General features: G+C 43.0%; 5 protein-coding genes and 1 pseudogene across 8 annotated transcripts; 2 read left to right on the top strand and 4 right to left on the bottom strand.

Moving 5' to 3' along the window:
* Nucleotides 1-24,256: 24,256 nt before the first annotated feature.
* sptlc2a (serine palmitoyltransferase, long chain base subunit 2a) lies at nt 24,257-140,500 on the bottom strand. 2 transcript variants are annotated; one of them, XM_072568158.1, is made up of 12 exons: nt 140,029-140,500; nt 111,911-112,105; nt 99,416-99,570; nt 93,796-93,944; nt 90,462-90,586; nt 87,547-87,640; nt 83,689-83,794; nt 81,007-81,226; nt 79,384-79,510; nt 39,728-39,863; nt 35,352-35,481; nt 24,257-31,187 (listed from the first exon to the last, which is right to left on the bottom strand). In XM_072568158.1, exons 1-12 carry the CDS (start codon nt 140,161-140,163, stop codon nt 31,068-31,070), a joined length of 1,692 nt encoding a protein of 563 aa, XP_072424259.1. In that variant the 5' UTR covers nt 140,164-140,500; the 3' UTR covers nt 24,257-31,067. The 2 variants fall into 2 exon arrangements, with proteins under 2 accessions (XP_072424259.1, XP_072424260.1); XM_072568159.1 differs by lacking the exon at nt 111,911-112,105.
* Nucleotides 140,501-362,498: 221,998 nt separating this feature from the next.
* alkbh1 (alkB homolog 1, histone H2A dioxygenase) lies at nt 362,499-417,669 on the bottom strand. 2 transcript variants are annotated; one of them, XM_072568155.1, is made up of 7 exons: nt 417,484-417,617; nt 394,388-394,497; nt 388,486-388,594; nt 380,014-380,176; nt 371,707-371,797; nt 368,492-368,685; nt 362,499-363,964 (listed from the first exon to the last, which is right to left on the bottom strand). In XM_072568155.1, exons 2-7 carry the CDS (start codon nt 394,427-394,429, stop codon nt 363,457-363,459), a joined length of 1,107 nt encoding a protein of 368 aa, XP_072424256.1. In that variant the 5' UTR covers nt 394,430-394,497; nt 417,484-417,617; the 3' UTR covers nt 362,499-363,456. The 2 variants fall into 2 exon arrangements, with proteins under 2 accessions (XP_072424256.1, XP_072424255.1); XM_072568154.1 differs by lacking the exon at nt 394,388-394,497 and having other exon boundaries at nt 417,484-417,669.
* Nucleotides 417,670-417,732: 63 nt separating this feature from the next.
* slirp (SRA stem-loop interacting RNA binding protein) lies at nt 417,733-429,616 on the top strand. 2 transcript variants are annotated; one of them, XM_072568157.1, is made up of 4 exons: nt 417,733-417,899; nt 418,775-418,834; nt 424,727-424,785; nt 428,755-428,842. In XM_072568157.1, coding segments are annotated over exons 1-4 (288 nt in total). In that variant the 3' UTR covers nt 428,757-428,842. The 2 variants fall into 2 exon arrangements, with proteins under 2 accessions (XP_072424258.1, XP_072424257.1); XM_072568156.1 differs by lacking the exon at nt 418,775-418,834 and adding an exon at nt 429,490-429,616 and having other exon boundaries at nt 417,749-417,899; nt 428,755-428,862.
* Nucleotides 429,209-455,538, bottom strand: snw1 (SNW domain containing 1). The gene is made up of 14 exons (XM_072568153.1): nt 455,445-455,538; nt 448,385-448,538; nt 444,012-444,173; nt 443,614-443,709; nt 442,316-442,422; nt 440,044-440,148; nt 439,658-439,727; nt 437,981-438,046; nt 436,165-436,281; nt 435,898-436,039; nt 435,099-435,195; nt 434,199-434,316; nt 431,431-431,594; nt 429,209-430,051 (listed from the first exon to the last, which is right to left on the bottom strand). The coding sequence occupies exons 1-14, from the start codon at nt 455,456-455,458 to the stop codon at nt 429,847-429,849; spliced, it is 1,617 nt and encodes a 538-aa protein (XP_072424254.1). The 5' UTR covers nt 455,459-455,538; the 3' UTR covers nt 429,209-429,846.
* A 401-nt stretch (nt 455,539-455,939) lies between these two features.
* On the top strand, nt 455,940-1,023,837 carry adck1 (aarF domain containing kinase 1). Its single transcript, XM_072568152.1, has 11 exons — nt 455,940-455,979; nt 502,828-502,973; nt 505,532-505,615; nt 643,842-644,045; nt 748,990-749,148; nt 786,298-786,456; nt 790,500-790,616; nt 844,862-845,011; nt 878,700-878,897; nt 1,005,910-1,006,103; nt 1,015,882-1,023,837. Exons 1-11 carry the CDS (start codon nt 455,967-455,969, stop codon nt 1,016,051-1,016,053), a joined length of 1,596 nt encoding a protein of 531 aa, XP_072424253.1. The 5' UTR covers nt 455,940-455,966; the 3' UTR covers nt 1,016,054-1,023,837.
* Nucleotides 720,842-720,955, bottom strand: LOC140476652 (5S ribosomal RNA; annotated as a pseudogene).
* Nucleotides 1,023,838-1,125,839: the final 102,002 nt, after the last annotated feature.

The raw sequence follows: 1,125,839 nt of genomic DNA, 5'->3' as shown, positions 1-1,125,839 counted from the left end.
GGCGGGGGAAGGGAGAGCGAGCAAAAATAAGATGAGCCATGTTGGGAGAGTAAAGGACAAGGTCCAAGACATGTGAATAATTAGCACTAGAGCTAAAGTACAGTGCACTCACCGACAGAATAGGTGCAACAACAAAGGGGACTGTAGCCAGGGAGGGGATGAAAGAGAAACTAGACTGGGTTGCAGAGCATGGACGCATCAAAATTTTGGCAATGGATTGAGGTTGCGAGTGGTGAAGAAAATCAACCAGGAGATCGGAGGTAGATTCTAATGAGCATGGTCGATTGTGCCTCACAAATCTTATTGAGTTCTTTGAGAAGGTGACCAAACAGGTGGCTGAGGGGAAAAGCAGTTGATGTGGTGTATACAGATTTCAGTTAGGCATTCGATAAGATTCCCCACAGTAGGCTACTGCACAAAATACAGAGGCATGGGATTGAGAGTGATTTAGTGGTTTGGATCAGACATTGGCCAGGTGAAAGACGACAGAGGGTGGTACTTGATAGAAAACATTCATCCTGGAGTTCAATTACTAGTGGGGTACTGCAAGGATCTGTTTTGGATCCACTGTCATTTGTCATTTATATAAATGACCTGGATCAGGGCATTGAAGGATGTGTTAGTAAATTCGCAGTTGACAATAAAGTCAGTAGAGTTGTGGATAGTGATGAAGGATCTTATAGGTTACAGAGACATAGATAAACTACAGAGATGGGCTGAGAGGTGACAAATGAAGTTTAATGCAGAAAAGTGTGAAGTGATTCCCTTTGGAAGGAGTAACAGAAATGCAGAGTACTGGGCTAATGGTAAGATTCTTGGCAGTGTAGATCAGCAAAGAGATCTCAGTACATAGAGATCCTTGAAAGCTGCCACCCATACCACCCTTGATAGGTTTGTTGAGGTGGCATATGGTGTGTTAGCTTTTATTGGTAGTGGGATTGTGTTTTGGAACTGTGAGATCACGCTGCAGCTGTACAAAACTCTGGTGTGGTCACATTTGGAGTATTGCGTAAAGTTCTGGTCACTGCATTATAGGAAGGATGTAGAAGCTCTGAAAAGGGTTCAGAGGAGATTTACCAGAGGAGATTTAAAAGCTAACACACCATATGCCACCTCAACAAACCTATCAAGGGTGGTATGGGTGGCAGCTTTCAAGGATCTCTATGTACTGAGATCTCTTTGCTGATCTACACTGCCAAGAATCTTACCATTAGCCCAGTACTCTGCATTTCTGTTACTCCTTCCAAAGGGAATCACTTCACACTTTTCTGCATTAAACTTCATTTGTCACCTCTCAGCCCATCTCTGTAGTTTATCTATGTCTCTGTAACCTATAAGATCCTTCATCACTGGTATGGAAGGAAGGCTTATGAGGAAAAGTTGAGGGACTTGAGACTGTTTTCATTAAAGAGAAAGCAATTGAGAGACATAAGATAATCAGAGGGTTAGATAGGTTGGACAGTGAAAACCTTTTTCCTCGGATGGCGAGCACGAGGGGACATAATTGAGGAGTAATAGATATAGGACAGATGTCAGAGGTAATTTCTTTATTCAGTAGTAGGGGCATGGGACACTCTGCCTGCAACAGCTGTAGACTCACCAACTTTATGGACATTTAAATGGTCATTGGATAGGCATATGGACGAGAATGGAATAGTGTAGGTTAGATGGGTTTCAGATTGGTTCCACAGGTTGGCTGAAGGGGCCTGTACTATGCTGTAATGTTCTATAGCTTTTACCTGTGGAAGGATATATTTGCCACAGGGGAGCTCACCCAGCTGATTGCTGGGACAGCATCTTTGTCTTGTATGAAGAAATTGGTTTGACTGAGTTTATATCCACTGGAGTTCAGAAGAATGGGAAGGGATCTCATTGAAACATAGTAAATTGTAAGTGGGCTGGACAGATTGTATGCAGGAATTATGTTCCCTTTGGCCCAGGGTCCTCAAGAAAGGCCAACAGTTTCAGGAAATGGGAGAGGTCATTTTGGACTAGGATGAGAAATTACCTCACTCAGAGGGTGGTGAACCTGTGGAATTCTCTACCACAGAATGTCTGTGGATATCAAGTTACTAAATGTATTTAAGAAAGAAGCCATTTTCTAGACCCTATTTAATTAACTCAGTTAATGGTAGGGCCTAGGGAGTGTTCTCTCGTGCTCCAGTGAGAAGGTGGAACAGTTCATCAACTTCACGAACACCTTCCACCCAGACCTCAAGTTCATCTGGACCATCTCGGACACCTCCATCTCCAGACTCAACATGGACATCTATTTCAAACCATAAGACCATAAGACATAGGAGTGGAAGTAAGGCCATTCGGCCCATTGAGTCCACTCCGCCATTCAATTATGGCTGATGGGCATTTCAACTCCACTTTCCCGCATTCTCCCCGTAGCCCTTAATTCCTTGTGCCATCAAGAATTTATCAATTTCTGCCTTGAAGACATTTAGCGTCCCGGCCTCCACTGCACTCTGCAGCAATGAATTCCACAGGCCCACCACTCTCTGGCTGAAGAAATGTCTCCACATTTCTGTTCTGAATTTACCCCCTTTAATTCTAAGGCTGTGTCCACGGGTCCTAGTATCTTCGCCTAACGGAAACAATTTCCTAGCGTCCACCCTCTCCAAGCCATGTATTATCTTGGAAGTTTCTATTCGATCTCCCCTTAATCTTCTAAACTCCAATGAATACAATCCCAGGATCCTCAGCCGTTCCTCATATGTTAGACCTACCATTCCAGGGATCATCCATTGACTCCCACAGCTACCTGGGCTACACCTCCTTCCATTCCCTTCCTGTAAAAGGGTCATCCCGTCCTCGTCAATTTCTCCACCTCTGCCATATCTGCTGCACCCAGGAGGAGCAATTCCACTCCAGGACATGCCAGATGGCCTCCCATTTCCAGGACCCGCAATTTCCCCCACCCCCCCCACATGATCCAGCACATCTCCTCCACTTCCAGCACCTGCGCCTTGAACCCACCCCTCCAAATGCAATAAGGATAGCACCCCCCTGGTCCTCACCATCCACCCAACTATCTGGATACAGCACATTATTCTCCGCCATTTCCATCACCTACAATCAGACCCCACTACTACTGGAGATATATTTCCCTCCCTACTCCTATCAGCATTCTGCAGAAACCATTCCCTCTGTGACTCTTTCATTAGGTTCTCTCCTCTACTCTCCACCACCCCCCCCTCCCCCCCCCCCCCAATCAACCCACTCTCTACTCCTGGCACATTCCCTTGCCGCCACAAGAGGTGTAAAATCTGGACTCATACTTCCCCACTTACTTCCATCCAAGGTCCTAAAGGATCTTCTCACAACCAGCTGAGATTTCCCTGCACATGAAAACATCTCATCTCCTGTGTCCGTTACTCTCTATGTGGTATCGTGTACTTCCTGGATACAGAGTGTCAACTTGTGGAACATTTCAGGAAACATCTATGGGACATTTGCATCAAATAACCCCACTGCCCTGTGGCTGACCACTTCAACTCCCCCTCCCACTCCACCCAAGGATATGCAAGTCCTAGGCGTCCTCCACTGCCAAATCCAAGCCACCCCGACTACTGGAGGAACAATGTCTAATCTTCCACCTTGGGATCCTTCAACCAATCGGCATCAACATCAACTTTACCTAGTTTCCAAATCCCCCCTCCCCCCACCCTATCCCAGATTGAAATCTGCAACTCGGCACCACCCTCTTAACCTGTCCCACCTGTCCATCTTCCTTCCCAAACCCCCCCATCCACTCCCCACTGACCTATCCCAATCACCCCCATCTAGATCCAATTACCACCTTCCCAGCTACTTCCCTACACCCCACCCATATTTTTCTCTTAGCCTCCTTTCTACTCCACTCCCCATCACATTCCTGACGAAGGGTTTATGTCTGAAACGTCCATCCTCCTGCTCCTTGGATGCTGCCTGACCTGCTGTTTTTTTTCCTGCACCACACTTATTGACTCTGATGCTCCAGCACCTGCAATCCTCACGTTCTCCCTGGGGAGTGCTGTCAAACAACTAGACTTTGTACATAGTTTCTTGAAAGTGGCATCACAGGTAGCTAGGGTGGTGAAGGCTGCATTTGGCATATTTCTCTTCATTTGTCAGAGCATTTAGTACAGGAGTTGGAACATCATGTTGCAGCTGTGCAAGACATTGGTGAAGCCACTTTTAGAATATAGTGGACAATTCAGATTGCCCTGCTGTAGGAAAGGGTGCAGAAAAAAAATTACAAAGGTCTTGCCAGGACTGCAGGGCTTGAGTTCTAAAGTGAGGCTGGATTTTTCTCTCTGGAGGATTGGAGCCCGAAGGGTGATCTCAGAGGTTCATAAAATCACGAGATGAGGGTTATAAAGAAGGTAAATAACAAAAGAATTTTTCCAAGGGTAGGGGAGTCCAAAACAAGAAGGCACAGGTTTAAGGTGAGAGAAGAAAGATTTAAAAGGAACCTGCAGGGGCAGCTTTTTCACACAGAGGATGGTGTGTCTATGGAATGAGCTGCTATACAAAGTGGTATAGGCTGGTACAGTTACAATATTTAAAGAACATTTGGACACATACATGAATAAGAAAGGTTGAGAAGGGCATAGGACAAACACAGGCAAATGGCATTAGTTCAGTTGGGATACCTGGTTAGCATGGATGAATTGGACCGAAGGGTCTGTTTCTGTGCTGTATGACTATGATTCAGAGTCATAGAATCAATTGACACAGAAACAGACCCTTCAGTCCAACTAGTCTATGCTGATCATAATCTCAAACTAAACTATTCTTACCTGCCTGCTCCTGGCCCATATCCAAACCTTTCCTATTCATGTACTTATCCAAATGTCTTTTAAACATTGTCATTGTACCCATTTCAGTACTGAGGGAGTGTTGCACTGTCGGAGGGTCAGCACTGAGGGAACGCTGGATTGTTGGACGGTTGGTGCTGAGGGAGTGCCGGACTGTTGGAGGACGAGTACTGAAGGAGTGCCACACTGTCAGAGGGTCAGCACTGAGGGAGTACTGGACTGTTAGAGAGTGATAGTGAGGGAGTATTGGACTATCGGAGGGCCAGTACTGAGGGAATGCTGCACTATAGGAGGGTCAGTGCTGAGGGAGTGCTGTACTGTTGGAGGATTACCACTTCTCAGGAAGTTCATTCCTTACATGAACCACCCTCTGTGTACAAAAAAATCCCCCATTTTAAATCTCTCTCCTCTCTTCTTAAAAATATGCCCCCTAGTTTTGAAATCCCACATCCTTGGGAAAAGGCAACTACCATTACATCTATCCTCATTATTTTATAACCTTCTATTAGGGAGAAACAAAGTCCAATGTCTATCTTAACTAGGGAGCAATGTTACTAAATGATGCAGAAGAGGGAAACAATCAAATAGAAGAGAATGGGTTTCTCCTGGGATAGAACGAGGAACAGAGGACAGAATGTGAGGGACGAAGAGTGGGGCCAGAGAGAGTGATTAACAGAGAATCAAAATGGCAGAGAGAGTAAGAAGCAGAGTGTGCAGGGCAGAGAGTGAGAAGCAGATAAAATGGAGAGAATGGTGGAGAGAGAATAATACAGGTCAGAGAGAGTGCCAAGCAGATGTGAATACTGGAACCAGATCCCAAGAGAATGGAGGGAAAATTAGAGAAATGCAAATATTCAGGAAGAGGGAGAATAGTCTAGGAAAGTCTTTTTCATTTATCTGCAGGAGACATAAAAAAGGCGGGGGGGGGGGGGGGGAAGAGAAGAGAAAAACAGGACTCGTAGAAGCTTGTACAGAGCATGCTTGTATCCATTTGTAAATAAATGAATCTTTAAGCATGTTCACATGTATGTTTACATATTGGCATATATGCATATGTATTTACATGTGGGTGCACATATATATGTAGCTGTATACACATGGGTATGGATTGTGAGTGAGTGTGTGTGTGGTACATATCATCCGCAATGCCTTCAGATGATCCTCCAAATCTAATGGAAGAAACAAACATACAAATTGGAGGTGGCTTAACAGCAACCAAGACAACTTGCTCAGCGTCAAGGTACCAATCACTCAAAACCAATTCTTCTTGGCTGCTTGAGTATAGATTCCTTAAGGCAAGAGACTCCCTCGTGAACAGATTTCACGATCAAATGTGGTGAAATCAAACATACTCACTGACTCACAATTGGGAGGTTTCATTCAGGAGGCACTGAACACATGGAGGGGTCTTCATCAGGAGCTTGCAGAGATTACATCAGGAAATGGACAAAGTACATGAACCTACAGATATCTTGGCCATCAGCTCATGATTCAGGCACATGCTTTTTTTTTATTCACTGTGGGATATGGGTGTCACAGGCTGGCCAGCATTTATTTTCTGCCCCCAGTTGCTCTCTAGAAGGTAGTGTTGAGCTGCATTCCATGTGGTGTGGGTTGACCCACAATGCCATTAGGGAAGGAATTCCAGGATTTTGATCCAGCATCAGTGAAAGAACAGTGAAATATGTCCAAGTCAGGGTGGGGAGTGGCTTGGAGTGGAATTGCAGGTGGAGGTGGTCCCATGTTTCTGCTGACCTTGACCTTCTGGATGGAAGGGGCCGTGGGTTTGGACAGGGCTAAGGAGAATTTCTGCAGTGCACCTTGTAGATAGTGTACGCTGCTGCTCCTGAGTATTGGTGGTGGAGGGAATTGGTGCTTGTGGCTGTGGTACCAATCAAGCAAGCTGCTTTATACTGCATAGTGTCAAGCTTGTTGGAGCTGCACTCATCCAGCCAAGTGAGTAGTATTCCATCAGAGGTGAGTGACTCGCTGCAATACTCCCAACCTCTGGCCAGCTGTTATAGCCATTTCTTTTACATGACAAAGCCAGACGAGTTTCCGGTCAGTGGTAAACACAAGGATTTTGATAGTAGGTGATTCAACAAATGTTACCATTTGTAAATGTCATGGGGTCATGGCCATATTGTCTCTTATTGAGGATGGTCATTGTCTGGTATATATGTGGAATTAATGTTACTTGCCACTTGTCAGCACAAGTCCAGATCTTGTTGCATTTGAACATAGCTTGCTTCAATATGAGTCATGAATGTAGCTGAACATTACGCAAGCGGTAGCGAACATCCCCACTTCTATAGAACAGTACAGTGCAGAACAGGCCCTTTGGCCCTCGATAGTACACTGACCTGTTAAGCCAATCTGAAGCCCATCTAACCTACACTATTCTATTCTCACCCATATGCCTATCCAATGACCATGTAAATGCCTGTAAAGCTGGCAAGTCTACAACTGTTGCAGGCTGTGTTCCAAGCCCCTACTACCACGTAAAGAAACTACCTCGGACATCTGTCCTCTATCTATCACCCCTAAATTTGAAGCTATGTCCCCTCGTGCTAGCCATCACCATCTGAGGAAAAAGGCTCTGTTGATTACGTCTCAATTAAGTCACCTCTCAATCTTCTCTCTGTCGCAAACAGCCTCAAGTGCCTCAACCTTTTCTCGTAAGACCTTCCCTCCATACCAGGCAACATCCTAGTAAATCTCCTCTGAACCCTTTCAAAAGCTTCCATATCCTTCCTTTAATGCGGTGACCAGAACTGCACACAATACTCCAAGTGTGGCCACAACAGAGTTTTGTACAGGTGCAGCATGACCTCATGGCTCCAAAGCTCAATCACTCTACCAATAAAAGATAACACACTGTATGCCTTCTTAAAAAACTTATCAACCTGGGTGGCAACTTTCAAGGATCTACGTACATGGACACAGAAGTCTCTGCTCATCCACACTACCAAGAATCTTACCATTCACTCAATACTTTGCATCTCGTTACTCCTTCCAAAGTGAATCACCTCACACTTCTGCATTAAACTCCATTTGCCACCTCTCAGCCCAGCTCTGCAGCTTATCTATGTCCCTCTGTAACCTACAACATCCTTCGGCATTAGCCGCAACTGTACCGACCATAGTGTCATCCACAAATTTACTAACCCATCCTTCTTTGCCCTCATCCAGGTTGTTTATAAAAATGACAAACAGCAGTGGACCCAAAACAGATCCTTGTGGTACACTAGTAACTGAACTCCAGGATGAACATTTCCCATCAATCACCACCCTCTGTCTTCTTTCAGCCAATTCCTGATCCAAACCACTAAATCACCCTCAATCCCATGCCTCCTTATTTTGTGCAGTAGCCTACCATGTGGAACCTTATCAAAAGCCTTACTGAAATCCATATACACCATATCAACGGCTTTACCCTCATCCACCTGTTTGGTCACCTTCTCAAAGAACTCAATAAAAGGTTTGTGAGGCAAGACTTACCTTTCACAAAACTGTGTTGACTATCCCTCATCAACTTACTGCCCTCAAAGATTATTATAAATCCTATCTCCTATAACTTTTTCCAACACTTTACTCACAAATGATGTAAGACTCACTAGTCTATAATTACCAGGGTTGTCACTACTCCCCTTTCTTGAACAAGGGAACACAGTTTGCTATCCTTCAGTCTCTTGACCTTATGATGGAAGGAAGGTCATTGATGAAGCAGCTGAAGATGATTGTGCCTAGAACATGCCACTGAGGAACTCCTGCAGAGATGTCCCAGAGCTAAGTATTATGAAGATGTGAATGTACCTTAGAGTTAAAAGCTAGTAGAACTGCCTGACAGTACCAAAATGTTCTGAATAAGATATAATGTAACATTTGGTCGAACAACTTGATTAGCTGGTTTCCTGGAGATGACAAAACATATTCGAATTAGGCCAATCAGTTTAAATTATACCCCGAAAAATACCAAACTCCAATCAAGTTTGAATTTAGTACATTGACAGTTCCTCGGGCTGGAGAGGACAGGAACAGGGAGATAATGGACTTGAATGTGTGGCTGGGGAACTGGTGCAGGAAGCAAGGATTTAAATTCTTGGATCACTGGGGTATGTTTAGCAGTAAGGATAAATTATACAAGAGAGACGGTTTACACCTTAATAGGTTGGAGACCAGCATTCTGGCAGGTAGGTTTGCCACTGCAACAAAGCTGTGTTTAAACTAAATAGCTGGGGGGGCGGGGGTGGGAAGGGGGCAAACTGGAAGTTTAAGAAGGAAGTTAAAGGGAAAGTTAGAACAAGAGAAGTCAAGAAAGGCAACGGAATCAATGGAGCAGAAAACTCAAAAAAGGATCATGCCGTAAGGTCAAGTGAAATAGGGATTGATCGGAAGAGTGAGGGGAATAACAAATTAAAAATTATATATGAATGCACGAAACATTAGAAATAAGGGGGATGAGCTTGAGGCTCATTTGGAAATTGGCAGTTACGATGTTGTGGGGATAACTGAGGCGTGGCTTCAAGTGGACAGGGCCTGGGAAATGAATATTCAAGGCTATATGTGCTATCGTAAGGACAGACTGACGGGCAGAGGGGGTGGGGTGGCCCTGTTGGTAAGGAATGATATTCAGTCCCTTGCGCGGGGGGACCTAGAATCAGGGGATATAGAGTCAGTATGGATAGAGCTGAGAAATTCCAAGGGTAGGAAGACCCTAATGGGAGTTATCTACAGGCCCCCAAACAGTAGCCTGGATGTAGTGTGTAAGTTGAATAAGGAACTGAAATTGGCCTATCGCAAAGATATTACTACAGTTGTTATGGGGGATTTCAACATGCAGGTAGACTGGGAGAATCAAGATGGTACTGGACCCCAAGAAAGGGAGTTTGTGGAGTTCTCAGAGATGGATTCTTAGAACAGCTTGTGCTGGAGCCTACCAGGGAGAAGGCAATTCTGGATCTGGTGTTGTGCAACGAACCGGATTTGATCAGGGACCTCGAAGTAAAGGAGCCATTATGATTTGGAGATGCCGGTGTTGGACTGGGGTGTACAAAGTTAAAAATCACACAACACCAGGTTTAATTGGAAGCACACTAGCTTTTGGAGCGACGCTCCTTCATCAGGTGATAGTGGAGGGCTCGATCGTAACAGAATTTATAGCAAAAACTTAGTGTGATGTAACTGAAATTATACATTGAAACATTGATTGTCTGTTAAGCCTTTCAGCTGTTAGGATACAGTGATAGCTTCACCTTTCATGTGTAAATCACAAAACCCTTTTTTAAAGTTGCATTCTCGGGTTAGCTGTTAACAATGGTGATAGCTAGACAATATGTTGAAGGTGTTAGCCCCCTGTGTTCTCTGTCTATGACCTGATGTTTAGATTGATTCTAATCAAAAAAGTGAGATAACAGAGTTTTACATAAATTCATGCAGTTTTTGAGCTCAGAGTTCTACATGAATGTATGTAGTTTTTGAGCAAAGTGCAATGTAACTCTGCAAGTACAAATTCACCCCACAAAATGTGCGCGCGTGTGGGTCTTTGTGTGTGTGTGTGTGTGTGTGTGTGTGTGTGTGTGTGTGTGTGTGTGTCTCTCTCTCTCTCTCTCTCTCTTGGTCTGTCGTGGGGAGCCATTAGGAGGTAGTGCCCCCAATACAATAAGCTTTAATTTGCAGTTTGAAAGGGAGAGTGTAGAATCGGAAGTGACAATATTTCAGTTGAATAAGGGAAACTATGGAGCTATGAAGGAGGAGCTGGCCAAAGTTCAACAGTGCAATACCCCAGCAGGGATGGCAGTGGAACAAGAATGGCAGGTATTTCTGAGTATAATGCAAAAGATGCAGGATCAGTTCATTCCAAAAAGGAAGAAAGATCCTAAGGGGAGGCAGGGGTGGCCGTGGCTGACGAGGGAAGTTAAGGACCATATAAAGACAAAGTGGTGTGCCGCAGGGATCAGTGCTGGGGCTGCAGCTTTTTACAATGTACACTAATAATATAGATGAAGGTACTAAAAGTAATATTAGCAAATTCGCTGATGACACAAAGCTGGGTGGCAGGGTGAAATGTGAGGAGGATGTTAGGAGAATACATGGTGACCTGGACAGGCTAGGTGAGTGGACGGATGCATGGCAGATGCAGTTTAATGTGGATAAATGTGTGGTTATCCACTTTAGTGGCGAGAACAGGAAGGCAGATTACTACCTAAAATGGAGTCAAGTTAGGTAGAGGGGCAGTACAACGAGATCTAGGTGTTCTTGTACATCAGTCAATGAAAACAAGCATGCAGGTACAGCAGGCAGTGAAGAAAGCTAATAGCATGCTGGCCTTCATAACAAGAGGAATTGAGTATAGAAGCAAAGAGGTCCTTCTGCAGCTGTACAGGGCCCTAGTGAGACCGCACCTGGAATATTGTGTGCAGTTTTGGTATCCAAGTTTGAGGAAAGACATTCTGGCTATTGAGGGAGTGCAACGTAGGTTCACAAGGTCAATTCCCAGAATGGCAGGACTATCTTACGCTGAAAGATTGGAGCGACTGGGCTTGTATACCCTTGAGTTTAGAAGGCTGAGAGGGGATCTGATTGAGACATATAAGATTATTAAAGGATTGGACACTCTGGAGGCAGGAAGCATGATTCCACTGATGGGTGAGTCCCGAACCAGAGGGCATAGTTTAAAAATAATGGGTAGGCCATTTAGAACAGAGTTGAGGAGAAACTTCTTCACCCAGAGAGTGGTGGGTGTATGGAATGCTCTGCCCCAGAAGGCTGGAGGCCAAGTCTCTGGATACTTTCAAGAAAGAGTTGGATAGAGCTCAAGGATAGTGGAATCAAGGGTTATGCGGATAAGGCAGGAACAGGATACTGATTGAGGATGATCAGCCATGATCATAATGAATGGTGGTGCTGGCTCGAAGGGCTGAATGACCTACTCCTGCACCTATTGTCTATTGACAACTTTAAAAGCCAATGACACAATCCGATGCTTTGGGAATAGAAGACTGGGAAAATTAAACAGTTGGGAGGAGAACTGCCAAACCACCAGCATCTGCAGACTGCCCAGAAAATAGCTCTTTAATCGATCAGTAACCCGTGAAACAGAAATCTCTAAAGGAGGCGGCTGAGGGAGATGTAAGAGAAGATTCAACATCTGGTTGGTTTTGAAAATTTCAATTTTTGGTAAACCTTAATCAGGGGTTTTATCAGACTAGTATTATAAAAGGGAAAGTCAAAGATAGGTTATAGGAAATTGCATATAGTTTCTTGTTTATTAAAGTAAAACAGAGAATAATTAACTAAGTTGTTAATTTTTACTTTTAGTTCTTGGCCTCTTGAGTTTTCACAAATTACCACATGGGATATTTTCTGTGTTGCTGGTTTAAATTAAGCAGGTGGTTCACCCAGTGTCGTAACACTAAGGAAACTGACCTCTTTCAACCACAACCACCTGATGTGCCAGGTATGACTCCAGGCAGTGGAGAGTTTGCCCCAATATGCACCGATTCCAGTTTTGCTCTGGCTTCTGGGGGACAGGAGCTGAGTTGCCCTGGTGGAATCCAAATTCAGCATCACTGAGTAGGTGCTGCTTGATAACATCATTGATGACACCTTCCATCACTTTAATGGCCAAGAGTAGACCGATAGGCCAGTAAATGGTTGAATTTGTCCTGCTTTTTGAGTACAGGACAAACCTGACAATTTTCAACATTGTTGTGCAGATGCCAATGCTGTAACTGCAATGGAACAGCTTAGCTAGGGTAGCGGCAAGTTCTGGAGCACAAGTCTACAGCACAATTGTCAGAACGTGAATAGGATTCATAGCCTTTGCACTATCCCAGGACTTCAACTGTTTCTTGATATCACATGGAGTGAATTGAATGGGCTGAAGACTAATGTCGGTGATGCTGGGGACCACTAGATCATCCACACTGTACTTCTGGCTGAAGAGTACTGCGATTGCTTCAGCCTCATCTTTTACACTGATGTGCTGGACAAAGGGGTTATCTATGGAAACTCTGCCTCAAGTGAGTTGTTTAATTGTTCACCATTCACAACTATAGGGAGCAAGACTGCAGTATCAGGATCTGATCTGTTGGTTGTGGGATTGCTTATCTATCACTTGCTGCTTATTCTGTTTGGTAGCTTTACCAGATTGACATCTCGTTTTTAGGTAAGCCCTTCTGCAATGTTCACTGAATCAGGGTTGGTTCCATGGCTCGATAGTAATGGTTGAGTGGGGGATATGCAAGACCATAGGGTTGCAGCTGGAATTGGAATGCAAGTCTGCAGCTGTTGATGGCCCACAGTACTTCTGATTCTCAAATCTTGAGTTGCAAGATCAGTTTGAAATCTGTGCCATTTAAGACAGTGGTAGTGCTACACAATACAATGGAGGGCATTCTCCATAAAAACCTTGCAATGGTGGTGTTCCCATGGATTAGCTTGCCATCCTGAAAATTCCCTATCTATCCCAACTCTGTGTTCAGTGAACCAACCTTTCTCTATCCAAATTCCAACATGATGGACTTTTATCTGATCAAGGAGGCTTATAGAACATAGAACAGTGCAGCACAGAACAGGCCCTTCAGCCCACGATGTTGTGCTGACCACTGATCCTCATGTATGCACCCTCAAATTTCTGTGACCATATGCATGTCCAGTAGTCTCTTAAATGTCCCCAATGACCTTGCTTCCACAACTGCTGCTGGCAACGCATTCCAAGCTCTCACAACTCTGTGTAAAGAACCCGCCTCTGACATCCCCTCTATACCTTCCTCCAACCAGCTTAAAACTATGACCGCTCGTGTTAGCCATTTCTGCCCTGGGAAATAGTCTCTGGCTATCGACTCTATCTATGCCTCTCATTACCTTGTATACCTCAATTAGGTCCCCTCCCCTCCTCCTTTTCTCCAATGAAAAAAGTCCGAGCTCAGTCAACCTCTCTTCATAACATAAGCCCTTCAGTCCAGGCAGTATCCTGGTAAACCTCCTCTGAACCCTCTCCAAAGCATCCACATCTTTCCTATAATAGGGCGACCAGAACTGGATGCAGTATTCCAAGTGCGGTCTAACCAAAGTTTTATAGAGCTGCAATAAGATCTTGCGACTCAAACTCAATCCCCCTGTTAATGAAAGTCAAAACACCCTATGCTTTCTTAACAACCCTGTCCACTTAGGTGGCCATTTTGAGGGATCTATGTACCTGCACCCCAAGATCCCTCTGTTCCTCCACACTGCCAACAATCCTATCCTTAATCCTGTCCTCAGTTTTCAAATTCGATCTTCCAAAATGCATCACCTCGCATTTATCCAGGTTGAACTCCATCTGCCACCTCTCAGCCCATCTCTGCAACCTGTCAATTTCCCGCTGCAGCCTACAACCTTTGTCAACGACACCTCCAACCTTTGTGTAGTCTGCAAACTTGCTGACCCATCCTTCAATCCCCTCAAAGTCATTAATAAAAATTACAAACAGTAGAGGCCCAAGGACAGAGCCCTGTGGAACACTACTCACCACAGACTTCCAGGCAGAATATTTTCCTTCTACTACCACTCGCTGTCTTCTGTTGGCCAGCCAATTCTGTATCCAGACAGCTACGTTCCCCTGTATCCCATTCCTCCTGATCTTCTGAATGAGCCTACTGTGGGGAACCTATCAAATGCCTTGCTGAAGTATGTGCAGTATCTTATTGGACACCTTTTGGAAATGCTAATATATTCCATGAATTATTACTCCTTTGTTTCATGCTTGTTAATTGCTTCAAGAACTGCAATAAATGTTCAGCTAAGACTTACCCTTCATGAAGTCCAGTTGACTCTGCTTGATGCGAGTCAGTATTTCTAAATGCTCTGTTATTTCATCCTTTATAAGTAAACTCTAACATTGTCCTTATGACAGATATTATGCTAACTGGCCTTTAGTTACCCATTTAGCGTCCCCCTCAGCATTTGGATTAAAAAAGTGGTATATTGACAGTTTTATCAAATCCTCTGGCACTTTTCCAGAATCTAAGATTCTTAGTGGATACATGGGTACTAATTTACTATCACTGTAGCTACATCCTTTGAATTCCAAAGATGCAATCAATCAGATCCAGGGGATTTTTCTCCACAGAGCTCAGTCTAAAACCTAAATCTTCTTTTAATACAAGACCAGGGGGCTAGAGAATGGGAAGGAGGGGTGGGATAAAAAGAAAGATCAAGGAGGAGGAGACAAACATTGTAAAGGAGGAGAGGATTGGAATACAGCAATAATAAATTGCCAAAGAAATATAACTGGAGTAGGGCTTAGGAGGTACTTTGAGCAAGCAAAAGCAGTTAATTGGCAAAATCCTCCTGTTAATGTTGTAAAACTGAAAACAAATAAAATCACCATGTCTACTGGATCATAGGGCTTCTCCCTTAGCAAGAGTATTTCTGAGAGCTTAACCAGAGGGTTACCATTACTCAGATGAGGGGAACGGTTGAGATGAATCCTTCTTGGTAACTGGAGCTTGGGTGGGAATCGAACTCTCTCTGATGGGGTCAGTTGACATCGCAAATCAACTGTTCATGTCCTCTAACAATGCTAATAAAGTATATCACAATTATACTGCATATCAGCCAATGTGAAGTCAGACACTATATGAGGTCTCCAGAATTTACTGGCTGATTGATATAGCTCTGTTTCTCTCTCAAATGACCAGACACACCCTTAACCTTCCCATTAATTTTGGAAAACTAAAACTGGTACATTAATGACCTATTAAGACTGATAATGAACTCCTTTAAGCAATAATCTGTTGAGTCTTGAGGATTTAAAATATTTCAAATTGTAATTTCTTCGCATTTTCTCCCTCTTCCCAATCTGCCTGTCTGCTCTCAAGTTCTGTGTGAAAGAGCTGCAAACTTTACCACATACAGGCCAAGGACAGAGGTCCCAAAAATCCAACCCACCACCACACAGCAGCAGTAAGCCCTTTGGCCCATCGAGTCTGCTTCACCATTGGCTCATGGCAAATACACTCATTAATCAGCTCCAGTTTTCTGCCTTTTCTCCATAACTCTCTAATCTCTTACTGATCAAAACAAAAAATATCTGTCTCAGCCTCAACAGCCCTCATGGTAAAGAATTCCACAACACTGATGAGAAAATCATTTCTGTCCTATATGTTGTGATCCTTTATTATGCTTGCTGGTCCTAGCCTCTGCACAAGGGGGAAAAGCAACCTTTCCACATCAATCCTTCCAAGTCCTCTAAGAATCTTGTATGCTTCAATCAGATTGTCTCCCATTCCCCCATATTTCAATGAGTACAGGCCCAATCTACTCAACCTCTCCTCATAAGGCAGTTCCTCCATAGATGGCATCAGCCAAATGAATAATTAGGGGCCCAAAATTGTTCACAGTATTCCAACTGTGGTCTGATTAGTGCCTTGTACAGTTTTAGCAAACCTCCTGACTTTTATATTCCATTTGCTTTGGAATAAAGGCCAACATTGTCTGCTTTACCTTTTACCCACCGAATTTAGATGCCAGCATTTTGTGACTCATGTATGAAGACTCCCAGATCCCGCTGTTCTCTGGCTTGTAGTCTTTCGGGCCACCTAAATAATGTTCAGCTCCTCTATCCTTCCTACCAAAGTAGGTAACCCCACATCATATTCCATCAGCCAAGATTTTGCCTCCTTATTTGCTCACTTGGCAATCTCCCTCTGCAGACTCTCATTCTCACCACTTGCCTTCCAGTATTTGTGGCCCCAGCACTGATGCTGATGGTTAAAGCTGCCAACCTGAAAATGCCCACTTTATTCCAATCCTCTGTCTACACAAATATACCACATCCAACACTATCGGTTCATCTTATTAAGTAGCCTAATGTGCAATCTTGTCAAATATATTTGGATTTTCAGAACATATTACATCCACTGCTTCCTCTATCTATCCTATTTGTTAACTGCCTCTCATAATTCTAGTAAATTTGTCAGGCATGGTTGCCCCTTCATGAAGCCATGCTGAAATGTTTGATCATATTATGCATTCTTAAAACGCTGCTTTTACATCCATTATAATAGACTCAACATTTTCCCAGGGCTTTAAGCTAACTGGCTTAGTTTGTTTGCTGTCTCCTTTCCTTTTTAAATAAAAGTGTTGCATTGGCAATTTTAATATCTCTGTATCTGTTATCTCTTCTTGCATAACATTTATATTTAGGGTTCACCTGCTGAGTTCATCACTCAGCCATGCAGCTTACTCTCACTTACTGTTTAGTATTATGTATAGAAACATACCAGAAATCCTAGCTGCTCTCCTCTACAAAGACATCTTGGAAATGACTGCCAGACTACTCCAACCTCTTGGTATCATGGTAGCCCACAAACTCTCTCACACACTAAAAACAGCAGCTAATGAACTTGAAAGACCCTAAAAAGACAACAAACAAAACTAACGTCACTTACAAAATACCTTGCAAGAACTATAACAAACACTACATTGAATAAGCAGGCAGAAAGCTAGCCACCAGGATACATGAACATCAACTAGCCACAAAAAGACATGACCCACTCTCACTAGTATCCTTACATACAGATAAGGAAGGACACCACTTCGACTGGGACAACACATCCATCCTAGGACAAGCCAAACAGAGACACGGACGAGAATTCCTACAAGCATGGCATCCCAACCGGAACGCTATCAACAAACACTGACTTGGATCCCATTTACCACCCACTGAGAAAAAAAAGGAAATGACATCACCAACCCAAGGTAATCTAAATGCAAATAAAAAGCAGCCACAACACCAGTGCTTCACCGGAGGCTCACTCATGTTGTTATCTAATATGGTGACAAAATGTCTGAAAACAAACCATCCAGAACCTCAACCGGAGCTACAAATCTTCTCAAAGCACACTAGAACCATGCAATGCAGGAGGCCATTTAACCCAGTCAGCTTGTGCCACCTCTTTGAAAAGAGTAATTGAATTAACCTGACATCTCTGTTCTAGACCCAGCACTCCACTTTCTTTTATTTTTGATTAATTAGCTTCACTTTTGCAAGTTTCTATATAATCTGCTGCCACCACCCTATCAGGCAGCACTTTTCTTGATGAAGGGCTTTTGCCCGAAATATCGATTTTCCTGCTCCTTGGATGCTGCCTGACCTGCTGGGCTTTTCCAGGACCACTGATCTAAACTGGTATTCTAGATCACAACTGACTGCTTTGTAAAAAAATTTTTCCACATTCCTGATTCTAATGATTTACTTTAAAACCATGATGACTGACCATTTTACATTATTGCAAAGTTTCATATCAAATACCTTCCCACAAGTACCTGGAGGAAACAGACATGGGGAGAAAATGCAAACACTAAACAGTCACCCAAGGCTGGAATTGAACCTGGGTCCCTGATACTGTGGGAGCAGTGTTAACCACTGAGCAGAACTGTGCCACCCAATATGCCCTATGGGTAGAATTTGTCCAAATGGGTTTTAGTTATCTTTGTCATAATCATGTTTTCCTCTCCCCTGCCCAGCTTTTACTTTCAGTAATGACAGTTTGAATCTCTTGTTTTGGAACTGGTATTGGGACCTACGATTAAAGTATTAATTGGGGCATTAACTGGTTTTCTTTTCATTTAAAATATTCAAAAGCATCTACCATTTGTTCCATATATATACACACATTGAGTTTGTTCATACATGTGTTTTCAATTCCTGAGTTAAAGTAACCAAAGTCTGGCATTTATCTAGTCTTAAATGAAGTCTGACATGAAGAATTCATCTATTTCCTGATTGCTCATAATATCTCAGCCTAACTCAGACCTTAGAGGATTCGAACAGCTCTTTCGTCTTCATCTTTTAATGGTTTTGATTCAAAAATGACTTGACCTCACAACTCTTGGTCTCTTAGAATATATCTGCTCGAGGGCAGTGGGTTAGTACACTGCCCTTTAACCTCTGACAACAAGGTGCAACCCCAGGGAGCTTGGGTTGGGCCATCTCTCTCTTTCTCTCTCTAACTGTTGATGGACACTGGCTCACAGCATAAAAACAAGCTATACTTCAGCATTAGGCTGTGCACTCTGTCAGGTTAAGGATGGGGAAGAGAGGAACAATATCATTTCGTTAGGATAAACAGAACTTTTGAGACTAGGGGTTAAAACAGCTTTTGATCAGGCAGTACCTTAATATCAGCAACTGGTACTCAAAGTGAGGATAACTATCCAACTGTACAAGGTGAGTCATCTTTACTTGCATCAGCAAAAAACTACAAATTGTTACATAGGATATCTTGCAAAATTCCACACCGCAGTCATTTAAGTGGTCTGCTGATCATTTTCAGACTCAACTAGTCACTATTAATGAAAGGCTGTGGCGCAGTGGCAATGTCATTGGACTAGTAATCTAAAGACTAATGCTCTGGGGACAACAGTCAAATCCCATGAAATATCTATCAGATTGATAAAATCTGTAAGACAAAGCAAGTAGGTGACCATGAAAATTATTAAAATCACAATTGGCTCACTAATGTTTAGGAAATCTGCTTTATCTGGTCTCTTCACTGCCCTCTGAAATAGACTCAGTTCAAGGGTAAATAGTATGTAGATGTCAGTCTAATATGGATATCTTATCCACTTTGGTAGTAAAAACAGGAAGGCAGATCACCAAAATGGCTACAAATTGTGAATGGGGGATATGGAGAGGGGGGTTTAAGCAAGATCAGATTACAACAGGATCTGGACCAGATGGGCCAATGGGCTAAGTAGCAGATGGAGTTTAATTCAGATAAATGCGAGGTGCTGCATTTTGGGAAAGCAAACCTTAGCAGGACTTATACACTTAATGGTAAGGTCGTAGGGAGTGTTGATGAACAAAGAGACCTTGGAGTGGAAGTTCATAGCTCCTTAAAAGTGGAGTCACAGGTAGGTAGAATAGTGAAGGCAGCGTTTGGTATGCTTTCCTTTATTGGACAGAGTATTGAGTACAGGAGTTGGGAGGTCATGTTGCGGCTGTACAGGTCATTGGTTAGGCCACTGCTGGAATATTACATGTAATTCTGGTCTCCTTCCTATCGGAAAGATGTTGCGAAACTTGAAAGGGTTCAAAAAAAATTTACAAGGATGTTGCCAGGGTTGGAGGATTTGAGCTACAGGGATAAGCTGAACAGGCTGGGGCTGTTTTCCCTGGACCGGAGGCTGAGGGGTGACCTCAGGGGTTTACAAAATTATGAGGGGCATGGATAGGATAAACAGACAAAGTCTTTTCCCTGGGGTCGGGGAGTCCAGAACTAGAGGGCATAGGTTTAGGGTGAGGGGGGAAAGATAGAAAAGAGACCTAAGGGGAAACTTTTTCACGCAGAGGGTGGTACGTGTATGGAATGAGCTGCCAGAAGAAGTGGTGGAGGCTGGTACAATTGCAACATTAAAGAGGCATTTGAATGGGTATATGAATAGGAAGGGTTTGGAGGGATATGGGCCAGCTGCTGGCGGTGGGACTAGATTGGGTTGGGATATCTGGTCGGCATGGACGGGTTGGACCGAAGGGTCTGTTTCCATGCTGTACATCTCTATGTGCAGGAAAAGTTTTTCACACAAAGGGTAGTGAGTGCCTGGAACGTGTTGCCAGAGGTGATGGTGGAAGCAGACATAATAGCAGCATTCAAGAAGCGCCTGGATGAATATATGAATAGAAAAGGAATACAGATCTTGTAAGTGAAGACAGTTTTAGTATGGAAGGGCAAAATGTGTCAGCAGAGGTTTGGAGGGCCAAATGATCTGTTCCTGAACTGTATTGTTCTTTGTACAGGAGCAGGGATGTCTTGTTGCAATTGTACTGTGCCTTGGTGAGACTGCACCTGGCAATGTTATTGCAGTTTTGATCTCATCTGACGAAGGATATTCTTAGTATAGAGTGCAGTGAAGAATCTTGTTGAAATGGCAGGACTGACATAAGAGGAGAGTGAATGTTAGGGGCTAGTGGCAAAATTGGGGCAGCGGTCTCAGAGACTAGTCAAGCAACAACCTGGCACTGTCTTTTAAGGTATGATTCTATGCGTACATCATATCCCAGACACCATCACAATCCCTGGATAGGTCCTTTCCACCAGCAGGATAGATCCAGTAAAGGTGGCAGCACAGTGTATGCAGTTTAGAGGGGGTTGGCATGGGAGCTCAACATTGATTAAGGACCTCATGAAATCTCACGGCTTCAGGATAAACATGAGCAAGGAAACCTGATTACTATGAACTGTCCTCCCTCAACTGATGAATTGATATTCCATGTTGAACAATGCTTAGAGTAAGCGCGGAGGATGGTAAGGGCACAAAATGTACTCTGGGTGGAGAATTTTAATGTCATCACCAAGAGTTGCTCAGCAGCAGGTGGCAAGGGAACCAAAAGGGAAAAACCTACTTGACCTCATCCTTACCAATCTGCTGACTAAAGATGCATCTGACCAAGGCAGTATTGATAAGAATGACCATTGCACAGTCCTTGTGGACACAAAGTCCCACCTTCAAATTATGAATAACCACCACATTGCATGGCACTATCACCATGCTAAATGTGCCAGACCTCAGATCTACCAACTCAAGATCGGGCATCTGAGGTGCTGTGGGCCATAAACAGCAGCAGAATTGTACTCCAGCACAATCTGTAACCTCCTGGCCCAGCATATCCCCCTTCAACAATTATCAGCAAGCCAGGGGATCAATCCTGGTTCAATGGGGAGTGCAGAAGGGCATGCTACGGGCACTGCCAGGCATATCTGAAAATGAGGCGTTAACTTGGTGAAGCTAACAAACAGGACTTACTTGCATGCCAAACAGCATTAGCAGCAAGTGATAGACATAGCTAATCCACAATCCCAAAGCGATCCCATGAGATCTAAGCACTGCAGTCGTGTCACATCCAGTTGAGAATAGTAGTGGACAATTAAACAACTAACTGGAGGCAGTAGCCCCACAAAATACCCCAATCCTCAATGAAGTAAGAGCTCGGCACCTCAGCACAAAAGACAAAGCTGAAGCTTTTGCAGCAATCTTCAGTGGCGACCTTCACAGCTGATCCTCTATCTCAATGCTATATTCTTGCTTTCTCTCCATACATCTTGATGCTTTTGAAATTAAAAAAAAGTATTTATTTAGGATTGGATAGTGGAGTCGACTGGTTGAGCTGTTCAGAGTTGCCATGGACACAATAGCCCAAAGGGCCTCTTCCTGTGCTGTAACCAGATTATAACGCTATGCTAAACATTTAGATATGCAGTAAAGCTTTCTCTGTCCTGTACCGCTATAGCAGTATGCGCTTGTGGAATTCATAAACATATCTTTAATAAACCTCTTCATTGTGCCAAAGACAACATACTCAAACAGAAATTAGACCTACTTTAAGCCACAGTTGTTTAATATTTGACATATCAGGCACCTTTATGAAAGCTGAAAGTTTACAGGGATGCAGTAACAGTTATATTACTGGACTAAGTTTGGATTAGGAGTTCAAATCTCACCAAGGCAGCTGGGGCATTTAAATTGAGTCACATGAAATAAATCTGGAATTAAAGAATGCTAGCGTCGGTAATAATAAATCATGAAACTACTGAATTGTTATTAAAAACCTTTGGTTTACTCACATGCATCAGGGAAGGAAATTTGCTGATCTTACTCAATGTCATGCGATTAAAAACAACTGCAAATGGTGGGTCTGTAAAGATTAGATCCTCTCCAGTGTAGAAACAGGCCCTTCGGCCCAACAAGTCCACATCGACCCTCCGAAGACTAACCCACCCAGACCCATTTCCCTCTGACTAATGCACCCAACACTATGGGCAATTTAGAATGGCCAATTAACCTGACCTGCACATCTTTGAACTGTGGGAGGAAACCGGAGCACCTGGAGGAAACCCACGCAGACACGGGGAGAATGTGCAAACTCCACACAGAGAGTCGCCAGAGACTGGAATCAAACCTGGGACCCTGGTGCTGTGAGACAGCAGTGCTAACCACTGAGCCACCGTGCCTCCCACAACTCAACCTCTGGGCAACACAGCCTAATCAAGACACTGAGGTGTATTCAAGGCAGCTCACCATGAGTTTGTATAGAACAGTAGGCTATTCAGCCCTTTGAGCCAGTGCTGCCTTTCAAACGATCTGTAGTCTAACTCCATTTCCTTTGATACTTTTACTGAACAAAAACTTCTCAGATTTAAAAATGACAACTGGTCTAACGTCAAATGCCATTTGTTGTGGAGTGTCCAAAACAGTTAACACCCATTGTGTGTAGAAATACTTTTAACGTCTGTCCTGAATAGTCCAGCCTTAGTTTTTAGACCATGCCCCCTAGATCTGCAATCTCCAACCAATGGAAATACTTTACATTTTTCTACCATCTTTTCCTGTTAATATCTTGAAGACTTCAATCAGATTATCGCTTAACCCTCTAAATTCTACAAACAATTATGTAGTATCTTCTCATAAACACTGAAGTCCACATCAATCTTGGAAACCTATGTTGTACTTCTTCCAAGGCCAATATGTCCTTCCTAAGGTAATCAACTGGCAATAAGTGTTGGCCTTGTCAGTGATGACCACATCCTGCATTAGGAATGAATACATGGGGCCAGCACATAGAAAGACTTCATTTTCAGATGGTGCTTCTTCCCCACTTAATTGAAAACAGCAAGCCCTTTGGGAGATTAAAGTGAAACAATGCTGAAAACCCTCAGCAAATCTGACAGCTTTTGTGTAGAAATAAACAGGTCATATTTCAAGAATGATGCTCCTTCATCAGAATTGGAAGTAGTTTGAGATAAATATAAAGCCTTAAAAAGAACTTTTTGGGGGGTGTGGGGGCAGAGGATGGATGGGAGAATCAAGTGTTGAGAATAGGAGCAGCTGATATATGGAGATATGCTGCTAGTCTAGCCACATTTCAAGACACCTTTCTGCTCATATCAGACAAGGAGATGGAGGTGCTAGTGTTGAACTGGGGTGGACAAGATCAGAAATCACACAATACTAGGTTACAATCCCACAGGTTTATTTAAAATCACAAGCTTTACCTGATGAAGGAGCAGTACTCAAAGTTTGTGGATTCAAATAAATTTGTTGAACCACAATCTGGTGTCATGTGACTTCTGACCTATAAAATTAGGTTACTATATTGTGACAAAAAAATGCACATCTAGTGAAATTGGCAGAATGTAAACCAGAACTACCTCTAGACTACTGAATGTAAAAACCACACTGAAAGCAGTAAACCTGTTATACCTATTAGAAGTAGAAACTTGCTGGATGGCTTTTTTTTTCTCCAAATAAACTTTTACAACATGCAAAAAATGTGTGGTCCTTGACATGAGGGAAGTGACATTGTAAGCCAACAATATTAACAGAACTTTCTGGATTGGAAAGTTAGCAGCAAAAGCATCAATAGTTCAAATCCATCCTGTATAATGCCATGCAACCCAAAACATATTGAAAGTTTTTATTTAGAACATTATACATTTCAGTTGACATTTTTCAAGCAGTTATCGATTCTCCAGTGTTTTCAACATGCACCATATTTCCAAAATAATGCATGAATAAATTACACTTTCATAAACCAATGATATATGTAAAATCACATTCAAGGTAAAAGGCAAGGAAGGTTCCAATATAAAACATTACTGCATTGAGTCCCATCAAAAAAGTACATTTATAACATCTCATGTACAAAAGAACAGGATATGTACAGAAACAGTAAGGGATATTAATCACATTTATAATACACTGCAACTGGTATTCCACAAATGGGACCGAGATCATTCAAATGTGAAAAGCAAACCAATATTTGTTTGCTGAAATGTGCAGAGGCAGACAGAATTTAAGGGTAAAAGCAAACTTCATTTCTTCCTACTGTTCCTCCTTCTCCTGCAACAAATAAAGTGTTGTGAGTCAAGTCACTAATTAGGATTTCCAAATTCTCAATATTGGATTTTCTTGTATGCTAGACATAACTTAGAGACTTTCGTCTCTAAACATCAATGCAACAGTCATTCCAGTTTAAAATTCATACACAAAGCCATTAAGTCATCGTTAAACAAATCACTGAGAAAAACAGAAAAAGCAAGAGGACCTACAATCTCATTTTACACATTTTTCAAAACAGGAAGTAACAGACACCATTTTATCCTTAAATCAATTGTCACGAACATAGTTGTATTTGGCTGGCTGCACATTGGTTCAGAGATTTGTGCCTTATTTTCAGAACACACCAAGAACTCTTTCCTTAGCCTTGATTTAATCGACAAACAAAATCATTCCTAATCTGAAGCCAAAGTTATTATGATGCTTAATACAAAGTGTGCAGCAAAAATGTATTTGAAAAAAATGGTTCTGCCTTTGATTTTAATGTTCACAGAATATAAAGCTGCTTTATCAAATGGGGGTTTTGATTTCTTGCAATATGTTCAAACATTTCTTAAAATGTGATACTGCATCTATAGCTCAACAATATCTACCACAGCACAAAATGACAAATCAAGATGAGATTAGAATCCAGGGAAAATCGTTGGCATCAACATTGGCAAAAATTAGAATTCCAAGGCTGTACAGCTTTAGGTTTTAAATTACATTTTGGAAATGTCCATCCTGTTTTTCAACAGGAAAGCAAACGGAACAAAAGTTACAACAATCCTTCCTACCTCTGCAAATGGGTAAAATACTGCTCTGCCAGCAGCAAAGTCAACATTGGTATTTACCTGGTCCTATCAGGAATACTTTACATGCCTTACTTTAGCAACACCAGAACACGGGAAGAGGTTACCAGACATTCCTGTGACACATAACTGGTTTGCATAACTACAGTCAACACTGTCCAAACATCAACGTGTAATGCCACAAGTGAGCATCAACCTTTTAAATCCAACGCTAAATTAAATCATGGAGTAGATATGTCTATCAGAGTATGTTCGGTATCTAACATGGTACAGTTCAACAAAAGAAAACTTGCATTCAATTTTTTCTCTTCCTCTTCTAATGTCCCAGTTCACAATCTAAGTAAAATTCAACAATATGCTACTTAACAAGGCACCACTGCAGTTCACACTTGATACTTCCACTATGTATCCAGCGTTTATTTACCACCTCTAATCACACACCATTTCGGTGCCCTTCTTGATCTTCCCTTCAACACACACTTGAAGTTTGAGAAGTCTTTTCATGAAGTGTGCAAACCTGTACAATCCTTATCTATTGGCATTAAGATGTTATTCAAAAGTCATTATTTTCCTTGAAACAGTTTAAGAGAAGACAATACATAAACAGCCAATGGGAAACATTGTTTAATTCTTAAAATTGAACAGTCATTGCTTTTTAGTGCAAGTGAGCAAAAACACCTGTGAAAAAAAATGATTGACTGAGATTTCCTCGCAGTAGGTGGTACAGCAGGCCTCTGCTGCCAGAGCCTGAGTAAACAGTTTACAGCTGTTGTTTCAAAAGGTGGCAGCTTGAAACTAGATTGAATACATTAACAAGATGCTCTAGCTGCACTGATAAACCAGACTGAAATTTTCAAAACAATTTCCTGATAATTGCCATCCCATCATCCCAAAACCATTGCCATTCGTTGGCAGAGAAATTAGACATGAGGTGGCCAACACAAAGTAGGCACAAAATGCTTCTTCTCTTCCCTTTCATGACGGCATGGTTGAGACTGGAGTGCGTGCTATGGCCCTAAAAGGTGCATCTTCAGGAGATAAATAAAAGGTGCACTTTTGGAGCCTGTGCGCACACAGAAGGTGCTGTACACATACCCATCATATGTTAATCAGCTTCCACCAAATTATCCAATTTAAAAAAAAGTTTCCCCACCAAGGAAAGTAACTTTTCTTTTACAACAAAACAAACATTAAGAAAAGTTTATTGTGTAATTAAAAAAAGTCTGCATAGCTTCAACATGCCATAGGCCTATGTAAGGTTCTCTTGTATGGTCTTTCATAACTGCCTTGACCATCAGTTGGATAAATATAACCACTGACTTGTCTACAATTGGCAGCATCCTGATCACACAGCTAAAAATAACTGCACTTGTGAGCTTAAAATTCACAGAACAAGAAAAAAAAAGTAATCTTAAAGTTAAAGCTAGATTGATGACCACTGATAGATGCATGAATGTACAAATATAAAACATCATAGTGAAAAGATTGTTTTCAACACATTGAATTTTCAAAATGTATTGTGAGGTTTGCAAATTATACTTCATAATATGTCAATATATCATAAGGATTAAAGGTTATGGTAAAATGAAAGCTTGTTTTTATACAGATGTGCAACATGGAAGAATGCTGCAGTACCCCTCCCAAATCTCCAACAGACTACCCCCCCACTGTCGTTTTCCATGAAATTATTGAGATTGAGTTAGCCAGGATTATCTGCATGCACTGTCAAAACGTACAGCAAAAAAAAACTGGTTTAAAGACAGAAACAAGTTACAGCAGGAGGATTTTTCTTCCTGCAGCTTGCATTTGTTCAGAGTGTTTTTGGAACTACCTGGAAATTATACTCTTCGAATGCTCAGTCAGGAACCATTTCCTTAAACTGGCTGCTCTGATTGACTACTTAGGAAATGTTCTTTCTCCTAGCATACCCTCTGACAGCATTTTCCATGTGTTAGCATAGCAAATTTGATGCCGAAGTGGAGATGACAGAATGACCATAGTCTGTAGAAAACTAAATCTATTCCTACAGCCAGAAATATGGAATTTTTTTTAAAAACTACAAAACATGCTATCAGTGAAGTTGAAGGTGGCTAATAAATGTTCTTCCAGCATTTTGTTGTTTCCTGAACCATTGCCATTTTCTTGTGAAAGAATATTTTGCATAGGGAACCTACTCTACACCATAGTGACAAGCTGACTTTCATAGGAGTGCTCAATTGATGTGTTTAATGTGTTTAAACAGAAAAGACATATCTGTGGCTTAATCTTAAAAAAGCCAATTAATAAGCAATCACATCTTATGATGCAGACAGCTTATAAACAGTCAAGATCAAGTGGAAAGCTTCAGTGCAGATGAGCAATTGTGAACAGATTTCTCCTTCATGCACGTCAACTGGACATTACATTTCAAATCAACTCCTCGACAATGGCAGGTTTATGCTTAACAGCAAACTTCACTGAAAGCAGCGATATTTCTGCATTTCCAAATGCAAGAGGAGAAAGAAACCTGCTCCATTGTGCAAAAGCTAATCAAATGACAGCAGACAAAATAAAGTGAAGGTATTGTTGAAAAATAAAAGTGCATCATAAGCTCGTATTGTGTTGGGAGAGGATAGAAAACTCATAGGACTTAACTTGCAGAGAATGCAGCTGGAAAACAAAATAATTGACTCTATAATAATACTTTGCTTAGGGCAAAACTAATGGAGAAAAAAGCACAAGCAGAATTTTAAAAGTGTCAATCATAACTGCATGCCCTCCAAAAGGAAGAGAGACAATATTAATCTGGAATGGCGAAACTATGAAGACACGCTTGTGTAATTAATTTAACTAATTGAATATATCACATAAGCTGCCTTAGTGACAGCCCATGAATGCAGCTTGAAACATAGATAACACAAGCTACATTTTAAACAGTACAATGATATTAAATCTTTTCTCCTTTTAAAAAAAGTGAATACTTCTCCAGAGAAACTAAAGCTGCATTTGCTTACAATGATCCGCTGCTTAAAACAATTTAAGCGGAAAAAGAACCCAACTCAAAACAAATCAATTCTTGATTGCACATTTTAGTATAAAAAGTTAGTGATTCATATGGTTTCTCATCCCTTAAACGTAAGTGAGATTTATAAATATGCTCAAACTGGAGTTAGAAAAATAACAGAATGTCAACGGAGTGATTTCAAATTGGTGATCTGAAATAAAAAAGAACACAATGGTATTGGATCTGGTGCTGTGAGGATTCACAAGCCTTTTTCTCATGAAGGCAAGTGAAATACTGTTCATTCAATTCAAATTTGAGGTGGGAGGTTAAAGGGTTGCAAAATTATTTTTGCTCCCCACTCTGGCCCAGCCAACCATGTGACAAATCTTTCGACTCAATTTCCCCCTCTAGTTCTTTTCTATTCTAAAGCACAGACAAACTATAATGGGGTTTAATTTCACAGGCAACAGGTGCCCTCTGGTACCTCACCCAAATCACCAACCCTCAACACACAAGTGAATTTTGAGGTGAGTGGGTTGCATGATCCTGTCCTCACCCAAAAGCCATGCGTTTCAGGAGGGGTTCACCGGACACAATACAGTATTAGCATCACACTGACCACACAGTATATTTAACTAACAACTTACTGGGAATCCACCTATTATAAATAGAAAAATAAGGACCATGACTCAGAGGTCTGGCAACTAAATACAATACACAAACAAGAGATTTTCTCTCAGTGCATTCAACATTGGAGGGCACTTCTGAAGCCCTGCACTCCAGCACTTCTCCTATCCTCTCTTCTTCCACAATCTCTCTCAGGTTAAACCAGTGGCTAGCACTTAAACATGCAACAGTGTATTCCCTTCAGCAAATACATTGAGGAATTCTGCAGGTATAACAATTGTCTACCTGTCAGGCATTTATGGCAATATCTACATTTGTTAAGAAATCATACCACTGTAGCCAATTACTTCAAATCTGAAAGAATTTAAGATAGTCATAGAGCTCTGTGCAAAAACTCCTTCCAACATTGCAATGCCATTTGTAAACACATGACCTCAATTTTCAGTGCTAGCCCTCAGCAATGATCAAACTAACAATAGACAAGATCTGAAGCATGGAGCACTGTCAATTTTTAAAAAAAAACTTCATCTTCACTCAGCAATATCTTGTATAGGAAAAAATGTTGAAATTGTAACAATCCTCCTTCCCCACAGTAAAATCAGATGCAAAAACACAAATATTCAAACTACTAACTGACAGTGAAGTAAATGTATCAATTCCCTATAAGTCAGGCTATGCAACAATGAATGAAGGTCAAGTGCATCATTTTTCATAATGGATACAGATTGAAGGGAATGCTTGTAAAATACTTATTTTACACATGCAGCAGAAATCCTTTTCTGTTCCAGGTAAAGGTATTCTCACTTATCAGTGGTTACTAGTGAAATAAATCTTCTCAGGAGTGGTGAGGAGGAAGATGAGGAAATTGTTTTGCTGCATTATTTGGGGTCTCAGATTATACAGTTCAGGAGAAGAGTGGTGACCTGATGTTTCAATTTTGGGTGAAATTTGAGATTTTTAAAAAAAAATGTACAGTCAAATTAAGTTACCACCATCTCTAAATAAAATTTCCAAAACAGATTATAAACTAAACCCTAATTTCCTAAAGATTTCATTGCTTGAAATACAAAGGTCCGGCTTTCAATACATATACATTTCCTTGCAACATTTCATTTCAGATTAAAACTTATCCAGCATGACCTTCTATTTGACAGTTTTACCCAACTGTACTGCTTTGAATGCTATATTGCATGTAAAGTGGATCTAATTTTATAAATTAAAGCTTTTATGATGTTGAGGGGAGGGAGCACCATCACCGAAAGGAGGTAAAAGTAACATAAACAAAATTTCACACACATAATCAGTACTATTTTCAGCAATTAGTTAATTGGCAATTCTGGGCTCGCCAACATCAGCTTTCGCCTCAGGAACTCTTAATTGGTCTGATTGCATGTGAACAAAAAAAAATGAATTGGATCATTGCAAGTTATTTCAAACTGCTTATTAAAACCACAGTCCCACCTTACCTTTCTGAAGATTCTTATTGTGGCACTTATAAGAATGAACAAGACCAGCATAGTTAGGAAGTACGTTAAGAAGAAACAAAGTTGTGTGTGGAGGGAGGATAGAGGAATGTGGTACATATGTAAAGTGAGAAGTTACTTAAACCATTCAAAAAAGATTCAGAGGTTTCATGCTTGTGAGCAGTGGCTCCACCTTGCCAATAAACTGATTATATTTGTATAGTAGCTTATTGTGGACAGGGTTTCAGGGGAGAAACTCTTTCAGGAGATGCAAACGCATTTTTTTGATTTCTCAGTAAATTATGGAAATGCCGAAAAACTGTGTATAGCTCCAGGTAATGAAACACAAAATGGCTTTAGTGAATGAGCACTCATTTAACACCTTCAAGTTCAACTTGGGTTTTAAAAAAATATAAATAGGTCTGAAGATTTGAAGCATGAAGAAGCAGAGTGGTATCTAACTGAAAGGAGAGATTTGGACTTGCAAACATTTGCCCAACGGGGGCAGAGGTCAGTCTTTGTTTTCTTCATTCAGGGTTTCATCAAATGGACAGTCAAGTAAAGGGTCCAATTTGTGCCGTGAGTATTTCAACTGCAGGAGATCACCAACTTCTCCTATTACTTTTAAAGCCTAAAAAAAATGCAAAGGTAAAACATTAGAATAAAGAATAGAATGTTCAATGAACTATTTTCCTGATCAAATGTCAGTTCTTCAAAAATAAATATACAACGGTAGTGATAACCAAAGATGTAACTGGCTAGATTATTCCAATTAGGCTGTTCTCCTAACTCCCAAAATCATTCTCAGCATGTCTCAAATAGGCACCCCACTTACCTTGATTGTGACAGCCAAATGACTAAGAAAAGCTTGCAGAATCTACTGACAGTGTCTAAAGTATGCCAATGTGGTAAACACAATGTTGTAAACATGGCAGCCAATTTTGCACACATCGCCAAAAAACAGTCATGATGATGTTAAACAGAATGTTATTCATTTAAAATGAAATTAGTTGAGGGATAGGACAAAGGAAAACTCTCGTGTGTTGGATATTTTATCATATTTAAATTATCATTTGAGCTTTAATTAAAAAGTAAAACTCTTACAGGTGGGAAGGCAAACAAAATTTTAAGGTGTCAAATTTTAAGCAGCAGGGTAATGTGAGCATCTGAAAATATAATACATCAGCATAGATAGGTTTCGGCAGGAGCTTGCAAAACATGAAGTTAGCAGTACAGTGGAGGGGTCAGGGAAAATATTGACTGATAATTTAGAGGCGCATCAAAGCCCAGTGTCCAAACAATGCAGTGTGCTTCCAAGGGAAGAAAACAAATCAAAAATTCAAAACATTGATGAAATATTAGAGAAATTATTTAAGAACTGCTGCAGAGTTTGAACTGGCTCATGCTAAACTTTATTGCTGAAAGTTTAGTTTACATTACAGTTCCAAGCTGGTAGGTACCCAACATTTCATATCCTGAAGAGACAATTAAGTATTACTCAAACAGTACTAAATTTTAAACTTTCAGTGCTTGGGTGCACAGCTAAATAGAATTGAAGGTAACATTCATGATGGAATGTACTATTTAATAAAATGATGAAATGTGCCAACAAATATTTAACCCAAGAGACCTTTTGTGCACGTAAATGACAAATTTGAAAAGACCATCTTAGGACCTTGACAACTACCAGGGCAAAGACTCATTATAGAAGCCTCTCAAGCAATTTGATAATTGAACATTAGTTTCAAATTTTACATCACTGGGATAGCAGGTCAAACTAAATCAACTTCATTACACTGGATTCATAATATGGTAAAATTAAAATAAACTCTCAAAATCGCTCAACTGTTCCTAACCAAACTTGACAAACAACAGATTTGGATCACCAAGTTCATAACTTAAATATTAGCAATTTATTATTAAGAATTTAACTTCAGCAGAACACCGATAAACCACAAGGTAATCCAATTAACATATACAATCTTCCTCTCACACCAGTGAGACACAAACTTGGAATTAAAGTAGTGTACACGGTCAATTGTCGTAAAACTCCATCTGAGTCACACAGCCATGACCATAATGGAGAAGGCTCAAAGGGTTGAATGGCCTACACCAGCTCCTATTTTGGATTTCTATCACAAAAACAGATTTGTGGGACCAAGCAACGGTAACTTTCTTCCACCTCAAGTCTAATTCATGGCACAAAGGCAATCCTGAACTTGACATGGAATCACTAACACTTATGTCCTTAGAATCCCTACAGTGTGGAAACAGGCCCTTCGGCCCAACTAGTCCACAATGACCCTCCAAAAAGCAACCCACCCAGACCCATTCCCCTATATTATCCTTTATCTACTCCTATCTAATGCACCTAACCTACACATCCCTGAACACTTTGGGAAATTTAGTTTGGCCAATTCAACTAACCTGAACATCTTTGGAGTGAGGGGGGAAACCGGAGCACCCGGAGGAAACCCATGCAGCCACAGAATGTGCAAACTCCACACAGACAGTTTGCCCGAGGTTGGAATTGAACCCGGTTCCCACTTCAAATTATTTTTATTTTTCTGCTAACACATGGTTTACCAAATTCACTTTTTTACAGACACCTTGCTGGAATTTCAAAGTATATTAATTACTCCAGAATACATGATTTTGACATACATTATTTCAAAATAGATTACTTCAAAACATGCGAAACAATGAAACAGAATAGTTTCCTCCTCACCATCAGATGATGCAAAAATCTCATTTTCTTTTAAGTACACCAGAGAGAAGTCCCTTCATAATCACAAATGGATACTGACCTTAGTGGGAAATGACGGGGCATAACCAAGAGGAAAGTGAAGCAAAATACCCAGACTCTGCACTTTATTGATTGAAACAGTACAAAAATGATGGAGTGAATGGTTCCTCTAGGTGCATGCCAATTGAGCATAACATTACATCTTTTGACAATTATATGGGGCTCATTAGATGAATCTTGAAACTTTAGCATTTCTGCTTAAAGCCCTAAATTCAAACAGTGTAACAGGAGACCTTTTTCAGATAAAATTACCATTGCCATGTGGGAGCAATTTTATTATTTTGTTTAAATAAAATGTGAAGTTTTTTTGTTTAAAATGAACTTCAGGATAAAAGACTTCCCAATTTAAAATAAAGCACCGTACGATTGCAGAAACAACAAAGAAAATACAATTTAGGAGTGCAGAGTTGTAGGAATACTAGTAATATATTTTAAATGTTAAGGTACTTGGCCCTTAGGGAGTTAGATGGTTTGATAATTAACTTTCATCTTTGGCCAAAACTCGCAATTAGAATGCTGATAAATGTCATTACACACGCGTTTTGTTAGTTAAGTATTTCAAAGTAATTGCTTAAAAACAAGCCCAGTTTCTACACTTTCAGCAGCATTTCTAAAAACGCAGTTCATGTAGCTCAGCGTTTTAGCTCTATAAATGTCATTCAACAGTAAAGCGGTTGAATGAAGTGCCCAAAAAGAAAATGCCATTAAACAGCATCTTGTTCAAGTTACTATGATTGATAAAAAGGGACAAGGACATCAAAAGTTTCAGACATGAAAAGTTACTAAGGGCATTCATACAATACCAGGGAATAAGTCCTAGCTCATTAATCACCCACTGCTTACTGACCTATAAAAGGCTTCTGTTCCTCAACATCTCAAATTTAAAATTCTCACTTTCAAACTGTTTCACAGACTCACTTCTCTTCCTCTATTATCCTTAGAAATTTAATCTCTCTCCACCTTGGGCATTTCACTCAAATTACCTGACTGACTTTCAGCTCCCAGCCCATTTGAGTAGTGTAACCATTGATCAGTTCTTCAAAGTTCAGTCTTGTATCTTGTCTGTTTGCTCCCTCCTAATTAGGCTCAGTTGCTTCGGTTCTTTAATCTGTCCCTTAAAATCCACACTGATGCTTCAGGACACAGTTCAGGCAATATTTCACTATAAGGATGTAATTTTTCTGATAAAACATCCAACAAAGCCTAATATCTTAGGTGAATGCAAAGGATGCTCTCCCTGGTATTCTGGCCAATACCTATCCCTCAACTATTAAGTTTTTAAAGAGAAAACAGATTATCTGGTTATTACCACAGTCGTTTGTGGAAGTTTGCTGTGTTCAAATTGGCTGCTCTGTTTTCTACATTACAACAGCAACCACACAATTATTTCAGCTGTAAAATGCATTTGGGTGTCCTGAGATTACAAAAAGTCAATTTTTCAAAGTGTAAAATTCACATGGAACGCAACATCAATTATTTCAGGATCTGAATAGGAGTGCTTGGAGCCATCTCAACTCATGCCTCTAAATTCAAGAATTAATTTTGCCTATTTAGCTAATGACATAAAACTTGAGACATTGTCCTTGTATAGCAATTATAGTATCAAATTAAACCTTTTATTAGCTAATTAACTTGAAGAACAATGTTAATTTCCAATTACAAGCTTTGATGACATTAAACAAAAATGATTGTCACTGCTTTTTGTACCTAATATACAAGGTTTAGAAAATCAGATATTTTAATGCTAATTGGTAAAAATCAGTAAGCTTAACATATTGAAAGGATGCACCTTCTATTACAACTCCTTTTAAAAGGGCTGACTGTTCCAAAAAGACTCTTGAGCATTGCTTTATTGTGAACTGAATGACATTAAGATTACTTGGAATGGGAGGTCAGTGACAAAACACTCCTAGAACTGAAAATAGTATAGACAAAATTTATTCAGTCTGCAAGGAAATAGATTAGTTTTAAAAATAAAAAAAAACTTACTGTATCCAGCATTTCTCTGGTGTGAGCAGCAGATACACAAAACCTGGCTCGGGATTCAATGATTGGAGTAGCGGGAAAACCAACCACCACAACGCCAACATTTCTCTTCAGCATTTCTCGCCCAAAAGCACTGCAGAAATAATATGTACACTTCAGGCTTCAAGTTTTTAAAAAACATTGAAAAAAGCTTTTTTTCTGAAACTATGGCATAAAAATAATTGGCCTGACATCTTGCAAGCTTCATTGTTGAGAGAGCAGTTCTAGAATGTTAGCAAAGAACCCTATGGCATCTCTGCAATACTCATGTCCCAAGTAATGGGTGACTGTTTTCAAAGGACACTTGCAATAGGATAGTCCAATCCTGATTATCAAGGCTATTTAGTTTGTGTTGACAACCCAACATTAATGCAATTCACCAAATATAGCTTTCACACATATACAGGTCAATCCTTCAAATCTATCCTATATTTGCTTAAAAATCAGGTTTTAGAACAGAATTAACTCAACATAAATAAGTTTAAGGTTTAAGCAAAAGCCTGCGTGTGTTATTAACTCAACTTTAATAGGCAATGCATTCCGCATTGAAGCAATAATGTGTAAAATCATTTGTTCCAACTACTCACTTTGCGCCTTTGATACTAATCCTAAAGTCAGGTTTATTACCAATTTGTCCATTAGTGGAATCAACCTTGCATTGTTTAACTTCCCCATGATATTCAAACTTTGAATAATTACATCTCATTCTCCCAACACACATCTCATCTACCCAATTAAGTTTGAGTTTCCTCAAGTGTTTGATATTTGTATCACCTGCCTGCTGTCATCACAGCAAATATTCCATTTATGGTGACTAGTAATCCAGAGGCCCAAGAAGATGTAGGAAGGTTGAGCAAACTAACCATAGCACAATTTAACAGGGAGCCATTCGATTGGGGGAAAAGAGAAGTGTAGTTATACTTGGGGATAGTATAGTCAGGGGAATAGGCACTATTTTGTGGCCGTGAGTTCTGAAGGCTGTGTTGCCCGATGCCCGGGTTCAGGATCTCTCATCTGGACTGCACAGGAACTTGGAATGTGAGGAGAAAGGTCGTTATTGTGGTCCACATCGGTTCTAATTGTATCAGTAGCAAGTGGAAAGAGGTCCTGCTGAGGGAATCTGAGCAGCTAAATTACAACGCAGAACCAAAAAGGAAACCACCTCTGGATAACTACCCGAGCCATGAGCAAATTGGTATAGAGTCAACATGATTGTGGCTCAAAAGATTGGAGAGAGAGAGAGAAACGGTTTCAAAATCATGGGATATTGGCACCAGTACTGCAGAAGGAGTGAGCTATTCTGAAGGGACAAGCTCCATCTGGCTGGGACCAGAGTTGCAGCAAGATGCATAACTAGGGCTGTAGATAGGGCTTTAAACTAAATAGTGAGGTGGTGGTGATTTCCAGCAGAGGTTAAAGTCTCCAGAACATTTAATAGGACAGAGTATGGAAAGGACGAGGAATCTAACTTTAGGCACAGAAAATAAGGGGCAATAATGAGAAGGAGGGCAGTTAACACAGGACTGAGGATGTTGTACTTAAATGCACATAGTATAATCAACAAGGTAATTGAGCTTATGGTGCAGATTAAAATTGGCAGGTATGATGCTGTGGGTATCATTCTGCAAGGGGATCAAGGCTAGGAACCGAATATACAGGGATATAGGTGCTATCAAAAGAACAGGTAGAGGGGGCAGGGATTCTTTGTTAGTAAGAAATGAAATTGTCAATTGCGTGAAGCGATATAGAGTTGGAAGACGTAGAATCTGTGTGCCTAGATCTGAGGGTCCACGAAAGAAAAAAGGCCCTGGTGGAAAATCAGGAGATAGAAAAGGCAGAAAACAATGGCACTTTATATAACTTACGGGGGACTTTAATTCGCAGGTGGACTAGGAATATCAGGTTGGTAGCAGATCAAGGAGTTCATGGTATGTCTACAAAATGGAGCAGCTTGGGACAGGCCAACTAAGAGTCGAGCAATTCTGAATTTAAGGAAGTGTAATGAGGTAGAATTGATTAAGGAGCTAAACCCCTAGGGTCCAGAGACCAAAGTATGATAGAATTCACACTGCAGTTTGATAGAGGGAAGATTGAATAAAATCTAACACTGTTACAATCAAGTAAAGGTAACTACAAAGTCATATGGGAGGAACTGGCCAGATTTGATTGGAAGGGGAATCTAGCAGGGAAAATGGTGGAGCAGGAATAGTAGGAATTTCTGGGGTACTTTGGGAAGCATGACAGAAATTTGACCTAAGGAAGAAGAAACATGCTAAGGGAAAAAGGCGGCAACCATGGCTGACAAGGAAAGTCAGGGACAGCATAAAAGCAAAAGCATGTGGTGAAGATCAGTGGGAAGCCAGAGGATTGGAAAACCTTTAAAAAACAGAGGATAACTGAAAAAAAGCAATGAGTTGGGTTGAGAGGTGGAGAAGATGAGATCCAAGAGTGAGCTAGCAAGTAATATAAACGATGATGCAGGAGATATTTTTAAAGAAAAAATCAGAAAAGGTGCAAGAGACAGAAGAGAGGACATTAAGTCACTGGAAAATTGAGGCTGCAGTAGTAGTAATACAAACACAAATGGTGAAGAAACTGAACAGCTACTTTGCATCAGTTTTCACAGTGGAAGAGTTGAGCATAGTGGCCATTGAAGTGATGGTGGGGAAGCTGAAAGGTTTGAAGGCAAATAAATCACCCAGACTAATGGAATATACCCAGGGCTCTGAAGATGATAGAGGCATTGGTGGTGATCTTTCAGGAATCATTGGAGTCAGGGAAAGTCCCAGCGGCTTAGAAAATGAAAACTGTAACACCTCTGTTTAAGGAGGAAGGGAGGCAGAAGATAGGAAACTAGAGGTCAGTTAGCCTGACCGTAATTGTTGCTCAGATTTTACAGTTCATTACCAAGGATGAGATTGTTCATTTCTTCTAAGTCAGCATGGTTTCATCAAGGGAGGTCATGCCTAACAAATCTGTGAGGTAAGAACAAATTAGACAAAGGAGAGTCAGCGGATGTGATCTATTTGGATTTCCAGGTCTTTGACAAGCTGACTGGCAGAAGGCAGAGTGGGACATAAAAGGGTTTTTTTTCCAGGATGGCAGCCAGTGACTAGTGGAGTTCTGCAGGGGCCTGTATTGGGACCACAAATATTCACGTTGTACATTAACAATTTGGACATCTGCTGTTGCTAAGTTTGCTTATGATAAAGACAAGAGGGGGGTGGACAGAGTCAATGGGCCATATGGACTAATCCTGCTCCGATGGTTCTCTCCTCTCACCCATCTCAAAGATATATTAACATGAAAAATAGAAGCCAGAGACCATATTACCTCTAAAACCTGTCCTGCGATTCAATACGATTCTAGCTCAACTCCACGGTTCCCCTCTTATCACAGCCCCAAACCCCCGTTCTAGATTCAGTGTGAAGCATATCAAGTCTCTTTACCATAGAGGCACTATGCCCAATTTAGTTAACATCTTATCCCTTACATCCCTAGAGTCAAACTAATGAGCCTTGGCCTCTAAACCAAGGACAAGCTTCATCTGCATGCTAGACACAAATGGTTTACTCTGAGCTTCACTTTGCTACATGGAAGGCAGAGGACATACTTCAAGGAAAAAATGCAACAGCCTCTCTAAGTCGTAAGAATTCCGGCCCAAATTCAGGAAAAAAAACACCCATCAAGGTCTCACTTGTTTCAAATGACAGGCCCAGCTGAAGATCAAGTACAAATGGCAGAGAGAAAATCTGAGCATCTCATCTATCTGCTTCAGTAAATACCACCTAGTCCACTTGTGGCAGGAACATGGGCTAATATTGGATTAGTTAGTCACCTCACTCATAACAATGAAGTGTAAGAAAACAATCCTTGATCCCAATGGTCAAAGGTGAGAAAATACAATTCCCATGGTCAGAAACATTGCAACAAAGGGATGTGGCCAATTTTGCTTGACCGCCCCCCCCCCCCCCAATTCAAACAAAGACTAACTCCCTACTAGGGAGCAAGCTAGAGTTTAAAAGGAGACTTCTGTCTCCTAAGTGACAGTGCAAGCTTTGTAAGACAGTCTAAATCCATGGAATTTTATAGTTGTTAACTTTTCAACAAGAGCCATGATGATTACACAGTCCAGAAGGTACAAGGTGGTTTGTCAGATTTCAAAAATGGAAAAAACACTGCTCATTTTTGATTTCTTCTGTTTGTTTATTTAAAGCTACACTCTAGTGGAGATTTTTGCAAAACTGCTAGTAAAGGTAATAATTTTGTTACTACAGACAGCTGAAAGAAACTTAAAATCTGAGCCTACACTACAAAGCCAGAGTATGTTTCTAATTTACCCAATTTTGGCTGGCATGTACAGCATCAAAGGCACAACTGGTGAATCATCATTTCCATAGATAATGAATCCCATTTCCTTCAGTCTTCTTCTGAAGTACCGAGTGTTCGCCGCCAGCTGTTGAACCCGGGTTTGACCTAAAGACGAAACGAAGAAGAAAACATACAAATTAGTAATTTAAAGCTACAGGTGCAACTAAAAAAATGCATTGCATGAGCTAGGAAACAAACATACAAAGGAGAGAAGCTCATTAAGTCCACATTTTGGTTAAATGTCTATTGAGAATATGAAACATTAAATAATGGTGCCTGTGTGTTGGTTTAAAATACATCCCATTCAAGGTCTAATGACTTTGTGTCTCCCCTCCCATCAAGGGGCAAAAATCTGTTCACATGCGGAATCTGTCCCACAGAACTAATGCTGCTATGTTGATTGATGCCATGGTTTCATAAACACTTGCACACACCAAACCTTGAAATCAATGGCAAATCAAGTAAATGCACAAATTGTGTATTTCCAACTGACGAAAGCCTTGAGCTGCAAGCACATTTAAACAAAAAGATGAAACAAACAGCTGGGAGCTGCTGGAACACTGCATCATAACATTAGAGGTTTTTTCAAGCATGTAACTGCAATAAATTAGACTTAAAACAATTAATGTAAACTAACACACATTGGCTAAAACATGCAAGTGTAAATACAGAAGCAAATTAAAGCATCAACATATAAAGATAGCCGGATTCATTTACTCAAAACCAGCAACAATTGGAATAACCGCATGAAAGTTAGCAGGGGCAAAAGTACAGGTTATTCAAGCTTCAGGAGATGTCATGCATTAGTAAAGTATACTGCAGTTAAGGGATGACCTTCAATGGACTTTGTCATTGAAGCTTGACTTTATAGAATCAATCTGCAGTTTACAACAAACAGATGGACTTGAGCTTTATTACAGCACATCAATTCACAACCCGATTTTGCAATTTTGTGAATTTTGTCCCTTCACAAATCAGTTACATAAAAATGCTGTATTATGCTGATTAAACTGAAATTACTAATAAACTGCGATGTAATTCAAACCCCCACAATTAATAGTTTTCTCTCCTTGAGTTACCATTCAGCCCATTAGCCTCAGTATCTCTTACATTGTTATTATTTGGATTTTAGAACAGCATCTATAGAACAAGGTCACCCAATTAGAAATGTAGTTATATAGAGATAGAGTGCTTAGTGGCACGGGGTAAAAACAACAATCCTCCCCCTCAATGTCAGCAAAACGAAGGAGCTGGTCATTGACTTCACGAGGCAGAAAACAGGCCATGCCCTGTCTGTATCAATGATGCTGAGGTGGAGATAGCCAATAGCTTTAAGTTCCAAGCAGTAAATATCACAAATCTGTCCTGGTCCATCCACATCAACACTACAGTCAAGAATGCATAATGCCTCTTACCAATTCCTATAGATGCACCATAGAAAGGATACTATTGGGATGCATCACAGCTAGGTAAGGCAACTACTGTTCAAGACAGCAAGAAATTAGTTATAAACGTAGCCCAGTCCACCATGCAAGCTTGCCTGTCCTCCATCCATCGAATCAGCTCAAGAAAACGACCAAAGATCCCACCCACCACCTTCAATCGGGCAGGTGAGCAGAGCTCAAGTTAAAGTTGATCATTCTCTGTGCCTTCTTTATAGTGTTAACACTATATTCTGCATTCTGTTCTATTATTCTGATGTACTTATGTAAGGTAGGCTTTGTCTGGGTAGCATGCAAAACAATACTTTTCACTGTACTGTGGTATGTGTGATAACAAATCAAATAAGACATTATAGATTAATTACTGCAATAATATTGACATTACTAATCACATTTCCTGTAAATGTTGTTTGAATTTCAGAGCCACATCTAAAGAACAAGGTCACCTAGTTATAAATTTAGTCAAAAAAAAACCAACCAGGAAAGCAGTGTTAAAGCTCCCCCACCTCATCCCACCCCTCAACTCTACTGAATTAGCTCACTTCAGCTACAGTAGGTTCCTGTATAGTTGTTCTTTGTATGTTTGTGAGGGAGACATGAAAAGTTTGTAATCGTCAACTAGATCTCTAACCAATAACACACTTGAAACGTTATATAGCAAAGCCATGAGAGAACAGGATCAAATGCTGTTGTGGTACCCTTTATGATAACAGGGTCTGCCAAGACTCATTGGTTTAATTGAAAATATTGGGAGCTACTTGTGGAGGACCACATACTTCCTCCAAAGATAATCCAATCACTTTTTTTTGTGGAAAACACTGATCAAATTATCCCTTAAAAGATGAAAATGTGAAGTGCTAAATTATTATTTGGCCCTCATTTAAGTGAATTGGAGTGCTGGCAACTGCAATGTTTGACCAATTAACCTTGTTAATTTTTAACCATGCAAGAATTTTTAGAAACAGCAGGATGATGGGAGACAGATCGAGTTATGCATTTGAAAATTTTAACAGGATACAGCAGATAGTATTAGATTGTTCTTTTATTCACCTTCTTGGCAAGTACCAAATACATTCAAATGACTTCATCTGTTCAAAACAAACACTATATACCAAAATCTCCCACTGAAGTTCTTATAGATCCTTCACAACTTGCAATCTTGAGTTTGTAAACCAAGCAGTTCTTAGACAGGTTACCAGAATTTTTTATTCCTATTATATGGACAGCATCATAACATTAGTTTGTCAACATATCAGAATCAAATACAGGAGTGATTAAAAAAAGGTATCTTCTGCGCTGGTTTTGGGGACGGGAGGTGTTTGTGCAAATGCACTTTCTACAGGAATTACACTTACAGACTCCCGCAAGTCTTTAGTTGTAAAGAGAACTTCAGGTATCAACTTCAAATTCCTTCACATATGTTAACAACAAGCAAAGTACAAGGATTATATTCACTATAGAAGAGTTACCAACATGGATATATTTCAGTAAATAAATGATAGCAGCATCATTTAATACATTATGTTATTACAATCAAAAAGCAGCTTGTTCCAAGTTGTGGAATCTGTGTCAATTAGACACATTCTGATTGACTGTGAATCTATCCCCTAAATTTAATTAGCTAGTCATTCTGATATTTGATTCTGCATAAATTACCACTTTTGATATGTAAATAATGGATTTACTTCAAGCTCATTCACATCTGACTTTTTTTCTACTACGTCCCATTCTGAGATATTGTATACACAATCTCTCCATGTTCAGCAAAAAATCTAGTACTTTGTTAAATTCTGAAAAAAGCTACCACAACAACAGATGGGGGGGGGGGGGGGGGGGGGGGCGGCGGGGGGGGGGGGGGGGGGGTGAAGAGAAATCTGAAGATCATTGAACAGAGGAGTAGATAACATTGTAACTGGAATTTGGCTGATAATGGCATTTGTTGGATTCACTGATGTAAATATTGGCAGAAAAGCTAGTTGTGTTGAGAACATGGTCTGAAAAGGGATATGGATACATTAAGCAAATGGGTTAAAAATAGGCAGAAAAAGAGGAGATAGCCTATTCTTATTCCAAAATCACTTGTTTGTAAGTCTTTTCCATTATTCTTTCATTGGATATGGGTGTCACTGGCAAGGGCACGATTTATTGCTCATTCCAAATTGCCTTCGAATTGAGTGGCTTGCTGGGCCATTTCAAAGATCAGGTTAGAGTCGACCAGAATATGGTGGGCTGAGTTACATGTAGGCCAGATGGGAGTGAATTCTATTTTTGAATAATTATGCAATTTAATAGCTTCAAATGAACACGGCTACAAGAAAGTTAGCAAATTTTCTTACTTTGTGGAAGAAATATCGATGATTATTTACTAGAATTTAAGGGCACTTATCAAACTACACCAATGAAGCAATTCTATCGTACAAACTGCAGCACAATAGTTTAAGTTAGGTTGGCTAAGCCAACAACAAAACCAACATTATGCAAAATCTTAGTATTCTTCAGGAAAGGTTAGCCTTGGTCTCATCTTTCCTAAATCACCTGTCAGGTCAGCGGAGAGCAAACTGAAGGCATTTAATTCACCAATTAACAGCTTTTCTTTACCAAAGTTAACTTAAAGACCATTATTTCAGAGGTTCCAGCCATGTACATATTAAAAAGGCAGTCTGGAAAAAGTCCATCCAGCCTGAGTCATGCAAGTACATTATATACATTTGCCGCCTCACCAGAGAAACACCTTATCTTGAATGCAGATAATTTGATTTAAAACCAGAGGCTATTAAAGAAAAGTCTGAGAAATTCCTCCCCAATTCTTAGAAATAATCCACAAGGAGGCCACTCTGGATTGATTATTATCCTGTGGCCCTAACCTTTAGGCAAGGTGATCTCTGTCCCAGACAGACACTAGGATCAGCTTTGATTGTGACTTTTGGTCCTCCCAAACTTATCAAGTTGAAAAACAGAGCACACAAGCAATCTATTCCCTTCATAATCTTGTAAAACTCAAATCAAATCACCCCTAAATCTACGCCTCTCTAAACTGTAGAGTCCCAGCCTTTTGAGCTTATCTCACCAAGATGCTTTAAACTGGGTATTAATCATATGACCCTTCACCACATGTTTTCCAAAGCCTCAATTTCACCCACCATGTAATAATGATTTCCCCATTGCAATTCTAATACCATAAATTTATCTGGTTTTACCAGATTAAGGACAAACTTAGAATTCGAATTCTATCAGGTGAGCTTTTATTCACAACCATCCCAATCATACAGTAATCTATTTGTTTCACCACATAAACAATAAAATTTAAACTCAGACCTACAGCTTAAGATTCAAATTAAAACCATACCATGAACATTATGTTTAGCAGCTTTTGAATCTATCAGAGGATTGCAGCAATGATGGTCTAGAGTGACAACATTTATAATTTTGCATCTTAAATTAACACTTGGAATGAAGCTCCAGTTTTAAAGGAGAATTAGCTATAGTCTTGAAGTCACCCATTTCAGCACATCATCCATGCTTTTCTGTTTGGTTGCTGCAATTTATCAGCTTTTCTTTATTATTCTGCTGAGACCTGATGCTGAATTATGCATCATGTCGCCAAAACTGCTTCTCACACTTCAAAATAGAGGATTCTATGAAAAGCTAATTGCTTAAATGAATATTTGGAGCTTACAATAATCAGAAAGATTTATGAGCTTTTCGAAGGCCTTCAGTGAATGGCTGAGGTTTTCTTTATTCTAAATTTAGAAGCTAAAAAACTAAGCATTTTAAAGAATTCTTTTCATATGGCAAATTTTTTTTTTGAAAAACAGAAGAAGCTGTGTTTTTGTTTCAGTAAGTCCTACACGTGGTCATCTGTGGAGAATTCTTTTGCTTTGAGGAATTTCTTTTTGAAGAGGAGTCATTTTAATTCAGTTAATCAGCTAAATGGTTGATTTTAAGATGTTTGATATATAATTTTAATTTTTTCCATCTTAACATTCTTTTCTGTAGGTAATGAAAGGCAGCTTATTTTAAACATACGTTATTGAAAGTTCCTTTATTTAGGTTTAATGTTATTATGGGCATATGAAGTAGAGTGGGATGGCTAGTAGATTTAGAGTTATTACACAGCAGTAGTCAGATAGATGAGTGACTGTCAGGAAAGGTAACAAGATAGTTCAAAAGTCACGGGTGGCTACTCGTCTATAAAATAGACTTTCAGTCTTTGATACTGTGAAAGTGGGATGGTTTCTCGGAGGTAAACAGAAGGGGCAGTCAGTTATTGGACACTGGGAATGATTAAGTTAGGTAGCATTTGACAAAATATAATAGTTGCTATAGGGGACACACCTGTCGGGGGATAGTTTGGACATTCTGTGGTAGTGAGCATAAATTTAGAATGGTTTGTTTTCCTGGTGCGATTAAGGATGTCTCCAAATGTTTCAAGTATATGGTTAAAGGTGAGATTGAGAAATTGGAAATTATTGTATACATTGACAGGAATGACATTTTTAGGGAAAATATTAAAGCAATACAGAGTGAATTTAAGTTAGGCAGAAGATTAAAAAATAGAGTTGAGAAGTATGGCACTGGAAAAGCACAGCAGGTCAGGCAGCAACCAAGGAACAGGAGAGTCAATGTTTCGGGCATAAGCCCTTCACCAGGAATGCGGGGGTGAAAGGGAGCGGAGGGATAAATAGGAGGGTGGGGGTGGGTCACTGGGGATAGGTGTCTGCAGGTCGGGCGGGGGGGGGGGGGGGTTGATTGCAATAGTTCAGTGAGGAGGGTGGAACAGATAGGTGGGAAGGAAGATGGACAGGTAGGACAGTTCAAGAAAGCTATGCCAAGTTGGAGGATTGGATCTGTGACGAGGTGGGAAGAGGGAAGATTTAGAAATTAGTGAAGTTGATATTGATGCCATGTGGTTGAAATGTTCCAAGGTGAAGATGAGGCATTCTTCTGAGTTGTCAGGTGGCTTGGATTTGGCAGTGGAAGCTGCCCAGGACTTGCATATCCTTGGGCAGAGTGGGAGGGGGAGTTGAAGTGGTCGGCCACAGGGCAGCAGGGTTGTTTGGTGCTTGGGTCCCAGAGATGTTCCCCGAAACGTTCCGTGAGTTGGCGTCTTGTCTCTCTGATGTAGAGGAGACCACATTGAGAACAACGGACACAGTACATGAGATGGTGCAGAAAAATCTCTGCCAGATGTGAAAAGACCCTTTGGGCTTTGGATGCAGATAAGGGGGCAGATGTGGTCGCAGGTTCTACATCTCTTGCAGCAGCAAGGAAAGGTGCTGCATGTAGAGCGTGGACCTGACAAGGGAGTCACGGAGGGAATAGTCTCTGCATAACATCAGACTCCACCACCAGAGATTAAATAAAAGCTTTCTCCTAGTTGATTAAAAAATAGAACCCTAAAAGTAGTAATCTCTGGATTACTCCTAATGCCAAAGTCAAACGAGGGAAGGAACAAAACGATAAAGGAGATAAATCAATGGTTGATGAGGTGGTGTATTCAAGGATTCAGTTTTCTGGACACTTAGAATGTCTTTTGGGATAGATAAGGATGGGTTTAACCTGAACTAGAAAAGGGATCCATATCGAGTTAGAGAGAAGTACAGCATGGATACAGACCCTTCGGTCCAACCCATCCATGCCGATCAGATATTCCAACCCAATTTGTGTCCCACCTTCCAGCACCCAGCCCATATCCCTCCAAACCCTTCCTATTCATATATCCATCTAAATGCTTCTTAAAATGTTGCAATTGTACCAGCCTCCACCACTTCCTCTGGCAGCTCATTCCATACACGTACCACCCTCTGCTTGAAAAAGGTGCCCCTTAGGTCTCTTTTATATCTTTCCCCTCTCACCCTAAATCTATGCCCTCTAGTTTTGGACTCTCTGACCCCAGGGAAAACACTTTGCCTATTTGCTCATTCCATTAAGGAAGACTTTATACTGACAGAGGAGTGGAGGAATTCTAAATAGCAGTGTATGGTCACTTCTACAAGAACACAGTAGTTCCATTCTTGTGCAATCAAGTGTTAAACGAAAGTCATGTAATAGCAGTACCATTTGAACTAAAAGGGCTGCAATTGCATTATAACCAATACACGCTTTAAAACTTGGCACTTTAGAAACAGTGTCCCCAAATGGTCAACCATGTTAATGTCAACCATCTTATAGCAGAACGACATATAAATAGAAAGGTTGATGGGAAAAGCTCTAAATGTGAAGACAGTACGTCAATTAGCAAAGAAAGATGAGAGAGAGTCAGAGTACATAATAAATCCGAAGAACTAAATTGCTTTTATTTAAATGCATGTAAGGATGATGAACTCAGGGCATGTTTAAGAACATGGGAATGGGCCGTCAAAGGTATTACAGAAACTTCAGAGATGGACAAGACTGGCAGCTCAATGCTCTGGGTTTTAGATGATATGGGAAGGGATAGGGAAAGAGGCAAGAAAGGACAGTTGTGGTGTTTTTGATTAAATAATACATTACTGATATAACAAGATATTTCTGAAAAATCATCCAGCAAAAATACATTTTTGTATTTGGTAGAAATTAAAGGAAAGAAAAGATCACCCTGATGGTATGAACTGTAGGCCTCCCCAACACAGGGGAAAGTTGGATAAACAAATATGTAGGGAGATCTCAGATATATGTAAGGAAAGTAAGATTGTAATAATGGGGGGGGGGGGGGGGGTTTAATTTTCCAAACATTGACTGGGGTTACCATAGGGTTAAAGGTTTAGATGGTGAAGAATTTGTTCAATGTTGTCAAGGACATTTTATCAATATGTGGATACTCCGACTAGAGTAGAAAAACTAGACTTCCTTTTGGGCAATATGACAGGGCAGGTGACTGAAGTAAAAGTGGGGGAAGACTTTGGGTCTAGTGACCATAATCCATAATAGTTTCAAAATGGTTATGGAAAAGAATACGCCTTCCATAAAAGTTAAAGTTCTTAATTAGAGTAAGGCAAATTTTAAAGGGTTGAGACAAGAACTGGTGAATTTGTTTTCAGATGTTTCATCACGATGCTAGGTAACATCAGTGTGCAGTGAAATGCTGGTGTTCTGCCCCACTTGCTATCTACGTGTCTTGGTTTGTTGTGCTGAGAGATCATTTCTGGTTAGGTTTCTGAAGGGTTTTTAAATGGGGTCCAAACCTACGTTTGTTAATGGAGCTCCAGTTTGAATGCCTGGCCCTAGAAGTTCACGTGTATCTTTGGCCTGTCCCAGGATGGATGCATTGTCCTAGCCAAACTGGTGTCCCTCTTCATGTGCATGGATACCAGTCACAGTTGGTCACATCTTTTGGTAGCTAGTTGGTGCTCATGTATCCTGGTGATTAGTTTCCTGCCAGTTTGTCCAATGTAATGTTGGTTGCAGTCCTTGCAGGGAATTTTGTATATTATGTTCGCTCTGCTGGCTGTGGGTACAAGACCCTTTAAATTCATCAATGGTTGCTTTAGTGTGGTAATAGGTTTGTGGGCTACCATGATGCCGAGGGGCTGGAGTAGGCTGGTGGTCTCAAATATCTTTGATGTATGGTAGGGTGACTAGAGTCTCTGATGTGGTGATTTCCTGTTAAGGGACCTCAGGGTTCAGGTGCATAACTCTTTGAAATTTATATCGATTCGATTCGATTCGATTACTTACAGTGTGGAAACAGGCCCTTCGGCCCAACAAGTCCACACCGACCCGCCGAAGCACAACCCACCCATACCCCTGCATCTACCCCTTACCTAACACTACGGGCAATTTAGCATGGCCAATTCACCTGACCTGCACATCTTTGGACTGTGGGAGGAAACCGGAGCACCCGGAGGAAACCCACGCAGACACGGGGAGAATGTGCAAACTCCACACAGTCAGTCGCCTGAGGCGGGAATTGAACCCGGGTCTCTGGCGCTGTGAGGCAGCAGTGCTAACCACTGTGCCACCGTGCCGCCCACAAATATCACATATAGACAGGATGGTTAAAAAGGCATTTGGCACGCTTGCCTCCATTGCTCAGACCTTTGAGTGTAGGAGTTGGGAAGTCATGTCGGGGTTGTACAAAACATCGCTGAGGCCTCTTCTGGAATACTGTGCCCAATTCTGGTCAGTTATAGGAAGGATATTAAGCTGGACGGGGTTTAGAAGAGATTTACCAGGCTGTTGCCAGGTACAGAAGGTTTGACTTATAATGAAGGACTGGATAGGCTGGGACTTCTTTCCACTAGAGCATAGTAGGTTGAAAGGTGACCTCACAGACGTTTGTAAAATAATGAGAGAAATAGATGAGGTCTTTTCCCTAGAATGGGGGATTTCATGACTAAGGGGCACATTTTTAAGGTGAGGGGGAAGAAATTAAAAAAAAGACATTGGGGCAATTTTTAAAAAAATTACACAGAGGGCAGCTTTCTGTCTGGAATGAACTTCCTGAGAAAGTGGAGGACATGGTCCCAATTACAAAAGTTAAAAGACACTTGGATAAGTACACAAATAGGTGTGTTTTGGAGGGATATAGGCCAAGAGCAGTCAAGTGGGACTAATTGAATTAGTTTGGGATTATGTGCAGCTTCCATGATACCTAAGAGCCGGATTAGATGGACTGAAGGATCTGTTTCGGTGTTGTATGATTATTTATCTTTTATTTGAAGGCTGCCGACAGCACTTGTACTAAATGCAAAATGGAGCAGTACAAGCAGGGAAAACCACTAGCTATGATAACAGGACAAGTATGTATGCAGTCAAAACTATTGGTAAAGTCATTCAAACGCATTGCTAAAGGGTTTCACTGAAATTTCTATCAAATAAAACTTGCATGCATCATACATAAAACTACTGGGGAAAGGGGAGGGTAAATAATACAGATTAAAGATAGTTCAGTGAAAATGATATAAGAGGAAGAATTTTAGCAGCTTGGGTAGTTTACACATGACAGTAATTAAAGCTAAATTTTAATTAGAGGCCAATAGTATCAAAGCAGACTTTTCTGCCAACCTATATTAGTAGCTTTTGCCAAAGATGAAAAGTTCCAGCCACATGAAAGTTGTGGTATGAGAATGAAACTGGCCCCTCTGATCAGCTGCACCTGAAAAGCATAACAGAAGTAGCCCACTTCCTAGAGTTCTCCACAATTCAATTCTGACATGGATAAAAGCAGGAAATTCAAAATTGTCAGCAAAGGTTGCAGGACAACACTTTCTATGTTTAAGAAATATTTGTCATGCTCAAGCAAACTCAACACCATGGGACCAAAGAATCCATCTGTAACCCTCACATGGTCGTCATCTCAATCCTATTAACATTTTTAACCCTTGCTGGCTGTTTTGTTGAAACGATTGAAGTTGTAAAAGGCTATTTTTCAGTGCTCAATGGCGGGTAAATTTTAAAATCAGATAGCCAAGATGGGCTAGTATCAGCAGCTTCAAATATTTTCAAATAGTATATATTTGCTCAAACATTTGCATATTTGCAATTTGCAACAGGTCCAGTAACCAACAGCTCTAGCAATATAAGAATATACCAGGACTGTCCAATTGTACATATTTTAATTGTATATTATCACAAATGAGAACAGGCCTGACCGTCTGATAACAATAAACCAAATACCAAGTGTCTATGTTAGCAGTGTGAATGTGTGAAATTTCAGCAAAAGGTGATCCCTCAGCATTTAGCCCAACACTAATACAACTGCTCATCAAATCCGGAGAAAAGGGTTCCATGGTATCGATGTCATTGGCATTGTTTACTAAACAAGAGTCTCATACTGACAATACACGTTGGTGATATCTAAGCTAGGTTCATGGAGACAGCACCTGCTCCAAAATGAATTTCCTTGACTCCAATGCTTGTGGAAATTGGATAAAGAATTATGATGCATTTCTAGTTTTAGAATGCTCAATGTGACAGCATTTAAGTACATTGAGCTTGCAAAGTCTTTCTGAAATTTTCGCTTTCAGGTTTAATAAATACAACTAATAATTACGTGTGACATCCCAATAACTAACCTTGCAGTTTTGAAATTTGAGCTAAAGTTCAGTTTTGGACAGTAAAACAGCAAACATTTTTAAACACAAAGCGGGGACAAGAACTACTGATTACAGATAAAGAAGGCTGACTTTAGGAATGAGTTGAGAAAATAAGGGAATTTAAAATAAACTTATTTGTTAAGCAAGCTAGTTTATTTCCTGATTATATCTGCAGGTTTTATTGTTTGTAGTATAGAGTTAAAAATCGTACAACACCAGGTTATAGTCCAACACGTTTATGTGGAAGTACAAGCTTTTGGAGCACTGCTTCTTCGTCATGCAGCTCACTGCATTCTACCACATGTATCAGACTCATCCATGTCAGAGTGGGACTGCTGAGCCAAACCAGGCAACGCTCAACATGCATTCAAACACCATGGTGCAAGTCATCTCATGAAACAGAAGGACACTATCCAGTTGAAGAACATCAGCAACGATAGACATACTTCAATGACTTTACATGGAAGCAGTCTGATGAACACGTGCAAGGTTGACTGATGTAATAATCTTTACAAAAATAATAATCACAAACATGACCAGGAGCAAAAAAGAAATCAAATAAGTCAGCTTAGGGCGAGAGGGGAAAGTAATAAAAAAAGACCGTAGGGGTAGCTTTTTCACGCAGAGGGTGGTACGTGTAAGGAATGAGCTGCCAGAGAAATGGTGGAGGCTCGTACAATTGCAATATTTAAAAGGCATCAGAATGGGTATATGAATAGGAAGGGTTTGGAGGGATATGGGCAGAGTGCTGGCAGGTGGGACTAGATTGGGTTGGGATATTTGGTTGGCACAGACGAGTTGGACTGAAGAGTCTGTTTCCCTGCTGTACATCTCTATGACTCTAAGTGTTTGAGATTAAAACATACACGAAGATGCAGAAAAAGTATCTGCAGTACCAGTGTGACAGCATATTCTGTAGATGTGAGCCAAAAATCCTGTTGTTAGCTAGCTTAATCATACTTGGAACAAAATCCTCTGGTGAAAGCAACCCAAAATCTCAGCAACTAACACATTAAAGCCACGATATCAGATTGCAGCCAGCTTGTCACAAAGTGTTTAGAGTAGCAGTTTTTTTCTTAATGCAAGATATTTTTTAAACTAAGATAGACTTTAATGAATGCTTGCAGATGCATATATTTTAAGAGAGTGGGAAAAGGAGATCGGAGGGGAAAATGTATTCTGAAACAGGCTAGTGGTAACGTTACAGTTAGATTTTATGGGAAATAACGGAGAGCTGAAGTTAGTGGAGCTAATTTTGCAAGTTTATATGTAGATAAGGGGGAAGGGAGAGAAAGCCTTCATAGGATCCAATGGGGAAAATTCTTTTAGCTGGAATCAAGAATTAGAAAATTAGAGAGATTTTGGTTCATTTGATAGAGATTGTGTATTTCCTGTGCTGTTATTGTGGATGGGGAGAAAGAAAGAACAAAATTATTCTTCTGCCAAAAAAATGAGTCTTTATAAAATCAGGGAGGGAACATGAATGCATATACAGTAAAGAGGTCTTTGTTAAACAACAGGGCATACAAGTTGAAGCAATTTGAAGCTTAGGACCTTTAATCATGATTGTACTTCAGAGTTTCAGCCAAGTGATTTGATATCTTTATGTTACTATGCAATTGTATTGCCCAAGATCTTACACCTTCATGGTTCTGGCGCCAGAACTTGTATTAGGCTAGTATCATTTTCAACTTCCCACGCATTGTTTGCAGGTAAAGTTACAGCCCTCGAGCGCAGTAAACAGGCCGAGGGAGGTCAGTTCTTGTTGACTTCTCATCAGACATGGACACATGCACACTGACGATAAAATCATTTGCTACCTACCATCTAGACACCAAGTAAGACAGACAGTATTTAAAAACTAACACATACTAGATTGGATTACATGCAAAGTGCCCACTTGCAACAACAAAAAAAAGAGAGATCAATGCACATGAAGCTCAAAGTGGACTGCATTTTGCAATCATGATTTCACAACCTTTGGAAATGGTGTGAATATTTTGTTGCTGCCATTAGCACGGTGAAAGTCAAGTATTTGGAAATTTAACCTTAAACTTTGATGTCTAAAATCTTAACAGGTATGTGCAGAATTTGTAGCTATTATTTACATTTTTGGGAAGCAACGAAGAAAACAAGCACTACAATTTTCCAATAAAAGAGTTTAAAAAAAAAGAGAATAAAATTAAATTCAGGCCTTTAAATGTGGGTTATCGAAATATCGGCAGTACTTATGCCACTTTGGCTCTATTGCGAACACTGTCGTCCAAGTCAGGTGGTCACAAATTCAAGCCTCACCATGAACTTGGCAGCGTATGACCAAATCTCAATACACTATTGAAGGAATGCCACATTGTTAGAGGATCTGTCAACTGGACAAAACATTAGACAGGGCTGATTATCTACTTAGGTGACGGTGGAGTAGTGGACATTGTGGAAGAATGTTGCAGGTTGCAGAGGGACTGGAATAAACTGCAGAATTGGGCTGAGAGGTGGCAAATGGAGTTCAATGCAGATAAATGTGAGGTGATTCACTTTGGCAAGAATAACAACAAGGCAGAGTACTGGGTCAATGGAAAGATTCTTGGTAATGTGGATGTGCAGAGGGATCTTGGAGTCCATGTACACAGATCCCTGAAAGTTGCCACCCAGGTTGATAGTGCTGTTAAGGCAGCATACGGTGTGTTATGTTTCACTAGTAGAGGGATTGAGTTCCGGAGCTGCAATGTCATGCTGCAACTATACAAAATGCTAGTGCGGCCGCAATTAGAATGTTGTGTACAGTTCTGGTCGCCCCATTACAGGAAGGACATGGAAGCGTTGGAAAAGGTGCAGAGGAGATTTACCAGGATGTTGCCTGGTCTGGAGGGAAGGTCTTGAGGAAAGGCTGAGACACTTGGGTCTGTTCTCATTGGAAAGGAGGTGGCTAAGAGGCGATTTGATACAGGTAAAAACAATGACTGCAGATGCTGGAATCCAGATTCTGGATTAGTGATGCTGGAAGAGCACAGCAGTTCAGGCAGCATCCAAAGAGCAGCGAAATCGACGTTTCGGGCAAAATCAGGAATAAAGGGGATTTGATAGAGACATAGAAAATGATCAGAGGATTAGACAGGGTAGACAGTGAAAGCCCTCTGCCTTGGATGATGACGTCAGCTTGTATGAGGGGGGTATAACTACAAATTGAGGGGTGATAAATTTAAGACAGATGTCAGAGGCAGGTTCTTTGCATAGAATGCCCTACCTGCCAATGTAGTTAACTCAGCCACATTAGGGAGATTTAAACAATCCTTGGATAAGCACATGGATGATGATGGGATAGTGTACGGGATGAGCTTAGAATAGTTTACAGGTCGGCGCAATATTGAGGGCTGAAGGGCCTGCTCTGCGCTGTATTGTTCTATGTTCTAACATATCCTTTTGCAATATTCAAATGTTTTCCTATCCCTTCCGCAACCAACATCACCACAAAAAAATTACCTGGTAGTTTAATTTGCCAATTACAAAACCTTGCTGTGTACCCAATGACTGCACCATTAGTCTACATGAAACTATTTCTGCAGTTTCAAATTAATCAATTGGCTTGGAAATACGTTGGCACATCAGAGGTGACGGCAGGGCATTAAGTGAATGTCTCTACTCAATTTGCTATCTAGGGTTAACAGCACCAGATTTTCAAAAAAAAGTTAACATATTGCTTGCAAGACAGATTCAAATTGATCCTCGTGAGGAGGTAGTGATAGGTGAAACGATCTATTACTCTGTGGTAACAATCGACAGTGGAAATTGCTGTAGCTTGTGCTATAGAAACCCAAATAAGAGAGGCACAAGTAGACCACTCAGCCCCTCAAACCTACTCAACTAAGTAGGCCAGCTGTACACCTGAGCAGTCTTTGTTCCATATATCTCAATGCCCTGCACCCACGTCATGATACTTTTCATGGAACAGCAGGGAATTCTAGATTGCTATTCAAGAAAGCAGATTTTAAAAAAAATTTTGCTAGCAAAATTCCCTGGAATACTCTCTTTCCTGTGAAAATGTTGAATGACCTGCACTTTATTTTTGTATACATTGGTTGAAAACCTGCAGTATAAACAGGATTAAGGAAGGTTCATGTTTCAATTCTGTGCTGGTCACTGGAATAAAAAAAGTCTAGACAGAGTAAAATGTAAATAGCAATTCATTAATCAAAAGTCACACTGTACCAATAAAACAAAGTAATGCAACTTTCAAGTTTTAAATGTGTGTATTTGCATAGCGTTATGATTATGTTCTTGCATTGGAACATATAAGTTCTATTGTCAGTGAGTCACACCATGGAAAAAGTAATTCTAATAATAAAGTTCAAAAGTATAGAAACATTGACTTATTGGAATTACATGGTAAATCTGAACACAGGGTAGGCCATTTCAGAAAATGGGAGATCAGCCATCTGCATATGCCTTTGCGTGTGTATGTTGGTGGGAAGAGCACCAAAATGTGCAAGCAATTACTGAAAGATCCCAAAATTTTATTTAATGCTTTCTGACAGTTTTCAGTGATCAAGCATCAGTTGTGTTCACTTTAGCTGCCAAAGCTCATGCCTGGTTACTAAAGTTCAAGCTTCACATGTATTTATAGGCACAAACCTCAATGCAATAGTCTGCAATAAAGATGGTTGCTGAATTGTCAGAAGTGCTGCCATATCAATGTTAAAAGATAGCCAAAGGAAAGTATAGAACTGAGAATCAGCATACAGTTGGCTCTGAAAAATTATTCACTGCCTTGTTTGAACAGTAAGGCCAGAGTTGTTCTTTATACATCAACAGATCCACAATTTAGTTTGAGATTGCAAAAAATTCAAAAAAGGCTCGAAACTAACACAAGCCTATTTTAATAATTAAATCAAGGCACTGGTAGAAACATGGTAAAAACAATGACTGCAGATGCTGAAAATCAAATACTGGATTAGTGGTGCTGGAAGAGCACAGCAGTTCAGGCAGCATCCAACGAGCAGCGAAATCATACTGACTAACAGTGTATTATATATTTTTCTAAGATCCGAGATTTTGATAAAGACCGTATCTTTGCATGGAGAATGTCAACCATTTCAACTTTGCTTCTCATTCCGCACCAGGTTACAACAGCGTAGTTCAGGATTAAATTAGCACCTGTACTATGTTAAAGGTAGCAACTAAATCCAAGTAGTTGGCATAACTTAAGAATTCTAATTCTAGATCTCACGTTGACATTGACTCATGCTTAGAACCCATTCCCCATTGATCTGAAGCCAACTTGCCTCACCCCAAGGTTGTTATCCATTTCATCTTTGACATTGACTTTTTGGAGGCTATTTCACCGTGAAACAGTTGACTGTTCAGCTTAAATCCCCTGCTCACTTGATCCTCAAGTATGTTTTGCAGTAGTTGTCACAGGATATCCAATACAGAGATGCTGCCTCATTTTTCAGATCGAATTTCAGACACTGGATAAAATCTAGCTGGGAAGCTAGTGGGTTTAAATGTTGGGTCTACCTGACTGGCAGAAAACAAAGTATGCATAAATGGGTCATTTTATGACTGACAAGATGCGACAAGTGGAATCTTGTGCTAGGGCCTCCATATTTGCATTTTTTTTTACAACTTATATCACTAAACTTAGATGAGGGGAGCAAGGGTTTTGGTGGATCAGTAGGAGAGTCCTTACCTGCACAGGAGACCCAGGTTCAAGTCCCACCTGTGCCAGAGGTGTGTAATAACATTTCTGAACAGGTTAATTCTAAAATATTAAGATGAGAGGAATGAAGGTATGATAGCTAAATTTACAGAAGACAAGTCTTCTAGTGCGTAGGAAACTATGTTGTGAATAGGACACAAGATGCAACATAAACAGGTTGAGTGAGTGCGCAAAAATGTGCAGATGGAGCATAATGTGGAAAAATGTATTGCTATTCATTTGATAAGAACAAAAGAGCAAACCTAAACAAGAACAATTGCAGAATTCAGAAGTGCGCAGGGATTTAGATGCTCAAGCACAAAAATATGCGGGCACTGAAATTAAAGCTAATGGAATACTATCCATTATTACAAGAGAAATTGAACATAAAATTAAGCATGCTTCAGTTATACAGGGCATTAGGTGACAGTGCATCATATGCCATATGCAGCTTGATCTCTTTATTAACAGATGAAATACACTGGAGACAGTTCAACGAAGGTTCATTAGATTGATATCTGGAATGAGTGGGCTGTTTTACAAGAAACCGCTCCACAGACCACGACTGCTTCCAATGGAGGTATGAAAAGCAAGGGATGCTTTAAGGTATAAATGTTCTTGACAAGATGGACATGGAAAGCGTATCTTCTCATGGGTGAGTCCAGAACTAGGAACTCAGTTTTCAAATTAAGACAGGCAAGTATAATTTTTTTTCCTGGAGGGTTGAGCAGGATTATAACTGTACCTCAGATGGAGTGGAGGTAGGCCATTCATTTTTTTTAAATGCCAAACTAAAAATATCTACTTGCCGAATGAGGATCTAAAACTTATGGAGTGGGAACATGGTTCACAACAAACCAAACAGCCATGATCTTACTGAATGGCAGGAAATGCTTCAAGGGCCAAATGGCTACTTTGCATATTTGTTCTCCTCAGACAACTGTAAATTGGCAAATACACTCATCCACGTCATTCAGAACAGCAAGTGTAGAACAAACCATAGAGGTGCAAGTTTTGAAAAGATTTTTTGCAAGCTATTCAATAAGTTACAACTGCAATGGTAAATGACAAACTTTGATTAGATTGCCAGCATCTAAGGCAATATTTTCTTCACAACATATACGGGAGGCATTTAAATATTAATTTACAATACTGCAGTTTTATTTTACTGTTTAGATAATGTTGCTACTTGGAGCTCATATCTACTAGTCTAGATATTACAATCCTCAGACTTTTGAGCTGAAATTTTAAATAACTGGGAGTTATTATAGAACAGAAATAAAAAACACATTAGAGGGCCTCATTCATCAGAATGTTACCTAATATTGCCACCAATATTTCATAATATGGCACAAACATTCTGAAAATTGATTGAAGTCTATGAAGCTGTTTAACAGTCAAATACACGAAACATATGAGGCATGATCGAAAAATTAACCAGAAGAGGACACTTGGGACCTTTGGACCAAGTCCCAACGAAAATAAATTGTAAAACAGTTATCCCCATGTTGGCCACATATCAACTTTTGCACCCCCCCCCTTATGTAGGTGCTGTCATAAAAACACCAAACAAATTTGCAACACCAAAGGTCTTGGAACCTTCTGGATTCAAGCACCCCAATTAAAACAGCTGATGTGGAAAGTCATAATCATTCATGTCTGCAATGATCCTATTTATTTTGCCTCACAAGCATATCACTTTTGAATTTGCAAACAAATACAATGCCAAATTTCTCAGACATCTCAAATGACAACAGATTTTAGCACTCAAGTTATTTGGATAGTATACACCGCAATGTTAACATTAGGTGCATTAAAATTTTCTAGCGCCAATGTGGAAAAATAAAAAAATTGAATTGTTTCTTAAATAGTGCCATCAAGTCCTAATCCAACTCAAATGCAAGTGAGATCTGAACTAATACTTTACCCCATTATTAAGATCAAATTTTAAAGAACAATCTGAATATCTATCTCAGATGCTCCAGATCAAGTGGATAGACAATGGAAGTGCCACTTGCTCACTTCACACAATCTCCAATGGTAACACAGGTTGTGGGTCAGCTTAAAAATCTAATTCAGCAGCTAACTATCCAAATGAAATTATAGGTGAAGAGAAATGTTTTGTACTGTGACAATTTTCGCTCACAAAGGCTTAACTTTAACGGACACCAATAAATACTTACGAAATTGCCTACTTGACAAGTTCAACATGGTTACACTTGAACCATTGAATCCTTTTACTTGTGCACATTAACAGTTTTCAAAACTTACTGACCCTCGAATCTCACCCAAAAGACAAAATGAAGTTTCAGTCCACCGCATCATTTAGATTTTGCCGAAGCAAATCATTAAGTGAAACAACCTCAATCAGGAAAATGAACAAATTTATCTTTATGCCACATGCACGCCAGACCAAAACAACCTTTTAGCTCTAATGATTAGAATCCCTCATGGTAGCAGTTCGGGAATGGAAAGTATAATTAACAATTCTCAATGCTATTTACGAAGCAAACAGAGTAAAAGGAAAGATTTGAAATGTCGGAAAGATCAGTGACAGATCCAATTTTCCCATGAAAAACTTCATTTCTCAAACCTTGCAAAAACACATCCAAGTATTTTAAATACTCCATTCCCAATGCACAAGAAAACTGCAGATAAGAGATGGGGGAGCACAGAGTGACTAGAAAGCAGCTTCCCCATACAAGGGTCAATAACAAAGGGGGCACAACTTTAAGATGCAAGGCAGGGAGAGGTTGAGTGGATTTGAACAAACACTTCCGTCCAGAGGATGCTGGGAATTTGGAATGCACTGCCTAGGAAGATAGTGGAGGCCCAAACCTCAACATTTACGAAGAACTTGAAATGCCATAACATTCAGGACTTTGGGCCAAGTGCAAAAAAATGGCTCATGGAGACTTAGAATCTTTCAGTAAGGACAAAAACTATTCTAAGAAAATGGTCATTTTCTGACATTCGTCTATTCCGATGGGGTCAAAAGTCAATTTTTAAAACTGACTGCTTCTGCCATTTCATTTCACAGCCATCCATTATACCATGTAGAGAGGGAAACTCATGCTTGCTAGGCCATTAAAGAATTTCTTTTGCAATACATCTGCAAGTTTTAATAAAATATAATAAACTATTACTGAATACATTTGAGAATGTACGCTATTATATGCATGATGTAAACCAGAGTTAAGAAGTTTCTCTTTTCATGGAAACAGCATTTCAAACCTCTGCAAAGAATCTAACCCAAATGCTCCCTCTCACCCACAACTATCCATTAACAAAGGTTCCTGTGACATCAGTGTTTTGACACCAAACAGCAGGCCTTTATCAACACTTGTCACTCCAATTTTCATTGACTTAACATAATTCAGGCAATGAAGACACACACTAATGGGCAGGTCAGTTACACGAGGCTTCTGAGCAGATCCATGTCACTGTCACGTCATGAACCTCCACAGCTTCAGAAATGCCAGTAACAAGAGAAATCTGAACAGGACAGTTTGACAACAGGAAGGTTATGAAAGTTTTATATAGAAAGCAAATAATAAGTGGGATTGTGTCCAATGACTAACAGGTTGAAAACTAGCAGATATTTGGAACTGAAAAGCTCTCGAGGGGACATGCAGAAAACTTTGTTTAAAAAAAGGCAAGTGATTGGAGTTTGGAATGTACAGGCTTGATGGGTGACAGGTACAGATGTCTTCACAAGGGAGTAAGCTAAATAGTCAAAAAATAAAACGTTTCTAAGACAGTGAGGAAAGAACAGGGTATTGGGGTGGGAAAGAGTGAGAAATGGTGACATGGAGGGAGAGAGAAAAAGACAGAATCGGTACATGGAATTGTTCTCTGAAAGTGCCTATTATCCTATTACAACACGGGTGACCAATCAATACACACTATACTCAAGTGTTTCATATCTAACAGTACTGTGACCCACATTCAAATTTAAATTTATGGGGACCATATATATTGTTAGGAATTTCAGAGATCAGAAGAGAAGGAATGAAATTGCCATTCACCCATATCACGTACATTTTGGTGGCACCACCACTGTACTGCATGATGATACTATTTGAAAATTGTTAACTATCGGACCAATGTCTTCCAGAGATTCCCACAATAGTGGCCAAAGTTTGACTGGTTAAACTTAGTGTTTAACGGAATTCAAAGTGATTAGCAGGCTATGAATGATTTTCTTCTTTTGGGAAAAAAAACTGTTGGACAAAACCTAAGAACAGCTTCTTAATTTCCTGGGAATTTATTTTAAAACTGCAAATACCCATTTGAAAAAAGCGACCCTAAAATCTGGGCCAAATAACCCGCAGTAATTTTCATCAACCAGTTAAGAACGGTTACCCTATTAATCTCTGTGGTTTGAGTGCCGCTCTATTTCCTGTCAAGACTATAAGACCCTTTACAGATTGACTGATACACTGTGTAGGCGTCCCTGTCCCTTAGAAGCTCGAAAATGGAAGTCGACCACTGTAATTATCTGTCGGCAGATGAAAAGGAAACCAAGAGAACTGTGTTTCAAAAGGATTCGGCTTCTACATCTGGAAGCTTTTTCTTCAAAAACACTCTCCCTTAAAATTTCTTGCAATGTATCTTGAGTTACTTAAGACGAACATGCAAGTGTTCTGGATACAAGAATGTACATTGTAAGATGAGTAGTAAAATTAAATGTCAGGATGATTTACTTCAAGTTGTAACCCCACTGCTTAGAAGTCACAGAACTGTGTAATGAGTGTGCCTTTGAAAGTTTGTCAAGTTTTGAAAAAAAGTGATGATGATGAGCTCCAGGTCAAATTTGTTCTTCCTCCAACTGCAAAAATAAAATTGGGCTGGTTAGGTACCAGAATCACAAAGTGTGACAAATGTGGAGATTACTTTATGGGCATGTGCCTGTTCTTTATAAATATTCATTCAGAGATGGCTTATTCAAATTGATCACAACTTCGAAATCTCATGTTGCAAATTGTAAACAGCAGCTATCTAATAGAAAATAACCCAGTGTTCCATTATATAAATGTTTCCTGTTGTTACACATCAAGAAGTTGAAACAGGTACCTAAAGATACGTAACCACACAAGCACCAGTAAACTACAAATACGGGACCTGCATTACAAACATACCTCTGCACAACCAAAGTGTAATGACTGCCAGTTGAGTGGAAAAACACATCTGGTACAAGTTAAACATGAAGTTCACCTTCAACACAAACAAGATGATCCGATATATACTTCCTTCAATCTGTGCTCATTGAATCTTGAAATACACTCTGTGGAATGTTAGTGATTACAAAATTTTGTTCAGCTTTAAATATTAAATATATTAAAAATCTATTGCTTAACACAATGGCTGCTAGTTGCTTGCAATATGCAGTTCAACCTTGACATTTTAAAGCTCTTTGCATTTTTTTAAACAATGATTTCACTTGCTACCTGTCTGCCCAGTTTCCAAGTATATTTAAATTTTCTTGTAACAGTCCAGCTTGTGTTTCCTATTCTCATTAGCCTGTCCTGTGCAGCTCAGTGTTGGGGTTTCCCAATCTCCAGGTCAGTTAGGAGACTATTAAACAAAAAGTCCTCAAAAACGGATCCCTGTGGGACTCCACTGACTACATTCTTTCAGACTAATGACAAATCCCCTTCCACATTATTTGCGTTCTACTGGTCAACTTATTTGATGTAAAATATTTCCATTGATTCCCACTATCTTAAACAGAAATGGCTTTTCCAGAAAAAACTAAAGTTCTTATTGAAATTCTAGCACATGATATCAACCACCTAACTCAAAGCTCCTCTATCAAAACCTTTAAAAGAAAACTAGTACATTTGACTGGCAGGGACTTTCTTTTTAAACCAAACTGGTTTTTGTGGTATTACTTTATTTTTATGTTTTCAAACATTATGCCAGGGTTCCATAAAATTCCTCAAATGCAGTTCATCTGGCTCCTGATATTTATTCAAAGAGCAAAGCTAATTAGAAACCATGCTCAGTGATGTGAACAGGGTCACAACTCACCTCTACAGATTCTCCATTTTTGTGTTTAACAAAAATGTTGTCTTGCTTATCCTTGGTACAAATGGAAGCAAAAGTGTTATTTTGCAATTCTGTTGCATAGATATCACAAATTGTCATGACTCCAGTTTATGGCCTAATGCCATCCTTCAATTTTTTCTACAAATATGTTTTACTTCTCCTCCAACAGATTTTTAAGAAAATATACCTTGTGTCACCAAATCAGCTTTAATTCACAAACTGCTTCTTTTTGTCCTTAAAGCTTTTTCAAAAATGTAAGTTGCTTGGCACTCACACGAGTGCCTTGCAGCTTGGTAGCTTTGCTTTTCACAAATACACAATGTGCATATCACTTTGTGTAACATCTTAAAAGGAATCCCATAGTTCCTTCCCTCCCTCAGCCATATTTAAACCCATCAGGCTCACCTTGAAGTCAACTGAAGTGCAGAAGACAGCCTTTAAAGTATAATTAACCTTATAAAAGGCCCAAGTTAGGATTAAAAAGGAAGTAGTTACGTTAATTGGTACTTCAAACCTCATTCAACGGTGTTGAAGGTCTGTGCTCTCCAATCAGTCTATGAAACCCAAGAAGGTTCCTCATTTTGAGATTCTTTTCAATATTCTCTAAATCAACCTGTTCAGAGATGTGATTCACACCTCTGGAGCAGGTGGGACCTGAACCCAGGGCTCCTGACTTCGAGGCAGGAACGTTAGCACTGCACTACAAGATCCGATTGAGGTCACGAGCACTACACTGATACATCTTGTACTCTTTTGAAACAGACCAACTAATCTTGTGTCACTACTGGTCTGCATGTATGCGCATGGAAACATTTGCAATCAGCACATCAAATGGTTAACTCAGTACATCGGAGCAAAGACTGTGAAGCCAATGGATCTCATTCATTTCCTGCCTTGTTGTCATTAGTGAGGCAACAACATGCAGGTAGTTAAGGAAAACATCTACAGGGTTCAACAAGGAAGCATTTGTATTCTCTCAGCCAATAAATACTAGGTGATCTAGATTAGGGACAATGAGCCAATATCAGCAATGGATTAGCATCTGACAGCGCTGTGCCCTTTCTAAAAAAAAGATGACAGATCAGGAGGAGGAAATAAAACAAGTCTACAGACAGTAGAATAAATGAATCCACCTACTCACCTGAAATCAAGATGATATCATCTAATCTGCAACCAGCTGTCCCTCAGATCACAAACAGGGTTTAAAACATCTAAACAGCATAGCAGTAGTGCACAATTTTGAAGCTAATATTTTCTGTCCACGTGTCAAATCGGGCTGAAATTCAACATATTTTCAGTACTAAAAATTGTGGGAAGGATGTACTTTCCCCCAAACAAGTTTTCAAAACCAAAGGCTGTGCTATTTTATTTACTGAGACAAAGAACAAATGAATATTAAAGCCCAATGGAGCCTAACAATGGGTAGAGTGAGTCCAACTCAGCAGAGATTTAGGTCCCACAGTAACTACAGGAGTGAGAGCAGGCAGCTCCCTGCATCCAACGCGACAGCAGGGAGATCGAGCCCAATGCAGAGGAGATCGATCTGTAATGAGGAGTGAGTGCCCAGCACAGCTAAGCACTTCCAGAAGACTGCAAATGTTGAATTCTTGAACTTTTTGTTTATTTTTCTACATTGTATACTTTTCTCTGTACTCCTGTATGTCTGTACTTAAGCACACATGACAACAAAATCTTATTCTAAATTTCAATACAAACTTCATTGATTGTTTTCAATTCAAGTGGATGCGATCAAGAATATGGGTATGGGTAGTTTTCCAAAAACTTAGATAAAAGTAAAATCAAAGTGTACAGTCTGCTTCTCAGCATCTGAGGCAGAAACAGCAGTCAATAGTTCAGGTGAGATCTTTCAAATGATTGACCAATTATCTAGGTTTTCTTGTCCAAAGCTGCTTCTGAACCCCCATATTGTCTTTATGAAATTTCCTATTACTTGTACAAAAGGTTATCATCTGAAATATTAATAAACTAAATGGAGTTTTTTGAACTGAAATTTACTCACTTGGTATAAACAGTGACAATTGACAGAATATTTGATGCTCTAGCTTTAACAGACTACAGTAAGATATTCCATGTCCAGACAGATGGATCATTGTCAGTGCACTGTATAATTCTGATCAGCGTGCATAGGAGTTTACGGACTTCCAAAAGCTACAAAAAAATTGAAACTCAAGTTTGATCCTTGTTCCAAAATACAGAACTCTCGTGCTTGTTCCAAATTTTAAGTTTGCCAATCTACTCCATTACACAGCAGGAGGAAGACGACCCACTCCCAGCCTTCTACTAAATGTTGACCTCAACTAAAATGTATTAGTCTTAGTTATGGCCAATCTACTCTATGCATGTCACTTCCGAGGTAATCTTTGACTTCATTTTGATATTTCTCGTTTTGCAACAGCATAATATCTTGGAATAGTCTGTTAAAGGCTACAGGGCAAAACTGAGGGCAGATGCTGGAAACCAGAGTCTAGATTAGCACAGGAGGTCATGCAGCATCTAAGGAGTAGGAAGCTACATATAATTGTAAGTTGCTGTTATTGGAGATAACCTATCATTCTTCGACTTAGATTTATTTAATAGAACCCAAAGTTATGGAGCATGCAATTTGAAGAAATGATTGCGACTGGATTCTAAAATAGTTGGAACCATTTATCTAGGTTTCATGTTTAGTTCGATATTGTGTTAAGGTGGAAGAAAACTGATTTAGCGTCATTTTGGATTACAGTTCTACATGGTGAAAACTATTTGGCAAGTTGAATATGAGCATTTAAGTGACTTCTTTAAAAGGTGAATAATTCAATGCTTTAGAAACCAGGGTAACAGAAATAAAACAGGCTGCTGAGCAAAGTACCTTATCGCAGACAAACAAACAGGGAAAACAGTTTCCTTTCAGAAGGAAATGCAGAACCATACAGGTAATCAGTGAGTGGGCAGGTTTCTTTGAGAAAAGCAGATCACTCAGTTAATAAAAAAGTGTCTAACATCACTGATACATTTTAACACGCCCAGTGAGGAGTCCTCAGTCATTTAAATTCAGAGCCATACAGCATAGAAACAGACCCTTCAGTCCAACACGGACTCTGTTCCCAAACTAAACCGGTCCTGCTTGCCTACACATGGCCCATTTCCCACCAAATCATTCCTATTCATGTACATATCCAAATGTCTTTTTAATGTTGTAAACTGTATCTGCATCCACCACCTCTGGCAGTTCATTGCACACTAACCACTTAAAAAATTTGCCCCTCATGTCCTTTTTAAAACTTTCTCCTCTCACCTTAAAAATACATCCCCTTATTCTGAATCCCTAGAATAGGCAAAAGACCATTGCTGTTTACTGTATCCATGCCCCACTCACGATTTTAGACCTCTATAATTTCACACCTCAACCTCCTACACGCCAGTGAAAGTAATCCCAACTTATCTTTATAATTCAAACCCTCCATATCTAGCAACATCTTAGTATATATTTTCTGAACCCTCATTAATTCAATAACATGTTTCCTATAGCAGGGCAACCAGAACTGCACACTACTCTAGAAGAGGCCTCACCAATGTCCTATAAAACCTCAACATGATAACCCAATTCCTTTACTCAACAGTTTCAGAAATCAAGGCAAGCGTATTAAACACCTTCTTAACCATCCTGTCTACCTGTGGTGCAAATTTCAAAGAATTATGAACCCCTAGGCCTCTGTTTTACAACACTATCCAGGACCCTACCATATTTTTATAAATGCTGCCCTTGTTTGTTTTACCAAAATGCAATGACTCATTTATCCAAATTAACCTCTATTTGCCCCTTTGTCCATTGATCCAACTGATCAAGATCTCGAAGCTCCAAAAAACAGAAGATCGAAGACGTCAGACAAACCACCCAAGCTGTTCAATGCACGAGTTCAAGAACACAAAGACAAAGTTTTAAGCCTGATGTGCTTAAGGACCAGAACCATTAGTAGTCCAAATAAGAGCACCCATAACGGATTTCCTCCCTTCCAGTTATTGCTATTTAACAAGCAAGTCAGAAATCAACTTGGAGCAATGCCCATCCTTAACTGCGCTTGGAGAGAGAGTGGTGGTGAACTGTAAACAGCAGTAATCTCAGCAGCAGGTTTGGATGATGCACAATGACGACAGCAAAGCTGAATGCAACCACCTGAACCCCAAGATTAAAGCTTTGAAATTAGCATGCACTCACCACAACATGCAAAAATTATTTAACTGTTATAAAGCTAGGCACACACTTCATGTGCCACAATGACGTCAACATAAAACGGCTAAACACAGTAACAAGACTTCAAGGAACGGGAGCAGGCCACCCAAGCATATCCTTTCTTGAATTTTATCTCAGAGGATCTGTATACTACTTTATTTACTGCTTTATTCTGTAAAATTCTTGATCACAAACAAAAGAAAGTTTCAATTGATTTAGTCTCATGGGAGAGGTCCAGATTTCCATTATCTTTTATATTAAGAAATTCCAAAGATTCCCTTCATAAATTAGAATCTTCAGTTAATTTCCAGCAAATAAGACAAATCAGAATGAATAGATGGATTCTGTGATACTACAGTGCATTTGGAAATTCTATTTCCATCGTCAAGTACAGCAACTCTGGTATATTGCCAGAATCAATTTTACATTACTCAGTTAAAATGGGTGGTTTCAAGAAGTGATTTATTTCCAGAATGGATTATCAATTATCTGTATGTTTTTCTTTCCCAAATTGGGTTGTGAACAGATTTTGGCAAATAACAGACTTGTATAATCCAGATTATACAAATCATATGATTAATCAAACCACATTGGGCATGGAAATTGGAAGCTTCTGTTGGACTAGGTTGTGCTTCTGAAACATGCATTCAATATTCAATTAAGACACTGCAGCATTAGCCACTTAGAAACGGCTTTCAGCACCTAAAACATTATTTTAATCATTCATGAGACATTGGCATCGTTATCTGGCCAACAATTTTATTGTCCATCTATAGTTGCCCTTGAGGTGGTGGTGGGAGCTGCCTCTAACAGCCTGCAGTCCATGTTGGTCAACCCACAGCATAACATGGTTATGGAGGAAACTCCAAGATTTTGACTCCACGACAGTGAAGGAATGCCAATATAGTTCCAAGTCAGAATGGAGAATGGCTGGGAGAAACTTACAGGTGGTAGTGTTACCATGTATTTGCTACTCATGCCCTTCGAGATGATGATAGTGGTGGGTTTGAAATATGCTGTCTAGGGATCTTTGGCGAATTTCTGCAGCACAGCATGGAAATAGAACAGTGCTGCTGAGCAGTGAAGGGGGTGACTGTTTATGGCTGTGTAGCCAATCAGGCAACCTGCTTTGTCCCAGATGGTGTCAAGTTTCTTGACTGTTGTTGAAACTCCAGGCAAGTGGAGTATCCCAAACTATTGACTTGTACCTTGTTGATGGAGGACAGGTTTTGGGGAGTCAGGTGGTGAGTTACTTGCCATCGTATTCTTAGTCTCTGGCTTGCTTGTGGCCACTTGTGTGTTGAGTCCAGTTGAGTTTTCTTGGTAACCCAAGGATGTTGATAGTGGGGGATTCAGTGATGGTAACACTACTGAATGTCCAGAGCCTGTGAATTAGAGTGCCTTATTGGAGATGGTCATTTGCGTGGTGCAAGCGTTACCTGCCAATTATCAACCCAAGCTTGGATATTGCTCAGATTGTATGGCATTTGAACATGGACTGCTCCAATATCTACGGAATCGTGAATGGTGCTGGACATGTATGCACACATTGGCAAACATCCCCACTTCTGACCTTATGATGGAGGGTCATTAATGATGATGATGGTTGGGCCTAGGACACTACCTTGAGGAACTCTTGCAGAGATGTACTGGAGCTGAGATGACTGACCTACATCTTCCTATGTGCCATGTACAAACCCAACCAAGTTTGCTCTGCTACCTATTAATTCCAGTTTTGCTAAGATTCTTTGATGCAACACTCATTTTGATGTGGCCTTGATATCAAGGGCTGGCACACTCCCCTCTGCAATTCTGCTCTTTTGACCATCTTTGAACCAAGGCTGTAAAGAAGTCAGGTGGCGAGTGGCCCTGGCAGAACAAACTGGGCATCAGTGACCAGGTGCTGCTTGATTGCACTGTTGATGGCACCTTCCATCACTTACTGATGATCAAGAGTAGACTGATGGGATGGTCATTGAGTGGATTTGTCCTACTTGAATAGATATAAAAACTGCTGCCTGCATTCCAATTGGCTTCAATCTGGTTTATCAATCATTCTGACCAATGAACTTACTGCACATTCAAGTATTGCCCAGATTTCAAAATTTTTCTTGTCGTCAAACATCAGTACTGCCTTGCCCATCTGAAAATTTGTAATCTTCTCAGTTCTTTAACTGCGTGAGATATCAGCATTCTTTCAATTCTGGTCTCCTACACATCCTCAATTTTCACAACTTCATAGTCTTGTGGAATGCCTTGAAATGGTTTATGATATTAAAGGCACTACATAAATGTAATTAAATGTGATCAAATGCGATTTTATGGGCAAAACCCATTGAAAACTTCCATCTTCACTAAGTCACTGCGTTAATAAATGAAGAATATTTGCCAGACTTTTTTATGGAATAGGTCATGTTAGCATACATTTGAATTAATTGGGGTAATAAAAAGTAGTGAAAGGAGACAGGAACATAGCAACAGTACACTACTCAGCTCATTTGGCTAGCCATAACCATGGCCGACCATAATGCCACTTTCTTCAACTTCCACATATCCTTTACTATCATTAATCTCCACAAACCTGTCAATTCTGACTTAACATGCTCAATGATCAAGCTTCCACAGTTCTCCGGGGTAAAGAATTCCAATGATTCACCGGAGTGAAGGAAATTTTCCTCACCTCCATTTCAAATGGCCTACCTAAGATTAAGTCCCTGGTTTGAGAATCACCAGCCAAAGTCTACATTCACCTGATCATGATGTGGAGGAGCCAGTGTTGGACTGGGGTGGACAAAGTTAAAAATCAAACACCAGGCTATAGTCCAACAGGTTTATTTGGAAGCATTGTATAATGAAAAGGACTAATTCCTTTATTCATTCAAGTCTTTCCTGGCTGGGACAGCATTTATTGACTGTTCCTAGTTGCCCTTAAAGATGGTGAATTGCTGTCTTGCACCATGAGTCAATTTAGTTTAGATATGCCTCGAAAGTTAGTGCTTTCGAATAAACCTGTTGGACTATAACCTGATGTGATTTTATTTTGTCCACCCTATCAAGTCTTGTAATAGGTCCATAATTGTTCATTTTTTCTCCATCATACTTTTTACTAGATGCATTTGCGTTATTACACTAAGTTGAATCAATGTCTCTTTTCCCATTAATGATTAGTTTCTTAGTTCTCAATTGTGGTGTCCTAAATTGCTCCCAATTCTCAGGCTTCCCACTTGTTCTGTCATTATTCTAAACAGCTTTCATTGATCTAATGTAATCTTTAACTTATTTCATTTGCGACAGCTGATTCAGATTCCTTTTGGGTGCTTGTGCTTTACAGAACTAAAAATCTGCTATTGACTTAAAAATTATCTGCCTGTCAAAAACATGCACTTCAGCAACTTACCAAGGCTTCTTAACAGCACCTGCCAAACCCGCTGTATGACCACTGTTCTATAAGCTCAGTCCTTGTTTGTTTTACAAAATACAATACCTTACATCTATCCACATTAAATTCTGTTTGCCACTCTCCTCCAACTTCAGCACGACCTGTATTGCTGTCACATGGGTGGGCAAGAAAAACTGAGCAAGGATAGAGATTAGACCAGATTAGAATGACAACAGAGTTGGGATAAAAGGTTCTTTTTCGGAATGGCAGCCGGTGACAAGCGGTGTCCCGCAGGGTTCAGTGTTGGGGCCGCAGCTGTTCGCATTATATATTAATGATCTGGATGAAGGGACTGGGGGCATTCTAGCGAAGTTTGCCGATGATACAAAGTTAGGTGGACAGGCAGGTAGTACTGAGGAAGTGGGGAGGCTGCAGAAGGATCTAGACAGTTTGGGAGAGTGGTCCAGGAAATGGCTGATGGAATTCAATGTGAGCAAATGCGAGGTCTTGCACTTTGGAAAAAAAAGAATACAAGCAAGGACTACTTTCTAAACGGTGAGAAAATTCGTAAAGCCAAAGTACAGAGGGATCTGGGAGTGCTAGTCGAGGATTCTCTAAAAGGTAAACATGCAGGTTGAGTCCGTGATTAAGAAAGCCAATGCAATGTTGTCACTTATCTCAAGAGGGTTGGAATATAAAAGCACCGTTGTGCTACTGAGACTTTATAAAGCTCTGGTTAGGCCCCATTTGGAGTACTGTGTCCAGTTTTGGTCCCCACACCTCAGGAAGGACATACTGGCACTGGAGCGTGTCCAGCGGAGATTCACACGGATGATCCCTGGAATGGTAGGTCTAACATATGAGGAACGGCTGAGGATCCTGGGATTGTATTCATTGGAGTTTAGAAGATTAAGGGGAGATCTAATGAAACTTCCAAGATAATACATGGCTTGGAGAGGGTGGACGCTAGGAAATTGTTTCCGTTAGGCGAGGAGAGTAGGACCTGTGGACACAGTCTTAGAATTAGAGGGGGTAAATTCAGAACAGAAATGCGGAGACATTTCTTCAGCCAGAGAGTGGTGGGCCTTTGGAATTCATTGCCGCAGAGTGCAGTGGAGGCTGGGAAGCTAAATGTCTTCAAGGCAGAAATTGATAAATTCGTGATGTCACAAGGAATTAAGGGCTATGGGGAGAATGCGGGTAAGTGGAGTTGAAATGCCCATCAGCCATGATTGAATGGCGGAGTGGACTCGATAGGCCAAATGGCCTTACTTCCGCTCCTATGTCTTATGGTTTGGTGACCAATTGGTGTTATCCTGTCCACTAATTCTGAGAATGGTGTGAAATTTCTTGAAGCTCTCCAAGAACAAAGGGTGCTGTTCTTAGCTCAAGTTTAGGTAAAGTCGTTACACCAAATTGTTTAGGAGGATGCAATCAGGACTTTCATTGGCCTTAGTTTATAAGCAACAGGTCGATCAAAAGCCTCATCTTTGAAAGAGATTACGGAGTTACAAATTTAAAATAAACATGATTGAAGCTCTACATTATGCTTGGCTCATCTCAGCTTATATTTGTGCAAGAAACCCAGATGCAATTTTTTTTTGTTCGCACCTACGTGCGCCAGTGCAAGATGTTTTGGGGGAGAAAACAAAGACTCAACGTTAGTTCTGCACAACTCAAACTGCAGTCAAGACATACCCAAACAAAATATTTTCTTTAAAAATTCTTCAGTTATAAAAAATGCTCCAACCACCCATCTCTGGCTCAATATGTAACAACAGAAATCAAATCATCTACATGTAAAAACTGATGAGGGGGCAGTGACAGTTGTTTTGTTTTATAAAGAGCTCAATTTATTAAGTGGAACTCAGATTCTGGAATTCAGAAAATCCTTGCAGGGACACAACTCAAAAACTATTTACTTTCCACCGAGGTCTCCAGGCCATTTAAGAGTTTAAGTTTTCACTTTTGTAGGAATCAACTCAATGTTTTGACAATCTAATGATCTCATTGGTAATAAAGTTGGCACAAAGTTCCCAATATTGGAAATGAACATAGCTTCATAGAATCCTACGGCAGAGGTAACAGCAGCTATTTTACGGCTTTTAATTCACATTCTAGCTTGTCCAGTCCAATTTAGCCTTACACTTAAATTCTCCCCAAAATTTATCTTTGCCAGGGAAGTCAAAATGTCTTTGGCATTTTCCATGGAATCTATTTCCTACACCCATCCAGTAAAGCAGAATTCAGATCTCAACCCTCAAATCTTAATTCCCCTCTAGTCTTTGCTCCATTTTAAACTTACTGTTAGTTTAGCCACCTGGTTTCTCAAATGTGATCAGTGCTTCAGGACCATACAGCTTTAGATTGTGGTTCTACATGTTATGCAAAAATTATAACTAGCCACAAGCTCTTCACTAGGATGCATCCTATGATTTGAGGTTTTAAGCTGTACACTCCCCGCCACGCTGCAACGTCCTCAGGAAACCAAAACATAGATGCAGATATAAAAAGATCCATGAATAGTTTGATTAATATTTATTCAGACTCCAAGCTGTTTCTCAGGCCTCAAACAAGAATTTACGGAAAACATAAGAGCAACAGGAATTTGCACAGGGAATAAACAGTGACATTCCCTCGAGAGCATTTGGAGACTGCACTCCAGTAGATTCTCTTTTTGCAGTTTTCCATTTATGGTTCAGCTGACTGTGACCAAAATCGCAGTGGAGTACCTCTCCCTGCCTGCACCCCAAAAGCATCCAATAGACCATAGTATTCGACTGGAATAACTCTACATTCAAAGCTGAAATGGAATAAAATGACAAAAAGGCTTTTTAAAATTCACTCGTGGGATGAGTTTCATTGGCTGAGCCAGCATTTATTTCCCATCCTTCGTTGCTGTTGAGAAGGTGCCCATTCCTCTTGTACTTCAATACCAGGGATGTCATAGTGAACACTGATTGCCGAAGAGGTGGTAATTTGACCCTTTGCACTTGCTCTACCATTTGAGAAGATCACAGTTAATCAGATTGCAGCCTTAGCTTTCCGATCTACTCATTGTACCATCTGAAACCTTTTGCCTGTCAAGAATCTGAAGCAGCCTCCAAAATATTTGATGACTCAACCTTCAATGCTCTTTGAGGAAATAGCAATATAGACCAAGGTTTCCTTCATTAAGTGAGAAACACATCTTTAAACTGCATTCCCTAATTCTGCTCCCTTGCATAGAAATTCCTTTCAGCATCTGCCCTGACAAGTTCACCAAGAATTTTAAATCTTGGATTTAATCTTCTTCTAAACTCCAATCGATACAAAATACAACCTGTCCTACCTTTCCCAAAACAAATCCCCACTCCATCATCCCATCAATGCAGTAAATTTGCATTCCATCCATAGCAAGATCACCCTCCACTCTATTGTATTTCTCAAACACAAATTAAATGGCTTTCTTTCTGAAAATACCGCTCTGGGATAGAGGCATGATGTATGGTTGGGTAAATTTGGATTCTTGGCTTCCCAAAGCTTCCCATGACTGGGAATTTCCTCACCATTATCTAGGTCTCTAGTTAACGCACTAAGAGCGCATCGGAGGCTGAGGGGTGACCTTATAGACCTTTATAAAATCATGAGGGGCATAGGTAGGATAAATGTCTTTTCACTGGGTTGGGGGGAGCCCAGAACTAGAGGGCATAGGCTTAGGGTGAGACAGGCAACTTTTTCACAGAGGGTGGTATGTGTATGGAATGAGCTGGCCGAGGAACCGGTGGAGGCTAGTACAATTGCTACATTTAAAAGGCATCTGGATGGATAGATGAATAGGAAGGGTTTGGAGGGATATGGACCAGGTGCTGGCAGGTGGGACTAGATTGGGTTGGGATATCTGGTCGGCATGGATGAGTTGGACCGAAAGGTCTGTTTCCATGCTATGCATCTCTATGACTATGACTCTTGGATCATTTATGCATCAATTCTTGCCCATTTTAAAAACCAGACCACATTTCCATACGTTCAATCTGCATCAGTTGTTGGGTCATGGAAATTGAACCGGACTACAAAGTGTTGCAGTGTATTACTTGGAACACCACAGATTCTTCTTTTTGGGAATGTCTTAAAACACAAGCTGAATTACCAATAAAGGACAATGCTGTTCAGAAAAGCATTATTGCAGTTTGTCAGCAATAGTTTACTGCCAATGAGCACCCATGCAGACAGTTATGACATGATATTGGAGAGCATCTGTGTGCACCTGATCAAAGTCAACTACAAGCCTTCACACAGTGATGATAGAGGTCCAGATGGAAGACACTTGACCATCTCCACCATTGGGATTTGAATTTCTCTCTTGATTCAGACAGCAGCACTACTGCAGATCTGATGCACAGGAATAGTGGCAAACTGGTTACGTTTTAATTCTTAAAATTGCTAGTCATCAGCCTTTAGCAGAAACCGCTGCATTTCAGGTTGCATTACCCAAGACAAAATGTCGCATCTCCAAGAGCTGGGTTGGAAACAATATTAAAACGAAGTGAATCGCTCTCAAAAGGGCACTGTGTGAAGTAATCCAGGCAGTCTCAACTGAGTTCTCAACATACATGGACCTGGAATGAATTCAGCACCAACCAGCATTAAGCCAATTGAAATCAGAATTATGAAGGATGGTTGCAGGAAATGCAATCTCACATACATACATATTCCTATGTTGGGACTTAGCAGGGAAATGTCTCAATGTGCTATTCTGCATCTCACTAAAATCTCCAATATAGTCACTAAATACAAAGCAACATTGGACAGGGGACAAAGCCTAAACCCTGCCACTTCGATTTTAAAAAAACCTGCAAAAATCTTGTTAACATTGTTCAGTGCCAACAACCAACATGTTCAGGGAAATAAAAATGAAGAGTCAAGCTTGAAATCCTCAGTAGTTTCTCCTTCCATAACCAGAGATATTTCAGATATATTACACAAACTAAGCTATTGTATTGAATATTTCAAGCCCAAAAACTATTTCCGGGGGAGTTTGAATGTAGGAAATAGACAATAAGACTCAAAAGTAATGCTGGAAAATTTATTCCAAGCTGCCAATACTTAAATCATTTGGAGAAGCTGATGTTGGACTGGGGTGGACAAAATTATAAATCTCACAAAACCAGGTTATACTCAAACAGCTTTATTTGGAAGCACTAGCTTTTAAAGCACTGCTTCTTCATCAGGTAAATCTGTTGGACTAAAACCTGTTGTATGATTTTTAACTAAAAGATCATTCACATACTAGAGTTCAAAAATGCATGCAGCACCACCCAGTGGTACCATGATGCTGCTGCTGCTCCTTTATCAAAATTTTATTCTACACTGCAAATAACCTCAAAAAACACCAACAGAAAGTTGCAATGACTTGAGTGTGTGAATAATCAAAGAACCTACCAAGGTCACTTACCCACTTCCCACAATGCAGTAAATAGCTTACCTTTAACACAATTGCTCTCATTTTACTTCAATTAATTTATCAGGTTAAACCATTTTTAAAGAGCAGAAAAACTCTATCATAATCTTAGGACAAGATTATAACAAAGGATTCCAAGCTTAAATCATCTTAAATACCAAATAGTTTCAGACTTGCATGGTGCACAATTCAATTAAGGAGAAAATGTATTTCCAATATTTAAACATTTCTACAGGACCTTTTAACTATAAGGTTGTCCCAGTTCTTTACAAAGTATTGGGTAGCAAATGAAGTTGCTGAGAGAGCAAGAATCAAAATGTCATTTAAAGACTGATCTTTTAGTAATTCTGAATGAGTTTTTTTTTGTCAGATTGTTCGAAATGGGCTACGAGCCACCTCCTGGCATTGATGAGACTGCATCCTGCTCCAGTCACTGGAACAGAATTCATAGATCCAACATCTCCATTCTCCCTCCAGAATCAGAAAATTGGATCCAAGATATATAAATGAGCTGATTCCTGACATCTGACTGAAAAGAGTCAGTAAGAGAACAGCCACAGTGAAACAGCATTGAAAAAGTGACAATGAGGTTGGCTAAAATCAGAAAGCATCCACCTGACAAATGACACGCTTCTACTTTTGAAAAATACACAGCCTGAGGAGGAAAAGACAAGACAGAACTTTAGGAGATCCACAAAATTTTTAGAAAACAAAACACTTACAAATTGTGGGATCTTGACTTTTAATATACAACAGAACACAAGACAGTGAAGCCATTGAAACGTAGAGCAGTGTCTCAGTAATTGATATACTTTTACTGCGTTATATTTTAGTAAGCATCTTCTGTGGAGCTCTGAGAGCACTGTCTACACATGGGATTCGGGGGTTGCAAATATAAACTACAGTCGAGAGACTTCTGAAGTAAGGAACACGTGACAAGGCAACTTAAAGTATCCAGATTCAACTCAAGCGGCAAAGAAAGCTACGCATGCACAGCAACACTTCAATGTGGTGGCTCATCATCTTTAAGGACAATAACTTATGGTTCTCATCTCATGAACAACCAAGTTACAGCGACATCACATTCATTATTCACTTTCATTTTTAGCCAGACAATAGGAGGAATTCTTGAAAAAAGTCAGCTAAATAATATCACAGTACAAGAGGAATAAAAACATGAATGAATAAAAGGTATTTGAAAAGAATGGTGAGCATACATAACATTGAGCTTGTTTCAAATGTTAATTGGTCGAATCCATAATACTTTATGACTCTACTTCAGACTTTGAAGTTTCTCTTCCTTTAATGTGCAAAGGAAAAAGGAACTTTTAGATTAAAATGATTGCATTTGACAAATCAGATTTTCTTGAATCAAAGCAATAAATATTTGAATATATTTGAACGATGTAAGACTGTTAGGATGCAAGTAAAATAAGTCTGCAATACTGGCATTAATCACTTCCTGCACCTGAACTAGACTGCAGTTAATCTTTTCCGAAACATTTAAAAAAAGCAGCTCGATCAGTAAACAGGAGCTATACCCTGCATGACTGGGAAACACATTGCATTTCAGTTAATTAACAATCTGCAGTATTTTTGTGAACAAGGACCAAGTACAATGCTAACTGGTGAGTTTTCATTTCAAAAGGGACTGGTTGCATTCAGTTAATTGAGAATGGGGTAAATTTTTGGACTGTGTTGGACATTAAAGATAGAGCGGGAAAAAAATTGATAAGACAAGAAAGCATAAAGCACATGGGCAGCATGGTGGCACAGTGGTTAGCACTGCTGCCTCAGCGCCAGAGACCCGGGTTCAATTCCCGCCTCAGGCGACTGACTGCGTGGAGTTTGCACATTTTCCCTGTGTCTGCGTGGGTTTTCTCCAGGTGCTCCGGTTTCCTCCCACAGTCCAAAAATGTGCAGGTTAGGTGAATTGGCCATGCTAAATTGCCCATTAGGTGAAGGGGTAAATGTAGGGGAATGGGTCTGGGTGGGCTGCTCTTCGGAGGGTTGGTGTGGACTTGTTGGGCCGAAGGGCCTGTTTCCACACTAAGTAATCTAAAAAAAAGTAAATGGCAAAGAGACCATAAGGTCTTTTCCTGCCTTTTCTATGCTGTCTTGAGTTTGCCAGTAAATCAGCATCAAAACCACCAGATCCAACTCAAACTTATTTTGCTGAAATATCTGAATTGCGTACAAACCTTTGAATGATAAACATGATTAAATGCAATCCAACATGTAAATGCACTAGAAGACAACCAAGTTACTACCATGACTTGGAGGTGCCAGTGTTGGACTGGGGTGGACAAGGTTAAAAATCACAACACCAGGTTATAGTCCAACAGGTTTATTTGGAAGCACTAGCTTTCGGACCGCTGCTCTTTCATCAGCACAACCATGTGATGAAGTGGCACTCCGAAAGCTAGTGCTTCTAAATAAACCTGTTGGATTATAACCTGGTGTAGTGTGATTTTTAAAGTTATTACCATAAAGTCATCCCCCAATTCTCTCTCTCTGGTGATCTCAAAGCCATGTTTTTACAGAAATAACCGATGCAGCAGATTCTATTATACCTTAAGGGTTTGACTTCATGCAAAACACTTAATTAGCAGAACAATGGCAGCGACTGAAAAACAAAATGCTGTAAATACTCAGATTGGGCAGCATCTGTAGAACATAAAGTAAATATCTATTTATATTTAAAAAGATAAATAAGTCTGCAAACTTAAGAGCTCTGAGCAAAACTCAGATCTCAAATGGCAATGCTTCCTTTCAACTGATACTTTCTGGGTTGCCTTGTATTTACAGCATTTTTTACTTTTTTCAGATTTCCATTATCTGCTTTTGTTATGGTGGCAATGTACTGCAGACAATGACAGCACGAGGGTCTGCTTGGGAATCACAATCTGATGGAAAAGGGGAGATATTATAACAGAATATAAACAGAAGTCTGACCAATGACCCTTTTCAATTTGAAGACAAAAATCAGTACGACTTTGTCACAACGCACCACATAAGCAACCTGAACATCCTCTTCAAATATGAAATATTAACTCTGGATGTTAATGCATCACATATAAATTACATTGAAATGCCTTCCTTGAAATATTGTGAAACTTCAATCAATCACTGTGCCTACCACCTGGCCTGAATAACTGGAGGTAAATCAGATTGTGATTCCCAGGCAAACCCTTGTGCTGCTACTGTCAACCTTTTACCCAACAAGCACTCTATTTCATTGCAATCTCAAGACAGGGCAAAATTCATGATGGCCATACCATTTCAAATTTCACCATACCAAAGATATGGAAATTGACTCTACACATCTTCCCAAGCTGAAGTTATACTCTCTACTGTTGGGCAACAGAACTTACCAAGTGTTGTGCCGTCTTCGCCCATGATGCATTTCATGGATGCAATGATTTGCTCTGCAATAGGTGCAGACATTGAGGTAGCATACACTGTACTGTGAGAATGTGAGCGAAGGTAGTCTACGAGTTCCTACAAGGAAAATACCGTGTGGATTTATTTTGCACTATGATAAAAGATGAAAATCAATAACACTAAACTTTAAACTAGCTATAGATTTGTCCAAAGATCTGTTATTAAAGAGACACTCGAGATGTAATATTTCGTGGAGAATAAACGTGTTCAAGAATAGTGGAAAATAGATTTCAGTTTTGTGGAAATACCTGGAATGTTAACTTTAAAACAGGTCACTTGAAAAGTTCGTCGATATTGGATTTTTTTAATAAAACTGACTAAGTTATATGATTGGTGACAATGATGTCTGAACAGGTGAAAGAGTCCAGAAGAGAAAAGTGAAAACTAATGTTCATGTTCAACTACAGATTTACAATAAGACTCCAAATCTCAATTGTTTGTAGTCTAATATGGCTATCGGTTTGGTAAACAGCCAGAACTTCAAGCTTGACAAGCTTCAAGCTTAATTATCAACATAGGCAGGAGTTCAAACTGAACAGATATATTTAAGCAGTTTTCCCAATACAAACTGTTTAATTCGAACTTCATTTGAAACTTTGAACCTAAAAGCAGACCAGTATTCCATACTGTAGTTTTAGCTTTTTTGACAGATTACCAAGTACAGGATTATTTTGATCAAGGGAAGAGACAGCAATATTAGGAAATTAACCAAGTTCTCTCAGGTTAGGCACATTCAAAGCAATATTACATCTATGGCAATTTAATCTAATTTTGAATTACAGGTTCTGTATCAACAGATACTACAGTTCTACTCCAATTATCTTTTAAGATAAATTAGATAAAGGCATGGTGAACAAACTTAGGCAACATTCAAAATCAAACTTTTCTTCGGTTATGAGCTGGATTGCATTTTCCCAGTATCTCAACCTTTCATTAACAGTTACACGACATGCATCACGTTGAAACAGTTCAAGTGCATCATATATTACTGTTAAAATGGCAGTGATTTCAAAAGATAACCTATTTAAGTCATCTCACTAATCTTTAAACTGAAAGTAGGACACTAAAACTTATTCACATCATTCTGCAAGCAACATACAAATCAAAATTTTGCTGTCAGGTTATAATTAGAATAGTTTAGCGGAATGGCATTACTGGCATTTTCCAGGAGATGGGGATGATGAGTACCAATAGCACTGCATCCGAAAACACCATCTGCTGGTAGCTACAGTTCGATTAAAAAGGAGGGTTTGTTCTTACTTTTTTTTTAAAAACACTATGCAGTTTGAAATATTGGGGCATCTTAGTTACCCTCATTTGCTAGTTTTGCCACACTAGATGATCAAAAGCAGCCGGATGCCTCACTGGTCAAATAATTAAACTTCCCAAGGGATACACAGAAAGCAAGCAAAGCAGTTTAAGCAAACCTAACCAGCTAGCCAAAACCTTTAAATACAAGATTGGTAATCTAATGGTACACCAATGGCACTCTGTTTACCAAAGTGCCTCCCATAAAAAAGGTTAAAATGCAAGTCCTAGACCAAATGCCATACCTTTTTGCCACCTATGTATCCGCCAGCTGCACCAAAACTCTTAGTGAAGGTTCCCATCATGACATCCACATCCTCGGGACTGAGGTCAAAATATTCCACCACACCTCGACCGGAGGGTCCTAGAGCCCCGATGCTGTGAGCCTCATCCAGGTAGAGATAAGCCTTGTATTTTTTCTTTAATGCCACTATCTCAGGTAAACGGACAATGGAACCCTCCATACTGTGAAACAAATACAGCTCTTAAATTCAACACAAGCTCAGTTTAAACTTAGCCTGCTTCAAACCTGAAAAAAGGCCTCTGAATTGTACTGCAGCAGAAAGTAAACATTTCAGCAATATGTAGACATGGAATATATTTTATAACATTAACGGTTTAAAATCCAGTTATCAGAAGAATTTCCAATATTAAGACATCAAGTGTCTCTTCTCATAGTATGCTGGCCTTGGAGGATTGTGGGCAAGAGTGGACATTGCAGATGGGTGGAGAAAATCTGCAATCTGTAACCCATCTTATTCGTTAAGCCATGCTCAAAACAAGAGTAAGGCAGCATCACACATCCAGCAATACAGAAATACCACAGATAAGTCAAAACTTTCATGTAAATACACGACTGTACTTGCTCTCCTATTATTGTGGAGTAACTGAGTGTGCAAAAGCATAAGCACCAAAGGATAAAGGTCCTGAGAGCAGATCACCTAATCCAATTGTAAAGCATTGTATCTGCATCATGAACCAATTTCCCTTCCACAAAAGTACTAGACCATAGGCTCAAGGTTGGGGGCCTCTTGTGTCTATTTTCCCCCACAGTTAACTTTCAGTCGATATTAATATACAGAAAATCAAATTCAGTTCCGTTGATTTTTAATGTAATGTACTTTAAAGCAAACCAATCAGTATAACACTCTACTTAAGATTTTTAGCATGTTTACAAATCTCAGCTCCTACAGACTAAGTCTTATATTAAAGATGGGTTCTGTTACCATACATTTATAAGTTAAAACGTATGAAAGGGAGGCCCTAAGCACAAATGAGCTATCCAAATAAAACGTAAATGGCAACTCAGGGCAATTCAGAAGTATTTATAGAAAATGTTTCAAATAGAAAACATCAAAAAGGCTCTTAAATGGCATGAAAATGTCAGACCAATACTTCAATAAAATCTTGTATTCGAATGAACATGGTCCGTTTATCCGAAAACTGAGGACACGTTATGATAAACTGATGATATACACATTTTTTTTGTTCTAACTCGAGATGTTGCAAACTCTTATACTACTTTGAATTCAAACAAAGTTATTCGTTACTATTAGCAGCATATTGTTTTATTATATTTGAAATGCTGTAATGTTTGCGGTGTGATAAGCAGTCAGCTACTTATTCTTAGCAACTGAGTTTTATTCAGATTTTTTAAATTGACAACATGCTGGTGGACAACAATCTTTATTCAGGCAAATTTACAATTATGTCAAAATCTACTTTAACTGTACATCACTTAAATATCAGCACCACAAATTTACCACCCAACTGCCATACATACTAAGTGCAAATTGCAAACATCTATACACTCAAAATTAATAGGTCCGAGATAAATTTTGTTGGGCAGCTCCTTTTTAAATTACAACTTACTGTTAGACTTTAATTTAAAAAGGGAGGGCAAAATAGAACACAGCTTAAACTAAAATAATTGCAGTTGTTAATTTTAGCTTTAAAAAAATGCTTTTGTACATTGACACAAAAAGAAACTCATTGGATCTAAAATCTTAGATTGTCTTTTTGAGCAATGCCAACAGTGTGTTCAATTCTGAGCTTCTCCATTTACTTGAGACATTTTACTGGCTAATATTAAAGTTAGTGAATGGGAAGCCACAAAGAATGGAACAAGCAATCTTTAGATGTGAAGATAGCTGTTATTCCAGAGTTCAGAGTAGTATGCTTTTGTTTTAAAAAAGCAGAACAAAATTGGAATGGCTGCAGATAAATTTGAATTCTATTTAAAATACCATCTAATTTTAACTTGATTAGTTCAGCACAAATTAGAGGGAAAAATTACTTGTCAGGGAGGAGGGGCTGATGAGTGCAGCTTGGGTAAAACTAATTTTGCATTCAAATTACAGTCACTTGATATATAAAAGCTGAAAAGCACCCATCTCACAAAGAACATCCCAAGGTCGCTCACAGAGGCATGAAGAGATGGAAGCTGAGATCGAGTCACCAATATTCATTGTGCATTCAGCTACCTATAAGTCTGGAATTTCACCCCATAACCCCTCCATCGCAGTAGCTCTTTCATTCATTAAGATGACCCTGAAGAGCAGCCTCTTGCTGAACTTTCCCAATATCTCCTTATGTGGCTCAGTGCCAAATTCAGTTCAATTACACACTGGTGAATCTTGTGGTATGTTTGGTAATGTATTAAAACACCCTTCCAGGTGCTCTGCTTTCTTAAAATATCACCTGGAATACAGAACTTTGCAAATCGTGAAGATGCTGGCATTTTCAAAACTTACAACTCTGCAATTACAAGATTTGATGGCATGTGCAGTGGAACATAAAACATGCAAGGCAATGAATGCAAGGCATATTACCAGCATTTCAAACAGACATGGCTAATATACTGCAGAGTGCAGAAAATCTCATTCAGATTGAATTCTGTAATTGAACAGAACTACTTATGTTTGTACCTGTAAATTCCCTCTACCACAATGAGAATCTTTTTCCATGGTCTGCGAGTCCGTGGCTGCCCATGCACAATAGCGTCTTTCAACAATTTATCCAAGCTCTGCATATCTGAAAAGAAAACAAGCATTGTAATGACTATGGAGCTGATTTTACACAAACATCCATTGATAAACAACCTCGCATTTTCATCCACAATCAGCAGTCAGTGCCCACAGAAAAGCTGGTCATTGTTATCTTAAAATGTTGAGGAAAATACCAAAAATAAAAATGAGAATTGAGGTAAACTGCAGTTTAACACTAGTCAGTCATGCAAATCAGCCCACATTAGCTTTTCCACCAAGAAAAAAATATACATATTGCCACATTTGCAGATAGAAAGAGGCATGCTGTAGAAATTTTTCATCTTGTCTCATCAGGACACAGGCAAGAATAATAAATTTCAAAGGGAGCATCAAGATAAGTAAACCAGTGTGCTAACTGGTTGGGAAATTTGTTCCACTTGGTAAAGATGTTTCCATGGAGAATTTGAGGTCGGCCAGGCACTTTTCACACCTGAAATGGAAGCCTTAAGCCCAGTAATGTAGGATTCTTCGCTTTTGTCTACACAAGTCTACCTCCACTGGTGAATATTCATGTCGGGACTCCAACAGCTCCACATGCTACAATGTTGGCTTTATCAGAAAGCTCAAATAAATCTGAACTATTTGTATACTATGTAGACTTGATGCCAAAATAAGCTACAAAGCCATCTTCTGTGATAATGGACACCCTGATCAAATCATTACTCGCTGTGTATTGTACTTAATCTTGAATGGACCTAACATTGGACACTCTTCAGGTCAGAAACTGGCAAGCCACCTCAAAATTACCCTGGAAGGGCAAGATATCTGAAAACATCTGAAAATTTAAGAAATAGGAAAAGCTAACTGTTTTGAGCAGCTATTATGCAGTAGCAGTACAAGTGGCATCTTTTCACAGAACGCTGCCTAAAATGGTGTCTGCCTACCTGTGATAAAGGTTTACAATATATTACAATTCTTTGGGAACTTTGATTCTCAAATTGTGATCCACTTAGCAAAGTGTGCTCATTCTTGAGCCCCATTATATAGAGGATTGCTATAAAACTTAATCAAAATCCATAAAATCCCCAACTCACCTGTCTGATTGAATCATGCTAACAGAAAACACTGACTAGGTTGCTACAGGTTCAGCCACGGGTTTAAAAAAAAAGAACTAGCAACACAACTCAATTAGTTGAAACAACCCCACTTTTAAATACATGCACACACACAAAAAAATTGGTGCTACGTAGAGAGAAAGAACGAGGGAAACAGTTCAACAGCACCAGTCCAAATGGTTAAATGAAATATTTCTTAGCCTCTCCATTCACCATGTTCTTTCATAAGTCCCACAGGATAATTCAAACATCGATTACAAAGGCCCTTAGCTACTGGTTAAAGGCAAAGCTTACAGCCACTGGTTGAATAAATAGCTGTTTTAATTCAGGTACTTTTACTGCAGGGAGATAGGAGCACAACCTGCTTTTCCATCAGTTGCTTAGAGAACCACTGCCACTCTCATCACACCTACAAACTGCTTAGCTGCCCAAAAGCCAGATGTCATAGGCTGGTGACCTTTAGCATCAAAACTGCACAAACCAGCTATCTGTTGCCAGCCAAAATTGTATTCAGTACACAAATCCTGACGCTATGCCATTTTATCTCTTCCCCCACTGAATACATAAAGTTGAGTAACACCAAAGTAACTTTCTTTTAATTCCTTCATTGCTTTTTTTAAGTATATAAAGTCCTTTTCCTATTTAAGACTATATTAAAAATGATGAAAAATAAAATACTGCTGTCTGAACAGAGCTGAAGTGGATAAAAGATAGTAGTGGTTTCTCAAACTGCTTGAGAGAAAACACAGTTAAGGTCAGTGAGTCACATTGGACTTGAAATGTTTCTCTTCAGAGATGGCCAGATCTGCTGAGTTTCTTGAAAGCTACTGGGAAATAAATGCTAAAGAGTTCACAAAGTTGAATGCCGACAATCTAACAGATGGCCAGAGCAACAATATCAGGTTGAATTCAGTAGAAAAGATAAACTCCAGCAGATGAACATTTGAGAGTGTGGAAGCTTTCAGGCTATCATGCTTGAAAGACGTTTGAGTTATCCTTAACGGTCAGTGAGAAAAGCAATCAGTTAGCCTGTACCTTGGGGGAAGAGATGGAGACAATCACATCTGGTGAGCATGCAGAAAACCAATGAAAGGAAATGCTTGCTAGAATTTCTTATTGAATTTACAGGTTAAATTGAGGATAGGGAATGATACTTCATTGGGTTGAGTGCATATGCCTTATGGTCTCATGATACTGCTCAGAAAAAAAAAGGGCTGAAAGTTTTGCTGTTTATAATAATGCCTTTCAAAGTTGCCAAAACTTGCCCCTTGGGTAATGTTGTTAAAGCACATGACAGCTTTGCATGCACAAGTTTAATGACTGACCAACTGACTATGATAAACAAACTGTAAAAATAAAACTTTTGCTATTAAGTCAGGTTTCACTCTGGAGTCGGACTTGTTCAGCATTATGATCAGCTAGACTCTCATCACTACCACAGTGAAAGTTTCAGTAGCGTGACACTAGGTACGTAGGCTGTATATCCCAAAGCCTGGCAGATTGCACCAGATAAAAGTATCCCTTTTGTTGTCTGCAAAAGGCAGAGTACTAAACCAGCTCTTACTCTCAAAACACAAACCATAATGTCCAGTGTTATGATTCTGTGGTCTCCATGTCAGCATCTTGACCTGAGTGACTTGCCAACCAATCAGCAGCTTTTTTGCACACTGTATGAGGATTGCTCCCTTTGAAAGGCGCTATGCTTTGATCTGTCCTAATGAGGGCAAGATGAAAAGCTTTGACAGCATTTTTTTCGAGCAATACATAACTTCAGTACTAAAATGATTTAACTGAACAGTTGAACAGGCTTGAGCAGCTGAATGGACTATTCATTTTTGAAAGCCACTGCTTATTCTTATGTAACTAGATTGTTAGCATTTGTAGGAAGCACAAGATTTACACAATCTGCCACTAACTTACAAATTCATTGATATATACATTTCCTTGTTTGATTTTGCTAATACATTAGCCAGATGGCAGGGATTAGTGGAACTAAGTGGCAGGAACAGAAAGCAACCAAATACTGCAGTATTCTAACCTGTTAATTGAACTTGCCCCAGAGAGCGAGAGATCGTTCTCAAACCACCTCATGAAGGGGGAGACAATGAAGTGGAAATGCCACTGGACTAGTAACCCATGCCAATAGTCTGGGGATATGGAAAATTGTTTTATTTGAATTCAATAAAAATCTAGAATAAAATGGCAAACATGTAACTACAGTCATAAAAACTCATCTGTTTTCCCCTTTAGCAAAGGAAATCTGCTGTCCTTATCTGGTTTGGCCTACATGTGACTCCAGATTCTCAGCAATGTAGTTAACCCAGCTGCCCTTTGGTCATTTAGGGATGAGCAATAAATGCTGGGTTAGCCAGCAATGTCCATGTTTCATTACTAAACGAGTCCATTCCGCAGTACAAGACTTGAGGAAAATCCAGGTTTGGGCTAACAAGGGCCGGGCAATGATCATCTTTAAGAATGACTCTAAGCACTGCCTCTTGACATTCAATGGCATTACCAATTGCCTGCGCAGGCACAGGTCTAAAAACTCAAGTTTGACACTATCCAGTACGAAGCAGCCTGCCTGATTGGCACCACAGTCACAAACATTTACTCCCCATGTCACCGGCACTCTGTAGCAGCAATGTGCACCACCCACAAGATGCATTGCAGAAATTCCACTTACTGTTGTGCTTGAAAACTCTGATGGTTGCACCTGAAAGTCTGGCTCCAAGCACCAAAGAGGCATGGTTTAGCTCATCACTCAAAATTAGACAACCCTGAAGAGATTAAGGAAAATGTTAGAATTTCATCTTTTAAAATAACTTCTCAACTTCTTTTGCCCATAAGTTGTTTTCCTTTTCACTATGATTCATTCTCCAAAATGAGTGAAGTTGGAATATAATCACATGGAGAATTGAGGGTATGAACACCCACAACTCTTGACATATTACCAATACTTATTATCCCAGGATACTTTCCAAATGGTCTTCAATAAGCTGCCATACCACTGGTAGAGCTGTACAAGACCCACAACAAAGATTGTTATGCCTCTAAACCACTGTTGAGGGATTGTGATGTAGGAGCGAGACAAAACTAAAGTATATTCAAATATACACAAGTTTGGAGTTTGGAATTAGGAATTAGTGTCACATGGTTTTCTCTGTGCATCTGATGGGTTTAATGATCAACTTCAAGAGTGTGGTGCTGGAAAAGCACAGCAGGTCAGGCAGCATCCAAGGAGCAGGAGAATAGACGTTTCGGGCATAAGCCTTTCACCCCGATGAAAGGCTTATGCCCGAAATGTCGATTCTCCTGCTCCTTGGATGCTGCCTGACCTGCTGTGCTTTTCCAGCACCACACTCTTGACTGATCTCCAGCATCTTGCAGTCCTCACTTTCTCCTCAATGATTAACTTGCAAATATTCCTTTAGCTATGGTGATTTCTTTTAAACTTGGAGAAGCAGCCTCCAGGATGAATGGGTTTTTGTTTACATTAGGAGAGGGTATGAGTAGACAAGGTAAACAATCTTGTATTGAGGTTTCTATTAGAAACACCTCACTGGGTGTTTTTATTTAAAGCTTGGGGAAATACCATGGCTTGAAATCAGATTTAAAAAATTTAAACACAAAATATTGGAGATGTTGGAACTCTGACAGAAACAAAATATTGGAGAATCTCAGCAGGTCTGGCAGTAACAATGGAGAGAGGAAAAACAGTTAAATAATTCTTTAAACAGTTCAGTTCTAAAAGTAGAGTCATAACAGACTTGAAATATCAATTCTGTTTCTCTCTTCACAGCTGCTTCCAGAGCTGCTGAGCTCCTTACGCATTTTCTACTTATTTTAAAAATTTCAGTTGGGGACAGTTCTGCCAAAGAGATGGATGACTGAACTGGTGTTGCCAGTCGGCCATCAGATTTTCCAGACTGAAAGGTGAATAGTTAAATCTATTAAAATGCTAGAAAGTAGTTTTTCCTGATGTAACTGAGTACTGTAAATGAGATTTTGGATGAATGGGATTGTGCTCCTACCTCTTTCAAAATCTTTACATTTAATGTAATTGCATTAGTTGCAATGTTAATTGCTCAACCCAAATGCCACTGTGACATATTAACATGATGCGATGTATTAACAAAACAGGTTAGCAAGGATATCTATTGGCATAAATACACTTAATATCAATAGGTTAAAATCTTCTAGGATGTACCTTACCCTGGAACGTATACCATGGGCATGTTTTGCCATTTCATCCAGCATGCATAAATGTTTTTATGCAAGTGTAAATGGGCAAAAAGAATTGGCACCACAATCAGTTGTAAATATGAACCCCAACTTGCTAAGCAAACAAAATTTGTTTTCAAATGGATTCATTTCATGACTGTAAGAAGGTTTACATCTCAACACAATTCCTCCTACAGTCCAAAGATGTGCAGGTTAGGTGAACTGGCTATGCTAAACGGCCATAGTGTTAGGTAGATTGGTCAGGGGTAAATGTAGGGGAATGGGTCTGGGTGGATTGCTCTTCGGCGGGTCGGTGTGGACTTGTTGGGCCGAAGGGCCTGTTTCCATACTATAGGGAATCTAATCTAAACAGTAGAAACTCATGTGACACTAGTGTGGAAGAATTCAGCAATGACCAATGGAACTTAATGTTTTCTTGCTCTTCAAGTTCAACACTTAACAGCTGCACTTTAAAAATTCACAAAGTGTATATACAAATAGTTCCAATTTCAGTACTAAAAAGACATGGCATTATATTTAATTACGTAGTTAGCGGTGCAGAGGGGTGATGGAGGGCCACGTTTGACAGTTCTGACAACTGAATGGGGTTGCAGGCTCCTTCAAAAATGTATTAAATCATGTGTCGGCTAAACGAGTGGAACATTCCCTTCCTCAAGGGAACTACTTAGATTTTAATGATTGTGGTGGCATGGCCAAAACACAGACTAATCCAAGAATGAAAATATTGCCCATGTTCATTTTCACAATTTTCTACAATGAGATTAGTGGCTAAATCAGCACTATAGCCATTAAGACTACAGGACTTTGCCAGTCTTATAATCTGGAATCGTTACCATTTGTGGGAGTGTAATAATGCAGTCAGTGGCATTTCCTTCCTTTCTCACTTGAATAACGATTCAGTTACAGTTACAATCAGGGAAAAAAAAAGCCACTAATAAACACAAGTGCCTGAAATCACATGCTAACTGCTCCCCTATTAGCAAAGTTAAAAAACATCCTGCAACACAAGATTTGATTCTATCCAATCCCTGTAGCTGGAGTCTCTGCATTCAATTTCCTATAATTAATATGAATGCAGCAATCCTTTTTTCTACTTCAGAGTGCTCAGGGTAGGGGAAGAAAATAGAGAAAGAACGAGTCAGACTTGATCTCCAACCCTGCAGAACAGTGTGCGCATATTTCAGGTGAGGATTGATTTTAGCTGCAGATAAAGCACTTCATGGTATACTGTAGTCATTCAATTGAGAAAACAAGGAAATGCTACTGACTGAATTATTACACTCCAATACAGTTGTAATGATTTCTGGAGAGAGGTTATGGTGTAGAAATAAGGAAAGGTAAGAAAAGTGAACAAACCTTGCCAACAAGAGCAGGGATATTCATAGAGTTTGTTGCAAAGCCCATTCCAAAAGCCATCGCTGCTTCAACTCCCAAGAACCGAGCCACTAACTTTTCTAGCTCTTCATGTTTGTCTAAGTTACCTGTGAATGGAATTAACAATCTTAAATTTGAAGTGGAAATAAATTTTAATCTTTTCAAACGTTCCAATTTGCATGTCAGCACACTTAGAATAGCTGTTTATTTCATTTAAACATCAATGATAAGAGGCTCAGCTGACGGTTAACATAGAAAAGCCATGGCACGGAAAAGAGGTCATGTAACTCATTGGCCCTGCACCGGCTGAACGAAGTCAACTACTTCAATTCGACTCTCCAGTACTAGGTTGACAGCCTTCAGGTACAGATCCAAGTTGAGTGTGAGATGCTGGAAAAGCGCAGGTCAGGCAGCACTTGAGGAGCAGGAGAATCGATGTTTCGGGCAAAAGTCCTTCATCATGAATGAGGCTTGTGGGTCGGGGCTGAGAAATAAATGTGGTTGGGGTGAGGTAGTTGGGAAAGGGATAGGTGGATGAAGGGGAGGGAGAAGGTGACAGATCAAAGGGGGCAGTGGTGGATGGGTCTGGAGGGCGGTGCAGAGTTGGAGGCTCAGGACTGAGACACCGATCCAAGCTCACTTTGAATGAATTCAGACTTGCTGCCTCAACCACACCAGGATTAACCAGAAAGTGATGTGCTGTTTAAAAATGTAACATCCAGAGGAAAAAAAATACAAAAAAGTAAACATCGGCTCTGGATTAGAAAATATATCAGAGACAGATTTGCACACTAGCTTGCTGCTCTGTACAACAAGCAACTAATACTGAGCACAGTAAAGAAATTTTTACTCTCTACAAAACAATGTATGTTCCCTTTTAGTAGCTCAAGAATATCATAAATCAACCAACATTAACAAAAACCAGCCAGATACTCAATTACCCCAAAATGCTCTCCCCTACAAAAGATGCTTTTGGCTAATTTAAACAACTTAAAATTAATGGGATTATATTTCTACCATGTTTCAAAATCTTTAGATATCTGAAATACTTTGGTCTATTTTATTTTGCTTAATAAACTCCTGCTTTATTGTTAAAACCAAGTCTGCAACATTGCACACTTTTTCAAACAGACCATCTGGTTAAATCCAAACATTTATCAAGTCAGATTTCAGTCCTAGATCTGACTTGTACAGTAACTAGCACATCAGCTGGGATCATATCTCTTTACCCTCTAACCTTCAATCCCCTGCATAATCAATCCTCAAATGTTAAGATGATCTGATTTAATCAACTTTACTAAAGCATTCCACAGCGTCATAAGTCAGAGGAAAAGCAGTTTCAGCTGCTGTCCTAAATTTCTTACATTTAATCTAACCTTCTTGTTATATACATTCACTTGAAACAACTACATCTATTAGAAGATGCTTAAATCACTTGCAGCAAATGCTAATGATTGCCTACACGACAACTGTCAGTGTACATCTAAAGTAATTCATCGGTCAAACATTTTTATGTTTGAAAACAGAAAAGACAAAAATGCCATGACTGCACATTATTTAATAGCGAAAAAACTATGTCCCATTCCATACTAGACTATTTTTAAAGCAGATACTGATTTAATTTACATTTCTTAATCCAGACCAATAAGGACTGCTGCAAGTTTTGGCTGAAATACTGAAATTAGCTGCTCAGTTAATGGTTTTCCCCATTATTCCTTTCTTTCCCATTCTTCTTTTAGACTCCCCTGATCAAACGTTCCATTCTTAAACAGCTGTTCCTGAAATTGTTATTGTTGACTTGAGGAGAAAGTGAGGACTGCAAAGTGCTGGAGATCAGAATCAAAAAGTATGGCGCTGGAAAAGCACAGCCAGTCAGGTAGTATCTAAGGAGCAGGACAGTAGATGGTTTGAGCATAAGCTCTTAAACAGGAATGTGTGCTTGTGCCTGTGTGCACGGTGGGGGGTGGGGCCAAGGAGGCTGAGAGATAAATGGGGGGTGGGGTGGGGGGGGGGGGGGGGGGGGGGGAGAGAAAGAGAGAAAGAAGAAAGCTGGGAAGGTGAAACATAGAACAATACAGTGCACAGTGCAGAACAGGCCCTTCGGCCCTTGGTGTTGCACCGACCTGTGAAATATTCTCAGCTCGTCTCCCCATACTATCCCATCATCATCCATGTACTTACCCAAAGATGGTTTAAATCTCCCTAGGTAGCTAGAAATGCAATAAGTAGATGGGGATGGGGGGGTAGGTGCGCAGAGTGGAGGGTGGAGTGGATAGGTGGAAAGGAAGATGGACAGGTAGGATAGTTCAAGAGGGCAGTGCCAAGTTGGAGGATTGGATCTGGGATAAGGTGAGGGAGGGGAAATGAGGAAACTGGTGAAAATCGACATTAATTCCATATTGTTGGAGGGTCCCAAGATGGAAAATTAGGTGTTCTTCCTCCAGTCATTCGGTGGCTAGGACTTGGCAGCAGAGACAGTCCAGAACTTGTATGTCTGTTGGAGTTGGTGCGGGGGGCGGTTGACATGATCAGCCATAGGCCAGTATGGTTGTTTAGCACGTGCATTCCAGAGATGTTCTGAAATGTTCCGCAAGTTGGCACCCTGTCTCCCCTCTATACAGAAGACCACATTGAGAGCAACGGACACAGTAGATGAAGTGTTTGTATGTGCAGGAAAATCTCTGTTGGATGTGGAAGGATCCTTTGGGACCTTGGGTAGAGGAAACAGGAGGCGTGCATGCAGATTTTACACCTCTCGCGGCAGCAAGGGAAGGTTGGTGAGGGGCTTGGACCTAATGAGGGAGTCGCAGAGGGAATGGTCTCTGCAGAATGTTGAAAGGGGTGAGGAGGGAAATGTATCTCTGGTGGTGGGGTCTGACTGTTGGCAACGGAAATGGCAGAGGATGATTTATTGTACACTCCGTTCAGGGGGAATGCATCTCCTAAATTTATCTCCCTTTCATCATATTCACAATCAGCAAGCGCCAATAGAGGAACAACCACCATTACAGCAACATGCTTGATGTGTCAAGAATCCACATACATTTGCTCCAATGCTGCAAAACACTTGCAGTAAGCTTGCAAGTCACTGGCTGTATAATATCTCCTGCCTCTCGCACATTTCTTGAAAAGGGTAGTGTTTCCTCAAATACCTTAAAACATTTTATTGTCTTGAAGATGCATGCACCTAGGAGACAAATGGAAGGTAGTGGTGGTGGGTGGGGGGTTTGAGAGTCAGTACCAGGTTCATGAAACTGTGATATTATTCCCTCCAGACTCAGTGACAAATTAAAACCTTTTATAGATTGTAACTTACCAATTTCTTGCCGTGTGCTACAAACCCCAACTCCATACTGGATAGTTGCTTTAGTTGCTGCATTTGCACAGAAACCCTGGCTTTCTGCAAAGCCCAGGTAGTTGTAAGAACCCATATTGAGGACATCTTTGATGACGGTGCCAGTAAACCTAAATCAAAATAAGTCCATTTATCACATTTAGCAACCAATGCGCTAGTGAAACAAAACTAATTACAATAAAGAGTTAAACAATCATATTCAACATGGTTTGCATCAGGGTTTCTGCATCTCTTAAAATATTCTAAAATCTCAGTTTTAATGTTCAATGTAAAATGCAGTGTGCTTGATGACCTTTCATCACTGGGTCTAAAATTAAAATCCAGCTTAAACTGAGCACTTTCTGCTGATTGCAATAATGATTGAGAAAGGAGTTTGAACAGTCACCATCCAGTTCCAAGTAAAGAGTCTCAACACCAGGTTATAGCCCAACAGGTTTATTTGGATGCACTAGCTTTCGGAGTGCTGCTCTGTGCTACCACCATTCCCCTCAGAGTGTTACACTTGACTGCAAGACCAGCTCCTGACTAATCATTTCTCCTTGCACAATCTTGTTGAATTCTTCTCCTACCTCAGCTCATCTGCTACTGAAACTCACTTATGTCTGATATCTCAAAACTTTAATATTCCAAAGCATCTCTGGCTCACCCTCTGAGCTTCAGATTTGCACACATTTCAACTTTTGCAAAATTCCTTTCACCTGTGGTCACTGAAACACTTTGGTTCCTGGTAAAGGAAAGGTCAATCTTTAAATTCTCATCCTCGTTTTGAAATTCCTCCCAAGTTGCCCTCTAACCATCTCCATAAACCTGCTCCAGCCCCATTACCCCACTCCCTCCTCCATATCTGCACTTGTCCAATGCTGGTATCTCCAGCACCAATTTTAAAGAAAAATCAATTAGAAATAACATGTAAACAGGAGCTTAACTTTTCTTTAAATTATTAAATTTTGCCAGAAATACAAAATACACAATTTTGCTTCTGCATGCACAGAAAAAACAAAGATTGACAGCCAACTCATTGCTGTTCTTAGGGTAAATGTAAGGCAAAGGTCCAAAATCCTACAGGTTACAGAATTTCAGGATTATGTGCTAATAAAGATCATTGCAGCTGGGAAATATTTTTGCAGAATTGACAAGCTGAAAAGCTATTCCTCGCAATTTTAGCTCACTTCCCCCACCTTTTAGTTGCTAGATTTCATAGTTCTAGCCCATGTGACTATTTCCTTTTTAAAAAAGCCTGTATTATTGCAGTGCAAAACAAACTACAAGGGACTGAAATCCAAGTTTTCAAACCAAAATAAAACCCAAGAATTAACAATCCAAACTGAAATTAACATATACAGGTACACGATCAATAAATATAAAAATATTATATAAATAATATATAAATAATAAACACCAAAATGCTGGGGAAACTAAAGTCTGGTAACAGAGGTAGAGAGAAAAACAGTTCAGGTTTCAATCTGATGTGACACCTACAGAACATTACAATAACTCCTGCCCTGCAAAGCATCTTGATCGACTATTTTTATTGGAAATAATCTTTGCTCCCTACGGGCAGTTGTTAAGCAAGCAAAAGGTTGGCATTTCAAGGAACTGCTCCTAGAGGTAATAGTATTGACCAACAGTGGTACCATATAGTTCACTAATCACAGTTACTTTGCAGTAAGACCAAATCAAGAGGTGGCTTGAAAACTATTGCATTAATTTTGACGGTATTAGGCAAGAACTTTCGAAAGCTGATTAGGGGCAAATGTTCGCAGGTAAAGGGGCGGCTGGAAAATGGGAACCCTTCAGAAATGAGATAACGAGAATCCAGAGAAAGTATATTCCTGTTAGGGTGAAAGGAAAGGCTGGTAGGTGTAGGGAATGCTGGATGACTAAAGAAATTGAGGGTTGGGTTAAGGAAAAGAAGGAAACATGTCAGGTATAGACAAGATAGATCGAGTGAATCCTTAGAGTATAAAGGAAGTAGGAGTATACTTAAGAGTGAAATCAGGAGGGCAAAAAGGGGACATGAAATAGCTTTGGCAAATAGAATTAAGGAGAATCGAAAGGTTTTTTACAAATACATTAAGGACAAAAGGGTAACGAGGGAGAGAATAGGGCCCCTCAAAAGACCAACAAAGCGCTCTTTGGGGAGCCGCAGAAAATGGGGGAAGGCACTAAATGAATATTTTGTATCAGTATTTACAATGGAAAAGGATATGGAAGATATAGAATGTGGGGAAATAGATGGTGAAAATTGTCCATTTACAGAGGAGGAAGTGCTGGGTGTCTTGAAAAGCATAAAGGAGGATAAATGCCCAGGACCTGATCAGATGTAGCCTAGAACTCTGTGGGAAGCGAGGGAAGTGATTGCTGGGCCACTTGCGGAGATATTTGTATCATCAATAGTCACAGGTGAGGTGCCGGAGGAGTGGAGGTTGGGTAACGTGGTGCCACCATTTAAGAAAAATGGTGGTAAGGACAAGCCAGGGAACTATAGACCAGTGAGCCTGACGGTGGTGGGCAAGTTGTTGGAGGGAATCCTGACGGACAGGGTGTACACATATTTGGAAAGGCAAGGACTGATTAGGGAAAGTCAACATGGCTTTGTACGTGGGAAATCATGTCTCTCAATCTTGATTGAGTTTTTTGACGTAGTAACAAAGAGGATTGATGAGGGCAAAGCAGAAGGCGTGACCTATACGGACTTCAGTAAGGCATTCGACAAGGTTCCCCCCCATGGGAGACTGGTTAGCAAGGTTAGATCTCATGGAATGCAAGGAGAACTAGCCATTTGGATACAGAACTGGCTCAAAGGTAGAAGACAGAGGGTGGTGGTGGAGGGTTGTTTTTCACATTAGAGGCCTGTCACCAGTGGAATACCACAAGGATCGGTGCTGGGTCCTCTACTTTGCATCATTTACATAAATGATTTGGATGCGAGTATAAGAGGTACAGTTAGTAAGTTCACAGATGACACCAAAATTGGAGTTGTAGTGGACAGCAAAGGTTACCACAGAGTACAACAGGATCTTGACCAGATGGACCAACGGGCTGAGAAGTGGCAGATGGAGTTTAATTCAGATAAATGCGAGGTGCTGCATTTTGGGAAAGCATATCTTAGCAGGACTTATACACTGAACGATAAGGTCCTGGGGAATGTTGCTGAACAGAGACACCTTGGAGTGCAGGTTCATAGCTCCCTTGATAGTGGAGTCGCAGGTAGATAGGATAGTGAAGGCAGCATTTGGTATGCTTTTTTTTAAAATTGGTCAGAGTATTGAGTACAGGGGTTGGGAGGTCATGTTGCAGCTGTACTGGACATTGGTTAGGCCACTTTTCGAATATTGCATGCAATTCTGGTGTCCTTCCTATCGGAAAGATGTTGTGAAACTTGAAAGGGTCGAGAAAAGATTTAAAAAGGACGTTGCCAGAGTTGAAGGATTTGAGCTATAGGGAGGGGGTGAACGGACTGGGACTGTTTTCCCTGGAGCGTCGGAGGCTGAAGGGTGACCATATAGAGGTTTACGAAACTATGAGGGGCATGAATAGGATAAATCGACAAAGTATTTTCCCTGGGGTGGGAGAGTCCAGAACTAGAGGGCATAGTTTTAGGGGGAGAGGGGAAAGATATAAGAGACACTTAATGGGCAACCTTTAGGTGAACTGCCAGAGGAAGTGGTGGAGGCTGGTACAAATGCAACATTTAAGAGGCATTTGGATGGTTATATGAATAGGAAGAGTTTGGAGGGATATGGGCCAGGTGCTGGCAGGTGGGACTAGATTGGGTTGGGATATCTGGTCGGCATGGACGGGTTGGACCGAAGTGTCTGTTTCCATGCGGCACATCACTATGTCTTTGATTCTAATTCCAATCACTTATAGACAACTCCCATTCATGATTGCCTGATAGCTTGAGCCATACAAGTATAAGCAAAAAACCTTCATGTCTAAACATCAGCCTCTAATTTGCAAAATTAGAATCTCAGTCACATTGTTCAAGGGAAGGTCTGGGAACTGCGCAGTTTTCTAACTACTCTAACCAAGTTATTGAGCATGTTAGACAGCTCTTCGTCCATCTGAATGAAAACTTAAGTTACAAGAAAAGAGTGAATTCACTAATGCAAAGCTTAGACATTATTGCAATACCAGTGTACTTAATCAATTGTGATATAATTAAGGTATAAATAACTTGCTCTTTCATTCACTTCCTTTCCCAGTGTCTAATAATGTCTCCCATAATCCACGCTCAGCTTTTACTGCCCTATCCTATTCAGACGTTCAGCCTACTTCCACCTTCATAGCGAGTACCCAGCTCCATCTCAACACAATGCGCCTGAAATCCACGTTCACGTTAATTATCTCCAAATCCTTTTATAATAAAAAAAATCATTCACAAGATGAGGGTATCATTGGCTAGGCCAGCATTTAATACCCATCCCTAAATGCCCATAGGGCAATTAAGAGTCAACCACATTGCTGGGATTGGCATCACATGTAGGCCAGACCAGGTAAGGATGGCAGTTTCCTTCCCTCAAGGACATTAGTGAACCAGATGGATTTTTCCAACAATTGTCAATGGATCCATGGTCATAGTCAGACTCTTAATTCACTGAAAAAGAAATCTGGAATTCAAGTTCAACCATCTGCCATGGCAGGATTTGAACTCAGATCCCCAGAACAATATCTGTGTCTCTTGATTAACAGTACCATGAGGCCACTGCATCCCCCAAAATCTTGACTACGAATATCAGTTTGAAACAATTCGATGTTTCTTTACTGGTCAGAGTGAGTAAATACAGGAGTTGGGAGGTCATGTTGCGGCTATACAAGGACATTGGTTAGGCCACTTTTGGAATATTGCATGCAATTTTGGTCTCCTTCCTAGTAGAAGGATGTCGTGAAACTTGAAAGGATTCAGAAATGATTTCTATGACTATGTTTGCAGATTCAGGCCAGTGTACACAATCCAAGATGACACCTCAAAATAGTACTAAGTACTGTATTTTTGGTGGTAATTTTTCTTACTGCTATGCTCCCCGCCCCGCAGTAGTCTCTTTTGCCCTGAAGCAGCCCCCAGTACTACAGCCAACCCATCACATTTCCAACTACCTTGTCTCCCAGCACATCACCCCCTCCCCCCCCACCTCACCATTTACTTCTCAGGCCCCTTGGGCCACCCCCTCATTCCTGAAGAGCTTATGCTCGAAATGCTGACTCCTGCTCCTCAGATGCTGCCTGACCAGCTGTGCTTTTCCAGCACCAGATTCTGATCTCCAGCATCTACAGTCTTCACTTTCTCCTAAGGTACCAATGCTCGGTTCCTGAACAAGAGGTTAAACGTCACTGATTTTCATAGATAACTGCACAGCCAAGGTAAGCAAAGCATCCGAAAAGTCCTTCTGCCAACTCACGAGCTGACTGTTGTTAGTTGTTCAAATCTCATTGTGTTTAAGTGCCTCAGTTCAAGCACAATTTTTGTGGTGATAAGGGTATATGAATCTATCACAAATATCAACTAGCAAACAGCAAGTTGGGTCATTAACCCGGAACAGGAGTATTTGGTACATTAGTTTTAGATGGAGTGACTTACTTGAATGTCCAGTTGTAGTCATGAGAAACCCTCTCCATTACATCGAACTTTGCCCCAGGGACACTGCAGATGGGCCGGTTCCAGCTATCTCGAATCCTCATGTACAGGTTTCTGGTGTAGAAATTTTCAAAGTCTTGGTACAATGGTACAAAATCCTACAAAAGGATAATTTAGAATTATTCCAAGTTGACATGTTTTATTTTATTGTATATCTGAAAGTCTAGAAATGAAAATTCTAATCATGCCAGAATTCAGTGCTTCCAATTTAGAATACAGAAAAAAGGTAATTAACAACATGCATCTACATAATGAACAAAACAAATGGTGCCTCCAGTTTGGTTAGGACCAATTTTGGAGCTTAAGCATCTGCTGGAAAAGGACATCGAAATGCTTAGGCAACATATATAAGTTTGAGACTCAGCAACAAATGACCTGGATACTGAAGTCACCAACTTTCATTGCAAACTTAAGTGTTCTTTGAATGCAATGCTATTCTGTTGCAGATAATGAGCAACAATATTGTCTATGCCCCTGAGCAATGATACTGCAGCATTTTCTTCCAAGACATAAATCACTTTGAAATGCAATTATGTAGACAATGCTATCCTTAATTACAAAAAAATTTTAAAAAGGTAGAATTCAGCAAAAAAGTTATGTAATCACAACTATTCCAACAATTTATATCTCCATAAAATCCTTAATGCAACGAAAAATTCCAAAATAGGAGGGGAACAGTATAAACAAAGTGGGCCACACAAGTAATGCCAAGGAATGTCTTAAAGAAGAAAAGCAATACCTTAAAGGAGGAAAGCAAAGTAGAAGCAGTACTCCAGGCCAGAGGGGCAAGGCATCAGAAGCCACAGGCAGCAACGACGAGACTAAAATCAGGGATGGTCAAGAAACCAAATTAGATCAGCATGAGAATCTTGGAGGGATGTGCGGCCAGAGATTAGACATAGGGAGGAGCAAGACCACTGAAGGATGAGGCTTTTAAAATTGAAACATTGCTTGACCAAGAATGGACAGGAATGAAAACTTTGTGTGCCTTAAACATTTTGGATGACTTCAAATTTACAGAAAATAGAACGTGGGACACCAGTCAGGAATGCATTGGAATAGTCCAAAACTAGAGCCAACAAATGAGAATATTAAAAATAGAGCTGAGAAAGGGGTCAAATCAGGCAGTCTTTATGATGGCATAAATCAGATCACAAATGTGTGAATGGACTAGTTAAGCTGATTATCTCCAAACAGGGAGAGGGAGTCAGTATTTAGTGAATAAAATTTGCAGCAGGGACCAAAATTGATGATTTAAATCTTTATCGGACAAAAGTTCTGCCTAACAGGATATCTAACAAGTAATTTGACAGTTTAACCAAAAGGTGGTGAAGTAGATATGAAAATTAATACTCTGCTTTTGGATTATATCAGAGATAAGACCCAAAGTTGGATCTACAGAGGTCACTAGGGATAATGATGCAGAAACAGAAGAGATGCCATTGCAAGTGATTCCAGGATAACAGTGGCTCAGTGGTTAGCACTGCTGCCTCACCATGCCAGGGGGCTAGGTTCGATTCCAGGCTTGGGCACCTGTCTGTGTGGAGTTTGCACATTCCCCCCGTCTGCCTGGGTTTCCTTTAGGTACTCCATTTTCCTCCCACATTCCAAAGATGTGCAGGTCAGGTAAATTGGCTATGCTAAATTTTCCATAGGTGCATTAGTCAGAGGGAGGGTGGGTTACTCTTCGGAGGGTCGGTGTGGACTTGTTGGGCCAAAGGGCCTGTTTCAACACTGTAGGGAATCTAATCTAATCTGAAACAAGATAGCTAAGAGCGGAACTAAACAAGAGCAGTTTTGTCCATGAAACAACAGAGGAGGCGCATTGGAGGGGGTGGCATGGTCAATTGTAACAGGACTAGATAATTTGAGGCGGCGGCATTTTTTTTGTTAAGGATTGTTCTAGAGACTTTCCACAACAGATCAGTTTTTTTTGCCTCCAATTCAAATAAATGCAAATAGTTCATTAACCTGCAACATTCCAAAAATGAAGGATGAATAGATTTGCTGCAACTGTTAAAATGTCAACGTGTGTATTCTTCCCTAATGAAGTTATCAATGCCATTTAGTTCAGTGACCATTTCTGAGAACTCATTTAATTGAAATGGTTTGAACATTTTAGACAGAACTAACTTCTGGCTGAATGCTAAGGAATGTTTGCACTGCAGGTGGTCTCTCTGCACCAGTTACTCATAACACGTTTCTGGAGTTTGAAAGTGCAGCTCAGAGAGATGGAATTTGTAATGTGTGTCAGTGCCTGACACCCATCCGATCATTTTCATCTGAAATCTCCAGCTAAATGTAAATAAGTTTCAACAATGGCTATACACTCATTACAGACAACTTTTATTTTATGTCTGTGTGGCTAACTTTTAAACTGGCAACTATAAATTATTCTGCAAGATCATTCCTACCTTGGAGTAAGATTAGCATAATCTGATGCCATCAAGTATAACATAAGAATACAAAATAGAAGTAGACCATATGCCCAGATTCTGATGCGCCATTCAACAAGAGCTGGCTGAACTGTTTGTTTTCCCATCTGTTCCCACTAACCCAACAAGATTTTTCTAACCAACAAAAACATCTTCAAAATAAAATTCCACAACCCTGTCTGCACCACAAAGTCAGGGAGTTCCAAAGTGTGTCAACAAAAACAATCTTACCAAAAAGATCAAATTATGGAACAGTGCTCCCTAGTTCTAGACTGATCCACAGAGGAAACATCCAGATTACATCACAGTGAAGGCAATTCAGCATCTTACACATTTCAAGTCATCTTTTACTCTTTTACACTCTGATGGAAACAAGTCCAAACTATCCTCATGAGACAACCTATTCAACCCAGGTATCAACCTAGCCAATCTTCTCACTACTGCCTTTAATGCATTTACTTCCTTCCTTAAAAACAGGAAACCAAACAGCACACAGCATTTAAACTGTGGGCTCACTAACGTCCCATATAACTGAAACATAACATCCCTACTTCCCTCGCAAAGGATTGCATCCATTAACCTTCTGGATTACATGTGAATATTAGGCTTTCTGACTCATACGCCAGAACATCAGGCGTTCTGCAGTCTGAATTCTACAGGATTTTTTGTTTGATACTTTATTCTTCCTGCTAAAGTCAATGACTTCACATCTTCCCACATTATATTGTCAGATTTCTGCTACTCAACCTATATCTGTTTGCATCCTCATTTTCTTCTCACCTTACTCAAGAACGTATTGATGCAAATGATACACAGAAGATTCTGACTGCAGTCTCGGATATGAAGATAGAGCAGGCATGAAAAGAATAGTAAGCACAATAGAAAGGAATTAGTCTAAACAAAAATCTATACAGTGAAATTACAACTTATATTGCAGGGGGCCTGCCCATAAAAGTTCATTAAGTGGGGCTTAAGGTGGTTGAGGAAATTTGATTTGTTTACAAATATGCTCAATACAAACAAAATGAAAATAGTGAAAACAGTAAACCAAGCAGTGCCTTTAAATTTTCAACTTTTTTCACACCTTACAATGACCTAACATTGTATAGCAGAAGGTTACAAGTTAATTCCTGAAATTCCAGTAACCTTTTTCTGCTTAAGTGCCATCTTTGGATGAGTGCACTATCTGGACAAATCACTCAACAAGTTTCTCACACTGTGCTGCACTGCAAAACCCTGAGCAGGGGTAGAGATATTCATTCAACTCCATAGGGAGAACCTCCTTTCCTTTTCTTGTTACATTTTGCTCATTTCTTTGTTCTCCTTCAAAAGAAAAAAATGCGAGTTGGCTTTCTGGCAGTTTGTCAGCCTCATTCTGTGTCTTGACATTCACAATGCAATATGGCTTCTTGCACTAAGAGACAGCTTTCAGTGCCATTGACAGACCATAGTGACACATCCCTTGCTATAATGGTTAAATCCTAGGGAGTGTTGCTGACAGACGCACCTTGGAATGCAGGTTTATACCTCCTTGCAAGTAGAGTCACAGGTTGATAGGATAGTGAAGACAGCATTTGGTATGCTTTCCTTTATTGGTCAGAGCATTGAGTACAGGAGTTGGGAAGTCATTTGCCGCTGTACAGGACATGGGTTAGGCCACTGATGGAATACTGCATGCAATTCTGGTCTCCTTCCTATTGGAAGGATGTTGTGTAACTTGAAAGGGTTCAGAAAAGATTCAAGGATGTTGCCAGGGTCAGAAGTTTGAGCTACAGGCAGAGACTGAATAGGCTAGGGCTGTTTTCCCTGGAGCGTCAGAGACTGAGGGGTGACCTACTAGACGTTTATAAAATCATGAAGGGCATGGATAGGGTAAATAGACAAAGTACTGGATTAGTGGTGCTGGAAGAGCACAGCAGTTCAGGCAGCATCCAACGAGCAGCGAAATCGACGTTTTGGGCAAAAGCCCTTTATCAGGAAGCCCAACGGGATTTCGCTGCTCGTTGGATGCTGCCTGAACTGCTGTGCTCTTCCAGCACCACTAATCCAGTATTTGGTTTTCAGCATCTGCAGTCATTGTCTATTTAGGTAAAAACAAAGTCCTTGCCCTGGGGTGGGGTAATCCAGAATTAGAGGGTGAGAGGGGAAAGATATAAAAGACAACTATAAAAGGGGCAATGTTTTCACGCTGAGGGTGGTGCATGTGGGGAATGGGCTGCCAGAGGAAGTGGTGGAGGCTGGTACAATTGCAACATTTAAAACAGCATCTGGATTGGTATATGAATAGGAAGGATTTAGAGGGATATGGGCTTGTGCTGGGAGGTGGGACTACATTGGATTAGGATATCTGGTTGGCTTGGACAAGTTGGACTGAAGTTTCTGTTTCCGTGCTGTACATCTCTATAACAACATAGTCATAACAAAGAACAATACAGCACAGGAACAGGCCCTTCGGCCCTCCAAGCATGTGCCTAAAGTTTGACCTTCCATACTAAACCAGTTTTCACTTTCAAGATCCATATCCCTCCATTCCTTTCCTATTCATGTTTTCATCCAGGTGCTTGCTTCCACTACTTCCTCTGGCAACTCATTCCAGGTAGACTTCATCTTGCTAATCAGTCTCCCATGGGGAACCTTGTCAAACGCCTGACTGAAGTCCATATAGACCACGTCTACTGCTCTGCCCTCAATCTTCTTTGCTCCTTCTCCAAAAAACTCAATCAAGTTTGTGAGACATGATTCCCCACGCACAAAGCCATGTTGACTATCCCTCATCAGTCCTTGCCTTTCCAAATACATGTACATCCTGTCCCTCAGGATTCCCTCCAACAACTTGCCCACCACCGAGGTCAGGCTCACCGGTCTATAGTTCCCTGGCTTGTCTTTACTGCCCTCTTTAAACAGTGTACCACGTTTGCCGCCCACCAGTCTTCCAGCACCTCACCTGTGACTATCGATAATACAAATATCTCAGCAAGAGGCCAGCAATCACTCCCCTCGCTTCCCACAGAGTTCTAGGCTACATCTGATCAGGTCCTGGGGATTTATCCACCTTTAACCGTTTCAAGACATCCAGCACTTCCTCCTCTGTAATCTGGACATTTTGCAAGATGTCACCATCTATTTCCCTACAGTCTATATCTTCCATATCCTTTTCCACAGTAAATACTGATGCAAAATATTCATTTAGTATCTCCCCCATTTTCTGTGGCTCCACACAAAGGCCGCCTTGCTGATCTTTGAGGGGCCCTATTCTCTCTAGAGTTTCCCTGTTGCCCTTAACATCTTTGTAAAAACACTTTGGATTCTCCTTAATTCTATTTGCCAAAGCTATCTCATGTCCCCGTTTTGCCCTCCTGATTTCCCTCTTAAGTATACTCCTACTTTCTTTGTACTCTAAGGATTCACTCGATCTACCCTGTCTATACCTGACATATGCTTCCTTCTTTTTCTTAACCAAACCCTCAATTTCTTTAGTCATCCAGCATTCCCTATACCTACCAGCCTTCCCTTTCACCCTGACAGGAATATACTTTCTCTGGATTTGTGTTCTCATTTCTGAAGGCTTCCCATTTTCCAGCCGTCCCTTTACCTGTGAACATCTGCCTCCAATCAGCTTTCGAAAGTTCTTGCCTAATACTGTCAAAATTGGCCTTTAGCCAATTTAGTGCTCCAACTTTTAGATCAGGTCTCTCCTTTTCCATCACGATTTCAAAATGAATAGAATTATGGTCGCTGGCCCCAAAGTGCTCCCCCACTGACACCTCAGTCACCTGCCCTGCCTTATTTCCCAAGAGTAGGTCAAGTTTTGCACCTTCTCTAGTAGGTACATCCACATACTGAATCAGAACATGGTCTTGTACACACTTAAGAAATTCCTCTCCATCTAAACCTTTAACACTATGGCAATCCCAATCGATGTTTGGAAAGTTAAAATCCCCTACCACAACCACCCTATTATTCTTACAGATAGCTGAGATCTCCTTACAAGTTTGTTTCTCAATTTCCCACTGACTGTTAGGGGTTCTATAATACAATCCCAATAAGGTGATCATCCCTTTCCAATTTCTCAGTTCCACCCAAATAACTTTCCTGGATGTATTTCCAGGAATATCCTCCCTCAGCACAGCTGTGATGCTATCCCTTATCAAAAATACCACTCCTCCTCCTCCTCTCTTGCCTCCCTTTCTATCCTTCCTGTAGCATTTGTATCCTGGAACATTAAGCTGCCAGTCCTGCCCATCCCTGAGCCATGTTTCCATAATTGCTATAATATCCCAGTCCCATGTTCCTAACCATACCCTGAGTTCATCTGCCTTCCCTGTTGGGCCCCTTGCATTGAAATAAATGCAGTTTAATTTATTAGTCCTACCTTGTCCCTGCCTGCCCTAACTGTTTTGACTCACTTCTGTTCTCAGCTGTGCCCGTCTCAGATCGATCTCTTTCCTCACTATCTCTCTGGGTCCCACCCACCCACCTTACTAGCTTAAATCCTCCCAAACAGTTCTAGCAAATTTCCCTGCCAGTATATTAGTCCCCTTCCAATTTCAGTGCAATCCATCCTTCTTGTACAGATCACTTCTACCCCAAAAGAGATTCTAATGGTCTAAAATTGTGAATCCTTCTCCCATACACCAGCTCCTCAGCCATGCATTCATCTGCTCTATCCTTCTATTCCTGCCCTCACTAGCTCGTAGTACTGGGAGTAATCCAGATATTACTTCCCTTGAGGACCTCCTTTTTAAATTTCTGCCTAACTCTGTAATCTCCCTTTAGAGTCTCAAACTTTTCCTTTCCAATGTCATTGGTTCCAATGTGGACAATGACCTCCTGCTGGCCCCTCTCCCCCGTGAGAGCATTCTGCACCCTCTCGGAGACATCCTTGATCCTGGCACCAGGAAACAACACACCATTCTGCTTTTTTTCTGCTGGCCACAGAAACATCTGTCTGTACCTCTGACTACAGAATCCCCTAACACAACTGATCTCTTGGAAGCTGGCATATCTTTCGTTGCATTAGAGCAAGTCTCAATACCAGAAACTTGGCTTTTTGTGCTATGTTCCCCTGAGAATCCATCACCCCCTACATTTTCCAAAACAGCATACCTGTTTGAAATGGGTATAGCCACAAAAGACTCCTGCACTAGCTGCCTACCTCTCTTACCCTTCCTGGAGTTAACCCATCTATGTGACTGTATCGGAGACTATCCCCCCCTTCCTATAACTGCCATCCATCACATACTGTTGCTGTTGCAAATTCCTCATCGCTTCTATCTGTCTCTCCAACCGATCCACTCGATCTGATAAGATTTGCATCCAACAGCATTTATGGCAGTGTTAATCCGCAGTAACCCTTAAACTCTCTTTAAACTCCCACATCTGACAAGAAGTACATATCACTGCAAAGGCCATTTTTGCTTCTTCTTAATCTACAGACCCAGAAAATAACACCGTCTTATTCCTCTACAAACACTGCCCCAGGTTAAATTAACAGTTATGGTTTATATTTTAAATTTAATCAAGAGAATGATCTCCAAAAACACAATCAATAAAGAATCCACTATACTCACTACTGCAGCCTCTCTCTTGGACGGACTTAAAACAACAATTAACTTATCTGATTCTGTGCTGTAAACTTCACCCAACAGTTCCTCCAAGATTAGTTGTGAATTTCACTTTGTTAATTTTCCCAGATGCACTCTGATGTCCAGTGATACACGAAATCAAACAGCAAAGGCAGAAACTGCGCAGGTTTTCCCTCTCTCCTGCACAGTCCTCACCATGTGCTTCCTTTGTCTGCTCTTCTCCCTTTTAAAACTGCTGTCGTCTTGACTTTTTTTTAAAACCAAAGTTCCGAAACAATGCAACAGCATATAAAACAGTAATTGCTGCTCCTGGAATTCGAGGAAATCACCTCCAACACTTAAAATACCTCAAAAAAAAAAGAGCAGCTCTTACAGCCAAATATTTTTCCCGTCCTCCATCTTGGATTACCCAGAATCTCTTCTGTATCATCTCCAAACCAACCACATCATACTGGTAGTGTGGTGACCAGAACTATACAGAATATCCCATGTCTGTTTCCATGCTGTATCGGTATGATGCCACTGAAGGTGGCAGCACAGGTAGTTAAGGTAGTAAAAAGAAAAAGGACCCATCGCATGTTTACCTTCATTGGAAGGGGCCTTGATAACTTACCTACCTCCTTACACTCAAGGCTTTTTTTAAAAAACTATCTTAACTATCTGTACTGCCACCTTCAGTGGTATCAGAGATACAGCATGGAAACACACCTTTCAGTCCAACTGATCCATGACAACCAGATGATATTCTCAACTAATCCAGCCCCATTTACCAGCATTTAGTCCATATCACTCAAATCCTTCCTATTCATGCACCCATCCAGATTCCTTTTAAATACTGTAATTGTATCAGCCTCCACCAGCTCCTCTGGCAGCTCATTCCACACATGCTCCACCCATTGTTTGAAAAAGTTGCCGTTTCAATCACTTAAATCTTTCCTCTCTCTCAAACTCACGGCCTCTAGTTTTGGACTCCCGTACTCTGGGGGTGTCATCTTTAAATATTAAGAGTGATCTAGGGAAACATTTGGGTTTCAGTAGTAAAACAGTGTCTCTTGGCACATACATGCTCATCATGCAGGGGAAGAACATACTGCAGCCACTGCTACAGATCTGTCTGCGATTTTGCATTTAGCATAGCTTACCTTTAGTCCAATTAGTTGATGTGCAGCGCATACTTCTACTCCTACCCCGGCCCAACAGAACCCAACTCGTTTTAATATTGATTCTAATGGGAGATAATGTTTTCTAAAGTTGCAGTTTTCAAAACATAACTCCAATTTTGATACCAGGAAAATAAACTTGCTTTCACCTTAAAAAGAAAAAAAACTTATGACTGTTTGGTCATTGCAGGTTAGTCATTTCAACTCTAGAAATATATTACCCAAGAGAAGGAAACTCCAGGCTTTGGTTTAACCGAACTAAATTCAACTGAAGCAATTCAAAGTAAAAATCAGAATGCCAGATTTGGGAAATTTATACACAAACATTTCAAAGTAGTTGTTTGGAAGGTCATATCCTGTAATTAGTATTTATTACAATTTAGGAGGAAATCCCAAATCTGAGCATTTGCAAACATCTTTCTTTAAAAGATAGCAGTAAATCTTGTACAAATGAATTTAAAATCAATCCAACATTTTTAGTTTTTAATTCACGCATAGGACGTGTACATTGCTGACAAGACTATATTTATTGTTCATTAAAGCCAAACTGTCTTTATTTGTCTGCAATAGTCTTGAGAGGATCTGCAAACATGTCAATGATTGTTGACCCTTAAACAATTCTTCCAAGGACATAGCAGTATATCACACTCATTCAAGTACAAAAAGATTAAGTCACATATTTATAGAATCAGTCATACAGCACACAAACAGACCGTTCAGTCCAACCCTTCCATGCCAACCAAGTTTCCCAAAGCAAACTAGTCGCACTTGCCTGTGTTGGGCCCATATCCCTCTAAACCTTTCATGTACCTGTTCAAGTGACTTTTAAATGTCGTAACTGTACCTACATCTACCACTTCCTCAGGCAGTTCAGTCCACAGTCAGATGCACAGCATGGTCCGACCCATCCATGCTAACCAGATATCCCAACCCAATCTAGTCCCACCTGCCAGCACCCAGCCCATATCCCTCCAAACCACATGCATGAAATTTGCCCCTGTCTTTTTAAAATCTTTCTCCTCACACCTTAAAAAGATATGCCAACTCTCCCCTACCCTAGGGAAAAAGCTTTGCTATCCACTTTATCTATGCCCCAAGAATTTATAAACCTCTACGGTCACCTTTCAACCTCCTATGCTCCAGTGAAAAAAGTCCCAACTTATCTAGTCTTTCCTTGTAAGCCAAACCCTCAAATCCCAGCAACATCCTGGAACTGTGGCTAGTTTCTTGTCATCATATTGCTGACCAAGAATCCTGGTCATTCCTGACGAAGGACTTTTACCCGAAAGACCGATTTACCTGCTCCTCTGATGCTGCCAGACCTGCTGTGCTTTGCCAACACCACTCTAAACTTGATCAAAAATCTTGCCGGTTCTTACCATTTGTCATTAGTGCATTAGAAAGATTTACAAGAGGATAGTCCACATGTTTGGCCTTATTATGAACCATCTTTTTTGACTATCAAGTCCTAAAGTGGAATTAAATCTAGAATTTGTTTCAGAGGCAGGGAGACAATTCAGTGCATTACATCGTGGGTGGCACGGTGGCACAGTGGTTAGCACTGCTGCCTCACAGCGCCTGAGACCCGGGTTCAATTCCCGCCTCAGGCGACTGACTGTGTGGAGTTTGCACGTTCTCCCCGTGTCTGCGTGGGTTTCCTCCGGGTGCTCCGGTTTCCTCCCACAGTCCAAAGATGTGCAGGCCAGGTGAATTGGCCACGCTAAATTGCCCATAGTGTTAGGTAAGGGGTAAATGTAGATGTAGGGGTATGGGTGGGTTACGCTTCGGCGGGGCGGTGTGGACTTGTTGGGCCGAAGGGCCTGTTTCCACACTGTAAGTAATCTAATCTAATCTAATCTAATCTTTTGAAGGATTGGCGAAATGGACAACGTACAGAGTAGAAATTAACAGTACATTTTTCCAAGTAAGGTGGACCAGTGCAAGGATCACTGTCGTGGCCTCAGCTACTTTCAATCTAGATCAGGACCTGTCCAAAGAGACAGAGTATTTTATCAAGTGATACATTACAAGTCTAGGTAGGAATGCAACACACAATTAGAAAGGCAAATGGCATATTGGTCTTTAATGTGAATGTTTGGAGTACAACAGTAACCAATTTTGTACAACTGCATGAAATCACACCTGGAGCTCTGAGCCATGATGTTTGCCATATCGAAGAAGGAAGTACTTGCCTTGAAGATGGTACGGAGATTGTTCATTCAAGTGGTTTTCAGGATGAAAGGTTGATTAAATTGGATCTATCCTCTCTGGGATTTAGAAGAATGACAGCGGTGATCTCAATGAAACATTTGAAATTCTACGGGTAGCTTTGTAGAGAAAATACTAGGTTGTTATTTTCTAGAGACTTCAGAACATGGAGACAATGTCTTAGGATAAGGGGCTCACCATTTAGGCGAGTGATAAGGAAAACCTCCTTCGTGCAGCTGTTTGTTAATCTTGGAAAGTGCTTATCCAGAATGTTATAGCTGAGTGTAATTTAGGATGGGAGTTGATTATAAGCTGGTTTGTAATGCTTGGAGGAGCATGCTTGAGATACCAAAAACTTGCAAACGTTGAATAGTCTCCTCTTAAGGCAGCAGTGCCATCAACATTGCTTCCCATGCCATTGAGGACACTGGAGCAATAAAACAATGCAACAAACCCTAGTCAGGACCACAGTCAAGATTAGAGTGGCGCTGCAAAAAGCACAGATCAGGCAGCATCAGAGGAGCAGGAAAATCGATGTTTTGGGCAGGAGCCCTTCATCCTCATTCCTGATGGAGTCCTGCCCAAAATGTTGGTTTTCCTGCTCCTTGGATGCTGCCTAACCTGTTGTGCTTTTCCAACACCACTTGTAATCTTGACTCTAATCTCCAGCATCTGGAGTCCTCACTTTTGCCTAGGCCAGGACCATACATAGATCAGCTTGTGAAATAAGAGATTCCATCACCCAAGCATCTATGTTGGTACAGTAACACCACTATGTAAAAGGTATGGCACATAAAAACGCGTTGTATGACAAAGTATTTCCTTGTTTATTTTAATTTTTCATCTAAATACTGTTATACTTTAAGTATAAGAGGAACCATCGTAACATTAAAAAGTTGTTAAATTCATCCAATTAGTCTGACTTACTCACTGAAGGTAGTGGCCTAGTCTGGAGTATGTAACTCAGCAACACAAGAGATATTTTTTAACTCATCTACTACCATTATTTTAACACAAAGGAAGAGAAACATTTGCAAATACTGCCCTCACCTTTTGCTCTTCACGTTCAGTAGCATGATGACATTTTTCAATCTTCCACTCCCGAAGAAAATCCCTGAGATATCCAAAAAGTGTAAGGATTCCATAACCCATATACGTCAACACAGCAACAAGCATAGGTGTTTCCTCAAAAGATTGATTAAATGGCTTCTTGTACAGTCCGCCATTTTGTGCAACATGAAGAATCTGGGACAAAAAGAAAAGTCAGCATAAATATGCTACAATTTGGTGACATGGAACTTAATGTCAAAGGTTGACAGAATACTAAGACTTCCACTCAATATGAAGTCAGGTGTTGGGGGTTGTGCCTGATCACACAAGTTATTCCAACTGCACTGGACTTCTTGCAATTTTGTTAAGATTAGCAAGTAATCTAGAAAGTGAGTAGAATTCAACCATAAGATTCAAATGCAAATTTGCTAATGCATCATTGAAGTTCAATAAAAATTGAATTGACTTGTTTTGGCAAACTGTACAGTTTTGTACACATTACCAAATGCCAATATATGTTGACGTTGAGTGGTTTGTGGGGTTGAAGGGGGTTTGGTGGTACGAATATGACAGGTATTAACTGACATGACTCACTGGGGAGCACACAAGATCAAACCCATTTTTACCAGAGACTACAAGTTAAAGATTTTTCTTAAATTATACAAAAGTCCACAATGTGATCTTTCATATCCAGCTTGGCAAAAAGCACAGACCAAGTTTCTGTATTTAAGAATTTCTGTTTATTACAGGCAACCAGTTATAAACCATGGGCATAACATGAACTAAAACTCTCATCAACCCTTTATAACTGCATCTTACACACGAGGTACAGACAGCGAGGTTACTTGAATGGGAGAAAATCTGGAAAGAGTTCAGTAATCTTTATTCTAGAGTTCTGATGAGTTGGATCTTGCTGATCTTAAAGTTTCTTTTTGATTTCCCTTTTCCAAATGCTTCCACTGATTTGTAAAAGAAATCAGGTGACTGGGTCACTTGTAAAATGCTTGTGATTTATCAATTAAAAAGTCAACAACTATTGAAGGAAAGATTACCTGATTATTCTGGTTTGAGATAAATTTTGACTGCAGAGAACAGAGCAACTTCTCTGTACCCCGATCCCAGGCATGACTGTACAGTTACCTGACAGGCAAAAGGTTTTTATCATCAAGAAATGGTGATCCACAGACCAATCAATTATTGCTACTCAGCTGCATCTCTGTACAGAACAACTTGGCTCCAATTCATCTTCAACCACTTCAATTACTGATTGTTGAGACAGCTGTACAAATATTTTCAGGTTATTAGCTGTTCAAAACACATCCTTTGAAATACTGGTTTTTAAATTTAGGATTTTAAAAAGTGTGGACTAAAAATTAAATATAAAAGAGCCATAGGTTTTACATAATACAAGAGTGACTCTTCAGCATCCAACACTTTCAGTAAGCCTTGAAGTCAGGCCATCAAACCACAGTGAGCAAAGGCCAACTTCAACCAAATTTAGAATGATGTAAGTTTATAAGTATCAGTAGTCTTCACTGAATTCAAATACTCATGATTACCAGCAATCAAAATTAAGTTCACAGTAACCGAAAAATGTATCCATTGCATCTGCAATTATCTTAATGAATACCATAGGGAAGGGATTTACAATTTTTAAAATTATACTGCTGGATGTAAGTTCACGCAGATGAAATATTGTCAACTAGCCATTTTCTGACAGGGACTCAATTACAGGATAATAAATGAGTTATTTATTGCAAATGACAATTAAACCGTGTGGAGGTGGGGGGAGCAGGCTCAGAGGGAGGGAGGGGGAGAAAGAAGGAAAAATATGAATCAGTCATTCAAATTGGCAACTTTGTAGAATTTGACTAAATCTTTTTACATGACGTCTCTGGTGACAGGTTTATTATCACATAACAGTTCTAGGGCTTTTCTACACACGAATTATGACTATTAAATTTCAACAACACTGCTTTGTTGTTTACTGCTTTGGAATAAGGCTTTATCTTTCTTTGATAACCTCTGAACTACATGTACACAGGAAGAGAAAAAAAAACTGAACAAGCTGGATGACAAGGAAGAAGTTTCATAAAAAGTTCACTGATACTTGAAACGGTTAGGTAGTTTGGGTACATAAAGTGTACTGTGAATGGAAAATCATATTCTGGATTACAAAGACAAGTTTATGCAATAATATGAGCTAGATGCCACACCCTGCTTCATTACTTGCGAAAAAATTCTTCATCTTATTGCCTGGCATTTAACCCTTTGTCTGCAATGCATTAAACATAGGTATTAGCTGCAATTTTATCATAGAATAGAACCCCTACAGTATGGAAACAGACCCTTCGGCCCAACAAGTCCACACCAACCCTCCAAAGAGTATCCCACCTAGACCCGTTCCCCGAGCCTATTATTCTACATTTACCCCTGACTCACGCACCTAGCCTACTCATCGCTAAACACTGTGGGCAATTTAGCATGGTCAAGTCACCTAACCCTTACATCCTTGGATTGTGGGAGGAAACCAGAGCACCCAGAGGAATCCCATGCAGACACAAACTTCACACAGACAGTTGCCGGAGGTGGGAATTGAACCCAGGTCACTGGCGCTAAGGCAGCAGTGCTAACCAATGAGCACCGCGCTGCCCCAATTTTGTGGAGGACATGAAGTGAAGCAATATATTGGCACGCAGTGTCACCACAGATGTGCAGTTTCTTGTTAATCATTCTTGTGTACACAATGTTACATCATTGTTATGGAAAATGCGCACGAACATGAAATACAATACTAACATGACACCTGTAAGTCTTACAACTATGCCAATGTGAAAAATTGAATCAGCTCAAAACTTAGTCAAATATCAAATTGGAGAAAAAAAAATCAGTGGTGGTGTAAAACTTGCAACCATCAATAAAATTTCAGTCCAATGACAGGTCACTGGATTAACATGTTGAAAACTAAATTAAAGTATAGGAAATTGTATGTATGTCCATTACTATGATTGTTCATTTTGCCCATCACAACTTCAGAGTTTAATGTAATAATCCATACTAGCATTAACAGCAAACTCAACTGCAATTCTAGCTGATAATGTGATGGTCTGTTAGTGGGGTGTTACTTTGCCAAGCATCTAGCAGGGGAAAAGAATCCCAAAGCAAATCTGACAGTAATTGGACAGCAACATTCTTTAAAACCGTATGCTTCCAAGTTAAAAACTGAAAGCCCACAAACTTAGCGCTGACCCCTATCAAGCATTTTACCTCTCTAACAAACATTTCTATTAACTACATACAATGTACAAAAATCTGGTTGCATTACAGTCTATGGTACCAAGTACCATTTTGTAAAGATTACAGTTCATGAGATGTCAGCATAATAATGGAGGATAATTGACATCAGATCAGTCGACTTCGACTTTCATGGAGATGCATCCTGTTCCAACTCATGAGATGGGTACCTGCCCCTGTGCGCAAAGTGGCTAGGTAGCAGCAGCACAACAAAAGATGTTGATGAAAAGTTGTATTGACCAAAGCTTTAAGACCACCAATATTTATGAAACAAATGGTGAATGCATGCACAAATGTTTAACACAAATTTGGCTAAGTACATGGATAGGAAAAGCTTGGAGGGATATGGGCCAAATGTAGAGAAGTAGGACTAGCTTAGTTTGGGAACATGGACTAGTTGGACCAAAGGTCTGTTTCCATGCTGTACCACTATGACCAACTACATTCGCAGAATAAGCTGATTTTGTTGCACATTTTCAAATTACTTAAAGTATGCTATTGAACTAAAATGCTTGGAAGGCATCTTATCTAAGATCGATCTAGGGGCATGGATAGAGGACTGGCTGACTGGCAGAAGGCAGAGTTTGGGGATAAAAAGGGATCTTTTGCCACTCTGGCAGCCAGTGACTAGTGGAGTGCAACAGGGGTTACTGTCAGGACAACTATTTACTTAATATGTTAACAGTCTGGATGAAGGAATTAAGAGCAATGTTGCTACGTCTGCAGATGACAATGATAAGTGGACAGTGTTATGGACCAACCCAGATGCCCCCCAGAACATTTCAAGAAAGTAGTCCAGACTTTAACTTTTCTAATTGTTTTAAGCAGGTGTATTGTGGGTATTCTAGGAGTGATGCAGTTGGCCCAACCCCATAGTTCTAAACACCATAATTTATTTACAGACTACTGAATGAAACACGATCAAAAGGAGAACCAAATTTAGAACAACAACCTACTGATAACCCAATTGACATTATTGCAATTTAATGCTGCTGCTCCAAATTCTTGCAACATCCCCACAAACACCCCTTGGCTAACAAGGTAAATCAAACACAGATTCTTACAGGAGAGAGATGTCAGACAGAGGGGACTAGCATGGCGCTGATTCTTTATGATCCCTCTCGAACAAAACCAAGGACCAAAAGAACCTTGTTAAAGGGGCAGTATCATTACAACAGACAGGCAGCGCTGGGAAAGTGACGAGGCTGCAGAAGGACTTGGAAAGGCTGGTGACTGAGTAAAAAAGTGGCAGATGTGGGAAATGTGAAACTATACTTACATGGAGTTCAGTGTGGGTAAGTGTGAGGTGATTCACTTTGGTAAGAGTAACAAAAAGATGGGGTACTGGGCTAATGGTCAGATTCTTGGTCATGTGGATGAGCAGAGGGATCTTGGTGTCCATGTACACAGATCTCTGAAAGTTGCCACCCAGGTAAATAGTGCAGTGAAGAAGGCATATGGCGTACTGGCTTTTATTGGTAGAGGAAGAGAGTTCCAGAGTCCTGAGGTCATGTTGCAGTTATATAAGACTCTGGTGCGGCTGCATCTGGAGTATTCTGTGCAGTTTTGGTCGCCATACTATAGGAAAGATGTGGAGGCACTGGAACGGGTGCAGAGGAGGTTTACCAGGATGTTGCCTGGTATGGTAGGAAGATCGTATGAGGAAAGGCTGAGGCACTTGGGGCTGTTTTCATTGGAGAAAAGAAGGTTTAGGGGTGACTTGATAGAGGTGTACAAGATGATTAATGATTTAGATAGGGTTGACCATGAAAACCTTTTTCCACGTATGGAGTCAGCTAAATTAAAGGGGTGGTAGGTATAGGACAGATGTTAGGGGTAGATTCTTTACTCAGCGAGCCATGAGTTCATGGAATGCCCTGCCAGTAGCAGTGGTGGACTCTCCCTCTTTATGGGCATTTAAACGGGCGTTGGATAGGCATATGGAGGATAGTGGGCTAGTGTAGGTTAGGTGGCACAACATCGAGGGCCAAAGGGCCTGTACTGCGCTGTATTTTTCTATTTCTATTTTCTATATACTCTTTGATAGGAAGAATAGAGAGACAGACTATTCTATAAAATGGAAAAACTTCAGAAATCTGAAGCACAAAGGCAGTCCTAGTTCAGGATTCTCGAGGATAACTTGTAGGTTCATTTGGCATTTGGGAAGGCAAATGCAATGTTGCATACGTTTCAAGAGGGCTGCAATACAAGAGCAGAGATGGACTGGTGAGGCTGTGTATGCTCTGGTCAGACCAAATTTAGAATATGGAGCAGTTTTGGACTCCATATCTAAAGAAAGGATGCGCTGTAGTTGGAGGGGGTCCAAAGGACATTTGCAAACATGACCACTGGACGAAGAGCTTGGCATATGTGGAGCGGCTGAGGACTTGGACCTGTAACTGATGGGCATTTAGAAGGATGTGATGCTTGGGGGAGGCGGGTGTATCGGATTGAAACTTACAGAATACTGACAGGCCTGGATACTGTGGCTATGGAGATGCTTCTACTAGGAGAGATTAGAACCAGAGTGCACAGCCTCAGAATGAAGGGACAACTCTTCAGAACTGAGATGAGGAGGAATGTCTTCAACCAGAGGGTAGGTAACGTGTGGAACGCATTGCCACAGAAGGCTGTGGAAGTCAAGTCATTGAGTCTTTAAGAAAGAGATAGATTGCTTTACAAATCAAGCAGCTATCAAGGGTTATGGGGAGAAGGTAGGAGAATGGAGTTGACAAACATATCAGCCACTATCAAGAGTGGAACAGTCTCAATGGGCCGAATTGCCTTATTCTACTCCTTTATCTCAGTCTAAGGGATCTGTTAGCTACCGAAAGCAAACTCACTTTGCATGTTTGCTAAGTGGACTTCATATTTATAATACTTGCTAACTAAACATCTTGCACCTCAATCTGCATTTGGCACAATAATATTACTGCAAACTTCAGGGCCTGTAAAGTGATTATCACTGTGACCACATCACAAGATAGGGAACAGAGTCAAATTTAATTCGATCCTTAACATAATTAGGTTAGTTTAATTGTCAAAGCCTGGCAAACTGAATACAGTTCATAAACTTCAAGATTTTAATCCCACCCGCTGTCAAATCAGAAGGACTCGAGCTTTTGCTTTAATTAAAAAGTCAGCATTTGTAATTATTCATTTCCCTTCCATTCCAGCTAGTTGCAGTATTTACTAGTTCTCTGCTTCAGCCAAAAGAATGTACAGCACTGGGTGGGTCCAGAATGCTAGCAATTCTGAGGATGTTCCTGCAACAAAGTAAACACTTTGCAAGACAAGTAGTACAGATTGGTATCGAATCAAGCTTTATAAAGCACCATCAAACCTACTCGAGCAGTGGCTTTTGAATTCCTGCTATATACAGCCGGAAACAGGTTCGCTCTAGTTTACTTCTTTCCCCACTTCTGTTCTCTGCCATTACTAGTCCATGGCTCTTCCACCCAATTCTGGAGGTTAATAGGATCTGATCAAAAATACAGAATTGAATAGATGTAGAATGCAAAAAGGAAGATTACCGTTATGGAAATGGAATAAATCAATGGTCTCATGTGTTCCAGATTATTGAAAGCAAAGAACACTGCTATACAGATAACATATAGGAATTACTTCCATGCATTCGAACATACAACTTTACAGGAATAGCAACAGCTAGTTCAAAGAATGCCAGAAAAGGGCAAATATTTGATTTAATATTACCACATGTACTGAGATACAGTGAAGAACATTGTTCTATGCGTTATCCAGACAAATCATACTTTTACAAAAAAACACAGTAATAGAACAGAATGCAGAGCGTAGTGTTACAGTGACAGAGGGTGCAGAGAAAGAAATCTAATAGGAGAGATCTGTTCATAAGTCAAATAACTAGGGGGAAAGAATCTCATGAGGAGATTCCAACTAATAGTTTATATTTCAACACATTATGAGCACCTGTGCTCCAAATCTAAATATTGTACAAAAACACCGAAGATACAGAGTACAATGGGATCTTGATCAGATGGGCTAATGGGCTGAGGAGTGGCAGATAAAGTTTAATTTAGATAAATGTGAAGTGCAGCATTCTGGAAAGGCAAAGCAGGGCAGGATTTATACAGTTAATGGTAAGGTCCTGGGGAGTCTGGCTGAACAGAGACCTTGGAGTGCGGGTTCATAGTTCCTTGAATTCTCTGGTAAATAGGATAGTGAAGAAGGCGTTTAGTATGCTTTCCTTTATTGGTCAGAGCACTAAGTATTTCAGTTCAGGTCATGTTGCTGCTGTACAGGACATTGGTTAAGCCACTTTTGGAATATTGTCTGCAATTCTGGTTTCCTTGCTATAGGAAGGATGTTGTGATACTTGAGAGGGTTCAGAAAATATTTACAAAAAATGTTGCCAGGGTTGGAAGATTCAGCTAGAGAGACGAGGGCTATTTCCCCGGAGCATCAGAGGCTAAGGGGTGAGCTTATAGAGGTTTATAAAATCACAAGGGGCATGGATAAGGTAAATAGACCAGGTCATTTCCCTGGGGTAGGGAAGTCCAGAACTAGAAGGTATAGATTTAAGGTGAGAGGGAAATGATTTTGAAAAGGGCAATTGTTTCTTCAGAGATGCGTGTATTGAATGAGCTGTAAGAGGAAGTGATGGAGGCTGGTACAATTACAACATTTAAAAGGCATCTGGATGGGTATATGATGAATAGGAAGGGTTTAACGGGATGCGGGCCAAGTGCTGGCAAATGGGACTAACTTAAGATACCTGGTCAGCATGGATGAATTGGACTGAAGGGTTTGCTTCCGTGCCGTACATCTCTATGACTCTATAGGTGAGCAATAGTTCCAAATACTTCATGTGCTCTACAAGCAGTTGTAATGATTGAATTTCATACTTGCATCCCACAGCTTGGAAAATTTGCATTTCCACCACAAACTGCGATGCCACTCTCACAGAAAAGGTTCTTTATTTCTCTAGTCTTAGCACCACCTTAGCTTCCAATCGAAGCAGGTCTTTATTTAATTTCCAGTTCTTAAAACAAATTCATGGGATATGGCTGCTGCTGATGCTGCAGTAAAAATGCCCAGCCCTCTCAAGGCAGTGAATCACTGGAGACTTCGTGGTGTAGGAGGGAGTTATAGAATTTTGATCCAACAATAGTGAAGGAACAATGTAAGTTTAAGTCAAGGTGAAGTGCAGCTTTGAGGGGAACTTGCAAGTGGTTATGTTCCCTGTACCAGTTACCTTTATTGTTCGGGATAGCATATTTGTGGGTTTTTGAGGGTGCTGTCAAAGGTGCCTGGATGAGTTGCTGCAATGCATTTCATCAATCACACTGTTGTACTGTTTCAAAGCAGGAAAGGAAATGACTGTTGTGAATGGGGTGCCAAGGAGGCTGCTTCATCCAGGATGGTGTCAAGCTGGAGTGCTGTTGCAGCTGCACTAATCCAGCCAGTCCTCACATTTGTTTGCAGCCGATATGTAGGCAGTCAGGAAATGAACTACTTGGTGCAGAACTTTAGGTTCCCACATGCTCTTGCAGCCACCATATTTATATAGCCAGTCCAGTTCAGTTTCTGATCAATGACAACTCTCAGGATGATGGAGATAAGGCTTCAGCAATGGTAATGCCATTGCATGCCAAAAGTGATGGTTAGATTGCCTCTACTTGGAGATGGTCATTATCTGGCACTTGAGTTTCACAGACATTACTCATCACACCAAACCTGAATGTTGCTCACGCCTTGTTGAATGTGGTCAGCATTTTGAGTTACGAATGATACTGAACTTTGTGCAAGCAGAGAACTTCCATACTTAAACTTATCAAGCAATCATTGATGAAACAGCTGAACATTTTTGGGTCTAGAACAGCTCCAAGTAACTCCCTCAGTGATGTCCTATAGTTGAAATAATTGAAACTAGCATAACCACCTTTCTTTGTACTATATTAAGTATGACCAGAGCCTTATAGAGCCTCTGAAGTACATCCCTTCTTTCTATCCCTCAAAAAATAAATGCCAACATTGCAGTTGCCTTCCTAACTACTGAATTAACCTGTAGGTTTACTTTGTCCAGGATTCTGGACTAGAACTCCCAAGTCTCTTTACACTTCAGACTTCTGAATGTTCTCCCTATTTAGACAATAGTCTATGCCTCTATTCTTCTTACCAAAGTGCATGACCTCACACTTTCTCATTGTACTCCATCTGTCACTTCTTTGCCCACTCTCCTAACCTGTCCAAATCCTCTGCAGCCTCCCTAACTCCTCAATGCTACATGTCCCTCTACGTATCTTTGCGTTATCTGCAAACTTAACCAGAATGCCCTTGGTTCCTTCATCTAGATCAATAATGTATAAAGTGAAAAGCTGTAGTCCCAACACTGAGCATTGTGGAACACCACTTGTCACCGGGTGCCATCTTGAGAAAGACCCTTTTATCCCCACTCTCTGCTTTCTGCCAGACAGTCAAGCTTCAATCCACGCTAGCACCTTGCCTCTGACACCATGGGCCCTTATCTTACTCAGTAACCTCCTGTGCGGCACTTTGTCAAAGGCTTCTTGGAGTTCAGGTAGAGAACATCCATTGGCTCGCCTTGGTCCAACCGACTCGTTACTTCCTCAAAAGAATTCCAACTAATTTGTCAAGCATGACCACCCCTCAATGAAACCATGCTGACTTTGCCCTATTTTACCACACATTTCAGTGTTCAGAAATCGTATCCTTCACAATGGATTCCAGGATCTTATCCACAATCAAGGTTAGGCTAATCAGTCTTTTGCCTTACTCCCTTTTTAAACAGGGGTGTCATGTAAGTGATTTTTCAGTCCTCTGGGACCATCCCTGATTCTAGCAATTCCTGAAAGATCACCACTTATGCCTCCATGATCTTTTTAGCTATCTCCCTTCGAACTCTGGGGTGTAGTCCATCTGCTCCAGGTGACTTACAGACCATCAGACCATTCAGTGTTTCTAGCACCTTCTCCTTGGGTGATGGCCAAACTCCGTTCTGCCCCCCCTCGAATTTGCGTGATATTACTAGTGTCTTGTCCCATGAAAACTGACAAAGTAATTCAGTTCCTCAGCCATTTCCTTGTTCCCCACTACTATCTCTAGCATCATTTTTCAGCAGCCCCAATGTCTACTTTTGCTTCTTTTGCCCTTTATACATCTAAAGAAACTTTCTTTTCCCTTTATATTACTGGCCAGTTCATATTTAATCTTCCATCTTTTGTTTTGTTGCCCTCTCTTTGTAAGCTTCCCAATCCTCTGGTTTCCCACGTTCCTCCACCACATTATAATGCTTTCTTCTGCTTTTATACAATCTCTGATTTCCCTAGTCATCCACGGTTGCCTCATCATCCCTTCTTTTTCCCCCTTGGGATGAATCTCCGCTGTCTCCTGAATCACTCCCAGAAACTCCTGCCACTGCTGTTCCACTTTTTCCAGCTAGGCTCCTCTCCCTGTCGAAAAGTATGGCACTGGAAAAGCAAAGCAGATCAGGCAGCATCCAAGGTGGTGAGTTGACGTTTCAGACACAAGCCCTTCCCTCGCCTGTTCAATTCTACCGAGCTCCTCCCTCATCTCTCCTAGTGGAAGGATGTTGTGAAACCTGAAAGGATCCAGACAAAATTTACAAGGATATTGCCAGGGTTGGAGAGTTTGAGTTAAAGGCAGAGGCTGTATAGGCTGGGGCTGTTTTCCCTGGAACACTGGAGGCAGACAGGACACCGAACAGATTTATAAAATCATGAGGGGTGTGGATTGTGTAAATAGACAAGGTTTTTTTTCCCTGGGGTGGAGGAGTCCAGAATGAGAGGGCACAGGTTTAAGGGAAGAAGGGAGAAGTTTAAAAGGGGCATAAGAGGCAATTTTTTCATGCAAAGTGTGGTGTCTGTACAGAATGAGCTGCCAGAGGAAGTGACGAAGGCTGGTACAACTACAACATTAAAAAGGCATCTGGGATGAATATATGAATAGGAAGGGTTTAGAGGGATATGGGCCAAGTGCTGGCAAATGGGACTATATTAAGTTAGGGTAGCTGGTTAACACGGACACGTTGGGCTGAAGTGTGTTTCTGTGCTGTACATCTCTATGACTCTAAGTTGTTAAAAATACTGCAGTACCATATTGAGTTTTACTCATTTTAAAAATTAAACACAGTTACATAGGACAAACAGGTCATTCAGCCCATCAGATCTGTAAGTGTATTTTTGCTCAAGACAGCTCTGATCCACCATCACAACATTTGCTTCTATTCTCTCATGTACCCATGTGGCCTCTGCTTAAATGCATCTGCACTACTTGCCACTTACTGCAAGCAGGAATTTTACATTCTTGCCAGGTTTATAGAGGTTGCCAATGATGGAAGAAAGTAAATCCAAATGTAGAGTTTAAATGGACTTCCCAAACCACCCCCACCACACCAAATTCCAGGTAATACAAGTTTTGACAACTGTTTGCATTTTACCTATCATTCTGTCTCAAGGTGGCATAACATAATGATTAACAAGTACCTTTGTGGGTCTGCAGTTCACAGATAATATTGTTACACAGATAAGGTGCTAATGAGAGCAAATTAAGTAATCAGAAGTCACAAAAAAGGTGACAGCAAGCATGAGACACTCAATCAAATTGTGCACAAAGAAATAGTTCATTTTAAAACACAAAATGAAAGCAGTCAAAGAAAAGTAGTTCAGAAGAGTCTTCAGAAACAATACCACAGGGATATCTGAACAAAGACATGGAGACATAATCACATGCCGGGTATAAAGTCACATAAGCTGTCCTGTCCTTGTTTTTGCACATTAAAAATTTCCATCAACATTGCTAGTAATTGCTAGTGTAACATTTTAATTACATTCTCCTGAGAGAGTTGGTACGGAGCATCTGAAAGGGTCTGTTTACAACATATCAGGTCTATGCAATTCCCTTAAAGGTATGCACATTCAAGTTAATGGAAAAAGTGACTGCAGATACAGATTATCTTCAATTTTCATATAGTTTGCATTTACAAAAAGTCATTGGACATCCAAACAATCTTAGTCATAGAGTTACATCCAAAATATCCACTATTGCATTGCAAAAGAAATGACAGATAAACACAAAAAACTTCATTACTGAAAGACAACGTGCAGGTGAGGTCTTGGTCTAATGCCTCATACAAACAAGAGTACATCTAATAATGGAGCCATGTCTCTGGATAGGGCTGAAACTTACAGCCTTTGATTAGAGGCAAGAGTGCTGCTAATGACCCACCGCTAATAAAGTGGGGTCAGAAATTAATCTGATCATACCTTAATATATTTCAACATTTTCGCTGAACGTAAATTTAACACTCCAAATACTACCTGAGCTCTTTGCAAACTAAGCCATAACAGCATAAGATATCGGAGCAAAATTAGGCCATTCATCCCATCAACTTCGCTGTTATTCGATCACCTGTTTCTCAACCCCATTCCCCTGCCTTTTCCCTGTAACTCTTGATTCCCATACAAACCACCCTTTGCTTTAAATACACAATGATTTGGCCTCCAGTCTTAGAAACATAGAAAAAAATACAGCGCAGTACAGGCCCTTTGGCCCTCGATGTTGCGCCGATCCAAGCCCTAACCTACACTAGCCCACTATCTACCCCTAACATCTGTCCAAACCTACCACCCCTTAATTTAAAGCTATGCCCCCTCGTAATAGCTGACTCCATACGTGGAAAAAGGTTCTCATGGTCAACCCTATCTAAACCCCTAATCATCTTGTACACCTCTATCAAATCTCCCCAAAACCTTCTTTTCTCCAATGAAAACAGCCCCAAGTGCCTCAGCCTTTCCTCATACGATCTTTCTACCATACCAGGCAACATCCTGGTAAACCTCCTCTGCACCCGTCCCAGTGCCTCCACATCCTTCCTATAGTATGGCGACCAAAACTGCACACAATACTCCAGATGCGGCCACACCAGAGTCTTATACAACTGCAACATGACCTCAGGACTCTGGAACTCTCTTCCTCTACCAATAAAAGCCAGTACGCCATATGCCTTCTTCACCGCACTATTTACCTGGGTGGCAACTTTTAGAGATCTGTGTACATGGACACCAAGACCCCTCTGCTCATCCACATGACCAAGTATCCGACCATTAGCCAAGTACCCCATCTTTTTGTTACTCTTACCAAAGTGAATCACCTCACACTTACCCACACTGAACTCCATTTGCCAACTTTCTGCCAGTTCTGCAGCTTATCTATATCCCGCTGTAACCTGACACATCCTTCCTCACTGTCAACAACTCCACCGACTTTCGTATCATCCGCAAACTTGCTCACCCAACCTTCTAGCCCCTCTTCCAGGTCATTTATAAAAATGACAAACAGCAATGGTCCCAAAACAGATCCTTGCGGAAGACCGCTCGTAACTGCAGCAATGAATTCCACAGATTAACAAACCCTTGGCTGAAGAACTTCCTCATCTCAATTCTAAAGAGACGGCCCTTCGCTCTGAGGATGCATCCTTGGGTCCTAGTCTCTCCCACTAGCGGGGTCATCTTCTCAATATCCACACTATTCATTGTGGACATTAAGACGACATTCTTTCTTGGATATGGGGCACAAACTGCTCATAATATTCAAAACGTGGTCTGACCAGAGCTTTATACACCCTCAGCAGTATATATCTGCTCTTAGCAAAAAGATGTTTTCTCACATCTGACAGGCTAGTTCCTTGGCTTTCTTTGTCATCAAGGAAGGTGCCCCAGAGGCAGAAGACTTTGGCTTTTAATACATTTATCACCAGACAATCCGACAAAAGAAAACATACATGCCAAGTGTCCATGGAGAAAAGGCCTGCCTTTAAAAATAAAAGTCATGGGAAGATTTTTATGGGCAAGACATTTGTCTATCAACAAAATATATATTTTCCTCATTTAAATATATGGTCAACTCCCTCAAAAATTATACAGAACTGAAAAGAAGCCTCAGATTAGTGAATACAGGTATACTTAATATTTTTGGGATGGCAGCCTGTTTAAATCAGTGAATTTCCAAGTATTTATCACCAACATACAGAAAGTGAAAGGGCTAATGCAAAAGATGTTTTATAGAACAGAAGTGAATTCAACCACAATGTCAGTAAATAAGTAGACTTTTAAAGCTTCCAAAATCTCTCTAAACTGGGAGGCGTGTTGAGCATATAGAAAAACAATTCTGGAGACCAAAAAGGGTCAGCCAGTTGGGCTTTAATAGTCTGTGGTGATATTGTGTCTGAGATAATAACATTTGCTTCAACATCGCAACGTTATGTTCAAGACCCACACCAAAGATGTGAGTACATATTTGATGACACTCAGTGCAGTGCTGACAGATCTTTTAACTCAAGGCTCCATTTGCCCACTTAGGTTGACAGAATACTCCATAACACCACTTAGAGAGGAGTGAGCTAGCTGTTTGCTAATCAACATTTATCTCTGAACCATGGTTGGTTACTTCACTTTTTTTGGAAACCTGGCTGTATCTAAGTTGGGAGCTACTTCTGCTTATATTTCAAACCTGTAATGTGTGTTGGGACAACCTGAGAACAAAAAAAGACTATGCAAATTCAGGATTTCCTACTTCTACAAGCAAGTCAGATCATTTTTTGAACATGAGTACTGCTTTGAAAGTAAGAGCCACAAAATGTTCAATGGTATTGAGCATTTTGTGGTGTACCAAGAGACAGTGAGGAAATGTCCAAGGAGTTCCAAAGGACGATTAGGATGCAATGTCACCAAAATAATGTTAGTACTGTAGAGATATAGGGGAAGGTTGCCCGAATAGAAGTGTTGGATGTAGATTTGCTCGCTGAGCTGAAACGTTCATTTCCAGGCATTGCGTTACCCTACTAGATAACATCTTCAGTGGGCCTCATGCAAACCAATACTAAAATTCCTGTTTTTTATTTATGTGTTTGGGTTTCTTTGGGTTGGTGATGTCATTTCCTGTGGCGAAGTCACTTCCTGTTCCTTTTCTCAGGGGGTGGTAGATGGGGTCTAACTCAATGGGTTTGTTCCAGTTGGAGTGCCATGCTTCTAGGAATTCTCACGCATGTCTTTGTTTGGCTTGTCCTAGGATGGATGTGTTGTCCCAGTTGAAGAGGTGTCCTTCCTCATCCATATGTGAGGATACTAGTGAGAGAGGACCATGTCTTTTTGTGGCTAGTTGGTGTTCATGTATTCTGGTGGCTAGTTTTCTACCTATTTGTCCAATGTAGTGTTTGTTGCAGTCCTTGCACAGTATTTCGTAAATGACATTAGTTTTGCTCATTGTGCAAGACCCTATACAGACATTCATTAGCCACTGTTTTAGTGTGCTGGTGGGTTTGTGGCCTACCATGATGCCAAGGGATCTGAGTAATCTGGCAGTCATTCCCGAGATGTCAAAACTCACTAAGTGTGTTCACAGGAAAGGCGCTCATTAAGGACACCAAGATTTAGAATTTCTTTCTACTGGGAGAAACAACATGCATCAAGTGCCTGGAATGACAGGGACAACATTCACTGTGGTCTATAAAGTGCAGATGCAGGTTAGAAACAGTACTATACAATAGCAAATACATATGGAACAATTTTCATTTCTAACCCATTACCATATACACAGGCCCAAGTACTGACTGAAATTGAATAAAGCCAGTTCAATTTATATAACTTGGCCACTGTTCAATAAACTGGATCTTTGCATGTGAAAAAGTAGATGAATGCAAAATATTGCAAACAATAAAAAATTGATTTCAGCACAATTTCTTTACTATGACAGAAAAAGTTACTTGATTCAGATGGCAGCTAACGCTGTAGTTTCACAAGCAACAGCATTTAAGCACAATCCATCACACAGCAGTGCTGCATGAACTGCTGCACAGTTAGTCTTTGACATATTGAACCAATTTCTGTCAACAAACCAAAATTTTAATTATTTTCGTAGATGGCTACAAAATTCACAAGATCCTTGCATGCTCAAAACGAGAATTTGCTGTATCTGGGATGTGAACATTAATTAACTTCTCTATTTGGTTACATATTTGGCTATTTCAAAAGTAATTTGGTGCAAGCAAAATGCTTTGGAATAGCTTGAAGCTGTGACAAATTCAAATTCTCTCAAGGGTTTAACAATCATACTAAAGTGAGGCTTGAAATAGCACAGTTCCAATTTGCAGATAAGGTTTAATGACATTATCCAAGAACACTCCCTTATACAGGTGCAAACCAACTCTGCACACACCGTACAAGTTCTCTTGTTGCAAAAGCAGCATCAGCCTAAAAATGACCAGGCAGAACTCTTGCACTTAGGAAAGGACATACATTTGTACAATGCTTTCACACTACTGGAAGAGTGCAAAACTCATCACCACAATGACTTGCTCTTTGTCCTGACCAGGTTTTTTTTTGTAATGCTGTAAAATGAAAACTAATAGCTGCCAGCACTTCAGGACAACTCAGTACACATTCCTTTGCTCCTCCAACAATGTCACTGCATCTTTTAATCCTCCCACTTTCTTCAAGTCAAAGATATTGCTATGGGGCTTGGAGCCAGTCTCAGAGGTATACAGAAGATTCCATATTCCAGTACTACAAAGGTACCTCCCTCAACACTTTGTGGTACATCAATTACATAACTGGTGTTGCTTCACACTAGTCGAGAATTAGAAAATCAATTTGCATCAAATTTCCATATTCCCCTCAGCTTCACTTGGCCCATCTGACTCTTCCCTTCCTTGGAGTTTTGTTTCCATTTCTGAGAGTAGAGTGGCTACTGATATTCATTACAAGCCCACTGATTCCTACAGTTACTTTGACCATGCATCCTCACACTCTGCCTCCTGTAGGGACTCCACTGCATCTTTCCCAGGTTCTCATTCCTGTCACCACCCTCCATGAGGGTCTTAGACATCCACCTTTTTCCTCAACCTAATGTTCCCTGTTACGTGGTTAACAGGATCCTCAGCCACGTCTAGCCCATTTCCTGCACCTTACCTGTTTGCTTTCACATCAAGGATAGGGACCTCTTGTTTTCACTTTCCACCCAGTCTCCAGAGTTGAAACATCACAAGCTGTCAATTCCACCACCTTTTGTGGGATAGCACTAGACATTGCCTCACTTGCCAACATTCCCCAGGGACAGTTTCCTCAGGGACACGCTGGTCCATTGCTCCTCCATTCTCAATAGCTCCTCATACCCTCGTGGCACTTTCCCATGCGCCTGCAGGAGATGCAACACTTGACTGCTTACCTCCTCCTTCCTCACTATCAAAGGCTCCAGGCACACCTTTCAGATGAAGCAGAGATTCAATCTACTTGTTTTCACTACGCACATGGTCTCTACACTGGGGAGACAAAACAGAGACTGGGCGATCACTATGCCAAACATATGCTCTGTTAAAAATGACCAAGTTTCCAGCTACATTCCACACCATGTGTGTCAGTGCTCTAAAGCTCAATGCAAGCTGGAGAACAACAGATCTTCAGCTTAATAACTTACAGTCCTCAAGAGTTTACCAATTTCAGTGTGAACATCTCCCTTCATGCTCATCCCTGTATGGAGTATTCTGTATGGATTGCTCCCAGGACAAGCAGCCCACTTTCAATCATTTGAAATTCCTGCCTTCACCTATTCGGCATCCACTTATTCACCAGCTTGCTATCAGCAATCTCTAAGTTTGCTTCCCTTCCATCTCTCCCTGATTCGTCTCCATCTATTTACTTTTCTCCTTTTCTACTCCATCTTCATCATAATTGCAGTTTTTCAGCTGCTTTCAGTTCTGACGAAGTGTGACTGAACTCAAAAGATTAACTTTTTCACTTTACATAGATGCTGCCAGACCTGCTGCGTATTTCAAGCACTTGTTTTGGTCACTGGATCTTTTATTGCAGAACAATGACGAGATCTTTGCTCATTTCAACTGAATGCTGCATTCCCTCAGCACTGGACTGAGTCAACCTACACTAAAGCCCAAATCTTTGGAGTGGGACTTCAACTCATCACCTTTAAACTCAGAAGTAGATGTATTACCACTGAAACATGGTTGACAACACAGCATTTCACCCTGCCATCCCTCCCCAAGAATAATGAACAATACTCTATCCATATTTTCAGGCTAATATGAGTTTAGAAAATATAAGTGACACTAATCTTTTGAGATCCCACAGTCTGACTCGTGGTAATTGACACACCAAGTTCCCTGCTACATGATCTGCATCAGTGTTTAATTTAGCAGATCTGCCTCAGTTTGCTTTGAACCTGCAATGGAGCTCACAAACATAAGCAAATGTTATGTTAATATTAACCACCACTAACAATAAATAAAAAGTTGGTAAAGTGGATGCTAAAATAAAACAAAGTGCGGTAAAACTTAGCAGGTCCCACAATATCTGTGGGGAGAGAAACAGATTGGACAGAGTCCAATCTAAATCCTCTTTGGAACAATGAAGACACCCAAACAAGCGTGAAGAAAAATCATTTCGGATTCAAAACATTTATCTCCAACAAACAGTGCCAGACCTGCTACATTTCTCCAGCATTTGGTTTTTATCACTGCTATCAATGTTTGTGCTTGTCTGTGGGGACATGGGTAAAGAGAATTAAGAGATTAGAGTCAGAAGATCAAGACTTTGAACAAGGTTTCAGAATCAGAAAGGAGAGTGGAAGTGAGCAATATGTCTATGAACCCAGCTTCTTTACTTACAATAGATATGGGATTCAGGGGATCTGCCTAGTTCTTCAGCAGAAAGACAAGTTAATAGGGGTGCGTTGAAAAGGACATAGGTACAGAAGAAAGATCAGCAAGGAAACCAATCATGTAGACATTGACATGTACATGAACGTTGCAACAAAGAACAAAAAGTTAAGGGAGAAGCATACAGTAATAAATGCAGAAGCTGGCAATTCTTGGCAAAGAAAATACTGAGAGTGAAACTAAGCTAAGGCTAAACAAAGTTGAAAAGTTCTCACTGATCATGAAGGACTGTTCCAGAAGTCTCAGGAATCTGTGGCACATAAGCCAAGGCTGTTGTATACAGCTCAAGTCTTCACCACACTGAACAGCTGTTAAAGGGACAGAAAGACTAAGTCAATGGAGTTCAATATAGAGATGTGTAAGGCATTTTGATTTTAGAAAAAGGATAAATTAGATTTCAATTTAATACGAGAGACTAGGAAGGGTAGAGGTAGAAGGGATACCCACATGAAGCACAAGGGTAAAATTGCCATTGCCAACCAGTACCACAGAGCTGCTTTCCCAGAAAAATGACTAGTGGTGGTTTAATCAGAGGGTCACCATGTCTCATGTGCAGGTCAAGACTGAGGAACCAGGGTCTTAATGATAACCTCAAACAAATCAATTGCACAGGTACAAAATTAATATTAAACATGAATGTTGGTCAATATCTCAAGGGATTTGGAATTCAAAAGAAGGTGTCAGTGATGCAGTATGCTGCTCAGACATCATTTAGGGTATTGTGTTGGCTGCTGGATGTTGATCTTTTGAAAAGAAACTGCTTGGAGGGAAAAGAATGCACAGAGTCACTAGATTGCTATCTAGATTTATTGGGTGAAATTGGGAGTGCATATTACTTAAATTTAGTTATATTCTACTGAGTTTAAGATAGACTTCAAATAGAAAATTTGATAAAGTGGATTCAGAGAAACTACTACTACTTACAGGATATCTAGGACAAGGAAACAATTAAAAATACATTTAATTGTTGAGTGAAGTCAGAAGTACATTTTTCATGCCAAAGGTAGTGAAAATCTGGAATGCTCTCCAAAAAGCTAAGGGCATTTAACTGAAACTTCCAAGATAGTGATCAAGTGTTGTTATGGGAAAGAACCTATGAGTTATGGAATAAAGATAGAGGTAAATTGATGGGAGACAAATGCTAATGATCCAATAGAGTGCTCATTCCTATAAACAGAAAGAATCTAGGATTTATCAAAGACCTGATGTTAGACAAAGAATCTGATTGATTCACAACAGGAACAGGTGGCACTTTAAAAGTGTTAGGAGTCTCAACAGTTTTGCTTCCAAGATAAGATTATTTGATCCACTATAAAAGTACTCAATACTGTTCCAGCAGAGAAAAAAAAATCGAAAAGTTGATCCATAGGTACAGGTTCCTAGATAGCCAGAATGTGAAACAATGTTAGCAATTTAGCACATTGCAGCAGGGATACAAAACAAGAGTCCACAAGTTCAAACAAAAACAGATGTTACTGGAGAAATGCAACTGGCTTAGCAGCACCTGTGGAGTTGAAACAGCCCATCTAAACAGTTCTGGAGGAGGGAGGCTGGACTTGAAACATTAACTTCTTTCCAAAGATGCTGCCAGACCAACTGAGGTTCGCCAGCACCTTCACTGACATTGCCAATGGTTATTCTAAAATTACTAATTAAGAAGTTGAATCCAGAAGACTATAAGATCCCAAACCAAAAGATGTACTGTTCTTCAGGCTTGCGTCAAACCTTGTTGGGGCACTGCAGCAGGCCTGAAATAGAAATGTTGGCATGGGGACATGGTAGCAGGCAATTGGAAGCTCAAGGTAATGTTTACAGACATAATGTAGGATTTCCACAAAGCAGTCAGTCTGTAGTTTTGTCTCCTCAACATAGTGAGGCAACATTGTGAGCGACAACAAACTAAATGAAATGAACTGCAGGTAAATCTTTGCACCTGGAAAGTGTGTCTGGAGACTTGGATAGTCAGGATGGAAGAGGGAAACAAACAGGTGTTGCACCTTCTGCAATTGCATGGGAAGTTGTGGGGTTCTGGAGATGTTGGGAGTAGAGGAGCGGACCAAGGTATGCCAGAGGGAATGGTCCCTGTGGAATGTTGACAAGGGAGGGGAGGGGAATATGTCTGGCAGGTTGGAAAACGAATGCTATTAACCGTAATAGCATTATTTCACCTTGATAATAAACGTTCTTTCATTTCAGCAATCTAGACCTTAAGGTTTCCAGGTATTGCTTAGGGAAAAAGTCATGATTTCAGCTCCTTTATAATTTACAGTACTAGCTTCAACTGTTTGCTTCTTCACAGATTTCATTTATTCAGCTTCCCCTAGCTCTGTGGGGTCATTATAACCACTGCTTACTTACAGATATGATCATCTCTAAGAGGTTTGGTAGAAACATGGATACAATAGTGGATTAGTGATCTAGAGGCCTGGTCTCATGTTCTGAAAGCAAATTGAAATCTCATCGTGGAAGCTGCAGATTTTGCATTCAGTTAATGAAATCTATCTGGAACAAAAAAACAGTCTCGATAATAGCGTTCGTGAATAATTGTCATAAAACACCCTCAGGGAGACTAATATTAGGCCAGGAATTTTGCCATCCTTATCCAGATAGATCTCCACACAATTTCAGTCCCACAGTCATTAATTGCTCTCTGATATGTCCAAGAAAGCCACTCAGTTATTTCAAGGTTCAACATCACATTCTCAAGGGCAATATATACTGGCCTTGACACCTGAATGAATTAGCAATTTAGAAAAAGCAATATAATCAAATAGTCTAATTATAACTATGATGTCAAAACACATCTAATGATAGTTGCACAATTATATCAACCACACAACTCCAAATTGATCTATTTTAATAACTTGGAAATGACAGAGCTAGTTTTACATATGAAGTATATAGAACCCATATTAATACAGCACACCTTTAGAAACAAAGCAAAATCCTTCACACATCACTTTTCAACAATATAGTATCAAATATCACTTTTCAATAATCCTGTATATTGATCACTGACTTGATCAATCCCGTGATCCATAATGCATGTGAACTACTGAATAGTATTTATCAGCACTTTGTGCCACGTGTCACCAACAAGTTGCTCAGGCTGAGTAGTGGTTTTCTTTTTTGCTCCTCCCCCACCCCCAATTATGAAATGGCCAGTACTGTTATGACACAGCTCTGGAGCAGTTGAGGTGTAAACCCAAGACTCTGAACTGGTCACTAAAGGTTACTGCTATAACAATACAATTAGATGGGTGCGAGTTAGTACTATGGAAATCTGCTTGCCTGAGTCACTGCGAATAATAATCCATTTAAAAAGCTTTCCTTTTACTGGTCAGACTTCCCTGAATTGAATGCAAATTATTTCAACATTAAATAATACAAGGTAGAATGGCAAACATAGCACTGAGGTGACTTTGCCAGCACAAGACCATGATAAAGATGGTCACATGTTCAATGTTTCTCTAAATGACAGAGAGCTGGGATGACAAACCTCGACTTCAAACATGAAATGAAGGTTCTACACATTGATTCCTGGACCTGGGAGATGGTGGAAGACAGGGTAGAACGGTGGCATTACATGTATGCTAACAACTTGGCAAAAGGTGTCAAAAACCCACAAACAATTCAAATGCAGCACTTCTGGAAAATCCTGCATCTCATGGATAGGTCCCTGCAGTCACCAGCAAAAGTGCACCAGCATATGAAGCATTTCCAATGGATTTGATTTGGCAGTCCATCATCTTACATAGAAAATAACAACCATCTTTGGCAGCATTTGCAGTAAGACAAACAGTTTAAATTAATAGCATCAACATTTGTCTTCACTGAAACATTTGCCCCTGAGCAGAACAGTCTAAGGAAATTACTATTAAGATCCAAAGTAGTACTACAAAAATTTAAGAACAGTTAAGAATTCTGAAATGAAAAAATCTTGGCAAAATGTCTTATTTATTAGTTAAGTTCAGCAAGTCGGAGGCAGAATGCATTTAGTGGTAGGTGGTGTGCAATAAAAATTATTCTCTGAAACAATTGCTCCCTTTTTTACATGGAGATCTAAAGACAAATTTATGTAAATCATTGGTGACTGGAGATGAGCTGGGTATTAATGGACTTTGCAATGTATCAGTTATATTTTGGCAAATGACATACTTGTCCCTTGAGAGTTGTCACTGATCTGCAAGTACTGTGCCATGTGCCTGAGTATTTACAGATTAATTTTTGAATATGCAGACCCAGCACCAAGTCCAACAATATTAAACTATGGTTACGTGCAGAATTCTTCAGTGAACGTGTCAAAAAAAGCTTTGTTATTTGACACTTTAGAACAGTTAGCCAAGTTGTTCCCATTTAGCTTACTTTTAAGGTAAATAAATATGACACAGACCACTGGCTCATAATGCTACAGTTTTACTGTAATGTCTTCACAAATTTACCAATGAGCTCTTTTGCGTCAGAAAAACCATACTGAATTAATGCAAATGAAAACCAAAACCGATACTGCCTTGCTCATCACCAAGCATAAACCATGTTGATCAATTGAAAGCTGTTCAATCTCTAATCCAGACAGATAGTACAGCACCTAATAACTCTAGCAGAAGGCAAAACAAACTTTTGGTTTACAAAGAAAACACTCTCTCAGGAAACTAATTATTTTGAGTAAGGAATTTTTATATATTATCTTTAAGGTAAGACTTGAATGACATGCCATAATTAGCCTGACCATTCTGGATCTGTTTCTGGGTGTGGTATTCTAATCATACTCAATACAATCACAGAACAAGTTCAGTAGCCTAATATATAGGTTAGATGCCAAGTGAAGCATGTTAACTAAACAAAACTGTGGCAAAAAGCCATCAACATCAAAACAATAAGCAACCCACCATTATCCAAAAATGCAATTACCTAAGAAAGAAACTGCTTACAAAAAACTTCTCAACTGGCTTATAACCTTGCAATTGTTTTGAACAGGTCAAAAAAGGATTTGCAGCAAGCAAATGAAGCTTTTTCGCCCCTTAATTCAACAGTTCCATTGCAATTTAAAGTTTTCGCAAAGCCTTTGATTATGTAGTGCAACTACTGTAACCAATCCCTTCCCAAATTCTAGTCTGGATTGCATCCAACTCCATTTAACAAAAGCTCAGTGCAAGAAGAATTTAAGAATTCCATTTACAGTCTTACACGAAACAATTACTCAGATTCTGACAAATAAAAATTCTCAAAAGGAATCTTGAGCAAACATAAAAGAAACTTTGCAGCCAAGTTGTAAAGTGTGGCTTCCTGGTTCATTATATCAACATTTCATAATTTATCTAAACAGAAAACACAAACAGGTATCTTGGATGATTAATGAATTTATCCAGCAAGAGAATAGAGTATTTTATTTTGGAACTGAATTAGCTGAAGTTAACACTAAAGGAACTACCAGCTGTCTGGAAATACTACTGAGCTCCATAGTACCACATGCTAACAGAGGGGATAGGTAAAAATTGTCAACACTCTAGATACAAGACAAATACAATCTTTATGGAAAGTAGTTATTTTTTACGTTATCCCATCAAGAGTTGAGCCTGACCTTGTTTCAGGCTCACTTTCTACCTAGTTAAATCACAGCAATTATTTAAATTAGAATATTAAAAGTGGGACCGAGAATTTACAGATCAAATGTGAATATTAAGTTAGAATTATAAATAACATGTAATAATAAACTATAGAAACCCATTCATATGGTTGAGTAAAATGTGTTATCGACTTTGCTGGAAGTGGATCAAATAGAGACCCAAAGGGTCTTAATGTTAGCTCTGAAAGACGTGTGTGTGCGTGTGTGTGTGTGTGTGTGTGTGTGTGTGTGTGTGTGTGTGTGTGTGTGTGTGTGTGTGTGTGTGTGTGTGTGTGTGTGAAAATGAGGCAAGATTAGGTAATAAAGTAAGCAAACACATGCACATCAATGCAAATAGTTCTCCTGTCACTCCAGTAAGATAAGAGAAAGTGAGGCCTGCAGATACTGGGGATCAGAGTCAAAGAGTGTGACGCTGGAAAAGCACACCAAGTCAGATAAAATCAGAGGAGCAGGAATGATGAGGGGCTTATGCCTGAAACGTCAACTCTCCTACTCCTCGGATGCTGCCTGACCAACTGTACTTTGCCAACACCACACTGACTCCAGTGAGATACTCACCTCACCATTCAAAACTTGGCCTCAACCGGGACCTTCAGGTGACCCCATTGCACCACACACACTCCTACAGTCCCTTACACTCTCACATGAGCTCGCTCTCATACACACATACCCGCATGCAACCTCTCCCAGACTTCTACCCCTGTACACTCGCAGACACTCATACCTCCCTCCTCTCCCCCCCACCTCCTAAAAACACACAAAACGTTTGTGGGGTGATTTTGTACTTACAGAATTACATTTTATTTACTCAAATGGCATAAGTCCACGTAAGATTCGGTAAATCCCTTTTTTAAGAAATAGAATCAGTCTAAACATTGGGACACAGACAGCCTCACACAGGAGATCTCACACTGTCAATGCATTATCTGAGACGACATGGCACCTATTGTTAAAGTTCGCTCGAGAATGTCATTTTAAAAAAGGTTCTGGGATTCAACACAGCCATGCTAAAAGATGAGAGACTTAAACAATCCAGGTATTTTTCAATATATAATTTCAGTTTTTTCACATTTAATGTTCATTACAAATTCTGTGTCTTACGATCTTAAACTCGACAATCACCTGATAAAGGAGCAGCGCTCCGGAAGCTAGTGCTTCCAAATAAACCTGTTTGACTATGACCTGGTGTTGTGAGATTTTTAAACTTTGTACACTTAGTCCAACACTGGCACCTCCAAAACATTTCTTTGGGAAGGAGGGGCTCGAGGTAAGACCTCTGAGTGGTACAAGATCACAACGGGCCAAGAAAACTTGAATAGGAAGTATCAACTTCTGCTAGCAGAGACTAAAAATAAGGGTACAAAAACTTAAAGTAATTGGTGGAAGGATGGATGATTTGAGGAATCATTTTTCGCTCAGCGTGGAGGGATCAGGAACTCATTGTCTGAAAAGGATGGTAGAGGCAGAAACCTCACTGACTTTAAAAGAATAGCTGGACAAACATCAAGATGCCTTCAAGGGCTACAGACTGAACTGGAAACAGAATTCAAACTGGATAACACTTTCGTCTGATATAAACAAAATGACTTGAGTGACCTCAAACTTGTTTATGTTTCCACATGGTCCTTACATATTTAAGTTATTTGAAAAGGTACCATCTAGTGCAATGGAATTTTGTTTGGTAGCTCCCAGATAAACTAAATATCATATGAAATTTGCAGTGACAGCTCTGACATCAACTGAAAACCAATGACAAATACCTGATAATGGGCATCCCAATCGTGTAATTTTCTCTCGCATGGCACACCTTTGTTTTCTTATAGTTAAGATTTTTATTGCGCAAAAATACCTCAAAACTTACAAAGTGGTTTCAAAGATAACCAGTCTTTAGTTAGGTTGGCAGCGCCAGACTAGTGAAGTTCCACAGGAGTCAGTGTTGGGACCAAAACTGCTATGTCATATTAACAGTCTGGATGAAGGAACTAGGGGCATTTGCACAGGATGCAAAGAAAGGTGGAAGGACAGGTAGCGTTGAGGAAGCAGGGAAGCTGCAGAAGGACTTGGACAGGCTAAGAATTGGCAGAGAAGTGGCAGAAGTAACATTATGTGCTTTGGTAGGAAGAATAAAGGTGAAGATTATTTTTTTATTATTAGATTAGATTACTTACAGTGTGGAAACAGGCCCTTCGGCCCAATAAGTCCACACCGCCCCGCCGAAGCGCAACCCACCCATACCCCTACATCTACCCCTTACCTAACACTACGGGCAATTATTTTGTAAATGGGGAAAGCTTTGTACATCTAAAGATCAAAAGGGACTTCAGAATCTTGGTTTAGGATTCTCAAGGTTAGTATGCAAGTGCAATTGGCAAGTTAGGAAGGCAAGTGCAACATTAGAACTTATTTTGAGAAGGCTAGAATACAAGAGCAGGATGCACTGCTGAGGTTATACAAGGCTTCAGTCAGGTTGCATTTGGAATATTAAGAGCAGTTTTGGGTCCCATATCTAAAGAGTGATGTGTTAACCTCAGAGGGGTTCAGTAGAGGTTTAAAAGAATGATTGCAGGAATGAAAAGCTTGTCATATCAGGAGTGCTCAAAGTTTGGGAGATTTGTAGCTCGGGTGCTCGTTGTTGTGGTTGTGGACTCTGGGTCTGTACTCAATGGAATTTAGAAGGATGAGGGGCATCTCATTGAAACTTACAGAATACTAGAGGCCTGGATAGCGTGGACACGGAGAATATGTTTCCACTAGCAGGAGACACTAAGACCTGACGGCACAGCTTCAGAGTAAAGGGACAATGCTCTAGAAAAAAAACCAAAAGCACTGCACATACTAAAACAAAAACAGAAGCTGCTGGAAAAGCATAGCAAATCTGGCAGCATTTGAGGGAAGATGGAGTTAATGTTTCAGGTCCTGTTCTGAGGAAGAGTCACCAGGCTCAAAACATTAACTCCGATTTCTCTTGACAGATGCTGCCAAACAATGCTTTACAACTGATAAGGAAGAATTTCTTCAGCAAGAGGGTGACTAATCCATGAAAATCATTGCCACAGAGGGCTGCGGGGGCCAAGTCACTGAATGTATTTAAGACAGAGGTTCTTGATAAGTAAAGGGATCAAAGGTTAGAGTTAGAAGGCAGAAGAGGGGTGAAACACATCAGCAATGATCAAATGATGAAGCCACCAATCTGCTCCATCTTATGGGGGTCCTATATAACACAAACTTAATAGGTCAACATTAGCCATGTCCTGCTAAACTTTTTTCTGACATTTCCATACAGGCCAAGGCTGTATCAAGTTTGTACCAAATCTGAACCCTAAGCCCCATGATATCCTTTCCACAATATGCCCAACTTTGAGCATCTCCCTGCTACCTTCAATTACACCTGCTCACGTTAAACCCCGGTTATTGGGGCAGACCCCCGCCCCCTCCGCCAGGGCTCTGCCTTACCTTCCCGTTCTGGGCGAAAGCGGGTTTCACGAAGCCGTTCTTCCTCGCCGCCACCTTGCCCTCAGAGTGGGCCTTCTCCATGAAGCCGTTGACGGTGCTGTAGATGTCCCCATTGGGCGCCAGCTTGCTCTCCATCGCCGCCAACACCTCCCCCCTCCTCCTCCTCCTCCTCCCGGTTGTCTCCGGCGGTCGCGAGCTCCGACCCTTCACCCTACACGGTCCGCTTACAATAACTGCCCCTACTCGGTCCGCTTTCTTCCTGCTCCCTCGCCCGTTGCCCCTCTGAGGTGCGTTTCCCTTCGACCGTTGTTTTAATCTGTTTCTCTCCCCTCGGGGGGGGGGGCACTTCCCCTTAAGATGATATTTTTTTTTCCCCACCCCTGGCCTTTCACGGTAGAAACGTACACAACCCCCCTCCCAACAGCTGTAAAGCTCGCAAACGAACGAAGGACTGACTGACCGACAAACACCGGAAACACGTCACGTTCCGGGCTTCCGCCAATTGCCGGCCGCCTTTCCGTCACGTGCGCGCACCATCGTGACGTTTAGTGGGCGGGGCTACCAGTTCCAATGCCCCGCCCCTCCCCTCCCCTGCCCGTGAACTCGAGTAACCCCTGTGTGCCTCAGGTTTAGCAGTCACTGAGTTTCAGCCAAATAGACAACGCTGGGGCAAGTGTTTTAAATGGCCGGGCATTAGTCTTTTGTTCTGAAGGAGGGTCACCGGAGTCGAACAGTTAACTCTGCTCTCTCTGCATAGATGCTGTCCAACCTGCTGGGTTTCTACAGCAATTTATCTCAGATCTTTAGCATCCGCGGTTCTTTGTTTTATATCATTTTCTTTTCTCCATGTGTCATTTCAGATCCCCCAGCTTCTACCGTTTATTATGGTAAGATTTATCCCGTTCAAATAGTTGATCCAAGCCATGCCGGAGGCGAATGTCAAACTCAAACAGAAATTGTCAGAGACACTCACCAGATCTGGCAGCATTCTGTGGAGAGAGAAACGGAGTTAACCTTTCTGGACCAGTGACCCTCCTTCAATACTCAAAGGTTCCTGGGCATTATTTTTCCTTCCATTGTTTACAGATCTCCAAGCTTTTGTCGTATATTATGGTAAGGTAACAGAAAATGTCTCGTTTAGGGGAATATGAAACAAAAACAAAAGTTGCTGGAGCAACTCAGCTGGTCAGGCGGCATCTGTTAAAATCGTTGCTCTTGTTTTCTCTGCACAGATACTCACACACCTGCTAAAGTTTTCCCAGCAATTTTTGTTTTGTTTGTTTCAGATGTCCAGCACTGAAAAGTCGATTTTACTGCCCTTCGGATGCTGCCTGAACTGCTGTGCTCTTCCAGCACCACTAATCCAAAATCTGGTTTCCAGCATCTGCAGTCATTGTTTTTACCTCGCATTTCCTTGTTTGATTTAAGAGGGGGGATATCCTCCGTTTTGCCACGTTCTTGCACATAGGAAACATTTTGTTCCGGATATTGAAGCAGTCATTCTTCTCAGTCTTTGTCGTTTCCTGTTGGTTTCTGAGCGCCTTGCATTCTCATTTTCTCTTTGTCCGAATTGCGATAACAGTCCTGATTTTATCCACAGAAAATCAAGTTGATGTGTAGCCCCCAATTGGAGTAAGATTAACAGGTTAAATGTCTCCAATCAACTATAAATTCAAAAATTGCATTATCAGTAAAATACTTAATTGTCTCTTCCTCCTTTGCTACAGTGTGCTTTGAAATAGCATAAAATCTCTTTTTCAATTTTTTTTCTTGAGACTGTTCGCTCACTGAACAATGTAATAATGTCGTGACAGATCAATTCATAAACTACAATCTCCTGGATTTCGAATATTTGCAAGTCTACAAGATTGTCTCCAGTAATTTTTTCAAATACTTTTAAGGATTTCCTTTTAGAAGTTTGGAATCCATTAGCAGAGTTCAGAGGTAACTGGAATTCTTTGTTATCTCTGAGCATAACAGAATTCTTGCAAAATATTTTGTATCCGGCAAAATATTGCACATACACCCTGATAAGTGCATGACGAATGGTGAAAATTGGGTGGTACACATTCTTCCTTCACGGTGTAATCCGTGATTAGCTGTTGACTACTTAATCTTGCTTTTGATTTAATACTCACTCCAGAGTTAATCAAGCAAGATTTAATCTAGGCTGTCCACTGCACAACTTTTCGTTATCAGGAAATTCATTCTTGGTGTATGGGTGTTACTGACTGGACTGAAATTTATGGCTTACTCTTAATTTGCATTCGTGAAAGTGTTGTGAACCAGACAATGACTATCTCCAACAAGAAGAATTAAACCACGTCCCCCCTTGACATTCATTGGCATCATTAATTCTTAAAATATTAATTCATGGGATGTGGACAATGCTGGCTAACCCAACAGTTACTGCACATCACTAATTGCCTCAGTGGTGAGCACCGCTGCCTCACAGTACAAGGGACCTGGGTTCAATTGCATCATTAAGAGTCATAGAAATGTACAGCACAGAAACAAACCCTTCGGTCCAACTCGTCCATGCCGACCAGATATCCCAACCCAATCTAGTTCCACCTGCCAGCACCTGGCCCATATCCCTTCAAACCCTTCCTATTCATATACCCATCCAAATGCCTCTTAAATGTTGCAATTGTAACAGCCGCCATCACTTCCTCTGGCAGGTCATTCCATACCTGTATCCACACTCTGCGTGAAAAGGTTGCCCCTTAAGTCTCTTTTATATCTTTCCCCTCTCACCCTAAACCTGTTCAGCCTCTCCCTATAGGGAAGGCGGCATTTGGTATGCTTTCCTTTATTGGTCAGAGTATTGAGTACAGGGGTTGGGAGGTCATGTTGCGGCTGTACCGGACATTGGTTAGGCCACTGAAGGAATATTGCATGCAATTCTGATCTCCTTTCTATCGGAAAGATGTTGTGAAACTTGAAAGGGTTCAGAAAAAATTTGCAAGGATGTTGCCAGGGTTGGAGGATTTGAGCTACAGGGAGAGGTTGAACAGACTGGGGCAGTTTTCCCTGGAGTGTCAGAGGCTGAGGGGTGACCTTATAGAGGTTTACACAATTATGAGGGTCATGGATAGGATAAATAGACAAAGTCTTTTCCCTGGGGTCGGGGAGTCCAGAACTAGAGGGCATAGGTTTAGGGTGAGAGGGGAAAGATAGAAAAGAGACCTAAGGGGCAACTTTTTCACACAGAGGGTGGTACGTGCATGGAATGAACTGCCAGAGGATGTGGTAGAGGCTGTTACAATTGCAACATTTAAGAGGCATTTGGATGGGTATATGAATAGGAAGGGTTTGAAGGGATATGGGCCAGGTGCTGGCAGGTGGGACTAGATTGGGTTGGGATATCTGGTCGGCATGGACAGGTTGGACCAAAGGGTCTGTTTCCATGCTGTACATCTCTATGACTCCCTGACATGATCAGGTCCTGGGGATTTATCCAATTTTATGGTTTCAAGACATCCAGAACTTCCTTCTCTGTAATATGGACATTTTTCAAGATGTCACCATCTACGTTCTGCATTTTATGTCTTCCATGTCCTTTTCACGGTAAATACTGATACAAAATACTCGGTTAGTATCTCACCCATCTCCTGCAGCTCCACACAAAGGCTGCCTTGCTGACCTTTTAAGCGCTCTATCCTCTCCCTAGTTAGCTTTTTGTCCTTAATGTATTTGTAAAAACCCTTTGGATTCTCCTTAACTCTATTTGCCAAAGCTATCTCATGTCCCCTTTTTGCCCTCCTGGTTTCGCTTTTAAGTATACTCCTACTGCCTTTATACTCTTCTAAGGATTCACTCGATCTATCCTGCCTATACCTTACATATGCTTCCTTCTTTTACTTAACCAAAATCTCATTTTTTTTAGTCATCCAGCATTCCCCATACCTACCAGCCTTTCCTTTCAACCTTAGAGGGATATACTTTGGAATCTCGTTATCTCATTTCTGAAGGCTTCCCATTTTCCATCCGTCCCTTTACCTGCGAACATCTGAGCCCAATCAGCTTTTGAAAGTTCTTGCCTAATACCGTCAAAATTGGTCTTACTCCAATTTAGAACTTCAACTTTTAGATCTGGTCTGTCCTTTTCCATCACTATTTTAAAACTAATAGAATTATGGTCGCTGGCCCCAAAATGCTCCCCCATTGACACCTCAGTCACCTGCCCTGCCTTATTTCCCAAGAGTAGGTCAAGTTTTGCACCTTCTTTAGTAGGTACATCCATATATTGAATCAATACATTTTCTTGTACACACTTAACAAATTCCTCTCCATGGTCAGCACAGTGGCACTGCTGCCTCACAGCGCCAGAGACCTGGGTTCAATTCCTGCCTCAGGCAACTGTCTGTGTGGAGTTTGCACATTCTCCCCGTGTCTGTATGGGTTTCCTCCGGGTGCTCTGGTTTCCTCCCACAGTCCAAAAATGTGCAGGTTAGGTGAATTGGCCATGCTAAATTGCCCGTAGTGTTAGGTGAAGGTGTAAATGTAGGGGAATGGGGCTGGGTGGGTTGCTCTTCGGAGGGTCGGTGTGGACTTGTAGGGCCAAAAGGCCTGTTTCCACATTGTAAGTAACCTAATCTAAATCCTTAATACTATGGCAGTCCCAGTCTATGGAAAGTTAAAATCCCCTACCATAACCACCCTATTATTCTTACAGATAGCTGAGATCTCCTTACAAATTTGTTTCTTAATTTCCCTCTGACTATTAGGACATCTATTATACAATCCCAATAAGGTGATCATCCTTTTCTTACTTCTCAGTTCCACCCAAATAACTTCCCTGGATGTATTTCCAGAAATATCCTTCCTCAGCACAGCTGTAATGCTATCCTTTATCAAAAACGCCACTCTCTTGCCTCCCTTTCTATCCTTCCTGTAGCATTTGTATCCTGGAACATTAAGCTGCCAGTCCTGTCCATCCCTGAGCCATGTTTCTGTAATTGCTATTAAGTAACCATATGGAGTTTGCACATTCTCCCTGCGCCTGTGTGGATTTCCTCTGGGTACTCTGGTTTCCTCTGGAAAAGATGTGCAGGATAGGTGGATTAGCCATGCTAAATTGCCCACAGATTAGATTAGATTCCCTACCATGTGGAAACAGGCCCTTTGGCCCAATCAGTCCACATTGACCCTCCAAAGAGTAACCCACCCAGACTGATTTCCCTCTGACTAATGCACTTAACACTATGGGCAATTTAGCATAGCCAATTCACCTGACCCACACATCTTTGGACTGTGGGAGGAAACAGGAGCACCCGGAGGAAACTCACGCAGACATGGGGAGAACATGCAAACTCCACACAGTCATAGAACATAGAACATAGAACAATACAGCACAGAACAGGCCCTTCGGCCCATGATGTTGTGCCGAACATTTGTCCTAACTTAAGCACCTATCCATGTACCTATCCAATTGCCGCTTAAAGGTCACCAATGATTCTGACTATGCCACTCCCACAGGCAGCGCATTCCATGCCCCCACCACTCTCTGGGTAAAGAACCTACACCTGACATCCCCCCTATACCTTCCACCCTTCACCTTAAATTTATGTCCCCTTGTAACACTCTGTTGTACCCAGGGAAAAAGTCTCTGACTATCTACTCTATCTATTCCCCTGATCATCTTATAAACCTCTATCAAGTCACCCCTCATCCTTCTCCATTCCAATGAGAAAAGGCCTAGCACTCTCAACCTATCCTCGTACGACCTATTCTCCATTCCAGGCAACATCCTGGTAAATCTCCTCTGCACCCTCTCCAAAGCTTCCACATCTTTCCTAAAGTGAGGCGACCAGAACTGCACACAGTACTCCAAATGTGGCCTTACCAAGGTCCTGTACAGCTGCAACATCACCTCACGACTCTTGAATTCAATCCCTCTGCTAATGAACGCTAATACACCATAGGCCTTCTTACAAGCTCTATCCACCTGAGTGGCAACTTTCAAAGATCTATGAACATAGACCCCAAGATCCCTCTGCTCCTCCACCTTACTAAGAACCCTACCGTTAACCCTGTATTCCGCATTCTTATTTGTCCTTCCAAAATGGACAACCTCACACTTGACAGGGTTGAACTCCATCTGCCACTCCTCAGCCCAGCTCTGCATCATATCTAAGTCCCTTTGCAGCCGACAACAGCCCTCCTCACTATCCACAACTCCACCAATCTTCGTATCGTCTGAAAATTTACTGACCCACCCTTCGACTCCCTCTTCCAAGTCATTAATAAAAATTACAAACAGTAGAGGACCCAGAACTGATCCCTGTGGAACTCCACTTGTAACTGGGCTCCAGGCTGAATATTTACCATCTACCACCACTCTCTGACTTCGACCGGTTAGCCAGTTCTCTATCCAACTGGCCAAATTTTCCACTATCCCATGCCTCCTGAATTTCCTCATAAGCCTACCATGGGGAACCTTATCAAATGCCTTACTAAAATCCATGTACACTATATCCATTGCTCTATCCTCATCCACATGCTTGGTCACCTCCTCAAAGAATTCAATAAGACTTGTAAGGCAAGACCTACCCCTCACAAATCGGTGCTGGCTGTCCCTAATCAAGCAGTGTCTTTCCAGATACTCATAAATACTATCCCTCAGTACCCTTTCCATTACTTTGCCTACCACCAAAGTAATACTAACTGGCCTGTAGTTCCCGGGGTTATCCCTATTCCCTTTTTTGAACAGGGACACAACATTCGCCACTCTCCAGTCCCCTGGTACCATCCCCGCTGACAGTGAAGACGAAAAGATCATTGCCAACGGCTCTGCAATTTCCTCTCTTGCTTCCCACATAATCCTAGGATACATCCCGTCAGGCCCGGGGAACTTGTCTATCCTCAAATTTTTCAAAATGCCCAACACATCTTTCTTCCTAACAAGTATCTCCTCCAGCTTACCAGTCCGTTTCATACTCTCCTCTTTAACAATACGGTCCCTCTCATTTGTAAATACTGAAGAAAAGTACTCATTTAAGACCTCTCCTATCTCTTCCAACTCAATACACAGTCTCCCATTATTGTCCTTGATCGGACCTACCCTCATTCTCGTCATTCTCACGTTTCTCACATACGCATAAAATGCCTTGGGGTTATCCTTGATCCTACCCGCCAAAGATTTTTCATTCCCTCTCTTAGCTCTCCTAATCCCTTTCTTCAGCTTCCTCCTGGCTCTCCTGTATCCCTCCAATGCTCTGTCTGAACCTTGTTTCCTCAACCTTATGTAAGCCTCCTTCTTCCTTTTTACTAGACATTCAACCTCCCTCGTCAACCAAGGTTCCCTCACACGACCATCTCTTTCCTGCCTGACAGGTACATACATATCAAGGACACGTCGTTTCTGTTCCTTGAAAAAGTTCCACATTTCAATGACATCCTTCCCTGACAGCCTATGCTCCCAATTTATGCTCCTCAGATCTTGTCTTGCAGCATCGTATTTACCCTTCCCCCAATTGTAAAACCTACCCTGTTGCATGCACCTATCTCTCTCCATAACCAAGGTGAAAGTTACAAAATTGTGATCACCATCACCGAAATGCTCACCCACTAACAAGCCCATCACTTGTCCCGGTTCGTTACCGAGTACCAAATCCAATATGGTCTCCCCTCCGATCAGACAATCTACATACTGAGTTAGAAAAGCTTCCTGGACACACTGCACAAACACTGCCCCATCCAATCTACTTGATCTAAAGAGCTTCCAATCAATATTTGGGAAGTTGAACTCGCCCACGACTACTACCCTGTGGCTTCTGCACCTTTCCAAAATCTGTTTCCCAATCTGTTTCTCCACATCTCTGCTGCTATTGGGGGGCCTATAGTAAACACTCAACAAGGTGACTGCTCCTTTCCTATTTCTGACTTCAGCCCATACTACTCGAGGTTGGAATCAAACCTGTAACCCTGGTGTGGTGAGTCAGCAGTGCTAACCACTGAGCCACCATGCTGCCCACCTGAGCCACCGTGCTGCCCATAGTGTCCAGGGATATGTAGGCTAGGTGGATTAGCCATGGTTGATGCACGGTGATGTAGACGGGGTGCTGGGTAGGTTGTTCCTTGGAGGGTCAGTTCGGGCCCGAGCCATGGGAAATGCAGGGTTACAGGGATAGGGTGGGGCTGGAGGGATGGGATGAATATGAGTTGGATGTTCTTTGGAGAGTAGGTATGGACCTGTTGGGCTGAATAGCCTGTTTCCACACTATAAGGATTCTTTGGATAAAAAACTCTAAGTCGAAGGTGGTGGTGAAATATTTTTGCAAATCATTGCAGTCCATGGGATGTAAGAACACCCACAATGAAGTCTGGAATGGAGTTCCAGGATGTTAAACCAGCAACACAGGAGGAATGGCAGTATGTTCCCAAGACAAGATGATGTTGTTCTTGGAGTGTAACTCACAGTTGGAGATCTGCTTTCCTTGTCCTTCTTTATAGTAGAGGTCATGGTATTAAAACGGGCTGTCCAAAGAGCCTTGGGGGTGCGTTACTGCAGTGCATTCAGTAGATGCTATACAATGTTCAAAGTTGAAGGTGGTGAATGAGGTGCCAAGTAAGCTGACTGCATTTTTCTGAAATTTCTTTTTAAAGTCATGCGACCTGGGTGTTTTGTGAGAAGATGAACTGCCTTCTTGAACCACTGCAGTCGATGTGGTATATGTATACCTACAATGCCCTTAGGGAGGGAATTCCAGGATTTTGACCCAGCAACAGTGAAGGAACAGTGATATATTTCCAAGTCAGGATGATTAGTGCCTTGGAGGGGAACTTGCCGATGATGTTTTCCCATATATCTTTTTCTGTTGTCCTTCTAGATGGAAGTGGTCATGGAGTTGGAAGGGTCAGTCCAAGGAGTTTTGGTGAATTTCTAAAATACATTGGTTAGGTAGTACATGCTATTGCTATTGAGCGTCATGGTGGAGTGCTTGTGGATGTGGTGCATATTCCATCATACTCCTGTCTTGTGCCTTGTAGATGATGGAAAGACTTTTGCTGCAGTGTTCCTTGCCTTTGACCTGCTTTTGGAGCCACTGTATTTAGTGGTGGTCCTGTCGAGTCAATGTAACCCGCAGGATGTTGATGGAGGGGATTCAGTAATGCTAACACCATTGAACGTCAAGAGGCAGTGGTTAGATTGTTTCTTATAGAAGATGGTCATTACCTGGCATTTGTGTGGAGTAAATTGTTATTTGTCAGCCCAAACCTTGATATTGCCCAGATCTTTTTGCATTTGAACATGGACTGCTTCAGTATCTGAGGAGTTGCGAATGGTGCTGAACATCGCACAATCGTCGGCAAACATCCCAATTTCTGACCTTATGACAGAGACAAGGTAATTGATGAAGCAGCTAAAGATGGTTGGACCTAGGACATTACTGTGAGGAACTCCGGCAGAGATGATCTGGAGCTGAGATGACTGACCTCCAACAAACACAACCATCTTCCTATGCGCCAGGAATACCTCCAACCAGTGGAGATGAGCTTCTTGAGTGTCATTGGAGCTGCACCCATCCAGGCAAGTGGAGTGTGTTTGATCACATTCCCAACTTGTGCCTTGTAGATGATTCACAGACTTTGGATGTCAGGAGATGAGTTACATGTTGCAGGATTCTTTGCTCCTGATCTCAAACCCTTGTAGCCACCGAATCGATATGGCTAGTCAAGTTCAATTGCTGGTCAATAATTACCCCAGGATGTTAATTTTGGGAGATGTTGAATTATTATCCAGAGACTGAATTGAACCAGCCATATACTGTAAATGCTATGGTTACAAGAGCAAGCATACACAGGACAGTGATGGGACACTCTCCATTTGCCTGGATGAGTATAGTTCCAACAGTACTCAAGAAGCTTGACATGATTCAGGACAAAGCATTTTGCTTGATTGGCATGCATGACCCATTCACCACCTTAAACTTCCAGTCTCTTCACCACTTGAAAGCACAAGGGCAGCAGATGGCAACATCACCTTCTCTTCCAACTCATATATCATCCTGGCTTAAAAGTGTATTGCCTTTCTTTCAATGTCAATGGTCAATGTCCTAACTCTTTTCCTAACAGCACTCCAGGTGACCAAATACCCTATGAACTGCAATAGATCAAGAAGGCAGTTCACAACCAGTTTCTCCAGAACAATTAGGGATGTGCAATAATTTCTGTCCCAGGCAGCGACATCTACACCCCAAGAATGAATAAGAAAAAGGGGGATCAGTTTTTCAAACGAAGGGATGCAGTGCTAATAATAATTACTTGCTTTGTCCTGAATTTTATTGAATATTTTGAGTGTTGTTAAATGCACCCATCCAGAAAATGAATATTCCATCACTCTCCTGGAGGTTTTTGGTGAGTCATACAGTTTGGTGGATGGTGACAAAGGAGTGTGTGCTAACATATCGTTTAGCAAGACTCCCAATCAGGCTGAGACTATTGTGAAGTGTCATCAATTGCGATCTACAATTTACAGCTAGTTCAAAGCCCTAGAGGAGAGTTTTGAATCAAAGCCTGCATTCAGGAATCTTTTGGAAGAGCAGTTCAAAGTATATTATCCTTGTCCTCCCATTCACAGCCTAACACAACCTCTAATTGGCCAGCAGCCTTCGTTAAGGAAGGGTGTCTGCCCCTTCAGGTCTTGATTCCAGGGGATGGTTCATTGATGGCCTTGACACTACCTTTTTCTTAAAGGTAGATGAACCTTCCTATACACAGGTAATGCAAGACTCTCACTGGCTGATAGATGAGACTACCAATGTCTCAATAAAATTCTACCCAACATTTCAGGCTGCTGAGACTTAATTACAGCTAAAGGAAGGAAACAGATGGATTAACTCTGGAAAGGAAACAGGACGAGCAGAGTATATTTTCAAGGGAAATCATTGATTACTGCAGTGGCCCTAACATTATCAGTTTAGAATTATAGTGGAAAAGGTCAAGGAAATATTAAATATAGCAGTACTGAATTGGAAGATTTTAATCAAAAGTTGTAATATGTCAGATTTTCAAAGTGACAATGATTTAGGTATAGGATAGATACAATCCAGAAGCAGGAAAGGAAGAATATCCAGTTCTGAAACTCTCTGAGTGACAAAAGATATAAACAATGAGATGCGACAAAATAACTAGAAATATAAGGCTCTTAGTAGAGACCCAATCTAAAATGTAATGAGGAAATCTCGAAAAGGGAAAAGTAATAGGTGAGTGGGAGGCAATGGCCTAGCAGTATTAACACTGGGTTATTGATCAAGAGACGCAGGTAATGTTATGGGGACCTGGGTTCAAATCCTGCTAGAATTTGAATTCAACAAACACCTGGAGTTAAGAGTTTAATGACCATGAAACCATAGTTGATTGCTGGGGAAGAAGCCATCTGGTTTACCAATGTCCTTTAGGGAGTGAAACTGCCATCCTAACTAGGTCTGGCCTACATGTGACTCTAGACCTACAGCAATGTAGTTGACTCTTAACTGCCCTTTGGGCAATTATGGTTAGCCTATGAATGCTGGCCTAGCCAGTGATGCCCTCATCCCAAGAATGAATTGGAAAAAAATCACAACTATAAAAGTAGATAAGCCAAGAGTAAAAGGATGTTAAAAAAAAAGTATTTGAGAATTTTGGTTTCATACAGCTATGCAGCACAGAAACAAGGAAGTGTTGCTAAATACTTATAAAACATTATAGGCTTCACCAGGAGTTTTATGCTTCTAGCCACCATGTTAGGAAGGATGTCATGGTTCTGAAGAGGATGCAGAAGACTTTGTTGCAATGGTGATGGAGCTGAGTTATTTCAAATGTTATATTGCTAGACTAAAGAAGCTGTAGTTCTTTTCATTAGAGCAGGACTGGTTAAGAAGAGACTTGAGAGATGAATTCCAGAAAAATAAATCTGGACTCCTGTGTTTTGTTTCAGGCACCAAAGCTCAGGAAAAGTATCTTGGTCTTGGAAGGAGAACGATTTATAAGTGACACTGGGATATGAAGGGTTTCATTATGAGGATAAACCTGCCTTATTTTGCCTCGGATGTGAAGGTTTTGGGGAAAACCTGATCAAGATGTTCAAGTTATTAAGAATTCAAAAAGATAATTGCACAGGAACTATTATCTCTAATAGAGATATCCAAAACAAGGGGGCAGAATCATAAACTTAGAGTTTGGCCATTTAGGATTGAAATATAGAATTACTTCTCCCTAAGAAGAATCTTGACTCACTCTTCAAAAGGACTGGGGAGGCTACAACAGTTGGAGACTTTTAAGTCTCAGATTGATATGTGGTAGGAGCGACATGTGGGTCAGTGGTTAGTATTGCTGCCTCACAGTGCCAGGGACTGATTCCAGCCTTGGGTGACTGTCTCTATGGAGTTTGCACAATCTCCCTCATGGGAAATGGGGGTGTGGGGATAGGGTGGGGTGGATCTGGATGGGATGCTCTTTGGAGGATGATTGTGGACTCGATGGGCTGAATGGCCTGCTTCCACACTGTAGGGAGGCTATGATTATAGGTGTATCAGCAATTATCGAACAGTGGATTTGAGATATAGATCAATCATGATCTGATTGAATGGCAGATTGGGTCTGAGGGGCTGAGACAGATAGCAAATGTTTCTATAAATATATAAAAAGGGGCTAAGGTAAAAGATTGGTCCTTTACAGGATAAGAAGGGAAATTTAGTAATAGGATATGAGGAAATGGCCAAAGCATTGAGCAGGTATTTTGTGCCAGACTTCACAGTGGAGGACTCAAATAATGTGCCAGTAATTGACAAAGAGATGAATGTAGGTGAGGACCTGAAACAATCACTAACGGTAAGCTAATGGAGCTAAAGGTAGGCAAGTCTCCTGGCCCTGATAGAATGCATCCCAGAGTACTAAAAGAGATGGTGGGAGAATCACTCTAAATGCACTCGTGGGAATTTTCCAATATTCGCTGGACTCTGGGGCAGTTCCAGCAGATTGGAAAATAGCAAATGTGACTCCATTGTTTAAAAAAGGAGTAAGATAAAAGATGGGGATTTGTAGACCAGTTAGCTTAACTGGGGAAGATGCTTAAATGTGTTATCAAGGAAGAAACAGCCAGACATCTAGAAATTGTCCTGTTGGGCAGACGCAACATGTGTTCATGAAAGGCAGGTCATGCTTAACTAATCTACTGGAATTTTATGAAGGCATTATGAACACAGTGGACAATAGGAACACAGTAGATATAGTGTATGTCGATTTCCAAAAGGCATTCGACAAGGTGCTGCACAAAAGGCTGCTGCATAAGATAAAGGTGCATACACTACTGGTAACGTATTAGCATGGATTGGTTAACTAATTGGAAGCAAAAAGTGGGGATAAATAAGTACTTTTCTCATTGGCAATCAGTGACTAGTGGTGTGCCTCAGGGACCAGTGTTGGGACTACAATTTTTCATAACTTACATAAAAGATTTGGAGTTGAGGACCATGTGTAGGATGACACTAAGATGAGCGGTAGAGGAAAGTGGGCAGAGGACTGTGAAACTTTGTAGAGGGACATAGATAGGTTAAGTGAGTGGGCAAAGGTCTGCAGATGGAGTACAATGTTAATAAGTGTGAAGTCATCCATAACAGTAAAATAACAGTAAAAAGGTCAATTATTTGAATGGTAAAATATGCAGCATGTTGCTGTGCAGAGGGATGTGAATCACAGAAGATTGGTCTGCAGATGCAAAAGGAAATTAAGAAGGCAAATGGAATTTTGTCGTTCATTGCTAAAGGGATTGAGTTTAAAAGCAGGGAGGTTATGTTCCAGCTGCACAAGGTGCTGGTGAGGCCATAATTGGAGTACTGCTTGCAGTTTGCTCTTCTTACCTGAGAAAGGATATATTGGCAGTAGAGGGGGTGCAGAGGAGGTTCGCTTGGTTGGCTTATGAGGAGGAAGTGAGTAGACTGGGATTATAATCATTGGAATTTAGAAGGATGAAGGGGGATCTTATAGAAACATATAAAATTATGAAGGGGATGGTTCTTATGTTCCTATGTTCTCCTGTTTCAATGTCTACTATACTTAAATAGCTGGTATACAGTCCCCATCCAGGCAAAAGTGAGGACTGCAGATGCTGGAAACCAGCATTTAGATCAGAGTGGTGCTGGAAAAGCACAGCAGGTCAGGCAGTGTCCAAGGAGCAGGAAAATTGACGTTTCGTGCAAAAGCCCTTCATCAAGCATAGAGGCAGGAAGCCTCCGGGGGGGGGGGGGGGGGGGGGGGGGGGGTGGAGAGGGGGAGGTGAGGCAGGGCAGGGCTGGGGAGATGGTAGCAAAGAGTATAATAGGTGAACGGGGGTGGTTGGAGGTGATAGGTCAGAGAGGATGGTGGGGGAAGGTAGCAAAGAATAGGTGAACAGAGGTATTCCCTGAAGCGCTCTGCAGCACCTTTGCAAACCTACCGACTCCCACAACTACCTGGATTACACCTCTTCCCACCCTATCTCCTGCAAAAATGCCATCCCGTATTCCCAATTCCTCTGCCTCCGCCTTATCTGCTCCCAGGAGGACCAGTTCCACCACAGAACACACCAGATGGCCTCCTTCTTTAGAGATCGCAATTTCCCTTCTCAAGTGGTTAAAGATGCCCTCCAACTCATCTCATCCACATCCCGCACCTCCACCCTCAAACCCCACCCCTCCAACCGTAACAAGGACACAACCCTCCCGGTCCTCACTTTCTACCCTACCAACCTTCACATAAACCACATCATCCAATGACATTTCCGCCACTTCCAAACCACTGGGGATATATTTCCCTCCCCACCCCTTTCCGCCTTCCGCAAAGACCGTTCCCTCTGTGACTATCTGGTCAGGTCCACGCCCCACCCAACAACCTACCCTCCCATCCTGGCACCCTCCCATGCCACCGCAGGAATTGCAAAACCTGTGCCCACACCTCCTCCCTCACCTCCATCCAAGGCCCTAAAGGAGCCTTCCACATCCATCAAAGTTTCACCTGCACATCCACTAATATCATTTATTGTATCTGTTGCTCCCGATGTGGTCTCCTCTACATTGGGGAGACTGGACGCCTCCTCGCAGAGCGCTTTAGGGTACATCTCTGGGACACCCGCACCAATCAACCCCACCGCCCCATGGCCCAACATTTCAACTCCCCCTCCCACTCTGCTGAGGACATGGAGGTCCTGGGCCTCCTCCACCGCTGCTCCCTCACCACCCAATGCCTGGAGGAAGAACACCTCATCTTCCACCTTGGAACACTTCAATCCCAGGGTATCAATATGGACTTCACCAGTTTCCTCATTTCCCCTTCCCCCACCTCACCCCAGTTCCAACCTTCCAGCTCTCATGACCTGTCTTACCTGTCAATCCTCATTCCCACCTATCCACTCCACCCTCCCCTCTGACCTATCACCTCCATCCCCACCCCCCATTCACCTATTGTACTCTTTGCTACCTTCTCCCCAGCACCCCCACGCCCCCCATTTATCTTTCCACCCTGGAGGCTTCCTGCCTCTATTCCTGATGAAGGGCTTTTGCCTGAAACATCAATTTTCCTGCTCCTTGGATGCTGCCTGACCTGCTGTGCTTTTCTAGCAACACCCAGTCACTATTCAGGACCAATAATGAAGAATGGTCACTAAGATAAGATGACAGAAGGCTGCCAGCCAGTCAAATAGGTGCATCTTCAGGACAAAAGCGACAGACTTTAAGTAAAGAAGGAATAGAGGGTCATAAGACAGCTTGCAATTGTAATAATTATAATAATAATAATAATCCAGGCATCTCTTTGTAAGGAGTGACCTGCAAGGAGGAGCTGAAGTTAAGAATGGCCATCATGGGCTGGACTTATAATTTATTGGCCAAATTTTGCACACCCTCCAATTAGTTTGCACTTGCCCAGAGATTTTCTATGTATTTTGCACATTTTCTGTCTATCAAGTATCCAATTGGTGTTGAACCCTTTAATAATATCTGAGACTTTTGTCAACAGAGCAAGCAACAGCATACGCTCTCATCCCTTTAAAGGAAAGCATCATCCACAAAAAGTGCAGAATCTGGCTTGAGAAGAATGGACTGATTTCCATTTGGCTTAAGAGGTCGGACAACTAATACCTTAATTTCACATCCCCTAAATCTCAGCTTTCTGATCCTTGTCCCACTTTCCAATGAGTTTGGAAAAGGTGATAGGTCAACATTGGGCACACACCTGAATGTAGCAAGTAACCACTTTGAAAGCGTTTTAAGAGTATTCTCCTGGCCCTGACCAGATTTTCTATCTGGCACAAAGGGTATCTTTCCTGATGAAGGGCTTATGCCTGAAAAGTCAATTTTCCTGCTCCTTGGATGATACCTGACCTGCTGTTCTTTTCCAGCGCCACATTTTTCAACTCATAAAGGGTATCTGTCACAGTATGAGGGCAGCAAGGTGGCTCAGTGGTTAGCACTGCTGCCTCACAGCACCAGGGATCTGGGTTCGATTCCAGCCTCAGGCAACTATCTATATGAAGTTTGTACATTCTCCCTGTGTCTGCGTGGGTTTCTTCAAGGTTCTCCAATTTCCTCCCACAGTCCAAGAATGTGCAGCATAGTTGGATTGGCCATGCTAACTTGTCCAGCAAGGTGAAGGCTGAGTGGATTAGCCATGGCAAATGTAGGGTTACAGAGATGGAATGGATCTAGATGGGATGCTGTTTGGAGGGTCTGTGTGAATTCAATGGGCTGCATGGCCTGCTTCCATACTGTAGGAATTCTATGCTTATGAAGCTTGAGACTCTGAAAGTCACCCCTTTTCTCCTTGATATGCAGAGGCCTGAACAATCCGGGCACAATACAGATTGTGAATTGAGGTGTCCAGGGCTGCTTTAACATTTCCCTGTCTCGGATCATTCAAGATGATTGTTAGTGACTCAGACTTCATATATGAATAGATAATAATACACTACACAATCCAACTTACATAACATATTGGCTGAAGCAAAATCTACCGTTAAATTAGTGAGAAAGGAGAGCTATAATTCCTATGCATCACATCTGTAAACACCACAGTGAAATAAATTAAATAGATTTCCACAACTCAGAATCTCTGTGGACCCAATTATGTTCATTCAATTGATTTAAATCAGCAAGAAATAGTTTCTCAGTGGGAGCTGAATATCCTTCTTGATAATTAAATGTCAAAATATAGTTCCAAAAACCAGTATACGTTTTTTAACAGTTTTTTAAATTGGAAATAATTAAGGACATTTCAACGTCAGGATTAATAATTATAAACACTAATTGTCAAATATTGCCATATCTTGGAGCAACTTCATTAGACTAATTTCTTCTTACTTCAAAAGAAGATTCCTTCTGGGACTCACTTCCCACCAAGTATTTTGTCCATTCTCTCTTTTGCTTTTTATGCTGTGATCTATCTGTCTATCTCCAACATCTATCTTCTCTTTCTCTTTGCATCTGTCTTATCTCTATTACTTCCTCTCTGCCTCTCTCTCCCTAATCAGGCGACACAGTAGCTCAGTGGTTAGCACCACTGCCTCATAGTGCCAGGGATCCAGGTTCAATTTCAGCCTCAGGCGACTGTCTATCTGGACGTTCTCCTCGTGTCTGTATGGGCTTCCTCCGGGTGCTCCGGTTTCCTCCTACGGTCCAAAGATGTGCAGATCAAGTGAATTGGCCATGTTAAATTGCCCATAGTGTAAGGTCCATTAGCCAGGGGTAAATGTAAGAGAGTGGGTCTGGATGGGGTACTTTTTGGAGGGTTGGTGTGGACTGGTTGGGCCAATTTCCCACACTGCAGGGAATCTAATCTCACACCATTTTTCACGCCCACCCTTCTCACATTTGATCATCTAGCTTAGTCTGCCTGTCTCATTCTGATTGTTCTTTTCCCTGTCTCAGTCTTTCTCCTTTCAACTGTACTCTATCTCACACTGAAGAGTTCTGATGTCAGAACTATATGCAACTTCTGAGCACATGCAGTGGCTAGTGGGACCATGACATGGCTCCTCCCAGTGATTGGAGGTGGCAACAGCAGCAAGGATACGGCTCTTCTCAGCAACTGCGGCCGGCGGTGACAAAGCTCCTCCAGCGATTGGAGGTGCATGGCAGCAGCGTCAGCAGCATTAAGAACATGATTCCTCCTGCTGATCGACACAAAACTCATAGGCTAACTGAGACTCCAGGCCTGGGCCTAACTCCAGGCCATGGCCAGACCTGGATGTCCACATCGGTGGTTCCAAACTCCTTTATGGGGATAAGACTTAGACTTTAAGATCTGGACATTTTTCTTACCTTTAGGCTTTCTTTTATTTCTGCTGTTGTTTATTTTAAAATTCTGATTTTGTAACCAAGATGGTACTAGAGAATGCCCACTTTGTACATTTTTGATTATAGTCACGTATTCCTCTACTCAAGTGCACATGACAATAAAATCCAATATCAATTCTAATTCTAATTCTGGCAGTGACTGACTAACAGGCTTTCTGCTGGCCATTCATCCACTTAAAGCTGTCCACACTGCTGGCCCAATCAGAGGGCCACAAGCTCTCCTCACTGAGGGTAACTGCCACTGCTAAACATGCAAAGAGACACCTCCTTTTTGTGGCACTTAGCAGTGGATGTCTGGAATGCATCAGGATACCTTCCTAAAACAGTTGCCCAGGAGTTTACTGGCCCCCGCCTACTCGCCCACCACCAGGGCCAGTACAATATCACACTTCTTTACCTTTGTTTTTCTGTCTTTCTTTCTCTTTCTCTCACTGACATCACTGTCTTTCTCTTTGTCTCTGTCTTTCTTTGTCCTCCTTCCACCTCTGTCAACCTATCTGTGTCACTGCCTTCCCTTTTGCAAACAACCTGGGATGCAACTAGTGTCCTATAGACGTGTGACCTCTGCTGTAATAAAACAATGTGCCGCAGATGCTGGAAATCTGAAACAAAACCAGAGAATGCTGGAGAAACTCAGCAGGTCAGCCAGCAACTGTAGCAAAGGGAAACAGTTAACATTTTGAGCCCAATGACCCTTCATCAGAACTGAAAGCAGCTGGGAAATGGGAATATTTATGGTGATGATGTGATGGGTTAGGGTGGGGACGAAGGAGTGAGACCTGTTGATGGAGAGAGAGCCCAGGGACAGAGAGAGAGAGAGAGAGAGTGAGAGGAGAAAGCAGACAAAACATTCACTGGTGAACAAGTAAATGTTGAATAGTTGATAGTGGGAACTATGAATAGTTGAAAATGGGTTAAGTGTGCTGGGAGAAATCCATACAGACCAGAACCTGGGATGGGTATTGAACATAGAGGTTTGCGCTCTGAAATTGTAAAACTCAGTGTTGAATCCTGAGAGCTGTAAGGTACCTAGATGGAAGATGAGGTGTTGTTCTTCCAGCTTGGAACTGGGCTTTGCTGGAGCAGAAAGGGTTGGCCACGAATAGTTTTGGGTGATCTGTCCACTAAAAGTCAAAGGCGGGGGGTGGGGGTGGGTGGGGTGGTGGGGGGGGGGTTAATCAAGAAACTGGTGTGTGGGAAGGAGGCTGGGGAACTTAATTGTGAGGATTGGAGGCAGAATGATATGAGGTAGAGATGATGACAATGCTGAAGAGGGGCAACCCAATATCAATGAGGAGAAATGATAGAACGTGGGAGGGAAAGGGACCATGAGGAAGTGGAGGGTTTGTTGATGGTAAACAGCACCTTAGCCTTCATGAGGGGACAGTGCAATGGACCTGCATTTTCAGACTCAGATAGATGAGTTGGATGGGAACTCGAGGAAGTACAAAACATATGAGTTAGGGAAAGATGACCAGGAAGGGGACACTTACGTTAAGGAGTTTATTGAGACGAGATCTAGAACTCACTGTCCAAGGAACATCTGCTGTTGTCTTCCATTGTCCTGGATGTAAGAAGTGTGTAATGGAGGTGACAATGGCTGTAACCACACGCAGAGTGGGAGGGGTAAGTCCTTCATTGTGTAAGGGAGGGGGCTTCAAGTTCAAGTGATGCAAGGCCCTTCAAAGGACACCACCATTCCACAGACCCTCATACAGAGAAGCTGAGACACAATTCTGAGCAATACACTCCTTGTCAGCCTTCCACATTAGCCTCCTATGTGTGGTCCAATGCCTTGTTGCAAACACTCCTGACCATATCATAAAAGATAATGAATGAACGCACTAATGACAGTTTTTCAAATAACAATGTCTGCTTGGAAAGATAGAGCTCTGCTGCCAAAGTAGCAATCACTTGTAATTTATCCATTGCCTGCACAAGATGCAGGAACTGCTCACTTCACACCTTGGACTATGGAACATTGTATGGCACTATTGGTGAGTGGGCTCTGTACCTTCAATGTTGTAATTTCCGCCACACTTCCGTACATAGCCGGTGGTCTACATAAGACCATAAGACATAAAAGCGGTTCAGCTCATCAAATCCCCTCTGCCATTCAAGGAGATCATCCTGATAATCCTGAACTTCACCTTCCTGCCTTTTCCTCATAACCCTCAATTTCTCTTACTGATTAAAAATCTGTCTATCATAGGCCTTGAATTTACTTAAGGACCCTAACTCAATAGCCCTCTCTGGTAAAGAGTTCCCCAGATTCACAACTGCCCAAGTGAAGAAATTCATCCTCATCTCTGTATTAAATAAGCTACCCCTTGTTCTGAGATTATGCCCTCTGCTCCTAGACTCTCCCACAAGGGGAAACAGCCTTTCTGCAATTACCCTGTCAAGTCCCCCAAAATCGTATATGTTTCAATAAAGTCATCCCTCTTTCTTTTAAGTTCTAATGAATACAGGCCCAACCTACTCAACCTCTCCTCATAAGACAGTTCCTTCACATGGGATCAACCTAGTGAAACTTCTCTGGACTGCTTCACATACTGGTATTTCTTTCCAAAGATATATTTACAAATGTGGAAACGTGTTTACACTATGCCACCTATGTGCCCTGAGAAGGACTCCTTCCTTCTCTCTCTCCCACACCACCTCAGTGCAGTGCCACAGTGTGAAGCTGTGGTGAAGGGAGCCTGTAGCTCATTGGCTTTGGAGTTTTAGTCAGATAACCCTTTCTGTCTAGACAGCCCAGACAAGCCTGCTCTGAGGCAAGTCATCACCATTATCATCATTGGCAGTCCCTTGCAGATGAGGATGACTCTGTCCCACTCTCAGGGTGAGTCTGTAGGTGGCTGTACAGACTGATGCAGCTACTACAGGCTCTGTTACACTTGGGGCTGATGGTGGTCATGGGAAGGGGCATTCTTTTCGCTGTTTTCGCTTGGCTTCTAATCCTAATTCTAATGCAATGGCTGGCCTTGGGGTGCTCGAAGCCTTCCCAGATGCTCCTCCTCCACTTTGAACAGTCTTGGGCCAGTGATATTCCCAGGTGTGAGTGGGAATGCCGCACTTCCCCAGTGAGGCCTTGAGGGTATTCCTGAGGCGATTCCTCTGTCTACCCGGAGCTTGCCTGCCATTTCAAAGCTGGGAGTAGAGCACTGGCTTGGGAAGTCTCATGTCAGTCATGCAGACTACGTGTCCAACCCATCCCAGATGTTCAAGGGCAGTCAGTGCCTTAATGCTGGGGATGTTGGCATGGTCAAGAACACTTCTGTATTCCCAGTGGATTTGCAGGATCTTGAGCAGGCAGCATTGGTGGGACTGCTCCAGCGCCTTGAGGTGTCTGCTGTAGAAAGTCCATGTTTCAGAGCCATTTGAAGGATGAGAACCATGACGGCTTTGTTTTCCATGATCTTGATGTCGGATCTGATGTTGTCGTTCTTGAACACCCTTTTCCTCAGGTGGCCGACAGGTCACTGCTGAAGTATTGAAGATGGTCAACAGTCTCTAAGACCTCCCTGAGGATCTTGGTGATTGGGGCTTTGCTTCTCAATGCCAGGCCAGGTTGATGAAGGTCCTTCATCCTGCGGATGTTCAGGGTGAGACCCACACCCTTATATCCCTCTAATGGCACTGACAATGGTCCGGACTACATCCTCGGAGATTGTGCATACACAAGCATTATCTGCATATTGCAGCTCGATGACACTAGTTGGGGAGACTTCAGTTTCGGCTTGAAGGCAGCGCTGGTTGAATAATTTCCTGGTGGTTCTGTAGGTTAGCTCCACTCCATCAAGGAGCTTGTCAGTGGTGAGGTGATGTTTTGCAGCAAAGTAGATGGAAAACCACGTTGGGGTGATGACACAGCCCTGCTTGACACCAGTCCGAACAGGGAATACATCGGTGGTGGAGCCATCTGTCATTACCACAATTTCCAGGTTGTTGTTGAGCCAGCGAAGGATGGTGACAAACTTCATGGTTCAGCCCAAGCGGAGAAGGATGTTCTGTAATGCTTCCCAATTAACGGTGTCAAAGGCCTTTGTAAGATCAAAGAAGGCCATGGTTAACGAACTGCATTTCTCCTGCAGCTGTTGTGTGGTAAAAGTCATGTCTATTGTGCCCCTTCCAAAACCATACTGAAATTCTGGGAGGTGTTCCTCAGCCACAGGGAGGAGATGGTTGACGAGGACCTTGGAAATGACTTTTCCAACAGAAGGGACATTCCCTTGTAGTTACCACAGTCGGATGTGTTTCCTTTTTTGAAAATACTTCCAACAGTGACATCTCAGAGCTCTCACGGGATACTCTCCTCCTTCCAGATAAGGGAGACAACGGCATGTAGCTGCAGCAGGAGCTCTTTGCCTCCGCACCTTAGTGTCTCAGCGGGAATACCATCTGCTCCAGCAGCCTTGTTGTTCTTAAGCTGGCAGACAGCCTTCTCTACTTTATATACAAGACTGGGTGCAGAGTTTGTAGTGTGTAGTGTCCTATGGGATGCGTTCCAGAACCCTTGGATCAACAACAGACCCCTGGTTGTGGAGGTCTCTGAAATGCCCCCCCCAAGCATTTTTTGATGGCTTCTTTATCTTTGGTAAGAGTTATTCCATCTTTGGCCAACAGTGGTGTGGGGCGTTGGGTGTTTGATCCATATGTGGCCTTTATAGCACAGAAGAAATCATGCATGTGAAGTACACAAATGTACCCTCGTCAGCTCACCAAGTTGAGGGTGACAGGCAGGTTGGAGACTTAAGGCCTGGCCATCTCTAGAGTGTCCTGAGAGGAAACCTCTGGGAGGCTTACGCAGTGTTCTCCCTCTATCTGGATGCTTAGTGGCACTATCCTGACTTTTAAAATTCACTGGTTGATCCAGCATTTATTGCTCGTCCATAGTTGCCCTTGAGAATGTGGTGGTGAGTTAATCCTTGAACCACTGCAATCAGGGTTAGAGGGTTTGAGCTATAAGGAGAGGCTGAACAGGCTGGGGCTGTTTTCCATGGAGCATCGGAGGCTGAGGGGTGACTTAATAGAGGTTTATAAAATCATGAGGGGCATGGATAGGGTAAATAGACGAGGTCTTTTCCCTGGGATGGGGGAGTTCAGAATGAGAGGACATAGGTTTACAGTGAGAAGGGAAGGATTTAAAAGGGAGTTAAGGGGCAAGTTTTTCATATAAAAGGTGGTGCGTGTATGGAATAAGCTGCCAGAGGATGTGGTGGAGCCTGGTACAATTACAACATTTAAAAGGCATCTGGATCAATACACGAGTGGGAATGGTTTAGAGGGATATGGGCCAAATGCTGCCAAATGGGACTAGATTAATTTAGGATATGTGGTCAGCATGGACGAGTTGACTGAAGTGTCTGTTTCCATGCTGTACATTTCTATACTCTATGGCTGTAATCTATGTTGTGTAAGTAGACCCACAATGCTGTTGGAGAAGGAATTGCCAGAATTTGACACAGTGACAACAAAGGAATGGCAATATATTTCCAGTCAGTGTGGTGAGTGGCTTGAAGGGGAACTGGCATATAGTTGTGTACATGTATCTGCTGCTCTTGTCCTTCTAGATGGAAATGGTCGTGGGCTTGGAAGGTTCGGCCTCAGGATCTTTGGTGAATTTCTGCAGTACATCTTGTAGGTTGCAGACACTGCATCAGTGGTGGAGGGAGTGGATGTTTGTGGATGTGGATGTCCGTTTGTGAGGAAAGGGCAGTTGGAGTGAGGTCAAGGTCCCTTGGGCTCCCTGAACACTAATGACTAGAGCGTCAGAATGCAGGTTAGTATGCATATCCAGGAGAAGTTGAGACTGCTGCTGGACCTGGCTTTGGTGGCAGCCACCAAACTGTCCGTGGACATATGTCTGAGGTAACATGTGCCGGCAGTGTTGGTGCAATCGCACAACCTTTGTGTGAGAAGGTGATACTCACCAACACCATGGAGTCCTGGGGCTGATTGGGTGCTTGGTCTCCGGCAGTCTGCCAAGTGCTGGTGGACTGGGACATTTCTCCCTTGGCCAGCTGAGGAGATGTGGCAGGGTTGTGCTCAGGTTCTTCCAACTCTGATCTGGAGAAAATACCCAGCGAGGTGTTAGTGCCCAAGCTGGTGGGAGGTGCAGAATGCATTCTTACTGATGCTGCTTCACTCTCAAATGTGGTAGAGGAGATGCCTTGTAGACAGGCTCTCTTGGCTGCTGTCAAGGTGAACATGCCTCTGTTGCCTGTAGGAGACAAGTTTCTGAATGTCACAACCAAGGGGCACAAGTTATCAATGGGAGAAGTAATTCACCATGATGTTGCTTGGATTGGAGCAGATTAGCTGTGAAGAGGGGCTGGATAAGCTTAAGTTGTTTCCTTTTGTGCAGAGAAGGCTGAAAGGAGACCTGATTGAGGTGTACGACATTATGAGGGGTGTGGACAGGGTGGATAGAAAGTAACCATTCCCCGTAGTTGAAGGGTCAATCACAAGGGGGCGTAATTTTCAGGTGAAAGGCAAGAGGTTTAGAGGGGATTTGAGGAAGACATTTTTCATCCCGAGGGTGCTGGGTGTCTGAATGCATTTGAGGCATGAAATCTCATAAACTTTGAAAAGTACTTCGATGGGCACTTGAAATCCCATAGCATTCATGGCTATTAGGCCTGGAAAGTGGATCTAGTGTAGATTTAGAGCAGATTTTGTCAGTGCAGACTTAATAGGCTGAAGGGCCTCTTCTGTACTGTACGATTCTATGAGAGTAGCACAATATCAAACAATGTGTGTTACACAGTTGCCGGGACATGGTGGTTTCCACATCACCACTGGAGCGCATCGGAACCTTCACTGCCAATTACCAAGATCCTCCTCTCGTAGGGAGGTTAGGGGCAAGGAGTCAAATTCTGTACATCACAGCATGTATCCTGACCCTTTCAGTGCTTTTCTAGGCGGTTTTCTCCTGAAATGAGAGAAAGGAAGAGATTGATTAATTTGAAAGTGGGTCTTACAGTTCTCAGACAAGGTGGCAGCGCTGGCAAGGTAGGCACCATTCAGGCTGTTGGGCCTGTCTGCCCCAGGCAGCTGCTTCCTCCCTCCTTTCCTTACCCATTTCATCTTCTTTCTTCCTCTTTTGCTTGGTATTTGGTATTCTTCCTGTCGGTGGTGACGGAGGGGGTGACATCGTGGAGGGGAGTGGCTGGAGCAGAACTCTGAGCAAGCCCAGAGGGCAAGCAGGATTAGTAATCTGGACAGATTGAATGGGTGAGAACAATTGGTACATGTTGCATGCAACAGTGAGAATGATAGAGCATGAGCCTTGGTGGGTGGTAGAGATAGAGTGAGTGTGAGGTGGCAGAGAGAAAATGTTCGCACTTACCCTGGCAGAGCAATGAAGATTATTGATCTTTTTCTGCACTGCAGTGCATTTCTCTATGCAGTGGGGACTGCTCTGACCAAGGGGCCAAACTGAGACCAGGCTGGCAGACTCTGATGGCAAGGTCTCGTCTGGTGGTCCTGTGTCGTCCTCTTCATGACCACATTGATCAGGACCTTGGCGTCCCTGTCGACAAAAGTAGGGTGCAATTTGCCCTTTTCTACCATGCCTGGGAAGAATGTGTGAAACCATATAGGAACAAATGCCAATGTTTAACCAGTTGCGCAATATATTTTAACCAAGACACTGGTGCCAGGGATGTTGGTACATGTGGGACATCTGAGCGCACTTTTGATTATGGTAAGTGTGAGAATTGGGCTAGCATCAGATGAGAGGGGCACCATTGGAACGTAGTGCTGAGTTAATGAGGCAAGCTTGGGACAATTGCATGAAATTATACAATTGCTCATTGTATCTTGCAGAGAGAAACCCTCAGGAAATTCAATGAAATGACACTTTGCTCAAAATATTGCAAGGTTTATCCATGGTGATGAAAGTGTGCAGCTGAAATCGTGTATATTTTTAGAGGTTTAAGGTAGTCAGCTGAAGGACGGTCAATGGACTCAAAACAGTTAACTCCGTTTTTCCTTCACAGATGCTGCCAGACCAGCTGAATTTCTCTAGCAATTTCAGTTCTTGTCTGAGTGAAGTTGAGTTCAGCTGACGCAAGTCTAAAACAGTAACCTGTGCCAGAGAGATCTGTAGTGTTTTGCAGTCATGAAGCTGCTGCCAGTGGTGCAACAATTTGTCAAAGCTGTGAACTACTTAGTGCAATTCTTGCCCAATTTGTCATCAGAGTGTAAATCTCTCTGCAGGCTCCCTGCTGATGATGGGCACAGAACACAAAACAGCTTTCATTAGAATTAAACAATAGTTACAAGGCAACAGCACTCACCACAGGAACAACAAGGAAAGTCAGTCCAAGAATGAGCAGATACCAAACAGTGCACACGTGCCATGAACACTTGAGAGATTGTGGAAGAGCGCACAGTGACAGACAAAAGGTAGGACTGACTAAAATGACAACACGGTTTTCTTTATAGAACAGGAAATGTTTTATTGCAAATTATTGTGTGTGAATTTTTTTATGAGAAGGGTTTGATCTTCCAAAAGTCACTGGAGTCAGGGAAAGTCCTGGATGATTGGAAGATTGCTGTTGTAACCCCCTTGTTCAAGAAAGGATCAAGAATATTTGAAGAGATACATTTGTAAAGACAATGTACACTGGTGACTTGCCCTAATGATGTGACCTCTACTATAAGTTGTTTTCACTTTAGCTGTTAGACACATAAGCACCTTCCCTCTTTCTTTCTCTCTCTGACCTCCTTCATTGTGATCTCTTCCCCAGCCTCTCTCACTCTATCTTTCAAAGCAACTCCAGAAACATTTTGATCCACATACAAAGATCTGGAATAGTTTATATCAACTAACCTGTAATTATAAACCAAGGATGTTTCGAGGAATAACAACTGCGTACACACAGGAAAATCTATACCAAGTTGTAGTGACAGGTTGCAAGCTATTGTTAAAGCCATACAACATTAGCTTCTCCTTTTTGATTCCTAAACATTGAATGGTAGTTTAGTCATTTTAAGTTTATAATTTTTAGCGATATGTGATACCAGTCCCTCACCTTCTGTAACAAAAAGGTGTGGCTGCCGAGTTTGCTGTATGATTGTGAAGAGACTGACACACCTTAAATTCTGGCCTAATCTGCCCAAACGTCTCAGAATGGTTTGTCTTTGTTTTCACAAGGAGATAATACAGCCTTGATTTTCTGATGTAATGTTGTCCAGGTTACAGCATATTAGATGGCCTTTTATATGGCTGACTATATCTATCGAATGAGGTATTGTGGGAAAAATATCTGCCAACCTGTTCGCCCACAGCATGGCCACATAAAAAACACAGAAGCTGGCCTGCAAAACACAGAAATCAAGCCTGACAACACATACAGAAACTACCCAGAGTGCCCCAGTCTTGGCCAAACAGACAAACATAAAAACCAGACCTGGCCAAGCTACTCCCAGACCAGAGAAGACACTTCCTAAAACAGCTTTCACAATCAGCTCCCAGCCCTGAGTGGCACTGCAGTCCCAACACCCTAGGAGCAGGTTCCTTTCCCATTGAAACCGATACAGCATAAACAAAGAGGCAGATTGAGAGACCCCGGAAGACTTTGCTCACAAGAGGAACACAATGGACACACCTGAACGCCAGGAGAAGGGACATTTACACATATTCAGGCAGATGGGAAATGCAATGAAGAATCCTCGAGAAGACCACTCACGGAGATGGCTGGAATCTCCTGTGTCATTTACAAATGAATTGCTACTGCCGGATGCTTGAATAACTTCCGTTCAGTTTCTTCTTGTTTTAATCGCTTTACAGTTTTCACCATTGTACTGTAACTGCTTTACAATTATCACCTTTGTGTTGTACCCCTATAAAACATGCCTGCACTTTCCGTTCTGGGAAGAGCATCTGGCCATCTGTGCAGAGAATCAGTTTTGTGTCAGCCAGGTTAATTTCTCTTCCGCGATATCACTTTCTTTAATAAACCTCTTGTCAATTTCACTACAATCCTTGTTTGTGGTCTCTGATCCATTGGGCTTAATTCTCCAACAAATACTAATTCAATGCACACCCTGATAAAAACAGAGAGTCTCTCTAGCTCTCCCACGACGCAAGGTTGAGATATTCAGCTCGTGTGTGGAGTTTTTTAACGTGCGGAGACTGTTGCATTGCAGCCACCACCTGGTCAGGAAACTGTCTCGCGCTTACAAACATATCAGAAGGACTTACAGGTAGAAACCCAACCTGTTTGAAAATATTACAATGCAACTTCTTTGGTTATCTATTCTGGGTATAGAACTTAAACCCAGAGCCTCTAACTCATAGATAGGGTTGCCATCCACTGCACCACAGGAGTTCCACTATGATTTCTTTACTGAATTGAATTGAACGGAATTAGCTTTATTGTCACATGTACTCAAGTGAGTACACTGAGCTGGTCACTGGCAACCACTGATCCCGCTTCAGAGGCCGGGGCCCGGTGTCCGAGGCCGAGAGAAGGGAGAAGAGAGGGAGAAAAGAAAGAAAAGGAAGAAGAATGGGCAGAACAGAGCAACTCCAGCTGGAGCATCCTACTCTACTGCCATCTTACCAGAAATATTCATAATTCCTCTTTACTTCTCTTACATGCTTTTTCTCCTCCCCTGTGAATCTTCAGTATTCCTCTTGGTTCTTAATTTTATTTTATACCTGACTGTCATGGCTGATCTCCTATTGCAACTCCAGTTTCCAACCAAACATCACATCCCATGACTCCTGTGGTGTCTAAAGACTATTGACTTCAATCTTGAAACACTCATCGAATGAGTATTTACAACACACTGGTGTAGAGAATTCCAATGATTCACAATATTCCGATGGAAGACCTTCTCCTCATCTCACAGTCCTAAATAATCAACCAAGCTTTGTGAAGCTGTGATTCCAACCAGGGAAATCAGCTTCTGAGCATCTACCCTGCCAAGCCTGTTATGGTAGAATGTGATGGCTGGGTATCACTGATAGCTTGGGTTGGAGTAGAATGTAGTTGCCAATGATCCTTCATATACTAGGTTAGGGGCTTTTTAATTAGTCTCTGGCGGAAAACAAACCATGAATAAATCTCAGAGTAGAGGTTCTTGTCTTCATACTTTATGACATTTTACTAACTTAATACAAATGGTATTAATGCAAAGACACTCAAGCTAGAAGTAGTTAAGATCTCCATCAGGAGACAATACCTACTTATTGTCTAATACTTCACTCAGTGACTGTGTTATATTTCAGAACAGTCAGTTTCATTTTAGCTCATGGATTAATCCTTTCAGAGCCATAATCTTATCAAACGCATCCTTATGCACTTAAACATTTCAATGTGATCACTTCATAATCTTCTAAAGCCCATTCTACTCAATAGGAAGATTTAATAGGTATCTTAGTTTGATTTGTTATAACTGCAACTGCTCCTGGCATTTATTGTATCTACATCATTTTTCATATTCTGCCTTTTGTTCTTATCTCTTTCTCCCCTGACTCTGGTTTGGAGGCTAGCTTTTAATTCCAGACTTCCATTGAATTCAAATTTCATTTTCTGCAGTACATTCCCCAGAATGTTACCCTAAGGTTCTGGATTGCTTGTCATACAATCCCTACAATGTGGAAGCAGATCATTCAACCCATCGAGTCCACACCATCCCTCAGAAAAGTATCCCACCCTGACACCAGCAGGCACCCACACCACACCGACCCCCCCCCCCCCCCCCCACTTCCGCTATTACCTTGCATTTCCCATGGCTAATCCACCTAACCTGCACATCTTTGGATTGTGGGAGGAAACTGGAGCATACGAGGAAACCCACGCAGAGAATGTGCAAATTCGACATAAGAAGGATGAGGGGAAGTCTTATAGAAACACATTAAATTGTGAAGGGAATAGATAAGATAAGCATAGAGAAGATGTTTCCACTGGCAGGTGACACTAAGACAAAGGGCATAGCCTCAAAATTAGGGGAAGCAGATTTAGGATTGAATTGAGAAGGAACATCTTCATCCAGAGGTTTGCAAATCTATGGAATTCCCCACCCAGTAAAGTAGTTGACACTGCTTCAGTAAATGTTTCTTAAGCTAAGATAGTGTTTTTTGAACAATGAAGGAATTAAGGAGTACGGTGAGAAGGTGGGTAAGTGGAGCTGAGGCCACAAAAAGATGAGCCATGATCTTATTAAATAGCAGAGCAGGCTTGAATGGCCAGCTGACCCACTCCTGCTCATTGTTCTTATACAGTCACCCATGGCTGGGAATGAACCATAGGTCCCCAGCACTGGGAGGCAGGAGTGCTAACCACTGAACCACCTCATGGCCCTGTATAATGCCATGTCCACCACACTACTGCCTCTCCTGTGCTTGCAACCACCTGAGATACTCCTGACAACCTAGCCACAATGCACTCTGGGAGTGCTGGCTGCTTCCTGTTCACTTAGTGTTGCAATTAGGATTCTTGTGACTGGAGTGTATTGTCATTAATTGCATTTCTGGGACAATCCCTGGCTGTACAAATTCAGGATTTTGACCGAGTAACTTAAATGAAGTATGTACAGTTTAGCACCTCAAAAGCAAAGGCACAACCATCAATACAATTGTAACAACGCGATTAATTTTACTTGTAAATGAAAACAATTGCCAAATACACTTTTGAAAAAAATCCATCTGATTCACTGATGCGCTTCAGAAAAGTAAATCTGCTTTCCATACTCGTTTGGCCTGCCTGTGACTCCAGACCCAAAGCTGAATGTGGTTGACTTTTAACTGCCCTGTGAAAGAGCCGAACAAACCACTCAGTTCAAGGGCAGTTAGGAACAGGCAACAACCGTTGGCCTTGCTAGAGATACCCATATCCCGTGAATGAATAAAGAAACTTGACTGAGACTTAAGCGCAGTGCTGACAGAGAGCTGCACTGTTGGAGGAGCAATCTTTGAGATGAAATGTGAAACCGTCTCTGACTTGTCAACTGGATGGGAAAAATCCCATCATGCTACATGAAAGAGGCATGAGAGGGTTCCCTCTGATATCCTGGCCACAAATTACCCCTGACCAACATCATGGAACCTGATCATCTGGTCATTATCCCTGTTAACTTGTGTGGAATCTTGCTGCGCATAACTGGCACTACATTTACAACAGTAACTGAACTTCAAAAGCATTTCATTGACTGTAAAGCACTTTGGAACATTCTGATGTCACACAAGATGCTATGTAAGTGCAAGTATTACTTTCATCTTCCTTATAATTACCGAATGAATTGCTTCACTCAGCAGTAGCTGGAAGTTGTCATGTTATCATCTTTTAATGGCAATCCATAATTGATGACTGAAATAAAATCCTGGAGAAGCTTCACAGGTCTCACAGCATTTTTGGAGAGGTGAACAAAGTTAATACTTCGAGGCCAATATCACTCTTTTTGTTTCCACTTTAAATTAAGGGGGGGTAGATATAGGACTGATGTTAGGGGTAGGTTCTTCACTCAGCGAGTCGTAAGTTCATGGAATGCCCTGCCAGTAGCAGTAGTGGACTCTCCCTCTTTAGGGGTATTTAAGCGGGCATTGGATAGGTATATGGAGGATAGTGGGTTAGTGTAGGTTAGGTGGGCTTTGATCGGCGCAACATCGAGGGCTGAAGGGCCTGTACTGCACTGTATTCTTCTATGTTCTATGTTCTATGTTCTAATATCGACACAGATGCTGGCAGATCTGCTGAGTTTCACCAGCACTTTCTGTTTTTATTTCAGACCTCCAGTGTTCGCAGTACTTTGGTTTTACCTGACTGGTACTGACAAAGTAAAGCAAACATTGAAATCAGAGCTTGTTCCACTGAGACACCCACAGAGAAGGTCGGAAAAATGATATAATGCAACGTGTGTGGGCGTGTTTACAGCTGTGCTGACAAAGCAACAATGCAGTGCACCAATATTATCCCAACCACATGAAATATATAAGGTTCTGTGGAGGATTTGGCTGGGTACATGCTGACAGGAAATTTGCTCTTGCGGTGGAAACCAGAACTAGGGAACACAGTTTAAAAATTAGGGATCTCCCATTTGAGACTGAAATGAGGAAAGTTCATTTTTCTCAGAGGATCACTCATCCATGGAATTGTCCTCCCTAAAGAACATGGAGCTGGGTCACTGAATATATTTAGAGTTAAGTTAGATAGATTCTTCATTGGCAAGTGGTTTAAGGGTCTTGGAGGGAAGGAAGTAAAGTGGCGTTTCATCGACAATCAGCTCAACCATGACCTTATTGAAAGCTGGAACAAGCTGGGGGGGGGGGGGAGGGGAGATGGGAGGATGTTGAATGACTTAGAGACATAGAGTCATGGAGTTATATAGCACAGAAACAGACCGTTCAGTCGAACTCATCCATACTGACCTGATATCCTCAATTAAACTAGTCCCATTTGCCAGTATTTGACCCATATCCCTCTAAACCCATCCCATTCATGTACTTATCCGAATGCCTTTTAAATGTTGTAATTGTGCCAGCCTCCAACACTTCTTCTGCCAGCTCATTCCATACACACAACCACCCTCTGCATGAAAAAGTTGTCCCTTAGGTACCTTTTAAATCTTTCCTCGCTCACCTTAAACCTATGCCCCAAGTTTTGGATTCCCCTACCCTGTGGAAAAGACCTTGGCTATTCATCCTATTTGTGCCCCTCATGATTTTGTAAACCTCTATCAGGTCACCCCTCACATCCGACGTTCCAGGGAAAACCCAGAGTATTCAGCCTCTCTCTATAGCGCAAACCCTCCAACCCTGGCAACTTCTGTGTAAAGCTTTTCTGAATACTTCAAAGTTTCACAACATCCTTCCTATATCAGGGAGGCCAGAACTGAATGCAGTGTGTTCCACAAGTGGCCGAAACAATGTCCTGTACAGCCACTCTGTGGGTTCTTGTGAAAAATGTGGAGTAAATTCTCAAACAGATTTCTGCCCCTTGTGGATTCAAAACAAATTTTGCCGCAAGTTTGAGGGCCAGGAGGGAGCAGCTCCGTTTGGGTAAGAGTGTGGCTGAGTGGAGTGGCGGGTCCCGGATCAACATTGAGTGGGAGAACCAGCTTCTCAGCTGTGTGTTATCCACCTTGATTGGACACTGAGGGGAGAGAAGTTAGACAAAGAAAGACAAAATTCTGTTTACCAGCAACACTGAGCAATGGGAACTGGTCACTTTGTGGGAGTTGCTTAGTTTGTCTGTTTTAAGGCAGTGGCGATTTGGACAGATCCTTGCACAACTGGAGGGAGGAATAAAACACAAAAGAAACGCTGCTTAAAATCTGAAACCAGAAAAGAACTTTGGGACTTATTTTCCTTTTTAGGATTTGGACCCTGCTGATATTTACTGCCCATTTGACCAATGCCAATGGTGACTTTAAAGGACAGCTTCTAAAATATTTCCATGATTGGATCAACTTTAGCAAATCCTGAGGCTGTAAAAAACACTGTAAAAGATATGCAGGTTAGGTGAATTGGTCATGCTAAATTGCCCATAGTTAGTGTTTAGGGATGTGTTGGTCAGGTGAAATGTAGACTGGTAAGGTAGAGGAATGGGTCTGGGTATGATACTCTTCAGAGGGTCGGTATGGACTTGCTGGGCCAAATGGCCTGTTTCCACACCCCTGTAGGGATTCTATGATTTAAATGCATATTCCTTCTGAGATCCAGCACTGCAAGCCAGAGCAGGGAAGAATGGTCGGCTTTCTTTCTCCAAGGAACATTAATGCAGCTGTTGTGTTTTAGTTCTATCAATCTCTGACAGCTTCAAGAACAATTTATTGACACATTCTTCCACTTTTTAAAAAAGAACTGAATTCCAATTCTTACTTAATCAGACTTAGTCTCCTATGATATTTGTTAGGGTTTCAGGAACGTGACCACATGACCAAAGGGTTATTGTGAAGTATTGATATTTTTGTCTGAGCTCCTTGTTGACTTTCAATCGAAGCGACTGGGTAGGGGAGAAATGGTCATCCGTTGCCACCTGCTGGTGTATACCCCTGTGCAAGGAGATAACATTAAACATTTCTGAAGGCTGTGTTGTAATAATTTGCAGTAATAACATGTCTTCTTTGTTCATGCATCTTCCCATATTTCCTACATAGCTTCAATCTTCTCTTATTACAGTGTACATCTTAAAGCCAAATTTGAATTCCATCTTAATCACGATTTCAAGACCTAATTGTAACCTTTGAACTGTTGGCGGTGCCACAACTAGATAGTGTTATGATTTTTTGTTATTAATTTTGTTTGTGGATTTGAATTTGAAAGATTATGAAGATACCTAGATTTTTTTCAAAAGTTCAGTGAAAAGAATTCTTATTTTTAACAATAGAAACCAAATAGTCGGAGACACTTGCTGGTTGCTTGGACTCACTTCATGGAAAATACCTGACTGTTTTAATGACTGGGATTTATGACTGTTTTGTTTGATCAATGTTTTTCAAACTTTGTTTTTCCATTTTCACTTGGGTGTAGTCTGTAAAGCACAGGCAATTTTGTGGTTGTCCTTTTGATTGCCCCCTGGAAGCGCATCTGGTAGTGTTCTCAGTACTGTGTTTCCTGAGCTAGCTACATCTAGCAAGATCCCAGAGTCAGAAACAGACCCTTCAATCCAACTAGTCTATGCTGACCAAGTTTCCCACCTGCTCGTGTTTGGCCCATTTCCATCTAAATGTACCTATCCTACTGTCTTTTAATTGTAACTGTACCTGCACCTACTGCTTCCTCTGGCAGTTCATTCCACATACCAGCCACTGTCTGTGCAAAAAAGTTGTCCCTCAGGTCCCTTTTAAATTCTTCTCTGCTTATCTTAAATAAATATGCCCTGTAGTTTTGAACTGCCCCACCCTAGAACATAGAATATAGAACAATACAGCACAGGAACAGGCCCTTCGACCCATGATGTTGTGCTGAACATGATGCTAAATTAAATGAATCCCTTCTGCCTGCCCTTGGTCCATATCCCTCCATTCCTTGCATATTCATGTGCTGATCTAAAAGTCCCTTCAATGCCTCTATTGTATCTGTCTCCACCACCACCCCAGCAATGCGTTCCAGACTGCTACCACTCTATGTAAAAAAACTTGCTCCTCACATCTTTTTTGAATTTTCTCCGAGGGAAAAGACCTTTGTTATTATCTCTGCTGATTTATAAATCTATCCTGATTTTATAAACCTCTCTGTGTTTGAAACTAAGTCCTATTCCTCAAAAGGCAGGGGAGAGACTCTGAATATTTTTGAAGCAGACAGATAGATTTTCGATAAACAAGAGGGTGAAAAACCACTGGGGGTATGCGGAAATGTGGAATCATCATATCAACTGTAACGATATTGAAAAACAGAACAGGCTTGAGGGGGAAAGTAGCTGCTCCTGCTACAAATTTGCATGTTTGAATTACCATTTGCTTCCTGCTTCTGAGGCAATTTTAAATCCAACTTAACACTTACCCTTGGATGCTACGATATTTTAATTTACTGATTAGACTGCCATATGGAACCTTGTCAAAAACCTCACTAAAATCTATACAGGCAACATCAATAAACCCACCTGCATCAAGTCCTTTAAATCTCTTCAAAAATTAGTTCCATTTATTCAGATATTACTTTCCTTATCAAATCCATGCTGACTTTTCCCCATTAGTTTAAGTCACTCAAATTGAGGATTTATACTGCCTTTCAGAATCTTTTATAGTAATAGATGGTTCAGTGGTTAGCACTGTTGCCTCACAGGGCCAGGAACCTGGGCACAATTTCACCCTCAGTCTATGTGGAGTTCTCGTGTCTGTGTGGGTTTCCTCTGAGTGCTCCGGTTTCCTCCCACAGTCCAAAGATGTGCAGGTTAGGTGAATTGGCTATGCTGAATTGGTGATAGTGTCCAGACTGTGTCAGCTAGGTGGATTAGCTATGGGTAATACATGGTGATGGAGGTGAGGTCCTGGGTAGGATGCACTTTGGAGGGTCAATGTGGGATAGATGGGCTAAATGGCCAACTTTCACTGTAGACATTCTATATTCCCAGCACCAAGTTTAGAATGGATGACCTTTAATAGCTACTTCCACCCACTGAAAGCAACAGTATAAAATTAGCAATGCTCCAGTTCTTCAGCATCACGTCTGAAGCCAATAAGGGTGGGAATGTGATGCTTGCTGTAAAACAAAGCTAAGAAAAGACACAGCTCTTTTCATTTAAAACATATTGATATGGACAGTTTGACAGCAAATCCGTTCTGACATATCCAATGTCACACACATTTGTCTTCCTTAGCTGGAATGCCTATTGTCTCTTGTGTAATTACATTGGGCTTGTTGTATTGTGTTGTCCTTTGCAGATTGCATTTGATATACACCAATGATTTAAACTGAAATATTGGAGGCTTTATTAAGACATTTTCAGATTATTTGAAAATTGGCTACATGGTTGATACTGAGGATAGAAGCTGTAGACTGCAGGAAAATATCAATGAGGTGGTGAGATTGGAAGGAGAGTGTCAAATGGAGTTTGATTCTGAAAAGTGTGGGGTTACACATAAGAAATCAAACATAACAAGGAACTACACAATAAATAGAAGGATAGTGAAAAGTGTCAGCATATCATGGATCATATGCCTGCTGAAACCTGAATGTAGCAGTGGATATGCAGTTAAGAAGACATTTGGCATGCTTTCCTTAAATGGTCAAGGCCTGGAGAACAGGGAAGGTATGCTGGAATTAAACCACAACTTGGAGCACAGCTAGAATACTATCTTGTATTAAGATCATTGCATTACAGAAAGGAGATAAAGGACACAGTGGTTAGCACTGCTGCCTCACAGCACCAGAGACCCGGGTTCAATTCCCGCCTCGGGCGACTGTCTGTGTGGAGTTTGCATGTTCTCCCCGTGTCTGCGTGGGTTTCCTCCGAGTGCTCCAGTTTCCTCCCACAGTCCAAAGATGTGCAGGTCAGGTGAATTGGCCATGCTAAATTGCCCGTAGTGTTAGGTAAGGGGTAAAATATAGGGGTATGGGTGGGTTGCGCTTCGGCGGGGCGGTGTGGACTTGTTGGGCCGAAGGGCCTGTTTCCACACTGTAAGTAATCTAATCTAATGACATTTATGAGGATGTTTCCAGAAATTGAGAATTTTGGCTCTGAAAAATGATTGGATAGTCGGGACTTTAAAGTAAAATTTAAAGTGTTAATTCACAAAGAATCCCTTTCCTGTGGATGTCTTTCTCCCAGACCTCATGAATTTATATTTTAAAAAGAACTAAAATAATCATGATTCCTTGAATTAATGAAGGAGTAAGTTTATCAGTTACTAACCACAAGAAAAAAACAACAATGCAGCACACATTTACAAGGATTAGGAATAAGAAGTGAATCCAAAACAAAAGATGAAGATAAGCAAAAATGGATCTGTCTCTGAGTCATTTCTGAAGAGTAGATAGTAGAAAATTGCAATTGTTAAAGTGGATAATACTGCTAGCATTGACATGGGCAGTTTAAAGTCAACTTTGAGATTCTTGGCTTTGCAGATTGTTTGAAATTCTTTTGCCTAGTTTGACATTGGCTGATTGACAACACTCAGATGATTTTAACTTCCTTTACCAGCAGCACAAGTGTGTTGAATGGTTATTCTTAAAGCTGTGACCTTCACAGCTAGGACATCAGGCCACTAACACGCACACAGACTAGACACTAGGACTGAAGCTCACTTTTAAAGCCTGTTTTTTTGAATATCCGAAGAAGGGTAAAACAAAAATGTGTCTGCAGGATATATCATAGTCACACAGCACGGAAACAGACCTGTTGGTCCAACTCATCCATGCCAACCAAGTTTCCCAAACCAAACTAGTCCCACTTGCTTGTGTTTGGCTATATTCCGCTAAACCTTTCCTATTCATATATCAGTCTAAATCTCTTTTAAATGTTGTAACTGTACCTGTATCTACCATTTCCTCAGACAGTTCATTCCACACATGAATCACCCTCTGTGTGAAAATGTTGTCCCTCTGGTCCCTTTTAAATCTTTCTCATCTTACCTTAAAAACATATCCCCAAGTTTTGAACTCCTCCCCTCTAGGAAAAAAGATGTTTGCTCTTCAGCTTATGTATGTCCCTCATGATTTTATAAACCTCTATAAGGTCAGCCCTCAGCCTTCTATGTTCCAGTGAGAAAAGTCTCAGCCAATCCATACTCTCCAATCCTGGTGACATGCTTGTAAATCTTTTCTGAACCCTTTCCAATTTCATTAAACCCTTCCTATTGCAGAGCAACCAGAACTGTACACACTTCTCCAATAATGGCCTCACCAACATCCTTTACAACTTCAACATGACATCCCAACTTCAATACTCAATGGTCTGAGCAATGAAGGCAAGCATGCTAAATGCCTTCTTAACCACCCTGTCTACATGTGACACAACTTCCAAAGAACTATGTAAAGTCTTTCTGCTGAGGGGGGTCGTTGGCGAGTCAACCTCATTATTGTTTATTGTTTAGTAGGCACTGTTTGTTAGCTATATTGGCTGGATGGCTGGTTTGCAATGCAGAATGATACCAACAGTGTGGGTTCAATTCTCACACAACTAAGGTTACCATGAAGGACTCTCTTTTACAACCTCTCCACTTGCCTGTGATGTGGTGACCCTCAGGTAAACTATTACTAGTTATCTTGCTCTGAAGATCCAGTCGAGCTAGGGTAACTTTATCCTTTATTGTTTAGTCTTTTTGTTTGAATGCTCCCTGACTCCATATAGGTGAGATATTTCAGAGTTTCTCTCCAAACACTGACTGAATTTACATTTGCAGTCATCTTTTGGCTGTAACTTTTATGAAAGAAAAAAAACACGTTGTAATTAAAAGTTCAGTATACCTGAGGTGATCTGGGGTTTGATATATCGCCATGATGCTACCGGGCATAGATTGAAAGTACTTGTAAAAAGATGAAATGTCAGTTTTGGTGTAACTTTTTCACCTCTCTGACATTGAGGGGTCAGGACATTGCAATTGAGTTGACTGCCAGGAGGCAGCCAGGCAAATTGATGCCAGCAGCTCAGTGCATCAGACTGGCCTGATGGGGGAGCACAGATTCCACACACATTATCCTGAGTGATTGGTAAGGTACTTCCAATCTCTACATCTTGAAGACCTGAAGATGACAAATCTACAGTTGTTCATAAGAAAGTAATTGCCCAGATATGGAAAGAAGGAATTGAAAGTAGCATATGAAAATCCAACGGCAAGACATGGTAGGAATAGGTCAACTTAAGCAGTATGACATGTGTACTTTAGCTGGCCAAGGCATAAAAGTTACTTCCCTAACCCTTATTTTTGTAAATATATTTATTAGCAAATTTTTTTAAACTTTACAAACATATAAACTTATTGAAAAATACAATCAATAACAAATATCAGTATAATAAAAAGAAAACAAACACAAAAACAATACAACTACTGTCTAACTATTAACCTACCTTCTAATACAAAACAAACCTTGTGCAAAGCAATGCCAAAGAAAAAGCAAAAAAAAACACAGAATATAGAACAGCTATGCTCAGCACAAAGCTCCCAAACAGAGGAACAGGAGCATTGCATATATACCCATACTAACTCAGGAGACCCCCTCCAGGGCCCAGGGCTTGACAAATCTAACCATCCTGGTTAAACAAACACCCTAGTTAAGATAACTGACAAATCTGTTTCCAAATAACTCAAGTATGGCTGCCATGTCTTATAAAAATGGTCGGTTGTGTGGTGCACCATATTTGTAAAAAGATCCAAGGGAATGTGCTCCATAATTAATTTCTGCCATCCCAGCAAGCCCGGCGGATTCTCAGACACCCAATTCATCAGAATATTCTTCCGTGCACAGTATGCAAGAATATTAAGTAGTTTCTTCCCATGCCCGTCTAAAAATGGTAAATTTGGTAGACCTAAGAGGAGAGATATCGGGTCTACTTTGACTTCAGTCCTCAATCCCCTCCCTATTTCTCCCGCCACAGCGCTCCAATAAACACGGAGCCTGTGGCATGTCCAGAAGCAATGGGTAAGAGTATCTACACTTATTTTACATTTGGGGCACACTGAAGATGCCCTTTTTTTAAACTTCGCCAGACGGTCTGGTGCCAGAGGAGTCCTGTGCAGAACTTTTAACTGCGTAGCGCATGTCCTATTACAGATTGAGATCTTTCGAGTATTCTCCCATATGTTCTCCCATGTTTCAGAAGAGATCTCCACTCTTAGCTCTTGCTCCCAGACCTCACATAACCGGTTAATATCCTGCCAGGCCCTGCCACCCAGCAGGCGATAGAGGGCACTAACCGAAAGGGTGCTTGTGGAACGTAGCAAAAGCCTCTCTGTAACGGGCTTATAGGGCTTAGTGAGAAGCGTAGTCTTCTTCTGGATGAGATCCCTAACCTGAAAAAAATGGAAAAGGTCTCTGCTGGGCAACCCATATTTGCAGCTCAGTTGCTCAAAAGACATCATAACCTCCCCCTCAAACAAGTCTCCCAAACTAGAAACTCCTCTCGCTGCCCATAGTTTGAACCCTGAGTCCATCATCCCTGATCGGAACCCTGTCATGCCAAATATAGGTGTAAGTGGCGAAGTCTTGGATAAACAACCCTCACTCTGATGCATCGCCCTCCATGCCTTGACTGTACTAATGACAATGGGGTTCCGGCAGTGGGCCATAACTGTCCTCATCTTATCCATGAACAATAGGTTAATAAGAGGGCACTTTGCTTGGGAGGCCTCAATATCCAGCCTTATTGTGTTTGGATCGTTACCAACCCAATCACAGACAAAGGATAGCAGGGAACTCAATTGATACCTTCTGATGTCTGGGAAATCAACTCCTCCCCCTCCTTGAGGCAACTGCAATTTAGTAAGTTTGATGAGGGGCCGCTCATGATGCCAGACAAAGGAACCAAACACCCCATAAGCTTCTGCAGCGTTGACCTGGGAAACATTATAGGGAGCATACACATGGGATAAAGCAAACGAGAAAGAACATTCATCTGAATGAGAGATATTCGGCCCAGCCATGAAATTGGAAGAGCCTCCCATCTCTGGAGATCTCACCTAATATTGTCGAGCAAGTGATCAAAGTTAGTCAGAAATAACAGATTAAACTTGGGGGTAATAAAAATGCCTAGCTATCGGAACCCTGCCCGTGATGGCTTAGAATGGAACTTAGAGCCACCTTCAACTTCTGGCACATCCTTAAAGTTGCCCAAAGGCATAGCTTCCAATTTTGCAAAGTTAATCTTATATCCTGAAATAGCCCCAAATGAATTGATACATTGTATCAAATGGGGTACGGAGGTCATTGGGTTCTATAAAAACAGAAGGACATCATCTTGTGTGCCCTCGATCTCACTTCTGGAGCGGTTATGTGGATGTTCTGATGAATGGCATCTGCCAGCGGCTCTATCACCAACGTAAACAATAACGGTGAGAGGGGGCAGCCTTGCCGGCTACCCCTACCAATCGTAAACTTCCCAGACTTCACCCCGTTGGTGATGACCGCGGCCAGAGGGTGGTGATATAAAACCTCCACCCACCTCACAAAGACTCCACCCAACCCAAACTGCTCTAAGACATAAAAAAGATACAGCCATTCCACCCGGTCAAATGCTGTCTCTGCATCTAAGGAAATCACCAACCCCTGAATCGATCGTTGCTGACAAACTTGGACCACATTCAGCAACCTTCTAATATTATTAGAGGACCTATGGCCCCTTATAAAGCCTGGCTTGTCCTCTTTAATAATATGGGGCAACACTCTTTCCAATCTCAGCGCCAGGATCTTGGATAGAATCTTGAAATCTGGATTTAATAGAGAGATGGGCCTGTATGAGGCACAATCCTCAGGAACCTTCCCCTTCTTAAGAATTAGGGAAATATTGGCTTCTCTCAAAGCTGGTGGTAGGCATTCATGCATATAGGAGTGATTATAGATCTCCAACATTGGCCCTGACAGAATCTCTATAAACGCCTTATTAAACTCACCCGGAAGACCATCAGGGCCAGGAGCTTTCCCACTCTGAAGTTGCCTAGCTGCCTCCTGCATTTCCTGAACTGTCAAGGGGGCATTAAGGAGAGAGGCCTGTTCCAAGGTTACCCCTGAGAGGTCCAGGTTCTTAAAATAGGTCTCCATTTTAGCCGTCCTGGCCTCGCAACCTTTAGACCAATACAATTCAGAGTAAAAGCTCCGAAAAGCCTCATTAATCTTTTTAGCATTGTATGTAAGGACCCCAGCGCTGTCTCTGATTGCAGTAATAGATTGGGGAGCACGCTTTTTCCTAGTCAGGTACGCTAAATACTTCCCTAGCCTATCCCCATATTTGAACAGCCTCTGTCTAGCAAAAGCAAATTCTTTCTTTGCGTATTGTGTCAGTATTGAATTCAAGGCAGCCTGAAGGGCTGTGATCCGCTGTAGCTTAATCACCGAAGGCCGCGCAAAATGTGCCGTCTCCGCAGCTTTCAACCATGTCTCAAGTAGATGCTGCTGTTCCTCCTTCTATCGTTTCCGGCTAGTCGAATAGGAAATAGCTAATCTCCCAGCAAAGGCCTTAGCAGTCTCCCATAACATGGACGGACTACTAGCCGTGCCTGAGTTGATAGGTAAAAACAAGGACTGCAGATGCTGGAAACCAGAGTCTAGTGGTGCTGGTCAGGCAGCATCCGAGGAGCAGGGAAATCAAAGTTCCGGGCAAAAGCTCTTCATCAGGAATCGAGGCAGGGTGCCTGCAGAGTGGAAAGATAAATGGGGGTGGGGGGTGGGGGGGGGGGGTGTGTGGGGGTGGGGAGAAAGTAGAATAGAGTACAATAGGTGAATGGGGGTGGGGATGGAGGTGATAGGTCAGAGAGGAGGGTGGGGGAAGGTAGCAAAGAGTTGGAAGGCTGGAGCTGGGGTGAGGTGGGGAAAGGGGAAATGAGGAAACTGGTGAAGTCCACATTGATGCCCTGGGGTTGAAGTGTTCCAAGGCGGAAGATGAGGCGTTCTTCCTCCAGGTGTCAGGTAGTGAGGGAATGGCAGTGGAGGAGGCCTATGACCTGCATGTCCTCGGCAGAGTGGGAGGGGGAGTTGAAATGTTGGGCCATGGGGTGGTGGGGTTGATTGGTGCGGGTGTCCCGGAGATGTTCCCTAAAGCGCTCTGCTCGGAGGCGTCCAGTCTCCCCAATGTAGAGGAGACTGCATCAGGATCAACGGATACAATAAATGACATTGGTGGATGTGCAGGTGAAACTTTGATGGATGTGGAAGGCTCCTTTCGGGCCTTGGATGGAGGTGAGGGAGGAGGAGTGGGCGCAGGTTTTGCAATTTCTGCGATGGCAGGGGGACGGTGCCAGGAAGGGAGGGTGGGTTGTTGGGGGACATGGACCTGACCAGGTAGTCACGGAGGGAATGGTCTTTGTGGAAAGCAGAAAGGGGTGGGGAGCAAAATATATCCCTGGTGGTGGGGTCCATTTGGAGGTGGCAGAAATATCGTTGAATGATGTGGTTTATGCGAAGGTTGGTAGGGTGGAGGTGAGCACTGGGGGTGGGGGGGGGTTCTGTCCTTGTTATGGTTGGAGGGGTGGAGTTTGAGGATGGTGGGGTGGGATGTGGATGGGATGTGTTGGAGGGAAGGGAAATTGCAGTCTCTAAAGGAGGAGGCATTCTGGTATGTTCTGTGGTGGAACTGGTGCTCCTGGGAGCAGATATGGCGGAGGCGGAGGAATTGGGAATATGGGATGGCATTTTTGCAGGAGGTAGGGTGGGAAGAGTTATAGTCCAGGTAGCTGTGGGAGTCGGTGGGTTTGTAAAAAATGTCAATATCAAGTCGGTCATCATTAATGGAGATGGAGAGGTCCAGGAAGGGGATGGAGGAGTCAGAGATGGTCCAGGTGAATTTAAGCTCGGGGTGGAATGTGTTGGTGCAGTTAATGAATTGCTCAACCTCTTCGTGGGAGCACGAGGTGGTGCCAATGCAGTCATCAATTAGCGGAGGAAGAGGTGGGGAGTGGTGCTGGTGTAACTACAGAAGATCGACTGTTCTACATAGCCAACAAAGAGACAGGCATAGCAGGGCCTCATACGGGTGCCCATGGCTACCCCTTTGGTCTGGAGGAAGTGGGAGGATTCGAAGGAAAAATTGTTAAGGGTGAGGACAAGTTAGTCAAGAATTCCTGAAACTCCTTCAAAAAATATTCCACAAATTTGGAATCCTGAAGGAGAAAAGGGTCCAAACACCAGAGCCACAAACCTAGCCCTTCACTCTTGGCCTTAACCCCCAAATATACTGCCGCGTGATCAGAGATAGCTATATTCCCAATTTTACAACTCACAATCGAATCCAGAAGGACTGAAGGAGCCAGAAAGAGGTCAATCCTCATGTGACATTTGTGTGGGTTTGAAAAAAAGGTCAAGTCCCTGCCGGTCGGGTGAAGACATCTCCAAATATCCACCAGCCCCAACTCCTCACATAAGTCAACCACCTGCTTGGCCTGCAAAGAAATAGTTGGGGGCCCACAAGGCATTCTGTCCACTGTCAGATCCAAAAGACAATTAAAATCCCCCCCTATAAGAATGTGTCGTGTTCCAAAAGCACTCAACTTAGAGAAAGCACTAATCAAAAATTTGAGGGGATGCGCCGGAGGACAGTAGACATTTAAAATGCCATATTCCTCCCCATGTATCAGGGCTTTAAGTATCACAAACTGTCCCTGCTCTAATAATGTGAACGGAATATTTTCTAGATAAGTACCGCCACTCCCCTACTTTTAGTAGTAAAGGATAAAAAGATTACCCGGTTATAACCCCCCTGTTGTAATTTCAGGTGTTCCCCATCATCAAGATGGGTTTCCTGCAACAAAGTGATATCAACCCTTTCCCTCTTAAGGCTAGAAAGCACTTTTTTCTTTTTAACAGGTGAATGACTTCCCTTAATGTTCCAGGTGCACCATTTAATAAGCCATATCCCCTTTCAGACACCCTTGAACCCCTTGAGGGAGAACCCTGCTTACAAAACACTGAGCATAAGTAAATAAAGACTCATAGAATCGAAAAACTATATGTACAAAAACTACACTATCATAACTATAAACAACTATTACTATCAAAAAACTACAAATTAAACCAACTATAGAACCTTGAATAGAAGACTGCTCCCCCTGCCCATAGGGGGCACTCATCCCACCCATCCCCTCCTTCACAGCTCCTTCAAACCCGGACTGTGCCCCAGCCTTAGGCCAGAAAAAAAAAGCAAGGAGATGATCCTTAAATCAACAGAAAAAAAGACAAAGTCCGGATGAGCACTCCACCCATCCCTGGCTTCATGTCACCCCTACTTGTGACTAAAAGAGAAACAGAACAAACAAAAAAAAAGGAGTGACAACAAAGAACATTCACAAAATTTCCCATCAGAAAATCCAGTTATTAAAACAATAGAAATAACTTATTCCAAAGTCTTTTCCCCATTTCCAAAAAAGAAATTATTAGGGAGAAAAAAAGGAATTTAAAAAAAGAAAGGGAAAACATGGGGAAAGATAGAAAAGAGAACAAACATTAACCATATTCTTCAGGCCAATCTGTCTATTTTAAAGTGTCCGCAAAGTTTTTAGCTTTAACGTACTGCGGGGTTTCTCATGGAGTACTGGATGCCCAAGTTCCTCAACCTCTTTTTAACTTAATCGAAGGACTTCCTCTTTTGAATTACAGCTGCTGAAAAATCCTGGAAAAACTTGATTTTTGACCCCTTGTACAGCAGTGCCTGTGGATCTTTTCCCAGGGATCTGGAAGCTTCTATGACTTTTTGCTTGTCCTTATATGAATGGACGTGTACTAGGACCGAGCTGGGGTGCTGCACCGGCCCTGACCTGCACACTGTAACCCGACAAGCCCTGCAGCCTGCTGGACTCCACGTGAAGGCCCAAAAGCTTTGGCAGCCAGCTTTCAAAGAAGCTCACTGGCTGCTCACCTTCCTCACCTTCAGGGAGCCCGACAATTCGGAGATTTATCCTCCGACCTCGATTTTTGAAGTCGTCGATATTGTCTCGCAAGGCCCGCATCTCTCACTCCAGAACCTGCATCTGACTGGATGAGGACTCCATTGCAGCTTCCGAAGCCTTAGTTCGACCCTCCACCTCCTCCAGCCTCTCCCCGAGGCCCTGGATCTCCTGCTCATGCTTCTGCAGCATGGATACGATAGGTTGGACCTGGGCCCGAATCTCCCCACGGATCTCCTCAATCGCAGTCGCAACTTTCAAGGTTAGTCCATCGCCGCAGCCAATTCCTGTGAGTCTGTCAGGTCCCTGGGGGGTTCAGGAGAGGCTGCTGCTGCTGCAGTCTCTGGTGTGGTAGGTGCTACAGGGGAGTGTCCTCCCTGCTGCTGTTTGCTGGCTCCTTTTCCCTTTGGCATCCTTCCCACTCCTAAATATTAACAAATATGTGTTCTTTAAGATTTTAAACTAATAATTCCACCACGTAGGTTGGCCAGGGATGGCAAAAAACACCGGTATGCCTTGGCTGTTAGGCAGAGCAGTCCACAGCAGTTCTACAGAATTGCTGAATCTCACTAACCCTCTTAATTATGTTGTAAGGACCATTGAACTTGGTTTTAAGAGGTTCCCCTTATAAAGGTAATTACACAAGTGCATTGCCTACTGATTGAAACATTCTCATTGTTTGTCAGCTTGTGTGTCCTGTTTCTGAAGTTTTGTAGCATGTTTATCTGTCTGTTATTTTAGCTTTATCTGTGAAGTTTTCAAACGCTCCTGCATCTTTTTGTCTGAAAAACATTTCCTTGATCAATTTTGGTTTTAATTTTCACGTTATCTCATGACCAAAGATCAATTCATTTGGGGAATCTCTGATAACAAATAACAAACAAGAACAATTCTTTTTCCTAACCCTATGGACAGTTGTGACAATTGTTTATATCACATAAATATGTAAAAGCAATAACATCTGAGAGAGGAAGATAAGAAAGAGCAAATATGTCAGGTAGTAAGAGCAGTGGAGGTTGACAGATAGTAACAGTGAGATAGAAGGAGAAATGTACAAAGTGAACAAATATCCTGCAATCTGATTAGCTCAGGGCGAAATGTTGGAACAATTGGACACTGCATTCTCATACTTAGAGGTAGGACAATAGGGAGAAATTCAAAACAATCTATAGTTGTTTTGTGTATTAATGAAACTTGGTATGCATTTCTTATATATTAGATACTGATTACAGTCAGACATTTATTATCCCACAGATTAAATTGGTCATTTACCACTTTTCTGCTGACTTGTGGAATGGTGGGATCTCGATTTCCAGTGTATCTTCCCATCAGGATCACGACTGGGGACAGGTGTTGAAAGCTTGGTCAAAAAGGCAGGTCTAAGGAACAACTTAAAGGAGGTGAGAAAAGTAAAGTGTTTTGGAAGGCATTTCCAGAACTTAGGGCCCAGACAGCTGGAAGTCTGGCCATCAGCTGTGGTGCAAACAATCTCAAGGAAATGTAAGGGACTGGAAGTTAAAGTGTGCTGAAACCTCAGAGGGTTGATGAGTTGAAGGAGGTTACAGAGATTGACAGGGCAGGGAGCGAACTTCATAAGAAAACCATTCCAGATGTCAGCACAAATCTTCAAACAGGAAACCTAAGTCCTCCAGCACACGGGTGAAACACCAACACATTGCTCCACAATGCAAGTTACATGTTAAATATGACAGAAGCAGACACTGTTCCAAAGTTAATCGTTTCTTTCCAGAGGAATGGCTAAGCTGGTTTAAACCTCAAGGATTGGATCAGGGTAAGCTAGCAGAATTGAAAGTAGATACGTAAATACTTGATTTACTACACAGATGTCAAAGCAGAAGATATTCTGGCAAAATTTGACCCGGTGGAAAGTAAAAACTGTTGACACTGTAATGATAAAGTTTGATCTTACCATCATGAATGATGTGATTTATGAGGGGTCTGAATTTCACAAAGCAAAAAAAAAACACTGAGATCCTCCCAAAGCATTTATTACTGAATTCTAGAGACAAGTGCAGTGAGTCAAGATACATTTGTCAAAATGGTCGGGGTATGGGAATGCCATCACCTCCAAGTTCCCTTCCAAGTGTCACAACATTGCAGCATGGAAATATATCACCATCGCTTGCTCAAAATCCTGGAGCTACCTTCACTGTCAGTTGGAGTCCCAACGTCACATGGACTGCAACCATTCAAAAATCATTCAATTATCATCTTCTCAAGGGCTGCTTGGGATAGCTAACACCTTGCTGGTGCTGTCCAGATCCCAAGAATAAAAAATACTAACAGTGGCAATGCTCGATAAATTCTTAAGAGAGCACGAGCTGCTAAACATGTGTGACGTCCGAGAAAATCCCAGTGAGAGCTGTCAAGCCACAGCACCACAGTGTGATAATGAACCTTCAACAATGCGTTCTTTCCAATTAATGATCTATCTAAGTACAATGTTCAGAAACAAATAATCATGGGCATTATGATAAAACTAAATGCATAAACAAATACATGGGATTTTTTAACTTAATTATGAGCAAAACAGTAAATAGCTATTTGCACAATTTGGATGTGATAACCTGTTTGCATCATTACACTCAGAACAGGTATGTTTTGACTCACTCAGAGACTGTTAAGCCTATGGAATACACTGCCACTGAAATTGGTTGAGGCCACTGATTGTTTTCAGCAAGGTGTTAGATATAGTTCTTAGGGTGAAAGGGATTGAACGTTATGGGGAGAAATTGGGAACAGGTTACTGAGTCGGTTGATCAGCTGTGATCATATTTAATAGTACAGCAGGCTTGAAGGGCCGAAGGGCCTATTCCCATCCCTATTTTCTATGTTTTATATTGTATCATAGTTATTTCCAGTTAAATAGAATAATACAAAAGGAATGATGAATCAAAGTATTCAAGAGACAAACTACACAGCATGAATAATTATAACAGTGGATAATTATACATCATTGTGCAGAGATTATCTTTGAAGAGGGGAGAAGGAGGATGCTGATTTGAGTTGCTCCAGAAGTGAGGATTTGAGGTGCCTCGATATTTGGTGATAAATCATGAGGGGAACAGACAGAGTTAATGTTTGTTGTCTTTTCCCTGAGATGGGGGATTTCAAGACGAGGGGCACATTTTTAAGGTGAGAGGAGAGAGATTTGAAAAACACATGGGGACAAATTTTTTACACAGACGGTGATTCGGGTGTGGAATGAACTTTTAGAGGATGTGGTGGATGCAGACACACTTAATGTTATGACATGGCAGTGAACACCTCTGCTAATCAAACCAAACATGCAGAAAATCTCACCTTACCTTGTAATCTGTTAATGCATGAGTGACAGAGAACTCCCAAATTCGACTATTTAAAGAAAAAAAATCAATTTATTCTTTAACTCTAAAAGTGAACATTAAACCACAACTATTTACAAACTAAGCCACCCTTCTCTTAAAGTTTTGCTATCCACCTCCAATTCTGTAACAGTACACTGTTCCCATAAACGCCGCTATTAAAATTACATCATCTTAATTTTCAAAACCAGACAGCAACTGTCGTTATCGGTGTTGGTCTTCTTTCAACTGCAGGTCTATTTGGGTCATCTTCTATCTTTTGCTTCATATGTTTCATATGTAAAAGGTACCTTTGATAGAGAGTGTTTTGAAGAACAGTCTCTCTCTCTCTAGCTGGCAGTTTGTCCCTCTCTCTGGCTAACTTTCCAAAATGTCAGCTTCTTTTATACCTCAAACGTCAGATCGTCTCATTGTTTTGACATTGACAAAACATTAAATTCAGGTTTGATTGGGTTTTAAGTATCTTGAGCATAATTTAAGTGCACCTGAATCGGAAGGGGACTAATATACTGGCAGAGTGATTTGCTCGAGCTGCTCAGGAGGATTTAAACTAGGAAGATGGGGGGGGGTGGGACCCAGGGAGATAGTGAGGAAAGAGATCAATCTGAAACTGGTACAGTTGAGAAAAGAAGCGGGTCAAACAGTCAGGGCAGGCAGGGAGAAAGCAGAGAACAAAGTAGGACTGATAAATTAAACTGCATTTCTTTTAATGCAAGAGGCCTAACAGGGAAGGCTGATGAAACCAGGGCATGGATACGAACATGGGACTGGGATATCATCGTAATTACAGAAACAATTGGCTCAGGAACTGGCAGCTTAATGTTCCAGGATACACATGCTACAGGAAGGACAGAAAGGGAGGCAAGTAAGGAAGAGGAGTGGCATTTTTGATAAGGGATAGCATCACAGCTGTGCTGAGGGAGGATATTCCTGGAAATACATCCAGGGAAGTAATTTGGGTGGAACTGAGAAATAAGAAAAGGATGATCACCTTATTGGGATTGTATTGTAGACTCCCTAATGGTCAGAGGGAAATTGAGAAACAAATTTGTAAGGAAATCTCAGTTATCTGTAAGAATAATAGGGTGGTTATGGTCGGGGATTTTAACTTTCCAAACATAGACTTGGACTGCCATAGTGTTAAGGATATAGATGGAGAGGAATTTGTTAACTGTGTACAAGAAAATTTTCTGATTCAGTATGTGGATGTACCAACTAGAGAAGGTGCAAAACTTGATATACTCTTAGGAAATAAGGCAGGGCAGGTGACAGAGGTGTCAGTGGAGGAGCATCTTGGGGCCAGTGACCATAATTCTATTAGTTTTAAAATAGTGATGGAAAAGGATAGACCAGATCTAAAAGTTGAAGTTCTAAATTGGAAGCAGGATAATTTTAACAGTATTAAGTAAGAACTTTCAAATGCTGATTGGGGGCAGATGCTCGCAGGTAAAGGGGCGGCTGGAAAATGGGAATCCTTCAGAAATGAGGTAATGGGAGTCCAGAGACAGTATATTCCTGTCAGGGTGAAAGGGAAGGCTGGTAGGTGTAGAGAATGCTGAATGACTAAAGAAATTGAGAGTTTGGTTCAGAAAAAGAAGGAAGCATATGTCAGGTATAGACAAGATAGATCAAGTGAATCCTTAGAAGAGTATAAAGGCGGTAGGAGTCTACCTAAGTGGGAAATCAGGAGGGCAAAAAGGGGACATGAGATAGCTTTAGCAAATAGAGTTAAGGAGAATCCAAAGGGTTTTTACAAATACATTAAGGTAACTCGGGAGAGAATAGGGCCCTTCAAAGATCAGCAAGGCGGCCTTTGTGTGGAGCCGAATGGATGGGGGAGATACTAAACAAGCATTTTGCGTCAGTTTCTACTGTGGAAAAGAAGATACAGAATGTAGGGAAATAAATTGTGGCATCTTGAAAATGTTCATACTACAGAGGAGGAAATGCTGGATGTCTTGTAACGCATAAAAGTGGATAAGTCCCCAGGACCTGTTCAGGTGTACCCTAGAACTCTGTGGGAAGCTAGAGAAGTGATTGCTGGACCCCTTACTGAGATATTTGTATCATCGATAGTCACAGGTGAGGTGCCGGAAGACTGGAGGATGGTTAACATGGTGCCATTATTTAAGAAAAGTGGTAAGGACAAGCCAGGGAACTATAGACCAGTGAGCCTGACGTCGGTGGTGGGAAAGTTGTTGTAGGGAATGCTGAGGGACAGGATGTACATGTATTTGGAAAGGCAAGGACTGATTAGGGATAATCAACATGGCTTTGTGCATGGGAAATCATGTCTCACAAACTTGATTGTGTTTTTTAGAACAAGCAATAATTGATGAAGGCAGAGCAGTGGACGTGATCTATATGGACTTCAGTAAGATGTTCAACAAGGTTCCTAATGGGAGATAGGTTAGCAAGGTTAGACCTCATAGAATACAGGGAGATCTTGCCATTTGGATACAGAACTGGCTCAATGGTAGAAGACAGAGGGTGGTGGTGGAGGCTTGTTTTTCAGACTGGAGGCCTGTGACCAGTGGAGTGCAACAAGTATTGGTGCTGGGTCCACTACTTTTTGTCATTTAAATAAATGATTTGGATGCGAGCATAAGATGTATAGTTAGTAAGTTTGCAGGTGACACCAAAATTGGAGGTATAGTGGACAGCGAAGAGGGTCACCTTAGATTACAACAGGATCTTGATCAGATGGGCCAATGGGCGAGGAGTAGCAGATGGGGTTTAATTCAGATAAATGCGAGGTGCTGCATTTTGGGAAAGCAAATCTTAGCAGGACTTATACACTTAATGGTAAGGTCCTAGAGAGTGTTGCTGAACAAAGAGACTTTGGAGTGCAGGTTCATAGCTCCTTGAAAGTTGAGTCGTAGATAGATAGGATAGTGAAGAAGGCGTTTGGTATGCTTTCCTTTATGAGTCAGAGTATTGAGTACAGGAGTTGGGAGGTCATGTAGTGGCTGTACAGAACATTGGTTAGGCCAACTTTGGAATATTGCGTGCAATTCTGGTTTCCTTCCTAACGGAAAGAGGTTCCGAAACTTGAAAGGGTTCAGAAAAGATTTACAAGGATGTTGCCAGGGTTGGAGGATTTGAGCTACAGGGAGAGGCTGAACAGGCTGGGGCTGTTTTCCCTGGAGCGTCGGAGACTGAGGGGTGACCTTATAGAGGTTTATAAAATCATGAGGGGCATGGATAAGATAAATAGACAAAGTCTTTTTTCTGGGTTGGGGGAGCCCAGAACTAGAGGGCATAGGTTTAGGAGGAGAGGGGCAAGATATAAAAGAAACCTAAGGGGCAACTTTTTCACGCAGAAGGTGGAACGTGTATGGAATGAGCTGCCAGAGGAAGTGGTGGAGGCTAGTACAATTGCAACATTTAAAAGGCATCTGGATGGGTATATGAATAGGAAGGGTTTGGAAGGATGTGGGCCAGGTGCTGGCAGGTGGGACTAGATTGGGTTGGGACATCTGGTCGGCATGGACAAGTTGGACCAAAGGGTCTGTTTCTGTGCCATACATCTCTGTGACTCTATGATTGGTTAAATTATAACTGTTGTGAAAACATAGTAACCAAATTCAGGTATTTGTTTCACAACCAAATGTTACATATTTTCAATTTTCCAGCACACTCTGAGACTGCTCTTCAGTCACATGACAGGTGGCTGCATTCACTCTCTCTTAAAGGTACAGTACACGTCTTTAACTTCATAAGACTTCAGATGTTGAAAAGACATTTGGATAAGTACATGGATAGGAACAGTTTGCAGGGATATAGGCCAGGAACAGGCAGGTGGGATTAGTTTAGTTCGGGATTATGGTTAGCATGGACTGGTTGGACCGAAGGGTCTATTTCCGTGCTGTATGACCCTTTCACTCTATCTGACAATAGCGCCTTGCTCAGTCTCCAAGATTGCACCTCAGAATGTCCATAAGACCATAAGACATCGGAGCAGAAATTAGGCCATTTCGCCCATGAAGGCTGCTCTACCATTCAATCATGGCTGATAGGTTTTTCAACTCTATTTTCCTGCTTTCTCCCTGTAACCTTTTATCCCCTTGGCAATCAAGGGGATTGCCTGTCTCTGTTTTAAATATACTCAATGACCTGGCCACCACAGCCTTTTGTAGCAATGAATACCACAGATTCACCACTCTCCAGCTAAAGAAGTTCCTTCTTATCTCAGTTTGAAAGGGTCTTCCCTTTACTCTACTGCAAAGTCTCCAAGCCCTCGTCTCTCTGCCAATGGAAACATCTTCCCAATATCCACTCTGTCCATGCTATATTGGACCAAAGATTTTTCATCAGAACCATGACATTAAGTGGAATAACTACAACAGATCATATCAGTCAAGTAACAGACAGGGAGGAAATAGTCTACTCCAGTAAGATAACACCAAGGGATTTGTAAAATGGAAAGGACAATGGGGCAGTCCAAGTTATCTCAAACATTATGATTTCAAACAAGGGGTGCCCCTTCACTTGAAAATACAAATGAGCACTTTAGATATCCTGGCATCAAAAAGCAGGGGACAGTTCTGAATGGGTCAGAGTCAGACTGACGGGTGTACAATTAATTGCCCACTGAGTGACTACATAGTGGGTCTGGACAGAAGGGCAAGGCAACAATCACAGTTTGTTGCACTCTCACTTCTGAGGCATATACGCTGAGGGTTGAAGACCTGACTGCACAATCTCGGTTGCTAATCCCAGTCCAGTACCGAGTTTCAGGGTAAGAAGCCAAAACAGGGAATGCTGGTGAAACTCTGTAGGTCTGGTAGCATCTGTGTGGAGAAAGCAGAGTTAATATTTCGAGTCCATTGACCCTTCACCAGCAATTTCTTGTTTTAGTTTTGGATCTCTAATTTTTCTCTAATCCTGCTTTTGGATAGCTCCTGGAGGCTGGCTAGTCCTTTAGATTCCTGGTGGCAGGACCACATTCTATGGAGCATTTAGTTTGAAACCGATTGGTGGCTGTAGCGTTGGCCAACCCTGACTTATCCCCTATCAACCCGCTGGCCATATGTAAAGTTAAGAGCTGAGGGAACAAGGGTTCTCATGCTGGTATAACATTGAAGTCAGATGGGCAAACACACTGCTGTTGGAGTGGAATGAGTTGAAATCACTCCCAACCAAATTTTGGGAAGACCAAAGCCGTTTGTCTTCAATCCCCGCCACACCCTCTGTTTCCTTTTCCAGGTAACAGCATCCGTATTTCTTTGTTTCATTTTTCTGCATGGAAGGGAAACAAGAAATTGTCTTTCAGATGAAGTGCTAAACTGATGCTCTTCCCAGGTGGACATAAAATATTTATTTTGAACAAGTGGATTGTCCTGGTGCTCTGCTCAATATCCATTCAACATCACTAAAACCAATGATTGGGTTGATATAACACTTCTTTTAATGGGATCTTTCTGTGCACAAATAGGCTGTCATGTTTCCTACTCTGAAACTACAATTCAGAAACCTTTCGTTAACTGTGAACTGCTCTGGGGCATCCTGAATGGTACAAGTCTTTCAAATTTGGGAAAGTATACCATAGTCTGATGAATTATCATGTAATTTCAACCTCCTGGAATTATGTACGTTGACACTGTAATTAGATTTGTGAGTTTTATACAAGCCATATTATTGTACACCTGATCTTCCTTTGTTCACTGGATGCAGAGACACTGGGCATTGAATGAAATTCAATTTTACTGCCTAGCATTGATTTAATCAGAGTGTTATATGTTGAGGTTATTATGGTGTTGTCACATTCAGTTAGTGTCCTGCTCTCAGTAACTGCACTGAAGCTCGCATTTTACCCTCACTAATGGGGATGAGACTGTTGCATGGATCTCAAATTGAGTTACAAAGGTGATGGAAGAGACAAGATACAGAATGTAAAGCAACAAATGCATTCACTGTGGAGGTATAGGTTAGACAGGGAGGAAGAGGGAAAAAGAAAACAAATGGAAACCGCGGGACGATATACAACCAATTATCTGCAAGAGATGTTTGCTACTTATAGATTTACTGTCTTAGAACCTAAAACTAAAGAATTTGGGCAGAGGGTGCGACAAGGGCTGAAGTTGTGAACAGAGGAATGACCTATTTCTGTGGTGTCCAAACTTTTCATGTGAGGGGCCATATTTTAATTCTTTCCCCACTCATAGAGCCAGACTGACCAATGGGTTATATATTAATCAAACTTGCATCAATTCTGCTCCAAAACAAAGTCAATGCTGTCCCAATCAGTGGGTGGCACGGTGGCACAGTGGTTAGCACTGCTGCCTCACAGCGCCAGAGACCCGGGTTCAATTCCTGCCTCAGGCGACTGACTGTGTGGAGTTTGCACGTTCTCCACGTGTCTGCGTGGGTTTCCTCCGGGTGCTCCGGTTTCCTCCCACAATCCAAAAGATGTGCAGGTCAGGTGAATTGGCCATGCTAAATTATCCCGTAGTGTTAGGTAAGGGGTAGATGTAGATGTAGGGGTATGGGTGGGTTACGCTTCGGCGGGGCGGTGTGGACTTGTTGGGCCGAAGGGCCTGTTTCCACACTGTAAGTAATCTAATCTAATCAATCCTGCCTTCATCCAGCTTCAATTTAGCATTGACCCTATCCAATCCTGTGTTAACCCTACTCCAATTCTGCTTCAATCCTAGTTCAAAATGGCTTTAATCCTGTTTCAATCTTGCGTCAATCCAGCTTCAATTTTTCTCTAATCCTGCTTTCGGATAGCTCCTGGAGGCTGGCTAGTCCTTTAGATTCCTGGTGGCAGGACCACATTCTATGGAGCATTTAGTTTGAAACCGATTGGTGGCTGTAGCGTTGGCCAACCCTGACTTATCCCCTATCAACCCGCTGGCCATATGTAAAGTTAAGAGCTGAGGGAACAAGGGTTCTCATGCTGGTATAACATTGAAGTCAGATGGGCAAACACACTGCTGTTGGAGTGGAATGAGTTGAAATCACTCCCAACCAAATTTTGGGAATCCCTGCCACACCCTCTGTCTCCTTTTCCTGGTAACAGTCTGAGGCTGAACCAACTCTTGCCATCTCATTTGATCCTGAATTAAGTTTCTGACCACAAATCCACCCTATTCCTCAAACCATCTGCCTCTGCCGCAGCTCAACTGCTGGTGAAACCCTTATCCATGCCTTTGGTACCACGTGACTGAAATATTCACAGGCGTCCAACCTCCCACATTGATTTGAATTCATTCCAGTACACTCCTGACTAGCCTCCCATATTTTACCCTCAGAAACATGAGACTGTCCAAGATATTGCTCTCAGTTTCCCAAGGGATTCCAGCAAGTTCACTTGACCTACTTTGGCTTAAGCAATGCCTCCCATTATAAAATTATCATTCATTCAAATCCCTCCCCTTCTCCTTATTTCTGTAATTTCCTCCTCCAGGCCATCCAATGCTGACATTTGTGCATCTCCATGGTGGTCACTCCACCAGTGGCCTCTGTGCTTTAGCTGACAAGACCCAAAGCTCTGGAACCACCTCCCTAAACCTCTATAGCTTACTTTTCTCTCCTTTACAACACTCCTCAACACTTATCTCTTTCACAAGGTTATTTATTATCCCCCCCTTCATATCGCCTAATTTGACCCTGTTAAGCCCTGCCACTAGGAATCTAAAGCCTCTGGGAGCAATCCGAAAGTAGTTGTGAATGCATGGAATGCGTTGCCAGCGGTGCTGTTGGAAGCAGAGTCATTGGGGACATTTAAGTGACTGCTAGACATGCACATGAATAGCAGTGAGTTGAGGGGTGCGTAGGTTAAGTTACTTTATTTTACATTAGGATTAAACCTTAGCACAACATCGTGGGCCAAAGAGCCTGTTCTATGCTGTACTTTTCTAAGTTCTAAAGAAGAATTGAAGATGGATGATGCAACCTTGAAACAGGATTAATGCCATTTTGAACCAGGATCGAAGCAGAATTGGAGTAGGGTTGATCACACCTCTGTAAAGTGTTTGACTAGGCATGATGCAAATCCAACATGTTGTTATTGGAACACAGTTACATCACTAACACTGAAGTTAGGACAGAAATAGAGATATAATTGAACATAGCAAGGTACAGCACAGGAACAGGTCCTTCAGCCCATTGTGTCTGCATGGACTGTGATCCCACTCTAAATAAATCCCATTTGCCTGCACATGGTCCATATCCCTCTATTTCCTGTCTGTTCATATGTCTGTCCAAATGTCTTTCAAACTTTGCTATCGTAAAGCTTCTTTCTTTGAGGTTGCTGATTTCTCTTTTAATGACTCTGTTTGGGTAGCGAGTGGAATCTCCATACTTGGATGTTCTTTCAGCCCTTCATCAAACTCACTTCCCTGCCCAACGCCCGTTCCATAACAATGTGTTTGACTGTTAATTGTTCCCCTGAAATAGCCAGCCACTCAGTTCAAAGGTAATTAGGGTTGGACAATAACTGGTGGCTCAGCCAGTGATGCCCACATCCAATGAATGAATAAATCAGAAATCCCAATTTCTCTCTAGATGTTCCCTTGATGGTTAAATGAACACTTGCAGGATTTCTCCCTTTGAGTCTTTGAGGGAAGAACATCCTGCTGATGGTCCTACATTTACCTGTTATTATTTGGAATCCACATCTTTGTGGTTACAGTTTAATATAAAGTTATAAATTCCTCACTCTGTGAGTTTCCATCTTCAGGGCTTCTTTCAAAACTAAAATGTTTATCAGTAGGTCCTCCTTTCCTAATCTGTATTGACAAATTGAATTTTATTCTTGAGGCTGAGCTGTTGATGCATGACCATTATTTCCATAGAAATGTGTCAGGGTATTAGAATATTCGATCCAAATGGTCTGTATTGCTGTTGAAAGTCCACACAAATCTCCTTCCAATTTTGTCTACTACATCTTCGTCTTTCAGCTTATTTTCCTATTCTCCCTTTCTTTAACGCTGTGTAAAAAAATTATTTTTAAAAGCATTTTTGCTATTTGCTTTAAGCACCTCCTGTTGTAGTGAATTGCACAGTCTAAACACTCTGGATTAAGACATTACTTCCTATTATTAATTTAGATTCTTTTATCAGCTATCTTGTGTTTATAACTGTCACTTGGGTGGTATGGTGGCATGGTGGCTCAGCGGTTAGTTCTACTGCCTCACAGCACCAGAGTCCCAGGTTCGATTCCAGCCTCAGGTGATTCTGTGTGGATTTTACATGTTGTCCCCATGTGGGTTTGCTCTGGTTTCCTCCTGCATTCCAAAGATCTGCAGGTCAGATGGATTGGCCATACTAAATTACCCATGGTATTAGGTGCATTTGTCAGAGGAATATGGGACTGGGTGGTTACTCTTTGGAGGGTTGGGCTGGTTGGGCTGAAGGGCCTGTTTCCACACTGTAGGAAATCTAATCTAAACTTCCCTCAAAGTGAGAATATTCTCTCAGCATTTAATCATAAAAAAAAGTCAAGTCCCAATGTGTTCAATCTTTAGCCATCAACTACTTTCTCTCAGTTCTGGTACTGTATCCTTGTAAACTATTTTTGCACTTTCTTCCTTCAACTTGTATTCTCAGACATATGAACAGACAGGTAAGAAGCAGCTTCCATCTCTTCAGCGTTCTTGGTTGGTTGCAGCAAGATTTAAGCTCCTTTTAGCAAAAGGCTGTACTTTGCCCCAGTTAAAGTGTAGGTTTTTTTCACTCTATGCGGTAAGGAGCAGCTTAGAAACATTTATTGAGTTAAAAAAGAACCTACTTATTTCCTGCTAAGTCAAGCAAAATAATAAAGGCACAATGTCCAACTTACATCAATTGTGGATTCATTTGGATCCACACACAAGGAGAAAGTTAGAAATAGGTGAAAGTGAGTATTGCAGGGGCTGGAGATTAGAGTCAAGAGTGTGGTGCTGGGAAAGCACAGCAGGTCATGCAGCATCTGAGGAGCAGGAAAATCAACATTTCAAACAAAAGCCCTTCATCAGGAATGGGCCTTTGCCCAAAACACTAATTTTCTTGCTCCTCAGATGCTGCCTGACCTGCTGTGCTTTTCCAGCACCATACTCTTGACGACAAAGTTAAAAATGTCTCGTGCAAAGCAAGTTTAGAGTGCTTTGTGTGTTGCTGAGATATAAGTTTTTAACCTGAGACTATGATAGTCAGTTAGTTGGTTTCTTGGGCTGATGGCTGTAGTGAATGCTGTACTTATCTTTTCCATTTTCTGTTCTATGTCCTCTGAAATCAAATATTTCACTTCCTGTAAGAAAGCCTTCATTCAGTTCTGCATCCATAATCCCGTTTCCTCTGGTCTGCCAAAAAATACTGCCTGCTGAGGTTATACTTTCAGGTTTGATAATAGCAAATGATGTTTCTTCTCCAACACATGAGATTCTTATAATGGTGTAAATCAAATAGGAGATGAGGGCCTTTTTATGCTTCCCATGGGATGGCTGACTGTTTTCACTGCCCTCAGGGAAAGTGTTTATTTCAGATCTCATTACATTTGATTGGACCCATAACAGTTTCCTGAAATGTTGCTTGTATAGCTCAGGTGATCAGTGTTACCATATTAAGACAACGTTCTTGGCCCCTTTTAAGACTGTATGGCCCCATGGAAATCCAGATATTAAATTGGCAAATGGGATTCAAATATGATGGGTTTATACTTTATATCAGGTTTTATAATTCATATTCACAAGTCACACAAAGAAAATTAGAAGTAGCAAAGGAATTGAAAAGAAGTTTTCCCTCCATGATATTTTAAGGCATTGATATTACACTTACTGCATGTGAACATTATAATATGGGAGACGGTAATAATCAATCATTTTTGACAGATGACAAACTGTGACAGAAATCAACATCTTGTTTTCTCAATAACTATTTAAAACCCTTTTAAAAATAAGTTAGTGTCTATTTATTCACAGCTAAATTTCAAAACTTGCATTTCCTCTCTTTACAAATTCTCCATGTTATAGTTATTTATATTTCACATGTTTTTCAGATCCCCACAACACTCAAAGAAAAGCCAGGCATAGTTTTTTTTTCTTTATTTTGTTTTACTCATTCAGAGAATGTGAGCATTGCTGGCTGGGCCTGCATTTATTGACCATCACTAATTGTTCTTGTGAAAGCACTAATGAGCTACCTTCTTGCACTGTTTGATTGGCAACACATCCACAAGCATCCACTCCCTCCACCACTGACACTCAATAGCAGCAGTGTGTACTAACCCCAAGATGCACTGCCGAAATTCACCAAATATCCTTAGATAGCACCTTCCAAACCCATGAGCAGTCCCATCTAGAAGGACAGGGAAGCAGATACACAAGAACACCACCACTTTCAAATTCCCCTCCACCCTAATTTGTAAAACTACTTTGCCGTTTCTTCATGGCCACTCAGTCAAAATCCTGGAACTCCCTCCCTAAGGACAGTGTGGATCTACCTATAGCATCGGATTGCAGTGATTCAAGAAGGTAGCTCACCGCCACTTTCTCAAGAGCAATTAGGGAAGGACAATAAATGCTAGGCCAGCCAGTGATGGCCACGTCTCATAAGAGAATAAAGGAGCCCTTGCCAGATCTACCCATGCAGCTTCGTCATAGAGTCCTTACAGTGCAGGGAGAGACCATTGGGCTCATTGAGTCTGCATTGACCCTTCAAAGAGCTTCCCATCCTATCTCTGTAACCTCGCATCTACCATGGCTAATCCACCTGGCATGCACATCCCTAGACACTATGGGTAATTCAGCGTGGACAATCTACCTGCACATCTTTGGACTGTGGGAGGAAACGCACACAGACACAGGGAGAGAATGTACAAACTCCACACAGGCAATTGTCCAAGGCTGGAATCAAACCCAGGTCCCTGACATTGTGAGACAGTAGTGCTAACCACTGAGCCACTCACTGACACCCAGCAGTCTCTGGACAATGCACTGGAAGGCTGCGAGAATTCGAGAACGGTGTGAGCCATAGAGGAACAAAGAGCTTTAGGGAAAACTTCATGACTGACAATGCTTTAGTCATTCAGAATCAATGGCTGAGAATTGCCTGTTGGGGTCCTTCTAACACCTTGCAGTGCTAGGACTGACACACAGCTTCTCCTATGGCTTCTGGTCCTTCCTGTGATTTCAGTTAAACCAAGAGAATGAAATGTACAAAAAGTTGGAGGCAACTGCCCCCACCCTAAAACATATACACTCAGGAATACACAGAGAAACACAAACAAACACACACAAGAACACAGACATGCACATAAACAGATAGACAAATACACACACAGAGACACACAAGAACACAGACGTGTACATAAACAGATAGGTGCTGGAAAAGCACAACAGGTCATGCAGCATCCGAGAAGCAGGAGGATCGATGTTTCGGCATAAGCCCTTCATCAGGAATGTGGGGGAAGGTGGGAATGGAGCTGGGAGATAATTAGGAGGGTGGGTGTGGGGCTGGGGAGAAGGTAGCTGGATAGGTGGATGCAGGTGGGGCCAGTGCTGGTGATAGGTCAGAGGGGAAGATGGAGTGGATATGCGGGAAGGAAGATGGGCAGGTAGGACAGTTGAAGAGGACTGTGCTGAGTTGAGGGGTTGGATCTGGGATAAAGTGGGAGTGAGGATCTAAAATCTGGATTTAGGCTGTTGTCAGGAGCAACCATTTAATGCATGCTTTTACGAGCTATAAAATGGCTTCTTAATACAAGTAACACAAAATAACAATAACAAGATGGCTTCTAGGCTGCCTATTTAAAATGGCAAGGTAAAAACAATGACTGCAGATGCTGAAAACCAAATACTGGATTAGTGGTGCTGGAAGAGCACAGCAGTTCAGGCAGCATCCAACGAGCAGCGAAATCGACGTTTTGGGCAAAAGCCCTTCATCAGGAATAAAGGCAGTGAGCCTAAAGCGTGGAGAGATAAGCTAGAGGAAGATGGGGGTGGGGAGAGAGTAGCATCGAGTACAATGGGTGAGTGGGGGAGGAGATGAAGGTGATAGGTCAAGGAGGAGAGGATGGAGTGGATAGGTGGAAAAGAAGATAGGCAGGTCGGACAAGTCCGGACAAGTCAAGGAGACAGTTACTGAGCTGGAAGTTTGAAACTAGGACGAGGTGGGGGAAGGGGAAATGAGGACGCTGTTGAAGTCCACATTGATGTCCTGGGGTTGAAGTGTTCTGAGGCGGAAGATGAGGCGTTCTTCCTCCAGGCGTCTGGTGGTGAGGGAGCGGCGGTGAAGGAGGCCCAGGACCTCCATGTCCTCGGCAGAGTGGGATGGGGAGTTGAAATGTTGGGCCATGGGGCGGTTTGGTTGATTGGTGCGGGTGTCTCGGAGATGTTCCCTAAAGCGCTCTGCTAGGAGGCGCCCAGTCTCCCCAATGTAGAGAAGACCACATCGGGAGCAACGGATACAAAAATGATATTGGTGGATGTGCAGGTGAAACTTTGATGGATGTGGAAGGCTCCTTTAGGGCCTTGGATAGAGGTGAGGGAGGAGGTGTGGGCACAGGTTTTACAGTTCCTGCGGTGGCAGGGGAAAGTGCTAGAATGGGAGGGTGGGTCGTAGGGGGGTGTGGACCTGACCAGGTAGTCGCGGAGGGAACGGTCTTTGCGGAAGGCGGAAAGGGGTGGGGAGGGAAATATATCCCTGGTGGTGGGGTCTTTTTGGAGGTGGCGGAAATGTCAGTGGATGATTTGGTTGATGCGAAGGTTTGTAGGGTGGAAGGTGAGCACCAGGGGCGTTCTGTCCTTGTTACGGTTGGAGGGGTGGGGTCTGAGGGCGGAGGTGCGGGATGTAGATGAGATGCGTTGGAGGGCATCTTTAACCACGTGGGAAGGGAAATTGCGGTCTCTAAAGAAGGAGGCCATCTGGTGTGTCCTATGGTGGAACTGGTCCTCCTGGGAGCAGATACGGCGGAGGCGGAGAAATTGGGAATACGGGATGGCAGTTTTGCAAGAGATAGGGTGGGAAGAGGTGTAATCCAGGTAGCTATGGGAGTCGGTGGGTTTGTAAAAAATGTCCGTGTCAAGTCGGTTGTCACTAATGGAGATGGAGAGGTCCAGGAAGGGGAGCGAGGTGTCAGAGATAGTCCAGGTAAATTTAAGGTCAGGGTGGAATGTGTTGGTGAAGTTGATGAATTGCTCAACCTCCTCGCAGGAGCACGAGGTGGCGCCAATGCAGTCATCAATGTAGCGGAGGAAGAGGTGGGGAGTGGTGCCGGTGTAATGGCATCTAACTCTGCTGAAAGCTGCATTCCTGAACTAATTGAAAGATTAGAAAACAATGTCTTCTTCATAGTGTGAATTAACTAAGCAAGATATGACATTATTAAAGTATTCTAACTGGCCTTGGGATTCAGGCCGCAAGAGATAAAAACATGCAAAACAAGTCAGTTCCCAGGAAATATCATTGGCTTAATTTTATGTCTATTTGTCATTTTATTACATTTTATTGGACTAATTTTGCAATTAAGGTTGTACTGTTTGTTAAGAGTGGTACTGGAAAAGCACAGCAGGCCAGGCAGCATCTGGGGAGCAGGAAAATCAACGTTCCTGAAAATCAAATCCTGATGAAGGGCTTTTGCCCGAAATGTCGATTTTCCTGCTCCTCAGATGCTGCCTGACCTGCTGTGCTTTTCCAGCACCACTCTGATCTAAACTCTGGTTTCCAGCATCTGCAGTCCTCACTTTTACCTGTTTGTTAAGAGACCGATAAAGGTTGTCTGTGTTAAACTGAAGTGCGCGGCTTTTCCAGAGTACACAGAAATGTTTAACCCCTGACTTGCTGGATAACCTATGCCCGGTGTCGTAATAAATTGTTAAATCTTGCTGAACCAGACCGAGCTGCTCGTGTTTATTTGACTGATCGCAGAACCGAGAGGCCCCTCATGGGGGTCTAGTGGGTGGCATGGTGGCTCAATGGTTAGGACTGCTGCCTCACAGCACCCGGGACCCGGGTTCAATTCCAGTTCAGGCGACTGTCTGCATGGGTTTCATCTGGGTGTTCCAATTTCCTCCCACAGTGCAATGGTGTGCATGTTAGGTGAATTGGCCATGCTAAAATAGCCCAAAGTGTTCAGGGATGTGTCGGTTAGGTGCATTAGTCAGGGGTAAATTTCGAGGAATAGTGTAGGGGAATGGGTCTGGGTGGGTTATTGTTTGAAGGGTCAGTGTGGACTTAGAACATAGAACATAGAAAAATACAGCGCAGTACAGGCCCTTTGGCCCTCGATGTTGCACCGATCCAAGCCCACCTCACCTACACTAGCCCACTATCCTCCATATGCCTAGCCAATGGGCGGCACGGTGGCACAGTGGTTAGCACTGCTGCCTCACAGCACCAGAGACCTGGGTTCAATTCCCGCCTCAGGCGACTGACTGTGTGGAGTTTGCACATTCTCCCTGTGTCTGCGTGGGTTTCCTCCGGGTGCTCCGGTTTCCTCCCACAGTCCAAAGATGTGCAGGTCAGGTGAATTGGCCATGCTAAATTGTCCGTAGTGTTAGGTAAGGGGTAAATGTAGGGGTATGGGTGGGTTGCGCTTCGGCGGGGCGGTGTGGACTTGTTGGGCCGAAGGGCCTGTTTCCACACTGTAAGTATTCTAGATCTTCAGGAGGAGGGGAAATGAGGAAACTGGTGAAATCAACATTGATGCCGTGTGGGTGGAGGGTCCCAAGGCAGAAAATGAGGCATTCTTTTCACACACATCGGGGTGGCTTGGATTTGACATTGGAGGAGACCCAGCACTTTTATGTCCTCAGCAGTGTGGGAGGGGGATTGAAGTGTTTGACCACAGGGTGGTGGGGCTGTTTGGTCATTGTGTCCCAGTGACGTTCCCTGAAATGTTCCGTAAGTTGGGGTGCTATCTCCCCAATTTGGAGGAGAGAGACCACATTGAGAGCAACTGACACAGTGTTTGGATGTGCAGGAAAATCTCTACTGGAAGTGGAAAGATCCTTTGAGGCCTTGGACGGAGGTGAGGGGGTAAGTGTGAGTGCAGGTTTTACACCTCTTGCAACAGCAAGGGAAGGTCCTGGGAGTGGAGGGTAGTTTGGTGGGCCAGATCCTGGGAAAGAAACCTGTAAAGTGTATATATACTTATAAAATCCACAAGCAAACAGATACATAGTGTCATGTGTAAATCTTTACTGAGGAGGTGAGTCATGTAACATTCTAAGGATGTTTTCTGGTCAACAGCAAAGGCATGATTGATTTATTGATAGATTAGATTCTCTGTTGTGTGGAACCAGGCCCTTCGGCCCACCAAGTCCACACTGACCCTCCGAAGAGTAACCCACTTCCCTCTGACTAATGCACCGAACACTATGGGCAACTTTTAACAAGGCCAATTCACCCAACCTGCGCATCTTTGAACTGTGGGAGGAAACCCACACAGACACATGGAGAATATGCAAACTCCACACAGACAGTGGCCCGAGGTTAGAATCGAACCTGGGTCCCTGGCAGTGTTAGGCAACAATGCTAACCACTGAGCCACCGTACCCTTAGATATATGGGTAAGTCCATCAATGAGTATGGTAGGTCAGTCGGCAAAAAGTGCCTCACAGGAAGAAAGAAGCAGAAAGGGGAAACAACATAACTAGTTCAGACAGAATGACCGAGAATTTCAAGGGGAACCTGGTTTTGAAAGACTGACTGACTGGATTTTGGAGTTTTTTCAATTTTTTTGCTCTTTTAGCCTTTTGTACGTCATTTATTTTCACTGACTCCACTCCTAGCCCTTATAGATCACAGGTGGTTTTGGTACAGAATGAGGTCATTCAGCCAATTGTATCTGTACCGGCTTGAGCCTCATATGACTCTTCTTCAGAATCCAGTTCTGAAGAGTCGTTATACTGGGTTCAAAATACCAGCTCTATTTTTCTCTCTCTGCCAGACCTGCTGAGTTTCACCAGTATTCCCTGTATTTGGTGAGGAAATGAAAATACTTGCAGGACTTCCTGCCACCTTACCTGCATTTCACTCCAAAAAGTGTAAGTTGAGATTTGATCACATTGAGATGTAAAACGTGACGTATTTCACACCAGAAGCAATGCAGGAATCAATATAATAAGGACTTTTACTGGAATCTTTTATTTCAGCTGTATGTTGAAAGCTGTTCCTTTGTTGCAAACGTTGAGCAAGGCAGCCAGCTTACTCATCTACTATCTCTAATCACAACATTTTGTTTCATGTTACAATCTCCGGGTGGGATCAGCACAACCTTGATGCCCTGAGACACATAAAGTGAAATCTAAGTCTTTGAGTCATTCTATGCATTGTTTTTTTTCAAAGGAATTACTGTGTTTACCTTCAACATATTGTCTAGCTATCACCATTGTTAACAGCTAACCCGAGAATGCAACTTTTAAAAAAAAGGGTTTTGTGATTTACACATGAAAGACGTGAAACTATCACTGTATTCTAACAGATGAAAGGCTTAACAGACAATCAATGTTTCAATGTATAATTTCAGTTACATCATTTTTGCTATAAATTCTGTGTGTTAGGATCGAGCCCTCCACTATCACCTGATGAAGGAGCGTCGCTCCGAAAGCTAGTGTGCTTCCAATTAAACCTGTTGGACTATAACCTGGTGTTGTGTGATTTTTAATTTTGTACACCCCAGTCCAACACCAAATCATACCTTTGAGAGACAGACAATATAATTAGAGGACGATAAGTGAGAAGTGATCACGGGGGGTGGTTGTTCACAAATGATGGAGGCTGCAGAGCTCATGAGCAGCGAGATCACCCCCAAGGTGATACAACTTCCTTCATTTGACACCTACACCATACTCCATTAGTGTCAGCTCATTTTCAAACTGCTGCGAGAATGTTTTGCGGAAATCTTGACCTGGAGTTTCCTCATGCAAACTCTTTGTTTCCCTGGCTCCACATAAATACTGAAAGCCTCATCAGGGCCCCCAGTGAATATAGCACATTCCCAGTGACCTCATGTGAATACAGCACATTCCCAATGAGCCCCTGTGAATACCACACATCCTCAGCGACACCCCTGGGAATACATCAGATTCCCAATGACCCCCCCCCCCCCCCCTGTGAATACAGCACATCTCCAGTGACACCACCCATGAATATAGCACATTCCCAATACCTCCTGTGAATACGGCACATTCTCAATGATCCCCTGTGAATACAGCTCATTCCAAATAATCCCCAGTGAATACAACACATTCCCAACGATCTCCTGTAAATACAGCACATTCCAAGTGACCTGCCCTGTGAATACAGCACATTCCCAATGATCCCCTATGAATGTAGCACATTCCCAGTGACCTCCTGTGAATACAACATATTCCCAATGACCTCCTGTGAATGCAGCACGTTCCCAATGACCTCCAGTGAATATAACACATTCCCAATGACATTCTGTGAATACAGCACATTCCCAATAATCCCCCGTGAACACAGTGCATCCCCAATGACCTCCTGTGAATACAACACATTCCCAATAATCCCCCTGTGAATACAGCACAATCCCAACGATCTCCTGTAAATTCAGCACGTTCCCAATGACCCCCTGTAAATTCAGCACATTCCCAATGATCCCCTGTGAATACAACACATTCCCAATGACCTCCTGTGAATACAGCACAATCCCAATGACCCCCTGTGAAAACAGCACATTCCCAATGACATTCTGTGAATACAGCACAATCCCAATGAACTCCTGTGAATGCAACACATTCCCAGTGACCTCCTGTAAATACAGCACATTCCCAGTGACCCCCTGTGAATACAGCACATTCCCAATGACATTCTGTGAATACAGCACATTCCCAATGACCCCCTGTGAACGCAGCGCATTCCCAGTGACCCCCTGTGAATACAGCACATTCCCAATGACCCCCTGTGAATAGAGCACATTCGCAATGACGCCCCCATGATTACATCACATATCCAATAACGACCCCCCCCCGAATATAGCACTGAATGCGCTGTATTCACAGGGGGTTACTGGGAAAGCACTTTATTCACAGGGGGATTATTGGGAATGTGATGTATTCACGGGGAGTTATTGGGAATGTGATGTAATCAGGGGGGCATTATTGGGAATGCGCTGTATTCAATAGGGGGTCATTGGGATTGTGCCATGTTCACAGGTGATCATTGGGAATCTGCTGTATTCACAGCATGTAATTCAGAATGTGCTGTATTCACAGGGAGTTATTGGGAATGTGCTGTATTCACAGGGAGTTATTGGGAATGTGCTGTTTTCAATTGGGGGTCATGGGAATGTGCTGTATTGACAGGAGGTCATTGGGAATGACCTGTATTCCCAGGAGGTCATTGGGAATGTGGGGTATTCAATAGGGGGTCATTGGGAATGTGCTGTATTCACAGGCAGTCACTGGGAATGTGCGGTATTCACAGGAGGTCATTGGGAATGTACGGTATTCACAGGGGGTCATTGGGAATGTGCTGTATTCACAGGGGGTCACTGGGAATGTACGGTATTCACAGGGGGTCATTGGGAATGTGCTGTATTCACAGGGGGTCACTGGGAATGTGCTGTATTCACAGGGGGTCACTGGGAATGTGCGGTATTCACAGGGGGTCATTGGGAAGGCACTGTATTCATGTGAGGGTGTTATTGGGAATGTGCTATATTCCTGGGGGGGGGGTCACTGGAGATGTGCTGTATTCACAGGAGGTCATTAGGAAGGCACTGTATTTACAGCACATCCCTAGGGACCCCCCTGTGAATACAACACATTCCCAATGACCTCCTGCGATTACGGCACATTCCCATGAACTCCTTGTGAATACAGCACATTCACAGTGACTCCCTGTAAATACTGACACACTTCCTGGGATCCCATGTAAATTCTGAAATATTCCCTGGAACCTGACAAATTTTGACACATTCCCCGAGAATCCTTGTAGGTACTGACACACTCCCTGGGACCACCCTGTAAATACTGACACAGACGCCAGGACCCCCCTGTAAATACTAACATACTCCCTGGGCTTCACTGTAAATACTGACACACTGCCCCGGGCCTCCCTGTAAATACTGACACACACCCCTGATCCCCCTGTAAATACTGACACACTCCCCGGACCCCACTGTAAATACTGACACACTCCCCGGGCTTCCCTGTAAAGACTGACGCAATTTGCGGATTCCCCTGGAAATACTGATGCACTCACTGGGCACTCTGTAAATACTGACACACTCCCCAGGATCACCCTGTAAATACTGACACAATCCCCAGGACCCCCTATAAATACTGACACGCTCCCTGGGCCCCCTGTAAATACTGACATGCTCCCTGGGCCGCCTGTAAATACTGACACACTCCCCAGGACCACCCTATAAACACTGACACACTCCCTGGGATCCCCTGTAAGTACTGACACACTCCCTGGGCCACATGTAAATACTGACACACTTCCCAGGACCCCCCCTGTAAATACTGACACACTCCACGCGAGCCCCTGTAAAGACTGAAACACTCCACACGACCGCCTTGTTCATACTGACACAGGCCCCAGTATGCCCATGTAAATACTGACACACTCCCCGGGACTCCGTTTAAACGCTGCCACATTCCCCAGGATGGCCCTGTAAATACTGACAGACTCCCCAGGACACCTGTAAATACTGACACACTCCCTTGACCCATGTAAATATTGACACACTCCCCAGGACCCTTCAGTAAATACTGACACAATCCCTGGGCCCCTTGTAAATACAGACACACTTCCTGGGATCCCCTGTAAATACTGACACACTCCCCGGGATCCCCTGTAAATACTGACACACACCCCAGGACCCCCCGGTAAATATTAACACACTCCCTGGGCCCCCTGTAAATACTGAAACACTCCCCAGGACGCTCCTATAAATACTGACACATTCCCGAGGACCCCTGTAAATAGTGACACACTCCCTTGACCCCAGTAAATACTGACACACTCCCTGGGCTTAAAAATGTGTTACTGGAAAAGCGCAGCAGGTCAGGGAGCATCAAAGGAACAGGAGAATCGACGTTTTGGGCATAAGCCTTCGCTAAATTAAACAACACATTTTTAAGCTCTGATCTCCAGCATCTGCAGTCCTCACACACACCCTGGAACCCCTGTAAATACTGACACACTCCCCGGGATCCCCTGTAAATACTAAGAGACTCCCCAGGACCCCTGTAAATACTGACACAATCCCTGGGCCCCCTGTAAATACTGACACACTCCCTAGTCCCCCTGTAAATTCGGACACACTGCCCAGGACCCCCCTGAAAATATTGACACACTCCTCGGGATCCTGCGTAAATACTGACACACTCCCCAGAACCCCCCTGTACATAGTGACACACTCCCCACGATGCCCTTGTAAATACTGACACACACCTCGTGACCCCCTGTAAATACTGACACACACCCCGTGATCCCCTGTAAATACTGACACACTCCCTGGGCTTAAAAATGTGTTACTGGAAAAGCGCAGCAGGTCAGGCAGCATCAAACGAACAGGAGAATCGACGTTTTGGGCATAAGCCTTCGCTAAATTAAACAACACATTTTTAAGCTCTGATCTCCAGCATCTGCAGTCCTCACACACACCCTGGAACCCCTGTAAATACTGACACACTCCCCAGGACCCCCCTGTAAATACTTACAGACTCCCCAGGACCCCTGTAAATACTGACACACTCCCCGAACCCCCATTAAATACTGACACAATGCCTGGGGCCCCTGTAAATACTGACACACTCCTCGGGCGCCCTCCGTAAATAGTGACACACTCCCCGGGATCTACCTGTAATTACTGACACACTCCCAGGGACCCCACTGTAAATACTGACACTATCCCTGGGCCTCCTGTAAATACTGACACACTCCCTGGGCCCCCTGTAAATGCTGACACACCTCCGGGTTCCTCTGTAAATACCGACACACCACCCAGGGCCCATGAAAATACTGAAACACTCCCTGGGCCCCGTGTAAATACTGACACACTTCCTGGATCCCCTGTATATACTGACACAGTCCCCAGGAATCCCCAGAAAATACTGACACACTCCCCGGGATCCTCTGTAAATACTGACACACTCCCCGGGATCCCCTGTAAATACTGACACACTCCCCAGGAATCCCCTGAAAATACTGACACAATCCCCGGGATCCTCTGTAAATACTGACACACACCTGGGATCCCCTGCAAATACTGACGCATTCCCTGGGCTCCATGTAAATATTGACACACACCCTGGGAGGCCCTGTAAATAATGACACACTCCCTCGGAGCCCTGCAAATACTGACACACTCCCCAGAACCCCTGTAAATACTGACACACTCCTCGGAGCCCCCTGTAAATACTGACACACTCCCTGGGCCTCCTGTAAATACTGACACACTCCCTGGATCCCCTGTAAATACTGACACACTCCCCGTGATCCCCTGTAAGTACTGACATGCCCTCAGCCCCCTGTAAATACGGACACACTCCCCAGGACCCAACTGTGAATACTGACACAATACCCTGGGCCCCCTGTAAATACTGACACACTCTCCGGGTTCCCCGTTAATACTGTAACACTCCCTGGGATCCCCTGTAAATTCTGACAAACTCCCTGGGCCCCCTGTAAATCGTGACAAACTCCCCAGGACCCTCCTGTAAACACTGACACATTTCCTAGGCCTCCAGTAAATACTGACACACTCCCCGGATCCCTCTGTAAATACTGACACACTCCCCAGGACGCCCCTGTAAATAGTGACACGTTCCCCAGAATCCCCTGTTAATACTGACACACTCCCTGGAGCCCCCTGTAAATACTTACACACTCTCCAGGACCTCTGTAAATAGAGCCATTCTCCCTGGGCCTCCTGTAAATACTGACATGCTCCCTGGGCCCCCTGTAAATACTGACACACTCCCCGGGCCTCCTGAAAATAGTGACACGCTCCCCGGGATCCCCTGTAAATACTGACAATCTCCCTGGGATACCCTGTAAATATTGACCCACTCTCCGGGATCCCATATAAATACTGACACAATCCCTGAGCCCCCTATAAATACTGACACATTCCCCACGAGCCCCCTGGAAATACTGAGACACTCCCCACGATGCCCCTGTAAATACTGACACACTCCCTAGTCCCCCTATAAATATGGACACACTGCCCAGGACCCCCCTGAAAATATTGACACACTCCTCGGGAACCCCTGTAAATACTGACACACTCTCCAGAACCCCCCTGTAAATACTGACACACTCCCCACGATGCCCTTGTAAATACTGACACACACCCCGTGACCCCCCTGTAAATACAGACACACTCCCCAGGACGCCCCTGTAAATACTGACAGACTCCCCAGGACACCTGTAAATACTGACACACTCTCTTGACCCATGTAAATACTGACACACTCCCCAGGACCCTTCAGTAAATACTGACACAATCCCTGGGACCCGTGTAAATACAGACACACTTCCTGGGATCCCCGCAAATACTGACACACTCCCTGGGCACTTTGCAAATGCTGACACACTCCCGAGGAATCCCCTGTAAATACTGACACACTCCCTGGGATCCCCTGTAAATACTGACACATTCCCCAGGAAACCCTGTAAATACTGACACACTCCCTGGGCCCCCTGTAAATACTGACACGCTCCCCAGGACCCCACTGTAAATACTGACACACTCCCTGTGATCCCTTGTAAAAACTGACACACTCCCAGGGATTCCCTGTCAATAATAACGCACTCCCCAGGATGCCCCTGTAAATACTGACACACTCCCCGGGATCCCCTGTAAATACAGACACACTCCCCGGGATCCCCTGTAAATACTGACGCATTCCCTGGGCCCCATGTAAATATTGACACACACCCTGGGAGCCCCTGTAAATAATGACAGACTCCCTAGGCGCCCTGCAAATACTGACACACTCCCCAGAACCCCTGTAAATACTGACACACTCCTCGGAGCCCCCTGTAAATACTGACACGCTCCCTGGGCCTCCTGTAAATACTGAAACACTCCCTGGATCCCCTGTAAATACTGACACACTCCCTGGCACCCCTATAAATACTGACACGCTCCCCAGGACACCTGTAAATACTGACACACTCCCTGGAGCCCCCTGTAAATACTGACACACTGCCTGGATCCCCTGTAAATACTGACACACTCCCTGGGCCCCCTGTAAATACTGACACACTCCCTGGATCCCCTGTAAATACTGTCACACTCGCTGGGACCCCTGTAAATAGTGAAACACTCCCCAGGACTCCCCTGTAAATACTGATACACTCCCCGTGATCCCCTGTAAATACTGACCCGCTCCCGGGACACTCTTGTGAATACTGACACACTCCCCAGGACCCCCTTGTAAATACTGACACACTCCACAGGGCCCCCTGTAAATACTGACACACTCCCTAGGACCCCGCTGTAAATACTAACACACTCCCTGGGCCTCCTGTAAATACTGAAACACTCCCTGGATCCCCTGTAAATACTGACACACTCCCTGGCACCCCTATAAATACTGACACGCTCCCCAGGACACCTGTAAATACTGACACACTCCCTGGGCCTCCTGTAAATACTGACACACTCCCTGGATCCCCTGTAAATACTGACACACTCCCTGGGCCCCCTGTAAATACTGACACACTCCCTGGACCCCCTGTAAAAACGGACACACTCCCCGGATCCCTCTGTAAATGCTGACACACTCCCCAGGACGCCTCTGTAAATACTGACCAATTCCCCGGCATCCCTTGTAAATACTGACACACTCCCCGTGATCCCCTGTAAATACTGACATGCCCTCAGCCCCCTGTAAATACGGACACACTCCCCAGGACCCAACTGTGAATACTGACACAATACCCTGGGCCCCCTGTAAATACTGACACACTCTCCGGGTTCCCCGTTAATACTGTAACACTCCCTGGGATCCCCTGTAAATTCTGACAAACTCCGTGGGCCCCCTGTAAATCGTGACAAACTCCCCAGGACCCTCCTGTAAACACTGACACATTTCCTGGGCCTCCTGTAAATACTGACACACTCCCCAGATCCCTCTGTAAATACTGACACACTCCCCAGGACGCCCCTGTAAATAGTGACACATTCCCCAGGATCACCTGTAAATACTGACACACTCCCCGGAGGCCCCTGTAAATACTTACACACTCTCCAGGACGCCCCTGTAAATACTGCCATTCTCCCTGGGCTCCCCTGTAAATACTGACACACTCCCCAGATCCCTCTGTAAATACTGACACACTCCCCAGGACGCCCCTGTAAATAGTGACACATTCCCCGGGATCCCTTGTAAATACTGACACACTCCCTGGAGGCCCCTGTAAATACTTACACACTCTCCAGGACCCCTGTAAATATTGCCATTCTCCCTGTGCTCACCTGTAAATACTGACCCACTCCCCGGATCCCTCTGTAAATACTGACACACTCCCCAGGATGCCCCTGTAAATACTGACACATTCCCCGGGATCCCCTGTAAATCCTGACACACTCCCCAGGACCCCCCTGTAAATACTGACACACTCCCTGGGCCCCCTGTAAATACTGACACACTCCCCGAACCCACAGTAAATAATGACACAATCCCTGGGCCCCCTGTAAATACTGACACACTCCCCACAAGCCCCCTGTAAATACTGAGACACTCCCCACGATGCCCCTGTAAATACTGAGACACTCCCTGGGCCCCCTGTAAATACTGACACACTCCCCGAACCCACAGTAAATAATGACACAATCCCTGGGCCCCCTGTAAATACTGACACACTCCCCACGATGCCCCTGTAAATACTGAGACACTCTCTGGGACCCCTGTAAATACGGACACACTTCCTGGGTTCCTCTGTAAATACTGACACACTGCCCAGGGCCCTCTGTAAATACCGACACACTCCCCAGGGCCCATTTAAAACTGACACATTCCCTGGGCCCCCTTGTGAATACTGACACACTCCCCAGAACCCCCTTGTAAATACTGACACACTCCCTGGGCCTCCTGTAAATACTGACACACTCCCTGGATCCCCTGTAAATACTGACACACTCCCCGTGATCCCCTGTAAATACTGACATGCCCTCAGCCCCCTGTAAATACGGACACACTCCCCAGGACCCAACTGTGAATACTGACACAATACCCTGGGCCCCCTGTAAATACTGACACACTCTCCGGGTTCCCCGTTAATACTGTAACACTCCCTGGGATCCCCTGTAAATTCTGACAAACTCCCTGAGCCCCCTGTAAATCGTGACAAACTCCCCAGGACCCTCCTGTAAACACTGACACATTTCCTAGGCCTCCAGTAAATACTGACACACTCCCCGGATCCCTCTGTAAATACTGACACACTCCCCAGGACGCCCCTGTAAATAGTGACACGTTCCCCAGAATCCCCTGTAAATACTGACACACTCCCTGGAGCCCCCTGCAAATACTTACACACTCTCCAGGACCTCTGTAAATAGAGCCATTCTCCCTGGGCCTCCTGTAAATACTGACACGCTCCCTGGGCCCCCTGTAAATACTGACACACTCCCCGGGCCTCCTGAAAATAGTGACACGCTCCCCAGGACCCCCCTGTAAACACTGACACATTTCCTGGGCCCCCTGTAAATACTGACACAATCCCCGGGATGCCCTGTAAATACTGACACACTCCCCGGGATCCCCTGTAATCACTGACACACTTCCCGGGCACCCCTGTAAATACTGACACACTCCCCGGGATCCCCTGTAAATACTGACACATTCCCCGTGATCCCCTGTAAATACTGACATGCCCTCAGCCCCCTGTAAATACGGACACACTCCCCAGGACCCAACTGTGAATACTGACACAATACCCTGGGCCCCCTGTAAATACTGACACACTCTCCGGGTTCCCCGTTAATACTGAAACACTCCCTGGGATCCCCTGTAAATTCTGACAAACTCCCTGGGCCCCCTGTAAATCGTGACAAACTCCCCAGGACCCTCCTGTAAACACTGACACATTTCCTGGGCCTCCTGTAAATACTGACACACTCCCCAGATCCCTCTGTAAATACTGACACACTCCCCAGGACGCCCCTGTAAATAGTGACACATTCCCCAGGATCACCTGTAAATACTGACACACTCCCCGGAGGCCCCTGTAAATACTTACACACTCTCCAGGACGCCCCTGTAAATACTGCCATTCTCCCTGGGCTCCCCTGTAAATACTGACACACTCCCAGATCCCTCTGTAAATACTGACACACTCCCCAGGACGCCCCTGTAAATAGTGACACATTCCCCGGGATCCCTTGTAAATACTGACACACTCCCTGGAGGCCCCTGTAAATACTTACACACTCTCCAGGACCCCTGTAAATATTGCCATTCTCCCTGTGCTCACCTGTAAATACTGACCCACTCCCCGGATCCCTCTGTAAATACTGACACACTCCCCAGGATGCCCCTGTAAATCCTGACACATTCCCCGGGATCCCCTGTAAATCCTGACACACTCCCCAGGACCCCCCTGTAAATACTGACACACTCCCTGGGCCCCCTGTAAATACTGACACACTCCCCGAACCCACAGTAAATAATGACACAATCCCTGGGCCCCCTGTAAATACTGACACACTCCCCACAAGCCCCCTGTAAATACTGAGACACTCCCCACGATGCCCCTGTAAATACTGAGACACTCCCTGGGCCCCCTGTAAATACTGACACACTCCCCGAACCCACAGTAAATAATGACACAATCCCTGGGCCCCCTGTAAATACTGACACACTCCCCACGATGCCCCTGTAAATACTGAGACACTCCCTGGGCCCCCTGTAAATACCGACACACTCCCCAGGGCCCATTTAAAACTGACACATTCCCTGGGCCCCCTTGTGAATACTGACACACTCCCCAGAACCCCCTTGTAAATACAGACACACTCCCTGGGCCTCCTGTAAATACTGACACACTCCCTGGATCCCCTGTAAATACTGACACACTCCCCGTGATCCCCTGTAAATACTGACATGCCCTCAGCCCCCTGTAAATACGGACACACTCCCCAGGACCCAACTGTGAATACTGACACAATACCCTGGGCCCCCTGTAAATACTGACACACTCTCCGGGTTCCCCGTTAATACTGTAACACTCCCTGGGATCCCCTGTAAATTCTGACAAACTCCCTGGGCCCCCTGTAAATCGTGACAAACTCCCCAGGACCCTCCTGTAAACACTGACACATTTCCTAGGCCTCCAGTAAATACTGACACACTCCCCGGATCCCTCTGTAAATACTGACACACTCCCCAGGACGCCCCTGTAAATAGTGACACGTTCCCCAGAATCCCCTGTAAATACTGACACACTCCCTGGAGCCCCCTGCAAATACTTACACACTCTCCAGGACCTCTGTAAATAGAGCCATTCTCCCTGGGCCTCCTGTAAATACTGACACGCTCCCTGGGCCCCCTGTAAATACTGACACACTCCCCGGGCCTCCTGAAAATAGTGACACGCTCCCCAGGACCCCCCTGTAAACACTGACACATTTCCTGGGCCCCCTGTAAATACTGACACAATCCCCGGGATGCCCTGTAAATACTGACACACTCCCCGGGATCCCCTGTAATCAATGACACACTTCCCGGGCACCCCTGTAAATACTGACACACTCCCCGGGATCCCCTGTAAATACTGACACACTCCCTGGGCACCCTGTAAATACTGACACACTCCCCGGGATCCCCTGTAAATACTGACAATCTCCCTGGGATACCCTGTAAATATTGACCCACTCTCCGGGATCCCATATAAACACTGACACAATCCCTGAGCCCCCTATAAATACTGACACACTCCCCACGAGCCCCCTGTAAATACTGAGACACTCCCCACGATGCCCCTGTAAATACTGACACACTCCCTAGTCCCCCTGTAAATACGGACACACTCCCCAGGACCCAACTGTGAATACTGACACAATACCCTGGGCCCCCTGTAAATACTGACACACTCTCCGGATTCCCCGTTAATACTGTAACACTCCCTGGGATCCCCTGTAAATTCTGACAAACTCCCTGGGCCCCCTGTAAATCGTGACAAACTCCCCAGGACCCTCCTGTAAACACTGACACATTTCCTAGGCCTCCAGTAAATACTGACACACTCCCCGGATCCCTCTGTAAATACTGACACGCTCCCCAGGACCCCCCTGTAAACACTGACACATTTCCTGGGCCCCCTGTAAATACTGACACAATCCCCGGGATGCCCTATAAATACTGACACGCTCCCCAGGACACCTGTAAATACTGACACACTCCCTGGGCCTCCTGTAAATACTGACACGCTCCCTGGGCCCCCTGTAAATACTGACACACTCCCCGGGCCTCCTGAAAATAGTGACACGCTCCCCAGGACCCCCCTGTAAACACTGACACATTTCCTGGGCCCCCTGTAAATACTGACACAATCCCCGGGATGCCCTGTAAATACTGACACACTCCCCGGGATCCCCTGTAATCAATGACACACTTCCCGGGCACCCCTGTAAATACTGACACACTCCCCGGGATCCCCTGTAAATACTGACACACTCCCTGGGCACCCTGTAAATACTGACACACTCCCCGGGATCCCCTGTAAATACTGACAATCTCCCTGGGATACCCTGTAAATATTGACCCACTCTCCGGGATCCCATATAAACACTGACACAATCCCTGAGCCCCCTATAAATACTGACACACTCCCCACGAGCCCCCTGTAAATACTGAGACACTCCCCACGATGCCCCTGTAAATACTGACACACTCCCTAGTCCCCCTGTAAATATGGACACACTGCCCAGGACCCCCCTGAAAATATTGACACACTCCTCGGGAACCCCTGTAAATACTGACACACTCTCCAGAACGCCCCTGTAAATACTGACATACTCCCCACGATGCCCTTGTAAATACTGACACACACCCCGTGACCCCCTGTAAATACTGACACACACCCCGTGACCTCCCTGTAAATACTGACACACTCCCCAGGACGCCCCTGTAAATACTGACAGACTCCCCAGGACACCTGTAAATACTGACACACTCTCTTGACCCATGTAAATACTGACACACTCCCCAGGACCCTTCAGTAAATACTGACACACACCCCGGGAAACCCTGTAAATACTGACACACTCCCTGGGCCCCCTGTAAATACTGACACGCTCCCCAGGACCCCACTGTAAATACTGACACACTCCCTGTGATCCCTTGTAAAAACTGACACACTCCCAGGGATTCCCTGTCAATAATAACGCACTCCCCAGGATGCCCCTGTAAATACTGACACACTCCCCGGGATCCCCTGTAAATACTGACAGAATCCCCGGGATCCCCTGTAAATACTGACGCATTCCCTGGGCCCCATGTAAATATTGACACACACCCTGGGAGCCCCTGTAAATAATGACAGACTCCCTAGGCGCCCTGCAAATACTGACACACTCCCCAGAACCCCTGTAAATACTGACACACTCCTCGGAGCCCCCTGTAAATACTGACACGCTCCCTGGGCCTCCTGTAAATACTGACACACTCCCTGGATCCCCTGTAAATACTGACACACTCCCTGGCACCCCTATAAATACTGACACGCTCCCCAGGACACCTGTAAATACTGACACACTCCCTGGGCCTCCTGTAAATACTGAAACACTCCCTGGATCCCCTGTAAATACTGACACACTCCCTGGCACCCCTATAAATACTGACAGGCTCCCTGGATCCCCTGTAAATACTGTCACACTCCCTGGGACCCCTGTAAATAGTGAAACACTCCCCAGGACTCCCCTGTAAATACTGATACACTCCCCGTGATTCCCTGTAAATACTGACCCGCTCCCGGGACACTCTTGTGAATACTGACACACTCCCCAGGACCCCCTTGTAAATACTGACACACTCCACAGGGCCCCCTGTAAATACTGACACACTCCCTAGGACCCCGCTGTAAATACTAACACACTCCCTGGGCCTCCTGTAAATACTGAAACACTCCCTGGATCCCCTGTAAATACTGACACACTCGCTGGCACCCCTATAAATACTGACACACTCCCTGGGCCTCCTGTAAATACTGACACACTCCCTGAATCCCCTGTAAATACTGACACACTTCCTGGGCCCCCTGTAAATACTGACACACTCCCTGGACCCCCTGTAAAAACAGACACACTCCCCGGATCCCTCTGTAAATGCTGACACACTCCCCAGGACGCCCCTGTAAATACTGACCAATTCCCCGGCATCCCTTGTAAATACTGACACACTCCCCGTGATCCCCTGTAAATACTGACATGCCCTCAGCCCCCTGTAAATACGGACACACTCCCCAGGACCCAACTGTGAATACTGACACAATACCCTGGGCCCCCTGTAAATACTGACACACTCTCCGGGTTCCCCGTTAATACTGTAACACTCCCTGGGATCCCCTGTAAATTCTGACAAACTCCGTGGGCCCCCTGTAAATCGTGACAAACTCCCCAGGACCCTCCTGTAAACACTGACACATTTCCTGGGCCTCCTGTAAATACTGACACACTCCCCAGATCCCTCTGTAAATACTGACACACTCCCCAGGACGCCCCTGTAAATAGTGACACATTCCCCAGGATCACCTGTAAATACTGACACACTCCCCGGAGGCCCCTGTAAATACTTACACACTCTCCAGGACGCCCCTGTAAATACTGCCATTCTCCCTGGATCCCCTGTAAATACTGACACACTCCCCGTGATCCCCTGTAAATACTGACATGCCCTCAGCCCCCTGTAAATACGGACACACTCCCCAGGACCCAACTGTGAATACTGACACAATACCCTGGGCCCCCTGTAAATACTGACACACTCTCCGGGTTCCCCGTTAATACTGTAACACTCCCTGGGATCCCCTGTAAATTCTGACAAACTCCCTGGGCCCCCTGTAAATCGTGACAAACTCCCCAGGACCCTCCTGTAAACACTGACACATTTCCTAGGCCTCCAGTAAATACTGACACACTCCCCGGATCCCTCTGTAAATACTGACACACTCCCCAGGACGCCCCTGTAAATAGTGACACGTTCCCCAGAATCCCCTGTAAATACTGACACACTCCCTGGAGCCCCCTGCAAATACTTACACACTCTCCAGGACCTCTGTAAATAGAGCCATTCTCCCTGGGCCTCCTGTAAATACTGACACGCTCCCTGGGCCCCCTGTAAATACTGACACACTCCCCGGGCCTCCTGAAAATAGTGACACGCTCCCCAGGACCCCCCTGTAAACACTGACACATTTCCTGGGCCCCCTGTAAATACTGACACAATCCCCGGGATGCCCTGTAAATACTGACACACTCCCCGGGATCCCCTGTAATCAATGACACACTTCCCGGGCACCCCTGTAAATACTGACACACTCCCCGGGATCCCCTGTAAATACTGACACACTCCCTGGGCACCCTGTAAATACTGACACACTCCCCGGGATCCCCTGTAAATACTGACAATCTCCCTGGGATACCCTGTAAATATTGACCCACTCTCCGGGATCCCATATAAACACTGACACAATCCCTGAGCCCCCTATAAATACTGACACACTCCCCACGAGCCCCCTGTAAATACTGAGACACTCCCCACGATGCCCCTGTAAATACTGACACACTCCCTAGTCCCCCTGTAAATATGGACACACTGCCCAGGACCCCCCTGAAAATATTGACACACTCCTCGGGAACCCCTGTAAATACTGACACACTCTCCAGAACGCCCCTGTAAATACTGACATACTCCCCACGATGCCCTTGTAAATACTGACACACACCCCGTGACCCCCTGTAAATACTGACACACACCCCGTGACCTCCCTGTAAATACTGACACACTCCCCAGGACGCCCCTGTAAATACTGACAGACTCCCCAGGACACCTGTAAATACTGACACACTCTCTTGACCCATGTAAATACTGACACACTCCCCAGGACCCTTCAGTAAATACTGACACACACCCCGGGAAACCCTGTAAATACTGACACACTCCCTGGGCCCCCTGTAAATACTGACACGCTCCCCAGGACCCCACTGTAAATACTGACACACTCCCTGGCACCCCTATAAATACTGACACGCTCCCCAGGACACCTGTAAATACTGACACACTCCCTGGGCCTCCTGTAAATACTGACACGCTCCCTGGGCCCCCTGTAAATACTGACACACTCCCCGGGCCTCCTGAAAATAGTGACACGCTCCCCAGGACCCCCCTGTAAACACTGACACATTTCCTGGGCCCCCTGTAAATACTGACACAATCCCCGGGATGCCCTGTAAATACTGACACACTCCCCGGGATCCCCTGTAATCAATGACACACTTCCCGGGCACCCCTGTAAATACTGACACACTCCCCGGGATCCCCTGTAAATACTGACACACTCCCTGGGCACCCTGTAAATACTGACACACTCCCCGGGATCCCCTGTAAATACTGACAATCTCCCTGGGATACCCTGTAAATATTGACCCACTCTCCGGGATCCCATATAAACACTGACACAATCCCTGAGCCCCCTATAAATACTGACACACTCCCCACGAGCCCCCTGTAAATACTGAGACACTCCCCACGATGCCCCTGTAAATACTGACACACTCCCTAGTCCCCCTGTAAATATGAACACACTGCCCAGGACCCCCCTGAAAATATTTACACACTCCTCGGGAACCCCTGTAAATACTGACACACTCTCCAGAACGCCCCTGTAAATACTGACATACTCCCCACGATGCCCTTGTAAATACTGACACACACCCCGTGACCCCCTGTAAATACTGACACACACCCCGTGACCTCCCTGTAAATACTGACACACTCCCCAGGACGCCCCTGTAAATACTGACAGACTCCCCAGGACACCTGTAAATACTGACACACTCTCTTGACCCATGTAAATACTGACACACTCCCCAGGACCCTTCAGTAAATACTGACACACACCCCGGGAAACCCTGTAAATACTGACACACTCCCTGGGCCCCCTGTAAATACTGACACGCTCCCCAGGACCCCACTGTAAATACTGACACACTCCCTGTGATCCCTTGTAAAAACTGACACACTCCCAGGGATTCCCTGTCAATAATAACGCACTCCCCAGGATGCCCCTGTAAATACTGACACACTCCCCGGGATCCCCTGTAAATACTGACAGAATCCCCGGGATCCCCTGTAAATACTGACGCATTCCCTGGGCCCCATGTAAATATTGACACACACCCTGGGAGCCCCTGTAAATAATGACAGACTCCCTAGGCGCCCTGCAAATACTGACACACTCCCCAGAACCCCTGTAAATACTGACACACTCCTCGGAGCCCCCTGTAAATACTGACACGCTCCCTGGGCCTCCTGTAAATACTGACACACTCCCTGGATCCCCTGTAAATACTGACACACTCCCTGGCACCCCTATAAATACTGACACGCTCCCCAGGACACCTGTAAATACTGACACACTCCCTGGGCCTCCTGTAAATACTGAAACACTCCCTGGATCCCCTGTAAATACTGACACACTCCCTGGCACCCCTATAAATACTGACAGGCTCCCTGGATCCCCTGTAAATACTGTCACACTCCCTGGGACCCCTGTAAATAGTGAAACACTCCCCAGGACTCCCCTGTAAATACTGATACACTCCCCGTGATTCCCTGTAAATACTGACCCGCTCCCGGGACACTCTTGTGAATACTGACACACTCCCCAGGACCCCCTTGTAAATACTGACACACTCCACAGGGCCCCCTGTAAATACTGACACACTCCCTAGGACCCCGCTGTAAATACTAACACACTCCCTGGGCCCCCTGTAAATACTGACACACTCGCTGGCACCCCTATAAATACTGACACACTCCCTGGGCCTCCTGTAAATACTGACACACTCCCTGGATCCCCTGTAAATACTGACACACTTCCTGGGCCCCCTGTAAATACTGACACACTCCCTGGACCCCCTGTAAAAACGGACACACTCCCCGGATCCCTCTGTAAATGCTGACACACTCCCCAGGACGCCCCTGTAAATACTGACCAATTCCCCGGCATCCCTTGTAAATACTGACACACTCCCCGTGATCCCCTGTAAATACTGACATGCCCTCAGCCCCCTGTAAATACGGACACACTCCCCAGGACCCAACTGTGAATACTGACACAATACCCTGGGCCCCCTGTAAATACTGACACACTCTCCGGGTTCCCCGTTAATACTGTAACACTCCCTGGGATCCCCTGTAAATTCTGACAAACTCCGTGGGCCCCCTGTAAATCGTGACAAACTCCCCAGGACCCTCCTGTAAACACTGACACATTTCCTGGGCCTCCTGTAAATACTGACACACTCCCCAGATCCCTCTGTAAATACTGACACACTCCCCAGGACGCCCCTGTAAATAGTGACACATTCCCCAGGATCACCTGTAAATACTGACACACTCCCCGGAGGCCCCTGTAAATACTTACACACTCTCCAGGACGCCTCTGTAAATACTGCCATTCTCCCTGGGCTCCCCTGTAAATACTGACACACTCCCCAGATCCCTCTATAAATACTGACACACTCCCCAGGACGCCCCTGTAAATAGTGACACATTCCCCACGATGCCCCTGTAAATACTGAGACACTCCCTGGGCCCCCTGTAAATACTGACACACTCCCCACGAGCCCCCTGTAAATACTGAGACACTCCCCACGATGCCCCTGTAAATACTGACACACTCCCTAGTCCCCCTGTAAATATGGACACACTGCCCTGGACCCCCCTGAAAATATTGACACACTCCTCGGGAACCCCTGTAAATACTGACACACTCTCCAGAACGCCCCTGTAAATACTGACATACTCCCCACGATGCCCTTGTAAATACTGACACACACCCCGTGACCCCCTGTAAATACTGACACACACCCCGTGACCTCCCTGTAAATACTGACACACTCCCCAGGACGCCCCTGTAAATACTGACAGACTCCCCAGGACACCTGTAAATACTGACACACTCTCTTGACCCATGTAAATACTGACACACTCCCCAGGACCCTTCAGTAAATACTGACACACACCCCGGGAAACCCTGTAAATACTGACACACTCCCTGGGCCCCCTGTAAATACTGACACGCTCCCCAGGACCCCACTGTAAATACTGACACACTCCCTGGCACCCCTATAAATACTGACACGCTCCCCAGGACACCTGTAAATACTGACACACTCCCTGGGCCTCCTGTAAATACTGACACGCTCCCTGGGCCCCCTGTAAATACTGACACACTCCCCGGGCCTCCTGAAAATAGTGACACGCTCCCCAGGACCCCCCTGTAAACACTGACACATTTCCTGGGCCCCCTGTAAATACTGACACAATCCCCGGGATGCCCTGTAAATACTGACACACTCCCCGGGATCCCCTGTAATCAATGACACACTTCCCGGGCACCCCTGTAAATACTGACACACTCCCCGGGATCCCCTGTAAATACTGACACACTCCCTGGGCACCCTGTAAATACTGACACACTCCCCGGGATCCCCTGTAAATACTGACAATCTCCCTGGGATACCCTGTAAATATTGACCCACTCTCCGGGATCCCATATAAACACTGACACAATCCCTGAGCCCCCTATAAATACTGACACACTCCCCACGAGCCCCCTGTAAATACTGAGACACTCCCCACGATGCCCCTGTAAATACTGACACACTCCCTAGTCCCCCTGTAAATATGGACACACTGCCCAGGACCCCCCTGAAAATATTGACACACTCCTCGGGAACCCCTGTAAATACTGACATACTCTCCAGAACGCCCCTGTAAATACTGACATACTCCCCACGATGCCCTTGTAAATACTGACACACACCCCGTGACCCCCTGTAAATACTGACACACACCCCGTGACCTCCCTGTAAATACTGACACACTCCCCAGGACGCCCCTGTAAATACTGACAGACTCCCCAGGACACCTGTAAATACTGACACACTCTCTTCACCCATGTAAATACTGACACACTCCCCAGGACCCTTCAGTAAATACTGACACACACCCCGGGAAACCCTGTAAATACTGACACACTCCCTGGGCCCCCTGTAAATACTGACACGCTCCCCAGGACCCCACTGTAAATACTGACACACTCCCTGTGATCCCTTGTAAAAACTGACACACTCCCAGGGATTCCCTGTCAATAATAACGCACTCCCCAGGATGCCCCTGTAAATACTGACACACTCCCCGGGATCCCCTGTAAATACTGACAGAATCCCCGGGATCCCCTGTAAATACTGACGCATTCCCTGGGCCCCATGTAAATATTGACACACACCCTGGGAGCCCCTGTAAATAATGACAGACTCCCTAGGCGCCCTGCAAATACTGACACACTCCCCAGAACCCCTGTAAATACTGACACACTCCTCGGAGCCCCCTGTAAATACTGACACGCTCCCTGGGCCTCCTGTAAATACTGACACACTCCCTGGATCCCCTGTAAATACTGACACACTCCCTGGCACCCCTATAAATACTGACACGCTCCCCAGGACACCTGTAAATACTGACACACTCCCTGGGCCTCCTGTAAATACTGAAACACTCCCTGGATCCCCTGTAAATACTGACACACTCCCTGGCACCCCTATAAATACTGACAGGCTCCCTGGATCCCCTGTAAATACTGTCACACTCCCTGGGACCCCTGTAAATAGTGAAACACTCCCCAGGACTCCCCTGTAAATACTGATACACTCCCCGTGATTCCCTGTAAATACTGACCCGCTCCCGGGACACTCTTGTGAATACTGACACACTCCCCAGGACCGCCTTGTAAATACTGACACACTCCACAGGGCCCCCTGTAAATACTGACACACTCCCTAGGACCCCGCTGTAAATACTAACACACTCCCTGGGCCTCCTGTAAATACTGAAACACTCCCTGGATCCCCTGTAAATACTGACACACTCGCTGGCACCCCTATAAATACTGACACACTCCCTGGGCCTCCTGTAAATACTGACACACTCCCTGGATCCCCTGTAAATACTGACACACTTCCTGGGCCCCCTGTAAATACTGACACACTCCCTGGACCCCCTGTAAAAACGGACACACTCCCCGGATCCCTCTGTAAATGCTGACACACTCCCCAGGACGCCCCTGTAAATACTGACCAATTCCCCGGCATCCCTTGTAAATACTGACACACTCCCCGTGATCCCCTGTAAATACTGACATGCCCTCAGCCCCCTGTAAATACGGACACACTCCCCAGGACCCAACTGTGAATACTGACACAATACCCTGGGCCCCCTGTAAATACTGACACACTCTCCGGGTTCCCCGTTAATACTGTAACACTCCCTGGGATCCCCTGTAAATTCTGACAAACTCCGTGGGCCCCCTGTAAATCGTGACAAACTCCCCAGGACCCTCCTGTAAACACTGACACATTTCCTGGGCCTCCTGTAAATACTGACACACTCCCCAGATCCCTCTGTAAATACTGACACACTCCCCAGGACGCCCCTGTAAATAGTGACACATTCCCCAGGATCACCTGTAAATACTGACACACTCCCCGGAGGCCCCTGTAAATACTTACACACTCTCCAGGACGCCTCTGTAAATACTACCATTCTCCCTGGGCTCCCCTGTAAATACTGACACACTCCCCAGATCCCTCTATAAATACTGACACACTCCCCAGGACGCCCCTGTAAATAGTGACACATTCCCCACGATGCCCCTGTAAATACTGAGACACTCCCTGGGCCCCCTGTAAATACTGACACACTCCCCGAACCCACAGTAAATAATGACACAATCCCTGGGCCCCCTGTAAATACTGACACACTCCCCACGATGCCCCTGTAAATACTGAGACACTCCCTGGGCCCCCTGTAAATATGGACACACTTCCTGGGTTCCCCTGTAAATACTGACACACTGCCCAGGGCCCTCTGTAAATACCGACACACTCTCCAGGGCCCATTTAAAACTGACACATTCCCTGGGCCCCCTTGTGAATACTGACACACTCCCCAGAACCCCCTTGTAAATACTGACACACTCCCTGGGCCCCCTGTAAATACTGACACATTCCCTGGGCCCCCGGTAAATACTGACACACTCCCTGGGCCCCCTGTAAATACTGAAACACTCCCCGCGATCCCCTGTAAATACTGACAAACTCCCTGGGCCCCCTGCAAATAGTGACATACTCCCCAGGACCCCCCTGTAAAGACTGACTCATTTCCTGGGCCCCCTATAAATACTGACACACTCCCCGGATCCCTCTGTAAATACTGACACACTCCCCAGGATGCCCCTGTAAATAGTGACACATTCCCCGGGATCCCTTGTAAATACTGCCACACTCGCCAGGACCCCCCTGTAAATACTGACACACTCCCTGAGCCCGCTGTAAATACTGACCGATTCCCCAGGACCCCCCCTGAAAATACTCACAAACTCCCCGGGATCCCTGTAAATACTGACACACTCCTCAGGACCCACCTGTAAATACTGACACACTTCGCGGAATCCCCTTGTAAATACTGACATGCTCCCCAGGACTGCCCTGTAACTCCTAACACACTCCCCATGGCACCCTGTAAATACTGACACACTCCCTGGGTCCCTTGTAAATACTGACACACTCACTAGGACTCCCCTCCAAATATTGACACACTCCCCAGGGCCCCATGGAAATATTGACACACTACCCAGGACTCCCCTGTAAATACTGACACACTCCCCGCGTTCCCCTGTAAATATTGACACACTCCCCAGGTCCCACCTGTAAACACTGACACACTCCCCGGTTTCCCCTGTAAATACTGACACACTCCCCAGGTCCCACCTGTAAATATTGACACACTTCGCGGAATCCCCTAGTAAATACTGACACACTCCCTGGATCCCCTGTAAATATTGACACGCTCCCCAGGACGGCCCTGTAACTCCTAACACACTCCCCATGGCACCCTATAAATACTGACACAATCCCCGGGATGCCCTGTAAATACTGACACACTCCCCGGGATCCCCTGTAATCACTGACACACTCCCTGGACCCCCTGTAAAAACGGACACACTCCCCGGATCCCTCTGTAAATGCTGACACACTCCCCAGGACGCCCCTGTAAATACTGACCAATTCCCCGGCATCCCCTGTAAATACTGACACACTCCTCAGGATCCCCCTGTAAATACTGACACACTCCCTGAGCCCGCTGTAAACACTGACCGATTCTCCAGGACCTCCCTGTAAATACTGACACACTCCCCGGGATCCCCTGTAAATACTGACACACTCCCCGGACCGCCCTGTAAATACTAACACACTCTATGGGCCCCAAGTAAATAAAGACACACTCCCAGAGCCCCCTGTAAATACTGACACACTCCCCTCGATCCCCTGTAAATATTGATACACTCCCTGGGTCCCTGTAAATACTGACACACTCCACAGGGCTCCATGTAAATACTGACACACTCCCCAGGACACCCCTGTAAATACTAACACACTCCCTGGGCCCCCTGTAAATACTGGATTAGTGGTGCTGGAAGAGCACAGCAGTTCAGGTAGCATCCAATGAGCAACGAAATCGATGTTTCGGGCAAAAGCCCTTCATCAGGAATGTTGATTTCGCTGCTCGTTGGATGCTGCCTGAACTGCTGTGCTCTTCCAGCACCACTAATCCAGTATTTGGTTTTCAGCATCTGCAGTCATTGTTTTTACCCCTGTAAATACTGACACACTCCCCAGGATGCCCCTGTAAATACTGACACACTCCCCAGGACCCTGTAAATAGTGAACCACTCCCTTGACCCCAGTAAATACTGACACACTCCCTGGACTTAAAAATGTGTTACTGGAAAAGCGCAGCATGTCAGGCAGCATCAAAGGAACAGGAGAATCGACGTTTCGGGCATAAGCCTTCGCTAAATTAAACAACACATTTTTAAGCTCTAATCTCCAGCATCTGCAGTCCTCACACACACCCTGGGCCCCCTGTAAATACTGACACACTCCCCAGGACCCCCTGTAAATACTGACAGACTCCCCAGGACCCTTGTAAATACTGACACATTCCCCGGAGCCCCCTGTAAATACTGACACACTCCCCAGAGCCCCCTGTAAATACTGACACACTCTCCAGGACCCCTGCAAATACTGACACAATCCCTGGGCTTCCTGTAAATACTGACACGCTCCCTGGGCCTCCTGTAAATACTGACACACTCCCCAGGATCCCCTGTAAATACTGACACACTCCCTGGGCCCCCTGTAAATACTGACACACTCCCCGGGTTCCCCTGTAAATACTGACACATTCCCTGAAACCCCAGTAAATACTGACACACTCCCCGAACCACCAGTAAATACTGACACAATGCCTGAGGCCCCTGTAAATACTGACACACTCCCCGGACATCCTCCGTAAATAGTGACACACTCCCCGGGATCTACCTGTAATTACTGACACACTCCCCGGGACCCCCCTGTAAATACTGACACACTCCCTGGGCCCGCTGTAAATACTGACAGATTCCCCAGGACCCCCCTGTAAATACTCACACACTCCCCGGGATCCCTGTAAATACTGACACACTCCCCAGGACCCACCTGTAAATACTGACACACACCCCGGGATCCTCGGTAAATACTGACACACTCCCTGGGCCCCCTGTAAATACTGACACACTCCCCAGGACCCCCCTGTAAATACTGACACAGTCCCTGGGCCCCCTGTAAATACTGACACACTCCCCGGAACCCATGTAAATACTGACACACTCCCCAGGACGCCCCTGTAAATTCTGACACACTCCCTGGGCCCCCTGTAATAGTGACACAGTCCCCAGGTTCCCCTGTAAATACTGACACATTCCCTGGAACCCCTGTAAATACTGACACACTCCCCAGGTTCCCCTGTAAATACTGACACATTTCCCGAACCCCGAGTAAATACTCACATACTCCACGAACCCCCAGTGAATACTGACACAATGCCTGGGGCCCCTGTAAATACTGACACACTCCCCGGGCGCCCCTGTATATAGTGACACACGCCCTGGGATCTACCTGTAATTACTGACACACTCCCCGGGACCCCCATGTAAATACTGACACACTCCCCAGGACCCCCTCTGTAAATACTGACACACTCACCGTGATCCGCTGTAAATACTGACACACTCCCTGGGTGCCCTTAAATACTGACACACTCTCTGGGTTCCCCTGTAAAAACTGACACACTGCCCAGGGCCCACTGTAAATACTAACACACTCCCCAGGACCCTCTGTAAATACTGACACACTCCCCAGGACTCCCCTGTAAATATTGACACACTCCCCAGGGCCCCATGGAAATACTGACACGCTCCCCAGGACTCCCCTGCAAATAATGACATACTCTCTGGGCCCCCTGTAATACTGACGCACTCCCCAGGGCCCCCTGTAAATACTGACGCACTCCCCAGGGCCCCCTGTAAATACTGACACAGTCCCCGGGTTCCTCTGTAAATACTGACTCACTCCCCAGGACCCACGTATAAATACTGACACACTCCCAGGGCCCCCTGTAAATACTGACACACTCCCCAGGGCCCCCTGTAAATACTGACACACTCCCCAGGACCCCCCTGTAAATACTGAAACACTCCCCAGGTCCCCTTGTAAATACTGACACACTCCCCAGGGCCCCCTGTAAATACTGACACACTCCCCAGGACGCCCCTGAAAATACTGAAACACTCCCCAGGTCCCCTTGTAAATACTGACACACTCCCCAGGACCACCCTGTAAATACTGACACAGTCCCCAGGACGTCCCTGTAAATACTGACACACTCCCCAGGACTACCATCTAAATATTGACACACTCCCCAGTGCCCCATGGAAATACTGACACCCCTCCCAGGACTCCCCTGTAAATACTAACACACTCCCCAGGGCCCCATGGAAATACTGACACACTCCCTGGGCCCCCTGTAAATACTGACACACTCCCTGGGACCCCCCTGTAAATACTGACGCACTCCCCGGTTTCCCCTGTAAATACTGACACACTCCCCAGGACGCCCCTGTAAATACTGACACACTCCCCAGGACCCCTGCAAATAGTGACACACTCCCTTGACACCTGTAAATACTGACACACTCCCTGGCCTTAAAAATGTGTTACTGGAAAAGCGCAGCAGGTCAGGCAGCATCAAAGGAACAGGAGAATCGACGTTTCGGGTATAAGCCTTCGCTAAATTAAACAACACATTTTTAAGCTCTAATCTCCAGTATCTGCAGTCCTCACACACTCCCTGGGCCTCCTGTAAATACTGACACACTCCCTGGGATCCCCTGTAAATACTGACACACTCCCCGGATCCCTCTGTAAATACTGACACACTCCCCAGGACGTCCCTGTAAATACTGACACATTCCCCGGGGTTCCTTGTAAATACTGACACACTCCCGAGGACCTCCCTGTAAATGCTGACACACTCCGTGGGCCCCCTGTAAATACTGACACACTCCCCGGATCCCTCTGTAAATACTGACACACTCCCCAGGACCCCCCTGTAAATACTGACACACTCCCTGAGCCCGCTGTAAATACTGACCGATTCCCCAGGACCCCCCCTGAAAATACTCACAAACTCCCCGGGATCCCTGTAAATACTGACACACTCCTCAGGACCCACCTGTAAATACTGACACACTTCGCGGAATCCCCTTGTAAATACTGACACACTCCGCAGGACCCCCTTATAAATACTGACACACTCCCTGTGATCCCTTGTAAAAACTGACACACTCCCAGGGATTCCCTGTCAATAATAACGCACTCCCCAGGATGCCCGTGTAAATACTGACACACTCCCCGGGATCCCCTGTAAATACTGACAGAATCCCCGGGATCCCCTGTAAATACTGACGCATTCCCTGGGCCCCATGTAAATATTGACACACACCCTGGGAGCCCCTGTAAATAATGACAGACTCCCTAGGCGCCCTGCAAATACTGACACACTCCCCAGAACCCCTGTAAATACTGACACACTCCTCGGAGCCCCCTGTAAATACTGACACGCTCCCTGGGCCTCCTGTAAATACTGACACACTCCCTGGATCCCCTGTAAATACTGACACACTCCCTGGCACCCCTATAAATACTGACACGCTCCCCAGGACACCTGTAAATACTGACACACTCCCTGGGCCTCCTGTAAATACTGAAACACTCCCTGGATCCCCTGTAAATACTGACACACTCCCTGGCACCCCTATAAATACTGACAGGCTCCCTGGATCCCCTGTAAATACTGTCACACTCCCTGGGACCCCTGTAAATAGTGAAACACTCCCCAGGACTCCCCTGTAAATACTGATACACTCCCCGTGATTCCCTGTAAATACTGACCCGCTCCCGGGACACTCTTGTGAATACTGACACACTCCCCAGGACCCCCTTGTAAATACTGACACACTCCACAGGGCCCCCTGTAAATACTGACACACTCCCTAGGACCCCGCTGTAAATACTAACACACTCCCTGGGCCTCCTGTAAATACTGAAACACTCCCTGGATCCCCTGTAAATACTGACACACTCGCTGGCACCCCTATAAATACTGACACACTCCCTGGGCCTCCTGTAAATACTGACACACTCCCTGGATCCCCTGTAAATACTGACACACTCCCTGGGCCCCCTGTAAATACTGACACACTCCCTGGACCCCCTGTAAAAACGGACACACTCCCTGGATCCCTCTGTAAATGCTGACACACTCCCCAGGACGCCCCTGTAAATACTGACCAATTCCCCGGCATCCCTTGTAAATACTGACACACTCCCCGTGATCCCCTGTAAATACTGACATGCCCTCAGCCCCCTGTAAATACGGACACACTCCCCAGGACCCAACTGTGAATACTGACACAATACCCTGGGCCCCCTGTAAATACTGACACACTCTCCGGGTTCCCCGTTAATACTGTAACACTCCCTGGGATCCCCTGTAAATTCTGACAAACTCCCTGGGCCCCCTGTAAATCGTGACAAACTCCCCAGGACCCTCCTGTAAACACTGACACATTTCCTGGGCCTCCTGTAAATACTGACACACTCCCCAGATCCCTCTGTAAATACTGACACACTCCCCAGGACGCCCCTGTAAATAGTGACACATTGCCCAGGATCACCTGTAAATACTGACACACTCCCCGGAGGCCCCTGTAAATACTTACACACTCTCCAGGACGCCTCTGTAAATACTGCCATTCTCCCTGGGCTCCCCTGTAAATACTGACACACTCCCCAGATCCCTCTGTAAATACTGACACACTCCCCAGGACGCCCCTGTAAATAGTGACACATTCCCTGGGATCCCTTGTAAATACTGACACACTCCCTGGAGGCCCCTGTAAATACTTACACACTCTCCAGGACCCCTGTAAATATTGCCATTCTCCCTGGGCTCACCTGTAAATACTGACCCACTCCCCGGATCCCTCTGTAAATACTGACACACTCCCCAGGATGCCCCTGTAAATACTGACACATTCCCCGGGATCCCCTGTAAATCCTGACACACTCCCCAGGACCCCCCTGTAAATACTGACACACTCCCTGGGCCCCCTGTAAATACTGACACACTCCCCGAACCCACAGTAAATAATGACACAATCCCTGGGCCCCCTGTAAATACTGACACACTCCCCACAAGCCCCCTGTAAATACTGAGACACTCCCCACGATGCCCCTGTAAATACTGAGACACTCCCTGGGCCCCCTGTAAATACTGACACACTCCCCGAACCCACAGTAAATAATGACACAATCCCTGGGCCCCCTGTAAATACTGACACACTCCCCACGATGCCCCTGTAAATACTGAGACACTCCCTGGGCCCCCTGTAAATACCGACACACTCCCCAGGGCCCATTTAAAACTGACACATTCCCTGGGCCCCCTTGTGAATACTGACACACTCCCCAGAACCCCCTTGTAAATACAGACACACTCCCTGGGCCTCCTGTAAATACTGACACACTCCCTGGATCCCCTGTAAATACTGACACACTCCCCGTGATCCCCTGTAAATACTGACATGCCCTCAGCCCCCTGTAAATACGGACACACTCCCCAGGACCCAACTGTGAATACTGACACAATACCCTGGGCCCCCTGTAAATACTGACACACTCTCCGGGTTCCCCGTTAATACTGTAACACTCCCTGGGATCCCCTGTAAATTCTGACAAACTCCCTGGGCCCCCTGTAAATCGTGACAAACTCCCCAGGACCCTCCTGTAAACACTGACACATTTCCTAGGCCTCCAGTAAATACTGACACACTCCCCGGATCCCTCTGTAAATACTGACACACTCCCCAGGACGCCCCTGTAAATAGTGACACGTTCCCCAGAATCCCCTGTAAATACTGACACACTCCCTGGAGCCCCCTGTAAATACTTACACACTCTCCAGTACCTCTGTAAATAGAGCCATTCTCCCTGGGCCTCCTGTAAATACTGACACGCTCCCTGGGCCCCCTGTAAATACTGACACACTCCCCGGGCCTCCTGAAAATAGTGACACGCTCCCCAGGACCCCCCTGTAAACACTGACACATTTCCTGGGCCCCCTGTAAATACTGACACAATCCCCGGGATGCCCTGTAAATACTGACACACTCCCCGGGATCCCCTGTAATCAATGACACACTTCCCGGGCACCCCTGTCAATACTGACACACTCCCCGGGATCCCCTGTAAATACTGACACACTCCCTGGGCACCCTGTAAATACTGACACACTCCCCGGGATCCCCTGTAAATACTGACAATCTCCCTGGGATACCCTGTAAATATTGACCCACTCTCCGGGATCCCATATAAACACTGACACAATCCCTGAGCCCCCTATAAATACTGACACACTCCCCACGAGCCCCCTGTAAATACTGAGACACTCCCCACGATGCCCCTGTAAATACTGACACACTCCCTAGTCCCCCTGTAAATATGGACACACTGCCCAGGACCCCCCTGAAAATATTGACACACTCCTCGGGAACCCCTGTAAATACTGACACACTCTCCAGAACGCCCCTGTAAATACTGACATACTCCCCACGATGCCCTTGTAAATACTGACACACACCCCGTGACCCCCTGTAAATACTGACACACACCCCGTGACCTCCCTGTAAATACTGACACACTCCCCAGGACGCCCCTGTAAATACTGACAGACTCCCCAGGACACCTGTAAATACTGACACACTCTCTTCACCCATGTAAATACTGACACACTCCCCAGGACCCTTCAGTAAATACTGACACACACCCCGGGAAACCCTGTAAATACTGACACACTCCCTGGGCCCCCTGTAAATACTGACACGCTCCCCAGGACCCCACTGTAAATACTGACACACTCCCTGTGATCCCTTGTAAAAACTGACACACTCCCAGGGATTCCCTGTCAATAATAACGCACTCCCCAGGATGCCCCTGTAAATACTGACACACTCCCCGGGATCCCCTGTAAATACTGACAGAATCCCCGGGATCCCCTGTAAATACTGACGCATTCCCTGGGCCCCATGTAAATATTGACATACACCCTGGGAGCCCCTGTAAATAATGACAGACTCCCTAGGCGCCCTGCAAATACTGACACACTCCCCAGAACCCCTGTAAATACTGACACACTCCTCGGAGCCCCCTGTAAATACTGACACGCTCCCTGGGCCTCCTGTAAATACTGACACACTCCCTGGATCCCCTGTAAATACTGACACACTCCCTGGCACCCCTATAAATACTGACACGCTCCCCAGGACACCTGTAAATACTGACACACTCCCTGGGCCTCCTGTAAATACTGAAACACTCCCTGGATCCCCTGTAAATACTGACACACTCCCTGGCACCCCTATAAATACTGACACGCTCCCTGGATCCCCTGTAAATACTGTCACACTCCCTGGGACCCCCGTAAATAGTGAAACACTCCCCAGGACTCCCCTGTAAATACTGATACACTCCCCGTGATTCCCTGTAAATACTGACCCGCTCCCGGGACACTCTTGTGAATACTGACACACTCCCCAGGACCCCCTTGTAAATACTGACACACTCCACAGGGCCCCCTGTAAATACTGACACACTCCCTAGGACCCCGCTGTAAATACTAACACACTCCCTGGGCCTCCTGTAAATACTGAAACACTCCCTGGATCCCCTGTAAATACTGACACACTCGCTGGCACCCCTATAAATACTGACACACTCCCTGGGCCTCCTGTAAATACTGACACACTCCCTGGATCCCCTGTAAATACTGACACACTTCCTGGGCCCCCTGTAAATACTGACACACTCCCTGGACCCCCTGTAAAAACGGACACACTCCCCGGATCCCTCTGTAAATGCTGACACACTCCCCAGGACGCCCCTGTAAATACTGACCAATTCCCCGGCATCCCTTGTAAATACTGACACACTCCCCGTGATCCCCTGTAAATACTGACATGCCCTCAGCCCCCTGTAAATACGGACACACTCCCCAGGACCCAACTGTGAATACTGACACAATACCCTGGGCCCCCTGTAAATACTGACACACTCTCCGGGTTCCCCGTTAATACTGTAACACTCCCTGGGATCCCCTGTAAATTCTGACAAACTCCGTGGGCCCCCTGTAAATCGTGACAAACTCCCCAGGACCCTCCTGTAAACACTGACACATTTCCTGGGCCTCCTGTAAATACTGACACACTCCCCAGATCCCTCTGTAAATACTGACACACTCCCCAGGACGCCCCTGTAAATAGTGACACATTCCCCAGGATCACCTGTAAATACTGACACACTCCCCGGAGGCCCCTGTAAATACTTACACACTCTCCAGGACGCCTCTGTAAATACTGCCATTCTCCCTGGGCTCCCCTGTAAATACTGACACACTCCCCAGATCCCTCTATAAATACTGACACACTCCCCAGGACGCCCCTGTAAATAGTGACACATTCCCCACGATGCCCCTGTAAATACTGAGACACTCCCTGGGCCCCCTGTAAATACTGACACACTCCCCGAACCCACAGTAAATAATGACACAATCCCTGGGCCCCCTGTAAATACTGACACACTCCCCACGATGCCCCTGTAAATACTGAGACACTCCCTGGGCCCCCTGTAAATATGGACACACTTCCTGGGTTCCCCTGTAAATACTGACACACTGCCCAGGGCCCTCTGTAAATACCGACACACTCTCCAGGGCCCATTTAAAACTGACACATTCCCTGGGCCCCCTTGTGAATACTGACACACTCCCCAGAACCCCCTTGTAAATACTGACACACTCCCTGGGCCCCCTGTAAATACTGACACATTCCCTGGGCCCCCGGTAAATACTGACACACTCCCTGGGCCCCCTGTAAATACTGAAACACTCCCCGCGATCCCCTGTAAATACTGACAAACTCCCTGGGCCCCCTGCAAATAGTGACATACTCCCCAGGACCCCCCTGTAAAGACTGACTCATTTCCTGGGCCCCCTATAAATACTGACACACTCCCCGGATCCCTCTGTAAATACTGACACACTCCCCAGGATGCCCCTGTAAATAGTGACACATTCCCCGGGATCCCTTGTAAATACTGCCACACTCGCCAGGACCCCCCTGTAAATACTGACACACTCCCTGAGCCCGCTGTAAATACTGACCGATTCCCCAGGACCCCCCCTGAAAATACTCACAAACTCCCCGGGATCCCTGTAAATACTGACACACTCCTCAGGACCCACCTGTAAATACTGACACACTTCGCGGAATCCCCTTGTAAATACTGACATGCTCCCCAGGACTGCCCTGTAACTCCTAACACACTCCCCATGGCACCCTGTAAATACTGACACACTCCCTGGGTCCCTTGTAAATACTGACACACTCACTAGGACTCCCCTCCAAATATTGACACACTCCCCAGGGCCCCATGGAAATATTGACACACTACCCAGGACTCCCCTGTAAATACTGACACACTCCCCGCGTTCCCCTGTAAATATTGACACACTCCCCAGGTCCCACCTGTAAACACTGACACACTCCCCGGTTTCCCCTGTAAATACTGACACACTCCCCAGGTCCCACCTGTAAATATTGACACACTTCGCGGAATCCCCTAGTAAATACTGACACACTCCCTGGATCCCCTGTAAATATTGACACGCTCCCCAGGACGGCCCTGTAACTCCTAACACACTCCCCATGGCACCCTATAAATACTGACACAATCCCCGGGATGCCCTGTAAATACTGACACACTCCCCGGGATCCCCTGTAATCACTGACACACTCCCTGGACCCCCTGTAAAAACGGACACACTCCCCGGATCCCTCTGTAAATGCTGACACACTCCCCAGGACGCCCCTGTAAATACTGACCAATTCCCCGGCATCCCCTGTAAATACTGACACACTCCTCAGGATCCCCCTGTAAATACTGACACACTCCCTGAGCCCGCTGTAAACACTGACCGATTCTCCAGGACCTCCCTGTAAATACTGACACACTCCCCGGGATCCCCTGTAAATACTGACACACTCCCCGGACCGCCCTGTAAATACTAACACACTCTATGGGCCCCAAGTAAATAAAGACACACTCCCAGAGCCCCCTGTAAATACTGACACACTCCCCTCGATCCCCTGTAAATATTGATACACTCCCTGGGTCCCTGTAAATACTGACACACTCCACAGGGCTCCATGTAAATACTGACACACTCCCCAGGACACCCCTGTAAATACTAACACACTCCCTGGGCCCCCTGTAAATACTGGATTAGTGGTGCTGGAAGAGCACAGCAGTTCAGGTAGCATCCAATGAGCAACGAAATCGATGTTTCGGGCAAAAGCCCTTCATCAGGAATGTTGATTTCGCTGCTCGTTGGATGCTGCCTGAACTGCTGTGCTCTTCCAGCACCACTAATCCAGTATTTGGTTTTCAGCATCTGCAGTCATTGTTTTTACCCCTGTAAATACTGACACACTCCCCAGGATGCCCCTGTAAATACTGACACACTCCCCAGGACCCTGTAAATAGTGAACCACTCCCTTGACCCCAGTAAATACTGACACACTCCCTGGACTTAAAAATGTGTTACTGGAAAAGCGCAGCATGTCAGGCAGCATCAAAGGAACAGGAGAATCGACGTTTCGGGCATAAGCCTTCGCTAAATTAAACAACACATTTTTAAGCTCTAATCTCCAGCATCTGCAGTCCTCACACACACCCTGGGCCCCCTGTAAATACTGACACACTCCCCAGGACCCCCTGTAAATACTGACAGACTCCCCAGGACCCTTGTAAATACTGACACATTCCCCGGAGCCCCCTGTAAATACTGACACACTCCCCAGAGCCCCCTGTAAATACTGACACACTCTCCAGGACCCCTGCAAATACTGACACAATCCCTGGGCTTCCTGTAAATACTGACACGCTCCCTGGGCCTCCTGTAAATACTGACACACTCCCCAGGATCCCCTGTAAATACTGACACACTCCCTGGGCCCCCTGTAAATACTGACACACTCCCCGGGTTCCCCTGTAAATACTGACACATTCCCTGAAACCCCAGTAAATACTGACACACTCCCCGAACCACCAGTAAATACTGACACAATGCCTGAGGCCCCTGTAAATACTGACACACTCCCCGGACATCCTCCGTAAATAGTGACACACTCCCCGGGATCTACCTGTAATTACTGACACACTCCCCGGGACCCCCCTGTAAATACTGACACACTCCCTGGGCCCGCTGTAAATACTGACAGATTCCCCAGGACCCCCCTGTAAATACTCACACACTCCCCGGGATCCCTGTAAATACTGACACACTCCCCAGGACCCACCTGTAAATACTGACACACACCCCGGGATCCTCGGTAAATACTGACACACTCCCTGGGCCCCCTGTAAATACTGACACACTCCCCAGGACCCCCCTGTAAATACTGACACAGTCCCTGGGCCCCCTGTAAATACTGACACACTCCCCGGAACCCATGTAAATACTGACACACTCCCCAGGACGCCCCTGTAAATTCTGACACACTCCCTGGGCCCCCTGTAATAGTGACACAGTCCCCAGGTTCCCCTGTAAATACTGACACATTCCCTGGAACCCCTGTAAATACTGACACACTCCCCAGGTTCCCCTGTAAATACTGACACATTTCCCGAACCCCGAGTAAATACTCACATACTCCACGAACCCCCAGTGAATACTGACACAATGCCTGGGGCCCCTGTAAATACTGACACACTCCCCGGGCGCCCCTGTATATAGTGACACACGCCCTGGGATCTACCTGTAATTACTGACACACTCCCCGGGACCCCCATGTAAATACTGACACACTCCCCAGGACCCCCTCTGTAAATACTGACACACTCACCGTGATCCGCTGTAAATACTGACACACTCCCTGGGTGCCCTTAAATACTGACACACTCTCTGGGTTCCCCTGTAAAAACTGACACACTGCCCAGGGCCCACTGTAAATACTAACACACTCCCCAGGACCCTCTGTAAATACTGACACACTCCCCAGGACTCCCCTGTAAATATTGACACACTCCCCAGGGCCCCATGGAAATACTGACACGCTCCCCAGGACTCCCCTGCAAATAATGACATACTCTCTGGGCCCCCTGTAATACTGACGCACTCCCCAGGGCCCCCTGTAAATACTGACGCACTCCCCAGGGCCCCCTGTAAATACTGACACAGTCCCCGGGTTCCTCTGTAAATACTGACTCACTCCCCAGGACCCACGTATAAATACTGACACACTCCCAGGGCCCCCTGTAAATACTGACACACTCCCCAGGGCCCCCTGTAAATACTGACACACTCCCCAGGACCCCCCTGTAAATACTGAAACACTCCCCAGGTCCCCTTGTAAATACTGACACACTCCCCAGGGCCCCCTGTAAATACTGACACACTCCCCAGGACGCCCCTGAAAATACTGAAACACTCCCCAGGTCCCCTTGTAAATACTGACACACTCCCCAGGACCACCCTGTAAATACTGACACAGTCCCCAGGACGTCCCTGTAAATACTGACACACTCCCCAGGACTACCATCTAAATATTGACACACTCCCCAGTGCCCCATGGAAATACTGACACCCCTCCCAGGACTCCCCTGTAAATACTAACACACTCCCCAGGGCCCCATGGAAATACTGACACACTCCCTGGGCCCCCTGTAAATACTGACACACTCCCTGGGACCCCCCTGTAAATACTGACGCACTCCCCGGTTTCCCCTGTAAATACTGACACACTCCCCAGGACGCCCCTGTAAATACTGACACACTCCCCAGGACCCCTGCAAATAGTGACACACTCCCTTGACACCTGTAAATACTGACACACTCCCTGGCCTTAAAAATGTGTTACTGGAAAAGCGCAGCAGGTCAGGCAGCATCAAAGGAACAGGAGAATCGACGTTTCGGGTATAAGCCTTCGCTAAATTAAACAACACATTTTTAAGCTCTAATCTCCAGTATCTGCAGTCCTCACACACTCCCTGGGCCTCCTGTAAATACTGACACACTCCCTGGGATCCCCTGTAAATACTGACACACTCCCCGGATCCCTCTGTAAATACTGACACACTCCCCAGGACGTCCCTGTAAATACTGACACATTCCCCGGGGTTCCTTGTAAATACTGACACACTCCCGAGGACCTCCCTGTAAATGCTGACACACTCCGTGGGCCCCCTGTAAATACTGACACACTCCCCGGATCCCTCTGTAAATACTGACACACTCCCCAGGACCCCCCTGTAAATACTGACACACTCCCTGAGCCCGCTGTAAATACTGACCGATTCCCCAGGACCCCCCCTGAAAATACTCACAAACTCCCCGGGATCCCTGTAAATACTGACACACTCCTCAGGACCCACCTGTAAATACTGACACACTTCGCGGAATCCCCTTGTAAATACTGACACACTCCGCAGGACCCCCTTATAAATACTGACACACTCCCTGTGATCCCTTGTAAAAACTGACACACTCCCAGGGATTCCCTGTCAATAATAACGCACTCCCCAGGATGCCCGTGTAAATACTGACACACTCCCCGGGATCCCCTGTAAATACTGACAGAATCCCCGGGATCCCCTGTAAATACTGACGCATTCCCTGGGCCCCATGTAAATATTGACACACACCCTGGGAGCCCCTGTAAATAATGACAGACTCCCTAGGCGCCCTGCAAATACTGACACACTCCCCAGAACCCCTGTAAATACTGACACACTCCTCGGAGCCCCCTGTAAATACTGACACGCTCCCTGGGCCTCCTGTAAATACTGACACACTCCCTGGATCCCCTGTAAATACTGACACACTCCCTGGCATCCCTATAAATACTGACACGCTCCCCAGGACACCTGTAAATACTGACACACTCCCTGGGCCTCCTGTAAATACTGAAACACTCCCTGGATCCCCTGTAAATACTGACACACTCCCTGGCACCCCTATAAATACTGACAGGCTCCCTGGATCCCCTGTAAATACTGTCACACTCCCTGGGACCCCTGTAAATAGTGAAACACTCCCCAGGACTCCCCTGTAAATACTGATACACTCCCCGTGATTCCCTGTAAATACTGACCCGCTCCCGGGACACTCTTGTGAATACTGACACACTCCCCAGGACCCCCTTGTAAATACTGACACACTCCACAGGGCCCCCTGTAAATACTGACACACTCCCTAGGACCCCGCTGTAAATACTAACACACTCCCTGGGCCTCCTGTAAATACTGAAACACTCCCTGGATCCCCTGTAAATACTGACACACTCGCTGGCACCCCTATAAATACTGACACACTCCCTGGGCCTCCTGTAAATACTGACACACTCCCTGGATCCCCTGTAAATACTGACACACTCCCTGGGCCCCCTGTAAATACTGACACACTCCCTGGACCCCCTGTAAAAACGGACACACTCCCTGGATCCCTCTGTAAATGCTGACACACTCCCCAGGACGCCCCTGTAAATACTGACCAATTCCCCGGCATCCCTTGTAAATACTGACACACTCCCCGTGATCCCCTGTAAATACTGACATGCCCTCAGCCCCCTGTAAATACGGACACACTCCCCAGGACCCAACTGTGAATACTGACACAATACCCTGGGCCCCCTGTAAATACTGACACACTCTCCGGGTTCCCCGTTAATACTGTAACACTCCCTGGGATCCCCTGTAAATTCTGACAAACTCCCTGGGCCCCCTGTAAATCGTGACAAACTCCCCAGGACCCTCCTGTAAACACTGACACATTTCCTGGGCCTCCTGTAAATACTGACACACTCCCCAGATCCCTCTGTAAATACTGACACACTCCCCAGGACGCCCCTGTAAATAGTGACACATTGCCCAGGATCACCTGTAAATACTGACACACTCCCCGGAGGCCCCTGTAAATACTTACACACTCTCCAGGACGCCTCTGTAAATACTGCCATTCTCCCTGGGCTCCCCTGTAAATACTGACACACTCCCCAGATCCCTCTGTAAATACTGACACACTCCCCAGGACGCCCCTGTAAATAGTGACACATTCCCTGGGATCCCTTGTAAATACTGACACACTCCCTGGAGGCCCCTGTAAATACTTACACACTCTCCAGGACCCCTGTAAATATTGCCATTCTCCCTGGGCTCACCTGTAAATACTGACCCACTCCCCGGATCCCTCTGTAAATACTGACACACTCCCCAGGATGCCCCTGTAAATACTGACACATTCCCCGGGATCCCCTGTAAATCCTGACACACTCCCCAGGACCCCCCTGTAAATACTGACACACTCCCTGGGCCCCCTGTAAATACTGACACACTCCCCGAACCCACAGTAAATAATGACACAATCCCTGGGCCCCCTGTAAATACTGACACACTCCCCACAAGCCCCCTGTAAATACTGAGACACTCCCCACGATGCCCCTGTAAATACTGAGACACTCCCTGGGCCCCCTATAAATACTGACACACTCCCCGAACCCACAGTAAATAATGACACAATCCCTGGGCCCCCTGTAAATACTGACACACTCCCCACAAGCCCCCTGTAAATACTGAGACACTCCCCACGATGCCCCTGTAAATACTGAGACACTCCCTGGGCCCCCTGTAAATACGGACACACTTCCTGGGTTCCCCTGTAAATACTGACACACTCCCCACAAGCCCCCTGTAAATACTGAGACACTCCCCACGATGCCCCTGTAAATACTGAGACACTCCCTGGGCCCCCTGTAAATACTGACACACTGCCCAGGGACCTCTGTAAATTTCGACACACTCCCCAGGGCCCATTTAAAACTGACACATTCCCTGGGCCCCCTTGTGAATACTGACACACTCCCCAGAACCCCCTTGTAAATACTGACACACTCCCTGGGCCCCCTGTAAATACTGACACATTCCCTGGGCCCCCGGTAAATACTGACACACTCCCTGGGCCCCCTGTAAATACTGAAACACTCCCCGCGATCCCCTGTAAATACTGACAAACTCCCTGGGCCCCCTGCAAATAGTGACATACTCCCCAGGACCCCCCTGTAAACACTGACACATTTCCTGGGCCCCCTATAAATACTGACACACTCCCCGGATCCCTCTGTAAATACTGACACACTCCCCAGGACGCCCCTGTAAATAGTGACACATTCCCCGGGATCCCTTGTAAATACTGACACACTCCCCAGGACCCCCCTGTAAATACTGACACACTCCCTGAGCCCGCTGTAAATACTGACCGATTCCCCAGGACCCCCCCTGAAAATACTCACAAACTCCCCGGGATCCCTGTAAATACTGACACACTCCCCAGGACCCACCTGTAAATACTGACACACTTCGCGGAATCCCCTTGTAAATACTGACACACTCCCTGGATCCCCTGTAAATACTGACATGCTCCCCAGGACTGCCCTGTAACTCCTAACACACTCCCCATGGCACCCTGTAAATACTGACACACTCCCTGGGTCCCTTGTAAATACTGACACACTACCAAGGACTCCCCTGTAAATACTGACACACTCCCCGCGTTCCCCTGTAAATATTGACACACTCCCCAGGTCCCACCTGTAAACACTGACACACTCCCCGGTTTCCCCTGTAAATACTGACACACTCCCCAGGTCCCACCTGTAAATACTGACAAACTCCCCAGGACCCACCTGTAAATATTGACACACTTCGCGGAATCCCCTAGTAAATACTGACACACTCCGCAGGACCCCCTTGTAAATACTGACACACTCCCTGGATCCCCTGTAAATATTGACACGCTCCCCAGGACGGCCCTGTAACTCCTAACACACTCCCCATGGCACCCTATAAATACTGACACAATCCCCGGGATGCCCTGTAAATACTGACACACTCCCCGGGATCCCCTGTAATCACTGACACACTCCCTGGACCCCCTGTAAAAACGGACACACTCCCCGGATCCCTCTGTAAATGCTGACACACTCCCCAGGACGCCCCTGTAAATACTGACCAATTCCCCGGCATCCCCTGTAAATACTGACACACTCCCCAGGATTCCCCTGTAAATACTGACACACTCCCTGAGCCCGCTGTAAACACTGACCGATTCTCCAGGACCTCCCTGTAAATACTGACACACTCCCCGGGATCCCCTGTAAATACTGACACACTCCCCGGACCGCCCTGTAAATACTAACACACTCTATGGGCCCCAAGTAAATAATGACACACTCCCAGAGCCCCCTGTAAATACTGACACACTCCCCTCGATCCCCTGTAAATATTGACACACTCCCTGGGTCCCTGTAAATACTGACACACTCCACAGGGCTCCATGTAAATACTGACACACTCCCCAGGACACCCCTGTAAATACTAACACACTCCCTGGGCCCCCTGTAAATACTGGATTAGTGGTGCTGGAAGAGCACAGCAGTTCAGGCAGCATCCAATGAGCAACGAAATTGATGTTTCGGGCAAAAGCCCTTCATCAGGAATGTTGATTTCGCTGCTCGTTGGATGCTGCCTGAACTGCTGTGCTCTTCCAGCACCACTAATCCAGTATTTGGTTTTCAGCATCTGCAGTCATTGTTTTTACCCCTGTAAATACTGACACACTCCCCAGGATGCCCCTGTAAATACTGACACACTCCCCAGGACCCCTGTAAATAGTGAACCACTCCCTTGACCCCAGTAAATACTGACACACTCCCTGGACTTAAAAATGTGTTACTGGAAAAGCGGAGCATGTCAGGCAGCATCAAAGGAACAGGAGAATCGACGTTTCGGGCATAAGCCTTCGCTAAATTAAACAACACATTTTTAAGCTCTAATCTCCAGCATCTGCAGTCCTCACACACTCCCTGGGCCACCTGTAAATACTGACACACTCCCCAGGACCCCCTGTAAATACTGACAGACGCCCCAGGACCCTTGTAAATACTGACACATTCCCCGGAGCCCCCTGTAAATACTGACACACTCCCCAGAGCCCCCTGTAAATACTGACACACTCTCCAGGACCCCTGCAAATACTGACACACTCCCTGGGCTTCCTGTAATACTGACACAGTCCCCAGGTTCCCCTGTAAATACTGACACACTCCCCAGGTTCCCCTGTAAATACTGACACATTTCCCGAACCCCGAGTAAATACTCACACACTCCACGAACCCCCAGTGAATACTGACACAATGCCTGGGGCCCCTGTAAATACTGACACACTCCCCGGGCGCCCTTGTATATAGTGACACACTCCCCGGGATCTACCTGTAATTACAGACACACTCCCCGGGACCCCCCTGTAAATACTGACACACTCCCCAGGACCCCCCTGTAAATACTGACACACTCCCCAGGGCCCCATGTAAATACTGACACACTCCCCAGGACCCCCCCTGTAAATACTGACACACTCACCGTGATCCGCTGTAAATACTGACACACTCCCTGGGTGCCCTTAAATACTGACACACTCTCTGGGTTCCCCTGTAAATACTGACACAATGCCCAGGGCCCCCTGCAAATACTGACACAGTCCCCAGGACGCCCCTGTAAATACTGACACACTCCCTGGGCCCCCTGTAAATACTGACACACTCCCCAGAACTCCCATCTAAATATTGACACACTCCCCAGTGCGCCATGGAAATACTGACACCCCTCCCAGGACTCCCCTGTAAATACTAACACACCCCAGGGCCCCATGGAAATACTGACACACTCCCTGGGCCCCCTGTAAATACTGACACACTCCCTGGGACCCCCCTGTAAATACTGACGCACTCCCCGGTTTCCTCTGTAAATACTGACACAGTCCCCAGGATCCCCCTGTAAGTACTGACACACTCCCCGGTTTCCCCTGTAAATACTGACACAGTCCCCAGGATCCCCCTGTAAATACTGACACACTCCCCGGGATCCCCTGTAAATACTGACACACTCGACCTGGCCCCCTGTAAATACTGACACACTCCCCAGGACCCCCCTGTAAATATCGAGACACTCCCTGGGCTCCCTGTAAATACTGACACACTCGCCAGGGCCCCCCGCAAATATTGACACACACCCCGCGACCCACCTGTAATTACTGACACACTCCCTAGGACCCCCCTGTAAATAGTAACACACTCCCTGGGCCCCCTGTAAATACTGACACGCTCCCCAGGACGCCCCTGTAAATACTGACACACTCCCCGGTTCCCTCCGTAAATACTGACACGCTCCCCAGGACGCCCCTGTAAATAGTGACACATTCTCCAGGATCCCCTGTCAATACTGACACACTCCCCGGAGCCCCCTGTAAATACTTACACACTCTCCAGGACCCCTGTAAATAGTGCCATTTTCCCAGGGCCTTCTGTAAATACTGACACATTCCCTGGGCCCCCCTGTAAACACTTACACATTTCATGGGCCCCCTGTAAATACTGACACACTCCCTGGGCCCCCTGTAAATACTGACACACTCCCTGGGCCCCCTGTAAATACTGACACACTCCCCAGGAATCGCCTGAATATACAGACACACTCCCCGGGATCCCTGTAAATACTGACATACCCCCAGGTCCCACCTGTAAATACTGACACAATCCCTGGGTTCCCCTGTAAATACTGACACACTCCCCGGGATCCCCTATAATTACTGACACACACTCCCTGGGCCCCCCTGTAAATACTGACACACTCCCCGGATCCCTCTGTAAATACTGACACACTCCCCAAGACATCCCTGTAAATACTGACACATTCCCCGGGGTTCCTTGTAAATACCGACACACTCCCGAGATACTCCCTGTAAATGCTGACACACTCCGTGGCCCCCTGTAAATACTGACACACTCACCGGGATCCCCTATAATTACTGACACACACTCCCTGGGCCCCCCTGTAAATACTGACACACTCCCCAGGACGCCCCTGTAAATACTGACACATTCCCCGGGATGCCCTGTCAATACTGACACACTCCCGAGGACCACCCTGTAAATGCTGACACACTCCCTGGGCCCCCTGTAAATACTGACACACTCCCCTGGGCCCCCTGTAAATACTGACACACTCCCCAGGAATCCCCTGAATATACAGACACACTCCCCGGGATCCCTGGAAATACTGACATACTCCCAGGTCCCACCTGTAAATACTGACACACTCCCCGGGTTCCCCTGTAAATATTGACACACTCCCCAGGTCCCACCTGTAAATACTGACACACTCCCCAGGACCCACCTGTAAATATTGACACACTTCGCGGAATCCCCTGTAAATACTGACACACTCCCTGGGCCCCCTGTATATACTGACATACTCCCCAGGACCCCCCTGTAAATACTGACACACTCCCCGCGATCCGCTGTAAATACTGACACACTCCCTGGGTCCCCTGTAAACACTGACCCACTCCCAGGACCCCCTTGTAAATACTGACACACTCCCCAGGACCCCCCTATAAATACTGAAACACTCCCCAGCTCCCCCTGTAAATACTGATACACTCCCCAGGACCCCCCTGTAAATACTGACACAGTCCCCAAGACCCCCCTGTAAATACTGACACACTCCCTGGGTCCCTTGTAAATACTGACACACTCCCCAGGACTCCCCTCCAAATATTGACACACTCTCCAGGGTCCCATGGAAATATTGACACACTACCAAGGACTCCCCTGTAAATACTGACACACTCCCCGCGTTCCCCTGTAAATATTGACACACTCCCCAGGTCCCACCTGTAAACACTGACACACTCCCCGGTTTCCCCTGTAAATACTGACACACTCCCCAGGTCCCACCTGTAAACACTGACACACTCCCCGGTTTCCCCTGTAAATACTGACACACTCCCCAGGTCCCACCTGTAAATACTGACAAACTCCCTAGGACCCACCTGTAAATATTGACACACTTCGCGGAATCCCCTAGTAAATACTGACACACTCCGCAGGACCCCCTTGTAAATACTGACACACTCCCTGGATCCCCTGTAAATACTGACACACTCCCCGGATCCCTCTGTAAATAATGACACACTCCCCATGGCACCCTGTAAATACTGACACATTCCCCGGCATCCCCTGTAAATACTGACACACTCCCCGGATCCCTCTGTAAATACTGACTCAGTCCCCAGGACCCACCTGTAACTACTGACACACTCCCAGGGCCCCCTGTAAATACTGACACACTCCCCAGGGCCCCCTATAAATACTGACACAGTCCCTGGGTTCCCCTGTAAATGCTGACACACTCCCCAGGACCCCCCTGTAAATACTGAAACACTCCCCAGGTCCCCCTGTAAATACTGACGCACACCCCAGGACCAACCTGTAAATACTGACACACTCCCCAGGACCCCTCTGTAAATACTGACACATTCCCCAGGACCACCCTGTAAATACTGACACAGTCCCCAGGACCCCCCTGTAAATACTGACACACTCCCTGGGCCCCCTGTAAATTCTGACACACTCCCCAGGACTCCCATCTAAATATTGACACACTCCCCAGTGCCCCATGGAAATACTGACACACCCCCCTGTAAAAACTGACACACTCCCCGGATCCCTCTGTAAAAACTGACACACTCCCCAGGACGCCCCTGTAAATACTGACACATTCCCCGGCATCCCCTGTAAATACTGACACACTCCCCGGATCCCTCTGTAAATACTGACACACTCCCCAGGACGCCCCTGTAAATACTGACACATTCCCCGGCATCCCCTGTAAATACTGACACACTCCCCGGATCCCTGTAAATAATGACACACTCCCCAGGGCCCCCTGTAAATACTGACACAGTCCCCGGGTTCCCCTGTAAATGCTGACACACTCCCCAGGACCCCCATGGAAATACTGACACAATCCCTGGGACCCCCCTGTAAATACTGACGCACTCCCCGGTTTCCCCTGTAAATACTGACACAGTCCCCAGGATCCCCCTGTAAATACTGACACACTACCCGGTTCCCCTGTAAATGCTGACACACTCCCCAGGGCTCCCTGTAAATACTGACATACTCCCCAGGCGCCCCTGTCAATATCGACACACTCCCCGGGTTCCCCTGTAAATACTGACACACTCCCTGGGCCCCCTGTAAATACTGACACACTCCACAGGGCCCTCTGTAAATACTGACACACTCCCTAGGACTCCCTGTAAACAGTAACACACTCCCTGGGGCCCCTGTAAATACTGACACACTCCCCAGGACCCCTGTAAATAGTGACACACTCCCTTGACCCCTGTAAATACTGACACACTCCCTGGCCTTAAAGGTGTGTTACTGGAAAAGCGCAGCATGTCAGGCAGCATCAAAGGAACAGGAGAATCAACGTTTTGGGCATAAGCCTTCGCTAAATTAAACAACACATTTTTAAGCTCTAATCTCCAGCATCTGCAGTCCTCACACACTCCCTGGGCCACCTGTAAATACTGACACAATGCCCAGTTCTCCCCTGTAAATACTGACAGACTCCCTGGGACCTCTGTAAATACTGACGCACTCCCCAGGACCCACCTGTAAATACTGGCACACTCCCCATGGCCCCCTGTAAATACTGGCACACTCCCCATGGCCCCCTGTAAATACTGACACACGCCCTGAGCCCCCTGTAAATACTGACACACTCCCCGGGTTCCCCTGTAAATGCTGACACACTCCCCAGGATCCCCCTGTAAATAGTGACACACTCCCCAGGACCCCTGTAAATAGTGACACACTCCCAGGGCGCCCCTGTAAATACTGACACACTCCCCAGGACCCCTGCAAATAGTGACACACTCCCTTGACCCCTGTAAATATTGACACACTCCCTGGGTCCCTGTAAATACTGACACACTCCACAGGGCTCCATGTAAATACTAACACACTCCCTGGGCCCCCTGTAAATACTGGATTAGTGGTGCTGGAGGAGCACAGCAGTTCAGGCAGCATCCAATGAGCAACGAAATCGATGTTTCGGGCAAAAGCCCTTCATCAGGAATGTTGATTTTGCTGCTCGTTGGATGCTGCCTGAACTGCTGTGCTCTTCCAGCACCACTAATCCAGTATTTGGTTTTCAGCATCTGCAGTCATTGTTTTTACCCCTGTAAATACTGACACACTCCCCAGGATGCCCCTGTAAATACTGCCACACTCCCCAGGACCCCTGTAAATAGTGAACCACTCCCTTGACCCCAGTAAATACTGACACACTCCCTGGACTTAAAAATGTGTTACTGGAAAAGCGCAGCAGGTCAGGCAGCATCAAAGGAACAGGAGAATCGACGTTTCGGGCATAAGCCTTCGCTAAATTAAACAACACATTTTTAAGCTCTAATCTCCAGCATCTGCAGTCCTCACACACTCCCTGGGCCACCTGTAAATACTGACACACTCCCCAGGAGCCCCTGTAAATACTGACACACTCCCAGGGCCCCCTGTAAATACTGGCACACTCCCCATGGCCCCCTGTAAATACTGACACACTCCCCGGGTTCCCCTGTAAATGCTGACACACTCCCCAGGATCCCCCTGTAAATACTGACACACTCCCCAGGACGCCTGTAAATAGTGACACATTCCCCAGGACGCCCCTGTAAATACTGACACACTCCCCAGGACCCCTGCAAATAGTGACACACTCCCTTGACCCCTGTAAATACTGACACACTCCCTGGCCTTAAAAATGTGTTACTGGAAAAGCGCTGCAGGTCAGGCAGCATCAAAGGAACAGGAGAATCGACGTTTCGGGTATAAGCCTTCGCTAAATTAAATAACACATTTTTAAGCTCTAATCTCCAGTATCTGCAGTCCTCACACACTCCCTGGGCCTCCTGTAAATACTGACACACTCCCCGGGATCCCCTGTAAATACTGACACACTCCCTGGGCCCCCTGTAAATACTGACACACTCCCCGGATCCCTCTGTAAATACTGACACACTCCCCGGGATCCCCTGTAAATACTGACACACTCCCTGGGCCCCCTGTAAATACTGACACACTCCCCGGATCCCTCTGTAAATACTGACACACTCCCCGGGATCCCCTGTAAATACTGACACACTCCCTGGGCCCCCTGTAAATACTGACACACTCCCCGGATCCCTCTGTAAATACTGACACACTCCCCGGATCCCTCTGTAAATACTGACACACTCCCCAGGACCTCCCCTGTAAATACTGACACATTCCCCAGGACCACCCTGTAAATACTGACACAGTCCCCAGGACCCCCCTGTAAATACTGATACATTCCCTGGGCCCCCTGTAAATTCTGACACACTCCCCAGGACTCCCATCTAAATATTGACACACTCCCCAGTGCCCCATGGAAATACTGACACACCTCCCAGGACTCCCCTGTAAATACTAACACACTCCCCAGGGCCCCATGGAAATACTGACACACTCCCTGGGATCCCCCTGTAAATACTGACACACTCCCTAGGGCCCCCTGTAAATACTGACATAGTCCCCAGGATCCCCCTGTAAATACTGACACACTCCCTAGGGCCCTCTGTAAATACTGACACACTCCCCGTGATCCCTTGTAAATACTGACACACGCCCTGAGCCCCCTGTAAACACGGACACACTCCCCAGGTCCCCTGTAAATACTGACACACCTCCCAGGACTCCCCTGTAAATACTAACACACTCCCCAGGGCTCCCTGTCAATATCGACACACTCCCCGGGTTCCCCTGTAAATACTGACACACTCCCTGGGCCCCCTGTAAATACTGACACACTCCACAGGGCCCTCTGTAAATACTGACACACTCCCTAGGACTCCCTGTAAACAGTAACACACTCCCTGGGCCCCCTGTAAATACTGACATAGTCCCCGGGATCCCCTGTAAATACTGACACACTCCCCGTGATCCCTTGTAAATACTGACACATGCCCTGGGACCCCTGTAAACATGGACACACTCCCCGGGTTCCCCTGAAAATACTGACATACTCCCCAGGGCCCCTGAAAATACTGACACACCTCCCAGGTCTCCCCTGTAAATACTAACACACTCCCCAGGGCCCCATGAAAATACTGACACAATCCCTGGGACCCCCCTGTAAATACTGACGCACTCCCCGGTTTCCCCTGTAAATACTGACACAGTCCCCAGGATCCCCCTGTAAATACTGACACACTACCCGGTTCCCCTGTAAATGCTGACACACTCCCCAGGGCTCCCTGTAAATACTGACACACTCCCCAGGCGCCCCTGTCAATATCGACACACTCCCCGGGTTCCCCTGTAAATACTGACACACTCCCTGGGCCCCCTGTAAATACTGACACACTCCACAGGGCCCTCTGTAAATACTGACACACTCCCTAGGACTCCCTGTAAACAGTAACACACTCCCCATGTCCCCCTGTAAATACTGGCACACTCCCCATGGCCCCCTGTAAATACTGACACACTCCCCGGGTTCCCCTGTAAATGCTGACACACTCCCCAAGATCCCCCTGTAAATACTGACACACTCCCCAGGACCCCTGTAAATAGTGACACACTCCCCAGGACGCCCCTGTAAATACTGACACACTCCCCAGGACCCCTGCAAATAGTGACACACTCCCTTGACCCCTGTAAATACTGACACACTCCCTGGACTTAAAAATGTGTTACTGGAAAAGTGCAACAGGTCAGGCAGCATCAAAGGAACAGGAGAATCAAGGTTTCGGGCATAAGCCTTCGCTAAATTAAACAACACATTTTTAAGCTCTAATCTCCAGTATCTGCAGTCCTCACACACTCCCTGGGCCTCCTGTAAATACTGACACACTCCACGGGATCCCCTGTAAATACTGACACACACCCTGGGCCCCCTGTAAATACTGACACACTCCCCGGGTTCCCCTGTAAATACTGACACATTCCCTGAAACCCCAGTAAATACTGACACACTCCCCGAACCACCAGTAAATACTGACACAATGCCTGAGGCCCCTGTAAATACTGACACACTCCCCGGGCGCCCCCCGTAAATAGAGACACATTCCCTGGGATCTACCTGTAATTACTGACACACTCCCCGGGACCCCCCTGTAATCACTGACACACTTCCTGGGCCCGCTGTAAATACTGACACACTCCCCGGGTTCCCCTGTAAATACTGACACACTACCTGGGCCCCCTGTAAATGCTGACACAGCCCCGGGTTCCTCTGTAAATACTAAGACACTCCCCTGGGTCCCCTGTAAATACTGACACACTCCCTGGGTTCCTCTGTAAATACTGACACACTCCCCGGGATCCTCTGTAAATACTGACACACTCCCCGGGATCCCCTGTAAATACTGACACACTCCCTGGGCCTCCTGTAAATACTAACACCCTCCCTGGGCCCCCTGTAATACTGACACAGTCCCTCGGTTCCCCTATAAATTCTGACACATTCCCCGAACCCCCAGTAAATACTGACACACTCACCGAACCCCCAGTAAATACTGACACAATGCCTGGGTCCCCTGTAAATACTGACACACTCCCCGGCCCCCCGCCTCCATAAATAGTGACACATTCCCCGGGATCCACCTGTAATTACTGTCACACTACCCAAGACCCCCCTGTAAATACTGACACACTCCCTGGGCCCCCTGTAAATGCCGACACACTCCCCGGGATCCCCCTGTAAATACTGACACACTCCCTGGGCCCTCTGTAAATACTGACGCATTCCCCTGGATCCTGCTAAAATACTAATTTGCTCACTGGGACTTCTGAGTGTCGTTTGTTCATCCTGAGATGAACACATGCAAGTTCAGAGATTGCTGATGGATACACAGTATGGCCAACCACGGAGAGACCTCAGTCCGATCATGGGTCTACAAGTCCTCTTTCTTCCGGTGTTTCTCAGCCTGTTTTAAAGCCTAGGGTCGTGCAGTCAGTGGATGGAGTGTTAAAACTTCAAATGGAACTCAGACTGATTGAATCAAAACCAAGTGAGAGAATGCTGGAAGCACTCAGCAATCCTGCAGCATCTGTGTTCACACAAGGGTACAAACCAGGACCGAAGTAGGCCATTCAGCCCATCGAACCTGCTTCACCAGTCAATGAGATCATGACTGATCTGATTGTAACTTCAGATCCAATTCCTGCCTGCCTCTAATAACATTTCGCCCCCTAGCTTAACAAGAATCTAACCACTTCTATCTTGGATGATCTCTGAATTTTAATCAGAGAGCCCTAATTCTAGGTTCTTTCATCAAGGAAACATCCTTTCAACATCCACTTTTGTTAAGATATGCCAGGATTTGGCATGTTTCAATCAAGTCATTGCTGCTGGACTAAACTCCAGCAGATACAATCCTCATCACACAACACTCCCATTCCAGGCGTTAGGCTAGTAAATCTTCTCTGAACTGCCTCCAAAGTTTTTACATCTTTCCCTAGATAAGGTGACCAATACTGTGCAGAATACTCTTGATATGGTCTCTCCAGTGACCTGAATAATGAAGCCTAACATCCATACATTTGTGTTCAATTCTCATTTGTGATCAATGATAACACTCTATTAGCTTTTCTAATTACTTGCTGTACCTGCATACTAACCTTTTCTGATTCATGCATGAGGATACCTGACTCCTTATTATCTCAGAGCTCTGTAATCGCTCACCATTTAGGAAACACGGTTCTTTATTAATCTTTCTACCAAATTCACAATTACACATGTTCCCACATTATACATAGGTTACCACATATTGCCGCACTAATTTAACAGATTCAATGTTTTGTAACCTCCTTTGTCCTGCCTTGAGTCATCAACAAATTTGGTGACCATACCTTCTGTCCATTCACCTAAGTCATTTATCAAGTATAACACTGAGGTCCCAGTATCACTCACTGTGGCACACCACTTGTTACAATGCAACCTGTACAAGAGTCATTTACTTCCTGTTAACCAGCCAAATCTTCTATTCATGTGCCTGTGTGGGTTTCCTTTGGGTGCTCTGTTTTTTTCCCCACAGTCCAAAGATGTGCAGTTTATGTGGATTGGCCATGTTAAATTGCCCATAGTGTTCAGTGATGTGCAGGTTAGGGTGAATTGGCCATGCTAAATTGCCCATAGTGTTCAGGGATGTGCAGGTATGGTGGATTGGCCATGGAAAATGCAGGGTTACAGGGATGCGGTGGGATACTCTTCAGAGGGGTGGGGTGGACTTGATAGGCTGAATGGCCTGTTTCTACAACAAATGGATTCTTATTTACACCTCAAGGGAGCGATTGTCTGTGTTAGGGTCTCAATAGAGTTTATGTTTACCTCAAATGGCAATGTGATCCCACAGGTGTAAATTACTTCACATGAGTGTCCTTGGTTTAACAAAATTGTCTGTTTCTAAAGGGGCTTAATGTGTTCTGCATATAGGTTTGCTCACTGAGCTGAAAGGTTCATTTTCATGGAAACAAATTTTCCAGCTCAGTGAGCAAACCTAAATCCAGAACCTCAGCCTGAACTACAAATCTTCTCAAAACTTGGGCTTAATATGTATATATAGGATCGTCAATGAATGAAATAACAAATTACCAATCTGTATAGCACATCCCTATAATACTTAGAAGATAGAGATGAGGAAAGCTGACCAAGTTTGGAGAATTTTGTGAAGAGATGGAAGTGGAGAGAGAAGTGGAGTGAGCAAAAAGTTCAGGAAGGCAGAGAGAGTCGAACTTGGAGACTGATGACTCTGCCCCAACCCATCCCCCTGTTCTCAATCCATAGTGTGGGACAAGGGGAGAGAGTAATACCGAGAGCAGAAGAACGTGAGGATATAAGGCTGGAGGACAGGTAAGATAAATGCCCAAAGCACATCCAGTCTCTGCAGATTCAGAAGGATTGTTATTTATCACTGGTCCCCAAAACAAATGTATAAATGATAGTGACAGAAAATAATGCACCAACATTAGCAATCATATCTCCTCCCTACCAGAATTTACATTGAAAGCAAAGTGACACAGTGAAGTTTAAAAGCGCAGATATTTTAAAAGACCTTTAATAACTATAATCTGTTATATTCATAGCAAGAAATTAAATCTAGATGTACTTACCAATTCAGCCAGCCGATGACATTGTTCTCCTCCTCTCTTGTTCTATGCTGTTATTTGTAATGTCAGCTCCACATGATCCTCTATTTAACTTCTGCACTTGGCCACTTCATTATTTAGATTCAGAATATTTTAACCATTTGTGGTAGATGCTAACTTGGGAAGTGAGAGGAGTGTCTGGAGTGTAACAGACGGCCCTTTCAGTTAACAGAATTTTTATTAATAAATGACCTTCTGCAAAGTTTCTCGCAGAGTATTTTAGCAAGTTATATTTTCCATGTAATAGTTATTTTTCTTTATGTTGTGTTTCAGGCCCCAGTTCAGACTGGCAGTTCATAAAAATATCAGAACGAATAAGGCTCAGGCCTGATCCATTACTCATTTGGGACATAGAGTCATAGAATCATACAATATGGAAGCAGACCCTTTGGTTCAACTCATCCATGCCAACCAGACATCCCATTCTGACCTACTCCCATTTGCCAACATTTGGACCACATCCCTCTAAACCCTTCCTAGTCATATACCCATCTTGATACCTTTTGAATGTTGTTATTGTACCAACCTCCATCACCTCCTCTGGCAGCTCATTGTGTACATGCACCACCATCTGTGTAAAAAAGTTACCCCTCAGGTCATTTTAAAATCTTTTCTCTCTCACCTTAAACCTATGCCTTCTAGTTTTGGACTTCCCCATCCGAGAACAAATGCTTTGGCTATTCACCTTATCCATACCTCTCATGAGGTCATTTATTTGTCCTGATTCTGTAACCATTAACAGAAATCTATCAATCTTAGTTCTGAAATTTGCAATTGACCTCTAGCTTCAACAGCCATTTGGGAAAGAGAAATAAAAACTGAAAGAATTATGGATGCTGTAAATCAGAAGCAAAAATAGAAATTGTTGGAAAAACTCTGAGGAAGGGTCTCTCAACCCAAAATGTTAATTCTGATTTCTACCTGTAACGTGTCCTATTTTTCAGGCTTAGAAAAAAACATGTTCTCTCACTGTACTTTATCAACTCCTTTAATTATCTAAATGCTTCAACAAGATCATTCTTGAATCTTTTTACACTTAAGGGACCACAAACCCACTTTGGATAACCTACTTTTGCAGCTTAATCCTTTTAGTTCTGATAGTGCAGTACAGTGGGCTGCTACATTGCTCCAGGTGCTTGGTATAAGGCTTAGGCTTGATGCCTATTTGTCAGTTCAGGTGCATGGTACAGACTCTATTGTATTATGTCTTGTAGTGAGAATGTTAGAATGATTTTAAGAGACTTGCTCATTTCAACATCGCTGTATTACATGAGGATATAAAGTTTCCAACTTCATTTGATCTTGGATCTTTTGAAGCATTACACTCTAGTGCATGATTGCTCCTGTTTATTCTAACAGATTAACATTAGCCCAGACACTTTTATGCCAGAAGAATGTATTGCTTGTACGTAATGGTTGATTCCAATAAATACCTGTTGGATTCTTCAATACACAATATAAACCACACTCCCCTGGTTTCATGTGTTGTAGGGAGTAACATAACCAATGTTGCACCCTGTTGGGGGTGAACTCACAGCATGTTTGTTTGGTGGTTGTCTATAAAAGACTCCGATACCTTTGAGGAAAACTAACCTAAGACAATAGCTTTGAATCATAGAATCTCTACAGTGTGGAAGCAGGCCATTCAGCCCATCAAGTCCACACCAACCCTCTGAAGAGCATCCCACCCTATCCCTATAACCCTGAATTTCCCATGGTTAACCTACATAGCCTGCATTCTGTTGGCAATTTAGCATGGCTAATACACCTAACTTGCGCCTCTTTAACTGTGCAAGGAAACCCACACAGACACAGGGAAAAACATGCAAGCTCCACACAGACAGCCACTGAAGGGTAGAATCGAACTTGTGTCCCAACACTATGAAGCAGCAGTGCCAACTGCTGAGCCACTATGCCACCCTTGGAAAGCTTTGAATCTAAAGAAAGGGAAGTTTCTCACCTTTAAGCAGCATCATTTTCTGTAAGTACAGATAGCTGTAGAGGTCATAGATAGGGCATTAACCAGCAAGAAACAAAGATAATTTCTTTTTGGCTTGAATATAAGTTCATTCAAATAAAATAATTTTTAAAAGATTATTTTAGATTTTAAAAAACCTGGAGTGTATTGATATGCTTGAACAGCTTTCAGAACGCTGCAACCAACTAATGAAGGAGCAGCGCTCTGAAAGCTAGTGCTTCCAGATAAACCTGTTGGACTATAACCTGGTGTTGTGTGATTATCAAAGTAACATAGGCAACAAGGAAAGTATTGAGAGGTATAGAAAGCTAGAAGTCTCTGTTTCTGGCAGTTGGTGATCCATAAGTAACAATTTCTCATAACAATAACTGCAAAGATTTCATTATTAAGACATGGCCAATTTAAATTTACACTGACACAAAATCAGGGATTCATGGCTTAAGGTGACACGATGCAACATTTTTCAGGTGGAATCATGGATAGCAGAAACCTCAACATGGATCTGGCATGGAGTGACACCTTTACTGTATTGCAACTGCTCAAAGAAAATGTCTGCAGTACTATTTTACAGACTAAGCAATAGGTAATTCTATGAAAAAAACTCAAACTATCTTGCTTCCCACTGGAAAGGAGGATCTTCGCAGACTTAACTCATTCTGTCTTTACAATGATGATCAGAAAGATCCAGAATATATCAGGAAAGTAATTGAAGACCAACTCAAAGGTCAGAATTAATTTTAAGGTTAAAAGGTTCCAACTCGATTTACACAGAGAACAAACCCAGCATCAATTGATCAGACTTCAGAAGATTCTTAGCAAAGGGCATGAGTGTGACTTTTCTGAAGAGGAACTGTTCAGAGAGGCTCAGTCATTATTCATTGTCTCCACACCAGTTAAAGCCTTTAGGAAGAATCAGTTGGACAATGATAAAGTGCAGTAACATTGACCCATAACTTGAGGATGGAGGCAAGTATGAAGTCCTTGTGGCACACCAACCACATTGACTACTTTAGGTGCAGCTATTTCTATTGCTATGGACAGCAGAGAAAGTGAACCAATAAAATTTGTAACATGGTTTGTTACATCTATTCAAAAGCTGGCAAGCTTCTCTTGATATCTACAACATGAGGCACCAAAGGACATTGGGCATACGTGTACAGGAAATTTAGTTCCACAGGCCACACCAGATCCCAGAGCAAAGGTGAGGTGACCAACAAGATGGGACAACATAACATTATGATTTGGAGATGCTAGTGTTGGACTGGTGTGTACAAAGTTGAAAGATCACACAACACCAGGTTCTAGTCCAACAGGTTTATTTGGAAGCACTAGCTTTCAGAGCGCTGCAACCACCTGATGAAGGAACAGCGCTCCAAAAGCTAGTGCTTCCAAATAAACCTGTTGGACTTTAACCTGGTGTTGTGTGATTATCAACATAACATTGGCAGCAAAAAAAGTATTGAGAGATACAGAAATGCAAGAACATTAATGAGGATCTGAATTAAACAAGTGAATAACAAATTTCAAAAGCTGATCAAGCTCTCCACATTGTTAACTTGACATACAATGTCAAATTAACAAGATGGTATAAGACAATCAGCAGTTTAAGCAATCATTAATATCACATGTCCTAAAAAAGGCAGGACAATACACACTAAAAACTAAAATCAATGCCATTGCTGGTGCCAATACATTATTCAAAAGCATTCTGAAGGACTTGTACCTCAGCAAATGGTGGTCCGTGTAATATGTTATGAGGGACGACCACACAGTATATAATTGATCATGAATTCCATGCATTGACAAAATGATCATGCTATGCTAATACACCAGCTCATCCTGGCTTCCCAAAATCTTCCACCTGGTAGATACCAATGGTTCAGCAGTGGAAAGATTATGTTTGTACAAGTCTTGGTATAGTTACAAAGCAGAGAACTAAACCACACCCACATGATGGAATTGAATCAGTCAATGGTTTTCAAGGATGTAATATTGATGTGAGGTGTAAGACCAGTCCGTGGGTGTTTATGTCTGACACGCTGAAAAAATTACTTAACCCACAAAAAGACCAAGATATTCCCCTTAGTCTACACCTTGGTGCTCTAGGCTGAGGTAGAACAACATTTTCGTGGGTGCACTGTTACACTTTGGCCAGAGCCTTTGTGAACAATTGCAATCAGCAACTGCTGAAGATGAGCAACAACAAGTTACAAAAGACCCTTGTCCAGGAATTTCCTGACAGTACTAAAGAAGTTCCTGAGAAGATACATTCACTTTTGTTATAGACAAACGAGCTTGGATATATCACAACAATTCATTTTCAATGACCAACAAATCCTAATAAGAAAAATGTAATGCCAAGGTAGCATGTCCTTGTAACACCACGGACACATGGCTAGCTAAGGCACCAGATAACTAGACCATGAGTCTGTGTGTGGTCAGAGATGAATCGGGCTCATCAATGGCAAGTGAATACCTGCGAGACATGACAAATACATTAACCTGGGCTGCAGCCTTTACATCCATGTGATGTTCCATCCAGTGTTTGGAGAAAAATAGTAGCAGGTTGAATTCACAGTGCATGGGGGAGATTAAATTGACGTTGCTCCTCCACATTTCCCTTTGTTCGACAAGCTAGCAACACACGCGAGACCGTTGCTGTCAGAATGTGCTCTATTCTCATTTTATCTGGTATACCAGATCAGATACTGTCTGACAACAGACTGCAGTTCACCGACATTTCAAGACAGGCGTACTAAATGGGGTGACCCAGATTACAGCGTCACCCATTATCTATACTCAAATAGTCAAGCAGCATGAATATTAATGTACAATTACACCAATGACTGCCATGTGTCAAGCATTTTGTGCAACACCACTGGAGAAGGGATTACTATTTTCAGCACAACCTATACTCAGAAGGCAAGTGTGAACAACCTTGCTGGACAACCAACAATTCTGACACATGATATTCTTCTTTTTCAAAGTAAGAGGAGAATGAAAGAGACACACAAACAGCGAGCAGGTAGCGAACTCCAAAAGTGTACACTAAGATTAGAGATTAGAACATAGAACATAGAACATAGAAGAATACAGCGCAGTACAGGCCCTTCAGCCCTCGATGTTGCGCCGATCAAAGCCCACCTAACCTACACTAACCCACTATCCTCCATATACCTATCCAATGCCCGCTTAAATACCCATAAAGAGGGAGAGTCCACTACTGCTACTGGCAGGGCATTCCATGAACTTACGACTCGCTGAGTGAAGAACCTACCCCTAACATCAGTCCTATATCTACCCCCCCTTAATTTAAAGCTATGCCCCCTTGTAATAGCTGACTCCATACGTGGAAAAAGGTTCTCACTGTCAACCCTATCTAACCCCCTAATCATCTTGTACACCTCTATCAAATCACCCCTAAACCTTCTTTTCTCCAATGAAAACAACCCCAAGTGCCTCCACCTTTCCTCATAGGATTTTCCTACCATACCAGGCAACATCCTGGTAAACCTCCTCTGCACCCGTTCCAGTGCCTCCACATCCTTCCTATAGTATGGCGACCAAAACTGCACACAATATTCCAGATGCGGCCGCACCAGAGTCTTATACAACTGCAGCATGACCTCAGGACTCCGGAACTCAATTCCTCTACCAATAAAAGCTAGTACGCCATATGCCTTCTTCACTGCACTATTTACCTGGGTGGCAACTTTCAGAGATCTGTGTACATGGACACCAAGATCCCTCTGCTCTTCCACACTACCAAGTAGTCTACCATTAGCCCAGTAATCCATCTTTTTATTACTCTTACCAAAGTGAATCACTTCACACTTAGCTACATTGAACTCCATTTGCCACCTTTCTGCCCAGCTCTGCAGTTTCTCTATATCCCGCTGTAACCTGCCATATCCTTCCTCACTGTCTACAACTCCTCCGACTTTCGTATCATCCGCAAACTTGCTCACCCAACCTTCTAACCCTTCCTCCAGGTCATTTATAAAAATGACAAACAGCAATGGTCCCAAAACAGATCCTTGCGGAACACCGCTAGTGACGGCACTCCAAGATGAACCTTTGCCATCAACTACTACCCTCTGTCTTCTTCCAGAGAGCCAATTCCTAATCCAAACCTCCAACTCACCCTCAATGCCATATCTCTGTATTTTCTGCAGTAGCCTACCATGGGGGACCTTATCAAACGCCTTACTAAAATCCATATATACCACATCTACCGCTTTCCCCTCATCTACCTCCTTAGTCACCTTCTCAAAGAATTCAATAAGGTTTGTGAGGCACGACCTGCCCTTCACAAAACCATGCTGACTATCCTTGATCACATCATTCTTATCCAGATGTGCATAAATCCTATCCCTTACAATTCTCTCTAAGACTTTGCCCACAACAGAAGTGAGACTCACTGGCCTATAGTTACTAGGATTATCCCTACTCCCCTTCTTGAACAAGGGAACCACGTTTGCTAGCCTCCAGTCCTCTGGCACTACTCCTGTCGACAAAGAGGACACAAAAATCAAGGCCAAAGGCTCTGCAATCTCCTCCATTGCTTCCCAGAGAATCCTAGGATAAATGCCATCAGGCCCAGGGGACTTATCTATTTTCACCCTTGCCAGAATTTCCAACACCTCTTCTCTACATGTCTCAAAGCCATCCATTCTACTTATTCGTGCCTCAGTATTCATATCGACAACAATGTCCTGTTCCTGAGTGAATACTGACGAAAAGTATTCATTCAGCGCCTCCCCAATCTCTTCAGCCTCCACACGCAACTTCCCATTACTACCCTTGATTGGACCTATTCCTTCCCTAGTCATTCTTTTATTGCTAACATACCTATAGAAAGCCTTAGGGTTTTCCCTAATCCTACCAACTAAGGACCTTTCATGTCCCCTCCTTGCTGCTCTTAGCTCTCTCTTCAGGTCCTTCCGGGCTACCTTATAACTCTCAATTGCCCCTATTGAACCTTCACTCCTCATCTTTACAAAGGCCGCCCTCTTCCATTTAACAAGGGATTCCAACTCCTTATTAAACCACGGCTCCCTCACACGACCCTTTCCTCCCTGCCTGATAGGTACGTACTTATCAAGGACACTCAATAGTTGTTCCTTGAACAAGTTCCACATATCAATTACGCTCTTGCCTTGGAATCTACTTTTCCAATCCACACATCCTAAGTCATGCCTCAACGCATCATAATTTCCCTGCCCCCAGCTATAACTCTTGCCCTGTAGTACACACTTATCCCTCTCCATCACTAGAGTAAAAATCACCGAATTGTGGTCACTGTCCCCAAAGTGCTCACCTACCTCTAGTTCTAATACCTGGCCTGGTTCGTTACCCAGAACCAAATCCAGTATGGCCTCACCTCTTGTTGGCTTATCTACATATTGTGTCAGGAAACTCTCCTGCACACATTGCACAAACACTGACCCATCTAACGAACTTGAGCTATAGCTTTCCCAATCAATATCAGGAAAGTTAAAGTCTCCCATAACAATCACCCTATTACTGTCACTCTTCTCCTGAATCATCTTCGCAATCCTTTCTTCAACGATTCTAGGACAATTAGGAGGCCTGTAAAAGACTCCTAACAGGGTGACCTCACCTCTCCTATTCCTAACCTCAACCCAAACTACCTCAGATGGCAAATCTTCGTCCATCTTCCTTTCCACCGCTGTAATACTATCTTTGACAAGCAAAGCCACACCCCCCCCTCTTTTACCCCCACCTCTGACCCTACTAAAACATTTAAACCCTGGAACCTGCAACAGCCAATCCTGTCCCTGATTAGTTTAAGTTAGATTAGATTCCCTACAGTGTGGAAACAGGCTCTTTGGCCCAGCAAGTCCACACCGACCCTCCGAAGAGTAACACGCCCATGACCCATTCCCCTACTAATGGAATTAGGTTCCCTACAGATTAGATTCCCTACAGTGGCAGAGACTTTTGGATAGAAATACAAATACAAATGTTTAGGGACCAGCAAAGTTTTTAAAAAATGTAACCACCTCACATCAGAAAGGTACAACAAGGAACAAAGAACAATATGGCACAGGAACATGCCTTTTGACCCACTAAGCCTGCGCCAGTTCTTCATCTTTATTTAGACCCACTACTTATTGCCTATATGCAGTTTCTACCCCTCTGTTTGCCTCTATCAAGATACGCCTTAAACGTTGCTAATGTACCTGCTTCCACCACCTTCAATGGCAGTGCATTCCAGGCACCCACCACCCTCTGCATGATAAAAACCTTTTCTTTCTTTCTCCCCTAAACTTTCCCCCTCTCACTTGGAACCTGTGCCTTCTTGTAGTTGACTTTTCTGCCCTGGGAGAAAGCCTCTGACAATCCATCCTACATATGCCTCTTATAATTTTGTAGACCTCTATCGGTTCGCCTATCAGACTTTGTCTTCCAATGAAAACAATCCAGGTTTATTCAACCTCTCCTCATAAATAAAACTTTCCAGACCGGACACCATCCTGGTAATCTTCTCTGAAACCTATTCAAAGCATCCATGTCCTTCTGATGGTGTGGTACCCAGAACTGTACACAATATTCCAAATGTGACCTAACTAAAGTTTTATACAGCTGTAACATAACTTGCTAACTTTTATACTCAATGTCCTGGTCGATGAAGATAGGTGTGCTGTATCCCTTCTTGACCATCTTATCCACCTGTGTTGCTGCTTTCAGGGATCTGAAAACATATGTCAATGCTCTGTATGTCAATGCTCCTAAGGACTCTGCCATCTAAGGGATGGCATGGTGGCTCAGTGATTACCAGTGCTGCCTCACAGTTCCTGGTACCTGGTTTCAATTCCACACCCGGGACACTGTCTGTGTGGGATTTACACATTCCGACCATGTCGGTGTGGGTTTCTTCCAGTTGTTATGGTTTCCTCCCATATTCCAAAGATGTGCAGGTTAGGTGGAATGGTCATGTTAAATAATCCATGGTGTGCAGACTAGGTGGATTAGCCTTGGAAAATATAGAGATCTAGGTGGAATGCTTTTCAAAGCGTTGATGTGGGCTTGATGAGCTGAATAGCCTGCTTCCATGCTGTAGGGATTCCATGATTCATTGTATAATTTGCACCTGAATTTGATCTTTTAAAATGCATTAACTCACATTTGTCTGGATTAAATTCTATCTGCTATTTCTCTGCCCAAATCTGCAATCTATATATATCCCTCTATATCCTTTGACAATCCTCCTCACTATCTGCAACTCTGTCAATTTTGATGTCATCCACAAATTTACTAATCAGACCACCTACATTTTTCTCTCGATCGTTTTATACAAACAACAAACCTCCAAAGTCTTACATTGAAATGTGGTAAGTTTGTCTTGTAAACACTGTTTAACCTGCTTGTATAACTGCTGAAATGATAACGTGCTAATGTAAAACCATGTACATGTGTTTGGGAGAAGTTTTTAATTCTGTTAAAAGACAGGTATCGTGTTACTGTGTCACAATCAGTATGAGAGGAACACTGTTAAACAACATGCTCATAATATCACCATTGTATTATAATGTGTGATCTGAGGGTTTAATAGTCTCGGACTCCCTCTTTGCCTGGATCATTTGAAGCATGACACTCCATTGGAAGCACTCTTTTCTATTATAACCTAATAGTTTAATACTAGCCCAGACACATGTTTGATGTTTTGTGAATTATGAAGTTGTTAATTTCTATACAAAGTAACCTTTATAGTATCAGGTGTTTCTGAAAAAAACACATATTTTCAGAAGGTTTGACAGTTGCTGCCTCAGGCCAGCGTTTATTGGCTATACCTAGTTGTCATAGAGTCATAGAGATGTCAAGCACGAAAACAGACCCTTCGGTCTAACTCATCAATGCCGACCAGATATCTGAACCTAATCTAGTCCCACTTGCCAGCACTTGGCCCATATCCCTCCAAACCCTTCCTATTCATATACCCATCCAGATGCCTTTTAAATGTAATTGTACTAGCCTCCACCACTTCCTATGGCAACTCATTCCATACACGCACCACCCTCTGCATGAAAAGGTTGCCCCTTAGGTCTCTTTTATATCTTTCCCCTCTCACCCTAAACTATGTCCTCTACTTCTGGACTCCCCGACCCCAGGGAAAATACCTTGTTTCTTTACCCTATCCATGCCCTTCATGATTTTCGAAAGCTCTATAAGGTCACCCCTCAGCCTCTGACACTCCAGGGAAAACAGCCCAAGTCTATTCAGCCTTTCCCTACAGCTTAAACTCTCCAAATCTGGCAACATCCTTTTAAATCTTTTCTGAACCCTTTTAAGTTTCACAACATCCTTCTGATAATTCTCGAACTGTCGAGTAAAAGCAATAACATTTTTGAATTAGAGAAGGCTTGGAGTTCCTTAACTAAATCTGAAAGGTTTGTCCTTGAGAAGCTGGTGAGGTCAGCACTCCCCTCATGAATCATTGCACCACTGTGTGTGGGAAATGTATGACTTGATGGGTTGAATGGCCACCCCTACACTTTAGGGATTCTATGATTCTAACACCCTAAATGTTTTTTGACCCAGCAACAATGGTAATATATTTCCAAATATTCCCTTTAATGTGAATATTGTAAATCTGCATAGGTTTGCCAACCAAGCCACACCTCTTTCTCCTAGAATCCCCACAGCGTGGAAGCAGGCCATTCAGTCCACAGCAACTTACCAAAGAGCATCCCACCCCCTTACCCTAATCCTGTAACCCAGCATTTCCCATGGCCACCCACCTAACCTTCACATCCCTGGAAACTATGGGCATTTTAGCATGGACAATCCACCTAATGTGCATATCTTTGGACAGTGGGAAGAAATTGGAGCACCTGGAGGAAACCCATGCAGACACAGACAGATGCCCAAGTGTGGAATCAAACCTGGGACCCTGACGCTGTGAGGCAGCAGTGCTAACCACTGAGCCACTGCGCCATCCTGTTGTATAAGTTGTGATTGTTTGAAATTTGGCATTCCTGCATATGTCCTTTAGAATTCAAGGTAAAAAGCTTCAGGCAAAATGGCTGCCTTTTCGGTAACATAGCTCCAAATCAGGATGGTTTGTGACTAGAGGGTGCATGTATTCTTGGGGATTTGGAACCCTTGTCTTTTCAGATGTTAGAGAAGACAGGCCTGGGAAATATTGTCAAAGAAGGCTTGATGAATGCATCTTGTTGATGGTTCACATTGCTGCCACTGTGCACGAGGAGTGGACGGAAGGGAATGACAAAGTTAAGTTGAATGATAGTAAAAATTATTGAAGGTATTTACTGTACTTTAATTGTTCCAGACAGACTTTCTTCTTGCTTTCTGTTTGTTAATTGCCACACCATTTGATTGGTAACTTTTTTTCCTGAACTTTGTGATTGGCTGCCTTCATTCCCCCTTATACATTGGTTAATGCAAATTTTCCTCAATTTCAGTTTGACAAATATGAAATTTATGCGAATCGTGTATGTATGACACAGGTCAAAGGTGATGTCTGAGGGGTGAATTAGCTGAGCTGCAATAGAGACAGTCATGTATGTATAGAATCGTAGATTTATTGGTTAAAGCCATATTGTATTTATCTTAAATAAGAGGATAAATGTTCTGACACATGCAAGCGTATGATTGAGAACTCTGCAGGGTTCTGATTAAATGCTATAGAATGAAAATGGTTGTTATTATTTTTTTTATCAAACTTGGGTATGCAGTACTGATTTGTAGCTGTTGCGGTCTGCCTTAAAAAAATTCTGTTATTCAAAACAATGATGTTGCCCAGCAGAATCTGAGCGGCTGCTTCTTGTTTGTGTTGACTTTCAACTGCTTTTTGTAATTACACAGGCAGAATGTCACTCAAGGAGATTGGTGTCAGCCCCCTGATAACGCACAAAAGTGATGGTCTGCGAGATCACAAACGCCTCATTAGTGCCAGCCTCCCAAGGCCGACATGTGGCAGCTCCTGATAAGACTATACGCTTGATCAGAATGCGCCTGTTTGAAGGAATAATAGCTCAAACAGAAGCTCTTTGCTCTTCTTCACTGCTTCAGAGTCAATGTCTCCCGTTGCTGGGGAAATGTCAGGAGCCGCAGATTGCTACAGCTGCAAAGGATGTGGTCCTGATCCATAGAATTGCAAGCAAGTTAATCACAAGCTTACCGCTCTATTTACAAAAAAGGAGATAAGTGTCTGCTCAGGCTTTACAGATGTGAATCTCCCCAACAAGATAACTACACAAAACTTATCAACTTCAAAGCCAGATGGATATAACCACCTTCCTTCCCCACCCCACCTCAACACTCATGAATGTGAGGAGATGAGGACCTTTTTTATTTGCGATGTAAGTTTTATGATCTGGAATACACTGCCTGAAAGGCAGATTCAGTATTAATTAGCTGAAGGAACTTAGACATTTGAAAAGGAATGAGATTGCAGGGCTGTGGGAAAGGAGGAAACGGGAAAGGTTATAGTGCAACGGGTTCATGGTTACAGGCATGAGATGGTGATCAGTTGTGTAGAATCTCTGCAGTGTGGAAAGAGGTCATTTGGCCCATCAAGTCTGCACTGATCCTCCAAACAGCATCCCATCCAGACCCTATCACCATAACCTCCCATTTCCAATTGCTAACCCATCTAGTCTGCAAATTCCTGGACACTATAAGCAATTTAGAATGGTCAGTCCATTTCACGTGCACATCTTTGGACTGTGGGATGAAACCAGAGCACCTGGAGGAAACCCACGCAGACATAGGGAGAATGTGCAGACTTCACGTAGATAGTATGTCTGTCAATTGAAGACAGGCCCCTGGCGCTGTGAGCAGCAGTGCTAACCACCGAGCCACAGAGCTTGAGTCTGACAAGGGAGATGGAACAGTCTGTACAATATGGATCGAGCTGTTGTTTGTAGGACTGTCACAGACCTCATCTCCTCTGGTGATGTCTCCTCCGTTGTACCCAATCCCACACTGCCTCCTTCCCAAAATCCAGAAACAACACTCTCCCAGTAGATCTTTCATGATCCTCTACTGAACCTATTTTGTCTTATCTTGACTTTATTCACACCCCCACTCCCTTGTTCAGTCTCTTCTCACTTACATTTGTGATTCTTCTGATGCTTTTTGTCTATTCCATAATTTCTAGTTTTCAAGTCCTAGTCACCTCTCCTTCACTAGGGATGTGCGATCCTTCTTCACATGCACCTCCCATTGAGATAATCCAAAGGCTCTTTGCCTCTCCCTTGAAAAGAAGCCCGTACAGTCTCCGTGGACCATTACCCTCCCTGGCCTGGCCAAGCTTGTTCTCGCTTTGAACAACTTCTCTTGTAACTCATCTCATTTCCAAACAAGAAGTTCTTAAGAAAGGTCACACCAGACTTGAAACGTTAATGCTGTTTCTCTCTCCACAGATGCAACCAGACCTCCCATTTTCCCAGGATTTTCTGTGATTGTTTCTGAACAAGAAAGAGAGACATCCTCACCTGGAAGTGTAGATTGTCCCATAGTATAAGACCCCACAAGATGTAGTGGTAGAAGTAGACCGTTTGGTGTCCATTATGCCATTTGATGAATACATGACCAATCTGATAATCCTCAAGTCCATTTTCCTGCCTTGTTCCCGTTGATTCCCTTATTGATTAGAAAATACATAAAGATATTATGAAGAAACTCAACGCTATTTGAAATAAGTCACTCATAGGTTGAAAGAAACTTTCCAGACCCAGAACAGGCCACAAATTAGACCATAAGACATAAGAGCAGAAATTAGGCCATTCAGCCCATTCTCTCGCTTTCTCCCTGTAACCCTTGATCCCCCGGGTACTCAAGGACCTATCTATCTCAGTCTTAAATACACTCTATGTCTGGCCTCCACAGCCTTCTGTGGCAATGAATTCCATAGAGTCACCACGCTCTGACTGAAGAGGTTTCTCCTTATCTCCATTTTAATCTCCTTTGCTCTAAGGCTATGCCCTTGGGTCCATCAAGTATAAACCCAGAGTCCTGAAACAACCCTCATATTGAGGAATTCCTCATTCCAGGGAACATTCTCGTGAACCTCCTCTGAACACACTCCAATCTAAAGGCCATCTAACCTACACTATTCCATTATTGTCCATATGTTTATCCAATGACCATTTAAATGCCCTTAATGTTGGTGAGTCCACTACTGTTGCAGGCAGGACATTTCATGCCCTTACTACCCTCTGAATAAAGAACTATCTCTGACATCTATCCTGTATCTATTGCCCCTCAAATTAAAACTATGTCCCTTTGTGCTAGCCATCACCATCCAAGGGAAAAGGTTCTCACTGTATACCTCTGATCTACTTGTTTGCCTCTATTAAGTCACCCCTTAACCTTCTTCTCTCTAAAGAAAACACCCTCAAGTTCCTCAGTCTTTCCTCATAAGACTTTCCCTCCATACCAGGCAACATCCTGGTAAGTCTCCTCTGAACCCTTTCTAGTGCTTCCACATCCTTCCTATAATGCGGTGACTAGAACTGTACATAATACTCCAAGTGCAGCCGCACCAGAGTTTTGTGAAGTTGCAACATGACCTCATGGCTCCAAAACTCAATCTCTCTACCAATACCAAGCTAACACACCATATACCTTCTTAACAAGCCTATCAACCTGGGTGGCAACTTTTTGGGATCTATGCACATGGGCACTGAGATCTCTCTGCTCATCCACACAACCAAGAATCTTACCATGAGCCCAGTACTCTGTATTCCTATTACTACTTCCAAAGTGAATCACCTTACACTTTTTCACATTAAACTCCATTTGTCACCTTTTCAACCCAGCTCTGCAGCTTATCTATGTCCCTTTGTAACCTGCAACATCCTTCCGCCCTGTCCACAACTCCACCGACTTTAGTGTCATCCACAAATTTACTAATTCATCCTTCTACGCCCTCATCTAGGTCATTTGTAAAAATGACAAACAGCAGTGGCCCCAAAACAGATCCTTGCAGTACACCACTAATAACTGAATTCCAGGATGAACATTTCCCATCAACCACCACCCTCTATATTCTTTCAGCTAGCCAATTTCTAATCCAAACTGCTAAACTGCCCTTAATCCCATTCCTCCATATTTTCTGCAATAGCCTACCGTGGGGAACCTTATTGAATGCTTTACTGAAATCCATACACACCACATCAACTGCTTTACCCCCACCCACTTATCTGGTCACCTTCTCAAAGAAGTCAATAAGATTTGTGAGGCACGACCTACCCTTCACAAAACCGCGTAGACTATCTCTAATCAAATTATTTCTTTCTAGATGATTACAAATCCTATCTCTTCCGATCCTTTCCAAAACTTTGCCCACAAAAGAAGTAAGGATCATTGGTCTATAATTACCAGGGTTGTCTCTACTCCCCTTCTTGAACAGGGGAACCACATTTGCTATCCTCCAGTCTTCTGGCACTATTCCTGTAGACAATGACGACATAAGGATCAAAGTTAAAGGGTCTGCAATCTCCTCCCTATCTTCCCATAGAATCCTAGGATAAATCCCATCTGGCCCAGGGGACTTAACTATTTTCACACTTTTGGGAATTGCTAACATCTCCTCCTTATGAATCTCAACCCCATCTAGTTTAATAGCCTCTATCTCAGTATTCTCCTTGACAACATTGCATTTTTCTGGTGTGAATACTGAGGAAAAATATTCATATAGCACCTAGCCCATCTCTTTGGACTCCAAGCACGACTTCTCACAACTTTCCTTGACTGGCCCTAATCTTACTGTAGTCATTCTTTCCTTTCTGACATACCTATACAAAGCTTTAGGGTTTTCCTTGATCTTACCTGCGAAAGACTTCTCATGTCTCCTCCTGGCTCTCCTTAGCTTTTTCTTTAGGTCCTTCCTGGCTAACTTGTAACTCTCAAGTACCCTGACTGAGCCTTCAAGTCTCGTCTTTTCATAAGCCTCCTTCTTCCTCTTGACAAGAGATTTAACTTCTTTAGTAAACATGGTTCCCTTGCTCGACCATTTGCTCCCTGCCTGACAGGTACATACAGTAACTGTTATTAAGGACATGCAGTAACTGTTCCTTGAATAGGCTCCACATTTCAATTGTGTCCATCCCCTGCAGTTTCCTTCCCCGTCTTATGCATTATAAATCTTACCTAATCGTATCAAAATTGCCTTTCCCCAGCTATAATTCTTGCCCTGCAGCATATACCTATCCCTTTCCATCACTGAAGTAAATGTAACTGAATTGTGCTCACCTACATCCAAATCTAACAACTGGCCTGGTCCATTACCAAGTACCAAATCCAATGTGGCCTCACCTCTTGTTCGCCTATGTACATACTGTGTCAGGAAACCCTCCTGCACACATTGCACAAAAACAGACCCATCTAAGGTACTCAAAGTATAGTGTGTCCAGTCAATCTTTGGAAAGTTAAAGTCCCCATAACAACTACCCTGTTACTTTCACACCTATCCAGAATCATCTTTACAATCTTTTCCTCTATATCTCTGGAACTTTTTGGAGGGCTTTAGAAAACTCCCAACAGGTTGACCTCTCCTTTCCTGTTTCTATCCTTAGCCCATACTACCTCAGTAGACGAGTCCTCATCAAATGTCCTTTCTGCCACTGTAATACTGTCCTTGACTAACAATGCCACACCTCCCACACTTTCATGTTCTGACTGAAACATCTGAATTCCAGAACCTGCAACAACCATTCCTGTCCCTGCCCTATCAATGTCTCCAAGATGGCCACAACAATGAAGTCCCAGGTACCGACCCATGCTGCACGTTTACCCACCTTATTCCAGATGTTCCTGGTATTGAAGTAGACACACTTCAAACCACCTTCCTGCTTGCCGGTATACTCCTGCGACCTTGAAAGCTTAGTCATGACCTCACTACTCTCAACCTCTTGTACACTGGAGCTACAATTCGGCTTCCATTCCTCGGGTTGAATTAGTTTAAACATTTCCGAACAGCATGAGCAAATTTCCCATCCCCCAGGACATAGGTATGCCTCTGGTTAGGTGTAGACCACCCCGTTTGTAGAAGTTCCATCTACCCCAGAATGAGCTCCAATTATCCAGGGATCCAAAACCCTCCTTCCTGCACCTGTAGTCATGGGATCCACTGCTCTCTCTCCCCATTCCTCGCCTCACCAGCACGTGGCACGGGTAACAAACCAGAGATCACAACTCTGTTCTAGCTGTAAGTTTTCACCCTAGCTCCCAGAATTTCTGCCGTACATCTCCACCCCTTTTCCCTACCTATGTCGTCGGTGCCTATATGGACCATGACTAGGGGCTGCTCCCCCGCCCCCTTAAGGATCCTGAAAATACGATCCAAAACATTAGAAACCCTGGCACCTGGGAGGCAACACATCAACCGCAAGTCTCTCTCATTCCCGCAGAATCTCCTTTCTGTTCCTCTAACTATGGAGTCCCCAATGACTAATGCTGTACTCCTCACCCCCTTCCCTTCTGAGAAACAGGGACAGATTCTGTGCCACAAACCTGTGCCCCATGGCTTACCCCTGGTAACTTGCTCCCCCCAAACCGTATCCAAAATGGCATACTTGCTATACAGGGGAAAGGCCACAGGGGATCCCTGCACTGATTGATTCTTATCCCTTCTATCCCAAATATCTGCATTTCTAGGAGTAACTACCTACCTGTAGCTTTTATCTGTAACTGTCTCTGCCTCCTGAATGATCCTGTGTTCATCCAGTTCCAGGTCCAATTCTCTAACATGATCTTCAAGGAGCAGGAGTTGTGTGCACTTCCTACAGGTGTACTCAGCTGGGACACTACCCTCACCTCAAACGTCCCATAGGAGGAACATTGCACTGCCTGCATTGCCATCCCTGTTAACCTCCCTTACGAAGAAACGAAAGAGAAAAAAAAGCTTACCTGATTTCTCTCTAGTAGTGTAAGGTTAGAGGAGGTGGGTGGCTGGGAGGCCCTACAGGTTGTTATGAAGGTGTAGACGTGTACTGTACCTTTAAGAGAGTTAAAAGCTAGCAGAACTACCTGTCAGCACCAAGTGTTCTGAACAGGATTTAATGTAACCTTTTGGTCCAGCAGTTAGAGTAGCTGGTTGCCTGGAGACAAAAATAAATTTGAATTAGGTCAATCAGTTTAAACTATACTCCAAAAGATACCAAAAAATATTGAGAATATTAAAAACCAATGTGCTTTGGGGGTATAAGACTGGGAAAAATTGAACAGTTGGGAGAGAACTGCCAAGCCAACAACATGTACAGAGTGCCTGAAAAATAGCTCTCTTAAAGGTACCTTTATTGATCAGTGACAAAGAAGAAGACAGAGGAAGATATAAAGAGAAGATTTGACAGTTGGTTGGTTTTGAAATTTGATGTTTTGGTAAATCTTAATTGGGGGCATTTAAATGGACTAGTGTTGTAGAAGGGGAAGGTAAAGAATAGGTTAAGGAAAGGAGTTGTAAATAGTTGTTAGTTAATTATTCACTGTTATACTTTAAGAAATAAAGTTGTTAGTTTTTACTTTAAATAGTGACCTTTGGGATAGTTCTTGGCCTCTCAAATTTTCACAGATTACCGCATGAAATAAATCATTTCTGTGTTTGCTGGTTTGCTGGTTTAAAATAGCAAGGGGAGAGGGGGTTTACCCCAGATCGTAACAGCTTTGGGGAATCATTGTTGGGATTTGAATGGTTTAGCAGACTTTTGTCTGCAATTTGAACAGTTTGGGTCTTGGATTTGGGATTTGAACTGATTTAGACAGACTTGAATAGATTTGGAGTATGAAAAATCCCAGCAGAATAAAACACTTGCAGGTTAGTGTCCTAGATCTTTAAATAAAACGTAGGTGAGACAATTTGTTTAATTTTGGGGACTTGTGGTTGATTAAATTAAAAGTGAGAGAAATGGCTCTTAAAATTGCTAAAGGGGTTCTGGGATTTGAAGATGTTTCTCAAATTTGCCAAAAAAAGTTTAGAAGGAATGAGAAAGACCATACTTTTAGAATTAGCAAATAAGTTAGATTTGGGTTTAACCAAGGACAAAAGTAAAGCTGAAATTGTAATGGAGTTACTCAAACACTTAGGTGTGTCAGAGAAACAGACAAGTGCAGTAGAGGTAGAAAAACTTAAATTACAATTGAGGAAAATTGAGTTAGAAGATAAACAGAGAGAGAGAGGCTCTTAGCTGAGCAAAGAGAGAGAAGAAAGGGAGAGAGAAAGGGAGAGAGAAAGGGAGAGAGAAAGAGAGAGAGAAGAGAGAGAAAGAGAGTGGGGAAAAAAGAGAGAGAAGATTCTTAGCTGAGCAAAAAGAGAGAGAATTTGAACTTGAGAAGTTGCATTTAGTCAGCAAAGTCAAGTTAACAGGATGGAGATTAAAAGAGAAGGTAGTCATATATACAAATATGTCAAAATTCTGCCACATTTTGATGAGAAAGATGTTGAAGCCTTCTTTATTTCATTTGAAAAATTGGCTAGACAGATGGAGTGGTCTGAGAATTTATGGGTAATGCTAGTTCAGACTAAACTGGTAGGCAGAGCTAGTGAGGTATTTGCTGTGCTGACAAGCTATTTGAAGTGCTTATGAATTGGCACCAGAAGCATACAGACAGTAGTTCAGAAAAACAAAGAAGGAACCAAGTCAGATTTATGTTGAGTTTAAAAGAATTAAACCGAGTCATTTTGACAGATGGGTGCGTGCTTTGAAAATAGATAGGACATTTGAGGCTCTAATAGAGATTATTCTGCTGGAGAAGTTTAAAATTTAAAATTTTTAAATGAAAAACATTTAAAATTTCTAGAGATGGTAAGAATTAGCATGGAGGAACAAAAAGTTCAGGAATTGAGAAGGGCTGCAGGATTAGCAGATGAGTACATGTTGGTGCATAAGACAAGCTTTCGGCCAGAATTTCATCCTGTGAGGGATAGAGGTGGGTAGAAGGGGAGATCCTACACTACGAAACCAAGAATACAGAGCACTGGTAAGATTTTACCACAGGATAAAAAAGAAGCTCAAGAGGGTGGAAAGGGGGTGAAAGGACTCGGGTGTTTCCACTGTGGTAAAGTGGGACACGTAAATTCACAGTGCTGGTCATTAAAAAAAGGTGCTCTGGGAAAAGGTGTGGTAAAGAAGCTAAGCCAGTGGCATTCGTGAAGGTAGTAAAAGAGAGCCCAAGAAGAGCTGCAGGAGAGTGCACAGCCTAGGCAAGGGCTGGGTATAGAGTTAGTACCTGATCTCTACAAAGAAGTCACCTCTGTGGGTAAAGTTTACTCAGAAAGAACTGGGAGAGAAGGACAAAAAGTCATAATTTTGAGAGATACAGGATCTAACCAGTCGCTGATAGTAAGGGCTGAGAGAATATGCAACCTTTCTGATCTGTTACCCGAGATTGTGGTATTTTGTGGGTTAGAGGGACAGAAATTTAGCGTTCCCCTATACAAGATCAGGTTGGAGAAGTTACAGTGGGAGTGATCGACAGAGTATCAGTTCCAGGAATTCAGTTTGTTCTTGGGAATGATTTGGCAGGGTCCAAGGTGGGAGCGACACCCCTTGTTGTGGACAAGCCCAAGGAACACCAAGCAACTGAGGAGTTAAAACAGAAAAATCTTGGTATTTTCCCAGACTGTGTGCTAACCAGATCCCACTGATCCCATACATTACAGGACAAAGTGAAAAGTAAAGAGAAAGAAGACAGAGTTGAGGTTCAGTTAGCGGATACCCTGTTTGACGTACTGGTGCAGGAAAACCCTGAACAGGCAGAGGGTCAGACAGAGATGTTTCAACCTGGAAGGCTAAGAGACTTGCAACAGCAAGACAAGACAATAAAAGATACATATGTGGATGTGTCCTCTGAAAAGGAGGCAGAGTATATTCCGGAGGGTTATTATCTGAAAGATAGAATCTTAAGATGGAAATGGAGACCACGGCAGGTTAGTGCAGAGGAGAAATGGGCCAAAATGCACCAGATTGTGTTGCCGGTAGCATACAGACAGGAAGTGTTCGGGATAGCACATGAACGACCTGTAGGAGGTCACTGAGGGGAACAAAAGACTCCGGCTAAGGTATCAAAACATTTCTTATTGGCCTGGGACGCACAAGGATGTGGTTAACTTTTGCTGTACGTGTCATACATGCCAAACAGTTGGTAAGCCACAGGCTGTAATAAAACCAGCCCCTTTGTTGCTAATTCCCGCATTTGAAGAACCGTTAGCACGTTCCCTCCCGAGAACTAAAAGTGGGAACCAGTACTTGTTAACCACAATGGATGCATCTACCAGATTTCCGGAGGCAATTCCATTACAGGGTATCAAGGCAAAAAGGGTATTAGAGAGGTTAGTAGCTTTCTTCACAGAGTATGGACTGCCCAAAGAGATTCAGTTGGTCCAAGAGTCAAATTTTATTGCTAAGCTATTTAAGGAGGTTATGGAGAGCTTAGGTATACAGCATTTTAAATCCAGTGCGTATCATCCTGAATCCCAGGGAGCTTTAGAAAGGTGGCATCAGACCTTGAAGACCATGTTGAGAGCATACTGTCAGGATTACCCGAATGATTGGGATAAAGGTATCCCATTCATATCGTTTATCATTAGAGATGCACCAAACCAATGTATTAATATTTGGGCATGAAGTGAGAGGCCTTTTGAAATTAATTAAAGAAAAATTGACAGGACCAAAGTCAGAGATCGCACAGTTAGATTATGTATCTGAGTTGAGGGAGAGATTAAGTTGAGTAAGTGAGTTAGCTAAACAGCACCTAATGAGGGCACAATGTAGAATGAAGCAGGTAGCAGATAAAAGCTCTGAGACTCAGATGTTATCGTGAAGGGGATGATGTGTTAGCACTGTTATCAATGATAGGAGATCCCTTCAAAGCTAGGTTTAGTAGTCCCTATCAAATTGAGAAAAGGTTGAGTCAAGTGAACTATCTAGTAAAGATGCCAGTTAGGGAAAGAAAAGGTATGGGGTATGTCATGTGAACATGTTGAAACCGTATTACACCAGAGAGAAAGAACTGGAGAAACAGGTGTTAGTTACTGCCCCACAGAGTGAGGAATCAAGTCTAGATGATATGGATTTTGATGTGCCTCAAAATAGATTTAAAAATGGAGAAGTCCTTGAGGAGTGGGATAGATTAGTAAGCTATCGGTCTCAGGGGCAAAGAACGCAGTTGAAAGATTTGTTACTGCAGTATAAGGATATATATAAGAATGAGATGGGGAGGACTAATGCAATTGTACATGAAGTTGACGGAGGGAATGCTGGTCCGGTAAAACAACACCGCATCGGCTTAATCCTTTCAACGCCAGACAGGTCCAGATGGAGGTGGAGGCCATGCTCGATGAGGATACCATCGAACCCAGCCAGAGCAAGTGGAGTTCACTGATTGCCTTAGTTCGCATGGATTATCGGAAGGTCAACACTGCTACAAAATCGGGCTCATATCTAATTCCTAGATTGGAGGACTGCATCGAGAATGTCAGACAAGCCAGTCATATTCCTGAAGAAGGGCTCATGCCCGAAACGTCGATTCTGCTGCTCCTTGGATGCTGCCTGACCTGCTGCGCTTTTCCAGCAACACAATTTCAAGCCAGTCATATCGCCAAGTTGGACTTAATGCGTGGTTACTAGCAGGTACCTTTATCAGACACAGTGAAAACAATTTCTGCGTTTGTAACCCCAAAAGGGCTATATCAGTTTAAAGTGATGCCCTTTGGAATGAAGAATGCACCCGCCACATTCCAAAGACTTATGAATAGAGTTGTGGCTGGTATAACAAACATGCAGTTTATTTGGACAATGTAGTGATCTTTAGTAAGTCTTGGGACGATAACATGGTGCAGGTGGCAGAGCTCGTCGAACGACTACGACAAGCAAATCTGGTGATAAACTTAAAACTAAATGGAATTCGCGAAAGCAGAGGTGACGGTCTTGGGACATAATATCGGTCATGGTAGGTTGACCCCACAGAATGCAAAGACGAAGGCCATCGAGGAATTTCCACGATCAACCTTGAAGAAAGAGGTTGATATTAATATTAACAACCAAACCAGTTTTAGCGACACCAAACTTTTCAAAAACCTTTTAAAGTCGCCATCAATGCTAGTGACATAGGAATTGGAGCTGTACTCCTACAGGAGGATGAGAATGGGATTGAACTGCCAATTAGCTACTTTTCAAAGAAGATCAACACCCACCACAGGAAATACTCCACGATCGAAAAAGAACTATTGAGTTTGGTACTGGCCTTACAACATTTTAATGTGTATGTCATTTATTTCAAGAGGGCTTGAAATGTAAAAGCACTGATGTACTACTGAGACTTTATAAAGCTCTGGCTAGGCCCATTTAGAATACTGTGTCCAGTTTTGAGCCCCACACCTCAGGGAGGACATACTGGCACTGGAGCATGTCCAGCGGAGATTCACATGGATGATCCCTGGAATGGTAGGCCTAACATACGATGAACGGCTGAGGATCCTGGGATTGTATTCATTAGAGTTTAGAAGGTTGAGGGGAGATCTAATAGAAACTTACAAGATAATGCGTGGCTTAGAAAGGGCAGACGCTGGGAAATTGTTTCCATAAGGCGGGGAGACTAGGACTCGTGGACACAGCCTTAAAATTAGACGGAGTCAATTTAGAATGGAAATGAGGAGACATTTCTTCATTGCCATGGAGTGCAGTGGAGGCCAGGATGTTAAATGTCTTCAAGGCAGAGATTGATAAATTCTTAATCTCGCAAGGAATTGAGAGATACGGGGAGAGTGCAGGTAAGTGGCGTTGAAGTGCCCATCAAACATGATTGAATGGTGGAGTGGGGCCAAATGGCCTTACTTCCACTCCTATTTCTTATGGTCTTATGTCATGAATAGTGTGTTGGAGACGGTTGTGTACATGGATTACAATCTGCTTACATTCTTTAAATGCTTTAAAGACAAGAATATGAGACTATTTCATTGGAGTCTTATGTTATAGACTTTTAATTTAAAAATTGTACATTTGTGGGTTGTAAGAACATAATTGCAGATGCGTCATCACAGATTTAACTAATAAAGTTTAGATCAGATTTGTATTTATTTAATGTTATGCATATAGGAATATAGGATGAAGTTAAAGTGAACTTAGATTAAAGTTATCAGTACATTAGGGTAACGTGTTTAAAGAATAGAGAAAAAGAGCTATCTTTTCATTAACATGGTTCATTTTTTCTTAATGGGGGAGGTGTTATGAAGGTGTAGAAGTGTTCTGTCCTCTTAAGAAAGTTAAAGACTAGCAGAACTACCTGACAGCACCAAGTGATCTGAACAAGATATAACGTAACCTTTTGGTCAGCTAGTTTAGCTGGTTGCCTGGAGATGAAAGCAAGTTTGAATTAGGCCAATCAGTTTAAATTATATCTCAAAAAAAACCAAACTCCAATAAAGTTTGAGTTTAGTATATTGACAATATTAAAAGGCAATGACACAATCCGTTGCTTTGGGGGTATAAGACTGGGAAAATTGAACAGTTGGGAGAGAACTGGCAAGACACCAGCATGTACAGAGTGCCCAGAAAACAGCTCTCTTAAAGGTAACTTTATTGATCAGTGACCTGTGAAACAGAAACCCCTAAGAAGAAGACTGAGGAAGATATGAAGAGAAGATTTGGCAGCTGGCTGGTTTTGAAATTTGAATTTTTGGTAAATCTTAATCGGGGGGTTTTATTGGATAAGTATTGTAGAAGGGGAAGGTTAAAGATAGGTTAGAGAAAGAAGTTGTAAATAGCTGTTAGTTAATTATTCTCTGTTACACTTCAAGAAATAAAATTGTTAATTTTTATTTTAATTAGTGACCTTTGGGAATAGCTCTTGGCCTCACAAATTTTCACAGACTACCGCACGGGGTAAATCTTTTCTGTGTTGCTGGTTTAAAATACTGAGGGGAGAGGGGGTTTACTTTGGGTCGTAACAAGGCGTAGGCTCTTGGGTTTAGGAAGTACCCAAATTATATACCTGTAGGGGAAAAAAATGTCCCAGAAGCCTCTGCGTTTTGGTAAGTTTTAAATGAAGAATTTACCTTCCCAACAGCACCCTGGTTTCCTCTCTTGCTGCTCCCACTGCAGAAATGAAGGCTACTGCGAGGTAAGTTTTTAAATGAAGAACTTACCTTTCTGGGGCCCAAAATTGTGCACAGTACTCCAAATGTGGTCTGACCAGAGCCTTATAGAGCCTCAGAAGCACATCCCTGCTTTTACATTAAAGTCCTTTCAAAATAAATGCTATCATTACATTTGCCTTCCTAACTACTGACTCAACCTGCAAGTTTACCTCGAGAGAATCCTGGACTAGAACTCCCAAATCTCTTTGCACTTCAGATTTCTGAATTTTCTGCCTATTTAGAAAATAGTCCATGCCTCTATTCCTTCTATCAAAGTGCATAACCTCACACTTACCCACGTTGTACTCTATCTGCTACTTCTTTACCCACTCTCCTAACCTGTCCAAATCCTTCTGCAGCCTCCCTACCCCCTCAATGCTACCTGTCCCTCTACCTATCTTTGTATTGTCTGAAAGCTTAGCCAGAATGCCCTCAGTTCCTTCATTGAGATCGTTAATATATAAAGTGAAAAGTTGTGGTCCCAACACTGAGCATTGTGGAACACCACTTGTCACTGTGTGCCATCTTGAGAAAGGCCCTTTTATCCCCACTCTCTGCTTTCTGCCAGACAGTCAAGCTTCAATCCATGCTAGCACCTTGCCTCTGACACCATGGGCCCTTATCTTAACTCAGTGGCCTCCTGTGGCACCTTGTCAAAAGCCTTCTTGAATTCCAAGTAGATAACATTCATTGGCTCTCCTTGGTGTAACCTGATCATTGCCTCCTCAAATAATTCTAGCAGATTTGTCAGGCTTGACCTCCCCTTGATGAAACCATGTTGACTTTGCCCTGCTTAACATGCTCCAAGTATCCAGAAATCTCATCCTTTCCAATGTGCTCCAATATCGTACCAGTGACTGAGGTCAGGCTGATTTGGCTTGGGGGTGTGGGGGGAAGGGGTTGCTTTACAGATTTTCCAGTCCTCTGGATTCCTTCCTGACTCCAGTGATTCTTGAAAGATCACCACTAACGCCTCCACTATCTCTGGGGAGCAGGAGAATCGACGTTTCAGGCATAAGCCCTTCTTACCGTAGGCAGGCACTGAGGAAGGAGATATGGCTGTGGTAGTGAGTTTGCTTGAGAACGTGGCTGCAAAACTTCAGGGCAGAGGAGAGGACTTGGTGGGTACAGTGAGAGAAGGACTCACTGAGATCTTTGTAGAGAGAGGAGGAGAACTTCTTCAAGGTGGGCATCCTTGGAAGAGGCTTCGCAGTAAGGTTAAAATCAACTGAGAGAAAGTGAGGACTGCAGATACTGGAGATCAGAATCGGGAGTGTAGTGCTGGAAAAGCACAGGAGGGCTTACGCCCGACACGTTGATTCTCCTGCTCCTTGGATGCTGCCTGACCTGCTGTGCTTTTCTCGCAACACACTCTCGATGTCCAGCATCTGCACTCCTCACTTTCTCCCTGTTCTATAAAAATGGAAGACAGAGGTTTTGCTTTGAAATTATGGAGTGTGATTTTGAGTGCTACAGCCTGTAAAGGGCCTGCGCAGGAAGTGAAGCCTTCCCCCAGCTTGCACTGAGCTTTGTTGGACACTTTAGCAGCATCTGTAGAATTTTGCTTTGACTTGTCTGTCATTCACAGCCAGTCTAGGGCAACTGGGGTTGGGCAATAAATACTAGCACAGCCAGTGATGCCCATGACCCATGGGTGAATTAATAAAAAGTTGTCTTCTTCACCCTTGTAAAGTAAAGCAGATAACGTTGATGCAAAAACTCAATCAATGTTTTAGTATTTCAATATATGACCTAACTAGATCACTCAGAAAAGAAAATTAAAGTAATAAAATATTGGAGTAAATCATTTCCAATCAAGTTCAGCATATATTCCCCTTCTCAAAAAGATAGTTTTAATTAATCTGAAGTCAATTCAAGGGCAGACTAGTGAAAGTCTAGCAAATTACCTATCACACAGACAGCATATGCTTCAGTGATCTTAATGGTAACTGTGACCCATATTCACTTAGAATGTAACACGCAGTATCTTTGGTGGATTATTAGATGAAATGAAGCAAGATGAATAGTTGCAGACATAAAGCCACTTTAAAGATGTCACTGTTTTAGTGAAGAAGTGTTTGGCAATTTTTTTTAGTTTATAGGGAAAGAGTATTTTTCCCAGCATCAGTGATGGCCCAGATAAGTACCCCTATTAAGATGTTAAAGAGGATGCAATTGATGGACAGAAGAAATTGCCAGCAACATATTTGCATGGACAATGCAATTTCTGGTGAAAGGCTTTAAAGATGTTTTCTGATTCCTTAGTGTGGGGTGGGGGGAGTCCAGAACGAGAGGGCATAGGTTTAAGGTGAGAAGATAAAAGTTTAAAAGAGTCCTAAGGGGCAAACTTTTCATGCAGCGGATCGTCTAAGTATGGAATGAACTGCTAAAGGGACTGGTACAACATATAAAAGACATCTGGATGGGTATATGAATAGGAGAAAGTGAGGGCTGCAGATGCTGGAGATCAGAGCTGAAAATGTGTTGCTGGAAAAGCGCAGCAGGTCAGGCAGCATCCAAGGAACAGGAGAATCGATGTTTCGGGCATAAGCCCTTCTTCTCATGCCTGAAACGTCGATTCTCCTGTTCCTTGGATGCTGCCTGACCTGCTGCGCTTTTCCAGCAACACATTTTCAGCTGGGTATATGAATAGAAAGGGTTTGGAGGGATATGGGCCAAATGCTGGCATATGGCACTAGATAAATTCTGGGTATCTGGTTGGCATGGATGAGTTGGACTGAAGGGTCTGTTTCCGTGTTGTAGCACTTTATGACTTCTATGTTTGAATTCCGCTCAGGAGATTGGAGATCATCATTGAAGCTGGGGGCTCAGTGAAATACTAGAAGGGATTCTGCTTTTGTTTTTGGATGAGTTGCTTCACCAAAGACACCTCTGTCTCCTTGGGTGGACTTAAAAGATTTCAGTCTTTCAAAGCAGAGCACAGGAATTGACTGTTCTGAGAACACTTCTCACTGCTATCCACTGGGTGGCACAGGACTGTCTGCCCTATGGCTCACCATGGGGCTAGGTCTGCTATCACCATCCTCCTTTACAGGAGGGATCGGCAGGACCTGCTTAGTCTGGTGCGGCAGAGGAACCCACTTGCTCGTGCCTTAAAGTTCTTGCCTTAAACAAGATGTAGTTTATTACATGATAGAAATGATGTACAAGTTACACTGATTAATTGAGATGCACAGGAATCTAGTACCTGAGTCACAAAAGTTTAGTATTCAGGGTACAGCCAATAATTAAGAAGGCTAATGGGATGCTGTTCTTTATTATGAAAGGAATTGAACGTAAAAGAATGCAATACTTCACTTATACAAGGCATTGTTGACAGCAAATTGCAAATATTTTGTTCAGTTGTTTGAGGATGTAAATATGTTGGATACAGCTCAAAGGAGTTTTACTAGATTGATATCCAGAATAAGTACATTGTGTTATGAGGAAAGATTGGACATTTTGGGCTTACATCCACTGAATTTTAGAAGAGTACACATTGATTGAAGAGTAAAAGATTCTGCATGATTTTGACAAGGCGGATGAGAAAAGGATTGCTGCTTAAAATTAGGGGTCGCCCTTGAGGAGTGAGACAAGTGGAAATATTTTCTGTCAGAGGGTCATGGGACTTTGGTGCTCTCTGCCTCAGGTTGGTAGTGGAGGTGGAGTCATTGATTATTTTTAAGGTGGCAATGGATAGATTCTCATTGGATAAGAGAACCATGGGCTATCAAGTTAGATGGGAATGTGGAATACAGAATATCAACAGATTAGCCACAATTTTATTGAATAGCAGAGAAGCCTTAAAGAACCGAAAGGTCTAGTGTCGCAACTATTTTATATATTTGTGATTGATATATGATGGATAGTGTTTCAGAGATTCCCAGTGTCTGGCCCAACATCACTTTAAAGAAAGGTGTCACAATCATAATGTAATCTAAAGGATCAGGCTAATACCAAGGAGTTACGTGTACAAATCCCACCTTGGCATGAATTTAAGTTCAATTGACAAGTCTGGAATTTGAAGTGAGTTAATAATGATTGTGACTATGAAATCATTATTGATTGTGATTAAAAGCCTATCTGGTTCCCTAAAGCCCAAGAGGAAAGGAAATCTTCCATCCTTACCTGGTCTGGCTTACATGTGACAGACAGTGATTTGGTTGACTCTGTGGCTTAGATCAAGGGTAATTAGGTATGAACAACTAATGCTGTCAGCAACTCCCACATTCCATGAAAAATTCCAAAATAGATTCTGAGGAGAAACTTGGACATCCTTGAATGTCCTAAGCTGTCCTTCCCTTTAAACCAGTCTGAATGACATTGTTATAGTGGGTGGTGTTGAAGCTATTCTTTGGTAATAACCTTTCAGATCCTTGCAACACTGACATCAGTGCCTTGTCTAACATCACTTTACAAAAGATGCATATCTGGTCATTTTTATGAGATTGGCTGCAGTGTTTTCTACTTCTAAAGTACTTCATTGGACTGGAAAGTGCGCTAGGAACATCCTGAGGTTGTGAAAGGCACTGTATAAATGCAATTCTTTCTTTCATGCCACAGGATGGGGCAGTAGGGTGGATAGTAAAGATTGCTATCCAGCTCCCCTTGTAGAAAGTGCCAGCATCGGCCAAGGATGGAACTTGCCTCTCCTCTGTTATTGATCCAGTTAGCGTGTTGGAGCCCCTCTGTCATAAATCATAACCCCAGCAGACAGCCAACCACTTTGAGATAGGAAGGAAGGAAATAGTGAGGTTTCTTAATTGTTGGGCCTGTTCAAGGGAGGCATGTTGGCAAAGATATCAGGAGAGTTGGCATGATAGTCTGGGTGGGAGCCTTCTCTGTCATATCATTTGATAAGCTTTGAGTTTTTATTAATGTGGGGCCAAAGGGACCTTCAACAGTCACTCAGCCCTGGATGTAGGATTGCTCACTGAGCTGTAGGTTTGATATCCAGACGTTTCATTACCTGGCTAGGTAACATCATCAGTGGTAACCTCCAAGTGAAGCAAAGCTGTTGTCTCCTGCTTTCTATTTATATCTTTCTCCTGGATGGGGTTCCTGGGATTTGTGGTGATGTCATTTCCTGTTTGTTTTCTGAGAGGTTAATAGAGGGTATCTAGATCTATGTGTTTGTTTATGGCATTGTGGTTGGAGTGCCAGGCCTCTAGGAATTCTCTGGCATGTCTTTGCTTAGCCTGTCCCAGGATAGATGTGTTGTCCCAGTCGAAATGGTGGTTTTTTTCATCCGTGTGTAGGGCTACGAGGGAGAGAGGGTCGTGTCTTTTTGTGGCTAGCTGGTGTTCGTGTATCCCGGTGGCTAACTTTCTTCCTGTTTGTCCTACGTAGTGTTTGTGGCAGTCCTTGCATGGAATTTTGTAGACGACGTTGGTTATGTCCATGGGTTGTACTGGGTCTTTTAAGTTTGTTAGTTTTTGTTTGAGAGTGTTGGTGGGTTTGTGTGCTACTAGGATTCTGAGAGGTCTTAGTAGTCTGGCTATCATTTCTGAACCTTCTTTGATGTATGGTAAGGTGGATAGGGTTTCTGGCTGTGTTTGGTCTGCTTGTCGTGGTTTGTTCTTGAGGAATCTGTGCGCTGTATTTTTTGAGTATCTGTTCTTCTTGAATACGTTGTTTAGGTGGTTCTCCTCTGTTTTCCGAACTTCATCAGTGCTGCAGTGTGTGGTGGCTCGTTGGAATAGTGTTCTGATACAGCTTTGTTTGTGTGTGTTGGGATGGTTGCTGGTGCAGTTGAGAATTTGGTCAGTGTTTGTCAGTTTTCTGTATACGCAGGTTTGTAGTTCTCCATTGTCCTTTCTTTCGACTGTGATGAACAGGAAATGACATCACCACAAACCCCAGGAACCCCATCCAGGAGAAAGATATAAATAGAAAGCAGGAGACAATAGCTTCGCTTCACTTGGAGGTCGCCACTGATGATGTTACCTAGCCAGGTAATGAAACGTCTGAATATCAAACCTACACCCTAAACCTCAACCTGAGCTACAAACCTTCACAGACCTTGCAAAAAAGTCACTCAGCCCATTAGAAGAGGCTACACATCCTGGGATCAAGGCCTTACCCAAAAGAGTGTGGAAGTCTAACAGTGGCAACACTTGGTGGGGCTTGAACCCATGAATCTTCAGTTGGAGATGAGCATCTAACCAAACTGAGTCAAACTAATACCTCGAGCTAGAGCAGCATACTTCGCAATTCCCATGAATGCCACTGGTTAGACAGCGTTAATTATTGGGGGCTGTGATGCAGTTTTACAGCTGAGTTACTTCCTCTGATTGGGAGATAGAAATATGATTCTTTGATGTAGTTGCAACCTTCTTCCAATTGCAAACTTAATGCTCACTGACCAAAACAAACCTCGCATTTATCTAACATCTCTCACAAAGTCCAGCTGTCTCTTTACCGACATTGAAGTAGTTATTTTTATTTTATAGGATGTGGGTATCACTGGGCCTATTGCCAGTCTTTACATGCCCTTGAGAAGGTGGTGGTGAGCTGCCTCTTAAACCGCTGCAGCCCATTTGATGCAGGCAGACCCCGAAGCCCTTAGGGAGGGAATTCCAGGACGTTGATCCAAGTTTTTGAAAGGTAATCACTATGGGGAATGGGTGAACACATCAGCCAATTTGGGTACACCAAGATCCCACAAGCAACAACGTGATAGCGACTGGATAATTTCATAACATTGATGAGGTGTGTTAGCTGTTTTTTGAGAATGGATGGGAGCTCAGTTTATCATCTCCTCTCACTTCCAACTAGAGGCCAGAAATTGAACTCCGGGATACTGCTCCTCACCCAGACCTTGACACTATGACCCTGCCCCTGTCCCAAGCACGGCTACTGGCCCAGCTAACGCCAAATTTCCTCGGTGTTGGCAATTGAGTGACAGGCTGTGCTCAGGTCTCTAGAGTGGGGCTACATCTCACACTCCTCAAAATGATGAACTGTACGAATGATGAGCAGGACGAGGCCACCCAGCCCCTCATGCCTGATCTGCTATTCCATAAACATCATGGCTGGTCTGATTACTCTGTTGTCAGAGGCAAGAAACATAGAGAATAGGGACAGGAGTAAGTCCTGTGGCCCTTCGAGCCTGTTCCACCATTCAATATGATCATTAAACCTGTTCCTGCTTTCTCCCCATACCCTTTGATCCCTTTAGCCCAAAGAACTATATCTAAGTGTGCTGCTCTCTGAGTCACCTGACTACAAAGCCAAGCCTGACATTTGTGTCTTCTCTGAGAATAAAAATAGTTATTGCTGGAAATTGAACACATTAGATTTATGAATCTAGTGTAATTTATAACATTATTTTTTCATTATAAATGGCTAACTAATGGCTCGGTTTATACTGCTGAGTGTAAAGATTTCAGAACATAAATCTTGTTGGCGTAATTACTAGAGATGACCATGTATGAAATATGTTCTGGTGAAATATATGGTTTAGCAAATAACTTATACCCGTGATAGGCTGCAATTTAATCCTCCTGCTACATATTAACTATGAGGCTGTCACGCTGGCACAAAGGCACTTTGGGCCATTTGAGCAAAATACCAGTCAAGTCAGCAACTAAACTTCTGACTGTACTAAACAAGGAACGTGGAGTCCTGGCTACAGAAAATTCTGGAAGTACTTCGAACTGCTCTACCAGTGTAGGCTAAAATGTAAGTCCATCTGTAAAGCAAGAAATTAGAAGTTTACATAGGACTGAGTAAAATAAAACTAAGGGAGTTGGTATGGGGCAAGAAGAGAACATGGGAGGGTTGAGTCAGAGATGGATAGCCATTGAATATGGCATTATCCAAAGCTAGACAATCAGAAGCAGTAGAACCAGAGAGAATCAAAAAGAGGAAATGGTGCTGTGAGCTGGTGAGAGGAGGGGAGGGAGTTCTACACAAGAAGATTTCAAAATCGAAGATAGTGAAGGGGAAGGCAGGTGAGTAAGGGTAGGTGGAGGGTGGGTGAGGGTAAAGGAGGGGATGTGGAGGAGACAAGCAAGTGAATGGAGGATGAGTGAGATTGTGTGGAGGAGAGGGGAAGGTGGGTGAAGGGTCAGTGAGGGGTGCTTAGGGTATGGGGATATTGGGAGGATGGACTGAGGAGAGGGTAGGTAGGCAAGGGAGATAGAGACTCTGGAAAGTGGGTGAGTGGTAGAGAGAAGGTGGATATCTGAATGGCAGGTGAGTGAGGGGTGGATGCAGGGACAGAGAAGTGAGTGAAATGGAGAGGAGAATACAGGGAGGATGGTGAAAATGAGGCCCAAAGATTAAACCCATGAAGGTCTCAAGGTTTGGGAAGTTGCTTGGGGTCAGATTGTCACCTCCTTTCGCCTGAGCCCCTGATGTAAAATTGGAACTCTGGCTTCAAATCAGGACAGTTGGTGGATTTCACTGTTATTTCTGAAGAACCCTGGATAAAAATATCTTCATCCCTCTTTCTTCCCACATTGGAATTCCATTTTGCACCACCTCATTTAATTCTATTCACTGAGGTGCTTAGATTTTGAGAACCCTCTTTGCCAAATTGGAGAGAAAGATTCGAGATAGGGGAAATTATTCAATTTCACTGACGAGGGGCTAGTGACGCTGTCACCTGTGATCTTCTCTGCACCGATAGACTCTTCTTACTGCGAGTTCTGAGGAGAGACAATCTGCTAGTTTCAGAGAAATATTGCCTGTGCTGTTGCTTTGACCAAACAAGGATCTTTCTTTTTGGTTCTTGGAAATGAATTTTTAAAAAATCTTCATACAGCTCAGAGAGAATTATGATTAAGGGGCATAAATGACCCTGACACAATCCCTTATTAAGCAAAATGTAGACTGCTAAAATGTAATGATCGTTCTTCATAAATAGGTTCTGACAGCACCTGTTGTATGTGGGGAAGTGCAATCACAAACCACTGCAATTGCAAGCTCTAAGTTTATAGTTAGCTCTTGTTACATGTTGCTTTGAGCAATTGCCCTGAGCTTTTATTCAGGAGACTCCCTCTTCAGCACCATGGATAGGATCAGTGGAGAGAGGTTTTTCAGTGTGGGAAGGGTTAGATTAGACTGGATTCCCTACAGTATGGAAACAGGCCCTATGGCTGAACAAGTCCACACCAACCCTCTGAAGAGTAACCCATCCAGACCCATTCCCCTACCCTATATTTACCCCTGACTAATGCACCTAACATTATAGGCAATTTATCATGGTTAATTCACTTGACCTGCACATCTTTGGATTGTGGGAGAAACCGGAACACCTGGATGAAACCCACGCAGACACGGGGAGAATGTGCAAACTCCACACGGACTGTTACCCAAGGCAAGAATTGAACCCAGGTCCCTGGCTCTGTGAGGCAGCAGTGCTAACCACTGAGCCACTGTGCCACCCATAAGATTAGTTGAGAGCTGTAAAATTATGAGGACCATAGACAGGGTAGGCAGCAAGTAACTTTTCCCCATGATGGATTGATCAATGACGACGGGTCACAGATTACGATAAGGTGCAGGAGATTTAGAGGAGATGTGAGGAAACAAAATTGACCCAGAGTGTCATGAGAAACTGAAACTCACTGCCTATAAGATGGTAGAGGCAGAAAACATCATAACATTTAAGAAATATTTAGATGTGCACTTGCAATGCCAAGGCTATGGGCTAGGTGCCGGGAAATGGCATTAGAACAGTTCGATGCTTGTTTTTGACTGGTGCAGACTCAATGGGTGGAATGGCTTTTCTTTGTAGATCTCTATGAGCAGAGGGTTCAGAGATGTAGCACATGAGTGAACAGGTTGGCAGTAGTTTAAATATGGACATAATATGCATATATTTACATGATGGAAAGATACATATATATTGCTAAACAGAAACATACAGTAAATTATTTTTTGACTTGCACTCATCAGGACTGAAACACAACAAAACCAACTTAGAAAGGGCACAAGTATTTATACAGCATGAAGGGAAAGTGCTGACTGCTTGGACAATGCAGGGACAGTAGGAACTGTTAACTATCTTTGTTGACTGATTAAAGTAAAACCAGGTAAGTTGATTTTGATTTGTCAGGGTGTTGCCAGAGAGATGACTGGCTGTCTCTAAAGCCATTTCTACAGGTGAAAAAAAAATGCACTGTGCAACCCACTTTGAATGGTCAAGAGAATGTGTTTAAATCATATGTCACATTAATCACTTGTGTGGTAGGTAAAAATTTTTTTGGCTTGATCGCAACACCCTATTAGTGCAGAATGGCACATGTGTGTGGTATATGAGTTTCAGTGCCAGTGCAATGCCAGGAATATAGATCATACACACCAATGACTGTTAAGCAACACATTCCTTTGACTGCTGTGAGCAATGTACTGACTGTGTTCCACCCATTCACAAAATGCAATTGTCCTGCTATTGGACAACATTTACAAAATAATCCTGACTGAAATACACCAAGTATCAAGTTAAGTTTATCAGTCAGGCTTGCAATGTGATTCATCTGTGCCTTCTGATGATACATTTATTCTCACTTAAGGCCCTGTACTTTGTTGGCAGAATGTGTAAATATTCGAACAATGCATCTTTTTCGCTGAAGAAACGGCTATGGAGACAGCCAATCCTTGCTGCACAGCCAAGACAACATCAATTTAATCAGGTAACAATGACAGTTGACAGCTCCTGCTACAGCTGCATCTCCATGTCAACCATAGTCAACCCAGACTGTGTAACCTATTGCTTCCTTTCTAAGTTGTAATGAGATGAAATGTTTCAATGTCATGTCTCTTTTTAACAATGCCTCAGTTCTGCATTACTGAGCAATCAATGAATTTAGCTTACCTCACTGTCGTTGCTGTGACCCCTTGATTTATCACATCTTCTCTCCCATTCTGAGACAGAATCTGGTTTGCTTTGTCTCATCTTTTTTAACTATGGACTTGTGTTTTATGCTCTGACCTACCATCAGAAAGAATGGTGGCTGTCTGACTCACAGGTCCAATAGTTCCTTTGTGTGTGGGGCATGGAGCGTGCGGTTGGGGGTGGGGAGGTGGGGATGGGGTGGGATTCATTCACCTTCACTGGTAACTGAGCAGCGTGAATCATAGATTGGCATTATGGATTGAGAGAAAGTCACACATTCTTCCAATAAAGTCCTATTCCTACTAAAAGCCAATATTCTGCAAGAACTCAAACATTCTGCTCATGAAACCCTTGGTCGTGGTTGTTAATGGAGTTGATAAGAGTGGGAACTATGGCATACAGGCTGACTTAATTAAGTGAGATGACAATAAGACCATTAGACACAAGAGTAAAATTAGGCCTTTTGGCTCATTGGGACTGTTCCACCATTTGGTCATAGCTGATATGTTTCTCAACTGCATTCTCCTGCCTTCTCCCTGTAATCCTTAATCCCTTTAATCATCAATAATTTATGTAAAACATACTCAATGATGTGGCCTCCACACCTCTCTGCAGCAATAAGTTCCACAAATTCACCACCCACTTGTTAAAAGAATCCCTTCTCATCTCAGTTCTAAAAGATCGTCCTTTCACTCTGAGCCTGTGCCCACAAATATCACGTTAAGTTCCTGCACACTTTCCCTCCGAACACCCTGAAATACAAAAGTAGAATTAATTTGGTGAGTCTTTTACAGAAATTTACTGGCAGCTTTTCTGTTCAATTTTGATCTTCAGGTAATCACAGAAATAACCAAATTCGCATACTCAATTCCATAACTCACTACAGTGGGATTTGAACTTAACACTTCTAGGTTACTCATCCACTACTGCAACAATAACAACTAGCATTCATATAACACCCGATATTCTGGTAAAACATCCCATGCTGCTATACTGAACTGATACACTGAACCTCAAAGGGGAATATTAGGACAGGTGTCCAAACTCCTGTAGGTTCAATCATAAGAGATATAGTTAGTAAGTTTGCAGATGACACCAAAATTGGAGGTGTAGTGGACAGCGAAGAAGGTTACCTCAGATTACAACAGGGTCTGGACCAGATGGGCCAATGGGCTGAGAAGTGGCAGACGAAGTTTAATTCAGATAAATGCGAGGTGCTGCATTTTTGGGAAAGCAAATCAGAGCAGGACTTATACACTTAATGGTAAGATTCTAGGGAGTGTTGCTGAACAAAGACAGCTTGGAGGACAGGTTCATAGCTCCTTGAAAGTGGAGTCGCAGGTAGATAGGATAGTGAAGAAGGCGTTTGGTATGCTTTCCATTATTGGTCAGAGTATTGAGTACAGGAGTTGGGAGGTCATGTTGCAGCTGTACAGGACATTGGTTGGCCACTGTTGGAATATTGCATGCAATTCTGATCTCCTTCCTATTGGAAGGATGTTGTGAAACTTGAAAAGTTTCAGAAAAGATTTATAAGGATGTTGCCAGGATTGGAGGATTTGAGCTATAGGTAGAGGTTGAATAGGCTATGGCTGTTTTCCCTGGAGCGTTGGAGGCTGAGAGGTGACTTTATGGAGCTTTATAAAATCATGAGGGGGATGGATAGGATAAATAGACAAAGAGGGCATAGGTTTAGGGTGAGAGGGGAAATATATTAAAGAAACCTAAGGGGCAAATCTTTCACGCAGAGGGTGGTACGGGTATGGAATGAGCTGGCAGAGGAAGTGGTGGAGGCTAGTATGACTGCAACATGTAAAAGGCATCTGGATGGGTATATGAATAGGAAGGGTTTGGAGGGATATGGGCCAGGTGTTGGCAGGTGGGACTAGATTAGGTCAGGATATCTTGTCGGCATGGACGAGTTGGACCGAAGGGTCTGTTTGCATGCTGTGCATCTTTATGACTCTATGACTCTATAACTTAAAGGAGGGGAAAGGGGGACAATCATCAAAAGAGAGAGAGAAAAAGAGAGAGAGTATGATAAGAAAGGAAACTGCAGAAAGTAACCCTTCTGGTCCTCAGTGGGCTTGTTACCCAAAGTTTTTATTACAGCCCTTTTTGTGTCTGGTGGGGATGGCACTGTAGGAAATAGACGCAGTGAAAGCACTCAATGGGTTAAAGTCTGTGCGAGAAATGCAAAAACCATTATTCACTGCAGTAACAGTTGCTCAGGCAATGCAATTAATAGGCCATCATGCAGGCCCCACTCGTCAAGAATATAAATCAGGTTTGTGGGAATGTTTTGACTGAGCGCACACAGAATGATGTGTCTCTCCACACACACACGGTGTCTTCTCCATGCTGGAGTCTCTGGTGAATGACTCAGAAAATAACAGCATTGCTGGCCTTTGACATCAATTCCCACATTTCCACTGGCAGTAAATAGCAAACTTCATTTGTGCAGTCCCCACACTGACATACACTCCATCTTGACTCCTCTGCTGGTGCCTGGGTACCGTGCAAAGTAGCTCACAGGACACCTGTCTCAAAACTGTTCTCAATGTCTTGCGAACTGTGCAGAAGATTTTGGCTTTGGACAAACATAGTTACATCCGACACAAAGTTGTGGAATATACAAAATTCAACACCTTTCCAGTTCTCACATCTGATTTTAACCCATCAAGTTTTGCTTTTCGTGCCAATTCCTGCTGTCCTAATTCAGGAATCTCTGTCACAAAAATTCTCTTCCCATTTCCTATTAACCTCATGGCAATGGCCATGAAATTGGTTTCGGGTGGCGACAGAGGATTTACAATGGAGGGTCTGCTTCTCGTTTCCTATGTTCCCAAATTTTTTTCAATGATGCATCAGCAAATATAAACTCCTCACTGTGGAAAAATCATAAGGTGTTGGTTGGAAGGCAAGTTGATACAAACCAGTAAACTTTCCCATTACCCACTGTATTGAACAGAAATTGTATTTAATAGCACTGAAGTAGGCCATTTGCCCCTTCACTTGAATGCTGGCATTTATTTCTCTTTCTGCCCCTCTTCATCTGATTCCATTTGATAGCCTTTTACTCCTTCCTCTCTCAAACTTATCACTATCCCTTGTTTATGTCATTCGTCTGAATCACTCTCTGCAATAGTGAGTATCACTTACTCACCAGTCTCTGGGTAAAGATGCTTCTCCTGCATATCTTACTGGATTTATCTCTTAGTTATTATCCTAATTCAGGTCTTGCCAGTTAAGTGAAAATAATCTTCTTTATATCTATACTATCAAGCCCTTTTCTAATTAAAAAAAAATCTTCATCCCTCTGACTTCTCTTTTCTGGTGTAAGCCGAGTACATCGTTAGTTGCACCTTCCTTGATGTTTCTCTCTCCTTTTTTTATATGATGGAGAACAGATCCATTTGTAGAAGCTTAGTTCTCAGATGTCCTGTGCCAGTCTATCTACAAGATTTACAAGAATGGTTTCGGGAATAAGCAACTTTAGTTGTGGGGATAGATTGAAGAGGTTGGGACTGTTCTCCCTGCAGAGAGGAAGGCTGAGAGGAGATTTGGTCGTGGTTTTCATCATCACGAGTGGGCTGGACAGATTAGATTGGGAGAAACTTCTCCCACTTGTAAAGGAAGAAAAGAATGAGAGGGCACAGATTTAAAGTGCTTTACAAATAAAATAAGGATGATGTGAGACAATAAAAAATCTTTGTCACACAGCAAGTAGTTAGGGTAGGGAATGCACTATCCTGAAATGTGGGGGAGGCAAGTTCAATTGAGGTATTCAAGAGGGCATTGCATGATTATTTGGATAGAAAAGGTGTCTAGAGGTACAGGAAAAGTTCAGGAGATTGGCATTAGGTAGTAGAACAGATACATACACGATGCACTGAATGGCCTTCCTTCTGCGCTCTCACAATTGCATAATCTCTACAATCAGCCAGGTCCATGACCTTTGACCCTCCAACTCTTGCTTCTTGTGCACCACTCCCTCTGCTCCAATGTTGGCAAAGTCCTTGCCCATCTTCAGCTCTACGGTCTAGAACCCCATTCCTAACACCCACCCGAAACATTCCTTTTGGTTTGAAACGTTCTCTCAAACTTGGCATCGATGTTCTCTTTGTGGAGAGCAGAATGAACTGGCCATTGGCAGTCACCCCTGAGGCACAAAGGATTAACAGCAGCCAGGTTTCTGAGATGCTGAGTTGGAAGCTGGTCACTGTTAAAAAGCCACTGGGAGCACATACATTTTGAGAAAAAAATAAAGAAATTCTTAGGCTACCTGTTTTTCTGTCTCAGGCAAAAAGGCAAAGGTTTCTCTTCTGCTTTACTCACTTCCCTGGGATACTGCATCACAACAGCTGAGAACAGTAGAACCATTTACACACAATGTTGCTGACATTCAGATCTTTCAGGCTAACACTTTCCCAATCCAATGCTCCTCCTAATAAGAATCCTGTCTAGATGTGGAAAAAAATACCAAGTTATAAAGGTTCCCTTCCTTTTTAAATTCAGTGTTGGAATACTGAAAATCCCTACAGAGTGGAAACGGGCCATTTGGTGCAACCAGTCCACACTGATCCTCTGAAGAGTTACCACCCAGACCCATTCTCCTACTACTCTAACGAATGCACATCCCTGGACATTATGGGTCCCTATTAGTATAGGGTTCATTTTGGAACACAAGTCCCTAGCACAGTGAAGCAGCAGTGCTAAACACTGAGCCACTGTGCTGCCCTGTGGCTGCTGATTACATTTTTTCTAAGATGTGGGCCTCACTGGCAAGGCTGGTATTTGCTGCCCACGTCTAATTATTCCTGAACTGAGTGGCTTGCACAAACATTTCAGAGGTCTGAGTGAAGTTACGGACACATAGGTCAGACCATGGTCATGATAGATTTTCTCACCAACTGGAAGTTAGTCAATCCAACTGGTCATGGTTACTGGCTTTTAATTCCAGATTTTTATTAATTGAACTTAAATGGCACCAGTTGCCATGCATTTATCTGAACCCATGTCCCCAAGTGGTTTCCAGCACCACTCTAATCTAGACTCTGATCTCCAGTAACTGCAGTCCTCACTTTTGCCCAAGAGTATTAGCCTGAGTCCTTGGATTGTTAGTGACACTTCCACAATAACATCATTTCCCTCCATGTTAGCCATAGTTCAGTGGTCAATATCGTTACCTCTAAGTTGGAAGGTTGTTGTTTGGGTGTCATTCTAGGACTTGAGAATGACAAACTGGAGTGCCAACATTTACCATACTGAGGGGGGCACTGCCGTTTGAATGAGATGTTAAACTGAGGCTTCATCTACCCTCTCAGTTGGACATAAGACAGCACTCCTTCAGGAAGTGCAAGGGTGACCTGGTCAATGGATATCTCTCAATCAAATACCCCATTGCTGAACAATTTGAACAGGTTGAACCAGTGGGAAAATGCATGGTAGATGATGTATAATGTGGATAAATGCGAGGTTATCAACTGCGATTGCAGAAACAGGAATGCAGACCACTGTCTGAATGGAAACAACAAATGTTGGAGATCACAGTGGGTCAGACAGCAGCCATGGAGAGAGAGCAAGCTCATGTTTCAAGTCTGGATGACTCTTCATAAGAGTTTTGATGAAGAGTCATCGAGACTCGAAATGTTAGCGTTCTCTTTCTCCACGATGCTGTCTGACCCGCTGTGATCTCCAGCATTTGTTGTTTTCAGTCCAGATTCCAGCAGCTGTAGTATTTTGCTCCTGTTATCTGAATGGAGATAGATTAGCAAAGGAGGAGGAGCATAGAGATCTTGATATCCTCCACACCAGTCACTGAAAGTAAGGATAAAGGTGCAGCAGGTAGTGAAGAAGGCAAATAGGATGTTGGCCTTCAGAGTGAGGGGATTCGAGTACGGAGCAGGGTTGACTTGCTGCAATTATGTAAGGCCTTAAGGAAACTATACCTGGAGTACTGTGTAGAATTTTGGTTTCCTTATCTGAGGAATGTTGTTTTGACTATGGAGGGCACGATGTGATGGTGCCGGTGTTAGACTGGGATGGACAAAGTCAGATGACACACGACACCAGGTTATAGTCCAATGGATTTATTTGAAATCACAGGGTTTTGGAGCACTGCCCCTTCATCAGGTGAAGTGTGACGTCTGACTCTGACTATGGAGGGGGTAAACGAAAGTTTACCAGACTGATCCCTGGGATCATAGGACTGATGCACAAAGAGAGACTGGATTGGTTAAGACTATATTCACTGGGGTTTAGAAGAATGAGGGGGATCTCATAGAAACCTATGAAATTTTAATGGGACAAGACATGGTGTATGAGGACAGTTGTTCCCAATGACCAGGGAGTCCAGAACCAGGGGTCACTGTCCAAGGATACAGAATAAGCCATTTAGGACTGAGATGAGGAGAAATTTCTTCCTGTAGAATTCCCTGCCACAGAAAGTGGTCGAGGCCAAGCATTAAATGTTTTCAGGAAGGACTTAGATGTAGTTCTTAAGGATAAAGGGATCAGAGAGTTTGGGGATAAAGTGGAAACCGGGTTCTGAGTTGGATGATCCGTTGTGATCATATTAAATGGTGGAACAGGCTCGAAGGGCTGCTTCTATTTTCTATGCTTCTAAAGTATTGTGTACAAATTTGGTCTCCTTATCTGAGGTAAAGTGTGGAGGGGATGATGTGGAGGTGCCGGTGTTGGACTCGGGCGGACAAAGTCAGGAGTCACATGACACCAGGTTATAGCCCAACAGGTTTATTTGAAATCACAAGCTTTGGAGCACTGCTCCTTTGTCAGGAGAAAATAGGAACTGGGTACTGAGTTGGACGATCAGCTGTGATCATATTAAATGGTGGAGCGGGCTAAAAGGCCCACTCCTGCTTCTATTTTCTATGCTTCTAAAAGCAATTTGGGATATTTTGAAATCATAAAAGGGGATATATAAATGTAGGTCCTCCATCATTCAAAGATAAAACGTAAGGAACCCTATCTGTTCAGTGCAAGTATCTCTGGCCCTTCTGTTACAAGATGGATATCACATGAATCATTTGAGAAATGTCATCTGGATACTGTCTGGACATCTGTTTGCCTTTGCTTGTATTCTGTATTCATTTTAACAGAGCCTTTTAGTCTAATTGGCCTGTCTGACTATGTGTCCTGCATGCATTATCCTCTGTCTCATCGAACATCTTTTTATTTCTAGAACCCACAATCAATCTCTGGTATTGATTTAAAAATGAGCAGGTTTGTTCAAATGTCACGTGGACACAGCCCTTAATGTGACTTCTTTCTCTCCATGAAGGAGGAATTGAAATCAGTGGTCACAATTCGTTGCTCCATGCTACAACATTAGAGAATGTCATTTTGAGCAAATTGAACTTTATGTTTCGAGCTCATTCCTCATGATCCATGCAGAAAATTTGAACTTTCCACAGGGACTGAGGCTGACTAGCTCTGCCGTGTAAGATGAACGCAGCTCTTTCAAGCTTCAGCAGCAAAGAGACTTTATTAGTTTATTACCAAATATGGTTAATCTCTGGGTTCAAACCAGCTCAGCCAGAGTTGACCGGGGAAGAAGGAGGAAATAAAATTTTCTTTCCTTTATGAATAAGGATTGAATGGAAATAAATTAGGTAGCATGGTGGCTTAGTGGTTAGCACTGCTGCCTTACAGCACCAGGTTCATTTCCAGCCTTGGGTGACCGTGTGGAGTTTGCATCTTCTCCCTGTGTATGTGTGGGTTTCCTTTGGGTGCTCCAGTTTCCTCCCACAGTCCGAAGCTGTGCAGGTTAGGTGGATTGGTCATGCTAAAGTATCCTGTACTGCCAAGAGATTAGGTGTGTTAGCCATGGTTAAAAACCCCACACAGGACTATGGGTAGGATATTCTTTGGAGGGTCGTAGATGAGCCAAATGGCCTCTTTCTGCACTGTAGGGATTGTATAATAGGCATTAGACTTCTTAACTTTCTCCTTCTGCACTGATCCCTCACTGATGTTGTTCTTCTCAGCTAAGTGGCAATCCATTGAGAACCATAGAATCCATACAGTGTGAAAGCAGGCCATTTGGCCCATCAAGTCCATACTGACCCCCTGAAGAGTACCCCAGCCACCTCTACTCTTTGTATTTCTGAAATGCAAGAAAAATATTGCAAAGGTGATGGAGATCTGAAATAAAGTTCCAAAGAAAGGTGACACTAAACTCGAAATCTTAACTCTGTTTCTGTCTCCACAGATGCTGTCAGACCTGCTGAGTTTCTCCAGTGTCTTCTGCAAGAGTCTATTGCCACCACATCCCACCTACTCCTAGCCCTACCTTAGCCCCATCCAAATGGACAGGAAGACACAAGTAGAAGTTTCCCAGATAGGGTAGATATTAATCTAAAATTTGCTGGATTATCTGAAATGAAGAAAAATGAAGTTAAATTAGAATGAAATGGAAAGGAGATAAGATATGAAATGTGATGATGGCTGAGTGATTGGGAAGCAATCGGTGGTTTTTAAAGTGTGTGTGTTGGACCAAAGGAATGTGTGTACTTATTTGTGACAAGTAGTAATGAGCTAAACTGTCACAGTACGTCTGGACAAACTGAAGTTTTATTTAAACTAAAACATAATGAATCAGATGTCATTACATGGACCATTTATTAGCTGAATTTCTGATTGTCATGAAATTGTACTGTGTAAATATCATATAGTTGATTGGATAACCTACAAGTAACAAACAGTGACAACAAGCTAAAGTTTTAGAGAGTCCCTACAGGCCACTTGGCCCATCAAGTCTGCACTGACTTCTCAAAAGAGCATCCCACCCATCTCAGCTCCTGACCCTATCCCCATAACCCTCCATTTCACCCTGGCCAATCCACCTAACTTGCACGTCTTTGGACTCTAGGAGGAAACTGGAGCACCTGGCAGAAACCCACATGGGGAGGGTGTGAACTCAACCCAGACAGTCCCCTGAAGCTGAAATCACTCCTGGGTCCCTGGCACTGTGAGGCAGCAGTGCTAAACATTGAGCCACTGTGCCACCCTGTTGAAGTTCATTAACGGCAAGAGATAAGTGCCTTTCCAAGAAACACAAACAAAGGTTCATAAGTTAATTGATCAAAATGGTGTGGAAAACATGACACATATCTGATGTTTGTTAGTTGACAAACTGATCATTTTCTGGAGACTGGATAATATAAAATGCATTGCTACTGAGTGTGCAAAGAGAATAGTCATAGAGCTGTACAGTACAGAAACAGACCTTTCGGTCCAACTCATCCATGCCAGCCAGATATCCAAAATAAATCTAGTCTCATTTGCCAACATTTAGCCCATATCCCTCCAAACCCTTCCTACTCATATACCCATTCAGATGCCTTTTAAATATTGTAACTGTACCTGCCTCCACCACTTCCTCTGGCAGCTCATTTGGTACACACACCACCCTCTGTGTGAAAATGCTGTCCCTTAGGTCCCTTTTATATCTTTCCCCTCTCTCCTTAAACCTACATCCTGTAGTTTTGGATTCCCTCACCCTACGGAAATGACTGTTTATTTACCCTATCCACGTCCCTCATGATTTTATAAACCTCTATAAGATCACCCCTCAGCCTCTGATGATCCAGGGAAAACAGCCCCAGCCTATTCAGCCTCTCCTTATAGCTCAAATCCTCCAACCTTGGCAATATCCTTGTAAAGCTTTTCTGAACCCTTTCAAATATCACATCTTTCTGATAGGAAGGAAACCAGAATTTCCCGCAATATTCCAAAAGTGACCTAACCAATGTCCTTTACAGCCTTAGCATGACCACCCAACACCTATACTCAATGCTCTGACCAATAAAGGAAAGCTTACCGAACGCCTTTTTCACTATCCTACCTACCTACAACTTCACTTTCAAGGAACTATGGACCTGTCCTCCAAGGTCTCTTTGTTCAACTACATTCTCCAAGACCTTACCATGAAGTGTATAAGTCCTGTCCTGATTTGCCTTTCCAAAATGCAGCACTTCACAGTTATCCGAATTAAACTCCATCTGCCACTCCTCAGCCCATTGGCCCATCTGATCAAGATCTCATTGTACTCTGAGGTAACCTTCTTCGCTGTCTACTAAACTTCCAGTTTTGGTGCCATCTGCAAACCTACTAACCATACCTCCTATGTTCACATCCAAATCATTTATATAAATGACAAAAAGCAGTGAACCCAACACCAATCCTTGTGACACACCACTGGTCACAGGCCTCCAATCTGAAAAGCAACTTTCCAACACCACCCTCTGTCTTCGACATTACCAATAGCAACAGTGGAAGTACAGCTTATTTCCAGTGGAAATTTAGCAAGCTGGGGGAAGACGTTGGTTAATCAATGAGCGGGCTGTTCTGGCCTCTGGACAAGTCCACATCAAGGCATTCATACCCATGCAATATTCGATTATAAACATTGCATGGGTAAGATTCTTTTGCTTTTTTTTTGGTAGTGTACTTTCCTTTAATGAAGAATATTGGATACATTCCATTGGTAAGACTGCTTAAGTCATGTTGAAATTGTGCAGAGCTTTGGTGAGAATAGAGCTAGAGTACTGTAAGCAATTCTGGTCGACACATTACAGGAAGGGTGTGATCACACTTGGAGGGTTTGCAGAGTAAATTCACCAGGATGCTGCCTGGGATGGAATATTTAAGTGATGAGGAAAAGTGGCATGAGCCTAGGTGGTTATCATTGGAGCACAGAAAACTGAGGGGGTGATCTGATTGAGGTGTACAAAGTTGTGAGGGGCATGGACAGAGTGGACAAGGAGCCACTGTTCTTCTTAGTTGAAGGGTCGATTACGACGAGGCGCAGATTCAAAGTGAGGTGCAGGGAGTTCGGTGGGTGGGGTGGGGGGGGGCGTTGTGTGTGAGGAAAACCTTTTTCACCCAGAAAGTTGTGACAGTTTGGAATGTGCTGCCTGAGAGGGTGGTAGAGACAAGTTGCCTCACATCCTTGAACAAGTACCTGGATGAGCACCTGGCAAGTTGTAACATTCAGGTTATAGGTTAAGGGCTGGTAAATAGGATCAGGTTGAAGATCAGGTGTTTCTCACATGTGGGTGCAGACCTGATGGGCTGAAGGGCCACTTTGGCAATATGTGATTCTATAACTCCTCTTGGATCTTTATAACTGGAATATCTATCATTTTCTTTAACACTTCTTTTAACTTCAAATGCTAGCAGCACGCTTAATGGAGCAGCGAATTTTGATCATAGTCAGAAATCACATAACATCAGGTTATAGACCAACAGGTTTATTTAAATACACATGCTTTTAGAATGTTGCTCCTTTTTCAGGTGAAGTGGAGGTGCATAGGCACAGAATAAATAGGTGGAGAGATAATGGCAATCCCAGGTATTTAAGAGTGTCAACAGTTAAGTACAAATAGTGTGAGTAGATCTGTTGGCACTCTTAATTACTTAGAATTATCTTGCCATTATCTCTCCACCTCTGTATTCTGTGCCTGTGCATCTCCCTCTACTTCACTTGATGAAAGAGCAGCGCTCCAAAGGCTTGTGATTTTAAATAAACCTGTTGGATTCTAACCTAGTGATGTGGACTTTGTCCAACCCAGTCCAATCCCCGCATCTCCACATCACGGCAACTTTGATTATGAGCAAGCAGAAAGTTTGGTGTCTGTGCTAATTCAGTGTAGTGGTGAATGACACTCAATTCAGTTTTCAAAAACATCATATAGAAATACAGTGCTGAAGAATGTGGTGTTGGAAAAGCACAGCCGGTCAGGCAGCATCTGAGGAGCAGAGGAATTGACATTTCGGGCTTAAACCCTTCATCAGCCCTCCCATATAGAAATACACTGTCGAATTTTATATACTTACAATGGTAGTTGATGCACTAGTATTCACGCCAATAATCACAGTTCACTGAGCACCAAAGATCAGACACAACTGTTAATTCGCACTCACGTGGAAGACTCTAGTTGATTTTAAGGGTTTACTTTAACAATGTTTGACCAATTGCAATCCAGTTCCCAGGGAGCATGGACCCATAGCACAGACCGAACCTTAGTCTGGCTCTTAACTGTTGGTCCAGCCCATGGAAGCCAGGCAATACCTAATGGTAAAATAACATACAAATATTGTTGGGGCATTTTTCTGAGGATACAATCACAGAAATCTTAACATAGAAAGAGACTTTGACAACTTTGCCTGCATTGTGAGATGATTCTTCCACCATAATCCCAGCTCTCTGTGTTTTCCAAAGTCCTGTTTGAATAATGTTATAGTTTCTGCCTCAAAAGCATGTAGTCAAAACACTCCATGTATCGTAGAAAAAGGTTATTTGAACTGAACTCCTCCTCGGACAATCAATCCATGACTTATTGTTACTGATTTTTCAACCCCAAGGAAATGATCCCCATTTTACTTCTTCTGTGGTCCTGGTAAAAGGAGCTATAATCCAATGAGATGGGTCTGGCTTGGCCTGGGAAAGACATTGACCATCTGGCCTGCACACACTTCCCAGGATGAGCACTCCTTCCTGCTGAATGCCCTGTTGTAAAAAGGGTGACGACCCAGCAGGGGACCCATGAACACCTTCTTCCAAAATTACATAGCACTGCACAAAATCAATGGTTTCCTTAATGGGATGTCTCACATAAAATGATCAAAACAGTTCGCTAATGGATACCATGGCTGTGGCCTCATTGGAATATCATTTATGAGACAATTCCCTCACAATTAGCCATTGGAAGCAAACTTGTCTTTGATCAAAATATTCTTCGCACCGCTCAGATCACTGGCTGAAGATAAAAATACCACTTGCAATTATACAGTGCTTGAATGCATCAAAACATCCCTAAGTGCTTCCCATTTTAAATTCGATTTAGTGCAGTAACTGTTAAGGAGGTTGAGTTGATGTGGTTCAAATGTCCTTAGACTAATGAGCCCCAATTTCCGAACAATGGTTTGAGTTGACCCAGGGCAGACTGTTCATCAGGGCAATAGGTGCAACACTAATCAGATCATTGGCTGGAATTGGCAACACTTACTCTTCTGCACTGACATTTTGTGACAAGGGTAAAGTGACACTCAGTGGACAGCACATTTGCCTGTGAATCAGGGGGTTCTGTTTCCACACTGAAGTCTTGAGTACAAATTCTAGACTGACATTCCAATGGAGCACTGAATGGAGTGCCACCCGGTTGGAGGTGATGTCTTCTGAATGAGGTTTTAAACTAAACCTCTCTGTTTTCTTAGACGGATGTGAAACAAACCATGGCCCAATTTCAAAGGTGAGCAGAGGAATTCTCCTTGATATGCTGCCTAACATCTATCATTATTAAAAACAGATAACAGGATCATTTAATTCATTGCTACCCTGAATGCTGTTGGACCAACACTCATTCAGGTAAGTGAAGAATATTGCATGTTTTACTTGAGCCTTGTAGGTGGAGGACATATTAGGAAGTCAGGAGGTAAATTATTTCCTGCAGAGTTCCCAGGCTCTGACCTGATCTCGTAGCCACATTATTTATTTAGCTGGTCCAGTTCAGTTTCTGGTGAATGATAACTCTCAGGATTTTGATGGTGGGATTTTCAGTGATAGTGACACAATTGATTATTGTTGTGGTTCTGTTCGCCGAGCTGGGAATTTGTGTTGCAGACATTTCGTCCCCTGTCTAGGTGACATCCTCAGTACTTGGGAGCCTCCTGTGAAGCGCTTCTGTGATTTTTCCTCCGGCATTTATAGTGGTTTGAATCTGCTGCTTCTGGTTGTCAGTTCCAGCTGTCTGCTGCAGTGGTTGGTATAGTGGGTCCAGGTCGATGTGCTTGTTGATAGAATCTGTGGATGAGTGCCATGCCTCTAGGAATTCCCTGGCTGTTCTCTGTTTGACTTGTCCTATAATAGTAGTGTTGTCCCAGTCGAACTCATGTTGCTTGTCATCTGCGTGTGTGGCTACTAAGGATAGCTGGTCATGTCATTTCGTGGCTAGTTGGTGAACATCCCTAATTCTGACCTTATGATAGAGGGAAGGTCATTGATGAAGCAGCTGAAGATGGCTGGACCTACGACTACCCCTGAGGAACTCCTGCAGACATTTTGTGGAACTGAGTAGATTGACCTCCAACATCCACAACCATCTTCCTATGCGTCGGGTATGACTCCAACCAGTGGAGAATTCTCCCCCTGATACCCACTGATTCCAGTTTTAGTTGGGTTCCTGAGTTCCACACTTGGTCAAATGTTGCCTTATTGTCAAGGTCAGTAACTCTCACCTCACCTCTGGAGATCTTGTTTGGACCAAGATTGTAATGAGGTTAGACGCTGAGTATCCCTAGTGCAGCCCAAACTGAGCATTAGTGAGCAGGTTATTGCTGAACAAGTGAAAGAAGGTGATGCACTCTGTTTGCGATCTGCATTCAATCAGAGCAGTCCTTCAGTATAGGCATTGTGGGTTGCAAGGGCTTACTCTTAGCAAACATTGAGATCAATCCCTTACCAATATGGATAGGAAAGGTTTAGAAGGATATGGGCCAAGTGCAAGGAAATGGGATTAGCTTCGATGGACATTTTGGTTGGCATGGACCAGTTTGGGCTAAAGGGCCTGTCTCCATGCTGGAGGACTCTATGATTCAATACTCGATGGTGCCCAAGTACAAATGGACAATCAAAGAATTTTCATTGCCTTTGTTCCTCTCCAGCATTGACAAAGATGAAGCCTACTGAGGATTGGAATTAGCTATTCCCATTCAATTCCTCCAATAGAAACTAGCTCATTTGAATTGATAGCCTTCGATTCTTGTGTATTCTCAGACTGTTAGAGTGCAGATGACAGATATTCTGAAGATTTTTTGCAAATATTTGTGAACAGACCTTATCCCTCACGTTATCACCAATCCCAACTCTATCCCTTGTGTTTAAGCAGACTGATATCTCAGCAGCTCACAGGCAGTCACTGGTCCATACATGCCTGTTCTAAGCTAGTCAAAGATATGCTCATAAGGATGCACTATAGTTCACTGCCATTAATTAACCTTATCAAACTAATGATCCATTTATTCAGACACACTTGTGCATCCATTAAAAATCTCGTAAATCAATGATAAGAAAGTGTCAATTTTCCCTTGTCTGGTATAATTTATAATGTATTAAATCTTCTGGTCTGCAGATCTATTTTCTCTAAATAATGTTTTGTTATACTTTGTAGATCAGCTTTATTCCATGGTAAGTATAAATGATTTGGATATGAACATAGGAGGTATAGTTAGTAAATTTGCAGATGACACCAAAATTGGAAGAAGGTTACCTCAGATTACAATGGGATCTTGATCAGATGGGCCAATGGGCTGAGGAGTGGCAGATGGAATTTAATTTAGATTAATGCGAGGTGCTGCATTTTGGGAAAGCAAATCAGGACTTATACACTTAATGGTAAGGTCCTGGGAGAGTTGCTGAACAAAGAGACCTTGGAGTGCAGGTCCATAGCTCCTTGAAAGTGGAGTCGCAGGTAGATAGGATAGTGAAGAAGGCATTTGGTATGCTTTCCTTTATGGGTCAGAGTACTGAGTACAGGAGTTGGGAGGTCATGTTGCGGCTGTACATGACGTTGGTTAGGCCACTTTTGGAATATTGTGCACAATTCTGGTCTCCTTCCTATTGGAAGGATGTTGTGAAACTTGAAAGGGTTCAGAAAAGATTTACAAGGATGTTGCCAGGGTGGGTTGGAGGATTTGAGCTATAGGGAGAGGTTTAATAGGCTGGAGCTGTTTTCCTTGGAGCGTCGGAGGCTGAGGAGTAACCTCATAGAGGTTTATAAAATCATGAGGGGTATGGATAGGGTAAATAGATAAAGTGTTTTCCCTGGGGTGGGGGAGTCCAGAACCAGAGGGCATAGGTTTAGGGTGAGAGGTGAAGGATATAAAAGAAACCTATGGGGCAACTTTTTCACACAGAGGGTAGTACGTGTATGGAATGAGCTACCAGAGGAAGTGGTGGACGCTGGCACAATTGCAACATTTAAGAGGCATTTGGATGGGTATATGAATAGGAAGGGTTTGGAAGAATATGGGTCGGGTGATGGCAGGTGGGACTAGATTGGGTTGGGATATCTGGTCGGCATGGATGGGTTGGACTGTAGGGTCTGCTTCCATGCTGTACATCTCTATGACTCTATGACTCGGCTCCCTGCTCTGTAACTCGATCCTTGACTTTCTGACCCACAGACTGCAATCATTAAGAATAGGCGACAACATTGCCTCCACAAAATTCCTCAACACCAGTGCCCAACCAGGCTGTGTACTCAGCCCCCTGCCACATGTTCATAACTGCGTGGCCCAATTCAGCTCTAACTCCATTTGCTGATGACACTGCTGTAGTGGGTCAATCACAAACAACAACGAGACAGAGTACAGGAAGGAGATAGACAACTTAGTAGCACAGTGTAAAGGCATAAATCTCCCTCTCAATGTCAGTAAAATGAATGAGCTGGGCATCGACTTCAGGAAGCAGAGTAGAGAATATGCCCCTGTCTTTATCAATGGTGCTGAGGTGGAAGTGGGTGAGGGCTTCAACTTCCTAAAAATAAGTATCACCAACAAACTATCCTGGTCCATCTACGTCGATGCTACAGTCAAGAAAGCACACCAACCCCTCTGCTTCCTCAGAAGGTGAAGGAAATTCAGCAGGTCCACAATGACTCTAACCAATTTTTATAGATGCATCGTAGAAAGCATCCTATCCAGATGTATCACAGCTTGGTTTGGTAATTGCTCTGTTCAAGATTGCAAGAAATGACAATGAGTTGTGAACACAGCTCAGTCCATCACACAAACCAGTCTTTCTTCCATTGGGTAACTTGTTCACGCAGAGAGTGATGTAAGTATGGAATGAACTGCCAGAGGAAGTGGTGGAGACTGGTACAATTACAACATATAAAAGGCATCTAGGTGGGTATATTAATAGAAAAGGTTCAGAAGGGTATGGACCAAGTGCTAGCAAATGGGACTGGGTCAGGTTGGGATGTCTGGTCGTAGCAGACGCGTTGGACTGAAGGGTCTGTTTATGTGCTGTATAACTCAGTGACTCCAATTGTACTTCCTGCTGCCTCAGAACAACAGCCAACATCATCAAAGATCCCTCCCACCCTGATTATACTCTCTTCTGATGAAAACGTTTGAAAACATGAAACAACAGATTAAAGAACAGCTTCTTCCCTGCTGTTATTAGACTAATGTACAGACCTCTCATGTATTATGGTTGATCTTCTATTACCCTGATGTACTTATGTAAAATATGTATTGTCTGGATAGAAGGCAAAACAATAATTTTCACTGCATCTTGATACAGAGGAACCTCGATTATCCGAATACCAATTATCCGAAAATCGGGATTACTCAAAGGAGATCTCAAGGTCCCAATAGAAACATTACATCAAAGGCGTATTTCCAACAGTGATCGCGTCTTTTGTTTACAGTGATTAAATGGGCACCATCTCCAAATGATTGACTGCCCGCTCTCTCTCCCCCCCCACACTTTCCATGGAGTTCTACACAAGGATGTACCTTAAACCCCGCCCTTTCCCACATCATCTCTCTAACATTGTCCTGTACAGGGCAAAGGTGGAACTTGTCAAAACGTTGCAGTAAAAAGTGTGTGTGGCTGTGGCTGCGTGTGTGTATGTGTGTGTGTTATTCAGAGACTTACTTCACAAAGGCAACTGCAGCAGTCTTATTGTTGGTGTTCAATCCAGCTGCCCAGGAGAGGGGCCGGTTGTGTACGGGGTTTGGGGCAGGCAGGGGGACGGTGTTGGATGGGGTTGGGGGTGGGGAAGTATTGGGGGTGGGTGCGGTGTTAGACGGGGTTGGGGCAGTGGGTGCTGCATGGAGGCGGGGGGGGCGGTATTGGACGGGGTTGAGGGTGGTAGGGTGTTGGGGGCCGTGTTGGCGGCGGGGAGGTGGTGTTGGATGGTGTTGGGGGCGGGTGCAGTGTCGGATGAGGTCGGGGGTGGGGGGCAGTGTTGGGGTGTGGCCTAATGCGCTGTGCGCTGCTGCAGTCTCCTGAATGAGGAGCAGACTTTAAAAACTCCGAGCCCCAGAGGAAAGGCAATTAATCAATTAACCGAATTATCGATTATCCGAACGAAATAGTGCCCGCCCATCACGTTTGGATACTCGAGGTTCCCCTGTATATGTGACTGTAATAAATCAGGTTAAATACCTGGAAATCTATTGATCTCTGTCATGAGCAAACCTCAATGACTGAGCCTGATGGGATAGACAATTACTTAAGATTTACCATCCTCTGAGTGAAGAAATTCCTCCTCATTTCTGTCCTAAATCCAAAGTCTGTCTTCCATGGTTCTAGAAACCACCACCTCACAACCTCCCTATAGCCAGGGAAAATATCCTTTCTGCAACTACTCTGTTGCAATCTATATGAATTTTCCGAGTTTCAATGAGATCACTTCTCATTCAGTGCTGCAATATCAGAGATCCCACTTTTGGAAGCAAATTGTGAACAGGGGATGGCTGAGGGCTAAATCTCTGGTCACTGGCATCTTGTCAGGGAACGGGGTTGTTGTGGAATTTTGCAGCAGCACCTTATGAGTTCCATAGGACATTATATGAGCAGCACCCACTTCACATAATCACAGAACTATTACAGTACAGGAAGCCGTTCAGTCTATCGTGCCTATATCGGTTCTGTTACCTAGTGTCAATCTTCTTCCTTTTTCCTGCATCTCTGGACACCATTTTTATCCAAATAGTCATCTAATTCACCTCTTGAATGCCTCAAATGAATCTGCCTATGCTATGTAAGTTTTTTTCCTATAAAGGCGCGCAGCTTCAAGGCCTAGGCCTCACTCTCTCAGCGGAGCAGGTAAGGGCTGTTTGGCAGTGGCTGATCGGTGACGTTTGTTTAACGGTTTAAATTTGAAAGTTTTTTTTAAAAAAAAGCGTGGAGCGGCCCCGGAAGCTGGTGTAGCACAAGCTTACCTGGGTAAGTTTTTTCCTATAATGGCGCGCAGGAGAGGAACCCGAGGCACTACAGGGGTAGTGCCTCCCACCCGCCCTCCTCCTCTAACCTAATAATAAGACCCGTTGTGGTAAGCAGGTAAGTGCTGCATTTTGCTATTGTTCTATTGTTTAGACCTAGTTTTTTTTTAAAAGGTTACTTTTAGAGGGATGGCAGTGAAGGCAGTGCAATGTTCCTCTTGCAACATGTTTGAGGTGAGGGATGCCATGGTCGTCCCTGCTGATTACACTTGCAGGAAGTGCACCCATCTCCAGCTCCACCAAGACCATGTTAGGGAACTGGAGCTAGAGTTGGATGAACTTAGTATCAATGAGGTAAAAACAATGACTGCAGATGCTGGAAACCAGATTCTGGATTAGTGGTGCTGGAAGAGCACAGCAGTTCAGGCAGCATCCAAGTAGCTTCGAAATGTACTTGGATGCTGCCAGAACTGCTGTGCTCTTCCAGCACCACTAATCCTGAACTTAGTATCATTCGGGAGGCAGAGGGGGTCATAGATTGGAGCTTTAGGGAAGTAGTAACTCCAAAGATTGCAGACAGATGGGTGACAGTGAGGGGGACTGGGAGGAAGCAGCCAGTGCGGGGACCCCCTGCGGCCGTCCCCCTCGAGAACAAGTATACCGTTTTGGATACTTGTGGGGGGGACGACTTACCAGGGGTAAGCAATGGGGTTCAGGCCTCTGGCACGGAGCCTGTCCCCGTGGCTCAGAAGGGAAGGGTGGAGAAAGGTAGAGCGATAGTTACTGGGGACTTGATAGTTCGGGGCACAGATAGGCGGTTTTGTGGGGGCGAGAGAGACTCACAGTTGGTATGTTGCCTCCCAGGTGCAAGGGTACGTGATGTCTCTGATCGTGTTTTCTGGGTCCTTAAGGGGGAGGGGGAGCTGCCCGAAGTCGTGGTCCACATTGGCACCAATGACATAGGTAGGAAGAGGGATGAGGATGTTAGGCAGGCTTTCAGGGAGCTAGGTTGGAAGCTCAGAGTTAAAACAAACAGAGTTGTTGTCTCTGGTTTGTTACCTGTGCCACATGATAGAGAGTTGAGGAATAGGGAGGGAGAGCAGTTAAATGTGTGGCGACAGGGATGGTGCAGGAGGGAGGGATTCCGGTTTCTGGATAACTGGGGTTCTTTCTGGGGAAGGTGGGACCTCTATAAACAGGATGGTCTACACCTGAACCTGAGGGGCACCAGTATCCTTGGGGGGAGGTTTGCTAGTGCTCTTTGGGGGGGTTTAAACTAACTCTGCAGGGGCATGGGAACCTAGACTGTAACTTTAGGGTGCAGGACCTGGAGTGTAGGGAGGTTAGGAACATGGCATCGATCTCAAAGGAGGGTGCCTGTAAACAGGAAGGTGGTTTGAAGTGTGTATACTTCAATGTGAGAAGTATACGAAATAAGGTAGGTGAACTTGCAGCATGGGTTGGTACCTGGGATTTCGATGTTGTGGCTATTATGGAGACATGGGTAGAGCAGGGACAGGATTGGCTGTTGCAGGTTCCAGGGTTTAAATGTTTTAGTAGGGTCAGAGGTGGAGGTAAAAGAGGGGGAGGTGTGGCATTGTTTGTCAAAGATAGTATTACAGCGGTGGAAAGGACGATGGATGAAGACTCGCCATCTGAGGTAGTTTGGGCTGAGGTTAGGAATAGGAAAGGTGAGGTCACCCTGTTAGGAGTTTTCTACAGGCCTCCTAATAGTCCTAGAGACGTAGAAGAAAGGATTGCGAGGATGATTCAGGAGAAGAGTGAAAGTAATAGGGTGGTTGTTATGGGGGACTTTAAACTTTCCTGATATTGACTGGGAAAGCTATAGCTCGAGTACATTAGATGGGTCGATGTTTGTCCAATGTGTGCAGGAGGGTTTCCTGACACAATATGTAGACAGGCCAACAAGAGGTGAGGCCATACTGCATTTGGTTCTGGGTAACGAACCAGGCCAGGTGTTACAATTGGAGGAAGGTGACTTTTGGGACAGTGACCACAATTCGGTGACTTTTACTCTAGTGATGGAGAGGGATAAGTGTCCACTGCAGGGCAAGAGGTATAGCTGGGGACAGGGAAATTATGATATGTTGAGGCACAACTTAGGATGCGTGCCTTGGAAACGTAGGCTAGGCAAGGGCGCAATTGATATGTGGAGATTGTTCAAGGAGCAACTATTGAGTGTCCTTGATAAGTATGTACCTGTCAGGCAGGGAGGAAAGGGTCGTGTGAGGGAGCCGTGGTTTAATAAGGAATTGGAATCCCTTGTTAAATGGAAGAGGGCGGCCTTTGTAAAGATGAGGTGTGAAGGTTCAATTGGGGCGATTGAGAGTTATAAAGTAGCCAGGACGGATCGAAAGAGAAAGCTAAGAGCAGCAAGGATGGGACATGAAAAGTCCTTAGTTGGTAGGATTAGGGAAAACCCAAAGGCTTTCTATAGGTATGTCAGGAATAAAAGAATGACTAGGGTAGGAATAGGTCCAGTCAAGGATAGTAGTGGGAAGTTGCGTGTGGAGGCTGAAGAGATTGGGGAGACACTGAATGAATACTTTTCGTCAGGACATTGTTGCCAATGTGAATACTGAGTCACAATTAATTAGAATGGATGGCTTTGAGGTATGAAGGGAAGAGGTGTTAGAAATTCTGGAAAGGGTGAAAATAGATAAGTCCCCTGGGCCTGATGGCATTTATCCTATGATTCTCTGGGAAGCAAGGGAGGAGATTGCAGAGCCATTGGCCTTGATTTTTATGTCCTCGTTGTCTACAGGAATAGTGCCAGAAGACTGGAGGATAGCAAATGTGGTTCCCTCGTTCAAGAAGGGGAGTAGGGATAACCCTAGTAACTATAGGCCGGTGAGTCTCACTTCTGTTGTGGGCAAAGTCTTGGAGAGAATTGTAAGGGATAGGATTTATGAACATCTGGATAGGAATAATGTGATCAAGGATAGTCAGCATGGTTTTGTGAAGGGCAGGTCGTGCCTAACAAATCTTATTGAATTCTTTGAGAAGGTGACTAAGGAGGTGGACGAGGGTAAAACGGTAGATGTCGTGTATATGGATTTTAGTAAGACGTTTGATAAGGTTCCCCATGGTAGGCACTGCAAAAAATACGGAGGTATGGCATTGAGGGTGCGTTGGAGGTTTGGATTAGGAATTGGCTGGCTGGAAGAAGACAGAGGGTAGTAGTTGATGGTAAAGGTTCATCTTGGAGTGCAGTTACTCACGGTGTTCCGCAAGGATCTGTTTTGGGACCATTGCTGTTTGTCAGTTTTATAAATGACCAGGAGGAGGGGCTAGAAGGTTGGGTGAGCAAGTTTGCAGATGATACGAAAGTCAGTGGAGTTGTTGACAGTGAGGAAGGATGTGTCAGGTTACAGTGGGATATAGATACGCTGCAGAGCTGGGCAGAAAGGTGGCAAATGGAGTTCAATGTAGGTAAGTGTGAAGTGATTCACTTTGGTATGAGTAACAAGAAGATAGGGTACTGGGCTAATGGTCGGATACTTGGTAGTGTGGATGAGCAGAGGGATCTTGGTATCCATGTACACAGATCTCTGAAAGTTGCCACCCACGTAAATAGTGCTGTGAAGAAGGCATATGGCGTACTGGCTTTTATTGGTAGAGGAATTTAGTTCTTGAGTCCTGAGGTCATGTTGCAGTTGTGTAAGACTCTGGTGCGGCCACATCTGGAGTATTGTGTGCAGTTTTGGTTGCCATACTATAGGAAGGATGTGAAGGCACTGGAATGGGTGCAGAAGAAGTTTACCAGGATGTTGCCTAGTATGGTAGAAAGATTGTATGAGGAAAGGCTGAGGCACTTGGGGCTGTTTTCATTGGAGAAAAGAAGGTTTAGGGGTTTAGATAGGGTTGACCATGAGAACCTTTTTCCACGTATGGAGTCAGCTATTACAAGGGGGCATAGCTTTAAATTAAGGGGTGGTAGGTATAGGACAGATGTTAGGGGTAGATTCTTTACTCAGCGAGTTGTGAGTTCATGGAATGCCCTGCCAGTAGCAGTGGTGGACTCTCCCTCTTTATGGGCATTTAAACGGGCATTAGATAGGCATATGGAGGATAGTGGGCTAGTGTAGGTTAGATGGGCTTGGATCGGCGCAACATCGAGGGCCAAAGGGCCTGTAGTGAGCTGTATTTTTCTATTCTGGATTAGTGGTGCTGGAAGAGCACAACAGTTCAGGCAGCATCCAAGGAGCTTTACCTCTGTATTTTTCTATGTTCTATGTTCTATGTTTCCAGGCAGTGCATTCCAGACCCTAACTACTCGCTGTGTGAAAAGGAATTTTCTCCCATCACCCTTGCTTCATTTGCGCATCACTTTAAATCTACAATCTCTTGCTCTTTTTCGCTTTTACAGTTTCTTTCTATCTACTCTGTCTAGCTAGCTCATGGTGTTGGTGAAAACTGCTATCAGATCTGATCTCCCAGGAGAACAGTCCCAACTTCTTCAATCTGTCCTCATTATTGAAGTTTCTGGTTCCTGGAACCCCTTTATAAATCACAATCTTGCCACGTGGCCCCAAGGGGTAGCTTCTGCAGGAAGGGGAGATGTGGGAAATTGTTTATTCTTTAACACCATACCTAATTTACACATATGAACCAACAGGGCCATAGAAGGTGATCTCGCCTGGGTGGCTCTACCCTGTTATAAAACACAAAGAGCTGAGCTTGGGGCAGCTAGGCACAGTTGCTTGTGCATTCATGTGCTACTGCAGGAGATCAATAACTGCCTGACAGCATCCTTCTCGCTGCCTGTATAATTATTGTGTGCTTACATTTTATATTCACTCCCTGTTCCCTTCACAAAGAGGTCTATAGACTTTGAGAAAGCTTCCATATTGACCTGGCAGTGGCTGACTGCTTACATTGAGTGCTAACAAATCCATCACTAAGTCTCTGGTGCCAGTTTCAGTTGCTGTCATTTCTCTTAAAAGGGCACTGCCTCCTCATTTAAAGGTGTGGTACCACCCGAGTCACACCACCCTCCTCCTAACATACAGTTCCTCCAATAATGAAATGCCCCCTTTAAACAGCCTCCAGTGAAAAGCTTTTACGAACAGAAGATTCATCTGGGCTGACAAGATGTTGGTTTTACTCCCCACCCCTACTACCCCAAGGTTAAACTGTTGTCCTCCATGGAGATACTGTTCCTTATTTGTGGAAGTTAAGCACCCCTTAAATTCATGATGACAAGTTAGAATCATAGAATCCTTACATTTGTAAACAGGACATTCGGCCCAACAAGTCCACACCGAATCTCTGAAGAGTATTCAACCCAGACCCATTCCCCTCCCCGATTACTCTACATTTCCCCTGACTAATGCACCTAAACTATACACCCTTGAATACTATGGGTAATTTAGGATGACTAATTCCCCTAACCTGCACATCTTTGATCTGTGGGAGGTAACTGGAGCACCCAGTTATAGGGGAGATGATGATAGTATCGCTAGTCCATCAAACTAGAATCCACGTGTTATTCTGATGACCGTGAAACCATTGTCAGGAAGAATAAATGTGGTTCAGTCATCTCCTTTAGGGAAGGAAATCGGCCATCATTTCTTGGTCTGGCCCAAATGTGACTCCAGACCCACAGCCTTTAATGGAGGTTAATAAGTGCTGGCTTAGCCTGTGATGCCCACATCCTGTAAATGAATAAAAGGAAAACGTGCAAGCAGCCAATTTTCCTGAAGCATATTGTTTCATGGGTTTACCACTTATCTGTCATCTCTCACTGAATGTATATAATTTGCTCAACACACTTTTCTTTGTCCCAAAGTATCTTTTGACAGTATATCTGCTATGTTAAGTGCAGACCTGTTTTCTGTGAGCTACTCAGATATTTGCTAGTCGTCTTCTGCTCCAAGACAAAATCATTTTCACCTTAACCCTTCATCTTCATGTGGTTCCTTACATTTGGACTGTCCATCCCTGTCGCAAGCAAGTGGAACCCTGAACTCTATCAAGTCCATGGCATGGGGAGGCATCAGCCTAGTGGTACTATAGTTGGACTGTTACTCCAGACACCCAAGTAATGTTGTGAGAACCTGGGTTCAAATCTTGCTATGGCAGATGGTGGAATTTGAAATCAATAAAAATCTGGAATTAAGACTTGAATGAAGACTATCAATCCATTATTGACTGTTGGGAAAATCGCATCTGATTCACTAATGTGCTTTAGGAAAAGAAACTGCTGTCTTTACTTGGTCTGGCCTACATGTGACTCCAGATCCACAGCTTAACTGTCTCTTAAACTGCCCTCTGGGATGGCAATAAATGCTGATCAGAGGTGCTCTCATCCCATGAGTGAATAACGAAAGGAGTCAATAGACAATGGCTCAGTGGTTAGCACTGCTGCCTCACAGTGTCAGGGATCCGGGTTCGATTCCAGTCACGGGTGACTGTGTGGAGTTTGCACATTCTCCCCGTATCTGCGTGGGTTTCCTCTGGGTGCTCCAGTTTCCTCCCAAAGATGTGTGGATCAGATGAATTGGCCGTGCTAAATTGCCCATAGTGTTCAGTGGTGTATAGGCTAGGTACATTAGTCAGGGGAAATGTAGAGTTATAGCGGAGGGGAATGGGTCTAGACGGGATATTGTTCAGAGGTTCGGTGTGGACTTGTTGGGTCAAATGGCCTGTTTCCACACTGAAGGGATTCTATGATTTCTGCATCATCCACTTTGGTGCATATGCTATGTCTCTGCAGACCTGACACAGCAGTTTCTATGTGTGGAGGAACTTTATTCCTAATGCTTTAAAACATTTACTCCATGCTTTTAGCTTGGGCTCCCAGCCCTTTCACAGCTTTGTTTACTTTACTGACTCCATACTTAGGCTTAACTAATAAAGCACAGTCCACATCAATTGTAAAGTGGATTGGCCATCATAAGTCATCCATAGTGTCTAGGATGTGCAGGCTAGGTGGATTAGACATGAGGAATGCAGGTTTAGAGGAACAGGGTGGGTCTGGGTGGACTCGATGGGCTGAATAGCCTGCTTCCATATTGTAGGAACTCTATGATTCTATGGATCATGTAATTGTACACAGAATAATTGAACTCCACAAATTGCAATCCAGTGTGTAACATCAATGTAGTAGCCTGAATATAGCAATTCTCCAGTAAAGAGTGAACACACTGCAATCTCTTTCTTTTTGGCTGACTCAAGTACACAGAGGAATAATAGAATGGTTACATATCAAAAGGAATATTATTCAGCTCCTCACATCCATGCCAAATATGTTGGCTGTCTTGGCATTCACTTGGCCTTGGTATTCTTTTCTTTTTGATCCCAATTCCAATAGGAAAGAACAGTTTCTTTCTAACTTCTCTGTCCAGACCCCTCACAACTTCTACCACTTTAATCAAATCTCCTTTCAATCTTCTCTTGACAGAAAAAAACTCCCAGCTCCCAATCTGTCACCATAATTGAAGTTCCCCATTCCTGGAACTACTTTGCCAAATTGTGCCTTCTCTAAAAACCTTCATGTCCCCAGCTGCAGTTGAGGTTCATCATTACTTGATTGTGAAAGAAAGGTAAGCAGTTCACCTCCAAGGGTAGCTGAGAGTTCCCAGGCCTTCTAATGACCATCTCCAGCTGATTTAGGGTGGCACGGTGGCTTGGTGGTTAGCACTGCTGCCTCACAGCGCCAGGGACCTGGATACAATTCCAGCCTTTGGTGACTGTCTGTGTGGAGTTTGCACATTATCCTTGTGTCTGCATGGTGCTCCAGTTTCCACTCCCAAAGACGCGCAGGATTGGCTGTGGGGCAAAGCCCCATGTGGGGATTGGGTGGGATGCTGTTCAGAGGGACAGTGCAGATTTGATTGCCTAAGTGCCTATCTGCACTAAACAGATTCTATGATCTAGTTGTTGTGTATCTGTGGTCTCTTGTATTTTATTTGTACAACTCATCTTTGACAGAAAAGATTAATTGCTTTGAATTCTGTGTCTAAAATTTGAGATTCACCGTGTTTTGTGAATCCACCTTGCCTTTAGTCTGGGTGTTGATGAGATAGCTCAGGTGAGACATGTCTGGGTATGAGTAAGAGAATTCACAATGACTCAAAGTCAGCCCCAGTCCAGTTGAAATCCTTTCCTCTTTATATTTTCAACGGATGTAAACCTCACTGCACGTATTGTCCATTCCCAAATGTAGTTAGTAGCTGGCTGGCCATCTTAGAGGACATATAAGAGTCAACCACACATATTGCTGTGAATCTCCAGTCACATCTAGGTCAGACCAGATAAAGATGGTTGAAGTCTTTCTCCAAAAGACATTAGTGAACAAGATGGGATTTTACAGTAATTGATGATAATTCTCATGGTCACTGCTGTCAAGACCATGTTGTTTTATTCTTTGTCCTTTTGAAAACTGTGGACTGAAATGAGAAAGAATTGGGATTTACATGTGTGGCTGCATTTTCCAAAAGTAAGGAATTTGGTACCTATCATGAATCCTGTTTGCGTAGCTGTGGGTTCCAGCAGCGTGCAGACGGACCGGAGCCGGAGAGTTGTTTATAAGTGATGCTGATTGGTTTATGGATTAGGGACCAGTTATTAATGACAAGGTCCTCTGCCTGTCCATTGGTTGTCAGAGAGCTGCACAGCTTTAAAGAGAGAAGCTTTGTCAGACCAGAAGAGAAATCAGTAGGTCTGTAATAGCTGGAAATTCATTCTCTCAGTTTCTGCAGTAAGCCTCTTTAAACAGAGGGAACCTAACTTTTGTTTCTCTCAGTAGATGTTGCAAGTTGTGACTTGGAATTGGATTAATTGGAGACCTTTCATAACTGAACCAGCCACCCTGTGCCTCTCACAAACCAGTGGAAGCATTTGGACAAGTTGAAGAGAAGCCTTTGGATCAGCAAGCACCAACCCTACAGACTGTGTGTTAAAGACAGAAACCTGGTCTGTACTTTCTCGTATCCTGGCTCTGAAAATTAGGTACTTTGGCGACTTTGCATCTTTCTTTTAAAACTAACATTTGTGACAACTTCAGGAATGTTAGGGCTTGACTTCCCAGTGTGCTACTACAGTGAGTTGAGACAGTCATCATTACTGAGACTAACTTAACATCCTAAATGTGCTAATTGCATTTAAATTCCACCTGAGTTGAACCCATGCCCCACAACATTAAGCCTGGGCTAATAGTCCAGTGATATTACCACTACAGCACCATCTCTCCAGTGCCAACATTTTAAAAATTAATAAATAAAAGTGTTCAAAGGAAATTAAGGCAGCACAATTTTTATTTCATACACATTTTGACTTTTCTCCTGGGATTGCCCAAGTATTATTGAAGAGTTGGAAGCCGTCATCAGGCAGAAGGGGCTAAATGTCTTACTTCCCCTCCCTATGTCTACACAAAATCCCTGAGCAGGTAAAGGGGCAGGCACTGACAGCTAATTGCTTACAAAGGAGATTGAACCCTTGGCAAGGAGTTCAGGATCCTGGACTCTATCACCTTCCAGAACACAGTCTATTGACAGTGGGAGCTCTACTGTTGACAGACAGGGGGAACTGTCCATTTGCAATCTTCATCTGCTTCCTTCTCAAAAGGACTGAAATTTTGAAATTAGATCAAAGCTGAATTCCTTGAATCCCTAAGTGTGGGTTCCACTTATTTAGAATTTCACTTCCAGTTGCAGAGCAGTGGTAAACTTCACCTGGGTTATTTATAGGGTGCTACACACAGTATCCAGGGGAGTTCTTCCCCCACTGTAGTACTTCCTACAATAATTAGGCTACAAAACTCAAATTTAGTTCAACCCTCTATATGATTTTATTGGCATTAAGACATCTTTCCCCTCTCACCCTAAACCTATGACCTCGGGGAGTCCAGAACTAGAAGTCATAGGTTTAGGGTGAGAGAGGAAAGATATAAAAGAGACCTACGGGGTAACTTTTTCACACAGAGGGTGGTACGTGTATGGAATGAGCTGCCAGAGGAAGTGATGGAGGCTGGTACAACTGCAACATTTAGGAGGCATTTGGATGGGTATATGAATAGGAAAGGTTTGGAAGGATATGGACTAGCTGGGACTAGATTGGGTCAGGATATCTGGTCGGCATGGACGGGTTAGACTGAAGGGTCTGTTTCCATGCTGTACATCTCTATGACTCTATGACATGCCACTTTCTCAGATGAACATGCTGGAAGTACAGCCTTATTCCAGGGACTGCAATTCAAAACTGAGTATAACCAATTTTGCTGTTGCAGGAGATGGAGGGTTTAGTTCTGCATCAAGTCTCTTTGAAACAAAACCTGCAGGAGTACTTCCACTGCACAGACTGTAGCAGCTAACCACTACCTTCTCAAGGGCAATTAGGGATTAGCAATAAATGCACATCTTGCCAATGACAACCATGAATTAATACATATATTTCTCTTTAAAAGGAGACTTTAAAATATCTGTTCCACCCTATTTTTTTGTTATTACAGAGCAGGCTGCCAGTCCTCTCCCTTGCTACCTTTTCTCATGGTGTGAGAAGACAGCTGCCTTTGTCATGCTCTGTTTGTCATGTTGATATTAACTAATGAGCTCTGAAAGTCAGCAAAGCTTTCTCAGAATCACTGGATGCGACAAGAGTAACCACAATAGCTTTTAAACTTGACTGAGTTTCCCAACATGCCTTCTGATTTTGGCCAACTTCCCATAGCCCTTTGCTCCAGTGATGTTTTGATATTAATGGCCTGTGTTCTCAGTAAATAATCGATCACAAAGCGGCCTGCCTATAATTTGGTTTCGATTGTAATTGAGTGAACATGAGTTATCCTCTATGTGCTGTTCGGACTATAATCCATCAATTTACACAGGCAGACCAAACCCCATAAGAACCAAAACCCTTGTCATTATTCTCTAGGTTAATGGAGCTCCAGTTTCACAGTTGTCCCTGAACCACAGCAGATTGCTTAGTGGAAAGATGTCATCCAAGTTCTTCCACTATTCTGAGAGGCAAAGAATAAAATAAAAACTGATGATGATGTGCAGGCTAAACTATCTTGTCAGATTTATTTACAGGTGAAGGAATATATAAAATTGTAAAAAACACAGCAAGACATTCAAAAACACAGAATCTAAATGATAAGGTAACAATCAGCTTCTGAAGGGCCATTAACAAGCATCTTAGACATTTATTACAAAGAAGGATACCATTTAGGTCATCACATCTGCCCTTAAAATAACAAGTCTCCAGACTAATCCAATTTATCAACTCTTGGTCCATGGCTTTGGAGGTTGTGATATCTCATGCACATATGCAAATAATTTTAAATGCAGTTAGCATTTCAGTCTCTGCTATGCTTTCAGGCAATGAGTTCTAAACACTGGATATCACTGACTGGATGAAAACAAAAGCCTCAACTTGTTTCTAATCTTTTCATCAATTATTTTATCCTGGGTAATTGACCCAGTCTACTCTGGAAAGCTCTATCTGGGTCCATGAGAATTTTACACACCTCAAATAAATCTAATGTCAGTCTTCACTGTTTCAAAGAATATCTCAATATCACTCTATCCAATCTTCCCTCATAACGGTAACATTCTCATAAATCTCCTCCAATGTGATCCTTCCCAAAATGTAGTAAACAAAATTATACACAGCACTGGTTGGAGTCATAGCGAGCAAAAAGGAAGATAGTTAAGAGCATTGGAAGTCACTCATCTCAGTCCAAGGACATCTCTGTAGGGGTTCCTTGGTCTTCCAGAACAAGGAGTTGACTCCGACTGAGTATTTCATACTGGCACAAAGTCCATGACTACATGCTGAGAGAGGTACAGAAGCCTGGAGCAGCTGTTGCCAAGGCACACTGGGGAATGACCACCGTCTGAGGTCTTCCTGCTGAAGTTAAGTGGAAGTCTGTTCAGACCTTCCTGGTGCCTCAACTGGTTGTAAGTATTGCCTGGTTTGTGTAAGAGATGGCACAAGTTTGCTTGAACATTTTCCATGTTTGTTTGCTTTTACAGTATGCTACTGTACAGAACCAAAACGTGTTTGTGACAGAGTATATAGAAAAAGATATTTTTATTAATAAAGAATATTTTTGCATTAAAAAATCAATGCAGGAGTTCCTCAGGGTGGTCTCCTGGGTTCCATGATCTTCAGCTGCTTCACGAATAACCATTCTTCCCTCATGAAGTGAAATCAGGATGTTTGCTGAAGATTCGATAATGTTCAGCCTCATTTGCGACTTCTCAAATACCAATGAGGTCCATGTCCGCATACAGTAGGACCTGGACAATGTTCGGACTTGGGCTGATAATGACAAATGGCCAGACATATTGCAGGCAATGACAATTTCACCAACAGAGAGAAAAACTAACCATCGTCAATGGCATTATCATTGCTGCATCACACATTATCAACATCTTTGTGGTTACCGTTAACCAGAAATGGAACTGGACTAATCATCAACATATTGACTGCAAGAGCAGGTCAGAGAATAGGAATCCTGCATCGAGTAATTCGCTTCTTGATTCCCGACAGCTTGTCTACCACGTACAAGGCACAGACTAGGAGTGTGAAGGAATACTCTACTTGCCTGGGCGAGTGAAGCTCAGTGGTTTGATATTGCGAACTTGGTTCATACATTACAGAATCTGACCACCAAGGGGCACCCTGTGTTCAATAGATTGCTGGAGATTCATGAATTCTGGGTTTGGCGGACAGCCGTTCAGTGAACTCGCAGCTTTCTGCTTACATGCAATTAACCCAGCAAGTCCTATCTTTTTACAAAGAAAGCAGTTCCATCCTTAATGTTATAAATCAAAACAATGTGGGCTGCATTCCCTGTGGAAAAAATGAATTCAGATGAAATGAACTGAAACAACTGAACAAGGCATACTGATACAAGCTAGCTGTGGAGAGAAATACTCTAACTATAGTCAGGGAAGACAAAGAGTAAGGTAGACAAAGGGAGTGATGCTGAAAGACTGAATGGGAAAAGTGGGCTGCGAAACACATTTGCCCTGATTTTTGAGGAGGGGGCGGTATGGGGTGTGACTCAAGACACAATTTGGTTTCAGGGTGGGGATACTCCGAATTTGTCTGTACATCTGATTTTAGTAACTTGCAGCATTGTCAAGACTGGTTTGTCTCACAAAGAAATGCTAACACAGTACTGAGGACTCTCTTCAAGTATTGACTTTGTTGATGAATATGGACATATTAACATGAAGCAGCTCAGAGAAGGCCCATTCCATTGATTCATGGGACGGGGAGGTTATATTGTGAGGAGAGGTTGGACAATTCGGTTTTATCCCCACTGGAGTTTAGGAGAATGAGAGGCGATCTTACTGAGACATATAACATCCTGAGGGGACTTGACAGAGTGCTGCTGGAAGACATGTTTCCTCTTGTGGTAGAGTTGAGGACTAAACAACACCAAACTTAGTGGTCATCCAATTAAAACAGAGATGATGAGAAATTATTGCTCTTAGAGGGTCATGAGTCTGTGGAGCCAAATATCCCAGAGAGGAGTATCAGCAGGATCACTGAATACTTTTAAGGTAGAGGTTTGTAGATTCTCAACTGTTAGGAAAACAGAGGCTATAGGAGAGAGGGAGGAAAGTGGAGTCAAGGCCACAATCAGATAAGCCATCATCTTATTGAATGGGAGAGCAGGCTTGAAGGGATAAATGGCCTCCTCTTGCACCTGATTGGTGAGCATGTATGCCTGTTACTGGTGCACTGTCTTGTGATTTAACCTATCTAGACAGAACCTGTACTAACAAATAGACAAATAAATACAGCCCCTGAGAAACCTGTAGGTAGAAATACTTTATGGTTGCGGGTACAACCTTAGGTATATATCCCTACACTTCTATCCAGTTGGTATGGCTGGCTGGTACAGCAAAAAACTCCAAGTCAATCTGTGTCTTTTCATCATTCTATGGGAGTAGCTATGACAAAGTGTTTGAATGAAGGGTGTGGATATATTAATGGTTTGTCTTGTTTTAAGTGTTTTATGGTTTGCTAGATTTGCTGATTGAGGGTATTTCTTTTGTTGAATGTATTAAAACGTTACATAATGAGCTTTGTGGGGGGTGGGGTCAGTTAGCTTGGTTGGCTGATTGCCAATGCAGAGTAACATTAACAGGATCAATTCTTGCACTGACTGAGGTTACCGAGAAAGACTCTCCCTCTCAACCTCACCCCTTGCCTGGTGCCAGGCAACTGCTCTGACTTGCATTAATTTGTTTGGTGTGTTCGGTAAGATAGAAAGCTGAACACTAATGAGGTGAGTTGTGACATTAATGAGGTGTGAACAAGCTGTAATCACCCTTAACTGGCAACTCAATATTTCCTAATGAGAAAGTCACCACATTCCAGAGGCATTGGGACCCTCAGGTTAAACTACAACCAGTTCTCCCTCTCTCTAATAATAGAGCAGTCCTACAGTCCAGTCCACTAGGACTATGGCAACTTTACATTTTGTTACTTCTTTTACTCAGTTGTGGGTATTGCTGGCTGGGCCAGCATTTATTACCCATCCCTCGTTGCCCTTGAGAAGGTGGTGGTGAGCTGCCTTCTTGACCAATGCAGTCCATTTGCTGCAGGTTGACCCATAATGCTCTTTGGGAGGGAATTCCAGGATTTCATCCCAGTGAAGGAACAGTGATATATTTTCAAATCAAGATGGTGAGTGATGAGGCAGGGAACTTGAAGGTGGTGGTGTTCCCATATACCTGCTGCTCTTGTCCTTCCAAATGGAAATGTTTGTGGGTTTGGAAGGTGCTGTCTAAGAATCTTTGGTGAATTTCTGCAGTGCACCTTGTAGACGGTATATACTGTTGCTACTGAGCATTGGTGTAGAGGGAGTGGATGTTTATGGATAAAGTACCAATCAAACAGGCTGCTTTGTCCTTGAGGATTGGAGCTACACCCATTCAGGTGGGTGGGTGTATTCCATCACAATCCTGACTTATGCTGTGAAGATGGCTTGTGAATCAGGAGCTGAGCCAGTCACCACAGTATTCCGAGCCTCTGACCTGCTCTTGTTGCTGCTGTGTTTATGTGATGATTCCAATTGAGTTTCTGGTCAATGGCAATCCCAAGGATGTTGATAGTATGGGATATTATTGCATTTGATCATGGGTTGCTTCACTAACTAAAGAGTCATGAATGTTGCTGAACTTGTGCAACCATAGGTGAACATATCCACTTTTGACCTTATGATGGAGAGAAGGTCATTGATGAAGCAGCTGAAGATGGTTGAGCTTAGAACACAATCCTGATGAATTCCTTGTAACCGAGATGACTGACCTCCGACAACCATGTGCCAGGATTCCAACCAGCATAAAGCATACCCTCTCCCCCCAACCCCACCCCCGATACTCATTGATTCCAGGTTTGCTAGGGCTCCTTAATGCCAAACTCAGTCAAATGTGACCTTGACGTGAAGGGCTGTTACTCTCACATCATGTCTGGAATTTAGTTCTTATGTCAATGTTTGAACCACGACTGTAAGGAGGTCAGGAGCTGAGTGGCCCTGGTGGAACCCAAACTGGGCGTCACTGAGCAGGTTGTTGCTGAGCAGGTGCTGCTGGATAGCACTGTTGATGACCCCTTCCATCACTTTCCTGATGATTGACAGTAGACTGATGGGGCAGTAACTGGCTAGGTTGGATTTGTCGTGCTTTTTATGTACAGGACATATCTGGGCAATTTTACACATTGTTGGGTAAATATACTAGAACAGCTGCGTTAGGATGTGGCAAGTTCTGGAGCACAGGTCTTCAGTCCTATTGCCAGAATGTTGTCAGGATCCATAGTCTTTGCAGTATCCAGTGTCTCCAACTGTTTCTTGATATCATGTGGATTGAATTGAATTGGCTGGAGACTGGTATCTGTAATGCTGGGGACCACTGGAGGAGGTTGAGGTGGATCATCCATTTGGCATTTCTGGCTGAGATGGTTGCAAATGCCTCATCTTTTGCAGTAATGTACTGGGCTCTTCCATCATTGAGGATGGGCATATTTGTGGAGCCTCCTCCTCCAGTGAGTTATTTAATTGTCCACCACCATTTATGACTGGATGTGGCAGGAGTGTAGAGCTTAGATCTGATCTGTTGGTTGTGGATCATTTAGCTGTGTCTATCACTTGCTGTTTATGCTGTTTGGGATTCAAATAGTCAAGTTTGGTCGCTTCATTAGGTTAACACCTCATTGTTAGGTATGCCTGGTTCTGCTCCTGACGTGCTCTCTGCATTGTCCATTGAACCAAGGTTGATCTCCTGGCTTGATGGTAATGGTTGAGTGGGGGATATGCTGGGCCATAAGGTTGCAGATTGTGCTAGAGTATGGTTCTGCTGCTACTGTTGGCCCACAGCACCTCATAGATGCCCAGTCTTGAGCTGCTGGATCTGTTTGAAGTCCCCCCCCCATTTAGCATGGTGATAGTGCCACACAACACAATCAAAATTATTCTCAATGTGAAGGTGGGACTTCATCTCCACAAAAACTGTATGGTAGTCACTCTTACTGTCATGGACAGATGCCTCTGCAGCCGTCAGATCTGTAAGGATGAGGTCAAATATGTTTTTTCTTCTCGTTGGTTCCCTCACCGTCTGCCACACACTCAGTCTAGCAGCTATGTCCTTTAGAACCCAACCAGCTTGATCTGTAGTAATGCTGCCGAGCCACTCTTGGTGGTGGACATTGAAATCATTCACCCAGAGTACATTCTGTGCCCTTGTCACCATCAGTGCTTTCTCCAGGTGTTGTTCAACATGAAGGAGTATTGATTCATCAGTGAAGGGAGGGTAGCATGTCGTAATCAGAAGATTTCCTAAGCAAAGGTTTAATCTGAGGTTTTTGGAAAAAGTAACAAAGAGGGTTGATGAGGGCAGAGTGGTGGACATGATCTATATGGACTTCAATAGGCATTTGACAAGGTTCCCATGGGACACTGGTTTGCAAGGTTAGATCTCATGGAATATAGGGAGAACTAGCCATTTGGAAATAGAACTGGCTTGAAGGTAGAAGACAGAGGGTGGTGATGGAGGGTTGTTTTTCAGACTGGAGGCCTGTGACGAGTGGAGTGTCCACTATTTTTCATGATTTATATAGATGATTTGGATGTCAGCATAAGAGGTATAGTTAGTAAGTTTGCAGATGTCACCAAAATTGGAAGTGTATTGGGCAGCAAAGAAGGTTATCTCAGATTACAACAGGATCTAGATCAGATGGGCCAATGGACTGAGTGACAGATGAGTTTAATTTAGATAAATGTGAGGTGCTGCATTTTAGGAAAGCAAGTCAGAGAAGGACTTATACTCTTAGTGGTAAGGTCCTGGGGAGTGTTGCTGAACAAAAAGACCTTGGAGTGCAGGTTCATAGCTCCTTGAAAGTGGAATCGCACGTAGATAGGATAGTGAAGAAGGCATTTGGTATGCTTTCCTTTATTGGTCAGAGCATTGAGAATAGGAGATGGGAGGTCATTTGCGGCTGTACAGGACGTTGGTTAGGGCAATTTTGGAATATTGTGTGCAATTCTGGTTCAGAAAAGATTTACAAGGATTGGAGGTTTGGAGGATGGCCAGGGTTGGAGGATTTGAGCTATAGGGAGAGGTTGAATAGGCTGGAGCGTCGAAGGTTGAGGGGCGACCTTATAGATGTTTATAAAATCATGAAGGGCATGAGTAGGGCAAATAGACAAGGTCTTTTCCCTGGGGTGGGGAGTCCAGAACTAAAGGGCATAGATTTAGGGTGAGAGGGGCAAGATATAAAAGAGACCTAAGGGGCAGCTTTTTTATGCAGAGGGTGGTGTGTGGATGGAATGAGCAGCCAGATGAAGTGATGGAGGCTGGTACAATTGCAACATTTAAAGGGGATCTGGATGGGTATATGATTGGGGGGGGGGGGGGGGAGGTTTGGAGGGATATGGGCCAAGTGCTGGCAAATGGGACTAGATTAGGTTGGGACATCTGGTCGGCATGGATTAGGTGGACCGAAGAGTCTGTTTCCACGCTGTACATCTCTATGATTCTATGAGGTAATGAGACTTCATAGGCCCAGAGATAATTTGAGGACTCTCAGGGCAACTCCTTCCCGAATGTATACCACCGTGCTGCCACCTCTGCTGGATCTGTCCTGCCAATGGGACTGGACATATCCAGAATGGTGATGATGGTGTCTGGGACATTGTCTGTAAGGTGTGATTCCACTGTGTCGAGCTGTTGCCTGACTGGTCTGTGTGATAGATCTCCCAATTTTGGCACTGGATGTTAGTTAGGAGGACTTTGAAGGGCTGTTGTCTTTTCTGGTGCTGAGATCAATGCCAGGTAGTCTATCCGGGTTTCATTTCTTTATAGCGAGAGTTGAGACTTTGTTGAGGTTTTGTAGTGATTGACATAACTGAGTGGCTTGCTAGGACAATTCAGAGGACAGTTGAGAGTCAACCACATTGCTGTGGGCCTGGAGTTACATATAGGCCAGACCGAGTGAGCATGGCAGCTTTTCTTCCTTCAAGACATTTGTGAGTCAGATAGGCTTCTCCAACAATTGACAATGGTTTCATGGTCATCAGTAGATTCTTAGTATTTTTAATTATAGATTAGATTCCCCTTTGACTGAAGGAGACCAGGCAGTGCATGTCTTCACTCAAAAGAAACGTGGATGATCAATAGCTGCAATAAAATCCTGGCCAATGATTCTATTATAGAATGCATTGTGCCAGTCATCCTTACTGTGACCACATCTGGAAGAACATCATAGCTGAGTGATAAAAGAGAAGGTGGCCATTTGTCAGTGGATGTGGTGAATAATGTGAGACCAACAAACTGTTCTCAAAATGGGGTTTGCACTGAACATTTCCCCAGTCATCGATTTAACTGGAACAAGTGGGTAGTTGGGAAATAAGCAGCGCATCCAGTCCCCGGGCTGAGGTGTGATTCATGGACTGGAGGATTCAAAACTTGTAGTTCTTTCATTGTCTCTCTATTTATAAAAGAGTTTGTGCTGCCACTGGCAGTTGTTGCAACGCTTCAGCACAATATTTACCTCATTGTATTATAAGACGATTAAGTCATTTTTCGGGGAGGCTAACTGGTGGTTATGGTGGGTGTGAACAGTATTGCATTGGGGACACTGTTTTAATTCTCACAACAAATAATACTTGAATCTCACTTTTGTGATTCCTGGCATGTAGTAAAAGGTTTTGGGGATCATTGAATCTTCACCTGGAAGTACAGCCAGCCAAGTTTGAATATTGAAAATATATCATTATAACACAGCTAAAGGTAGAGGCCATTCAGCCTGATGGGTAATCCAATTAGATCCTAGTTGATCTGTTTGTAACTCCATCAATTTGATTTGATACTGTAGCTCTTAATATGCTGAAAAAAGACATAACTCATTGAAGCCGTTCATCTTGCATTCATCAGGACGATTTGCAAGATTATCAGTGTTATACAAGGTATTACCATGAAGAATGCACCAGTGATGACAGACTGCATCAGTTAATGACGATTGACAGTTAACTGCCAAGCTTTGTTTACATTTTAAACTAGACAGTTCCAGTCTGAATGGGCAAGGCATTATTGTGAAAAATGAATGATTATCACCAGCCAATGCAATGACAAGAATCAAATGACCTTGTTCAAAATTTAAACAAAGCTTGGCAGTTAACTGTCAATCGTCATTAACTGATGCAGTCATCAGTCCAACACCTCTATCACTCAGAGTCTACTTGTCAATCAATAGGCACTTTCCTCTTATGCAGGATAGATATTGTTCCCCCTTTACAATGGTATTTATCATTTTGTAAAATCAGCAATACTCAAATTCTGTACTGCTAGATAACTGTTGTTGTCCTGCCATTACAATATTTGACCTTCCTCAGTTTTACAATGTACAATTGAGCTCTCAGCCCTAGTAGCCCTTTGGGAGAGCAAGTTTCACAACTTGCACCATATCTTCAGGTAGAAGGTCTGTTTCCTGAGAACACCCCGAATGGGTTATTTCTAATTTTAAGATGTTATCTTTGTTCTTGATTCGAGAAGTCTGGAAGGATAATTTCAGTGGCAGGAGAGAAATTATGAGGAACTGTTTTCTTGAAGTATTACTTGTATTTAAATCGCATACCAGGGCGCAGAAGGTTTTGGTAAATTAGAGGGGTATTGTAATGGAAACTTTGGAGTAGAACTGGGAAGGCAGTTTTAACCATAAAATCCCTCTAGTGTGGAAGCAGGCCATTTGGCCCATCAAGTCCACACTGACTTTCTGAAAAACATCCCACCCAGACCAACCCCCCATATCCTATCCCTGTAACCCTGCATTTTTCTAGGGCTAACCCACCCAGCCTGCCCATCCCTGGAAACTATGGGCTATTTAGCACGGCCAATGCACATACCCTGCTCATCTTTGGACTATGGGAGGTAACCGGAGAACCCGGAGGAAACCCACACAGACACAGGGAGAATGTACAAATTCCACACAACCAGTCACCCGAGGATAGAATCGAACCTAAGTTCCTGGCGCTGTGAAGCAGCAGTGCTTCAGCCACTGTGCCTCCCAACTAGCCAGATGAAAATTATACTTTATTTTTCCACATGACTTCTCACTTTCTTTTTTTGGGTTTTCAACTTCATGGAAGAATGAGCATTAACTGAGATTGACCCACTGATCCACACCCACCATCTCCAAAGACCCAAATCTTCTCAGTTGCTTGCAGGATTTTTAAAAAGTTTGCTGCACAAATGGTGGAAAATGGAGGAAAAGTGGTGGAAAAAAGAAGGATGGGTTGTGGGGAGGAAAACAGAGAGGATAGTTGTGGGGAAAAGAAAGGGAGACAGATAGGTGGAGACGTTGAGAGGAATACAAGGGAGCTCAGAGGAGGGGGGCAATAAAGAGAGGAGAGGGTGAGAGGTAAGTAGGGGTGAGCAGAGGTGATAGTTGGAGAGGAGAGGGAGGGGGAGATAGAGAGATAAAGATGAATGTGTGTTTATTTCATTGTGCCTTACTGCATCTTTCTTGGGAGGATTCCAAAGTCCTTCACCTGGAATGGATGGTATTCTGCAGCCCCTGTTGTGATATGGGCAATATGGTTACAAAGCCACATTCCTTATTTCTGGGCTTTGTCGATCTGATACAGCAATTAAAAAGAAAAATGAAGAAAAAAAGGTGTAAATCATTGAAAGTTGAAACTAAAACAGAAAATCCTGGTAGGCAGATAGTCTTGTGTGAAACCTTGTCTTTCCATTGACATTTCCGAGGTGATTCACAAACAAGGAACAAAAGACTTGCACTTCAAACATGCTTTAATAATTTGAAACTTTTACAAGTCGATGAAGTGCTTTTTAATTGTACCTACTGTCAAAATGTAGAAAATGAGGCTGTTATATTGTGCACAGCAAACTCCCACACACTGCAATGAGGAAAATTACTAAACCATGATAGTGTTGGTTGATGGACAAATGGTGGTGAGTACACTGGGGAGAACCCCTACTTTGGTTTACTTCAAAATAGTGCCATAGGATCTTATACATCCACCTAGAAGGGTAACAGGGCCTTCGTTTAATGTCTCAGGTCAGAAACCTGACCTGTCTCACAGCACAGCACTACCCCAGCACTGTATTTGGAGCATAATATATATTTTGTGCTCAAGACCCACTGTGTGGGGGCTTAGATTCATGACCCCCGACCTCTCAGCAAATGCTCGCTATGCTCTAAACAACTGACTTAATAACAGTTGGGCACTGCCAACAGTATAGTTACTGCTGCTCCCCCGAAAGAAATCCCAGTTGGGCTTCATAAAAATGAATATGTCAATGAATCCTTACAGTATCAAGCCAAGGATAAGACAATGTGTTAGCTCATTCATGCTGCATGGAGTTTTCTCAACAAGGATGAAGAAACATGGCTTTTTTAGCATCTATAAATGACGACCAAATTGCAAGATGTCACATTTTTGATAATCATGTGAGGAAAACCTGTTTCCTGAGCAGTTGCCCCTACTATTATTGACTTGTCAACTTGAGAGGTAGATTAGAGTGGTGCTGGAAAAGCACAGCAGTTCAGGCAGCATCCGAGGAGCAGGAAAATCGACGTTTCGGGCAAAAGCCCTGTCGATTTTCCTGCTTCTCGGATGCTGCCTGAACTGCTGTGCTTTTCCAGCACCACTCTAATCTAGAATCTGGTTTCCAGCATCTGCAGTCCTTGTTTTGACCTTGTCGACTTGAGAGTACAACAGGAAAATCTCTGATAAGAGCCAAGAATTGCCATGCATTATTTCTTTAAGATTTCTTTCTTGAGATGTCAACAGCTCAGTAATACCTGGCTAAGAGGTTAATTGTCACATGTGAGCCCAGAGCTCAGGCAATGAATGCCAGGAAGACCTTACACTATCGAAGGTATTTATAACCATTGAACCCCTACAGTGTGGAAGCAGGCCATTCAGCCCATCAATTCCACACTGACCCTTCGAAGAGCATCCAATCCAAATGCACACTTCTACCCTATCCATGTAACCCTACATTTCCCATGACTAACCCACATAGCCTACACATCGCAGGACACTTTGCGTGATTTAGCATGGCCTTTCCACCTAGGCTGCACATCTCTGGACTGTGGGAGGGAACCAGAGCACATGAACGAAACCCACAAAGACACGGGGAGAATGTGCTTTTCCACACAGTCACCCGAGGGTGGAATCAAATCCGGGTCCCTGGTGCTGACCACCAAGCGACTGCGCCAATCTGGAGACACATCTTCACACAATGCCTACAGACCAGGAGGTATTGAATTCCATACCTCATTATAGATTCTAATCAACAATGCTTGCTGGTGAAGGGAATTACAAACTGGTCTTTATTTTCTCCTAACCCAAGTTCAAATTTTCATTGTATGATTCCTGACTGCTATCCAGTGAAGTCTGCTCGTGACTCCTCTGTGTGCAATCTGAGTAACATCCTGCCGAAACTCAATAATGTGTTCCTTTGTTTTGCCGGCATTGAGAGCTAGGTTGTTCTCAGTGTACGATTTTTCCAGGTCTGTAGTCTGTTTTGTCACCACCTGAGATTCGACCGACTATGGTGGTATCATCAGGAACTTGTAAATGGCATTAGTCTGGTATTTGGCGATGCAGTCATGGGTATACAGTGAGTACAGTAGGGGGCTGAGTACACACCCTTGGGGGGGGGGGTTCTGGTGTTAGTGAGGATGAAATATTGTCCCCGAACTTCACTGATTGTGGCCTGTGGGTCTGGAAACTGAGGATCCAGTTGCAGAGAGTGGGGCTTAGTCTGAGATCACTAAGTTTAGTAATCAGTCTCGAGGGGATAATAGTGTTGCTGTCAATGAGTAGGATTCTTACATAGCTGTTCTTAGTGTCAAGATGTTCGTGGGAGAAGTGCATAGCAAGTGATATGGCATCTGATTATGGATTATAATTTCACTTGCCTCTGCCTTTAATGGGCCCACATTTACTTTCACCAACCTTTTGTTGTTTACAAATATAAATATTTACAGTCTGTTTTACTGTCTCTTGCTAGTCTACATTCGTTTTCTCTTTTTTTCCCAGGAACAAATGAACAGGAACAGACCATTCAGTCTGGTGAACCTGCCCCTCCATTCAATATTATTATGGCTGATCAAATGTTTCAAAGCCTTTTACCCACCCGATCCCGATAACCAAAGGAGAGATGATGAGCAGTATTATCACTCGTCAATTAATCTAGAAACCCAAGTAATAGAATATTGAACAGTACAACACAGTACAGGCCATTCAGCTCACGACGTTGTACCAAGCATTTATTTTAATCTAAGATCAGCCAAACCTACACACTCCTCAATTTACTGCCATCCATGTGCTTGTCCACCAGCCTGTCTCTGACTTTACTACCACTGCTGGCAGTGCATTCCATGCACTCACCACTCTCTGCGTCAAGAACCTATCTCTGAGATCTCCCCTATACATTCCTCCAAGCACCTTAAAATTATGACCCCTCGTGACAGCTCTGGGGTAAAGTCTCTGATATCTACTTTCTCCATGCCTCTCATTATCTGGTACACCTCTATCAAGTCACCTCTCTTCCTTCTCTCCAGTGTGAAAAGCCCTGGCTCACTCAACCTCCTCCCACCCTGCCTCCTGCAAAAATGCTATCCCTTATTCCCAATTCCTTCACCTCCGCATCCCAGGACCAGTTCCACCACAGAACACACCAGATGGCCTCCTTCTTTAAAGATCACAAGTTCCCCTCCCATGCGCATCTCATCCACATCCAGCACCTCTGCCCTCGAACCCTACCCCTCCAAGAGTAACAAGGACAGAACACCCCTGGTCCTGACCTTTGACCCCACCAACGTCCATATACATTGCATCACCCTCCGCCATTTCCACCACCTACAAATGGACCCCACAACCAGAGATGTATTTCCCTCCCCACCCCTATCCACTTTCCGTGAAGACCGTTCCCTCTGCGACTACCTGGTCAGGTCCATGCCCCCTAACAACCCACCCTCCCCTCCTGGCACCTTGTTCTGCCACCGCTGGTATTGCAAAACCTGCGCACACGCCTTCCCCCTTACCTTTGTCCAAGACCCCAAAGGAGCCTTCCACATTCATCAAAGTTTCACTCGCACTTCCACACGTCATTTACTGTATCCGTTTTTCCTGATGCGGTCTCCTCTACATTGGGGAGACTGGATGCCTACTTGCAGAGCACTTCAGAGAACATCTCTGGGATACTCACATCAATCAACTCTACTGCCCCATGGCTGAACATTTCAACTCCCCCTCCCACTATGCCGAGGACATGCAGGTCCTGGGCCTCCTCCGTCGCCACTCCCTCACCACCCGATGCCTGGAGGAAGAACTCCTCATCTTCTGCCTCGGGACTGTTCAACCCCAGGGCATCAATGTGGACTTCACCAGTTTCCTCATTTCCCCTCCTCCCACCTTATCCTAGTTCCAATCTTCCAGCTCAGTATCATCCTCATGACCTGTCCCATCTGTCCATCTTCCTTCCCACCTATCCGCTCCACCGTCCTCTCCAACCTATCACATTCACCCCCACCTTCATCCACCTATTGCACTGTCAGGTACCTTCCCCCCAGTACCAGCTGTCTCCCATTTATCTCTCCACTCCCGAGGCTCCCAGTCTCATTCCGGATGAAGTGCTTTTGCCCTGAAAGGTCGATTTTCCTGCTCCTCGGATGCTGCCTGACCTGCCGTGCTTTTCCAGCACCACTCTAATCATGACTCTCTTCGTAAGACAAGCCTTCCGATCCAGGCAGCATCATGGTAAATGTCCTCTGCACCCTCTCTAAAACATTTACATCTTCCCTATAATGAGGTGACCAGAATTGGACACAATATTCCAAGTATGGTCTAACCAGGGTTTTCCAGAGCTATAGCAAAACCTTGCAGCTCTTAAACTCAATCCCCCTGTTAATGAAAGACAAAACAACCTTAATAACCTTCTTAACAACCCTATCAATTTGGTTGGCAGCTTTGAGGGATCTATGTACATGGACCCCAAGATCCCACTGTGTCTCCACACTGCCAAAAATCCTATCTTTAACCCTATATTCAGCATTCAAATTCAATCTTCCAAAATGAATCACTTCACATTTATCCAGGTTGAACTCCATCTGCCATTTCTCAGCCCAACTCTGCATCCTGTCAATGACTTGTTGTAGTCTGCAACAGCCCTTGACACTATCTACAACACCACTGACCTTTGCGTCATCGGCAAACTTATGAACCCCCCCTTCCACTTCTTCATCCAAATCATTAATAAAAAATACAAAGAGCAGAGGCCCAAGAACACATCCCTGCGGGACACCACTGGTCACTGACCTCCAGGCTGAATACTTTCCACCCACTACCACTCACTGTCTTTTTTCGGTCAGTCAATTCTGTGTCCAGACAGCCATATTTTCCTTTTTCCCATACCTCCTAACGTTCTGAATGAGCCTACAGTGGGGAAACTTATCAAATGCCTTATTGAAATCCATGTACATCACATCCACTGCTTGACCTTTATCAACTTGTCACATCCTTAAATAACTCAATAAGACTTGTGAGACATGACCTGCCGCTCATAAAGCCATGCTAACTATCTTTAATCAAACTATGTTTTTCCAAATAATCATAAATCCTTTCTCTCAGAATTTTTTCCAAAACCACATAAGTAAGACTGACTAGTCTGTAATTCCCAGGGATTTCCCTATTCCCTTTCTTGAACAGATGAACGACATTCGCATCCCTCCAATCAGCCAGTACTACTCACATGGAAATCGAGGATACAAAGATCATCGTCAGAGGTGTAGCAGTCTCATTTTTCACTTCCTGTAGTAACCCTGGATAAATATGGTCTGGCCCTGGGGACTTATCTATCTTGATGTTTCCCAGAATTTCCAGCAAACCCTCTTTCTTAATATCAATCTGTTCAAGTCTATTTACCTGGTCCACGGTGTTCTCACTATCAACAAGTCTTCAGTGAATACTGAAGCAAAAAACTCATTTAGGGCCTCCCCTACCGCTGATCAGCCCTACCCACTCTCTGATCATTCTCTTATTCCTCATGTAAGTGTAGAACACCTTTGGGTTTTCCCTAATCCTTTCCATCAAGGCTTTTTTTAGTGCCCCCTCCTAGCTCTCCTCAGTCCATTTTGAGTTCTTTCCTAGCTACGCTGTAATCCTTTAAAGCTGTGCCAGATCCTTGCTTCCTTAACCTTAAGTAAATTCCTTCTTCCTCTTGACAAGAAACTCCTCCCTCTTGTCATCCAAGGCTCCTTCACATTACCATTCCTTGCCTGTCTCAGAGGGACAAAGTTATCTAACACTCGCAACAAGTGCACCTTAAACAGCCTCCACATTTCTGTTGTGCATTTCTTGTAGAACAACTGTTCCCAATGTTCTGGGGTTTGAATCCCGCCATGACAAATGGTGGATAATTCAATAGCCAAAAGCAAAAAAAAACACCTGCAATTAAAAGTCTAATGAGGACCGTGACATTATTGGGGAGAAAACCCATCTGGTCCACTAATGACCTTTAGGGAAGGAAACTGCTATCCTTATCTGGTCTGGCCTACAAATTGGTCCAGACCCACAGCAATGTAATTGTTTCTTAACTGCCCTCTGGACAATCAGGGATAGGCAATAACTGTTGCCCTTGCCGATGATGACCACATTCTGTGAATGAATAAAAATTGCTCCTGGCTCTGTCTAACTAAGTTCTAACCAAACCACATTCTGAAATCTTCTCAATCCTCAGGCTTACAAATTCTTTGGCAACAATATAAAGATCTTCCTTTAATGAAATATGATTTTTAACTCTACTTGCTCAATTGCAGTTTGATCTCTTTCCTTTCTGTCTGAAAGGAATATGTGAATTAATTTCAAATGTATTTATTCCCTAAATGCTTGGCATTCAGCATTAGCTCCTGGTTAAGTGAATCTCCATTTTAAAATTCTCATCCTTGATTTAAAATCCATCTATAGTTTCACCCTCCCCATCTCTGTACTGTCTTCCAACCTCACTATCTTCTCAGATAGCTGAACTCTCTAATTCTTCCCTCTCCAAGTCTTCCCGATTCTAAAATGGTGGTGGGATATGACTCCTGAGCCGGAGCTCATCAATTCCGTCTGTTTCTTTCCTTTATCTCTCTCACTTTTCACTACTTACCCTTTCTTTTCACCTCTGGTCTTTAGGCGGCATCAGTGATGTCCGAGATGAAAGCCAGCACAGACTCCCGGCCTCAGCATAGACTTAGAATCCTGGCCTCAGAGTGGGCTCAGACTCCCGGCTTCAGTGTGAACTCAGTCTCCTAGCCTTGAGGTGAAGACCAGTGTGGTCTGGGTTGGAAGGACTATTATTCTCATTTCTCTAATTTTCTAATTTATTGCTGGACTTTTTATTTCTTTATTTTTCTAGTTTTCTTCCCTCAGAATTTGTACTTAAGTATTTTGGTATCTAAGATGGTGCTGTAAGTGGTGACTTGTAAACATTTCACTGCAGACATTTGAGTACATGTGACAATAAAGCTAATTCTTGATTCTTCTTTTTCTTCTCTTCTGTACTTCTGACTTTAGTCACTCCATCATTAGAAGTCTTAACTTCAGGCACTTGGGCTCTAAATTCTGAAATTACTTCCCACTACCTGTCTATCTTGCTTTCCTCCTTCAAGATACTCCTTAAAACTTATATCTTTGACTCATCTATTGGCTGTTTTTAATTTTAATTCATTTTCAAATGTCCCCCCATGTGGTTGTGTGACATATTTTTGCTTGATGACACTCTTGTGAAGTGACCTGGGGCTATGTATTATGTCAAAAGTGCTATATAAATGGAACTTTTTTTGTACCTTTCAAAATAGAATGGTTGAGACTTAGAGGAGAGACACTCACAGGCTGCTCAGAGCTTAGTCATACGTCACATCACTTGTATTATTTGTTAAGATAATATATCCATGAATTCTGATTGTCAACAAAATGGGCATAATGCGTAATTAAACACGAATGGGCCGGTTTGCTCACAACAAATATTATAGGATCATAGAGGGGAATTCAATGCCTTCCTCTGAGGCATGAGTGTGGGTATTAAATTAGGTTAGATGGTGTGAGACTGAGCACAACATCGCCCTCTGACCTCCGTTAAATCCAAGGTGGAAGGGCAAATGGATGGTCTAAATGCCAACTGAGCCTCTTTTGCCAATTTCACTAAAGACCCTCACGCAGAGTTTCTTTAACAACAGAACAAATACTTATTACACATAACAAAGCAAAAGTTTACATTGTTACCCAGCACTGTCCTTTACAGAGATTAAAACACAGAGGAATTCTCCATATTAAATCTTCCGTTCGACTGAGCTGATATTTTCCAGGTCTGTCTTGTGAACGATTAAGTCTTCTTACATGACTATTCACAGAACTGAAAGTTTAGACTTTCCCAACATCAAACACCTGTGTATTTCTAACTAAACACTCCCGGCTTAATGGTTGTACAAACTAATCTTTTCCACTGAGATAATTATGTCTTCTCTCAACTGTCCTACGCTCATTTCTAGGAGACAATGTATATTTGCTCTGACACCAGACAGCTATCATCCAACCTGCCTAAAATGTTCACTCTCTGGGTTCTGCAAACTAAAACCAATCCTTCATTTTCCTGAACCAACTACAAACTAATATTTTTTTTTTGTTTCCTCCCCTTGTCATAAACCACCAGATATTAAAAAAGTCCCTCAATGTTCTAGGGGCTTCCTGGTCTCTGAAACTTACTGGATAACATTACTACTCTGGAAGAACTGTCTGACTTAGCCAAATTTTAAAACCCTTCACAATAAGACCAGAATATAGAGGAGCAGATTTAGGCCAACATCATGGTGACCATAATGACGATTATTATCAATATCAAAAAACATATCATGGCTGATATGTTTCTCAACCCCATTTTCCTGCTTTCTTCCCGTAATCTTGATCCCCTCATTAATCAAGATCCTACCTATCTCTGTCTTAAAGACACCTCAATGACTTGGCCTCAATAGCCCACTGTGGCAATAAGTTCCATAGGCTCATCACCCCCAACTGAAGAAATTCTTCCCTTATCTCAGTTCTAAAGGGTTGACGCTTCATTCTGAGGCTGTTGCCTCAGGCCCTCATCCCTCCTATGAGTGGAAAAATCTTGTCCATGCTTAGTCTATCCAGGCCTCTCAGTAATCTGTAAATTTCAACAAGATTCCACTCATCCTTCTAAACACCATCGGGTACAGACCCTGACTCCTAAAACTCTCCTCATTTGAGAGGCCATTCATTGCTGGGATCATTCTTGCAAATCTACTCTAGACCCCCTCCAAGGCCACTACATCTTTCCTTAGATATGGGCTCAAACTGCTCGCAATTTTCTAAATGTGATCCAATGAGACCCTTACACAGCCTCAGCAGCACATCCCTATTTTTGTATTCTAGCCCTCTCAAAAAGAATGATAACATTGCATTTGCCCTGCCATTTGCCAATTGAACATGGATGGTAACCTTAAGAGGTTCCTTGAAAGAGGAGGAAGAGATAAGGAGAGAAGTTTAAGGAATTCTGAAGTTTTGTAGCTGAAGGCATGGGCACTAACAGCAGGGGTGAAATAAATCGGGATTGTGCAAAATGCCAGAGATGGAGAACAGAAATCCTGTAGGGTTGTGGAAGTGGAAGAGCTGACAGAGATAGCAAAGGGGGAGACATGGAGGGATATGAAAACAATGATGAGGGTTTTAAAATTGAAGTGTGGTCAGATCAGGGTGTAGGTACGAAGTGATTTCCAATACTGTCCATCAGCTAAGTCAGTGAGCACAGAGATGATGGGTTAATTGGGACTTAATGTGTCATAGGATATGGGTAGCAGAGTTTGAATAGACTTAAGCTTTTAAAAATTAATTCATGGAATATGAGCATTATTGGCTGGGTCAGTATTTATTGTTCATCCCTAGTTGCCCTTGGGAAGGTGCTGGTGACCTGCTCACCGAGTTTAGGGAGGACTCAATATGGGAGACTGGCTGGAAAACCTATGAAGCCACACCTTGGTGAATAGCAACAGAGAACAGTAACTGGTATCATTACATTCATACATATATTCAAAGAAGCAGGAGTAGGTCATGTGGCTTCATGAACCAATAAGATCTTGACTGATATGATTTTGGTCTCAACTCCACGTTTTTCTGTCTACCCTCTATAACTTTTAACTCCCCTGTAAATCAGGAATCTATCTACCATGTGCAAGATACCAGAGAACATCCAGCATCCATAGGACTGACAAGCAGGAACAGCACGGGTTAAATAGTGAGAGCACTGGGAGGAAAGAAAAACCAAAAGGGTGCAAATTTTGAAAGTATATAAACTCCATTCAATTCTCAAAGAGTTGGAATCAATTGTATAAATGTGTGGCTTTGCTGTGCTGTTATGGCTGAGATCCAACACAACCTGAAGAGTATATTGCTATTGATCTGTATTCCAGGTTGTCAGCACATCAATGCATTTCAGGCTAAAGATATTTCTTTGCCTCGTCAGGCCCTATAAGAGCATTGGCACAGTAAAAACGAACTCCAGCTCCCTCAGGAACAGAAGGATATCTGTCCAGTTATCAGTTAGAGTCTAGTTTTTTTTTCCCTCAAAATAAAAAAAACATCATGCTGTCTGGCTCGGCTGCTGAATTTCTCCACTCTCCATTGCACTACAATTAGATTCCTGTATGTGTGTTATTATGTGGTTTCAGCCAAAGCAACGTTTGAGGTACTGCATGTGGCTTCTGTGTGGGAGAGGGATAGATGGCTGCAAAAACAATTGGCCAGGAAGCAAGTTTCTCCTTGCTCTCTAATCATCTCTGGATCGAGGTCACCTGCAATACACTCTGCATTCAAACAGCCTAGGGGAGGGGAGGAGTAGCCTGGAGCCATAGTATGTACTTAATACCACCAGTAGACAAAGGGTAGAGGAAATTGGAGTGAATGATTAAAAGCTCATTGCTAATGGAAAAAAAATCCACTGAGAACCACTCTGAAAATATTTTTTAATCAAAACATAGCCTCACAGGAGATAGTCAACCTTTAACTTAAATGTCCCAAAATTACCCAAAATCATTAACTCAGGTATTGCTAAGTATTTAAACAAATCAGTGAAGCAGTTTTTGCTGTAGGTTGGAAATGTTGCAGCTAATCTTTGTACAGTAAGGGGGTAGATGATAGCGAATGTGTTTCTGATGTTGATTATGGGGCAATTTTGATTAGGACATGGGGATAATTGCTCTGCCTCTTAATTATTGATGAAAAAAAAATGTGTTGTCAAAGCCTGTTGCCTTGCACTCATCAGGACAAGACTCAAGAATAACAAATTTCAAAAGGAGCAACAATGTAGGACAAAAAGCTTTGATAACATTGCTTCTTTTAGCAATGCTCAAGTCCATTGAATTTCTTTGAAATATTGTAGTGAGGTCTTTTAATCAACCTATGGTGGCACATGTGTCTCAATTTAACATGTAAATGATTACAAACGTATGTGATGGTTTAAAATGCTCTCTAGCCTGGCCTTCAATTTAATATCTGTCTTTGTAAATCCTGTCTGTGTGCCACATGATAAAATTATCCTGATACGAATGTCTGCTGACACCCCAAAATGCTCCTAGTACACAAGTACAATTGCGCATGCATAGTATTTCTGCCAGTACTGCCAGTGACATCTGTCTGTCCCATTTGTTTATATTTATTGTGCTTATTGGGACACCACCATGATTTTTACTGGCAGGACATTTCACAAAGCGTGCACATGCAGAGATTGGCAGGTGTGTAGTGCGAAGCTTTCAGGATGTCAGGATACAAGCCTATTTGTATTTTCATTGACATCACTGGTAGACTCAACATTGCCTGTTTTCAGGACCATACTAAGTCAAAAGAATACCCCAATCCTTCTCTGCAGGGGGCTGCAAAACTAAATTACAGGGAGCATCTAAGACAGGATCCGGTTTCCCTTCTACATTTTTTTATTGGTTAATGGGATGTGGTCATTGCTAGCCGATCTACTACTTATTGCCCACGCTTAATTTATTTTTATTTCAAAAATATACTTTAATCATAAAACTATTTTGATATCTATACAATTGGTGATGCCATTCACATGTATACGTTCCATTTCTTTACATACAGAGATGGGAATTAATCATTCGTATATACAAGGCTGTATGGTGACCATCCAGGTATTTAGCTGAGGCGTCAGTGCAGCCCAATTAACTGGGTGGGCCCCCTGCTCTTCTTTGATGGGCAGACCTTACACTGTGGTCTGTCACCACCCCGCCTTGGCGGCAGCTGTCCCAAGCTTCAGCGCGTCCCTCAACACGTAGCCCTGGACCTTGGAATGTGCCAGTCCGCAACACTCAGTCGGGGTCAACTCCTTCAGCTGGAAGATCAACAGGTCTCGGGCAGACCAAAAAGCGTCTTTCACTGAGTTGATGATCCTCCAGGCACAGTTGATGTTCGTCTCGGTGTGCGTCCTGGGGAACAGACCATAGAGCACGGAGTCCCGCGTCACGGCGCTGCTCGGGACGAACCTCGACAAGCACCACTGCATTCCTCTCCAGACTTCCTTTGCATAGGCACATTCCAGAAGGAGGTGTGTGACAGTCTCGTCCCCACCGCAGCCGTTTCGAGGGCAGCGTGCGGTGCGGCAGAGAGTCCGGGCGTGCATAAAGGATCTCACAGGCAGAGCTCTTCTCACCACCAGCCAAGCCATGTCGTGGTTATTGTTGGAAAGTTCTGGTGATGAGGCATTCTGCCAAATGACTTTGACAGTCTGCCCAGGGAACCGCTCAACAGGATCTGCCTTCTCCTTTTCCCGAAGGGTCTCAAGGACACTACATGCTGACCACTTCCTGATGGACTTGTGGTCAAAGGTGTTTTTCTTTATAAATTTCTCCACGAAGGACAGGTGATACGGAACGGTCCAATTGCTTGGAGCATTCAGCGGCAGCGAGGCCAGGCCCATCCTTCGCAACACCGGGGACAGGTAGAACCTCAGTACGTAGTGACACTTGGTGTTTGCGTACCGGGGATCCACGCCCAGCTTGATGCAGCCACACACAAAGGTGGCCATCAGGGTGAGGGTGGCATTGGGTGTGTTTTCTCCCCCCGTTGCCCAGATCTTTATACATTGTCTCCCTTCTGACCCGGTCCATGTTTGATCTCCACATGAAGTGGAAGGTGGCCCAGGTGACTGTGGCAGCACAGGTTCTGGGAATAGGCCAGACCTGTGCCTCATATAACAACACTAACAATACCTCACACCTTATTGCCCATCCTTAATTACTCTTGAACTAAATGGCTTGCTTCATCTTTTCTGAGGGTATTTAAGAATCAACCATATTGCTGTGGGTCTGGAGTCACATCTAGATCAGATTGGGTAAGGATGGCAGATTTCCTTCCTTAAAATAACTAGTTGGGTAATTACAATAATTGACTTAATGGAAAGGTCCTGGGCAGCGTTCCTGAACAAGGAGTTATTGGGGTGCAGGTTTATAATTCCTTGAAAATGGAGTACCAGGTAGACAGGATAGTGAAAAGGGCGTTTGGTATGCATACCTTTATTGGTCAGTGCATTGAGTATAGGAGTTGGGAGGTCATGTTGCAACCATACAGGACATTGATTAGGCTGCTTTTGGAATTCTGCCGGGAATTCTGGTCTCCCTGCTGAGGGAAGGATGTTGTGAAACTTGAAAGGGTTCAGAAAGGATATACAAGGATGTCGCAAAGGTTGGAGGATTTGAGCGATAGAGAGAAGTTGAATAGGCCTGGGCTATTTTCCCTGGAGCATCAGAGGCTGAGGGGTGACCTTATAGATGTTTATGAAATCATGAGGGGCATAGATAGGGTGAATAGACTCTTGCCGGGTGGGGGGAGGGCAGGGGGGGGGGGGGGGAGTGCAGAACTAGAGGACAAAGGTTCATAGGTTTAGGAAAGAGGGGAAAGATTTAATATTATAACTTTATTTCATAGAATAGAATCCCAACATTGTGGAAACAGGTCCTTCAGCCCAACAAGTCCACACCAACCCTCTGAAGAGTAACCCACCCAGACCCATTCCTCTACCCTATTACCCACCCCTGACTATTGCACCTATCCTACACATCCCTGAACACGATGGGCAATTTAGCCAATTCATCTAACTTGCACACCTTTGGATTGTGGGAGGAAACCGGAGCACCTGGAGGAAACCCATATAGACACAGGGAGAATGTGCAAACTCCACACAGACAGTTGCTTGAGGCTGGTGTCAAACCCAGGTCCCTGGTGCTGTGAGGCAGCAGTGCTAACCACTGAGAAGGTGATCCATGTATGGAATGAGCTGCCAGAGGAAGTGGTGGAGATTGGTACAATTATGACAATTAAAAGGCATCTGAATGTGTATATGAATAGGAAGGGTTTAGAGGGATATGGGCCAAATGCTGGCAAATTGGACTAGGTTAATTTAGAATATCTGGTTGGCATGGATGAATTGGACGAAGGTTCTGCTTCCATGCTGAACAGGTCAATGACTCGATGACCATGGTTTCATGGATTAACGTTTTAATTCCAGACTCTCCCACCCCGCCCCCCCCGCCCCCCCCCTCCCCCACCCCCACCCCCGCCCTACATTTGAATTCAAATTTCACCACTTTCCATAGTAGAATTTGAACATATGCCCCTAGAACATTCGTCTGAGACCATTGGGTTAACAGCAACTTTACCATTTAGTCACTGCTCCCTCCTACCCAAACCATTCCTTAAACGCAATATAATTTATGAAGGACATTAGGTGGAACTTTCACAGCCATTCGGAGTCAGAATACGAGGAATATTGCTGAGAAAAATAACTTTCTGGTGTGATCTCCCCTCTGCACTTTTATTGGCGGTGAAATTGCATGTTGACAGCAACCTTCCTGGCAGGGATAGGAGAACAATCAACACAGGGTATTAAGCTGGATTTTTCTGGTGAAATTGTCCAAGAACTCCTACAACGCATAACTTGCCAGCTCAAACAAAGTGAGCACACAATCGGAAAACTAAAAGACTTTGAGGTGAGATGGTGGTAGAGCAGAAATGACATGGAGTAGGAATCAGTTGACTAGGTCTTTGGGACATGGGTTCAAAAATCACCTCAGCAGCTGGTGGAATTTGTACTGAAACAAAATAAAACACATCTGGAATTGAAAGCTCTTCTGTAATGGAACAGCGGAACTATCAATTATCATTAAAACCATGCTGGATCATTGATATCCTTACCAGATCTGGCCTATATGTGATACTAGATCCACAGCAAAGTGGTTGACTCTTAACAGCCCCTAAAATAGCTTAAGGGCAATAAGGCATGGGCAGCAAACACCAGTGATGCACACATCCTACGAAAAGAATTAGAATTTCTACAGAGTGGAAAAGGTTTAGCCTTAACATGAGAGGAGATTGCAAATCAAGTCAGGAAACCGTGAGCATGTATTTAAGAGTAAGCAACAAACTGGCGGTTGAGATTGCCTGAAGAGAGCTATCTCATTTATCTCATGTCCCTCTGGTTGAAGTGTGTCTACCATTCTGGACATTCCCACTGTTAGCTAGCCTCATATTCCATTTCCTGATTACCCCCTTGCCATTCAGTAAATGTCTTTCACAAATGTTTGGACAATGAAAGCTGAAGGAAGGTCACTGACCTGGCTCTTTAATTCTCTCTTCGTTTGCAGGTTGACTTACTAAGGATTTCCAGCCTTTTTTTTGTTCTTCTTTCAGATTTCCAATGTATTGATTTTGTCTTGTTGTAATGTGCCTTGATGACTAGCCATCCCATGTGAGATTGCACTGGAGGACGTACTGCTGTCACGATTGGGGTCAGGGCTTGATGTCTGATATCTTTATAAGTCTGGAGAATTCTGTACATTGTCTTTGGACAGAATCAAAGCAGGAGTGACAATTCCATATTCTTCAACTTATTTCATCATTTTTCTATAGGACAGCTTTCTAGCCACTGAAAATATGCAGGTTCAATCAATAGAGTCTAAGATAGTTCACATATTAAGGATTGCATTAGTTTAGGATTGAGCTTACCATTTTCATGACTGAAACCTAAAGCTGTTGAAAATGTTTTCCAAGTGACATTCCACATCTTCTTACACAAAGAAACTGTAACTTAATCATACTACAATATAAAAATACTTTAAAAAATCGATTTGGTGATAGACAAAGTGTATGAAATATATAATCACAATCCTAATATTCAACTAATAATGGATTGTCAATTGAGGTTCATCGTAACAGTCTTCTCTTCTGTGTAAGGCAAATTATGGATTCAACACCCATTCCAATGGCTTTACAATGTTAAATCCAGGCTGACATTCACAATACTGAGGGAGTGTTGTACTATTTGAAGGTGCTGTCTCTCGTATGAGATTTTAAACTGAGGCCTGATCTATTCTCTCAGGTGGAAGCAAAAGGTTCCAGGCCATTGAATCTTTACTCCAAGATGAAATAATTCCATGGAGGCCAGTATCCCATCACCAAGTCAACCTTTATTCACACATGGAGGGTCCTTGACACTGATCCAGTTCCCCCAGAGCCAACTCTCAGAGTGAGCAGGATGTCTGACATTCCTGTTCTTATCTCTCAGCTAGGGCTCCCTGATTAGGGACGTTAATCTTGTCCAATCAGAGAACTCATATTGTGTGAGACCCACCTGGCTGATGTGTTACAGTCACTACCTCCCTCCCTCTCTGAGTCCAAGGACATAGCTCATAGCTCCTCCTGAGGTGATTTAGCACCGGGTCAGGTTCTTCCAACTCTGCTTTTGATATGGGTGGTGAGTGATGCACAATAACTCGCCTCATGTAGTCGGAGAATCTTGGATGAAATTCACTCTTCTTCAGATGGCAAAGCTGTCAAGGTGGCAACATCTGCTGTGTCCATTTCAGTATCTCCAACACTTGGAGGGGGAGAACCCCTGGGTTCCAGAACAGTCAGAAAGGATGCTGGGGAGCCAGGGACATTTTTCTCTCCCACTGTTTGCAAGTTTGGAGTTTTGATGTGGTCCATGTGCTTTATCAGGACTGTTGCACCTACCTGAAATTTATACATCACTGGACTTGACCTTGCATCGACCCTGTCTCTTACCCACGCAGGGCCATTCCTGTGGTTCCTCGACTAAACGTCATCCCCTGAAGTAAATCGCTTCTCTTGCTTATCGGAGTCTTGTGTCTGGCATTGGTATTCCTTTTGCCATTTCATGTCCCCGCTCCCCCAGATCTGGGAAGATCCTGGTGTGGAGTCTTCTCTCCATTAGCAACTTTGTTGGAGTTATCCCTGTAGCTGAATGAAGAGTGGCCCTATAATCAAATAGGAACGGAGACATTTTGGTATCTAGTGAAGTTGTAGTTCAAAGTTTGGACTGCTCTTCCCACCAGACCATTAGATGATGGATTGGATGGAGCTATCCTTAATGTCAAATGTCATTCGACCTTAGGAAATACTCAAATTCCCTTTTGGTAAATGATGGCTCGTTATCTGTGACCAACACTCCCAAGAGTCTGTATTACAAAAGATGCACATTGATAGAAAAACTATGTCCCCATGTTTGACAAATTAATTCTATGTACATCCAGCCACTTTAAATAGGCATCTACAATGACTAAGAACATTGAGTCTATGAAAGGACATGCACAGTCAACGTGTAACTGAGTCCAAAGTTTACTCTGCCATTCCCACAAATGTGGGGGAGCTGCTGGTGGTAATTTTTGTCCTTATTGGCACTGCCCCACCAAAACACCTACGTCTGCATCCAATTCTGGCCACCACTCCTAACTTCTCGTCAACATCTTTGTTTTGGAAACCCTCAGATAACTCTGGTGGACCTGTATTCGGGACAATCACTCTAGTTTCCCAGAATAATATGCTGCCCTCTTCTGTGATATGGTCTCTCCAGGTTCAAAAAAGTTTCAATTTTGGTTGTGACAGCCCTTTGGTTTCCCCATCACTACCAGCTGCTTAAGTTTTGCTAGGATTGGATCTTTCTGCATCCAAAGTCTGATATTGTCAGCCATGAGTGGAAGACGCTGGTCATCCCACAAACCTGACTGATTTGATGATTCCTTTGCTTTCCAGCCTTCAGATTTCTGCCTCCACTTGGCAAATGGGACTGGGCGGACCTTGCAGAATTGTGGAATTGCTTCCTTGTCAATATGCAAGGTGACATTGGTTCCTTTGATATTCCCTCAACCTTCCAGAAAAACTTCTGGATACTTCATTAGGATTTCACTCACGCATCCATTTTCTAATTGAAAAATGTTGATCCAATCTAGGTAAATCTTTCTCAACCAATTTCACCCCATTAAGCCTGGGCCCAAGCTTTTTACTACAATCAGTAGTAACTGAACTAAATGCTTCTCATATAGTTGTACCCTCCATCTGCATAGGTTCCCCAGTATAGGTTCTCAGTCTAGCCGAGGTCTTGCACAAACTTAAGGATTGGAGTTCAGACCAAATTTTATATAAGACTGGTCCTGCGATAACTGAAATGGCCTCCATTAGAACTGGTTGAACATTTAACCAGATATTTATTTTGATTGGTTCTGATTTGCATGTTGCTAAGCCATTTAACTGTTCAAAAACAGATGTGGGTGGACTTTCCAGGGTGACACTCTCCTGAATGCCAGCTTAAGAGTTCTCTTCCTCAATTTAGGTCTGGTGGGACTCTTTTCTATCTTGAGTCCGCATACCGGCAGCAACTACAATGGCTTGTTGGCCTGGATCTTGAAGAAACTTTTAACAGTTTGGCGGAGGCTTGGCTTTGTTTTGGGGTTTGCAGTAGGCTGACCTAGAGTCCCTCTGTTCAGGATATGTCCTGACTGAGGCTATGCAATTGGTGTTCACTCAAGTGGTGTTCCCCAAGCTCAGTCAGGCTGAAGAGGTGTCCACTTCCATCAGAATATCCTACAACTCATAAGCTCCACTTGTTGCATTTCCATTGATAAAGTTAGTTGTAGTGCCTGTTTGAAGTGCAATTTGGCTTCAGCTAGTCAGCATGGTTACATCGTTAATCCAAATGGTCCTTCAGCATCTCATTAACCTTATAGCTCCTAATAGCAGAAGAAGCTGTGGTCAGAAGAATTACTTACTGAGTATCATCTTGTTACCTCAATTTCATTTGCCTAGAAAAAATAACATTCTTTTCCCACACTGGACCCAGTCTATCTTTGATGGAAGGATCTATTGGTCAACTTTCTGAAATAACAGCATGACGCCAGCAATGCTTACCCCAACTCAAAGATCATAGTTGCGAGCGAATTTCTTCAGGAGCATACTGTTCTCTTGTCGCCACTGAAATAGCTCCACAGAGGCCAGAGCGACCATCATCTAGTTGCCTTTTATTTACAGGTGGACAGTCCTTAACATTGATCCAGCTCCTTCAGAGGAAGCACTCAGAGTGAACAAGATGTCTAATATTCCTGTTTTTTATCTGTCAGCTAGGTTTCCCTCGGTAGCACGGTGGTTCAGTGGTTAGCACTGCTGCCTCACAGCACTAGGGACCCAGGTTCAATTCTAGCCTCAGGCTATTGTCTGTATGGAGTTTGCACGTTGTCCCTGTGTCTGCATGGGTTTCCTCTGGGTACCCTGGTATCCTCCCACAGTCCAAAGATGTGCAGGTTAGGTGAATTGGCTGTACTAAATTGCCCATGGTATTCAGGGATGTGTAGGTTAGGTGCATTAGTCAAGAGTAAATGCCAAATAATAGGGAATGGGTCTGGCTGAGATACTCTTCGGAGGGTTGGTGTAGACTTGTTGGGCCAAAGGGCATGTTTCCACACTGTAAGGATTCTATTTTTTTTCTATCTTGATTGGACCAGATTAACAGTCAATTCATATTCTTTGAGGGCCACCTTATTACAATCACAACCCCTTTCTCCCACTTTCTCGCCATAACCTTTGATCCAGTTGACAATCAAGTACCTATCTCTGTCTTAAATATGCTCAATGGCCTTGCCTCCACAGACTTCTGTGACAATGCATTCCATAGATTCACCACTCTCTGGCTAAAAAGGTTTCTCCTCTTCTCCATTCTAAAGGGTCTTCCCTTTACTCTAAGGCTGTGCCCTTGGGTCCTAGTCAATCCCAACATCTATTCTGTCCAGGTTGTTCACTTTCAATTAGACCCCCCTCATCCTTTGAGTATAGATCCAAAGTCCTCAAACATTTCTCATATGTTAAGCTTTCATTCCTGGGATCATCCTTGTGAACTTCCTCTGATCCCTGAGTCAGAATACCGTCAGTTCCTTCATCTAGATCATTAATGTATAAAGTGAAAAGTTGTGGTCCCAACTTTGATTAGTCACTCGCTTCCATCCTGAGAAGGACCCTTTTAACCCCCTCCTCTGCTTTCTGCCAGACAGCAAATCTTCTATCCATGCTTCTGAAACTATGGGTCCTTATCTTACACAGCAGCTTCCTGTGTGGCACCTTGTCAAATGCTTTCTGGAAGTCCAAGTAGATACCATCTATTGGCTCTGCTTGGTCCAACCTGCTCATTACCTCTAACAGATTTGTCAGGCATGACCACCCACGTGTTGAAACTGTGCTGACTTTGCCCTATTTTACCATGCACTTCCAAATGATCAGAAATCACATCCTTCAAAATATTACCAATGATTGAGGTCAGACTAATCCCATGTTTTGCCTTCCTCCCTTCTTAAACAACGGGGGTTACATTACCAATTTTTCAGTCCTCCAGCATCCTCCCTGACTCCAGTGATTCCTGAAAGATCATCACTAACATTTCCACCACCTCTTCAACTATCCCCTTCAGAACTTTGGGGTGTAGCCTATCTGGTCCAGGTTATTTATCCACCTTCAGACCTTTCAGTTTTTCGAGCACCTTCTTGATGGCCATCATATTCACCTCTGCGCCCTGACTGTGCTGCATTTTTGGAGTGTTACTTGTATCTTCCACTGTGAAGACTGCCATTTCTTTGCTCTCCATTACTACTTCTCCGTCATTTTCCAGCAGCCCAGTGTCCACTTTGCCTCTCTTTTGCCCTTATCTCTAAAGAAACTCTTGCAATCTTCTTTTATATTACTAGCTAGCTTACCCTCATATTTAATCATCTCCTTCCCTGTTTTGTTTTTCGTTGTCCTCTGTTGGTCTTTGTAGGCTTCCCACTATTCTTCACCACATTATATGCTTTCTCTTTTCTTTTATGCTGTCCCTGACTTCGTTGGTCAGCCATGGTTGCCTCATCCTCCTTTTAGTATGTTTCTTTTTCATCGGGATGAATTTTTGCTGTGTCTCCCAAATTGCTCCCAGAAAGTCCTACTATTGCTATTTCACAGTCATTCCTGCTAGGCTCATCTCCTAGTCAACTGCAGTTAGCTCTTCCCTCATGCCTTTTTGGTTGCCTTTATTCAACTGTAATACTATTACATCTGATTCCAGCTTCTGACTCTCAAATTGCAGAGTAAATTCCATCATATTATGGTCACTGCCTCCTAAGGGTTCCTTCTCATTAAGCTCCCTTATCAAGTTGACCTCACTGCCTATCACTAGATCTAGAATTGCCTGTTCCTGGTGGGCTACACCACAAGCTGCTCCAAAAAGCCATCTTGTAGACGTTCCCCAAATTCCTTTTCTTGCGATCCGCTACCAACCTGATATTCCCATTCCACCTGCACACTGAAATCCCCCATGATCACTGCAACCTTGCCTTTCTTACACACCTTTTCTATCTTCTGGTGCATCCTGTGCCCCATCTCCTGACTACTGTTTGGAGGCCTGTACAGAACTCCCATTATGATTTTTTTCTCCTTTGCAGTTCCTCAACTCTATTCACACAGATTCTACATAATCTGACCCTACATCATTTCTAGCTATTGATTTAAGTTCATTTCTTACTTTTAAGGCAATCCCACCCCCATCTGCCCACCTGCCTGTCTTGCTTGGATATTTAGCTGTGCAATCTGGCTTGATGCATTTCCTACAACAGTGACTTCCCTTCATTTGTTGTGAACTGAATGATAGAATCCTTGCAGTGCAGATAGAAGCCATTTAGCCCACCAAATGTGCACTGACCCCTCCAAAGAGCACCCCACGCAGATCTACCCTATTCCCATAATCCCACATTTACCATGACTAACCCACTTAGCCTGCACATCCCTAGATACCCCAGGGCATTGCCAATCTGCCTAACCTACACATCCTTGGATTGTGGGAGGAAACTGAAGCACCCGAAGGAAACCCATGCAGAGGAAGAATGTGCAAACTCCACACTGTCACCCAAGGGCTGGAATTGAACTGGCACTGTGAAGCAGCAATGCTTACGACTGAGCAACTGTGTTGTCATAAGACATTAAATTAGTGAAATGTGCAATATAAATGTAATTCTTTCATTAGACAGACATAGATATGCCGTACCTTGTTTTTACTAATAAAGTATTCTTTAGACACAGAATTGCATTCTACATTATTTTCCAGTAACCTCTTTGATTAACGTTATACAGCTAGTGTTTTGCTTACACTTCTATAAAACTGAAGTAAATGTCAAATAACTCATAGCTGAACAGAATTTAAAGAATTTGGGAGCTTTCTTTGGCATCCTGACCAATATTTATACCTCATTCAACATTAGAAAGATATGGTCATTATAACACTGCTCATGACAGTTTGCTGTTCATAAATTAGCTACCATATTTCCTATGTTACATAAATGACTACACTTCAAAAGCTTTATGGACTGTAAATTACAGTGAAACAGCTGGTGGTCACGAAAAGTGCTAGATAATGCAAATCTTCCTCTTCATTTTTGTTTGTAATAGACTTGTGGGAACACTGCAGATCACTGCCTCCATTTTCAAAATTCTGAAATCATGAATTAAAAGACTATTATCTCTGAGCATTAGATAGAACGTACAGCACAGAAAAGCCACCAACTCAACTAGTTCAGGGTGTCAATCCTCAAACTGAGCAACATGATGCTCCTTCAGAGCAAATGTGTTCTCTCTTCAATTGGCGTGCATTGAAGCCCAAACTGTAAAGAATATGTATAGGTTCCCAATTCCACATCATTCCTGACTCTGGTATTGTTTACTAGCAATGTCTTATACAATGCAAGGTTTTATGTTACAGCTGATAAAACAAGTTGTATTTATACAGCATTTTAAATGCATGTAAAATTGCAGAAGTGATCTCAGATTGTTGATATTTTTGGGCTATTAATCCAGTGGCCTGGACTAATGTTATGGAGGTGTGGGGTCAAACCTCTCCATGGCAATTAGCAGAATTTTAATTTCAGCAATAAATCTAGAATAAATAGATCATTAAAAAAAAACATTGTTCAGTAATGTCATTTAGGGATGGAAATCTACTGTCCTCACCACATTGGCCATACATGCCTTTTGACCCACAGCAATATATTCACTCTTAACTATCCTCTGAAAATGACGGAGTAGGATCCTGAGTCTGGGGCTCATTCACTCAGTCTGCTTCCCTTTTTGTTTCTTTTCTTTTTTTAAAAAAATCTCCTATCCTGTTTTTTTTTCTTTTACTTACCTTTTGTTGAAGAGTTTCGTTGTGGTGACGGCATCAACAGGGAGTGGGTCCAGCATGGACTCGAAGTGAGCCCAGCACTTCTGCATGGACAAAGAGATCCTAGCGCCAACTCTTGCTTGCTGCAACGAAGAGGAGTCTGGGTTCCCAGCGACGTCTCTGTTGCGTTATGGAGATGGTGGGCTGGTTATATTGGCAGGATTTGTGAGCTGTGCCTGAAGCGGACTCATGGGGTGGAGTAGAGTTTGGGCTAGTGTGATACTTGGTGGCATCGGTGGTGGCTTCACTGGTGAGATCAAGCAAGGACTCATAGTAGCAGTGTGTTGGTGGAGGTGAGATGGCACCAAAGAGTAGCAACTGTTGTTCCAGTGATGGTGGCAAAGCGAAGGTGACTCGTGGCTGACCACTGGGCCTATGGTGGAGCACTAAACAAGAAGGACTGTAAAGTTGAACACTATTTCTTTATTTGTCTGCCTTTGTGTTCTTTCCTTTTGTTTATGGTGGTGGTTTTCTGTTTTTAAGATGGTGCCGTAGAGTGGCGACACTGTACAACACAACTGCATATTTTGTAGCAAAATATATGTGGCAGCAAATAAATACATAAAGTAACAGAATCTCACGAGTGTTACAGCACATAGGGTGGCCAGCAGACTGTACTTGCGCCAACTCTCTAGATGAGCATCATGGCTTGAGTTTTACTTTTCTGCCTTCTCCCCATGCTCTTGCACATTTATTTATTAAACAGAAACATTCATTGCCTTCTTGGATGCCTCAACTGAACCAGTCTCTACCATTCCTGTTCCTTTTATGAGATGGCAGCGTTTCTCCCTATTTACTCTATCCAGCTCCTCATAAATTTTAAATTAGTATTAGATCTCCTCTAACAACTCCAGCCTCTCCACCTATACTCATAACTGAGGTTTCTCATCCCTGGAACTATCCTTGGAAATGTCTTCTGCACCGTCTGCAATGCATTTGCATCCCACCTATAGTGTGACAGCCAGAACTGTATACAATACTCAAGCTGAGGTCAATAAAGTGTTCAGCATCACCTCTTTGCTCTTAACTTTTATGCCTTTTAGGTTAAACAAAGGCCAGGAAACTGCATGCTTTAACTACCGTACACCTGTCCTACCACGTTCAATCCCCTTTAAAATTGTACTTGTTATTATTCTGCCCACGATCCTTCTCTCAAAATGGATCACCTCATACTTCATTATATTGAACCACATCTGATCTGCCCTCTCCACCAACTTGTCTATGCCATTTTACAGTCCCACATTGTCATTGTCACAGTTTAGTGATCAAACAAGACACTCAGTTATATCAAACATTACAGAAAAGTTGGATTCCTAAGGAATACGGCAGGCCAAGAGGTGGCTCATCACCAACTTTTCATGGGCAGTTAGGGGTCGACAATGAATGCAGGCCTTGTCAATGACACTCCTATTCCATAAACAATCACAAAAACCCATGGTAGTTCACCGCAGCATTATCAAACAAAATGTATTATGAGCTACATACAGGTGACTTTAAAGTTAGTCTAAGCAATGGGTTTTAAGAATCTCAAACACAAACTTTGGGAGAGAATTCCAGAACTGCGGTCTTCCTATGTCAGCTGAAAAGGGTTAAAACTGTAGCAGGTAAAGTCCTGTTTTTGCAGTTATTTTAGAACTTAAGATTAAAGTGCAATTTAAAGAAATACCTTGAAAGGAAATTAACAGAAAGAGTTACACACAAACCAATGTGTGACAGCAAGACAGTGAAAATGTGAAAGAGGATGCAAAGGAGGGAGCCAGAGGGCTTGAGAGAGTGTGCAAGAAAGCAAAAGAGGAAGGGAGTGTGAAAGAGCTAGAGAGAAGACTGAAAAAGAGCAAGAGAGTCGGAGGAAAAAAAACAGAATTGGCAGATTACATCATATCTATAGTTCTCAAGGTGCAGCAATGAAAATATGTCGAGCTCGACTGCAAACCGAATAAACTACCGATGGTAGAAGCACAGCCCCTGAACTACAAATTGTAAAGAGCAGTAAAACTTGAATTATGCCACTCTCTGCGCTCTACACTTAAAAATCCAACACTATACCAAAACTATATTTCACTCTCTTCCATAACCAAGAATGAATTAGAGTCATAAAGCTGTACAGCATGGAAACAGACCCTTGGACCAACATGCCCACACCGGCCAGATATTCCAAATTAGTTAGTCCCATTTGGCAGCATTTGGCCCATTGTACCAGCCTCACCACTTCCTCTGGCAGCTCTGTGAAAAAGTTGCCTTTAGGTACTTCTTAAATCTTTTCCCCTTTCACCTTAAACCTATGTTCTCTAGGATTACCCTGCCCTGGGGAAAAGATCCTGGCTATTCACCCTATCTATATCCCTCATGATTTTATAAACTTCTAAAAGGCCATCACTCAGCCTCGGATACTCCACGGAAAACAGCCCCAGTCTATTCAGCCTTTCCCTATAGCTCAAACACTCCAACCCTGGCAACATCCTTGTGAATCTTTTCTGAACCCTTTCAAGCTTCACAATACCCTTCCTAGAGCAGGGAGACCAGAATTTAATGCAGTACTCTAAAAGTGGCCTAATCATTATCTTGTACAGCCACAACACGAATTCCCAACTCTTATACTCAATGCACTGACCAATAAAGGCTAGCCATACCAAACAGCTCCTTCACCATTGTCTACCTGCGACTCCACTTTCAAGGAACTTCGGACCTGCACTCCAAGGTCTCTTTGCTCAGAAACACTCCCCTGAAACTTACTATTAAGAGTACGAGTCTTGCCCTGATTTGCCTTTCCAAAGTGCAGCACCTCACATTTATCTAAATTAAGCTTGATGGTGTACAGCATAACACATGATGAGAACAATAAAATTCACCCATGTTGGTCAGCTTAAATGAATACCAACTGTTTAAACACATTCAGGTCTATGTTTTTTTATTAGAAAAACATTGTAATGGAACTTCGTTCCGGTTACATTGCTTGATGTTGCTGGAAGAGCAGGAATTGAAAATGGAACTTCAATCCAGGATTGCAATCCTGTATAAAAACCAACTTTTTCCTAGCTACCATTAGTTTTGAAGGGTCACCAGACCCGAAACATTAGCTTTGAATTCTCTCTACAGATGCTTCCAGTTCTGTCGAGTTTTTCCAGTAATTTCCGATTTTGTTTCTGATTTCCAGCATTCACAGTTCTTTTGATTTTTTTTCTCCACCCAATAGATTTTTGTTAGTCAAAGGTTTTAATAAGGGAGGAAAGCTAATTCTGTTGCCTTTTTATATGCACAGACTTGGCACTCATTTGCCATGGAACAAACAACACTACTCCTATTGATGAGTAGAAGATTTTTTGGAAGAGCATTCCTGAAAAGGACACATAAACGATTCAGATCACCATTATCATTACCCCTGGGTTATGCAATTTTTATCAGTTGATGAAGGACAGTGTATGTAAACTCTATTGGCAGCAAGGTGGACAGACTGCTTAAGATATCATTCGTCAGAACACAAGGAGGAATCTGCCACAGATCCACAGCAGTAGCATTTACCTCTAAGACTGGTCTTATGTTCCTGAAAGCTAAACTCTGCCAGTATGTATGCCTTAGAATCTGTGTTAGAAAATAGTTATCTGTTACACAAGATTAGTCCCTATACATCAGTACTTTGGAGACAAAACTTGAAATGAGCTAATTTAAGCAGATTGAAACAAAAACCAAACTAAAGTTTAACAATTAATGAAGTTCTTTTCACCTATGGTAACGTTATTATCGTTTAGGTTTAAGAACAGAAAGAGGACAAGCTAATCGTCATTTTGGTTTCCTCTGTGCCTTTGGTTTCCTCTTTAATTCTATTTTCCATATATTTTCTATATTTATAAGAAACTCTCTGACCAATGCTGGGAATTTAGATACATGATCAGTGATCAATTCTGTCATGACACTTAGCATTTAAAATATTTCAGACAACACAGAAACCAACATTAATATATAAATACTTTTTATTATTGATGATATGTAAAACTGGAACCCCTACCAGGTCCAATTATCTTGTAGCAGATGCTCATTATTTATCAAAGTTACCACCTGTTACAGAAGCGTTTCCCTTTGAAAGTAGGCAACAATTATTACAGCCTTTTTCTATGCTACATCCCAGCATCACAGAACAAGACTGCTATAAGTGAGGGTTACATAGATGTATTCATATATTTTACCAACTTAACATCGTTACAATTTTTTTGTGTTGATTTAGCTTTGTTTCAATAATTGGCCCAAAGCCAACTTTTGAAGGCACAACTAATTAAACATGAGCATTAAATGAGGTAAGGGGTCAACATAGAATGCCTTTTCCTTTTTGATCTTTTTAAATACAGTGCACATGACAGAAGAATTTGTGAACTTTCGACTCAATCTTAAGAGGGCAGCAAACATCTGCTATAAGTCCGGGACCAAATGGCCACAAAGGTTGCTGAAGTAAAAAGTAGAAATATCAAGATGACAGTTAAAACACATTACTTGAAGGCTAAGGAAACATGTATAATGGCTTATATTGTGCTGAATCTATGCTATGTTTGTCAATTGACAAGACACTGCATTCAACATAGCACTTGCATTCCATTCTCCTGCATCTCATCGCAATTTGCAAACATAAGCTTTGATGCAAGAGCCAAGAAAACTGGCGTTGACAGGATGATTGCTTAAAGTGGGCAAGGTTGAGGAGAATACTGGCATTGACAGGGAGAACTGGCGCTGATTGACAGACCTGCAAATACTGAATCGATGGGGAGACCCTTATTACTTCCGCAAGAATTTTCTGAAGCGGCTAAAGAATGAGCAGAAATTTTACAATACGTACATAGCAAACTGATGCAACTCTGCCTCCATGGATCCTCCAGCGTACAAAACTAGCACTTTACCATCCCTCCAGAAGGATTAGAAAAATTACAGAGACTTTGCCACGACTTCATTGATCAGTTTCTGTCGTTTATGTTGGTTCTCTTTGGAATCTTGATGATAAGAATACAACTTGGAATCTGCTTTCTTTTCAGTGTCTGATTCCTCTTTGGAATCTTGATGATAAAAATACAACTTGGAATCTGCTTTCTTTTCAGTGTCTGACTCAACTGGAAAGCTCTGTCCAACTCCCAGGACCTGCCGCACAGTCACGTTCACCCTAGAGTCCTGTAGGTATTTCATGCAGATTTCCCAGTCACCTTCGCCACTTTGTCGATAGTTTGTGTCATCTGAACAGCTGTTTCTAGTCGTTGTCTGCTCTAAACAACTGGGGATTGCTTTTCCTTCCAGATTGGGAACAACTCGGGGAACTGCATGATACAACAGGCGACTCCTGCCTGACATGATCACGATGTCACCACTGTGAATAAACATGGGAAGGGGTGGGTCCTGCCTCTTCAGACCCCCAAGTAAAAACACAGCTGACTGGCCAAAACTAGAAGAATGGGAGAGAAAAGGAACATTACAGATTAGACACTTCAACTATTTTCACCTTATTTTCTCCCCTTTTTTTTTAAGAAATAACCATTTGATAATGCTGTGATTTCACAGGCACTGATTATACTTTGTACATCATCCACAAAACCATTCTTCAAACCTGACTGCCTATGCATTATTCCATTGTCCTCACCAGGTAAGTAGTGCCATCTGACACAGGCACTAACCAGTTCAGCACTGACCAAGGACTGGAGTTGGAAACTAAATAAATAACATAGTTTTGCATGAGAAGTTTATGGAGGGTGGGTGCTGGTAACAATTGACTCCGGAGGCCACAGAGATGGATGAGAGCATCAGCAGTAGGTGGGATAAGACAGTGTCGAAGTGGGCTATGTTGCAGAGATGGAAATAAATGATTTTTGTGATAGAAGACAGTACAAGATCTGAAACTCTTTGGCCCTCAGTCAGCTTGTGATCAATTTGGTCTAGTTCAACACAATGGCTGGGAGAGTGGGGAATTGAGCATTAGGTGGTTATGGAGTAACATTAAACACAAATCAATTTACCCAAATAGTTTAACTTATTGATTTCCATTCACCACTCAGAAACATGATTGTGATTTTGAAATTAAAAACACATTTATATACCATAGCATTTCCACATTAAGTACATTTAGATTTTAGTCACTTGTGATGTATTCAGGACAACAATACGTTTTTGACTGCATTATTCAATCTGGCTTCTTACTTTAATGAACTGCAATGTCTGTGCTATTCTTTGGTCATACCTATTCCATTAAATGTTGCTCTATATGAGAATCCCAGAGGGTGATAATGCAAATCTTAGAGAGCAGCAACACTGTAGTGGAATTCATGGTCTTGCCCAAAATATCTCTGAGAGTCTAGATTAGAGTGGTGCTGGAAAAGCACAGCAGTTCAGGCAGCATCTGAGGAGCAGTAAATTCGACATTTCGGGCAAAAACCCTTCATCAGGAATTCCTCGGATGCTACCTGAACTGCTGTGCATTTCCAGCACCACTCTAAACTAGACTCTAGTTTCCAGCATCTGCAGTCATTGTTTTACCAAAATATCTCTCAGAAAACATCCACAGAAAGAGCATCTCACCAAAAACATATGAAACGTATGCACTAGATTCACTGGAAAGTAATTTTGGACTGGCTTTTGCCTCTCTGTTAAGAACTGTGCAATAGTCAGAGAGCTGCAAGTTATGAAGTTTACAAATAAAAGATTAATGTGTTGCAAATTGCTACAATTTATTACTTTTATTGATTTTCTTGGTGTCTACTCGCTCCACCACTTCCCTTCAGCCTATCAAGGCCAAATACTTTCAAGCATCACAGATATTACTGAGAAAAAGATCAAACTGTCAGTACAGCTACAGTTAATGACTTTTCGGTGACTTTTACTCTAGTGATGGAGAGGGATAAGTGTGCACTGCAGGGCAAGAGTTATAGCTGGGAGCAGGGAAATTATGATGCAGTGAGGCATGACTTAGGTTGCGTGGCTTGGAAAAGTAGGCTTCAAGGGAAGGGCGCAATCGATATGTGGAGCTTGTTCAAGGAGCAACTATTGAGTGTCCTTGATAAGTATGTACCTGTCAGGCAGGGAGGAAAGGGTTGTGTGAGGGAGCCGTGGTTTAATAAGGAATTGGAACCCCTTGTTAAAGGGAAGAGGGCGGCCTATGTAAAGATGAGGCGTGAAGGTTCAATTGGGGCGATTGAGAGTAGCCAGGAAGGATCTGAAGAGAAAGCTAAGAGCAGCAAGGATGGGACATGAAAAGTCCTTAGTTGGTAGGATTAGGGAAAACCCAAAGGCTTTCTATAGGTATGTCAGGAATAAAAGAATGACTAGGGTAGGAATAGGTCCAGTCAAGGATAGTAGTGGGAAGTTGCGTGTGGAGGCTGGAGAGATTGGGGAGACACTGAATGAATACTTTTCGTCAGTATTCACTCAGGAACAGGACATTGTTGCCGATGTGAATATTGAGTCACAATTAATTAGAATGGATGGCTTTGAGGTATGTAGGGAAGAGGTGTTGGAAATTCTGGAAAGGGTAATAATAGATAAGTCCCCTGGGCCTGATGGCATTTATCCTAGGATTCTCTGGGAAGCAAGGGAGGAGATTGCAGAGCCATTGGCCTTGAATTTTACGTCCTCGTTGTCTACAGGAATAGTGCCAGAAGACTGGAGGATAGCAAATGTGGTTCCCTTGTTCAAGAAGGGGAGTAGGGATAACCCTAGTAACTACAGGCCGGTGAGTCTCACTTCTGTTGTGGGCAAAGTCTTGGAGAGAATTGTAAGGGATAGGATTTATGAACATCTGGATAGGAATAATGTGATCAAGGATAGTCAGCATGGTTTTGTGAAGGGCAGGTCGTGCCTCACAAACCTTACAGAATTCTTTGAGAAGGTGACTAAGGAGGTGGACGAGGGTAAAGCAGTAGATATGGTGTATATGGATTTTAGTAAGGCGTTTGATAAGGTTCCCCATGGTAGGCACTGCAGAAAATACAGAGGTATGGCATTGACGGCGCGTTGGAGGTTTGGATTAGGAATTGGCTGGCTGGAAGAAGACAGAGGGTAGTAGTTGATGGTAAAAGTTCATCTTGGAGTGCAGTTACTAGCGGTGTTCCACAAGGATCTGTTTTGGGACCATTGCTGTTTGTCATTTTTATAAATGACCTGGAGGAGGGGCTAGAAGGTTGGGTGAGCAAGTTTGCGGATGATACGAAAGTCAGTGGAGTTGTTGACAGTGAGGAAGGATGTGGCAGGTTACAGCGGGATATAGATACGCTGCAGAGCTGGGCAGAAAGGTGGCAAATGGAGTTCAATATAGGTAAGTGTGAAGTGATTCACTTTGGTAAGTATAACAAGAAGATGGGGTACTGGGCTAATGGTCGGATACTTGGTAGTGTGGATGAGTAGCGGGATCTTGGTGTCCATGTACACAGATCTCTGAAAGTTGCCACCGAGGTAAATAGTACGGTGAAGAAGGCATATGGCGTACTGGCTTTTATTGGTAGAGGAATTGAGTTCCGGAGTCCTGAGGTCATGCTGCAGTTGTATAAGACTCTGGTGCGGCCGCATCTGGAATATTGTGTGCAGTTTTGGTCGCCATACGACAGGAAAGATGTGGAGGCACTGGAACGGGTACAGAGGAGGTTTACCAGGATGTTGCCTGGTATGGTTGGAAGATTGTATGAGGAAAGGCTGAGGCATTTGGGGCTGTTTTCATTGGAGAAAAGAAGGTTTAGGGGTGACTTGATAGAGGTGTACAAGATGATTAGGGGTTTAGATAGGGTTGACCACGAGAACCTTTTTTCCACGTATGGAGTCAGCTATTACAAGGGGGCATAGCTTTAAATTAAGGGGTGGTAGGTATAGGACAGATGTTAGGGGTAGATTCTTTACTCAGCGAGTCGTGAGTTCATGGAATGCCCTGCCAGTAGCAGTGGTGGACTCTCCCTCTTTATGGGAATTTAAACGGGCACTGGATAGGCATATGGAGGAAAGTTGGCTAGTGTAGGTTAGGTGGGCTTGGATCGGCGCAACATCGAGGGCCAAAGGGCCTGTACTGCGCTGTATTTTTCTATGTTCTATGTTATAGTTTGTACAAAATAATTCTCACTCTAGATGCCAAGTATGTCTTAGCTGAGATGAAGTGTACAGGCACTTGAGCTTTAACGAAGCTTCTTCTTCCCAGCCCAAGTCCTAATCCACTTCATAGTGTTATAGTGTAATGTCATTGGACTGGTAATCCAAAGGGCCAGACTGCAGTGAAATTTTAATTCAATAAAATCTGGAATTAAAAGCTAGTACAACAGCAACCATGTAACCATTCTAGTGCGTCATAAAAACTATATGTTCATTAATGTCAATTAGCAATGGAAATTTGCTGAATGTATCTAGTGTGCCTACACTACCTTAATGTGGTTAACTCTTAGATGCCCTCTGAAATGGTCCCAACAGTTCAAAGTTCAAAGATGGACCATAAATGCCCATGTGCCATGCAAAATTAAAAAAAAAACTGGCAGCCACATTTCACAGATTATAACAGAAACTTGATATCAAAAGAACACATATTTTCTGTCAAGTGCTTTGGGTCATCTCGAGATTGTGAAGGACAATAGATGAATCAAATTTGATCTTTGAAAGACTTAACCCATTAGTTCTAATTCTCTGACTTTTCATCACAGCCCTGTAATTTTTTTCTCCTTCAGTATTATATCCAAATCCCGTCTGAAAATCATTATTAAACCTGCTTCCACCACCCTTTCAGTCACTGTATTCTGAATTACAACTCACTATGTAAACAAATATTCTTCTAGTTCCATTATCAATTACTTTAAATCTGAGACATCACATTACTGACCCGTTCTGCCAATGGAAACACTAGCAAACAGTAATTCTTTCCACTGACTGCAATCATCTGTACGTATATTATTTAAAAGGAACTATCCACCTCCACATTCCAAAATGTGTCGTGTTGTTAAATTTTCTTTACCTGAATGATAATAGGGGTTTGGAGTAATCCAATTCGGATTCATCCACATGAATACCCAGTGAGGAGTCAAAATGGTAATAATTCAGTATTCCAGCTTCTGCCTTAAATTGTTGGAAGCCACATGCTGCTGCCACTTGCTCAGACAGGTAAGCAAGATCTGTGGGAAATGCTGTATAGTGATCGGGTGAATATTTCTGCAAACAAAAAGTATGCAAAGATACATTATACAGATAGCAAAAACCAGCTTAAAGGTAAGAGCACGAACACCAACTGGTCAAATAAATAGAATCATTAAATATTTTAGATTTAAAAAGAAATAAACTATCATACATTCATTACAAGTTTTGTATTTTCTCACCTTTGGCTTGTGTTTGAAAAGTATTTTAATGACTAAGAAGGGTCATGGGTCATCTCCATAAACAAGTTGATGGAAACAATGAATACTTTATTTTGGGATGCAATTCGGCCCATTTTGCTTTTACCAGCTACATGGAAGTATATCCAACGGAATCATATTTCCTCACTCACTCTGTGCAAATTTTTATTTTTCTATTATATTTTCAATTCCCTTTTGAAAATACTATTGAATCATTCTGTCATATTTGCATGTGGCACAAAATTAGGAATTCTGAAATATTAGTTCAGTAAGAAATAGTGATAGACTTGAAGCCACCTTGGTGTGTGATTTAGAGACTTTGGCATTCCCACAATATTACTGACCTGGTCTTTCTTCTTGTGAGAGACTGAGAGGAGTAGATGTTGTTGAAATAAACTTAATGAGTTGCTGCAATGCATCTTGTAGATCATACACGCAGCAGCCATTCTGGAAGCTAATGGCAAAAAGCATTCAGTTCTGCTTAATGCTGACCTCTGTGGTGGTATGGCTAAATGTACCCAGGCAAGTGGTTAGTGTTAAATCATACTCATGATCCAAGCTTCATAGGCCATGTACTTAAAGCCTTTCCACCAATTATCTCCTACAGTAATAATCACAGCATTAGCATGATTGATCCACTTTTGTTGCTGGCCAATGGTTACCACCAACTTATTAATGGTGAGAATACTACATTCCATTTGTCAGCCCAATCCAGTCCAGATTTCATTTAGATCAGTTTTGGCAGTTTCAGTATTGGCAGGATTTTATAAGAGTTGAACACTTTGGAATAGTCAGCAAATCCTCCTGATCGTACGGTCTGGGGAAAGGGAGGTCATTAAACACTTTTATGATGAGTTGGACCAAAGGGTCTGTTTCTGTGTTGTACATTTCTATGACTCTATGATCCCAGCTGGTGTTACTACTGGGCAAATCAGCTCTTGGAATGAAATCCGTCCTAGCAGATCATATTTTGTTTTATTCATTGTGGTGGTCTTTTACTGAAACATTAGCACACAAGTCTCCAGTTTAGTTCTTAAAACAATAAAACATACATTAATTACACAAAAGAAATAAAACTAAAACAACCAAGCTATTTATATATAATAGTTTGAAATATTTCAAACACCTGGCAAAAATCACTCCATAATATCAACAGCGTCACTTTACAGGTAATCAGTATTCAGAGAAATTTTCACTTACTATTCAAACTTCTTCTTAGTTTCTGTCCTGGGAACTGTGAACTCTTTTCCTTGAATGCTTATGCAACCGAGGTCTTGGCTTTCTCAGCTTTGAATAACCATTGCAAGTTTCGTACCAAACACTCTGTATTGGAATTCCAATACCCGTTTTCACAGAGGTAGCCTACTTCCTTAACAGCTCCAAGCTATCTCCTTTCCTAGGAGAATCTATACTTGCAACTGAATCCCAGTCAGGTCACCTTTAAACCAAACTCAAAAGCTTCTGGAGCAAATTGTTAAAACTTCCTTGTCTTAGAATCTGGTAATGACTTAATGTTTTCTTTGTCCTGTTGTAAATCCCCATAGTAACAATTAACTTCCATTAACACTCCAAGAGGCTTAAGGATAATTTGCAAGAACACCAATGAAGGGGAAACTAACATTTATACTGTTAGAGAGGAGGGTGTGGATTGATGATCAAATGGACTCTGTTAGAGATGTTGCCGTGGAGAATGCACCAGTTAATGACGACAGACAGTTAATTGCCAAGTTTTATTTAAATTCGAAACCAATCAAATACAATCTGCCTGGTTAAGACATGGTCCTGAGAAATTAACCACAGAAATATCTATTTCATGGAGATGGAACAAGCTCATGTTGTACAAATGTCCTTCCCATTTGCAAAGAATAGGGCCCTGTGTATTAATATACTGTATATGTTCCAATATATAATACATTACCCTTGAAAGATCAAGCTTGAGCTATTTCTGCCATATTTAATTGTAACTAGTGGTTAAGTGATACAATGTAGCGCTTTTCTGATGCTTTAATGCAGAATATTTCTATGAACTACCAGGCTATTGAAGCTGACATTCTCAGAATCATCATTGCCACAGTTTGGGCAATGATCTTCCATCTGGCCTTTCTTGTTGACTCATGATTAAGGCACTGAACAGTGGAGTTACACGGATCATGGTTGATCCCAAGACTGAATGGCATGTCAGGTGTTTGACATCCTCAGCTGAGGTAGGTAAGTGCTTAAAGCAGTAGCTTTGTTACGTGGCTTTAAAAGCCTTGGGTTTAAGGAGGTAAAAAAATGAGGAGGAAAGAAAAATTACCAATGTTTCCTTTTGTTTCATTATCTCGCTGACTTCTACTGAGTGCGGGCTGGGCTTGGGCTGAGCTCTAACTTCTCTGTAAGGGATACTCAATCTCGGTTTTGTCATATCCGAGTTACTGGAGAATGCCAAGCATCAGTGATTATTGTAATGGGGTGTAAACAACAGGAAAGAAAGAATGTGAGAAACAAACAAAAATGAGAATCGTTCAAGAAAACACTAATCACCTTTTGTTTCTGTATGTCTCTTGTACATCTCTTCCAATCTACAGTATTTGGAATATAGGCTTAGATTTTCAGCTTCGTTGCAATAATTCGGCATCATGTTGGTGCTTATGGCTGCGTAGATTAGACATGTTTCTGAACTTTTGAGGCAAGTTAGTCCAAAGTTGGCAGGAAGTTGGACACTTGCCCAACCTCCCAACAGTTTGAGGTGCAAAGGCACAGGTTGCATTCACAAAATGGAACCTAAATAAAAAAGGAGTAGTGGGGAGGAATCCTTTCTTTTCCTTAAAATGCTTTTGTAGTCATAAAAAAAAGTTACCTTAGTCTCCCAGTTGTAATGATATCCTAGGGTAACCCACCGTAGCTTCTCCAGCAAGCTTTTAACCTCTCTTTTACCAGGGGATTTCAGTCTGGAAAACATTGTAAATTTGATCATAATATGGACTTCATTTTTCACCCCATGGCAACTACATTCTCAGCTTTATCTAGGAGGGTCACTGGTTCAATTATACAGTATTAGGATCCTGTGGTTTGGACAAGGATGGAGTAGAAACTCACTAAAACTTTCCAGGACGATGTAACTTGCTCGATTAGCACTCAACCAACACCTTAATCATTCACTCCCTTGGCTAGCAGTGAATTATGGCAGCAATGTATGCCCCCTACAAGTCATAATGCAGAAACTCACCACGGCTTCTTCAAAGGAAGGTCCCAAACCCTCCTGACCTCGACAACTATAAAGAGATACGTAGCAGGAGAGTGCAAACACCACCACCTCCAAGTTGCACACTATCCTGACTTAAAAGAAAATTGCCGTTCCTTCATCCTCACTAGGTAAAATTCCTGGAACTTCCCATCTAACAGCACTGTTGGAATACCTTCACGGCACAGAATGCAAAATTCAAGGTGTCCCACTACCATCTTTTCAATGGCAAATAGGGATTGATAATAAAGGCTAGTCTTGCCAATGACACCCATAATCTGTGAATTAATACAGTAAATACAATTTTGGTTGAAATGCTAAAATACACATCCACAACTGTGTCCAGTACAAATGTAGTATTCTAATGTTGACGTTCATTGTCATTGTCAGCAATCACTCAATAATGAGCATGAATATCCACACAGGAAATTCTGCGTCACTGGCCATGGGCTCTGTGGGTTCATATGTGGCTGATCAGCCCAATCCTAGAACTGCATGTCTGACTGGATATTTGGCAGCTGTTTTCAGGTGGTGGCCTCAAGATCCTTTATTTGGTTTGTTTTCCATATTTCCTGTTGCCAATAGGCGTTAAAGAATTGTGCCCCTTCATAAAGAAAGTTACTCCAAGTCAATTTCTTTTGAACAAGGCAACCGTTGCATTGACATCGACATCAGCCAATTATTAGATTAGATTACTTACAGTGTGGAAACGGGCCCTTCGGCCCAACAAGTCCACCCGACCCGCCAAAGCGCAACCCACCCAGAGCCATTCCCCTACATTTACCCCTGCCACTAACACTATAGGCAATTTAGCATGGCCAATTCACCTAACCTGCACATTTTTGCATGTGGGAGGAAACCGGAGCACCCAGAGGAAACCCACGCAGACATGGGGAGAATGTGCAAACTCCACACAGTCAGTCGCCTGAGGCTGGAATTGAACCTGGGTCTCTGGCGCTGTGAGGCAGCAGTGCTAACTGCTATGTTGCATCTTTTGAGGGAAGCCTTCACGGAGCCTTTTAAATACTACTTTTGTCCTCCTAACTTGTATATATTATTTAAGGATTCGTCTTGATTGCTGCCTGCCTTTCACAGCAGAGTGATTGTAACAAGGTCAGCAAGGTGGACCTCATAGAATGTGAGTTTCCTGATTAGGGCTGTTAATCTTGTCCAAACAGGGAGCCCTGGCTGACAGATAAACAACAGAAGTTCAGATACCCTGGTCACTCTGTGAGCTGGCTCTGATGGAGTCAAATCAATATCAAGGATTCTCCACATGCAAATAATGGGTGACAGGTTACCAGCCTCTGTGGACTTATTTAACACACTTTAAAAAACACAAAATAGTTTTATTCTACCTGAAAAGCTCAATTTCAATTACAGTGGAATCCTGAATACTATTAAGGAGGATTATAGAAGCATGTTTATAGCCAAATAAAACCAGTTTATTCACCAAATAGAGTCGTAGAGATGTACAGCATGGAAACAGACCCTTCGGTCCAACCTGTCCATGCCGACCAGTTATCTCAAATCAATCTAGTCCCACTCTCAGCACCCGGCCCATATCCCTCCAAACCCTTCCTATCATATACCCATCCAAATGCCTCTTAAATGTTGCAATTGTACCAGCCTCCACCACATCCTCTGGCAGTTCAATCCATACATGTACAACCCTCTGTGTGAAAAGGGTGCCCCTAAGGTCTCTTTTATATCTTTCCCCTCTCACCCTAATCCTATGCCCTCTAGTTCTGGACTCCTCGACCCCGGGGAAAAGACTTTGTCTATTTATCCTATCCATGTCCCTCATAATTTTGTAAACCTCTATAAGGTCACCCCTCAGCCTCCGAAGCTCCAGGGAAAACAGCCCCAGCATGTTCAGCCTCTCCCTGTAGCTCAGATTCTCCAACCCTGGCAACATCCTTGTAAGTCTTTTTTGAACCCTTTCAAGTTTCACAACATCTTTCCGATAGGAAGGAGACCAGAATTGCACGCAATATTCCAACAGTGGCCTAACCAATATCCTGTACAGCCGCAACATGACCTCCCAACTCCTGTACTCAATACTCCGACCAATAAAGAAAAGCATACCTTCTTCACTATCCTATCTACCTGCGACTCCACTTTCAAGGAGCTATGAACCTGCACTCCAAGGTCTCTTTGTTCAACAACATTCCCTAGGACCTTACCATTAAGTGTATAAGTCCTGCTAAGATTTGCTTTCCGAAAATACAGCACCTCGCATTTACCTGAATTAAACTCCATCTGCCACTTGTCAGCCCATTGGCCCATCTGGTCCAGATCCTGTTGTAATCTGAGGTAACCCTCTTTGCTGTCCACTACACCTCCAATTTTGGGGTCATCTGCAAATTTACTAACTGTTCCTCTTATGTAAATGACAAAAAGTAGAGAGCCCAGCACCGATCCTTGTGGCACTCCACTGCTGACAGGCCTCCAATCTGAAAAACAACCCTCCACCACCACCCTCTGTCTTCTACATTTGAGCTAGTTCTGTATCCAAATGGCTAGTTCTCCCTGTATTCCATGAGATCTAAGCTTGCTGATCAGTCTCCCATGGGGAACCTTGTCGAACGCCTTACTGAAGTCCATATAGATCACATCTACTGCTCTGCCCTCATCAATCTTCTTTGTTACTTCTTCAAAAAACTCAATCAAGTTTGTGAGACATGATTTTCCTATGCACAAAGCCATGTTGACGATCCCGAATCAGTCCTTGCCTTTCCAAATACATGCACATCCTATCCCTCAGAATTCTCTCCAACAACTTGCCCACCACTGAGGTCAGGCTCACCAGTCTATAGTTCTCTGGCTTGTCTTTTCTGCCCTTCTTAAACAGTGGCACCACGTTTGCCAACCTCCAGTCTTCCAGCACCTCACCTGTGACTATCGATGATACAAATATCTCAACAAGAGGCCCAGCAATCACTTCTCTAGCTTCCCACAGAGTTCTCGGGTACACCTGATCAGGTCCTGGGGATTTATCCACCTTTAACCATTTTAAGACATCCAGCACTTCCTCCTCTGTAATCTGGACATTTCGCAAGATGTCAAAATCTATTTCCCTCCAGTCCAAATCTTCTATATCCTTTTCCACAGTAAATACTGATGCAGAATATTCATTTAGTATCTCCCCCATTTTCTGTGGCTCCACATTAAGGCCGCCTTGCTGATCTTTGAGGGGCCCTATTCTCTCTCCAGCTACCCTTTTGTCCTTAATATATTTGTAAAAACCCTTTGGATTCTCCTTAATTCTATTTGCTAAAGCTATCTCATGTCCCCGTTTTGCCCTCCTGATTTCCCTCTTAAGTATACTCCTACTTTCTTTATATTCTTCCGGGGATTCACTCGATTTATCCTGTCTATACCTGACATATGTTTCCTTCTTTTTCTTAACCAAACCCTCAATTTATTTGGTCATCCAGCATTCCCTATATCTACCAGCCTTCCCTTTCACCCTGTCAGGAATATGCTTTCTCTGGATTCTTGTTATCTCATTTCTGAAGGCTTCCCATTTTCCAGCCGTCCCTTTACCTGCGAACATCTGCCTCCAAACAGCTTTCGAAAGTTCTTGCCTAATACCGTCAAAATTGGCCTTTCGCCAATTTAGAACTTCAACTTTTAGATCTGGTCTATCCTTTTCCATCACTATTTCAAAATGAATAGAACTATGGTCGCTGGCCCCAAAGTGCTCCCCCACTGACACCTCAGTCACCTGCCCTGCCTTATTTCCCAAGAGTAGAGTACGTTTTGCACCTTCTCTAATAGGTACATCCACATACTGAATCAGAAAGTTGTCTTGTACACACTTAAGAAATTCCTCTTCATCTAAACCTTTAACAGTATGGCAGTCCCAGTCGATGTTTGGAAAGTTAAAATCCCCTACCATAACTACCCTATTATTCTTACAGATAGCGGAGATCTCCTTACAAGTTTGTTTCTCAATTTCCCTCTGACTATTGGGGGGTCTATAATACAATCCCAATAAGGTGATCATTCCTTTTTTATTTCTCAGTTCCACCCAAATAACTTCCCTGGATGTATTTCCGGGAATATCCTCCCTCAGCACAGCTGTAATGCTATCCCTTATCAGAAGTGCCACTCCCCCTCCTCTCTTGCCTCCCTTTCTGCAGCATTTGTATCCTGGAAAATTAAGCTGCCAGTCCAGACCATCCCTGAGCCATGTTTCTGTAATTGCTATGATATCCCAGTCCCATGTTCCTAACCATGCCCTGAGATCATCTGCCCTCCCTGTTAGGCCCCTTGCATTGAAATAAATGCAGTTTAATTTATTCGTCCTACCTTGTCCCTGCCTGCCCTGACTGTTTGACTCACTTCTGTTCTCAGTTGTACCAGTCTCAGATTGATCTCTTTCCTCACTATCTCCCTGAGTTCCACCCCCCCCCCACCCACCTTACGAGTTGAAATCCTCCCAAGCAGTTCTAGCAAATTTCCCTGCCAGTATATTAGTCCCCTTCCAATTTAGGTGCAATCTGTCCTTCTTGTACAGGTCACTTCTACCCTAAAAGAGATTCCAATGATCCAAAAAATGTGAATCCTTCTCCCATACACCAGCTCCTCAGCCATGCATTCATCTGTTCTATCCTTCTAATTCTGCCCTCACTAGCTTGTAGCACTGGGAGTAATCCAGATATTACTACCTTTGAGGACCTCCTTTTTAAATTTCTGCTTAACTCTGTAATCTCCCTTCAGAGTCTCAACATTTTCCTTTCCAAGGTCGTTGGTTCCAATGTGGACAATGACCTCCTGCTGGCCCCTCTCCCCCATGAGAACATTCTGCACCCTCTCTGAGACATCCTTGATCCTGGCACCAGGGAAACAACACACCATTCTGTTTTTCTCTGCTGGCCACAGAAACGTCTGTCTGTACCTCTGACTACAGAATCTCCTAACACAATTGATCTCTTGGAAGCCGACGTACCCCTCGTTGCATTAGAGCCAGTCTCAACACCAGACACTTGGCTGTTCGTGCTACGTTCCCCTGAAAATCCATCACCCCTACAATTTCTAAAACAGCATACCTGTTTGAAATGGGTATATCCACAAAAGACTCCTGCCCTAGGTGCCTACCTCTCTCACCCTTCCTGGAGTTAACCCATCTATGTGACTGTATCTGTAACTTTCCCCCCTTCCTATAACTGCCATCCATCACATACTGTTGCTGTTGCAAATTCCTCATCTGTCTCTTCAACCGATCCACTCGATCTGATAAGATTCGCATCCAACAGCATTTATGGCAGATATAATCCGCAGATATAAACTCTCTTTAAACTCCCACATCTGACAAGAAGTACATATCACTGCAAAGGCCATTTTTGCTCCTTCACAATCTACAGACCCAGAAAATAACACCGTCTTATTCCTCTACAAAAACTGCCCCAGGTTAAATTAATAGTTATGGCTTATATTTTAAGTTTAATCAAGAGACTGATCTCCAAAAACATATAATCAAGAAAGAATCCACTATACTCACTACTGCAGCCTCTCTCTTGGACGGACTTAAAACAACAATTAACGTATCTTATTCTGTGCTGTGAACTTCACCCAACAGTTCCTCCAAGATTAGTTGTGAATTTCACTGTTTATTCATTTTCCCAGATGCACTCCGATGTCCAGAGATACATGAATTCAAACAGCAAAGGTTGTTGTGCAAGTTCTCTCTCTTTCTCTCTCTTGCACTGTCCTCACCATGTGCTTCCTTTGTCTGCTCTTCTCCCTTTTAAAACTGCTCTTGTTTTGACTATTTTTTTCCAAAGTTTCAAAACAATGCAACAGCATATAAAACAGTAATTGCTGCTCTTGGAATTCGAGGAAATCACCTCCAACACCTAAAATGCCTAAAAAAAAAGGAGCAGCTCTTACAGCCAGAAATTTTTCCCGTCCTCCATGTTGGATTACCCAGAATCCTTCAAATACTTTTGGCCTGCTTAAATTTTTGTATTAAATATGTCCCAGACATTGATCCAGTTAAAAGAGTCAGACTGCATGGAGTAGCAATAAAAATATCTGTAATTGCTATGAACAAATTTGTCAGTTCACTACTCAGATGTTAGTGGATCAGAGTAACATTTTGAACATTATCTTTACTTCACAGTAGGATTGGGTGCCACCCAATAATTGAGCCTGTGATGAACTTTGCTAACTTTTGATGTACTGTAAGATGGAATCAGCAAGTGATGGCTACAAAGGCGGACACTTCTGTGGAGATGAAGAATCAGAATGGACCATTTATCAAGACATTAAAGTGGGCAGAGTTGAATGTCTACATCTGTAGAAGAGGTTCCATTAAATGATGCATGTAGTTTTACGTTTTTTTGGGAGGAAAGATTGAAATCAGAAGGAGATCAGGCTGGGCAAAATTTGGAAAAGCACAACACTGCAAACAGAGGGAAAGGAAAGGAGGGTTAAAAATAGAATGGTTGGTGTATATAGTTTACTGACATCCACATAGAAGATGGAAGGTCTAGAAGCAGAGAGATTAGCACTTTCTGAAGCTGACTGAGAAAAAGGAGGAATAGATGAACACACTACTTAAGAATGTAGCACATTGATTAAAGTACACCTAGAATACAGACTGTGCCTCTATTCCCTGAAATTTAGTAGAATGAGAGGGGAACTCCTTCAGACTTAATTAACTCTTATAGGGATCGACAGGGTACACGCAGAAAGGATATTCTCCTGGCCAGAGGTGGTCTACAACCAGGGGATAGAGACTCAGATGAAAGCATAGGCCATTCAAGATTGAGATGAAGAGGATTTTTTTCACGCGGGGGGTGGTAAGTCTTTGGAATTTAGCGGCCAGGAGGGCTGTGAAACCCAGTCTTCAAGAATCTTCAAGACCGAGATCGATTGATGTTGAGATATAAAAGACATGAATAATTAGGGAAATAGTGTGGGAAAAGGAGAAGATCGACCATGATCTCACTGAATAACAGAGCAGGCTTACGGTTTATTTGAAGCTTACAAACTCAGGCTGACTTTAGGGAGAATACTGACCACATCATTCTGTACAGCATGTCCTCTCCAAGCTACTCACCATTCTGACTTGGAAATATATCGTCATTCCTTCACTGTCTAAAATAGTCCATAAGACATAGGAGCAGAATTAGGCTGTTTGGCACATCTTGTGAATATCCTTCTAAAGCCACCCCATCTTTCCTTAATATGGGGCCCAAAACTGCTCACAATATTGCAAATGTGGTCTGACTAGAACCTTATACAGCCTCTGCAGTACATTTCAGTTCTTGTATCCTAGCCCTCTTGAAATGAATGCTAACATTGTATATGCCTTCCTAATGCCAACTGAACCTGCACATTGACCTTAAGAGAATCCTGAACTCAGACTCCCAAGTTCCTTTGTATTTCAGATTTCTGAAGCCTTTTTTCTGTTTAGATAACAGCCTATGCCTATGTTCTTCCTACCAAAGTGCATAACCTCACACTTTCCCACATTGTATACCATCTGCCATTTCTCTGCCCACTCTCCTAGCCTGCCCAAGTCCTTCTGCAGCTTCCCCGCTTCGTCAACACTATTCTTTCACATATCCTTTTATCATCTACAAACTTCTTAACATTGCCCTTAGTTCCTTCATCCTTGTACTCCTTCCCTGACAGCATTGTGGGTCTACCTACAGCACAATCAGCTCACCACCACGTTTTCAAGGTCAACTAGGGATCGATAATTAATGTCGCCCTATCCAGTGACACCCGTGTCCCTCAAGAGAATAGGAAATAGTCAATGAATTGGGCAGGTCTCTACAAGATTCATCTTTGGTTGCACACAGGTCTCGTTGTTCTTAATTTGCAGTGGGCCAGAAATAAAGGCTATAAATGAGGCGAAACAGAGACTTGCCACTGCCAGTAAACCTCCCATTTTGGAGCAGTTACCTCAGCTGTTCTCTACTCTGCTCCCACAGGTCTTTGGTTTCCTCTGGTGACATGTGAAGGTCCAGGTTGCAGATATTTGGTTTCCGAGGATAGATTTTCAAACATTGCTTTGCCCAGTATCGCTGCCATCCAGGAAGAAAAGGATCCGAAATGAACATGAAGCCTAACAGAAAGATGGAATTCAATGACCAGTTGAATTACATATAATAAAACATTTTCAAATGATATACAGCCAAGACTATTTGTCCCTGTTGGTTATTTTAAGCCCACTCCACTTAGCCCAGGCAGCTGGCATGTAGGCAGACTGGGAGACAGCATGAAGTCAGATGGAATAGTTAGGGGTTTCTTGTAGAACACAGAACATTACAGTAGTGCAGGCCCTTCGGCCCTCAATATTGTGCCGCCCTGTGAAACCAATCTGAAGTCCACCTAACCTACACTATTCCATTCTCATCCATATGCCTATCCAATGACAATTTAAATGCCCATAAGGTTGGCGAGTCTACAACTGTTGCAGGCAGTATGTTTCACGCTCCTACTACTCTCTGAGTAAGGAAACTACCTCTGATATCTGTCCTATATCTATCACACCTCAATTTGAAGCTATGTCCCCCCCCTCGTACTAGCCACCACCATCTAATGAAAAAAGCTCATATTGTCCACCCGATCTAGCCCTCTGATTACCTTGTATGTCTTAATTAAGTCACCTCTCAATATTCTTCTCTCGAACGAAAACAGAATCAAGTCCCTCAACATTTCTTGTAAGTCCTTCCCTCCATACCAGGCAACATCCTGGTAAATCTCCTCTGAACCCTTTCCAAAGCTTCCATATCCTTCCTTTAATGTGGTGACCAGAACTACATGCAATACTTCAAGTGTGGCCGCACCAGAGTTTTGTACAGCTGCAGTATGACCTCATGGTTCTGAAACTCAATCCCTCCACTAATAAAAGCTAATACGTCGTATCCCTTCTTAACAACCCTATCAACCTGATGGCAACTTTGAGGGATCTATGTACATGGACACAGAGATCTCTCTGCTCATCTACACTACCAAGAATCTTACCATTTGCCCAGTACACTGCATTCCTGTTACTCCTTCCAAAGTGAATCACTTTATACTTCTCTGAATTAAACTCCATTTGCCACCTCTCAGTCCAGCTCTGCAGCTTATTTATCTCCCTCTGAAACCTACAACATCCTTTGGCACTACCTACAACTGTACTGACCTTAGTATCGCCCACAAATTTACTAACCCATCCTTCTACGCCCTCTTGGAAGGTCATCTTGCCTAATGCCTATCCAATTCCTTTAGTATTTCACCAGCAGTGTGGTTGTGTGTTGGGCAACTTTCCTGCCTTTGGCAAATTGAAACCTCTTCCTGCTGCTTAAACCCCAGTAGCCTGTTAGTGTTTATAGGAGTAATATGGAGGAGGTTGCGGGGAGGAAGAGGAAGAGATAATAGGATTCTTAGAAGCCCTTTTGTTTCTCCAGTGTCCTCTTTGATGGTTTCAGATATCCGGCATCTACAGTACTTTGCTTACAATCTGCAACTTTATGGCCCGGTAAAACCCCACATTACCATTACTGATGAGCCAGGGAATCAAAGCCAGTTCACTGAAGAGTGCAGGAAGACATGCCAGGAGCAGCACCATATATACCTAAAAATATACTATCAGTCAGGTGAAACTACTACACTGGACTACTTACATGCTAACCAGCCAAAGCAGCAAGCAACAGATAGGGTTAGACAATCCCACAAACAATGGATCAGATCTAAGTGCCACAGTCCTGCCACAGCCACTTTTGAATAGTGGTGCCAAATTAAGCAACTACCAGGAGCTGGCTCCACAAATGTCCCCATTCTTGACGATAGGAGAGTCCAACACATCATTGCAAAAGACCAAAACTGAAGCATTTGCAGCCACAAAAGTGTCACTCAGATGATCCATTTCGACTTGCTCCTAAGGTCTGCAGTATCACAGATGACAGTCTTCAGCTATTTTGATTCACCTCAAACTGAGCAATGGGCCCTAAAAACATGGGCAAAGCAGTTAGCACTGCTGCCTCACAGTGCCAGAGACCCGGGTTCAATTCCCGCCTCAGGCAACTGTCTGTGTGGAGTTTGCACATTCTCCCCGTATCTGCGTGGGTTTCCTTCGGGTGCTCCGGTTTCCTCCCACAGTCCAAAAATGTACAGGTTAGATGAATTGGCCGTGCTAAATTGCCCGTAGTAAATGAAGGGGTAAATGTAGGGGAATGGGTCTGGGTGGGTCGGAGGGTCGGTGTGGACTTGTTGGGCCGAAGGACCTGTTTCCACACTGTAAGTAATCTAATCCAAACATGCTGGTAACAGTACTGAAGATGTGCTCAAAATCTAGCTGCACCTTAGTCAAACTGGTCTAGTATTACACTGGCATCAACACAATAATGTAGAAAACTGCCTAAGTCTGTCCTATTCACAAGAAGTCAGACAATCCGAGCTGGTCAATTACTGCCTTGTTATTCTACTCTCAATCATCAAAGTAATGGAAAAGGTCATCAATACTGCTATGAAGTGCATTTGATCAGCAGTACCCTGCTCACCAATGCTCAGTTTGGATTTCATCAGGCTCAGTCAGCTTCTGACCTCACGAACAAATTAACTGAATTGTGAAGGTAGAGTCACTGATATCAAATCAGCATTTAACCAAGTACCAACAAACACACAAAACAGGGTCATATGTAGACAATTCGGTCCTTTAGCCTTGCTCCCCAATTCAGTAAGGTCATGATACATCTGTTTGTGTTGAATTCAACATTCCCATTTAATGCCAAAATCCTTGATTCCCCTGCCTAAAAAATAATCTATCTATCTTTGGATATTTTCAAGACAATGGCTTCATCTCTACCACTTTCTGAAGAACAGAGTGTCACAACTTTAGAAAAGGAAAAATAATTTTCCTAATCTTTCTCCTAATAGGGCAGTATCGAATTTTAAAACAATGCTGCCAAGTTCTGGACTGACCAGCATGAAAAACGTCATTACTCTGTTCACTTTGTCAAGGGGCTTATTCAATTCAATTAAGTCATTGCTAATTCTAACTCCAATGGAAACAAGACCAGCACGTCTAACCTGTTCTCATAAGACAACATATGAATTACAGGTACCAATTTAGGAAGCCTCCTGAGTTGCCTCCAATATATTTAAATCCTTCCCTAAATATGGAGCCAAAAGCTGCACTGTATTTGTGGGATACAGACCGTGTGCAGGCAGTTAGGATTAGTTTAGAATGGCATTGTGGTTGGCACAGATATGGTGGGCCAAAAGGTCTGTTTCTGTGCTGTACTGCTTTGTGTTCTACATGGTCTTGCCAACGCACTGAATGACTGGAACACAAAAGCATATTATGCTTAATTCCATCCCATTAACCTTCAGGGTTTTGCAATGTATCATTTTTTAATTTCATACACGGGCTGAGGACGTTTCTGGCTAGGTCAGCATTTATTGCCCACCCCTAATTTCTCACAGGGCAGTCAAGACTTCAACTATATTGCTGTGGGTCTGGAGTCATACATGGACCTCACAGGTAAGGACTGTGGATTCCTTCCCTAAAGGACATTAGCAAATCAGGTGTTTTTTTCTGACGATTTACAACATTTTAATGGTCATCATTAGACCTTTGAAATTTTTACTGAATTCAAATTCCACCATCCGACATGGCAGGATTCATGCCCGGGTCCCCAGAACATTTTTTTTTAAATTTAATTCATTCATTCCCATATCTAATTGCTCAGAGGACAGTTAAGAGTTAACCACATTACTGTGGGTCTGGAGTCACATACAGATCAGAACAGGTAAAGACTGCAGTTTCTTTCTCTCAAGGACATTAGTGAACCAGCTGTGCTTTTCCCCAACAATTGACAACAGTTTCATGGTCATCATTAGACTTTAAGTTTCAGACTTTTATTGAATGCAATATCCCCTATGGCTATGGCAAGATTCAAACCCGGGTCCCCAGAACATTACGGGTCTTTTGACGAATATTTCAGCAGTAATAATACGAGGCCATTACCTCCCGACCTGCAGCTAGTTCCTTTTTTGTTGCTGTGTCAAAACTTTGGCACTCCCTTCTGAACAGCCTGTAGATATACTTTTTTTAATTAATTCATGGGACATGGCTTTTGCGGGCTAGGACAATTCTGGTTGCTTACGCCAGCTCTGCCGATAGTAACTCATTTCCATGGATCGCAGCAGTTCAAGAAGGCAGCTCACCACCCTCTGCTCATGGTCACCAGGGAAGAGTAATAACTACTGGCCTTGCCAGGGTCACCTACATCCTCTGAATGTGTGGAGTGGAGGAGGTGTCATTTAATTACCCGATGAATGTTAACTGTGATTGTGGGTATCTGGCCTGTTGGAGGTGGCTTTTGCCCAACTTTTCAGTGGGCAGGGCTGCTGTCCAATGTTAAATTCAGCACTCCGATTCTCCTCCATAGAAATAATGCTTTTACTTGACTGTGATAATACAAGAGAAGTACATATGGGATGAAGGGAACGTTGTTCTGACAGCTCTAATTGGCACCAATATGAATTCTTAGCTCATTTTGTCAGGCCACGTAAAAATATGTTAATGTACAATGCATACTCAGAAGCCCTTCTGCCTATATTTCAGATGGATATCGTACAACATGATTATAAGACACACAAAACTACATTTGCTGGGCTGTCCTTACATGATATCAAAGTTCAGTTAAGTACACATGGTCTTCATGTAACACCACCTTCTGAAAAACACCTTTTGCGGTAAAGAAGACCCTTTTAAAGCTCCCCAGTTTACAACATAATTTGAGACGGCGAAACACAAACATAGGCAGTGGTGAATGTTATTGGGGAAATGCTCTGGAGAAGATCTGGTACTGAGCTCCCTTTGCCTGACTAAAACTAGAATTCTTCCTACTGCACGAGTCGCAGTCTCGGAGAGAGGTGCATTTTATTTCCGTTATTATTATGTAGTTCAACTACCATGCCTTTTCAGCTACTATTGTGCTTTGTGCCCTTATTTCAAACATCCAAAAAACAATTTACTCTTTTTATTGACTTTATTTATCCATGCCTTATTTGAAGATTGACGCTCACATTCCTCTCAGCATTCTGAATTAGGATTCTTACCATTTTGCACTCTTACAATAGATGAAATGACAGGTTTCACCACAGCCATTCAAGGCTCTTAAGGATAAGAAACTAATTATTGTGTCTAGGAAGCTGGTGCACTCTTAGTCCCTACTAGAAATAAGATACCTTAAGTGTATTTTTACAAACATGAAATTAAAGAACAAACAGTGATAAAGCCAAAACTCAACTACCAAAACTTCATAAGTAACTGAAAGATTAATTCTTCAGCATTTTCTTTTGGTCAGCTGGGAGTGTTTCACTATTAGTACTTTAAATGCTAAATTTATATTTTGAATGAGGTCCAGTTGCTAAAAGGAGCTAACAGTAAGATTACATAGAACATAGAACAATACAGCACAGAACAGGCCCTTCGGCCCATGATGTTGTGCCGAACATTTGTCCTAGCTTAAGCACCTATCCATGTACCTATCCAATTGCCGCTTAAAAGGTCACCAATGATTCTGACTCTGCCACTCCCACAAGCAGCGCATTCCATGCCCCCACCACTCTCTGGGTAAAGAACCTACCCCTGACATCCCCCCTATACCTTCCACCCTTCACCTTAAATTTATGTCCCCTTGTAACACTCTGTTGTACCCGGGGAAAAAGTCTCTGACTGTCTACTCTATCTAATCCCCTGATCATCTTATAAACCTCTATCGAGTCACCCCTCATCCTTCGCCGTTCCAATGAGAAAAGGCCTAGCATTCTCAACCTATCCTCGTACGACCTATTCTCCATTCCAGGCAACATCCTGGTAAATCTCCTCTGCACCCTCTCCAAAGTTTCCACATCTTTCCTAAAGTGAGGCGACCAGAACTGCACACACTACTCCAAATGTGGCCTTACCAAGGTCCTATACAGCTGCAACATCACCTCACGACTCTTGAATTCAATCCCTCTGCTAATGAACGCTAATACACCATAGGCCTTCTTACAAGCTCTATCCACCTGAGTGGCAACTTTCAAAGATCTATGAAGATAGACCCCAAGATCCCTCTGCTCCTCCACCTTACTAAGAACCCTACCGTAAACTCTGTATTCCGCATTCTTATTTGTCCTTCCAAAATGGACAACCTCACACTTGACAGGGTTGAACTCCATCTGCCACTCCTCAGCCCAGCTCTGCATCATATCTAAGTCCCTTTGCAGCCGACAACAGCCCTCCTCACTATCCACAACTCCACCAATCTTCGTATCGTCTGCAAATTTACTGACCCACCCTTCGACTCCCTCTTCCAAGTCATTAATAAACATTACAAACAGCAGAGGACCCAGAACTGATCCCTGCGGAACTCCACTTGTAACTGGACTCCATGCTGAATATTTACCATCTACCACCGCTCTGACTTCGACCGGTTAGCCAGTTCTCTATCCAACTGGCCAAATTTCCCACTATCCCATGTCTCCTGACTTTCCGCATAAGCCTACCATGGGGAATCTTATCAAATGCCTTAGTAAAATCCATGGACACTACATCCACTGCTCTACCCTCATCCACATGCTTGGTCACCTCCTCAAAGAATTCAATAAGACTTGTAAGGCAAGACCTATCCCCCTCACAAATCCGTGCTGGCTGTCCCTAATCAAGCAGTGTCTTTCCAGCTACTCATAAATCCTATCCCTCAGTACCCTTTCCATTACTTTGCCTACCACCGAAGTAAAACTAACTGGCCTGTAATTCCCGGGGTTATCCCTATTCCCTTTTTTGAACAGGGGCACAACATTCGCCACTCTCCAGTCCCCTGGCACCACCCTCATTGACAGTGAAGATGAAAAGATCATTGCCAACGGTTCTGCAATTTTCTCTCTTGCCTCCCACATAATTCTAGGATATGTCCCGTCAGGCCTGGGGGAATTGTCTATCCTCAAATTTTTCAAAATGCCCAACACATCTTCCTTCCTAACAAGTATCTCCTCTAGCTTACCAGTCCGTTTCATACTCTCCTCTTCAACAATACGGTCCCTCTCATTTGTAAATACTGAAGAAAAGTACTCATTCAAGACCTCTCCTATCTCTTCCGACTCAATACACAGTCTCCCATTATTGTCCTTGATCGGACCTACCCTCGTTCTCGTCATTCTCATGTTTCTCACATATGCGTTATTTAATGTGAAACTGAGAAAGCAAGAAATAGAGAGAGAAGGAAAACAAAGAGGGGGAAAATGGTAAGCAAGAGAGGAAAAAAAGGAAAACAGATAGATAGAAATCAGCGAAACAGAGGGAGAAACCAGAACAAAAGTGAGAGCCATAGAGAATGTGGAGAAAGAGATGTGATTGGCGGGTGAGGAGAAATAGACAAAAAGAGGGAAAACAGACTGAGTATGTGAGTGAGTGAGGGGAGAGAGAGAGAGAGAGAGAGAGAGAGAGAGAGAGAGAGAGAGAGAGAGAGAGAGAGAGAGAGAGAGAGAGAGAGAGACAGCAAGAAAACACAGAGCTAGCCAGAGAGAGAAAACAAACAAAGCAAGACTGAGAAAGAAGGAAACAAAGCAACAGGGAGAGAAAACAGAGAAAGCGGGGAAAGACAAAGAGGGGGAAACAGACAGAGGGGAAAATAAGAGTGAGAGAGAGAGAGAGAGAGGGAAAACAAGACCACAAGGAAAGAAAACAGAGAGGAAAGACAGAGAAAAGACAGAAAGAGAAGATGAGAGAGAGATAAAAGAGGAAGTGAGAAGACAAAACTGAGAGAGAGAGAGAAAAAAATGTGAATAAAAAAAGACAGACCACAAAAAGAGAATGAGAAAGGAGAGAAAGCAATTATGATTGCCCAGATCTTGCAGTGCATCTCTTGATGGGATGAAGTTCAGCCATCTGGAAAAGTACAAAGTAAAAGGACTGATAGAGCATTATTCTGAGATAAACTACTAGCTTGAGAAAGGATTGACCAGAAACAGAACACCATTCCCTATAACTGATACAGAAAAGAGTAACTGTACTTTACTGCCTAACCACTTACAATTGTTCTTATTTGTACGCAACCTAGACAGCTGGCTAGTTAGTGCCTGCTGTTCGACAGCAATGTTGTGTGGCTTTACGTTTATCTAGAAATCTAAGCCAGCTTTGTATGATGCATTTCCCAGCTTTCAAAGAGAATGCACATGCATGCTGGACTGAATGATCACCTCCTGTGCTTTATGGTTCTATTCATATTTGTTTTAAACTGTAAAGGTAGGGTTCTTCACAGCAAGACTTAGTTGCGGTGGGAAGTACGCTTGGTCAGGTCGACCATTTAAGCCCATGTAGACAGCAATTCCATTCATATTTCATTGGCAATGATAGGGTGCTGTGACCTGTTTGGGTTGCGAAATGTACAGTACCTGGATAGTCTTCTAAACTATAAGCTTTCCATTTGCAAACTGGCTTCAATCCAGCTTTAGAGGCATCCTTATCACTGATGGAAGTCACATTAAGTGGTGTGATCAATACCTGCAAGAGAAAGAAAAAGGTTACACAATCATTTGGAAGATCTCTGGAATTATTAAAATGATAATGAATATTGTAGAGGACATAGCAAAGGGGTGGGGAGTTGGGATAGAACGATCAAATTGAAGTGTTTAAGTTCATAAAGAACTTACTTTGGGTTAAGAGAATCAGTCATAATCATGAATGGCAGAGCTGAAATCCGCTCAATGGCCATCTCCTATCTTCTATGTTTATAGGGAAGATAGGAATAGGTTACTTCCAAAGTGAAAATCCAAAACGTGATAGCATTGTCTTAAAATTAGGATGTTCAGACATGAAATCTGGAGAACATCTTTACATAAATGATACTGGAAATCCAAAACCCTGTTGAAGGCAAGTCAAGGAGGGAAAACGGAGTTAAAATGAGGATCAACCATGATTTAACTGACTGTTGGAGCAGGTTTGAGGGGCTGAATATCCAACTTGCATTCCTATCTTCTTAACTTATAAGGCTTTTTTGTTATGCTCACCTCTGTTCACCATATATATTTGGACTGTCAAAATATTAATATGGGTTCTTTATTTGAAGATTATTTTACACATATAGACTATATACAAATAAAACTGGGAGACTATTGTGTATAGATCTTACTCCCAGTCCTGCTGTTATTAATTATTTTTAATCAACCTGTTCAGATAATGTTATGACACACTCTGGAACATGTGATTTGGACCTAGATCGTCTGGTAGGGATATGACCACCATGTCACAAGACCCTTTCCTGCTGCTTACAGATTGAATATAAGCTATGAGGTTATTCATTCTGTGAAGAAAGTATGGAGTAACATCTTTTTTTTATATAAACTACTGGACAAGTCAGATCTCAGAATGAAACCTGGTCTGACAGACAATGGGCTGCAGATGTTCTTTAATTACAGAAGTTTATTACAAAAGGGTAAATGAAAATAAATAAGTACAGAATGCATCTCGAAAAATCTTCAAACTCCAAGCGAAATAAAGTTTTTATAACTTATTTGTTAACACCATTAACTTACAGAAGGTCATATATCAAGAAAGTACACCCAACTCTCAGCTCCTTATTTTGTGAGTCCTAGTAGATTGTTTGCTGTGGAAGTAGAGACAATGTGAAGTGTTTTCCAATCTGTCAACATGAACTCTTCCCCAGCTTTGAGAGCCTAAGCCTGCTCAGTTTGAATAACTTGCAGATTTCTAATAAGACTCTCTTGGTTTGGAAGTTGCCAAAACTAAACTCTTCTATGGAGGTGACCATACATCCCTGAAATTTCCTATACCACTGTAAGGAGATAAAACTAAAACTTGCTTCTGACCCTAGTCAGGGGCAGCACGGTGGCTCAGAAGAGAATCACAATCAGACACAGATTATCCTATCTCTGTAACCCAGCATGGTTAACCCACCTAGCCCGCACATCTTTGGACACTATGTGCAATATTTTTAGCATGGCTAATCCACCTAATCTGCACACCTTGGACTGTGGGAGGTTACCGGAACACCCAGAGGAAACTCACACAGACACGGGGAGGACATGCAAACTCCACACAGGCAATTGTCCAAGGATGGAAGTGAATCTGGGTCCCTGGCACTATGAGACAGCAGTGCTACCCACTGAGCCACAGTGCCAGCCATGCTAAATTGCCCAATAGTGTCCAGAAATATGCATGTTAAGTGGTTTAGCCATGATAAATACAGGGTTATAGGGATAGGGTCAGGTGATGGGCCTTGGTGGGATGATGTTTGGAGGGTCGATGCAGGCTCAATGGGCTGAATGGTCTCTTTCTTCACTGTAGGAATTCAACATCTTCATCTCCTCCAAATTTCCTTAAGAAAATTCTGGGTTTTCTTGAGCTAAAATCAACCCTGCTATGGAAGGAATCTTTGACTTTTTCGAAAAAAAAAGAAATGGCTTCACAGAAGTAACCAACACCCATGACTACTTTTTGAAATCCAAACTCTAAAAGTTTAAATCTATCTCATGTTTTCATCACAGAATAGGGTAAGATATACTGACAAAACGATATATGGGTATCTTATTACAACATTCCATAGAATGTGCCACAGAGAAATCACTTGCACCAACATTTATGCTCCTCTTGAGTTTCCTCTTAATTTCCATATGAAACCATCAAAATAATCTACTATTCCCTTCTCTCTCATGTTTATTCTGTCCTGATGGGTATATCCAACCACTTGTGGAATCGTTCTTTTAAATCTTTGTGCACTTTATCCAATAACTCTGTAAATTTTCTTTTAATTTAGTGGCTGGAATTATCCTCAATACTCTAGGTATGGTCTAACCAGGGTTTGATACAAATTTGGCACGACTTACTTTTCTATTCTATTTCTCTAGAAATTAAAGCCAAGTGCTTAATTTACTTTTTTTGAAGGCCTTCTTAATCTATGCTACAACTTTTAGTACTCCTAAATATCTTCACTCATTTACTCCATTTAGATTCTTATTGTATAAGAAAGACGCAAATTATTTTTATTTCCAAATAAAACACCTCACATTTATCTTTATTGAAATTCATGTAACACCTCACATTTATCTTTATTGAAATTCATTTGCAAATTGTATGTAATTGCTTTTCAAAAGTATTCAAAATACATTTTGTGTTACTGTAAAACAGCTGGCCAGTCAACTGCAAGTCTTTCTTTTGTTGATCAGATTCAGAATGAAAGGTCCTCAGTTATTGAAGTGCTCATTTATATTTTTTGTGGATGTTTGTGTATGGATTATATAGCTGAAATAGCCAGCTACAAACATTCAGCTGGATAATTTTAACACTGAATTTCACACAGGAGCATGATTGGGACTTCTAACAGTGAGCTCTTGCCATGAATCAAAATTTAAAGAACACATTAAACACTACAGCCAGCTGGAAGTAACGAAGCAGAAAAGAGAGGTCTAATGCTGACTGGAGGATAGCAGCTTTGAATTTCGTGAATTAGTGTATTTTTTGAATTAGGCATTAGGGAAAGAAAAAGCGAAAAACTCTCCCATAGCTTCTTTGTCATTTATCATCTTATACAGAAATAAAGGTCAAATATATTTCCTGCTCATATTGATTCTTTTCTCATGCTATTTTCAGAAATTCTACATGTTGGCAGCAAGAGAACAGAATCTAACTCATGGTGTAAAAATTTAAGTGTTGATAAATGGTGGAAGGTTTCACTTCGCACCCTGAGGTGATGTCACAATCAATAAGTACAGGCTACCTGAGCCATCATATAGTGCAATGTTGAAGGAGATCAGTAACAGATCTTATACTGTGGCCTTTCTGCTGTCAGATCCAATTTGGCAGTTTCAAGAAGAGCATGGCATCACAAAACAAGAGCCAGTATTTAGTAACATCCAACACTGTTGCAGCAGGAACTGGGGATCACCTTTCTCCCTTATTCCCAAATACAATAAAAGTTGAAATAATTGCCTCCAATGCCCCTGGATTAAAAAAAACTCTACATTGCTGTAGAGTCTGGTTGATGGAAGAGTACTGATGTTACATTCACACTATCACTTACCTGCTACTTTTAAAGTTTTTAATCAAGAGATGAATGATCATTTGAGGCTTTGCAAATCAAGGGCGTAATACACAATTCCTCTGTTTTTACGAACTCAATTTTCTTGCAAATATTGGTCAAACTCTCTGCAGTAGGCAATTCAATCTCAAAAGCCAAACTAGTGGTAAAAGAATGAGTATGTGGGCATAAAGTTAAATACAGGAAATGTCAAATTCTACATCAGTATCGATCTATTCACTTATTTGGCAAATAACGGAGACTGAACACCAGTGAGATTTAATGGACCGCAAGAGTAAAGTTTAAATAGAAATGCTAAACTATTAAAAATTAATAAGCTTTGGTGAAATAGAAAAGGATTTTCATATACTATCCTGATTTGATATAACAGAATTAAGCAATGAAATGACTGAGGAACAGAAATAGTCCATCTGAGACCAACTGAGTCCATTTGAGACACCTCGATCTGAACAAGAACGATGGAACTCTGATTATATTTCACACCAGTGGTAGAGTTAAACTCACCCAAATCAAGAGTTCAGGGTGCACATGACTTTTGTGAATGTTTCATTCTTTGCTTTCATCCTATATCAATATATAGTACTTCTATATAGTAATTGTGTACACAAACAGGAAGAAACCTAGCCATCCGACTTCAATGGAATAGTTTAAGCATTATTCTTGTGATATTTAAAACAGTGTCAGATCATGAACAGATTCATGAGTAGAATCATGGGCAACATGGTGGCACAGTGGTTAGCATTACTGCCTCACAGCAGTAGAGACCCAGGTTCAATTCTCACCTCAGGCAACTGTCTGTGTACAGTTTGTACATTCTCCCCATGTCTGCGTGGGTTTCCTCCAGGTGCTCCGGTTTCCTCCCACAGTCCAAAAATGTGCAAGTTAGGTGAATTGGCCATGCTAAATTGCCCCTAGTGTTAGGTATAGGGGAATGGGTCTGGGTGGGTCTCTTCGGAGGGTCGGTGTGGACTTGTTGGGCTGAAGGACCTGTTTCCACACTGTAAGTAATCTAATCTAAAATGTAGGGTGGTTGCTATTGTAGTTGAGGATCTGGTCAGTGTGGTGGGTATCCTGTACACTTTGGTTGTAAATCCCCTGTTGGTTATATTGTTGTCCTGTTTCCCTGTCCCGTATCAGTCGAAGCAAAATGCTGAGACACAGTATGGCTTTACCTCCTTCATCTTTACTCTGGGCTCTGGAGGGAGAGAGAACGATCGTCCATGTGCACAGAGACACGAGTTCTCTGTCTTGAACAGCAGATTCTTCAGTAATTATGTAGTCACTTACAGGGAGCAGCATCCAAATAAGGCAACATCTATATCGATTGGGTGACCATTACAAACAGCGAGCATCAACAATACAGATTAAGCCATCTGGCATTATACAATGAACGTTCTTAACCTTGTTAACTGGTTTCACATAATAAATGCTTTTCACCTTGTTAACTGGCTTTACATAATGAATGTTTTTTCATCTCATTAACCTACTACCCTTGTCTCCAGCACGTCATTGTTTACTGTAAGTTCTTATCTGGTCCAAGTCAAGCTAGCTGAGCTTTTGTTACACAACCCAAAACTTAACTCTTTCCCTACCTGCTCATACCTTATACACTTTCTCATTCCCTCCTTCTTTCATTTCATGATAACCACCTAGATGGCACTACCATCTTTCATAAGACTCTCTCAGCCATTATTTAAGCAAGTTATTGACACATAGCATACAATGATTATAACAACAAAAATTATTAGTCTGTTACAGTAAATAGAATTTGAACAATCCTCTCATGTGGAAAAAAAAAACACCAGTAAAGTTCTTAAATCCACAGTCCTTAGTGACCACTCCATCCCCTCCAAGTTGACTGGAAGTGAGCCAGTTATCCAAAATCTCCTTCAATAAAGTCAAACCTGAACACAAAATTCAGTCTGTCCTTGCACACCACACCATGGGGAAATCTGAATACTTGGGTAAGGTCAGTTAAATACTTAAAGCTGTCGAGACTTCCATCCTTCCGGAGATGCTTCAGATGGAGGATACCAACTCATCTGAGTGAGCAGTGCAGCAGCTGGCTCAGTGAATGCAGCATTCTTTGCTGCTTCTGCTCCCGCTCTGCTGTTAAATGTAACAAAGACAACTGGCTGCTGTGATGTTAGCTTGATCAGTGAACCATCATATCCCTTAAATGATCGAAAGACAAGGTAAAGCTCATGTGGTTTAATGTCACTGACAAAAAGTGTACCGACCTCCTCTTCACTGTTGGTAGTTTCTTCACTTTTTGTGCTCATGATTGGATCAGGTTGTGGAAGGGTGGACAGTGGTCCGAAGGTGTGCTTTACCTGTGAATGGAGAAACTCTAGAGAAGATGTTAGCTGCTAAAAGTATATTTGCATTTCCTCTCTCACTCTTTCCTTGCCAAGATGATTATCAGTATGAAGACAGTCACACATTCAACGACACTAAATTGTGTCGGCCTATTTCAACATGTTTTGAATTCTTGAAGTCTATTACTCTGCTCTCTATTTATGACATTATCAAGTTTCATAAAATCCATAAACTTTTAAATTGTACTGCCTAGACAATTCAGTCAGTTATAAACAACAACAGTGGTCCTAAAATCAAACCCTCGGGGGACCCCATTCAGGTCATTCAAAAATTATTTTCCTTTAACAAATTAATACTTGGCTAGTGTGAAAGCTGTCAGGCAAACTATTTCAAAAGTCTCGAATAGCAAGAAAACAACAAAATGTTTTCTGTGCTTTTGTAATTAAAGAGGCAGTTTCAGTTTAGATTTAAATCTCAAAATATTTGTGGGAAACAAATGCTGGGTATTTTAAAATATGTTCTCCAAATGAAACTTCCTAAATGAAATAGTCAGAATTACAGTGCCAACTTTTGGTACAGATCAATATTCTTTGAATTTGCAATATGAAGGGGGCCAATGAAGTCTTAATAATAATTAACAGAACTGAAACAGCTCAGCCTCAACTTCTAATATTCTCTAAAATCTTAACAAAACATCAAACTCAAACTGCACTCTTCTTTTTGTGAACACTCTGCATTAAAAACACAGCAAAGATATTTTAATATAATACTCTCAGCTGGCTAAAGCATGACCACTGACCCAACTGTTTTTTTAAATAGGCGTTATAGAATTTCAAATGAATCAGGGGCTCAAGGCACTCAATCAATTTGTTTTAAGGTTACCAGTTTGAGAATTTTAAAAAGGACATAAATATTGGACAATTTTAATGTAAAAACAAAATCTGCCCCATTACACAGCCCTCAAAATACAGGGAATTGAGGTCTGGATTCAAATAAGGCAAAATTGTTACTTAAAAGGATTTTCTGAACCAGTATTTTAATAAACCAACACTTTAAAACATCAAAATTCGCAGAGCCTCAACTGTTGCCACTAGGAGACTTTAACCCCTTTCTCACTTTACTCCTCATGGAGGCTCAAACCCCAATTAAACACAGAGGACTCGAATCCCACTAAAACACAGAGAACTCGAACCCCGAAACAGTACGGAGGACTCAAACCTCAATACAACCCAGTGGACTCTAATCTCAATTAATCCCTCTGAAAACAGCGCAGAGGACATGAACCTCTTTGTCCACGCTCTTGTGAAACTGCTTCTCTCTACTGAACTAAGTACCATTCGAGGAGTCCGAAGAATAGAAAGCAATTGAACGAGGGGACCGTTTCCAACACACGGGAATATCAAGAGGGACCAAGGGTTAAAATCTTACCTTGTGGGCCTGTCCATCTCGAGATACCAATGTTCCGGGAGATTGCTGATACCGTCCAATCGTAACTATTCATTTGGATCCTGCCGACTATGCCAATACTGTTGACCCATTCCCACTTCAGTCAAAGCAAAATGCTCAGCGAGACAGTATAGTTTTACCTCCTTCATCTTTATTCCGGGCCTCCTTCATCTTTATTCCGGGAGGGAGAGAGAATGATTGCCCATGTGCATAGAGACATGAGCTCTCTGTCTTCTTTCGAACACCAGTTTCTTAATGAATTATATAGTCATTTACAGGGAGGAGCATCCAGATAAGGCAACATACATATTGATCGAGTGACCATTAAAATCAGCGAGTGTCAATGATAAAGATAAGCCATCTGCTGTTACACAATAAAAGTTCTAAACCTTGTTAGCTGGCTTCACATAATGAATACTTTTCACCTTGTTAACTAACTTTACATACTAAATGCTTCTTCATCTTGTTAAATGGCTTTACATAATGAATGCTTCTTCATCTTGTTAAATGGCTTCTCATAATAAATGCTTCTTCACTTTGTTAAACGACTATCCTTGCCTCCAAGTCATGCTAGCTGAATCTTTTGTTTCACAAAACTTGAAACTTAACTCTTTCCCTACCTGCTCATACCTTACACACGTTCTCAATCTGTTCTACCATGTCATCCAGGAATCCGACTTGGTTGTTCTTCACTTCCTCCTGGTAAACTTGATGCCGGTGAGTATACTGTTCATGAGATGGTGTGTTTCCTCTAGTCTTGTATGTTTGATGTTAACAAATGTGTTGTCCACGGATTGTGCAGCTCAGTTGGATTAGGGGAAGGGCTGTGTTTTCAAGTCTCTGCATGACTGCTTCTGCTATTAGTCCTGACATGAATTAGTCCGGTCGGCATGGTGGCTCAGTGGTTAGCACTGCTGCCTCACAGCACTAGGGTCCCAGGTTCGATCCCAGTCTCCGGTCTGTGTGGAGTTTGCACATTCTCCCCATGTCTGCGTGGGTTTCCTCCGGGTGCTCCGGTTTCCTCCCACAGCACACAAAGTTGTGCAAGTCAGGTGAATTGGCTATGCTAAATTGCCCATAGTATTAGGTTCATTAGTCAGAGGGAGATGGGTCTGGGTGGGTTACTCTTCGGTGGGTTGGTGTGAACTTGTTGGGCTTCCACCAATGTACAGGAAAAAATATTCCGAAAGAAATAATCTTCTAAAGTTTTTTTTTGTTTTTTTTAAAGCTTAGATCATCTAGACAGTAGACTGATAAAGAAGCCAATTATACTGAATGTCTCTCCAGGGATTTTAACATTGCACCAATTGCAGGAGGCACTGAAGGAATATTACAGTCTCAGTAAAATGCAAGTGTGCATTATGCAAAGCAATCATAGCCTTACAGAAGCACAGTTTAAAATTAGATCAAGCTGCAACAATGCTCAACATCAGGCTGGGTATAATTATGAGAGAGTATGTAAAAATGATAATTTACAGATTGAAAGAGAATAGTCACAATGGAAACTACACTTAAAAATTAACACAATTACAAACAATGATTAACTTTAAAGACTTTTGGTTTATGAATTCTTTTGGGATTCAATCTAGAAAATTGGTAGAGTGAAGATGCTAAGTCAATACAGAAGGAGTTAATAGTAATCGATGTTTCCTCTAAATCAGCATTCATGCAGATTTCTAAAAGTTCTTATACAGGCTGTACTCAAGGCTAACCCTTTAAGCTACAGTGCAAGTGGAGCTTCATAAAAGAGAAAAGTTCAAGGGGTTGTGTACACTTAAACAAATTTCCCCCTTTCTCCAAACAAAATCACTATTAGAGGATATGTTAACACTTATAAAGATATACCCCTTAATCCATGATATGGCAGGTTTTGTTGATACTGCATGTTTAGCTTAAGCTGCCACTTGTCTTTTGCTGAACCTCCAATTCAGATTAGAGATCACTATTCCAACGAAGCAAATCAACAAAGAATTAAATCTTTATACAATAATTTTATATAAATGAGAAAAGATATCATTTTTCCTAGGATGATGATGTCAGTTTGTATGAGGGGGCATAACTACAAATTGAGGGGTGATAGATTTAAGACAGATGTCAGAGGCAGGTTCTTTACACAGAGAATGGTAAGGGTGTGGAATGCCCTACCTGCTAATGTAGTCAACCCAGCCACATTAGGGAGATTTATACAATCCTTAGATAACCACATGGATGATGATGGGATAGTGTAGGAGGACGAGCTGAAAATAGTTCACAGGTCGGCGCAACATTGAAGGCCGAAGGGCCTGTTCTGCACTGTATTGTGGACCATATTCTGAACAGTATCTTGCATTTATATAGTGCCAGTGACATAGTAACGTGACAAAACATCGGAGAAGAAATCTACCAGCTCAGCAACCAAATTTCCAACCGGATCCACAAATTGAGCTACAAATCTTCTCCAAAATCTCAAACATAGTATAACCTTCCATGGAGCCTAAATCAGGCAGAAAAATCAACACCATGCTGAAGGAGGAGACATTATTTGAGGTAAAGTATAAAATAAGGACTTGCATTTGTATAGAGTTATACAGACATCTGAAGTGTAATTGCAGTAACTGCAAGAAATTCAGCTAGATGGACTTCATGGAATATGAGTTCCCTAACTGGGGCCATTAATCTGGTCCAATCAGGGAGCCCTGACTGACAAATAAGAACAGAAGTGTCTTAATTTTACATTGAATGTCATGATATAGTTGTGTTGGCAGTCTTGATATGCAAGTTTGAGCTGTCATCCATTTGTCCAATTTTGGTTTTCAACTTATGGAGCTATATTTAAATATGATCATTTTAATCAGTGATATTTGGTAATAAGAGTAAATGATAAATGGTATGAAGCGAGTTCTAAGCTGTATATTGAGGGATAGTGGAAGATGACCCAAAAGACAAGATTTCAGTTTAAGGTGCAGAGTTTTATCCAGAGTCTTCCCGGTTTTGTCCAAGGAAAGACCAAAGTGTCCCAAGTGACTTTGCAGATTGGTGTAGATATGTTTTGCCAAATTTTTGATCATACTTCACACCCTGTTCAGATTTCAGTGTCCTTTGTTATCAAAATCGACTTAAATAAAAGTTCTAAATTTGAAAAAAAAAGAAAAAAAAGAACAGAAGTGTCTCACGCAGCATTGCCCTTTGGTGTGAAGGGCACTGCTTGTCACTGGCCACTCCGGTGTTTCCTTTCTTCCTGGTGGTGGAAATTTGAATAAAGATTTATGCACCTTGTGTCTTTCACTGGGTGCTGGGGAAAAATAAGCACTACTGCAGTTAGGCGGTAGTGTGAAAAAAAAATAAACAGGAGTCTCAGACATATTGCTCACTCTGAGAGCTGGCTCTTAAAAAGACTGGCAGAGGTTCTGTTCATTCTGAGAGCTGGCTCTTGAGGGAGCTGGACCAGAGAAAAAAAACAGAAGTGTCTCACGCAGCATTGCCCTTTGATGTGAAGGGCACTGCTTGTCACTGGCCACTCGGGTGTTTCCCTTCTTCCTGGTGGTGGAAATTTGAATAAAGATTCGTGCACCTTGTATCTTTCACTGTGTCTCACACCTGCACACAAACAACATGGGTGTTGGGGAAAAAATAAACACTACCGCAGTTAGGCGGTAGTGTGAGGGTAAAAACAAAAAAAAGGTGCCAGACAAAATAAAAAGAACAGGAGTGTCAGGCATCTTGTCACTCATCTTCTGCAGCTACACTGGCACCACCCCCCACCTTTACCTCCGCTATATCGATGACTGTATCAGTGCTACCTCGTGCTCCCACGAGGAGGTTGAACAGTTCATCACTTTACTAACACCTTCCACCCTGACCTCAAATGTACCTGGACCGTCTCAGACTCCTCCCTCCCCTTCCTAGACCTCTCCATTTCTATCTCGGGCGACCGACTCAACACGGACATTTACTATAAACTGACCGACTCCCCCAGCTACCTAGATTACACCTCCTCCCACCCTGCCCCCTGTAAAAACGGCATTCCATATTCCCAATTCCTTTGCCTCCGCCGCATCTGCTCCCAGGAGGACCAATTCCAATACTGAACAACCCACATGGCCTCCTGCTTCAAAGACCACAATTTCCCCCTCAGACGTGGTTGACGATGCTCTCCACCGCATCTCCTCCATTTCCCAGTCCTCCGCCCTTGAACCCCGCCCCTCCAATCGCCACCAGGATAGAACCCCACTGGTCCTCACCTACCACCCCACCAACCTGCATATACATTGTATCATACTTCGTCATTTCCGCCACCTCCAAACAGACCCCACCACCAAGGATATATTTCCCTCCCCTCCCTTATCAGTGTTCCGGAAAGACCATTTCCTCTGCGACTCCCTAGTCAGGTCCACACCCCCCCCACCAACCCAACCTCCACTCCCGGCACCTTCCCCTGCATCGCAAGAAATGCAAAACTTGCGCCCACACCTCCCCCCTCATTTCCCTCCAAGGCCCCAAGGATCCTTCCATATCCATCACAAATTCACCTGCACCTCCACACACATCATTTACTGCATCCGCTGCACCCGATGTGGCCTCCTCTACATTGGGGAGACAGGCCGCCTACTTGCGCAATGTTTCAGAAAACACCTCTGGGACTCCCGCACCAACCAACCCAACCGCCCTGTGGCTGAACACTAACTCCCCCGCCCACTCCTCCAAGGACATGCAGGTCCTTGGCCTCCTCCATCGCCAGACCATGGCAATATAACACCTGGAGGAAGAGCGCCTCAACCTCCGCCTAGGAACCCTCCAACCACAAGGGATGAATGCAGATTTCTCCAGCTTCCTCATTTTCCCTCCCCCCACCTTATCTCAGTCCAAACCCTCGGACTCAGCACCACCTTCTCGACCTGCAATCTTCTTCCTGACCTCTCCGCCCCCACCCCCTCTCCGGCCTATCACCCTCAACTTAACCTCCTTCCACCTATCGCATTCCCCTCCCCCAAGTCCCTCCTCCCTACCTTTTATCGTAGCCCGCTTGGCACACCTTCTTCATTCCTGAAGAAGGGCTTATGCCTGAAATGTCAATTCTCCTGCTCCTTGGATGCTGCCTGACTTGCTGTGCTTTTCCAGCAACACATTTTTCAGCTCTGAGGAAGCTGGACCAGTGGGTGTGTGCAAGGACTCTCCTTCTTGATTGTATCAGAGGGGAAGGGGACTGACTCTGGACCAGCTGCCCACATCCAGTGAGCTTAAAAAAAATAAAGATTCGTGCACCTTGTATCTTTCACTGTCTCACACCTGCACACACACAACATGGATACTGGGGGAAAAAATAAGCACTACCGCAATTAGGCAGTAGTGTGGGGGTTCTAAAATAAAACAGCAGTTAAAAAAAAAGAACAGAAGTGTCTCACACGGCACTGCTCTTTGATGTGAAGGGCACTGCTTGTCACTGGCCACTTGGGTGTTTCCTTTCTTCCCGGTGCTGGAAATTTGAATAAAAATTTGTGCACTTTGTGTCTTTCACTGTGTCTCACACCTGCACACACAAAAAAAAAGTGTCAGAGATCCAGTTCGTTCTGTTGGTGCTGGGTCAGTGTCAAGGACTCTCCACTTGTAAATAATGGGTGATTTGGTGATGCGATCTGCTTCTGTGGAGTTATTTCAGTAACCATTGTTGTGATGTAGAAAATATGGGGGGGAAGGTTGTGTATAGCAAAGTTTCACAGACAGCATTGTGATAATCAACAGATAATCTGTTTTTGCGATTTTGATTTCGGGGTAAATATTGACCAAGACACTGGGGAAAACTCTGTTCATCTTTCAAATGGTGCTTTGGGATCTTTTACATCCACTTCACATCTGAATGCTTGAAAGTAATCGCCTCGCAATGTACAGCTCTCATCAGTGCTGGAATTCAACCTTGACTTTTGTGCTCAAGCGGAGGAGTGATACTGAACCTAGATCCCTATGATTCACAGTTGACAGCGCTTTTCAGCCATGGTTCAATTACTTTGTTTGAAGGAAGTAAAAAAAGTAGAGATACAAATGGAAAGCAATTCCAGAGTTTTAAGGCCAGAAGAATATTAGCTAAACTGCAGTGGAATGGGAAGGAGAAAATGCAAATTACAGCTTGGTCTTGTTGACACATTTTCAAACTAACGTTTGATTGCTTCAAGTAACTTGCTTTACTGATTTATTTCTTCTAATTAAAATCTTTGGTACAAAGTTGAAGGGAAAAACAACAGGACATTAAACAGTGAATGTAGTAGAGAATATAGAAAATGAAAAATTGAGATTGGAAGGATAATCATGAATTGCAAACTGTTCAGTTCCTTTCGCCTCTGCAAGTTCTGTTCAGTAAAGTGGAAGAATACTTTTTTGTGGAGAAAAGATTCTGACTTTATTAACAGTAGATTATTACAGTATTCTGATTATTGTTTTGATGAAAAAAAGAGAACAAAACCTTCGAGATATACATAAAAAGAAAGCTACAACTGAAGACCACTTTGAAAGGTAAAAGTGGAATTTTTTTGATTTGGAAGTATATATAGCAGTAATTATAGCAGCTGTTCCATGGAAACCAGCCTGGAGAATTAACATTGCTTTAAATCACTAGAAAAAAGCAGTGACAAATAAACCAAACAGGAGATACAAACTATGTTCTTAATCACCACCTTGATCACATCTCCACTACAGATCAATATGGAAAATGATAAAGGTGTATTAGGTTGCTTTGGAAGATTTCTTAGAATACAGATTCGATGAAGTGGCAAACTAAGAGAGGTTACTGCACTGATCCCAGCAAAACTAATTCACCTTGAGACTCTATGGAAGATATTGATGAGGTCAATATATAGTCATATATAGTCAGGATAATCAGGACTCCTAATTCTCGAAAGCTTCTTCATGAACACGCAGCACAGTAGCTCAACAGTTAGCAGTGGTTTCATTGCATCCTTGGGCAACTATCTGTGTGGAGTTTGCACATTCTCCACATGCCTGTGTGGGGTTCCACTGGCTGCTCTGGTCTCCTCCTATAGTCGAAAGATGTACAGGTTAGATGGAGTGCCCATTGCGAATTGCCCCATAGTTTCCAGGGACATGCAGGCCAGGTGGATTAGCCAAGGTAAATGCGAGATTACAGGGTTAGAGTTGGATGCTCTTCAGAGGTCATTGCAGACTTGATGAGCCGAATGATCTCTTTCAGCACTAAGTATTCTATGATTTTTCTGGAATTCTTCCTGCAAACTTAGGTCAGAATCATGACATATTTACCCAACAACAGCCTGGCAAGTTTTTTTTATATATATTATGAATTCATGGGCTGTCAGTGCTGCTTGTAATTTTCTAATTGCCACAGAGAAGGTGGTAATAAAAAAAATTAGTTCACCAAGGCCTTTATTCACACTGCAGTTTACCATCAAAAATATTTAATCTCCATCTATTAGTCATCTGAACCATTGATATCACACTGGCATCTTTAGCCTAAATCATCACTGATGACTTGTTTTGAATTGTGCTTTTTCTGGTTTCTCCCCTCCAATCTTACGGTCATGTGTGATCCTGCCAGGAATTGAGAACTCATGACGGCATCAATCTCGGGATTAATGGAGCACTCAAGTCTTTCTACCATAGCAAGGTGACAATATATGGTTGAAGACGACTCCAGCAGAAGGGGACAACGGCTGTTGAGTTTTGCCTGCCACTGAAACCGAATCCACCTTCTGTCAACGACCGTGTGTTTACTAATGTGCAACAGCATTCTTCCATTAAAAGGTGTCCCGCCCAAGGAATCGACCTAGAGAAATTCAAAACTCCCTCACCACCATACATATATGACACAAGTCCGATGGTAATCGGCAAGAGGTGATGAGAACAGAATTGAGAGATTTGGAAGTCCCTAGTTTTGGACCAGCATGTCGGTGGTAGAGCTTGTCTCAGTCATAATGCTCTTGGAATAGGAACAGGCAAGTGTTTTGGCACCTTTCTTTGCAACAAACGGGACGACACTGAGGGACAGGATGTACATGCATTCGGAAATACAAGGACTGATTAAGGATAGTCAATATGACTTTGTGCATAGGGAATGGTGTCTTACTGAGAATAAGCAGGTAGGAAAAGAGTTAAGTTCGGAGTTTTATGAAACAAGAGGTTCAGCTGAGCATGACTCAAATCATATAAGAACTTGCAGTTAACAATGGGGTGCTGGAGGGAAGAGAAATGGGCTGACAAGGTGAAAAGCATTCATTATGGTGAAGCCAGTTAAGGTTAAGAACATTCACTGTGTAACAGCAGATGGCTCAATCTTTACTGTTGATGCCTGTTGATTGTAACGGTCACCCAATCAATATGCATGTTGCCTTGTCTGAATGCTCCTCCCTGTAAAATGACTATATAATTCACTAAGAAACTGCTATTTCAGAGAAGACTGTGAACACATGTCTCTGTGCACATGGGTAATCGCTCTCTTTCACTCGAGGGCCCAGAATAAAGATGAAGGAGCTAAAACTATACTGTGTCTCTCAGCATTTTGCTTCGACAGAGAGGTATGACAATACTGGTGTAGTCGGCAGGATCCAAACCACCCGAAACATCGGTGTCTTGAGACAGACGGGCTCACAAGGTAAGATTTTAAACCTTGGTCCCTCTCGATATTCCTGTGTGCCAAAGTTGGTCCCCTTGCTCAATCGCACTCTATTACACGGATTCCTCGAATGGCAATTAGTTCATTCGAGAGATACAGCTTTTCAAGCGTACTGACAAACAGAGGTTCAAGTCGTCTGCACTGCATTGGGGGGAGGGGAGTGTAATTGAGGTTAGAGTCCTCCGTGCTGTGCTGGGGTTCGAGCTCTGTGTTTAATTAAGATTCGAGTTGTGTGTGTTTAATTGAGGCTTGGGTTCTGTGTTTAATTGGTGCTCTAATTCTGTGTTTAAGTGGGGTTTGAGTTCTGTATTTAATTGGGCTTAAGCCTCTGTGAGGATTAAAGTGAGAAAGGAGTTAAAGTCCACTAGTGGCGAAATTTGAGGCTCTGTGAGTCTTTGTTCTGGGTGAAGAGAGTGGCTTGGATTGCGGCACCTTGTGGTTCGCTGTGAGGGCTTTCTCTTTTTAGAAGTGTAATTTCAGTGAAAGGATAGAAAAAAAATGCAATGCTGAAATTAAGGTTGTACTAATACTTGTGGTGAAAAAGGAAAGTTTCAATGTAAATTGTGCCATGCTGAGAGTGTCTGATGTTTAAAAATGTTGGCTTGTTAAAATACTGGTTCAGAAAATCCTTTTTAGGTAACTGCTTTGTGTTGTTTGAATCAGGATCTCAACTGAATGCGTTTTGTGGGCTATGTAATGGGGCAGATTTTGTTTTTACATTGAAATTATACAACATCATATCCTTTTTAAAATGATCATACTTATAACTTAAAACAAATTGATTGAGTGCCTTGAGCCCCTAATTTGTTTGAAATTCTACAATGTCGATTTAAAAAAAAAATTGGGTCAGTGGTCATGCTTGAGACAGGAAATGCAAAGATACTTTCAGCAGCTAACATCGTCCCTAGAGTTTCTCCATTCACAGGTAATGCATGCCTTCTGACCACCACGCACCCCTCCACAGCCTGATCCAATCACCAGTCATGAGCACAAAAAGTGAAGAAGGTAACAACAGTGAAGAGGAGGTCAGTACACATTTTGTCAGTGCCCTATGGACATTAAACCACATGAGCTTTACCTTGTCTTTCGATCATTTAAGGGATATGAAGGTTTACTGATCAAATTAACATCAAAACAGCCAGTTTGCTTTGTTACATTTAACAGCAGAGTGGGAGCAAAAGCAGCAAAGAATGCTGCATTCACCTAGCCTTCAGTTGGAGCTGCTGCACTACACACTCAGATGCGCTGGTATCCTCCATATGAAGCATCTCTGCAAAGATGGAAGTCTCGCCAGTTTTGTGAAGCATTTACCTGTCCTTTTCCAAGAATTCAGATATACGTGTGGAGTGATGTAGAAGAAAAGACTGAATTTTGTTTTCAGTTTGGACTTTGCTAAAGGAGATTTTGGAGAAATGGCTTCTTTCCACTCCAGTTTGAGAGAATGGAGTGGTCACTAAGGACTGTTGATTTAAGAACTTTACAGGTGAATTTTCTTTTCACATGGAAGGATTCTTCAAACTCTATTTACTGTAACGGATTAGTAATTTTTATTGTTATAATAATTGTATGCTCTGTGGCAATAACTTGCTTAAATACTGGCTGTCAGAGTCTTATGAAAGCTGGTAATGCCATCTTGGTGGTTATCATGAAATGATAAAAGGAGGGAATGAGAAAGTGTATAAGGTATGAGTAGGTAGGGAAAGAGTTAAGTTCTGAGTTTTGTGAAACAAGAGGTTCAACTGAGCATGACTCAGATCAGGTAAGAAAGTGCAGTTAACAATGGGGTGCTGGAGACAAGGTAAATGGATTAACAAGGTGAAAAGCATTCATTATGTGAAGCCAGTTAAGTTTTAGAACATTCACTGTGTAACAGCAGATGGCTTAATCTTTACTGTTGAAGCTCGCTGATTGTAACAGTTACCTAATCAATATGTATGTTGTCCTATCTGGATGCTCGTCCCTGTAAAATGGACTATATAATTCATTAAAAATTCTGTTATTCCAGAGAAGACAGTGAACTCATGTCTCTGTGCACATGAGTAATCGTTCTCTCTCCCTCCAGTGCCCGGAATAAAGATGAAGGAGGTAAAACTATATAGTGTCTCTAAGTGTTTTGCTTCGACTGAGGAGGGAGCAGGACGACATCACAAACTTAATTGAGTTTTTTGAAGAAGTAATGAACGGGACTGATGAAGGCAGAGTAGTGGACATGATCTATATGGACTTCAGTGAGTCATTCAACAAGGTTCCTCATGGTAGACTAGTGAACAAGATTAGATCACATGGAATACAGGTAGAACTAGCCATTTCGATACAGAACTGTGTTGAAGGTAGAAGAGGATGGCGGTGGAGGGTTGCTTTTCAGACTGGAGGCCTATGACTAGTAGTGTGCCACAAGGATCGGTGCTAGGTTCACTGCTTTTTGTCATTTATTTAAATGATTTGAAAGTGAATATAGGAGGGATGGTTAGTAAGTTTGCAGATGACACCAAAATTGGTGGTGTAGTAAACAGCAAAGAAGAATACCCTTACCTCAAAGTACACTGGGACCTTGACCAAATTGGCCAATGAAAAACTGATGGAGTTTAATTTAGATAAATGTGAGGTGTTAAATTTTGGAAAGGCAAATCAGGGCAGGACACATACATTTAATGGTAAGGTCCTTTGTTTGCTGAACAAGTAGACCTTGGGGTGCAGGTTCATAGTTCTTTTAAAGTAGAGTCGCAGATAAATAGAATACGGAGGAAGGTGTTTGGTATGCTTGCCTTTATTGATCAATGCACTGAGTATAGGAGTTCAGATGTCCATTGCGGCTGCACACAACATTGGTTAAGCCACTTTTAGAATAGTGCACGCAATTCTGGTCTCCCTGCTATCGGAAGGATGTTGTGAAACTGGAGAGGATTCAACAAAGATTCACAAGGAGGTTGCCAGGGTTGGAGGGTTTGAGCTATAAGAAAAGGCTGAATAGGCTGGGGGTATTTTCTCTGGAGTGTTGGAGTAGAAGTTCATAAAATGTTGAGGGCCATAGATAGGATGAATAGCCAAGGTCTTTTCCCCAGGGTAGGGAAGTCTAAAAATAAGGGGGCACAGGTTTAATGTGAGAGGGGAAAGATTTAAAAGAGACCTAAGGGCAATTTATTCGTGTAGAGGGATGTGTGTGTGTGTATATGGAATGACCTGCCAGAGCAAGTGGTGGAGGCAGGTACAATTATAACACTTTAAAAAGGCAGCTGGATGGGTATATGTATAGGAAGGGTTTAGAAGGATATGGGTCAAATGCTGGCAAATGGGACTAGATTAATTTAGGATCTGATTGGCAAGGGCAAGTTGGAGCAAAGGATCTGTTTCCATCATGTACAGCGCTATGATTCTATGACTCCAGAAGTGCTTCCTAACATCTCTCCTGAATGGTATGGCCCAAGTTCTTTGTATTAGAACTGCAGCCAGCAGAAGAAGTAGTTTATTTTTATTAACCCTACCTTTTCAGGTTAGTCTTGAAGACTTCGACCAGGTCACTCTTTATCCTTCTAAATTCTAGAAAACAGACCTAATTTGTGTAATTTGTCCTCATAAGTTGGACCCTGAAGTCCAGGTAGCATTCTTATAAACCTTCAAACTTGGTCCCTCCAAGACCAATATATCCTTCCTAAGGTTTGGTTCCCAAATTTGTTTTCGTACTTGAAGTGGGGTCTAACCAGGGTTTTGTACAACTGCAACATAACTCCTACATCCTTGTACTGCAGTCCTCTAGATATCAAGGCCAGCATTCCATTAGCTTTCTTGTTAGTTTTTGCACCTTTTGTGACATTTTAAAGATCTATGCATCTGAACCCCCAAATCTCTCTGGGCATGGTATGCATACCATCTAGAAAGTATTCTGATCTATCTTTTTTCAGTCCAAAATGGATAACCTGAAACGTGCTTACAGTGACCTCCATCTGCCACAGTTTTACCCATTCACTTAGTCCGTCCTTTTGTAATTTAATTCTATCATCTGCACTGTGTATAATCAACAAATTTGAATATATGACTTTCTATGCAATATCTATGCTATTCATAAATAATATGAATAATTGAGGCCCTAACACAGATCCCTGTGGGACTGGTCACATACTGCCAATTTGGGCACCTAGCCATTATCCTTGCTTTCTGTTACCTGCCATTCAACCAATTTCCCAGCTTTATCAGGAATTTGTCCTCAATTCTGTGGGCTTGTACATAAGTTAACAGTCTCTTTTGTGGGATTTTATCAAATGACTTCTGGAAGTCCATATAAACATCAGCCACCATAAGGATGGTGGCTGATAGTAAACAGAATTCAATGAGGTTTGTCAGGCATGACTTGTCATGAATAGGTGCTGGTTCTCCCTGATGATTAAAAAATTGCAAGGGCGTTTAGTTACCCGATTTTGAATTATAAATGACAATTTTCAACAATTGCCTCATGACTCTTTACTTACAACTTGCCACAAACCAACAGGCTGCGAGTGCCTGTGTGGTCCAACTCTTGATGTTGCAGAGGACACCACACTTACCAACATCCTTAAGAAAGATAAAATTATCCTCCTCTGAAACTTCAACACCAGGTTTGGAAACAATGCCAAACTCTGAAATGGAACCATTAAAAAAGAAGTCAGAAATTGAAACACCACTGGGATTCACCTGTTCACCAAATATGCAGCACACTAGCTGGCCATCATTAACACACTGTTCTGCCAAAATATCATGTCCAAGACTTCTTAGAGGCCTCCATGATCAAAGCACAGGTACATGATTGATGATGTCATTGTTCAATCCTGAGACCCAAATGATGTCCTCATTACCAAAGCAATGACCAGTGCAAATGACTACTGGTCAGACCACTGGCTTACCTACTCCTCAATGTCCATCAAATACCACCAGATGCAACCGAAGAAACAGTTCAGAAAACAAACTCTATATTGAACAGCTTCAACAACCAAACAGACGAATGAACTTCCAACATGTTCTCACCAAATCTCCAAAGAGTTTATGTTAATGGAGTAGAGAAAATTTGAAAAGAGCTGAAGACTGCCATTTCATTCTGTGAAGAAAATGTTGGCTACGAGACCAGGAAACACCAGAACTGGTCTGATAAGAATGAATACTTAATCCAAGGCCTCATCAACACGAAGAAGAAAGCTCTTCGGCCAAAATAACATCACCAACAGCGCAAAGAGGACAAGTCACTAAACAGTAAAGTCAGAGTTACAAAGAAGAACTAGGGAAAATCAAGAACCAACAGTGGAATGAGAAAGCTAAGGAATTGCAACTCCTTGCTGACAAGCACAAAACCTGGGGTTTCTTCAGTGCCACCAATGTACAGAAATATAAGGACTCAACACCCTTGCTATGCAGTAAATATGGTATCCTTTTGCGAGCCAGAGAAAACATCAGGCTCCAATGGAGACAACATTTCAAAGAACTGTAATAAATCATTGATGAGGATGTTTTAAGAGTTATACAAATGTACAACATGGAAACAGACCCTTTGGTACAACTCATCCATGCTGACCAGGTATCCTAAATTAAGCTAGCCCCATTTGCCAACACTTGGCCCACATCCCTCTAAGGTAAAAACAATGACTGCAGATGCTGGAAACCAGATTCTGGATTAGTGGTGCTGAAAGAGCACAGCAGTTCAGGCAGCATCCAAGGAGCTTCGAAATCGACGTTTCGGGCAAAAGCCCTTCATCAGGGCTTTTGCCCGATACGTCGATTTTGAAGCTCCTTGGATGCTGCCTGAACTGCTGTGCTCTTTCAGCACCACTAATCCACATCCCTCTAAACCTTTCCTATTCATATACCCGTCTAGATGCCTTTTAAACATTGTAATTGCACGTCTTTAAGCAAATTCCCCAACTCCCAGCAAAGGTTATCTTGGACTCCCACCTAGTGGTGTCAGAATTAAAAGCCTCCATTAGACACATGAACAATGGAAAAGCTGCAGTAGATGAGATTCCACTGGAAATTTTCAAACTTGAAGGAGCAGAGTTTACCTGTTATTTCCATTAACTGTTCCTGTAAATCTGGGAAAGAAGAAACCGCTTACAATCTCAGGAATGTTGCAATCAACACCATCTTCAAGAAAAGAGAGTAAGTGGATAGTGGCGTCTGCTGAGGAATCCCCCTACTCTCCATCACAGGGAAGATCATTGCCTAAATCCTCGCTAGGTGCTTTCTCCCAGTCTTGGAGGAAATCCTTCCTGAAAGCCAGGGTAGCTTCTGGAACCATGGAACTATGGACATGATTTTCCCTGCTGGGCAAATCCAAAAGAAATGCCAGGAAGAACACCAACCATTCTACATAGCCTTAAATCAACTAAGGTTTTTTGACACAGTCAATTGGGAAGTTCTATGGAATACCATGTCAAAGGCTGGCTGTCCAGTGAAATTCATCAACATGCTCTTTCTCCAGCAATGGCAAGACATTGGCAACCATCCTCACTGATGCTAATATAGAATCCTTTGATGTCAAGGCAGGGGTCAAGCAGGGAGATGTTATCACCTTCCTTTTCTCCGTCTTCATTGCCACCATTCTTCATTTTGTCAAGAATGAACTTCCGAATGGTGTGGATACTGTTTTGATGGACAACTTATCAACGCCAACAGTTAAAATTCAACAAGGAAATGACTCCTACCTCACTTGTGTAATTTCTACAGGACACATCTCTGCTCTCTCAGAAGAGAATCTTCAAGTCTCGTGTTATGCTTCCACAAAAGCATTTCGAAGAATTGGTTTCCACTATAAAACTTTAAGACGACTCAAATCCTCGAGCCAAACTGTCCCAGGTCAAGTTCCAGTCTGTCCCTCCATTAAAATCAGTGGAGAAATCCTCCTAAATGCGGAATGTTTCCTGTTCCTGGATTCTCCTGCTCCTCGGATCTGCCTGACTTGCTGTGCTTTTCTAGCATCCCACTCTCGACTCTGATCTCCAGCATCTGCAGTCCTCAACTCCTGCTGAGAAGCTACCTCATCTGAAGTTGAAATTGATGTGTAGATTCAACTTTGCAACCAATGTGTGAGCACTGCCTTCAGATACTGAAGGATGAGAGTCTTTGTTGACTGACATCCATGCCAACAGAAAGATCCTGGTATGTAAGGCAGTCATCCTTCTGACGCTTCAGTGTGACTCCATTAAGCCAATTTTGATTGCATTATCTATCTTTCTTTTTGAAAATTCTTTCATAAATCTGGGCATCAATGACTAGGCCAGCATTTATTGCCCACCTCTAATTGCTTGAGATGGCATAGTGCTATTACAAACAGAGTTTCAGGATTTTGATTCAGCGGCAGTGACTATCTCATATGCCAAGTTTCAGTAATATTGCCCAGTTTGTGCAAGTTGTTCTGGGCTCAGTGGATACAAAAAAATCAGGGTTGACACTTAAGTACGAGACACTGCATTGCTGGAAATGAATGATGCCTTTCTGATGAGATGTTAGAATCAGAGTGTTGACAACATGGAAAGGGCTCTAGAATACAGGAGCTGAATTAGGCAATGTGACTCACTGAATCTGCTCCACCATTTGATCGTGATTGACAGTGATACTTATAAATGCAAATACAATGTTAGTATTCATTTCAAGAGGGCTAGAATACAAGAGCAGAAATATACTCCTGATGCTGCGTAAGGCTGTGGTCAGACGGCATTTGGAATACTGTGAGCAGTTTGGGCTCCGTATCTAAGTTCAGATGGAGAGGGTCTGGAGGATGTTTACGAGAATGATGCCAGGATGAAGGGCTGAAGAGTCATAGAGATGTACAGCATGAAAACAGACCCCTCAGTCAAACTTGTCCATGCTGACCAGATATCCCAACCAAATCTAGTCCCATTTGCCAGCACTTGGCCCATATCTCTCTAAATCCTTCCTATTAGTTTACCCATCCAAATGCCTTTTAAATATTGCAATTGTACTAATCTCCACCACTTCCTCTGGCAGCTCATTCCATATGCGCACCACCCTGCGTGTGAAAACGTTGCCCCTTAAGTCCCTTTTATAAATTTCCCCTCTCACGTTAAATCTATACCCTTGAATTCTCGACTCCTCCACCCCAGGGAAAAGATTTTGTCTATTTATCCTATTCAAGCCCCTTGTGATTTTATAAACCTCTATAAAGTCACCCCTTTGTCTCCCATGCTCCAGGGAAAACAGCCCCAGCCTATGCAACCTCTCTCTATAGCTCAAATCCTTCAACCCTGGCAAAATCTAAGGGTGGCACGGTGGTTCAGTGGTTAGCACTGCTGCCTCACAGCATCAGGGATCTGGTTTGATTCCAGCCTCAGGTGACTGTCTGTGTGGAGTTTGCACATTTGCCCTGTGTCTGCAAGGGTTTCCTCTGGGTGCTCCAGTTTCCTCGTTCAATCCAAAGATGTGCAATCCAAAGGTCAGGTGAACTGGCTATGCTAAATTGGCCCTAGTGTTATGTATATTAGTCAGGGGTAAACGTAGGAGAACGGATCTGGGTGGGTTGCTCTTTGGAAGGTCATAGTGGACTTGTTGGACTGAATGGCCTGTTTCCATATTATAGGGAATCTAATCTAATCTAATCCTTGTCAACCTTTTCTGAACCCTTTCAAGTTTCACAACATCCTTCCGACAGGAAGGAGACCAGAACTGCATGCAATATTCCAAAAGTGGCCTAACCAATGTTCTTACAGCCACAACATGACATCCCAACTCCTTATAGGTAAAAACAAGGACTGCAGATGCTGAAAACCAGAGTCTAGATTACAGTGGTGCTGCAAAAGCACAGCAGGTCAGGCAGCATCCAAGGAGCAGGAAAATCCTGATGAAGGGCTTTTGCCCGAAACGTCGATTTTCCTGCTCCTCAGACAATGCCTGACCTGCTGTGCTTTTCCAGCACCACTCCCAACTCCTATACTCAATGCTTTGACCAATAAAGGAAAGCTTACCAAATGCCTTCTTCACGATCCGATCCACCTGCGACTCTACTTTCAAGGAACTATGAACTTGCATTTGAAGGTCAGCAACACTCCCCAGGACCTTACCAGTAAGTGTCTACATCCTGCTCTGATTTGTCTTTCCAAAATGCAGCACCTTGCATTTATCTAAATTAAACTCCACCTGTCACTCCTCAGCCCACGGACCCATCTGACAAGATCCTGTTGTACCTTCTTTGCTGTCCACTATACCTCCAATTTTGATGTTGTCTGCAAACTTACTAACTTATACCTCGTAATGCTTGTTATACGAGGAGTGGTTAAAAACTCTGGTATGTACTCGATGAAATTTAGAAGAACAAGTCAAAGATGTACAGCAAGGAAACATACCCTTCAGTCCAAGTTGTCCTTTCCAAACAGATATCCTAAATTAATCTAATCCCATTTGCCAGCATATAGCCGATATCCCTCTCAACCTTTCCTATTTACGTACTCTTTCAGGTGCATTTTAAACGTTGTAATTGTACTGCCACCGTCACTTCATCTGACAGCTCATTCCATACATGCACCACCCTCTGCATGAAAAAAAAGGTTACCCATTACGTCCCTTTTAAATCTTTCCTCTCTCATCTTAAACCTATGCCCTCTGGTTTTAGACTCCTCTAAACTGTGGAATAAGTTTGAAAGGAGTGAATATGACCAGACAGTACGTAATGCAATGAAAAGACCATCAGCAAAATGATGAGACCGAAAGTGGTGAAGTTAGTCTAAAATTCTTCCTCTTGCACTGACTAAGGGTTTTGGGGAAAATGGGGAATTGATGTTCCAGAGCTTTATTCTGAAGAAATTTAGAGCTTATTAAAACTGGTAAAATATCCAGAACTGATTCTTTATGTGGGTCAGAAACTTTAATCCCAAATGTCACTCTCCTCCTCTGACCTAGCCAATCCTTACATCAGTGGAGTATCATACAGAGATAGGGAGAGATGCAGGGATTGGAGGACATTACAGAGACAGGGAAGTGTGTAGGGGCTAGAGGAAGTCCCAGATATTTGGGGAGGCGGAGAAGTGGGAAGAATTCATAGGGCTTGATGACAGTTAGGGAGATGTATAGTGGCTGGATGATGTTACGGAGGCAGGGAGTGACGTAGATGGTGGAGGTGGTTCCATATGTAGGGAGGAATGCAGCTGTTGACAGAGGTTACAGAGATAGGGTGGTGAGTTGGGACTGGATGAAGTTACAGACAGGAGGTGTGCAGATTTTACAGAGATAGGGAGGTCTGTTGTGTGGAGAGGTTTGCCTAATGTAAAGCATTTAGTGTCACCTCCATAACGAGACACAGTGGTAACTGTGTGTGCCACTGACAAGATGTATTGCAGCTACTTTTTAGAATTAGAATCCATGCAAAGTCCAAAAAGTCCACACCGACCCTCCAAAGAGTAATCCACCCAGACCCATTCCTCTACCCTATAATTTACCCCTGACTAACGCATCTAGCCTACATGGGCAGCACAGTGGCACAGTAGTTAGCGCTGTTGCCTCACAGCGCTTAGCACTGTTGTCTCGACAGAGACCCGGGTTCAATTCCCGCCTCAGACGACTGACTGTGTGGAGTTTGCACATTCTCCCCGTGTCTGCGTGGGTTTCCTCTGGGTGCTCCGGTTTCCTCCCACAATCCAAAAAAAATGTGCAGGTTAGGCAAATTGGCCATGCTAAATTGTGGTAGTGTTAGGTGAAGGGGTAAATGTAGGGGAATGGGTCTGGGTGGGTTACGCTTCGGAGGGTCGGTGTGGACTTGTTGGGCCGAAGGGCCTGTTTCCACACTGTAAGTAATCTAATCTAATCTAAAACCCTGAACACTATGGACAATTTAGCATTGCCAATTCACCTAATCTGTACATCTTTGGAGTGTGGGAGGAAATCGGAGCATCCAGAGGAAACCAACGCAGACACGGGGAGAATGTGCAGACTCTACACAGACAGTTGTCAGAGTCTGGAATCAAATCTGGGTCCCTGGCGCTGTCAGACAGATTTAGCACCTTCTAAATCTGCACCTGCTATCGACTAGGATCACAGCAGATACACAGGAAACAGACCCTTCTGTCCTCTCTAACTCAGCATTGGTTTGGTCAAGTCTGCAGGTGGATAGGATCGTGAAGAAGGTATTTGGTATGCTTTCCTTTATTGGTCAGAATATTGAGTACGAGTTGGGAGCTCATGCTGTTGCTGTACAGGACATTGGTTAGGCCGTTTTTGGAGTATTGCGTGCAATTCTGGTCTCCTTCCTATTGGAAGGATGTTGTGGAACTTGAAAGGGTTCAGAAAAGATTCACAAGGATGTTACCAGAGTTGGAAGATTTGAGCTTTGGGAGAGTTTGAACAGGCTGGGGCAGTTTTCCCTGGAGCATCAGAGGCTGAGGGGTGACCTTATGGAGGTTTATAAAATCATGAGGGGCATAGATAGGGCAAGTAGACAAGGTGTTTTCCCTGGGGTGGGGGAGTCCAGGACTAGAGCCCATACATTTTAGGGTTAGAGGGGAAAGATATAAAAGAGACCTAAAGGGCAACGTTTTCACATAGAGGATGGCACGCATATGGAATGAGCTGCCAGAGGAAGCAGTGGAGGCTGGTACGATTGCAAAATTTAAAAGGCATCTGGATGAGTATATGAATAGGGAGGATTTGGACGGACATGAGCTGGGTGCTGGCAGGTGGGACTAGATTGAGTTGGGATATCTAGTCGGCATGGACGAGTTGGACAGAAGGGTCTGTTTCCATGCTGGTAAAAACAATGACTGCAGATGCTGGAAACCAGATTCTGGATTAGTGGTGCTGGAAGAGCACAGCAGTTCAGGCAGCATCCAGGTAACTTCGAAATCGACGTTTCGGGCAAAAGCCCTTCATCAGGAATAAAGGCAGTGAGTCTGAAGCGTGGAGAGATAAGCTAGAGGAGGGTGGGGGTGGGGGTGGGGGTGGGGGTGGGGGGAAAGTAGCATACAGTACAATGGGTGAGTGGGGGAGGGGATGAAGGTGACAGGTCAGGGAGGAGAGGGTGGAATGGACAGTGCTAAGCTGGAAGTTTAGAACTAGGGTGAGGTGGGGGAAGGGGAAATGAGGAAACTGTTGAAGTCCACATTGATGCCCTGGGGTTGAAGTGTTCCGAGGCGGAAGATGAGGCGTTCTTCCTCCAGGCGTCTGGTGGTGAGGGAGCGGCGGTGAAGGAGGCCCAGGACCTCCATGTCCTCGGCAGAGTGAGAGGGGGAGTTGAAATGTTGGGCCACGGGGCGGTGTGGTTGATTGGTGCGGGTGTCCCAGACATGTTCCCTAAAGCGCTCTGCTAGGAGGTGTCCAGTCTCGCCAATGTAGAGGAGACCACATCGGGAGCAACGGATACAATAAATAATATTAGTGGATGTGCAGGTAAAACTTTGATGGATGTGGAAGGCTCCTTTAGGGCCTTGGATAGGGGGGAGGGAGGAGGTGTGGGTGCAGGCACTATCCCCATGACTTGTCCGGATTTGTCCTACCTGCCTATCTCCTTTTCCACCTATCCACTCCACCCTCTCCTCCCTGACCTTCATCTCCTCCCCCACTCACCCATTGTACTCTATGCTACTTTCCCCCCACCCCCACCCTCCTATAACTTATCTCTCCACGCTTCAGGCTCACTGCCTTTATTCCTGATGAAGGGCTTTTGCCCGAAACGTCGATTTCCAAGCTACCTGGATGCTGCCTGACCTGCTGTGCTCCTCCAGCACCACTAATCCAGAATCTGTTTCCATGCTGTACATCTCTGTGACTCTAAGCCCCTTAAGAGTGTTCTATGCTTCAACAAGATCACCTCAAAAAAGAAATCACACAAATGCGTTCAGTATTTACCCATGAAGAGTCTAAGACAACCTTTTCCACGACTACCTGGATTTTATATTTACAAGCCAACAAAATACTTCGCGTGCATTCTTTTCGGGGTAGGGTGAAAAGAGAGTGGACCGTCCACACTAAAGGTTTTTCTCGAGTTCCAGCACTTACTTTACAGCTCTGCTGCACTCTGGAGAAGTCAACGATCCCCGAGAAATCGGGCGGGGGTTGGCGTCTCTTGTAATATTTGAAGAGCCTCCTGAAGGCATCCTCACCCTGCTCCAAGAGAGCGGCCGCCATCTGCGGTAGCCCGGCGACGACAACAACAACAACAACAACTGAACCCGCCACTTCCATTCACCGCTTCGATTTTATAAACTCACGGCCCCCGCCCCATCTTGAAATTGAGTTATATTCAACATGCAGCTGACTTCAGAAACTTTAATCATTCAGCTTATTTTTTTAACACCGACGAGGGGAGGTCGAAGGTCAGCGCGCGGGCCCGGGCGGCCGTTACAAGATGGCGGCTCCTTTGCGAAAGAGTTTGGAGATTTTCGTGTCGCGGATTCCCTGGTCTCTGTCAAGCAGTGAGTGATAAATACTGCTTTCACCCTCCCCGCGTTGGTCGCGACTGTGGGCGGAAGCTCTTTAATGGGGGGTAGATTTGAAGCAGCTGTTTTGGTGGTTTCCAACAACCAGTTCTGAGGAAGGGTCACTGGAATCGACAGGTTGACGCTCTCTCTGTGCAGGTGTTACCAAATCCTTCTCCAGCAATTTCACGTCTTTGTTTCAGATATCTACCATCCGCCGTTTTACTGTGGTGGTTCCCAGTCTGGGTTGGTTCAAAGAATCATTAGAATTAGGGGCAGGAGGGTTTGGGCCTCCGTACCATGCGATAAGATCGTGTTTGATCTGATTGTGGCCTGAATTCCATTTATTTGCCCGCCTCTGTTTCCACCCAAAAATAAACCTTTAACTCTCTTGTTGATTGAAAATTTGTCTGGCTCAGCTTTGGATATTTTCAGTGACCCAATTTTATCGTTCTCTATGGAAGAGTTCCAAACGCCAGTGACCTTCTGAAACATGAAATTCCTCTTTATTTCCGTCTTAAATGGGAGAACCCATAATTTGAAACTGTCCATTAAATTCTCGATTTCCCCATGATGGGGGACATCCTCTCAGTGCCAACTGTTTAAAGGCTTGTCTGATCTTTGTAAGTTCTAATAAGAAACATTGATTAGTTATGTATTTCTCATTTACATATTAGTATTCTATCCTCGAGCTGAATGGTTCTGGTGTCTGAGTTCATTTTAACACTGATTATTCTGTTGCAATATTTCTGTTAGGTTATTTTCCTGAGGTTTCACACACAAGGTGCAATTTGTGCTCACCAACTTCTGCACACAGTTACAGTTTATTAAAGCTTGTACAAGCTAAGTGATATCTTTAACACTCTTTGCAGGTGTGCAAAGTTCAGTCAAGAGGTCCTGAACAAAGGAAACAACATGTCCCCTTTAGACAGGTCAGTTGGTAATTCTCACAGGTACTCTGGCCACCCTGGCATAATGACATGTTGCCCCACTTACAATGATAGGATTAATGACCATAGAGTTGGTCATAGAGCATGGAAACAGACCCTTTGGTCAGATAATGTAAATGCCCTAATCCTGGGGAATCTTCTGTAATTGATTTCCTGACTCAGTGATTCCCCAAGACAATGTAGATGTGATACGTCCTAGCTTCTGGGGACGATCACACAAATGAATTTGATTGGCTGGTGAATGGCAATGAAAGCATTTCAGAATGGAAGGGATTGAATGAGTTTAATTTGATATTAGCAGTAAAATAGTAGTGAATGGCTGCCTAAATGAAGTGTGAGTTACAATGGATAGTCATCCACATTCCTGCATGCTGTCTGTCTGTGAGACAGAATGTTGCTTCCCCCCCCGAATGTTCAGCTTCTTGGAGCAAGTCAGTGCAGTTTAACCCTTTAACATTACATTAATGTCCAGAGAGATAGAACAATGTAATCTTTTAACATTACCTTACTAGAATAGAAGCTTGCTGTAGACACATTTGGTTTCAGGTTTCCTACATTGTGAATGAATTTACTTTTCGAAAGCAATTTTGGCTGTAAATACTTTGGGATTTGGATGATAAGTTAGAAAGTCTGCAGATGACACCAAAATTGATGCTATAGTGGACAGTGAACAAGGTCAGCAAAGATTACAAAGGGATCTTGATCGATTGGGCCAACAGGCTGAGAAGTGCCGATGGATTTTAATTTGGAAAAATTAGGTACTGTATTTTGGTAAGACTTGTACAGTAAATGGTAGGATCCTAGGTAGTGTTGTCGAATGGAGTCCCGGGGTAGTTCTTTGAAAGCTGTGCCACAGGTAAATAGGGCACATTAAGAAGATATTTAGCCTGCTTGACTTATTTCTCAGAGCATTGAATACAGCATTTGGGATGTCATGTTGAGGTTGTACAGGATGTAGGTGAGGCCACAGTTTGCAGTACTGTGTACAGTTCTGGTTGCCGTGCTATAAGAAGGATATTACTAAATTGCAGAGGGTTCAGAAGAGGATGTTTCTGGGACTGGAGGATTTATCTTAAGGATAGGCTGGGACTTTTTTCACTGGAGCGTAGGAGGTTGGGGTGACCTTCTTGGCGTTTATAAAATCATGAAGGGGAGAGATGAGGTGAATAGAAAAGGTGTTTCCTTAGGGTGGGGAAGTTCAAACCTAGGGACATAGTTTTAAAGTGAGACAAGAAATATTTAAGAGACCTGAGGGGTAAACTTTTCACACAGGGTGGTTTGTATGTGGAATGAATTGCCAAAAGTGGTGGCAGATACAGGTATACATTTTTAATAATATTCAAATGACATTTGGACAGGTACATGTGTTATGAAGATGTGGGTGTACTGTACCTTTTGAGAGTTAAAAGCTGGTAGAGCTACCTGATAGCACCAAGTATTCTTAATAAGGTAACAATGTAACACTTGGTCAGAAGCTAAATTAGCTGGTTGCCTGGAAATGAGACACAATGTTCAAATTTGGCCAATCAGTTTAAATTATACTCCGAAAAATATCACACTCCAATCCAGTTTGAATTTAGTATATTGTCAATCTTAAAAGCCAATGACACAATCCGATGCTTTGGGGGGTGGGTATAAGACTGGGGGAAAATTGAACAGTTGAGAGGAGAACTGCCCAGCTACAAGCATGTAAAAAAACTGCCTGAAACATAGCTCTCAAAAGTATCTTAATCGATCAGTAACCTGTGAAGCAGGATCCCTAAAAAGAAGACTCTGGGAGATCCAAATAGAACTGAAAGCTGCCTAGTTTTGCGATAAGTTTTGTTTTGTAAATCTTAATTGGGAGTTTTATTGGACTAGGGGGAAGGTAAACATTAGGTTAGAGGATGGAGTTGTAAATAGTTGTTAGTTAACTATTCTGTGCTCGTCCTCTCAAATTTTTACAGATTACCACATGAAATAAATCTCTTCTGTGTTTCTGGTTTAAAGCAGGAGAGTAACACATGATTAGGAAAGGTTTTGAGGGTTATGGGCTAGATGCAGGCAAGTGGGACTACCGATAGTTTAGGAAACTTGGTTAGCATGGACGAGTTGGACTGAAGGGTTTATTTCAATGCTGAATGAATGCTGACTTTATAACTAGTTATCATCAGGCTTGAGATGCTTTTTATTGCAGAGTAAGAAGGTTGAAAATGTTAAACAAAAACAAATTGCAGCAGGTGACTGAAGTGTCAGTGGGGGGGCATTTTGTGGCCAGCAGCCATAATTCTATTAGTTTTAAAAGTGATGGAAAAGGATAGACCAGATCTAAAAGTTGAAATTCTAAATTGAAGGGAAGCTAATTTTGACGGTATTAGACTTTTAAAAGCTGATTGCGGGCAGATGTTCGCAGTAAAGGGATGGCTGGAAAATGGGAAGCCTTCAGAATTGAGATAACGAGAGTCCAGTATATTCCTGTTAGGATGAAAAGAGAGGCTGGGATGTGTAGGGAATGCTGGATGACTAGAGAAATTGAGGGTTTGGTTAAGAAAAAGAAGGAAGCATATGTCAGGTATAGACAGGATAGATAGAGAGAATCCTTAGAGTATAAAGGCAGTAGGAGTATACTTAAGAGGGAAATCAGGAGGGCAAAAAGGGGACACAAGATAGCTTTGGCAAATAAGGTTAAGGATAATCAAAAGGGATTTTATAAATCTATTAAGGACAAAAGGGTAACTCGGGAGAGAAGATCAGCAAGGTCGCCTTTGTGTGGAGCCACAGGAGATAGGTGAGATACTAAACGAGTATTTTGCATCAGTGTTTACTGTGGAGGAGGACATGGAAGAATATAGAATGTAGGGAGATAGATGGTGACATCTTGAAAAATGTCCATATTACAGAGGAGGAAGTTGTTGTGGTTCTGTTCGCTGAGCTGGGAATTTGTCTTGCAAACATTTCGTCCCCTGTCTAGGTGACATCCTCAGTGCTTGGGAGCTTCCTGTGAAGCGCTTCTGTGCTGTTTCCTCCGGCATTTATAGGGCCTGTCTCTGCCGCTTCCGGTTGTCAGTTCGAGCTGTCCACTGTAGTGGCCGGTATATTGGGTCCAGGTCGATGTGTTTGTTGATGTGTCAACAAACACATCGACCTGGACCCAATATACCGGCCACTACAGTGGACAGCTCGAACTGACAACCGGAAGTGGCAGAGACAGGCCACTATAAATGCCGGAGGAAACAGCACAGAAGCGCTTCACAGGAGGCTCCCAAGCACTGAGGATGTCACCTAGACAGGGGACGAAACGTTTGCAAGACAAATTCCCAGCTCGGCGAACAGAACCACAACAACGAGCACCCGAGCTACAAATCTTCTACCAAACTTTGAAGAGGAGGAATTGCTTGATGTCTTGAAACGCGTAAAAGTGGATAAATCCCCAGGACCTGATCAGGTGTGTCCTAGAACTCTGTGGGAAGATAGGGAAGTGACTGCTGGGTTCCTTGCTGAGATACTTGCATCATCGATAGTCACAGGTGAGATGCTGGAAGACTGGAGGTTGGCAAACATGGTGTCAATATTTAAGAAAGGTGGTAATGACGAGTCTGGGAACTATCAACCGATGAACCTTACAACGGTGGTGGGCAAGTTGTTGTAGGGAATCCTGAGGGGCAGGATGTACATGTATTTCGAAAGGCAAGGATTGATTAGGGATAGTCAACAAGGCTTTGTGCATGGGAAATCATGTCTCACAAACTTGATTGAGATCTTTGAAGAAGTAACAAAGAGGATTGATAAGGGCAAAGCGATAGATGTGATCTGTATGGACTTCATCAAGGCGTTTGACAAGGTTCCCAATGGGAAACTGGTTGGCAAGGTTAGAGCTCATGGAATACAGGAAGAACTAGACACATGGATACAGAACTGGCTCAAAGGTAGAAGACAGAGGGTGGTGGTGGAGGGTTGGTTTTCAGACTGGAAGCCTGTGACCAGTGGAGTGCCACAAGGATCAGTGACGCGTCCACTACTTCTCATCATTTTATATTATTGATTTGGATGTGAGCATAAGAGGCATAGTTAGTAAGTTTGCAGATGACACCAAAATTGGAGGTGTAGTGGACAGCGAAGAAGGTTACCTTAGATTACAGTGGGATCTTGATCAGATAGGCCAGTGGGCTGAGGAGTGGCAGATGGAGTTTAATTCAGATAAATACGAGGTGCTGCATTTTGGGAAAGCAAATCTTAGCGGGACTTATACACTTAGGGTCCTAGGGAGTATGGCTGAACAAAGAGACCTTGGACTGCAGGTTTTAGCTCCTTAAAAGTGGAGTCGCAGGGAGAAAGGATAGTGAAGAGGCGTTTAGTATGCTTTCCTTTATTGGTCAGAGTATTGAGTATAGGAGTTGAGAAGTCATGTTGTGGCTGTACAGGATATTGGTTAGGCCATGTTTGGAATATTGAGTGCACTTGTCTCCTTCCTATCGGAAGGATGTTGTGAAACTTGAAAGGGTTTAGAAAAGACTTAGAAGGATGTAGGCAGGGTTGGAGGATTTGACCCATAGGGAGAGGGGTAGGGGAGTCGAGATTTAGAGGGTGAGAGGGGATGGATATGAGAAAGATCGGAGGGGCAACTTTTTCATGCAGAGGTTGGTATGTGTATGGAATGAGCTGCCAGAGGAAGTGGTGGAGGCTAGTACAATTGCGCCATTTAAAAGGCATCTGGAGGGATATGGGCTGGTTGCTGGCAAGTGGGACTGGATTAGGTTGGTATGCATGAGTTGGACCGAAGGGTCTGTTTCTGTGTTGTTCGTCTCTCTGACTCTTAAAAAGCTCAGCAGATCTGACAGCTTGCAATGCAGAGGAATTGGTGTTAACATTTTGGATTGAGTGACTCTTCCTCAGAACTCAGCACTTGAAAATGTTGATGTTCACAGGGATCTGACTAAACTCAAGAACATAATATTGCATATAGCTACAGTGAGCATTTGCCAAGTCAAATATTGGTGTCCACTACAAGGGGATTGGAATACAAGACAAAGAAGTCTTGCTATATTTTTACAAAGCTTTGGTAAAGCCATACCTGGTACTGTGTGAAACTGTGGTCTGCAGTTTTAAAGGATGGACTGATACATGGCTTTGAGGCAGCGAAATCGACGTTTCTGGCAAAAGCCCTTCATCAGGAATAAAGCTTTATTCCTGATGAAGGGCTTTTGCCAGAAACGTCGATTTCGCTGCTCGTTGGATGCTGCCTGAACTGCTGTGCTCTTCCCGCACCATTAATCCAGTATTTGCTTTCCAGCATCTGCAGTCATTGTTTTTACCTCGATGGCTTTGAGGCAGTCTAGCAAAAGTTCACTAGGTTCAACAACCTCTGAGAGGCTGAGTAAATTGTGTACGTGCTGTCTGGACTTTAGAAGATAGGGTACAGCATTGAAACATCCGAGTATTTTGAAGGAACATGATAGAAACTGGCTAAGGAATCGAGAAAATAGGGATTTAACCTTAGTCTTAAGTGATTCATCTCTTATGCTAAGGTAAAGGGAAAAAAATCTATCTGACGGTTTTGAATGCCCTAAAGTTGAATACCCTCAAAGATCGAATACTTTGATTTTTAATCTTTGAGTATTAGTTGATATAAAATGCACTAGCAAAATGGCATTAAAGCAGAAGATCAGCCATGATCATACTGAATGACAGTCCTTAGGATCATGCTGTCCACTCCTTCCACTTACTGTTCTGAAGAAGGGTCATTGGGACTGAAACGTTAACTCTGATTTCTCTCCACAGATGCTGCCAGACCTGCTGAACTTTTCCGACAATTTCTGTTTTTGTTGCTTTTTATTTACCATATTCTTCTTGAAATATGATTTATACAATATTAAGTGATTCTCTTTATTTTTGCAGAAGAAATCAAAGAATATTTTGGGCAGTTTGGACAAGTCAAGAAATGTCTTCTTCCATTTGTGAGTATTTGCTTGGCTGGATTAGAATTTTTGGTCTGCTCAAATGAATACAAGTTGAAGTTTGCTTTGCATTCCTAGACTAGATTTTTCAGTTTCTGTAATCAGTACTGTAGAGTCCTCAAATTCTTGATGCACTATTGAGGCATTTCATATTTGACAGGGTCCTGGACGAGAAGCTGGTCAGGCATGTTCCATAGAGCACTGCTTTTTATTTTCAGTATCTTACTTGCGAAAATGATCTTTTAATTTACATTAAAGGATATTTAATGGCTAACATGGATAAATGAGCAGGTGTAGTTTAATGTTGAAAATATGATTGTTTTTTGAAGATTATAGAAGGTAACACATCTTAAGTTGGAAAATTTCAGATATTAGTTTTTTTGGGATGGAGCTACAAGAGTCATTAACAGTGACATTAATGATCTTGACTTAGGTATGCAAGGTGCAGTTTCAAAATTTGCGATGACTAAGTACCATCCTGTGAACTGTGTGGAAGGTAGTCCTAAACTTCACTGGCATTGTCAGGGTGGTTGAAGGATCTGTCATGTTGCAAATTAAACTTAATGCAGAAAAATGTGAAGTGATAGGTTCATTCTCCTCATTTCTCCTTACTCCAAAAGGTTTGATTTTAAAGGGGAGGTACAAGAACAGAGAAACCTGCAGATATGTATGCACAGCAGTTGAAGTTGACGGGGCAGGTAGAGAAAGTGGTTTAAGAAGGCTTACAAATTCCTGGTTTTTATAAATAGAGGTATTGAGTATGAAAGCAATCAAGGTATGATTAACGTTTCATAAAACATTAATTTGGCCTCAAATGGAGTTTTGTGACCAATTTGGGGCATCCACTTTAGGAAGTTTCCAAAAAGATTTAGTAGCATGGTTCTGAGGATGAGAAATTTCTGTTATATGGATAGACTGGAGAATCTGGGGACTGTTTTCAATGAGTAGGTTGACAGGAAATTTATTAGAGACAGTCAAAATCATGAGGTTTGTACAGAGATGGGGAGAGAATATCAAGAACTGGGGGATTTCCATCTTAAGGTACTTTGCAAAAGAACCAGTGGTGACATGAATTTCCAAAAATGGAGCAAATGGTTCAGACCCAGAAGTTTCAAAATCGATTCATTGGTGATTTTCATGAGACTTTGCACCTGAAGAGAGAATTAGTAGGGCTGGAGAATTTAAACTGGCTGATTTCCTCCTTTTTTAGAAAGGCTGGTATGTACAGGAAAGATCAGTAGCCTTTTTCTACATGACATTCTGATGCTAAAACTTTGAATGATTCTGGAGAAGAAAGGGAATTATGGATCAAGCAATTGGAAGATTACTGGAGGGTGAGAACTTATTGTGAAGACAATTAAGAAATTGGGCTTTTTTATTCATTAAAGGTGAGAAAGTTGGACAATGATTTTGGCTGAGGTGTTCTAAGCTACGCAGGGTTACATTGACATTGTTTCATAAGAGCATTAGGCACAGGAATAGACTTTTCAACCTGCTCAATCATTCAGTACAATCTTGTCTATTCTTCAACCCTATGTTTTCCAAAATGGCCACAGGTCAAGGACAAATTTAAGATTATGAATTAGAAAACAAATCTGCACTATATTATATAAGTGAACACTACTTCATGATAGAGAATGTTACATAAAGCGAAGTATATTATTTGAGGAAAATGAGAAATGAATGTATGATTGTCATCCTCTCATGTACAATAATATCATTTGGAGAAAAACACTGGAGCAATTTTGATATGCATGCTTTTGTGATCCTGTGCTCTCGCATTCAATGATTCTAGACATGGACGAGAGCTGGTGGTTATGTTCTGGTAATCTAGAGATCTGGACACCCCATTCAATGACACACATTTGGAACCCTTTATCATATTTTACATGCTATTAATTAAATCTGAAATTTAAAAGATGACCATGGAACTATTGTATTGTCATAACTCATCTTGGTAACAAATGTCTTTTAGAGAAGGAAATCTACCATCTTTTACAAGGTCTGACCAATAGGTTTCTTCTCATTTTGCGAACCCATGGCAATATGGTTGATTCTTAACTAACCCTTGAAATAGCCATCCTATATTGTGAATAAACTTAAAGGAATCCAGCTACCATGAGGAGGCTTCTTAATGATTACATACCATGTATGTGGGAAGTGATTATACTAAAAGTAGGGGCAAGGTCTGAAGAAGGAGTTAGTTGTAGGCTAAAAATTGTGAATGAGAAATTGGAATGGAAGTCTCAATGAAAAGTGAATGATAAGATGCCAGTTACTCATCCTCTAGCTTGTTTGTGTAATTAAGCTTGACAGAGGCATAAAGGATTTAGCAGATGAACTGAGATGAAAACAAGGGATTAAGACTGCTGAAACTGAATTTATGGGGTGAATGGCACATCATGGTTGCGAAAGTGTTTTTTATCCTGAATTAGGAGGTAGCAAAATCAATGGTGAGAGTTATGGATTGTGTGGAGGAAGTTGAAGGTGATGGGTTGGTTATTTAAGCTGCATGTCACGTAAGTAGTCTGGTGCACATCAAGAGGAGCTGGTGAAGTATCACTAAGTGTAACAAATGCACATTAGACTGGCTACATGTGAATATAGGAAAACTTCAGATTGAATGGTTAGACCATAAGACATAGGAGTGGAAGTAAGGTCATTCGGCCCATCGAGTCCACGCCGCCATTCAATCATGGCTGATGGGCATTTCAACTCCACTTACCCGCATTCTCCCCGTAGCCCTTAATTCCTCGAGACAACAAGAATCTATCAATCTCTGCCTTGAAGACATTTAGCGTCCTGGCCTCCACTGCACTCTGCGGCAATGAATTCCACAGGCCCACCACTCTCTGGCTGAAGAAATGTCTCCGCATTTCTGTTTTGAATTGACCCCCTCTAATTTTAAGGCTGTGTCCACGGGTCTTAGTCTCCTCACCTAACGGAAACCATTTCCTAGCATCCACCCTTTCCAAGCCATGCATTATCTTGTATGTCTCTGTTAAGTCTCCCCTTAATCTTCTAAACTCCAATGAATACAATCCCAAGATCCTCAGCAGTTCCTCATATGTTAGACCAACCATTCCAGGGATCATCCGTGTGAATCTCCGCTGGACATGTTCCAGTATGTCCTTCCTGAGGTGTGGGGACCAAAACTGGACACAGTACTCCAAATGGGGCCTAACCAGAGCTTTATAAAGTCTCAGTAGCACAACGGTGCTTTTATATTCCAACCCTCTTGAGATAATTGACAACGTTGCATTCGCTTTCTTAATCACAGACTCAACCTGCATGTTGACCTTTTGAGAATCCTCGACTAGCACTCCCAGATCCCTTTGTACTTTGGTTTTATGAATTTTCTCACCATTTAGAAAGTAGTCTATGCTTTTATTCTTTTTTCCAAAGTGTAAGACCTCGCATTTGTTCACGTTGAATTCCATCCGCCATTTCCTGGACCACTCTCCCAAACTATCTAGATCCTTCTGTAGCCTCCCCACTTCCTCAGTACTACCTGCCTGTCCACCTAACTTCGTATCATCTGCAAACTTTGCTAGAATGCCCCCAGTCCCTTCATCCAGATCATTAATATATAATGCGAACAGCTGTGGACCCAACACTGAACCCTATGGGACACCGCTTGTCACCGGCTGCCATTCCGAAAAAGATCCTTTTATCCCAACTCTCTGCCTTCTGTCAGACAGCCAATCCTCAATCCATCCCAGTGGCTCACCTCGAACACCATGGGCCCTCACCTTGCTCAGCAACCTCCTGTGTGGCACCTTATCAAAGGCCTTTTGGAAGTCTAGATAGACCACATCCACTGGGTTTCCCTGGTCTAACCTACTTGTCACCTCTTCAAAGAATTTAGGGAAGGGTTATTGTTATTACCAAAAGTGAATTTCACTGTACATGTATGTGAAATGTTCTTGAAATTTGTAAAGTTCAGCACTATGGAACTTGATATTGCAGGACAAAGAAACTGGATTTCACAAAGGATTCTGCTGGGTTGGCTTCAATACAGAAGAAGGATTTCAGAATGCACTGCAGAAAGAACCACATGTCATAGAAGGGGCAAAGGTAGTTTCAGAACACTGATTTATTTGTACTCCAATTAATGGATTTACAAAAATTTTTCTATTTATACAGATTCTTTAAAAAAAGTTACTTTTAAACCTGGTGCCATTTTCAGGTTCTGGCAAGTTTCAGGGTGTAATTTTTTTTGTTGGTTTGAAGTATCTGGAACCACAATATTTAGTGTGAAAATTAACAAGATTTAAAAAGGAATGCAGTATTAATCATCCGAGGTTGGGCAGAAGTAGAGAATGCTTTACTGGATTAACTGCTGTACAAGTTGTGTATGTGCTCAGTGTTAATTAAGTCAAATGAAAACATCATCGTCCCTGATAGCAAAAAAAATCAAATGCACAAGAAAGATTTGCTTTATTTTAAAAGTAAACAGAAGTGCTACCAAACAGTGGCACTAGCCAGTAACGTATGATACAAAGGCCAATTTTATCCAACAGCTTGAGTGCTAACTGCTTCCTAATCACCTGGTTAGTATTGTGGACTGTGCAGATAAGGTAACTTAAACTTGAGTTCTAAAGCGACAATTTACAGCAATACATTCCATGGGGATAATGTTGGTATTGCATTAAAGCAGGAATTGAAATTGGATAACTCATTAAAAATTTATTCTCTTCACAGCTTCAAGTTCAGAGAAACAGAAAATTGCCTCAAGGACGCAGACAAAATAACAAACTCACTGAATCAGCAAGTTGACAAGTTCAAGGTGTTTGTCCAAATTTAAATTAAAGATGGTGACTTAAAAGACTTCTGCGACTTATGTTGTTTATTTATAAATCTTGCTTTGTAGACGTAGGATGTTTATTCTAGCTTTTCAATTAGAAAAAGTGTGGCCAAACAGAATTTTACTTTACAGACATGTCAATAAAACGCCCAGCAGAGAACTCTATCATCATATTCCATTGTTGTTGGTTGAGAAACAACTATCAAGGATATTGGTTTGAATTAGGCTGCAACAGGCTGTACTTCAGAGTCCAGCTATTCCTTTCTTCGCTTCTTTCCCTCATGTTCATATTCTTTTGAGCGACCACTTTCAGGCCTCTTTGAACCACCACCATGTTGCTTGGCTTCCTCCAAGAACTTATCCAGACCAAAGGGATCTTCTTCATCTTTCTCAAACTGAACAGGGCCTTCACGACGCTGCCTGCGGTCTGTGCCAGAGAATTCTCTGTCTGGAACAAACCTAAGGAAGAACAACAGTTGAACTGGATAAAACAACAAATACTGCCATGCTAAATTACCATAGTGTTCAGGAATGCATGGTGGGTTAGCTACAGGAAATGCAGGGTTTGGGGGCGGGGGGGGAGCGGTCATAGAATTAGAGGTATACAGCACAGAAACAGACCCTTCGGTCCAACCGGCCATGCCGACCAGGTTTTATCCAATCCCACTTGCCAGCACTTTCCCTCCAAACCTTTCGTGTTCGTACACCCATCCAGATGCCTTTTAAATGTTGCAATTATACTTGCCTCCACCACTTTCTCTGACAGCTCATTCCATACACTTACCACCCTCTGCCTGAAAAAGTTGCCTCTTGGGTCTCATATCTTTCCCCTCTCACCCTAAACATATGCCCTCCAGTTCTGGAGTCCCTGACCCCAGGGAAAAGACTGTCTTATTTATCCTATCCGTGCCCCTCACGATTTTGCAAACAGAGTGTCATTGCTCAGCTTCCGACACTCCAGGGAAAACAGCCCCAGTCTATTCAAACTCTCCCTATGGGTCAAATCCTCCAACCCTGGCAACATCAAGTTTCACAACATCCTTCCGATAGGCAGGAGACCAGGTTTGCATGCAATATCCCAAAAGTTGCCTATGCAGTGTCCTGTGCAGCTGCAACACAATCTCCCAACTCTAATACTCTGACCAATAAACGAAAGCATACCAAACGCCTTCTTCACTATCCCATCTTCCTGCAACTCTACTTTCAAGGAGCTATGAACCTGCACTCCAATGTCTCTTTGTTTAGCAACACTCCCTGGGACCTTATACACTTAGCACTAAGTCCTGCTGAGATTTGCTTTCCCAACATGCACTCTCTCAGTGTGGACTTGTTGGGCTGAATGGCCTGTTTCCACAGTAAGGATTCTGTAAGAAAAACATTCAACAGACAGACTTACCATTCAGTCATGACCCTTTCGTACACATTAATGCAACTAAAGAATCCTCAATGACCATCATTTGAGTTCACCTATATCCCAGAAATATTAGTATATCTTATTGCAGAAAATATTCAGCTAAAACCCTTATTGTCTCTTTCCTTGATGTCTTATTTGAAAGCTCCAACTCGAGGGGTGAAGGTTAACCAACTCAAGAAAACAATCATTCCTAAAAACAGATCGGTTTACAAAATTTCTACTACAAGTTATGAACCAGTAGCCAAAGGCTGGAGACAGACATTGACTTCTACAAGTATTGTGTTGAAGTATTTAGCCTGTTGCTTAATATTGTTCTGGAACCAGACAGTGGCAGGTGAGATTAAAAGAATCACACTGATCTTAAATGGAACTAAAATAGATACAAACACATTCTTGTACTAAATCATTAAGAAAACAAACTCACCGACTATTTTTCATAAGTGTGTCCAAATCATCACCGTAAGTGTCTTTATCAGCATTCTTGTTTGGTCTGTACACATTTTGGGCCATTTCCTTGCCAGTTCTCCAGGGCTGATCATAAACATTGTAAAGCTCATCCTCTCCTCCAGCAAAGCCACTGTCCATCCCCTGGCAACATAAAACAAAACTTGATCCAAAAGAAATTTCTCAGTGGTACTAACCAAACATTAGAAATGAAGACGTTGCTGGTTTGCTTGAATCATGTTAACTTAAGAATGCAGTTTTGGGTTTACATGATTTCAGTAATTTCTATTAGATACAATTTGAACCTGAAAACCAAATGGATTTTTAATAAGGCCATTCTTAGTCTTACGAGATTTAACTAACATGTACAGTAGATAAGTACTTGACCTCAGCACTAGAAAATCAAATGGTCTTAAGACCAGTCATTCCATTCTTAGAGTACATGCATATGGACTCTATGAATCTTCTATAGTCATGTTCTATAAAGCTTTTTACTACCTTCAAATCTTTAATTGTATTTTTACTTATGGGATATAGGCATTGCTTGCTGGGCCAGCATTTAATACATATTCCAAGCTGTCCTTGAAGGTTGTGATGAGCTGTCTTTTTGAACTGTTATATCAATTTGATGTAGGTACACCCACCATGCTGTTAGGGCAGCAGTGCAGGATTTTGACCGAGCAACAGTGAAGCAGTGGCAACAGAATTCCAAGACATGAGAGTAAGTGGCAGAGAGCGGAATATGCAGTTGGTGGTGTTCCATGCATCCAATGTCCTTGTCCTTCTAGATCGCAGGGCTGTGGGTTTTGCAAGGTGCTGTTGTAGAAACTTTGGTAAAATTCTACTGTGCATTTGTAGATGGTGCACAATGCTGCTTCTATGCACCAATGGAATGAGTATCTGTGCTATTCTGAACAGGCTGCTTTGCCCTGGATGGTGTTAAACTTTGCGTATTATTGAAATTGTACTCCTTCAAAAGTCAGGAGTATTCCATTACATTTCTGATTTGTGCCTTGTAGGTGGTGAACAGGATCTGGGAAGCAGAAGGTGAGTTACCTTTGCAATGCCTAGCAACTGGCTTGCTTTTGTAGCCACTATGGCTAATGGCTAATTCAGTTGAGTTTCTGGTCAAAGGTAACCCCCCACCAGAATGTTGACAATGAGGGATTCAGCAATGATAATGGGTGATTCTCTCAATAGAAATGGTAATTACCTGGCACTTGTGTAGCACAAATATTAGTTGTTAGTCATTAGTCCAATCCTGGGTATGGTTCAGGTCTTGCTGCCATTGGACATGGACTGCTTCAGTATCAGAGTGTTGAATGGTACTACACATGCCCACTACTGTTCTAGTGATAGAGGGAAAGCCACTAATAAGGCAGCTGAAGATTACTGGGCCTCATTTACTCCTGCAGTAATAATCTAGAGCTAAGGTGGCTGACCAACAACTGCAACCATCTTCCTATGGACTAGGTATGACACCAATCACAGAAATTCCACCTGCCCCCAACCCCACTCCATTTCCCACTCCAGTGTTGTCGGAGTTCCTTGATGCCACATTCTAAAATACAGCCTTAAATGTTGAGGGCAAGTATACTCACTTCACCTCTAGATTTCAGCTCTTTTGTCCATATTTGAACCAAGACTGTATGACATCAGGAGCTAGGAGAAAGTGAGGACTGCAGATGCTGCAGACCAGAGTTGGGAGTGTGGTGCTGAAAAAGCACAGCAGCAGGAGTATCGGTGTTTCGGGCACAAGCCCTTCCTGATGAGGGCTCTCGACAGTGACATCAGGAGCTGAGTGGGGTAGCCTGGTGAAACCCAAACAGGGTGCCAGTAAGCAAATTATAGCTAAGCGAGGGCTGCTTTATAGCATTGTTGATGATGTTTTCCATCACTTGTAATAATTGACAGTAGGCTGGCAGGATGGTATTTAGTAAGATTGATGCAAATTTTTAACCACTGGACCAGCTTGGCTAGGGACATAAGACTTGTGCTCCAGAATCAGTTCAGAACTATTATTAGAATGTTGTCAGGGACCCATAGCCTTTGCAGTATCCAGTACCTTCAGCAGTTTCTTGATTACATGGATGAATATCTGTGATGCTGGAGACCCCCAGAGGAGACCAGACAGACACTTTGGCTGAGATCTTGTTGAAAATGCTTCAGCCTCATTTTTTTGCATTGATGTGCTAGGTTCCCCCATTATCAAGGATGGAATTGTTTGTACAGCCTTCTCCACCAGTGAAATGTTTAATTGTCCACCACCAATCATGACATGTTGTGAAAGGACTGCGAAACTTAAGATTGTATATGACGACTGTAGAACTGCTTAGCTCTATCATTGCTACTTTTGCTTTTTGGTATACAAGTAGTTCCATGTTGTAGCTTCACCAGTTTGACACTTCAATCTTAGGTATGTGCAGTAATGCTCCTCTTGCACTCTTCACAAAAATTTCAAGGAGAAAAAAAGTAAATTTTTAGAGAATTACAAATTTTGGCCTTTGCTGGGGCGATTACTGTGTACGACTCACAGGGGGAGAGGAGGTGGTGACCAGCTGGTGAGTGTTGGAGTAAGACTAAAGGTAACGAGTGCATGTCATATGATGTTAAACTGGAGCGAAACCTAGCCAACTGGGAAAACCTATTAAAGCACCAGCAAATTTTCCAGACAATCCCATGAAGAGGAATAAGACAGATATCTGCATAAACCACCGATATTCTTTTGTAACAACCACTTTAGTTTACCTTGTTCTGATTGAAGAGTCTTTGGTCATACTGTATTTCAGTTGATGCACGTGGATTTGGTACACCCAAGGCAATTAGTTCACTGATGTCTCGGTCCTGATCCCTTTGCAGTTTGGACCTGATATTTAAATAAGTAGAATGACTTATACAGCAGATTTAGTACACAAAATGGTGTTGCAGGTTAGAGGATTTTAGAAAGCTTCATTCTCCACAATTACAAAATTTCAGAAATATGCTAAACCTCACTTAACTAAAACATTATATCAGGCATATCTGAAATGATACCAGTTGGCTCAAAAGATGAACTTACATTGCTTCCAAAAGCCTTTACTTATGTCAGCCTGTGCTCAGTGGTAACACTGTCTACTCAAAGCCAGGGTGTTGTGGGTTCAAGGACCATTCTAGAGACTTAAGCACAAAAGCCATGCTGATATTTCAATGGAGCATTACCAGCATAGAGGTTTTTGTAAAAGAAGAATGTCTTTCACAAGTAGTACTGGGCTTATATGCTTAACAGGCTAAGATTCCACGTCAATATTTGAAAGAGAAAGGATTTTCTGATGCATAGTCAAATAATCATTTGTCAAAGATGAGCACCAAAACATTAACTTGTTACTTTTGTCAGTGCTGCATGTGGGGCCTTGCTGTGTTCAAGATGAATACTATATTTCACTACAAGCCTAGAAAATAGCAGTGAGTGCACTCCCTGCGTATAAACCCGCAGGATGTGAAAGGTACTATATAATTGTAAGTTTCTTTCTAGAAAAAAAAAGTGATAACCTCTAAGGTTTTGAGGTGAGAAACTCATGTTATTTTCTATAACATGCACTGATCCAATGCTCAAATAAGCAACATTTCTCAAAAATTCATCATAATTGTTATCTATTAGTTCTTAGGTACCTCTTATCTGGGGCAGCTCGAGCAAGATTGCGATCGTGCTGTCGTTCTTTTCGTCTTTCATGTCGAATTTCATCTCGCTCTCTTGTCTCATTTTCCTCTTTAGAAAACAAAACCAATACTTTTATGAATAAAATATAAAAAATGATTTTTGCTTAAACAAAAGGCGGCTATCCTTTGTCTTAGGCTACTGAAGGTCAGACTTTTGAAATAAATAGAAATGAAAACGTTTTGGATGTATTCTCCTTCAACGGGATGCAAATTAATGGTTTAAGGAAGTTTACAAATTAGAAATAAAACAAACCCCTTAAATGGCTCAGATTTGTTGCATCATGCAGTTATTTTCTGTTTGTGATGTCCTTAAGAACATAAATAAGAAGTCACATGGTCAACACCAAACCGAGATTATAACCTTATGGAGGCCAGAGCTTGAAAAGGTGGTAATAAACTGATTACATTGTCTGCACATACTGGTTTGAGTAACATTAGCTCGGGACAACAGATTGCCCAAGAGTGGCACTGGGAAACATGAAACTGAGCTGATTTTATTTTGGAAGTTGCATTTACATTTTCTTACAAAAACATATGCTCATTTAAGGATTTGAACTATAAAGGAAACATAGCTCATCAATACTGAATATGCAGTTGCCAACAATTTTGCAGAAAGCAGATTTAATAATCTACAACATCAGGGTGCTTTCTGCCCTCAAAAAAGTTTACTTGACAGTCTTTGAACTTAAAAGAATTAAAAGTTTGTGAAATGGAAGCACAATAAGATGGATGCAATACAAATGTCTCATACCTTTTTCTATATGAGTCTTGATACCAGCTCTCCTCTCCCTGGCAATCTGAGCCAATTCTCGGAGCTTCTCTTCCTTCTTCTCTTTCTCCTTTTGAGCCATTTTCCTTTCAACTTGTGCTCGCATCTCTACAGCTTCACGAGCCTGTGTACAGAACATAAGTCAGCTAGGAAATAGAATTGCTTCTAATGACCTCAATAGGTTAAGTATGGAGATCACACAAACTAGCTTATATCTCACAACATTTCAGAAGTTCAAAAAAAATTTACCTTTCTGTCTGCAATGTAAAGAGCCTCTGCAAGCTTAGCAAAGTTCTCGTTAATGTGAACCGTTTGAAGTCCTCGGCCATCAGCAGCCAGACGTTTGTCCAAAGGAATTGTATAGCCCTGGAACACACAAAGTGCACAATGCAGAGTTGTAAAAAAAAATGGTGCGTCCAGTACCTCAATCAGATAATTAAGGCAACACAAACCCTTTTTAATTAAAAAAAAAGGGAATGCAGATCCTAAAGGTCTGGCCAGCTAACTCAGTTCAGGAGTCTCAATTTTCAACTTTCACCTGTTATTTTAATGAGGCTTTCGATAAGGAGTTGTACAGTCTCATTTGGAAGTCTCCTTGCCTTTTGATCAGCAACGTAAACTTCACGAGTTAAGTCTTCTGGACTAGAGGGAGAAAAATCCTACCAATTCAAGAACTGACTGCTGTCCTCAGTCCAAATATACTACAAAGTTTTACACAGAAATTCAATGCTAAGAAATCAACAAAATACTGAATACAAGTATTAAGAGTTTATTGGAGTAGCTCTTCACTGAACGATAAAGCTTGTCAATATATTAGTCTAGGTGAATGAATTATTTTTGTTTAATTACGGATCAACCACTGAAGCCTTGGTTCAACATTTCAATTAAGTGCAATTTTCAACTTCCTTGATATGAGCTTGGAGTCACATTTCAGCAGATTCAGGAACATTTGTACAATCCTAACTGAACATAATGACAAGAACATTTACCCTAAGGGGATATTCTGTTGAGGATCTACCAGGTTGACAAATTTCCTGTAAGCAGAGATGCTGAGGACATCTAGCTCATTGAGAGAGGCCTTCCATGTGTGTACTTCAAGCACTGTATTTTGCTGAGATCAACTTAAATCAAAATCAATGATTGGTATAGTAAGAGGCAAATGTGGGATTAGGGTTAGTTCAGTGCAAGGCAGACTGAGAGGAGACTGATCTTTACTAAGTCCCACACTCCTGTTTCCTTCCTATAGGTGGTTAGCACTTCTTGATCCACATAACCAATCCTCATCTTTCAAACTGCATTACTATCTTTTGTGCTAAAAGTTTTTTTTTCCCTAGGGTACTCAAAGCTAAATATATATCACCAGTTCGGTTTTTAGAATGTCAATGGATTAAATTTTATCCAAATTAGCTAGTGATATTAAGGTCTCTGCAAATGCAAGTTCAACTTTCTTATGGCAGAACACACTCTTTAAGACATATCTTTTAATTGAGTCTCAATTAAATATATTTATTACTAACAGCATTTTTTTGCACTGAACTGAACAAGGTGAATTTTATTTTAGGGAAAGATGATGGTTTAGGGGTAATATGATTAGGTTAATAATCCAAAGACAAAGACTTTGGAAATATAGATTCAAATACCACCACAGCTGTTATAATTAAAAATTCAATTAATAGATATGGAATAGAAAGCAGATTTCAGTACCAGTATCATGAAACAATCATATAAACCATCGAGTTGACCAAAGCCCTTTAGGGAAGGAAATCTGCTGTCCTTGCCTGGTCTGGTCAAAATGGAATTCCAGACCTAGAGGAAGCTTGTTATCTCTTACATGTTCTCTGAAATGGTTCAGCAAGCCACTCAGTTCAAAGGCAATTAGAGATGAATAACAAACACTGACCTTTCCACCGATGCTGACATTTCATGAAACAAAGAACAAAATTACCAACCCATTTTTCATTGGGTTTATTGGCATATTTGAAGTGAAAATTGAATTATAATTAAGTTTACACCAGATACAAATACTTATAAGTAAATACAAAAAGGTGAGATTTTTTTTGTTTACCTTTGCGTTCTTCCAGTTTGATATGCATGGAGGAATCTTCCACTCTTGCTGTTCTTTCACAGTCATCTAAAACAGAGATCAAAATGCAGTATTAAAGGAAACAACAAGTTCAAACAAGGAATTTCACAGCAGAACTGACTTGATGAAATAAATATATTATTATGGCAGCTTAAGGGTTTTATCATTTAGAAAAGAAAAAAACAACGTTCTCAAATGCACATCACAAAGCATTTGTTCTGAATTATTTTTAATTTGCAACTACTTGAAAACTGTTGTTACGCAGGTAAATGTGTAACCAGCAAGATCTCAGAAACAGTTAACTAAATGACTCAGTTAAATGGTCAAGGTGAGAGAATTTAGAACACTCAGAGAAGTGCCACCTGTTTAAGCAGTAACATGTGATCCTTTGTTCTATGTAGCGAGGAGATGCCACTTTGGCTTCATTCAAGAAACCAGTGTATAGTAATGTCAGCCTGACACACCCTTAAGAGGCTCAGTATTTTGGTGTTAGGGTGACAAGCAGCCAGAGGTTACAGCACTGCAAATTGTTATTTGATCCACTTAATTTCCTTTGCCCACATCTTTTAGGTATTTTATTTTCATCCACTTGCCTGTTAAGAGCTAATATTGACTGTCTGTTCTAATGACAGCTGTGTTTTAAAATAATAAACTCCAGCCCATGTCTTTGATCTTTTGATCATCTTATGATGATCCAATTTAGTTGCTGGCCCATCAATTGTTATCTAGCATGTCTTACAACCATGCCTGTGAATGAGAGCCAGCTGCAATGATCAAAATAGGTTGCTGTTACACCTTAGAAAACAAGTGGACACATGTAATTCACTTGGATCACTCTTTTCATGATTTGGAAGGAGACAGATTGACAGAACAATAAGTTGAAAAATGGATTATGCAAATGTCTGGTGGTTCCAAGTCATTTTTAATGTAGTGAGTGATTGGCATCTGCAATGTACTGCCTGTGTGTGTGGATGAAGGTTGGTTCAATCATGTTATGCTAATGGGAATTAGACTTTTCTTAAAAGGTATAATGTGCAGCATTACAGGGAGCAGGCAGATGAGTGACACTGTGCATTTGAAGGGCCAATGCAAATACGATGGCTGTCCTGTGGTATGACTATGCTGTGACTATGAATATTTGACCCTCAATACCCCTCAGAGTGCACAGCAACATTCATATCTTTTAGATATTTGATTGTCTCAATAATTAGTATCTTTAATCCAGCCCCAGATTGCCCAAGAAAATCAAACATATTTTAAAAGTAAGGTTGTGAGTTGCTTTGCTGCACAGTATTTTGTTTCACCATTGAAGGTTTCAAGGCATTTTGGGCTGTTAGCAGTAATTGCTGATCTGATCTATCACTCCACATGTATTAGATTTGGCAAGTTTTACCTTTCTGGCAAAAGATAACACAGCAACTTTTAATTCATCTGCAGTAATCAAGTTTGAATGGCATCAATGTCATTAGTCTGATGCAAGGTTTAATTAATTACTCCCAGAGCTGTGGAGCCATCCAAATTTACTTTTCAATCAGGTTTCAATAAAGATATGACACAACAGCTGGATTGACTATTTTTGCTGTTGTGTTAAACTGCTGTAAAGTCCCAATGAAATCCTGGCAAGCACTATTATTTTGCATTAGTTGATTGTTGTCTTACCTTTCTGCTCGGAGAGTGCATGACAGGTGCAGGTGGTGATGGGGGACCTCGAGGAATCTTCTTGTTAATCCTAAACACAAATATGACAGAACAGCACTGGTCAGCAGTAACATGCCAAGCAGTAACAGAGGAATCAGAAACACAATACAGTTGCCAGTCGCAGCACTGGAAGGCAGTGCATAATAATTAGTGGATGTAAAACTGCCAAAGAAGCACACTGCCCAATGTCATGTCTGATCACATAGAAATGTCATGCTGGGACCCTTGAAAGTCAGCATACAGAGTTCATAGAATTCTGAGTTTTACATTTGCGGTTAAGAGACAGCAAAACCATTGTGAATCATCAAAAAAACTGCACCAATGAAAAGTCTCCTCTATTTACTTACTTGAATCGAGGTGGTTCCATTGGGTCCTTTTGCATTTCCACCATCCTGATAACTCTCTGTTTAGCCCCCGAGTTGAAAGCAACACCTTGTTGGGAAGGAGTATATCTGAGCACAACAAAGAAAGAAAAATGAAAAGGCTGTACAGATAACTCCTTCCTGCTCCTGTTCCATTAATCTTGATGTCGCCAATGATCATCTTGCTGTTCTCATACTTCTTACTTGCATGCTGCTCTCCGGTGAGCACAACGTAAGTGTAAAACCAGCTCTACTTTACTACTACCCCTCTCTCAAGCCCTCATTGTCACTGGTCTGTCACATTGCTTGTCTGACTCCAGTAATGGGCGAGTAGAGATCCTTTAGTCAAGTGTTACAAAAACTGAAGTAATTGCATTTGGCTTCTTGTCACACATCCCAATCTCTAGGTAACAATACGCTGATAACTCTGAGGCTGAAAAACATCTCTCTCAATTTGGGTGTCATTTTTAACCTTAAGATGAACTTAGACAATAAGTCTGTCCCAATTACCAAGTTCACTCATTTACAACTTTGTAACCTCAACCAGAACCCATCATCTCATCCTCTGCCAAAACCCTCATCCATGTCAGTTATCTTTGGATTTGACTATTTTAATGATTTCCTAGCCAGTATCTCCCAGCCTACATCAACTCAAGCTTACTGAAAATTCTGCTGCCTGAATCTTAACTCTGACTAACACCCCCTTCAGTCATCATACTTATGCTTGCTGACCTGGTAAGGTCCCAACTTCAAAATTCTCATTCTTTTCACTTGCCTCTCCCAATATTTATAACTTCACAAACTCTCTGTACTCTTCCAATCTTGACCAAAGAACATAAGAGACAAGAGGTTGAGTAGACCATGTGGTTCCCCAATGTTGTACCCCTACACAATACAATCACGGCAGATCTATTTGTCTCAACTCCACTTTTACACCTGTGGCCCTTGACTCTCTGAGAAACCACCAATCTGTCTATATCAGCCTTAAATATATTCAATGATGGCATATCCACAACGTTATAGGGTAAAAAAATTCCAAGTATTCACAATGTTTTGCATTAAAAACTTTTAATTACTTCACATTCCTCACTCTAATTAGCCCCTTTTGGTCACCCTGTTTCTGGTATGTAATTTATCTTCTATTCTAAAGACGAACACAAAATATTTGTTCAACGTCTCAGTCATTTCTTCAATCGTGATGATAATTTCTTCTGTCTCTGCCTCTAAGGGCCCACCAGTTATTTTAGCTTTGCTTCTTTTCTCCCCTTGCACAATCTCTTGCAACCCGTTTTCTATATATGTTATCAACTTTTTGGTTGCCCTTTGTTGGTTTCCAAAACATTATAAGCCTCATCTTTTATTTCAAAACTTTGTAAGCTAAGAATAGATCTATCTTGTTAAGAATTAAAAAAAAATGGAATGAATTCTTTTGAACATTTAACTAAATATTTTCCATTATTTATATTGCCATAATTTTGGTCTATTTAATCATTCAGTTTTAGCCACACCTCCTAATGCCTACATAACTGACTTTAGCAAAGATTATTGTTTGTGACTGGAGTATATAAATTCCAATGTTAATACAGTATTCAGTTATATTGTGATCCATTTTCTCACCCCCCCCAATCCCCAAACTCTCACATACCACCACCTCTTAGAACAAAGGAACATAATCTGTAAATTAGGGCTGGGTAATTTAGAATTGAAACTAGGACATGGATATGAAAATCTGCCATCCGTTTCCCCCCCAAAAAATGCAGGATACCAGGTCACTTACAATTTTCAAGATTCCAACTGTTAAATTTTTTATAGGTATCAAGTATTCAGACGGAGGGAACAAATTGAGGCAAGAGTCAGCCAGGATTAGCCAATGACACCAGAATTGAGAAAGGTGCTTCTTTTCTCATCATTATCCATTTGTTGCCTTAGAAGAACATGGACAGCTGATTGGCTATGTTGATGTTTTGGAGCCAACGTGAATATAGTGCACTAGAACATTTGAGCATTTGAAGTGTCAGTGGTCACAGTTACCAAGCTGACACTGCAGGAAGAATCTGCTGTGAGATGTATCCCTTCCTCCATTAGAGGGGAATACACTTAAGCTTCCACTCTATCACTTTCCAACTAATCTGAGGTCATTACAGCTATGCAATCAGATATCGCACCCAAGCACTGCAGAAGACAGATGCACAAACTACTTGGTCAGTGAGCTCACTCTTACAGCCAAAACAGATACCAGCTGAGTAATTTTTCTAACCTGATGTACTGCGCAGGAGCGAGTTTCTCAGCTGCCCGAACAGGCATAGCTGCTGCAACTTTCTGTGAAACCTGTTTTTCAAGAGCTGAACGTGTTTTTTCAGTCAACTGCAATGAAAATAAAGACAATTTAGAAGATTAATATGCACTTCTGATCCTCCAGCTTTCATTTATTCAACAATCCAAACAATGTAACAATTCTGCCTCCAAACTTCATTATTATTAATTAATTGGTTGTTTGACATAAAGCAGATTCAGCTGCCAAATCATTTTCATCTTAAAACCAAGGTGCTAGAAAGAACATGTGACAACATGCCACCCATTTTCAATGGTTACGTGCATAATCCTATTCAAGTCTTTTTTTCTAACAATACAGATTTGGCAGTTTTGTTTCAGACAGACAGCACAGGCACTATCTACTCTAGGACACAATTATCAGTGGTGCTGAAAAGTATTCATTCTGACATTAAAAGTCTCCCTAGATTCCAATTCCACCACCGTAATTATTGGGAGGCCTCACTCCAGCGGTCATTCATGTGAAGATCTTAACTATTAATATCAGAAGGCTACAATCAGGAATGGCAAAACAGTGATGCTTCTTCTCTATATATTAGCAATATAGCCAATTGCAACAGCCATACCATATTTATCTGCCAACTGAGCAATCAGACTGCTCCGAAATGAAAACAAAAAGAGAGCGTTAACTGTAAACTTTAACTCCTACATATTATTTCTTTGTGTCTCACTGGGTCAATTGGCTCAGACTCAATCTCGGTAATATGTGTAGAATATGTATTTAATGGTAATATGAAAAATTAGATCTATAAGCATTGAAATATCTCAAAGTGTTCATGACATTTTTCAATCCAGTGAGTTAATGCAGATAAACAGAATATTGCAGCTTAATAGAAGACCTTTCATAAAGAGATTGGGGGGGGGGGGTGTTTGTGTGTGTGGGAGCAAAGTTCACCTCGCAAACTGCAATATATGGAACAAGGGCAGGATCAGTCTTTGTATTGTACCTATTCTATACTAGATCATTCCAATGTACTCAATGGGCGATAAGTCACTTTATGAAACCTAATCCCTTGTTTCATTCTTACATATTGGTAGACATTTCACTCAGATTCCATTTCCTTACTCCATGCTTACAGAATTCTTTAAAATCTCCTCCAACCCCATCTTTGTGACAACGCTTCCAACATGTTTCTATCAAGTTCCTCATCATTTCATATTTATTCCTGATAGCAATACATCTCATGCCAATACAAATACCAGCACAGCAATAAATACACATACCTCCTTTATACTATCTTCGTCAGGTCTCTGCAATTCAGGATCATCTTCGTTGATAATTTCTTTTGGAATCAGATCTGTAAATTTGCTGTAGATCACCTGGACAGGGAAGAAATAAACCGTTTTTCAAATATCACTAAAAACTATTTCAGTTTGTCTCAGAACTGTATAACAAATATTCTAATGAAAGATGGAACCCATTACCCATCACTTCACAGATGTTGTGTAATTTAAAGAAACATTGGTTGGGACAGTGCAAAAAACTGAATGTTGGAGCATTAATTCACATTAATACGAACTGCCCAGATGGTACTTCAATTCTGCTGCTGGAAATGGAAGACGGTAATTTAACAGGTCAGTGGATAGGAATTGGACTGACAGCATGATACATCTTGTGGTACCTTGTCTTTTGACTGCCCTTGTCTAGCAATGGCATCAAATTTGATTTTTCCTTCTGCATCCACTTGAATAGCCAATGCATTGGATGCCTTTTTCTTGCGACCCATTTCCAATGGAAATTGTGCCATGTGGACTTCTGGGAATGCACCTCCATCGCCAAAATCCTGGAAGAAGGAAACAAACACCAAATCTTAATCATTAAACACCGGGAAACACAAGTCACATGCAAGATGGTGCAGGGCAAATTAATTACGGCCATTTACATTATATGAAGCATACTTAACATTATCATATTTATTTTGGAAATGAAAACTTTTACTTTTATAAAAGTAACCACAGGAACAGCAACAGAGATTTTGTCTCATAGTGTAACTAGTGCTAACTCCCAAGTATTACCTACTGATTCTCACAATTATACATTTGGCCAAAGTTATCACATTCTTCAAGGTAACAAACACAGTGACATCCAGGTAGTTTTCTTTCTTACAGTGACCCCAATGCAGTTTTCAAACAATGCATTCTCCAAACAATGTACCCCTATCTAATCATAGCGACTGTTGCCATAACTCCTCCATTAGCTTTCTTGGGAGGCTATTTGGAAAATTGAAACATATTTCTTTGCATAAGATGTTGAAAGGCCCTTATATGTATTGGTATGCTTCCTTTGCACATGAAGTCAATTGTTTAGATGTTTGCCCCAATATAAAAAGTTAACCTGATTGAGTACAGGAACAGCTGACCCACCTTCTGATAAAGCTTTGGATATTTACCAATTGGGGAGAAAGCGAGGACTGCAGATGCTGGAGATCAGAGCTGAAAATGTGTTGCTGGAAAAGCGCAGCAGGTCAGGCAGCATCCAAACGAGCAGGAGAATCGACGTTTCGGGCATGAGCCCTTCTTCAGGAATGAGGAAAGTGTGTCCAGCAGGCTAAGATAAAAGGTAGGGAGGAGAGACTTGGGGGAGAGGTGTTGGGAATGCGATGGATGTAGGGAGGTCAAGGTGAGGGTGATAGGCTGGAGTGGGGCAGAGAGGTCAGGAAGAAGATTGCAGGTTAGGAAGGCGGTGCTGAGTTCGAGGGATTTGACTGAGACAAGGTAGGGGGAGGGGAAATGAGGAAACTGGAGAAATCTGAGTTCATCCCTTGTGGTTGGAGGGTTCCAAGGCAGAAGGTGAGGCGTTTTTTTTTAGATTAGATTAGATTAGATTAGATTACTTACAGTGTGGAAACGTTCTTCCTCCAACTGTCGTGTTGCTATGGTCTGCCGATGGAGGAGTCCAAGGACCTGCATGTCCTTGGTGGAGTGGGAGGGGGAGTTGAAGTGTTGAGCCACGGGGTGGTTGGGTTGGTTGGTCTGGGTGTCCCAGAGGTGTTCTCTGAAACGTTCCGCAAGTAGGCGGCCTGTCTCCCCAATATAGAGGAGGCCACATCGGGTGCAGCGGATGCAGTAAATGATGTGTGTGGAGGTGCAGGTGAATTTGTGGCGGATATGGAAGGATCCCTTGAGGCCTTGGAGGGAACTAAGGGGGGGGGAGGTGTGGGCGCAAGTTTTGCATTTCTTGCGGTTGCAGGGGAAGGTGCCGGGAGTGGAGGTTGGGTTGGTGGGGGGCTGTGGACCTGACAAGGGAGTCACGGAGGGAGTGGTCTTTTCGGAATGCTGATAGGGGAGGGGAGGGAAATATATCCCTGGTGGTGGGGTCCGTTTGGAGGTGGCGAAAATGACGGCGGATGATACGCTGTATATGGAGTTTGATGGGGTGGTAGGTGAGGACCAGTGGGGTTCTGTCCTGGTGGCGATTGGAGGGGCGGGGCTCAAGGGCAGAGGAGCGGGAAGTGGAAGAGATGCGGTGGAGGGCATCGTCGATCACGTCTGGGGGGAAATTGCGGTCTTTAAAGAAGGAGGCCATCCGGGTTGTACGGTATTGGAACTGGTCCTCCTGGGAGCAGATGCGGCGGAGACGACGGAATTGGGAATATGGGATGTCGTTTTTACAGGGGGCAGGGTGGGAGGAGGTGTAGTCTAGGTAGCTGTGGGAGTCGGTCGGTTTATAGTAAGTGTCTGTGTTGATTCAGTCGCCCGAGATAGAAGTGGAAAGGTCTAGGAAGGGGAGGGAGGAGTCTGAGACGGTCCAGTGAATTTGAGGTCGGGGTGGAAGGTGTTGGTAAAGTGGATGAATTGTTCAACCTCCTCATGGGAGCACGAGGCAGCGCCGATACAGTCATCCATGTAGCAGAGGAAAAGGTGGGGGGTGGTGCCAGTGTAGCTGCAGAAGATGGACTGTTCCACATATCCTACGAAGAGGCAGGCATAGCTGGGGCCCATGCGGGTGCCCATGGCTACTTCTTTGGTTTGGAGGAAGTGGGAAGATTGGAAAAAGAAGTTGTTCAGGGTGAGGACCAGTTCAGTCAGTTGAAGGAGGGTGTCAGTGGAAGCGTACTGGTTGGTACAGCGGGAAAGGAAGAAGCGGAGGGCTTTGAGTCCTTCGTGATGGGGGATGGAGGTGTACAGGGACTGGATGTCCATGGTGAGGATAAGGCGTTGGGGACCGGGGAAGCGAAATTCATGGAGGAGGTGGAGGGCGTGGGTGGTGTCCCGAACATAGGTGGGGAGTTCTTGGACTAAGGGGGACAGGACCGTGTCGAGGTATGCAGAGATGAGTTCGGTGGGGCAGGAGCAGGCTGAGACAATGGGTCGGCCGGGGCAGCCAGGTTTGTGGATTTTGGTCAGGAGGTAGAAACGGGCGGTGCGGGGTTGTGGGATTATGAGGTTGGAGGCGGTGGATGGGAGATCCCCTGAGGTGATGAGGTTATGGATGGTCTGGGAGATGATGGTTTGGTAGTGGGAGGTGGGGTCATGGTCAAGGGGGCAGTAGGAGGAGGTGTCCGCGAGCTGGTGTTTAGCCTCAGCGGTGTAAAGGTCGATTGACCTACACATCTCTGGAGTAGGGAGGGACTTGAACCCAGGCCTCTTTGCTCAGAGGTAAGGACATTACCACTGCATTACAAGAACCCTTTGATGGGGCACTGCGATAAACATAAAAATGTGCTCAATCTGATTAATGCGTTTTAGAAAAACAGGGAGTAATGAGTGATGGAAATCAGGAGTTTCAAGGACCTGCATTTGTATCAATGTAAAGCGGGAGGTTATCAGGCTATATTGCCAAATGTACAGGGACTGTAATTGGGAGCATTGTTGTTTTATTAGTCACATACCATGTAGTGATTTTCTCAGGACTGCATCCACTAAGCTCCATCGCTGTTTGAGATAGTATTATGTTCCCCAGCATTGAACACACACTCTGACCTGAAGAGCTTCAAGTTTAGTCTCTCAAAGTCAAGGAGCAGCTGTGCAGCTGAAAATGATGAGGTGACAGTACATTGCATGGAACCCTTCAATCATAATATGCACTGATATAAGCCAAGCAATTTGAATGATAGTCAAATAAAAACAAAGTACTTTAGATGCTGGAAATCGAAACAAAAATACGAAGTCCTAGAAAAACTCAACAGATCTGGTCGTATCTGTGGAGAAAGACTTTTTGCATCCAGAGACTCAAAGCTTCTGAAGAAGTCACATTAGACTCAAAATGTTAACTCTTGTTTCTCTCTTACCTTATGCTATTACACCTGAGTTTCTCCAGTAATTGAGATTTTAATTTCAGAAGAGTCAAAATTTATGTTTTTAAGGCTCAGATTTTAGCCAATAGAAGTGTAGTGAATGAACAGTATTTCACCAAAGTCTACAACAGCAACGATATGAAGGAGGAAGATTCAGGGACATAAAATTGATTCTACACAAAGAATTGCCATGTTAAATTTATAAATTCTTGTTTTGTACTTTAATATGATCTAATTATAAATAAGACATGTTGGGGTAAGGGTAATAAAAGAACCTCAAATACTGGCAGTTTCTTAAAAAAACACTGGAAACCTAAAATCTGTTCTGATATATTTGACATCAGACATACCTTGGCTATTCGAACATTGAAAAACTTACAATGCACTTCTAGTATTTTGTCTTAATTTGTGCTGTCACATGATTGCCTACTGTGCATTATCTGCTCACCTCAATATATGAATGGCCAATGTGTTCAAAAAAGCAATTAAACATTGCATAGAAATAAAAACGTGCTAAAATGTAGTCCCCTGCCTGTGATAATCTGCAGCATTTGTGAATAAAACTGAACACCTGCAGTTCATTAAAAGATATTCTACCTCTGCCACAGTAGTTGGCAGTGCTAAAGATACAAATAAGCATCAAGATTTACTTCGTTGCAATTAATTAGTGTTGCGACTAAATATTTAGTTTAAGTAAGAGTCTTGTGATACTGAATAAACTGCAAGAATTGCTCAAGCCAAGACATTGCAGATGTTACCTCCAAAGTGCGAGGAACCCATCCCTTTCTGTGCCCATACGGGGGAGGTTCTCTCCTCGATGCCACTAAAGCGGTCTGTCTAACTCTTTGGGTGCGAGCTTTTTCCTCAGCTTCCAGCTGATCCTGGGACAGCTGGGTTGGTGCAGGTAAAAAACTTGAAAGTAAAGAAAAGAACCATTATTTTCACTGTTCCAATCAACATTCACAAAAATGCCAGCACTACTGCTGCAAAAGGATTAATTAGCTATGAAAGGAAAGTCATCAGTGGTAACATTTCCGGGCTCGCAATTTGGAGGCCTGGACAAATGATATGTAAGTGTGATTTGTCTGCTGTCCTTACATTGTCTGGCCTACATGCAATTCCAGATCCACAAACAACATGCTCATCTCTGAAATGCCCTCTGAAATGGTCAAACAATCTGTTCAGCTACTTTAATCATTACAGAAAATTAAACCAGATGAACCACTTGGCAGCCCATAGGCACTAGATCCAATCATGGCAAGCCCAGTCAACCTTCCAAAATACTCCTTCCAAAAACTCCATTGGGAGTTTTGTGTCAATTTTGGGAGAATTGCCCATAGACCAATCAAGTGTCATTCTTGAATCATCCTCACCAAGTCATACCTGACAGCCAATATTACAGGTTCTGTCACCATCCACATTCGATCTGTCCTGCTGATGACACAGAGTTGAAACGCTCAGTGATGTACAGTGACAGGGAGTAGACTAGGTGTCCTAATGCTCACTCCAGTTCTTAGGTGGTTACATGGGCAAGGAAACTTTCAGCTGGTTCTGGTACTACTTCAGCTGATAAATCAGTGCTGCTCTACGTCACAACAACTTGGAAGCAACATGACGGTAGTAAGGACACAATGTTCTATGATGTGGAGCTTCTATGCTCATCATTAAAAGTGGTTTGGCAAGTAGTACCACTGAGCAAGCTTAGAGCCCTAAAGGACATAGGTGCCAGACAAGGCTTGTGGCAGGTGGTGAGAGAACAAAAAAAGAGGGAAGACCCACTCGACATCATCTACAATTTCTCTTTCAAAGACGAATCCAAGAACAAAAGCATTGGTAGGAATGATTAATACATAGTATTCGTGTATCATGGTAAACATTCAATATATTATATGGCACTACCATACTAAATGAAGTAGATTCAGAAGAGATCCAGCAGTTGAAAATTGGGCATCCGTGAAGCTCCGTGGGCTATCAGTAGCAAAATTATTGTAAATAACTGATGCTCAAATTCACTTGGCTTCAGATCTTATCACCACCTTGGTCCAAACACAAATAAAATAGCTAACTCCAAGATGAGAGCAACTGTCCTCTGGCTTAAGACAAGTATGACATCAAGTGGTCCAAGCAAAAGTGAAATTGGGGTAAATTCTTCATTAGTTGGAGTTAAAACCAGTACATAGGAAAATGCTTGCCGTTGTGAGGCAATCATCTCAGTTGGAGGACATTGTTGCTGCAGTTCATTAGGGTGGTATCCCAAGTCCAATCATCCTCAGCTGCATCTTCCCTTCAAAACATTACAAGTGCGAATGTTCATTGATGATTATAGAGTATTACTTTGATAACTCAGATAGAAAGGTAGTCTGTAACTGCATGCAGCACGACCTGGTCACATTTTTTTTTGTTAGATTACATTTGTGCCACACAAGTTACCAATAAGAGTGGATCTTCCCTACGCATTCTGTGGCAATACTGTACCACAATGCTCCACTATTAACAGGATCTGAATTCTTGGCAGCGTGGAGGAACAGAGGGATTTTGAGGTCCATGTCCATAGATCCCTCAAAGTTGCCACTCAGGCTCCTTGGATGCTGTCTGACCTGCTGTGCTTTTCCAGCAAAACACTCTTGAGGTTGATAGGGTTGTTAAAAAAAAAGCATATGGAGTGCTGGCTTTCATTAGCAGAGGATTGCATTTAAGATCCGCGAGGTCATGCTGCAGCTCTATAAAGTCCTGATTAGACCACACTTGGAATATTGTGTTCAGTTCTGGACGCCTCATTATAGGAAAGATGCGGCTGCTTTAGAGGGGATGCAGAGGAGATTTCTCAGGATGCTGCCTGGACTGGAGGACAAGTCTTATGAAGAAAGATTAAGGGAGCTATGGCTTTTCTCATTGGAGCAAAGAAGGATGAGAGATGACTTGATAGAGGTCTACAAGATGTTGAGAGGCATAAAAAAAAGTGGGTAGCCAGAGACTTTTTTCCCATGACAAAAATGTCTATCACGAGGGGGCATAATTTTAAGGTAAACGGAGGAATATTTAGGGGAGATGTCAGAGGTAGGTTCTTTCACAGAGCGTGGTTGGTGAATGGAATGCACTGCCAGCAGTTGTAGTAGAGTCAGATACATTAGGGACATTTAAGAGACTCTTGGAGATGCACACAGAAGTTAGTGCAATGAAGGGTATGTAGGTTAGTCTGATCTTATAGTAGGATAGAAGGCTGGCAAAACATCGAGGGTCGAAGGGCTTGTACTGTCCAATGTTCTAAGAATTGGACTAGCAATATAAATACTGCGGTTAGATGGCACCCCATCTAACACTTTAAACATTCACAATCTCACTGATGCACAGTAGCAGCTGAATACACCATCTACAAGATACACTGTAGCCTCTATCATCCAGAAGGACAAAGACAGCAGCTGAATGGGACATGACCAGCCAAATTTCCTCTGATTTTTCTTCTTGCCTCATGGACCTCTGAGGTCCCTGTGCAACAACAGATTTAGAAGTAGAAGTCATGCATTCAACATGTGTGGAGCTTCACATTGACTGCATAGCCACAGAGGAAATGTTGCCATTGCTCACAGATTGTATTCCAAGCCACACACTGTGCTGACTTGGCACTATAATCACTACTGCTTCATAGTCGCTGGGTCAAAACCCTGGGACTACTATCCTATAGGAGTGTCGATGTACCCATGCCACATGGATTGCTATCAGTCAAGAAGGTGACTCACCATCATCATCTCAATATGAAATGATAGTCTTGCCAGTAGCACTCATATCCCCTGAACAAATTTAAGAGGAGAAAAACAAAAGAGATGCAGTTATGCAAAATCCTTTTTCCTAAAGGAGATGCAATGCATAATCTATGACAAGCAGGTCTGGGCACAAGGTAAAATACTGGATTAGTGGTGCTGGAAGAGCACAGCAGTTCAGGCAGCATCCAACGAGCAGCGAAATCGACGTTTCGGACAAAAGCCCTTCATCAGGAATAAGTCAGCCTGGCATAAAACATTGTAAATGTTGGTAAAATAGTAAACTTTGTTTGGTAAACTGATAGGTCAGTTGAAAGATTTTAGAACATCACTCCTGAAACAAATTCCACCCTTTCAATCCCTGTATCAAAGATAATCTGGTACAAACTATGCAAAACTGTAATTTATCAAATATTCAATAAAAACGATTTTACAATCGGGAATTCCATGATGAATCCACGAAGAATATCTTTCACCATAAGAAAATAATTGAGTTTTCAGATGAATAATCCCTTAAGAAACATTCTCTTGGCTTTGTGAACCAAACATACTTTCCCACACAAACTGTCATAAGGGAAATAAGCAAACTGAAGGTTTAGTCATAACCTGATTGATACTGTCAACAATTTTTCTTTGGTAATCTTGTTTTGTTCAAATGCATTCACTCTCTGCAAGCTCACATTACCAATACAAATAATAGATGTTTGTAGGAATATAACATAATAAGGTTAATTGTGCTTTAAACATAGATGCAGTTGATTCTGCAATGGGCATTTACTTCCACTCCCAGTTGAGACAGCAGACAAAATAACATTACAAAAAAGGAAACTAAACATAAATTAAAAAGTTAGGAGTTGGAAATTCAGTTCCTTGCTGTTGTCTGCTCTGCTTTTTATTACTGTCATGATGATCTCACCTTGGCCTCAACTGCACTACCCTGTACTCTCCCAATAAACTTTTAACCCATTATTAATTAAAAGTCTGTCTATCTTCTTGAATTTATTCAGTGCCCCAGCACGCACGACAGATTTCAAGGAGTAAAGATCACCAACAATCTGGCCGCTCCACCCATGTTAACACTACAGTGAAGAAAGCCCACCAACACCTCTATTTACCCAGAAGGCTAAGGAAATTTAACATTTCACAATGACTCTTATCAATTTCTGCAGACATACCATAGAAAGCATCCTATCCAGATGCATCACAGCTTGGTATAGCAACTGCTCTGCCCATGACTGCAAAAAATTACAAAGGGTTCTGAATGCAACCCAGACCATCTCACAAACCAGCCTTCCATCCAATGTCTCCATCCATATTTACCCCTGCCTCGGGAAAGCAGCCAACACAATCAAAAATCCCTCCACCCCAGTTACATCCTGTTCCACTGTCTTTTATCCAGCAGAAGGTACAAAAGTTTGAAAACATGCACCAACAGATTCAAGAACAGCTTCTGCCCTGCTGTTATTAAGTTTTTGAAGGGAATTCTCATATACTAAAATTGATCTTTCTCTGCATCTTCTTTGTAGCTGTAACACTATCTTTTGCATTCTGTTCTATTCCCCTGAAGTACTTATGTATGGTATGATTTGCCTGGATAGTACACAAAACAATACTTTTCTCTGTACCTTAGTTCGTGATAACATTAAAATTAAATCAAAGATTCCACAGATTCCTGATGCTTTTTGAAAGAAATAACTGCACCTCACCTGTTTTAAATCTGCCACCTCTTAGCTTAAAACTATGATCTATGGTTCTAAATTTGCCCATGAGAGGAAACATCTTCTATACATCTACTTTGTTGAACCCCATTAGCATCCTAAATACCTCAAGTAGATGCCTGAAACCTAGCGAGTATGGGACTGATCTGCCCAATCTCTCATCACACACAAGGACTTTCATCTCTGGAATTAATCTAGTGAACCTTCTTTAAACTGCTTCCATTCAAATACATTCTTTATCAAGAAAGAGGAACAAAACTGCACAGAGTACTTTGGATACGGTCTCATCAATGCCTTGTACAGTTGCAATCACACATCATTATTTTAACACTTTATTCCTTTAGCAACATATGCTAAAGTTCCATTTATCTTCCTTATTACCTGCTGAACCTGCATACTAGTTTTCTGTGATTCACATCTTTGAAGAACTCTAGCAAATCAGTTAAATATGATTTACCCTTCATAAAACCATTCTGACTCTGGATTCTGTTTTGACTTTCCAAATGTCCTGTTACTAATTCATTAATTATGAATTTCAATAATTTTGTGACAGACGTTAAACTAACATCTGTAATTCCCCACTTTCTGCCGTCCTCCATTTTTTAATAAAGGGTGTTACCTGAGCAGTTTTCTAATCTAGTGGAACCTTCCTGAAACCAGGGAATTTTGGAATATTATAATGAATGCATCCACTATCTCTGCTACCACTTTCTTTAAGATCCTATAATGTAGGCCATCAGGCCCTGGGGCTTGTTTGACTTTAATGCCAATAGTTTGCTCGGTAACCTTTCCCTAGTAATTAGGAATGAATTAAATTTCTCTTTTTCATTTTTTACTATTGGGATGGTTTCAGTAATCTCCACTATGAAACTGAGACAAAATATTGATTTAATGTCCCTGTTATTTTTGAGTTCTCCATTATAATCTTCCCAATCTTGTCCTCTAAGTAATGAGGATTGACTTTAGCTACTCACTTTGTTTTTATGTATGTTTAGAAGGCTTTGCTAGCGATTTTTATATTTTCTGCTAGTCTTCATTCATACTTTAATTTTGTTCGCTTTATACCTCTTTAGTAACCCTTTGATGCTCTTTAAAAGTTTTCCAGTACTCTAATCAGTCACTGACCTTTACCATATGGCATGCCTTAGCTTTTGCTTTTATTGTAGCTTTATGTCCTTGCTTATGCATAGATGCTTCCCAGCCTCCCCCGACATTATTTCTTCCTCACTGGAATATACTTTGGAAAAACCGAACATCTCCTTCAATATCTACCGCTATTCATCAACTGTCCTACCTTTCTGGCTTATCCATTCAAACTGTCCTCATACCTATGCAATTATTTTTGCTTAACACCAGAACACTAAGGTGGGACTCAAATTTCTCATCCTCAAACTGAAGTTGAAATTCTCCCCAGCCCCACCCCTCTCCCATTTATCTCTCCACCTCAGAGACTCCCAGCCTCATTCCTGATAAAGAGCTCCTGCTCGAACTGTCGATTTTCCTGCTCCTCGATGCTGCCTGACCTGCTGTGCTTTTCCAGCAACACTCTAATCTTGACACTATAGTCACTGTTGGATATGGATTTGAACCATGCTTACTCAAGCAATATGAGAGTCCATCAGGCATCTGCGAGCTCTGTGAAAGCTACTGAATTCATCTCATTCCCCTATATCACTTTATAACCTTTTTTGGCATTGCATTTTTGATGACTGCCAATATTGCACTCTTTGGTTTGGGTGACGGTTACCATGGCAGCAACTATGTGGTAACACTATAGATATTACACATATCATAATTGGTTCGTCTAAGAACAAAACCTTAAAGTTAAATCAGTAAACCATTTGAATGAAGGCAAACAGCACCTAAGTACAGAATTATTAAATACTAAAGCGACTGAATTTCAACATTAAATTTCGAGTAGAAATATAACATTTAAAACGCTAAAAAGACATCCATATCAAGGCTAAGTTCCACCATTCATCAATCCAGTTACTCGTTAACAAACTAATAGTCCCTTTAAATCTGGAGGTTCTCCTGTCACAACACAAGAAACAAAAGTAACTTCAAGTATGATAGTTTCAACTACTCTCCTCCCAATGCTTCTTACTTCTTCAAACTAGGAATAGGCAATAGGTAAAGGCGAGGCTTTGTTGGGCCTAGTCGGAGAAGACGAAAAGGGCTTCATTGAAAGCCAGAGAGATTCCGGAGACACAGATCCGTCTGCAGTCACGCCTTATAACAAGACGAGGAGGGGAGAGGAAAAGAAACGTTTGATGGGATTTGGGGTCGAATCAACACGGGAATTAAAACAATCAAAACACATACAACAGAGAAACAACAACCTCGTCAGCGCCATTTTCCTCCGGAAAGTTGCAGCCACCGTACGTCTGACGTCACGCCGCACACCTTTCAGACTTTTGCGTATGATGTCATCACGTATCCACCTCCCCCCCTTGCTTCTGACGTCATCAGCGTCCCTTGACGCCTTTACGTCTGCCCGCCCGAGGCTCCACCATTCCTGTTACAGTCGCCGACATCCCTGCCGTTGGCGGGTTCTCGTCGGTCTCATGACCTTTTTTTTGATTGATGTTAGTTTTCTGATAAATGTCAATGTTTATATTTCCTCGTTACGAGCGATGCTCACCCGGTCTAGTGAACTAAAATGTAAAAAGCCGGGCTGGGTTTCCACCGTTTTGACCGTAGGTTAGACATGTTGTAGTTTATCTCCACTGGGAAGTCTGTTAGACACAAAGGACAGGCAAGACTAAAGATGACTACAAGTCCCGGCGCACCTCGCGCGGGTGGACTGTTCCCTCATCTGTATGGGATAGGGCTATTCAAGTGTCAGAGGGCGAAGGTGGGTGATGACAGTAGTCGGTAAGTGCACTGCAGGCGAGCGGCGTTTAACCTGATCGCCAGCAACTGTAGCGCTAGGCCCTGACTGCAAAGGAAGCATAGTTATAGCTTTTGAACAGGTCTGAATCTAAGAGAAACTATTTGGACAAACTCAGCAGGTCTGAAGTTCTGAAGAAAGGTCATTGGACTCGAAACGTTGACTCTGCTTTTTTTTCCCCCTATTCCACGGTTATTGTCTGACCTGCTGAGTTTCTCCAGTAATTTCTGTTCTTTTTTGGTTTGTGACTGACTTTTGGACTTGTTGGTTAAAAACAATGACTGCAGATGCTGGAAACCAGATTCTGGATTAGTGGTGCTGGAAGAGCACAGCAGTTCAGGCAGCATCCAAGGAGCAGTAAAAATCGACGTTTCGGGCAAAAGCCCTTCATCAGGAATAAAGCTATTCTATGATATTCTATCATATTCTATGATATATATGTTTGATTAACTAGCACTGCGTGCAGGGTATGTGGAAACAGAATGATTACTTTCAGTTGCATGAGGGAGTGAAAGGTCAGTTCTGCAATGTGAAATTTTTACATAAAACCATTCAGGTAATGAAATGAAGTTTGATAATGGGATGTGTCCAAATATGCATGCAAAATTACATAACTGTAGTACCAGCATTGGTTGTATTGATAATGTCTAACTAGCATCTGCAAAAGTTGTAAGTGTACTTACTACTTAATTCCACGGTCTGTACTGAACTCTTTCCATGATTCCTTGCCCATGATGCTGGCCTTATTACTACCCTGAACACCTGCTAGGAATATGTAAGGACATAAGAAATAGGAGCAGGAGTAGGCCTTCTGGCTCTTTGAGCCTACTCTGCCATTCAGTAAGATCATGGCTGACCTTTTTTTGGCCTCAACTCCACTTACCCGCCCTCTTACCATAACCCTTAATTCCTTTACTGTTCAAAAAATGATCTATCTTAGCTTTAAAAACGCTCAGTGAGGAAGCCACAACTCCTTCACTGGGTGTGGAATTCCATAGAATCACAACCCTCTTGGTGAAGAAGTTCCTTTTCGATACAGTCCTAAATCTGCTTCCCATAATTTTGAGACACTGCCCCCTTGTTCTAGTTTCACCTGCCAGTAGAAACATCCTCTCCACTTCTATCTTTTGTACTCCCTTTAAAGTTTTATGTTTCTGTAAGATTTCCCCCCTCATTCTTCTAAATTCCAATGAATATAATCCCAGTCTACTCCATTTCCCCTCACAAGCCAACCCCCTCAACTCAAGAATCAACCGAGTGAACCTCCTCGTGCCAGTATATCCTTTCTCAAGGAAGGAAACCAAAATTGCACACTACTCTAGGTTTGGCCACACCAACACCCTACAGCTGCAACATAACCTCCCTACTTTTAAACTCAATCCCCTTAGTAATGAAGGACAAAATTCCATTTGCTGCCTTAATTACCTGTTGCACCTGTAGACCAACCTTCTGTGTTTCATGAACAAGGACACCTAGGTCCCTCTCTGCAGCAGAGTGTTGCATTTTTTTACCACTCAAATAATAGTCCAATTTCCTGTTGCTCCTACCAAAATGGATGACTTTACATTTATTAACATTGTTCTCCATCTGTCAGACCTTTGCCCACTCACTTATACTATCTATGTCCCTTTGCAAAGTTTTATAGTCCTCTGCACCCTTTGCCTTATCATTCTTCTTAATGTCATCCACAAACTTTGACTCACTACATGTCGTCCCCAACTCCAAATCATCTGTGTAAGCTGTGAATAATTGCAGTCAATACGGATTCCCGAGGCACACCACTAGTCACTGATCACCAACCAGAAAAACACTCATTTATCCCCACTTCTTGCTTAGTGTTAGTTAAGCTGTCATTTATCCATGCTAATACATTACCTGTAATGCCATGCATCTTTATGTTATGCAGCAGCCTATTGTGCAATACCTTGGCGAATGCCTTTTGGAAATCGAGATACACCACATCTACTGGGTCCCCGTTGTACACTGTGCTCATAATGTCTTCATAGAATTCTAGTAAATTAGTTAAGCATGATCTATCTATCATGAACTCATGCTGCATCTGCCCAATGGAATAATTCTTATCTAGATGGCTTGCTATTTCTTCCTTAATAATAGATTTGAGCATTTTCCCCACTACAAAAGTTAAGCTGACTGGTCTATAATCCCCATCTTTTGACCACCTTTTTCAAATAGTGGTATCACATTTGTTGTTCTCCAATCTGCTGGAACTGCCCCAGAGTCTAGCGAATTTTGAAAATTACCACAAGTGCATTTGCACTGAAATGGACATTCTGTTTCTATACGGTGGCAAGTAACTCCCCTCCTTACTCCCCAAAGCACATCTGCCATGTACAAGGCCCATGTTAGGACGGTGTTGGAATACTCCCTAATTGCTGGGGTGTGTACAGCACCAAGAAGCTTGACACCAGCCAGCACAAAGCTGCCTGCTTGATTGGCACTACATCCACAAGCATCCACTTGTTCCACCACTTATGCTCACTTGAAGCAGCAGTGTATACTACCTGCAACATTCACTGCAGAAACTCCACAAAAATCTTTAGACAGTACCTTCTAAGACCACAATCATTTCCATCTAGAAGGATAAGGACAGTAGATGCATGGAAACACCACTAACTGTAAATTCCCCTCCAAGCCACTCACCATCCTGACTTGAAAATAAAAAACAAGATGTCTTATTGTTATACTATTAAGCCAGAGAACCAGGTAATGAACTGGAGATGCTGTTTCTGCCAAGGCAGATGATATAATTCCAGATTTTTTATATTGACTTAAAATTCTGAGTCTAATGATGACCATGTAACCATTGTGGATTGTCAGAAAAACACCAGTGGTTCACAAATGTTCATGAAATAACTATACAGAGGTCAGTATCCCGTCACCAATTCGCCATTTATTTACATGATGCACAGTAAATTAACTCTGACCAGCTAGCCCAGAGCCAGGCCCTAGAGTGAGGAGACTCTCAGAATCTCCTATTTATTTTCATTTTTCTATTTTTCTTTTTTCTCTTTTTTTTTAAAGAAAACTTTTTCTCCTATTTATATCTGTCAGCCAGTGCTCCCTGATTGACCAAGGTTAACAGCCCTAATCAGGGATCTCATAGTCAATGAAATCCATCTGGTCCCATTCCAATCACTACAATCCTTTAGGAGAAGAAACTGCTATTTTCCTGGTCTAGCCTAATTGTGTCTTCAGAACCACAACAATGTGGTTGACTCTTGACTACCTTCTGAGTAATTAGACGTAGACAACAAAGGCTAACCTCACCAGTAACATCTTCATCATAAATGAATTTTAAAAAGTGAAAGTTTCTTCTTCTGAAATGCTTTATTGTCAATTTTTCAAAGTTTCCATATTATAATATAGGAAATGAAGCAGGTAATTCTATACAGGAAGCTTCTTCATTGATGTAATAACTGCAGATTTATTCATGTAAATACTGGACTGGGCAAAATTTGACCTCCTCCTGGCGTCTCAGGTACATTACTTGAAACTTTGCTGCAACAGAGCAATATTTGGTTAACCTAACCTATTGTTCCATTGCTTTATCTATTTTCTTTTAGAACCATGCTCCTGAACCTTACTAACAAGCTTTATATGAGACATCTTATCAAACATCTTCTGAAATTCCATTAAGATAGCTCAGAGAAAATAAATAGTCCATTGGTCAATTGCTAATAGAGCATAGCTGCCAAACATGACTTGCCTTTCCTAAATCAATATTAGCAGTGCCCGATTAATCCTTGTACTCCTATTTGCTAATGATCTTTTTGTTTCCCCTTATGGGAGAGTCTGGGACCAAAGGGCATAACCTCAGAGCAAAGAGTCACCCATTTAAGACAAGACAAGATAAGAAGGGATTTCTTTTCTCACCGGCAGTGAATCTATGAAATTCTTTACCGCAGAGGGCTGTTATAGAGTCAAAGAGTGAAGTCCAAAACTAGCAGGCTATTGAGGCTGGCTATTAAATATATTCAAGGCTGGGACAGACAGATTTTTAATTCACTTGGGGAATTAAAGGTTTTGGGAAAAGGCAGAAAAAGTGGAATTGATGACTGTCAGGTTATTCATGATCTCATTGAATGGTGGAGCCAACTTGATGAGCTCATAAGAATCTGTCACCAAATAATGTTCAACTGTTTTTATCGTGGAGTCCTGTGTGTGAGTATTTGTTGCTTCTGATGCACCAAATAAAATTCTCTATGATTAAATGACAATCTTAAATTGGTTTCTGGTGTAGTTATCAGCACAGTTTGGATTAGTGAGTAACTGTTGTCAAATCCAGTCCTTGACACTGTATTCTGAGATTTGTAAGTACTGGCTGGTTGAGCATGGTTGGCCCACTGTCCAAAAAGTCTGTATATGCTCTTGCCCTTCACTGTCAAGGGAGCTGGCCACCACCGTTCCCATTTTCCACTGAGGTCATCTTCCTGATTATCTGGTGGGTACCGGGTAGGAGCAGGATTGAACCAGGAAGCTGTGATGTCCTCCACTAGACATGAATTTGACTGCACGTTCTCCTGTAAAGTTTACAATCAGAGCACGGGATTGGCGTTGGGAGGGTGTTGCTGGCCCCTTCTAAATTTCAGGACTGGTACCTTCATTTGCAAAACAATACTTAGAGTGTGAAGTGTCTGCAAAGCACTTCTGAAGAACACACTAGGATCCATGTTAACATTTTCCCTCCTTAGAGTTAAGAGAGGGAATGGGTGAAAATTGGCAAGAAACTAACCTTGATTTACTACTTCAGCAGGTGGCTTTTACAGATATTTATAAATTCCTAAAGCTGTCTTTTATCTACCAAGGCAAACCAGATTTCAAAGGGAAAGACTCTTGTGCCAGTTTGGCTCAGTAATACGTATTCCTCTGGCTATTGCTTCTATTCAAATGTCAACCTCCTCTCATGCTTTGTGTGTGATAATACTCCACTGCAGTATTGTATTGCTGGATATGACAGCCCTGGGATGAAGTCTTTAACCTGAGCCAAGAACAAATTGCTAGAGAAACTCAGCACTTCTGGCAGCGCCTGTGGGAAGAAAGCAGAGCTAACATTTCGAGTCTAGGGACTCTTCATCAGAGAAGATGGAGAGGCAATGGCCTAGTGATATTATCACTAGACCATAAATCCAGCGATGTAGGTAATGTTCTGGGGGCCGTGGTTGAAATTCTGCAGGTGGTGGAATTTGAATTCAATAAAAAATATCTGGGATGACCATGAAACCATTGTCAGTTGTCAGAAATAACTGGTACACTAGTGTCCTTTTAGGGAAGGAAATCTGCCATCCTTTCCTGGTTTGACCAACATGAGACAGACCCACGGCAGTGTGGTTGACTCTTTGGGACTCTTAGGGATGAGAAATAAATACTGGCTGGCTTGTGATTTCCATGTCCCTTGAATGAATTTAAAAAAAAAGTGGTTCTGTTACCCAGTGCCGTTCTCTTACCCAGTGCCAATCTCTTGCCATTTCCCTGAACATTATTTCTATCCAAATACTCATCCAGTGCCCTTTTAAAAACCTTAGTTGAACCTGCCTCCATTCTGTCCAGACAGTACATTCCATACCCTAACAACTTGGTGTGAAAAAAGTATTTTTCACTTTGTTGTTACTTTGTTTGCAGATCATTTTAGATCTTTGCCATATCATGCTTTTTCTTCTTTTAAGAGTGGGGACAGCCTCTCTCTATCAACTCTATCCAGCCTGGTCATGATTTTGAAAGCCTCTATCAGATCTTCTCTCAGTCTTCAATACTGAGGCAGCCCATTATCTGAAAGCAGCAAGACACTGGCAATGTCCAGGTTTGAACTCAGAATTGGCAAGTAATGTTCACGCTACAGAAATACCAGACAATGCTCACTTCCAACAAGAGACGTTCTTACGATCATTCCTTGAATGTCAAAGGTGTTGCCATCACTGAATTGCTCATTATCAACATACTGAGCTTATCATTGACCAGAAACAATTTAATCAACTGTATAAATGCTATGGCTTCAGGAGCAAGTCAGACGGTAGGAATTATGTGGTGAAAAACTCAATTCCTGACTCCTGAAAGCTTGTCCACCATTTGCTTACTTGATTGACACCTCACCCGCTGCTGCTGATGCTTTGTGGCAGCAAAGTGTAAAATCATCTGCAACATGCATTGCAAGAACTCCTCAAGGGTCCTTAGAATGCACCTTCCAATCTTGTGACCCCTACTACCGAGAAGGACCAGGGCAGCATGTACCTTTCAAGGTGCACACCACTTAGAGAAGCAAATTGCTGTTTCTTGTACCTGCAGCTGGATCAAAGTCCACCCCCCATGGCTGCAAAAGTATTTCCAAGTTGTGAGATTGCAGGAGAATTGTGAGAGAACGTGGAGAGGTACCACTTGTGTGGTAGCCCATGGTTGTGGATGATTTTACCAAGAGGGCACCTGAAGATGATGATGGGAATGAGGTTGCAAGGATGGATGTGTGGGAACTCCAGAGGTAATAGCAAAGGGGTAGGAAGATCAACCATTGCTAGACTTCTTTTGGATACTATTGTATAGGTAAAGGATGGAAACACCTGAATTGGAAAACAGATGAGGTGGTGTTAGGGATGACTTATTGTGAAAGGCTTCAGTTATGAGGGGTTGAGGAGGATAAAATAAATAACATCACATTTGTTGAGAACACTATTGAGAGTTTGGTTTCCACTGTTTTTAAAACCTGATTGATTCAAGAGAATCGAAGAAAATGTTAAAACATGGGCATAGATTTGTGAAATTTTGCAGGACTGTCCTGGATCCTCAGGGAAATGCAGTCTGACAAGAGAGAACCACCAGAGTGTTACTCCCCTCCTTATTCCAAGAGTATGTTTCATGTTTTCCAGTCAAATGGTGATGAGGGTATATTGAACTTTATGCACTCTCCCTCTTTTAGCTTTTGTCATTCTTTTTAAGAGCCTTTTCCCACAGAATTTGGAAAAATAACATAGACATAGAATAGAACAATACAGCACAGAACAGGCCCTTCGGCCCACGATGTTGTGCCGAACTTCTATCCTAGATTAAGCACCCATCCATGTACCTATCCAAATGCCACTTAAAGGTCGCCAATGAATCTGACTCTACCACTCCCTCGGGCAGCGCATTCCATGCCCCCACCACTCTCTGGGTAAAGAACCCACCCCTGACATCTCCCCTATACCTTCCACCCTTCACCTTAAATTTATGTCCCCTTGTAACACTCTGTTGTACCCGGGGAAAAAGTTTCTGACTGTCTACTCTATCTATTCCTCTGATCATCTTATAAACCTCTATCAAGTCACCCCTCATCCTTCGCCGTTCCAACGAGAAAAGGCCGAGAACTCTCAACTTATCCTCGTACGACCTACTCTCCATTCCAGGCAACATCCTGGTAAATCTTCTCTGCACCCTCTCCAAAGCTTCCACATCTTTCCTAAAGTGAGGCGACCAGAACTGCACACAGTAGTCCAAATGTGGCCTAACCAAAGTCCTGTACAGCTGCAACATCACTTCACGACTCTTGAATTCAATCCCTCTGCTAATGAACGATAATACTCCATAGGCCTTCTTACAAACTCTATCCACCTGAGTGGCAACCTTCAAAGATCTATGTACATAGACCCCAAGATCCCTCTGTTCCTCCACCTGACCAAGAACCCTACCATTAACCCTGTATTCCGCATTCTTATTTGTTCTTCCAAAATGGACAACCTCACACTTGGCAGGGTTGAACTCCATCTGCCACTCCTCAGCCCAGCTCTGCATCATATCTAAGTCCCTCTGCAGCTGACAACAGCCGTCCTCACTGTCCACAACTCCACCGATCTTTGTATCATCTGCAAATTTACTGACCCACCCTTCGACTCCCTCCTCTAAGTCATTAATAAAAATTACAAACAGCAGAGGACCCAGAACTGATCCCTGCGGAACTCCACTTGTAACTGGACTCCATGCTGAATATTTACCATCTACCACCACTCTCTGACTTCGACCGGTTAGCCAGTTTTCTATCCAATTGGCCAAATTTCCCTCTATCCCATGCCTCCTGACTTTCCGCATAAGCCTACCATGGGGAACCTTATCAAATGCCTTACTAAAATCCATGTACACTACATCCACTGCTCTACCCTCATCCACATGCTTGGTCACCTCCTCGAAGAATTCAATAAGACTTGTAAGGCAAGACCTACCCTTCACAAATCCGTGCTGGCTGTCCCTAATCAAGCAGTGTCTTTCCAGATACTCGTAAATCCTATCCCTCAGTACCCTTTCCATTACTTTGCCTACCACAGAAGTAAGACTAACTGGCCTGTAATTCCCGGGGTTATCCCTATTCCCTTTTTTGAACAGGGGCACAACATTCGCTACTCTCCAGTCCCCTGGTACCACCCCAGTTGCCAGTGAAGACGAGAAGATCATTGCCAACGGTACTGCAATTTCCTCTCTTGCTTCCCACATAATCCTAGGATATATCCCGTCAGGCCCGGGGGACTTGTTTATCCTCAAGTTGTTCAAAATGTCCAACACATCTTCCTTCCTAACAGGTATCTCTTCTAGCTTATCAGTCCGTTTCACACTCTCCTCTTCAACAATACGGTCCCTCTCGTTCGTAAATACTGAAGAGAAGTACTTGTTCAAGACCTCTCCTATCTCTTCCGACTCAATACACAGTCTCCCACCACTGTCCTTGATCGGACCTACCCTCGTTCTCGTCATTCTCAGGTTTCTCACATACGCATAGAATGCCTTGGGGTTATCCTTGATCCTATCCGCCAGGGATTTTTCATGCCCTCTCTTAGCTCTCCTAATCCCTTTCTTCAGGTCCCTTCTGGCTATCCTGTATCCCTCCACTGCTCTGTCTGAACCTTGTTTCCTCAACCTTATGTAAGCCTCCTTCTTCCTCTTTACTAGACATTCAACCTCCCTCGTCAACCAAGGCTCCCTCACACGACCATTTCTTTCCTGCCTGATCGGTACATACATATAAAGGACACGTCGTATCTGCTCCTTGAAAAAGTCCCACATTTCCACCACATCCTTCCCTGACAGCCTATGCTCCCAACGTATACTCCTCAAATCCTGTCTTACAGCATCGTAATTTCCCTTCCCCCAATTGTAAAAACTTCCTTGTTGTGCGCACCTATCTCTCTCCATAACCAAGGTGAAAGTCACAGAATTGTGGTCGCCATCACCAAAATGTTAATACTGGGCATTTAAAACAAAGCATCTCACACCAGTACTGAGCTTGTTTTCTGGAAAGTCTGCAGACAAGTAATCCATTAGCTTGTCTTGCTAATCGATAAAGACCAAGCCCATTATGTTTGTAAGTCTCTGGTCCTGAATGTTCTGTTGGGCATTCTTGGCAGACTTGTCTTTGTGGATAGGGCAAGATGAGACAGAGAGGCAGTGAGACAAACAAAGGGTCTGAGAAGCCAGGCTTAAATTGAGTTAGGAATTAAAATACGGAATGTCAGTTTTCTCAATTAGAAGTTGTCCTTCATCTGTATGTGTATGTTTTTTATTATTGGGTTTGTGTGGTTGCAGGAGAAACTGAAGAGCCTGAAATTATTGCTTATGTTCAGTCATGCACTTTTCCCAAACAAAATGACTTCATGATATTTCTTGTCAGATCGTTTATCTGTTACATAGTGTACGAGATTACAGAAATGGAACTGAGGGTATGCTTTATGTCATTGTTGGAGCCATGGAAGGTAACTATGCCACAAATATGGATTGTTGACAGTGTGAGCCAACTTTGCCATGCAAAAGGTGTGAAATTCATTTCAAGAGATAGCTGTCAGTATGGAATTTGAAAGTATTTCACGCGGACTGAAACCAGTAATGCTTACCAGTTGTATGTCTTTGATGGAATCTCAAGCGCCTTCTGCAAAATCTGTGTATGCCACATCCACTGATTTCCCCCATATTTTTTTTCTCTCTCTCTCTCCATTGTGATGATCAATGATGACATATTAATACTCAGCCCCCAAAGTGTTAGCTGTCCTTTCTGACTATGGTACTTTATCCTCTCAATGGAGTTTAGTGTAGTTGATTGTGATATCCTTCTTCAACATCCTGTCTTGTCCAGCTGTGAGGGGGTGACACTGAAATGCTCCACAATTACCTACTATAACATAATTCCAGTAAATCGTTGCTCCTCCATTCTCTTCCTCCTTTCAGAATCGCCACAATCTATTTAGGAACAGGAGGAGGTCTTCAAACCTAACCTTACATTTAACTAGGGTTGTGACCAAACTGTTTTGTTTACAATTTATTCATTTGTGGACATCACTGGCAGGCCACCATTTATTGCCTGTACCTAGTTGTCCTTGAGAAGGGGGAGTGAGCTGCCTTCTTGAACTGCTGTAGTCCACCTGCTGTGGGTTGGCCCATAAGGGAGGGAGTTCCAGGATGTTGACCCAGCGACAATGAAGGAATGGTGATAATTTCCAAGTCAGGATAGTGTGTGGCTTGGAGGGGAACTTGAAGGTTGTGGTGACTCCATGTCCATGTCCTCGATGGACATAGTCATTGGTTTGGAAGGTGTTGTTTCTTTTGCCTAAAATCTTTAGATCCCAGTTTTTTAAAAGTTTTCAGTTGATCCCCCTGATGAGAACAATGGTTTGAAGGTGAAAGTTCCAGCTTTCCATTACCCTTCCCGTGAAGCCGTACTAATTGATACCACCCCTTAGATGCTAAACTCTCATTTTAAGAATACACGATCTTCGCATGACAGGATTTATTTATTTCACTGAAAAGTCAGCTGCTGACTGTCTCTGCTGCAGATGTTTTGACTGAATCTGTACTGGTGACTCCTTTCATTGGTGCCCAGACTTGGGCAGATCCTGAAGTTTATTTAATTCAACTTTGGGGAAACCAAAGACATTACTTGAAACCATGTGTCAAAAGTTCTGCTCCCTTCTAGCCAATTCCTTCCCCCCCCCCCGCCTTGGTTACTCACTTGAGTTGAACCAAGAGGGAAAAACATACTTGACCCCATCCTTATCAATCTGCCAACTCCAGATTCATCTGTCCATGACAGTATTGGTAAGAGTGATCACTGCACAGTCTTTATGGAGACAAAGTCCCGCCTTCACATTGAGAATAATATCCATTGTGTTGTGTGGCACTATCACCGTGCTGAATAGGAAAGACTTTGAACAGATCTAGCCACTCGACTGGGCATCCATGAGGTGCTGTGGGCCATCAGCAGCAGCAGAATTGTACTTCAGCACAATCTGGGCATTCTTGGCAGACTCCTTGTTTTTGGTGGACTGGCAAGGTGAGACAGAGAGGCAAACGCCATGGCCTGGCATATTCCTCACGCGACCATTACCATCAAGCCAGGGGACCAATGGAAGATATGCCGGGAACAGTACCAGGCATACCGGAAGATGAAGCCACCAAACCTGGTGAAGCCACCTGGTGAAACCTGGTGATACCTGGTGAAGCCACCACACAGGGCTACTTGCATGACCAACAGCACAAGCAGCAAGTGGTAGACAGAGCTAAGCGATCCCACAACCAATGGATCAGATCTAAGCCACATCTAGTCATGAATGGCAGTGGAGAACTCAACAACTCACTCAAGGAGGATGCTCCGTAAATATTCCTATCCTCAATGATGGAAAAGCCCAGCATATCAGTGCAAAAGGTAAGGCTGAAGCTTGTGTCAAATGGATGATCCATCTTGGCCTCCTCCGGTGGTCCCCAGAATTACAGATACCAAAGAAACGGTTGGAGGCACTGGATACTGAAAAGGCTACAGGCTCTGACAACATTCCGGCAGTAACACTGAAGGCTTGCTGCTCCCCAGCCAAGTTATTTCAGTACAGTTACAACACTAGTGTCTACCTGACAATGTGGAACTTTGCCCAAGTATGTCCTGTACATAAAAAGCAAGACAAATCCAAACCAGCCAATCATTGCCACATCAGTCTGCTCTCAATCATCAGTAAAGTGGTGATAGGTGTCATTAACAGTGCTATCATCTGCGCCTGCACAACAGTAACCTGCTCAGTGATGCCCGGTTTGAGTTCTGCCAGGGCCACTCAGCTCCTGACCTCCTTTCAGACTTGGTCCAAAGATGGGCAAAAGAGCTGATTTTGAGAGGTGAGGTGAGATGAGAATGACATCAAGGCTGCATTTGATAGAGTGTGGCATCAAGGAGCCCTACCCGAACTGGAATCGATGAGTATAAGGGGGCAAACTCTCTGAGGATTGGAGTCATACCTGACACATAGGAAGATGGTCATGGATGTTGGACACCAGTTATCTCGGCTCCAGGTTATCTCTGCAGGAATTCTTCAGGGTTGTGTTTTAGACCCAACAATCTTAAGCTGCTTCATCAAAGACCTTCCCTCCATCATAAGGCCAGAAGTGGGGATGTTTGCTGATGATTGCACAATGTTAAGCACCATTCATGACTCTTCAGACACTGCAGCACTCTATGTTCAAATGCAACAAGATCTGGAAAATATCTAGGCCTGGACTGACAAGTGCCAAGCAACATTTGCACCATATAAATGCTAAGCTATGACCAAAGCGAATCAGAGACGGGCTAACCACTGCTCCTTGGCATCCAATGGTGTTGCCATCACTGAATCCCCCACGATCAACATCCTGGAAGTTATTGACCAGAAATTCAACTGGACTCACCATATAAATACAGTGGCTACAAGAGCAGGTCAGAGGCTCGGAATACTATGGCAAGTAACTCACCTTCTGATTCCTCAAAGCCTGGCCACCATCTACAAGGCACAAGTCAGGAGTGTGATGGAATACTCTGCACTTGCCTAGATGAGTGTAGCCCCAAAAACACCTACGAAGCTGAACACCATCCAGGAAAAAGCAACCCACTTGATTGGCACTACATCTACAAGCATCCACTCCCTCCACCAATGCTCAGTCGCAGCAGTGTGTCATATCTATAAGATGCACTGCAGAAATTTGCCAAAGATCCTTAGAGAGCACCTTCCAAACTCACGACCACTTCCATGTAGCAGAACAAGGGCAACAGATACAAGAGAACACCACCACCTTCAGGTTCCCTTCCAAACCACTCGCCATCCTAACTTGGAAATATATTGCTGTTCCTTCACTATTGCTGGGTCAAAATCCTAAAATTCCCTCCCTAATGGCAATGTGAGTCAACCCACAGCAGATGGACTGCAGCAGTTCAAGAAGGCAGCTCACCACCATCTTTTTAAGGGTAAACAGGGACAGGCTGTCAATGCTGACCCAGCCAGTGATGCCCACATCCTACCATTGAATAAAAGAAAACCCAGATGGCTCACAGGCCTGGTTGGGAGGTCTTTGTGCACATTCTGAAGGGGATGGGGGTGCCTCTCTCATAGTCAGAGGTATGGGAGCAGTGTACCTGAACTGGAGGGCAAACAATATGGTACCAGAACGATTTGCTTGTGCTACTCTGGAGGCTTTAAGCTAGGTTTGGGGTGGTGGTGGGGGCGGTGGGGATATGTGGTAGGAAGGAATCTAAAGCATTAGTGAATAAACAGAATTTGAATATGGTACAGTAGTTAAGGCGAGCAAGTTAAATAGCAAGACAAGGGAGGCAGAGAGAAAACAGGGAATTATAGTAAGCCTAACATCGGTAGTGGGGAAAATCTCAAATCCATTATCAAGGACTTTGTAGTGGAGCATTTAGAAAGCAGTAGTAGGACCAGACAGAGTCAGCATGGATTTATGAAGGGGAAATCATACTTGACAAATCTGTTGGAATTCTATGAAGAGTTGACAAGGGGGTGCCAGTTGATGTGGTATATTTGGACTTCCAGAAAGCGTTTGATAAAATCTCATGTAAGAGATTATTGTGCGGGATTATAGATTCAAGCACATAGGATTGAGGGAATTGTATTGAGGTTGATAGAAAACTGGTTGGCAGAGATGAAACAGAGTAGGAATTAATGGGCCCTTTTCAACTATGTAATATGGACATTTTTCAAGATGTCACCATTTATTTCCCCACATTCTTTATCTTCCATGTCCTTTTCCACAATAAACACTGATGCAAATAACTCATTTAGTATCTTCTCCATCTCCTGCAGCTCTATACAAAGGCCACCTTGCTGATCTTTGAGGGGTTCTATTCCTCTCTAGTTACCCTTTTGTCCTTAATGTATTTGTAAAAGCCCTTTGGATTCTCCTTAACCCTATTTGCCAAAGCTACCTGATGTCCCCTTTTTGCCCTCCTGATTTCCCTCTTAAGTTAACTCCGACTGCCTTTATACTCTTCTAAGGATTCCCTTGATCTCTCCTGTCTATACCCAACATATGCTTAACACTAACCCTCAATCTCTAGAGTCATCAGCATTCCCTACACCTACCAGCCTTTCAACCTAACAGGAACATACTTTCTCTGGACTCTTATCTCATTTCTGAAGGCTTTCCATTTTCCAGCCATCCCTTTATCTGCGAACGTCTGCCTCCAATCAGTTTTGAAAATTCTTGCCTAATACGGTCAAAATTGGCCTTCCTCCAGTTTAGAACTTCAACTGTTAGATCTGCTCTATCCTTTTCCATCACTATTTTAAATCAAATAGAATTATGGTTGCTGGCCCCAAAGTGCTCCCCCACTGACACCTCAGTGACTTCCCCTGACTTATTTCCCAAGAGTACGTCACGTTTTGCACCTTCTCTAGATACATCCACATACTGAATCAGAATTTCCTTGTACGCACTTAACAAATTCCTCTCCATCGAAACCCTTAACACAATGCAATCCCAGTCTATATTTAGAAAGATAAAATCCCCTACCATAACCACCCTATTATTTTTACAGATAGCTGAGATCTCCTTACAAATTTGTTTCTCAATTTCCCGCTGGCTATTAGGGGGTCTATAATACAATCCCAATAAGGTGACCATCCCTTTCTTATTTCTCAGTTCCACCCAAATAACTTCCCTGGATGTATTTCCAGGAATATCCTCCCTAAGTACAGCTGTAATGCTATCCCTTTCCAAAAACACCACTCCCCCCCTCCTTGTTATCCTTCCAATAGCATTTGTATCCTGGAACATTAAGCTGCCAGTCCTGCCCATTCCTGAGCCACGTTTCTGTAATTGCTATGATATCCCAGTCCTATGTTCATAACCATGCCTTGCGTTCATCTGCCTTCCCTGTTAGGCCTCTTGCATTGAAATAAATGCAGTTTAATTTATCAGTCCTACCTTGTTCTCTGCTTTGTCCCTGCCTGCCCTGACTCTGTGATTCGCTTCTTTTCTCAATTGTACCAGTCTCAGGTTGATCCTCTTTCCTCAGTATTTCCCTGGATCCCACCCCCTGTCCTTACTAATTTAAATCCTCTTGAGCAGCTCTAGCAAATTGTCCTGCCAATGTATTCATCCTTTTCCAATTCAGGTGCAATCAGTCCTTCTTGTACAGGTCACTTCTACCCCAGAAGAGATTCAAATGATCCAAAACTGTGAACGCTTCTCCCATGCGCCAACTCCTCAGGCAAACAATTCAGCATCTGCTTTATCCTCCAATTCCTACCCTCTCTAGCTTGTAGCACTGAGAGTAATCCAGATATGACTACCCTCAAGGACATCCTTGTTAAATTCCTGTCCAACTTTCGATCTTCTCCCTTCAGAGTCTCGTCCTTTTCCCTTCCTATGTCATTGGTACCAATGTGTACAATGACATCCTGCCGGTCACTCTCTCCTTTGAGAAGATTCTGCACCTTTCTGAGACAACCTTGATCCTGGCACCAGGGAGGCAACACACCATTCTTATTTTTCACTGTGGGATTGACATGTGAAGATAGATTGACGAGGTTAGGATAGTTTTCTCTGTGGTTCAGACGACCGAGAGGGGATCTTAGAGTGACTATAAAATTCTAACATGACTAGACAGGGTAGACGGAGGAAGGATGTTCCCGATAATGGATGTGTCTAAAACCAGGGGTCACCGTCTGTAGATTTGGGATAGATCATTTAGGACAGAGATGAGGAGACATTTGGTTATAGAGTCAAGAGATGTACAGCATAGAAGCTGACCCTTTGGTCCAACCCGTCCATGCCGACCAGATATCCCAACCCAATCTAGTCCCACCTGCCAGCACTTGGCCCATATATCTCCAAACCCTTTCTATTCATATACCCATCCAAATGCCTTTTAAATGTTGTAATTGTACCAGCCTCCACACTTCCTCTGGCAGCTCAGCCCATACAAGTACTACCCTCTGTGTGAAAAAGTTGCCCCATAGGTCTCTTTTATATCTTTCCCCTCTCACCCGAAACCTATGCCCTCTAGCTGTGGACTCCCCAATCCTAGGGAAAAGACTTTGCCTATTTACCCTATCCATGCCCCTCATAATTTTGTAAGCCTCTATAAGGTCATCCCTCAGCCTCCAACGCTCCAGGGAAAATAGCCCCAACCTGTTCAGCTTCTCCCTATAGCTCAAATCCTCCAACCCTGGCAACATCCTTGTAAGTTTGGTAGAAGATTTGTAGCTCGGGTGCTCGTTGTTGTGGTTCTGTTCGCCGAGCTGGGAATTTGTCTTGCAAATGTTTCGTCCCCTGTCTAGGTGACATCCTAAGTGCTTGGGAGCCTCCTGTGAAGCGCTTCTGTGTTGTTTTCTCCGGTATTTATAGTGGCCTGTCTCTGCCGCTTCCGGTTGTCAGTTCGAGCTGTCCACTTTTTGGTGTCTCTGTTCAGCAACACTCCCTAGGACCTTACCATTATGTGTATAAGTCCTGCTAAGATTTGCTTTTCCAAAATGCAACACCTCACATTTATCTGAATTAAACTCCATCTGCCACTTCTCAGCCCATTGGCCCATCTAGTCAAGATCCTGTTGTAATCTGAGGTAACCTCCTTCGCTCTCTACTACACCTCCAATTTTGGTGTCATCTGCAAATTTACTAACTCTTATGCTTGCATCCAAATCATTTATGTAAATGACAAAAAGTAGAAGACCCAGCACCGGTCCTTGTAGCACTCCACTGGTCACAGGCCTCCAGTCTGAAAAACAACCCTCCATCACCACCCTCTGTCTTCTTCCTTTAAGCCAGTCCTGTATCCAAACGGCTAGTTCTCTCTGTATTCCGTGAGATCTAACCTTGCTAACCAGTCTCTCATGGGGAACCTTGTTGAATGCCTTACTGAAGTCCATATAGATCACATCTACCACTCTGCCATCATCAATCCTCTTTGTTATTTCTTCAAAAATCAATCAAGTTTGTGAGACATGATTTCCCACACACAAGGCATGTTGACTATCCCTAATCAGTCCTTGCCTTTCCAAATACATGTACATCCTGTCCCTCAGGATTCCCTCCAACAACTTGCCCACCACCGACGTCAGACTCACTGGTCTATAGTTCCCTGGCTTGTCCTTACTATCTTTCTTAAACAGTGGCACCGCGTTAGCCAACCTCCAGTCTTTCCGCACCTCACCTGTGACTATCAATGATGTAAATATCTCAGCAAGAGGTCCAGCAATCACTTCACTCGCTTCCCACAGAGCTCTAGGATACACCTGATCAGATCCTGGGGATTTATTTACCTTTATGCGTTTCAAGACATCCAGCACTTCCTCCACTGTAATATGGACATTTTTCAAGGTGTCACCATTTATTTCCCTACATTCTATATCTTCCATATCCTTTCCCACAGTAAATACTGATGCAAAATACTCATTTAGTATTTCCCCCATTTTCTGCGGCTCCACACATAAGCTGCCTTGCTGATCTTTTAGGGGCCCTATTCTCTCCCCAGTTACCCTTTTGTCCTTAATGTATTTGTAAAAACCCTTTGGATTCTCCTTTACCCTATTTATCAAAGCTATCTCATGGGCCCTTTTTGCCCTCCTGATTTCCCTCTTAAGTATACTCTACTGCCTTTATACTCTTCGAAGGATTCACTCGATCTATCCTGTCTGTCTATACCTGACATATGCTTCCTTCTTTTTCTCAACCAAACCCTCAATTTCTTTAGTCATCCAGCATTCCCTCTACCTACCAGCCTTTCCTTTCACCCTAACAGGAATACACTTTCTCTGGATTCTCATTATCTCATTCCTGAAGGCTTCCCATTTTCCAGCCGTCCCTTTACCTGCGAACATTTGCATCCAATCAGCTTTTGAAAGTTCTTGCCTAATACAATCAAAATTGGCCTTTCTCCAATTTAGAACTTCAACTTTTAAATCAGATCTATCCTTTTCCATCACTATTTTAAATCTAAGAATTATGGTCACTGGCCCCAAAGTGCTCCCCCACTGACACCTCAGTCACCTGCCCTGCCTATTTGCTCAGAGTAGGTCAAGTTTTGCACCTTCTGTAGGTACATTCACATATTGAATCAGAAAATTTTCTTGTACACACTTAACAAATTCCTCTCCATCTAAACCTTTAACACTGTGACAGTCCCAGTTTATGTTTAGAAAGTTAAAATCCCCTACCATAACCACCCTATTATTCTTACAGATAGCTGAAATCTCCTTACATGTTTGTTTCTCAATTTCCCTCTGACTATTAGGGGGTCTATAATATCCCAATAAAGTAATCATCTCAGTTCTACCCAAATAACTTCCCTGGATGTATTTCCAGGAATGTCCTCCCTCAGTACAGCTATAATGCTACCCCTTATCAAAAATGCCACTCCTCCTCCTCTCTTGCCTCCCTTTCTATCCTTCCTGGAACATTAATCTGCCAGTCCTGCCCATTCCTGAGCCATGTTTCTGTAATTGCTATGATAAACCAATCCCATGTTCCTAACCATGCCCTGAGTTCATCTGCTTTCCCTGTTAGGCCCCTTGCATTGAAATAAATGCAGTTTAATTTATTTGGCCTACCTTGTCCCTGCCTGCCCTGACTGTTTGACTCGCTTCTGTTCTCAACTGTACCACACTCAGATTGATCTCTTTCCTCACTATCTCGCTGGGTTCCCCCCCCACCCAACCTTACTAGCTTATATCCTCCCAAGCAGCTCTCGCAAATTTCCCTGCCAGTATATTAGTTCCCTTCCAATTTAGGTGCAATCTGTCCTTCTTGTACAGATCACTTCTACCCCAAAAGAGATTCCAATGATCCAAAAATGTGAATCCTTCTCCCATACACCAGCTCCTCAGCCATGCATTCATCTGCTCTATCTTCCTATTCCTGCCCTCACTAGCTCGTAACACTGGGAGTATTCTAGATATGACTACTCTTGAGGACCTCCTTTTTTAAATTCCTGCCTAACTCTCTGTCATCTCCCTTCAGAATCTCAACCTTCTCCCTCCCTATGTTGTTGATTCCAATGTGTACAATGACCTCCTGCTGGCCCCTCTCCCCCTTGAGAACATTCTGCACCCTCTCTGAGACATCCTTGATCCTAGCACCAGGGAAGCAACACACCATTTTAATTTTTCACTGCTGGCCACAAACATCTGTCTGTACCCCAGACTAGAGAGTCCCCTAACACAATTGATCTATTGGAACCCAATGTACCCCTCATCGCATTAGAGCCAGTCGCAATACCAGAAACTTGGCTGTTCTTGCTATGTTCCCCTGTGAATCGATTACCCCCTACATTTTCCAAAACAGCATACTTGTTTGACATGGGGATAGCCACAGAAGACTCCTTCAGTAGCTGCCTACCTCTCTTACCTTTCCCGGAGTTAACCCATCTACATGACTGTAACTGAGACTTCACCGCCCCCCCCCCCCCCCCCACTCTTCCTATAACTGCCATCCAAGACATGCTGTTGCTGTGCAAATTCGTCATTGCCTCGAACTGTCTGTCCAACCGATCCATTCGATCTGATAGGATTCGCAACCAACAGCATTTATTGCAGATATAACTCGCAGTAACCCTTAAACACTGTTTAAACTCCCACATCTAACAAGAACCGCATATCACTCTACTAAAGGCCGTTTTTGCTCTCCCAAAGAGCCTGTAGAATTCATTACCGCAGAAAGCAGTTGATGTCAAAACATTGAATGTCTTCAAGAGGTGGCTAGATATAGCACTTGGGGGCGAATGGGATCAAAGGATCAAATGGGAGAAAGCAGGATTAGGCTATTGAGTTGGAGGTCAGTCATGATCATGATGAATAGCTGAGCAGGAAGGGCTGAATGGCCTCCTCCTGCTCCTATCTTCTATGTTTTTGTGTAAGATGGGCAACAATATGATAGAAAACAAAGTAAGACTGATGAATTAAATTGCATTTGTTTAATTGCAAGAGGACTGACAGGTTGGCAAATGAACTCGGCATGGATGGCAACATGGGATTGGGATATCATAGCTATTACAGAAAAAATGGTTGCGGGGAGGACAACAGAACTGACAGATTAATGTTTTGGGGTATGGATGTTATGGGAAGAATGGAAAGGGAGGAAAGAGAGGAAGGGGAATGGTGGTTTTGATTATGAACAACATTTCGGGCTGTTGTTGCAGAGGATTTTCCTCACCCACTTCACCCTACCACTGTCCCCTCCATCAGCCACCTCGGGACCCCCCACCCCAAAACCCCAACCCTGAGCCTTGCCATGTATTTACTATCCTACATAATCTCGAACTCTCTGAAGCCGAACGGCCTGTCCTCAGGAAAGGGCTCATGTTCGTACCACTCCGCCCCCACCTCAATGAATTCTGTCCCCGTCATGACATGGAGCTCTTCTTCCGCCGCTTCTGCTTCCGTGCCTCCTCCTTTGACAAAAACTCTCAACCTCCCTCTGAGGGCCCCTCCTCCCGGCTCCAACCTTGCTTCTCCACTTGGTCATCCCCCACTGATATTGTACCCACCCAGACCTCTTCATTGCAGATTTCTGACGTGACATTAGTGCCTCAATTTCTTCACCCCTCTCACCCACTTCAACCTCACCCCTTCCAAATGTGCAATACTCCACTCTCTCTGCACCAACCCTCGGTTCACCATCAAACCTGCTGACAAAGGCGGGCGGTGATAGTCTGGAGAACGGGCCTCTATGTCACGGAGACCAAACACTAACCCTCCGACACCACATCCAGCCTCCCCCTTGCCCATGACCCATTATGCCAAAATCACTTGCATTGTCCGTGCCCTCATTGCCTCTGGTGATCTCCCCTCCACTGCCACCAAACTGATAGTCCCCCACTCCTGCATTGCCCAGTTCTACCTGCTCCCCAAGATCCACAAGTCCAACTACCCTGACCAACCCAACGTTTCAGCATGCTCCTGCCCCACCGAACCCATCTCCTACCTCGACTCTATCCTCTTCCCCCTTGGTTCAACTACTTCCCACCTACATCCACAACACCAACCATGCCCTCCATCTCTTCAGCAACTTCCAGTTCCCTGGCCCCCAGCGCTTTATCTTCACTATGGACATGCAGTCCTTATACACATCCGTACCCCACAAGGATGGCCTCCAGGCCCTCAGCTTCTTCGTCTCCAACAGACCCATCCAGACCCCTCCTCCGCCTCACCGAACTGGTCCTTACCCTCACAACATTTCCTTCAACTCCTCCCGTTTCCTTCAAATGCAGGGGGTGACCATGGGCACCGGATGGGCCCCAGCTACACCTGCCTCTTTGTCGGCTATGTTGAATAGTCCCTCTTCAGTACTTACACAGGCGCTGTGCTCCAACTCTTCAGCTGTTACATTGATGACTGCATCGATGCAGTGTCCTGCATTCAGGCTGTACTGGAGCAATTCATCGACTTTGCCCATAACTTCCACTGCGCCCTCAAATTCACTTGGTCCATCTCGTTCCCCTTTCTTGACCTCTCCGTTTCCATCCCCGATGACAGTCTTTAGACAGACATTTATTATAAACCCCAGACTCCCATAACTACCTGGACTACACCTCCTCCCACTCAGTATCCTGGAAGAACGGCATCCCATTCTCACAATTCCTCTGCCTCTGCCGCATTTGCTCGGTTAAGGAGACTTTCCACTCGCAAGCATCCCAGATTTTCCTCCCTCTGTCATCCAGACAGCCCTCTGCCGCATCACTTCCATTTCCTGCTCCACTGCTCTAAACCACTCCCCCCTCACAACTGCAATAAAGACAGAGTACCCTTGTCCTCACTTACCATCCCACCAGTCTCTGCATCCAATGCATCATCCTTAAACACTTTTGTCAACTCCAACTAGACCCCCATGCCAATATTTTCCCCTCCATACCCCTCTCTACCTTCTGCAAGAACTGTTCCCTTCAACAGTCCTTGGTTTGCACCACTCTTCCTACCAATCCCCCCAAACCCCCAAATACCTTCCCCTGCAATCGGAAAAGATGTAAAACCTGTCATCGCATCACCCCCCTCACCTCCATCCAGGACCCCAAGCAGTCCTCCTAGGTGAGACAGAGGTTCACCTGCCTCTCATCCAACCTAGTTTAATGTGTCCTTTGTGGTCTTCTCTACATCGGGGAGACCAAACATAAACTCAGGGAATGGTTTGCCGATCATTTCAGCCAGGCCCCTCCATTGCAGCAAAGAACCAAAACACTCATTAGAGGAGCAACAATTCATCTTCTGCCTGGGCAGCTTATAGCATGGTAACTCCATGTTCAAATAACCTCCCTTCCAGCCCCTCCCCCTCCTTTCCATTTCCCCCCTGCCACCCACCAGATTCATTCCTCCCTTTGACCAACCAGGTCGTACCCTCTACCTGTCTTCACTTATTGGATTAGTGGTGCTGGAAGAGCACAGCAGTTCAGGCAGCATCCAACGAGCAGCGAAATCGACGTTTTGGGCAAAAGCCCTTCATCAGGAATAAAGGCAGTGAGCCTGAAGCATGGAGAGATAAGCTAGAGGAGGGTGGGGGTGGGGAGAAAGTAGCATAGAGTACAATGGGTGAGTGGGGGAGGAGATGAAGTTGATAGGTCAAGGAGGAGAGGGTGGAGTGGATAGGTGGAAAAGAAGATAGGCAGGTCAGACAAGTCAAGGAGACAGTAACTGAGCTGGAAGTTTGAAACTAGGATGAGGTGGGGGAAGGGGAAATGAGGAAGCTGTTGAAGTCCACATTGATGCCCTGGGGTTGAAGTGTTCCGAGGCGGAAGATGAGGCGTTCTTCCTCCAGGCGCCTGGTGGTGAGGGAGCGGCGGTGAAGGAGGCCCAGGACCTCCATGTCCTCGGCAGAGTGGGAGGGGGAGTTGAAATGTTGGGCCACGGGGCGGTTTGGTTGATTGGTGCGGGTGTCTCGGAGATGTTCCCTAAAGCGCTCTGCTAGGAGGCGTCCAGTCTCCCCAATGTAGAGGAGACCACATCGGGAGCAACGGATACAATAAATGATATTGGTGGATGTGCAAGTGAAACTTTGATGGATGTGGAAGGCTCCTTTAGGGCCTTGGATAGAGGTGAGGGAGGAGGTGTGGGCACAGGTTTTACAGTTCCTGCGGTGGCAGGGGAAAGTGCCAGGATGGGAGGGTGGATCTTAGGGGGGTGTGAACCTGACCAGGTAGTCACGGAGGGAACGGTCTTTGCGGAAGGCAGAAAGGGGTGGGGAGGGAAATATATCCCTGGTGGTGGGGTCTATTTGGAGGTGGCAGAAATGCCGGTGGATGATTTGGTTGATGCGAAGGTTTGTAGGGTGGAAGGTGAGCACCAGGGGCGTTCTGTCCTTGTTACGGTTGGAGGGGTGGGGTCTGAGGGCGGAGGTGCGGGATGTGGACGAGATGCGTTGGAGGGCATCTTTAACCACGTGGGAAGGGAAATTGCAGTCTCTAAAGAAGGAGGCCATCTGTGCCCACACCTCCTCCCTCACCTCTATCCAAGGCCCTAAAGGAGCCTTCCACATCCATCAAAGTTTCACCTGCACATCCACCAATATCATTTATTGTATCCGTTGCTCCCGATGTGGTCTCCTCTACATTGGGGAGACTGGACGCCTCCTAGCAGAGCGCTTTAGGGAACATCTCCGAGACACCCGCACCAATCAACCAAACCGCCCCGTGGCCCAACATTTCAACTCCCCCTCCCACTCTGCCGAGGACATGGAGGTCCTGGGCCTCCTTCACCGCCGCTCCCTCACCACCAGACGCCTGGAGGAAGAACGCCTCATCTTCCGCCTCGGAACACTTCAACCCCAGGGCATCAATGTGGACTTCAACAGCTTCCTCATTTCCCCTTCCCCCACCTCATCCTAGTTTCAAACTTCCAGCTCAGTTACTGTCTCCTTGACTTGTCTGACCTGCCTATCTTCTTTTCCACCTATCCACTCCACCCTCTCCTCCTTGACCTATCAACTTCATCTCCTCCCCCACTCACCCATTGTACTCTATGCTACTTTCTCCCCACCCCCACCCTCCTCTAGCTTATCTCTCCATGCTTCAGGCTCACTGCCTTTATTCCTGATGAAGGGCTTTTGCCCGAAACGTCGATATCGCTGCTCATTGGATGCTGCCTGAACTGCTGTGCTCTTCCAGCACCACTAATCCAGTATTTGGTTTTCAGCATCCGCAGTCATTGTTTTTACCCTGTCTTCACTTATCCCCCACTTCACCACCCTGCCCCCACCACCCCCTTTATCTGCAGCTCCCGCTACACCCACCCCCAGTGCTGAAGAAGGGTTACGCTCGGAATGTTGACTTCTCTACCTCCTGATGCTGCCTGGCTTGCTGTGTTCTTCCAGCCTCCTGCCTGTCCACTTTGGATTCCAGCATCTGTAGTTTCTTTTGTCTGAACTGTTTCATTGGGCAGGGAATTCCACAGATTCACAACCTTTTGAATGAAGATGTTCCTCCTCACCTCAGTCCAAAATCTGCTCTTTATTTAGAGGCTATGTTCCCTCGTTCTAGATTCACCCACCAGTGCAAACAACCTCCCTGCTTCTACCTTATCTATTCCCTTCATAATTGTATATGTTTCTTTAAGATGGCCCCTTGTTCCTCTAAACTCCAATGAGTATAATCTCAGTCTACTCAATCTCTCCTAATAAGCCAACCGCCTCATGTCTGGAATCAACCCAGTGAACCTCCTCTGCGCCTCCTCCAGTCCAGTACATCCTTTCTCAAGTAAGGACACTAAAACCGTACACAGCTGGGCATCTCACTTGGGTACAGTGGAAGATTCCTTGCTTTGGCAGATGGGAAAAGTAACCTCCTTCCAGCATAAATGTAAAAACAAAGTAGCCGACGCATGAGGAGATGAATAATAAAGAGACATGGGGTTGAACTTTTCCATCACTCTGCAGATGTGCCTTTATGGTGTGTTGTCTGTATGGCTCAGAAAGATTAGTATTAAAAATATCAGCAAATACATAAGATAATATCTTTAACTAGTACAATAGGATGAAGGGAACACTTGCTCAGTTATAATGTAATTCAGACAATTTCAGAAACAGCAAGATTTAGATTCTAGTCTTGGAATGGTCGACTCCCTTGTGTCGAATCAGATATAACTAATGGCTACGTGGCCATTTCACAACACTATCCTATCAGTAGCCAGCAACAGTTCTTTGTAAGGAAAGAAATGTAAACCTGAGATGCAATGTGATACTGCAGACCTGGCAGCAATGTAATTTTTAAACTTCTCATTGCAGTTCTCAAATCCATCCATGGCCATATGTCTCCGCATCACTGTCTCCTCTATAGTCTATATAACTACTCCTATTGTCCTCTAGGATCTTTGCACTCTTCCAAATCTAGTTTCTTTTATTTTCCCAGTTTTCACTGCTTTGCCATTGGTGCTATGCCTGCAGCTATCTAGGGCCCAATTTTAAGGAATCCTTCCCTAAACCTTGCCACCTCTATCACTCCTTTTTCTTCCTTTATTGTCACTCTCAAAACCCACTTTTTTTTCTTGCCTAAGCTCTAGATCTCCTGCCTCGGTGGTTACTATGGCTCGGCTCAAAATATTTCAAATATGAGTTTGATAATTCTTGCACGAAGCATAGATTGGATTAGATTACTTACAGTGTGGAAACAGGCCCTTCAGCCCAGCAAGTCCACACCGACCCTCCGAAGAGCAATCCAGCCAGACCCTTCCCTCTACATTTACCGCTTCACCTAACACTATAGGCAATTCAGCATGGCCAATTCATCGAACGTGCACATTTTTGGACTGTGGGAGGAAACTGGAGCACCCAGAGGAAACCTGCGCAGACACGGGGAGAATGTGCAAACTCCACACAGACGGTTGCCTGAGGTGGGAATTGAACCCAGGTCTCTGGCGCTGTGAGGCAGCAGTGCTAACCGCCCATAAGCATTTTGGGACATCCGTATTATCTTTAACAGCACAATATAAATGCAAGTTGTTGCTGTGACCATTGTCTATTAACTAATAGTTCTTGTTTGACTGGGTTTGACTTATGCAAAAACTCAAAATTTGACATTAGTATCTCTAAACCACGCTACTGTAATCTTCATTCCCTGCCACATCAAATTCAGAGGAGTTTGTGGTCGTGTGAAAATGAAGCCTTTGTAGATATCTTCTGCTAGCCTCGGTATAGATTCCAGTTAAACAGAGCCAAGCTTTATAATTCTCTATGTATGAGCAGAGAGGCTCTGTTATATCTGGAATAATTGTCCCTGAATCACAAGGTTCCTGTTCCAGAGTTTAAACACGAGAATTGATGCTGACACTCCACTGTAGTATGGGGAGGGGGAGAGAGAGAGAGAGACTCTCTACATTTTGAGGTGTAAGATTGCAAATTAAACTGAAGCCCATCTCTTCTCCCTCCAGACACAGAAGAAAAGCATAAAGTTTTCACCAGTACAAAAGCAGCATGCTGTGAATGCTGGAAATGTGAATGTTGCTGTCTGGACATCATTAGACTTGAATAGTAATATTAGATTTAAGTGGAAAACTATCTAAAGGTGAAGAATCTGTAGGCCTACGTAGAAAAAGCAGGGGTCCGAGATGAATTGGAACGTTTTGCCTAAAGAGACAGCACAAGCCCAATGGGGCTGAATGGCCACCACCTGTGCTGCAAGATTCTGTGACACAATAATTGCCAGACTTGCTGCAAAATCAATGCACTCCATCCAAGGACTCATAGGCGGCTTGGCGATATATTTATCCTGCCTTCCAGTCAAGTCAGCTGCTGTATTCTCAGCTGCAGAGGGCACTGAGAAAATCAGGATGGTGTGACCTGTATTTGGTTCTGGATGCTGACTCAGATCCCCTGACAAGCAATGCTAGGACATAATGATTGAGAGGGGTGGAATGTGAGCAGCGCTCTGATAACTAATGGCTTTATGTATTCCAGTAGGAAACCTTGCCATTTTAACACCACAGATAAAAAAGATGTGCTTTGTCTCAAAGTGGAAAGCTATTTTCACCAATGGAAAGCATGACTTAGCAATTGTCTTTTGATGGGATTGCCTGCATATCGCTATCCATGAGAAGTAAACATTCAGAGATACAGTCAGGACAGGGGAGGGCTGGAAGTGATTGACACTCAGCTTCTGATATATATGCAATGATGGTGTCAGCTTGGGTTTAATAAATAGACAGATTTAAGTGTGAAATCCTGAGGTTGAGCTGAGCTGGGACAATATCGAGGAGTTTTAACTTGGTACAGGCAGCACAGATATGGGACATTAAAAGCAACTAAGGTTTCGAGTGATCAATATGTAAATCCCAGAACTTCTTTAAAGTCACAGTCCTGAGATAACTTAGGTTTTATTTTTTAAAAAAGTGACATCTCAGTTCAGATAATGTACTGAAGGCACAAAGTTACAGTTTGTTTGTATTCCATGCTTGAGTCAGACTCTATTCTCACAATAGAGAAGGGCAGTATAGGTCTAAAAATCAGGGAGGGGTACTGAGATACACTTGAACAAATTGGCATTGAGAGGGAAGTATTAGTGGTTTCGTTAAAAAAAAACTCAAATGAGATCTATCTAAGGTTGTTCGAGGCAAGAGAGGAGATTGCCGAGACGCTGCCATTAATTTTCCAATCCTCTCTGGCCACAGGAGGGGTGGCAGAGGATTAGCTAAAGTGGGACAATTATTCAAAAAGGATGTTTGGGATAAACTGGGAAGCTATAGGCCAATAAATCTAACATTTATGGTAAGTAATAAAAATCATTCTGAGGGACAGAATTAATCTCCACTTAGAGAGGCAAGGATTAATCGAGGATAGTCAGAATGGGTTTGTAAGGGGGGGGATGACATCCAACAAATTCAACTGAATTGGATCTAAAAGTGGCTTAGTGGCAGTTGGAAGGGTGTTTTCGCGACTGGAAGCATGGTTCAGGGAGAAGTATTTTAGTATATTGTATGTAATAAGTATTGTATTGTGGCATACTGCAGGGTTGGGTGTTGGGGCCATTTCTGTTTGCTGTGTACATTAATGATCTAGACATGAATGTAGGAGTATGAGCAGTAATTTTGCAGATGACATGAAAATTGGCGGTGGGGTGTATAGACTTAGACGACAGGACAATATGAATGGACTGAACAGTGGCAAATGGAATTTAATCCTGAAAAATGAAATGATGCATTTTGGAAGGACTAAAAAGCAAAGGAGTACACATTGAATGGTAGGATGCTAGGAAGTAGAAAGGATCAGAGGGACCTTTGTGTGCATGTCTGTAAATCCTAGAAGGCTGCAGGATAGGTAGATAAGGTGGTGAAGAAGGTACAAGGGAGACTTTGCTTTTATTACTCAAGGCATTTAGTACAAGAGCAAGGAAGTTATGATGCAAGTGTGTCTAATATTACTTAGGTAATGCTGAGTACTGTGTGCAGTTCTGGTTGCCACGTCATAGGGATGATATTGATTGCACTAGAGAGGGTGCAAAGGAGATTCACCAGGATGTTCCCTGGGCTGGAGCAGTTATGCTATGAAGAGGAATGCGATAGACTGGGATTGGTCATCTTAGAGCAGGGAAGCTGGGGGCGGAAGTGTAGTAGATCTGATCGAGATGTATAAACGTCTGAGGGGCACACTCAGAATAGACAGAGATGCCTTGCCCCATATTATAGCTCCCCTTCCCCCCCGGCTCCCAGCCTCATTCCTGATGAAGGGCTTTTGCCCAAAATGTCGATTTTCCCGCTCCTCAGATGCTGCCTGACCTGCTGTGTTTTTCCAGCACCACACTCTTGACTCTAATCTCCAGCATCTGCAGTACTCACTTTCGCCATATTATAGGGGCCAATAAGTAGAGGACACAGTTTTCTGAGGTAAGATGTAGGGCATTTAGAAGGGTTTTAAGGAAATTTTTAAACCCAGAGGGTTGTGAGTATATGGCGATCACTGGCTGAAAAGGTGGTAGAGGTAGGAACCCTGAAGAGATTTGAGAACTCTTTAGATGGACAGTTAAATTGCTACAGCATACAAAGCTCCAGGTTAAGTGCTGGAAAATAGGGTGAGAATAAATGGGTGTTTGATGACTGGCACAGGCACAATGGGTCAAAGGACCCCTTTCTGTGCTATAAAAACTCTCACTGTAATCCTGCGATTCTGGGATATTATGCTCCTCCAGTTCCAATCTCGCTGTGTACTAGCCTTCAGTTACCTGGGTGGTAAGCTCTCTCTCCAAACCTCTACCCCACTCCTTCTCTGTCCTGATACGTTACTTGTTAAAACTTACATCTTGGACTAAGGACTTTGGAATATTTATCTACATGGTTTTGATGTTATAGTTTGTTTGTGAAATAACTCGATTGAGGCCAGTATCCTGTCACTACATCACCGTTTATTTACATGCATACAGCACTTGGCACGGGTCCAGCTTTCTCACAGCTCAGTCTGAATGGACAGAGTCTCAAAACACCTGTTTATCCCTGTCAGCTGGGGCTTCCTGATTGGACCAGAATAACAGCCCTAATCAGGGAAGTCATATTCTATGACATCCACCTGCCTGACCCTGATACAATCAGTACGGTTTGCATTGAAGTAAAAGATTCCATGTCATTAATTCAAAGAAGAGGAGACTGGAGAACTCTGGTTTCCTGGGCAAGATGTATCTCAGAAACAAAATCAAACAGACAGATGACATGGGTAACTATCTTTGTCTGCAAGATGAATGCCACATTCCTTATGTTGCTAAAGTGATTAACTGGCTGTAAGGTTGCTTTTTGATGTGCTGGGTGTCATTAAGAAGTCCAAATCTTTCTCTCATTCTTCTAAAACTCTCTTATTTCCAATGGCAAACTCTGATCAGTAACTTTCCACCCATGGTCACTGCTCCTTATTTTACAGAATTTTACAAATTAAACTTTACTTAGAATGTCTCTGCTTCTAGCCCCTTGTACGCTACCTACTTTCACCGGTGGATATCAGAATCTTTCAACTTCTGACAATGTGTTGGCGAGCTGTTGTCTTGAACAGCAGACTGTGTGGTGAAGTTATGTTTGGGATGGTGTTTCAGGACTTTGGTTCAGTGACAGCGAAGGTCACTGGCAACTTTTCAAGTTAAAACGGTGCATGATTTGATGAGAAATTTGGAGAATGTTTGAAGCAGCATTCACATTACCCTCATATGCAGTGTCCTGGTTTATTTTTGGAACTACCGCACAATGAATTAAAACTGCATTCTGCTGAGTGTGGGATAAACTGTGTAAATGACAAAGATATGTACTCAAGCTCAGGAGAATGAATGTGTGGAACTAATTCAGCCATGTCCCTGGCCTTCAATGGATATTTTTAAATGAATCTGTTCAAGGATGTTGTTACTTACCACTGGAGTAGGTAGGACCTGAACCCACTACAACTCTACCACTGCCACTACAAGATACTTTGTTGGCCTGGAGCAGGTTGCATAAAATATCTTGGTTCACTTATGCTAAAAGTCAGAAGTCACATGACATTCACCTGATGAAGGGGCAGTGCTTGTAATTTCAAATAAACCTGTTGGACTATAACCTGGTGTCCTGTGACTTCTGACTTTGTCCACCCCAATCCAACACAACATCTACATCATCCTTTGTGCTAAATTAAGGCAGTTAATAGATTCCACTGCTTCCCACACCAACCATAGTCTAACAAAACATGGTGTATAAATTGTCGTTTCCTTTCGAAGATTTTCTTGCATACCAGTCCTAATGAGCACTAGATGAAAAGCTTTGATTTATTACCTATTTTTAGCAATGCCTGAGTTCTGTGCTACCAAACAATTTTTAACATATTGACCAGGAAGATTCCACCCTGACCTGTGCCAAGAGGCCCAGGGAACCGTTGGCACTAGCACTCTCATTGAGCTTCACATCTCTGAACAACAGAAATGCAAATCATTTATTTCAGTTTGGTTCACGACTCCTGGTTGTTACTCAGTAGACCCTTTTCCCCCCAAGCGTACTGTACTGCACATTTATGGATGCCAGATGAAGGTTGGATTTGTTGTTGGCTGTGATGTCCACTGTTACAAAAAGTCTCCTGATTGTCCAGGCTCAAGCACAGGGACCAGATGTTTGAATGAGGGAGTGGAAAGTGTTCGGACTGTGTTGAACCAGACGTCAGTATTGTATATTCTGACCTCCTTCAGTGCGGGAAGGTATTGTCAGAATATTTTTTAATCTCACTTTACAGTTGACAACACCTCACTCTGCACCCCATTGCACTGCTGGCTAAAGTAGAGGAAGAGGAGCAGACAAATTGGCACAATTTCCAAGTCAGTCTCTTGAGCTTGGATCTGCTGGTAGAACTGTAACTTAGAGACTGGGGTGTTAATCAGACTGAGAAAAAAGAATTTGCATTTATACAGTGCAGCGTAAGTGCCAGGACCTCACAACCTTCCTCCAGTTAGTACAGTGCTGTTGAACAACTGTCTTAATGTAGGAAATGTGACAATCAATTCAGACATACCAATCTTGCAATGGAATAAATCACCAGATAATCCATTCTTGCATTTATCTAACTTCCCGTTTTAATACATTAATCGGTGCAAGTTCAATACTTCAAGTGGTAACCCATTTCACAGTCTTATCACACCCTTTCTCCTGAAACGTCTCCTGAATTCACTATTGGAATTTAGGCACTTAATGTTCTCTTATTTCTCTTAAGTTAAAAATCACACAGCACCATCTTATAGTCCAACAAGACTGTTTGGAAGGATTAGCTTTTTGGAGAGTTGCTCCTTCATTATGTGCATGTAGAGCACAATACATAAGACAGAATTTATAGTAAAAGTTTACAGTGTCATGTAACTCATAGAGTCGTAGAGTCATAGAGATGTACAGCACGGAAACAGACCGTTCAGTCCAACTTGTCCATGCCAACCAAATATCCCAACCCAATCTAGTCCCACCTGCCAGCACCCAGCCCATATCCCTCCAAACCCCTCCTATTCATATACCCATCCAGATGCTTTTTAAATGTTGCAATTGTACTAACCTCCACCCCTTCCTCTGGCAGCTCATTCCATACATGTACCACCATCTGAGTGAAAACGTTGCCCCTTACATCTCTTTTATATCTTTCCCCTCTCACCCTAAACCTATGCCCTCTAGTTCTGGACTCCCCCAGCCCAGGGAAAAGACTTTGTCTACTTATCCTATCCATGCCCCTCATGATTTTATGAATCTCTATAAGGTCACCCATCAGTCTCCGACGTTCCAGGGAAAACAGCCCTAGCCTATCAAAACTCTCCCTATAGCTCAAATCCTCCAACCCTGGCAACATCCTTGTAAATCTTTTCTGAACCCTTTCAAGTTTCACAACATCTTTCCGATAGGAAGGAAACCAGAATTGCACACAATATTCCAACAGTGGCCTAAGCAATGTCCTGTACAGCCGCGACATGACTTCCCAATTCCTGTACTTAATATTCTGGCCATAAAGGAAAGCATACCAAATGCCTTCTTCACTATCCTATCTACCTACGACTGTACTTTCAAGGAGCTATCAACCTGCACTTCAAGGTGTCTCTGTTCAGCAACACTCCCTAGGACCTTACCATTAAGTGTATAAGGTAAAAACAATGACTGCAGATGCTGGAAAGCAAATACTGGATTAGTGGTGCTGGAAGAGCACAGCAGTTCAGGCAGCATCCAACGAGCAGCGAAATCGACGATTCCTGATGAATGTTTATAAGTCTGCTAAGATTTGCTTTCCCAAAATGCAGCACCTCGCATTTATCTAGATTAAACTCCATCTGCCACTTATCACCCCATTGGCCCATCTGATCAAGATCCCGTTGTAATCTAAGGTGACCTCCTTCGCTATCCACTACACCTTAAATTTTGGTGTCATCAGAAAACTTACTAACTATACCTTTGAAAACTTAAAAATCACACAACACCAGGTTATAGTCCAACAGGTTTAATTGGAAGCACTAGCTTTCAGAGCACCGCTCCTTCATCAGGTGGTTGTGGAGGAGACAATTGTAAGACATAGAATTTATAGCAAACGTTTACAATGTGATGTAACTGAAATTATACATTGAAAAATACCTTGATTATTTGTTGAGTCTTTCAAACAATCAAGGTATTTTTCAATGTATGATTTCAGTTACATCACACTGTAAACTTTTGCTATAAATATTATGTCTTACAATTGTCTCCTCCACAACTACCTGAAGAAGGAGCGGTGTTCCGAAAGCTAGTGTGCTTCCAATTAAACCTGTTGGACTATAACCTGGTGTTGTGTGATTTTTAACTTTGTACACCCCAGTCCAACACCGGCATCTCCGAATCATTATACCTGTTATGCTCACATCCAAATCATATATATAAATGATGAAACGTAGTGGACCCAGCACTGATCCTTGTGGCACTCCGCTGGTCACAGGCCTCCAGTCTGAAAAACAATCTTCCACCTCCATCCTGAAATGATATATCGAACAATTGGATTGTTGTTAAGTCTTTCATCTTTTAGAAAATGTAGCCGGTTTTAGTTCATGAATATATAAATCCTAGAACTACTTTTAAGTCACCTTCTCGAGATAACTTAAGATTTTATAACAAAAAATGACATCTCGGCTCAAGCAATGCATTAAAGGTGTGAGGTTAGAGTCTGTCTAAGCTTTCACACACAAAAACTCACACACTCTCATGCTCTCTCTCTCACACACACACACACATACAAGTCTATGGGTGAATTTGTATTTGCAGATACATTCTATTTTGCTCAAAAAATGCACAATCTATAGGCAGGGTAATATTTTGTAAATTCCACTTTGGAAATAGAACCAGTCTGACTCAAGATTGGGATACAGACAGACTCCAACCTCACACCTTTAATGCATTGTCTGAGCTGAGATGTCATCTTTTGTTATAAACCCTTAAGTTATCTCGAGAAAGTGACTTAAAAGAAGTTCTGAGATTTACATATCAAGGAACCAAAACCAGATTTGTTCAATTCAAGTTTGTTGAATAAATCATTTCAGTTGCATGACATTTTAATCTTTTGCTATAAATTGTGTCTTATGGTCTTATGCTCCACATTCACCTTAGGAAGGAGCAGCGCTCTGAAAGCTAGTGCTTCCAGATAAACCTGTTGGACTGTAATCTGGTGTTGTGTGATTTTTAACTTTGTAAACCGCAGACCAACACCAGCACCTCCATATCATTGTTTCTGTTAGTAGCAGAGCACATAATTCCGCCCTTGGCTCATTGGTCTATGCTAATAAGAACTAGGAGCAGGAGAAGGCCATTTGGACCTTTGAGCCCACTCTGCCATTCAATAAGGTCGTGGCTGATCTTTTGGTGGACTCAGCTCTACATATCTGCCGGAGGTCCCCAACTTTTTCAGGATCACGCACATTTAAAAGTGGTGAACAATTCCATGCCACACCCACTTTTTTCAGCAGTATTGATTGCTCTAAGCATTACATTTACTGTGCTAAAGTAAGTAAGTACACTTACTAAAGTAAGTGATTCTTGAGCACCATGCCCACACCCCGCATATCCTCCTCCTTCCCTCCCTGTGCACCATCCATGCGGAAAACACCCAGCTGCCTCTCTCAAAATGTGCCCTTCTTGCAGTAGTCATTGTGTGGAGTGGTCATGGAGAGCTGCCATCCACCGTTAGGTCTCAGGTGAAGCGGTGAGCAGATCTTTGATGAGCTCCCCATTCCAATGCAACTCCCAGACTCAACCTGTTCTTGGCTCTGCTGTAGCATTTATAATCCGCAGTTGCTGTGGTGCACGATCTGACTGGCTCAAGCCAAAGGTGACAGACTCAGACACACGCACACACATACACACACACACCCTGCATGCATTGAGTGATAGCACCATTCACCAATCAAATGCTGGGAATTAGCCCCCACCTCTGCCTCTGTGCACTGAGTAACTGTGCTATTCACCAATTAAATGCCAGGTGCTGTTCAAAAAGTTAAAAGCAAATTACTGCGGATGCTGGAATCTGAAACCAAAAGAGAAAATGCTGGAAAATCTCAGTAGGTCTGGCAGCATCTGTAAGGAGTGAAAAGAGCTGACGTTTCAAGTCTAACTGACCCTTTGTCAAAGCTTTGACAAAGAGTCAGTTAGACTCGAAACGTCAGCTCTTTTCTCTCCTTACAGATGCTGCCAGACCTGCTGAGATTTTCCAGCATTTTCTCTTTTGGTGCCAGGTGCTGTTCTCCTGTCCCTATGATAAGGCACCTGGTCACGGATAAAACAACTGCTGCTTCCTGATAATTTTGTGGCTCACTGCTCAGCTTGTTGTGGCACTTCAAATATCTGCCACAGAAATGGTTTGGGCCCAGCACATTGAATGTTTTCAAGGAGTTAGGTATGGTCCTTGAGGCTAAAGGGATCAAAGGATATGGGGAGAAAGCAGGAATAGTGTACTGAGTTGGATGGTCGAAGGTAAAAGTCACACAACACCAGGTTATAGTCCAACAGGTTTATTTGGTGGCACTAGCTTTCGAAGTGCTGCTTCTTATCATATGGAATAGTGGAACAGGTTTGAAGGGCTGAATGGCTGACACTTGATTCTATGTTCCTATGAGATGCCTGAATATCATCATCTTCATGTCTCAACATCTTTAAAAATACTTGTGTGCTTCCTTGACCCCTCTTTTAGTCAGAGTCATAGAGATGCACAGAAACAGACCCTTCCGGCCAACTCATCCATGCCGACCAGATATTCCAACCTAATCTAGTCCTGTTTTCCAGGACTTGGCCCATATCCCTCTAAACCTTTCCTATTCATATACCCATCCAGATGCTTTTTAAATATTGTAATTGTACCAGCCTCCACCACTCCTTCTGGTAGCTCATTCCATACACGTACCACCCTCTGCATGAAAAAGTTGCCCCTTAGGTCCCTTTCAAATTTTTCCCCTCTCACCCTAAACCTATGTCCTCTAGTTCTGGACTCCCCCACCCCAGGGAAAAGACCTTGTCTATTTACCCTATCCATGCCCCTCTATAAACCTCTATAAGGTCACTCCTCAGCCACTGACGCTTCAGGTAAAACAGCCCGAGTGTATTCAGCCTCTCACGCTAGTTCAAATCCTCCAACGTTGGCAGCATCCTTGTAAATCTTTTCTGAACCATTTCAAGTTTCACAACATCCTGCTGATAGAAGGGAGACCAAATTGCACACAATATTCCAAAAGTGGCCTCACCAATGTCCTGTACAGCCGCAACATGACCTTCCAACCCCTATACCCCAATGCTCCGACCAATAAAGGAAAGCATAGGAAACAACCTCTTTACTATTCTATCTCACTGTGACTCCACTTTTAGGGAACGATGGACCTGACTCCAAGGTCTCTTTGTTCAGCAATGCTCCCCACTTACCATTAAGTGTATGAGTCCTGCTCTGATTTGCCTTTCCAAAGTGCAGCCCCCACATTTACCTACATTAAACATCATCTGCTACACCTTAGCCCATTAGCCCGTCTGATCAAGATCCCATTGTACTTTGAGGTAACTTTCTTTGCTTTCCACTACACCTTCAATTTTGGTCTCATCTGCAAACTTACTGACTATACCTCCTATGTTCATATCAGTCCGACACTCTTTTCAGCTAGATGTAATTTCTCCGTTCTGTCCCACCCTTATCCTTACTGCCTTTCTATTGTTGCCCTTACGAAGGAGTGTGGAACCATTTGCTGCAGAACAGGACTGCTCTTTTCGGGAGGTATGCGTAAGGGGAATTAATACATCTGTCCATGTCATGGCAACTCCCTCTCCCTCAGCCCTTTGTCATGAGGTCTCTGCACAAAACTCATGTAACCGAAAAATTTCAACTGAGCATTGGCTCAAAACTACTCCAGCTCTTATAAATAGTGTCAAAAGGGGGCGATGCAGAGTCAGTTGCAGTGTGGTTACAGTATTAAGACTTGCTCTGTTAGTTCACAAACAGAGGGCATAGATTTTCATAATGTCTGTGTTTCTATCTATTTATCTTTAGCTGCATGCTTGGTATTATTGCAAACACAATTTCTATCAGACAAATTTACTCCTGGCCTATCAGTTTAGTGCAATGTGTTATGAACCATTCTCCTTGAAGCAAACAGTTATTTTATATCTTTGTGCATGTGGCTATTGCATTCAAACGTAGTGCATGGTGATATGATTTGCTTTATTATTGATGCAAGGTGTAAATATTCTGCTACTTTTACCCCAATCACAACAGCTGTCCTGCAATATTAGACCATAGGAGCAGAATTAGACCATTCAACCCATTTAATTTGTTTCACCATATGATCATGGCTGATGTGTTTCTCATCTCTACTCTCCTGCCTTCTCCTCATAACCCTTGATTCCCTTTCCAATCAAGAACTTATCTGTCTCGGCCTTAAATGCACTCGGTGACTTGGCCTCTGCAGCAATGCGTTCCACATAGTCGCCACCTTCTGGCTGAAGAAATTCCTTCTCATTTCAGTTCTAATGGGTTGGTCCTTCACTCTGAGGCTGTGTCCTTGGGTCCTAGTCTCTCCTACTATTGGAAACATCTTCTCTATGACCCCTCTATTCGGGCATCTCTGTATTCTGTATGTTTCTCCTAGCCTGTCTGCTTCTTCAACACTACCTGTCATCTGCAAACATAGTAATAATGCCTTTAATTTTTTTGTTCAGATTGTTAATGTATAATGTGAATAGTTGTGGTCCCACATGGAACTCCACTGAGTTGCCATCCTGAAAAGACCCCTTTGTCCCTACTCTCTGTTTTTTGTCAGTCTGCCCCTCTATCCATGCCCTTGCCTGTAAACTGTTCGCTCTTGTCTTATTTAGCAGACTCCTGTGCAGCACCTTGTCAAATACCTTCTGAAAATTCAGATAAATCACGCCCCCTGGTTCTCCTTTGTCCAACTTGCTCATTAGATTCTCAAAGGATTCTAACAGATTTTTCAGGCATAACTGGGATAATATTTTTAAGCAGAGGGTGGTTCGTATGTGGAATGAACTCCGAGAGGAAGTGGTAGATGCAGGTTCATATACAATATTTAAAAGCCATTTGGACAGGTATGTGAATAGGAAAGGTTTAAAAGGATATGTACCAAAAGCTGGCAACTGAGACCAGTTTAGTTTGGGACTCTTGGTCAGCATGGATTAGTTGGACTGAAGGGTCTGTTTCCATGTCGTATGATGCTATGACTCTGACGAAGCCATGTTGACTCAGTCCTATTTTACAATGTACTTTCCATTGTCGTTTACATTTTTAATAATGCACTCTAAAATCTTATCAACGACTGAAGTCAGACTAAATTTCTATAATTTCCTATCTTCTGCCTCTGCCCCTTCTTAAACAGGGCTGTTACATTAGCCATTTTCCAGTCCTCTGGTACCTCCCTGACTCCAGTGATTCCTGAAAGATCACAACCAATGTCTCTACAATATCCTTAGCTGTCTCTTTCAGAACACCAGGGAGTAGATCATCTGGTTTGGGTGATTAATCTACCTTCAGGCCTTTCAGCTTCCTCAGCTCTTCCTCCTTGGTGATGGCACTCACCTCTGCCCCCGCTCTCTTGAAGTCCTGGTTTTTTTAAAAAAAATTAATTCGTGGGATGAGGGCATCACTGGCTAGACCAGCATTTATTGCTAGTCCCTAAATACCTAAAGAACAGTTAAGAGTCAAGGTAGTTGATGTCACGTCGGCAATTTTAATCATGGCAGTGTACTTCCTTGAAGGGCATTAGTGAACCAGACAGGTTTTTTCTGACAATCATCAATGGATTTAGGGTCATCATTGGACTATTCATTTCAGATTTATTTTGGATTTAATTTCTAACATCTGCTAAGGCAAGATTTGAACCTTTTGCCTCAGAACATTATGTGTGTCTTTGGATTAGTAGTCTGGTAATAATACCACTAGGCTGTTGCTTCCCAGTAATGCAGCACTTTTAAAACAAAAAAATCACTGTATTGGTTTTGAAGTGCTTGAACATTCCAAGCATAAATTTTCTCTTCCTTCTTATATACCTGGGCTGAGAACTCAGAGCTGCCATTCGAGCTCTCTCCACCTGACACCAACAAATTTTCTTTAGATTAGATTCCCTACCGTGTGGAAACAGGCCCTTCGGCCCAAGAAGTCCACACCGACCCTCTGAAGGGTAACCCACCCAGATCCATTTCCCTCTGACTAAAGCACCTAACACTATGGGCAATTTAGCATGGCCAATTCACCTGACCTGCACATCTTTGGACTGTGGGAGGAAACCGGAGCACCTGAAGGAAACCCACACAGGCACGGGGAGAATATGCAAACTCCACCCAGGGCTGGAATCGAACCTGGGTCCCTGGCGCTGAGAGGCAGCAGTGCTAACCACTGTGCCGCCCCTAGCAGCTTCTTGGCCCATTGGTTTTACGTTGATCATTGTAACTCCAGCAGCCACTTTAATGTCAGTGCGGGGCTTTTGAGGCACATCAAACAACAGTTTACACAAAGTTGACCCCGTTATGTGCAAACCATTGTATCATGTATTACAAAGCTTAGCTGTTTGTATGCTGAACCCTGCATACAAGCTGCACTTGCTGTGTTAATGCTGCTGCACTCACCCTTTGGTGCAGTGGCAACGGTCCTGAATATTGAACCTGGTAGGGTACAGATCTGGTGGGAATGGTGCAGTGTTGCCACTGTGCACATTAAAGCAGAAAACACGACTGGACCCTGCCAAGAGCTGGAACACGGTTACTAAGAATATTCCACCATATGATGTGGGTTGGGTCAGAACTGTTAGTTTCAACACCAATTGCTGCCCAAATTGACTTTTATTCCCTGTGCATGTGAACCATTGTGTCATTATATTGGGCTGAATTAATCTTACTTAATTCAGTACAATGTTGGTATTGGAATATAATTAGTTGGCAAGTTATTTTGACTTATCTGTTGTGAGGTTCTTTGTCACACATTCCATCCCAATGCTACTTATAGGTTCCTCTGGTGTTGATTATTCATCAGTGAGCCTGTTTCTGTATTATAAGATCCTGTGCATGAAAGAGTTGGAAGGGTTTGGGTGTGGCACTAATCCAAGATGATAAGCAATAAAAATTAAGAGGTTTATTTTATGTGTCATTACCAGTTCTATAAATTTTCTTATCCCTTCCAAGCTTCCACTTTTCCTACTATTCTGAAAAGATGAGAGAATCTAGATGAAATGGCTAGGAGGGCTGAATTCTCCCTGGTTGAAGAATAATTAACGTTGATTTTGGGTAAGATGTAGGAGGTTCAGAGGGCATTTATTTTCTCCCCCTCACATGTGGAATCTGGAACTCATTAACTTTAAAAAAGAGGTCATGCCAGAAATCCCCATAGCATTTAAAAAGTACCAGTGGTCTGTGATACTTCAAGTTCATATCCAGGACTGTGGATCAAGAGAATTTGGTTTGATTAAGCTATTAGTCGACTGGTATGAACATGATGGGCTAAATGGCATGCTTACATTTCTCTGATGCTATGAGGCAGAGGCAACATAGCACCTGGAGCTTGTTCCGCCAGTCAACAAAATATGTTTCCACTGTTTTGAAATTTTCAATTGATCCCCACCCTTGGTACCTTCCTTCTGAGAAAAGATTTTCACATTTCCATTCCTTTTCATGTGAAGAACTGCTTCCCGACAGAACCGCTGGTTGTGCCAGCTCTAATTTTAAGCTTTTGTTCCCCCTTGTTCTGGGCTCCACTGCACCAGGGGAAGAGCTTCAATCAGCCTTATCAAATTAGCTTCATCGCTTGCAGCAACTATGAGCAATCCACTCGGGATTTGTTTTCATGTGTGTGCACGTGGAAACTGAGATTACCCGCCAATAGCATTCACGACTGAATTCAACATAGAACATTACAGCGCAGTACAGGCCCTTTGGCCCTCGATGTTGCGCCGCCCTGTCATACTAATCTGAAGCCAATCTCACCTACACTATTCCATATACGTCCATATGCCTGTCCAATGACGACTTAAATGCACTTAAACTTGGCAAATCTACTACTGTTGCAGGCAAAGCATTCCATACCCTTACTACTCTCTGAGTAAAGAAACTACCTCTGACATCTGTCTTATACCTATCTCCCCTCACTTTAAAATTGTGTCCCCTAGTGTTTGCCATCCCCATACTTGGAAAAAGGCTCTCCCTGTCAACCCTATCTAACCCTCTGATTATCTTGTATGTCTCTTAAGTCACCTCTCAACCTTCTTATCTCTAATGAGTACAGCCTCAAGGCCCTCAGCCTTTCCTCATAAGACATTCCTTCCATACCAGGCAACATCCTAGTAAATCTCCTCTGCACCCTTTCCAAGGCTTCCACATCCTTCTTATAATGCGGTGACCAGAACTGTACACAATACTCCAAGTGCGGCCATACCAGAGCTTTGTACAGCTGCAGCATAACCTTCTGGTTCCGGAACTCAATCCCTCTATTAATAAAGGCTAAAACACTGTATGCCTTCTTAACAACCCTGTCAATCTGGGTGGCAACTTTCAGGGACCTATGTACATGAACACCGAGATCTCTCTGCTCATCTGCACTCCCAAGAATTGTACCATTAGCCCAGTACTTTGCATTCTGATTCCTCCGTCCAAAGTGTATCACCTCACACTTGTCCACATTAAACTCCATTTGCCACCTCTAGTCCAGCTCTGCATCCTATCTATGTCTCTCTGCAACCTACTACATCATTACGATCCACAATTCCACCGACCTTCATATCGTCTGCAAATTTACTAACCCACCCTTCTAAGCCCTCGTCATTTATAAAAATGATGAACAGCAGTGGACCCAACACCGACCCTTGCGGTACACCGCTAATAACTGGACACCAAGATAAACATTTCCTATCAACTACAACCCTCTGTTTTCTTTCAGCAAGCCAATTACTGATCCAAACTGCTATGTCTCCCACAATCCCATTCCTCCGCATTTTGTATAATAGCCTACTGTGGGGAACCTTATCGAACGCCTTGCTGAAATCCATATACACCACATCAACCAGTTTACTCTCATCTACCTCTTTGGTCACTTTGTCAAAAAAGTCAATAAGATTTGTTAGGCATGATCTACTCTTCACAAAACCGTGCTGACTGTCCCTGATCAGATTATTCTTTTCTAGATGGTTATAAATCCTATCTCTTATAACCTTTTCCAACATTTTACCAACAACTAATGTGGTCTGTAATTACCAGGGTTGCCTCTACTACCCTTTTTGAACAAGGAAACCACATTTGCTATCCTCCAGTCCTCAGGCACTATTCCTGTAGACAATGATGATTTGAAGATCAATGCCAAAGGCTCGGCAATCTCTTCCCTTGCTTCCCAGAGAATCCTAGGATAGATCCCATCCGGCCCAGGGGACTTGTCTATTTTCACACTCGGCAGTATTTCTAATACCTCTTCCTTGTGAACCTCAATCTCTTCTAGTCTAGATGCAAGTATCTCTGTATCTTCCTTGCCAACATTTTCATTTTCTATAGTGAACATTGTCGAAAAATATTTATTTAGTACTTTCCCTATCTCCTCTGACTCCACACACAACTTCCCACTATTATCCTTGATTGCCCCTAATTTAACTCTCGTCATTCTTTTATTCCTGACATACCTATGGACAGTCTTAGGGTTAACCCTGATCCTTCAACTTCTCATGTCTCCTCCTGGCTCTTCTGAGCTCGCTTTTTAGGTCTTTCCTCACTTCCTTGTAACCCTCAAGCGTCCTAACTGAGTTTTCACATTTTGTCCTAACATAAGCCGCCTTCTTCTTCTTGACCAGGGATTCCACTTTCTTATTAAACCACGGCTCACACATTCTATATCTTCCTCCCTGCCTGACGGGTACATATTTATCTAGGACACACAGGAGCTTTTCCTTAAATAAGCTCCACATTTTTAATGTGCTCATCCCCTGCAGTTTCCTTCCTCATTCTACGCTTCCTAAATCTTTCCTAATTGCATCGTAATTTCCCTTCCCCCAGCTGTAACTCTTGCTCGGTGGAGTACACCTATCCCTTTCCATCACTAAAGTAAACCTGACAGGACTGTGGTTGCTGTCTCCAAAGTGCTCACCTACTTCCAAATCCAACACCTGGCCAGGCTCCTTACCCAGTACTAAATCTAAAGTGGCTTCGCCCCTTGTAGGCCTGTGTCAGGAAGCCCTCCTGCACACACTGGACAAAAACTGACCCATCTATAGTACTCGTACTGTATTGATCCCAGTCAATATTTGGATAGTTGAAGTCCCCCATGACAACTACCCTGCCTCTCACTCCTATTGAGAATCATCTTTGCTATCCTTTCCTTTACATCTCTGGGACTATTCGGAGGCCTATAGAACACTCCCAGCATGGTGACTTCTCCTTTCCTGTTTCTAACCTCAGCCCATACTACCTCAGTTAACGAGTCCCCAAACATCCTTTCTACAACTGTAATATTGTCCCTGATCAACAATGCCACATCTCACCCTCTTTTACCGTCTTCTCTGTTCTTACTGTAACATCTGAATCCCGGAACCTGCAACAGCCATTCCTGTCCCTGCTCTATCCATGTCTCTGTAATGGCCACAACATCGAAGTCCCAGGTACCAACCCAAGCTGCCAATCACCCACTTTATTTCGGATGCTCCTTGCATTGAAGTACACACACTTCAATCCAAGTTCTCGCAGGCTAGTGTCAGATACTTGATTTTGGAACTCTCTACTCTCATCCTCTTCTGAAGCTGTCCTACAATTTTGGTTCCCATCCCCCTGCTGTATTAGTTTAAATCCACCTTAATAGCTTTAGCGAATTTCCCATACAGGATATTGGTACCCCTCTGGTTTAGATGAAGACCATCCTGCTTGTAGGGGTCCCATCTACCCCAGAAAGAGCTCCAATTATCCAAAAACCCAAAACCCACCCTCCTGCACCATCCCTGTAGCCACGTGTTCAACTTCTTTCTCTCCCTCTTCCTCACCTCACTAGCACGTGGCACGGGCAGCAAACCAGAGAAAACAACGCTATTTGTCCTAGCTCTAAGCTTCCATTCTAGCTCCCTGAATTTCTGCCTCAAGTCCCCATCTCTCTTCCGACCTGTGTCGTTGGTGCTAATGTGGACCACGACTTGGGGCTACTCTCCCTCCCCACGAAGGATCCCAAAAACACGATCAGAGACATCACGGACCCTGGCACCCGGGAGGCAACACACCAACCGTGAGTCTCTCTCGTCCCCACAGAACCTCCTATCTGTCCCCCTAACTATCGAGTCCCCAATGACAACTGCTCTGCTCCTCTTCCCCCTTCCCTTCTGAGCAGCAGGTGCCCCACTGCTTTCCCCTGGTAAGTCATCCCCCCTCAACAGTATCCAAAACGGTATACTTATTGTTGAGGGGAATGGCCACAGAAGATCCCTGCACTGCCTGCCGGTTCCCTTTCTGTCCCCTAACTGTCACCCATCTGTCTTTTTCTTTTATCTGGGGAGTGACTACCTCTGCCTCCGAATGATCCGAAGTTCATCCAACTCCAGCTCCAGTTCCCTAACGTGGTTTTCGAGGAGCTGGTGTTGGGTGCACTTCCCACAGACGTAGTCAGCAGGGACACTAGTGGTGACCCTTACTTCCCACATTCTGCAGGAGGAACATTCCACTGCCCTAAACTCCATTCCCACTATTCTAACTCCCGAAGTGACTACTTAAAAAAGGATTAGGAAATAAACTAGTTACCTTACCTTGTCAATCTGGCTCCCACAACTTTTTTTAGGTTACAGGAGGAGAATTGACCTATCCTGCTCAGGATTTTGAACACTTTAGATTCGAAAATAAGAACTTGCATTGCCAGAGCGCTTTTTATACCCTCAAGTCATCCCAAAGCGTTTCATAGCCAATAAAGTGCTTTTTGAAGTACATTCCGATAGAACGTAGAACGTAGAACAGTACAGCACAGGAACAGACCCTTCGGCCCACGATGTTGTGCCGAACATGACGCCAAATGTAACTAATATCTTCTGCCTGCCCTGGGTCCATATCCCTCCATTTGTTGCATATTCATGAGCTTATCTAAAAACCCTTTAAATGCCTTTGTCGTATCTGCCTCCAACACCATCCCAGGCAGTACATTCCAGACTCGTGCCACTCTCTGTGTAAAAAATAAATGCCCCTCACATCTTCTTTGAACTTCCCACCCTCACCTTAAATGCAAGCCCCCTAGTGTTAGACATCATTATCCTTGATGCTGAATCTACCCATTTCTGACAACAGCTCATTACTTTCCAGTGCCTCAGAAATGAGCTCGCTACCCATCTCCCCATTCCTGTTTGCTCGAACTTTACAACTTTTTACAATTCAAGTTTGCTCATTACCAAATTGTGCATCCGAAAGCATCTGTTTTTGTACCTGTATTAGTTCCTGCCAGTTCTCTTCGTCTGGCCTTCTAAGTTTACAAAGATCCGGTGTTCTTCTGCCTCTGGGACACAGCTTCTGCCATTTTCTTCTCGAGCTTTCTCACATTTTTGTTTTAAGAACCAGTCAAGATGATGTTTCTATAGCGATGGACAGAAATAGTACCAGCACTGTAATTGCAGGTTTTATCAATTTTCTTCACTTCAGACATCACCATGAAACATGTTCTGCATACGGGGGCGTTGGTGCTGCTCCAGTTGGCACAGCAAGTACACTGCCTCGTGCTCTGCATATTCGATTTGTCGGAGGGGATGTCTTTCAAATGAGATATGAATCTCATACCCTCTCTCAGATGGATAGTTTTGACCTCTTCACACAAAAAAGGAGCAGGGGAAATCTCCCTCTGTCTGGCCCTGGCTGTTTGTGGTACTTTGGCCATAAAGCAACAGTGACTGAACTTCAAAAAGCACCTCGTTGGCTGTAAAGTGCTTTGGGATGACTTGAGGGTGTAAAGGGCATCCTATTCATGCAAGTTCTTCTTTTCGAATTTGAAGTGTTTAAAACCTTGAGCAGGAGAGGCCAATTCAGTAGTGAATGTGAGGAAGGCAGGCTTAATAGTAGTTTTTCTGTCCTCAACTGACCATAAAGCCCTGAATAATGTGTTGATACTTAATGTTGCCAAATGCTTGGGCATAGGGTCATGTGGTACAGTGATGGTTTTCCTACCTCTGGGCCAGAAGATCTGGGTCCAAGTCTCACTTCGGAATATGACGGCCACTGAGGTGTGTCATAATAAATACAAACAGGTTGATTTTACAAGAAAAAACAACTAGTTGGACGTCTTGCTGACGCTTTTGATTAGTCTAACACTGTCCAAGTCAAATAGTGTTTTCCGGCCTTTCCCCACTCCACTCTACCTTTGGTTTCCAAATAAACAAAAGATGCTTAATGATAATGGAAAATCGTACACTGTCTGGGAGACTAATATTTGTCCTTAAGATGACAGAAACTAATTGTAGAAGGTTGGCGACACTCGCTATTTGACCACATGGTGGCTGTGGGGTGCAGAAGCATCCAGGTCATTTCTTGTTTCATCTTCTATTGTACGCATTGTTACATGAAGTGGTCTGGAGGTTTGGGGCAGAGGGATGCTGGGAGATGACATACTGAGATGATGAAGTGAAATTTTATATTAATTCGATTGCTGGAGATTCTTTGAAAACCTTTCTTGTGATGGTGTTGTTGTTGCAGAGGTCTTGAATCCTGGAATGGCAAAGTGGTTCCTGAGGGTCGGAGCAGTAATTACTGGAGCGCTAGCGCTGTCCGATTTATATGTTGCGACCCATGTGGATCCTAACGACATTGGATTTGTTCGAATTGTACGAGCTATGACCACTGTAAGTTTTATTAAGATATGTGAAAATTTTACTTGTACCAAGCTTTCATCTCAAAATTTATCCCACTTCCCCTCACTTTATTAACATATCATTCTATTTCTTGTACTTGTCTGGCTATCAACTTTAACGTGTCTAACATTATTTGTCTCAACTGTCAGAGGGTTTCACAACCCCTGCCCTGAATCTGGGATAAAGAAATTTATTTTGGAATTCCCTCTTGGGAATTATGAGTTATTATCTTGTATAATCCGTCCACAAGATGCATTTCTGCAACTCCTCAAGAGTACTACAGCAGCATCTTCTAAACCTACAATCTCTACCATCTAGCAGGACAAAGGCAGATGGTGCACATGAACATGACCATCAGCAAATCCCTTTCAAGCCACTCGCCATCCTGACCTGAAAATATATCGCTATTCCTACAGTGTCACTGCATTAAAATCCTGGAGCTCCCTGCTCAACAGCATTGTGGAAATTCCTATATCACATGGACTGCAGTGGTTCAAGATGGCAGCTGATCACCTCAAGAGCAAATGAAAATGGGCAACAAATGCTGGCCTCGCCAGCGATGTCCATATCCCATGAAAGAATTATTTTTAAAAAAGCCTAATCTCCCTTTGAATCTAACCTTTGGTAACGTTATAGTGAATCTGCACTGTATACCTCCCATGACTAATATCTCCTTCCTAAGGTGTGGCAAAGTGTAAAATCCCTCTGTAAAATCCTGTAAATCTGTAGGAGGATATCCGTGTCCTCTCTCAGGCCAATGTCTCCAGTACTGAGGCACTGGTTACGGTCAATCAGCTATGGGCCATGTCGTCTGTATGCCAGACACAGACTTGCAAAACATGTCTGCCTACTCTGAGCTTCATCATGGCAAATGGTCAATCATCAGGAGGGCAGAGGCTGTGCTCCAAGGATGTCATGTCGTCAAAGCCTCCGTGAAAAACATGTGACACCCCCATCAGCTCCTCAGAATCTCTTCTCCCAATTTGGAGAAGACGTGCCTGCAACAGTGTTAACTGTTTTGGCATATCAGTCAAAGTCAGACGGAGGCCAAACACAAAGAGCTGAAGGAGAGTGAGATACTCAGAATTTCACACCCACTTGCCTCTAATACCACCTGTTCCACTTGTGGCAGGGTTTGTGTATCCAATATTGGACTCTAATTCACCTCTGGATTGACAACGTCAGAGAAAATAAAGTCACCCTGATCCTGACGGACTGCAGAGGAGCAGAGACACAGTACTCCAAATGTGGGCTAGCCAGGGCTTTACATACCTGTTGCAAAATGTTCCCTCATTTGTATTCTGTTCTGTCCCCTTGTGTTATAAAGTCTCTCATTTCATTCCAGGAGCCTTTTTGATAATTTAGTCATTTGTGGACATGGACACATGGATGTCTTTGGATTTTTACTGTTCCTGACTTTTACTCCGTTTAAGTTATAGAGTCATAGAGTCATACAGCAAGGAAACAGACTCCTCGGTTCAACTTGTATGTGCTGACTAGATATCCGAAACTGAACTAGTTCCATTTTCCAGCACTTGATCCAATTTGATCCTCTAAATGTTTCCCATTCAGTTCCCTGCCCAAATGCCTTCTAAATGTTGTAATTGTATTTGCCTCCACCACCTCCACTGGCAGCTCGTTCCATCCACGTACCACCCTCTGTGTGAAAAAGCTGCCCCTTAGGTCCCTTTTAAATATTTCACTCTCGCCTTAAACATATGCTCTCTAGTTTTGGACTCCCACGCCCTTGGGAAAAGACTTTGGCGATTCACTGAGATCTTGCTTCTCCCTCTGTTCAAAATGGCCTTATGTTAGCTGCATCAGCCTCCGTTTCACCTTATTGTTTAATTTACCAGGGTGTCTTTGTAAAATTACACAGGGATAAAATTACACAAATGACTATACCATCAATCTTTGTGCCATAGGAAGACTCAGATAAACTGCTGTCCATCATGCTTTCTAAGTTATTAATAAAAATAGTGAGTTGTTGAGGTGGCAGCACAGAAACTATGGGATACCATGAGTTACTTACTTCCACTGTGGGTTTATCCCTGTTTATTATCTTATTTTGTCTTCTAAATTTGAACCAGTGCCCTAAACAGGGCAATAAGCAGTTATTAGCCTTGAAAAAAACCTCCTTCCATTGTCCTTGAGGTATTTCTTTGAAGATAACTTAATGGACAGGCTTAGTGCCCGGTTTTGTTGTAGAAACTACACACTCTGCTGCAGAGCTGGGTTGCCTATGAGCAATGAGAGTATAAAACAGCAGGATATGATATTGAAGTGTCATGCCTGTAAGTTTGAAGAAATCTTCCTCACATAGGTGGAGGAAGGATCCGGTTACCCTCCAGCAGCAGCTGGAAGACAGTCGGTGGCATTATGCTGGACTAGAGATCTTGGTGCACCATTCTAATCTTGACTCCAATCTCCCAGCATCTGCAGTACCCACTTCTGCCATCCTGGTGACCCTGCCTGCCAGGAGTGAAGTGGAGTATTGAAGAAGGCAAAAAGTCATTTGACCAACTTTGTTTTTGTGATGTTAATTTCAGACTGCAGTCATCAGTTATGACTACATGACCGCACTCAAAAAAGTGGAGTATGGGACAGATGAATACGAGACTGTCAAGTCACAGGTAGGCCCACATCCTCATTGCTGGCTGTGTCAGTTGCATCTCTTGTTGACCTGTGACTCCCTGTAAAGGGTTTGATTCAAACATGTTGAGGCAATGTGATGTCAGGCTGTGCGGCAGGATGTATGAGGGCCTGTGGGCTGCTCCGAAAAGAAGGCCAGGAACTATTGGTTATGGGGTGGGGGTTGGGAGGAAGCAGAGGAACTCAGAGAATGTTGACACCAGACTGCTCTATTGCTCCTCTTGATTGTTTTGACAGCCATGTCGGGGAGAAAGTGATGTGTGCAGAGAGTAGTGGTGACCATTGGGATCCTGTTGGTTATAACATTCCTCTGACAAATACCTCCACTAAATACTGAGAGTAAGATTCGAAAGAGTTCAATATTGCTCACAATAGAACGAGATAAATATGGAAACAAATTGTATGTATAGAGAGGGAAAAACAGAGGAATAAGGTATTGAGGTTTATTTTTCAATGAGGTGTCACGGTGGTTAGCACTGCTACCTCACAGAACCAGGATCCCTGGTTCGATTCCAGCCTCGGGCGACTGTCTGTGTGGAGTTTGCACCTTCTCCCATGTCTGCGTGGGTTTCTTCAGAGTGCTCCGGTTTCCTCCCACAGTCCAAAGATGTGCAGGTCAGGTGAATTGGCCATGCCAAGTTGCCCATTGTGTTAAGGTGCATTAGTCAGAGGGAAATGAGTCTGGGTGAGTTGCTCTTCAGAGGGTCAGTGTGGACTTGTTGGGCTGAAGGGCATGTTTCCACATTGTAGGGAATCTAATCTAATCTAAGTGCAATGGGCCAAATGACCTTTTTCTATGCTACATAGCAGGGAAATTCAGGGAGTTAGCATAGTTACGAAGGGCCAAATAATTTAGTGTACTGCACTGATTTTATCCTATAAGTCACATTCCATGATTTTTACAATGGGATAAAGTGTGCTCTTGTTAAGGAGACTTATCGTAATGCACTGTGCCTTATGATGAGATCTATCCTCATCATGGCCCTTGGTAAAGCATTCCAGATGCCTGCTTTTTTTCTTTTCGCACTTAGATTGACTGAGTTCTGAAGTGATGGACTCCTGCTTGAATTTTGTTAAGTTCTGTAAATAATGAGCCCCTTCTGTTCCATCCATTCCAAACTCTGCCCTATCCTCTCTGCCCCACTCTGGTTCTTTTTTTTTGAGGCATTTTCAGCGTTGGAGCTGATTTCTTTGAATTCTTGGAGCATTAATTAATGTTTTACAAGCTGTTGAATTGTTTTGGAACATTGGGAAGAGAAAAAAGATCAAAACAATAGCACTTTAAAAAAGGAGGAAGTCAGATGAAGGCAGTGGCAGTAACAGCATAGGAAGTGATAAAAACAGAGAAAGAAACCTACACTGCTGTCTGATTCTGCAGAGAATCTGCACAGCTACCACCTCTGCTGTTTGATTTCAAGTATTTCTGGACTAGTTATTGATGACACAGTCTTCTGCCTGCCAACAACTATGTGGTTGGCTCCCAGGTAGCTCAACAACTTAAGGGTGTGTATGTTTGGGTCAGAAGCCATCAGACCTCTGGAAGGGAAGGGACTGTTTCTGGTCCAAAGTAAAAAGCATCACGAGCCTGAAGCTGACCACTTAATTTCTTCTCATCAGTTGCCATAGGCTGTGACAAGTAAATCAGAGACCTTTGTAAATGTGAACCAATCCAAGTGAAAGTGTGTGTGTGCTGTATGTGTATGAGAGAGAGAGGTTTTGACCAGTAGAGTTAAATATCAATGGTTCACTGTTCACCTGATGCTAGAAGCTATTTACAGTAATAAATAATAATTCTTAAGGACAGAATGCTTTCTGTCAACTTATGTCTAGAAGACAGGCCAATTCAGAAATTTGGCATTTTCTGAAAACATTTATTGCTACCTATGTTAGTAAGAGCATGTATTAAATGGTTGTTCCTGACTACAACTAGTTACTACAGCCTGTATTCAGATTTCAGATCCTCACTGTTAAAGGAACAAAAGTAAGTCACGGCAGTACCTCCTGTGAATGGTATACTTGGCTGTCATTGTACAGTGTTGGAATGAATGTTTATTTCCAAGCTCTGACATTGCACATCAATGGTCTAATCAAGCAAGGTGGCTGTCATAGTGAAGCTCAGTCATGCATCCTAAGCAAGAGTTTCTGGATACTGATCTGGATCAGCAATAGCACTCACTTGACTGACTATCCAGTAGCATACTTCCCTGCCCAAAATGAGAGTGGCTAACTCTGCAGAAACAGATCTAAACACGGTTTCCATCTCTCTGGAACTGCCCTGGGGTCTCTGGGTTGTGAGCAAAATGAAAATCTGCTAGAAACATTGTCAACTTTAAGCACCCAGTCTGTTGTTTCTTCATTTTCTTTGAATGGTTTCCTTTCTCTGTCACAAAAATATTGAAGATTCAAGGAAAAAAAGGAGGCAAAAAAAAAGTGACAAGATTTCCAGGAATGTGTTCAGAGTTGGCAGCCTCAGATTCATCATGGCATCTTGCTGGCTGGCATGGTAGTGGAGTAAGCAGGTCCTATTTTACATGTCGTTAAATAGTTAAATTATGATGCAGGCAAAAGAACAATCTCATTTTCTAAATTGTGGTCTTCCTTATTTTAGTCCACTTCGAGTCTGAGGTTAAAGCTATGCAAAGTGTTAGGTCACCTATTCAGAGGTCACCCGTTCTTCTTTCACTTCTTTATCCGCTTTATTTTTTGTCTTCTTTTCTCTTGCTCACCAATGACTCCCAGCCTCTGCGTAAACATGAGGAGGAGTCTTCTCGGCTTGGCGCAGTGGCCCTTCCATGTCAGCCTTCCAGCCTGGCATAGCAGCTTCCCGGCATGCCATCCTCTCAGACCTGCGTTGTGGTCTTCTAGCGGTCTTTTGGTTTGGCAGGGCCTCTGTGTGGTCTCCCAGTCTTGAGGCAATTCCAGAGCAATCCCGCAACCTCATGAACCTCAAGCTGAAGCCCAGATCGGTCTGGAGCCAAGGCCAACTGGAGGCTAGATGCCAGTGTGGTCTGTGTTGGAAGACTGTTGTTCTGGACTTTTAGTATTGCAATGCTGGACCTTTTATTTCTCAATTTCTAAGATCTTGTAACTGAAGAAGTTGTACCGAGGTATTTTTGTACCTAAGATGATGGAGTACGTGGTGATGTGTAAACTTTTCCTTGTACTCATTTGTGTACGTGTGACAATAAAGTTAATTTAATTCAATTCACTCAGACAACAAGAACACAAGTCTCTGCACCACAGCTCTGGAAACATGGGTAAAATGGAATAACTCACAGACCAACTGAAATTTCCTGTGAACGAAAGTCAATTGCTGACGGCTACAGATTGATGATAAATGTCCTGTTTTGATTCTCTTCAACTTGAATTTGAGCTGCTGAGAATTGGTCAAAGTGTACTGTGTCAGATTTTGCCAGGTGGGGGCAAGTAATACTCAGAGGATTTCAGAAGAGAGACTACAATTTCTAAGAGTCTTCTTTCCTGTTTATCTTCTGTGCTGACAAATCTGGATTCTCAGAACAGCGAGTTTCTAAGGCACCCAATAGCATAGGCTGATAGTCCTCTCAAAGCCAGTTCTTTTTTTCTTCAGTAATTGCAGCGATAAATGCCATTTCTTATCTCCCTGAAAGTTATGCTTGTTTCCTCCTCCAATGTCATTTAATTTCCAGAAATGCATTGATCATATTTTATGGCCACCGTTACTGAGGTATTTTAATTCCAGATTTGATTAATTGAATTTAAATTCCACTAGCTGTTGTAAGGGGATTTGAACCTGTGCTTTCATTACATTGTACTGGATTACCAGTCCAGTGATATTACCACTATAGCACCATCCCTTCAAAACATTTGATTTATTTATTGTTGTCATGTGGATTTTGTTACAAATACAGTGAAAAGTGTTGTATAGTGTCACCATTGTCCATCTTAAAACATAGGAAAAAAAACCAAAGCATAGAATGTAAAGGCAGAACATTAAGTAGCATTCCACTTTACAGTCTTTCTTGTTAAGTACTCTGCCATGGATCTGGTGCATAAGCACGAGTCTCTGGATGTAGATTTGCTCGCTGAGCTGGAAGATTCATTTCCAGATGTTTCGTCACCATACTAGGTAACATCTTCAGTGGGCCTCTGGGCGAAGCTTTCTATTTATATGTTTGAGTTTCTTTGGGTTGGTGATATCATTTCCTGTGGTGATGTCATTATCTGTTCTTTTTCTCAGGAGGTGGTAGATGGCGTCTAATTTGATGTGTTTGTTGATAGAATGACATGCTTCTATGGGAATTCTCGTGCATGTGTCTGTTTGGCTTGTCCTAGGATGGATGCATTGTCCAAGTTGAAGTAGTGTCCTTCCTCATCTGTGTGTAAGGATACTAGTGAGAGAGGATCATCTGATTTTGTGGCTAGTTCATGTATCCTGGTGGCTAGTTTTCTATTTGTTTATCCAATGTAGTGTTTGTTACAGTTCTTGCAAGTTATTTTGTAAATGACATTTTTTGCTTGATGTCTGTATAGGGTCTTTCAAGGTCATTAGCTGCTGTTGTAGTGTGTTGGTGGGTTTGTAGGCTGCCATGATGCAAAGGGGTCTGAGTGGTTTCTTTTGCCACACTGCCGCTGGAATGAAATTCGCCAATCTTTGACTCTGTCTTGCCTCCACCGATGCCCTTGTCACAGAGTCCTTGCTGAACCTCACCAACGCACAGGCCGTAAATGCTGCCGGGTACTGCACCAGCCCAAACTCCACTCCACCGCTTTCATGATTCTGTGTCAGGCCCCCGCTCACCGATGCAGCCACAGACAATACTGCCAGGTCTCATACTGGGCCCAGACTGCCTCCATGAATCTGCGCAGGACGCAGACACTGCCGGAACACTCGCTGCTGTTCCTGAGACCAAACTCTTCAACAAGAGGTAAGTATAATAAAAAAGGAAAGAGAAACCAGAAAAGAGAGAAAGAAAGTAAAAGAAAGCAGATGGAGCGGATGAGTCCTGGGCTTGATTCTGAATTCTTTGTATTTGTCTTTAAACACTTTGTAATATTAAAGAAGATCCTGGGCATTGAGGAAGGTGAGAAATGGCATTTGACTGAGCCATCAAAATGGATAATGAATGATCTATTTGTGTTTCAGATGTCATAGGAACATGGAAATGGCAATGCTTGGGAAGTTCAAAGAGACCTTGGGGTACACGTTCATAGTTTCTTGAAAGTGGAGTCGCAGGCAGACGAGATAGTGAAGAAGGTGTTTAATACACTTGTGTTTACTGGTCAGTGCATTGAGTACAGGAGTTGGGAGAGCATGTTACGGCTGTACAGGGCATTGGTTAGGCCAATTTTAGAATACTAGTCTCCCTGATATAGGAAAGATGTTGTGAAACTTGAAAGGATGCAGCAAAGATTTATACAGATGTTACCAGGGTTGGAGGATTTGAGTTACAGGGAGAGACTGAATATTTTCCCTGGAGTGTTGGAAGTTGAGGGGTGACCTTATAGAGATCCATAAAATCATGAGGGCCATGGATAGCCTAAATATCCAAGGTCTTTTTCCCAGGTTAGGGGAGCCCAAAACTAGAGGGCGTACATTTAAGGTGAGAGGGGAAAGATTAAAAAGGGATCTAACGGGCAACTTTTTCATGCAGAGGGTGGTGCGTGTATGGAATGAGCTGCCAGAGGAAGTTGTGGAAGCTTGTACAATGACAACATTTAAAAGGCATCTGGATGGGTATATGAATAGGAAGGGTTTAGATAGAAATGGGCCAAATGCTAGAAAATGGGACTAGATTAATTTAGAATTTCTGGTTGGCATGGACGAATTGGACCGAAGGGTCTGTTTCTGTGCTGTGCAATTCTATAACTCTGTGACTCACTGACTAATGAAGTGGCTGGAGCATTTGGCAGCAATGCATTATGTGATGACACCATCAAGAATATGTCATAATCAAGACTGGCAACCTTAGTGATGCGACATAAGTTGCTTTGGCAGATGTTTTCCCAACCACTGTACCAAGTTACGTTATTTAAAAGATAAACATCGGTCCTGTAAATGATAAATTTCACATTATTACAGCTAATGAAGATTTTCTTCCTCATGGGATATCATTTCAATTAGCCCACCCTTGGTGGAAGAAGGCCTTATGAATTGAAGTGTTAGTGCAATGAATTATGCTACCTCACATTCACCTTTTGGGAGTTGAAGAGGCGAGCGTTTGGCATATGCATAAATTGAGTACCTTTGCATGCTAGGGGTAAATAGAAATAGGTTATTACAATTATTTTGGTAGAATAAGAACCAGTGGCCCATCCCTTTTCATCGCAAAGTTGTGACCTAAATGTTTATTATAATGCTAATTAAGATGATTCATTATTTAGATGTTGAATTGCTTTCTTAAGTAACAAATAACTACGAATATTGGAGAGAATAGACAATTAAAACACAACTATCCCACTATGTTCCCTTATTAATTTCTGAGAACAGCTAAACTACAAGAAACGTTTGTTTCTATCTCTGTAGTCTCAAGCTGCTTATTCCCAGCACAATCAGTCCTCATCAGCAGTCATTGCCTGTGTTAAACCACCATGTATTACACAGTATGCAAATCCCTTCATCATATTTCAACTTACTTGTCAGTACAGTAGGAGCTTTGAAAATCTAGCCCCAGGCTTCAGGCCCGCATTTCATGCTAATGTGTAAAGCATTCACACTCCATAGGTCTATAACCACAAAGGAATTAAGACTTTGGAAGTTGACCAGAGGGTGAAAAGAAGATACAAAATCTGAATAATGGCCTTTGTTTTTAAAGCTTTATTTGGCTCTTGTAGTTGCTTTGCATTACTGATGCAGTCTCATTTCTTGAGAGTACTTTGTATTCTTTGGACAGGGATTTGTGCCAACCGAATGGCAAAATGGGGTTATATTACTAGCTGTGCGTCCCCCAGGTTGTGCAGGATCAACCCAACTGCTTGATTGTATACTCAGAACATCTTTTCATTAGAACCTTGTGTTCTAAACCAGATTCTGTATGAAACTTTAAAATATACCCTTGGTATTTTTAAAACCTGACTTTGCACAATGTTGAGATGCACTCTGTTTTCAAGACAGTCCCCTTGTGGGACTGTCAAACAACGTGGCTTTAGTGTACTGTGGATCATTGGGTCTAATATTGAGCGTTGGTGCCATTTTTTGGACTGCACACTTTGTACTAGTGCACATTAGCAGTATAACTCACATAATGAATAAATAATCCTAAAGGCTGAACATTAGAGAGAAGACTGGGAAAGACAAATAACACCATAGCATTGGAGAATTTTGCAGGAACTGGAGGGGTTGGGGTATATATACATAAATGCATGTAGCAAGGTAAATGTGTTGGTGTGCTGCATTAGTTGCCACTTGGGACTATGACATAGTAGCAATAAGAGATTTGACTCAAAGAAGAGGCAAATTTGGAACTCGCTGTTCTTGAATACAAAGTACTCTCAAGAAATGAGAGTGCAGTAGATGGCACTAATGATCAAATTAATATTATAACCCAAAGAGAATAAATGTCCTTTGGAGAAAAAGGAGTGCATTCTCCAGCATATTTCAGAAAGTTGCAAGAAATGAAATGCAATAATTTTAAGTGAAGAAAAAATATCCACTTAATCAAAGCCATGTCTCAATGCAGTTTATAGCCATTGCAAAACCTTTGAAGTATATCCACTTTATTAATGTAGAAAATGCATCAGCCAATTTCAACACATCATATTCCCACAAAGAACAATGTGCTAATGAGCAGATAATCTGTTTTATGATGCTGAGTGAGGGATGAATGTTGACCATAACACCACAAACAACTCCTCTGTCCTTCAAAATGATGCCATAGGATCTTTTTGATTCTAACCAATTAGACATATGTGGTCTCCATTTAATGTCTTACCCAAAAGACAGTAATTCCTCAGTATTGCACTGGATCGTTAATCTTGATTTCTATGCTAAGCCTGAGCGGGGACTTGAATCTGATGGTGGTGCAAGGATGTGACCAACTGAGTCACAGCTGTTATGCAAAATTTATTTTAATATAGACTGGAATAGTAAATGGCAATGCAGAGAACAAATTCCTGAAAGATGTACAAGAGAAATGTCTTGTTTAGTATATTGTAATAGTACTTTGCCGTTAAGAGAGATTTTGTTCTGTGCTGTTAAGCGGCATTTGGATAGGCACATGGATGGGTGCTTAATCTAGGATAGAAGTTCGGCACAACATCGTGGGCCGAAGGGCCTGTTCTGTGCTGTATTGTTCTATGTTCTATGTTCTATGTTCTATGTTTATCTTGCCACAGTTGTGGTGGAATGTCAACTTCAGAAGCAGTGGGTAAACAGCTTTGAGCTCCCTAGGTGTTTTTTTTAAATGGGTGGAGACAGGTTCACACGGTTCCAGAGTTTTGGTTTTGCTTTCAGTTGGTATTTGGAGTTGACTATTGAAGCTGCTAGATGCAGCTGTCTCTCTGCTGCAGCAAAAAGCTTGAGTTTTCTCTCTCTGTGTGTGACTCGATGGTTTGTTTCGGTGTTCCTTTCTCCTTGACTGGAAAGAAAACAGCACATGAACATAATCATGAGCTGAATTTGCCAAGGTGTGTTTATGGGATGCTCCTATATTAAAGCAGTTGGTGATTAGTACTTAAGTAATATCTAATAAGTATTTCAACTGAGTTAAAGTTATGCTAATTCTTCTATTTTGTTTGTGCTTTAACTGTGTTGTAAGAATAAAGTTTTGTTTTGTTTAAAGCCCAGCAGTGGACCAATTGGAACTCAGGTCTTTATACTCGTCTTTAAATAAAATAGTTAGGATCTGGGCTATCTCCTTGAAATATTTTGAGGGGATTTGGTCTAGTCCATAGCAATAATATTTCAAGAAAGCAGTGCTAAATCTAGTTTTTCAAAATGAAATAGGCCAAACGGTACAGGTTTGTGGAATAATTTGGGAAATAGTGATCATAACTTTGTTCGATTTAGAGAAAGTACTGAAAAGGGCAAGGAGCAATCCAATTTAAAAATGCTTCCCTAGAGGAGGGCTAACTTCAGTGATTATCGAAAGGATTTGACTCAGCTGGATTGGAATCTAAAATTAGTGGGCAAAACAGCAACTGAACAAAGGGTGGGTGGGCTTCAAAGAGAAGATGCTTCAGATACAGAGTTGACACCTTTCCATGAAGTAGAAGGAATACAAACGTATGAGTTGGGAGCAGGAGAGGATTAGATTAGATTAGATTACTTACAGTGTGGAAACAGGCCCTTCGGCCCAACAAGTCCACACATGCCCCGCCGAAGCGCAACGCACCCATACCCCTACATCTACCCCTTACCTATACTACGGGCAATTTAGGATGGCCAATTCACCTGACCTGCACATCTTTGGACTGTGGGAGGAAACCGGAGCACCCGGAGGACTTCTACATCCACTATAAATTATCTGATTGTAACCTCAGATCTGCATTCCTGCTAACACCGATGATCTCTTATCTCTTGCTTCGCAAGTATCTATCGACCTCAACCTTAAAATATTCAAGAGTACTGCTTCTACCACCTTTTCAGAGACCCCCAAAGATTCATGACCCTCTGTGGGATTAAAAAAAATCAGCTGATTTATGTTTGAAGTGGATGACTCCTAATTTTTAAATAGTGGACCCTACTTTTTGGTTCTTCATGAGGAAGCATTTGCTGCATATCTATCCTGTCAAGATCTTATATATTTTCATCAATTCACTCTTACTTCTCTAAACTCCAGAGGATGCAAGTCAAGTCTGTCAACCTTTTTTCATAAGACAAGCCCCCCCACTATTTCAGGTCGGGTAAGCCTTCTCTGAATTTTCCCAATACTGTGCACAGTTAGATGCAGTCTTTGTATAACTGAAACGTAACCTCCCCACTTTTGCTTTCAATTCTCCTTGTGATGAATGATCACATTCTATTAGCTTTCCGAATTATTTGCTCCACCTGTATACTACCCCTTGTAATTCCTGCACGAGGACTCCCATAACTCTGCATATCAGACTGATAAATTTCTCACCATCTGGATAACATGCTTTTCTATTCTTCCCACCAAAATGAACAACTTCACATTTTCTCAAATTATACTCAGTTTGCTGCATTTTTTTTAGATTACTTACTTACAGTGTGGAAACTTCAGCCCAACAAGTCTTCACCGACCGCCGAAGCGCAACCCACCCAGACCCATTCCCCTATGTTTACCCCTGCACCTAACACTATGGGTAAATTAGCATGGTCAATTCACCTAACCTGCACGTTTTTGGACTGTGGGAGGAAACCCACGCAGACACAGGGAGAATGTGCAAACTCAACACAGACAGTCACCTGAGGCGGGAATTGAACCCGCGTCTCTGGCGTTGTGAGGCAGCCGTGCTAACCACTGTGCCACCATGCCACCCATTCATTTAACCTGTCTATACATCATTTGTGATTTTCCCTCATGTCCTTCTTAAACCTTTCCTCTGTTGCCTTAAAAATATGCCCCCTAGTTTTGAACTCTCCCACCCTAGTGTTTTGATAGTTGCAACAAATTTCATCACAGCAACTGTGACAATTCACAACACTCCATCGTAACCCACAGCACTCAAGAAATCTCCATTCAGACTATTTCCCAATATTAAAAGATTCCAGCACCCTGATCCAAATCTTTGCGAAAAAGCAAACAATTCTTCTTTGTATCATAGCCTACTGATCAAGTTTTATTGAAATCTGTCCAATACTTTTGAGGTGCATTCTTTCCAGACTAATTTCTGCTCATAAGAAAAGAACACTGAGAGGAAGGATGGACAGAGCTGATTAGGGCACAAAATGGAGATCATCTTGTGGAAACAGAGGGCATAGTGCTGCTAAATGTGTACTTTGCATCTGTCTTTGCTAGAAAAGAAAATGGTGCATGCAAAGTTGGACAGAATAAAATTAAGAGGTAGTCCTAAAAAGTTGGCATTCCTCAAAGTAGAAAAGGCACCTGGTCCAGTTTAGATGCATGCCACGTTAGCAAGGAAGTTAAGGATGGAAATTGAGGAGGCTCATGTCACGATCTCCCAATTGTCTTTTCATGTAGGCTGGATCCAGAGTGCTGGAGAATTGCAAATCTTTAAAAAGAAAGAATCAAATAAATCCAGCAACATCAGCCGTCCTCAAGTTGTGTAGTGGAGAATTTCTTAAGAGATAATTACCTGGGCAAAAGACATAATCCAGCCTCAGCAGAAAGATTCTGTTCAGATCTGGGCACTGCACTTTAGGAAAGAGGTCAAGGTCTTAAAGGGGGTGCTGAAGACATTTACCAAAAAAACTTACACAAGAACAGAAATTGCTGGCAAAATTCAGCAAACTCATCGTGACCTGATGAAAAGTCACTGGACTCGAGATGTTAACTCTGCTTTCTTTCCACAGATGCTGACAGACCTGTGGAGGTTCTCCACCAATCTGTTTTTGTTTTGGATCTCCTGCATTCACAATGCTTTGTTTAATTTAACCAGGAATCTTTTCCTGGGATAAAACACCTCAGTTTTGTGGAGAGACTGATGAAGCTCAGGTTGTTTGTCTCTAAACTGAGAAGATAAAGAGGTGCTCATTTTAATGCTTTAACAAAGCACTGAATTATGGTCTGGAATATGCACCTGAAAGGATGGCAAAACCAGATCCAGCAGTCACTTTCAAACAAATATTTGGATAAAATTTGAAGGCACAATTATTACAATATGGTAAGGAAAGAGAAGTAGACTGTACTTAATTGGATAGCTCCAATAGCCCAGTCATTATGGCCCAGTCAAATAGTCGGAATGAACGGATTATTGGATAGATATTTTCCCAGAGAGTAATGAGCCTTGGAATGAGTTACTAGCTCATGTTGTTGATGCTCATTCTCTGCTTTAACACAGAGCTATATAGATTCATGATCATATCATGGAGAAGGTAAGAAGATGAATAGCATAATCTCTTGTAATGATTTCTAATGTTTGATTGGGTTGTGTTTTTATTAATTCATGCAACGTGAGCATTGCCAGCATTTATTGCCATTGAGAAGGTGGTGGTGAGCTGTCTTCTTGAACAGCTGCAGTCCTATGTGTTATAGGTTGAGCCACAGTGCCCTTTGGGAGGGAATTTCAGGATTTTGACCCAATGACGGTGACATAATGGTAATATATTTTCATTTAAGAAAGAATTGGATAGAGCTCTTAAAGATAGTGGAGTCAAGGGTTATGGAGATAAGGCTGGAACAGGATACTGATTGGGAATGATCAGCCATGATCATATTGAATGGCGGTGCAGGCTCGAAGGGCTGAATGGCCTACTCCTGCGTCTATTGTCTATTGTCTATTGTCTATTGTCTATAACTCAGGATGGCGAGAAACTTGGAAGAGAGCTTGCAGGTAGTGGTGTTCCCATTTATCTGTTTTTCTTGTCATAGAGTCCTACAGTACAGAGACAGGCCCTTTGGCCCTAACTGGTCCATGCCAACCAAAATGTCCATCCATGCGAACCCCATTTCCCTTAACTTGGCCCATATCTTTCTAATCCTTTCCTATCCATGTATTTGTCCAAGTTCCTTTTAAATATTGTTAATATACCCATCTCAACCACTTCCGCTGACAGCTCATTCCATATGCATACCACCCTCTGTGTTTTAAAAAAAAGTTGCCCCTCAGGTTCAGTTTTAATCTTTCCCCTCTAACCTTCAACTGATGCCCTCTAGTCCTCAATTCCTCAACACTGGGAAAAAGACTGAGTGCATTCAACCTATCCATGACTATCATGATCTTATACGCCTCTCAGTCTCCTTTGTTCTAAAAAAAAAGTCCTGGTTGTCTAACCTCTCCCTATAACTCAGACCATTGAGTCCTGACAACATCATTGTAAATTTCTTCTGCACTCTGCAGTTTAATAACATCCTTCCAATAGCAAGGTGACCAAAACTGAATACAATACTCCAAGTGTGGCCTTGCCAATGTCCTGTATAACTGCAACATAACTTCCCAACTTTTATACTCAATGCTCTGACTCATGAAGGCCAGTATGCCAAAAGCCGCCTTCATTGCCCTGTCTACCTGTGTCTCCACTTTCAGAGAACCATGCACCTGAACTCCAAGATCCCTCTGTTCCTTAAGGCCCTACCATTCACCATAAAACTCCTACCTGATTTGACTTTCCAAAATGCAAGACCTCACACTTATCTACATTAAACTCCATTTACCATTTCTAGGTCCACTTCCCCAGCTGCTCAAGATCTTGCTGCAATTTCTGATAACCTTCCTCACCGTCCAGGATATCGCCTATTTTCGTGTCATCAGCAAACTTGCTAATCATGCCTTGTACGTTCTCATCCAAATCAATGATTTAGATAGCCATCAGTAATGGGCCTAGCACCAATCCCCGAGGCAGTCCGCTAGTCACAGGCTTCCAATCTGACAAGCATCCTTCCACTATTACTCTCTGCCTCCTCCCAACAAGCCAACTTTGTACCCAATTATCCAATCGCCTTGGATTCCATGCCATCTAATCTTCCAGAGCAGCTTACCATGTCGAACCTTATGAAAGGCTTTACTGAAATCTACATAAACTATGTCTACAGCCCTGCCCTCGTCAACCTTCCTCGTCACTTCATGAAAGAACTCTAACAAATTTGTGAGGCATGATCTCCCACTCACAAAGCCATGCTGACCACTCCTAATCAAACCCTGTCTTTTCCAATTGCGTGTATATCTTATCCCTCAGAATATTCTCAAGTAACTTACCCACCACAGATGTTAAGCTTACTGGTCGCCTGTGGTGGAGGGAGTGGAATATTTGTGGATGAGGTGCTAATCAATCTGAAACTTCAAGTAGATTTTAGCCTGTAACTCATTCCTAGTAGTCTAGAGCTCTCTATTGCTCATGTCATTTTGTCTGCTTTATTAATTTCTTTCAGGAAATTAAGTATAGTTTCCATTCCTGAGATTCCCAATAATGCTTTACTTCAGGTTGTGGAACAATCAGTAGTGGCACTGCAGACGTGCTGAGAAACAGTTTGTATTTGATTGCCAGTAAATTAGACATCTTGTACATACTGGGGACTTTTAAGTTGACTAATAGATTGTACTGTTACGATGAACCCAAATAGAGCACTAGAAAATCAAAGTTAATGTGAACTTGATACAGTTGGTCAGCAGGAGCTGCACTTTCTGCAGCAACCTGGTGATGGCACTACTAACAATGCAGAAAGTTGAGCAGCACCTTTCCTTCAAGTTAAGGTGATTTGTCTGGTAGATGTCATCTTTGAGGGATAAAAGTCTTCTTATTTAATTTTCCTCCCTCTTTGACGTCACTTTCTTTTCTCCATCCTTTTCCTTCCATCGGAAATACACAAATCGCAGCTTTTAATTTAGCACCAACGCCTCTGTATTATATAAATGGAAGCTACATAAAAAAAATAGGAAGCCTACACTGCAAAGTACTTCACGCCCATGATTATCTCTTTAAATATTGTCACAATATGTAAGTGGCTAATTTGCTCACATTAACATCCCACAGAGAACACCAGTGTAAATGTGATCGCTTCTTAGGCAGTCCCATCGGATTGAGGCTGACTTGCTTCCACCCCAGTACAGTGGGTTCTGAGATGGCCAATAAGTCAAATGTACAATCTGCAGGCTTGGTGGGGCAAGTGAAGCCTTGGGTACATGAACTGTTTGTAGGCTTGTACATTTCCTTCTTCATCTCTGCAGGTTCCAGACATCATCTCTCAATGAATCCTGTAACTTCATTTTGGAGTCATACAGCATGGAAACAGACCCTTCGGTCCAACTGGTAAATGCCAAACATAATCCCAAACTAAACTAGTCCTGCCTGTCGGCTCCTGGTCCATATGCGTCCAAATGTTTTCCAGGATGATTGACCTCCTCAGGAATTCTTCCTCATGGCTATCTTTGCCAATTCGATTTTCACAATTTTATTTTCATTCATGAGATGAGGGCGTCACTGGCTAGGCCAGCATTAATTACCCATCCCTAATTGTCCAGAGGGCAGTTAAGAGTCACCATGTGGGTGTGGAGTCAGTGTAGGCCAGACCAGGTAAAGACAACCGTTTCTCCTTCCCTAAAGGACATCAGTGAATCAGACAAGTTTTTCCGACAATCAACGATGGATTCATGATCATTGTTAGATTCTTAATTCCAAATGTTTATTGAATTCAAATTCCACCATCTGTTGTGGCATGGTTCTAACCCAGGTTCCCTGGAATTAACTGGGTCTCTGGATGAATAGTCCATCGATAATGTCACGAAGCCGTCACCTTCCCAAGGAGGCTTAAGTCACGCTAATACTGCATTTTTACATGCCCTTATTATATCTTGATTTATTCTCTGTCCTACCGAATAGCTACTATTTGGCTGTCTGTCAAGCAGTCCCACTGGTGTCTCGTCTTCTTTTTGTTTCTTATCTCCAACAATAAGGATTCCATATCATCTGGTCCAAGATAGTTTCTTGCTATCTTACTAAATCCATCCTGTGCTTACAAAGCCATTCTGCTACCCTTTCCTCCCTGCCTGTGCTTTCAAATAGTCACATACCCCTAAATGTTCAGTTCCCAATTTTGATCTCCTTGTAACCACATTTTTGTAATGGCTATAAGATCATACCCTGTAACCTCTGTTTGTGCTATTAATTGCATTTGTTTGCAAATCAGTGCTGTCTTTTTTTTGTCTATTTGTAAGTTTTAACAGATGCATGAGCTTTTGGCTACCTTCAAAAATTCCAGTTATTTTTGTAAATTTTGTTTATTCAGCTCTCATAAAGGATGTGAATTTGATTGTTTTGACAGATTTATTCGCTTCTGATATTGGTCCTTCTGGTGTTTGTTTGTTTGTTTATGTATGAGCCTTTCACTAACTTTCAAACGACAGATAAAGTCTTTTCCCTGGGGTCGGGGAGTCCAAAACTAGAGGGCATTGGTTTAGGGTGAGAGGGGAAAGATATAAAGGGGACCTAAGGGACAGCTTTTTCATGCAGAAGGTGATACGTGTATGGAGTGAGCTGCCAGAGGAAGTGGTGGAGGCTGGTACAATTGCAACATTTAAGAGGCATTTGGATGGGTATATGAATAGGAAGGGTTTGGAGGGATATGGGCCGGGTGCTGGCAGGTGGGAATAGATTGGGTTGGGATATCTGGTCGGCATGGATGGGTTGGACCGAAGGGTCTGTTTCCATGCTGTACATCTATATGACTTTATGACTATGACAGTGTAGGGTTTATGAGTTCTGTTTCTAAGCGGGTACTGGGTGAGTGGGCTGGGATGGAGGTGGGGTTAGGTTGGTATACTGCAACAGTTCAAGAAGGCAGTTCACCACCACTTTCTCAAAGCCAACAATGGATGGGCAATAAATGCCAGCCCAGCCAGTGATGCCCATGTCCCGCAAGTGAATAAAAAAAGAATTTGGGGTCAATGCTTTTGGAAAGGAAGTGGATCTTTTAACTTGGCTATTTCAGTATTGGCTAACCTCTGTCTCTGCCTTGAACTTGTGCCTACCTTTTCTGTTTCCATTTGAAATTTCTAGCATCATTATTCTGCTTTCCGCTCACCCAGTTGATTGATTTATTGTTTTATGTACCTAAGTACTGTGAAAAGTTTTGTTTACAAACAATACAAACAGATCATAGTAATCAAACTCCTATATAGATCATAGGATGAATGAAAAACTTGGATAGAGGCATACAGATTACATTGCACAGGGCATGCGCAAGGCAAGATCAACATTAGCAAAGTAATAGGGTGTAGGTTTGCTCACTGAGCTGTAGGTTTGATATCCAGATGTTTCATTACCTGGCTAGGTAACATCATCAGTGGTGACCTCCAAGTGAAGCGAAGCTGTTGTCTCCTGCTTTCTATTTATATCTATATAAGATATTTATAAGATATAAATAGAAAGCAGGAGACAACAGCTTCGCTTCACTTGGAGGTCGCCACTGATGATGTTACCTAGCCAGGTAATGAAACGTCTGGATATCAAACCTACAGCTCAGTGAGCAAACCCCTACACCCTAAACCTCAACCTGAGCTACAAACCTTCACAAAGTAAGCATTATTTAAAGTTAGAGAGTCCATTCATCAGTCTAATAATGGCCAGAGAGAAGCTGTTCTTGAACCTGCTGGTGCAAGTGGTCAAGCTTCTGTATCTTCTGCCTGATGAAAGAGGTTATAGGAGTGCATTGCCAAGGTGCGATGGCTCTTTAGTGATGTTGGCAGCCTTTCCACAGGAACAGGGTGTGTAAATGGAGTCCATGGATGGAAGGTTGGCTTCCATCATGGTGAGGACTGTGCACACAACCCTCTGTAGTTTCTTATGGTCCTGGGCAGAGCAGTTGCTGTACCCAGGCTGTACACACCTTGTTGAAAAGTGTGGTGCTAGAAAAGCACAGCTGGTCAGGCAACATCCATAGAGCAGGAGAGTGGACGTTTTGAGCACTTTCGAGGCTTCGAATGTACTTTTAATGAAGAGACCAAAGTTAATTGAACAAAAGAAGAATGCAATTAGGTCCTGGACCTTCCTGTGGCTTGCCACTTCAACACACAATCCTGCTCCCATACCCACATGTCTGTCCTTGGCCTCCTGCAATATTCCAGTGAAGCTCAACGCAAACTGGAGGAACAGGATCTCATCTTTCGACTAGGCACATTACAGCCTGCCGGTCTCAACATTGAATTCAACGACTTCAGATGATTATCCCATCTCGACCCCTCTGTTTACATTCTGCTCCGTAATTTTATTTCACTTTTTAAAATATTTTTTTCACTGTTCTGTACCTCTTATTTCTTGATTGTCTCTCTTTCTCTCACTCCCCACTCTCTCATCACCTTTTTCCTTTCCTCTTCCTCTTTTGCTACTCTTCTCCCCTGTTTTTCATTTTGCCTCTGCTTCACCCATCCCCCACATATTTTTGCCCCATAGCACTGGCTTCAGTCTTGGTCATTCACAGCTCCTAATTTCCCTATAATCTCTCTATGCACTGTCATTATCACCTCTTTATTGCTACCTTTGCTTCTGGAGCCATGACTCCCCTTGTCTCAGCCTAGTATAAATACGTCCCTCTTTCTCCCTTTTTTTTAGCTTTGACAAAGGGTCAGTTAGACATGAAACATCAGCTCTTTTCTCTCCTTACAGATGCTGCCAGACCTGCTGAGATTTTCCAGCATTTTCTCTTTTGATTTCAGATTCCAGCCTCCGCAGTAATTTGCTTTTATTTAAAAGAAGAATGTAATAAAGCTCTATAAAAGGACAACATCCTGTCATTGCAGAGAAATCACAAAGAATTAGAAGATAGCTTACTATATTTGCTCACCATGTGCTTATAAATTGCTGATTCTAACTCAGGCAGTGAATAATTGGTGTGACAATTGCCATGCGTCTTCAATAAAGAACCGAGTGGACTTGGAATGAAAGTTAGAGGTCACAAAGATTCAGAAAAAAACAAAAGAACACCTCTTTGAATCATATACAATGGTGCTATTGAGCTATGTTGCCCTAGTACTCTTTTCTCCAGCCAGAACATCTTTTTCTTTGTCTGTCTGTGTCTGTCTGCGTAGGAGCGTGTAGGGCTTTAAGATGAGGTTGAGTTTCATTTAGAGAATTATCAATTAATAATTCATGTTTGTTTATCTGTGATTAGGATTGATTTATTTCTAATAAACCAGTAGTTTCTTGATAAATGCAGAAGCTGCATTAATGTCTGAAACGAAAAGAGAAAATGCTGGAAAATCTCAGCAGGTCTGGCAGCATCTGTAAGGAAAGAAAAGAGCTGACGTTTCGAGTCTAACTGACCCTTTGTCAATTTGCTTTTATCCTGCATTAATGTCTAGTGTTTTCAATTAATCCAAATTCACCAGATTGGAAGATTGTGGACTTTGAGTAATTTGATTAAATATGTTTACTTCTGTGACAAACTTGACACTCAAGAATCAGCGCACCTTTCCAAGTGAGTCATGATAGTTTTATTTAGGGAGTGCCCACAGTTACTGTGCACTCAACAAATCCCCATGAACAACAAGATGTTTATTTCTGGTTGAGATACAGACATGACCAGGAGGCAACTCAACTTCCCCGCTCTTGTTTGAAGTAGTGTCTGTTTTCTTTTATACCCCACCGAGCAAGCAGATGGGGGTTGGTTTAATTCGTCATGAGAAAAACTGCAGTTCGGCGTTAGCGTGAAGTACTGAAACGAGACTTGAACCCAGAACTTTGTGGTTCCTAGCCAAGTGTGGTATTAGTTGAACTAAAGCTGGACACATGATAAAAATACATGAAAACTGACATGGTAATACGTCCAAGGAATTTCACAAACTCATTATCATACTAAATTTGGCATCCAGCTACGTAAAAGATGCTAGACAGATGTCAATACCTTGTTCAAAGAGATGGGATTATGGAGTGCCTTAATAGAAGAAGTGGAGGTTGAGAAAATTAAGGAGGGAGTTTAACAGATCATTATTGGTGGAGCACTTAAAATCAAGACCTCTAATGAATATAAATTAAATTTTTAATTTCATGCTAGGGAAGGCAGTTGTGGTGAGAAAGCTAGTGAGAGTCCTGTATTCGCATGGCCAGCATGATGGCTCAGTGGTTAGCACTGCTGCCTCACAGTGCCAGGGACCCGGTTTAATTCCCGCCTCGGGGGACTGTTTGTGTGGAGTTTGCACATTCTCCTTGTGTCAGTGTGGGTTTCCTCCAGGTGCTCTGGTTTCCTCGCACGGTCCGAAGATGTGCGGGTTAGGTGAATAAGTGCAGGAGTAGGCCATTCAGCCCTTCGAGCCTGCACCGCCATTCAATATGATCATGGCTGATCATTCCTAATCAGTATCCTCTTCCTGCCTTAACTCCATACCCCTTGATTCCACTATCTTTGAGAGCTCTATCCAATTCTTTCTTAAATGAATCCAGAGACTTAGCCTCCACTGCCCTCTGGGGCAGAGCATTCCACACAGCCACCACTCTCTGGGTGAAGAAGTTTCTCCTCATCTCTGTCCTAAATGGTCTACCCCGTATTTTTAAGCTGTGTCCTCTGGTTTGGCACTCACCCATCAGCGGAAACATGTTTCCTGCTGCCAGAGTGTCTAATCCATTCATAATCCTATATGTCTCAATCAGATCCCCTCTCAGTCTTCTAAACTCAAGGGTATACAAGCCCAGTCGCTTCAGTCTTTCAGTGTAAGGTAATCCCGCCATTCCAGGAATTAACCTCGTGAACCTATGCTGCACTCCCTCAACAGCCAGAATGTCTTTCCTCAAATTTGGAGACCAGAACTGCACACAGTACTCCAGGTGTGGTCTCACCAGGGCCCTGTACAGCTGCAGAAGCACCTCTTTGCTTCTATACTCAATCCCTCTTGTTATGAAGGCCAGCATGCTATTAGCCTTCTTCACTACCTGCTGTACCTGCATGCTTGCCTTCATTGACTGGTGTACAAGAACACCCAGATCTCTCTGTACTGGCCCTTTACCTAAATTGATTCCATTGAGGTAGTAATCTGCCTTCCTGTTCTTGCCACCAAAGTGGATAACCAGACATTTATCCACATTAAACTGCATCTGCCCACTCACCTAACTTGTCCAGGTCAACCTGTAATCTCCTAACATCCTCATCACATTTCACCCTGCCACCCAGCTTTGTATCATCAACAAATTTGCTAATGTTATTGCTGATACCATCTTCTATATCATTAACGTATATCGTAAAAAGCTGCGGTCCCAGCACTGATCCCTGCGGTACCCCACTGGTCACTGCATGCCATTCCGAAATGGAGCCGTTTATCACTACCCTTTGATTCCTGTCAGCCAACCAATTTTCAATCCAATCTAATAGTTTGCCCCCAATACCATGCGCCCTAATTTTACTCACTAACCTCCTGTGTGGGACTTTATCAAAAGTTTTCTGAAAGTCCAGGTATACTACATTTACTGGATCTCCCTCGTCCATCTTCAGAGTTGCATCCTCAAAAAATTCCAGAAGATTAGTCCAGCATGATTTCCCCTTCATAAATCCATGCTGACTCTGTCCTATCCTGTTCCTACTATCCAGATGTGCCATAATTTCATCCTTTATAATAGACTCCAGCATCTTTCCCACCACTGAGGTCAGACTAACTGGTCTATAATTTCCTGCTTTCTCTCTCCCACCTTTCTTAAAAAGTGGTATAACATTAGCCATCCTCCAATCCTCAGGAACCCGACCCCGAATCTATCGAACTCTGGAAAATAGTCACCAACGCATCCATGATTTCCCGAGCCACCTCCTTCAGTACTCTGGGATGTAGACCATCAGGCCCCGGAGACTTATCAACCTTAAGACCTAACAGTCTCTTCAACACCAAATCCTGGCAAATATAAATTCCCTTCAGTTCAGGTCCTTCAGCCACTGTTACCTCAGGGAGATTGCTTGTGTCTTCCCCAGTGAACACAGATCTGAAGTACCCATTTAATTCTTCTGCCATTTCTTTGTTCACCGTAATATATTCCCCTGTTTCTGTCTTCAAGGGCCCAATTTTAGTCCGAACCATTTTTTTGCCTTGCACATACCTAAAAAAGCTTTTACTATCCTCCTTTATATTATTGGCCAGTTTACCTTCGTACCTCATTTTCCCTCTGCGTATTTCCTTCTTAGTAATCCTCTGTTGCTCTTTAAAATCTTCCCAGTCCTCAGTTTTCCCACTTATCTTTGCTATGTTATACTTTTTCTCTTTTAACTTTATATGTTTCTTAACTTCCCTCGTCAGCCACAGCCACCCATGCCTCCTCCTGGGATCTTTCTTCCTTTTTGGAATGAACTGATCCTGTAACTTCTGCATTATACACAGAAATATCCACCATTGTGCCTCCACAGTCAGCCCTGCTAAGGTATTGCACCATTGAACTTTGGCCAGCTCCTCCCTCATAGCTCCATAGTTCCCTTTATTCAACAGAAGTACTGTCACTTCCGACTGTACCCTCTCCCTCTCAAATTGCAGATTGAAACTTAATGTATTATGGTCACTACTTCCCAATGGCTCCTTTACTTCGAGGTCTCTGACCAATTCTGGTTTGTTACACAATACCAGATCGAGAATTGCCTTCTCCCTGGTCGGCTCCAGCACTAGCTGCTCTAAGAATCCATCTCTGAGGCACTCCACAAAGTCTCTTTCTTGAGGTCCAATACCATCCTGATTCTCCCAGTCTACCTGCATGTTAAAACCCCCCATAACAACTGTAGTAACATCTTTGCGACAGGCCAATTTCAGCTCCTGATTCAACTTACATCCGACATCCAGACTACTGTTTGGGGGCCTGTAGATGACTCCCAAGACGGTCTTTTTACTCTTAGTATTTCGCAGCTCTATCCACACTGACTCTACATCCCCTGACTCTAGGTCCCCCCGTGCAAGGGACTGAATATCCTCCCTTACCAACAAGGCCACCCCACCCCCTCTGCCCATCAGTCTGTCCTTAGATGTGTAGCCTTGAATATTCATTTCCCAGGCCCTGTCCACTTGAAGCCACGTCTCAGTTATCCCCACAATATCGTATCTGCCAATTTCCAAAAGAGCCTCAAGCTCATCCATCTTTTGTTTAATGCTTCGTGCATTCATGTATAGTATTTTTAATTTGTTACTGCTCTCACCCTTCCCATCAACCCCTATTTCACTCAACCTTACAGCATGATCCCTTTCTGAGTTTTCTGCCTCATTGATACAGTTGTCTTTCTTGACTTCTTTTGTTCTAACTTTCCCTTCAATTTTCTTTTTAAACATCCAGTATGTCCCCTCCCCCCGCTACTTAGTTTAAATGTAGCGGTGTTGCAGTAGAAAACCTGCCTGCCAGAATGCTGGTCTCTAACCTATTAATGTGCAAACCGTCTCTCTTGTATAATTTATGCTGACCACAAAATATACCTCAGTGATCCAAGAACTTAAATCCTTGCTTCCTGCACCAGTTCCCCAACCACACGTTCAAGTCCATTATCTCCCTGTTTCTGGCCACACTAGCCTGAGGAACTGGAAGCAAACCGGAGATAACCACCCTGGACGTCCTGCTTTTCAGCATTCTTCCTAGTTCTCCGAAGTCCCGCTGTAGTATGTTCTTCCTCTTCTTCCCGACATCATTTGTGCCGACATGTACCACCACCTCTGGCTCTTCACCCTTGTCCTTGAGGATTTCCTGCACTCTGTCTGCGATGTCTTTCACCCTGGCACCAGGAAGGCAACACACCATCCTTAAATCCTGTCTGCTGCCACAAAAACCCCAGTCAGTTCCTCTCACGATGGAGTCCCCTATTACCACGGCTCTGTGCGATGTCCGACTCTTCCGCTCTGCCTCTGCGCCAACTTTTGATTGACAGACCTGGCCGCCTTGCGAACTGGCAGTGTCATCAGTCTCTACTGTTTCCAAAAGCTTCAACTTGTTCCTGACAGGTACTTCTCCCGGGGTCTCTTGCACCTGTCTCCTCTCTGCCTTCCTCATCGTCTGCTCTCTTCTGGCATGATTGGTGTAATAACCTCGCTGAAGGTCTTGTCCAGAAAGATCTCGTTCTGTCGGATGAGCCTAAGGTCCTCGAGTTCTTTCATCAGTGCTGCAAGATGCTCGGTCAATAGCTGAATGTGCTCACACTTATACGAGCCAGACACACCAGAGTCGTTGACCTCCCACATCAAGCACGTGCTTGAATTGGCCATGCTAAATTGCCCACAGTGTTAGGTGCATTAGTAAGGGGTAAATATAAGGTGGGGGAATGGGTCTGGGTGGGTTACTCTTTGGAGGGTCGGTGTGGACTTGTTGGACCAAATGGCCTGTTTCCATACTATAGGGGGTCTAATCTAATCCACTGTAATCTTAGTTTTGGGAAGGCCTACAACATTAAGAGGCAATTAGGCACTTAACAGGGTCTTTCCTTTGGATGAAAGACTCTTGGGGTGGAAAACTGAAATCTACTGGCCAATTAGGGGCCTGGTTATATGCCTAACAGCCACCAAACCTGTCATGGGCGAGGGCATTACATTCTGTCTATGGTATGGTATCTGTTTAACAATGCACAAGAAATCCTTCAGCGTTTGCTGGAGATAATACCATGCACCACATTCCTTGAGGGGATGCTGCTTTTAGTTGTGTTTTACCAATAAAATATTGCCAATTTTTTTGTTTATGTGAACATGCAACCCCTTTTTAAAGCTTCTGCATCTTCCAAAGAAGCAAAATGTTTCCAACACAATTAACAACAGGGCTTTGAGCACAGGTAGGGTGTGTGAAATGTGGGTCTCGGAGCATCCATTCTTACACCATGGTTATCAGAAACCTGACTGTCTGCTTGCTGTCGCTGTGCATCACCTCCGTGGCTTCAGCCCCCTTCTGTTTGATGGTTGCTGATGATATATTGATTCTCCACAACAATAGCACAGTGTGTGCTGCTCACTCTAGCACTGCTGTGCCTTCGCTGCAAAAACACAACATTCAGCACTTTGCTACGCGACCAGTGAACACAATTCTTCGTCAGTGGCCCGCAGGGAACTCATGTTTTCCTTGCTGAGTGAATAGGTACACTGTGGCACTGATTTGTACTGCAAATTGTCATGTAGAGGTTGTTAATCGTCCACTGAAATAAAAAAAATCTTATTTATTTATGTAGAACAGCAATCCCATGTTTAGAATGCTTGGAGATTCTCAAGATTGGAAAGAATGTCAGAAAAAGGGATAGACTTGGATGCAAGTGGTTACATTGCAACAAGGTTGAGTTACAAAGCTGTAGAGTGGAGTGATGTTGGAGGCAGAGACTCTACAGTCAGGGGAAAGTATTGTAAATGATTCCTGCAGTTGGCACTTGGTTCTGCTTAAGACTTTGTTTGAGTAGCTTAGTTGCTACCAATCCTTCTGGGAAAACTAGTCTGTGAAGTTTGCTAGCATGAAGTGGTGAAAGATAAGCAGAGATGGCACATTCTTGAGTAACAAGAAATTATTACATAATTGCAAGACAGAAAGACACATTAACTTAAGTCCAGTTAACTACACAAACACTGAATAAGAGATATTGTTGTCTCAAGAGATTGTAACCCATGCTATAGGTTGTTGAACTGACTAACAACAAATTGGTTAGCTTCGCCCAGAGACACCCATTTATATCTCAGTGGATGGAGCAATTTCAAAGGTTCCAGGTTAACCCTTTCAGCTGAATTATCTTATACAATGGGAAGGAGTTTGTGTGATTTGTCTTGATTTCAAGACAATGTGGATGTGAGTCAAAGAAAGATAGATGGTGCTTTGCATAAACTCAGGATGGATCAAAGTGTTTTACAGGCAATAATCAGGTACTTTTGAACTGTGGTTCATGCCATATTCTAGGAAGCCTGACACACGTAGCACCTTTTAATCCTAGGTGCAGGTGTCTTGGACTAACATCACATCTGAAATGTGGTACTTGACATTTCAGAGCTTCCCAATTTATTCTGCCAAATAATCATGTGTCATACACCTTGAGGTAATGCTGCTTGTTGATTCTGTCAATAAAAGATCTGTCCAGTTTCTTTACACAAGCATCCAGCCTCTCTCAAAATTGACCAATTTTAATTAAAATTGCTCAAGTTATTTGGTGTCTGATTACTTTGTAAGGTAGAAAAATATATAATCCATTCTTCACACACTTCCTCCTCCCAGTGGTGAAATCCAGCCACGTTATTTGGTCTCCTGCTCTAATTCTTCTTCACCAGGAACTGTAAACTCCAGTTCTTTATCCTTTAGATTAGATTAGATTACTTAGATTAGATTACTTACAGTGTGGAAACAGGCCCTTCGGCCCAACAAGTCCACACCGCCCCGCCGAAGCGTAACCCAACCATACCCCTACATCTACATTTACCCCTTACCTAACACTATGGGCAATTTGGCATGGCCAATTCACCTGGCCTGCACATCTTTGTGACTGTGGGAGGAAACCGGAGCACCCGGAGGAAACCCACGCAGACACGGGGAGAACGTGCGAACTCCACACAGTCAGTCGCCTGAGGTGGGAATTGAACCCAGGTCTCAGGCGCTGTGAGGCAGCAGTGCTAACCACTGTGCCACCGTGCCGCCCAAATCCCCTTGCGAGTCCCAGCTTCCAAATCTTATGCTCAAATTTCTGGAGTGGGATTTGAACCAGTGACTGGCTGCTTCCAACTACCCGTTGAGCACAGTTGACCCTGGGATTGAGATAGGGTAGTGGAAATAGGAGGAAGTGTGTGTGTGAAATGGGAACTCAGGCAAAGAACAAGAGGCGCAAGTTAGAGAGCTGACATGTTTAAGAGGAAGAAGAGCTATAAGTGAAGCTGTGGTTCAGGTAAAGGCGAGAGGTTGATGGGCTACAGTCAGAGAAGGAGGGAGATTGACAGATTAACATTTCCTAATGCTGTGGCTGTAAAGCTTAAAACTAAGTAAACATCTGTAGAAGAAAATGGAGATCTTTCAAATGCAGATGCTAAGACGCTTGATAAAAATGTACAAGACAAATGGAGATGTTCTTGAAAATACAAGAGCAAAAATAAGTCTTAAACACTTCGACCAGTGCAGACTGGGTGGGCTGAAGGATCTTTTTTCCGTGCTGTGAACCTCAATAATTCTAAGAGAAATTTAAAAATAAAATGTCAGTATTTTGGCCTTTTGGTCAGAACTGAAAAACTACAGAAGCTTCCTCTAGTGTGAAAAACAGCTGAAAGAGGGGTTGACCTAGGTGTAGTTGGATGACAGATGTCACGGAGCTGCTGAACTGCATTGCATGTCTGAGGGTGGCGCAAAACTGATGAGTGTGACGCAGCCTGGCAGCAGATGACCTAACATCAGCTCCAAGCAGCAGCAGTGGTAATGATTTGGCATTCAACCTCACACAAAAACTATGTGAGGAGAGATTATGAAAATGACACAATGCATTGCGAGAAGGGATGAATTTTTGAATAGGTGGTTGGGTTGATTAGAGTCACATACAGAGAGATTTTTATGGATCAAAGACATTTTACAAATGCAGACTTGTATGTCAAAAGTAATGGCAATTTCACTTGGTGAGTACATAAAATGAGAACAGTCTATTTGAGCTCCCTGGTTTGTTTTCTCAATGCACTTGTGCTGCTTGAAAGCAGCATTAAATTGCACAACATTTTGGGCACCAAATAAAGCTGTAAATCTCATGTTAACACATGTAAAGATAATAGCTGAGGTTTGTGATAGGGTACTAGAATTCAGGAAATGTTGATCCACAGTAGAAATAGAGGCTGGAGGTTTATGAAGTTAGATTTGTAGTAGTTTACTGCTTGCAGTAGCAGGTTTCTTTTTGACTCCACTCCAGTGAAGGTATAGTCAAAACCCTGTCGTGAAAATTTGAATTGTTTTTCTCAGGTAGATGAAAGGCCAACTGAATTCTCTGCTTTTTTGATTAACCTTGGGCCAAGGTCCTGTTCCTCTGCTGTTCTAGATCTGTTTCTCTCCCAGCTTCGTCTAGTTAAATTTTCCTGAAAGAAAACCTGATTTCTGTCAAATTAAAATAGTGTTTGTTTTTCATTGTTCTCACAGTGGTTCCTGTTGATGCATAATAGTTCTTGAGTTCCACCCGTTTCTATGTTTTGTCATGGGATGGGTGTGAAAAGATGTGTTCTTTGGAATTATATTTCAGAGCCAAGAGGTCTGCAGGTCAATTGTGAATTAGTTTATGCAATTATTTGAAAAAGGGCAGCCATTATCTAACAGGAATGATCTGTTGCATTTTAATGGCTTCTCAATGAAGGTTGTTTTTATTTTAATGTCTTGTCCAGCCAAGCCAGGCTCATTTCTAGGCCTTGCCTATTTCAGTGTAATTCACAAAAGGAGAAGAGGTCACCTGTCCTCTCAATTCAAATTTGTTTCAAGGCAGAGCACCTTATTCTCTGCTTTAAGGTAAAATGTACATTCCAAATAAATCCACAAGCCCAAATGGACTGAACAACGATGTTTTGGATCTTTCTATAGTCCTATTAAATCTATTTTCAACCATTGAGCTGAAGCATAATTGCTTAAGACTTATCATTATTGTATGGGGTTTGAAAGGGGCCTGCAGTTAGTTGGACAAACTCCACCATTCAAAACATGACAATGTTTCAATATTACTGTAATCTGTTTGGAATGGGAGTAATAGAATGTAGGGTCAGCAGGCTGAAGATGGTAGTAAGAGAAAATGAGAGTAAATTGTAAATTAGGGGTTTGGTGAAGACCTGTTTGGGTATTAAAGTCCTTTAGACTGTGGGAGGATGGAATGAACCTGGAAAGTGGGAGTGGGAAGAGGGCAAGAGGTGAACAATGTAAGCTCGCACACAAACAGAAATTGCTGGAGAAACTCAGCAGGCCTGGTAGCATCTGTGGAAAGAAAAAAAGAAGACTTAACATTTTGAAACATTGTCTCTGTTTCTCTATTTCCCAGATGCTGTCAGACCTGCGGTTCTCCAACAATTTCTGTTTTTGTGTTTCAGCTCTCCAGCATCCACAATACCTTGTTTAATGTTGAGAATGTAATGTAGTTGTGGTTACCACTAAGGACCCCCATTATTTCTGCATGTTGGGTGCCTGTTCAGCAGATACTAATAGCTGAGAAATGTCATATCTTTAATTTAAACTACCTGAATTCATTTATCTGCATGCCTCACAGACCTGTCCGTACATCCCTCTGCAGTTATCACCCTTTACAGTTTTTCTGTTGGGACTCAGTGGGAAATCACTGTTGAATTGTTAGGGCTGGTTAGTGTTGAATGTGAACGCATACTGGGTAATGGAAGCTGATTCACGTCAGCCCACTATAGGGTTTATTTGGATCTTTAACGTGTCTCTGGGCTCTGTAAATCAATGCCATTCCCTTGGTTTTCTGGCTTTACCAGTCACGAGTGATTTGTAAGCTTGACATCAGGAAAAATTAACCACAAAAGCTTGTAGATTATCGTCTTCAAAAAAACCTGACACTCCATAACATTCAGATGAGGGACAAATTACCTCTTTAGTTATTAGAATTGTTATGGTCTGGAAAGCAGTCCAGTGGCATTTAAATACAAAAAAACCCCCAAAATCTGAGGGATGTGATTTCATTTTAATATTATGAACTCAGATGTGCCACTCAAGTCACTCATCGAACCACTAAACCCACTGCTGTTAAACCAGAAGTAGGCATTCTTGCATTGGGTCAGGGATTATGTCACATTTTAATTGATTTAACTATTTCTCCACCCCCCCCAACCCCTAACCTCAGTCATGGGAGAGAATGAACTGTGGTGTGCTGTGACAATTCTATGGTTTTAAGAGATGTATCTTGTCCTTTTTTTCATAAAGAACAGTTGAGACAGAGGTGATAATCAGTCTGCTTCAAAGCCAATAAAGTAAACAGTTTTTGAGGCCTTGTTTTTTTTTAAAGCTCGAACAATAGAAGCAGCCTGAGTGGGTGGGGTGTCAAGCTCCCAGAGGACCAGAATTTTTAGTTTTAGCTTTCTGCAACTTCTGGGAACTTGAAACTTGATGTGGAAGCTCTTATTCCCCTTTCAGTTACTGGTGTTCTCTTCCTGCTGCTCGAATTGCATGTGAGGCAATCTATTTGACCGAATTTGCCTTTGCCAAGTGTGTGATTATAGGATGTTACTATATTGGAACAGGGAGAGGGTGAATAGGCTGGGGGTGTTTTCCCTGGAGTGCCGGAGGCTGAGGGGTGACCTTATAGAGGTTTATAAAATCATGAGTGGCATGGATAGGGTAAATAGGCAAGGTCTTTTCCCTGATGTCCAGAACTAGAGGGCATAGGTTTAGGGTGAGAGGAGAAAGATATAAAAGGGACCTAAGGGCAATTGTTTAACACAGAAGGTGGTGCGTGTATGGAATGAGCTGCCAGAGGATGTGGTGGAGGCTGGTACAATTGCAACATTTAAAAGGCATCTGGATGGATATATGATTAGGAAGGGTTTAGTGGGATATGGGCCAAGTGCTGGCAAATGGGACTAGATTAGGTTAGGATATCTGCTCAACGTGGACGAGTTGGACCGAAGGGTCAGTTTCTGTGCTGTACATCTCTATGACTCTGTGAATTAAATAGTAGTAGTTAATATATATTATTTTGGTAAGCATTTCGATAGAGTTACAGTTAATCCAATTCTTTTCTTTTTTATTTTGTCTGTATTTTAATTCTAGTGTATGAACAGAGTGTTTTGTTTCAAGCAGTAGTTTGACTAATCGAATTGCATCTGGAACATAACACCTTACACTTACCTTTAAAATAAGAAAAAGTTAGGGTCTAGACTATATTGTTAATATATTTTGAGGGGGTTTGATCTGTTCCATGACAGTGTAGAAGATCCTCCAGTGACTCTGTACTTTTGGGAACTGGGTGATGATGTCTTGTGAGAAATAGTGTTTATATGAAATGTGTGAATCATCGTTGAGTTTTACTTAACCTTGTGACTCTGTGGACCAAATGGCCTGATTCCACACTGTAAGGATTATGTGACTCTCCTATGCAGTCCTGGTTTTCCAGAGTGCAGGGAATCCAGTAGCTGAAGGAGCCACAGCCAGCAGGCAAGAGTCCTTCTAACACAGCTTGGGGGCCGCAGAGGTGTTTTGCTTGATTATTTTTGGAGATCAGAGACAGTACAGGACCTCATCTCAGGAAAGTAAGTCAATTGCTCAGAATGCTTAATTATAGACTGTGGGTACTGCTCCTCAGATGCTGCCTGAACTGCTGTGCTCTTCCAGCACCACTAATCCAGAATCTGGTTTCCAGCATCTGCAGTCATTGTTTTTACCTTGTGGATAAAATGAGTTGGAATAACTTGTTCCATGCTATCTAGTGTTCTGTGAAAATACCTATGAAAATATTGCTTCACAACTATTGAAACAAATTTGGGTTTGTTGCACTTACTTCAGTTCAACTAGTCTTTTCCACCCCCTTCCCCCAACCCACTCCCAACGATGAAATCTTTCTTCAGCTTTATTCCTAATAGTGAGTGCTTCAATGTACATGTCAGTTAGTAAGTTTGCCGATGACTCAAAGGTTGATGGAGTGGTGGATAGTGTGAAGGGCTGTTGTAGGGTGCAATGGGACATTGACAGGATGCAGAACTGGGCTGATAAGTGGCAAATGGAGTTCAACCTGGAAAAGTGTGAAATGATTCATTTTGCAAGGTCGAATTTGAATGCAGAATTAAGGGTTAAAGCCAGGATTCTTGGCAGTGAAGAGGAACAGAGGAATCTTGGGGTCCATGTCCATGGATCCCTCAAAGTTGCCACCCAAGTTGATAGAGTTGTTAAGAAGGTGTATGGTATTATGGAGTCATAGAGATGTACAGCACGGAAACAGACCCTTCGGTCCAACTCGTCCATGCCGACCAGGTATCCTAACCTAATCTAGTTCCATTTGCCAGCACTTGGCCCATATCCATCCAAGTCCTTCCCCTTCCCCCACCTCACCCTAGTTGTAAACTTCCAGCTCAGTAACTGTCCCCATACTTGTCCGGACTTGTCCTACCTGCCTATCTTCTTTTCCACCTATCCACTCCACCCTCTCCTCCTTGACCTATCACCTTCATCCCCTCCCCCACTCACCCATTGTACTCTATACTACTTTCTCCCCACCCCCACCCTCCTCTAGCTTATCTCTCCACGCTTCAGGCTCACTGCCTTTATTCCTGATGAAGGGCTTTTGCCCGAAACGTCGATTTCGAAGCTACTTGGATGCTGCCTGAACTGCTGTGCTCTTCCAGCACCACTAATCCAGAATCTGGTTTCCAGCATCTGCAGTCATTGTTTTTACCTCCATCCAAATCCTTCCTATTCATATACCTATCCAGATGCCTTTTCAATGTTGTAGTTGTACTAGCCTACAACACTTCCTCTGGCAGCTCATTCCATATACGAACCACCCTCTGCGTGAAAAAGTTGCCCCTTCGGTCCTTTTTAAATTTTTCGACTCTTACCCTAGACCTATGCCCTCTAGTTCTGGACTCACCCACATCAGGGAAAAGACCTTGTCTATTTACCCTATCCATGCCCCTCATCATTTTATAAACCTTTATAAGGTCTCCCCTCAGCCTCTGATGCTCCAGGGAAAACAGCCCCAGCCAATTTAGCTTTTTCCTGTAGCTCAAATCCTCCAACCCTGGCAACATTGTTGTAAATCTTTTCGGAACCCTTTCAAGTTTCACAACATCCCTCCGATAGCTGGGAGACCAGAATTGCACACAATATTCCAGAAGTGGATGATCCAATGTCCTGTACCGCCGTAACATGACCTTCCAACTCCTATAAACTCAGTGCATTTAGCAATAAAGGAAAGCTTATTAAACACTTTCTTCACTATCCTATCTACCTGCGACTCCACTTCCAGGTCTCTTTGTTCAACACACCCAGAACCTTACTGTGTGTTGGCTTTCATTAGCAGTGGGATTGAGTTTGAGAGCCGTGAGGTTATGCTGCAGCTCTGTGGAGCCCTGGTAAAACCACACTTGGAATATTGTGTTCAGTTCTGGTTGCCTTATTATGGAAGGAGATGGAACTTTAGAGAGGGTGCAGAGGAGATTTACCAGGGTGCTGCCTGGGCTGGAGGAAATGTCTTATGAAGAAAGGTTGAGGGAGCTAGGACTTTTGTAATTGGAGCAAAGAAGGATGAGAGATGACTTGGTAGAGGTCAACAAGATGAGGAGAGGCATAGATAGAGTGGATAGCCAGAGACATTTTCCCAGGGCGGAAATGGCTAACACATGGGGACATAATTATAAGGTGATTGGAGGAAAGTTTAGGGGAGATGTCAGAGGTAAGTTCTTTACACAAAGAGTGGTGGGTATATGGAATGCACTGCTAGCTGTGGTAATGGAGTCAGATATATTAGGGAAATTTAAGTGGCTATTGGGTAGACATATGGAAGATAGCACAATGAAGGGTATTTAGGTTAGTTTTATCTCGGAGGAAGATACCAAAGTTGGCACAACATCGAGGGCCTGTCCTGTGCTGTACTGTTCTATGTTCTATGTCATCTAGTGTCATCAAAGCGGAGGTCATTTACGGTAATGGCATTAATTACTTTGATGCCCAATTCACATTTGGTTGGGTTTCATTGGATGAATGATGCATTCCTTTGATCATCAGGGATGAATGGAAAGCTCAATGGTAAAAAGTTCAGGTTGGGCAGTAGTTTGTTTCCTCTCCTCATCCCTTCCCTCCATCCCTCCCTAGTTAATCAGAAATTCAGTATTTTTTGTAACAAGGTACTCCCTGTGTGAGTTCAGGGTCACGGCTGATGTTCCTGACTCTTACACTTAGAGTCATAGAGCCATCGAGATGTACAGCATGGAAACAGACCCCCCAGTCCAAAGCTAAATTGGCTGGGGCTGTTTTCATCGGAGGCTGAGTCCATGCCGACCAGATATCCCAACCCTTGCAAGAAGTGTGTCCAGCTGCAGCTCTTGTTTGACCACATGTCAGCTCTGGAGCTGCAGATGGACTCACCGTGGAGCATCTGTGATGAGGAGGTCATGAACTGGTCACACTGCAGGTTAGAGATGCTAAGAAAGATGGTGAATGGCTGACCAAAAGGCAGAAAAAGAGTAGGAAGGCAGTGCATGTGTCCCCAGGTCATCTCCCTCTAAAACCGGTATACCATATTGGATAGTGTTGCAGGATATGGCTCACCAGGGGAGGACAGCAGTTGCCAAGATCATGGCAACGTGGCGGGTACTGCTGTTCAGAAGGGCAGTAAATAGACTCGTAAGGCCATAGTCACAGGGGATTCCATTGTAAAGGGAGTAGATAGGTGGTTCTGTGGCCGAAAACGAGACTCCTGGATGGTATGTTGCCTCCCAGATGCTTGGGTCAGGGATGTCACCAATCAACTGCAGAGCATTCTAAAAGGGGAAGGTGAACAGCCAGTTGTCATGGTGCATATAGGCACAACGATACAAGTAAAATATGAGATGAGGGCCTGAAAGCAGAACTCAGGGAGCTAGGAGAGAAGTTAAAAAGGAGGACCTCAAAGGTAGTGATCTCGGGATTACTACCAGTGCCACGTGCTAGCCAGCGTAGAAATGAAGGAATAGGCAGGATGAACATGTGACTTGAGAGGATGATGTAGGAGGGAGGGTTTCATTGGGACTGGTTCTGGGGAAGGTGGGACTATTACAAATTGGACGGTCAACACCTGAACCAGACTGGAACTAATGTCCTTCGGCTAGTTTTTGCTACTGCTGTTGGGGAGATTTTAAACTAATGTGGCAGGGGCCTGGGAACCAGAAGAGAAGACAAGTAGACAGCGAGGTGGAAATTGGAGACTGTAAGAATCATGAAGTTAGCATTAATAAAGGGAAGAGTAGGCACAGAGCAGATGGACGCAAAAGAACTGGTGACCTGAAGTGTATATACTTTACTGCAAGGAGTGTAGTATGTAAGGCCAATGAACCTAGGGCTTGGATTGGTGCCTGGGAGTATGACGTTATTCTAATCTCAGAGACTTGGTTGAAGGAAGGGCATGATTGGCAACTAAATGTCCTAGGATATAGATGCTTCAGGCAGGACAGGGAGGAAAGTAAAAGTGGGGAGGAGTTGCATTACTGGTCAGGGGTGATATCACAGCTGTGTTATAGGAGGACACTATGGAGGGTTTGAGTAGTGAGGCATTATGGGTGGAGCTGAGAAGAAAGAAGGGTGCAGTTACATTGTTGGGGCTGTATTACAGACCTCCCAACAGTGAGCGTGAGGTAGAAGAACAAATAGGTAAACAGATTATGGAAAGATGTAGAGGTAACAGGGTGGTGGTGATGGAAGATTTTAATTTTCCCAACATTGACTGGGATACAGTTAGTGTCAGAGGTCTGGACGGGGCAGAATTTATAAGGATCCTCCAGAAAAACTTTTTAGGGCAGTATGTCAATAGTCTGACAAGAAAAGGGGCCATATTGGACCTGGTATTGGGTCAGGTGGTAGAAGTTACGTGGGGGATTTCTTTGGAACAGTGACCACAATTCTGTAAGTTTTAGAATACTCATAGACAAAGCTGAGAGTGGTCCTAAGGGAAGAGTATTAAACTGGGCCAAGGCCAATTATATCAAAATTAGGCAGGAGCTGGGAAGTATAGATTTGACACAGCTATTTGGAGGGAAGTCCACATTTGATATGTGGGAGGCTTTCAAAGATAGGTTAAAGATAGTGCAGGATAGGCATGACCTGTTGAAAACAAAGGATAGGAAGGCAAGATTTGTGAGCCTTGGATGACAGGAGAAATCGTACGACTAGCCAAAAGAAAAAGTGAAGCGTACATAAGGTCCAAGCAGCTAAGAACAGAATGGGCCTTAGAGGAATATCGGAAGAGTAGGACCAATCTTAAACAAGGAATCAAGCGGGCAAAAAGGGGTCATGAAATAGCTTTAGTGAGCAGAATTAAGGAGAATCTCAAAGCCTTTTATTCTTATATAAGAAGCAACTCGGTAACTAGAGAAAGGATTGGTCCACTACAGGATAAGGAAGGAAGGCTGTGTGTTGAACCTGAGAGAATGGTTGAGATTCTGAATGATTACTTTGCATCAGTGTGCACTGAGGAGAGGGACATGATGAATATTGAGGTTAGAAATACAAGTTTGATTACTCTGGATCATGTTGACATAAGGAGGTGAGATATGTTGGGTAGGCTGGAGGTTATTAAGGTGGACAAATCCCCAGGACCGGATGGGATCTATCCCAGGTTGCTGAGGGAGGCGAGAGAGGAAATAGCTGGGGCCCTGACAGATATCTTTGTAGCATCCTTAAACATATGTGAGGTGCTGGAGGACTGGAGGGTTGCTCATATTATCCCCCTGTACAAGAAGGGTAGTAGGGATATTCCAGGTCACTACAGACCAGTGAGCCTGATGTCAGTGGCGGGAAAGTTGCTGGAGAAGGTACTGAGGGATAAAATCTATTTATATTTGGAAATGGGTGGGCTTATCAGTGATAGGCAACATGGTTTTGTGCGGGGGAGATTGTGCCTTACCAACTTAACAAAATTCTTTGAGGAAGTGACCACGTTGATAGATGAAGGAAGGTCTATAGATGTCACATTCATGGACTTTAGCAAGGCGTTTGATAAGGTTTTTAGATTAGATTAGATTAGATTACTTACAGTGTGGAAACAGGCCCTTCGGCCCAACAAGTCCACACCGCCCCACCAAAGCGCAACCCACCCATACCCCTACATTTACCCCTTACCTAACACTACGGGCAATTAAGCATGGCCAATTCACCTGACCTGCACATCTTTGGACTGTGGGAGGAAACCGGAGCACCCGGAGGAAACCCACGCAGACACGGGGAGAACGTGCAAACCCCACACAGTTAGTCGCCTGAGGCGGGAATTGAACCCGGATCTCTGGCGCTGTGAGGCAGCAGTGCTAACCACTGTGCCACCGTGCCGCCCACTGGTAAACTAATGGAGGAAGTGAAGTCACATAGTGTGCAGGTTGTTCTAGCTAGGTGGATAAAGAACTGGTTGAGTAACAGGAGACAGAGAGTAGTAGTTGAAGGGAGTGTCTTGAAATGGAGAAAGGTGACCAGTGGTGTTCCACAGGGATCAGTGCTGGGGCCACTTTTGTTTGTGATATACATAAATGATCTGGAAGAGGACATTGTTGGTATGATCAGCAAGTTTGCAGGTGACACGAAGATTAGTGGAGTAGCAGAAAGCAAAGAATACAGGAGAATATAGATAGACTAGAGAGTTGGGCGGAGAAGTGGCAGATGGAGTTCAATCCAGGCAAATGTGAGGTGATGCATTTTGGGAAGACTAATTCTAGAGCAAATTATACAGTAAGTGGAAGAGCCTTGGAAAAAGTTGATGGGCAGAGAGATCTGGGAGTTCAGGTCCATTGTACCCCGAAGGTTGCTGCACAGATGGATAGAGTGATCAAGAAGGCGTATGGTATGCTTGCCTTCATTGGACGGGATATTGAGTATAAGAGCTGGCAGGTCATGTAAAATTGTATAAGACATTGGTTCAGCTGCATTTAGAATGCTGTGTACAGTTCTGCTTGCCACATTACCGAAAGGATGTGGACGCTTTGGAGAGTGTGCAGAGAAGGATTTTGCCTAGTATGGGAGATGCTAGCTATGAAGAGAGGTTGAGTAGGTTAGGATTGTTTTCATTAGAAAAAAGGAGATTGAGGGGGGACCTGATTGAGGTCTACAAAATCATTAAGGGTATAGACAAGGTAGATAGAGATAAGCTTTTTCCCAGGGTGAAGGATCCAATAATGAGGGGTCACGCTTTCAAGGTGAGAGGTGAAAAGCTTAAGGGGGATACACACGGCAAGTACTTTACACAGAGGATGGTAGGTGGCTGGAACGCATTGCCAGCGGAGGTGGTAGAGGCAGGCACGGTAGATTCATTCAAGATGTGTCTGGACAGATGCATGAGGAGGTGGGGAGCAGAGGGATACAGATGCTTAGGAATTGGGCGGTAGGTTTAGACAGTAGATTTGGATCAGCTCAGGCTTGTAAATTTTCTTTAATCTTTGTTCTAATAGACCAAAAAGATAGACTTGTATTAAATAGCTCAGCTCACAATCTTAGGACCATTGTAAAGCACTGTGCAGGCAATCCAGAACTTTTAAAATGTAGCAACTGCTATCATACATCGAAGAAGGCAGACCGTTTGTGCACAGCAAGCTCCCACAAGCATGGATTTGATAATAACAAGATAGTTTGCTCTTGTGATGTTGGTTGAACGCTAAAATATGATCGAAGTAACTCCCCTGCTGTTCTTTCATATAGTATCATGGGATCTAAGAGAGTAGATGAGGCCTTGGTTTAGCATTTCATCAGAAATACAATAACCCCAGCAGTGCAACACATCCCCAGTACAGCAGTCCTAGAATTTTGCCATCAAGACTCTGAGTTGAGTGAGAGTGCTACCAACTGACATGATTGTAATCAAATTAATCAGAAACATTGAGTGACTTGAGGTCACAAGGTTGGAAAAGGGTCCTGGTGGATCAGGCCGACTCAGTGATCTCTTGGTGTACAGATAATTGCTATAGGGTCAGTACACAGAGGCTCTTACTGCAATGGATGGGGAGAATTTATGTTCGGCTTTAGCTTACTGGTCTGTTCGTCTGTGTCTGAATCTCATTGTCCCATTCATTACCAAAGGACCATCTCCAACAGCACAGAAGCGCTTCACAGGAGGCTCCCAAACACTGAGGATGTCACCTAGACAGGGGACGAAACGTTTGCAAGACAAATTCCCAGCTCGGCGAACAGAACCACAACATCCTTTACTATCCTTTGGGATGTGACAATGCAATATTCAGAGATGCCTAGCTGGGAGTGACTGACTGTAGATTTGAAAGAAGGCAGGAAATGTATATGATGTTCCATGTGATTTTAAAGCCTTGGTACAGTGTGGGGCATACAAACACAGGAATGGCTTGCATTACTACAGGGTCTTTCATGACCTCAGAATGTGCTAGAGTGCTTTACAATCAATGAAGCTTCTTTTAAGCATAGCCATTCTTGTAAATTATGAAGTGTGACATGCTATTTAGGTACAACAAACTCCCACAAAGAGCGATATGATAATGACAAGGTAATTTGCTCTTGCTGTTGTTAATTAAGGATTTACTGTGATCAGGCAACTTGATTCTCTTTTGAAGTCATGACATTTGATCATTTATGCCCTTGAGAAGGCAGAGATGCCTCAGTCTAAGGTTTCCAGCAAATGTTGGCACCTTTGGCAATGCAGCGGTCCCTCATATCTGCGCTGGAGTGCCAGATTAGATTGTGTGCGGAAGTCTCCGGAACAGAACTTCAAGAACCAACCTCCTAAATTCAGAGTTAAAAGTGTGACCCACTGAGCCACGGCTAACACAGGACAGTGGAGCATATCTCCAGGAGAATTTTCTTAAATCCTGGTGAAAGCACGATAACATCATACTGCCTTTTAACCTGACAGAAAATCGAACAGCAACTTTCAAAACAATGTAATAAATATTGCCTCAATTACTGATGATTTATTGAAATATATGCAAATTTCTATAAATAAGACAGAACAAGTCTGCCAGGGAGTTAATTTTATTCTTATTATGTAGTTCATTACTTGAATGAATCATCGTGTCGTGCTAATGTGCTGACTTGCATATTTTTGCACGAAGCAATGAATTGGAATCAGAACAATCTGAAGGAGGAACATATGTAGCTGGCCGCATTAAGCCTGCTGGTTGGCATAGGTTTGAAATGCATTGGCCCCAGCCTCCATCATATTAATTGGATTTGTTTTATGATAATTTAATAAGTGTGTCAGCAGAATAATCGACATGTACTTTTGGAGCAGACGGGACGAGACTTGCCATCACTCGTAGCCTGTGACAGTTGGGAGACAGTGCAGGCTGTCTCAGGGGGAGACACGTGGGCTTGTCCTGGCAGTGCTGCCAGGCTGTGTGATGTGACAGCGCTGCAGCTGTGCACACTGTCAGGAGATGCAGAGTCTCACTGGCAACGACTTGTTACAATAAAGCACCCACAACTCACTTCTGACTCTGTGGACTTGTTACATCTCTCCAAGGATTTGCAGCTGACACCAATGTTTCAATTCTCTGACAGTTTAATGTTTTTCATGTGTTTATCATTCAGTTTGCCCATTTTTCCCCTTTTATGGTGCTGTGGCATATTGCGACATATTGCTGAGATCTCTGGGACATTTTTACCAAATAAATTCTTTACTTTAAGGCAGTTCCAAGGCTGAGTGGTGAATGCTGTAAACTTTAGCTCATCCAAACCTCTGTTTTCTATGCCCTTTCATGTTCACCTTAACCCTGAATTTGCTGACCTCCTTTAGCTTCCCATCTGCACTGCTTCAAATGTCCAAATTTTGTCCTTGTGTTTGCATCCCCTCATCTTTTATCTCCATCTCCACCCTTTCCCACTTCACACCCCCAATCTCTATAATCCCTTGGAGTGAATTCTCCCTGCCTAACTCTGTTTGTAACCTTTGGTGAAAGCTGACGGATCTGAAACATTTCCATCTCCACAGTGACTGCCAGAGCTGCTGAGTATTTCCAGCATGTTCACACTCAATTTCAGACCCCAGCCATTTATTACTGGCCTGCTCAGATGTATCTTCCAGGATAGGTCACTGGGATATCCTCAGGGCTGATTTTAGTTCACCCATCAGACATCTGGGATTAGCTTCATCCTTGTAATTCATAGCATGTTTGGAGGCTTACTTGGAGTTCTGTAGACCTGACAAATCAGAACATGTATTATTTGTCATCAGTTATGCAAAATTGAGACTTGGTCTAATGTCACAAATGAGACGACTGTCAACCTAGATTGTAAACTGGTTTACTTTTTCTTTACTCTAATAATCTAATAATGCTGCTAGCAATACAGAAACAGGCATTTTAATTTAAGTGGTTAATGCAGATGTTTATGCTTCACATACCAGTGTAAAGACTATGTCTTTTTATTTCTGTGTTTTTTAAAGCTGGGGACTGACATGAGAAAGAATTGTTTTAAAACAAGATACTTACAAGAATACTGCATGTTTTGAAAGTATGGAATGTGATACCTGTTCTGACCTCTGTTTGTTGTGGGTTTCAGCAATGTGTAGCTGAACTGGAGCTGAAGGGTTGTTTACAAGTGAAGGGGAGGCGATGGCCTAGTGGTATTATTGCTCGACTATTAATCGAGAGACCTAAGTAATGTTCTGAGGAAGTGAGGACTGCAGATGCTGGAGAGTCAGGTGTGGCGCTGGAAAAGCACAGTAGGTCAGGCAGCATCCGAGGAGCAGAAAAATTGACTTTTCAGGCATAAGCCCTTCATCAGGATGAAGGGCTTACACCTGAAATGTTGACTTTCCTGCTCCTCAGATGCTGCCTGACCTGCTGTGCTTTTCCAGCCCCACATTTTTTGACTAATGTTCTGATGACCACATCCCATTGTGGCAGATGGTGGAATTTGCATTCAATAAACATTCTTACAGACTTTTGGTAATGACTGTGAAAATAGTAGGGCTTGAATTCTACGGTGCTATGCAGTGAGTTGTGGTAACATTCACACTCCTTGGATTAGTTGCATTAATTTGGCCCATGGTCGGGGACAGGAGAGTATATCTGTCAGTGAGGCAGGCATTGGGATCAGAGGAACCTTAGCCAATGCCCTTATCCATTGCTCTGAGAATGGACTACAGCACAGAGTGCAGGGAAGATGAATGGACTGATCGCAACAACATTAGATTAGATTAGATTACTTACAGTGTGGAAACAGGCCCTTCAGCCCAACAAGTCCACACCAACCCGCCGAAGCGCAACCCACACATACCCCTACATTTACCCCTTACCTAACACTACGGGCAATTTAGCATGGCCAATTCACCTGACCTGCACATCTTTGGACTGAGAGGAAACCGGAGCACCCGGAGGAAACCCACGCAGACACGGGGAGAATGTGCAAACTCCGCACAGTCAGTCGCCTGAGGCGGGAATTGAACCCGGGTCTCTGGCGCTGTGAGGCAGCAGTGCTAACCACTGTGCCGCCATGCCGCCCACCATGATACAGATTGGCAGGCAAATGGGGGAAGAAAAGAGAAATTTAGTAGTAATGTGTGATAGCATTGTTAAGGGAATAAATACAGTTCTCTACAACAACAACGGTCTCAAAGGCACTTAAAGAGACGATTAATGGAGTTTTGAAATTCTAGAGGTTCTGAGGCGCTGGAATAAAAGTGGAGCTGAGTCCGGGAGCAGATTATCCATGATCGTGTTGAATGGTGGAGAGTTTTGAGTTGCCAAATGGCTTTCTCCTGTTCGTATTTCATATAGGAACGGGGAGGGGGGGAGCATTCAGCTCCCTGGAGCCTGTGCCACTATTGAATACGATTGTGGCTGATCTGTGACCTAACTCCATATATCTGCCTTTGGCCTATATCCCTTAGATAAATATTTGTTCAGCAAATGTATTATCTCAGATTTAAAATTAACAACTGAACGTCAACTGCTGTTAATGGAAGAGATTGCCAAGGGAGCTACTTACTCCTCCCTTCTTCACAGGAAGCTAAAATTAACAGACCTTTTCCTCGCCTAGTAATGGGCCTGATAGAGAACTCCTTTATCGCTTGCTAGTGTGGTTACTCAGAGGTGATTTATTATTGGAACTGATATAGTCTGAGCCACAGGAGTTCTTGACCCTGTGGTTACATTGCTGAAAAGTGGTTCCAATATCCTGACAGTAAATGGTGCACAGGTTGCCCACTCTACAGGTACCTCGCTTGTATTCATGCATTCCTCTCTTGCTTGTATTGTATTACTCTATCTTAAACTCCTTGTTTAGAAGGGACTCCAGGAACACAAAAGGATTTCTGAAAATTGATAGAAGCTATTATCTGGAATCAATATGCGTTTTGTCTTGGAACATTTCCCCACAGTGCACCAATGCAAGAATTTCAAATGAGAAATTATTTCTCTTCAAAGAGGCTAAAATGATCGAGTCTTTGTCTTTGGCGTAGGAAAAATGATCAAACAGCTTGAGAGATTTCATGCACAATTTAACTGTCCATCATCTATTACCAGCGCTTATCTCTCTTTGATGAGACAGTCGATACGTACATTGTTTCTTTCTGTCCTTTGAGGAAAGAACAAGAGGAAGAAGCTCTGGGAGTTTCCAATTCGAATTGACATCCACATAAATGGGGCCAAAAATAGTTTATTTTTGTTAATGTGTTCCAAAAATCCTCAATTTGAATCCAATCCATCAATAGCTCTTCAACAGACCAGATTATGGAGGAGGATGGCTTGTTTCCACGGCAACCACTGGGAACTAAGGGAGGTAGGCGAGGCTTTGTATCTCATTGAAAAGCTGGCAAAGTGCCACCAACTTCATCAGAATCTACAATTCCCTACCCACCTTTTGTTAAAGAATGTGTCAGAAATTTCAACAACTAGGAAAACACTAGTGCTAATGAATCCAGAAGATCGTTAGTTCAAACCATGAGCTCATAATCCCATTAATGCAATACTGAAGAAGTGCCGCAGTGGAGGAGGTGTCCTCTTTCTGATGAGATGTTAAGCCATGACACAGGCTGCACTCCCATGTTACTATTTGTAGAAGGCAGTCAAGCAGGAGGCTGGACGAATACAGCAAGCCAACAGCATCAGGAGGTGGAGAAGTCAACATTTCGGTGTAACCCTTCTTCAGGAATGTCTCTAACTATTTGTAAAAGAACTGGGGAGTTTGCAGTTAGACTTTGAGTTCTGGTGAAAAGCGATCAGCATGAAACATTACCTGTTTCTTTCCCCATAGGTGCTATCAGATCTGTCAAATGTTTCCAGATTTTGTTTTTATTCCATGCTTTACTTTCCTGGCTTTGTCAATTTTTAGTCCAACTCAGAAGTTTTCCTCCTCTCCTTGTGAGCTAATCATTTAACCTTGCTTAAATCTAAATAAATTGCGTCCACTGAATCTTCATTATCAAAGTAGATTGCCATTTTCTCTTTTGGTAAAAGGAAGAAAGGTATTCATTTATATAGTCCTTTTATTTTCAACTGGCTACAGTTGAAGTGTTTTCCTTGACAACTGTGACAGTTAATTTCATGCAATAGGTCCCAGAAACAGCAATTGATCATTTTATTTTTGTCGTTTGGTGATGTTGGTTGACACATATGATGTGGAGGTGCTGGTGTTGGTCTAGGGTGGACAAAGTCAGAAGTCACATGACAGCAGTTTACAGTCCCATCTGTTTATTTGAAATCACAAGCTTTCAGAGCGTTTCTCTTTCATCAGGTGAAGTCAAGATGAAGTCACTTTACCTGACAAAGGAGCAGTACTCTGGGAGCTTGTGATTTCAAATAAATCTGTTTGACTATAACCTCGTGTTGCATGACTTTTGACTTGGTTGACAGGCACAGAGGGAATTCTCAAAGTATTTTACAGTCATTATACTTTTCAAATGCAGTCATTGCTGTTACAGGAAATGTGGGACTCAATTTATGATCAGCAGGCTCCCATTAAAACAATATGCTAATGAGCAGGTAATCTATTTTAGTGATGTTGAGGGTTAATTACTAATCGGGACTCGAGGGTTAAATTCCCTGCAAAATTGTGCAGAAGTGTTCTCCATCATTTGAGGCATCAGACAAAAACTCAGTTTAATGTTCTATTCCTGTAAATTTTTTTCTAATTTTGGTTGTGACAAGGCTGTGGCAGCATTTGGATCTTCTGTGACAAATTCTCTTGATGCAGACCATATTACTCCAGTATAAGAGCCTTAAACGGGAAAGATAAGCCAAGATAAAAAGATTCCTTTTCCACTGATTTAATATCACTGTGACCATTATTTCAAAATACAGTTGCAAAAGATTTTCTTAGGCAACAAGAAATATAAAGATGCACATAGAGATTGACTTTATTTGGTTGAGAATTCACACCAACTGTTACAGATCAATGTCTGGACGAGCAATGTGCTACAATAAATGTCTTCACTCATGAAATGACAATAAACCACTCGCAACATTCATCACTGATGGAGCCATCTGGTCAGCTCTATGTCTGTTGATATTCGTTGCTCATGGTACCTGACCATGATCTGTCTTCTGTCGATTTCTTTCTGTCTGCAGCAGGCATAGACAAAACTTGGATTCACTTTGTATTCAGTGGCTAGATCTGGAATGTGACCAAAATATTTATTTTTAAATTGCTGTTCACTTTAATTTATGAAAATATTCTGCAAGAGGGTTAATGTTTCTGCCCATCTTATCTCTTTAATGATCGGCCTAGAGTTGAACATACTGTCTACAGTTTACATAGCTTTAACAGTAATTGGACTCTTCTACAAATTGCATCCTATTATTCATTCTTCTGCTGGAGTTCTAACTTTGAGTCCTTACTATTCTTTTCTGTTTTGATCATCTTAAGTGCTCATGTTTTCTGTACTGACAGCTTACCTCTTGCACTTCTGTTTATTTTACATTTTCAATCACTTTAGCTTGTACAAGGTCACAAGGATATGGAAAGATTCTTTGCTGATGAGTGTACAGGATTTGGCTGTATGCAGTTGTCAGTATTTGGTTAAGTACAGTTTAGGATCGAGATGCCTCTAATAGTGCTTGCTAAGCTTGGCTAAATACTGCTATGTACTCTTGGGGTACAAAATCAACTCTGTGAAGTTGAAAATTCTGCTTTTGTTCAAATTCTATAACCTTAAATGGTGAAGAGGTTGTGTCAAGAAATGAAAGAAGACGTTCAAAATTAAGTTTGAACTTGACACTGATGCAATTATCAAAAACATGGAACCTTCCTTTTCCTTAGATTTTGACTAATACTGCCTGTATTTTAGTGTGTGCAAGTGATTTAAAATGGGACAAGTGGCGACAGTAATGTAGTGGTCATTTTACTGAATTTGTAACAGAGGTGTGGACTAAACATCGAAAGGAATGATTTTAAATACCACCATGGCAGCTTATGAATTTGAATTCTGTTAACAAAATAAATCTTGAATGAAAAAAATTATTAATTATGGCTATGAATTAATTAGATTATTATGTTTTCAGAATGTGTAAACATTGTAAACATTTCGTAAACACTGTTAGCATCTTGATGAGCACTTAAAATGGCAGGACCTAGTATAAATGCACCCAATGCAGGTAAATAAGATAAGTGTAGTTTGTTGGTCAGCATAGATGTGGTGGGCCAAAGGTCCTGTTTCTATACTGTATGACTCCATGGCTAATCCCATTTCGGGAAGAAATCCACTATCCTTACCCAGTCTTTCCAGAACAAAGAAATGTGCTTGCCTTTAATACCTGTGGAAAAGCTGCTTCAGAAGCCTTAGCAAAAGTAAAACTAAACAGAATCGATACAAAGGCACATCCAGCATGGTTGAGCATCCAATATCTTCCTCCCTCACGTCTCAGAAATTGTGACAAAATTGAGAGAATTTTGCCACAGACCAGCAAAGCCACAACCTAACATAATTATACTGTCTGATCATAGCTAATAACAATGACTCAGACTCTTGATCACCATACTAGAATATGTTCTGTCAGTCTGGCTGGACAAAGCCCCCAGAGGTGGCAGAGCAGTGCAATTCAATTATATATATAGAATTATATAGAATTCCTACAGTGTGGAAACAGGCTATTTGGCCCAACAAGTCCACACCAACCCTCCGAAGAGTAACCCACCCAGACCCATTCCCCTACATTTACCCCTGACTAATACACCTAACCTACACAGCCCTGAACACTATGGGCAATTTAGAATTTAACCAGTGCATCTTTGGATTGTGGGAGGAAACTGGAACACCCAGAGGAAACCCACACAGGGGGAATGTGCAAACTCCACACAGACAGTCGCCCGAGGCAGGAATTGTACCCGGGTCCCTGGCACAATGAGGCAACAGTGCTAACCACTGAGCCACCATGCCGCCTCGGAATTAGAAGCGAGAAGCCCTCATAGTTCTCAAATTGACTCTGGAACCTCAGGATTTAGGAAAAAAATTGCTTATGGAATGAAGACATTGCTAGCTAAGCCAACATTTTTTGCCAATCTTGAATTACTCACAGGGCAGTTAAGAGTCAACCACATTCCTGTGGGATTGCAGTTGCATGTAGACCAGATCAGGTATAAATGGTAGATTTCCTTCCCTAAAGATCATCAGTTAACCAGGTGGGTTTTCTTTTTATCACAATTGCTGACGGTTACGTGTCATGATCTACCAAACCTAAGTAATATAGCCTAGAACATAGAACAGCACAGTGCAGGACAGGCCCTTCAGCCCTCAATATTGCACTGACCTGTGAACCAATCTAGGCCCATCACCCTACACTATCCCATCATCATCCATATGCTTATTCAAGGACTGTTTAAATGCCCCTAAGTTAACTACATTGGCAGGCTGGGCATTCCATGCCCTTGCCACTCTCTGAGTAAAGAAACTGCTTCTGACATCTGTCTTAAATCTATCACCCCTCAATGTACAGCTGTGCCCTCTTGTTAAAGCAGATGTCATCATCCTAGGAAAAAGGGTCTCACTGTCCACCCTATCTAATCCTCTGATCATTTTGTATGTCTCTATTAAATCCCCTCTTAGCGTCCTTCTCTTCAATGGGAACAGACCCAAGCCCCTCAGCCTTTCCTCACAAGACCTTCCCTCCAGACCAGGCAACATCTTGGTCAAGGTGAAAGTGAGGGCTGCAGATGTTGGAGATTAGAGTGCAGTTGGAAAAGCACAGCAGGTCAGGCAGCATCCGAGGAGCAAGAAAGCTGATGTTTCGGGCAGGCGCCCTTCAATAGGAACTTAATATTTTGTGCAGCTCCATGAGGTTGCTGTAGTGATCCCAGCTGACGCTACTTACTGGTCAAGCCAACCTGCAGAATGGAAGATGACTTGGTACTTTTATTTAGTGATTGGAACCCAGTGGTTCTTATTGACTATGAACGCCCGCATTGGGGTTGTTTACCTGGGACAATCAGGAAGCCCTGGCTGACGGATATAAACAGGAGATCTCCCCTTTACTCTTTAATCACACAGCATTGCCCTTTGATGTAAAGGGCACTGCTTGTCACTGGCCACTCGGGTGTTTCTTTTCTTCCTGGTGGTGGAAATTTGAATAAAGATTCGTGCACCTTGTGTCTTTCACTGTGTCTCACACCCACATACACAGCATGGATGCTGGGGAAAAAATAAACACTACCCCAGTTAGTGTGGTGGGGGAGGGGGGGGTGGTAATTAAAAAAAAGAAAAAAATAAACAGGGGATTCGGAGTCTCCTGAGTTCGGGGACTGACTCTGAGCTGGCTGGTCATAGCCAGTGTATTGTGCACATGTAAATAAAGGGTGACTTGGTGACGGGATACCGGCCTCTGTGCAGTTATTTCAGTGTCCAAATTTCAAACATCATCTGAAAGATGGTAAAACACACAGCATAACAATCTATTCCTTAACACCATCAATTTACAGTGATTTAAATCCAGAGAAAGTACCTTTCCTATTAAATGTTTTTAGGTCTAATGGAACTGCTTCTCCCTAGATCTGTCTTGTGAACTGTGAAGTCTTCTTACAGAAATAGTCACACAACTGATAGCTTAGATTTTTTTTCAGTCTTTTAACAATCTGCAAATTTCTAATGAAATATTCCTGGTCTGGAAGTTTCACCAACTAAACCTTTACCCCAAGAAGGCTGTATTTTTCCTGAACTGTCCTACGCTCCCTTCTCAAAGAGAAAACTATGTTTGCTTTGACTCCGGGAGAAAGAGAGGACTGCAGATGCTGGAGATCAGCGGCGAAAGGTGCAGTGCTGGAAAAGCACAGCTGGTCAGGCAGCATCTGAGGAATAGGACAGTTGACGTTTTGAGCCTGAGCTCTCCATCAGGAAGAGCTCTTGCTCAAAATGTCGACTTTCCTGCTCCTCGGATGCTGCCTGACCAGCTGTGCTTTGCCAGCACCACACTTTTCGGCTCTTGCTTTGACTCCAGTTAGGTCTGCTCCAGACTCCCATAAAAGCTTTCAGTTTGTGGGTTTTTCTGAGCTAAAACCTCTCCCTGATTATTCTAAACCAAAAATAAGCTAACATTTTCATTTTTTTAACTCCCATTAAGTGTCAAATCTTCCATTTAATATTCCTGATGGTTTGCAGTCAATTACTTTCTAACATATACTGATCAGGTCATGATTTCAGAGTGTGGTTTGGTTACTATTGTAAAGCGTTGAAGAATGCAAACACCAATATGCCACTATTTTGAAATTTAAACTTTAAAGTTATATGTATTTGTGACGTAATCCCTGAATGTTTCCTTTTGAGTTTATTCAGAATATGATTCTTCAATGATTTCTTGTGGCTTGCTGTCTTTCCTCTGGCTACGGTGCTGCTTCTCCATGTAGTGTGATATATGGAGACCCTTTTTTTGAAAAAATGTCACCCTTTCTTTAGCGAGTTTGGCTCTTCTCCTGGTTTGCAATTGACAAGTTCAATCAGAGATGTGTTAAGGCTGATTATTTTTCTCCCCAGGTATGTTCTCAGTTGTCTTAGAAGTTATTTTTCAGGACTAAGATCACCTTGCAAAGTAAAATGCTTTAGCACTGATCGATAGGAACTGAATTTTGGGAGACCCAGTGATGCTGGCAGCATTTCTTTGTATCATCACAGCAACTCTAAGCTATTAAGAAGAAAGGAGCTTTCAAAGTGGTGTACCTGTCACAGACTGACTGCAGGCAATAAAACTAGTCCAACTCCATATGCTCCAAATGTTATTGTTCTCAGACAGAAATGAAAAGCTCAAAAATCAGACTTGCAATGACTAGTTCCATGATTGTTCTCTGAAACTCGACAACGTTGGCAATCTTGCCAGAGGTGGATATTGTTCTCAAACAGCACAGCAAGTGAATTGTCTCTGTTAATGTCGCGACTAATGTCAGCACTCGGCCTCTTGGACAATGCAGATTGTTCAGGAGCATCATGTCACAGACCAACAAAGCAAATTGAATGCTGCAGTTTACCTTCAGAGATAGAAACAACAAATGCTGGAGATCACGGCGGGTCAGATAACATCCACAGAGAGAGAGCAAGCTAATATTTCTAGTCAGAGACAAACCTCCACCACTTCCTCTGGCTGCTCATTCCATACATGCACCACTCTCGTTGCCCCTTTCCCCTCCCCCCCTCACCCTAAATTGATGTTCTCTAGTTTTGGACTCCCCCACCCACCTTGTCTATTTACCCTATCCATGCCCCTCATGATTTTATCAACCTCCATAATGTCACGCCTCAGCCTCCGATGCTTCAGGGAAAATAGCCTCAACCTATTCAGCCTCTCCCTACAGCTCAAATCCTCCAACCTGGCATCGTCCTTGTAAATCTTTTTCTAAACGTTTTCAAGTTTCACAACATCCTTCTTATAGCAAAGAGACCAGAATTGCATGCAGCATTCCAAAAGTGGCCTAACCAACGTTCTGTATAGCCACAAAATGACCTCCCAACTCCTGTACTCAATACTCCGACCAATAAAAACAAGCATACCAAACACCTTCTTCACTATCCAATCTACCTGCAACTTTACTTTCAAGGAGCTATGAACCTGCGCCCCAAGGTTTCTTTGTTCAGCAACACTCCCCAGGCCCTTACCATTAACTGTATAATTCCTGCCCTGATTTGCCTTTCCAAAATGCATCATCTTACGTTTGTCTAAATTAAAAGTTACCTGCCACTCCTGAGCCCATTGGCCCATCTGATCAAGATCCTGCTGTACTCTCAGGTAACCTTCTTTGCTGACCACCACACTTCCAAATTTGGTGTCATCTGTAAACTTACTAACCATACCTCTTATGTTCATATCCAAATCATTTATATAAATGATGAAAAACAGTGGACCCAGCACCGACCTTTGTGGCACTCCACTGGTCACACACCTCCAGTCTGAAAAGCAACCCTCCACCACCACCCTCTGAATTTGGAAAAATTTACAGGCCGCTTCGGGCTACTGTCTGGAATATGTTATATACAGAATACATTTTACAAAAGCAATTGAATATGGGGGACTTTTGGGGAAAGAGCAGCAAAGTAACAATAATTATGCAGCTCTTTCAAAGGGAATGGATTGGCCAAATTGCCACCTTTCATGATATGATTAGTGAGATTTTTCTATTAAGAGAGCTCTCTCTGCATGTCCTCCAATGGGAGGCAGTGCATAGGGATAGTGTCATGGAGCAGTAATTCAAACACCATGTAAATCTTCTGGCAACATCGGTTCAAAAACCACTATGATGGATGGTGAAATTTACATACAATAAAATTCAGAATTGGAAATAAATGCTTGCCTAATATTGACCATATAACCATTGTTGATATTATTAAAATCTCATCTGGTTCACTGATCCCCTTTCATCAAGGAAATCTGTCATGTTTACTTGTTCTAACCTGTATCTGACTTCAGACCAACTGGAATTTATTGATTCATTATTCATCCCTAATTGCCCTTGAGAAGGTGATGGTGAGCTGTCTTCTTGAATCGCTGCAGTCCATGTGGAGTAATTACACCCTTAGTCGTGTTATTGAGGGAATTCCATGACTTTGAGCTAGCATCACTGAAGGAAGGGCATTGTATTTCCAAATTGGGACTGTGTATGGCCTAGTGTAGAATTTACAAGTGGTGGTGATCCATTGGTTAGATGGTGCAGGCTTTGATGCTGCTACCAAACAGACTTTGGTGAGTTTAGATTACTTACAGTGTGGAAACAGGCCCTTCGGCCCAACAAGTCCACACCGCCCCGCCGAAGCGCAACCCACCCATACCCCTACATCTACCCCTTACCTAACACTACGGGCAATTTTAGAATGGCCAGTTCACCTGACCTGCACATCTTTGGACTGTGGGAGGAAACCGGAGCACCCGGAGGAAACCCACGCAGACACTGGGAGAACGTGCAAACTCCACACAGTTAGTCGCCTGAGGCGGGAATTGAACCCGGATCTCTGGTGCTGTGAGGCAGCAGTGCTAACCACTGTGCCACTGTGCTGCGCACAATTGCTGTTGCTGTGGTGCGTCTTGCTGCTGTTACTGCATGCTGATGAAGAAGGGAGTGGAGCTTCTAGGTGGTTGAAGGCGTGCTGATCAAAAGAATTGCTTTGCCCTATACATTACCTGGATGAGGATAGACTTAGCTAAAGTGGATTGTGCGGATAGATTAGCAGGTAAGACAGCACGCAAAGAGTGGCAGGCATATGAGGAGGTAATCCATAATTCTCAGCAAAAATCTATCCCAGTAAGGTAGAAAGGTGATAAGAGACAGATAAACCAATCATGGCGAACCAAGGAAGTTAAAGATAATATTAAAGAAAGAGCTATGAGGAGACAAATGTCAGCGACATTGTTCACTTGTGGATATGGGTGTGACTGGCTGGCCAGCATTTATTGCCTGTCTCTACCTGACCTTGTGAAGGAGGTGGTGAGCTGCCTTCTCGAACTGCTGCAGTCCACCTGCTGTGAGTTTACCCACAATGCTGTTACGGATGGAATTCCAGGATTCTCACCCAGCAATACTGAAGGAATGGTTTCCACATTAGGTTGAGGAGTAGCTTGGCGGGGAACGTACAGGTGTATCTGCTGCCCTTGTCCTTATAGATGGAAGTGCTCAGGGGTTTGGAAGGTTCTGTCTAAAGATATTTGGGGAATGATAGCCCTGAAGACTGGGATAAATACAGAATCTGGCAAAGGAACACTAAACAGAGCAGAGATTGAGAGGGTTGAGAGCGTCAAGTTCCTAGGAGTGACGATAACTGACAACCTGTCCTGAAATTCCCGCGTAAATGTGACGATCAAGAAGGCACAACAGTGCCTCTTCTTCCTCAGGTAGCTTAGGACCCTCACCATAGGGAGCATTCTGTCTGAGTGCATAATGACCTGGCATGGCAACTGCTCTGCCCAGGACCATAAGAAGCTACAGAACTATAGAAGATTATGTGCACAGCTCAGACTATGACGGAAGCCAACTTTCCATCCATAGACGTCATTTACACTTCCTGTTGCCATGGAAAGGCTGCCAACATCATCAAAGACCCATTCTACCCTGCTAATGCTCCCCTACAACCTCTTGCATCAGGCAGAAGATACAGAAGCTTGAATACACGCACCAACAGGTTCAAGAATAGCCTCTTCCCTGCTGTTATTAGACTGATGAATGGACTCTTTAGCTTTAAATAATTTAGATCTTGTTATTGTTGATCTTACTTTGCACTCTTGTACAGTGTAATCTATATGCCTCACTCTGTATACGCACCTTTGATCTGAATGTTCTTGCTTACTATGATCTGCCTGTATTGCTTGCAATCAAAGTTTTTCACTGTACCTAGGTACATGTGACTACAATAAATCAAACCAAATTAAATCCAAAATGATAATAAGGACAGGAAGTAAAAACTACAAGGGCAAACTAGAGAGGAATATTAAAATGACAAAAAGAGCTTCTTTAAGTACATAAAAAGGGAGAGAGAAACCAAAGTGAAAATAGACCCCTTAGAAAGTGAATCAGGAGAGGTAATTATGGGAAACAAGGAAATAGTAGATGAGTTAACCAGCTATTTTACATAAGCCTTTACAGTGTACATGCTTCAAACATCCCATTAATACTAAAGAAAATGGAGGAGGAAATAAGTATCTTCACCATCACTAGAGAAGTAGTATTAGACAAACTAATGGCAGGTAAGTCCCCTGACAATGATGACTTATACCCTACGATTCTAAAAAAGTATTTGCAGAGATGGTGGATGTATTGGTTATAATTTTCCAAAGTCCTTGGATTTTGGAGAGATACCAGAGGATTGAAAAGCTGCCCATGTACCATCTTTATTGAAAATAAGGAGTCAAAAAACGTGTATCTATGAGGCAATTAGCCCAATATGTATTGTTGGAAAAATGTTAGAATCAATTATTAAGTAAGTAATAGCAACACATTTGGAAGATCATAATCAAGCAGAACCAGCACGGCTTCTTGAAAGGGAAATTGTGTCATGAGATAGAGGAGCAGAGTTAAGCCATTCAGTCCATCGCCATTTGATCATGGTTGGCACGTTTCTCAAACCCATTTTCCCACCTTCTCCTGGTAACCTTTGCTCTCATTACTAATAAAAGCCTATCAATCTCCTATCTGAGTCTTAAGTGCACTCAATGACTTGGCCTCCAATGAATTCCACAGATTCATTCCCCTCTGGCTGAAGAAATTCCTCCTCTTCTCCACTCTAAAGGGTCATCCCTTCACTCCGAGACTGTGCTGTCAGGTCCTAGTCTCTCCCACTAGTGGAAACATTTTCTCCATGTCTATCCTATCCAGGTCTCTCAGTATTCTGTAGGTTCCAATGATATCCCCCTTCATCATTCTAAACTTCATCCTGCTCTTGTGCCTGCCTAGCTTAATAGAGTTTTACAAGAAAGTCTCCTCTTGTTCCTTTTTCTTATGGTCTTACACATCCATTCAGACATATATGCAAATATGTTGGGGCAACTTGTAACATAAGGAACCATTTCACAATAATTGTTGTCGAGAGGACTTTCAGCATATCTGTTCCTTGTATCCTGTTGCAGTGCTACAGGCAAATGGCCACCATGAACTCAAGTTAATTTTGTCTTTGTTATTTGCTGATCATATTTGATAAATACATAGTGGTTGCAAAGACAATACGTTATTCCAGTTCGATGTGAAAACTCTCTTCAGAATCTCTGACTCATGATTCTGCCAATTATTTATTCGGAAATGAAGACAGGGACAGCCATGATTCTCAGGGCTCTCAAAGCTCTGTGGAATTCAGCTATTTTTTTTTCAGAGTCTAAGATGGTTAATTGGCTATCATGCCCCCTCTTAAATCATTTCAGGAATGTTTCCTTTGCCTGCTGGATGTTGTGCAATGGCATATGAGTGTCACAGTGTGCAGAAGAAGACCTTTCAGCCCACTGCATTCACCACATGAAGATAATGCCTGTAAGAGCAGGTCAGAGGCTAGGAATGCTACAGCGAGTACCTCATCTCTGGACTCCCTAAAACCTGTCCACCATCTACAATGCACAAGTCAGTAGTGTGATGGAATACTCTTCATTTGCCTGGATGAGTGTAGCCCCAACAGCACACAAGAAACTTGACACCAATCAGGACAAAGCAGCCCAGTTGATTGGCACTGCATCCACTCCCTCTACCACTGATGCTCCATAGCAGTAGTGTGTACTATCTACACAATGCACTGCAGAAATTCACCAAAGATCTTCAGACAGGACCTTCCAAACCACTTCCATCTAGAAGGACAAGGGCAGCAGATATATGGGAATGCCACCACCTTCAAGTTCCCCTCCAACCCACTCACCATCCTGACTTGGAAATATATCGCTGTTGCTTGGTCAAAGTCCTAGAATTCCCTTCCTAATGGTATTGTGGGTCAACCCACAGCAGGTGGACTGTGGTGGTTCAAGAAGGCAGCTCACCACCACCTTCTCAAGGGCAAATAGGGATGTCAATAAATGTCAAATCCCAGGTTAGAATGAGTTTGAACAATTCATACTTGTGTGATGTATCTTCAGGGTTCAAAACAGAACAGTGTGCAAGGAGATGATTTCCTCCTTCCTATCCTTGCTGCACACAATTCCCTGATTGGGAAGACAGCTGGAGAGCAAGTTTCATTGGTCCGCTGACAAATCTTGCAGCCCAGTTGAAGGTGTATGAAGATGATATAAGCCAGATTTGTTCTCCTATTTTAAAATATCCAGCAGCTCAACTTCCTTCAGTAGTTGTTAATTGTAGCTCTGATTTCTGGTGTACCTTGTGATTACTGAAGTGACAGGTAGTGGAACATTCCCTTGGAGAAACTGAGGACAACAGATGATGGAGATCAGAGGTGAAAAGTGTGGCACTGGAAAAGCACAGCAGATCAGGCAGCATTTCCGAGGAGCTGGAGTGTCGGCATTTCGAGCATAAGCTATTCATTAGGAATGTATGGGGTGTAGCTGAGAGGAAGTTGGCTTGGAAGGCGATAGGTAGATGCAGGTGGGGAGGTTGATGGTGATAGGTTGGAGTGGAAGGTAGAGCGGATAGATGGGAAGGAAGATGGACAGGTAGCGCAGTTCAAGAGGGCAGTGCTGAATTGGAGGGTTTTATCTAGGATGAGGTGGGTGGAGGGGACATGAGGAAACTGGTGAAATTGACGTTGATGCTGTGTGGTTGGAGGGTCCCAAGGTGGAAGCTGAGGTGTCCTTCCTCCAGGCATCGAGTGGCTAGGACTTGGCAGTGGAGGAGGCCCAGGACTTACATGTCCTTGGCGAAGTGGGAGTTGAAGTGGTCGACCACTGGGCGGTAGGTGCTTGTTTCCCAGAGATGTTCTCTGAAATATTCCACAAGCTGGGACACATAGAGTCATAGAGATGTACAGCATGGAAACAGAACCTTCGGTCCAACCCGTCCATGCCGACCAGATATCCCAACCCAATCTAGTCCCACCTGCCAGCACCTGGCCCATATCCCTCCAAACCCTTCCTATTCATATACCCATCCAAATGCCTCTTTAATGTTGCAACTGTACCAGCCTCCACCACATCCTCTTGCAGCTCATTCCATACACATACCACCCTTTGCGTGAAAAAGTTGCCCCTCAGGTCTCTTTTATATCTTTCCCCTCTCACCCTAAACCTATGCCCTCTAGTTCTGGACTCCCCGACCCCAGTGAAAAGACTTTGCCTATTTATCCTATCCATGCCCCTCATAATTTTGTAAACCTCTATAAGGTCACCCCTCAGCCTCCGACGCTCCAGGGAAAACAGCCCCAGCCTGTTCAGTCTCTCCTTGTAACTCAGATCCTCCAACCCTGGCAACGTCCTTGTAAATCTTTTCTGAACCTTATCAAGTTTCACAACATCTTTCCGATAGGAAGGAGACCAGAATTGCAAGCAATATTCCAACAGTGGCCTAACCAATGTCCTGTACAGCCGCAACATAACCTCCCAACTCCTGTACTCAATACTCTCACCAATAAAGGAAAGCATACCAAACGCCTTCTTCAGTATCCTATCTACCTGTGACTCCACTTTCAAGGAGCTATGAACCTGCACTCCAAAGTCTCTTTGTTCAGCAACACTCCCTAAGACCTTACCATTAAGTATATAAGTCCTGCTAAGATTTGCTTTCCCAAAATGCAGCACCTCGCATTTATCTGAATTAAACTCCATCTGCCACTTCTCAGCCCATTGTCTCATCTGGTCCAGATCCTGTTGTAATCTGAGGTAACCCTCTTCGCTGTCCACTGCACCTCCGATTTTGGTGTCATCTGCAAACTTACTAACTGTACCTCTTATGCTCGCATCCAACATGCACGAAACAACCTTACTGCCCTGTGGCCGACCACTTCAACTCCCCCTCCCAGTGCCAAGGATGTGCAACCCCATCTGCATCTGTCTATTGCCTTCCAAGCTACCTTCCTTCCAGCCCCACCCTGCTCCTATTTACCACCCCCCCCCCCCCCCCCCCCCCCCACCACATTTCTGATGAAGTGCTTATGCTGGTAACGTCGACTCTCCTGTTCCTCGGATGCTGCCTGATCTGCTGTGCTTTTCCAGCATAACATTCCCTCAGAGTAGTGTGTAGAAGTAATTATTTTTTAATGTGCTTGGCGGTCCCGTGACTATTTGTTAAGTAATGCAGCACTATGCTACAGTTAGTTGCCCCTGTAGGCAGGTCAGAGCCGTAACCGGAGGTGCATTCTGAGCTTAGAACTCGCAAACATAGCCGTTTCTTTTTGCAAATTCAACTTGTGACATTGCAGAACCATTAAGGAGGAAGCCTGGATGACAAATTGCATTTTTCTAAATATGTTGTTGCTCTCCAATCCCAAAGCAATGTTAATTTTAGTCTGTAATAAAAGCAAAATTCTGCGGATTCTGGAAATCTGAAACAAACACTGAGAACAGTGGAGAAACACAGCAGGTCTGGGAGCATCTGTGCCGAGAGAAAGCGTTAGCATTTTGAGTCCGGTATTACTCTTCCGCACAATGGTTTTTACTTTAATCTGTGATTATGCAACAGTTACAACATGCAATCAAGACAGCTGATGGGATACTATCTTTTATCATGACAGGAACTGAACTTTTAAAAAATTAATACATGGGATGTGGGTGGTACTGGCTGGGCCAGGACGCAGTGAAGAGTCAACCATATAGCTGTGTCTGGATTCAGTTGCAGGCCAGAACAGGCAACAAAGGCACATTTCCTTCCCTGAAAAACATTACTGAACCAGATATTTCATTTTTAATGACAATTGATAATGGTTACCTGGTTGCCATGAAGCCTTTTATAGGGTGGAAATTTCACTTCTGCCATGGTGGGATTATGAACTGATATCTCCAGGTCATCAGCCTGGCGTTCAGGATTGTATTCCAGTGACATTGTCACAATGCCACCATCTCAACATCCTTGGCGTCAGGGTTTTTATCACTATGCCACTGCCTAGACATCCTTGGCATCAGGGTTTTAAAATTGTTGTAAATTTGACTCAATCTCTGAGATTCAGGAATGTTGCTAATCTCTGGAAATGGGCCAACTATGATCTCATGGAAGGGCAGGACCTAGGAACCACTGAGTAGCTCAAGCTTTAGTCTGAAAAGCCCTTCATGAGCTGGACTAGCTGTCACATTGCATCGCTTAAAATAGACAGTATAATGAGGTCAGGTACGACATTGTTAAGTAGAAAAATAAATTGCTGGCAATTTCCAACAGGTCAGGCAGCAGAGGATCAGTGTTAATGTTTCTGGTCGATGACCTTTCATTAGACCTGTCATGGTGAAGCTGCTTCATTTTTCAGATCGCAACTGAAGATACAAAATGACAGTTCGATTAAAACTTGTTTTCTTTGAACTTCACAAAGAACAATTTGGAAGCAATACATCACATGATTCCATTTTAGCAATCTCACAGCTTTTCCCTGCCAGCTGCCTCAGTCTCTAACAGGTTTATGATGAGTGACCTTTTTCATATGAGACCTGCCTCTCTCTCTGAAGTGAAGCAATTCCAACTTAAGACATAACTCTGTTTTGTGGGAACGTGATCAGGAAATCCTAAAATGTAACATGAACTGAGCTAGAATTGTGTTCAGCAAACTGATGGGAGCTTTTCGAGAGTAGATTACATTGACCTTCTGCCAAACCTCTATAGTGCTTAATGTTTGTTTAGCTGTGCATTTTATACAACTGCATTACACCAAAGGAACTCCTCTGGATATTCATTTTCAATCCTGGGGTAGATATAAAGACCTGAATTTGTACAGCATCTTTCATGACCATAAAAGTCCGGAGGCATTTTGCGATGTGTAAAGTACATGAAGTACATAATAATGTTCTCACAGTTGTATCATAGCCCACCTAGAACCCAGCCTGTCCATAGCATAATTCTACAAACAGTAATGCATAGCAGAATCCAACCAGCAGCAAATGATCAGATAATTGCTTTTTGTGCTGTGAAATGAGGGTTAAAATATTGGCCAGGACTCAGAGAGAACTCTCCCATGCTCTTCCAAGTAGTGTCATCTGATTTTTTTTTTTGTGTTCATCTGCAAGATAAGACAAGAAGTCAGGTTAATGTTTCATCTGAAAGGTAACATCTCTGACAGTGCAGTGCTCTCTCAGTATTGCACTAGATTGTTAGCTTTGATTTTGTGCTTAAGTGTCTAGAGTAGCAGTTGAAAGCATAACTTTCAGCCTGAGATGAATATGCTAACCATTGAGTGACTGCTGTAATCCTGATGGGCTACTGCTCAAGACATGTGGAACATTACTGCTCGATACTGACTGTACTAGTGCCAGTGAACCAACTGCTATGCCAAATGATATCTGTGCACAAGGACACCAGCACTCCCTTTGCAATGACATTGTGCACACTGACCAGAAAACTCCATGGATAGTGTATGGATTGTGGAGAAGTGTTGGGGGTGGGGGAATGGGGGGATGGTCTATTAACGATATCACCTGGCCCCAAGATGACATAGCAACAGAAATTGCTGGAAATACCCAGGAGGTTCGGCAGCACACCTAGAGAGAAATAAATCAACTTTCATCAGGAGGGCCATTGACCTGAAACATTAATTCTCTCTCTCAGTCTGTTGATTCGTTTTTACATTTCCAGCATAGATATTGATTCATACAGCACAGAAACAGACCCTTTGGCCTAACAGCATTTAGCTTTTGACCTGGAGAACGCTGATTAGAATGGCAAAGAAGGGTGAGCGGCAACTTTAACCTGGTCCACATTGAGTCTACAAAACAGAATTAGTCCAACCGATCCATGCCAGTGTTATTTCCACAAGAACATTCTCTCATTCCTCTTAATCACTCTGTCCTCGAATCCTTCTGTTCATTTCTCTATCATGCTTTTCTAATTTCCTCTTAAACATTGATGCTCATTATCTCACCTATTCTTTGTGATAGTTTCAAATTCTGGACGAAGAAGTTACTATTGAATTCCTTTATTAGATTTATTATATTTCAGACTTGTAATTTCGGTCTCCCTCATAGATGAAATGATTTTCTCCATGCCTACTCTGTCAAACCCTTTGATGATAAAGTTGGTTCATTCTCCTGAGACCTGTTCTGTACTATGTGTTAAAAGCAGTTGTTAAAGGTTTGTCATTGTGTATTAATGATTAATACAAACTACCTCATGCATTTTCTTTTCAGCAGTGTTATTATATGCTGGCCATTAAATTCCTAACAATCAGTGTCAAATTATCTCTTTTCATAATTTCTTTTCCTGATCAATAATGCCAGTGTGAACATCATTGTACTGGGGTAATACAAGACAGTAGGTCTGCTACTAACATTGAACTGCAAGCCAAAATGCTGGAAAAAAATCCTTATTATCAATTACATATGTCATACAAAAGAATGCTTACAAAACAAGAGTTATTGCAGTAATCTGATCCAGAAAGTTCAACTCCACAGTCATTTCTTATGCCAGCTGAGCTCCTCGATTATATTTGAGCATGTATCTCACTCCTGAGTATCCACTTTCCATGTCTGAATTCCTTAATTAGGTTCCAGCCTATTAGGCCCTGTTACATACCCACAATTTTGCATATTGCTGACAAGAGAGGCATGTAGCCAAATTCTAATCTCTTGTACTCATGTGGACAAATGGCATATCAAACGATGAGAAGATTTTTTATTACAGCAGAAATGGGTATTGGTCAGTTAGAAACCCAATTTTCAGATTTGATTCTATGATTGGACAACACTCACTGAACAATCCAGAGTGTGCTAATGGCTGTATTAACAGCCAATTTAAGATAATCAGTTGAGCTTGCAACATGCCTTATTCATGCTTGCTAGAAACATTATATGTTTAGGTTTAAGAAATACGTTCAAACTTTGTGCCATGTTTTAATTTACCCAGGATTGAGAAACATTTAAAAACTGAAAGAATTGTGGATGCTGGAAAAGTTCAGCAGGTCTGACAGCATCTATGAAGAGAAATCAAAGTTTATGTTTCGGGTCCGGTGACCCTTACTCAGAACTCAGAGAACTTGTTTCTCAAACAAAAACAGAAGTTGCTGGAAAAGTCTAGATTAGATTAGAGTAGATTACTTACAGTGTGGAAACAGGCACTTCGGCCCAACAAGTCCACACCGCCCTGCCGAAGCGCAACCCACCCATACCCCTACATTTACCCCTTACCTAACACTATGGGCAATTTTAGCATGGCCAATTCATCTGACCTGCACATCTTTGGACTGTGGGAGGAAACCGGAGCACCTGAAGGAAACCCATGCAGACACGGGGAGGATGTGCAAACTCCACACAGTTAGTCGCCTGAGGCGGGAATTGAACCCGGGTCTCTGGCGCTGTGAGGCAGCAGTGCTAACCACTGTGCCACCGTGCCGCCCATCAGTTCTCATTAAGGATCACTGGACCTGAAACATTAACTTTGATTTCTCTTCGTAGATGCTACCAGATCTGCTAGACTTTTCCAGCAACCTCTGTTTTTGTTTGAGAAACATTTACCCCTGTAGTTCTCTGTCGCTTTCTCCATCCAATGCCAGAGCCAATCAGAATAGACTTGCTACTCCTTTTATCTTACAGTGTAAATTGCTGTAATCATTCAAAATTTGGCATTATTCCATTTGTCCTGATGAGTTTAAGAGAAGCACTTTGGTCAGCATTATTTAACGTCTATACAACCAGTGACTGTGTATATACATCATATGAACTTCTTGACTATCTGTTTACAATTATGTACCTGGCAAAATCCTTTCACAACAAAGTCCAGGATATTTCCTTAATCCTCTTCTAATTTCTAACGCATGTAGCTTCTTAAAAGATGTTCTGAACACCACACAATTGAATAGCTGTGATTTCCTCAAATGACTGGTGTGTCACGTCTTTGGCCTATTCTCCGGTGTCACAGTCCTTATCGCAGTACTGCCTTCTGTCAGAGAAACTAAATAAAAATAGAAACCCTTGCAGTAATGCTCCATCGGGGTGGAGCGGAAGATGCTCGCAGGAATTAGATTCAAAATGACACATCTGTCATTTTAGTTGCAGTGTTGATCGTGTGAAATCTCTTCACCAGTGTTGGCAATTGCAACATCAAGTCTCTCAGCATCACACTGGTCAATGCCACTTTATTGTTTTGTTATTTAAGAAAATTTTTGTTTATGAAAAGAAGTCCTCTTTTTCCCGACTCTCTAAGAGACACTGGCAGCTATGGTCAATAGTTATCCTGCTGTCTCGCACCTATATAGGTATTGACCAATAGCAGAAGCAACTTGTTTTAATGTAGATAAAAGGTCCCAAGTATGTCTCAGAGGATTAATCAGGACAAACTGGACAAAATTATGCAAAACTTGGTTGGGGGTGAGAAGGATAAGCTAGGGTCTAATGTATGTCAACAAAGCTAGGGGTTGATGGGTGAGTGAGCGATTCTTGGTCCACGTTAGGGCATGGCTAGCGGAATTTGGATAAGCTGACATTTACAGAGTGGAAGTTTGAAGAGCACAGGAATAGTCGAGTATAGATGCTTTACTTGTGGCTGAAATAATAGATATCATTAATGCTGAGAAGGCTACAGAGACATGTCAATTCCTAGTCTTGATCAAAATAACCTCACTGGCAGCAGGATTAATTGGATAGGGGAAAGTCCTCTGCTGGTAGCCCAATAGTTCTTAGGCGGTCTGGAGGTTAGCTGTGCTGACATGACAGCATTTATTGGCCATCACCAGTTTCCATGAGAAGGTTTCATTGGGCTGTTGTGTACCACACTAAGACTGACACATGTTCACTTGAGGTCAGCCATTATTCTGCACCTTCATTTATACCTCCTCAACGGAGAGGGCAGTGTAACGAAATACTCCGCTATTACAGGACATCAAATGGTCTGTCTTTTTGACCCAATTAAGTCCATGTGGTCGAGGTTCTCCAAAAGTAGGGAATGCTGAGCTTCAGTGGTATATGTCAAAGTCAAGGTGGTGTGTGACGTTGAGGCGACGTTCTTATAATCCTTGATTTCCTTGACAGCAGGAATCAGAGAGGCTGCAGTAGTAACCTTGGTAGGTTCTTACAGTATGCTCTGCAGATTACAGTCAATGGGCCTTTGAAGGGGATGAATGTTGATTCCTTTGCTAGTAGCGTTGACTCTGTAGCTGAGATCAGCTAAATGAGCAAGGCCACAATGATCTGTATGGCTGGTGTGACAGAAGGTTGCCAACCTTCAGAGATTGTCCAGGAGTTGATACTGATGTGGAGATGGATCTTTGTGCGAAATTCCAGGAGAAAAATCATAAAGGTATTTCAACAAAAATAGTCTTTTTTCCATGTTTTATGAACACATCTGGGCGGCACGGTGGCACAGTGGTTAGCACTGCTGCCTCACAGCGCCAGAGACCCGGGTTCAATTCCCGCCTCAGGTGACTGACTGTGTGGAGTTTGCACTTTCTCCCCGTGTCTGCGTGGGTTTCCTCCGGGTGCTCCGGTTTCCTCCCACAGTCCAAAGATGTGCAGGTCAGGTGAATTGACCATCCTAAATTTCCCGTAGTGTAGGTAAGGGGTAGATGTAAAGGTATGGGTGGGTTGCGCTTCGGCGGGGCGGTGTGGACTTGTTGGGCCGAAGGGCCTGTTTCCACACTGTAAGTAATCTAATCTAATCTAATCTAATCTATTCATGAAAATATTGGAAATTGAAAATATGCTAATGGTTAAGAGTCATCAATTCGGATAATGAGCATCTATTGGTGTTTTAAATGACTCAGACAGTGTTAAGTATGCAGATGGTCAGATCAGGTCAGGCCTTTGTATGGCAGGCTGTCAGCAACACCCAACTAAAATTCTACCATTGCACCCAACTGGATTTGAGTGCTCCAGCTAAGGAGTATGATGGAATGCCTTGTTGAGTGCAGCTCCAATAACGTTCGGGAAGCTCAACACCATCCAGGGCAGTGACACATTTAAATACAACACCTTAAACCTTCATTACCTCCACCACTCAATACACACCTACAAAATGTGCTGCAGTAACACACCAAGCCTTCTTTAACTGCACCCTGCAACCCTGTGATCTGTACCACCTGGAAGGGCAAGAAGAGATGCACAGGAACACCACCTCCTGCATGTTCCCCTCAGAGCCACCTAACATCCTGACATGGGATTATATTACACAAAGGTGGGTACTGCAGATGCTGGAGATTAGAGTCATGATTAGAGTAGTGCTGGAAAAGCACAGCAGGTCAGGCAGCATCAAGGAGCAGGGAAATCGATGTTTCGGGCAAAACCCTTCATCCAGAATGAGGGGTTATATCAGCCAGTTCCTCATTGTCCCCAGGTCAAAATCCTGGAACTCCCTTTCTAAAGCACTGGGAGGTGCCCTTACACCCCATGGACTGTAGAGGTTCAAGAAGGAAGGTCACCACCATCTTCTCTGGGGAAATTAGGGATGGACAATAAATGTTGCCGGTAAAGCACATGCCCAGTAAAAAAATAATGAAAGGAAAAATCAGAGTGGAAGTAAAACCTGTCGATGGATGTGCAGGGGGCTGAAATGGCTGGTTTGTAGTTTTAATGTGGCAATATCCAACTGGTATTTGATTGGCACTGTATACTATATTTAACAGATTAAATTTGACACCGTGAGTGATTCACCACCTGAGGCCCAGCAACTCTCTAAATGGCAATTTTTTTGGAGATTGGTGTTGCTGCAAGTGACATCTTTGTCAATCTTAACATTGCATCGTTTAAACAAAAACTCAGTGGACAAGAAAATTAAGTTGGGAAAAGTTTACTTCATAGCCAAGGCCTATTGAAAGGATTTAAACTGTTTAAATGTACTTTCTCTGTGTATTTTTGCCTAGGCCTGGTGTTTCTGCATTTCTGACATCAGGACCTGGAGCTTGGAGTTGAGGCTTAGAAATGAGAAGGTGAAGTTTAGAGATGAGAACTTTTTGTTGTGTGTGAGCATGCTAAGGAGCCGAAGAAGGTGATGGTTGAATGCAGTACTGCATTGTTAGAGGTGCTGTCTTATGGATAAACTTTTCAGTTGAGGGTCTGTTTGCGAGTTTAACTTGTGTCAATGTCACCTTACAAACAAGAGCAGAGACGTTGTCCCCAGCAAAATAAAAGAACTGCACATTACAGAAATCTGAAACAGAAACAGAATTACTGGAGAAACTCAGTGGGTCTGGCAGCATCTGTGGAGAGAAAGCAAAGTTAACATTTCGGGACCAGTGTTCTGAAGGGGAGTCACTATACCTGAAACGTTACCCCTGCTTTCTCTCTCCACAGATGCGGCCGGACCTGCTGAGTTTCTCCAGCAATTCTTGCTTTTGTTTCATTTTCTCCCTAGTCTTCTGGCCAAAATTTGCCTCTCAACCATCACCAAGTGAACGGTGCCATGCAAATGTAAGATTTTCTTTATCAAATAGTTACTTCGCTGTAGGGAACTTGACTATTGCTGAGAAAGGAGACACAATGTCTAAACCTTTTGTCTTGGACTCATCAGGAAAGATCCAAGAATGTCATTTTCAAAGGGACTAATAATGTATACTGCATGAGAAAAACGTGCTGATTGATTAACAAGTAATATGATTAATTAAACTATCACGATCTTGCTTGTTGACTGTGAGACTCACATACTCATGAATGGGATTAAAGTGTCTACTTTGGTGAACTCAGAAAGTTAGGTGTGATTCTGTGACTGGATAGCAATGTCTGAACAGTCCCTTGTGAGCTATGAATGACCAGTCAGACTTGTAAAGTAACTTACTAATGCTTCTAGAAGCTGCACAAATCTCTGCAGGAGTTTGTGTTTAAAAAGTAAATTACCCATTCAAGATAGGGATGAGGAGAATTTATTTTTCTTGCAATGTAGTGAGTCTTTGGATCTCTCTTTCTCAAAAGATGGTGGAAACAGAATGCAAGAATATTTTCATGGCAGAGCTAGGCCGATCTGTGATAGGTGATAGAAATGAAAGGCTATCAGGGTTGGGGGGATGGTGAAGTAATCAGTTGAGTCATGATCTTATAGAATTGTAAAGCATTCTCAAGAGGCTTATTGGTGTATTTCTGTGCACAGAAACATAGAGGGTAGACCATTAGATAGAGAAGCAGAATCAGGCCATTCAGCCCATCATGTCTGCTCTGCCATTTAATCCGGCTGACATATTTTGCAATTCCATTCTCTTGCCTTCTCCCCATAACCCTTAACTTCTTACCAATCAAGAACCTATCTATCTTTGTCTTAAACACTCTCAATGACTTGGTCTTCACCGCCGTCTGTGGCAAAGAGTCTCACAGATTCACCACCCTCTGACTGAAGGATTCCTCCTTGCCTTAATTCTAAAGAGTCATCCCTTCACTCTGAGCTGTGCTCTCAGGTCCGAGTCTTTCCTGTTAGTGGAAACATCTTCATTTCCATTCTATCCAAGGTCTCTCAGTATTCTGCAAATTTCAATGAGGTCTCCCCCTCATCCTTCTAAACTCCATTGAGTACAGATGCAGAGTCCTCAACTGCTGTTCATACGACAAGCCATTCATCCATGGGATCATTCTTGTAAACTTGCTCTGGACGTGCCCCCCCCCCCAAACACCATAAGAGGAGGAGGAGGAGGAGGCCATTTGACCCTTTGAGCCTGCTCTGCCATTCAATATGACCACAGCTGATCTTTGAGCTCAATACCATAAACCTGCCCTCCCCCATATCCCTTGATCCCTGTGGCCACGACACCTATATTTATCTTCTTTTTGAAAATGTTTTGGCCTCGCCCACATTCTGTGGTAACAGACAAGAAATTTCTCCTCGTTTACCACTTATGACCCCTGGCTTTGGGCTGCTCAGCCATCAGGTCTAGTCCTGTTAGAGATTTATAGGTTTCCAAGAGATACTCCTCATTCTTCTAAACTCTGGTGAATATAATCCTAATTGACTCCATTTCTCCTCAGGCATCAGTGCTGACACCCCAAGAATGAGTTTCATAAATATTCGCTGCTGTCCCTCTAGAGCAAAAACACCCTTGCTCAGATAAGAAGACTAAAACTGCACATAGTATTCTAGGCCCTCACCAATGCAATGGATATTTGCTGTAGGACATCCTTGTTCCTGTACTTGAATCCTCTTGCTATGAAGGCCAACTTACAGCGTTCTGTCTTAACTTGCTGCTGCACTCGCATGCTAACTTTCAGTGACTTGTGTACAAGGGCATCCAGGTCTTGTTGAAAATTCACCCTCTCTCAATTTAAATTTAAATAATTTATCTAAATTATACTACATCTGCCATCTGGTTAGCAAAGTTAGGTCACATGGAATACAGGGAGAACTAGCCACTCGAATACAGAACTGGCTCGAAGGACAAAGACAGAGGGTGGTGGTGGAGGGTTGCTTTTCAGACTGGGCACCTGTGACCAGTGGAGTGCGACAAGGATCGGTGCTGGGTCCACTCCTTTTCGTCATTTATATAAATGATTTGGATGTGAACATCGGAGGTATAGTTAGTAAGTTTGCAGATGATACCAAAATTGGAGGTGTAGCGGACAGCGAAAAAGATTACCTCAGGTAGGTAGAATAGTGAAGAAGGCATTTAGTATACTTGCCTTTATTGGTCAGTATATTGAGTATATGGGAGTTCATGTTGCAGCTGTATAGGACATTGGTTAGGCCACTTCTAGAATACTGCATGCAAGTCTGGTCTTTCTGCTACAAGAAGAATGTTGTGAAACATTGAAAGGGTTCAGAAATGATTTACAAGGATGTTGCCAGGATTGAAGGATTTGAGCTTTAGGGAGAGGCTGAATAGGCTGGGGCTATTTTCCCTAGAGCATAGGAGGTTGAGGGGTGACCTTATAGAGGTTTATAAAATCCTGAGGGGCATGGATAAAGTAAATAGACAAGGACCTTTCCCTGGGGTGGGGGTGTCCAAAACTAGAGGACATAAGTTTAAGGTGAGAAGGGGAAGATTTAAAAGGGACCTAAGTGACAACTTAGAGTGTGGTGCTTGTATGGAATGAGGAGCCAGAGGAAGTGGTGGCGGCTGGTACAATATGTAAAAGAAACCTGGATGGGTATATGAAAAGGAAGGATTTAGGGGGTATGGGCCAAATGCTGGCAAATTGGACTAGATTTATATAGTATACCTGGTTGGCATAAACGAATTGGACAGAAGGATCTGTTTCTGTGGGTAAAAGTGAGGACTGCAGATGCTGGAAATCAGAATCTAGATTAGAGTGGTGCTGGAAAAGCATAGCAGGTCAGGCCTGCTCCTCAGATGCTGCCTGACCTGCTGTGTTTTTCCAGCACCATTCGAATCTAGACCCAGGGTCTGTTTCTGTGCTGTACAGCTCTATGACTCTATAACTCTATCTGTCCACTCACTCAATTTGTCTAAACTACACTGAAACATTTCTGCATCTGCCTTACAGTGAACCCTTTTGTGTTATCTGCAAGCTTTTAGATATTACATCTAAATCATTAACATATACTGTGAATAGCTGGGATCCTAGCATTGATCCCTGTGGTATTCCATTAGTCACTGCCTGCCAGTCAGAAAAAGGCACATTTATTGCTACTCTTGATTTCCTGTCTACCAACCAATTTTCTATCAATCTCAATTTACTAATCCCAATCCCATGCATTTTAATTTTGCACATTAATCCCTTATTTGGGACCTTGTTAAAAGCCTTCTCAAAGTCGAAATAAACCACATCCCCATATCAACTCTATTCTGCATCCTTGATGAAGAATTCCAGAAGATTTGTTAAGCCTGATTTCCCTTTTGTAAACCCATGCTGACAGTAGCTGATCCTACCGCTGTCATTCTTGAGTTCTTTGATTCCCCATTCTGTTGGTTATGGCACATTCCAGTCACTTTTCCAGAAAACTTTGGAGAAAGTTAGCAAATCACTGGATTTGACAGATGAGGATGGATCTATGAGCGGGAAACTGTGTTTGATAAAACTGTTAGAAATATTAAAAGATTAACTAGAATAGTACGTGCCCGCCTCTAAAATCTTTGATAATAGACTCTCACATCTTCCCCACTACTGATGTCAGAGTTGTGGTGTGATGACAAATTACACTTTTCACTAGATTTGTTTGTTGAATACAAGTGACAATAAAGCATTCAATTCAACTCATATCAAGACTCACTGGTCTACAATTCCCTACATTCCTTCTACCTCATTTTTAAATAGTGGGGTTACATTAGATATCCTCTAGTCTGTAGAACAGTTCCAGAGGTGAAAGAACCTTGGAAGGTGACCACCAATGTATCTACTATTTCTCGGGCCACTTCCTTAAGGGAACTGGGGTGTTCTGCAGGCAAAAGTAACCCTCACTGACTCGGGCTTTTCACCTTTTTTGAACTAAATTAAAGCGTAAGGAGCAATAATTCTCAAGCTCGTTCCCCATGGTAAAGCCATGACCAATTGCAAGAAACTTGCCAACCAATCAACACCATTTTCTCATGAACCTGTAAGTTAAGCATTACTTTCATAGAATAAGTAGAAAAATAAAGAAAACATTAAATTCCTTCTTGGTCTAAACTAGAGGAATAAAAGAATAAAGTTAAATGTTTAACAGTCTTTGATGAGTTCCCCACTTAGCTCGATCTCCGGGAGACCATAGCTGCCTGTTTTTGCTGCCCCTGCTGCAGCAGAAAAAAAGGACCTCCCTCACCACTCGCTCTTCCTGTATTGGACAGCGATGCTACCTGCTCTTGAAGTTGCCGCCTTCCTGATCACTTCCTGCTGCCTCTGGCACATGCCCAGGCAGGATCCACTTGCACGCTGAGATGCTGCCATGCCAGGCGGAGAGATTGGGCTGAGACGCGGCCATGCCGGGTAGAGAGACTGGTCTGAGGTATCGCCACGCCAGGCAGAGAGACTGCACCGAGATCCTGCTGTACTGGACAGAGAGACTGGGCTGCTACAGCGCCATGCCAAGTGGAGAGACTGGGCTGGGATACCGTCATGCTGGGTGGAGAGACCATCACGGGCCGGTGAGAGACCAGGCCGAGGCATCACCACACCGGGCAGAGAGACTGGGCTGGGATACCGCCACGCTGGGTGGAGAGATCACCACGGACCGCTGAGAGACCAGACCAAGACATCACCATACCGGGCAGAGAGACTGGGCTGGGATACCGCCACGCTGGGTGGAGAGACCACCACAGGCTGCTGAGAGACCAGGCCAAGACATCACCACACCGGGCAGAGAGACTGAGACAAGGTAATGACACGCCGGGAGAGAGACTGGGCCAAGACATCACCACACCAGGAAGAGAGACTGTGCCGAAATACCGACATGTTGGACTGAGAGACTGGGCCGAGAGACTGCCATGCCGGGCAGGGAGACTGGGCCAAGACACTGCCACACCAGGCAGGGAGACTGGGCCAAGACACCACCACGCCTTGCTGAGAGACTGGGCCAAGATACTGCCATGCTGGGCAAAGAGACCGGGCCAAGACACAGCCACGCTGAACGAAGAGACCAGGCTGATACATCGTCATGCCGAACAAAGAGACCGGACTGAGACACTGCCACGCCAACCGGAGACACTGCCATGGGCTGCTGAGAGACTGGGCTGAGACACCGCCACACCGGGCGGAGAGTGATGATGTAGGGTGGTTCCTCAGACTTGGAGGCCTGTGACCAGTATGTTCCACAGCAATCGGTGCTGGGCCCACTTTTGTTTCTGATTTATCTAAATGGTTTAGATGAGAATATAGCAGGCATGGTTAGCAAGTTTGTGGATGACACCAAAATTGGTGGTTTGGAGAAAGTGAAGAAGGTAATCTAAGATTACAAAGAGATCTTGATCAATTGGATAAATGGGCTGAAGAGTGGCAGATGGAATTTAATTTGGATAGAGGTAAGGTGTTGCATTTTGGGCCTTGGGTAGTATTGTAGAATAGTGATACCTATGTGTTCAGGTCCAGATTCTTTGAAGTTTGCATCACATATAGATAAGGTGGTTAAGAAGGCATTTAGCATGTTTGCCTTTATTGCTCAGAACCTTGAGTATAGGAGTTGGACTGTTATGTTGGGGTAATACAGGACGTTGGTGATGTGTCTTCTGGAATACTGTGTGCAGTTCTGGTTGCCCTGTCATAGGAAGCATATCATTAAACTGGAGAGGGTTTAGTGACGTTTCCCAGAATGTTGCTGGGAATGGGGGGTTTCAATTATGGGCAAAGGCTGATAGGCTGGGACTTCTTTTCATTGGAACATAGGGGATTGAAGGGTGAGGTCTATAAAATCATGGTTATAGATAAAGTGAATGGCAGGTGTCTTTTCTCTAGGGTGGGGGATTTCAACTCTAGGGGCATATTTCTAAGGTGAGAGGAGAAAGATTTAAAAAGGACATGAGAGACGTCTTTTACACCGAGACTGGTTTGTGTGTGGAATGAACTTTCAGAGGCAGTGGTGGATGCAGATACAATTACAACATTTAGATATGTACATGAATAAGAAATGTTTGGGGCTTATGGGCTGAGCAGGTGAGATTGGTTTAGTTTTGGATTATTGTTGGCGTGGACCGGTTGGACTGAAGGGTCTGTTTCTGTGCTGTATGACTATGATTCTAGGTTGTTGCTCCCTTTGAAATTTGACAGTCTTGTTACCATCTTGATGAGTGCAAGGTGAAAAGTGTCCACAGCATGCCATTTCTTTTTTCAGCAATATACTGAAATCTTTCCTTGATCATTGCTGCCCCCGACCAAAACTACCCAATATAGAAATAGAATGTGTTGGCGACACTGAGCATCTCTGGAGAGAGAAGCAGAGTTAACATTTGCAGTCAAAATAGGAACTCAAAATAGAGGATGGCTGCCCATCCTGTTGAATTCAAGTTGCTGACTAATTTTCTTGGTGAAGATGAGGAACTAACTCGCTTTCAGCAGTTTCTGCTAGTTCTACATGTGAATTATTCTCTCCACCCTGTGTGAATAATGCTTTTGTTCTGAGGAATTTTTCAAACAACGATTTCAAAAGGCAAACATCCTCACTTTCTCCTCAAACATCAAGTTCAGTCATGAAATGTCTGAGCAGCAATGAAGAAAAGAAAAATCTTGCCAAAGGGTAATAAGAAGGGAGAAGACGATAAATGACTGCCATTTAGTTGATGGGTACAGATTACTCATATCTTTCCTGAAGTTAAAAGAGCACAAATCTGTTCATGTGATCACAGTGCCATTTGTCACATGATACTCAGAGGGATACCAGCCATGCACTTTGATGATTGTTGCTTTGGAAGTAGTGATTGATATAGTGTGGCAGTGCTCTCTGTGACACAAGCAAACATGTTTTAAGTGTAGCCATACATCTCCCTTTCTGATTGGGTCTCACATGCATATTTTAGGGGCTAGAGATCTGAGGACAAATTCAAGCAGAATATCTGGATTTGTGAGCGCACTGTTGGAGTTCTTCTTTGATTATGTTGGCTACTTTCTCGAGACAGCGGGAAGTGTAGAGGGAGTTGATTGAAGGGAGACTGGTTTTCATGATGGACAGGGCTGTGTTCACAACTCTCTGCAATTTCTTTGTATTTGTTCATAGAACAGCACATATTTCCAATCCTTAATTGTCTAAAGAACAGTTTAATGTCACAGCGATGTACAGCATGGAAACAGACCCTTCAGTCCAACTCATCCATGGCAACCAGATATCCTAAATTAATCTAGTCCCATTTGCCAGCATTTGGCATATATCCCTCTAAACCCTTCCTATTCACATACCCATTCAGATACCTTTTAACTGTTGTAATTGTACTTCCTCTGGTAGCTCATTCCATATACACACCACCGTTTGCATGAAAAAGTTGCCTGTGAGATCCCTTTTATATCTTTCACCTCTCACTTTAAGCCTATGTGGTCTAGCCTTGGACTCCCCTACCCTGGGGAAAAAGACCTTGGCTATTTACCCTATCCATGTCCCTCAAGATTTTATAAACCTAAGTAAGATCAATCACATCGTTTTTGCGCTGGGGTCGTGTAATGCAAGACCAGGTAAAGACAACAGATTTCTTTCCCTAAAAGACATTAGAGAATTTGATGGACTTTTATGACAATCAGTGAAGATCTGGACTCCATGGTGGCGGTGTGGGGTAGGGGGGGGGGAGGTGGGGGAGAAGAGGGTTGGGGGAGGGGGAGGGGTAGAAGGGTGGTGGTGCGGTGTGGTGTCTCTCTGTTCCGTGACCGCTCAATAAACGCTAGCAATTCAGTCTGGTTCTGTAAGATTTCACATTTCATCTTATGTCCAAGCACAGGTTGTCCAGCAACACAGAGGTTAAACACTTCTATGTCCCTAGGAGGAGCTGCACATATGGCTTAAGACAAAGACATTTTTATGTATTTTTTTAAAAGAAGTACAGCCATAGTTACAGAGTAGATTCAAACAATTACCAATCAAATTTAATAAAATAACATTATTGACAGCAACTTAGCCTAATGATATTTCCTGGGAACCAACCTTGCTTTACACATCCAAGCACCTTTATCTCCCGAAACTATTTTCTCCACTTTGGCATTTGCAAAGTCAGTTAGGATGGCTAGTAATGTCTTATCTAGTCTAGTTATTTCTATGCTGTAACAGAAGCATTGTCTGCTAATCTTTATTAAAGCACACTATGGTTAATTCAGGAATGCAGCTTTTAGCAGGGTTAAAAGCCATTTTATGCGGCTTTTAAGCAGAATTGTCAATTTGTAGCCTAGAAGCCATTTTGTCATGTTACTTGCATTAAGAAGCCATTTTGTTGCTGCCTATGTTACTAAGAGAATGTATTAAATTGTTGTTCCTGACAACAGCCTATATTCAGATTTCAGATCCTCATCAGCAGTAGTTATGTGGTTGCTATTTTTATTGCATTTTTTTTATTGTAAATGTCAAAGTGGGATTCAGCTAACATGTTCCCCAGAACATTAGCCTGATGCTCTGGATTGCTATTCTAGTGACACTACTACTGCACTAGCCCTGCCCTACCCCAATAATATCCCCAGTCCTTTAGATAGGTATCAATCATGAGAGTATAATCCAGAAAATCTACCATGGTAGGTATGGAGAGAAAATTTCAGAATCTGTGATCACAATCAGACAGTAAAAGCCTTCAGGACATTTTTAATAAATAGCCTGGTCTAGCTTAATCCATTGTGGGCAAAGCAATTATGTGTTTATCAGGATTCAAAGTATACTTATAGATTAACCAGCCAAACATTGCTGAGCTCACGTACAAGTTGTTGCCATGCTTATGAAGCTTTAATCATGACCTTGTGAACAACATCATAAACATGCAAACCAAAGCTGCTGAAGTGAGCATTAATGTCTTTTTCTTAAATTCTAAATACAAAGTGGGGCCTATTTTTCAATACAGGATAAACTAATTGTCCGTGTGAATTGCCGGTTTCCTTCAGGCAGCTGAAGTCTTCACTCTTGGTTCTCAATGCCAATGTTTTATGATCATCTTGTTAGTTCTTTGCTAAAGATTTTGCTGAATGTTAGATGAGAGTCAAGCTTTTCTGCAAAGTGTGTGGCAATATGGAGCTGCGTTTTGTGCATTCTCTCTTAAATTGGTTTGTATTTTGGATTCTCTTGTGCTGTGCACTCTTGTATCCTGATTCTCTGTGAGGTCCAAATTGTCAACCATGAATGCTGACCAACTTGGGAATTAATTTGTAAACGTCATGACAAGGTTGAACCCGTGAAGGGATTTTATCTCATGGAGTAGTACCATTGGACACTCACGGAGTGCATTGTGACAATATTGAAGTTTAGTCTTATCCTCGGCAGCAACCTGTCTTGGGCGCTGTATAGAAGGAGTTGAGAGTGTGTTACTGGAAAAGCACAGCAGGTCAGGCAGCATCCAAAGAGCAGGAAAATCGACATTTTGGGCCGGAGCCCTTCATCAGGAATAATGTTTAGAAAGAAACCATTCAACCTGTCACTCCCATGTTGTCTCTCTTTGTGAGCAATTTTCCTCATCTCAGTCCTTTGGCGTTTCTCTATGGTTTTTTTTTGTCTTTTGATAATTATTCAATTCCCTTTAGAAAGTCCATATTGAATTTGCTTCTACCACACTCCTGTGCAGCACATTCCAGATCATAACCACTTTTTTTTAATGCCACCTTCAGTTCTTTTGCCGTTAAATTCTTGAAGTTAAATTGTCCATTGGTTCACAAATAATAAGAATGGGGTAGGGTTGCCATCCTTCGAGAGTACCCTGGACTGTCCAGAAATTGAAGATTATAAATATTGTTATGGACCAGATCAGACCAATATTTTAAGAAGGTAGCCTAGACCCTAACTTTTCTTATTTTAAAGGCAAATGTAAAGTGTCTGTTCCAGATGCAATACAACTGGTCAAACTACTCGATGTCAAGCAAAACACTGTAGTTAAAATACAATCAAAGAAAGAGTAATTAGAATAGTTTAACTCTATTGGAAAATAGATACAGAATAACAAATGCAGTTAACTTTTACTAATTAACTTCCAATATAGTAATATTCCATTAACACATCGCTTGGTGATAAAGGAAAATGCAGACACAGAAGGAAAAAAAATTAAGAGAAAATTCAGAGAGAGTAGTCATCAGGAGATATTCACGAAAGATTCCAACTCTGTTGAGACCCCAATAGCTTCTGATGCTACTGAAAAGTCCAATCCCAGAAATCTGGATCTGTGAGAGTGGTCACAACCATTTAGGCTGTTTAAAAAAGAAACCCAAAGCCTCTCGAATAGTTTACTCGAGATCTTCGGTAGTCAGCTCAGTACATCTACCTTATAACCTCTGTTTAAAAAAAAAGGACAAAATAATGTCTTAAATTCACCACGTTATAAGTGAGGCTTAGAGGCTGTTTGACTACCTGACAATATTAAGGGCTTTTATGAAATGAAATCTCCAGAAATATGTCTAAATGGAGTTGGTAACCCATTTGGTGGATGCCATGGATTAAAAGAGGATGAACATGTGCTGTGGTAATGATTTCGGGTATAATTCTTGTGTTTGGTATTTTAAAGATTTTTTAAAAAAAGTTCATTTTAAACAACCTGAAATGGTGAACAAAATTACTTAATTTTGCATGTTATCCAATATGTTACAAATAATATATATAATACAAGTAGGTTTTAACAAAGGTTTACTGTCCTTGTGGTGAAGATAGGAGGGGCCTTGTTACAACCCACTTGGGAAAGGGCACTGATTTTTAAGTCCCACAACTCCTGGGGTTGTCAGAAACACAAATGATTAAATCAAAGCAGTCAAAGTCTCAGTTAATATCTCTGTTGGAGTCAGGTTGACAGAAAACACTGACTATTTCCAAATTTTAAGATTCACTATTTATTACAAATAAGTAAATTTAAATCACAAGTAAGCAACTATGAATAATCAACATATGGCTGTACTAGTTAAAACTGTTAACTCTGTTTTGAAATCTCTACACACACATACAGATAGACACAAACAGAAAAGTATTGGTTTTGTGGGTGGAAGGATAGAACAGAAACTGGGAAGCACAGCACTAGGCCATAGGGCTCGTTAAAATGTTCCTTTTGGTTTGCCAAGATTTCTGTTCTTCAGCCTCCTTCTCTGGGTTCTTTCATTTGTTTGGAGGAGTTACGGGGTGATTAGTACACGAGCTCCAAAATCTTAAATACTGGGTTGAGGCAACAATTTACAGAAACTGGTAGAAGAAAATAACTGGTTTTCTTTGGGCCACAGGTATTTTTACCACATAGCGAGAGCAACACATCATTTGCACTTCCAACAGTCTGCAGGCTTTTTTTTTCCTGTATCATTCACCGCCACAAAATCTTCAGCTGCCCAGGAACGAATCAATGATTTGTCATCAAGCTGATGATCTTTGACATCCATGACTGGCCTCAATTGCACAAGTCAATCAGCTACTTGTTGCTGGCCAAATCTCACCCTGCACACACACCCTGGAGTAGTACCATTGGTTGTTGTCCCTTGCTGCTTCCTGAGCAGAGCAGCAGTATAAACATCACACACTGGGTTTCAGTAACTGGTTTTTAAAAGTACAGCAATTCCTTCCACAGTCCTTTTGTTTAAAACAGTTCTTTTCTCCATTTCATTCCACATTGAAAAGTGCAGAAAATAAAATGGTACGGTCTTTACAATATGTCATTGTTTAATGCCATTTGTGTTAGCAGTTAATTCCTGTAAATATTAGGCAGAGAAAATTCAATACCAGACACTGATTTGTAGACTGGAGATTCAATGAGGGTGTTTCTGATGACTGCTCCCTCTGTTTGAAGTCATCATGTAACTGTCTAACATTCACCCTCATGAATCTTTGCAAACTTGCCCTACATGAAACATGAGGTGAGCCTTAAGTCAGTGATGGATAAGTTGCTGAAGGAGATTCTGAGGGCCAGGATTTACATGCATTTAGAAAGGCAAGGACTGTTTGGGAATAGTAAACATATTTTAACAGATTAGGAGGCGAGGTGAGCATTTCTGGGTGTTTGGTTTGATTAACAGAAGGGTTCACCACTGTGTCATAACAAAGTATTTTTTTTTGTGTTATATCTCATGGTCGATAAGTCAGCATACCTTTAAGATTCATTTTCATGTTATCATAACATGTTTGATACTGATATAATGATTTTCATAGAACCCTTACTGTGTGAAAACAGGCCATTCGGCCCAACAAGTATACATCGACCCTTGGAAGACCATCCCATCCAGACCCATCCCCCTACCCCATCTCTGTAACCCTGCATTTCAGATGGCTAACGTACCTAACCTATACATCCCTTGACGCTATGGGAAATTTCCTAATTCACCTAACATGCACGTCTTTGGACTGTGGGATGAAACTGGAGCAGCCAGCGGAAACCCACACAGGCACAGGAGAACGTGCAACTCCATACAGTCGCCCAAGGCTGGAATTGTACCTGGGTCCCTGGCACTGTGAGGCAGCGGTACTAACTAATGAGCCACCATGCCGCCCATCATCATAGAATCCCTGCAGTACAGAAAGACGCTATTTGGCTCATTGGATATGCACTACCATCCAAAGAGCATCCCACCCTATGTCTGTAACCTTGCATCTGTCATGGCTAATCCACCTGGAATGTACATCCCTGGACACTAGGGGTAATTTAGCATGGCCAATCCATTTGCACATCTTTGGACTGTGGAAGGAAACCCACACAGACACAGGGAGAATGTACAAACTCCACACCGACAGTTGCCTGAGGCTAGAATCGAACCACTGTGCCAGAAGTTGGTGTTAAGCTAATGAGTAGTCACCAACTTTGTTAGTGATCCCATCCTGGAGTCTGAGGAGCCCCTCATCATGTTGCCCTTCTGGGTTTTGTTGAATGCCAACACTGAGGCAACCTTCGAGATGCATAGTCTCTGTATATTCTGCCAGCACAGTAGATGGCTGCAAGACTCTCTCTGTTCCAGCGAGTATCGATATATACAGCCAGACACTGATTCCCCAAGGAGCTGCAGATAAACTGGTCCACGACTTTGAACCTTGTCAAAAGCTTATGTTAACAAACAAAAACAAACAACAGTAGTAGCTTAGTAATTGGGAACGAAGAAGCCTTTGGGCAATTTGCAAATCACGTCGAACTGTACATTGGGTTTGATCAGAGTTTATTGACTTTTTGACTAGTGTGGTGAAATTAAAGTATTCAGAAGGGCATTGCAGTGGAGTGAGCTTCTGAATGATTTTGTCTGCTGCCCAAGTTTTTGAGTTCATCAAAGTGAGTCATGTTACTGCTTAAGCAATTTAACATTTACATTTTTGTGTACTTGCTGTCCAGGTCAGCTAGAGTTAGAAGCAAATACAAATCTCTGCTCCCTCTCAATACTGATTTTTTTTCCCAACCACATTTAAGTGCCTGGTATAATGTGTTCCATTTCCCATCCAACTGATTAGAAGAGACAAATTACCTTCTGTGAGTTTTAGTACAGCCAAAATAACAACATAATTGCAGCACCTTTGATTTTAAAAGATCAATTTTGCTGGCAAGGCTGGTATTTATTGTCACAATGTATAATTGCATGGCCAGCATTTGTTAGCCATTGCAATTGCCCTGGAGTAGGTGCTGTTGAACCATTGTTGTCCAACTACTGTATGTGCATCCTCAGTGCTACTAGGGAGGGGGTTCCAACATTTTTACCCTGCAACACTGAAGGAACAGTGATACATTTCCAAGTCTAGATGCTGAGTGGCTTGAAGAGGAACTTGCAAGTAGTAGTGTTTCTACGTGTCTGCTGCCCTTGTCCTTCTCTAGATAGAGGTTGTGACTTTGGAAAGTGCTGTCCAAGAAACCTTGATAAGGGCGACATGGTGGCTCAGTGATTAGCACTGCTGCCTCGTAAAACCCAGAGACCTGGGCTCGTTTCCACCTTTGGTCGGCTGTCTGTGTGGAGTTTGCACATTCTCCCCGTGTCTGTGTGGGTTACCTCTGTGTGCTCCAGTTTCCTCCCACAGTCCAAAGATGTGCAGGTTGTGTGAATTAGCCATGCTAAACTGCCTGTAATGTTCAGGAATGTGTCGGCCAGGTGGGTTAGCCATTGGAAAATGTGGGGTTACAAGGATAGGTTTGGGAGGTGGGTCTGGGTGGGATGCGCTTTGCAGGGTTAGTGTGCACCGACTGGCCTGTTTCCACACTCTAAGGATTCCATGAAAAAAAGGGTTGTTGCAGATTTTCTTGTACATGGTACACTTTGCTGCCCCTGTGCATTGATAATGGTGGGAGTGAATGCTGAAGATGGTGGATGGGTGCAAATCAAATGGATTGCTTTGTCCTCGATGGTGACGAGTTTTCTTGAATGTTGTTGGAGCTGCAGTCACCCAGGCAAGTGGGGAGTATTCCATTACACTGGGAGAAAGTGAGGACTGCAGATGCTGGAGATCAGAGCCTAAAGGTGTGGCGCTAGAAAAGCACAGCAGGTCAGATAGTATCCAAGGGGCAGGAGAACCAATGTTTTGGGCATAAGTCCTTGATCAGGAATATGTGATGAAGGGCTTATGCCTGAAACATCAGTTCTCCTGCTCTTTGGGTGCTGCCTGACCTGTATATTCCATTGCACTCCTGATTTATTCCTTGTAAATGGTGGGCAGGTTTTAAGGATATGAGTTACTCAGTGCAGAATTCCTAGCCTTTGACCCTCCTGTTATAGCCACAGTTTTTATATGGCGAGTCAGTTCAGTTTCTGGTCAATAGTAACACTCTGGGTATTGATTGTGTGGGATTCAGTGGTGCTAATACCATTGAAGTCAAAGGAAAGTCTCTCATTGGAGATTATCATGCCTGGAGCTGAATCTTTGTAAATCAAGCTGTTTGGGCATATTATGATACACGTCTAGGCAGATGGGAGTTGAACTCGAACCTTCTGGCCTAGAGGTAGGAACACTACCACTGTGCTACCTAGCCCAAAATGGAGAGAAGGAAAAGGAAGGTAGACACTTCTGACCATTCCTCAGTTTTGATGTCTTTTGATGCATCTATCCAGATATGTTATGACACAGCTCTGAAACAGGTTGGATTTGAACATTCCTGATGAAGGGCCCAAAACTTTGACTCTCCTGCTCCTCGGATGCTGTCTGACCTGCTGTATTTTCCAGTGGCACATCTTTTGACCTCTGGATCTGAACCTAGGCCTTCTGACCCAGAGATAGGAATACTACTACTGTGCCACAGTGCCCTGCTCTTTAATTGTTAGAGGTTGATACAACTAACCAGTGATTTGCTTGGCCACTTCAATAGAAAGTTGAATCAATCATATTTGCATGGGATTAGAGTCAAATATAGGCCAGACTGGGTGGGGATGATATTTTTCATTCGCTAAAGGATATTCGTGAATTAATTGTGTTTTTAAAGCAATCTGGAGTCCTTACTGACTTTACGTTTTCAGAATTGTAAAACAGATTCAATTTCCCAAAGTTAAATGATGGGATATGAATCCAAGCACTCTGAAATATTACCCAATATTTCAATTAAGGCAGGACTATCCCAAGGGAAGAGAATGGATGAGATTAGATTCCCTACAGTGTGGGAACAGGCCCAACAAGCCACACCGACCCTCCGAAGAGTAACCCACCCAGACCCATTTCCCTCTGATTAATGCACCTAACACAATGGGCAATATAGCATGGCCAATCCACCTGACCTGCACATCTTTGGACTGTGGGAGGAAACCGGAGCACCCGGAGGAAACCCACACAGACACGGGGAGAATGTGCAAACTCCACACAGTCAGTCGTCCAAGGCTGAATGTTCAGTCAAACTGAAAGGTTGTGAAGTATGGAGTACGGGGAGGAATTTCTTTTCTTGGAGAGCAGTGAATCTGTGGAATTCTTTGCCAGAAAGGGCTGTGAAAGTTGGATCATGAAGTATTCATCGATATGTTAGTCCAAGTGTATGATTCTTGCCTTGGGACATGTAGAGTACTGGTTTATGAGAAATCCTGGGTTTAAACTCCAGACGAGCCCTGGTTGTTTGCCACTTGTTCTATGACTGAAACTATCCTCAATGGACCCTATATACACTCTTTCTTATGGCTAACTCTGCCAATGTATGCCAAGGCACACAAGGCTGTGGGCCAAATCCTGGAAAGTGAGATGAGAATAGTTAGCTGATGTTTTTGACTGGTATGGACTCAATGGACTAAAAGGCCTTTTTCTCTGCTGTTGACCTCTATGACTCTGAATATATTGAAGGCTGAGTTAAAGAGATTTTTAATCAGCAAGGGAATGCAGAGAATACAGGGAAATGACAGGAAAGTGGAGTTGAAGATTATTAGGTCAGCAATGAGCTATGGAGCCGACTCATTGAGCAGAATGCTGTTCAGAGTTGATTGTTCATAAATTGTGTTGTTCAATACGAAGTATAACAGGCAATCTTGGCTTTGATTTGAATTTGTGTTCCTTATGGGACACAGTATATATAACGAGCTTGATTATTAAAATCTGAAGTGTGAAAAGTACCATGAAAGGATAAGTCAGTAGCTCGCTGCGTGCTTTGATGCTGCCGGAAGAGAAAACACTGATCTTAAAATCGGTGGCACTAACATTGCTGCATAACCCAGGCTTTGTGCAAAGGGTCCTGTAATTTTAAATGTGCAACAAAAGCTGATGGTCTCACCTTTTTTTTTACTATAAGCACTGATACGAACTAGAAATATATTTGTTAAACATTGCTTCCTGTGATGTGAAATGCATAAGCTGTGTGGAGGCTTAACTTGATAACTTGAAAAAGGTAAAGTCGCGATTAAGTTGGCGTCACTAGTGTGAAATTACTGATATCCTGTTGGTATTATTAGTAATAACTCCTGTTTATACAAAGCATGAATGATTTTTATCTGGTGAAAAATAAGTAGAATTAATTAAGACGTTGACTGAAAATAATTGATTTTAATGCAGTCTGAAGTCTCATTACGTTTTTATTGCAGGCTAGTTCAAAGAAGAGCGAATGCTCACTAGTGAGTTCTCCTGTGGATTTAGAATCCTTATAATTTAATCAAAGACAGAAATTGCTGGAGAAACTCAGCAGGTTTGGCAGCATCTGTGGGGAGAAAACAGAGTTAATATTTTAGATCTGGTGAATCTTCATCAGAATTTCATATTCTTGTCTCATGTTGATATATGCCATCAGTTTAAAATGTTTACACTCCAAAGATTTTCTTGTCCCGTCGATGGCACAAGTTTAAGGTGTTTTCCCTGTAAACATATTCTTGCTCGACAAATGTAATATAAGAGTTTAGATTCTTACGTGAACGTTCTTTAGTGATACTGACATGACACATGTTGAGAATGTGTTGATATCATTCTCAGCAGGTCTGGTAGCAACTGTGGAGAGAGAAAAACGGTGTTAACATTTCAAATTTTGACTTCATTCTTCTTCAGAACTGAAAGAAGGTTGAAATGTGGTGGGTTATATCCGATTGAAAATGAAGAATGGGATAAGTAACAAAATCAAGAGCCTGGAATAGGACTGAGGTCAAAAGAGAGTAAATAGCAAAGTCCATATTGATTTGCTTTTTATTTTTGGATTTGGGTCTAGTTAAATATCTCTACTACTGAGCTTACACAGGCATGATGGGCCAAATGATCATCTTCTGTGCTGTAACATTCCATTATTTTTGATCGTTGTAATTCTGCCTGTGCCCAGTGGTTAATCTGTTGGGCCATTGGGCCCAGGAGTGGCAGATGGAATTTACTTTGGGTAAGTGCGAGGTATTGCATTTTGGTAAAATGAACAAGGGCAGGAGTTATACAGTTAATGGTAGGGCCCTGGATAGTGTTGCAGAACAGAGAGGCTTAGGAGTTCAGATACATTGTTCTTTCAAAGTTGCTTCGTTGGTAGACAGGGTGGTTAGGAAGGTGGTTAGCATGTTCACTTCATTGCTTGGATCAGGGACGTCATGTTGTGTTTGTACAGGAAGTTGGTGAGGCCACATTTGGAGTGCTGTGTAGAATTCTGGTCACCCTTCTAGTTGAAGGCTATTACTAAATTGGAGAATTAAAAATCACAACACCAGGTTATAGTCTGAGTTTATTTGGAAGCACTAGCTTTCAGAACGCTGCTCCTTCTTTGTGGTATCCACAACCACCTGATGAAGGAGCAGCGCTCCAAAAGCTAGTGCTTCCAAATAAACCTGTGGGACTATAATCTGGTGTTGTGTGATTTTTAACTGTGTTTGCCCCAGTCCAACACCGGCTCTTCCAAATCGTAAATTGGAGAGGGTTCGGTACAAGGGGGTTGCCGGGACTAGAGGGTTTGAGTTTATAAAGAGAGGCTGGATAAGCTGGGACTGGAATGTAAGAGGTTGAGGGGTGACCTTGTAGAGGTTTATAAAATCATGAGGGATGTGGACAAGGTGAATAGCAGAGGTATTTCCCTTAGGGTAGGGGAGTTCTAAACTATGGAGCATATTTTTAAGGTGAGTGGAGAAGGCTTAAAAGAGATCAAGATAGTAGACCTATAGCAATGTGGCTGACTCTTAACTGCCCTTTGGGCAATTAGGGATGGGCAATAAATGCTGCCTAGCCAGCGATGCCCTCATCCCATGAATGAATAAATATAAAAAAAACTTGATCAACATTGTGGAACTGTCTTGCATTGCCTACTCTGGAACAAAACTCTGACTGTATCCCTAGTGCCAGCTAGTTCTGTGGTGACTTGCTCGATGCTTGTCTCGATGGGTCATAAGCTAATGGGTTGATGTCCCACAACAGGACATTGAGCACATCATCTAGTCTGAATGTTTGGTGCTGAGCTGTACTGTGATGACTCCAGCTTTCATCTGAAGCATTGGATAATGTCTCCACTTGCCTGAACAGGCATAAAAGCATTCCAGAGCTGTGTTACAAGAATAAGAAGTGCATTAACAAGATGCCTTGTTCTACCAACACAACAGAAAAAGACTATCTGACCAGCTACCTTGCAGTTCTTTTATTAAAATGATCAAATTGGATACTGCCTAACTGCAGTGACCATGTTTGACAAATATTTCATTTGCTGTGAAAAGCTGTGGGACTTCTTGTGAAGAGTGCAGTATTAATGTGAATTTGTTCCCTGTTTATTTTACCTTAAAGTACTTCTAATGAATCCCTGTAGATGCTGTTTGACAATGTGAATCATCATATAGTTATAGCAAAATAAACTATTAAATAATTCATTGGGAAATAAATTGTGAATATTTCAATGATATACATCGTGTCTCATTTGCTTAAGTCAACAGAATGGAGTGTTCATTTCCTCTCAGCTGCTCTACTCAATACAGGCTTAATTCAGGTTCCAAAACTAGCACACCTTAATAACTCACTTTCACTGGGTCTTGCTTTCACTGAAAGTATGATGCTAAGTGGACAACATTGAAGGATAAGCTGGAATTAACAATGCGCTAAAGTAATGGAACTTTTAACCTCTGAATTCTTTAGTGAATAATGCTTGTGTTTGGACATTGAGTGAGGTTTGGACCACTGTGCATAAAAGCCATCTGAGTTCAGGCCAAGAGGTGATAGTTCAGTGAAATAATTGGGGAGAGAACAACATTTGCTGCTTTATTAATGTAATAAGTAAATATAAATGCAAAGATGATATTTTAGTTTCTTTCAGTATTGTGTAATAATTTTATTGGTATACATCATATGATAGTTTCTGTAAAGTTGACCTTGTGTTCATTCTGTACTAGGACTGGAGTAACAATTAGAATCATACTCTGGCCCCCAAAACAACTGTGAGCAGCACCTTGAGAATTGTGCTGGTGGCTGTTCAAAATTAGTGAATTTATTTGAAGGAAACGGAAAATAGTGGATCTATACTTCGCGAGGAAGTAAGATATGCAGGGCCATTGGGAAAAATCAGGGTATATGATTCTAATTAAATAGACGTTTCAATCGACAGGAGTGATAGGTTAAAGGGCCCCCTTTTGTGCTGTAAGATTCTATTGTTCTATGAGTGAAAATCCAACCATGCAAGCTATTTATTTTCCTCTGGTCTGAGGGAATGGCAGTTCTTGTAAGTCATCGTTTTCTGGTTATAGTTAATCATGAGAAACAGTAATTAATTACTACTTCGGTGCTCAAATTAAATCAATTCAGGTGCTTTGGTTGTCATTTGCTCTACAGATTAAAAACTTGCAACATTTGTGTTTTTGTTTGTTTATTTCTGCTTCATTACTGTAATATTATTGCACTTTTAAGCAGTACTATTCCTTTCGTGTGATTTTTAACAATCTCAATCTTGGTGCTTAAATTCCTCCTTGGCTTTGCCCCCTCCCTGTTTCTATAGCCTCCACCAGGCCAACAATCCTCCAGGAACTCTGCCTCAAATTCATCCATGCTTAGATTCTTCGATGTTTATAGTATAGACAGATGCCATTCAGCCCATCATATTTTTGGTGGTCAACAAAGATCTGTCTACCTTGATCTCATTTTCCGGCTCTTGGCCCATAACCCTGGAAGTTATGGCAATGCAAGCAAACACTTAAATGTAATGAGGGTTTATGACCACTCTTTCAGGCAGTGAGTTACAGACTCTCACCACCCTTTGAATGGGAGAAATTTCTCCTTTGTTCTCCTATAGTCTTCTATCTCATAGTCTTAAATCTATGTCAACTCATAATTAATATCTTAACTTAATGAAAAAAGTATCTTCCTCTCCATTCTATCCATGCCCCCCCCCCCCCCCCCCCCATTATCTTATGCATCTTTATCAGGTCCTCCCTTCACCTTTAATGCTCCAAGAAAAACAAGCTCAGTCTATCCAATCTTTCCTCTTATCTCAGACTCTGCATGCCAGACAATATCTCCATAACATGATGACCAGACTACATGCAGTAACCAGTTGTGGCTTTGCCAACTTTTGTACGGTTTCAATATAACCTCCTCGCTCTCCCATACCTAAGCTAATAAAGGCAAATGTCCCATAAACCTTCTTAACCTCCATATATCTAACTGTCCTACTACCTTAAGGTATCTGTGAATAAGCTTTACGAAAGGCCCCTCTGATTTTCTGTTCCTTCCAGGACACTATTCTTCATAGTGGAATTGCATGTCTTTCCAAGTGCATTATCTCACGTTTTTCTTGGTTGCATTACATTTGCTACTCTGTGCCCACCTGATCAATCCATTGATATCCTCCTACAACATGCGGAATCTTCATCATTATTTACCACCCTTCCAATTTTTGTGTCATCTATTATTTATAACCTGCTACACCTAAGGCCAAGTAACTAGTCTACACCGCAAACAGCAAGGATTCTCGTAGAAAGCCCTACAGAATCATACTGTAAATAGATTTCCAGTCACAGAAACATTCCTTCACCATTTGCCTTTGCTTCCTGCCTGAAGATTGCAAGTGTTTTTTTTACATGTATAAAAAGTAAGGCAGAGGCAAGAGTCGACATTGGTCCACTGAAAAATAAGGCCAGAGAAGTAATAATGGGAACAAAGAAATGGCGGGAAAACTGAATCAGTTTTCACAGTGGAAGACTACACCAACATTCCAGAAATTCAAGAGAGTCAGGGGGCAAAGGTGAATATAGACGCCATCACTTGGGAAGCTGAAAGGTCTCTCTCACTCTCTCTCTCACTCACTCACTCACACACTCTCTTGAGACTGAAGCAAAGTATTAGCTGAGGACCATCCCCATGTCTTCTGGGTCAGCAGAAGTCAGTAAGGAAAAAGAGATGGTGTGGCTTTGTTAGAGTGAAGACGGAGATCAGTGCTGTAGTACACAATGATATCACCAGTGCCTTTCAAGACACAGAGTCAATCTGTGCAAAATTAAGAAGTAGCAAGGGAAAGACGTCCCTTGTAGGAGTAATCTATGGTCCTTAAACAGCAGTTCTGCAGTAAGGCACAGTATGAACCAAGAAATACTGAGGGTTTATACGAAACATATCTTGGTTCATTTTAATAAAAAATACATATCATTTGGATTAATCAAAACTGTTGAGGGTACCCTTGAGGGAGAATTATTGAATTTGTTAAGCAACATATTATAAAACCAACCAGAGAGCAGGCAATTCTGGATTTGATATTATGCTACGAGATAGAATTAACTAATAATCCCATAGTCAGAGATCCTCTAGGGAAAAGTGATCATTGCATGCTAGACTTTCAATTCAGTTTGAGGGTGACAAACTGGAGTCACACATTTAAACAAATGCAATTACATTGGCATAAGTATGGATTTGGCCCTCGTGGACTGGGTTGGAAGACAAAAGGTAGGACAGTTGATTAACAGTAGTAGATGTTTAAAGAGATATTCAATCCCTCCTGACTAAAACATATTCTAAAGAAGAAGAAAGGTTGTAAGAGGGAGGAAAAGCATTCATGGCTAAGTAAGGAAGTGAAGGGTAACATAAACGCATAAAATCAAGGCATATCATATTGCAAAACTCAGTGGCAGGCTGGAACTTTTAAAGATCAGCAAAAGGCTACAAAGAAAAATTAACAAAAAGAGCAAAGGTAAATTGTGAAAGCAAGCTAACAAAAAAAATGAAAAAAAGATAGTAAGAGCTTGTATTAGTCTATAAAAAGAAAGAGACTAGCTAAATTGAATGTTGGTACCTTGGAGGATGAGATAGGAGAGTTAATATTAAGAAACAGAGAAATAGCAAAGATGCTAAATCTGTATTTTGCCTCAGTTTTCAAAGTGGAAGAGACGAGTTACTATTGGGATGATATGGGTTATGTAGATGTTATAGAAAAGGAGGAGCTTAAAACAATAGCAATCATTAGGGAAAAAGTACTAAGCAAACTATTGGAATTAAAGAAAGTCCCTGGGGTTTGATTGTCTATATCCTACGGTTTTAAAGGATAAGGCAGCAGAGATAGCGCATGTATTGGTTATAATAGTCTTGTTATGAAGGTGTAGAGGTAATGTACCTTCAAGAAAGTTGAAAAGCTAGCAAGGACTTAGAGAAGCACAGAGAGTCCAGAACGAGGTAACAATGTAACATTTGGTCAAAACAGCCAGAGCAGCTGTTAATATTCTGTGTTGGACTTTAAAAAAGTTGTCAATTTTTACTTTAAAATAGTGACTTTTGGGATAGTTCTTTGCCTCTAGAATTTTAACTGTTACGACACAGGGTAAACATCTCTGCTAATTTAAACCAGCAGCGTAGTTAAGATTCACCCCGGGCTGTAATCTGTTAAAGTTTGAAAGGCAAAGAACTATTCCAAAAACTATTCTAAAAATTGATTACTTTTAAGTCTAACACAGAATATTAACTAATAACCATTTGCAACTCCTTTCTCTTAACATTTAATATAACTTTTAAATGTTTTATAATTTACATATGAAAGAACTGAAACCAACATGTTCATTCTAAAAGATGAGCAGCTGTACAGGACTTTGGTTAGGCCACAGTTGGAGTACTGTGTGCAGTTCTGGTCGCCTCACTTTAGGAAAGATGTGGAAGCTTTGGAGAGGGTGCAGAGAAGATTTACCAGGATGTTGCCTGGAATGGAGAGTAGGTCGTACGAGGATAGGTTGAGAGTTCTCGGCCTTTTCTCGTTGGAACGGCGAAGGATGAGGGGTGACTTGATAGAGGTTTATAAGATGATCAGAGGAATAGATAGAGTAGACAGTCAGAAACTTTTTCCCTGGGTACAACAGAGTGTTACAAGGGGACATAAATTTAAGGTGAAGGGTGGAAGGTATAGGGGAGATGTCAGGGATCGGTTCTTTACCCAGAGAGTGGAATGGAATGGAATGCGCTGCCCGTGGGAGTGGTAGAGTCAGAATCATTGGCGACCTTTAAGCGGCATTTGGATAGGTACATGGATGGGTGCGTAATCTAGGTTAGAAGTTCGGCACAACATCGTGGGCCGAAGGGCCTGTTCTGTGCTGTATTGTTCTACGTTTAACAAACAATCCAGGTCTTTTTCAATGTATCATTTCAGTTACATCACACTGTAAACTTTTGATGTAAATTCTGTGTCTTACAATGTTAAACACCACAACCACCTGATGGAGGAGCAGCACTCTGAAAGCTAGTGGTTCCAAATAAATCTGTTGGACTATAACCTGATGTTGTGTGATTTTTACCTTTGTACACCCCAGTCCAACACCGGTATCTCTAAATCTGTTTCATAGGATCCCTGCAGTGTGGAAACAGGCCCTTCAGCCCAATAAGTCCAAACTGTCCTTCTGAAGAGTAACCCATCCAGGCCCATTTCCCACTCTATATTTACCCCTGACTAATGCACCTAACCTACACATCCCTGAACACTATGGGAAATTTAGCATGGCCAATTCACCTGACCTGCACATCTTTGGACTGTGGGAGGAAACCAGAGGAAACCCACACAGACACTGGGAGAATGTGCAAACTCCACAAAGGCAGTGGCCTGAGGCTGGAATCAAACCTGGGTCTCTGGCGTAGTCAGGCAGCAGTGCTAACCACTGAGCCACTTGCCACCCTACTCTGGGCATGCTTTCTTGCATTGGGCTCAGGCTAACCTGGGTTCATTGGTCCCTTTGCCACCCACCGACGCTGCCCACCTCCATTGGGCATGCCCAGCCACGCCGCAACCACCCCATTGTTGCCGGCGGCCACTACCACCATCCATGCTGGGTCCTAGCCACTGCCATGCTCCATTGCCACGTCAGCCACCTTGCTGCAGAGTGCCATTCCTGCACCGCTGTGGATAGCGATGAAGGTGCGATGCCACTGACCATGACCAGCTGCCTCGTGGCCAACAGTCAAAGCCTCCCAGCGGGTGCCCATGACTGAACTCCAAAGACCACAGAACCAAAAGAAAGGATGAGAAAAGTGAGAAAAGATGAAATAATAAGATAGAAAAGTGTTTGGAACATACAGGCTCTGGTGAGGAGACCTATTGTCTAGATTAGAGTGGTGCTGGAAAAGCTCAGCAGGTCAGGCAGCATCCGAGGAGCAGGAAAATCGACGTTTCAGGCAAAAGCCCTTCAGCATTCCTGAAGGGAATGCCCGATAAATCAATTTTCCTGCTCCTCGGCTGCTGCCTGACCTGCTGTACTTTTCCAGTGCCATTCTAATCTAGACTCTGGTTTCCTCTGCAGTCCTCACGTTTGCCTGAGGAGACCGATTCCCTAGGAACCTCAGCTGCCCCAGGCAGGCGCCTCTCCTGCACACATGCCTGCAGTGTCGAGGATTCCTATATAGAGCAGGATGTGCAAATCATGGGCCTGAGCTCCACAGAAATACTTTAACTATACCTTTACCTATTATTTACTATCTATGCTACTTAACTATGTGATCTGCCTGTATCGCTCGCATGACAAAGCTTTTCACTGTGCCTCGGTACATGGGACAATAAATTCAATTCAACTGAATAGAATATGGACCTTTGCCTATATTTTACCTTTACTCCTACTTAAGTGCAGACTGGAAAAGCCTTCTTGTTGTTTCTGTCATATAACAAACTAGAACCCCTTGTATCATGCAAAGAAATTTAGTTTTGCAATTCTGAAATATTATGTAGCTGTGAAAAGTTTTGAAACTGTACATATGATCTCAAATTAATATCCAGTTATGAGGCAATTACCTCCCACTCCCCTGTCACATTTCACTTTGATTTTGTTGAAGTCGATCTGTCCCAGTCTGTCCGATTCTGGAACCTCTGCACTTTCACTGCTTTGTTTAACCTCACTGTCTTCACTCCTGGGTCACACATAGGCCTGCCTCAGCCCTCTCTCTTTAACCTTCACTTTTGAATCGTTCCTTAAAACCTACTTCTTTGACCAAAGGATCATAGAGTCATACAGCATGGAAGCAGACCCTTCAGTTCAACTAGTCCACATTGACCATGTTCCCAAATTAAACTAGTGCCGCCTGCCTGCATTTGGCTCATTTCCCTCCAAACTTTTCATATTCATGTACTTATCCAAATGTCTTTTGAATGTTGAAACAGTACCCACATCCACCACTTCCTCGTGCAGTTCATTCCACACAGGAGCCACTCTCTGTGTAAAGAAGGTTGTCCCTCATGTCCTTTTTAAATCTTTCTCCTTTCACCTTAAAAATATGCCCCCTACTTTTGAACTCCCACACCTTATGGAAAAAAAAACTTTTCCTATTAACCTTATCTATGCCCCTTAAGATTTTATAAACGTTTATAGGGTTACCTCTCAACCTCCTACGCTCAGTGAAAGAAGTCCCAGCCTCTCCTAACTCAAACCTTCCATTCCTGCAACACCCTTGTAAATCTTCTCTGAACCCCGCCCCCCCAGTTTAATAATACCTTTCCTACGACAGGGCGACCAGAACTTTACAAAGTACTCCAGAAGAGGCCTCATCAATGTCCTACACAACCTCAACATGATGTCAGAACTCCTCTCCTCAGTGGTCTGAGCAATGTAAACAAACATGTTAAACATCTTATTAACCACTCTGTCTACCTGTGATGCAAGTTTCAAAGAATTATGTACCTGAACCACTAGATTTCTCTGTTCTACAACATGATGTGGGGTGGCAAAGCGGCTCCATGGTTATCTCTGTAGTCTTTCAGCACTAAAGGACCTGAGTTCAATTCCACCTTTGGCTGACTGTCTGTGTGGAGTTTGCACATTTTTCTCTTGTCTGCATGTGTTTCCTCTGGGTGCTCCAGTTTCCTTCTACAGTCCAAAAATGTGCAGGTTAAGAAGATTGGTCATGCTAAATTGCCCCATAGTGTACAGGGATGTGTGGGCTAGGTGGATTAGCCGTGAGAAATGCAGGGTTATAGGGATGGGTTGAGTGTGGGTGGGATGCTCTTTGCAAAGTTGATGTGGATTCGATGGCCCAAAAGGCCTGTTTCAACCGTGTAGGGATTCACTGTTTCTGTCACTACCCAGGTCAATCACCCATATATTTTCTGTTTTGACTCAGTGTCAAATTTAGTTTGATCACATTTCTGTGAAGGGCCCTTCAAAATGTTAAAGGCCTGAATACAAGTTGTTGTTATAGATGAAGGAATGTGAGGGCTCTTCATAGAGCTGTTAACTCATCACTACCTCTCTGGGGCCACACATCTGAATAATATTTCTTTTTCACAAGTTGCTTGAATTTTGCCTTTGTGTGGATGTCTGAATGAAAGACGCTCTAATCATCAACTTTATTCACCTGGGATAACGGTATTTGAAGACACAGCCTGTCTTCAGCTTGAAATAGAAGTACTGTCCCAACCGTAAAGCACAGAACTCTGCATTCCTTATTACAGACTTTTTCCAATTTATCTACAGTTAAACACTAACATAATGTATTCTGTTTTCTCTAAGTACCTGCTGCTGTGTCCCATCCTATTAATTCTGAAGGCTGCATTATACTTTCAGTGTATTTCATGCATTTATATGTCTGACATTTAAGACACTAAGCTCAGGCCATGTCTGTTCTTTGAAGTAAAAGCTCCATGGCCTGTTTTTGTAGCAGAGTAGTAGTGTTGCCCCTGAGGTCCTGATCAATATATGTCTGTTCATCAACTCTCAAAATAAATAAGATGGTCATTTAATTCATTGCTGTTTGTAGCAGGTTGCTGAGTGTGAAATTGTCCACACTGGAGTAATTGCATTATGGATAGTGACTACTCTTCAAAAATACCTTTTTAGCTGTAAAGCGGTCATCTTGCGTTGATGAAGATTCTTCCTTTATATCATGTGGCACTGATAAACAGCAAAGCAATTAAAATCTAAAGCTTCCAGTTTGTGATGAATATTTCTTTGTATATTAATGCATCCATAATCGATGGAGATACTTATCTGAAAATTTAGGCAGAAGCTTACAAATTAATTTTGTGTTCCTGTTTTGTTAGACTCTTTGAATTAACCAACATTTTTCCATGTCTAACCTCAAACACCTTCTGTGGAAAGGTATTATTGATAGAAAGGAAGAAGCAGCTTGTGATGTCTTCTCAAAAGCATTGAAGGATTTGATTTGGTAGATATGGAGAAAATAGTTCCAATTACTTAAGGATAGCAAAGAATATAACACAATTCCAATTGAGAAAATTCTTTGCCTCGAAAATTATTAGGAATGTAGAATTTGCTACCACAGTGAAGTGCATCTGAGTGGAAATTAGAAAAACACTTACAGGAGAAAATTGGAGGTTTGTTTGATTTGTTCTTTAACGTATGTAGGCAACACTGGAAACACCAGCACTTGTTACCCATCCCAAACTGCCTTTAAACTGAGTGACTTGCTGAGCCATTTCAGACAACAGTTAAGAGTCAACTACATTGTTGTAGGTATGGAGTCACATGCAGCAAAGATATCAGACTTCCTTCCATTTGCTCTCAGTGAAACATAATGGGTTTTTACAAAAAAATGTGATGGTAGCTATCATAGTTAAAAATCACACAACACCAGGTTATAGTCCAATAGGTTTATTTGGAAGCACGAGCTTTCGGAGGGCTGCTCCTTCATTAGGTGGTTGTGGATTATAAGATCGTAAGACACAGAATTCACAATGCTCCGAAAGCTCGTGCTACCAAATAAACGTATTGGACTATAACCTGGTGTTGTGTGATTTTTAACTTTGTACACCCCAGTCCAACACTAGCACCTCCAGATTGTAGCCTTCATAGTCACTCCTACTAACGTGAACTTTCAAATCCAGATTCATTAATTGAATTTAAATTCCTCAAGCTGCTGTGGTGGGATTGAACTCATGGCCCTAGAGCTTTAGCTTGGACCTTTGGATTACTAGTAAGTTTTCGCGATTTACAGTGAGAAGTTATTGAATCAGCGTAGACAGTCTCCCACAGGATCACCTTGGGGCCATCTAGTTTGCATGTTGAACAAATAGTTTGGCCTCTATTTACAAGGTTTCTAATTAGACCAATCCTCCAGAATATGGAACTGCAGGAACTCCAGTGTGTATTACTGCCAGTGAAGATGGTTTTACTGTAGACAATGGTAGAGAAACACTTCGCTAATTTTTCAACTCGGACATTGAGGAAATGGAGCTTTTTCAACTGTTTCACTTCTAATATGGCTTTAGCTGCAGGACATAGTAAGACATAAGGAACTTCTTAAATGCAGTTGTAGCTTCAAATATTGCAAACATACCATCTCCATACTGGAACTGTGCAAGAGGTGTTCATTGCAAGTGCATTTCACATAGAACCCAGCAAAGGTATTTGTGAGAAAGAGGCCTAGTGGGAATCCTTTGACAACACCATTTATTTGAGCATGCATGGCGCTGTTGAAACTGACTTCATCTGTATGGGTTGTTGAGTTCATAAGTTCAATGCCACAATTATGTGGATCAGTATTCACTGTTCCCTCTACTGTGCAGTCACTCAGAGGGTCTGCGCACACTGATCAGGGTCCAGACATGTTGACTACCAGTTCCAGACCTGTTGCCGTATGTGGACCTCAGAGGTCTGTGGCAGGACCATAACAAATAGGAACAGGAGTAGGCCATTCAGCTCTGACCGTACTCCACCATTCAATAGAATCACGGTTGATCTGACAGTCCTCACGCCCACTTTCCTGCCCTTTCCCCGTAACCTTTGATTCCTCAACTGATCAAGAATCTGTTTATCTCGACCTTGTATATACACAAGGTCTCTGCCCCACATCTCTCTTTGCAAGGAGTTCCAAAGATTCTCAACCTTTTGAAAGAAGAACTTCCTCCTCATCTCAGTCTTAAATTGGTACCTCTTTCTTTTGAGAGTAGACACCCCCATGAGGGGAAACATCCTCACAGTATTTACCCTATCATGCCCATTAAGAATCCTTTATGTTTCAGTGAGATCACCTCCCATTCTTATAAATTCCAATGAATAGAGTCCAAGCTATTTAGCTTTTGGTCACCAGAAAGTTCCTCTTACTGGGGATAATCCTAGTGAACCTTCTCGGAACTGCCTCCGATTAAATTATATGTTTTCTTAAATAAGGGGACCAAAACTACACTCGGTACTCCAGATATGGTCTCAGTAGCATGTAGCGGAGTTGCAGTAATACTTCCCTACTCTTATACATTCTCCACCTTGAAATAACAGCCAATATTCCATTAGCCTTCCCTGATTACCTGCTGTATCTGTGTGCCAGCTTTCTGTGTTACATGACAAGTAGCCACAAATTCCTTTATGTTGCAGCTTTCTGCAGTTTTCTCCATTTAAATTGTACTCTGTTCATTTTCTCCCTTCCAAAATGAGCAACTTCACGTTTTCCCATGTTATATTCGATTTGCCAGCTTTTTTCCCACTTGTGTTAGAGGGAATGTAGAATGGGTCTAAATCATCATGATATAATTCTGCATTGCAGAGGTCTGTGACTGGTGGATTGATGAATAAGCCAGCAGTATCAAATGAGCACATGAATACTGCATTTCCATTGATATGCAAGTCATGTATGACAGTATAAGGCCATAAGATGTTGGAAGTAGGATTAGACCATTTGGCCCATTGAGTCTTCTCTACCATTGCTTCATGGTTAATATGTTTCTCAACCCCATTGACCATCTTCTCCCTGTAACTCTTGATCCCCTCACTATCAAGAATCTGTCTATTTCTGCCTTAAATGCACTCAGTGAGTTGACTTCCACAGTCTTCTGAAGCAATGAGTTCTACCAGCCTTTGGCTGAAGAAACTTTTCCTCTTCTCCTTTCTAAAGGGCTGTCCCTTCACTCTAAGACTGTGCCTTCGGGTGTTAGTCTCACCTACTAATGGAAACATCTTTTCCAAGTCCACTCTATCCAGGCCTCTCAGTAACAAGGTAAGTTTCAATGAGATCCCCCCTCATCCTTCTGAACCCAAGGTCCTCAACCACTCCTTATATGACAGCACTAGGATCAGTCTTGTTCACCTCCTCTAAACAGCCTCCAATGCCACCTCATTTTCCTGAGATTCTGGTCCAAACTACACTCCATATTCCAATTGCAGTGTGACCAGATCCTTAGATTACCTCAGCAATACATCCTGTTTTCTAGCCCCCCCACTCTTGTATTCTAGCACTCATGAAATTGCATTTGCCTTTCTAACTTCCTATTAGATGGGAGGCAATGTCCGAGTGGTATTATCGCTGGACTGTTAATCCAGAAATCCAGGCAATGTTCTGGAGACCTGGGTTTGAAACTGCCATTGCAGTTGGTGGAATGTGAATTCAATAAATATCTGAAATTAAGAGTCTGATGATGACCATGGATCCATTGTCGATTGGCTGAAAAACCCACCTGGTTTACTGATATCCTTCAGGAAAGGAAACTACCTGACCTGGTCTGACCTACATGCGACTCTAGATCCACAGCAATGTGGTTGCCTCTTACATTCCTCTGGGAAATTAGTGATGGGCAATAAATGCTGGCCTAGCCAGCTTCGCCTGTATCCCATGAGTGAATAAAAAACTGTGAACTGAACCTGTATGTTAACCTTAATCCTGATGTGGAGGTGCTGGTGTTGGACTGGGGTGGACAAAGTCAGAAGTCACACGACACCAGGTTAAAGCCCAACAGGTTTATTTGAAATTACAAGCTTTGAAAGCACTGCCCCTTCTCTATAGAAAATAGTCCATGCCTCTACTCTTCCTATTAAAGTGCATACTTCTTCAAGGTGAAGGAATCCTTCACTCTGTAAGTGGACATCTTGCTCAAAACTGGTTGGAGCAAATCACCCAAACATTTAGCTAGTTCATTATGTGCAGAATGGGTCATAGATAAGGTAAGGATTAAAGGGACATCACTTTTGTGTACCTTGGGCAGCCTATATAGATGCGGAAGCAGTGAGCCGTGAGGATGAACCCCATCATAAATATATTATCTTGCAACTAATTTCTCTTACGAAGTCCAGCAAATTTTTTTTAGTTTTTATTTAAGTAATGCTGTCTGGTCATACTGAGCAGCAGATTCAATGGATACAAATTTGGGTGTGTCATTAAGAATGTCATGCATTTTGTTCATATCATCATGCTTGCTGAGATTGACTCTTCCAGTCCCTTTCTCAGATTTATTGTTATGTATGTCTCAGTCAGCCTTGAGACCTTGTGATACTTCAGACAATCATGCTGCATGTAAAAATCAAAGTAAAAATCAGTGTAAAGTTATTTGGAATCATTCAATATGCATTTAATAGTTCAGCTTAGCACACCCTCAAGGCTTTACAGTCTTTAGTGGACACTAGTTTGTAAAGGGATAGCTGTGAGTGGAGGAGTTTGACCTCAGCAAATAGCTCTTCCCATTTTCTTATGGGATGGAGACACACCGACTTTGAAACCACTTGCAAGGCCAAACCTCTTGCTTTCAATAGAACACAATCAGAGAGATTTACCACACGTTTCGTAACATCAACAAGTATGTTGCCAAACCACTTTTGCTTCAGTTAGTTTATGGCTTCTGCAGATTTTAAACAGGTAATATTTATAATCTGGACATCTATTGAAGCAATTAGCAGATCAAATTGCGAATTGAAAGAAATTTGTGCACATCAGACAAAGCCTAGCGTTGGGCACAGAATAAATTATTGACCCTATTACCAATCTGTTCAATCTCATCTCTCAAAAAATGTCCATTTAATCTTGTAACTGTATCTCACTTGAACGTTATGAATATGTTTGGGGAAATGAAAACTGGCATGACCTTGGATTTAATACATTCTTGAAGATACTACCTGTTCTTAATTTGTCCGTAAGTTGAACTATGTTGTTAATTTTCTGAATTTGGTCTCTGTTGTTCCTCTGTCTCAGGTAATTGTTTTAGTGAACCTATTCAGACATGCTATGACACATATGGGTCAAATGGGAATTGAATCTAGACATTCTGGTCCAATGGTAGGGGCACCACCACTGTCCCACAAGGCCTTCCCTCTTGGGTGAACAAATGGTTGTTTGGTAGTACAGACCATAGAACGTAAAACAGTACAGCATAGGAACAGGCTGTTCGGCCCACCATGTCTGTGCCAACCGTGATGCCATTATAAACTAGTCCCATCTGTCTGTACATGGTCAGCATCCCTCTATTTCCTGCCTGTTTATGTGTCTGTCTAAATGCATCTTAAGTTTTGCTAATGTACCTGTGTATATCATGTTCCCTGGCAGTGCGGTTCCACATTTTCTTGCACATTTCCTTTAAACTTTTTCTTTCTCTCACCTTAGACCTATGTTCCCCTAGTATTTGACATTTCCACCTTGGGAGAAAGACTCTGACTATCCATCCTACCACGCCTCTCATTATTTTATATAGTTCTATTAGGTTGCCCCTCAGCTTCTGACGCTCTAGCAAAAACAACCCAGGTTTGTCCAGTCTATCCTTATAGCTAATACACTCCAAACCAGGCAACATCCTGAGAAAGCTCTTTAGCACCCTCTCAAAAGCCTCTGCATATGCATACTTCCTGACCAGAACAGCACACAATACTCCAAATGTTGCCCATCTAAGTCTTATGCAGCTACAATGTGACTTGCCAACTTTCGCACTCAATGCCCTGAGGGTTGTTTTTCAGACTGGAGGGTTGTCACCAGTGGAGTGCCACAAGGATCGGTGCTGGGCCCTCTACTTTTTTTCATTTACATAATGGATGCGAGCATAAGAGGTACAGTTAGTAAGTTTGCAGATGACACCATAATTGGAGGTATAGTGGACAGCGAAGAAGGTTACCTCAGATTACAACAGGATCTGGACCAGATGGGCCAATGGGCTGACAAGTGGCAGATGGAGTTTAATTCAGATAAATGTGAGGTGCTACATTTTGGGAAAGCAAATCTTAGCAGGACTTATACACTTAATGGTAAGGTCCTCGGGAGTGTTGCTGAACAAAGAGACCTTGGAGTGCAGGTTCATAGCTCCTTGAAAGTGGAGTCACAGGTAGATAGGATAGTGAAGAAGGCGTTTGGTATGCTTTCCTTTACTGGTCAGAGTATTGAGTACAGGAGTTGGGAGGTTGTGTTGCGGCTGTACAGGACATTGGTTAGGCCACTGTTGGAATATTGCGTGCAATTCTGGTCTCCTTCCTATCGGAAAGATGTTGTGAAATTTGAAAGGGTTAGGAAAGATTTACAAGGATGTTGCCAGGGTTGGAGGATCTGAGCTACAGGGAGAGGCTGAACAGGCTGGGGCTGTTTTCCCTGAAGCGTCGGAGGCTGAGGGGTGACCTTATAGAGGTTTACAAAATTATGAGGGGCATGGATAGGGTAAACAGGCAAAGTCTTTTCCCTGGTGTCGGGGAGTCCAGAACTAGAGGGCATAGGTTTAGGGTGAGAGGGGAAAGATATAAAAGAGACCTAAGGGGCAAATTTTTCACACAGAGGATGGTACGTGTATGGAATGAGCTGCCAGAGGATGTGGTGGAGGCTGGTACAATTGCAACATTAAAGAGGCATTTGGATTGGTATAAGAATAGGAAGGGTTTGGAGGGATATGGGCCAGGTGCTGGCAGGTGGGACTAGATTGGGTTGGGATATCTGGTTGGCATGGACGGGTTGGACCGAAGGGCCTGTTTCCATGCTGTACATCTCTATGACTCTATGACTCTGAGTATGCTGTATGCTTTCTTTGCCATTTTATGCACTTGTGTTGCCACTTTTAGGGAGCTGTGGGCCCCAAGATCCCTCTGCACATCATTGCTCCTAAGGGTTTGGCTGTTTCCTGCATTTAACTCCTGGAAATGCATCAAACTTGTCTGGATTAAAATCCATCTGCTATTTCTCTGTCCAAATTTCCAGTTGATCTATATCCCACTGTATCCTTCAATAACCTTCCTCAATATCCGCAACTCCTCCAGTATTTGTGTTGTCTGTAAATTTACCAATCAGACTGCCTAGATTTTCATCCACATCATTCATATATATTACAGACAATAGAGGCCCCAGGACTGATCCTTGTGAACGCCACTGGTCACAAACCTCCAGTTGGAAAAAAAAACCCTCAACAATGACCCTTCCTTTTCTATAACCAAGCCAATTTTATATCCAATCTACAAACTCGCGTGCGACTTAATCTTCTGGATCAACCTATCAAGAGGGACCTCGTCAAATACTTTTGTAAAATCCATGTGGACAACAGTTCACTGCCCTACTCTGATCAATCATCTAAGCTCGACAGAACGTGTCCTTTTCTCAGCTGTACTCAAGTTCAGTTCTACCAAAAGACTATATCTACATTTCTTCAATTCTGAACTCTTGAGCATTCTTGACTCCCCATGTTCCACCGTTGATCTCTGTTCGCTCACCTGTCTTGGCTGTAAACTCTGTAGTTTTTTTTCTTAAACCTCTCCACCTCTGTACTTCTCTCATTTGTTAAGACACTCCTTAAAACCTTCCTCCTTGAACGGGTCATTGCATGGCTCATGGTGCAGGGTTGTCAGTCTGTTCATCTGTGGAATTCTCTTCCCTCGAAAGTAGTTGAGGCAAGGTCATTGAATTTATTCAAGACCGCGTTGGATAGATTTTTGATATACAAAGGAGTCGAAATGTTGGGGATGGGACTGAACCCTAACAAATGGGGTTGAAACCACAACCACATCAACGTTATTGGTTTTATTGAATGGTGGGGCAAGCTCAAAGGGCCTAAACCTGCTCCGAGGTCCTGTGTTCCTCTGTTAAACTTCAGTTTGATAACATTCCTGTGAGCCACCTTAGCATTTTCTATCTGTATTAAAGACTTTGATTTACTAAGCTGAATCAGGTATAATAATCCTTCGCCTTGCGTATAACCAATTTGTTCTGTTGCATTACACAATTCAACCCAATTCTAATAAAGAAACTGAATAACCCAGAGAAATCCAACCTGGCTGTAAGATGGAGTTTGTAAGTGAAGGTGACATGCTGTTTTGAAGTAACCATGTTTAAAGCAGTAATCAATCTAGTTGTTTTTTTATTGATCATTCAATGCTAAGTTATTAAGGCTCCAAATAGCGTTGGAATAATAGAATGCACAGTTGAAGTGGCAACAGTAATTGATGTATATTGGGTAATGAGCAAAGTGCTAATTTGCACCTACATTCAGTCAAAGTAACTGCTTAAAGATGGGGTCCCTCAACACCACATTTTAAATGCAAATATATTCAACTTGAACTTTTTTATTTAAAGCTAATACATGTTTTTTTTCTGTTTAGTGTGATTGAAGAGCTTTTAGACAGTTTTTTTTGTTCTTTGACACAATTGATGCCATTAGTTCATGAGTAAATCCCTTTCATGCAAATGGAGTCTCCTATTTTTAAAAAAAAATTCAACAAAAATTGAATAACAGAAATGCACATTAAATATAATGATTTAATCTGAGAAATGGTCTGGAGGTGGAATTCCCTTATTAACAGGATTCTCAGTGGTATATCTGTTCTTTAAAATATGCCCTAATGATAAAACATTGTCTTTAAATGGGTTTTGAACCCATTGATAATTCCATCTTTAAAATGGACTTTGATGGCAAAAGTTCTCTTTAATGCAGCTAGGTTCAGTACAAATATAGCATATCTCACTCATTGCTTTATGTAGGAAAACAGAATTACTGCTGTAATGATCCAGGGTTGCTGGCATCTCTGACTTCATTTTGAATTATATCCTGACTTTCTCACAGCAAAATGATAGTCTCCATTAGCATATCCTGGTCTCCTATTTGAAAATACTTGAAACCTTCCGCACAATGTGAATGGTATTGAATATCACAATTACTTGTATGAAAATGCTAGAAATATTCCATTGCCAGTCATTGACATTCAGGCTAAAACTAACATTCAAATTTAGCTCCAAATTAAAATTACACATAGAATATTATGTAAAAATGCAGTATTGACTTGTATGAAAGAGTTTTAAAGCAACAAGAAAGTCTCGGATCATCAGAGTTCCTTTCAGTAACTTTTGAACTAAACCCTTGCTGAATAGTTTTGTGATAAATGCCCCAGTGGAAGTCACTTAGTTAACTCACTGGGATTAGTGAGTACAAAGTGTAAAAATGCCTAAAATGTGATGGCGTTCAGTTATATTACGACTGTCCTTTGAAGTCCAGGCAGATAAGTTTGAAGAAGAAAGGAATCAGTCCTATTGTGTTGACAATCAGGACATCAATTATTTCTACTTCTCAAATGGATGTGTTAATAGCACTACATTGAGTGTCAAATTGATACTAAAATGATGTGACTGATGACAAAGGCCGAGAAATAGGTCAGTTCTCTGTGGAGTACTTGATGATCCAATTCCTGGGCAAGGCAGATGTGGAATAATCCAATTACTAACCCCTATATGCCAGTGAATGGGATCTGAATAACAAACATGTCATACAATCATGGCAACTTCATGACGTTGAAGGAAGCTATTCTGCCTATCATGTCCATGCTGGTTGACAAAGAGCTACAAAAACTCAGAAGTCTTATGGTGCAGAGGCACCGGCACATCAAATGGATATAATTATCTGCGGCCAATCTTCTACATTTGCCACTTACCCTTGCACAGTATTTTTGTTCAAATAACCACTCAGTGCCCTCCTGCATACTTCAATTGAACCCGTATCCACCACACTTCCAGGCCATATGCTAAATACTCACTCAATAAGAAAATTATCTTGCACCAACTTTCCTTGTTCTGCATATTACTTTAAATCTATGCCCTCTTATTCTTTTTTCCTTTATGAGGGGAAACAGCTTCTGCCCATCTACTCTGTTCAGCCTGCTCCTGATGTGGCAGGGTTTGATAGCCCAAGGAACATCCTTGCTGCTTTGGTAAATCACCTTCAATCTATGAGTCATAGAGTCATAGAGATGTACAGCATGGAACAAACCCTTCGGTCCAACCCGTCCATGCCGACCAGGTATCCCAACCCAATCTAGTCCCACCTGCCAGCACCTGGCCCATATGCCTCCAAACCCTTCCTATTCATATACCCATCCAAATGCCTCTTAAATGTTGCAATTGTACCAGCCTCCACCACATCCTCTGGCAGCTCATTCCATACACGTACCACCCTCTGCGTGAAAAAGTTGCCCCTTAGGTCTCTTTTATATCTTTCCCCTCTCACCCTCTAGTTCTGGACTCCCCGACACCAGGGAAAAGACTTTGTCTAGTTATCCTATCCATGTCCCTCATAATTTTGTAAACCTCTATAAGGTCACCCCGCAGCCTCCGACGCTCCAGGGAAAACAGCCCCAGCCTGTTCAGCCTCTCCCTGTAGCTCAGATCCTCCAGCCCTGGCAACATCCTTGTAAATCTTTTCTGAACCCTTTCAAGTTTCACAACATCTTTCCGATAGGAAGGAGACCAGAATTGCAAGCAATATTCCAACAGTGGCCTAACCAATGTCCTGTACAGCTGCAACATGACCTCTCAACTCCTGTACTCAATACTCTGACCAATAAAGGAAAGCATGCCAAATGCCTTTTTCACTATCCTATCTACCTGCGACTCCACTTTCAAGGAGCTATGAACCTGCACTCCAAGGTCTCTCCAAGGATCTTACCATTAAGTGTATAAGTCCAGCTAAGATTTGCTTTCCCAAAATGCAGCACCTCACATTTATCTGAATTAAACTCCATCTGCCACTTCTCAGCCCATTGTCTCATCTGGTCCAGATCCTGTTGTAATTTGAGGTAACCTTCTTCGCTGTCCACTAAACCTGCAGTTTTGGTGTCATCTGCAAACTTACTAACTGTACCTCTTATGGTCGCATCCAAATCATTTATGTAAATGACAAAAAGTAGAGGATCCAGCACTGACCTTTGTGGCACTCCACTGGTCACAGGCCTCCAGTCTGAAAGGCAACCCTCCATCTTTTACCTTTGAGCCAGTTCTGTATCCAAATGGCTGTTCTCCCTGTATTCCATGAGATCTAACCTTGCTAATCAATCTCCCATGGGTAACCTTGTCGAACGCCTTACTGAAGTCCATATAGATCACATCTACTGCCCTGCCTTCATCCATCTTCTTTGTTACTTCTTCAAAAAACTCACCTTTGTGTTCCTTTTAAGAGTAGGAACAATTTCACCCAATCCACTCTCTCCAGTCTGCTCATGATTTTTAAAACCTATGTGAGATCTCCTCATAGCCCACTTCTCTACAAAGAGAACAATCCCAACCCCTCGGATCTGTCCTCATAAATGTATTTTCTCATCTCTGGATTCATTCTTGTAATTTGTTTCTGTGCTGTCTCCAAGGCATTCACGTACTTCTGGAAATACGGCAGCCAGAGGTGTACACAGTGCTCCAGCTGAGGTCTAACAGGTGTCTTTTACAAATTCAGCATTACCCCCCTACTGTCTGAGGGGCCTGAGCAGAGCAGATCAGATAGGGAAATACCTGTTCTCATTGGTGGAAGGATTGAGAATCAAAGGGTACAGTTTTAAGAGGATTGCAAGTGAGCCAATGGAGAGAAACTTTTTCTCCCTGTCTGGAATGCACTGCCTGAGAGAAGCAGTGGCAGAGGCAGAGTCAATCAGGCTCTGAAGAGGGAATTGGATTACTATCTGAAAGGAAAGAATGTGCAATGATGCTAAGTACAAGAACTATATGCAATTAGAGGCGTTCATCACAGTCTAACATGTTGGGGGAGGGTTCTAACAACCATCCTGGCAGAGAATCCTCGGTTGAGGAAAGAGGAAGAATTTTCAGAAGCACTGGTATAGAAGGTCGCATCATCAGAAGCTTTGTTAAATTCTAGGCAGACCATCCAGTGCATTACCCTCCTATTGAATGTTTTCAATTCAGCAAAGGTCAAAAGTAGAAAAAGCCAAATAACCAAAGTTGCTGATCCTACTGTTGCTTTGGCAACATTGAGCACTTGCCCATTGTACCCTGCAACAGAATACATCTATTGGGAATCGGTGGTCACATGCACATCATGTTGGCACTCAGTAACTCCGGCACGAGAATAAAAGCTTTGTCAATAAAAAGTCCTTTGTCAGTGGGTCAGTGATTTCCCTGGCAAGAGTATGTGACAAACCGACAAAACAATGCTCAACTGATTAGTTAGGAAATTGAAAAACTGTTCCTTTTTAAGTCATGACTAGGGGAGGCTGGAGTCTTATAAAAGTGTTAAGCTTTGCTTTATAATTTATCGGAAGAGACAAGAATGAAATAATTGATGAAGGCCACCTTCTTTATCAAGAATAAACATGAGTCATCTGTTTAGTTCATTGCATGCTTGTTGTTCAGATTCTCTTGTGCATGCGTGTGTGAGTGCGAAGAGAGGGTGAGAAAACTCCACCAATCTCAAGAAAAGGTATTTGCCACAGAGTTAACATCAAGTCTGAGAACCTTACACCACCAATGCCATCAAAACCTTCATCCACAAATCTTATCAGGACACAGCTTTTCCAGTGCCCTCTGTCTGAGGTCGTCTCCACTCCATATGATGTTAAACTATCTAAACATTCACTGCTTCCATCCTTCAGACCACAAGAAATAGGAACAGGTGTAGGCCATTCAGCCCCTTGTGCCTGCTCAGCCTTCAATAGAATCATGGCTGATCCAACACTCCTCACAACCACTTTCCTGCCCTTCCCCGTAACCATTTCCCATACTGATTAAGAGTCTATCTATTTCAGCCTTAAGTATGCACAATCTACCCACATAGTCCTCGGTAGTAAGGAATTTCAAAGGCTTATAATCGTCTGAGAGAAGAAATTCCTTCTTATCTCAGTTTTAAATTTATTGCAGTTCTTTCTGAGACTTCATTGAGTTCAACTCGCCAATCTCCATGCTCCCTGTTCTTTAACTTACCGGTCCTTATCCTTCTGGAGGGGGTTGATTGGATAGCTGGTTTATGATGCAGTGTGACACCAACAGCTTGAGTTCAATTCCCACCCCAACCAAGATCATCATGAAGGATTCTCCTCAATCTCTCCCCTTCACTAGAGGCATGATGGCCCTCAGGTTAAATCACCACCAATTGTCTCTCCTTAATGAAAGAGTATCCCTAATGTCTGATAAGGGGATGATGATGTTACCTTACCTTTACCTTCTGGTTCTGTTCAAATTCCTAAACCCTAATTCCTACCCTTTTCAAAACTGCATTTAATGGTCTTCCAACTGAGTATTTTTATGAAATCCTTCTACTCCATCTATACCCATACCCACAGCCACAGTTTGTATTCTCTGAAACATGCTTGAAAGAAATTGGGAGAAGCTAAATAGAAAGATAGGTAATACATGTCGCCATCTTGTCATGTCATAACTCCTTCCCTTTCCCTTTCCCTTCCCATGTAAGCTCTGGTAAGAGAGTTGAAGACATTCAGATCTTCAGGGCTGCATGGCTCTGGTTGTAGAAGATATTCTAGGAGATATTTCATTGTTTGTGATGCCTTTCCACAGTCACAGTCAACAGAATATGTTTGACAGTGTCCCCACTTCTTTATCACGGTCTTGGAGTAGCCAACACCAGTTCTGAATGACTGAAGCCCAGTTGGATGGGCAATATTTTGTCTTTTATTGGTACCAGGGATTTCTCTGGATCTTTAGGGAACTTTTGTGCCTTTGTCTAGAGATGCCTTGATGGTTAATTGGCAAGGCAGTAGCTGTAGGATTTGAGTATAGGGACTGGATAGTATGTAAAACGTTGCCCCTTGACTTGGAACTTTTAGTTTCTGGCTCTCTAGTGGAGGAGTAAATGAAAAGAGTTAATGATCTGCTTTGTCTGTTCTGGTTGTAGAGCCTCTGGTTCAGCTAGTGTATGTCTGTTAGAGTTGTGGACAAATAGCTGTCTTCAGAATGATGTGCTGAGCAACTATACTGACACAACAAAGAGAACCAGACAACTTAACCACACGTCATCACTGACTTGAAAGGTTCAGGATAATTTGTTCTTTGTACTCATTGCCTTGTTTCTGTAGCAAGTTGTATTTGCTGTTTTAATCTAGCTGATTCACACTGTATTAAATTTAGGTTAGATTTCCTACAGTGTGGAAACAGGCCCTTTGGCCCAACAAGCCCACACCAACCCTCCGAAGAGTAACCCACCCAGACCTATTTCCCTCTGATTAAAACACCTTACACTATGGGCAATTTAGCATGGCCAATTTACCTGATCTGCACATCTTTCGACTGTGGGAGGAAACCGGAGTACCCAGAGGAAACCCATGCAGACACAGGGACGATGTGCAAACTCCACACAGACAATTGCCCAAGGCTAGAATCGAACGTGGGACCCTGGTTCTGTGAGGCAGCAGTGCTAACCACTGAGCCACCATGCCGCCCCCAAATTAGTTTCCTTGTTCAATCAACTGACATTGGCTTAAACCCCTTCGGTAAAAACAAGGACTTTCCTGATGAAGGGCTTTTGCCCTGCTCTTTGGATGCTCCCTGACCTGCTGTGCTTTTCCAGCACCACTCTAATCTAGACATTGGCTTAAACCCTTTGACTTGTGGATAGTTTAATTAACTGATTCAGACGTATTATGACATGTTCTGTAGCAGGTAGGACTTGAACCTAGATCTTCTGGGCCAGAGATAGGACCATTGCCCTTGTGTCATAAAACTGTCACCTCTTGCCTTGTTGATTTTGTTTGAGACAAAAAAAACTGCAGATGCTGGAATCCAAAATAGGCAAGCAGGAGGCTGGAAGAGCACAGCAAGCCAGGCAGCATTCACCTTCAAATATATCTTCCAATTGGGCCAAGGGAGAGATGCTTTGGATAATTTTATTATTTTAAAGCTACTATTCAAAAAACAAGTGAGAGTTTCCAGAGTTCTGTTTTAAACAGTGGGACTGACAATGGTTACCCTGTCCATTCTTTCTTTTCAGCCTGCCAGCCATGACGTTAGAGTTGTTACTCCCTCCCATGAGTATCTTGCATGATCATTGAGCAGCAGTCTGACATTCAGGGTGATAGCCACACAAATGGGCCTGAACCTGAATCATGTACATGCCCAGTGGCCGAACTACATGATGGATGTGCTGCCTTATTAATTTGGAAAAGTGTCAAAGCTGAGACTTGATCTTGAGATTCAGGTACTTCATGCATAACTTGCGCTTCACTTTTGTGTTAGATTCAAATCCCAAGCCCATTAATTAGATGCAAGATTTCTTCCTCGCTTCATTCATGATTGAAGCTACCATACCCATTTCATTTCTGAGTTCAGGCATAGACATCGAATGGTTCAACAGACTGGAAGGCCGGTTGTGTCAATGCCAGCTTTCCATAAGAGTGAATCAATCAGTCTGTCTCCCTTATTTTGTTCTCTGTAGAACTGACAATGTCAGTAGACTATGTGACTGTGGGCATGAGGTAGCCGGCTCCCATTCTACCTCTTTGGTCTTTATCACTTGCACAGTGAGTAACCTCACTGGAGTAGCCAGGTTCTGATGGATGGAAAATTATCTGCTCATCCATCAGGTCTGCCTCACATCATGGTGATTAGAGCAGCCTAACTAAGCATGTCTTACCTTCTATTCATCTCCCATTCACAGCATGTAATTTAATGCTGAAATCTTTTTGGAAAATTCCTCGCCCATGCCCTCAGGTAACCAATGCTAATTCACATGATTATAGGGACCAACTGTTAAATGTAATATCTTCCATTTTCTGTCATTGGCCGTTTCTCATTGAAGATATGTGGGCAGTCAGCAACTATCACAGAGAACTGGAGAACTATCCAATCTCCAGTATATCCCTACACTCACAATGTTTAAATACATATGCGAGGGAGAAAAATGCCAGGAATTGATCAATAATTAGTATTGGAGTTCTGAAGTTAAAGCGAAAAGTACATAGTGTGTAGAAATAGGAAGATGAAAGATAAGCTTGAGATTTGGCTGGAGCTTCATGAGAACAAACCTCACTTGACCTGATCCTTTACTCTCCAGCAGATTTCTACTGACCCGTTGCGTCTATCCGGCATTTTCTGTGTTAATGCATTTTAATATTTTTATGTGCTGTGGAGCATACCCAGGCTTTCAAATGGAACTGCCAAACTTTCCTGTTCTAGGTGAAAGTGAGGACTGCAGATGCTGGAGATCAGAGTCTAGATTAGAGTGGTGCTGGAAAAGCACAGCAGGTCAGGCAGCATCCAAGGAGCAGGAGAATCGATGTTTCAGGCAGAAGCCCTTCATCAGGAATGAGGCCTCAGCAAGCAGGGCTTAAATCTTGAGGAATTAAGCTTTTAGCAGTTAGTAGAAAGTAGCTGACTGGTCTGTTGCTTTTTCTGTTGGTGTGGAACATTTTCTGTATTTTCCTATGAACTGAAATGCTGCCTGACCTGCTGTGCTTTTCCAGCACCACTCCAACCTTTCCTGTTCTGTCATGTCCATGGGGTCTCCTCTGGTATTTTCACTGCACACTGTGACATTTGGTGAAAATTGCATTGGGTTTGAGTAACTGTTGCTTGTACTTATCTACCAAGTCATTTTGCTCTGAGTTTCCTGTTCGAACAACAGTAATCAACAAAAAGGCCCGTCATGCATTTGTAGTATAATTTGTAAAAGCTCTCGGTGTTTTCCAAAGAGTTGGGCAGAAAGGTCAGAAACTTAGACACCATTCTTTTCTCCCTCTCACCACTGTGATGTTTTCTGACTTGCTCAGAATCTCCTTTGCAAATGCTTAAGGATGTCCTTTTTGCATGTGAGGTGTGATATGGAGATAGTATAAAGTACTTTATAAAGTAAAGAATATTGTGGGTGGAATCCGACAAGCTGACTCAGTTGAAGCCCCTGACTTGTAGTTGGTGAACTTTGACACTGTGTCCCAAATAAAGAAGGTACAACAGGCTGTTCATACTCGTCAATGTTCATCCAGAGAATGAGCAAATGAGGAAAAGCAGTGCTGAATGAGTTTTCCATCCATCCTGACCCTGCATATTAGTGATTTGTGATGAACGTGCTTTAGAAACCCAAGAGGGACACAGAGTTCAAACATTGTCTTAATATTTAATGGCTGCCTCCCTAGTGGTGGGTGGAATTATAATTTCTAAAATTTGTGCCTGAAATTAACAGTCATTTTGAATTAAGTCATTACATCATTTTACTAGATGTCACGGGGAGGTGGGGGGGGGACGGCAGTGAATTCTCAACACTTTCCAAGCTCCATCTATTCAACAACCGGGGGTTTGCTGTGTCGTGTCACATTGTTCGGTGCTTCATTATGTTTGTCTTTTGAGACTTAAGCTACATGAGAGAGTGAGTATGTTAAACCATTAAAAAAAAGCTCCTGATTAGGCATACTAACTGCTGTGTCATCTTTGCGTATGTCCAAAGGAATAAATCCAGCAAGCAGGCCTTAAATCTTGAGGAATTAAGCTTTTAGCAGTTAGTAGAAAGTAGCTGACTGGTCTGTTGCTTTTTCTGTTGGTGTGGAGCATTTTCTGTACTTTCCTATGAACTGAAATTCTCTTTCTAATTCATTATTTGTACCATTGTCATGTCCAGTGTTTATTGCATGTTACCTTTTTTTGGTTTTTAGCTACTAACCACCACCACCAGTAAAATCACCCGTGTGGGCGATTGAATATGTACATGAAAAGCCCATCACAGGCAATGTAGACAATCAAATGGTGAGGGGGAGGTGGGGAGAACAGGAAGGGGCTAAATCCATATGGAGTTGGAGAGGGAAATGAAGCACTCTGCCTCCTGTAGCATCCATCTCTCTCGAAAGGCATTGCTGTTCTTAATCGCCCTTGAGGGAGTGGCCATATTCTGGAACCACTGCGGCGAAGAGGTCAGTTAAGAGTCAACCACTGTGTTGACTGGAGTCATATGTAGGCCGGGCCTAGTAAGGATATCAGATTTCCTGTCTTGAACCAGATGGGTTTTTCAGGCAATTCATTAGTCTTAATTATGAAACTAAGGAGACTAGGTTTTATCCCAGATTTATTCACTGAATTTAAATTCCCACAGGTGCCGTGGTGAGATATGAACTGTTGGCTTTGGAGCGTTGCCACAATATTACAATGCTACTGTCCTTGAATATATCCTGTGCCTTCAACTGTGGAATCGTGCATAGCATTTGAGTAAAGCCAATAATCTGCAGTAAGGAAGGAGAAAAATAAATACAATTCTCAGCCCTGGAAATATTTATTTTGTGGAATTTAATTTCCAATTAAACATTTTTCTTATTAAAGAACACTTGCCCTCTACTATCCTCACTTCTCGAAAGGGTGAGTTACTTTGAACTGACAAGATGCATTCTCATGATGCACTTCATCAGAGATGATTAAAGCTTTCTTTTTTAGTCAACCCCTCTTTTTCGAAATCCAAGTCAAATCTTTCTACCCACATCCCCATTGCCTGAAGAAAAGACTTGGAATGGCCATTAAATGGGCATCTGTTGATTATGTGCGCAGTACACACCCTGACAACTGCTTGCCCTTTGAGTCAACTTTGATGGAAAGGAAAGATCATTCAGAGTGTATAATGGGTTGTGGTGGGTAATGACTGTGTGAACTTGCCAAGATTGGTGTTCTCCCATAGAATATTCTTTTATAATGAGACTATCACAGACACAATGGGCTGAACAGCCTCCTGTACAGTCATGGCTCTGAGCTAGAAGGAAATAGAATGCTTTCTTTTTTTGCAGAAGCTTTAGTAGAAAACATTACCAGAGGCAATGGCCAAGTGATGTTATCACTTGACTTCACCCAGAGACTCAAGTAATGCTCTGGGATCCAAGTTTGAATTCCACCATGGCAGATGGTATAATTTGAATTCAATGACAATTCTGGAATTAACAGTCCAGTAATGACCATGAAACCGTAGTCTATTATTGGAAAAAATGTCATCTGGTTCAACTAATGTCCTTTAGGAAAGGAATCTGCCATTCTAACCTGGTCTGGCTGACATGTGACTCCAGACCCACAGAAATATGGTTGACTCTTAACTGCCTTCTGGACAATTAGGCCCTAGACAGTGATGCCTACATCCCATGAATGAATTAAAATAAAAAGCAGTCAACTCAAGCAGACAGTAAGAGTGAATGCAGATGGCAATAGCAAATTTCTGCAGTTAGAGGGAGTTGATAGATATGTTGAAACATATGGCACCAGCTGTGTCTTGTTTGGCAACACATTTGCCTCTGAGGGTTATTATCTCCAGTTCTCCCTGGAACACAATTGAACACAAAAGTCAAGGCAGACAGTTTTGTTCTGTGCTGTGGGAAATCTGCACAGTTGGTGGAGTCAATTTTGAATGAGATGTCAAAACTTGAGGTCCCTTCTGCTCTGTTAGTGGACATAAACAACCCCACAGCACCATCTTGAAGAAAAACAGTGAGGTTCTCTCTAGGTGGTCAGACCACATTTGGAGTAAAATTCTGGCATAAAATTCTGGTCGTCCTGTTATAAGAAGAATGTTATTAAACTGAAAAGGGTGCAAAAGATAATTGCAAGTATATTAGAGAGACTGGAAGATTTGAGTTATCAGGAGAGGCTGGATAGGCTGGGGATTTTTCCCCTGGAGTTTAAGAGGCTGAGGGGTGACCTTATAGAGGTTTATAAATCATGAGGAGCACAGATAGGGTGAATAGCCTAAATCTTATCCCTGGGGGAGGGGAGTCCAAAACTAGAGGGCATGGAGGGGAAAGATTTAAAAGGGACCTGAGGGACAAATCTTTCACAAAAAAGGGTGGTGCGTGTATGGAACGAACTGTCAGAGGAAGTGGTACTATCACTACATTTAAAAGACATTTGGATAGGTACATAGATAAGAAAAGTTTAGATTTTTTAGAAACAGGCCCTTCGGTCCAGCAAGTCCACACCGACCCTCTGAAGAGCAACCCACCTGACCCATTCCCCTTCACCTAACACTACGGGCAATTTAGAATGGCCAATTCACCTAACCTGCACGTTTTTGGACTGTGGGAGGAAACCCGAGCACCCAGAGGAAACCAATGCAGACATGGGGAGAATGTGCAAACTCCACACAGACAGTTGCCTGAGGCGGGAATTGAACCCAGGTCTCTGCCATTGTGAGGCAGCAGTGCTAACCACTGTGCCACATGCCGCCTCTACGTCCATTGGATCTTAAATCCAACACCTTAAACACTCGCCCATCCTGGTCGGAGATGAAGTATTGTGGACCAAATACAGGCAAATTAGACTAGTTAAATTTAGGAAACCAGGTCAGCACGGACAGGGTTGGGCCGAAGGGCCTGTTTCCGTGCTGTGTGACTCTTCTGACACTTATTTGACCTCAGCTGGAGTATTGTGGGCATCATATTATAGAAAAGATGTGATTGCATTGGAGCATGTGCAGAATTGTTTCCAAGAATGGTTCCAGGAATGAGAAGATTCAGCAATGAGGATTGATTGAAGAAGTTTGGATTTTCTCCTTGAAGAGAAGATGTCTGAGAGGAGATTTGACAGAGGTTTTCAAAATCATGAGCGGGCTGGTTGGAGCGGATAGCAAATGCTGTTCCTGCTCATAAAAGAATAAAAAAGGAGAGGGATAGATATAGAGTGATGTGCAATCAAAGTAAGGGTGACCTGAAAAAGAATCATTTTTACACAGCGAGTAGTTAAGCTATGGAATGCTGGCAGGGAAATGTGGAGGTTCAACTGAGTAATCAAGAGGGGCGTTGGATGATTAATCGGACAGAAATGGTGTACAGTGATATTGGAAAACAGGAAGGGATTCAGCACTAGGTAATAGAACCAGTTCAGGCACAATGGGCTGAATGGCCTCTTTCTGAGCCATAACGGTTCTGTCATTACATTGCTATTAGTAGGAGCTTCCTGCTTGTTCATCAAACATGACAATACCTGCGTTACATTTTTTAAAAGTACTTCATTGGCTGCGAAGCACTTTGAGACTTCCTCAGGTGATGAGCTGTCATGTGTGTGTCTCTCTCTCTGAAGTGTTCTCTTTTGATCTACACCACAGGAAGAAACTTGGAATTTCAAGAGATTGTTTCCTGTTCTAAAGATAGAATCCTCTTTGTTTTACTGCTGCATTTCCTGCTGAAATCCACTTCAGGTTCACATTGATGTATCAAATCAGAGGAGTCTGATTCTGACAGATGTTCTTGAGACACACAAAGTGCTGGTCACACCATATGGGGAGCTAATTGGCTGAAGGGCAGGGATGAATGCACAGCTGAGGAGGTGTGGTTAGGCCTGGTGTGAAGTGAGCTCGCCCACTCCATCAAAGTCAATGTCAAAAGTGGGTCTTTGAACTCCGCCTTTCCCGCTGCGGTGACCCTCACTAACCTACAACGTTGGGAATCTTAAATAACAATGCATCTCTGCTCTCAGGTGTGACCCTTCATCACATCCTGGAGCTATTTCATGCTATGATGTGAAAAGACCAGTAGGATCCAATTTAATAATAACTTTCAGAAGGAAATGATTCTGTACTTGAAAAAGAAAACTGTTTGCTGTGCTACAGTGAAAGAGCAGTGGGGAGGGGAACTAATTGAACGAGCTCTTCCACAATAATCTGGCAATGGTACACTCTTTGCAGAAGTGAATTCTCGAGCTGATATTGATTCCTGAAACATAGTGAAGTCACCCACAGAAGTGTAGGTGGGAGAAGCAGGAATGCCAGGCAGGAGCTACAAGTATTACAGGATTGATTTTCTTAGATGTTTGTTCCTGAGAAGTGGGTTACACGGACAAAGAGTTGCTAATCCCTATTTACTCAGTGGAGGAGCTTATGGTTTGAGGCTACTTGAGTCACTGCTGGTTTCATGATGGCAGTACTCCCATGGTACTGTCGGACACAGAACTGTTTCAGGAGTGAATCTCGTACTCAATGGAATTGAGAAGAATTTAAGGGGAAATCACGTAGAAACATGAAATCCTGAATGGACTGGATTGGCTAGATGTGGAAAGAATATTCCCGATATTGAGGAAGTCAAGAATAAGGTGTCACAGTCGAAGAATGAGGGGTAAACCATTCAGGACTGAGATGAGGAAGAATTTCTTCACTTGGAGAGTTGTGAACTGGTGGAATTCTCTCCCACAGAAAGCTGTTGGGATCAGTTTGTTAGATATATTCAAGAGGGAGATGGATGTGGCCCTTGCAGCTAAAGGGATCAAGGGGTTTTGAGAGAAAGAGGGAGTGGGATACTGAGGTTGCATGATCAGCCATGACCATATTGAATAGTAGTGTAGGCTTAAAAGGCTGAATGGCCTACTCCTGCACCTATTTTCTATGTGTCTATGTTTCAGTGCAGCTGCTCCTTTTCTTGCATGTGGCATTGTTCCTTTAGTTGGACACGAATAGGATTTGTGTGCAATACAGGAATATGCTGCAGTGCAGGACAGTTTGATGACAAGTTATATTTACCTAACACCCTTCAACATATAATGTCACAATGGGCTTCACAGACCCAATTATCCAACAGCCATTTAACATTGAGGCAAACAGCGAGATTCGGAAAGGCCAACAAAAGCCTGGTCAAAAAGGCAGGTTTTAAATGAGCGTCTGAAAGGAGAAGAGAGAAGGATGTCGAGGTTTTGGAGATTGACGCCGAAACAGGTAGTCATTGGTGGAATGATCGACTTCAGAGAATTGCAGGAGGCCAAAGTTAAAGGAGAGCAGAGGTCTCAACTGGCTGTTGCACTGGTGGAGATTACAGAGATAGGAAAGTGAAAATGAAAGGTGTGGTGATGTAGTATTAATGTTACTAGATTGGTAAATCAGAGGCCAAGAATGCTCTGGTAAAAGAGGTTTAAATCCCATCGCATGGATTGCAGCGATTATTTATACCATTTGGTTAAGTCATGTCTTTTCTCAAGATCTGTCTTTACCCAGTCTGACCTCGATGTGACTCCAGACTACAGCAATGTGGTGGACTCTTAACTGCCCTGAACAATAGCCCAGCAAGCCATTCAATTCAAGAGGACTTAAAGTTGGTGTTGCCAATGATGTCTGTGTTCGAAAGAATGATAAAGGAGTTTGCTGGATTGGGAGTCAATACAGAGTAGCGAACAGAGAGCATTAAAACATTTGAGTCTAGAAGGACTTCACTGCTGCCTGCAGTGCCAATGTTGGTCTGTAGTTGATACAACACAGATATAGGTTCTCTCCTGCTCTGCCCCATGAAATACTCCTTTAATTCAAATGTTGGGTTTGCTTAAGGGCATTTCCATTATTCAGTTTACACTATCTTCACTGTGTGTGTGTTTCTCTGTCTCCCGATCCCTTGCAAACTAAGCTAAGTTCAAGGTTAGTAGAGTTTGATCCAGTTTAATGTCCTGGGCTCATATTCCCCTCAACACCCCAAAGAGAGAGAGAGAGCGCACCTTTTCTTCAACTGCCTGTGATTGATTCAAGCTGTGTACCCTTTATGACCATGTCATAGAGTCATAGAAATGTACAGCACGGAAACAGACCCTTCGGTCCAACCCGTCCATGCCGGCTAGATATCCCAACCCAATCTAGTCTCAACTGCCAGCACCCGGCCCATATCCCTCTAAACCCTTCCTATTCATATACCCATCCATATGCCTCTTAAATATTGCAATTGTACCAGCCTTCACCACTTCCTCTGACAGCTCATTCCATACACGTACCACCCTCTGTGTGAAAAAGTTGCCCCGTAGGTCTCTTTTATATCTTTCCCCCCTCACCCTAAACCTATGACCTCTAGTTATGTACTCCCCAACCCCAGAGAAAAGACTTTGCCTATTTACCCTATCCATGCCCCTCATAATTTTGTAAACCTCTATAAGGTCACACCTCAGCCTCCGACGCTTCAGGGAAAACAGCCCTAGACTGTTCAGCCTCTCCCTATACTTCAAATCTTCCAACCCTGGTAACATCCTTGTAAATCTTTTCTGAACCCTTTCAAGTTTCACAACATCTTTCCGATAGGAAGGAGACCGGAATTGCACGCAATTCCAACAGTGGCCTAACCAATGTCCTGTACAGCCGCAACATGACCTCCCAACTCCTGTGCTTAATATTCTGACCAATAAGGGAAAGCATACCAAACGCCTTCTTCACTATCCAATCTACCTGTGACTCCACTTTCAAGGAGCTATGAACCTGCACTCCAAGGTCTCTTTGTTCAGCAACACTCCCTAGGACCTTACCATTAAGTGTGGAAACAGGCCCTTTGGCCCAACAAGTTCACACCGACCCTCCAAAGAGCAACCCACCCAGACCCATTCCCGTACATTTACCCCTGTATGGGCAATTTAGTTTGACCAATTCACCTGTCCTGCCCATCTTTGCACTTTGGGAGGAAACCCACGCAGACATGGGGAGAATGTGCAAACTCCACACAGACAGTTGCCCGAGGCAGGAATCGAACCTGGGTCCTTGGCACTGTGAGGCAGCAATGTGAACCACTGAGCCACCGTGCTTCCCTCAGAAACTGAAGATCCAGTTGTAGAGAGTGGGGCTTAGTCTGAGATCACTAAGTTTAGTAACCAGTCTCGAGGGGATAGTAGTGTTGAAAGCTGAACTGTAGTCAATGAGTAGGATTCTTAAGTAGCTGTTCTTGGTGTCAAGATGTTCTAGGGAGGAGTGAAGGGCAAGTGATATGGCATCTGATGTGGATCTGTTGGCCCGATAGGCAAATTGGAGTAGGTCAAGAGTAGTGGGGAGGCTGGAGTTGATTAATGCCATGACCAGCCTTTCAAAGCACTTCATGACCACCGAGGTTAGGTCCACTGGGCTGTAGTCATTGCGATACGCTGCATGAGCCTTCTTAGGCACAGGGATGATGTTGGCCCTCTTGAAACAGGCAGAGAAGACCTCTGCCAGTTGATCTGCGCATGCCCAGAATGCACATTCTGGTACTCCATCTAGTCCCATCGCTTTCCTTGGATTCTCACGAAGGAAAATTGATCTGACCTCTGATGCAGTGACTGTTGGGATAGGTTCATCAGGATCTGTTGGATTAGGTGTTACCTCTCTGCCGAAATTCTGCTCAAAGTGAGCATAGAAGGAGGGATGTGTCATTGTCTGCTATCTTACACTGTCTCTTTATAAAACCTGTGATGTCATTCAGTCCTTGCCATAGTCGCCGGGTGTCTGTCTGGGTCTCTAGTTTGGATCGGTATTGGTCCTTGGCTGTCTTAATGGCTCTGTGAAGGTCATACTTGGGTTCCTTATATTTGAGTGTGTCTCCTGATCTGAAGGCCTCACACCTGGTTTTTAGCAGGTTCTGTGGGTCCTGGTTCATCCATGGTTTCCTGTTGGGGAACCCATCCAGATTGACTTCCTTGGTATGCAGTCCTAGCTGATAAAGTCTGTGACGGTGGTGGCGTATTCATCCAAGTTACCTGCGGCCTGTTTGAACATGGCCCAATCAGCCGATTCCAGACAGCACCAGAGTTGATCCTCTGCCCCCTCCGACCAGCACGGAGCCTGTATCTGTGAGGGGGTCTCCTACTTGAGCGTTTCCCTGTAAGCCAGGAGAGGAAACACAGCATTGTGGTCGGAGTTCCCGAAATGAGGGTGGGGGATGGAGTGGTAGGCATCTTCCACAGTGGTGTACCAGTGTTCTAAAATGTTTGAGCCTCTGGTAGGGCAGGTAATGTTCTGGTGGTCCTTGGGCAACACCTTCCTTAGATTGGCTTGATTGAAGTCACCAGTCACAATAAGCAGGGCCTCAGGGTGTTCCGTCTCCAGGGTGTTAGTGGTGGAGTACAGAACATCCAGAGCTTCGTCAACCTTTTCTTGTGGCGATATGTACACAGCAGTTAGTATAGCAGTTGTAAATTCCCGTGGTAGATAGAAGGGGCAGCATTTGATAGTGAGGAATTCAAGGTTTGGGGAGCCATGGCTGCCCAGGGTTGCAATGTTCATGCACCACAAGTTGTTGATTAAAAAGCAAATCCTTCCACCCTTTGTCTTACCCGAGGATGCTGTACGGTCCATACGATGGATAGAAAATGGTCATATTCTCTTCCACAATTTAGTGCCTAAGGCACAGTGTACTGAGAGGACATATTGGGGCTGTTAGGTTTAATATCTTATTCAAAAGATGGCACCTGACAGCACTCCCTCAGTACGGTCCTGGGTATTGTGCTGAGGTCTGAGTGGGACTTAAATTCAGAACCTTCTGACATAGAGAGGAGTGTGCCAACAGTTAAGCTACAGTCATTTTCGCTGGACGTTAGAGGAAAAGTGCTGTAGGAAATGGAAAGACCTTTTCACTCTGGTACAGATTTTTCTGAGGTAATGTTGCTAAGGGCAGCATTTAAAAAACAAAGTTATTATTCCACTTGTAGCGACAGAGGGAGAATACAGCTGCACCCAACACTGAAACTGCAAAATGTTTTGAAAGTGACAAATCTCTCCCTCCCTCTTATTCTCTCCATTTGCAATGCTGAGGCTAATTTTAACACTTGATTTGCTCCTCCTCCTGAACATGAAGTTTGAAGTTTGTGCGTGTGTATCTGCACATTTATTGTCTGTATGTTTGTGCATTGCCTAGTTATTGGGGGTGGGTTTGAAGATCACACTGTACCATTACCTTGTCATGTCAGTTCAATAGTAAAATTGCCATGCATTCCCAACAAGTAGCAGGAGGCTATTGACAGGTATCCAAGCCGAAATATTGAACTGGGGTTGACCTTTTCTCATAAGTAAGCTTATGGCATACTATTCCTTTCTCTCTCTCTCCAATCTTACAATACGGGATGAACAGAAATTTATTGTATTGAGTATCGGGAAGATTAAAGACTTTACTTTTGGTCCCCCAGTTTCTTTCCTTTGCCAATCTGTGTGCAGTGTTGGTATCACATTCTGCCCATCTATCTGTGCTATTTCTAAGATTGTCTATTGTTCTCCTCCATAGCCAACTTCACCCTGGTTCAGCTCATCTGCTGATATCCTTGACTGTGACTTTGTTATTCAGGCATGTGTTCCAGTGTACTTCTGGCCCACCTCCTACATCTGTCCTGCCTCCTACATCTGTCCTGCCTCCTACATCTGTCCTGCCTCCTACATCTGTCCTGCCTCCTACATCTGGCCCACCTCCTACATCTGTCCTCTGTAAACCTGATGTCATCCAAAGTCTTTTTACCCCTCTCTTAATTTATACTGATCTCTCTTGCCCCTGTGCTTACTGATCTGGCTCCAGTCAATCCATTTTAAAATTCTCATCCTTGTTTTCAAGTCCCATCATGTCCCTACCCTTCACCCATGTCACAGAGGGTCGTGGGTCGTGGGTCGTGGAGGAGTTAGGGTGTTGGGTGCAGCTGTATTCTTCCTCTGTGGCTACAAGTGGAATAATAATTTTGTTTTTTAAATGCTGCCCTTATTGATATTACCTCAGAAAAATCTGTACCAGAGTTAAAAGGTCTTATCATTTCCTACAGCGCCTTTCCTCTAACGTCCAGTGAAAATGACTGTAGCTTAACTGTTGGCACACCCCCTCTATGCCCTTTTCTAATTCTGATTGCATGAGCATCCACAACTTTAATTGATCCACCATTGGTGGCTGGGTCTAAATTCTGGAATTTTCTTCTAAACCCTTCCCACCTCTGCCTCCTCCTACAAGTCATTCTGCCTAACTTTTCGGCTCAGCGTTTGAATTGCCTGCCTAAATCACTCGTTATCTGGCTTTGAGTTAAATTATGTGCCTGATGTCAAGTTAAGCAAAAACAGAAATTGCTGGAAAAGCTCAGCAGGTCTGGCAGCTTCTGTGCGGAGAAATCAGCATTAACGTTTCAGGTTGAGTGACCTTTCCTCAAAACTCATAGCTCAAATTAAGCAATGTGCCTCACAAATGCAAATGCAGTTTGCTGTGTTTAGATTGTGAGGATTGCTAGCTTACAGCAGTTAGACTGTGGTGATGATCCTAGTCTTGTTTAGACTATAAAGTGAATTTGAGACACTGGGCCCTGTGCACTCTGGTAGATTTGTACAGATTTGATAGGTGATAGTGAGGACTGCTGATGTTGGTGAGTCAGAGTGGAGCTGGAAAAAGCACAGCAGGTCAGGCAGCATCCAAGGAGAAAGGGAGTCAACGTTTCAGGTTGGAACCTGTCGTCAGGACTGGGGGAGGAGAAGGGGGCTGTGACATATTCAAAATCATAAAGACTGTGGATAAAGTAGATAGGGAAAGAATGTTCCCACTTGTAGAAGGATTGAGACTGAGAAAGCAGAGATTCAAAGGTACAGTAATCGCTTAAAGAAGCCATATGGGGCCCCAAGGAAATAGGTTTTTATGCAGGATCTTGCATTCATTATCCGAGAGTGGCAGGTTTGATTGAGACATTCAAACAGAAACTGAAAAGGAAGAACGTGCTGCATTATGGGGACAAGATAGTGGTATGGCCGAAGTGAATTGGTCTTTGGAGAGCTGACACAGACAGGACCAGCTGAATGGTCTCTTTCTGTGCTGTTGTCATTCTGTGTTTGCTCAAGTAATATGCGCAAAAGACCGTCAGTTTCTGATGCCATTCCAGCAGAGGGAGGGAGAGCCAGGGGAAGGTTAAAACTGTCCTGGCCAGATTTTTAAACCTTTCTTCTGAGGAGCCACTGTAAATACTGACACTCTCCCAGGGATCCCCTGTAAACATTAACACACTGAATCTGGGAAATATTCAAACACACTAAGAGGCACTCCTGGCTTCCCAGTGGATTCTAAGTGCCTGAACATCTCCCCCCGCAACCCCCAAATCAACATCACTGACAGAGTTGAGAATAGAATGGAACCGCAGGCGTGTGAGGAGATTACTGGAGTGTGATGTCCCTGTGGAGTTGTTATCCAATTAAGAAATCGCCCTGTGTGACTTGAGAAAAGAGAATGAGACATTTCTGGATGTGAAAAAAGAGCTGTGTACAAATTCACTTTAACCATTTGCTTAGTGACTGTGCGCGAATGCCACAGCCAATTAATACCAGCTCTGCAGCAGCAAAGAGTCCCAAATGATCAACTGATATTTCAGGACAATTTAGTGTATGCCTGAGATAAACTAAGCAGCCTGTTAGAGTCATCAGGTCAGGACTCTGACCACTGCACTGGAATAATCACATGATATCAGTAGAATGGAGCAGCAGATTCCTAATGGGACAACCTGAGAGTCAAGCTGCATGATGCTTTTATCTAGTGTGTTCTGATAAGACACATACTGTACAGCGCATAAGAAATCAATATTTGCTCCAGTCGGGGTTAAATAGCTCATGAAGGAAAAGGCTCCGGAGTGCATGTGTAAATGTTCTTCTCTTCCCCTTAAATGATTAGATTAAACATAATCACTAAATTATTGTGTCATATGGCCCCAAGACTCAGTCAGTACAAGTGTGTAGGCATTTGTGCTGCTCTTTGCAGACCCTAGGTCAGTGTTATCTGGTCAATAATAATAGACAGGGATGGGGATGTGGGGAAGCTCCAAGGGGTACTGGAGTGGGGGTGCAATGTAATCAGGCCAGGTCTCCCCTGCAGGGAGTTGGCATTACCCTGATTGTGATGAGAGAAGCAGCCAGCTTGCTAAATGCAAAAGCCAATGATACCAGTTTGGGAAAGGTGTCATGTTACATTGCTTTGGAGATGCCGGTGTTGGACTATAACCTGGTGTTGTATGATTTTTAACATGTTGCATTGCAGCATGATGGCCCAATCTGAACATTTGGGCTGTGTTGTTTGTTATTATTTGGAGATGCCGGTGTTGGACTGGGGTGTACAAAGTTAAAAATCACACAACACCAGGTTATAGTCCAACAGGTTTAATTGGAAGCACAATAGCTTTCGGAGCGACGCTCCTTCATCAGGTGATTGTGGAGGGCTTGATCGTAACACAGAATTTATAGCAAAAATTTGCAGTGTGATGTAACTGAAATTATACACTGAAACATTGATTGTCTGTTAAGCCTTTCATCTGTTAGAATACAGTGATGGTTTCATTTCTTTCATGTGTAAATCACAAAACCCTTTTTTTTAAAAGTTGCATTCTTGGGTTAGCTGTTAACAATGGTGATAGCTAGACAATATGTTGAAGGTGTTAGCCCCCGTGTTCTCTGTCTATGACCTGATGTTTAGATTGATTCTAATCTAAAAAGTGAGATAACAGAGTTTTACATAAATTCATGCAGTTTTTGAGCTCAGAGTTAATCTCCAGCTTCTGTCGCGACACTACGGATTTCTTACAGAAACTCAGCACCCATGGACCAGTCGAACCGGGAGCATTCCTCGTCACAATGGACGTTTCCACACTTTACACCAGCATCCCCCACAAGGATGGCATTGCGGCAACAGCCTCAGTACTCAACACCAACAACTGCCAGTCTCCAAACACCATCCTACAACTCATCCGCTTTATCCTCGATCATAACGTCTTCACCTTTGACAACCAATTCTTCATCCAGACACACGGAGTATCCATGGGGACCAAATTTGCACCCCAATATGCCAACATTTTTATCCACAGGTTCGAACAAGATTTCTTCTCTATGCAGGATCTCCAACCAACATTGTACACCAGGTACACTGACGACATTTTCTTCCTTTGGACCCATGGCGAGGAGTCACTGATAAAACTACACAATGACATCAACAAGTTTCATCCCACCATCAAACTCACCATGGACTACTCTCGACTGTCTGTCTCATTCTTGGACACATGCGTCTCCATCAAGGATGGACACCTCTACCGCAAACCCATAGACAACCTCACAATGCTACACTTCTCCAGCTTCCACCCAAAACATATTAAAACAGCCATTCCCTATGGACAAGCCCTACGGATACACCGGATCTGCTCAGATGAGGAGGAATGTGACGGACACCTGGAAGTACTCAAGGATGCCCTCACAAGAACGGGGTACAATGCTCAACTCATCGACCGCCAGTTCCGACGTGCCACAGCAAGGAACCGTAATGACCTCCTCAGGAGATAGACACGTGCTGCAACTGACAGGGTACCCTTCGTTGTTCAGTACTTCCCAGGGGCTGAAAAGTTACGCCATGTTCTTCGTGACCTGCAACACATTATCAATGAGGATGAGCACCTCAACAAGACTTTCCCCACATCTCCACTACTTGCTTTTAAATAACCGCCAAACCTCAAACAGATCATTGTTCGTAGCAAACTGCCCGGCTCTCAGGACAACTCCATACAACCCTGTCACGGTGAACGCTGCAAGACGTGTCAGATTGTGGACATAGATACCACTGTTATGCGTGGGAACACCTCCCACCTTGTGCATGGCAGGTACTCATGTGACTCAGCCAACGTTGTCTATCTTATACGTTGCAGGCAAGGATGCCCGGAGGCATGGTACATTGGGGAAACTGAGCAAAGGCAACGACAACGGATGAATGGGCACCGCACAACAATCAACAGACAGGAGGGTTCCCTCCCAGTTGGGGAACACTTCAGTGGTCCAGGACATTCAGCCTTGGACCTTCGGGTGACCATCCTCCGAGGTGGACTTTGGGACAGGCAACAGAGGAAAGTGGCAGAGCAGAGGCTGATATCTAAGTTCGGTACCCATAGGGAGGGCCTCAACCGGGACCTTGGGTTCATGTCACATTACAGGTGATCACCATTGCACTACACACACACACAGATATTCCTACACACACACACTCTCTCACATACACACGGACACAGGTACACACAAACGCGCACACAGACACCCACACACACCCTTATAGACACACACACTCCCACACATGCACCCCCTGACAGACTTAAGACACTCTGTACTCACTACACACACACACACACACACACACACTTTGTCACACTCACAACCCCCACCCCAGACAGACACACAGTCAAAGACCCACATACACACGTATATGTTGTGGGGTGAATTTGTACTTGCAGAGTTACATTGCACTTTGCTCAAAAACTGCATACATTCATGGAGAACTCTGAGCTCAAAAACTGCATGAATTTATGTAAAACTCTGTTATCTCACTTTTTAGATTAGAATCAATCTAAACATCAGGTCATAGACAGAGAACACAGGGGGCTAACACCTTCAACATATTGTCTAGCTATCACCATTGTTAACAGCTAACCTGAGAATGCAACTTTTAAAAAAAAGGGTTTTGTGATTTACACATGAAAGAAGTGAAACTATCACTGTATCCTAACAGATGAAAGGCTTAACAGACAATCAATGTTTCAGTGTATAATTTCAGTTACATCACACTGCAAATTTTTGCTATAAATTCTGTGTTATGATCGAGCCCTCCACAATCACCTGATGAAGGAGCGTTGCTCCGAAAGCTTGTGAACTTCCAATTAAACCTGTTGGACTATAACCTGGTGTTGTCTGTTTATTATTGACATGGCAGCTAGATTTGAATCTGGGCACTTGTTATAAAATGGGGCTGACTCATGTTTATTACACTTGTGTCCAGACACTTTCTTCCTGACTTGCCCTGTCTCCTCCTCTCTCCTGCTGTTTCTCTCTGTGCTCTCATTTCTGTTCTGTCAGTTTTTCCTCTCTCTTTCTCTACTTTGTCTCACTCTCAGTTTCCTCTGTCTTAATTTTTCAGTCTCTTTCTGTTTCATTCTCCCTACCTCTATCTGATTTGCTGTCTCTATCTAACTCATTGCATTTATCAGACTTTCTGTCTCTGCCATTTGTTTTCCATCACTGCTTGTGTCTCTACCTTTGTATCTGTCTCTTTATCTCTCTTGGCCTCTCTCTGTCCTAAATCTCTCCATTCCCTTCTTCTGTTTCACTCACTCTTCGACTCTGTCTCCATCCCCCCCCCCCCTCCCCCCCACACCTTTTCTGACCTTTCTCTCTCTCTGTCTCTTCTTCACACTCATTTTCTCTCCCCCTCTCACTACCTCTCTCCCTTTCCCCTTCACAGACACACAGCAGTCCTGATAATATTTAGGATTTTTTTTCAGGCTGTCACTTGTATATTTTTGGAGAAACACTTCACACCAGCACGAAACTCCTGCAATGAATGAGATCATCATTTCTCCAAATCTTCAAGAGAACATTAGTGACGAGGTAGAAAGAGAGATGGTTCCTCTTGTATATAAAACTCACCAGATAATGACTGCCATCTGCCCTTATTGTGTCGCCCGGGGCACAGTTACTGTCTGACTTTGAGGTGCCTCCAAACCACGATTAGATTAGATTAGATTAGATTCCCCACAGTGTTGAAACAGGCCTTTTGGCCCAACAAGTCCACACCAACCCTCCGAAGAGAAACCCACCCCCCTATATTTACCCCTGACTAATACACCTGACACTACTGGCAATTTAGCGTGGCCAATTGACCTAACCTGCACATCTTTGGACTGTGAGAGGAAACTGGAGCAGCTAGAGTAAACCCACGCAGACACAGGGAGAATGTTGCCTGAGGTGGGAATTGAACCAAGGTCCCTGGCACTGTGAGGCAGCAATGCTAACCACTGAGCCACCTTGCCACCCATATGAGCCTCCCTGTTTGTCTATTCTCCTTTTCAGCCCCTCCTTAAAATCTTCATCTCCTTGATGTAGCTTTATGCCATCCATTGGAATATTTCCTCCTTTGACATGGTGTAATTAATATCTGACTGTACCTTGAGATGTTTGACCACATTAAAAGCACTGTGTGTATAAATACAAGTATCATTGCTGCGTTCTGCCTTTTAATGATGTATCCCTTTTACAATCATCCTCTCACACTCCCATTTATTCATATCCTCCATCTCTGTTCTTTTGGTTGACAGCAGTCTGTCATAATGTGGTCACTGTTTCACATTTGGACATTGTACTATAAGTTCTGCTTAGATTCACAGTCACCTTCAATCCCAAGCATTACCTTTACTTGGTCAATGGTAGTGATAGGAGTTATAGGGAGGCGGTCACACCTACGTTACAGGATAAAGGTAGCTGGGTGACCGTCAGGAGAGTGAAAGGGAACAGGCAGATAGTGCACGGAGTCCCTGTGGCCATTGCCCTCAATAATAAGTATACCATTTTGGATACTGTTGGGGGGGGGGGGGGGGGGGGAAGCGACCTACTGGGGCAAGCCTCAGCGGCCAGGTGTCTGGCACTAAGCCTAGCTCTGTGGCTCAGAAGGGAAGGGGGGAGAATAGGAGAATGATAGTGACAGGTGATTCAATCGTGAGAGGAACAGACAGGAGATTCTGTGGGTGCGAATGAGACTCCCGGATGGTATTTTGTTGCCCAGGTGTCAGGATCAAGGATGTCTCGGATCTCGTCTACCCCAGGATTCTTAGGGGGGAGGGAGAGCAGCCAGAAGTCGTGGTACATATTGGTACCAATGACATAAGTAAGGAAAGGGATCAGGACCTGAAACGAGAATATAGACAGTTAGGTTGGAAGCTACAAGGCAGGACGAGCAGAGTAGTAAACTCAAGATTGCTACCAGTGCCATTTGCTAGTGAGGCCAGGGACAGAGAGTGAGTGCAGATGAAGACGCAGGGCTGGTGTAGGAGGGAGGGTTTCAGATATGTGGATCATTGGGACATCGTCTGGGGAAGTTGGGATCTGTAAAAGGAGGAGGGGTTGTACCTGAACTGGAGGGGCACCACCAACCTGTGCGGGAGGTTTGCTAGAGCTCTTCGGGGTGGGGGGGGGGGTGGTTAAACTAGATTGGCAGGAGAGGGTGGGAACCTGAGCTACAGATCAGATGATGGAGTAGGTCGTGAACAGCCAGATACAGCGTGCAGAGAGTCCGTGAAGAGGGATAGGCACTTGATAGGGCAAAGTTGCAGTCAGTCTGATAGGTTGAAATGCGTCTATTTTAATGCAAAATTTTTCTGGAATAAGGGTGATGAATTCAGAGCATGGATCAGTACTTGGAACTACGATGTTGTGGCCATTACTAAGACTTGGATATCACAGAAGTGGGAATGTTTGTTGGATATTCTAAGGTTTAGGTGTTTCAAAAGGAATAGGGGAGCAGGTAAAATAGGTGGAGGAGTGGCATTGCTAATTAGGGATAGTATCAAAGCTGCAGAAAGAGATCTTCAAAAAGGGTTTGTCCACAGTCAGTATAGATGGAAGTCAGAAGCAGGAAAGGAGCAGTCACTTTATTGGGAGCTTTCTACAGAATCTTCCCCACCCATAGCAACACGGAGGAGCAGATTGGGAGGCAGAGTTTTGAAAGGTGCAGAAGTAACAGGGTTGTTGTTGTGGGTGACTTTAGCTTCTCTAACATTGATTGGAACCTCCTTAGTTCAAATAGTTTGGATGGAGCAGTTTTTGTCAGGTGTGTCCAGGAACGGGTTTTGACTCAAGATGTAGATAGGCCGACTAAAGGGGAGGCCATATTAGATTTGGTGCTTGGCAACGAACCAAGCCAGGTGTCAGATCTCTCAGTGCATTTCAGTGATAGTGATCACAACTCCCTGCCCTTTACTATACTCATGGAGAGGGATAGGAGCAGATCGTATGGGAAAGTATTTAATTGGGGGAGGGGTAATTACAATGTTATTAGGCAGGAACTGGGGCACCTAAATTGGGAACAGATGTTCTCAAGGAAATGCATGACAGAAATGTGGAAGTTGTTTAGGAGGCAATTGCTGAATAGTGCTTGACAGGTTTGTCCCACTGGGTCAAGCAAGGGATGGTAAGTTGAAAGAACTTTGGGTGACAAGGGATGTCATACATCTAGCCAAGAGGAAGAAGGACACTTACTTAAGAGTGATGAAGCAAGGATCAGACAGGGCTTTAGAGGGTTACAAGGTAGCCAGGAAGTAACTGAGGAATGGATTGAGGAGAGCTAGAGGGGTTATGAAAAAGCTTTAGCAGGTAGGATTAAGGAAAACTCTAAGGCATTCTACACTTATGTGAGGAACAAGAGGATGGCCAGAGTGAGGGTAGGTCCGATCAGGGATAGTGGAGGGAACTTGATTCTGGAGTCAGAGGAAGTAGTGGAGGTCCTTAATAAATAGCTGAAAATGTGTTGCTGGAAAAGCGCAGCAGGTCAGGCAGTATCCAAGGAGCAGGAGAATCGACGTTTCGGGCATGACCCCTTCTTCAGGAATCCTAAAGAAGGGCTCATGCCCGAAACGTCGATTCTCCTGCTCCTTGAATGCTACCTGACCTGCTGCGCTTTTCCAGCAACACATTTTCAGCTCTGATCTCCAGCATCTGCAGTCCTCACTTTGTCCTTAATAAATACTTTGCTTCAGTATTCACTACTGAGAGCGGCCTCGATGTTTCTGAGGACAGTGTGGGACAAAATGATATGCTCAAAAAGGTTGACGTTAAGAAGGAGGATATGCTGAAAATTTTCATGTTCATGAGATAGATAAACCCACAGGGCCAGACAGGATATTACCTAGGCAAAAGAGACGACTGTGGATGCTGGAGATTAGAGTCAAGAGTGTGAAGCTGGAAAAGCACAGCAGGTTAGGCAGCATTTGAGCAGGAGAATCCATATTTCGGGCAAAAGCCCTTCATCAGGAATGAGGCTGGGAGCCTAGGGTTGCAGAGATAAATGGGAGGGGGGGTGGGGCTGAGGGAGAAAGTAGCTGAGAGTGTGATAGGTGAATGGAAGTGGGGGTAATGGTGATAGGTCAGAGGGGAGGCTGGAGTGGATAGGTGGGAAGGAAGATGGACAAGTAGGACAGGTCATGAGGGCAATGCCACGTTGGAAGGTTGGATGTGGGATATGGTGGGGGGGGGGGGGGAATGAAGAAACTGGTGAGTCGGGCACTGAGGAAGGAGATGTGGCAGTGCTGCGACCTTAGCCATGATCTTTGCGTCTTCACTGTACAGTGGGTGGCAAATGTTCAAGAAAGGGAATAGAGACAATTCTGGGAATTATAGGCCAGCCAGTCTCATGTCTGTGATGGGTAAAGTATTGGAGAGGATTCTGAGACAGGATTTGTGATTACTTGGAAAAACCATAGTTTGATTAGAAATAGTCAGCATGGCTTTGTGAAGGGCAGGCCATGCCTCATAAACTTTATTGAATTCTTTGAGGCTGCGACAAAATACATTGTTAGGTAGAGCAGTGGATGTGGTGTACATGGATTTTAACAAGGCATTTGATAAGGGTCCTCATTGTCAGCTCATTCAAAAAGTAAGGAGGCATGGGATACAGGAAAGCTGGCTGTCTGGATACAGAATTGGCTGGGCCATAGAAACAGAGGATGGTGATAGATGGAATGCATTCAGCTGGGAGCTTGGTGACCAGTGGCGTTCAGCAGGGATCGTTTTTTTTAGATTACTTACAGTGTTGAAACAGGCCCTTCGGCCCAACAAGTCCACACCGACCCGCCGAAACGTAACCCACCCATTCCCGTACATTTACCCCTTTGCCTAACACTACGGGCAATTTAGCATGGCCAATTCACCTGACGTGCACATCTTTGGACTGTGGGAGGAAACCGGAACACCCGGAGGAAACCCACGCAGGCACGGGGAGAATGTGCAAACTCCACACAGGCAGTCCCCTGAGTCGGGAATTGAACCCGGGTCTCTGGCGCTGTGAGGCAGCAGTGCTAACCACTGTGCCACCGTGCCACCGGTTCTGGGACCTCCGCTGTTTGTGATTTTTATAAATAACTTGGATGAGGAAGTGGAAGGGTAGATTAGTAAGTTTGCAGATGGCACTAAGATTGGTGGTATGATAGATAGTGTGGAGGGCTGTTATAATTGCAATGGGACCTTGACAGGATGCAGAGCTGGGCTGATAAGTGGCAGATGGAATTCAACCGGAAAGGTTTGAAGTGATTCACCTTGGAAGGTTGAATTTGAATACAGAATGCAGGGTTAGAGGCAGGATTCTTGGCAGCATGGAGGAACAGAGGTATCTTGGGGCCCATGTCCATTGATCCCTCAAAGTTGCCACCCAGGTTGATAGGGTTGTCAAGAAGGTGTATGGTGTGTTGGCTTTCAATACTGGGGGATTGAGTTTAAGAGCTGCGAGGTTATGCTGCTGCTCTGTATAGCCCTGGTTAGACTATACTTGAAATATTGTGTTCAGTTCTTGTTGTCTCATTATAGGAAGGATGTGGAAGCTTTAGAGAGGGTGCAGAGGAGATTTACCAGGATGCTTCCTGGACTGGAGGGCATGTCTTATGAAGAAAAGTTGAGGGAGCTAAGGCTTTTCTCTTTGGAGCAGAGAAGGATTAAAGGTGACTTGATAGAAGTGTACAAGATGATGAGAGGCATAGATAGAGTGGATAGCCAGAGACATTTTCCCAGGGCAGAAATAGCTATCACAAGGGGGCATAATTTTAAGGTAATTGGAGGAAGGTGTAGGGGAGATATTAGAGATAGGTTCTTTACGCAGAGTGTGGTGGGTGCGTGGAATGCACTGCCGGCAGTGGTAGTGAAGTCAGAGACATTCGGGACATTTAAGTGACTCTTGGATAGGCACATGGATGATAGTAAAATGTAGGGTAAATAGGTTACTCTGATCTCAAAGTAGGTTAAAAGGTCGGAACAACATCGAGGGCCGAAGGACTAGTACTGTACTGTGCTCTTTTATGTTCTATGTAGGTATGACCAAGATGTTGGGGTTCCATTACTTATGTTATCAACCCCATGGAGCACTTTTGGTTTGGTCTTGGTTATAATAACTAATAACTGATTGTGCTAACTAATAACCACACTTTTATGTGGTCGAATAAAAGAGGAAGATTGACATTCACAGAGCACGTGTTAGACCACTAGACATCTCCTAAGTGCTCTACAGTCAATGAATTACTTTTGTAGTACAAGCACTGTTTTCATGCAGGAAATGCAGCAGCACAGCAATATCTCACAAACTGCAACATGATAGTGACTTACTTACCTGCTCATGCAAAGTCGGCTAGGGATACATACTGGCTTGGATGCCAGGACAACATCCACTGTAGAGTCATAGAGATGTACAGCATGGAAACAGACCCTTCAGTCCAATTCGTCCTGCGACCAGATACCCCAACCCAATCTAGGCCCACCTGCCAGCACCCGGCCTATATCCCTCCAAACCCTTCCTATTCATCTCCCCATCCAGATGCCTTTTAAATGTTGCAATTGTACCAGCCTCCACCACTTTCTCTGGCAGCTCATTCCATACACACACCACCCTCTGTGTGAAAACGTTGCTCGTTAGGGTCTCTTTTATATCTTTCCCCTCTCACCCAAAACCTATGCCCTCTAGCTCTGGATTTCCCCCACCCCAGGGAAAAGACCTTGTCTATTTATCCTATCCATGTCCCTCATGATTTTATAAACCCCTATAAGGTCATCCCACAGCCTCCGATGCTCCAGGGAAAAACAACCCCAGTGTATTCAGCCCCTCCCTTTAGCTTAAATCCTCCAAGACTGGCAACATCTTTGTAAATCTTTTCTGAACCCTTTCAAGTTTCACAACATTTTTCTGATAGGAAGGAGACAAGAATTACACGCAATATTCCAAAAGTGGCCTAACTAATGTCCTGTATAGCCGCAACGTGACCTCCCAACTCCTGTACTCAATGCTCTCACCAATAAAGGAAAGCATACCAAATGCCTTCTTCACTATCCTATCTACCTGCGACTCCACTTTCAAGGAGCTGCACTCCAAGGTCTCTTTGTCCAGCAACACTCCCTAGGACTTTACCATTAAGTGTATAAGTCTTAATATTTATTCTTTTAATACTTATTCTTTCCTGGGGTGTTGGTACAAACAGCATTTGCTGCCAATCTTCAAATGTCCTCACGCCTAGTGGGTTGCTGGGCCATTTCAGAGGGCACTTTAGAGTTGGCTATGTCGCTGTGGGTCTGGAGTCTCAGACTGGGTGAGGATGGCAGATTTCCTTCCCTAAAGGACATTAGTGAGCCAGATGGGCTTTTAATTACAGATACTAACATGCAACAACGGGATGCTATTCATTGAATTCAAATTCCACAAGCTTCTGTTGACCTCTGGATTGCCAGTTCAGTGACATTACCACAATGTACCTTCTTCTAAATGGCGCCCTGGGAACAACCATGAGCAAGTCTACAGGTTTTTGGTTCATACAAAGGACGGCACCTCCCACAATACAGCACTCTTTCAGTACATCACTTGTCAGCTTAGTACTTGAAGTGATACTTGAAGTCAGTAACAAGTGGTGAATGTACCATCAGCTGAGTCACAGCTGACAGATAACAGAGTGACTTCCTTCATTTGAACCATAACCATTGATGCACAGGAATAGAGCCTCAGGCCTGTCCCCAGCAATTGTCATACTTTGTGGAACAGTAACTCGACAGTCTGTACCTCACCTGAGATTGGACCTCCTGAGAGAAGCAAGAAAACAGATCAAAACCTAGGCCCTCTTTGGATTTCAAAATGGAATGTTAATTGTGCCAGATATTACTACTTTGAAATGCAAATGTGGTTAGAATGTTCAGAATCATCTCAAGTAATTATAACGACTTATGCTATGGTGCAATGTTAAGTGCAAATGAGTCAGTGGGCAGCCAGGAGACTGTCATTCACGCTTTATGTACTTAAGTGCTAGAAATTATTAATATCTTGGTTGCTTGACATTGAGAAAAAATATCCATTTGTTCTTAAAATGAGCTTGCCTTCAATTGGAAGAAAATTAAAAATCATATCAAGGCAACTATCTTACTTTTGGTTTTAGTTCTTGGCTTTGTTCTTCCAAATCAAATGTGGTTTGACAAACAAATCTGATTGGAGTTCAGATGGGTCCTTACCTGGGCGGCGTGGTGGCTCAGTGGTTAGCACTGCTGCCTCACCTTGCAAGGGACCTGGGCTCAATTCCACCCTTTGGGCAACTGTCTGTGTGGAGTTTGCACATTCTCCCCGTGTCTGCCTGTGTTTTCTCCAGGTGCTCCGGTTCCCCTTCACAATCCACATATGTGCAGGTTATGTGGTTTGGCTGTGTTAAATTGTCCAGGGATGTGCAGGCTAGGTGGATTAGTCATGGGAAATGTGGGGTTACAGGGGGAATGAGTTTGGGTGTGGGTGTGGGTGGGATGCTTTTTGGACGTTTGGTTTGGACCTGATGGGCTGAATGGCCTGCTTCAACACTGTAGGAATTCTATGAATTTATCAGAAGCACAGACCAAGAGTTCTAGAAATGAACTGCTGAAGCTACAGGGCTCTCTATTGTTATAAACCAATTTATGTATTTAATTTGAATATCTCTGATGTTGTGCTTCTACTTAATTAGTTTATTCATAAATAAACCTGATGATTAATTTAACCTGAAGATTATGATCCTACTATCTTCTGTTTCTCGTCTGTCAGAGTTAATAGGAGAAGGTGGTGGCCCTTGATATATAATGCCCATGAACTTTGTGGTAATTGAGACAATTGCTATCCCTTCACACACAAGTGATTGAAGTTTTACTTTGCAGCATCTGCTGACAGGGTTTACATTGGTTCCAGAAGCACACGTAAGGTTTTGTGTGATTTGTAACATTGAAGCCCCATTTGATTTAGATTAGATTACTTACAGTGTGGAAACAGGCCCTTCGGCCCAACAAGTCCACACCGACCCGCCAAAGCGCAACCCACCCAGACCCCATTCTCCTACATTTATCCCTTCACTTAACACTATGGGCAATGTAGCTCGGCCAATTCACCTAACCTGCACATTTTTGGACTATGGGAGGAAACCCATGCAGACACTGGGAGAATGTACAAACTTCACACAGTTAGTTGCCTGAGGCAGGAATTGAACCTGGGTCTCTGGCGCTGTGAGGCAGCAGTGTTAACCATTGTGCCACCGTGCTGCCCATTTCTTCAGTGGTTTGTGAAGATCCCAAGCTATGATTTGTAGAGCCTGAAATAATTACAGATAATCAGTATTCCTATTTTTTTCAGAAGCGGGAACTTATGTTGCTATCGTTATCTGCCTTGCAACACACCTTTTGTTTAATACCTCTTCCATTACTACCACTTCTATCTTTCGCTGTCATCCCTTTTATTGTTTAATCTCTATTGCCCTTCTATCCTATCAAATATAATTTTATTTTCTTTACCCCCCTCTTTCCGTATCTGTATGCGTCATTTAAAAGAAAACCTGTCAAATCTCTTGACTTTTTCCATTTCTATTGAAAACCATCTACTTGAAAGGTTATCTCTTCATTATGATCCCACCTAATGGTGATTCTGGACAAGTCATATCCCAGGGTGAAACCTGAATAGACAATGAATTTTATTTTTCTGTTATTTTATCATAGAGAGCAGTTACTGAACATATTCCCAAGGGCTGCTAATGTAGTTTAACAAAATAACATAATGGTTTATTGCACAAAAGAAAAACTGGATTACACACATTGAAGACTATTGGAACAATCTCTTTGAAAATAGCAGAAAGAAAGATTCATCCATTTTACCCCAAGCCATAACCTTAAAGACCTCAAGCCACAATGACAAGGCACCCCAACTCCATGTTAAAGTTTCCTGCTCAGCTGGAATGGTTATTAACAGTTTCTTCTTGGTAGATTTCTGCTGTCGATTCACTTGATTTTTTTTCTTTAATCAAACTGCTAACTGAGCTCACCCATTCCTTAATTTGGGCTCCTAAGCTAATTTCTTCAACATTGCTACAGGATGTCTTCTTCTCTGACAGCTCCAGCTTCTGCTTCTATAATTGTCTTCCCACTGATTTCTGACTGCTCCCCAGCGCTGTCTGCTTGGGAACTACTAATAACAGCACCTCAACTATTGTGCATCTCTTCTCTTGGAATGATCCTTTTTCTGGAAACCTCCCTATCTTTCTTTCTCTCTCTCTCTCTCTCTCTCTCTTTACCTTTAATTAGTAAAGCTCCTGATGAAGGGCTTTTGCTCGAAATGTTGATTTTCCTGCTCATCAGATGCTGTCTGACCTCCTGTGCTTTTCCAGCACCACTCTAATCAAGACTCTGGTTTCCAGCATCTGCAGTCTTCACTTTTGCCTAGTAAAGCTCAAGTCAACAAACAACTTAATGATGGTCTCACTGGGTAACTTGCCAATCATTTAGTGAAAATCACATGAGTTCTTGGAGCTGCTATTTTGAATTCATTGTTCAAAAATGGCTTTCTGATCTTTTATATATGAAAAAAGCAGAGCTTTCAAATTGAAAACAAAAATCCATTTTTTCTCCAACCAAAGTCCTAAGTAAAAATAGCATATTAGGAATCTTAATTGACTCAGACTTGGGTTGTTTTCTGTTTTCAGTTCAGATTTTGACTACTGTAATGTTCCATTTTTTTTTTAGATGGTCCAGACGAATATACCTCCTTTACCTAATGGCCAACTGAAATGAAATGAGATGCCTCTCATTTGAACCTGCTGTATACCAGCTTGTCTCTGATAGAACATGGCTGTTGCATTTGCCACGCTAAAAGTCGCTGCATTCCCAAAAAGTAGGCTAAGTTGCATGGAGACCAGTAACATGATAAGGGGCTGCACAATTTTATTTTTAAATTCCTTGGCAAGCCTGATGTTTACTGCTGACCTTTCCTAATTCCTTCAAGAGGCTGGATAATCCACTGTCTTCATCAGAGAGTCATAGAGATGTACAGCACAGAAACAGACCCATCGGTCCAGCTCGTCCATGCTGACTAGATATCCTAGACTAATCTAGTCCCATTTGCCAGCATTTGGCCCAAATCCCTCTAAGCCCGTCCTATTCATGTGCCCATCCCGATACCTTTTAAATGTTTTATTAGTACCAGCCTCTTCTGCTTCCTCTGGCAGTTCATTCATTCACGCACCACCCCCTGCGTGAAAACGCTGCCCCTTGGGTCCCTTTTATAACTTTCCCTCCTCACCCTAAACCTATGCCTTCTAGTTCTGGACTCCCCACCCCAGACTTTGTCTGTTTATCCTATCCATACCCCTCATGATTTTATAAACCTCTATGAGGTCACCCCTCAGCCTCTGTCACTCCAAGGAAAATAGCCCCAGCCTATTCAACCTCTCCCTATTGCTCAAATCCTCCAAACCTGGCAACATCCTTGTAAATCCTTTCTGAACCCTTTCAAGTTTCATAACATGTTTCTGATAAACACCAGGTAACTTCATCAGGTAACTCATTTCTTCAGGAAGGAACAGTGCTCCGAAAGCTGTACTTCCAAATAAAACTGTTGGACTATCACCTGATGTTGTGTGAGTTTTAACTTTGTCTACCCCAGTCCGACACCGGTACCTCCATTTCATTCTATTGGATAAGTAAGAAGTGAGGCAAATGGCTTTCTTGATCTGTACCGGTCCTAAGGGACCCTGAGGTATAGGTATAGAATTTGGCAGAGCAGGTTGAGAAACTGGTTAAAAAAGTACATGGGATTGTGGGCTTTAGAAATCAGGGCATAGACAACAAAAGCAAGGACTATTAGTTCATAAGACCAAAAGAAACAGGAACAGGAATAGGCCATTTGGTTCCTCAAGCCTGCTCAGCTATTCATTAGGCTCATAGCTTATCAGGCCTTCCTCACATCCACTTTCCTGCCTTTTCCCTTCCCTTCTGATTCCCTAACGATCAAGAATCTGGAAATCTATGAAGAGCCTTCGTTAATTCTGTGTTTTGAACTCATCTGGAATGTTCTGTCCATTTCTTTGCACTTTTACAGTGATTGTGAAAACATTAGGGAGGATGCAAGAAAGACTTAAATTCCAGGGATGATGGACTTGAGCTACAAGAGCATGTTGGAGAAACTGCAGTTGCTGTCTTTGTAGAAGAAAAGATTGAGGAATGATCTGAGTGATGGGGTGGGCAGAGTATATATGGAGAAGCTGTTGGCTGCGGGTTGAGAACCAGAGGAGACTTATTTAAGGTGATTGGTGAAGGAAGACCATCTTTACACAGGGAGTGGTTGTGATCTGCAATGCATTACCCCTGAGGCCAGTAGAAGGTAATCCAATCATGGATTAAAAGGGGATTTGAATCGGCACTTGAGTGAAGATTTGTTGGCCTGTGGGACATGGATAGCGTGTGGGACTCACTGAGTGGCAGTGGGCCAGTATACACCTGCAGAATGGCTTCTTTTTGTCCTCTAAATGTTATGCATTGGATTACTTTGGTCACTGACATTTGATGTTTCCCATGACAACATCAAATTTTCGATGAGAGAACCTTGCCTTTCAGATTTAAGACTGTTTCTTTGTGTTTCTCCCCCTCCAAGGTCCATCGTCGCTCTGCTCAACATTTGCTGGATCTCTGCTGTGCTAACAGGGGCACGTTCATCAAAGTGGGCCAACATCTGGGCGGTTTGGACTATCTGCTCCCTGAGGAGTACACCAGCACATTGAAGATCCTGCATAGTAAAGCCCCACAGAGCAGTCTGCAGGAAATTCACCAGGTCATTGAGGAAGATCTTGGCAGAGAGGTAAAGTGGATCTTCTTCATTCTTAGAGTCATTGAGTCATAGAGATGTACAGCACGAAAACTGATCCTTCGGTCCAACTCGTCCATGCCGACTAATTATCTCAACCCAATCTAGTCCCACCTGCCAGCACTGGCCCATATCCCTCCAAACCCTTCCTATTCATATACCCATCCAGATGCCTTTTAAATGTTGTAATTGTACTAGCCTCCATCACTTCCTTTGGCAGCCCATTCCACAGACGTACCACCTTCTGTGTGAAAAAGTTGCCTGTTAGGGTCTCTTTTATATGTATCCCCTCTCACCCTAAACCTATGCTCTCTAAGTTCTGGACTCCCCCACCCCAGGGAAAAGACCTTGTCTATTTATCCTATCCATGCTCCTCACGATTTTATAAACCTCTACAAGGTCACTCCTCAGCCTCCAATGCTCCAGGAAAAACAGCCCCAGTGTATTCAGCCCCTCCCTATAGCTCAACCTTCTCCACTGCCTCCAACACACTCTCATGCACATTATCAGAGCCACATATTACACGTGAAGTATCACACACAATTCACACACTACATGCACATCACACACACACATTTACACAAAATACATGTATTCTCTTGTTGTTAATCTTCATGTATTTAATTATACACTTCAGAGCATTTATCTTAATTATGTTTTAAGATCTTGAGTGATATTTTTAATTTTGATATTTTTAATTAAAACAGTCCAGAGTATTTATCATATGCTTATTTTTAATACCATGAGTGGGTCAAATGATGTGTTGGTGTCACAGAAATGACCGTGAAGATGTCTCTTTAACACGATGAATGCTGATAATTAGCCACTGAAGCGTTAAGAGTAAGCAGCAATGAATAAGGCTCATATTTATAGAGACAGCAAGAAAGGAAGAGAGAGAGACAAATATAAAATGGGCAGTGGGACAGATAAATGGAAAAAGAGTGAAGCAGAGAAAAGAACTGAAAGAAAGCAAACCAGAGAATACAGAAACATTAATAAATGGGATTCAAATGAAATGGACACAAAAGCATGTGGGACGGAGTCTTACAGGTGTCTGAGTGACGTGAGCTATGGCAAGCTTAGCAAATCAGGCAGTGACGCCCACCTAAAGTCTCGCTGGATTGACATGATATTGGGATCATCTCAATCCAGCTTTAAGCTTTTCACAAACAGTGCGTTGAGATTTTCACTCAGCAGCTGCGAGATGCAATTGGTGCTCGTTATTGATTCTTGGGTTAACTTGTCGCTATATCGTTAGTATTCTGAGCCCCATCTTCCCAAACTCACCAATCCTGGTGGTTTGAGCCTCGCTGCTTCATCTGTACAACCTTCATGGTGGACACCGGATGACAAGATCTCACGGTGTGATCTGTGGGCGTTTGTATCTGCCATCTGCCAGCTTATCTTGATAATACTGTCGCCTCCACTGTGCACTGGCAGTGCAGTGGAAGCATAGATTGCAAAGCAGGGCACATCGGCCTTTGGTCCTGAGGACCAGTGGCTGGCCGCTGGGATGCAAGGGCTGTACACCTTTCCAGAAGACCCTGAGAGTACTGGACCTGACTCTACATGGCAGCCACTAACCTGTCCATGAAGGCAGCCAGACCGTAGCTTCTGGACAATGAGTGCCATTGTGTCCTTTCTGCTCCCTTTTGCTTCTTGCTGTGAATTTGGATAAAGTCCCTGACTGCTGACACCACAGAACCCTCTCTTGCCTGGGGCTCAGCAGACGGCTACACTCTGGCAGTGCTCTGAGTGGCAGGTGCCTGGGCCCTTTCTTCCTCGGCCAGCTCATCAGATTGTGGAGCCACACCCTCTGTCTCTGTCTATGGCTTGCACCCAAGTGTCTGTATTTGGGACAGCAGGAGGCAGTCTACTTGATGCTTCCGCAGAGGCCTTGGTATTCTCATCTTCAGGAGCACGGTTGTTGTTCGGTTTGTAGAACCTGCAAGAACAAAGAGAAGGAAGGTTGGGAGTGGTGTTCAATGATAGCAAATGGGTGCGTGGCAGTGACATGGAGAGTGCTGCTTAATCACAGCAGGACATGTACGTTACAGTGTTACCACAGCAGTAGTCTTGGTCTTCTCCTGTAAGAGCCAGGACTCTCTGGGGGTGAGGACACCGATCTCGGGCACATCTCTCCACCTTTTTTTAATATGATGAGGCTGATACAATTACAATAACAGTCAACTGGATGGGTATATGAATAGGAAGGATTTAGAGGTTAGGATATCTGGTTGGCATGGACGTGTTGGACCAAAGGGTCTGATTCCATGCTGTACATCTCTATGACATGCACAAAGGTACACACACACACATACACACACACACACTAATGTTACATAAATATGTATATAAATAAAATGTGATTACTATGCATGCTAGACTGGTACGCACATGCCCACGTATATATATATCGATAGAGTGGGCTTTACCCACCGAGAGACTTAGTTACAAGAATCGTTTGCAAATGCTGCACTCTGTACATTAAAAAAAATGGCATTGAGAGCGAACTGTCTGTTCCGCTCTGCCTGTAGGGAAGTCAATTGTGCCTGGCATGTGGGTGTAAGGAGGGAATCAGCAATCAGCCCCAGTTAGCAGGGTCAGAGAGAGACCCACAGGCCAGCCAGCATGACTATCTGAGAAATATTCAAGCGCTTTTTGTTTGTGTTTGGTTTCTTTCTGTGTGCAAGCAGAGGGCAGGGACGCTGAGGTTCTGAAGGGCAAGGGCAGAACCTGAAAATTACGCTGTTTCGCATCATTACCTTCTGACAGATTTTTTTTTCTCCCAAATCTCGGAGTTAGGGGAGGGCAAGGTGCTTCATTCACTCGCTGCATCCTCTGTTTTATGGCTGCTATGGGAAGGATGTTTTCAGGGAGAAAGAGAAAGAAATTCACCTTTAGATGGTCTTTAGTCATTGATCCGCCTTAATTTATTTGATGTACTGGAGCTGCAGTTACACTTCACTGAATTCAGCAAGGCAGCTGGGCAGGCTCACCAACATTTCACAGTAAGAGCACCCCCTTCGATTCACTGCTTCGTTATATGGGCTGCATTTAACCCATTCACTTAACTCGCTCACCGTCTCTTATGATCGAGTGGGGAGAATGAACACAGAAATGGGATTTCGAGCCCGAGGCTGGTGAAAAGTACATGTTTTTTGTTTGTTTGAAATGTCCTCTGGTTTCCAGCTGTTGGGCAGCCTTATTTCTTTGGGGTCAGGTGGGGCATTGGGTGGAATGGATCGAAGCGTGTGGCGCTGGAAAAGCAGCATCCAAGGAGCAGGAGAGTCGACGTTATGGGCCTTCATCAGGAATGAGGCTTGTGGGCCAAAGGACTTGAGAGATAAATGGGAGGGGAATGGAGGAATGGAATGGGGCTGGGGTGAAGGTAGTTAAGAAAGTGATAGGTAGATGAAGGTGGGGCTGAAAGTGATAGGTCAGAGTGGAGGGTGGAGGATGGAGGATATGGGTGGGAAGGAAGATGGACAGGTAGGACCCTTCAAGAGGGTGGTGCTGAGTTGGAAGGTTGGGACTAGGATAAGGTGGTGGGGGGGGAAATGGGGAATCTGGTGAAATCCCCATTGATCCCATGTGGTTGGAGGGTCCTAAAGCGGAAGATGAGCCATCCTTCCTCCAGGCGTGGTTAGGGTTTGGCGATGGAGGAGGCCCAGGACCTGCATTATCTTTAGCGGAGTGGGAGGGGGAGTTAAAGTGTTCAGCCACAGGGCGGTGGGGTTGGTTAGTTTGGGTGTCCCAGAGAAGTTCTCTGAAATGATCCACAAGCTGGTGGCCTGTCTCCCCAGTCTGGAGGAGACCACATCAGGTGCAATGGATGCCATAGTTGACGTGTGTGGAAGTACAGGTAAATTTCTGACGGACATGGAAGGATCCTTTGGGGCCTAGGTCGAAGGTGAGATGGGATTTATGGGTGCAGGTTTGCACTTCCTACAGTGGCAAGGGAAGGTGCCGGGAAGAAGGTGGGTTGGTGGGAGGCGTGGACCTGACAAGGGAGTAGTGGAGGGAATGGTCTCTCCGAAATGCAGGTGGACAGGGGGAAGGGAAATTTATCCCTAGGGGTGGGGTCTGTTTGTAGATGTCAGAAATGGCGGAGGATGATGTGATGTATCTGGAGGTTGGTGGAGTGGAAGGTGAGGACCAGGGGTGTTCTGTTCTAGTTGCGATTGGAGGGGTGGAGTTCAAGGGTGGAGGTTCAGGGAGTGGAGGAGATGCACTGCAGGACATCGTTGACCATGAGGAAGCAAATAGCGGTCTTTGAAGAAGGAGGCCATTTGGATGTTCTACGGTGGAATTGGTCCTCCTGGGAGCAGATGCAATGGAGCTGGAGGAATTTGGAGTAAGGGATAGTGTTTTTACAGGAGGCAGGCTGGGACGGGGTGTAGTCCAGGTAGCTGTGGGAGTTGGTGGGTATGTAGGGTTGAGTTGGTTGCCAGAAATGGAAATGGAGAGATCCAAGAAGGGGAGGGAGGTGTCCGAGATGGTCCAGGTGAACTTGAGGTCAGGGTGGATAGTGTTTGTGAAGTTGGTGAACTGTTCAACCTCTTCGTGGGAGCATTAGGTAGCATGGATACAGTCATCGATGTAGCAGAGGAACTGGTGCCAGTGTAGCTGCAGAAGATGGACTTGGGGAACCCAAATGACAGATGTCAAATACTTCGCTGAGGGCAGTCTGTGTGTTACCAGACAAAATCTTTGTTCCCTGGTCCTGAGGGGTAAATATGCTTAAATAAATAATTGTGCATAAAAATATGAAAGAGGTTCTAAGGTACCTGAGGGTTGATTTGAAAGTGGGCTTCACTACAAGCAACTTAGGCTGTCTCTCCTTCAGGCCCCACACTGCTCTCCCAGCTCCTTGCCACCAATTTCTCCCCTCCATCCCTGAAGATGCTGGCACTTAACAGGTGTAATGCCACAGTTCGTGGTCTCTATGTAGTGCATTGTTCAAGCACACTGTCGGACCCATCTTCATTACTGAGTCCGAAGGTTGTAGATTCAATCCCACCATGGAGACTCGAGCAAAACTCTTGGCTAGCGCTCCCTAGTGCATTACTAAAGGACTGCAGCACTGTCAGATGTGCCGTTTCTCAGATAAGATGATCATCTGAGGTACTGTCTGCCCTATGAGGTGAATGTAGTTAATTTAATGGTAGTCTTTCAAAAAAGAACAAGGCTCATAAGCCCACTCCTCAACAATCCTATACCAAAATAGCAAACATATTTCAAAAGTATTTCAGTTGCTTAAAGGCACAGTTGAACTTTCTGATTTTGAGAAAGGTAACATATAAATGCAAGTCTTTCCTACTTCCCTTTGTTGTTAATGAATGAACATCAGCAATCTGTTTAAGAATGGAAGATTCTGTGTTCTGCATGAATATATTTACCGGCACAAGTCAATAGATGGCAGTCAAGAGCAGGAGCAGGAACAGCCAAACCTGGGGCATGGGGAGCAGTTGGTGAACTTGTCTCAGCTCCCTCTCCTGAAACAGGGAAAAGACCCTGCACCATCCAAAACTGTAGAGTTGAGCTCAACACCAGTTAGAGACTGCCCGACTAACTTTCAAACACTGCAAATTGATGAACGGCATTGATAGTGAAAATGAGAAGTGACTGTTTCCATGTGGGGCTTGGGGTTGGTGGTTGTTGAGATGTGGTCAATAATTAGAAGATCTCAATTTTAACTGATTACCTGAAGAACCAGAGGGAAAGTAAGGATTATTTTCCTGCCTAATGGATTATTATGATCTGGAATGCATTGTCTGAATGAGAGATGAGAGCAGATTCAAGTGTGAATTTCAAAAGAGGTCGATAATTACTTCAAAAGGAAATATATTGGAAAGTTATGAGGAAAGAGTGAGGAGCAGAATTACTTGGATGGTTCTTTCAAATAGTTAGCAGAGGCAAGATGGGCTGAATGTCTTCATTCTGTGTTGTACAATCAGGATCATAAAAATTCTGGACAGGCCTAAGCAGTGCAGCCTATTGACCCTGCTCTGTCATTTCAATATGATCATGTCTGAATCTCAGGCTTTCCCTCATGCTCCCCATATCCCTGATGGCCTTAGAGACCAAAAGTCTGCCTCTCTAGGTCTTAAATGTATTTATTGATGGATCATTCACAATCCTTTGGAACAGAGAATTCCAAAGATTACTAACACTTTGATGGACATAATTAGTGTGCAGCACGGTGGCATCGTTAGCACTGCTGCCTCACAGCGCCAGAGACCAGGGTTCAATTCCTGCCTCAGGTGACTCTCTAAGTGGAGTTTGCACATTCTCCCCGTGTCTGCGTGGGTTTCCTCCGGGTGCTCCGGTTTCCTCCCACAGTCCAAAGATGTGCAGGTTTGGTGAATTGGCCATGTTAAATTGCCCGTAGTGTTAGGTGAAGGAGTAAATGTAGGGGAATGGGTCTGGGTGGGTTACACTTCGGAGGGTCGGTGTGGACTTGTTGGGCCGAAGGGCCTGTTTCCATATTTCTCCTTATCTCAGACCTAAATGAATGGATGACTGTGCTTCTAGATTTCATGACTGGTGAAAAATTTATGTTTATCCTGTGGATGTTTCACTGAGAACACATCTTACTCTTCTAAACGAGAGAGATTATGGGTCCAATTTACCAGGACGTAGGACAAGTAGGGATGGGCAAATGCCAGCCTATCCAACTATGCTCACATTCCTTGAAAGTATCATTTTGCTTGCTGTCTGAAAAACCAGTTCATACCTCCAAAATCATCACCACTATCTTGTTTAATAAATTCACTTCAGAAAAGATTTACAAGGATGTTGCCAGGGTTGGAGGACTTGAGCTATAGGGAGAGGTTGAATAGGCTGGGGCTGTTTTCCCTGGAGTGTCGGAGACTGAGGGGTGACCTCATAGAGGTTTACAAAATCATGAGGAGCATGGATAGGATAAATAGAAAAGGTCTTTTCCCTGGCATGGGGGAGTCTAGAACTAGAGGGCATAAGTTTACGTGTATGGAATGATCTGCCAGAGGAAGTGGTGGAGTCAGGTACAATTGCAACATTTAAAAGGCATCTGGATGGGTATATGAATAGGTAGGGTTTGGAGGGATATGGGCTGGGTGCTGGCAGTTGCGACTAGATTGGGTTGGGATATCTGGTTGGCATGGACGGGTTAGACTGAAGGGTCTGTTTCCATGCTGTACATCTCTATGACTCTAAGTCAGAGCGTATGACTATTGAACATAGAACACTACAGCGCAGTACAGGCCCCTCGGCCCTTGATACCAATCTGAAGCCCATCTAAAGTACCATGGTATAGTTTTATACATGCATTGTTAAGATTTAGGCCATTAGGAAATGGTAATTTGTTGGATTTTAGTCTCTCGAGTTTCCCCAATACTTTTCTCTGCTGATATTAATTACTTTACATTTTCACTCTTATTTGCTCCGGGGTTTCTCTATTTGATGTGTAAGTTGTGTCATCCAACCTGAGAACAGGCGCAGGATATTTGTTCGATGTTTGTGCCATATCATAAATTACCAAAGATAATTTCTGCTGTTACTGCCTCGAAGCAACTAACTTTAGCTGATCTCCTTGTGGTAGATTCATGAAAGTTCGTACCATCTGTTCATTGCATCAGTGGCCAATTTTTCTCATTCTATTTTCCATTTTTCATTAAATGTTTGGTGGGCCTTTCCTACATTTCCCCTCTTGGGAAATCTCACCCATTCTTCCCTCTGGTGAAACTCACTGAATCTCAGTCTAGTCCAACAGAGGTCCTAAATGCTTGATATAACTTATTGGTTAGAGCCGCACATGCATTAAGATTTCCAGAACCCATTGAGTTTGGTGATGGGGGAAATGGTACTTTTTTCATCACCGACGGTAACAAGATTTCTTAACCCATTTACTTTTCACTTACTTCACCCAATAAGCTTATTATTTTGATGTGCAGTAACAAACTGTTTTATATTTATGGTAAATGTATAACCATACATTGTTAGTTTTCAAAAAGATTCAAGATCTTGGGGGAAAGAAAATGAGAAAAATTTGATGACATTATCATCAGTCAGGGTAACCATGAGTCTATCCTTAATTTTCATTAGTGAAACTGATTTTTAATAATGTTATTAGGGAAGGAAATCTGCTGTCCATGCCTGGCCCAGCCTACATGTGACTCCAGACTCTCAATAAAGTGGTTGACTCTAAACTGCCCTCTGAAGTTCCTTTTTATTTATTCATGGAATATGGGAGTTGCTGGCCATCCCCAGTTGCCCAGCATGCAGTTTTAAGTCAACCACATTGCTGTGGGTATGGAGTCATTTGTAGGACAGGCCAGGTCAAAACAGCTTCTGCCATAGTGGGATTGGAATCCATGTGCCTAGAACTTTCACCTGAGCCTCTGCATTATTAGTCTAGCAACATTACCATTACACCATCATCTCCCCCAAAGGAATGAGTTTGAAATGGCCTATAGCAAGACACCCTATTAAAGGGAGATGGGCAATTAATGGTGCCCCTTGTGAATGACACCCATATCCCATAAAATAATTTTTAAAAATTGCAAAGGACAATCGATCTGAGACAGAATGTAATAGATTTCTATAATTTCACATCAACAGCTCAGTAAGTGTTTTACAAACTAAAACCAAGGCTCAAATGGAATTTTTCACTCTTTGATCGAACAAACATGGAGACGTGAAAGGGAGAAGATCTTTGTTACTGCTAATACTAACACTGAGGGCTCATGTTCCACTAGCTGTAACCAATATTTCAAGCTCTCGTAATACTTCTTGTCTTATCTAAACAACAGTTTGAAATCTTATTCATTTCCACCCTTTTCCATCCGCTTGAATTAAGATCATCAATAAACTGGAGAGTCTTTACTAGGAAAAAAACCCAGAAAAAACACAACCTTTGACTTCCTAAAGACGAGGCAGTTTAATGTATCTTTTGGAACCTTCATCATGTCTAGAGTTGCGAACCATCCAAATCTACAGGAGTCTCCAGGAATTTTAGATTAATCTCCAGGATTCTGTTGTGAAGAAACCTTCTACAGGGGCAATAGACATATTGCGTATATAGATATATATATATAGATATATACGCAATATATTGCGTTATAGATACCACATGAGACTGAAAATATTTGAATTCCTACATAGCCAAAGGATAGAAAGTGAAGGGACAAGATCTCACTTTTATTGGAAACTGAAATCCTTTAATGGATAAGGCACATTTCACTTTAAACAGTCGATGCATAAAGAAATGTCCCAACAAAGATTTCTGTGGTTACAAGCACTCACATTGCTTCCCCCCTCTCTCCCTTCCCTTCCTCTCATGCTGGTTGTCATTCCTGTAACTTTATGGAACTGTTGATATTTCTAATCAACCTGTTCAGACATGTTATGATATATGTCTAGGACAGGTGAGACTTGAAGACAGACCTTCTGGCCCAAAGGTCAGAACAGTACCATGGGTCATATGTGCCCTGCAATCTGGAACTGTATGTTGAGAATGAAGAAGTTGAGAGTGTGGTGCTGGAAAAGCACAGCAGGTCAGGCAGCATCCGAGGGGCAGGAGTGTCAACGTTTCAGGCATGCCTAAAAAGCTGGGTCTCCTGCTCCTCGGATGCTGCCTGACCTGCTGTGCTTTTCCAGCACCATACTCTCGATGCTGATCTCTAGCATCTGCAGTCTTCACTTTCTCCTAGTTGATTTTAACCTTACTACGAAGCCTCTTCCAAGGATGCCTACCTTGAAGAAGTTCTCCTCCTCCCCTCTGTCCTCTACAAGTATCTCAGTGAGTCTCTCTCTCTCTCTATCTCTCTCTGCACACTCCAGGTCACCACCTCTGCCCTGAAGCTCTTCAGCCAATTACTGATGAAGGGCTTATGCCCAAAATGTCGATTCTGCTGATCCTTGGATACTACCTGACCTGTGGTTTTCGAGCACCACACTCTCAACTCTAATCTCCAGCATCTGCAGCCCATACTTTCTCCTAGTTGAGAATAAAGAACTCTATTACAATGAAAAACAACAAGACACTGTACAATCCGTTACCTAGAAGTTGCAAGTCAGGAGTGTGATGGAATGTGTTCCACATGCATGGAGGTATGCAGCTCCAGCAATATTTGTGAAGCTCAGCAGCATCTTGGACAAAGGCAGCCTGCTTGACTCACACTTCATCCACATCCTTAAACATTCGCTGTCCCTACCAGCAGCACACACTGGGTATGCCAGCAAAAAGCTGCGCTGTGGCAAATTGCCAAGCCTCTTTTGATACCACTTCCAAACATAGAGTCATAGAGATGTGCAGCATGGAAACAGACCCTTTGGTCCAACCCGTTCATGTCGACCAGATATCACAACCTAATCTAGTCCCACCTGCCAGCACCCAGCCCATATCCCTCCAAATCCTTCCTATTCATATACCTCTCCAAATGCCTCTTAAATGTTGACTGTCGACCTTTTCCTTTCCTGTGTCTTTGGTTCCAATGTGGACAATGACCTCTTGCTGGCCCCTCTCCCCTGTGAGAATATTCTGCAATCTCTACCATTAGAAAGACAATGGAAGCAGATTCTTGGGAGCTACTCACCATCCTGACTGAGAAATATATCACTGACGCTGAGTCAAAATCCTGGAACTTCTTCCCTCACCGTGCTGGGTGAGGGTACCTCCATCACATGGACTGCAGTGGTTTAACAAGGTGCTTCTCAGCTACAGGGGAATTAAGGATGAGCAGTAAGTACTGTTCTTGTCAGCATGTTCACATCCCATGAATAGGTGGAAAAAACAGGCGTACTTCTGGGTGAACAAGAAAAACGGATGTGAAGAAAATTGAACAAAAGAAACCTAGAATAAACCAAAACAGATATGGATGAAGAACACAATGTTTCCCCTTCCAAATGCAGCATTGGTTCAGTGTACAAATCATGTTATGTTGTTAATGCAGTCTCGTAGATTTACTGCATTGCCTCCAGCTTCACTGAATGTGCAAAATGTACCAAAGGATAGCTACAACAGGCTTTGTCTATTCAAACATGTTACTGCCATTCTAAATGTTACTGCAGTACCCCAGAGCACTGCTGGTTTAAGGCCTGAATACACTTTATTAGGGTACTTGCTGGGGATTTTCAAAGTGACAAGATGCTTTCAGAAGGTAAATAAATAATCTAATACTGTTCTTCAGTGTTGACAAGAGGCACTTACTGAAGGTTATCACAGAATGAAAGGGAAAGTTAGCTGAAATATTTTTCACAAAGGGTTACTAAAATACGGAATGCTTTATCACAAGTGACTATTAAGGTACAGGCTGCAAGTTTCTTTTTCATGAAGTTGGAAATATGTTTGAACAGGAACACAACGACAAGTCAGAATACAGAAATGAGATAGAGGGCTTGGTGACAGGGTGCACTGAGAACAACCTCTCTCTCAATGTTGGAAAAGCTAAAGAACTGATCATTGACTTCAGAAAGAAGGGAGAAGAACTTGCCTCCATCTACATCGATGGAGCTGAGGTCGAAAGGGTAGAGAGCACCAAGTTCCTGGAAGTGACGATAACCAACAACCTTTCCTAGACTTCCTACATAGTGGGCGGCACAGTGGTTAGCACTGCTGCCTCACAGTACCAGAGACCTGGGTTCAATTCCCACCTCAGGTGACTCGCTGTGTGGAGTTTGCACATTCTCCCCGTGTCTGCGTGGTTTTCCTCCGGGTGCTCCGATTTCCTCCCACAGTCCAAAAATGTGCACGTTAGGTGAATTGGCCATGCTAAATTGCCTGTAGTGTTAGTTGAAGCGGTAAATGTAGAGCGGTAAATGGGTCTGGCTGGGTTGCTGTTCGGAGGGTCGGTGTGGACTTGCTGGGCTGAAGGGCCTGTTTCCACACTGTAAGTAATCTAATCTAATAGATGCAGTGGTCAAGAAGCCACACCACATCTCTTCTTCCTCAGGCAGCTCAGGAAATTCGGCATGTCCACAATGTCCCTCACCAACTTTTACAGATGCACCATTGAATGCATACTATCTGGGTGCCTGAAACGTCGATTCTCCTGCTCCTTGGATGCTGCCTGACCTGCTGCACTTTTCCAGCAACACATTTTTCAGCTGGGTGCATAACGGCCTGGTACAGCAACTCTTCTGCCCAGGACTATAAGAAACTACAGAAGGTGATGTGCACAGCCCAGACCATCATGGAAGCCAACCTTCCATCCATGGATTCCATTTATATGGCTCATTGCTGCAGAAATACTGCCAACATCATCAAAGACCAATCACACCCTGGCAATGCACTCCTACAACCTCTTCTGCCAGGCAGAAGATATAGAAGCCTGAACACATGTACCAACAGATTCAGGAACAGCTTCTTCTTGGCTATTATTAGACTGATGAATAGCCTTCTCTAAGTTCAAATAACACTGATTTTGCTAATGTTGACCTTGCCTAACGCACGCCCTGTGCAATATAACCTGTATGCCTCTGCCCAAGTATTGTTTCACCCTATGATCTGTATGTCCTTGCTGACTATGATCTGCCTGTACTGCTCATAAGCAAAGCCTTACTTCGGTACTCGTGACAAGAAGTCAATCATATCAAATACTTATGAAGTAGCTTCTTAGCCTCTCAGCTGCCCCAGAATAAACTGGTTACTTTTGAAGAGCAGCCACTGTTGTTAGGCCATTCAGCTCATCGAATCTGCTCTGCCATTCAATGGCTGATCTGATGGTGGCTGAGACACCATCTTTCTGCCTGTCCCCTTAATCCCTGAGTGCTTGTCCAACTGCTTGAGCTGAAAGTTTCTCCAAATAAATATTGGGAGGTCAGAGCCTTTGTCTTTGGTTCCAGGCACAAAGTCTCTCTGGCTTTCCTCTGTCTGCAATAGCTGCCTGCTCATTTGAATTTTTCATTTCCTCTCCCACATCCCATACTTCCTCCAGACATGACTCTTTCAGTGTTCTCCTGGTTGAGCTCTAATCTTTTACTCTCCTTAAACTTCACCTCATCCAAACTGTGCTTGCCATACCTCTCATAATTTTATATACTTCTGTCAGGTCACCCCTTAGCCTCCCTTGCTCTAGCGAAAGCAATCCAACTTTGTCCAACCTTTCCTTATAGCTACACACGCTAATCCACGGATTATCCTGGTCAACCTCTTTTGCACTTTCTGCAAAGTCTTTACATTCTTTCTATAGTGTGGCGATCAAAACTGCCTACAGTCCGCCAAATGTGACCTAATTAAAGTCTTATACAGCTGCAACACGACTTGCCAACCTTTGATATTCAGTGCTCCAATTGATGAAAGTAAGTGTGCCTTCTTCACAATCTTATCCACTTCAGGGAGGAGAAAGAGCTTTACCAAGAAAGTGGTAGGAATTTGAAGTTCCTACCAAATTGTTGAGGCCACTGGCATTAATTCATTCATGGTGAAGCTAGTTTAACACGAGGGGGAGTTGATGAGGTTAGATGAAGTCAGGTCAGGTGGGAGGAGACTTGTCCGGAGCATTAACCATTGATCTAGGGCACAGTTTTAAAGCGCATTGCTAAAGAACCCAGGTATGGTGAGAAAAATAAGTTCCTTTCGCAGTGACTGGTTCAGGTTTGGAAAACAGTGCCTGGACTTGAGGTGGAGGCACGTTTGATTGGGGCATTGAAGAAACCATTGCATAATTGTTTATATTTAAATAGTGTGCAGGGTTGTGGAGAGAAGGTAGGAGTTTGGAACTAAATCAAGATGGTGAGTGAGCCACTACAGACATCATGGCTAAATGGTCAGCTTCTGCTCCATTATAATTTTGTGATTCTGGTACATCTTCACATCTCTTTTCCTTTTAAAATCTCTGATCAAGGTTAGTTTAGCCCCTATCATATATTAGTGTTAGAAATTTGTCTGATAACTCTCTACTGAAGCACCTTGGGTTGTTTTTCTCATGTCTGGCACTGGAGTGGGCTATAATTGGAAGGTGTTGAAATTTCATGCTGCCAAATTACACACTTTTTTTTTAATGCACCATCTGAGCACCGAAATGTGGGAATACTTCTCTTCATTCACTAATGTCACTGAATCAGTCATGCCTGTTGTCTCCTTTTGAAGTTAATGGTGTTCAATGCCAGCTTGTCAGCATTTCACAAGAGCAATCAACCTTTTCCCTTCTCCCAAAGAGTCTGGAAGATGTCACTGACAGCCAATCAAGAAGTCAGGATTGGTAGTTGTCCCAACCTATCGTATGATGTGGAGGACAGGATTGGTAATTATTCCAACCAATCAGATCATGTGGAGGACAGGATTGGTAGTTATTCCAACCAATCAGATCATGTGGAGGACAGGATTGGTAGTTATTCCAACCAATCAGATCATGTGGAGGACAGGATTGGTAGTTATCCCAACCAATCAGATCATGTGGAGGACAGGATTGGTAGTTATTCCAACCAATCAGATCATGTGGAGGACAGGATTGGTAGTTATCCCAACCTGTCCTATCAGTTGGAGAGCTGCCTTTAATTGTGTCTATCACAATCAATCTGAACTCTACTTATTTTAAATTAAAGTCGGCTTTAAAACAAGGGACAACAGTGTGTGATTTTTAGCCAATGTTTAGTATTGAAACCAAAACAACAAAATGAGATGTTGGAAAGGTTGAAAGGACCAATAGAATGATAACAATGTAGAGCTCAGATGGAGCCTTTTACCAGATCAGTGCAACACTGATCACTGTCCTTGTCGTGACCAGATGAGGAGGGGGAACTAGCTCCTCTCTTTTTAACCCCTTCTTGGTCAGCTGCAATAACAGAATAGAATAGAGTAGAATATTATTGTCATGTGTACTTTTACATAAAAATACAGTGAAAAGTTTGATAAGTCACCCCACCCTGCTGACATTAATGACTAAACTCATTAAATAAAACTCATAATATAAAAAAAGTAAAATTAGACAGAGTACATCACAGTTCAGTTAATGGTTCCTGGGCTTGGGGAAAGCCGTTTAAGGAATGATGGAATAACCTGAAGATGCAGTGGGGCTGAGACAACTGGTGGTGGTTTAACCTGAGGGTCACCATGCCTCAGGCGAGGGGAGAGGTTGAGAAGGTGGGCCCTTCATGGTGACCTCAGCCAGTATGGGGATTGAACCTGTGCTGTTGGTGTCCCTCTGTATCGCAAACAGCTGTCTGGCTAAGTGACCCCTTCGTTATAGAACATAGAACATAGAACATAGAACATAGAAGAATACAGCGCAGTACAGGCCCTTCGGCCCTCGATGTTGCGCTGATCAAAGCCCACCTAACCTACACTAACCCACTATCCTCCATATACCTATCCAATGCCCGCTTAAATACCCATAAAGAGGGAGAGTCCACTACTGCTACTGGCAGGGCATTCCATGAACTTACGACTCGCTGAGTGAAGAACCTACCCCTAACATCAGTCCTATATCTACCCCCCCTTAATTTAAAGCTATGCCCCCTTGTAATAGCTGACTCCATACGTGGAAAAAGGTTCTCACTGTCAACCCTATCTAACCCCCTAATCATCTTGTACACCTCTATCAAATCACCCCTAAACCTTCTTTTCTCCAATGAAAACAACCCCAAGTGCCTCAGCCTTTCCTCATAGGATCTTCCTACCATACCAGGCAACATCCTGGTAAACTTCCTCTGCACCCGTTCCAGTGCCTCCACATCCTTCCTATAGTATGGCGACCAAAACTGCACACAATATTCCAGATGCGGCCGCACCAGAGTCTTATACAACTGCAGCATGACCTCAGTACTCTGGAACTCAATTCCTCTACCAATAAAAGCCAGTACGCCATATGCCTTCTTCACTGCACTATTTACCTGGGTGGCAACTTTCAGAGATCTGTGTACATGGACACCAAGATCCCTCTGCTCTTCCACACTACCAAGTAGTCTACCATTAGCCCAGTAATCCATCAACCTTCTAACCCTTCCTCCAGGTCATTTATAAAAATGTAATGTAAGGAACGTGGCAGTCATTTTCGTACAACAAGCTCCTGCAAATAGCAATGTGATAATGACCAAGCAACCTTTTCTATTTGTTGGTTGAGGGATCACCATTGGCTGGGACAAAATGTTGCATGTTTGAAAACTTTCTCTGCTGGAGCCATCCTAGTGCACAAGGAGTTTGTCTTCTTCCAACTTCTTACATCAATCTCCTGGTGACCATTTTAAATTGATGACTTGTTGTCATCAGTGACTACCCAAACAGAGCAACCAGATGTCCTCCCTTTCCATCAAAGCTCTCCATAATTGTAAGAAGCACCTCAGCTGAATCCCATAATAGCAGTCGCAAGTCTGTGTTCATAAGCAGTTTCCAAGCTATGGTGAGATGTGATGCTTTCTGTAACATGTTGAGGAAGGCTGTTAATACTCACTGGTGGAGGACGAATTAGCAAAGGTCCACCAAGTGGCTGTGGAAATGGACCCCACAAGTTGTTGGTTTTTGCAGAAAAAGAAGAAACAGGTCAAGCCTCCTCTTGTATTTTCCACCCCTTTTCCAACGGATCTGCATTGCTCTCTGAGTCTGCCATTACCCTGATTTTCACATTCTTATTCTGGTTTGTATATGTTTTTATGACCTTGCCTTTCCTTGTTCTAGCCAATATTTATCCCTCAAACACTAAAATAACATGCAAAGAATGTTACATGGTCATTATTGCAATTTTATTTTTAATGGGAACTTGCCCCTCCATCTGTGTAACGTCCTCCAACTGTTACAACCATTTGTAAATTTTTATTCTATTCTATTCTGCACTCCAGCCTCCTGTACATGTTGGACTTGAAGTGATTTGAAACTGAAGCATATCGAGTGTGAATCTAAACCATCAGTGCTGGTGTTAGCTATAACCACATGGTCCTTATGTTTTGCAATTCTCTCCCTACATCTCTGCACATCTTTGTCGCTCTTTCCTCCTGTAAGGTGCAACTTAAAACCTATCCCTTTGTCCAGACTTTTGTGTACTTTCCCTTATTTCTGTACACGTGGCTTGCTGTTAAATTTTGATTGAGAACTTCTTTGATCGATAGCTTTGGTAAAGCATGCTGTGACATTGGGGGCCGCCTGGTGGCTCAGTTGTTAGCACTGCTGCTTCACAGCTCGAAGACCCAGGTTCAATTCCATCCTCAGGCAAATATCTGTGTGGAGTTTGCACCTTCTCCCCGTGTCTGCCTGTGTTTCCTCTGGGTGCTCCTGCTTCCTTCCATGATCCAAAGATGTGCAAGTTAGGTGAGTTGGCCCTGCTAAATTGCCCATAGTGTCTAGAGATGTGCAGGTTAGGTGCAATAGCCAGGGGAATGCAAGGTTACAGGGATAGGGTTGGGAGCGTTGTTGGATATGGGTGGAATGCTGTTCAGGACAGTCGGTATGAACTCGATGGACTGAATGGCCTGCTTCAACACTGTAGGGATTCTATGATTTGATCGTATTGAAGGTCCTGCTAAAATGTCAGTTATGGTTTATGTCCGCTAACAGAACCACTGATGTGCCTTTCATACAACACATTGTGAAGCATTATGTCCCATTCAGGTCACTGTTTTATGTTCCAGTCTCTTCATTGTACCAAACTGCATATGATGAAATAAAGTGCTGGGAAGTACAAAATGATGCATTTTAGTAGGAGAAGTAACTTAATATAAAGTATACAATTCTAAAGCGAGTGTAGGAGCAGAGAGACTGTGGAATGTATGTGCACAGATCATTGAAGATGACAGGGCAGATTGAGAAAGTGGTGAGTAAGCCAAACCAGATTCTGGGCTTCGTAAGTAGAATAGTGTGCAAAACCTTATGGTGAATCCATACAAATGCACTGATTCAGCCTCAACCAACATTCCCAGTTCTGGGCATCACACCTCAGGAAGGATGTAAAGACCTTTGAGAGGGTGCAGAGAGGATTTGCAAGAATAATTCCAGTGATGAAAGATGAGTTGTGTGGACAAGTTGTAGAAGATGGAGTGTTCTCTTGAGAAAAAAAGAAACTGACGAGAGATTTGACAAAAATGTTCAAATGGGTTCTGTACTGAGTAACTAATTTATAAAAAATCACTCACAGGATGTGGGCATCACTGGTTAGGCCAGCACTTATGTCCCATCCATAATTGCTCAGAGAGCAGTTAAGAGTCAACCCCAGACTAGGTAAGGATAACGATTTCCTTCCCTGAAGGACATCAGTGAACTAGATGGGCTTTTCCAACAATCCAAACAATAGCTTCATGATCAGCATTGGAGTCATAACTCTAGATTTAAAAACAAAATTCAAATTCCACCATCTGCCATGGCAGGATTTGAACCCAGGTCCCCAGAACATTACCTGGATCTCTGGGTTAATAGCTTAATGGTAATGCCACTCAGTCCATTGTCTCCCCACTAAAAATTGGCATAATGTGTTCCCATTGATGAAATGCGACATTGATTTTAAGATACTTGTCTGAAAAAAATAAATAGCAACTTGATGCGAAACCTTCTTGTACAGTGAATGGTTAGGATATACAAGGTAATGCCAGAGTATGTGGTAAAGGTTTTCAAATGAGAGCTCAATAATTTATCTGTCCAGTAAAACAGTTTCAGGGCAAGGGAGTGTCATGGACAGGAGGGTGTGACCACAAGCGAGGCAGGTAGAGGAATCCATGAGGTAGTGCCGTAGGATCCTCAACCATGTGCTTGTCTAACAGATTTGAGATTCTTGCTCCTTGTGTGGATGAGAGTCAGGGCTGCAGGGAGGATGAGCTAACTGACCATACAATCATGATAACATGGAGCCATTCAAGAGAGAGGAGAAAAGAGAAATGTATTTGTATTTGGGGACAGTATAGTCAGAGCAATAGAGCTTGTTCTCTGTGGCCAAGATCGAGAGTCCCTAAGGCTGTGTTGCCTCCCTGATGCTTGGGTTCAGGATAGCTGATCAGGGTTGTAGCGGAACTTGGAGTGGGAGGGGAATGATCCAGTTGTCATTTGTCCATGTAGGTACAACTGGAAACGTTCTGGAAAAAAGCGTAGGACTTATAGTGGTAGACTTATAGCGTAGGACTTATAATGCTAGGGCCTTTCGAAGAAAGTGAGTACTGCAGATGCTGGAGAGTTGGAGTCGGAAAATGTGGTGCTAAACATTGATTCTCTTGCTCCTCGAATGCTGCCTGACCTGCTGTGCTTTTCCAGTGCTACTCGTTTTGACCCTGGGTAGTGTTGGAGAACAGAGGGACCTAAGGGTTTTACGTACATAATTCTTTGAAGTTTGCATCACAAATAGGGTGATCAAAAGATTTTTAGCATGCTTGCCTGCATTGCTCATTCTTTTGAGTATAGGAGTTGGGAAGTCATGTTGAGGTTGTACAAGATATTGATGAGGCCTCTTCTGGAGTAGTGGCCATTTCTGATCGCCCTTCTATAGGAAGAATATTATTAATCTGGAGAGAGGTTTAGAAGAAATTTACCAGGATGTTGCTGGGTATGGAAGGGTTGAGTTATAAAGAAAAGCTGGATAGACTGGGACTTTTTTTCATTGGCGCGTAGGAGATTGAGAGGTGACCTTATGGAAGTTTATAAAATAATGAGGGATATAGAAAGGATTAATGGTAGTTGTCTTTTCCCTCGCATGGAGGATTTCAAGATGAGAGGGAGCATTTTTAAGATGAGATGAGAGAGATTTTAAAAAGACATGAAGATAGAAGGTAGTTTGTGTGTGAGGAATGAACTTGCTGAGGAAGTGATGGATATGGGTACAATTACAACATTAATAGGTATTTGGATAACTACATGGATAGGAAAGGTTTGGAGGGATATGGGCCAGGAGCAGGCAGGTGGGACTAATTTAGTTTAGGATTATGTTCAGCATGGACTGGTTGAGTTGAAGAGAATGTTTCCATGCTGTATGATTCAATGACTCTGTGACTCTAAGAGCCATATCAAATTTGAAACGTTCACTCTAATACGTGCAGTAGTTAATTTCATGTCTTCAGCATGTCCCAAAAAGCCAATGAAGCACTTCTGATGTGTTATCCCTATTGTAATTGTACACAGCTAAGTCTTAAAAACAACAACAGGATGTCTGCGCTGCAATGTTCGTTAGCAACATCAAATGAGAAAAGTCTGGAAATACTCATTGGGTCAGGCACATTTGTAATGAGAAATAGAATTCATGTTCTTTGTGAACTGCTGTCAGTGGATGTTGATTCAGAGGTAAATATTGACCGAACCTGGCACAGTGGGAGCGACACTGTTCTTGTTCAGAATGGTGCCTTGAAGATCTTTCAGAGGTGACCTTGATTTAGCATCTCATCCAAAAGTTGACAGCTACAACAATGCAGTCCTCCCTCAAGTCTTGCATTGAAACGTTAATCTGAGTTTTGTGTGGAATGGGACCTCAAAAGTTCTTGAGAAGAGGCAGAATGTATAGTGGTTTGCAGGCTGTTCCTTGAAAAGATAGAAGAACAGGGAGGATGTAGCCAACAGGAAAGGTTCTGCAGGCTGCTTCTTTCTCCAGAAAAAAAAATAAAATGCAGAAATGATCTGATCTACTAAACATAAATTTGCAAATTTTTTTTAAGGACTTGAAGATATTCCTTTATTGTCATTGGATCAAAATCCCTCCCTGGCAGCACCACACTGATGGTGGCAGATCAAGGGAATGACTCAATTTTCCCAACTCAAGAAGTATTAGAGATAGTTGATAAATGCTGGGCTAGTCAGCGAGTCCAGGATTAATTCTGTGTTTTTTGAAAGGACAACCGTGATTGAAAAGCCTTGTAGAAGACAGAGGAATTCTAGAATGGTACTAGAGTTGAGGAATTTCAGTTCCACAGAGAAACTAAAGAAGCTGTGATTGATCTTCTCAAGGGAAAGGAGCTGTTATTACTGAGAGGTTTTTGAGGTTAAGAGCGATTTTAAATAAGGAGAAGCTCTTTGGAAGCTTGGTAACCCAAGGTGACAGATTCAGAATAATGGTCAAAAATGTCAAGAGGCTAGTAGACAGTTTGGGGCTTGGAGGGTGGTTGGGAAGTGCAAAGATTAAAAAAAAACTGTGAGTTGTTATGATTTGGAATGAATTTACCTGAAAAGGATGCAGATTCAGTGGCAACTCTCAAGGGGGAATGAGATAAAAGTGGGAGAATTTGCACGGCTTTGCATCAAAGGTTGGGGTATGGGACCTGTTGGATAACTGCTTCAAAGGGATAGCATAGGCACAGTGGGGCCTCCTGTTCTGTTTAATTCTCTGATGCATATCAGCTTTGACTTAATTCTGTTGTACAAGGCAATGCTAGAAAACGGGACGGTACCTATTGTAACGTTTGAGATTGCTTGTACTTATTTGATACACTTGAGTGGGCGGCGAGCTGTGTTTGGGGATTCATGTCTGCTGGAATCTTCTTCTACAGGCTTGTTCAGCCACTCAGCCAGGTGGTGTCAGCAGTTCTTATCTTCAAAAGTGATCGGAATGCCTGGTGGGGCTGTGTGAATGTTGGGAATGTCTCTTTCACTCAGGATAGGACAGTGAGAAATGAGAAGCATACACAATTGAGAGAAACCTTTCTGCAGGGGAGAGCGGAGACGTGGTGGTTGCTGGTGATGCGTTATGGGAGCTGCTTGCTTTCCTATGCGCTGTAAAGCCAATGTTCGACTTAAGCAGCATGCGTTATACTAATTTAGACAAATAGCCACTTAATATAAAGTACAGTTAGTGAGTATACCAGTAATTCTTGAGTTTCTGTGACTTTGAGGGAAAGTTAGTGGCTATGTAGCAGTGGAGAGGGAATATTAACCCTTGATTTGAATATGTTGTGTGGAGGGCAAGTAGTTATAATAATTGATTTTGACTGGCTACAAGCTGGCTTCACTTCTGGAGCATTTGGGCTGCCAACAAGTAACTTCATTGAAACTGAGCCTTTAATTAATACAAGCGGGCAGGGACTTATTGCTGCAATTAACAATCTTGGAAGATGTTCGGGAAGGTTAGAATTTTACTTGGTTTGAAATTCAGTGCCCCATCACAGGTTTCCCAGAGCTTGAGGAGCCAGGGAACTACGCATGTATTTAAACTGCCGATTGGCCAAGCTGTAGAAAAGAACTTCACTTATGACAGCTGGTGTCTCAGTTCTCTCTGGCCTGTTTTTTGACAGGAAGTCCATGCACGGATGCAGCCTTTTTGAAACATAGGATGCTCTCGCACTGACAAGATCAGACTGGGTGGACTGGATGGTCACGAGCAGATCAAGACCACCGACGTCCACAGTGGAAGTGCAGGGGAGGGATGTGGATGGGGCCCAAGGTTGCAGAGGGCAGTACTCATGCCATTTGATAGAGTGCTCAGTTTCCCTGACCTCTCAGGAGAGCAGACACCAACTGGCTCTGAGAAGGTGAGCTCCATGGCTGACACACGTGGCTGCAATATCAATACTGCCCTCAATCCATCCACCTCTGGTCCTTGCCAGAGTATGGTCAGGGGCATTTTGAAAGGCTCAGAGTGTTCCCTGCATAATTGCATGAGGCAGTTTTCAAATGTTTGTGAGGGTTGGCAAACCAGTTAGTGCCAAATTACCTTGTGATGATGCAGGGACTTGGCTGTACCACTTATGCCTCATTCACACAGGTCCAGGGTGCCATTGGCACAAATATGGCAATTTGGGCCCAAGGGCACCCATCAGCCAGCAAGGGTTTATCAATGGGGAGAAAGCAAGCTAACATTTCGGGTTGAGACATTAGCTTGCTTTCTCTCCATGGTTGCTGCCTGACTCACTGTGATCTCCAGCATGTTTTGTTTTCAGTAGATTCCAGCATCTGCAGTAAATTGCTCCATGGAGTGTGCTGATGCCCCATCTATGTGCAAACACTTAGTGCACTGTGGAATACCCAGTTGCACCTTTTTTTTCAAGGGTCTTTACAGCAAAGTGAATGGCATTAAAGTGAAACTTAGTATTCATTGAAATGCTTTCCAAATTCAGCAGTACATTGTGTGGAGGGAGAGTGAATAACTGACAGCGAATTCTGAATTTTCCATGTTTATCTGCACATCTAAGCATGCCATAAATTGCTGTTAATTTCACAGTTATAATGATGACTTTGCCCATAGTTCTGCTGTTATTGCAACTGAAAACTCTGGGCCAATATAAGGGCTGCTGCTAAGAAATAGCAGTTATTTAGAGTCACTTGGCTGTCCCGAGACCGATAGATGTTTGCCAGCTCCTTGCTTCCATCCTCTGGTAGTTCAGCTGCCAAACTGGAGATCTCTTATTTTCTGTGTTGATCCAGTACAAGGAGCAACCCTTCTAATTATCAGCGAATTCCTCGTCTCCTGTTGCAAATTACTGTTCACCTAAGTTATGAGAAAACGATTTGTACTTGGAGAATGTCAATCATATCCTCAGAATATCCCAAAGCACTTACAGCCATTGAAGCACTTTTCAAATGTTGTCACGTAGGGAAATAGCTGGGATAAGTGGAATGCTACGCAGATTAGCACAAATCCATGTGATGACTACGAAGTGCAATTCCAAGGAGAAAACCTGAATGATGCCTTCTGTTCTGATGGAGTGGGTGTTAATTTACTACTCTGAATGAAAGTCAGAAAACCCGGTGACAGGAGCTGATAATACACTTGAGCTATATGTTTCAAACCATTGAGAACCAATAGGACAGAGAGAATACTCTGCACTGTGATGGGTGTCATGCAGTTGCAGATTATATGCATGAAGACAACATATCAAGTGTCAACAACAGTGAGTGCAGAAAAATGTTGCTCAATAGAAAGGGAAAAAAAATTGGCGATTGACTAGTGCCATTAGGAACGATGCTTTTATTGATTTCTCGATGGCGGAATTAACTGGTTCCCTTTGGGAATGCCAGCATTTATCAATGAATTTGATGACTTGGCCTTGTCATTCTTTGCTACTGCTCTCTGGCAAATGATAGAGAGTACCTCAAATCTTTATGACAGGGATAATGCTTGAGAATTTAAATGAAAACAGAGGTATCATGATTGGGAATACTGTTCCCTAAGTATTTTGTCTGATATACGGTGTCCTCCTTGCATGTGAAAGTTGAACGAATTGTATTTATTTCACACCTTTCACAACCTCAGGATGTCCTAAGTTGAGTTTCAGCTTTACCTTTAGAAGTTTAGTCACTATAGGAAACATGACGACCAATTAATGTTTGGGGCTGGTGACAGGGGCAGCAACGCTTCTCTAGTGCTTGGAGGCGATAATGGACTTTTAAAAATCATGGCACTGGCAAGGAACATGATTCTTAGTGAGTTGTGACAGTGGCTTGCCAGGCAGTGGATGTAGGTACTCCTGGTTGCAATAGGCCGAGAGCGGGGAACACCTGGTTATTGGCTAGATGGCTGTGTCAGCTCCTGATTGTGGTAGGCCCGGAGCCAGGGACCCCTGGTTATTGGTGAGACGGCGGTGTCGACTCTTGGTTGTGGTAGGCCCGGAGCCAGGGACCCCTGGTTATCGGCGTGACGGAGGTGGCAGCCAAGCTGTGGTGTCCTGGTTGTGGGGATGAATGTTGGTTCAGCATGGGACCTGGCATCATTGGTGAGGTGAGGGCAGTAGCAGAGAGATGGTGCTGAAAGAGTGGTGACCTCTACACTGGTGGGTCTGACATAGCCATTGGCGAGGTGGTGAAGGAGAGTTAGCAGCTCAGGTGTCGTTGGTGAGCAGGCTCAGGGAGGTGGTGGAACGAAGATAGACTGTCTTTCAGTTATAGCTTCTTATTCTTTTTAATTCTTAAACTATTCAAAAAGGTGCCAGATTGTGGGCTATAGTTGAAGCATTTTACTATGTTATTCACTCTAAAATGCAAGTGCCAATAAATCATTCAATTCAAAACAAAGAGCAATGTGCTGATAACCAGATAATCTGTTTTTGTCATGTTGATGGAGGGTTAATTATTGGACAATACACCCTCGAGAATTGTCGTGCTCCTTTTTCAAAATCGTGCCATGGGACCTGTTGGAAAGATATGCGAGACCAGATGGGGCTTTGATTTAATGTCTCATTCAAAAGATGGCATGTCTAACAGTGCAACATGCCCTCTGCAGTGATTCCATCAAACTGTTCTCAGATCAAAGCCTGTGATCCTGATATCATGCAGATAATTCAGAGGTGGAAGATTTGCAATCTCTCCCTCTATTGGACTGCACATGGACTGATTATTGAAGGCTATTAGAGTTCTGCAACACAGTAAGCCCAACTGAACATGGAACAACTAGAAAGCAAAGAGTGCAGCTTTTCTCAAAAAAACAGTTTTTGTAAAGAGCTATCATTGAAGTTCTTTCAAATGGAAGACCTTGTGCGGATGCATTTCCAACTTGGAGCTGTGATTTCATTATCACGCAGGATATCTTTAATAACAATCACAGCATCAATCTTAAAAGGTCAATAGTTGGCTAAGGCATTATTCAATGAGGCTGTGTGTGGAACTGTAAAAATCCCAAAACCTATATTGTCCAGAGATTGTAAGCTTTCAGGAGATAGCAGTTGGGCCCTCGTTGGCAGATTTCTCAGTTAACACATTGAGATAATGGAGCTCATTTGATTGCTCCCTTTCAATGATAACTTGGAATGTAGATTGGCGTTCAGTAATACAATATAAAGGATGGCAGATGCTGGAAAACAGCCAAAAATGCTGGAGGAACTCAGTAGGGTCTAGCAGCATCTGTAGCGAGAAACAGAGTGAATGCTTTGAGTATCAATGACCCTTTGCCAAATCTGACAAAAGCTGATAAAGAATTGATATGGTACCCAGAGAGATAAGAAAGAAAGGGATTGACAGATAAATGAAAAACCTCGTGTTTTTAATGTTTCGTTCTGCAATGCAGCATTTGTCATCAGCACTGCCTGTTTATCTATCTATTTTTGGTCTCATTCTCTTTAAGGTCCGTTTCCTTGTACTCTATATACACACAGACACACAGCTTTTTTTGGAGTTCATTAAGTTGTTTAAAGAAATTCTTGAATTCCTCAAATAATTGGGTTCACATTTTGCAAATATGTCAGCTGTGTATCAGAAGTTTGATTACTTTGTTGAAGATGGTAACCAACAAACATATTAATGAGAACTGGGCCCAGGGGGAATCCTGTGGCAATACCATCAATTTAGGCAAATAAGGTGTTGTTGAAACATGCAAGTTGCTAATCACATGAGTTCAATGAAAACAAACATCAGTGGTAAATCGATATTGTTATGATCAACTATGAATATGCTTACAAATTAGGAGCAGGAATAGTCCATTCTGTCCCTCAAACCTGATCTGCCATTAACTAAATCATGGCTGATCTGATTTACAGATCTACATTCCGGTCTGCTCCTGAAAGCCTTCCACTGCCTTGCTTTACAAGAATTTATCTATCACTCTGTCTTAAAAATATTCGAGGACTCTGCTTCCACCACTTGTTTAGGAAGAAATTCCAGAGACTGGAAGCTGTCTGAGAGAAACAAAATCTCTTCATTTCTGTTTTAAATAGTTGACTCCTGCTTTTTAAACAGTGAACCCTTGTTCTACATTCTCATACAGGTGGAAACATCTTCTCCATAATCTTTCCTGTCAACACCACTCTGGATTGCGTATGGATCAATCAAGTCACCTCTTACTTTTCTAGTGTAGTCTGTCCAACCTTTCTTCACAAAACGGCCCTCTCACTCCAGGTATTAGACTGGCACATCTTCTTTGAACTGTGTTCAAAGCATTTGCAACTTTCCTTAGATATGGTGACCTACATTGTACACAGTGTTCCTTTATTTCATACATGCATATGATGTGGAAAAATGCCTGTTCCCAAAAATCATATCTTGTGTGTTTGAGGACAAGATACTGCCCTTGAAAAAGCAGCAGTGAATATCTAAAGTCTCCTCTAGCTTTATCAGCATGCTGATGTATGGTGAATTGGTTCCATACAGTCTATACTGCGTGTCTAGAAGCTACAATCCAAGATATCAATTTTTTTGAGTGCCGGCAAATTTCCATATTAATAAATTGAACAGATGAAATTGGCCAGTCTGTTAGTAATCTTGAAAGACTTACTTGTGAGTTAGTTCACATTTCCTATTGCTCTCTCTGGGGCAATTCCTTGCTCAAACAGCCTGCCAATCAATCAGTACCCTTCTCTCCTTCAGTACAAACTGCTATGGTTTTATTTTGAAATCTGGCATTTTTGCTTTTGTCCTAATGAGTGTAAGATACAGAGGTTTGGCAACATGCTTTGCTTCAGCTTTAGCAAGCCTGGGTTTACTGTGGATATTATTGATCCCTTTCCTGGATGGGGCTAAATTTGTTTTGTTTCTCTGATGAGCTGCTTTTATATTGATCCATTTCTGAAAAAATATGACTCCCAAGCTCTGAAGTTTGGTCCCTGCATTATAGTTAAAGTTGATTTTATGATTTGACATGTGAGATTATCACTGTATATGAAGTTACCCTTCATATCTCAGAAGTGGCAAGAGATATCACATGGAAATATGTCACTGTTCTTTTCTTATTGTTGGGTCTAAATTCTGGAATTTCTTACCTAACAATGCTGTAAGAATACCTTTACCACATGGACTGCAAAAAGGTGACTTCTCAACTGGGGAAATACACTAAATGCTGATGGTGTTGTTGGCAATGCTTGCATCTCAAGGGAAAGAAGGTCGCTGGAACCTGAATCTTTGCAGCAGTGCGTTATAGTACGAGTTGTGATTTTACTTTTCCATTCTGTCCCCTGTATAGAATCCGCTTCCTTTTACACGCTGGCTCCTTGCACATTGTCAAACATCCGGAAGTGCCCTTTAATGTAACTGCATTTACAGGCCGACTTGTGGTGCTGTATTAAGTGCTTGGGTTCTTGCTGAAGAGTGAAAGCTCTGTATAAATGGGTTCAGAAGCCCTGTAAATCACACAGCAATGAACTGTTTGCAGAACCTGATTCAACAGCTGCACAAAATATTTAATAACAGAAGCACTGTGGTGCGAATGACAATTTCTGTTGTGTGTCTCATTGCTCTTACGCCCATGATAAAAGACATCGGGTTGAAATGCTGTTAACTACTCTGGTTTGCCTGGGATTTGTCTGACACAGTTCAGCCTGTTGTGCTCCTTCGTGCCCAACATTGCTTCTAAGCAAATGGCCATTCAACAAGGATGGAATCCATTTGGTCACTTCTCCATATGGTTCACCAGTGGTAAAACTGGGAGCAGATCTGCCAGCCTCAATGGGGCTGGCACCAGGGAATACCATTGTCTATTGTCCTTGACTTCTTTCCAATGACTGACTGAGACCCATGGGCTGCAGGCTGCAATCCAATTGATGTGAATAGGTCAAGGAACTTTGAGAAGAAGTGACTTGAAAGAAGGTGGTTTATCAAGGGATGGCAAGATGAGTTACTGGCAAATTGCTCATTATGGTGAAGAAGGCAACATTAGAAGGTGAAAACATTCAAAGAATCCAACGTTAGGGACCATAAATATCAGGCAGTCTTTAACAACCCTAATCAATATTTCTGCAGAAACGTCTTTGCACTGTTACCACCTGATGGGTAGAACAAGTTTATGCACGGAGTAGTTGAGGTGACTAACAGACAAATTTAAAGGGAATAACAGTGATAGACTTAAGAGGAAGCTAGTGAAACACATCAGGCAGAAAGGATTTGAAGGATATGTGAATTGGGTGTGGTATACTTGGCTGCCTTTAATGCAGGAACTATTTCTTACCAGCATTCGGAACAACAGAAATAATCACAAAGGCATTAATAAATACAAAACAGCACAAGACATGCACTTCATGTTATATATAAACTAATGTTATGATATGGTATTGTTTGGAAATCTAAAGTAGAGAGCATCATACCTTAAGTTTAGTTTGTATTTCTACATTGTGTGTGTTAAGGAGGGGGAAGACATGGGACAGAATGTGTCCAGATCCAGAATGATGTGGTCTGTGGCGAGAAATCTGGGAGAATCATGTGGAAAGTCCAGTGAGATCTTTGGTGTCAAGAGCAGCTCCCTGCATTTTCTAACCGAGTTCTGGGTGCAGAGATGAGACTTTCTCTAGGCAGCGGTGAAATGTCTTTGAACATTGATTCTTGCTTGTTGTTAATTTTATCAACTGCACATTTCCCCTCAATAATGTGCATCTTCTGATCCAACTTACCACAGTGAGGAAACGGGAAAATTCTCAACGTGGCCAACGGCCAGTCACTGTTTATCAGTGAGGAATAGAAAAGGCTTAATGGTTCAGTCTCTGTCAGTGATAGAGTGGCAAGTGCTGGATATGCACTTTATGTTGAGGAATCACTGGGGGTCTGTGTCTATGAGATAGATATTGACCCACAGATATTTCTCATTACGTACATAGAATCTACAGCACAGATATTGGTCTTTCAGCCCAAGTGAGCCGTGCTATTGCTTTTGCTCCATGTACATCTCCTCCCAATTCTTTTTGACTAATTTCTTATAGAATCAGTACAGTGCGGAAACAGGTCATTTGGCCCATCATGTCCTCACTGACCCTCTGAAGAACATCCCACCATCCTACCCAAGCCTGTAACCCCACATTTCCCATGGCCTGCACATCTCTGAACATGATGGGCACTTTAGCATGGCCAATCCACCTAACCTGCACATCTTTGAACTGTGGGAGGGAATTGGAGCGCCCGGTGAAAACACACAAAGGCATGGGAGAACGTGCAAACTCTGTACAGATGGTCGCCTGAGGGTGAAATCGAACCCGGGTCCCGTGAGGCAGGGGTGCTAACCACTGAGCCATCTTTTCTACATATCCTTCTGTTTGTTTGTCCCTCATGTTTATTTCCCTTAAATGCACATTTGCTGTTTGCCTCAATATTCTGATGGTAGCAAGCTCCACTTCCAAATGCACCCCCCTCCCAACCCCCCCCACCCCCAAACACACACACACAATTCGCACTGGGAGAAATATCAGGACAGTGTGGACTGCTGGAACTCTGCCCCTACATTATTTCATAGAATGATGCAAGACACAATTTGTCATTAAATATCAGGAAGGCTGAAACCACTGTATTTGGTCACCACCCCCAACTCCATTATCTGATTACCAATTTTTCCCCCTGCCCCAACAACTGTGTGAGATTGAACCAGATTGTTTACAGTTTGGCATAATATTTGACCCTGGGATAAACGTACATGTGTGCTATTAACAAGGCTACTATTTTTGTTTTATGCAAGATTGTCTATCTCTATCTTTGTCTCAGTGCTTTGACAGCTGAAACCATCATGCATGCTTTTGTTATCCTTAGAAGACTATCCCAACGCAGTCCTATTGATTCGCCTCACATAATCTACATAAAGTTGAGGACATCTAAAACTCAGTTACCCATGACACGTCCCGCTTCATATTCTAGAGTCATAGAGTCATCGAGATGTACAGCATGGAAACAGACCCTTCGGTCCATGCTGGCCAGATATCCCAACCCAATCTAGTCCCACCTGCCTGCACCTGGCCCATATCCCTCCAAACCCTTCCTAGTCATATACCCATCCAAATGCCTCTTAAATGTTGCAATTGTACCAGCCTCCACCACATCCTCTGGCAGCTCATTCCATACACGTACCACCCTCTGCATGAAAAAGTTGCCCCTTAAGTCTCTTTTATATCTTTCCCCTCTCACCCTAAACCTATGCCCTCTAGATCTGAACTCCCCGACCCCAGGGAAAACACTTTGCCTATTTATCCTATCCATGCCCCTCATAATTTTGTAAACCTCTATAAGGTCACCCCTCAGCCTCCGACGCTCCAGGGAAAACAGCCCCAGCCTGTTCAGCCTCTCCCTGTAGCTCAGATCCTCCAACCCTGGCAACATCCTTGTAAATCTTTTCTGAACCCTTTCAAGTTTCACAACATCTTTCCGATAGGAACGAGACCAGAAATGCACGCAATATTCCAACAGTGGCCTAACCAATGTCCTGTACAGCTGCAACATGACCTCCCAACTCCTGTACTCAATACTCTGATCAATAAAGGAAAGCATACCAAACGTCTTCTTCACTATCCTATCTACTTGCGACTCCACTTTCAAGGAGCTATGAACCTGCTCTCCAAGGTCTCTTTGTTCAGCAACACACCCTAGGACTTTACCATTAAGTGTATAAGTCCTGCTAAGATTTGCTTTCCCAAAATGCAGCGCCTCGCATTTATCTGAATTAAACTCCATCTGCCACTTGTCCGCCCATTGGCCCATCTGGTCCAGATCCTGTTGTAATCTGAGGTAACTCTCTTTGCTGTCCACTACACCTCCAATTTTGGTGTCATCTGCAAACTTACTAACTGTACCTCTTATGCTCGCATCCAAATCATTTATGTAAATGACAAAAAGTAGAGGACCCAGCACCGATCCTTGTGGCACTCCACTGGTCACAGGCCTCCAGTCTGAAAAACAACCCTCCACCACCACAATCTGTCTTTTCCCCGGGTACAACAGAGTGTTACAAGGGGACATAAATTTAAGGTGAAGGGTGGAAGGTATAGGGGAGATGTCAGGGGTGGGTTCTTTACCCAGAGAGTGGTGGGGGCATGGAATGCGCTGCCCGAGGGAGTGGTAGAGTCAGATTCATTGGCGACCTTTAAGCGGCATTTGGATAGGTACATGGATGGGTGCTTAATCTAGGATAGAAGTTCGGCACAACATCGTGGGCCGAAGGGCCTGTTCTGTGCTGTATTGTTCTATGTTCTATCTATGTTCTATGTCTTCTACCTTTGAGCCAGTTCTGTATCCAAATGGCTAGTTCTCCCTGTAGCTTCCTAAGCTTACTGACCTTAATTTACTCTTGGTTAAGTGACATCTTAATTATAAAGCTCTCAGCTTGTTTTCAAATTCTCCCAGAGTCTCACCCCTTCCTATTTCTGTAATTTCTTACAGCCCCATAGCTCTTAGGTATATATATAGGAGGATCTGACACAAAATTATGAGAGGCATGGACAGGGTAGATCATGCGAATCTTTTCCCCATGGCAGGTATGTCTGAGAGGAGAGGGCATAAGTTTGATGTGAGGAGTAAGTGGTTTAGAGAGGAGCTGAGGAACATGTTTTCACCCAGACAAGTATGGAATGTGCTGCATGAGAGGATCGTAGAGGCACATACTCTCTCTGCATTTAAGAATCATTTAGGTGAGCACTTAAAATGCCAGGGCATAGTAGGCTATGGAACAAATGCAGGTAAATAGGAGTAATATAGTTTGCTATTTGTTAGTCAGCCTATATGTCTATGGTGGGCTGAAGTGTCTTTTTTATGAAGTTTAACTCTATCTCAGTGCTCCTTTAGTTTTTGCTTCCTTACCATATCCGATTTGAATTTCTCCAACATCGATGGTCCTGCTTTAGCTATGTAGGCCCTAGATTCTGGATTTCTCTCCTTGAACCTATCTGCCTTTGTACCTCTCTATTGTCCTTTAAGACAATTCTTTAACCTCACCACTTTGACCAAGCTCTAGGCCATTTCGGTGTGCGTCACGGTACCGATTTTGCTTTATTGCACTGCTGTTAAGCACCTTAGGCCTTTTTGAAATGTCAAAGGTGCTAGTTGAATCCAAATTGTTGTTAATGGTGACGACAGAAAGCCCCACCGTGAAGGGTGGTGCCGTGTGGGGAAAGCAGTGGTTCTGCATCTGCAGGTAAGGAGAGTGACTGATGGCGGAGGCAAGGAAACATGAGCTGCAACCTGAAATATAGGTTAATGCTGTCCTTGAGGCATTTTGTTCAAACTCATTCTCAGATTGATCCAGCGCAGGGGATTAAAGGGATGTGGTTGATAGTTGTCGAAAGCACAGGCTCTGCCTCCGTTAAAATGAGCACTTTGCTGCATAAAGCTCTGGAATCAGACGATGATAATGGGTGGAGGTATGGGGGAGGAGGGGGGGGGATGGGAAGGATCTCTCGGAGCTAAGAGCCATCACAAGGGGGCACTCCACCTTTTGTGAATTTGACTAGAACAAAAGAAGCATTATCCCTCCTCGTTGACCCATGTTAAGCTCCGAAATTAATTGAAAATGAAATCCTGCCCAAAAATAAAATTCAAACCGCAGCCTGCAGCCTTAACCTTGACAAGTGGCACCTGTTTTGTTGCAGAAAATCTTGCAGGAGGTAAATTGGTAATGAATGCTACTGTTTTGGTGCAGTGTGTCCTATAGATAGACTCCGCTTGCTTTTGTAAACAGGCACCTTCCAATTGCCCCAGCCAATGGAGAGGTATTAGCGCAGAATTGTTAGTGAGGAGGAGATAATGTTCAAATGTTTGCTTTTATGGGGGATTAGAGGCTTTCATTATTGGGTAGAGTCCCTAGTTGGCATTCCTGCCTGATGGGTTAACTGTGTTGCTCCTGACAGTGTGTTGGTAGTAGAAAAACTGCTTCAGTTGTCTCATTTGTTCTTCAGTGAACAAAGTGGTGACAAAGAAAGCAAAGCTGAAAGTTAAAAGGAAATCTTTCTATCAAAGAGGGAAAAATGTGCACTTCAGTGCAATTCTGTTGTTTTAGGTTTATTGTATTGGATCATAGAGGTCTGCAGAACCGAAAAAGGCCCTATGGCCCATCAAATCTGCTTTGGTTAAAAACCAATGAGCTAACTTTTCTAATCCCATTTTCCAGCACTGAGCCCATAGCCTTCTTTCATTGACATCTCAAGTGCACATCTAAATACTTTTTAAAACAGTATGGAGGTTTCTGCCTCTCTCACACTTACAGGCAGTGAGTTCCAGATTCCCACCACCCTCTGAGTGAAAAGGTTTTTCCTCACATGCCCTCAAGACCTCCTGCCTCTTCTCTTAAACCTGTGTTCCCTTGTCATTGATGCTGAAGGATCTCGATTCTGAAGGACAAAGCTGAGGAGATTGTAGAGGCATTGGTATGATCTTTCAGGAATCATTGGAATCAGGGACTGGAAAATGGCTATTGTAACACCCCTGTTTCAGAAGGGAGGGAGGCAAAAGACAGGATACTATAGGCTGGTTAATTTGATTTTGGTTTTGGTAAGATTTAAGAGTCCATTATGAGGGATACAATTGTGAATAGTTGGAAGAAGTAAAATAGGGCTGAGTCAGCATGATTTTGTCAAGGGGAGGTCATGCCTATCAAATCTGTTTGAATACTTTGAGGAGATAGTGAACAAGTCAGAGATGGAAGAGCCAGTGGATGAAATCTACTTGGTTTTACAGAAGGCATTTGACAAGGTGCTGTACAGGAGGCTGCTAAATAAGATAGGAGCCCATGGTGTTAGGAGCAAGGTACTGGCATTGATAGAGGATTGGCTGACTGGTGGAAGACAGTGAGTCGAGATAAAGAAATCTTTTTCAGGATGGCAGCTGGTGACTAGTGGAGTTCTGCAGCGTTCAGTGTTGGGACCACAACAATTCATGTTAGACATTAGCAACATGGATGACGGAACTGAGGGCATTGTCCCTGGCTTTTCAGAGGAGTCAAAGATAAGTGGATGGACAAGTAGTGTTGAGGAAGAGAGGAGGCCGCCAAAGGACTTGGACATGCTAGGAAAGGAGGCAAAGTAGTGGCAATGTGAGAAATCGTGGAGGTTAGGAAGAAAAGAGGTGTAGACTATTTTCTAAATTGCGAAGGGCTATAGAAATCTGAAGCACAGAGTAACTTGGGAGTCCTAGTTCAGGATTCTCTTAAAATTAACATGCAGGTTCAGTTGGCAGTTCGGAATGCAAATGCAATTCATTTCAAGAGGGCTAGAATACAAGTACTGCTGAGGCTATATGAAGGTGTAGTCAGACTGCATTTCGAATATTGTGAGCAGTTTGGGGACCTGTATCGAAGGAAGGATGTGCTGGCGTTGGAGGGGGTCCAGAGAAAGTTTACAAGAATGATCTTGGAGGAGAAGGGCTTGTCGCGTGAGGAACGATTGAGGACTCTGGGTCTGTACTTGATGGAGTTTAGAAAGCCAGAAGTTGGTTTATCTGTGAAGAAATAAAGTATTTTTAGTTATATAGTGGCTTACACAGCCTCACGAACTCCCACAGTGTTTTGTGGTTAATGAAATACTGTTGAAGTATAGTCACTGTTGTACTGAAAGGACGATAGACAGCAGCAAACAGCAGTGTAATCAGGAGCAGATCATAATTTTTTTGTGATGTTGCTTGTGAAATGTATATTGGCCCTTCTCCAAAGCGATTTCCCAAGGATCTTTTTACATTCCCTTCTGGGGACACGTAGACACCTTGATGTAACATCTATTTCAAGAGGCAATGGATTGGACAATTGAGTATACACCCCTTGAGTGTGGACCTGGAGTGTCAATCTTTATTTTTGAATTGGAACATCTGAATTGGAGGACTTGAATGGATAATGTTCAGACTTAGAGGTTAAATTAATAACAATGAAGCTAAGACTGTCTCTGCAGTCATTTTATATTTTTTGTTCAGGTATGTGCCTCTCTGCACCTACTGCAGGACCTGCAGCTTTCTTTCACTGAGTCATGAACCATGTTTGTCCTAGTTACTGCGACATTGTCCTCGCCTTACAAATGGAGCAGTGTTAAGAGGCTCTGCAGATTAGAAGCAAAGCATTGAGTCTATGTTCAATTCTGTTTGCTGTGTGTGTACTGGGCTGTCTGGCCTCTGTCTATTCAGGTGCTGTCTACTTTCAAGCTTCTTCTTTCACCCTGATCATTGCCCGTTCTGATGGATCAGGTAACCACAGATTTCTCCTTCTCCGTAAACTGGTACAGCCCAGGAACCAACCTAAGTACAGTGACTGAGTCTGATGTGTCTTAATTAATTTGCCATGGTATGTTTATCTACCTACTACTGAAACAGCGTACAGATGGCCCAAATCTCCCTGTGGATATTGAGGATGTGCTGCACAGTGGAAAGAGCCATTTATTGGATGAAACGGTAAATGGAGACTCCCTTCTGCAAGATTGGGGTTCTGTTGATCATAAGAGTCGGAGGCAGGAGTGTTTTTAAAGCAACCACAACTTAGAACCTATCTTCTAGAGTCACAACATTGCAGTGCGCATGCTCACTGTGAGAAAAAAAATGAAAGTTCATTCTTCTTCAGGCTGACCTGAGAAATTTGGCCATGCACACATACACATACACATATACACACATACACACGCACATACACACATACACACGCACATACACACATACACACGCACATACACACACACACACACACACACAGACAGGGACAGACACACAACATTGCAGAACAATTTTGTATGGAAAACTAGGAAAATTCTGTTGATCAAGGAGCTAAAAATGGTAGAATGAGATGACTTTTTCACAGTTGGCGAGGTGCTGCATTTTGGGAAAGCAAATCTTAGCAGAACTTATATACTTAACGGTAAGGTCCGAGGGTGTGTTGCTGAACAAAGAGACCTTGGAGTGTAGGTTCATAGCTCCTTGAAAGTGGAGTCGCAGGTGGATAGGATAGTGAAGAAGGCGTTTGGTATGCTTTCCTTTATTGGTCAGAGTATTGAGTACAGGAGTTGGGACGTCATGTTGCGGCTGTGCAGGACAGTGGTTAGGCCACTGTTGGAATATTGTGTGCAATTCTGGTCTCCTTCCTATCGGAAAGATGTTGTGAAACTTGAAAGAGTTCAGAAAAGATTTACAAGGATGTTGCCAGGGTTGGAGGATTTGAGTTATAGGGAGAGGCTGAACAGGCTGGGGCTGTTTTCCCTGGAGTGTCGGAGACTGAGGGATGACCTTATAGAGGTTTATAAAATCAAGAGGGGTATGGATAGGATAAATAGACAAAGTATTTTCCCTGGTGTCGGGGAGTCCAGAACTAGAGGGCATAGGTTTAAGGTGAGAGGGGAAAGATATAAAAGAGACCTAAGGGGCAACTTTTTCACGCAGAGGGTGGTACACGTATGGAATGAGCTGCCAGAGGAAGTGGTGGAGGTTAGTACAATTGCAAATTTAAAAGGCATCTGCATGGGTATATGAATAGGAAGGGTTTAGAGGGATATGGGCCAGGTGCAGGCAGGTGGGACGAGATTGGTTTGGGATATCTGGTCGGCATGGATGAGTTGAACCTAAGGGTCTGTTTCTGTGCTGTACACCTCTATGACTATGACTCTTTAGTTTCTTGTCAGCGAGATCATGTTGCTGTTAGCTGCTGTCCAGTGCAAGATCAGAAGTTTGGTGGCAAGTCACTTTGGCATAGGCCTTATTAATGAATTAACAGGCCGGCTCTCAGAGTTTATGAGGCAATCAGATGTATTGATTTTGAGAACGTTCTCTGATTCTCAGGATATGACTCCCTGCAATATTTATTCAAATGGTTTTCTTTTAAGACAGAGAGGGAGAGAGAGAGAGAGAGAGAGAAAATAGCATTGCTTCCCAGGAAACCCCTCAACAACTGAACAACTCTCAAGTCTATTGCAAAACAGAAACAAATTGTTCAGAGGCTGCTGTTTGGCAATCTTCAGTACGAGACTGCTTCCAAAGCTCAGTCTTTTTGCCCGGCAATTAAGGTCTTAGAAATAATCTTTTCTCTCTCTCTTGTGAAAGCTTTACTCCCAAAGTGTCTTGTTTTTTCATCCAAGTTCTTTTGACCTGTGGATGTCATCATTGCAAAAACAATTACATGTTAGAGCCTTTGTTGCCAAGAAATGACATCAATCATCAGTTCTTTTCCAATTCTCAGAATCAGAAAATGAACGTGTACCCAACATTTGAACCATGTTAAAAACAGAATTGTTGCCTCAGCCCTTGTCTTATTGGTGTGTGTAAATTGGCCATTGTGTTTCTTCCATTGCATCAGGGAGGAGACTTCAAAATTAGCCAAGTGGCCGTAAAGTATGTTGCGATGTCCTAAGGCTATTAAAGGTGCAATTGAAATACAAATCTTGATTTTGATTCAATGATTGAAGTGAAAGGCTGAGAAATATAACCTCCTGTATGCATAGTTTGCATCAGTTTGCAATCCAAATATGGTACCTCATAGAAAGAGGCTATTTAGCCCAATACGCCTGTGCTGGCCCTTTGAAAGGGGTGACCAATTAAATTCATAGAGTCATAGAGATGTACATCATGGGAACAGACCCTTTAGTCCAACTCGTCCATGCTGAACAAATATCCTAAACTAATCTAGTCCTGTTTGCCAGCACTTGGCCCATATACCTCTAAACCCTTTCAATTCATCTACCCATCCAGATGCCTTTTAAATGTTGCAGTTAGGGTCACTCCCTTCCCTTTTCCTTATTCACATTTCCTTATCCAACATTCATTTCATTCCCCTTTGAAGGTTACAGCATGGTGGTGTGATACAGATAGATGTGTTTGCAATCTGAAAGAAATTAAATGAATTAAAGGGTTCTAATCTTGTTTGAAATTCAGAAGGAATTGGAGTTAATTTTGAATCGTGATGGATTGAGCAAGGAGTTTCCGTGGTGAGACAGATTTGAATCTGTGAGTAATAATTGGGATCTAGCAATGAAGTTGCCTCACCTCTGGCTACATTCCCATTCCAGCTTCAGTGGAAAAACCAAGTATCTGTGGTTTTTCCAGCATCCACAGTTCTTTCAGTTTTCCATCTTGATTGGACTTGCCAAATCCTAAGGCCAACCAGGATTTTGGGCTGAAACAGAAGAGAGAGTAGATTTGATTTTCTTTCTGATCTTCGCTTCTGATGAACATTATTCAAGGACTAATTCAGTAACTAATGAGTTAACAACGCATCAAGGTGAATGCAGGTTTGAAAGACCAGACTCTTTTTTGAAAACCAGACGTTGGATGACCAGCTCCCTTTGCAGAAATTCTCAGATGACATTGATTGCCATCTGTGTAGTCCTTGGAATGAAGGATGATGTTTTTCAGTGTAGGTTCAATATGTTCTGAGATAGCTAAAAAGTCCAATGTGCCACCTGCAGACAATCTTGAAGGGGTAGCGCAGAGGAGGTATTTGATGGTTTGTGTGCACTTTCTGATACCTGGACCTCACCAGCGCTGATTCTGACTGTCTGTATTCAGTGTCATCCCAATAGACATTCTCTATTTTGTTTGGTCATGGAATAGGGACCCCCAGAGTTGTGGGGATGTTTGATCTCTATGAGGATGTTTTGATTACATCTGTGGGAATGTCCTTATGCTGTGAATTCTCATAGAATAATTGAGTCTGGAGTTAGGCGTATGATTGATGAGACCCATCTAGTAGAACTTATTTTGTGTGATAAGCATCTTGATGGTGGTCAAATTGGCTCAGGAGGGGACACTACTGTTCGACTACTTTTTTTTGTCATGGGATTTTGAAAAGCTTGCAAAGATACCATTTATAGTTCTTCACCAGCGCTGTGAAGTACTTGATGTAGGTTGTAGAAGCTTCCAAAGCATTTTGGACCACTGATGCCCTGTAAACCATGATTTTAGTCTCAGCTTTGAGACCCTCATCCTCAGTTATGCTTTCTTAGCTGGCTGAAGGTGGAGTTGGTTCATTGGAAGTGACGATGTATTTTTGTCTTGTCTGTGTGCCTTCCTTGAGAGGAGGCATCCCAGAAAATGAAAATGGTTCACATTTTGAAGGTTGGTATTCAGCATAATCACCAGAGAAGGGTTGCCCTGTGGGATCTGGTTGGAAAACGACTTGAGTTCATTGGAATATAGTGGACGGCTCATTTTCTTATCTGCTTCAGAGAAAGGGCTGACAATGACCTCAGTTCAGTTTCTGAGTGAACACATATGAAGTGCTCACCACATGTCGAAGATCAATGGTTGAGCTGGAAGTAATTTTGGCTTCAGATTGATGGATATGTCGTTTGAACTATTTCCTGTCTGCTCTGTAGTTTGTCTCCAAGCTTGTGAGTAAGTTGCTGCGGATGAGATGCAGGATTTGCGCAAACAAAATGGAGAAGGGGTTTGAGCGCTATGACAAATTTGTCTCGGATAGAGTTTGTGCTGGTTGTATCTGTGAGCAATTGGCATGCATATCAATGTGGAGATAGTAGAGTACTATCAGTATTAGTACAGAAGGAAGGGTATGGATCAGTATCTGTCAGTAACAATAGAGAGGGAGTAGTATGCTTCAGTACCTGTCAGTAACGATATAGAGGGAGCAGTATGGGTCAGTATCTATTAGTAACAGTACAGAAAGAGCAATATGGGTCAGTATCTGTTAGTCACAGTACAGAGAGAGCAGTGTGGGTCAGTATCTGTCAGTAACTGACAGGGGGAGCAGTATAGGTCAGTGTCTGTCAGTAATAGCACAGAAGGAGCAGTATGGGTCAGTGTCTGTCAGTAACAGTACAGAGGGAGCAGGATGGTTCAGTGTCTATCAGTAATATTACAGAGGGAGCAGTATGGGTTAGTATCAGTCAGTAACAGATAGGGGGAGAAGTGTGGGTCAGTATCTATCAGTAACAGTACAAAGGGAGCAGGATGGGTCAGTATCTATCAGTAACAGTACAGAGGGAGCAGGATGGGTCAGTATCTATCAGTAACAGTACAGAGGGAGCAGTATGGGTCAGTGTCTGTCAGTAATAGACCTGGGGAGCAGTGTGGGTCAGTGTCTGTCAGTAAAAGCACAGAAGGAGCAGTATGGGTCAGTATCTGTCAGTAACAGACATGGGGAGCAGTGTGGGCAAGCATCTGTCAGTAACAGACATGGGGAGCAGTATAGGTCAGTATCTGTCAGTAACAGCACAGACAGAGCAGTAGGGGTCAGTATCTATTAGTAACAGTACAGAGGGAGCAGTATGGCTCAGTGTCTGTCAGTAACAGACATGGGGAGCAGTGTGGGTCAGCATCTGTCAGTAACAGCACAAGAAGCAGTATGGGCCAGTATCTATCAGTAACAGTACAGAGGGAGCAGTATGGGTCAGTATCTGTCAGTAACAGACATGGGGAGCAGTATGGGTCAGTATCTGTCAGTAACAGTACAGAGGGAGCAATGTGGGTCAGCATCTGTCAGTAACACCACAAGAAGCAGTATGGGTCAGTATCTATCAGTAACAGTACAGAGGGAGCAGTATGGGTCAGTGTCTGTGAGTAACAGACAGAGGGAGCAGTGTGGGTCACTATCTGTCAGTAGCAGTACAGAGGGAGCAGGATGGGTCAGTAACTGTCAGTAACATTATAGAGGGAGCAGGATGGGTCAGTGTCTGTCAATAACAGTACAGACTTGGAGCAGTGTGGGTCAGTATCTGTCAATAACAGCACCAAAGGAGCAGTATGGGTCAGTATCTGTCAGTAACAGTACAGACTTGGAGCAGTGTGGGTCAGTATCTATCAGTAAAGCATAGAAGGAGCAGTATAAGACCATAAGACATAGGAGTGGAAGTAAGGCTATTCGGCCCCGCCGAAGCGTAACCCACCAATACCCCTACATCTACATCTACATCTACCCCTTACCTAACACTATGGCAATTTAGCATGGCCAATTCACCTGACCTGCACATTTTTTTGGACTGTGGGAGGAAACCGGAGCACCCAGAGGAAACCCACGCAGACACGGGGAGAACGTGCAAACTCCACACAGTCAGTCGCCTGAGGCGGGAATTGAACCCAGGTCTCCGGCGCTGTGAGGCAGCAGTGCTAACCACTGTGCCACCGTGCCGCCCATAAGTGACAACATTGCATTCGCTTTCTTAATCACGGACTCAACCTGCATGTTGACCTTTAGAGAATCCTCGACTAGCACTCCCAGATCCCTTTGTACTTTGGCTTTACGAATTTTCTCACCGTTTAGAAAGTAGTCTGTGCTTTTATTCTTTTTTCCAAAGTGCAAGACCTCGCATTTGTTCACGTTGAATTCCATCAGCCATTTCCTGGACCGCTCTCCCAAAATGTCTAGATCCTTCTGTAGCCTCCCCACTACCTGCCTGTCCACCTAACTTCATATCATCTGCAAATTTGCGAGTATGCCCCCAGTCCCTTCATCCAGATCATTAATATATAATGCGAACAGCTGTGGCCCCAACACTGAACCCTGTGGGACACTGCTCGTCACCAGCTGCCATTCCGAAAAAGAACCTTTTATCCCAACTCTCTGCCTTCTGTCAGACAGCCAATCCTCAATCCATACCAGTAGCTCACCTCGAATACCATGGGCCCTCACCTTGCTCAGCCGCCTCCTGTGTGGCACCTTATCAAAGGCCTTTTGGAAGTCTAGATAGACCACATCCACTGGGTTTCCCTGGTCTAACCTACTTGTCACCTCTTCAAAGAATTCCAACAGGTATGTCAGGCACGACCTCCCCTTACTAAATCCATGTTGACTTGTTCTAATCTGACCCTGCTCTTCTAAGAACTTAGAAACCTCATCCTTAATGATGGATTCTAGAATTTTACCAACAACTGAGGTTAGGCTAATTGGCCTATAATTTTCCATCTTTTGTCTTGATCCTTTCTTGAACAAGGGGGTTACAACAGAGATCTTCCAATCATGCAGGACTTTCCCTGACTCCAGTGACTCTTGAAAGATCTCAACCAATTCCGCTGCTATTTCCTCAGCCACCTCTCTCAGAACTCTAGGATGTATCCCGTCGGGGCCAGGAGATTTATCAATTTTAAGACTTTTTAGCTTTTCTAGCACTATCTCTTTTGTAATGGCAACCATACTCAACTCAGCCCCCTGACTCCCTTTAATTGTTGGGATATTACTCATGTCTTCCACTGTGAAGACTGACACAAAGTACTTGTTAAGTTCTCCTGCTATTTCCTTATCTCCCATCACTTGGCTTCCAGCATCAGTTTGAAGTGGCCCAATGTCTACTTTTGCCTGTCGTTTGTTTCTTATGTATTGAAAGAAACTTTTACTATCATTTCTAATATTACTGGCTAGCATACCTTCATATTTGATCATCTCCTTTCTTATTACTCTCTTTGTTATCCTCTGTTTGTTTTTGTAGCCTTCCCAATCTTCTGATTTCCCACTGCTCTTGGCCACTTTATGGGATCTCTCATTTTCTTTCATACATCTCCTGACTTCCTTTGTCAGCCATGGCTGTCTAATCCCTCCCTGGATAATCTTTCTTTTCTTGGGGATGAACCTCTGTACAGTGTCCTCAATATGGGTCAGTGTCTGTCAGTAACAGTACAGAGGGAGCATTGTGAGTCAGTATATGACAGTAACAGACGTGGGGAGCAGTGTGGATCAGTATCTGTCAGTAACAGTACAGAGGAAGCAGTATGGGTCAGTGTCTGTCAGTAATAGACGTGGCGAGCAGTGTGGGTCAGTATCTGTCAGTAATGGTACAGAGGGAGCAGGATGGGTCAGTATCTGTCAGTAACAGCACAAAAGGAGCAGTGTGGGTCAGTATCTATCAGTAACAGTACAGAGGGAGCAGTATGGGTCAGGGTCTGTGAGTAACAGTACAGAGGGAGCAGTATGGGTCAGTGTCTGTGAGTAACAGACATGGGGAGCAGTGTGGATCAGTATCTGTCAGTAACAGACATGGGGAGCAGTGTGGATCAGTATCTGTCAGTAACAGACATGGGGAGCAGTGTGGATCAGTATCTGTCAGTAACAGACATGGGGAGCAGTGTGGATCAGTATCTATCAGTAACAGTACAGAGGGAGCAGTATGGGTCAGTGTCTGTGAGTAACAGACATGGGGAGCAGTGTGGATCAGTATCTGTCAGTAACAGACATGGGGAGCAGTGTGGGTCAGTATCTGTCAGTAACAGTACAAAGGGAGCAGGATGGATCAGATCTATCAGTAACAGTACAGATGGAGCATTATGGGTCAGTGTCTGTCAGTAATAGACATGGGGAGCAGTGTGGGTCAGTATCTGTCAGTAACAGACATGGGGAGCAGTGTGGGTCAGTATCTGTCAGTAACAGTACAGAGATGGAGCAGTATGGGTCAGTGTCTGTCAGTAACAGACATGGGGAGCAGTATGGGTCAGTATCTGTCAGTAACAGTACAGAGATGGAGCAGTGTGTGTCAGTATCTATCAGTAACAGTACCGAGGGAGCAGTGTGAGTCAGTATCTGTCAGTAACAGACAGAGGGAGAAGTATGGGTTAGTATCTGTCAATAACAGCACAGAAGGAGCAGTATGGGTCAGTATCTATCAGTAACAGCACAGAAGGAGCATTATGGGTCAGTATCTGTCAGTAACAGACAGAGGGAGCAGTGTGGGTCAGTATCTGTCAGTAACAGCACAGAAGGAGCAGTATGTGTCAGTAACTATCAGTAACAATAGAGAGGGAGCATATACATCAGTGTCTGTCACTAATAGAACAGAGGGAACTGTATGGGTCAGTATCTGTCAGTAACAGTACAGAGAGAGCAGTATGGTTCAGTGTCTGTCAGTAATATTACAGAGGGAGCAGTATAGCACAGTACCTCTATGTAATTGTACAGAGGGAGCAGTATGGGTCATTATCTGTCAGTAACAGTACAGAGAGAGCAGTATGGTTCAGTGTCTGTCAGTAATATCACAGAGGGAGCAGTATAGCACAGTACCTCTATGTAATTGTACAGAGGGAGCAGTATGGGTCATTATCTGTCAGTAACAGACAGGGGGAGCAATATGCGTCAGTAACAGACGGGGAGCAGTATGAGCCAGTATCTGTCAGTAACAGAACAGAGGGAACAGTAAGGTTCAGTATCTATCAGTAACAATATAGAGACAGCAGTATGGGTCAGTATCTATCAATAACAATAGAGAGGGAGCATATGGGTCAGTATCTGTCAGTTATAGTACAGAGGGAACAGCATGTGTCAGTATCTATCAATAACAATATAGAGAGAGCAGTATGGGCCAGTATCTGTCAGTAACAGCACAGAGGGAACTGTATGGGTCAGTGTCTATCAATAATAGTACAGCGGGAGCAGTTTGGGTCAGTATCTGTCAGTAACAATATAGAGAGAGCAGTATGGGTCACTATCTATCAGTAACAGTACAGAGGTAGCAGTGTGGGTCAGTGTCTATTAATAACAGGACAGAGGGAGCAGTATGGCACAGTACCTCTCTGTAATTGTACAGAAGGAGCAGTGTGGGTCAGTATCTGTCAGTAACAGTACGGAGGGAACAGTATGGGTCAGTATCTGTCAGTAACATTGCAGGGGGAGCAGTATGGATCAGTATCTATCAGTAATTGTACAGAGAGAGCCGTGTGGGCCTGTATCAGTGCGAAACAGTACAAAGGGAACAGTATAGGTCAGTATCTGTCAGTAACAATGCAGAGGGGGCAGTATGGGTCAGTATCGGTCGGTAAGATTACAGAGGGTGCAGTATGGGTCAGTATCTGTCAGTAACAGTGCAGGGGGAGCAGTATGGATAAGTATCTATCAGTAATTGCACAGAGGGAGCAGTGTGGCCCAGAATCTGTTCGAAACAGTACAAAGGAACAGTATGGGTCAGTATCTGTCAGTAACAGTACAGAGGGAGCAATTTGGGTCAGTATCTGTCAGTAACAGTACAGAGGGAGCAATTTGGGTCAGTATCTGTCAGTACCATGGTCTGGATTAGTGGTGCTGGAAGAGCACAGTAGTTCAGGCAGCATCCAAGGAGCATTATCTGTCAGTACCAGTTCAGAGGGAGCAGTATGGGTCAGTATCAGTCAGTAACAGTACTGAGGGAACAGTACGGGTCAGTATCTGTCAGGAACAGTACTGAGGGAGCAGTATGGATCAGTACCTGTCAGTAACAGTACAAAGGGAGCAGTATTAATCAGTATCTATCAGTAACAGCACAGAGGGAGCAGTGTGGGTCAGTCTCTGTCAGTAACTGTGCAGGGTGTGCAGTGTGGGTGAATATCTGTCTTAAACTGTGCAGGAGAGCTGCATGGGTCAGTATCTATCAGTAATAGTACAGACGGATCAGTATGGGTCAGTATCTATCAGTAACAGGACAGAGGGTGCAGTGTGTGTCAGTATTTGTCAGTAACATTGCAGTGTGGGAGTAGTATGGATCAGTATCTATCAGGAATAGTACAGAGGGAGCAGTGTGGGGCAGTATCTGTTCAAAACAGTACAAAGGGAACAGTATGGGTCAGTAACAGTACAGAGGAAACAGTATAGGTCAGTATCTGTCAGTAACAGTACAGAGGGAGCAGTATGGGTCAGTACCTGTTAGGAACCGTACAGAGGGAGCTGTATGGTTAGTATCTGTCAGTAACAATACAGAGGGAGCAGTATGGGTCAGTGTCTGTCAGTAACAAAATGGAGCAGTATGGCTCAGTATCTATCAGTAACATTGATAAGTAACAGCACAGAAGGTGCAGTATGGGTCAGTATCTGTCAGTAACAGTACAACGGGCCAGTATGAGCAAGTATCTGTCAGTAACTGTGCGGCGGTAGCAGTGTGGGTGAATATCTGTCAGTAACTGTGTAGGGGGAGCAGCGTGGGTCAGTATCTATCAGTAACAGTACAGAGGGTGCAGTATGGGTCAGTGTCTGTCAGTAACAGTGCAGGTCGAGCAGTACGGACCAGTATCTATCAGTAATTATACAGAGGGAGCAGTGTGGGCCAGTATCTGTTTGAAACAGTACAGAGGGAGCAGTATGTGTCAGTGTCTGTCAATAACAAAATGGGGGAGCAATATGGGTCAGTATCTATCGGTAATAATACAGAGGGTGCAGTATGGGTCAGTAACTGTCAGTAACAGTACAGAGAGAGCAGTATGGTTCAGTGTCTGTCAGTAATATTACAGAGGGAGCAGTATGGTGCAGTACCTCTATGTAATTGTACAGAGGGAGCAGTATGGGTCATTATCTGTCATTAATAGACAGGGGGAGCAGTATGGGTCAGTATCTATCAGTAATAGTACAGAGGGAGCAGTATTAGATTAGATTAGATTCCGTACAGTGTGGAAACATGCCATTTGGCCCAACAAGTCCACACCGACCCTCGAAGAGTAACCCATCCAGACCCATATGGGTCAGTATCTGTCAGTAACAATATAGAGTGGGCAGTATGGACCAGTATCTGTCAGTAACATGACAGAGGGAGCAGTATGGTCAGTATATATCAGAAAAAGTACAGAGAGAGCAGTATGGGCCAGTATCTGTCAGTAACAGACGGGGAGCAGTTTGGGCCAGTATCTGTCAGTAACAGACGGGGAGCAGTTTGGGCCAGTATCTGTCAGTAACAGCACAGAAGGAGCAGTATGTGTCAGTAACTATCAGTAACAATAGAGAGGGAGCATATGCATCAGTGTCTGTCACTAATAGAACAGAGGGAACTGTATGGGTCAGTATATGTCAGTAACAGTACAGAGAGAGCAGTATGGTTCAGTGTCTATCAGTAATATTACAGAGGGAGCAGTATGGGTCAGTACCTGTCAGTAACAATATATGGGTCTGTATCTGTCAGGAACAGTTCAAAGGGAGCAGTATGGGTCAGTATCAGTACTGAGGGAGCAGAATGGGTCAGTATTTGTCAGTAACAGTACAAAGGGAGCAGTATAAATCAGTATCTGTCAGAAACAATGTAGAGAGTTCAGTGTGGGTCAGTCTCTATCTGCAATAGCACAGAGGGAGCAGTGTGGGTCAGTATCTGTCATTAACAGTACAGAGGGAGCAGTATGGGTCAGTATCTATCAGTTAAAATACAGAGGGTGCAGTATGGGTCAGTATCTGTCAGGAACAGTACAGAGGGAGCTGTATGGTTAGTATCTATCAGTAACAATACAGAGGGTGCAGTATGGGTCAGTAACAGTATAGAGGGAGCAGTATGTGCCACTATCTGTCAGTAACTGTGCAGGGTGTGCAGTGTGGGTGAATATCTGTCTTTAGCTGTGCAGGAGAGCTGCATGGGTCAGTATCTATCAGTAATAATACAGACGGAGCATTATGGGTCAGTATCTGTCAGTAACAGTACAGAGGGTGCAGTGTGTGTCAGTAATAGGGCAGTGTGGGAGCAGTATGGATCAGTATCTATCAGTAATAGTACAGAAGGAGCAGTATATGTCAGTATCTGTCAGTAAAAAAACAGGGGGAGCAGTATGGATCAGTACTTGTCAGTAACAGTACAGAGGTAGCAGTATGGGTCAGTGTCTGTCAGTAACAAAATGGGGGAGCAGTGTTGGTCAGTCTCTATCTATCAATAACAGAGGTCAGTAACAGCACAGAAGGTGCAGTATGGGTTAGTATCTATTAGTAATAGTATAGCGGGCCAGAATGAGCCAGTATTTGTCAGTAACTGTGCGGCAGGAGCAGTGTGGGTGAATATCTGTCAGTAACTGTGGAGGAGGAGCAGTGTGGGTCAGTATCTATCAGTAACACTACAGAGGGTGCAGCATCGGTCAGTATCTGTCAGTAACAGTGCAGGTGGAGCAGTACAGACCAGTATCTATCAGTAATTGTACAGAGGGAGCAGTGTGGGCCGGTATCTGTTCGAAACAGTACAGAGGGAGCAGTATGGCTCAGTATCTGTCAGTAACAAAACGGGGGTGCAGTATGGGTCAGTATCTATCAGTAACGGTGGTCAGTAACAGCACAAAAGGAGCAGTATGGGTCAGTATCTGTCACTAACAGTACACAGCGTGCACTATGGATCAGTATCTGTCAATAACAGTCCAGCGGGAGCAGTATGAATCAGTGTCTATCAGAAACAGTACAGAGGGAGCAGTATGGGTCAGTATCTATCAGAAAGCCCTGATGAAGGGCTTTTGCCCGAAACGTTGATTTCGCTGCTCTTTGGATGCTGCCAGAACTGCTGTGCCCTTCCAGCACCACTAATCCAGAATCCTTTATCAGAAACGGTACAGAGGGTGCAGTATGAGTCAGTTACTGATAGATACTGACCCATACTGCTCCCCCATTTTGGTACTGACAGATACCGACCCAAATTGCTCCCTCTGTACTGTTACTGACAGATACTGACCCATACTGTTCCTTTGTACTGTTTCAAACAGATGTTTTGTTACTGACAAATACTGACCCATACTGCTCCTTCTGTGCTGTTACTGACCACTGTTACTGATAGATACTGAACCATACTGCTCCCCCATTTTGTTACTGACAGATACCGACCCATACTGCTTCCCCGTTTAATCGAGGTGTATATAATCATTAGAGCTGATAGGTAGGGCCTATTCCTTTCACCTATAGTGTGGAGGGGATATGGAGCCTGTGCTTGAAATGGTTTTAGAGACAGAACCCCTCATCACATTGAGGGAAAAGACGTGCTGTAAACTGCAGGGTATTGGACTTTTCATTTTGTACGGGCTTGATGGGCTGAACATCATCTCTAGTGTACTGTCAATTTCTATCATTCTGTGATGCCGATTGGATCAGGAGTAGAACATTTTGGCAGTCTGCCATGGAGCACTGGTCTTCATGGAGAAGTATACAGTTCCAGTCATACCTTCTTGCAGTAACTTCTTTTTTATACCTATCTCCTCTGAAGAGTTTTACAACAGGCCGAAGGCATTTCAAGTAATGGCCCATCTTGTACAGTACTATTGATTCAGTGCTGTCTTTCAGCCAATCTCTCACTCTCTGTACTCTTCATTGTCCTTGGTTAGACAGCTCAGGCTCCAGATAGAGCATCATAGCTTTGCATGCTACCCCTGAACATAAACATGCACACCCATATATACGTGCACAGAAACAACACACAAAGTCACATGTGCACAGATACATACATACATATCCGTGTTCTGTGTTATTTCTTGGCTTGAGATGCCCCAATAATTTTTAAAGTCTACATTGAAGAGAAAAAGAATGTTGTCCCTGGGAAATTAAATGAAGTGGTGCAGAAATACCACAGCACATCCTCAGGGTTAATCATGCATGGGGAACACTTTCTTCATCGATATAAACTGTCTTGTTTTTCTTCTTTCTCCTGACGCTGTTACTGCCCAGTCATTGCAAATGAAATTTCCAGAATGCTGCCATTTTTAGCTGCGCCTCACTGCCTACAAACAAAATATGAAAAGAGTGTTTATACATTTGAAGAAAAACTCCCAAGGATGATTGGCCAGAATATGAGACCATGTGACTGGAGCTGATTGGCTGACTGTGCTTCAGTGATTGAGCATTCAAGCCCAGTGGTCCTCCTTGCAGATGAATGTGTGACCAGTCGAAACAAACAAAAAGCTTTTACGCTTCTACAAGCAGAGAAGGCAAGGCAAGGTAGTGTTTATAATGTGTTTAAATGAGGTTCCTTTATCAAGGTGGCTGAATGGCCTCCCTCTGTACCATAACACTTTTATGATTCTGTGAAAACTTGACTTTATGCTCAAGATCTTGACCGCCTTTAAAGCGTTTTAGCACCCCTTGACACTAATCCTTTTACTTTGGCCAAACTTGCCCAATTCCTTCACCCAACTCTTTTTCCAGCTTTGAAACTTTGTCAAAGCGTCTCTTTTTGACCAACGCTTTAGCTAACTCCCCTCAACCACCCCTGACTACTCCTCTCCAGTTGGCCCTTTGTGAGCTGCCTTGAGCTAATTAATACAAGCGAGTTGTTGTTGTAACATTTCTGTGACACCCCAAGACTTCCTTTTTTCACTGTTGATAATATCAAGTGAAAAATGTATCCTTGGTTTGTTGGCTGACTGGTTTACTCCAATACCACATACTATTAAATGGTCTAAGATGGGGCAAACACTAGTCTTTTTCCAAAGGTTTGAAATAGATTCTAGGGCCAAATTGAATACCCTCCCTCCTCTAGGAGGTGAGTTCCATATCAGGAGAGGAGGATATAACCCGTGTGATTGGATGAGGGGGTCTGGTGTGACCTTCCTGTCCAGATGCTAATAGATGCTCTTCTCTGGGCAGTTAATGACCAATTTGGGCTTCACACCTGTGGCAGGCAGGGGACTTGTCATAAAATAAAACTATTTTTCTTTAACCTGTTTATCTACTCAGTCTGTTCAGGAATGGCAGCAGGACCTATTGGCAATTTGGGGTTTAATTCTGGAGCGCAGGTGGGTCTCCCTATCCAGGGTAGGGACGTTACTGCTGCTCCACAAATAAAGTCGAGGCACTGTGGGGCTTAGTCGGGGCTTCATGCAAAGGCACTGAGGAAGGAGGATGCATAGTAAGAACAAACCCCACAGTTAATCTATCCCATTTACTCAGGGGTCCCCCATGAAGGCCCAAGTGTATTACCAGCAGTGGCCACTGCACTCTGAGGCGTTGTTGCACAGTTGAGTGCTAGATGTCAGAGGCAGGATTTCTACCAATCTGGGCAGTAACTAAATTGCTCCCCTCCAACCTCCACTTCCCCCACTTCCCCTACATTGCCAACCCTTGCATTCGATAGCCCTGGAATCAGGACCTGTTGGCAATTTGGGACTTAATTGCTCAGGACTCTTGGGATGGAGATCATCAAGTATGCTGCCAGTTTTGGTGGCAGTCATTGAGAATCCTGACTCCATCATTACATTTGTCCCCTATATCTGACCCTCACATGATAGCTGGTGTATTTACACAGTAGAATGTGGTTAGTGAATTCCCAGCAGTTAGAGTCCCTCCCTCATGCTTTCATGCTCTTGTCACATCTAATTAACCACATTTTCATGAATATGCAATCTCTATGTAACACAATTCTTTCATATTTTCACCCTCATTTTACTCTCTGAACTTATAAAAATAAAATCTGCTGACTTTGAATTGTTTAATTGGCTCAATTTCCCTAAGAAAATTGTCTGATTTCCATAATTTACATATTTTAGTATCCTTAATAGTGTAATAATTCCACTCTGATTCAACAAAGGTGTCGTTTGTTTTTACTTGAGTTCTAGGGGAGGCGGGTGCATCGAAATAGAACTCGTTTGCTAGAAGTGAATTTAACTGATGGTCATCTATAGCAAGAAAATGCTGATGGCATAGCAATTGGAGATTTGAAGTGGTTTCACAGAAAGTTAAAGTCTACCTCCTTTCATTAAAAACATCACAGGGTCGAATCGGATGAGAAAAGCCATTCAACACAGTCTTGCTAATCTCAATTCACTTGACCAAGTGTGCTCATTCAAACTCATTCACCCAATTTACCAACCCCCAGCCCACCCCCATCATGGCATCCATCTGTTATTCAAATAATTTCAGGTTTTCACCTCCACAACCTGACTCTGAAGCTTATTGGATACATTGCTCACTCTGTGTGTGAAGCACAGACTCCTGATATCAATCCTCAAACATTCCCTTGGCATTTGTGGCTTTCCGTCTGTCACAGTTTGCTGTGTATCAATGTTTGACATTTACTGGTCTGCTTTAGCCATCTGCCTTCTATATCGCACACAAAGTCCCTTGTTTGTGTAGAAGATGAAAACTCCTGGAGAGCTGCTGTGCTCTTACCATGTTTTTGATGAGGTTGCACTTGGGTTCATGAAGCTTATGCAGTTGATGTGACGGTACATGGACTTCAAAAAGCTGAGTGTTAAAATGTCATATAACAGGCTTACCACAAAGTGGAATGAAAGGGTAAGTCACAGTATTGGATACCAAGTTGAGTGGAAGGAATCAGAACACAGTGTTGAATGGGTATTTTTCGGACTGGAAGAAAGTATATCGTGGGGTTGCCCAGGAGATGATACTAGGGCCACTGTTTCTCTTGATTTTTCTTCATGAGCCAGAGCTGATTCCTGGGGGTGGGCAGGGAAATAGATTGGCCACTCTCTCCGTAGCTGCCAATAGTTAGCATTGTTGAGACTCCAGTTAGAGGTGATTTGGTGGCCTCTCTGTCATTTTGCAGCAGTGACCAACCTGGTCACATACTGGCACTGTCAACTCAATGGAAGTGTCCTCCCCACCGCAGACTGAGTGTCATGGGAGCTGCAGACCCTGTTTCCCTCAAAGAGGAAGCTGCATTAACGACAGCAGAGGCCTGTCCCGCTAAAGGGATTCCAGTCTACCTTGATTCAACCTATTTGACAATTGATGTGCAAGTCAGTGAGTTCACCTTTAAACATCTTGATCCCAGCTGCCAAGGATCAGGACAGAGGGCTGACAACTTTGAGTGTCTGCCTACTGCCCTTATATTACCACATAAAATGTTAATACATAAGGTAAGAGTCTATGTGGTTGGGAGCAATGGATGGAGAATAGGTTAATGACTAGGGAGCAGAGCGTAGGGTTGAACTGAGCATTTTTGAGTTGGCAGCTGTGGAGTAGCACAAGGATCAGTGTCTGAGCCCCTGCTGTTTACCATCCTGATGAATGGTTTTTGCCCGAAACATTGATTTTCCTGCTCCTCGGATGCTGCCTGACCTGCTGTGCTTTTCCAGCACCACTCTAATCTTGGCTGTAATCTCCAGCATCTGCAGTACTTACCTTTCACCTGTTTACCATCTATGTAAAGGACTTAGTCAAAGAGACTGCAAGTAATATTTCCAAGTTTGTTGAAAGCTAAGTGGAAATGTAATATTGTGAGGAAGATACAAGGGGGTTGCAAAGAGATATAGACAGGTTAAGCAACTGGGCATCAAAGTGGTGGAAAACTTATACTATGGGAATGTAGGGAGAATAGAAAAGCAGATTAGTTTTTACAACTGTGAAATTTTTGATGTTCCAAAGTTCCAAAACAATGCAGCAGCTTATAAAGCAGTAATTACTGCTCCTAGAATGTGAGGAAATCAGCTCCACCACTGAAAAAACCTCAAAAAAGTGAACAGCTCTTACAGCCACAATTTTTTCCATCTTCCATCTTGGATTACCCAGGATCCTTTTTGGTACAACAAAGTTGATTAAATGAGTTTCTGGGAGACAGGGTTGTCTTAGCATGAGAGACTGAGTAAGTTAGACTGACACTGTCTGGAGTTTAGGAGAATGAGGGGTGATTTTATTGAAACCTAGATTTGAGAAGATCTTGATAAGGTGGTCAATGAGAGGTTCTTTGCCCTGGAAAGGACATCCAGAACTTAGGAGTGTAATAACAAGAAGCAAGATAAATCATCTTGGATTTCTTCCTTTAGCCAGTTGGAAATTTTGACCCAGAGGATTGTGAATTCTCCATTTTTGAGATAATTATCACTGAAATCAAGAGTTGTTTGATCTGGAATCAAATGAACTGGGCAGGAAAGTGGATTTGAAGCTGAAGATCAGCCATGATCATACTGAATGGCAGAGCAGACGTGAGGGGCCGAATGGTCTGCTATTAAATGAGAAGTTTACAGTTAGCCAATTAGGAGACTGCCTTGGGAATGTTTCCACACTAGCCCTATTGCCATCGCATGAGGGCTTGGAATCCCTATTTGATCCCAACATTGAGCTCTCAAAACCTGGGGAAGGCAGTTCATCCAGAGGGTGCACTAATGGCAGAGGGCAGGGGTGAAGGTGGGAGGTCACATGACAAAATCTCTACTGGCACACCTAATCCGAATTGGCAATCCATCTCCAGAAAATCCAGCCCTGCTGAAGGAGATCAATTTGAATCCTTTTGCCAATTTGATTGGGCACCCTGACACAGCATTTAAGAAACGTCAGGGGTTTCCTGGAGTAGCGAGAGGGCCAAGAGCTCAGGGAGAACATGCATTCCTTTGTCTTGTGTTGAACTGTGAATGATGAAGTATCCCATGTGTTGTATGCAGGTCTGAAAGGGTTAATGATTGATTGCGTTCAATAAATACCACCCACTGTGAAGATATCATGAGAATTTCATCAGAAAGTAAACTGGGACCTCATGTGGGATAGACCCAAGACTGGGTCCTGTCCCAAAAGTCTCTGTAGTCATAGGCAACCCATTCTTATAACATGTCAATAACTGCAGGATGCAATAAACTAAATCCTGTTTATTCTATAAGGCTCTCCTCATGGTAATGTAAACTCACATGGACTTGACCACATAAGCCCCTAAAGAATTTGCACAGTTAGAAAAGGATGGTAGCATGCACATGTTGAAGCATCCAAAATCAGCCCAGTCCTGGTTGTTACCTTTTTGCAGTAGAATTTATAAAAGACATATTATTGCATAGTTATCACACTGTAATTATATATACTCACTTAATCTTCTTCAAAATTAAATGTCACTGATACTCAATTTTGTTTTATTTACTTTACAAATGAGTACAACCACTGTATTTGTTATAAATGTTATGGAGAGAGGATATATAATGTCATAGAACACACATATGTATATACAACCTTTGTACATGCATATATAGGTGGAGAGTGTGTTGCTGGAAAAGCACAGCAGGTCAGGCAGCATCCAAGGAGCAGGAAAATCAACGTTTTGGGCCGGAGCTCTTCTCGAATGCTGCCTGATCTGCTGTGCTTTTCCAGCAATACACTCTCAACTCTGATCTCCAGCATCTGCAGACCTCACTGACTCATATATAGGTATCCATGCACACCTACAAGCATAGAAACACATCGGCACACATTCCTATATGGATGTGTATATGCACAGGGACACACATTGTTTATACATAGACTCATGGGCACATTCCACACATGCAGGCATGCATTAATGTGTGTTCATGCCTGTTTGAAACTTCTGCCACTTTCATGTGACGTTGAATATCTACCCATCATAATTACGTGTTGCTATCAACATTCTTTCAAACCATTTGCTTACAGGCACCATGTCCCTTATTAGATTATGACAATAAGTGTTGACAAATAATCTTTAACAAGAGAGACTATTTGGTTTGAGGAAAACAAATGGTGGCTTTTATTTTGCAAAGATCGGACTGCATGAAAACCGAGCAGGCAAACTTGGGTGAGGAGATTGTATCAGTGACGGTGAGGTGTCCTGCTAGTTCTTGGTGTAACAATCAAGACTTGGCCATCCCCATGGACCAGAGACAGATGTAACTTGCCAATGCAGTGACACAATGTTGGCGGAAGATTAGCAGATCAGTACTTAATGAGGCTGTCTCATTCATCAGCTTGAACGTGTTTAGTTGCTCAAATGCTGCCTGGGAATTCAGTCCAGAGCCACAAGCAATATCTGAACAGGAGGGTAGATCAGATTCACATCATTTACTGGGGCTTTCCGGACCTATGTGAGAGTGAATGAGGCAGGCTGGCTTCTTAAATTGGATTGCCTGCTAATCCAATGGATACTCAAATTGTACTAGGGAGGCAGGATATCATAATCAGATCAGCCACGACCTTAACGAATGCTGGGACAGACACGAGGGGTCAAATGGTCTACTCTGCCCCTAATTCATGTGTTTGCATATCCGTGTCTTTATGTACAGTACTTGTACTGATTTATTGATCACAAAAAGCCTTGCACCACTTTATAAACCTGAAGTCTTATGTATGGCCTCTAGTTGGATGAATTATTACTCTAATTCTTGTCCGATGTTTTCAGTATTGCTGGCTGATCTTCTAACCACATTTGCAAGTTTCTTGCAATCCTAATGTTTATAGTGATGAGTGCTTTCACTTTATTATGACAAGTTTGACACATTTCAATTGTCCTAGTTCACCAATGCAGGGTCTTATGCTACTACTGTTGGGTAAATTCCAAAGCCTACCTCAGCCAATAAGACAGGCGAGCGCAATGGTTATCTTCTGAGGCCCTAATTTGGCGACTGGAATAATCCCCCCACCAAGTGCTCCAACCTTTCAAAATCTCTGCACTCTTCCAATTCTGGCCCCGTGTACATTCCTGGATTTCATTACTCCACCCATGGTGGCTGTCAAAGCCCTGAGCTCTGAAATTCCAACAAAAACGCCCTCCACCTCACCCTTGATTAAAACCTATAAAAACCTGCATCTCTGAAGCCTAATATCTCTTAGGATGCTTGGTGTGCACTTTTCATAGAATCCTATGATGCAGACCATTTGGCCCATCGAGTCCACACTAACCCTCTGAGACAACCACCCCAACCCCCTACCCTGCATTTTCCCATGACTAATCCACCTGGACACGATGGGCAATTTACCCTGGCCAATCTACCTAATGTGCACATCTTTGGACTATGGGTGGAAACTGGAGCGCCCAGAGGCAAGCCACGCAAACATGGGTAAATGTGCAAACTCCACCCACACACAGTTGCCTCAGGGTGGAATTGAACCAGAACCCTGGCGATGTGAGGCAGTAGTGCTAACCACTGTGCCACCTCATTTTGAATCTTCCTGCAAAATGCCTTGGGCTGCTTTACTCCATTGTCTTAATGTGGGATAAACTTCTTGATTCATCACAGTGGATTGGTGGTATATGCGTGAGTTCTTATTAATCCAGTTGTAGTTTGTTTCACAGGGAGCAGGGACTTGGTGGTATTGTGATACAGTGAGTGGTATGACTAGAAAGATCGACTTTATTATGAGGAGTAAATTGGCTGTGTTCAGGCTGAAAGGGAGCGGGTCAAAAGGTGACACAATTGCGATTTTTTCCAAACATTTTAAAGGAACTAAAATGTGGACTGTGACCTTTCACCTTGACCAGAGCTACATAACCAGAGGGATGCAGACTGTGTTTGAAGTGGGATAGATTCAAAACTAATCTGTGAAAATATTATTTCAGTCAGTGAGTAAATCTATGGCACAGGCTCCCTAGGGAGTCTGTGGAAGCAGAAAGTGTTGATTAATTAAAATGCAAATTAGATAGGTTTTTTTTGAGAATAACATTTTGGGATTCAGTATCTGAGTAATTTGAGATGTGATATGTAGTGAGCGTGGTGTCCTTAGGAGAAGCCGATAGTTTGGATTTAATGATCCCCATGTTGTCCACCACTGGGAATTTCTTTCTCTCCCTTCATGCCAGGATGTGTCAGAGACTCTTTGAAAGAGGTTGATGGGTAGAATTATTGTTTTAATTGGCCTTTCATTTGTTCAGTCATTCTTCTATATTATTAAAGTGTTTCCCTCATGACACAGCAGAAGGCCATTGAGCCTATCAAATCCATGCCGTTTCGCTTGTGGAACCAACCAGCGAGTCACTTTCCGCCATTTTATTCCTGTAGCCCTTGCACGTTTATTTCCCTTGAGTATCCTCTAATTTCCTTTTGAAATGGTTCAGTGTCTTGCTACCACCTCATAATCCATGGGGTTCCAAGTCACATTGGCTCAATCCCTGATTTTCACATGGCTGGACTGTTAGTTATGTTTTGTGCTCACAAGATGGTTTAGGTTTACAACTGATCGTATCTTTCTGAGACCATCAACTGTACCAACTTCCCATTGGAGCAGCCAGTTGTTTCTTCATATAATCAGTATCTTTATCTCGGCCAGCGATGTGGAAGCTGTCCCAGCTGGTGAGCACTTTCTATACATTCTCTTTCTATATCTCTATTGCAGGAAGAAAGCATACAGACAGTGAACAAGAGAAATGGTATTCTGGTCTTCATAGCAAGAGACTTTAGGTACAGGAGCAAGGATATCTTGCTGCAATTGTACAGGGCCTTGGTGAGAACATATCTGGATTGCCTGCACTTAACTCAATCTAGTCTACTGTATTCATTGCTCACAATGTGGTCTCTTCTACACTGGGGGGGAAGGAATGCAGACTGGGCGATCACTTTGAAGGACAACTATGTTCTTCTGCAAAAATGACCATGAGCTTCCCACTGCCTGCCACTTGAACATACCACCTTGTACTCTGGCCAACATCTCTGTCTCGGGCTTGCTGCAGTGCTCCAGTGCAGCTCAGCATAAACTGGAAGAACAACACCTCGTTTTCAGCCGTGGGGACTCTACAGCCTTCAGGACTCGACATTTAGTTCAATACTTTTAGAGTCGAGCACCTTCACACTCCAAGGAGAAGGGTAGGTGTGCAATGAGGAGAAATTTTGTCACCCCGGGAGTGGTTAGTCTGTGGAACTTTCTGCCACAGAAATGCTCGAGACCAGAACATTGAATGTTTTCATGCAGGAGTTAGATGTACTTGTTAGGACTACAGGAATCTCTTGACTTCTGGCAATTAGAAGTCAACTAACCAGACATTTTATGCAAAAATGCTGGGTTTACCAAGCATTTGGTTTATATTTCAGGTTTCTAACAGTTGCAGCACCTTGTTTTTTATTTGTTTATAGTATGTCAGGAGTGTCTCTGGCTGGGTCAGCCCATCTCTAATTTCCCTGTCAAAGAGGGTAGTGATTGCCTTCTTGACTCACTGCTGTCCTTGTCTGGAGAAGTACTTCCGCGGTGCTGTTAGGAAGTTCCATAATTTTGACACAACAATAGTTAAAAAAACAGCACAGTGGTTTGGAATTGTATGTGGCTTGTCGGGAGATTTGAAAGTGATGATGTTCCCATGTATATGTCGTTTTTGTTCTCCTGGGTGGTAGATTAGATTAGATTAGATTCCCTACAGCGTGGAAACAGGCCCTTCGGCCCAAACAGTCCACACCGACCCTCCGAAGAGTAACCCACCCAGACCCATTTCCCTCTGACTAATGCAGCTAACACTATGGGCAATTTAGCATGGCCAATTCACCTGACCTGCACATCTTTGGACGGTGGGAGGAAACTGGAGCACCCGGAGAAAACCCACGCAGACACAGGGAGAATGTGCAAACTCCACACAGACAGTCACCCAAGGCTGAATCGAACCCAGGTCCCTGGTGCTGTGAGGTAGCAGTGCTAACCACTGAACCACCGTGCCGCCCCACAGTTGAGTGTTTAGAAAGTGCTGTCGAAAGAGACTTGATGAATTACTGCAGTGCATCTTGAAGACGGTATGCATTTCTGCCACTCTGTGTCATTGGTGGAGGAAGTGAATGTTGAAGATTGTGGATGGGGTATGTAATGATTAGAACCAGGGCTGGGTGCATCTCATGTAATATGACATCCTTGATTGGGGGTTGTTAACCTGGATCAATCAGGGAGTCCTGGATGACCGAAATAAACAAAATCAAGGTACTGGCTCTGAGCTGGCTGGTCAGACCCCATGTACTTTGCACATTTAATTAAAGGGTGACTTCATGATAGGATACCAGCCTATGTGCAATTATTTCAGAGTGATAATCAAGCTGCTTTATCCTGTATGTTATCAAGTTCCTTGAATGTTGTTAGAGCTGTACTTATTTAGGCAAGAAGAGAGTATACTTCATCACACTCCTGTTTAATTTCTTGTAGTCAGTGCAGAGGCATTGGGCAGACAGGTGAGTTACTTGCCACAGGATTCTTAGATCTGACCTGTTTTTGTAACCACAATGTTTACTTGACTGGTCCAGTTCTGTGTCCGACCAATAGAAACCTCCAGAGTGTTGATAGTGGGAGAATTCAGTGACGATTATTCTTTTAAATACCTCTTGATATTATATGGAGTGAATCAATTTTGTGTTACATCAATTTGTTTATTGGGTGTGACATGCTATGTGGACATGGCAAGCAATAGAGTCATAGAGTTATACAGCACGGAAAGAGCCCCATCGGTCCAGCCAATCCATGCCAAACATAATCCCAAATTAAACGTGCCCCAGCTGTCTGCTCCTGGCCCATATCCCACCAAACCTTTCCAATTCGTGTACTTATCCAAATGCCTTTTAAATGTTGTAATTGTACCCACATCCACCACTTCCACAGCAAATTCATTTCACACTCAACCTACCCTCTGTGTAAAATATTTGCGCTTCATGTCTTTTTAAATCTGTCTCCTCTCACCTTTAAAATGTGCCCCCTGGTTTTGAAATCCCCCATTCTAAGAAGATATCTTCCATGAACCTTATCTACACCCCATGAATCTTATCTATACCCCTCCTGATTTTTATAAACTTTGATAAAGTCACATCTCAATCTCCTAATTTAACTGTCACCCTTACATTGCTTTCAATTCTTCGCCCAACTGTCAACCTCCAGTCAAAAGTTACAGAATTTGAGGCAGCCATCTTGTTTGTGACTATCTTTTCAATATTGACTGAAGTTTCATCATATGACATGGCTGCACTGGGCATGACAATTCCCAGAGTGAGATATCTATGAATTTACAAGAATTTCTATTTCTACAACGTTAGACTTCTCGTAAAAACCCTTGAAATTATTATATCTTGTTGATAACTGGATTTCTAATGGCAGGTTAACTAAAATAGGAAAATAGACACTGTTTTAAAAATAAAAAAAAGCCTGGGAGAAAAAAAACACAAGAAGCTAAGTAATACATGTCAGGCAATATTTCTTCTCTGAAACCAAAAGAGAAAATGCTGGAAAATCTCAGCAGGTCTGGCAGCATCTGGAAGGAGAGAAAAGAGCTGACGTTTCGAGTCTAACTGACCCTTTGTCAAAGCTTTCAGTTTCCAGCATCCGCAGTAATTTGCTTTTATCCAATATTTCTTTTCTGCGCAGTAAGTCCAGGTAACTTGGTACCATTAGTTGTGGGTTCAGGGCAGATCAGCATTGTTATGGCTGCAGCTTAACATAGATCCTGAGGGTGAAATCACAACAGAAACCTCCGGGAACCAACCGTGATGACATCTCTGTGTACCTTTTCTCTGGAGTGCTCTTCACACTCTGTTGAAAGAACAGGAAAAACTACATTCAGAGACAGAGTAAGAAAAAAAAACAAAAATGTAAACAAAAAGGAAAGACCTTCGGTCCAACCAACCAAACAGCAAAGTAAAGACTGTATATTGCTTGACAGACAACATTGTGTCAACATTGATAAAAATCAAAAGGGTTCTACGCTTGTGGCGGGCCCTATGATACAGAACTGTGTTTTATCTGACTGTATTTTTTATCCTACACACACAGTATTTGTATTAATCCATTTCTCTGTTGTGTTATTTGTGAATGAGTGTGTATTTGGGGTTAAAAAAGAGATAACTTAAGTCTAACAGCAGTAATTTAGTCATTAATAATTTACCTTTTGGCAGTTTGTTGAAATGTTAATATCTCCAGTAAGTAGTTCTTCAGTTTGTGGGGAAACCTGCTGTATGATAGGAGCAGAGTTCCAAACTGTGTCAGTCAGATACATTGATTTGTGCGCTTTAATTAGGTTCATACACATTTGGTCTGCCTTATAGATGGGTAGCACTTGATTTCCAGTGAGCAAAGCTCATTTTAATTCTGGAATGGTCTCCAGTACAATTTTTAAAAAAAATCCACCTTTTAAAATAACATCTTTGAAGTTTATTCTGCCTTAATCTAATTTGCAGCATTTATTTCACTATCCACAGTATTTAAATTGAAATCAAAGCAATACAGTGCTTTTAACGTTCTGGTTTGCACGCTGTGAGAATGCTTCAGTGTGATTGGTTCCATACTTCCAATTAGCATTTATCAGTGTGCCGATAGCTGGAAATTCTCTTGTCTTGGCACCAGATTCAAACTGTTGTTAGAAGAGAGAAAAGCTGCAATGTTAATATTAAGCTTTGGGGCAGCTTTCTTTGAGTTTAGTAGTGACCTCTGTGCCCTCAATACTAACTCACCTCTTTCAAAGGATGCTGTCTGATCTGCTGAGCATTTCTAGGATGTATGTTGTCTTGTGTGCAATATCTTATGTTTAATATGATTAAGCTATGGCCAAGGACAAAATTACTGTAAATACTTGAGTAATAGCCCATCTCATGTAAAAGTCAACCCCCTATTTTTGGTAAAAAAATCTGGAATTTTCCATATATCTTGTGTAAAAGTTGACCTTAGTTCTTCACAGATAATGGATCAACATTTATGAGTCAGCGTATCAGCCGTCGCGCTCTGCTCTGGGTCGTCTAGTCAACCAGCCGCCACCCTCCGTTCAGGGTTTTCAGAATTACCATAATTTGTTTTTGTTTCTCTATTCATTTAGAGATCAATTGGGCTTCTGCTAATGATACAATATGAATTTTGACAGACATGAATTTCATGCACTCAAATGTAGTATCTATGTAATAGTTGACCCCTAAATTTAACCTTAAAAAGTAGTCCAAAAAATTTGATTATTTACTTGAGTACGTACAATATAGTACGCTAAGGTAGCATGAAAGTCCCACTGTAGAGGCATGAACACAAAAATCAAATGACTCACCATCCAGTGCAGTACTGAGGAAGTGCTGCACAGTTAACCTCTGAGGAGGTCTTAAATGGTCTTATGGCAACACTTTGAAGAACGGCAGTCCCCAGTGATATTTGTTCATCAATCTGTCTCACTATAATCTGGTGATTATTACATTGTTCTTGTGGAGTTGGCTGTGTGCAAACTAACTGCCATCTTTCCGAAATAGCAATAATGATATCTTTGGAATGGCTTGAGATCATGAAAGATGGTTGCATCAATGCAAGTTTATTTTTTATAGTTCAGTAGTTGCTGCAAATGTTGAATTCTTGGCTATTCTAGAGTGTTAAATTACAGATCCCAATGACATGGAGCCATATTGTTTGTGGGTAACACACATGGCCTTGGCTTTGACCCTGTGTTGGGAAGCCTGGCAACCCACTGATGATGTAAACTTACTGAGCAACCCCAGCTTATAACATTTCAAATATCAAACCTGAATTATTCAACATGCTAAATGCCCTGAATGTTAGTCTGAGGTATTGTGAATATGTCCAATTGACGATTGGCAGTAACATCAAGTGCTTAAAGCAATGACAGAACAAGAAGGCATTCTGAAATTTAAAACCACTACTGTGGCATCTGATGTAATGTAACAGAGTGGAGCTGTTCTTCTCTGTTATCAGTAACATTCACAGTCATACAGCCAGGTGACTTTCCCAGAGCACTTGTGGCTGTTGTATAAATTGAAGCAGGGAAAACAATTTGGTTTTATTGCTGAGAACTCAGAGCGACAAGTGACGGGACAAAAGAAAACATGAGTGCCTTTTCACAGTCTTCCCTCTGCTTTCAGTGCACGTATTTCACTCATCCAAACATTGTCACTGGGCTTGTAGTCAAGACTGACTTTGATTCTTCTCTATTTCATGGACCTCTTATCTCCCGTGGTCCTTTATGCTGTATTTCAGGGATGTTTTAAAAAATCGGTTTTGCCTCAGTTTTGCTTTCTTGTTTGACCATTCTCCTGTGTGAGCCCGTTTTCTTTGTGACCGAGGGAAGAGTGCTTTCTTCCATGTTCCCATATTTCACAGTCTTGCCCCTCATTGAGTCAGGGTGAGCACCTGGCTTGATATTAACAGTGGGATGAGGTGTATTCACGGCTGTGAGGGTGAAAGTTGTGATTGAAAGCAATTCTACGTTTCTATTAGCCCACACAATGTCTCATAAACTGCTCAGCTTTGAGACAATCACTGATGTTTTTGTGACACGTAGGGCTTAAGTCTTGACATTGATTGCAATGGCTAACTGATTCCACTGTCTTTGTCGGCAAGGATTTCTAGCCTCCCGTTTGGCTAATCACCTCTCTTCTGCTTTACATTACCAACAAAGCACCAGTATAGCATCATAGAAGCTTAGGGTACACACTGTCCTTTCCTGCATCATAATTCACTAATTTCATACTCCCTCACAAACAGTTTCAGTACTTGTTTCAACCTAGAATCACCTCCCCTTTTACAGGTGCAGGCTGTGCTTAAATAATGCGAGCTAGTATTAGGTGCTGCTAGCCTTACATGACCTTGCATGTCTTGCTGAGGCATGTACAGTTTTATCTCATTAGATAACTGGAAATCTGAAAACCCAATGCTTAGTAAAAGAATGAAGGCACATTGTTCATGGATTTAAGCAAAATAATTTTAGCACACAAAAGTTAGAGAACTCGATTTACATTAATTATTCTCTATCTTACAATGTGAAGTTATATTAAAGAGATGGGGCGGCACGGTGGCTCAGCAGTTAGCACTGCTGCCTCACAGCACCAGGGTCCCAGGTTCAATTCCAGCCTTGGGCGACTGTCTGTGTGGAGTTTGTACATTCTTCTTGTGTCTGCATGGGTTTCCCCCCCGGTGCTCTGGTTTCCTCCCACAGTCACAAAGATGTGCAGGTCAGGTGAATTGGCCACGTTAAATTGCCCATAGTGTTAGGTGCCTCATTCAGAGGGAAATGGGTCTGGATGGGTTTCTCTTCGGAGGGTCGATGTGGACTGGTTGGGCTGGAGGGCCTGTTTCCACACTGTAGGGAATCTAATCCAAATATATAAATTGTACAATGAACTCCGTTACTGAACTTCTTAAGCCATACTTTCTTCTACACCCATTTGTCACTCACTCAAAATTCAAGTAAGGTACTTGGACGGCACGGTGGCTTGGTGGTTAGCGCTGCTGCCTCACACAACCAGGGACCCAGGTTCGATTCCAGTCTTGGGCGACTGTCTGTGTACAGTTTGCACATTCTCCCCATGTCTGCATGAGTTTTCTCTGGGTACTCCAGTTTCCTCTCACAGTCCAAAGATGTGCAGGTCAGGTGAACGGGCCACTAAATTGCCCATAGTGTTAGATACATTACTTAGAGGGAAATGGGTCTGTGTGGGTTACTCTTCGGAGGGTCGGTATGGACTGGTTGGGCCGAAGGGCCTGTTTCCACACTGTAGGGAGTCTAATCAGTCTAATCTAATCATTTATCAAGAATTGGAAGATTAGCCACTTGGTCTAAGTACTATTTCAAAGAGTTGTATTTAACTTGAGATTTCTTGGACTTGCTGCTTACTTCTGGTAGGGTTTTCCTTTCTTATTTTCTCTAAGCATCCCATGGCATGGACTCCTAGTCCCTCCACCATCATAATTGTAGCCAACTTGGGTCAGAAGTTTCCAGGTTCCAATGTTCTTTAACTTTGACATCTTGCACCGAGGAAAACATCTCTCATCCTCTCTTTTAGCTTGGCTGTCCCAAAGAAAAACTCATTGGACACTTGAGTTACCATGTGTTTTAAACCCTTTTAGCTAGTGCACAGAGTTTGAGCTGAATTCTGTTGGAAAGGAATGTTTCCTGCATTCAACTTGATCTAAACTAAACTGCATGAAAATAGATCCAGACCCAGGAATTAACTCCTTCCGGTATTTCGTTCACCCCCGTAATTAACTTCTTGTTGACCTTTCGCGTTATTACTTTTTATTTTCCAAGTGGCTCGATCACATGACCTTTTACTGGAAGCAATTTGCCTTTTCCAAGAAATCATCTTCCAGTCAAAACCTAATTCTTAAAGGAACCATCATCCCAACACAATAGATACTGTTTTCCCCCAAAGCACAGTGGCATCGTAATAGTCACTCAGTGGCTATGGTGACTTTGGCTGTACATAGCAATCTGCGATGAAGGTGTATTATTTATATATAATTTTATGAAATTTGGATTTGAAAGTAGAGGCAGAAGGATGCCAGTTTCTTTTGTGAAGAGAATCCTTTTAAAAAGAAAGGTCAGAGAGTCCTTCTAGACCAGTGATCTGATCTAACCATTGTTAGATAGCAGGTGCCTACAGAATTCTTTGTGTTAATCAAAAGATGTGCACTCTCAAAAGCAAACTGTTGTGGATGCTGGAGACCTGAAATAGAAACAGAAAGTGCTGGAGAAACTTTGCAGTTCTGATTGCACTTTTGGAGAGAGAAACATTGTTAATGTTTTCAGTTCAATTATACTCACCTTTGCTATGGACCAGACCAAACCTCCTCAAAATATACTAAGAAGATAGCCTACAGCCTAACGTTTGCTTATTTTAAACTTAAGTAACAGGCATTGCATTTCAGATACATTTCAATTGGTCAAACTCCCAATCTTGAAGCAAAACATACTTTATTCAGACAATATGGTTAAAATATAACAAAAGAAAGAAATTGGAATAGCTTAACTCTATTGGAAAACTTCACAGAATAATAGATTATTAGATAGTAACTGTTCCAATATAGTCACATCCCATAAACTCTCCCTTGGCTAAGGTAAATTAATTAAAATAGATTGTCTCAAATGGAATTCTCCTGTGCAGGAGGAAAAACATCAAGGGAAAGCTCTGAGTGAGAGAGTAGCAGGGAGAGATTTACAGCAGCTTCCAAACCCAGCTTCAAGACCCCAGCGACTATCACTGAAAAACCAAAACTAAAAATCCAGGCTCTGGGTAGATCAATCGGCACTTCGGTCTCAATCTTTCCTCATAAAGAGAAAACCAGGACAAACCTTTTAAAGCCATAGTTTCATCACATTTAGAACTGAAGAAATGGGAAATGATGTTTTTTATTCTGTTGAGAAAGTGGAGGGAACATGGGCAAGTCGAACAGGTGGTGAGGTGCGTAGAACAAAAGGTGAAAGGTGTGCTGATGGTGGCAGAGGAGAGGTTTAGATGAAGAATGGGTGTTAATGGCAGAACGGCTTCTGCAGTGAACTCCTACCACTGACCTTACCGTCTATTGCATGAGCTCCTGCTCCCCCTTTGAGAATAGCATAAAAATCATCATTTCCCAGTCTCCTTCAGTTCTGGAGAAGAATCATATCAGACTCAAAATGTTAACTCTGTTTCTCTCTCCACCAATGCTGCCAGACCAGCAGAGCTTTTTAAGCACTTGCTGTTTTTATTTAAAATGTTTATACAGTTGTGTTTATGATGGAAAGCATGTAAGGTGATTGGCTATTGTTTTCAGTTCAGAAGAATCTAGGATCGAACAAAATATCTAATTGAGTTCAGAAAACACCAGGGTTGTGCTCAAGGTAAGTTTATCTTCTTTTCTGGAAAAGTAGTTCAGGGAACAAGTCGCCTCAGAAAAGGGTTAATGAATCTTCCAAACCAGGAGAGCTTGGTTAGAAATTTGCAGGTTACTGGAACTGAGCATGTTCCAAATGTTTACATCAGATTGGGAAGGACTCATTGAATTGTCACCACAGTCCACAGTAAATAAACTGTCAGGACCCATGTAATTAGAACATGAGGAAGTTGAAATTGTGATTGACTTCACTGGACCTGAGTCTCTGTAATGGATAGTGTCAGGAAACTGATTTTTTGCTGGTGTATTAGATTTTGCCAACTGTCTTCTATATTTAGGTAGTTTGGTTGTTTCTTTTTCTACCTTTATGTAATAAACATCTGTTATGTTGTTAAGATCTGCAATGTCATGTGAATATGACTCAGTTAGTAACTGTCACATTGACTAACTCAGCCAAAAAAAGTATCAAGCCACATTTCATTCTGGATCTGACTTGTCCAGTTGTAAAAGCTTAAGTTACTATTATCCCTGTGGTCTGCTCTCTCAGAGGGAGATGACTAGTGGTGGTTTAACCTGAGGATCACCACACCTCAGGCAAGGGGAAGAGGTTGAGAAGAAGGATCCTTCATGGTAACCTCAGCCACTGCAGGAATTGAATCCATGCTGTTGGCATCACGAATCAGACATCCAGCTAACTGACACCCAGTATCCAGTAGCAACATCAGATCATAATAAATCAGAGAAGTTAGTAAGTACATAGTTTGTGAGCTTCCTTTGTTAGGAGCTACTGGAATGAATTAATCACACTTCATGACTCCTGTGGTTGTTTTCCTGTGCTGTCCAACATGGCTGTCATTACCATCTCAAGTTAGCAGAAAATAACAAATAATCATAGGAAATTGCACAATCTTTTGTGACAAATTGGTGACTTTTGGTGGAAACTGTTTGGTAAATGTATTTCACTCTGTTTCGGAAAATGTTTGAGTAATTGGATCTAATGAAGCCGAGGAACATCCCACAAAATGAATGCAAGCAGCTGCATTGGAAGTACTCCCAAATTTCTGCAAGAGCTGACAAAAAATACACATATAGAATAATTTCTGCAAAATGTTTGTTCTTGAATTGAATAGCTTTCTCCTTCCCACCCTCAGAATTTAAAGTCTCCCCAAGACAACAAGATAATGTTTGCACAAACTAAACTGTGGATTTTATTCTGTGAGTGAAACTATTTTTAACCACTGTATTTTTCACCTATAGAATTAACAAGCAATCATATAAGCAACTTGAGGTGAATGTGTTTCATCTTCTCCTATTTAATATAATGGGGAATACAGAAAGATCTTCCTTCTGCTGAGAGTGGTTGGATTGTCGAACTTAGTCATAGAGTCATTGAGATGTACAGCATGGAAACAGACCCTTTGGTCCAACCCGTCCATGACGATCAGATATCCCAAGCCAATCTAGTCCCACCTGCCAGCACCCGGCCCATATCCCTCCAAACCCTTCCTATTCATATACCAATCCAAATGCCTCTTAAATGTTACAATTGTACCAGCCTCCACCACATCCTCTGGCAGCTCATTCCATACACGTACCACCCTCTGCGTGAAAAAGCTGCCCCTTAGTTCTCTTTTATATCTTTCCCCTCTCACCCTAATCCTATGCCCTCTAGTTCTGGACTCCCAGACCCCAGGGAAAAGACTTTGTCTATTTACCCTATCCATGCCCCTCATAATTTTGTAAACCTCTATGAGGTCACCCCTCAGCCTCTGACGCTCCAGGGAAAACAGCCCCAGCCTGTTCAGCCTCTCCCTATAGCTCAACTTGTTACCTTCATGAAAATAAAGAAGTGGAAGACTATTCATAGAGTTCAATAAAGATGAGGCTCATTTGGAATTTGGAACATAGAGACTAGCAGTGACTAGTTGAGCTGATGGTCACTTCCTATATGGTGTAAATGTTGTGTAATTCTGCAAGCTAGGTGTTTTCAAACAAGGCATAAGCTAACTGCTTTGACCAAGTTGTGGGGCATCTTTCCTGCTTTCTCCTCATGTGGTTCTATGTCAAGTTTTGTCTGGCAATATTCTTCCAAAAAGCCTTGGGAATGACTTAATAATGCTAACAGTGCGAAATAAATGCATCAGTGTTGTTGTGTCACCTTGACAGGATTTATTGATTTATTTGGCTTCTTGTCCTCCTCTGTTTAATATTTCTGATGTCCACATGCAGACCTTATCTCTCCATGTCTGGTTCTCAACTGTACAGACAAATTCAATCCATTTGGAGATTTATTCAGAACTCGGAAGACAGCCAAATGCCTTTTTAAGCACAGGCTGCCTTGTACCCAAAGCATTATATTGTCCAGTGAAGTAGTAACAGTAATTTTCAGTGCGCTGAACATATTCTCACAGCAGATTTACTGAGGCAGAAACCTTGGATTTAATGAGAAAATGATGGCTTTATAGCTCAACCACGACTGACACTGATTGATGTCTGAATCATGGACTCTGATTGGCTCATTTTAATTGATGTAGCCAAACAAGGTATACTGAGATTTTCAGGAAGTCTACAGAATGTTAGATCTTAGCCTGAGTTATCTTGCAGTCAATCTCACTATTGTATGGTTGCATTAATGCAAAGCAGTGCAGAATGTAACTGCAAGATGTCGTACAAAAAGCAGCTATGCTTCTGCAGTAATGCAACTTATGTGTTGTGATAATAACTTGATTCAATCCCGTAAAAGGGTATGAGATATCCTGTGGAGAGTGACCTCATCCAATTTCAGCCTCTTACACACTGCATTACAAATCTAAGCAAAAGCAGCACAAACCTTGATCAAGAGCTCCTGAATCATTAACATGAACCGAGCTTCATGTTCCCTGTCATGAGACTGGTAGCTGGGTCAGTCGTCTACCTTTGGTCCATTGGCTGTGAGTCATCGCTTCTGTGTAAGTAGCAATGAGGTACACTGACACTCCTTAAATTTGGAATAGTGATGACTTACTAATTACAAAGTACAGTAAAGTCCCTGTTATCCAGTACAGCATCCTGAATTCTCAATCAGAGAGACACCTCCCTACTGCACACAGTGATTCTCCCACAAGACAATAGCTGAGATTCAAAGGGGAAATCAGAATTGTAACATCCTGAAGACCTTATCAAAGCAGAACGATGGACTTATTGGGGTGGGAGTAGATTTCTTCACTTTGGAGATTGTTTGATTGCCTCTTTCTTCTTTGGATCAAAATCTCACTGATGGTATTGATGAGTGGTCCTGGTTACTTATTTGTAAAGTGCATAGCAATCTTGAGGCAGCGATGATAGTCTTCTCCCAGTCACCAATAATAGAGTCATAGAGTCCTCCATCATGAAGACAGCCCCTTTGCCCCAAAATGGTCCATGCCAATCAAAACGTCCATCCATGCTAACCCCATTTCCCTGCACTTGGCCCATATCTGTCTTAACCTTTCCTAGTCCAAATGCCTTTTAAATGTTGTTAATGTACCTGCTTCAACCACTTCTGCTGGTAGCTCATTCCATGTGCATACCACCCTCTGTGTAAAAACATTGCCCCTCAGATTCCCTTTTATTCTTTCCCCTCTAACCTTAGACTGATGCCCTCTAGTCCTCGATTCCCTAACCCTGGGAAAAAGACTGAGTGCATTCAGCCTGTCCATGTGTCTCATGATCTTGTTCACTTCTATAAGTCTCCTGTGCTCGAAATCAAAATGTCTTAGCTTGTCCAACCTCTCCTTATAACTCCGACCATTGAGTCCTGGCAACATCCTTGTAAATTTTTTTCTGCACTCTTTCCAGTTTAATAACACTCTTCCTATAGCAAGGTGACCAAAACTGAACACAATATTCCAAGTACGGTCTCATCAACATCCTGTACAACTGCAACATAATTTCCCAAATTCTACACTCAGTGTCCTAACTGATGAAAGCCAGTATGCCAAAAACTTTCTTCACTGCCCTGTCTTCCTGTGACTCCACTTTCAGAGAATAGTGCACCTGAACTCCAAGGCCCCTCTGTTCCACTACACTCATTAGGGCCCTGCATTTACCATGAAACTACTTGATTTGACTTTCCAAAATGTGTGTATGATATAGTGTATTTCATACAACTGCCAGATTCATGTAGTTGCAACCCCCAGTGCCTATGTATGCCAGATACCAGGAAGGGAGCCATAGAATTAAGGACATGTTTTAAAGTTCCTCCTTTTCCTTTTCAGAAATCAAAAATAGTAACATTATTTTCTCCATGTTGCTATTATCAACTTTCCAATAACACTTAAAATTATTTTTGTTTAATTAATGGAGTGCTGTTGACACTGAGTACTGTCTGAGTGAGGGGATGATTCACTGATCCCTCGTTAGGCGAAAGTGCGGACTGCAAATGCTAGAGCTTAGAGTCAAGAGTGTGGTGCTGGAAAAGCACAGCAGGTCAGGTAGCATCCGAGGAGTAGGAAAATCGACGTTTTGGGCAAAAGCCTTTCATCGATTTTCCTGCTCCTCGGATGCTGCCTGACCTGCTGTGCTTTTCCAGCACCACACTAATCCCCGGTTGTTGACCATCAGAGGATGGTCTGGAGTTTAACATTATTAGCAATTCACCTGCCCAGAACTTCAGCAGTCCATCTGGATCGCCTCCCCTCACTCCTTCTACACAAATATTTAATAACTATTAAATCATGATGACATCCAGTTAAGGCCCTTAAGTCATGAAATGACCACTCAAGAGCCTCAACTGTTGCTGCTGTTCAGAGGCGTGAGAGTGATGTTCACTCTGCAGGGAGCTTGACCAGGCTCATTCCAGGAGGGTCCATCATTCCAAAGTACTCTGTGTGTGAGTGACTGACCCGGTATCGGAAAGTGGGGCTGTTAAGAGCCAGCCCTATACCTTTGTTTTCACTTTTTTACTTTCCCCTCCCATGTTCCTGACCCTGCCGTCACTTGTCTGTACCTGGGTCCAGGGGCAGGTTTGTTGGGTGGACCACTGATAGCAGCCACTATCTCCCTGGTGACCCTGCCAGATTTTTAAGGCTGAGTTCAATAGATTCTTGATTGATAATGGAGTGAGGATAGTGGAATTCAGGATATAATCCAATCGATCATGCCCTTACCAAATACCCTACTACCCTATTGTTAGAATACTGAATGGACTCTTAAACTCTTAACGTTTGCCTGTACCTGTGTTTCTGCTTTTGCCGCTGTTTACCTATTATTTACTTATCTATGCTACCTAACTCTGTGATCTGCCTGTATTGCTCGCAAGACAAAGCTTTTCACTGTGCCTCGGTACACGGGACAATAAATTAAATTCAGTTCAATAGTGGAGCTGGCTTGAGGGGCTATTCCTGTCCTTAATTTGTAAGTACATGTGAAAGTGGGATTTCACTCCATGTATAATTATACAAGGAGGGAATAATAGGCAGGCCTCCATGTTCTAGCAAGTCCAGTATGAGAACTGAACCTTGGCTGTTGGTGTTATTCTGTATGTTATTTTAATCATCTAGATGTGACCGGAATGGTTTAGTTACCAGCAATCTTGTCACTGAGTTTGGCATCTGGATTGGTACATGAATAGGAAGGACTTAGATGGGTTTGTGCCAAATACCAGCAATTGGAACTAGATTAATTTAGATATCTGGTCAACGTGGGTGAGTTTTACCAAAGGGCCTGTTTCTGTGCTGTACATCTCTATAACTATGAGTCAAAAGAACATGGGTTTAATGTCCATGCTGGGACAATAACCAAAATATCCAGGTTGACAGTCCCAGTGTAGCACTGGGAGATATTAACTAACCTGGTTGAATAAACACTGGCTTTAAACACATTCTGTGGAGGCACATGGACTTGCACAGCTTCTGATCTACAATCAATGATTAAGGGTTTACTTCAGATCCTTCCGATGAGAAACTAACCAAATGCTCCAACTATTTTCTGTTCCACTAACTACTGAGTCCAATTGGAAGTTCAATCCTGACTAACATTTCTACTATCAAACTCCCCCACCAAATGGCAGACTCTCTTTGTCATAATTTAGCTGAGCGGCTATCTCATTGCCATTTGTCTGACATCTTGTCATTACAAAATATCTGCCATGTTTCCCTATGTATCTCTGATTGCAGATCAAAGTAAGGCAATGTACACAAACTTCTCTGACACTTCCAGTGATGTGATAAGGTGCTATTTCTCTTCAAGCTGCATCTTTTGTTTTAAATTTTAATCCTTTTTTGCAAGTCCCACTGTTAATAGCTCTACTACCTTTAACTTCCCCATCCTGGCAAGATAAACCTATATAGTGAAACTTACTGTCAGTTTAAAACCTCAGTTAAAGACAATTTCAAATCATTAAAGGAGCTGAGTCAGCCTTGCCAACTTTAGAACATATGAACTAGGAGCAGGAGGAGATAATTCAGCCCCTTGAGCCTGTTCTGCTATTCCATACGATTATGCCTGATCTCTTCTCAGCCTCAACTCCACTTTCCTGCCCGCTCACCATAACCCTTTAACTAGTTGCTGATTAAAAATCCGTCGATCTCCTTAAATTTACTCAGTGTTCCAGCATCCACCACACTCTGGGATAGTGAATTTCCCAGATTCACAGCCCTTTGAGAGACCTTGAGACTGAGTCCTGTCATGAAATGTAATGCCCCAGGAGTTTGCAAGCCACCAAAATGATCTCAGAATAAAATATATCGACAGGTGTATTATAAAAGGAACAACTTTTTTAAAGTTACTAGCACTTAATATCCCAACTTAAGGATTCTAGGTGGTTATTATTTAGATGTAAGCTTGTGAGAAATTAAATATGAGACTACTATTTCTTTTATAATTACTTATAAATATTTATTGTAAAAGTCTAATTTATATCAGAATGATCATTGTAATGTAGATTTTCAAAGCTAGTTGTAATATCACTATTAGAATATAGAACAGTACTGCACAGGAACGGGCCTTCAATGTTATGTCGAACATGATGCCAAACTAAACTAATCCCTTCTGCCTGCCCTTTGCCCATTTCCCTCCATTCCTTGCATCTATGTGTGCTTATCTAAAAGTTCCTTAAATACCTCTGTCGTTTCCACACTGTAATGTAATCTAAAAAAAACTTCCATTCCCACCCCTGACAGTGCATTCCAAACTCCTGCAACTCTCTTGGTGAAAAACTTGCCTCTCACATCTTCTTCGAACTTCTTAGATGCATGCCCTCTCGTCTTAGATATTTTAACTTTGGGAAAAAGGTTCTGACCATCAACCCTCTATGCATCTCATAATTTTATAGACTTCTATCAAGTCTCCCCTCAGCCTCCACCACTCCAAAGAAAACAACCCAAGTTTTTTCTAGCCTCTCCTTACAGTTCACACCCTCAAATCCAAGCAGCATCCTGGTAAACCTCTTCTGCATCCTCTCCAAAGCGTCTACTTCTTTCCTGTAATGTAGTAATGTAGTAACTGCTACGGAGACAGAGTTAAATATAAAAAGTCAACACTCATACGCATAATGACAGGCAGACAGATCAGCCATCTTTGGACATGGATAAAGGTTGAGTTCAAAGAAGAATTCCCCATTTGAAGACTGAGACAAAGGCCCTCCGAAGAAAGCTTAATTAGCACCTTATTTTTTTCAGGCTCTACTCATCCACAGTCTTGTCTCTTTCTCAATATCCTCTAATCCCACAGCCCTCTGAAAAAACATGTGCTTCTCCAATCCTGATCGTTGAGTAGTCCCAGTTATAATTGCTCGAGAGTTGCTTGCTTTGTCTTCAGTCGCCTAGCCTTCAGGTTGTGGCATTCCCTGCCTCTGTTCCTCTTCACCTGTAGGTCTTATTTTCATCCTTTCAGACTCTCCTTAAAACCTGCCTCTTTGATCAAGGTTTTGATCATCTGTCCTAGTATTTCCTCATCTGGAGTTGTACTTCATTTTATAACCTTCCTACGAAGGGCTTTGTGATTAGTTTTATTCTGTTAAAAGTGTGATATGAATATAAGTTGTTGCCTTCCTTTTTTACTGTTTCCTTCCTGTCATCCTTTCATATGCATTTCTTTAATAGACCACTCTCCCAGCCATAAAAAGTCACTGAAACAAAATTGAAAATACTGCAGATGCTGGTAATCTGAATAGAAGAAGTAAAAAGCTGGAAAGTGCTTGACAGATCAGTCGGGTGGAGGGAAGGGCACAAGATAGAGACAGTCAATGGATATGATAATAGTAGCATACACTGCACAACATTTATCTCTGAACCAATTCAGTCATAGAGTCATAGAGATGATCAGCACAGAAACAGACCCATCGGTCCAACTCGTCCATGCCGACCAGATATCCCAACTTAATCTAGTCCCACCTGCCAGCACCTGGCCCATATCCCTCCAAACCCTTCCTATTCATATACCCATCCAAATGTCTTTTAAATGTTGCAATTGTATCAGCTTCCACCACTTCCTCCGGCAGCTCATTCCATACACGTACCACCCTCTGCGTCAGTTAGAGGTCAGATGATGAAAGTGCTAGGAAGCCAGATAACTGAAGTTTTAAGATATTGAGAACAACCTTATTGTGCACTCATGTGTTTTGCCTGATGATCTGAATTTGAGAGAGGGATAAGGTGAGGTTGGCAACTGATTTTCTGTTCAGTGGATCCCTAACACAGGTTTGTCGCTCTTAATCCCTTCAGGAGGCTAGATTCACTGGTAGGTTGCACCCAGAGGCTGTGTAAATGCATTTATGGTCCGATATGTTTGTCAGCTCTGGTCCATGGAGATCTGCCCAACCGAATGAGTGGCTGTCTGTAGGTGGAAAGTGATGCCTCTTTCAGGTGAGGTGGTAACCTGAATTCCATCAATTCCCTCAAGTGGATGTAAAAAGTCAGTATAACAATGGGAATTCTTCCAGTGCTTTGGGTCCAATATTTTTACCCCAACCAGCATCACAGAAATGGATTATCCATTCATTATCACTGGTCTTTGGACCTTGATATGTCCAAATTAGTTGGTGTTGTTTCTACAATGCAACAACATAGATATAAATGAGACCATGCACGTTTACCATCAAGGATGAAGATTATACGCAATGCTTAGGTAATAAGAGTCTGAATAGAGTAGAGGAGCAAAGATATACATTTACAAATCATTGAAAGTAGCTGCGTAGGTTAATGATATCATAAAAAAATAAACCAAGCGCTCCCAAACATTTCTCGAAAGATAAAATTGATAAACTGAGATGAGTATTCAACCTAGATCCAGCTTTGTTTACTTAAGGAGAGATTAGATTAGATTAGATTCCCTACAGTGTGGAAACACCCACCAAATCCATTCCCCCCCACCTAACACTAAGGGCGATTTAGCATGGCCAATTCACCTGACCTGCACATCTGTGGACTGTGGGAGGAAACCAGGACACCCAGAGGAAACTCACATAGGCACAGGGAGAATGTGCAAACTCCACACAGACAGTCACACGAGGCTGGAATCGAACCTGGGACCCTGGTGCTGTGAGGCAGCAGTGCTAACCACTGAGCCACTGCGCTGCCCCTTTTAAGCCTACTGCACCTAGTATTCCCAGGCGATCTCCCATCCAAGTATTAACCAGGCCTGAGTCTGCTTAGCTTCCGAGATCAGACGAGATCGGGCATTTTCAGACAAGTACTTGGAACGCTGTGCACAATTCTGGGCATAATATTCTCATAAATAATATAAAGACACTAGTGAGGGCTAACCAATTTCACAAGGGCTGAACTGAGAAACTGCTCTTAACAGAAAAGACCGAGCATATTGGGATTCTGCCAAAGGCTGAGAGTGGCCCTGGCCAACTAGAAGATGGAATGAAAGGGCTTGAGAAGATACATGTAGAAAAAATGTTTTGTTTTGTACTGGAGTCCAAAACTGAAGATCATAAGTAGAAGATATTCACTGATAACTTGAAAAATAACGTCAGGGGGCAGCATGGTGGCTCAATGGGTTAGCACTGCTGCCTCACAGCACCACGGTCCCAGGTTCGACTCCAGCCTTGGGTGACTGTCTTTGTGGAGTTTGCACATTCTCCCCGTGGGTTCTCTCTGGGTGCTCCGGTTTCCTCCCACAGTACAAAGATGTGCAGGTCAGGTGAATTGGCCATGCTAAATTGCCCATAGTCAGAGGGAAATGGGTCTGGGTGGGTTACTCTTCGGAGGGTCGGTGTGGACTTGTTGGGCCGAAGGGCCTGTTTCCATGCTGTAGGGAATCTAATCTAGTAACCCTTTCCCAGAGCATTTAGAATGCGGAACTTACTGCCAAGTGAGGTATTTGAGGCAAAGAGCATAAGTCCTTTTAAGGGAATCTAGATATGTACCTAAGGATAAAGATATGTTGATAGGTTGAGGTGAAGAGGAATGGTAGGGGATTCAACTGACAGATAAACTGCCAGGACCAAATATAACTCAAAATTACTGAACTTCAAAAGTACATCAAAAATAAAATGTTCTGATACAGTTCGATGTTGTAAAAAGCATGATATAAATGCAACACTTTCTTGCCACTCAATCCTGTTATTTCCACCTGCAGTCAGGTTTAAAAAGAACAGAATCTTTAGGATTCTTGTCTTCAGGTAAGCCCACTTTTGCACAGTAAATATGGGAAAAGAGCATACTAAGCTTTGTGAAACTTGAAAGACTTACAAGCATCTTGCCAGGATTGGAGGATTTGAGCTATAGGGAGAGGTTGAATAGGCTGGGGCTGTTTTCCTGGAGTGTCGGAGGCTGAGGGGTGACCTTATAGAGGTTTATAAAATCATGAGGGGCATGGATAGCATAAATAGACAAATCTTTTCCCTGGAGTGGTGGGGGGGGGGAGGGTTTGGTGGGGGGGAGTCCAGAACTAGAGGGCATAGGTTTAGGGTGTGAGGGGAAAGATATAAAAGAGGCAACGTTTTCACGCAGAGGGTGCAATGTATGGAATGAGCTGCCAGAGGGAGTGGTGGAGGCTAATACAATTGCAACATCTGGATGGGTTTATGAATAGGAAGGGTTTAGAGGGATATGGGCCAGGTGCTGGCAGGTGGGACTAGATTCGGTTAGGATATCTGGTTGGCATGGACAAGTTGAACCGAAGGGTCTGTTTCCATGCTGTATATCTCTATGACTCTGACTCTAAGTAATTGTAAAATAAAGCTAGGTTTGGAATATGAGAAAATATGCCTGAATATCATGCTCCTCATTAATTGCTGTCTGCAGACTCACCTACACATCTGCTGAGAGGCTAGTTCTCAAATGATTGCAACCCACCTTCGGAAAACCAAAACCATTCCCATCTGAAAGGATAAGGTCAACAGATACCTGGGAATGCCATCACCAGTAAACTCCCCTCCAAGCCACTCATCATCCTGACTTGGAAATATATCACTGTTCCTTCAGTGTAGCCAGGTCAAATTTGGTTGAATATGGCCTTGATGCCAAGGGCTGTCTTTCTCACCTCATCTCTGGAATTCAATGCTATAATGAGGTTGACATGGATCATCTTGGCACTTGTGGCTGGAGATTGCTGCAAATGCTTCACCTTATATTTTGCACTGACGTGCTGGCCTCTTCCATCATTAAGGATATTTGTGGAGCCTCCTCTCCAAGTGAATTGTTTAATTGCCCATCGCCATTCATGACTAGACGTGGCAGGACTTCGGAACTTAGAAATGATTTGTTGGTTGTGGGATGGCTTAGCTCTGTCGATCACTTGCTACTTGTGCTGTTTGGCATGTAGGTAGTCCTGTTTGGTAGCTTCACCAGATGGAAATTTCTAAGTTATGCCTGGTCCTGCTGCACTTTCCATTGAACCAGGTTAATCCCCTGGCTTTATGGTAGTGGTGGACTGGAGCATATGCTGGGCCAAGAGGTTGCAGATTGTGCAGGAGTGCAATTTTGCTCCTGTTGATGGCTACAGTGCCTCATGGATGTAGTTGCTAGATCTGTTTTGAAGTCCGTCTCATTTAGCATAGTGATAGTGCCACAGAACATGATGGTGTATATATTTGCTAATTTTCTTTAGCTGTTTGATGTCAATAGTGGCAAAAGCTCGTAACTGTTTGACTTCCTCTGTACAATGTTGTCACATTTATTGTATTATCCACCTCTTCACCCAATGGTTGAAGGTTCTTCCACTCTGAATCTTCACCCTGGTCTGTCTTACTGCGTGTATGGACCTTGAGCTCATGTAGGTTTGGTGTACTCCCTCTTGTTGCTGCACATGAGTTTTGGTTGGTTGTTTCTTAATGTAGTCTCTGTTCACAACTTTGGAAGCAGATTTCTGGCAAAGGTGGGCTTGTCATTTACCACTGGTCGCCCTACTCCAGGAAGGATATTATTAAATTGAAGTGGGTTGAGAAATAACTTAGATGCTGCCAGGACTGGAAGCTTTGGTTTATAAGAATAGGCTGGGACTTTCTTCACTGAAGTACGGGATGTTGAGGTTTATAAAATCATAAGGGGCATAGATAAGGTGAATAGAAAAGGTCAAGAGTGTGGTGCTGGAAAAGCACAGCAAGTCAGGAAGCATCCGAGGAGTAGGAGAATCAATGTTTTGGGCAAAAGCCCTTCATCAGGAACAATGAAGCATTGAGTTTCCTGTTCCTCGGATGCTGCCTGACTGCTGTGCTTTTCCGGCACCACACTTTTGACTTAAATCTACCTACTATTCTTTGTCATGCTTTAGGAATGTAGTGGTTTCAATATCTTTCTCTTTTTCTCCAAGAGGTTTTTTTGAAAAGTCTTTAACATGCACTGATGCTGTAGCCAACACCACTCAGACGGCTCAGTCTCTGAGAAATCTTTGCCTTTATTATGGCATCTACTTCTGAACAGATCCATTGATTCTTGTAGGTGTCACTCGAACTGGTGAATTCTATGTTCACTTTTACATGATGATGCTCCTCCACATTTCCCACAGCTTTGCTGGGCCTCACTGATCCTCTTTAGACAGACCTGAATAGTTGACTACGTGTCCCTACATTTGCAATCACTCCCTTTATTTTCAGCACTATCTTCCCCATAAGTGTTTTCACTATGAGGTATCACCGTACAAGCATTATTGTCCATTTTATCATCATGGTTCATGATGTTTTCCTTCATCCAGAACTGGCTAGAATGACACAGCTCATCTACATGTCCTTTGTGTCAGCAGCCTTGGTTGGAATGTCTATATCATGCAGAGAATTTTCTGGAAATGTGATCATATGATCAACCTTGGCCATTTTGAGCAGAGCAATGTTGTCCATTTTCAATAGAAACAGAATTTTAAACATGAAAATAAAGAAGAAATTAGAGATTTTCTTTCTTTTGTGTTTTTCCTCATGCCCTCTGGCTGTGACATTAATTTAAAAAAAAACGATGGAGATGAAGGCAAAGGCTCATTGACTGATCTAATTATCTAATCAGGCAATGAGAAGGTCTGTTCATTTTTCAATTGGAATGAGAAGGGTCAATCATTAACCAGTGAGATGTAATGGTTAGTCCGAGTTGACAGTCTCTGTGATGTACATTTGCCCTTTCTCAATACCTGTTTGGTACTGGTATCAAGTCAAGGGGATCTCCAGGCACCCAGGAACAGTGGTGCCATCTGGCAAGGATGCTGGACCTTATAAGACAGTTATGTTAGTTGCTTTCTAGATTTTTGGAGGTGAGCCTAGAGAAGATAATGGAGAGAAGTTTGAGAAGATGGTTTGCCCTAGAAAAAAGCAGCTAGGAGTCTTTTTTTGCACTTCAGGGTGACAACTGAGAGCTGATACTGCTATATATGACCCGGCCAGACCTCACAATGAATGGCAATAGCTTTATATGTTTGTGTGTTCTGGACTTAAGTGGAAATGAGGGTTGAGCATATGTTTTATGACATGGGAGATCCATGAAGAGAGGAAGGTAGTGGGGTTTCAAGCAAGGGCAGGAAATAGCTTTTACTAGACCTCCTTTCCCCACCCTATGTCCAGTTTCTTGATCGGACATAGACTGACCCCACCTTACACTTGAGCAGCCCTATTATGCACGCCACATAGTGACAAGTCTGCTTTGCAACTGGGTTAATCCCAGCAATGGTAAGATGAAGCTGTTAAGCGATCCTAAATTGTAATTAAATGTAAATCTTAAGGACTTCAATGGTGGCTCAGTGGGAATGTCAACCAAGGCTTTGCTGTCTGGAATTTAACTCTTCTTCAGATCAACAGCACCTAATTCTAGTCCCTTCTCCCTTCAGAGTTTGTCACCAATTTGAGCAGGAGATTCTGCCTGTAAAGTCCGAAAGCATCAAGGATGGAGGCGAGTGTGTGGCCAAACAACTAATAGCTGCAGAAATGTGATGAATGGAGTGGCAGAGACTAGATACTTAGGATTTTGAAGTTGAAGCTATAAATGAACCGGGCAATAGTTTCTTTTCTTGTGTCAGAAAGAGAATGATGTGGGGTTTGCACAAATATAAAGCACAACCACTACCGCAGGAATTATGACCTGAGGCACCATTTAAACATGTAGTTACAATTTCTTAATAAGGCATAATTTTGTCAGGGTGTTTTCAAGAATGGTGTAAAAGGGGGAGTTCTCATTGGCTGTAAATTCTAACGCTTTGTTCTCTATAGTGAGTTCACCAGTGTGTGGAAAAATGTAAAATCATTGATAACAACTGTGCTGTTGTCTGTGTTTCTATCTTATGGGTTTTCACGTTTAACTGTTCACGCGTGGATTCGAGATGTTGCTGACAATTTCAGACAAGTAATGATGAGTGCTGACACTTTCACCATCATAAAGGTGAGAAAATGTGGCCCAGTAACAAGTGGATGTTGGCTACTGGCCAACAAAGGTGTGCGACTTTGGTAAAATAAAGTTGATAGGGCAGGGAGTTAAGGAAAAAAGAAAATCATAAATTGAGTTGTTGAAAATTTCAGAGTATGCAGAAAAGGTCTTTGTGTCCTTACTTTAGAAGCCGGATGATCTATTGGAGACAGCAAGCCTTTACTGTAATGTTCTTTAATGTACTACATCCTTAGGATTATTGTTTATGGTGCCTTCACTAATAGAGAAACTGTATAAATCACTCTCTCGATATCAGGCCTCTCACTTTGATACTCTGACAAATTCTCCGGTGTCAAGTTGAGCTGTTATGGCACACAGCGTCACTCTATACTGTAATTCTCCAGCATTTATAGTCTGAATAAACATGACCATCATGTTCACGTCATAATGTTGTGAGGTGATAAGATCAGTTGATACTCCAGGTTTAGCTCAGACATTCCGTGGCAGTGGCAACTCTTCTCGACCTTGAGACAAAGCCCTGTGTTATTCCACACGTGGCTGGTGTCAGTGTCATTTTCTGTGCTATATATTGAAGCTCAGTTATTTGTGTGCGTTAACCAATTCAGTGTGTCCTCTGTTCAATTCATGCCTTATTTCTCAGAGCACTTGAAGATGACCAATACTTGTCAGATTGTCACAGACATGGTCTATGAAGAGACCAGTTCAAAATATCTGTTTACTGTATGATTTTGAGATGTGAATGATGCTGCTACGGTCACATTGATAGTCCTCTGCAATTGACCTCACATGGCAATGTTCCTCTTTCCTTCCACCACTGCAGCCCCAGTGCTGATGGTGCCCAGTAAACGATTTCCTGGTGGCAAGTCTCCTAGTGATCCTGGGGAGGATCTTAGTGCCCTGTTCCTCTTTGGCAGAGGTCTCATGGCTTGCTGAATTAGTGCTGTGTGTACTGCACCGTGACAGTGATGGGTGAGTGGTGCCAAGAGTTATGCCATTGACAATTAAGAGGAATGTCTGTGGTTTTATGGTAATTACCTGACAGTTACCACTAACCAAAAATGTAACTGGACCAGCCACAGAAATATTGTGTCTATGACAGCTAGTCAAACAGTGGCAACTCTGTGGTGAACAACCAGCCTCCTGATTTCCCAGAATCTACCATGTCCTAGAAACAAGGCAGTGGTGTAATGGAATGCTATCCACTTGCCTGGATGGGTTCAACTCCAACAACAATAAGGAGCATGACATTAACCAATTCAGAGCAGTTGGCTTGATGGACACTCCTGCCATTACTGATGCACAGCGGCAGCAGTGTGTACATCCAGAAAATGCACAGCAGAAGCTCACCAAGATACCTTTGACAGCACCTGTCAAACCTACAACCGCTACCATCCAGAAGGATTAGGGCAACTGATGCATGGGGGCACCTCCCTACCTGCAAGCTCCACTCCAATCGCAGGCCATCCTGACTTGGAAAGATACCCGTGTTCCTTCACTGCCACTGGGTCAAAATCCTGGCATTCCCTTTCTAACAACAGTGTGGATGTAGTTGCACCACGTGGACTGCCGTGATTAAAGAATTTGGTTCATCGCTTGCGGATGATACACCAGTTGGTGGAATTGTGGGTAGTGAGGAAGATTGTCAGAAGATACAGCAGGATATAGATCACTTGGATGCATGGGCAGAAAAATGGCAGATGGAGTTTAATCCAGACAAATGTGAGGTGGTGCATTTTGGAAGGTCAAGTACTGGTGAAAATTATACAGTGAATAGCAGAACCCTTGGGATTATTGATATGCAGAGAGATATCTGGGTGTGCAGGTCAACAGATCACTGAAGGTGGCAGTGCAGGTAGATAAGGTAGTGACAAAGGCCTATTGGCATGCTTGCGTTCATTGGAATGGGCAATGAGTATGAGAATAGAGAAGTTGTGCTGCAGCTTTATAGAACTTTGGTTCGGCTACATTTGGAATATTGCATACAGTTCTTGTCACCATACTACCAGAAGAATATGGATACTTTGGAGAGGGTACAGAAAATGTTGCCTGGTATGCAGAATTTAGCTATGAAGAAAGGTCAGATAGATTGGGTTTGATTTCACTGAAATGCAGAAGGTTGAGGGGTGACCTGATAGGACTTTATATGATTGTGAATGACATGGATAAGAGTGGAAAGTAGGAGGCTTTTTCCCAGGTTGGAGGGATCAATTACTACAGCTTCAAGATGGGAGGGGCGATGTATAAAAGAGATGTGTGAGGCACATTTTTCACCCAAAGGGTGGTGAGTGCCTGGAACGTGCTGCCAGAGGAGGTGGTGGAAGCAGCCAGAATAGCAGCGTTCAAGAAGCACCTGGACAAATACATGAATAGAAGAGGAATAGAGGGAATGGATCCTGTAGGTTAAGACAGTTTTAATATGGAAGGACAAAATGTGACCGTGCAGGCTCGGAGGGCTGAAGGGCCTGTTCCTGTGCTGCATTGTTCTTCATGTTGTTTTCTTCGCCACACTATAAATTATCATTATGCTGGAGAGGGTGCAGAGGAAATGCACCAAGATGTTGCTTGGGATGAAAAGTCGCAGTAATGAGGAGAGGCTGGGTTTGTGTTCCTTGGAGCAGAAGAGGCTGAGTGGGGATCTGATTGAGGTTTACAAAGTTGAGAGGCATGGACAGAATAGATTGTGAGAATCTCTTTCCCGAGGCAGACATGTCTAAGACCAGAAGGTATGTTTAAGGTGAGAAGCAAGTGGGTTAGAGGAGATCGGAGAGAAGTTTTTATCACCCAGAAGGTGGTAGACCTATGGAATGTGCTGCCTGAGAAGATGGTGAAGGCAGGTATTCTCGCAACATTAAGAAGCATCTGGGTGAGTACTGAAAATGCCAGGACATGGTAGACAATAGACCAAGTGCAGATAAATGAGATTACTGGAATTTAGTGTTTGTTGATCAGCATAGACACGATGGGCCGAAGAGCCTGTTTCTATGCTGTGTGACTCTAGGACTTTAATCTATACACTAAGATGCTCAGCACCATGGTGGGTGTTCATGTAATGTGGACAAGTTTCAGCTATAAAAGAAAGGACGCTCAATAACTTTGTTCTTCACTGCCTGTGACCAACCTGGTCATCTCCTAGAACAAAAATCATGAACGTGTCACTCCTCTCAAAAGCAAATCTCCCAAGTAGATTGACACTCATCGAGCACAGTGACATTTCTGGATCAGACAGATTCACAGGATAAAAGATGGTCTAATGTCCAAGGCATTTCTGCATGGTAGCTGGAACCAATAGGATACCAGGTTCATGGATGTGAAAAGTAGGCCCTAATTATAGATTTTCGCACCAACATTTGAATGAGCAACAAGAATAGGCCCCCTTAGCCCTTTGAGCCATCAAAGGTCATTGTTGATCTGATCTTAACTTTGATGCTACATTCCTGCGTACCCCTGATAATCTTTCATCCCCTTGGTCATCAAGAATCCATTGACCTCTACCTTAAACATATTTAAAACTTCTCCATCCACCAGAAAGGACATTCCAAAGACTCTCAACCCTCCAGTGAAAAAGGATTTCCTCACCTCTGTTTTAACTACATAGAACATAGAACAATACAGCACAGAACAGGCCCTTTGGCCCTTGATGTTGCACCTTCCTGTGAACTAATCTAAGTCCATTCCCCTACACTATCCCATCATCCATATGCACTTCCTGCTGATGTACTTGGAAGAGACACTAATGGCATCCCTTACCTCAAACATCATGCATTCCTCTCCCTGCACTGCCATCCCTGCTAGTCCCTTTATCAGAAAGTAAAGATTGGGTTGGGATATCTGGTTGGGAGGTCGGACCGAAGGGTCTGTTTCCATGCTGTACATCTCTAAGACTCTAAGAAGCTTACCTGATGTGTCCCTGGTGTTTAAGGTTAGAGGAGGTATACAGCTGGGAGGCCATACAAGTGTAGGGCCTCGCATTTAGAAAACACTCACTTATATAGCTGAGGGGAAAAATGCCCCTTCTTCCCCAGAAACCTCTGCTCTCTGATGTCAGATGTAAAGATTTAAATTAGTGACTCACCTTTCCCAGCAGGCCCCTCATCCAAGCTCCTGCTCTTCCTGCTGCTGAAAACAGAAATGGAGAGCTCTGATGCTTGAGGTAAGGTTTTAAAGATTTAAGTTAGTGACTCACCTTTCCTGGTAGGCCCCTGGTCCAAGCAGGAGGGTCATCATGCAGAAGGAACATTCCTCTCCCTGCACTGCCAAATGACCCCTTATTTTTAAAGTGGAACCCTTAGTACTAGATCAAAAGTCATTCTCAGTCAAGATCAAAAAGCACCTCCCACAACAACACCTGATAACTGGATGTAGGTTTGCTCAGTGAGCTAGAAGTTTCATTTCCAGACGTTTCCTTACCCTACTAGGTAACACCTGTAGTCGGCCTCCAGGTGAAGCACTGTTCATCATTCTTGCTTTCTATTTATATGTTTGGGTCTCTTTGGGTTGGTGATGTCATTTCCTGTGGTGATGTAATTTCCTATTTTTTTCTCACGAGGAAACATATAAATAGAAAGCAAGAATGATGAACAGTGCTTTGCCTGGAGGCCCACTGAAGATGTTACCTAGTAGGGCGAGGAAACGTCTGGAAATGAACCTTCCAGCTCAGCGAGCAAACCTACATCCAGAACCTCAACCAGAGCTACAAATCTTTTCAAAACTCACGAAGACCTGATAGCTGTTTCCAGGGTGAAACCTGCCTCTCATGGATTGATCTCTTAAGCCATCATCATCATCATCATGTACCCCAAGGGTTGACCCAATCACCACAGATTGTATTTGGCACACGCCCCTCTCCCCACCCAAAACAATCCCCCACCTTCCCCTTTAGCTGCAGCACCCCTTACACCCACCCCCAGTCCTGAAGAAGGGTTGCACCCTAAAGCATTGACTTCTCCAGCTCCTGATGTTGCCTGTATTGCAGTGTCCTTACAGCCTCCTGCTTGTCTATCTTTGCTACATGTCCGCCATCCTCAGTTGATGAGGGTTTGCTGACAATTACTGATCTACAACGGAACCAAGGGCTTTGAAAATACAGACAGCAAAATGACATTAAGATCAAAATCAGTTCAGGCACTTTCTTATTGAATGACAGAGCTGACTCAGGGGGCTGAATTATTCTTGCTTCTGTTTTTTTTTCTGCTTCCCTAAGTTTAAGAAGTAAATCGACCACGGTCCCTGCCCGTGAGTAACTGAGGATTATGACATTTTATTATTCCTTTGTGCCTAGTATTGCTTCCAATCCAGCTGCATGTTTAACTATTAAACATATTCACCTTTGTCTTCTTCAAACACTCCAGACACCCAACATGATTATATGCCTTCTGACAATCCTGGTAAATTATAACTACTTGACAATGCATGTGTTGCCTGACTGTGAAGGCATGGTCACCTCTATTTGAGAAGGTCTTGCACTCAGCAGCAGTTCACTTCCAGTCTAATTTTAACAAGAGTTTTGAAAAAAATCCTGTCAATGCAGCCCGACTGCTCAAATTCGTTATTACTATCCAAAGCTCTTTGGGCTAATCTCACCCTTCATTTCAAAAATGCTCTGGGCTCGTCCTGAGGAAGGGTTACACCCAAAACATTGACTTCTTCACCTCCTGATGCTGCTTGGCTTGCTCTGTTTTTAGCCTCCTGCCTGTGTATTCTGGGCTATACTTGAGACATCTCCTCACCAAAACAGTTTCCTTTTGAGAGGAAAAAAATGCAAATAATATCCTGAAGACTTCGCTCGCTCTTAACCTTTGAACCATAAAGAATAAAGATTTCCCACATTCGACCAGCTCCGATTGAGCTAAAATGTCGAATTTAGCACCAAGTGTCTTGAGATTCGCAAACTCACTCAATGAATGTGGTGGAAAATGTTCTTTTAAGATGCAGTGAAAGGTATATTAAATGTCATGTTATACTTTTAAGATAGATGTGGGCAGGTGTGGGTCAGTTTTGTGAAAATAATTTTTGTTAAATAGGTAAGAAAATGATTTGAAATAGAGATCTAAAGGGTCCAATTGCGAGAAAGTGAGTGACTGCATCAAGATCCTGTCTTAAACCAGGTAGATTAGATTAGATTAGATTACTTACAGTGTGGAAACAGGCCCTTCGGCCCAACAAGTCCACACCGCCCCGCCGAAGCGTAACCCACCCATACCCCTACATCTACCCCTTACCTAACACTACGGGCAATTTAGCATGGCCAATTCACCTGACCTGCACATCTTTGGAATGTGGGAGGAAACCGGAGCACCCGGAGGAAACCCACGCAGACACGGGGAGAATGTGCAAACTCTACACAGAGAGTCGCCTGAGGCAGGAATTGAACCCAGGTCTCTGGCGCTGTGAGGCAGCAGTGCTAACCACTGTGCCACCGTGCCACCCACTAGTGTTAATGAATTGAATATTTCTAAGACTGAGCTTGCAACATATCAGAAAGTCATTAGTGCTGTTTTGAGTGAAGAACAGGAGGTTCAGAGTCTAATTTGGAAGAATCAGGAGTTTAGTCCAGAAGAAGAAATATCTCTTAGCAGAAGAATCCAACTTTTAGTTCAGCTAGCTTGAATATTTCACCTGAAGTGCTGTAGTTTGTGCAGTTTCAAAACCAGGAGAGTATGGATTGAAAACTTCAAGTTGTTAGAACTGAAAAAAATTAAAATTGTGAAAGTTTAATGCAAGTACACTCAGAAAGGAATCATGAAACTGTCTCTACAATGCAAGGAAAGGAGACTGGCAGGAGTCAGTAAAATAAAAACTTTGCGCTGCAATGGAAGTGAAATTTCTTTGGAATTGAATACAGAGCAACTATGGTTATCTGAACATCAATTATCTGATTTTCGGATTATTCAAACAAGATCTCGAGGTTCTGTAAAAATTTTATTAAATTTAAATAAAAGCACAGTGAGAGCAGGCAGCCTGGGCTGGAGGTGGGAATAGTAACAGGGCCGCCACGGGAACCCTGTTCCTGCTATTGCCGTTGCTATGGGAGCCTGTTCCTGCTATTGTTGCTGCCATGGGAACCCTGATCGGTTATCCGAACAATCAGCTATCCAAACAAAATGCTCACCGCCTGTCTCATTCAGACAAACGAGGTATTTCTGTATCTATAAAACAATGGTGTTGGGAAACGTTTTTTGGATAGATTAAGATCTATCCAACTGTTTTAGATGGAGTGATTTTTCTTTTGTATAATAAAGTTTTGTTCTGTCATAACAGAACATCAACAGACTTGTGTGACTATGTTTCACTGGCTAACCACCATGTTAACCAACTGCAAAAATTAAACTTATAATCTGTTGAAAAAGGCTTCCTTCTGTGATCTAACTTGCCCAGTATTAACATCACCTGAGATCACAATGTCAGCTTGGCTTCTTTTTATCTCCCAGAGACTGTTTAATTAGTTAGCTCAAGTACCAGAAGTGCACGAGAAACATGCAAGTTGAGCAAAACTTCCATGAAATAATAAAAACAAAAGCACTATGGAACCACATTACCTACATCTGCTCCACCAAAATTGGAGGTGTAGTGGATAGCGAGAAAGGTTACCTCAGAGTACAATGGTATGTGATCAGATGGGCCAATGGGCTGAGGAGTGGCAGATGGAGTTTAATTTAGATAAAGGCAAGGTGCTGCATTTTGGAAAGGCGAATCAGATCAGGGCACATACACTTAATGGTAAGGTCCTGGGGAATGTTGCTGAACAAAGAGACCTTGGAGTGCAGATTCATTGTTCCTTGAAAGTCGAGTCACAGGTAGGTAGGATAGTGAAGAAGGCGTTTGGTATGATTTCCTTTATTGGTCAGTGCATTGAGTATAGTAGTTGAGAGGTCATGTTGCAGCTGTACAGGACATTGGTTAGGCCACTTTTGGAATACTGCATGCAATCCTGGTCTCCCAGTTATTGGAAGGATGTTGTGAAACTTGAAAGGTTTCAGAAAAGATTCACAAGAATATTGCCAGAGTTGGAGGGTTTAAGCTATAGGGAGAGGCTGAATAGGCTGGGGTTATTTTCCCTGGAGCATCAGATGCTGAAGGTTAGCATTATAGAGGTTTATAAAATGATGATGGGCATGGATAGGGTAAATAGACAAGATCTTTTCCCTGGGGTGGATGATTCCAAAGCTAGCAAGCATAGGTTGAAGGAGAGAGGGGAAAGATTTAAAAGTGACCCAAGGGGCATCTTTTTCATGCAGAGTGTGGTGCATGTATGGAATGAGCTGCCAGAGTAAGTGGCACTGGAAAAGCACAGCAGGCCAGGCAGCATCTGAGGAGCAGGAGAGTCAACGTTAACGGGCATAAGCCCTTCATCTGCAGTCCTCACTTTCTCCTAGTTACCAGAGGAAGTGGTGGACACTGGTACAATTACAACATTTAAAAGGCAGCTGAATGGGTATATGAACAGGAGGGGTTTGGAAGATTATGGGCCAAATGCTGGCAAATGGGACTAGATTAATTTAGGATATCTGGTCGACGTGGATGAGTTGGAGCGAAGGGTCTGTTTCCATACTATCCAGCTCCATGACTCTATGTTTCTTGTGTGTTTCAATCTTTGAATTTTAAACAGTTTTGTTTAAAGCCAGGCTTGGGCATGGATCTTGAGCAAATGAGAGTGCAGTGCAATCACTCTGATGTGTTTATGCAAGCAGCTGGTTCTGGTTTTCTTGCAGACTGGTTTCGAACCTGACAATGTGAGTCCCTATTTGCTGGCTCTATGCCACTTATTGCACTGAACATATACACACACGCGCAAGATGAACTGGTTGGACCTTGCGTTCCTTGATTTCCTTGTGTCATGACACTTTTGCATCAAAGGGGAAACATGCTGTACATCCAACTGACTCATAAGGCCCCTCGAGGGGAAGAGAGATTGCACAACACCATCAGTCTCCATACCATTGGTTTCTTTTGCAGTGTAGGCAAAAGTGAGTACTGCAGATGCTGGGGATTAGAGTCAAGAGTGTGATGCTGGAAAAGCACAGCAGGTCAGGCAGCATCCAAGGAGCAGGAAAGTCGACATTTTGGGCAAAAGCCCTTCATCAGAACTTTCCAGCTTCTCGGATGCTGCCTGACCTGCTGTGCTTTTCCAGCACCACACTCTTGCTTCTGTTGCAGTGTGTTCAGGGAAGGCTGACTGAGAAAGGAATAAATGCTGTGGAAGTACTATTTCCAGTTCCAGGAATGTCTCAACTTAAAGATTCTTATTCTAGTGTCTGGCCTTACAACCTTCTGAAATCTTTTACATCTTTCCCACTTTGTTTCACATCCTCAATCATCGTGTTACCATCGATGGCCATACCTCCCGTACCTTGGAACTTAATCTCCGGAATTCTCCCTATAGACCTTACTTACTGTCACTCCTCCTTTAAATCACATCCTTCAAACCAACCACTCTGGCCGCGCTTTTGCTTGTTTACCCTAATGTCTCTTTATGTGGTTCTTTGCCAAAATTAGATTTTGTGTGCTCCTGTGAAGGACCTTGGGATATATTTCTACACACTGTATAAATGCATGATTTTTTGTTGGAAAAGCATCCACTGGGTTGCTATTGGAATTGATTTACAGCTCCATGTGAATTAAAATAAATTCAACTAAAGTAATGTGAAACTAGATGAACCAATTGGCACATTGGCTGAGAGGTGTTAGCAGCAAGCAGCTGTCTCTAGTCATACAGCACAGTTAGATTGATAGCACATAGCATTTGGTTGATTAAGTCCACTCTTTCCCCAATTAAATGCTTTCAATGGATAGTAACATTACCGTGTTTGTATGCTTATTGTTGCTGAATAGACTTACGCAGGCAGTAGCTTTACTGAGTGTTTTTGGATGACTTGTCAAACCCTGGTCCCTGTGGATAACCTTCTGGTTCTGAAAGAGATGTCAAGGCTGAGATGTCAAAGTGAACTTGAAGCACTGTATCAGTCTTTGATGAGTGACTCTGTCGGTAAATTTTGCCATTGAGAACTTTTCATGAGGGCTCAAAGCTAAAAATGCAGGTTGAGATAGATTAAGATGGCAGAGACCATTAAAGTGCAGCTATCCTTGTTGGGCTTTGATCCCAAGTTACTTTATTTTGGAAATATTGGATATAAGCAAATGAAGTAATCATTATGGGACAACCACCTGATGAAGGAGCGGCGCTCCGAAAGCTAGTGTGCTTCCACTTAAACCTGCCGGACCATAACCTGGTGTTGTGTGATTTTTACCATCATGGGATAATATCATGAATCCAGATCCTATCAATTATCACTCCCACTATACAAACTGCTCCAGGTTGGTGAGGCCCGCTGGGTTACAATGATAAGTTGATCTTGTTGAAAATACTTTATTCTCTGAAGATGAAATTGTTGCTGCTACCACAGCATTCATTTCATTTCCGAGTCATAACTGAAGTCTACCTCAAACTATTGGATGGAGAGAATTGGGAAACAACTTGAAACTGTATGATTGAGCTTTGAGAAGATTTGTATCTCAGGTTGAGGTTCTGGGTGGAAGTTTGCTCGATGAGCTGGAAGGTTCGCTTTCAGACGTTTCATCACCATACGCGGTAACATCTTCAGTGAGCCTCTGGATGAAGCACTGGGTGGTGTAGCCCGCTTTCTATTTAGATGTTTGGGTTTCCTTGGGCTGGTGATGTAATTTCCTGTGGTGATGTCATTTCCAGTTCTTTTTCTCAGGGGGTGGTAAATGGGATCCAAGTCAATGTGTTTGTGGCTAGTTTTCTGCCTGTTTGTCCAATGTAGTGTTTGTTTCAGTTCTTGCAAGGTATTTTGTAAATGACATTAGTTTTGCTTGTTATCGGTCTAGGGTCTTTCAAGCTGCTGTTTTAGTGTGTTGGTGGGTTGGTGGGCCATCATGATGCCAAGGGGTCTGAATAGTCTGGCAGTCATCTCTGAGATGTCTTTGTAGGGGAGAGTGGCTAGAGTTTCTGGACCTGTTTTGTCTGCTTGTTTGGGTTTGTTGCTGTGAAATCGGCGGACTGTATTCATTGGGTACCTGTTCTTTTTGAATACACTGTATAGGTGATTTTCCTCAGCTCTGCAGAATTCATCTGTGCTGCAGTGTGTGGTGGCTCATTGAAATAATGTTCTAATGCAGCTTTGTTTGTGGATATTGGGATGATTGCTTCTGTAGTTCAGTATTTGGTCTGTTGTTTTCCTGTAGACACTGGTTTGAAGTTCCCCATTGGCTGTTCACTCTACTGCAACATCTCGGACCTTGAACTTGTGGGTATTGGGATGATTGCTTCTGTGTTGTTATCCTGTAGATTTACAAAATACCATGCAAGGACTGTAACAAATACTACATTGGACAAACAGGCAGAAAAAGAACCAGAAACGACATCACCATAGGAAAAAACATCATCACGGGAAATGATATCACCAACCCAAGGAAACCCAAACATATATATATAGAAAGCGAGCTATACCACCAGTGCTTCATTCGGAGGCTCACTGACGATGTTACTGAGTATGGTGATGAAACATCTAAAAATGAACCTTCCACCTCAGCGAGCAAAACCACATCCAGAACCATATGATCATCATTTGGAAGTAAGGAGATGACTAACAATTGGTTTGCCTTTCAAGACTCATTCTCCTAAGCTAACTGCCCTTTGCCAATGTAGTTTTTAATTACTTGTAGGATATGGGTGTTGCTGGTGGAACCAGCATTTATTATCTGTTCCCAGTTGCCATTGAGAAGGTGGTGGTGAGCTGCCTTTTAGGACCGATGCAGTCCATGTGCTGTAGGGATGTTAGGGAGGGAATTACAGGAATTTTACCCAGAGACACTGAAGGAACAAGTCAGAATGGTGAGTGGCTTGGAGGGGACCTTGCAGATGATGGTGCCTTCCATGTTTCTGCTGCCTTTCTCCTTCCAGGTGGAAGTGGTCATGGGTTTGGAAGGTGTTGTCTAAAGATCTTGTGCCTAGTATTTTGGCATGCTTTCGCATAATCAATCTTGGCATAATTTCCAGCTTGTCTTGTGGACAGGTGGACTAAGAGTTTTCTTGGGACTGAGTTCACACTCCCCTCATGATTTTTGTGTCCAGGCAAGGACCTGCATCTCTATTGCCAATGTTTCCTGCCTCTAACTTCAGTCAAGTAGGCTGACAGTGGCATGTGCTGCTACTCTATCAATAATACAATTTCTGGAGACTCCTGCCCTTCTGCAAGTGTATGTTCCAGGATGGGCACTGAGCAAGAGCAGAGTTGACCTCTTCATTCCCACGAGAAAATCTCCAGTGAGGATTTCTTGACATCCAATGCCAAGTGTTAGAAATCCCTGCTCTGTATTGAGTACTGCCAAAGATTTGGGTAATGTGAGAAACATCTTCATTCTCTCACAGAATGTGGATGTCACTCGCTAAGCCAGCATCTGTTACCCTTGTGAAGATGGTAATGAGCTGCGATCTATGTGGTGTCAGTAGACCAAACAAGACTGTTAGGAACAAAGGTCCATGGCTTTTACATGACAAAATATTGGAACCTGGAACCCTTTCCCAACAAAACTGTTGCAACTGCATAAATTGAAAATGTCAAGACTGATCGATAGATTTTTTTTTTACTTAAGTATTTCTAAAAAGAGACAAGAAATTGAAGCTTTTAGTTTTGTACTCCTCAGAACTAGGATGCCAGAAACAAACTTATTCTGAAAAGTGCAAAATGAAAGCTTCAACATTTGGCAGTTTTTAAGTTGTGTACTATGACACGATTAGTGATAGATAAATGATCTCTCCTTGGCCCTGTAGCCTGTGCCTTTGTGGAGGAAGAGCTGACTTGTCTTGGGGTAGTTATGTTTGGGAGTGCTGCAACAGGTTTCTAACTATTGCTACGAATGGGGGTCAGTAGAAAACTGCTGTGGCTTCAGCCATCCACTACATACATATCTTTCCAATGGAGCTCTCTGCCTGTAAACATTAGACTCTCGTCAAGCATGCTTCTTTCCAAAGGAGATGCTCGAGTTTGAGTCATTGGCAGCCAGATTCTCGACTTCTGCTCATTAATAACTTAATCTGCTCTCACTCCCCAAGTGTCTAACATTTGCCCCAGGTCTGTAATGGTGTCTGCGCGAAGTTCTCATCCACTAACTTTGTGCAGCTGGTAAATGTCTTTGAATTCATGTATGTGCAAGATCAAAGTAGGACAGCGTATGGCTGTAAGTATTGTATTTGTAATAGGCTCTTCACATTGAGTATGTCCAAGCTGTCAATGGTTTCATTGTCCATTGTGGTCTTCTCTTGGCTGAACAGTATGATGCAGGAATGGCATTTTCTTAGAATGGGCCTCCTTCTGGGCATATTGGGCTTTGATGAGTTTGCCATAGAAGGTCCTTGAGATATGCTAAATCAAATTTCAGTGCTTGCACTCAGGTGGACTGTTCACCTAAGAGTAACCCTAAGACAGGTGGGTCTGCAAAACAGAAGTTTGTAAGGCTGTATAGCCCTTACCCAGTGACAGTCCCCTAACTGCTTTGTGGAAGACATGGTCTGCCATTCCAATTGAATTTTCTCCAAGGTGGTTCCCATGCTGTTTAGCCCAGCATGGCGGGGGACCTTGTAGTTTGTAATTTTGTCCTGCTGTTGAATTCTCAGTATTTCCCCCACCAGGCTGGCAGCTGAGGGCAGGGGTTGTAAAATTGAATGCCATGGTGGGTTGCCTACCGGGAACCGCAAGAAGCTTGTGGTGGGTGAAGCAGGGATTGTGTACCAATTGAGGCCTCAGTGGTTGTTTAATAACCAGTTAATGGCCTCTCCCTGATGCTCATTGGTATTTTACCAGTATTGAGGTGGGCATACCCATCATATGATGAGGCTATCAGGTTTCACCTGGTAGAATTATTTACAGGCTGTTATGGGATATATTCCTCTTGTTTTGGAACCCTCGACCCATTGGAGTACCCTCTGCCCCACCTTCTTGCCCAATCTCCCTCACACACTCTTTACTGCAGTATTTCCCACACTGCTTTCCTCCTGAAATCCCTCCTCCACTACTGTTTGCTACTTTTCATTATTATGGCCTGCCAAAATATCTTCATGTGGCTCCGACCCTTGGGATGTTCTAGAATGTTAGAAAGGTGCACGGTGGCTCAATGGTTAGCATTGCTGTCTCACTGCGCCAGGTGTCTGTCTGTGTGGCATTTACATGTTGTTCCTGAGTCTATGTGGATTTGCTTCCGAAGGCCAAAGTTATGTAGTTTGGCCATGCTACAATATCCCATAGTGTCCAGGGATATGCTGGCTTGGTGCATTACAGGCATAGAGTGGAACTGGGTGGGATGCTATAGAGGGCCAGTGTAGACTCGATGGACTGAATGGCTTCTTTCTGCACTGTAGGGATTCTATGCTGTATAAATGCAACTTGTTACTCAGTTCGGAAGGCAAAGATAATGCAAGTTGTCTGTTCCTGATGATAAAGCAGTGACCCAGCGCCACTTCTGGAAGTGTTCATGTGTGAAGGTTGGTGTGAACAGAACTGGGCTTGACTGTGAGCCACACTGAATAGCCTGACAACCCTTGCATATGAATAATAGACTTGGCTGAAACCCAGGAAGAAGTGGTAGAATTATCTGTGAGGATTCAGTGCCTTGAGAAGGTGAAGGAAATTAGCAAGAAAAATAAATTGAGATTGTAACAAAAAGAGGATGGTCTGCAAATTAGGACTGTGCTATTTTCGGTTTATAATAACGATATTGTTAACGTGAATCAAAATGTACATAAACAATGACAGCCATCAGAGTATGCATTTGATCGTGGTGGTAATATTTTAAATAAATGATTACTGCTCTGATAATTCCTCATGAAAGTGCTGGATGATGGATATCTGTTTGCCTGCGTACAGTCACTGTACATCACAGTAATTCATTATACATGGAATGCTCTCAGATTCTCTCAGATATATGGGAAGGCACAATATAAATGCAAATCTTCCTCTTCTTTTATCTGCTCCAAAGTAGGAATGAAGGTTAAATGTATATGTGTAGACACAGTTAATTCAAATGTTCCAGAGAATGCAAAGGTTCTAAGATCAGCAAAAAAAAAGGTGCTTGTCCGATGCATCTTTCAGTTGTGGTGATTTGTGGATTTAAGGATATTCTTGAGTTTTTTTGCTTCTTTACTGCCCAGGCCTTTGGAGTACTTACACTGAATTATTAATATTGGATCAGGCATGTCATTTAATATAGTACTTACCAATGTCCTTTCGGAAAGGAATCTGCCATCCTTATCTGGCCTACACATGACTCCAGATACCCAGCAATGTGGTTGACTCTTAATGGCCTTCTGGGCAATTAAGGATGAGCAAGAAATACTGGCCAAGGCAATGATGTCTTCATCCTGTGAATGAATTAAAAAGTACAGAGGAACCTTGTTTATCTGAAGGACACGGGCGGGGAGTATTTTGTTTGGTTAATCGAATTCCGGATAATCGAATGCCAGATAACATAGTTCAGCCAGGCATCGGGACCTTGCAAACTTGCCGGATAATCTGATATTCAGATAATTTAATGTCGGATAATTGGGGTTCCTCTGTATATAATGGGGAAGATTTTACACAGTCTGTGGAAGGACTGATAGATTGAATCCCATCTTCTATACATGGTTTCTTATTAGGGTTGCCAATCTGCCTTTAATGTGTCTCCTGGAATTTTGATCGCTCTCGACATTCCTGGGAGAGCAGTCTAGGAGAAAAACCAGGGAGTCTGCTTCTTCTCTCTTTTAAAGGTCACAGTAACAAGCTTGATCAACCCTGGTGTAGTCACTGCAGTGATAGTAGTGCAGTTTCTGGGGTACATAGAATTATGGGTATTGTCACGGCCATTATTAACTGACTTGAATAAGGTGATCAGAACCTTGAGGGCTGATTGGCTTGAAGTGGGAGGTTAAGAGAAAAAAAGCCTCCTTGAACTTGATCCAGTTAAAGTCCTACCTTATGTTCATAGTGTATGTGCTCATCTGTAGCCACTTGATCTAAATTTGTACAAGGTATTATTTATTATCCTGAATATAGCAATCCCCCTTTAAATCAAGCAGTTTACAAGGGATTTTATTGTTTCAGGTGATTTAAAGGTAATTGTCCTGGTTTGTTTCTAATATGTAACGACTGTTCCCCAGTTATTGCTAGTTGGCTCCCATTTTCCTGAGCTTTTCTTTTGCAAATGCTGAATTTCTGGCAGAAAAGGGTTCTGTATCGCAAGCTGTGCAAATAAATTCAGTGCCCGCAGGGCCAGACATAATGCAATTTCAAATGCTTAATAAAATTCATTTTCCCCTCAAAAATGTTCAGAAAAAAAATACATTGGCAATTGAGAAATGGCCGTCTGTAAAGGATGGCTTTTAAACGTCACTTTCACATTCATTGCCCAGAATTGATAAGATGGTTCATTGACTGAAGCTAAGGAGTACATTTATTTTCTGGCAATGACTTTCAGTTTTCATTTCCTTTTCATATTGCAATACTATGAATAAAAATGGCTTTGTATTCTCAGTATAAGGGCATCTTTCATACATATTTCTCTAGTTTCATAATTCTAATCAATGTCAAACCAATGGACTATGTGCATGCACTGTTTTCTTAGCTTAAACTCAATGCCCCTAAAATTTGACGCATAAAACATTTAAAGTTTATCTGAAATTCGTCTCACTGCTATCTCTTGTTTTCACATAAATTGATCAAAATCTGCATTGGAAGAGCACAGAAATTAAGTTTCAAAAAATGTCTTTGACTTGTATGTTGGTATGATCTCAATATTTATCAATTGCTGCACATATTTAGAAAGTACCAATGCCACAGCCAGTTTAAACAAAATTTAGAGAGTACTTATATTTGAAGAAAGATGATGCATATCTTCAGCTCTTTGCTTCTCAGATGTGGGCAGTGAAGACCAAATTGCATGTTTTGCATATCCCTTGGTGCCCTGACAAGTCTGACGGTTATTTTTCTTAGGAAAGAGAAGGTTGAGTGGATATTTGATGAGTGGTCTTGACAGAGTAGATAGGGAGGAGCTGGTGGAAATGCTGAGAGCTAGAGGGCACTGAATTACAGTGATTGGCAAACACTGTAACGATATGAGGAAAAACATTTTTCTCACAGAAACTGAATAGGATGCAAAATGTACCACTTCAAAGTGTAGGCAAAAGTGAGGACTGCAGGTGCTAGAAATCAAAGTCTAGATTAGAATGGTGCTGGAAAAGCACAGCTGGTCAGGCAGCATCAGAGGAGCAGGAAAATCGATGTTTTGAGCAAAAGCCCTTCATCAGGACTGAAAGCAGGGAGCCTCCAGGGTAGAGAGATAAATGGGAGGGGGGTGGGCTGGGGAGACGGTAGCAAAGAGTACAATAGGTGGATGGGGGTGGGGATGAAGGTAATAGGTTAGAGAGGAGGGTGGAGTGGATAGGTGGGAAGGGAGATTGGCAGATAGGACTGGTCATGAGAATGGTGCTGAGCTAGAAGGTAGGAACTGGGGTAAGGTGGGGTGAGGAGAAATGAGGAAAGTGGTGAAGTCCACATTGATGGCCTGGGGTTGAAGTATTCCAAGGCGGAAGATGAGGCGTTCTTCCTGTGGTGGAGGCAAGTTCAATCATGTTTTTATAAGGGATAAGGACCTGAGGCCGAAAACTATAGGGTTATGGTAAAAGGGAAGCAGAGTAGAACAAGCTGAGATGGGTTCAAAGGTCTCCTACCATCAGTTCCCATGGAGTATTTATAGAAAGTAGGAGCAGAAGTAGGTCATTTGGCCTCTTGAGTTTGCTCTGCCATTCGTTGTGATCATGGGTGATCATTCAACTCAATAGCCTGTTCCCCCATGCCCTTTAGCCCCAAGTACTATATCCAAGTCCTTCCTGAAATCATATTGCGTTCTGTGGCAGAGAATTTCACAGGCTTACCACTGTCTGGATGAAGAAATTTCTCCTCAATCAATCCTAAATTGTTAATCTTCTATCCTTCGATATAAGACTGGGATAGATAGGTTCTCGAATATCAAGGGGATCAAGAGTTACAGGGAGAAAGTGGGAGAATGGGGATGAGAAATTTATCAGCCATGATTGAATAGTGGAACAGACTCAATGGCCTGAATGGCCTAATATCTGCTCCTATGTCTTATGGTCTTATGGACATTGGTTCTGGATCTCCTGCCATCAGGAACATCCTTTCTGCATCTACTCTATCTAGTCCTGTTAGAATTTTATAGGTTTCTATGAGATCTCCCTCATTCTTTTGAACTCCAGTGAATATAATCCTCACAAGTTCAACCTCTCCTCATAATTCAGTCCTACCATCCAGGAATCAGTCCGGTAAAACTTCACTGCACTCCCTTTTTAGTAAGAACACCCTTCTTCAGATACGGAGACCAAAACCGCATGAAGTACTCCAGGTGTGGTCTCACCAGGACCCTGTATAATTGCAGCAAGTCATTCCTGTCCTTGAATCCTTTCAATGTAAATGCCAACACCATTTGCTTTCTTTACCACCTGCTGCACCTGTATGCTTCCTTTTAGCCTCTGGTGTACAAGGATACTCAGGTCTTGTTGCACATTCCTCTCTCTCAATGATAGCCAGTTAGATGATAACCTACCCTCCTGTTTTTGCTCCCAAAGTGGATAACCTCAGATTTATCCACATTATACTGCATCTGCCATGCATTTGCCTACTCACTCAACTTGTTTACATTGCGCTGAAGCATCTCTGCATTTTTATCACAGCTCATCCTTCCACCCAGCTTAGTGTCATCTGCAAACTTGGAAATATTACATTTAGTTCCCTCATCCAAATCATGAACATGTATTATGACTAGCTGGGGGTATGAGGACTGATCCCTGTGGTACCCCACAAGTCACTGCCTGCTGTTTTGAAAAAGACCCATTTATTCTTTGTTTTTTTTTCCTGTCTGCCAACCAGCTTTTTTTATGTATCTTAGTAACTATCCCCAATCCCATGTATTTTAATTTTGCATTCTAATCTCTTATGTGGGATTTTGTTGAAAGCCATCTGAAAGTCCCAAATAAACTACACCTACTGGCACATCCCCATCAACTTTCCAAGTTACATCCTCAAAGACTTTGCAATAGATTTGTCAAATATGATTACCATTTCTAAATCCATGCTGACTCTGTCTAATCCTGCCACTATTTTCCAAATACTCAATTGTTAATTATTTTATGATGAACTCTAGCATAGTCCTTACTACCGTCATCGGGCTGACTGGTCTAAAATTGCTGTTTTTCTCTGCCTCCCTTCTCAAATAGAAGGCTATCTTCCAATCTGTAGGAACCATTCTAGAGTCCATTGAAACTTAAAGATAGCCACCAATATATCCATAATTTCTACGGCCACTACCTAAAGTACTCTGGGGATTATGAGAGCCTCGAGACTTATTGGCCTTCAAAGCCATCAATTTCTCCAGTGCCATTTTCTTACTAATACTGATCTCCTTCAGTTCCTCCCTCTCACTAACACCTGTGTTACCAATGTTTCTGGTAAGGTATTTATACCCTCTTTTGTGAACTCAGGACAGCGTGTCAGTAATAGTCACAATGGATGTTGAGTATTGGGCATCAATCAAGTCAACTTCTCTTTTAGATGGTGTTGAGTTGCTAAAGTGTTTTTTGCAGCTGAACCCATTCCAGTGAACAGTGCATTCCCCATCATACTACTGACCAGTTTTTAAGGGTTCAGGGGTTGAGAATGCCTTGTCTCTGCACTGGTTTTTGTAACTATGGTGTTGGTCCAGTTCAGCTTCACATTAATGTTCACCACAAGATGCTCATAGTGAGGAACTCAAAGTTGAAGATAGAGGAAAGAGGGCTGTGCTTTCTGAATTTTGAAATGATCATAACTGGACAATTATTTCCCAGTTACCTTAGTAGGGAGGCCAACGACCTGGAGACATGGCTTTAAAGTAATTTGCAGGAGGATTAAATGAAAGTCCAAGAGAAAATTTTTAAAGCAGAGGGTGTAGTGGTTCTGGACCTCATTGTTTGTAAAGGTGTTACAGAGGCAGAAACCCTCATTGTATTTAAGAAAACTACAACTTGCATTTGAGGTGCCATAACCTATGAACTGTATCTTGAAGGTAAGGTGAGGCTGGAGAGCATTTATTAGTCTGTGCAGAGATAAAGGACCAAATGGCCTCTCTTTGTGTTATAAGTCCTTCTTTGATTCTGTTATGTAGTATGGATGTCACCTACCAGTTGTCAACTAAAATTCAGATAATGTACAGCCCTAGGCCAAGCTGAGTTGAATAACTTCAGGGTTAGAAGAACTGTCAAACAGTGAAGGCCATTTCTCCTTACTTTATGATACAGGCTAGGGCTTTGATGAATGAGTCAAAAGTGATTTGTCTGAGCACACGTACCTGAGGATCTATTACCGTGATGGCCTGATGGTCTCTTCCTTTGTGTTAGGCAATACTCCAGGCACTGGTTGCTTTTCCTTCTGATCCCATTGTCTTTTTTTCCCACACATCTTTTTGTAGCACACACAATTGAAAGCTGCCTTTTAATGAAATTATTCCTATTTCTCCTCTAGTCTCCTTCCCTATTAGGCTACCCAGGTACCGAAACAAAAACAGCAAATGCTGGAGAAACTCTGTGGGTCTGGCAGAGAGAAAGAAAGCAAACTTAATGTTTTGAGTCGAGCGACCCTTTGTCAAAAATTCAGGGTCATCATCCTTTTTCTATCTTGTTAACTCTAACATCAACAGTTACCTGTTAGCAAGGCTCTGAAAATGGAGGAAATGTACTAGAAAGCTGTAATCAGTGTTCTGCACGTTAGAATTTAAATAAAGAGTATATCAGAACTCCTGAGAGTTCCTTAGGTAAATCAGAGACAGAGATGCTGCAGACTCTGAGCAGAGTGCAGTGGAGCAGCCTCAAGAATACAGGCAGAGCTCAGACTCTCATGGGAGGCAGAGTCCATAAAAACAAAGCAAACGTATTTTGAATCCATGGATACAGCACAATCCATGGAAGCAACTTCTCATGAGGCACTGTCATTGATTACTAATTGTTACATTGTGGCCAACACATTTATTTTCTATCAAAATAACTGACTGCATATTATCCAAGCTTGGCATCGGGAATTGGTGTTAGGCTGTAACAGATCAGGTTCTGCAAAATGCACACAAAGAATGAAGTTGCCTTTCTTCACTCCCTCAGTCAATAAGTTTTAACTTACACCACTGCACCAGTGCGATAGTCCCATTTGTAATATTGGATATTTAGACCAGATGTGCTGTACAAACCAGCTGCCCCATCTGGAGTTGTGCCTGCCCTATGTGCTGTACTTGTGGTTTATGTAGGTCACTCCACCATAAATGTTACAGCAGAAATAAAAGCACAATCAGGAAACCCTGTAGGACGTCACCTGGAAAAGCATTAGCCCATCGCATGTGTGAAAGAAACACAAATACTGCCTCCAATTTCTGTCAAAGTCATTTGCTATTAACACAGTTGGTAGCATTAGGCAGTGCTGGCAAGATTTTGTGCTGGTGGTGTGTGATAAGGATGAAAGCAATTCTCAGCGCTTTTCATTTCTTTGGTGACTTCCTGTAGCTTTTTCTTTAAGCATAATATTATTTGAGGGATTTTTAATTCTGTTGAATGTTGAGATTGTGACGATCATCCTATATTTTTCTGTTCCTTCCTCCCTCACCCTCAAGAACCCCGAGAACCTTTTTTTGGTGATGGTCAGTATATCACAGAATTACAAAATGTACTGGGGCAGAAGGAGGTATTCAACCCATTATGTCTGCATGAGCTCTTCAAATCAGCATTGTGACTATTTGCAAATTTCCTGCTTTTTCTCCACACTCACGTACATCATTTCATTCCCAATAATCAACCAGAAACCTCTTGAATGCCTGAATGAAGTTGCTTCCACCATATTTCCAGACAGTGCATTTCTGACTTCAACTTTTTACTGTGTGATAAAGCTTTTTTTTAAGTCAGATTTGCTCCCTTTTTCAGATCTCTTTAAATCAGTGCCCTCTGGTTTTTGATTATTTTGTGACTGGGAACAGTTTCTCCCTATCTATTCCATCAAGCCTGCTCGGAACCTTTCAAACTTTTCCTTCTGGCCTTCTTTTCTCCAAGGAGAACAGTCCTCACTTCTTCAATCTATCCTCATAACTGAAATTTCTCATCCCTGCAGCCATGCTTGTGAATCATGTCTGTCCTCTGTTCATGCATTCACTATAAAGTGGCATGCGGAATTGTATAGACTGTAGACTAATTTCTCGAAGTGACAGTTCCTTATGAAGTGACTGCTTGCTTAACATGAGTGTGTTTTACACAAAGGCAAATTGACTTTTGGAACAAGCTTCAAGAATGGGTGATACCTTATGAGAGAAGGTTTTAAACAGATAAGACTGGTCTGTCAGGAAGGGGGCAAATTTGAGATTAGTCTATATGATAATTTATGCACCATAGCAATAGCCATGTCATCTCTGTTAGCAGTGGGGCAGAACCCTAAAATTATAAGAGCACTATCACTTCCAGGTTTGCACACAACAACGAGCATTTATGTAGTGCCTTCAGATTTATTCATAGAAGTATTAAAAAATAAAATTTGAGACTAAGGAGGCATTAGGATAGGTGACCAAACATTTGGTCAAAGCTCTGCTTTAAGGCATAACTCAAAGTAGGGAAGAAAGGCCAATAGACCTTTAGAAGTTACAGAAACTTATGGAAGTTGGTGGTATAAATATTTCAGAGACAGAAGGCTAGAGGGGGCTTTCTATGACATGGCATTGGTCTGTCAGAAGAGGGGAATTTTGTTGAGAGTTAAAGAATTTTTCCCATTCTGGAAAAAAAAATTCAAAAAAATTAAGAAGGCCAGAATTTTTTGAAGAATGAGCAACCAACAAAAACTGCTTGTATTTTCACAGATTCCTCAGCTGTTTGCCAGGTTTGAAGAAACCCCATTGGGTGCAGCATCGTGGGCCCAAGTTCACAAGGCAGTATTACACGATGGAAGGACAGTGGCAGTCAAAGTCCAGCACCCGAAGGTGCGCAGTCAATGTGCCAATGATGTCATTTTGATGGAGGTAAATGGAACATTTTTTTAAAACCATTAGCGGCAAATGCAATGACATTTGGAGTGATCCACAGTCTGTAACCTCAAGAATAACACATGCCCAAATATGTCTTGCTTCTCAATTTCTTGAACTGTGATCTTTTGTGCATTACCAACTTTAAATGTTTTATGATTGATTCAAATACCCGCTGAGAAAGGTGAGTCAACTGTTGGCAACAAAAGAAGATGAAGATTACATGAGGTTAAAGGGAATGGCTTATAAGGATGCCAAAAAAATGGAAGACTGAAAATTGGCAGCAATTTAGTACCAGAAAACGATGGGGAAGAAACTGACTCAGAAAGGACAAGGAGAATATAAATACATGCCAATGAGAAATGAAAGCACCAATGAAGATGGTTTTTGTTAGATTACTTACAGTGTTGAAACAGGCCCTTCAGCCCAACAAGTCCACGCCAACCCTCTGAAGAGCAATCCACCCAGACCCATTCCCCTGCATTTACCCCTTCACCTAACACTACGGACAATTTAGAATGGCCCATTCACCTAACCAGCACATCTTTGGACTGTGGGAGGAAACCGGAGCACATGGAGGAAACCCACGCAGACATGGGAAAAATGTGCAAACTCCACACAGGCGGGAATTGAACCTGGGTCTCTGGAGCTGTGAGGCAGCAGTGCTAACTACTGTGCCACCGTTCCACCCACACAGTGTTAGAGGTCTGTCATCTCAGCTCCAAGGCATCTCTGTAGGAGTTCCTCGGGGTGGTGTCCAAGAACCAACCATCTTCTGCTGCTTTATCAATGACCTACCGTCTATCATAAGGTCAGAATTAGCAATGGTTGCTGCTGATTGCACAATGTTCAGCACCATTCGTGACTCAAATACTGAAGTAGTTCATGTTCAAGACCTGGACAATATCAGGCTTGGGCTGACAAGTGGCAAGCAACGTTTGCTGCACACAATTGCCAGGAAATGGCCATCTCCAATAAAGAATCTAACTGTCACCCCTTAATTTTCAAAAATAATGCCATCAATGAATACTCCTCACAATCAACATGCTGGGGTTAACATTGACCAGAAACTGAACTGGATTAGCCTTATAAATACAGTGGCTATAAGAGCAGGTCAGAGGCTAGGAATCCTGCAAAGACTAATTCACCTCGTGACTCCCCAAGGCCCTATTTACAAGGTGCAATTCAGAAGCGTGATGGAATACTTCCCAGTAGCCATGCTAAGTGCCAATAACATTTAAGAAGCTTGACACCATCCAGTACAAACAGGCCACTTGATTGGGATGGTATCCAGAAACATTCATTCTCTCCACCAACAAAATTCAGTAACAGCAGTGTGCATCATCTATAAGATGTACAGCAGAAATTCATGAAGTCTCCCAGCCAACATCTTTCAAACCCACACCCATTCTCATTCAGAAGTGGATGCATGGAAACACCATCACCCTCCAAATTACTCGCCATCCTAACTTGGAAATGTATAAATATTCCAAAATAATGTTTCCATTTTATTGGGAGACCTAAATAATCAATGGCAGTACAAGAACATGGGAACAGATGTCGGCCATTCACCCCCTCAGTCTGTTCTTTCAATTTGACAAGGGTTGAATTATAACTTGACTTTATCTACCTGCTCTGAACTGTAGCCTTTGTCCTCTCAAAAATCCAGCCATGTTAGTTTTGAAAATTTCAATTCACTCCCAGCCTCAACATCTTATTGAAGAGGAAACTTAACATCAATACATTTCTCAAGTTAGATTCAGATGACAAAGGTCATTCCAGAATCCAGTCAGGAATGTAGTAACAGGAGTAGGCCATTCAGTTTCTCAAGCTTGCTTTCCCAGTCAATAAGATCTTGGCTGATTTGTGGCCTAACTCCATATATTTGCCTTGGACCCATATCCCTTGATACCCTTGCTTAATAAAAGTTTGCCTATATCAGACTTAAATATAACATCATTGACCACTGTTTGAGGAAGGAAGTTCCAAACCTTCACTACTCTTTGTGTGTAGACGCACTTTCTAACCTATGTATTGAATGGCATTGGCCTAATTCGTAGGCTATGTCTCCTGGTTCCCTGAAGCTTCAACCAATAGAAATAGTTTGTCTTAGTTGAATGGTAGGTAAATAAAGTTAAAGTCGTTCAATGTTACAGTGGCAAACTGTGAAATTGACCCAACGAATGGACTTCATTCCTGATGAAGGGCTTATGCCCGAAACATCGACTCTCCTGCTCCTCGGATGCTGCCTCACCTGCTGTGCTTTTCCAGCACCACACTCTTGACTGATCTCTAGCATCTGCTGTCCTCACTTTCTCTCAACGGATGAGCTGTCAGTTTGAGATGAGGGAAGAAGATTAGAGGAAAGTTGTAAAGTTTGTCAGTGGAAATTTGGAGAAAGTGAATAGCCTCAAGTACCTGGGATCACTGAAGGTGGAGGATGGAAGCATGAAAATGGAAATGACGTGACAGATTAGCTCTGGTTGAAGTAATTAGAAAATATGTGGTGGAGTATTGTCAAGGGCCACAGGGGTAGGGTCATCCCAAAAATTAAAGATTTTAATAAGTACACAAAATTCCCTAATTCACCTGACTTTCATCCAACCAGACACAATGACCAGTGCATCGGGGTTGATCTTGCAGAGGCGTTACCTTGGTATTTGCAGAGTTGGCTTCAAGAAGTAGGGTAGCGTTTTCTCTGGTCATTCTATTGGTTGGAATCACATTGTGGTGACATTTCTTTTACATCCAAATCTCTGGTGCACAATCCACAGAAGCCTTGTGATGTACTGAGTCAAATACTTTGATCGGGTTGAGGAACATACTGAACAGTTCCCAATCATGTTCTTGACAATTTTCTTGGATTTGCCTGTCAATGAACGCTACTTCAGAGACGCCTCTGGAACGTCTAAAGCTAATCTGAGTGTCTTTCCGAGGAATTCCTCAGCCACAGGAGGTGGATGATCAAGGAAAATGTGCGTGTGTCAGGACTTTCCCTGTTATAGACAATAGGGAAGCTTCCACTGCATGACTTCTCTTTTCATGAAGATACTTACAATGGTCACATTCTTGATGTTAGTTTATTTACCTCCTAAATGTGCATGTGGAATGTAGGTGTGAACAAAAGCCCATTATCCTCGAAGACTTCAGCTGGAATACTATCTGGACTGCAGGTTATGTTATTTTTCATCTATTTGATTATTTGTTGCAGCTGTTTCATTGATGGTGGTTTGTACTTATTGATTCCACCACAGGGTAGTGAGGGAGAGCTTGGAGAGTATTTGCTGCCACTGTTGACTCACAGTTGAGAAAGTTGTTGCAAGTGTTCTTTCCGAGATTGATGGATGTCCTGTGAGTGACCCCCAAGTAGAATGGGAAACGCTGAAAGAAGACGTTGCGGTGTCAACTTATACATATCTATGAGCTCTTTCCTGGCTAGTTTCACAATTTGAATATAGCCGGTGTGAATTTAATGAGTGAGTGGACTTAATGAAGTTCACGCAGAAAAAAACATATTTCTGCATCAGTAATTAAATTGGTTTTATGCTTCACTGTTTCTTTGGGCTGTTGTTATAACTGTCTCTCTTGTGAGTTATATTAAGGATAGAATCATGCTTTCAGTTAAAAATGAATTTTTCAGTTTGGTTTATCCTGCCTAGACAATAGACAATAGACAATAGGTGCAGGAGTAGGCCATTCTGCCCTTCGAGCCTGCACCACCATTCAATATGATCATGGCTGATCATCCTTAATCAGTATCCTGTTCCTGCCTTATCTCCATAACCCTAGAAACAATGTAATTTTAAGATAAGGAACAGGGCATTTAGCAAAAATGCACCTGGAGGCTTTGAAGTGTCTTGAGCTCACTGCCTAAAAGGGTGGTAGAGACAAGGATCCTCAAGACATTTAAAAACCCTTTAAATGAACACTTGGACTGTTATAGTTTACGAGGCTACAGGCTGAGTGCTGGGAAATAGGGTTCAAATAGATTGATGTTTGATGGCCGTTACAAACATGATGGGCCGAAGGGCATTTTCAGTGCGGCAAAAGCCAAATTCTGTGAATCGCTACAGGCCATTTGACCCATCAGGTCCATATTGTCCCTCTGAAGACATCCCACCCAGCCCCTGTAACCATGCATTTCCCACGGCTAATCTGCCTAGCCTGCATCTTATGGCAATTTAGCATGGCCAATCCACTTATGCTGCAGATCTTTGCACTGTGGGAGGAAACCAGAGCACTGGGTGGAAACACAAGCAGACATGGGGAGAATGTGCAAACTCCACACAGACAATCATCTGAGGGTAAAATTGAACCCAGGTCCCTGGCATTGTGAGTCTGCATTCTGGATTAGTGGTGCTAGAGAGCAACATCAGGGCATTTTTGCTTCTAAATCCTCCAAACAGAAGAGTGGAACTAGAGTGGCACAGTGGTGTGCACTGCAGACTCACAATCGGTAAAAACAATGACTGCAGATGCTGGAAACCAGATTCTGGATTAGTGGTGCTGGAAGAGCACAGCAGTTCAGGCAGCATCCAAGTGGCTTCGTAATCGACGTTTCGGGCAAAAGCCCTTCATCAGGAGGGCTTTTGCCCAAAACGTCGATTTTGAAGCTACTTGGATGCTGCCTGAACTGCTGTGCTCTTCCAGCACCACTAATCCAGAATCTGGTTTCCAGCATCTGCAGTCATTGTTTTTACCGATTGTGAGTCTGCAGTGCACACCACTGTGCCACTCTAGTTCCACTCTTCTGTTTGGAGGATTTAGAAGCAAAAATGCCCTGATGTTGCTCTGCAGATAATAGCGGAGGATGGAACTGTGCACTCAACAAAAACTTGTGAGTTTTTGTTTTAAAAACATAAATAAGTCAGAAGAAAGCTGATCTAGAGGTTACAGACATTCAGCCTGGTTAAACAAAGAACTCAGTTCTATACCTTGAGAGAGAGAGAAAAAGTGAGTTGTAGAGAATTGGTTAGGGTTAAGCAGCATTCTGAAGTGAGAAGTCTAACTCTGGAATGGAAGTCAAGGGGGTGTGAACCTGTGTTTGATATCACAGCATTTGACTACTTGGAGCAGGGTGCGTTTTGATGTGGATATACAGAAAACCTGAGCTGTGACCTCTGCAGCCAAGCTCAGAATATTAAGGAACAACTTTCTAGAACTGAGTGAATGCTACCGTAAAAAAAAATAAGCTGGGTTAAGTCTGTTGAATTCAGTTTTAAGATAGGAGCCTATTGTTTTGCATTATTATTTTTCTTGTTTAGTGTGCCTTTCTAGTAATTATTACTTTTCTATGTTTTATTTAAGTTTTGACTAGAAGGATTGTTTTGGTGTTTCAATTTATTTTCTTATCCTTGGTCCCTTCACACATTTTTAATCAAAAAACAATTTCTTCCACACAAACTTCAAAAGATTCTGGTCTATCAAGCCAGATCTGAACAAATATCCAGCTTCACCAGCATTCTCATAACCGAGATCATTACGGGATATGAAAATGTGGAGGAAATGATGAAGAAGAAACTTGACCCATGGGAATTATGAAGTAATTGTGATCTGAGGACAGTGAGGAAGATAAAACCGGTTGTAAAAATCAGATTTACTCAGTAAGAGAACAAAATCCTCTTAGATGCACACTGCTGGTTGAAGTGATGGGTTAGAAGATAGAGCTTTATCATGAGAACATTGAAAAGCATGATGTGAATAAATCCCACTCGGCACATTAAATTCTCCTCATCATAGATCAATTTGCCTTGTATACTTCAGATAACATACTTGTTATCCTAAGAGTGCTCGGATAATGGAGAAGTGAAGGTGAATGCTTCCTGTAGCTTTCTTTCTCTATGCTTTCTATATGTTGAACTTTGGCAATGGCTGAACCACACTGAACAATGCTGGGTAAAAGGGGATTATGGCAGGGGTTTCATTACCAGAAAAAATGCAGCTCTAATGTGGTGCAGAGCAAAATATTCCAGATGCTGGAAATACTCCATAGAGACAGCAGCATCTGTGAAGAGAGGAAGAGAGTTCTGGCTTCAGGTTGGTTACCTTTCCTTTGGTTTTCTGAGGATAGGTCGCAGGCATGAAATGTTAATGCTGTTGCTGGCTCCAGGGTACTGCCAGACCTGATGATGGGTTCCACTGGTTTCTGTCCTTTTTTCCAATGTTTGGGGATTATCAGAAGCAAATAAATTATATTGGGCCTGAATGTGATTCCTGTATGTTGCTAATTTCCGTGGGTTGTCTGTCTTCTCGTGTAGATAATTGCCTGAGAGCATCTAGTATGATTAGATCATAAAAGCCTAACAGCACCAATTGGAAAGCCAAATTGAATTCACAGTTATTGAACTGTGTCCTTGGACAGCAACAGTCAAGATAATTGGGATTTAATACTGGCTACTCTGATTTAATTAATATATTGTTAGAAGCTTAATTACTTACCCTTGATCTCTGTTAAATAAAGAGTTGTATTTTGTTACGGAAGTAGTTTGCTACATCTTATTTATTCAAAATCTTGTACAATATGCTTACTACTATCATCCTTGATTAAATTGACCCTTTGCACCTTACTGCAGGTGATAGAAGTTACTAAGGGAAATCACACAATTTGAATATGTTGGGAATTTGGATAGAATTCCTTTCCTCATTAATTTGGTGTGGTTATGTAATGATTTTGTTACTCAACTAGTTCTCCGGAGTACTTCAGTTCCGAAGTGCCTTCACCCTCGCCGGCTGTGCCTTCAACTCTCCAAGCATTAGGCATCAAATTTTCTTCCCTCGGCCCCTTCAACTCCCTCCACCTTAACACCTACCTCTTTGATCAAGCTTTCAGTAACAGATCTTATTTGATGGCTCTCCTCTGAAGCACTGTGGATATGTAAGCTTGGTAAAGGTGCTTTATTAATGGATAATGTTGTTGGCAACAACAAAACAAATAAACCCAACTGGTCCATTAAAGCCATTGGCCCTGTCATGAAGGAAGCATGCTATCCATAAGCAATCTGCCTCATGCGACTCTTGCCCCACATCAATATGGTTGACTCTTAACTGCCCTTTGAAGTGGCTTGGCAATTACAATTTATTGCAATTTTCTAAATGCACCTAGGGCAGACAATAATTGCCAGATTTACTATAGATTAGATTAGATGAGATTACATACAGTGTGGAAACAGGCCCTTCGGCCCAACAAGCCCACACCGACCTGCCGAAGCACAACCCACCCAGACCCATTCCCCTACATTTATCCTTTCACCTAACACTACGGGCAATTTAGCATGGCCAATTCACCTAACCTGCACATTTTTGGTCTGTGGGAGGAAACCAGAGCACCCGGAGAAAACCCACGCAGACACGGGGAGAACATGCAAACTCCACACAGTCAGTCGCCTGAGGCGGGAATTGAACCCAGGTCTCTGGTGCTGTGAGGCAGCAGTGCTAACCACTGTGCCACCATGCCGCCAAATGTCAAATGTCACACATATCTCAAATTATTTTTTGAAATATGTGAGAGATGTTCACTATGTTGGTATAGCATTGGGGGAAGCCAGTTATTTCGCTCACCTTATTGTTAACCCAAGGTTAAACAAAAGGTTGAACTCTATTCTTTAATGAATAGTTGGTTCCGTTCAAATTGAGTCCTCTGGGTTCTGGAAAGCTATGGGGAAGGAACAGGGGAGTAAGACTTATTGGTGACCACTGCAAAAGGGCCAGCACAAACATGATGGGCTGAATGAGCTCCTTCTGTGCCACATGATTCTACAAAATAAATAGGATCATTAATAAAGAGAATATACAATAGGCTAAAACTAGTCAGTGAGAATTTTCATTCCAGCGATCAGTGCACTGTCTGGAAATGAGAAGCTAAAGGCTGGACTATGACAGGATGATGAATCCAGAGCACTGACTGTCTTGGTTGAATGGAAGACCTTAATTGGATTTTATACCTGTCTTGCAGCTAACAGACTGCCTATGGAGCTCCTGTCCCTTAATGAAAAGGATAGGATCCTCCCCTCTGTATGCATGGTTGGCCAGCCCTCTACTCCAGCAGTGGCAATGGGAGTTGTGGCCGCTGCTGGAACTGTAACCTGCAACCTTTCTGCTCCAAGGTTAGTGGGATCAGCCTCAGGGCTGAGGGGATACACTGGGAAGGCCCTTAGGTGTCACAGTTGCCCTACGTATGGGAGAACAGCCCTGCAAATGGCCCACCATTGGCAGAATGTTCTAGAGGCAGGAAGATGTGGTACACTCCACCCTATGCTCCATCCTAATTTTCAGCAAAAGCCACTAACCCCACCATCACCCACTTCCTGTTCTAGAACCCACAAGGTCCAACACTAATTGTTCAATCTGATAAATAATTATCCATATGAGTTTATCAGTTTGACAGTTAGTTGTATTTTGTTGATTCTAACTTTTCTTTAAAACAATATATACACTTTCAAACCATATGCATCTAGTATTAAAAATCTCCCAATATATTTACCTAATTATCTAACTTGCATCGTTAATATTTGATATTTGATTAGGTGAAGACTGTTAGCTTGGCTCAGTAGTAATACTTGCATTTCTGGTTTGCATCCCGATCAGGACTCCAATACTTAAATTGAGTTGACATTTCCCTGGGCACCAGGGTGATGGGTTCTGTTGTCTTTCAATGAGCCATTAAGCTTCACTTAGATGGACTCAAAAGACATCTCAGCAATTTTCTTTTTGGCAAAACGATGCGCCAACCAATGCCCAAAACATCGAGTGGTCATTAGTTCTATTGCCATCTTTGGGATGTGTATACAAATGGTCTTGACCACTCGCCAAGAAAACAGCAAATGTGATTGATTGGCCATGCACTATGGGTATTGATTATTTAGATACATTTATTTATGTAAATGTAAGTCTCTGAAATGTTCTGTTTAAATAATTTTGCAGATACATTCATGCAACGCAGATCTTATATATCAACAATCTTGAATTTGACAAGAATAATATTCATTTATTATCTGCCTTTCAAGTATCAAACTAATCCCCTATCTGTGTTTCTGGAAAAGCTGCCTCCCATCCCACATAACTAGAAAAAAACTCTTTATAATCTCAGACATAATCCTCTACTGGTTTTGATTTATCTTAGTTTGTCTGCCAATTAACAATGAATATCCTATTTGTCCTCCTCCAGTGTCATAAGCTCATTGACTAATAATAGATCTCTAACAATGGGAGATCAATCAGTAGATAGAACGCTATTTGTTGAACATTGCTGTAAAATGAAATAATGTTGTTATGTGACAATGTAATGTCATTGCCACTTGAGTAGAGTCATCTTCCTTTCTGACCACACTGCTCCACTGCCTGAGATTACCAGTATCATCAAGAGCACTTCTGTAAAGGTTTTAACACGTCTTTAAAAAGCTGCTAAAAGCAGTTCACGAGGTGCCATTTTAATAAAAAAGATGTTGAGCCAAAGATGAATATATTTGGAGGGGCGACTGGAGCCTTGGTTAGAGATTTGGAAGGTCTGAAAGGAGAATGGGGCAACGGAGAGGCAGAGTGGTTCATAATGGAGTTCACTGTCATGACAACTTCATGGCACAGCCACAAGTGGTGATGTTTCAGTGTTGCAACTTTGTGAATTAGGAGCAGAGATAGCCCACAGCCCCTTGAGTCTGTTCCTTACTTCTAGAAGATGATGGCTGCACTGGTTTCTTCACATTCCTGCTTACCCTGATAACCTGGTACATTCAAAGGTTTGAACAGCTGTGTGCTGGCAAAGGTTGCAAAACCCTACACAGCCAGTGAAGTACTGTTGAAATGTACCCGATTCTTTTTTCACAGCAACAAATTTGCACATTGCAAGCTTCCAAAAGCAGCAATGAAATAATTTACTGACAATCTGTTTCAATGACTGCTGTTTGAAGGACACACATTAGATAGGGCAACTTGGTGGTATTTTGTGGGTGATGCTGGCAAGGCTGGCATTTATTACTTATCCTTAATTACCCTTGAGTAGATGATGGTGAGCTGCTGCCTTGAACCACTGCAGTCTATATGGTGTAGTGCAACCACAGTGCTAATGGGAGGGAGTTCCAGTATTGTGAGTCAGTGACAGCGAGGGACTGCAGTATAGTTTCAAGACGTATGTGAGTGGCTTGCAGTGGAACTTGCATGTTCATAGGTATCTGCTGTCCTTGTCCTTCTAGGTAATAGAGGACACTAGTTTCGAAGCTGCTATTGAAGGATCTTTGGTGAATTGTCGTGCATTTTATCAATGAGGCACACTGCTGCTACTGTGTGTTAGTGATGGAGGAAGTGAATGTTGAATGTGCTTGATAGGGTGTCAGTCAGATGGTCTACTTCATTTTAAATGGAGCTTCTTTAAGTGTCACTGGTGTTGTACTCATTCAGGCAACTGTAGTGTATTCTATTACACCTCTGACTTGTGCTGTGTAGATGGTAGACTGACTCTGGAACATCAGGAGGTCATTTACTCACCACAAAATTCCAAGGGTTGGATCTCCAGTTGTAACAATTGTGTATTTATATGGCTGGTCTCATTTCTTCACAATGATACCATGCTGGATGTTGATGGAAGGAGTATTCAATGATGATAATGCCATTGAATGTCAATGGGAGATAGTTAAATTCACTCTTATTGGTGATGGTCATTGCCTGGCACTTTTTTGGGAGAGAATCCCACTCTGACCCTCTTGATTTCATTGTAACTTTGGTGGAAACTTGATGGAAAGAGTAGAATTAAGGAGCATGAATGAACCGCAGCAAAAGCCACAACATTCTCCTTTGTGCCAGGAGTGAATCCAACTAGCAGCTGCTGATCCAATTTGATGTAACTTTTGCTGCGGTTTCTTGATGCTCCTTAATTCTACTCTTTCCATCAAGTTTCCACCAAGGTTACAATGAAATCAAGAGGGTCAGGGTGGGATTCTGTTTGGAGGGTCGGTGTGGACTTGATGGGCTGAATGGCCTGCTTCCACACTGTAGGGATTCTACGATTCTATGAAGAGCACAATGACCATGGCAGAACACAAATTAAGCATTAGTTACCAGATCATTGCTTAATGCTGCTTGTTAACACGATCAACAAAATCTTCCTTTGCTGATGATTGAGAGAAAATTAATTTGGCCACGATTGGCCAGATAAGCTTTATGGCCACGACATACCTGCACATTTTCCACAGCGGCAAGTCAATGCCAGTGTTGAAGCTGTACTGGAACAGCTTGCCTGAGGCATGGCTACGTCTGGAGTACAGAGCTGTTGTCAGGGACCATAGCCTTTGTATTCTCTAGTGCATTCAGCCAATTCCTCATATCAGGCAGAGTAAATTGGATTGTCAGGGAAGTGTTCAATGAACTAGTGCACAATCAAGAAGACAAAGGCTTGTTGCCATCAACTCAGGAATTTCTGTCTGTTTATGTGGATGTAAAATATACCGTATACCTATTTTGTTATCTCCAGTGTTTTTGCCAATACTTATTCCTCACCAACATTGTAAGCAGACAGATTGCTGCAATTATATTGTTACTGTCCGTGGGAGTTAACTTTATGCAAATTGGCCAACCTTCCTATAACAGTGGCTATACTTTAAAAGTAGTTCCTTAACTATAAATTGCTTTGAGCCATCCAGAGGCTATCAATTAAATTAATATTACATATTGTGCTAAGGGACATGAGTGCAGTTTCTGCAGTACTGTTAGTGCACTGTGTGAACAGGACTGGGCAGCAATTAGCACATCTCAAGCTTATCAGCAGAAATTGGCTAATGGGAGGAGTCCTGTCCTTTCATGATGCAGTCAATACAGGAAAATAAAAGACCTTTGAAACTCTCTGCAGCGAATGGGAGGACATGATTAATGGTACCTGGGTGGTTATCTGGGGCACATTTTATTTGTCCACTCTGACAAGTCTGGTAAATGCCGTTCATCATTCATTAACTCACTGTAATTGGGAGCAGGAAGGTGACACATTGCCGGGCCCACTGCCAATACTCTGTTCCTCAGCTACTTGCTAAATGATGGGCATGGGTTACACCTCTGATTTCGAGTGGCCGTGATTCCCAAGCTCTGCTCTGCTGTCTGCAAAATGTGGTATCTAAATGGAGAGCGTAGTGATGCTGAAATTATTCTCCTTGGAGCTGATAATTGTGATGTTCAAAATTCTGAGGCATTTTTTAACAGAGCAAACAAGAAAGAGCTGTTGTAATGGCAGGTGGGTTGTTCCAGAGGATCCAGGATTAAAGTACTGTAATTAGCTAAAAGGTAAGATTCAGAGGTGGAATGAGGGGCCTTTTTTTAATGCAATGAATTGTGGCCTGGATTGTCCGAGAGTGTAGTGGTAGCAAATTCAATTATGAGAGGAATTTAATATGTTTGCAAAGAAAACAAAGCTTGCAGGGTACATCATTGGTTTAGCACAAAGGTCAGTTTCCACCTTTCTTGGCTTGGCACTTCCTGTGTTCTTCCTTCCTCCCCTTCTCCCCCGATCAACCCAGCTCTTCTTTCTTATATTAATCATTAAGGAAAGTGTTATGACATACGTCTGGAGTATGTGGGATTGAACCTGGGCCTCAATCGACTCTGGAACAATGCTGATTTATTCTTTTTTATTCACTGGTGGGCCATGAGCGTTGCTGGCTGGGCTAGCATTCATTTCCCATCCTAGCTGCCCTTAAGAACGTGGCGGTGAAATGCCTTCTTGACCCACAATGCCATTGGAAAGGGAGTTCCAGGAATTTTGCCCAGCAATACTGAAGGAATGGCGATATATTTCCAAGTCAAGATGGTGTCGCTTAGAGGAGAATGTGTATGTGCTGGTGTTTTCATGTATCTGCTGCCCTTGTCCTTCTAGAAAGATTTGGAAGGCGATGTCTTCGGAGCCTCCATGAATTTCTGCAGTATATCTTATAGATACTGCATGCTATTGCTACTGAGCGTAGGTGGTGGTTGTAGTTCCAATCAAATGAGCTACTTTGTTCTGAATGGTGTCAAACTTCTTGTTGGAGCTGCACCCATCTAGGCAAGTGGGGAGAGTTCTGTCACACTCCAGTGACCCCGAGGATGTTGATAGAGGGGGATTCAATGATACAGCTATCAACGAAAATCAAAGGGTGGTGGTTAGTTTCCCTTGAGTTGGAAATGGTGATTGCCTGGCACTTGTGTGACATGAATGTTACTAACAATTTGTCAGCCCATATCTGGATTTTGTCCATGAAATAACTCCATTGAGGCTAGTATCCCGTCACCAAGTTATCCTTTAATTACGCATGGAAAGTCCATAACACTGCTCCAGCTCCATCAGAGCCAGCTGTCAGAGTGAACAGGATGTCTGGCATTCCTGTACTTATCTGTCAGCCAGGGCTCCCTGATTGGGGCTGTTAATCTGGCCCAAGTAGTGAACTCATTCTGTGAAGTCCACGTGGCTGACCTTGTTGCAATCACTACAGATTAGATCTTGTTGCATTTGGGCCCAGTCTTTGACGGCAGCATCAAACAAGTCAAGTTTCCCAAATTATGGAATGATGCCAGGACTGCTTACCCCAACTCAAAGATGACTGTTGCAAGTAAATTTCTTCAGGAGGATGCTTTTCCCTCATCAGCACAGAGGCCAGTATCTGATCACCAAGTCACCTTTTAATTATACATGGAGAGTCCTTGAGTGTACTGATCCAGGATGTGTGTCAATGTTTGCAAATGTTCAGCACCAGGTGTGACTCCATAGGTACTGAAGGGATGTGTATCCAGATGCAGCAAGTCCTGGACAATATCCAGTTTTGGCCAATAAGTAGCAAGTACCATTCATGTATTGTAAGTGCCAGTCAATGATTATCTCCAACACAAGAGAAACTAAACATCGCCCTTGACTTTCAGAAGCATTATCATCACCAAATCTTCCACTATCAAGATCTGGGGGTGACCATTGACTTGAAACTGGACTGGATCAGCCATTTAAATACTGTGGCTGCAAGACCAGGTCAGACGATCAAAATTCTGTAACAATTAGTTCACTTTCTGTCCACCATTTATAAGCACAGGTCAAGATATGATGGAATACCGTCCACTTGGCTGGATGAGTGCAGCTCCAAGAACACCCATGAAGCTTGATACCTTTCAGACCAAACATCCTGCCTGCAACCTTCAACATTTACTCCCTTCAACACTGATGCATAGTGATGGCAATGTGTACGATCGACATGATGCACTGTTCCAACTCGCCAGGACTTTGTTCAATGACACCATCTGACACTGTGACCGTTAAAAGGCCTTTGTCAGATAGCTTTGGCAACATCATAAAATAGCAACACAATAGCTTTCTGATTCAGGAGAGACTTCAATGGATAAAGGAGCAGCGCTCTGAAAGCTTGTGATTTCAAATAAACCTGTTACTATAACCTGGTATTGTGGGACTTTTGAGTTTGTCCACCCCAGTGCAATGCCAGCACCTCCACAGTTTGTCTTTGACGTCATGGCCCTGGCCACCACTCCACCTCTCACTCCACCCTGCGTTACTTTGAAATGAGAGTTGGTGACTTTCAGACACAGCATTTTCACAGAGATTAGCGCCCTTCTGGATGACCTGAATGTATCAGTAATGTATGATTAGAAGCCGCAAGGCATCATATCAGTTCTGCCAAAATGCTATTTCCAGGAGCTGGATGTGTTACCCCAGCAACAATCTACAGATGCATCAGCCGTCCCGAGATGCTGTGCAGCGCTGGACCATTAGGAGATTCTCAGTCAACCTGAAGATACTCTCACTGCTTCACCTTGAGCAGCTGAAGAAAATAATAGCAGGGCCAGCAAAACAAGCAGGTGACATAAGCATGTAAAATTCAGATAGGTCAGTCAGGGGATTAGGCTGTGCATGTGTTGAAAGCATAAAAACAATTCAATGTCACAGACCCAGCCTTTGATGAGCTCCCAGTGCATCCAGAAGTTTTCTTTCGACCACAGCAGTATTTTGCATTAAAATGGCACCTGAAACATATTGCAGTGCCCCAAGTAACAGCGCAGTAATCAGACACCCAGGCAGACTAAGAGAATCAGTATGGATGAAATAGCATTTAAAAGGAGGCAAGAGAGCTATGGAGGCAGAGAGACTTAAGGAAGGAGTTCTACATTCTTAGGATCCAAGCTGCTAAGGCACAGCTGCCAATGGTGAAATAATGATTTTTGGATGCATAAAGAACAGCAATTAATAATTAATTAACAATTGATTAACACTGACTTGAGAAGAGGATGCTGCTTGGTTGGGCTATTAGCCATATGCTGTACAACTTGTTGGTTCCTTCAAGATGTTTGCATTTTAGTCCTGCTGAGTTCAAGGTAGGAAGCTTCAACTTCATTTAGCAACAGTTAGAAGTGTTTTTTTTTAATACATTCACTCGTGGGATGTGGGCATCCCTGGGTAGCCAGCATGTTCTGTCTGCTCTAGTTGCCCTTGAGAAGATGGTGGTGAGCTGCCTTCTTGAACCACTGCAATCCCCGTGGTATTGGTAGCCCCACAATGCCATTAGGGAGGGAATTCCCAAAGCACTTTGACACAATGACAGTGAAAGATAGGCAAAATATTTCCAAGTCAGGATGGTCAGTGGCTTGGAGGGGAACTTGCAAGGGGTGATGGTCACACGTATCTGCTTTTCCTTGTCCTTCTAGACAGACGTGTCATCACAGTTGAATATACGATAAAGGAGGGAAGACTGTTAGACAATGATATCTGTTAGCAATGGCTGAAAATGTTTGTGGGTCATTTGTATTTATTATTACTCTATATAGCTTTAAACATTTAATTTCAAAAGCAAATTTTCAGATTGTTCCTGAAACTGAATTCTGCTTTAAGAATTCATCTATGAACCCTTCCCATGTGAGGATCAATAAATGATCTCAAACAAGCTGTCCGTTATCAACCTTCGTATTTCAAGCCAGCATTGAGTCCAATGATATCGCGAGAGTTGAGCAATGGGTGTTGAAGTCAATTCTGAAACTATAATAGCATCCCTTTTAAACTTGAAACAGAACTAATATCCAGTACGATAAAAACAAAACATGCTAAAATAGTTAGCAGGTAGGGAGGCATCTCTGAAGAGAAACAGTGTTAACATTTCAGATCAATGAACTTTCATCAAAACTGAAGAAACATCGAATGGAGCAGGTTTTAATTGGTAGAAGGTGGGGCAAAGGGATAGGTAGGAAAAAAAGGAATAAAACAAAGCAATGCAGAGATCTGAAACAAGCAAAATCAGAAATTGCTGGAGAAGCTCAGTGAGTCTGTGGAGAGAAAACAGAATCACTGTCTGGAGAACTGAGTCCTGAAGAAGGGTCACAGGACTCAAGTAGGCAAAAGAAGGTCTGTAATGGAGTGGAGGGCAGGAGAGATTAAATAACAAAAGATTTTGTGATGCAACAGCCCAAAGGGGTGTGAACGGATCTGATGTAGAAACAGAACTGTCTGGATGAGGTGGGAAGGGTACATAGCAGCTGTCTGCACGCAACATGAAAGGGAAGAAGAAAGAATGAGACTAATTCAGCAAAGCAAAATAAAAAGGTAAGAGGCAATCTCAAAGCAAGATCAAGGTAGAGGTTGTGATCTGAAGCTGTTTTTCCCAATGTTGAGTCCAGAAGGTTGCGACTATTGAGTGGAAAAATAAGATGGTGTGCATTGGAACGATGTAGCAGGAGGTGCAAATATTAGCTAGGGAGTAAAGTGAATGATTAAAATGACAAACAACTAGAAATTCAGGGCCATGATTGCGGACTGAATGAAAATATTCCACAAAATGGTCATCCAGTCCATGTCGTCTTCCCAACGTGATGGAGATCAGTCTGTCTTTGTCTGCTGAACTTAAGGACATCAAGTCTGCTCTGGCATGCAGTAAGATCACGGATGATCTGTTTATAGCTTTCACCCCACTTTCCTGTCTGCCCCTTAAACCACCCATTCTCAACAGCCCTTGATTCCCTTGGCCTATCAAAACTCAATCTAACTCTGCCTTGAATAAATTCAATGACCCAGTTTCCAAAGCTTTCTGTGAAACAGAATTCCAGAGACCTCAGAGAGTCATAGAGAAACAATTTAGTGAGAAAAAAAATCCTCATCCCCATTTTGAAAGGGATGTCTCTTACTCTTAAACTGTGTTTCCAAGTTCTAGTCTCCCCCACAGGAGGAAACATCCTCCGAATACCCACCCTGTCAAATCACTTCATAATAGAGTCATAGAGATGTAACAGCACGGAAATAGACTCTTTGGTCCAACTCGTCCATGCCGATCAGATATCCCAACCTAATCTAGTCCCACCTGCCAGCACCCAGCCCATATCCCTCCAAACCCTTCCTAATCATATACCCATTCAAATGCCTTTTAAATGTTACAATTGTACCAGCCTTCACCATTTCTCTGGCAGCTCATTCCATACACATACCAGCCTCTGAGTGAAAAGGTTGCCTCTTGGGTCTCTTTATATCTTTCCCCTCTCACCCTCTAGTTCTGGATTCCCCTACCCCAGGGAAAAGACTTTGTCTATTTATCCTATGCATGCCCCTCACGATTTTATAAACCTCCATTAGGTCACCCCTCAGCCTCTGATGCTTCAGGGAAAACAGTGCCATCCTATTCAACCTCTCCCTATAGCTCAAATCCTCCAACCCTGGCAACATCCTTGTAAATCTTTCCTGAACCTAAGGAGAGGTTGAATAGGCTGGCGCTGTTTTCCCTGGAGCATCAGAGGCTAAGGGGTCACCTTATGGAAGTTTATAAAATCATGAGGGGCGTGGATAGGGTAAATAGACAAAGTCTTTTCCCTGGGGTGGGGGAGTCCCGATCTGGAGGGCATAGGTTTAGGTAAGAGGAAAAAGATATAAAAGAACCTGAGGGGCAACTTTTTCATGCAGAGGGTGGTACGTGTATGGAATGAGCTGCCAGAGGATGTGGTGGAGGCTAGTATGATTGCAACATTTAAGAGGCATCTGGATAGGTATATGCATAGGAAGGGTTTGGAGGGATATGGGACTAGATGGATTTCTGGTGGGACTAGATTGGGTTGGGATATCTGGTTGGCATGGACGGGTTGGACTAGATTAGATTACATTACTGTGTGGAAACAGGCCCTTCGGCCCAACAAGTCCACACCGACCCGCAATCCACCCATACCCCTATATTTACCTCTTACCTAACACTACGGGCAATTTAGCATGGCCAGTTCACCTGAACTGCACATCTTTGGACTGTGGGAGGAAACTGGAGCACCTGGAGGAAACCCACGCAGACATGGGGAGAACATGCAAACTCCACACAGTCAGTCGCCTGAGGCGGGAATTGAACCCGGGTCTCTGGCGCTGTGAGGCAACAGTGCTAACCACTGTGCCACTGTGCCACCCGACTGATGGGTCTGTTTCCATGCTGTACATCTCTATGACTCTATCCATATATTTGTCTAAATACCTTTTAAATGTTGTTCATATACCTGCCTCAACCACTTCCGCTGGCAGCTCATTCCATATGCCTTGAGCTAATCTACTGGTTTGGCTGCTTGAACCTTATAAATGCCATCAGCTTATCGGGCTGTTCATAGGATTCCCTCCAGCTTCATGTAACTTCTTCTTTTGTTGCAAGAACCAACTAGACTCTCATGTACTCAATTCAACTCAAGTCCCTGCTGTAGGTAGTACCAAGTCTCTGTTCTTAAACTCTCTCTGCAAATTTACTATCATGGTTGATTTTACTTCAATCTTACTTGATGTCATTTTCTCTTTCTCCCTCTTTCTCATTATTCAAATGGATGGACTTCTGCTTTCTAATACCGCCCCTTATAACTTTGTAGGTAAATGTGTTCTTGCTTTTAACTTGCAACAATCTGAAGATTTGGTAATACGCATCAAACCTGGGCATCTGGTCCATGTTAAAAAATTCTCTTTAAATTATTTCTAAAACTTCAGTTTTGGAATGATGCAAATCCTTGTCTGATGGAGTTGCAGTGTTGACAGACTCAAGTGGGAAACTTTAAAATTGTTCCAGCTGTTGGGAGAGATAAGTGCAATTTCCCCTTTAAGAAGGATCATAATATTGTGATACCATTTTTAACCGCGCTCAGATGCAGAGTACATACAGCCTTGTTCTCAGTTTGCTTCAGTAGATAATTATTTTGCACGACATGTTTTAATATTAATCCAGCTGCCAAACATTGACAAGCTAATTAATTGTGACACTGTATGGCCCTGGTGTGTGTCATTCTGGAGCAGTGAGTGAAGCCCTGGCTTCAGTTCAAGTTTCCCTCTTCTTCATGGTTTATTTTTCATTTTTCTTCCCCTGGTTCCCAAAGCATCCTCAAGTTGGGATAGTGGGGCCTGCTTCAGTTAGGATCTCAGACCTCCAGTAGATTATTTGTTTAGTGAGATAGAATTATGAAGAATGACATTGTATTTCAGCAAGCAGGCCATTCTGACCAACCAGCCCATATTGGTCTCTGTGATCCAGAAATGGAACACATTTTGAGCCTCCTCTAATCCTGGGAGAAAAGAGAGGACTGCAGATGCTGGAGATCAGAGTGAAAAAGGACGGTGCTGGAAAAGCACAGCTGGTCAGGCAGCATCCGAGGAGCAGGAAGTCGATGTTTCGACTCTTCCTGAAGAAGATCTTATGCTCAAAACATTGACTGTCCTCCTCTTCCTCGGATGCTGCCTGACCGGCTGCGCTTTTCCAGCACTACACTTATTCACTCTCCTCTAATCCTTCCTATTGTAACTCTGTTGGCAAAACTCTCCATTCCATTCTTCCTATGAGGAAGACGACCTTGCATCGACATAGTAGATATTGATAAGGTGAGAGTAGTTCACTGAGAGTGTGGAACGAACTGTCAGAGGAAGTGGTGCATGCGGATAATGTTTGAACATTTAAAGACATTTGGATAAGTACATGAATAAGAATTGTTTGGAGGAATATGGTCCAAATACAGGCAGGTGGGACTAGTTTAATTTGGAATCATGGTTGGACCGAAGGGTCTGCTTCAGTGCTGTATGACCCATGTTTCAATTGCTCCCAATGCGATGAAGTTCCACATTCTCTGCAACACCCTGGGTAAAGAAGATTCTTCTAAGCTAGATTTCTTGATGAGGATTTTATTTTGATGGCATTTGTTAAACAGTGCACATAGAGGCCCATTTTAGTCTGCACCAACTCTCTGAAAAGCATCCCACCCAGACGCAGTCCTCCACCCTATCTCATAACCCCACATTCACCATGGCTAATCTTCCTATCCTACACATTCCTGGACAATATGGAACAATTTTTAACATGGTTAATCTACTGCGGGAGGCAATTTCCCAGAGGAAACCCACACAGACACGGGGATAATGTGCAAACTTCACACAGACAGACAGTCACCCAAGGCTGGAGTTTAACTGGGGCCCCTGGCACTGTGAGGCAGCAGTGCTAACCGCTGAGCCAAACTCCCACCCTAGTTCCATTCTTCCCCACACTCTTTGTGTCCACTCTGTCAAAGCCTCTCATGCCTTCCAAGCCTGTATTAAGTTACCCTTCAGACTTCTGTTTTAAGCCCTATTTGTTTTCGAAACCACGTTCCCCAAATTTCAAAAAGATGCCAGTGGACATCCTGCAAGACTGAGGCTTTTGAAATTAGTTCATATGCCTGCTTTAAAATTCAGCTCCCCTATGAGACTTTCCACCTAGTTTTAGGTAGCTAGCTTTAACTTGTGTTGGTGTCTTGCCATTTAGTGCTGCCTGGACATTGCAGCCTTTTCAGTTCACAGATAGTACAATGTTCCTGCTTCAGAAGCAGCAGATGTGATGTCAATCCTGCATCGCGATACTCATATCCAACTGTGCCTGATTTATCTGCTTCTATCCTCATCGAGAAATGCTCAGTTAGTGCACAGCGTAACAGTTTCCAATGCTCATCAAATTGCATTGGTAGCCAACATGTCTGAGTAGGGATATCAATAGCAAGCCATTATTGGAAGTAAATGATGGGTAAAAATATCATCCACATTCTGATCCTCCTCTCTTTGTCATCAATTTAGTCAAATATAGCTAGAACAACTGAATAGTCTCTGCCGGTAAGGTAACCATTTTTTGGTTCCTTGCTGTGGTTCCATTCTATGAACTCTTTCTTAGGGAGTTTCTTACCTTGCTCCACCTTCCTACAAACTGCTCAGGTCCACCCCCTTTAACAGCAAGATCCAGTGATTTACTGCTCTGCAAAAGGTTATTTTGACATGTCTTACATGAACGTTTGTTCTCGCAGGACCCATTTTATATTGTAGCCCATTCATTTGCAGATATTAATTAAATTTCCATTTGTTTATGCAATAATGTAAATTTGCCTGCAGTGAAAGTGTTGTGATTACTGCACCTTTACTGGAGAGATTACTAATCGTATGTGAAACAAATTGTGGTTTGTCTCAACGGGGAATTCACTGAAAGGATTTCTGTAGTGACTCCTACCACTCTCTTTGATGTCTTGTCATTATACCCAGGTTCAAATTGCAAGCTCATGAAAGGTGATTAAATGAAATCATATGTTGGTGGGATGATTTTCAGGACTCAATGTTGCAAAGTAATTTTTTTTTTGCTCCTGGCCAATTGGAGAGCCAGCAGGAATACCACTTCTGAGAGAAAAGACCAAGAGAGTTCAGTGTCTGTAAAGTAATGTTTGTCGAACCTCCCATGTGGTTAAGAATCCTAGAGGGTGAAAATCATGCCCCTGGGAGCTGCCACTTCATCAGAAGCCAGAAGCTCTCCATTGTTGGCAGTGTGCCTAGCAGGGTCATAGAGGCAGGAACCTTCATAATCTTTAAAATGCATGTGGTTGAACACTTGAAATGTCATAGCTTTCAAGGCAATGAGTCAAGTGCTGGGAAGTGGGTTTAGTGTAGGTAGGTCAGTATAGACCAGATGGGCTGAAGGGCCTCTTCAGTACTGTATGAGCCGTGGCTGCTGTTGGTACCACACAGTGGCCCAACCCAAGGATCTAAGCTGGATTTCAGGATGCGGTGTCGATTCCAGTTGGTGCAGACTTGATGGGCCGAAGAGCCTCTTTATAGTATAATTCAATGATGTAGATTAGATTACAGTGTGGAAACAGGCCCTTCGGCCCAACCAGTCCACACCAATCCTCCGAAGAGTAACCCACCCAGACCCATTTCCCTTTGACTAATGCACCTAACACAATGGGCAATTTAGCATGGCCAATTCACCTGGCCTGCACATCTTTGGACTGTCAGAGGAAACCCACACAGACACAGGGAGAATGTGCAAACTTTACACAGTCAGTCGGCCGAGGCTGGAATTGAACCTGGGACCTGGTGTTGTGAGGCTGCAGTGCCAACCACTGAGCCACTGTGTAGATAAGTGAGAATGCAGTTGGCTTTGACAGAAAGTGGTTGCTGGTAATGGAATGTAAGTGGGGGCATAGTGGGTATCTAGTGAGGGATTTGGAGAGAGGAGTTTGGCTTTCCAAATACCCTCTGTTGCCTTTCCAGTGCCGTGTCACTTGTGCGCGCAGAAAGTGGTCACCTGACAGGATTAGCTGGGCAGTCTTTGAGAGGCATGGGAATGCCATGTGGGTTTGTGAGAGTCCCTGACTTGCCATTAAATGGGCACTTGGGTAATTAGCTTTATGCAGCTCATGAGAGGCATTTGGCATGCTTGCCTTTACTAGTCAGTATATTGAGCATAGGAGTTGGGAAATCATATTGCAGCTTTACAGGACATTGATTAGCCCACTTTTGGAATACTGCATTCAGTTCTAGGCTTCCTGCTATTGGAAAGATGTTGTGAAACTTGAAAGGGTTTAGAAAAGATTAACAAGAATGTTTCCAGGGCTGGAGGGTTTGAGCTATAGGGAGAGGCTGAATAGGCTGGGGCTGTCGGAGTGTCGGAGGCTGAGGGGTGACCTTGTCAAGGTTTATAAATCATGAGGGGCATGGATAGGGTGAATAGCAAAGGTCTTTTTCCCGGGGTAGGGGAGTCCAAATCTAGAGGGTACACGTTTAAGGTGAGAGGGGAAAGATTTAAAAGTGAGTTCAAGGACAACTTACTCAGGCAGAGGGTGGTGCATGTATGGAATGAGCTGCTAGAGGAAGTGATGGAGGCTGATACAGTTGCAGCTATTTAAAAGGCATCCGGATGGGTATATGAATAGGAAGGGTTTGGTGGGATATGGGCCAAATGCTGGCCAATGGGACTCTATTAGTTTAGGATATCTGGCTAGCATGGATGAGTTGGACCAAGGGGTTTGTTTCTGTGCTGTACAACCCTATGACTCTATGACCGAGTCTAATTTCACCACCCGTGGACAGGATTCACACACTGGATCTTTCCCACCTCCAATTTAATTGGAGACAGTTTTCTTAATATCAGGAAATTTAATCCCATATGATTTTTTTTCCGGCTCCCACTACTACCATATCCACCAAATCCAAGATCTGGCTGTGGTCTTTCTGATTTTGTCCAGTCGTCCTTTGTTTTCAGATGAAATTATCAGGCAACAACATTCCATTCAACCCCAGTGGTCAGTGCTGCTGTTTAAGCTCCACTCAAGCCACCAGCCTTCCCTAATGTAACCTTCATAGACTGTTTACTTCAGCTGGGACTGGTGCCACTGATGGCCCAGAAATGAGCTGAGGAGCTTAGCATCCGCCCATTCGAAGCAGCCAATTTCTCACAAGTCACAGCTCTATGGTCCCATGCAGTCCACAGACAAGAAGCAGAAGTTTTAGTTATCTTTGCCATTATTGCTAGCTACCCCCTTCCCGCCCTCTTTGACCTGAGCGTTATTGCTGTTTCCTCACGATAGTCACTTCATTTATCACCTCTCAGAATAGCATTCTCATTTTCGTAAGAGCGTGCTGTGTTTTTGTGATAGAAAATAGATTAGTTTCTTTTCTTAAAAGAAGATGCTATCTCAATGTGGTTTTAAAAAAAAATCCAAAAAGAGTTACTGGCAAAATATAAAAAAAAACCTTGGGGTGCCGTGCATTTGAATTTTTATTAAGTCAGACATAACCGCCACTTAAAATGCAAAATTCATAAAATGATACACAGGGGACTGAAGATAAATCAATGTAAGTCTCCACTGAGTTCATAAATACACTGAGTGGATTAAGAGTGAATGCAGTCTTTGTACTCGGATGGTTTACACAAGATTGGAAGATTCAAAGGCGATGTTGTATCTTTTTTCTCCCTGCTTGAAGATTCCACTTTAAACAAAACTCTGCAAATCCCATGTAGTTCAGTGAGGCAAGGAGAAAAGGGATGAAATTTCAATCAGCAAACAAGCTGGCAGCAACTTCTTTGCAAATTAGTTGTTTAGTCAATTTCTTTTGTAGATGCCACATCAATCACTTTTTTTAATTAAAGGAAAAATTAGAGTCTTAAAAAAGTTCCTCACCAACATCACTGCTTCATGTCCAAGTGATCCAACAATCAGGAACAACGCCTCGCTTCTAGGTACCTTAAAACCTTCTGCAATCAGTGTTCAGTTTAACAATTTCAGATGTTATCCATCTCCAAACACCTCGGTCCTTTTTTGTATGGGTTGCTCCCAGCACAGTCAACCCATTCTCAACTATTCACACTTCTTTATTCACTCTGCTCACCAATACTTCTCTTTCAGCTTATCATCAGCAATCTCTTTGTTTGCCTCTTCTTTTTCTCTTTTCTCTCTCTCTCTCTCATCCCCAACTCCGTGTATTCTGTTCCCTCCTTCCTCCTCGCCCTTTGTCTTCAGTATAAATGCCACCCTTTCCCTGCTGCTTTCAGTTCGAACAAAGGGTCACTGCACTTGAAATGTTCATTTTGTTTTTCTCTTTACAGATACTGCTGCCAGACCCTCATGTGTTTCTCCAGCGCTTCCTGCTTTGTTTCAAATTCCCAGCAACTATAGTTCTTTGTTTTACGACACAACAATCAGCACAGATTAAAGAGGCTGAGAAAGGACAGGGGTGTTGTCCACACTGAGGGAATAGGTGTGGGTGATGGTTTTTCGTGACTCTGTGGGGTGTTATGAACCAGACCAGACCCCCTCAAAATATTTTAAGAAGGTAGCCTAGACCCTAACTTTTTCTTGTTGTTAAAACAAATGTGAAGTACCTATTCCAGATGTGATGAGACTTGTTGAACTACTTGAGGTTTAACAAAATACAATTCATTTAACAAGAGGGACGGGTTGCATCTAAACTGGAGGAGAACCAAAATCCTCACAGGGAGTTTTGCAAGTGTTACTCAGGAGGGTTTAAACTAGAATGGCAGAGCAGCAGGTTAGCAAGTGATGGGATTGAGGTGAAGGTGGATGTTAAGACCAGTAAATCGGGAAGAAAGGACAGGCAGAGGCAAGTAAATGAACACGATGGTACTAATGGGTCTGAAGTGTGTTTATTTCAATGCAATGAGTATATTGGAATGTGTATTGAGGCAGATGAGACTAGAGTTTGGATCAGTACTTAGGACAATGATGTTGTGGCTAAAACAGAGACTTGGTTGAGAGAGGGACAGGAGTGGCTGCTCAGCATTCCAGGGTTTCATTATTTTAGACAAGGAAGGTAAAAGGGGTGGAGGAGTTGCATTACTAATCAGGGAGAATGTTACACCTGTGCTCAGAGAGGACCCGCTGGAGGGCTCATCCGCTGAGGGAATATAGGTAGAGCTCAAGATAAGATGTGTGCAATCACTCTGCCACTGCAATATTGAGGAATAAATATATAGACAATAGAAAATAGGTGCAGGAGTAGGCCATTCTGCCCTTCGAGCCTGCGCCACCATTCACTATGATCATGGGTGATCATCCTTAATCAGTATCCTGTTCCTGCCTTATCTCCATAACCCTTGATTCCACTATCCTTGAGAGCTCTATCCAACTCTTTCTTAAATGAATCCAGAGACTGGGCCTCCACTGCCCTCTGGGGCAGAGCATTCCACACAGCCACCACTCTCTGGGTGAAGAAGTTTCTCCTCATCTCTGTCCTAAATGGTCTATCCTGTATTTTTAAGCTGTGTCCTCTGGTTCGGCACTCACCCATCAGCGGAAACATGTATCTTATATGTCTCAAACAGATCCCCTCTCAGTCTTCTAAACTCAAGGGTATACAAGCCCAGTCACCCCAGTCTTTCAGCATAAGATAGTCCCGACATTCCAGGAATTGACCTCGTGAACCTATGCTGCACTCCCTCAATAGCCAGAATGTCTTTCCTCAAATTTGGAGACCAGAACTGCACACAGTACTCCAGGTGTGGTCTCACCAGGGCCTTGTACAGCTGCAGAAGAACCTCTTTGCTTGTATCCTCAATTCCTCTTGTTATGAAGGCCAGCATGCTATTAGCCTTCTTCACTACCTGCTGTACCTGCATGCTTGCCTTCATTGACTGGTGTACAAGAACACCCAGATCTCTTTGTACTGGCCATTTACCTAAATTGATTCCATTGAGGTAGTAATCTGCCTTCCTGTTCTTGCCACTAAAGTGGATAACCATACATTTATCCACATTAAACTGCATCTGCCATGCATCTGACTACTCACCTAACCTGTCAAGGTCACCCTGTAATCTCCTAACATCCTCCTCACATTTCACCCTGCTATCCAGCTTAGTATCATCAGCAAATTTACGAATGTTATTACTAATACCATCTTCTATATCATTAACATATATTGTAAAAAGCTGCGGTTCCAGCACTGATCCCTGCGGTACCCCACTGGTCACTGCCTGCCATTCCAAAATGGAGCCGTTTATCACTACTCTTTGTTTCCTATCAGCCAACCAACTTTCAATCCAATTTAGTACCTTGACCCCAGTATCATGCGCCCTAATTTTGCTCACTAGCCTCCTATGTGGGACTTTATCAAAAGCTTTCTGAAAGTCCAGGTACACTACATCTACTGGATCTCCCTCATCCATCTTCAGAGTTACATCCTCAAAAAATTCCAGAAGATTAGTCAAGCATGATTTCCCCTTCATAAATCCATGCTGACTCTGACCTATCCTGTTTCTACTATCCAGATGTGCCGTAATTTCATCCTTTATAATAGACTCCAGCATCTTTCCCACCACTGAGGTCAGACTAACTGGTCTATAATTTCCTGCTTTGTCTCTCCCACCTTTCTTAAAAAGTGGTACAACATTAGCCACCCTCCAATCCGCAGGAACTGGTCCTGAATCTATCGAACTCTGGAAAATAATCACCAACGCATCCACGATTTCTCGAGCCACCTCGTTCAGTACCCTGGGATATAGACCATCAGGCCCCGGAGACTTATCAACCTTCAGACCTAACAGTCTCTCCAACACCAAATCCTGGCAAATATAAATTCCCTTATGTTCAGGTTCTTCAGCCGCTGTTACCTCCGGGAGATTGCTTGTGTCTTCCCCAGTGAACACAGATCTGAAATACCAATTCAATTCCTCTGCCATTTCTTTGTTCCCAGTAATATATTCCCCTGTTCTGTCTTCAAGGGCCCAATTTTAGTCTTATGGAAAGGTGCAATAAAAAGAGTTGTCATAATGGTTGACTTTAACTTCCCCAGTATTGGACTCCCTTAGACCAAAAAGCTTAGACGGTGCAGAATTTCTTAGGTGCATCTTAGAGGGTTTTTTTAAATAATCTGTAAATAGTCCAACTAGAGGAGTGGCCATACTGGACCTTGTATTGGCTAATGAACCTGACCATGTGACTGACCTTTCAGTGGGAGAGCACTTTGGAAACAGTGATCACAACTCCTTAATTTTTAACATGGCTATGTATAAGGATAAGACAGGACCTTGAGGGAAGATCCTAAATTGGGGGAGGGCAAATTATGTCAGAATTAGGCAGGAACTATGGAGTGTTAAATGGGAGAAGCTGTTATCAGGCAAGTCCACATTTGACATGAGGGAATTGTTTAAAGACCTGCTGGGGAGAATTCAAGACCAGCATGTTCCAGTAACGAGGAAGGACACGAATGGCAAGGGACTCTGAGATAATGAAGGAGTTTGTGAATTTAGTCAAAAGGACAAAAGAACCGTATGTAAGTTTAGGAAGCTAAAATCAGACAGAGCCTGTGAGGAATATTAGGAAAGCAGGAAAGTGCTCCAGCAGAATGTTGGTAGAGCAAGAAGGGGCCATGAAATAACCTTGGCAAGTAGGGTTAAAGAGAATCCCAAGGCATTCTATAGATACAGTAAAAACAAGAGGATAACTAGTGGAGAAGGTAGGACCACTCAAGGATAAAGGAGGGAAATTGTGGTTGGAGACAGAGGCTGTGGATGAGATCCTAAATGAGTACTTTGTATTGGTATTCACCCAGGAGAAGGACATGGAGGACAGTGAGATTTGTGTGGATCATGTTAATATGCTAGGCATTTTGAGATCAAGAAAGAAGTGGTGTTGGATCTCTTGAAGAGCATTAAAATGGAAAATTCCCCAGGGCCCGATTGTATCTACCCCAGGTTACTGAGAGAGGCTAGAGAGGAGATTGCTGGGGCCTTGACCAAGATCTTTGTATCTTCACTAGCCATTGGAGAGGACGTGAGGGCTGGCGAGTAGCTAATGTTGTTCCTCTGGTAAATATGGATAATTCAGGAAACTATAAACCAGTGAATCTCACATTGCTGGTTGGGAAGCTATTGGAGAGAATTCTTAAGGATAGGATTTAAGCACATTTGGAAAAGAATGGCCTAATTAGGGACAGTCAGCATGGCTTTGTGAGGGAAGGTTATGTATTATTAACTTGTTTGAATTTTTTTGAGGAGGTAACAAAGGTGATCGATGAGGGTAGAGCAATGGATGTTGTCTTCATGGATTTTAATAAGGCCTTTGACGGTAGGCTCATGCAGAAGATTAAGATGCATGGGATCCACATGGCTAAGACACTTTGGAATCAATTACGAGAGGCGGGGTGTCACGTTGCAGCTTGATAAGACTTTGGTTATGCCACACTTATAGAGTATTGCATTCAATTCCGGTCATTCAAATCATTACAGGAAGGATGTGCAGGCTTTGGAGTGGGTGCAGAAGAAATTTACCAGGATGCTGCCTGAATTAGAGAGTGTGAGCTATAAGGAGAGGCTAGAAAAACTCTGATTGTTTACTCTTGAGCAGCAGAGGCTGAGGGGAGACGTGATAGAAGTTTATAAAATTATGAGCTGCATAGGTAGGGTTGACAGTCAGAATCTTTTTCTCAGAGTTGAAATGTCTAATATTAGGAGGCATGCATTTGGGGTGAGAGGGGGAAAGTTCAAAGGAGACGTGGGGGTAGATGTTTAACCAAAGAATAGTAAGAGTCTGGAGCATGCTGCCAGAGGTGGTGGTGGAGGCAGATACAATTAGGGAATTTAAGAAACTTTTATAAAAGCACATGAATATGCAAGGAATATGGACCAAAGACAAGCAGAAGGGATTAGTTTCATTTGGTCCTGTTCAGCAGAACATCATGGGCTGAAGGGCCTGTTCCTGTGCTGTACAGTTCTATGTTCTACTGTAGTTAAAATACAGGTAGACGATCCTTTATCCGAAATGCTCGGGACCATCTGTTTTTCTGAATTCAGAATTTTTAGGCTTTTAGAATAAGTGACAGTTTAATAGTGAAATTTTAAACAATCTTACTGGAGGAGCAGACTTCTAAGTAAGGACAGGCTGTCAGTGCTTGGCCATGCTTCTCACCCCCCCACTCCCTGCCTCATCACATCTGAGTGACACGCATCGAGTAGGTGTTGACTTGGGTTAACTGTTTGCATGCCAAACTGCCTTGTTAATGAGAAAAAAACTTTACAAGAAAGCCTTCAGATTTCAGAGCTTTTTGGTTTTTAGATGTTTGGATAAAGGATCTTCTACCTGTATAACCAAAGAAAGAGGGGTTTAGAATGACAACTCTATTGACAACTTAGTAGAATAACAGATACAGTAGCAATGACTCATGAACTGTTCCAATATAGTAACATCTCATGAACACACCCCTTCGCAAAAAAAAGATTCAGACACAAATTCTAACATGCAGTTCTCCCACCCAGGAGGGATAAACATCAAGGGAAAACTTGCTTTTGAACTGATTTTTTTTTGAAAACCAACTTGCTAATTCAAAATTCTTCTGAACTGAAAAGAAAGCCAATGTTACATATTTGGCCAACCTGTCATTGCTATCATAGTATAAACATCTTTTCATTCACACCACAGGGGTTTGCAGTCACTGGCTCTCTGACTCATTCTGGATTCAATCACTATTCCAGAAGAATCTCTTTTTTTGAAAAGGATATTCTTCATATAAGTAACCAATGGCCATATGCCACAATTTTGAATTTCAAATTCCAACAATGATAATAATACTTAAAATTATGTATCTTTCATCATAACATAGGAGGTGAATTGTCCTGTTATACCTGTGCTGCTTTTTAGAAAGATTAGTCCCATACACCTTGCTGTTTCCCAGCAACACGGCACATTTTCCTCTGTTCAAGTCACCCATTTAATTCTCATTCTCATTTTCACTGACCTTCTTGATTCAATGCATTCAAGATCCTAACAGTTTGGGCCATCAAAAGTTATTCCCCTCTATTCTTTCTCTGAGTATCTTAAATCTGTGTCCTCTGGTTACCAGCATTCTTGCCACCAGAATAGTTTCTTCCTGTGTGAGTAAGTGGAATCCCTCATAATTTGAATGTCTGTGTTAAATCCCCCCTCATCACCCTCCGCTGTCAGAAGAAAAATACCAGCTCCTCGCCTTTTATCTCCTCAAAATGGTCTATCAGAAGCTTGACTGCTTAAATGCACAATGCACCCTCTGGTATAGGGGCATTTATTCAGGTTGGTAACTTACTGGCAAAAACTAACATGTAGTCTGTCCATGTAATTGTGAACTGATTGCTGACTGCTTCCAGTCACTTGTGCAACCTGCTCCCAGGAGTGTGAAATATTAGTTCGAGCCAAAGCATCAGTAGACAGCCGTATGCTCGACATGGGAATACTTTTGTTCCGCAATGTGTATAATATTCAACTATTAAGCTGTGCAATAAAATAGATCATGAATGATTGCCCACTTGGAGTTCCTGAATGTTGGGAATGATTGACCTTTAAGTTGAAAAAATATTGTCCCAAATCAATGCCCTGGCACATACTTCCATAACCTTTATGGCAAACATTTATCACTATGACCTAAATAACAACATATATTTGTATAATACAATCCACCATGCAGTTAATGATTGCGAAACCGAATCAAATGGGAACCGAGTTGGGCTTGGTATGGGGGCTATTAATTAAATGAGTATTGCTCCAGGGTCATAAGCTTTCAGAAACATGACTGTCTTAAAGGTTAGTTGTGAAGGTTTCGTGAAAGGAGTTATATGCCATCATTAAAATCAATAAGCCTTGAGCAATTTTATGCTGTGATTGCTAACAGTCATTTTGAAAATATGAGCATTTACAACCCTAAGTAGAGCCACCATTTTGGAATCAAAGCCTTGAACAGAGAAAGAATCTTTGAAAAAGGTGATTTAACAGATGTGTTCAAATTATGGGGAAGTTTGCTGCTGCAAATAGGGAGAATTTGCTTCCAGTGGCAGCAGGGTTGATAACCAGAGAATACAGATTCAACACAATTTTTAGGATAGCAATTGCTATGGAATGAAGATAGCATGTTCTCTCTGTTTTTAGGAGGTGCATCAATATCCAAAGTAGTTTTGCAGACAGATGCAATTAAGTTTGCACAGTGCAGCAACCTGTTAACTCTACTAAAGCTGGTTTAATCTTAGGAGACATGTAATCAGAATGAGGAGCAGACAGAAGACTGAGAAATGTTCAAATGCCCTGTGATGCCATGATATTTAATTGTGCTGCTGGGTTTGGGTTAGAAGCAAGTGTTGAATAGTGAGGATGTAGGAATCAATGCACAGACAGTTTACATTTTCCTTCATTATGCTTTGGAAATCAGGGAATATTTGTGCAGGATATTCCCTCAGGACATTGAGTAAGTCAAATTACATAGACCTGCGAATAAGTGAGCTAGTTGAACTGACTGGCTAAGCCATCCTAAACATTGTGTTTGCTTCCTGTAATATAATAAGATGTTGTATTTGAAGTTGAACAGAACTGTTGCATTCTCCAACAGATATTCTTCTGTATCTTTTCCATCCATCAGCCAGTCCCTCCTATAAAATAACCATGGTTACATACTAGGGGAAAGTGAGGTTTGCACATGCTGGAGATCAGAGTCGAGAGTGTGTTGCTAGAAAAACACAGCAGGTCAGGCAGCATCCGAGGAGGAGGAGAATTGACGTTTTGGGCTAGAGCCCTTCTTCAGGAATGAGAATGGTTACACACTGTCTGTCAGAGCTGGTCAGAGTACAAACCTTCAACGCTCTCACCAAGAGTAGGCCGGAGTGGCAACTTGAGACCTACGTGAAGCAGCTGTCACCTTGATCATGTGTGGTGGAAGTGAATGACCAGATATACTGTCACAACTGCAAGCATGTCTGCCCAACTGGAGAAGTTGTTCCTCAATGGCAGGCAGCTGATCAAGATGTGTGAACTCAGTCTACATCTATGAATCTATAACTATTATCTGCACAGATGGTCAACCATCAGACCCAGACGTCCATCGCAACCCAATAATGGAAATGGAACAATAAGTACCGTGAAAACGACAAATGATACAGTAAGGGCACTCCCTTAGAAGGGGCATCTCCCAGAGGAACCACCAATGACACTGTAATTAAAGATTAACATTACTTGAAGGCAATGTGAGCAATTCATACACAGGAACTGATGAGGATAATGAACTGCTAATACATGAGGACAGTTGTGTGTATCAAGGTTAATGCAGGTAACTCACATCATAAATCTTTTTTGTTTGTTAATTGTTTGGAAAGGGCAGAGTTTGCGATAGAAATGCAATACTGTACTAATGAGCTTCCAGGCTCTGAGCATCTGACCTCACTCAGGAGGCCTTGACTAGGGGCATCCATCTGTTATGCCACACTGGGTTACGTTCTGAAAAATCAAGCAGCTCTATTCTCTGAGTCATCACAGACGTTAAAGATTTTAAAAAGTACAGACAGTTTCCCAATTTCTCTGTATTTTGGATCCAGGTTGATAGAAAGCATGATCTAAGCTTCTGTACATAAGGCAGAATTTATTACAGATAGGTAGATTTGGGCCACATGTAAATAACTATGACCCATCAGCATATAGTTCTACTAATTAACACTCAAACCCCCTTTCAAACTCCTCCTTTCACACACATACAGACACAGACAGGGAGGAAAAATATGGTTATTACAGGAGAGTTAAAGACTGGGAAATCAGTTTAATGACCTCTGTTCACAGGATTTGCTGAGATGATTCTTTTATTGATCAAAATACTGTTTCTCAATCTTCCATCTCTGAATGTTTTCCCATGTTTTCAGGAGGCTCACAGTAACTGCTTCACACTTACCAAAGTTGCTGACTTATTGATTAAAAGTGACAGCTTTACGGCAGTTGTTGAAAGAAAGATAAAGTGGTTTTCATCAGGCTTAAAGAGAACAGAGAACTCCTGAGCTTGTCGAGACCTTATGGTCTCTCCCTGTCTTGTTCACATCGCCAGCTATTCAGCTGCCAGGGAGCCAATCACAAGATTGTTGGCAAGCAAGAGAGCCTTTGTCATCATGAGTCTACAGACCAATCAGCTTGTTGCAGCCGGCTGAATGTCCATTTGTATACTTCCCTTGTCTCCAGCTCATCTGCAAACCATCTACTACTGCTTGAATCAAAAGCTGTCTAAATAGTATTTAATGCAAGAACCATGTTACCTTCTTTTAAAACCATGCAGTATCCTTCAGGGTCCTTGCTTTTTAGAGCGATCTTTTCCCATATCAGACCACAACATAAAAATACAACATAATAACATGACTCAACTGTTACACATCTTACGAGAATGTTTTAATGGGTTAGCAGGGGTGAGGCAGCCATGACAAGGGTACTTAGCCAGACTTTGTCATTTAGCCATGTTGTTTATATGACTAAGCTTAAACTCTGGTCACTGGTGATACTGTAAGTAATGACAATGGTAGAAGTGCTGCCAATGGTGTTACCACTAAAGGCCAGTGGGAAGTGATTGGACTTTTTCTTGTCCAAGGTGGTTATTACCTGTAGTGTGAACGCTATTTGCCAGCCCAAGTCTAGTTGTCCAGGTACTGTAATGGACTGCTTCATGATTGTAGTCATGAATGGAATTGAACACTGGCCATTAGTAACCAACCTGAATTCTGAGCTGGGGGAAAGTAATTGATGAAACAGGTACAAATGGCAGCCATTCCTCAGGAACTCCAGAGCAGTACTTGGATCTGTGGTAATTGCCTCCTGTAATTTCCTTTCCAGTAGTAATGCTTCCATAACTGCTTTTGCTTTGATTTGTCTTACTCCAGTTGACTCTATCTCACTGGTTTCGCTGGCATAACTTGTGTAACTGGGTCACACTTGTTAACTTTTGCCATGAGGCGAAGAGAAGATAATTCTCCCACCCTTCTGGTGTCCATCTCTTAAACTCATCTCTGAACTTGGTCGAGGCATGAAATTCAATAATTCTAGCAGAGCGCTTTATATACTTTGAGTAGCAAGTTGATATTTACCAAGAAAGATAAGTAGCCAGCTCCAGTGATGGCCACCATATTTCTCACATGACTCAGCTTATGTAGCCAAATTGTCGAAGAGGAAAAGTGATTTGGCTGTAGTAAATTCATAGATTTGATTTCTTGCTGACCGCAATTCTCTGCAAAACTCTTAGCACCATCTATTTCATTGTGGTCAAAAACATAGTCGTGATTATGGTATTTACAAGCCAGTTTCCATCATCTTATGCATCCTGTTATAATCACAAATAAAATGCAATCTCTGCTTGGACTGATCTTCCCAGCATGTTTGATAGATACAGAAAATCATTGAAAAAGGCAATATAAACAACTGTAAAGAACTGTCCTACTACACGTTGTCCCTTTCATTTTATTAAGGGATTTCCACAGCATTAACTTCACCTTTGCCACAAATAATCCTCTGAAAGTGTGGTTTCAAGTTTAATATTGTTTGGGTTCTAAACTCAAGCTAAACATGTTTGGTTGTCAGTTCTGTGAATGTAACTTCCATTTCTAAGGTAGGATATTGCTTATTTATAGCAGTCCGTCAAATTAGCATTTTCAAGAATTATTTGTCTTGAGATAAGTGACTAGATAAGCTACTTAAAATGTATAGAAGCAGAGAAAATAGAAGCAGGAGTAGGCGATTTGGTCCTTTTGAGCCTACCCTGTCACTCAATATGATCACAGTACCCTGTACCCTGTTCCTGCTTTTCCTCATGACCTGTGATCCTTTTAGTCCTAAGAACTATACCCAACTCCTCCTTGAAATTTTCAATTACTTTGGCTTCGATTTCTTCCTGCAGCAGAGAGTTCCACAGGTTTTGCAATCTTGGGTGATGCAATTTCTCATCTCAGTCTGAAATGGCTTCCCTCATATTGTTTGATTGTGACCCTTGGTATTGAGTTCCCTGGTCATTGGGAACATTTACCCAGTTCAGTCCTGTTAGAATTTTAAAGATTTCTGTGAGATAACCCTCCATTCTGAAATGAGAATTTCTTTCTTTGAGAGTTGTACGACCATGGAACCATCTGCCTTCGAAGGCAGTGAAGGCAGGTTCATTGAATAATTTTTAAGACAGATATAGTGGATTTTGATAGTTGAAGAAGGGTCATTGGATTTGAAAAGTTAACTCTGCTTTCTCTGTTCACAGATGCTTCCAGACTTGCTGTTTTTTTTTATATTACTTACCTTTGGTAAAACAAGGCCACACCGACCCGTCAAAGCGCAACCTACCCAGACCCATTTCCCTACATTTACCCCTTCATCTAACACCATAGGCAATTTAGCATGGCCAATTCACCTAACCTGCACATTTTTGGATTGCGGGAGGAAACTGGAGCACCCGGAGAAACCCCGGAGAATGTGTAAACTCCACATAGTCAGTCGCCTGAGGCGGGAATTGAACCCGGGTCTCTAGCGCTGTGAGGCAGCAGTGCTAACCACTGTGCCGCCCAGCAATTTCTATTTTTGTTTCAGATCTATTACATAGATTATTGACTGCCAAAAGGATCAAAGATTTTTGGGAACAGATGAGAATGTGCAATTCTGAACACAAACCCATCAACTATGTCCTTACTGAATACTGACAGTAGGCTCAAGAACCTGAATAGAGTTGAGAGTGTGGAGCTGGAAAAGCACAGCAGGTCAGGCAGCATCCGAGGAGCAGGAGAGTCGATGTTTCAAACATAAGCTCTTCATCAGGAATGTGTGGGGATGCCCAAGGGGGCTGAGAGATAAATGGGAGGGGATGGGGCTGGGGGGGAAGGTCGCTAGGAATGCAGTAGGTAGATGAATGTGGGGCGGTGATGGTGATAGGTCAGAGTGGAGGGTGGAGTGGATAGGTGGGAAGGAGGCCCAGAATTGCATGTCCTTGGCGGAGTGGAAGGGGGAGTTGAAGTGGTCAGCCAAAGGGTGGTGGAGTTGTTTAGTGCGTGTCCCAGCGATGTTTTCTGAAACATTCCGCAAGTTGGCGTCCTGTCTCCCCAATGTAGATGAGGTGTTTGGATGTACAGGGAAATCTCTGGGATCCAAAGGATCCTTCCATATCCGGCAGAGATTTTCCTGCACATCCAAACATCTCATTTACTGTGTCAATTGCTCTCGATGTAGTCTCCTGTAAATTGAGGAGACAGGAAAGTGGACCTGTCATTGTCCATCTTCCTTCCGACCTATCCACTCCATCCTCCGCTCCAACCTATCAACATCACCCCCCACCTTCATCTATCTATCACGTTCCTAGCTACCTTCCCCCCAGCCCCACCCCCCTCACATGCTGCGGGACCTGCTATGCTTCTCCAGTGCCACAATAATGTTCAAGCTCTCCCTGTTAAGTCTGTACAATCCTGAAATGTTCTTATATTTGGCCAATGAGGAGAATCATCAATGACCACGGTCATGTGCATTTCAGGCTCAGTTCTGTAAAGAGCTACAAAAGATGAAATGTGTTGGTATTACTAAATTTGTCAACAAGGAGAAAGGGTAAAGGAGGTTTCTTTTAAGGACACGACATATTGTCGAATATGCAACACTGCCATCAGTTGTAATGCAGAGTTTTATTAACAGCTTCTGGTTCGGTTTGTGTCGTGGACGTTTCCTGAATTCAGCTTTGCATGGCTGGTTGATGAAGCAAAGAAAAACATGCCGCTTGAACTGGATTTCTTGAAAGAAGGTCAAAACACGGAGAAGGTGGCCTATATGCTCAAGCAGTTTCCGTTTCTCAAGGTACTCATTTTAAAACCTTATTGACCAACTTAACTGTAGGTGGCATAAGAAATGAGAACATGCGTAGGCTGTTCAGACCCTTGAGCCTGCTGCACTATTCAATAGGATCATGGCTGATCCAACATTCCTCACATCCATGTTCCTGCCCTTTCCCCATAACCCTTGATTACCTTACCAATCAAGAGTCTATCAATCTCAGCCTTAAATACACACAAGGACTCAGCCCTCATCGCTCTCTGTGGCAAGGGGTTCCAAAGAACCACAATGCTTTGAGAGAAGAAAGTCCTCCTCATCTTAAATTGGTGCCCCTTTATTCTGAGATCATGCCCGTCTGGTCTTCTCTCATGAGGAGAAACATTCCCTCAGCATTTACCCTGTCCAACCCCTTAAGAATCCTATAAGTTTCAATGAGATCACCACTCATTCTTCTATACTGCAGAGAATGGAGCCCCAACCTGTTTAACCTTTGTTTATGAGACAATCCCTCCATACCAGGGATCATCCTTGTCACTCTTCTCTGAACTGCCTCCAATGAAATAATAACCTTGCTCAAAACTGCATTCCAAGTATTCCAAGTGTGGTCTCACCAGTGTCTTGTACAGTTGTGGTAAGACTTCACTACTCTTATACTCCAACCCCCTTGAAATAAGGATCAACCTTCCATTAGCCGTCCTGGTTACCTGCTGCACCTGTGTGCTAGCTTTCTGTTTCAGGCACACATTCCCCCCCACCCCAAGTCCCCTTGTGTTGCAGTTTTCTGAATTTCTCCGATTTCCTCCATTTAAATAATACTCTGTTCATGAATTGGGAAATGTTCTGTCATCCACAAACACTTTTTAAAATCTATATAAGATACGACTTAACTGGGTTGCCATGTTGCTGTCCTAACTGTGAAACTGAGCCATTTGTGGTTTGAGCCTCTGAAGTTAAAACAGGAAACAATTAGTGGTGAAATTGTCTATATTTGCTGTGGAAGACAGGCTTTTTGTTTAATGTGCTCATTGGGCATGAACATTGCTGGATATGTCCATTCCAAATTACCCAGAGGGTAGTTAAGAAGCAACCACATTACTGTGTGTCTGGAATCACATGTCGGCCAGACCAAGAAAGAATGGCCAATTTCCTTCCTTGAAGGACATTAGTGAATCAGATAGATTTTATGAAAATTGAAATTGGAGAAATGGTCACCATTAGGCTAGCTTTTATTCCATGTTTTTATTCAGTTTAAATTGCACCATTTGTCATTGTGGGATTCAGACTCCTTGGAACTTTATCATGGGGTTCTGGATTACTTGTATAGATTGTGTTTTGTAATGTGCTCATGTGTACAGACATCAAAGTGGGAGCAAATGAAGCCAGTTGATGGAGAGTGGATGTAACATCATTGGGAGCAGTTCTAATGGAAGTGGGACTGATGCTGGGCCAAATAGATTGCCTCTGAAGTAAGATGGCAGGGGGTGGTTTACTCATGCTGTTGACAAGGGTTTAACAAGAGATGGGAATTGGAATGTAGCATTAGATTACATGAGATTAAACTCCCTACATTGTGGAAACAGGCCCTTCGACCCAACAAGTCCACACCGACCCTCCGAAGAGTAACCCACCCAGAGCCATTTCCCTCTGACTAATGCACCTAACACTATGGGCAATTTAGCATGGCCAATTCACCTAACTTGCACATCTTTGGACTGTGGAAGGAAACCAGAGCACTCAGAGGAAACCTACACAAACACTGGGAGAATGTGCAAACTCCGCACAGACGGCCACTGAGGCTGGAATTGAACCTGGGACCCTCGTGCTGTGAGGCAGCAGTGCTAACCATTGTGCCACCATGCCACCCAGAGAATAAAGCAGTCCACATATAATTAGAAAATACTGATAGCACAAAATTTGGCAATAGTAAAGCCAGAGTAAGAGGGAATGCAGTAAGACCTTAATTTTGCTTATAGTGCATTATGTAAGTGCATCAAGTGTGGGAGATCAGACTGATGACCTGTAAGCACAGATAAACACTTGTAGTCTGATGTCAGGGCCAGAAACCTGGCTACAAAATGGGCTTCACTGTGGGCTATATATTCCTGTTCTAGAAAGATCAGGAGGAAAGGAGTGGGGCTGTGGGATTGGGGAGACTGTTAAAGTGCAGGAGAGAGAGAGAATGAAAAGATAGTGCTGCCCAGAGAGGGGGTAATGGGGGGAAATGGCCTCCTTCTACGCTCTCAGATTCAATGATTCACTGTCATTTAAAGCAGGTGAGTTCATTCTGTTCAGCCTCCAAAGGGCTATTGTATCACCTGGAGACGATTGAATGAACCTGCATTTCACCTTTTTATTCAAAGTGACTCTGTTTAATAATGATCTCACAGAAGGATTGACATCCTAACAGAGCAGTGTGAAGAAGTATTAGAAATGAAATTTAGGAGGGTAGTTTTTAGCAAGATCTCTCTGTTCCCAGCAGTTTCTCCACATCTTTCCCTTAATATCTTTTGATTCTCGTTCCAGAAATTCAGTTGATCTCAAAGCTTCGATCTTTTGTGAAGTTCTGTCGGCCACTCAGTTTGGAGCCATTTTATGAATGTGGATAACTATTTACAATCATTGTTTAGTCCTATTGTCTGTTTCTCAGTATGGAGCTGGGAATGGGTTTTTCTGATTACTTCTTTTTTAAACTTTTCACTTCGTTTTCGTCTTATCTTCCTAGACACACCTACCTCTTGAGGTTTTCAATTTTACTGACTCAGTTTCAGACTCTATATAGTATTTGCTTCCTAGCCACATTGCCCCTGCCATCGAGACATAGACAGGTTACGAAACTGAGAAGAACTCTTCAAGTTCTTGTGTCTGTACCAGCTGTAAAGGCTTCCATCCATTCGAATCCCATGGTCCAGCACTCCCAGCCTTCAGACTGCAGCACCTCAAATGCAGATTCAAAAAACATATGAACGATTTGAGGATTTGTGGGTGAAAAGTATGTTCCTCGTGTCCCCTCTAAAACTCCAACCAATCACCTTAAATCTGTGCCCTCTGGTAATTAACTTCTCCATAAAGGATAGCAGACCTATTCTTTTCCAGCATCTCTTAATTTAAGTCACCCCCAGCCTCATCTGTTCTCAGGAAAACAATGCCAACTTATCCAATCTTTCCTGATAGCTGACATTTTCAAACCCTGGCAACATTCTTGTAAAGTTCTAGAGTCTCTCCTGGACGTTAAGGTCTTTTCTATCAGAACTACATCCACAACTCCAGGTTTGTCTTATCGAGAATTAAATCCCTGCTTTGTATTCTATACCTCATCCAACAAGGGAAAGCGTTCTATTATATACTCCTTGCCACCTCATCCATCCATTCTGCCATCTTCAAGTACCTGTGGACATACACTCCAAGGTTTCTCAAGTCCAATACCCTTCCCAATATCCACTCAATTATTGTGTATTTTCTCGCTTTGTTTGTATTCTCCAGATGTATTCACTTGTATTTCTTCAAATTAAATTCCATTTGGCACTTGGCTGGCTACCCAAACAACCTATTGGTATAATTCTGGAGTCAACAGCCATTTCTTCATTATCAAGTATATGGCCAATTTTTGTAATATGCATATTTCCCAATCATGTCACTCACATTTAATTCCAGATCCATAATAGTCCATGAACAGCAAGGAACACAACACTGAACTCTGTGGGACAACACTAGAAACTGCTTTACATTTACAAAAGCATCCATGGCCCACTGCCTTCTGTTTTCCGTCAATGTGCCAATTTTGGATCCAGTTTCCTGCATTCTCTGGTATCCCAGGGGCATCAGCTTTTCTGACCAGTGCCAGGGGGTACATGCCACCTGCTCTCATTCTGTATGAACAAATCTTGCAAATAACCTCTTTCTGCACATTAACAATAAAGACATTTGATAGCACTGAGTAATGCTGTTTATGTGACAACTTGATAAAATCAAATGCCAGTATTTCAGGAGCTATACCCATCTCTTGTTTGTCATCTGGATTCCAGGAGAGGTGCTTTAATGTCGATTTGTCTTGTGCTTCATTCCCAAAGGTCCCTAAGATTCATTGGGAACTGTCAACCAGTCGTGTTCTGACCATGGAGTTTATGGAAGGTGGTCAGGTAAATGACAGAGAGTACATGAAGAAAAATGGCATTGACGTAAATGAGGTAAGGACTGGTTGGCTCACATAGTTTGAAGGGAGGAGATTTGATCTGGTTGTTTTTGTTTTCTAGAGCTAATAGTGGAGATTACTACCTTATAATTGCTCTACACAGTTCCAGATGATTGGGGTACTTAATGTGCATTTAACGGCAGGCATTCTGCATCTTTCTGATCCATATTGTTGTGGATGAACTGAAATAATCTCCGATTCATCTTTCAAACATTGAATGGAGAGGATCAGAAATGTATTTGTGTTTGTTCTTGTCTTCAAAATCTCTCTCCCTCCCTCTGAACTTGTTTGATGCAAAGAGAAGCATATTTTTACAAGGGGTTCAGAGCCGCAGTCAAGTGTACAGGCAACCATTGAGACCCATGGATGTTTGCATCAGAGTATGCCCACCTCTGCTTGTGGCCTATGTGTTGTTCTGCATCGATTGTTTTTTAATTCGCACTTTTAAACTAAAATCAAAATTCCATGTTCTGGTAAAAGGTGATTAACCTGAAATATTAATTTTGATTCCCTCCGGAGATGCAGCTTGTCTTGCTTAGCATTTCCAACATTTTCTATATTTATTTCAAGGTTTTAATTTGCCTTGGTGGGATTTGAGCCAACATTGCCTGGATTGCTAATCTGGAACTGTGAGTTACTAATCCACCAGCGTAAACACTAAGTAATTGATAAGAACTATCCCAAAGCAAATTTGTGCAAAAGTTGGACTTGCTTTTTTTTTGCATTTATGTAGCACCTTGCATGCAGTAAAATATACTAGTGCGCTTCACCAGAGCATTATTGGGCATAATTCAATACCAAGCTGTAGAAAGGTTAAGTGGCTAAAGGTATGGCCAAAAGGTATGAAGCAGCATTTAAAGGAAGAGAGAGGAGTCAGTCGAGAGGTATTGATGGACAAAAGCCATTTTGTTTCTTTTCGACACTGGCTACATCTGAATGTAGCCTATGCTTCTGTGTAAAATAAAATTATTGTTCAGTCTCATTTGCATCAACACATTGTGTGTGTGGCACAATGAATAAATCTCTTGAAAAACTTGTTCCACCTCCTGCCCTAGACTGGAAATTCTGGCAGGAGTTCCAGAAATGGAGATAAGGTCCCTGCCATCTGAAGGAAAGGTTGACATTCAATAGGCAGGTAAAAAGGTTCGGATCCCTGGTTGAATGAATTACTCAGATTTTTGTCACATGACTTTCTGTCTCCAAGTGCCTTGTGAGTGGCGTGTTAATTACACTGTTCAGATACAGAAGTGATTTTAATTTTAGTTGAAATCACTTTTAATTAATCTCACTTTAATTAAGTATCTAGAGCACTTTAAAGAGAGTCTGCTGGAATATGGATGTAGTACGTAGGAAGCAAATATTTTTAATGCTGCATTTAACAGGAAATGCTTTAGTGCCCAATCTTGTGATTCAGTTGGCTTGGGAATGAATTAACGTGCCTTCCCACAATTGATCACCAAATATGACCATCTTTGCAGCATTCCCTATCTGTTTTGTCTCATTGGAAAGCAGAGTGGATCTTCCAGAGATGAATTTTGACGGACTGTCAAATTGGCTTTTTAACCTTTTGCAATTTTTAAATAAATAATATACAGAATCATTCAAAAATCATTAATGCATGGTTTGCTCGGTGTCCCAGTGAATTTTTCTCATGGAGTATCTTACAACACAGCCCTGAAGATTGATTTTTGGGGACTTCTGGAGATTCCAGTCCAAATATGGAGGGTTGACAACTTTAAGCAGAACTTTGGTTGGTGAGGGAATGACTTCCTTCAGTGTTAGAATTAACTTCACACCCATAAGAATAGGGAAAAAAAAAACAATTATACTGTGAAAATGATTTACAACCTTCTGGGAGGTTAAAAACCTCCCAGATACATATTTAAAATTCATGATTCAAAATTTATTTGGCTGCTTCTGAGGTTTATATGTGAATATTTTTAATGTTCTCCAAAATCCTGAATAAGGTCACAAAATACTGACCAGTGGCTCACATCCAGCATTGAATTTGTAACATCCTACAGGTCTGAATAAGTTAGTGGATTAGTTCTTTGTGCTTGCACTACTGGGTTAGCAATGCGCAGGTCTCGATTAGTAATCCAGGCAATGTTGATTTAAGTCCCACCATGGCAAATTAAAGATTTAAATTTAAATTAAAATTGAAAATGTTGGAAATATTAAACAGGACAGGCTGCATCTCTGGAGAGAATCAGATTTCAGGTTAATCACCTTTTATCCGAACATGAAACTTTGAGTTTAGTTTTAAAAGTGGGAATTAAAAAAGAACTTGGAGTCAGTGAAATTGACCATTTGGCTCCCCTGACTTTGCTTCATACTATATCGCAATATCGACATCCCAGTGGTCATCACTGACCATAATGTTATCCTGACCAGTCACAATGTAATATGTTCCAAGGGCAACCTCACAAACTTGATTGAGTTTTTTGAAGAAATAACTAAGAGGATTGCAGAGGGCAGAGTAGTAGATGTGATCTGTATGGACTTCAGTAAGGTGTTCGACAAGGTTCCCCATGGGAGACTGGTTAGCAAGGTTAGATCTCACGGAACACAGGCAGAGCTAGCCATTTGGATACAGAACTGGCTCAAAGGTAGAAGACAGAGGGTGGTGGTGGAAGGTTGTTTGTTAGACTGGAGGCCTGTGACCAGTGGAGTGCCACAAGGATCGGTGCTGGGCCCTCTACTTTTTGTCATTTATATAAATGATTTGGATGCGAGAATGAGAGGTATAGTTAGTAAGTTTGCAGATGACACCAAAATTGGAGGTGTAGTAGACAGCGAAGAGGGTTACCTCAGATTACAACAGGATCTTGACCAGATGGGCCAATGGGTTGAGAAGTGGCAGATGGAGTTTAATTCAGATAAATGTGAGGTGCTGCATTTTGGGAAAGCAAATCTTAGCAGGACTTATGCACTTAATGGTAAGGTCCTTGGGACTGTTGCTGAACAAAGAGACCTTGGAGTGCAGGTTCATAGCTCCTTGAAAGTGGAGTCACAGGTAGATAGGATAGTGAAGGCGGTGTTTGCTATGCTTTCGTTTATTGGTCAGAGTGTTGAGTACAGGAGTTGGGAAGTCATGTTGCGGCGGTACAGGACATTGGTTAGGCCACTGTTGGAAAATTGCATGCAATTCTGGTCTCCTTCCTATCGGAAAGATGTTGTGAAACTTGAAAGGGTTCAGAAAAGATTTACAAGGATGTTGCCAGGGTTGGAGGATTTGAGCTACAGGGAGGTGCTGAATAGTCTGGGACTGTTTTCCCTGGAATGTTGGAGGCTGAGGGGTCACCTTATATAGGTCTACAAAATCATGAGAGGCTTGGCTAGGGTAAATAGACAAAGTCTTTTCCCTGGGGTGAGGAGTCTAGAACAAGAGGGTGTAGGTTTAGGGTGAGGGGGAAAGATATAAAAGAGACCTAAGGGGTAACTTTTTCTCACAGAGGATGGTACATGTATGGAATGAGCTGCCAGAGGAAGTGGTGGAGGTTGGTACAATTGCAACATTTAAAAGGCATTTGGATGGGTTTGTGAATAGGAAGGGTTTGGGGGATATGGGCCGGGAGCTGGCTGGTGGGACTAGATTGGTTTGGGATATCTGGTTGACATGGACGAGTTGGACCGAAGGGTCTGTTTCCATCTCTGTGACTCTATGACTATGACTATATGACTATGACTCTATGGCAGATCAGAGGTTGGATATACCTGTACTGCAGCATGCTCTAAAGCCATTGCAACATTAATGAGGCACAAGTCAGTATCTCCTTTTGTTTAGATCAGTACAGACCCAACAACATTCAAGACAATCAGTACAAACTAGTAAAAAACAGTTTGCCGATCCATTTACCAGCTCAAACGTACACTCCCTGCACCACAAGCTCAACGTGTCTTCAATGTGTATTATGCACAAGATGGTCTCCAACAACTCTCTTGACAGCTATTCCCATATATGCCATCTCTACCAGCTAGAAAGACAAATGGACCAGGCATTTGGAATTTAGTATTTGCTCCAAGTTCTTTGCCAAATTACACTCATCTCAACTTCGAGCTATTTTGTCCATCCTTTAGTTTTGCTGGGTTAACAACATAGAACTTGAGTATTGCTGAAAAGCTACACATTCTGTGAAAGCTTTCCCTATTGCACCTAACAATACAATTGACCAGAATTATCATTTAGACCATACGAGAGGGGAGTGCTGATGAGTTGCCATTTAATTGGACTTTGCTTGGTAGAGGTTTGCCATTGTGAATGCACCAGTTACTCAGTGACTGACAGTGAACATCCTTGTTATGTTTAAATTTTAAACCAGGCAGATTGACTCTGATTGGTCAAGACATTACCACAAGAAATGACCCAGAGATTGACGATCACTTCTTTGTTGTGTTAAGAGCGGTGTCCTGTATATTAATATGAGTTTTCCAGTGCATGCACGTGTTCCACACTGAGAGCCTGACTGACATTCTGAAATTGGTTGTCTGCCGTGGATGAATGCAGGCTCGCTGACATTGGAGAGGCACAATCTAGAACCAAGCAATCTTGTTGGCCACTCCATTCACCATTTAAACATACATTGTCTGCACCATCGCTCAACATGGCTTCAGCATGCACCATACAAGATGCTCTACAGTAACTGTCTTGACAACACCTTCCAAATCTGCAACCTCTACCACTTAGGAGGACATACTTATCCAACGGTATGGTGGGTACACTTGCAGCAGTTCAGAAGGCAGCTTGCAGCACCCTAAATAAGGGACAGTAATAAGTGTTGGCCTACCTAGTGTTGCCCATATCTTGTGAATGAATGAATTTAAAAGTGAACTGTCAAGTTGTTACAGCTGTAAACATCCAACCCATTGATTAATGCCACTTTAAGGAAGAAGGCCTGTTCTCCTTGCCCAGCCTGGCTTGTATATGACTGATAAAGTATCTCACTTGACTCTTAAGTGCCCTCTGAAATGATTCAGCAAGTCACTCAACAATATCAAATCACTCATGACAAGGGAGACTATTGGAGAAAATACTGAAGGAGAAAGTTAATCTCTATTTAGGGAGGCATGGTTTGATCAGGGCTAGTTAGCATGGCTTTGTCAGAGGGAGGTCATGCTTAATAAGTCTGGTGGAATTTTTGAGGAGGTGACCAAGTGTTTGGATAAGGATAAGTTGATGTAGTTATATCGATCTCAGCAAGGCCTTTGACAGAGTCCTACATGGCAGCTGATAAAGAAGGTAAAAGCTCATAGGATCCAGGGTGACTTGGCAGGCTGGAATTACATTTGGCTTAGTGACAGGAGACAGAGTATGATGGTAGAAGGCTGTTTGTGTAATGGAGCCTGGTGTACAGTGGTATACCCAGGATTCCTGTTTGAGAATCATAAATGACGTAGATGAAAATGGGGTGGTGGAGGAATGATGATAAATAAGTTTGTGGATGACAGTGAGGATAGAGGTGTTAGGTTAAAGGAGAAATAAATGGATTAGTTAGATTACCAGATCAGTGACAGATGGAATTTAACCCTGATAAATGTAAGGTGGTGCACTTTGGAAGAAGGAACAAGACAAAGGAGGACTCAATGAATGGCAGAGCGCAAGGAAGCTCTGAAGAACAGTAGGATCTTGGGCTGCTTGTCCATAGATCCCTGAAGGAGGTAGAACAGGTTTATAAAGTTGTTAAGAAGGAAACAGGACATTGTCATTATCAGCCGTGCCATAGATTATAAGAGCAGGGAGGTCATATTGGAGCTGTATAGAACTTTGGTTAGGCCATAGCTGTGTGCAGTTCTGGTCTCTGCCCTAGGTGAATGATGTGATTGTACTGGCGAGGGTGCGAAGGAGATCCACCAGGCTATTTCCAGGATGGAGCAGTTCAGCAGTGAAGGGAGACTGGATAAGCTCGGGTTATTTACTTTGGAGTCGAGAAGATTGAGGGGGACTTGACTGAGTTGTATATGATTTTAAACGACGTGGACAGGATAGATAGAAATCTGCTGTTCCCTTTAGTCGAGGATCAATAACAAGGGGGCATCATTTTAAAGTGGGAGGTAGGAGGTTTAGTGGGGATTGAAGAGAACCCTTTCCACCCTAAGGGTGGTGGGATGGGGTACTGGAATACACTGCCTGGGAGGGAAGTTGAGGCAGGAAACCTCACAACCTTTAAAAGGTACTTGAATAAGCTCTTGAAATGTCATAACATTCAAAGCTATGGATGTAGAGTTGGAAAGTGGGACTAGTGTTGGTAGTGGTATATTCATGGTGATCCATGGGTCAAAGGGTTTCTTCTGTACTGTATGATTCGGTGATACTACTTGCATTCGAATCTAGGGATGGGCAATAACTATGTACTGACCAGGGATTGAGCTTGCTCTCCCAGTGCCACACTGTGCAGTATAAGAATGAGTAATTGTTTTATTCGATTTCCCATCCGACCCACTGAATAGAAGGAAGAGACTCATGTCGCATGACACAAAAGGATATGCCCAGCAGCCAAAGCAGGACTAAATGTTTTTTTATTATTTAGATGTACTGCACTAGAATAATAAATTCCCTTCAATCCTTTTAGTGAACGAGACACTTCCTTACTCGTAAGTACATCTAACAAGATTCCACATGCAGTTAGTGTGCATCAGTGTGAATTCAACTTGACATCCCCAACTGGTATCTAAGAAAGTAATTTCTTTGGTTAATGCAAAGTGTGTATAATTTAGAAGGCAGATTATAATCTGTTGCTACAGCTTCCCGGTTTTGTTTTGCAAATACAATTTTATTTCGGGAAGAGCAGGTAGGAGCTGGGGTGGATTTAATCCACTCAACTTTTATAGATTTCACCTAAGGTGCCATTCATTTAGCATACAAATTGACCTAAGAGCATTTTGACTGTTTGCAGAATTTACATTGTGCACGGATATGGCTGTCAGTTTTAATTCTGGACAACCGTTTTCTATGGATTTGTCATTAGCTTTACACAAATAAATATTGAGGTTATTATCGACCATATCCATCAATGAGTACTTCAAGAACAGACTTCAGCTTTCTAAAAAATGAATAGGTTTATACTTTTGTTAATTTATTGTTTAGGAACGATCTTATGACAATGTTAAAATTTAAAAAAAAAGAGACATATATTCGAATAGCATATTTTGCAACTTCAAGTCTCCCATAATTCTTGACAGGCAATTATTCTTTTCCTTTAAAATGTAGTCACTGTTGCAATGTAAGAAACATAGCAGCCACTGTGTGGACAAACAGCAACAACAACCAGATAAATTATTTTCTGGTGATCTTGTTGCCCTGTTCTGTTTATATCTTCTGGCCCTTTCTGTCACTCATTGCTTTGTATTCACCTTTTCATAATGTTGCATCTCTAGTCGCTTGTTTCATTTTGATTTTTTAAACTTCTCATTAGTTGAATTCTCCTGTCACAAATTAACTTAAAGGCTCATCTACAACCTTATCTATATGATTTGCAAGAACACTAAAACCAGCATGGTTCAGCTGAAGCCCATTCCAAAGGAACCTACTGGAGTCAGTGCCCTATGAATTGGAACCCATTTCTCCCACACCAATCTTTGAACTACACATCTACCTCTCTAATCTATGTTATTGAGGCATAGGGTCTCAGTGGTTAGCACTGCTGCCTCACAGCACCAGGAATCCGGGTTCAATTTCAGCCTCGGGCGACTGTCTGTGTGGAGTTTGCACATTCTCCCCGTGTCTGCGTGGGTTTCCTATGGGTGCTCCGTTATCCGTCCACAATTGAAAGATGTGCTGGTTAGGTGAATTTGACATGCTAAAATGCCCATAGTGTAGGTTATTAGTCAGGGGTAAATATAGGATAGGGGAATGGGTCTGGATGGGTCACTCTTTGGAGGGTCGGTGTGGACTTGTTGGGCTGAAGGGCCCATTTCCACACTGTAGGAATTCTAATTCTAATTCTATTGTTTGCCAATTTGTACATGGCTCAGGTATGGTTCAGATTGGTGATTCTGCTTTCTACAGAGGATTTCTCTCCATGATCCCAAACTCGCCTCATTGCCCTATGTACCATGCCTCTGATGGCAGACCATTCATTGTCTTCACCTCAGGCAGAAGTACCCACCGCTGCTGGGACCTCCCACGATTCCTGGTGCTGGTGTCATCTTTAACCAGTTAAACCCTGCCAACCCACAGCTACCCTGCATGGTTTGATTTATTTGCCTGGGCATGTTAGACGGCAATTGGCAACCTGCTTTGCCAATGGGAACCTAGGCGTACGTGTGGTCGTTGTCCATGGAGCATGCCTTGACATGACTGATTGAGATTTGGAGAATGAAGCAGAGAACTGAGACCCCATGGTATTGGCTGTGTTTTTCATGTCAGGAATTGTGACAGTCTAGTTTCTGAGTAGCAGATGGGAGATTAGGAACCTTTTATATTCTCTCATGGGATGTGGGTGTTGCTGACTGGGTCAGCATTCATTGCCCTTGAGAAGATGGTGGTGTTGCCACCTTGAACTGCTGCAGTCCTTCTGTGGTAGGTAGACCCACAATGCCTGTGAGGATTAAATTCTAGGAGGTTGACCCAGCAACAGTGAAGGAATGGCTTTCTATTTCCAATTTGGGACGATGTGTGAGTTGGAGGGGAATGTGCTCTTCTCCTTCTAGATGGAAGTGGTCGTGAGTTTGGAAGGTGCTGTCTGAGGACTTTTGGTGAATTTCTGCAGTGTATCTTGTAGTTAGTACATACTACCGCTACTAAGCATCAGTGGTAGATGGAGTGGATGTGGTGCTAATCAAGTGGACTGTTTTGTCCTGGATGGTGTCAAGTTTCTTGAATGTTGTTGCACTCATCCAGGCAAGTGGGGAGTACTCCATCCCACTCCTGACTTATGCCTTGTAGATGGTAGACAAGCTTTGCAGTATTCCCAGTCTCTAACCTGCTCTTGTAACCACTGTGTGTATGTGGTGAATCCAGTTCAGTTTCTGGATGGCATTTCAATGAGGCATGAAAACTTTATATTGAGGATATTAATTCATGGTAGTGCATGTATACAGGCCTCTCAATGCTCACTAGTGAGAATCTTGTCTCACTGCTCAATGCCTGGCTGGAAGCTTCTGCCAGTCCCATGTGATTGTCCCGACTTTCTCACCAGTGGCCATATCATTCAGCATTTGGGAAGATTCTGTCCAACATTTCTGTACAATAGAAGTCTTCATTACTTTTTTCAAGAATTTCTTTTATGCCTGCTAAGTATTCAGTCGCAAAATACTCACAACGCGTGTCTATGCATCTTCGTTTAGTGATGTACCCGTAGAGACTATTGACTTTGTTTAAGACAGATTTTTAAGCAGTATCATTAAACCTTTTATAGACACATATTAATCTGCAGAGATTAGCCTCACTGTTTGACTGTCCTGACATTTAATCATTCCATGGTAGATTTTCAAAGTGCATGCCGCCTCCTGTTTAATGCACGTTTCACTCACTCTTGTGCCCTTCAGTAACTCAAACCCAAACGTTTGACTAATGATTTTTGCTCCTCTAATATTCTCAGCTAGTGAAGTTGAACAAAACTTTATATCTTCCTTCAAAGTTAACAACGTCTATTCATTTTCTCGGGTAAGCCCAGAAACGGTTAACAAAAAGATTGGGAATATAAGAGAGGGTTGACAGCAACCAAGAAATGGAAAGGCAGGTTAAGGTTTCATTTGGGCACCCATCAGTGGAGCTTTGCATGTTTATTTTTCCAAGGCTCCAGCATTTTTATTTTATCTGAGGTAAAGTATTGAATTAACCAAGAAAGACTGGAAATGTTGTAACTGCACGGTACTTTGAGCAAGCCATTTCGGGGAGGAATGGGCAGAGGGTATCTCAAATTGCAGCTGTGTAAATACCTTCTGGAATTAAAGCATTAATTTTAACTTGTGCCTATTTTGCATTCATTCAGCAATGCAACAATGTCATTCTTAAAGATACACCACCAATTAAAGCTCAGAGAACATACCAGTCCTTGGAGTAATGGCTAAATTTTTGTATAAAAATAACATGCATTTATGTTGTGCCTTTCACTGTCTCAGGGTGGTTAATGACTGCTTTTGAAGTGCAATCGCTCTAATAAAGCAGCAGGGAGTGTGGCACCCGACCTGTGTGCAGCAAGCTTCCACAATGAAATGAGTTAACTGATAAGGGAGAGACTGTGGCGCTGGAAAAGCACAGCAGGGCAGGCTTCATCCGAGGAGCAGGAGAATCGACATTTCGGGCAAGAGTCCTGATGAAGAGCTTTTGCCTGAAACGTTGATTCTCCTTCTCCTCCAATGCTGCCTGACCTGCTGTGCTTTTCCAGCACCACACTCTCGACTCTGATCTCCAGCATCTGCAGTCCTCACTTTCTCCTATCTGATAAGATAGTCTGTTTTCAGTGATGGTGGGTAAGCAATAAATATTGGCCAGGTTTGCTTTGCTGCTGAGTGACTTGATGCATCACAGCACACTCTTTTGAGAAAATTCACTCTGTTTTCATCATTTGGTCTATTTATTCCTCTTTGACCGTGGTGAGGTTGTTGGCATCTGTTCAGCATCTGTTCTGGGGCAATGACCTTTCACTTTTGAGACCCAGATTGAGATGCAACAGATGTCGAGGCGTGATCTGTCTCTCTGACACTCACCTTCAGCATCTGACAGTTGTTCAGAGTTTCAATATACTTCCCTGCAGACAGGTCAGCTGCTGAAGAAGCAAACCTCTGAATAGCTGTACTTAATTTCATCAGTTCACTCAGAGGGAGGTTGGAGAAAGAGCAAGTGATGAAAGGTGTCATCATGAACGTTCAAACGCCGTGATGGTGGACTGTAGAGTTAGGGGAAACTGAGAAGTACTTCAGGAGCATTATCCAGGGAGGGATGCTAGTCAGGAGTAAACCTATTCTTTATCTGATTCTGTCACTGATGGCAGTATTATTGCATTTATGTCAGTGACATAACACAAAGAGCTGAAGATCAGAAACAAAAACAGAAATTGCTGGAGATCCTCAGCAGTTCTAGCAAGATCAGTGGAGAGAAAGCAGCATTAACGTTTCAAGTCCAGTGACCCTGCTTCAGAGCTAGTTAATAAAGTAGAAGATCTTTTCCCCCTTTGTGTGAACAAAATACGTACCTGTTTCTTCAATTTCCTGATGCTTCTATACTCTTATCGCACCGCCATAATCTCTCTGCTCCCTGTCCCCAATGATAAACTCTAACCTTTAATCTCTGTAATTCTCAGACCCTCCCTACCATGTCTTTGAGACCAAATGGCCCCTGCCTCAAGTCTTGCTGACTCCAACTTACCCTACAGCTTCTTCCATATACTGCAGACGTTAGATCCTTTCAGTCTACCCATAGGGAACATACAGCAAAAATTTAAATGATATTCTGGCATTAAAATATCATCCCATCCTAGATGCACAACCCGGTAACAATCAGTGCCAATATGTCAGGAAGACACTGGCCTAGTTGGGGGATGTGATAGCCTAGTAGTATTATCACTAAACTATTTAAACCCGCAGACTCAGATAATGTTCTGGGAACCTGGGTTCAAAGTCGAAAAGTGTGGCGCAGCGTCGAGGAGCAGGAGAATCGATGCTTTGGGCATGAGCCCTTTGCCACACTTTTCAACTCTGATCTCCAGCATCTGCAGTCCTCAGTTTCTTTTAACATGAGTTCAAATCCAGGTGGTGGAACTTCAATTCAATCTTAAAAATCTGGAACTGTCTAATGATAACCACAAAGCCATTGTTGTGAAAATCCTTTCTGGTTCACTCATGTACTTTAGAGAAGGATACTGCCATTGTTAGCTTATCTGGTCAACATGTGACTCCAACAATGTTGTTGACTTTTAATGGTCCTCTGGGCAACTGGGCATCAAATACTGGCCAGACAGTGATACTCTGACAGCAAATAATGCTATTTCAGTCCTGAAAATTTGAAAGCTGTGTGATTGCAACAAAAATACAGTCATTCTGAAAGCTTCTTCAATTGCAATTTATTTCCATGTCCTGCCTTACATTATGTTCTGTACAGAAGCACTAGTTTTCAGAGGAATTTTGAAAGCTATGACTTTCTGAAAGTCACGATTGTTTCCTTTTCAGACGCATGATGTTTGTTAATTTTTCAGTGCTGAAGGAGTGCTGCTTTGGCCACTGCCCATTGCAGTGTTTCAGATGAAGAGCACATGACACATAGCATTGGGTTTGCCCAGAGTCCTGACTGAGAGCCCTCCTTCAATCAATATTGCCCAAAATTGATTAATTGACCTCTCACCTCTCCGGTGTTGGCGGGATCTGCTACACTGCGCTTCACAGTAATCCATTCGCTGTCGATCCTCAGCCATTCCAGAGAATATGATAACATCTTCCATTTCTTTGATTGCCTCTTGCAATTAAAGTTTGTGTCCTGAGAACAGCATTTTGTTGCCAGTAACTATAAATTGCAGAGTCAATGAATTATTATACACTGTTACCTGTAACCTATTTGGTATTGGCCATGAGTATTGCATGGTCTTAATGCTAAATCCTTGCTTAAAGTGATTTATGAGTTCCATTTAGTAGGAATCAACATCCCATCTTTCTTACCTGCCCCTTATGAATAAGAAATGGAACATAGACTTCACTTTGCAGATGTACATAGTCCTTTATACTCCTATGGGATAGAATACAGTGTATTAGAAAAGCTGGCCAGCTATTTCCTATACTCCGTGAGGACAAAAAGATTAGGTTAACCTTTGTCTAAAACAAAGAGTGGCTTTGTAATGTGTTCAATACTGAAACCAAAAATGAGTAGGATTCTTTTTATATGGCACGGATAACCCATTCAACAATTATAGTCACGACATAGGATGATATTAAATTGGTAGCTATAGAAGATATCAGCACGACTACCTGAAGGAATAACTTGTAGCTGGTACAAATCACTACTATATCGACATTGCTGTCAGTATGTGCAAAATTTGACAGGTCCATTCTAGACTCTGTTATATCCTTCAATGATATATTGCTTTGGGAATGGTAATTCTGCAGTTTTTGGAGACTGACTGAAGGAGAAGGATCAATTATTCACCAAAGAAATAAAACAAAAACAAGAATTTTTGTCATTAGTTTTATAGCACTTCAAATCCATTGAAGTTGAGTGCAGTGAAGACTTATGTGTCTGTGAAGAAGAGGGGATTTCTTTTCATCAAGAATTATTTAGACTAAGGAGAATTTTGGACGGAGAGACTTCTGATCCTCCATTTACTCCTCCTCACTTAGAGTCTTACAGCATGGAAACAGACCCTTTGGTCCGCTCCAGAGACCTAAGCATGTGTAAATATCAGCGGATGCTGTAATGTAGTAATAGGGATGGACCGTCTTTGCACCAGTCTTTTGAATAAAATGTGCCTGTTCCCTCAAGCAAGTGTTAAAGCTCCCATAGATTGATGCATTTAGGTAGAACCTAGGTCGACTCAGGATAGAGTTAAGAATATAAAGGTGCATTGATGGGGATAGATGAAGAAGTTCATATATATATAAACATCAGCATGGACCGATTGCGCATAAGAGCTCCAATTGAGTAATAAATATTTTGCAATGCCTCACAAGCATTGAGGTTTGCAGGTGGTTGCTGTGTCTGTTTCTCACGTTAAGGACTTCCGTTCCAAATACATAATTGGCTGCAATATGCTTTGGGACATCTCAAGGCCATGAAAGGTGTTGTATAAATACAGTTTCTTTATCTTTGTTTTACTTCCTTCTATAGCTCATATGCTATGGAGTAGTTGCTGCTACCATTACTTGGATGTAGTGAGGTATGGGACAATACCAGAAACTGAATTAGACTAACCAGGCAACTGTTGTGGCTGCAAGAGGACATCTGAAGCTGGGATTTCTACAACATGTGATTCACCTCCTGACCTGCCAAAGCCTGTCCACCATCTACAATGCACAAGTCAAGAGTGTGATAACATGCTCCCTACTTGACTAAATGAGTGCATTCCCATGGGAATCGATTTAGCTCAGTTGGCTGGATTGTTGGTTTACAGAGCAGTGTGATACCAACAGCATGGGTTCAATTCCCATCACTGGTTTGAGGTTACCATGAAGGACTCTATTTCTGAACCTCTTCCATCACCTGGGGTCTGGTGGTCCTCAGGTTAAATCAACACCAGTCGCTTCTCTCTCTAATGGGTGAGCAGCCCCTATGGTCTGGTAAGACTATGGCGACAACAATAATTTCTATAATGCTTTGGAAGCTTAATACAGTTCAAGATGAAACAGCCCACTTGACCAGCACCTTTACATATGCCCTCCCTCCACTGTGTATCATCTACAAAATGCACAGCAGCAATTCACCAAGGCTCCTTTGACAGTACCTTCCAAACTCACATCATTTGCCACCGATAAGAATAAATGCAACAAAAGCATGAGAAGCACTCAGCAATTGCACGTCCCCCTCCACTCACTCTATTTGAGTCATGTCACCATTCCTACCTTGCTTGTATCAGACAGAAGTAAAGGCACTGTATTGTGACACTGCCCTATCTTTTATGTATTTTTTTATTGCACTGTCACGGGAATCAGCAAAGAACTGATTCAGCCATTTGATTGTCGGTAGAATGGAATTAACTGCTAATAAATGCTGGAAGGTTCCGGAAAACACTTATAGACTGACTTGTAGACAAGGCTGGCAAAACCTGTAAGTAATTTTTAAAAATGTATTACTATATGGGGTGTGGCTGTCAGTGGAAAGTTGTTTCTCAAGCCCTGAACTGAGTGGTATACAAGGCCATTTCAGAGGGCACTTAAGAGTCAACCACATTGCTGAGGGTCACGAGAACCACATACAAGCCAGACCAGGTAAGAATGGCAGGTTGCTGAACCAAATGGGTTTTTATGGCAGTGATGGTTTCATGGCCACTATCACTGATCATAACTGGCCATGAAATGCCAGCATTTATATTCCCCAGCTGGCATGGTGGGATTTGAAACTATGTCTGAAGGATGAGCTTCTGGTTTACTAATCCAGTGACATTATCATTAGGTCGCCATCTTCGGCATAATCAAAGACAGACAAAGCAAAAGCAAGCATCAAGTAGGATCAAAAGGAGAATTAAGGCACTCTATCTGAATTTGCAACAGCATTTTCAAAAATGATTGAATGCACAAATTGAGATAAATGGATATGATTTAATTTCCATTATGGAGACGTGGCTGCAGGGTGACCAAGATTAGGAAATGAATATCCAAACATATTCAGCATTTAGGAAGAATAAGAGAAACGGGCAAGCAGGTGGGGCAACACTCTTATTAAGGGATGATATTATAGCATTAGTAATAGAGGATATTCGATTGAAGGATCAAGCTGTTGAATCAGTTTGGATATAGCTAAGAATAAAAACCGGGCAGCTACACTGGTGGGTTGGTTATTAGATATGGTAATGTTGAAATGGTCTAAATCAGGAAATTAGAGATGCATAAAATGTGGGTAGAATAGTAATAATTGGCAATTACATTTTACACTTAGACTGCATTAATTAAACTAACATAACTGACATGGAGGGTGAATTCTGAGTGTGTACGAGATGGATTTCTAAACAGTGCACAGCCTTCCTCTAGGACACAAATACCCAACAAGAAAGACAAGTCAACTGTGGCTAGATCAAAGAACAATGAACAATACAGCACAGGAACAGTCTCTTCAACCTCCCCGCCCTCCAAAAGGCTGCGCTGACACATTTTGCCCTTCCATAGTAAAACTGACTTCACTTACAGGATCTGTGTCGCTCTATTTCCTTCCTGTTCATGTATTCATCCAGATGCTTCTTGAATGCTGCTATTGTGTTTATCTCCCTCAGTATTCTGGGATAGATCCCATCAGAACGGTGAATTAATCCTGGTGAATTAATGGGCGGCACGGTGGCACAGTGGTTAGCATTGCTGCCTCACAGCGCCAGAGACCCGGGTTCAATTCCCACCTCAGGCGACTCTCTGTGTGGAGTTTGCACATTCTCCCCGTGTCTGCGTGGGTTTCCTCCGGGTGCTCCGGTTTCCTCCCACACTCCAAAGATGTGCAGGTCAGGTGAATTGGCCATGCTAAATTGCCCGTAGTGTTAGGTAAGGGATAGATGTAGGGGTATGGGTGGGTTGCGCTTCGGCGGGGCGGTGTGGACTTGTTGGGCCGAAGGGCCTGTTTCCACACTGTAAGTAATCTAATCTAAATCTAAAAACCAGGGACAGACCTTAATACTTTTTAAGATGCACAACACCATTCCTTTTTAATAGCAACTTGACTTAGAAATTTGTAACTCCCTTCCCTGAGATTATCCTGCACTAATTCCTTCTCTGTGGTGAATACCGACACAAAGGATTTGTTGAGGACCCCACCTACCTCTTCTGGCTCCACAATAGATTCCCTCCTTTGTCCTCGAGTGGGCTGACTCTTTCCCTGACTACTTTCTTGCTTTTTATGCATGTATTGCGTTTGATCAAAGAAAGTAGCTAATCAGGATGCTAGAAAAAATAGTCAGCCTGAAGATTGGGAGCAATTTAGAATCTGGTTAAGAAGGACCAAGAACCTGATTGAAACTAAAAAGAAAATCTGAATGAAAACAATTCTGTTTTCTCCCCAGAGATGTTGCCAGACCTGTTGGATTTTACCAACAATTCCTGTTTTGTTTGATCTTCAGCATCCATAGTTGTTTGTTTTATTCAACTGTATGAAAACTCCTGGGAACATAAAGTTGGACAGCAAAGAAAAGCCTCTTTAGGTATGTGAAAGTGAAAAGATGAGCTAGGACAAATGTCAGCCTCTTACAGCTGGAGCCTGGTGAATTTACAGTGGAGAACTGGGGAAATGATGGAGAAGCCGTATTTTGCATGCATCTGCATGGAAGACGATACAGAAGATCTTCCAGAAATACCTGGTGACTGAGGGATTTATGGAGTTGAAAGAAAGTGAAGTGAGAGAAGAGGTAGTGTACTTTCTTCATAAATTATATAAAGATAGCATGCAAGAGCAGCAAACAGTTAGGAAGACAAATGCTCATTTGGCCTTTATTGCAGAGATGTTTGCATGCAGAAGTGAGGATGTCTTCCTGCAGTTTGTATGCAGATCTCACCTGGAGTATTGTGTTCCGTTTTGGTCCCTATATCAAAGGAGGGATATAGTTTCCCTTGAAAGTGCACAACAGAGATTAATTCCTGGAGTGGAGAAAGTGAGGACTGCAGATACTGGAGGCCAGAATCTAGTTTAGAGTGATTTGGAGATGCCGGTGTTGGACTGGGAATGTACAAAGTTAAAAATAATACAACAACAGGATATGGTTCAACAGGTTTAATTGGAAGCACTAGCTTTTGGAGCACCGCTCCTTCATCAGGTGAAGGACTAGCGCTTTGAAAGCTAGTGCTTCCTATTAAACCTGTTGGACTATAACCTGGTATTGTGTGATTTTTAGATTAGAGTGGTGCTGGAAAAGCACAGCAGGTCAGGCAGCATCCGAGGAGCAGGAAAATCGACGTTTTAGGCAAAGGCCGTTCATCAGGAAGGGCTGATGAAGGGCTTTTATCCGAAATGTCGATTTTCCTGCTTCTCAGATGCTGCCTGACCTGCTGTGCTTTTCCAGCACCACTATAATCTAGACTAATTCCTGGTGTAGCAGAATTGTTTTATGAGGAGAGATTGACAAAAAGATTCCTGGGAATCTTGAGAAATAAGCATTGACTCCTTGAAACTTATAAGATTATTACAGGGCTCAGGTGGATATTGCTAAGATGATTCCCCTGGTTGTTGAGTCCAGAACCAGGGACGTAATCTCAGGTTAATGGGGCAAGGTATTTATGACTGAGATGAGGATGAATTTCTTCACTCAAAAGTTGGTGAATTTTCATGAACTCCACTGCAGTGAACCGTAGAAACTCAATCATTAGGCAAGTTCAAGAAAATCAATAGCTTTTTGGAGACTAATGACATCAAGGTACATGGAGATAATGCGGGAAAGTGGCAATGTGACAGATGATCAGCCATGATTTATTTGAATGACAGAGAAGTCTAGACAAGCTGAGTGGCCTTATCCTGTTCCTATTTTCTTTATTGCTATGAAAAGATCGATTGGGACAGAAGAAAACTCTTAATGTCAGTTTGCAGCAGAACATATATAGTACAGAAATTAAGAACATAAGAACTAGGAGGAGTTCAGCCCCTCAAGCCTGCTCCGCCATTTAATATGATCATGGTTGGTCTCATCTTGGCTTCAACTCCAATTTCCTGCCTGCTTTTCCTCACACTTCAACTCATTGGATATTTAACAACTGCCATTAAATTTGATGTCCAAATTGTCCTAACTTTTCCATCAAGTACGTTCCCTTTTTATACTTGATCAGTACAAGCGGCATTATGGGAGACAAAGCAAATATTTGGCTAAAGACATTGATGAGAAGCATGAAAACATTTACTTTTAATTGTCAGCTGATTGAAATTCCAATTAAATACAAAATGTTTTTAATCTCCAGTACACCTCAATTAATTAGCTTGTCGTTTTATGATTTTTTTTATATACAGAAGTAAAAATTACTGTAGCATTTGCCAGCATGTACTAGGGAAGCAGAAGATTGCTTGCTATCAGAACATTGTACAAGATTAATGATGCTTTTGTAGTTAAAGTCTAATTAGATTTTTACAGACTCTAATGCCACGTGCAAATAAAAAATAGAGATCATTTCAAGGTCATGACATCCAATTACAGGAACAGAGTGTTCCATAGGAATGACAAACACCACTAGTCTCCATTTCATTGTTCACAGGCAGATTGTATCTGTGGTCCCTGCTATTCATTGGTGTTTACCACAAGATGCTGAGTTCTGCTGACTCACTGTGGAAGCTTTTTTTTTCCGTCTCAAGTCCTAAACAACTCATCACATACTCTTTCCTACAAAAAAATTCAAGAAAATCTCATTGTCACATACCATCTAAATCCTTTCTTAAATCACTCTCAATCCAATCTACCTTCCTTCTCGCTTTATGCCTTCCCCCTTTTACAGTGCTGAAAAATGTGTAGCTGGAAAAGCACAGCAAGTCAGGCAGCATCCAAGGAGCAGGAGAATTGACATTTCGGGCATAAGGCCTTCTTCAGGCTTATGCCCGAAACGTCGATTCTCCTGCTCCTTGGATGCTGCTTGACCTGCGCTTTTCCAGCAACACATTTTTCAGCTCTGATCTCCAGCATCTGCAGTCCTCACTTTCCCCTTTTACAGTGGTAAGGTAAAGTTGCCACAATCCCATAGGGCCATTGGGCTGCTGTCACATTGGAGAGAGCTGTCTGGTGGTGGTTTAACCTGACGGTCACTACATCTCAGGATAGGGGGCAAGGTTGAGAAGGTGGGAACATTCCTATCAACCTTAGCTAGTACGGGAATTGAACACACTGTGTTGGTATCACTTAGCATCGCAATCCAGCTGGCCAGCCAACTGTGCTAGGATTTTGTTGAACGTATAGCCCAAAACACGGTCCACCTGTCCCAACTAGTCTGTCCTGGTAGTTATATCTCTTCCTATTCAAGCCATCTTGTCTGAGCTTTTCAGATTATTTTTCTATTTATTTTTCTCTCATCTAGTTGTTTCTTAAGCTTATTGTCTCATATCATTAGCCATTGCTGACAGCCTGAGTAGCCCTTGAGAGATCAAATTCTGTCTGATTTTCCATGATACTTCAGATCTAAGGTTTAGCTTGCTGGCGTGACTACATTGGCTTTTGGAGACTTAGCAAGAAGAAAAAGAATTGTATTTTTATAGCACATCTCATGATTGGATATTCCAAAGCACTATGCAGACAATTAAGACATTTTTGATGTGTTATCATTGTTATGATAAGAAGATAAGGAATAGGAACAGGCGTGGTGTCAACCAAATGGGCTTCAAGCCCAGAGCACTATTCAATATCATCATGACTTTCTGCCTGAACTCCATTTCCCTGCCCATTCCCTGAGCTCCCCTACACCCCCATTTCCTAAGAAATCAAAAGTCTGAGCATCTCAGTATTAAATATACTCAATGGTGAATTAACCACAACTTTCTGGGTGGAGAATTCCAAACATTCACAATTTCTCCTTAGCTCAGTCCTAAATAATCACATCTTCTGAGATGTCCCTTATGTTTGAGGTCCCCAAGCCAGCGCAACCATCCTCTCATTGTCTGCTCTGTCAAGCCACTTCAGAAATTTGTTTCAATAAGATCATCTCTCATTCTTCTCAACTTTCGAGAAACAGATTCAATTTAGTCAGATAATTTACTTGGACTGGAGGCCTGTGACTAAGCGGAGTGCCTCAGGGGTTGGTGCTGGGCCCATTACCGCTTGTTATTTATATCAGTGATTCGGATGAGAATGTACAAGGCATGATTCATAAGTTTGCAGATGACACTAAAATAAGCAGTATCATGGACAGTGATAAAGGTCATCAGAAATTGCAGCAGGACCTTGATCACCTGCGGAAGTGGGCCAAGAAATGGCAAATGGAGTTTAATGTATAAGATCATGAGAGGCATGGATAGGGTGAATGCACTCAGTCTTTTCCCCATGGTTGAGAAATCGAGGACTAGAGGGTGTCAGTTTAAGGTTAGAGGGGAAAAAATAAAAGGGAGCCTGAGGGGCAACCTTTTTACGCATAGGGTGGTACACATATGGAATGAGCTGCCAGTGGAAGTGGTTGAGGCAGGTACATTAACAACATTTACAAGGCATTTGGACATATACATGGATAGGAAAGGATAAGAAGGATATGGGTCAACTGCAGGGATGGACATTTTGGTTGGCATGGATCAGTTTGGGCCAAAGGGCCTGTCTCCATGCTGTAGGACTCTATGACTGTATCTGGAGAGGACCTTGTGATGCAGAGCCTCTGAGCCAGAAGGTGCTGCGTTTGCATACCCCAAGAACTTGATGGTAAGGGGAGGAGCGTTCGTAACACAGCCATACATGTTGACAATCAAACTTTAAGTCCATCCAATACATGTCAATGGAAGGCAGTAAAAGTGGGAGACATGCCTGGTCAGTCATATGATGGAAAAATCACTGTCCATACTTTAGAATACAAAATGCATGTAAAAAGTGCATGTCCCTGAGTGAACTGTAATACACAACCCTGTTTCTCAGCATAGGAACACCCTGTCATGCCACAAGTTAGTGTAGTGATTCTGCATTGTACAAATTCAAGTCATGTTTGTCTTCCTTAGATATAGAGTTTGAAAGTCAACTCAGTACTTGAGGTGTGGTTTCACCAAAGCCCCATTGGAGCTCCAAAGCAATCAGAGCAAAATGTCTTTATTCTTATCATACAGTCAGAGCCACAGAGTTGTACAGCATGGAAACAGACCCGTCAGTCTAACTCTTCCATCCGATCAGATATCCTAAATTAATCCAGTCTCTTTTGCCAGCATTTGTCCCATACCCCTCTAAACCCTTCCTATACATATACCCATCCAGACGCCTTTTAAATGTTATAATTGCATCAGCCTCCACCACTTCCTCTGGCAGCTCCTTCCATACACAAGCTGCCCTCAGTATGAAAAAGCTGCCCCTTAGGACCATTTTAAATCTTGGCTGTTCACGTTGTCCATGCCCCTCATGATTTTATAAACTTCTATAAGGTCACCCCTCACCCTCCAATGCTGTGGGCAAAAGAGCTACAGCCGATTTGGATTCTCCCTAAAGCTCAAACCCTCCAACCCTGGCAACATCTTTGCAAATCTTTTCAAAACCCTTTTAAGCTTAACAACTTCTTTCTTATAGCATGTCATCCAATCCCTTTGTAGTAAAAGTCTACCATTTTCCTTCCTAATTACGTACTGTGTTGGCATGCTAACTTTCTGTGCATGAGAACTTCCAAGTATCTCTGAACATCAACATCATCTTTTGAAAAATATTCTGCTTTCCAATTCTTATTATTGAAGTGAATAACCATACACTTCTTGATATTTCGGTTCCAATGCAACTGTGCTGAAAACTCAATTAACCTCTCTACATAATTTTGCAATCTGTGTCCTCCTCACATCTTGCAAATGCACTGAACTATACATTGTCATTGATATATTACTCGTGGATTTCTCATCAAACTTTGAGATAGGTTGTAAATAGCTGAATCCTGGACCTGATCCTTGTTACCCTGCTCTAGTTTTGAATGCAACTTGAAAATGTTCTGACTTTCCTTAACTCCACCCTTCCTTTAATAATCCTTTAGAATTATTCAATTGCATTTGTTACGAGATCCAATTGTTTAATGCTTTGTCCATTGCTGCAAATATTATAAGGGCAGCACAGTGGCACAGTGGTTAGCACTGCTGCCTCACAGCGCCAGAGACCCAGGTTCAATTCCCACCTCAGGCGACTGACTGTGTGGAGTTTGCACATTCTCCCTGTGTCTGCGTGGGTTTCCTCCAGGTGCTCCGGTTTCCTCCCACAGTCCAAAAATGTGCAGGTTAGGTGAATTGGCCATGCTAAATTGCCTGTAGTGTTAGGTGTAGGGGAATGGGTCTGGGTGAGTGCGCTTCGGCGGGTCGGTGTGGACTTGTTGGGCCGAAGGGCCTGTTTCCATACTGTAAGTAATCTAATCCTCGTAATATTAAACAGTTCATCAGCTAGGGGACGAGGAAATTGTTAATGTTAGGGTCAGTAGGTGATAATCAGCAAGTGATTTCCTTCCCAATGTTTGATGCCATAAGTCTTCATGTGGTATGGAATCAATATTGAGTTTTTCAATATTGAGGACTCCCTTGGCAACTCCCTCCCAGCTGTAACACCACTTCTGCTCAACCTGTCCTGCCAGTGGGACAGGACATATTCAGGAATGATGATGGTGGTGTCTGGGACATTGTCTGTGAGATATGATTCCATGAGTATGACTGTGTCAGGCTATTATGTGATTTGTTTATGAGATAGCTTTCTCAATCCTAACACAAGCCATTAAATGATCTTAAGGAGAACTTTCAGAGACATCAGAGCTGAGTTGGCCACTAGTGTTTCTAGTGCCCTCGTCTTGTAACATTTTTTTAAAATCAGACCTATTAATGACATTTCCTACATTAAATCAATATTCTGGTGAATCATATAACCAGGATTGTGTACACCTTTAGACTACAGTGGGTTGGACAGGCATAGATGAAGAGAAATTCACTTGAAACCTAAATAGAAAAGTCAAAACAACAGATTAGGATAAGATACGCAAAGTGAGGGAAGAAGGAACAGTGAGTTTAACGGTAATACTGATTCAGCGTAAAAAGTCCACATATAGAAGAACAATAAACAAAGGTATTCCATCTGAATGCACAAAGCATTCCGAACAAGATAGCGACACAAATAAGAGTGAATGGATTTAGAAGTAATCATCACAACAGACATGGGCACGGTGTTAGAAAAGAAATATTCCAGGATACTCAATGTTTTGAAAAGATAAGCTGGATACATAAGGGGAGAAGTGGCCTTGACAGTAAATCAAGACATAAGGGCAATGGTGAGAAAGGATCTTGGCTCAGAAGATCAGCAAGTTGAATTATTATAGGTGGATTTAAGGAATAACAAGGGTAAAAAAAAACACTGGTGGGAGTACTTTATCGGTTCCTTGTTTTTTTTTTAAGATTAGATTACGTACAGTGTGGAACAGGCCCTTCGGCTCACAAGTCCACACCGACCCGCCGAAGCGCACCCCCACAGACCCATTCCCCTACATTTACCCCTGCACCTAACGCTAAGGGCAATTTAGCATGGCCAATTCACCTAACCTGCACATTTTTGCACTGTGGGAGGAAACTGGAGCACCCGGAGGAAACCCACGCAGACACGGGGAGAATGTGCAAACTCCACACAGTCAGTCGCCTGAGATGGGAATTGAACCCGAGTCTCTGGCGCTGAGAGGCAGCAGTGCTAACCACTGTGCCACCGTGCCGCCTACTGAGGGTGGCAAAGGCACAGAATGTGCTCTGGGCAAGGGACTTCATTGTCCACTACCAAGAAAAGCTCATCATCATGGTCCAGGTAGCTGTCAACAACACAGGCAGGACAAAGAAGGCGGTTCTGTGTCAGCAGCATGTTGAGCGAGGTGTCCAGTTAAGAAGCAGAACTGGCAAATCAGATCTCTGCATTATTACCTGAACCATAGTGCCAATCAAAGTAGAGAGATGTATGCAGGGTTGAAAAACTGGTGTGGGAGATGTGGGTTCCGGTTTGTGAAGAGCTAGCATCAGGACTGGGGAAAGTAGGATTTGCACCTGATGGGACAGTCTTTACCTGACTGGGGCCACATAACTGGCGATGTAGACAGGATTCTCAATGAAATAGTGGGGTCATCTAATTTAATAATGACAATAATGAGGGTATGAGAGTAGAGCTGGCTAAAGTGAATTGGCAAATTGGGTTAAAGGACATGTCAATGGAAAGGTGGTAGCAGACATTTAAGTGGATATTTCAGAAAACAGCAAATAGTTATATTGCCATGTGTACAAAAACTCGCAAAGGGATAGATCCACCAAACTTGATAAACTATCTCAGGTCATCTTAGAGTACAATGGGATTTTGATCAACTTGGCAGGTGGACCCAGAAATGGCAGATGGAATTTAATTCAGATAAATGCGAGGTGTTGCGTTTTGGTAAGATAAACCAAGACAGGACTTACACAGATCATGGTAGGGCCTGGGGAGTGCGGTCAAACAGAGAGACCTAGAGGTGCAGGTCCATAGTTCCTTGAAAGTGGTATCACAGATAGACAGAGTGGTGAAGGAAATATTTGACATGCTTGCCTTCATTGGTTGGAGCATTGAATACAGGAGTTGGGATGTCATGTTACAGCTGTACAAGATATTGGTGAGGCCACATTTGGAGCACTGTGCACAAGTCTAGTTGCCCTGTTATAGAAAGAGTGTTATTAAACTGGAAAAGGTGCAAAAAAGATTTACGGGGATGTTACTAAGACTGGAAGATTCGATTTATGAGGTTGGGACCTCTTTTCCTGGAATGTTTGAGTTTGAGGGGTGATATCATAAAAGTTTATAAAATCATGAGGGGCATAGTTAGGGTGAATAGCCAAGGTCTTTTCCCCAGGGTAGGGGAATCCAAAACTAGAGGACATAGGTTTAAGGTGAGAGGGAAAAGATTTAAAAGGGACTTGAGGGGAACTTTTTCATATAGAGAGTGGTGTATATATGGAACGATCTGCCAGAGGAAGTGGTAGAGGCAGGTATAATTGCAACATTTAAAATGTAGTATTTGGAAAGGCAAGGACTGATGAAGGATAGTCAACATGGCTTTGTGCATGGGAAATTTTGTCTCGCTAACTTGATTGAGTTTTTTGAAGAAGTAACAAAGAGGATTGATGAGGGCAAAACAGTGGACATGATCTGTATGGATTTCAGTAAGGCCTTCATTATGGTTCCTGATGGTAGACTGGTTAGCAAGGTTATTGTGTGTGGAATACAGGAAGAACCAGCCATTCGGATACAGAACTGCCTCAAAAGCGGGTGGTGGTGGAGAGTTGCTTTTTAGATTGGAGGTCTGCGATCGGCAGTGTGCCAAAAGGATTGGTGCTGGGTCCACTGCTTTTTGTCATTTATATGAATGATTTGGATGTGAATATAGGAGGTGTGGTTAGTAAGTTTGCAGATGACACCAAAATCGGAGGTGTAGTGGACAGCAAGAAGGTTACCTCAGAGTACAATGGGATCTTGATCAAATGGGCCAATGAGCTGAGGAGTGGCAGATGAAGTTTAATTTAGATAGACAATAGACAATAGGTGCAGGAGTAGGCCATTCTGCCCTTCGAACCTGCACCACCATTCATTATGATCATGGCTGATCATCCTCAATTAGTATCCTGTTCCTGCCTTATCTCCATAACCCTTGATTCCACTATCCTTGAGAGCTCTATCCAACTCTTTCTTAAACAAATCCAGAGACTGAGCCTCCACTGTCTTCTCGGGCAAAGCATTCCACGCACCCACCACTCTCTGGGTGAAGAATTTTCTCCTTATCTCTGTCCTAAATGGCCTACCCCTTATTTTTAAGCTGTGTCCTCTGGTTCGGGACTCACCCATCAGCGGAAACATGTTTCCTGCCTCCAGAGTGTCCAATCCTTTCATAATCTTATACGTCTCGATCAGATCCCCTCTCAGTCTTCTAAACTCAAGGGTATACAAGCCCAGTAGCTCCAATCTTTCAACATAAGATAGTCCCGCCACTCCAGGAATTGACCTCATGAACCTACGCTGCACTCCCTCAATAGCCAGAATGTCTTTCCTCAAATTTGGAGACCAGAACTGCACACAGTATTCCAGGTGCGGTCTCACGAGGGCCCTGTACAGCTGCAGAAGAACCTCTTTGCTTCTATACTCAATCCCTCTTGTTATGAAGGCCAGCATGCTATTAGCTTTTTTCACTACCAGCTGTACCTGCATGCTTGCCTTCATTGACTGGTGTACAAGAACACCCAGATCTCTTTGTACTGCCCCTTTACCTAATTTGACTCCATTTAGGAAGTAATCTGCCTTCCTGTTCTTGCCACTAAAGTGGATAACCCTACATTTATCCACATTAAACTGCATCTGCCATGCATCTGTCCACTCACCTAACCTGTCCAGGTCACCCTGTAATCTCCTAACATCCTCCTCACATTTCATCCTGCCATCCAGATAAGTGCGAGGTGCTGCATTTTGGAAAGGCAAATCAGGGCAGGACTTATACACCTTAATGATAAGGTCTTGAGGAGTGTTTCTGAACAAAGAGACCTTGGAGTGCATGTTCATAGTTCCTTGAGAGTAGAGTCGTGGGTAGATAGGATAGTGAAGAAGGTGTTTGGAATGCTTTCCTTTATTGGTCAGATCATCGAGTACAGGAGTTGGGAGGTCATGTTCTAGCTGTACAGGACAATGTTTAGGCCACTGTTGGAATACTGCGTGCAGTTCTGTTCTCCGTGCTCCTGGAAGGATGTTGTGAAATTTTAAAGGGTTCAGAAAAGATTTACAAGGATGTTGCCAGGGTTGGAGGATTTGAGCTATAGGGAGAGGCTAAATAGACTGGGGCTATTTTCCCTGGAGCATCGGAGGCTGAGGGGTGATCTTATAGAGGTTTATAAAATCATGAAGGGTGTGGATAGGATAAATAGATCAATTCTTTTCCCAGGATAGGAGAGTCCAAAACTAGAGGGCATAGGTATAAAGTGAGAGGAGAAAGGTTGAAAAAGGGACCTAATGGGTAGCTTTTTGACTCAGAGGGTGGTGGGTGTATGGAATGAGCTGCCAGAGGAAGTGGTGGAGGCTGTTACAATTACAGCATTTAAAAGGCGTCTGGATGGATATATGAATAGGAAGGATTTAGAGGGATATGGACCAGGTGCTGGCAAATGGAACGAGATTAATTTCGGATATCTGGTCGGTATGGATGAGTTGGACCGAAGGGTCTGTTCCTGTGCTGTATATCTCTATGACTCTCTGACTCTTTATTTAGATGGGTACATGGATAGGAAAGGAATATGAGCAAACTGCAGGCAAAAGGGACTGGTTCAGTTTCGAAAACCTGGTTGGCATGGGCGTCTTGGGCTGAAGGGCCTGGTTCATGCTGTAGATCTCTATGACTGTGATTTAATGACTAGAAATTATAAATTTAGCATCAAATTTAAAGAAAGAGCAAAAATTGTGCAAAGACAAGGTATGAGGTCAGAAGATTGCACAGAATATGAAACAAACAAAGAATGACCAAAATAATTATTATGAAAATATGGAGTGTGAGAGAAATGTAAAAAGACAGAGTTTCTGTAAATATTTGGTAAAGAAAAGAGTGAACATAGTGAGCTGTTGGGGGATCTATAGAAACTGAGATTGGGAAATAATAATGGATCATGAGGAAATGGCAGAAGGATTGAGCAGATAATTTGCATCCGTATTTACTGTAGGGGATACAAGTAACATGACAGAAGCAGTGATACATCAGGACATAGAAAGGAGGGAGGAACAAGGGAAAAACGCAATCACCAGAAAGTGGTAATGAGTAAATCATTGAAGCTGTGACTAACAAGTGCCTAGTGAGATAGTTGATGCATTGGTTTTAATGTTTCAAAACTTCCTGGATTTGGAGACAATCCCATTAGATTGGAAGGTAAAGAAGGTAACTTGTTTATTCAAAAAGAGAGGAAGGCAGAATGTGGGCCATTTAGCTCTCTAACTGTCACATGAAAACTGTCAGAAATTTATTGTAGGGCACTTTAATAAGTTCAAGGTATCAGGCAAAGTCAGCATGGTTTTGTGAAAAGGAAATTACGTTTGACAAATCTGTTGGAGTTCTTTGAGGAGATGATATACGTCGTGGATGAAGGGGAACTGGTAGATATACTGTACTTAGACTTCCAGAAGGTGTTTGGTAAAGTGTCACACTGTACATTGTCATGGAAAATAATTGCTAATAGAGTAGGAGGAAGTATCCTGATATGGAGAGAAGATTGATTGGCCCACAGAAAACAGAGCACAGGCATTAGTGGGTTGTTTTACAATTTGGAAAGATGTAACGAATAATATGCCACAGGGACCTGAACTGTTTACAGTTTGTGTAAATGACTTGGAAGAAGGGAATGAACGTGTGGTCGCCAAATTTGCCTAGGTGACAAAGATAGTTCGGAAAATAAACCATGAAGAGAAAGCAAGGATGCAATGCCACGCCACATACGAATGAATTGAATGCATTGGAGACAGTGCAGAAGGGATTTGCAAGAATTGTCCCAGGGATGAGAAATTTTAGTTATGAGGATACATTGAAGAAGTTGGGGTGGCATGGCGCCTCACAGCACCAGGGACCTGGGTTCGATTCCCGCCTCGGGTGACTGTCTTGTGTGGAGTTTGCGCATTCTCCCCGTGTCTGCGTGGGTTTCCTCCGGGAGATCCGGTTTGCTCCCATAATCCAAAGATGTGCAGGCCAGGTGAATTTGCCATGCTAAATTGCCCATAGTGTTAGGTGCCTTAGTCAGGAGTAAATATAGGGTAGGGGAATGGGTTACTCTTTGGAGGGTCAGTGTGGACTTGTTGGGCCGAAGGGCCTGTTTCCACACTGTAGGGAATCTAATCAAAAAAATGTTGGGATAGTTCTTGGAGAGAAGAAAGCTGAAAGGAGATCTGATGGAGGTTTACAAAATCAGGAAGAGATTGGGTTGAGTAGATAGCAAGAAACTGTTCCTACTTGTAGTTTAAGAAGGCAGCTCACCAGCAACTCTCAAGGACCAGGTCTGATGGGAAATGAACTCTGCACTGAATGAATTAAATTGCTAGATAATCCCTTGTTAATGCCTTTTAAATATTGCAATTGTACTAGCCTCCACCACTTCCTCTGGCAGCTCATTCCATACATGTACCACCCTCTGAGTGAAAACGTTGCCCCTTAGGTCTCTTTTATATCTTTCCCCTCTCAACCTAAACCTATGCCCGCTAGTTCTGGACTCTCCAACCCCAGGGAAAAGACTTTGTCTATTTACCCTAGCCATGCCCCTCATGATTTTATAAATCTCTATAAGGTCACTACTCAGCCTCCAAAGCTCTAGGGAATACAGCCCCAGCCTATTCAACCTCTCCCTACAGCTCAAATCCTGCAACCCTGTCAACATCCTTGTAAATCTTTTCTGAACCCTTTCTAGTTTCACAATATCTTTCCGATAGGAAGGAGACCAGAATTGCACGCAATATTCCAACAGTGGCCTAACCAATGTCCTGTACAGCCACAACATGACCCCCCCAACTCCTGTACTAAATACTCTGACCAATAAAGGAAAATATACCAAACGCCTTCTTCACTATCCTATCTACCTACAACTCCACTTTCAAGAAGCTATGAACCTGCACTCTAATATTGAGAGATAAAATATTAGCTAAGATGTAAGTGTTTGGGAATAATGCTCCGTTATTTGTGTCAGAGGGCTCGAAGCTTCTTCCTCCCTCCCTCAGAGGCAGATGAAGCCTTATCTTATCGGCTGGTTTGAAAGATAACACCTGCAAAGCACTCCTACTACCCTTGAAATGTTGGTCTAGATTTGTATGCTCAAAGATTTATTGGTGAGTGTGTTACCCACTGAACCATGGCGTCAATGCACATTGTAGATGTGCTGCTACTGTGTTTCAGTGATAGAACAGGTGAATTGTCGAAGGTATAGGCTTCTAGCATATCGTAAGTCTAAGATACTTAAGGGAGCAAGTGAGCTTAAACCTATGGTTCACAAATGCTTCCACCAGCTTTTGTCATTGTTGGTCCATTGTAGAGTAATTCGTGGAGCTTTGTTGGTACAAATAGTCAACATACTTTAGCCTGTGTTACCCTTTTTAGGGAAGGAGGAGGTTTGGAAAACATACACAGAATGGATAACACTTCAGGGTGACATCTCCTATTTCACAGCCTTAATGATCCCTTCGATTAAATCAACTGTCTGCCAGCAACTGCTAGAAAATGTCACCAGACAGAACACAGGAGTTTGACTTTCAGGTGATTAAAGTGACTTTGTGTCCACTGTCTGATTGATTACAGCACACAACACAATCCCCACCCCAAGAATACAATTGCAGAACATCACTCTGCAACATCACATCAATCAGCTAATGGGCTCGTGTTGCTCTTTTGTACAGCATTCAACATACAGCTCTTTCAAACCACCACTACAATAAATGATGGCACTTGATCAGGTACCACATGACCAGATGTCGGATGGTAAGATGGTTATAATCACAACATTGTTACAGCTTAAAAGGAGGCCATTGGGCCCTTTATGCCTGCACTGGCTCTGTTACCTAACCCCAATCTTCTACCTGTTCCCATATCCCTGCATACCATTTCTATCCAAATAATCATGCAATGCTCCTCTTGAATGCCTTAATTGAACCTGCCACCACCACATTTCCAGGTAGTGCATTCCATGCCCTAACTGTTAGCTGGGGGAAAAGTTTTTTTTTCTCTATGCCTGTTTGTTCTTGTTCTTGTATGAGCAGGGTCTGTTTCTATCTATCTAGAAACACTATTAAGCCCCTTCATGATTTTGAAAACCTCTATCAGATCTCCTCTTAGTCGTCTTCCTTTCAAAGAAAACAGTCGCAACTTCTTAAATCTGTCCTCATAACTGAAGTTCCTCATCCGTGGATCCATTCTCGTAAATTCCTAAATGGGTGACTGGTTTGCAACGCACTGATGCCAACAGCGTGGGTTCATTTGCTGCACCAACTAAGGTTACCATGACAGTTCCACCATCTAAACCTCACTCCTTGCCTGAGGTGTGTTAACCCTCAGGGTTAAGCTACTACCAGTCGTGTTTTTCGCTCTCCAATGAGAGAGTAGGCCTACAGTCCTCGGGACTCTGACAATTTCACATTTTTAACATAATGTGGCATCATCGACTGTACACAATAATTGAGTGAAGGTCTAAAAAATGTTTTGCACAAGTCTCCTTGCTCTTATACTTTATGCCTCTATTAACAAAACTGAGAAAACACTCAGCTTTATTTTCTACTCTCTCCAGCTTCAATGATCTGTGTACACATACACTCAGGTGTATCTGCTCCTGCACCCTTTTATGCTTGTAGTGTTCTTTTGACCAAAGTACATTGCCTCATGGCCACCTGTTTGCCCACTCCACCAGTGATCTTGTCAGTGTTTTTTTGGATTTCCACACTGTCCACCTCATAGTTTACAATCCTTCCAATTTTAATATCATCAGAAAACTTTGAAATTGTCCCCCCATCCTTGTGCACCAAGATCCAGATCATTAACATGCATCAGGAAAAGTAAGGGTCCCAACACTAACCCGTGGAGAACTCTTCAACAAACCTTTCTCCAGTCCTTCCAATCTACCAATCCTCCTTAGATATGGGAATGTTTCCACAGGACTGGAGAATTGTGAATGTTATAAATATTGCATTTCTTGTTCTCAGAGAGAGAAAAAAGGTCTGTTCCACCAGTGTCATTATCTGCCACGCCCATGTAACTATATAACACAGGCTGTTCCTTCACTGTCACTGGATCAAGACCTAAACTCCCCCACTGTGAGTGTACTTATAGCTGTGAATATCAGAAGCTCAAGGATGTAGCTCACCACTACCTTCTCAAGGGCTATTAGAGAGGGGCAACAAATGCTGGCCCAGCCAGTGACACCCATATTCTGTAATAGAATTAAAAAGGAGGCTCTATTCAGACTGATGTTGCTTTTTGGTACCACAAGAAGACGCTTCACCTCCAACTATAGGAGAGAACTCCCTTCACAGTTGAGTATTTCCCCCATGTTGACCCTGAATTTTTCTGGGGGTTTGTGGAACTCCTGAAGACACAACCTTGGCTGTTAACTAGCAGGATCTGTGCAACAAACTGAATAGGATAATCGCCTGTGGACATCAGAATTGTCAGCTGTTAGAGTGAAACTATCATCATGTCAATTAAGGGTAGTGGTGGCATAGTGGTAATGTCATTGGCTTACTACTCAGGACCTCAGACTAGTGTTCTGGGAACATAGGTTCAAATCCCACCATCAAGATCAGAGAAGCAGGAAAAATCGACATTTCGGGCAAAAGTCCTTCATCAGGAAATGAAGGGCTTTTGCCCGAAATGTCGGGTTTCCTGCTCTTCAGATGCTGCCTGACCTGCTTTGCTTTTCCAGCACCACTCTGATCTTGATTCTGGTCTCCAGCATCTACAGTCCTCACTTTTGACAAATCCCACCATCGCGGATGGTGAAAATTTAACTCAATAAAATTTGTAATGACCTAATGAAAACCATGTAACCACTGTCAATTGTCATGAGAAAACCTGTCACTAATGTCCTTTAAATAAGGAAATCTTCTGTCCTTACCTGTTCTGGCTTTCTTGTAACTCCAGTCCCACAACAATGTGGTTGACTCTTGACTGCTCTCTGGGCAATGAGCGATGGTCTAGTCAGCAATGCCCACGTCCTGAATAAAGAAAATTATTTCATGCAGTTACCCTTAAACCAGTAGAGAGTAGCGATTAGCTTGAAGCAGTTTTAAACTCAGATCCCAGAGATGAACGGACAATATGTGCAATAGCCTTCATCCATCAATCATCTGCTAACTCGGAACCATTGGCTGCACTTTTAATCTCTGAATCAACAGGCATAAACTGTTCTATTGTTATACTACATCTTAAACTATAATAAAATTAACACTTCAATAAGGTACTGACAGCAAGGTGGAAACGATCTTACCTATGAAGCTGTATCTGCCTATTTTAATGCTTTTTCATGTATCACCAAAAACATTGTCTAGTCATTATCTCATTGTTATTTGTAGGATAACACTGTATGCAAATTGACTACCCTTATATGTACATTATGCAAATGTGCAAATTAGAAGCTGTGGTAGACCCTTTGGCTTCTTAAACATGTTCCACCGTTCAGTAAGGTCATGGATGATTTGGTTGTGGTCTCAACTCCACACTTCTGTTTAACCCTGATAACCTGCATTTCCCCGATTTAATAAAGAATCCATCCATCTCAAAGTACTCAATGATCCTAATCCCACCACTCTGTAGGAAAGAGAGCTCCATAGACTCACTAGCCTTTGAGAGAGGCCCTTTTTAAAATGTACTTCATTGGACGTCAAACATTTTTGCATGTGTTGGGTGGTGCAGAATGCTATAGAAATGCAGGTTCTCTCTTGTTAGTTCATAAAAGGAGAGGTTGAATAGGCTAGGGCTGTTTTCCCTGGAGTGTCAGAGGCTGAGGAGTGACCTTATAGAAGGTTATACAATCATGAGGGGCATGGATAGTCTTTTCCCTGGGGTGGGGGAGACCAGAACTCGAGGGCATATGTTTAGGGTGAGAGGGGAAAGATATAAAAAAGACCTAAAGGGCATCTTTTTCACATAGAGGGTGGTGAGTGTGTGGAATGGGCTGCCAGAGGAAGTGTTGGAGGCTGGTACAATTACAACATTTAAAAGGCATCTGGATGGGTATATGAATAGGAAAGGTTTGGAGGGATATGGGCTGGGTGCTGGCAGGTGGGACTAGATTGGGTTAGGATATCTGGTCGACGTGGACGAGTTGGACTGAAGGGTCTGTTTCCATGATGTACATCTCTATGACCCTATGACTGTAGAAGAAGGGGCAGAATTCTCCTGCTGCCCAGCCACGTGAGAGCTGCTGTTCTCTTTGGAGCAGCTTTGCTCCTGACTGTGGAACAACTCCATCAATCAGCACATCAAGGCAAACAGTGGCCACTGGCTGTTTTATTTTCCCAGACATTCTAGATACCTATTTGGACAGTGGGAATAATTGTACACTCTGCTCTTTGGTAGTTAGAGATGCCCTGGATCATCTTTTTGTATTCTACAGGCACGAACTTGTCACTGCCAAGGCACTTTATCTTCTTTCATTCTAACCTGCTCCTACATTGAACGACCCATCATACTGGTGAAATGAAAGAGGGAAGACTGTGATTTATTTGCAGGCTACACACCTCCCGCAGTGACCCTTGTCAAGAAGTAAAAGAGAATCAACATTAGGTCACCATAGATGGAGGAGGTGGATATCACAATTCAGAGTGAACAGTGGTCGACAAAAATGCCATTTTATTATTTGTCCTTTCATTCTTCCCCATATGTTTCTCACTGACAAAGCAGGTCTGAGTGAGAACTAACCTTATTGTCTTTTAGTCAAAATTTTTCAGTTTCTATTTCTTGAATTTTACATTTCTCATATTGCGGCCAAACAGTACAGTCAGCTCCACTTGACATGACAATGTGTCCCAGGAATCACTGCAGAAGCTGGAGAGTCAGAGTTGAAAAGTGTGGCACCGGAAAAGCGCAGCACATGCTCCTCAGGCAGCATCCGAGGAGCTGGAGAGTTGATGTTTTGGGCATAAGCCCTTCATCAGGAATGTGGAGGGCAAAGGGGCTGAGAGATCAATAGGACAGTGGGGGCGGGGTAGGTAGTAGGGTGAGGTCGCTGGAAAGGCGATAGGTAGATGCAGGTGGGGGAGGGGGGAATGATGGTGATGGGTCAGAGGGGAGGGTGGGGGGGATAGGTGAGAAGGAAGTTGGACTGTTAGGACAGTTCAAGAGGGCGGTGCCGAGTTGGAGGGCAAGATTAGTGATGAGGTGGGGGCAGGGGAGGTGAGGAAACTGGTGAAATCGATGTTGATGCCATGGGGTTGGAAGGTCCCAAGGCAGAAGATAAGGAAGATGCCTCCTTAGATTTTATTTTAATGTCCATGAACCTGGCATATTGTGAATTGTCAGTACATCACTGTCTTCCCTAAAAATGGTGGCACTAGTGAATGTCTACCCCAATGTCTCTACTGAACCTCCAATTGTTAACAAGCTTCTCTGAAATAAATCCATGTATGTTTTCTGCTTATTCTGAAGGTGACCAAATTTCAAATGATTGGTACAGGGGTTTCCTCAGCATTTTACAACACAAATAAAGATGGGGCAGAGATTCAAATTGTTGTTATTTTCTCTGTATTGAGTTTTTGTTTTCTTATTTTAAGTTTGTCACAATCCCTGACAAGACTGCTAAATTCATGTTTCCCCGCAGGCTAGGGACCAGAAACTGATTGTTTGAAGTCGACAAAGTTTGAGATCCCAGGTGCTTGGTGAGAGAATAAAGATACAAGATCTGTGATTTAGAACAACCAAAATATATGTTACTGTTCCAAACTTCAAACAGTAATAGATGTTACAATATATACAGCTTATATTCCAATATCCAGAATTAAAATGGGGTAAGTATGTGTAACTGACAAGCTATGATCTAGCACCCTACTAGTGTATATCATATAGCAAATGCAGTCTAGACAGGTCCGAATCAGAGGACACAGCTTAAAGATACGGGGTAGACCATTAAGGACAGAGATGAGGAGAAACTTTGTCACCCAGAGAGTGGTGGCTGTGTGGAATGCTCTGCCCCAGAGGGCAGTGGAGGCCCAGTCTCTGGATTCATCTAAGAAAGAGTTGGATAGAGCTCTCAAGGATAGTGGAATCAAGGGTTATGGAGATAAGGCAGGAACAGGATACTGATTAAAGATGATCAGCCATGATCATATTGAATGGTGGTGCAGACTCGAAGGGCTGAATGGCCTACTCCTGCACCTATTGCCGATTGTCTATTGTCTATTGTCACAGATTTCTCAGGACTTCTCCAGACATTAGTGACACTTGCAATCACGAGTCTCATTAAAACTTTTCCGAGGATTCCAATTCTTCGAAGATCTAGCTTTGAAACTTCCTCAAAAGACGCTCTGTCTCAATACTCACAGCTTGGCACTTTATTCTCATGAGATGGTTCTCCCCTGGGCTCTTGAGACTGCATCCTAACATCTCCCCGGGCAATATTTCCAGCTTTTCTTCAGGCATTGAATTGGGGATGACACTGGATGTTTTTCCAAGTGCTAATGTTTCTCAGCTGCAACAAGCTAACACTGCTTGTGGGCTTCCTCAGAGTGGGCTCCCACTCTGAGCTACACTGAACCTCCGACTGTTCCCAGGATTTCTTCTGAACATCAGACAGCCTCTGAGGCTTTTCAGAGCTCCAACTGCTCAGAACCTGCTAGAGTGGCACTGTTCTTGGGGTGAAACCTTTTCTTGTTGACATATTGACTTGCTTTATCTTTAATGGCTCTCCTGTCTTCTGGTTTTCACACCAGGCCTGGTCCCGTGGCTTGTCTTTGTGCAATTCATGTCTCCAGAGGCACAGTTCTGATGGTCCTGATAACCATGCCCTGTAAATATAACAAAACCTGGTACAAGAGAATGCGCAGCCTGCCATCTTCCACGACCCAGTGTGTTGTAACCTGGTGCCTCCCAGGAAGTAGAGTCCTCACTGCAGCCCAAAGTCAGGTAGGTTTGGATTTCATAAAATGTCATGCACTTTGGCACACTATGACCATAAGTCCAGATTTGGGAACTATGTGCATCTTCATTGCGAGCCTGCCTTTAAAAACAGAAAGCATTTCTATGGATAGACTAGATATGGTCATAAAGTGAATTGTGAAAGAGTTCAAGGCACTATTGGAGGGGCATAGAATTCTGCCTTTTTAACATTCATCGCTTCAAAATCTCTACTAAACATTACACAAAAGACTGCTTAGGCATTCAACATTGCTGCTTGTGGGATCTTGCTGTGCAATATGAATTCAGCATAACTCCCATTTATAGAGACGCTCAATGAGAGCCTCCCCATTCCCAGCCTCAAGAATAAAACTTGCTGGTCATCCTTTAACTCTTGCCTCCAGGCTCTCTTGTTCAGAAGCTATTTTGTTTGCCACCATTTTGTTAATGCTGCCTGTGGCCATTATTTCCATTGACCTTTCCTCGCTTACTTTTGCTGAGTTTGAAGCATGTTGTTTTCTCTGTGCTCAATGGACAACTCAGATTGCTTTCTGTAGGAAGGTGAGGAATGATAATTCTGGGAATGGCCTGCAAATAATTGTTTCAAGACTTTTACTATGAAAACCTTTACTTTTCTAATGACTCCTTGACTCTCAATCAGTGTGTCCTGGGTTCAGTTCCCTTTCCAGGACTGACACTGCTTTGCAGGTGATGATATCAAATGAGGCCTGAAACTAAGGCCCCATCTACTCCTCAGGTTGCTGTTAAAAATGGCATGACAATATTCTGAAGAAGAACAAGCAAGTTATTCTGGGGTCCTGTCCAATGTTTATCTCTCAGTCAACATCACAAAAACAGATTCTGTGGTTATTGTCACATTGTTGTTTGTGGGAATTGGTTGAGCACCAATTGGCTGCTGTGTTTCTTGAATGACAGTTTTTACTACACTTCAAACATAATTCTTTGTCTTCCCACTGGATATGAAAGGCACTGTACAAATTCTGGATTAGTGGTGCTGGAAGAGCACAGCAGTTCAGGCAGCATCCAAGTAGCTTTGAAATCGACGTTTCGGGCAAAAGCCCTTCATCAGACAAATTCAGCTTCTTTCAAACTATATCTCATTGCTTTATAATGTGCAGTTATTACTCGATTACTAATTATTACTAATTTTTATTACTTATCAGTTTATTTGCAATAAAATAATAATTGCTAAACAAATCAATAATACTTAAGAATCAAATACAAGTAATTAGCAATAAAATAGTAATAATTGATCATTACTCTGAAGTGATTACTGGTTACTACTTCTTGACGCATCTGCTTTTACTTCCTTCAACTTCCGCTTTGTGCTAGACTGTGACTTTGACCTTTCAACGTTGGGATGAAAAAAGAAGTTGCTGTAGAGACATAATGAACAACACTTGAGAGAGCTTGAAGCATTACTCTTCTTGCTAAATGACATAACTGGTAGGGGAAAAATAAATCCACGTCAGTATAATTATCGCTTTGGTCTGCTTGCTAGCATTCATGTGTTCCACAGGAGTGTGGATCTAAACCTTCTGCAGGAGTGGTGCTTTAATCTAGGCTGACCCCTCAGTGATTTACTGAAGCAGTGCTGCATTGCCAGCGATCCCATTCCTACATTGGTGATAGCTTCCATCACCTTATGACAAAAATACATGGATGTGCCCTTGAAATGTCACTGCATTCAAGGTTATGAGCTTAGTACTGGAAAGTGGGATCAGTGCAGACTTGATGGGCCAAAGGTCCACTTCTGTGCTGTATGACTTGATTATACTGTGACTCTATGGCTATCATCGAGCCAAATGGAATAGACTTAGAACAGTTGTAACAACTGACTGGTCATCCATGAGGTGCTGTCGGCCATCAGCAGCAGCTAAATTGTTCTCAATCACTATCTGCAAACTCATGGCTCCTTAGCACTTTCCACATCCACAACGACTACCATCGAGGGCAGGGTGGACATGGGCACTGCACCACCCGACCTGGGAATATATCACTGTTTCTTCTGTGTCATTAAAATCCTGGAACTCACTGTCTAATGACATTGTTGGTCTACCTACACCAAATAGACTGCAGTAGTTCAAGAAAGCAGCTCACTGCCACCTTCTCAAGGGCATCTAGGAACATGCAATAAATGCTTATCCAGCCAGCAATAGCCACATCTCCTGAATTAATAAAAAAAATCACAGATACTGATTTGATGCCTAGCCTGTTTGCTTAGGTGAGGGAGTCCCATGGCACCATTCAGTGGAGAGCAGGGAAATTTCCACATGTTCTGCTTAGCACTTTTCCTTAAATCAACTTCACCTCAATCTGGTTTGGAGGCTAGTTGTAACTGCTAGATAATTGCTGTATTTGCCTCTACCAAATACAACAAAAGACTTCAAGTAACTCATTTGTTGCGTAGAGATTTGAGATGACCTGAAGGTGTTCAAGTCACAACTTCTTTGGTGTCACAGGCTGAAAAGCAACCCTCTACTAGCACCCTCTGTCCCCTATCTTCAAGCCAATTTTGTATGCAGTTGGCTAGCTCCCCCCCGCATCCCATATGATTGAATCTGAATAACCAGTCTACAGTGCAGAACCGTGGCGAATGCTTTGCTGAAGTATAGAGAGACAAGGTCTACTGGTCTGTCTTCATCAATCTTTGTCACCTCTTCAAAAAACTCAATCGAGTTAGTGAGACAGGATTTCCCGTGTACAAAGCCATGTTGACTATCCCTAATCAGTCCTTTCATTTTCAAATACATGTACATCCTGTCCCTCAGCAGTCCCCCACCCCCCACAACTTATCCACCACTGATGTAAGGCTCACTGGTCTACAGGTCCCTGGCATCTCCTTACAGCCTTTCTTAAATAATGGCACCACATTGGAACATAGAACATTACAATGCAGTACAGGCCCTTCAGCCCTTGATGTTGTGCCGAAGTGTGAAACCAATCTAAAACCCTACACTATTCCATTATCATCCACGTGTTCATCCAATGACCATTTAAATGCCCTTAATGTTGGTGAGTCCACTACTGTTGCAGACAGGGCATTCCATGCCCTTACTAGTCTCTGAATAAAGAACCTACCTCTCACATGTCCTGTATCTATCATGCCTCAATTTAAAGCTATGTCCCCTCGTGCTAGTCATCACCATCTGAGGCAAAAGGCTCACTGTCCATCTTATCTAATCCTCTGATCATCTTGTATGTCTCTATTAAATCACCTCTTAACCTTCTTCTCTCTAACAAAAACAGTCTCAAATCCCTCAGTCTTTCCTCATAAGACCTTCCCTCCATACCAGGCAATATCCTGGTAAAGCTCCTCTGCACCCTTTCCACATCCTCCCTATAATGCAGCGACTAGAACTGTATGCAATACCCCAAGTGCGGTGCACCAGAGTTTTGTACAGCTGCAACATGACCTCATGGCTCCGAAACTCAATCCCTCTACCAATAAAAGCTAACAAACCGTACACCTTCTTAATGAACCTGGGTGGCAACTTTCAGATCGATACACATTAGCCAACTTCTAACTTTTGGCACCTCATCTGTGGCTGTCAGTGATACAAATATATTAGCACGAGGTCCAGCAATGTCTTTTTTATCTTCACACAAAGTTCTAGGACATACCTGATCAGGTCCCAAGGATTTATCTACCTTTACACATTTTAAGACATCCAGCACCTCTGCATCTGTAATATAATCTTTTTTGAAGACATCAATTTATTCCCCAAGTCCCCAACTTCTACGTCCTTCAATACAGTAAATACTGATGTGAAATATTTATTTAGTATCAAAACAAAATGGTGGACAGAAGAGGATCGTGGTTGTGAGAGCTGCTCTTGGTTTTGAGGTTTATTTTTCACTCTGAGTCATGATGGTGAGTGGCTTTGGACAGGAACAAGCAGCCAGTACGATGGTGTTCCCATGAATCTGCTGCCCTTATTATTCTAGACAGTGATGATCCAAAGTTTGGAAGCTAGTCATTCCTGAAGAAGGGCTTATGCCCGAAACGTCGATTCTCCTGCTCCTTGGATGCTGCCTGACCTGCTGCGGTTTTCCAGCAACACATTTTCAGCTCTGATCTCCAGCATCTGCAGTCCTCACTTTCTCCTCCAGCTGGTAACGCAAGTAATGCAAGTATTTACTGACCTGGATTTACTGACCTCCTTGGGCAATAATTGCTGTTTTCATAAGTGTTGCTTTTTTTAAAATTTTAAACATCAGAATCAAAGACACTTTAAAAGGGAGAAAGACGAGAGAGCTTGGGAGAGTGACCACATGGCAATGTCGGAGACTGAAGGGTTGCCCAAGGCTCAGCGATAGGCTTTTTATGAAGCAGCATCAAGTATAGTTTCACAGTTGTCAGACTGAGATATTACATAACGGCTCTGAGGATTGGGTTTCACTGAAATAACAAGCAAGTGGTGCAGTTTCATAGCTGACATGGGAGGTCTAAAATCCAACTTCAATACAGCTTCAGGTATCAGTAATTTAAAAAAAAATCACTGCCAGAAACTATAGGAGAAGAGAACTGTAGTGATTGTAACGAGGTCATCCAGGTGGATCTCATAGAATATGAATTCCCTGATTTGGGCTGTTAATATGGTCCAATCAGGGAGAGTTGGCTGACAGATAAGAACATCAGACATTCTGTTAGCTCTGATGGCTGGCTCTGAAGGAGCTGGATCAGTGACGAGGACATGTAAATAAAGGGTGACTTGCTGATGGGATGCTGGGCTCTGCGGAGTTATTTCAAGAAGAGCTTTTGATTTTGAGTCTGATCAGCTAAGTGTTTGATTTTAAGACTTATAGAACTTCTATATCTTCATCTGTTAATTTTTTTTGGTAAATCTATAATAGCCTAAGTGAGAATTGTGTTTACACTGAGATCTCTCTCTTGATTGACTTTTGATATTAAGGATTCATATTAAGTTATCCCAGAGCAGTATGACAGTGCTAGTGGCATTTTTGAGCAAAGTGTGTTGTGTTTGTTCTTAGCTAATTTCTGTATCTGTAGATTGTTGAAGGGGCAGAACTGGGAACCAAAGCGATAGTGAGAAAAGGCTGAGGCAGGTACAGTAGATAAGGGGAGCATGTCAAGTAGTCAATGCAGACAAGAACTTGGCAGAAAATAAGGTAAGGCTGATAAATTAAACTGTATCTACTTAATATAAGAGGCCTGACAGGTAAGGCAGATGAACTTATGGCACGGTTTGGAAATGGGACTGGGATATCATAGGAATTACAGAAATATGACTCAGCAATTGACAGGGCTGGCAATATTCCTTGATATAGATACTATGGAAAAGATAGAAAGCGAGGCAAGAAAGGAAGAGGGGTGATGTTTTTGGTTAGGCCTAACATTATGGTTGTACGTAGTGTGGATATTTCTGGGGAATTGTCCAGTGAAGTTACATGAGTGGAACTGAGAAATAAGAAAGGGATGATCACCTTGTTAAGATTGTATTATGGACCCCCTAATAATCAGCAGGAAATTGAAAAGCAAATATGTAAGGTGATCTCAGATATCTGTAAGAATAATAGAATTGTAATGGTTTTGTCGGGGATTTTAACTTCCAAACATAGATTATCATTGTATTAAGGGCTTGGATGAGGAGGAATTTGTTAAGTGTGTATGAGAAAGCTTTCTTATTTAATATGTGGATGAACCTGCTAGAGAAGTAGCAATGCTTGGTCTTCTGTTGGGAAATAAGGCAGGGCAAGTGACTGAGGTGTCAGTGAGGGAGCACTTTGGGGCAAGTGATCATAATTCTATTAGCTTTAAAATAGTTGTGGAAAAGGGTAGAACTGACCAAAAAAACTAGAGTTATAAATTGGAATAAGGTTATTTTGATGGCATTAGACATGAACTTTTAAAAGTTGACTGGGGGAGGCTATTCGCAGGTAAAGGAACAGTTGGGAAGTGGAAGGCCTTTAAAATGCGATAAGAGTTCAGAGACAGTCTGTTCCTGTCAGTGTGGAAGGGCAAGCCTGGTAGGTGTACTGGACGCTAGATACTAGAGAAATTGGGGCTCTGGTCAAGAAAAAGGAGGCACATGTCAGATATAGACAGCTGGGATCAAGTCAACCCTTATAGGAGTATACAAGCAGTAATACACTTCGAAGGGTAATCATGTGGGCAAACAGGAGACATGAGATAGCTTTGGCAAATAGAATTAGGGAGAATCCAAAGATATTCTATAAGAACACGAAGGGAAAAAGAGTAACTAGGGAGGGAATATTGCTCCTTAAAGATCATATGTTTAGAACGTTCCATTGGCTCAGCTATAACTGTGCCAGATGCAGTAGTGCCAACTTTTGAGTCAACAATAAAAACATCAACTGGGAAACAAATGGATACTACTTGTCAGTTGAATTCGCCTCTATGTGTAACCCATTCTTTGTGTTGTCTTTTACCAAGAGCAAGTCCTGACTGAACTGGTAATGCAAATGGTTAACTCATGCTAAATGCCATCTGGATGCTCTGATAAGATTCTTAATGGTAGCTCTTCATTGAAGGAACTTAATTAGGCAACATCTCATGAGTGGCTGTAAAAAAAGAAAGCTTGTATTTATAGAGGGCTTTTCACTCCCTCAGGATGTCCCAAAGCACCGTACAGTCAATAAATTATTTTTGAAGTGTCTCTGTTGTTTTGCGGGAAACCAGTTTGCACATTTTAAGACATCACAAACGGCACATAACTGAGTGACTGAATGATTAACTTCTGGCTGATGTTCATCTTATGTCAACCTTGACCATGAGCACCCAGACAGGATCTTTCATTGGATAGATGGTACCCCTTCTAGTGCCTTGCTCCCCTGTTATCCATGTAGGTTGTGTTTGCAAGTCTGTACTGGAGTTTGACTTAGCGTTGTGTCAGCTCACCCACATGAGTCAGGATGATATAAAGGTAAAATGCTGTGGATACTGGAGATCTGAAATAAAAACAGCAAGTGCTGGAGAAGTTCAGCATTTGTGGGGAGAGAAACAGAGTTGATGTTTTGAGTTCAAACAATGTTGTTCGTAACTGAAACTGGCTGGAAAATGATGGTCTTTACATTGTACTGGAGGTGGAATGCCTGGAACAGATGGTGAGAATGCCCAGAACAAAAGGCAATAGGAGTGGCAAAGGCGCAATGTAGATTCAAAATATGTGATAGAACATAGAACATAAACAGTACAGAACAGGGCTCTTCACCCCACGATGTTGTGTCAAGCATGATACCAGATTAAGCTGATCCCTTCTGCCTGCCCTTGGTCCACATCTCCCCATTCCTTGCATATTCATGTGTTTATTGAAAAGTCCCTGAAGTGCCCCTATCTTATCTGCCTCCACCACCACCCCTGGCAGTGTGTTCCAAACCCCTACCACTCTGTGTGTAAAATGCTTCCCCCATCACATCTCCTCCTCTCACCTTAAATGGTGATGCCTAGTATTAGGCATTCCATCTCTGAGAAAAAAATTCTGACCGTCAATGAATGTTAATGAGTACGAATGATAGGTTGTGAATAGAAGAAAATAGGTCAACTCTGCTGAGGGCAAAGCCATGACATCAAGGCAATTTAGAGGGGAGGGGGTGTAATTAAAATGGAGGACCATGTTCATGGTCTGAAGTTGTTGAACTCAGTGTTAAGTCCTGAAGACAGTAAAGTGCTTAAGTCGAAAATTTGATGCTATTTCTCCAGCTTGCAATAGGCTTCACTGGAGCACTGTGGCAGAGCTGGGATGGAAATAATGGCAGAAGAGCAAATAGTGTATTAATATGGCAAGCAACTGGAAGTTGGTGTCGTTCTTACAGCCTAAGCAGAGCTGTTCCATGAAGCAGTCACCCAAATCGCATTTGGTTTGGCCAATGTAGAAGAGATTGCACTGTGACCAACTGATACTTATGTTCACTGGAAGAACTCAATACCTATATTTATGTTGGATGTTAGTAAAACTCACTGTTTTGGTTTTACTGTCTTCTGCTGATGGTTCTGCTGATCATTGCATCATAAACCAATACTGTAGAGCAAGAGATTATTATGTCCAATCAGTCTGTGCTGGCTTTTTTGAAGATCAGTGAGAAGTACACAGTCCATACTCATTGAGTTATCTCGGATATTAAGAGAAAGTAAGGAGTGCAGATGCTGGAGATCAGAGTCGAGAGTTTGGCACTGGAAAAGCACAGCAGGTCAGGCAGCACCTGAGGAACAGGGGAATCGATGAAGGGCCCCTGATCCTCGAATGCTACCTGCTCTGCTGTGCTTTTCCAGTGCCACACTCCTGAATTATATATGATATTGTCATATTATCTTATTGCTGCTATGTAGAGCTTTTATAGGATAATGTTGTATATCCTTTGCCTCTAAGTGCAAGTTTTACAACCATTAATTATTGAAAAGTCAATTAATACATTTTATAATAACAGGTTAATGTGCAAATAAAGCAAATGCACATTTATTTATATGAGATATAGGTGTCAAAGCTCCTTCAAGAGCTCACAAGCGCATCTATTTGTCTTGCTGAATCTGGAATTCTCAATTCTCAAAGAGCTTTGGTTTGCTGTGTTGCTTATTGATTTAATCCTGTAAGAGAAATGTGGGTACTACATATCATGTTCTCGTGTGTGTTGTTGACATGCAAGCTCATTGAGTGGTGAGGTTAGCTGCAAACAATTGTTGCACGTGGCTTTGTTGTCTCAGCTTGTTTATCACACTCTGGACATTCTACACAGGAATACTTACTGTCTTCCTCCCATTAGTAGTGCATGACCTGGTACAGCCATTGTTGTTGCCCTGTGGGCATATATCTTACGTTGACAGAGGCTTACTTTATTATTATTTAATCTGCTATGCCATTACTCTCAAAATCACTTGGCTGTAGCTGTTTAAGCCATTCATGTGGGTGTCACTGACCAGTCAGCATTAACTGCCTGACTCTAACAGTACATACTTGAGAAGGTGATGAGGACGTCTTTGTAATGTACATACACTGACTGTTAGGGAGTGCTGTTGGAGGGAGATCCAGGATTTTCACCAAATGGTGATGAGAAGCCAACAATATGTTTCCAATCAGGATCTTGTGTGACTTGGAGAGGAATTTGCAGGAGCTGGTATGTCCATGTTCCAGCTGCTCTTATCCTTCAAGGCAGTGAGGTAAGGGATGCAAGTGCATTTTAGTGAGACAAGGTGCACCAGCTTCTGATGGCAAAATGTTAGGTTCAATATTGTCCTCACTTACATTAAAAAAGGGGTTGAGATAAATTTTATACATCTGTGTTGGTGCACATGCTTCATTGTTGGACAGTTACCTGTAAAACTATTGCTGGTTCTTGACTTCAGCCACTCATTGACAAGTCATCATTTTCATCTATTAGTGCCATGTTCAAATCTTCTCTTTGTAAGTACAACAATGCTGGGATCGTCTAGAATTGTGGTGGTGTGTTAATTTATATAATAATAAACTACAAATTAGGATGGTGCTTGCTTGGATTCTGGGAACTACAGTCTTGCACCTCTTACAAGTACAATGACAACCTTGCACCAATATCCAACTTGTGCAATTCTCCAAACTCCAGTCCTGCTCAACTGCATTAAGCAATGCCAATTGTCGGTTTTCTTCATTCTTACTTTGAAGTGTTCATAGTCCATGGTTCGTTCTGAGCACCCATAACTCTCAGGACTTTTTCTGATCACTAATCCCAACACTTGGAAGAAGGCAGGCAGGGACAAGGTAGGACTAATAAATTAAACTGCATTTATTTCAATGTGAGGGACCTAACAGGGAAGGCAGATGAACTCAGGGCATTGTTAGGAACATGGGACTGGGATATCATAGCAATTACAGAAACATGGCTCAGGGATGGACAGGGCTGGCAGCTTAATGTTCCAGGATACACCTGCTACAGGAAGGATAGAAAGGAAGGCAAGAGAGGAGGGGGAGTGGTGTTCTTGATAAGAGATAGCATTATAGCTGTGCTGAGGGAGGATATTCCCGAAAATACATCCAGGGAAGTTATTTGGGAGGAACTGAGAAATAAGAAAGGGATGATCACCTTATTGAGATTATATTATAGACCCTCCTAATCGTCAGAGGGAAATTGAGAAACAAATTTGTAAGGAGATCTCCGCTATCTGGAAGAATAATAGGGTGGTTATGGTAAGGGATTTTAACTTACCAAACATAGACTGGGACTGTCATCATGTTAAGGGTTTAGATGGAGAAGAATTTGTTAAGTGTGTACAAGAAAAGTTTCTTATTCAGTATGTGGATGTACCTACTAGAGAAGGTGCAAATCTTGACCTACTCTTGGGAAATAAGGCAGGGCAGGTGACTGAGGTGTCAGTGGGGGAGCACTTTGGGGCCAGCGACCATAATTCTATTAGATTTAAAATAGTGATAGAAAAGGATAGATCAGATCTAAAAGTTGAAGTTATAAATTGGAGAAAGGCCAATTTTGATGGTATTAGGCAAGAACATTCAAAAACTGATTGGGGGCAAATGTTCGCAGGTAAAGGGACGGCTGGAAAATGGGAAGCCTTCAGAAATGAGATAACGAGAATCCAGAAAACGTATATTCCTGTCAGGGTGAAAGGAAAGACTGGTAGGTAAAGGGAATGCTGGATAACTAAAGAAATTGAGGGTTTGGTTAAGAAAAAGAAGGAAGTACATATAAGGTTTAGACAGGATAGATCAAGTAATTCCTTGGAAGAGTATAAAGACAGCAGGAATATACTTAAGAGGGAAATCAGGAGGGCAAAAAGGGGACATGAGATAGCTTTGGCAAATAGCATTAAGGAGAATCCAAAGGATTTTTACAAATACATTTAAGGACAAAAGGGTAACTAGGAAGAAAATAGGGCCCCTCAAAGATTAGCAAGGCAGCCTTTGTGTGGAGCTGCAGGAGATGGGGGAGATACTAAATGAATATTTTGCATCAGTTTTTACTGTGGAAACGGACATGGAAGATATAGACTGTAGGGAAATAGATGGTGACACCTTGCAAAATGTCCATATTACAGAGGAGGAAGTGCTGGATGTCTTGAAACACATAAAGGTGGATAAATCCCCAGGACCTGATCAGGTGTACCCTAGAACTCTGTGGGAAGCTAGAGAAGTGATTGCTTGGCCTCTTGCTGAAATATTTTTATCATCGATAGTCACAGGTGAGGTGCCAGAAGACTGGAGGTTGGTTAACGTTGTGCCACTGTTTAAGAAGGATGGTAAGGATAAGCCAGGGAACTATTGACCAGTGAGCCTGACCTCGGTGGTGGGCAAGTTGTTGGATGGAATCCTGAGGGACAGAATGTACGCGTATTTGGAAAGGCAAGGACTGATTAGTGATAGTCAACGTGGCTTTGTGCGTGGGAAATTATGTCTCACAAACTTGATTGAGTTTTTTGAGGAAATAACAAAGAGGATTGATGAGGACAGAGCAGTAGATGTGACCTATATGCATTTCAGTAAGGCGTTCGACAAGGTCCCCATGGGAGATTGATTAGCAAGGTTAGATCTCATGGAATACAGGGAGAACTCGCCATTTGGATACAGAACTGGCTCAAAGGAGGAAGACAGGGTGGTGGTGGAGGGTTGTTTTTCAGACTGGAGGCCTGTGACCAGTGGAGTGCCACAAGGTTGGTGCAGGGTCCTCTACTTTTTGTCATTTACATAAATGATTTGGATGCGAGCATAAGAGGTACAGTTAGTAAGTTTGCAGATGATACCAAAATTGGAGGTGTAGTGGACAGCGAAGAGGGTTACCTCATTTTACAGCAGGATCTTGACCAGATGGGCCAATGGGCAGAGAAGTGGCAGATGGAGTTTAATTAAATGCGAGGTGCTGCATTTTGGGAAAACAAATCTTAGCAGGACATATACACTTAGTGGTAAGGTCCTAGGGAGTGTTGCTGAACAAAGAGACCTTGGAGTGCAGGTTCATAGCTCCTTGAAAGTGGAGTCGCAGGTAGATAGGAAAGTGAAGAAGGCATTTGGTATGCTTTCCTTTATTGGTCAGAGCATTGAGTATCGGAGTTGGGAGGTCATGTTGCGTCTGTACAGGACATTGGTTAGACCACAGTTGGAATATTGTGTGCATTTCTGGTCTCCTTCCTACCAGAAAGATGTTGTAAAACTTAAAAGGGTTCAGAAAAGATTTACAAGGATGTTGCCAGGGTTGGAGGATTTGAGCTGCAGGGAGAGGCTGAACAGGCTGGGGCTGTTTTCTCTGGAGTGTCGGAGGCTGAGGGGTGACCTTATAGAGGTTTACAAAATTATGAGGGGCATGGATAGGGTAAATTGGCAAAGTCTTTTCCGTGGGTTTGGGGAGTCCAGAACTAGAGGACATAGGTTTAGGGTGAGAGGGGAAAGATATAAAAGAGACCTAAGGGGCAACTTTTTCACACAGAAGGTGGTACGTGTATGGAATGAGCTGCCAGAGGATGTGGTGGAGGCTAGTACAATTGTAGCATTTAAGAGGCATTTGGATGAGTATATGAATAGGAAGGGTTTGGAGGGATATGGGCCGGGTGCTGGGCCGGGACTCGATTGGGTTGGGATATCTGGTCGGCATGGACGGTTTGGGCCGAAGGGTCTGTTTCCATGCTGTACACCTCTATGGCTCCAAGTGTACACAGCCAGGAATTCCTGTTACAGCACCACCTTTTCAAGATGTACCTTAATTTTCCTGCTCCAAAGTACCTGACTGATGAGCACCTTGAAGGTCCTTGAATTAGCACATTGACTCTGTCTGTCTGCTGAAAATTGATCAGTAAACATTGTTCTATTCTGTGTGACCTACTGAAAAGTTCACACCAAGAGATGTCCCAGGTAATACTGAATGCACTGAATAGTTTGAAACCGTCAAATATAGCAACCACTGGTACTCTGCTCTCTGAATGATACCATTTATACAGATTGCTAGTTTGCACAGTATATCAGGGAAATATAAATTATGTTGCTTCATAATATTCAAGACGGAAACTGATAGATTAATGGATATTAATTTCATCAAGTTATAATGTGGGGAAGGGACATTGAGGTAGATGATCAGCCATGAACAAATAACGTGTTGGAGCAGGCTCGATGAGCTGAATGGCCCACGTCTGTTTTTATGTTCCTAACTTTGTTGATCGAGCACTATTAATTATTAACACCTTTCAAGCTTATTCACAGAAGTGTATTCAAACAATTTCGACCCACTGCATATAAGGAGATGTTAGTGCAGGTGATTGAAAACTTAGCCAAAGGGGTAACGTGTAAGGAACGTATTAAAAGATGAAATAGAGGTGGAGAAGTTGTGAGATTTAAGGAGGGAATTCCAGAATCTCAATGCAATCACCAGAGAGATCAAAGAGCCAGAATTGGAGGAGTACAGATATATCTGAGGTTTCCAGGGCTGAATATTGAAGAAACAGAAGCAGCCATTGAATAACATTGATTAGGAACACTCTCAAGTAGTCTTCCAGGTTCAAAACCTTCAACACACTGAATGTTCCAGCAGTCAAATACTGGAAAGTGTGGAGTGTGGCAGAAAATGTGAGGCTTTGTTTTATTTGGTATAAGATGGAATCCTAATTTTCCTGTCTATGTTGGACACATATTTCGGATGTTATGGGCATTCTGTATGTAACATGCATTTTGTATGTAGGAGAGAGGTTTTACTTTAGTGATTTTTGAGAAGATTTGTAGCTCAGGTTGATGATAAAGTCTGTAGGTTAGCTCGCTGAGCTGGAGGGTTCATTTTCAGACATTTCGTCACCATGACTAGGTAACATCATCAGTGAGAGTCTCTGGTGAAGTGCTGGTGCTATGTCCTACCTCTCTATTTATAGGTCTTGGTTTCTTCTGGTGGGTGATGTCATTTCAGGTTCTTTTTTTCAAGAGAAGATAGACAGGGTCTAAATCGATGTGTTTATTGATGGAGTTCTGGTTAGAATGCCACGCCTCTAAGTATTCTCGAACGTGTCACTTTCTTTATATGTCCATACCGATAATCTTCATTTCTCTGATTACACAGCGGGATTTTGTAATATTTTTAAGGTGGAGGTTGACATTTCTTGTTCGTCTCGGGGAATCATGGGTTTTGTGGTAGCTGGAAATGTGGAATATGAAACACAAGCAAATCAGCCACAATGTAATTGAATAATGGAGGGGCAGAATGGTCCACAGTTCCTGATTTGGTTTATTCGTATGATCATTGCTATGGGACCTCTTACGTCCACTTAAACAGCTAAGTCTCATGCAAAGGTATTACTGCCCACCTTGCAGCACTTCTTCAATACAACATTACATTGTTTGCCTGCATTATATGCTCACACTTGGTACTCACACTTAAAGTTTGAGAGTTAAATGAATGTATTTTCTCCAGGTGGATCCCAGTTCCTATTTGGGAACCTGGAAGTGATCATGGGCATCAGATGTAGTCTTCTCAGAGGTAGTCAATTAGAATGCCACCCCAGTTAGGGGTTGGTGACCAGTTTCTGATCAGTGTGGGCATTGTCAAGAAGTCAGCAGCAGGAGCATCAGCAAGACCATGGAGACATCTTTCAGTAGAATAGCAGCAGTCATACTGCCAGGGCAATAGACTTCCAGTTGCATAGGTAGTGGTGTAGTGGTAATGTCACTGGACCACTAATCTGGAACCTCAGGCTAAGGTTCTAGGGGCATGGATTCAAAACCCACCATGGCAGATGGTGGTATTTGAATTCAATAACATTTGAAATAAAAACCTCGCCTCGTGGCAACCATTGTCGTTGCCTTAAAAATCCATCCAATTCACTAATACCCTTTCAGGAAAGAAACATACTGTCTTTATCTGATAAGGCCTCCATGTGACTGCAGATCCACAGCAAAGTGCTGACTCTCAACTGCCCTCTGTGCATTTAGGGAAGAGCAGTAAATGCTGGCTGAACCACATCCCATGAACAAAAAATAAAAAAAATCCGTTTCCAGCAAGTGCTTGCAATTCTCCTTGAGGAGACCTGCACATTTGTAGTTGGACACTGCAACTTCATAAAAGGCTTCATATGGCTCCAAGTGCAAACCTTCAACTCTGAAACCACTTTCCTTCAAAGTCCAGGCTCCTGACACACCAGGAAGCTGGTGTGCCTTTGAATAAATAACTACTTATTTTCACAACAGGGACAAGTTGCTCCATAGAGTGTTCGCTATGTACCACAATCAGGATTCAGCGATCACCGTGGGAATGTGTCATGAAGTTGCCCCGCTGTGAGTCAGTCATAAGATATCAAGGGATGTGGAGCAAAGGTGCATGTTCCTTCATCTAAATTCACCACCAGGCAATGATGGCAGGTTTCCTTCCTTAAAGGGACATTAGTGAACTACTTGGGCTTTTACCACAATTGAGAATGGGGTTATATGGTTGCTATTAGGTGAGCTTTTCACTTAAGATATTTTATTGAAATCAAATTTAACCACCTGCTGTGGTGAGATTTGAACTTGTGACATTTTAATCTTTTTGGTCAGACACATGACTAGCTTTCCCTTAAGTGATGTCTGCTATTTGTTTCAACCAATCCCTATGATAGGAAGTTCAGCATTTTCACCACTCTGTAGGTGAATAGGAATCTTCCAAATCTCAGCTATCTCTTTGAAAATACCTTGTATTTATGAGCTCCAGTTATGCTCAAAACTACAAATGAAACATTTATTCCATGTCCACTCTGTCAAAATCTTTTGTAATTTTAAGAGCTCTGTTAAATTCCTCAGCCTTTAATTTGTGCTTCCTTTCCATACCCATTCATTTCTGGTGTCATACTCTTTAGATCTACTGAATTTTAAAATGATTCTTCATGGTCAGAAACCATCATATAATGCAATGTGTGATAAAACAAAAGGTGCTCAGCAGGCCAGATAGCATCTCTGGAGGAAAACAGAGTTAAACTTTCAGTTTGACCTTCCATCTTCAGACCAAAGGCCCTCAGTCTGAAAGGTTGCTTCGATTTCCCTCCATACGTGCTGCCTGATCTGCTGAGCTTTCCAGCCCTTTCTTTGTTTTTATTTCTGATTTACAGCATCGGCAATACTTTGATTTTGTCTAAAATAAGAAGTAGATTGATACAGCCATACACACAGACTATCCACAAGCTTTGAGAACTGCCATCTGTGTGCAAGTGGTGAAGCCAACTTTTCTGAGTAAAAACACCACTGATAGACAGCTGCCAGAGAAATCATCACTTTGCTGCTCCTCTTCTCCTCCTTTCTTATTTACTGATGCTGAAAGGCCAGTGTTTAATTGCAGACTCAAATCAAGAGTGAAAAGTGCTGGTTCTGAACAGAGACCTGACCATGACATTGCTTAAAGTTAGAAGCCTATGCAATCTGAGTTCCGCTTTATAATTGTGCTTCTGCTGGTATACTGCTTTCTACTGATGGAGTTGATAGACCCAGAAGTGTCAACTGACTCGGGATGGGGTTTGGCTGTCATTTTATGCAGGCTTTATTTTTTGCAGACTTTCTCCGACAGGCAAGACTTGGACTATTCAAAAACCATCCTCCGGGGGAGATGGTGTTGTAGCAGTAATATCCACAGACTGGTAGTCTATAGGCCCAGGCTGATAGGGATGTGGGTTCAAATCCCACCATGCTAATGGACTTTGAATTTAATTAGTAAACCTCACTTCAGCAATGCTACTGTAAATCGTTGACTGACATAAAAACCCCTCTGGTTAATGAAGGAAAGAAAACTGCTGTCCTTATTTGCTCTGGTGTACATGTGACTCCAGACCCATCACAAAGTGCTTGATTGTTAATTGCCTCCCCATACGGCCCTAACGCGCCACTCAGTGCAAGGGTAAGTAAGGATGGGCAACAAACCCTCACCTTGCCTGTGACTCGCACATTCTGTGAAAAATTCAAGAAAAATAATTCATGTTAAAATGGGGACTGTCCTGATTTTCAATTGGGGTTGTCAATGCTGCAGGTATTGGCTTGTAGGCAAAAAATATAGGCCTTTAAGAAGTCTTTTTTTTTGGTCTGGTGTACGTGTGACTCCACACCCATCACAGAGTACTTGATTATTAACTGCCTTAAATTGTTTCTTAAATTTTTTAAAAGACATTTACTTATTGATTTGAAAAGCTTTAAAGACAGACAGAAAGGATGATTGACAAGGAGGGAATGCTCAAAAGTGACAGGTCATGTGATAAAAGCTCAGGAATCTGTTGAACCACAATTCTGCCGCCTTCTGAAGGCATTGAAACCCAACTGGATGACAATTCCTCTCAGATCCTCCAGTTCCTGAGATGCTGTCATTTATGCCACGGCTTCTTCAGAAAAATATTACTGGAATGGCAGTCAAGCAAGAGAAAGAAAGAGTTTGACGCCTGCTCTGAAATAGTTACTGAACACAACAAAATCTCATGTCACATTCCATATTTCGTTCTTTTCTATGTTGCAGATTTCTCAAAGTCTGGGGAAGATGTACAGCGAAATGATCTTTGTAAACGGCTTCGTGCATTGTGACCCACATCCTGGCAATGTGTTGGTCAGAAAGTCCACTCAAACCAATAAAACTGAAATTGTTCTGCTGGATCATGGATTGTATCAGGTAAGCTTCGACTCTGTTGGGTGTTTTTCTGTGTTGCCAGGCGAGATATGGCTGATGTTAGAAGGCTGTGGGCTCAAGTCCTACATGAAAATCTGAATGCATCATTCAGGAGGTTTTCGTTCGACCATCATTGATAACCATGCCTCTGCTTGCTTGGATCCTAACTTCTTGAGTTTGCTCCCTAAAATCTCTGCTCCCCTTTATTTCATTTTACTCTTTTAAGGCACTCCTTAAAAAAAACAGAAATTGCTGGAAAAAGCTTACCAGATCTGGCAGCATCTGTGGAGGGAAAGCAGAGGTGGCATTTCGGGTTCAGTGACCCTGCTTCAGAACTCCAGAATACATCTCTCTTTTATCAAGTTTTTTCTCATTTCTCCTTATGTAGCTCAGTGTGCAGAACAATATAGATATGAGTAACCATCATGCTCCTTGTGAAGACAATGTGTCATCTTCACACTGGACATACCCTATCTGCCTGGAGCAGCACCAGGAGTGCCGATAAACCTACAACAAGGTCTACTTGGGTGCCAAACTATTTAAAACAGCATGCAATAAACGGGGTTAAGCGATCTCATTTGTAGCCATATTTAACTAGAAGTACCAAATGGATGAGGTAAAAACAATGACTGCAGATGCTGAAAACCAAATACTGGATTAGTGGTGCTGGAAGAGCACAGCAGTTCAGGCAGCATCCAACGAGCAGTGAAATCGACATTTCGGGCAAAAGCCTTTCATCAGGAATAAAGGCAGTGAGCCTGAAGCATGGAGAGATAAGCTAGAGGAGGGTGGGGGTGGGGAGAGACCTGGATTACACCTCTTCCCACCCTATCTCTTGCAAAAATGCCATCCCGTATTCCCAATTTCTCCGCCTCCGCCGTATCTGCTCCCAGGAGGACCAGTTCCACCATAGGACACACCAGATGGCCTCCTTCTTTAGAGACCGCAATTTCCCTTCCCACGTGGTTAAAGATGCCCTCCAACGCATCTCGTCCACATCCCGCACCTCCGCCCTCAGACCCCACCCCTCCAACCGTAACAAGGACAGAACGCCCCTGGTGCTCACCTTCCACCCTACAAACCTTCGCATCAACCAAATCATCCACTGACATTTCCGCCACCTCCAAAAAGACCCCACCACCAGGGATATATTTCCCTCCACACCCCTTTCCGCCTTCCGCAAAGACCGTTCCCTCCGTGACTACCTGGTCAGGTCCACACCCCCCTACGACCCACCCTCCCATTCTGGCACTTTCCCCTGCCACCGCAGGAACTGTAAAACCTGTGCCCACACCTCCTCCCTCATCTCTATCCAAGGCCCTAAAGGAGCCTTCCACATCCATCAAAGTTTCACCTGCACATCCACCAATATCATTTATTGTATCCGTTGCTCCCGATGTGGTCTCCTCTACATTGGGGAGACTGGGCGCCTCCTAGCAGAGCGCTTTAGGGAACATCTCCGAGACACCCGCACCAATCAACCAAACCGCCCCGTGGCCCAACATTTCAACTCCCCCTCCCACTCTGCCGAGGACATGGAAGTCCTGGGCCTCCTTCACCGCCGCTCCCTCACCACCAGACGCCTGGAGGAAGAACGCCTCATCTTCCGCCTCGGAACACTTCAACCCCAGGGCATCAATGTGGACTTCAACAGCTTCCTCATTTCCCCTTCCCCCACCTCATCCTAGTTTCAAACTTCCAGCTCAGTTACTGTCTCCTTGACTTGTCCGACCTGCCTATCTTCTTTTCCACCTATCCACTCCACCCTCTCCTCCTTGACCTATCACCTTCATCTCCTCCCCCACTCATCCATTGTACTCTATGCTACTCTCTCCCCACCCCCACCCTCCTCTAGCTTATCTCTCCATGCTTCAGGCTCACTGCCTTTATTCCTGATGAAGGGCTTTTGCCCGAAACGTCGATTTCACTGCTCGTTGGATGCTGCCTGAACTGCTGTGCTCTTCCAGCACCACTAATCCAGTACCAAATGGATGACCTACCTCGGCCTCCTTTTGAGGCTCCCAGCATCACTAATGCCAGACTTTAGCCAGTTTGATTCACTCCATGCAATCTCAAGGGTATCCAGATCCAGCAGTCACAGTCTAAAGGTAAGAGCTAGGCCATTTAGGACTGAGATGAAGAGGAATTTCTTCACCCCAAAACTGTAGAATTCTCTAACACTGAAAGTTGTTGAGGCCAAAGCATTGAATGTTTTCCAGAAAGAATGTGATATACTTATCAGGACTAAAGGGATTGAAAGGTATGAGGAACAGGGGACTGAGCTGGATGCTTAATCATGACCATATTGAATGGCAGAGCAGGTTGTAAGGGCTGAATGGTCTACTCCTGCTGTCTTCTATGTTTCTGAAGGCACTAAACACTAAAAAGGCCACCGAATCTGATAACATTCCAGCAATAGTACTGAAGATCTGTGCTCCAGAACTTACTGCTTCCCGCGCCAAGCTCTTCCAATACAGTTACAACACTCACATCTATCCAACAATGTGGAACATTGCCCAGTATGCCTGGTTGAAAGAAAGCGGGACAAATCCAACCTGGCCAGTTACTGCCGCATTAGTTTCCTCTCAATCATCAGCAAAACGATGGAGAAGTTGACTTACAGTAACCTGCTCACTGATACTCAGTTTGGGTTCCACCATGCCATCATGGCTCCTAATTTCATAACTGCCTTGGTTCAAAAATGGACAAAGGAACTGACCTCCAGAGGTCACGCGAGAGTGCCTGCCCTTAATGTTATGGCAGCATTTGACTGAGTGTGGCGCCGGGGAGCTCAAGCAAAACTGTAATCAATGGGAATTGGTAGGGAGAAGGTCTCTGCTGAAAACCTGGCACAAAGGTAAATGGTTGTAGTTGTGGTAGGCCAATCATCTCACTCCCAGGTCATCACAGTAACAGTTTCTCAGGAGAGTGTCCCTGAGCACCTGCACCAAACAACCCCACCACTTTGTGGTCAATCGCTTCAACTCCCTCTCCCACTCATAGAGTCATAGAGATGTACAGCACGGAAACAGACCCTTCAGTCCAACTTGTCCATGCTGACCAGATATCCCCAAGGGTATGCATGTCCTGGGCCGCCTTCACCACCAGATACAAGCCACCTGCCAAATGGAGGAAGAATGCCTCATCTTCCACCATGGAACCCTTCAACCACATAGCATCAACATTGACTTCATTAGTTTCCAAATCATTCCCCCTCACACCCCCACCCACCTCATCCCAGTTACACCCCCTTTCAGCTTGACACCGCCTTGTTGAACTACCCTACCTGTACATCCTCCTTCCCAGCTATCCGCTCCACCTTCCCCACCGACCTATCACAATCCCACCTATCCACATAGCACCTTCCGGCCTACTCCCGCCCCCTCCCCCCTCCCAATTTATCTCTTATTTCCCCTCCACCTCCACATTCCTGATGAAGTCCTGATGTCCAAAACATTGAATCTCCTGCTCTTTGAATGCTGCCTGACCTGGCATGCTTTTCCAGCACCACCCTTTTCAACTCCAGTGTCCTGAATTCAACCATCTTCATCTCCTTCATCAATGATCTTCTCTCCATCATGAGGTCAGAAGTGATGATGTTTGCTGATGATACCACCCTGGTCAGTTTCATTCACAACTCCTCTAATACTGAAGCAGACCATGTTCAAATCCCAGTAAGACCTGGACAATATCCAGGCCTGGGCTGATAAGTAGTAAGTAACATTTGCACCACACAAGCGCCAGGCAATGACCATCTCCAACAAGCCTGGATATAATCAGTTATCCTTTGATATTCAATGGCAGTTCACTTGATCAGTATGCCAAACACAGACTTAAATATTTGCTGTCTGCACTACCTGTGCACAGTTTGAACAGTGTGTATTATCAAGAGGGGCACTGTTGCACTGGAGCCAAACCCACGAGCTCTACCGCTCAATAGCACAAGGGCAGCAGACATATAGAAATGCCTCAACCTGTAGGCTCCCCTTTAAGACTTGTACCGTCTTTACTAAGAAGTATATTGTTTCTTCAGCATAACACTGCATCAGAATTCTGAAACTTGCTCCCTAACAGCACTGTGTGTGGAGCCTGTACCACCTGAACAGCAGTAAGTAAGAAGGTGGCTCATTACCACCTTGTCAAGCGCAATTAGGAATATTGGCCGAGTAAGTGATGCCCGTATCCCATGAAAGAGTTTTAAAAAAACACACTGATATAAGCATTAAGCGAGAAAGAAAGAAAACTTTGCATTTTGTTATAACCCCAGCTGATGTTGTTACTGGATAATCATAGAATCCCACAGTGCAGAATCAGGCCATTCGGCCAACAATTTTATAAATAAATTAAGGACAAAAGGGTAACTAGGGAGAGAATAGGGCCCTCAAAGATCAGCAAGGTGGCCTTTGTGTGGAGCCGCAGAAAATGGGGGAGATACTAAAAGGGTATTTTACATCAGTGTTTACTGTGGAAAAAGACATGGGAGATATAGACTGTAAGGAAATAGACGGTGACATCTTGCAAAAGGTCCAGATTACAGAGGAGGAAATGCTGGATGTTTTGAAATGCATAAAGGTGGATAAATCACCAGGACCTGATCAGGTGTACCCTAGAACTCTGTGGGAAGCTAAAGAAGTGATTGCTGGGCCTCTTGCTGAGATATTTGTATCATCGATAGTCACAGGTGGGGTGCCGGAAGACTGGAGATTGGCTAACATGGTGCCACTGTTTAAGAAGGGTGGTAAGAATAAGCCAGGGAACTATTGACCAGTGAGCCTGATATCGGTGGTGGCATGTTGTTGGATGGAATCCTGAGGGAAAGGATTTGCATGTATTTGGAAAGGCAAGGACTGATTAGGGATAATCAACATGGCTTTGTGCATGGGAAATCATGTCTCACATACTTGATTGAGTTTTTTGAGGATTGATGAGGGCAGAGCGGTAGACGTGAACTATATGAACTTCAGTAAGGTGTTTGACAAGGTTCCCCATGGGAGATTGATTAGCAAGGTTAGATCTCATGGAATACAGGGAGAACTAGCAATTTGGATACAGAACTGGCTCAAAGGTAGAAGACAGAGGGTGGTAGTGGAGGGTTGCTTTTAGACTGGAGGCCTGTGACCAGTGGAGTGCCACAAGGATCAGTGCTGGGTCCTCTACCTTTTGTCATTTATATAAAAGTTTTGGATAAGAGCATAAGAGGTATAGTTAGTAAATTTGCAGATGACACCAAAATTGGAGGTGTGGTGGACACTGAAGAAGGTTACCTCAGATTACAACAGGATTTTGATCAGATGGGCCAATGGGCTGAGAAGTGGCAGATAGAGTTTAATTCAGATAAATGTGAGGTGCTGCATTTTAGGAAAGCAAATCTTAGCAGGACTTATACACTTAATGGTAAGGTCCTAGGGAGTTGCTGAACAAAGAGACCTTGGAATGCAGGTTCACAATTCCTTGAAAGTAGAGTCATAGATAGATAGGATAGTGAAGAAGGCATTTGGTATGCTTTCCTTTATTGGTCAAAGCATTGAGTATCAGAGTTGGGAGGTCATGTTGCAGCTGTACAGGACATTGGTTAGGCCACTTTTGAAATACTGCATGCAATTCTGGTGTCCTTCCTATCAGAAGGATGTTGTGAAACTTGAAAGGATTCAGAAAAGATTTACAAGGATTTGAGCTATAAGGGGAGGCTGAATAGGTGGGGCTGTTTTCATGGGAGCATTGGTGGCTGAGAGATGACCTTATTAAAGGTTTATAAAATCATGAGGGGCAGGCAAGGTCTTTTCCCTGGGGTGGGGAGGTCTAGAACTGGTGCGTATAGGTTTAGGGTGACAGAGGAAAGACATAAAAGAGACCTAAGGGGCAATTCTTTCATGCAGAGGGTGGTGTATGTATGAAATGAGCTGCCTGAGGAAGTGGTGGAGCCTGGTACAATTGCAACATTTAAAATGGTATATGAATAGGAAGGGTTTTGAGGGATATGGACCACGTGCTGGCAAAAGGTATCTAGATTGGGTTGGGATATCTGGTTGGCATGGACGAGTTGGACCTAAGAGTCCATTTCCGTGCTGTACGTCTCTATGACTCTATATCGACACCAACCCTCCAAAGAACATCCAACCCAGACCCATCCTCCCATCCCTGTAATCCTGCATTTCCCGGAGATAATGCACCCAATCTACACATCCTTGAACACTATGAACAATCCACCTATTTTAGACTGAGAGAGGAAATTGAAGCACCTGGTGGAAACCCACGCTGATACAGGGAGAATGTGTAAGTTTCACATAGAGAATTGCCTGAGATTGGAATTGAACCCAGATCCCTGGCGCTTTAAGGCAGCAGAGCCACTGTGCTGCCAAATTAGATAAGTTAGATCCCAAACTGAAATCTGGCTTGACAGATCATACTCAGTTTTGTTTTGGTTTTAATGAGATAACTTCTGAATGAATCACAAAAATACGCAAAATTTCCATTTTAACAATAAGTCAGAGGTTTATTACAAGAAGAAATAAAGAAAAATGAATAATGTAGACTATTTACACATAACTCAAATTTAAAGATTTAGAAACAGTAAAAATGCAATTTCAATAACCTCAATGGTATTCCTTTATGACATTCAGAGAGGTTTCCCTTCTCTATCACATCTATAGGCATGACCTAACTCTGGCTTTAGTTCCTGGTCTTGAAAGTCTCAAAGCCTTTTGCTCAGAGACTTTATACTTGAGCTTAGACTTTCTCAGCTTCAAATAACTCTTCAGAATATAAACCAAACATTTATTTTGAATGTGTTTTTGGGATGTGGACATCGCTGGGCTGGCCAGCTGCTAGCCCTATTTGCCCCTTGAGAAGGTAGTGCTGAGCTGCCTTCTTGGAGCTGCTGCAGTTCATGTGCTGCAAGTTGACCCACAATGCCTTTAGGAAGGGAATTTTGACCCTGATAACAGTAAAAGAATGGCGATATATTTCCAAATCAGGATGGTGAATGGCTTGGAGGGGAACTTGCAGGAGGTGGTCGTGTTCCCGTGTATCTGCTGCCCTCCTTCTTCGAGATGGAAGTGGTCATGGCTTTGGAAGATACTGTCTAAGGATCTCTGGTGAATTTCTGCAGTGCATCTTTTAGATAGTACACACTGCTGCTACTGAGTATTGGTGATGGAGGGAATGTGGTGTGGTGGTAATCAAGGGGGCTGCTTTATCCTGGATGTTGTCAAGCTTTATGAGTGTTGTTGGAGCTGCACTCATCCAGGCAAATGGGGAGTATTCCATCCTTCTCCTGTCTTGTGCCTAGTAGATGGTGGACAGATTTGGGGAGTCAGGAGGTGAGTCCCTCACTGGAGTATTCCTAGCCTCTGATCTGCTCTTGTACATACTGTGTTTATTTAGCGAGTCCAGTTGGTGGTTAGATTGTCTCTTATTGGCGATGGTTATTGTCTGGCATTTGTGTGGAATGAATATTATTTGCCACTTGTCAATGCAGCTTGGATATTGTTCAGATCTTTTTGCATTTCAACATGGACTGCTTCAGTATCTGAGTGGCGAATGGTTCTGAACATTGTGCATCATCGGTGAACATTCCCATTTTGACTTTATGATGGAGGGAAGGTCATTAATGAAGCAGCTGGCCTTTGGGCACTATCCTAAAGAATTCCTGCAGGGATATTCTGGAGCTGAGATGACTGACCTCCAACAACTAAACCATCTTCCTATGTTCCAGGTGTGACTCCAACCAGTGGAGAGTTTGCCCCAATACCCAATGATTCCAGTCTTGCTAGGGTTCCTTAATGCCACTTGGTCAAATACAGCCTTGATGTCAAGGGCTGTCTCACTTCACCTCTGGAATTCAGCTCTTTTGTCCATGTTTGAACCAAGGCTGTAATGAGGTCAGGAGCTGAGTGGCCCTGGTGGAACCCAAACTGGGCATCACTGAGCAGGATATTGCTGAGCAGGTGCTGCTAGATAGCACTGTTGATGACCCCTTCCATCACTTTACTGATGATCTGGAGTAGACTGATGGGGTGGTAATTGGCTAGGTTGCATTTGTTCTGCTTTTTGTGTGCAGAACATACTTGAGCAATTTTGCACATTGTCAACCAGATGCCAGTGCTGTAACTGTACTGGAAGAGCTTGGCTAGGGGAGCAGTAAGTTCTGGAGCACAGATCTTTAGAACTATTACCGGAATGTTGTGAAAGCCATAACCTTTACAATATCTGGTGTCTCCAAACATTTCTTGATATCACATGGAGTGATTCAAGTTGGCTGAAGGTTGGTATTTGTGATGTTGGGGACCATGGGAGGAGGCTGAAATGAATCATCCACTTGGCACTTCTGGCTGAAGATTGCAGTAAATACTTCAGCCTTATCTTACTGATGTTATGGGCTTTTCCGCTATTGAGGAGGGATATTTTTGGAGCTTTCTTCTCGAGTTAGTTGTTTAATTCATGATGGATGTGGCAGGACTGCAGAGCTTAGCTCTGATTCGTTGGTTGTGCGCTCTCTTAGCTCTGCCTATCACAGGCTGCTTATGCTTCACCAGGTTGACGCCTCACTTGTAGGTATTCCTGGTGCTGCTCCTGGCATGCTCTCTTATACCTTCCATTGAACCAAGATTTGTTTCCTGGTTTTATGGTAGTGGTTGAGTAGGGGATATGTTATGAGTTTGCAGTTTGTGTTGCAGTACAATTCTGTTGTTATTGATAACCCATTGTTCCTTGCGGATGCACGATCTTGATTTGCTAGATCTGTTCAAAGTCTGTCTCATTTAGCACGGCGATAGTGCCATGTAACATGACCAAGGGTATTCTCACTGTGAAGATGAGAATTTGTCTCCACAAGAACTGTGTGGTGGTTCCTCTTACCGATACTATCATGGACAGATGCATGTGCAGCCAGCAAATTGGTAAGGATGAGGTCAAATATGTTTTTCTGTCTTCTGGTCTGGAACATTCATCTGACTCCTTACATTAACATAACATATTCCTCACCAGTTCTAAACCATTTCTGTTCTTGAGGAGAAACCATCTTTTCCAACTTCAGCCAAGACCGCTGCAAACTGAATCCAAAATGGCTGTCTTGAACCTATGGCTTTTTTTCCCTATGCCAAAAAAAATCCTTTCTGGATCCTTCTATTTTAAACTTTATGCTTAATTTTTTAACCCTGCTCAAGAAATTCACCTAATGGGAACTAAAGTTCGGCATGGTGGCTCAGTGGTTAGCACTGCTGCCTCACAGTGCCAGGGACCCAGGTTCGACTCCAGCCTTGGTCGACTTTCTGTGTGGATTTCCTCCGGGTGCTCTGGTTTCTTCTCACAATCCAAAGATGTGCTGGTTAGGTGAATTGGCCATGCTAAATTGCCCATAGTGCTCAGGGGTATGTAGGTTAGGTGCATTAGTCAGCAATAAATGTAGAGGAATGGGTTTGGGTGGGAAGCTCTTCAGAGGGTTGGTGTGGACGTATTTCCACACTGATTCTATGAAGTCCTCCATAAAGTCCATTACTCTCCAGCAAGTTTTTATCCCTGACAGAAGTTCAAAATAAATCATAGTGTCTACAGAAATATTTACAGTTAATCATTAAACCTCTTCACAAACACAGAACGCTTATATGTCACCAGTTGAAATTCCAAAATCTAACATAAAGGATATTTATGTATCCTATATTTATATACACACTGCACTTGCAACACAGTTCATAAAGCACCGTTTCACGAGTACTGGATATCCCAAAGCATTTTATATCCAATGAAATGTTTTTGAATTGTACTGCTGTTGGAAATGTAACATGCAGATTGCGTTTTACAAGTTCTACAAACAGCAATGCTACAATGATCAGATAATTTGTATTTCTTATGTTGATTGAGGGATAAATATTGACTGGGCCACTAGGAATAACTCACTTGCTCTTTTTACAAATATTGCAGTGGGGAATCTTTCACTTGTGCAGGCGAGTAGGTTTTTGTAATGTTGCTTTGCAAAGACATTAAGCGGCATGAACCTAAAATTCTGTAGCTTGTTTAACATTGTTAAATGCTTCACGGGAGTGTTATCAAACACTATTTGACAGCTCACCACATAGAGAGGAATTAGAGAAAGGGACCAACATTTTGACCCCAGAGACACAAGTCAAGTGGAGTGCCACTCCAGGAATATCTGAAAAATGAAGAGGATTATGGAGTGAATTTCAGAATTTAGATTTAGTCAGCTGAAATAAAGGTCTGTAATAGCGCTTGACAAATAAGTAGCCAGCATTGAAGGAGTCTCAGGGGTAAACAGCTGGGAATTGTAAGGTTATGGGTATATCAAGGGATGAGGACGAGGCCATGCAAGGATCTGAAAACAATGACGAAATTACATACACTATAGACTATATGTGCACTGTGCACAAGGTGCAAAAGCAGAGAGAGGAATAGAGTGGGAACATGAAAGGCAACAGCTAGGAATATTGGAATGGAAAAGACAAGCATAAAACTGGAAGATGAGTGCCTCAAGGAGCACTCACTGTTTAGAAAATTGCCAATATCTAGAGTGAGGCGCAAAGTACAGATTGGATTCTGAAGTGAGTTTACAGATACTGCATGGTCCTGTAGCATCCAATGCCTTTTAAAATAGCTTCAACAGCAAAATCAATGTGTTGAGTCTGCCAGACCATTCTGTTGCAATCGTGTCTACTTTTGCCAGTTGACTGGCCAGGACAGATACAGCTTTACCAAGCAGTTATAGTGTCTGCTGTTGTGAATTTAGTTTACATGGGTCTCTCCTTCCGCTGTCATTGGAGAAGCTGCACTGCTGCACTGACTGATTGTCCACAGTTTGGGGCTGTGCTTAGCCTCCAGACAAGTGGGAAAAAAACACTTACAGTAATTCTGAGACAGTTATAGATACCGAAAGTACGCAGTAGATCTGTCAATATATTGGTTGTGGAGGTTTCACCTACCTTTCAGATTCTGACAGACCTGCTGTGACAAGAGCTATTTATGGCAGTACAATAGACACTGAATGCAACAGATTTGATAGATTTCAGTTCTTTGAACTTCCCTTTGAATTCTTTTGTAGTTTTCCCTCCCTCAGTACTATCCAGATCGCACAAGGGCAGTTATCTCCTCGCCAGCTATTGTTGGTAAATGCTTATTAAATGTCTTTGTCGTCTCATCCAGACTCATTCTAATTCAGAACTTTCCCGGTCTCTCTCCCTCCCACCTTTATCTTTAGCTTATACAAAACACTGCTTCTTCTTGTTCTGGATAGGGATCCATGATCCAAAAGAATCAAATTTACCAAACACCCCCAAATGAAGAAATGACCAAACAAGATGGGCGGCACGGTGGCTCCGTGGTTAGCACTGCTACCTCACAGCATCAGGGACCTGGGTTTGATTCCAGCCTTGGGTGACTGTCTGTGTGGAGTTTGCACATTCTCCCCGTGTCTGCGTGGGTTTCCTCCGGGTGCTCCGGTTTCCTCCCACAGTCCAAAGATATGTAAGTCAGGTGGATTTGCCTTGGGAAATGCAGGGTTACAAGGATAGAGTGGTATCCTTTTCGGAGGGTCATTGTGGACTTGTTGGGCTGAATGGCTGGCTTCTACACGATGGGGATTCTTTGGAATTTTGCTTAAGCTAATTTGTACTTTCAGCTTAATCAGAATCAATGTAAATGAAGTATAAGTAAACAGGCAAATTGTAGTTGGCATAACTTCAAATTGCATGGAACAACTAAGGGATCTTGCAGATCTTCTCAGAAGCCCACTCCACGATACAGCATCAATTTCAGTCACACTGTCCTTCCAAGCTTGGATCTCCCACAAACAGAATTCCTGCCTGACTCCTTCAAGGATGTTGCCAATTCTCCGCAGGCTGTAGTGTCTATGGAAAACAGATTATATCTTTGCAGTCTTCCACACTTATTTCTGATCCTTTCAACCCTTAGCTCCCTTTAGTCACAGTGGCCAGTATCTAGCAAAACTACCTTAACCTTAACATGGTATTGCTAATTCTGAAGCTTCAACCACTCAAAAGTAAACCAAACAGTAGCAGCAGTCTGACACAGGCTTTATAACCCTTTAGACTCCAGCTCTCTAACTGGACTTGCTGACCAGCTCCTCCCTTTTTGTCTTTCTGCCACACAACCTCCTTATTTTAACTTCCTGTTGGTACTGCTTCCAGGTTAAGGTTTGCCAGGTCACATGGATTAGTGTTTCTTGTTTCTCAAAAAAAATGGAATTGTTCCCTTTGTGAGTGATACAATATTGGTTTTCTAAACAAACTTTGAAAAAGAAATTAGTTCACCAAAGCTTTTGCACTAATTGAAAATTATTCTTACTGGTATTGCATCTGAGTCAAAGGCCATTACACCACAAGTTAACTTATCCTCCCACTATTCTCACAGACTATATTTGGCCCTGGTATAACAGCACCTCAACTTTTAAAATTCACATCCATGTTCTTAAACCATTCAGTGGCCGAGCCCATGATGATCTCGACACCCGATACTGCCCCACCGCCCTCTAGCATCTCTGCACTCTTCCAGTTTAGCCTGGTGCATCACCAATTTCCATGAGCTGCCCAGTCCCTAAGATTCGTCTTCTTTATATTGCTGATTTAAATCTAAATCTTTGATCACTTATCCCAGCACCCCATTTCATGGCTCAGTGTGTTTAGTAACACACTGGTTTAGTGCGTCTCAAAACATTCCCTGGTGCTGTCTCCATTCTAATGCCTTGGAAACAGGGAGAGCTAAGCTCAGGTGAGGGTGTGGGGAATGGAAGAAGCTCACCATTTTGGGCATTTGAAACAAAATGCATACCTACCTTCTCACTCATAGACTCATAGGTGTTTGCAGCATAGAAGGAGGCCATTTGACCCATCATTTTCACTGTAGTCAACAAAGATCTGACAACACAAATCCCATTGCCCTAGAGACTACAGTGACACAAGTCTATATCTAAATACGGCTTGAATGTTTTGAGAGTGTTGCTTCAAACACACTTTCAAGCAGTGGGTTCTGGACACCCACCACCTTCTGGGTGAAAACATTTCTTCTGACTGTCCTTGTTAGTCATCTACCACTGACCTTAAATCTTTGCCCCAGGTTATTGACCACTCTGCTGGTTGAAAACGTACCTTCCTACCCACCCTGTCCAAGCCCCTCAGAATCTGCTACACCTCTACCAGATCCTTTCTCAACCAACAATACAACCCCTGGCTCTCCAATCTTACTTCAGGGCTCGGACCCTCCAGGCAGTGCCCCTCAGTGCAGGCAGTATCCTGGTGAATCTCCTCTGCACCCGCCCTTGTGTAATCACATCCTTCCTATAACTGACCAAAACTGGAAGCAGTACTCCATCCGTGGCCTAGCCAGCATTTTATACAGTTCCCTGGTTTTGTATTCTGTGTCTCGGATAATGAGGGAAGTTTTTAACCACCTTTCCTACCTGCCTTACTTATTTCGGGGTCTGTGGACACTTTTTGCAACAGTAATCAGGTCGCAAAGCTCTGACCATTATAGAATAAAAGAATCCCTACAGTGTGGAAGTAGGCCATTCAGCCCATCGAGTCCACACTGACCCTCTGAAGCTCATCCCACCCAGAACTATGCCCACACTTAGCCCTGTAACTCCACATTTCCCATGACTAATTCACCTAACCTGCACATCTTTGGACTATGGGAGGAAACTGGAGCAGCCAAAGAAACCCAAGTAGACACAGGGAGAATGTGCAAACTCCACACAGTCACCCAAGGGTGGAATTGAACCCAGGTCTCTGGCGCTGTGAGGCAGCAGTGCTAACCACTGAGCCACCAGGCCACTCCAAGAAAAAACATTTGGATTTAAAGGGACCTTGCAGCTGTTAATGTTCAGTCTGAGGTATCAAGGCAGTCATTGTTAGCTTGGAGCTTGTAACTTCACTGGGGGTCACAGCCCAAAGTTTGGGAATCCCAACTCTTGTTCGGCACCTTGGATTGAGAAGTTATAGAGCAGGAGGTCTGAGGGGGACTGCATGGGGATGATGGTAACAGGTTTTGAAACACTGGGACTGGAACTCTGGTGATGATGGGCTTTTGGTACAGGTGATGACATATTCAGTGCTACAAGAAGCTGGGAAAGTGTACGTGTGTGATGTATTAGAGAAAGCTGAATAGTATAGGAGAGAACTGGAGCCAATGTCTACATATTTTCATGACCATTTATTCACAGAGATGCACATTACAAACATGTACAGCTTCACTCAATCAGAAATAAAATAACAGAAATTGCTGGGGAAACTTAGCAGGTCTGGCAGCATCTGGGGAGATAAACTGAGTTAAAACAGTATCTCTGATATGTTAACTCTGGTTTTCTGTTCACAAATGCTGCTAATCCTGCTAAGTTTCTCCAGCTTTTCCTAGTTTCATTTCAGGTTTCTAGCATCTGTGGTATTTTGCTTTTAATTGACAGTTTCAATCTGTTCCTTTCTATAGAGGCACAAGTGAATGTGCAGTTGATGTGCTTTAGAAGAGACAGCAGTGTAGAGGTAACACCCAGAACCTTAGGCTAATGTTCTAGGAACATGAGTTCAAATTGAGCTGGGGCAGATGGTGAAATTTGAATTCAATAAAATTCTGGAATTTAAAAAAAAAATGAGTCTAATGGCAGTCAATGTCAATTATCAAAAAAACCCATCTGGTTCACTTTATCTTTCAAGGCAGTCAATCTGCAATCTTTAGCTTACCTGTCCTGGCTTACATGTGACTTTAGACTCTAGCAACATGGTTGACTCTTAACCTCCTTCTGGGCAATTAGGGATGGGTAATAAGTACTGATCTGGCTAACAATGCTGATATCCCATGAGTGAATTTACCAAACCTACCTGCAGTTAAATGCATTTATAATTCATATACTCTTAATTGAGTTAGCTATTTGATGAAGACTGTTCTTTTAATTCATTTTGTGTGGGATGTGGGTATTGATGGCTTTTATTGGCCATCCCTCGCGATGGGGGTGAGCTGCCTTCTCGAACCGCTGCAGTCCACCTGCTGTGGATTGACCCACAATGCCCTTAGGGAGGGAATTCCAGGATGTTGACCCAGTGACAATGAAGGAAGAGTGATATATTTCCAAGTCAGGATGGTGAGTGGCTTGAAGGGAACTTGAAGGTGATGATGTTCCCATGTATCTGCTGCCCTTGTCCTTCTAGATGGAAGTGATCGTGGGTTTGGAAGGTGCTGTCTGAGGATCTTTGGGGAAGTTCTGTTGGATCTGAGACCATTGGGAGGAAGATGTGGCTAACGTCCATCCAACAACAGCAACCTACATTTATGTAGCAACGTTAATATAATAAAATATTTCCAAGGATCTTTGCAGAGAGTTTTGAAGAGAAATTAGCATGCAGCATGTAAAGCGATATTAAAGCAAGTGGCTGAAATCTTTGTCAAGTAGGTCATTTTTAAGGAGCTTCTTAAAGGGTAACAAAAATGTCAGACAATGAGTGTTTTAAGAAGCAGATTTCCAAGTTTCAAGCCGAGGAATCTGAAGGCAAGTTCACGCATGGCGAAGCATCGCAAGTTGGAGATGGTGAAGAGGCCAGACTTAGGTGAGCACCAGTATCTTGGAGAGTTGTCGGGCTTGGGGAGAATACACTGGTAGGAAGAGTCAAGGCTATGGAGGGATTTGTAAACAAGTTTGAGAATTTTAAAAATCGTACATTGCTTGACCAGATGGGTTAATGAGGACAGGGAGAACGGCACTTACCATGGCAAAGAGCATGGGCAGTCGGATTATCTCGAGTCTAGGGAGTACAGAATATGGGGGTCTGGCCAAGAATACATTGAAAGAGTCAAATGTTGAATTAACAAAGTTGTGAATGAGGTTTCTGCAGACGAGCTGAGACATCCTGACAATGAAGGAAAAAGAAGGCAGCAACACAATCAAACCACATAAATCCTTTGTCACTGGACAGTTCTTTCAAAGATTCAGCACAGATGTGAATATGTTAGGTAAAGAACACCATTCAGCGTTTTTCTATTGGTAAGGTAGAGAGCTTATCCTTTAACGAACTGGGTATATATAGACAATTGTACAACAATTCTCTGCCTATTACTAGGCATGAAACAAATATGACCGTTTAAGTTGATCAGGCTCTTTTTGCAAGAAGCGTGAGACATGAAATGTATTACTTTCAATATCAAACCTTGAGACCTGCTGCCCTGAAGGAAAACGCATTCCTGGAAAAGCCTATTAACTTGAGACAATTTTCATTTTAGTGGAGAAGGTTGCTGTTACTGTGACAGTTTCTCACAACTCTAGCTATCGTGACAAGCTACACATCTGAGCTGGAATGTGATTCTGAAATGTTTCCCTCAATTGCTTTTCTGCAGTTCAACCCATCTCCTCTGTCCTTTGGGATTGTCTACTGTTCTGCTGTCACTGCACATTGATTCTGAGACTGAGGCACCGTATTACAGTGGGATCGACTGACAGCCAGCACGGTGTTAAATTGACATCCTGTTTTATGATCATAACCTGACCCAAGTTTCTATTTTAGTTACTTTGTGGCTGTTGGACTTTGCTGAAGAAATTCCACAATTCATTTTGAGGCATTTGCTGTCTGTCTGGTGTTTGGGGTCTCATCCGCAATCCACCACTAAGACATCTAATAACCACTCGGCTTTCAGGGATCGTTGGAGATTTTGTGGAAAGTTATTTGCCTTATTCCCAGCTTTAACGATGATCAGAGTCTCATAGTACGTCAGGTGAAGTTTATCCGCCTGCCGTGTGTGGCCAGAGAGCCTCTGGAAGGGAGTCCCTTGTGCATCTGTCAGTATCTGAAAAGTGAAGAAGACAAGTTAACATTTCTGGTGGAGGCAGTGGATTTGACCGAATGATCCTCTTGAAATCGCAGAACTTTAACTTCTTAAAATTATCAAGGAGACCATTCAGCCTATTGTGTCTATCCCAGCTCTTTGAAATATCCATCCAATTAGATTTGCAGCAATGATAGTTTTATTTCAAATTTGCAGTTTCCTTCATTATTCTTTATCATTCATTGGGAGTTGTTAGTCACCTGGCTTGGTTTATTGGGATTGCCCCCAAAGTGTTCAGTTTCTGCCGAGGATTATTGAACAACAGAGAGAATGTAAAAGTTCTCGACCAGTGTTGATTCATAGTTCAGTCTCCATTCCAGGAACAGGGGTAATTTAACATTTCCAGTCTCAAACCTGCACCTGTTTATAGTTCCTGTGCTGACTGACTGACTAGAGCTTGGCTTTCAGCTGCCTGGTTTACGTTTTCTCTAACAATATATAACACTGATGGAACCTTGTCAGGGTCCCCTCAAACCTGATACCCCCATTTCTCTTTGCAGAACCATCTGAAGTGTCTATCCAATGTACCGTGTAAAGTTACAGAGGAGGACGTTTACTTGTGGGTTTTGCCTATTTGTCATCTAGGCTACAATTGTTTCCCCTCTGCCTAGCTTTCATTCAACATCTAAGGGTTGGTATCCTATGAGCCTCTCTCTTCATTTCTATCACAATGATAATTTGAGATACTGTTGTCGACTCAATGTATCTGTTGAGAAATCCAGGACAGAAATCAGAAAGTTGGCACCCACTTCCCCCCTCAAGGACCACTGCCTGTACGGATAAGGAGAATTTGAGCACTCTGTAAGAACCTCTGAATAACATCCAAGCATAAATGAAAGTAATACTCTTTAAAACAGACTAGTTGCCTAAAAAGGCACTACTGGTGAAGGGGAGAGAAACAAAAAGGGTCAAACAGAGGATGGTGAGTGTCTGGAATGGGCTGCCAGAGGTAGTGATGGAGGCGAGTACAGTTTCATCATTTAAGAAACATTTAGACAGGTACATGCATGGGATTAGTATGGAAGGAAATGGAAAAAATGTGGGCAAATGGGACTAGATTAATTGTGAAAATGGAGTAGTATGGACATGTTGGGCTGAAGGGCCTGTTTCTATGCTGTAGAGCTCTATGACTGTATGAGTACAGCCTAAGATTTCCAGAACAGGGATTTGAAGGTATTACTTGCTTTGAAGTCAGGGGCCTACCTACAAGTTCTTGGTTCATGTTTCTCACCATTGTCTTTCGCTGAGGGCCTGTGTAATGTTACCGATGGCTAGGCTAGCATTTATTGCCCATCGCTATTAAGAATCAACCATATTGTTATGGACCTGGAGTCATATGTAAGCCAGAGCAGGTAAGGACGGCAGATTCCTTTCCCTAAAAAGCGTTATTCAACCAGATGAGTGTTTACAATGGTTCCATAGTCGTTATTAGATATTTATTGGATTAAAATTTCACCATCTGCCTTTTTTTATTCATTCATGGGATATGGGCATCACTGACTGACCAGCATATATTGTCCGTCCTGAGTTGCCCTTGAGAAGGTGGTGGTGAGCTGCTTTCTTGAACCACTGCAGTCCACCTGCTGTAAGTAGAACCACAATACCCTTAGGGAGGGAATGCCAGGACCCAGTGACAGTGAAAAAATAATGATATATTTTCAAGTCAGGATGGTGAGTGGATTGGAGGAGAGTTTACAATTGGTGGTGTTCCCACAGTGGGGTTTGGACCCATGTCCCCAAATCATTGGCCTGAGGTTCTGGATTAACGAGTTCAATTATATTACCACAATGTCATTGACTCCCCTAAATGTTGAAACAGTGCCAAATGTTCACATTTCTCTGATTTCAGAGATGCGTTGTTGGGCATGTTTTAGGGAGAAACAGAATTGTTGTCGGCAGAGTTTTCTTTGAACGCTGAGCGTGCTGGGAAACAATGCCTCAAAAACATATTGATACGCTGCTGTGGAAAAGTATTAGCAGCAAACCCTGATGCAAGACAGGGAGGTAGTAACTGGAGGAATATGGAGAAGCAAAGAGAGAGAAGGGAAAAATAGACAGTAAAGAGAGTCATGCATATGACAGACAAGCTCACACATGTAAGGATGGCGACTCATTGACCTCTGACCTGCAATGTAGCCTTCTAAAGATTGAAAACGGCTGAAGAGAAAGGCAGCTCTTTGGATCAATGAAATGTGCGCAGTGGGGATTATCCAAATGTGTTCTCACTTTTAAAAGCTTACCTTCTCCTGCAGGGCCTTGTATCTTCCTGATTTTAACTCTCAGCTAATGGTCAACCAATTACCAGGGTTAGAGGGATTTCCTGCACAGAATCCATGGGGCTGGGGATGGTGTATGGGCTCTGGGGGTGGTGCTTGCACAGAATTTTCCAGATATTTTGTCCCTCTCTAAATGGAGGTAGGATTTTAATCTAGTTTCTCACAGGAGTTCACATTGGTTCAGGGTGGGGTAAAAGTGTAGACATTTTGAATAGATTAGATTCCCTACAGTGTGGAAACAGGCCCTTCGGTTCAACCAGTCCACACCGACTGAGTAACCCACCCAGACCCATTTCCCTCTGACTAATGCAGCTAGCACTATGGGCAATTTAGCATGACCAATTCACCTGACCTGCACATCTTTGGACTGTGGGGGAAAACCATGCAGACACAGACAGAATGTGCAAACTCCTCACAGACAGTCGCTCGAGGCTGGGTTTGAACCTTTGACCCTGATGGTGTGAGGCAGCAGTGCTAACCAGTGAGCCACCATGCCACCCACATACATACAGGTAGTCTCTGGGTTGTGTACAGATTCTGTTCTTGAGTCCGTTTACAAGTTGATTTGTACACAAGGCAAAACACAATGCAGAACAATATACAGGGGCTGTATGGAAGGACAGGGAATGTCCATATTTAAGATCTTTAAAATTACACTATATAGGGTCGCGTTGGTAAGTCAAATGTTTGAAAATCAGGGGTCCCCTGTGTAATAATAAAATCTGAATACTTTTCGTGGAACATATTCTATGCCATGATATGCCTCTTCCATTCAGTATTCTCTTACGAATCAACTAACACCCTCTTCTCGTGGAATACAAGTTCTTATTCCCTTTGAGATTCGGTATTCTTGTGATTCAGTCCAGATGAGCTCACAACAAAAATATTTCAGAAGATACATTCAATTCTGGTCTCTCTGCTATAGGAAAGATGTTGGGGTTGGAGGGACAGGCTGTTGAATTGAATGATCAGCCATGATTATAATTAATGTTGGAGTAGGATGGAGGGGCTGAATGGCCTAATCCTGCTCCTATCTTTCTGTTTCTTTCCATGTAAAAACTGCCAGAAGTAATTTTTGGACTTTAATTATTTTTCCAGAAATTCCCTTGTTCTCCATGTATGTAGAAAAAGTGCCAGCTCTCTTCACTAGGGGATGAATAGTTTTTTTTTTAAATTAGATGAGGATATCAACAGATATGGAGCTAAAGCAACTAAATGCAATTGAGATATGGATCAGCCACAATCTCTGTGAATGGCAGCACACATTAGAGACATTGAAGGGTCAACTCCTCTTCCTCCACTCCTGACCTGACATTTTGCTCAGGATGATACCCAGAACCATTGTTGTTGCTCATGTTGAACACTGTAATGGGCCACAATATTCACTCCTGGTGTTTCTCATGGTGTTATTGAATTGGCCTACTTTGGGTCCTATTTCTTAGGATCTTACCCTTTGAGACTGTTCTAACAGGCTTACACGATAAAGGCTGGTTTTGAGAAGGGAAAGCTAGGCTCAATTTGTGCTACACCTTGCATGCGTTTTAAGCCTCTATATTGCAAGCAGCCAAACAGCAGCATTTCCTTTATCAAAAGGAGGACATTCTTGCACCAAACCCAGCTCTCCCAGACCATCTTTTACATTTTTAACCCCTCTCTATTTCCTGAGTTATGCACCATCTCCCCAGCCCCTTGACATGTGGGCGGCAATGGTTAGGACTGCTGCCTCACAGCACCAGGGACCCGGGTTCAATTCCAGTTCAGGCGACTGTGTGCATGGGTTTCATCTGGGTGTTCCAATTTCCTCCCACAGTGCAAAGGTGTGCATGTTAGGTGAATTGGCCATGCTAAAATAGCCCAAAGTGTTCAGGGATGTGTCGGTTAGGTGCATAAGTCAGGGGTAAATTTCGAGGAATAGTGTAGGGGAATGGGTCTGGGTGGGTTATTGTTTGAAGGGTCAGTGTGGACTTAGAACATAGAAAAATACAGCGCAGTACAGGCCCTTTGGCCCTTGATGTTGCGCCAATCCAAGCCCACCTAACCTATACTAGCCCACTATCCTCCATATGCCTATCCAATGCCTGTTTAAATGCCCATAAAGAGGGAGAGTCCACCACTGCTACTAGCAGGGCATTCCATGAACTCACGACTCGCTGAGTAAAGAATCTACCCCTAACATCTGTCCTATACCTACCACCCCTTAATTTAAAGCTATGCCCCCTCGTAATAGCTGACTCCATACGTGGAAAAAGGTTCTCATGGTCAACCCTATCTAAACCCCTAATCATCTTGTACACCTCTATCAAGTCACCCCTAAACCTTCTTTTCTCCAATGAAAACAGACCCAAGCGCCTCAGCCTTTCCTCATACGATCTTCCTACCATACCAGGCAACATCCTGGTAAACCTCCTCTGCACCCGTTCCAGTGCCTCCACATCCTTCCTATAGGATGTGGAGGCACACAATACTCCAGATGCAGCCACACCAGAGTCTTATACAACTGCAACATGACCTCAGGACTCCGGAACTCAATTCCTCTACCAATAAAAGCCAGTACGCCATATGCCTTCTTCACCGCACTTTTTACCTGGGTGGCAACTTTCAGAGATCTGTGTACATGGACACACCAAGATCCCTCTGCTCATCCACACGACCAAGTATCCGACCATTAGCCCAGTACCCCATCGTTTTGTTACTCATACCAAAGTGAATCACCTCACACTTACCCACATTGAACTCCATTTGCCACCTTTCTGCCCAGCTCTGCAGCTTATCTATATCCCGCTGTAACCTGCCACATCCTTCCTCACTGTCAACAACTCCACCGACTTTCGTATCATCCGCAAACTTGCTCACCCAGCCTTCAAGCCCCTCCTCCAGGTCATTTATAAAAATGACAAACAGCAATGGTCCCAAAACAGATCCTTGCAGAACACCGCTAGTAACTGCACTCCAAGATGAACCTTTACCATCAACTACTACCCTCTGTCTTCTTCCAGCCAGCCAATTCCTAATCCAAACCTCCAACTCACTCTCAATGCCATACCTCCGTATTTTATGCAGTAGCCTACCATGGGGAACCTTATCAAATGCCTTACTAAAATCCATATATACCACATCTACCGCTTTCCCCTCGTCTACCTCCTTAGTCACCTTCTCAAAGAATTCAATAAGGTTTGTGAGACACGATCTGCCCTTCACAAAACCATGCTGACTATCCTTGATCACATTATTCCTATCCAGATGTTCATAAATCCTATCCCTTACAATTCTCTCTAAGACTTTGCCCACAACAGAAGTGAGGCTCACCGGCCTATAGTTACTAGGGTTATCCCTACTCCCCTTCTTGAACAAGGGAACCACATTTGCTATCCTCCAGTCTTCTGGCATTATTCCTGTAGACAACGAGGACATAAAAATCAAGGCCAATGGCTCTGCAATCTCCTCCGTTGCTTCCCAGAGAATTCTAGGATAAATGCCATTAGGCCCAGGGGACTTATCTGTGTTCACCCTTTCCAGAATTTCCAACACATCTTCCCTACGTACCTCAAAGCCGTCCATTCTAATTAATTGTGACTCAGTATTCACATCGGCAACAATGTCCTGTTCCTGAGTGAATACTGATGAAAAGTATTCATTCAGTGTCTCCCCAATCTCTTCAGCCTCCACACGCTACTTCCCACTACTATCCTTGACTGGACCTATTCCTACCCTAGTCATTCTTTTATTCCTGACATACCTATAGAAAGCCTTAGGGTTTTCCCTAATCCTACCAACTAAGGACTTTTCATGTCCCCTCCTTGCTGCTCTAAGATCTCTCTTCAGGTCCTTCCTGGCTACCTTATAACTCTCAATCGCCCCAATTGAACCTTCACGCCTCATCTTTACATAGGCCGCCATCTTCCCATTAACAAGGGATTCTAATTTCATATTAAATCACGGCTCCCTCACACGACCCTTTCCTCCCTGCCTGACAGGTACATACTTATCAAGGACACTCAATAGTTGCTCCTTGAACAAGCTCCACATATCAATTGCGCCCTTGCCTTGAAGCCTACTTTTCCAAGCCACGCATCCTAAGTCGTGCCTCACCGCATCATAATTTCCCTGCCCCCAGCTGTAACTCTTGCCCTGCAGTGCACACTTATCCCTCTCCATCACTAGAATAAAAGTCACCGAATTGTGGTCACTGTCCCCAAAGTGCTCACCTACCTCCAATTCTAACACCTGGCCTGGTTCGTTACCCAGAACCAAATCCAGTATGGCCTCACCTCTTGTTGGCCTGTCTACATATTGTGTCAGGAAACCCTTCTGCACACATTGGGCAAACACCGACCCATCTAACGTACTCGAGCTATAGCTTTCCCAGTCAATATCAGGAAAGTTAAAGTCCCCCATAACAACCACCCTATTACTTTCACTCTTCTCCTGAATCATCCTCGCAATCCTTTCTTCTACGTCTCTAGGACTATTAGGAGGCCTGTAGAAAACTCCTAACAGGGTGACCTCACCTTTCCTATTCCTAACCTCAGCCCAAACTACCTCAGATGGCGAGTCTTCGTCCATCGTCCTTTCCACCGCTGTAATACTATCTTTGACAAGCAATGCCACACCTCCCCCTCTTTTACCCCCACCTCTGACCCTACTAAAACATTTAAATCCTGGAACCTGCAACAGCCAATCCTGTCCCTGTTCTACCCACGTCTCCGTAATAGCCACAACATCGAAATCCCAGGTACCAATCCACACTGCAAGTTCACCTACCTTATTTCGTATACTTCTTGCATTGAAGTATACACACTTCAAGCCACCTTCCTGTTTACAGGCACTCTTCTTTGAGATTCATGCCATATTCCTAACCTCCCTACACTCCACGTCCTGCACCCTAAAGCTACAGTCTAGGTTCCCATGCCCCTGCAGAGTTAGTTTAAACACCCCCCAAGAGCACTAGCAAACCTCTCCCCAAGGATACTGGGCTGAATGGCCTGTTTCCGCACTGTAGGGATTCTATGATCTGTGATTCTATGTCCTTTAAACATTGGGGGAGCCCATTTAACTTGACTGCTTCATTCGATTTCACTAGTAAATAAGACTGTGCTGGCCCAGTCAAACATCTTCGTTGAATTACCAGCTGCACGCTGCTGTGTGTTGAAGCGATGCACAGATGTATTTCTTGCTATTTAAATGCTACTGGGGTGATCATTCAGCCGTTAGCAATGAACAGGGGATTTGTGTGTGTGCGCTGACCTGAAGCTTGTTTTCTGGAAGTGTTTTTTTTCAAGAGGCCCAGTCTCAATGGGGTCTCGGTCTAAAGTGAGTTTTCCTCTGTGTTTGGAATCCAGGTTTACAACCGTTCCTGCATTCACCGCTGCCCCTCACACCTGAGACTGGCCTCTCCAGCTGAGCACAACTACTTTGAACATGTGTGGGCTGAGCTGGTAATTCCCAGCCGTTCTCTTGTGGGAGAGCAGAAGGTGACACGAGAGGCAGGACTGCTCCAGCATTCAGAGCAGTTCTAATAGCAGGCTTCCCTCGTGCTGTAGGTAGCATCTGAATCCAAAGCTGCCCTCTGGAAAAAATGAGCAAAGACATAGCATTTGCAAATCTGGCAGCTTTGAATGCACTGCAAAGTGAAGAAAACATATCGCAGAGAGAGGGTGATGGAGGAAAAAAGAAAGGAGAGAAAACAAGAAAGAAAGAAGAGAAAAATAAATCAGTGTTAACATTTCAGGTCTAGTGACTCTTCTTCTAGTCTGAATAAAAGTCACTGGACCTGAAACCTTAACTTTGCTTTCTGTCCACAGATACTGCCAGACCTGCTGAATTTTTCTAGCAACTTTTAAGAATGATGATTTATTGTCAGTTGTACTGTACAGTGAACAACACGGTAAAATACAATAATAAGCTTCAACTGTCGCCACAATCTGGCGCCATTCTAATACTTAAAGAATAGAAAGAATATAAACAGAAAGATGAGAGAAAGTCCATCTTCTCTCCACCACCTCCACCAAGAGTGTCATGCAGGACCCACACTCTCCCTGTAACCAGGAAGCCCCCCCCGACTCCACTGCTGCATTCTGTTTTTGTTTCTGATTTCCAGAATCCACATTTCTTTTGATTTTTGTTTAAATAAATCAATACTCGAAAGACTTTACCAGCTGTCCATGTGGCAGAAGCAGAGATGTTTGGTTTTGGTGTAAGGTGATGGCTTACGTGTATGGTTTGCAAGTGAAAATCTCCTAACTAAAGATTTAGAGATGTTGACAAGTTGAGTTCATCCTTTCCAGTTTCTGTTCAGTGATTCTCAATTTCAACCTTCTTCACTCCATCGCAGAACTGTACAAGTAATAAGAAAAGCGAAATAAATCAAGATGCAGGAGTTGATCGCGACAGTTCCTTGGAGACAGTGGAGATCTTGGATTGAGGGCTGGCTGTGTTGACTTTTTGGTGCCTTGTGTCATGTGGAAAACTCATTTCTTAAATCCTGTGAATCCTTTTGTTATGCGGCAAAGTTATATACGTAGGTCCTGTGTGTCTTTTAGAGAGATTTCAACTATCAATTCTTGACAATCAAAGGATTCTGTGAGCCCTTGAGTATACATTAGAGAATGGATTTGAAACAGTCACACAGGTATTTGAGGATTTTATAAATTGCTTTTACACAGGCATTTTAGGGACCCTGGACTAAATGGAAGTTGTAGATATTTTATTTTGAATTTCAGCCTTATGGAAAGTTTTTAGCATTTCTGCATTGACTTAGGAATTACCAACTAGAAGCTGAGAATGAGCTGGCTTGACACTCCAACAGCTGACAGAGTGAAAGAAACAATGAACAGCTCAAATAGGCTATGAAATTCAACTAACCAATTTTACATTAAACTCATGTACTTAAACTATTGAACAGACTGATAGCAGCGCAAAGTCATCAGCATATTGCGAAAAAAAGGTTTCACACAGGACCCTTGAGTTCAACAACTGGTGACTTGCTAGCTTGTTTGGAAAATGATGTGTTTTCTTTGGAGACTGGGGGGGCGCAGTTCAGAGAGCAGGATTACGGCTGTTTTGGTTTGGAGGTAAAACAGAAAGTAATTCCATTTATAGGGTTAACCTCGTCAGGAGATCCAGGATCTGACTGTCTGAGACAATAACCTGCTGATATCGGTGTTAAGGCTGTGTGATGTAAGCATACATTTGACATTCAGGAGATGTTAGTGGGAGGTGATTAGCAAGCCCTTCAAGCCTGTCTGTTGTTCATGCCTGGAGTATCATGGATATAAATCTCCTACCACATTGAAAAGCAGCTAACATTCTGCCTCCTCTACCTGGATCCTTCTGTATGTAGTCCTCACGGTTCCAACTACATGGTTATTTTATTGGTTGAGAGATAAATGTTGGCAAGGATAAAAGGAGCTTAGTTGCTCTTCTTCAAATAATGCCACAGGATAATTGTAAATCCATTTCAGAGAGCAGGCCCTTAGTTTTGGATCACATCTACATACTCAAGTGTCAGCAGATTATGTGCTCAATTCTCAGAACCAGAGCTTGAACCTACACATTTCTGACTTGGAGGCATGAACACTACCCAGAAGGCCAAGGGTAACATTGAGTGCCAAGGAGCTGTTCCCTGGCATTATTTCAGGAACAGCTAAGCTAGTCATTCGAAAACTTTCACTTGAAAGAGATTTATCTTTAGGATAAATTAGATTTTTATGAAACTTTCCTGGTTTCCTGCTGTCATAATATGCGTGTTTTAATGAATATCATCAGACTGGTTGGTTTGCAGTGTGAGCTGGTCTGTCTCCATCAGAGGACAGGATTGCTCTAGCATGCTGCTGGAATCCAGTGAATACTTACTTTCAGACAGGCTGCATAGATTATGGCATCCATGCGTATATGTGAGGAGTTTCTTTTGAAATATATAATATTGCAGAACATCTATATAAAAAAATGTATCACATGTCAGGCAGCACATGTTCAAACCAAAGTACATTTAAAAAGTGAGTAAAAGTGGCAGCATTTGTGTCACTTCTGCATTGGAGTTAGGAACTTGAAAATATGTTCCAATCTCAACTTCCTTCACTGCCATCATCTAACCTCAAGAAATCACATTAACGCCCACAAGACCATAAGAAATAGGAGCTGAATTAGGCCATTGGGCCCACTGAATCTATTTCACCACTCAATCATGGCTGATACGTTTCTTAACCCTGTTCTCTTGCCTTCTCCCTGTAACCTTTGATCCCCTTACCAATCAAGAACTTATCTATCTGTGTCTTAAATATGTTCAATGGCTTGGCCTTCACAACCCTGTGGCATTGGGTTCCATAGATCAGCCACTCTCTGGCTGAAGAAATTCCTCCTTATCTCAGTTTGAAAGAGTCATTCCTTCACTCTGAGTTTGTGCCCTCTGGTCCTAGTCTTTCCTCCTAGTTGAAACATCGTCTCCATGTCCACTCTATCCAGGTCTCTTTGTATTCTGTAACTTTCAATCATATCTCCCCTCATTCTTCTCAACTTCATTGAGTACTGACCAAGAGTCCTCAACTGCTCCTCATACGAAAACCCTATATTCCTGGAATCATACTAGTAAACCTCCTCTGGAGCCCCTCCAAAGTCAGCGCATCATTCCTTAGATATGGGGTCCACAACTGCTCTCAATATTCCAAATGTGGTTTGACCAGAGCCATCTACAGCCTCAGCCTTACGCCCCTGCTCATGTATTCTCGCCATTTCAAAATGAATGCGAACATTGTAATTGCCTTCCTGACTGCCAACTGAACCTACATGCTAAGCTAAAGACAATCCTGATATAGGACTCCCAAGTCCACTTTGTGTATCAGATTTCTGAAGCCTTTCGTCATTTAGAAAACAGTCTACACATCTATTCTTCCTACCAAAGTGCATAACCTCATACTTTGTTATGCTATAGTCTATCTGTCACTTCTTGCCAACTCTTCTAGCCTGTCCAAGTCCTTCTGCAGCCTCCCTGCTTCCTCAACATTACCTGCCTCTCGATCCATCTTTGTATTATCCGGAAACTTAGCAACAGTGCCCTCAGATCCTCCGTCCCGATTGTTAACGTATGACATGAATAGTTGTGGTCCCAAAAAGGACTTCTGTGGAACTCCACTGCTCGCCAGTTGCCATCCTGAAAAAGACCTTTTCATCTCTACTTTCTGCCTTCTGTCAATCAGCTAATCTTCTATCATTGCCAGTACCTTGCCCATTATCACCATGGGCTCTTATCTTGTTTAGCAGCCTCCTCTGAGGCAACTTGTCAGACGCTTTCAGGAAATCCAAATAGATCATGTTCACTGACTTACCTTCATGTAACGTGCTCCTTACCTCCTCAAGGAATTCTAATAGACTTGTCTATTTTACCAAGCACTTCTGCAATTTCATCCAAAATGAAAAACTCCAACGTCCTACCAACGACTGAAATCAGGTTAACTGGCCTAAATTTCCTGTCTTCTGCCTCCATTCCTTTTACGAAAGGGGTATTGCTTTAGACAATTTCCAGTCCTCTGGCACTCTCCCTGACACTAGTGATTCCTGAAAGATCACCACCAATGCTATCATAATCTCCTTAGCTATCTCTGTCAGAGTTCTGGGGTGTAGTCCATCTGGTTCATTTTATTTATCCATCTTCAAACCTCTCAGCTTCCCCAGCACCTCCTCCTTCATGTTAAATACTACACTCAGCCCTGCCTTCAACTCAGTTGAAGTTCTGATATGCTAATGGTGTCTTCCAGCCTGGAGCGTGATGCAGAGTAGCTATTGAGTTCCTCTGCCATTTCTTCATTCCCCAAGGGCGGCACGGTGGCAAAGTGGTTAGCACTGTTGCCTCACAGCACCAGGGTCCCAGGTTCGATTCCAGCCTCAGACTGTGTGGAGTTTGCACATTCTCCCCGTGTCTGCATGGGTTTCCTCCGGGTACTCTGGTTTCCTCCCACAGTCCAAAGATGTGCAGGTCAGGTGAATTGGCCATTCTAAATTGCCCATTGTGTTAGTGGATTAGTCAGAGGGAAGTGGGTTACTCCGGAGGGTCGGTGTGAACTGGTTGGGCCGAAGAGCCTGTTTCCACACTGTAGGTAATCTAATCTAATTATTACTGCTCCAGCCTAATTTTCCAACAGCCAATCGGCAACAGTGCATTCTTACCTCGCTCTTACCTTTTATCTATCTAAAATAACTCTTGCAATCGTCTTTTATATTCCTAGTAGTTTACTCTCATATTTTATCTTCTCCCTGTTATTGTGTTTTTGATTGTCCTCTGCTGATTTTTAAAGGTATCTCAATCCTCTGGCTTTCCACTAACCTTCACCACAGTGTAACTTTGTTCTTTAACTTTTGTGCTGCCCTGACTTTCATGTCAGCCATGATTGTCTCATCCTCCCCTTTCTTTCTTCTTCCTTGGAATAAATTTCTGCTGTGCCTCCCAAATTATTTCCAGAAACTCCTGCCATTGCTGCTTCACTGACTTGCCTGCTAGGCTCCCCTTCCCATCAATTCTGCTCAGCTCCTCCTTCACATCATTGTAGTCACCTTTACTCAATTGTTATGCTGTTAAATCTGATTCCAATGTCTCCCTGTCAAGGGTGAATTCTATCATATTATGGTCATTGGTCCGTTGGGGTTCCATCACCTTAAGCTCCCTGATCAAGTCTGCCTCAATCCAGAATTACCTGTCACCATACCCCTACACTCTCAGCTCCCTTCCCCCCCCCCCCCCCCCAGCCCCGCCCCTATCGCATTTATCTCTCTACCCCCTTGGCTCACAAGCCTCATTCCTAATGAAGGGCTTATGCCTGAAATGTCGATTCTCCTCCTCAGATGCTGTCTGACCTGCTGTACTTTTCCAGCATGACACTCTCAACCCAGAATTACCAGTTCCCTAGTGTACTCTACCACAAGCTGCTCCAAAAAAATCATCTCGTAATACTCCACAAATTCCTTTTCTTAAGATCCATAACCAACCTGATTTTGCAGTGCACCTGCATATTGATAGTCCCCTGTGATTATTGTAATAATGCTTTTCTTACATGCCTTTTCTGTCTTCTGATTTATTTTCTCCCCCATATCCTGACTACTCCTAGGGGGCCTCTGCATAGCACTAATCAGGGTTTTTCTGTCAAATGTGATTGCTGAGATAAAATGTGATGTAGAAGCCCTATGATTGCCTGCAGTATGTAACAGAGTAAGTAGTTGAGCAACTACAACCTATTGTCTGTCAAACTAGCAATCTGTATCAATGGTATCATTCAGAGAGCAGAGTACCAGTGGTTGCTATATTTGACAGTTTCAAACTATTAAGTGCATTCAGTTTTACCTGGGATATCTCTTTTCAGAAGGTAACACAGAACAGATCAATGTTTACTGATCAATTTTCGGCAGACCGACAGAGTCAGTGAGAGGAGAATGTTGTTACCTTCAAGGTGCTTGTCAGTCAGGTACTTTGGAGCAGAAAAATGAGAGTATATCCTGAAAAGGTGGTGCTGTAGCAGGAACTCCTGGTGGCGTACATTTGGAGTCATAGAGATGCACAGCATGGAAACAGACCCTTCGGTCCAACCTGTCCATGCCGACCAGATATCCCAACCCAATCTAGTCCCACCTGCTAGCACCTGGCCCATATCCCGCCTTGTGATTCTTATCTTGAAGAGCAAACAGCCAGGATTTTTTATTGTGAGAGTTAATGGGCATTGCTGGATGATAAGGGAACCAAGATTCATATGGCTTGCCTTTTACTGTTCTGCTAGCCTCTTCATAATGAAGATTTTGACTCATCCCAATCCTGAAGTTAGAGGTTTGAAAGCAGGGGTGGGGAATAAAATCAGGGAATCTTACTTTGGCATGTTCCAATAATGTCCACACTTTGGCTGAATTGATGATGCCAACAGGATCTCTGAGATGGTGGATTGACTCCTGATGAGGCCAAACTCCAGCCATTGCCTGGAGGCGAACCCCCAAACACAGTCTAGTGGACCAGAAAGGTGAAACTGTAATTTCACCACTTCCCAAAGCTCATGCAACACACAGACAACTACAAGACAAATACAAGCGTGTGCGCGTACACACACACACACACACATAACATGTACACAACACGCATATGCACAACACACCCCACCCCATCACATGTTTTCAAGCTTCACAATGATGGATTGACATGTGTGGCCATTTTTGTTTTTTTTTAATTCACTTGTGGGACAGGGATGTCCCTGGTAGGCCAGCATTTATTGGAATGAAATAGGGTGTTCCGGAGGGAATGGTCCCTGCATAAGGCTGACAAGGGAGTGGAAGGGAATATGTGTCAGGTGGTGGCATACCACTGAAGGTGGCGGAAATGACAGCTAATGATCCCAAGGCTGTGGATGCTGGTGGGGTGGTAGGTGAAGACAAGGGGGACCCTATCGCTGTTGTGGGAGGGAGGAGAGGGTGTGAGGGCTGAAGGTTGGGACTTGGGTCAGACCCGGCCAAGGACCCTGTCAACAATAGTGCTGGGGAATCCTTAGTTGACAAAGAAGATGCCCTCTTGTCAAGATTGACATCATCAGAACAGATGCGATGGAGACAGAGGAACTGGGAGAATGGAATAGAATCTTTACAAGAAGTGGGGTGTGAGGATGTATAGTCAAGCTAACTGTGGGATTCAGTGGGTTTGTAGTGGATAGTGGTGACCAACCTACCCCCAGAAATGGAAGCAGAGATGTCGAGGAAGGGAAGGGAGTCATCAGCGATGGACCATGTGAGGGTGAGCGCAGGGTAGACATTGAAGCAAAGTAGATAAACTTGCCCAATTCCCAACACTCATCATGTACATTACCTCAGGTTTGTCAGATACTCCACACCAAAATGTTACTTCTGAAAAAAGGCCTTCCTCATTTACATTTAAATGAATCAAAACAAGCAACTTCCTTCATCATTGCAGGGAATCTATTCCATAGATTGACCACTGTCTGATGAGTCGCAGTGTAGTTTTAGATTTACCCATGTTCAAGCTGAAGTTGTGTTTTCCAGTTGATGGTTGCTGAACTCATTCTTGGCCTGTTCCAACACTATTATCAACTGATCCGAACTTTTCACCCTTTGATGTGCGTTAAGATACAAAAATAATAACCAAAGATGTAATCATGTTTGCCTCAAATCTGTTTGCATTGTGTTTGATATTTGCATCTATTGAAAAAAGATGGGATATTCACTGATCTGGAAAAGGGTTCATCCTTGTTCTGCTAATGGTGCTGCAGCAGATTTATCAATCTGTCTTGTATCTAGCAGAAGTTCATACAAGCGTAGGGAAGATGGAATAATTCAAAACTAAATGCCATCAATATAAGGTATTCAGTAATAAATCTGATGAAGAGTTTACCAGACACTGAGAGGATGGTTCAAATGTGGAATCAGCTGCTTACGGAATGGTAGAGGAGAATTGGGGTTGTCTTTAAAGACAGGTACACAAGGCAGAAAGGAGATGGTGAGAGAGTTAATCTGCTAAAATAACTGCATAAGCCAGTTGAGCTGACTAGTTTAATTCTGTGAGTAATTTCTATATAAAGGTTTGAAGACCTATTGCATTTACATTTCCTCACTCTTCCGAATTGACCTGGTGTCAAAGGGCAGTCTCCCAAGGTGCTACAGTGTGCACAGTAGTGGAGATACACCATAGGCACATTGAAGAAAATTACAAAAAAAAGTCATTATTTTTAAACATTTTGCTCTACCAGTTGTAAAAATATTGAGCACAGGAAAACAAATGCTTTTCTTGCTGATGGTCAGGCTTCACCCTATTTGGCAAAGACTCTCTTTGCTTGCCAGTCGATGGTGGAAGACAGTGTGTCACAGTGGATGTGGCTGGCCATGGGCTGACTGACTGGAGTGTAGGCTAGGGGGCCTGATTTAATCTCCAGCAATAGATTTCATTATAGTTGGAAACCCTAAGTGTATGCATAAAGCTATTGGGAGAAAGATACTTGTTAGATCTCAGCTGGAGTATTGTGTACAGTTATGGGCGCCACATCGTAGGAAGGATGTGAAAGTGTGGGGAGAGTGCAGAAATGCCTTTTAGGAATGGTTCCAGGGAGGAGGAACTTAAACAATGAGGATACACTGAGGAAGGTGGGAATGTTCACCTTGGAGAGAAGAAGGCGAATAGGAGATCTGACAAGACAGTTTCAAAATCATGAACGGGGCTTGATAGAATACAAGGGGAGAACTATCTTCACTTGTAAAAGGACCAAGAACCAGAGGGCACAGATTTAAAGTGATTTGAAAATAGGCACAAATATAAACACTTAGCTGATGGAATGCCGTGCCTGGAACTGTGGTGGATGTAGGTTCAATTGAGGCATGAAAGGGGGCACTGAATGATTACTTAGATGCAAGTAATGTGCAAGGCTATGGAAAAGAAAAACAGTAGATAATAAGTAATATTCTTATTTAGAGAACTAGTGCAGGCACAGTGGGTCAAAAGGACTCCTCCTGTGCTAGATCAATTTTGTGATTCTGAACACTTCTGATGCTAAACTGATGCTCAGTTCTAATGATTGTCTCTTTCTCTTGACTGCTGTTTTATTCTTGGCTTTATCCAGAACTTGACCGAAGAGTTCCGCCTCGACTACTGCCGCTTGTGGCATTCTCTGATAAGAACAGACATGAAAGGCATCGAGATGTACAGCCGGAGGCTGGGGGCTGGGGACCTGTACCCACTCTTTGCCTGCATGCTCACTGCCAGATCCTGGGCCTCTATAACCAAAGGAATTGACCAGACGCCGGTGTCTGAGACTGAGGTGAGTAACACTTAGAAATCTAGCAGGCTTATCGTTAGCATTTCACAATGCTTTGAGAAAAAACTCTCAGCAGTCCAGAAGTCCTTGATTGATTTGTGGTGTGTTTGCTGCATTCGGAAGAAGACGATGGGCTGCTGCTACAGTATATGGATCTGATGGGGTTCAGTTTTTAGGACATTTGCCTTTGTACCAGGATTCCAGTGAGGGCAAACAAAATCGAAGCTTCCACTCTGATGCAGTACTAATTGAGTACTGCACGGTCAGAGGGACCAATTTTAAGAAGAGCTGTTACAGTGCATGCCCAATCTGCTTTTTTTTGGGTAGGCATAAAAGATCCATTATTTTGAAGAGTAGAAGAGCTCACCTCATCCTGGCAAACAGTTATCTCTCAATTGACACCAGTTAAGTAGGTTAACTTCTTGTTATTACATTGTAGTTTGTGGGATTTTGCTGTTCAATAAAATGGTTGTCGCATTTCCTGCAGCACCTTCAAAAGTACTTGAGGTATTCTGGGGTTGTGAAAGGCGTTCCACAGACTGATATCCCAATGATAAATTAGGCAGAAAAGGTCTTTCAGAGATTTATAAAGGTGTTATTTGAACTTTGCAGTTTAGCGCAAACACCAGTTTCCCTTTTGGACCCTTTGCCTGTCCAGAAGCTGACGTCCACTGGAGAAGAACTCAGCGTTTTAACAAATAACAAAAACTGCCGACTTTGAGGGGCAATGTGATGATAACCAACATTAGAAGGAACTCAAAGGGAGAAAATATTGTTCAGGGGTGTGTAATAAATCAAAATATCATAGGGGGACGAAATAATGCATCTGAGCTCCTCTGGTGCCCACCTATTCTGAAAACCCTCAAGGATATAAGTGGACTTTGCATCCATTCTCTCCAAAGACACTGAGGCATGGATGTAACAATGAAAGAGAGGCAGACAGTTGAGAATTAAGACTCTCCCCCTAAATGACCCCATTACCTTGATCTGTTGATGGCTAGTCTGGGCAGGTGCAAGAGCAGGTCCACAAGGAACTCATCTGACCTCCCCATCCCATATCTGCACCAAGTGCCTCAAGATTAGGAGCATGGGACTACAGTACGACTAAAAGACTAATGACAGTTATATTTAAAGTGAAGAAAAAGGGGTTGTACCCTTCAGTATCTCAAGTGTAGCTGGCCCATGGATTGCAGAACACCACATAATAGATATTTGTAACTGGGATCCTATGAACCGCAATATTTTACTGTCACGCAGGATTGCTGAAAACTTCACTTTCTTTTTAAAACAAAGAAAGCCACCACCAAATTCCAAATCACCCCAAGCAAAACTGTTTTTATTTTCCCACTGGGGAAGAACCCAGCCCACCAAGGTCAACATAACAATAACAAAAACAATCAAAAAGGGAGAAGGCAAGGGAGTGACTGAAGCAAAATAGTTTTAGTGAGGGAGTTAATGTGCACCAGTCCCAGGGGTAGCCACCTAAGTCTGAAAGCTTCAACGCTACTGGTGAATGCCTTGTGCTGCCATTCCAAAGAGACCAATGGACAGATGTAGCTGTAGAAGAGAGGTAGGCAGTTGCAAATTATGACTGCTACTCTGACTGCTACCTGGACCTGTTGATAGAACATAGAACAGTAAGTACAGCACAGGAATGGGCCCTTCGACCCATGATGTTGTGTCAAACATGACGCCAAATTGAACTAATTCCTTCTGCCTGCCCTTGGTCCATATCACTCCATTCCTTGCATATTCATGTGTTTATCTAAAAGTCCCTTTAAATACCCTATCGTATCTGCCTCCACCACCACTCCCAGCAGCACATTCCAGACTCCTGCCACTCTGTACAAACAACTTGCCCCTCACATCTCCTTTGAACTTTCCCTCCTCACCTTAAATGTGTGCCCCCTGAGTTGATGAAGAGCCCAGCTTTGTTTTTAAAAAGAAACCGCCACTAAATCATCCATTTGACCACTTAAACAATGAACAAATTACAACAGTTCTTCAGTATCACTGAGCATAACCTCTTCACCATCAACTCTAGAGCTGTTCTAGTTGATTTTGGGCCCTCTTCTGGCACAGTGGTTGTGTCTCTCCCTCTGATACAAGAGGCCTGTATTCAAGTCCCACCTGCCCCAGAATTGTATTAACATTTCTGAGCAGTTTGATTGGACAACATCTTCTGGTGAACTCTTAAAGGAACCTGTGCTTCTAATACTGTCAAAAGGTGGTGTAAAAGTGCAAGTCTTCCTTTAATCTGATTGCATTCGCTTTTAGTGGTAATTCAATAGTGAGGCCTAAAATAGTGTGACATGAAAACAACCTGTAATGGTGTTTACCTAGGAAGCATGCAGACACCCACAGAGACACCTACATATGCACTCATACAGAGGTACATACAGTCCTCACCAGCAAATGGAACTCCACTCAGGGACTGCAGTTCCTATGTGGCACTATAGTTCTCTACACTAATGCTTTCGATTGTTGTCACAGAGATATCACGAATGCTGTGAGAACTAATTATCCTCCACTTCTGGCTGCTGGATATCTGCTATTGATTTGAGTGGTGTGGATGTAGACATGTAATTCAATATTAACAACAACCCATTGTACAAACCATGCAATGTTGGTGATTTCTTTCAGTTTTCTTTCACTGGACACTTTATCTAAAGAGGACCTGGATTGCACTGGTCATGTAGGGTTACAGAATTATGCAGATAAAGGTCATTTCACCCATTGTATCTCCATTAACGTTTTGAAAATGGTATTCCGTTAGTCTCACCCTTGTTCACAAACCCCTGTACATTTCCCTCACCATCTGTTTATCCTTTTGGAAGTGATTACTGAACCAGCTTGCTTTGCCTCTTAGACAATGCACAATAATTAATTTTAATCCTTGTGACACGTCTTTATTCTGTAGGGATTAATAGTTACTTGGTTACCTTAACTTCAGCCTAGCCATCAATCAGAAATAATTTCATGTCTGTTTTGCTCTCTCTGCAAATAAAGAGTTACTTCATGAATATTCATTCATTTTTTAGTGATAAATTCTATACAGACAGGACAGTCACCATCGTGCTCTTTGCTGACTTTTCAAAGAGTCCACAATCCAGTGAGCAGGTATAACTCTCGTCCATTGTTGAGTGCTGGTCGACGTGAGGTGACTGTATGAAAATCCTGATTTACTGAAAGTGCTCCTTCTGGCCCCTAAAGGAGATTGTGTTCCCTTGGCTTAGAAACATCATGTTCCTTGGGCAGCACTTAAAATCCACTTATCAATCAGTGAAAAACATCAGGAGAGACAGACTTCCCCATTGTTTAATAACCTCAAATCCATAGCAAATGTAAAAGATTTACTATTAATGATAACAAGATATTTGAGCTGATGATCTCAGGAGATTGATTACAGTGGGAAGAATACAAATTGCCAATATGTAACATTTTGAAAATGGAATTTCAGTTTTATTTCAGGTATCGCTTTCACTTGGAGGCATGTTGAACAATCTTTTTCTGTTTTCCTTCTTCAAAGCCAGTAAACATCATAATTTCCCCATCTGTCATTCTGAGACAAAATAAATGGTGAGCAAAAAGTAGTTAAATCAAAAGGAAGTCAATATTGATACCAACCATTTTATCATTTCTGCTGAGTTAAGACCCATAATGGGAACATGGAAAATTTAATTGTAAAACCTGTTGCAGGCTTATCAGGATTTTGTTCAAGTGTAGGTTTGTAAGAGTAGACCTTTTAGCCTGGAGCTCTTGTGGCACAGTAGTAGCATTCTTATCTTTGGACAAGGAGGGCCGGGTTCCAGTCTCACCTCCTCCAGAGGTGTGCAGTATCTCTGAACAAGTTGGTTAAAAATTATCTATAGCCTTTTAGTCCCTCAAGCCTGTACCTCCATACACTTATAACATGCCTGACCTGTATTTTAATTCCATCCACTCACATCCTTGCCAATTGCTTAATACTCTTATTGATAAACACGTGCCAATTTTCAACCTGGATAAGCAGTTTACATTGATGGTTTGTGATCATGGGTGTTCATAGAATATTAGTAACTGCAATGATGGTAACAGAATTTGTCAGCAAATGGATTAAAAGGCTATGGTCTAGGCAATCCTCATTGCCCTTTATCTGGTTTTTAGTACAATGGGTTACCTGGTGCTTGGTACAATGATCTGTGATGTTTTTTATAACATAATGTGGACATAATGTTGAGAAGAACAATTTCCATCCAAAAGGACAAGTGTTTCATGTCCAAGGTCAGTGTCCAAACATGACAGTAAGTTCTGCTGAATAAATTCACTTGACTTTAACATATTGTATCTTTTGTAGTTCTCCAGCAATGAAAAGAGGAAAGGGGGAAGAGTTTGCATTTATTTTGCACCTTTCACCACCCCAGAGACTTCCCAAAACATGTTATAAACATTAAAGTGTCTTTGAATTACCCTTGTGTGTTGGCATGTAGGACCTGCGACAACTAGTTTGCACACTGTAAAACCACACAGACAGACAATGAAACCAATGACCTAGACTTTCGGGGTATTGCCTGAAGGTTTAATACTGACAAAGGCACTGGGGTTGTTTCCCCGAAGCACCGTCACTGCACATTTTATGTTCTCCCAAGTGGGCATCAGTTTAATGCCTCATCCAAAAGACAGAACCTTGGACAGCTCCAAGACTGGCCTGTGGCACTATCCTGCAGCTCCATCTTTCCATTGGGGATGAGCAGTGCTTGTGATGAAAGGAGAAAGCTCAACAGTTTGAAAGTGCAGCGTAGTCACCACTGTTCCCTCTAGGGTCGAGCGGCAGGTTATTCTGTCGCCCTGGTTTCTCAAGCTTGTGTTTTCAGCTTTTCATTAGAGTTTGTGATTCTCTCTGTTATGTAAACACTCCAGATGAAGCGCAATTTGATTTCTATGAGAATTTTGGATCACGTAGCAACTTGTATTCTTCCCACTGTAATCAATCTCCTGAGATCATCAGCTCAAAGACCTTGTTATCATTAATAGTAAACCTTTTGCATTTGCTATGGATTTGAGGTTATTAAAAAATGGGGAAGCCTGCCTCTCCTGAAGTTTTTCACTGATTGATAAGTGGATTTTAAGTGCTGCCCAAGGAACATTATATTTTCAAGCCAAGGGAACACAGTCTCCTTTAGGGGCCAGAAGGAGCACTTTCAATAAATCAGGATTTTCAAACAGTCACCTCACATCGGCCAGCACTCCACAATGGATGAGAGTTATACCTGCTCACTGGATTGTGGACTCTTTGAAAAGTCAGCAAAGAGCACGATGGTGACTGTCCTGTCTGTACAGAATTTATCACTAAAAAATGAATGAATTTTCATGATGTAACTCTTTATTTGCAGAGAGGGCAAAGCAGACATGAAATTATTACAGAATGATAGCTATGCTGAAGTTAAAGCAACAGAGTAACTATTACTCCCAAAGAACAATAAAGAGGTATCATGATGATTAAAGTTAATTATTATGCATTGTCTAAGAGACAAAGCAAGCTGGTTCAGTAATCACTTCCAAAAGGATAAACAGATGGCGAGGGAAATGTCCAGGGGTTTATGAACAAGGGGTGAGACGCAAGGGATACCATTTTCAAAAAGTTAATGGACATACAGTGGGCTGAATGGCCTTTATCTACATAGTTCTGTAACCCTACATGACCAGTGCAACTCAGGTCCTCTTTAGATAAAGTGTCCAGTGAAAGAAAACTGAAAGAAAGCACCAACATTGCATTGCATGTATGATGAATTGTTGTTAATCTTTACAATGATGGCAAGTTGGAGAAAGTGAGGACTGCAGATGTTAGAGACTAGAGTTGAAAAATGTGATGCTGGAAAAACACACCACCTACATCTTTCACCTTTGTCAAGTTGTCCACTTCAAATAGTGCTCAAGTGTGACAGGTTGTATGGTACAGGCCATAGATCAACCATTTAAAGCTGTAACTTTTCCAATCTGCATGTTGAGGTTATGTAGTCCAGTTGCATGATGTTGTATATCACAGTATGTTCGCTGTTACCAGTTCTGTGTCAGGTGGTAAATATTCACATGAGGCGAAAGTGAGGACTGCAGATGTTGGAGATTAGAGTCAAGATGAGAGTGGTGCTGGAAAAGCACAGCAGGTCAGGCAGCATCCGAGGAGCAGGAAAATCTACGTTTTGGGCAGGAGCCCTTCATCAGGAGCATCGATTTTCCTGCTCCTCGGATGCTGCCTGACCTGCTGTGCCTTTCCAGCACCACTCTCATCTTGACTGAAATATTCACATGATTCCACTTTGCATAGGCAAATTTACAGTCTGGTTTTATTTACGAATAGCACATACCCTGATCTGCATGGTTCAATATTTTTTATATAGAATCCCCACAGACCATTCGACCCAACAAGTCCACACCAACCCACCGAAGAGCATCCCACCCAAACCCATCCCCCTACTCTATCCCTTTAACTCTGCATTCCCCATGTCTAATGCACCTCACCTACACACCTCTGAACACTATGGGTAATTTAACATGGCCAATCCACCTAACTTACACATCTTTAGACTGTGGGAGGAAACCGGAGCACCCGGAGGAAACCCATGCAGACACGGGGAGCACGTGCAAACTCCACACGGGCAGTCACTCGAGGCTGGAATTGAACCCGGGGCCCTGGCACTGTGAGGTAGTAGTGCTAACCACTGAGCCACCGTACCACCCCACATATGACTGTGATGACCATTCACACATTTCCTTCAAGCAAATGTTAGAAAGACACTAGAGCCAACTCCATGGGCAGTGGCCTTTTAAGAAAAGACGTTTTGTTGATTTCTGAGCTAACCAACAGTGTTGATGGTGAGGTGTTTCCTGAAATTAAGATGCCTCCTTCAGTATTTACATAAAGATTAGACACTGATAATTGAAAGAGCAGGAATAGTGGAAGATAGGTGCATACTGGAATGTAAGGCTGGAAGTATCGCAGACAAAGGATTGGATTTAGTTAGAGATAAATTAAGAAAAGAGCAAATAGTCAAATTTGGACTTGTGTCAGCCTTAGCTATTGGGCAGTGCTATTGCTTCTGAGTGAGAAAGGTAAAGTTTCTCAGCTAGTTTTGAGCACAAAATCAAGGCTGACACTCCAATGCTGTACCGAAGGAGTGCTGCACAGTCTGAAGTGCCAAAAGGTTTCAGATGAAACTTGAAATGAGACCCTTTCTGGGTGGATGGAAAGGAATCCTCAGGCACTATTTTGAAGATGAACAGAGTTGCTACACCCATTGTCCTGGCTAACATTTATCCCTCAATCAAACATTAAAGCAGATTATCCGATCAAATCACATTGCTGTGTGAGAAAGCACATGTGTTTCCTAAGTTATTTCTGGGACCACACCTAATTGGCAATAAAGCGGACCTTCAGTAATAAAAGAGTAGTGATTATAATGAGGTCAGCCAGATGGACCTCATAGAATATGAGTTCCTTTATTGGGGCTGTTAATCTGATCCACTCGGGAAGCCCTGGCTGATAGAAAAGGAGTGCCAGACATCCTCTTCACTCTGAGAGCTCGCTCTGAGGGAACTGGATCAGTGTCAAGGCCTCTCCATGTGTAAATAAAGTGTGATTCGGTGATGGGGTATCTGCCTCTGTGGAGTTATTTCAACAATGTGCTGAATAAGAGCAAGATTTTACATTTATGGCAATAGGAAGACTTTGCGAATGATTGAGAATTGACTGATGTGGCAGTAATAGGCTGGTTGGATTTGCCCTGCTTTCCATAGGCAATTCATACTTGGCAATTCACCACATTGGCAAGTAGATACCAGTGTTGGAACTCGACTCAAACAGCTTGGTTAGAGGTCCAACTACGTCTGGCTTAATCTTCAGTATTAGTGCCAGAGTGTTTTGCTGCCAAAGCATAGAAACATAGAAAATAGGAACAAAAGTAGGCCATTTGGCCTTTTGAGCCTGCTTCATCATTCAGTATGATCATGGCTGATCATTCAACTCTGCACCCTGTTCTCACTTCCTCCACATTCTTTTTGGATCCCTTTAGCCCTAAAAACTATATCTCAAAAACATTCTGTACGTTATGCGCTGTCTTCCCAGGTGCTGATGCAGTTTCAGACATTGTAAGGTATGATTTGAGCGTGACTATGTCAGGCTGTTGCTTCACCAGACTGTGGAAAAGCTTGCCCAATTTTAGCCAAAAGTCCCGGATAAAAACAAGGAAGACTTCACAGGGTGGACTGGGCAGGGTATGCTGCCGACATTTCTGGTGCCTGAGCCAATACCAGTGATCTATCTAACTTAATTCTTCCTTGATTCTTTTGGGGCAGTTGATCCAGCTTTGTGACATGCTAGGCCTATCCAGAGGGAAGTTAAGAGTCAACCACATTCCTGATTGTTTCATGGTCACTCTGACTTGAGTTTTTCACTCTAGATTTGTCAGCTGCCATGATGGCGTTTGAACTTGTATTCCCAGAGCAGTAATCATGCCTCTGAATTGCTGAACCATTAATGTTACCACTGTGCTGTTATTTTCCAATGGGGGAAACCAACTGTCATATAACTGGCAATGAAGGGGCAACCATTGTCAAAACTGTTAACCTGAAAAATATTAAGAAACAAGGTAAAAACAATGACTGCAGATGCTGGAAAGCAAATACTGGATTAGTGGTGCTGGAAGAGCACAGCAGTTCAGGCAGCATCCAACGAGCAGCAAAATCGACGTTTCAGGCAAAAGCACTTCATCAGGAATAAAGGTAGTGAGCCTGAAGCGTGGAGAGATAAGCTAGAGGAGGGTGGGGGTGGGGAGAGAGTAGCATAGAGTACAATGGGTGAGTGGGGGAAGAGATGAAGGTGATAGATCAAGGAGGAGAGGGTGGAGTGGATAGATGGAAAAGGAGATAGGCAGGTCGGACAAGTCCGGACAAGTCAAGGAGACAGTGCTGAGCTGGAAGTTTGAAACTAGGATGAGGTGGGGGAAGGGGAAATGAGGAAGCTGTTGAAGTCCACATTGATGCCCTGGGGTTGAAGTGTTCCGAGGCGGAAGATGAGGCATTCTTCCTCCAGGCGTCTGGTGGTGAGGGAGCGGCGGTGAAGGAGGCCCAGGACCTCCATGTCCTCGGCAGAGTGGGAGGGGGAGTTGAAATGTTGGGCCACGGGGCGGTTTGGTTGATTGGTGCGGGTGTCTCTGAGATGTTCCCTAAAGCGCTCTGCTAGGAGGTGCCCAGTCTCCCCAATGTAGAGGAGACCACATCTGGAGCAACGGATACAATAAATGATATTGGTGGATGTGCAGGTAAAACTTTGATGGATGTGGAAGGCTCCTTTAGGGCCTTGGATAGAGGTGAGGGAGGAGGTGTGGGCACAGGTTTTACAGTTCCTGCAGTGGCAGGGGAAAGTGCCAGAATGAGAGGGTGGGTCGTATGGGGGTGTGGACCTGACCAGGTAGTCACGGAGGGAATGGTCTTTGCGGAAGGCGGAAAGGGGTGGGGAGGGAAATATATCCCTGGTTGTGGGGTCTTTTTGGAGGTGGCGGAAACCTACAAACCTTCGCATAAACCAAATTATCCGCCGACATTTCCGCCACTTGGTCAGGTCCACACCCCTCTACGACCCACCCTCCCATTCTGGCACTTTCCCCTGCCACTGCAGGAACTGTAAAACCAGTGCCCACACCTCCTCCCTCACCTCTATCCAAGGCCCTAAAGGAGCCTTCCACATCCATCAAAGTTTTACCTGCACATCCACTAATATCATTTATTGTATCCGTTGCTCCCAATGTGGTCTCCTCTACATTGGGGAGACTGGGCACCTCCTAGCAGAGCGCTTTAGGGAACATCTCAGAGACACCCGCACCAATCAACCACACCGCCCCGTGGCCCAACATTTCAACTCCCCCTCCCACTCTGCCGAGGACATGGAGGTCCTGGGCCTCCTTCACCGCCGCTCCCTCACCACCAGACGCCTGGAGGAAGAATGCCTCATCTTCCGCCTCGGAACACTTCAACCCCAGGGCATCAATGTGGACTTCAACAGCTTCCTCATTTCCCCTTCCCCCACCTCATCCTAGTTTCAAACTTCCAGCTCAGCACTGTCTCCTTGACTTGTCCGGACTTGTCCAACCTGCCTATCTCCTTTTCCACCTATCCACTCCACCCTCTCCTCCTTGACATATCACCTTCATCTCTTCCCCACTCACCCATTGTACTCTATGCTACTCTCTCCCCACCCCCACCCTCCTCTAGCTTATCTCTCCATGCTTCAGGCTCACTGCCTTTATTCCTGATGAAGGGCCTTTGCCCGAAACGTCGATTTTGCTGCTCGTTGGATGCTGCCTGAACTGCTGTGCTCTTCCAGCACCACTAATCCAGTAAATATTAAGAAACAAGCCAATCTAAAGTAAATTGGAGGAAATCACTTTCTACCACTGGGCCCCTTGCACACTTGCAAGGAGAGAATTTGATTTGATTTATTATTGTCACATGTACCTAAGTACAGTGCGAAGTTTTGTTTTGTATGCAGTACAGGCAGATCATATCATACAAAGATCATAGGGTGATTGGACAGAGGGAAGAATGGAAACTTGCAGCTGCAAAGAAGGTGAATATTGTTAGTAATTCTCACAGACTTAGATTGAGATTTAAATGTGCAGAATGATTTTAAGAAATGTGAGAATAAGATCTGCTGTAGAGAGCTCGCATAAAGTTGTCTGCGTCTGTGCCACCTTGAATCCACTTAGTATCAAATCCATGGAATTACACATTAATGGACATTGATGGTCATTTCCACCAGTGGGGTCAGTACAGCTCTGAGGAAAACCACTGCCGTTTGGAAATCTTAGGGACCCAGAAAGGTGTGGCCGTCAGTACACAGACCCCAAACTCACCCAGTTTTTCCCCTTTCTTGATTTTGTCAAAATTCCAAAACCCTTTTGAGCGGATGCATGAACCGCAAAGTTTTTCTAAAACACATTTAATGGAGAGAGATATCCCTGGGGACTTTGCGTAAACATAAAGGAAGATATAAATGTCACACCAAAGGATTGGTCAATGAGTTGGGTTTTAAGGAAGGTCTGAAAGGCCTAGAGTAGAGATGGAGAGGTATTGTGGAGGACCTTCCCAGTCTTGGGACCCAGATGGCAGCAGTTAATGGTGAGGCACTGGAAAGGCAGGGTGTAAAAGAGACTGGCATCAGAAGACCAGAGGATTCGAGTGGAGTTGTAGATCTGTTGGAGATAAAAGATTGAATGAGGAAACGTCATTATGGAATTTAAACACAAGGATGACAATTCTACTTTGGCAGTGGTAGTGCATCAGGAGTAAGTTGATGGTAGCAGGCACCAGAGTTGAAGGGTGTTGGTACCTGAAGCAAAATGAGAAGCACAACTGGTCCTTGAGCATCAGGCTTTTGTCAAAGTGCTGTGCCTATTGCTTCACTAGCAACTTTACCGGCAGTGTCGCACTCCTTCTGTTAAGCACTTCAAGCAGACATTATGTGCTCCTGATGTGGGAGATGACCCACAACCTTCTGACTCAGAGGCAAGAGTGCTACCCACAGAGTACAGAAGATCAGTCATCAGCCATTCTGATAGATTATTATATAAAAGCGAGGGAGAGAAACTCATGAAAGTTAGAATAATCACCATTTCCTATAAGTAATAATACTTAACAAAATTTAATCCCGGTCTACCAAAAAAGAAACCACAAAGAAATCGGGATCTATCCCCTTAAAAGCTGTAAAGTCTGTATCCTGGGGCTTTGGGTTTTTTTTTGTTATTTGAGTCCATGTACTTGACTGACTTTGAAGTCGAAAGGGCAGAATGTTTTTTCTATCACATTAAGCCATCATTAACAAACTGGTGACGCGGGCAGTCTCTTGATACTGCGGCTGACTGATGATCTCAGCTATTTTAGAGCAATTGTTAGAATTGAAAAACAAACTGAAGCAAGGAAAAAAAAACATGCATCGCTATTTCTGCTGTCCCACTATGAAACAAAAGCTGTTGTGAAGTTTTGAAAATGTATTCACAAGTTAATTCAAATCATTGGATTCGGTCAGCTAAGGTCATTAATGGGAGTTGTACTGGCACTAATGATTGATGATCTCTTTAGTTTAACATCCACCCCCAACACCTCACACTGCAATCTGAAACAGTCCCCTGATGTTTAACTTGCTGAGCGTGTAGTTGAAAGGTTTGGTCTATGCCCATCACAGCCTGAGGTGAATGGGACGTGTGCGTGGCCAAAATGGAGGGGGCATTCTTTCCTTTGACCCACACCATTTCTGTAGCAGGTTTTTGGAATCCATAAGAATCCCCAAAATGTTCAAGTTCTGATGATGGCACTTGGATAGCAAGGTGCAGCTAATAGCATGCTGGCCTTCATAACAAGAGGAATTGAGTATAGAAGCAAAGAGGTGCTTCTGCAGCTGTACAGGGCCCTGGTGAGACCACACCTGGAGTACTGTGTACAGTTCTGGTCTCCAAATTTGAGGAAAGACATTCTGGCTATTGAGGGAGTGCAGCGTAGGTTCACGAGGTCAATTCCTGGAATGGCAGGATTGCCTTACACGGAAAGACTGAAGCGACTGGGCTTGTATACCCTTGAGTTTAGAAGACTGAGAGGGGATCTGATTGAAACGTATAGGATTATGAAAGGACTGGACACTCTGGCAGGAGGAAACATATTTCCGCTGATGGGGGAGTGCCGAACCAGAGGACACAACTTAAAAATACGGGGTAGACCATTTAGGACAGAGATGAGGAGAAACTACTTCACCCAGAGAGTGGTGGCTGTGTGGAATGCTCTGCCCCAGAGGGCAGTGGAGGCCCAGTCTCTGGATTCATTTAAGAAAGAATTGGATAGAGCTCTTAAAGATAGTGGAGTCAAGGGTTATGGAGATAAGGCTGGAACAGGATACTGATTGGGAAAGATCAGCCATGATCATATTGAATGGCGGTGCAGGCTCAAAGGGCTGAATGGCCTCCTCCTGCATCTATTGTCTATTGTCTATTGTCTATTTGGTCGTCACCTAATGTGGATTTCTTCAGGGGAACCAACCTGCTCAGGACATGGGATGGCCAATTTCCCACCTTTTCTTTTCCAAAAGGCTTCCTTCATTGGACTGGGAGGAGGAAGTGTGCTCTTGGCCTGACAATGGAGTCAGGACCTACTCTCCCTCCTCACCTCAGCCTGCCCTGACTGCTGCATTACTGTATTATTACAGTATCGAGTCAGATATCTTGAAGTCCTGCTGCTTCCTCACTCCCTGTGAGATTAGGTGGGTGATTCATACAGGAGATGGCAATGACACCCAGATATTAAAGCTGGCTTCACTTCACTGTGGGCTTACCAGCTGATCACTAGTTTCACTCCAACCCTGCCCACCCCAAACGATGGTTAAAGTTAGAAAAGTTCAGCCTAACAGAAGAAAAGAACTTGCCTTTATATAGCACCCTTCACAACATTGGGATGCCCAAACCTTTTTCTAGTCAAATCAATTATGTTCTGATGTAGCCAATGTGTGCACAGTACGCTCCCACAAATGGCAATGGAGATAAACAGCCGTCTACTATAGGTGCTTCCTGAAGGATAATCTTTTTTGCCAGAAAACTGAGAGAAATCTTGCGCTCTTCTCTGAAAAGTGCAGAGGAAAACTGGAAGGGATATCAGACTCCTGTGACATTGGACTCTCATAACACAGAAAGGACTTTTCTGAATACACCGTGTGGCTCCTCTAACTCTCTCACCATGAATATACACTGTGCTTAACATAATTTTATGATATGCAACACATAAAACTCACCCACAAAGTCCAATCAGGGGTGAAGGTTCAGCGCATCTTAGGACAATATTTTTTACTTTTTCTCTGCCCAAAGAAAGGTATGGAAGGTTTAAGTAAGAAAGAAAGGCTGGATAGGCTGGGACTTGATTCACTGGAGATTGAGAGATGACCTTATATAAAATCATGAGGGGTATAGATAGGGTTAATGGGAGATGGTTTTATTTTCCCCCAAGATGGAGGATTTCAAGACTAGGGGTGCATTTTCCAGATGAGAGGAGAGAAATTTAAATAAGACATGAGGGGCAATTTTTTTTACACAGAGGGTAGTTCACATGTGGAATGAACTTCCTGAGGAAGTGGTGGATGCAGGCACAATGACAATGTTTAAAAAAAAATTGGATAAATACATGAATAGGAAAGGTTTAGAGGGATATAAGCCAGGAGCAGGCAGGTAAGACTGGCTTAGTTTGGGATTATGTTCAGAATGGACTGGTTGGACCAAAGGGTCTGTTTCTGTGCTGTATGACTCTTTAACATTAATACATTCCTTATATTCTCTACTTGCTTTTGTTTGCTTTGTTCTCAATGTTCCTTTGAGTTTCCCCCTCTTGAGGAATAGAATTGAAATGTTAAACTTGCATAGAAACTTGGTTAGACCCTTAGGACACCGTGCAGTGCTTCTGCTCCCATATTCCAGAACAGGTGATGCACAAAATCAATGAGGATGAGATGGTATTTTTACAAAAAGCACTGAGGACTCAGACAGTATAATTTGGACCCTTCAGTCTTTTTTTCCCTGTGAATCAAATTCTACAGGAGAGAACTTGAGCTCCTGATCTAGATTATTCCATCAATGCAGCATTGCTGTGCGAGAGGAATACTTTTTGTATGACGCTTTAAACCAAGGGGCCATTTTCTCTCTCAGGTGAATATAAAAGATCTTATGGCTATGTGAAGAAGGGCAGTACTCCTTATTGTAGTAGTCAATATTCATCCCTCAGCTGACATCAAGAAGACAGTTAATCTGGTCCATTATTTCAGTTCTGTTGACAGAGCTTGCTTTGAGCAAATTGATTGTTTGCATGTCGTATATTACAGCATTGATTACAATTTATTTAGTCCATTATTGGCTTTACAGCACTTTGTAAGTGTTTACTGTTATATCAATAATTTTGCGTAACATTGTCATTTTAATTTTGCTGGTAGTGTGATAGTAATGTCACTGGGCAAGTAATTTGGAGATTTGGACATTGGTTCAAATCACGCCAGAGCAGCTGGTGAGATTCAAATTCAACAAAACATCTGGAAGATAAACCTTGCATCAGTGATGGTGCCATGACAGTTATCATCACTAGTTGTAAAAGCAGTTTGGGTCACTGATGTCCTTTAGGGAAGGAAATCTGCTGGTGTGGCCTACAGACTCACAGCAATCTGGTTGACTCTTAACTGCCCTCTGAAGCAGCCCTAGCAAGCTACTCCGATTAATGGACAATTAGCAATAGGCAGTGATACCCACATCCCATGAATAAGGAATGGACTTAATGAGTTTCCCACATTGCAACAATGGGTGAACGTGACATGACATAATAGACTGTAATCTTGGTGGCACATTGGCTCAGTAGTTAGCACCGTGCTAGGGTTGAACTCCAGCCTCGGGCAACTGTCTGTGTGGAGTTTGCACATTGTTCTCGTGTCCACATACGTTTCTGCTTGGTGCTCTGGTTTCCTCCCACAGTCCAAGGATGTACAGGTTAGCTGGATAGGTCATGTTAAATTGCTCAATGTGTCCAGGGATGTATAGTTTAGCCATGGGAAACACAAGGTTCCAGGATAGAGTAAGGGGGTTGGGAGGGGGGAGGGCAGTGAATCTGGGTGTAATGCTCTTCGGAGAGTCAGTGTGGATGTGATGGGCTGAATGGCCTGTTTCCACACTTTAGGGACTATATGAAGCTGCTTTGGGATGTCCTCGGGTTGAGAAAAGCACAATACAGTCTTTGTTTCTTATTACAGGAACATTATTTTCTCTTTATTTGCATAAAACTGCTTGTTCATTAAAACCATGCTCTGAACTCTCTACAATCCTGCGAATTTGTTAGCAATTGCATTACAGCAAAGCAGACATATGTGCTGTATATCATAAAATTATGTTAAGCACAGTGTATTTTCATGGTGAGAGAGTTAGAGGAGCCACATGATGTATTCAGAAATGTTCTTCCTGTGTTATGAGAGTCCAACGTCACAGGAGTCTAATATCCCTTCCTTTTTCCTCTGCACTTTTCAGAGAAGAGCATAAGATTTCTCCCAGTTTTCTGGCAAAAAAGATTATCTTTCAGGAAGCACCTAAAGTAGACGGCTGTTTATCTCCATTGCCATTTGTGGGAGCTTACTGTGCACACATTGGCTTTCTGAATTTCCTATATATCACAACAGTGGCTACATCAGAACAGTGACCATAATTGATTTGACTAGAAAAAGGTTTGGGCATCCCAGTGTTGTGAAGGGTGCTATATAAAGGCAAGTTCTTTTCTTCTGTTAGGCTGAACTTTTCTAACTTTAACCATCGTTTGGTAGCACAGAATTGCTGAAAAAAGGCACATTTTGTGGAAGATTTTTGTCCCGCACTCACCAGGGCGAATGCAAATTAAAGTAGGAAACTATCATTTACACTGGTGTATTATTGCAAAAATGTCCTGATTAGTGCAAGACAAAAAGCCTCCATGAAATGTACCTTTTTTCTAATACTGTTGTATGATTTCTATTGAAACGATAAGTGTAAGGTTGGTGGTTTAGGTTGCTCAGTTCAGATCAGGAGTACTAGAAAAATTAGGTGCTCTGCTGCAGAGCCATCATTCAGATGAGGCCTTGTGCTGTGTCACTCTGCCACGCATTGTGTGCTTTGCTAAGTACTGCTGGTCAGATGTACCTCAGGTTCAAGAAGGCTTTGCTGTATGTGAGACATACAGCAGTCTTTCTGAATCAGAAGCCTTTAATAATTCACAAATATTTCCAAACAAAACAAAGTTTGGTTTTGCTTGTGCTGGAAAAATAGAAAATTATTGTTCACAGAATCTCTACAGTGCGAAAACAGGCCATTCAGCCCAACAAGTCTGCACCGAATCTCCAGAGAGCATCCCACCCAGACTCACCCCATCCCCACCCACCCTATCCCTGTAACCCTGCATTTCTCATGGCCAATCTATCTAACTTGCACATCTTTGGACTATGGGAGGAAACAGGAGCACCTGGAGGAAACCCACACAGATGCAGGGAGAATGTGCAAACTCCACACAGACAGTTCCCCAAGGGGTGACGCAACACTGTGAAACAGCAGTGCAAACCACTGAACCACCATGCTGCCCCAGTAGTAGTTGTTACTACTTATTCAGCCCTCACATCGTAGTCCAATAAGAAATGCAAATGGATTGTGACAGCATTTTTGAAACTTTAAGTTATATGTTTCACCGGGTAGATTATGTTAATGCCGGCTTGTAATTCATTTTGATGTTTACAGAGCTGTGCAAATATTGACACTACTGTCAAGTTCCAATCCAGCTTAAACTGCACACACACAGAGAAACAATAATATGATTGAAGTTGCCTGTATAATTAACCTTTTCCCTAATGAATGAAGAGTAATTGAACACAGTGAACAGTGATTCAGGCTTGTCGCTCATCTTCACTTCTGGACCGGAAACTAACTTACTCTGGGAAGCGTTTTGATTTCCAAGTTAAGACAGGTGGTGTTATGTTGGGCATGGCTGCAGCCAATTTGAGTGCAACAAGTTCCCACAAATAGCAATGCGATAATATCTGGATAATCTCAGGGGCAAATACTGGCCACAACACCAGAGAGAGCTGCCCGACTTTCCCTCAAGCAGGAGTACTATTGAATCTTTAATGGTTGCCTTAGAAGGTACTCAGAGTCTCAGGTTAACATCTCATCTGCCAATAAACACATTCAAATCTGGACTTAACAGCAGATAACCTCCAAACATACAGTAGCCTCTCAAGAATTGTACTGCAGTGTTAGCCTAGATTGTACCAAATGTCTGCAGTGACTCTTAAATCCTCCATTCAGAAATCAGAATACAGGACTAGAGAGAAAAATGCTGAGAATACTCATCAGCTCTACTCATGTGCCACTATCCTGAAAGATTAACTCTTTATCTCTCACCCACCAGACCTACTGAGTATTTCCAGTATTTGGTTTTAATTTCAGAAGTCAGAGCGGTTGTAACAGTTATGGCTGACTTCACTCATGCTCAATATAAGGATTTTTCCTGGAGTTATCTTTCTATCTGTGTAATCCATTGGGCTTCAGAACTTGTCACTCTTGTTCTTGAGCAAGAAGAAACCTATTCACTTCACTCCTCCTTCTCTTTACCAAGTGAACGCTAATTAACCGGCAAAATAATTCTGTCACGACACACACACACACGACACACACACACACACACACACACACATACGCACTCTCTCTCTCTCTCCATTTGGCCCATTTGCAGTATACTGTGAAGGAATTACAGAATCGTGCCTAGTCAGCATCATGTGACTTGGAGGGGAACTTGCAGTTGGTGATATTTCTGTGTACTTGCTGCTTTTGTCCTTCTAAACAGTAGAGATTAGAGATTCCAAAGGTGCTGTGGAAGGGGTCTGGCTGAACTGTAGCAGTGTATCTTGTAGATGGTAAACTTTGTTGCCACTGTGCATCGGTGTTGAAGGAAGTGAATGTTGAATGTCGTGCCAATCAAGTGGGCTGCTTTGCCCTAGATGGCATTGAGTTTCTTCTTGGAGTTGCACCCATCCTGACAAGAGAAAGTATTCCATCTCACCCCCAACGTGGATGGTAAATGGGCTTTGCAGATGCAAGAGGTGAATTACTCGGCACAGAATTTCTGACCTTTGACTTGCTCCGAGATGAGTGAGGAGAGTTACCTATGTTGAAGGGTCAGTGTTTATTTACTGGTGGAGTAAGGGTCTGTAGGCAGCCACATTATTTCCAATAACTGGCACTGCATTTCATCCACTTGCAGTAATTTGAAATTTACAATAAACTTGGGTCTTGCATTCGGTTTTAATCACAGACATTTTTGCTTCCAATTTTGTTAAAACTCGCTCTTTTGCGCCATTTGAGAATTCATTTTTTTCCTTCTGCTTCAAAACATCTCTCTGCCTGATGATCTGTTACTCAAAGAAAAAAAAAATCAGTTCATTTTCATTCGTTTTTCATTTTAAAATTGTCTGGGACTGTATTTGGAATTTGTGCCCACTGTTTGTCAGCCTTGGGTACATCGCAAATCCATCTTTGCTGTTGTGCCTCTTCTGTTTTCGAACCATCTGAAGGCCTAACCACAAGATATCGTTGTTGGGTACTGTTGTTATTAGAGCAGCTGTGAAAAGTGCCACATAACGTTTCCATGTGGCTTCAGGGCTCCCAACAAACCTAAGAGGAAGTTCAAAGGCTGTACTCTTCCTTTGCTTTTCCAAATTGCACTCTGTAAGTTCAGTCTTTGGTTATCTGTAATGGTCAGATTGCTCTTCTGTGTTCCCCAGAGGCCTAAGAGTGGGATGCAAACAATCAAATCCAGTTTGAACCAATGTGAAGAAATTTTTTTTAAAATATATCTTGCGATTATCTATCACACCTTTGACACAGAAAAACATCATGGAGCATTTCACATGAAGGAAAATGATAGCACGTGGAAGAAAAGTTTAGGAGGAATCAAGTACAAAGAATGCTGGAGAAACATTGCATTTGTGAAAATAGAAACAGAGTTAACGAATCGAGTCTGGTATGATTTTTCTGCGGAACTTAGTGTTCTGGTGAAGAGATGTATCAGAAGCGAAATGTTAATTTTGTTTCTTCACCGATGCTGCCAGACCTGCTGAGTTTCTCCAGTATTCTCTGTGTTCGGTTCAGATTTTCAGTATCCATTGTATTTTGCTTTTATTTGAGTGAACCATTTGTAGGGGTGACTGAAATCTTGGTCACAGAAATAGGTTTTAGGCAGTGCTGGAAAGGCGAAGAGGCAGATTCCAGTGCTTAGTACAGAAACATAGGCAGGTGGGGCACAGCTACCAATATTGTAACGATCTGAGTGGAGAGGTAACTATCAGAGTTTGAGGAACTCAGTGATCAGAAGAGCAGTGGGATGGAGCAGATTACAGGGGCACGGACGGATTTCAACTCGATCAGAACTTTAAAATGGAAGCATACAAAGATTGCGAGTTATTGTCAGGCAAGAAAGACAGGGTGGGTGATTGAATAGTTGCTAGTTAATATACGGGCAGAAGAATTCCATGTTTATACCGTTAACAGGATGATTTCACTTGCATGTATGTATGCATTCATGTCACAGAAATTAAAACCAATTTGCTCACAATTTGTTCCCCACTCTAAAACTCCCATTTGTGAGTTCTTCACACATGGCTAAACTTAGGACTTCGCATTTGCATTGATTGCACACAAGTCTTGAACCAGTTCATCACCTTAAATCCTCTCTCAGTCCGCAAACCACTTCAAATCTTCAGTTTCAGTTCCCAATCTCCATGATTGACACTTCCAACTGCTGGCTGTGTAATCCACAGAATAGCCCGTCGCCATCTCTTGTAAGTTTAATTACTATATTGCTCCAGGTGAGACAGCACTCCACTTTCAAAGTGCAAACTGAAACTCCTTGCGAACTATACTAGAGACCTTTCAGAACCACAAGAAAATGCCAGGCAGTCTGTTGTGGATCAGCAACAACGACAAAAAAAAATAATCTGGCCTTTGTTTGGCCTTTCCCACATCTTTATGTGCCAGATGCTGTTGGTGGATCAGTTACCATATCCTTACACTCTGATTGAAAGTGTCAAACTTGACCAGGGAGTAGTGAAAATACAACGCACAGAGATCAACCCCTAAACTGTTCATCCCTGTACTTCCCAGCCCAAATGCACTCTATCAGTTGTTCAGAGCTGCAGATTCATTTAACAGGCTTTGTCTTCATAAGCATAGAGTGTTTCTCTTAACTCTGACTGGAAGCTGGAAGGTTCCCCCCACTCGCTATGTGCATACAGCATGGCCAGTGATACAGAAGTTTTCTTTGACTTTTCCAATGGAAGACATTAATCTTTTCTCCCACCGTGTTTGAAATTTTGATAGGATCCTCTCTGCTATGTTAGTGATGCAGTGAAACCCTGAAGCATCTTAATTACCATCCCCTCTCCCCACTTCCCGCCCCACAGCAACATTCAGCGAGGGTAGTGTGGGGTATCAGATACTCTGAAGTATGAAACAAACGTAGAGAATGCTGGAGAAACCCAGCAGATCTGGCTGTATCTATGAGAGAGAAATCCAGTGTGATATGTCTTCCAAAGGATTTATTTTGGCCCCTCTGCCAATGTTAAGGCAGGAAATGTAGCCCAAAAACAAGAAGTGGAACAATTTATAGAACAAGTGCCCATTTATTTAAAAAAAATGCGTACACATCTTGAATTTTCAACTTGCACTCAGTTCTGAAGAGTGATACTGGACTTGAAATGTTAACATTGTTTCTCTCTGCACTGATGCTTCCAGATCTGTTGAGTTCCTCCAACATTCTATGTTTATTTCAGATTTCCAGCATCCTCAGTATTTTGCCTTTACTTTGAAGCATGACCTTGGCTGCTTGACATCCCACTGAGTAGGACTGATTCAAGATAGTCAACATGGCTTTATCCATGGGAAATCATGTCTCAATAATTTGATTGAATTTTTTGAAGAGGTGACAAAGAGGATTGATGAGGGCAGAGCGGTGGACATGATCTATACTTATATGGACTTTAGTAAGTCGTTCGACAAGTCTCCCCATGGGAGACTGGTTAGCCAGGTTAGGTCTCATGGAATACAGGGAGAACTAGCCATTTGGATACAGAACTGGCTCAAAGATAGAAGACAGAGGGTGTTGGTGGAGAGTTGCTTTTCAGACTGGAGGCCTGTGACCTGTGGAGTGCCACAAGGATTGGTGCTGGATACACTGCTTTTCATCATTTATATAAATGATTTGGATTTGAACATCGGAGATATGGTTAGTAAGTTTGCAGATGACACCAAAATTGGAGGTGTAGTGGACAGCGAAGGAGGTTACCTCAGAGTACAACGGGATCATGATCAGATGGGCCACTGGGCTGAGGAGTGGAAGATGGAGTTTAGTTTAGATAAAAGTGACGTGCTACATTTTGGGAAGGTAAATTAGGACAGGATTTATACAGTTAGTGGTAAGATCCTGGAGAGTGTTGCTGAACAAAAAGACCTTGGAGTGTTGGTTCATAGTTCCTTGAAAGTGGAGTTGCAGGTAGATAGGATAGTGAAGAAGGCGTTTGGTATGCTTGCCTTTATTGGTCAGTACATTGAGTATAGGAGTTGGGAAGTCATGTTACGGCTGTACAAGATCTTAGTTAGGCCATTTTTGGAATACTGTGTCCAATTCTGGTCTCCCTGCTGTCGGAAGGATGTTGCGAAACTTGAAAGGGTTAAAAAAAGATTTACAAGGATGTTGCCAGGGTTGGAGGGTTGGAGCTACAGGGAGAGGCTGAACAGGCTGGAGCTGTTTTCCCTGGATCATCGGAGGCTGCCGGGTGACCTTATAGAGATTTATAAAATCATGAGGGGCATGGATAGGGTGAGTAACAGGGGTGGGGGAGTCCAGAACTAGAGAGAACAGGCTTAAGGTGAGAGGGGGAAGATTTAAAAGGAACATAAGGGACAACATTTTCACGCAGAGGGTGGTGCGTGTATAAAATGAGCTGCCAGAAGAAGTGGTGGAGGCTGGTATAATTATAGAATTTAAAAGGCATATGAATAGGAAGGGGTTTAGAGGGATATGGGCCCGGTGCTGGCAAATGAGACTAAATTAATTTAGGATATCTGGTTGGTATGGCTGAGTTGGACTGAGTGGTCTGTTTCCGTGCTGTACATCTCTATGACTCTATGATTATATAAATAACAAACCTGACACCATGCCCTCCCTGGTCCTTCCTGATGTTGTGCATTTCTTTGCAGACAGAGATTTTGGGGAGGTTGTACTCATTGGTTTAAGGTCTGCTGCCAGTTAGTCAGGCCTATTTGTAATTGGCAGATTTTTCAACAGCGGGTGCAGCTGAAGGTATAGTCACTGCTTAGGGCAATTGAACCTCTCAATCTCTTCCTATTCTCCTTCATGCTAGTTCTTCACTCAGACTCAAAAGTATCTCCATGTGTTACAAGCTATGGCCTTGCTTCCCTATGGTAGTGATCATTGTAATACTCAGAAAGGCAGTCTTCACAGAATCTTTGATCCCTTTAGCAGTGGTCAGCTCTCCAAACAGCACAACGTTGGGCAGGGAATAAAGGCAAATTAGTGCCAATGCTGGAAACTTGAAATAAAAATGAAGAAATGCTGGAGAAACACAGCAGATCTGGCAGCACATATGGAATTCCCTACTCCAGAGTGCAGTAGTTACCAGGATACTGAGTAAATTTACAGATGAGATAGACTGATTGCTAATTAGTTAAAGGTTAAACATAAGAACTAGGAGCAGGAGTGGGCCATCCAGCCCCTCAATCCTGCTCCTCCATTTTATACGATCATGGCTGCTCTCATCTCAACTTCAACACCACTGTCCATAACCCTTCAACCCATTACTCATTAAAAGTCTTAAATTTACTCAATGTCCTAGTGTCTACCACACTATGAATGCGATGGACAATTTAGCATAGCCAATCCACCTAACCTGCACATCTCTAGATCAGATGCAGGGAGAGTATGCAAACTTCACACAGTTAAAAATCACACAGGACAATCACCTGATGAAGGAGTGGTGCTCTGAAAGCTAGTGTGCTTCCAATTAAACCTGTTGGACTATAACCCGGTGTTGTGTGATTTTTAACTTTGTACATCCCAGTCCTACACCAGCATCTCTAAATCAAACTTCACACAGCCAATTGCCTGAGGCTAGACTTGAACCTGGGTACCTTGCACTATGAGGCAGCCGTGCTAACCACTGAGTTACTGTGCTTGATCTCGTAATCAATTCACTTCCTGACCAACAATCCCCCCTTCATGTCGTAGGCCTCAAGAGATTAGCGATGATCATCCAAGTCTACTTGTGACATCTGTTGTCCTTCTTGCTTCACTTTGAACATTGCACCTCTTGTGTTATGGCCTGGGATCAGATCTACTTACAATTTGCTATTCATAAAACTGTCAAGTGTAATGAACTGTGACTGATGCAATCGAGCCTGTGGCCTCAAAGGGACTCACCAGTTATATACTTATGCAGCAAAATAAAGCATGGGGGATATTTTTTAGTGAACCCGCCTGTCAGGAAACTAACAAGGTTGGGAGTAATGCAGAGTAATCCTTCATTTCAACTGTCATTGAAATAAATGGGACTATAATTTTAGGCATAGTGTAACACCAACCTCGATATAATTATCTGGCATTTCCATCCAACACATCAGATTAAAATTACTTCATCATGTCTGACATGGTCTCACAAAACAGCATGTGAACCAACTTAATGTCAACACTGCCACTTCAATACGTCAAAGATTTGGAAGTAAGATGCATCATTGTATATAGCAGTCATGGAACAATACTTTGCTCAGGTGTACCTGACACCATTCAGTAAATTTATCACAGTAACCTAATCATGACCTTAAATAATGTATCTTCAGTACTCAAAACCTTTCTCTTGTGCGTCTGTGACTTATTCTGAGTCCCAGTGTTGAATTACGACTTTAGCTGTAATCCCATATCAGGTTCGAGGTTCTCCCATAAAATACACAGCTGGCACTGCCATTGTGTGTATAGTTTGAAAAGTGCAACAAAGGTGACATAATGTAGATGAAAGATGATGAGTGATGTCTATGTTGGAGCTGCTACCTGGATCGTGCACAGTGTGTATTTTAACTGGGCAATGGAAATGCATATGATATAACACATTCCTTTTTTAACTATTGCTCATTTTTCTCTGTCACTAAGGTCCTTGGAAGGGAACCCTTGCTGTTTTAGGCTCATGTATTGCCAGGCTAGCTATAGCCCAATGGGAGGCTACTCTGTCAAGTTAAAGCTCAGAGGAGACCCATTCCAGAACTAGCCTGTCGCCCCTCGGATGGAGGAGACGACATACTGGTTAATTAAGGGTCAGCTTTGCACTTTAGGCCAGGGACAGAAATGAAAGTGAGCGATCCCCAAACTTATTTCAGGCCAGGTCCTTGCTGCTAATAGATCATCACTTGAACCACTTCATGGGTTGAGATCAAATGCTACCAAATCAGTTTTGAGAATCTGAACTCAGGTTTTCCTAAACATATGGAAATTTAAAAAAAAAATCCGGCGTCAATAAAAATGAACTTCTACAAAGCTTGGAATTCACCAATTTCATTTAGTGGATTTCCTCACTGGCCTACATGTGACTCCAGTCCACAGCAATGTGGTCAACTCCTTACTGCTCACTGAAACCACTCAGTTGTATGAACTCCCAGCAGTTTATCAGGAAATCAGAGTGAAGATAGAGATGCACAACACAGTTGAATTAATTAATTAATTCCCTGAAACAAGGCTCCTTTGCCAGACGCTGCTGTCTACCACTGACCAGCCTCTCATCATCATATGATGGTGGAAACCTTACCTTTAAATCATACCTTGGTCCTTCTCCCTACTATCAGGCAATATGTCTTCTCTGCTGTCTTCTCTCATCTGCTGGACTGAATGACTGATTTCACTGATTTCAATCTCGAACTCAGCTACACTTGCTCACCATTTACTGTCCTCCTCTCTTCACGAAACCTTTTTTATACACAGGAGTCAGTGCTTGGGTCCATTGCTGTTTGTTATCTGTATCAATGATTTGGATGAAAATGTAAAAAGCTGATGACACTAAAATAGGTGGTATCCTGGACAGTGGGAAAGGTTATCAGAAATTGCAGCAGGACCTTGATCAGCTGGGGAAGTGGACCTAGAAATGGCAAATGGAGTTTAATATAGATAAGTGTGCGGTCTTGCATTTTGGAAAGTCAAATCAAGGTAGGAGTTTCATGGTGAACACTAGGGCCTTAAGGAGGGTAGTGGAACAGAACTTGAAGTTCAGGTTCACAGATCTCTGAAAGTGGAGTTACAGATAGACAGGGCAGTGAAGAAGGCTTTTGGCATACTGGCCTTCATTAGTCAGGGCATTGAGTATAGAAGTCGGGAAGTTATGTTGCAGTTATACTGGACATTGGCGAGTATTGTGTTCAGTTTTGGTCAACTTGTTATAAGAAGGATGTTATTAAACTGGTAAGAGTGCAGAAGAAATTTACAAGCACTTTTCCTGTACTCAGTAGTCTGAGTTATAGGGAGAGATTGGACAAGCTAGGACGTTTTTCCTTAGAGCGTAGGAGACTTAGGGAGGTGCTTACAGGAATGTCTAAGATCATGAGAGGCATGGATGGGGTGAATGCACTCAGCTTTTTTCCCGGAGTTGTGGAATCGAGGAGGTGAGGGCATCAATTTAAGGTTAGAGGGGAAAGAATAAATGTGAACCTGAGGGGCAACATCTTTACACAGAGAGTGGTAGGCATATGCAATGAGCTGCCAGTAGAAGTGTTTGAGGGGGGTACACTAACAACATTTACTAGGCATTTGGACAAATACATGGTTAGGAAAGGATGAGAAGGTAATGGGCCAAGTGCAGGGAAATGGGGTTAGCGTGGGCGGTCATTTCGGTCAGGAAGGACCAGTTTGGGCCAAAGGGCCTGTCTCTGTGCTGTAGGACTTCATGACTCTGTATTATCTCTCCCACTCACATAAGAATTATAATTAGAAAGATGTGTTATTGCCATGTGTACTCAAGTACAGGGAGTATGGTGAAAGGTGTACAATGGCCCCATTCATGGCACCATCTTAGGTACAAAATCTGAGATATAAAGTAGAAACTAAACAAATAAAGTTAGAAGTTTAGCATTACAGTCAATCTTAAGTGCTTAGCTGTGGGCCTGGATTCAGGACTTTTCCACGCCGACCAACACGAGTCCCCTTGCAATGCCACCACCACCACAGAATCATGTCGCCACTCTTCAGCGCCATCTTGCCTTTACTGACGGTATTGCTGGCGTGAGACCAGGTTAACCAAACTCGGCAATGCACCCACCTCTGAAGCTGACAGGTATTCTCCACAGAAGGTCAGGAAGGTTAGGGTAAGAAAAAAAGGAAAAGCAGGTGGAGCACACAGGTCCAGGGTGGGGCTTTGATTTGATGTCTGTGCTGAACTTCACATTGAGTCTACACTGGCTCCACTCATCGCCACCAACTCTGACAAGGACGAGAGGTAAATCAAAAGGCAAAAAAAAAAGAGAAGAGAGAGAAAAAAGAAAAGAACTGGATGGAGCAGATGAGCTCCTGTTCAGGGGCCTTACTCTGCTGCCATCTTGTAGAGAAAAAGAAACTGGGTCTTGCCATTTCACTTGGCCTTGCTGCTCCTGTTATTGATCAGGTAATCTGAGATCATTTTCGTGCGTCATGTTCTACTGTATTCCCCGTCTCCCCCACCACTCCCCAACCCCACTTCATTTTTGGACTCGCTCCCCTGAAATTCCCTCCTGCAATTCACCACTGTGCTTTCAAATCCCGACCATCCAGCCAACAAATCATGACATGTTGGCGGCTACTCAGTTACTAAATCACATCCCTGCTACCTTCAAAGCTGGAATCCTCATTCAAATGTTTACTCTCTCTCCTCCTAATAGTTTCCCCTGGTATATCACCAATCACATAGCCCTAGGGGTATGGATTCGAATGACCATGGCAATGATTTCGCCATCTGGTGATCTGGCTATACCACTTAATATATTGTTAGATTATGACTGCAGCCACCCAACTTTTTCACGCAGAGGGTGGTACGTGTATGGAGTGAGCTGCCAGAGGAAGTGGTGAGACTTGGTACAATTGCAACACTTAAAAGGCATTTGGATGGGTATATGAATCGGAAGGGTTTGGAGGGATATGGGCCGGGTCCTGGCAGGTGGGACTAGATTGGGTTGGGATATCTGGTCGGCATGGACGGGTTGGACCGAAGGGTCTGTTTCCATTCTGTACATCTCTATGACTGCATTGGTAAAGCTGCTAAACATTCCAACCTGATTACCTCCAGTTCCTCTTCTCCACCTATCTTCCTAAACCCACTGTCCATCCTCACATCCTTGAGGAGTTGACAAACTGCTCGTCACAAAGTTGGAGATGATCCATTCAGCTGCCTCTGCTGTTTTCTCCCATACCCCTTGTCTCTCATACAGATTTTCCCAGATGTTTCCACTGCCCTTAGCCATAAGCTCCCTATCTCTCTGTTTCTCTTTTATCACACTCCTTAAGACTGACATCTTTGACCAAGCATTACGTCATCTGTCCTAATATCTTTTCCTTTAATTTGTTTCTTTTCCATTGCTATCACTCCTATTGAGAGGTTTTCTTCATTAGGTGAGTTGTACAGACATACATTGTTGTTTTTGAGAGAGTTCTATCCCTCTAGCCTGACTAGAATTAGAATTTTAGACTCAGGGGGGCAACCCACCAGGCTCCTGTTATTCAATCATCACTCGAAGGGTAAATCATTTTGTTTTACCAGCCCCAGCCGCTTCGTTCCAAAGGTGCATTTGAAAGAGTTGGAAAATTAAAAATACATTATCCTTTTGTGTGAATTGGATAATTGCTTTTTCATTTTAATATTAATTCAAATTCAATAATTTATGTGCCAGCGGCTCAGCTAAAATATCCCTTTTCACAAAGATTGATGTTTCAATTTAAAATGTGTTAAACTGCTCGAACATCAACAAGTATGAGGGTTAGAAAAGATTATTTTTTCTCTTGAGCTCTGTGCTCCATCCAGTATTCAGTAAGACACTTTTGTGAGGCACAGCTTATGATATATATTTAAGCAAATAAATGTCTTAGTTTAACAAAAGTACATTGTGCTTAACAAACCTCTTCCTATCTGATATATTTAAGCTTGCCTATCTTTCAAAACAAAACCTTGAACCAGTGGCTCGCATTTTTGCTTCTGAATCTGAAGTTGTTGATTTAAAAATTTACCCCAGAAACATTTTTAAAATTCATTTGTGTAGATGGTAGATGGGGTTTGGAGAGTCAGGAGGTGAGTTACTTGCCTCAGTATTCCTCATCTCTGACCTGCTCTTGTAGCCACTGTGTTGATGTGATCAGTCCAGTTGAGTTTCTGGCCAATTAAAATCCTCCAGGATGTTGACAGTGGACAACTCTATGATGGTAACACCCATTAAATGTCTAGGGGTGGTGGTTAGATTGTCTTGTATTGATGATGGTCCTAGCCTGACATTTGTGTGGCACAAATGTTACTTGTCACTTGCCAGCCCAAGCCTGGATATTGTCCAGGTCTTGTTGTATTTGGACATGGACTGCTTTAGTCCTGAGCACCTAATTTAAGCTGACACTCTCAGTATGGCATTGAGTGAGTGCTGTAGAGCCATGGTACTGTCAGTTGAATGAAACATTAAATCAAACTCATGCCTTTCCTCTTGGATAAATATGTAACTTTTCATGATATATAAACTTAGGAAATAAGAACAGGAGTAGGCCATTCAGCCCGTCAATCCTGATTTGCTATGAGTTAGGTCATGGCTGATGATTTACTTGACTGCTTATTACCTACACTATCTCCAAATCCTTTGATGTTATTACTCTCCAGGAGTCTATTGATTTTGATGGTGAAATCAATGATTGAGCTTCTGCAGCCCTCTTTTAGAGGGAATCTGTCATTCTCTGAATGAAGAAATTCCTCCTAAACTCAGTCCCAAATAGCTTGCTCCTTGTCTGAGGTTCTGTCTCTTGGTTCTAACCTTACCAACCATGGGGAAGCATCCTATCCACATCTACCCTGTCACAACCTGCCAGAATTGTGTTTGTTTCAATGAGATCATGTCTTATTCTTCAAAACTCAAGGGAATGCAGTCCCAGTTTCTTCAATTGCTCCCCATAAGGCAGTGCCAACATCCAAGGAAGAAACCCGGTGAACCTTCTCCTCCACTGAGTTGTTTGCTTCATGACTGGGCATGACAGGACTGCAGAGCTTAGAAATGATTTGTTGGTTGTGGGATCACCTAGCTCTGTTGATTAACTGCTCCTTATGCTGTTTTGGCATGCACATAATTCTATTTGGTAGCTTCACCAGGTTGACACCTCATTTTTAGGTATGCCAGGTACTGTTCCTGGCATGTCCTCTTGCACTCTCCATTAAATCAGGGTTGATCCCTGGCTTGGTGGTAGTGGTTGAATTGGGGATATACCAGGCCATGAGTTTGCAGATTCTGCTACTATTGATGGCCCACAGCACCTCATGGACATCTGGTTTTGAGTTTCTAGATCTGTTTCAAGTCTGTTCCATTTAGAATGGTGATAGTGCCAACATGATGGGGGGTATTCTCAATGTGAAGGCAGGACTTCATCTCCACAAGGACTGTTGGTAGTCATTCTTACTTATAATGTCATAGATGGTCTCTGCATCTGCAGCCAGTAGATTGATAAGGATGAAATCAAGTATGTTTTTCCCTCTTGTTGGTTCCCTCACTACCTGCCCAGTCTAGCAGCTATGTCTTTTAGGTCCCGACCAGCTTGATTAGTAGTCCTACTGCCGAGCTACTCTTGATGGTGGACATTGAGTACATTTTATACCCTTGCCTCCTTCAGCGCTTCTTCCAAGTGTTGTTCAATGTGGCGGAGTATTGTTTCATCAACCGATGGAAGATCCTGCATCGTAACCAGCAGGAAGTTTCCTTGCCCATGTTTAACCTGATGTCTTAAGACTTGATGGGGTCCAGAGTCAATGTTGAGGACTCCCAACGCAACTCCCTCCCGACTATGTCCTACTGCTGGGTCTGTCCTGCCCATGGGATGGAACATATCCAGGGGAAATGATGGTGTTGGCTTGAAGGTATGATTCAACAAGTATGACTATGTCAGGCTGTTCCTTGACCAGTCTGTGAGACAGCTCTTTCAAGTTTGGTAGTAGCCCCCAAGTGTTCGTGAGGAGGTCTTTGCAAAGTGGACAACGCTGTTCCTGCTATTGTCTTTTCTGGTGTTTAGGTTGATGCCAAGTGGTCTATCAGTTTCATTTTTTTAATTGAGATTTTGTAGCAGTTGATACAACTGAGTGGCTGGCTAGGCCATTTCAAAAGGGCATTATTGAGTCAGATGGAGTTTTTTTCAGCAATCAACGAAGGCTTCAATCATCAATAGATTCTTAATTCCAGATAGTTTTGTTGAATTCAGATTTGATCATCTGCTGTGACAGGATTCAAAATGAGGTGCCCAGGTGGGAGACTTTTGGATTAATAATCCAGACCATCTTTTTCTTTCTTTGATAAGAAGACCAAAATCAAACATGGTAGTCCAGATTCAACATTATTCATGAAGAGCAGCAGAGTTCTCCCAATATTTTGACAAAAACTTGCCTGAATGAACTGCCTTAATTTCTTACATTAGTACAGATATTTTAAAAGTATCTCATTGGCAGTGAAGCAGTTTGGGACATCCTGAGTCACAGAAGGCTCTACCAAAATGCAGGTTATTCCTTTAAATTTTTCTATCTTCTTCAACCTGTTCCCTTCCCACAGAGCAAACCAATTACACATTGAAATTGCCTCTGCTGCTGACTTCAGTCAGCATCCTGTTCAGTTATTCTGCTATCTTTTGAATGATGAGTTACACCTAACCTATCATTTTATCTCTTCTCTGCAATGGATGTTAAAGATCTTATGGTTTGAAAAGGAGATGGTGAATTCTCCCTGGGTGCCCTGAATAACAATTTTTTCTTCTCAACCAACTCAATTACTGAAATATATTATCTGATCATTATGGTGTTGTTGTATGTGCGTTCTTACTGTACAGAATTAGCTGCCACACTTGCAAATTTAAAACAATAATTATGCTTCAGAACAAAAATAAAATATTGTGGATGCTGGAAATACTCAGCAGGTCTGACAGCCTCCATGGAGAAAGAGATGCGGAGTTAATGTTCCAAATCGAATATGACTCTTCATATTCAATCTGAAATGTTAACTTTGTTTTTCTCATTCCTCAGATGCTGTCAGACCTTCCAGTATTTCCAGCACTTTCTATTTTTATTAGCTCCCAGTTCTCTTTCTGTTTATAATAACTGGAAAAGGGAAAGAGATACTAGTGCGAATGGAGGCATATCTCAGTTCCAAAAGTGTTGAGAGGAAAGAATCAGTGATCAACCTAGATTCGGATCCCTGAGCGGAAGATTTCCAGTAAATAGAAGTAACAATGCTTTTCCAGTTGATGATCAACATAACCAAAGGTGTTTGTTGTAAAAACCCATCTGGTTCACAAATGGTGAAGGGTCACTGGACCCAAAATCTTGGCTCTGCTTTCTCTCCACAAATGCTGCCAGACCTGCAGAGTTTCTCCAACAATTTCTGTTTTTGCTTCAGATTTTCACACCCGTAGTTTTTCTGTGTTTTGGTATTGATGTTTTCCCATTTTGTTTGGTATCAGTCTCTGTCTGCTTACCTTTGCATGCGGCTTATTTTACAGCATTAAATGGGTTAAATAAATGAAATAAATGTATTTCCTGCCATAGTGTGCTCCAGTGTACACAAAGAATCTGGGTAAGTGGGGAGATGCAGGTGGACTCTAGACTGTCTCTAAATCATTGAAACATCTGGAAAAAAACAAATTATTGGGACAGCTGGTTTTACTAGTAGCATAATGTGATCACTGTGTTGTATTAAAGAAGCCCAAATATATGAGTAGAATTGGATGGGTTAGGTCTTATGAAGTAAGTAGTCTGATGGTTGAGTCAGGACAGGAAACAATAGCAATTTAGTAGGCGGTGGTGTAATCCTATGTTAATATGTTAATATTGTGCTGCATCTCTGTGGCAGTTGGAACTTGAACCTTCTCACCTAGAGGTAGGGACACTACCACTGTACCACAGAACATGATAGCGCAGATTCATTTTCGATCATTCTGTCATTATTATGAGCTGTTTCTATTTATTTAGTGTTTGTTCTGAGTCAGGTGATAGCCCTATCTTCTCTGGAATCAGAAGGTTATAAGCACAAGTCCCACTCCAGAAATGAAACCTCAAAAATCCAGGATGTGGATGTAGATTTGCTCACTGATCTGGAAGGATCATTTCCAGACATTTCGTCACCCTACTAGATAACATCTTCAGTGGGCTTCTGGGTGAAGCATTGTTGGTAATTCTGCTTTTTATTTATATGTTTGGGTTTCTTTGGGTTGGTGATGTCATTTCTGGTGGCAATGTCATTTCCTGTTCTTTTTCTCAGGAGGTGGTAGATTGGGTCCAACTCGATATGTTTTTTGATAGAGTTCTGGTTGGAATGCCATGCTTCTAGGAATTCTCGTGCGTGTCTCTGTTTGGGTTGTACTAGGATGGGTGTGTTGTCCCTGTCAAAGTGGTGTCCTTCCTTATCTGTATGTATGGATACCAGTGAGAGAGGGTCATGTCGTTTTGTGACTAGTTGATATTCATGTATCCTAGTGGCTAGTTTTCTGCCTGTTTGTCCAATGTAGTGTTTGTTACAGTCCTTGCATGGTATTTTGTAAATAACATTAGTTTTGCTTGTTGTCTGTATAGGGTCTTTCAAGTTCATTAGTGCTATTTTAGTGTGTTGGTGGGTTTGTAGGCTACCATGATGCCAAGGCATCTGAGTGATCTTCTCAAACCTCGCTAACAAAAATCGAGGCTGGCACTTTCAGTGCAGTGCCAAGGAGTTTGCCCTAGAATGGATTGATTCTCAATGCCATTGCAGAGGGCCTGGGCCTCATTGGCTAGGCCCTCTCATTGTTCATCCCTAATTGTCCAGCGGGCAGTTAAGAGTCAGCCAAATTGCCATAGGTCTAGAGTCATGCATAGACCAGACCGGGTAAGATTGGGAGATTTCTTTCCCTGAAGGGTAACAGTGAACAAGATGGGTTTTTACAGCAATTAACAATGGTAACATCTGCAGGCCATGCAATGGCAATGTAACACTATTTCTGTTCATTAGACCTCTTTGCCCTTTTGTGCTCATATTCCAACTTGGGTACCCATTCATTCCTTTCAACACTTTCAGAATCCAGATAAACAGTTATTCCCATCCACCCTCACCTTCTGTCCTGGGTGAGAGGTTAAAATAAAGCTCTATCTGCTCTCTCAGCAGAGATATATAAGATCCCATTGAACAATTTTAAAGGAAAGCAGAACTCTTCATAATTCCTTAGCCAACATTTCATCCTCAACCAATTTCAATTAAAGATGCAGATTATGGTCATTATCACACTGCTGTTTGAAGGAGCTTGCCAAATTGGCTCCTGAGGTTCCAATGTTACAACAATTAATAGTTATTGAAAATACATCATTGGTTGTAAAGCATTTTGGGACATCTCAAGGTTCTTCAAGGTGTTATCAAAATGCAAATCTTTCTTATAGTTAGAGTATTCGCCAGGAGGAGCTTTCCAGCAGTAAAGCTTAGACTGGGGCTTTCAATAACAAAATTAACTATTTTCCGCTTTGCCCTGCTCAGATACAGGGAGAGAATAGAGAGGGTGACAAGTCTGCACAATGATGTTGGTAGGAAAACTGTCACACAGTAAACGCAGTCTGTTACTGTGATGGATTAAAAGCTCAGACACTATGAGAACTGGTACTCTTCACATAATGCACTCTGGCTCTCTTTCTCATTGTGATTAAATGAAAGAAAGAGGAAAGGGAAGTGTGACTGGGTAGGACAGATGACCACAGTAACCGGAAGAAGAGGGGCACATGATGTGACAGGGTCTTCATCAAAGCCAGTAATGTTGTGTTGATGGGAATTAAAAAGACTGGAATGGTTAACAGTCGTGTTCATGAATGTCAATAGCTTTCATTCACTATAGCTTCACAGAGGAGCTGGTAAGATACTCAAGCCCTGGCTGCATATGCTGTGACATTTTTGGAGTCATACAATCATACAGCATGGAAACAGACTGTTTGGTCCAACCAGTCCATGCTGAACATAATCCCAAACTAAGCTTGTCCTATTTGCCTGCTCTTAGCCCATATCCCTCCAAACCTTTCCTATTCATGTACTCATGTAAGGGACTTTCAAATATTGTAACTGTGCCCTTGATCTGAGAAAGTTCATTCCATGCGTGAACACCCTTCATATAAAATAATTTGCCCCTCGTGTCTTTTTTAAATCGCTCTCATCTCTCCTTATAAATGTGCTCCCTACTTTTGAAACCGCTCATCTAGGGAAAAGACACCTACCATTAACCCTATCTAGACCCCTCGTGATTTTATAAAACTTTATAAGATCACCTCTCAATCTCCTACGTTCCAGTGAAATAAGTCACAGCCTATTCAGACTTTCTTTACAACTCCATATCCGGCAACATTCTGGTAAATCCCTTCCGTACCCTCTCCTGCTTAATAATCTCCCTTCTATAACTGGGCAATCAGGACTGGGCACAGTACTCCATTAGAGGCCCCATCCAATGTTCTGTCCAACCTCAGCATAATGTCCTAACTCCCTTACTCAAAGGTCTGAGCAGTAAAGGCAAGCATGCTAAATGCCGTCTTAACTGCCCTGTCTGTATCTGCATGAATCCTCCATATCTCACTCATGTTTACTCTTCCCTCAAGCTATTAACCTCACAATCCATTCACAGTTAGTATCCATTTCCTATTCCTTGACCTCAACCCACCCCCACAGTCCCTGTCATCTCTCAATTTCCAACCGTATTCTTGTATCACTTGGAAAGCTTTTAGGATCTTTCAGTAGCAATTCTGGTTTCCCTCCTACCAGAAGGATATTATGAAACTTGAAAGGGTTCAGAAAAGATTTACAAGGATGTTGCCAGGGTTGGAAGATTTGAGTTATAGGGAGAGGTTGAATAGTTTGGGGTTGTTTTCCCTGGAGCGTCGGAAACTGAGGGGTGACCTTCTAGAGGTTCATGAGGGGCATGGATAGGATAAACAGACAAAGTCTTCTCCCTGGGGTGGGGGAGTCCAGAAATAGAGGTCGTAAGGTGAGAGGAGAAAAATTTAAAAGAGACCTAAGGGGTAACGTTTTCATGCAGAGGGTGGTGTGTGTATGGAATGAACTGCCAGAGGATGTGGTGGAGGCTAGTACAGCAACAAGATTTAAAAGGCAACTGGATGGGTATATGAATAGGAAGGGTTTAGAGGGTTATGGTCCAAATGCTGGCAAATGGGACTAGATTGGTTTAGGATATCTGATCGGCATGGACGAATTGGACCAAAGGGTCTATTTCCGTGTTGTACATCTCAAAGACTCTATGAGTAGCTAGTGCAATGGCTGATACATTAGTTTAGATTTTTAAAAGTTCCTTAGATTCACAGATGTTTATATAACTGACAGAAGAAGGGACCAAAGGTATTGTTGCTCAGTTTATTGTTGTCAGAAAGATTGGTCAGCACGCAAGTTGGTGAGATGACATAAGGAGATAATTAAAGTACAAACATCAGTTAAGGGAATGGGTAGAGATCTGGCAAATGGAGTATCATCTGAGAAAGTGTGGAATGTTCCAGTTTGGCAGGAAGAGTAAGGAACTAACAAATTATCTGAATGGTGAGAATTTGCAGAGTTCTGACATGCAGAGGGATCTGGGTGTACTGGTGCTTGAGTTGCAAAAGGCTGGTAGGCATGCATAGCAAGTAATTAGGAAAGCTCATAGAATGTTATCATTTATTGCAAGGGGAACTGAGTACAAAAATGGGGAGGTTATTTTTCAACATACAGGGCACCAATGTCCCAGCGAAGGTTTACTAGACTAATAAAATGGGTGGAATGTTTTAGGAGGAAAGGTTGGACAGGCATGGCTTGTGTCCACTGGAGTCCAGAAGAGTAAGAGGTGATTTGATTGAAATTTATAAAATCCTGTGGGGTCTTGATAGGATGGATCTGGAAAGAATAGGCAAAGGTGAGGACTTCAGATGCTGGAAACCAGAGTTTAGATTAGAGTGGTGCTGGAAAAGCACAGTAGGTCAGGCAGTATCTGAGGAGCAGGAAAATCGACTTTTCGGGCAAAAGCCCTTCATCAGGATCTGGAAAAAATGTTAAAGAAAAAACTGAAAGAACTCCGGATGCTGGAAATCAGAAACAAAAACAGAAATTGCAAGAAAAGCTCCACAGGTCTGGCAGCATCTGTGCAGAGAAATCAGAGTGAACGGCTCGGGTTGAGTGACCCTTCCTCAGAACTAGTGTTAGCTGGGAAGATGTCAGTTTATATGCAGAAGATAGAGTGGGGAATAGGGTAAGGAGTAAATGATAAGTGCGGACAGAACCCAAAGAGAGAGAACAGTTGGACAGACAAAGAAGTGGATAACAATCTGGCTAGGAGAGTGAATAGCTATTAATGAGGACTGTTAGGGGCAAACAGTGGGTTTGTGTAATAGCAGACCAGGTGATAACAAGGCCTGGTGTGTAGAGTTTGGTTTAAGGACATGGGAGAGCTTTAGCCCTAGAAAGAATGTTTCTACTTATGAGAGAATTGAAAACTGTGGGTTATTGTTTGAAAATAAGAGTTAGATCCTCGATCCCTTTAGATAAGAAGTCTGTTTTTCTTGTGCAGTAAAACCTGTTTGAGGAACTGCACTGTTTCTAATAAAGTGAAGTTTTCTGTAGTCTGTAAACCTTCTGACAGAACTTCATCTTGCATTCCCACTATGGTGCACTCCCTGATAATCTCACCTCTTAATTACCTGCAAGATGATTCAAATCATTCTTAAAAGAATTAATAATTTCCCCTGTTATGTTACTGATTTAAGAACTGAAAACGCTAATAAGCCAAGGACCAGAATGACACCACATAACCAGCAGCCATGAGGACTCTGAGCAGGAGGATGCTAGTCTAAGGATGTGTACATAAGTTGCTCTGTAGCTGCCAGTTATCAGCTTGTCGGTTGAGTAAAGCTATTTGAGGTTTTCTGTAAATTGAACCTACATTACTTGCCAGTCTAACATGGGAGTAGTAATTCTATATTAAGTAGCACAACTCAACAATATGACATCTCCTGGCTCCTGGTCACACTGATTAAATTTTATGGAGTCTTTGCCTAAAGTGGTAGTTGAAGGGTTTAATTACATCCTTGTACTGAGCAGTCTCTTCCTTTGTGTCTTGTCTGATGAGAATGGTGGGACACTGTTGCGATCGAATGTAACATTACACTGACATGGTCTGTGGCTGGTTTTTGATCAAGTCCTGAGGCTGTGTAGTGTCTGGTCAAACATTGCTGCCAGTTAATTCAGTACACAGCCTGGTCAGGGCCGTCTACATGATCCAGAGATTCTGGTAAAAGCTAGGCCTTTTCCATCATTGGGGGTTTTAAACAGGTTTTAAACAGATCAAAATGGCTGATGATTTTTAATTTCATGGCATTTTTTTTCAGAATTTCCACTCTGCGACAGTTTTTCCTCTCTATGATCTGGTGGCTTGGTTAGTCTTAAAGATCTTCACCCACTGTTCTCTGGACTTCATTTCTGGTTTCTTCACATCCTCAATGGTCAGATCCATTGGGATGCTCTTGTCCTTCACCCATATGACAGTTCTGCTGCTAGGATTCCCTTGGGCCCTCCCTTACTTTTCTCCCACCCCGGTTCTGTGGTTCATTGTTTCACGCAGAAAGATCACCTCTACATTGTTGAGAGAAGGTAGTCCACATCCACATCACTGAATAACAGCAGCCTTTATTAACTATAATGATACACAAGGAATGGTAAGAGAAGAGACTTGTGAAATCCCTATACTCTTGGGTTCCTTGTTCCATATGATTTGGTGTCATCATGATAGCACTCCTTACACATGTGCTCAATCACTATTATTAGAGTAAAGATAAAATGAACAGCATAATTAGAATGAAGAAGTTTTTTTTCCTTCCTCTGGAGGTCCCGATCCGAAAAGGATCAGTACTGGGTCCACTACTTTTCATCATTTATATAAATGATTTGGATGTGAGCATAAGAGGTATAGTTAGTAAGTTTGCTGATGACACCAAAATTGGAGGTATTGTGGACAGCGAAGAAGGTTACCTCAGATTACAACAGGATCTTGATCAGATGGGTCAGTGGGCTGAGAAGTGGCAGATGGAGTTTAATTTAGATAAATGTGAGGTGCTGCATTTTGGGAAAGCAAATCTTAGCAGGACTTGTACACTTAATGGTAAGGTCCTAGGGAGTGTTGCTGAACAAAGAGACCTTGGAGTGCAGGTTCATAGCTCCTTGAAAGTAGAGTCGCAGGTGGATAGGATAGTGAAGAAGGCATTTGGTATGCTTTCCTTTATTGGTCAGAGTATTGAGTACCAGAGTTGGGAGGACATGCTGTGGCTGTACAGGACATTGGTTAGGCCACTATTGGAATAATTGCGTGCAATTCTGGTGTCCTTCCTATCGGAAAGATGTTGTGAAACTTGAAAGGGTTCAGAGAAGATTTACAAGGATGTTGACAGGGTTGGAGGATTTGAGCTATAGGAAGAGGTTGAACAGGCTGGGGCTGTTTTCCCTGAAGCATCGGAGGCTGAGGGGTGACCTTATAGAGGTTTATAAAATCATGAGGGGCATGGATAGGATAAATAGACAAAGTCTTTTCTCTGGGGTGGGGGAGTCCAGAACTAGAGGACATAGGTTTAGGGCAAGAGGGGAAAGATATAAAAGAGACCTAAGGGGCAACTTTTTCACACAGAGGGTGGTACGTGTATGGATTGAGCTGCCAGAGGAAATGGTGGAGGCTGGTACAATTGCAACATTTAAAAGGCATCTGGATGGGTATATGAATAGGAAGGGTTTGGAAGGATATGGGCCAGGTGCTGGCAGGTAGGACTAGGTTGGGTTGGGACATCTGGTTGGCATGGACGAGTTGGACCGAAGGGTCTGTTTCCGTACTGCACATCTCTATGACTCTCTGACTCTATAAGAATTTTCTATATGGGAATCAATAGCGTAGTTGCGTTTTCGCGAGACTATTAATCCAGAGTTGCAGGTTCGAATCCCTCTATGGCCGATAGTGGAATAAAGAATCTAACGACGACCATTGTCAATTGTCTGAAAAATGCACCCCTGGTTCACGAACCTCCTTCAGGAAGAATGCTGCCATCCTTACCTTATCTGGCTTACACACGACTCCAGAACCACAGCATTGTAGTTGACTCTTAACTGCTCTCTGGGCAATTAGGGATGGGCAATAAATGTTGGCCAGACAGCAATGCTCACATCCTATGACTGAATAAGATAATATGGAGAGACAGGCTGTGGCCATGAGATAAACAGATTGTCACATTTGTGCTGATGGATGGGCAGTTTCCAGGAGCCATACACCCTCTGCTTCTGATGAATACAGATAAGAGAAGCTGACAGCTTTAATTACTGCCTTCCCCTTGTTCCTGATCTCTCTGGTTTGCCTGCTGTGCTGAGCAGCTGGTGGAAGGCTCTTGACACATTCCCACATGAACGCAGCATTTACAATGATCACAAAGCATGCATTTAATTTTTATAATTCTTCTTTTTGTTTATCTTTTTAAAAACTAAAGTGTACAGGAGTTTACATTTCATGCCAACAGGAGCGTGCTGTGCTTGGAATGTCTGCGAGTCTCATTACTCAACCTTTGTCTTTCTTGACTGCATTGTGTGGATGATAGCTGAAACGTGCCCCTGACTTTAAAGCCCTGATTGTAATTCTCATTGAGGATCTGAGTGTCAGGGGAAGAGATAGTCAAAGAAGGATGGGAAATTCTATATTATTTGCCACGGTTTAGTTTTCACTCAGTGACTTGTGATCTGCAAACTGCATTGGCTGAAAGGATTGTGGAAACGGGCTCAGTTAGAGCATTAATGTTCTAAAAGATAATTGTTAACAGAAGGGGAGATTATCTGGGCCACAGGAGATGAAAGAGGTCTTGTAGCATGGTAATGAGTGTCCTTGCCTCTGAACCTGGACCACTGGGTTCAAGTCTTAGTGCAGGACTTGGCGCCCAATTTATCAAACTGCACCATCTTCTAAAACATAGAGAGTGAGCCATGTGCTGAAGAGAAATTTGGACCCTGCTAGAATGTAGAGGTAAAAATCCTACTTATATATATAAAAAAAACCAGAGAAACTCAGCAGGTCTGGCAGCATCAGTGAGAACAGAAACAGATTTCTTCAGAATCGTATTCTCCCAGAAGTAAAAAAGCAACTTGAAACAACAAGCCTTTACTGAGAACAAGTTCTGAAAGAGAGTCGTATGGGATTCAAAACATTAACTCTGTTCTTCTCTCTCTACTTATACCACCGGACCTGCTGAATTTTGCCAGTGCTTTCTGTCTTTATTTTGGATTTCCAACATCGGCAATATTTTGCTTTTAGGTGAAAAGTGTACACTGCCCCAATGATTTACAACAACCATGAGTAAACTGGAACATACTAGTTACAGGATAGGGAAAGAGCAGTGAGTGTGCCTTGTTAGATATCTGTACTAGGGAATTAGCACAAGCACAGCGTACTGAATGGCATTCCTCTTTGCTGCCTCATTCTATGATCTTAATTTCTGCTTGTATATTGTAACTGTTGAATGGAATGGACTCCGCTGACAGTATAAAGGAGCAATCTAGCTTTGTTCGTCCCTGGAGTAATCCCATCCTCTCCTGGAGGATTTCAGGAAAGTGGCTCCCCATCACCTGCCCGGGAGCAATGAGACTTCAGCAATAGAAAAGGTGATGGCCAGATGACAGAATCTAGGAACTTTACAAACAGACAGAGGTCATTTGTCCCATCATTGCTGTCAATGGAAAAAGCTTCCTGCCACCTTCCCACACCAGGTTTGTAGGCCTGCAAATCTGAGCAATCACTTACTTGGTTTCAAAACTTCCTTGGCCGTCCTGCTCTGCAGCATTCAGAGATAATTGTGCACTTCCGAGTCTATTCTCTCATGCATGCCCAGTTTTCATTGCTGGAATGTTGGCATCTTTGCTTTCATTCTTCTTGGCCTTAAACTCTGGAGGTCTCTTTAAACGCCTCTCCCTCCTTTCTCTTTGTCCCATTTTTAAGACGTTCCTTAAAGTCTACTGCTTTCACCAAGTCCTTATCAGGCACAGTGTCCATTTTCCTCTTTGTAACACTCCTGTGGCTCTTTTAGGTTGTGATAGAGAACAGCATGTTATTGTGGTTTTGAACAATTGTATGATAATGTCTTGGGTTTGTTCCTCCAGATGAGGCAGGTTCGTGATTTCTCTCTTTTTATGCCATTTCTCAGTCTGTTGTAACAAATATTTTTATTTCTGTTCAGCACACATTTACATCACACGTCAATTAAAGATTCGAATAATTAGATCCGAATAAATAAGCCAATCAGAAGGTTTTCTTGAGTGAATGAAAGAGGGGTTTTATCACCGATCACCCTGAAAAATATGAAAGTGCAACATCAAACACAGGGCATAAGCTTACAAGAAAAGATGGGGTTTCAGCATCTTTGCAGGAAGGTAAAGGCAATCCCAGTTTAATGTTCTTAGTGTCCTTGAATTTTGAGAGTGAAGCGAGTGTCCTAACTGTTTCGCTGTTGTCTTATTTCCTTAGTAGCAGTGAGACTTACAGATATTTTTTTTCTTGGTAATGAATTCATGCTTCAAGTTGCCATTTTACCATGCACTGATGTTTTAGCTTGATAAGACAGAGGGAGACAGACAGACAGACTGGCAGAGAGAGTGCCTTCCAGTTCTTGCTTGTAAATCTATTCTCGTCATCTCTGAGGAAGGGCCACTCGACCCGAAACTTTAACTCTGATTTTTCCCCACAAAATGCCAGGTCTGCTGAGCTTCTCCAGCAATTTCTGTTTTTATTCCTCATCTTTGAAGCTGCTGTTTATAAAGGTCCACTTGCATATTCCTGTGTCACTTCATTATGTTTCCGCCATGAATATGCCACAGGGCAACCTTTCACCTCAAAGTATCTTGTAGGAAGGTATGAATCAGCCAAGAGATAAGATCAATGTTTCAGTTCCCTTTATAACAATGTTAATTTCAGCTTAGACTGATCCTGATTTACTGACGATTACATGAACATGGCTTTGCCTGGTAAGGTGATTGTAGCAGACACTTCATGTCATTTTTAGAATTTTTTTTAGGTTATGAACATCTCGGGTATTAAAGTCAATTGATGAAAGTAGAACATGGTCTATTTTCACTGTAGTTACAACAACTTTCATCGGTAATATTGCAGGGTCTACTCTGTTACCTCTAAAATACTGAAAATAAAAAAATGCTGGAAATCACAGTAGGTCAGGCAGCATCCATGGAGAGAGAGCAAGCTAACGTTTCAAGTCTAGAAGACTCTTCATCATCTCTCAAAGTAGTTGTATAGTCCCATACCCTAGCCACAGATGTATGGAATCATCAAAAGAGGCTATTCAGCCTATTGAGTCTGTGGGATGATATCCTTAAATGACCATTAATGTTAGGGCCACAACTTGTTTCAGGGTGACAATGCTGACCTCCCCAGTCTGGACTTTATTAGTGGTTGTGGTGGTGGGCTGGAGCATCAGAAAGGTTAAAGGCTGTCCACCTCATTCCTTCCCAAACAATTAAACACACTCATCACCCACTCCCCATGGGAGCAATACGTTTCTCACAATGTGTTACTGGCCGAGAAATCTCATCGGGAATCCAAAGAAATGTCTTTACCCAAAGACTGAGAACGTGAAATGCACTAGCACAGCTAATAGCTGGGCAAATGATAAATATGTTGTTAATGGGAGAGAGGAAATAATGAGTTATGCTGATTGATGAGCAAGGATGGGAGGAGATTTGGGTGGCGGATGAGGGCTGGCATTAAATAGATGGGTCAAATAACCTTCTCGTGTGCTACAAATCCCATAAAACCTCAGCTCAATAGATTGAGGCAATGTGATGACGCACCAGCCAACGTGATGAATCCGGAATGTGTGGAAGCACAGCAATTGCCCCACAGTGTGTTGTGAAATGAAACCTGATTATCACTGCAGCTCAAATTCTTCGAGTGATCATCAGCATTTTCTTTGGCTCCATTTGAAAGGTCCCTTTATTCCAAACCAGCTACTTCTCCAGAATTGTGTTTCATCTCCAATGCCCCGTGAGAGGCAACATTTTATTTAACCTCCAACTTTGCTTTAAATTGCGTTTGAATACTGCGCTTGTGTAGCCCTGTGCTCGTAGTCCAAGTAAAACAGCTTGCATGGTTCACCATTCTGATAGCCTATTATTTATTTTACACTCCAGTTCCTGCTTCCTCTCAGCCTTGCCTTCTGCAGAGAGGGTAATGATGATTGCTATCAGGTGATTTGAACTGCAGTGGTAGTCTGATTCTATTCTCCAGCACTAGGTCAGTGTTGGGGAGCCTCTGTAGCTGATGACTTCTGAATGTCAGCCTTTTTTTTGTAACTGCGTTTCCTTCAGATGTCATACAGCCCAAGAGAAAGGGATTAAATGAGCATGTTTTTTTCCGCATTGTGCCAATGTGACGCTGGGGATGGTGAAGGAATGATTTTTGTCCGCAGCACTGTGCAAATGTTCAGCCCTTGGTCATGCTTGGCAACCTACAGCCAATTCCTCCCCAGGAGATCCCAGAAGAAGGAACAGAGTGGTCACTTTCATTGTAAACTCAGAGAATTTTCCCATGCACTGACAGAAATCCTCCTCAGCATGGCCGCACTCATTTGTTAAATGTTGTGCTGCCATCGTTAAAAATGTTCACATTTTATCAAAGGCATTCAGTGCCAACTGGACCAGAGTCTGTCAGTGCCCACGTCACTCATCTCATTCCACTGGAGGTCAGAAGTTCCCAGCAGAGTGAAAATCACACAGAATTGACATTTAGGCTGTTTATATTTGTTCAGTTTCACCAGTTTTGGTCATTTTGAACTTTTGTCGTTGTTTTATGACATGCACTCCCCCGGTGGCCCCCTATTTGTCAATTCTCTGGAAGTTTATTCATGGGTTGTGGTGGTTGCTGGCTAGGCTGGAACTGATAGCTGATCTTTAATTGCCCTCGAGAAGATGAAGGGGAGCCACCGTTTTGACCCACCGCAGTCTATGTGTTGTAAGGACACCCACAATGCTGTTAGGACAGAGTTCCAGGATTTTAACCAAGCAATAATGAGAGAACAGTGATATAGTTCCAAACCAGGATGATCTGTGACTTGAAGGGGAACTGCCCTTGTCCTTCACGTGGTAGAGATCGCTTGTAATGATTTTGAAGATACATTGAAGGAACTTTGAAGTGCATCCAGTGGACGATACATATTATTTCTCCTGCCCATCAATGATGAAGGGCGTGAATGTTAAAGGTAATAGATGGGGTTCCAATCAAACAACTGTTTTATCCTCTCCTATCGTATGAACCTTCTTGAGTGTTGTTGGAGACACACTCACCCAGACAAGTGCAGAGTATTCCATCACACTCCTGACTTGTGCCTTGTAGATGGTGGACAGACTTTGAGGAGTCAGGAGGTGAGTTACTCATTGCAGAACATGATCTGCTTTTAAAAAAGAAATTCTCTGTTGAGGCATGGATGTCGCTGGCTGGGCCAGCATTTATTGCCCACCTCTGCCCTTGAGCAGGTGGTGGTGAGCTGCTTTCTTGAATTGCTGGAGTCCATGTGATGTAGGTAGACCCAGGATTTTAACCCAGTGATAGTAAAGGAACAGTGGTATATTTCCAAGTCAGGCTGGTGAATGGCTTGAAGGGGAACATAAGGTGGTGGTGTTCCTGTGTATCTGCTGCCCTTGATGGATGGAAGTGGTCGTGGGCTTGGAAGGAGTTATTTAAGGATCTTAGGAGAGTTTCTACAGTCCATTTTGTAGATAGTACACACTGCTGCTACTGAGCATTGGTGGTGGAGGAAAAGGATGCTTGTGAATGTGCCGCCAATAAAATGTGCTGTATGTCCTGGATGGTGTCAAGCTTCATGAGTGTTATTGGAGTGCACGCATCCAGGTAAGTAGGGCCTAATCCATCATAGGCTGAAAATGTGTTGCTGGAAAAGCGCAGCAGGTCAGGCAGCAGCCAAGGAGCAGGAGAACCGACGTTTCGGGCATAAGCCCGAAGAAGGGCTTCCTGTAGAAGGGCTCATGCCCGAAACGTCGATTCTCCTGCTCCTTGGCTGCTGCCTGACCTGCTGCGCTTTTCCAGCAACACATTTTCAGCTCTGATCTCCAGCATCTGCAGTCCTCACTTTCTCCTAATCCATCATACACATAACTTGTACCTTGTAAATAATGAACAGGCTTTGGGGAGTTTGGAGGTGACTACAGAATTTCTAGCCTCTGACCAGTTCTTTAGATTTAGATTTAGATTTAGATTACTTACAGTGTGGAAACAGGCCCTTCGGCCCAACAAGTCCACACCGCCCCGCCGAAGCGTAACCCACTCATACCCCTACATCTATATCTACCCCTTACCTAACACTACAGGCAATTTAGCATGGCCAATTCACCTGACCTGCACATCTTTGGAGTGTGGGAGGAAACCGGAGCACCCAGAGGAAACCCACGCAGACACGAGGAGAACGTGCAAACTCCACACAGTCAGTCGCCTGAGGCGGGAATTGAACCCGGGTCTCTGGCGCTGTGAGGCAGCAGTGCTAACCACTGTGCCACCGTGCCGCCCACAAATATGGTGGGCGGCACCATATAAGTAGCCACCCTACTTATATGGTGAGTCCAGTTGAATTTCTGGTCATTAGTATCATGTAGGATGTTGTTCGTGAATGATTTAGTGATGGCCACATCATTGAATGTCAAAGGAGAGTGCTTAGTTTGTCTCTTATTAGAGATAGTCAGTGCCTGGCATTTGTGTGGTGTGAATATTCCTTGTCACTTGTCAGCCCAAGCTGGGATATTGTCCAGATCTTGTTGCATTTGCAAATAGACTGCTTTAGTATCTGAGGAGTTACGAATGATGCTGAACAATGTTCAATAATCAGCAAACATCCCCACTAGTTACTTTTTGATGGAGAGAAGGCCATTGTTGAAGCAGCTGAAGATGGTTGAAGATGTCATGGGGTGTTGGTTAAATTCTCTCTTCTTGGGGGAGGCGATAGTCTCGTGGGAATATCACTAGGTTGTTAATCCAGAGAGGTAAAAACAATGATTGCAGATGCTGGAAATCAGATTCTGGATTAGTGGTGCTGGAAGAGCACAGCAGTTCAGGCAGCATCCGAAGAGAGACCCAATTAATGACCTGGGGACCTGGATTTGTGTAAGTTGAATGCAGTAAAAGTCTCGAATTATGTGTTAAAAATCACACAACACCAGGTTATAGTCCAACAGGTTTAATTGGAAGCACATTAGCTTTCGGTGCAACGCTCCTTCATCAGGTGATTGTGATGTAGGAGCGTCGCTCCGAAAGCTAGTGTGCTTCCAATTAAACCTATTGGACTATAACCTGGTGTTGTGTGATTTTTAACTTTGTACACCCGAGTCCAACACCGGCATCTCCAAATCGAATTGTGTGGCCACTGATGACCGTGAAGCCATTGCTGATTGTCCGGAAAAATGCATCTGGTTCACTGATGTCCTATAGGGAAGGAAACCTGCCATCCTTTTCTGGTTTGGTGACTCCAGGCCTAAAGCAATTAGATTGACACTTAACTGCCTTCTGGGAAATTAGGGATGGAAAATAAATGCTAGCCTAGCTTGTGATGTCCACATCCTGCAAATGAATTCTCAAAGATGTTTGCGTACCTTGCATGTTATTTGGCACTGATCAGTGCGAAACCTGAATCTTGTCCCGTTCTTGCTGCACATGGACAGGGTGAACACAGTGTTTGCAGGCGGTACTCGTGAGAAGATCTGAGTTCTCCTGTACAGTCAAAGCACTCTGTCAGTATCTAGGTCATTTCCATGTTCATATTTGTGGATTAGAGTGGTGCTGGAAAAGCACAGCAGTTCAGACAGCATCCAAAGAGCAGGAAAATCGACGTTTCGGGCAAAAGCCCTTCATCAGGAATACAGCTGTATTCCTGATGAAGGGCTTTTGCTCGAAATGTCGATTTTCCTGCTCCTTGGATGCCGCCTGAACTGCTGTGCTTTTCCAGCACCACTCTAATCCAGAATCTGGTTTCCAGCATCTGCATTCATTGTTTTTACCATGTCATGACAAGATTGAGGAAGGAGGCAGAAATCCAATAAAGAGATTTATTTTTGTCAATATTTTTTGTTTATCTTCTGAGAAGTGCACAGTTCCACATTCTACTGATGAAGATGCTAAATGGGAGCTTATCACTAACCAATAGAAAATAACATAGATTGTAACTTCTCCACTCTGAAAACTCATTGTTCGAATACACCAGTTGTCTTAAATTGTTTTAAGAAGACTCAGGCATTAATTTAGTCAAATACCCTTGGAGCAGAGTGGCAGATGGATTTTGATTTGGATAAATGTGAGATATTGCATTTTGGTAATACAAACAAGGATAGGACTTATACAATTAATGGTACAGCCCTAGTTATTGTTGTAGATCAGAGAGACCTAGGGTTCAGGTACATAATTGTTTGAAACTTTATGTGACAGGTCGACAGTGTGGGTTAAGAAGGTGTTTAGCATGTTGCCTTCATTGCTCAGACCTTTGTGAATAGGGGTTGGGGCATCATGTTGAGGTTGTAAAGCTAGTTGGTGAGGCCTCTTTGGGAGTACTGCGTGGGTCTCACCCTGTTACAGGAAGATATTATTAAACTGGAGAAGGTTCAGAAAAGATTTATCAGGGTGTTGTTGGGAATGGAAGGTTTGAGATATAAAAATAGGTTGGGAAGTCTGGGGCTTTTTTGGGGCATATGAGGTTGAGGGGTGATCTTATAGAGGGTTATCAAAACATGAGGGGCACGGAAAAGGTAAATGACAGAGGTCTTTTCCCTCAGGTAGAGAAGTTCAAGACTATTTTTAAGGTGAGAGGAGAAAGATTTAAAAAAGCCATGACAGCCAACTTTTTTACACAGAGGGTGGTTTGTGTGTGGAAAGAACTTCCAGAGAAAGTGGTGGGTACAGGTACAGCTATGACATTTAAAAGATTCAGAAAAGTTGATGAATAGGAAAGGTTTGGAGGGATATGTGGCAAATGCAGGCAGATGGGACCAATTTAGTTTGGGAACATGATTGACATGGATTGGTTAGACGGAAGGTTGTGCTTCCATGCTGCATGACTACAACTCTTTGAAAGATATAGTGCAAGCAAAACTATCTTTATTATGTATATTGTTTTGTACGTAATACCCTGTAATAGGTTTTATACCTAATAATACCCTGTTTTAGGGTTCAAACACTTGTTGTTGGGTATTCTGACATGATTGTATAATCCAGAAAATTCCAACATTCAGTAAGTATGCACTCCCACTTATTTCATGTTGGAGAGATTATAATGTATTGGAGATCCGGTGTAAGATGATTTTGAGTCATAGGACAATATTTTACAGCACCCTTCCTGCTGTTCGGTTGGTCAGCAAGTCGGGGGACAGTGGTGAGCTAGGGTAGTGAGGGGATGTGAAATTCCTCAGCTGAATTTTCAGATGACGTTTATTGACAAGCCTTACTTTCCACCAACTTTAATTAACTCTGAGGCAAGGGGAGGAGTTCAGGGCACAGTCAAATGTCTAACTTTCCTTGGGCGTTGGGGAGGAGGGGAATGAGATGGATGTCTATCTTGAGGGCTCCCTTTATACATCAGGGCCCCCCCCCGCCCCCCCCATCACCAGTCTTTCTTCATCAAGATCTCTATCTCTCCTCTCCCCGTCTCCATCCCAACACCCATGACACCACACTCCTCTTTCTCTCCCTACACCCACACACATTTTCCTGTTCCTCAGACAGTAGCATTTAGAATCTGAGGAGTGTTTGTCTTCCCAGCCCTGACCACTGCTGACAATGACTGTGTTCAACAGCTCTTGAAGGGAGGGCCTTCAAGTCTCTGATAACTAACCCTCCTTCGAACATAAAATTGCTGTGGGATTGTTTTAAGCAGTGGGGAGACACATTCATCTGAAAATCCTGTGCATGGTGTTTGGCGTATGCAGCATGCTTTGTGTGGATTTCCAAAACTCTTCATGAACTTTTCTCATCCAATCCTGATTGTAGAGTAAGTGATGAAAATTCCTTGCCATGGTAAGTTAACAACTCCATTATTGTATTGTCCAGTGTCCAGGATGTGAGGTTATGGATGAGATAAGTTTAGGTTTTTCTTTTCTCTAGTAATTCCTCCACAAAGAATAAAACTAGAGGCACAAATTCCTCACACACCACGCGGGTTAGCCTTCGTAGAGTTCCTAAACTGGCTGTTACCAATGCTGTTTCCAGAAAATGACCTGGTTAAACTGAAAGGAGGAGGATACCGAAACATGTTCAAAAAAAGTAAGATGGTTAACAATGCATTTAAAAATTAATCTTGAAGACCAGTTACTGGATTTTACTAAAAGGTTTAACTTTCTCCACACATTGTTTGTTTTAAGCAGATTGGATATGTTCTCCTTCACTTTTTATCTGTGCTCTTTCAACCCATTTACGAATCAGCAGGAATTTTACTTAAACTCTAAACACAGGAAGCTGTATGATCCCTCACAATGAACATGTTGTCTTTTTTTGTGTGTGGATCAGTCCAGAGTTTTGATGTCTTTGATCATGGAGTGAAACAGTGAAATGGATCTGATCTAAGCTCTGCAGTCCTTCCACATCCAGTCATGAATGGTAGTGGACAATTAAGCAACTCAGTGGAAGTGAAGGCTCCACAAATATCCCCATCCTCAACGATGGAGGAGCCCAGCTCATCAGTGCAAAGGGTAAGGATGATGCATTCGCAACAACCTTCAGTCAGAAGTGTTGAGTGGATGATCCATCTCGGGCTCCTTCAGTGGTCCCCAGCATCACAGATACCAGTCTCCAGCCAATTTGATTCACTCCACGTGATATCAAGAAATGGCTGGAGGCACTGGACACTGCAAAGGTAATGGGCCCTGATAACATTCCGGCAGTAGTACTGAAGACATGTGTTCCAGAACTTGCTGCTCCCCTAGCCAAGCTCTTCCAGTACAATTACAACACTGGCATCTACCCGACAATGTGGAAAATTGCCAAGGTATGTCCTGTACACAAAAAGCAGGACGAATGCAACCTGGCCAACTACCGCCCAGTCTACTCTTCATCATCAGTAAAGTGATGGAAGGGGCCATCAACAGTGCTATCCAGCAGCACCTGTTCAGCAACAACCTGCTCAGTGATGCCCAGTTTGGGTTCTGCCAGGGCCACTCAGCTCCTGACCTCATTACAGTTTTGGTTCAAACCTGGACAACAGAGCTGAATTCCAGAGGTGAGGTGAGAGTGACAGCCCTGGACATCAAGGCCTCACTTGACCAAGTATGGCATCAAGGATCCCTGGCAAAACTGGAGTCAATGGGGATCAGGGGGCAAACACTCCACTGGTTAGAGTCACACCTGGCACAAAGGAAGGTGGTTGTGGATGTGGAGGGTCAGTCGTCTCAGATCCTGGACATCCCTGCAGAAATCCCTCAGTGTAGTGTCTTAGGCCCAACAATTTTCAGCTACTTCATCAATGACCTTCCCTCTGTCATAAGGTCAGAAGTGGGGATGTTCGCTGATCATTACACAGTATTCAGCAGATACTGAAGTAGTCCATGCTCAAATGCAACAAGATCTGGACAATATCCAGGCTTCGGCCAACAAGTGACAAGTAACATTTGTACCACACAAATGCCAGACAATGACCATCACCAATAAGTGACACTCTAACCATTGTTCCTTGATATTCAACAGTATTACCATCACTGAATGCCCCACTGTCAACATCCTTGGGGTTGCCAATGACCAGAAACTCAACTCAGTGGCTACAAGAGCAGGTCAGAGACTAGGATACTGTGGCAAGTAACTCACCTCCTGACACCCCAACTTCTTTCCACCATCCCCAAGGCATAAATCAGGAATGTGATGGGATGCTCTCCACTTGTCTGGATGACTGCAGCTCCAACAACTGGGCGGCACGGTGGCACAGTGGTTAGCACTGCTGTCTCACAGCGCCAGAGATCCGGGTTCAATTCCCGCCTCAGGCGACTCTCTGTGTGGAGTTTGCACATTCTCCCCGTGTCTGCGTGGGTTTCCTCCGGGTGCTCCGGTTTCCTCCCACAGTCCAAAGATGTGCAGGTCAGGTGAATTGGCCATGCTAAATTGCCCATTGTGTTAGGTAAGGGGTAGATGTAGGGGTATGGGTGGGTTGCGCTTCGGCGGGGCAGTGTGGACTTGTTGGGCCGAAGGGCCTGTTTCCACACTGTAAGTAATCTAATCTAATCTAACACTCAAGAAGCTTGACACTATCCAGTACAAAGCAACCTGCTTGATTGGCACCACAACTGCAAACATTCAATTTCCCCCACCAACGGCACTCAGTAGCAGCAGTGTGTACTATCTACAAGATGCACTGCCAAAGATCCTTAGACAGCACCTTCCAAACCCATGACCACTTCAGTCTAGGACAAGGGCAGCAAGTACTTGTGAACACCACCACCTGCAAGTTCCCCTCCAAGCCATTCACCACTCTGACTTGGAAATATACCACCATTCCTTCACAGTTGTCATGTCAAAATCCTGGAATTCCCTCCCCAGTGGCATTGTGGGTCAACCCACAGCAAACGGACTGCAGCGATTCACAAAGGCAGCTCACCACCACTTTCTCAAGGGCAAATAGGGATGGGCTATCAATGCTGGCCAGCCAGTGATGCCCAAGTCCCGCAAATGAATAAAACAAAGAGCACAGAAGAAGGTTTGTTTTTAAATTTGTGGGATATGGGCAACACTGGTGAGGCCAGCATTTATTGTTTGTCCCTAGTTGCCCTTGAGAAGGTGGTGGTGAGCTGCCTTCTTCAACCACTGCGGTCCACCTGCATAAGTAGACCCACAATGCGCTTGAAGAGGAAATTCCAGGATGTTGACCCAGCAACAGTGAAGGAACAGTAATATATTTCCAAGTCAGGATGGTGAGTGGCTTGGAGGGGAACTTGAAGGTGGTGGTGTTCCCATGTATCTGCTGCCCTTGTCCTTCTAGATGGAAGTGGTCGTGGGTTTCAGACCATTGTCTATATCCCTTCTTTGGAAAGAGTTCTTTCCACTATTTTTATCCTAGAGTCTCTTTTATCAATGATTGTCATTTACTTGTGAATTAACATAAAACATAGAACAGTACAGCACATTACAGGCCCTTTGGCCCTCGGTATTGTGCCAGTGACATTCCCTACGTTTTAAGATCATGATAGAGATTATGGGAGGCTATCTGTAAATAGAACCTTTCATTTCATGTTGTGTTCTAACTTGTGGATGGCACGGTGGCACGGTGGCACAGTGGTTAGCACTGCTGCGTCACAGCGCTGGAGACCCGGGTTCAATTCCCGCCTCAGGTAACTGACTGTGTGAAGTTTTCACATTCTCCCCGTGTCTGAGTGGGTTTGCTCCGGTTTCCTCCCACAGTCCAAAGATGTGCAGGTTATTGTGAATTGGCCATGCTAAATTGCCCGTAGTGTTAGGTGAAGGGGTAAATGTAAGGGAATGGGTCTGGATGGGTTGTGCTTTGGCGGATCGGTGTGGACTTGTTGTACCAAAGGGCCTGTTTCCACACTGTAAGCTTTTATGCAAAGCCATCTCCCAGCAATTCTGGTCATCAGGGGATTTTCTATCACTGATGATATAAATAATCTTGTTCAGCCTTAACATTAACCCTTTGTTCCACATAGACCTGTAAATTTGTTTTGGTTTTTAAGAGGCATACCGACTCTGTTTGCAAGTATCTTCATCTGTTGCTGCCAATCTTTAAGGTAGAAAATGTCAAGTATGACAATTCACAAAATAAAAGCAATTCCACATGTCTGACCTGATAGGTGAAAATGCTCTCCTCAATCAGTGTTATTACAGGGAAACCTTTGGAGAGATAGTTAAATACAGAGGAGAATGCAATTTTAAAAAAAGCTGGTAAGATTAGATTAGATTCCCAACAGTGTGGATACAGGCCCTTTGACCCAACAAGTCCACACCGACCCTCCGAAGAGTAACCCACCCAGACCCATTTCCCTCTGACTAATGCACCTAACACTATGGGCAATTTAGCATGGCCAATTCACCTGACCTGCACATCTTTGCACTGTGGGAGGACACTGAAGCACCCAGAGGAAACTCATGCAGACACAGGGAGAACGTGCAAACTCCACACAGACAGTTGCCCAAGGCAGGAATCAAACCTGGGAGCCTGGTGCTGTGAGGCAGCAGTGCTAACCACTGAGTCACCGTGCCATGGTAACATGTTGCCACAGTGTCCCCACTTGGCTCTGCCAATATTTTTTTGTTTTCTTTTTAATTTTTCCTCTTTATGTCTTACTTTCCGTAAGGGGCTGTTTTACTGGACCCCAGGGAAGTTTCCAAATGGACCTGCCTTAATGTGAGAGTCCATGCGATTGGAATTGGGCAGGATCTGCTCTTCCAGAGACAGTCTACCGAGTGTTTAACTCGCACGTTCTGCTCAACTGAAGTAGGGCTCATTAAACAACAAGTTATTGGTGTAGGAAATAGCCTCGAGGAATTTTACAGTTGTCATAAAAAATGGATGGCAAGCCAAAGAACCTACTCGGATTGGGTGATCAAAAACACTGTCAAAGCGCCGGGTTTTAAAGAGTGCCTTAAAGGAGGAGAGGAAGGTGACTAAAGCGTGTCAAGGGTCACTTGATAGCAATCTGGATGATGGCTAATTTTATTTTTCTGTCTCTAGTTGTGTCTCACTTCTGTCTTCATTTCAGTCATAACAACAAAAAAGTACTCAATGTTTTTTAAAAAAAGCCTTGAAACCATGTGTACTGCAGTGGGAATCTGTGTGTAGGAGTGTTCTTAAGGGATAGAGGGGGGTAGATGGTGGGTTAGAACAAGCTGTGCTAGCTCAGGAAAATGTCCTCCTGAAGACACGGTTATTTCTGGTAATAACGGGTTTGAGAATGAGTCTATCAAATGCTGGTTCTCTAAGTTTGTTCATCTAGTGTTGCAGTATTGCAGAACAGGAGCCTGAAACTCATAAATGCACTCAGTGGTGTGTGAAAAAGGTCATTGTACATATCCACACCTTTGACTCTGTTTCTGATTTGATTAGAGCCAAAATTAGAGTAGTGCTGGAAAAGCACAACAGGTCAGGCAAAAAAATCAATGTTTCAGGCAGGAGCCCTTCATCAGCTTCCTGATGAAGGGTTCCTGCCCGAAACATCGATTTTCCTGCTCCTCAGATGCTGCCTGACCTGCTGTGCTTTTCCAGCACCACCTTAATCTTGACTCTAATCTCCAGCATCTGCAGTCCTCACTTTTGCCTTCTGATTTGATTGGCCATCCAAAGTGAGATAAGCATTTCATTCCATCAAGAGAGAAGCCACCCCGAAATGCTGATCGTTCATTCATTGAAGGGATGCAATTGGATAAATGTTGGACTTTGATCATTTACAACTTGAGTAAAAGCCAAGAAAACAGTTTTCAAGAGAGACACAGGAATAATGGAAATATCAGGTTAAAAGGACAGCATCATGGCCAACGATAAGCCCAGCAGATTGTACTTATTATGGATGTAAAAATAATGGTTTATCATAAGGAAGCAATGCCAAGAGTTTGAGTTTGCTGTTCTAACAGCTTTAAACGTGTTTATTTTTATATAGGCTATGAGCATCATGGCCAAGTTTTGCATTGGCAATCCCAAATTGCTGATGGGCATTGAGTGTGGTGATAATCTACCTTATTGAACAGCTGCAGTCCATGTGTTGTAGTTTTACTCAAAGTTCTGTTAGGAAGCAAGTTCAGGGATTTAACCCAATAAGAGTCAAGCTAGTCAGGGTCACTTGACATTCAATGCTGTTACCATCACTGCATCCCCGCATCCTTGGTGTTTACCAGAACTTAACTGGACTCACCATTTCAACACAGTGGCTCCAACAGCAGGTCAGAGACTAGGAATATTGCAGCGAGTAACTTACTTCTTCAACTCCTGAAAGCATGTCCTTCATTTACAAAGCACAAGTCAGGAGTGCGATGGAATCGTCCCCACTTGTCTGGATGGGTGCAGCCCCAACAACACTCAGAAGCCTGACAAAGTGGCCTGCTTGATTAGTACCACATGCACAAACATCCACCCACTTTACCATCGACCTCAGTAGCTGCAGTGTGTACTATCTACAAGATACATTGCAAAAATTCACCCAAGATCCTTAGATAGCACTTTTCAAACTCATGACCACTTCCATCCAGAAGGACAAGGGCAGCAAATATATGGGAACACCACCATCTGGAAGTTCCTCTCCAAGTCATTCACTGCACGGACTTGGGAACATATCGCTGATCCTTCACTGTCGCTGGATCAAAATCCTGGAACTCCCTCCCTTAGGGCATTGTGGGTCTACCTCCAACACACAGACTGCAACTGTTCAAGAATGCAACTCACCACCACTTTCTCAAAGGCAACTAGGGGTGGGTAATAAATGCTGGCCCAGCCAGTGATGCCCATGTCCCACAAGAGAAGTTTTAAAAATGGTGGAAGAGTGGCAATGTAATTCGTGTCATGATGGTGTGTGGCTTGGAGTCGAATTTGCAGGTGGCAGCTTTCTTCTGCGCCTGCTGCCCCTGTCTTCCACGTTAGTGAAGGTCAAAGGTTTCAAGTGTGCCATTCAAGAGCCTTATTAAGTGACAACAGTGCATCATGTAGATAGCACAGACTGCTGCCAATGTAATAGTGGAGGGAGTGAATGTTGAAGTTGATGGATGTGAAAAGCAGATTGTACACCTAATACTTAGGAAATTGAATCTTGAATTTCGTTTTCTTCCAAATATTATTGATGGATTGGCCTTATTCAGCAGTGGATATGTTCCTTCAGTTCTCGCTTTCTGCTCATCTTTTCTTGAATACTTTCACGTGAAACCTTTGTTCAGCTTGTATTCAGGTGGCTGGGACCATTTCACTGTGTACATTCATGTTTAACTTAGTGTATGCTTTGTCGAAAGACATGTCTTTATCTCATTATCTGCTGTTGTTTCATCCTGACCCATTTTCTGTTAGTGAGGGTTTCCACTAGTGGGGGCAGGACAAGGAGGCAGGAACATGCATCGAATTTGCGCCATTGGTATTCTTGTGAACCACAAACTGTTCTTCCAGCTAACTGGCACCCTAACTTATTTGGATATAAGGATGTTCAACTTGTTGATATACTTAAGTATGAGTCAAGAGTGTGTTGCTGGAAAAACACCGCAGATCAGGCAGCATCCGAGGAGCAGGAGAGTCGACGTTTTGGGCATAAGCCCTTCATCAGGAATGAGATGTGTGGGTCGGGGGCTGCTGAGAGATAATGGGAGGGGGTGGAGCTATCACCTTTACCCCCACATCCACCGACCTAATACATTCTCAACTACCTTCCCCTTGATCTCCTGCATCTACATCCATACTTTCTCCATATTTAAATATGAGGCACAATGGATAATTTTAAGGTCCAAGCAGATAAGATGGTGAAATGGGGAATAAGTCAGATGGAGTTCTGTGTCAGTGCATCTGAGGTAGCACATATTGGTTAAAATGCTTTGTAATTAGATTTTAAATATATCAGGGGAAGACTGGGATGATGTGAAAGAACAGAGGTACTTGGGGCATTTGGGTTCATAAGAAATGAAATGCAGCATATGAATTCGATCAGATCAAAGCAAATAGAATACCAGATTGAATAAGAGACAAAGAGCATCAAAGTGGAGAAGGGGAATTGTGAATTTATGTAAAATTTTATTAAAAACACACATTGTGTGCAATCTTATGCTCCGCATGATTAGATGTCAAGGCCTTTGAGAGAACATAGCGCAAATACATCAAGGATGTTGCTTGATGCAAAGAAACTCAAATATGAAGATAAAGTTGCAGCTGTTTCATTATAGCAGAGAAGATTATGCTGGGATTTAATGAAGAACTTTAAAGTTATGAAGGATGGGACAGAGTAGATGAAAACAGGGGTTGAGCAAACAAAGGAATACCAAATTGTAAGTTTTGAATAGACATTAGATCTTTTTGTACACCTTGTCAATCCAGAAAATGTGATGCCAGTTTTTGAACCAGACCATGTTCAATGCTGGGCTGTTAGATAGATGAGGGAAGGAAAGAGAGTGGGATTGGTCAGGCCAAACTGCTTTCTCAGTCTTGTCACTCTACTTCTGCATAGCTCCTCAAATTCAGCTGTGTCCTTTTTCTGTTCGGTTTGGCGTTTTACTCCAGCAATGGTTCCATTGTGAGATTTATGTCTTCACTTAGTCTCGATCTCTGGACAAATCTTGTATCACTCCCTCACTCAGCCCCTGTAATCTCTCTGATCAGTGAGGACCTCAAGTAGGCCTTTACAGAAAGTGCCTGCGAGCCCTACCTTATTGCTGGAAGCTTCTGACCATCGTTTTGAGTCATTCTGTTGTTTTATGGAGCTGAATCCTCAACACACCATCATCTACCACTCTGCAAATGTTAGAACTAGTGCCATTCATGACTTCATGAAGAACTTTCATTTGTTTTCTAGGCTTGGGAATTTTCCAGTGTTGTCTCTTTGCCTCTACTATATTTGAAATAATTTTCATATTCATAAAGAAGTGAATAATGAGTTCATCATTATCATTAAATTGGAAGAGGGGTGTTCATTTTTTCTGTCATGAAACCTTATTTCATTTTAAAAATAATTTCATAAAATCCACAAATCATCTATTCATGCCTGACTGTATTCCAATATCTTGTGAGAATATCAGAGAAGAATAAAGCCATTTCTGAGAACAGTAAAGAACTTGAAAAACCTGAAGCTGAGATGTTATCCCCCTCCTCACACAGTATTACACAGCGGAATGAAAGCTAATGGACCGAAACACCAGAGCTCTTCCCTCAGAGATTGAATAGAGTTCTCTCAATTGGGATAGTCAATTAATCCACTTCATGCGGAGAAGTTAATGTCATCACTCAAGCCTGAAAGCTGCTATTTTCACTTCTGTCATTTTTTGACTTTCAATTGTTTTGTAATGATGGAAGAATAATAATGAAGTCACTTTTCAGGCTGCAATCGATTGCTTGTACACTGTTAGTGAACAGTGTACCAGCTCCAGCCAGTGAAAGCTAGCAATGGATATAATCCTTTTTCCCACCATGATCGCAGTTCAGGGGTTATTCCACCATAAACATGTCCCCAGTGTTAAGCTCTTTGTTATGAGTCCACCTTTGACTGGGTAGAGCGTAAGATCAGTCTGACAAAGGTCCATCTCTCTTTGTGGACATAAATCCATAAGAGATTTCATGGTACCATGGTAGGTTTCCCTACAATTGGTGTTAGTCAATTAGTGAATGGCAAGTGCTTTTTCCCTTGGATGGGGGATTTCAAGACTGGAGCCATATTTTTAAGGTGAGAGGAGATAGACTTTAAAAAGGCATGAGGGGCATCTTTTTTTACATAATGTTTTTTTTGTGTGGAATGAATTTCCAGAGGAAGTGGTGGATGTGGCTGCAGTTACAATGTTTAAAAGACATTTCGATAGATACATAAATAGGAAATGTTTGGAGGGATATGGGCCAAGCAGGTGGGACTAGTTTAGTTTGGCATTATACTCAGCACGGACTGGTTGGACCAAAGGTCATATGGCTTTATGACCCTAGTCTCTCCACAGAGAATGAGCCTGTTGGAATGTTCTCTTTCCAGTTGAGTCAAGCCATCAGAGAGCTGAACCTGATTTGATACTCACTCAGCACTTGCATACAGAGAAGGTGGCATTGTGGTAATGTCCTAACCCAGAGGCCCAGGCTAATATGCAGGGGCCAGCAGTTCAGATCCCACCATGGCAGCTTGTGGTGTGTAAACCTATTCAACAAAATCTGGAGTTCAGCGTTAATGCCAGTAACAGTGACAATGAAACTACAGACCGGCTAGTCTTAACTGCCATCTGAAAGAGTCATAAACAGCCCAACTGGCTTTATCAATATCCTTCAGCGAGGACATTGTGTAGCCTATCTCACACTGTTTACACTTGGCTCCAATCCTGCATTTTGTAAATACTGCCTTGTTGATAATACTCATATCCCATGAAATACTTTAAAAAAAGATTTCAAGGTCAGTTCTGAAGCTTTCATAAGAGAAAATTGGAAAATATTGTACATCAGGGTAACATTCTTCAAGTTAGCCAGTGGTTAGATTATATTATTCCTACAGCATTTTAGGCTGAAAACCAATCCTATTGCAGATGCTCAGAGAACTACCTGTAAAGCCACTTCTTTTTTAAAAATATTCTTTCAGGGAACATGGGTGTCATCAGCAATGCATGCATTTTTGCCCATTTCTAATTGCGCTTGCATTACGTGATTTAAGATCTGATGAAGGGCTTATGCCCGAAACGTCGAATCTCCTGCTCCTCGGATGTTGCGTGGCTGGCTGTGCTTTTCCAGCACCACACTCTTCAATGATCATGTCCATGAGGATACCTTTCTCACCACTCTGTCACTGAGTGGGAACAACTTTGGCAGGTTATGTAGGGAGTCTTCAGAGGTGAGTCCGAATACTCAATGCACCATCTACACAATGTTCAGAAGAATAATTGACATAATTTCCCGACTCCAGTCTAGGGACAACTATCTCCATTGCTGTTCCACAGCCCCATCTGAGTTCCCTGGAACATCTAGATTTCCTGACCTTAATGGCTTGGTATAATTCACACACACGGTGCCACATATATACATGGAGACGAGTGAGGGAGGCTGGAGGAGCCCTTTGGTCTTTCAAGATGGGTCCACTGTTTAGCAGTTGGCTGATCTTCTATTTCAGCTCCACCCAACAATCTCCCATAATTCCCTTCATGCCCAAAAATTGATCAGCTTCTCCCTTCAACGCACTCAAGGGCTGACCATCCACAGACCTCTGCGATAGCAAGGTCCAGAGATTGAAAAACAGAAATTTTTCCACACCTCAGCAACCAAACCCTCACCCAACCCCTAAATTAAAACTCCACAGCTAGGAATGAAAATATTTTTTCACAACAGCTTACCTAAGTCCCTGAAGAATTTTCAACTATTAAATGTTTCAATTGGATCACTTATTTTTCTCAGAGTCAGTGAGCACAGACCCAATCAACCCAACCTCTCTATATGACAAACATTTCATCCCAGGAGTCAGACTGGTGAACCACTACGACTACCTCTATGACTTGCTTCTTAGGTGAGAAAATCAAATGTACACACAGTACTCTTGATGTAGTCTTAGCAAGGCCCTATACAGTTGCAGTAAGACTTTCTTGCTCCTATAACTCAAACTGTCTTGCAATGAAGGCTAATATATCTTTGCCTTCCTAGCTGCTTGCTGCACGTACATACTTGCTTTTAGGGGCTAGTGTGTAAGGACACCCTTTGTACATCAATATTTCCCAACCTATCATCATATAATTGTTGCTCTGCCATTCTGTTTATTCTACTGAGCAGACAACTTCACACTTATTTTTCTTATGCTGCATCTGCCACTTTTTGAACTTGTCTAAACACCTCTTGATATCCACTTCACTACTGACAATCCCACCTAGTTTTATGTCATAAGAAAATTTGGAAATATTATGTTTGATTCTGTCATTCAAATTGTTGATATGTATTGTGAATATCAAGGACTGATTCCTGTGGTATCCCACTCACTAACACCTTCCATTTATTCCTATTTTCTGCATCCTGACAACTATCCAAATATGGTTCCATGCCAGTTAATTACTATTAATCCCATTGATTTTGCATACTAATCTCTTAACATGGTGCTTTGTCAAACGTTTTCTGAAAATCCAAATATACGACATCCACTGGTTCTCCCTCATCTATTCTGTGAGAAATGTCCTCAATAAATTCCAGTAGATATGTCAAATTCAGTTTCTGTTTCATAAATCCATGTTGCCTTTGTGTAATCCTTTCTAAGTGTCCTGGTATCATTCTTATGCTTTTCAAAATTATAAGGCAAAATGAGGTAGAATTCATTTAAAATCAATGTTTGAAAGGTTTGCTGTATGGTTCAAAAAAACAAGTCACCTGACACTTGTGGAAAGCATGCTATTTGCGCAGCTGTTTGAACAAGCAGTACATGAAGATTTATTATAGCTGAACTGGAATTGAAGGGTTGCGTACTGATGCTGTTGGGCGGCATCAAGAGGTTGATTGGTTCATAGACTAGCGACCACTTACTGATGACAAAAGCTTTTTGCCTGCTCACAACCATGTGATTGATTCACTGGCAGCTGAACAGCTTGGGGCTGGGAACAAGATTCAAAGACAAGTGATTTTTGATCTCCACCAGATCAGGAGCTGTCTGTCTGTTCTCTGCAGCCAAAACCCACTTTAAGCCTGAGGAAAACCAGTTTATCTACCCTTCAGCATTTGTTGCAAGCTGTGACATTTAACAGATAAGTCAGAAGCACTTTATGTGTCTTTTGCAAACCAGTAAGAACATTGGGAGAAAGATGACCAGAAAGCAATGTGCTGATTAGAATAAGAATCATAAGGATCACTTTGCTAACCTATGAATAGAAGTCACTGATCTGCCTCCCAGATTTTCTCTTCCTGTCACTTAGCTTCCCTGTCTATTTGTCTATCTGTGTGGGTGTGTAAGGGAGAATTTATAAGAAGATTAGAATTTTCATTTGTATTGTTGTATGCTGATGGTTTGTAACTATTTACCTGTAGCTAGAGTCTAATTATTTGGAATAAGTTGTACACAAATCTGGTCCAAGATTTCTTTCTACCTGAGTCTGAAAATCAGATAAATTAGGGAATCTTTATTACTTATTTCAAAATATTTAACTTTTGTGACTTGATTTCTAGTGCTAGCCCAGTCAGTTGTGGCTTATCACCTTTTTTTTAAATAAAAGTCATCAGCAATTTCCCTGCTGCTGATGTTAAACTAATCCAGTCTATAATTTCCAGTTTTCTCTCTCTCTCCTTTTTTTAAATAGAGATGTTTTATTTTCTAACCTCCAATCCGCCAGGATGGTTCCAGAATCTTCAGAATTTTGTAAGGTGCCACCAACGTTTCCACTATTTCCATGGGCACCTGCTTTAGTCCTCCGAGATGTTGGTTATCAGGCCATGGGGATTTATCAGCTTTCATTCCTCATTCTTCTTAGAACCTTGATTCTGCATTATTTTCATAATGTCTTTTGCATCTTCTGCCATGAAGTGTTTGTTTAAAATCTCTCCCATGTCCTACTTTCCCATTAATCCCCATTCACTTGTCCCTGCCTCTGAGGGGCTTGTGATGACTTTCATCTGTCTCTTCCTGTTGCAATACCAATGGAATAGTTTATAATCTGTTCTCATGTCTCTTTGTTCTCTCACTTTACCAATTTCTTATCCTCTGCTGAATTCTAAAATCTACTCAATCCTTCGGGTCTCAGCTCTGTTTGGCCACATTACAATCCTCATGCTTTAATATCTTTAATTCTCCATGTAGTCCATCAGTGGGACACATTATGTGCCTATTTCCTCCCCTCCACCCACACCCTAGCATCAAATGATATTACCTTCATTCACAGTGAGCCTTTCAGAACAGCAGTGCGAATGGAAATATACTTTCAACAACACGGGGGCCTGTTTCTTGGTCAGACCAGTTTTAACCTCCACAGGATGTAAGGAGTTATTGGTTCTATTGCTCTGCTGAATATGGTGCTCTTTAGGTTCCCAGCGCCAGGTTTTGTGATCATACCACACCTGATAGAGACCCCACCCTACATCGTGAGAATATTTTTGGACGGAATGGGGGCTTGCTATGGCGGGAATAAGCTGCCGGGGCAGCAAGAAAGCCGTTTATTCCCCCATTCCTCGCCCCCTTTCTCTCCTGTCAGATTTTTTTTTGCTTAAACTAATTTTATTGGAACGGATTAATTTTTGTTTTGTTGTTGGGCAAATCCTCAGTGCTGCCTGAGGGCCCATTCAACCTGCTGCTATTATCAAGGGCAACTTGTATGCAGGAGCAGCCAGTGTAGCACAGCACTATGAGACACAAAGGAGCACAAGCCTTACTATTAATGGTCTTTCTGTTCATCCATGGTTTTAATTGGAATTTATCTCCCTGTCCAATCTCCCTGTATTTAGGAGCCAATTTTTCAGGAGAAGACATGAAAACAGGAGCTTTGTCACACAGAAGATTGTGAAACTCCTTATAACTGGAAGATTACTGCAGTAGAAAATTACAAATTACTGCTTTAAGCAACTCCCTTGAAGGGCCCACAGCTGAAATCCTAAACTCATCTTTTCTCTCTACTGATGCTGTCAGTTGTGCTATGGATTTTCAGCAGTTTGCATTTTTTTTTTAATCCATCCTTAAAGTCCTTTGGGGGTTTGATAATCTCTAAACCTCCGACTGATAGAAAGAGAGTCTTGTCTCTATCTATGTTTGTCTCTCGTTTGCTGTATCTTCCTCTGTTTCTCTTTCTCTCTCTCTCTCCCTCCCTCTCTCTCATCCTGTTTGGCTTGACTGCAACATAACAATTCCCAAAGAAATGAAATTCTCACTATCACAGGAAGGGAATGATGTTCTGTGGATGGCATTGTTGCAGGTGACCAGAGTATTATCCTTAAAGCTGAGGAGCCTCATGCTAAAAAATTAGAAAATTATTTATTCTCAATTGTTTTCTTTACTTTGATATACAGCAAAAAAAGCACCAAACAGAAATTTTGAACAAAAGTGCCTCAGATATAAACTCATTAAATTTATTGACATTGAACTCAATTTGTAGAGTCCAGTATTACTACTTTTATACAAGTTTAATGTTTATATACTCTGTTCTGCAGTTGATTTCAAGTTCACTGTTTTCTCAATCGTCATCTGTCCTGAATGGGATGTTGTTCATTTTCATCCAGAATCTGTCCTCCTTTTCCCTGGCCTTACTGTTATCCTATTCCTTGGTCATTTCACCAAGTGATAGTAAGAATTCTACTCCGGAAATAATGCTAACTTAACATGTAAAACAAAATGTTAGGTGGTTGTGGTAACACTCCATGACAATAGTTCATTATTGAAAAATATCTATTCCCAGGATGTGAACATTTCAGATGAGGACAGCAATTATTGCCCGTCCCTCAGAACCCTTGAAAAGGATTGAGATAGCCACCTTGTTGAGCAATGCATCATTGTAGTGGGTGGGTGGCCCTACAGCGCTGTTAGAATAGGTTGTCTTATGAGGAAACATTGGACAATCTCCAACTTACAAATACTGGTACAAACGGGCAAGATCTCACAATGCTCTTAATTTTGAGGATGAAACATAGTAACTTATGAATGGACTCATGCGTTCATCACCCAAGGACTGCCTGTATTCGTTTGAGTTTTGAAGAATAAGACATGTTTTGAATGAAACATACAAAATCCTGAGGGGTCTGCGCAGAGTGAAAATGGAAAGGATTGTGGAAGAATCTAGAACTAGAGATCACAGTTTAAAAAAATCAGGTTCAACCCATTTAAGACAGAGATGGCAAGAAATCCTCTCTCTGAGGGTGGTGCTTTGTTGGAGCTCTGTTCCTCAAAACGTGTTGGAAGCAGAGTCCTTGAATATCTTTAAAGTAGAGGTGGATACATTTCTGGTCAACAAGGGAATGAAAATTTTGAGGTACAGGCAGGAATGTGGAGTTGAGGTCGTTGAGTTCAAAGGGCCAAATGATGTACTCTTGCTGTCAATCATATGTACATGAGGAAGGGGTTCCAGGACTTGATTGGAGCGACACTAAAGAAACAGCAATGTAGTTCCAAGTTAGGATAGCAAGTAATTAAACCTTTATAATTGTCACTGACTAGATTTTACATTATGTGTAATCACTCCCACATAGAATCTATCACAACAGTGCAGTTGAAAATTTTATGAAATATTCCTGCTTTCATCTCCTATATTTCTCTTACAGGGTGCTGGTGATGTAGTGGTAATGTCACTGAACTAATAATCCAGCAGCGCAGGCTAATGTTTTGGGGATGTGGGATCAAATCCCACCATGGCTGCTGGTGAAATGTAAATTCAATAAAAATAATTTGGTAAATAATTTTAAAAATAGGTTAATCTAACGGTGGTCTCATAACAAGAACCGTAAAAACTAATCTGATTCACGAAAGTACTTTGGGGAAGGAAATCTGCCATCCTTATCCAGTCTGGCCTACATGTGACTCTAGACCCACAGCAATGTTAACTACCCTCTGGGAAATTAGTAATGGGCGCTAAATGCTGACCTAGCCAATGACGCCCACTTCCCATGAATGAATATGACAGATAAATACCTATGAGGCTTTGAATATGTCATGAGGGATACCTGTTCACACCACGATAGTGATACCCAATATTGACCTGGTATCAGTGCATCTGTTGCTGAATCCTGTAAAGATGTCTTGGTTATTTCTAGGATTGCCTATTTCATGTCTTTCTGGTTTTACTTCCATCTTTAAACATCGTCAGCTTTACTGATATAGATTGGCTACTGGTCAAGCAAAACTGCAATTTTCCATTCTCATCGTGTCATTTTCTCATCTTGTCTTCAAACCCGTCCATTGCCTCACCTCACCCATCTTTTTAACTTTCTCCAGCTCTACAACCCACTGAGATTTCTGTGCTCTTCCAATTTGGGGATCTTGAGCATCTCAGATTTGAAGCATAGACAAAGAAACATAGGTGCAGGGGGAGGCCATTCGGTCTTTTGAGCCCGCACCACCATTCAATACGATCATGGCTGGTCATGCAATCTCAGTATCCCATTCCCATTCTCCCTCCATATCTCCCAAACCCATTATTGCTCTGGTGCCTTTCAGATAATGCCACTCCTTATCTTTCCATTAAAAATAATTGGTGCGACCTCAGCTTCAGTGAAAAAAGACAGAATTTATAGCCCATTTCTGGTTACTTTGGGACAGTGAACATGGACAACCACTTTGAACACATGTTTTCTGAGTAATTGTCATCTCATCCTCCAAAGGAGCTGTTAGTTGGGTGCTTCCAGAATATTGGACCAGTCGCAGTGAAAGATTACCAAAACACATTTAATTTGGGATGTTGGATACATTACAAGGAAATGTCAAAGTGATGTCATGTACTCCTATTCTAATTCCTGTTGCTCAGCTATCCTACTCAGTGTAATCACCATCAGCTATCTGTGAAGGGGTAAATGTAGGGGTATGGGTGGGTTGCGCTACAGCGGGTCGGTGTGGATTTGTTGGGCTGAAGGGCCTATTTCCACACTAACTATCTAATCTAATCTAATCTAATCTAATATCCTGTCCTTGCGTAATCTCTCAGGCAACTCCTGACCCTGTAAAATCTCTTTCAGGTATCTCCTATCACTGTGCAATCTCTCTCAGGTATCTCCTATCACTGTGTATTCTCTCTCAGGTATCTCCTATCACTGTGTAATCTCTCGCAGGTATCTCCTGTCCCTGTATAATATCTCGCAGGTATCTCCTGTCCCTGTGTAATCTCTCTCAGGTATCTCCTATCACTGTGCAATCTCTCTCAGGTATCTCCTGCCCCAGTGTAATCTCTTACAGGTATCCCCTGTCCCTGTGTAATCTCTCTCCGGTATCTCCTGTCCCTTTGTAATCTCTCACAGGTATCTCCTGTCCCTGTGTAATCTCTCGCAGGTACCTCCTGTCCCTGTGTAATCTCTCGCAGGTATCTCCTGCCCTGTGTAATCTCTCACAGGTATCTCCTGTCCCTGTGTAATCTCTCTCAGGTACCTCCTGTCCCTGTGTAATCTCTCTCAGGTATCTCCTGCCCCTGTGTAATCTCTCTCAGGTATCTCCTGCCCTGTGTAATCTCTCACAGGTATCTCCTGTCCCTGTGTAATCTCTCTCAGGTATCCCCTGTCCCTGTGTAGTCTCTCTGAGGTATGTCCTGTTCCTGTGTATTCTCTCAGGTATCTCCTGTCCCTGTATAACCCCTCACAGGTATATCCTGCCCCTGTGTACTCTCTCTCAGGTATCTCCCATCCCTGTGTAATCTCTCTCAGGTATCTCTTGTCCCTGTGTGATCTCTCACAGGTATCCCCTGTCCCTGTGTGATCTCTCTCAGGTATTTCCTGTCCCGTGTATCTCCTGAGTCTGACATGTCTCTTGGGAGACTAATCTGATATGTTTCTCAGGCATTTGCTTTGGACCTTGTGCTGTATTTTCTCTGAATCTCCCCCTAGTAAACACTGTCATCTCTACTGTGGCTGCTTATCCAGCACTTTGTGAGCTCTCTGATACATGTAAAACAAAAAAAAATTAGAGACATTTTACTGTTTGGAGTTTGAAGTGGAAGCTGTATTTGGACAAGTTAAGATAACATATTCTCCTGGAGGAGAAAGGACAGAGTAATATTTGTCTTCTGCTATAATACATCTGTTCACTAAACTCCACTTTAGTTTGCATGTCCTTCCTCATATTGCCTGATACTGTGTTTCTTTGGGTTTTACTTCCGATTTCTCATTTTAAAAAAATCTGCGCAAGTAATTGTCACATTATAGTTTGGAGGCAGTGCATTTTGATTTGTGGTTTTGGTGTGTGGAAACGTGGGTCATCAGTGACTCTGCTCAGGAAGATGTGTCTCAGCTGAAGAAGGCACTGAAGTGAAAACTGGTTTCATTTGACAACAGATGGCACCTATTTTTTTTCGAGTACAGCGCAGGCAGGCTGCCAGGACAAAAGCACCGCTCATGTCCGAGAGGGTGAAGAGAATCAGAAAATCCCGTCTCAAACAAATCTGAATCAGCACTTTTTCTCAGGGGCCGGTAACAGTTGCTGCGACGGTCAAGTCCTATCACAGAGGATTTAGTCTCCACTGAGCCTCCCCCACCTTGTCTTCATTTCATATTGGCAGCATTCTGTTCTACTTCCTTTATCCGCATGTGGTTTGTCTAATTTTCCTTTTAAGTCATCTGTACTATTCACAGAATCACATAGACAATAGGTCCGTTCGGCCCTTCCAGCCTGCACTACCATTCAATATGATCATGGCTGATCATGCATTTTCAGTATCCCACTCCCACGCTCTCTCCATACCCCTTGATTCTTTTGACTGCAAGGGCCATGCCCAGCTCCCTCTTAAGTATATCTAATGACCTGGCTCCAGCAGCTTTCTGTGATAGAGAATGCAACAGGTTCGCAATTCTCTGAGTGAACATAGAACATTACAGCACAGTACAGGCCCTTCGGCCTTGATGTTGTGCCAGCCTTTTATCTTACTCTAAGATCAGACTAATCTACATACCCTTCATTGTACTATTTTCCATGTATCTATCCAAGAGTCGTTTAAACGTCCCTAATATATCTGACTCTACTACCACTTTTGGCAGTGTGTTCAATGCACCAACCTCTCTTTGAGTAAAGATCCTCCCTCTGACATCTCCCCTAAACCTTCCTCCAATCACCTTAAAGCTATGCCCCCTCGTGATAGACATTTCTGCCCTTCGGAAAAGTCACTGACTATCCACTCTATCTATGCCTCTCAACAGCTTGTCCACCTCTATCAAGTCACCTCTCATTCTTCTTCGTTCAAGTGAGAAAAGCCCTAGCTCTCTTCATAAGCATCCTGGTAAATCTCCTCTGCACGCTCTCTAAAGCTTCCATGTCTTTCCTATAAGTTAAGAAATTCTTTCTCATCTCAGTCCTGTATGGCTTACCCCTTATTTTGAGACTGTGATACAGAGGTAAAAACAATGACTGCAGATGCTGAAAACCAAATACTGGATTAGTGGTGCTGGAAGAGCACAGCAGTTCAGGCAGCATCCAAGAGGTGTTACAGCGCAGATGGAGTCATGAGTTCAAACAAGCCTTGTTACCCAGTGCATATCCCCTGTTTTCTCCCCATACCCCTGTATTTGTATCAAACTGTTCACCCCAGTCACTTTTTGTGCTAGAGGGTTCCATGTTCTAACCACTGTCTGGGTAAAGAGCATTCTCCCGAATCCCCTGTTGAGTTTACTTGGCCAGGTTAGGAATTATATATCTTAGTGGCATGCACTAGAGGGAGGATCGAAGTGAGGAGCTGGTTGTAGCACGGTGATTCACACTGATTCACACTTAATGTTTAATGTTTAATTTCTAACCTTTTAAACAAGGGTTAGCTTGGCTGAGGGGGGAAGCAGAAAGTGAAGGAGCATTATTGACAGGCCGTCACACTCGGGTGAAGCTGTAAAAGCAGCAGGAATGCATTGCGTGCAGAATGCATTGTATTTCAACTCTCTAGACTTGGAAATGGAAATGATTCTGAGATATTACACAAAAGAGGATCACTACTTCTCACTAAAAATGTGCATGTTTTAGTTGAGCATTGTGATTTTGATGTTACTTTTTGAATGAACAAATTCTGTGTCAGCTTTGGCCCTTCCTACCGGCTCACATGCAGTGATTTTTAACATGGAGAAATGATCGCAGAGATAGGAGCAAATTACTGCAGATGCTGGAATCCGTCCTGAAAACATCAACTGGTAAAGATTGCAGCAACATCCATCGAGTCGAGATGACTCTTTTTCAGAGCGCGCTTTCATCACAGAGGTGGATTTTTAAAAAGAAGTGAATATTAGTACATGTCAAAAAATGTGACTGAAAACTTGATCAAAAGGTAGTATATTGTAACCCATCCCCTGTATCGCCTGTTCTCTGTGTGGTCCCTCACAAATGGGCTTTCACTCATTCTTCTCTGGTATTACATGTCCTCTGTCCCTTTCTCTAATCAAGACGAGGCAATAGAAAGGAAGGGATGGCAGGGAGGTGGAAGGTTCAGGGCGGGAAATTGCAGACATGGAGCTCAATCGAAGACTCAGTTGAAAGTGGTGGGGGCACGGGGAGGGAGAGGTGTGCAGAAGGTCAAGAGAACAGAGAACTTGTGATGAGAGGGTGGAGGAAGTTGTTCAGTTCAGGGATTAGCAACGAGTGGTATTGGTTGACATTGTGCGGAGTCTTAAGAGCAGGATGAGAATCTTATGTTTGTCCCGCTGCTCTTATGGCTTCTCCCGAGTGTGGCAGTCTGTCAATAATGCTCCTACACTTTCTGCTTTCCCCTCTCAGCCAAGCTAACCCTTGCTTAAAAGGTTAGAAATGAAATATTCATGTGTTCCTACTCAGTGTGAATCACCATGCTAGAACCAGCTCCTCACTTCGATCCTTCCTGAATTGCATGCCACTAAAATATATAATCCCTCCCTACTAACCTGGCCAAGTAAACTCAACAGGGGATGCGGGAGAATGCTCTTTACTCAGACAGTGGTTAAAACATGGAACCCGCTAGCACAAAGAGTGACTGGGGTGACCAGTTTGATGCAAATACAGGGATACGGGGAGAAAACAAGGGATATTCATGGTGGATTCATTTAGGATGCATCTGGACAGATGCATGAGTAGGTGGGGAGCAGAGGGATACAAATGCTTAGCAATTGACCGACAGATTTAGACAGTACATTTGGATCGGCTTAGGTTTGGAGGGCCGAAGGGCCTATTCCTGGGCTGTAAATTTTCTTTGTTCTTATTCTTTGTTCTAGGTAATGATATACACCAGGAAACAACACAGAGCTTTTATTCCCCAGCCAGAGCGCATAATCTCACATTTCCCGACATTATATTCCGTCTTTATCTATTTCAAATTGAAATGGAGTCCTATGTTCTGTGGTAAGGTGAGCAGACCTGGCTTGCTGCTTGTGGTCAGCTGACGGAGATATGATCAAAGATGCAAGCTTTCATATTTCTTTGTGTGATCTTTAAATGTCTAAAATACTCAGAGTCAGTATCTTTTAGATGTTTGGTCACTGTTATAATGTCGGTGTATGTCCCCCTTCTGGATTCTAGATTGAGTGAGATTTACAAGAGGACATTTTCCGTAGTTAGAGAGGGATTTTATTTTCTTCAGCACTGTTTTCTTTGGTGAATGACCACTGAGTGATACCAGTTTATTATTTGATGAACAGATGCACCAAGAGATCATGTAGTGTGTGGAATCAGACGTATATAGGCACCTTCCTATATCCAGGGGGAGCCTATCTGATCAACATCCCTTCTTTTAACCCATTTAATTCTCTTGCCAGAAAAAAACAACCTGCAGCAGTTTATAAATCCGTCACCTCGCCGAGGAGATGAGAACTGTCACATTGAGGGATAGTTTGTTTTCTCTGAATCCTGTGGCTAATGCAACTAAACCTTTTACTCATGTGTCAGGGCTCCCATTTGAGTTGACACATTTTCTGCTTTGCAGTGACATTGTTTTGGCACTTAGCAGATCCCAGTATGAATGTGATAGACCTGGGCACACATTATAGTCTAAGTAAATGTCTGCTTGAAAGCACAATGTTTGGTTTTCCATTCCCCAGTTTAGGAATGACTCATGGCACATGTGCGTGACAAAGACTGGACCAGGGTTTGTGCCTGAACACTTCAGAGTCCCCTAGCGTTAGTCATGTAGATTTCACCACCAATTTAGATTAGATTAGATTCCCTACAGTGTGGAAACAGGCCCTTTGGCCCAACAAGTCCACACATGACCCTCCGAAGAGTAACCCACCCAGACCCATCTCCCCCTGACTAATACACCTAACACTACAGGCAGTTTAGCATAGCCAATTCACCTGACCTGCACATCTTTACACAAATCTTCTAGCAGATATCTATCATCCTATATCTGTTATGTTGTTGCCATGTCAGTGCTGGCTCCATTATGTTAATAGCTGCCAAGTAACACAATGTTCTTTCTCCAAACTGGGTCCTTTTTTTTTGGCTGGGTGAAGAAGAAGGTTTTTAAATTGTGTTGTGTGTTTAGTTCTGTTTAAATGGAGAGGGGAGGGGAGGGAGAAGAGTTGTTCCCCTGGATGATTCGAGCCCTGTATTGTGGTGTCGTGAATGATCTGCCCATTGTCAGTTCTTGAGGGTTTCTTCACGTGTCATTTGGTCACATGATGTCTGATTGTTGCCTGTCTGGTCACATGACATTTACAAATGTTTCTGCCTTTATCTTATGATTGAGGTTACCTCCCTGTTGTCCCTTTCTAAATTGCTGGCATGCTCCACTGAATACTGTAGGGGCAGGTGATACCTGACCGATTCTTCTTTCTTTGATCGCTGATTTGTGACTTGAGGATTCGAGAGGATCGTAGAATCCTTACAGTATGGAAGCAGGCCTTTCAGCCCATCGCATCCACACTGACCTTCCGAAGAGCATCCAACCAGACACAATCCCCACCACACATCCCTGTAACCTTGAATTTCAATTGGCTAACCTATACATGCCCTGATAATGGGCAATTTCCTTTGGCCAGTCCACATAACCTGCACATCTTTGGACTGTGGGAGGAAACCTACACAGACACAAGGGAGAATGTGCAAACTCTACACAGTCACCCAAGGCTGGGATCAAACCCAGGTCCCTAGTGCTGTGAGGCAGCAGTGCTAATCACTGATCCACCGTAGTCACATCAATGGTATTCAGGAGGAAAGGTGGAAGTGTGGAAATTGGGCCTTTTTTTTACACATGTCAATGTATACTTAGATAGTGACACAACACTCCTAGCACAGAAACAGGCCCCTCAGCTCAGAGGATCTATGCCAATATTAATCTCCGCTTCCATTCCCCTGCAGCTAGCCCCATCAATATATCTTTATATCTCTTTCATGCTCATGTATATCTAGCTGCCCACCATTGCATTTATGCTTTTCACTTCGACTGCTTCCGATGGTGACAAGTTTCAAATTGTAACCACTCTCTGTTAAAGAGTGTTTTCTCCCCCGAACATCCTATTGGAATATCCTTAATCAGCCTGATCAGAGATGTTATGATACTGAAAAAGGCTTGAACCCAGCCCTCCTAGCTTAAAGATAGAGACACAACCTCTGTACCACAAGCACCCCTCCCCCCGTTTCTGTTCTATACATTCTATAAAATGTGGATGCCAACAGGCTGCAGGGTCACAAATTTCAAGTAGAATAAACTGAATGTGTGAGAAAGATAGACAAAAAAAAGAACTGGACCATGTTGATCAATGTATGAGGGCGGGAAGGTCCCGAATCTCATACAGGCCCCAGTTTGACAACAGGAGGAGCAAAGGAAGCCTTCTCCCAGTCATGTTAACGTGAGCAAAGTGTCAACAATATTGATTATAAAATGGACCTTTAATTTTTCTGTTGTGCTGTTTCTGGAATAATTTGCATTCATGATAATTTCCAAAGCACATATGGTGCTGAGGATGTGGGTATCACTGGTAAAGCCAGCATTTATTCCCCACCTCTAACTGCCTTCAAAGAGGTGGTGGTGATAGACTGCTATCTTGAACCACTGTAGTTTGTGTATGTGTCATGCTGGTACATCCACAGTGCTGTTGAGATCGAGGTCCAGGGTTTTGACCCAGCGACAATGAAGGAATGACATTCCAAGTGGGGGCAGGGTGAGATCATGATTTGTGTAATCGATTTTTATCTATGACTCTAGAATGTGAGGAGTTCATGGATTTTCTTGCAAGATGGAAGAGAGAATGTACTTTGAAAATAGTGCTATTGACTGCCTTGCCTGTGTGCTAACTTGCAAAGCGGAGGCAGGATATGCTTTTAATCAGTCTGTTCAAGCATGCCATTAGCACTTCTCGCTGTAGTTGAGGCTTGAACCCAGATCTTCTGATTAAGAGATAGGGATTATAGCTATGCCACAAGAGCCCACAGGTAAATGACTGCTGCAGGACCTGAGGCAACAGCATCCTGACAACACCAACGTATCAAGAAGCACATTGAAGCCTGATGCTCTCATTGTTCGGCCTGTGACTGTTCAGCAAATACCGAATAATCTGGTGATCCAACAACCCCTGGGTTATTGACCCAGCACTCTTCCACTTTAGATACTTTCAATCAACCTAACCAGACACATAATGACATGTCCCTGAAGCAAATCCGACTAGAACCCAGATCTCCTGGCCTGGAGTCACCTTTGCATCACAGGACCCTAAACATAAGCCTGTAACTCTGGTTTACCAGTCCAGTCATGTTACTATGACACCAACAGCACCTCCACATTTCCACTACACTTGCCTCCAATCAACTGCCCATACAATCCTTGATGAGCTTTTGAACGCACCCAGGAATGCGAGGAAACTATTTTCAATCCACAAAGCCAAACCTGAAAATTAGTGCGCAGGTATTGGGTTCAGTGCAAGAAATTTCTTTGCTTAAGTGATGAAAATGTTTTGCTACTCTTTGTGGAGTTTGCACGTTCTCCCTGTATCTGCATGTGTTTCCTCCAGGTGCTCCGGTTTCCTCCCACACTCCAAAGATATGAAGGTTAGATGGATTGGCCATGCAAACTTGCCCATAGCGTCCAGGAATCTATAGGTTAGCCATGGGAAATGCAGGGACTAGGTTGGGGGGGTGGATCTGGTTGGGATGCTCTTTCTGATCGGTGTTGACCTGATGGGCCAAATGGCCTGCTTCCCACACTGTAAGGATTCTGTAATTCTATGAGGGCTATCTTGTTCTGGATAAGGTGCAGTAGCTTTTATCTTGAATAAAAGCATATTGATGTGGATGCTGGAAATCTGAAGCAAACATGGAGAAAGCTGGAGAAGCTGAGCAGGTCTGGCAGTGTTTGTGGAGAGAGAGAAAAACGGGTAACGTTTCAAGTCTGGAATGACTCTTCTTTGAAATTAGTCATTAAGTCACTGAGGAAGAGTAATACCATACTCAAATGGCAGCCTTTATCTTGGTTGTTTTTCTGTGCAGTGAAGCTGCTAGCTCCCTTCAGGTTCTGTTTCCTGTCTTCTGCATTACAGTGGTTGTCATTGGGTGTTGTCATGGAGCTAGTGTAGCTTTGGCAGTACAGACTCAATGGGCCGATGAGCCTCTTCTGTACTATATGATCCTATGACCTGCTTTTGATAATGTATTCAGGAGGCAGCTCCAACATCCTGGTATGGGTTGAGGAGCTGCGAGTCTGACATCTAGATTTGCATTGTATGAGCAACTCTAGTGCAACAAGGGTCATGAACTGGAAGTTACCTGGGTATTGGGTTCATGACCCTGGATTGTAGACCAAGGCCCTTAAGTTCAAACTTAAAACTTCCAGCTCAGTTACTTCCTTATGTCCAACCAATTGCCATAAACAAACTTAAATTAAATAAAGGGGATTAAGGTTGCATGAAGCAGCAAGTCTTTGGCATGACATTGACATTTTTTTATTTCATATGATTTTTAAAAAGTAAAATGAAACTAGTTTAGGATGAGGCTACCCTGAAGGCACCCATTCTCATGTCAGAATTTATTGTTTGGCCTGACAATTGGAGAGGTGTCTATTTTGAATTAAAGGCACAAACTAAGGGGAGGAAAAGAAATTTATTTTTCATAAATGCTCTCGCCTCAGGAGGTTTGGCTGGGATTATAATCATTTTCCAATTGTTAGCGTTGCTGTATGTTATCTGAAATTGAGTTTGTTCCAAAATAAGCAAGTTTAAGGTTTGAGCCGCAGAATGCAGCTGGAGATATGAAGATCACCCCCCACTCTGCCTCACACACACATTCCTCCCCAGCTTCACAGTGATGTGAAGGTTTGAATAATTAAACCCCCGCTTCCAACTCCCCAATATAAGGAATATGTGGATTTCCTGAAGTCTGTAACTAAAATATTCTGCTCATCTGCCGCTTCTCATCCAATTGATTCGCCTGTTCAGTCTCACTTTCCAAACCCCCATCACACTCGACAGCACAGTCAGACTGAAGAACCTCCTTTTTCAACCCCACTGAATCAGCTCCCGGTATCCCAACTAGCTTCCCTTGCCAAACTCATCAACTGCTGCCCTTTCTTCCAGTATTGGCCCTGCGCTGTTGAAAATCCATGACAGGCTTCTCCTCTCCACCAGCCTGCTCTCCAATCCATACATTTTCAATACTGGACCCCACCCCCCCACTCCGTCAGCGGTCACCATCTCCCACCCCATTACCAGTCTCCCATTCCACTCCATGACTTTCCATTACATTGTGCTCACTCACAAATCCTTAATCCTAACTCTTTTATTGCTCCATTTGAATTCCTTCAGGACAGTTTCTGATTTAATCTGACTTAAAAATAATTTTGTCAAATATACCAACAATTTTTTTCTTCCCCTTTTTCTTTATTTGCCTTTCTTGTCTTTCCACATTTCCTCCTGGGAGAATATTTTCACAGATACTGAAAGCTCTTGTCACCTTTGATCAATGCCATTCTTTTACTTGACAATGAATGGCAACAGACTGTTGAATCTCAGGGGGAATGATTGACAAGCCTAATTTTGTCTGACTGTATCCAGGAGTTAATGGATAGTCATTCAGCTATAGGAGCCCTGGCTGACTTTTTCCTTCCCTAACCTACAGATATTAAGGATAATACTGTGGCAGCAATGGCTGAGATCAACGACTTCAGAAGATCTAGGTTCATACTGATGACCTTCTGCTCTGCAGGGTTCATTACACCCGAATTGCCAAGCTATTCTCTGAAGGTACATGATCCATCCTGAAAGCACAGTACTACTTGAAACATCTATGTACAGTTGAGGATGTTGATGAAAGGGGTTGCACGGTGGCTTAGTGGCTAGCATTACTGCCTCACAGAGACCTGGGTTCGATTGAAGCCTCAGGTCACTGTCTGTATGGAGTTAGCACATTCTCCCTGTTTATGTGGGTTTCCGCTGGCTACTCCGGTTTCCTCCCACTGTTCAAAGATGTGCAGGTTAGGGTGGGTTGGCTATGCCAAATTGTCCATAGTGTCCAGGGATGTGCAGGCTAGGTAGGTTAGCCAGGGGGACTGTGGGATTACGAGACTGGGGTGGGTGGGTGCGGGGGGGATGGTGTGGGTTTAGGTGGGAGGCTGTTCGGAGGGTCGGTGCAGACTCAATGGGTCGAATGGCCTCTTTCCGCACTGTAGGAATTCTCTGATTCTAAAATTTCATCATAGAGAGTTCATGATTGTCTGTTTAGGCTTCTGAGATTGTACATGAAAGTTTCTTTCTGGGCCTGGAAACCAAGATTGTGGTCTCCATCAGGGCCCAATAACCAGGGCCTGAGCTTTAGGGGACCTGCTGTTCTTAAGACCAGAGAGTGGCTGCTGTATCCAGGCCAGGCAGGAGCAGTACTAAGGCCCAGGATTTCTATCCCAGCTGGGAACCCAATGTTGGGGTACGTCTGGTTCCCTGCCCCACACCAGTCTGAAAGGAGACTCTGAAAAAGGTATTTCAGTATCAGAACAATTGATATCCAGAGGACATGCCAGCCATCCAATTAAAGAGGCAATAGGTGAGCCCTCAAATCTGGAGGGCAGTTAGGAGTTGGTAACTGGCATTATGCATGGGAGAGAGAAAGAGAGTGGGGGTGCCTCAACACAACAGAAAGACGATAGCTACCAATCTGCCCTCCACAAGGTGGTCTTGCTGCTGTATCTGTGATCATTACGGTATGGCCACTGTGGGTGGCACACTGCCTGCTCTCATTGGCCACATCCTGGTCAGCACAGGTGCTTGTCAGTATGGGCCTTTAAAAGACTCCATTACTTTATTGGTTATCCACCATTGGTGGCAGGCTGTGTGGTGATATCTAATTCCAGCTTCAACACAAAGCTTTTTGAGAACAGTATAGAGTGGGAACCAAGCTGGCAAACAGCCTATCTGCCAACCGTGGCCTGACAGAATCCAACCCATCAAGTTTCCAGAATCCAACCTTATGTATTTTGTTTCAAATCTGTGTTGCACAGATGTGAAGGTACTGCTTAATAAGTAATGACAAGTTAGGAAGGACGGGGAAAGTGGCACTTTATATTCTGTCTACTTCAGTCTCTCTTTTGCTTTGCTTCAGCATATGAACTGGGAAGGTAACAACTGTCTACCAAAAGTACATGTAGCTACTAAATGGTTAAACACCAGCCTAGTAAACCGTTACCACTTGGTAGGACAAGGGTGGCTTATGTATTAGAATACCTATCACCTGTACATTCCCCTTTAAGTCATGCAGTATTCTGACTTGGGACTATATCACCACTCCTTCATTGTCACTGGGTCAAAGTTCTGTAACACCTTCGCTAACAGCACTGTGGGTGTACCGTAAGGTAAAGGTGCTGTACACTATAGCAGTTCAAGAATGTAGGCGAAAGTGAGGACTGCAAATGCTGATGATCAGAGTCAAAATTAGAGTGGTGCTGGAAAAGCACAGCAGGTCAGCAGCATCTGAGGAGCAGGAAAATTGACATTTCAGGCAAAACCCTTCGTCAGGAGCCCTGCTTTTGCCCGAAATGTCGATTTTCTTGCTCCTCAGATGCTGCCTGACCTGCTGTGCTTTTCCAGCATCACTCTAATCTCAGATCAAGAACGTCGCCCATCATCACCTTCTGAAGGGCAATTTGGAATGGGCAATGAATTCTGATCCAGCCAGTTACACTCCCGAGGCAGTTTTTACAAAATGAACATTGTTAAGCCAACTTCGTTCTGCCCTTCAACTGTCCAGATCTTCAGTGCTCCTCTCGTTCTGAACTCCTCTGCATCCCTGATTCCCCTACCAATAATGGCCATCTTTCAGCTGCCTTGTCCCTAGGCTTTCTTTGTAAAGGTCTTCAGCTCTGCTTCTTCCTCCTGCTTCAAGGCCACAGTCAACTTCCGTAATGTTGTGTTCCTGTGAAGTGCCCTTGATAGTTGACTATGTTAAGGTGCTATATAAATGTACTGTCTGGTAGTGTAAAGAGGCAGGTTCAAAGGTAAAGTGCAGTGTTGTGAACTAGTATGTTTATGAGTGTCTGAGGTTTTCTTTTTCGATAAACAACAAAGGAAGAGATGTCTAATTTGGAACGGTCTTCATTGGTTGGAAGTGAGCCCATGAATTAGTGATGAGGATAGAAATACCTTATGCTTTTCAGATATTTATAAGCCTGTACAGTTCAGTGTGGACTCATCAATCTTAGTTGCCACTGCCATTTATTCTTTTTAAATTCTTTACTTCAAATGCTCTTGCAATTCAACTCTTAATAATCATAAATTCTCACATTACAATTTAGTCACTTAATTCTAGTTATTAGACAATTCAACTAAAGAAACCATGCATTCGATTTTGCCAGAGTAAGGTATCTAGCATTAATTAGAGTTGCCCTCACAATCTCATCTCAGAGATCTTTGCTGAGTTAAATGCTGAGTGTGAACTGGCATAGTGAGAGAAACAGGGCATCTGTGATCAGAGTAAACAAGGCAACCAATTGGGTATCTTCCTTCCCAATCATGTTGAAGAAGTGGTATATTAACTGCAGTGGGATTTTGAAGGAGACTGACTTAAAGCAAGTGAATTAATTGCCAAATTGCAATTAAGAAAGGGGAAGAAAAGGAGGAAGAAAGATTGGACTCTAAGGAAGAGACAAAAAGAGAGAACAGAAAAACTTACATTCTCAATTCGGCATCTTTGAAATCTCCAATAGCAATTGATACCTAAATGAATGTGTTGTCGCATTTGTAGTATTTTTCAATGCCTGCATGGTGGATTAGCAATACTTGATATTTATCCCCCTCTCCTTAACAGAGCACTCGTGCGGTACATTTGTAGTGTCCCTATCAGTGGACTGGAAGGCCTGGGTTCAAGACCCACCTGCTCCAGATGTCGATTGGATTAGGTTAGATTCCCTTCAGGCCCAACAAGTCCACACCAACCCTCTGAAGAGTAACCCACCCAGATCCATTTCCCTCTGACTAATGCACTTAACACTATAGACAATTTTGCACGGCCAATTCACCTGACCTGCACGTCTTTGGACTGTGGGAGGAAACTGGAGCACCCGGAGGAAACCCATGCAGACACGAGGAGAATGTGCAAACTCCACACAGACAGTCAGCTGAGGCTAGAATCAAACCTGAGTCCCTGGTGCTGTAAGGTAACAGTGCTAACCACTGAGCCACCATGTGTGTGAAAACAGGTTGATCAGAAAAGTAGCTTAAATAAAAAAAAATTAAAGATGACAAGAAATGTAGAAAATTTAACTCAGATCCACATCGTAATTACGACTTTCATTTCTGTGACAGATTTCGAAATACCATTTTCAGGATGCTTAACAGTGGAGCAGCACAACACACGCAGAAATTTTTGAATACTGGCATTTAACTACACAAACCTTCACCTGAAACACCCACACTGTTTTTAAAATGAAATGTTATTGATGGGATAGAACATAGAACAGTACAGCACAGAAACAAGCCCTTCAGCCCATAATGTTGTGCCAAAAACGTGATGCCAAATTAAACTGATCCCTTCTCTTTGCCCTTGGTCCATATCCCTCAATTCCTAATAAAGTCATGTGCTTATTTAAAAGTCCCTTAAATGCCGTTATCATATCTGCCTCCACTATCATCACTTGCAGTGTGTTCCAGACTCCTGCTACTGTGTAAAAGATCTTGCCCCTTACATCTCCTGTGAACTTTTGCCCTCTCACCTTAAATCTCCCCCTCATATTAGACATTTCAACTCTGGGAAAAAGATTCTGACTGTCAACCCCATCTATGTACCTCATAATTTTATATACTTCTATCAAGTCTTCTGTCAGCCTCCACATCTGAATATTTGCTGCCCATTTCTTATCATAGGATCCGTACAGTATGGAAACAGATCCTTCGACCCTACAAGTCCACACCGACCCTCCGAAGAGTAACCCACCCAGAGTCATTCCTCTGTATTTACTCCTGACTAATGCGCCTAACCTGCACATCCCTGAACACTATGGACAATTTAGTATGGCCAATTCACTGAACCTGCACATCTTTGAATTGTGCGAGGAAACCCAGGCAGACACGGGGAGAATGTGCAAACTCCACACAGACAGTCGCTCGAAGAATCGAACCTGGGTCCCTGGCACTGTGAGGCAGCAGTGCTAACCACTGAGCCACCGTTCCGCCATAGTGTTGCTGTTCTTATTGCTGTTGAACTTGGTGGCTCGCTAGGCCGTTTCAGAGGGTGGTTGAGAATAATCCACATTGCATTTGATCTGGAGTCACATGTAGACTAGCGTGGGAAAGTGCAGCAAATTTCCATCCCCGAAGGAAATGAGTGAACCAGAGGTTTTCCAGTCACTGTTACTGAGAGTAGTTTTCAATTCAACATTTATTAATTAAATTTAAATTCTACTGGCTGCTGTGGCAGGATTTGAACCCACTTCCCACAAGCATCAGTATGGGCCTCTAAACACTACTCTCGTAAAGCTACCTCCACATCACCATTTCCTTATTTATGACTCATGGCAAACATCATTATCCTCACTGTTATTTTGACAGCGCAATCTGCTACTTTGTATTTTGAGGGGTAGACTGAGCCATTCACTTTACCTGTTAGACTTGAAGCAAAAATTATGTTCAGTTTTGAGCTCCTCAATGTGAGAGTATTTAGTGCTGAGATTAGAGAATCTGGAGTTGTTTAGTTAAGAGAAAAGACGATCAATAAGAGATTTACTGGAAATGTTCAAAATTAGGAGAGGGTTTGATAGACTGGACAGGGACAAACCATTTCCAATAATCAGAGGACATGGATTTAAGATAATTGATTTTTAAAAAAGAGATAAATCAGGAAAACTCTTCTTATGCAGCATGTTGTCTTGATCTGCAATCCACTGAGGGCTGTGGGAGCAGATTCAGTTGGAACGGTCAGAAGGGAATTGGGTATTAAATGAAAAGGGCAAAAATGAAGTGCTGGGCACTGGTGAAGAAATTAAGAAGGGCTTTCAGAAAGCTAGCACAGGGATGATGGACCAAATGGCCTGATTCTGTACTGTGTGATGACACAATGCAGATTGCTCTCTAGTGATACCAATAAAATTCTGCCATGATTTGAAATACATTAAATTCACAGCACAAAAAGAGACAATTCTGCCCAACTGGTCAGTGTTGGTGTTTACGTTGTACTGAAGCTTTTTCCCTCCTTACTTTTCACCCCTGCTTAGCATAAAGTTCTAATCCTTTTTTTCTCATGTGTCTATTCTCTTGTCTGTCCAGCTCAACCATATGCTTATGACTGTATATAAACTGTGATGTGGAGGTGCCAGCGTTGGACTGGGGTGGACAAAGTTAAAAATCACACAAGACCAAGTTATAATCCAACAGGTCTGTTTGGAAGCACTAGCTTTCAGAGCGCTGCTCCTTTGTCACAGCTACCTGATGAAGGAGCAGCGCTCCGAAAGCTAGCGCTTCCGAATAAACCTGCTGGACTATGACCTGGTGTTGTGTGATTTTCAACAGCATAGTAACTGAGAATGCTGCTTCATTTTTTCTATCTCTGATGTAGCTCTGAATCCTCAATTCATAAGATGCTTGACTCTCAGCTTTAGACTTAACTGCTTTTCACTTCACAGCTTAAATTTTAAACTGACTGCTGGGTGTCTGGAAGAACCTTAATCTGGATGTATGCATGCAAAACGATTTGGAAACAGCGGTCCAGTGGGTTTCCAACTGTCTGGCCTGGGTTAGTAATCCAAAGATTGCAAAATCAAACACTGACCGTTTGAGAATTTGAATTCTGTTTTGGAAAACTTTCATTAATGTTCCTTTATAGGGAAATATGAAGCCATCCTTAATTGGTCTGGCCTAAACTTGACTCCCGTTTCACACCAACATGGTTGACTGTTCACTATTTGAAGTGGTTCAGTAAGGCATTGAGTTGTATCATAATTAGAGTCATGGAGGTCTGCAACACAGAAAAAGAGCCTTCTGCCCACAGAGTCTTTACCAAGCACCTCACTATTCTAATCCCATTTTCCATCACTTGACCCATAGCCTATATACCTTGGCTTCGCAAATGTGGGCAACTGAAAATGAGCCATGAATGCTAGGACATGGTCGAACGAATGCAAAACCAAAGGTAAATCAACAAAACGATGTGATTATACTAGTGATTCTAATGACACCAAAGTTCCCATTCCGTCCACTGCTAGCAAGACACAATGGCTTTGTCACTTCCCTAGGAGTGATTTAGGAGGTAGGGAGTTGGAGAGTTTCAGTTATGGAGAGAGATTGGATGGACTTTGGCTATTTTCATTGGAGCAGAAGAGACTGATTTGGGTGTGATTGAGGTTAAAATTATGAGTGGCAGAGATAGGCTAGACAGGAAGGAACTTTTCCACTTGATGGAGAGATCAATAACCAGGAAACATAGATTTAAGGTAAGGAATGTGGGATTTAGGGGGATGTTCAATCAGAGGGTGGTGGGGAATCTCTAACTCACGACCTGTAAGGGTGGTATGGCAAAGACACTCATAATGTTTAAGAATTAATCAGATGCGCACTTGTGATACCAAGGCATACAAAACTATGGGCCAAATGCTGGAAGCACCTGGCACGTAGGAAGATGGTTGTGATTGTTGGAGGTCAGTCAGCTCAACTCCAGGACATCTCGACAGGAGTTCTTCAGGATAGTGTCCTGGGCCTAACCATTTTCAGCTGCTTCAGCAATGACTTTGCTCCGCCATAAGGTCAGAAGTGTGGTTTGCTGATGATCATACAATGTATAACACCATTTGCGACTCCTCAATTCCTAAAGCAGTCAAATACAACAACAGCTGAATAGCACCCATGTTTGGGTTGACCAATAGCAAGGAACATCCACATGACACAAAGGCAGGTAATGAACATCTCCAATAGCAGACAATCGAATCACTGCTCCTTGACATTCAATAGTGTTACCTTCACTGAATCCTCCACTATCCAAATTCCTTGGAGTTACCATTGATCAGAATTTCAACTGTATTCAACACAAACACAGCGGCCAAGACTAGGAAAACTGCAGAAAATAACGCACCCCTTGATTCCCCAAATCCTGTCCACCATCTACAAGGTACTAGTTCAGAGTGTGGTGGAATACTCCCTACTTGTTTGCCTAGGTGCAGCACTAGCAATCCTCAAGAAGCTTGTCACCATCCCAGGCAAAACAACTGCTTCCCAGCTGCCATCAGATTTGAGGAAGGGTCACTGGACTGAATTGTTAACTCTGATTTCTGTCTACAAATGCTGTCAGACCTGTTGAGGTCTTCCAGCAATTTCTGGTCTGTTTCTGATTTTCGGCATCTGCAGTTCTTTCATTTTTTTCCGAAACAGCCAGCTTGATTGGCACCACATCCAAAGGCAATTACTCCATCTCTCAGCAATATCCAGCAGCAACCATGTGTACTATCTACAAGATGCACTGCAGAAATTTGCCCAGGATCCTTAGATAACACCTTCCAAACCACTTCTATCCAGAAGGACAAGGGCAGTAGATATTTGGGAACACCACAACCTGCAAGTTCCCCTTCAAGTGTCACTGGGTCAAATTCCTGGAATTCCCTTCCTAAGGGCAATGTGGGTCAGCCTATAGCAGATGGACTGCAGAGAGTTTAGAAGGCAGCTGACCACCACCTTCTCAAGGGCAATTAGGAATGGGCAATAAATACTGGTCCAGCCAGGACACCCATGTACTGCAAATGAATAAAAGAAAAGTACTGGAATAGTTAAATGGTTATTTTGACTGGTGCAGATCGATGGACGGAAGGGCCTTTTTCTGTCCTGTAGACATCTATGACTGTAACACTCTTTGGATGACATCTGCAGAATTAAAAAATGGCAATGAAGCCCAACCCAGTGATTGATGCTCTGGGTCATGTTCATTAAATTGAGTTGCAGATAGCAGGTACAAGAGTACGTCTCTGCAGAAAAATGTTTTCCTCGCGCTTAAAATACTGCACACATAGCGCTGCTTGAAAGAACATGCATCTGAATTATCTGTTAGCGTGTCCACTCCATTACGAATGTTAGCTCCATGAGTCTAATTTCATACAGCTGAACTCACAGCAGCGATCACAACTAAATTCACCCATGTAATAGAATGGTTTCATTAAACATTTTCCACTACTTGCCATTTCAAGATTTGGAGCTTTGGGAAAAAAATTGAGACACTTGATTGCTTCGCTTTTTGCTGCTTAGTCATTCCTTATTGGCACCTGTCCAATGAATCGCATTTGCCTTTCGCATTTAGTCGATCAGATAAGTGATTAATAACCTCATTAATTTCTCCATGACAACTGCAAGACACGTTGATGTGTGCGAACCTAGAATGTGATTCTTTTGAGGTGTGATGCCCTCAAGGACAACACTTTCAGGTATTGTGTTTGACAGTCATGATGTGATTGGTGCAAAAATTGCAAAAAAAAGCCTTGCATTACTCTGTTCTCTCCCATGGAGCAGTGGGCTTGCACTCGCCTCTGCTTGGTGAGTAGTTAGGAGTCAGGGTGATGCTGGAGAACCCTGTGTTTTGCTTTTCTGAGTCAGTAATACTCAAGGTGAAGGTGTAGTTGACCCCATCTTGGAGGACATCCACGGCTCAACCGTGGACTGCTGTTCTTGACAAAGTTACATCTCACTGAGAGAATTCTCAATGACAGTCGACTCAGCAATATGGCTCCTCGCACCACGATAATCCCCAGACTTCTAATTTGATTGAAATAGACCTCCATCAGATAATACCCAGCGAATGAGGTTTGTATTAATATCAATCATAAATAATGTACAACTCCCAGTAAATTATTTAACAATTATTAATATAAGCGATTAAGCAAGCTTTAAATTATTGATTTACAGTATGAGCTCATCCTTCTTAAAAATTAAAAAAAATACTTTGCTCATTCAGTTGCATTTTCACATGTGTTTGAAATTAAATGCCTTACAGTAACTAAGTGATTATGAGCTCACACAGGCCATTCTACCTAACAAGGCTTCCTCAGTTGGTCCACAAGCACTGAGAACTTAGACAATGTCTCCGTTGAAATCTAGCTCAGGACTTCCATTTGGTGCTGAGGTAAGGCAACACAGTTGGGGGCTGGAAATATGAAATAAGAGAAAAATTAGCCAGAGAAAACTTGACTGGATAGACACTTGCGGGTGAATTTTCAGGCTCTGACAGCATCAGGATTGGAGACTAGCTGGTGTACCTCATTTCTGACATGTTCGATGTTTTGGTTGCACACAATTTTTAGGAGAAAGTTTAAACCTCCAACTGGATCTGGGATTATTACGGGTTTTTTTAAATATCTGAGAGAGCACCTTCTTGTCACTGTTAGAGTATGGATTACTTATTGTGCATTGTAGCCAATTTGTTAATCTGGAAGATTTCTAATTTGCCCACAAGCTTCAACAGCCTGTCTGCTGGACATTTCATTTGTGATTATTGTCCATCTCTAATTGATGGGGCATCGTTAGTGTCTCCACCTCTGAACTAGGATACCTGGGTTCAAGTCCTACGTATTCCAGAGGGTTTTTCATTATTTCAAAAATATACTTCATTCATAACAAAAATCTGTATATGCATTCATAATTACTAAAGGTTCTCTGCGATAAGCTATGAAGAAACAAACAAACATTGGAGTTTGACCCTATACAACAAACAAATCAAAGATATTTCTCACTCGTACAAGGCTACATGTTCATATGTTTGAGACACCCGGTGGTTCAAGCGTCCAATAACTGAATGGACCCCCACTTAACTTTGGCAGAACGGTCTTTCCCCACTTTGCCTTGACAGCAGCTGCCGCAGGCTTTAGTTCGTCCCTCAGCACGTAGTCCCAGACCTTGTATTGTGCAAGTCTGTAACACTCGGTCAGGGTCAACTCCTTCCTCTGGAAGACCAACAAGATTCGGACACACCAAGAGCGTTTTTCAGTGAGTTGATGGTCCTCCAGGCGCAGCCAGTGCTTGTCTCAGTGTGCATTCCAGAGAAGAGCCTGTACGGCACTGAGTGGTGTAATTGCCCAGAGGGTAGTAAAGAGTCAACCCCATTGTTGTGGAATCACATGGAGAAAGACCAGATAAGAATATCAGATTTTCCTTCTCTAAAGGACCTTAGCGAGCCAAATTCTTTTTGCAACAAGTAACAACGGTTATGTGATTGCCGTTAGTTTAGGTTTAATTCCAGATTTTTATTGAATTCAAATTTTACCATCTGTCATAGTGGGATTTAAGCCCATGTCAATCATTAATCTGTGTGTCTGGATTCCAGTGACATAACCACTAAGACACTGCCTCTCTCTGTTTAACTGTGCAATGGACTAGTTTCCATGTCTATTAATGGCTTGAATTTAATCAGAGGAGGTCCCAACTCTGCACTCTGCTTTCTCTCCACAGATGCTACCAGACCTGCTGGGTTTCTCCAGCAATTTGTTTCTGATTTTCAGCATCCACAGTTCTTTGTTTTTTTTGTTCTAAGACAGATAGATTTGGACTTCAAAGGAATGGAGAGATATGTTGATTGGGTGGGAAAGTGAAGTTAAAGATGATGGTCAGCATCTTTTATTTATTCAGCAAAATAGGCTCAAGAGCCGTGCACCCTCTTCCTACCCCTATCGCATGCGTCTTTTGGACTAATTCTGGGATTTTCTTTGGTCTTTGAGTCTGTATTTTGAATTCTCCTTGACGTCTGAGGACCAGATTCTGTGACTTTCATTGGTCCTTAGATTTCCCATTGTTACTGTGCAATCATCAAGAAATCTTCACCCACTCAACCATCTTGTCCCCCCACCCCACCTTTCCAACACACCCTGACCCTGCTACTCTTGTAAAGCTCATTAGATCAATTCTTCTCTGGGTCCATTGGACTAGGAACAGATTTTATATTTTTGTTTTAGTTGCTTCTTGTCTTCTTGGCCCAGGCAATGCTTGTTGGAGTCATGGCTTGTGGGCGGCACGGTGGCACAGTGGTTAGCACTGCTGCCTCACAGTGCCAGAGACCCAGGTTCAATTCCCGACTGTCTGCGTGGATTTTCTCTGGGTGCTCCAGTTTCCTCCCACAGTCCAAAGATGTGCAGGTTAGGTGAATTGGCCATGCTAAATTGCCCGTAGTGTTAGGTAAAGGGGTAAATGTTGGGGAATGGATGGGTTGTGCTTCGGCAGATCGGTATAGACTTGTTGGGCCGAAAGGCCTGTTTCCACACTGTAAGTAATCTAATCTAATCTAATCATGAGGTGATCAAAGAAGCAGGGCCAAGAATGTAGAGGTAACAGCTTTGAAATGTAGCCATGCAGTGTCCATATTTGGCTTGGTAATGCCTCAATTATTACAAGCAGGAACCACACACAGCTGCAACAGATTATGTGGCAGTTTCGGGTAGAAGTAGACGGCAGGAGGAACCTAAATTGAAGGAACCAGTAGAAGTTGGCACAGGTCAGAATGACAGTAAGAACTCAGCTGTTGTGGGGCTTTCAAAGATTTCTGGTAAAGAATTGAAATTCCTGGTCGCCAATGATAGATTGCATGGCTAGTGTTTTTATGATTTGTAAATAGTTTGTGGTTAAAAGAAATCTTTCTGGCTAAGTCCATATCCCATGAAAGAAAACAACTGAGGCCTGTTTTATTTCTTTTCAGCATAATGTCCTTTTTTTCATACTCTGCTTCTGTTTATAAAGCCCAGGATCCAAGATGCTTTTTTTTAACTGCCTTGAGTACAAGCATTCGTGCACTACTCTCTTTTATTTAAAGTTGCGCTATTCAAAATGCATTGTTTTTCCTTATTCATGGAAACGTCATAAAATGGAGCAGGAGTGGGCCATTCGGCCCTTCAAGCCTGTTCTACTATTGGGTATGATCATGCCTGATCATCCAACTCAATGTCTTGTTACCGCTTTCTCCCTTTATCCTTTTTAACTCTTTAGACCTAAAGTTATCAAGCTCCAACTTGCAAATACTCAACGTTTTGCCTTTAACCACTTTCTGTAGCACTTTACAGGCTCACCACTCTCTGGGAGAAGAAACTTCTCTTCATCTCAGTCCTCCCAATTTTCTGCAATTAATTTCAATTTCCATGTATCCTTCATCAGTGTTCACTAGAATTCACAGTTTGGTGCCATCTGCTGTATTTGTTTATGTAAGTATCTCCCAGCTGGCTTGGTCAAATTGTACCCACTGGTTCAAGAAAGCAACTAACCACCACCTTCTCAAGAGCAATTAGGGATGGGCAATAAATGCTGCCCTACCCAGCAACATCCACATCTTGGGAATAAATTGATCACTGCAGCGAAGGCTTGAAATGTGGGCACACATCAGGTTGTAGTTTATCACAGCAAGATTAGAGTGGTGCTGGAAAAGCACAAGGTCAGGTAGCATCCGAGAAGCAGGAAAATCGACATTTCAGGCAAAAGCCCTTCTTCAGGAATTATCACAGGTTTATCACAGCAATTCATGAGCTCTTGTTACTTGTTAGTCACTTGAGGAAACCAGTATAAAGTTAATGGTAGTTGTCTTTTTCCTAGGATGAGGGATTTCAAGACTAGGGGACACATTTTTATAGTGAGAGGAGAGAAAATGAATACATTTAAAAAAAAATAGTCTGAGAATTGGGGCCAGACTGTTCAGGAGAGATGTCAGTAAACACTTCTACATAGAAAGGCTGGTAGATGTTTGGAATCCTCTTCCATAAATGTTCATGGAAGCTGGATCAATTGTTCATTTGAAATCTGAGATAGATAATTTTTGTTAAAGGAAAGGTATTAAGGGATATGAGCCAAAGGAGGGCATTGGGTGTTAGGCCACAGATCAGCCTTGATCACATTGTACTGGACATTGGTTAGGCCATTGTTGGAATATTGTGTGCAATTCTGGTCTCCTTCCTATCGGAAAGATGTTGTGAAACTTGAAAGGGTTCAGAAAAGATTTCCAAGGATGTTGCCAGGGTTGGAGGATTTGAGCTATAGGGACAGGTTGAACAGGCTGGGGCTGTTTTCCCTGGAGCGTTGGAGGCTGAGGGATAACCTTATAGAGATTTATAAAATCATGAGAGGCATGGATAGGATAAATAGACAAAGCCTTTTCCCTGGGGTCGGGGAGTCCAGAACTAGAGGGAGTAGGTTTAGGATGAGAGGGGAAAGATATAAAAGAGACGACTCATGCAGTGAGTGGTACGTGCGTGGATTGAGCTGCTAGAGGAAGTGGTGGAAGCTGGTACAATTGCAACATTTAAAAGGCATCTGGATGGGTATATGAATAGGAAGGGTTTGGAGGGATATGGGCCAGGTGCTGGCAGGTGGGACTAGATTGAGATATCTGGTTGGCATGGATGGGTTGGACCGAAGGGTCTGTTTCTGTGCTGTACATCTCTATGGCTGCATGACATGGATTGGCAGGACAGGCTTGAGGGGCTGAATGACTGACTCAAGTGTGACTCTGATCTAGTGTGATGTTAGGTTGTTTCATTCCAGCCAATGTAAAGTAAAATGCCATGAAGACATGTGACTAACGCAAAGTGATGCATCATCCTGGTCAATCTCTGGCAGTGATATAAATTTGGTAATGGTACTCCAGCAAATCAAAGCACCTGTAGGGTGAGCAGGTTTGCACACATGATGGCCAATGACCCTGAAGTTGTAAAAACTTCTAAGTTATTGTTTTGATTTTATTCATTCATAGAGCGTTTAAGCACACAACTAGGGCACAGCATTCAGCATGCTCCTGTTTCTCAGGACAGGGGATCAGCATTTAGAACTGAGATGAGGATAAATTGCTTCATTCAGTGGGATACAACTCTTTGGAATTCTTTACACCGGTGGACTGTGGTCAAAAGATTGCTGGGCTCCCAAGAAATTGAGGGATATGGGAACAGTTAGAAAGTGAGGTTGCGATAGAAAATCAGTCATGATCTTCCTGAATAGCAGTGTCCTGTCAGCCAAAGTAGCTATCGATGAAGAGAAATTCACCAAAGGTCCTCCTTAGACAGCACCTTCCAAACCCACAACCACTTCCAACTAGAAGGGTAAGGGCAGTAGGTGTTTAGGAATGCCGCCACCTGCAAGTTCCCCTTGAAGCCACTCACCACCCTGACTTGAAAATATACCACTGTTCCTTCACAGTTGTTGGGTCAAACTCCTGGAATTCCCTCCCTACTGGCATTGTGGGTCAACCCACAGCAAGTGGACTGCAGCGATTCAAGAAGGCAGCTCACCACCACCTTCTCAAGGGCAAATGGAAATGGACTATCAATGCTGGCCAGCCAGCGATGCCCAAGTCCCACAAATGAATTTTTAAAAATGATTTAATAAAAGGTCCAGCACCACCTCCAGTGTGCAGCGCTGCCTTCAACTGCCTGAGGAAAAAGGTGTTTGACAGCAAGCTCATAGTACACAGAGCTGTGGTGGTTCCCACCCTCCTACATGGCTCCAAAACAGCAGGCACCTTAAGGCCTTGGAGCAGTCCCACCAATGCAACCTGCGCAAAATTCTGCGAATCCACTGGGAAGACAGACAGACCAACACCAGCGTTCTCGACCAGGCCAACATCCCCAGCATCGAGGCACTGACTCTTCCTTGATTGGCCGTGATGGGCTGAGCACGTTGTCACCGTGACCGACACGAGACTCCCCAAGCAGGTGCTCTACTCCCAGCTCTGAAACAGCAGGTGAGCCCCAGGTGGACAGAGGAAGTGCCTCAGGAATACCCTCAAGGCCTCACTGGCAAAATGCGACATTCCCACAGACCGTCACTGGCCCAAGACCGTCCAAAGTGGAGGAGGAGCATCTGGGAAAGCGTTGAGCACCTTGGGACTTGCTGTTGGGAAAACGTGGAAGTCAGCAAAAACAGTGAAAGGAACACGCTGCCACACCAAAGCCCCCACCCACCCCTTTCCCATGGCCACCTTCTGCTCCAAGTGTAACAGAACCTGCGGTAGCCCCATCGGTCTGTACAGCCACCTAGAGATTCACCATGGGAGTGGGAGAGAGTCATCATTGTCTGTGAGGGAGCACTCCTCCTTCCAATGCTTATGTCTCTTTCCAATATTCATGTACACGATCTTTGTGTGAGAGCAGGAGTGGGGGAGGATAGGGGACTAGCACGGGGTGGGATGGAGCCAGTGGTGCAGTGTGGAGGGTGAGGGTGGGAGAAGTGCATTTCACCATTTGTTGAACATCCCAGTGATTCTTGCTTTCTGAAATCATTGGGTGTGTGGCCATTCTGCCACTCAGCTTGATAAACACACTTGCACTTTACATCTTTGTGAAATATTTTATTGCACCTCACTACGGAACAGAATATGATCCCTCGACATTGCCTGACTGCTGATTCTGATTCTGTCATTGTCTTTAAGAATGCACTTAGTTGTCAGAGCTGATGTGTGTCCTATAATCCTGCCTCTCAAAACCACTTTCAGTTCCTTACCCTGCGACAGATGAGCCTAAAGCCCCAACATTAATCTTTTAAAAATCGAAGGATTGCACTTTTGATCATCTCACTAGGATTGCCAGCTGCAGAGCAGTATGTTATTAGAGAAGCAGGAAGCCATTACAAAGGGGCCTGTCATGTGTTCAATAGTAGAAACAATAGGGTCAAGTTGAAATAGTTTAGGCCCAAAAGATGCCTTTTGACATCAAGGCAAATTCAAACAATTAGTTCTCGATAATTACAATAATAAAGAATCACAGAAGCTTTCCTTTCTTTCCCTGTTTATTCTGATAAATAGCTGAGAAGCCTATAGTCACTTAGATCCTGCAAAGAAGACAAAGCTGATAATTTTATGCCATTGAGCAGCTTGCCTCATTCCCGATTTCCATCACTCCACCATTTACATTCATATCAGGTGAATTGGCTATGCTAAATTGCCAATAGTGTTAAGTGCATTAGTCAGGTGTAAGTATAGGGTTGGGGAATGGGTCTGGGTGGGTTACTCTTCGGAGGGTCAGTGTGGACTGGTTGGACCGAAGGGCCTGTTTCCATACTGTAGGGACTCTTATCTAATCTCTAGCTGCTGAGGGCCTGATGTCTAGATTTTATCCCTTACCTCCCTCCTTAAAGCCTACAATCACGCATTAGGCCCGAATAGGTCCTAATATCTCCTCCTTTGGTGTCAGATTTTGTCTGTTAGCACACCCTCTTGGGATACTTCTGTAAATTAAAGGCACCATATTAATGTAAGTTGTTATTATTGTTGAATGTCCATGATCTGCATCAAGTAGGACAAATCGGTCCCCTTTAAATGTGCGTTATCAGAGACAAGCACCTTGCAATAGTTAATTAGATGCTCCCATCATGTTTTATTCCCAGAGAAAATATACTTGATAACTGCTATTAAGAATTGTGAATATGTAAATAAAAAGTATGAGGCAAATTTATTTGAGGATTACAGTACAACATTGTTGGAGGAAGGCTAAGTATGTGTGTTCTCACTTGTAATTTACTCTGCTAATCAATTGCAACATTGAATGCCATTTGTCATAGGTTTATTAAATGTAAACTAATTAAATATACTTCTAATAGTAACGTTTCAGACAAAACCTTGCAAGCTTTAGCTGCAGAATTCAGTGTTGTGGAAGTCCTGAACAGATAGATCTTAATCAAGTTCCAAACTACCAATTGCAACATTCATCCTTTATAACATTTTCTTAACTCCATCTGGGACAATTTGCATAATTTGACATTACTGTATTTTATTGATCTCAGCATGATTTGGAACAAAAGAAAATTATGAATGATGTTCACACCGCAGACATTACAACTAAAGGATGTGTTGTAATGAAGATTTTGGAATACTACGTTCAATTCTGGTCTTCCTACTATAGGAAGGATGTTGTGAGACTTGAAAGATTTACAAGGAGGTTGCCAGGGTTGGAGGGTTTGAGCTATAGGGAGAGATTGAATAGGCTGGGGCTGTTTTCCCTGGAGTGTCAGAGGCTTATGGCTGACTTTATAGAGGTTTATAAAATCATGAGGGGCATAGGTAGAGTAAATAGGCAAGGTCTTTTCCCTAGGGTATGGGAATCCAAAACTAGAGAACATAGGTTTAAGGCGAAAATGGAAAAATTTAAAAGGGATATAAGGGGCAACCTTTTCACACAGAGGGTGTGTGTTTGTATGGAATGAGCTGCCAGAGGAAGTGGTGGAGGCTGGTACAATTACAACATTCAAAAGACATTTGGTTGGATAAATGAATAGCAAGGGTTTAGAGGGATATGGGCCAAATGCTGGCAAACGGGACTAAATTACTTTAGGATATCTGGTTGGCATGGATGAGTTGGACCAAAGCGTCTGTTTCCTTGCTGTACATCTCTGTGACTCTGCACAACAGCTCGGAGGCAATCCAGAGAAGGTTCACTTGGCAGATACCAGGTCTGTCTTATGAAAAGAGGTTAAGTAGATTGGACATGTACTTACTGGAATTTAGAAGACTGAGTGATGACCTTATTGAAATGTTCAAGATTCTTAGAGGATTTGACAGGGTAGATGCAGCAAGTGTAAAAACATATGAACGGGCCCTTCAGTCCACCATGTCTGTGCCAACCATGATGCCATTCTAAACCTAACTCTATTTGCCTGCACATAGTCTATATCCCTCTATGCCCTACCTGTTCCTGTGGCTCCCTAACTACCTGCTAAACATTGCTATCTACCATCTACCCTGACAGTGCATTCCAGGCGCCTATCACCATCTGTGTAAGAACTGTTCCTCCTGATTTATTGTGGTCACGTGAATCTAAGTACAGTGAAAAACTTTGTGAGCAGTACAGGCAGATCACAGTAACCAAGAATATACAGAGCATAGGGTGTTTATACAGAGTGAGGCATACAAGATTACAGCTGCACAGCGGGTACGTGAAGCAAGATCAACATCATTTGAAGTTAGGGAGTCCATTCATCAGTCTAATAACAGCAGGGAAGCTGTTTTTGAACCTGCATTTGTGTGTGTTCAGGCTTTGTATCTTCTGCCTGACAGAAGAGGTTATAGGGGAGCATTACCAGAGTGGGAGAGGTCTTTGATGATATTGGCAGCCTTTCCCCGGCAATGAGAAGAGAAAATGGAGTCCATGGATGGGAGGTTGGCTTTCATGATGTGAACACCACCTTCTGTAGTTTCTTACGGTCTTGGGCAGAGCAGTTGCCTTACCAGGCCTTTATGCACCCAGACAGTATGCTTTCTGTGGTGCAACTGTAAAAGTTGGTGAGTGACATTATAGTCATGCCAAATTTCACAAGCTGCCTAAGGAAGAAGAGTCATTGTTGTGCCTTCTTGACCGTCACATCTACAGGGAAGTCCAGGACAGATTATCGGTTATCGTCACTCCCAGGAACTTGACGATCTCACCCTTTAACCTTTCCCACTGTTATGGACTAGGCCAAACCACTCGAAACATTCTTTAGCAGGCAGCCCCAGACCATAAATTTGCAATTTGTTTCACTGTACGCAGAACTCAGCTTATCCAACTAGACTTAATTATGCTGTTCCAAATATACACAACAGTCCCAATTAGCAAACTCCCTTTAAAGACTAGTAAAAATGGAACACATGCTTACAGGTTGAAGTTGAAGGGCAGAAAAGAGAGAGAGAGTTTCCACGTAGCTCCCTGTTGAACTTCCCAGTTCAAGACTGAACTAAAACTGCTCAGCTGACCACTTGCCCCTCATTATACAGGTCACTTCTAAAACATGACCACTTTGGCCTGAAGTCTCATCTGTTTACATATAAACAAAAGGCCTCTCAACATCCTTTTCATCTCTGGACCAAACCAGACTGATTGGAGCCTGGCCCTGTTTATTGTGCCTCTGAAAAAAATCAAGGACAGAGTCTCCTTGAGCCAAGGAACAGCTTTTAGTAAAAAAAGGGATTAACTTTGTGACACTCCACTCATCTTAAATCCATAACCCTAGTATTTGATTTTCCATTGTGGGAAAAAGACTCCAACTATCCACCGTATCCGTAATAATATATTATAATTATGTAGCACAAACAGCCAAGTTTCTGGTACTGAGACCGGTTGTAATGTAGCGAGGGTTCCAAGCGATCGATTGTGATAGGGGACCCTCTAGTCAGAGGCACAGACAGACTTTTCTGTGGCCGGCAGTGAGAAATCAAAATGGTGAGTTACCTTCCTGTGCCAGGATCAGGGATATCTTGGAGACAGTGCAGAGTATTCTCAAAGGAGAGAGAATATTCCTCTCTCTGCATAGGTCATTGTGCACATTAGAAATAACAACAAAGGAAGGGGAAAGGATGAGATTCTGAAGGGACAATATAGAAAGTTAGGCCAGAATTTTAAAAGGACATCTTCGAGGGTAGTAATATCTAGATTACTCCAGGTGCTATAAGCTAGTGAGCGTAGGAATGGAATAGAGTAGATCAATGTGTGGCTGAGGAGCTGGTACAGCAAAGAAGGGTTCACATTTTTGGATTACTGGAATCTCTTCTAGGGTAGAAGTAATAATAATAATAAGGATTGATTGCACCTGAATTAGAGTGGGACTAATATACTGGCAGGGAGATTTGCTAGAGCTGCTCGAGCGGATTTAAAACTAGTAAGGTGGGGGACGGGGTTGGAGTGGGGTGGGACCCAGCAAGGTAGTGAGGAAAGAAATCAAACTGAGACTGGTACAGTTGAGAAAAGAAGTGAGTCAAACAGTCAGGGCAGGCAGGGACAAAGCAGAGAACAAGGAAGGACTGACAAATTAAACTGCATTTATTTCAATGCAAGAGTCCAAACAGGGAAGGCAGATGAACTCAGGGCATGGTTAGGAACATGGGACTGGGATATCATAGCAATTACAGAAACATGGCTCAGGGATGGGCAGGACTGGCAGCTTAAAATTCCAGGAAGGATAGAAAGGGAAGCAAGGAAGCAAGAGAGGAGGAGGAATGGCGTTTTTGATAAGGGATAAAACTATGGCTGTACTTAGGGAGAATATTCCTGGGAATACGTCCAGGGAAGTTATTTGGATGGAACTGAAAAATAAGGAAAGGATAATTACGTTATTGGGATTGTATTATAGATCAGTGGGAAATTGAGAAACGAATTTGGAAGGAGTTCTTAATTATCTGTAAGAATAATAGAGTGGTTCTGGTAGGGGATTTTAACTTTCCAAACATAGATTGGGATTGCTATAGTGTTAAGGGTTTAGATGGAAAGGAATTTGTTAGGTGTATACAAGAACATTTTCTGATTTATGTATGTGGATGTATCTACTAGAGAAGGTGCAAAACTTGACCTACTCTTGGGAAATAAGGCAGGGCAGGTGACTGAGGTGTCAGTGGGGGAGCACTTTGGGGCCAGCGGCCATAGTTCTGTTAGTTTTAAAATATTGAATAAAAAGGATACACCAGATCTAAAATTTAAGTTCTAAATTGGAGAAAGGCCAATTTTGATGGTATTAGGCAAGAACTTTCAAAAGCTGATTGCAGGGGGCGGATGTTCGCAGGTAAAGGGACGGCTGGAAAATGGGAAGCCTTCAGGAATGAGATATCAAGAGTCCAGAGACAGTACATTCGTGTTATGGTGAAAAGAAAGGCAGATAGGTATAGGGAATGCTGGATGACGATTGAAATTCATGTTTTGGTCAAGAAAAAGAAGGAAGCATATGTCAGGTATAGACAGCAGAAATCGAGTGAATCATTATAAGAGTAGAAAGGCAGAAGGAGTACGCTCAAGAGGGAAATCAGAAGGGCAAAAAGGGGACATGAGATAGCTTTAGCAATTAGGGTTAAGGAGAATCCAAAGGGATTTTATAATACATTAAAGACAAAAGGGTAGCTAGGGAGACAATAGGGCCCCTCAAAGATCAGCAAGACAGCCTATGTGTGGAACCACAGGGAATCGGGGAGATACTAAACAAATATTTTGCATCAGCGTTTACTGTGGAGAAGGACACAGAAGATATAGAATGTAGGGAAATAGATGATGCCATCTTGAAAAATGTTGATATTACAGAGGAGGTGGTGCTGGATTTCTTAAAATTGTATAAAGGTGGAAAAGTCCCCAGGGGAAAGATTTAAAAGGGACCTAAGGGGCATCCAAGTGTATCCTAGAACTCTGTGGGAAGCTAGGGAAGTGATTGCTGGGCCCCTTGGTGAGATAGTTGTATCATCAATAGTTACAAGTGAGGTGCAAACTGGAGTTTGGCCAACGTGGTGTCACTGTTTTAGAAAGGTGGTAAGGAAAAGCCAGGAATGATAGACCAGTGAGCCTGACATCGATGGTGGGCAAGTTGTGAAAGGGAATCCTGAGGGACAGGATTTATATGTATCTGGAAAGACAAGGACTGATTAGGGATAGTCAATATTGTTTTGTGTGTGGGAAATCGTGTCTCACTAACATGATTGAGTTTTTTGAAGAAGAAACAAAGACGATTGATAAGAGTAGAGTGGTGGACGTGATCTATACGGACTTCATTAAGGCTTTCAATAAGGTTCCTCATGGTAGACTAGTTAGCAAGATGAGATCACATGGAATACATGGAAAATCGGCCATTTGGATACAGAACTGGCTCGAAGATAGAAGACAGAGGGTGTTGTCGGAGGGTTGTGGAGTGCCACAAGGATCGGTGCTGGGTCCACTACTTTTCATCATTTATATAAGTGATTTCACTGTGAACATAGGAGACATAGTTAGTGAGTTTGCAGATCGCACCAAAATTGGAGGTGTAGTGGACAGCAAAGAAGGTTACCTCAGATTACAACGGGATCTTGATCAGATGGGCCAGTGGGCTGAGGAGTGGCAGATGGAGTTTAATTTAAATAAATATGAGGTGCTGCAAATCAGGGCAGGTCTTATACACTTAATGATAAGGTCCTGAGGAGTGTTACTGAACAAAGAGACCTTGGAGTGCAGGTTCATAGTTCCTTGAAAGTGGAGTCACAGGTAGATAAGATAGTGAAGAAGGCAGTTGGTATGCTTTCCTTTATTGGTCAGAGCACTGAGTAGAAGAGTTTGGAGGTCATGTTGTAGCTGTGCAGGACATTGGTTAGGCCACTTTTGGAATATTGTGTGCAATTCTAGTTTCACTCCTATCGGAAAGATGTTGTGAAACTTGAAAGGGTTCAGGAAAGATTTACAAGAATGTTGCCAGGATTGGAAGGCTTGAGCTATAGGGAGAGGCTGAATAGGCTGAGGCTGTTTTCCCTGGAGCGTCGGAGGCTGAGGGGTAACCTTTTAGAGGTTAATAAAATCATGAGGGACATGGACAGGGTAAATAGACAAGGTCTTTTCCCTGGGATGTGGGAGTCCAGAATGAGAGGGCATAGTCTTAAGATGAGAGGGGAAAGATTTAAAAGGGACCTAAGGGGCAACTTTTCACTCAGAGGGTGGTGCGTGTATGAAAAGAGCTGCCAGAGGAAGTGGTGGAGACTGGTACAATTGCAATATTTAAAAGGAGTCTAGGTGGCTATCTGAATAGGAAGAATTTAGAGGGATATGGGCCAAGTGCTGGCAAATGGGACTAGATTAGTTTAGGATATCTAGGTCGGCATGGATGGGTTAGACCAAAGGGTCGGTTTCCGTGCTGCACATCTCTATGATTCTATGACTCTATCAGGTTGTCCTCTGTCACCAACACTCAGCAAAAACAAATCAAGTTTGTCCAACCTCTCCTCACAGCTAATACACTCCAATCCAGGTAGCACTGATGCTGCGATTACTCGCATCAGACCTGGGTCAGTCTTCGATCCTGGGCCTCCAGTGGTTATCACCCCACCAGCAACCATTGCCTCCCGGGTGGTGCCATTGAGCATTGGTGCTATCAACCTCTGATTAGCTGGTCTCCCACCAGCTTTTAGCCAACAGGCGATAACCCCACCACCTCCAGAGGATTCCTTCGATCCTAATTGGCAAAATCCTCAGGAGAGGCTACAGCATCTGGGATGCCTTTGGGTAAATTTGTGCCACTAATCTTTCTTATTACATTCATCTAAGCTACTGATATCAAGTTTGTGAGGATGTGTCTTGAGCAGAAAATGAACTAATTGTTAATAATTGATAAATATTTATTAGATCGTACTTGTTGTGAATTGCGTTGCTTCAAAGATACATGATATTGCCTTGTGAGATGTCAGGGTCAATGTAAGAGACATTACTGCTCCTGAAACATTCTGAAACACAACCTCGAGACCACTAAACAGCTTAAAGGCTTCTTACTCACTCTAGTTACACCATCCCAGTCCCTGATATGCCAAGTTTATCATGCGATGTCAGTTAATCCCTGCGCTATTTTATCAAACCTACCCTTCTCCCTCCCCCCGTTAAACACTTTCATTTGAAAAGATTTTTCATCAGAATCCCGAAAAACAATGGTTCAAGGAAGGCTTAATTGTGCATTTATTCCTATTCCTATCTTTTCCTAACATTGTAAGCAGTTTTGGCCCTGTATCTAAGGAAGGATATGCTGGCCTTGGTGGAAGGGGATTGAGAGGAGGTTTATGAGAATGAGTTGAGGGATGAAGGGCTTGTCATATGAGGAGCAGTTGAGCAGTCTGGGCCTGTACTTGATGGAATCTCGAAGGATGAGGGGGGATCTAATTGAAACTTCCAGAATACTGAGAGGCCTGGATAGAGTGGATATATTTCCACTAGTGGGAGAGACTGGGACCCAAGGGCACAGCCTCAGAGCAAAGAAACTTTAGCAGGAATTTCTTCAGCCAGAGGATGGTGAATCTGTGGGATGCTTTGCTGCAGAGGCCTGTGGAGGCTGAGTCATTGAGGGTATTTAAGATGAGATAGATAGGTAACTGGCTCAAGGGTTATGGGGAGAAGCAAGGAGGATGGGGTTAAGAGACTCATCAACCTTATTTGAATGGTGGAGCAAACCCTATGGACCAACTGGCCTATTCTGCTCTAATATTCTTATAGAATCACAAAGTCGTGGAGATGTACAGCACGGAAACAGACCCTTTGGTCCAACCTGTCCATGCCGATATCCCAACCCAATATTCCAGTAGCTTATGGAATTTCTAGAAGAAATTTGTCATCTTGGGTGGATCCAGAATATGAAGGATGGAATACATTTGGAATCCATGAGGGCTGAGTTGAAGCTGGAGACAGTGAGAATTCAGCCTTGAGGGAATGTAGGGCAGATTTACCTGACGTTTACCAGGGCTATAAGGGTTAGATCACGAGGGAAGATTACACAAACTAGGCCGTAATTCCTGGAATGTGGAACACAAAGGAGTGATCTGATTTAGGTCTTTAGGATACTGAATAGGAAACACAATTTCATTCAAAAGGGCAGCACAGTGGCTCAGTGGTTAGCACTGTTGCCCCACTGCACCAGTTACGCAGGTACAATTCCAGCCTCATGTGCAGTTTGCACATTCTCCTTCTGTCTGTGTGGGTTTCCTCCGGGTGCTCTAGTTTTCTGCCACAGTCCAAAGATGTGCAGGTTAGGTGGATTGGCCGTGCTAAATTTCCCGTAGTGTCCAGGCTAGGTGGATTAACCAAAATAATTTGAAGAATGGAGTAAGGGGGATGGGATGGATGGTTCAGGATGGGATTCTCTTTGGAGGGTCAGTGTAGACTCAATGGGCTGAATGGCCTGCTTTCACAATGTAGGGATTCTATGATGGATGTGTGGAATATCCTCCCACAAATAGAAATAGATGCTGACTAAATTTTATCTCTGAGATGGATAGATTTTTGCTAGGCGAGGGTATTAAGAGATATAGTGCTAGGGCAGATGGACAGAGATGAGATACAGATCAACCATGAGCTTATTGAATGGCAGAACAGGCCAGGCAATTGAGTGGTGCTGCTGTTCCTATGTTCGGATTGCATTGCTATCCTTCAACATTGATTTAATGATGATCTGTCCCTGCCGTGACACGGGGTGAGTGGAATGGATCAGAACAGCAACTGAAAATACCTGGTTTCAACAGTCATTGCTTGACTACAAATACCACACTCTCTAACCCCACAGGCTGCGCTGCTTATCTTAAATAAGCTATTCCTTCTAATAAATTCAATCATTCTCATTTTCTTTGGTACAGATGGAGTTGTTCCAGCTGCCCTATTCTGCAGGAAGTGACCCTTTCCTCCCCGTTATCGCCTGGTAACATTTCCCAATCTGTAGACTTCTTATTGTTTTTCAGATATTATAACTTTAAGAACCCTACTTAATGAACACTAAAAGCTGTCATCTCTGCAAGATGTAGAGAAACTGTTCGCATCAGCACATTTTAAGTTGGTCAGTTTAATTCTTCCTTTATGGTCGAGCTGCTACAATGCTAGGATTTATTATGCATAAAAACATGGAACAAAAATTGTCATATGTTCCACTGAACAATTGAGATCTATTGCAAATACTCAAGGATCCAAATTGTCCTATACAGAAACAGGACTGTGGCTGCTCGATTCCCCTTTAAGTACAAAGAGAAGCAACATAGAGGCATAGAGTCATACAGCATGAAAGCAGGCCCTTCGGCCCAACATGTGCAAACAGGTTTCTGAAACTGAACTACTCCCATTTTCCTGAGTTTGGCCCATATTCCCGATGAAGGGCTTACACCTGGAATGTCGACCCTCCTGCTCCTTGGATGCTGCCTGGCCTGCTGTGCTTTTCCAACACCTCACTCTCCGACTCTGACCTCCAGCATCTGCAGTCCTCACTTGTTCCAAATTCCTCTCAACCTTTCTTATCCGTGTACCTGTCCAGATGCCTTTTAAATGTTGTCATTGTACCTGCCTCCACCACTTCCTCTAGTAGCTCGTTTTGTACATGCGCCACCTGCAACAAGTTGCCCCCCTCAGGTCCCTTTTAAATCTTTCCCCTCTCACTTTAAACCTATGCCCTCTAGTTTTGGTTCCCTGACCCTGGAGAAAAGACCTTGGCTATTTATCTTATATATGCCCCTCATGATTTTATAAACCTCTACAATGTCAGCTCTCAGCTTTCTACGCACTGGGGGAGGGAACAGTGAGAGAGTAATGATATCACTGGGCTAGTCATCTAAAATGCATGCCAATAGTATTGCATAATAAAAGGTGCATGCGTACCCATGAATCATCAATTGCTGTAAAAACCCATTTTGTTCACTCATGTGCTTTAGCGAGGAAACCTGCTGTCATTATCTGATCTGGCCTATATGCGACTCTAGACCCACAGTAATGTGGTAAACTGTCAACTACCTCTGAAATGACTCAGCCAGCCATCAGTTCAAAGGCAATTAGAGATTGGCAACAAATTGAGAGAGGGAAATGTTCAACGAGACCTGGGTTTCCTTGTGCACCAGTCACTGGAAGTAAAGGTACAGATACAGCAGGCAGTAAAGAAGACAAACTGTATGTTGGCCTTTATAGTGAGAGGATTTGAATAGAGTCATAGAAATGAACAGCACGGAAACAGACCCTTTGGTCCAACCCATCCATGCCGACCAGATATCCCAACCCAATCTAATCCCACCTGCCAGTACCCGGCCCATATCCCTCCAAACCCTTCCTATTCATATACCCATCCAAATGTCTCTTAAATGTTGCAATTGTACCAGCCTCCACCACTTCCTCTGGCAGCTCATTCCATACACATACCACCCTCTGCGTGAAAAGGTTGCCCTCAGGTCTCTTTTATATCTTTCTCTTCTCACCCTGAACCTATGCCCTCTAGTTCTGGACTCCCCCACCCCAAGGAAGAGACTTTGTCTATTTATCCTATCCATGCCCCTCATAATTTTGTAAACCTCTATAAAGTCACCACTCAGCCTCCGACACTCCAGGGAAAACAGCCTCAGCCTATTCAACCTCTCCCAATTGCTCAAATCGTCCAACCCTGGCAACGTCCTTTGTAAATCTTTTCTGAACCCTTTCAAATTTCACAAGAGTTTTCCAGTAGGAAGGAGACCAGATTTGCATGCAATATTCCAAAAGTACCGGAACAGAGATGTCTTACTGCAATAATATAGGACATTGGTGAATCTGGAATGTCGTGTGCTCCCCAAAGATTTTTGCAGCAAAGGTTTACCACATTAATTTCTGGAATGTACGAGGAGCGATTGAGTTGGTTAGGATTGTATTCAATGGAGTTAAGAAAAATGAAGGAGCCTCTCATAGAAACCTATGAAATTCTAACAGGACTAGACAGGTTAGATGCAGGAAGGATCTCCTGAAGGTGGGGGAATCCCAAATCAGGGTCATAGTTTAAGGATATAAGACTGAGATGAGAAATGTTACCACCCAGAGTGAACTTGTGGAAATCACTAGCACAGGAAGCAGTTGAAGCCAAAACATTGTGTTTTCAAAAAGAAGGTATTGGGGAGGGCGGGATTAGAGTATTGAGCTCAATCTTCAGCCGTGAACATTCTGCTGCTATCTTCTATGTTCTATGTAAATGCTGATCCTGCCAGCGGTGCCCATGCCCCAGGAAATATTTTTTTTTAAATCAGTCTGCCTTTTATGCAAATAAATGAAGCGCTTTACAAGAAGATGGACTGAGTCATTTAATAGAGAGAAAGACAATGGACGTTTCGGGCAGGAGCCCTTCATCAGGAATGAGGCTGGGGGCCTCCGGGGTGGAGAGATAAATGGGAGGGGAGGTGGGGCTGGGAGAGAGTCCATCCACCTCTTAGCTACCTTCTCCCCAGCCCCACCTCCCTCCCATTTATCTCTCCAACCCGGAGGCCCCCAGCCTCATTCCTGATGAAGGGCTCCTGTCCGAAACGTCGATTTTCCTGCTCCTCAGATGCTACCTGACCTGCTGTGCTTTTCCAGCCCCACTCTAATCTTGACTCCGACCTCCAGCATCTGCAGTCCTCACTTTCGCCTAAATGGAGAGAAAGATTGAGGCAGTGGCCACGTATATGGCCAAAGAGATTTTGGGTTTTTGGGAAGTTTCTTTCAGAAGATAAAGAGAGGAGGAGGAATTTACAGAGAGAGAGAAAGTTCCAGCGCTTGCAGCCATTTTGATTAAAAGATTGGTCATTATGGCACAAAAGAAGAATACTCAGTCCATGAAATCCAGTACTTCAGAAGTGCAAAACCCTTCAGGATAGAAAATCCTAGCTTCTCCAACCTAACCTTATCACTAAAACAGCTCATCCCCGGAACCCATTCTGGTAAGTCTCCTCTGTGCTGTCTTCCTTCCTGATATGTGTTGAACTGACCCAATGCAATTGATGATGGGATGGGATCTGGGGTGGATGTGTGGTCACCAAAGAAGACTGCTTTGACAGAGAAAAAGCTAATAAAAGCCGCTGATCTAAAGACCCTAAAGACCTTTTCACCTTGCAGAATACAAAACCACCTTTACATCTTGGTCCCATTCCTGATGTTTCCAGTCTGGATCAGAAGACCTGAAATGTCTTCCTTCACCTGTGTAAAATAATCGGTTTCATTTTAATTTATTTTGAAGTGGTTTCTCTACAAGCATATGTCTGAATAGAAATGTAATTAATTGATCGAACAATAACTGAAAATGGTAAACCTGATGGCGCATGTCCAAATTTTACCATTGCAATGCTAATTTGAGATCACTGTCACAAATACTGTGAACTTTGAACAAAAAGAAAATAACCCTAAGAGTATCCAGTTACTTTTGATTAATTTAAAATGTAATTCATCTAAAGCTGCTCTCCATAGTCGCCTTGTTTGGAACTCCATGAATATTAATGAGGGGCAGCCCATTGTACAATTACACACTTGAGATAATGGTCTTTCAGTTCTCTATTATTTTTAACAGAGGCCTGTTACTGGTTCAGCAACAGGAATACAGTTATCAAGATCAAAATAATGCCACATCTGGCAGCCAACTGCTTTGAATTAATAGTTTTGATAGCGTGTTCTTCAAGACAAATAAATTGGGTCGCCACTCGGAGTGAATCTCGTCTTGCAAATAGTGTAGTGCCGGTTTGCTCAGTGTGGAAGGAAGTAAAGGTTCAGTGGAGGCACCTGCTCCCAGTTTTTACTTGGTTCTGACAAGTTCAGCTTGACCTCTGTCAGATATTTTACTGCTTGCTTTGCAAAAAGACAACATTTGCTATACTTGCACCATGAAGGAAGAGCTGTTCCTGCGTATGATGGTAATCATCATTCAGACTTGTCTCCCATCTGTGCTTTCTCCTGCGGATCATTTCACAAGCAGTACTTTGACACTGAAATTGTCTTTTTTTTGTGTTCTCCTCCTATCCTTACCATCCATGTCCCCCTCCTTTTACACCTCGCTCTGCTAGCTATTACTGGGGTAAATTTGTGCAGCCAATGAAAGACCCCTTTCTCCTTCTCCCTATTCCATCCTCTCTCTCTCTTGCTCTCTCGCTGTCTCACATGATGGCTCACTGATGCTTCACAGCTCCAGGGACTCAGGTTCCATTCCATTCCAGCCCAACACAGCTATCTGAGGGGACTTTGCACATTGTCCCCATGTCTGCGTGGGTTCCTTCTGGGTGCTCCAGTTCCCACCCGCAGTTTAAAGCTGTGGAGGTTAGGTGGGTTAGCCATGCTAAATTGCCCATTGTGTCCAGAGATGTGCAAGCTCGGTGGGTTAGTCATGATTGTATCATACCTGACAAACCTGTTAGAATTCTTTGAGGAGGAAACATGTAGGTTAGTCCAACAGAGCCAATCGATGTTATCTATCTGGACTTCCAGAAGGCCTTTGATAAGGTGCTGCATGGGAGGCTGCGGAGTAAGATAAGGGCCCATGGTGTTAGAGACAAGGTGTTAGCATGGGTAGAAAATTGGCTGTCTGGCAGAAAGTAGAGAGTGAGGATGAAAGGGTTTTTTCTCAGGATGGCAGCCGGCGACAAGTGGTATTCCACAAGGGTCAGTGTTGGGTCCATAACTTTTCACTTTATACATTAACAATCGAGTTGAAGGAGCTGAGGGCATTCTGGCTAAATTTGCAAATGATACAAAGATATGCAGAGGGACAGGTAGTATTGAGGAGGTAGGGAGGCTGCAGAAAGATTTAGACATGCAGGAGAGTGGGCAAAGAAGTGGCAAAAGAAATACAATGTGGGAAAGTGTGAGGTCATGCGTTTTGATAGGAAGAATAGAGGCATGGAGTATTTTCTAAATGGGGAAAAAATTCAGAAATCCCATGTTCAAAGGGACTCGTCCAGGTTTCTCTTAGTGTAAACTTGCAGGTTGAGTTGGTAGTTAAGAAGGCAAATACAATGTTGTCATTCATCTTGAGAGGACTGTAATTTAGAAACAGGGATGTACTTCTGAGGCTTTATAGGATGTTTAAGAGTATTGTGAGCAATTTTAGGCCCTGTACCTCAGGAAGAATGTATTAGCCCTTAGTGCGTCCAGAGGAGGTTCACGAGAATGATTCCAGGAACAAAAGGCTTAACATACGAGAAACGTTTGAGGTTTCTGGGTCTGTACTCGATGGAGTTTAGAAGGATGAGGGGGATCTAACTGAAACTTGCAGAATACTGAATAGCCTGGTCAGAATGGATGTTAAGATGTTTCCATTGGTAGGAGAAATGAGAACCTGGGACCACATCCTTCGAGTAAAGTGAAGACCTTTTAGAACGGAGATAAAGAGAAACTTCTTCAGCCAGAGAGTGGGGAATCTGGAATTTGTTGCCACAGAAGGCAGTGGAGGCCAGGTCATTGTGTGTATTTAAAGCAGAGATAGATAAGTTCTTGATTACCACAGGAATCAAAAGTTATGGGGGGAAAAGCAGGAAAATGGGATTGAAAAACCTATCAGCTATGATTGATTGGTAGGGCAGACACAATGGGCCAAATGGCTCCTCTGCCTTATGGTCATATGGGAAATGCAGGGTTATGGGGATAAGGGTGAGTATTCTTTGACAGGTTGGTGCAGACTCAGTGGGTGGAATGGCCTCTATTTGCACTGTAAAGATTCTAGGAAATGCCTGTCAGGACCTCATGTTTTAAAAGGCCGAGTACATCGTGTTGCACTGAGCTCCTGGACAGGCCAGTAATGGATCTGTCCCTGGGACCATGGTCCTGCCCAACATAAGCTGTTGGCCAAGGAGGCCAACAACTCTTCTGTGCTCAACAGTGCCACCAGAGAGGTGGTGGCTGCCACTGGTAAAACACCCACCTGAGGTCTCAGATCGAAATGGAAGTCAGGCCACAGCAATGTCTGGGAGGGGGCCACACAAGACGTGCTGTCAGCAGGGTGCTGGCTCCCAGTGAGCCATGCCTTCTCAATATGGGGGCTCACGTTTGAGCATACTCTTGAGCAAATAACTCCTCGTGGGAACCTGCAAGATATCATGCTAGGGTTAATACCAGCAGCAGCAGAATGTGTACCTTGAGAGGGTGTTAATGAACCCTCCCACCCTTGACCTAATCAGAGTGAAGGAAGTAAGATGATGGGATCCTCACCCACCAATTAAATGCTCCCTCCACTAAACGTGCCCCTCTGGGTGGTTACAAGAGTCCACCTTATGGCATCATTTGAAGAGATTCTGCTATGGTGCAGTATGTTTCTGGGATCTGTCACCAATCTGATGAAATAGTGAGCTCAAGATTAGCTGAGAATACGGACCCTTCAGCTGATTTTCAAGAGCAAACTGTTCTGCAAGTTGGTTCAATCTCTGCAAACAGATGATGGCAATGAGGGAGGGTAAAAGATTATGTTGCCAGGAAAACAACAGCTTGGGAAAAAAAGCACTTTTGGAAAAGAAAATTAGATCATTCAGTAACAACAACAAATATTTAAAATAGAGGAAAGGGCAAGAAAACTTTGAAGTGTTTAGTGTTATTTAAAATTAGTAAATATCATGCATAGTTCAATAATTTTGTTAACTGTGACAGTTATAAAGGTACTGCCAATACTTGATTTAAAATTCTGAGTACAATTTATTCTTTGTTACAATGCCAGTAGATTTTTCGTTCAATTATCAATCTAAACCACCCAGGGAGAAGGAACATTTTTATCAACGTCCAGCAATCCAAGAGTTTTTGCATGCGGTTCAACTTGGATAAGCAATAGTGCTGAACAAACTCAAACTCAAACTCAATTCATTCACTTCATTGAGTGGCGACAATTGAAGGGATCTCTCGCTCCCTTAGGAAGGAGCTCTATGCTGTGGCTCAATGGGTAGCAATGCCATCAGTGAGGATTGTGCGTTGAAGTCCCTCGCCAAAGGTTTGAGTGTTTCACTTGCTTATTTCAACAACTCTTGCAGGACTGAGAAGATGGTTGCAATTTGGGAGATGTCTTTCCAAGTGAGAAATTAACCAGAGGTTCCACCTTCCCTCTGATTTGGACGGAAAAGGTTGCACAACACTATCTGAAGGAGGAGGAGGAAAGTTATTCCTGGCGATTATCTGCTAATAAGCCTCACAAAAAAACAGTTATTGCATTGCTCTTTGGGGGAGCTTTGCTCTCAGAGTTTGCTGTTCAGAAATTGGCTGCTGTGTTTACTAAATTACAATAGTGACCACACTGTGAAAGTGCTCCATTGACTACAGCAGGTGCTTGGGGATATCTTGAGTTCATGAATGACGCTATAACAATGCATGTTCTTTCTTTAAGTGGGAGCACAAGTTGGGGAATAGTGCTGCAGCTTGCAAGGTGACAATGCCAGCTTAAACCAAATATCAAATCTCTTTGCAGGAGAAAATCACTGCAGGTGCTGGAATCTGTACTGAAAACAAAAAATGCTGGAGATCGCAGTGGGTCAGGCAGCATCCATGGAGAGACAGCAAGCAAACATTTCGAGTCTAGATGACTCTTCATTAGAGCTCTTGCTCTCCCTCCATGGATGCCGTCTGACTTGCTGTGATTTCCATATTTTTTGTTTTCAGTCTCAATTCTGTTTGGTTTGCCTTCATTCCAGAGGCAAAAACGAATGATTCCACAGAATCTGCTCCCTTGGTACATGCTTGAGTGAATCTCAGTACAGCATTGCTGATCTGTCTGTTAGTCTGGATCAATATGGGCAGCTGCTGTGCACTTTCACAAGTTGATTGGTTTGTCAACAGTCTCTCGTCCAAACTGGTGAATATCATGGTTCACGAGTTAGATGAAGCTGAGCTAACTGGAGAAACTTCCAGTGTCCCATTAACAACACCCTGCCACCTCAGAAATGATTTCAAAGTATTTCCCACAAATGAAGAACTGAGAAGGCTGGAAATCTTAAAACAAAGACAAAAAGCTGGAAGGAAAATCTCACTCAGCAGGTCGAAAGACCAGGCGGCGTCTGTAGAAATCACATTGGAACTGGAGAATGAAAGACATTTCCCTCCGAAAGAGGCTGCCTGACCTGCCTAGGTTTCCATCTTTCTTCACGTTTTTATTCGTCATTGGGCCAAAATTCTGGAACTCCTTCCCTAACACCATTGTGGGTCCACCTCCAGCAAGTAGACCGCTGCCTTCTGAACCACAAGCAAAAACTGGAAGAGCTCAGCAGGTCTGAGCGACATCTGTGTGGAGAAATCAGAGTTAACCGTTTCTGGTTGAGTGACCCTTCCACATGGCACCACCCTCTCAAGGGCAGCTAGAGATGGACAATAAATGCTGACACAGCCAGCGACACCCACATCCCTTGAATGAGTTAAAAACAAAAATCCCTTCACTATTCTGCCTGAGGTCTGATGATGATTTCCTGATATCAATCCTGTGTTTTTCTCCCTTTCCAGCATAAACCTGTGTTTTTTTTTCCCATCCCTGCTGTCAATGTTGCATTTTATTCCACAGCTCTGTCGACAGTCTAATTTGTTTTGCCGTTCTGCTGAAATAATCCTCATCATTCAGTCCTTTCAGGGTTAGCAAGGCCAATTTCTCCCAACCTTTGTAATAAAAAGACTGTCATTGAGGATCAGTATTGATAAGAAATTACCTTTAGTAGCAGTTGGATCAATTGTAAACATTTAAGGCACAAGCTGTTGCTGTATAAAATCAGTGCTTTCAGTGGGCTGTAGGAGCCTGCTGTATTCTGAATCTCAGTCCCAAGATTTGATATACCAAATACTTCACACTCCACTGTGTGCACAGTGTGAGTAATGGTGGAAGGAGCTCTCTAATATCATGCATTCTGAGGAAGAACCTGAGGCTGTTGCTAAAAAGAGAGATTTGTTGTTGAAGCATTTCTTCTTGTGCACATCAGGCCAAATGCAAGAATGCCAAATTCCTGTGTAAAAATACAAAGACTTGATGTGGATATGCTGGTGTCGGAGTGTTGCCCCTTCGCCCAGTGTGTAATAAAAACTCCGAGCAGATTGATTAAAAAAATAGATGAATAACAAAACGTTCATAAAAATAGGTTGGGGCCTTGTGTGGTGCAGTGGTAGTGTATCTACCCTCGGCCTGGGAGGCCAGGGTTCAGGTTCTACCTTCTCCACATGTGTGTAATAATATTATGATGGCACGGTGGCTCAGTGGTTAGCACTGCTGCCTCACAGCACCAGGGTCGCAGGTTCGATTCCAGCCTCAGGTGACTGTCTGTGTGGAATTTGCACATTCTCCCCATGTCTGTGTGGGTTTCCTGCAGGTGCTCTGGTTTCCTCCCACAGTCCAAAGATGTGCAGGTCAGGTGAATTGGCCATGCTAAATTGCCCGTAGTGTTAGATGCATTAGTCAGAGGGAAAATAATCTGGGTGGGTACTCTTCAGAGGGTCAGTGTGGACTGGTTGGGCTGAAGGGCCTATTTCCGCATTGTAGGGAATCTAATCTAATATCTGAACAAGTTGATTAGAAGAATAGAAAAGTATTTACAGCAGTTCCCCCCCCCCCAACTCCATTTTAATTTAATTCATTCCTACTCTGTCTACCCTCCCCGATATTGTTATTGCTGCTTTGCCCCTGGTGGGTAGTGCTTGTTAATTGGTATTTTAATTAGTTGCACAGGTGATTTGGTCTTGGGTTATACAAAAAAAATGACAGCAGAGATTGGAGACCCAGAGCTGGAAATCAAGCAGCATTTTCCCTGGACTCAGATGTTTCAACCGAGTGCAGGGCACTCTCAATTATCCAAGCGACACAGGCAGGGAGTATTATGTTCAGATAATCGAATGTTTGGATAATTGAATGTACGGATAACTCAGGCTACCCCAGGCATCGCGACCTTGAGATCTTGTTCGGATAATCGGAAATTCGGATAATCGATGTTTGGATAACCGAGGTTGTTCTGTAATGGGGCTCTCGTGCTGTCAGCCAAGTACACATGATGAGATTTGGCTGAGAGAGTCTCCAGCACCACCATATTTTTAATCTTTTGTAATTATCCGTCTCTCTCAATTAATTGGATTATAAGTCACCCCTTCATTTGCTGTTTAGTTGTTGACATTTCACTCACACCATCTGACTGTTTTGATAACCTGTGGAGACTTATTCTTCAGCCTGTCAACACTTCAGTTATACCATTTGTATGATCTTTTGACCTCTCTGTCCATTGATCCCTCTGCCTATAAATTTGGTGCCTGTGTGCTTATCTCTCACTTCACCCGATCAGCAGTGATTTCAAATAAACCTGTTGGACTATAACCTGGTGTCATGTGGCTTCTGACCTTGTCCACCCCAGTCCAACACTAGCACCATAGGTGTCCAAAATCATGATTGGTTTGGTTAAAGTAAGTAAGATGAAACTGGTTCTCGTGGTAGGAGGGTTGATCACCAACAGATGTAGAGTGAAGATAATTGACAAAAGAATCAAGGTGAAATTAAAGGAATTTGTTTTTAATGCAGTGAGTTATTATGACCTTGCATGCACTGTTGAAGCAGATATATTAGTAATTTCCAAAGGGGACTTGGATAAATAGTTGAAAGAGAAAGAATTACAGGAATAGTGTCAGGGATGTGAATAATTGGGGAGCTCTTTTCAAGACAGGCACAGTGAACGAATGCTGCTTCACTGTGTAATAACTAGAGTTTCAATCTCAAAGCTATTTTCTTAGGAATCATTTCCTTTATCAGTACAAAAGTCTAAAAATGTCAATTCCTCATACTTGGGAGATTTCTGCCAGACTCTCTGAGCAATTGTCTTGAAGTTGCTAGAGTTGAGGGCAAGGGCAGTGTGGGAGGAAAGTCCTTGTTCAAAGACAACCTGTGCCTGACCAAAGGGCCCAGTATTGGAAAGGGGGAACTGCTAGCAGATACCATTTGTTGCTCATCCACCAACCCTTCCCAACCTGCTGCTCTGACTTGTGGCCTGGGATCCAGCAACAATGCTAGGCCTCAAGCGGGTATTGGATTGACAGCAGCCACCATCTTTTCTGTAGCACAGCTGTTCAGTAAGGCTGCTGCCCTCTGATCAGCTGACAGGCATGATTTCCATCCCAAGATCCTTTGTCACAGGGAAAAACCCCATTGGTGGCCTGCCAGGTGCCTGAGTTGAACAAAATGGAATAGCTTTTGATAAAAGGTGACATGGAATTCCCGTTGGATGTCCAGTTAGCAGCTGAGGTCCCCATCATCTCCACAAGGTTCTGGTTGTCAAGTCCATTGACTCAGCCATGACTCACTCCCAGGTATCCATTATTCTAAATATAAGCCATCTGAACATCTCAGTCAGCTTCCAGTCTATAATACATTCCCAGGAATCCATTATTCTAAATGTAAATAATTTGATTCTGTCAATTATATTCCAGTCTGTCACTCACTCCAGGGTATCCATTATTCTATACATAAAAACCATCGAAGCTCTCAGTTAGATTCCAGTCTATAACTCATTCCTGGGTATTCATTATTCTATATATAAGCCATCTGTACCCTTTGATTAGCTTTCAGTCTGTAACTCACTCCTAGTTATCTATCATATGTATAAACCATCTGAAACTCTCAATTAGATTTCTGTTTGTAACTCACTGCCAGGTATCCATTCTATATATAAACCATCTGAAGCTCTCAGTTGGGTTTCTGTCTGCTACTCACTCCTGGTTATCCATAATCCTATATATAAACCATCTGGACTTCTCAATTAGATTCCAGTCTGTAACTCACTCCTGAGTTTCCATTATTCTATATATAAACCATCTGAACCCCTTGAGTAGCTTCCTGTCTGTAACTCACTCCTGGTTATCCATTATTCGAAATATAAACCATCTTTTTCTTTCAATTAGATTCTAGTTTGTAACTCATTTCAGGTATCCACTATTCTGTATATGAACTATCTAAGGCCCCTCCATTAGATTCTAGTCTATAACTTGCCCCTGGATATCCGTTATTCTATAAACTATCTGAACCCCTTGATTAGATTCTTGACTTTAATACTTTTCCAAGCATCCATGTTTTGATGTATTAAAAGGTGAAAGTCACTTTAAAACAAATTCCGTCTCAGACAACAATCTTTGCAAATCCCAATAAGATCCTATAATGTGTTTTCTTTGCCAAACCATCGAGGCGATATTGATTAGGCTTTGCAGAATTATCAAAGTTTTTGCAGCTTGTAAGGAACAGCACACTGACAGCAAAAGAGCTCTTGGCTGACCCTGAACCACACTGTGGTAGCAAAGTAATTTTCTTTTTGGGTCAGCAGTCCTACAGTGGGCATTTCTTTCACAGTAAGTAATTATTCAGTTGGTGACAGCTAAGGTGCAGCTGATTTGCGACTGTTGTGTTGCCTTGGTTACCAGCATCTGACAGTTAACTTTTGAGAAGGTGGATGTAGAAATTTGTAGAATTTGCAAGCGCTGGCAAATTTTAGATTTGGATTAATTCGCTGATAGTCAGTATTAATTGATAGGGAATGAAACCAAACCCTGGGCTTGCATGAAAGGCATGAAGTGGAGGGCGTGTCACATTGAAAATATCTGACACTAGATTCAGTCCGCACCTTTAATTCCATGACACTTTCTCTGTCAGAAGGATACATTCTTGTCTCAAAGGCATTTTAGATAAGATTCGCCAGCCTGATTTCGGGAGAATGAGCAGACGGGACTTATCAACAATTGGTAGCATATTATCCCTTAGAGCACAGAATGTTGACAGTAACAACTGCTTATATTTCATTAACACCTTGTTCTTCCTTGATTCTTTCATGGAGTTTGGGCATCACTGGCAAGGCCAGCATTTGTTGTCCATTCCTAATTGCCCATGAACTGAGTGGCTAACTGGGGCCAATTCAGTGTTAACTACTTCACTTTAGATCTAGAGTCACATGTAGGCCAGACCAGGTAAGCATGGCAGATTTCCTTCCCTAGAGGACATTTAGTAAACCAGATGGGTTTTTAGTTTCATGGCCACCAATATTGACACCAGCTTTCAATTCCAGATTTTCTTATGTTAAATTCTGCCAACTGCAATGATGTGATTTGAACCTCTGTCATACATGATTAGTTCCATACGTGTCCCGAGTCCATCAGCTAACTGGATTACTAATCCAGTGACATTACCCACTCCAGCACTGTCTACTTTTTATCAGATAATAAAACATCCCAAGGTGTTTACGATGCCATTATAAAACACAGCAATGTACTGGTCAACATGACAAGACATTAGGCTAGGTGAGCCAAATCTTGGGAAAAGTACAAAATGCCATAAAGGAGAAAAGAAAGGCAGACAGGGAGAGAAGTGGAGAGAGGGAAGGATTTTGTTTAATCTATTCATGGGATGTGGGCTTCCCCGTCTGGCCGAGTATTTATTGCCCATCCTGAACTGGCCTTGAGGATGGAGGTGATCTACCTTTGGAATCTCTGTTGTCCATACCCTCAAGTACAAAGCTTGGAGCTGAGACAAGTGAAAGTGTGTGCAACATTGGTGGGGTGATCAAAATTGGAGATGGTGAAAATGCCAGAACTTGGTACTTTAGGGAGTTATTAATAGGAGATTTAATAGAGATGTTCAATCCTGTGTCGAGGGGTTTTGATTAAGTGAACATGTTTCCAGTGGCAGAAGAGTTGTTAATCATAGGGCATAGATATAAGGTCATTGGCAAAAGAATATGAGAATTCCTTTCAATGCATTGGGTTGTTACACTCAGGAATGTGCTACCTGATGGAGTGGTGCAAGCAGTTTGATAGCAGGTCATAATAGGGAATTCGATAAATACTTGAATGATAAACAACAGCAGGACTAAAAGGAAAGGGCAGTGGACTTTCTGTCCTCTGTCATTGTGCAATTCTATAATGTGTGACTGATTTGTGTGGTAGTAAACAGTGTTGAAAATGTAAAAGTGGAGCACTATTTATTGCTGGTGTCTCCCAAAGAATGATAAACATAAGAAAGGGACCTCTGGGTTGGATGCTAAGGTTACGAACCTTGCTGTCATTTAAGTGACAGTTGGATGCTTTACAATGATGTTGTAGATTTTTCCAGATCAATGAGCTAAAATAGGCTGAATGTCCTTTCTCACCTCTATCTTGTGATCCTGAATTATTGCAGTTCGTTTTCATTATCTGTAATGCAGCTCGTGGCTCAGTTTGCCAGTCGAAATTCACTAACTGTTACAAAGTCAAACTGTTAAAAAGCAATTAACAGGAGTGAAACCATTTCTTCCTGAACTTCTTTCTTTCCCAACTTCCATGAACTTCTACCCACCACGAAAGGACAAGTGAAAGAACTTGCGTTTATATAGCACCTGCCTTGACTGCAGACTGCCCAAATGAGTTTTGAAACATGATAAAAGTGCACTGGAAGTGCAGTCGCTTTTGTGAACTGGGAAATACGGCAGGAAATTTGCACGTTGCAAACTCCCACAAACAGCAATGTGAGACTGTAATGACAAAATTAAAAATCTGGGTTTTTTTTTTGGTCACATTGGTTGAAAGCTAAATATTGGCCAGGACAACATTGTGAACAGTCATCTTTTGTGCCATGGGATCCTCTATGTTAAAATGATTAATGTTATTGCTGAGAAATGAATGCTTTCTGGTTCAAGAATTGGGTGTCTCATTTCTATATTCAAGGTTATAAAAAAATGGCAAGAGGTCATAGAATTATACAGCATGAAAACTCAGTCCAAGTCATCTGCACTGACCAGACATCCCAATCGGATCTCGTTTCATTTGCCAACATTTGGCAGATAGCCACCTAAATCCTTCCTATTCATATACCCATCCCAATGCCTTTTAAATGATTGTACCAGCCGCCACCACTTCCTCTAGCAGTTCATCCCATACGCGCAACATCCTCTGCATGAATTAGTTATCCTTGACATCCTTTTTAAATCTTTCCCCTCTCCCCTTAAACCTATACTCTCTAGTTTTGGACTCCTCTACCCCAGGAAAAAGACCTTGACTATTCACCCTAACCATGTCTCTCATAATTTTATAAAGGTCTACAAGGTTACCCTTCAGCCTCTGATGCTCCAGGGAAAAAAGCCCCAATCTATTCACCCCCTCTGGTTTAACAACGTCCTTCCTATAGAAGGGCAGCCAGAATTGTACACAATATTTTAAAGTGTCCTCACCAATGTCCTTTACGGCCACAACATGATGTCCCAGCTCTTATATTCACTGTTCTGACCAATGAAGGTAAGCGTGCCAAATGCCTTCTTCACCACCCTGTCTATCTGTAACTCCACTTCCAAATCTCTTTATTCTGAAATACTCCCTAGGCCCTACCATTAACCGTATAAGTCCTGCCCTAGTTTGCCTTGGCAAAATGCAGCACCTCATATTTATCTGAATTAAACTCCATCTGCTACTCTTTAGTCCATTGGCCCATCTAATCAAGATCCCATTGTGCTCTGAGATAATCCTATTCACTGTCCACTATACCACCTATTTTGATGTCTTCTACAAGCTGACTAACCACGCCTCCAATGTTTCACATCCAAATGATACTGTCACAGACTCTGCCTTGGAGGGTATGGTGCTGTGATGTAAATCTAATCATGCTTTGGTGTTCCATTCCAGACCAGTTGGTGAAGGTTGGAGCTGGAACCAACCTGTACACAGTTTTATATTTATTTGCACATGAAAGGTATTCACATTCCAAGTTCCAACCCAACATTCAAAACATCTCTCTGTGTAGGGACACAGAAGAATTCCTGATTAATGGCCATCACCTTCATACACAATTAACCTACAATTATCATGTGACACCTTTATAAAACCAAGCCTGGTAATTTCTGCATTGAACCAGATCCTTGAAACAGCTTCTTCCCTGAAAGAGTTGAGCATAAAGTTAAGCAGCAGGAGTAGGCCATTCAACCCCTTGATTCTAGACAGCCGTTCAGTAAGATTGTGGCTGATCTGACTATAATCTCAAATCCACATTCCCACCTACCTCCTATAACCTTTCATCCTCTTGTTCACCCAGAATCTATATACCTCTGCCTTAAAGACTCTGCTACCATGCCTTATCAGGAAAAGTGTACCAAAGACTCAAAAGGATGGCATAGTGGCTCAGTGGGGATGGCACGGCGGCTCAGTGGTTAGCACTGCTGCCTCACAGCACCAGAGACCCCAGTTTGATTCCAGCCTCAGGCTACTGTCTGTATGGAGTTTGCACATTCTCCTTGTGCCTGTGTGGGTTTCCTCTGGGTGCTCTGGTTTCCTCCCACAGTCCAAAGATCTGCAGGTTAGGTGGATTGGCAATACTAAATTTACACCATAATGTTCAGGAATGTATAGGTTAGGTGCAGTAGCCAAAGGAATTGCAGCGTTACAAGGATAGGGTAGGGGGATTGGTCTGAGTGGTGTGCTCTTCGGAGGGTTGGTATGGACTTGTTGGGCTGAATGGCCAGTTTCCACACTGTGTGGATTCTATGATACTATGATCTTTCTAAGAGAAAAAAATGCTCTTCACTTCAATCTAAAACAGCCAGCTCTTACTTTTAAAAAGTGACACTGAGTTCTAGATTCTCCCACAAGAGGAAATCTCTCCCCCAACTATCCTGTCAAAGTCCTTTGAAGTTTCGCTCAATCACCTGTAGATAGAGATCTGGCCTGTTAAACCTTTCCTCATAAGACAACTCATTCCAGGTATTAGTCAAGTAAACTGAACTAAACTGCATCCATTTACATTGTTCCTTAAATCTTCAAACTGATACCATGTTGTATTCCAGTGCCCTGTGTAACTGAAACATAAATTCTCTACTTTTGCATTCAAATCCTCTTGCAATAAAATATAAGATTCGATAAGCTTTTCAAATTACTTGCTGCAGCTGCATCTAAGCCTTTTGCAATTCATGCGTGAGGATCCTTTGCATCTCAGAACTCTGGCATTCCTTTACTGTTTAGATAAAATGTTTCTTTTTCATTCCTCCTACTGAAATGAATGATTTCATGATTTCCTGAATCCATTCTGCTACCCTGCCCCAGTCTGACCCATTGTAGCAGCCTGGCTCCTCCTAACTCGCTAAATCAAGAGATAGACCCACCACTGCCATTGAAATATAACTATGGATGGGAGTGAAAGCTGTTGCCTTAACAGTACTGCTCTCATTCCAAAACAAGAAATGAAATTATCTCCCAATCTCTGAATGCACTGCCTGTAAATGTGGTGGAAGCAGGTACAATTGGGGCATTCAAGATGGGCGGTGTGGTGGCACAGTGGTTAGCACTGCTGCCTCACAGCGCCAGAGACCTGGATTCAATTCCCGCCTCAGGCGACTGACTGTGTGGAGTTTGCACATTCTCCCAGTGTCTGCGTGGGTTTCCTCCGGGTGCTCCGGTTTCCTCCCACAGTCCAAGGATGTGCAGGTCAGGTGAATTGGCCATGCTAAATTGCCCGTAGTTTTAGGTGAAGGGGTAAATATAGGGGTATGGGTGGGTTGCGCTTCGGCGGGGCGGTGTGGACTTGTTGGGCCGAAGGGCCTGTTTCCACACTGTAAGTAATCTAATCTGATCACTTCGATAGAAGTGGTATGCAGGTCCATGGAGAAAAGTCAGAAGACTGGTACTAGGAAATGGACCGGTAGAGGCAAGATGGGTGAATGAGATACAGAATACCCTTGATCTGATTGAATGTTAGTATAGGCATGAGGGGCTGAGTGGTCCCCAGTGTTTTGAGTGGCTTGGTGTGTCAGAGGCCATCTAAACCAGAAAATGGTGAGGAGCAGCAGGAATTGGCACCAGTTTCCTCTCTCTTCCTGACATGACCCTTCCCAAATCATGGCTGGGTGTGGACAACATTTCCCAGGCTGTTATCAGGGGCTGGTGAGAAAAGGTAAATGGGTTTGCCTTAATCTCCATGAATCTTCAGGGAGTTACACACCATTTCTGATGCCGCAGCTCAATTCAGCACAGACAAAAACAAACGATAATGGTAAGTGACTACACAGCTTATCTGCTGGAGCAGAGCTGTCCTTTAAGTGGATTTGACTGCACAAATACGTGCAAGCTATAGTAATCAGGACAGTTCTTTTGAAGGCTGTGGGTTACTAGATTTTTTTTTTACAGGGACACAAAGTAAATTGTTTACAACTAAATTTTAGCTTTGCAGCTTGCGTAAAATGCCTCGCTAGGATTTTTCACCCCTCGTCCTTGTATTTCTGACACAGTTTTTAACATTTTCTGTGAAGCACTGCATTTCAAAGAGAAAGCTTGCAAAAGGCAGATGTGGACGTTTCTGTGTGGTTTTTCTTGCCAGTTGTGGCTGAGTGGGTTGCCTTCTTGCCTTGAATTCTGATAGTCGTGGGCTTTTCCTCCAGGATCTTTAGCACATCATCTAAGTTGATATTTGCAACACAGTTCTCTGTGGTGCTGCCTTCTGGATAAGGTATTAAACTTAGGTTGGGTCTTCCCTTTCGAGTGGGTGTAAAAGACCCCATGGCACTGTTTCAAAGAAGAGAGTGGGATTAATCTACTTAAAATTTAAGTTTCAACCAACAACCCCAGAGTTGCTTGTTGGAGATTGCTTTGTGCTCATTGGCTGCTGCGCTTCTTAGATTTGCGAGATATCCAAGCAGAGGTGTTTTGATGGCCACTTTGTACGTTTGGACACCCAAGTTCATGATAGGGACTATATAAATGCAAGCCTTTTTAGTATCCTTCTTTAAAGGAGAAAAACCAATTAGATGTCTTTCCCGAAGGGTGACTGTGCTCATCATCAGTGCATAAGGGAAACCCAGGCTGTATCTTCCAGCCATGTACAGTTGGTGCATAATTGAGTGGTTCAAAGGATAAAATCCCAAGAACGTCATTCTAAGTCATTGAAGCCCAGTTTTCCCACTGGCTTGTTTGCAGTCTATTCCCAGTGAAAACTCCATCACACACGTTGAAGCTGCTATAATAGCATATGGTAGCTCAGGAATTAACATCCCACCACGAGTCTTTCTGTCATCTCCTAGAATCCAGAGAAGTCGTGCAAAACTCTAACTTTTGCAAGAGTTTGGCCTCAGCTTAAGGAGTCAATTATTCAGGGCTAAGTTAAGGAGTAGTCTCTTCACTCGGGGAGTTGTGAATATTTGGCGTTCAGAGGGTGCAGATGCTCTACCATTGAATACATTGAAGGCTGGAATAGCGAGATCTTTGATCTTTTCTGTCATCAATGAATAAGAGAACATGTGGGAAAATGAATTTCAGACCAAAGTCGTGATCAGATTGAATAATGAACAATTTCAAGGGCTTAATTTTAACTTATTCTTTCACGGGATGAGGGCGTTTCTGACTAGGCAGCATTTATTGCCCATCCCTAACTTCCCAGACTGCAGCTAAGAGTCAACCACACTGCTGGGGGTCTGGAGTCACAGATAGGCCAGAACAGGTAAGGATGGCAGTTTCCTTCCCTAAAGGACCTTAATGAACTAGATGTTTTTTTCCAACAATCAGCCATGGGTCCATGGTCAACATTGTAGTCTTAATCTCAGGCATTGCTTGAATTCAAATTCCACCCTCTGCCATGGTGGGATTCAAACCCAGGTCCCCAGAACATTATCTGGGTGATGAAGGGCTTTTGCCCGAAACGTTGATTTCGCTGCTCGTTGGATGCTGCCTGAACTGCTGTGCTCTTCCAGCACCACTAATCCAGCTCTGGGTTATTAGTCCAGCGATAATACCACTAGGCCACTGCCTCCCCCAATTATTCTCCTGTTTCTTATATTCTTTTGAATTAAGTAAAACTTTAAACATTTTTAGGGAGTCTGCCATTAACTTATAGGCAAAAGTGAGGACTGCAGATGCTGGAGATTAGAGGCAAGATTAGAGTGGGGCTGGAAATGCACAGCAGGTCAGGCAGCATCCGAGGAGCAGGAAAATTGACGTTTCAGGCAAAAGCCCTTTCCTGATAAAGGGCTTTTGCCCGAAACGTCAATTTTCCTGCTCCTCGGATGCTGCCTGACCTGTTATGCATTTCCAGCACCACTCTAATCTTGCCATTAATTTATTCCTATCATCTTCTAACAGCCCTATGGATGGCTAATACATTTCCTAAAGTATTGCACCCAATACTGTAGCTACAAGAGCAGATCCAAGGCTAGGGATTCTGTGATGAATAACTCACCTACTGACTCCCCAGTGCCTGTCCACCATCTCTACATAGCACAAGTCCGGATTGTGATGGGATACTCCACACTTACCCAGATGAGTGCAGCTTTAACAACACTTTATAAAGCTTGACACTATCGAGGACAAAGCAGACCTCTTGACTGGAATCACATCCACTTCTTCCACCAAGTTTAGTAGCAAAATATTACGACCGTAATTAGAGAGGATTTTTCCGAGGGATTGTTCAGTGAAACTGTATGAGTAGAAATCAGTAATAAGAAAGAGATGAGGTTGTATGATAGGATCCCCCAAATAGTTAAAGGGGGAATGAGGAAAAAATACATAGAGAGACCTCAGATATATGTAAGAAGAATAGAATTGTAATAGTAGGGAATCTTAATTTTCCAAATGTTGACTGGGACAGCTATAGTGATAAAAGCTTGGATGGTAAGGAATTTGTTAAATGTGTTCAAGAAAATTTTCTTTATCAGTATGTACATGTACCGACTAGAGAAAGAGCAAAAGTTGACCTTCTCTTGAGAAATAAGGCGGGACAAGTGACTGAAGTGTGAGTAGGGGAACACTTTGGGACTAGGGATCATAATTCTATTCGTTTTAAAATAGTTATGGAAAAGGATAAGCCTTCCATAAAAGTTTAAAAGTTCTTAATTTGAGTAAGGCAAATTTTAATAGCATGAGGCAAGAACTTTCAAAAGTTGATTGGAGTAGACTGTTGGCAGTAAAGGGATGACTAATAAGTGGGAGAACATAAATAAGCACATAGGAACATAAGAACTAGGAGCAGGAGTAGGCCTCATGGCCCTTCAAGACCACTCTGCCATTCAATAAGATCATGGCTGATCTTTCTATGGCCTCAGCTCTACCTACACACCCTCTCACCATAACCCTTAATTCCTTCACTGTTCAAAAAAAATTTATCTCAGCTTTATAAACATTTACTGAAGTAGTGTTAATTATTTCACGGGGCAGGGAATTACTGATTCACAACCCTCTGGGTGCATTCCGTCCTAAATCTGCTCTCCCTACTTTTGAGGCTGTGCCTTTTTGCCCTAGTTTCACTTGCCAGTGGAAATATTCTCTCTATGTCTATCTTATCTAGTCCCTTCATAATTTTATATGTTTCTATAAGATGCCCCCTCCCAGGCTACTCAGTCTCTGCTCATAAGCCAACCCCCTCGACTCTGGCTTTCAAAGGTGTGATAACGAGCGCTCAGAGGCATTATGTTCCTGTTAGAGTGAAGAGTAAGGCTGGAAGAGTTGGGTACAATGGATGGATAAATATGTTGAGGTTCTAGTCAAGAATGAGAAAGAATCATATATTAAATATAGGCAACTGGGATCATATGAATATTTTGAAGAGTATAAAGAATGTAGGGGCATTCTTAGAGGGAAATCAGGAGGACAAAGAGAGGAGATATGAGATAATCTTGACAGTTAAGGTAAAACATAATCCGAAGATATTCTGTAAGTACATTAAGAGCAAAAGAGCAACTAAAGAGAGAATAGGGCCCCTTAAAGATCAATGTGTTGAACCTCAGAGATGCTAAATGAAAATTTCATGTCAGTTTTTGCTACAGAGAAGGAAATGGAGACATGAGAAATTGGGGAAATAAATATTGATGTTTTGAAAATGCTTCCCATTACGAAGAGGAAGTGCTGGAGGCGTTAGGAAACATAAGGGCGGATAAATTGCCACTGTTGGAATATTGCGTGCAATTCTGGTCTCCTTCCTATTGGAAAGATGCTGTGAAACTTGAAAGGGTTCAGAAAAGATTTACAAGCATGTTGCCAGGGTTGGAGGATTTGAGCTATAGGGAGAGGCTGAACAGGCTGGGGATGTTTTCCCTGGAGCGTCGGAGACTGAGGGGTGACCTTATAGAGGTTTATAAAATTATGAGGGGCATGGATAGGGTAAATAGGCAAAGTCGTTTCCCTGGAGTCAGGGAGTCCAGAACTAGAGACCATAGGTTTAGGATGATAGGGGAAAGATATAAAAGAGACTAAGGGGCAACTTTTTCACACAGAGGGTTGTATGGGTATGGAATGAGCTGCCAGAGGAAGGAGTGGAGGCTGGTACAATTGCAACATTTAAGAGGCATTTGGATAGGAATATGAATAGGAAGGGTTTGGAGGGATATGGTCCGGGTGCTGGCAGATGGGACTAGATTGGGTTGGGATATCTGGTCGGCATGGACGGGTTGGACCGGAGGGTCTGTTTCCATGCTGTACATCTCTATGACTCTATGACCTGATCAAGTGTATCCCAAGACATTGTGGGAGATTAGGGTGGAAATTGCAGGCGCCCTAGCAGAAATATTTGTATCATCTGCAGCCACAGGTGAGGTGCCAGAGGGTGACTGATGTTGTGCCTTTATCGCAGAACAGCTGTAAGGAGAAGCCTGGGAACTATAGGCGTGTGAGCCTGACATTGGTGGTCGATAAGTTGTTGGAGATGATTCTGAAGCATAGGCTTTAAGTGCATTTGGAGAGGCAAGTATTGATTAAGGATAGTCAGCATGGTTTTCTGTGAGGGAAATCGTTTCTTACAAACTTGATTCAGCCTTTTGAGGAAGTGACCAAAAAGATTGATGACAACTAAGTGGTAGATGTGGTTTACATGGACTTTAGTAAAGCCTTTGATAAGGTTCTGCATGGTGGACTAATTAGTAAAGTTAGATCACATGGGATTCAGGGGGGAACTTGTCAATTGGACACAAAATTGGCTTGACAGCAGGAGACAGAGGGTGGTTATAGAAGGTTGTTTTCCGAACTGGAAGCCTGTGACCAGCAGGGATTGGTATTGGGTCCATTTATCATTTATGTAAACAATTTGGATGAGAATTTAGGACACATGATTAGTAAGTTTGCGGAAGACATCAAAATTATTGGTACAATGGATAGTGAAGAAAGTTATCCAAGATTGCAAAGAGATCTTGATCAACTGGGTCAATGAGATGAGGAATGGCACATGGAGTTTAATTTGGATAAATGTGAGGTATTGCATTTTGGTAAAACAAACATTGGCAGGACTTATATAATTAATGGTAGGCTTTGGGTAGCCATAGGGTCATACAGCAGGGAAACAGATCCTTCGATCCAACCAGTCCATGCCAAACATAATCCCAAACTAAACTAGTTCCACCTGCCTGCTCCTGGCCCATATCTCCATATCTCTCTCAACCTTTCTTATTCATGTACCTACCCAAATGTCTTTTAAATGTATTGTAGAGCAGAGAGACCTAGGGTTGCAGGTACTTATTTCTTTGAAAGTTGTGTTGCAGGTAGATAGAGTGGTTAAGAAGGCACTTAGCACATTTGCCTTTGTTGCTCATACCTCTGAGTATAGGAGTTGGGACATCATGTTGAGGTTGTACAGGATGTTGGTGAGGCCTTTGCTCGGGTACAGTGTACAGTTCTGATCGCCCTGCTATAGGAAGGATATTATTAAATTGGAGAGACTGGTTTAGTTTGGGAACATGGTCCGCATGGATTAGTTGGGCTGTATGACTCAATCTGCAAGATGCACTACAGGAATTCTCCTAAGACAGTACTTTCCAAACACATGATCAGTGCCATCTAGAAAGACAATTGCAGCAGATGCATTGTAAAACCACCATCTAGAAGCTCTCCTGCAAACCATGCACTACCATTACTTGGAAATACATTGCCGGTCCTTTAATGCCACTGTGTCAGAATCTTGGAAAATGCTTCCCCACAGCACTGTTACTATCTCTGCAGCCACAGAACTGCAGCAGTTCAAGATGGCAGCTCACCACCACATTTTCTAGGGCATTTAGGAGTGGGATATAAATGCTGGCCTAACCAGCAACATTCACATCCCAAAGATAAGTATATACCTTTAAAAATCAGATAGATTATTGTAATTATGGTTTTTAAGATTATTTCTTTAAGCTTAGCATGATCTCTTTGCATTTTGGCATCATACCTATACTTATATAACCTACTGTTATGCGTACCCTTTTTGTACATCCTCTTCAGCCTATCCTCCGACCTTTAAAGATATTTGTCTGTATCACTTGAAATCTGTTCTTTTATATTCCCTTCGAAGTATTGCTGTTCAGTGTGCCTGACCTGTACTTATTCATACTCCCACAATGTATCACCTTATATTTTCTTGCTGCATTCAATCTCATCTACCATTTATCTCCAAATGTGTCATTTGTATCGAGAGTAATCAAGTGTTCCAATTGTCTTACAGGACGTGGAGATTAGAGTAAACGCAGCTAAATATCTGCCGCGCATCAATGAACTGCTGAACAAGGTCCCTCGCCAAATGCTCCTGCTCCTAAAGACTAATGACCTGCTTCGAGGGATTGAAACATCACTCCAGACACGAGCCAATGCTACTTCCTTTATCAACATGTCACGTTGCTGTGTCAGAGCTTTGTCCAGGTAGGTTAAAGTGCCTGGTACCCAGAGAGTATCGCCCTTCAATGCTTTAAGGCCAAAGACAAGGGACAGATTGGACTGTATTTTGATACTATGATTGGAGAAATATCGAGCCTTTTTACAATGCAGGTTCTCCCTGTCTCAGTTTTTCTCTGTAGATTACATTCAGGACATCCAATGTCCCATCCCCCTCCCCTGAATTTTGTTATTCTCCTTCACTACCTTACTTTGTAACCAGTGTGTCCAGTGCAGTACCAAACCTCAAGTTCAGGGTGTGACCCAGAATCATTCTTCTTCTGAAGACGAGTCTTGTCAGACTTGAAAAATGAACTCTGTATCTCTCTCCGCAGATGCTGCCAGACCTGCTGAGTTTCTCCAGTGTTCTCTGTGTTTGTTTCAGATCTCCAGTATCTGCAGTATTTTGCATTTATACCAGATTCATTACCTGCTCCAACTGAAGTACCTCAGAGCTACCACAGAGATAAGAACAGTACCTTTGAGGGTAGCAACCTGCCAATATTCTTACTTTTGGCAGCTATCTAGTGAAACCTACTAAAATATCAGATCAGAACAGGAATAGGCCTTACTATAATTGCAGTTACGATCAAACATTGTGGCGACGTTGATCCATTGCAATAAATGGAGCAAAGCACATCTGAAGCATTTGAATCAAAATCCTGGAACTCCTTTCCTGACTGCGCTGTGAGTCTATTTACTCACCATACACTGCAACAGTTCAAGAAGGTATCTCACCACCACCTTCTCAAGGGCAGTTAGGAATGGTAATAAAGTCAGTGATACCCACATTGCACGAACCAATATTTTCAAAACTTGGTCCACGTTAGCACTTACCTTACATAGAAAAGTACAGCACAGTACAGTACAGGCCCTTCGGCCCTCGATGTTGTGCCAACCTTTTATCCTACTCTAAGATCAGACTAACCGACATGCCCTTCATTGTACTATCATCCATGTGCCTATCCAAGAGTCGCTTAAATATCCCTAATATATCTGACCTTCATGGAAACAAAAAGTTTGAATACTGTTGGCATGCACAGGTCATTCTGCTATAACGCACTTTCCCCAACGCAGATTTGCTGTAACACGATTGACAGACTGGGGATGCTGTGTGTAAAGCGAGAACTTTTAAAACTTCTGTTGGCTGTAATGCGATTACATGCCAATACTTTAAGCTGATCCTAAAGCATGACTTTTCTATAATGCTTGGTTGCACAAGAACACAACCATCACATTGTAGAAGAATGATTGTATGTTTAACTTCTACCTTTATCGATCTTCAATGTTGATATAGTTTTGCTTTAACCACTGGGTTCCACGGTCTGTCTGCCTTCTATTTAAAATCATGTAGAATTAGTCTTTCGTTCCTGCTTACTTCAACCCATCCTTTCACCATTTACAAAATTGCATGATAACCTTCATTGTTCACTGAAAGATATTCCACTTTTTTCCAAATCTTTCTTCATAGCTGAATTTGGTAGTAATTTTGCCACTAAACCTGTAATGTAGACAATTAGGCTATTCCTCTGGAGTTGGGGGTTCAAATCCCAAAATATTAGTTTTTGGAATTTAAGTTCAATTAATAAATCTGAAATATAAAGCTGGTATCAGTGATGGTGACCGTGACAACTATTGTAGAAGCCCACCTGATTCACCAATGTCCAACGAGGAAGGAAATCTGCCATTCTCACCTGGTCTGGGCCTCCATGTGACTCCAACTCCACAGCAATATGGTTAGTTCTGCCACTCAAGTCGATCAATTCAATCACAAGAGGGATTGGTAATACTTGTTCCTAAGGTCCATGTCCCATGAAAGAAGAAGTTAACATCATCTGGTTTTCTTGTCAATCAGTGCACACTGCAATATCTTTCATATCACGTGGAGCACAATACTGCACAGGGAGTTCTAACTGAAGACTTATTGAGGATTTATCCAGATTCATTGTTACATGTTGGTTTTAATATTGAACAGCTTTTGAAATAAAACAAATTCCATTGCTTTTCCTTATAGCCTTATCATCCTGAGATTCTGCCTTCAATATCCTATGCCATTACAATTCCAAAGCTTTTACACAACACCAACCTGCTTTCAATCAGAAAATGATTATTGTAACATTTCTTTCAATCTGAGTGCAACACACTTAGTGGGATTGCATTCCAAAGGACAATTTTGCTTCCAGCTTATCAATATCCATTTGCCATTTCCTCTGAACTTAACTGTATGTGCAATTTTGGTATCCTTTGCATATTTTAACACCAACCCAGCCCGGGGCTGACACTGAAATCATTGATCGAGGCTGTGAACAGAAGTGGTTCCAGAACTGAAGCTTGCACCACACCGTGATTCCAGTGAAAGTTTGAATCAGGCTGGTTGTGCATCAGAGTAGTAACGTCCCATGACCCAGTTATCCAGAATCCCAGGTTAAAGTCCTGGGGATATGGGTTCAAATCAGATGGTGAAATTCAAAGTCAAGACAAAGAAACATCTGGAATTAACAAGCTAGTCTAATGGTGACCACATAACCACTGTCAATTGTTGTAAAAAAACATTAAAGTCCTTCAGCGAGGGAAATCTGTCATCCTTGCCTAGTCTAGCCTTCATGTGATTGGTTGATTGATTTATTGTTGTCACACGCACTGAGGTACAGTGAAAGGTGTTGCTTTGCGTGCTCTACAGACAGATCGTATGAAAACAAAGTGCATCAGGTGGCAGAACAGAGAGCAGTATACAGTGTTACAGCCGCAGAGAAGGTGCAGAGAGAAAGAGAGATCAACATTAACATTTGAGAGGTCCGTTCTAACGTCTGATGACAGTGGGGAAGAAGCTGTTCTTGAATCCATTTGTACATGCATTCAAACTTTTATATCTTCTGCCCCATGGAAGAGGATGAAAGAGACTATAACCGGGGTGTGAGGATCTTTGATGATGTTGGTTTCTTTCCCAAAGCAACAGTAACTGGAGACAGAGTCAATGGATGGAAGGCTGGTTTATGTGGTTAACTGGGCTGTGTTCACGGTCTTGGGCAGAGCAGTGACATACTAAACTATGATGCATCCAGATAGGATGCTTTCTATGGTGTATCCATAAAAATTGGTTAGAGTCATAGAAATGTACAGCACGGAAACAGACCCTTTGGTCCAACTCGTACATGCCGACCAGGTGTCCCAGCCCAATATAGTCCCATTTGCCAGCACTTGGCCCATATCCCTCTAAGTCCTTTCTAATCATGTACCCATCCAGATGCCTTTTAAATGCTGCTATTGTACCAGCCTCCACCACTTCCTCTGGTAGCGCATTCCATACATGTACCACCCTCTGCATGAAAAAGTTGCCCCTTAGGTCTCTTTTATATCTTTCCCCTCTCACCCTAAACCTTTGCCCTCTAGTTCGGGATTCCCCCACCTCAGGGAAAAGACCTCATCTATTTATCCTATCCATGCCCCTCATAATTTTGTAAACCTCTATAAGGTCACCCCTCAGCCTCCGACACTCCAGGGAAAACAGCCCCAGCCTGTTCAGCCTCTCCCTGTAGCTCAGATCTTCCAACCCTGGAAACATCCTTATAAATCCTTTTCTGAACCCTTTCAAGTCTCCCATCATCCTTCCAATAGCAGGGAGACCAGAATTGCACACAATATTCTAAAAGCAGTCTAACCATTGTCCTGTGCAGCTGCAACATGACCTCCCAACTCTTATCCTCAATCCTTTGACCAATGAAGGAAAGCATACCAAACATCTTCTCCACTATCCTATCTACCTGCGACTCTACTTTCAAGGAATTGTGTACCTGCACACCAAGGTCTGTTTGTTCAGCAACACTCTCTAGGACCTTACCATTAAATGTATAAGTCCTGCTAAGATTTGCTTTCCCAAAATGCAGCACCTCATATTTATCTAAATTAAACTCCATCTGCCACTTCTCAGCCTATTGGCCCATCTGATCAAGATCCCGTTGTAATCTGAGATAACTTCCTCCACTGTCGACTACACCTCCAATTTTGGTGTCCTCTGCAAACTTACTAAGTTTACCTCTTATTCTCACATCCAAATCATTTATATACATGACGAAAAGCAGTGGACCCAGCACCGATCCTTGGGGCACTCCACTGGTCACAGGCCTCCATTCTGAAAAGCAACCCTCCACCACCACCCTCTGTCTTCTACCTTTCAGCCAGTTCTGTAACCCAATGGTTAGGTCTCCCTGTATTCCATGAGATCAAACCTTGCTAACCAGTCTCCCGTGGGGAACCTTGTTCAATGCCTTACTGAAGTCCATATAGATCATGTCCGCTGCTCTGTCGTCATCAATCCTCATTGTTACTTCTTCAAAAAACTCAATCAAGTTCGTGAGACATAATTTCCCACGCACAAAGCAATGTTGACTATCCCTAATCAGTCCTTGACTTACAAATTCATGCACGTCCTATCCCTCAGGATTCCCTCCAATAACTTGCCCACCACCGATGTCAGGCTCTCTGGTCTGTAGTTCCCTAGCTTGACTTTACCACCCTTCTTAAACAGTGGCACCACTCTAGCCAACCTCCAGTCTTCCGGCACCTCACCTGTGACTATCGATAATACAAATATCTCAGTAAGAGGCCCAGCAATCACTTTCCTATCTTCCCACAGAGTTCTAGTGTACACCTGATCAGGTCCTGGGGATTTCTCCACTTTTATGCATTTCAAGACATTCAGCACTTCCTCCTCTGTAGTATGGACATTTTTCAACCTATCACCATCTATTTCCCTACATTCTATATCTTCCATGTCCTTTTCCACAGCAACTGATGCAAAATACTCATTTAGTATACCCCCATCTCCTGCGGATCCACACACAGGCTGCCTTGCTGATCTTTGAGGGGAGAAAGTGAGGACCACAGATGCTGGAGATCAGAGCTGAAAATGTGTTGCTGGAAAAGCGCAGCAGGTCAGGCAGCATCCAAGGAATAGGAGAATTGACGTTTCGGGCATAAGCCCTTCCTTGGATGCTGCCTGACCTGCTGCGCTTTTCCAGCAACACATTTTCAGCTCTGATCTTTGAGGGGCCCTATTCTCTCCCTAGTTACCCATTTGTCCTTAATATATTTATAAAATGCCTTTGAATTCTCCTTAATCATATTTGCCAAAGCTATTTCATGTCCCCATTTTGCCCTCCTGATTTCCCTCTTAAGTATGCTCCTACTGCCTTTATACTCTTCTTAGGATTCACTCAGTCTCTCCTGTCCATGCCTGACATATGCTTCCATATTCTTAACCAAAACCTCAATTTCCTTAGTCATCCAGCATTCCCTATACCTACCAGCCTTGCCTTTCACCCTGACAGGAATATACTTTCTCTGCACTCTCGATATCTCATTTTTGAAGGCTTCCCATTTTTTAACCATCCCTTTACCTGCAAACATATGCCCCCAATCAGCTTTTGAAAGTTCTTGCCTAATACTGTCAAAATTAGCCTTCCTCCAATTTAAAACTTCAACTTTTAGATCAGGTCTGTCCTTTTCCAACACTATTTTAAAAGTAATAGAATTATGGTCGCTGGCCCCAAAGTCCTCCCCCACTGACACCTCAGTCACCTGCCCTGCCTTATTTCCCAAGAGTAGGTCAAGTTTTGCACCTTCTCTTGTAGGTACATCCACATACTGAATCAGAAAATTGTCTTGTACGCACTTAACAAATTCCTCTCCATCTAAACCCTTAACACTGTGGCAGTCCCAGTCTATGTTTGGAAAGTTAAAATCCCCTACCATAACCACCCTATTAGTCTTACAGATAACTAAAATCTCCTTACAAGTTTGCTTCTTAATTTCCCACTGACTGTTAGGGGTCTATAATACAATCCCAATAAGGTGATCATCCCTTTCTTATTTCTCAGTTCCACCCAAATAACATTCCTGAATGTATTCCCAGGAATATCCTTCCTAAGTACAGCAGTAATGCTATCCCTTATCAAAAATGCCACTCCCCCTCCTCTCTTGCCTCCCTTTCTATCCTTCCTGTAGCATTTGTATCCTGGGGCATTAAGCTACCTGTCCTGTCCATCCTTGAGCCATGTTTCTGTAACTGCTATGATATTCCAGTCCCATGTTCCTAATCATGCCCTGAGTTCATCTGCCTTCCCTGTTAGGCCTCTTGCATTGATGTAAATGCAATTTATTTTATCAGTTCTACCTTGTTCTCTGCTTTGTCCCTGTATGCCCTGATTGTTTGACTCACTCCTTTTCCCAACTGTACCAGTCTCAGACTGATCTCTTTCCTCACTCTCTCCTTGGGTAAACTCCCCCACCACCCCCACAACCCAAGCAGCTCTCGCAAATCTCCCTGCCAGGAGATTTGTCCTCTTCCAATTCAGGTGCAATCTGTCCTTCTTGTGCAAGTCATTTCTACCCCAGAAGAGATTCCAATAATCCAAAAATGTGAGCCCTTCTCCCATGCACCAGATTCTCCGCTATGCATTCATCTGCTCTATCCTATTCTTACCCTCACTTGTACGTAGCAATAGAAGTAATCCAGATATTACTACCCTCGGGGACCTCCTTTTTTAAATTCCTGCCTAACTTACTATATTCTCCCTTCAGAATCTCATCCTTTTCCCTTCCTATGTCATTAGTTCCAATGTGTACAATGACCTCCTGTTGGTCCCTCTCCCCTTTGAGAACATTCTGCACTGTCTCTGAGACATCCTTGATCCTGGCACCAGGGAGGCAACGCACCATTTTGACTTTTCGCTGCTGACCGCAGAAAGGTCTGTGAGCCATTTGATGAGAGAGTCCCCTAACACAATCGATCACTTGGAACCCGACATACCCCTCATTACGTTAGAGCCTGTCTCAATATTAGAAACCTGCCTGTTTGTGTTAAATTTCCCTGAGAGTCCATCACCTACTACGTTTTCTAAAACAGCATACTTATTTGAAACGGGAATGGCCACAGAGGACTCCTGCACTACCTACCTACCTCTCCTGCCTTTTAGCCTCCTGAAGGAGTAGAGACATTATTGTGTTTTCTTGATGTGAGTGGACCAGGACAGATTGTTCGTGATCATCACTCCCAGGAACTTGACGCTCCTGACCATCTCCACCTCAGCACCATTGCTGCAAACAGGGGCGTGCCCTTCACTCCACTGCCTGGATTCAATGATGTTTTGTTGACATTAATGGAGAGATTGTTGTCTTTACACCACACCACTAAGCACTCAATCTCTTTCCTGAATTCTGTCCCGTTGTGGTTTCAGATCTGACCTATAATGGTCGTGTCATCAGCAAACCTGTAAATGGAGTTGGGGTGGAATTGGCCACACAGTTGTGAGTGTCATGTGCTTGACTCAACTACCCTTTTGGCAACTAGGGATGGGAAATAAATGCTGGCCTAACCAGTGATACCCATCTCCCATGAACCCAACTTGTAAAAAGAATTACCATCACCAAAAAATAATTACCTGGTCATACATCTTACTGCTATTTATTTGGGGTGGGGGGGGGGGGCGGTTTGTACCACACCAATTGGCTATATTACACCACTGACCATGTATTGAAGGTGCTATAGAAATGCACGCTCTTCCTTTCTTTGACACCCTCTAAAGCTTTTGGTCACCCTCTCTGGCTCACACTTAGTACTCGCACCCATCCCTGCCCCTTGTTTCCTCAGACATTATAATGCCCAGTGAAAGATATCCTTTATAACCCACTCTCCCAGATCGCCACCCATCACAGTCATCTGAAAGAATCCTGAACTTCGAACCATGCTCCTGCCACATGGCCAGGTGGATGAGGAGACTCGTCCATCAGATTCATCAGCTGGTGTTGGTGTTGCTGTTAAAATCAGGCTGTCATCAATCCTGACAGGCATTTATTATATTTTTTTTGACATCTCAAATTCTGATTTCCTCCCTGCTGCTGTTCCGTTTCACAGAATCAAAGCCAGCGACACCAGTCTACTAGAGCTGACACCTCCAGGGACATGTTGCCAGTTCAAATGTTTGAAGTAAACACATTTCTGAAAATGCCAAGCAGCAATACTCTCCCTGTTATAGAGATCACAAAACAACTGCAGAGCGTTTCATTTCATCCTTGAACAATTTGCTGTTTATTTTCCTCAATGAGGAGCCACATTGAACTCAAGGCAACGAAAATTAAGTAGGTTTCCTGAAGAGCAGGCCATACTCTCTTCTGCATTACGGCCAGGTCTCCCAGCTCCTATCCCTCGAGCCAACAAAATGATAAATGTGAGTACTGTTGAAATAAGGCACATATTAATGAAAGTTTTCATTTTGCACTCATCAGGACAGAACACAAGAATATTAATTTGAGGGAGAAACCAACACTTTGTACAGTGTAGGAGAAGAGTGCTGATTCATTGGGAATTGAACCCTGATTGATAGTTGTATTGCCATGGAGAATGCACCATTTAGTGATGACTGATCGGCTAAGTTTAAATCTTACACCAGGCTGTATGATTGGTCAAGACATTGCCATGTGGAATGAACCAGCAAATGGCTCTTGCCTCTTATGTTGAGTTGGATCAGGTGCAGTGTCTAACCATGTTCTTTCTGAATGCGAAGAACACGGGTCCTAGGTACTAATATCTGGAACTTCCAGTACACCACACTCTAGGCTCAGGTCTAAAGTGATGATCAACATAATTCTGTACACACTCGGGATTATTGAACAACGACTGTCCAATTTAGAATCACATCTCATGTTGGACACTGTATTGTGGGTTTTGCAAGCATTTCTGTTTGGGTACATTGAATACTTTGTTTCTTGCAGACAGCTGAAAGGATATGCTGCTTGATACCTTATTTAGGACATACGGCCTACATACCTGGCACCATACTGGCATGGAAATTAATCTACAATGTTACTCATTTGTGTGATAGGTGTAGCGTCTTTCTGGCTAGATGGCAAATTTAAATGACAAATATTATCTGATAAATATTAACCATTGGCCAGGATGCTCAATTAAGGTCAGCTGAAAAGAAAGCACCTTTCATTAACAACAAAATGTGCATTCTACGTCATGTTTTGGATTAGAAATTCATATTTATTGTATATATTGACCTCCACATGGGTCACTAAAACCTGAGGTATCCTCAGTTGTGCCTGAGCTCAGAACCTATGGTCAAGCCACAAATCAGCCAGGGTTCATCTTCCCCTAGAATGGTGTAATGACCAAGTGGTGAGCACGCTTATGATCTTTTTGCCACATTGAAGATACTGTATAAATACAAGTTGTTGTTGTTATAAGTTAGCTGCCATCCCATCCCATTCTTGAAGCGTGAATACTGAGCTGTTTCTTAACATGAGTTGCTCTGACCCGCTCTGAATCTAAGGATTCCTGAAGGAGTATTACTTATCTTTGTAACTACTTCTGTCAGGCAGCAGTGAGGGAGAAAATTGATCAGATATTTTTAAAAAGTGTTTACTCTTAAGGATATGGTTTAAAAGCCATGAACAAAATGAACTTCATGGAGGGTATTTAAGACAGAGGTTGATGAGTTCTTGATTGGCAAGGGGATGAGGGGTCACGGGGAGAAGGCAGGAGAATGGGGTTAAGAAACAGCCATTAATCAAATGACAAAGCAGACTCAATGGGCTGAATGGCCTAAAACTCCTTCTACATCTGATGGTCTTATCAAAGAAGGTGCTGTAAAACATGTGTTCAGCGCTAATGGTTTTCTGAAGGACCACATTTGAGGCTTGTGGTGTCTGGATTTTGTGTTCACTCTCAGGAATTTGAACATCGATTTTCTGTTTTATTTGACAGGCACGAGAGGGATAAATGTCAGTCCTGGTACGGGAAGCTGAAAATCTCCCTGTCCGAGACTCTTGATCTTTGGCAGATCAACCTTTATGAGGCATTGCTGTGGATTAAGGCAACGTTGCTGGGGAGCTGGATCGCTGAGATCTTAGGCTATCATCATCCTCACCCGCAATGACGCTGCTCTCTGCCAAAGGAAAGATGATGAATATTTATTCTCCAGTTCTCTGCTCCTCTGCAGCACTTGACACCTACTCTGGAGGTCTCCCAGATTTCCTATGCGCTCTGATGTTATAACAGATCAGGCCTAATGACTAACAAAAACTGAAGTTGCTAGATCTGCTCAGCAGGTCTGGCAGCAACTGTGGAGGAAATCCACAGTTTATGTTTTGGGTCCAGTGACCCTTTTTCAAAAGAAAAGTTAACGTCTGGCTTGGTTAAGAGTTTGTTTCCATCACTGTTAAAAGGTTAAACTGAATATCATACATTCTGCCATTCATTTGTGATATTCATTGGTCCCTTACCCCCGCCTCTCCCTTACCCCCGCCTCTCACTTACCCCTCCACCTCTCCCTTACCCCTCCACCTCTCCCTTACCCCCTGCCTCTCCGTGACGCCTCTGCCTCTCCCTTACCCCCTGCCTCTCCCTTACCCCTCTGCCTCTCCCTTACCCCTCTGCCTCTCCCTTACCCCTGCCTCTCCCTGACCCCTCTGCCCCTCCCTTACCCTCTACCTCTCCCTGACCCCTCTGCCTCTCCCTCACCCCTCTGCCTCTCCCTCACCCTCTGCCTCTCCCTTACCCTCTGCCTCTCCCTTACCCCCTGCCTCTCCCTTACCCCCGCCTCTCCCTTACCCCTCTGCCTCTCCCTTACCCTCTGCCTCTCCCTTACCCCTGCCTATCCCTTACCCCTCTGCCTCTCCCTTACCCTCTGCCTCTCCCTTACCCCTCTGCCTCTCCCTCGCCCTTCTGCCTATCCCTTACTCCCCTGCCTCTCCCTGACCCCTCTGCCCCTCCCTTACCCCCCTGCCTCTCCCTGAGCCCTCTGCCTCTCCCTCACCCCTCTGCCTCTCCCTTACCCTCTGCCTCTCCCTTACCCCCTGCCTCTCCCTTACCCCTCTGCCTCTCCCTTACCCCGCTGCCCCTCCCTTACCCCTGCCCCTCCCTGACCCCTCTGCCTCTCCCTCACCCCTCTGCCTCTCCCTCACCCCTCTGCCTCTCCCTTACCCCTCTGCCTCTCCCTTACCCCTGCCTATCCATTACCCCTGCCTATCCATTACCCCTCTGCCTCTCCCTTGCCCCTCTGCCTATCCCTTACTCCTCTGCCTCTCCGTGACCGCTCTGTCTCTCCCTTATCCCTCAACCTCTCCCTTACCCCCGTCTATCCCTTACCTCCCTGCCTCCCTCTTTTTCCTCCTGCCTCCCCCTTACCGCCTACCTCTCCCTTACCCCCTGCCTCCCTCTTACCCCTCCACCTCCCCCTTACCCCTCCGCCTCCCCCTTACCCCTCCGCCTCCCCCTTACCCTTCCTGCCTCTCCCTTACCCCTCTACCTATCCCTTATCCCCTGCCTCCCCCTTACCCCTCTGCCTATCCCCTACCCCCGCTCTCCTTTAGCCCTCTGCATCTCTGTTACTCCTTTATTTGTCCCTTAGCCCTATGCCCTGTTAGTCTCAGAAATCTGACGTTGGGATCCATCTAAATCCTCTGATAGTGCAGTTATCCCAATTGTGCCTGTACACCAACCATCAAACTCCACTGAGCGGTCAACTCCTTTGAGTTGAGAAGCTGAAGGGATCATAAAATTCAGAAGATTAACAAGCAGTCGCTGCTCTTAATTGAGAAGCTCTTTTCTCTGAAGGTATGGGGAACTTGATGGGATGGAAGGAGTGAAGTGGTGGCAGGAGTTAGAGTCCAGAAGCAGCTTCTCATTGCTCAGTCTTTCCAAGCTGATATCCAGAAATGCTTCTTCACATAAAGAAAGCTGCTGTTCTTTTTCCCAGGATGGGATCCTATTGTAAATGTCAAAACGGAGGCTGCTAGAATTTTGGTTCCCCAAGGTTATGAAAGACTTTCAGAGCAAAGGCGGGTTGGTAGAGTTAAGATGGGTGACCTGTTGGATGTTGAAGGCCAGGGTTCAAGTTCCACTTGCCCCAATGGTATAATAACATTTCTGAACAGATTGATTAGAAAATATCTACCGATCCGCCTAATTGTAAGACAGAGAATACTCAATAGGTTGAAGGGCTTCCTTCTGTTTCTCTGATCCTACTAATACACTGTCTCCGGCAAAACTCAACCACAGTTATGGGCAGCATGGGGGCTCAGTGGTTAGCACTGACAGCGCCAGGGACCTGGGTTCGATTCCACACTTGGGCGACTGTCTGGGTGGAATTTGCACGATCTCCCTGTGTTTGTGTGGGATTCCTCTGGATGCTCCGGTTTCCTCCCACAGTCTAAAGATGTGCAGGTTAGGTGGATTGGCCTTGCTAAATTGCCAATCTTGTTCAGGGATGTGTATGCTCGGTGGCTTAGCCTTGGGAAAATGCAGGGTCACAGGGGATAGGGAGTGGGTCTGGGTGGGATGCTCTTCAGAGGGTCAGTGTGGAGTCCTGGGCCGAATGGCTTGCCTCCATACTATTGGGATTCTACGGTCCTAGCAGCAAGGTTTCAGGTTTGATTCCTGCTTTGTGTTTCAGTTCAGATGACAAGTGCATTGGAGTATCAAGTTTAAGCTAAGCTCCCCCCCCCCCCTCCTCCCCACCTTGGCGTGGAAGAGTAGACAGCTACTGATCACTGTCTCATTGTAACTGTTGGAAAAGCAAAGACAATACTGAGCTCATCAGCAATGCCTTACACAGTCTGATGGCAATTGCTGGTTTGACTCAGACACAAAGTACAGTCAGAAAATGATATCCTACAAAGTATAGTCAGTTGAGTTTGGGTAACAGAAATGAAGATTAAAATTGTACTTTGATACAATTCCAGTGCACGAGCTCTGGAAGTTTTACAATGTTTCTGAAGTACTTGTGAAGTGCAAAACTGTAAGAAATCCAGTCTCTACACAGCAAGCTCCCACAGATAGTGACATGGTAATGACCAATTAATTTCTTTTTAAAAACACAGGGTGATTGAGGGATAAACATGATCCAGGGATAATGCTCTGTTCCTCTTCAAAATCGTGCAGTGGGATTTGTGCATCTCAAGCTGAAAGGACAGCGAGCAGCTCGCTCTAAGGCTTTATGTTAGACATCTGTGACAGTGCAGCACACCTTCAGTGTCAGCCTTGATCTTTCTGCTGAAGGTTCTGGAGTGGGACTTGAACCCATAACGTCCTGCCTTCAAGACGAGAGTGCTGCCAGGCTGATTCACTTCCAGTTTATTGCTGCTTGTACAGAGCAGTTCATCTACTCTTCGTGAAGCTTGACTATGTTGCACAAAGCCACTTCCACCTGAGCCCATGTCTGACTGCTCTTTCTACTTCGGTATTCACAATTTGAGACTGCTTTTGTTTTGGTCTGCCTCATCTATTTCTGAGGAGATTGCTTCTGTCTCGCAATACAAAAGCAGACTTTTCTCAGGAGCTGTCTCATTCCATCCCCACTTTCCTTGCCTTATGATTTTGATTTTTCTTTGATTTGATTGTCACATGTACCTAGGTACAGTGAAATGTTTTGTTTTGCGTGCAGTACAGGCAGATCATACCATATAAAGCACATTAGGGCAATAGAACAGAGTGAGGAACACAATGTTACAGCTGCAGAGAAGGTGCACAGAGAGGGAGATTTTTGGAAATGTGGGCATTTGTTGGCTGTGCCAGTCCCTAATTTCCCATGAGAAGGTGGTGGTGAGCTGCCTTCCCAAACCACTGCTGTCCTTGGGGTATGCAAACACCCACAATACCATTAGGGAGGGAGTTCCAGGATCCTAAACCAGTGACAGTGAAGCAACAGCAATATATTTTGACAAGAATGGAAATGGTCATGATTTTGGAAGGTGCTGTCTCAGGAACTTTGGTGAATTTCTGCTGCTCATGTTGTAGATCGTATACACTGCTGCTACTGAGTGCCAGTGGTTGAGAGAGTGGACGTGATGTCAATTATGTTGGCTGTTTTGTCTTGCATGGTGTCAAGGTTTTTGAATATTGTTGGAGCAGCACTCATCCTGTCAATGGGGAGTATTCCATCACACTCCTGACCTGCGCTTTGTTAATGATGGACAGACTTTGAGGAGTCAGGAGATGTTATTTGCTGCAGTATTCCTAGCCTTTGACTCGTTATTATAGCCACTGTACTTTTATAGCTGGTCCAGTTCAGTTATTGGGCGAAAGTGAGGATTGCAGATGCTGGAGATCAGAGTCGAGAGTGTGGTGCTGGAAAAGCACAGCAGGTCAGGCAGCATCTGAGGAGGTTTTTAAAACTGAACTAGTTCCATTTTCCCATGTTTGGCCCATATCTCTCTCAACGTTTCTATCCATGTACTGTCCAAATGTCTTTTAAATATTGTAATTGTAACCACCTCGCCCACTTCTCCAGGCAGTTTGTGCCATATATCCAAGATGACATGGAGTAAAGGTCCTGTGTCCGCTCTGACTGCTTTTCTTTTTCATTTTTTCCTCTCTTTGTCTTTTTTTAAACTTGCTCACCTTGTCCTGAGTTTGGATAACATCAGCACAACAAGAGCCCATTCTGTGGACCTCAGGTGTGGCAGGCATCTGGAACTCACTGCCTGAGAGGTTAGTAGAGACAGACACTCTCAGTATATTTAAAAATCCCTGGATGTCTACTTACCAAAGGCATGAGCTGTAGGACTACAGAGCTACTGAAGGAAGGTGACAGGATGAAACTGAGTGGCCTTCAGTCAACCACCACAGCCATGATGTGCCAAATGGTCATCATGGCATCGATCTTGGACAATTTCTATAAACTGGTGAATACCTACTTTTTCCCATCCATCGCCACAATCATTTAACATCTGATGACATTAATCAGTTTTGTCTTGGTATTGAATACACTCCAGCCTTTCAATCAGTCAATGTTCAATCACTCAGCTGCCTGTTGACTTGCAGAAAGGTAAACCACCAGAAAGATCACCACCAGTTATCTACTTGAGAATGCACAGAAGTGTCATTCCACAGAATCTGTCCCATCAATCAGCAATTGAATTTCTACGCACAGGCTGTGTTTCCAAATTGGCATTTTAATATTTCAGGTGTTTTATCTCTGTGATGTGACCCTTGTCACAACCAATTCCTGGCCAAAGGAAAAGAGGATTTCAAGAACAAATTATCTGAAATTTTAAACTAAATACCCATTGCAAATAACTCATCTTCTGGGATTGCGTTAGTTTTGTCTGTTCTCTTTTGTCCCAGAGTTGCTGGGGAAAATGTGCTTGCCATCAAGGGAGTGCAACCAAGGTTCACCAGAGGGAATCCCAGAATGCCAGGGTGTCCTGTGAGGAGAGGTTGGGTGGGCTATAGTCACTGGAGGTTAGATGAATGAGAGCGGATCAGATGGAAGTGTATAAAAATCTAACAGGAATGGACAGAACTGAATCCCAGACCATTTTGGACTGAGATGAGCAATTTCCTCAGTCAGAATATGATGAATCTGTGGAATTCTCAATCACAAAACATTGTGGAGGTCAAGTCACTGGATACATTTAAGAAGCTAAATGTAGGGGTATAGAGAGCATCAAGGAGTATGGAGAGAGAGTGGCAGAATGGCATTGAGATAGAGAATCAGCCATGTGATGGTACTCCAGTTCCTTAACAGAGCACCTTTGCTCAGTTTTTCTTACCTGCCAGCCCCTCGTAGAGTCATAGAGATGTACAGCTCAGAAAGAGACCCTTCAGTCCAACTCATCCATGCTGACCAGATATCCCCCTAAATTATTCTAGTCCCATTTGTCAGCATTTGGTTCGTATCTCTATAAACCCTTCCTATTCACATCTATACCATCCACATACCTTTTAAATGCTGTAATCTCTACCAGCCTCCGCCACTTCTTCTGGCAGCTCATTCCATATATGCACCACCCTCTAAGTATAAACGTTTGCCCCTTAGGTCCCTTTTAAAGCTTTCCCCTCTCACCTTATACCTACGCCCTCTAGTTTTTGACTCCCCTCCCCTGGGAAAAGATCTTGACTATGCACCCTATCCATGCCCCTCATGATTTTATAAACTTCTTTAAGGCCACACCTCAATCTGAAATTTCTCTTCGACCAGTTCTGCCAAACCATTATCTCTTTTTTGATGCTCAGTGAGCTTTCCCTGGTAACTTTTCCATGAAAAAAAACCCTTCCATTCAGCTTTTCCTCTCACTCCTAGAGTTTAGTTGATGTTCCCCAATCTTCCACAGTGACAGACAATCTGCCTGGAGGAGCGACCATTTCCATTTGTCATCTTAAAGGCATCCAGTAGGGTCTTCAGTGAAGGGCAGCCTCTACCATTTGAATGGAACCCAGTTGCCCAAGTGCTGCCAGAACACGTTTGCATATGTGGATGGTTGTGCCCATGAGTGAGATTGCGTGGGGATATGACACAGTGCGTAGTTAGGGTGTGGAATGCACTTCTTAGAATTGTGGGGAGGCAGGTTCAATTGAGGCATTATTATGGACTAGGCCGAACCACACAAAACATTCTTGAGCAGGCAACCCAGATCATAACTTTGCAGTTTGTTTGGTAAGTGTACAGTGAGAATGAGCCGGAGTAAGATAGCTAGGTTGACTACTAGGTTTTAAAACAGACAGAAATTTATTTATAAAATTATACAATGAAACACAAAGAGCAGAGTAAAGAACCCCTACACAACTCAGTCTATCCAAACTAGATTTAATTATGCTGTTCCGAATATACGCAACAGTTCAAATAAGTAAACCCCCTTAAAACAGTTAAAAATGGAACAGATGCTTATAGGTTAAAGTTAGAAGGCATAAAGAGAGAGAGTTTTGCAGCCTGTTTCCACACAGCTGAACTCCTAACTAGTTCTGGACTGAACTGCTCAGCTAGAGAGCGAACGACTCTCCTTTCATTATACAGGTCACTTCCAAAGCATGACCACTTTGGCCTGAAGTCTCATCTGTTTACATATAAATAAAAAGGCCTCTCAATACCCTTTAACCTCTGTACCAAATCAGTCTAATTAGAGCCCGGCCTGGGTTATTCTCCCACTGATAAAAACCAAGGACACATAATCCTTGAGAAAAGGAACAGCTTTTAGAACAAAGGGCACCAGCTTTGTGACAGCAATCATGAGGTCATTGATGATTATTTGGATAAAAATGGTGTGTAGGGTTATGGGGGAAAGACAGAAAATTGTCACTAGGTAATAGAACCGGTGAGGGGATAATGGACTAAATGGCCTAACAATTTCACTATCTGCCATGGTGTTACAGCGGAGGCAGGACTGAAGAATCCTCTGACCGATGAAGCACAACAAAAATCAAAACAGAATGCATCCTAATGATTCTGTGATTTCTTCTATGAGACATGAACAACACTGGCTGGACCAGCATTTATTGCCTGTCTTTAATTGCCCTTGAGAAGATGGTAGTGAGATGCCAACTTCAACAGCTGCAGGATTCTGTGGTTCTAAGAGGCAGAAGGAGGAAATTAAAATCTTACAACACAAGAAGAGATCAATTCAGTGAACGTCTGGCTTTGGACCCTGCTGTTAGGGGAAATACTTAAGTGACCCAAAAGTTGCGAGGCCCAACTTCTACAATCAGTTTTTGTTTATTCACTCATGGGATGGGCATTGCCAGCTATTCCAGCTTTTATTGCCCATCTCCAATTACCCAATGTGTCAACGATGTTGTTATGGGTCTGGAGTCACATAAAGGCCAGAGCAGATAAAGTTGGCAGTTTCTTTCCTTCAACAATATCAGTGAACCAGGTGGGCTTTTCCTGACCATTGACAATGGTCATTATTAGACTCAGAATTCCAGATATGTATTGAATTGACATTTCACCATTTGGATGTAAGTTTGCTCATTGAGCTGGAAGATTCATTTTCAGGTGTTTCGTCACCATACTAGGTAACGTCATCAGTGAGTCTCCGGTGAAGCACTGGTGTTAGTGGCCCGCTTTCTATTTATCTCTTTAAGTGATGTCATTTCCAGTGGAATTCCTAGAAGCATGGCATTCCAAGGGGAGCTGTATCAACAAAGATATCAACTTGGACCACATTTACCACCCTCTGAGAAGAAGAACAGGAAATGACACCACCACAAAAACTGGCATTACCACAGGAAATGACATCACCAACTCAAGTAAACCTAAACAGATAAGTAGAAAGCTGGTCACGAACACCAACACTTCACCAGAGGTTCACTGATGATGTGACCTAGTATGGTGACAAAACGTCTGAAAATGAACCTTCCAGCTAGCAAACTTACATCCAGAAACTAAACTTGAGCCACAAATCTTTTCAAACTTTCATCATCTGCCATGGCAGAATTTGAACCTAGCACATTATCTGGGTACTGTTAGGGTATCACCTCCCTTTTGGGAGTAGCAGCATTATAGTGGAGGCAGGATTGAAGAATCTCCAGACCCATGAAGCATGACAAAGTTTGAAACATAATGCTGACTTTGACCTCAAACTCAACCAGGGAATCACTCAAAGACCTCATTAACTTTCAACATACAAACAAACATACACAAACTGAATAGACCTGTCAACACAAATTGTAATTCTCCGAGAGGGGGCCTGGGCTGCCTTTGTCATTGAACTATCTGACTGCAAGATTGCCAGATCCAAGCTCTGCGGTGCTTTCTCTAGCAGTGATTGCACGTTTAATCTGAAGGTGGGATTCCAACAACAGGAAGCAATGCTTAGCATCTGCAGTCATTGTTTTTACCTATCTCTCAATAGCATTGGCTAGAAAATAATCTTATCAATCTCAGATTTAAAAGTATCAATTAATCTGGAATTTGGAGCATCGTGTATCAGAGTGATCCAACTGTAAGATCAATTTCTTCTTTTCTTGCCTAAGGACATGACTCTTAGAAGCTTGCACCTTGGAAGGAGACCATTCGATCCATTGCGTTTTTGTCAGCTCTTTGAAAGAGTTATCAAATTAAATCCTCTACTCTTCTCCCATGGCTGTGCATGTTTTTTTCCCATTTCTGGTGTATTTTCAATTTGCTTTGTGAAAGTTTCTATTGAATCTGCGTGGTCTCAGACAGTGCATTCCAGACTATTAGAGCTCGCTGTCTGTAAGGTAAACATCTCCCCACCTCCCCTCTTCCATCAATTATCACGAGTTCCTGGTGCTCATCATACTGTTGTTACTCAATCGAAACACCTATTGAACATCTCTACCTCCCGAAGCAACATGTTTGTCTCTCACCTCTGAGCCCACAGGTGAAGCTGGATGGCATCTGAAGCCAGAGATTTGAGCACATAACCTGGGTTAACACACAGAATGCCACACCAAGGGGTAATTATTATAGTACCTGATAAATAGCAACAGAAAGAAGATATTAATTCCTCTCAGTCTCTGTTGCAATTCAATGAGATCATTGCTAATGCATATCCTAACCGAATTCATCTGCCTCAGCTTTATATCTCTCAATAGCATTGGCTAGAAAATAATCTTATCAATCTCAGATTTAAAAGTATCAATTAATCTGGAATTTGGAGCATCGTGTATCAGAGTGATCCACTATCTTTTGTGTGAAATAATATTTCCACACCTCTCCGTAACGACCTGTCTCCAGTTTTAAGCTTATGCCCCTAGATGCTCCTACCAGCTAGAAAGTTATATCCACCCTGAGAAGTCCTCTCAACATCCTAAGAAATCCATAAGCCTTTGATACACCATAGAATACAAGCCTACGTGAGTGAAATATCCCTGTAAACTGGCCTGTAGAGCCCTCGTAATATTCTGACTTCCCAATCGACCACCTGGTACTTCCAGCATTGAATTCATAACACATGACTAATCAACATTTGTCAGAGGAATGTCATGATATGCCACCAAGAATACCCCACCCCAAAGCTCCAAACCCTCAAACAACAAAGGTCAGCAACAATGAAACATAAGCACAAGTAGAATTGAGTGTGTTTGAAATCCAAGGGCAGTTTCTTTGCCAGGAAATAGGGACATGTTTGAGTCCCAGGGTCCCATCTTGCTTCATGGGAATCTTAAATATTGAAGAATCAAAAACATGCCTTGACATGACAATATGTAAACTTGAAATTATCCAATGCCTGCTCTGTCTTCAGCATTTCCAAAGTGCCTCACTAACAGTGAATTATTGTCAAAGTGTAGCCTTTGTAATATAGGCCATTGCAGCAGTAATTGGGAATAACAAGGCCCACAAGCAGCAATGCAATGAATAATTGGCTAATTGCTTTAGTGTTGGCTTGGTAGTATATCAGGAGAGTTCACTTACTTCTTTCAGACACCACCTGGGGTCCCATAGACCCACCTGATCGTGGAGTTGGAACCTTAGTTTTGTATTTCATTCAAAAGGCTGGTACCTCTGACAATGTTGCAGTCCCTCAGACTTGTATTGATGTGGATTAGCACCTTAAATGCTAATGGGCGGCACGGTGGCACAGTGGTTAGCACTGCTGCCTCACAGCGCCAGAGACCCGGGTTCAATTCCCGACTAACTGTGGGGAGTTTGCACGTCCTCCCCGTGTCTGCGTGGGTTTCCTCCGGGTGCTCCGGTTTCCTCCCACAGTCCAAAGATGTGCAGGTGAATTGGCCATGCTAAATTGCCCGTAGTTAGGTAAGGGGTAGATGTAGGGGTATGGGTGGGTTGCGCTTTGGTGGGGCGGTGTGGACCTGTTGGGCCGAAGGGCCTGTTTCCACACTGTAAGTAATCTAATCTAAAAGAGTCTTAGAGTGGGACTAATGCCTGATGTTAAAACATAGCTTTAAACCATTAGAAGTTCTCTCATATTGGCAATGTTAAGGAAAACACTCATTTACTGCGTTGATCATTCTGTTGTCAATCGATTCCTGCCTCAAGTTGTCATTGAGCCAGGGTTGTCATCTGAGTTGTTGATGTGGGATTATCAATTTGTTGACAGTACTGGAAATGTTTGAACAAGGAAAACATAAGGGACAGGGCTGAGCCCTTCAGCTTGTCTCCCATTCGACCTCACAACTGATTGTCGACCTTCGCGCTATGTTCCCACACTATCCCCATATCCCTCAATGACATCAGTAAACAGAAATCTGTTGCATTCCATCAAAATCATCTGTACTTAGGAATCTGGAACATTGCAAAGTATATCCAGTTGTGAAACCTGGAGTTATAGTTTCTGAAAGGTTCACATTGTTAGAGAAACCATTTGAACTCCCAAAACTACGATGATGGATTTTTGTAACATAATGGGACTAAGGGAGATTGGAACAAATGGAGTTGGGGTGCAGAACAAACGCAATCTAATGAATGGTGGAGTAGCCTTCAGTATCTAAATGTGTTACTCTTGTTCTGAATGTTGGTTTTGACACAGTGATGATGTTTCTATTTCTGGGGTAGACCAAAGCTATAGGCCAAAACGAGGTAAAAACAATAACTGCAGATGCTGGAAACCAAATACTGGGTTAGTGGTGCTGGAAGAGCACAGCAGTTCAGGCAGCATCCAACGAGCAGCGAAATCGATGTTTCGGGCAAAAGCCCCATGAAGGGCTTTTGCCCGAAACGTCGATTTCGCTGCTCGTTGGATGCTGCCTGAACTGCTGTGCTCTTCCAGCACCACTAATCCAGTACAAAGCTATAGGCCATAGACACGATAGGCACTAACCTATCTAATAGAGAGATGAATGACCTGATTCTGTGCTACATCTTTTCATGTAATAGACATTTTGTCCCCTCTTAAACCCTGAAACCAACAGAGCCAAACACTGAAATGTCTTCCCTGTTTATTCCCAATTACACCTCTCTGCTGCCATTATGGAGCTGATATAATACTAACATAGCACAGAGACTGCGCTTCCAAAGCACTCTATTGGAGTGTACTGAGGTAGTGGAAGGAAGTTTACAAAAGCAAAGTTATTTTTGTGCAATGCTGTTCCTCGAATGATTTGTATTCAAAGCCATGGCCTTTCATCAGAAATTCAAGGTTCTATCGTTGTAGTATGTCAGTTGTCTGGTTTATTATTTCAATAAAATTCACAGATCAAGAACTACAAAGATCCCGTACCCCAACACCCACCTACTTATCAAACTGCCTCAGCAATCCGCTTACATCTAACTAATAGTATGCGACAATTTATACACTTGTTTCCATGTACCTGTGAATTTGGAAAGGCCTATGACCCTACAAGAATGTTGACAACTGAATCTGAAAACTTTACAGCTGATGCATCTCCTCAGAAAAGTGTCTCGGGGAATGTAAGTCTTGCTTACATCTGTCTCACCCGCCCCCTTATTTCCAGCTAATTTGTACAAGCATTTAATTCAGGGAAGCCAGTGAACGGTGAAACCAGGAACGATGAAAGACTCCATTGGGACGGGTGGAGTTGCCCTATAAGTAACAAGAGCTTTAAATGGAAACCATTTGAGGCTGTACCTGAACTTTTGTTCAGAGGATGTGGGTAAGCATAGTGTTTGTTGCCCATCCCTAATTACCCCTGGTATGAGTGGGTTATCCAGCTAATTCACAGTCAGCCACTTCACTGTAGATTTGGAGTCACAGGTGACAGCAGATTTATTTCCCCAGAATCAGGTCTTTACAACAATTGACCATTAATTCTTATGAATTGCATTGAATTGGGATTTCAACTCCTTTGCGAAAGCATTAACCTGGACCTCAGTGACATTACCCACCCAGTCAGCTTCTGCTCCATTAGATTATTATTTAAACAGAAAATAAAAATTAAATGTTATGCGGAAAAGGTAAGAATGTGGCACTGAGTCTGAAATAATGGGCTGAATGACCTTTCTGTGCCTTAACAACTCTTTGGTAATTGTTACTGCTTACTGTATACTCACGTCCTGTTGCTGCATGTATGTTTTTAATTAAACTGATAGGGCATATTGTGATATAATTTGCATTCTGGGTAGTGACATCCACCATTAAAGTTCAGAATTACAGAATAGATCAGGTCAGATAAAATCACAGCTGAAGCATTCGTCCCAATGTAATTTCTCCTGAAGTGCAGCAAATGTAGGGAAATAGTTGGTGACATCTTAAAAAATGTCCATATTGAAGAGCTGGATGTCTTGAAACACATAAAGGTGGATAAATCCCCAGGACCTGATCAGATGTCCCCTAGAACTCTGTGGGAAGCGAGGGGAGTGATTGCTGGGCCCTTTGCTGAGATATTTGTATCATCGATAGTCACAGATGAGATGCCGGCACACTGGAGGTTGGCTAACATGGTGCCAGTGTTTAAGAAGGGCGGTAAAGACAAGCTAAGGGACTATAGACCGCTGAGCTTGATGTAGGTGATGGGCGGGTTGTTGGAGGGAATCCTGAGGGACAGGATGTACATGTATTTGGAAAGGCAAGGACTGATTAGAGATAGTTAACATGGCTTTGTGCAGGGGGAAATCATGTCTCACAAACTTGATTGAGTTTTTTGAAGAAGTAACAAAGAGGATTGATGAGGGCAGAGTGACAGACGTGATCTGTATGGACTTCATCAAGTCGTTCGACAAGGTTCCCAGTGGGAAACTGATTAGCAAGGTTAGATCTCACGGAATACAGGGAGAATTAGCCATTTGGATACAGAACTGGCTCAAAGGTAGAAGACAGAGGGTGGTGGTGGAGGGTTGTTTTTTCAGATTGAGGCCTGTGACCAGTGGAGTGCCACAAGGATCAGTATTGGGTCCACTACTTTTTAATCATTTATGTAAATGATTTGGATGTGAGCATAAGAGATAAAGTTGGTAAGTCTGTAGATGACACTAAAGTTGGAGGTGTAGTGGATAGCAAAGAGGGTTACCTGAGATTGCAACAGGATCTTGATCTGATGGGCCAATGGGCAGAGGAGTGGCAGATGGAGTTTAATTTAGATAAATGCAAGGTGTTGCATTTTGGGAAAGCATATCAGGGCAGGACTTATGCACTTAATGGTAATGTCCTAGGGAATGTTACTGAACAAAGAGACCTTGGATTGCAGGTTCATAGCTCCTTGAAAGTAGAGACACCGCTGGATAAGATAGTGAAGAAGGTGTTTGGTATGCTTTCCTTTATTTGTTAGAGTATTGAGTACAGGAGTTGGGAGGTCATGTTGCAGCTGTAGAGGACATTGGTTCTGCCGCTTTTGGAATATTGCGTGCAATTCTGGTCTCATTCCTCTTGGAAGGATGTTGTAAAACTTGAAAAGGTTCAGGAAAGATTTACAAGGATGTTGTCGGGGTTGGTGGATTTGAGCTATAGGGAGAGGTTGAATAGACCAGGGCTAATATTCCATGGAATGTCGGAGGTTGAGATGTGAGCTTATAGAGGTTTATAAAATCATGAGGGACATGGATAGGGTAAATAGGCAAAGTCTTTTCCCTGGGGTGGGGGAGTCCAGAACTTGAGGGCATAGGTTTAGACTGAGAGGGGAAAGATATAAAAGAGATCCGAGGGGCAACATTTTCATGCAAAGTGTGGTATGTGTATGGAATGAGCTGCCAGTGAAGCGGTGGAGGCTAGTACAATTGCAACATTTAAAAGGCATCTAGGTGGGTTTATGAAAAGGAAGAGTTTGGAGGGATATGGGCTGGGTGCTGGCAGGTAGGACTAGACTGGGTTTGGATACCTGGTCGGCATGGACGGGTTGGACCGGAGGGTCTGTTTCCATGCTGTACATCTCTATGACTCTATGACTCTAAGTCAGTGGGACAAGCATTTGATTGACTGGAAGACTGATAGTTTTGGCTGGGCTTTTCCAAGCTTGACAGCATCTAATTCTGGGGCCATGTTTGGATGCAGATCACAGTGGAAGTTGATTATTTTGCGGAAGTTAGAAGCAACAGGTTCTGTTTAAAGCGGAAGCATCTGGAAAGATCTGTCCTGAGGGAATAGTATGTCAGAGCAGTAACACGGCTTTGTAACATGTCCCAACAACACCAAGGTTCACTGTTGCCTCCCTGCAGGTCAGGAAAGAGATGGTATGAGCAGCAGGAAGTGGCTGCCAGGTATATGTTTTGGTTTAACCTGGAGGGCACCAGGGAGATCAGCCATCCATTGTGTGCTTTGCAGGGGTTGAGATATCAGTCCTCGAATCACTTTTGTATCGTGGGGCAGGGTCAGTATGGAGCAAAGCCAAACCATCAGCTATGAATAGTTTACCTTCAGAGTTCAGTGGTGCAGAGGCATCCAAGTATTCTAATGAATGAATCATAAAAAGTCAGTATGCAGGTGCAGCAAGTAATTAAGAAGGCTATCTGAAATAACAGCACAGAGACTGGTATCCTGTCACCATGTCATTCTTTATTTACATGTATACAGTGTAAGGGCTCTGAACAGCCAGCTCAGAGCCAGTCCCTACAGTGAGGGAACTCTGAATCTCCTGTTTATACCTGTCAGCCAAGGCTCCATGATTGCCCCAATCAAAGTCAATGAGATCTACCTAGCCCTTGTTGCAATCGCTACACCATCCCTTACTACACGAAGAATTGAACATAAGTTTAAGGATGTTTGCTTCAAAGGCATTGGTGAGACCATATCTTGAATTCTATATTTTAGTCCCCTTATTAAACGAAGGATTTAAATAAATTGGAAGCGGTTCAGAGGAGGTATAAATATATAACCTGAAACAAGGGCGGATTTGGGCTAAAGTAGGTCAGTGATGCATGACGTGGGACCTGGTGTGGGCAGCAGAGTTTTCAATGAGCTGGAGTTGATGAAGGGAGGATTGGAGATTGCAGAGGCTACAAAGTCACAGTTTCAGCAGCAGATAATGGAGCAAAGCAACATGTAACAAGATACTTTCGTTCTAAGCATCATTTTGTGTGGGCAAGTCAACGTTCGCTTCTGCCTAGCAATAGAGGAGGAGCTCATTGCAAGGTTTTCAATTGGTCACTCAAAACAATTCAGGGTTCACTGAACAGGAGGTCAAAGGTGAAATTAGATAACAGTTAGGGCTTAAGGCAGCTGATACAGAAATTGGTAGGGTGGTACATAGTGTGCCTTAGGTAGTGGGAGGTTGGGCTGGTCAGATGGGCTGATCAAGCAAATTTTACTCCAGATAAATGTCAGGTAATGCACTGAGGCAGCATAAGTGAGGCAAGGGAATAAATTAAACAAAAAGAAACTTAGAACTGTAAGATGCTGGAAATCTGAAGCAAAAACAGAAATAACTGGAGAAACTCAACAGGTCTGGCTGCATCTGCAGAGAGAAAGAAAAGTCAACGCTTTGGGTCCAATGACTGTTTTTCCGACCACCGTTCAGTTCGAAAGAAGGTAACTGGACCCAAAATGTTGACCTGGAATGTCCCTGACCAGACTGAAACATAAATTAGCTAGTCCGACTGGGACAATAACATAAATTTGGTGACCGGTCTGAGACTGTAAGATAAATTTTGCATCCAATCTGTTATGTAAATTTGGTGTGCGGGCTGAGATTGAAACGTAAATTTGGTGTCCTCTCTGGGACTGTAATGCAAATTTTGTGCCAGTCTGGGACTGTAATTTAAATTTGGTGCTCCAGTCTAGAATCGCAGCAGATGTTGGGAGTCAAGATTAGAGGGGTGCTGGAAAAGCACGGCAGGTCAGGCAGCATTCGAGGAGCAGGAAAATCAATGTTGAGAGTGCAATAGGTGGATGGATGAGGGAGTGAAGGTGATAGGTAAGGGACCTGCATGTCTTCGGCAGAATGGGAGGGGGAGTTGAAGAGTTCAGCCAGAACGCTTCAGAGAACGTCTCCGGGACACCTGCACCAATCAACCCCACCGCACCGTGGATGAGCATTTCAACTCCCCTTTCCCACTCTACCCTGGACATGCAGGTCCTGGGCCGCTTCCATTGCCACTCCCTTACTACCCGACACCTGGAGGAAGTATGCCACATCTTCCACCTCAGGACCCTTTAACCCCAGGGCATCAATGTGGTCTTCACCAGTTTCCTCATTTCCCCCCCACCTTATCCCAGTTCCAACCTTCCAGCTCAGCAACGTCCTCATGACCTGTCCCAACTGGTCAATCTTCTTTCCCACCTATCCGCTCCACCTTCCTCTCCAACCTATCACCTTCACCCCACCTCCTTCCACCTGTTGCACTCTCAACGTTGATTCCCCTGCTCCTTGGATGTTGCCTGACCTGCTGTGCTTTTCCAGCACAGTTGGAAAAGCTACCTCCCTCCCAGCCCCACCCCCCTCCCATTTATATCTCCACCCCCGAGGCTTCCAGCCTCATTCCTGATGAAGGGCTTTTGCCCGAAACGTCGATTTTCCTGCTCCTCAGATGCTGCCTGACCTGCTGTGGTTTTCCAGCACCATCTGCAGTACTCGCTTTCTCCTCGCTACAGGCGTTACTGTGGTAGAAGGAGGCGGTTTCACAATGGAGAAATTTGAGACTTTGAGACTTTGAAAGTTGTATATATGGGATTTAAGATGAGAAGGTGCAGATTGACAGTGGGAGGGGGAGATCTATGACTAAGGTAGATAGAAAATGGTGAAAATGGGTCAATGGCCCTAAACGACACGCTAACGTTCAAACCTTTGTGCTGGAGTTTACAACTTGAAAAAGCTCAGAGAAGGTATGGACTTCCAGGGTTCAGTGGATTGGTGACTGCCTAGGAAAGGACATGGTGGCAAAGGGAATGAATTGTGAATAGCAATCTGGCACTGATAGTGGCAGTCATAAGCACACAGTAACTCATCAGGAGAGTCTGACAGTTGGTTGTATGGGAGGTGTAGGCATCACTTTAAAAAAGGTGTAATTATATCCCTGGTTACTAGGATATTTGTGAAAACCTTAAAAATGGCACAATGGTGGAAAGGTCAAACTAGTTTTCCATTTGTTTCTTAAAAGGGCAACAGCTTCACATAAGCATGTCAATAAATCTTGTTTACTTGCAGATTAAATCATACAATGATGTAAATGGTGGTGAAGCATATGAGTAATTGGTGAAATGATCTGCTTTCCAAGGAGACAAGACATTTAACTGTGAATCACAATGGTCTATTTTTGTTTAAATTCTGTCACATAGCCCATTTCCGCTGCAAGTGGTAATTGTTTTCCCAGCTTTCTCTAATACGTCTGAAGAGAAGTCAACAGTAAGGAAAGGACATCCTTACCCATTCAAATTTAGCTCCGAACTATCCCATCCCAATATCCAGTTCCACCCAGAGCATTCAAGCCCCTAGCCTGTACTTTTATAACCAGCATCGGATTGGGATTTTACCAAACAGTTTTAAAAAATAATGAATTAACATTTTAATAGCATCTTTCCCGTTATGAGATTGCCCCTAAATGCTTCTCAAGGCAATGGAGTATTTCTGGAGCGTACTCACTACTGTATTGTGAGGAAATGCAGCGTTCAGTGTGTGGGCAGCAAGAGACCACAAATGGAATATGATAAAATGAGCAGAAAATCTGTTTTTTACCGGTTAGTGCACTTACTTTATTTTATATAAATGCAAATTGTGTACAGTAGTATACCTCCAGACCTTAGTTCTATCATATTCTACAGCACCTGATATCTGTTATAGAAACCTTGCTGATTCTCAGTTGAATAAATAATGTGCACCATACTTGGAACCAGGCCATTCAGCCCTTTAAACCTGTTCTGCCATTCAATGGCTAAATATCTATCTCATAGAATCCCTGCACTAGAAACAGGTAATTCCACCTATCGAGTCCACATTGACCATCTGAAGAGGCATCCCACCCCCATCCCTCTAATCCACCTCGTCTGCATATCTTTGGTCTCTGGGTGGAAGCCCATGCAGACATAGAGAGAACCTGTAAACTCCTCACAGACAGCTACCTGAGGCTGAAATCGAACTCAGATCCTTGGCACTGTGTGGTAGCAATGCTAACCATTGAGCCACTTGCTGCTTCTTCAAACTTTCCTCACGACTGACCCCTGGAACCATTCTTGGAAGCCTCTTTTGCACCTCTCACAACCCTCCTAAAGTATGGCACTCAGAACTGCACACAACACTCCAGCTGAGGACTAACAAGTGTCTTTACACTCTGGTCATCTGTTGTAATAGTTTATTACAAAAGATTCACAGCACACACAATTTGTGTGCCAGCCTGGTTAATTTAGTGTGTTGTTTATCTTCATTCATTCAGCACACAATAAAATAAAACACTGAATTATTCGAGAGTGTGATGTCTTAGGGAACATATATCACAGAAAAGAGCATTTCTAAATTACATATTCAGAGGTATTTTAATTTACTCCTGGAATAGAGGGGATATAGATTTGCTTCAGCAACGTTGCTTGCTAATTACCTCAATGTGCAAATTCGCAGGCATTTAGGAAAGTCCAGGCAATTGTAAGTAAGTCCAGTTCTGCAGTAGCTGAATTTTAATTTATTTTTGTTTTGTAAATCCTCTTCTAATGTCACAGTAATTGTCTTTGTGAGGTCAGTGTTGGGGAAAGAGAATCAATCCTGAGAGGTACAGGTTGGATTATAGTTGACTGACAACTTCCTGCAATGTCCCTACTTGTGGAAATTGAGTTGGCAATCTGACCACTTCATGGTAACCATTACGAAGACTAACCCTCTCTCCCATTTTGCTGGGTATATTTGGTCAAGTTGGTAGGATTCCTTCCGTCCTACTGATCTAAAGGTGACAAATCAGCACTCATTTGGAATAATATGCATTCTTTAGTTCCTAATGTGTTTATTGAAGGTGACTTGACTCTTAAAGAAACCTGGTCCAAAAAGTTAATCAAATTTCAGAGACCAGAGAATAGTGTAAAGGTAGTATTGAATTTGACCAGGCTGATGAACTAACATGATCAACATTGCCTGATTTTGAAAGGCTGTATTATTAACATTGCCCCAGATACTCCGAAGGCAAAAGAGTTGTCTCTGCAGTGCAGACCGGAGTCGTTATCAAGACCATGTGGAATCCCTGTGGAAATTAAGGTGGGAAGGACAGAAACCCTTATTACATTGAAGAACTATTTAGGTGTTACTTACAATGCCAAGATATAAAGGGTAGGGACCAAGTGATGGAACATGGGAATGGAGTAATTGTTGGTCTTGATCAGCACAGATTCAATGGGCAAGGGGCCTTTTCCACTGTAGATCTCCATGACTCTATCCAATTTGCAATTCATCTTCATCTGGGCTCCTGTGAAGATGACCCTCAAAATCCGCACATTCAGAGGATTCCACGTCTGTTAAGTTTAATAGTTACCTCGAAAAGGTTAGAGCATTGAAAATGTGCTCTAACTCCTGGACAACAAATTAGCTGACTGCTTAACTCACAACTGTTCACCCCATCTGCACCTCCAACCCCTCACCAATGCTTCGAACCTTCCCAAAACCAGATCCCTCACAACAGCGGGTCTCCTCAAGCAGATGCCTTCTGACCTAATTTTGCCCAACCTTGGGCTTCCAAACCCTTGACCAGCACAGCGGCTATGCCTCCAGACCCAACTAGCTCTATTCCCTGTAGGCCTGCACTCTGTCCCCCACCTGGGCTTTGCAAACCCTCCCTGCAGGTGTTAAACCCAATGGCCCTCACTCCTGACAGACCTTGTAACGCTCCACCCCACCACCAGACCCAATGATCCCTAATCCCAATGACACTGCTGTATCTGCCCTGAAGTCCTTCCTCACCCGACAGCCACTCCCTCACCAGCCTGACTCCCCAAGGCTGAACATTTCCGATATGAGGTGGCCCCTTCTCACCTGTTGAACCAAACATACTGCCATTACTTTTCACCCTCCCTCTAAGACCTGACATCCACTTACCAATGTCACAAAGCTAGTCCCTTTTTTTCCTGAAAGCTGTTCCTTGGCTCAAGGAGACTCTGTCCTTGATTTTTTACAGAGGGGCAATAAACCAGATCGGGCTCCAATCAGTCTGGTTTGGTACAGAGATGAAAAGGATTCTGGGAGGCCTTTTGTTGATATGTAAACAGATGAGACTTCAAGCCAAAGTGGTCATGTTTTAGAAGTGACCTGTATAAAGAGAAGGCAATGGTCAGCTCTCTAGCTGAGCTGAGCAGTTTTAATTCGCTCTTGATGTGGTGAGAGGTTCAACAAGGAGCTGTGTAGAAACTCTCTCTCTCTCTCTCCTTCTGCCCTTCAATTTCAATCTGTAAGCATGTGTTCCATTTATACTGGTCTTTAAAGGGAGTTTGCTTATTTAGACTGTTGTGTATATTCGGATCTGCATAATTAAGTCCACTTTGGATAGAAGACTGAGTTCTGTAGGGGCTCTTTCTTCTGTTTTTTGTGTTTCATTGTGTAATTTTATGAATAAATTGTTGTTTGTTTTAAAATCTAGTAGTCAACCTAGCTATCTTACTTTGGGTATTTTTCACTGTACACTTACCGAAGCAAATTGCAAAGTTATGATCTAGGGCTGTCTGCTTAAGAATATTTTGAGTGGTCTGGCCTAGCGCGTAACAGATTGGGGGCTCTTTGGGGGATTTTAAACTGCGAGTGATTTTAAACATTCCTGAAGAAGGGCTCATGCCCGAAACGTCAATTCTCCTGCTCCTTGGATGCTGCCTGACCTGCTGCGCTTTTCCAGCAACACATTTTCAGCTCTGATCTCCAGCATCTGCAGTCCTCACTTTCTCCTGGACAAAGCATAGGATAGGAATGGCTCTTTCAGTCGCCAAAAGTTTTCTGGCTGTGGATGCGGTGACTTTGCCAAAAAAGGGAATAAGACCAGGTTGCAAGAATTAGCAGAGAAGCTGGAATTGGAACTGCCTGCTTTTGTGAGGAAAGAAGAGATAATTACAGCAGTAGCTCAGCATTTAAACTTGCTGGAGAAACCCTCAGAATTTATAAAGATGGCAAGGATTCAATTGCAAATGAAGCAGCTTGAGTTAGAGGCAAGAGAGAAGGAAAGGGCAGCAGAAATGAAACAGTTTGGGTTACGATTAAAAGCAGAAGAGAGGGAAAACAAGCAGGGAAAGAAAAAGAGAGAGCTTTTGAGCTTCAAAAACTGGCATTCAGCTTAAATGGCTGGAGATAAAGGCTGAGGGTAGGCTTAGTAAGGATGAGCAAGTCCCTGGTAGTCAGAAACCTGGTGAAAAACTTTAAGTATGTTCAAGCATTGTCTAAATTTGATGCGAAGGATGTGGAAGCCTTTTTCATCTCATTTGAAAAGGTAGTTAAACAAATGCAGTGGCCAGTGGCAATGTGAGTTTTGTTGATCCAAATGAAACTTGTAGGTCGGGCTAGTGAGGTCTTTGCATCGCTATCAGAGGAGGTATCCGGGGAGTATGAGGAGGTGAAAAAAGCCATTTGAAGTGCTGATGAGCTTGTACCAGAAGCCTATAAACAACATCTCAGGAACCTAAGGAGGGACCCTGGTCAAACCTATATTGAGTTTGAAAGGATCAAACAAAGTAATTTCGATGGATGGATAAGAGCTTTAAAAATTGAGCAAACTTATGATGTCCTTATAGAGATAATTATTTTGGAGGAATTCAACAATTCACTGCCTGACGTAGTGCGAACTCACATAGAAGAGCAGAGAGTTGAAATGGTGAGGTTAGCAGCTGAAGTGGCTGATGATTATGAACTGGTCCATAAAACACAGTTTGGCTTCCAGAATCAATTTCAGTCCATGAGGGATAGAAACTGGGGCATAGAGAAAACCTCACATGGAAAGGGAAAGGTAGATCTCAGTGAAGATCATAAGGAGAACTTATCACAGGGTAAAAAAGAAACCCTTGGAGGGGGACAAAGAAGGTAAAAAGTTCTGGTGTTTTCATTGTGATAAAGTGGGCCACACAAAATCAGAGTGCTGGTGGGCCGGGAGAAAGCCAGATGTCAGAAAACCAGACAAGCCTGGGAGTTTTGTTGGACTGGTTACAAAAAGCACAAGGGAAGTTAGACAACTGCCTCAGAGTGTACAAGATGATCAGAGGTTGATTAAGGAGGAAGTGCCAGACCTGCTTAAAAAATATACATGCAAGGGTAGGGGTGGTAGGTATAGGACAGATGTTAGGGGTAGATTTTTTACTCAGCGGGTTGTGAGTTCATGGAATGCCCTGCCAGTAGCAGTGGTGGACTCTCCCTCTTTATGGTCATTTAAACGGGCATTGGACAAGCATATGGAGATTATTGAGCTAGTGTAGGTTAGGTAGGCTTCGGTCGGCGCAACATCGAGGGCCGAAGGGCCTATACTGCGCTGTATTTTTCTATGTTCTATGTTCTATAAAGTTTATTCACATAGGCCAGGCGCAGTAGGTAAGGAACTTACAATATTAAGGGACACAGGATTGTCTCAGTCTGCAATGCTGAGGGATGAGGAGATATACAATCCTGAGGGACTATTGCCAGAAAAGGTACTGGTAACAGGAAATCATGGTGAGACAAAAAGTGCTCAGTTATGCAGTGAGGCTAGAGAGTCCAGAGGAGAATGGAGAATTGGTGTTAGGAGTACTGGGCAAACTGTCAGCTCCAGGAATACAGTTTGTCCTTGAAAATGATATAGCTGATTCACTGGTAGGTATACTGCCTACTCTAGTTGAAAAGCCAGTGGAGACGCAGGCAACTGAAGACATGAATCACAAGATTGCAGAGGCACAAGTTGAAGCAGGAGAGATCAAAAGGCACAGATAAGGAAGCTAATATAGTGCTATCCATGACCTTCTTTGATCAGACAAGTGGAACAGTGAAAGAGCAAATAGGTAAGCATGCCAGTATCTTTAGTTCTGCTCAGCTGATGAAAACTTAAAACAGTTAAATCAAAAGGCATTTGCAGAGAAAGGAAGTGAATGCATTCCTGTGAATTATTACTTAACAAATGATGTCTTAATGAGGAAATAGAGACCATCACACATTCAAGCAGTTGAGAAATGGGCAGAGATTCATCAAATTGTTTTGCCAATAGGGTAAAGAAAGGAGGTGCTGCAAATGACGCATGAACTACCTCTTGGAGGTCATTTGGGGTGAGGAAAACATAGGCTAAAATACAAAGACATTTTTACTGGCCTGGATTATGCAAAGATGTAGTTGAATTTTGTCAGATGTGTCATACATGTCAGCTAATCAGAAAACTGCAGGCAATAATAAAACCTGCACCTTTAATACCTATTACAGCATTTGAGAAACCTTTCACAAGAGTCTTGATTGATTGCGTAGGTCCCCTACCTCAAACAAAAAGTGGGAATAAGTATTTATTAACAATAATGGATGTGTCAATTAGATTTCTAGAGGCAATCCCATCACTCAACATCACAGCAAAAAAGGTTGTAGAAGAACTAGTTAAATTTTTAACTAGATACAGACTTCCAAGAGAGATTGAGTCAGATCAAGGATCAAACTTCACATCCAAACTATTCAAGGAGGTTACGGATAACTTCGGAACAAAGCAATTTAAATCTACTGCATATCATCCGGAATCACAGGCAGCACTAGAGAGATGGCACCAAACACTAAAGACCATGTTGAGGGCTTATGGTCAGGATTAACCAGATGATTGGGATAAGGAAGTTCCATTTGTACTTTTTGCGATCAGAGATGTACCGAATGAATAGACTAAATCAGTCCATTTGAATTAATTTTTGGGCATGAAGTAAGAGGACCATTAAAATTGATTAAGAGAAATTAATAAGTAAGGATTCAGAGACCACCCATTTGGACTATGTGTCAAATTTTAGACAATGATTAAATAGAGCTGGAGAGTTGGCTAGACAGCGTTTAAAAGTATCACAACATACAATGAAGCAGAAAGCGGATAAGAGATCACAAATTCACAATTTTGCAATTGGGGGTAAGGTTACTTCCAGTGCCAGGTGAGCCATTAAAAGCAAAGTGTAATGGACTGTATCAAATGGAGAAGAAATTGAGTGAGGTAAACTACTTGAAAAGGACGAGGTGAAAGTGACAGTCTATCTTCTGTAGTTACACCAGCACCACTCTCCACCTCTTCCTCCGCTACATTGATGACTGCATCGGCGCCACCTCATGCTTCCGTGAGAAGGTTGAGCAGTTCATCAACCTCACCAACAATTCCACCCTGACCTTAAATTCACCTGGACCATCTCTGACACCTCCGTCCCCTTCCTGGACCCCTCCATCTCCATCAATGACGACCAACTTAACACTGACATGTTTTACAAACCCACCGACTCCCACAGCTACCTGGATTACACCTCTTCCCACCCTACCTCCTGTAAAAATGCCATCCCGTATTCCCAATTCTTCTGCTTCCGCCGTATCTGCTCCCAGGAGGACCAGTTCCACCACAGGTCACACCAGATGGCCTCCTTCTTTAGAGACCACAATTTCCCTTCCCACGTGGTTAAAGATGCCCTCCAATGCATCTCATCCACATCCCATACCTCCGCCCTCAAACCCAACCCCTCCAACCGTAACAAGGACAGAACCCCCCCGGTTCGCACCTTCCACCCTACCAACCTCCACATAAACCGCATCATCCGCCGACATTTCTGCCACCTACAAACAGACCCTACCACCAGGGATATACTCCCCTTCCCACCCCTTTCCGCTTTCCGCAAAGACTGTTCTCTCCGTGACTACTTGGTCAGGTCTGCGCTCCCCAACAACCCACCCTCCCATCCCGGCACTTTCCCCTGCCACCGCAGGAACTGTAAAACCTGTGCCCACACCTCCTCCCTCACCTCCATCCAAGGCCCCAAAGGAGCCTTCTACATCTATCAACGTTTTACCTGCACATCCACCAATGTCATTTATTGTATCCGTTGCTCCCGATGTGGTCACCTCTACATTGGGGAGACTGGGCGCCTCCTAGCAGAGCGCTTTAGGGAACATCTCCGGGACACCTGCACCAATCAACTACACCGCCCCGTGGCCCAACATTTCAACTCCCCTTCCCACTCTGCCGAGGACATGCAAGTCCTGGGCCTCCTCTACCGTTGCTCCCTCACCACCCAATGTCTGGAGGAAGAAAACACCTCATCTTCCACCTCGGAACACTTCAACCCCAGGGCATCAATGTGGACTTCACCAGTTTCCTCATTTCCCCTCCCCCCACCTTACCCCAGTTCCAACCTCCCTGCTCAGCACCATCCTCATGACCTGTCTTACCTGCCAACCTCCCTTCCCACTTATCTGCTCCACCCTCCTCTCCAACCTATCACCTTCATCCCCACCTCCACCACCCCTACCATTTATCTCTCCACCCCGGAGGCTCCCTGCCTCATTCCTGATGAAGAACGTTTGCCCGAAACATCGATTTTCCTGCTCCTCAGATGTTGCCTGACCTGCTGTGTTTTTCCAGCACCACTCTAATCTCTACTTGATAAGGACTCCAGACAGGAAGAAATCTCACAGAGTGTGTCATGTGAATATGTTCAAAAGGTATTTTGATAGGGAAGGAAAGCAAGAACAGAAGGTGTTAATGATTACAGCACAGAAGGAAGAACCAAGTTCAGAGGATTCTGAATTGGACATTCCTCAAATCAAATTGGACAATGAGGAAGTTGTCAAAAATTGGGATAAATTATTGAGTTATCTTCCATAAGAAAATCGTAATGACCTGAAAGAGTTATTACTATCACATGGGGAGATGTGTATGATGTAGATATAGGAGATGCTGTTCCTATTAAGCAACATCCTTATAGGAATAACCCTCTAATGTTGACACAGGTCCAGAAGGAGATAGAGCGCATGCTCCAAAATGGCATACTCGAAGTGAGTTACAGTGATTGGAGCTCACCCATAGTCATGGTGCCAAAGCCAGTTGGTATCCAATGGTTATTTGTAGACTATCGCAAAGTCAATGCCGGTACAAAGACTGATGCATATCCAATTCCACGGTTGGAGGAATGTGTTGAAAAAGTGGGACAAGCATCTTACATTTCTAAGTTGGACTTGTTCAGAGGCTTCTGACATGTACCTCTGTCAGAGAGAGCAAAGGCTATTTCAGCTTTCATAACGCACAATGGACTATATCAGTTCAAAGTCATGCCATTTGGTATGAAAAACGCTCCAGCCACATTTCAGAGACTGACTAATGAGGTCATTGCTGGGTTACCCAACTGTGTGGTGTATATTGATAACCGGGTGATTTTTAGTCACTCGTGGAAGGAACATTTACAGCATCTATCAGTCTTGTTTGATTGACTTCGGAAGGCAGGCTTTGTGGTAAACCTGGCTAAAGGTGAATTTGCCAAAGCCCAAGTCACCTTCCTGGGCCATGTTATTGGACATGGACAAATGGCCTCACGAGATGCAAAAACAAAAGTAATGGGGGAATTTCCCAAATTCAACAAAATAAAAGCAGTACAATGGGTCCTGGGATTGAATGGATTTTACCGAAATGTTGGACCGAAATTTAGCAGTATGGCTGCTCCACTCACCGAATTGTTAAAAAAAGGACAAGAAGTTTCAGTGGACAGCAGACTGTAAAAAGGCATTTGAGAGCCTAAAAATTGTGTTAACCACTGCCCCAGTATTAGCCACACCAGATTACACAAAACCTTTCAAGGTGGCTATCAGTGCCAGTGATGTGGGTGTCGCTGTGGTGTTCCGGCAGGAGGATGACAAAGGGACAGAAAGACCCATCGGGTATTTTTCCAGGAAGTTGAATGTTCATCAACAGAAATATTCAATGGTGGAGAAAGAGACTTCGAGCTTGGTGTTGGCATTACAACATTTTCGTGTTTATATTACCAGCAATGCATCTGAGACAATCGTATACACTGATCACAGCCCATTGACAATTATGGAAAGATTGAAGGGCAAGAATGCCAGGCTGTTTAGATGGAGATTGTTGTTGTAGCCATTCAATTTGACAATTGTGTATGTGGCAGGTCGCTGATGTGTTATTGAGACTCGAATGAGATACAGAGGCCTTCCGTGGTTGGTGTACTGAATTTGCATGTGTTTGTGCATGTTTGCATGTTTATAGTTAGTATAGTGTATATGTCTATTTAGACGACTAACCAGGTTTTTGAAGGGTTAAAAAGGAAGCCATCTTTTGGTATTGATGGTTCATTTTTTGGGGGGGGGGGAAGGTGTCACAAAGCTAGTCCCTTTTTTCTGCTGTTCCTTGGCTCAAGGATATTGTCCTTGACTTTTTTCAGAGGGGTAATACACCAGGCCGAGCTTCAATCAGTCTGGTTTGGTACAGAAGTGAAAAGGACTTTGAGAGGCCTTTTGTTTACATATAAACAGATGAGACCTCAGGCCAAAGTGGTCATGTTTTGGAAGTGACCTGTATAGAGGAAAAGGAGTGGTCAGCTCTCTTGCTGAGCTGAGCAGTTTTAGTTCGTTCTTGATCTGATGAGGTGTTCAACAGGGAGCTGTGTGAAAACTCTCTGTCTCTTTCTGCTTCAACTACAAGCTGTAAGGATGTGTTCCATTTATACCAGTCTTTAAAGGGAGTTTGCTTATTGGGACTGTTGTGTATATTTGGAACAGCATAATTAAGTCTCGTTTGGATAGACTGAGTTCTATAGGGGTTCTTTATTCTGTTCTTTGTGTTTCATTGTGTAGTTTTGTGAATAAACTTTTGTCTGTTTTAAAACATGGATTCAACCTAGCTATCTTATTCCAGGTAACACTAAACAAAACAAATTGCAAAGGTCTGGGGCTGCCTGCTTAAGAATGTTTTGAGTGGTCTGGTCTAGTCCATAACACCTACCACCTTCCACAGGTCTACAATCACTCACCTACCTCCTGCCCACATTACCAGCTCACCCACTAGATTGCCTGACACCTGGTGTAGCACCCAACTAAACCACCTGGCATCCCACCCCTGGCGTGGTATCCACCACAGCCACCTGGCATACGATTCACCTTGCACCTACCCACCTCACCTGCCACACCCCCATCTCAGCCACCTGGCATCCCAGACACCTGGCACATCCCCATCTCAGCCACCTGGTGCCCCAACCACCTGGTATACCCTCATCTCAGCCACCTGGTACACCCTCATCCCAGACACCTGGCACACCTCCCATCTCAGCCACCTGGCATCCCAGACACCTGGCACACCCCCCATCTCAGCCACCTAGCGCCCCAACCACCTGGTACATCCCCATCTCAGTTACCTGGCACCCCAGCCACCTGGTACACCCCCCATCTCAGCCTCCTGGTGCCCCAACCACCTGGTACATCCCCATCTCAGTTACCTGGCACCACAGCCACCTGGTACACCCTCATCTCAGCCAAATGGCACCCCAGCAACGTGGCATACTCTCCATCTCAGCCATCTGGCACCTCAGCCACCTGGTACATCCCCATCTCAGTTACCTGGCACCCCAGCCACCTGGTACACCTCCATCTCAGCTAGCTGGCACCCCAGCCACCTGGTACATCCCCATCTCAGTTACCTGGCACCCCAGCCACCTGGTACATCCCCATCTCAGTTACCTGGCACCCCAGCCACCTGGCACCACAGACACCTGGTACCCCAGACACCTGGCATATTCCCCATCTCAGCCACCTAGCACCCATTCTCATCGCACTTTACCCAATTCAACATCTGGTACCTCACCCACCTGGCACTCTGTAACCATTAAACCAGCTGGCACCCCTGCACCTCTCTTACCCAAATTAACCTTTCACAGGAATTGTCATAGGACTTGGCTCTGCAGCTGGTTGATTAAATCACAGAGCACAGCATCACTGACTGTTGCAAAGTGGAGTGTGGTTTCCGCAAAGATTTCCACTACCTTTGGATTCCTGGACATATTTGTAACAGGATACTCCTGTCCAAGAATCTCCAGCCCGGAAGGTGAGTGAGTAATTTTCAACCTGGTCAGAGTCAGCAATAGGATTTCCAACTTCGATCAGAATCTCGGGCCAATATTACCTCAGGTGCTAATCACTAAGTATGTAGCACTCTCAGTCCGAGCTTTGGAATCAGAAACAACGATTGCATTCACCTCTTTTGGAAGCTGCAAGACCACACCACAAGTGAATTTGCAAAATACTGAACTGCTGTAAAATGGACTTCCAGGATATTTCCTCTGGCAGAGGGGGAAATAATCAGAGGGTATAGATTAAAAGTAATCAACAGGTTAATTTGAGAGTTGATCAAAGATATTTACACTATGAGTAACACCGTTATTTAAGAAAGGGTCAAAGGATAATCCAAGAAACTACCAAAACTGTCAGCCTGGTGAAACTGACTGAGGACATAACATGGGATAAGGTAATCCAGACATAGAGAAAATTAAGATCATACAAGAAAATTAATACAACATGGTCAACATGACTTCGTCAAGGGCAGGTCATGTCTGACAAATTTTATTGAGTTTCCTGATGAGGCAATACAGGCAATGGATAAGGGGTGTGCTGTAGATGTTGTATATTTGGACTTTCAGAAAGTACTTGATATAGTGCCACATGGCAGGTGAGTTAGCAAATTAGGAATGTTTGGGATTGATAGATCCTTAGATTAGGAGTTAGCTAAAGGATAGGAAACAAAGATTTGGTATAAATGGGCGTTTCTCAGTTTGGAGACAAGTTGAAAGTGGTATTCTCCAGGGATCAATATTCGGACCCTTGCTTTTTCTAATTTATATAAACAATTTGGAGATGGGTTTTGAGAGCAATATCTATAAATCTGCAGATGATACTAAGTGAGGGGGAATAGTGAATTGTGAGGATGATACTGAGTGACTTCAGAGGGTCATTGACAAGTTGGCCAAATGGACAGATGATTTTCAATGCAGAGAAATGTGAGGTAGTGCATTTTAGTAGAACAAACATGGAGAGATAATGCAGGCTGAATGGTACAACTTTGAGGGGAGTAACGGTTCACACACACAATTCTCTGAAGGTGGCCAGGCAAGTTGAAACAGTTGTTGAGAAAGCTCATTGAATTTTTGGGTTTATAAATAGAGGCGTAGAATATAAAAGCAAGGGAGTGATGCTACATCTCTACAAATCATTGGTTGGACCACAACTGTGTTTAGTTTTGGGCAAAGGAGAGTGTGCAAAGGAGATGTCCTAGAATGATGCCAGGAACAAAGAGTTTCAGATAGCAGGAAAGATTAGAGAAATTGGGCTTATACTCCTTGGAGCAGAGAGATGACGTTATTGAGATGTTCAAAATTTTCAACCATTTTTACAGGGTAAAGAAGGATATTCTGTTTCACTAGTTGGTATATCAGTAACTAGGGAATCACAGTTTGAAAATTGTCAACAGGAGTTCTAGGAGTGAGATGAAGAGAGTCATTGGGATTTGGAATGTGGGGCCTGAGAGAGTAATGGGTGTGGATTCCATGTGAGAGTTGGATATTGGGTGGCACGGTGGCACAGTGGTTAGCACTGCTGCCTCACAGCGCCAGAGACCTGGGTTCAATTCCCGCCTCAGGCGACTCTGTGTAGAGTTTGCATATTCTCCCCGTGTCTGCGTGGGTTTCCTCCCACAATCCAAAAATGTGCAGGTCAGGTGGATTGGCCATGCTAGATTGCCCGAAGTGTTAGGTGAAGGGGTAAATGTAGAGGAATGGGTCTGGGTGGGTTGTGCTTTGGCGGGTCGGTGTGGACTTGTTGGGCCGAAGGGCCTGTTTCCACACTGTAAATAATCTAATCTAATTAATATATTTGCAAGTGATGAATTCAGAGGGCTATGGAGACTAGGATGAGGTGGGTAGCTTTTTTGGAAATTTGATGATTCTATGATTAGTGTATCTGGAAATCGCTGTCTGAATGAGAGTTGGAAGCAGAAGCATTCATCACATTCAAAGAAAAGCATGAGGGTTCACATTTGAAGTTCTGGACCAGAAACTGAGAGTGGGAGTAGGCTTCAGCATGCTTTTTTTTTGTAACCTGGCACAGACCTTTTACTGTGCCAGATGTATCGACCATTCTGCTGCACATCAGCGTTCGGTGTGCAATAGGGAGTGAGCATTATGGATTTTATAAGTATTTCTGAGGGGGAATTTAAACAATTGAGGAAACACCATGTTTAACGGGATTGAATTATCGCTCTCTAAATTACAGCAAAAAGAATGTAGGCCATCAGCCCAAGGGTCTGGAATATAAAAGAGTAGAATTTAGGCCATTAAAACGTCAGACATAGGAACAGAAGCAGGCCATTCAGCCCTTCGAGTCTGCTCTGCCATTTAATGAGATCACAGCTAATCTGATCAACCTCAACTCCACATTCCTGCCTTTCCCCTACAAGCCTTGACTTCCTAATTGATTAAAGTCTGTCTATTTAAGCCTCAAAATTACAATGACCCATTATCAACAGCCCTCTGCAGCAAATTCCACAGATACACTGCCTTCCAGAGGAAGTGGTGGAGGCTGGTTCAATTGCGACATTTAAGAGGCATTTGGATGGGTATATGAATAGGAAGGGTTTGGAGGGATATGGGCTGGATACTGGCAGGTGGAACTAGATTGGGTTGGGATATCTGGTTGGCATGGACGGGTTGGACCGAAGGGTCTGTTTCCGTGCTGTACATCTCTGTGACTCTATGACTCTAAGAAATTTCTCCTTGTCTCCATTTTATATGTGTGGCCCCTTATTTTGAGATTATACTGCTTTGGTCCCAGACTCTCCCACAAGGAGAAACTACCTTTTCACTTCTACCCCATCAAGTTCTCTAAGAATCTTGCATATTTCACTGCGGTTGCTTTCTATAGCCCAAAGTCAGAAGTCACATGACACCAGGTTATAGTCCAACAAGTTTGTTTGAAATGACAAACTTTTGAAGTGCTGCTCCTTCATCAGGTGAAGTCATCTGATGAAGCAGCAGCGTTCCAAAAGCTTGTGATTTCAAATAAACCTGTTGGATTATAACCTGGTGTCATGTGAATTCTGACCTTGTCCACCCCAGTCCAACACAGGCACCTCCACATCATATTTTCCGATGAGTACAGGCCTAACCTATTCCACCTCTCTTTAGGACCCAGTCCCTCCACATCTGGGATAAGTCCAGTGCACCTTCTCTGGACTGCCTCTCTTGCCAATACCTTTCCTTAGATAAGGGATCCAAACTTGCCACAGTATTCCAGCTGTGGTCTGACTGATAGCTTGTATAGTTTTAGCAAAACCTGACAGCTTATACCAAAAGAAGTTCTGATTAGATCCAGTTCCAAACCTTGCACCTCGGGCAGAATAGACTAAATGTGTTGTGCAGATCCACCAGAAAAAAAGACTGGGTCTCAAAGGGTTAAATTATGGGGACAGTTTTTATAGGTTGGGTTTCTGGTCCCTGGAATTTGAAAGATTAATGGCTGACTCCAATGATGGTATCTGTAATGACTGATTGAGGTGGGAGTGTTCCCTTTGATTCCTGGCCCTTCAAAGGATGATGTCATTTAGACAGCACCACTCCACACAAAGGGGCAGTGAACTCTCTCTCCCTTGTAAAAAGCTGTTGAGACCAGAGGGATTATTTGAATGTTTTGGCAAGCTTAATTGATTGTTATTCAATCAAAATGAGTGAAGGAAGTTGGCATATTGCAGAATGACAGAAATATCATGGTGCATGAAATAACTCCTTGAAGACTTACATCTATCACCAAGTCACCCTTTATTTACGCCTGTATAGTACACGACCCAGCTAGCACAGAGCTGATTCATAGAATGAGCAGAACCTCTCACATTCCTGTTTATTTATTTTTTCTACATTTTATTAGTGTTATTCAATTGTATATGTCATTCCCCCCTGAAATAACTGCATAGAGGTTGGTATCCTGTCACCAAGTCACCCTTTATTTACAAGTGCAGAGTCCTTGACACTGACCCAGCTCACTCAAAGCCAGCTCTCAGAGTGAACAGGATGTCTGTCACTTCTGTTTACTTTCACCCCCACACTACCACCTAATTGCGGTAGTGCTTATTTTTTCCCCAGCACCCATGTTGTGTGTGTTCAGGTGTGAGACACAGTGAGCACACTCCTGTTTATATCTGTCAGCCAGGACTCCTTGATTGGAGCTACTAATCTGGTCCAATCAGGGAACTCATATTCCATGCGGTCCACCTGACTGTCCTTGCTCAAATCACGACAGTTCAGAAGGATGCCCATCAGCCTGTCATATCTGCATTGGCTCTGTTGCCAAGTGCCGATCTTCTTCCTTTTATGGGAGCAAACAATCACTATCCAACAGAAAAATCCAGTGCACTCTTGAATCTGCATCCCCCACATTTCCAGGCAGTGTATTCCATATACTATCTGCTCTCTGAGTGAAAAAAATGTCTTGAATCCTCCTTGCCTCACTTGAACGTTATACACTATACACAGCAGAATTGCCTATTCCTGTTATACATTCCTACAAGGTTTATCTTTCTGATAACATTGATGAAGGACTTTTGCCCGAAACAGTGATTTCCCTGCTCCTCAGATGCTGCCTGACCTGCTGTGCTTTTCCAACACTACTCTAATCTTGTTTCTGATAACATTGACTGTCTTGATTTAATAAAACCACAATTTCTACCTTTGTTAAAAAAAAAACCACCATAATTTGGTTTCGGTTTTCCTTATCTGCTTGGTTGAGTGGTTGCATGTGCATCAATGGGCTCTCTCCCATACACTTAGGCTCCTAAGCTCCATTGTTGTCAAAAAGCTGTTCTGAAGGAGAGAGATTCTTTCGTTGGACTATTTACAAAAGTTCTGGGGAAATAAATATTCAAAGGGATTCTCTCTGCATCACAAATTCCAAAAATGCTAATGCTACAGTTGTCAGTTCCAGGAGAATTTATTTTAGTGAATGTGTTTTTCAATTAACATGACGGTTTAGACATAAGTCTTCAGAGGTTTAATGCTTCATTGGAAATATTAGCATAATTTGCAAGTTCTGGACATGGAGATACAAACTGTCAGGCACTAAAGACATGTTTGCAGCATGTCTAGCCCCGTTTTCTAAGGTAAATATCATGACTTCAGTAAGCTAAACCAGATGGGATACGATTAGATGTTATCTGATCTGACATCCAATAGCCAAACCCACCACGAGACCTGGGTTCAAATCTCACCTGCTTCAGAGGTGTGTAATAACATCTCTGAGCAGCTTGGTGAGAAAATATCTAGCTAGGCTTAGCAAACCTCAAAGGGGAAAGGCTTCAGAAATCTGAAGCACAAAGGCACTTAGGAGTCTTCATGCGGGATTCCCTTAAGATTAACATGCAGATCTATTTGGCAGTGAGGAAGGCTAATGCAGTGTTAGCATTCATTTCTAGAGGACTAGAATACAAGAGCAAGTATGCACTGATGACGCTGTATAAGATTCTGGTCAGATCGCATTTGGAATATGGTAAACAATCTTTGGACCTGGATCTAAAAAAGTCTGACTTCGGAGGGGGTCCACAGGAGATTCACAAGAATGATCCTGGGAATGAAGGGCTTGTTATGTAAGGAGTGGTTGAGGTCTCTGGGTCTGTACTCAATGGAGTTTAGAAGGATGAGTGGGGATTTGATTGAAACTTACAGAATGCTGAGAGACCTCAAGAGAGTGGATGTGAAAAGAGGTTTCCACTAGTAAGAGAGATTAGGATCCAGGGCACAGCTTCAGAGTGAAGGGACAGCCCTTTAGAACTGAGATGAGAAGGAATTTCTTCAACCAGAGGGTGTTTAATCTGTGGAACTCATTGCCACAGAGGACCGTGGAGGCCAAGTCATTGAGTGTCTTTAAAACAGAGATAGATAGGTTTTTGATTAGTACGAGGATCAAAGGTTATGTGAAGAAGGAAGGAGAATAAGGTTGAGAAACATATCAGCCATGACCAAATAGTGGAGCAAACTCAATGGGCCAAATGGCCTAATTCTGTTCCGATGTCTTATAGTCTCTTTTGGTCAATGGGGAGTAGAGCCTGTAATATTTTTAGTTTTATGATATTGTTTAAAACATAGGCAGTGTTTATTGATCCAGAGGGAAATACACTTAGAAGAAGCAGTATGCATTCTGGTCGTACTGGTCCTCCACTCCACTTGGAGCTATATGAGCTGAGAATGACCAGTTTGTGTCATTATGCTTCTGGCAGGTAATGAAGACATTAATTTTACTGAAGAAACATTTTACTATGGGTTCATCTTGCCACAAGGCTGTGAGAGAGGGTAATATCCTGAAACATAGCATCACTTACCGTGATTGATATTGTATCTTATTAGCATATGAAGCAGTCTGATTTACACCTTATACTGCATCTCCTCCTACACCCCAAGCTTTTGTTCTATCAATTATACATCAAAAACATATCACCATCAGGTTTGGTGTTGGTTTTAGACTACAGGAATTGCTAGACATAATCCGAGAGAGCAATAACTCAACATAATCCAGTTAAAGAGTTCCTCAGGGTAGTGCCCTAGCCCCAACCTAGCTGCTTCATCGATGACTTCCCCTCCAACATAAGGTCAGAAGTCGGATGTTCACTGATAATAGCACGATGTTCAGCTCCATTCACAACTCAGATACTGAAGCAGTCCCTGTTCAAATGCAGAATGACTTGGACAATATCCGGGCTTGGGCTGACAAGTGGCAAGCAATATTCACAGCTCACAAATGCAAGACAATGACCACATCCAACAAGAGGTAATCTAACTATCACCACTTGTCTTTCGGTGGTGTTACCATAGCTAGAAACCTCCCACCCCCCCCATCCCAGCAACATCCTGGTGGTTATCATTGACCAGAAACTCAACTGGACTCACCACATAAGCACAATGGTTACAATAGCAGGTCAGAGGCTAGGAATACTGCAGTGACCCATACAAACTCCTGAGTCCGCAAAGCCATCTACAAGGCAAAAGTCAGGAGTGTGATGGAATACTCCCCACTTGCCTGGATGGGTGCAGCCCCAACAGCACTCAGGAAACTTGACACCATCCAAATCAAAGCAGCCCACTTGATTGGCACCACATCCACAAGCACTCCCTCCACCAGTGACGCTCAGTACTATCTACTAGATACACTGTAGGAAGTCATCGAAGATCTTTAGACAGCACCTTCCAAACCCGCAGCCACTTCCATCCAGAAGGACAAGGGCAGCAGATACATGGGAACACCACCACCTGCAAGTTCCCCTCACCACCCTGACTTGGAAATATATCACCATTTCTTCAGTGTTGCTGGGTCAAAATCCTAGAACTCTCTTCCAAAGGGCATTGTGAGGGTACCTACACCAAATGGACTGCAAAGATTCAAGAAGGAGGTTCGTCACCATTTTCTCAAAACCAACTAGGAATGGACAGTATATGTTGACCCAACCAATGATGTCTACATTCTGTGAAAAAATCTATTAAGAGAAAGGGAATCTGGGGGCTTTCTCTTCTGAAAAGCTCAGTGCAACATGAGCCATGTACCACTGAGCCACGAGCCATCCCCCTAATAGCCAGCCTTTAAAAGACGTGGCGTCATGTATAAACCTTGTTGTGTGTGTGTGTAGTTGTGTTTGTATACACATATGCCCCACTGCAATAGAGATGGATAGATTACTGATGCACATCAGTCCAAGACTCATCTTTATTTGCTTCTTGTTTATGCATGATTATTCTTTATTTCATTTATTATCGTCACATGTACTTAGGTACAGTGAAAAGTTTTGATTTGCGTGTAGTACAGGCAGATCATACCATACAAAGTGCATTAGGGTAATGGAGGGTGGTGGTGAAGGGTTGCTTTTCAGACTGGAGGCCTGTGACCAGTGGAGTGCCACAAGGATCGGTGCTGAGTCCAGTACTTTTCATCATTTACATAAATGATTTGGATGCGAGCATAAGAGGTACAGTTAGTAAGTTTGCAAATTACACCAAAATTGGAGGTGTAGTGGACAGCGAAGAGGTTAGCTCAGATTACAACAGGATCTTGATGAGATGGGCCAATGGGCTGAGAAGTGGGAGATGGAGTTTAATTCAGATAAATACGAGGTGCTGCATTTTGGGAAAGCAAATCTACACTTAATGGTAAGGTCCTAGGGAGTGTTGCTGAACAAAGAGACATTGTAGTGCAAGTTTATAGCACCTTGAAAGGGAAATCACAGGTAGATAGGATAGTGAAGAAGGCGTTTGGTATGCTTTCCTTTATTGGTCAGAGTACTGAGTACAGGAGTTGGGAGGTCATGTTGCGGCTGTACAGGACATTGGTTAGGCCACTGTTGGAATATTGTTGTGAAACTTGAAAGGATTCAGAAAAGAATTACAAGGATGTTGCCAGGATTTGAGCTATCGGGAGAGGCTGAATAGGCTGGGGCTGTTTTCCCTGGAGCGTTGGAGGCTGAGGGGTGACCTTATAGAGGTTTACAAAATTATGAGGGGCATGGATGGGATAAGTAGACAAAGTCTTTTCTCTGGGGTGGAGAAGTCCAGAACTAGAGGGTATTAGTTTAGAGTGAGAGGGGAGAGATATAAAAGAGACCTAAGAGGCAACTTTTTCACGCAGAGCGTGGTACGTGTATGGAATGAGCTGCCAGAGGAAGTGGTGGAGGCTAGTACAATTGCAACATTTAAGAGGCATTTGGATGGGTATATGAATAGGAAGGGTTTGGAGGGATATGGGCCGGGTGCTGGCAGGTGGGACTAGATTGGGTTGAAATATTTGGTCGGCATGGATGAGTTGGATCGAAGGGTCTGTTTGCATGCTGTACATCTCTATAACTGTAAGTGATGAAGATGATTGATGAGGATGAGGCAGTGGATGTTGTCTGCATGGACTTTACTAAAGCATTTGACAAGATCCCACATGGTAGAAGATTAAATCACATGTAATCCATGGTTATTTGGCAAAATGAAAACAAAATTGGCACTGTCATAGAAGACAGAGAGCAATTGTGAAGGAGAGTTTATCTGACTGGACGTCTGTGACCAGTGGTGTTCCACAAGGATCAATGTTGGGGCCTTTGTTGAATGTCAATGATTTGGTTGAAAATGTAAGTAGTCTAATTAGTAAGCTTGTGGTTGCATGAAAATTAGTGGAGTAGTAGATAGTGAGGAGGTTTGTCAAAGGAAACAGTAGGATATAGATCAGTTGGTGGAGAAATGGCAGATGGGGTTTAATCCAGACAAGTGTGAGGTGATGCATTTTGGGAGGTCAATTGCAAGAGGAAAGTATGCAGTAAATGGTTGGACCTGTCGAAAAATTGATGTGCAGAGGAATCTTGAGGTGCAAGTCCATAGCTCCCTGAAAGTGGCAACACAAGTGGATAAGGTGGTGAAGAAGGCCTTCGTCAGTTGGGGCACTGAGTATAAAAGTCATGTTGCAGCTGTATAAATCTTTAGTGAGGCCACTTATGGAGGATTTTGTATAGTTTTGGTCACCACACTATTGGAAGGATATGGAGGCCTTTTTTGAAGAGAGTGCAAAAGAGGATTACCAGAATATTGCCTGGTTTGGAGTGTATTACCTAAAAAGAGAGGTTAGATAAACTTGGATTGTCTTCACTAGAGTGTTGGAGGCTGAGGGGCGACCTGATAGAATTTATGAGAGGCATGGATAGAGTGGATAGTCTTTTTCCCAGAGTGGAAATGGATTTAAGGTGAGAGGGGGAAGGTTTAAAGGAGATGTGTGAGGCAAGTCTTTAAACAGAAGGTGGTGGGTGCCTGGAATGCACTGCCAGGGGAGGTGGTATGAACTGATATGACAGCTATATTTAAGAGGCATTTAGGCAGACACATGCACAGATGGGGAATAGAGGGATACGGACCATGTGCAGAAAAACGTTCATAGTGGCACCATGGTCAGCACAGCCATGGTGGGTCGAAGGGCCTGTGTAGGACAGGATGCACCTCTGTTCTCTGATATGAGAAAACATACCCATACGGTTTGGAAAGGGTTGAGGGAGACAATGAGATTCAGACAAAAAGGAATGATTTAAGTAAAGCCAGGACATGGATTAGAGAGTCTGTATAGGGTCTGTCTGGTCAAACAAAAGCAAGGGATTATGGATGCTAGGAATCTGAAATGACAGCAAACTGCTGAGAGACTCAGATTAGGTCTGGCAGCATGTCTGGACAGAAAAACAGAGTGCTCATTTCAGGTCCAGTATGATTCTTTTTCATAGCCCATTCAAAAACATTAATTCTGTTTTTCTGTGGCTGGTTAGGTTAGTTGGTTAGAGCATGGTGCAAATAATGCTAGGTCACGGGTTTGATCACAATATGGGCCAGCGAAACATTTTATAGCTATCTTAATATTATAATACAATTGCAACAGTGTCTTCATTTGAAAAGTGCTTCACAGTTTGAGGCGTCATAGTGGATGACTGAATGCTGCCTCCCAGCGCCATGGACTTCGGGTGACTGTCTATATGCAGTTCTCCCTGTGTCTGCGTGGGTTTCCCCAGGGTGCTCTAGTTTCCTCCCACAGTCCAAAAATGTGCGGATTAGGTGGATTGTCGGTGCTAAATTGCCCCATAGTGTCCAGGGATGTGTAGGCTAAGTGGATTAGTCATAGATTCCCGAGAGTGTGGAAACAGGGCTTCAGCCCAACATGTCCACCCTGACCCTCTGAAGAATAACCCACCCAGGCCCATTCCCCTACTCTATATTTATCCCTGATGAATGCACCAAACGTGTGCATCCCTGAACACTCCTGTTTGTATGTAGCCTAAGCACAGTGTTGCTTCTGCCTTCAGAGTTTCTCCATCACTGTGTGATCGATTATATCATTGCTGATGTAGCTTCCTAGCTAACTGCTCCGGAGTTGGCTTTTTACACTCATTAGAACAAATGCAAGAATACATCTTAAATTTTCATAACAATTTAAACGACAGGAGAAAATGGTACTGATTGGCCAAGGCATTGTTCTGAAAAAAAAAACAGTGGAGAACATTAAGCCCCTGAATCTCCCAGGTAATTCAACAGATGCTCAAGGCTTGGACATACAGGCAGTGCTGGGGTTGCAAACATGTTCCATTCCTGAATCCACTCACAAGTCATTTCATACGCAACAAGAACAGAAATTGCAAGCAAAACACAGCAGGTCTGGCAGCATCTGTGGGGAGAAAGCAGAGGTACCATTTCAAGTCCGATGACTCTCACCAGCTCTGCCTTCTCCCCACAGATGCTGCCAGACCTGCCGAATTTCACCAGCAATATCTGTTTTTGTTTAAGATCTCCATCATCCACAGTTCTTTGTTTTATTTCAATTTATGCATAAGTTGGTACACAATACAGAATAATATAAACTAGCCATTCGTCGGTACAGGAAATGTTGATAGGTCAGATATTTTAAACTTACACCCCAGTATGAGATCACATATGAACATTTGTAAGTCAGAGGTTTATTAATCGAGGATCCCCAATATTCCATTCATTTCCAAAGAATGAGTTCCACCATATCATTGTATCTGGCTGAACAGATTATCTTAAATGGGTGATTAGTACAGTTGTTATAACACTCAATGTTGTTGGGCAAGTGCAACTCAAACAAAAAATTATATCTAACTATGGATTTTCATTTGGGTTTTGGAAAAGCAGGTCAGTTAAGTTCTCTGTCTATTGCTAACATCTGAAGGAACATGATTTGGTCAAACCAATTGTTGAGATGTTTTATCTGTGTACCTCACTTATACTGAATTTCATATATGATGTTGCTTAGTTGTGTTGTAGGTAGAATGCTTTATTAGGATTGACAGCAACATCCTGCATAGTATCAGCATGAAACAGCCTGCTTAACTTGTTATTCATGTTTTGAAATACTTTATCTTCCCTTGGTTAGCTGAGGTAGATCAGACGGTTTTCGATTTCAGAAACAATGGGGTCTATCCTATTTGTAAGTTTCTACAATAATAAAAAGAACAATAACTTGATCAGGATCACTTTGATCTGATCTATTTTTGAGTTTAAAATGATCCATTGCAACTTCGCTGGTATTTCCGTTCCACAGATTTAAAATAAAAAGATTCATTCAAGAGCATTGTTGGCTGGGCTGGCATTTATTACCCATTCCAGACAGTGGTGGTGAGGTGCCTACTTGAACCAATACTGTTAGGGAGGGAATTTCAAGATTTTGACCCAGTGACACTGAAAGAACAGTGATGTTATTCCAAGTTAGGATGGCCAGTGGCTTGGAATTGTTCCAAGGACAGAGATGGTTGTTTCTTGGTTGATTTTCTCAAGATTTCACCTTTTCAGTTCATTCTGAAGAGGTCAGCAATACTTATACCTTAGTTTTTAATCTCCGAACTTCTCACAACTGATAATGAGACGTTAGATAGGCAGCTTTCTAACCTTCATGCTGTAGCATCAGCAACAAAACTCCTTCTCCCAGAAAACACAGTCCAAACCCAATTCAATCTCTGGCCCCTCCCTGTCACACTGACTGCCTTCCCATAAAGTCCTGGCTAGCATTCAACATCGGCCATCCACTGGAGCATATGGTCTCTCCCAGTCTTACTGAAACCAGACCCCAGGTACTGATCTTGCTAACGGCCAAATATCTGCTACCTACTTAGACATACTGCTCTCTACAGGTGCCAAAGATTCTGTCGGAATGTTTCACTGAAGAGTCAACTTGCCATTAACTTCTAGCTTGTTTATTCTGCTTTTTTGTTTAACACAACTGCTGCCTACAGACCAAAGGTAATTTTCAGCTCACAGTTCCAAACTAAATAAAAACAATGAAAGATCAGTGAGGATTCTAACAGCTGTCTAGGGATCCTTATTGAACTTCTGCAGGGCATCTTGTAGATCAAACACACTGCAGTTACTGAGCATCGATGGTGAAGGGAGTGGATGCTTCTGAATTTGGTGCCAAACAGGCAGGCTGCTTTGTCCTGGATGGTGTCAAACCTCTTGAGGTGTTGTTGGAGCTACACTCATTCAGGCAAGTGGGGAGTATTTCATCACACTCCTGACTTGTACCTTGGAGATGGTGGATTGACTTTGGGGAGTCAGGAAGTTAGTTACATGCTGCAGGATTCCTAGCCTCTCACCAACCTTTGCAGCGGCAGTACTTATATGACGAGTCTAGTTCAGTTTCTGATCAATGATAATCCGAGATGTTAAAACTGAGGATTTCGGTGAGGGAGATGCTACTGAATATCAAAGAGTGAAAGTTAAATTCTCCCTTACTCGAGATGGTCATTGCCTTCAATCGGTTTTTCCATGAGCTATTATCCTATTTTAACTAATTCTAACTGCATCACTAAGATCTTTCTCCCGACGGATATTTCTCTAGCTTCACCTTAAAGGTATCTTTCCAATTCATCTCAGTTACTTTTTGTGGCCAGCAAGTTCCACATTCTTAACATTGCCCGGGTGAAGAGGTTTCTCCTTAATACCCTACGGAATTTATTGGTGCCTAACTCACACGTTAGTCCCTAATTTTGATCTTTTCTCCCAGAGGATATTCTGTATGTCTCATAGCAAACCCCTCCAACAGATCACTGCTCAACTTTCTTGTTCTCTGGAGAAAAGAACCTCTTCAAACTTTCAATAGGGACGAAAGGAAGGAAAAGGATATTTAGAGTCATAGAGTCACGGAAACAGACCCTTTAGTCCAACACATCCATGCCGGCTGGATATACTAACTTAATCTAGTCACAGTTGCCAGCACTAGGCCCATATCCCAATAAACCCCTCCTATTCATATAACCATCCAGATGCCTTTTAAATGTTGCAATTGTACCAGCCTCCACCATTTCCTCTGGCAGCTCATTCCATACCATCACCACCCTCTGTGTGAAAAAGGTGCCTCTTAGGTCCCTTTTATATCTTTCCCCTCTCACCCTCAACCTTTGCCCTCCACTTCTGGACTCCCCCACCCCAGGGAAGAGACTTTTTATATTTATTCTGTCCATGCTCCTCATGATTTTATAAACCTCTACAAGGTCACCCCTCAGCCTCCGACGCTCCAGGGAAAACATGCCCAGCCTATTCAGTCTCTGCTTATAGCTCAAATCCTCCGAACCCTGGCAACATCCTTGTAAATAATTTCTGAACCCTTTCAAGTTTCATAGCATCCTTCTGATCGGAAGGAGACCAGAATTGCACGCAATATTCCAAAAGTTATTGGAGCTTATCAGGGAGTGCGAGATATTTTTGAAGCTGACTGATTGTGATAGTGTAAGATTGAAGAGCAAAAGAAAAGTTGCAATGGATGGAAAGATATTTAATCAGGAGCACACCTTTGACTTTGCAGTTGCATTTGGCGCTGAGTCAGAAGTATATGAGCCCAACTTGACATGCGTAAAGCTTCTCAGAATGCTCTAACAGTGACTCGGCTCAGTCCAGCATCATGCGACACAAGTGGAGGGAGACCCCAAAACCCCAGTTCTGAAGCTCTTGGAAAGAAAGAGCTGGAGATGGAAGGTATGTGATGGAGTTTGATTCTGCCAAGTCATTCACTCGCTAGCGATCTCACCTTGGAGTATGAAGGTTGTGTTCAAGTCTCTGATACACAGGGTTTTCTGCACAATACCTGGGTCAACCTGCCACGTACAGACCTGAGGGGGCGTTGTTCTGTCAAAAACATCGTTTCTTTGCTGAGCTGATAAGTGAAGTTCCTTGTACACTCTTAGGTAGATGTAAAAAATGGCACTAAGCAACCTCAGTTAATCAGATAATTTGGTCTTCACCACGTTGCTGTTTATAGGGGCATTCTGTGCACAAATTGGTTGCTGCATTACTACAGATCAGTGGTATTGCCTGGAAGGTACTTTGCAATGTCCTAACCCCATGAAAGCTACTATGTAAATGCACACCTTCCTCTTTTTTCCCCTCCCTTTCTTCCTCTTTTGCTGTCTTTCTCTTTATTTTTCTCTCTCTAATTTTTTTTCTCTCTCTCTCTTTCAATAACACGTGGAAGAAGGAAGGAAAAGTGAGACAAACAGATGATGGGTGACTGCCTGCAGTTTCACTTTCAGTAAAATAGACTTCACGGCTAATAGCATTTCAGGACACTGTTTGTGCTGATAAGCCGTCTTATCAGAACATCAGTGGCTACAGCAGCAGAGCTCTGGATATTCCTGCCTGTCAGCTATTTTGTTCTATCAGAACTTGCAGAGAGGTCACTGTAAAAGAACAGCGTCTTTCACATAAAAGGTGACAGTCCGCAATGGAACGAATATATAATGCTGTCCTCTCCCAATGCAAAGAAAGGATAGGCTTAGCCAGCTGGAAACTGAATACGAGCGACCCTGTACTCATAGAATCAACCAACACAGAAAGAGGCCATTCTGGCCATCATGTCTGCTTTTCGAAAGAGCTATCTAGTTAGCTCCATTCACCTGCACTTTTATAGTCAGTCTTTCTGTAACCTTTTCCTTTTCGTGTTAAATCCAGTTCCCACTTGAATGGGAATTAAGAAACAAACCCTGGGAATTCCTGATTACGAGCTTATGCTCGAAACGTCGACTCTCCTGCTCCTCGGATGCTGTCTGGCTGGCTGTGTTTTTCCAGCAACATAGTTTTTGACCATGGGAATCCCTAGACAAAAGTGAGGACTGCTGATGCTGGAAACCAGAATTTAGATCAGAGTGGTGCTGGGAAAGCACAGCAGGTCAGGCAGCATCTGAGGAGCAGGAGAATCGACGATTTGGGCAAAAGCCCTTCACTAGGATTCCTGATTTTCCTGCTCCTCGGATGCTGCCTGACCTGCTGTGCTTTTCCAGCACCACTGTGGTCTAAACCAATGAGAATCCCTGTCTATTATCCACTGCTGTAGCACTCACCTACTTCACTTGTCCTTCTTTCTCCCATATTTTGTTGAGGGAGAGAAAACAGAGAAGGGAAGGAAGAAAGAATGGGGAAGATAGAGTAAAAGAAATACTTGTAATTATGCGGCATACTGACTAGTCAATTGTGTTTCTATTGTATTTGGTGAATGGTATACCCAGGAGTGTCAATGATATCAGAGCAGAATTAGAATTAGGTTTATTGTCATATTTATTGTCAGGAGTACAATGAAACATTTACAATGTCGCTCCTCACGGTGTCACCTTAGATACAAATACCTCGGTACAAAATCTTAGATGCAAAATAGAGAAATGAAGAAAAACGTTACATAACCTTACAGTTATTCATTGTACAATTTTAACAAAGTTGAAAGGATAAACATTGGATAAAGGATAAAAGGATAAAGATTGGAAGCATCCCTACATCTTGTGCACAAAGTCAACATTGACCATTCCTGGCCTATGCTCAATGAAGAGTTAATATCCTCAGTTGCTGTATTTGGAAGAACATCTCTCATCCCCAGTGTAACATTCCATTTCCCCCTTCCAATTATATTCCTGGCTGTTTTGTGAGAAGCTGCCTATTTTTGCGTTGTTGATATTGTGTCCAAATTCTTATGGTGAGCTGAAAGACCAAAGTCTGGTATCCCATCTGCTCACTTGAAGCACGTATGGGAATATGTGGCCATTTAACGCATCTTGATGTAAGCCTAGAAGGAGTACATTAGCCTGCCCACGCGCTGGCTCTGAAAACATGCAGCAGACCCCAGAGCTTCCACAGGGCTGAAATGAGGTAACAGAAGAGGAGCTGTTATCCAGAAATAGGCCAACGATAGCATAGTCTACAGCTCAGCCAAGTGGGACCAAGTGAAATGGCCATTTCAGAAGAGAACCAGGGAACCACTCAGGGTAAAAAGAAGGGGAACTTTGCCATTTGGTATTTGGCACAGTGATAATGTCACTGGATTTAGCAACTCAGAGGTTTAGTTAAATCTCTAGGGGAAAGGGTTCAAATCCCATCATTATTTTAATTTAAATTCAATGGATAAATCTGGAATGTAAACTTTGTCTCAATGATTAGATTAATTACAGTGTGGAAACAGGTCCTTTGGCCTAACAAGTCCACACCGACCCACAACCCACCCAGATCCATTCCCCTACACCTAACACTACGGGCAATTTAGCATGGCCAATTCACCTAACCTGCACATTTTTGGACTGTGGGAGGAAGCCATAGCACCTGGAGGAAACCCACGCAGACATGGGGACAATGTGCAAACTCCACACAGAGAGTTGCCTGAGGCAGGAATTGAACCCAGACTTCTGCTGCTGTGAGGCAGCAGTGCTAACCACTGTGCCACCATGCTGTGATGTTTACCTTGACAATTGAAATCCATTGTTGTTAAAAAAAGTTCACTAATGTCCTTTACAATAGGACATCATGTGACAACAGAGCAGAATAATGTGGGGCTGACCCTCTAAAATGGCCCAGCCAGTCACTTGGTTCAGGGGCAGAAAATACTGGACTTGCCACTGATGCTCACACTTTATGCAAAAGCGAAGAATTTCAGGATCTTAGCAGTAAGGTTCTAATAACGTATTTTATTGAGTTTTAGTTTTCAATGTTTTCATTGTAAGGCCTCAATGAAAAACTGGATGTGATAGTCTAAAAGTTTTGGGTCTGCTCCAGTAACCCAGAAGTCATAAGATCAAAATCCACTATAAATTTGAATTCATAAACCTGTTTCATTAACTTCCTTCAGCAAGGGGACCCAGGTGTAGCTTGAGATTATATGTAATTCCACATTATAAGGTGACAAGACATATTACCCTGAATATAATTCAATCTTGGACTGCAGAGGGCACTGGCTGGGCCAGCGTTTATTCTCCATCCCTTACAGCCCTTGAGAAAGTGGTGCTGAGTCATATTCTTGAACACCCACAGTGCTACTGGAGTGTGAGTTCCAGGATTTTAACTTAGTGACAGTGAAGGAACGGTGATGTGTTTCCAAGTCAGGATGGTTAGTGTCTTGGTGGGGAACTTGCAGGGGGTGGAGTTCCCATGTATCTTGTGGGCGGCACGGTGGCACAGTGGTTAGCACTGCTGCCTCATAGCGCCGGAGACCCGGGTTCATTTCCTGCCTCAGGCGACTGACTGTGTGGAGTTTGCATGTTCTCCCCGTGTCTGCGTGGGTTTCCTCCGGGTGCTCCGGTTTCCTCCCACAGTCCAAAAATGTGCAGGTCAGGTGAATTGGCTATGCTAAATTGCCCGAAGTGTTAGGTAAGGGGTCGATGTAGATGTAGGGGTATGAGTGGGTACGCTTCGGCGGGGCGGTGTGGACTTGTTGGGCCGAAGGGCCTGTTTCCACACTGTAAGTAATCTAATCTAATCTGCTGCCCTTGTCCTTCTAGAAGGTAGTGGTTGTGGCTTTGGACAGTGCTGTCCAAGGAGACTTTGTAAATATCGGCAGAGCATCTTGTGCACATTGCTTCTAGTGAGCTTCAGTGGTGGAGAGCACGAATGTTTGAGATTACTAATAACCAGAGATAGGCTACATTTCTCACATCTTTAAAACAAAATTCAATATTTGTAGCCTGTGTCCCAGAATCAAACAGTGGGAAGTTTCCCCCCTCCCCACCCCGATTTATTCTCTGTTCGACCTACTGAGCTTGAGATTTTGTTCCTTCTCTATTTCAATAAACAGAAATTGCCTTCATGCACAAAGTGAAACAAAAAAAAACACAGCAGAGAAACATCCACCACTCCACACAAAAAGAGGTATATTTCTTATAATAAATCGCCAGCGGTGGAGATTGACTTCCGGGCTGTAATCTAATTTCATTGCTCAGAGGGGCTGCTGTAAACTGATCAAGGTTGTGCAAGAGCAGAAAGGAATTTCAACACAAAGACCATCTGAAATGCAGCCACAGTATCAATAGTATTACTTTCTGGCCTTGTGACACCTTGCAAGGGCAGTACACTGGATCTGTAATGTAAGTCTCAGGAAGGGCAACAAGTCACTATCAGAGTTTCATTTCTGACCCTTTGACCCTATAAACAGAGTTCTGTGAGTTCCTTGATTGATTATCCCACATTAGTCAAGGTTAAAAAAATGTTGCAATCTAAACTCATCAGTATGAGCAGTTTGATTTTAATCCATTAATGCCCTTCATGTACTTGCTTGATTGTGGCTATCAGATGCTTCTTACATAGTTTTTGAACATAGAACAGCAAAGCGCAGCTTCTGAACTCCTCCTCACATATCTACATTAACACCAACACCACTCCGACCCCGCCCTTTCTCCAACTCCACCATCTCTCCTGCTTATTGCTGCTGACTCCCTAACCCTACAGCATGGAAACAGACCCTTCGATCCAACCAATTCATACCAAACTAAACTAGTCCCTCCTGCCTGCGCTTGGCTCTATCCCTCCAAACATTTCTTAATGTGTACTTATCCAATTGTCTTTTAAATGTTGTAACTGTACCCTCATCTACCATTTTGTCTAGAAGCTAATTCCACACACAAACCACTCTCTGTGTAAAAAAAATTGCCCCCATGTCATTTTTAAGTCTTTCTCTCTCATCTTAAATATGCCCTTTTTTTAAAAAATCCCCCACCTTAGGGAAAAGACACCTGTTATTCACCTTATCTATACCCCTCATGATTTTATAGACCTCTACAAGGTCACCTGTTATTCTCCTATGCTTCAGTGGAAAAAGACCCAATTTATCCGACCTCTGCCTCTAACTCAAGCCCTCTATTCCCTGCAACATCCTGGTAAATCTTATCTGAACTCTCTCCAACTTAGTAATGTCCTTCCTATAACAGGGTGACCAGAACTGCACAGAGTACTCCAGAAGAGGCCTCACCAACATACTGTACAACTTCAGCATGACGATCCAACCGCTGCACTCAAAGGTCTGGACAATGAAGGCAAGAATGCTAAACACCATGTCAATGTGTGATGCAAACTTTAAAGAATTATGTACCTGAACTTCTAGATCTCTCTGTTCTACAATACCACCCAAGGAGTCTACTTTTACTTGCATACATCCTGTCCATTTTGTTTTCCCAAAATGCAATACCTCTCATTTATCCAAATTAAACTCCACCTACCACTCCTCAGCCCATTGACCCAATTGATCAAGATCTGTCTGTAATCTTTGATAACCTGGACCATCTTTTTGTTAGCTCAGTTGGCTGGGTGGTTGGTTCATGATGTAGAGAGATGCCAACGGAGTGGGTTCAATACCTGCAATGGCTGTGGTTAACATGAAGGTTAATCGGCAACTCACCTCTGCCTCACAAAAAAAACCTGCCATGCAGCATGCGAAAAGCATAAAAGAGGAAGGGAGGTGCTCCCAAAATCAAGGTGGACCTTACCAGATCTCTCATCCCGTTCTGCCACAAGCCTTGCCATAGCTCATGTCACTCAGACCCTGGTAAGATTCCACCCATAATCAGACTTGTAATGTCAGAAACATGCCGGCTAATTTTGTGATGAGAGGTGTGTGATTTTTAATGTATTATTATCATTTGTCTTTTAGAGTTTGGATTTTAAACTATTGGCTTAAGGATTTGGTCTATTTGTGTGAAGGAGTTTAATAATTAACAATGTCAGTCTCTCTATTTCCATGACTTAAATCTGTGTGTATCAGACAGTACCTGACCGTATCAGTACACCGAGTATAGAAGTTGGGAAGTTATGTTACAGTTGTACAAGACGTTGGTGAGGCCGCACTTGGAATATTGTGTTCAGTTTTGGTCACCTTGCTACAGGGACGATGCTACTAAACTGGAAAGAGTGTAGAAGAAATTTACAAGGATGTTGCTAGGACTCAATGGTTTGAGTTATGGGGAGAGGTTGGACAAGCTAGGACTTTTTTCTTCAGAGCATAGGAGACTGAGGGAGGTTCTTACAGAGGTGTATAAGATCATGAGAGGCATGGATAGGGTGAATGCACTCAGTCTTTTTCCCAGGGTTGAGGAATAGAGGACTAGAGGGTGTCAGTTTAAGGTTAGAGGGGAAAGAATAAAAGGGAACCTAAAGGGCAAGTTTTTTACACATGGGGTGGTACGCTTATGGAATGAGCTGCCAGTGGAAGTGGTTGAGGTGGTTACATTAGCAACATTTACAAGGCATTTGGACAAATACATGGACAGGAAAAGGTTAGATGGCTATGGGCCAAGTGCAGGGAAGTGGGGTTAGTGTGGATGGACATTTTGGTCAGCACAGACCAGTTTGGGCCAAAGAGCCTGTCTCCATGCTGTAGGATTGTATGACTTTATGACTGCAGATGTTACAGTAAGTCAACTGAAGTTTGTTTATATTGTGGAGTTTTACAACAGGAGAAGGAAAAATATTAAGTTATTATCTTTGCAAAACAAAATCATTTTTTTCCCATTTAGTTAAATACTTCTGAGTTCAGTACAAATGTCCATGTTCAGATGCTAAATAGATTCTCCTAGAAATGGAAATTATCCAGTGCAGTTAAGGGAATAATCTTAGTGTAAGGGTTCTTGTTTGTGAAAATTTCCAGACCCGAGATATTTGGTTACAACTGCTAATTCTTAAAAGTCTATGAACGTCTTAGTTCTCAGTTGTGTAAGTAGTCAAGGGAAAAGTCTGCCAAGCTCATGGGAGTGGTATTGAGAAGAAGCAGTTAATTTAAAGCTATTACTCGGATGGGGAAGGAAAGTTCCTCTGAATTTTTATTAAATGTAAAGTGATAGTGTTGGGGAGCAGATGGGATTTTATTTTACTGTGTGTTTTAAAATCTATTAAAATGTGTTATAGAAAGAACAAAAAACAATACAGCACAGGAACAGGCTATTCGGCCCTACAAGCCTGCGTTGACACATTTTGCCCTTCCATACTAAAACTGTCTTCACTTACAGGATCCATATCCCTCTATTCCCTTCCTATTCATGTATTCGTCCAGGTGCTTCCAGAATGCTGCTATTGTATCTGCTTCCACCACCCCCTCTGGTAGAGCAGTCCAGGCACTCACCGCCCTTTGGGTGAAAAACATGCCTTGCACGTCTCTTTTTAACATCCCCCACCACCTTGAACCTGTGTCCCCCAGTAATTGACCCTTCCACCCTGGGAAAAAGTCTCATACTTTCCTCTCTATCCATGCCATTCACAATCTTATAAACTTCTATCAGGTTGCCCCTCAACCTTTTGCAATCCAGTGAAAACAAACTCAGTCTATCCACCCTTTCCTCAGAGCTAAAACCCCCTGTGCCAGGCAACATCCTGGTAAACCTTTTCCGTAATCTGTATATGTAGATAGCTTGGTTTCTTTTATTTTAGTTTTTTTTTAGGTCATGACTTGGAGATGCCAGTGTTGGACTGAAGTGGACAAAGATAAGGTCACACAACACCAGGTTCTAGTCCAACAGGTTTAATTGGAAGCACTAGCCTTCAGAGCGCTGCTCCTTCATCAGGTGGTTGTGGAGCAGAATCATATGACACAGAATTTATAGCAACAGGATTGCAGTGTCATGGAATGTAATATTAAAGAAATTTGGCTTGAATCTTTCGTCTTTCAAAGTGACCATGTTAGTTTTGGTTCCTTCATATATAAATCCCAGAACTTTATAAAGTTACATTCTCAAGATAGCTTTTAGCAATAGGCACCATCTCAGCTCAGATAATACATTGAAGGTGTGAAGTTAAAGTCTGTCTGTGTCCCACTGTTAGGTCAGACTGATTCTATTTCTAAAGTAGGATTTACAGATTTTTATATGGATTTATGCGGTTTTTGAGCAAAATAAAATGTAAATCAGCAAGTACAAATTTACCCCACAAACTTGTAAACTTGTATGCTTGTGTGTGTGTGTGTGTGTGTGTGTACATGAGAGAGGGTACATTCAAGTGGGGACACCTGTAGACAACGTTGGCCGAGTCACATGAGTACCTGTCACGTACACGGTGGGGTGGTGTCCCTACAGGTAATGGTGGTGAATGTGTCAACACTCTGACAGACCTTGTAGTGGTTGCCATGTCAGCGTTGTATGGTGTTGTCATCGATGTTATCCTGAAGGCTGGGCAGTTTGCTGTGAACAATGATCTGTTTGAGGTTTGGTGCTTGTTTAAAGTCAAGAAATTCTGGCATAGGGAGGGTCTTGGTGAGGTGCTCATCCTCATCAATAATATGTTGCAGGCTGTGAAGAACATTGTGTGGTTTGTCCAATACTTCCCAGGAGCCAAAAAACTACACCATGTTCTTCACAGCCTACAACACCTTACCGATGAGAATGAGTACCTCACCAAGACCTTCCCTATGCCTCCATGTTTTACCTTTAAACAACTGTCAAACCTTAAACAGAAGATTTTTTGCAGTCAACTGTCCATCCTTCAGGACAACATCGACCACAACACTGTACAACCCTGCTATGGCAGCAACTGCAAGACATTTCAGAGTGTCAACATGGATACCACCATTACCCATGGAGACACCACCCAATTTGTACATAGCAGGTACTCATGACTTGACCAATGTTATCTATCTCATACGCTGCAGGCAGGGATGCCCAGAGGCATGGTACATTGGTGAGACCAAGCTTAGGCTGCAGCAATGGATGAATGGACACCACACAACAATCAACCAGGCAGGAGTGTTCCCTCCCAGACAGGGAGCATTTCAGTGGTCCATGACATTCAGCCTTGGAACTTCGGATTACCTTGTGTTCATGTCAGACTACAGGTGACCCCACTGCAATATCCACTCTCTCATACACATGCACACAAGTGCACGTACACATACACATACACACACACACACACACACACACACACACACACACACACACACACACACACACACACACACACACACACACACACACACACACACACACACACACACACCTCTCATACACAATCTCTCTCATATGTTCACAAATATACACCCGCCCCCACACTCATGCCCACACACGCACCCTCTCACAGACTTATACCCCATTGCACTCACACACATACACACACTCGTTCACAGACACTCATACACCCCCCCACACACCCACATGCACACATTTACTGTCTCCCCGAACACACAGACTTATAAGTTTGTGGGGTAAATTTGTATTTGCTGATTTACATTTTATTTTGCTCAAAAACTGCATAAATCCATGCAAAATTCTGTAAATCCTACTTTAGAAATAGAATCAATCTGACCTAACAGTGGGACACAGACAGACTTTAACTTCACACCTTCAATGTATTATCTGAGCTGAGATGGTGCCTATTGTTTGTTATCTTGAGAATGTAACTTTTAAAAAGTTCTGCGATTTATATATGAAGAAATAAAAACCAACATGGTCACTTTGAAAGATGAAAGAATCAAGCTAAATTTGTTTAACATCTTATTCCATGACACTGCAATCCTGTTGCTTTAAATTCTGTATCATATGATTCTACTCTACAACCACCTGATGAAGGAATAGCGCTCCGAAAGCTAGTGCTTCCAAATTAACCTGTTGGACTATAACCCAGTGTTGTGTGATTTTTAACTTTTTTTTAGGTAACACTCCTGTTTTGTTAAAACCATCTCTGTAGCCTGGAGTGCTTATGTTTCATAAAATCGTGACAGATCACAACAGCAAATAAAACATGATCTATTAAGCCAGATTTCATTTGTTGAATCTGACTTGTCCAATAGTGGCGTCAACTGGGATCGTAACAGTTTGTACAGAGGAACGTCCTAAGGAACAGCTAATGTGATGGTGACCAGGTTTACTGATGTTTGTTGAAGGATCAATATTGCCAGGATTGTCTCAGTGTTTGTTAACAAGCACAGACAGATTTTCAGTTTAATAAATAATCTGAAAACAGTGCCACCAACAGTACAACACTCCCTCAGCACTATATTGTGGTATCGGCCTAGATGTTGCCTTTTCTCATCTCTGGAATGGGACAGGAACACACAAATGTTTCTTTTTTATATATTCATGGAATATGGAGTCACTGGCTAGGTCAGCATGTAACGCCCATCCCTAGTTGCCCTGCAGAGGGTGGTGCTGAGCTGTCTTCTTGAACTGCTGCATTCTTTGTCCAATCACAGTGCTGTTAGGCAAGGAGTCTGACTCAGGCTAAAGATTGTGATCCACTAGTTCACACTCGTTATGTGCCTTTTTGAAAAGTTTCATTCCTGGGATGTGGCTGGCTGGTCTAGCATTTCTTGCTAATCCCTAATTGCCCAGAAGGCAGTTAAAGATCCATCACATTGCTGTGAGTCTGGAGGTGCAGGTGGGCCAGACCTGATAAAGACAGCAGATTTCCTTTCCTAATGGACATTGTTGAAGCAGATGGGGTTTTATGACCATCAACATGGGGCTAACCTTTTATTCCAGACTTTTATTGAATTCAAATTTCACTATCTGCCACAGTGTGATTTGAACCCATGCCTCTAGAACGCTAGCCTTGGGTATTTGGATTACTAGGTCTCGTGATAATATGACCTCCTCTGGAATACTGCATCCAGTTCTGGTCAGCCTATTATAGGAAGGATATTATTAAGCGAGAGAGGGTTCAGAAAAGATTTGCCAGGATGTTGTATGGTATGGAACATTTGAGTTATAAGGAGAGGCTGGATATGCTGGGACATTTTTTAATGGAGGTTAGGAGGTTATTGACTTTTACAAAATCATGAGGGGTATAGATAGGGTCAATGGCAGGTATATTTTCTCTAGGATGGGTGATTTGAAGACTGGAGGCATATTTTTAAGGCGAGAGGAGAGAGATTTAAAAAAGACGTGAGGGGCAATATTTTTTGCACAGAGGGTGGTTCACATAGAGAATGAACTTCCAGAGGAAGTCACGGATGCAGGCACAGTTACAATAGTTTAAAAGGCACTTAGATAAATACATGAATAGGAAAGGTTTGGAGGGATATGGGCCAGGAGCAAAGAAGGTCACAGCATCCGAAGAGCAGGAGCATCAACGTTTCAGGCCAAAACCTGACAAAGGTTTTCAGCCTGAAACCTTGACTTTCCTGCTCCCCGAGTGCTGTCTGATCTGCTGTCCTCTTCCAGCTTCATATCTATTGACTCGAACGTCTATCATCTGCAGTCCTTACTGTCTCATACACCAGGAGCAGGCAGGTGGGACTAGTTCAGTTTGGGATTATAGATTCGATTAGATTCCCTACAGTGTGAAAACTGGCCTTTTTGGTCCAACTAGTCCACACCGACCCTCCGAAGAGTAACCCACCCAGACCCATTCCCCCTGACTAATGCACCTAACACTACGGATCAACTTAGCATGACCAATTCACCTAACCTGAACATCTTTGGACTGTGGGAGGAAACCGGAGCACCCGGAGGAAACCCACGCAGACACGGGGAATATGTACAAACTCCACACAGACAGTCACCTGAGGCTGGAATTGAACCCGGGTCCCTGGCACTGTGAGGTAGTAGTGCTAACCACTGTGCCACCGTGCCACCCCATGGTTGGCATGGGCTGATTGGACCAAAGGCAAAAGTGGCAAAAGATTCCTGATGAAGGGCTTTTGCCCGAAACGTCGATTTTCCTGCTCCTCGGATGCAGCCTGACCTGCTGTGCTTTTCCAGCACCACTCTGATCTAAACCCTGATTGGACCAAAGGGTCTGTTTCCATGTTGTCTGACTCTATGACTCTACCTCTTGCTCACTTGAAAGTGGAAAGCAATGAGAGGTATAGTTACTGCAGCCATAAAGGATAGAGGAGGCTAATTGAAGGAGAAGTGTTGCTGTTGATGGGCTGTGGTTATACAGGAATGAGACAGCATTCTGTGCAGTGATTGCAAACCTTATGTTTATTGATGCTAATTCCAGCTTGCTCAAATGTATTATGCATTGTCAGTTAGTCATGTCCAGATGCAATAAAACTGTCTAGACTGAGCGATTGGTGTGCTATGGAGTTGCTGATCATAGCAAGGGTGATAGCTGGGAACATTGCATTACATCTTATTAAAAGACTTGACAGAATTATTCAGGCTGGTCAGTCAGAGCAAGGGAGCTAATGGTTCTGGCAAACAAGTGAAAGAAATGAGTCAGTCAGTTCCTTGGTTGTTGAAAGAGACATGTGACGAAAGCAAATATTCTCCCCAGTGTCCAATAAAGAAGCTTTTTGTACTTTTGTGTTTGATTTGTGATAGACAGGTGTCTTGAAAATCTAAGGCATCTAAGAGGCCCATTATATCTGTAAGATCGAGACTTGGGAAAGCGATGTTTCAACTGAAGCTAATCAAATTATTGTTTTGTTTTGGAAGACATTAGGCATTTTCTACGTTAACTGCTGCTCATGGCAATCAGATGAAGGGTAGTGATTTCAATTACTGTCAGATGTCAAAAACAATGAGACAGTCAGAAAGCTAGGAGGCTGCAGTTCACAGCTTATCGATTTAAGTGTTTCATAACCAGACAACTCAGAAGAAATTGTGTATTCAGCAAATGAGTCTGCCTTCACTTCAAAGTGAAGCCAAGTGTATAGCTCCCAGTTCTGTACTCCTCACTCACTCAGTTACAAGAGGGGTGCCCCACAAGGTCACGACGTTTCCATCAGAAACTTGTCTGAGTTTCTCAAGTCAGAGAAAAACTTGACTGCCCCACATTTGGGATCAGATCCAAGGATTACGTTGGAAGGAATGTAAGGGGTTGGTCTCCAGTGGAGATCAGCCTGTCTAAATGTCCCCGGACTTTTCAGAGAGAATTGCGTCACCATTGATTGAGCCAGCCATAAGGATCGAGCTCAGGTCTGTCACTCTTCGATTTGTTGGCTGCTGTACCACTGCAGGGGTCAGAAGTGTGTTACCCCCGAGATGAAGCAAGTCTTGGAAGCAGGAGGAAGGGAGCTACTCAGTAAGTCGATAGAGGAGGCCCCATTGTGACAGGCAAAACTGAAGTAGACTTTCCAAAGATCTCCAGTGACAAAAGGCTGAAAATTGAGGAGAAAGAGAGTCTGGATTGGTATGGACTATATTCACTGGAGTTTAGAAGAATCAGGGGTGATCTCGTAGAAACTTATAAAATCCTAACAGGTCTAGACAGGAGTATGTTTCCGATGATCGGGGAATCCAGAACCATGCATTATATCCTAAGGACATGGGGTAGGCCATTTAGGAACGAGATGAGGAGAAATGTCTTCACACAGAGAGTGTGGAATTCACAAAACAGTTGAGGCCAAAGTATTGGATGTTTTCAAGAAGGAATTAGACATGGTTCTTAGAGCTAAAGAGGTCAAAAGGTATGGGGAGAAATCAGGAAGAGGATACTGATTTCGATGTTTGAAGGGCAGAATGGCCTACTCCTGAATCTATATCCTATGTTTCTATGATATGGGTGGTGAGGAAAGCAAAACACTGGTCAGAAATAGTTTCATCAGGGACAAGTACCTCAGAGGTGAAATGATATACTCATCAGTGCTCCGTACTAATTCCCAGCAAGGTGCTTCACATTGCAGTTTTCATTGGCAACCATCAACATCATTCTGGATTAGTGGTGCTGGAAGAGCACAGCAGTTCAGGCAGCATCCAAGTAGCTTCGAAATCGACGTTTCGGGAAAAAGCCCTTCATCAAGGGCTTTTGCCCGAAACGTCGATTTCGAAGTTACTTGGATGCTGCCTGAACTGCTGTGCTCTTCCAGCACCACTAATCCAGAATCTGGTTTCCAGCAGCTGCAGTCATTGTTTTTACCTCTGTTTTAACCATCAACATCAGCACTCCAGGTTATGGGCTTTTTAATTCATTTCATGAAACATCAGTCTCTATTCTCCTTGGGCTGTGTTTTCAGTGAACCAGTGTATCAAACACTGAACTCTGCTGCTGCGTAGTTGAAGCTGGACATTTTGATAAACCAAGTGTTGTTCATTGTATTTAAACATGGAAGGTTCCAGTCAAGACATGTTAGCATTGCTTAAAAATAAAGACATTTTCTAAGTGTTTTCAATGACTAATGCACCTTCCCTGAAGATGGTTATCCCAATATCTATTCACAGATCATTCTTTCATCCTTTATTTTTTTGTGGGATGTGGAAGTTGCTGACAATTATTTGCCTCTAAGTTGCATTTTGAAAGTGAGTGGCTTGCTAGATCGTTTCAAAGTGCAATTCAGAGTCAATCACATCACTGTGAATGAAGAGTCACAGACCAGGTAATGAAGATGGCAGATTTTCTTCTTTCATGGACTACAGTGAACTTTTCCTGGAAAAGCTTAGCAGGTCTGTGTTAACGTTTCTGGCCTGAAGAGTTAACTCTGATTTCTCTCCACAGATGCTGCCTGACCTGTTGAACTTTCCCAGCAATTTTTGCTTTTGTTTCTGATTTCCATCACTGGCAGGTCTTTCGTTTTTTTATTTAGTGAATCCTTCCTGACTACCCTATCTCTGCCCCTCATGATTTTAATCATCTCAATCATGGTCCCCACCCCGCCCCCACCCCACCCCACCCAGTCTGCTCTGCTCCAAGGATAGCAACCACACTCTGACTAAAGTAAAATAAAGAATTGCGGATGCTGGAAATCTGAAATGGAAACGGGAATTGCTGGAGAAACTCCACAGGTCTGGCAGCATCTGTGGGGAGAAATGCAGTGTTAACGCTCTAAGTTTGGTGATGCATCATCTGACGTTCTCAGAGAGAGTTCAGTCATGACAATTTAAAGATCAAAAGTTAAAGGAAATGTCTGAGGGAAGTTTTTACTGCAGAGGGTGGAGCTGGGGGAGGTGGTAGAAGCAGATATTTGGCAATGCTTAAGAAGTATCTCGGCAGACACATGAAACATGCAGGAAATAGAGGACTATGGACCATGTGCAGGCAAATGGCATTAGTTAGAGAGGCATCATGGTCACCACTGTCACAGTGGCATGAACAACTTGTTCCTGAGCTGTTCTTTCTATGTTCTGTGTGAGGTGTAGTGAGGTCTCTCACTGCATCTTACCCAAGTCTACCTCATTAACTACCTACCACGTCTCGAAAATGTCTGTGACAGCTGATTTCAGTCCTACCTTACCCTGCCATTCCTGGAACTACTTATCACTGAGTAGATATCCCAGAATTCACAGCATCCTTTACCACTTTTGAAAGGCCATTCTGCACCCAGACAGTCACTGTCAGTCCGGAGCTAGCCTGACCCTGACCCCAGACACTGCAGACAGGGGGAAATCAATGCCCCCTTACTCCAGGGGCAGGGAACTCACAGGTCCTCCTGGGAGGTATGGTGTTGATGACTGACTTCCTCTTTCAGGATTAGCAGTGGAGGCTACAACACCAGACCGGGCCAGCCTGGCCCAAGGTTGCCACCCAGACTAGTGCTGTCTCAGCTGTTTGGCAGAATGTCCCACCATGTAGGAACAGCGTCAATGGCCTTCTTCACTCTGCCAGTGTTGTGCCAACACCTTCTCTATCTAACTCTGTGACAGTGGCCTCCTCCCACCAAGGTTCCTGCTCTACTCCCTTCTCTCTATAGCCTTCAACATTTTCCCTCACTTGCTCTCACCCACCCCAATCACCAACACCACTCACCACGCATGCCCTTTGTTCATGCCTTCTGCCGAGTTTGAAATGCCGTCCATGTTTCTTTCCTTATAATGGATTTTTTGAGATGAGTTCCATTGAGTTTTGAGGTTAATATTGGCTGTTTGATGGAATATTATTGGTTAGCATAAAGTGAGAGGTGGTATTTTGTTCAAGGACTAATTTTCAGTTGATTACTAATATGCAGTCAATATATATCATCTACAACAAGATAAATGTCAAGTTTTAATGTGTGTGCAATATAAATGTGAGTGAATGTGAACATATCTTGAATGAACGTGTTAGCATATATGCATGTGTGTGTGTGTGTGTGTGTGAGCATATGTGCTTCCGAGTAGAGTTAGTGTATACATGTGAGTTTGTGTGTGTATGTGAGACCACATTTGTGTGCGCATATGACTGTGTGGGTGTGTGCATGTGTGCACAAGGATGTGTTTAGAGTGAGTGTGTGAGGGGGTTTGTGTATGTGATTGTTTATGTGTGAGGGAGAGCATATATATGTGTGTGAGTGTGTGAATTTGTGTATGAGCATGTGTGTGACTTTGTGTGAGCATATATATGTAGCATATGTCAGTGTGCCTGCGAGCGTGTATGTACATGTATGAGCATAGCTGTGTTGCTGTATGTGTGTGTTTACATATGTGAGTGTGTCTATTTGTGAGTGGATGTATATGTGAGTGCATCAATGTGTGTGCGTGTGTGAGCATACGTGGTGGTGTGTGTGAATATGTGTTTATTTGTCTATATGAGTGTGTGTTTGTGAGATGGTATGTGTCTGTGTATATATGTGTCTGAGCGTATATAGTGTGTGTGTGTGAGCATATGTGGGGTTGTGGGTGTGTGTATATGTGGGGTTGTGGGTGTGTGTATATGAGTATGTGTGTGTCTGGGTGCGTGTATGCGTGTGTGCCTGTGCGTTTATCAGTGTGTTTGTGTGTGTGTCTGCCTGTGTGCATCTGTGTGTGTGTGCACATGCATTTGTGGGTGACGATAGGTTAGGATGTGTGTGTGTACGTGTGTGTCTGTGTGTGCATGTGTGTGTGTGTGTGTGTGTGTGTGTGTGTGCGTGTGTGTGTGTGTGTGTGTGTCTGTGTGTGCATGTGTGTGTGTGTGTGTGTGTGTGTGTGTGCGTGTGTGTGTGCGTGTGTGTGTGTAAGTGTTTTTAGCAATTACAGCCAAGAAGCTGATATTTAAGAAGAAGGCAAGCTGTGCTGATTATAGAGGAACCACACTATCTTTGCTTTGCATCGCAGATGTTGAAATGCAGTGTAGAAATGGTCTGTATCTCCTTACACATGAAACATTGTGCACATAGTCCATGTTATGAGCCCATGTGTTACAATGCTTTTGTATAACATTTTCTAAAGAACTCAGTGTGTTAGAGAATGTTGTACAACCCATAACATTGCAATATAGAGATTGCAGTGGCTACGTTATGAACTACAAGGTCCTACAAACCGCACTGTGATTATGGACAGATTCTCCATTAACGAGCACATGAGGAAGAACCCCTCTGTTATTCTTCAAAAGAGTGCCATGGAATGTTTACATCTACCAATGACAAGTGGGGGCAGAGCCTCAGTTTAATGTCGGATCTGATAGACAGCACATCTAACAATGCAGCACTCCCTCCATAATGTATTGTTGCGTCAGCCTTGATCTTACACTCAAGGTCTGGCACTTGTTATGAACCAGACCAAACACCCTCAAAATATATTAAGAAGATAGATTAGACTATAATTTGTCCTTATTTTAAATTAAATGTAATTCATTGCATTCCAAATGCAATTCAACTGGTCAAACTACTTGACTTTAGACATAACTCACACTATTTGTATACACAGTTAAAATACAGACAAAATAAAGAGAAAATAAATGAATTGGCTTAAGTGTAACTCTATCAAAATGCTAAACAAAATAGTATGTATATTAACTACCACTAGTTAACTGTTCCAATATAGTAACATCCTTTAAACATACCCTGGACAAAGGCAAATTCAGTAAAATAGATAGTCTCACATGTAGTTCTAGCAGCAGGATGAGAATCCCAGCTTTCAGCTGGAACAGAGAGAGGAATAATAACTTCCACATCCAGCTTCAAGATCCCAGCAACTGCAGAGAACTAAAGCTAAAGCTTCCTGGTTCTGTGGGAGCTTGACCCCACCCATTCAGGCTGCTTCTATTTTTCCAACATTAAAATAAAAATCCCAAGACCTCACTTTATTGGATTTGGAACAGACTGCTCTGTACCTCTGTCTCAATCTTTCTTCATTAAAAAAAGGACAAAATACAGCCCTGAAAGCCATGATATCATCACTCATTGAGTTTGTAACCATAATCTATTGACTCAAGGGAGAGTGTGGCAGACTGCATTATGCTTACCACTGATATTTAACCACATCTAAATATGAGAAGTTATAATATTTAAACCAGAACTAATCAAGTCTTTTTAAACTCACAGGTGGAATATGGGCATCGCTGGCTGGGCCGGCATTTACTGTAGATACTGCAGGAGTTACATGAACGTATCCCAGTCCCTAGCCAACATTCCATTAGGAATTCTGATGCAAGCGACTGGGAGTTGCAGCCAGTGTAAGTCTAGCTGTGCTAAACTGAAGTACAAAGAAGAACTGCAAGAGTAATTGTGATCAGGAATTCTGTCAATGCCCATTTTTTTGGCCACAGACATGAATCCATAAATGTATATTGTCTCCTTGGTATCAGGTTCAATGGCTGTCCAATGGAAAGTTGCCTGTATCTTGATGCACCTTGGTGCCAGCGATTGTGATGCATATTGATATCATCAGAATAGGTAAAGAAAGAGGTGAGGTCCTGATGGTTGAGTTTAAGGAATTATGAAAATGAGTAAAAAGCCTCAATGGTAATAAGTTCCACATTATTCCCATTGCCATAATTTTATTTTTAATTTCAAAAATATACTTTATTCATAAAATTATTTTGATATCTATACAATTGGTGATGCCATTCACATGTATACATTCCATTTCTTTACATACAGAGATGGGAATTAATCATTCGTATATACAAGGCTGTATGGTGACCATCCAGGTATTTAGCTGAGGCGTCAGTGCAGCCCAATTAACTGGGTGGGCCCCCTGCTCTTCTTTGGTGGGCAGACCTTACACTGTGGTCTAGCACCACCCCGCCTTGGCGGCAGCTGCCCCAACCTTCAGCACGTCCCTCAACACGTGGTCCTGGACTTTGGAAAGTGCCAGTCCGCAACACTCAGTCGGGGTCAACTCCTTCAGCTGGAAGATCAACAGGTCTCAGACAGACCAAAGAGCGTCTTTCACCGAGTTGATGATCCTCCAGGCACAGTTAATGTTCGTCTCAGTATGCGTCCCGGGGAACAGACCATAGAGCACGGGGTCCCGTGTCACGGAGCTGCTCGGGACGAACCTCGACAAACACCACTGCATTCCTCTCCAGACTTCCTTTGTGTGGGCACATTCCAGAAGGTGTGTGACAGTCTCGTCCCTCCACTGCCGCTTCGAGGGCAGCGTGTAGTGCGGCAGAGAGTCCGGGCGTGCATAAAGGATCTCACAGGCAGAGCTCTTCTCACCACCAGCCAAGCCATGTCTTGGTGCTCGTTGGAAAGTTCTGGCGATGAGACATTCTGCCAAATGACTTTGACAGTCTGCCCAGGGAACTGCTCGACAGGATCCGCCCGCTCCTTTTCCTATTGCCATAAATATCACAGGATCAAGCAGATGAAGATGTGACTTGAGACATGGTGCAAGAAAAAAAGGGGTTTTAGATTCCTGGTACATTGGGACCTGCTTTAGGGATGTGTGGTCTGTGCAAATGGAGTATGTTTGCAGCCTATCACCTTGCCCTGGCCAAATGTCATGGCAGGGTGGGGGGGGGGGGGGGGGGAGGGGTTTGCTAATACTGTTGGGCAGGGTTTGAACTCAGGAAATGGGAAATGGAGTGTAAATTCAGATAAAACAAAATGGGAAATGAAAACGGAAGGCAGAAAATTATGCGAGTGAGTTTGGAAGGTAGAGGAAAGAAAGGCTAGAGAATAAAGAGAAAGAGTTTTTCAGGATGTTTAGGTCAAATTGTGGAGATGAGTGAGTAAAGCAAGTGGGATGAGGGCACAGATTGAACCATGGTAATTTGATATCACAGCTAAAACAGAAACGGCTTAAAGAGGGACAGGAATAATAGCTCAGGGTTCCTAATTACAGGGTTTTTAGATGCAATAGCAAAGGGAATTAAAAAGAAAGGGGTGGGTGATGGCTTTGGTCGAAGCAACAATGAGAGTCACGAGGAGGGTGTTGGAAGGCTCAGCAAATGAGGTCAAATGGATTGAACCAAGGAATACACCAAGGGGAGGTTACACAACTCAGACTGTACCATAGATCCCCAAAAAGGTTACAGAGTGATAAAGGTGTGAATATATGGGTAAATAACTGAGAAATGTAAAAACAGCAGGACAATAATAGGAGGAGGTTTTAACCAACCCATTATTAAGTAGGATAGTTTCAGTGTGAAAGAAATGGAGAGAGCAACATTACTGAATTCCAGAGAACATGTCTGTCCGAGTTAGCACTGAATCCAACAACAGACATCATGGTCCAAAGACTGCAGGAAATTAACATTGGACTGGACAGGCAGGTAGAGAAGTAGCAAAAGGAACTCAGTATAGAGACATCTGAGTCAATGCATTTGGACGTCAAAGAAGGCAAAGATATACAGAATAGATAAGAGGACACTGTGACCTGTTGAGGAAGTCAGAAGCTTTGAGCTTCTGTCCAAAGTTTTCCTGAAAGTAGTGGGAGAAATTGATAAGATAGTTAAGAATATGGAATATCCTCTATTAACTAAGGCACAGAACACCACCAACTGCAAGTTCCCCTCCAAGCCACTCACCATCCTGACTTGAAAATATATCACCGTTCCTTCACCGCCACTAGGTCAAAATCCTGGAATTCCCTCCCGAAGGGCATTCTGGGTCTACCTACAGCACATGGACTGTAACGGTGTAATAGGGCAGCTCACCTTCTCAAAGGTAACTAGGGTCGGGCGTTAAATGCTGATTCATGTCCGACAAATGAATGAAAAATAGAATATTGGAGCAGGAACGTTAGCCTGGAGCTGTATAAAATACCAGTTAGGCCACAACTGTGTGCATTTCTAGTTAACCTCATAATAGAATGGATGTAATTCCACTCGGTGAAGGTTCAGAGGAGATTACTAAGGATGTGGTCAGGACTAGAAAAAATGCAATGGTGAAAGAATCAATGCCCTGGGGTTGACCTCCTTGGAGCAGAGGAAGCTGAGGAGATATTGGATTTAGAATCTAAGGTTGTAAGGGACCTGGGCAGTGAGTGGGAGGGGTTATTTCACTTAGTAGAGGAGTCAGGGACTGGATGACAGAGACTTAAAGTGATTGATAAACAAATTTAGAGGGGAGATGAGTGGAAGTGTTTTTCAATCAGAGTATGGCAGAAGTCTGGAACTCACAGTCTGGAAAGGTGATAGAGGCAGAAACCCTGAACCTATTTGAAGGTTGGAGAAAGTGAGGGCTGCAGATGCTGGAGATCAGAATCAAGAGTGTGGTGCTGGAAAAGCACAGCAGGTCAGGCAGCATCCAAGGAGCAGGGGAATTGACGTTTTGGGCATAAGCCCTTCATCAGGAATCAGCAGCACACTCTCGGCCCCCATTTAAAGGTTGTCAGAATTTGCATCTGAAGTCCAAGAACACCTGTGCTCCAGAACTTACTTCTCCCCAGGCCAAGCTGTTCCGGTAGAGTTACAACACTGGCTTTTTCCTGGCAATGTGGAAAATTGCCCAGATATGTCCTTTTTACAAAAGGTAGGACAAATTCAATCTGCCCGGTCATCACACTATCAGTTGACTCTCAGTCATTACTAAAGTGATGGAAGGTGTCATTAACAGTGCTATCAAGCAGCACCTGCTCAGAGACACCCAGTTTTGGTTCTGCAAGGTCCACTTGGCTCCCGACCCTATTATAGCCTTAGTCCAAATCAAGAGCTGAACAGAGAGGTTGAGGTGAGAGTGGCTACCCTTGACATCAAGGAGAAAGTGAGGACTGCAGATGCTGGAGATCAGAGCTGGAAATGTGTTGCTGGAAAAGCGCAGCAGGTCAGGCAGCATCCAAGGAGCAGGAGAATCGATGTTTCGGGCATGAGCCCTTCTTCAGGAAGAAGGGCTCATGCCTGAAACGTCGATTCTCCTGCTCCTTGGATGCTGCCTGACCTGCTGCGCTTTTCCAGCAACACATTTTCACCCTTGACATCAAGGCTACATTCAACCTTGCAAAACTGGAGTCAATGGGAATTAGAAGGAAAACTCTCTTCTGGTTGGAGTCATACCTGTCACCATAGGAAGATGGCTGTGGTTGTTGGACAGTGATGACAGTGTGGCTTCCTTCTTTGCCACAAATATTTCTATGATATGAGGAGAGGGTGGGGGGGGGGGGGGGGGGGGTGGGGGGGGGTGGCGGGGGGAGGTGGTGTGGGGAGGGGCAGTCCATGAATTTCTCCTGATATGAGCCAGCAGGGGCAACAATTAACCAAATGGCTTTTTTCTGTGTGAGAATGATTCTATTGTTCTGATATTCAGCTGAACAGAAATAAAAATGCACTTTAAATAATTGCAATGGAAAGGACAGTTCTTCAACAAGGCAATAGTATTTTGCAAAGTCATCTTCAACCCTGCATTTATGTAACAACTTGTGAATCCATTCCAGTTTATATAATATTAGACTTATAAAACACTCAATTGTGCTGCTTTCAGCAGAACAGCTAATCCTGTATCTGCTCCAGGATCTAGAAGTGATATTGCATCCTTTATTCTGTGCTTGGATACTCAAGAATGAACATTAATTAATTGTAATCGTGCACATTAGACATGCTGACTCTGGCAGATATTTTCATTTCTGAAGAGGGAGCTGGAGTTAAAAAATGGTTGGGTTGAAATTTGTAAAAGTAACAGATCAGCATTTGTACTGTCCAATCATCACCAGACAGGCAAAGTTCTGAGGAAGGGTCACTGGATTGAAAGCATTAACTCTGATTTCTCTCCACACATGCTGCCAGACCTGCTGAGTTCTTCCAGCAATCTCTATGTTTGTCACAGGCAAAATTACTGTCATGAAAGTGTAGTTGGAGGTGATGGTGTTCCCAGGTATCTGCTGCTCCTGTCCTTCAAGATGGTAGTGTCTGTGAGTTTGGAAGGTGCTGTCAAGGAGCCTGGATGAATGCTAAGCATTGATGCTGAAGGAATGAACATTTGAGGATATAGTGCCAATCAGTGGCCTGCTTTATCCTGGATGGTGTCAAGGTTCCTGAGTTTCACTGGGGGGTGCACCCAACCAGGCAAGTGGGGTGTATTCTAGCACACTCCTGACTTATACCTTGTAGATGGTGGAAAGCCTTGGTGAATCAGGAGGTGAGCTACCTGCTGCAGGGTTCCTGACCTCTAACGTGCTCCGATAGTCACAGTATTTATATGGCTAGTCCAGTTGCGTTTCTGGTCAAAGTTAACCCTCAGGATGTTGATAGTGGGAGATTCAGTGAATGTACTGCTATTTAATGCCAAGGGCAATGGTTAGATTCTCTCTATTTGGAGATGATCGTTGCCTCTCACTTATATAGTGCAAATGGTACTTGACACTTGTCAGTCCAGATCTCACTGCAAAGAGATGTGGACTCCTTCAGTACCTAAGGAGTCGTAAATGGTGCTGAACATTGTGTAATCATCGACAAATATCCCCAATTCTGACCTTATGACAGAGGGAAGGTCATTGGTTGGACCGAGGACACTGCCCTGAGGAACTCCAACAAGGATGTCCTGGAGCTGAGATGGCTGACCTCCAACAATCACAACCATCTTCCTATGTGACAGGTATATCTCCAACCAGCAGAGAGTTTTCCTTCTAATTCCCATTGACTCCAGTTTTGCAAGGTTGAATGTAGCCTTGACGTCAAGGGCAGTCACTCTCACCTCAACTTCTCTGTTCAGCTCTTGATTTGGACTAAGGCTATAATAGAGTCCGGAGCTGAGTGCACCTGGACTGGGTGTCTTTGAGCAGGTGCTGCTTAATAACACTGTTAATGACATCTTCCATCACTTTTCTGATGACTGAGAGCAAACTGATGGTGTGATGGTTGGCCAAATTAAGTTGTTCCTACTTTTTGTAAAAAGGACATACCTGGGCAATTTTCCACATTGCCAGAAAGAAGCCAGTGTTGTAACTGTACCGGAACAGCTTGGCCCAGGGAGCAGTAAGTTCTAGAGCACAACTATTTGAGAAAAATTTCCTCAAGCAAGGCAACCAGACTCCTGCAATAATAAAGACTAATTTTAGTTTCAGCTTTATTTACTTTAACCCTTCATATCTACATTTTAGCTCAGAACTATCATTTTTTACTGAAGTGACATTCAACAATTGCTGTGTAATTAATTAACCCTGTGTAACATCACAATGCTACCCTTCTCTAGCTTCCACCCAAAACATATTAAAACTGCCAACCCCTACAGACAAGCCCTATGCATACACAGGATCTGTTCTGATCAGGAGGAACCTGATGGACATCTGAAAGTGCTCAAGGATGCCCTCATAAGAACAGGGTATAACTCTCAACTCATCGACCGCCAGTTCCGATGTCCCACAGCGAGAAACCATAATGACCTCCTCAGGAGACAGACACAGGCTGTATCCTTCGTTATCCAGTCCTTCCCGGGAGCCAAAAAACTGCACCATGTTTTTCGTGGCCTGCAATACATTATCGATCAGGATGAGCATCTCGCCAAGACCATCCCTACACCTCCATGCCTCGCCTTTAAACAACCACTAAACTTTAAACAAATGATTGTTCGCAGCAAACTGCCCAGCCTTCAGGACAACATCAACCATAACACTGTACAACTCTTTTCACGGCAACTACTGCAAGACGTGTCAGAGTGTCGACACAGAAACCACCGTTACACGTGTGGACACCACCCACAGTGTACGCGGCAGGCACTCGTGATTCGACCAGCGTTGTCTTTTCATATGCTGCAGGCAGGGATATCCTAAGGCATGGTACATTGATGAGACCGAATAGACGCTATGACAATGGACAAATGGATACCACACAACAATCACCAGGTAGGGGAGCATTTCAGTGGTCTGGGACATTCGGCCTCGGACCTTCGGGTGACCGTTCTCCAAGGCGGACTTCGGGACAAGAAGCAATGCAAAGTGGCCGAGCAGAGGCTGATAGCTAAGTTCAGTTCCCATGGTAATGGGCTCAACCGGGACCTTGGGTTCATGTCACAGAACAGGTGACCCGACTACACTATACACAGACACACAGACAGATAGACAGACACACACACACATACACACACACACATACACTCATACACAAGCTCTCTCTCATATGCACACACATGCAGTCACCATACTCACACCCATGCACATACCCTCTCACAGGCTTATACCCTATCATCCTCAGACACATACTTGACCAAGCTTACACACATATGTACACATACTTGTTCACATGCACTCACACCACATGCACACACTCACTCTGTCTCTCCTGCACGTGCACACATATAAGTTTATGGGGTGAATTTGTATTTGCAGAATTATGTTTTATTTTGTTCAAAAACTGCATAAATCCATGTAAAATTCTGCAAGTCCCACTTGAGAAATAGAATCAGTCTGACTGAAAATTGATGCACAAGCTTTAACCTCACACCTTTAAAGCATTGTCTGAGCTGAGATGACACCTATTGTTCGAAAAGCTGAAGCTATCTTGAGAATGTAACTGAACAGGAGTTCTGGGATTTACATGTTATAGAGCCGAAACTAGCGCATCGCATTCTAAAAAAATGAAAGACTTAATCTAAATTTGTTTAATATGTCATTACAGCTCCATGACACTGTAATCCTTTTGCTCTAAATTCTGTGTCTTATGGTCCTGCTACACAACCACTTAATGAAGAGGCAGTGCCTTGAAACCTAGTGCTTCTAAATAAACCTAGGTGAAAGTGAGGACTGCAGATGCTGGAGATCAGAGTCAAAACGTGTGGTGCTGGAAAAGCACAGCAGGTCAGGCAACATCCGAGGAACAGGAGAATCGACGTTTCAGGCGAAAGCCCTTCATTAGGAAGGAGCCTCAATCCTTCCAAATAACCCTGTTGTATTATAACCTGGTGTTGTATGATTTTTAACTTAACCCTGTGTAACGCATTTTGCTGTGCTGCTGGTTTTATAAGGGGTTATATGTGAGTTTACATTTGAGCTCAAATTCAATGCTCAAGCACAGCTAAGTTGCCACAGTCCTATCAAGCCATAGGGCTGTTCTCTTATTCGAGAGAGACAACTGGTGATGGTTTAATGTGAGGTTCACTACACGTCAGATGAGTGAAGATACTGAGATGTAAGGTCCTTGTTCACGAATAATACTAACAAGAGAAATGAATTTAAGGGACCCCCACTTAAAGAACACACAGACAATCTGCAGTTCTTTTTTGGTTTGCAGGGTTTGGTGAATCTCCCCCACTGTCTGTAACCCTGAAATGAATATCAATGCCTAAGCTGAGTTATAGAGCCACAACAAAGTTCAGGTCTGTAATAATAAAATTCTGCCTTGCATTTAGGGACATTTTGGCCTTAGAACTGTCAATCCAAATACACGTCATTCTCCTGTAACACTAAAACATGACTCATGAATTCGGGACACTGTTTATAAAGCACAAAGTTTTAAAGTCTGTATTGGTTATAACGCAATTTTGGCCCCATTAGTTTAAATGCTATTAAGCGATTTTCTTATAAGATGGGATAGCATGAGAACGGAAGTACCATTTTGTAGCAGAACTGACTGTAGAACATTCCTGCAGAATTCTGCCTCATACTAGATTGGGAAACATAACATTAATGTCTATTGAAGCAAAATCACAACTGATGACAAGTAAGGTTTTTAAAACTATCGCGAAACACTGTGAAATGGAATCATTCAGTTTGTGTGGACAGCTCTGACCTATGAGGGATTAAATAATTCACAAATGAAAAAATGGCAATCTAGATTGGTTTAAGTTTGAGAAAAATGCAGTTCATGATTTTTATAGTAAAAATCCTGATTTTTCAGATCGCAGACTAGACCATTATAAACTAAACTATTATCTTCATTTACAAATTTATTTTAATATAATCCCAGCTATAACTGTACCACAACTGTCCCTTCTTTGCATTCCTCCAGTTCTGATCTTTGGATTATCCCTAACTTTTACATCACTGTCTGCCTTTAATCATAATTAGTTGGCGGCACGGTGGTTAGCACTGCTACCTCACAGCGCCAGAGACCTGGGTTCAATTCCCCCTTCAGGCAACTGTCTGTATGGAGTTTGTACATTCTCCCCGTGTCAGTGTGGGTTTCCTCCCACAGTCCAAAAATGTGCAGGTTAGGTGAATTGGCCATGCTAAATTGCCCATGGTGTTAGATGAAGGGGTAAATGTAGGGGAATGGGTCTGGGTGGGTTGTTCTTAGGAGGGTCGGTGTGGACTTGTTGGGCTGAAGGGCCTGTTTCCACACTGTAAATAATCTATCTATCTATAATTCTTTGAAGTTTGTGTCACATGTACACAGAGTGGTTCAGAAGGCTTTTAGCAAGCTTGCCTTCATTGCTCAGACCTTTGAGTAATGGAGTTGGGTAATCATGTTGAGGTTGTACTGGATGTTGGTGAGGCCTCTTCTGAAGTATTGTGTCCAGTGCTGGTCACCTTGTTACAGGGAGGAAATTATTTACCTGGAGAGGGTTCAGAAAAGATTTGCCATGACATGGTGGGAATGGAAGGTTTGTATCTCTATGGCTCTATGACTCTAAGAGGCTGGGACTTTTCTCTCTGGAGCAAAGGAGCTTGAAGTGTGACCTTTTAAAGGTGTATAAGATCATGAGGGGTACAGATAAGGTGAATGGCAGGTGTCTTTTCCCTTGGGTGGGGGATTTCAAGACAAGGGGGCATATTTTTGAGGTGAGAGGAGAACGTTTTATAAAAGACATGAGAGGCAACTTTTCTATACAGAGTGTGGTTCATGTGGGGAACGAACTTCCAGAGGAAGTGGTGGATACACATATAGTTACAACATTTAAAAGCCAAAAGAAATGTTTGGAGGTATATGGGCCAAACACTGGCATGGGACTAGTCTCATTTAGGATTATGTTCGGCAAGGACTGATTGGACTGAAGGATCTGCTCTGTACTGCATGACTCTATGACCTACCTAAGCTCTTGAATTCTTTTTTTCAACCCTTTTCCACCTCAATTTTTCTCTCCTTTAAGATGCACTCTAATCTTGCTTCGAAACCTTTTGTTAGCTTGTCTCAGTACCCCCACTGTGTGGCTCAGTGCCGCGTGTTGTCTGATCATTTATTTTGTCATGTTTTACTAGGTAAATGTTGCATGATGGCAATGACTAACTAAATTTGTTTAATATATCATTACAGCTCCAGGAAACTGTAATCCTTTTGCTCTAAATTCTGTGTCTTATGGTCCTGTTCCACAACCACTTGATGAAGAAGCAGCACCTCGAAAGCTAGTGCTTCCAAATAAATCTAGGTGAAATTTAAATTAGATTAATAAACCTGGAATATAAAGCTAGTCTCTGAAATGGTGACTATCTAACCACTGCCAATTGTTGTACAAACCCATCTGGTTCTCTAATGTTCTTTAGGGAAGGAAATCTACCATCCATAGCTGGTCTGACATACATGTGAATCCAGACCCAAAGCAATAAGGTTGCTTTTCACTACCTTCTGAAAGGGGTTAGTAAGCTATTTAGATCCAGCGGAAATTAGGGATGGGCAACAAATATTGTCAATGCCAGCAATGCTCACATTCAAGAGAATAAAACAAACTTGTGCAAATACAAGTTGATATTGTTTTGATGCTTAATTCTTTTTAAAAAATGGCAAACATTCCATAATCAAATGTAACAAGATCTTGGCAATATCCAGGAATGGGCAGAAAAGTGACAAGTAGCATTCACATCGCACAAATGCCAAGTGATGACCATCTCTAATAAGAGACAATCTTACCACCACACCTTGGCATTCAAGACCATAAGACATAGGAACAGGAATTAGGCCATTTGGCCCATCGAGTCTGGTTTGCTGTTCAATCATGACTGACATGTTTCTCAGCACCATTTTCCCACTTTCTCCCTGTAACCCTTGATCCCCTTGACAACCAAGAACCTGTCTATCTCTGTCTTAAATATACTTAATGACCTGGCCTTCACAGCTTTCTGTGACAATGAATTCCATATGAATTCCATTTCAACAGTATTACGCCACTGAATGTCTCACTGTCAACATTCTTAGGGTTATCATTGACCAGAATCTCAACTGGGCTTGCCACATAAACACAATGACTACAAGAACAGGTTAGAGACTGGGAATACTGTGGCCAGAAACTCACCTCCTAATTCTCCAAAGCCTGTCCACCATGCATAAGACACAAGCAGAAATATGATGGAAAACTCCCTACTTGCCTGAATGGGTGCAGCTCCAACAGCACTCAAGAAGCTTGACACCATCCAGGACAAAGCAGTCTGCTTGACTAGTACCACAATCACAAACATCTACTCCCCCCACCCCTGAGACTCAGTAGCAGCACTGTGCACTATCTACAAGATGCACTGCAGAAATTCACCGAAGATCCATGGACAGCACCTTCAAATCCATGGCCACTTTTCATCCAGAAGGGCAAGGACGGCAGAAAAACTTGCATATTCCCCTCCAAGCCACTTACCATCCTGACTTGGCAATATAATGCAGTTCTTTAGCTGTCGCTAGGTCAAAATCCTGGAATTCCCTCCCAAAGGGCATCGTGGGTCTACCTATGGCACACAGGCTACAGCAGTTCAAGAAGGCAGCTCACCACCACCTTCTCAAGGGCAACAAGGGACAGAAAATAAATACTTGCCCAGCCAGTGATGCTGTCATCCCATGAGAGAAAAAAAAAATCATGAGCATTTTTGCCCTTTTTATAAGAGGGAGCCAAAGAACATTATCAAAAGGGAGGTGTGCCTGAAGAAAGCTATAGTCAAGGAAATAGGTTTAGATTGTCATTCATCATATCCTGTCGACCTGGTCTCTCATTGCAGCTACTGACTAGGAGCCCTCAAATTATTTAATTTCATTGAAACCCAGTGAATTTTAAGCTATTTATTTGTTTAATTGGATAATTATTTTTGAAAGCATGTAGTGTTGCTCCAGTATATTCGATTAGATTACATTACAGTGTGGAAACAGGCCCTTCGGCCCAACAAGTCCACACTGACCCGACGAAGCGTAACCCACCCATACCCCTCCATTTACCCCTTACCTAACACTATGGGCAATTTAGCATGGCCAATTCACCTGACCTGTACATCTCTGGACTGTGGGAGGAAACCGGAGCACCCGGAGGAAACCCACGCAGACACGGGGAGAACGTGCAAACTCCACACAGTCAGTCGCCTGAGGCGGGAATTGAACCCGGGTCTCTGGCGCTGTGAGGCAGCAGTGCTAACCACTGTGCCACTGTGCCGCCCACAAATATATGGGGAAATATGACCTGTAAATAGCCAATTCATTGGTAGTGCAGGCGGAGGCTTGTGAGATGAAGGTGCAGAGGCATTTATCAAACCAGCACCAGAACAGAGACATTCTCACCATTCTCACTGCTTCCCAAAACAAAGATGCACAAAGAAATAATTTAAGTATTTCTGAAAAAGGGGCATGTTGTTAAAGCTTTTCATCTTGCTCTCAAACAAAAACAAATTTTAGGGTCAGAGGGATCTACTGCATTGATGAAGGTTCTTTGGCCGATCAAGTCTGTACCATCAAAACAACCACATAACAATTTTGATCCAATTTCCCAGCACTTGGTTCATAGCCTTGTATGCCTGTGCATCACCAGTGCACATCTAAATACTTCTTAAATGTTATGAGGGTCTCTACCTGTACCACCCCTAAAGGCACTAAGTTCCACATACCCACCACCCTCTGGATGAAAATGTTTATCCTTATATCTTCTCTCACTCTCCTGCCATTTACCCAAAATATATGTCCCCATCATTAATCTCTGTACTAAGGGGAATCAATCTTTCCTTCTTCCCTATCTATGGCTCCCATAATTTCATTTATTTCCCTCTGAGTCTCCACTGCTCTAAGGAAAACGATCCCAGTTTGTCCAATCTCCAGCTCAGGCAACATCCTGGGAAATTTCCTCTGCACCCTCTCCAGTGCTATCACATCCCTGGATTCCAGAACTGCACACAACACCAGGAAATAATTTAAATATTTTGGGAAGAAGGACATACTGTTGAAGGATTTTGTCTTGCACTCCTCAGGACAAAATTGCAAGAATTCCAGATTTCAAAGGGAGTCCCAGTTTCTACTGCTTGAAGAAAGAATATTGATTGGTTGACTTTACCTTTCTATCATACAGTGTAAATTGTTGTTCTTTTTGAAATTTGGTCTCCATTATTTGTCCTGATGAGCGCAAACATTTTTCAGCAAACATTCTGTGTTACCAAACAACTGAGCAATTGTAAATATAGTCACGGGAATAAATATTCTTCATATTGAGGGGATGTCATGGTGCTAGTAGAGCCCTGTAACATTGAGTCAGTTTTCTATTACTGCTTGCAGATTTGCTGTCAAATGACACACAAAGGCACATATTACATGGTTTTATAAGTTTAATATATTGAATGAATGTAAAACAATTTCTTCAGTGAAATCTCTGGAGGGCTCCCCTCCTTCAACCTCTGTAAAGCAAGCTGCACTTTTGGTAAATTCATCCAGAAAACACAAAATTGCAGCCTGAAACCTCCATCGTCCGTGTGGGGTATAACTTCCTTTTCTGTCATTGGAATGCAAAACTAAACAAATGTCAGGAGTCGTGCCTCCCAATTAAGTTAAAAATTTGCTTCGTAATCTCTGGCTAACTGTTCGCAAGGAGGTTGCTAAAGCACTCCTTGCAATTCATTTTAATGAACTTGACTTTATCACAATGCTGGAATAATCCCCTCCTCTTTATTTGCTGAATGTAATTTGTCAGGCACAACAGTGGCCAGCAGCTTATTCGAATCACGGGGATAAGCTAATCCCCAGACATGCCAGGCAATTGGGTAACTTGCTATTTCTGAATGAAATCAGCAGCTCTTCAAGGATTTTGATTTGGCCCAATTTATATTGTTGGCTGACATTGTACCAAAGTTACAGAGCGCCTTGAGAGAAGGAAAGAAGGGAGGTGAAATGAGTTGTTTAACATTAGCTTAACAAGATCAGACTTTGATACATGTTTTGGAGATAGATGTTAGATTAAATACCCAGCGAGACACTTCTTGAACACGTGGGTTTTATTTTCCCAATAGTGAAACGTGCCTCTGTTATGACGGAAGGGTGGGTCAAAATATAGAAGAATTTTCCACTCTCTGACCTGCAAAGGCTTGAAACCTATTCAATAGGCCCAACTTATGCTAAACAGTGGAGCCGAGCAAATCAGTTTACACAAATTCACACCAAATCCATTGGGGTTGGCATTGAGAAATGGAAATAATCTGTTAAAACAAAGGAGTTTCATGTCGGAAATTCAACATGATCTGTTTGTTCAAAGACTAAAAACCATGAGGAATCAGTTAGCGGAGAAGGCCACTTCAGCAAACAATCTGTGTCGAACTGAGAAGCCATGTCTATACTGCAGGAGAAACAGGAGATCAGGACCACAGGAAAATTCAATTAACATCCATCATGTATAATGAAGAGTTATTGAGTCAAATGTCCTAAAATTTCCAGTCTCCTTCCTTCCATTACTTCCCTTTCCTCTTCCATAAGACTATAAGATATAGGTGCAAAATTAGGCCATTCGGCCCATTGAGTCTGATCCGCCATTCGATCATGACTGATATATTTCGCAATTTCATTTTCTTGTTTTCTTCATGTAACCTTTTATTCCTGTGACTAATCAAGAACCCATTGCCTTATATACACTCAATGACTTGGCCTCCACAGCCTTCTGCAGCAATGGGTTCTGCAGTTTAACCACCTTGTGGCTGAAGAAATTCCTCCTTATCTCAGTTCTAAAGGGTCATCACTTCACTCTGAGGCCGTGTCCTTGTCATAGCCTGTCCTACAAGTGGAAACATCTTCTCCATGTCCTCTCTATTCAGGCCTCTCAGTATTTGGTCTGTTTCAATCAGATCCCCCGATCCTACTAAACTCAACTGATACAGACCCAGAGTCCGCAACCATAACATACAACATGCCTTTTATCCCAGGGATCATTATTACAGTATATACTCAAGTAATAGTCGAATTGTTTTGATTACTTTTTAAGGTTAAATTTATGGGGTTGACTATTACATGGATACTATTTCTGAGGGGCTGAAATTCATGCCTGTCAAAATTCATACCTCATCATTAGCAAAAGGCCAATTGACCTCTGAACTAATGAAGTGAAAAAGAAATTATGGTAATTCTGAAAACCAGGAGTGGAACATAATAGCCAGCGGACTGGAAGACCGGGAGCCGAGCAGACCTGGAATGGAACGTGATGGTCGGCGCACTGACTCATAAACATTAATCTGTTATCTGTGAAGAACGGGGGTCAACTTATACATGAGAAATATAGAAAATTCCAGATTATTTGGCTATAAATAAGGGGCTGATTTTTACATAAGATCGACTGTTAATATATATATAAACTTCTACTGGACTCTCTACAAGGTAAAATCATTTATTGTATCCGTTGCTCCTGATGCGGTCTCCTCTACATTGGGGAGACTGGACACCTCCTAGCAGAGCGCTTTAGGGAACATCTCCGGGACACGCGCACCAATCAACCACACCGCCCCATGGCCCAACATTTCAACTCCCCCTCCCACTCTGCCGAGGACATGGAGGCCCTGGGCCTCCTTCACCGTCGGTCCCTCACCACCAGACGCCTGGAGGAAGAATGCCTCATCTTCCACCTTGGAACACTTCAACCCCAGGGCATCAATGTGGACTTCAACAGTTTCCTCATTTCTCCTTCCCCCACCTCACCCCAGTTCCAAACTTCCAGCTCAGCACTGTCCCCATGACTTGTCTGGACTTGTCCTACCTGCTTATCTCCTTTTCCACCTATCCACTCCACCCTCTCCTCCCTGACCTATCACCTTCATCCACTCCCCACTCACCTATTGTATTCTATGCTACTTTCTCCCCACCCCCACCCTCCTCTAGCTTATCTCTTCATGCTTCAGGCTCTCTGCCTTTATTCCTGATGAAGGGCTTTTGCCCGAAACGTCGATTTCACTGCTCCTTGGATGCTGCCTGAACTGCTGTGCTCTTCCAGCACCACTAATCCAGAATCTGGACTCTCTACAAGGCTAGCGCAGCTCACAATATTCCAAATGTGATCTAAGAGGATGATTTCTATGGCTTATCTATAAGAATTGGTCTGAGTCTTTAATGACATGCCGAATGGACTTATGTCTTACTCATCAGCCTCCTGTGAAGCACATTGTCAAAGGTTGTCTGGAAATCCAAATAGTTCATGTCTATTGGCTGTCCTTTGTCGAACTTGTTTGTTAGGAGAAAGTGAGTACTGCCAATGCTGAAGAGTCAGAGTCAAAACGTGTGGCGCTGGAAAAGCACATCAGGTCAGGCAGCATCCGAGGAGCTGCAGAGTCAACATTTCGGGCATAAGCCCTTCATCAGGAATGTGGAGGGACAAGGGGGCTGAAAGACAAATAGAGGGGTGGGCGAGGTACTGGGGAGAAAGTACCTTCTCAAAGAATTCTTTCAGGCACGACTTACCATTGACAAAGAAATGATGACACAGCCCTATTTTACCATGCACTTCCAACTATTCCACAATCTCATCCTGAATAATCATCCTTAATTTTACTAATTATCAATGTCAAGCCATAGTCTTCTCTAATCTGCCTCTTTATTTTTTAAACTGGAGTGTTTCATCAGTCATTTTCCAGTCCTGTGGGACTTTCCCTGACGTCAGAGATTCCTGAAAGATTGCCACCAATGCCTCTACAATCTCTTCAGCTTTTTCCTTCAGAACCCTGGGGAACAGTAAATCCTCATTTCTTCCAAGGTAGCTATTGCTGTAGCAATACCTATGTATTGTAAAGCATTGATGTGTTTTTTGCCATTTCAAAAGGGGTTGGAGGACCCAAATAAAGCAAAGGGACACCTGGAGGATGGCAGCCAAATAACATTGGTTGATATTGTCCTTTTCTCTGTCTTATCAGTGACATATGGGACTGAGAAAACAAGTCAATAAGAAAACGGTATAGGCTTATGCCCGAAACGTCAACTCTCCTGCTCCTCGGATGCTGCCTGGCCAGCTGTGCTTTTCTAGCACCACACTCAACTCTGATCTCCAGCATCTGCAGGCCTCATTTTCTCCTAATGAAAGAGTATTGTTTTATATTGTAAGGCTTAGAGGGGGGGTTTGAGGGAAACCTTTTTCATCCAGAGGGTAGTGCGATCTGGAATGCACTGCCTGAGAGGGTAGTTGAGGTGAGAAACCTTTAAAAAGTAATTGAATGAGCACTTCAAATGTCGTAACATTCAAAGCAATGGGCTAAGTGAGGGAAAGGAGGACTAGTCCAGGCTGTAGTGTGTTTTGGGTGGTATGGACTTAGGCTATCTCCCATTAAAGCCAATGAGTTAATTAGTGTCATTTCACAAAAGGGGAATGCAACAGCCAAACTGTGCACAGCAAACTCCCACAAACAGCCCTGAGACTATGTCAGTTTTTTTTACTGAAATTATGTCACACCAACAACAATAATCATCCCAAGATGCTTCACAGGATAATGAGGGAACAAAACATGGCAAGACATCAGCTCCCATGATCAAAAGCAGACGGTTTAAAATAATATTGTCAAAGAGGCAAGACAGGCACTGGAGGCGTAGCTACCAAAGGCGGAACAATTATTGGCAGCATCTGTGAAGAGAAATCAAAGTTAACGTTTCCAGATCTGCTGAGCTTTTCCAGCAACTTCTGTTTTGTTTCTGATTTACAGCATCCGCAGTTATTTTGGTTTTTACTTAGTGGAACAATTTTTGTTGAGAATTCACGCAGGATCCAAATTAGAGGAACACTGATATCACAGACAGATTGTGGGCTTGGAGGAGATAATAGATATGTGTGGCAGTAAGGCCATGCAGGGAGGGATGAACAAAGATGAGAACTTTAACATCAAGATGCAGATTGACAAGGAGTGGATATAATTCAGTGAATTCAGGAGTTACAGGTGAATGGGAAGCTGCTGTGATTTAAGACATGGGGAACAGAGTTTTTGAATGAGTTTATGATGTAGGCTTTGGGAAGTCAGTCAAAAATGTGTTGGAATAACCAGGTCTAAGGATAACAAAGATGTGGATAAATGTTTGCTGCAGATCAGATTGACACGAATGATGTTATAGAAATACAATGAGTTCTCTTAGAATTAGTTCAATATAAAATTAGAATCTTGTCCCAGGATCAAATGTGACAACAAATTTGTGAAGCAGAGGGGCACAATGTCAGAGTGTTGCCGGGGAAAGTGTTAGAGGTGGGTGGTTAGGGGACTGAGGTTGACATAGGGACACACAGCTCGCTAAAGTAAAACCACTGTTTCAGAAAAAAAGGATGAATGGTTCCTTCTCACCGTCCCCCTGAGGGTGCAGAAACATTGGGAGGAATTCAAAACAGCCTGTCTTAGCAGAAAACACAAGACTCAGGCCTTGCCATGTCAAAGAGGATGCTGTGCAGCAATCTGCTGGCTGAATATCCCATCCTCAAGTTGGAGGTGGGAGAGGCCCCATACTACAAATCACCTCCTGGTGGTGGGATGTCAAATAGTCATTGAGCCATCAAGTCATACAGCATGGAATCAGACCCAACTCGTCCATGCCAACCAAGTTTCGTAATCTAAACTAGTCCCACTGACCTGTGTTTGGCTCATATTCCTCCAAACCTTTCTTATTCATGAACCTATCCAAATGTATTTTAAATTTGTAACTGTATTGCATCTATTACTTCCTCTGGCAGTTCATTTCACTTACAAACTACCTTCTGAGTGAAAATGATGCCCCTCATATATTCTTAAACCTTTCTCCTCTCACCATAAAAAAATGCCCCCAAGTTTTGAACTTCCCCAGCCTCAGGAAAAGACCTTTGCTATTCACTTTATCTATGTCCCTCATGATTTCATAAACTTCTATGGAGGTCAGCCCTCAACCTCCTAAGCTCCAGTGAAAAAAAAGTCTCAGCCTTTCTTTATAATTCAAATCCTCCATTCCCGGGAATATCCTGGTAAATCTTTTGTGAACACTCTCCAGTTTAATATCATCTTTCCTACAGCAGGGCAACCCAGAACTGGACATAATACTCCAGAAGTGGCCTGATCAATATTTTGTACAACTTCAACATGATGTTCCAACTCCTCCACTCAATGGTCTGAGCACAAGTGTGCTAATTGTCTTCTTAATTATCCTGTCAACCTGTGATGCAACTTTCAAAGAACTATGTACCTGAACCTCTAGGACTCTCTGAAGGGTCAGTTTCCCTGTTGTATGACTCTATGACTACCCAGGGCCCTACCATTAACTCTATAAGTCCTGTCCTTGTTTGTTTTACCAAAATGCAATACCTTTATCTAAATTAAACACCATCTGTCACTCCTCAGCTCATTGGCACAGTTGATCACGATCCCTTTGTAAGCTTAGGTAACCTTCTTCACTGTCAACTATCACACTAATTTTGGTGTCATCTGCAAACTTACTAACCTTTCATCCTAAATTCTTATCCAAATTGTTTATATCAGTGATAAACTGATCTCTGCAGTACACAACTGATCATAGGCCTCCAGTCCGAAAACAATCATCTGCCATCACTCCCTATCTCCTACTGTTAAGCCAAATTTGTGTCCAATTTGGCAAGCTCTTCTTTAATCCCATTTGATCTACCTTTACTAATTAGTCTATCATGCGGAACCTTGTCAAAATCTTTACTAAAGTCCATGTAAACAACATCTAGCGCTCTGTCCTCACCAATCCCTTTGGTTACTTCCTCAAAAAGCTCAATCAAATTTGTGAGGCATGATTTCCCTTGCATTAAACCTTGCTGACTATCCCTAATCATTCCATGCCTCGCCAAATGTATATAAATCCTACCCTTCAGAATCACTTCCAACAAGTCACTCACCACCGATGTCAGACTCACAGGTCTGCAATTTCCAGGCTTCGCCTTACAGCTTTTCTCAAACACTGGCACAACATTAGCCACCCTTTAGTCTTCCGATACTTCATCTGTGTTTATAGATTGTACAAATATCTCTGCTAGGGGCCCTGCAATTTCCTCCCCAATTTCCCACAATGTCCTGGGATACATGCGATCAGGTCCTGGAAATTTATCTACCTTTACATTTTCTAAAAACTCCAGCACTTCTTTTTCTGGAATGTGAACTGCTTTCAAATCACCAATTTTATTTCTCTGAGTTCTCTAGCTTCCATTTCTTTCTCCACAGTGAAAACTGATACAAAATATTCATTTAATATCTCTCCCATCTCTTGACGTTCAATACAAAGACAACTTTGTTGAACTTTAAGTGGTCCTACTCCCTAGTTCTTGCTCCGAATGTATTTGTAGAATCGTTTTGGATTATCTTTATACTTATCTGCCAAGACTACCTCATATCCCCTCTTTGCCTTCCTGTTTTCCTTCCTAAGAATGCCTTTACACTCTCTGAACCCTTCAAAAGATTCAGTTGATCCCAGTTGTCTATATCTAATATATGATTCTTTTTTATTCTTGACTAGAACTTTAATATCTTTATTCACCCATTGTCCCTGTGGAGTTCGCTACCACAGAAAGCGCTCAAAGCCAAAACACTGTATGATTTCAAGAAGGAGTTGAATTTAGCTTTTGGAGTTAAAGCAGTTGAAGGATATGGGGAAAAGGTGGGAACAGGCTATTGGGTTGGATGAGCAGCCATGATCGTATGTAATAGTGGAGGAGGCTTGAAGGGCTCAATGGCCTACTCCTGCTCTTACATTCAATGTTTTTGTGTCCACAGCCACCACTCTTGGTGGCACTATTGGACATTGATATCATGACCTCTGTTGGTCGATAGCTTTCAGGAGGTGGGATTTCTACACTGGGGTCCTCAATGCCTGACCAGATGGGAGCCTGATGGACACTCAGTTTGACAGGCTTCCATGAAGAAGTGCTGCAGCCAAATTTCCAACTCATGAGTGAACCACACACTCCCTTCTTTTTCCACATTATGTCCCATTGACACTGGTGCCAACTTCTGGTAGGGGAAGGGAAAGCAATTTACTGCGGTGCTGTTCCTGATGCCATAACACGTTAACCTCAAAGATGATGGGTAGACTTGTGGCTTTACAGTGGATTGGACTGAAGGGTTTGTTTTTATGCTGCATGACTCTATAACTCTAAGTGTAGACCCTAGCTTCAGAAAAGACCACTCACTCATCAGCAGCAGTCTTGTTAGAAAGAAGAAGGTTAAGAGGCTTAATAGAGGCAGACAAGATGATCAGAGGTTTAGATTGGGTGGATAGTAAGAACCTTTTTCCTCAAATGGTGATGGCTAGCATGAAGGGACATAGCTTTAAATTAAGGGGTGATTGATATAGGACAGATGTCAGAGATAGGTTCTTTACTCAGAATGTAATAAAAGCATGGAATACTCTGCCTGCAATAGCAGTGGATCACCTACACTATTTTCTGGGTGACCAAATATTTCTCCTTGATTTGCCTCCACCCTCCTGGCTCTTACCCTCAATCTATGCCTCCTAGTCATGGACTACTGAGCCATAGGCATTAAAGTAATCCTGAACACTGTGTAAACCCCTTATAATTTCATATACCAAATAAGCTCTTCCCTCGGGCTCCACTGTTCCAAAGGAAACATCACTAGGCTTTCCAATCTTTCCCCACTGCTAAACTCCTCCAGTTTGGATCTGTAAATATGTGGCCAGGGCCCATTCAACACAGTACAGCCTTGGTCCAAACATGAACAAAAGTCTAAACACCAGAACATTCAACAAATCAGGGCAAATTCTTCACTGGTTGGAGTTATCCCTAGTACAAAAAATGCTTGCCATCGTTGAAGGTCAATCATTTCTATCGCAAGATATAATTGCTGGAGCTCCTCAGGGGAATGACCAAGGCCCAAACATCTTCAGCTGCTTCATCAAAGACCTTCCCACTGTCAGGAGTGAAGATGCTCGCTGATGATTGCACAACATTCAGCACCATCCACAACTCCTCAGATATGTAGTCCAAGTCCATATGAAACAACTCCTGGATAACATTCGATTTTGTTCATACCACACAAACACCAGGCAATGACTATCTCCAACAAATGAGAATTCAATGGCCCTTTGACAATCAATAGCTATATTATCACCAAATCCTCCATTCACCAACATCCTGGGGGTTATCTTTGACCAGAAACTGACATGGACCAGCCATGTAAATATTGTGGCAACAAGAGGAGGTCAGGTGCTCGAATTTCTGATGTGAGTAATTCCTGTTGAGAGTCCACAAAGCATGTCCACCATCTCCAAGGCACAAGTCCAGAGTGTGATGGAAGGTTCTCCACTTGTTTGGATGGGCTCAACTCCAACAACACCCAAGCAGTTCCACACCATCCAGGATAAGGAAAGTATCTCCAAGTTTACAAAAGACACAAAAATAGTCGGGAAGGAATGTGGTGACGATGACGCAAAGAGTCTACAGAGAGGTATAAACAGTTTGAGTGAATGAGCCGCAACCTGATAGATGGAACATTATGTGGGAAAACGTGAGCTCAGGAAGGCAAAGAGGGGATATGAGGTAGTCTTGGCAGATAAGTATAAAGATAATCCAAAGCGATTCTACAAATACATTCGGAGCAAGAACTAGGGAGTAGGACCATTTAAAGTTCAACAAAGTTGTCTTTGTATTGAACCTCAGGAGATGGGAGAGATATTAAATGAATATTTTGTATCAGTTTTCACAGTGGAGAAAGAAATGGAGGCTAGAGAACTCAGAGAAATTGGTGCTTTGAAAACAGTTCACATTCCAGAAAAAGAAGTGCTGGAGGTTTTAGCAGAAAGAATAGAGGAGCTGAATATTATTTAAATGGACAAAGATTGCAGAAAGCTGCAGCACAGAAGAATTTGGGAGTCCTCATACATGAGTCACCAAAGTTTAGTATCCAAGTTCATCAGGAAGGGTTCTTATGGTACAATGGTAGTGTCTCTACAAGGAAGCCTGGGTTCAAGTCCACCTCCTCAGAAGCATGTAATAATATCTTTGAATAGTTTGCTTTAAAAAATATAAGTTCATCAGGTAATAGGGAAGACCAATGAAATGTTCATTTATTTCAAAGGAATGGAGTATAGGAATAGGGATGTCTTTCTAAAACTATACAGGGTACTAATTAGACTGCAACTAGAATATTGAATGCAAACTGAAAGAACTGCGGATGCTGTAAATCAGAAACAAAAACAGAAGTTGCTGGGAGCGCTCAGTAGGTCTGGCAGCATCTGTGAAGAGAAATCATTTCAGGTCCAGTTCCGAGGAAGGGTCACCTGATATTAACTGTTACATCTGATTCCTCTGCTGAGCTTTTCAAACAAGTTCTGTTGTTGTTTCTGATTTACAGCATCCTCAGTTTTTTAAAAATTCTGTACTGTTCTTTGTTCTTTATACTCACATATGCACTTACCCACACCCTCACACATACCAAAATCACATACATACTCTCAAAAAGACACACAACACACACTCACGCTTACACACACAAATACACACACAAGCCATACTCACACCCCACACCCCCACACTCTCACTCACACGCGCAAGCAATTGCACACTCATTCCTCACACACATATGCACACTCACCTCTCACACATATACAATCACATGCATACATGCACAAACACACCTCACACACATACTTACAGATACACACTCATACACATAGACATTGACACCACACACCTACACACACACGTGCACATACACATGCTGACAGACACACTCTGTCACACATGCCCAGACACTCTCACATAGACACACACACACTCACATATATGCACACTCTCACACAGACATGCACACAAACAGAAACCCTCTCTCACACGTACAAACTCTCACACACAAAATCTCTCACACATGCAGACACAAAGTGTCTCTCTCTCTCTCTCTCACACACACAGACAATGAAGTCTTTCTCTCTCTCTCACACATATATATACACATGCCAGAAACACTGAGGAAAGTGATGCCATAATACATTAAGTGTGTTTCAAATATCTGTGTTATTAATGATCTTTCAGGCAACTGTCACAGTGTGAAATTGGTTTTTATCTGGCTGCTATTCAGAATCTTGCATATATGAATCCCTTGACTTTCTCCTTCCTTGTGAACCAGACTATGATTAACTCAAAACCCTGTCTAAGGTCAATTGAAGAAGCCTTCATTTAATTTCACGATAGCCTTTAGCTGAAGGTGTTTGATTGTCTTGTCCTCCTGTTGATCAAAGTAGTGAGCAGTGTGGTTTGGGTTAAAGCTGAATAGATTGTCAAGACCCCCGATTCACAGCTTGAAATATCTGCGCCAAAGGAGTTGGGGGCTGTTGGAGCTGGGGGCTTGGGGGATGTATGGTAAGGGGGGGAGCCGGGGGTGTATGATCTATGCGGTGGTACCTACTGAAATGAAAGCAGAAGGAGCTGGACAAACTCAATAAGTTTGGCAGCATCCACAGAGAGAGAAGAATTGTCAATATCCACGTCCAATGACTCTTTGGAACAACTGCTGAAGTATGGGTGGAGATGATTAACAAGACAACCTGAGGCAGCATAGAGACAACTGATTGTTCATGACCTGGAATGCTCTACTTGAAATAATACCCAAAGCAGGATTCACAGTTAATTTCTGAGAGAGAATTGAATGAAGGTGAGGAATTTGCAGGGCTATGGGGAAATACCAGTGGTGTGGAACTTTATGTTGTGTTTGTTGAGGGGATGGGAGGGAGATCTTATGTTGCAGTGGTAGCATCCTCTGCTCTGAGCTAGAAACTCTGGGCTCACATCCCACTCTGGCACTTGATGGCCATGGAAGGTGAACTCATAGGAATTCAAGAGAGCAATAGATGGGTATTTGGATAGCAATAGCATACAGGATATGGAAAAGGCAAGAGAATGGCACTATCTAATACACCCAGTGCAGACATGATGGGCTCAATGGCCTCTTTCTGCATTGCGGTACTTCTGTGATAATGTGGGCAGCTCAATTGATTGCCAACCTGCAAATCCTTTCAAAAATGCCATTGGCAGGTGCAGTCGGAAACTCTCCTGGTCAGTAAAAGTCCACAGAGACCAAAACCAAGTCATCGACAATCAAAATCATCAACCGACATGTGGTGGCCTCTGGTCACCAATACCCTTTTAGGGCAGAGAATTTGAAGGGAAATGGAGGTTGCTGGCAAAGTCAGTTTGGTTGTAACTGCCCTTGGTGAGCAGTTTGCTTGGTCATTTCTAAGAGAATATAGAAACATAGAAACTAAGAGCAAGGATAGGCCTTTGAGCCTGCTATATCATTCAGTCTGATCATTCCTGATCAGCCAACTCAGTATTCTCCTCCCACTTTATCCCCATGCCCTTTGAACCCTGTGGCTCTAAAAATATATATCCAATTACTTCTTGAAAACATTCAACCTATTGGCTTTGACTGCTTTCTGTAGCAAGCCACATTGCTGTGATTTGGATTCACGCGTGGGTAACAATCAATGAGCAGTTGTATTCCTATGATCTTAAGCCAACTCTCAGTATCTGGTCTTAGAATGTGAAAGAATTCAAAATGACACCAAAATTGGAGGTGTAGTGACAGTGAAGGTTACCTCAAAGTACAATGAGATATTGATCAGATGGGCTAATGGGCTGATTGAGTTTAATTTAGATAAATGTGAGGTGTTGCATTTTGGGGAAGCAAACCAGGGCAGAACGTATATACTTAATGTTAGCATATTGAGCAATGTGGCCAAACAAAGAGATTGCCAGGATTGGAGGGTTTGAGCTATAGGGAGAGGCTGAATAGGCTGGGGCTGTTTTCCCTGGAGCGTCGGAGGCTGAGGGGTGACTCTATGGAGGTTTATAAAATGATGAGGGGCATGGATAGGGTGAATAGTCAAGGTCTTTTCTCCAGGGTAAGGGAGGACAAAACCAGAGGATATAGGCTTAAGGTGAGAGGGGAAAGATTTGAAAGGGACCTTAGGGGCAACCTTTTCATGCAGAGGGTGGTGTGTATATGGAGTGAGTTGCGAGAGGAAGTGGTGGAGGGTGGTACAATTACAACATTTAAGAGGCATCTGAATGGGTATATGAATAGGAAGGGTTTGGAGGGATATGGACTAAATGCTTGCAAATGGGACTAGATCAGTTCAGGAAATCTAGTTAGCATGGAGTTGATGAGATGGACCGAAGGGTCTGTTTCCGTGCTATATAACTCAATGACTCAGGTAGATCAATTTTCTGGGAAGCTGATGACGAGGGAATAATAATTGAATGAACCGGACCTGGAATCGCCACTCAAGAATTTGAATTCAGGCTGGAAAATGTCAGAAAGAGTGAATCAGACTGTCATTGCAAAGAAGAAATTAGATTGGCGTATCCTGGTCATGTACATAGTTGACGTTGAATAATCAGTTGTAAAGGTCTAGCAAGGCACTGAGTCAGAGCAAGGCACTCTAAAGTAACTGCCATGGATGGCAGTGTTTTAAGAAAGCAGGTCACTGCATGCTTTTAGGGCAATTAGAAACAGGGCAATAACCACTAGTTCGACCAAGCATGCTCATGTACTGAGAATGTTTGAAAAACAAAATGCTGAAAGATGAAGTAGACCATAAGGTGAAGAGCAAAACTGAAGGGAAACCAGATCCCGATGTGAAGATATAAGTTTATATGTAAACATTGGAACAAGCCCTCATGATGCTGCTATGGAATATCACTTCATGGTTCGCACCCAGGTGAGTGATTCTGATTATAGCTAGTATTACCATCACTGTTTGTGCCTGTCCGATATTGAATAGTGACTAGATGTGCCTCAACAATAGGTCATATAAACATATAGACAATGGTGTCAAAACCCTCTAATCTGCTTAGCCCATCCCACATAACTGTGATACTCTGTGTATTGGAATAAATGCCCTCCTAATCCTAACTGTTTACTGGGATCTATTGGGAAAGGAATAACATAGGCCAGTTTGATTAGATTAGATTACTTACAGTGCAGAAACAGACCCTTTGGCCCAACAAGTCCACACCGACCCTCCAAGTATCACACTTTTCATTACAAATCTGAAGTTTAGGAGAGAAATAATCTGGGTAGTCTTCTCTGACCCAACTAAGTGGCCAAAATTAACCTGACATTTTACTTTGCTGTCTTTGTGCTGAATTAAACAGTTCGTCAACAAGTCCTTCTGTAGTCATGTCCTGCTTAGGGCAATAGAAGCTGTAGGTTAATGGTGAATGGATCTAACTAGCAATATACAGCCTGTGGAAAGGCCTTATAGGCCTGGAAACATGACATTGGGATTTGTAATGAAAAGTTTTGATATTCATTATTTAGATAAGGCAACGTACATCACCAATGATGTAAGATCACACAGCAACCATGCAAATGATTGAGAGATGGTTCTTTGTCAAGCCTCATGCTGAGCCTTGCTCTGTATATGGTTCAGGGAATGTTCAATAAAAGGCCAAGCTTACCAACAGCCTACTTCCCAAGGTCTGCATCCATTCTAGCCAAAGTTCCACAAAATTCACCAATGATAATAACAGAAGCTTGAAACTGCCAAGGGAATGCTCAACATTATAATTTCTTTCAAAAGTTCATTCATGCATACGGTGTGGTTAGGCCAGCAATTATTGCCCAGGGGGCAGTTAAGAGTCAACCACATTTCTGTGGGTCTGGAGTCACAGGTAAGGACAGCAGATTGCCTTAACTGAAGAGTATTAGTGAAGCATATGGATTTTTACAACAATTGACCTTGGTGAGACTGTGGATAGCTCTCTATTCTCAGTTTTATTGAATTCAAGTTTCATCATCTGCCATGGTGCGGTTTAAACCCATGTCTCTAGGACATTAACCTGGGGTTCTGGATTGCTAACACAGTGACATTACTGCTATAGCATTACATCCCCTTGTTGAACAATGTCTGCTTGCTCCCTTTCCTTTGGGCAAGAAAGCTGCTACATGAAGTAAGCATTAATTTGAATTTGCTTCAGCTCTGACAGTGGATTGTTGACAAAATGGGCTGATCCCTAGCAATTGTGTGACTGGTGTGAGAGTTCTGGTGGGTTTGAATACTGACTACAACTCACGCAACGTTTGTACCATAGAGTCGCTGCACACGTTCTGCTCCACAATACATTTAATGTTAGCCTGAAAAAGAAGGCGAGCAGCTTTAACATCCCAGTAAATTACCTTGGAACCAGTTTGCTCTGCACCAATGTTTGGAGAAAGGTTAAACTCAACATTTGGACTCATTAAAGAAAAATACTGACAATAAGAACAACAATCAAGAACAAAATATGTGACCCTCACATACTTCTGCACTTGGTGACTACATTGACTCTCCATTAAGCAATATCTCACTTTTAAAATTCTGATCCTTGTTTCCAAATACCTTGGTGGTCTCATTTCTCCTTATCTCTGTAATCTCTTCTACAATACTCTGAGATATCTGCACTTCCCTAATTCTGTTCTCTTAGGTATCCTTGATTTTAATCACTCCAGGATTGGAGGCCATGTCTTCAGCTGCCAAGTGCTAATAAACTCTAATATGTCCTCCCTTAACTTGCTGACCTTTCTATCTCTCTTTCCTCCACTAAATTGCTCCTTAAAATCTACCTATTTAATTAAACTATTGGTCATCTGCCCCTAAAGTGTTTTTATGTGGCTCAGTGACAAATGTTGCTTACTGGTGTGAAGTGCTTTGGGATATTTTATTAAAGTAAAGATAGGACTTAAACATAAGTTGCGGATGAGCACTGACCAGCTGTGTATAATCTTTAATAGCTTAATCTCAGTGAAAGTCTGAAATGAGGCACACTCCTGAGAGAACTTTTGCTAAACATTGTAGGAAACCATCATTACTTTGGCATTTTAAAAATTCACTTATGTAGTGTGAGCAGTGGCTGGGCCAGGATTTATTGCTCATGCCTAAGTGCCCAGTGGAAAGTTAAGAATCAGTGATATTACCATGGGTCGGGAGTCATGTGCAGAGCAGACTGGGTAAGGGTGGCAGTTTCCTTTCCCAAAGGACATTAGCAAATCAGATGACAACTGTTTCTGGTTATTGTTAAACTCTTAATTCTGAGATTTTTCTTGAATTCAAATGACACCATTTGCCATGCTTGGATTTGAACCCTGATTCACAAAACTTTACCTGGGCCTCAGGGTTAATAGTTTAGCAATAATACTATTAGGTCAACACCTCCCCCATTTAAGCAGCATACCAACTAGCCTAGAGCCATCATGTCTAGTTGATGTCATAGAGCCATAGAGTTACATAGCACGGAAACAGACCCTTCGGTCCAACTCATCCATGCCGACCAGATTTCCTAAACTGATCCAGTAGCATTTCCCACCACTTGATTCATATCCCTCCAAACTCTTCCTATTCATATAACCATCCAGATGCCTTTTAAATGTTGTAATTGTACCAGCCTCCATCACTTCCTCTGGCAGCTCACTCTATCCTTGCACCACCCTATGCGTGAAAAAGCTGCCCCTTAGGTCACTTTTAACTCTCTCCCCTCTCACCTTAAACGTACTCCCTCTATTTTTGGACTCCCTCATCCCAGGGAAAAGACCTTAGCTATTCACCCTATCCATGTCCCTCATGATTTTATAAACCTCGATAAGGCCACCCTTCAGCCTCCGATGCTCCAGCGAATATATTCCTAGCCTATTCAGCCTCTCCCGAAAACTCAAACCCTCCAATTCTGGCAACATCTTTGTAAATCTTTGAATCCTTTCAAGTTGAGAAGCATGCAATCTACTGCTCTATGTTTGATCCACCAACTTTCTCCCATATAACTCCAACCTCCAGCACTTAGTGAGTTTTTGCATTTGAATCAGATGATTCCCCTTTAATAGACAGCCATGCTGTAATAGTTCCTCAGCAGTATTGCCTAAATGTTGCTGTCAAATTATACGGATGTAAATGAGCTCCCCCATGGCTGCATGATAAAGGCATTGCCTTGGGTAGAGTTGTGCTTTTTATTTTTGCAAATCACAACACTCATTCTGCTCTTTCCTTACAATAATATGAAGCAGATGGTACTTAAGTTGATCGCTGCAGTACTGTCAAACAGATACTGGCATGGTTTCACATCTCTGTTTATCTGTAATATTAATTCATCCTCCAGCGCTATTCTCACTTCATCCTTAGAACGAAACAGGTCATTTCCTCAAATTAGAATTTTCTCCATCCGTCAGTGTGTCCCTCATCTTTTTGTTTTACATGCAAGAAAGAACTTTCATTGATGTTGGTCCTTGCACAACCTCAGGAAATTCTGAAGCACTTCACAGCCATGGAGGTCTCTTGAGTGTTGTTACAGCAACTTGGTCATGATTAGATCAACTGCTTCTTTTCTGAATAAAAAGTGCTGGAGATCACAGTGGGTCAGGCAGCATCCATGGAGAGAGAGCAAGCTAGCGTTTCATGTCTAGATTAGATTAGATTAGATTCCCTACAGCATGGAAACAGGCCCTTTGGCCCAACAAGTCCACACCGACCCTCCAAAGAGTAACCCAACAAGACCCATTTCCCTGCCTTATATTTACCCCTGACCAGTGCACCTAACACTATGGACAATTTCACATGGCCAATTCACCTGACCTGCACATCTTTGGATTGTGAGAGGAAACAGGAGCACCCAGAGGAAACCCACACAGGCACGAGGAGAATGTGCAGACTCCACACAGACAGTCGCCCAAGGCAGGAATTGAACCCAAGTCCCTGCGCTGTGAGTCTTCATCAGAACTATTGAAGAGTCTGGTGACTCTGATGAAGAGTCATCTACACCTGAAACGTTGGCTTGCTCTCTCTCCATGGATGCTGCTTTACCCCCTGTAATAGAACATAAAACGGCCCTTGAGGTTGCGCCGACCTGTGGAACCAATCTATCATACTCTGTTCCATTTTCATCCATATGTTTATCCAATAACTATTTAAATGCCCTTAAAGTTGGTGAGTCTACTATTGTTGCAGGCAGTCCATTCCTCACCCCTACTACTCTCTGCATGATCTCTCTGGATGACCTTCAGCAATTTTTGTTTTCCGTACAGGTTCCAGTACAGGCAGCAATTTTCTCCTGCTTCTTTTGTGAGGTTGGTCAAAGAACACTTCTTGGAATAGATGCTAGGAAACGCTCTTCCCTAGAAACTGCAGGGTGGGAATGGGGCTGTTGGAGGTGAGATGGGGAGTCATTGGATATTGATATCCAAGGTAGATAGGTTCTTGACTAACAAGGGAGTTGCAGCCACAATCAGGTGAGGCATGATCTTACCAAATGGTGGAGGAGGCTCGAGAGGCCAAGTCACCTACTCGTATGTACATATGGATGCTGGTACATATGTTCTTTAACATAGGGCCATGGGATCTTTTGCATCTATCTGAAAGGGCACAGAAAGCCCTGGTTTAGCATTGCACTGTAAGGAAGTACTTTTGAAAATGCAGCACTCTCTCAGTACTGCACTGGAGTCTGGATTAGTGGTGCTGGAAGAGCACAGCAGTTCAGGCAGCATCCAAGTAGCTTCGAAATCAATGTTTCGGGCAAAAGCCCTTCATCAGGAATACAGGCAGAGAGCCTGAAGCGTGGTGAGATAAGTGAGGTGGGGTGGGGAGAAAATAGCAGAGAACAATGGGTGAGTGGGGGAGGGAATGAAGGTGATATGTCAGGGAGGAGAGGGTGGAGTGGATAGGTGGAAAAGAAGATAGGCAGGTAGGACAAGTCCAGACAAGTCATGGGGACAGTTACTGAGCTGGAAGTTTGGAACTAGGGTGAGGTGGGGGAAGGGGAAATGAGGAAACTGTTGAAGTCCACATTGATGCCCTGGGGTTGAAGTGTTCCGAGGCGGAAGATGAGGCGTTCTTCCTCCAGGCGTCTGGTGGTGAGGGAGCGGCGGTGAAGGAGGCCCAGGACCTCCATGTCCTCGGCAGAGTGGGAGGGGGAGTTGAAATGTTGGGCCACAGGGCGGTGTGGTTGATTGGTGCGGGTGTCCCGGAGATGTTCCCTAAAGCGCTCTGCTAGGAGGCGTCCAGTCTCCCCAATGTAGAGGAGACCGCATCGGGAGCAATGGATACAATAAATGATATTAGTGGATGTGCAAGTAAAACTTTGATGGATGTGGAAGGCTCCTTTAGGGCCTTGGATAGAGGTGAGGGAGGAGGTGTGGGCGCAGGTTTTATAGTTCCTGCGGTGGCAGGGGAAAGTGCCAGGATGGGAGGGTGGGTTGTAGGAGGCGTGGACCTGACCAGGTAGTCACGGAGGGAACGGTCTTTGCGGGGACATTTGGCAGAACTGGTCCTCATCCTTAACAATTTCTCATTTGAATCCTCCCACTTCCTCCAGACCAAAGGGATAGCCATGGGCACACGTATGGGCCCCAGCTATGCCTGTCTCTTTGTTGGCTACGTAGAGCAGTTGATCTTCCGTAATTACACCGGCACCACTCCCCACCTCTTCCTCCGCTACATTGATGACTGCATTGGCGCCACCGCGTGCTTCCGCGAGGAGGTTGAGCAATTCATTAACTTCACCAACACATTCCACCCTGACCTTAAATTTACCTGGACCATCTCTGACACCTCCCTCCCCTTCCTGGATCTCTCCATCTCCATTAATGACGACCGACTTGACACAGACATTTTTTACAAACACACCGACTCCCACAGCTACCTGGATTACACCTCTTCCCACCCTACCTCTTGCAAAAATGCCATCCCGTATTCCCAATTCCTCCGCCTCCGCCGGACCTGCTCCCAGGAGGACCAGTTCCATCACAGAACACACCAGATGGGCTCCTTCTTTAGAGACCACAATTCCCTTCCCACGTGGTTAAAGATGCCCTCCAACGCATCTCGTCTACATCCCGCACCTCCGCCCTCAGACCCCACCCCTCCAACCGTAACAAGGACAGAACGCCCCTGGTGCTCACCTTCCACCCTACCAACCTTCGCATAAACCAAATCATCCGCCGACATTTCCGCCACCTCCATACAGACCCCACCACCAGGAATATATTTCCCTTCCCACCCCTTTCCGCCTTCCGCAAAGACCGTTCCCTCCATGACTATCTGGTCAGGTCCACGCCTCCTACAACCCACCCTCCCATCCTGGCACTTTCCCCTGCCACCGCAGGAACTGTAAAACGTGTGCCCACACCTCCTCCCTCACCTCTATCCAAGGCCCTAAAGGAGCCTTCCACATCCATCAAAGTTTCACCTGCACATCCACTAATATAATTTATTGTATCCGTTGCTCCCGATGCGGTCTCCTCTACATTGGGGACACTGGACGCCTCCTAGCAGAGCACTTTAGGGAACATCTCCGGGACACCCGCACCAATCAACCACACCACCCTGTGGCCCAACATTTCAACTCCCCCTCCCACTCTGCCGAGGACATGGAGGCCCTGGGCCTCCTCACCACCGCTCCCTCACCACCAGATGCCTGGAGGAAGAACGCCTCATCTTCCGCCTCGGAACACTTCAACCCCAGGGCATCAATGTGGACTTCAACAGTTTCCTCATTTCCCCTTTCCCCACCTCACCCTAGTTCCAAACTTCCAGCTCAGTAACTGTCCCCATGACTTGTCCGGACTTGTCCTACCTGCCTATCTTCTTTTCCACCTATCCACTCCACCCTCTCCTCCCTGACTTATCACCTTTATTCCCTCCCCCACTCACCCATTGTACTCTATGCTACTTTCTCCCTACCCCACCCTCCTCTAGCTTATCTCTCCATGCTTCAGGCTCACTGCCTTTATTCCTGATGAAGGGCTATTGCCCGAAACGTCGATTTCGATGCTACTTGGATGCTGCCTGAACTGCTGTGCTCTTCCAGCACCACTAATCCAGAATCTGGTTTCCAGCATCTGCAGTCATTCTTTTTGCTGCACTGGAGTGTCAGCCTAGATTAAACAGTCCAATCTTTGAGCCTGTATCTATTTGACTTTGACGGGTGAATGCTACTTTTGACCCTCACCTTATTACATACTTCCTTCTCGCAAAGAAAGGGAGTCAACATTTCCCATGGTGGGATTTGAACCCAGGGCCCCAGAACATCAGCTGAGTTTCTGGATTTACAATCTAGCGAGAATAGCACCTGGCTATCACCTCCCCTCACTGAGCAAGCAGAATCATGGAATAGTAATGTAGAATCCCTACTGTGCAACATCAGACCATTCGGCCCATTGAGTCCACACTGACCCTCCAAACAGTATCCCACCCAGACCCACCCTCTGCCCATCCCTAAAACCTTGCATTTCCCTTGACTAACTCACCTACTTTGCACATACCTGACCACTATGGGAAAATTTAGCTTGGCCAATCCACCTGACCTGCACATCTTTGGATTGTGGGAGGAAACTGCAGCACCTGGAGGAAGCCCACGCAGACATGGGGAGAATATGCAAACTCCACAGAGTCACCCAAGCCTGGAAATCAAACCCAGGTCCCTGGCACTGTGAGGCGGCAGTGCTAACCACTGAGCCATTCTGCGTAATACTATATCAGGCTGTTGCTTGAATCAGGTATGAGACAGCTCTCCCAATTTTGACTCTCATCCCCAGATGCTAATAAAAGGACCTTGGTTACCAGGCCTGTTTCTGCCATTTGTATTTCCAATGCTTCAGGTCAATCGTTCTGGTTTCATATCTATACTGAGACTTTTAAAAATTAGTTTGCAACACGTTGTAGCTATTTGTAACAATTGTTCCAAGTGAGTTGCTTGTAGACTATTTCAGAGGGCAGCAGGAGTATGCTGTGAGCCTGGAGTCCCTACAGTATGGAAACAGGCCCTTCAACCCAACAAGCTCACCCCAACTCTCCGAAGAGTAACCCACCCAGATCCATTTCTCTCTGACTAACGCACCTAACACCATGGGCAACTTACCATGGCCCATTCACCCAACCTGCACATCTTTGGATTGGGGGAGGAAACCCACATAGACACTGGGAGAATGTGCAAACTCTGCACAGACAGTCACCTGAGGTGGGACTGAACCCTGGTCTCTTGAGGCAGCAGTGCTAACTACTGAACCACCATGCCACCCAAAGGGTATACATTCCTAGTAACTTTGATACAAAGCTAACGCTACTTCAATGAATGTGTTCCAAGTCACTTTTAGGCAAAACATTCTTGTACCACTTACGTACCGTGAAGCTGTGAAGTGAGGATTTTTCCATTGCTTGGCCAGTCATGAAGAGTGGACCTAGGTAAAAACAATGACTGCAGATACTGGAAACCAGATTCTGGATTAGTGGAGCTGGAAAAACACAGCAGTTCAGGCAGCATCCGAGGAGCAGTAAAATTGACGTTTTGTGCTTTTGTCTGAAACGTCTATTTTACTGCCCCTTGATGCTACCTGAACGACTGTGTTTTTCCAGCACCACTAATCCAGAATGAAGAGTGGCCCTCACAAATCAATAGGAACCAGCGACTTGCATGGCAAACCACTTTCTCTTTCCAAGTTTACTGAGCAAATATCTTAATTGTGCCTTTTAAAAGATGAATTTGCAGTTGAGTTAGTAGTGTCAGGTAGACTTCAGCACTCTGTTGATTTCTGTAAAAGCTGAAAAATTCTCAGAGATTTTAAGGTCAGGCTGACACCATCAAACTTGAAAGGAGAAAACAGAAAGAGCAGTTCCTTCATGTCAAACTCCTGAATCAAGAAAATGATCATACATTACAGTCAGAACGTCAGCTCGCTGGTGAGGGAATCAACTAGCGGGAACAGCACTTGTGACCTCATCCTCACCCCAATCTACCTGTACCAGCTGCTTTTGACCATGATGATCCTGGTCAGAGTGACCACAGCACAGATTTTGCGTAGTCTTCATATCGATAATAATCCGATCTTCACATTGGCAACGCACTGCGTCGTGTTGCGTGGCGCTATTAATGTGGTAAATGGGGGCAGACTTCAAACAGACCTAGCAACTCAAGACTGGGCATCCATGAGGAAACCAACAGCAGCAGAACTATACTCCAGCACAATCTGCAATCTCACGGCCCAGCATATCCCCCACTCACCCACTGCCATCAAGCTAGGGATCAACCCTGGTTCAATGAAGAGCGCAGAACTCAACAGACCTCCCCACATAAACTCAATGGCTTCAAGGGCAGGTCAAAGGCTAAGAATACTGCGGCAAGTAACTCACTACCTGACTCCCCAAAGCCTGTCCACCATCTACAAGGTACAAGTCACGATTGTGATGGAACACTCCCCACTTGCCTGGATGGGTGCAGCTCCAACAACACTCAGGAAGCTCAACACCATCCAGCACAAAGCAGACCACTTGATTGCCCACTACATCCACAAGCATCCACTCCCTCCACCACTGATGGTCAGTAGCAGCAGTGTGTACTATCTGCAAGATACACTGCAGAACTTCACCAAAGATCCTCAGACAGCACCTTCCAAACCCACAATCACTAGAAGAACAAGGGCAGCAGATACATGGGAACACTACCAACTTCATGTTCCCCTCCAAGCCACTCACAATCCTGACATGGAAATATATTGTCATTCCTTCGCTGTCACTGGGTCAAAATCCTGGAATTCCTCACTTATGGCATTGTGGATCAATTCACAGCAGGTGGACTGCAGTGATTCAAGAAGCCAGCTCATCCCCCACCTTCTCAAGGGGCAACTAGGATGGGCAATAAATGCTGACCCAGCCAGCAGCACCCAAATCCCACAAAATAAATAAATAAATAAGGGAGGGTATAGCAGGAGCAGCACCGACCTTACCTAAAAATGAGATGTCAACCTGATGAAGCTACCCAACAGGACTGCTCGCCTGCCTAACAGCATAAGCAGCAACTCGTAGACAGAGCTAAACAATCCCACAGCCAACGGATTCAGATCTAAGCTCTGCAGGCCTGCCACATCCAGTCGGGAATGGTGGTGGATAACTAAATTCACTAAATGGGGAGACTCCACAAATATTACTATCTTCCCATCAGCACAAAACATAATGTCGAAGCATTTGCAACTTCTTCAACCAGAAATACCAAGTGGATGATCCATCTCGGCCTCGTCAGAGGTTCTCAGCATCACAGATGCTAGTCATAGAGTCATAGAGATGTACAACTCGGAAACAGACCCTTCAGTTCAACCCGTCCATGCCGATCCCAACCCAATCTAGTCCCACCTGCCAGCACCCAGCCCATATCCCTCCAAACCCTTCCTATTCATATAGCCATCCAGATTTTAAATGTTGCAGTTGTACTAGCTTCCACCACATCCTCTGGCAGCTCATTCCATACAGTCTTCAATCAATTCGATTCACTACACGTTGTTGTGATTGGAATGAGGTCAGTCAGGTGGATCTCATAGTATGAGTTCCCTGCTTGGGGCTGTTAATCTGGGCTGATCAGGGAGATCTAGCTGACCGATATAAACAGGAGTGTTGGGGTTCTGTTTACTCAGGCCATATCCTGAACAGAGAAACTCTAGGTCAGTCCATGGCAAAACCCCAAAAGGTACCGTTAGCCTGTGCCATTTTCCAACAAACAATGGAGAACATTTTACAAGGTCCAGCCTAAGTTGCCATTTGTCTGGATGACGTGCCAATAATGGGGAAGAATAATAAAGAGCATTTAGAGGACTTGGACATAGTGCTTAAACATTTCTCCAAGGCAGGTTACCCCTTAGGAGGGAGAAATGCATGTTGCAGGCACCCCAAGTGACCTATTTGGGCTACAAGTCGACAAGACTGGGTTACACCCATTGGAAGATAATGTGAGGGTGATCAAATGTGCCCTGGCTCCCACAATTGTGCTGGAGCTTAGGTCTTTCCTTGGGTTGGTGAGTTATTATGGGAAATTCAAATGTAACCTGGCCTCCATCTCGGTTCCTTTATATTTGCTATTGGAAAAGGGTCAGCCTTGGAAATGGTCTCATAGCCAAGAGGGAATCTTTAACCTGTGGAGAAGTGAAGAAGTAGCGACCACCGTCCGAGGGATTGGCATGCTACAACCCCAACTGAGATGTGGTGCTGACATGTGATGCCTCCCCAAACAGTATCGGGTAGTGTTGACTTATGGGTGGCCCAGCAGAAAGTAAGCAGATGCTGGATTCCAAGGTAGACAAGCAGGAGGGTGGAAGAACACAGCAAGACTGGCAGCATCAGGAGGTGGAGAAGTCGGCGCAACATCGAGGGCCGAAGGGCCTGTACTGCGCTGTATTGTTCTATGTTCTATGTTCTATGTAAGTCAATGTTCCAGCTGTAACCCTTCTTCAGGACTGAGGGTGGGTGTAAGGGGAGCAGCAATAAAGGGTGAGAGAGGATTTTGGGTGGAGAGAGGGGCAGAGGGGTGAGGTAGTGATGGGTGAACACAGGCGCTCTACCTGCTTGGTCGATGGGAGGAATGAATCTGGTTGGCAGCTGGAAGGAAGGGTCAGTCAGAGGGATGGAAGGGAAGGGTAGGGGCTGGAAAGGGTGTCCGGGGATGGGAAGGGAGGTTATTTGAAATTGGAGAACTCAATGGGGTGCCCAGGTGGAAGATGAGGTGTTGTTTCTCCAATTTGAAGGCTTGATGGTGTATGCTTCCCAGACTTTGGCTGATGCCAACCGAAGGTAGCCCAGATAGAGAAGAAAGGTTTGCTGGTCATGTTTAGTGTGAGAAAGTTCCACCAATAACTTAACAGCTGTAAATTTGTAACAGTAACAGACCATGAGCCCCTGCTAGAGCTACTTAAAAGAGGACAGGCCAATGCTGCCCATAGTTGTATACTGAATTCAGCGATGGGCTGTTATTCTCAGTGCGTACAATTACAAGTTGGGACACTGTCCGGAAGGCCAAGTGGTAAATGTGGATGGGCATGGAGCTGCCTCTCACTGGCAGATACACCACCAGTGCCTCCACTAGAAGAGTCCTTTCTGGTTTTAAACTTTCCAGACGTCCTTCCCGTCACCGCTGACAATCTCCAACTCTGAGTGCAAAAAGATCCCATCTGGCAAATCTAAAACAGCGGATGGTGATGGGGGAATCAGAATTCAAGCCCTTCTGGACCCGGTGAGACCAGATCACTGTAGAGGATGGCATATTATTATGGGGAGCGCGAGTGATTATCCTGATCAAAGGTTACTGCCAGATACAGACTGAACTCCACCAGACATTTCGACAATGACGATGTTGGCGAGAGGTTATGTCTGGTGGCCAGGATTGGATGCTGACAAAGCTGCGTTCATGGGGCAGTGCCAACAAGGACAGAAATTACTGCCAACAGCTCTGTGGGAAATGCCATAAACCCTGGACATGGTTACACGTCAACTATGTTGGTCCTTTCATGTGCTCTATGCTCTTAGTCATTGTAGGTGTCCATTCAAAGTGGTTGGATGTGCATAGAGTTCACTTATCAAGCACAGCGACAACAACTGAAACGTTGTGAGCACCTCATGCAATACACGGACTCCCTGAGGTGTTTAGATACTCCACAATATGGAAACAGATCCTTCAGTCCAACAAGTCCACACTGACCCTCCGAAGAGCAACCCACCCAGACCCATTCCCCTACCCTATATTTACCCTCTGACTAATGCACTTATGACCACAGGCAATTTGGCATGGCCAATTCACCAAACTGCCCATCTTTGGATTGTGGGAGGAAACCAGAGCACCTGGAGGAAACCCACACTGACATAGGGAGAATGTGCAAACTCCACACAGACAGTCGCCTGAGGCGGGAATTGAACCTGGGTCCCTGGTGCTGTGAGGCAACAGTGCTAACCACTGAGACACTGTGCCACCCCAAGCTGGTCATAGACAGGTGTTGGTCAAAGACAATGGGTCATCATTTACCAGCAGGGAATGAGAGTATTTCCTAATGTTGAATGGCATTCAGCCTGTAAAAGCAGCTCCGTATCACCCATCATCCAATGCTCTGGCAGAAAGAGCAGCCCAAACTTTAAAAGCAGACTTAAAGAAACAGCTTACAGCCCCACTCGATACCTATTTGATTATAGGATCACCCCTCATGCAACTACAGGGATAGATCCAGCTGATTGTAACAACACTATCCAAAACATACAGAACCTCCTGCTAATAGTGTCTTTTACATTCCACTGAGAAGGAAGATGAACACTTCAACCCTCAATTGAAGCCAGTGTTATGGACGCGACCAGACCCCATCAAAGTCTTTCAAGAAGTTAGCCTAGACCCTAACGTTTTCTTATGATATGAAGGTGCCAGTATTGGACTGGAATGGACGAAGTCAGATGACACCAGCTTATAGTCCACCAGGTTAATTTGAAATCACAAGCATTTGGAGCACTGCCCCTTCATCAGGTGAACATCACCTGGAGTCATGTGACTTCTGACTTTATTTTAAAGGCAAATATAAAATGTCCCAGATGCAACACAACTGGTCAAACTACTCAACGTTAGGCAAAACACAATTTATTTTAACACTCTTGTTAAATTACAACAAAAGAAAGTGGAATTTAGAATACCAACTTCATTGGAAAACTTAACAAAATAATAGATACAGTAACTATGACTAATTAACTGCTCCAAATAGTAACATCTCATAAACACACCCCTTGGCAAAAAAAGGAAAATTCAGACATACATTCTCACATGCAATTCTCCAATCCAGGAGGAAACATTGATAAGAGAAAATTCAGAGAGAGTTAGCAGCCAGGAGACATTCACTGAAGCTTCCAATACTGTTGAGACCTTAATAGCTTTTGCTTAAAGCTAAACATAAAATATTAGAAAGCCTAGTGTGTGAGAACTGGCCACTCCCAGGCTGCTTCCATTGTTCTAACTTTAAAAAAAAGCTCCAAATCATCACAATTTATTGATTTGTTTACAGACAACTCTGCACCTCTGCCTTACAACCTCTCTTAAAAAAAACAGAGCAAAATAACCTCTTGAAAGTCACAACATCGTCACACCGGTGTATCATTTAGGGAGTGCAACTCAACAACTTTTTCATGATGACTTTTCATTTGCAGGTTTCAGTATTTCCAGCACATTGTTTTTACAAGCTAGGAACATGAATAGGCCACTCAGCCCTTCAAGCCTGCTGAATCAGATCATGGCTGATCTGATTTCAACCTCAACTCCACATTCTAGCATATCCCTGACAATCTTTCATCTCCTTGGGAATCAAAAATCTATCAATCTCTACCTTAAAAATATTCAAAGATTCTGCACCCACTGCCCTTTGATGAATGGAGTATGAAATAGCTCACAACTCTCTGTAAGAAAGAACATTTTCTCATCTCTGTTTTAAATGGCTGGGTTCTTATTTCACCCTAGTTCTACAAAATCTTTATTTCAGATTTCCAGCATCTGCAGTAGTTTCTGTATCTTCCCCGCTTTGTTCAGACTTTGAGTGGAGGGGCGGTAAAGACAAGCCAGGAAACTATAGACCAGTGAGCCTGACCTTAGTGGTGGGCAAGTTGCTGGAGGGAATCCTGAGGGACAGGATGTACATGTATTTGGAAAGGCAAGGACTGATTAGTAATAGTCAGCATGGCTTTGTGTGTGGGAAATCATGTCTCACAAACATGATTGAGTTTTTTGAAGAATTAACAAAGAAGGTTGATGAGGGCATAGCAGTAGATGTGATCTATATGGACTTCAGTAAGGTGTTCGACAAGGTTCCCCATGGGAGACTGATTAGCAAGGTTAGATCTCATGGAATACAGGGAGAACTAGCCATTTGGATACAGAACTGGCTCAAAGGTAGAAGGCAGAGGGTGGTGTTGGAGGGTTGTTTTTCAGACTGGAGGCCTGTGACCAGTGGAGTGCCACAAGGATCAGTGCTGGGCCCTCTACCTTTTGTCATTTACATAAATGATTTGGATACGAGCACAAGAGGTACAGTTAGTAAGTTTGCAGATGACACCAAAATTGGAGGTGTAGTGGACTGTGCAGAAGGTTACCTCAGATTACAACAGGATCTTGACCAGATGGGCCAATGGGCTGACAAGTGGCAGATGGAGTTTAATTCAGATAAATGCAAGGTGCTGCATTTTAGGAAAGCAAATCTTAGCAGGACTTATACACTTAATGGTAAGGTCCTAGGGAGTGTTGCTGAACAAAGAGACCTTGGAGTGCAGGTTCATAGCTCCTTGAAAGTGGAGTTGCAGGTAGATAGGATAGTGAAGAAGGCGTTTGGTATGCTTTCCTTTATTAGTCAGAGTACTGAGTACAAGAGTTGGGAGGTCATGTTGCGATTGTACAGTACATTGCTTAGGCCACTGTTGGAATATTGTCTGCAATTCTGGTCTCCTTCCTATTGGAAAGATGTTTTGAAACTTGAAAGGATTCAGAAAAGATTTACAAGGATGTTGCCAGGGTTGGAGGATTTGAGCTACAGGGAGAGGCTGAACATGCTGGGGCTGTTTTCCCTGGAGCGTCAGAGGCTGAGGGGCCACCTTATAGAAGTTTACAAAATTATGAGAGGCATGGATAGGATAAATAGGATTCCCCTGGGGTTGGGGAATCCAGAACTAGAGGGCATAGGTTTAGGATTAGAGGGGAAAGATATAAAAGAGACCTCAGGGGCAACTTTTTCACACAGAGGGTGATATGTGTACAGAATGAGCTGCAAGAGGATGTGGTGGAGGCTGGTACAATTGCAACATTTAAGAGGCATTTGGATGTGTATATGAATAGGAAGGGTTTGGAAGGATATGGGCCGGGTGCTGGTAGGTGGGACTAGATTGGGTTGGGATATCTAGTCGGCATGGACGGGTTGGACCGAAGGGTCTGTTTCCATGCTGTACATCTCTATGACTCTATTTAACATTAATGTTGATGTCTCTCTGTAACTTGTCGGCAGCTATAACACTGTCTCCTGCACTCTGCTTTCTTACTCTTGTGCCTTGTATAGTATGATCTGCATGTAAGACAGCACTTCTCATTGTACCTCAATACCCATGACAGCAATAAATCAAATTGAATGTTTGTACATTATTTCACTGTTTATCTCTTTTGACACCTCTGTCATTAGAGCAAATTGAAGTAGAGTGCAAAATACTGTTGCTTCATCTTGCAGTCTAGACATCAGAGACAACAAACTTCCTCCTCCCAGCTCGGAGATACTGAAGGGGAATGAAATAACTCCACTGGGGGCAGGCATCTTGTCACCAAATCACCTTTTGTTTACACATGAGCAGTCCTTGACTTTAGTACTGCCTCACTTCGAGGCAGGTACCAGAGTGTCAGTACCTTGGACACTCCCCTTTTTTATATGTCAACGTGGGCTCCCTGATTGGACTAGATCACCAACCTCAGTCAGAAAACTAATATTCTATGAACCCGTTGCAATCACAGCAGGGAATGAGCCTTTCTTTAATTTGCCAGAAAAGAACCTCTTCAAAACTGCCGTGAAAAGAATACTATGATCCACGCCTCCGCTCTGGTGTCCTGGGATATGCAGGATGGCCTTTATTTTCCCTGACCACTACATTTAAACAAATGAGATTCGTTTCTCTGTGTGCCCAAGTAAGGTTGACTGAAAGGCCAACGTAAGCTGACTGGACATTATAAATAACAATTTATTTGACATGAACCCAGCGGCAATGTTCTCATGTTCCAGGCAAAATCTATCCATGCGGTTTTAATTCCTTAACTGATGGAAGCACCAATTGATACTCAGTCGTTGCCTGTGTCAACACAATGATATCACTGGTTGGAGATACACATTTGCAAACACTGAGTAAGTCTTAAATGCCACCCTCCATTTGCTAAACTCTCAACATGTTCCACTTCCTTTATTTTGTCAACACTTACAACCCTGTCCCCCCGAGCCCCTTGAAGCTAATCCAGAATTTTCTTTTTCTTTGGTGAAATGGGCTCAGTTAGTTTATTACCACAAAAATGGTTAGAAATGCTGGGGCCCATTGTGGGCAAGTTATTGTTGTGCAATCTGACAATGTCAAATATAATCCTTGAGCAGACTTGCTGGAAACAATCCTTCTTGTTAATATTTGTCAAAGGGGGCAGGATCAAGGCAAAGTCCTTGACTTTAATACTGTCTCATTCAGAGTCAGATATCAGTGTGTCAGTATCTCTGACACTCCTCCTTTTTTATATGTCAGCCAGGGCTCCCTGATTGGACCAGATTAGCAACGTCAGTCAGGGAACACATATTCTGCTGGGAAACTAAAATAAACAGAGGGAACACTGGAGAAATTCAGTAGACTTGGCAGTATCTGTGGAGAGAGAAACAGTGAATATTTCAAGTCTGTTTTCTCATTTCATTCCACTTTCTCTCTTCCATTATCGATCGTTTCTTTACTATTTTGCCCTCCTTAATTTCCTGCTTCCATTCCTTCTCTCATCTCTTTTGTTCTCCAGATCACCTTTCAGATTCTTCATATTGCAGCATGATGGTGTGCAATCTTTTGGCCTTAGCTTGAGGAGAGCTATCCATACAACCCCACTCTCCGGTTCTTCCTCCCTAGCCTGTAATTACTTTTCATTTCTCTTTAGTTCTGATTCGGATGGTTTTATTGGTCTTTATTCCACCATTCCTTCAGCGTTTGCAATCCTGGGCTGTGTTTTATTTCCATATCCCATCTTTTGCCTTTAGTCTTAAATGTGTTTTCAACTGGTTTCTGTCAGTAGTTACTCCTTCTTTATACTTTTCATGAGTTGCAACTGAATTTTCTATTTCTACTTGCCCCTAATCTCTCATCCCACCCACACACCCCCCCCCCCCCCCCCTCCCAACTCCTCCCTCATTCACTCTCCATTTCCCTTTCTGGCCAGCTCTTCAGAGCTCAGAAACTGGTCTGATTTTAACTTCAACTCTACATTCCTGCATATCCCTGATGATCTTTTATCTCCTTGGGAATCAAGAATCTATCAATCTCTACCTTAAAAATAGAACTGTTAAGGGGAGATGATAATGGTATTATCACTGGAGTATTAATCTGGAGGCCCAGGTTTTGTTTTAGGGACACAGGTTTGAATCCTGCCATGGCAGAGGGTGGAAATTGAATTCAGTAAAGAAATCTGGAATTAAGAGTCCCAATGAATTCATTGTCAGCTGTCGGAAAAACCCATCCGGTTCACCAATGTCCTTTAGGGAAGGGAACTGCCATCTTTACTTCCTCTGGCCTATATGTGACTCCAGACCCACAACAATGTGGTCTACTCTCAACTGCCCTCTGGGCAATTAGGGATGGGCAATAAATGCTGGCTTACCACATGAATAAAAAAAAGTGGAAGAAAAGTAGGGAGCATACGTTTGGGGCAGGCAGTTGATTAGAGAATCTGACCCCTTCAGCATGGACTGACACTGTCAGAGATAAGGACCTGGAGGACGCTCATTTGGATTGAGCCAGAGTTACTGCGGGTGATGAGCCAGACTATCGCATCCACTTCTCAGATACCTCAAGAACTTCAGTGAGAGCAGGTAGCATTGTGGACTTGGAATGCAGAAGCCTCAGCTAATGGTCTGGGACGTGCTCTAATGTACTTGTAATGAAAGAATCTGGAATAGATTCATATGGCACAGAATCAGACCATTCGTCCAACCAGTCCATACCGACCATAATCCCAAACTAAACTAGTCCCACCTGTTTGTGCTTGGCACATATCCCTCCAAACATTTCTTACTCATCTACCTGTCCAAATGTCTTTTAAACATTGTAACAGTATCTGCATCCATCACTTCCTCTGGAAGTTCATTCCACACATGAACCACTCTCTGTGTAAAAAAAGTTGCCTCGCATGTCTTTTTAAAATCTTTCTCCTCGCACCTTAAAAATATGCCTTCTAGTTTTGAAATCCCCCACCGAGGGAAAAGTCATCTGCTATTCACCTTATCTATACCCCTCATGATTTTGATTAACCTCAGTAAGATCAACCCTCAACCTCCTAATGCTCCAGTGAAAAAGTCCCATCCTATCCAGCCTTTCTTTATAATCCTAGTCTCAGGCATGGTGATGATGCCAAGCTGTCATCTCTACCCCCCTGCCATAAAAGGATAAAGAAAATTCTGGTCTCCAGGCTGTAGGAAAGGTATGGTTATATTTGAAAGGATGCAGAAAAGATTTCCAATAGGGTTGCCAGGGTTGGAGGGTTAGACCATAAGACATAGGAGTGGAAGTAAGGCCATTCAGCCCATCAAGTTCACTCTGCTATTTAATCATGGCTGATGGGCATTTCAATTCCACTAACCCGCACTCTCCCCGTATCCCTTAATTCCTTGCGAGATCAAGAATGTATCAATCTCTGCCTTGAAGACATTTAATGTCCCAGCCTCCACTGGGTTCCGTGGCAATGAATTCCACAGGCCCACCACTCTCTGGATGAAGAAATGTCTCCCCCATTTCTATTCTAAATTGACTCCCTCTAATTCTAAGGCTGTGCACACGCGGCCTAGTCTCCCTGCCTAACAGAAACAACTTTCCAGCGTCCATGCATTATCTTGTAAGTTTCTATTAGATCTCCCCTCAACCTTCTAAACTCTAATGAATACAATCCCAGGATCCTCAGCCATTCATCGTACGTTAGGCCTACCATTCCAGGGATCATCTGTATGAGTCTCCGCTGAACACGCTCCAGTGCCAATATGTCCTTCCTGAGGTGTGGAGCCCAAAGTTAGACACAGTATTCTAAATGGGGCCGAACCAGAGCTTTATAAGGTCTCAGAAGCACTATAGGTTTGAGCTATAGGAAGAAGCTGAATAGGCTATTTTCTCTTCAGTGTCAGAAGCTGAGGGGTGACCATATAGTAGTTTATAAAATCATGAGGAGCATGGAGAGGGTGAATAGACTTTTTTCCCAGGGTTGGGCAGTCTAAACCTAGAGGGTGGAGGTTTAAGGTGAGGGGATGAAGATATAAAAGAGACCTAAGGGGAAACTTTTTCACGCAGAGGGTGGTGCCAAATGGAATGAGCTACCAGAGGAAGTGGCAGAGGCTGATACAATTACAACATTTAAAGGGTACCTGGATGGGGTATGAACAGGAAAGGTTTAGGGGGATATGGGCCAAGTGTTGGAAAATAGGACTAGATTAATTTAGGATACCTGGTTGGCATGGGCAAGTTGCACCAAAGGTTCTCTTTCTGTGCTATACAACACTCTGACTCTATTAAATGTCAGCCTTTATGGTGCATATGATTTGCCTAACCATCCTGTTGAACCACTGTATCCATGTGGTTATTACAATCTGACATCAGAGTGAGAAGCTTATTTCCCTGCCAGTCTCTCCACCTAATTTCAGACACCCACAGTGATGCTGCTGACTGGAAATTAAATGCCCTTTTCATGTCATTCATTTTAATATTGAAATCAGACTCAAACAGTATTTTTCATGAACAGAGGCAAATATTACATTGAATAACAGTTGATTAGAGACTTCCAATGCTCTGAGACTTCCAATGGATATATTTAGGATCCCAAGATGGTTTGAGCTTGTAGGTGCATTCATAGATGAGCAGAATTAGCCTAGAACTAGCTGTGGATTATAATTTTGTCACTCAGCCAGGCCATGCATTATCTTATCAGATGACAGAGCA

Source organism: Chiloscyllium punctatum, chromosome 4 (genome assembly GCF_047496795.1).
Source record: "Chiloscyllium punctatum isolate Juve2018m chromosome 4, sChiPun1.3, whole genome shotgun sequence".
NCBI lineage: Eukaryota > Metazoa > Chordata > Chondrichthyes > Orectolobiformes > Hemiscylliidae > Chiloscyllium > Chiloscyllium punctatum.
The sequence above is the reverse complement of the archived record's forward strand: the minus strand, read 5'-3'. Positions and strand labels throughout refer to the sequence as shown.

What these genes read in the sequence shown, in the direction of transcription:
- sptlc2a (XM_072568158.1), bottom strand. Translation starts at nt 140,163, where the DNA reads ATGGAGAGCAAGCTGGCGCCCAATGGGGACATCTACAGCACCGTCAAC. An exon ending in TCCCTGCTCTTGTTGGCAAG is followed by an intron (nt 87,641 to 90,461) that starts GTTTGTTCACTT and finishes TAATCTCTTCAG; the next exon opens with GGTTGTCTAATTTTGAGTGA. An exon ending in GTGGTAGAGGGAATTTACAG is followed by an intron (nt 81,227 to 83,688) that starts GTACAAACATAA and finishes TTTGTTTCACAG; the next exon opens with TATGGAGGGTTCCATTGTCC.
- alkbh1 (XM_072568154.1), bottom strand. Translation starts at nt 417,669, where the DNA reads ATGGAAGTGGCGGGTTCAGTTGTTGTTGTTGTTGTTGTCGTCGCCGGG. An exon ending in ATTACAACTGGGAGACTAAG is followed by an intron (nt 368,686 to 371,706) that starts GTAACTTTTTTT and finishes TTTTGTTTGCAG; the next exon opens with AAATATTCACCCGATCACTA. An exon ending in AAACCCCTATTATCATTCAG is followed by an intron (nt 363,965 to 368,491) that starts GTAAAGAAAATT and finishes CCATTCTTCTAG; the next exon opens with TTTTGGCCAGTCAGCTGTGT.
- slirp (XM_072568156.1), top strand. Translation starts at nt 417,833, where the DNA reads ATGGCGGCTCCTTTGCGAAAGAGTTTGGAGATTTTCGTGTCGCGGATT. An exon ending in AGAAATGTCTTCTTCCATTT is followed by an intron (nt 424,786 to 428,754) that starts GTGAGTATTTGC and finishes TTGATATTGCAG; the next exon opens with GACAAAGAAACTGGATTTCA. An exon ending in ATGTCATAGAAGGGGCAAAG is followed by an intron (nt 428,863 to 429,489) that starts GTAGTTTCAGAA and finishes TTCTCTTCACAG; the next exon opens with CTTCAAGTTCAGAGAAACAG.
- snw1 (XM_072568153.1), bottom strand. An exon ending in GGGTTCCTCGCACTTTGGAG is followed by an intron (nt 444,174 to 448,384) that starts GTAACATCTGCA and finishes TCCTTCTTCCAG; the next exon opens with GATTTTGGCGATGGAGGTGC. An exon ending in ACACTTATGAAAAATAGTCG is followed by an intron (nt 430,052 to 431,430) that starts GTGAGTTTGTTT and finishes GTTCTTCCTTAG; the next exon opens with GTTTGTTCCAGACAGAGAAT.
- adck1 (XM_072568152.1), top strand. An exon ending in TTGTACGAGCTATGACCACT is followed by an intron (nt 502,974 to 505,531) that starts GTAAGTTTTATT and finishes TGTTAATTTCAG; the next exon opens with ACTGCAGTCATCAGTTATGA. An exon ending in AGGAAGATCTTGGCAGAGAG is followed by an intron (nt 644,046 to 748,989) that starts GTAAAGTGGATC and finishes GTATTTTCACAG; the next exon opens with ATTCCTCAGCTGTTTGCCAG.